The 1,020,001-nt window shown below is 36.3% G+C and overlaps 3 protein-coding genes, 3 non-coding genes and 1 pseudogene across 12 annotated transcripts; 5 read left to right on the top strand and 2 right to left on the bottom strand.

Moving 5' to 3' along the window:
- The first annotated feature begins 23,385 nt into the window (after nucleotides 1-23,385).
- Fhip2a (FHF complex subunit HOOK interacting protein 2A) lies at nucleotides 23,386-60,018 on the top strand. 3 transcript variants are annotated; one of them, XM_020178201.2, is made up of 17 exons: nucleotides 23,477-23,737; nucleotides 31,116-31,194; nucleotides 35,230-35,399; nucleotides 38,094-38,198; nucleotides 38,763-38,885; nucleotides 43,772-44,059; nucleotides 44,232-44,428; nucleotides 45,375-45,489; nucleotides 46,003-46,079; nucleotides 46,166-46,358; nucleotides 46,445-46,614; nucleotides 46,987-47,130; nucleotides 48,094-48,184; nucleotides 53,424-53,567; nucleotides 56,357-56,497; nucleotides 56,836-56,939; nucleotides 57,029-60,018. In XM_020178201.2, the coding sequence occupies exons 1-17, from the start codon at nucleotides 23,693-23,695 to the stop codon at nucleotides 57,132-57,134; spliced, it is 2,292 nt and encodes a 763-aa protein (XP_020033790.2). In that variant the 5' UTR covers nucleotides 23,477-23,692; the 3' UTR covers nucleotides 57,135-60,018. The 3 variants fall into 3 exon arrangements, with proteins under 3 accessions (XP_020033791.2, XP_020033790.2, XP_073934336.1); XM_074078235.1 differs by lacking the exon at nucleotides 23,477-23,737 and adding an exon at nucleotides 24,236-28,641; XM_020178202.2 differs by lacking the exon at nucleotides 31,116-31,194 and having other exon boundaries at nucleotides 23,386-23,737.
- A 63,363-nt stretch (nucleotides 60,019-123,381) lies between these two features.
- Nucleotides 123,382-161,280, top strand: Trub1 (TruB pseudouridine synthase family member 1). 3 transcript variants are annotated; one of them, XM_020178193.2, is made up of 8 exons: nucleotides 123,382-123,683; nucleotides 127,462-127,560; nucleotides 135,349-135,404; nucleotides 145,272-145,353; nucleotides 154,042-154,114; nucleotides 155,733-155,872; nucleotides 158,071-158,127; nucleotides 158,842-161,280. In XM_020178193.2, the coding sequence occupies exons 1-8, from the start codon at nucleotides 123,422-123,424 to the stop codon at nucleotides 159,096-159,098; spliced, it is 1,026 nt and encodes a 341-aa protein (XP_020033782.1). In that variant the 5' UTR covers nucleotides 123,382-123,421; the 3' UTR covers nucleotides 159,099-161,280. The 3 variants fall into 3 exon arrangements, with proteins under 3 accessions (XP_020033782.1, XP_073934348.1, XP_073934349.1); XM_074078247.1 differs by lacking the exon at nucleotides 158,071-158,127; XM_074078248.1 differs by lacking the exons at nucleotides 135,349-135,404; nucleotides 145,272-145,353.
- On the bottom strand, nucleotides 130,835-130,943 carry LOC141425317 (small nucleolar RNA SNORA42/SNORA80 family; annotated as a pseudogene).
- A 77,998-nt stretch (nucleotides 161,281-239,278) lies between the features above and the next one.
- LOC141425200 (U6 spliceosomal RNA) lies at nucleotides 239,279-239,385 on the bottom strand. Its single transcript, XR_012450289.1, has one exon. It is a non-coding gene; the product is annotated as a U6 spliceosomal RNA (small nuclear RNA).
- A 17,550-nt stretch (nucleotides 239,386-256,935) lies between these two features.
- Atrnl1 (attractin like 1) lies at nucleotides 256,936-1,001,768 on the top strand. 3 transcript variants are annotated; one of them, XM_074078234.1, is made up of 29 exons: nucleotides 256,936-257,599; nucleotides 285,794-285,877; nucleotides 286,963-287,076; nucleotides 290,682-290,810; nucleotides 292,161-292,369; nucleotides 311,833-312,007; nucleotides 316,317-316,404; nucleotides 324,501-324,756; nucleotides 361,738-361,921; nucleotides 381,169-381,323; nucleotides 395,410-395,494; nucleotides 396,576-396,784; nucleotides 397,820-397,938; nucleotides 407,089-407,221; nucleotides 410,247-410,428; nucleotides 414,458-414,671; nucleotides 416,290-416,478; nucleotides 431,422-431,637; nucleotides 468,122-468,259; nucleotides 490,599-490,692; nucleotides 508,972-509,024; nucleotides 544,963-545,057; nucleotides 547,940-548,018; nucleotides 549,412-549,569; nucleotides 605,083-605,144; nucleotides 613,203-613,281; nucleotides 760,641-760,748; nucleotides 903,293-903,407; nucleotides 998,797-1,001,768. In XM_074078234.1, the coding sequence occupies exons 1-29, from the start codon at nucleotides 257,310-257,312 to the stop codon at nucleotides 998,916-998,918; spliced, it is 4,134 nt and encodes a 1,377-aa protein (XP_073934335.1). In that variant the 5' UTR covers nucleotides 256,936-257,309; the 3' UTR covers nucleotides 998,919-1,001,768. The 3 variants fall into 3 exon arrangements, 1 of the variants encoding a protein (XP_073934335.1); XR_012449625.1 differs by lacking the exons at nucleotides 547,940-548,018; nucleotides 549,412-549,569; nucleotides 605,083-605,144; ... (2 more) ...; nucleotides 903,293-903,407; nucleotides 998,797-1,001,768 and adding an exon at nucleotides 448,611-448,693; XR_012449626.1 differs by lacking the exons at nucleotides 381,169-381,323; nucleotides 397,820-397,938; nucleotides 407,089-407,221; ... (13 more) ...; nucleotides 903,293-903,407; nucleotides 998,797-1,001,768 and having other exon boundaries at nucleotides 396,576-396,629.
- Nucleotides 726,106-726,269, top strand: LOC141425073 (U1 spliceosomal RNA). The gene has a single exon (XR_012450182.1). It is a non-coding gene; the product is annotated as a U1 spliceosomal RNA (small nuclear RNA).
- Trnav-aac (transfer RNA valine (anticodon AAC)) lies at nucleotides 847,851-847,923 on the top strand. Its single transcript has one exon. It is a non-coding gene; the product is annotated as a tRNA-Val (tRNA).
- Nucleotides 1,001,769-1,020,001: the final 18,233 nt, after the last annotated feature.

Here is a 1,020,001-nt window from a genome sequence, read left to right as displayed (position 1 = left end):
GGTTTAAAAGCTTTAAGTACAAGGAAGCCTGAGGAATTTTAAAACTAGTTTGTTTCAAAACATACAAAGGAAAACACATGAAATGAGAAATATAAGAATATGCAAATCCATCAAGATCCTATCCAGAGAACTGAAATCTGAAAGGGTCTATATCAATCCCCCTTATTCCTAGCTGCTACCATTGAGGAACTTGAAGTAAAACTGATCTTTAATTGCAGTATGTCTTATGTAATAATAGCTAGCATTTGTTGAATACATCATGTCCTGAAATTGTCTCAATAATCATTTACAACTCAGCCCTCTCAACACTTCTATAATCCTCATTGTAGAAATGAGGAAACAGAAGCAAACAGAGTTAAGAAACTTGTCCAAAGGACATGCAGTATATAGTGGAGACAGGTTTTGAATTTGCCAAAAAGCTAATATTCTTCTAAGCTTTATTCTCTTCTCAATTATTTAGTCAGTACACTTAGCAAGATATTAATATATTATAGAACTTTCATTTAATGTATGTCAAAATTAAATAAGTAAATTAGATAACTGAAAATGTATTATTCTAGAAAAATTTTTTCACTTGGCTTCTATTCTTTTGCCTGACTCCTACTATCTATCTGTTCTTCTTTCTGTGGGATCCCCTCCTCTCCCTAAAAGGTTGTGATTCTCTTCTTCTTGCCATCTATTTGTACCTCTCAGATAAACTAAACCTATTCTGTAGCTTCAAACACCATATACATGCTGATAGTTTTCAAGTTTATATTTTCAGCTTGGACCTCTCCCTTGATCCTAAACTCATATATTCAGCTGCCTTCTCAACCCTTCATTTGGAGTTCTCGTCAACATCTCAGACTAAATATGGTCAAGGTGGAGGGTCATGGTCTGAGACCAGACTCAGACAAAAAAGGGGTAGCCCTACCTGAAAAATTACTGAAGCAAAAGGACTGGGGGCATAACTCAAGTGGTAGAGCACTTACCTAGTAAGCTCAAGGACCTGCGTTCAAATCCCAGCACCACCAAAAAACCTACTAAACAACACCTACAAAAAGAAAAAAGCATAGTCAAAATGAACTCCAGATTTACTTCCTTTAAGACTCCCATCATCTTCCCTATCTCAGTAAGTAGCAACCCCAATCTTCTGATACTCAGAATTAAAAAATCTTGAAGGCATCTTTCTCTTTCTTAACACACTGTATCATTTCTATACAGAAATATATGTTTAATCTTCAAAATATATCCACACAAAAACATGTCCAAAATCCATTTATTTTCTTAATCCAAGTCACCCTGATCTCTCTTACCTGGATCATGACAAGAGTCGCTAAAATGTGCCTCTCGGAACTCCCAGTGGAGAAGGATAATTGACTGGTGCCCTCGCTGTTGCACTCTGACATCTATCACTGTGACATCGCAGGAGCCAGGCTTCCTAAGGGCTATTCCCAGCTAATGACTGGGCATAGAGATTCACTCCTGGGAGAATGAGACTCCTTGAATGGGTGACTTTGGCACAAGGACTCCCCATTGGCCTTGCCAAATTTCATAGACTAGCACCTCAGTCTAAGAGTCTGCCATTTAACTTTCTGCCTTCTGTCGTTCCCCAGTATATTTAGACCAGCATTGCAGTCAAAAGACTCTCACAGCCTATTCTGGCACCTTGTCCATCGCCTTTTATAGGCCTTCCACCTAATAAATCTCTTTGCACATCTAATCCCATGTTGGTTTCTTAGAGGACCAAGACAGAGTCTCCTAATTGTTCTACTTACTTCCACAATTACACTTCTATAGTCTCTTGACATAGCAGCCAGAAGATCAGGCTAAAACTATACTCCTTACCAATGTCTGTGGGCACTACACAATCCAGCCTCTGCTTCTCTAAGCTCTCATCTCTTTGTTGATTCCACCATGGCTACAGTCTCCTGGCCATTTCTTAACACACTAATTATGATTTTCTTGTCTTTTCTTCTGGAATGCTTCTATCATATCCCTGATCCCTCCCCTCACTCAGGTCTGTCATTCTCTAGCCCCTTATTCATCTTTGCTTTTTTCTTCACAGCATTTAATCACCATTTCACATTTATATAACTTTTGCTTATTTAGGTCTGGATTCTCTTCCCATACTGCAGCCTATGTACCCTAAAAACAGGGACTTTCTATGTTTCAATACACTATCACATTTCCATCACTAAAAAAGTTCCTAGCACATAGGAATACTCAATGAATTTTGTTGAATGAGTAAATGAAAGAATTCTTTCTAAAACCATTTTTTAAAGTTTTATTTTATTCATATGTGCATACAATGTTTAGGTCATTTCTCCCCCCTTCCTCCCGCCCCCTCCCTTACCCCACCACCCTCACCCTGCTCCCTCCTTTACCCCCTTACCCCCCCTTACCCCTCGCTACCCGGCAGAAACTATTTTGCCCTTATCTCTAATTTTGTTGAAGAGAGAGTATAAGCAATAATAGGAAGGAACAAGGGTTTTTGCTGGTTGAGATAAGGATAGCTATACAGGGAGTTGACTCACATTAATTTCCTGTACGTGTGTGTTACCTTCTCGGATAATTCTTTTTGATCTCACCTTTTTTCTAGTTCCTGGTCCCCTTCTCCAATTGGCCTCAGTTGCTTTAAAGTATCTGCTTTAGTTTCTCTGCGTTGAGGGCAACAAATGCTAGCTAGTTTTTTAGGTGTCTTACCTATCCTCACCCCTCCCTTGTGTGCTCTCGCTTTATTATGTGATCAAAGTCCAATCCCCTTGTTGTGTTTGCCCTTGATCTAATGTCCACATATGAGGGAGAACATAACGATTTTTGGTCTTTTGGGCCAGGCTAACCTCACTCAGAATGATGTTCTCCAATTCCATCCATTTACCAGCAAATGATAGCATTTCATTCTTCTTCATGGCTGCATAAAATTCCATTGTGTATAGATACCACATTTTCTTAATCCATTCGTCAGTGGTGGGGCATCTTGGCTGTTTCCATAACTTGGTTATTGTGAATAGTGCAGCAAAAATCATGGGTGTGCAGGTGCCTCTGGGGTAACCTGTGTCACATTCTTTTGGGTATATCCCCAAGAGTGGTATTGCTGGATCATATGGTAGATCAATGTTTAGATTTTTAAGAAGCCTCCAAATATTTTTCCAGAGGGGTTGTACTAGTTTACATTCCCACCAGCAGTGTAAGAGGGTTCCTTTTTCCCCGAATCCTCGCCAACACCTGCTGTTAGTGGTGTTGCTACTGATGGCTATTCTAATAGGGGTGAGATGGAATCTTAGTGTGGTTTTAATTTGCATTTCCTTTACTGCTAGAGATGGTGAACATTTTTTCATGTGTTTTTTGGCCATTTGAATTTCTTCTTTTGAGAAAGTTCTGTTTAGTTCACTTGCCCATTTCTTTATTGGTTCATTAATTTTGGGAGAATTTAGTTCTTTAAGTTCCCTATATATTCTGGTTATCAGTCCTTTGTCTGATGTGTAGCTGGCAAATATTTTCTCCCACTCTGTGGGTGCTCTCTTCAGTTTAGAGACCATTTCTTTTGTTGAGCAGAAGTTTTGTAGTTTTATGAAGTCCCATTTATCTATGCTATCTCTTAGTTGCTGTACTGCTGGGAATAGTTCTTGCCTATACCTATTAATTCCAGGGTATTTCTTACTCTTTCCTGTACCAACTTTAGAGTTTGTGATCTGATATTAAGATCCTTGATCCATTTTGAGTTAATCTTGGTAAAGGGTGATATACATGGATCTAGTTTCAGTTTTTTACAGACTGCTAACCAGTTTTCCCAGCAGTTTTTGTTGAAGAGGCTGTCTTTTCTCCATTGTATATTTTTAGTGCCTTTGTCAAAGACAAGTTGGTTATAGTTGTGTGGCTTCATATCTGGGTCCTCTATTCTGTTCCACTGGTCTTCACGTCTGTTTTTGTGCCAGTACCATGCTGTTTTTATTGTTATTGCTTTGTAATATAGTTTGAAGTCGGGTATTGTGTTACCTCCAGCGTTGTTCTTTTCACTGAGTTATTGCCTTGGCATTCGTGGCCTCTTGTGTTTCCATATACATTTAAGAGTAGATTTTTCAATCTCTTTGATGAATGTCATTGGAATTTTGATGGGGGTTGCATTAAACATGTAGATTACATTTGGGAGTATCAACATTTTTACTATGTTCATTCTACCAATCCATGAGCATGGGAGATCTCTCCACTTTTTATAGTCTTCCTCAGTCTCTTTCTTCAGAAGTTTATAGTTTTCCTTATAGAGATCATTCACATCCTTTGTTAGGTTTATACCTAGGTATTTGATTTTTTTTGAGGTTATTATAAATGGAATTGTTTTCATATATTCTTTCTCAGTTTGTTCATTATTAGTGTATAGAAATGCTAATGATTTTTCTATGTTGATTTTATATCCTGTTACCTTGCTATAGCTATTGATGATGTCTAGAAGCTTCTGAGTAGAGTTTTTTGGGTCTTTAAGGTATAGGATCATGTCATCTGCAAATAGGGATATTTTGACAGTTTCTTTACCTATTTGTATTCCTTTTATTCCTTCTTCTTGCCTAATTGCTCTGGCTAGGAATTCCAGTACTATGTTGAATAGGAGTGGAGATAGTGGGCATCCTTGTCTGGTTCCTGATTTTAGAGGGAATGGTTTCAGTTTTTCTCTGTTAAGTATAATGCTGGCTGTAGGTTTGTCATATATAGCTTTTATAATGTTGAGGTACTCTCCTTCTATTCCTAGTTTTCTTAGAGCTTTTATCATGAAATGGTGTTGGATCTTATCAAAGGCTTTTTCTGCATCTATTGAGATGATCAAGTGGCTTTTGTCTTTGTTTCTGTTAATGTGGTTTATTACGTTTATTGATTTTCATATGTTGAACCACCCCTGCATCCCTGGGATGAAGCCTACTTGGTCGTGGTGAATAATCTTTTTGATGTGTTGTTGAACTTGGTTTGCCATTATTTTATTGAGGATTTTTGCATCACTGTTCATTAAGGAGATTGGCCTATAGTTCTCCTTTTTGGAGGTGTCTTTGCCTGGTTTTGGGATAAGTGTAATACTGGCTTCATAAAATGTGTTAGGCAGTTTTCCTTCCCTTTCTGTTTCATGGAACAGTTTAAGGAGGGTTGGTATCAGTTCTTCTTTAAAGGTCTGATAGAATTCAGCAGAGAATCCATCAGGTCCTGGACTTTTCTTTTTGGGGAGACTCTTGATTGCTGCTTCAATTTCATTTTGTGTTATAGATCTATTCAGGTGATTAATTTCCTCTTGGTTCAGTTTTGGATGATCATATGTATCTAGAAATCTGTCCATTTCGTTAAGATTTTCAAATTGATTTGAATATAGGTTCTTGAAGTAGTCTCTGATGATTTCCTGGACTTCCATGGTGTTGATTGTTATCTCTCCCTTTGCATTCCTGATTCTACTAATTTGGGGTTTTTTTCTCTCATTGTAGTCAGGTTTGCCAGGGGTCTGTCAATCTAGTTTATTTTTTCAAAGAACCAACTCTTTGTTTCATTAATTCTTTGTATGGTTTTTTTTTTTTTGTTTCTATTTCATTGATTTCAGCTCTTATTTTTATTATTTCTCTCCTATTTGTTTTGGGATTTGCTTGTTCTTGTCTAAAACCATTTCTAAGGTTATAAAAATCAAAGGAATTTATAAACGTAAGTTTACATAGGAACCTATGCTTTCCTTCTTTTTTTTTTTCTGGTGGTACTAAGGTCTGAGCTCAGGGTTTTATGTTTGCTAGGCAAACACTCTATCATTTAAACCTTATCTCCCGTTCTCTTTGCTTTAGGTTATTTTCAGATAAGTTCTCATGTCTTTGCCCAGGCCAGCCTGGGCCGCGATCCCCGCCTATGGCATCCCACAGTAGCAAGGTCCACAGATATATGCCACCAGAAAACTAGGCTTCTTTGTTGAAGTGGGAGTCTCACTAACTTTTTGCCTGGGATGGCCTGGAATCTTAATCCTCCCAATCTTCACCTACCAAGTAGCTGGAACTACAGGGCTGAGCCATCACACCCAACTCACATGTGAGCTTTCTAAAGAATAAGACAACTAGAAAAACAAGTACCATAAGAAATTGAGGATATATATTTGCATTTTCCTCATTTGTTTGCTATTTATTATGAAGCAATGCTGAAATTTTGTGACACAAAAATTTAACTACATACTGATCTCTAACTTTTTCAGTATATAATCTGAAATGACATTGTATCTCAAACAAGTTCACTTAATTAGCTGAATTATAACCAGGAAAGTGCTACATCAGCAGAGTAAAAATTGTCTATTACTCTCTGGAGTACAAGTGATACTTACTATTCTCTAATAGTTGGCAAGTCTATATATTTTTTAAGCATAGTGGGAAAAAAACCAAACAAACAGAAAAGCATTCAAGACTTTCCCTAGTGCTGGGAATATATGACAGCAAATTAACTTACTGATGGTAACGAGGAGTAATTGGACATGTATCCAAGGAAATCAGAACCTTGAACATACTTGAGATTAATTTTTTTAAAAGCACATTCTTGTGAAAACCAGACGTATTCCCCTATTTTTTAACTCATATTCTTAAGGGAAAAAAGTTTGATATGGTATAATTGCATTTTTAAAAAACTAAGACCTAAATTATAAGTCAAAGTGTCACAGAAGCTTTCTTTGACATGATAGTCATATGCACATAGATTGCAGGCTGTATGGCATGAAAATAGAAGCCACAAAGTGCCTTTTTGGCAATCTGCCCTTCTCTGAATATTAAATTTAGAGGTAATAGGCAGAAATGCAGCCACTAGATCCTGTCATTGATTCATTGCACAGGAAGGTCAGACTTACAGTGAAGTATTTAAATGGCATAACTAATACCAAATACACTGTGTCATTCCTGTCAAGGGAGCCAAGTTGAAATTACATTTCTGGTTTTACCATTAAGCTATTGCACAAATCTGAGTTAATCTCGGTCTTTCCAGAAATCGCAACAAAAAGCAATGAAATGTTTACGTGTTACTACTATCTGTGGAGACACAGAAAATATTTATCCTGCTGAATCTTATTACAAAATCCAGGAGAAGACATGGCCCAGTTTTCACTTTACTTTTCATATGAAAAACCAAAACTATCATCCATGAAACATTTTCAGATTGATGCCTCCTGAATGCATGTGTGTCCAATCCAAAGAAGTTGAGGATGCACTAGGTTACATGTGGCCTAACGGGACTGCGGTCAGGAGCCCAGTGTTCCCACTTCATACTGACCGCTAGTTGACTTTGTGACTAAGTAAGTCACCAGAACTCGGGATTATTTATGTATTGCTGCTTGACACATTGCTCCAAATGTCAAAATAACAAACTTGTGTAATCTTGTAGTGTCTGCAGGTTAGGAGTCAGCATCTGGTTTGGCTTAGGGATTCTTGTCAGCTGGAGGTGGCTCTGGACTGATGGACCTGCTTCTAAGCTCATTCGTATGGCTGTTGATGAGACTTTCAGTTCCTTACCACATCTCTGGAGGGGCCTCTCCATGGGATGGAAGCTGTCTTTCCCAAAGGGAGTAATTCAAGAGTGGGAGATAGCCAGACAGAGGCTGCAAATTGTCTTTACAACCCAATCTCAGACACAACGTACCATCAGTACTACTATGTTCTACCCTTCACATAAACTAACCCTGATACTCTGTGGGAGGGGACTACAAAGAAGAGTGAATACCGGCAGGTAAGAAACATTGAGGTGTACCTTGGAGGCTTGCTACCACACTCTCTTCCCCAGTTTTTCATTTATACAATAAGGTCTTTCAGCACAAGATCGTTCATGTTGGTGTTCTCCCTTCTTCCCAATGCCATTTCCACACATGCGTTTCTACTCAGAAAAAAGGTCCTGCTTCTTTTATCTTTTAGCCCCTGGCTGTACCCTCCTTGTTGATCTCATTGATAGACTTCCTGCACTAGCTTACCCCCTCACTCTGACTTGGTACCTGGTTTACAATTGTCCTCCTCTCTCCAAGTCCTCCAAGTTCTCATTCCATCCTCCTAGAATGTCTGTGTCTTTGTGGATAACCCATCCCATCCCAAGGCCTTTTAATTCCCTGACCTCATCCTCTCCAGTGCCCTCCTATACATTCCATCTCAGCACCCATCCCCAGACCAACTCCTCAAAACTGTCATCATGAAAACTGCCAAACTTCATAAACAATGAATTCAATCTCTTACTCTCATCATTACTATTCTTCCAATTCTCTAATCAACTAGGCCCAAAAGATGGGTCCCCAGACTTTATTGTAACTTCTAGGAAACTGTCACACCTACTGCCACCTATCTTCACTTTATTTGCACTTCAAAGTAGATTGTAAGGCCCTTCACCAGAACCATTCTCTGAATAGCTTCCTCAATGTTTTTGTCTCATGGTCCTTCTTTCACACCTGTTGGAGAAATCCTACTTCTGACTGATTTCAAGCGACAACCTTGTACCCTCCCTGTTACCGATAACCAGGTTACTGAAGGCTGCTGTAGAAAGTCACATAACAGTAGAGATTGGTCATCAGATTCTGAAGCTGTCCACAACGACACAGTGAATGTTTCAACTTGTTTTCTCTCTCTGCCTTTTCTTCCACAAAACTATTTCAAATATTCTCCACTTTCATCAAAACTGAACATTACCCCCACACACATACTGTTCTTTCACTTCTTAAAAAAAATAGAATCCATTTGGTGAAGATTTTGTTGTCTGGGCCCATTCTTTCCTCTTGATAAAAAGAAAGAGGACTTTCTTCAACAAATAATTTCAGTCCCTCCAAATGTGCTCAAAATTCCATGCCCTCACACCTTCTCAGAAACTCTGATTTTTTTTTTCCTTTTCTGTTTTGGTACCAGGGATGGAACCCAGGGCCTCATACATGCTAGGCAAGTAGTCTACCACTGAGCCATATCCCATCAACTCTGAATTTATTAAACCAGCACAATCTCACTTCCACCTTCCTATCTCCCCTGCCATAATCCTTTTCTTATTTCACCCATCTGTTGACCTCCTCCTTTATCTAAAACTGTGCTGCCCAATAGGGCACCCACTAGCCACACAGAATTACTGAGCCCTTGAAAGATAGCTTGTTCCCGACTGATAAATACTCGCTATATCGTATATGAAGTTTCAAAGACTTAATATAAAAATGCAAATTATCTCATTAATTGATCCCATATTGAATGTATGGCCTCCTGGGGGTAGAATGGGACAGGACAAATAGATTAGTCTATAATTCCTAAATTTTCTACTCTATGACTTAGCTTTATGATGTTATGTCATTTACTTTGTCTGAACGAAACATACATTTTCCTCCATATAGATCATATGTGAGATATATATATATATATATATATACATACATATATCATATACTAATATGGTTAAATTTCTCACACAGTTGAACCCTTTATAACAAATGCTGTCTTTATTTGTGGAGCAGAAAAATTAGTTATTTGTTATTTTAATATTACCTGAGTGTTTAAAGCTGTGAAATGTCCTTTTTTTAATCCAGTGAGGTTAAATGCAAGTAGTTTCTTCTTTATCTCCTATATATAATTATACACTGAGCCACATAAAGGACGTAGAATTATACACTATACCATATATAGTCATTAAATATCAGATGAATAACGTTACTAATGCTATTCAGAGTTGAATAAAGGATATTTTTTAAAATTTCAGCCCAGTGAAAACTATTTCAGACTTTAGGCCTTCATAACTGTACAAACATAATTTTTTTGTTGCTTGGACCACTACATTTGTGCTAATTTGTTTCAGCAGCAAAAGGAAATATAAACTAATTAGAGACTTTGCAAGTCTTCTGAGAGTTGCTATTTAACTATTAATTCATATGTGATGTCTATTGCTGAACATAAATTGTTAATTTTGGTATGGTCAACCCCCAGGTTTTTTTTTATAGCTTTTGTTTTGGGGATCTTGCTTAAGAAAATCTCCCTCCCTCAATAATCTGTTTCTTTTATTATTGAAACATAGAGATTCATCTTTCATGTTTATGTCTTTAAGCCATTTGGTGTCATATATGTTGTGAAGGAAAGTTCAGCATAAATTTGTTCCTTATAAAAATATAGGTCTAATAGCAGTCTTTATGGTTACATTGGCTTATTAATCTCTTCCTCCATCATAACTGTGCTGTTTTGTTGCCTTTATTTTATAGCTGCTCTTTTTATCTTATTGAAGTGAAATTCACATAACATGAAGGAAATGGCAATGAATAGAGCAGTTTTGGACTTTGCACTGTAAGTAAACAATTTGAAAGTGAGTGATTCAGTGGAAATTAGTACACCCCCAGCACTGAGCAGCCACTACCTTTGGCTGGTTGCGTCAGTTTACGTGGATTTAATGTCTGATGGGATCAGTTCAACTCTGTCCTGCGTTTCCTCATCATTAAACAAAGACAAAATCATAACCTATCTCCGGAATGGTTGGTAATATTAAAAGGTAGTAGTAAAGAGTTTGGGAGCATAGCACAGTGTACAGTGCTTATGTTTAAGGCTCTGTGTTTGACTCCCAGCATTACAAATAAAATAAAATAGTAGTATGTAGTACATGTTTAGATAGTAGTTGGCACTAGCTATTATAATTATTATTGCTTTAATGAAAACAGTCTGGCATGATGTGATTTCCATTTGCTATTGTTTGTCCCTCCCACTCTCTAAATCTTGGAGTACCTCTGTGTTGATTCTTAGAACCTCTTCTCTTCCCTACCTACAAACATTCCCATTGGTAATCACATCCATGCTCACGCATTTAAAATTCCCTTTAAGCCCTCTCTACTCTCTGATTTATAATTCCAGCTCTGAGCTCTCCCAGGAGCCTTAACCTTGTATATCCAGCTGCCCCTTCAGCATCTGCACTTGGGTATCTAACAGGCATCTTACAGACTAAAACAGATCCTCTCTCCAAAAGTTCATTCCTCATCCATATTTACGAACAGCACCACCATTCAGAGCTGTTCAGGACAGAAAACTTGATTTCATTCTTGACCTTGCTCCTTCCCTCTTCATACCCAACTTTTCAGCAAATTCTATTTGCTCTGCCTATGAAATATATACAGAATCTGGTTACTCATCACCACTTTCTCCACCACTCAAGCCACCGTCAACTCTGCAATTGTAAAGCACACCTCTGGGGGTGTCTGTGATAGGTTTCAAGAGGCAGTTAGATCATTAGGACTCTGACCTAATGAATGAATTAATCCCTGATAAAACAGTGGCAGTATTGGGAGGTGATGAAAGGTGGGAGGTGGGGTCTAGTTGCGGCGTGTCCTTAGGGGCTTTATCTTGCCCTGACCCCTTCTTATATGCCCTTTCTCTGCTTCCTATTTGTCACGAATTGAAGAAGGCCCTCCACCACATGCTCCCACCGCCTGTGATGTTCTGCCCAAGGGCATGGGGCTAAGCAACTACAGACAGAACCCTCTGAAACTTTGAACCAAAATATGCCTTCACTGCCTTATGCTGTTCTCTCAGGTATTTTGGTCAGAGCAATGAGAAAAGTAACTAATGCAACCTCTTACCAGAATTATGTAAGCCTCTGATCTGGAGTTCCTGCTTCCATTTTTGCCTTCCCTACCATCTGCTTTCTACATAGAAGCAGCCAGAGTAAACTGGGCATGGTGGCACATGCCCATAATCCCTGTACTCAGGAGGCTAAGGCAGATGGATCATGAGTTCAAGGACAGCCTGTGTTACATAACAAGACCCCGTCTTTAAAAAAGGGGGAAAAAAGGCAACCAGAATGATTTTTTAATATAAATTGAATATTTGTGTGAAAAATCCTCAGATGGCTTCCAGTCTGACTCAGAATGAAATTCAAACTCCTTAGACCCTTGCCTTGTGGTGAGATCTTACGGCAGTTGGTCTTAGTGGAAATGATACTAACATATCTTAGTAGGCATTTTGGAACTTTGTGGAAGGCTATAGTATTCAGAGGCAGTGCCAGACATCTGCAATATGTAGAGTATTTCCATGAAAGAGTATGTATTCTCTCTTGTTTTGGGCCATTTTGAAATTTCTGACTGGGTATTCATATCAGTGAAAAATGTACTTACTATTAGTTGAGTATTTGATATACAATAAAATTTCCAGGAACGCACTACTCTGTAAATGAAGGGAAAATGATACCTATTTTGTTTGGAATGTTATTAAAAGTTGCTCACCACTTTGGAAAATCACATTATTCTTGGCAATACCACTCTTGTGATTTGTAACATCAGTGCTGTACTATACTGAATAAATTTATAGCTGTCACTTTCAAGCAGTGTACATATGGCTATAAACATCTGATTGTTTCATCATGTCCTTTATTATAATTAAATCTCTACATATATGTTAAACACATAATTGCATTAAATCAGCTCCAAATACACGCTTCTAAATTATGCTTTGTGGTCTGGTTGGAGGATTCTCTTTTGCCAGGTAATTCTCTATTTGGTTCTGTCAACAGGGGGTGCTAGAGAGAGATGTGAGGAAGAGGAGTGGAGGCACAAGTCCTCCTGTGTGCTCGCCTGTCATTTTTACTTCAGCAAAATGTAAAAATTGTTATTTCCCTCTAGCTGCACAGTTGGCTGGAGTCTACTTTTTTTTTTTTTTTGCAACTTCCAAAATTAACCTCCAGGTATCTCTCTGAGGTACAGTATCAATAGGGCCACACCTCCTCTTCAACATCTGAGGAGCCCTTTAACCCAGTCTCCAGTTTCTGAACACTAATGTCTTCTCTTTGTTCCCTTGCAGGTTATCTCTCTGGACCTCAATGTCTTAGCACTCATCTCTTTGGAGCATGCGGAGGCCTGACTCTAGTTATGAGTCAAGAATAATTCGGGGAGCGGGGGGAAAGGGGGTTGGGGACAGGAGGGAGAAATGACCCAAACAATGTATGCACATGTGAATAAATGAATAAAAAAAAGAATAATTCAGGATGTCCAGGAGAGGTTTTAAAAAGTAGGCATGTCTTTGCAGGGAAACTATTTTTTTTTTGTATTTTTTGGTTGTTTTTTCATTTGGTTTGGTTTGTTTTCTGTTTTTTTTTTTTAATCTTTCAAATGTAACACATTTCTGATATTCATTTCTTTCTGGCAAAATGACTTGTGGTTTCTGCTTTCCTGGCTTTGGTGACTAAGTGGTCCCAGGAAACTGACCCTCAATAATAGGATTTAGGAATATCTGGATTATCGCCTAAAGATGCTTGTGAAATGCCTACTGAAACAAGTGGCTTGGGGGACCAAGTGGCTATTGCATTTGATGGTTGTCAGGTCATAAAGAACTAGAGGCTATCTTTGGCAGTCCTAAGCTAACTGACTACTTTTTATAGCTGCAGGGTCAAACTTTACTGAAAATTAGACACCAAATTTGTTAGTTGCCTGGGTTGCAAAGCAGTAACAAGTTGAGTTCACAGGCTTGCCATGACTCTTAACACTTACGACATTGAGGAGTGGACCTAAGATTCAGAATGAAGACCTGTGGGTCAAATTGTACAAGCGGCAAGTTTTCAACCCCCATTCTCTCTGAGCCTGTCTTGCTACAAGAGCAGCCTTCCCTCCTGTGTGAGAGACTAGATTTGCTTACAGATCCTGGATAACCTCACCTAAGGAGGTTACCCTGCAAAGAGATGCCTACTTTTCAAAATCTCTCCTGGCCACCCTGAATTATTCTTGACTCATAACTAGAGTCAGGTCTCAGCATGCTCCAAGAAGATGAATGCTAAGTATAGCCTAGGAAGACATGGCTTATATGCTGAAAGAATTTCCAGATTTTTCTAATATACAGATTAAATAAATCCTGGGGAATATGCTGGAAATTAATTTGAAGAGTGTTACCAAGGAGGAAATAATTCAAAATTAGATCTGGTCAAATGTACTCATACACATGCATTTGCCAGCAATTCTAAATTTAACATGTATAAGCTAGTATGTATAAGCTAGTATACCAGAGTGGCCCTAACACTTTTCTTGATTGACTGATTGATTGATTGATTGATTGATCGTTGGGCTCAAAATTCCATAAAATTGACATGTTAAAACATCTTTGTCATGGACGTGGCAGAATGTACCCATACATCAAAGAAGAAAAGAATGTGAAGCTAATTAATCATTTGTAACATGCATGTCCATCCCCCTTCAAGAAGGCTAAGAAGGCATTAGGCCTGGGCACAAGGCCATGAAAAATGGATTAGTGAGGGAGTACCAGTATCCTTGAAAAGAGCTCTGTGGTTGTGGGAAGATAGTGGGTGAGGTTACCATTGAGATGACTCTGATTTCAGTGGATGGGATAGGATTCTGAAGTGACAGAGGTCAAAAGGAAGTACGTAACCACCAGAAATAAGGTAGGAGAAATTATTTTAATGGCAACAGAAATCATGTCAACATAGCCAGAATATCTTGATCTGTCAAACTATATGTCCTGTTATGCATACAGGAATGGAATAGATAGTCAGCCTACTACACCATTATTTGATCAATGCAACAGCAGAACTTTAAGTGTCTAGATTTTGGGTGGCTTGTGGATATAGGGCCTCTTTATTGATAGGGAGGCCAAGTATCCTTGAGGAAAGACCCTACAGCCATGCCACAAGCATATACTGTAAATCTTTCTGCAAGTATTCCTCTAAGTGGGCCTGTGGACATTTTCTAAGATGACTGAATGTATCTGTCATTTTTCCATGAACATTTTGACATTAACTAAAGGAGGACCTTTGGATTTGATAGGATTCAGAATTACTGCTCTATGTGACTTGCCTCCTGGTTCCCTCTCTACCTGCATATTCAACTATTTTTTTCTCTTAATTGTCTACCTACTCCAGCCACACTGATCTTCCTCAGAGGTGTCAAACTCTATTCCATAGGACGTTCCCATTTGCTGTTCTCCCTTCCAGAAATACTCTTCTCTCTCCTAGTCATGCCTAATCCCCTTGCTTCATTCATATGACATCTCCTCAGACAAGACATGTCTGGCCACTTATCAATATTTTATTTATTTTTGTGGTGTGGAGGAACTCAGGACCTTGCACATGCTAGGTAAGCATTCTATCACTGAGCTATACCCACAGTCTTGGCATCTAATTTAAAAATAATACCTCTCCATATCATCTTGCATCCCTAATAAAAATTTGTTCTCTTCACATCATTTATTACAATCTGAAATTTTATTGTATATTTGCTTGTTACTGGTCTTTCTCACTAGGATGTAACCTGTGTGTGTCTGTGTGTATGTGTGTATGTGTGTGTTGCTTAATTAATTTGTTTAAACAATAAATGTTGTTTTCAGAATTTTCTTAGGCTTCCTTTGATGTTTGATACATAATCAAATTCTGTAAATGTTCCATGTATGCTTGAAAATGTAACTTCTTTGATGGGTATACATGTCTCTGTAGCATTTACTTGGGGCTTATTACTTACGTTATTCAAATGTCCTTATCTCTGCTTTCTTTCTGAGCTTGATTATATGAGGGGCAAATTAAAGTCTCCAAATAGTTGGCTTATTTCTCATCCAGTTCTGCCGGTTATTGCTTTACATATTTTGTCTATTCCATTAAGTACATCATGAGTATAAACATTATCTTGATCTATTGTTAATTAGCAGTAGGCTGTGTTTGCCTCTATCTGTGGTACTGTTTTGCATCTTCAATTTCAATTCTATTTTGTCTGATACAATTGTTGCCCAGGCTTTCCTTTGATTTGCATTTCTCTGCTATATTGTTTTCTATTCCTTTATTTCAGCCTTTTACCTTACCTGTTTCAGGAAAATTTTGTACAGAATTTCAAAATTATACTTTGTTACTTTTATTTTTCTGGTAGTTACCTTGAATTAAACATTTTATTTCCCAGTTTTCTTTTTTAACCACGAGATGTGGTTATGTAAGTTGTGGTCAGTGAAATGTAAGCAGAAGTGTGGAACTTTCAGAAAGCTCTTGTTAAGAGCAGAAGGCAATCCTTTCTTTCTCTTGCTTTTCTCGTGACTGCCCTAAAATTGGCAACTTGAGCTCCAGCACCTACATGCAACCATGACACGATCCTAACTATGGCCACCATGGGCGGTCATGCAGAAGTTAAGAATACTAAGTCATCATGGAGCCACCATACCAATACTAACTTCTTTTCCTTGAAAAAGACAGAAACTTCCTTAAGCCACTATTACTTGGAATTTTTCTGATATATACACCTGGTTAACAGCACTGCTTATTTCCTAAACTTACTTCCTTTGTTTTAACTTCCGAGGCTATGGGGGAGGCGTGTCTCCCTCAACTCACCCTCAATTATGTCACCTGGGCTCCCCTCTCCGCTTCTTCCGCCCCAGCTCCCATGCATGGTGATTTTTGTTCAGAAGTAGAGCCTAAGACAGGTTTATTTCAGATCCGCAGGAAGAGAGAAAGTGGGGAATAATAGGGAAAGAGAAAGAGGGCTACTGAGGTCCCCTCTGTGGTCACTGCATACTCATCCCATTGGGACCTCCTGAGAAGTATTCAGAGTACTTCTCAGAATTGCTTCCCAGAATCATCCACTCAAAGGACAGGACACAGTACTCATCCACCAGGTTCCACCTCTGTTGGCGAAGTGTCACCCAAACTCCATCGTGCTTTTAGAAAGAGGAAGCTCTTCCTCACAAACTTTTCAGTGGCAGAAATTCTGAAGAGCTGAGTATGGGATTGAGGTGAGATGCTGTCACCATGAGGTACGTCTAAGCTTAGACAGAACTGCCCACTGCAGCTGCAACTGCCACCAGAGGTAGACCACAGACCAAGGGAATGGGTTGCAGGACACCAGAGTTTTCTAAGTTTCTGAGGTCCATCAGTTTCACTCTTGTTTCTGTGGCAACTGCAGCAGAATTGTGTTCAGGAGATAAAGCTTCTACTTTATGCTAATTTATCACCATACCTTGATCCAGCTTCTCCATTTTTTAATTTTTTTTTTATTATTCATATGTGCATACAATGCTTGGGTCATTTCTCCCCTCTTCCCCCACCCACTCCGTTACCACCCATTCCGCCCCCTCCCTATCTCCCCCACCCCCTCCATACCCGGCAGAAACTATTTTGCCCTTATCTCTAAATTTTATTGAAGAGAGAATATAAGCAATAATAGGAAGGAACAAGGGTTTTTGCTGGTTGAGATAAGGATAGCTATACAGGGCATTGACTCACATTGATTTCCTGTGCGTGGGTGTTACCTTCTAGGTTAATTCTTTTTGATCTAACCTTTTCTCTAGTTCCTGGTCCCCTTCTCCTATTGGCCTCAGTTGCTTTTAAGTATCTGCTTTAGTTTCTCTGCGTTAAGAGCAACAAATGCTAGCTAATTTTTTAGGTGTCTTACCTATCTTCATATCTCCCTTGTGTGCTCTCGCTTTTATCTTGTGCTCAAAGTCCAATCCCCTTGTTGTGTGTGCCCTTGATCTAATGTCCACATATGAGGGAGAACATATGATTTTTGGTCTTTTGGGCCAGGCTAACCTCACTCAGAATGATGTTCTCCAATTCCATCCATTTACCAGCGAATGATAACATTTCGTTCTTCTTCATGGCTGAGTAAAATTCCATTGTGTATAGATACCACATTTTCTTAATCCATTCGTCAGTGCTGGGGCATCTTGGCTGTTTCCATAACTTGGCTATTGTGAATAGTGCTGCAATAAACATGGGTGTGCAGGTGCCTCTGGATCCATTTTTTTTTTCTGTATCGTTATGCTGGGTGGGAGTACACTGTGGCACTTACAAAGGTTCTTACAACATATCGAATATATCATACTTGAATTTACCCCCTCCACCGCTCTCCTTTATCCAGCTTCTCCATTTTTAAAACTCACTTCTCTCCGAACTTCTTTACAAGGTTTTACTATCTCTGACTGCTCTTTTTAAAATGAGTGACTCTTCTATTTCCCAGTCCTTAATTTAGGGGGTCTTCATTTACATCCATTCTTTTTTCTTTAACTATATCATTTATTGAACTATCTTATTTTTCTTATATTTCAGTTACCATCTTGTTATCTTTCTCCTTCTCCATGTTCACTATCAAAACTATTGGTATCTTCACCTAACCTCATCAAAGCCATAAATCCAGCAATGACTTCTCCTCACTCATGCCTAATATCACCTGAAAAATTTGCTTGATCTCACCTCAGCTTTCAAGTCTACCATCTCCTTCCTACTCCTACAGGTTAATAACTTATGAACAGGTTATAAACTATGAACTTTTACAAAAGCATCAAAAATTATTTCCTGCTGAGTATTGGTGGCTTATGCCTGTAATCCTGGCTACTTGGGAGGCTAAGATAGGGAGGATAGAGGTAAGAGGCAAGCTGGGGCATATAGTTCTTGAGACCTCATTTCCAAAATAACCAGAGCAAAATTGACTGGAGGAGTGGCTCAAGCAGTACAGCACCTGTTTTGCAAGTGCAAAGCCCTGAGTTCAACCCGTCTCACCAAAAAAATAAATAAAATATTTCCTGCCTTTAGTTTCTCCTCTTGCCAAACTTTGTGTTATACCAATATATAGTTTAGGGAAGAGTTAAGTTTATTATGAAAGCTTTGGTCTTTTCCCCTAAATTCTCAATTTCCTGCTTCCTCTTTCAATGCTGAATGTTATTGGCTTCCTTTCTTTAAGTAATGTGGTTATTAAAAATAGTGTGCTTTTTCCTCTTTTTTTTTTCTTGCAGTATGTCAGGGCCGTGCACATGCTAGGCAAGTGCTCTACTTCTTATCCAAACTCCAGACCCCCTTCCTCTTATGCCACTTCTTGATATTTCTGTTTTAAGTAGTAGCAAATATTTTCCCACGATGAAGGTTTAGCTTATTTTCAAATACCCCTCTCCCTACTTTTACCACTTACTACTTCATCCATCCAATATGGCAATGCCACAGTCCCACTTGGATCAGTGTTCACTGTTAGCATGACTATGATTATGTAAATCATATATACAGTTTCAAGCACATTGCATTCATTTTGGTGTTAATAATGGTCTAGCTTTTTCTCTTCTTTCCTTAGTTTTCTTTGTGTTTATTACTAATTCAATATAAAGCTTTTCCCATGTCTGGAAAACCTGCTCAAACTCATTAGATACTCCACTTCTCTGTTTCATTTTCAGGAAATCTCTCCTGGAGCCTTCTGAGCTGATCTCATCCAGACTGGTTGGTTGTGCCACCTGTTGTCATCCTAGGATTCAACTTGACAGTCCTAGGAATTTCCTTCATCTCTCTCTAGGGTGGGCTTGTGACCTGATTCTTTTATCTTTTTCCTCCCTTGGTTTATTTCCTGAATTTTGATGAGGCACATCTTCTAGCAGTTTCTCATTAAAAGGTAAAAGGTAGAAAAAATGTCAACAAATGACTTATTTTACTCTCACACTCTATAAACTCTATGAATTAGCATAGAATTCTAGGATGGAAATAATTTCACCCCAGAATTTTGAAGACATTTCCCCAATGCTTTCTCACTTCTCAGGTTGTACTGAAAAATGTAATGTCACTGTCATTCTTGATTCTTTGTATGAACTTATTTTTGTTTTCTGTCTTTAGAAATGTTAAAGGATTTTTCTTAAACTGGTGCTCTGAAATTTTACAATAACTATTCTGATATTTCATGGACCCTCTCAGTCTGGATATGCTGTCTTTTAAGTCTATAAAATTATACTGACTTATCAGTTTACTATCCTCTTCCCTCTGCTCTCTTCACTTATTCAGATGTTGAATCCTCTCAGCATACTCTCTAATTTTTAAAACCTTTTTCCCTCCATTTTTTTCATTTCTGCACCATTTTTGCTAGTCTTTGTGAAAACATTTCAGAGTTTATTTTCCAACATCTATGCATTACTGTTTTCATTTCTGTTATTACATTCTTAATTTCCAAGAGTTTCCGTTTTTGTTTTTGAAGTATCATTCTTGTTTATGGGTCCAATATCTTCGATAACATCTGTGAGAATATTATTGATACTGTTTTTTTCTTAACTTGCATTCCCTACCTCCCCCTGGCAAGTTCAATGTAAACAACTGTGTCTCTTACAAGCCTCCCCCACCCCACCAATTCGCTTGTTCCTTTTGGTCTCTATCTTTATATAATATACTTTTCTCACTTTTTTTTTTTTTTTTTGGTGTTACTGGGGTTTGAACTCAGGGCCTCACACTTGCCAGGCAGGCACTCTACCACGTGAGCCACTCTGCCAGTCATTTTTTTTGTGTGTGTGTGTTGGGCATTTCTGAGTTAGGGTCTCATGAACCATTTGCCCAGGGCTGGTTTCAAACCGCAATCCTCCTGATCTCTGCCTCCTGAGTAGCTAGGATTACTGCTGCCCGGTTTTCTCACAGTTTTGATGACCCTGGGGGTCTGATCCGACTTTAAGAGAGGTGCTCAATAAAAATGACTGGAAGCTCTGACCATGTGGATGGAGCTTCTCACGGAGGTTCCTGTCTGTATCTGTCGGTCTCTTCTCTTGGACTACTCTGTTCTCCCAGAACAGAGACCTTTTCTACCTAGATTTTTCTATCAGATTGATGTATGGGAAACGAGAGGCCTCATCTTCAGCCTGGGGATGTGTTTCTTAACATTCACAATGTTTACTTTCATGTTACCCTCTTCTCTCCCCAGAATAGTACTTCTGCCCTTCCAGGGAGTAAGTCTTTCATCTTACACTAGGATTGAAGACAGGGCAGTGCCAACCTTGTAGAGTAGGGAGCTGTCTATCTAGTTCTAAACGTTCAATCCATTCTGCTATTTTTGGCCCATCTTAACCTCCACTTCCAGAGGTACCTATCACCACCAATTCCTAAGCCTTGACAGGATCTGTGAACATATTTATGTATAACTTGGTTTCTGACTTTCTTCATTGTTGCCTCAGGGTTCAGCTTTAGTTCAGCCACAGCTAGCTACAATTCTAGAAAACTAGTTACACCTAATTTCTAGTTCTCAAAATTCTCCCATTTTATTTATCCTTGTGGGTTTATACTTCCAAACAAAAAAATCCCTTTACTGTCATTTTAGTAGGCTTCAGCAGGGAATGTAGGCTAAGTTCATGTGTTCCACTCACATATTTAACCAAAAGTCTGACAAACTTTGGAAGCAGGTATCATCTGTTTCTTCTATCTCTTTTCTCAACTCCATTCTGAATGGACTTCAGTTTTTCTAGTGTCTGATTAAATTTAGAAACAAATTTAACAAATTCATTCACATTAACCCTGAGGTATAATGAATCAGAGTTTAATGTGTTATCTTGGCCAATAGTACTCTAACAGGGACTAAAGTTCTTAGTTGGTTAAGTTAAAGGAAGAAAGAAATGAAAGTCTAATTAAAGAATATCAGGACATCAAATCTAAGTGTTTTGGAGGCTAAGGGAAATCTTCCTTGTGTTTTCTGAAATCATAGTTTGTTGAGATAGGTCTGCCTGTATTTGTGCATTAGGCTGATTATGAGGTTAGTGTCACCACTCACATTCCAGGATGAGAATAAGGAATAGGAATGTCTGCTCAGTTATCAATCATAGGCCAACCTGTGGGTCTTGGAAATTAGAGATCAGGTAGATGAATCATTACCCTAAGTATTGATATTAATCTAGAGCAAAATACATGTTTTATTGTGTCTAAAATAAGTATACAAAGATAGGCATCAATTGCAAACTACTCTAAGCCTGATTTAAGCAGACCTTCTCATGCAATTAGTGGTTGCAAGGTATGATGAAAACTCAAAATGCCATATAAATATATGACAATTAGGCTAGGAAAATAATTATGGTAATAATATGACCAGCCATTTTAAACTGTGTGGATAATAATAATCATCACCGTCATTATGTGGTCTTGGTTGAAGCAGGAACCAGGAGCCAGAATTTGGTAAGGAGCACATTTCAATGTTTCACAAACAATAGAGGGTGCCTCCAGCTTTCTAGTCTATGGAAAACCAAGGTCAAATTTCCTGCCTTTGCACACAGCAGAGATAAACAACAAAGGCTGATGGAGTGGCTCAAGTGATAAGAGCACCTGCCTAGCAAGCCCTGAGTTCAAACCCCAGTGCTGCCAAGAAAGAAAGAGGAAGTGAGGAGGAGAGAAAAAGAGAGAGACTGAGAAGCAACAAAAACTGGGAGAAAGAACAAAGCACACAAGACTAAAGTGTCCTCCTGAGATCTTGATTTCTGGCCCTATTATTTTGTTAAATACTACAACTGAACAACAATAACAACAAATGCCGATGCATTTCCTACTGTGAATGGGACCTGTTAACAGTGATTTACATTTATTAATGAATTCTCCTAACAACCTCATGAGATTCGTGCTATGTTTTCCTTTGTACAGATGAAGAAACTACAGCACGAAGAGGTTCAACAGCCTGCTCCTAGGAGTAGCAGAGATGAGATTTAAGAAGGCTACCCAGTTCTGGGGGTCTGGTCTCAGCCCCACTCCAAGGCACTGTGATGCTGGTGGAGCAGCTCAAGTTGTAGAGTGCTTGCCTAGCAAGTGTGAGGCTCTGAGATCAAACTCCAGTAACACTAAAAAAATCCTGCGTAGTGCTGCGACCTTTTCTGCTTTTTCTCTTTTCAGCTAATTCAATTACAAATACATATTTTCATCACTTGTTGGGAAAAATTACTCCACCCTTATCAAGAACTTACTGGTCCCTCTTGGTAAAACACCAACACTAGCATAAATAAACACAACGTTCTCCAGGATACAGCATTTTCCTGAGTTGTATCAACCTAAGCTAAAATTTTCCAGCCTGAATTTTTCAAGGCTTGCCGAGAACACTGTTGCACAGTACTTTAAGAAGCCTCTAGCTAGCGTCACTTACCAGTCCTGCGCCTTTCCTAGCATCCTTCCTGATTCTTTCCTTCACTAACGCTTTCCAGTATCATCTGATAGCTGAACAGAAAATGCTATACCGAATCGCTGCACATCTCAGACATGCCATAAGTTAATATACTGACTTATTGACCTGAACCATCCTACCATTTATGGAACTTCCTGTTTTGAAGTTGAATAATAATGACACCATATCCCGCAGTTAGCAAAGCCATTTCATTTGTTCACATTCTCAGCATTTGCTTTGGGACAGTGGCTTTCTTCTGACCAGTCAGCCCTAGGAGGCCAAACCTCCGAATGTCATATACATAGGTGAATGGCTGCGCTTCCCTTCAAAGCCAGCACAGTACTTTCACTGCAGAAACAGACCTGGGAGGCTGGCTCAAGAGGAAAGCTGCAAGAATGCTGGAGTCCGGCGCCCTGGAGCCCCGGAGAGGGCGGTGGCTGTCCCGGGCCCCAGGCTGGCGGGCCTCGGCCTCTCTCCGCGCGCGCCCGCGCCCGCGCGCGCTCCCGGCGTCCAGCGCCCGCCGCAGGCCGGACCTGGCTGGACTCCCCAGGCTGCGGCGGCGCCCCCTGCAGGCGGCGGCGGGCAGAGCGGGCGGAAGGAACCGAGCCGGCTGCCACCGTGTCCGAGCCGCCGCCGCCGCCGCCGCCAGCCGAGCTCCGCGGGGCCCGAGTCCGTACCGAGCGCCCTTCTCCCCGCGTCCCCGCGCCCGCCCGAGCCGCCGCGCCTCCCGCACAGCTGCGGCGGCCAGGCCCGGCCCTGCCTCGGCCCTCTGCTCGTCCTCCCCGCCCCGCACCGGCCTTCACTCTGGAGCGGCCCCGGCAGCCGCAGCAGGGGCGGCGGCGGCGGATCGAGGAGCTCTCCAGGTCGTCCCGGGAGAAGCTGCTGCAGTCCCGGGACAAGATGTTCTCCAAGTTCACCTCCATCCTGCAGCACGCCGTGGAGGCGGTAAGGCCGCGGGGCCGCGCGCGCACGGCAGGCCGGGGATGGCGGCGGCCTACGCTCCCTGCCGGCCGGGGCAGCCGCTTTCCGGCCTCGGTGGCCCCGGCCCGCGGAGAGCGCCAGGCCCCGGGGACGCGCCGGCCGTCGGGGGCGCGGGGACTGGGCCTGGCTCAGCGGGTACCCCGCTTTCCTTGTGCGCTGGCTGGCCGGGACCCCTCCCCTCCTCCAGAAGGGTGACAGAGGTGACCCAGGAAGGACCCGCCCTCCCGGCCGGGTTCAGTGGTCGCCTCTTCCCGTGATGGGGGACAAGGGAGTCAATCGGGGAGCACCCGATGGGCTACGGGGAGCTCCCCACCCCCACCCCGGGCTCCTGGACCGTTAGTCTTATCCGGAAAAAATTAGTGGCCAGCGTTGAGCAAGACAAAAGAAATGACCACACACTGCTGGCTGGGTTTTGTTGTGCTTTGCTTTTTTTGTGGGGGGGTGGGGGGATGGAGGGTGGGCTGGGAAAGGTGTGATCTGGCTGCGGGGGACCAGCGAGGAAGCAGCTGACCAGACCCGGTTTTGTAATCAGACTCACTTCTGCTTGCTCAGGCCTGGTGGCCCGACTCAGCTGGCCCTTATTGATTGATCTGCATGCAGTAAGAGTTCTTAGGGTCCATTCGAGTTTGCTTTCAAAAGCCGAGTCCAAGCTCACCCAGCAGATACCATCTGTTTCCTTTCTTGTCTAATATATGCGCTTCCTGGACACTCTTGGGTTATCCTACAATTGTGCTGCCTTTTGAGGATTTAGAGGGACATTATTCAGATATTCTAATCTGACTAATAAGAAGAACCCGAAAAAGAGAATGCCTTGCTGTGTTTTAGTAATAAATGGGCCCGTGGCTTTGCCTTAGTTGCTTCCTTCATTCTGGGAGAATTGCCCAACTTGAATAATGCAGCCTGTGAAGAAACAGTTACTTTGTTCACTTTGAAAATGCCAACATGGAAAGGTCCATGTTCAGGTTACCATGATATGGCACTTTGAAATTCACACAACTTCAAAAAAGTCAAATGTAACAGAATAATTTTTTATGATCAGGTAACGAAAGTAAAGTGGACATTTATATTTTGGTTATGCAAAGCAAACTTTAGTACAATTGTTAGTGACAGATGGAACTGTTTTAAAATTTAGCCCTGGAACAAGCTCTTGGGTATCATGAATGAAAAGCAGTGTTCCTTACACATGAGCGAAGTGACAGTTGTAGACTGTAAGACCCAACTTTAAGTTTTACTTTCTTGCTTATACATGTATCATTATGTAAAAAGAATTTAACTAAAATTTATAAGAACTGCAAAATTTATATTTTATATTCTTTAAAACTCTAAGAATCATTTAACTTTTAACATTGAGTATAGCTTAATATTGAAATAATTGGAAATAAGAATTTATTACATTGCTTATATCCTTTACCCATCAGGCTGGTATTTACAGAAATGAGTATAAAGGTGCCTTTCCTGTTCTTCCTACACAGGCTCATTTTTGTTCCAAGGCCTGTGTTTTCTCTCTCCATAATCTTTTAATAATTGTGTATATTATTGGCATCTAGCAAATTATGCACGTCAGTCATCTGCTTCTGCCTCTGTAATATCCAGGTTCTCTACTTTGCTGAGGTTAGTGAGAAAAGTTAGAGTGGATTTTATCACCTGGTCTTAGGAATGAATGCATTGCCTTTAGGAACACAGTGTTTCATTTACTCAGTGCTGGTATTTCTAGCTGTGACACCGATAACCCCCAGTTTACCTTGGGGGGAGGTATGTCTCATCAAAATTGTTTGACGTACTTTTTTTTCCTGTTTGTATTCTCTCCTGTAATGATAAAAGTAAGCCATCCTGTGGTATTTGAAGAATGTTTTTTCATAACCCAAAATTAGTGTCTAGTTAATTTAGTTCCATTTATTTTTTTTTGCTTGATATTTTCTTCTATAAGTAAATCTGACTATTCCTTAGTTCACTAGCATTTCCTCTGTACTCCTTTTAATTTCTGATGTAGTATTCAGTTGACATAATTATCAGGGTCATGCAGAAATAGAGGGAATCCTGTACCTAGAGGTTGATGGGATGTTTCTTCAGCTGTTACTGTGTGAGTCTGTAGAGCAATGCTTTGGTGTTGTCACTTCTCCCCGCCTCCCCCTTTGGCTTTGCTGGTGTTTAAACTCAGTGCCTCACACTTGTTAAGCAAAGTAGCCACTCTACCAGTCCATGGCATTGTCACTTTTAATATTTCCATATTCATTTGGATCAGTCTTCAAGTGGTTTAGTTTTGCTTTGTTAAACAGTTGACCAGAAATGTTCATTTAAATGAAGTTAGATGTACTCTCTGTATTGTTTTAGTTATGGTTTCTCTTCACTTCCTGTTAACTACCTACAAAGCGGGAAAATACAACTAAGATATTTTCAAAGACTAGTATTTGAAAATGTGTTTTTAAGCTGATAGACTTGAGTTTTGGGTGGAGGAGAGAAATTCACACATTTATCAAAAACAAGAGCTCTATTGTAGTAATTCTTGGCTCTTTCCAGAAAAGGCAGTCTTCCCTCAGCATAGAAATGATTGACTGTTCAGAGTCTTATGAAATGAATGTCAGCCAGGTGCCACATATCACAAGTCTGAAATCAGGCTTCTCTTAATGTTAATTCTGAGTTTAGAGTGGGTTGTTTTAGTACAACTTTTCCAAAGGATAAATAACACTTTTCTATTTAGCACAACTTAGTTTTTGATGAGGACTTAGTCTTGGCCTGATAATGTGCCAGGGGGCTGTTTGCTCTGCAATTCCAACCAGTTCCACCCTTGAGGGCAGATTTACTCAGAGAGGATAAAGGGCATTGTCTCTGAAGTTTTGTCTGTTTTAACCAACTCAATGGAAGTCATCCTTCAAAATTTGAGTGCAATGTTTTCTCTTTAAATTATAGATAAGAGTTTTAGTAATGATGATTGTTGGGCCCAGCAATTATTTAAAAATTGAACTTTACTCAAACATATGAAGTGTTTTTCTTCCTTTTTTAAATTGATAGTACTTGGGTTTTGATTTTGAACTCAGGGCCTCATACTCAGGCCCTCTGCCATTTGAGCAATGCCTTCAGCCTATGAAGTGTTTTAATAATATTCTTTCCCAGTAAGTGATCTCTAACTTCAGTCCTTTCTCATTCAGCAAATGTTTTATGAGCCACCGTGAAAGCATGGCACAGTGCAAGGGAAACAAGGTATATCTGTGTCCTTGATCCCAATGCTTGAAGTCTAAGGAGGAACACAAAGCATATACATCAGTTAGGTCACAGTGTAAGGAATGCATCAGAATGTGGCCTAGCCCCTAGAGCGTGACAGAATAGGTTCATGCTAGCCTCTGTCCCTTTCTCTACACTTGGACAAATCATCAAATCTTTGTTCATTACCATTTCCTCAATATGAAATGGAAATAAGTAGATCTAGTTCATAGAATCGTGAAGATTAAAGTGAGATGCTCAGGACTGAGAGTGTGGCTCAAACGGTAGAGTACCTGGCTAGCAAGCATGAGACCCAGAGTTCAAACCCCAGTACTGCCAAATAAAAGGTTGAGGAAGTGCTTGATGCTTAATGAGTACTAACCATTATTATTTGGGTGGTTGGTTTGGGCAGGCCAGTGAGGTCTATAGAAGGAAGGGCTCAGGCACTTTAAAGTAGTTGGTAAAGGTTTTCTGGATGAAATGAGACTTGAGTGAGACTATGGAGAAGCAGAGAAGACAGAAAAGGGCATAAAGAAAGTTGGGGGAAGGAAGAGGCATTTAGAAAGATCTGGGAGTGCAATGTCCATGATTTATTAGACAGTTAAAACACAGGTGTCTGTTGAACACTAGTTTTCACCTGAGTTACCAATGTAGGTCCGTGGGCATGTTAGAGAAAGTCCTATTAAAAGCAGTGTCCAAGGCAAGTGAGTTAACTGGTTTGGGGTCTTTATAAGAGTCTGAGCTAAATAGTTTATCATGAGAATTAAGATCATACAGTGTGTATAAAGTTTATAGCTGTGCCCAGCACATAATTAATTACTCATCAAATGGCAGTAACTGCTGTGCCATCCATTATTACTCACTTCATGTAATAAATATTTTTGAATACTTTGTACATCATCACTGAGTTGGAAACAGAAGATTGATGATAACCTAGAGGGGGAGATGTTGAGCATGACCAAAGAGGGTACGGAATGGGGAACTGGACTGCAGACATTGCCAGGTGTAGGAGGGAAAGGATTCCCAGAGAACGCAGAATTTCAGGTATTCATCTCCATTTTTGGTCAAGACAGTGATTGCATAAAGTTTTAAAAATTTAATCTCTGTATGGTAAAAACTTAAATTTGAATCTTGTGTGGCTGATTCTCACATTGCTTTCATTTTTTTTTTAAACCCAGAGCATAAATGTTTTTATACAATGGTAAAATGGATAGTTTGCATGGTAGAGTTAATAACTATTAGCAAAAAGGGCAGGTTTACTAGAAAGTTTTATATATGTAAGGAAATCTTTTCATGTTTAAATAAGATTGTTATCATAAATTATTAGCAGTTTGGAACTGTTCAGCTGTCTCCCTGTTAACGGCACTGGTACAGTCTGTGATAAGAAGATCCTGGGTTTTGTGCTCCAAATAGAAAAATCCAAGCAGAGCACATGGATGGGGTGAGGTAGGATAGCTATACTGAGGGAAGGGAGTCATCCATTCTGCCAGATGGGAAAAGGAAAGAAGAAGAAGGGCAAGGTGCGCACAAGTAGAGTTCGCCGGCAGAGAGAGAATGCTTTTCTTTTTCAGGTGCCTTTAAAAACTACACTACCCCATGGGAAGGCAGGCCCAGGAGGTTCCCACCCAATAATGAACAAGTGAGGAGGGGCATGGCCGGTTCCCAGCCAGGTGAGGGTGGTCTGGGACATCCCCAGGCAACCTACAGGAGCCCCAAACTTTTCCTGCTTCCAGCCTGCCTCATACCCTCTGGGAGAGAGGTATGCAGGAAGTGATCAGCGTCATCCTGGTTTGAATTTGACTGTATTCTACAACAAAGTTCCCCACACAAATTCTGTAAACCCTTCCTGGTCTAGTGACTTATAGTTAAGGCCCACTGGTAAAATAATCTGGAAAAATACTGTCATTCCATAGATCCCTCAGAGGTTCCCTTGGAAAAATTGAACAACTCACCATATTTACACTTCAATACTTGGTACAGATCTTGAAACAGCTAATCTATCTGTATTCATCCCTCTTGTTAGTGCATTTAACTCTGTGAAGCTAAGTACTCCTAGTTTTAACTTCTTGCTTAAATCTTTTTTAGAAGATTTCATAGCATTCTATTTAAAAGGAAGTGAATATTTATAATCTCTTAATCCATGTCTACACAGAGCAGCACATACAGGCAAGTGTGAAAGAGTTGGCATTAAGATGATAATGACTGTTGAAAATTTTTTAGGTCCATTTTTTTCCCACAAATACATTTCACTTTCTGGATTGCGACACTTAAGATATCTATGGCTACTTGTTATAGTTTGCACAATGGTTTTGAAATTGTTTTCAGTGTTGTCAACTTTGAGGTCACTGCTAAGGACAGCAAGATGTCAACATGGAACAAGTGGAAGTTCAGGAGTAACCTGACTCCCTTTAGGTCCTTGGTACAGATGGAGTATATGAAAATGGAAGGTCACCCTGCTGTTTCTTAGGTTCCCAGAACAGAAACGGATTTGTTCTAAACAAAGTTGGCTCAGCGCTGTCCTTTGTGACCAAACTTGACTGATGACACTAGGACTTGCAGAGCACTCAATCTTTAAGGAAAGATGCTGAAGAAGATGCAGCCAAGTCTTTTTCTACCCATTTACCATGCTTTCAAAATATTTGTTGGTCTGCGGTGAGATGGCTCAAGGGTGTTAATTTTGGCTTTAAAATGTCTGAAGTAAATTTCAAAGCTTAAAATGCAAAACATCTTCAACTTTGTGGAATTTAAATTGGTAGTGTCTTGTTCATGTAGTTATTTTGCTAAAAATATGCACTGTGTAATCCAGGCTTAAATATGAAAAGATTTACATTGGGATGTCATTGAAAGTAGGGAACACTTTAATCTGATTATGACATAGACTTTGCTGTATGTTTTGATAGTGGTGACGTGTAACTGATTGCATTGCCACTTTTTACTGTTTTGCATTTCAAAGTCCCAAGTACAAAGATATCTTTTTGTCCATAATTTTAGGTACTTCAGTAATAGAATATTGGTGTGTTTTGACTTAACATAGTTATTTTTTTTTGAAGGGGTATCGTTTATTGAACTAAATAACACAGTTTAAAAAATCTGTTAACTGTACATCTGATTTAAAAAATGTTTGCATTAGATCACAAAGCAGATTTACAAGCAACCATCAACTGCAGAAAACAGAAGAAAAGTGATCCTTTCATTTACTATAAGAAAATGAAGTCTTTTTACAAATGTTAAAACAATTAAGTTTACAGTGGTGCCAAACACCAACAATTTAAGCAAAACCTCCCAATTTTTAAGAAAAAAGAAGTATGTTTTTCACTTTCTAGTCTTGGCCCAAATTTTAATTCTTTGCAGTGGAACCAAAACCTCCCGAGCCCCTTTCAGTGTCCTCCAACACTTGAACTTCTATTTCTGGATAAAAAATCCGTTCACAAATGAGCTGAGCAATTCAATCACCCTTTTTTACTTCAAATTTCTCTTCGCCAAAATTAAACAGTATAGCACCAACATTTCCTCTACAATCTTCATCTATGACACCAGCTCCTACATCTCTGAAGTGTTTTGCAGGCAAGCGAGAACACGGAGCTGCTCTTCCATCCCCCCAGGAAGAGCTCTGCGCGTGTCTGTTTTCACAAGCGCGCTCTCCACGGTGGTCCTGCGCGGTGGTCCTGCGCGGTGGTCCTGCGCGGTGGTCCTGCGCGGTGGTCCTGCGCGGTCAGGCACGGTACAGGTCGTGTCCGGCGCGTGGACCCTCGGCGGGGCCGTGGCATGGCCCGAAAGACGCGCGAGGCCGCCCGACCGCCCTCCTCCGCAGGCGCGGTGGAGCAAAAGACCGGGAAATAAGTGGAGAGCCGAACGGAGTTATTTTTGGAGCCACGTAGTTGAAGGGAAGGGGGAAAAACCCAATGTTCTAGTTATAATAATAATGTGATAATCGATACCATAGTGATTTATAATGAATTCTAAGTCATTTTCACTTTTTTGGATTCAACTCACTTTGTGTCTCTTTGACCTGAGACACAGAATTGAGTTAAAACTCTGATTTTTATGCTGCTCTGCACTGTGATAGACAATGGAGAGTGAGTTGTGCTTCATGGGAAACCTAATGCCACGTCCTTACTGTTGGTCTTTTCGTGTGTTTGTGTAGCTTGCGCCTTCTCTTCCCTTACAAGAAGATTTTGTGTACCACTGGAAGGCAATTACCCACTACTACATAGAGACTTCTGGTAAGGAACGAGGCTGAATATTGATTAAACAGTTCTATGAAATACTAAAATATTCTTCATAATAAGTTTTAAAAGTTATTTTACATTTAACCTTAGTTTGCCTTTAATTCATCTTTTAGCTTCATTCATTTAAAAATATATCTGTTTTAAAAGCCACATGTGAAAAAATAAATAGATAAAAAATACAAATAAAAATGTATTGAGTATCTACTGTGAGTCAGACATTATTCGAGGCCCCAGGGGATAGAGTAGTCAGTCAAGCAGACAACAGCCTTGTCCTGATTGAACTTGTATTTTGGGGAGGCAAATAATAAATAGACAAATTCATGAGCTGTGTTAGGTGACAGGTGTTAAGGGGGAAATGAAACGGGCAAGGAGGAATAGAAGTGTGTATTTGAGATCAGGGTGGATGGTTGGCTACTTTAAGTTAGACTAAGCTACATTGCCCAAAGAGACTTCTGAGCTGAAATTTAAAGGAAAGAGGAACTTGACCTGCTAGCTAACTGGGGAAGAATGTCCCCAGAAGAGGACCAAGTGCACAGTCCCTGGGGCTGCAACATGTGCCAGCTGGGCAGATCCCAGAACTACAAGGACGCCAAAGAAAGCTAGCGTAGCTGAAGTAGAGTGAGGGGGATGGTGGTAGGGGAGGAACCTACAGATACAGAAGCTGCAGATTCACACGGGCCTCGTAAGCCATGGCAAGGCCTTTGGCGTTTGCTCTGTGACAGGAAGCCTTTGGAAGGCTTTTAGTAGAGCTGTAACAAAGTCTGTTTTAAAGCAATCAATCGCTGTGGCTTCTGTGAAAAGGATTAAATTGGAGGGACACCTGGTAAAACTAGTAGAACAGTTGGTGGGGCGGTAATTGTAGTGGCCCAAGCAAGAGATAATGGTGGCTTGGACCTGATGGAGGTGGTAAGAAGTGATTTTGAAGGAAGATTGATAGATTGGCTATTGGGTGTAAGTGAATAACAGTCAATGGTAACTAAAGTTTGGGACCTATCCATTTGGAAAATTAGATGTGTCACTATCAATAATGGCAGCATCTCAGGAGGGACATTCTGAGGAGTTGGGACATTTTAAGTTGATATAAGGAGATGATTGGCAGTAGAATCTGCACTGAGTGAAGGTGTACCTAGAGATAGGTAAGAGAGCACCTTCGGCACACAGCAGGACTTAAAGCTAAGACTGGATGAGATTATCTAGGGAGCAAGGGCAGGTGGAAGAAAGACAGTGCTTAGAGGTTGGGAAGGAGACAACAGCAAAAGAAACTGCTTTTGTCAGTCAGGTAGAAGACACCCGAGAGAGAATGGTGTGTTAGGAGGAGAGAGCGGATCAGTTGCCTCAAATGAAGCTGGCATTGGGTTAAGGAAGACTAGGAACAGATCACTGGATTTAGCCACAAGGAGCTCATTAGTGTTCTTGATAAAAATCCAGTTTAATGGCAGAAAGGACAGGGAAGTCCTAACTGGAATAAGTTGAGAAAAAAATGGGCAGAAAGCATGTATAGACAATGTGTGTAGACTGCTCTCTTTGAGTGTTATTGTAAAGGATGCTGAGAGGGAGATGTGGTGGCAAAAAAGAGGGTTTTAATTTCTTTTAAGGTATAAAGATATTGGGTTAGGTGTGTGGCCCAGTGGGAGAGCATTTAACCTAGCTTGTGTGAGGCCCTGTAGTCCATCCCAGCACTGCAAAGAAAAAGATGTTGGATGATCTTGTAGTTGATAATTTAATGGAGCAACCAGTAGAGGAAAGGGTGGGTGCAAAGTAGGATGAGATGGTGTCTAAGCAAGATCCTACCTAGGTGGGCAGAGGAGGAGGGGCCTAGTGTGCAAGTGGAGGCTGGGCCTTCAGTTGGCCTGTGGACAGTTCATCTATCAAAACAAGACAGAAAGTGGAACAAGGTAGAGATACAGGATGGGGGTAGATGTGGTGTAGGTATCTTTAGAAGTTACCTTCTGGTTGTTTCTGTTTTTCTCAGTGATTAGGAAGGACGGAGAATAAAAATGGTGAATGTGAATAAACTGGGTCAAGGATTGGCAGACTTTCTCCATAAAGGGCCAGATTGTAAACGTTTTAGGCTCTATAGGCTGTGCAGTCTCCTTTGCACCTGTTCACCATTGCTATTATAGTACAAAAGCAGCTGTCAGCAAAAGGTGAAAGAACAAGTTGTGTTGTTCCAACACAACTTTATTTTCAAGATCTGACGGCAGGGCAGGATTTGTTGCATGTGCCAAAGTTTGGCAACCTCAGAGATGGGGGCACAGAGTCCACTGCTGCTCAGCACTGTGGGCTCGCTTGAGGACTGGAGAGATATGCACATTGGAGATGTCATTTAAGACAAGAAACAATGCTGAGCCCTGTTGTACAAGCCCTTCGGTCTGTAACCCTAGCTACTTGGGAGGCTGAAATCCAGAGGATTGCGGTTTGAGGCCAGGCTGGGCAAATAGTTCTCAAGACCCCCATCTTCAAAATAATTAGAGCAAAATGGGGTGGAGGTGTGGCTCAAGTGGTAGAGCACCTGTTTTACAAGCACAAAGCCCTAAGTTCATACCACAGTCGCACCAAAAAGTAAAAAATAAAAAAAGACAAGAAGCATGAAAAAATGAGAATAGTTGATTAGGAAAGCAGATGGGGTCATAGATGATTCATCTTTAAAAGAGAAAACTACATTTAGGCTATAAATAGAAAGAATATATATATGTAGATATAGATATATAGATATATTAAATTGTGAAATAGTTTTTTACTTGATTTGGTGTTTAACTAGCAGATCTACAGAAATGTTTTTTGAGAGGAGCTGTCTTTTTAAATGACTATTCTTAGCCCTTGTGATTTTTTTTCCTCCTCAAAGGTTTTTAAAAAATGTACAAGTTCTTGCTTTAAAGAATTTGTTTCTATCTAGTAGCAGAAATAAGTGCGTGCATTATAGTGAAATAATGGAGGAATAACAAAGTTGATGAAACCATGTAGTTTTCAGCCAGGTTCCAGTGGCTCATACCTATAATCCTAGCTACTCAGGAGGCAGAGATCACAAGGATTGAAGTTCAAAGTCAGCCCTGGGCAAATAGTTCATGAGATCCTATCTCTAAAGAACCCATCACAAAAAAGGGCTGGTGGAGTGGCTCAAGCATGTAAGAGCACCTACATAGCAAGTATGAGGTCCTGAGTTCAAAGCCTAGTACCACCAAAAAAATGAAGTTTTCAAATCTAATATATTAAAAAAATCTGTAATATTTACTAAGAATTCTAAGAAGAAACTTTGAAAAAGACTTGGATAATAGCTATTGTTGAAATGTCAGAAATTTTAATAGCTCCTTTTGGCTCCTCCTTTTTTTTTTTTTTCTGTATTGGGGTTTGAATTCAAGGCCTATACCTTGAGATACTCCACCATTTCTTTTTTGTGATGGTTTTTGGTTGTTTGCCTGGGCTGGCTTCAAACCATGATCCTCCTGATCCCTGCCTCCTGAGTAGCTAGAATTACAGGTGTGAGCCATCAGTGCCCAGCTCTCCTATTTTTATTAAAGAAAGTGAATTGAAAACCAGCATTAAGTGACCAACTTTCCAGTGCTACAAAGTAATGTGGTAGTAATAAAAAGAGAACCTGTCCCTTTCATGTATCCTGGGTTATGCAGCTTAATGTTCAAAGCCAACCTTGAACAAAGAGACCTAAAATTCAAATCTTTTGAACTGGCTAAGTGAAGAAAATTTAATTACAAGTACATAGAAGACTTGATGTTGTGTGTATTTTCCTAATCATGCTTTGTTTTCCCACATAAATGGCTGTCATTTCTAAATTATTATGGATGTATATTAGCTGATAGAATATATTTCAGAAATTGATTCACTGTTTGAATAAGAGTATGACAAAAGCAGATCTTAATTCTATCGAAGATAGTCCTACCACGTGTACACAGCTCATGTGTGATTCAGATGTTTCTCAGTTTGAATAAGTAGAGGGAAATACAAAGAGTATTTTAAGTGAAATATGCAGCTTAAGAATGTGTGTTTGATTGATGTGTATTTTTTATTATTTAGATGATAAAGCCCCAGTGACCGATACAAACATACCATCGCATCTAGAACAGATGTTAGATATACTGGTTCAAGAAGAAAATGAAAGAGAATCTGGAGAGACAGGTCCATGTATGGAATATCTGCTCCATCACAAGATCTTGGAAACACTATATACTTTAGGAAAAGCTGATGTAAGTTCCTAATCCACACCATGTTCTTGGGCCTGTAATATACACACTCATGTCTTAGAGATAAGCTGCCAAGTACTGAGTTTAATTATAGCAGTACACACTGCACATGGCAGGATTCAAATTAAGAATATGGAGAAAGAATTGTGTGGCCTGCATGTGCTGTGGCTGAGGCCTGTAATCCTAGATACTTGGGAAGCTGAGGTCGAGAAAACCATAGTTCCAGGCCAGTCTAGGCAAAACAGTTAGCAAGATCTTATTTCAGTGGGAAAAAAACTGAGCGTGATGGCACACACATGTCATCCCAACCATACAAGACACAGTAAGTATGAGGATTGTGGTCCAGACCAGCCTGGGCCAAAAGCAAGACCCTGTCTCAAAAATAACCAGAGCAAAAAGGGCTGGAGATGTACCTTTAGCAGTTGAGTGTCTGCCTTGCAAAAGCCCTAAGTCCAACCCCCAGTGCCACCAAAAAAAAAAAAAAAAAGGAAGGGGTGTGGCCTGTACAATCATAACATTCACACAGATGCAAATTTCCCAAGTGGTCTATGCTGCTTAGCGCTCCTGTGTAAACGCTTATGAAAATAAACCCAAGTACCTGTGCCCAGAATGACAGAAAATGAGGAAGAACCTAGTAACAACTGGGTGACAGAAATGATTCTTCATAGTCTTGAAAGAGATAATCGCTGATGTTCTAACCTTAAGTGAAATGATGAGTAGAACCAGTTCAATTTTTAGGCCTAATAAATTTTGAAAAAAATGTTTATAAAACTAGTATTGGGCTGGGGATATAGCTTAGTGGTTTAGTGTTTGCCTTGCATGCATGAGGCCCTGAGTTCAATCCCCAGTACCACAAAAAAAAAAAACTAGTATTATCTTAAGTCATAATTTGTACCACACAACTTTCAAATTATATACATAACAGGGACATGTTCTGAAAAATGGATCAGGTGATTTTGTTATTATGTGTATTTGTGCAAACCTAGATGATACAGTGTACTGCACACCAAGGCTATGTGGTATAGCCTCGTGCTAGGCTGCCAGCCTGTACAGCATGTTGCTGTACTGAATAGGAGGCTTTATAACATAAAGGTATTTGCATTTAAGCACATGTAAATATGGAAAAGATATAATAAAAGTAGGTGAGAAAAGCAGCTGAAAAAAAAAATTTAGCTCCCTTAAATAATCTTATGGGCCCATCCTCAACATATGTGGTCTGTTGTTGACAAAAACATTGTCATGCATGACTGTACAGAGTCAAGTTTCAAACCCTGTGGAAGCATGAGGAAGAGGAAGAAGAGTCTTGGGTCTAGGCTAGGAGGCCTGGCTTCTAGTCACACAGTGTTGTCACTATCATGCTGGGACCTTTAGCAAGTCTCTTTGGTTAGTCTTTAAAAACATGGAAGTGAATAAAAGAAAAATGAAAAAAAAATAAAAAATAAAAAAAAATAAAAACATGGAAGTGATTGCTAAAGGACTTCCCCCCAACTCTAAAAGTCTGTGGTTCTGTTCCCTGAATTTCTATAATAAATGTGAAAAATTAAACTAAAACAAAAAACCCAGTGGACACATTTTAACACCAGACTTATGAGTAATATTAAAGACAATTTCCTTTTAGCTAAGTCTATAATATTCTAATTCATTTTTAAGTTAAATACACACAATTTATATTTTCTAAGCAGCAAATCTCCTCCCTACTAACCTATAATTTATTCTTGTCCTCCTTTTTTCCTGTCCTTTGGAGAAAGGGATTATACAACACTGGGTTGAATAAGCATTATTGATCTTTTAGCAAAAAGTTAGCAATTGTACTGCTAGTAAATTTATTTTGACTTAAGTTATTATAAATATTATTAGTGCTTTACCTGAACAATGTAATTTTTTACAGCTTTAAAATATTATTGTGCTTCAGATTATGTTTTATACTATTTCCAGACAGCACATCTGTGATGGCAATTTAGAAATACTCATTTCATGACCGTATTTCAGCTGTGAGGCAGTATCACCTGCTTACTTATTTTCAGCTGTGAGGCAGTATCACCTGCTTACTTATCCAACATACAGCTTTGCTGGTTCATTCTCTCTTAGTCCACTGCACAAGTAATCATCAGATTACCTCCTTTTCAGCAACTAACTGACCTGTCATAAAAACTTGTATTAAATAGTCTTTGCCTGTAATAATCATAATGTAAATACTTTTGAAACTAATTTTAAAACACTGTTGTTAGAACAAATCACAATAGTTTAAACCACAGGATTCATTTTACTTACATATGTATATTAGAAGGCTTTATTTGCCCCTAGATAGACAACGGAACGTTATTAATTACCTGTCATTAGTGTAAATAACGAGATTCAGCCTTGGCTCTGGCAAAGAGCTACCTGTAATAATTTCGTGTTACCCCAGCATTCATGTGGTTGACATTGCGTGAACCAGACTCCTGAACTCAGCAACATATTAACACCATGCTGTTCATAATCACACGAGGATAATGGTCTCAGACAGTATTTTTAGAATGCCAGTCATTAATATTAGTGGAAAATTTTTTATTCTGACAAAGTTATTAACTGGCCAATTGCATTGTCTTTGAGGGTAGAATATATTAACAGACATTCACCTATGTTTTAAGTGTTCAAGTAAGCATGTTTGTGTTACCTGTTCTTTTCCTGTTTGCTTTCCTTTTTTCCTGTGCTCAGTGCCCTCCAGGAATGAAACAGCAGGTCCTGGTATTCTACACTAAACTCCTGGGAAGAATCCGGCAGCCCCTGCTTCCACACATAAATGTGCACAGGCCAGTGCAGGTATTCTATTCCCCTTAAGTAAATTTCTTTGGTTTGATTTCTTTTAGTATAGAAGTTATTTTTTGTCACAATTAGCTTGTTGTGCTTTTGTGGTCAATTAATTTCAGTTTTTCTTTTTCAAAAAATTTCTTTTTTATACTTCACAATGTATTTTATATTATATTATTTTAGATTATTTTTCCAAGAGTAAAGTTAATAAAGAAAACTATTCTAAAAATAACATTAAAATTAGCATATATTTGACTTTCCCTTATACACGATTATATCAAATGTACTTCGTATCTTTATATTCTCTTTAAAGGCTTATACATTAATTTTCTTCTTACTTTACCTCCACTACATTGCTAGGAGAGTTTATTGTATACCTCATTAACTTTTTAGGGTAATGAGCTTTAAAAATTTACTATTAGTAAATTTATTTTAATACAGGTTATTGTAAACATTGTTAGTGTTCTATCTAATTAATGCCAGGTATTTTCATTATTTGAAAAATTTTAATATCTGTAAGACAAATGGATTGCTGTTTATATACTTTTAAAAAGTTTTTAAAATGCTTTTTGACAGAAACTAATTCGACTCTGTGGTGAAGTCCTTGCAACACCAACAGAAAATGAAGAGATTCAGTTTCTCTGTATTGTGTGTGCAAAGCTGAAACAGGATCCCTACCTGGTTAATTTTTTTCTGGAGGTATGTTACACTTCTCAGACTTAAAAGTATGCTTACATTCATGTCATCATAAAAATTGAATCCTGTACATAATCCTAGGAGGAATAACATTTTCTAAGTTACCAAGTTGCTTGTTTCACTTCCCAGAATTATTTTTCATTTTATCACTGTTTATTCTAACTTGAAATATCCTGGGAAAAGACACTTTCAAATAATGCAGTTGAGCTAGCTCCATTGAGCAGTATCAGGACTGGACAGATACCAAGCTGAGGCTTAGAAATATGGGCTTGATAGGAGGTCACAGAGGTCGATAGCTGGCATGGTATCAACCCAGGCTTGCTCTACTTTGCAATGAAGTAGTCCAGCATGGAGAGGATGACAGGTGCAGCTTTGCACAAGTTGTGCCCAGTGCGATGGTTGGGATTGCTCAGGTGTTTTGTACTGTTTGTATAGCCATAATCAGCAAGTTATCAACTGACTTAAGTCAGTTGATATTTTGGTTTTCACTTCCGATTTTAAAGTAAAAAATAAATTTTGCATAGTTTCCATTTTCATTCACTTTTTGTTTTCTAGAAGTGAAATAATTTAGGAGTAGATTAGAAAAAGTAGTTATATTGTTTTTGTCTTTTTTGTTTAAAAAACTGTTTTTCTTTTTTAAGATTAAGGTATAAATTACATACAGTACAACATTCTTTTCCATCTACAGTTCTGTGTTAGTTTTTTGTTGCTGTGATAAAATACCTGAGAAAGTCAACTTAAAGGAAGAAAGATTTATTTTGGCTCATGATTTCAGTGGTTCCAGTTCATGGTCAGCTGGCTCCATAGTGCCTGTAGTGAGGCAGGGCATCATGGTGGTAGAGTAGAGCTGCTCACCTCATCAGAGCCAGGAAGCAGGGAGAGGGGAAGAAGAAGGGGCTGTGGATAAGACATGCCCCCAGTGACCTGCTTCCTCCACCTAGGCCCCACAAGTCTACTCAGCTGTGATCTCATCAGTGGGTTAGTCCAATAATGAAGAAGTTTCAGTCCTCATGATCAGTCACCTCTAACTTGTATGGGACCAAAGCCTTTAACACATGAGTCTTTTGGGGGAGCACTTTATATCCCAAACCACAGCAGGTTCCATGACTTTGAGTTTGACAAACACATACAGTAAAAATGCCACCACAGTCAAGAAATACAACAGTTTTGTCCTCCTGCCCCAGGCCCCTTTGTAATTAACCCTTCCTCCCCCATCCTCTAGAAGTAACTTACCTGTTTTCTTTTCCAAAGTCATATAAGTGTTATAATCCTTTTGACTCTGGCTTTCTTTTTTGTTTTGTTTCGGGTTTTTTTTTTTTTCTTTTTGGTGGTAGTGGGGGCCTCTGGGTATGGAGCACAGGGCCTCATACTTGCCATGTCATGGTTTTTAAAACTTAATACATTTGAGATACATCCATGGCTTTATTTCCTTAGGTGAACAGTATTCCATTGTATGAATGTACCACAGTTAAGAGACTTTGAGGGTTATTTCTACCTTTTGTCAACTTTAAATTCACTGTCAACATTCCCACACAGATTTTTGCATGAATTTAGGTTTTCATTTCACTTGGAGAAATTCTTAGCAGTAGGATTACTAGATCATTTGGTAAATGTATGTTCATCTCCCCAAGAAACTGCCAAACTCTTTTTCAAGGCGGCTTCTTCGTCTTGCATCTCATCCTTAGTCCGTGTCCTTTCCCATCAATGGGTATTGTCAGAAATGTTAGCCATTCTAACAGATGAGTGTTTCTTCTGTTTTACCTCATTAAGTAAATAATTTAAGATCCTGTCACACACCATAACTGCAGAAAAGTAAGCAGCTCAGCCACAAAATTTCATGGATTTAATTAAGGACTATGAATGCATATTTTTTATGATGTACATTATATTTTGTGTCTTGATTTTCAAATCTGCTTCACAATGATTCAAATAGTTCAGATGTCTAAAGATTTGTTAATGAGGGTAGCATAAAGTTCTTTTGGTGTTCTATATACTTATAAGAAGTAGATTAGTTTGGTTTAAGCATGAGATTTTTCTTCTCAAATTTCATTTTTGCTAAAGTTTTCTTAGGCCCTTTAGTGTACTTTAGATGCATGGATTTTTACCCAAAATTAATCTCAATAGAGTTCTATCTCAAAATCTCTAAAACTTGTTTTGAAAGTACACAGCCACAGATCAGAAGCAGAGGAAATTTGCAGGCCTGTGTGTGTTGATGGAGATGCATGTTATATACCTGTCTTAAAGAAACATTTACAGTTAAACCTCACTACAAACACCACACGTCAGGATAGCTATGTGTTAGCTTTATGCAGCATTTTTATAGCACGTATTTCTCCAAAGCCTGAGTTGGTGGATATCTCCATTTTTCTGCATGCAGAATTCAGATGTTTTTAATGTCTGTTATTATAGTCTCCCAGCTTAGAATTATTTATATGCATTTTCTCTTCTGGTGCTGGTCAGGAAGCTCCTTGAGGACAAGAACTCTGTCTCATTAATCTTTGGATCTCCATAACTTCTCTTGTATGTCGCACAATGCATAACAGCTGCTAATTAACCCTTATTGGATGAATAAATCTTGGGGGGAATGCAGACTTATTACTTTAAGTATTGATAGTAACAAAAATATTTTTCTGTGCTCAAGCATGTACCCCCCTGAAATCTAATCTCTGCTCATTTATATCAGCCAGTGTAGGCTTCTACTGTGGGATAAGTGCATATGGTACATGAGTTAGAAACAGTCTTTACCCAAAGGAGTTTATAGTCTGATGGAGCAGGTAAAAAGATGAATGTTTGGATACTGTTATCTAAGGTAGAGTAAGGTAAGAATCATAAAAAAGATACAAAATAAATGCCTTAAGTGTTCATAGGCTGAAGAGATTACATTTGCCCTAGGTCATCAGGAAAGACTTGACAGAAGAAGTCATCTTTGAAATGAGCCTTGGCAGATGCTTAGATACAAATGGGTGAACATAAGGAATGAAGTTGTTCAGGAAATAGTATAAGAAGAGTTTGGACAGACTAGGAGCTGTCAAAGGCTTTGAATAGCAGATTGGGCATTTTTGCTCCCTTGTGGACTAGAGAGCCACTGATGATTTTTGAACAAGGATGTTATTACATAGAAGTGTCTGTACCTTAAGAAATGAAATTGGGACATCATTTTATATAGTGGCTTCCTTTGGGAAGAGATAAAAAAGTGGGAAAACCAACTTGAAAGCAGATGGAGGAACACAGAGAAGAAGTAACAAAGGACAGTAACTAGGTTGGCAGCGGTGGGTTGAGGTACAGTGGGCTCTAGCACTGCAGGGGACTAGGAGTGGGTTTGTGTGCCATGTAACTGCTCAGGTGCAGGAAGTACAGAAAGGATTGCAAAGCTTGAAATCCTGAATGAATAAGGCTGCTGCTAGTGGATAGAGAGTTTGTTGTGAGACGGTGGTAATCTTGATTGTGAATGTTTTGAGTCGTCGTGATACCCAGATGGAAGTAATGAGCTGGTATTTGGTATTGCAGGTCTGTGATTTGGGAGGGAAGGCAGGTAGAAGAGATACAGGAGTTACGTGCACACATGTGTCATGGGGACTCATGAGCTCCTTCAAACAGAAAGAAAACAGTTTGATGGAAGCAAGAGTTAGGGCAGTCAGTTCCTAGTGGCCTGGGAGCTTCTCTAAGTGCAGATTCCTTGGCTCCACCTCCGGCTGTTCACATTCAGCAGGGCTGGGCAGGGCCCAGGAATCTGTTTTCTAATCAACCCCCACAGAAAACCAGGATGCCAACAGTCTCAAGTCACACCTTGAAAAACACCAGCGTGAGGAGTGCTGCTTCCTCTCACTGTTCTTATTGGAGGCACCTCTTCCAACAATATTATTGGAATTTTAGATGGAGTAAACTTTTACTTTCATGAAGACTACAATATGCAATTTATTTTGTAGGAAATTGGCAAATTGGAGTATTCGTCCAGTTGTTTTCTTTTAACATATGTGCTGTAAACTCAGTTTCTCAAGAAGCAATAGAAGTAGTTTTAATTGCTATATTTTAACCTTGGAAGTAGAACCTTGAGTTCATTCAACCTTTAATGGACTGCTATGATGAACAAAAGCTGTCACAGAATGGATGACTGTGATAGGCTTTGTGGAGAAGCTGTTTTATGATGATTTTAACGTGTGTGTCTAGTTGGGTTTTTGCTCTTATGTTCAAATGGACAAAAGAGTTTTACCACAAAACTAATAATTTGCTTCAGTTAAGAGTTAAGATTCTCTTTGTGTTTAATTCTAAGGGAGGACAGTATATCAGCATTTCAAGCAAATCTGTCCTCAGACACAAATAAAAATGTCCTCAGAATAGTTTCTTCTGTTTTTATAAAGCAGAAGTATAAGGGAACAACTTAGGGAAAAATTCTTGTATATCACAAGAAAGTTTGGGAGCTTTTGTGGAAACCTTAATGAAGTCTAATGCTATTAATTCTGTTAACTTTGGGACTTTAACATATTTTTGTTTGTAAGTTTGCATTTTGCCTCCCTCCCATCTTAGAAGAATTAACATTGAGACCATGTATTTACAGTAGCCTTTAATGAGAAAACAATGAACTGCAACTGAATTTTTTTCCTGTTAATATTAGTTGTTTCTAGTAGCAGTCGAATGGCTGTCCCTAATATTGTTCATTACTTATGGTCAGTGTAAGACACTTTGTAGTTAATATGAAGAGTATCATTAACTTCTATGTGATGATAACATTACATCTAAAATATGGTTTATTAAAATTTGAATATTTTCATTTACTTACTGATACCTTAGTTAGGCATGTGGAATGTTAATTTTAAAAAAATCCATTGATATATGATTTCTGGCTAATAAAGTTCTTAATGTGAAGCTTACAAACATGGATTCCTTTTCAGAACAAGTTGAAATCATTGGCCTCCAAAGGAACACCAAGTATAATTTCAGAAGATACATTGAAAGGTCAGGATCCCTCATCAACTGATGTAGGAGCATCCGGCCAGCCAGAGGCACTGGGTGGTGCTTCTGCAGTGGAGCACACAGAGGACGAGCCCTCGCATCACATGGATGACCTGTCCACAAGCTTGGATGACCTTACTGTCACTTCACTGCCAGAGGCTTCTGTCATTCGCCCAAATCAGGATTACAATTTAGTGAATTCTTTGTTGAATCTTACCAGAAGTCCAGTGAGTCATCATCTTACTTTAATATGATCACAGTAATCTGCATTTAAAGTAGAAAAAAAATCTGTTCTTATGATGTAAAATACTAAATCCTTTTATGCTGAATTTTCCTGAACAACTTGATGTGTATCCAATTCAGGAATTGAAAGTGTGTGTTTCCTCCCCTCCCCTACAGGATGGCCGAATAGCTGTGAAAGCATGTGAGGGCTTGATGCTGTTAGTAAGTTTACCAGAGCCTGCAGCTGCGAAGTGCCTTACTCAGAGCACTTGCTTGTGTGAACTGCTGACAGACAGACTTGCCTCCCTGTACAAGGCCCTACCTCCGTCAGTGGATCCGTTAGATATTGAAACAGTGGAAGCAATTAACTGGGGGTGAGCACCATGCTTTGCATTTTCCCAATAAAGGTGACTTCTTACACCTGCATTTCAAAATCTGTGTCTGTTTTGCAATGGTAAAGCCTTAAATCTTTAATTTTGAAAAATGTAGCATACTAATGATCTATAAATGGAATATTTATTTATTAGTGATAACATATTGGTCCAGCTGTTACATAGTTGAGCTGTTTTTAACTTGTCCATTATACTGATTTATTATTTGTTTTTTTCTTAGTGTGGTGCTGGGGATTTAACCCAGAGCCTTGCATGTGCTAGGCAAGTGCTCTACCACTGAACTACATCCCTAGGCTTTTTTTTTTTTTGAGACAGGGTCTTGCTATTTAGCCCTGGCTGGCCTTGAACTTGCAATCCTCCTACCTCCACCATGCCTGGCTTGGTGCTGATCAATTTTTGAGGGTTTACATTATTATTTTGTTAACCTTTCTTTGTTTTTTCCACACTAAATATTCTAACATCTATCAGAAGACCTCCTTGTTAACATGACTGTATTGCATTTTAAGGCAAGAAGAGCAGCTAACCAGTCTTTTTGCTTACTTTTCTTGCATCCCAGCAGCTGAGATGCTGCAAAAAAAAAAAAAAAAAAAACAAAACTGTTTTCTTGCAATTACTTGGTCAAGTTTATGCCAGAAATCTGAAGAGCCATTTAAGTGTTTTTTCCTGCTACTCCGTTCTGTGTTAGTCTCTGTCTTTCCACTTAAGGAGAGAAAACGACTTGTAACTTTTATTTAAAAGTTTCTCTTATCTTTGGCTTTTTAAAAAATAAATAAATCCTCTTCTAGCTGTGATCCAAGTTGCCTCTGTGAATGTGTCATACCATGTGTGCAGAGTGAGTTCATTCATATGCCTTCGTTTTCCCATAAGTACTGAATAGGGCACATGGTTTTGGATAACTTTGAACTTAGCATTTCTTCTGTATTTGCAGGTTGGACTCATATAGTCATAAAGAAGATGCTTCAGCATTCCCAGGAAAACGAGCCTTAATTTCGTTTCTTTCCTGGTTTGATTACTGTGATCAACTCATTAAAGAAGCGCAAAAGGTTTGAGTTTTGTTGTTTATTGATCATTTTAAAATGTAAATGTCTACTAAGTGAAATTCAGATCCCTAGTTTGTAATCACCAAATATATCTTAATTGTCTTAGGAGAGTATGTTTAGTAAAATAAATAAATAAATCGTGTGTGGTATATTGCAGTTCTGGAACAAATCAGGATTCAAATTCTGTCCTTTATATCTGTAAGTATTATGTACAATGCTTCACAAACATTGACTTCACAACAGTGACTGCACACAACAGTAACTTCCCACCACTTCTCTTTGGGGAAATATTAAAACTATAAGATTATTTGAATAATTTTTGTCCTATTCCTCTTATTGCAAATGTAAACAAATATGTAAATGATCCAATCCTAACGTTTGATCTAGGTTTGTGGTCAATAGGAAAGTTTTGTCTTTCCTCTTTAATTCACATGGAGGTGCAAACTGACTTACTGATGTTACAAATAAATCTGTCTTTTCCATTAACAAAATCATGGTGCTCATACTGTCTTGTAGACTGCTGCAGTTGCTCTTGCCAAAGCTGTCCATGAGAGATTTTTCATTGGCGTTATGGAACCTCAGTTAATGCAAACGTGAGTAGCCGCTTTCCTTAAAAAGCAACAACAAAAACTTCAGTTTCGGTTATTTCTGCCCACTAATCACCTGTTTGCTGGCTCAGTTCTGAGATGGGCATCCTGACGTCAACTGCTCTGCTTCATCGCATTGTTCGGCAAGTAACCTCCGATGTTTTGCTTCAAGAAATGGTGGTTTTTATCCTTGGAGAACAGAGGGAACCAGAAACTCTGGCCGAACTTAGCAGACATCCTTTAAGACATAGGTTAATTGAACACTGTGACCACATATCTGATGAGGTAAGCAGTCTCATGATTCAGTATTGAATTTAGATTCTTTGAAACACTGATTTTAATAAACTGATTTTGATCATTTCTATTTTCAGATAAGCATAATGACTCTGAGAATGTTTGAACATCTTCTACAGAAACCCAACGAGCACATTCTTTACAACTTGGTCCTAAGAAATCTTGAAGAAAGAAATTATACAGAATATAAACCTTTGTGCCCAGAAGATAAAGACGTAGTAGAGAATGGATTAATAGCAGGAGCAGTGTAAGTTTTGTCCAACTCTGAGTTCACTGTTTCATAGAGCCAGAACTTTTTGTCTCCTCCTTGTTCTCTTCCTTATGCTTTAAAAAAAATAAATAACCTCTTAAGGTTTGAAAGTTCTTAAAATTCAGATGCCTGATTCTACAATTCTATTAAATTGCAAGAGATATTATATATTCTGTTAAATCTAGTAACAAAGTTAGTAGTATATTCTCAAGACTGTTAGCACAAAAATTTTGTCTATAAAATAAATATATTCATTAATTCTTTATATTAGAAAAATTCTGTAATATTTCCTCAGAACACAGGAGAGAGTCTTTTGGTTTAGAAAATGTCATAATAAATGTTTTTTGTACATCATTAAATTAAACTTAGAGATCTGGAAGAAGATCCATTATTTACTGACATTTCACCAGATAACACTTTGTCAAACCAAGAGTGGCTTAGTTCTTCACCTCCTACTAGTCCAGACCACCCCAAAAATGATGGGAAAACCGAAGTCCATAAAATTGTAAATAGGTGAGTTACTCTATACATTCCTCTTACTTGTTTTGATATATCCCAGCTCTTCTCCTCAGTTGTTGCAGAAATATATTATGAGCTCAGTGTTCTTTAAAGATTGATTATGTCAGCTTTTTTGTCTTGATTGTATAACAAGTATAGTGACTGTCAAGATTCCTGCAGAGAAGCTTTACTTCATAGAAGAAGAATTTTCTATTTCTGGGGTGTAGCTCAGTGGTAGAATACTTGCCTAGTATGAATAACTCTCTGGGTTTAATGCCCAGCATTGCAAAAAACAAAAAAATAATCTTTTTCAAATTAAAAAAAATAGTTGTTAGGTAAACCTGCAAAGTATACCAAGGTGTATATAGGTATATATGACTTAATTTTAAGTAATTCCCAATTACAACATTGAGAATTGCCAGTTAACAAATTGTACTTACTAAGCATGTATGTTAAACATAGGGCTAATCCTTTTTTCAGTTCATGTTTTTACATTTTTTTAAAGTCTTTCTGTGGCAATTTTCTCTTTTTTCTTCCCTTTTAGTGCTGTCACTGATATGCCTGGTCTGGCAGATCACCTTAAAATGCATCTGACTCAGAATGCAAAATTATGGTGCATAGAAATCTCTCTCAGGTTAAATTTCTTAAAAGGCAGTTTTCTGAGATTAACAAGTATCATGGCAACCTGTCATCATGCAGCAACTAAAAACAAGTCTTAGGTTTACTTCTATTTTAAGTGGAATCTGTAATTTTGTAACAAAACCTTTGAAATAATACCAGAATATATTTAATCAGTAAATTGTAAAGTTGATTCAAGATAAAGACTTGACATATAATTTCATTTTTCAAGTTTCCATTTGTGTTAAAACTTGGCTAAACTTAAGGTATCACTTGATTAAATGATACCTTAATAGACATAAAGGTATTTTTGAAGTATGAGAATATTTCTGTGATTGATTATGGCCTTTTTGCTTTAAGTTTTCTTTGTCTGGTACCAGATGAAGCAAAATCATCCTACCATGTTGAGGGCACTGGATATGACACCTACCTCCGAGATGCTCACAGGCAGGTAAGTGACGTAACTCATTTTTGGAAATGAAATCCAAGAATATACACATATACTTTGTCACATTACCCACTTGGCCATAGCCATTACCACAAGGAAATAGTCTCATTAGAAATGAGACCTGAACTCTGCGGTCACTAGGTACACATTGTGCAGGTGACCTGGGTTTGCTTTTCACTAACTGGGTCTCTAGCTGAAGATTTCTTTGTGTTCTCTTTTGTTTTCCACTTTAAGTACTATCTCACTTGGATCCATTTCCCCTATGGATCCAAAATATAGTACCACCACCCTCTCTGGCTCCCATCCACTGGCTACTGTCCTCTCCTGCTTCTCCCATCCCCTCCCCCACCTCCATTCTTATGCAGACAGTAATTCACTAGTATCTCTGCTGCCTGGCTCTCACCTTTCTGCTTCATTGGGACTACTTTCTCACAGATCTACTCATCTCGATTTGCTTTATAGCATTTTATAGACATTGGAAAATGTTTAAAAAAATATTAAATACTCCCTCCTCCTTTAACAAAATCTGTACTGCAATAAAATCCGACATTTTAACTTTTGCAGTATACAGTTTAGTGGTTTTTAGTATATTCCTAATGTGCAACCATCACCACCATCTCATTCCAAAACATTTCCATCACTCCAAAAAGAAACCCTGTGTGAATTAGGTAGTCACTCCCCAGTCCCATCTCCTCCTCCTCCCCACCCCCTGCTGCCTGGCAGCTCTTTGCTTCTAATTTTGTGGCTTTGTCTACTCTAGGCATCTCGTGTATCAGAATCGTACTCTACATGGCCTCTGTGTCTGACTTCTTTCATTGAGCATAATGTTTTTAAGATTCATTCGTGTTGTAGCATGGGTTGGTACTTCATGTTTTTATGGCTGAAGAATATTACATGAAGTGATTTACATTGATCTCTTCCTTGCAAGTTGATAAAATTTGGATTGCTTTTTCTTTTGAGCCAGTATGAATAATTCTGTGAACATTTCTTTAAAACTTTGTATGTAAACACAGATTTCTAGTTTTTACTGGGTTGCTTGGTAATTCTGTATTCAACATTTTTGTGGAACTGCCAAACTGGTTCCCACAGTGGTGTACCATTTTACATTCTACCAGCAGTGTGTGAGGGCTCCAACTTCTCCATGTCCTCACTAACAATATTAAGCACTTTTTTATTACTATAACTATTCTATAGAGGTGGAAGAGGTTTTATGGTTGTTGTGGTTTTCATTTATATTTCCCTAATAACTAATGCTGTTGAAGACTTCATCATGTGCTTATTGGACACTTACGTACCTTTGGATAATATTTGTCAAGTCCTTTGTGCATTTTCCAGTGGGCTTGTCTTTTTATTGCCCAGTTGTAAGAGTTCCTTATATATTCTCAGTACTAGACTCTTACCCAATATGTGATTTGAAAATATTTTCTCCTACTTTAGGGGTTGTCTTTTTACTTTTTTGAGGGCTTGTTTGGAGGTTCTAGCAGGGGAGTGCAGCTACTTGTAAACCCTTGACCCAAGAACAGTCTTCCTGTTTTGGGGATGGTCTTCCTCTTTGACTGGGCATGCAGCTACCGATCATGCAGGCTCAGGAGGGACGCATATGCAGTGGTGAGGAAGGAAGGGGACACCTGCCTACCCAGCCAGATCAGCCGAATCAACCTCAGCGATCAGTGGAGTGACAAATGTCGCAGACAGAGAACCTTACATCCGTCACATTCTTGATAGTGTTTTTGGTGCACAAAATAATTTTAATTTTGAAGAAATACAACTGAACTATGTTTCTTTGTGCTTTTTGTGAACTAACCTAAGAAATCAGCCCCTAATCCAAGCTCTTACAGATTTTTGCCTACGTTTTAAGAATTTTGTAATTTTAGGTCTTTGATCCATTTTGTCATAATTCTTGTATATAGTGTGAGGTGGGGGTCCTTTAATTTTTTCCCACTTGTTGGCGATAATAAATAATAGAATAAATGGTAATTCAGGGCTCAGGTCTCCTCCACCAATCTGTGTGTATGTCCCATCCCAGTTCCACAGTGTCATGATTACTGAGCTTTGTAGTTCAGTTTTCAATTTGAGAAGTAGGAATCTTCAAACCTTATTTTTCTTCTTCAAGATCATTTTCACTGTCTGTTGTCCTTTGTAATTCTATATGAAGTTTAGGATTACTGTGTCTGTTTCTGGAGTTAGAATTTTCATTGCACCGAATCTATAGAAGAATTTGGCAAGTGTGGTTGTGTTAACAACAGAAAATCTTTCCATTTACTTGGGCTGTCTTTAATGTTATTCAACAATATTTCATAGTTTTGTGTGCAAGTCTTGTACTTCCTTTGTTAAGGTATTTCTATGTATTTTGTTTCAATAGTATCATGGAATTCTGTGGATTTCATTTTCTGATTGTTCATTGCTAGTGTGTAGAAATACAGTTGAGTTTTGTGTATCAGTCTTATACTATGCAACTTTTGCTGAATTCGCTCTGTCCCATCTTATTTAAAACTTCTCAAGTCTTCTGCAGCAGCATTCCTTTTTGTTGCAGCTGCTTTCATGTCTCAGGTGTTCTCGTTGCCCCTCTTTTATCTCCATTCATTTACCACTCTTCTGACTTAGTATTTATCTCTATTGTGAATTCTACATCTGACCTTCTATATCTGAAGTGTCTCCAAATCTCTAGCCCCAGCTACTTAGGTGTTCTCCTAGGATGTCAGTCTATATCTGTTCATGTAGACTTATCATTGGTTCTGTCAAAACTGGATCTGCTCCTTTCTGTACTGCTGTAGGTAGTGGCACATTCAGCTGCCTGGTCATTCATTCAAAGTTGGCTCTCAGAGTTGTCTTGGATTCATTCATCTTCCATTTTCCTTAGCTTCCAGACTGTTGCCAAATTGTGCTGGTTTTGCCTCTACCATATCTCTTATCTATCTCCTTCTGTGTTTTTACCTTTGAAGTCTAGTCAAGTCTTTTATTACTTCTTATCTAGGATTGTGATAGCCTCATCAGTTTTTTCCTGCTGCTTAGAATCTGTGAACAGATTACTTTCTTTAAAGGGCAGATTTTAACACAATCACCTGTCCTCTGCTTTTTTAACTCATAAAGTCTGGATGCTTAGATGTCCAAGCTCAGCATTCTGGATCCTTTTGGAGCAACACTCCAGCCTGCTTCTCCATCTTATTTCTTAAGATTTTCAGATTCTATCCGAACAACACTTACATGCTTTTATTGATGCTATTTTGCCTGCCTCGAAAATTTCCCTCTTCTTTTCTCATCCATCATCTGATCTGTAGTTTTGCAGTCTTCAGGGTCTAAATTAAATGCCACCTCTTGGTTTAGTCTCTTTATCCTCTTACCTCATTTCCCTTCCCTACCAGTGAAGTTTGGACCTCTTCTCCGCCAGCAAAGGAAATTGCTGTTCTGCTTCTGTGTGGAATTAGCACCACAACTTTCATTGCCCTTTGTGTGTTCCTTATTTTAGGATTATAGGTAATTTCTTGAGAATGGGACTCATGCTTATAATTGAGTCTCACAAAATATGTAGCTTAAATCTATACATTTTATAGTATTCTAAACATTTTAGTATTTGTTGAATAAATAATTGGACTAGAATATTTCAAAATTTGAAAGTGAATTTCAAAATGAAAATTTCAGGGCTGAGGATGTGACTTAAGTGGTAGAGCTTAACCAGCAAGTGCATGGTTAAAATTTTTTAATTGACAATTTCAAATTTTGAAATTTCTCAAATCAGCTATTAATTTTCATTTAAATTCTTTGGTTTGAATTATGCTATCATATGTAATTAATCTTCATATTCATGTAGTTAATCCATAATACTTTAAACCTAAAATCAAATAAACATCAATACATAAATTTCTAGAGTAATGGACATTCATATAACAATCAAAAAGGCAATAAAATCTTTCAGCAGTACCACTTGAATTTTTTAACTGCTTTTGTTGTTTTTGTAAAGTTTCCCTCTTTTCTGGTTTGTGATTACAAATGCAATTATGGTCATTACAGAAATATTAGAAAACAGATAAAAAGGATACAAATTTAAAACTACTTTTTTCCAGGTCAAAATTTCAGAAGTATTAGTGCAAAAATAATTTATCAAAATTAGAATGTGCTTTTATACAGAAAATTGTCTACTGGAAGCCAAGGAGTTTAAAATTTGCAATATATTGAAGTAGTTGGCCTTTTAATTGTTTTAAATATATTTCCTTTTAAAAGTTCAAGTTATTATTTCATGGTGAGAATATGCTGTTTTAATTCCAGGATATTTTCAAACTAGAGAGGTCAGAATAATTTTGCTTTATTGAATAAGGAAAATCTGAAGAGGGAAAGAATATGAAAAAAGAGGGCATTCCAAATTTATTTTTTGTTGGGTTTTTTTCTCCTTTTATTTTATCGTTATTACATTTACTTACAGGTGTACACATTGTGCTACCTATTTTTGTTTTAAGTAAGTTGCATATTAGAAGAGACCTTTAAAATTCAGTTTTGCTATATGAGATATTCTTATATTTTTTCTTAATTTTTTGCTTATTAAAAAATCCAAATCATTTCCAATCTGACACGAAAGTGTCCTAACACTTTTGTATAATACCATAAAAGAGAATTAATAGAGAATGAAAAAAGGACACAACTATAAGTTCCAATTATTTTATTGATAGGTTCAACAGACACAATTACTTAGTCAAATTGCTGGTGAAAGATATAAATGCTCACTCTGGTTTTCAGTACTCTCATTGGTGATGGTCATAGGCAGTTTGAGGGCCAGCACCAGCCACGGGCTTCCTTTTCCTCTCATGTCCTCATGCCCAGTGTAAATATACTCTTGAGACAGCAAGCTTGTTCTCTGGGGGAATGGGCATCATTCATTCATCCATCATGTGCAATAGTGCAGACTACATCTTAAAACGTGGCTCGGTCTTTGCTTTGTAAATGTGCTCTAAATCTGTCATGAAAGTAACTAAGGAGTTAAATTGCTTTAAAGGAAACAGGATAAGCACAGTTATTAAAGGAAGTAAGTTAGTGAAGTTAAAATACCTTTTTCCACCAACTTGCACTGGTTACTGGTGATTACCGTTGTCCCCTGCCCCTCCTTGTCAGGGCTGAGTTATGGCTCCCTCCTCTCTGGCACTTGGTCACAGCAGACATTCTGCATATTCCTCTGTGAGAAAGGCATTTCTATTTCATCTCAGTTTGTTGCTTGGCAGTTCTTTAATGATCAAAATGCTTTCTTTACCCCTAGTTCCGGGACTACTGTGCTATCTGCTTAAAATGGGAGTGGCCTGGGTCTCCGAAAGCCTTGGAAAAGTGTCATTTAGAAGCAGCTTTCTTTGAAGGCCACTTTTTGAAAGTTTTATTTGACAGAATGGGAAGAATTCTTGATCAGGTAAAATACTGATTTTCTTATTATTTTGTTATAGTTCACCATGGTATAATCTCAAGACTTAGTTTGGATTTTCAGTTAAGTACAAATTGTTTTCTTAGTTTTTTCACTAGATGACTTTTTCATAAGACTCAATTCTCAAAAACTGGTAGGTTTTTGATGCATCAGCATGTGCAAAATATTTATTTGACCTGACAACTATCATGTGTCTTACTTCTCTTTCTAGGCCATCACTTTAAAGGTGCTGAGAGTACTTTCCTTGTTGACGAACTTAGAAAGTCAGCACAGCCATTAGCACAGATGCAGGCAGGGTAAAATTTGTGAGGCTTAATTCAGAAGATTGTAAATATCATTTGAAATTGAATCTTCACCACTTTGGTCTCATTAAAATTGTGAGCTGGTTTCTTCAGACAAAGAAGATGTTAGTAATACTAATTTTCAGAAGGGAGAGGCAGAATAAAAAATGAATTTACTTCAGAAGTGGATGAAAATCACCATCAGCTGATATGTTGCTCTGTCATCATCTGTCAGGAGAAAAGAGTTTAGGATCATAAAGTCCCTCCTTCCTGCTCTCATTGACAAATGAAGTGGACAGAGCTTTGAAATGTGTACACAGAGGGAAATCCACCTGAAATAGAACAACTGGCACCAGAATTGCCTCTACATAGAAACTGAGCTAACCAATTTGGAATTAATTTAAAATTTGCATGTTAAAATACTTGCTCTTTTCCCTTAGCATTTTAGTTAAATATTTATATAAGTGTAGGAAGTAATAAAAGGAATTTACTCCATATAGGCTTTCTTCAGTCACAAGAAAGTGAAATAAAGAAATTATAATTTAAGAAGTATTTCATTAATTTAGCCTTCAGGCAGGACTGTTTTTGGACAGTTAGTAATAAAGACATCAGGTCCTCTTTTTCATTTACCTTTTAAGTAGCATGTGCTATATTTCTAGCATTTAGTTGTTTAAAAAATGAGCAAATCCGTTTGGCATGTCAGAGAAATTTGGTTATCTCTCCTTTTAGGTGAATATTGTACAAAATAAGACATCCCAAATAATGGACATACACAGTTACTAACAGCATCCAAAATACCACCTTGCTTTAAAGTGGTACCAATATGAAATGAGACCGTTTCACAGTACAACTAAAAATTATATTTTACTGAGTTTATTTTCATTTTCACAACATTACAAAATAACCTGGACTGAGGGTGTAGCTTAGTAATAGAGCTCTTCCTTAGCATGCACAAGACTCTGGATTTGATCCCAGCACCACCCCCCCAAAAAAAGAAAGTCACTTTTAAATTTCTTAAACAACCCATGACTTATATGTATGTTAAAACAAAGGTACAAAACAAAGTAGCACCTTATAGAGAAATTTTAAAATCTAAGCAGTGATACAGCCTTGTTTAAAGACAAGTTGTGTTGGCTTATTTAAGTACCTGCAAGTGGCAGAACTTAGTGACCAAAAATCTTAACTATCTGAAATGGAGTCTGGACCTAAGTTATATTTCAAATTATTCTGTACACATATTTTTCCAAGTACACTTTTTTAAGTCGCTTCTTATAAATTGTTCTTTTGTCCCGATGTACAATTTAATGCAAATTCATTGAGTCTTAATGAAGGCTATTCTTTTGCAAATATCAAATAGGAGAATATACTCTTAACCTCTCTTTATTAGGAATACAAATTTCCTTTCATTTGTCTTGCTTAGGGCTAAATTTTGAAAAAGAATAACTCAGACAAGTTTTTCTTCACTCAAAAAACAATCCATGTTCATAAATCTCAGGTTAAGTAACAAAGACCAAAATTGAACTTAAAGCCATAGGAGTTGAGTTTTTGTCCCTTTAATTAAAAAAGAAAAGGTTCATCAGAGTGTCTGACATCTCTGGCACATGCCGAGCCATTCTCTTCAGAAAGCCACAGATTCACTTCTAATTGGTATTCATTATGAACAAAGGTTTAAAAGCTGCTCAGTGGATGAGAATAAAACATGCAGATTTTACTGCTAATTATCAGACTTCGTCCTGAATCACCGTTCCCTTGCCTGGGCTGTTTGTCACTCACCCAGGTCCTCATCCAGGTAGTCAGTTTTGTTTCAACTAGTCAATTTCCTTTGGCTGCTTGGAAGAGGAAAACAGGAAGGGGTGAGAAGTTCCTATTGAAAGTTCTAAGCAAACAACAACTCTTTTTGTGTAGTCCACCTTTTCCTCTGATGTTGACAAACTGTAAAGTACTTCCAAGCTGCTTTCTATGAAGAATGAACAGAAATTAACACCTGGAGTTCAAGTAAAATTGTGGTATTCCCTAAAAAAAATGTCTAAGGAACTGACAGATGTACAGTTGTAGGGAGAACTAATCTTAACATGTTACTATATTTCAAAGATGAAATACTTTCTCTTCCCTTTCTTGACTCTTTGGTTTAATGTGTCCTTGGTGGTTTGTAATTAATAGTATATATGACACATTGGTGGGTCTTGATGCCCTCTTCACCTGTTTCATTAATTTAATCAATCAAACATGTCCTGCTACAAAGATGTGTGTCTTTGTCTTTTCTGTATGTTTCAATAAATGCCTTTCTTTCTTTTTTGGGACTTTGGTAAGATGGTGAGAGCTAGTTTAGTTAAGATATTTTTATTACAAAAGAGCACGTGGAAGGAGAAGTTGGATGAGGAAGGAGTAGGATGACAGGTTTTCCTTTCTTGGAAAGACAAATTGAACTAATAAATTAAGCTCAGTGTGTGTACTGTAAATCACATCGACTGCCTTTCTGTTCTTACCTCTGCACAGCCATACGATGTGAATTTACAGGTGACCTCGGTATTGTCCAGACTTTCCCTCTTCCCTCATCCACACACACATGAGTACCTTTTGGATCCCTATGTGAACCTTGCCTCTGGCTGTAGGTCTCTCTTCTCCGTCATTGTCAGGGTAAGTTTAGTTCTGTTCTCTAGGATTGATAAGCCTGTCCATTTAATATCTTTATATCATTGTATGTAGTTAATGTAACCCAGTGAAAAATATTATATCCCTAATGTTTAAAAGTAATTATTATACATTCTGAATATGAATGGGGATTCACTCTTTTAAATAATTAATGTATGTAACTTTTATATTTTAAAGAATATATATGAATTCTTGGTCAAAGATGTTTAATGCAGTAGTGCAAGTTGGGGTTCTTTGTTTAATGATAAGGAAGGAAGTTATTTTTAACCTGAGAATACCTATGTAGTTGATTTCAGGAACTGAGTTCCTTGTTTCTGACGCAGGTTGTTGGAGACCTTATGGTTCGAATTCAGCGTATTCAAGACTTCACTCCCAAGCTTCTACTAGTCAGAAAACGATTGCTTGGTTTGGAACCTGAGGGCCCTGTGTAAGTCGGTGTTTTACATATTTTTGTCCAACAATGTCACCACATTTAGTGATCTGCTGGTGTCTGAATTTGTTGTCTGCTTTTTGCAGTATTGACCACATCACGTTGCTAGAGGGTGTGATCGTGTTGGAAGAATTCTGTAAGGAGCTGGCAGCAATTGCATTTGTGAAATACCACGCCTCCTCCACACCATGAATGACATTGTTCAAGTCTCTAGAGGAACTGTACTTACATCAGGAAAAACTCGGTTCCACCAAGCCAAAACAGGATAAAAAGACGGCTTTTTTAAATGAAGTATTGCTGTAAACTGGACAGAACCATTAAGAAATGATGGTGTGGGCTCTGGGTAAACAGTGGGACAGTGTTTCCATTGACTTTATCATGATGGTTCTCTACATAAAATTGCACATTGCTGAGTCTCAGATACAATCAAAGGAACTTCAGAAGATAAGCATTTCTAAGGACTGTGTGAAAAGCTGCAAAATTTCTGATGTCATGACTTTGATGATATTTCTGTTATTTTAATATCCTTTTAGGTAGCAAAGCATTTTGACATTCTCTGGGACGCAAATGCTTCTATTCTTTTGGATTAATAAGTAGCAAAAAAAAGTCACTAATTTTATAACTTTTTAAAGTTAAGATTCTTTACAAACAAAATATTTAAAAACTGTAAATGAGAAGAATTATAGTTCAGGAACCATCAAATGAATAATTATAGGAGATAAACTGTAGAGCAGCGTAATTTTCCTCAGCTTTTCTAAGAATAACAATTTAATATGATAAAGAAATTCTTGATTAATATATATTTTTAAAGAAATGTTCTTTTATCTTTTGTGCACATAGCCATGTTGGTAATTGATTTTCATGTATGGGTCCCGTTTATTTAAACTCTGTCATTTTTGCAGCATCATTGAACTTATGCTCCTTGTTGGGAATGTTTGCTAGAATAGTATTTTTTAAGCTAATTAACATGTTGTGGGTTGAGAACTGTCTCCCCTCTCCCTCTCTGGAAACTGCTTTATGAAATTGCTTTACAATTGATTTTCTTATTGAAGTGCATGGTAGAGTCTAGGTGGGCGACTGACTGATAATTCTTAGGCAGCAATCATAATTGCAATGGCCTCTTAATGTTTACATTTTTTTTTCATTTTGTTCAGTCTTTTGTCTTAAATGATTCTAAAGAGATTAAAGAAAACAGTCTTTTAAATGTTCTGTTTACATATTAAGGGCCTGGGGGAGTTGGGTGTGTGTGTGATAGGAAGATAGGCAGGAATGTCTGGTTAGCCCGGCTGTGCTGTGCACAGCCTGCTGTCTGTGACTTACAACTCAGTGTTTGCAAGTGTCTTTCTCTTCTTTCTTATCACTCAAATACTGCTTATAAGCTAATTTTTGTTGAAATGTTAAGCAGCAGCACTTTCTGCTTTACCTTTCCATTTACTGATGTCTTGGGAGAGATGCTCACATACTCCAGCTTGAGCAGAGCTGTCTCTGCCCTTCTAAGAAGCCATCATGGGGCATGTTGGTATATACACACCATGTGCTTTGTGCATAAATGCATGTTTTACACTTACCTGCTCCTTTTGTTGTATTAGTGTTTCTGGTTTATTTTATAGTTAGTTTTTGCTACTTATTGGGAAGAAAATATTAAAAACTTACAAATAGTGTCAGCTCCAGGATGCTCACCATTGGTAAAACAACAAAATGACTTAATTTCTAATTTAATGAAAATCTTCCCTAATTCACTCTTAAGAAATTCATGAAGCCAAGCCATAAAACAACAAAATTGGTGAAGCAGTTACTTCATGCATGATTTTGAACCATGGGAAAACATTTTACTGAATTTATTGATCGTTTTATTCAAGGAACACTGCTACATCTCCATTTTAGATGTAGTAACAATCTACTTTGATATATGTGTATTTAAAGTAAGACATTAAGAGATATTAGATATTTCTTAATGTTTTCATAGTACTTAGTCGGTATAATAGCAGTGATGTTACCTCACAAACCAAATACTATTATATCCTTGATTCCACAACAGGGCTTTATAGCTAATCCATGAAACCAAGCTCAGAAAAGCTTTAACTCTTCTATTTGTATGTGCATATGCTGCTTCTGAAAATACCATTTTCCTAAGTTATTGCAATGACTTTGTTTTGTAATCAGCTAAGGCTTAAGGTTTAATTTGTTTCTCTTGTAAATTTCTTTCTTTTTTGTGTATTTAGTTCAGACCTAGAGCCAGCACAAGTTCTCGCAGCAAGTTGGATTTGTTAATGACAGAGTACTGCATCACTAGTCTTTCCTACTGTCTCTTGGAAGCTGAATATGTCCATTACCTGGTACCTGCAAGAACAGTGACTGAAGTGCACTGTGTTGGTGAAAAGTGCCACCGTAACAATCAATTGCCATAGCAAGTTCGACTTTGAATTTTAGCCTTGCTTCATTGTATGTAAATATGTATGCACATGGTTTTAAACTTTCTCACAGTACAGTCTTTGGATTTATTTTTAGTAATTAGCCACTTCCTTTACTTGATAGAACCAGATTTGTCTTAGCCAATTATCATTGTAGAGCTCACAACATAACTGTGTAATGTTCTCATAATGTATCTGTGCAATATGGAAGCTGTGAGTGGATTCATAGCTTTTTAGTTTAATTGTACATTATCATGTGTATATATATATGTGTGTATATAGATATAAGGACCAAAATCCTTAGCTTGCTTACACTGTTGCTAGTGTAAAGATTGTTACACTTAATTTTATGGGGCACAAATTATGGAATTACATCATAAACTCATGGCATTGTTTCCAGAAATTATTGCATTACTGTACAATTACCATTTAATTATGAAGTTCATAGACATCGACAGAAGTAACAGTGAAGCACTAAACCCACAAATTATGGTAATTATGTTTTGAGTTTACAATAAATTGAAATATGCATGTCATTGTGACATTCGCTATGTGAAAACATAATAGATACTCATAGTTCTGGGCCCTGTAAATAGTGTTACTGTAAGACGCTGTTGGCCTCCTGCCTTGTTTACATTAAACAGGATATTTGGTAAATTTTTCTATGAACATTGTGATGGTTACTGACAGTGTTACCAAGGTCTGGGATCCTTGGGTCATCTACTGAGAAGCTCTTCAGATGGTAATTGTGTACCTACCCCCTCTTCAAAGGAGGTTGTGATCAAATTCAACTTTTTGTGCTAACCACGCATGCAGGAGTAAGAGGGATAATCCAAAAAAGTAAATAAATAAACAAAGGATGTAATTTAAACAAAATAATGTCTTACATTTTTGTAGAATTTGAATTGGAAATATTTTATCAACTGATAAGTCTATAACCCTGATTATGATTGGCATGGCAATCAGCTGATCCCTGGGAGAGAATCAAAAAGAGTCAACAGTATTTGTGGCGGAGGACTGTAAAGTATGACAAGTTTCCCTGGGCAAATCTCATGTGTACCTCCAAGTGCAATGTTTATGCAAATCTTAGAAATTCACTCCAAGCACTATTTCTTAATGGTTTTCCAACACATTTAAAACCCTTTCTTTTTAGCTGACATTTAAAACAATTAGACTTATTCCATTCACTTGAGTATTTCTCAAGTTCCTTTGAAATTGGAAATTGAAAAAAAATGTAATATATAGCACAACCATAAAAAGAAAAATCTCATTATTAATCTCAACTACCCAAACAAAGAGTCTTCCCAGTCAATGTTATTCAAAATAGCTGTGGAAGGAAATGAAGAGGACAATAGACTGAAAGGGTGGAAGAGGCAAGGTTTTGGTGATAGGAGTTGAAATTACCCTCTTTGCCCTGAGCTGCTCCCAGAAAAAACTGCATTTAAGGAGTGTGTAAAATTTTATATCCTCAGTCCAAAATCTGGCTCAAACCACTCTGAAGTCTTTTGCAGTATCTTATTTGGAAAACTAATAATTCCAGTGGAATTTAAAGAATTACAGTAATTGTTCTGCTGGAGTAACTCAAGTAAAAGTTGTACCTCTTTCGCCAAAGACAGAATAGGCAAGAAGAACAGTGCATGCCAGTTTGCTTAATGCTAGAGGAGCCTCAGAAGTGGAATGTGACTTAGTTGGTCTTAGGCCAACAAAGAAAGTTACTACGGGATACTTTGTAGAAGGTTGGATTTGTTTTTGTTTGTTTTTGCAGAGCTGGGACTTGAACTCAGGTCCTCAAGCTTGCTAGGCAGGCCCCATACCACTTAAGCCATGTCCCTAGCCCAGAGGCTGGTTTTTAACTTCATCTAATCTATGCCCCTCCCTCCGCCTCAAGGAGATCCACCTAAGGCTGTTTGATGTGCACTCACTACTTAGGTGAGTGTGGTGTGCATTAGATTTTTCTGAGTTGTTTCTAAAAACGTACCAGAAAGAAGACAATTATTTCATCCAAAACCAAGAATTTTGTTCATTCAACAAATATTTCTTGAGAACTTTCTATGAACCAGTATTAAAGTACCAGGAAAACAGAAAGAAGCTGTTTCCACTCAAGAAGTCATAGTCCAGGTAAGAATTCAGTGTTCATACAGAGACATTCAGCCATATTATGTGGTAAACTTCGTTAGAGAGACAGTAGACGAATGGTGTGACCATGGGGGAGGGGTCAGCAGTGCTGCAGATTGTCTAAAAGGGGAAATCTGCAGCCCAAGTCTTGACTGAGTATTAGTGCAGTGTATTATTGTATATGTATATATGGTTAAATATAAACTGTCAGTGTGTGTGCGTCAGGCCTGGGATCAAACCCAGGGAGGGCCTCATGCATGCTGGGCAGCACGTACCACGGATCCCTGTCCCCAGCCCAGTGGTATGTATATTTTATTCCTGGGAGTGTATTCTTAATTTCAAGATCTTACTTTCTGGATAGTCTGAGAAATCACAGCCACATTGAAGTCAACTGAGCAAGAAGTGAACTGACGTGTACTTTTTTGTTTTCCGTGATGAGCTGTTTCACCTCATTCTGAGATTGACATGACACACCAGCCCAGACAATTGAGTTTTGGGACCCATATTTTTTCCAGACCACATCCTCTTACTTATGCCTCTTGCAGTTGGGATTATTGGTACACACCACTATGCCCAGCTTATTGATTGAAATGGAGTCTCACTAATTTTTTGGTTTTTTTACCTTGACTGGCCTTGAACCGCCATCCTCCTGATCTACACTTCCCATCCACATGATAAATCCTTAACAAAATAATCCTTTTCAATGATGTGCTAAAGCCTTCAGGGATGATACTCACTTCCAGATACTCACAACCAAGATCATGTCCTGGTTCTAACAGACCACTCCTGGCCAGGTGGAGAACAATAACCATGGTTGCAAGCTTAAAGAGCTCTGTGTGGTACAGAAGAAAAGAACAAGTGACATGCCTGGGCCTAAAATTAGGGAAGATGAGCAATAGCACTCACTTCCCAGACTCTGATTGCCTCCAGCCCATAATTTATGAGAAAAGAATCATAAAATCAATCTTACTATAATGCAAAAAGATGAGATGACACGCAAATTCACTGTCTCCTGGATAAAGCTATCTTTCAAAGCCTGGGGATGAGATTCATTTATGCAGCAACATGAGAAATGTGTACAATACAGTGTAGGTTTTAATTGACTAGACTTTTCCAATGTGAACCACAAACTGAAGCTTTCTCAAGGGAAACAATCTAACCATTCCTTAAAACATTATTCTTCCATGTTTAAGATGGGCTTTTCCACTTAAATCTCTACTCTGTGGCTCTTATCAACAATTTAGAGAATTAGGGGGTTTTTTTGGAGGGGTCGAGTGGGACTGGGGTTTGAACTCAGGGCTTTGTGCTCGCAAAGCAGGCACTCTACCACTTGAGCCATGCCTCCAGTCCATTTTGTTCTGATGTTTTTGGATGTAGATTTCTCGAACTATTTGCCTGGGTATCGAACCGTGATCCTCCTGATCTCAGCCTCCCAAGTAGCTGGGATTTCAGGTGTGAGCCACCAGTGCCTGCCTGGGTGATGCTACCTGTGGTTCTGCAATCTTGGTTGGCTGCTTCAATTAGGATCTTTATTTCCCCTTCTGTTTTAGATACAATCAAAAAAGAGACTATTTTCTAAAGCTGCAGTGGTGTTAGGCTCCAACAGAAATACAAAAGCTGCAGTGGTGTTAGGCTCCAACAGAAATACAGAAATAGAAATTGAGAAGAAAGCTCTTTTTTTCAAGGATGTAAATATTATCCCAATGGTCCATGTGTCTTGGACCCCTCAGCAATAGCAGGTTTGATTTTATAAAGGCTTGTTTTCCAATGTGATACAAATTCAAATAAACCTTTCCCTGTTTCACTGTTGGCTAGATGGAGCACATGTAACTCGCTGAAATTTGAGTTCAAATCCACATCCTAAAAATAAAAGCTATAAAAACAAATGTGTGCAGCAGTTTCTGGGTGTTTTTCTTTGGAATTTGACACTGAAATAAAAATAATTTTGCACAGTTCTTAATCCTTAGAGTTTTCAGGCATAGCACATAATATAATTGATATTCATTGAGTTCTGAGTTTTCAAAGAAAGAGCTGATACTCATCTTGCTGAGCAGTTTGCTCATTATCATTTTTATTTCAGTGGGAAGAAAAAGACTAGGGAGGTGTAATTAATTTGACATAGATAATTCTGGGCTCAGCAGTTCAATCTCAACACCATTTTAAGGCTGTTGCATTATTAAAAGTTCGTTCGTCATTTTACAACTTGCTAGTGCTCTGCTTTCTGAATTTGACCCTCTAGTAATCTGTGTAGTTGTTTGCTCAACTACCATTGACCTGTTAGAAGAGAAATCCTGTCAGCCTGTTTGGTTAAAAAAAGAGTTTGGATAGGTGAAAATGCTGAGGGTTTTTTCTACTGATTTCAGGCTATTTTTAGAAAGAGCTTGGAAGCTTCTCAGATCCTACTTCATATTCTTTATTTGCAAACTCTTCAGAAATTCTCACATCACTGTGGAAGCTGATCCCTACCTCTAAGCAATAATTTTTTAAGGGTATTTTATAGGAGCAGCTAGGCTGTCTTCAGGATCTCTATTCATAAAACCACTGACAGCAAGAGGTCACTCTACTTATTCAGAGGTGGGCGTTGCTTTCCTGATAGGACTTTCCTAAATGAACCTTCTTGGAGTGGAAGGAACTTTCTAACTAGATACTTAAAACGCTGTAATTGAATGTTGTCATAAATGTTGAGGTCTGAGGTCCAAAATGAATCCATTTTGGATGAATAAAGAGCTATAGTATCATCCATGCTGTTCAACAAATACTAAATCCTGAATGGCTATGGCAAGGGGAGGGTATTCCAGTGCAGTCAGTATATAAATATTTTCTCATAGTCCATGCTCAAGGTTTGCTTGTTTTTTTAAGGTAGAGAGGATTGGATGAGTTCTGTTTGGGTTAATTGATGGTCCTTCCACTCTGAGCTGGATGGACTGACACATTAATCCAGACTCTCTGATAAGTCCACCCAGTCCGTACACTTGATTTAATGTTACATTTTATCTTCCTTTGATTCCATTATCCCAATAATCCCTCAGGCCTATATGAATTAGCACAATGATGTCATTCTTTTGGAGTACAAACTAATTCTTCCCAGGTTAGACTTTACTTTTTCACCCTGGGGAAGGCTGAGATCTAACTCTAATTTTATGGGTCTAGAAGCCAAAAGTTCCCACTGGCAGAGAGGCCTTGGGTGCAAGATTTTCAGCTCATTCAAATCTATCCAGATCTATCCAAAATCCCAGGGTCCCTCTCTAAAATAATGCATTTTCACAGAAGAGTTATTGATATCTATGAGATCAATTTACATTAATTCTATGACACAATTAAATTTTGGTCTTTTTTTTGTCAGTACTGGGGTTTGAACTCAGGGCCTCACACTTACTAGGTAGGTACTCTACTGTTGGTCATGTTTTTGTATATTAGCCTTGTGGCTAAAGAAATGAGATCATTTCAGGGCTGCCATAGAACATCTGGTTCTCTTGAAGGTAGCAATTTAAAACCTTGAGCTAGTAATTTCCTTTCTGAAAATTCCCCAGTTGGGTAAGACCATCCCTCTCTATTGCTCTGTATTCAAAATTACTATTATAATTAGGGTAACCAAGGGACAGTGACAACTTATGCCTATTGTCCTTTTCACTCTCAATTTGTATATCAAAAGTTATATCATCTCACGAACATTCATTTCAGTAGACATTTCATCCCATCTGTAAGATGGTAAGTGAACCACTGTGACTTTGCATGAAAAAGCATACTAGTGTGGCATTTCTCATTGACAAAAAACTCAGCCCAGCATGTGAAACCAAGAACACAGTCAAACCAATCCCTGAGACCAATAGCTGAGTGTCTCTTTCCTACTACCAAACACAGGAGAATAGAAATCATGCAAGGTTTTTCAACAGAAGGAATTTATAGAGGGAACTGGATATGGGAAGGCGGAATGGGCAAAAGAAAAAAAAATCAATGTAGCTCAGAGCTACAAGGGGCAGGAAGCAGCACTGCCTCTAAACCTGGAAGGTGTTTTTTGTTTTGTTTTGTTTTGTGGCACTTTGGTTTGAATTCAGGGCCTTGTGCTTCCCCGGCAGGCACACTACCACTTGAGTTACTCCACCAGCCCTAACCATGGGAGATTTAAAGGGAAGAAGTTGAGATTATCAGAACCTAGAAGGGCAGGGAGTTTATCAAAATCTAGAAGGTTCTGATGCTTCTGAGGAAGCATTGCTTTCAGGCCTTATGTTGAGGCAGTTCTCAGACTTTCTTAACAATTTTCAGGAACATTGGGCAACTATTTTGTAGGAATTTGATGTTTTCCTCATTATGACACTAGGACTGTTCAAGGAAGGAAAAGCACAAATATAAAGTGTCATTTCATCACATCAAGAGTACATACTCAACATGATGTCGACCTTGATTCCCCTGCCAAAGTAGTATCTGTTACTTTACTCCATCATAAAGTCACCCTTTTCTTCCTTCCCCCTTGTCCTCTTTGAGAACAAGTCACTGTGCATTTACTTCAGAAGTGAAAAGTTAATACTCTTACCTTCTTGAAAGTGGAGGAATCACATAAATTATTTGGGATTCTTCTGCAAAGAAAATTTGTGTCCCCATTCATATCATGTGCCCTAATCATATCAATATAAATACATGGATATTTTACATGGATATTTATTTTATATTTTGGGCAAAAATCCAGAACTACTTCATTGGCTTTGTTGCTCAAATTGTTCCAGTTTTGTTCTTTGGAAGTTCTTTCATTTGGCCCCTGTGTTTCTTTGACGCACCCACATCAATGGAGGGTGTGTGTGTGTGTGTGTGTGTGTGTGTGTGTGTGTGTGTTTGATTTTGAGCATTTCCTTACTTTCTGAGACCATAAAACTCAAGTGTCTTATTTGGTGTATTTCCTGCCCTAGTCCTAGAACCAACCATTCTTCTAAGAAGCATGAGGCCATTTAGAAACTGAATTCCACAGCAATGCATTGACTTTGCCTGCTGCTTTGGGTACAAATGGCCTCGGAAAGGCTCTTAGACTAAACGTATGATATTTAAAAGCCCTTCCCACCTGCACATTCTCAAGACAGGTTAGAGGATGTTGGTATGCTAACACAATTATTCAGAATGGGTGAAAGCATGGGAGGAACAGAACTTATTCAGAGACAATAGAGTCTAAGTTAGTAGAAGAGAAGCCTTCATAATCAATATTATGAGCTTAACATGGCCACAAGAAAGACTTCCACTCCAGACTTTTTATGTTATTTCCAAACAAGGAAATAATACAGGTTTGAAAGAAATTTTTCAAAATACAGCATTACACCTGTATCCCATTATTTAGGTGCACTATGAATGATTATATTTTATAAATCCTGTAATTAGCTTGAAGCTAGAATTATATGTTCTTATCTCGTGCATTAAAATATTAACTTGCCAATAATAAGCATTACAATGAACTACACAATGTTTGTAACCTATTTTGGCATTTCTTCATTTCAAAATTACGGAAAGTGGAGGTGATCCAGACCTCTCTAGGTCACAGAGGTTCTGGTATATAGATTTTTCTTTTTTTCTGACAGAAATGATTTGCTCACATCTGTATAGATGAGAACACAATTACTGTAAAATTGGAGAACTCAGGTCACCTCCGTATACGTGTGTTTGTTCTGCAAAGGACAGTGCTTATGTATCTTAGGCTGTATCTTGAAAGCTTTCCTGTCTCAGAAGCTCTCTTGCATTAAACATGAGAACCAGATAAGTGCTGTCACCACAGGGAATTGCAGGCAGCTCTTCTGCAACCCAGGATGAGCTCAGCTCTGGTGGAAAGAGAAGTGCTGGGAGGAGGAGGGCTTTGACTGGCTAAGGCGATGTGCCCTGAGTGGACACTGGTATGGATTTTGACTGCAGATGGGTCTGATTTGGATGGGTCTTTTGATTGGCTGCTTCTTACCATCCTATGAGCAGTATGTGACATCCTGTGAGGACATGCCTCCATTGTATGAGGAAAGAGGAAACCTCTTCTAATGAAAACAGAAGAAGCAGGAAGCAAGGATATAGGGTAAGAGAGGCAGGACTGGAGAAACATGGAAAGACCTAGAAGGAAGAAAGGAGATCAAGGAAGACCAGGAACACCCAGTATTCTATCTCCCAGACGACCAGTTTCTTGCCTCCATCCTGTCCACTCTACGCTATGGTTTCTGTAGCCTTCTCCTCTTTTTCCTTTGTTCACCCTCTGCTTCCTGTCTACATCTCCACCTACCTCTAGCCCTTTCCTTGCGGAGAGCAGAGGATCCCCCTAAGGAGCTCTGTAGGCTCAGCACTCAAGTATGTCTTGTCTCACTTCTAGGCACTGGGCCTAGGAACTAAGGATTTGACTTATTTCTGAGACTTGGTCTGGGATCAGCTCTTCCACCCCCAACATGGCATTGCAGTCCGGGTTCCATCACTGCCCAGCTGCGAGGCTTCAGGCTCTTCCTTGAACCTCAGTTTCAACATCTATAAATGGAAGTGCCACCTCCTCAGAGGGTGGTTGTAAGGACTCAGTGGATAAATAACAGGTCTCCTACTGCTTCTAAAAATCCTCTGGTGGGAACGGACTCTGAATCTTCCTTCCTGAATCCTCTGGTGGGAATGGACTCTGCCAGCAGCTTTCTGGACACGCTTCCCAGGTGTTTCAGATGGACTAATGAGTTTTCTTCACAGAGATTAGTCCCCTCCCACCCCTGACAAGCTCCAGAGGCCTGGTCTCAGTGTGACCCATTATCCCTGTCCTCAGCGGCCCCCACCCCACATGGTACCCCATTTACCTTGAATTTCTGCCCCCACACAAGGGACAGAACTAAAATGGATCTTTTGCTCTATGTGTTGACACTCTCCTTCCTTCCCATAACCTATCACTGTTGATAGGATTTTTTTTTTGCATAAAGTACCTGGAATGATTCTAGCTTACTTCAGCGTTCCAGTGCCAATAAGCAACTCTGCAGCTTTTATCTGCAACTGTTACCCTTGACATTGAAGAACAAGTCTGGAAACTTTGACCTAGGTTCCAAGATTGTCACTGACATGGCAGGCAGAGGCAAATGGACAAGGGAGCTTCTAAAGGGCAGGCTGGGTGTGGACCCAGCCAGCCACTGCCTGAAAGGGGTGTAGCGCCTTGGCAGCTTGGCACTCGAAACTAAGAGCAGCATGAAATAGAAAAACAATGAGGGGGAGGAGAAATGACCCAAACATTGTCTGCACATATGAATAAAAGAAGAAAAAAAAGAGAAGAAAAAAAAAACAATGGGAAGCAAGGTTGAACCCAGGATGCGAGACAGTTACCAAGTGTTGCCACCGGAGGGCGATGTCTCCAAACAGTCTCTCCTCACCAGGGAGGGCACAGCCCAGAGTTCAGTTCCAGCATATTCCAGAATTCATTCAATTAGGAGGACAAATGGAAACCGGGAAGCTCCTGAAGCCTGTGAAACATTAAGCTTAGGCAACAAAATAACTGAATATGGGATTTTGCATTCATTCAGTTATACTAGCTCCCTGCTTCTCAATCCTGGCTGAAGATTAGGATTGCTTTAAAAATGTCCCAAAACTAACTGTCAACACCCACCTAAGGCCAATGAAATCAGAATCTCTGGAAGATGAAGCAGGGGTATTTGCATATTTTTAAAGCTCTCCAGTAATTCTAATGTTCAACCTACAAGATTCTCATTAACACATTGGTAGCAGACACTAAGGGAATATTTATGAGAGAAAATTTGAATTTTATATCATTCTATCACATTTTCTCTTGCAGCTTGGGAAATCACTAGTGATATTTTATTTTTTTTTCTTTATTGTTGTGCTGGGTGGGGGTACATTGTGGCACTTACAAAAGTTCTTACAATGTATCAAATATATCATACTTGAATTCACCCCCTCCACTGCTCTCCTTCATCCCCCCACCCCCACTATTGATATTTGATTTTAAGAGTAGAACTGATTACTCTTGTTCTGGAAGGATCAGTGATTGAGAAATATACCAAAGGCCTCTAGAAGCCCGTTTCTAAAACTAGTATTTATAGGAGCTAATGAGTCATTAATACCTGTGTGTAAATTAGTTAATCAGATATCAAAATTACCAGGATTATGATCAAAACAGCAGGAGTCTGAGAAAACTAAGGCCAGAGGTACTAACTTTTTAAAAGAAAGGGGAAAGAAAATGTATGTTGGCTTTTTCACCCCCTGTATATAGACATTTCTTGAAAAGTTAATAAAATATTCAAAACTAAAATAAAGCCATCTATAACTCTTCTGGCACTACTGATATCTTTACATATTTCCTTTGCAGTATTTTATGCTTACATATTTTTTTAAATCTCTGAGGTCTACATAATTTTGTCTTATCTTTTTATCTTAATATCATACTATGAACATTTATTATGCTTTAAAAAATTCTACAGAAGCATAGTCTCATTCTATGAATATACTACAGACACAACTGGGTGGAACACGAGAGTGTTTTGTGTGTGTACCTTACTGTAGGCCTCATAAAAAATAGCTACCTACTATTGTTAGGTTTGCACATTCTTTTTCCCAGGAGACCTGAAAGACACAGGTTGGAATCCCTTGGATCAATTATAAATTCTTGTGGTGGGGGTAAAACCCATTGACCAAGCCTGGGCTGGCTGGGTGTCTTCACTTAGTCCACCCATTTGTGGGTGGAGCTAAGAGGAATAGGAATGAGGTCATGCATTAAAGCTCCGGAAAGCCCACTTCTATTCACTTGTGGATGGATTGTAGGGGTCAGGATAGATGGTCTAGAAAGGAGGTATCTGTCTTTTCTTTTTTTTTTAGTGCTGGGATCGAACCCAGGGCCTCACACATGTTAGGCAAGCGCTGTACCACAGAGCTACATCCCAGCCCCTGAAAGGAGGTATCTGGGTAGGCAGTTCACAGCTATCCTCTACTGCCTATTCCTTCTTCATTCCCTCTTCGCTTTTGTATAAGAGACATTTTGTTACAAGCTGTGCAGGACTCAAAGGAGTGTCCTCAAAGCAGCTTAGCATCCAAATGAGGAAGCAGATCACACATGGATGAGAAGTTAAATAATAGCGATTTTTGCTACATTTTCACTGAGCAGATATTATATGCCAGGTTTTGTTCATTTATTATTTCATTTACTCTTTAGAATCATTCCATAAGTAAGGTACCAACATACCACATTTACAGATAAGATATCTAAGGCTAGGAGGGGTAAAGTGACAGTCATTAAATGCATGAATCAGAATGTGAATTCCAGCAGTCAAAGCACTCATTGTTTCCACAATGTTAGGTGGAATCCCATAGTGATCCCATAGTGAACTGAGCTCAGTAGAGAAACAGACTACTTGAAGACTCTCAGAATATTGAGCATTGTTTTAAAGTGTCTTTAAAAGAAAAAAAAAGCTCCCCTGGGACATAGCTTGGGTAAGCTCCAAAATCACATTACAGAAGGGAACTGATCTCTGTGAAATGCAATTATACTGCAGCCAGACTAAAGTACAGGCAAATCAATCTGTATATGATGCTACAGTACACACATGCCCACACACCAGGGTGCTAGCATGTTGCTAGAAAGGCAAGGATAGAGGAAGAAGTCTCTGAAACAGGGCATTTTTACAGTGGTTCTGAAATGCCAGCTGTACACATCCTACATCAGAATACAAATTTGGGGTCCCACACAAGACTTAGTGAATCTCCAAGAAGGGGCAGTCCCCTTCCTCTCAATAACAACAGATGGTTGCTCAGCGTGGGCATGGTTAACTACAGGATTTGGGATTTGCAGAGTGAAAGGTTTATGCTTAACAGTTTTAAGATACAGTTCACATAACACACAATTCATCCATCTAAAGTGTGCAGTTCAATGACTTTAAGTTTATTCACAGAGCTGTGCTCCAAAATTTTATTTAGAACATTGTATTACCCCCCAAAGAAATGAAGCTCCCAATCCTCCCACCTCAACCCCCAGACTTAGGCAACCACACATCTACTTCATGTCTCTCTAGATTTGTTATCCCAGCTTTTTTGTGTAAATGGACTCATATAATATGTGGTTGCCGAGTGAAGTTTGCAAGTTTGGGGCAAGAGCTGATCAACAGCCGGCAACAGAGAAAGGCTGTGTGTCTTGTCTGCCCACCTAACACCAGTGTCTCTCCTCTAAATAAGTGAATGCATATTTAAAGGACATTGACTTGAAGGAGACCATATTGTCAGCCTTCTTGCACCTCGTGGGTCCAGCCCTGGATTACACCAAGCAGTCTCTAAGGGGCCTTCAAGCCCTGAACACCCCTGGGTAAGCTCCTGTCCAATTCTCGCTGGTCTAGCTGGGAGATTGAAGCATTTTGAGAAGCAGGGATTCCCCGGCCCCTTCCTAAGGATTCCATGTGTCTTGCATGAGGCACAGATGTCTGCATGTGAAGGAAGAATCCTAATGATTCCAAGAGCAAAGGGCATCAGACAAGTATTTGGAAAAGGCTACATTTCAGAGACAAAACAAATGATTCCTTTGTTCACACATTCCCGGGTCAATCCATCTTTCTGGAAGTAGTGGCAAAAAGGCCATCTCAATTTTTACATGGAAATTCCGTTTTGAGACCAAAGGAAACTTTCCAAATAAAAATAACAGAAATCCCTAAAAACTGCTGGCCTGCTGCACCTTACTTAGTTGCAGAAGAACAACTTGGGGACTTCAAACAATCACTATCCCTGAGCCAATGAGAAGGCTGGATGAGGTAAACATGCCTGAAAATTCTCCTCAGCCTCTCAACTCCCTTTCCTGGATTTGAAATTGATCTTTTCAGCTGGGTGCAGTTACTCATGTCTGTAATCCTAGCTACTCAGGAGGCAGAGATCAGGAAGACTGAGGTTCAAAGCCAGCCCAGGCAAAGCGTTCACAAGACCCTATCTCAAAAATAACCCAAAAACCAGGGCTGGCAGAGTGGCTCAAGTAGTAGAGCACATGCCTAGCAAGCATGAGGCCCTGAGTTCAAGCCAAGAAAGAAAGAGAGAGAAAGAGAAGGAAAGAAAGAAATTGATCTTTTTAGCTGGGTGCAGTTGTTCACCACTGTAATCCTAGCTACTCATTAGGCAGCGATCAGGAGAAACGAGTTAAAGGCCAGACCAGGCAAAAAAAAATCCACGAGACCACATCTCAACCAATAAAAGCAGAGTGAGATGGTGCACTCCTGTCACTCAACTTTGCAGGAAGTATAAATAGGAGGATTGAGGTCCAGCCCAGCCCAGGTATAAACATGAGACGCTGTTCAAAAAAGTACCTAAAGCAAAAATGGCTGAAGGGCCTGGCTGAAGTGGTAGAGTGCCTGCCTACCAAGCCCCAAGCACACTGAGTTCAAAACTCAGTGACCACAAAAAAAAGAAGAAATTGAGAAATTGATCTTTTCCCAATGAGGAGAAATACTTCCCTTAGCTGAGCCAAGCCCTGTTTCATGCCTTTGATTTCCACATGCTCCTCACTACATAAATGTGAGTTGGATGCTAGGACATAGCTTCTTGGAGAGTCTTCAAACGCCTTCCAGGGTAGGGAAGACAGTCACTATCACCCTGAGATAGACAAAGAAAGAAAGGAGACTGAGACAGTGAGAGATTTGCCCAGGATGTCCCAGTTGGCCTGTGGTAGCCTCATCCCAGGACTTCATCCCAGATTTCCAAGCCCATGAGCTTGCTGTGAGTATTTTAGAGAAGCCTTCTGGGATGTAAGAAACTTCAGAATTTTTTTGCCCCAGCTATTTAGGCACAGAGGCTGGGCTTATGGAGCCTGACAGCGCCTCTTGCCTGCAGAGGCTCAGCACGAAGAATGAGGGAGATACCACATTTCAAGGATAGCTAGCCCAGTAGTGCTTCTAAAATGCCTATTCTAGGGCAGTCTCTCTCTCTCTCTCTCTCTCTCTCTCTCTCTCTTACCTGGTTTATTTCCAAGATGGCCAAGCCCCCATTATTCCATCATGCTCACCTCAGTGTGTGTGCTTTGTGTGTTTGTCAAGGGCTTTGATTTAACGAGGCTGCTTGCAGTTCCTCCTGTTCGGCAGCAAGCTAGGGCTCACTGACCCTAATCAACCCTGCCTGCTGCTCTGCGCACGGCCACGTGCCCGGGGACAGAGGAGATGCTTTTGGGCTTTTTCGGAGCAACAACAGCCTGGCAGCAACTGGTGCTCACTTGCTGGAGCTGGAGCTACACACAGAAGCTGCAGCTGCAGCTGCAGCAGAGGCTGCTATGCAAAGCAGGAGGCAGGCCTGTCCCCAGCATGTCCTCACAGGACAGGATGGGCTCTCCTGCTTACAGAGGCTACTGTCATGTGCACTTTGCCTGCAGCCTGTCCTCCTGCCCTCATAACAACCCCACAAGGTGCACAGAGATGAGGAAACAGGCTCAGAGTAGGAGACAGATACTACAGAAGTGCCGTGAGCATGACAGAGTCCATGGAGGAGCTGCAGCAGGAGTGTTGGGGAGGAAGATTTGCTCTTGGGGCCAGAAAACACAATCTGTGCAAGTTGTACTTAGGGTGGAGGGTAGTGAAGGTGTGAGGTAGGGATGGAGTGGGAGAGAGCAGTCCAGATGGTGGACAAGGATTGGGGAAAGGCCTGTGACAGGGTGGGTTACTGGTCACTGAAAGAAGGCCAGCACAATATCGTTAGTGAATGAAGAGGGAGAGCTGAGAGATTCTAAAACAGAGGGTAGAAGCCAGACTGGGGAGGCTGCAGAGACTAAGAATTTGGAACCATTTTGTGATAATACCCTGTCAAATAAACTTTGTAGATGAAACTTGGACTAGCAGGACCTTACATGACATTCTTTCTATGGGGAAATATTCCAAGTTTCACATATCCATTTTCCAAGAGGTTCTTGGGACCAGCAGCCAAATCATAAGCTGTGGGGTGACTACATCAACTCTGTTACTGCTCATCTTTTCATGTCTTTGTAGCTTTTCTTCCTGCCCATGTTGTAAATTCCTTAAATTCAAAGATACCGTGCTTTTTGTTCATTTTCCTTCTTGGTATTGGTGGAGTTTGAACTCAGGGCTTTACACTCTACTGTATGAGCCATGCCTCCAGCCCCTTTTGCTCCAGTTATTTTAGAGATAAGGTCTCACTTTTCACCCAGGCCCACCTGAACCATGATCTTTCTATTTTAAGCCTCCTGCTGCAGCTAGGATGACAGACATGCACACCTCACCCAGCTTTTTTCCACTGAGATTTGGCGAAGGGTGGGGGGAAGAGGGGTGTCTCATGAACTTTTTTGCCAAGATTTGCCTGGAATCATGATCCTCCCAGTCTCAGTCTCCCTAGCTTGGGATGACAGGCATAAGCCACTGGCATCTACCTGCTTTTCTTTTTTAATATATAAGCATAGCACTATTTTGATTTTGATTTAAACCAAGTATGTTGTGAGCTACAAAGTTATTTAGACAAGCCACATGATCCACATTTTACACTTTAATACAAATTTCTTAGGATAACATGCCTGTTATCCTAACTACTCAGGAGGCAGAGATCTGGACGATCTCAGTTCAAAGCCAGCCTGAACAAATAGTTCACGAGACTCTATCTCGAAAATATGTAACACAAAAAGGGCTGGAGGAGAGTGGCTCAAGGTGTAGGCCCTGAGTTCAAGCCCCAGTACCACGAAAAAAAAAAGCATAACAATTTTCTCTACTTTTCAAATTTAATACAATATTCATAAAATATTGTAATATCTGAAATACAATATTTATAATAAAACAAAACAGCTCCTGCAACAAAAACAACATTGTAAGCCAGGCATGGACACCATGTTCCTTCCTCCCAAACACAAACTCCTCACAACCACAGTTATTTATTGTTAAACAATTTTTGAAGAGAAAAAGGGTGAAAAAAATGATAAGGGAACTGAATGGTCTGTAATGGATGAAAATAATTGTAATATTCCACCCCAGCTTATAATGGAAAACAATGTTTTAGTATAATATGGTAAAACCATGCTTCCTTCAAAAAAGGTGTGATCAAGCACCTGACTACATCACATCATGTACTAAAAAATGTGTCTATATGTCAAAAGTGAATTCATGACTTGCCCCATCATTAAAACTGCAATGGGAGGGGCAAGCATGGTAGTACACAGCTCTAATCCCAGCACTCAGGACGTTGAGGTAGGAGGATCTTGAATTCAAGGCCATCGTTGGCTACATAGTAAGTTCTAGGCCAGCCTGGGCTACATACCAAGACCCTTCTGCAAAAACAAAGAGTCAGTAGGGATCAGGGTAGAATTGTAATACCTTTGGTTGTAAAGTCAGGAAGTCGACTTGAATCAGTAAGAAAAGGTTTACTTATGGAAGGATCATGGTATAATGAGTGGGGTGGAGAGTCAGCTTCCACAGGTTAGAATGAGTACTTCTCAGAAGAAAGGAAACAGTCTCCAGACAAAATGTCAATGTCAAGTTTATGCACTAATTGTACAAACTTTGAGACTTGTTTCTATAATGTTATCAGAAGAACACAGGGTGGTTTTTTAAAAAGTTGCTTTAGGAGGGTCAGGTAACACTGAGTTTGAACCACTTATCCACCACAAACTAGTGCTAAGACCTTAGCAAATTCTTAAAAACAGCCTAAACTTTTGTCCTCAACCGACAATTTTACCATTTAGTGATCTAATGAGCGCATGTGAAAGGACATAGCACCGTGCTTACTCACTAAGCTCTAAGAAAGCACTATTCCCGTGCTCTTGTCACTCATTGGGAATGAAGATCAACCACCTGCGTGAAGTGACCCACTATGTAAGCACCTGAGAAATGTCAGCTGTGATTCTCATCATTTGATGACTATATCGCTTTCTTACATAAATTTAAATGAATCCAGTGACTTCCCTTCCCGCCATCCCTCCTGCGGGGGCGGGGGGGGGATAAACATAAAAAAAAATCTTGACTCTTTTCCTCTATCCTGGTTTCATTTTAATGCTAGGAACTGTTCTTACTTTGCAGTGTCTAACAAAACTTTGGACATTTAGGAAGTACAAATTAATGATGTTGGCTCTTTGACCCTAAAAATGTTATGCCAACATGCCCGAGACAGAATCAAGTATCTGTGCTGCAATTCCATCCCAAATGTAACCACCATTTGTTTTGTTCATGCGTCCTGTGCTGTCCATCACCATCCCGGCTTGCTGCATTTACATGGATTGTACAGGTACATCTTGCAAAGTCCCCTCAAGAACAGTCTTCCCTCTTGTTTATCTTCTGTGGCTATGGATATTGGAAGATCAGTCTTTTCCTCAACTAGGGCCTGACTATAACCTGTGGCAAAGAGTGCAGAGAAAACACCAGGCTTTGCTACAATGGCCTTGCTTAGTCTGAGAGTGTACCTACTAGATTGTCAAAGAAGCGTGTCCTAACAACATAAAAGATCACTAGGACCTGGTTCCATTACAGTGGCTTCTCTCAAAGATCACAGTCTTCTTAATGCAATCTTCTTACTGAATGTGTCTCTTCCAGTGTTTATTTTAGTGCCTTGATCAAATCACGAAACAACAACAGGAAGGGAAAAGGAGAACCTAAACTTATGAAGTATTTGAAGATGCCGGGCATTCCACATGTGATAAATTATTTAATTTTCAAAACAATGCTATAAGATGGTCACTACTATTCCCCCATTTTACAGGTAAGGAAACCCAAACCAAAGGAGGTTAAATAACCTGCCAAAGGTCACCCCACTATTATGTTCAGACCTGAGTATCAGACACCAGCAGTACACTTTGGAGTGCTCAGCAATTGACTAATTCAGATGTTCAGTTATTGGCTAATTATTTTTAATTTTTATTTTGTTTTTATCTGTAAAAATATCCTTTAAATTTTCTTCTGAAAATAAAAAGAGAGACACTTATTAAATGTGTACAGTGGGCCAAATGTAGTACTAGGCATTGTCTCATGGTTTAACTCATTTTAGTTTTGTATATTCCTGCAAAGTAAGTTGTTATTTTCTCTGTTTTAAAAGATGAAAACAGAAAAGTAAAGAAATGTCTTAAGATTACATAGCTCGTAAGTGGGGGCGATGAGACTTGAATCATCAGAAGTCTGTTTGACCTGAAGACCATAATTCCACACATTTCCTACAGCTGCCAGCTTTGCACTGAAGATGGAAACCATTGAGTCATTTTCTATACAATTTTCATAGCACTTTCTTCTGAGATACATGACCAGGTTAAGTAGCTAGTATTTTTTTTGCACACACTGCCATGATTACTTCACTGGAAGAACACCAACCAAGAAACTAGGAAGCCCTCAATACTGGAAAAGCAGCCACTTTCTAAGGTGGCTCACAGTATAGCCATAGATAACACCACCAATGAGTGTAACACTTTACATTTTTACATTATAATCTTACTGATAATGAACACCTTACATTCCATGATGTTTCCTATGTGCCTGATACCATTCTAAATGGTTCACATATCTTAAATCATTTGATCCCCATAAAAGACCCTGTGGAAATTGGGCTATTATTACCCCCATTTCTAGATCAGGAAACTGACATACAGAAAGGCAAACAACTAGCCCAAAGTCACCCAACTCAGAAGTGCTAGAGTGAGACCTGAATTTAGGCACAGTGGCTACAAAGTCTGTGTTTTCAGCTAGGTCCTAAACTGTTCTTCATTTAATCAATTGAGAAATATTAGTTCCATAGATTAAAGAATGGGGATTAATGTGAGAATTAATCATTTGTGTTCCAATGACTCCTTAAGGATAATCAAGAATTATCAAGTTTGGGAAAGTGAAAGCAGGAAGAATATTCTAGAGGAGTAAATACCAAATGAAAAGAAAGCCAGAGCACAAAAAACTTCCAAGAACTGCCAAGAGGCTGTAAGATACATTTGTTCAAAGTACAGAATGACAAAGAAACCTCAGTGAGCAGGTTCCAGATCAGGAAGGTGGGAAGTGGATGAAGTTTGCTTGTTGCATCCTCTTTCTTTGGATTACCTTATGAAGCATTCAGCAAAAAAACTATGTTGCTCACCAGAAGATCTGGAGTTGGATTTGGAGGGAGCTGAGTGAGATGAAGTGCTAATTCTAGTTTCAAGGAGAGGGTGGAGGTAATTTAGCAAAACGTTTGAGACTGCTCTGTCAGATTCTGAAGTTTATGAGGTCACTCTTGCCATTGCTAACGTGTGCTGTGGAAGTGGAGAATGGATGAGGGCATACGTTGAGACACCCCTTTGAATGTCAACTTAAGTATTAGTAACAAAAACCAGGACTGTGAAATAAGTACAGGGTGTGTGGGGGTACTTTTGGGAGGGGGAGGGTAAAAGGAAGGAGATTAAGGTGACAGTATATGGTTGATAGACTTCATATACCTATATGAAACAGAACTAAAAAACCTCTTGCAATTGCTTTGAGTGGGGTAGGGAGGGGCTGAGGGGGAGAGACAATGAGGGAAATGTAAATAATATATAATATAAGTGTGATTGGAATTGTCACTCTCCCCCATATGATGAATATATCCTAATAAAAAATTATTTAAAAAATAAATAAATATAGACCTGAGCACCAGTGGCTCACTCCTACATCCTAGCTACTCAAGAGGCAGAGATCACGAGGATTGTGGTTCGAAGTCAGTCAGAACAAATAGTTCATGAGACCCTATCTTGAAAATACCCAACACAAAAAGGGCTGGCAGAGTGGCTCAAGTGATAGAGTACCTGCCTATCAAGCATTAGGCCCTGAGTTCCAACCCCACTACCACTAAATAAATAAGTAAATTATAAAACTCAGTGACACGCAGTTCTGATGAGAAGACAAGAGACAGTCACTTCTGTATGTCATTCCTTCAGTCTTGCCATGATTTTGGTTATGACTATTGAGCACCACCCTTGTCATCCTGTTGCTTTCGCCCATATGGAGGCCATGCTGTATTAGAAAGCTCCATACTGCTACAGGTCAAGCACCCTCAGCTTCTGCTTCTATACTGCTAGTTCTTCAGGTCATTATAGCCTCCTGGATTGTGGTGGGTAAGCCACCTACCCTCGATTACTCTTGTGCCCTATCATCCCTATGGATACCAACAAGCCCAGCTCTGATACCATCATTTCTACTGTCAGCCCTGGCCTACAGTGGAGTACAGCAGGCCAGGTACCCCTCCGCAGCCCATTCTAATAGCCAAAAATGGTGTGTCCTCTTGACCCTCCAAGGACAGAATTCTCTGGTGGACCTCAGTGAGATCATGCAGCCTTTCATTGAATATTCACTTAGGAATGTCCACTTCTTCTCTTAACCTTCATCCTTAACATTTCTTCCTTGATACCTGTCAGGGCAGCTCAGGGGTTTCCACTTTCCTCGGTGGTGGCCATTGCTTTGCCAGGTCTCCCAAAGCCACCTCTGCACTTTTTGTCCCATCCCCTCAGACTTTCCATAGTCCTGTTTGAGACACGTTTTCCTTTTTCTTTCCTTTTTTTTTTTTTGGTGTTACTGAGGTTTGAACTCAAGGCCTTATGCTTGCTAGGCAGGTACTCTACCACTTGAGCCACTCTGATAGCCCTTTTTGTGTTAGGTATTTTTGAGACAGGGTCTCATGAACTATTTGCCCAGGCTGGCCTCGAGCCACGATCCTCCTGATCTCTGCCTCCCGAGTAGCTAGGATTAAAGGCAAGAGCCACTGGTACCCAGCCCAAGATATTATTGTCTTATTTCATATTCTTTTTTCTGTTTTTTTTTTTTTTTTGTAGAACAGAGGTTTTGAACTCAGGGCTTTGCAGGCTCTCTACCACTGAGCCATACATATCTCCAGTCCCTGTCTGGAGCTCTTGATAACCCGTGTTTTTTAAATTATTTGTGGAATTTGATACTGGGCAAAATCTTTGATTTCTATGAGTCTAACTTGACCACTCAATGTTTTGTGTTTTATCTATCTATCTAATCAGGAAAATATGAATAGTGGTTAGCTATTTCATAATATTAAGGAATTACTATGGGGGATTAGAAGAATTGCTAGGCCTTAAAAATATATGTATACAGTAATTTGTATGGCATTGTGGCCTATGGAAAAATAAATAACAATAAAAAGTATATTTTTGTAAGCATAAGCCACAGATATACTGACAACAGCTGCACTAACATTGCAGTTATGAGCAGATAAACCATATTCATATAGAAACAGTCAAAAAGCGGGATGCATATACCTGTGTCTCTATGGTTGGTAATTAATTGTGTGTCACCAGCTTTATTTCTTTTTTATTTTTATCATCTTCAGCAGTGTATGTTATTACAAAGAGTCTTCATTGTAATATTTCATGTATATAATGCACTTTGATCAAATTCACCCCCTCTATTACTCTTTCATGTCCTCCCTCCTTCTACCCCCTTTTTTATACTGTTTATGCTATTTTCATACATACATATAATTTACCTTTCCTTCCCCCCCCTTTTCCCACTGCCACTAGTTCCCCCAAACAGTGCCTCTTTTACATTCATGACATGTTATTATTGTTGTTGTTATTTTTAGATCTAGATTCCACATATAAGCAAAAACATTCAATATTTGGCTGAGTTTGGCTTACTTGGTCAACAAGATGATAGCCAGTTCTATCCATTTTCCTGAAAACAGCAGAATTCCATTCTTCTTTGTGACTATATAATGCTCCGTTATGTATGTTTTCTTTATCCATTCATCATTTGATGGGTACCTAGGCTGATTTCATACCTTGGCTATTGTAAACAGGGCTGCAATAAACAGGGTACCATTATCTCTATTTGCACACAGAAACATTTACTGATGAGATTTTTCTTTTTTGAGATAGGGTCTCACTCTATAGTCCAGCCGGCCTCAAATTCACTAGCTAACCCATGTTGGCCTCAAACTCTCAATCCTCCTGCCTTTGCTTCACAAGCACTTAGATTACAGGTGTGCACCAATATGCCTGCCACTGATAAGATTATTAGATGTCTGGTATTTGCTTCAAAATAATCTATAACAACGGAGAAGGGGGGACGTAAAAGACATTAAATGGACCATGATACCATTGAAATTGAGCGATGTGTTGCTCATGGAGATTCTTATACTCTTCTATTCTTTCTAGTGCTCAATGCCAAATGTACCTTTGAAATTTTGACATTTTTCATACTAAAGAGATTTTTAAAATGTGAAAAATCACACTTATCAAATAATAAGAACCTGAAATGCCACAGGGTGAAGACATTTTATGTAAAGTATTTTAACAAGCATATATGAAAATATAAGCCTGCCTACAGAGAAAGAGCATAGTTCATGAACAAAAGTTAAGAAGAAAAAAAATACTTTTTCACACCCACTCAGTAGAGTAGAAGGTAGGATAGGCATATGATATTATTTCTTTCTTTAAAATTGGCACAGTAGGAAAAATGATGACACAAAGTATATCAGAACATGCAAAAAAGTGGACATCCAGAACAGCCTAGAATTTTAATCTTTCTAGAGATCATTTTTGGCAGAACTGGGGTTTTGAACTCAGGGCCTGACACTTGCTAGGCAGGTGCTCTTACCACTTGAATGGAGTTCATTTTTGCAACATATTTATCAAAGGTCTTCAGGCTTTCCCCTACTACTTGACCCAAAATCCAACTTCTATGAATTTACCCTAGAACAATAAATATAAGTATGTGTAAACACCTATGTGAAATATACATGCTATTGTTTATAGTAACAAAAATTTTAAATGACAATACCAAGTATAATAAGATAAAAAAGAAAAGCAGAAAGATGGATATGTGGGAATGAACAAAAGAAGGAGGAAGGGAGACCTGAATATCCAACACAAGAAGAAAGTGAAATAAATTGTAGAGTACCACACAGATACAATGCACAGGTCATTCATCCATTACATAGACTTCAGACGACAAGGAAGCATAGATGTAGTAACAAATTAGGTGAAAAAAGCAAAGTGGAAGAGTGTCACCAGCATTTCTCACTTGTGTTTCTTTGCATAGCTCTAACAGAAGCGCAAAAAATGGACTAGAAGAAGAAGCACTGAACTTTAAACAGGGATTGCACCGTGTTGGGGAGCACGGCTTATGGATGATTTTAATTTTCTACATTTTATGTATCTTTTTCTCCTAAGTGTTCTCTAACAAACCAGTATTACTTTCATAAAATTTTAAAAAAATCTGTTAAATCACTAATACACTTCTAAGAATCTTCCTTAAGAAAATAATCAGAGATGTGCATGAGGATTTCTTAGGATGTTCAACAAAGCATTATGTATGAAAGAAAAATTGTAAATAATCCAATTATCCAGTGACAAGAGAATGATTACATTAAATTATGGTATTGAGAATAAATAATAACTCATGTTCTTAGGAAAAGCCTAGTTGTTTTGTAACCATGGAAACAAGTACCACTATAGCTGGGTGTTAAACTCTTTCTGTCAGTCAATGTAACTTGCTTCATTGAACACATTTTGTCAAACAAGCCAATCGGTGACAAGCTATCTGAAAGTCAACCAATCAGGAATGGAGTCAGTCCAATAAATACCAATCAATCAACAAATAGTTTCACTGGAGTAATCACGTTTCTAGAGTTGATGTCACCCTACTTATGCCTCTGAAATTCTGCCAATCCCCAAATTTCCCAAGTACCATATTTCGAATCATCACTGTGTTCTGTTCAGTGAGATAGTGCCTGACTAGAACAGCTCTCCCTTACCATAGTAAGCAATAAATTCAACTTTGTGTTGTGTGATATTCTTTCTGTGATATTCTGCTATAATAATAAGTAATAAACTCAGGTATGTGTCTCTCTGCCTGTGTATGCACACACTGAAGGGACACACATATATAAACATACTCTGAAATGTTATGCATGCATTAAAAATTTTGTTTCACTGGGACATGGTTCAAGTGGTAGAGCCCTTGCCTAGCAGGCATAAAGCCCTAGGTTCAATCCCTAGTACTTCAAAAAAAGCAAACAAAAAGCAAGCCAGAAAAAAAATAGATGAAAAAGTACTCAAAATACATTATGTGAAAAAGCCAAGTACAAAACTATGTATTGTATGATCTTGAGAGGAAGAGAGAGAGAGAGTGAGGGAGAGAGGGAGAGGGGGAGAGAGAGAGAGAGAGAGAGAGAGAGAGAGAGAGAGAGAGAGAGTTGTACCAAAACTTTTTTTTTTAAATCTAGGTTGTGGGACTATGAATAATTTTCATCCTCTTTATTTTTTCTTATATTTTAATAAATATCTATAATGACCATTTATCACTTTTACAATGAAGGGGAAATGGATTCTTTAAAAACACTTAGTTTAGCACTAGAGCACCAAACTAGTGAATTTTAAATGCTCTCTGAAAAGTTTAGGGCTACCTTATGAGTCCTTCTTATTATAAGATGCTTTCATTGCTAATAGGCCATGATATGAATGACTCTGACGACCTCCATTCAGCAAATACGTATGGTACATTTGTGTGTCAGACATCATATCAGACACTCACACAAGGACTAAGAGAGTAGTCCCACTTTAATGATGTAATACTTTCCTGAAAACTATGTGGAAAAGATTTTCCCAAACTGTCCTGAGCATATGAGAACATGCTCTTCCCTACCAACACGTTCAACTGGGGACAGTCAACATGGCAAGACAAGACATGAAGTACAGGTGTTTACGTGTCAGGATTGGGAATAACCACCTATGAAATATGTAGTAATCAAAATCTGGGAGCAATCCAGCCTGGGTAGTAGACAGTAGAAAATAAACTTTAATTTCTCCTACTATGGTTTTCTTTATTTTGGAGGGGGAGAGTATTAGTCTCTTCTTTTCTTAATAAAAATAGTGTCAGTTCTTAATTGCATTTAATTAAGCCATATTTCTAGAGCTGAGAGTATGGAACGAAGTCCTGGAGCCTGCTGTTCTCTGTTTACTAATTCATGCAAGCAGCTCTTAAATGAGGGAAGAAATGATGATTGAATATTGTGAACAAGCACAATAGTTAATCTCGTGTGAATAGGCAGTAGGAGAGGAATGTGTTTGTCTTGGGTTTGTTAGAAAGGTTTTCATGATCAAACACGGAAAGAGGATTTTCCCCATTTTCTGCCTGCTGACAATGCTTCGCTGATGGTTTGACTTAATGAGTTTCTTAGATTTAATAAAATAGAAAAGGTAGTGAGCCATTTCCCAAAATGACTTGGACGAACTGTTTGGCAAAAATAATTGTAGTTCAGAGATTACTGGTACAAGGAACTCTATCAATTCCCCCCAACCTCAGACTATGCCTGCTTGCTCTACACTGCCTGCTGATTTTAGAATTTACCCTGTTTGCAGTGTGGGAAGTGGCAATGTCCCCAAATAGAGGTCATTTTTCATAAACTAGGAGGTGTTAAGGAATTAATCAAAATTTTCTGTGAATAAGCAGTAAATTGAGTCTGTACTATCCTTAATAATGATATCTCTTTAGTTTTGTATAATCTGCTAGAATTTACATAGTACTTTCTTAGACCTTTAAATCTTTCAATTCTCACTCTAATCCTGTCAGCTGGGGACTAGTAGCCTGGCTTTACAGTTGAGAAAACCAAGGCTCAGAATCCTTGAGTGAGTTGCGCAAAGGCACACGGAGCTAATGATAGAATTCAGATCCAGGTCTTACAGCCTCTGTCTGGTACTCGATTCAGTCTACCTGAGCTACTACCATCCTTAAAGGAACAGAAAGGAGCATTCAGATCTGAGGTCTGAGGAAATGGGCTGAAATCCTGGGCCTTGCTTCTTGTCAATTCACCTTTCCAATCATAGTTTTCCCGTGTGAAAAACACAGATAACTGTGTCTGTTAGTTTATCATTACCTCTCTGCTTCAAACCCACCATTCATTGCCCTTCTTTGTGAAATGAGGCTGCCATCAGGCTATTTTGGGTGACTTGTGTCATGGAGCCTATTAGCAGAAAAGGATTGTACTCTACTGGCTAGAATGATTAATTCTTATTCATCCCAATTACCAAGGGGAAATTGAGTTGCTGCAATGCAATGGTAGCAAGAAGGACCATATCTGGAACAAGAGGATAGAGCTTCTGCTTCTATGATAAATAGGTTAACAGGAAAGAAAACCATAGGAACAAGAAGATACAAAACAGGATGGTTGGGGACTCAGACCTTTAGGGAATGAAAGCTTGGGTCATCTACCAGGTAAAGACCCCCGACCATCTAAGGTTCTACCTGAGGATAAGGTAAATACAGAATGGATCATGGAAGAAATAAATCATAGATCATCAACTGTGGCCTCATTATAAAAATGAGGAGTATAGTAGTTTTGCATATTTTCTCCTTGCTTGTTACAAGCATATATTCATTTGTACATTGTAAACATGCTTTTCTCTCTCCTTCTCACAATTATGTTTATATGTAAATTGTTAGAGGTTAACTTTATAGTCTTTAGGTAACAAAACATTCATTGGGACTGCTACTGACTTCAACTAGTATCACCAGTAAAGGATACAACTGTTATGGGACTGTACATCTCACTTTGAGGCAAGGGTGAGCACTTGCTCATTTTTATGCAAGAAGGCAATATTTTGCTAGGTGTTCTGTTCTCATATGGGAGTTCAAATGTCTGTAGAAGGGTGCAAACAGAAGTGATGAAACCTGAGTGGCCTGTGCCAGTTGTCAGCTTATTGTTTCTCAGTTCCCTTGGCTGCTCTGCATTGTGCTACTGGAATGTGACCTTTTCAATATTCTCTTTTGTCAGAAGGCACTGAATAAAGCTTTGTCAGGAGTGAGTGCTGTAGGGCCACTGTAACTTTCCTCTTTTCTTCTTGCCACTATGGTACAGTTGCAAAGGACATGTGTACAGGACAACCAGGGGCACTCATATTCCTGCAAGTTTTGCCTGCACTCTGGTAAGAGCTCAAGGTTCCCTACACCAGCCTCAGCTAGGACAACACAATAAAATCCCCCACCATCCAATAGGCCTCAAGCATACTCTACTCACTTTCACTGTTGCTTCTCTTCAAACTCTGTTCTTTTCTTGTTTACTCTCCCTGACGCATAGGTTATTCTTCAGAGTTCTCTTTTTTCTCTTTCTACTTGCTAATTCCCTATTACCAGTTAATAATGGTTTAAAATGTATTTTTCCTGTTCAAATTTCTGATGGTATTTCTATCTCCTGATTGGATCCTGACTGACTTTGAGTATTTCACAGAATTATTATGATGCTCACATAAGCAAGTGTACTTGAAAGTACTTTGAAATTTTTAAACAATTTAATGATCTGTTGCATTAATGGTCTCCATGTAACATCCTTTTGATATCCATGTTATTTTAGTTTCTTATACACCGATTTTGGTGTTGTTCACAAGATTTGCTTTGGCCAATGGGACCTCTACATGTGACAAAGGCAGAAGCTGATAAGCGTTTGTATATTGGGCCTTGCCCCTGAGCTCTGCCCAGAAACTGCCTTATGAAGAAGCATAGGCTAGCCTCCTTGAGAATGGACAACCACATGGAGAGCTAAGCCCAATCCTAACCTGGTATACAGTGGAATGTAGCTGCATAGTAAGCCTAAGCAAGATCAATGGAAGACTCATTCTTTATATACCACAGAATCATAGAAATTAAAAAAAAAAAACCAAAAACAGTTGGGCATGGTGGTACACACTATTCAGGAGGCAGAGACAGAATCAAGGCTTGAAGCCAGCCTGGGCAAAAGGTTAATAAGACCCTGTCTCAAAAACAAGCCACCAATGTGTACCACCACGCTCCTCGGTGGCAGAGGTAGGAAGATCACAGTTGGAGGCTAGCTTTGGTGAAGTTAACATGAGACCATATCTGAAAAACAAACTAAAAGCAAAAAGACTTGGGGCTCAAGTGGTAGAGCACTTACTTAACAAGTGTGAGGCCTTGAGTTCAGCACTGGGGGAAAAATCACTGTTGTCTGAAGACACTGAGTGTAGGGGTAACTTGTTGGACCATAATAAATTAGTGATACAAATTCAACTAAGACAGTAACTGAAAAATGATAAATGTTAAAATACTGGCAATAGCTTTTCCTGTGGCGAATGACAGAAATCTAACTCAAGCTAAGGTTACCAAAAAGGGACATGTGTTGGCTTATATTGATGAAAAGTCTAGGAGTTGATTAAGCACAGCCAGCTCCATAAGCTCAAACTGCCTAATCAGCAGTATCACCGTCCCCATTTCTTACCTACATTCCTTCATCCTTGGTCAGGCTGTCTTTTCCATCATGGTGGTAAAGATGGATTCCAGAAGCTCTTATGTACTCATACCTCCAAGTTCAGCAGAAAGAGTCCCTCAACAGTTTCCACAAAAATCCTGGATCTTAGATTACTTACCCAGTCACTCTGGCCAAGGCAATGGGCTCTGCTGTTTGGCAAACCTGAGTGCCACCACTAGAATTTTTGGGCAGGCTCACTCAAAACAAGGGAACAAAGACTGTTGCCCCAAAGGAAATCAGGGAGCTATTACTGGGAAAAAGGATTCCACCACAGGTACCAATAATACTGCTATCAATAAAACATCACTGCATAGTTTGGTTCATTAAAGATCATTTATTTTGGTGTTCCAAGCAGAAACCATTTGGATGCTGAGAATATAAATACTTTTGACTTTAGGAAATGGGAGAAGTTATGGGAAGAATGCAATATACTATTGTATCCACAGGCAGTGTGTCTGGGTCTCATGAAGAATGATACCTAAAAACTAGAAAGTCATAAAGAGCTTTTTCTCTCTTTCCTCCTTTACAACTTCATGGTCTTGCTTGCTTGTTTGTTTTTTAATGATACCTACCTCATTTTTGAGGGGAATCTATTGTGAGGTTTAGTTGAGGCTGGCTCAACTTCCTGCCACAGGGGTAGGGACATCTCCCAGACTAGCCAATCAGAGTATGCCATCTCTTAGATTAGCCAATCAGAGTATGTCAACTTCCTGGCTACAGCATGATCATGTGATCCAAGTTATGTGGAAGTCCTCCTGGAGCCTTTCTGCTACAGTGTCCTGTCCTGAGTTCTCTTTCTTCAGAGGGATTACTAAAATTAATTACATGTGTGTTGGGTTTTTGTAGCCATTTTTCATGGCACATGGAAGAAAATTTGTTTGAAAGATGAAGAAAGAAAAACAACCTAATCACAATTTGAGGCCTCAGATCCAGCAAGGCCTTTTAATTGCTTGACCTATGAGCTAGTGCTTCAAGTTTGGGAATCTTCTCAGAGCCTGACTAACCTTGCTTAGCTGTCCTAAAGTTGTGCTGTTTTTCCTGGGAGCCAAATTCCAAAAAGGAAGAGGTCTTATAAAGAATGACAACAGAATGTGAGGTGCTGGTGGCTTACTCTTGCAATCCTAGCTACTTGGGAGGCTGAGATTGGGAGGATCAAGGTTTGAGGCAGCATGGGCAAATAGTTCATGAGACCCCTATTTCTAAAATAACTACAGCAAAATGAACTGGAGGTGTGGCTCAGGCAGTAGAGCACCTGCTTTGCAAGCACGAAGACCTGAGTTCAAACTCTAGTTCCACCAGAAAAAAAAAGAATGAAGCTTGAGTAGTAGTTGAGGGGAGTAAAGGAGAATGGTGGAGGGGGTGAATTCAAGTATGATATAGTTGACATATTGTAAGAACTTTTGTAAATGCCACAATGAAACCCCACTCAGCACAACAATAAAATTTTTTTAAATAAAATAATCTGTTTTTTAAAAAAATGTCTTAAAAGTGTATAGATATTCTTTAAGGAGCTCTTACTCATTAAAAAAAGAGTCTAATTTGAAAGTCCACTTTCCATTCCAGTTATACTAGCTTCCTATTGCTGCTCTAAACAAATTACAACAAACTTAGTGACCTGAAATGACACAGATTTATTATTGTGCATTCCTGGGGGCGTCAGAAGTTGCTGTGTTCTCTCCGGAGGCTGAAGGGGAGAGTCTGCTTCCTGGCTTTTCTAGCTGCTAGGAGCCACCCACATTCCTTGGCTCGTGGCCAAGAAGTGCCTCTGCTTTCATCACCACATCTTCTTTTCTGATTTTGACCTTCTTCATCTCTGCTACAAGGACCATGGTGACTGCATTAGATCCACCCAGCTAATCCAGGATAATCCCCCCATCTCAGGATCCTTAATTTAGTCATATCTACAAAATTCCCTTTCCATGTAAAATAACAAATTTATTTTCCAGGGAGTAAGATATGGGGATATCTTTGGTGGGGGGAGGGGGCATTATTTAGCCTAGCTTGCCAGTGTTTTCATCTGTTAAAACCAAATCTTCATTGCACCCAAAATATTGTAATAGCAATGAAAAATTTGAGGTCACTCACTTGAAGGAAATACTTGTCTTCTAAATGGAAAGATCTAAGTCAAATAATTTGCCATTCTGCTTTATTCTCAATGAGAAAAGACAGTGAAATCTCAAGCATGTTTACTTCCTTTGCAGAGTGGATGCTTTTACTTTTCTTACAATATCCTCCCTTAATTTATGTTTGTGCAGAAAGGTAAAATACAGACATGGACAAGAAAAGAAGAGATATTTGTGCAAGATATACAATACAAAGTAGGCAAAAATTCAGAAGCAACTTCTAGCGTTGCTTCAGAAAAGGAAGAATAAAAAGAAAAACAGTAAAGATATACCAACAATATTTGTCATTCTCTTGAAATGGAACTTGGGTGAAAGGAAGGTGTGACCTCTGACTTGGAGGACGATGAGGGCCAGAAAAAACTTCTCCCCTTTGACCACATCTCAAAGCAATACAAACAAGTAAGTGTCTCTTAGAGTAAATGGCAAAGGGAATTGATTTTTAAATTACTTTTGAATCATAAAATCCCACAGTTGTAACAACATTTGGGGTAGAAATCCGGCCATATACCCGGAACTTGGATGAAGTAAAAAATCCAGGAAGATTATTATTATTATTATTAGTGAGAAGCACTAATAAATGAAAGGTTTCTCACCTTCATAATTGAGTTTTCATCCAACAGAACGATTATTTATGATGGGTGAGCATTTTTTAAAGTCTTTCCTGAAACTACAGCGGAAAATATGACATTTTACTGTAGACTTTTTTTCTCTTTTTGAGTGGTACTTGGGTTTGAACTCAGAGCTTCATGCTTTGTAGGCAGGCACTCTAGCTCTTGAACCACGCCTCCAGTCCTGACAGTTTATAAATTTGATAAAACTGTATATAAAGAAATGTCTGGTTGAGAGTAGACTTAAAAATTTTTTGCAATTTTAATTATTGGAAGATTTAAAAAGTCAGCAGGTTGTGCCTTTCTTAAAGGTTGGGATTTGAATTCAATATACATTTTTCCATTTATGTCAGTGTTCTTTCTTCATTAGTGGTAACTAAACTGAATCATTTCATGGTGAATTATCTAACCATCACCTTGTCAGATGCCAACTTATGGAAATTTAATTCACTCAATGATAATTTGCCAAATAAACAATTCTCCAAATTTACCAAATTTACTTGGTTTATCAAAAAATTGTTTAAAAATTATTTCAATGATATTTGTTCTCTCTCTCTCTCTCTTTTTCTCTGTCTTCTCTCCCTCAGGTACTGGGGTTTGAACTCAAGGCTTTGAGCTTGGGAGGCAGGCACTCTGCTGCTTGAGCCACACCCCAGCCCTTTTCACTCTGGTTATTTTGGAGATAGGGTCTGGCTTTTTGTCCAGGTTGGCCTGGACCACAGTCCTTCCATTTTAGGCTTCCCGCCATTACTGGGATGACAGGCATGTGCCACCATCCAGCTTTTCTCCTGTTGACAGCTGGTCTCAAGAACATTTTTTTTTTCCCGTACCTGGCCTAGAACCGCAATCCTTCCAAGCTCAGCCTCCCAAGTGGCTAGGTTACAGGTGTGAACCACCAGCACATGGCTACTTCTTATTTTTCAAACATTAAATTAACATTAAAGGGCATCTCAAGTAAGTGGAATGTAGCTTCTAACTAGGAAAAATTGTATATATAGACAGAAACAGTTTGAGAACAACTCTGTGAAAAAGAAAAATTACTCAGCTTAGTAAAAAGAATGCCTGAAAAGGGTTAGCATAACAGACTACATGAGTAATAGTTCAAACTTCAGGTATGTTAGCCATAAATATGAAATTGTCAAGAAAGAAGTTTAAAAGGGTTAATAATCCTTAAGCCAGGGGCTGGTGGCTCATGCCTGTAATCCTAGCTACTCAGGAGGCAGAGATCAAGAGGATTGTGGTTAGAAGTCAGACCAGGTAAATAGTTTGCAAGACCCTAACTTGAAAAACCCTTCACAAAAATAGGGTTGGTGGAGTAGCTCAAGGTGAAGGCCCTGAGTTCAAGCCCCAGCACTGAAAAAAAAAAAAGAATCCTTAAAAGGCTAAACCAGAAAAATAACAAAAATAATCATGTCCCCAAAAAAACCTAGGGAAATGAATAGCAAAAATAACACACAAATGTAAATTTGTTGCTAGGAAAAAAAATGAAGAAAAATATCTTAACAGCACTAAAATAGTACTGTTTTAGTACTATAGAAAAAGAGAAAATTAAAATTACATTAAAAGAAATTACTGTAACACAAAAATTCCTCAATGAAAAGGTTGGTGGTAATTGACTTTTGAAAGTAAAGATATTAATCAAAAGATTAACCCACTCTATAATCTGTAACCATCAGTTATCAAACCAGTGCTTAATATGTTTCTATGAAGACAAAACAGAACCAGTCGACAAAAACTTCACAGGGATCTTCAAAAGTTGTTAAAGTTACTGCACTCAATTTGATATGTGCAAAAGTAACTTTATAATTAATTTAAAGAAAGAAGGTTTTTGGTCAATGTTTAAATTTATTGCACAAGTCATCTTCGTCAGACCACTTGACTTATATGAATGAAATCCCTCAATGGCTCTTCATTGCTCTTAGAAAACATTTGCTCCTTCCTTCCTTCCTTCCTTCCTTCCTTCCTTCCTTCCTTCCTTCCTTCCTTCCTTCCTTTCTTCTCTCTCTTTTTTTCTTTAGTTTTACACACACACACACACACACACACACACACACACACACACACACTGCTGGTATGGGGTTTGAACTTCAGGTATTTTTCAGGTAAGTTCCAGTGTTTGTGTCCAGGATGACCTGGACCTTCCATCTTCCTATTTAGGATTCCTGCATACCTGGCTTATTGGTTGAGATGGGGTTTATTAACTTTCTGCCAGAACTGGCCTCAAACCACAATCCCCCCAATCTCTACCTCCAAAGTAGATGGGATTGTAGACCTGCACCACCATACCCAGCCTCTTAGAAAACTCTTGATCATACAGCCTCCATCTCCCACAGTAAGGCTCCCATCTATGTCTCTAGTCTCATCTGTCCTTCAGTCAGTCATGCTGACTCCTTAGTGTTCTAAAAAGTTCGCTTTTGATTTTTCTGACTTTTAGACATTTATTCTGGAAGTCTTCCTGCCTTGAAGACTCTTCTATGACTTATCAAGACTTAACTTCTCATTTTTTGGATTTAAGCTCAATGTCACTGCCTCAGAGTGGTCTCTATCACCTTACATAGCATTTCCTTGATAAGCATGGTGGTGCACACGTATAGTCCCAGCTCATCAGGAGGCTGAGGCAGGAAAATCACTTGAGCCCAGGAATTTGAGACTAGCCTGGGTAACATCGTAGGAAGATCCATCTCTCAAATAAAACCCCATTACTCCTGGAAACATGGGTCTATTTGTGTCTTTGTTGTCTTTTTATCGATCTTTCTCACTAGAATATCAGTTCTTTGAGAGTTGAACTTAAATTTTATACCTAGTACCTTTTCCTGACACACAGCAGTAAATGTTTGTTGAATGATTGAAAGGATAAATTTATCTTTGAGGACAGACTGCTTAATTAAAAAAAATCACTTTTGCCTGAGCCTTTTAGTAGTGAGAAAATAAAGCAAATAATTTCTTTTGGAATGGAGTCTTTTGAGATATTGAGTCCTCTGGCAGTTACATTTATTCCACATTCAAATGAATGGAAGATTCCTTTTCCTCTTGAAAAAAAACTTTCCCACCTAATGGAAAACTACTTGTCTCCAGAATGCACTGGCTACAAAAATTTGGAATGATGTAAAATAGGCTGTCTATGAAGAGCCCGTGTAAGAATGACTCATCTTGTAAGAGTTGACACTGAAGACAAGTCTGTGACAGTGGCGATGCCCGGGTCAGCATGAATCAACAGAGGGCCCTGGGGACTGTGTTTGCTTGTATACATCAATATCGTCTTAGGGAGGCTTGGATCCAAAGGATACTTGAAAGACAACAGTATTAGTCTCTAGAATCACCTCAGAGGAAGAGATGAAAAGCATCCCATTACTTTTGTAACCTGTGCCCCAGGCAACCTCTCCAACTATTTTTGCTTCCCTCTGAACTTTTGTCATTGAAGAAAAGCTAATTAGAAGTCAGAAAGAGGTTAAAGTTCCCCCAAAGACAGAGTTTCAAACAGAGAATGGGGAAAAGTTTTCCAAGCTTGGCAATCAGAAGTGGTTTTGATAACCATTAAGGTGACCTCAAGTTCACCTTCAAGCAAGCATCTGAGAAAACTGGTGTAAGCCTCAATCTATTTTTACTCAACAAACTAAAAGAAAAAGGAAAAAAATTCTAGACACCGTGATGCCTGTCTTGGGAACATCGATAAAGAAGCAACTCTTTTTAAAAGGTTTGTGTGGACTTAATGATCCTCAAACCTGAGTTCAGAATCCAATATATATATATTGAACATATATTATTATATATATTGAACATATATTCATATGTTTGTGTGTATGTGCATAAATGTTGCGAATTTCACTCCCAAGCACTAATTTAAGACTCAATGAAAATGCATTGAATCTTGACTATAAATTATCATACCTATTATTGTCTATTCAAATATTTATCTTTTCTGGGGATTTATATGCTAATGAGGATTGGTAATGAGATATTAAGCCTTTTGCTATTGATATTCAGTCTCAAATTGAGCCCAGCTTTATCAGAACAAAAAAAAAAATCCATGTTGTCATCTTAGTTTTCCCTGGCTGGTCTTTGTGAAGAGGAAGGAAGGTACTGTGGAAATTGGCCCTAGGGAAAACTGGGAAGTGGAGTCGACTTTCACTCTTCCTTTTCCCTATTTTTCACCCCTGGTGCTCTTACTTTGAGCCTCTCATTTCCTTAGGGTCTTCCTGTTATCCTCCCCATTCACAAGGGAGGAGGGATTAAAAGCACTGTCACAAGGCCAAGGCGGCTCTGGTGCCAGGACCTCTGCCTTCCTTTCCTCTGTCCCATCAGAGTATGTTCTTCACTCTCAGTCCTTTAGTGTGGCTGTCACTGTGGCCCTCAAGTGCTAGAAATGAAGTTGCCCTCTGAACACTAAACGCTAAATGAATTCCTAATGTATCAGAGCAGAGATTAGCAAGTGCCTTAAAGTGGTCAAATGGCTCCCTAGACAGTAAGAATGAACACTGACCAAATTGAAGATAGTAATACGCATCTAAAGGCAGTGGAGAGGGTTTCATCCTTCAAGGAGTAGAAATCACTCATCAGAGATAAGACTAGCAGAGCTACCTAACTGCTGACCAAAGATGGAGATCCTTCTCACTGCTTTTTTAGTATAACCCTGCCTGGACATCACTGACCATCCAAATTGTAAAACCACCTCTTATCCCCATCACAACAAACAACTGTCCAATAACTTGGTTTCCTATGCAGATGGTCTTTGTGGGGAAAAAATTATACTGATCTGGTAAATACAGACATTCTGCATGTTTAGTGATTATTTTTGTATTAAGAGTGTATAGTCAGGTACCATGATTCTACAACCGTATGAGGTGACTTATGCAGATTCTTCACCTCTAGTACCCCACAGCTTCTGATGCTACTGGCTTATATAGAAGGAATACCACAATGGGACCAGTCCACTGTAATCCATTGTGGATAATAAGTAGAGAAATTGTGGAGACAGATGTCACATGGTTTATAATGAAAAGAACTGCAAATTGCACACTCTTACGGTTTAAATTATGTTTCGTCCCAAAAGATATGTTGAATCCCAAGGCACCCTCCTTCTAGAACCTCAAGATTTGGTCTATTTTGGAAATAGGGTCATTGCAGAAGTAATTACCTAAGGTAAAATTAGGTGGGATTGGAACAGGGTGGGTCCTTAATCCAATATGGCTGGTGTCCTTAGAAGAAGAGGGAAATTTGGACACAGACACAGACACAGGAAGACCATCATGTGAACATGGAGGCAAGATTGGAGTGATCCTGTCACAAACCAAGGGGTACCTTGGTATGCCAGATGCTAATGGAAGAAATGAAGGGGCCCTCTTCTGGAGACTTCAGAGAGGACATGATCTTCCCCATATCTTGGTTTTGAGTTCTAACCTCCAAAACAATTTCTGTTATGTAAAGCCAACAAGTGTGTGGTAATTTGTTATGGCGTAATACACCCACTTAAGAAGAGAAGATGCCGAATGCTCTCATACTCCATGGTGTACCAAGAAAAAGATCCCTCAGAACTACTGCTGGATCTAAGTAAGAAGACTAGAGATGCAGGAGCTGGTGAAGTCCCGTCTTAGTTTGTTTGGGTTGTTATAACAAAATACCTTAGACTAGGCAATGTGCTATATAAACAACAAAAATGTATTGTTCACACTTCTGGTGGTTGAGAAATTGAAGACCAAGGTGCCAGTAGATTGAGTGTTTGGTGAGAGCCCACTCCTTAAAGATTTCACTCTCTATATGTCCTCACATGGCCAAAGGGCAAGCAGGCTCACCTAAGCCTCTTTTAAAGGCATAAACCCAATCATGAGGGTTCTGCTGCCATGAACTAATCACTTCCCACTGTTTAATACCATTACTTGAAGGGTTAGGTCTAAATATATAAATTTGGTGAGGGGAGTGCCAACCTTCAGACTATAGCAAGTCTCCTCTCAGAATTAAAATCTCAAAGCACAGAACTCATCTGGACTTCTGTTACCATGGCTGAACGGAAGAAGGGAGCCAGGCATTGGAACTGTGAAATATTTTAATAACTCTATTTTTTCCCTTTGTGATTAGTGGCAAAATCCTTGACAGTAACATAGGGAACAAGAAAGAGTAGCTGGGCTCTAGTCACAAGAGTTAGGTAACTAGGAAGACTGGCTTTCTATAGCCTGGTTTGGGGAAGAAAAAGTCTCAAGGAGAAAGAACATGGAGACAGGAAGAGAAAACTGGGTGTTGATCCCAAAGTCTCTTCCTTGACCATCCTCCTTCCTGAGAAGCCTCTAAGGAATCCCCACTTCATTTGTCTCACAGCAATCTTTTCTTCACCCCCATGTCTTACCCATGTCTGCAGATTATATAACTAGTCCTCTATCATGCAAGGCAGAAACCTAGCAGTCGTTCTTGATTCCTTCTTTTCCTTTGCTTTCTCATCCCATATATTAGGAAATCCCACAGAGTTCAGCCCCATTTCTCCCCATCATCAAACTTTGTACCCTCATTTGCCTGGAGACCACAATGACCTACCTGATCTCCCACTTCCACTAATCCTTTCTTCGCTCAAGAGCAAAAGCAATCTTCTTTAAGCAAATATGACCATATAACTCCCCTGCTCATTTCACTGAGAATAAAATCCTAACATTTTACAATTTTGCTACGGAATCCTCTTATCTCTCTCTCTCTCTCTCTCTCTCTCTCTCTCTCTCTCTCTCTCCCCCTCTCCTGTTCCCTCAGTTCTAGCTGCACTGTTCTTTCAGTTTCTGTTCCAGGAACTCTTTCATGACACAGGACTTTTGTATATGCCATTTCCTTTTAACAGGAATGTTTTCCCCATAGTAGTATAGCTAGCTACTGTCTAATCTCATTTCCACCTTGAAGACAATGTCCCTTGGTGACTGCCCATAATCTATCAATTTTTTTCTCAGTACCTCATTTTTTCTTCAGAGTCACTATTAAGCTTGTAATTACTTGATAATCCCCCCTTCTTGTTTTGTTTTTCACATCAGTAGTACTGGGGTTTGAACTCAGGTTTTCAAGCTCGTTAAGCAGGTGCTCTACCACTTGATCCACATCGTTGGCTCTCCCCGCCTTCTTCCCTCTCACTTGTCTCTCTCAATACAGAATCTCCTTAAAACTAGGGGCCTTGAATATCTTCCCACGACCGTGTACTCAGCATCTAAGCATCTAGCACGGAAGCATAGTAAGTACTCAAATATTCTTTCAAAGAGTGACTAGTTAGTGTGGTCACAATTGAACAACGCCCTGGAACTTGAAGGTGGATGGCAGTAGGAGGTGAGGTAGGAGAGCAGGCAGAATGATTTGCTGGAAAAGGATTTTCAAAGATGTGAGGATTTTCACTCAGTATGACAGCAGCTATATTTGCAATATAAAATGCTGGAAAAAGGATTATATATAAATAAGTGTAGTGAGACATTATTTAAGATAGAAAAAAATTAGTCTTTTGACTATAAGTGGAGAAAAAAGTATATTTGTGAAAATAGTTACAGTCACCATACAGAACTTTAATATTAGCAAAGAAGATAGGTGGAAGCAAATCTTGATGTGATCTTTATTGGTAATGTTAACATGTGAGGTAGAAAGTCAAGTATTTTTCTTTCTGTGTGTGTGTTTACTTTTGTATTTGTGATCCCACAAAATGACAAATCTATCTTTGGCTAATAATAAAGGTGTCCATTATTGCTGATGGATCCTAAAGAGAAGACAAATCTTTCACAGAAAATACCAAGGGCAGGGCTGGGGGTGTGGCTCAAGTGTTAGAGTACCTACCTAACAAGCACAAGGCCCAGTACTGGCAAAAAAAAGGAAGGAAGGAAGGGCAGGAGGGAGGGAGGGAGAAAAGGGAAGGAGGAAGGGAAGGAAAGAAGCCCAAAGGGATTGAGAAGTTTCAGGGGCTATCAGCAACCCAAAGGAATGCAAGTGCTTTGTAAAAGGGAGAGCCCAGCGGATCTTGTGAAAATGGTCCAAAGCAGTGCTTCTCAAAATGTGACTTCCCCCACCAGGAAGAACAGCTTCTGAGGCTTCACCACAGACCTACTGAATTGGAAACTCAGGGGGTGGCAGTCAGCAATCCGGGTTTGAACACCCCAAGGCACAGGAAATTTGCAAAGCACTGGCTAAAGTGACAGTGTGATTACCAAAGGAAAACAGTTCTCTTTCTGCTCTTCTCTGCAAGGTTCCCTGAGCATCCTAGGTAAGCACAACAGGGGCCCATATCCTTCTCTTAATCTTGAGCAAGCCTGAGTCCAGCCAGGAGTCATGCCCCATTAAACCCCCTCTTTGGCCAGGAGTCCTCCCTTCTTCCCCACTGGGTCTTAAGAGCAATAGACTTAGCCGCTAAGCCTGTTCATGTTTCAGCCTTCTCTGTCAGTCTGTGCTCTGGGTGAAAGGCCACTTATTTCAGGCAAAGAAACTGCTTTTAGCACCTTCTCTGGGACCAGAAAAGCAGTTCTTAACCCAAACTGGTACACTCCCCACACTAATACTGAGTTTAGGACTAGATTCCCCAAAGTCAAAACAGACACTCAACTTCATTCTCATACTTTTTTTATCAGTGACAAGACCCAGAGAGCAGAAATCTCTGACGCACAGTTTGTAATGAACAGACAGACCTCAGAACAGCTCCTGGCTCTGCTGCTTCTAATTCAATACTTCTGTGGCTCTACTCTTATTTCTCATCCTAATCAACAGCTCAGGGCTGTACTCTCTATATGTGAGGAGTAGGGCTGGGGGAAAAGGGTGCTATGAATTCTTGCAGTTTTTTGTTGAATGAATTAACAGTATGCCTCCTCAAATGCAGTGCTCTGGTGCTATGACTTTTTAAAATTAAAGGCACTTTAAAATTCAGTAGATGTAAGAAGACTACTCTGAGCTTATTCTGTTTCTTAAAAGCAAGAGATGAAATTCTCATGTAAAAGGTGTCCTCCCTATACCAAAGGAATAAATCACTTATCATCAAGCACAGAAGTTCAAGTCCAGGGCAATCTACACAAACAAACCTTGTTGAACTAATGCTCACCGTCTGGGTTACTTCTCCCCGCAATTAATACCCTAACCCCAACCCCTTTGCCTTACAGAATTCCATGGTCTTCCTTGGTCAATTCAAGTATGTAAGTGATTGACTCTAACTGCTTTTTTGGGTCTTCATTTCTTTGTGAGGGCTTCCAAGCCATGTAAAACTTCATCAAATAAATTCGTACATAGGCTTTTCTCCTATTGACCTCTCTTCTGCTGATTTAATCCTTAGGGCCAGTTAGGACCCTAAGAAGATGGAGATGGAATTTTGCCTCCCCTACTATGGTGACTAAAGAGACCCTGCTGAGGGGGGAGTAGAAGGTAGAGAGGGAGAGTCACAGCCTGAGCCAAGCACTGATGGCTGGCTTGGGACTACATCTGCTGGAAGAGGACATTTTGCAAATTTGGACAACCTGCTGGGGACTTTTTAAACAGAGCTATCGGAGCCACACCTTAGACCAATTAAGTCAAAACCTTTGGGAAATCAGGCATTGTGGTATATGCCTGATTCCAACATAGGCTGAGGCAGGAGAATCTCAAGTTCAAGGCCAGCCTTGAGCTACGTAGCAAGACCCTGTCTCAAAAACCAGCCAACTAACAAACCAAACAACAATAAAAACGTTGGGAATGGGATTGCCTTTAAATTTAGTTTTCAAAGCGTATCAGGTGGTTCTAATGTGCAGCCAGAGTTGAGAACCACTGTTTGAAATTATTCTGAAGCTTCCTTTACCATACTGTGGTGGAAGAGTGCCTGCTTTTCAAGTGTCTGCTTTGCATTCCCAAAGCCCGGAGTTCAAATCAAGTCCCACAAAAAATAAAAGTCTGTTTCAAAAATCAAGATCATGTCTATTTCTATACCACAAGACTGCTAAAAACTGAAAAGTTAAGTCCCTTGTCTTTTAAAGCAATGAGATGGGTGGGGAAGTGGGGATCATTCATTTTCTCTCTGGTTTTCTAGCATTTGCCCATAAATTAGGAACTTCCTGGTTTCTGGAAGTGTCACATAAAATTTGTGCCTTTCTTCTTTTGCTGGCCTCTTCCTGGGGTGGAGTTTCTAGAGGAGCATTGAGCTACTGTCCTACATCTTTTCTCAGCTGTCTGTCCATAGCACGCACGAATTCTTCACTCCTTCAGGTAACAAGCACAGAGCAAGCCCTACCCTGGCAGAGGGCTAGCCATTGGGTGGTATGTCTGTGCAGGACAACTCAGGAAAGGGAAACAGGAAGCCTGATTTTGTGATAGGCACAAACAGCTTATTCTACTCTAGCTTTTTTTTTTGGACGGGGGGAAACAGTACTTGGGCTTTAACTCAGGACTTCATGCTTGCTAGGCAGACACTCTTACCCCTTGAGCCACTCTACCATCCCTTCTTTGTCTTGGGTAATTTTGAGATTTTTTTTTTTTTTTGGCCCAGGTAGGCCTTGAATTGCAATCCATTTGGCTTCTAAGCCTAAAACTCAATAGACTTGGTGAAAGGACATGACCAATGTCCTTGGACCCCTCAAATTAATTACATGAACAAAATGGGCAGCTTGACCATCCTACTTGTTGCTTCCGTAAAAGACATACATCATGTGGTACTGCAAAGCAAAGCCCTTGCTGCCACTTTATCATTGTAACTTTCAGTCAAACCAATTGGATTCAGCTGAGAGCAATGACGGCCGAAGAGCAGAGGCTGGGAAGTCTTGGTCATCTTGAGGGTATAGCTGTGTTGATGAGGTGCGGTGATTAATACAGTAGAGTGCTTCCTTTGTAATGTTTTGTAGTGATGAGAGGCCAAACGCATGAAAACAAATTGAATTGGTTTATACTTCCCATGAATTGACAGAAATTTGTTGTTGTCTGGCATAGGCTAGTTAGTTTGGGCAGAGCCAAGATTATATAGCGTATCTTCATAATACTTTATGTCCTGATTTTCACTATTGTCATGGTCTCTTGGAAAGAAATGGTTGCCACCATTCTTGGAAACGGGTTGGGATGCAAAAGTCCTAGGTTTATTGATTGAATAGTCATTTAACATTTTTTTGTACTTAGGTGTTTCCAACTGTAAAAGAAACTTACTGGTTGAGTAATCCTGTAATCATTGCTATCATGGAAATTAGGTTACTCAATAGCTGCAGAACTAGTATGATATTTATGAAAATCTGAGCTAAAAATGTGTACAACGAGATGTTTAAAATAATTTGTAATAAATTTAGATGACCTAGGTACATAAATATATTGAATTAAGGAGAGTATCTAGAAGCCATAAATTAATATTTAAAACAATGACTCACTTTCCTTCTTAAGAAATTGATGTGACTATAATGTTTCTTGTCAGTAGCCTCAAGTTTGAATCTTATAATGAAGTTCAATTTCTCAGGTTTTAAATTCTAAGGACTTGATCTCTGAAGAAAATTGGATGTTTTCAGCCACACACACACACGCACACACACACACACACAAATTTTTGATTAAAAGAAATTTCAGGGAAGAGAAATTACATCATCAAAGATTCAAATTTATGTGTAAAGGATTTTTTAATGTCCTCAGCCTACATGATTAATAATTTAGAGCCAAATTTAGGGGCACTCCACCCAGAAAGAATTACATTATCCAATTTCTGTTATGTTATCCTGAAGTGTAAGCAGCAAGCTCATTAAAAATTAATGAAGTAATCAGACAAATTCTATGACTATGCGTGAGCTTCTCATTAATGTTTCACTAGACAGCATTAAGAAGGACTAAATAGACTGCACTAGAAGTAATAAATGGCTTCAAAAGCAAAGCATTTTAATGACCTTTCCATAAACACAAAGACTTGAACCAGAAAAGATAAAGGATTTCAGAAATCTATCAGCTCTGCTTTTTTGGCTGTGTCTACAATGGAAAAGTGAAATAGAATTTGATCAGTTACTTGCCTAATTTGATTAATCAATGAGACAAGCTTAAATATTACTTTGGGGCCTGGAATAACTGATTGGACTGCCATTAACAAGGTAAAGTGCCCAGTTCTCCCTTCACTAGGTAGGGTTTGACTATAGCCCAGGTTTTCAGTCGCACTATTTGACCTGGATGCATCTGTATTGCAGGGGCCTGACCTGTGCTCTACAGAGTGTTTAGCAGCTGCCCTGGCCTCTACTCACTGGATGCAGTAACATCACCAGTGTGACAACCAATAATGCCACCATACATTGCCAAATGTCCTCTGACACTTATACCCCAAGCAGGTGAAAGAAGAGGTACCTGTTACACAGAGGCAGAGAACTCCAAGAATATAAACGACCCACTTCCAATCAGAATGAGGGGCTGTACACAGCATTAAGTGAACAGATGAACTTGCAATTATTTGGCCAATTTGGACTTTGCAGACAATTAAACTAGTTAATTCAGATCAAAATTTCTACTTCTGGATTTGACTTATCATCATTGGCATCTAAATTAACTCAATTAATACACTAATGTTGGGCATACTTTTAAATTTGACTTGAGGTTTTAAGTTCAGAAATGCCTCAAGTGCAAAGGTCAGATCTAATAAAACAGATGGAGCAGCTTCATCTGCATGACTGGACTTACTGAGCCTTGTTACTATGTGGTACACACACACACACACACACACACTCACACACACATACATCCAAGGGTTCTTCCCACTGGTTTCTGGTTACCTGGCTCTTGCTCTGGAATCTACATCCCTCCTCCCCACTTTGCCTAACCATATCTGTCCCAGCTTGATGTGCTGGATAGCTTGAGAATGAAAAGTGTGTGCTTTAGAGCCAGATAGTGTGCTTGAACTACAACTCCATGATTTAGCAGTCTCTCATCATAGGAAAAAAACAAAATTAGTCATAATAAGACTTCCAAGATTGTTATGAGAATAATATGAACTGGTTAGGAAGCTAATGCCTTTGTTAGTAACAAAGATCCAACCATAATGCTAAAAAAGATGAGGGTTTAATTTCTCACTTAGAATTTTAGATGACAGTAGCCCTGAGCTGGCATGGCTGCTCCAGGAAGTCATCAGGAAATGGGGCCTTTCTATATTTCTGCTCTGCAATTTTGAGTGAGTAGCTCCCATCCTTAAGGTTAACAGTAGGCTGTTGGACTTCCAGACATGGTTTCCTCATTCCCCACAGGAAGAAGGGAAAGCCCAAAGAGCACATGAAGTTTTCCCAAAGCATTTGCCAATGACGTCTTCCCATTCTCATTAACGACATACATGTGAGAAAGGCTAGGCACTGTAGTGTTTAAGGTGGGCACAGTTGCCTCCAAAACACAGTAGTTTTATTAGCAAGAAAGAATGAAAAAAAAAGAATGAGTATTGACACTAGCAGTCTTCATCACTTAGAGACTCCCTCCCACCCTTCATTGGATTATAGAAATCCAAGCATTTGCTTGACACTAGGTAAGCAGGGCCATGATTCTGTGATAATTCCACCCTTCTCAATGCTTCTTCAATCACATATTCCACTGCCAGCACCCATCAGGCATGTGGGCTCCACCTAATATGAAAATGGGTGTCCACTTTCACAGGAGTTCCTTTGGCCAGTACATGCTTTGCAGTCCAGAGTGCTAAGGGTTCGATTTCCATGCTAGACATTGATACTACCAAGTCACCAGATGGCTAGTCACCTCCCAAGGGCTGATTGGGAATGGACATCACACCCAGTCCTTAGTCTCAAGGAATTTAACTGCTCTGTGTGAGTTCACTCATCTCTCCCTCAATACTCAGATACACCCTTTTCTCCAATCCAGGATAATCTAGGTCTGAAACTCTATTGGTTGAGGTTTGCAGAATTCAGTTCGAATATTTCTTCTTGGAGCTAAGGGAAATTCAAACCTTCCATGTAGGAGACCGGGTTGCTTTATTTGGTGCAAGAGAGGGGGGCATATCCATTGTGGAACACAATGTTATTATTAGGGAAAAAGGATACTTGTACATTGACTAGTTAATGTCAATTAGTAGTTCAAATGTAACAGCCAATAAAAAACATTTTCATTTATGCAAGAGAAATGCAAATTATTTGGTGAATCTTTTAATTTTAAAATAATCAGGCCTTTTTTGCTCCTTTTCACCAATATAATTGTAATGCTAAGGTGTGACATGTATTAAGCACAGAAAGGACTTTTCTACAACTATAGAAATAGAAATCTGTAACTATGTGTGGATATTTAATGGCTTATTGTCTGTACTCAGGCTTGTGTTTTGCCCTTTTGAACGAAAATGCTATTTAAGTAATGAGTAAGGTATCATGGCTTTTCCTCAGAAGAACAGTCAGAAATCACTGTGCTTTGTAAGAGTAAGCATATGGCAAACATTCACTATTATCTTTGCAGTCACCATTTGTCCCCATTACTCTGACTACCTCCTTTCTTCCTTAGTAGCTGAGTCTTGATTTTATTCAAGCGTTCACTTTCCTGCATACTCAGCCCAGGAGGGAACTGCTGACTCACAACTCTAAACCAGTTGCCACTCTTTCTAATAATTACTTTAAAAAGAGGGACACGTGAAGCCCAATGAGTCCTCTACAATGGCTTTTGGGAGGGTTTTCTGCTAGAAGGGACACAAATGAGACTTTGTACCTTTCAGTGTTTAAATGTTATAATATGAGGGCATATGCAGCCACATGGTCCTTCTTTTGATATTGAAGAAAGATCTTAGTGACATTGTATGACTGGCATAACAGAAAGATTGAAGGTACATGTGTTAGAGTTCTACCACTGTGACAAAATGCCTGAGAAAAATCAGCTTAAAAGGAGAAAAGATTGACTTTGGTCCATGGTTTCTGAGGTAGTCCATGTTGGTTGGCCCTGTTGCCATTGGGCCTGTGGTAAGGCAGTACATCACAGCAGAAACAATGTAGGAGAGGAACCACTTGGTTAAGGGAGGCAGGGAACAAGGAAAAGAGGGAAGGGCAGGATCCTAAAGTACTCTTCAAGTGCACTACCCCAGTGGCCTGCTTCCTCCAACTAGGCCCTGCCTCCTGAAATTTCTTTCACCTCCCAATAGCACCATCTGCTGGAAGCTAAGCCTTCAACACATAAGCTTTTGGGAGACATTTAAGATCCAAACAGTAACAGTACCTGATCCTTGATATATCACTGAGCATCTGAACAAACCCTGATGGCTCATCTGACTTAGTTCATAGGATAAAATGGACTATGTAAGCCACTTATTGCTAAGCATGACACTAATTGCAGCCCAACCCATCTTAACTGTTAAATGACATAAGACAATTTGCTATGGAAGAAAAGACTACTAGTTGCCTGTCCTTTTTTTTTCCCCCTCTTGATTCTATCTTTGGTAGCTGTTGACCTCATTTCTTAGATTTCTTTGAAATTATATCTCGGGAGGGGGTGGGGGCAGGGGGGAGAAATGAACCAAGCCTTGTATGCACATATGAATAATAAAAGAAAAATGAAAAAAAAATGAGTTGAAAGGCAGCCCTCATTTCTCAATATGAGAAATTAAACTCTTGTTAAGAGATGGTCTATATTTAGCCATTAAAAACAAGCTAACCTAAACAAAAAAAAAAAGAAATTATATCTCAACTGAAATGCAAGCAGAAGTTGGGTTCTGGGATTGCTCCCTAAAGATCAGTAACTTGGCCCACGTGCTCTCTTTTGCCCTTTCCTCTTCCCACTTTTTTTTGCCTGGAATATGGATGTAAAGGGTGGTACTCCAGGAGCCATATTTGTAAGTAACTGTAAGAATGGAAGCCACACATGAAAGGAAGGACAGCAAAAAGAAAAAAGGACCTGGATTCTCTAGTTGATCATGGAGTCACCACACCAGCACTGGACTACCTATTTCTGGACCTTTTCTTGTTTAAGCCACTATCCTTTGGGTATACTGATATACACAACCAAACTTTGTCCCAACTGCCACAGCTGCCGAATGTGAGCCTTTCTGAAAACAATTAAGGTAGAAACAGAAGTCTTATTTCTTAGAAGGTAGATTTTCTAAATTTAAACTTTCCATTTAATTATTTTGAAAGAGCAAAGAGCTGCTCACATTATACTTCATAAGTCTACTTTATATTTTTCCCATAATTATCCTAAAAATATTTTTGAAGCTGATTGAGAAAGCAATGAATAGAAATTATTATGGTACTTGTTACTACTATTTTTTTCATGAATGCCCAGAAAAGAGTTCAAAACTAGGTCACTGAATTGATTTACTGAGCACATAAAACATGAGAATCACTGTTATGTACTCCGTGTGTGTGTGTGTGTGTGTGTGTGTGTGTGTATGAGATGAGAGAGGGAGAGGGAGAGGTCATATAGATCCTACATTTGTAGAATAAAATGAATGTTGATTGGCAGAAACAGTATGAAAAGGATAAGGCCAATTAATAAATACAAATAATCTTCCAGTTGCTAAAATATCGAGTTCTATCTCAAATAATATTCATATTCTTCTTCATTTTCATTCATAGTTCCTGTAAAGAACATGCAGGTTTTTAGTTAGGAAAAAACTTAATTTTTTATTGTTACAAAAAGTAATTTTTGTAAGCAAGGAATGTGGAACAAAAGCCCTCCACCCACTATGTCCTGGGAATTCTCAGCTTTCTGCAGTTCTTTCTGTGGCTACTAAAAATTCTTCAGTTGATCATAGAGGCTTAAGTCACAGGTTTTAAACGTATTAAGATGCAGCTTCTAATGCAGGGTCAATAATTCTTAGTCAGGAATGCCCACGAGCTTTGTAAAAATCAAAATTCTTGGCTCTCCCACTCCGTGGCTGATTCATTAAGTTTGGCACAGGGTCAGACCACATGAGTTTTTACTCACCAAATGATCCTCATATTCACTGCAGGCGAGACCCATTGACTTGGGTTGTTATCAGTTATATGAGGCTGGTATAAATGAAGATTCAAATAAAAAGATTGGTGGGAGGGGAAGAGAAATAAAAGGACTGAAGGTCCTGATTTGAAGGGATGTGAGGCAGTTGGCCCTGGGAAGAAGCACGAATGCCTGCAGTGTCACCATTCCCCAGGAGCATTGACTGCAGGAGACTCAGAAAGGAACAAAATACATAAAAAATATACCCTTTATGGTGAGCAGTATTTCAGCTTATTGGGGCAATGAACCAGACAGGTTTGGGTCTCAGAGAGATAGAGTACAATTAAGAGAAAGAAGTAGTTTGGATATTCTGATGCATAATGTGAACTCACTTTGAATTTGTCTGATTTTTGAAAGCTTAAATCAGGACCAAAGGTCAGAAAAGGGTCATTGAAGACATATCCAAAGGGAGTGTCTCCAGATATCATTTAAAAAATAGAGCTGGGAGTGGTGGTTCACATCTGTAATCCCAGTACTTCAGAAATTGAAGTAGGAGGAGCATGAGTTTGAGACCTGTCTCAAAAAAAGTATTGAGAGATAGTGTTAAACATAGGACATTCCTTTCTTAAGTAATTTAAGGCACACATCTGGGGCTCATAATAGTTTCAAGATGAAGCCAAATTCTGTGCTAATATAGTTTTCATAAACAAAGGACTCACTATGAATGTTGAGTATATGTATCAAGGTAGGTCCTAATCTTCATCGTGGTTTATCATTGACAAAGGAAGATAACTATAGGGATTTTTCTCTCTTATAGTTTGCCAGAACATAAGAAAGGTCCATCACCCACCTAAATAACCAGTTATTGATGTTAAAATAATTTTTGAAAGCTGTTATAGCTTTACATTTGATTGTGTCCCAGTAATTTCTTCCTCAATTCTTAGTAGAGTGTTACTACTTGAAAAATGAGCATTTTTTATTGTAAAGGGAATGATAATAAATTATATCAATTTAAGCCAGGAATCAAAGCCCCACTGAGTTAGGAGGAAATGTATTTCATTCATTTTCCCCTGGGCGGTCTGATTCTTCTAATGTCAGCCCCTGCCTGCTATCTTGTCATAATGGGCTGAACTATGCAGATATGCAAGATGAGGCATTACATCATACATTACTAATGATGTACACAGAATTCTGATGCTTACAAATGTTTAATGCATCATCAGGGAGAAGATCTTTATTAAACACCTTTGAGTTTATCAACTTCCAGGATTTAGCCTCCGCTTAGATTTCATTTAGATAGCTTTGTCCAATTAAAGAATTATTTTTTTTGCCAATCACAGTTAAAGGACACTAAAGAACTTCCTAAATTCAACATGATGGAAATTAGAATTCCTTGTAGGAATAAAGATCAATTCCTTAGTGCACTGATAAGCCTACATATTTTCTTTTACTCATCCCTGGAAATAAAAGAGAATTACTTCAGAGGACAGCAGTCATTATCAATTCTATCCAGAGAAGTAATTACCATACTAATATTCTCACAGCACAGAGCATGATATTATTGCTGTTAGGAGAATATTTTACTTTAACTTCAGTAAAAACTGAACTTGTTCCCTTACTGGAAGTACTAAGTTAAGTACTTTTTTAAAAACCAGAGAAAAGTTTTTTGTGTAAGTACAAGAAAAAAAGCTTTGTGTTATATACTCTAAGGAATATTGAAAATGGCCAAGCGTGATTCTTTCTTTGGACAAAAATAAAATTAGTTTCTCAAGTGGGCAATTCTTCTCTACAAAAGAAGAGTGAAGAAAAGGTTGTAGTCTTAAAATGAATCATTGAACGCTAATACCCAATTATAGGTTTTATTACTGTAATCGAAAAAGGCCAAAGACAAACATCATTTCCTATCACATCTGTGGCCAGTTAACAACTTTTGAGAAAAGACCATGTTCCAAGAACACACACCAAATAACTGACGTCAACTGGAGAAAGAAATAGGACTCTGCAGTCTCCATCAGCAATCTGGAAGCAGTGACAGGTGATAAATAACCTTACTTAGTCTACACAGCCACTTAGTCTGCAGAGCAAGCATGGTCCCAGTAGATTGACCTTCTGAATAACGATCCTCAACTTAAGTTACACATTAGAAATCACTGACACTCTTTATTTGTTCATAAAAAACCTGCTAAGTGTGTCTGTTTTTGAAATCATGGACAGTTTCTAGTTTTCAAGATGGTACCAAGCTGGGCATTTTTTTCACCCCCCCATTAAATAGATATGTCCAAAGTTGTCCTGCCTTATGCTTTGCCTGCCTACTCTAATGCCTCCCATAAAGGACCCACAGACTGGATAGCTTGTCCAATGACTACAAGTGCAATTTCCAAGGTCAAGTGAAAGACAGTGACCTCACTTAGATCTCTATCGGCAGATAACCAAAGAACTTGCTCTCCTGCATTCTAATTTCTGCAAGTTATAATAAGGTACTATTTGAACATCATTAAAGGAAGAAAAACCTTGATTTATCACTCTTCTCTTACTTCCTTCTTTTTAACTCCTCTTTCTTCCCTTTCCTTTCTCTTTACACCCATACTATGTATGATTGGGCACTGAGCTAGGAGCTGGGGGCATATACAAAGAAAAAGAATATATGTGGTTTTCCCCACAACCTGTCTCAAAGGAGCTCCTACTTTAGTGGGCTACCATTTATAATAATGATAGTTCCATTCATTGCATAATTAACTTGATTCTAGATACACTTTATATGCTATTGTATTTAATCTCTATAGCAATCTTGAGAGGAGGTCAACAGGACCATCCTATTTTATAGATTAAAAAAAGAAAAGAAAAGTAACTTGCCAAAGGCCATGCAGCTAGTAAATGACAGATTGGGATTCAAACCCAAGTCTGAATCAAAACCTATGTTTATTCTGTGATAATATTCCAACCCTAAAAAGAAAAGATGAGTTCCAGGTTGAGTGATGTCTATCAATGGTATTCCCCACTGAACTAACAAAGGATTATTTTTCCTCTTCTAAGGGAAAATTTCCCTGAAAAAGTTTTCATTTCAGTTTGATTTCAGTGTATAAAAGCACGCACTTGAAGCACATGAATGTATATAAAGCAAAAATCAGTAGATTCATAAGTGCTACTCAAAAACTGACCTATAGGCCGGCAGTGTTACTGTTCTGTGATGAGATAAATGTAAATTCTGAGAGTAAGCATTTAGGAAAATTTATAGCAATTTTACAGAGTAAAATATAAAATAGGAAATATAGCATCAAATTTAGCCTTAAGATTTACTTTTTATTGTATTTCATAAAAGTATCAGTCTACAATGGATTAGACATTTTAAAAAACATGTCCTTTCCCACAGGTTCTTTAAGAAGTATGTAACAGTTAAATCACGTTACTAAGTGTTATAGCTTGAGTATGAAGTGGCCTTCACCAGAAGGCTCATGTGTTAGGGGCTTGGACCTTGGCTGGTGGTATTACTTTGGGAGATTCTGGAGTCTTTAGGAGCTGTGACTTGGCTGGAGGCAGTAGATCAGTGGGGGCAGGTCCTTTGGAGTATCTTGTCCCTGGTCCCTCCCTGCTCCTTTCTCTACTTCTCATCCACATGAGGCAGTCATGTGACCTCTGCCACATGGTCCTGCCACCATGATGCTGTCCTTCACTGTGGACCAGAATGAATGCAGCTGGCCATGTTGGATTGAGGCCCCTGCAACTGTGAGCCAAAATAAATCTTCCTCCCTTAAGTTGTTCACTTAGATATTTTGGTCACAGTGATGCAAAAGTAACTAATAAAATAAGTCACAGTATGGTTTTCTAGTCATATCACTAAGAGTCCTAGAATAATTTCTTTTCCTTGGGTCTGTTATGATTTTACTTGTAAGCAGTGAGACATTTTGGAAGTACACCTGCCTCAGACAACTCTAGCTCAAAATGGAACACAGGCTCTGTTTTCGGGAATGTTTGAGGAATGTTGAATGGGCCCAGTGACCCATGAGGTAAAAAATATTTCCTGCGTTTTAATTTATATTTCTCAGGGAAAAAAGAAATTAAGTGTGTATGTATTAGTGAACCTTCCAGGGACTGTGATCACAGGACTTAGTGACAGACATTGGAGATACTTTTAAGTATCTACACTGAGAGTTGTGTCCTTTAGCCCATCATGGTAGAGTATTTCAGGGAATAATATAAGGAAAAAGATCCTCTCAGGGCTCTTCTCTGGGCAGAATACAGACATATATCTGGTACTTAGAAGAGACATCCGGGACAATTTATGTACCCAAGAACCAGAATTGGCTTATTCATGACGTCTAAGGGAAGTCATGCATTTAAAGAGTCAATTACTGCCGCTGGTGACACAATGCTGCCGCCAGCAGAAAATGTTATTCTATGAAAGCTCTTAAAAGAATTCTTTCCCCTCAACCCAAATGATAATACATTTAAGATTTCAATTGCGTGTGTGATTTCCTTATTTTCTGAGTTGTGTCCTGGCTGTGAAAACATCTTCTGCTTAGAGTGACACCTCGACTGGAGTTGATGGGGTGGATTTTCTGCTGGATGGTGAGAAGCATGAATCCTTCATGGAAAACTCTGAGGAAACAAGTTGCACTGCTGGCTCTGCCCTAGAAACCAGCTGTGAGAGCACAAGACTGCTCTTTTATGTGTGACTAAAAGAGCTAACAGGATGACTCATAGGCCAGAGGAGAACATGCTCCAAGGCTTTCTTATTTCAGACCCCTAAAATGGGAGGAAGATTTATGGCCAGCGAATTCACACTGCAGATTATAACTCTCTTCCAGCAAGTTATCAAGGTGCACTGACAAACCAAGGTGCAGAAGATGAGGAAAGGGGGAATGCTTTCTAGCTGCTTTTAACGCCATTCATCAGAAAATAAAGTATCTCTCAACAAAAAGATAACATGTCTGTAAGTGCTTGTCTGGCATCCCTGTCTGTTACACTCTGGAGTGTGAAGTAAATGCACTTTCATAGTAATCAGCAAATGGAATTTATGCATAAGAAATTTGTAAATATTAGATGCATATGTTTAATAAAGCAAGCTGGCTACAAATTCTGAAATGGATCAAGCTAAAATGTTGTTCGTTCTGTTCAGTGGATTGCATGGATTAGCAATGTTCACTTGATGATATAGGCAACAGGATCTCATTATTATATTATTGTTATTATTTTGCGGTACTGGAGATTGAACTCAGGGCCTACACCTTGAGCCACTCCACCAGCTCTTTTTGTGTTAGGTATTTTCAAAATAGAGTCTTGAGAACTTATTTGCCTGGGCTGGCTTCGAACCTCGATCCTCCTGATCTCTGCCTCCTCAGCAGCAAGTATTACAGGCGCGAGTCATCAGTGCCAGGCTTCAATATTATTCTAAAAACTAAGTGTATGTGTGTGTGTGTGAGAGAGAGAGAGAGAGAGAGAGAGAGAGAGAGAGAGCGAGGGAGAGCATGAGAGTGATTTATTATCAGAGATAAATCTGTTGGGTGGGATATAACCTTTAGCAGAATAGGCTAAAATAAGTCAGTGCAGCCATTGGAGAGTCACAGTATTCACACAGATGTGAACTTTAAGTTCCATGTTACAGATTAAGAAAGAGATCAAAGCCCAGCAACAATGAATTTGAATGTGGTCTTTTTTTTGCAGGGTGGTTGGCAGGCCATACTGGGTCAGGGCTTCATGCTTGCTAGTCAGGCCCTCTACAGCTTGAGCCACACCTCCAGCCCTTGAGTGAGGTCTTAAGTGAACTAAGAGAGTACTTGAGTACTGTAGTCTTTCCTTTTCGAAACTCTACAAAGTAGAGATTGGCAGTATTACTCAACTGGCAGAACACTGAGAATTGGGGCGAATGATCAGGTGTTCATGGTGAATTAGTACATGTGTAAAGTAGGAAAATACACTAGAAAAGAAAAGGGAAAAATAACAGTTATTGTGGGTGTAGGTCAGACCTTATTCTCGCTATTCTTATTGTCCCTACAGTAATAAACATATATATGGTTCAATGTTAAATTGTAAAAAGTAATTTTAGGATCCATATGCTAGCTTTGCTCTTTTTGAAATGTGTTTCCATACTTAAGGCTAGCCACAAGAATTTAGAAACTTAGGCAGACATGCCTTGGCTCCAAAAATGAGAACATATTTTTATTTTCCAAATTAGCTAAAACATCCAGATATTTTTTTCAACTGTGAAGTAGAGACCAGATCACTGATTGGGAGGAACATACCCAATCCCTTTCCATCTCCCTCACCCCCAAATCAATCTTACACTTAAAAGCAAGTAAAATATTAAGAAGGAAGATCATGCTTTTCTAAATTCAATTAAGTAGTAATAGGGAAGGTTGAAGCCTTCAGGAATTCTGAGATAACAAATGATAGAGGCAAAGTCTGCTCCCTCCAAAGCCTTTAGGCATAGTCCCTGCTAAATAAGAGGCTTTTCATTCAACCTGGTAATGGGGCACATCCATCACCTGTCTCAGAGGCAGCCTTAAACCCTTCCTCGAGAGGAGAGCATTATTAAATGTTTAAGGAAAACTGAAGTCACAGAAAGACATTTCCCTGGGTCATGATAGTGTAGATTAATCAGTGAATCCCATTTGTACATTATCTTGAGAATATGAATATAAAGTGGTTTTAAATATTCCAATTCCTCAGAGCCTAGTTAAAAATAGATAACGATAGTGCTTTCTCTAATTTCTTTATAAAAATGACCCTATTCACAGCACTGGTCCACAGGGAACTTTATGTGCCTGTCACCAAGCATGCAATAATAAACATTAGTCATACAAATGAATGTGGCTTTGGTAGTGTGAAAGACACTACCAAGTAGTCTATTCTGTTATACTTGTAATCTAATATTTATAATCACAGATATGCAATTCATATGAAACTATAAATAGAATACGATTTAATAAATTTTCAATATCTATAATTGTATGTATCTGTTTAATTTGAGACTTTATAAGTTGTCTCGAGGTCCCATTGTATACTTTGTTGAGAATTAATTATGCCCTTAGAAAAATGTTTGAGAGCTCATGAACAATTACAGGAATTTTTTCATGGACCTCAAAAGCCAAAAATTCAAATACTTTCATCTTATACATTATAAAATAGCTTTATCATCCTAGACCTTTCTGTATTATGTTTCATCTTTTCTACCTCTTTGCCCTTTAAATTCTCCACATTTGTTTTACTGTGAACTCCTAGGTGATGGGAGGGCATCTCACTTCTTTTTGTGTATTATTAGGGAAACATGGTGTATATTTTTTGATAGGTCGTGTAAGTCAACTAGTGCACTGGCACATGAGCTAGCTTTACTGCCAAAGAGTCAGATGAGATTGAATTTGTTTGAATGGACATGGGATATGCCATAGGAGGTTTTGGTATAGCTTAAAGGAACAAATGGTGAAGAAAATGCAGTTTAGGCATCAGAGTATTTCCTTGTTCACAAGTATCTCCCTTTCCTCATCTGAACCATTGTTTCTTGGATTCCTTGGCTAAAAGCCAAATACCCCTAGATGAGTAACACAATACATTATTACGTTATTATACATTAGTATCAGATGTTAACATTAGAGTTAGGCTGAGGGTATGGCTCAAGTGGCAGAGCAGCTTCCTCAGCAAGCACAAGGCTCAGAATCACCAAGAAAAAAAATTTAAAGAGTGAAATCACTGATATTCACGTATTTTGACCTACAAAAAGCAGTTTTACTTGGCTTACAAAAATACTTTTCTAGGTTACTTCATCAAGTTGCCTTCTCACCAAACTGAGGAGCCAGAGAACAAGAAATTTTGAGAAAAAGAAAGACCTGGAATATGAAGTATTGTGTACAGTCAGCCATATTACCAGGACCTGAGACACCCTCCACCTTCTAAAGGTGATAACTCTATTACTGCTTATTATTGCTTCTGAGATGACATTAGCTGATCTGGGGGCCACTTTATATTCACATATTGCATTCACTGAAATCCCCAGGACTTTTCTCATTTAGGTTGATTCTAAAACTATGTTTTCTATGGCTGTACTTGAAAATTGACTTTTAGCTTTCATCTTCCATCACTATAAAAATTTATTTATATTTGGTTTAGCTCTCTAGCCTATATGCATGGGTATTGGCTAATATCATGGACTTTGGACTCAGTCAGACCTGGGTTCTACTAAACTTACCAGCCATTTATAAGTTATTGGACCTTCTAAAAGCTGCTTACTCTCTTTGGACCTCAATGTTCGCATCTCTACATGGTGTGCTGATGATATGTCTCAGGGTGGTTAGATGAGTTGCAGAAGGATTGAATGATTTATTGTACCAATCACTGTGCATGACACATGGTAAGTGCACACAATTTACCTTTCTGGAAGCTCTTTCTGTCCTCAAATGCAATTCCTTTTTTTCCTACCTTTTTTTTTTGTGGCAGTATGGGGGCTTGAACTCAAGGCCTACATCTTGAGCCATGCCACCAGCCCTTTTTGGTAATAGGATTTTTTTTTAGAAATAGGGTCTCTTGAACTACTTGCCCCGGCTGGCTTTGAACCACAATCCTCCTGATCTATGCCTCCTGAGTGGCTAGGATTATAGGCATGAGCCCCTGGTGCCTGGCTCTTTCCCACCTTCTTGTCAATGGCAAAGGATGGACACATATCTTCTATATTTGCATCCAGGTCAATGGCACTCAAAATATGTGTCAGGAAGGGTCCTGTCTGTTATACCCCACTAGAGATCACTCTTGTGGGTGACATTAATCCATTAAACATTATCTTTTGCCAAAAACTATTCCATCTATGTTTCCTTACAATACCCACATTTCATCATGATAAACTTTTATCAAATACCTTGCTTAAATGAACATAAGCCATGGCTACTGATTTTCTTGCAGTCTAGTGAACTTATCAAAAGTGGGACCATATTAATATAACATGACTTGTTTAAAAAGAGTTCTAAAGGCCAGGCACAATAGCTCATGTCTATAATAGCAGCTAGTTGGGAAGTGGGAGGATCTCAGTTCAAGGCCACCCTAGGCAAAACGTTAGCAAGACACTATCTATCTCAACAAATAAGCTGGGTATAGTGCTTCAAGCCTGTAATCCCAGCTACTAAGGATGAGGCAGGATAGAAGTAGGACAAGTTTTGGGCTCGTATAGGTTACCCAGGGATGGCCAAAACCACCCTCACCTAGTCAGGAACCATCCATGCCCCTCCCCACTCATTGATTATTGAATGTGAATCACCTGGTTCACCCCTTCCCATAAGTTATCACAGGTTTTAAGTGCACCTTAAGGCAGAAACAGGCTCTCTGGCCTGTGGATTCCACCTGGGCCCCACTATGCCTCCCTTTGTATTTCCCTGTCCTAACTTTTAATAAACTCCCTTCATACCCATGTGTCCTGCCATAAATTCTTTCTGGTGGGATATGAAGAATTTGGAATTCTTCTGATCACAGACTGCACCAGAGCCATTAGGTAGGATTGTGGTCCAAGGCCAGCCCAGGGAAAAATGTGAGACACTACCCCCAAAAAAAAACCAAAGCAAAAAAAGGGTAGGGGCATAGCTCAAGTGGTAGAGTGCCTGACTAGCAAACATAAGGCCCTGAGTTCAAACCCCAGTATTGACAAAAAAAAAAGAGTTCTGAGATAGAAGCTGACTTTTATTTACATCTGGCACACAGTAGAAGTTCAATACATGTTTGCTGAATTCCAAACTCTGTGAAAGCAGAGACTGAGACTGTTTACTTACTGCTGAATCCCCAGTGCTTTACTCACAGCAGAGTACTGACCAAGGTCTGTTGAATTGATAAGCCATTCTGGCTTTTTATGATTACCTCTTTGCACAACTATTTTATTAGAAACTTATCCTAGAATCTTGCTGAGGTTTATTATTTGAGGTTGGATGAATATGTTCCTGGTGGTTGGGGTGTTCCAGATGTACCTTGATTCTTGAGTACAATGTCTGAGATTAGGATGCCATCCCAGGTGAAGCAAAAGAACCATGGAGAGCAGGAAGAAAGCAAAACAGCAATCCATGAACAAAGAGGAATTACATCTATAGGCCGAGGTGGGCAGTTTAGGTAAGGACAGCCTGGAAGCTATCTGGACTTGGCATCACTCAGTAGCACAAAATCAGGGTCCTCCCTTTATGACTCTCCCCAAATGGTTTGGCCATTGCATAGAGGCTGCCCAAGTATAGAAGGCATACACCTGTGCATTTGATCTTCTTTGCCTTTCCTGGTTTAACTTTGATAAGGGAAGTGGGCACCCTAAAGATCTAGGGCCATTGTCTTTTATTAATATCATTATTATTATTATTATTATATCGTTGTACTGGAGGTACACTGTGACATTTACAATAGTTCTTACCATATATGTCACAATTGAATTCACCCCCTCCATCATTCTCCTTTATTTCTCCTCCCCCCATTCCTGGAATAGTTTCAGCAAGTCTCATTTTTCCATTTCATACATGAGTACATATTTCCACCACATTTACCCTTCTTCACTCTTCCTTTATATCCTCCAGGGCCATTATCATTGGCCCAGGGTGCTGTCATCTGGGGTTTTAGAATGGAATCTGGTAGTCTGGGGCATTTCCTCGATCCTGCTCATTTCTACTACCTAGCTGCCCACACTAACAAATCTGCCTTTAATTCTTTTTGAAAATCTCACTACTATTTAGTCAAACTATGTCTTCTTGAGTTATTCCCAACATACTTCATTATTCCTCCAAGGTCCTTGCCAGAGGTTAGAGCAGGCTCCAGAAGTTTTGGAATGAGGTGGGGATCAGTGCCAGCTTATCTACTGTACAGTGGAGGGTTAACCCTGCAAGCTTGGTTACTCAGACCCTGCACATTTCAAGAAAAAGACTGGCTGACTATTGGCCCCTGGGAGACAACTTCTGATTCCTTCCAATCTAAGATGCTATTATATATTTCAGACCTTGAGCCATGACTGCCTTAGTTTGATCTCTGGGGCTAGAGACTAAGCAGCTAAGGTCAGTCATGCAGGCACTGTGTCTATGTGACTGACCCCAAATAAAAATCCTGGCACCAAGGCCCAGGTGAGTTTCCCTGATTGGCAATGCTTCACACATGTTGTCGTATTTCTGTGTTAGGAGAATTAAACTGCACATGCAGCTCCTCTGAGAGAAGAAACTAGAAGCTGTGCAAGGTTTCATCTCGTGTGCTTTTCCTTTTCTTGAGTTTTATCTGTATCCTTTCTCTATAATCAACTTCAACCATGAATATTACAGCTTTTCTGAATTCTCTCTTTTTTTTTTTCTGATACTGGGGTTTGAACTCAGGGCCTTATGCTTGCTAGGCAAGTGCTCCACTTGACCCATCCATGCCTCCAGCCCTTTTTGCTTTGTTTTTCAGGTAGGGTTTTGCTTTTGCCCAGGGCCAGCCTTGGGCCACAATCCTTTTACTGCAAGATGTGTACTACCTACCACACCCAGCTAGTTTTTTGAGATAGGATTTCACTACCTTTTTTGTTGTTGTTATGCTATTTGTTTTTTGGTTTTTTAAATTGTGATTCTCCCATCTCTGCCTCTTGCATAGCTGAGAGTACAGGCATGAACCACCACGCCTGACCCTGTTCTGAATTCTTGAGTCTTTTTAGTGAATCCAGCTCATCTTGGTCTTGAGAATCCACAACAAGCCGAGGCAGGCAAAAATTAGGGAAAGTTCTGGGACTCTTTTTTTGGCACTGGGGTTTTAACTCAGGGCCTACACCTTGAGCTGCTCTACCATCCCTTTTTTGTAATGGGTTTTTTCAAGGTAGGGTCTCTCAAACTATTTGCACTGGTTGGCTTCAAACCACAATCTTCTTGATCTCTGCCTCCTGCCAGCTAGGATTACAGGTGTGAGCCAATGGTGCCTGGCAACATAAAAATTCTTTTTTTTTTTTTGGTGATACTGGGGTTTGAACTCAGGACCTCATGCTTACTAGGCAGGAGTTCTTACTGCTTGAGCCACTCCACCAGTCCAATTCCAGCACTCTTAGAACATATACAAGTTAATGTTGTATTTCAGGGTGAATATTCCTCTCTTTCCCAGAACCTTCTTTTCAATTACAAATATGTGCTGGTTATTCACATCCTGGCTCAAGGACAACTCAAACCACCCTCACCTGGCCTGGGGACCGCCCATGTCCTCCCACTCATCAATTATTGGTTGGGAATTGCTTGGTTCTTCTCTTCCCATAGGTTAGTGTAAGTTTTAAAAACACCTGGAAAAGAGAAAGACTCTCTCTGCTTCCAGCTTCCACCTGGTCCTTACCACTCCCCCTTTTGTAATTCTCCTCCTTAACTCTTAATAAACTCCATTACACCCACATGTCCTGCCATGGATCCTTCCACATGGACACAAAGAATTTGGAAGCCTTCTGATCAAGAGACTGCATCATTGTGGTTAACAATGCCTCTTTTTTTTTTTGGTACTGAAGTTGCACAGGTGAAGTTTTGGAGAAGACTTTGTGAAGAATAGATTTCCTAGCACACATGACCTTGGCATGCATTAGAAAAGTGCTCTGGAAATGCATCCAACAAGGATCCAGAGACAGATTTGGGTCTTGTTAATTTTTAAGTCTTAGTACCTGCAATCCTGGTGACACACAAGTAGTGTGTGTCCACTCCAGAGAGACACAAATAGTGTGTGTCCAACTCCAGAGAGTTGGAGTCTTATTGTATGGTATTAGGTAATTTTATTCCCATGTAAAATGAAATAAAGGCATTTGAAGGCAAGTATGACAAGCTAAGTTTATACTGTACATCTATTATTTTATGTGTTCAATACTCCAAGTTTCTGGAAACTGCCATTAGCCCTCCTTTGTGGAGGTTTCTATGGGAGCTGACATGTTTCTTCATTCATTCATTCAACAAATATTTACTGAGTGCTATATCTGACACTAGTCCAGGCCCTGGAGATAGTGCAATGAATAAAATTTTCTTGTCCTTTTGGGCCTTATATTCTGATATAAGTAATCAGTTATTAACCAAAATTAGTAAAACATGTAGTATGTCAGATGAAATGTGCTACAGAGAAAAATAAAAGCAGGAAAGTGCAGTGGGAAAGTGGTGTGTAGAGGGATAAAATGAGTGAGATCCTGTGTTCTCCAGGTGGCCAGGAAGGGCTTCACCAAGATTGCTGGAACTGGATCAAAATAGGATGGGTTAAGCCAACAATGTGGAATGACAATTAGAGAAAACTAGAAGCAAGAGAGAAGAATGAAGAAGACAAAATAGTGTAGAAAAAGAAGGATATGGCTCAAACATACGAGAGAGAGAGAGAGAGAGAGAGAGAGAATTTCCCAGGTTCTGAATACTATACCAGTATACTTCTGATAAATCCTCTCTCCCCTCTCGCAAGCTGCTATGAATCCGTTTCTGTTGCTTCTAACTAAAGACTCCTAACTCACATCTGCATTAAATTAGACAATCTATGAATTCCCAAAATCCAAATTGTTTTTAAAAATCTGTTTCTTTTCTTTTTTAAGTCAAATTAGCTCTGATTCTGCACTGGGCTGATGGAAAAGTCAAATATCAGCATTATTTGCCAACTCCAGTTCTTCCCTCCCTCCACATCCCTACCCCAGGCTCACAAGAGAATAAGAGTACTGATGTCCCGGTAATTGGGAAAGGTCTTTTAATCTTCAAGTCATCACTGTTCACGCCTGCAACCGCACATGGAAGTTCCTGACTCTGAACACAGAAAACTTTGCTAAAGAAATCTTGCTTTCCAGGATACAGGTGTCCCTTGGGTATTCACTAATCTTGTGACATGTTAATCTTTTCAGTTAGCCTAGATTTTATAATAGGTTATAATAGTAGCAGAATTCCTACCGTGCATAAAATTTCCCCAATTGTTTTTTGCCTTTCTAAGAACTGTGGTGTGTGTGTGTGTGTGTGTGTGTGTGTGTGTGACATGAAATTTCCCATTTTCAGTATTTAACTGTATGGTTCTGTGGGTTCTGTGACATTAATTTCATTCACACTGTCACATACTCCAGATAAAGATTTAATTAGAGTCTAGTATTCTGGTTGAAATGGGGAAGGGTGAAATTCTGTATTCAAAATAATTGTGATGACATGTATTTGCTGCACAAATAGGGGCAAATTCAAATGGGATTCCCTAACTAGTGTTAATATCCAAGAGTGTGAGGAGAAAGTGGCTGTAAGGAAATGTGGGAAAACAACAAAGGCAAATTTATCTGTCCCATAATGAGAATGAAAGCTTGGCGCAAGAGACTGGTCAGGAAGATTAGGGTGGAGGCCCTCTGCAGAGAGGTTGGGCGATCTTGACCAACAGAATGTAAGAGACCGTGAAATTGTTGCAAGCCTGGGTGTGGGGAGTTTTGAAACCACTAGCCCAGGCCTTGAAACTAGTGAGGCTATGAATGGCAAGTGAGCCAGCCATGTCCTGATAGGGACTCAGAGCCATTGGGAAGGGAAAGAGGGGCATGCACAGTGCCCCTGTGATGTCCATGGGTTGGCACAGATGTACATCCCCTGAATGGACCAAGAGTACCGAGACAAAACCAGCTTCCCTTCAACCAGGAAATAAAATCTTTTTAAAAACCACTAGACAAAAAGCCTCGAGAGCTCAGCCTTTGGGAGACCCCTCCATGTATATGGGAGCTTTTCTACTACTTCTCCTCTCTGCTTAAATAAGGACCTGCTCTTTTGCTTACCCTCTTTTCTGGGACTTTCATTCTTTGATCACAGGAGACAACGTTCCTGGCAACTACTCTAGCCCACCTGACACCAGACCACTGCAACAATAATACTCCCAATGCCATTTAAGATACTTGGAGAAGTATAATGGAGAGTTTTTCTCCGTTCTGCCTTGTGCTACGAGTGAAATGATGTGTTTGAATTTTGTTGTCATTTGAATAACTTTTAGAGAGGTCTCAAATAGAAATTAGTTTAATTTTATGAATTTCAATAGTATTTTTTGACATTCAAGCAACGTGTACTAAGGCATGCAACCCACAAAAGAGCTGGTATTAAACATCTTAGAATTTTAACAATTGCATGGGGGCTGTTAGGAGTATGGGGAGGGACAATGGTGCTTGAGAGATTTCAAAATAATCCTGAGTGATCTGCCATTGGTTTGGCCTAAAAGTTTCTTTGGGGCTTTGAAGAATTCATATTCATTGAAAAAACATTTAAGTGCTTACTACATGTTAGGAAATTGGGATACAGCAATGAAGTACATAGTTTCCTTGATGTAACTGAGCTTACATTCAGGTATATTTTAATTCTAAACCTGAATCCAAGAGCGTGATAAATTGGTTGAAACAGTGAGTCGCAGCAAAAGTCAGTACTTAAGATTTTCTTTTCTCAGATGTTAAGTCCTTTTTGTCCTTTAGTTCTGGAGGACCCAAATGAAGAGATCCCCCATCTAAAATATGCAGTTGGTGTTTAGATTTGCCAACTTAGAACTGCAACTCCAATACACTCCTGCAGCACAAAACAAACCCCACTTAAGTAACAGAGAGACACGATGTGTACACATTTGAAATTCCTTTGGACTATCAATATACACTTTAAAAAAATGAGGGACAGGAATGGAAAGCAGATCTCTTCTGGGGTGGGTACCAGTGGGGGCAGGAGGGCATAAAAAGAGGGTGATTGAGGGTGAGTATGGTAAATGCATTTTATATTCATATATGAAAATAGAATAATGAAACTTGGTGAAATTGTTCTAAGGGGGGGAGGAGGTGAATCTAAGATATATTGTAAGCACATAAGGAAATAACTGTATTTTTGTGTGTGTGTATATTACTGGGGTTTGAGCTCAGGGACTACACCTTGAGTCATTCCACCAGTCTTTGTGTGTGTGTGTGTGTGTGTGTGAGAGAGAGAGAGAGAGAGAGAGAGAGAGAGAGAGAGATGGGATTTTTGTGTGATAGGGTCTCGCAAACTATTTCCCCGGGTTGGCTTGGCACCACGATCCTCCTGATCTCTGTCTCCTGGGTAGGTAGGATTACAGGCGTGAGACACCGGCTCCCGCCCCCTCACATCCCTGTACAACTTTTATATGCTGATAAAAAGAAAGAATATAAAAAATAAAGTAGCAGAGGAAATTGGAGGAGAAAACACACTATCTGAGCCCTGAGATGCCCTAACAAGCCTTTGGCCTGGGCTAGAAGGCTAGACTACAACTCCCACAGGCCCTTGCAAACATTTACGCGCTGCACAGCTAGGGGAAGGGGATGTCAGACGCACTCTTGTTTCGTCATCAGCATGCGCCTTCGGTAACAAACTGGTGCACTCTGTGAAAGCATGGCAGCTGCTGAGGCGGCGGTGGTGTCGTCGTCTTTGATAATAGACACAGCCCCAGTTTCTGAAATTGCAGGAACAACTGCAGCAACGGCTGCAGCCGCGGTGGTTGCGGCGGCGGCCAGGACCGGAGCCGAACCCAAGGTCTCCAAGGCCGCTATGGCTACTAAGCTGCTGTCCCTTAGCGGCGTGTTCGCGGTGCACAAGCCCAAAGGGCCCACTTCAGCCGAGCTGCTGAATCGGTTGAAGGAAAAGCTGCTGGCAGGTACTGCAGCCCGGGTGGGGACCAGGCCGAGGCGGTCGCCGCGAGAAGCGCGCTGGGCTTTTTTGCGACACCTGTTCATGGCTCGAGAAAGGGAAGGGAAAGGGAGAACGACCACTGACTTAGGCCTGGACGGAAGTCTGGGACATCTCGGGATGGGACTGTCCTAGTGTGACCTCCTGTGACATAGAATGGCCATTTGTCATTCTCAAGGAGGGAGAAGACCAGCCCTGCTACACAATAAATCTCTGCCCTTGAGCTTGCACACCGATTTTCTGTAATCTGATTCCTCAGGAAGTTTTTGTTTGGTCCTGTGGATAAACCCCACCCAAAGGAAGATCTTGCTCTGTACCCCTAAAGTTGCATTTAAAAAAATATGTTGAAAAAGCAGATATACTAAGTTAACCAAAACTTAGTACAGCCCTTTTCACATTTTAGTGGCATGAGACAAATGCAAATCTCTGTTACCTGGCCTGACAGAGATTGTGATTCTGACACTCAGATTATTTTTAGAGAATTGCATTTTAAACAGTTGCTCCATATGATTCTAGTTAACTATGGACCATATTAATTAAGGAAATGATCCTCTGTTTAATGAGGACATTAAATAGAACTTGTCCGTTTTTCTAAAAGCATTCTTTTCCTTTGTTTGTTCATACACACTGGGAAGATAATAGAAAAAGCCTGAAAGATCACAGTTCTTCAATCAGTAGATCACTTCAGATAGTATCAAAGAACCTTAGTTTTGTTGGACACCCAACTAAACTAGAATCTGTGCTGTCCTATGGGACATGAAAGTGACAGATGCTGTCTCTTCCCTGAACCAGGGCCACGACCTAGTAATTTCTGTAGCCTTTAGTGGGAAAAGCACATAGATTATACAAGGCTCCCCAGAGTTTGTTCCTAGCCCGCCTTTTGTGTGTGTGTGGTTCTGGGGTTTGAATTCAAGACTTACACCTTGAGCCACTCCACCAGCCCTTTTTTTGTGTGTTGGGGATTTTCGAGATAGGGTCTCACAATTATTTGCCCCTACTGGCTTCAAACCCTGATCCTCCTGATCTCTGTCTCCTGAGTAGCTAGGATTGTAGGCGTGAGTCACCAGCACCAGCTCCTAAGCCGTCTTGTCATTAAACAAGTGCAGAAACTTCTTAAGTTTAGTATAATATGGCCTACTATGTATATATATTTTTTATATTGAAAATGAGAGCAAAGTTTATTAGGAAGGAAATTTAGCATAACAACATAAAAATGGGGAGAAATGGTGGGGGAAGAAATTTTTTGTCAGTACTGAGGTTTGATGAGAACATTTGCTCATCATGCAGGAAATGGTAGTAGAGACTCAATAGTTTTTTTAAAATGCGAAACTAAATGATTCTGATAGAAATTTGTTAATTAAAACTGGCACAATAAAGATTTAAACATTTATTGGCAAATAGGCACACTCTTCCACCAGATGGTTTAATATTAGTGTGTATACCTGCTTATTTTTTTTGGTAGTACTGGAGTTTGAACTCAGGGCCTACACTTTGAGCCACTCCACCAGCCCTTTTTTGTGATGGGTTTTTTTTTGAGATAGGGTCTCACGAACTATTTGCCTAGGCTGACTTTGAACTGCAATCCTCCTGATCTCTGCCTCCTGAGTAGCTAGGATTACAGGCATGAGCCACCAGTGCCTGGCTCTTTTTTTTTTTTTAATCAAGCTTTCCATATAATTTGTTGCCTGTTAGGATGGGTCCTATAGGGAATGTTGGAGCAAGGAATTGTATTAAGGGTAAACATTCTGGTGTCACTGAATAGGTTTTTTTTTTTCCCCTCATAGAACTGCTTTGATTTGGCCTAATTTGTTAGCTGTACTAGGGCTTTTTTGATCTTCAAGGTAGAGATTACCATTTTTTTTTTCTCAGTCAAGTTTCTGACAAGATCAAAGCCTACCTTGGCCTTCTGCGTTATCTGCCTCCAAGAACCAAAGTTTCATGTCAAAACTTGGTCAAGATTATTGCTTGGCCATTTTCTGGAAACCACTTATTCAGATGTTGACATTCTCATTACCCTCCATTTCTATAAGGCTTATGATTGGCCTATTTTCTTTTTATATTAGCTATACTGGGGTTTCCCAAATGCCATTCTAACTGGCTATCAGAATTTACCTGGAAGGATTCTAAAAAATACCCACATTCTAATGCTGGCTAAGTTTGAGAAGCAGTGTAATTTAAGCCACATCAATTTCATGGCCTCTGATAAAATTGCTTGCCTGTCCTTACACTGATCCCTGTCATTCTATAATCTCTACTCTCTGAATACTTCAAGTCCTGAAACATAACAGAATTGCATAGCTAGAAAAGACCTTAATAAATATTCATCCATGAATATTTGGTTTACTAGAGTGAACCAAATTCTAACAGCAGAGGTGGTGTGCCTGCAAGTTAGAGGTAAATTTGGGCACAAACAAGACAGTAAATTTATGGGGCCTTTACATGCCAAGGAAAATACAAAGAGTAACCCAAAAGAGTTCAATAAATTCATGGACAAGAGATCCACTATGGGTTCTAAGTGAAAGGTGAAGGGTTTCAAGTCTAGGCCTAACCTTAGTGGTTTATGTCAGTGCAGACAGCCTTGCTCTTCCAGGTATAATGTTGTTATAATCAGAGAGTGACACCACTGCTGTATTCCTGATACTGTTGTTCTACTCATTGGAGTGGTAATTATGCTTGTGAGGCCCAGCGACCAAGTACATCCCCTTGGCCATTTAATCTGGCTTCTCCACTTCCACTATTGCTTTGCTTTCCCCTTAACTTTTCTCTGTCCTCTCTTTTCATTTCCCTTTCCTATAGTTTCTGTCTGCTTGGTGTCAGTAGTGATAAGGAGGGTTTGATGGGTTTTGGGAAGTGTATGTTGATCATTAGAGCCGTCTCTATGACAAGAATATGAGATAAGCCAGATTAGCACACTTTTTTTTTTTTGTAGTATTGGGGTTTGAACTCAGGGCCTATACCTTGAACCACTCTTCTAGCACCACCCCCCTTTTTTTGTGATGGGTTTTTTTGAGGTAGGGTTTTGAGAACTGTTTGCCCAGGCTGGCTTTAAACCTTGATCCTCCTGGTCTCTGTCTCCTGAGTAGCTAGGATTACAGATATGAGCCATCAGTGCCTGGCAACATACTCTTTTTCAAAAAAAATATAAATGCTTCAGAGAGATGCCTACTTCTCATATAACCTTTTTTGAGATTAGCCTCTTTAATGACTCAAAAGTTTCAATTAGGAGAAGGACAACTTAAACAAAGGTAGTTTGAAAACTTAGCGTACTTAGAAGTAGTCTCGCATGCGATGTATGCCCACTGTTAGGCAGCTGGAGATGCCCTTGAAGAACACCAGAAAACAGAAGAGATTTAAAATGGAAATTAAAGGCTTTTAAAGCTAGCTATCAATATAAAATTACTTTTCATCATTCTCTTTAACAGCCCACTGTTACCAGGAATTTACTAGACTTTTGTGGGTTAGCTTAGATATTTATTTACCTTTTTTAAAAAAGGTTTTTCTCCCCCTTAGAAAATGAATTCTAGTTCCTAGACAACTAATTTTAGAATACTATTTTTTGACAATTTAGGGAGTGTCTGTATATTTTAAATTATGCTTTTTTGCTACTCATATGGTCATAGTCTTAGTATGTTGTTTGTACAATATTTTTGTTTTGAGTAAGTCATCCTATTTTCTCCCCATATATGTGGAGATTCTACTTTACTTGTCTTGGTAATTACCTTTTTCCACATCTATTACTCTCCTAGAAGCTGGGATGCCTTCTCCAGAATGGACCAAGAGGAAAAAGCAGACTTTGAAAATTGGGCATGGAGGGACTCTAGACAGCGCAGCCCGAGGTGTTTTGGGTAAGAGATGTGAACGAAGTTTGACAGAAGTCCCTTAATATCAGAAAGTAAGATTGGTTAAATACAGATTAAATTGACTAAAACCATGCAGTTTTCAGCCTACTGGATTTGGAAGTTTCAGTTCTACTGGATTTACAGTGTTACATTCTAAAGAAGTCATTAAATGGGTGCAAAGTATAAATAGTATTAGAAGTAGTAGCCACTTTTACTTGTGGGTGGGACTTGGAGAAAAGGTTTGTGTTTGTGTAGAAAACAGTTAACACAGCAGGCTTGAAATTACTGTCTTTAGAAAGGCTTGGTTGCAAGGCTCATCTTTGGCTGGCATCTGCAAATGTAGATTTTAGGCTTATTCCTACCCTTCCCTCTGATGGGGTGATTTGAGTATCTTGACTGTGTGAATACCTGCTTTCCTTCTAGGAGACGGGTTCTGTTCCATCACACAGGCAGAGGGTCTGGGTGACTATTTCCCCAACCCCCCAATAAAAATTTTGGACACTTGAGTTTCTGATGAGCTTCCCTGAAAGAAACATTGCACACAGTTACTGCTTTGTTGCTTTGTTGCTGGAGAAGGGAGCAAACTCAAGTGTTCCACCTTGTAGGGGAGAGAAAGAGAAAGAGAGAGAGAGAGAGAATACCGAAGCCTTTCTTATGATAGCAATTACAAATGTTATCTCTGTCTGAATCTTAGAAAGTGGAACTAGCAAGGTTACAGATCTTTTTTCTGCTTATATCTATTCTAATCTCTGAGAGCAGCTCTCCTTATTTGCTTGTTTGTTTGCTTAATATTTGTTTTTTCATGACAAGGTCTTGCTATGTAGCCCTTGCTGGCCATCAACTTGGAATCCTTGCTTCACCCTCCTGAGTGAGGGGATTATTGGCATGTGCCATCACACCTGGCTAGGCTCTCCTGAGAAGGTGAACTGAAGGGGAAGTCATTTCCTGGAGACCTATTAGTTATCATTTAATTGCTTGTGGCAGAAAACCTGATAGAATTGATTGAGCAGAGGAAAATTAAATTTGTTTTTATCCTATCTTTGTTTTTAATCTGGTAGAGGTTCGGAAATTTTATCTTTATGGACTGCTAAGGTGTGTATTCACAGGCTAGGATGTATTTTAAAACTTTTTCTGTAACTGCATCTATAGTCACAGAAATACATACATTAGGATCCCCCATATCTCCTTTACCCACATATACTAGAAACAAACTTTGATAGAATACTGATCTTTTTCATGCTCTGCTATGTTATATTTTATTCAATTTCATTTTTTAAAATGTTGATCATACCTCATTAAATTGACTTCATGATGCACTAATGGATTGTGACTCATGATTTGTAAAATACTATGGTACAGTCTCCAGCCCAGTTTATCACGACTAAAATTAGATACAAACAACAACAAACCCAAAGAAAATAATTGATTACTCAAAAGAAAAAGATACAGTTGGTGAAGAAAATAGTCATTTTCAAGAAAATTAGAAATAATGTATTATTTTGCCTTTTTTTGAGTTACAGATTTTTATTTAATTCATGTTAGCAAAAATTATGTGAGGTTAGAAAAAGTCACAAGGAAATCCATTTTTACCTGTATTAGATAACTTGAATAGGCAAATTCTGACAACTTAAAATTACTGTTTCTTATAATAACTACTGACAACAAACATGCCATTGAGCACTTACTACATATGAGGTGTTGGTCTAGGGCATTCATGAGTTACATACTTTAATCCTTGTTGTAACTGATAAGCTACAATTAATAGACCAAATACATTAATTTCTGTGGTGTTCCTCATTGTTTGCAGGAAATAGTGATACTCAAGGCAGTAAATGAAGTAGTATAATTTTTACTCTGAGCCTAAGGAATCTTGTTGAGGCTTCCATTTTGGTACCATGGAAGGGCTGAGATTTGTATGTGTGAAAATTATATTTGGAAAAAATTTACGTTTGGAAGCTTAATTTTTCAGAGGGACATTTATGATATGTTAATATATGAAATCTTAATTTTTGTTCTAATGTTTGTGATGTCAATAGAGAAATTTTAAAAAAATGAAACTATTTGCTCATAGAATAAGGAATATTTTGGAAATTTAAAAGAAGTTGGTTTTAATTTTTGTTGTGTCATGAAGTAAACCCTAGACTCTGATCATACCTGGATTTGATTCTGGCTGCCTTCTTTACTAACTGTATACATCCTGGGGAAATCCCATAACTTCTCTGAATCTCTTTCTCTATCTTTTCAAAAGGGGTCATATCTGCTATACTGCTCAAATGTTTACTAAAATGTCTTTTTATAATTTTTTTAAAAAACGAAATAACTACACTGTGGAAAAGTACTTCCTACATTTTCTTTGTAACACAGATTTAAGAATTTAGCTGACAGCTGGTGCCATGACTTAAGCCTATAATCCTAGCTACTCAGCGGCAGAGATTGGGAGATCAGGGTTTGAGGCCAGCCCTGGCAAATATCCATGAGAACCCTTCTCAGCTAATAAAAACTGGGTGTGGTGGCTTGAGACTGTCATCCCAGCCACATGGGATGCATAATAAGAGGATTGAGGTCCAGGATGCCCCAGGCCTAAACATAAGACTCTATTTGAAAAATAACTGAAGCAAAAAGTACTGGGGGCATACTGGTAGTACTCTTGTCTAGCAAGTCAAGGCCCTGAGTTCAAACTCCAGTACTAACAACAACAAAAAAAGAGTATTATCTGAATTCAGGTTTATAATTTTATAAACAAAATTACAAGAGGTCTTGCAAAATGTTCTAAAAATGCTGTGGTAGGCAAAATAATGGTCCCCTAAAGATGTCCACATTTTCTTCTCACAGATCTGTTACTATGTTAGGTTACATCACAAGAAGGAACTAAGGCTGCAGATGGAATTAAGGTTGCTAATCAGCTACTTAAAGAGATTTTCCTGGAATTTCCAGGTGGGCCCAGTGGAATCACTGAGTCTATAAGTGGAAGAGATGTGGCCACTGAAGCAGGGGCTGCAGTGATGTGATTGCTGTCTTACAAGAGGGAGGGGATCATAATCCAAAGAATGTGAGCAGCCTTCAGAAGCTGGAAAAGACTAGAAAATTCCCTTGAGGAGATGCTAGATTCTCCCCTAGAACATTCAAGAAGGGACATAGCCATGTCAGTCCCTTGATTTTTTTTTTTTTTCTGTTAATTGACACATAATTGTCATGGCCCAGAAAACCAATTTCAGACTTCAGACCTAAGGGAACTAACTGTAAGACAAGAAGTTCTTTTTTTTTCCTTTTTCCTTTTTTCTACTGTGCAACCCACTTCAGTGCAAGAAGCCTACAGGCAGAGGCTAGGCAATGGTTTAGAGCCACAGTTTGTTCTGGCATAGGACACTGTGAGAGGAGGAAGTTCTTGTTGTTTTAAGACTCTAAGTTGATAGTTTGTTACAGTAACAATAGGAGACTAACATACCCACTTATCATAAATCATTAAAGATGAGAAATAAATTTTTACATGCCACCTTTAAAAGTACTGGTTTATTTTATTTTTTCTTAGCTTTAGAAGTTATAAAAGCATAGTAGAGAAATTTTGGAAACACACAAAACAAAGTTGAAAATGAAAAATCATCCATTATTACCTCCTCCACCAATAATCACCATTAACATTTTTGTTCTATTTCCCTCTTAGGTTTTTTTACCTGTGAAAAATTTAAAAAGTTGAGCTCTACTTTACTGTATGTATTTTTATATCCTGTATATTTTTTAACTTAACATTATAATAAATATTTTTCATGTTAACTAAAAAAGTCTTTGTGAACATTTTTTTTTATAGTTGTGCTGGGTGGGGTACATTGTGGCATTTACAAAAGTTCTTATAATATATCAAATATATCATACTTGAATTCACCTCCTCCCCATTCTCCCTTATCCCCCTCCCCTAACATTATTTTTAATGACTACATAAGAGGAAATACACAATTAATTCAATTAGTTTCATATTTGAGGTCATTAAGGTTATTACCAAACTTTCATTAGTAGAACTGATTTTGTGAGGAACATCTTTAAGAATAGGACCTTTTCTTTGTTAAGGATTATTAAGGTAGCTTCCTAGAATTGGAAGATACAAGTCCACTAAGATGGTCAAGAGGATGTTATAAAATTAAATGGCACTGGAAACTTCCAACTGTAGAAAGCTTTGGAAATGCATGGATAGTACCCTTGCCTGTCCTAAAGTGGCTGTCACCATAAATGGGTTCTGACTTTATGGATTTGAGAATACAATGCCAGGACATTGGAGAGACTTTCAGATAGTTGGCTTTTTACAGAGAAAAGGTTGAGCACAGAAAATGTGGAAGATAAAGAAAGAGTAACAGTTGTGAGAGTACAAGGAAAACCCTCTTATTCTTCCATCCTCTAAACTCTACACACTTCTCCAAGCCATGTGTCACTTTCTTTTCATATAAACTGCTCGTTTTTTTTATTACCTATGTTGACCTTTCTGGGTTCAACTAAGATGCTATGGCCTGCATGTGAAGGCTGCCCACTTTTTTATAGTGCTAATATAAAACAATTCATTCCATTCTCTTAGTTTTTGTAAATATTTGTCTTCATATTAGGTTCTAACTTATGATGGCTAAAACCTGGTCTTACTTGTTTCTGTATCTGTACAGTAAGAGCTGAATAGGATTTTGAATGACCAAATTGTGGGGGTGGAGTGAATGGTAGGGAATGATAAGTAAAACTCTGTCTAAGAAGTTACTCCTTCAATCTTCAATCCTTAGAAAAGTTGCTGGCTCACCCCTGTTAGAATAGCCATCATTAGAAACACCACCAACAACAGGTGTTGGTGAGGATGTGGAGAAAAAGAAACCCTTATGCACTGCTGGTGGGAATGCAAACTAGTACAACCACTCTGGAAAAAAATTTAGAGGCTTCTTAAAAATCTAAACATAGACCTGCCATTTGATCCAGCAATACCACTCTTGGGGATATACCCAAAAGAATGTGACACAGGTTACTCCAGAGGTACATGTACACCCATGTTTATTGCAGCTCTAGTCACAATAGCCAAGTTATGGAAACAGCCAAGATGCCCCACTACTGACAAATGGATTAAGAAAATGTGGTATTTATACACAATGGAATTTTACGCAGCCATGATGAAGAATGAAACCTTATCATTCGCAAGTAAATGGATGGAACTGGAGAACATCATCCTGAGCGAGGTTAGCCAGGCCCAGAAGACCAAAAATCATATGTTCTCCCTCATATGCAGACTTTAGATCAAGGGCAAACACAACAAGGGGATTGGACTTTGATCACATGATAAGGTGAGTGTACACAAGGGAGGTATGAGGATAGGTAGGTAACCCTCCCCCTCCCCCCAAAAAAGATAGCATTTGATGTCTTCAATCCACAGGAACTAATGCAGAAAATTTAAAGCAACAGAGGCCAATAGGACTAGGAACTAGAGAAAAGGTTAGTTTGACAATAATCAATTTAGAATGTAACATGTATGTACATGGAAGCAATGCTAGGAATCTCCCTGTATAGCTATCCTTACCTCAACTAGCAAAAACCCCTGGTCCTCTTATTAATGTTTATACTCTCTCTTTAACATAATTAGAGATAAGGGCAAAACAGTATCTGCTTGGAAGCGAGGGGGTGGAGGGAGAGGGAGAGAGGGAGGGGACAGGGAGGGGGAAGGGGGTGTAATGACCCAATCATTGTATGCACACATGAATAAAGGAAATTAAAAAAAAAAAAGTTGCTGGTTGGTTGAGTCTCACCTCCAGATAATTTTTCTTCATATCACTGCTATGTTAGTCTTCCCCAAACTCTACATTCATTAATCACCCAAATTTCATGGGCTTGGTTTTTCGTAGCTATAAATGAAAGAATTCAGCTAGTTACACTTAAGATGTCTTCCTTTAAACTTCAGCATTTCAGCCATGATAAGGTTAAACATGTCAGCCTGCTTTTTCAGATACCCTTTACTCTGGTTGTTAAATTCACTGTGATCACCTTTGTATCTGAGAATTTCTGCAGTTTGTTCCTTTAGAACGTGCTTCTTTTCTCCACTGTGTTCAAGTCCTATATATTCACAAGGCCTGACCCATTCCTATTGAAATGCTTCAATGAGGTGTTCTCTGGTCTCAGCCATTTAGAGTACTCCTCAAGTCTCCTACAGCAGCTGTTCTCTCTGTTCATTTTGGTGTTTAATCATGTATTACTATATTGTTATTTAGCATTATTCACTCATTGATTAAGGCAATTGTTTTTGAGCACTGGGATTTCCCTTGTATATTTTGTTCCCACCACCCCCCCCCTTAGATTATAAGCTCTTTCATAGTCAGGAAATATGATTTAGGCTTCTTTATTGTCCCATTAGAAACCATTTTCTTTGGACTGTGTACATAGTAACTGTTCAAAACATACTGATAGAGGATTTGTTTGAATGAGAGTCTTTGCTATTACTGTACAGCAGCAGTATCAAAAAGTCCCACTATGCTCTTTAGAGCATACCGAAGACAGACAGTTTTTGATCTTAGTTCTTAGACTAATGTAACTATTTAGAAATCAATACCAGGAAGTGTCATGGAATAGACTTTATGAATGAATTGGTACTTGAGCTGGCTTTGAATACTAAGGAGTTGATACAGTAGAGATTGGAGCCTTATTAAGGGTTTTGGTGTGCAAAACAGGGGATTCAGAAATACTTACGAATTGGAAAAGGAAAGGACAGGATACAGAACAGTGAGATTTGCAGTGGGTTAGGGTGTGGCAGTGGGAAGAAAGCCTTGATGAGTAAGGTGAGGGGATGAAAAGGAGACTACATAGCTTGGGGTGAATTTTAACTCTATGTATCAGATTGTGATTATAAAGTTCTTAGTCCCTGTGAACCTCAGTTTCCCCATCTATAAAATAGGAATAATAATGTAACTTTAAGGTTGTTGTAAGGATTAAGTGAGATAATAAATGAAAAGCATATATAGTACAACTTGACACATGATAAACTAACATCTACTGTAAATATTATGGTAATTTTTTTCAGTTTGCCAGTCATTTCTCCTTGTTTCTTCTGAATATTGATTTTGGTGGCTATATTGTATTCTTATGCATGATAGCAACCATTGATTATAAATACTTCAATAAAGTTTACCTGTTATTATGTGAAGAAATGGTTACATTCTCTCAACCTTACCTGTGAAAAGTGTTATAAGCATAAATAATGTTTGAAATTGAAGAGAAACGTAGGCAATTGTACTTTTTATAATTGGTCCCTGTTAAAATACTCTCTGGGTCCTCATTTTAGCTTGCAGCTTTCTTTGTGGTACATTGATTTACTGTGTTACTCTTTTCTTGATTGTACACTGCTGGGTAATAATCACCTTTAAATGGTTCATTAGCTATGAAGATGGCTTTTGCTTTGTTTAATCATGAATTCTGTCACGATTCCATCATTCCATTTGAACATGGTTAATTGTACCATGTATTTTTCATTGGTGCTCATATAAAATTCCAGTGAATCCTTTGAGAGACTGTCCTTCATTATCTAGTTAGCTGGCTTGAGGTTTCCCTTGTGTTTAATACTTTGAGAATGAAAAAAAAGGTGTCTCTCCTATTCCCTCTTCAGGAATTTCTCGGTTGCATGTTAAGTTCAGTGGACTGGAGTAATAGTAACCCTCAAGTTATGTTAAATATATATTCTTTCCAACTTAATATTGTATAGGTCAGGAAATTATGACCAAATATGGGGATGTTTTTACAGACCATTTTTTTAGAATAGCATGTCATAATATTTCTTTCTTTGATTTATAGTGGTTGGAATTGGAAGGGGAACAAAAATGTTGACCAGTATGTTGTCAGGGTCCAAGGTAAGAATACTAGAATGTTTTCTTTGCTCTTTAACATCTTTCTTAATTACCTACATGTTTAATTTTTAAAAATGAACTATAAATTGCATGGAAACGGGTTATTCCTATTAATTACAACATTAGAACATCTGAGGTTCAAATATTCAGAGTATAAATTAAAAACAAAACTAGACATTTGTAAGTAAAACTGTAGTATTTAAACTGTAGTATTTAAAAAATATTTTAAAAATATAATTATATTTCTTAGATGAAAGAGAACTTATAGGTATTTTCTATTGAAAGTTTTTTAACCTTTCATTTTTTTATAAAAACAATACCATTTTGTGAACCACGCACATTTTAACCAAAAAAACCTTTTGAAGTGTTTAAATCCTATAAAATGTTTATTAAAGAAAAGGGGGGCTTTGTATGATAGTAAATTATATTCATCTATCAATGCACTTTTTTTGGGGGGTGGGGGCACTGGAGTTTGAACTCAAGGCCTCACAATTGCTAGACAGGCACTCTTGCTGCTTGACCCACTCCACCAGCCTCAATGCACCGTGTGTGTGTGTGTGTGTGTGTGTGTGTGTTGCTAGGAATTGTAAACCCAGGGCCTTGCATGTGCCAAGCAAGTGCTATACCACTGAGGTACATCCCCAGCCCATGAAAGTAGGCTTGATAAGAACCAAAAGCACTGATTAATAATGTTTGTAAAGCATAATTAAAATATTGTGGCAATGTCCAATTGCCAAATAAGTTTCTCAACACTCTTATTTTCTTTTTTAAAATGTTATTAGCATACATTAGTTGTACAGGGAGTTTCATTGTGACATATCTATGTTTGCTTATGCTATACCTTGGTTAGGTTCATTCACACCGTCTTTCTCTTTCATCCTCTTCCCCCCTACTTAAAATGATTTCAACAGACTTTGTTCTATTTTTGTACAAGTATATAAACTACATTAACCATATTCACCCTTTTTTAATCTCTGTATTCACCCTCCTACTAGTACCCTCTCCTTAACAGGACCCATTTTGCATTTCTGTCTTTCATTATTTTAAGTGTATGTTAATTGTTTTAAGGGGTTTTGCCATGACATTTCACCTGTGAATATATTGTATTTTAATCACATTAACCTACTCTATTACTTTTCCTTACCCTTTCCTCCCACCCCCTATTATTCAACAGCTTTTAGTGTGTTTCATTTTACATTCTTCCTATACAGATGCAATGTATTTCAATATTATTCATTCTCTGTCATTCTCTTTTCCTCTCCCTCCTCCCCCAGGTCTCTCAAACAGCCCCATATTGCAAAAATGTTCAATCATGTTTGTGTTTTTGTATACATTTAACTTTTGGATCTATCTTCCACATATAAGAGGAAACATGTGATCTTTGTCTTTCTGAACCTGGCTTATCCAGTTCCATCCATTTATCTGCAAATGATAGAATTTTATTCTTCTTTATGGCTGAATAATAATCTTTATGGCTGTGTGTGTGTTTGTGTGTGTATTGCATTTTCTTAATCCATTCATTGGCTGTAGGGCATCTGGGCTCTTTCTATAGCTTGGTTACTGTGAATAGTGCTACAGTAAATATGGATGTGCAGATATCTTTATTGTATCTTAACTTACATTCCTTCAGATATATGCCCAAAAGTGGTATCACCATATCCTGTGGTAATTCCGTTTTCAGTTTTTTGAAAAGCCTCCATACTGTTTTCCATAATAATTTACATTCCCACCAACAGTGTATAAGAGTTCCTCTGCCCCATCCTCACCAACATTTGTTGTTTGTATTCTTGATGATAGCCATTCTGACTGGAGTTAGGTGAAATTTTAATGTATTTTTGATTTGTATTTCCTTTATGGACAGGGATGTTGAGCCTTTCTTCATGCATTTATTGGCCATTTGTATTTCTTCCTTTGAAAATATCTGTTCGGTTCATTTGCCCATTTCTTCATTGAGTCATTGATTCTTTGTGAGTTTAGATTTTTGAGCTCCCTGTGATTTCTGGTCTTTAGTCCCTTGTCAGATGTATAGCTGGCAAAGATTTTCTTCCATTCCATGGGCTTTCTTTAGTCTAGTGACTGTTTCCTTTGCAGTGCAAAAGCTTTTTAGTTTGGTGTAGTCCCATTTGTTGATCCTTTCACTTAATTGCTTAGCTATTGGCGTTTTGAATATTCAGGAGGTTATTGCCTATGCCTATAGGTACCAGTGTTTTCCCTATTTTCTGTAGTAGTTTCATAGGTTGAGGTCTTACATTGAGATCTTTGATCCACTTTGAATTGATACTAGTACAGGGTGAAAGATGAATCTACTTTTAGTTTTCTACATGCAAACATCATTTTCCCAGCGCCATCTGTTGAAGAGGCTGATTTTTTTTACTCACATGTATATAGATTGTTTGAGCCACCTCTCCTCCACCCCACCCCCCACTCCCGAAGAGGCTGCTTTTTTTTCTGACATATGTTTTGGGCTTCTTTGTCAAAATTCAGATGACTGTAGCTGTGTGAATTGTGTCTGGGTCTTCTATTCTGTTCCATTGGTCTTCATATCTGGTTTTGTGCCAGTACCATGCTGTTTTTATTGCTGTGGCTTTGTAGTATAATTTGAAGTCAGCTATTGTGATACCTCCAACCTTGGTCTTTTTGCTCAATATTGCTTTGCTATTTATGGTCTTTTGTGCTTCCATATGAACTTTAGGATTAATTTTTCTATCAGTGAACGACATCATTAGAATTTTGATGGGGATTGAATTGAACATATAGATTGCTTTAGGTGGCATAGTCATTTCATAATATTAATTCTGCCCATCCATGAGTATGGGGGATCTTTCTGTCTCTGATGTAAATTTATTCCTAGGTATTTTTTGAGGCTATTGTTCTCCTGATTTTTTTTCTCAGCTTATTCATTGTTGGCATATAGAAAAACTGATTTTGTATCCTGCAACTTGACTTAAAGTCAACACTTAAAGAGTTTACTAGACAAGTGCTACACCACTTGAGGCACACTCCCATTCCAAAAGAACTTGGAATTAGATGTTGCTTTGGAGCTTTTTTTTTCTTTTTTGGTGGTACTAGGGTTTGAATCAGGGCCTTGAGCTTGCTAGGCAGGCACACACCACTTGAGTCACTCTCCCACTCACCTAAGTAAGCCTTTCTTAAAAAGCCCTGGCGTTATCAACAAGCATAAAAACCTATGCCTTTCAACTGGAAGCAATCTTAGTGCCTTAGATAAATGAAAAATTTCAATGTGTTTGGTATTTTCAAAATACCAGTATTGAAAAATCACAAAATATAAAATTTTGTTAGAGTGGAAGTATTTGACTGTTTCCCAGTAAATTTGTACATTATGCTTAAATACTAACACGGAGTTTGGAATCTGTTTCTGATATAGGTTTCTATTTGCTTCTTAACACCAAAATACAAGCAATGGTTATGTACAGAGGAATATGGATGATTTTATGTTCTTTTTCACATTGACATTTTCTAAAATCTCCACAAAAAGCAAGTCACTTTTATATTAATAACAAAAATGATGTATTTACATTAAGGAGTTTGGGTGTTTTTTCCCCAAGATAAAATCTGTTGAGTTCATTGAAATATTTGTTATTCACTCTTCTCCTGCAAAACCATAAACACGCAAAAAACACTGTGTGTTACTTGAGGACTTTATTTATAAATTCCAGGCATATTTTCAGAATTATGATGATTGAAAATGTAAATACATCATGGCTCTGGTTTACATTTATTTTGTACAAACCATTTCGCTGTTGAGCTAGGAAAACTGAATCACACAGTGAAGTCAGGGATCCTCAGATGACTGTAACGTAAATAGAATATCCCAGGTGCATCTTGTTACAGAAACCTAGTTCTTGTGTGTTTCACATTTCAAAAATAGACATTATTGTCTTATTAGCTGTATTTCTTGCACTTCTAATTTTATATTAGAAGTACTTGTTGAAAGAATTAAATCATTTAAATTTTACTTTTAAGTATGTTGAAAATTACATTTTTGTTAAAGCAGTTTGAAACAGTGGACAAATATTATTCTGATAATTTTTTTTATCACTAGAAGGAATCTTAGAGATCATCTTAACAGGACTTTTAAAAAAGTTTTCACCAAGGCCCATTGTAAGAAATTCATTTTATTTGGGCTAGTGGAGTGGCTCAACTGGTAGAGCAACTGCCTAGCAAGCATGAAGCCCTGAGTTCAAACTCCAGTGCTGCCCAAAAAAAATTACAGCAAGAAATTCATTTTACCTCATAAACCTATATACACATATATGTATAGAAACAATTTCAACACTATGTGATATACTTTTGATAATTTTCTTTCATTAAAAAATATTGATGGCTATGGCCCTCTAAATAGGCCTAGACCTGATGTTTGAACCAATGTTTATTCTTTCTCCACTTCCTATTTTTACAGGTGAATTTTTATTTGTATCACAATGCTACTAGAAAAATTGCATTTGTGTGTAGGGTGGAATTATTTCAAGAGTAGAAATATTTCATTCTAGGATGATAGATACTCAATATTTATGTTACAAGCGTATTACCATATACCCTTCCCTTGTAAGCCTGTTCTAATTTGAGACATTGCTATTGCACATGTCCTAACAATCTTCCTGCAGAATCAAGAAGCATCCTTAGAATTCTTTTCAGCATAGAGTTGTTTCACACAGTGGCTCTGAATTAATGGGTGGGCTGCTGGCCTTTTAAGTGGAATCCTTAGGCCAGGCCTGGAGGTGTGGCCATAGGATTATTTTGCTTTGTGACCAGAGACTATTCAGACCACCCGTCTCTTTTCTTGCATTCTTTTATTCAGAGCCCTTGCCCTGTGTTCCACGGGGTCTTGTTCTCCTGTCTCATAGTAAACTTTGTTCTGGCAATAATTGTGTTTCTCTTGAGTCTTTCAGTTTTTCAGTGCATGCTCTCTTAAAGTTATGTGTATAACATGTAAAAAGCAGCTAAGTTTTCTTTATAGTGCCTTGTACAGAAATTGCTCAATAGTGTTGTTACTACTTTCACCTATCACAAAATCCTTTCTCTGTTGAATTCCAGAACCATTAGATTTCTCTTAACTACATGTCCCTTAGACACCTAAAATTAGTTTTACCCAAGGCAAGTTCTGTCAGAAATGTCAGGTATAGTTAATTTCATTTGTTGGTCATTTCTTTGACTTCTGGTGCTATAGACAAAGCATGACACACATGAGAAAGAGAAAGCATGCCAGTTTTTTAAGGGTGAGAGAGTATCTCAGAGCTTGAATTCAGAAAGAAATTTGATGCAGTAAGGGATACTGAATGACAGATAGATGGAGTTCTGAAAATAGTTTACAATAGATATAGAAGTACATCTATATAAAATATAATTTAGGTAAAATGATTCTGAGAGGTTGAGTTAATGTTCTCCCTTGATCTATCCTGATGTAAGTATAGAGTGTAGATTACCAAAGGAAAGCAGTAGTCTCTGCCATCTTTCTTAAATTGTACTTTTCTTTGAGCCTGTTAATTTAGCAAAAGCTGGATAGCAGATGTACTTTGAAGTAATGGTCTTTGATGAGGACTTACAATGCTGTCTTTATTAGTTTTCTATATTGATGATTAAAATTGGCTTCTTTATAGAAGTTTAAAAACCAGATGCACAGATAAAAGAGTTGATGTCCTATTATGAAAAGGTGAATCTAATTAGCATCATCTAGATATAAGGCTATCCCCATATCTGTGGTGGAAGGTAAACCATAGGTACTTGCAGGCAAAGCCAGCATTTCCTCATAAAGCAGCTTTATATCACCCCCAGCAACTGAACAAGTGTTACCATTGGGATGTACAAGTTTTCCATCTTGGACGAGGTCAAAGGACAGAAACTTTCTCTGAGAACACTAACCAGTCCCGAGAATGCTGAAAAGAGACTTAGGTAATGCTCCTTATGAAACTTAGCCAAGTTTTTAAGATTTCATCATGTTAGTCTTCTGTAGAGACTAGTACAATTTATACCTTTCCTATACCCTCATTCAAATATATCCTAAGTACTGCATTGAAAAATTTGAAGAGTTTACACTTAGGAACTTTAAAGAGCTGTTCTTTTTTTTTTTTTTTTTTGGTGGGACTGGGGTTTGAACTCAGTGCTTCACCTTGCTAGGCAGGTATGCTACCACTGGAGCTGTACCTCCAGCCATTTGCTTTGGTTATTTTGGAGATGGAATATCATGAACTATTTACCTGTGCTGGTCTCAAACCACCATCCTCCTGAACTCAGCCTCTCAGGTACCTAGGATTACAAGTATCACCCACCAGCACCTGGTAAGAGCTGTTTTTTCTTTTCTTTTCTCTTCTTTGCTTTCCTTTTTTTTTCTTTTCTCTTTTTTTCCTTTCCTTTGCTTTCTTCCCTTTCTTTTGCTTTCCTTTCCTTTTTCCTTCCCTCTTCTCTTTTCTGTCTTCCCTCTTCCCTTCCCTTTTGCTATACTGGGTTTCAAACTACTCAGGGCCTACACCTTGAGCCACTCTGCTAGCCTGTTTTTGTGATGGGTTTTTTTGAGATAGGGTCTTGCAAACTATTTGCCTCAGCTAACTGAACCACGATCTGCCTGATCTCTGCCTCCTGAATAGCTAGGATTACAGTCATGAGTTACTGGTGCCCAGCTGAGCTATTCTTTCTTAATGAAGGCATTCAAAGCCACATATTTTTGGTTTGGTAGGTTGTAAAAAATATTCATCCTCATCCTAAACAATATTCCTCTTTTTCTTTGTGTGTGAAATTTTGAATGAAACTTTCAAAATCAAACTTCAGAAAAAGCAGTTGCTTATTTGATTATGCGCACTTTGAAATGTGTAATATAAACATTTTCCTTTTCCCTGAAGGGTACAGAGGCTAGTTTGCTCTTAGAGATGCCAGTTAATCTCTGCTGTGGGGCTCAGGAAGCTTGGAGATGAATAGATGGAGAGTAGTATTAGTGAGAAAAAACACAAGTTCTAAAGGGCACTCAGTTCAATGGACTATACAGGGCCTTCATTTATTTGTTGTAGTAGCATTGTATTGTAATGAATATAGTAATAGCATTCCCAACTCCTGGATATACATTGTGGACAATAAACAACTCTAAAACCTAGTGTCTGTATAACTTAGGCCATTGAAAAGGAGTACTGTACACCCCTAGGATAAAATGGTAGGGTTATATATGTGTCTTCCATGTTTTCTTACTTCTGTATCTTTTTGGTGGTGAGGTTTTGTTTCAGCTGGAGCTCTGTGTGAGTGGGCTTTTCTAGGTGGCTGGTCAGTAATTTACAGAATTGAAGATTAACTATCGTTAGAAGCCAGGACAAGATAAAACTAGAAAACAGCTATACTGTGGTCCAAGGAGTTCTGAGGCTCTTTTCAGGGGTCCATTGAAGTAAACATCATTTTCATAGTTTTGTCTTTTTTCTTGCAACCACACAATCAAAAATCAGTAGTTTTTCAGAGATTACCAGATGTATGACAGAATTGCTCTGATGGCTAATGCAATGTGAATGGGTATTAGTATTTTAAACATTTTTCAGTTTTAATTTCTAATACAGTAAATAATGACAGATATAACATTAAAAATTATGCCAAGCTTTCTCAGTTTTAAGTGCATATAGGAGTTCTGAAACCAAAATGGTAACTGTTTGTATAGATATTATCCCCCCTAAAAATAATCCTGCATGTAGCCAGATGCAAGATAGCTGCAGAACATTGAATGATTTCAGACTTGGCAGATGCAGTCTAGATTTCCAAAATTATAAAATGTGAAGAATTGTACACAGGAACTTCTTCATCATGTATATAATTGTATCGACTTTTTTTTTTTAAAGCAGATACCGTGTTTCTATCCAATGAGAAATACAGAAGAACAACAGTGCTTTGCCAGTAGAGTTTGTAATGTGCCTTGAAAAACCATGGCGATGTATAAGCTGTGTGGTATGAATTCAGAAAGATAAATCATTAACAGCAGCCCTTGTTGCCATTATGTCATTCTCCTCTGCAGTAGTTATCTTTATTGCTGTCTTACTGTCCTACTTCTGCAACCTCTTAGAGGCCTAGAGGTACTGTTCCATCTCTAGTTTGCATCTGTGTATCTCAAAAACAGCTAGGAGAATACTTTGCACGTTCATAGCTCTTAAGAAATATGATAGAATTTGTGAATTTGATATAGGCCTTTCTTCTTTTTTTATATACAGAATTTGTATTGAGTATCTACTGTGGCCCATGTTTGGGGGAGGGTGATTGAGAGTTGGGTAGATTAACAGGGTGGTTTTGAAAGATGAATAAGGTTTGATCCTTAAAGAAGAGAGAGCGCTCAAAGCTATGGAAGTAACGTGCCTACTTACAGGACATCAATAGTCCAGAGACTACAATGGCACTGGCTCTGGGGCAAGTATGTTAAGGCCCCCTAGTTCAAATATGTTATGTAGCAGAATAGTACAGATACATTCAAGGCACAATATATAAGATGGCATTGAGTTTTTCTTATGCAACTAGACTCTTAATGGGGAAATCATAGCATTTCATTGCCCTACTGTTTCTTACAGGAACTCACTGTAACCAGATGATCACTCTAACCATTATTACTATAAATCATTCTGTGTTTTTTTAAATATAACATTGATAATAGTATTATTATCCATTACTTACCAAGACCAGATATTGTTCCAAACTTTTTGCTTCTTCTTGTAAGGTACTTGCTATTATTTTTCCCCATTTTAAGATGAACTTATGCTGAAGTAATTAAGACTACCTTAACCACTTTACCAATTTTGTTGAAGCCAAAATTCAAACCCAGTTAGTTTGAGTTGAGCCTCTCCTCTTACCATTCATCCTGCTGTACTTCTGCCCACGGGATGCTTAGTCAAGGTTGATCCAGAATAGAGAAGCAGGAGGGGTGCTCTTACTTAACTAAGAACTAATTCTTCATTTGTGGACAATAATCACTTTGGAAAAGTTACTTTTCCTTGCTAAGAAGTTCAATAGCAATTTCTCTGTATTGAGAAAACACACGTAATAGTTAAAGATACTACATCTGCGGTACTAGTTTTGTTGCGTATTTAGTTTTTGTTTAAATAAATGTTCTAGTTCGTAAGATTGGTCTTAGTGCTTTGTGTAAGAAGTAATTAATTGGTTTATTTAAAAGTAATTTTAATTGTGTGGTAAAATTACTGATTCTTTTGATGACCATTTGTTGTTTATTGTATACTTCTCTCTACTCATGGGTGTATGGTCATTCCCTGATATCCAGGGAGGATTAGTTCCAGGGCCTCTGCATATAAAAAAATCCACAAGTATTCAAAATGGTATAGTATATGCATATAACTTAAATACATCCTTCCATATACTATAAATTATCTCTATATTGCTTATAATACCTACTAGAATGCAAATGTACATTGTATAAATAGTTATTATACTGGGTTGCTTAGATAATAACCAGAAATCTGTACATGTTCTGTACAGATGTATTTCTTTTTGAGAACTTTTTTGATCTATGATTGAATTTGTGGATGCAGAGCTCACTGGCCAACTATATTTGAAATTTTTCCTTAAGAAACAAACTTCCCAATATAAAAGTGGTTTTAGAAATTTGTTTGCAATAACAATATGTTTATAAGCCCTAATTATCAATAAAATTGGGGTTTTCTTTCTCATGTTGGCTGATATGGGAAATTTGTAAAATGTTCCTCAATCTATACAAATGCTTCTCACATAACAGAAACAAACCAACAAAACAATTTCAGCGTGTTATTTTTACTTTCTTTTGTGTCATGTTGGTAGTATTAGTAAAATTCTATGTAAACTTTAAAGCATGCATAACAGTTTTTCACTACTTCATGGCCCATTTTCCTCTTGTTTCCCTTTCTCTAGAGGTACATTGCCATTGGAGAACTGGGGAAAGCTACTGACACACTAGATTCTACAGGGAAAGTAACAGAAGAGAAACCCTATGGTATGAAGTTCATCTAATGCAGTTTTCTTCTTTAATATTTAGAGAAAATTTCTATGAATGAGGAATTTAAACATAAATCTACTTGATATTTCCAGTGATTTTAGTTCTCAGTACATCTCTTTAGGTTAAGAAGATTGGAAATTATTTATCACATTGTTTATTTGATTTGAATTCATGAATAAAGACTTTGTGGTTGCTTTTTTTCTGATAATGAATTTTTGTAATGTTCAGAATTATTCTTCCAACTAACTCCCTTGCCAAACTTATCTGTGGCTAGGATTTAGAGTTGTTTCCCTAATAAATGAGAAGCAAAGCAGAGGTGCTGTCTTATTAGATTTTACTTCTGTCTTGCCTTTTAAAACAATTTCATCTCAGCTATTGAAATAAAGGTGCCTGGTTTAGTTCCTTTAAACTCATCATGTTCCTGAGCTTTTGGAGTAAAACGATATGACAGAGGGAAAGCACTTCTGAAGTAAGGCAGAACTCACTGGAGCCCACCTTAAATTTTCCTGCCATTTCTTCTTTCGCTATTTTGAAAAAAAGATAGATAAATGAATTGGTCTCCTAGCAACTTCACAGTGCTCAAACTATTTATAATGCAGCAGTGGCACTTCTGTCAGTCAGTTCACCTGCATTCTTATGTCAGCAATTGTGAATTATTTGTAGGCATTCTGTTTTTTTTTTCCCTCATGTTTAATGTTAACTCTTCTTAATTTGTCTGTAGACAGTCTAGCATTTGGCTTCTCTATGTTTTGTGTTGATGGTCCTTATTATATATTGCAAATTACCCCAGTAGCAAGACCAGCCTTTTTCTTGTTCATAATGGCCTCACTTATCCTGTTAACATTTGTGTGTAGCTTAGTGTCTTGCTCACTTAATCAAGCAACATAATAAAAACTACTGACTTACTTCCAAATCTTTTTAAAAATAGATGCTGACTTAGCCTCAGAATTAATAGCAGTAGCAAGTAGCAGGCCCTTATTTAATTGAAGTACAACTAGAACCTTTGACCAGAGGCTTTTAGGATTAAGAGGTATAGGGCAACAGTAATTCTGGCAGAGATGATGGTGATGTAGACCAACGAGGTAGTGGTAGAAACAGAGAAGTTTTCAGATTAGAACAGTGGTTAGAGCCGGGCGCTGGTGGCTCATACCTGTAATCCTAGCTATTCAGGAAGCACAGATCAGGAGGATCACAGTTTGAAACCAGCCCTGAGTAAATAGTTCTTGAGACCCTATCTCAAAAAAAAACCCAACCCAAAAAGGGTTGGTGCAGTGGGTATAGGCCCTGAGTTTAAACCCCAGTACCACAAAAAACAGAAAAGAAAAGAAAAAAAAAAAAACATGGTTATTAAGTAAAATTGGTGAGACTTATTGATTACTGATTGATTGGATCGAGGTAATAAGGAAGTTGTTAACCAAGACCTTGGTTTTCAGGTGTAAAAATTGATTACATGATACTGTAATTCATTGATTAGGGGATTTAGAAAAGGACCAGGCTGACAAAAATATTTAAATATGCCCTTTCTTCCTAGCCTTAAGCATTTTGAAATTCTAAGAAAACTCTGCTGTGCATTGGGTAACTTTATTGATTTATCCTAAACAAAGCTCAGTTTGTCAAAATAATCTCATTTTAATGTTGTAATAAATCATAGAGAAGCTATGTAACTTTCTACAAGCCCTCAGCAGAAGAACTTCTGAGAATTTATTGAATAGTGTTCCAAAAACTGAGAGCTTTGGAATTTTGCAATTGGCATGATTTTTCTGTGTACTTTCAATAAATCACAAGTATTCACTGTCTGTTGAAGCTGTGATAGCAGGTGCCAAGAGGAAGATTAATGAGTGTAAGACCTGGCTTGTGTCCTTAAGGATTTTATGACCTAATAAGAACTCTGAGACCTATGGCAGATAGTTTGTATGCCTTCATTACTGTCCTGAAATAAAGTTCAGAAAGATTCTAATCTACCTACACATGTTCTTTAAGTCAATAAGATGCTGTAGATATAAGGAAGAAATGAAAGAAAAGTAATTTGTAATAAAATGATATACTGACATGTAAATACATAGGTGTTACTACACTGAAAGTCTTCATGAAGTGGTCAGATATTTGTACTTACACATAAGTCACTATGAATACCACCAGTACAAATGCACATGGATATAGATAGTATTGTGTTAATGACACAGAGCTAGAAGAATTCATTATATAAAAAACTGAACAAAAATGCTTCATGTTTAAATGTCAAATGAAATTAAATTCCAACCAACCTCAATTAATTGTAATAAATAGGCTTTATACATGCATGAGTATCTGGCAAACGTACAGAAGTCAGGCAGTACCGAGGACAGTTCTTCATTATGTTCCATGGTCCTACATATTATGGGACATCTTAACGTACACACGTTAAAGGCCACTGCTAGGGCTGGGGTTGTAACTCAGTGGTAGAGCACTTGCCTAAGCATGTTGCAAGGTCCTGGGTTTGATTCATAGATTGAAAAGAAAAAAAAAAAAAAGAAAAACAACAAAAAAGGCCACTGGTGCCACCACTCCCCTCAGTCATTGTAACAACCAAAAATGCACTTCTATTGATCATCAAGAACAACTGACATTTGGATGAAGTAACTAAGGCAGTATGCAATCAATTGCAAATGGATGTTCTTAAGTCTTTGTGTCTCAACTACACAGATACTATGTTTAGCTATTGTATCAGATAGCTGAAATTAGCTTAGAGGAATAAGAAAATGGGCCATTGACTGAGTCCACTCAAAGTTCAGACCCTGTAAACAAAACCCTTTCTTTTATTCTCTATCATAACAACCTTAATTATTCCTAAATAGTGTTTTTCATGTTTACAAATAGCTTTGTGAGTTAATCCCTTAAGTTATAGTGCTGAAGCCATCTCTTTTGGTCCTCACCACGTTTGTGGTATATGTAATAGGTGATATGAAGAATAAAACACTTAATCTATTAAAAAAAGGCAGGCCACAGAGGCATTCTCATAGTTAACTGCAGATAAGTCCTAGGAGAAACAAAATATCTTCCCACTTTCTGTTGTCTCTGAGGACACACAGCTTCATTGTGCTTCTCTGTTCTCCACAGAATTTAGGATACTAGAGTTGCTGTCTTTCCCGCCCCTGGCTAGATGTGGGCCAAGTTTCAGGAAAGGATTAACTGCTTCTGCAGTGGGAATTAGATTTTTCTGTCCCTCCTATGGCTTATTGGAAGGCAAGACATATAAAAGTAAAGTGATGTCTCATGCTAATTAATCATCTGATCTAAACAGATCTGAGGATGGGACGTTACCATGGTCTTTTCAAATCGACCTAGTGAGTGTATCTAATGGCAGTGGCTTCTTTTGGATTGTGTTGCTCATGGTGCAGGAAGCTGAAGAGTTAGTTGACTTGAGTCTCAAATTGTGACTTAAACAAATAGGGTGCTCACTGTAGTAGGACTTGTGTGTAGCTGGGTATCAGTTTTCTTATGGTGCCATTTGTTCGTATTTAAACTTTTTTATTATAAAGTATTATACAAGTAATGAAAAGGGAATTTCCAACAGATAAATTTATAGCTTAGTGAATTATAACAAATCAAACATCTAAGCAGCTACCACCCTAGTCAAAAAATAGAAAATTCCTAGAATCTTATCCTCCCCTTCCTCTTATTCAAAGATAACCACTAGTCTTAATTTCCAAAATCCTGGTGATACTTCTTAAACAATATGTAATTCTTAAATAGTGCATATCCTTTTGTGTCTGGGTTCTTCCAAGTATATTTTGGATGTTTTTATTGCTATGTAGTATACCATTGTGTGAATATATCATGACACACACACACACACACACACACACACACACACACACGCACACTTACATATACATACACAGCACTCTTTTTTTTTGTGGTGCTGGAAATTGAGCCCAGTGTCTTGTGTGTACTATGCAAATACTCTACCACTGAATTACATCTCCATCCCTCTCCTGTTGATAGTCATGTGGATTGTTCCCAGTTTGGGATTTCATGACTAAAGCTACTATGTATATTTTATATCTGTGTAGACATTTCTCTTTGGTTTATACCCAGATGGAGTTGTTGAGTCATAGGGTGGGTGTGTATTTAACAGTGCTAGAAATTGGGAAACAGTTTTCCAAGGTGAGTGTATTTCCACCAGCAATGCATGAGTTCCCTTGCTCTATAACCTTAACAACACATTGTATTGACAGTGTTTTTAATTTTGGCCATTCTGGTGAATAGGTAATACTTCATTGTGGTTTTAATTTGATTTCTAATGAGACCTGCTTCTTTTCTTTCTTTTCTCTGTTGAGTTGTCTCTTCCTTACTGATTTATATGGGTAAAGAACTCACATAAATATATTTTGGATATATACTCAGATATTTTCTGTTACTCTGCGGCTTGCCTTTTTCCCTCTCTGTGTCTTAAAAACAAATGTTTAGCTTCAGCTGGTCTAGCTTATCAAGTCTTTTCCTTATGGTTAGGCTGTTTGGAATTCTGTTTAAAAACATTTTTCTTACCTCAGATTCTGAAGGTATTTTCCAACATTCTAGGAGTTTTTGTTTGCCTTTTACATTGCATCTACAATCATTTTTTCCCACATGACTATCCAGTGGACCGTCCACTCTTCCTGTCTACTCTACATAGCCTCCTTTGTCACAAATCAAGCACCATTTAGGTGTGAGTTTGGAGTCTATACAGTGGTCAGTCTTACTATCATTGTGTTAACATCAAACTGTCTTAATTGCTATAGTTTTAGATTAAGTCTTGAGATCTGGAAGAAATATTGTCCCACCTATTTCTTACAGATTTTTTTCTATAGGTTTTTATTATATAGCTTTAACAAAACAAGGAAGTTACCTTCTATTTCTAATTTGCTGAGATTTGGTTTGTTTTTAAATCATGAATATATACTGAATTTTATAATTTTTTTCTGAGTTTATTGATTTTTTTCTCCTTATTCATATGTAAAACTAACTTTTCTGGAGTAGATCCACTTGGTCATAATGTATTATTCTTGTTGGATTGGTTTGCTAATATTTAATTTATGGTTTTTGCATCTGTGTTTATGTATTTTTCCCCTTTCTGTAAATATCCTTGTTGGGGGGTTTGTTTTGTTTTGTTTTTGTAGAAGTGTTTTTTTTTTTTTACCTTGTGTTGTTCAACCTTGTTAACCTCATTTATTAGTTCTAGTTGTTTTTGTATAAAGAGTTTTTGTTAGGATGAGTCTAAAATAGGCTTTTTTCCAGGTCTAGATTAGACCTATTCCTAAGGGATGTCTTTTTTTGGATCTCTGTTGAATGTCCCAGGTGTTGAGCAAAGTTTCTTCATTCTGCATGGTTGAAATTCAAGTATCTCCTACCTTTGTAAGTAGATTGGTAGTGCTTATTTGTTTAATTATATATGCACAGCTTAGAATTTAAATCTCAGGGGACCCTTGTAGATTTCTCTTTCTGTGAATAATTTTCTCAGTCTCTAACTGTCACAGATTCCTCAATTCTGATCTTTGTTCAGTAAGCTCACAGTGTTTTATTTGGGATTCCCCTCTCTGCCTCACAGATAAAATAGCAATTTTATGATATTTGCCTTGTTTCCCTTCTTTCAGGGATTATGGTCCTCATTACCTGCTAATGTCAAAAGCAGATGTTCAGTATATTTTTGTCCAGTTTAACAGCTGCTGTGGCAGCAGGACTTGTCCAATAACAGTTTATTTTAGTCAAATATTGTTTTTAACTCCATAGTTCAGTTAAGTACCAACCATAAATTCACTGGAAGCATCATTACATTTTAAGCAAGTAATGATATACAGCATGTTCTTGTATGTACTAATTTTATGAGAATAACTTTTTTTTTTTTTCCCTATTTTTTGCCTTGCTAGGGATTGAACCTAGGGCTTTGGTAGGCAAGTGCCTTAACGCTGAGCTATATCTCTAGCCCATGACTTAAAAAAAAATTGTCAAAAAATGCTGTCACATTGATGACTTATTAATTAATAAACAAAGAATAATTATACAAGTCCTGTGATACTTGTATCATGCTTACCTTTTATCAAATGTACTTTTGGGGGCTGGTATTAGATATTCTTGCTATAGAGATTTTATTCTGTGATTTTTAAATCCTTTGGAGGTAGAATTGTTACCTTGTAGAGATAGTTACTATTATTTGGGTTAGATTAAAATCATGTTTTATATATAGCCAGAATGCTTCCCTACAAACTCATGTACCACAAGCTTAGATTTTATTATAAAATAACGCTACAAAAACTTTCTGTCTGGCAATTCAAACATCAGATAAATTATTGGCCTACATGACTTTTAAATGCCCTTCAACTTGAATTTCTGTTACTCTTTAACAAGTTAAATTTCAGCAAGAATGTCTCAAGTGCCATCTTAATAGCATATGTTATATAAGAAGAAAAACTTGTCTTTGTCTTTCAGAAGCTCAGAATTTCATTGGTGAGATTACACCTTAAAGTGCTTTTAAAAAATGTGTTTGACTAATTGCAGATTGAGCAGCACACACCTTGAATGCCTGGAATGTGAAGTCAGAGAAAGAGACCATGTGACTGAAGTAAAATGAGGAGCACATCTTGTATTCCTGTGTGGGATGATATTAGTGGGGGACAGACACTGAAATAGGACAAAGGGTATACGTTCACAATTGCAGGAATGCCAGTAAAGAGACCAGTCTACCAGAATTAGAAAACTGTTTGGTCTTGTTTGCTTGTTTGATAGATAGGGGCTCGCCATGTAGCTTAGACTCAAACTCAGAACCTTCCTGCCTTTGTCTCCCGAGTGCCAAAATTATAGGTGTGTACCACCACACCTGGCTTTCGGTCTTGTTTTTAAATTTGTAGCTAAGTTCTGAACTACTACAATTATATCAGCAATGGCATTTTTTTCCAGCAAGTGCTAGCCTGGTGGTAGCATTGGCTGTCTAGATTTAGAAATCTTTCATGTGCCACCCATAATTATGTGTTAATGCTACAGCAGGTTAAACACCTTTCAGGGAAAATTCCTTATTCATATTAAGAGGCATGTCTGTGTGAAACAGTATGAGTAGAACTGCTACCTGAGATCTGTGATTTTGACCTTGCTAGATATTGGAGAAATTCTTTAGCATTCTGAAGCCCTTCACTATTTGAGTCTAGTAGATTCTAGTCTTTTGTTTGTGTTTAGATTGTAAGGATCAAGGTCACACTGAGGTTGACTGTCTTGTGGGATTGGAACTGAAATCTGGGGAGTATTCCATGATACCCTTTAGCTTTTATCATGGTTTTAGAACAGTAATTCCAAGCACATCGAGTTTTATTTAGTATTGTTCAAATAAAGTCAAGAATGCATATATGTTTATACCAATATACATACATACATATATACTAGAAAAAAGTTTAGCGTTTATACAAAACAGTAAAAGTACTCTTAACTTCTTTCTATTGACTATGACCTAAGACTTAGTTTATTTTTGAGTGTTAAATATGTATAAAGACTCATCTGTAGAGCATGAAAATCCTAAATACTGAATTTGTATGTCATGGTTTTTGGTTTTTAAAATTGTAGAACTATACTTTAATATTGTATCATTTTGTTTGAACAATCCAAAGCAGAGGGTGAAATCATGACTGACAGATAGTGCAGGCTTCATGTGTAAGTCTTCATGTTTCCTAAATCATTGTCTAAAAATGCTCAGTAAGCACGCTAACATTTTTGCTATGCGTATTCTTTTTCTTCACTGGCTTCATTTTGAAGCTAACAGAGAGTATTTAATTAAAAGAGGAGAGAAATCCCCAGAGCAGAGAAGGGATGGGGGACAGATCAATAGTTTTACTGGGAGAGAAAGTTGAATATGTGTAAAACTTATGCCATAATATAGAATAGTTTTGATATTTCATCAGGTAAAATTTAAATACTATAATAGACATACTTTAATAAATTACTTGTCGAAGTGTACTTACTTAATAATTATGCTTACATCTTTAATACTATAAGTTATTTATAATATTTGATGCTAGAAAAAATTAAAGAATTTATGTATATTTTTCTGATTACTTTCTGCCACCCCATTATTGATAATACCAGGACCTTTACTGTAGATAATATGACGTTTTCTGGAGGTCTTCTAAAGGCCATTGTCTGAACCAGCTAAATTCATAAACGATGATCAGTCATTTTTATTGGGGAAAAGTTGAAGCACAGGAAATGTAATCTTCTTTTTAACTCTTTTATTTTTGAGGGGGGTGGCAACATTGGGGTTTTGAATTCAGAGCCTTACGCTTGATGGCAGGTGCTCTTCTTAAGCTACTCCACCAGCACTTTTTTTGTGATGGGCTTTTTTTTTTTTTTTTTCTTTTTTTGAGATAGTGTCTCACAAGTTATTTGCCCAGGCTGGCTTCAAACTGCCATCCTCCTGATCTCTGCTTTCTGAGTAGCTAGGATTATAGGCCTGAGCCTATAGGAAAATTAGTCTTAATGAAGAACAATATAAGATTTTCTTTCCCTTTCATCTCAATATATATTTCATTCTGCTCAACAAGGCAGAATTAGGTGTAAAGGACATACACTGTAATATATGCTTTGTAGAAAAAAAATTTAATGACTTTTCAGAGCTATTGGTGCTGAAAAATTAGCACTTGCAGTTCTGTTATTACTTAATATTACTTTTTTCTTCATTTTTGGCAGATAAAATAACACAAGAAGATATTGAAGGCATTCTACAGAAATTTACTGGGAATATAATGCAAGTACCTCCTCTGTAAGTTCAATTATTAAATTTGGATGTCTAATTTTATTGCCCACTAGTTGACATCATTTTAATTAAAGTAAAGTGAGCTTTCTTTTGCCATATGGTGAGGAAGGCTTTAAACCTGACATGGTAAGTGACCAAGAAGAAGTGAGCCAGATTTAGGCCAGATGTGAAGCTTTTAACATTGACTAAGGTAGGAGAATGTGACCTCTGTCCTTGGATGCTAGCACAGCCTGGCATCTGTGCTATTTAGTTTTTATCAGGTCTTCTGATTCTGTCTGTCAATATCAGGGCAGTCCTAGAGCCCAGAAATGTCACCTTCTCCAAAATTACTGTGAAGGTATTATGTGTGTTAAGGGTGGCAGAGCTGTGATTCAGAATCCCAATATGTGCTGCCTGTCAGGTGATAGGCCCACTCTTTCCAGACCCAAAGTCTTCCTCTGTAATAAATGAGAGGAACATAATAACAGATGAGAATTAAAACTTACTGAAAATTAAATATTGCCTTACTACTCATCTTAGTTCATTTGGAGTGCTATAACAAAATACCATAAACTATGTAGCTTATGAAAAGCAGAAACTTATTTCTCTAGTGCTGGAGACTGAGAAGTCAAAAATAAGTTGCTGGCAGATTTGGTCACTGGTGAGGGCCTGCTTTCTCATAGATAGCATCTTTTTACTGTGTTCTCACACTATGGAAACAAAAAGCCATTGGTCTGGAGCACCAGTCCCTGTCGAGAAAGCTCTAGTCTGTGACCTAGCCACCCCCCAAAAGATCCCACCTCCTAATGCTGTTTTCTAGCACTCAGGATTTCAGCACATGAATATGGAGGAGCACAAACATTCAGACCACAGCATCACTAACTGCTTTTGTGTACACATTACGCTTCACACACATCATTTCTTTTGTTTTAAATGACTGAATGATAGGATATATCAGATATGTTACAGTTCTTTTAGAATTTTGTATTTTATATTTAAAAATCTTGACTTTTTTTTTCAAAAAACATTGAACTAGCTGTGAAAAACATATCTTCATGATATTTCTCAGATGCAAAGGTTTAAAAATTTTAGCAAGGCCCTACATAAACATTTTGGATCATTGTTGAACTAAATTAAACATTTATATTAATTTATAAGAACTAGTTATAGATCTTTTCCATACAAAGATTTGTAATCTAATAGAATTTTATCACAAAGCTACTATCTATTAAGTATGTTACTTGTTTTTTAGAAATACTTTGATAACTTTTATATAGAAATTTATTATAATAGAAATTGTTTCAAGGAAATTTAGCTGAGACCTTTATGATCACAAGCTCCTTGCATCCTTAACACACAATGAGGACTAGAGAAGACAAGACAGGAATAGAACATCTTCAGGAAGGTAAAGAATAACATGGACAACTTTGCTCATTGAGTGTCAGAATGGGCTTATCTCCAGGAGCTTTATCCCTGGCCAGGCTGTGGAAGAAGAAGCAAGTTACTTTTTAGAAGGTTCTCAGTGCAAAGAACTGCCAGTCATCCTTTCTTTCCACACTATCTGGAATTATTCTGTCATTCTTTCTCAGCCCCCTCAAATCGTCCTCTCTCATTCTCTCCCTCTCTCCCTCTCTTATCTTGCAAGTTATTCGGCATTAAAGAAAGATGGACAGAGACTTTCAACGTTAATGAAGAGAGGTGAAGTAGTAGAAGCCAAACCTGCCAGGCCAGTTACTGTCTACAGTATCTCGCTACAAAAATTCCAACCACCGTTTTTCACGTTAGGTAAGATGGAGAAATTTGAAACCATTGGTATCTATTTGTACCTTTATTACATATTTGGCTAATTAGTTATACTCTGAATAGATCCCTAGTATGTTGGGTTTTTCTAAAATTTGAATTTAAGGGAAGTTGTGATTTGATAACACATTTAATGAGATACCTATAGTGACATAGAGTTTCAGAAATTCCTTTCTTAATTAGGCTGAGTTTTTCATATGTTTTGTGATGTCATCTCACTATAAAGTTGAAAGTACTGTTACTTTATTTTTTTATTTTGATGGTACTGGGTTTGAATTCTAGGCCTTGTGCTTGCATAGGCAAGTGCTCTACCATTTGAACCACACCCTTAAGTTAGCCCTTTTTACTTTAGTTTATTTTTTAGGTAGATTCTCATGCTCTTGCCTGGGTCAGCCTTAGTCTGTGATCTTTTTACCTCTGTCTTCATGGTAGCTGGAATTACAGGCTACTATGTACCACCATCCCCAGTTTGTTTGTTTGTTTGTTTTGAGGTACTGCCTGTTTGTTTTTTTTTGAGATAGGGTCTCATTAACTTTTTCCCCTCAGCTTGCCTTAAACGCAGTCTTCTGTCTTGGCCTCTTAAGTAGCTGGGATTGCAGGTATGTTACTTTAGATCTCTGTAGAGAATAGGTAAAGAATATGTATTTTCAAGATTTTAGATTTTATCTTATGGATGCTTTTCTTTCCATTTTGGCCAGTACCTGACACATTTAGTTTTAGCATAGATATTAATTTGTAATTTTCAAGCCTAGGACAGATGTTTAGTTTTTGGACAAAAATTTCTAAGAGTAAACTGCTTTTTTTCCCACATCTTCTTTGTTAACTACAAGTTATTACTAAAAAATCCTGGAAGTATGGGAAAAATGCATAAGGCAGAAAGGTATTGTTGGTCACATGGTCATATTGGGGTTATCAGTTTAAATATGTAATCCACATTTGAAGTAGATTAAAAAAACCAAAAAGCTTGTTTCTGTCATTTAGGAATTTTACGTTCTTTCTGACTGTAGAAAGTTAACATAGAAGAGTGGTGAAAGATCAAAAGCTCTATAGTTAGTCCTCAGTGTCCTTGAAATTGATCCTACCCTTAATTTCACAGTGCATATTTAATAGGATTCCTTTTAGAAATAATTTTCTAAAGCCTTTTTTCTTAAACTTTGTTGCTTTTTCTCATTGACATTATTATTTGATGTGCATTAAGTTCCTGCAGAATGTGGTTTTGTTTAATTAAAAAAAAAAGTCATTTTCTTAAGCTTCATGATTCTTAAACTATTTGATAGATAATGAAAAAAAACCACTAAAACATGTTTTGCTCCATCCCATAAGAATCCAGCAGCTAGTTTAGCAGAGTAGATGCTGCCTAGGAAAACTGATTTTTCTGACTGCATTTAAGTCAGAAATACTTTATTTGTATGCAATAGGCCAAAAGAGCTATCTTCTCAGCAAAGTCAAATGTAGTATAAAATATTAGCACACCCACATTTGATCTTTGTGCCTTTTTTTTTGTTTTGTTTTGTCTCAGCACTGACCCCTAACTGAGCTAATGAAAAAAAAAATTAAAATCCCAAGTAGTGATTTTTGAGTAATCTTCTTTGTTTGGTAAGACTAGAAGCAGCTAAACTGCAATCCTTTTGTGTGGACAGGGGCTCTTTGCAGGATGTTTTGTTGATAAAGAGCCCTGCTCTCAACCAGTAAATGTATATAGACTGTGCTAGGAAAATGCATAGACATTCAGCCAATTCTACCACATTGTGTAATTTTAAATTCTTTTATGGCTTTTCAAGGAACATTTCCAAGAGAGCATTTAAATATGCTGAGCTCTCTGTGTATAGTACAGTATCCTAAACATAATTTGTGTCATTAACATCTATAGCTCATAATGACAAAAGATTTCTAACTATTTAAAATGTATTAAGTGAACAAGGCCGGAGTATTAAAGGGATAGGACTTGCCAGTTAATTTAAAATGTGTTCATGAATTTCGCTGTTTGCTTTTGCCGCACTTTGACTTTTCAATCTCACAAACACATATGCTACTGGATGAATAATTTATGTTTTAGCACATAAATATTTTATCACTCGATTGTTTGCATAGTGCATTTTTACATTTGTTGAGGGACATTATTTCTATGTAAAGTGGATTTCCTAGGAGTTTAGCAATTTACCATGTCACTGTTAACATTCCAGATGTTGAATGTGGAGGTGGTTTTTATATCAGAAGCTTGGTTAGTGACATTGGCAAAGGTAAGCAGAACAATGAATGATGAATTTTCATTTAGAGAATAATATTCATTTTTGATGGGAAGAGGCATTTTCTGATTCTCTACTTTCTGAGTACTGCCCTGAGGACTGGAACACTTGCTGCTACCTCTAGCTTCAGAAGCATTGTAGGTTTATAGCATGCATTGCTAGCATCAGCAACAGCGATGTGGGACTTGTAATGGGAGAGAAGAGAGAGGAACAGAAAGCAGACAGGAATAATGGGTACAGATCAGCATTTTTTCAAGTACAAACATTTTAACTCAAAGTAGGGATCAGAAAACAAGATCTGTCCTTTCAAAACTTATTTTCACTGATAAAAATCTTTTTTTTTTTTTTGAAAACTAGAAGGGAAAGTTGCCATTTTGGCTCAGCTACTCCCTGGCCATTTTGACACTGCACAGCTCACGTTATCTCATCCACAAAGGAAGGGTGATATTTACCTCATGGGTTACTTTGGAGTTCAATAAGAAAAAATTGTACAAGTTCTTTGGAGGTTTAAAGCAGTTTATGAGATGAATTATTAAATATAATTTTGCTATTTAACCATTCATTTATTGGAAGGGTCTTGGTTCTAATTGCAGTTTAAGTTTTGGAGTGATTTTGAGAGGTTTGAGTCGAGTTCTTCATTTGAAAGATTACAGATTATGAAATACCGAATCACTTATTGTCTGAATTTATCACCTTTTATTGCTGTAGAACTCTCTTCCTGTGCCAGTGTACTAGAGCTGACCCGAACCAAACAGGGGCCATTTACACTAGAAGAGCATGCCCTCCCTGAAGACAAGTGGACGATTGATGATATTGCTCAATCCCTTCAGCATTGTTCATCTCTTCTCCCAGCAGACTTGGCACTTAAAAAATCAAAACCTGAGGAATCTAACGAGCAGGTTTTGAGCTGTGAATATATAACTCTAAATGAGACAAAAGGAGATGATGTAATTAAGACATTTTGAGATTGGCTTGGAACTGTCATCTCCTGGTTAATGTTTGTATCCTGTGTACAGATGCAGAATGAATGCCAGCTACGTTCAAGAGACTCTTTTGTTGTTACATGAAGAAAAATGATAATTTCTGTACTGTACAATATAAATGACCTTGCACTTGTTCAGTTTTTTGCTGTGTACTAAGGGTTGTTCTGTTAAGATGTCTTTATGTTGTTAAACTCTGGGTTTGATTAGATTCAGGAAAATTAGCTTCATGAATTTGATCTTCAGTCTTTTTCCCTTGTAAAAGTTGAGTATTCTAATTAAAGAGAAAAAAAACATAAGTTACATGTTTCTTTAGTTTCACAAAAGTGATCATAAATTAATGTTATTTTAATTTTATTTAGGCTTATAGGTGGTTCCATTGTTTTGAAATTCTTCAACTATGTAATATGTTTGGAATGGCCATTTAATTCTTTCTTTGTTTTGAAGAGTTTATTATTATTAATAATGTTTTGTTCATTCATCTAGTAATAGATGTGTTTATTTAGATCTTAGAAACGAGTACAGTTTTATAATAAATATTTGTAAATGATCCAAATTTTGTTGCTACCACTAACAGTATGAAAATAGATTGCTATTTAATTTCACCTCTACCTTTAGAGCAGAAGACAGCTCCTATAGCTTTGTATGTGGTAGTTGTGTCAACACAGAAAACCACTTTGGACCAAATTACTAAATAACATGATTTTTAAAATTCAACCTAAAGAATTTTCTTCTATCTACTCTTTAGCATTTCTTTATCTTTTTATAGGGCATTAATTCCCATGACATCATTTCTTTGGTTGTTTGTTCTTTCAAGTGGTATTTATAGACATGGAGAGGGCTGCCCTGCATTTCCAGCTAATCTCTTCTGCTCTAAATATTTAAAAACAGGGATTCTCAAATGTTTTCACTCAGAGAGCTCTGGGAAAGTTCCTTATCTTTCTTTGCCATAATTTTGAAAATGTAGTCATATTACAAAATGGTAAATTTCATGTAATGAATGCTTCATATTTTTGTTATGGGAATGTAATATATTAAGCAGCTAGTCCATAGACATTCAAATGCCTCTTCATTTACTCAAATACAGCTTCAAAAGTAAAACTCATTAAAAATTTCATTAAGTACGAGTTTTTAGATTTTTTGTGAATTTCCTTTCTTAGGTGGTTGCTTGTTTATAGTGTTTAACTCAAAAATTTAAAATATGTAAACTAAAATAGTTTTATTTGTGGTTAATAAGCTTAAAAAAATGTTAGCTGTTTCAGTAGAGCATTCTAAGCATACTGGCAACAGATTTTAAATGAAAATACGAAGTCTTAGTATGAGACAGAAAACAAAGCGTATTGGTAATCAAAACTACCACACACAGAGATTTATAAATTGAAAGTTTATAATTATACCTGTTCACATCCAGTACCCTGTAAATTCATGTCAACTAAAAGCCGCAGTACCTTCCTCTGCCTTTTGGAGTGGCACAGGCTACAGCATGTGTTCATTCATTGCCAGTTACAGTCAAAATAGAGGAATATTTGGGTTTTAGAACACAGCTGAGGTATTTCTGTTCTTTTCAATTTAAAAACTGACACATATAATTTGCAAATAGGGAAGAGTAGAGATTATTTGAAAGGAAAAATAACTTCTAAAATGATAACCAAACCTTTTCTTTTATATTGAAAACATTGATAAAAATTGTGCCAAATGGAAAAATTATCCATAATCCTCAACATCCTAATGAACTGACTTTAATTTTTATGTTACTTACTTTTCCTTTTTTAATTCACATAATTATAGTCTAAGGTACCTATGTTTCTTATTGATTAGTTGATATCTGTTCATATTTAGTTTTGATTATTATTTTAATCACATTACTTCATACTCATAATTCATTTAAAGCATTTTCCTATTACTGAATAATTAAGGGATTTTCCACTATATCAGAGTAAATTCTTGGAGTGGGTACATTACGACATGAACAATATTGTGTTTTCTTGTTGTCTGGCATTCCCAAAGAGATGGAACATTTTACAGTGCCACCATTTGTGTCAGATTTTATATGTTGTTGCTAACTTAGTAAGTATAAAGGGGAATCAGGTTTTTCTAATTTATTTTTGTGTGGTTTATCTGTATACTTTGTTCATTTATATAAATAAATGTTTTAATGATTTCTTTATACATTTTCATGAGTTATTTATGCAGTCAATGCTTGATAGGAGTATTTTTCATGGCTTGTTTTTAATTTTTTTCATTTTTGCTAGCTAAATTTGAGTAATTCTCCTTTTAGCATCAGATATGTAAGTATGAGTAGTTAAAATTTATTGAAACTCCTGGCTACAGGTGTGGCTCAAGTGGTAGAGCGCCTGTCTATCAGGTGCGAGGATGAGGTCAAGCCCCAGTTCAGTCAAAAAAAAAGAAGGGGGGAGAGACAATGGGGCAGTGTAATAATGTACAATATAATACAAGTCTAACCGGCATTGTCACTATGAATCCCCCCATATCATGAATATACCCTAATAAATTTATTTTTAAAATAACACTTTAAAATATTCTTAACTCTCATAAGAGCCGAAGCTAAGGAGGTGCTCTGAAAAGTTCAAGGTTCGGTTGTAGACAGTTTTCTCAGGAGAGCCTGGGATTTTAAGTCCCAGCTGTTTTTTCTTTTTTCCTCATTTTAGTCAAAATATTAAAGAAATGTCTGCACCTTACATATTTTAAGCCTAAAACTTCATGACATAACAAAGTTATTTTTCTTACAAGCAAAAAGATAAATTAGAAATCCCTAAAATGTTTCAACCTGGAATATACTAAATCACTTCATTTTGATATTTTCGCCTTCTCTCTCTTTTTTTTTTAAAGTGCTACTGGGGTTTGAACTCAGGGCCTTGTGCTTGCTTGGCAAGTGCTCTACTCCTTGAGCCACACCCTAGCCCTTTTTTGCTTTAGCTTATTTTGTGATACAGAGTCTTGCACTTTTGCACTGGTTGGTCCTGGACCTTCATACTTAGTAACTTTGTCTTATATTTCTGAGAAAAATCTTGTCTTAATCTAAAAGTTGTCAAAGTGGTAATAGAATTGCTTCATTTATTGTCTTAATATAAGAGCTTTAAAATAATAGAACTTTGTTCTCCACAAAAATAGAAGACTCTCATAAATGTAACTATGAACAAGCGCCAAACAGTTTCCTCTACTAACTAGATCTTTTCTTCTTAAATAGTTGAATTAATACCAGACACTAGCGCATCTTCAGAAATTGGCCACCTAAGAAAAGGGGTAGCAGATCTTCAGTACACTTTATGCCCCTCTGACCAGTTGTGTATCAGACTTAAAATGGTGAATTGTTTCAAAGGAAGAAAGTAATTTACCTCGTATCATGATGTGTAATAGAAAAAAATGTGATTCAAAGCACTCCTGAATGCTGAAACACTTGTTAAGTAGAGGAAGATAATAGGTATGAAGTTTGGGCATTGAAATAACTAGTACTTAAAATTTAAATAGAAGGGTTATTTTGAAGCTTTCTTTCTGAGGTGTGTGAACAGCTCTGGCTTGGCCTTATTTATAAAATAGCCTTTCTTAAGCACTTACTGTATGGCCCTCCAATCCGGAATTCCTCGTTTGTCAACTTTTGAGTTAAATTCTATGAACAGGATACCTTCAGATTGCTGCCACATTGGTGATATCAGCAGGAAAGCTGAAGTCACAGTTACTTTGCTCTTACCCATTACACTTCTGTTTCTACCATTACTCAGATTTTTGATCCTGTGTAAATCACTTTATCTTTTTTGGCCTCACTTTACTCAACTTTAAAACAATACAGACTATCCAAAAACTTCTGCAGCAAACATGAGCCTTCTGAATGTAGGTAACTTGTGTTTCTCCTCAGGAACTCACTTCTCATGAAACCGAGTTTCGATCTTGTTCATCAGTTCTGGGAAATTCTGTTTTCTTTGTATACCAATCACTTCCAGCTCCTAGTCCTGTTTATAGCTTCATATTTTGGTCTGTGAGATTTGCTACTTTTTCATATTTCTCTTTATCCCTTTGTGCCACATCCTGGGGAATTTCTTCAAACCTTTTTTTTTTTTTTTACCCCCAAATAAAGTATTCCTTCTTCTGCTATTTTCATCTACTCTTTAACAAGCATTTATTTCAGTGACATCATTAGCTTTCAGTTTGGGCTCTATGAGCAATCCAGTACTTGTCTCCTGGTAAAAATATGCACATATTTCTTGGGTATTTCTAACAGTAAAATCTAGTTTATAAAGTATACCTAAGTTAAACTTTAGTAGATACTGGAAGTATTTTTTTGGTTTTTTTTTTTTTTTTCAGTTTTCCTATACCAGCAGTGTAGGAATTCTGGTGGTTCCATCAGCACTTAGTATTTTACATTTTCATCTTAGCCATTAGGTGGGTGTTTATCACATTTTGGTTTTAATAAGCTTTTCTCTGATTTCTTAGAGTTTGGGTTTCTTTTATATGTCTACTTTTTGTCTGATTGCTGTTCTGTTGGTCTGTTTAGTCTTATTGCCTAAGAGGTGGTTTATATTAATTCATTGACCTGAAATTCTTGGGGAGTGTACTCTAATATTGTTTGTTGAATCCTCTTTAATTTTAGCCAAGGCAAATAGTATCCTTTGTGTTACAATAGTATCCTTTATGTATCATGAGTTAATTCGGTGAGACTTTATTTATGAAGCTCATGTGTGCTTGTCAAGATTGTCCTTCCAGAGAGGTTTGAGATTTGTGTCTGCTGAGCACACCAGAGACATCAATGTTCCAAATCTTAAATGTATGTGTACCTAATGATACAGCTTCCAGACACTCACAGCAAAAAACATAGAACTGAAAGGAAAAAATAGGCAAATCTAGCAACTGAAACAAAACAAAACCCAGTAATGCTATGAAAAATTTGAACAATAAACCAAGCTTGGTGTTCCATCTCTTTAATCCCAGCTACTGGGGAGAGGCGGAGGTAGAAGGATCATGGTTCGAGTCTGGTTGGGCAAAGTTGGCTTAAGACCTTATCTGAAAAACAAATTAAATGCAAAAGGACTAAGGGCATGGCTCAAGTGATAGAGCACTTGCCTAGTGCACTTGACGCCCTGAGTTCAATCCCTAGTATCACATACACTCACACAAAAAAAAAAAAAGAAAGAAAGAAATGAAAAATTTGAACGTTAGCAACCACATGACCTAATGACTTTTATAGAATGATCCACTCAACAGTGGAAACACATTTTTGAAGAATATACATGGAACATATATATAAAGCAAGTCTTAATGAATGTTTAAGAATTCAAACCTTGTATTTAATGTTTCATGTGTTTTATGGTCTCTGCCTGCAATGAAATTAAGAAACCAATTAGAGGACTCTCTGGAAGTCCTCCAATATTTGGAGTTAAATGACAAACTTCTAAATAACTAATAAGTTCAGGGAAATACCACAATGGAAATATTTTAATTTGAATCACAACTTATAGTTTGAAATTCAGCTAAAGCAATGTTTAAAGAAAAATTAAATAAGCATTAAATACGTATGTTTGATAAGTAAAAAGTGACCTGAGCCACCATTTAAAAAATTAGAAAAAAAAGCAAACCCAAAGCAAAGGATATAAAAATAATAAAAGAGCAAAAATATATACATGAAAACTAGAAATTAGAAAAGCAATAGTAACAACAAAGGCAAAAACTGGTGGTTTGAAAGATCAGCGAAATAAAATAGAGAAGATACAAGTTACCAATGTCAGAAATATTACAGACATTAAAAGGCCTATGGAATATTGGGAAAAATATTACCCTCATACAAAAACCACAAGGATATGCTACAAGAGAAGTACAGCCAATGTCTCTCAGGGTGCACGGGAGAAAACTCAACAAAATATTAGAAAACCAAAGCAAGCCATGGACGAAAGGGATCATACGGGACGACTTAGAGTCTAACTTGGGAATGCAAGGTTATTTCAGCATCAGTAGTTGATATAATTCACCATAACAACACATTACAAAGAGAAACCATGTGATCATCTTGATAGAGGCAGAAAAAGCACTTGACAATAATCCATTCCTTATTTAAAAAAAAAAAAAGCAAATTGGTAACCAAAGGGAAATGTTTCAGCCAGATAAAAAACATCTACAGAAACACCTATAGCTACCAACATTCAATTTTCTCAGCTAATTAACATACTTAATTGTTAAAAATGCTTTCTCCCTATGATCAGAAACAAGGGAGGGTTATCTATCTGTCTATCTGTCTGCCCATGCATTCATCTATCCATCCGTCGCCTATTGGTTCTGTTTCTCTGGAGAATCAAAGCCAATAGCCGTGCTTTTGTCACCTGTCTGTTCCTTCTGTCCTCTGCCAACAGAGAAACAGTTCCATCTTTCACATCTCTACTTGGAGAGGCTTGTCACCATTTTGAATTCAATTCACTGTGTAGTCTCAATTCTCTAATGGGCTCAAGAAGTTATACAGGGTTTTTTTCTCACTGTTAGGTGGAATTAATATTCTCTTAAAGCTTCCTATGCTTAAATAATGCTTTTTTTTTTCCTCAGCATTCATAGTTGGGAGGATATTTTTCTTTCTTTTTTTTTTTTGGCAGTACTGGGGTTTGAACTCAGGGCCTCACACATTTTAGGCAACTCCTCTAATACTTGAGCCACACCCTCAGCCCTTTTTGCTTTAGTTATTTTTCAGGCAGGGTCTCACTTTCGTCTAGGCCAGCTTTAGACTATGATCCTCCTACCTCTGCCTCCTGCATAGCTGGGACCACAGGCATACACTAACATGCCTAGAGTCTCACTAACTTTTTGCCTATTCTGTCCTCAAATTTCAATACTCCTATCTCCGTATCCCAAGTAGCTTGGATTACAGGTATGAGCCACTAAACCTGATTTTGAGATTTTGTCTATTTTTGCTAGAACTGGAACTGTATCTTAAGAGTATTAAGATAGATAAACTTACCTGCAAAACCATCTGTAGTTAATTTCATACCTTATAAAGTAATTTGTTAAGTGATAGACTAATGGCAAGACTTTTAATAAATTAGCATTAGTGTATTCAGGTGCTTTGAAATTATTCTGACTTTTTAATTCTTCCATTAATAGGAGAAAAAGTTGGAACATAGGAAAGTGATTTCTCCCAACTCCAAATTATTGCATTGCTGAGGACAGGACTTGGAGGCTAGATATCTTAAGTCATTAACATTCTTTTGGCTCACAAAACTGGCAATATGATTGAAAGGTGATGGTTGGATCATTTTCTTCTATATAATTTAATTATGACAGTTGTCAAATATTTGCAAGTTCCTTCCCTTATGAGGAAGCAATGAATGGTACACAAAATACATGCTCTAGGCTTTGAGAAGCTCTCTTAACTTGACATGGGAATTTAAGAAATGTGCATATAAAAAAATTTGTAGCAGTGCAAGAATTGGTATCAGTGTGTAGCATTACCAAAACAACAACAACAAAAGATCTATGGATGCTTAAATGGAACAATAATTCATTTCTGCAAACATCTGTTGATCGTCTACTGAATACAGTGGAGAGAGAAAGAACACTGGATGGCTAGTAGTCAGGATAACAATATGGAGGAGAAAGGCTTTGCGTTGCATTGGTGTTGAACAGTAGGCCTGAAGAGTTAAGATTGGAGAGCAGTTGAGAAAGGGAGAATAGTCCAGCAATGATGGCAGTGGGCATGACATTTTCAGTCAATAGAGAAGAGACTGGTCTGGGTGCAGAGAAGGAGGTGGAGATAATCATTTGGGGTTAAATGATTTGGTCCTCAAAAGCCAGGACCAAGTGAAGCTTCAGAGAACAGACTGGCTCATTGGAAAACTTTATTTTAAGGAGATAACGCAGCAGTGTGTGGCAAAAACTGAATGGATCGGAACAAGGGTCACAGAGCCTACTCGTTAATGAGTGTGGTGCAGTGATGCAGGATTGAGGTCATAAACTCAAGCTATCATCAGCATGCCATCAGGCAATGGGTGTTTGAATGGAGAGCAAGGAAAATTGATGGTGCTTTGTGATTTACTAGATAATTGAGGGTCATGGGATTGGAGGACAAAATGATAGGCAATAATCATCAAATAGTTTCTCTTTTCAATGGATTAGTGTGTTTTGTTGTTGTGCTGGGGATTGGACACAGGGCCTCTGCATACTAGGCAAATGCTAAATCACTGAGCTACATCATTTATAGTTTTTCTTAAAGTGAACGAATCTGAAATTGTGTATGAATAGCATCTTCTTAGGCACTGGGTGTTTGGTCCCACTGCCTGTGATAATGACTACCCCCATGCATGCTCCTCTTATAACAAATGATAAGCCTTTTGGAAAGCACCAGGTCCTTTCACTTCCTGCAGCATGTGTGCCACGTAGGGCTTGTTGAAGTTAGCCTACAGTGAGGGCTCCCCCGCTATGACTTGAAATACTGACTCCTATCAATCGCTATGGCATTACAGATCTTCCCAGTCAACTGCTTACCATCAGCTATTAATTTAGGCAACTTAAATACCTTTCCCAAGCTGCAGTTTCCTCATTTGTAAAGTGGGGATATTAACATCTGCTTCAGAAAATGATGAATCCTAAATTAGGTAATTCAGGTAAAGTGCTTAGTGTGAGTCTTAGAACCTGCTAAACAGTAAACAGAAACAAATACCAGACTTGATTTAGGTGCAAAAGGAGAAGGATGGCTAAGAGTCTCATGAATTATGGGTTCAGATTATATATTTCAAAGATGTTTTATATGACATTGTTCTGGAAGGAAAAACTGAACTGAACTGAACTGAAACAGAATTTCCCACAGCCACAGAGGGCCGATGTGATGATGTTGCACTTGCAATGTAGAAACCATGCAGTGCTGTTTGTAAATTGATAGTTCCTGCATGAACTATGATTTATATACAATGGCTTCTGTGTGCTTTTTCATTTGCTACATGGATTATGTAATTAATTATAAAATTATGGTACCTGCTGAATTAAAAATAAATTTCCTGACAGCAAAGATTATTAAATAGTGAAATCAGCTATTGCTGCACATAGGTAATGTCTTTAGAGAATGTAGATGTCCACTTTTACATATTCAGTGTACTAACTGCACTAAATTATACACAACATTAAAGGTAGTGCAGCAGGCACCCTTATCTGTGGTTCCACAGTCCACGGCATCAGTTACCTGCAGGCTTCCACTACATGAAATATAAAATGGAAAATTCCAGAAATAACTTATAAGTTTTAAATGTTTATTACAGTGTATTATTATAATTGTTCTATTTTATTATTATTCTCTTATTGTGACTAATTTATATGCTAAACTATCGTAGGTATGCCTTAATTTGTTTTTTTTTTTTTTGGTGGGACTGGGATTTGAACCAGGGTTTCATGCTTGCAAAGCGGATGATCTACTGCTTGAGCCACACCTCCAGTCCCTATCATAGGTATGCATGGGCAAAAGCACAGTGTGCATAGGTTTGGAACGATCCACTGGGGATCTTGGATGTGCACTTGCACATAGGGGACTGCTATAAACCCCTTTCACTTACATTACCTCATTATTCCCTCCACCAATCTTGTAAAGTCAGTAGGATCTGTCTTTATGTGCTGTTTAGGTGACATACGTGAAATGGAATTGGGAACTCACCAAGAGTCGCACAGCTAGAGTGGCAGAATTGACTCTCTGTGCTCTTCTGATTCCAAAACGTGGTTTGCATCACATCTGGAGAAAAGGGCTCTGAGGCACAGATGTTCAGTGGGAGGCATGTAACATGCGGTCATGCCAAAAAAAATAACTGAATAAAAGAAGACAAGGCATTTGTTTCCATTCTAACATGACAGAAAATAAGGCTCTTTTAGTTTGAGACAGAACATTTGGAGGAATAGGCAACAATTTAATTTGGGTGAGACCACTCTTGGAACACCACATCTGGTTCTGAACTACTCAGTACTAGGTTTATAGAAACCAGCTGGTGAATGGGGTTCAAAGAGAGGCTCCAGGATGATTGAGGGACCAAGGGGATTGACTGTAAGGAAAGATTAAAAGAATTAAATGTGTGTAACTCACTAAGCAAAAATGGGAGTGAGACCAGCTAAATTAGAGAAATATGTAAAACATGTAAACATTAAAAAAGGAAATTAATTCTTTAACACAGTACACAGAGGCACAGTGTGCAGTAACAGGATGCAAACTTGAGCTGAGCATATAGAAAACTTTCCTGATAACAAATCTATTAAGGCCATCTGTGGTGTAGACTTTCCCTAGAGAAGCAATAGAAATTGCAAGCTTTCTGATTTTCAAAAGTTTCTTAGGTAACTATAATGTTAGAGAATTATTATCCATTTGATCAGGTGAGATAATGATCTTGTGGTTATGTAAGAAAATGCCATTTTTTATACACTGAAGTATAGGTATAGAACAACATGGTGTTTAGAGATCTGCTTTGCAAGGAAGGAGGGAGGATGAAGGAAAAGAAATGGAAGGAAGGAGAGTAAAGAAAATAAGGAGAGAAAGAAAAGATGAGACAGAAAAAAGGAAAGGAGGTATGAAGCAAGTGTGGCAAAAATCTAGATCATGACATGTCTGAAGAAAGGTAATATGTGAGTTCGTCTTATTCTTCTCTGTACTTTTATGTATGAAAACCTTCACAGGAAATTTTTAAGTTATATTTTCCTGACAAAACCAATAGAGTATTAGTCCCTGGACTCCATGACAAACAGCCTTCCTGGCACAACACAACTGACTTCTGGGTGACGAGGACCTGGGGAAGTTTACCTGCTTGCCCTGGAGAGGTCCATTGGGATGGACCAAAGGTCCTTTTCTAAACCTGTAGATAGAAATCCAGGAAAATTCTTAGAATGTAGGTCTCTCATGGTAGCTCCCAGCAGTGGGACTTGTAAGGTAAAAAAGCGAGGACAGACTTGTTGAATTGTGACTAACTCGCCTGATCTCCTGTCCCTGACTCGTGGGAAATACTAGCCATTGAACAAACACCTAGGTGTCTTTAGGAATGATAAAACTATTCTCTAGAATGAAGAAAGCCTTTCCTCCTTACTGAGTTTGGGAAGCAGGAAGGGTAATAAAGTGAAAAGGTTTTTAAAAAATTTTTTGAGGGTGGGGTTGTTTCGTTGCCCAGGCTGCTTTGAACTTGCAATCTTCCTGCTCCAGCCTCTTAAGTAACTGGGATTATAGGTGCTCACCACTGTGCCCATCTTAAAGTAAAAGTTTTTACAGCCCCAGCAAACACCTATGATGCAGAAGAGTTTCCTTTTCTTTCCTTCTTTTTTTAAAGGAGAATTTGTCTGGGGTGTGGCTCAGTGGTACAGTACTTGCCTAGCACGCCCAAGGTTCTAGGTTTCATCCCTAGCACCCTGGAGGGGAGAGGGCAGATAGGGAGGATTTAAAAAGTGAACTTTTTTCCCTCTCTAGGAAGACCTGACTTCACCTTCTTGTCTTAGATGTTTAGAGCAGGAAATATAAAGAACTTTTGCCTTAAGTCTGCTTTTTTTTGTTTGTTAGATGAATATAAATATTTTATCTGAACATTGCTGATGGCAATCAAGCATGAACACAAGCCTGACATCTGAGGAGCTGTCAAGTTTGGAATTTTCCAGAGTGCACAACTAGGCCAGCAAATGGCAGTAAGAATGAGGTGGAGTCTGGCGCGGTGCGAGAGGAGTGCTGCAACCCATGCAGTTGACCAAAAGCAAAGTGGAGGCTGAGGGGAAAAAAGCTTGGCTCAATCTACCTCACAGAAACATTCTTTTTCTAATGCTGGCACTCTCTTGGGCCACGTTGTCCCTCACAGGAACTACCGTAAAGCTTCCTGGCCTCTAAGCAATTCCCTGATCGTCCTCTGCCTTGCCTCCAGAGTGATAGTGTTGAAAGCCAACCAAGGCATCATCTCCTCCCTCAGCTCCTTGCACGCACAGAACAAAGCCTGACAAGGACGCTGCTGTCACTACAGCCTTGGTCCTTCACACTGTGCCCGGTGCATAGACATTCTTCAATGGAGATTTGACAGAATGCATGCAGGCTCAGTACCTACCACTTTACTAGTACTTCTCTCTGTGCCTTTGCGCATACTAAACCTCTGCCCAGAAGGTAGCTTCTCTCCCTGTCTACGCCTTGCACTTCTACAACAAAATACCTGACACCGAGTAATACATAAAGAAAAGAGCTCACAGTTTTGGAAGTCCAGGAGCATGGTCCCAACATCTTGGCTCTGGCTTTATCACAATATGGTGGACAGCACTGTGGTCGGAGCAAATGTGAGAGAAAGAGATCACATGGCCAAACAGTAAGCAAGAGAGATTCGAGGGGCAATTTTGCTATTTTTAAAAACAAGCTGCTTTCATGGCAACTAACTGGGTTCTCACGAGAGTGACGTTACTCCCTTCCCTCCCCCAGTAAGGTAATCATCTCCTACTCAGCCTCCTCTTGCAGGTTTCATCACAATACTCCACTGAGGACCAACACTCCAGCACGTGAGCTTTGCGGGTGCACTTGAATCATACCCAACCACAGCATCCATCCAGTGACTGCTTGAGGGGCACCCTAAAGTGTATAGAAACAAAGTCTTTTTATAATGGCCCAGTCAGAATTAATCCATTCTCATCTCAGTTCCCATGGCACCTCACACATTCATTCATCACTCTACCTAGCACCCCATTTTAAAAGTGTGTTTATCTGCCTTCCTCATCAGATTGTGGGCTCTTAGAGAGCAAATACTGTTTTCATCTGTAGTCCCCCGTGCCTGGCATATCGTAGGCACTCAATACCATCAACTAACCTTGGGAGCTGTAGCATTACAAGTACCAGAAGACAGTGAGCACTCAAGTGTAAGTGAGTGAATAAAGGGAGGTGTCTTTATTCAGCACATGCATATTTAGCTCCACCTGCTTCGGTGTCTGGTACGAGGGCAGCACCAGAGATGAAGCCCACTTTCTAACTTAGACTTTAGCCTATGGTGGTTCTTGAATGGGGAAACATTTTGCCCATTTCTGTGTCTTAAGGGAAAAATGCTGAATTATGCAGTGATACATGCTAGAAACATTTATTCCACTACTCAGAACTGTTCTCAACTTGAAGATTCTATGAAAGAAAAAAGAAAATATATAACTTATTCTAATTTGTGGTGGCTTTGTTTATTTGTTTCCATTTAAAGGAGGAAGTGAAACTGGATTGTTTGTTTGGTTTGGTTTCTTCTTCAATAAAAATCATTTTAATATAACTGGTCTGGACATCTGTCCCATTTTCAAAAATTACAAGTTTCGATCATTGCTAAATTGTACAGATCCCAATCTGTCTGCTCTGCATACATTTGCATTTATAAAAGCAAAATCAGGCTAAAAGTCTTTCTAATGCAATCCCCTAAATGTATAAAATATTAGATGGCTTTCCCCCATTGGTTCATGCATTGCTGAGGGCTTAAAAGGATCATTGATTTGAATTATTTAATGTGTACAGCAGGTTGAATTTCTTTCTATTCTTTTCTTTTTTAAGACCTTTGGGGGGGCATCACTTTAGTTTTTTCATCTTAAATCCCATTTTTCTTGAAAAATAAGAAGTTAAAGATATAGTCACATAAGCAACCAAAGTGCCAGATTTTTCACTGTGTTTTTAAACCATTGAGGAAATATTTGATTCTAATGAAATGTTACTGCTGAAAATTGGGCTGAAGTTGCTGGTCTAAAAATATAGTTATAACCATATTATTCTAATGTTGTAATTCTTTTTCTTCAGGGGCACTGATACAGATTAATGGACAGGGAGAGAGCCAATCTATAATAAAAAGCCATCCTGGGTTGTTGCTGCTGTTTTTGACATGTAAGCTGGTTTTCAGTTAAATTCAGCAAACAGTCTTAGATTTTAAATGTTGAACATTTCCGCTGTGTCACTTAAGCCTCAATTGTTATTACCGTTTTGAGAGCTTACTCTTTTTCCCAGGAAAAGCAATAGTGTCATGTCAGCACAATTTATGCTGGTAACATCTGGGTGAAAGGGGCTTATTTTAGTTTGTATTCTGTTCAGAAAGTGTGCCAAAAATTAAGTCTTGTTTGTGATGTCTAGTGGGTCTTCCTATAACAAATCAAAGGCTCTTATTTAATGTATTTGACAGAACACTGCACAAGTTAAAAAAAAAAGAGAGAGTTCTATCCACATAAGTCAGTCAGTCTTATGTTATAAAAAGTTTCAATGGGGTGATTAATAAGGTGACTATATAATTTATCATACAAAGCAAGACACTTCTGAGAGTGAACAGGGAATGTTAAAATCATTAAGAAAATGTCATTGCTCTGAGACCATCCAGGGCAAACCACATGCCAATGTCACCCTAACTAGAAAGCTTGCCACTAATATTGAAGGTCTCATTTACCTTGGTGAATAGCAAGTTCTTCTGGAAATCCTGGTAAATCATTGATACAGCTTTGTGCCAAGGAACAATAAGGTAAATAATATTTTAAGCAGCAGGACAATTTCTTGAATTCATAATGGGTTAGAAGCCTGTGAGGGCATAAGACAAAGCAATTGGGACTGAACAAGGGCCACAAACATGGTTTAATAATAAGTCTGAGGTTGTTGATGGTAAAGTTGTTGATTTGTTAACAAATCAAATGAATTTAGCTGTTGTCAGAGGATCAGAAATTGGTAGCCTGCCAAGGAAAGCTAAGATTTGGGTTGTATGTGCCTTTGTTTCCTGAATCAGAAATATTTAGCCAAGGATTTCAGCAAATGAAATAAGTTTTTGATGTTATATGCCCTGAGATGCAGCTCATGTTCTATTTTCACTTGTACTAATTCTTTCTGAATTAACATGTCTTAAAAATAGCTGCAGCTTCTCAAATCTGTGCGAGTAACATATGCCACTTGCTACACTTTCCTCATCCCTGAAGGTCTCTTTGAGGTCTTTCAAGAACTGTTAAGGGCCTAAGGTGTGTCAGGCAATGTATGTGCCGCTGCCTCTTAGGTGCAGAGAGGAGAGAAAGCTCTGTCCTGACAGCACCTCTCAAAGAATAAATAATATTCAATATTACATAGGCAGGTGTCGTGAAAAGAGCACACAGATTGAAGCCAGGTGGTAGGTAAAGGAGAATTATAACATTAGTCTGTAATTTTCTGCACGTTTGAACTATCTTACAATTTTTCAAAGTCAAAAAATGGATATGGGAATTTAGAAGACTGGGAAATGACATGTAGTTGTGGGGGTCTTTCATGTCTTCGTTTACCCTTCTCTGCAACCTCCCACTCACTTTAACTGTATCCCAGCTTCCCTAAAATAGCTTTCTCATGGAGTCTTGTTTCTCCCACACCTATTCTATTGGTCCCCAGATCACTCCCGGTTGTTTGCTCTTAATGGCCGTTGGAATTTTCTCACTCTCTTTCCTCACCTTGCCTGTCTCATGACATTGAATTTGGGAACCTGGCTTCTAGTGTGTCTTCTCCTCGCCCCATTCTTTGTCCAGAGCATCTGGTCCGTGGCCACTGTTCATCTTTGTACTGCCACAGCTCCAGGCCAAGCCACAAACAGCTCTCCATGCAGTGACTTCCTTTCTCTCCCTGTGGGGGTGCACACAGCTGGCAGAGTTCCCACCAGGATGGGTGAGAGGCAGGTTTGAAGTGCAGAGGCAGTAACGACCATTGTGCACATGCCGGGACAGTGGGTGAGTCTGAGGTTCATGGGCGAGACAGAGGCTAATGGCTGAGATTCATCAGTGTATTTAAACCCAGGGCATAGATAAGATTGTCATTCTAGGGAGAATGTAGAGAAAGTAAATGGCTTTTGAGTCCATCATTTAAAATCAGACTTAGGGGCTAGAGGCACAGCTCAAGCAGTAGAGCACCTGCCTAGCAAGCATGAAACTCTGAGTTCAAACCCCAGCACCACTAAACAAACAAGCAAAGAACAAAACAATTAAAAAACCACACAGAAATGTCAAAATTAGGTGAGGGAGAGGATGGATCCTGGGAAGCAAGTGAGGAAGTTTATCAAGCAGGACGCAAGTGAGGAAGTTTATCAAGCAGGACGGACTGGCCAAGGCCTCCGAGGGAAGTAGGAAGATCAACACAAAATGTTGCCATTGGACCTGGAAGATTTGAATTTGTTAGTAACCTTGAATACAGCAATTTTAGGAGTCACTGAAATTACTTACTAATGCACTACTTGGTAGTGCATTAGTTCAGGCATAAGGATCGGGAAAAATTAATACTGAGCAATTACTGTGTGATTTGTACCTTTTAATGCCCACCGCAACTCCTCAGAGTAAGTACCATCATCCCACCTGACAGATGAGGACCTGGAGACACAGATACTAAGTAGTTTGGGTAAGGTTACGGCCAACTAATTAGTGCAGAGCTGGGATTTGAACCCAGGAAGTCTGACTTCCATTGCCTATGCTTTAAATACCACTGCACTCACAGAAGACTGTGACCCAAAAGGAAGAAATGAAGGAAGTGGGGAGAGGGAGGAAGGGAGGGAGGGAAAGAAAAGAAAACTAGAATAAGGAGCCTCTGAGTTATAGAACTAGGAGTTGTTTTGAAATGAAAAGTAAAGCTGTAACAGTGAGTGAGATTGAGTGAGTGTGTGGGCAGGGGGATTCAGTGGGTGGGAAAGTCAGAGAGACCCACCAATGGCAGAGACAGGGAGCGGGTAACTGGCTGGGGATTAAACTCTTGAAAATATTTATAGTCAGAGCCAGTTTTCTTGGACTCCTTCACCTCCTCTTTGACAAACTCACAAGTTTCGCTCTCTCACTTAGTGCAGTGATACAGAAATCATATTAAATATTGTGAGATCAAAGCAATGGAATAACATGTTGCTTGTTTTTCAAATTCTATTCTCAGTTCTAGGTTCTAAGGTAATACAGACTCACAAGAAAACCTTGGGGGGACATTTTATCAATCCTGTAATGGATAACAGAACAGCAATCCTAAACACTCAAATCCATTTCTAGCATTCAGCAGGACTGATCATTGGAGTTCAGCATGACCTTGAGGATGGAGGGAGAAAGACATCACTGAAGCCAGGCTCATTTCCAGCTGTCAGTGGGAAAATGATGCCGCACCAGTTAGCACTAAAACTCCTGGGCTTGGCCGGTGCTTGTTCATCAACATCCTTCTGTTACCTTTGAAATCCAAACATTTTTCAGTCCTTCCTTCTCTGCTGGGCCAACATGGATGGAGCTAAGTGAGTCTGCACCACCACAGTGCCACAATCACTCAGTGTACAGCTGCATGTGCTGATGGACTCCTGCAGCAGAGGGACCACAGGGCGCTTTTGAAGAGATGGGATAACAGTCATATTCCATTTATCTTGCCTTAAACTCATGGACCAAAAGAGGCAGCTGACCTTCTGTTTGTAAGGAACAATAACAATATAACAAATAACCTTTTCCCATGCCTGTTTCCTACCTTGTCCTAATTTCGTAGATGAAATCACATGCATACAACCAACTTTATGATTTAGCTCTGAAGTCCAGAAAGTCTACACAGGGAAGCACGGTGCCTTTTTATATACTTACTCCCTGGTGTGTTAAATCAGCCAGAAAGCTGGAGAAGAAAGCTCCCCTACCTGAGCAAGTACAAGGAAGGGGCCATCTGAGCAGTATTCCAGCATTCCAAAGTAGAGAGCAAGTAGGAGGCTAGGAGTAATAATAATAATTCTTATGTTTTTATTTTTAACCTCCATGCAGTTTGAGTTAATTATACCCCTCAATTCATGGTACATTTTCATTGTTATCTGTCCTAGCTTCTGCTCTGGTTTTATCTATTTATTTCCCATTTCTGCTGACACTGAGCCCCAACCCCAGCCATTTACCCCATAGATAATTGTTCTAACATCTTTAATGTGCACTTAATTATTTTCATGTGTTCTTACAGAGTGCATAAATTTCTAAGTATCAATTTATCTAATTGTATTATGTTGTATGTCTTTCCCTTTATTTTTTTCACTCAAGTAGCTTTTTAAGATCCAGTCTTATTGCTATGTGTATGTCTAGTCTACTATTTATTTATTTGTTGGTGGCACTGCGGTTTGAACTCAGGGCCTCACACTTGCTGGGCAGGCACTTACTGCTTGAGCCATGCTGCCAACTCTTTTTGTGATTTTTTTTTTTTTTTTGAGACAGGGTCTCATGAACTATTTGCCCAGAGCTGGCTTTGAACTATGATCCTCCTGATCTCTGCCTCCTGAGTAGCTAGGATTACAGGTGTGACAGACTAGCCAGCACCCAGTTAGTCTATTGACGCTAATTGCTGGAGAAGACTTCAGGACTCTTACCTATCCATTAGGTTCTCTTAACGTGCCAAGTTGAGTACTAAGTTCCTTAGATGCCTTATTTCATCTTATCTTCATGATAACCCCAGGAGCGGTATGTTATGTTGACAATAATCCACAAACGAGCAAAATAAGTCATCATTAGAGTAAGAGATAACACAGTTAGATGGTGATGTGCCCATGGCCAGGGAGGGTTTGCTCAGCACACTCAGGGACTCTATTCTAGCAGTTGCTTACTGCTTCATCCTTTGCCTTGGTCTTTATGCAGTGTTGACTTTAGCTCAACTGCCTTTCTTCCCTCTGGTAGTCATGGTTCTTTGGGTCAAGCAGAAGGCACTTCTTTGGAATCACTAGTACCAAAGACAAAGGAGCTACAATAGAGCATTGGGCATTCGTGTCCAATCTTTTAGAATAATGATGTTATGGAAAAAAGGGTGGCCCTAGTTCCTCTTGAATTGTGTGCTCAGCCCAAGCCCAAGCTTCATCCTTCCAACTGGAAATTAGAGAGCCTCTGTACTTCAGCACAAGATCCACATCTTCAGTGGCCCCATCAGTTGGACAGTTAGATGATTGCCAGTGATCTCAGTTACTCCTTTTCTCACGTGAAGAATAGACAGATACAGGATGTGTCAGTGATCATTGCCTAACCCAACTGTGTACGAGTGGCCAGAAGCTGACTTGATTGCAGCTCCTATGTTTGTAAGAGTTAATTGACTCTCTATGCAGTATATGAACTCCTATATAGATATATGAAAAGAATTGGCTTTTATGTTTATATTCCTACATGAATCTGTCAGGATAAATTTGCTCTTTTTATTTTTAAAAAATATCAGTCACCCATTGCACTTAAAATATTATATACAGTAACTCCCAAATCATCCTCCATGAAAATGCTTCAACCCTCAATATATAAGATTTGTAGGCATGTGTAACAAAAGGGATCTCACTTCCTTGCTGAAATTATTAAGGAATATTTTTGATTATGTCTTCTCAGATCTTATATTTTGTTTCTCAAGCCTTCATTTCTGACTTGCTATTCATTTTGGAGGTAGTACTTTTGAGTAAGATTTTCAATATTCAGTTATTATTGGAAAATCCTCTGGTTCCTTTCTTACTCCTTCAAAAAATATGTTCAGTATAGCTGATATGTCTTTCAAATTATTCATTTCTCTAATGCAGGATTTAAAGCATATGCTTAATTTTTATTGACTAGTCTTCACTTCTTGTCATTGAGCTTCTGGTCTCTTATCACTTTGTAGTCTAATTGCCTATTCTAATAAAGAACTTCTAATATATTTTTTCCAAAATCTTATCTTTTGGCTGAATGCCAATAACAAGCTACTTAACTGTTTTGATTCTTTAAAATATTTCATAGAGCATGCTGATTCTTTCTCTATGTCTGAAAACAACACCCAAGTACAGTACAGTAAGATAATGTGTGCTCAATGTTGACATGAGTACCTAGCAAAAGGAAAAGGAAGGAGGCCTCTCTAGGCTTTAGTGGTGGGCAGAATGGTCAGCTGGGCTCCAAAGGTAATGAGGCAAAACATAGTCCATGCCCAAAGCAGAGGAAGAATGGAAGAGTCATGCCTAATGTAAGCTGATCCATACTGGAATGGAAGAGTCTGTGACTACAGAAACTCAGCTACCTTATTGACACCCAGGGCCAGGGAAGGCTTCCATGAAGAAGCAGCCTCTGAGCTTCCAACTGACCGGGAAATGGAAACTCTACGTCAGTTCTCCTGGCCTCCCACATCCATCATTGGCATTAGAGTTTGATCACTTTCAGGAGCCAACAAGTCTGCCAGGTTCTTTTCCTGCAAAGCAGTAATGCCAACATGGAACCAGGTCTACTACTCAGAGGCTGTTTCACAAGCCACTCAGTCTGTCCTGGCAGCTTTCATAAGGAGGGCTTGCAACCCAAAGATGTTTCCATCTTTGCCATGCCTCCTTTTCTCCCCTTCTTTGAATCTGGGTTTGGAGCTGGGTTCAGATGTGCTGAAAGTCATCTCCCTTACAAGATAAGACACAGAGCCTTCTCAAGGAGAAAGGAGATGAAGGGGGGAAAAAAAAGGAAGAGGAAAACAGTCATCTAAAAGATGTATTTGTTGGAAAACAGTATCAGAGAAAATAGATATCGTTTGTAGTCATGTATTCTCCTGTGGAATAAAATAATATGTGTAGAGGGATCTTATCTAATCCTTTCTGAGCAAAGAGAGCTGTGAGTAAAATTAAAAGTAGATTTAAAGAAATGCAAAATTATAACAAGTGCTGTGCCGTCTGGAATGATTGCCCATCTCCTCAGATGATTAAGTGTTTAAGGCACAATTTTATACAACTAAGATTGTAGAAGACTTGAAAAGACAGAAAGAGAGAAAGAGCGGACAGCTCTCTATCAGAACACTTTGGATTTCTTACTACTCATTCTGCAAAGTCTCAACTCTCAGATGGAGAAGAAGGAACTTACTCTGTGAAGAGAAGCTTGGTGCTATAAGAGTTTTAAATCTCCTGACCATCTGCATCATTCTAAATCTTTCCCAGAGTTGTACAGCAAAGCACTTCAATCACAGGGAAATGGTAAATCGAATTTCTATAGAGGGAAATAAAGAATATTAAAATGTATTATGAAGCTAAAGTTATTAAATCAGAATGGGTATAGGAATAGACCAACAGATCAATGAGACAGACACCAAGTCTACGAATGCAGACTTGAAAATGCATAAAATAATTTAGTATAAAATAAAGGTGGCATGGTGAACTAGTGGGGGAAATTGATCATGCAATAATTGGTACTGAGATAATTGGCTTGTCACTGGGAAAGAAATAAGCATGTTCCCTACCTCGATTCTTATGCTAAATAAATTGAAGCTATATAAAAGATTTCTGTTTTTAAAAAATTGTTCAGATTTTTTTAAATGTATTTTTAAAAACATGTTCAGACTATGTGCTGAACCAACCACATCACTCCATCAGCCCAAAAATAAGTTTATTTTTAGAGAAATTTTGCATTGACTCTTTGAAGGAGCATTAATAAGGAACTTGGCTTATAAAATGATGAATTTGATCTTCCCAGATCACTGTCAGTGCTGCTCATATTAAAAAATAAATAAACAAGTAGTCTAGTCCTCTTGACCATGTTAAAGCTAAACCTTACAACAGAAGCACCCAGAGGTGCCTTGCATAGGGAATCACTGTTACAGTCGAGCTAGTGCTAACATCCATTACCACCAAGCAAAATTTTATAGTATACCTGCGTGGAGACTTTTATGATTAAACGTTTTATTGAACCAATAGATGCAATTTATATTGGAAATCTCAGTACCAATTATTGCATGATCAATTTCTACCCCTAGATCAAGTGAATTAGTTCAAGAGCACTGCCTAGCAAGCATGAGACCCTGAGTTCAAACCCCAGTACTGCCAAAGAAAAATAAAGCAAGCTTATTTTTAAATTAAAAATGTTTTGAAAAGCTGGGTCCCATTTATAGTTCTTCACCTTTATTTATCTGGTGATGTGGTTGGTTCAGCCCATAATCTGAACTTTTAAAAAATATGTATATTTAGCTTACACAGAAATCTTTTATATATCTTCACTTTATGATGACTGAATGAAGGAATCATGGCACAACACCCGGAGCACTTATGGGAGGAATAGATCACTTCTCTAGACGGGAAGCCAGAGAAGTTGGGTGGGACCGGACTCAGGCTTTAATAACAACCCTCACGAAACTAGCCAGGGTCCCAACAGAAACACCTTAATCCTTTGAAGGCCTTGCTCTTAATTGACCCATCTCTTAAAGGTCCACAGCCTTCCACTACCACACTGGGGACACCTTTCCAGCACGAGTCCTTGGCGATATATCCACACCACAGCACGTGTGCATTTATTTTTATTTTTTAAAAAATTTTTATTTTATTCATATGTGCATACAATGTTTGGGTCATTTCTCCCCCCTTCCCTCACCCCCTCCCTTGCCCCACCACCCCTTCCCTCTCCACCCCCCAACCCCTTCGCTACCTGGCAGAAACTATTTTGCCCTTATCTTTAAGCATGTGTGCATTTATGCTGTAAAGGATTATAGAATGAAAAACTGTTGTTTTTTGGGTGTGTTTCTGGGTCCTGGTGTCAGGATTGAGTTTTTTTGTTTGTTTGTTTTTAATAGATTTCACTTTTTGAGAATACTTTTGGATTTATAGAAAGATTGAGAAGACAGCACAGAGAGTTTCACTCTACTCCACACTCTGTTTCTACAATCTTACATCACTGAAGAACATTTATCACAAGTAATGAACCAATGTTGATACGTCCGTCCCTTTTTGAGATTTTCTTAGTTTTAGCCTAGTGTCATTTTTCTGTTCCAGGAATCCATCCAGGACACCACATTACATTTTGTTTTTGTGTCTCCTCTGGTTCTTCTTGGCTAGGACTGAGTCTTACTCTCCCTTATGCAGAGCCCGAGGACTTTAGCATGGCTTCTTTGAAATTACAGCAGTGCACTTTAAGCCCTTGTACAAATGGCCCTAATGTTACGATGACTCATAACCATGTTTTTAAGTAATAAACTTCTCCGCCTTCTATGTGACTGAAAGAACTGCTGCTAGCTCCTGCCAGATGACTGACTGAGTACCCGTGAGCATCTTCCCAGGTAAAGCATATTTCATGGGATTTCCTAAGATGCAATATTATACGCAGTAATTTTCCAATTACAAGACTTGTGTTCACATTTCAGGCACTCTGTTTTCCCTAACTATGTCTCCAACTTTGAAAATTATGGTTTTACTCTTGGGGATATACCCAAAAGACTGTTACTCCAGAGGCACCTGCACATCCATGTTTATTGCGGCACCATTCACAATAGCCAAGTTATGGAAACAGCCAAGATGCCCCAGCACTGACGAATGGATTAAGAAAATGTGGTATCTATACACAATGGAATTTTATGCAGCCATGAAGAAGAACGAAATGTTATCATTCGCTGGTAAATGGATGGAATTGGAGAACATCATTCTGAGTGAGGTTAGCCTGGCTCAAAAGACCAAAAATCGTATGTTCTCCCTCATATGTGGACATTAGATCAAGGGCAAACACAACAAGGGGATTGGACTATGAGCACATGATAAAAGCGAGAGCACACAAGGGAGGGGTGAGGATAGGTAAGACACCTAAAAAACTAGCTAGCATTCGTTGCCCTTAATGCAGAGAAACTAAAGCAGATACCTTAAAGCAACTGAGGCCAATAGGAAAAGGGGACCAGGAACTAGAGAAAAGGTGAGATCAAGAATAATTAACCTAGAAGGTAACACCCACGCACAGGAAATCAATGTGAGTCAATGCCCTGTATAGCTATCCTTATCTCAACCAGCAAAAACCCCTGTTCCTTCCTATTATTGCTTATACTCTCTCTACAACAAAATTAGAGATAAGGGCAAAATAGTTTCTGCTGGGTATTGAGGGGGGGAGCGGGAGGGGGTGGAGTGGGTGGTAAGGGAGGGGGTGGGGGCAGGGGGGAGAAATGAACCAAGCCTTGTATGCACATATGAATAATAAAAGAAAAATGAAAAAAAAATAGAATGTACCACAAAAAAAAATAAAGTAGCTAATACTTTAAAAAAAAAAAAAAGAAAATTATGGTTTTAATCACTCCAAAATTTTAACTTGACTGTGATTTTTTTCATCATCAGTTTCCCTTCAATTGATTCTTTCCTCCCTTTCCTATAAACATGGCCAGGATTCTGCTAGGCTTTAAGAAGTGAAAGAAAAGATTTCTTGCAATCCATTTACTGTTTTTTTCCCTTGTTCCATTCATTGCAGGAATTCTCGAAAGCATGGCCTGTACAGTGTTACTTTTCCCTTTTTTGCCCATTCTTTTATTCCTTAATCTGGTGCAATCAGACCTTCTTCCTCACTACTTGAAATTGATCTTTCGGAGGAAACTGATAAGTCCCAAATGTCATGACCTTTTCTTGGTTCTCTTCCTTCTTGTGCCCTTGAAGGAATTGACTGTGTGGGTTGCCTCCTCCTTGAATGTTTCTCACTCGGTTTTGATGACACAAATCGTGGTTTTCTTTTCTCTCTCTTTAACATTCAATATCTTTAGCTTCCCCCTCCTCTTCCCTTCCCCTAAATGCCTTTGTTTCCCAGAATTTGCCTCACCTCTTTGACTTCTCTGTGTCATCTTACCCACACGTGTCTTTATTGCGTGGTTACATCTGTGTCAATAACTCTGGACTTTCTCTTAAGTTCCAGGCTCCAGTTTCAAATGTCCCTAGACACTCCAACACTCTCTCCAATGTACTAAACCTCCAACAAATGATCTTCCCCACTGCCTCAGTTCCTCTTGAACTTTTCTGACTTCCTAGTATTGCTCCCATACTTCTCCAGGGGGCCCAGACTTGAAATTGGATTTTTTCGTCATAACCCTCCCTCTCATCTTCCATAATCAACCAGTAGCAAGCGTTAGTTACTATTTCTTGACAAGGCCTCTTTATATTTTCTTCCCTGCTATTACCATTTATTCAGCAAGTATTTACTGACTGCTTAGTGTGTGCAAACATTAGGCCAGTGCATTTTTTTTCTTTTTCCTATCTCTAATTTGTCTCTCGCCAGTTAAAGCAACAATGGTGCCAGGTGTGTCTCCAGAATATTCTGTCCTAATTTTGTCCTCCTTGCTTAAAAATACGTAATGACTGCACTTTGCTTACTGCAAAAAGTATTTCATAGCAGTTTACTCTGTAGTATCCTGAGGGTTTCATGGAACTCCTTAATGGCACCAAAATGTGTGACCGAGATAGCAAGAACCAATTACCTAACTCCTAATTTACGATTTTTAAAAATAAAATAAACAGTAACAAAAATGTTTTGAAAACTACAATAGCTTTAGCCTGAAATGTAATGCTGTCTTCAATCAAACTCTAACTTTATAGACTAAAATGCTACAGTTTAACTTCAGACAATCCACTTTTTAACCAAACTAGACTTCCAGTTGTCACCAGTGGAAATCCAGGATGGTACCTTGCTATGCATCAACTCACACCATCTTCTCTTCCTAGGATGTCCCACACTCAGCTCCCAATGTTGAGTTCTATCTCCAACTTTACCACTAAGCTATACCCTCAGCCCTCCATCTCCAACTTTAAAAAACTAGCCCAGGCCAAGTGTGGTGACCTATAATCACAGATCTCAGAGAGCTGAGGCAGGAGGATTGTGAGTTTGAGGTTAGCCTGGGCTACATAACAAGACTCTGCCTATTAAACAAACAAACTAGCTTAAGTTTCATAACCTCTTCAGATTTAGGAATAACTTTCTTTTTTCTGAATGTCTATGAACTCTTCTTCATAAATCTTCGAGGTACTGCATACATGTTTGATTTTTTATATTCATTATTTATGTATTTGTTTACCTATTGGAGGCAAAAATAATGCCATAAACACCTGCCTATCTTCCATGGTACCTACCCTAGTACCTTATGTGCAGAAAGGGATGGATAGACATTTGTAGAATGGATAACCAAACCAGACATCCTGGAGGAGTCTGTATGAGTTCCTGCTATGTTTGTTTGTTTTGTGGTACTGGGGTTTGAACTCAGGGCTTCACACTTGCAAAACAGGTGCTCTACCACTTGAGCCACTCAGCCAGTATGAGTTCCTGTTGAAAAGTAAAAAAAAAAAAAATCATAATTTATATTCATGTAAACAGAGATCAAGAGAAAAGTAGCAGAATCATGAACAAGAACATAGTAGGAAGGAAAAAAGCTTAATTTCTTACTTATTCAGTAATATCAAAGAAAAGGTAAGGAGAAATTCTTCACTTTGTCTTTACTTATTCTGATGAATTCACATAGATGCCAAGTCATTAAGGCTTCCTGCATCCTCAGAGATCAGAAAGGTGCTGTGCTCATTATGGAAATGGGAAGGTGTGTATCATAAATGACTTAACAAGGACACAAGGCAAAGAAGTAGGGCATAACAGGCAGGTGCTGAATATAGGATTCAGATTCCCAGTTTGTGACTCTTCACTTTTTGAGACTCTTCCTACAGTTAAGATCTTTTCTCGAGCATGGGAAATTCACACTGATTTCCCACTATGCTCAGGGTTATAATAGCTCCGTTTAAAGTCCCCTCTCCACATTTAATAACATCAGCAGTAGGTGTTCTTTGAGCACTTCTGAGTGCACATCACACAGCACTCACTTTAACCCAGAAAATCCACAGATCCCATCAATGACCAAACTGAAGCAGGTGGCACAAGTAGCTAAGCATGGCTCTGCCAATCTTGAGTACTCAGACGATTCGAATGATTCCTGTAATTGTACATTTTGCTGGCTTGTCTATTTTGCTCATGGAGGAGCGGCACCATGTTGTATCCATGTGATATTTGACTGTGAAGCATCCCTTGGCTTTTCTAAGCAGAACTCATAGCTGATGGCAAGTTGTTGCAGAGAAAATAGATATTTTTCTGAATTCAGTTCCACATGGAAACAGCTGATCAATTTCCATTGCTTTTATGTGGATCTTTTACTCTTGGTTGATTTTGAGTAATAGCCTCACTTCTGTTCAAAGGAGACTTTATTTTGAAATCCGTTCAGAGATTTGGTTCAACATACTGGACTATAAGTTTCAGAAAATCTCTTTTGAGCCTTCCAATTATAGATTTTTCTCATCTGTTATTCTTGGAACACTTCATACTTTACAACCTGGTGTATAAATAAATTTCGTTGTTCACTGTGTTCTCTTTGGCATTTTGACCTGCTTTTTCAACTTGGGATATAAGTGGAGCAAAATCTCTCTCTCTTTTTTTTTTTTAATTAGTTGCTTGTATTCCCACTTTCCCTCATTAGCAGGAAGTCCAGTGTCTTCTTGACAACTTCCTTTTTTCTATCTAGTCTTGACTCTGGAGGTGTCAGTCTTATTTCTAAATATAAGAAAGAGAAAGAACTAGAGCCATTGTCATCCACATCTTGAACTTTTGGAAAATGGTCCTCTGTAAATCTGTGGATCCTGTTGTTTTAGTCTATTGGTGGCTGTAACAAAATTCCATAGTCTGGGAAACATAGATTTGAAGAAACTTAGTTCTCACAGTTCTAGAAGCCAGGACATCCAAGATCAAGGATCAGGCAGATGTCGTGTCTGGTAAGGGCCCGGTTCCTCACAGACTGATGACTTTTGGCTGTGTTTTCACAAGGTACAAGGAGCAATAAATCTCTCTGGGGTGTCTTTTATAAGGAGAATATTGCCAAACATGTGAGCTCTACCTCCATGACCTAATCACTTCCCAAAGGCACAACCTCTTAGTAATGTCACCTTGTGGTTAAGATTTCAACATATGAATTTGGGGGGATATAAACATGTAGTCCATTGCATTTGTCCACTCTATTGTGGTATTCCTGACAGGCAACTTAAGCTCCTATTTAAGGTACAGTTGCATCCCATGTCTAACTTTCTTTTTAAAAAATTTTATTGGCACATATTAAATTGTGTATAGAAAGGGTTTCATCATGGCATTTCCATACATGCATATAATGAACTTCAATCATATTCACTTGCTCTATTAGTCTTTCTTATTTCTTCCCTCTCCTCTCCCCCTTTTCCCTTCCCCTTTTGCCTCCCTAGTGGTCCCCCTTTTACTTTCACAACCTTGATTTTTTTTTGTTTGTTTGGTTTTATGTTGTTTCCACCAAACAAATGAGAGAAAATGGTCAATGCTTGTCTTTGTATAACTGGCTTATTTTACTTAACGTGATGATCCCTGGTTCCATCCATTTTTCAGCAAATGACATAATTTCATTCCTATTTGCTAGGTAAAACTCCATTTTGTGTGTACAAAATTTTCTTTATCTATCCATCTGTTGATAGACAGTTAGACTGGTTTCATAATTTAGCTATTGTGACTAGTGCTGCAATAAACATAGGTATACAGCTATCTCTACAGTAAGCTGACTTTGATTCTTTTGAGCACAAATCTGAAAGTGGTATGGCTGGATCACATCAAGTACAGCAGGCACGATATGGAAATAATACCAACTCACTATTCGTCCTGCATAGTAGTCGTTTCTAGTTTCTATGTCCGTGGTCAACTCTTTTCCTCCAAACAACTCCCCATTGTGCTGAAGTGGTTGAATCTAGAGAAGTGGCCAGCCTGAGCCACATAGCTAACATGGAGCTAGGCATTCTCCAGGGCTATGGAAGAGCCCTTTACTCTTTACTTTTATCAACTACAGGGTTATTTTGAATCTTAGGAAGAAGGAATGGAGTTCATTCACATATAAAAGAAGACTGTTATTAGCATTCTAGATATGCTATAACAAGTACCACAAACTGGGTGGCTTAAGACAACAGACATTCTCACACAGTTCTAGAGGCCGAAGGCCAAATTCAAGATGTTGGCAAGGTCAAGCTCCTTGTTGCCTCTTTCTAGCTTCAGGTGTTTTGCTGGCAGTCCTTGACATCCCTTGTCTTGCAGCAGGTCAGTCTCAGCCTTCATCAGCTCATGACTTTTGTGTCTCTGGGCCTCTCCTCCTTGTCTAATGAATAAACTAGTTAGATCAACTTAAAGGCCCACTCTATTTCAGTTTAACCTCATCTTAACTAATTACATCTGCAACGACTCTGCTTCCAAATAAGGTCACATTTTGAGGTACTGGGAGTTATGACTGCAAGTTATCTTTCGGGGGAACAAAATACAATCCATAATGACCCTTGTACTCTTTTACTACTAAGTACACCTCCCCTTTCCAAAGTTCTTAGATGGAGGCAACTCTTACATCATGACACAAAATACCTTGTTATATAATCTTAACCTAGAATAATAGGTCCCTACTTCCCCTATATTTTCTTTCTTTCTTTCTTTTGCAGTACTGGGACTTGAACTCAAGGCCTACACCTTGAGCCACTCTCTGAGCCCTTTTTTGTGAAGGTTTTTTTTCAAGATAGGGTGTCATGAATTATTTGCCCAGGCTGGCTTCGAACCACAATCCTCCTGATCTCTGCCTCTTAAGTAGCTAGGATTACAGGTGTGAGCCACTGGCACCTAGCTTTGCCCTATATTTTCATAAGCCACAGAAACAGCCAGGAAATTTATTATCAAGAGAATGAAGATGTTCTTTAAGGAGACCTTCTGTTGTTGCTAGAACTTCTCTTGGGAGTTCTTTCCAGAAGTTCTCCCAGAGAAATTCTCTTGGGAGAAAACAAACAAATAAGCAAACTGTACCTCCTATACATATAGACTTGGATATCCCAGGAAATGATTAGTTACAAGAAGGCAGGGACTCTGTGCTCCCATTCACATGTCCTGCTTTCCTTCCTCTGTAGAATCTAGGGACATTGACAGGTCTCTAACTTTTAATTAAGGAAGCTTAGATTCAGAGAAGCAAAGTGACTATCCACATGACTCAAATAATAAGTGGTAGAATTGTGATCATAAGTCTTCACATCTTTTTTAGCTCTGACCACCAGACCAAGCTGAATTCTACCTTTTTTGTCAAGACCCAACTGAAGACCCTCAACTTTGAAGACATTGTTCTTCGCCTTCACTAGACCATTGATCTCAGAAAGTGAGGTTGAAGGAGGATCATGAAAGGCTCAAATGAGAACTGAAAGATTTAGATCTTATTAGGCAGTCGGGAATGGTTTTACTTGAAAAGAGGAATGATACAATCGTGATTGAACTTTTGGAAAATTAATCTGTAAAGTATATTCAAAGGTGATAGAGGAGAATCAGGGAGGCCCATTAGGAAGCCATCAGGAAAGTTCAGGAAAGAGGAAACACAGAATAAGACAAGATCATTGGCAGAAGTCAAAGTTGATTCCAAGTTTGAGCTTTTAGGAGATAATGCTCCTTTAAAAGTAAGAAATATAGCAGGGGATGGTCTTGGTAGGGAAGGTGAAATCAATTTTAGAGGTAGAAAGCATGACACTGATGTGATATTCTAAAAGATATAGCCCATTGAAAGTACATGCCTCTCAAAATGAGAGGACAGAGGTCCAAATTTTCATTTTTATAATGCAAGACCTGCAGCATAGGTTCCAATGGCACATGCACCATTTTGGGTATCTCTTCACTGACTATAGTTCACCAATTGCCATGTGCCTTGTCCCTGCTGGGGATACAAATATGGTAGATATCATCTGAGCTCATAAAGTTGAGGACACAATTTCATGACATAAGGGATATGAGGGGTAAACAGAGGACATTATGGAGATGGATAGAAGATGGTAGGACAAGGGTGTCCAAAGAGGCCTTCAGGGACGTGACCCCGAGCTGTATTTTAGAGGAGGGTTCAGCTGTGCTGAAGTACACAGAGTCATCGTAAGGTCATAGCAAGAGCAAAAGCAGAGATGAAGGGAGTATGGATACCTGAGAAACTGCACATGGTCTAATGAGGGTACGGCCTCGGGCATATGTGCACAGGGTATAGGGAGAGGGTGGTAGGGTCAATTTGGGTCCTGTGGACCATGATGAGAATGAAAAACCACTCTAGTTACATCGAGGAAGCGGGAGACTAGGAAGTAGGAGAGGGGATCAGAAATAGAATTTTGATCTTAGTGAACAAAACATTTTCATACCTGTAGGAGTCATCAAAGACAATTCTCCTCTGGCACCTCAATTTACAGATAAATAAAGCCCAGAGATCTTCAGTGGTTTTCTCAAGATCATGCTGAGAAGCTGGGCCCAAAGCTCCCAGGTCCATGTTCTTTCTGTTGGGTTATTCTGTTCCTTCAGTGAGGAAAACTGTGACTCAGAAAGGAAGAATGACTTCTTCCTTGACCCAGTCCACTAGCACACTTTCCTCTAACCCATACACCATGGAGGTGTAGCAGCTCTCAGAAACCAAGAGAACAACGGCATAGTTTTCCCATGATAAACTGTCAGGGGTCCAAGATAAAAAAAGCTATGACAAATGAGAAGTTTGAGGAACTTTGAGCCGGGCTGTGGGGAGCACTGTCAGTTGATAATTCTCATGAATAGCAGCAAAGAACAACACCATATTCCAGGGTCTAAGTTCCTCCAGCAAGATGAGAAGTGGTTCCAGAGGTAAACAAGGACATTAAGAGAGAGGGAATGGATGGAGCTTGCAGGAGATGGGGACTACCCAAGAGCAGTCACTACTGTACAACAGAGGAGAGCCTGGAAAGGGTAGTAGAAACTGGGTCTCCTAAGACACACTGGTCTCCTAGGGAGGTTTCTGGTTTGGTTTGGTTTTGACACAGGGTCTTGCTTTATAGCCCAGGCTGGTTTCAAACTCAAGATCTCCCTGCCTCTGCCTCCCTGATGCTGGGATTACATTCATGGTCCACCACATGCAGCCTAAGGAAGTTTGACACAAATAGTCAGAGAGGGGAGTTATGTGGGGGAAATGCAGAATTCCTCACGACATAGAGGGTGAGATCTGAAGTGCTAACTAAGTAAATGTGAGAAAACATGCTGTGAGCCAAAAAGGAAGGAGCCTGTGGGTGGAGGCAGTAGGAAGTAGGGCTTTGAGGGCACAGTGGTGATTTTGCTCAGGTAGAGTTAGTTGAATAAGGTAGCATGCAGGGAGTCAGGCTGGAAGCCTGTGTTCAGTGACAGTGTGACATGACTGTGTGCTGGGTACTGTGCTAAGTACTGAGAGGCCTGGTCTGTTAACCCTCATATGATCCTTCTTAGGCAATCACAGTTACTATCATCATTTTACAGATGGGGAAATTGAGGCACAGAGAGGTTAAGACAATATACCCAATGTAACAACTCATAAATGGTAAAGCCAGGACTTGAACACAGTTTGGCTCCAGAAACTAAGCTTGTAATTACTATGCTTTACTTCCTCCAAAAAAAGGGAGTTGGCACAAGAAGAGTTGAGGTAATGGCAACTGCTGGTCCCAAGTCTATGGTAGGGCTGAATTTCCCTAAAGCTACTTTCTTAGGACTGGAAAGAGACAACAGACTTATCTCTGTCATTAGTTATCGAGTGGCTTAGGATATATTACTAAACCTTACCTTTGGCTTTTAGAGATACCGTCATGAAAGTCATAGTCAAGGTGCCAGTTTTAGCACAGCATCCAGAGTGTTTTTATTAAATCACAAATCACATTCAGGCTGTCATTGCTCTGCTCAGAAACTGTCCAGTGGCTTCCCAACTCAGAGTAAAAACTGATTGCCACATTGGACTTCCAGACCCCATAGGGGTCTTTGACCTCATCTGTTGCTCTTGTTTTTCATCTTTGCTCTGCTCCAAGCCACACCCTGGTCTCCTTGCTATGCCCTGAACACACAGACACTCCCTTCAGGAACATTCCCTCTTACCTCCCAGATACCTCAGCTCGCCAATTCATTGATCAGATGTCCCAGTGAGATCTTCTCTCTCTCCCTCTCTATATAATTGTACTCTATTCATTTTCTCTAATGTCCCAGTTATCCGTGCTGTGTAACAAATCACCCCCAAAACTTAGTGGGTGAAAACATCAGCAATCATTTAATTCTCATGGACTCTGAGAGTCAGGAATTCTCTCAGCTCTGAGATTCTGGCTTTAGGATCTCTCGGGTGGTTGCAGTCAAGTGGTTGGCTAGAAATGGGACAGGCTTCAAGCAGCTGGATCTGGGTGCGTGTAGTCTCAGGCCCCTGCATGTGGTCTCTGCATGGGTTACTTTGGACATCCTTGCATCATGATAGCCTCAGGGTAGCTGGCACTTTACAAAGGCTGAAGGCTGAAAGTGAGGTGAGAATTCACCTTCAGTGAATAGTGGCAGTTGTGTTTTTCATATGACCTAGCCTTGGAATTCAATATTTCTCCCATCCAAGTACTAACCAGGTCTGACCCTGCTTAGCTTCCAAGATCAGACGCGATCAGACATGTTCAGGGTATAACAGCGGTAGACTCATAGTATCATTTCTGTGTACTGTGTTTGATTCCATAATCACACAACTTACCTAGTTTCCAGGGGAGAAAACATAAATCCCACTTCTCAATTGGAGAAGGGTTAAAGTCACATTGCAACAAGAACCTGAGAGATAGAAGACATTGTCACTAGATAAGGAAAAGGCAACCTGCTGTATCCACTTCATTTTCTCTGGCGCACCCATCAGCACCTGTACCCATCTATTGACAGGTTTTTCCTGTGTCTTCTATCTTCTGCACTAAAATGTTAGCCTGTTTTTTTTCCTGTTATATCCCAGAGCCTAACACAAAGTCTTGCACTTAGTAACATTCAATACATACTCCTTGACTGAATGAACTCTGACTTTTAACCCTAACTATAGGTCTCTAAGTTAAATATTAATATAACCAGTTTACAGATGAAGGACATGGGACTCCAAAAGAGTTGTAACTCATGCAGGATCCTCAGCTACAAAGTAGAAGAGCCAGGATGGAATGCATGCCTTGCTTTTTCCAGGCTATACCTCGGAGTAGTTCCATCCACCTATCATCTTCACTACCCAAATACACTGGCAGGCAAAATTCAATTTTTCCCCAGCTGGTTGCACTCCAGCCAAAACAAAGCAATTGCACTTTAAATCTCAAAGCAGGTATTTCAGAGCATATTCAAGGGTAAGCATCACACTTGGTGTTTAGATCTGATTTCTGGTTTGCTGCAAAAAGGCAATTAAATGAAAGGTTAGGCAGCTTTCTAAATGATGAACTCAAATTTTTGGCTTTTTGTTCTTTCTGTCTTTATAGGCATTTTACCAATATTTATCATTATTTCCTTTGGGAATCCCTCAGTTCTGTGATATTTGAAAATAATAAAGCCTCTTTATTGGCCCTTTAAAAGAGCTGGGTAAACTGCACCGTTAACATTCACGGTTCCTCATTTATGAGGCTGGATTGCAATTTATTTCATATTTCTCCCTCTTTCTCCAGTGAGGCTCGCTCATAATAGTGTTTGAAGGCTAAAGACTTCAAAGCAGATTCTTTACCATTTTTATCTTGAAAAATATTCAATATTTGTATAATTAAAGTGAAGTCTTCCTAGAGAAAATGACAACTCAAATAATCTTAAATGTACCTCCAAGAAAAAAGCTGTCAAAATGACATTTAGTTGTAGAGTCACATTCTCTAAGGCCTTTGTTTCTCCCTCTGATTTCTTGTAATCTTTGAAGGTTATGTCATGACTGACTTCAAATCACTTTTTAAATTATTATGGCCTCTTTAAGTGTGAGTTCTAAGAGTAAGGAAAACTATCCTTTCCTTTGCTCCAGATTTTTTCTGCTGCAATATTACCAAAGATTTTAAACCACAAAAGCTGAAAACAAAATTTTCCTTGACCCTTCCTTTCCTGCTAGCTAACATCTTATCTTTTTTTTCTTTTGCACTAAAGGTTTTTAAATAGTTTTAAATGGTTTTTTAGAAACTATCTTTAGAAATACCTTCTGTCTCTACTTTCTCATCTGCTAAATTATATGACAAAGATTACCAATGCCCTCCAACCTAATTGGCAAGTCTAAGGGAATTTGTCAAGTTCTCTTCTTAATTGGCTGCCAACAGTCTCCCTCCCCAGCCTTACATCATTTTCTCACGTCCACCCTAGTCAGCATTCAAGCATCCGCTTCTCTAAGCTGGCTTCCGTGTAGCTGCAGAGTTAGTGCCATGATCTATACAACTTCATACACAGAGTTTGCAGGGACCTTGATGGAAAAAAGGTGGTGTCTAGAAGTAGTTGAGGCCAGGATTAGGGAAACCAAACCATCTTCAGGCCTTGGGTCTGCAGCAGGGAGCTCACAGCTTAACACTTGGGATCCAGAAGGGCTTAGCAAACTTGTGCTGGACCTTGACAATACCAGTCCATAGGTCCAATTCAGTAAAGGCTCCATTCTCTCAATGAAATTTCTCCAGATGTCAGCTCTATGTTGGGCATTGTGCTAGGGACTACTAAGAAAAATAAGACATTGTAGATTTCCTTAAGTTGTTCAGTGTATAGCTAGAGGGACAGAAAAATGAACAGGTAAGTACAAAATATATTGGAGAACAATTCAGCTGTGCTGTTCACAGTGGCCTTGGAGATAGATATCACTGACTTTGTTTAATCATTTTTTTTCCAGGCTTCAATATGGGTTTGATTAGGCGTGATATTAGAGAAGTAGAGCATTGTTTTTACAATTAAACATGTAAACAAAGAGATAAAATGCACTAGCAGCTTTTTTTATATACTTCGGCCAAGAGCTACTAGAAAAACTTGGGATTCCTAAGACCTTGCATGCTGCACCTACACAAACACCACTGTTTTCTTCATTTCTCAGTTTATTTAAACTTCAAACCATTCTATCATCTCTTATTTACTCCTGTTAATTATCCAGAATGAAACAAAAATAGCTGAACATATAAAAAGGGAGAGCAGAATTTTGACAGACAATATTGAGAAGTGGAATAAAACTGTCAAGACACATATGATTAACAACAGCAAAAGATCTGATACTTTGACATTAGAATAATTTCCAGCCCTACATCTCAAAACCTGAAAATCTCAAGAGATGTCTGAAAAGGAGTAAAAATTGTAATAGGCAATGAAGAAAATAATATAAACAATGAATTTTTAAATGTATGGGATGCAGTCAAAGCTGTAATTATCATCGAATTCATAATCTTGAGCACTTTTATTATTTAAAGAGGCAACACGGGCTTTAGAATTAGTCAGATCCAGATTCAAATCCCAGTACTGAATGAGTCTCTGTCAGCTTCTCTTTCTATATATGTGACCTGGCATAATGATAGCTTGCAAGGAGAAATAAACTTATGAGAAGTGTTCAGGATGGTGTCGGGTATGGAACAGGAATTCAACAAATAGTATATATGCTACTGAAGACTTATTTAAGAGATATAGTTTTTATATCTCTTAATATTAATAAATTTAAGAGTTTTATATCTATAATATTTAATAAAATATAAAAACCAAATACATTTAAATATTCTTAATTCAAGAACTCTGAAGAGATCTAAATGTGTCATACTTATCTTCATGTAAAATATTCATCTTTGCTTACTTTTAAGTGATACAAGAGCTTCTGGCAGTTTTTAATTAAGTTCTCACAGATTTTGTGTCACTGGCTATGCGATAAACAAAGTATTTGCTAAAATAATGTTCTTGCTTCTATTCTGGGAATTACCTCCTTAGAAACAGTTTGTGTACAACAATATTAACCCTCAAATCTGATTGGTAACAGTTTTGGATGTTGAAAAAAGGTTTTAATTTGAGAAGGGGTCCATTTTGGGTCATTTAGAAAAGCTCGTTTTGTTCAGCTTTTCTGGCTTCAGGGAGAAGAGAAGATATGAATTCAATTAGCACCTTGGTGCTTTCTCTACCCAGTCATTCCAATAGAGGGGGTGCTTCACATGAACACGGGTGTCAGGTCACATCAAAAGAGGGGGAAGAAGTATTTTGGTTTTTAATTTTTCCCAAAAAAGGAAAGGCACTGGTTTTGTTCTGCTCTAATTAGTATCAGAGCATGACTTAGGGAGCAGGCAGATGCTTTGAAGGCGGTGAGACACAGGTCTCCATCAGTCTCCACTCAGGACTTTTGTTTCTGCTGTGTCGAGGCTGAAGGAAACAGCTCACAGAACCCTATCCAACCTAAGCCAGGTGCTTAAAGATCAAGTCTAGATGGTGAGAATAACAACATTCTAAATTCACCCACTTCCTTCTTTATCAGAAGTACAAAGGTGATTATATCTGTTGAATTTTAGAAGCTGTAAGAAATTGTTTTGAACTCAACAACAAGCTTAATTATAAAGACAGCTGCTAGGAAGGGGCTGGGATGACTCTAGTTTCCTAATTCTTCTTTTGTAGGAAGCCAGAATGGGATAGTATAGGATGTTCACTCTAACAACAAACTCTTGTTTTGGTGAGGAAACCAAGACTTGCAGTGATAAACTATCTTACCCAGGATGAAACCATTTAATTAGTACTCTGGTCCTTTTTATTAAACACTGAAGTTTTGGTCCAATTATAAATTTATCCAATAAAAGGTGCTTCCCTGATGAATTGGTTCTAACGCGTTCTCTTCAGAGAGCCCATGTCACATATAACATCTAGAGGATACTTTTCTACTACAAAGAGAGCAGAGCCAAAAGTACTGTGGGTGATGTTCAACAGCAGTAGTGTGCCTGAGCTCCAGCAAGGCTACCCAGGATCTTCCCAGATGTTGAATGTGTAAACATCTGCTCAGGTATTTAATCTGGCTTAGCCAGTGAGCGCTTCCTGCTGGTTGGCTGAGCATCTACTTTGTGTAAGCCAGTATAGAGGCTCAGGAATGAATAAAATAATGAGGCTCCACTGATCCCATACACCATCACTTTGGGAAAAAATTTTAAATGTACATTAAGTTCCCATGCTTCCTTCAAGCTAGAACTCACACTCAAATGCCCGGCAACATAAAAGAGTGGTCTGGCTGGGTGTAAAACAGTTGGGGAAAAGAAGCTGTTTCTAGTTAGAGAATGCTCACCTGTTCTTAAGAGGGCAGCTGCTACTCATCTCCAGCCAATTGTGTTCTGATGAAGAAATGCAGGCCCAGTGTGGCCAATACTGACGATGTCTCAGGAAAAGCCAGAAATCTCACTTTTTGTGTAAAATTGCTCACATTTCCAAAAGGACAGTATAGGCTAAATGTTCCCAGCTCAGTTTGGAGTCCTTCGCTCAGCCCATGTGAAGAGCAGTCACACGGAATAGAGTGCTATACTCTTCTTGGTCATTCTTTTCCTTTCATTTTATACCTTCCTGCTTCCTTCTTCTCTTTAACCTTTGCCCATCCCAGCTTGGGTTCAATGGACATTGAGTAGAGGACCATGGAATGTCCATTCTGGTGCACTGTAGACAGCCTTGACATACACTTCTATGATGGTAAACACTTTGTTGTAGATTTTAAATTTTAACAAAATAATAGTTATGATTTGCTTCCTCCAGGGAAGAGGTATATCAGTTTTAGCTAACACTTCAAGGCTGAGATACATTAAGAGAGCTGTGCCTCATTGCACAATAAAGAGTTCCATTTTGAAGTGACTGCAAAAAGCATCAATGAGCACATGAAAGTCACTGCCTGAAGGGTCACATTAGTACGAAAACTGGGTTAGAAAAGGAACAAATAGGCCAGCCATTAAAAGACCTCCATGTGATCCCTTTCTTTCTTTTGAGATAATCTGAATATCTGTACAATAAATACAGAGAGTAGTCTATTATATTTAAAACATTGCCTTCTGCACAAGCATCAGGAGCTGAAGGTTAAAAATGTCAACTGTGGAACATGCACTGGGAGTCAGTGAGAGATGGGTAAGAGGAAGAATGATGCAGTCAGAGGAAGAGAATGTAGGGTTACCCATAAAAGAAACTAGAAAAGTAGAACCAGCAGACCAAAGAGCATGGGACTGGAAGTCAATATTACATGTCTGCTCTGTGCCCCCAAATTTCATGTGTCAGAAACTCAATCTCCAATGAGAAGCGGGCCCTTTAATAGATGATAGGACATGAAGGCTCTGCCCTCTTGGATGGATTAATGCTGGTATCTCAGCTGTGGGTTAGTGATTGCAGGAGTGGGCTGCTGATAAAGGATGGTTCCATCCCTTCCTGCATGTCTCCCTCATGCTCTCTTGCCCTCTGCCCCCTGCCATGGGATGACACAGCAAGAAGGGTCCTCACCAAACATGGGCCCTTCAGTTGTGGACTTCCCAGCCTCCAGACTGTAAGAAATAAATCTCCATTCCTTATTAATTGCCCAATCTCAGGTATTCTGTTGTAGCAGCACAAAATAGACTAAGATAATATATTACTGAAAGAGCTGACCCTCAGATACAAAATAAGAAGGTGAATGAAATCAATAAAGAATAGTGAATAGTTAGGTGTGAAGGTATCGGGTTAGGACATAAGTGTGCAGTGTTACATTGGGAAATGGCTAACAGTGAGCTCCTGATCACTGATCATTTGCTTGTTTCCGTGGTATAAATACCCCGTCTAAACCAGTTTCAAGCTTTCAACACAAAATTGCTGAAAGCAGGGTTGGAAAGAAATGTGCAAAGTGGCCCCTGGTAAGGTGGAGGGTAAGAAAGGTGAGCCAACAAGGTCAAAGAAAACTCAGGATGTCAAGGTGTGCCAGGTGTGAGGGAGGATGAAGTCTAAGGAGTTGCTGTGTTGGGGTGGCCAAATTAGACTGACCACAGAGGTCATGAAGCTGAAGAGATAAAAACAGATATTCAAAAGTCTCCAAATCTATGAGGGTGATCGTTGTGAAAAGGGTGGGGGATAGGGTTCAGGTCCAGAAGCCATAGAAGCAAGTGTGACCTTGGGCTTGGGGTCAGCCCATTAGAGTAAGATGTCATGTGATATTGTGGACCATAATTCATTGCCGATTATAAAAGACTTCCATGGGCAAGATGCTTTGTGTAGTACAAATGGACATTTGTGTCCATTTGGTAGGGGAGACACACCATGTAGACATGGACCATAAAGTACCATATGACTGGTATAGATAAGGTATGCTAGAGATTAAAAGATGAGGTTCTTAAGTAGTTGTCACTTATTTTAACCTTTACAATGTGCTTATGCATCATAATAAGAACTTGTATCTATGTTCTACTTAATCTCTAGAACAACCCATTTTACAGATGAGGAAATCGAGTTGAGTTTAAATAACTTATCCAAGCTTACACAACTAGCTGTGGCAGATAGGTCTTTCTAATACACAAAAAAAGCCTGTCCCCCAACTGTGGTGCTATACTGCCTCTCCTAAAGGATAAAACTCTGATAGAGATGAGGATAGTGTAATCAGAGATTTGGAGTTTCTTTTTTTAAAAAAAAATTTTCAGCTTGCATATTCCTAAAGAGTCAATTCATGTTTAAAAAAAAATCTCCCTCGTGCTCGCATGTGGCGTGTATTTTTAGGATCTGCTGTTAGCAAGTGTATTTTTGTATGATTGAGTGGGAGAGCGGGCAAAGTTGCGCAGAGTTGTTTAAACCAGAATGCAATGCAGGGGGCATGGCAGAGACTATAAAATCGCTGCCATCTAAGGCCTTGGAGACACCATGGGGAGATGCATTCTCAATTTATTATTCTCTGTACATCTCCAGATGAATGACTAGTTAAAGGTATTGTTAAAGCATTTTAAATGACCCACTTCCAGCAGTGAACAAAATCTCTTACTGAGCCGAGCCAACTGGCATTCCTGAGATGATAAAAACCACAAAGTGAGAAGAACGTGAAAACAGTGAAAGCACAAGTGACACAATGACAGAGAAGGAGCAAAAGGGAGCTTGATTGTCTGCCTAGGCAGATGGCTGACCACCGGGAGGGCCTCGGTGCATCGTCCAGGGTAATTGGCCGCCAGGGTTTTTCTGGCAAGGACAATTCTAATCTCAGCTTCACCCAGCAGATCCTGCGTCGTTCTTTCCCAGGCTCTACTCTCTGACCAGATCTGAGGTTTGATCATGCGAGGATGGAAGGAGAAAGTTGCCTTTACCTTAACATCGCTTTTCTAGAAATAGGATCGTAAAAAGTAATTAAGGACCAGATTTCCTAGTCGTCTTTCTCTCCTGCACGTACAATTATCTGTAGATATAAAATTGCCTGCTTTGATAATTATACCCTCCAAACAAGGGGCAAATGGCTAATTATGCCCACATGTGGCCGATCACACTCTCCATTAGCCAATTATGTGCACAATTATTTGTGCACATAAATAATTGCACTCATGGAAAATAGCGGCCCTTCTTTCAAACACTCCAGCTTGAAGTGGCTGATGGAGTGATTGTCACACTGGAAAGGTATTTGGCGGGCAGTGAAGGAGTATCAGATACTGGGAAACGTGTAAATGACCAGAGCTCACAGATGTGCACTGCTGGCAAGTGGCATCAGAAGCCAAAGAGAGCAGGAAGGAACACGGGATGGAGCAGGGCCAGTCAGTGAGTTAGGAAGCCTGCTTGTCAGGTTGGCTGGGCCACTCACTTGCTGTGACCTTGGGCAGGGCTTACTGACTCTGCATTCATAATGAGAGGGGAATAAAGTCCAATGCCAGCACTACTCTGGATGGATCGAGTCCTTCAAAAGGATCCATGGTCTCCTTAGGGTCGAAGCAATAGGTATATCTGAGGTGTTATGATGTCAGCTGGTACATTTCCAATAGTAAAAGAAAGGTATTCTCCACGGCAAAGCAGGACCACCGGTGTGGAGAGAGGGGAGGTTCGATAAGGACAGCACGCTTGCTGCTCTGGTTCTGATGTTTCTACTGATGACATACCAGAAAATGACCTGGTGCCATTCAGGATTCATTCATTCATTCATTTGTTCATTCAACAGCCACCTATCTGGTCTTAGGCTGTCCTGGGTATTTGGAAATGTGACCAGTGAGTTGGCCATGCCTTAGGAGGTCACTGGTACATTGGCCTGGGCCTCTTTCAGCAGGTTGGCCTTTTACTCTGACTTTCTCTGATTGCAAGAGGAAATTTCATCTCATGTCTAGAAGAGCTGGCATGGAGTAACATGCTTTGGTTGCCAGGCACATTCACTAACAGTGAGTATCATGGGTTAGGGTTGTTTTCATTAACCTTTGAGTGTGGTTCAAGGGCAATACTAACAAGTGAGTATGTCACGTGGTATGGGGAGGGTCTGAGAGGCCAGACCACTGCACCTTATCAGTGTGGCCTTGCCGTTCTCACCAACTGGGACCTCAGCTCCTAGCCAGGACCTTGCCCCGACCTCCCTCCTCTAATTCACTCTCTACAGCCAGACCTTCCTTCCTCTCTTGCTTTACTACTTGTGTGTCTCCATCTCTGCTCTCACATGCAGCGGAAGGAGGAGCTCTGCCTCAGTGGGCAATGATGCTAAGTTAGTAGTCTTGCAAGGTGAGGAGGTGTTTGTCGAATGAATGGAACATAGAGTTTGGGGCCACATTATAAGAGGCCAAGGCATGAAGTAACCTGGTAAAGGGTGAAGTGTGCGGACTGAAACCGGCCGCATGCATTTGAATCCTCACTGTGTGATGATGGACCAATTACTTCGCTTCTCTGTACTTTTACTCACTAATCTATAAAATGGAAATTATAACATATCTGCCTCATACAGTTAGTGTAAGAATCAAATTAATAAATACAGGAAGTTTTTGGAATAATACTAACCCAGAGTAAATGTTAATTGTTCATCTTTATTTTTGTTTCTCAATTGAAAATTCCCAAAAATGCCCCTCTAAAAAAGTGATATAAGTAGTTCTCAAACTTTAACCTGTCTTTAAAAAAACACCTAGGTGGGGTAGTGAGAAAAGGAACAAAAAGCACCTTATCAAAGAAAACAAAGAGGTGGGCTCCATCTTCAGAGATTCTCATGCCCTTGGTTTGGCCCAAGCCCAGACCTCGTCACCTAAAAGAAGCCACCCCACCTCCTCCTCCCACCTCCCACCCCATATGATGCTAGTATAGGTAACACAAGGACCACGCTTTGAGAAATCTAATCACATAGAAGGGGCTGTGACTGCATTCCATGCCTGGCCTGACGTATCTAGCACTACAGAAGGAGTTCCTAAGGTCATTGGTCACAAGTCTTTTTCTGGGATTGCTGCTAGTTTTAGTTTGGTCTCTTCTGTGACAGGCAGTGAGACCCCTGCAGCAGGTCCTCCCCAACAGGGCTGCGTCCACACTGTCACAGTCAAATTGGATCTGTTTGGTACTCAGCAGCTTCCTTCTCTAACTCTTCCAGATTTTGAGGAAGTAACTTTTTTATCACCATATAATTGTTGCACTGGGGGTACATTGTGACATTTACAAGAGTGCTTACAATATATCTTAGTTAAATTCATCCCCTCCATCATTCTTCTTAAAGTAGTTTCAACAGGTGTCATTTTTTTCCATTTTCATACATGAGTACATAATATTACTACCATATTCACCCTTCTACACCCTCTCCTTATATCTTCCCCCTCCCACTGGTACCAACCCCCAGACAGGACCAGTTTTACCTTCCTGTTCTCCATTTTTGAAAAAAAGACATTTTTTTAAGATAGCTATACCCAGAGTTTCAGTGTGACATTTCCATGTAAGTATGTATTATATCCCAAAATGGTTCATCCCCTCCATTTCTCTCCTTTCTACCTTAGTCCTCTTCTTATAGTGATTTCAACAGGTTTTTAAAAATTCTATATGCATTCTTATATAGAAAGTACATCAACCATGTTCATTTTCTATATTTCTCTCTTTAACCCTCTTCTCCCATTAGTGACCTCCCATTAGCGTGACCTGTTTTTCATTCTTGTCCTTCGTTGTTTAGGTGTCTGTTTGTTGTTTAGTGGGATTTTTTTCCTTAGTATTATATCTATACATTAAATCAATATAACCCCTCTCCACTGCACTTCCTCACCCTTTTTCCCTCTATCCTGTATTGTCTAACAGTTTTCAGCATGTTTTCTTATGTACTGTTCCTACAGAGATGTGATATACTTCATCATTTGCCATCTTTCCTTCTGAGGGAACAATTTTTTTAAATTAATGCTTTTATTATGAGATGGGCCCTGTTTCTCTGATTCTGTAAATTTGAACGAAATGGTATGCATTTGCACTTAGGGAACAAGGTGCCGAAGCTCGTGCTGCAACTCCAGGTGACTCAGCAGTGAGAGACAGAGCTGGGCTTTTGACCACTGTGTAAACATATCGATCTGTTGCTGGGTGTGCTGAGTTTTCCAAAAAGAAATGGATCTACCTGCTGTGCTTCAATGCTTAAGGGAAGTGGCTCTTTGAACGCTAGCTTTTTAGGTCCAGATTCCTTAAATAGGAACATTCAAATAGTAGCAAAAATAAAAATTGCCACTGGACTGTGAAGGGACCCAGCACACAAGAGTTATCACCTCTCTCCTCAGGTGATGAGTGGATGCAAGTGACCTTGTGTATTTGATAGCATCTCCTGGGGGCCAAATGCTAAAGCAATTGCTGAGAACATACCGTGCACACTGGACACCTTCAGAAGTATCTTGTTGGCATCAAAAGAACCATTGATCATTTGCAGTAAAGATTGTTCTACTTTAATACTACTGAGAAAAGAAACTTGCTTTTCCCACATCTACATCTGGTCTTCATGAAGACAAGTTCCCATATATACCCCCAACACCATTCTGTGTGCTGTCTCCTGTCACGTGGCTAGGAATGGCCTTTATCTGCTGCTGGAGGGTGGGTTTGGCTGGAGCTAGGGAAGCTCTACACACCATTCGTACCTGTGGTCTTTGGATGAGAAATTGGTGGCAGGCTTATCTGGAATGAGCTCCTCAGGCTGGAGTGGGGACTGGATATGACAAGATGAAATGCGATAATGATAATTTTGAAGCCAAATAGGCCCACAGACTCTGGCATCACACTTCTCAGAAGCTTGGAGGTGCGCTTTGGTTGGTAGAAACTTCTCTGCCTGCCAAAGCAGCCTATCCCGCCTTCAACTGTCAGAAAGCTCTCACGAGACAGTTATGTACCTTTAATCCATTCCTGCCATGGTCTGGGGGTAGGAGCCTTGTATGCCCTGGTCCCTCCTGGTTATAGTTGGATCTTAAAAATGTCTTCCAAAGGTCCATATGTGAAAGGCTTGGTGTCCAGCCTGTGGTGGTATGGGGAGGTGGTAGAACCTTTAAGAGGGGGGGCCTAGTAGAAGGAAGTTAGGCCACTGAGGCTCTGCCCTTGAAGGAGGTTTTCCTTCCCAGCTATCAGGAAGTAAGCAGCTTCCTCTGCCATCTGCTCCTGCCATGATGTGCTGCCTCCCTACAAGCCCAAAAACAACAAAGCCAACTGACCATGGACTGAAATCTGTGAAAATGTGAGTCCAAGTCTTTCCTCCTTTTAAGTTGGGTATTTTGCTAACACCTTCCTATTTGTTCTACTTTCCGTCTTTCCTCCTTCCTCCTGATTACCATATTCTTGCTACATGGAAACTTTCTCCCATCCTAACAAACCTTGCCTTTCTTGCCTCCAAGTCCTACACCTCTGTTCCTCTCCTTCTTCCTTTCCCAAACATGGCAGCTGCTTCTCCTTCTTCTTCTTCCTCTTTTCTTTTGCTTCTTCTTCTTCTTCCTCCTCCTCCTCCTCCTCCTCCTCCTCCTTCTTCTTCTTCTTTGACTATGATATCTCCCTTACCCTGCTTCAAGAGACCTCTCCCAGTTCCTCTCACTTTTGGCACCCTGTTAATTTCCTCCACAGCACTCACCTTTATGTTTATTGATTTATACTTATCTAAATTTCTTAGTTGTATTGTTATTTGTCCCCAGACTCCTCTCCACTCCTTATTCACTGTATGCCTTCATACACTAGTAATTTAAACTTCATTAATGTTTATTGGACATCATCCTCCAGGTGATTGTGTATAAATTTTGGTCCTTCCTGAGTTAATAAATATATTTGAACTATAGTATTGTATGAACAGAGGAAGAATATTTGTTCACCAGTTCTTACCAATTAATGTATCTAAATGAGTCAAAGTAGATATTTTGGGAGCCTAGAATGTGCTATGGCTGAATATCCAACATTTCTAGCCCACTTTCTTAGCTTAGATGTGTAGGCCACAGGTCCTGCTCAGACCATGTGGTCTCTGATGCTGCAGCTCCACAATGTGGCTTAGAATTCACCCAACCTGTTCATCTTTGATGCCTGTTGCACCAAAGTGGCTAGTTCCATCCTGACTTGGCCAGCTGACCAGGGCTGTTGGAAGTCAAGGAGGGCATAGGCAGCTGTTGCTGTGAATGCCTCTCACAAAGAGTGCCAGAGAGCCATCCTTGCTCATGACTTGTGATTTAGGTTTGAACAGAGTAGTCCTTTGGGCAGATTACTGTGATGCATAGTTCTCTTTGGAATACGCTGTCAAAAGTCACTGCTGAGCAGACGGAGGAAATGGATGCTCACAGAGGAAAAGATCCACAAAACCAGTTCTTGGAACACAGTATTTAGATGTGAACTGGCTTGTGAAAGGATGCTTGTATTTTCTATATTCCTTTTAGAGAGCACTCATTTATTACATCCCTCCTCAGACACAGGCGTGTCTCTGTCTCCTTCTGTCTAGACACACATACACACACACACACACACAAAGGAGGAGCAGAAGAAGCAGTAGGCAATTTATTCATTGCCAATAGTAACAGAGTTGCTTCTTTACCTTGTGGAAAGAAACCTCATTCTGATGAAAACATGCTGACTAGCCTTGCTCTTAATCATGGAGACAATGCTTTACGCCTTTATCTTTACACAGTGAAAGGCCTGGCAGAAGCAGTCCTCTAAAGGAGATCAAATAGAAAGGTTTCTGCCTGCCATGGGTTGGTGAATCTTTGATCCCCTCCCCCACACTCACAGCATCTGAGGGAGCAGGTGTCTGTCTTCCAGGGATTGAGCGATAGCCCTGTAGGCAGAGCCACTTGGAGAGAAAGTGTATTTGGAAGTCAGGCAGCTGTAGGGACAATCAAATCAAGAATCTCCTGCTCACACAGCTCTGCCCCTTTGCAAACTGTGCTGAAATATCAACTTGGCAGAAGTTCAAAGGGACATATTGCAGGTAGTGGAGGAAATTCCGAAGATGAGGCATGGATACTTGCCTCTGGATGAACTGTTCAGTGTTTTTGCTGGTGGTGAAGGGAAGGGTTGCAGTCATGGCTGTGTTCCCAGAGGTATGAGGAAGGTAGACTTCTTGAGTATACACCATATGCCAGAGCTTTACTGAATCATGACATTCACAGTTACCAGAAGGGAGTGGGAATGGATCAACAAGGAGACACTGGACTAGGAACCCTCATCGGGCTCCTGCAAGCCCAGTGTGTTCTCCAAATCTTACCTGTTGCTACAAATCCTGTGTAGCCCTGAGCTACTCCTTGTAGAATGAAGGCATGTACGGTAATATTAATGTCACAGGACACTTGTCAACCAGAAGTCAAAGGTGGTGTTCATTAAAGGCTGGTCTCACAACCCCAGCTTCCCCACTATCACCCCAGAACCACACATACAGAGGTGATTAGAAATGCTGGAATATGTAAGTGCAAAGCTGATTTATCCACAGAGCAATAATCAATTATACCCCCTCAACCTGACTTGATTACATTTCTATAGACAGGAATCATTTGCATAATTATCAATTTCTACTGCTAATGGTTGTAAAATAGCTCAAAGATAATGAAAAACAGATACCCTGGAGAGAATAGTAGACACAACATCCAGATTTTTTTTTTTTTTCTCATTTTGGTCTTTCACAGCTTTTCTTGACAAGGGACTTTTGGAGATTCTGGCAGTACTGGGGTTTGAACTTAGGGTCTCGTGCTTGGTAGTCAAGTGCTGTACCACTTGAGCCACACTCCCAACATGTATCAGTGATTCTGTATGGCAGAGAGTGAGACTGGAAAGATGGCCAGGGCCAGGGTTTAGGGGTACTAAATACTGATAAGTAAATATACTACTGATAAGTAAATACACTACTTATCAGTGGTATATTAAATTATTAACAGAATATACAAAAAAATACCTGTAAAGTTTATTATAAATTCAAATTCCCATGCCCAAACCATCCAATACCACAGGTTTCGATTGAAGCCTGAAAATCTGCAATAGTACAAAATTGTACAATTGTCATGCCCTCTAAGAGACATTGATGAACAGATCAGTGAAGGTTTTCAGCAGGGCAGAACCCTGCCGGTAGATGCATTGGAGCACAGGAAACTTGACCTGAAGTAGGAGAAGATGCCAACAACAACAAGAGCTAACATTTGACTACTTATGATGGGCCAGTGGATCCGCTGAACACAGCAAACATTAATCAATATTAGTGGATGAGAAGAGGGGCCAAAAAGAAGAGAGATGTTCACCATTGCCTAAGAACTCAGCCTGTTTCTCCAAAATTGAAAGTCTACACTGCTCCTATGGATGTGCCTTCAGGCTCTTCCTAGAAATTCAGGGACTGACCAGGCTGCTAATAAGTAGAGAGGTGATACTTCCCAACAATCTGAGGCCTGGACTTTTGACCTGCATACTACTCAGGCTTTCCAGTTTCAATGGAGATCTGAACAATAAAAAATAAACCCAAATTCCTCAACTCATAAAACTGTTCATCATTTGGATGGAGTGGAGCACCTGAAATACAATGACCATCGTTGTTTCAGTCATCCATGAAATGAACATTCCAGAGAGATACAGTAAGTTGATGTACTTCCCCTGAACGAGGTGAAATGAGTACTCACCAGAAATACTTGGTATTTTAAGAGGAAAGCAAAGGGAGAAATGGTGAGGGTAAGCCAAAGACTTTAAATAAATTTCCTCCAATCATATGTTGCAATTGAGCATAATTAAATTATCATTTTAATTGGACAAGCACTCAAGGGGTCCTTATTATTAGAAAATGAATTACTTCCTGGTTGTTAGTGTGCAAATATAATACACTGAACTTAAGCTGTTTTAATAAAACATCAATTTTCAAAAACTACAGCAGGTTCTCCAGGTCAAATTTGATAAACCACAAGGAAAAAATGCTGACTCATAATTTTCCATGGTAACTGGGAAATAGAAGGAAATGAGTAATTTAAACCAGTGATTTAATTTTAACCCAGAGTTTGACTCTCCTCTGTCTTCTCACGTTTTACCTAAGCTGTCACCAAGAAACCACACTGATTGGATTGAGTCTCGTGGTTGGTATGCAGTTTCCCTGCCCTTCAGGTGCAGACAGTTTGCATTTGTTAAGTTGAAGAGTGGTTGTGTAAGGACAGTGGAGCTGTCCAGAGCTTGGACCCCCCATGATCTAGCTTCTCATTCTCTTGTGCCTGTTAAAGATGTGAATGACCTTTGGCATGATACCTAATGTCTATGCAGAACCATGGACTTGTCGTCTCTGAGATAGAGCCAGTAATTCCATCTCTAGCTTGAGCCCACACTGAGAAAAAGATTACATGACTGCAGTTATTTGAGAGCCTCAAGGAAAGATGTCTTATAAATATTATAATTAATGTTATCATTACATATTATTTCCATGCAGATCTTCTAAATATAAATATCAGCTGAAAAAGAAGTCAGTTTTCTCTGAAACAAAATTGAAATTTAAAACTACGTATTTTATAATATATGATTCTAGAGGGTTCATACCACATTCATAAGTTTTTCCTACATGGACTGTGGACAACAAAATTTGACTTCAAATGTTTATTTCCATGAATGACTAAAACCTCAATTATAACCCCAGTGACAGGTTCCTAGAGTTTTCAATCGACTGGTTTTCCTTACAAATTTTCTTTATTATAGCAATCCATGCAAAAACTCAAAATCACCCTATGCTATGTCAATTGATTAAAAGAAAATACGTATATTTAGAAATGTACACAATACTGTCTATTTCTGGTTAGTTTATCTTATTTTAGTTTTTCAATTTTATTTTATAATTTTTACATTAACTTACATGTGTATACATTATTTGGGCCACCTCCCTCCCACCCCGCCCCTGCCCCATTCTGGTTAGTTTAGAGGCCAGAATAGACAAACCCAAATAGAATATACCTGGGTTCCCAGGAAGCATGGTGCAACTCACGGCTATTCAAAGTGTGGTGCCCAGTGCAGCATCCTGGGTTTCCCAAAGGAACTTGTTGAAGGAAATACAACATTTGGACCTGACCCTAAACTCACCAGATCAGCATCCCTAGTATGGGGCCCTGAAATCTGTACTTTAGCAGGCTCTCCTGTGATTGTGCTGTGCTTCAGAGTTTGAGAAGCATTGTGCAGCTGATCCTGACTTAGACTTACCAAGGATATGATCTTGAATAAGATGCATAGTCTCACTGAGTTCAGTTCCCTGGTACTTAAGTAGGCTCAATAATATGCTTCATAGGATTGCTTTGAGGATTAGACAAGATGTCAATGTCTCTGGCCTACAGTTTAACATTCACTAAATGGTAGTTGTCTTATTTCTCTGCTCTGTCTCATACTACCTGCTTAAACAATGAGCAAGTAATTTAGTTGTTCTTGGTTTAGTTTCTTCATCTATAAAAGAGAACAATATCTGTTATCCTCAGTATTCGAGTTGATTGTAAAAACCAGTTAAAACTATGTGCTGAAAGTTCTTTGTGCTTTATAAAAGGACTACACACATCTAAGGGATTAATGAGAAGGTGCTGATGGTGTTAAGAATGGAGTGAGTAATAAGATTGACCCTGCTCTTTGCCCACATGGAAACCCTAAAGAATATGCACATTTGAAACAGTTATCATCTGAGGAAGGAGATTTGCTCACCTTAACCATACGGACTGGTTACTCACCAGTGTTTTGGTAGGCCAATTGCTAACTCTTCAGGAAATTTTGTAAGCTGGTTGTTAAAAATCATCATTAATTAAAATATATAAATAAACACGATAATACTAGATAAAATTAATTCAAATGAAAATAAAAGTCCTATTCTTCCCCTCTCTTCCGTTCTTATTATTTTCCTCTGTGTGTCTTGAGATTATTCACATTGGTTGTATCCAATTCCCATCTATGTAGTCGCTTGCACAGTGGGAGTACAGGTATTTGTACCAGGAAGATTGGCCATTGTTACAAACTTAAGTATTTTTTCCCTTCTCCTGGAGCGCTATTAAAAATTTACCAACACACCACTGATCTTATCTTTATTAATTTATCACAGTCTGGGGCAGACTCTAGACTTAGAAACCTGGATTTGTTAGCATGCTGAGAATAGAGTTGTTTTTTTTCCTAGGAAGGATTCATATCATTCAATATATATATATAATATTTGAATATTAATTTACCAATTTAAGTAAGAAGAGTGGCCCCAGGGTATTTCCCAAGGGAAGCAAAAGGAACTAGTTATATATATTTTGAATGTTTAATGACATTAGGCTAAAGTGACACAGAATATCCATTTCCACAATGAAAGACACCAACAGCTTTAAGGAAGGCACAGGCAAGTCTTAGAACAGCTACACTTTCTTTTTTACCCTCAGATGGTCACTGACCTTCTTGCTCAGAGACTCAGGTCCCTGTGTGGCATGGCTATGGCTGACTCTGCCCTTGTAACCTATTAATTCTCTTACCCTTTCCTGACTCATGGCAAGGCCTCCAGTTGGGATATACTCAAGGACTGGTAGCAATTTTTTATATCCAACACAGTATTTGCAGTGCTGAAGATCAAACCCAGGCCTCCCAAATGCTAGGAAAGCACTCTACCATTGAGCTACATTCCCAACCCTAAGGCAGAATTTTCCAAAGAGAAGTTTTTGGACCATATGCCTCAGGATCATTTGAATGTATCTTTTTAAAATGCAATTGCTAGGGCCTTCTCCAGGACTACTACATCAGAATCTCTGGGGCCCAGAAATCTGCACTTTAAATAAGGTAAATGATTTTTATACACACTGCAATGTGAAGACCACTACTTAAAGGTCCTTTGCACCTCTCCACTTTGTACAAAACATAATGACTTCTGGATTTAACTCCCAAAGCACTTTTTTTTGTGTGTGTGTGATATTGGGGTTTGAACTCAAGTCCTCACACTCTCACACTTGCTAGGCAGGAGCACTTGTATTTTTAAAGTGCTCTGTACCACTCACACATTAGTCATATTATGAACTAAATACTTTTGTCCTCCCAAAATTCATTTGTTGAAATATTTACCCCCATGTGATCGTGTTAGGAGGTGGGGGTTTGGGAGGTAATTAGGTCATGCAGTTGAAGCCCTCATAAATAGGATTAGGACCCTTATAAAGTGATGCCAGAGAGTTTCTTGGCTTTTTCTGTCACATGAAGGTACAGTGAGAAGCTGGCAGTCTGCAATGGAGAAGAGGCCCCTCACCAAACCTGACCACGCTGATACCTGCACTAGTTCTTCAGCCTCTAGAACTGTAAGATAATACATCTCTCTTGGTACTTCATTACAGCAGCCTGAACCACCAAGGGAGACCGTACTAGATACTGTGGCTACTTTAGTACAAATTTACCATGATATAAGCAAACTAAGTTCAAACCCTGACTTCAGACTACCTTTTCAATCTCTTTCACTAAGGGACCACCCTTCATCATTACATTTTGTATCAGAAATATCCTGGTATCAGAAACAGAGGAACAGAAATGAAATTTGCTTTGTGTGAAATCTCAGTGCACACAGATTGAAGTGCATGTTTGTTATCCTCCTCCAGGAAGCAAAGTAGAGTGTGGCACCTTATTCTAGCTCAGTGGGTCTTCAGCAGGGGTAATTTTGATGCCTAGGAACAGTTGGTAATGTCTGGAGACATTTTTGTTTGTTACAACTAGGGGTGGGAATGAGTGAGGTGCTACTGGCACCCAGTAGCTAGGGGCTAGGGATCCTGAGAAACATCCTAAAAAAGCACAGGACAGTCCCCACAACAAAGAATTGTCTGGCTAAAATGTTAATAACACCAAAGGTGAGGAAGCCCATCCTAGCTTTCTTTTGATTTTTCCATTCTAGCAGGTGGATGCCCTTTCAGCATTAGGATTCATCTGGCAGTCTCTTGCCCCAAACAGTCTGTGGAGAATTTTTAAAGGGCTGAATCATTTTAATGCACAAGAAAATAATAAATTCACATGAAAGGATGGATCATTCTGTTTAATAATGTTTTGCCTTTCACATACCAGGAGCTCCATAAAATATATTTTTAATTAAATGGTGAACAGATTAAAACATTACTTCCATGTGTGTTTTAATAAATAACAGAAAGATGGCTTTTCATATATATATAATTTGTTCTTGTACTTGTCTTGAGTGGACCATCAAACAACTATATGCTTTTGCCTTTGAATTGATCCAATAATAATGCTCTTTAGCAAAGTAGAGTGTTATTTGCTGAAAATGTAATGCTAATAAAAGCCAGCCCTGAATTCAACGCCCTCAGATCTATTTAAAGAATTCAAAGAATGTCAGAAAAGCATGTGGTTTCAAGGTTAATGTGTAAGATTTACAGAATCCTGAAAAAATCACTATGATTAAACAGAAAGTATGAACTCTCTGCATGCCTTTAAATTAGAATGACAGCCAAAACCAGTTAATTATAAAAAACAGCAAATTTAATAGGTCTTCATATTTGCTTCTTGCTCCAACCAGTATTCAATCAATAATCCTTAAAGAGGAGGAGTAAAGGGGAAGTTCTGAGCCAAATTTGCTTTATTGTACACACCCAGGTCAAATGCAGCGTTTTCTATCTGCAAATTGGGCCACAAAAACATAGGAATTATGAGAGAGGTATAATCCCAGACTTGATTTATTTTTATGCAATGTCAATAAGAGTGAATGATCAGGGCAACTGAACGAAGAAGTTAAAAGAAGCACTAGATAAGACATCCTCATCATTGTCATAACAAAAGCATGGGCTCTTAGAATTTTATAGCAGATATGATTTGAAATTTAAACATCTAAATTTGTTAGTTTTCAGCTAGGAAAACAGATGGCCAGAGAGGCTAACTAACTTGTTCAAGAGCATAGAGCATAGAACCACCATAGAATGCAAACTGCTTAGCATCACAGGGCTTTGATGTCAATCAGAATGAGCTAGTGCTTCCCAGAGCACCACTTGTGACTGTATAGAATGTTTGCCAATCTGACTAGTTTTGCAGTTGTTTAAGTCTGCCTGTGCCTACCACTGCACCATTATTTTCTCATTCATTTTCCATCTTCAGTGCCTTGTACTCAATAAGTGTTGGATGAACAAAATTGAACTCAGGTTTACTGATCACAGTCTGGTGCACTTTGAAATTGTCAACTGACAGGGACCAAGACAGCATATGATTTCTCTTCAAAATTCTTTTTTGCACCACATATGCTCTTTCCACTTAAAGGATGCTCCATAAATGTTATTAAAATTCAATATACTGTTACATTTGTACTCCCTTTGTGAGAAATATGCTCACCTGTCCAAACTTAAAGAATGGACTCAGAGACAGGTGGAGTACAGCACAAGCAGACTTTAATGACAATCTTGCAAGACTGGGTGTCTAGTAAGCCAGGCACACCGAGAGCAGTTGCATAAGCATGTATTGCTAGTGCACAGGTCCCTCCCCTGGTTCCTCATTGGCTGAGTACTATGGGGTTTACCATCTCCAACACCACACCACACTCTGCCCTCCCACCCCCTGCAATGTTGCCTGATTTCTATTGGGTTGTTGTAAAATATGCCTCTCTTGCAATTACTTAAATCTTAGAAGTGGGATCTACCTCTTCCTGTGGTGGGAAAGTCTCCCTGTGATATGTGCCTTCTTGTACATACACAGTTTTCTTCTTCTTTTTTTTTTTTTTGTGATACTGGGGTTTGAACTCAGGGCCTCACACTTGCTAGGCATGTGCTCTACCACTTGAGCCAGTCTGCCAGCCCCATACATAGTTTTTACCTATGTGATTTACCCCTCCCAGTTTAAATTGCCCCACCTCCAACATTGCAAGCTGATAGCAAACAAGCAGAGAGGGTCTTTGAAAATGGACCACCACTGACTTTATTTCTAAAATCTTGATTATATTTCATAAATGTATCATGGTGATCTCTACACATGAAATTGTTCTTTAGTTTAACACATAAATGGGTAAGTCTGGGTAATATGTAAGATCCCAATTTTTTGTGTGTTTGTTTTTTTAGACAGGGTCTCATTATGTAGTCCAGGTTGGTCTTGAACTCTAGCTCCTCCTGCTTCTGTTTACCAAGTGCTAGGATTACAGGTGTGGGATGCCATCCCCCAAATATATTTTTGATCTTTTTTTTTTTTGGTTAATTCTTTTTAAAATAACATTTTCTTACTCTAATCATAATTCATGTTCATTGTAGGAACCCTAGAAAATAGTAAAGGAGGAAAATAAAAATTACCCACAATTGTACCTACATTCTGATATTCTCTTTAACCCTGTAAGAATAAGCCCTGGGGAAGAACTAGGAATACAACATAGTATTCAAGGTTAAAGTTTTGAGAAGCATGGTTGATTTAAGAAATTATCTAGCTAGACATTTCTTGATGGGGTAATTTTGCAGATGACATAAGTAGAAGGATAAATGACTTGCCAATCTCATACAGCTAGAAAGGAGCTTGAGAATATATTGGAACCAGATTTCTTTGACTCCAGCAAAGAGTCAAAGGGGAAGTGCTAAAATCTAACAATAGCTTTCTGGACAGGCATTTATTTTATTACTACAATAAGCCACATGGTAAGTCATAAGGGGTATTTCATTCCTTTAATATGTCTCTGATGTATTTAGAATCTGATAAAGCCCCTATTAGAATTCATCTCTTTAAGAATAAAAGGAGCCGTGGAACTAAAGAGAGGGTTGGAATAATCCATTAATTATATCCGTTAAGCTTCAGTTACAGCTAATAAGGAATATCACATGACCATGGTGTATGCTTGTTCTGAACAATAGAGAACACGAGGGGAGATAAGATTCAGGAAGAAAATGTCCTTCAGCAGCATGCACCCTGTAGGTAGTGGAGATGAAAGTCATTAAAAGAAAAATTGATTGAGGTATTTTAGTAAACAAAAGAACTCACAGCTTCCCCATCAGGAAGTGTATTGTTAACACAGTGCTGCTCAGCCTTCTGGAAGAAAATGTTTTTTCATGCTTCTCTCTTTAGCCTTATTCTTATCCTGTCACTTTCAGACAAAAATTTAAAAAAAAAGATTGAAAACGATGGTCCTATTTTATTTGCTTCAAAAGAAATAGGCTGTTGCGTTATGCTTAGAACAGTTTACTCTTGGCCTTGATGTGAGTGTGAAAGGAAGACCATGTAATTGTTGAGGCGGTCTCCAAGAAGCAGCAGATGCAGTGTTAAGAAAATGAACAGGCATGAAAACAATGGCTATTTGATAAAAGTAGATAATTTCTGCAGCCAATATGTCCTCAACATATTTTCTTTGATACTGATTGGCTTAATATGACAATAGGAACACCATAGGAACTTATGCACATTCATTTCTGATACTTTTCTTTTACATTATTGAATTTATCACCATTCACATTTGCATTACCTTTAGGTTATACTGAGGCTCTGTAACTTTTATTAAAATCTAGAGTATCAGATATCTGACATACAGCTTCATTCTCTGAGGTCTTAGGGGTGGCTAGACCATTCTTATGAACATCAAAACAAGATATAAAAATGGAAGTTTTAAGACTGAAGGTAATAAAATTACTATATTCTAATACATATGCCAGATCACCATGTGAGATTGAAAAGAAACCTCAGTAAGGGATAGGAAGAGGTCAGGAAAAATTAGTGTTACAACCTGTAAGTATTTCACACTCCATAAGAGTATGTAAGGTTAGAAGTTAGAAGTCAGGTGGGGAATATTTTTGGAGAGAGATGTTGGTATGCTGTAAATGAGCCCCATCCCACTTCTATGGAGTCAGTTAAGAGCGGAGTTCAAAATGTACCTCAACAAGACCTCTCCAAGAGCCAGAGCCCAACATGTGAAAGCTGTTGCTTGGGCGGAAATGCTGGTCTAGTTTCTGACTCCCAGATAAGGAGAAGAGACAGGTGGACTAGCTGTTTAATGGCAGAGTCCAGAAGATGGCCTGCATTGAGAGGTCTCATGAATGTTGACTTTGATCTTGTGTAAGACGTCCTGGTGGAGGAATGAACACTAAGGCAACAGAGAGGAACAGGAGATACCTTCAGTCCTGAAGGAGTAGCCTGTTTTCATGTTCCAGTTAACTCAGTTCTCCCTTGGAAAGAACACAGAAAACATCCTGAGTGATGGGAATGAGGATATTCCTAACAGCTACTACTTCTCCCAACATAAATACACGCACCCTTTCAGCTGTAAATACATGGAAGCCTAGAAAACCCAGATACTTCCAGGCCTGGTGGTGTACATTTGTAATCCCAGCTAGTTGGGGTGGTTTGAGACTGGCAAAGTTAGGATGAAGCCCTACCTGGAAAACAAACTAAAAGCAAAGGGCTGGGAGTGCATTCTTGGCAAGTAAGAATGCAAGTTAGAGGGCTTCCTGTTTGCCCTCTAACCCTAGAGTTAGTAAGAGGACAAGATAAAGAAGAGAAACCCTAGGAGGAAAAAACAGCAAATTTTTCCTCCTTCCTCTATTGCAGGATCTCCCTCGCCCAAGGGTGGTGGAAAAGGGACAAGTGTTCCTTCTAAAATTGAAAATTTAATGTTATTTAACCCGAAAGCATCTGAAAATTTGATGCTAATGATGTTTTATATTTTAATTATTAAACCTAGGCTAGGTTTTGTAACTTAAAAGTGATAAAAGAATTATTTTTATTTTCTAAGAGCATCCTGAAAAGTTGAGGGAGGGGAGGTCTGTGAGAGTGTTCATCAAAGAGCAGAGGAAGAGTGAACACCCAGAGCAGATGTAAGGGGCAGAGAGCCTTCAAAACTGATGCAGATTATAGTGGTTACCTAGGCAGTCTTGTACACCCGAGCTTATGTGAGGGGAGATGGAAAAAGATGGTCTTATATTTTTCCCATTCATTTTTTAGAAGCTCAGCTAGCATGAAAGTTGAATTCAAACCCTATGGACATGTTTGCATATTCAAGTCTAGGATATCATGTAAGCGCTGAGTTGTGGTATTCATTATTTCAAGTGACAAGCTGGCTGTTTTTCTTTCTAATTTAACAAATTAATTTTCCTTGGAAACCTTGGCTTGCATTTCAAGATTGTAAGCTTTTATCATGCAAAGATGACAGTGTTGAAGATTAAAGAGTGTGGTTCTTCTCAAGATGGTCCCAGTCTTGCAAAGGATTTTATGCATATTTGTGTTTCCTTCTATCTCAAAACCTGTATTTCTTGATAGTCTCTTTATATTCTGTAAGATTTTCTTAAAAGAAAAAATTCTGAGGTTGAAGGACGTGTCAGAGAATAGAGGATACGGTTTTATATTAAAGGAAGTTTCAAGATATGACTTTTGAAGCTCATTTGACTTACGACATAGCTTTTCCTCCCAGAAGTGTTAAATAGCTCTGTGCAATAAGGTTGGCAGTCCTTCTATAAAATACAGTTTTTTCCTCTCTTGCTCTAAAGAAAGTGTATACTGTAAAATATGAACATGAGCAGTCAGAAAATGGCATTTTGTTTTTTTTTAAATTTCTTTTTCTAGGTCCTCAAAACCTATACCTAATCATGAATAACTGCACGGGTTATTTTTTTTTTCCTTCTTCCCAGAAACTTTGAAACCAAGACTAAATGTCTTTTTTTAATTACATAGAGATAAAAGATGGATGCTATATTCCTAACTAGATATAAGAAATCATATAGGCCTATTTTACACTTTGTTTTGCAGAGAGGCCTTTCTCTCTGGGCAAGGTAATTTGTTATTCACAATTTCCTTGTCCTCATATTATCAGGGGAAAGATTGTAGAAATTTTAAGGAAGGCTCTAGGCAATGTTTTCCTCTCTGAATCTTTGGAGAGTTATAAAAACAAATAGATTACTGAAACTACAAGAGAACTAATCGTGAAGCCATTATGTTTAAGCGTAAGCAAAATTTCCTCTTGGATCATTAAGCTACAGAAGAACAGAAAGATTGCATTCTGAGAGCCAGCAAAAACTAGGTAACTTGTAAGTCAAACAGGTAAAATTTTACAGTTCTACAATACTGTCAGCAGTTGAATAGACTTCTAGCTTTCCAGATTTAAAGCTTTCCTCTTTGTGCTAATAGAGGTACTGTAGCACTAGGCATTTAAAAACAAAATAAATAGAATGACTGAGCAATTTAAAACTATGGTTTTTTTATTCATCTTTCTTATTCACATGCATTTTGGGGGCCTTATACGTGCTAAGCACATGCTGTATACCATTAAGTTACACACCTAGAATTGCATAAAAATTTTAAAGGGTCACAAAATGTGTGAAAGAAGATGGGGGAAAATGACTCATTTTCCTTTTTCCCAACTATTTCCTTCAAATCTGTGCCTTTTATTCAGACCAAGGCCCCTACTAAGGGGCAAGTCTGGGCAGCCCAGTTATGCTCAGACCAAAGGCATAGACCATCCCACTTTGTTCCCTCCAACACATTTATACATGCATTTTAATATCTGGTCTTTTATTTAAAATGGCTTGATACACACTCTGAATAGTCACTATAATTGTCCTGTTAAGACAATAAAATACTGCCCAATTGATGTACGAAAATCTATTTGGCCATCTGTCCCAGTGGTGCGCAACTATTCTGCTTGCTCAGCACCTCTCTTTTCTTTAGGGAAATGCTCTTCCCTCTTTGGATGGGAGCTGGGTGGAGCAATTGATCTATTTCCACTGCCTGTCTTGCCTCATCTAGAAGTAAGCAGTAGAAGTAACCAGTAGGTACACAGCAGGCCAGCTAGACATGATCTCCAGATTACTAGGAGCACAGTGTCATTCCATCCAAGGTTTGGTTGGAGATGAGCAGGAGGTGACTGAAGTTGGTGCATTCTAATACCTGTATTAGAAAGGAGGACTATCCCTCAGTCTTTAATAATGAGACCTTGGAGACAGATCTTGATCCCCATCTTTTCTCATGCCACTCACTCAAGGCACTATGAAATCTTTCCGACACTCTCTTTTGCCAAAGATAGTCAGAGTTGCTTTCCATTCTTTGCAAACGAGAACAATGCTAAAATGATAATAGACTTGTTGCTAGGCATTTTGGTTATATTTATTATTTTGAGTACTCCTGGATAAATATGTTATGCATGGTTGTGTATATAGGTATAGTTTTGTGCATATTTTACATAATTTCCTACAAGTGGAATTCCTTGATCAAATAGTATGAATTATTTTATTTTTAATATAAATTGCCCAAATGATTTTTAAGAGGATTATACCAATTTATATTTTGTATTACATGTTACAGAAAGTACTACTGCAAAGCATTACAAAAATTAGCTTTTGTTCAGTAGGACCTTGTAACAGATGATGTCTAAACTAATTGAGATACAAAATGGATCAAGGATCTTAATATCAGACCCCAAACTCTTAAGTTGATACAAGAAAGAGTAGGAAATACTCTGGAGTTAGTAGGTATAGGTAAGAACTTTCTCAATGAAACCCCAGCAGCACAGCAACTAAGAGATAGCATAGATAAATGGGACCTCATAAAACTAAAAAGCTTCTGTTCATCAAAAGAAATGGTCTCTAAACTGAAGAGAACACCCACAGAGTGGGAGAAAATATTTGCCAATTATACATCAGACAAAGGACTGATAACCAGAATATACAGGGAACTTAAAAAACTAAATTCTCCCAAAACTAATGAACCAATAAAGAAATGGGCAGGTGAACTAAACAGAACTTTCTCAAAAGAAGAAATTCAAATGGCCAGAAAACACATGAAAAAATGCTCACCATCTCTAGCAATAAAGGAAATGCAAATTAAAACCACACTAAGATTCTACCTCACCCCTGTTAGAATAGCCATCATCAGCAACACCACCAACAACAGGTGTTGGCGAGGATGCGGGGAAAAAGGAACCCTTTTACACTGTTGGTGGGAATGTAGACTAGTACAACCACTCTGGAAAAAAATTTGGAGGCTACTTAAAAAGCTGGACATCGATCTACCATTTGATCCAGCAATACCACTCTTGGGGATATACCCAAAAGACTGTTACTCCAGAGGCACCTGCACATCCATGTTTATTGCGGCACTATTCACAATAGCCAAGTTATGGAAGCAGCCAAGATGCCCCACCACTGACGAATGGATTAAGAAAATGTGGTATCTATACACAATGGAATTTTATGCAGCCATGAAGAAGAACGAAATGTTATCATTCGCTGGTAAATGGATGGAATTGGAGAACATCATTCTGAGTGAGGTTAGCCTGGCTCAAAAGACCAAAAATCGTATGTTCTCCCTCATATGTGGACATTAGATCAAGGGCAAACACAACAAGGGGAATGGACTATGAGCACATGATAAAAGCGAGAGCACACAAGGGAGGGGTGAGGATAGGTAAGACACCTAAAAAACTAGCTAGCATTTGTTGCCCTTAATGCAGAGAAACTAAAGCAGATACCTTAAAGCAACTGAGGCCAATAGGAAAAGGGGACCAGAAACTGGAGAAAAGGTTAGATTAAAAAGAATTAACCTAGAAGGTAACACCCACGCACAGGAAATCAATGTGAGTCAATGCCCTGTATAGCTATCCTTATCTCAACCAGCAAAACCCCTTGTTCCTTCCTATTATTGCTTATACTCTCTCTACAACAAAATTAGAGATAAGGGCAAAATAGTTTCTGCTGGGTATTGAGGGGGGGAGCGGGAGGGGGTGGAGTGGGTGGTAAGGGAGGGGGTGGGGGCAGGGGGGAGAAATAAACCAAGCCTTGTATGCACATATGAATAATAAAAGAAAAATGAAAAAAAAAATAATAAACTAATTGAGATAGGAACATAGAGTGCTGACAGTTTAACTCTAAAATGATTTCATTGAGTTGTCTATGGGTTCTCATAGAGCTTTGTCCAAACACATTATTTACAGGTTGATCTGTTCCAAACCTAAGTTGGTAACAGGTTTTTTATTCAATTCACTTAAATTTTTAATAAAAAGCTGAATGTTTAATATATACTTGTTAGGGGCTTTTGATTATTCACTGATAGCATCCAAATGACCTAATTATTTTATGGGCAAAAAAGGAAAGAACTGGAGCTAGAACCTAAATCCACAAAACTTTTAAACCTACATTGTAAAACTGTATTTCAGTTATCTGTTCCTACTTAAAGTGAGGTTGGAAAGCTAGGCTGGAGTTTTAACTTTACCATTTGACTTCATAGTCTTGGGGCGTTCACTCAACCTCACCGAATTGTTATTTTCTAACCTATTAAACTAAGATATGAATACCTGGTCTACCTACCTTGTAGGACTAGATGTCCTTTGAGATAATGTGGGAAAGGCTGTCCACATGTAAGGCATGATTACTTAGAGTAGCAAACACCATTCATAAATATCTTTGATTGCTATCAGAGGTCATAAAGAAACACCTTCCCTGGAACCCTCATGCCTCTTTCTTCCCTGAGTTCTGAGTAACAGAGCAAGCCCTATGGATGAGATAAAAATGCCAGCAGAATTGGGGAATGTGCCTTCAATATGTGGCCCAATGGACATTCTAATACATTCATGACCAAATGAGGGGACAGACTCACCCACTCAGTGCCCAGCAGAACTGGACATATTATGAGAATACAAGATTTGGGAGGATAAGAGTTCCTTCTTAACAGAAAGAATCACTATGTCTATCAGTAATAAGAAATAGCTTACAAGGATCACGGTGAATCTTAACTTTTCTGCCTCCTACTTGGCTCACTCGAAGGGAACCATCTGTGCTGACTGCATATGATATTATCAATTCTGCACCCACTCCTTAACACCCTACCATGTGGTCATAAGATTCCCTTTTAGAGTGTTGTTTTAAGAAATAAAATGCTTCCTATTCTATAAAATACAATGCAATATCAGAACCCATGCATTTGCTCTCTGGTGTACCCTTTCACACTGTTTGGCCAGCTTCTGCTCTCTGCCTCTCTGTGGGGTCCCCTTCAACACAAAACGAGTACCAGACTCCCTTGGACACACAAGCCCTGTGGAAGGGCATTAGAAGACAAGAGCTAATTGGAACTTTGTGATTAGCTGTCATGGATTCCTGGGCCTGTCAATAGTGTTCAATAAAGCCAGAAGGCCAAGTGTTCCCTCCTGCATACTGATTGCTGAGTCAGATTTCTCAGTGTGAAAGGGCTTTCCAGACAGTCAATTTTAGAATAATGTTCTTGGTTTGTAAGTGGTTAAAACCTCTAGCTATTCTTTGATCTGAATCTGGAGAATTCTTAATTATGGCTGAGATTCTGCTATATTTTTGCCCTCAAGATACACAAATCTTTCCCCAGGCTCTTAGGTCTCTGCATCAGTTATAGCTGATCAACTGTCTCTTTCCTGTATCCAGGAATAATAGGTATAGATTGTCTCAGATTTAAAGGATGGAAGAACTTCTAAATGTCTTTCTCCTTGCCCCCTTTTTCTTCTCACTGCTTTCCTATTAAGCCCTGGTCTTATTCTTCATGGTCACCATTATGATGACCACTGAGGAAGTCTTTTGGAGCTACTCTAGCTCTTTCCTCCTGAGGTGCTATTGTTCATGTCTTTCTTCCATTCTGGGAACTGCCTTTTCAGTAAGTTTCTATTTTGACTAAAGTTGGCCAGAGTCTTCTTGCATCCCAAGAACTAATAAAACACCAGCTTGCAATGACCTATGTTGCTTCCAAACTTGTGTAGCATTTCCTGCCTAATCCACTTACTAATCTTTAGTCTGTGCTTCCTTTATTTGGGTAATTGTGTGTTTGTGTACATGTCGCATTTCTGCAAATAGAACGTTGTCTCCTCAAGGGTGTTGGACCATGTTCTATCCATCTGTAGATACCATACAGCACCTAGCAGTGCCTTTCAAAAAGGAAGTACATGACAGACATTTCTTGATCAGTTGTTCTATTTTCTCTTTCTTTATTCTCAGCTACTTGCTAATCATTTCAAACATCTCTACAGAGATGCCAGAAAAACCACTTAGTTTTACTTGTGGATATGTTTCTGTCCTCACAGCAGCAAAAAGAGGATCCAGTAAGGCAAATTTAAATCCTGCCCTGGTATCAGGCTCTGCACCTTCTGACGTCCCTTGGCTTGTGGGATCTACTGCCTAATCATTTCCTCAATGTGCCTATCCTGCGTACCTATAAAGGCCAGAGTCTCTATAGTAAAGGGATTAGATGTAGAAAAAAAATCATCATTTTAAATAAAATACAGATTTTGGTGTGTGCTCATAATAAGCACATCTTTATATGAGAAAAAAAAAAGAATGAAAACTAGATTGCCACGTGTATTATTCAGAACTCGGGTTGCAACTGACAGAAACTCAATTCAAACCAACCCAAGTCAGAAAGGAAAACATGTTGGCTTACATAACTTTCCCACAGAGGGGGAACTTCTCTAGGAATTATTCCAGTGTGGGTTACCTGTCTGTCTCTGAGATGGTGTTGGTATTAGTGAGGTCTCAGAGAAGGAATGTGTGTTGGGGTGGGGGGGTAGCATTAAGTAGACAAGAACAAGGACCACCATGCAATGTTAAAAATGGTTTCCCTTGATGTCTCCCTAAATTTTGCAAATGCTTCTAACAAAATAGAACACAGGGAAAGAACATAAAAATGACATTAGTGAGCCCAATTCCTTTAAAGGCTGAGGCAACAGGTACCTTATGCAAAGCTTCTACAGGCTATGCTGGTGCCTTGTGTGGTTCTCTTTCTAGGCTGTTGTTCCATGCTAGTGATTATCTTCTTTTCCTGACATGTGGGACTCGGGCTGTCAATTTTGCCTTTGTTTTTGTCCTAGAGAGCAATGTCTTCAGATTATCCTAGAACATAAACAATAGCCACTGAGCCATGCTCCCTGGGCTCTTCACCTTAGCCTAGTCCAAGCATTCTTGGTAAAGGAAAGTCCTAGTTCATTGTAGACATTGTAGAAATGGATTGTTTTTGGCATGTTGCAAAATTTATTCACATTTTGAAACTAAAGCATTTCCTTAGTGAAACCAGACCTAACCAAACTGCCCTAGAATGTAGGGAGGCCTCCTAAATGCAGGATGTTCTAAAGAGCTGTATGTTGGACACTTTGCAGTTTTCTAAAAGATTTACTTAGGGCACAGCTGAAATGAATACCATTAAGTCTACTGTGTCCATGGAGTTAGTCTCATACTGCTATCTATGGTCAAATATGGTTTGTCCCCTCCAGAACTTAGGTTGGAATTTGATTGTCAATGTCCTGATATTGAGAGATCATAGGACCTTTAAGAGATGTTTGGGTCACAGAGGCAGAGCCCTCATGAATGGATGAATGCTTTTCCCACAGGTGAAGGGGTTATCACAGGAGTGGATCTTATAAAGAAAATCCATCATGAGTTTTCTCTCTTCTAAGCACTTGCTTGCCCTTCTGCTTTCCTGTTGTAAGGAATATACTCAAAGAATGTACTCAGAGACATGTGAAGTACAGCAAAAGGGAGACTTTAATGAGGATATTGCAAGATGGGGTGTCTGGTGAGCCACACACACCCAGCGTTATTATAATAGGCCTTTTATCGCTAGTGCACTCATCCTTCTCCTGATTCCTCATTGGCTGAGTACTGGGGGAGAAGGTTTACAATTTTTCCTGACATTTCCTTAAGCTTTATTATTTCCTATTAGGTTGTTTTAAAATATGTCTCTCTCAGGATTGGTCCAATTTTAGAAGCAGACCTAAGTCTCCACTTCCCTTTGTCTCTTTGTGGTGGGAAGGCTTCCCTGTGATACATGCTTTCTGGCACATACGTAGTTTTTAACCCGTTTCCTCATTTTATCATGCCCCCCCCAACACCTTGTTTGTGACTTTCCAGGTGCATACAAGCAAGTTATCAGTAATTTTCCATTCAGGGTCCTTACTAGACACTGGCCCCATGCTCTTGGGATACCTAGCTTCCAGAACCATGAGTTAAGTAAACTTTCAACCTTTCTAATTTACCCATCCTCAGCTATTCTGTTACAGAATCAGAAAACAGCCTAACATTCATAAATGCAGCCTCAGAAGAGGAACTAGTCTCTTGGGTTTCCTTCCTTCCTCTGTCCCTCCTTCTCTTCCTTCCTTCCTTCCTTCCATTGTGTCTTCTGCTGATTCCCTCACAGGAATGTCAGGGTCTGAATCCTCAGACTACCTGAAGTAGTGAGTATCTCCTCTGCCAGAGCTCCAAAGATAGATTATGATAGATTATGAGAAATAAGAAAGCTGTACTTTTCAGATAAATCTTGCTTTTTACAAGCCCCTTAGTTTTAGTGCATAATTATTTTGAATCCACTGATAATTTATACAATTTTCCTGTAAGTCCTTCACACACAATTCCCTCTTGAGCACACTTGGCTTTTCGACTATATATATATTAATGAGAGCTGCACTTCTTGAGTGTAAATGTTTTATATGTGTTAAGGCTCTTGGCTTACATATAAAGGGGCATTGAGCAATATGACCCAGAAATCTTTTCTCCACAACTCATACATAAAGAATCAAAGGATTGACGGAAATAGACTGATCTGTCAATTTCTGAGCTCACTTATAGCAAGGAAGTCATTAGCTAAGGAACAAATAAGTATAATCCATGCAATTAAAAGAACACACTGGCTTTGCCTAATATAAAAATAAGACAAAAGAAACTGTGAGAGACAAAGTATTTCTTCAATCGTGTCATTGAAATTCAAATTAAAAGGTTTCTTTCCTTTTTTTTTTTTTCTTTATGATGGGGACTATCTTGACTCAGGTGGCAGTGCTGACTTTGGCATTCGTACCTATACAGAGGGGTGACTTTGCCTTTTTTTGTATAAAATCTGACAAGACACGGGTACTGACTTAAATGCCCTGCTCTTAAAAATACTCTAGATTGTGCCTTAGTCTTTTAGTGAATCAAAGGGAATCAACAAACCTCTCTTTGAGAACACGTCTTCCATATGTGAGGAAGTCATTCCTCCAGGGTTTTATCTAGTAGCTACTTTTAACATTCATTAAATGTTGTCCCAGGACCCAACATAGGTAATTGTTCTCTCATTTGTGATCTGCTTAGCTACATGGAATTAAATATTCTACTTTTCTTGCCTTCCAGGACAAACTTGTCTTCTCCCAAAGCTCTTCCAGGGAAGGTCTTAGATTTCTTAAGAACTTCCCTGCCTTTACCCAGACTCATTCAATTGTTAATTCTGTCTACAGACTGCAAGGCCTGCAAGGGCAAAGGGGCTTTATCCCGTCCCATCTTCAGAGCAGAAGAAAATGCAGTTGTGGCACTTCTGATCTCACAAAGGCTCATTAATATGAAAATCTTCTGTAGGTCACTCTTCTAAGGCAAAAACCCACACGTGCACACTCATATACAACACTACCACAACACAACTGCGATGTCGGTTAGCACACTGCACCAGCTGTTTTCCTAGAATATTACATCCAGCATCCTCTCTGGATAGTGAATGCAAAAGACTTAGGTTGGAAAAGTGCATTAGCCTTTGATTAAGGGTTGGATGAGGGCCAGTTAAATTTTTAAATCTGAATGAGCTTGCTGACTCAGGCTCCTTAGCAGCATAATGGACCAGTCCTCAAAGCTTTCATTAAAAGGGTTTCTGGTAATGGATGTCTAGAGAAATGAGTTGACACACAATTCACTGAACTACTTGGCTTTCATCTAAAACAGAATATGTAATCTCAGAACTCAACTGGTCTCTTGAAATTTTCAGGTAAAATTAAATTTAAAGAAGCTAGTGCTTAAATATTTTGAAGAAAGGAAGCCTCCAGTAGCTTTGTGACTGTATCACTTCATCCCTGCGAAGCCTGTATTTAATTATGTTTATTGCATTTTTAGTGCAGCTGGAGTCACAGATCTGCTAATACCAGTCTGGAATGATCTGTGGGAGGCTCTCAGGATGTATCAGAGACTGATGTGATTTGAATATTATTTTTAACTGTGGGTCTTCTCTGAATTCATCCTGCTTATTTTTGTCTTTTTTTTCCCCCCTCTTACAAAATAGGAGTAAACTGTGACTTCACAGAAATCTTCCCAGAAAGCCTGGCTGCAGAAAAGCCACTGAAACTCCCCTGACCTCAGAGGCCGTTTCATAAATCAGGACCAATGACTCTTAGGCTGTAGACTGAAGCCTCAGCTGTGTCCATTTTTCTTTTGCAATGATCCTAGAAAGGACATGCTTTCTCTTCTGTATCTTATGAAAGAATGTAAATGATAAAGTTTAGCTTTCTTTCCCAGACTAATAATATTTTGCTAAATTTCCAAGATTGTAGGAGTACCTTCAAAAGGGACAACCATTACTACTTTGAAAATGGGTGAGTTCTTTGCAGTTAACTCTGAGTGGAATGTTTCTTATATAACTTGTCTTCTGGATTAGGCTGTGAGCACCTCAAAAGCAGTAACTGTATCTTTTTGTTTTTTTTTTTGTTTTCTGAAACAGGGTCTTCCTATGTAACACAGACTGGCCTTGAACTCATGATTTTCCTGCCTCAGCCTCCTGAGTGCTTGGATTACAGCAGTGTTCTGTCATACCCGGCCAAGAACTAAGCCTTTTATTCTTCCCTTTTCTCAGCCACCCTTCTTCCCCACAATTCCAACAATCACCAGATTTTTTTTTTTTTTTTTTTTTTGTGATATTGGAGTTGGATCTCAGGGCTTCATGCTTGCTAGACAGGCCCTCTGCCACCTGTCACACCCTCACACCCTATCCTTTTATACCTTAGTTGTTTTTGCAGATACGGTCTTGTACGTTTGCCTGGGGCCAGCCTTGGACTGTGATCGTCCCATCTCTGCCTTCTGCATAGCTGGTATTACAGGTGTGTACTGCAGTGTCCATCCTGAAATTATTTTAGTTCTTTTTTTTTAATGTGTAGAAGACATCTCTTAGGGTGTCTTCAAAGTCCATAAAAACCACTAACCCCTTTTGAAATCAGCACTAGCAGTCAGATGTGTACACATATTCTTTTGGAGCAATAGCTGGTTAGAACAGTGACAGACAATTGCTGCAAGCTGAGCCAAATTCTTTCTCTCAATCTCTCTAAATTAAAATTCATGAACAGCTAGTTAGCTTCTGCATGTGGCCAGAAGTGTAACATATGAACTAGGAGCTATAGGAATACAGTTTCTACCAAGTAGAGAGAGAAGTAGACAAAACCAGTCTGCCCAAAGAGAATGAAGTTGTCTGAGAAGTCTGGATGATTCTAGTTAGTTCAGAAGCCCATATGCTTTCCTGTCTGGGGGGCATCATGATCCCCTCCTATAAATCTATAATAGATCCCTTCCTATCTCCTTTGCATACTAGCTTAGGTTATCTTTTGCTCTTGAAACCTAAGGAGTTCTACATAATATAAAATTTCTGCTAGGACTAGAGGAGTGGCTCAAGTGGTAGAGCACCTGCCTAGCAAGTGCAAGGCCCTGACTTCAAGCCCCAATTTCTCTCTCTCTCTCTCTCTCTCTCTCTCTCACACACACACACACACACACACACACACACACACACACAAATCTGCTATACAGAAAGTAGAATGATGGTTGTCTGGGCCTGGGGGAGAAGACAGTGTTGGGAGCATGAATGGGGAGGTATTCTTTAATGGTTAGAGTTTCAAATTTGTAAGATGGCCAAGTTGTGGAGGTTAGTTACACAACAATGTGAATGTACTTACTACTTGCTACTGAACTGTTTAAAAATGGTTAAGATGATAAACTTTTATGTTGCATGTAGTTTATCACATTTTCTACAAACTGCTCTCTCACTTCCACCCCCTTAGAAGTCGGTCCCCAGCAATCTACCCTGCTTGTATGGAGTAGTTAACATTCCTCAAACAGCACCAGAACTGTGCTAATCTCCAACATACACAATCATTGCTGCCTTCTGAATCCAAGATCAAGTTCACACTCCTTGGCCTATCATATGGGACCCAATAGACTTTTCAACCTTCTGATCTGCTGATTTCCCAGGAGGAAGCAAAGTAGCCGAGCTGGCCCATCTCATCCCCAGAGCCGTCCTTCCTCACATTCTTCCTTGCCTTCCTGTTCCACACCACATCTCATTCCTCTTGCAGGGCCCAGCTCTAGGCCCAGCATTTCTATAAAATGCTTTCTTTTAAGACCTCCAGAGACATTTATTATTTGAATTACACTTCTTAGCATTTAAATATAGATTGTTTCCTATGCATCTATCTTCTTTTTTGTTTTTTTGCCAGTTTATAAATTCCTTAATGATAGTTGGGGGCTTAAAATCTTTGATCACGTCTATATACTGTATTCTCAGTAAACTCTTAATGATGTTTGTTGAATGAAATCAGAAATGAAGAAGACCTGCTTTACCAGATCACTTCTTCAGGACAAGTACTTGCTTAGATGAAGCACAAACATTTATTGAACACCAGTGTTTACCAGATACCATGTCAAGTTTTTGGGTTTTTTTTTTACATTATATGACTTATTTATTCATCTCAACAACCCTACTAAATAGATATGACTATTATCCTCATTTTATAGATAAAGAAATTCAGGCATGTATTGTTAAAAAAATTCCTCAAGATCATTCTACTAGTAGGGGGCAAAGTCACGATTTTGAGCTAAATCCATTTGACTCCTAAGCCTATGCGATTTCAGCTATGTCACCATTTACCCTGTATTGTTACTGCTGGCTTTCTGGCCTGTTTTCTCTATGAATTATAACCTCCCTAAAGGCAGGAATCCTATCTCAATATGTTATAGATTCTTACTAAATATCTATTGAAAAAAGGAGGGAAGAAGGATGAGAGGGAGAGAAGGAAAGAAGAACGGAGGAAGATAGGAGAGAAGAAACTGTGGGAGGAGCTTGTTCTGCTCCTAAACTTGGGAAGAAACAGTCTCAGAAGAGACTAACTAGAAAACACTGGCTCATCTTTCTGAACCATATTCCCAACATGACCATTTTCCTCTGGGGAGTGATTCAACCACGTGTTCATTGTATGACTGGATAGCTGATGATGACTATTCTCTCACCCCATTCTCTTTTGGCCAGGGCTCTTTGGCTTCCAGCCTGTGCCTTGCTTATTGTGGACAGATCGTAAATGACCTTTGATTCTATTTGGCAAATGCTGAACTATGGCCTTTCTTAACTATTAAGTCTTCAGATAAAAAGCAAAATGTGGGGTTCCTTGACCAGCCCTGACCCCTACATCTCTGACTGGTTACGCCCGGTTACAGATGATAACATAGGCTTAAGGATGGATGGGCAGTTAACCCCTAACTGCAGTTCCTGAAATTACACTACTTGGGACTGTTTTTTGATTGAGTTTTCTCACTAGTTCATCTTTATTTCTTTATCTATAAAATATGAATGTTACGGTTGTTATAAGAAGTAAATGAATTTATAGTGTGCTTAGCATAGTACCCACCACTCAACAAATGGTAGCCATTGTAGTTATTCTTGGTAGTGGTAGTGGTGGTGGTATTAAGCTGTATGACAACCTGGTAGAAGTAAAGCATTAAACTAGGATCCATAATGAGTTAACTTGATTCTATGAGGCATGAAACATATTTCCCAAAATGATGGTTCATCAAGGCAAGGAACACATAGAGATGATTTAGTGATTGAAATTGAAAAGAACATGCATCCAGTTGCCATATAAAGAGATAGGAGGGGACTAAGAAGTCTGATTTGCAAGGAATAGAAAGAAAATTCACTGTCATTTAGGCCATAAGAGATTTTATGAGAAGGGGTAACTTCAGGGCTAGGGAGCAGGGGCTTCCTCTCAGTCCCAATTCTCCTGAATTCGGCATGGGTTTATTTGTTCTTTTTGGAAATGGATGCTTTCTCCACAATTGTGATGATAACAAACAACCAGCCTTTCTTAAGTCTTACCTTTCCAGGTCTGTGAGCAAAAATGGAAAGCTTTTTCTCCTCCAGCTTCAAACTTTTTTTTTTTTTTTAATGTTTTTAAATTCCAGGACAGGACAATTATTAGGTAAGTTTGTGCTGTAGGTCCAGTCCTTGATAAACCACTTTGAGTTGGGGACTTCAGAACCAGGTTGAGTAACTTCATAAGACTCGTAAAAATGATGAAAAGTTAAGAACTAGTCAAATAGAAAACAGAGATCTCCACTGACCTTACAGTGTGTGGGTCTAGAAAACCATGCACCCAGAGCCAAGATGGACCTGAAAATTTTCCTTTAGGCAGATGAAAACCCACATTCTTCTAGCTAAAAAATTTTCCATTCTCTTTGTGAGGAGTTTCCATAGAGAAGTTAGCTTCGTGGGAGAGAGTGGGAGGAAAATAGCTCAGGCCATTTCTCACTACAGCCCATCCTTACAGCTGCTTTAGTCCAGTTCTGCCCACAGCTCATGCCTTATTCCTTACTCCTGTGGCTTCTAGGCTTTTCCTTTTTCCTTCCATGCTGCTTGTATTCCCTTTCCTAAGAGCCTCTCTATGAAGCCGGAGATTAGGCAAGTGGGCTGATTTGATTATGTGCTGATTTAAGTCATAATCATATACCTGGTAAAGCAAATGTCACATGTACTTTAATAGCTCCAGATATAAAACATAGAGTAGAAAGACCTCTTTTGTAAACTGTAGGCTTTCTAGTCATCCACAGACAAATGAGCCTACTAGCACAGGCAAGGAGGAAAAACAGTGAAGAATGATGTCTGATGTCAACTGTGGTAATACCAGTTTTGTCTGGGAAGACCATACAGCAGGGGATGCAAAGAGTATCTCTTATTTGAAATGCTTGAGATCAGAAATATTATAGATTTCAGACTATTTTTTTCAGATTTGTAAATACCTGGATATACATGACATATCTTGAGAATGGGACCCAAGTCAAAACACAAAATTTACTTATGTTTTATATATTTCTTGTACACATCGTCAGAGGAAATTTTATACAATATTTTTTATTGCACCTGAAATTTTGACTGCAGCCTGGTTCAAGAGACAGGTGTGGAATTTTCCACTTGTCATGCCAACATTCAAAGTTTTTTCAGATTTTGGAACATTTCAGATTTCATATTTTCACCATAGGGATGCTCAACCTGTACTGTAATCTCATTGGCTCCCAGAGGCCTGTATCTTTGGTGGTGCTGTTGAATTGGAGACACTGGACATTGTCTTTTCGTGTTTGGCAAGGGCATGATTCGATGACAAACACGAATTCTTTTACAATGTAAAAAGCACTTTCCTGCACATGCTATTTTAATCCTCCCAACTAGTTTGAGGGGCAGTAATGTTACTCCCATGTCACAGAGAGGAAGGCTTTGACCAGAGCCCAGTAGCTTTGATGGTGAGTTTGGAAGCCAAGCATCAGTGGTGCTACATTTTAGTGCACAGAATCACCCCCCAGTGACCTAAAATGCACAGTCCCATCCTCTACTTCCACAGGGTCTGAATGAGCCAGTCTGGGGATGGACCCAGGTAACTGAATTTTTATCATGCACCCCCAGAGATTTTGAAGCACATGGTCCACTGAGTATAATTATGATACATTCTAGCATTAGTTCAGTTCCAGTGAGAAACTGAAGCACGTGAATTGAGAGACTGTGATTTGACCGTTGGAACCTTGGTTTCCTTATCTGACGAATGGATGATAATGATAATAAAAGTAGCTAGGCTAGATGCCAAATGATTTGCATCTTTTACCCCAATCCCTCCTTTAGTCCCAGAGTGTTGGTGCTATTTTTGTCCCTATGCTATAGGACTCAAATCCAGATCATTTCTATGCACTCCTTTGCATAATTGCCAGGAAGAGTAGAAGTAATAAACAGAAGGTATCCAGTACATGTTCCTGACATTGAATGAATGGCAGCAGCTGTTCACTATTTCTAATACCAACAACACAGCCACTCCAGCTGCAGATCCCTCCAGCTCCACTGTGCCATGATTTTTATCATATTTAGTCTATGCTATATTTAAGAGGGGTTCCTAGAAAGAGTGTGGCAGTAACAGAACTCAACTATACAAATGACCCAAGCCTTCCTTTAATCAGAAATTTATTGATTTTTTTTGAGTGCATCTAGAGAAAGACTTGATAAATACAGAGGAAAACCAAGCAGAACTACTGTGCTTTGATAGTATGGTTAGAGATGATAAATTTTGTTCAAAAATGTACTTTTATTTATGTTAATATAATTTCTGTAACAAGTAAACATTTACTGCTAATTTATGATAAATTTCTTAAGTGAGTGGGTTTTTTTAACCACAATTAGCAACTGAAAGTCCACTATAAGAAAAAAAATCAACAAAAGAAAGATGTCAGAGCTAAAGAGCTTCAGAATTGATGGACCTGAGCCTAGTCTATGCAGTCATTAACCTTGGCTTATTCCAAAATAATACAAGTAAAATAGGATCCAATATGCATCTTTGTAGTGTCATATTTAAATAGAAATTTCTTGGAACAGTCTGTACCATCCTTGAAATACTTCATTTGGTTCTTGGGCATTAAATTTAATCTTAGGTTCCTCAACAAATCTTTAAACACTACCTTCAACTTCTTTGCAGTCAGCTATTGGGGCCTAACACTGTATATTTTGAGTGGGAATGAAGCATAAATATTTACAGTTCTGAACCTGCTTCAGAAATAAAAGGTGTTGATAAAAGAGGAACTCTTTAGATCCTATGAATCTTACCTCACATATGGAAAACAACGTAAGGGTGTTTTATTACTTATTGTGTGCTTCATCAAAATAGAAATAAAGTTGATATCTTTATTTTCATTTGCTTCCTAATTATCCTTTAGTTAACAGAGTGAACTCATAAATGCTTATCTTTAATGTGGTCAGTATAGTAATGAGAGAGACAGTCCCTGACTTAAGGTCCTGATTTCACAGTGCTCACAAAATAGTGGCTTTGAAGTTGAGGCTGCTTAGTGAGGTACAGATGGGACCTTGGATCCCTGGATCCAGTCCTAGCCTTGCCACTGCTCTTTGTGCAACCTTGGGTAACTTGTCTTCCTCTTCATACCTCTGATTCCTCATCTTCAAAACAGAGATAACAATAATGCCTGTCCCACAGAGACATTGCAAAGATTAAATGAGTTGATGCTGGTAGACGAATATTAGGGGTTGGCTTATTAGAACAGTGTCTAGCCCTATTCAATGCTGAGTGTTTGTTTAATAAATGTTACAATAGATGATCAAAACAAAAAATGTCTGCCTTCATAAAACTTACATTCCAAAGAGAGAATATAAGCAAAACAAGCTATAGAGTATATGTAGGAAATAAAAACTAAGTGGGGAGCATGGGTGGGGTAGGTATTACAATTACAAATTGGGTGGTTGTTGAAGGCTTCACTGAAAATTTAACAACAGAGCAAAGTCTTTGAGTGGGTGTAGAAGTGAGCTGTGTGGGTATCTGAGTGTAGAGGAGAAAAAAACTTCTTTTTATCCTCAGGTTTGGTGGCTAGCCTAAGAATTAAAACAACACAGACAGTTTGACAGGAGAAGAGCCTATACATTTATTTACTATTTTTACATGTTAATGAGAGTCTTCAAAAGGAAAAAGAAAACCTGGACAAGTCATTAAGCCCAATCACTATGTACTTTTTACAAAAACGATGATAATTTGTGGGGATAGATGAGACTAAGGGGCTTGGACAAAGAGCAGTAAACTGCAGGACAATGACCAGGAATGTATTGGGAAAGTAGTGGAAAATAAAAGTTATTTTAGTAGGCTTACTTTTACAGGTCCATTTTGGTGATGACTTTCAGTCTGTGATGATAAGAATATTCTCTTCCTGGTACACAGTAGGTGCCTTTCTCATGGAAAATTTTATGACCTGTTTTTAGGAAGAAAGTAGATCTCAAGGTCTTCTTGCATCTCAAAATAAATGCCAAAGTGGTATATTTTTGAGTTGGATTTTCTGAGTCCCTTCATGGGGTAGGAACATTCCAGACTGAAGGAGTACAAAGGCCCTGAGAAAGGAGTATTTGGAGCTAAGGTATGAGTGTATTCCCCAAGGTGCATGTGTTGGAAACTTAACTCCCAATGCAATAGTGCTGTGAGGTGGGACCTTCAAGAAGTGATTAGGTCATAGGCCTCTGCCCTATTGACATAGGCCTCTGTAGGATTGGGTTCCTGATGAATGGGTGTTTGGCCTCTCTCTCTCTGTCTCTGTTTCTCTCTCTCTCTCTCTTTCCCTCTCTCAACTTTCATCCATCTTGCTTTCTTCTGTGGGATGCTGCTGCAGGTCCATGCTAGATGCCAACACCTCGATACTGAATTTCTTAGCCTCTGAAACTATGAGAAATAGTTCTTTTTAAATTATCACTCTATGTTACTTTTTCTTTTCTTTATAAATTGCCTAGTCTATGGTATTCTGTTATAACAAAAAATGGACTAAGGCACCTGGCATATTCAAGGGACATCCAGGAAGTGTGAATACAGCAGAGAATGAGAGGGTGGTAGGAGATGAGGTGATGCAGTAGATACAGGTCTTATAACATTCTCTTAAGCCCTGGAAGGCATTATGCTTTTATTCTGAGGACTTGATAGGCTTAAAGGTGTTTGAGTGAAGGAGTGACATGATTACTGCTTAGAAGAAGGGTAGAAAAGGGAAGAACAGTTAGAAGTTATTACAACAGTCCAGTAAGAGATAATGGGACTTAGAGTTGGTAATTACAGCACAGAGACCAGGAGAGGATTATGGGTATGTCTGAATGAGTCACACTCATATCCCCCATGTAGACTCACCATGATTGGCACACAGTACAGGCTCAATAAATATTTGTTGAGTGAGTGAATAGATGAGGTAAACATGGGGAAGGTAACTTTTCTAAGACTCTGTATCCTCACCTCTAAAATATGGGCAAAATTCTACTATTCTAATACATTCTGCTTCCAAGGTGGCATTTCTCAGCTTTCCATAAATATGATAAATGCCTGAGACAATCAACTTACAAAGAGAGCAAGTTTCTTTTGGCTTACAGTTTTAAAATTTCTAGTCCATGATCAATTGATCCCATTACTTTTGGGCCTGTGGCAAGGTAACACAATGTGGAGGCAGCATATGACTGAGCAAACTACTTACCTTATGGTCAGGGAGCAAAGAGAGAAAGAGGAAGAAGCCAAGGTCCCCACAATCTCTTTTGAAGGCATGCTCCCAATGACTTAAAGACCTCCTACTAGTCCCACCATTTAAAGATCCTACCTCCTCCTAATAGTGCCAAGCGGGGGACCAAGTCTTTAACACATGGGACTTTGGGAATTACTTAAGACTCAAGCTATTAGTCTGAGATGTGGTTCAAGTGGTAGAGTGCTTTCCTAGAAAGTGAAAGGCCCTGAGTTCAAAACTCCAACACTGCAAAAATAAATAAATAAATAGTAAATAAATAAATAAATAGCAGGGCACTGTTAGCTCACACCTATAATCCTAGCTACTCAGGAGGCAGAGATCAGGAGGATCGCAGTTTGAAGCCAGCCTAGGCAAATAGTTCGCAAGATCCTATTTCAAAAATACTCATCACAAAAAAGGGCTGGTGGAGCGGCTCAAGGTATAAGTCTGAGTTCAAACCCCAGTACCACAAAAATAAATAAATAAATACCAAAGGGAGATTAAATGCCGTAATTTACATAAAGTGCTTAGCATAGTAGCTAAAATATAGCATAGGGTCAAGTATATATACAAATAAACATAAAATATTTTTGGAAGAGTTTACCTTTGCAGAGATGAAAGGTAAACTTTTGCTCTTCACTTTATACACTAAAAATAAAAAGTATTGATTTATGAGTCATTTTTAACTTTCTTCTTGTACTTTTCACTACGTTTTGAAATGTTTCTGTAATGAATATGTGGGATGAAGACTGAAAGGAAAGGATAAGATCACTAGGAATTTCAGGTTTCTGTAAAACATCAGACATGTAACACTTTTTTCCTGCTTTTTGTATGGCCCATTTCTCTGACTCTTTGAATGTGGGTATTATCCTTCTCTCTTTTAAGTTAAGAGTAAAGTGAGCTTTTGAAATGGATATAAAACAAGAACAACAACCTAGTTCATCCTCATGGTTTGGAGATCCTTTTTCCTTCAAAAAAACCCAAACACCTCTATTTAGTGGTTGAATCCCTTGAGTTGAAACCTTTCATCACAGTAACTACATTCAAGCTGTCTGAGGTAAAACTTACCACTAAGGAGATAGGACTCTTTGTTGCAATTTACAAATTGAATAGTCAAAGTTGGGTTCTGATGCTTCTGAAATGGGGGCACAAAAGATAAAGTAAGATGTATGGTTAGAGACAGAGGAAAGGGTAGAGGTCACCAAGAAACTTCACCATCAAACTCTAATCTTAGGGCCACATCAAGAAACAAGTGAAAGAAAGAGCCCTAAGATGTAAGTACTCTCCAGACAACATTGAGAAGTTCTCCTACCACAATTTCTCTTATTTTTTGTCTTGTTTCTCTTTCCTAGTGTTAGTATGCTTGTTCCTAAGTTTTGCTCCCTGCTGACATTCACCTGTTTTTCTAAAATCTCTGACTGTATACAAGGAAATTCCTGCAGACCTAAAAACAAAAATTTTTTTTTGTTCCTGTGCTGTACCCAAAACCTGCTAAATTAGAATTTCTTCCATCGGATCCCAGATATTGCATTCCTTTACCTCCTTAAGTTTTCCAAGCTATGCTAATTTGCAGTCAGAAATGACAGTCATATTGATAACCAAAGTTCAAGAACTAACTCTGATAGGGAGAGTTTGCTTTTCCTAGGGATCTAGAAGAGTAGAAAGCTAATAAACCTAAAGGAGCACAATAATAATAATTATACTAATGTTAATACTAATTGCATTAGCTACTTTAATTCTCAATAGTTCTGAGGTAGTTATTATTACTTTGCATGTACGGATCTTACATACGAGGTGTTCAAGGCATCAAAAGTTCACATGAATTTCTAAACATGTGAATACTCTAGTAAATATTCAATATTCTTCACTACCACACTTCCTGCCTGCCATGTTGAAATCACTGTGGGTGGTGATAGTCCAGACACACTGTCTACATCTTATCTTTTTCTTGTTGGGCTGAGCCATTCATACTTCCATGCCCTCTACCTGAAAGGCAGGATATTGCTAATAAAGATGACTTCTATGATATAAACTAATCAAGACTCCACTCCTTTTTAAGGCAATGTATATTATTAACTAGCATTCTGTGATTCCTTTTGGAATCTACTTCATAGATTAAATCCATGGCCTAAGTTAGTTTCATAAGTTTTTCAGAATTGCCCATCAATCAGTATGTGATGTAAGATAAAGCAGTAAGAGTTTTCCCCCAAAGAATGGTCTTTCCCTTTGTGACAAATTATTCTTGGCGATATAATTAGCTAGTTGGGTTATTGAAACAGATGGGAAATGTTTCTTCCAAAATTTCAGAACTGAAATGATTCTTATCTGTCTGGTGATAAATGTCAATTAAAATAGCTCTCCCTTCACAGGAAAAATTAAGAAAAAAATTAGTTTAAGAAAATATCAACACCAATTTCCAGGGGAAATTTGTTTCTGCAGTAAGACAAGCAAAACATATGAAATCCCTAAAAACTAGGAACAGTCTGTTTTCTGAAGTCAAGCTCACATCTGGAGATTTTTATAAACTTCATTGGAGAAGATCCAGTTTTTTTTCTTTTTTAGCAAAACAAAAAAATTCTTGTTTGTTGAATTTGATCTAAAAATGTCACTTTTAGCCAAGTCCTGACACAGTTCCTACATGACTGGAAAATACTCTCTGTGCTGACAAAGATGCAAAGATCTTAGATATTAAGGCCATCACTCAGCTGGACACATCTTGCTTATAAATCATGTCTCATGCCCATCACCACAGGACTGATTAACAAGAAAAGAGTTGATGGTGGTAGCAAAATTTTAAAATCTCTGGTAAGCCCAGTGTGTTTGTTAATATTCCTTAAAAGTTGCATTTAAAGGATGCTATTTACAATTGGCATTTTGTCAAAGGTTGTTTATTAGCATATATTAATTGTACAAAGTAATGGATTTCATTGTGACATTTTCATTCATGCATATAATGTATTTTGATCATATTCACCTCCTCTATTGTCCTCTTATTTCTCCTTTCTCTTCCCTCTATTCCTTCCACATCCTTAAGAGTTCCCCCTTTTACTTTCACATGTTCCTCTTCCCCCAAACTTGTCTTTCTGAGTATGGCTTATTTCACTCAACAGGATGATTTCCAGTTCCATCCATTTTCCTGCAAATGACATAATTTTTTTCTTCTTTATGGATGGATAAAATTCCATTATATATACAATATTACATATATATATGTATCACATTTCTTTATCCATTCATCTGTTGATGGACACCTTAGGCTGGGTGGCTATTGTAAACATGGGTATGCAGGTATCTCTACAACAAGATAACTTTCATTCTTTTGGATATCTACTCAGAAGTGGTATAGCTGGATCATGTTTTATTTTTTTATTTTTTGAGGAACCTCCAATATTGATTTCCACAGGGGCTGTACAAATGCACATTTCCATCAACAGTGCATTCTAGCCAGCATTTTTTTTTAATATGGAACACTTCACAAATTTGAAAATCATTCTTATGCAGGGGCCATGCTAACATTCTCTGTGCCATTATAATTTTAGTATATGTGCTGCCAAAGTGAGCACCCAAAGGCATTTTCAACTCTGGTGTCTATTATGGTTTGCAGATGAAGTGTTTCCCCCAAAAGGCTTATGTGTTGAAGACTTGGTCCCCCAGCTGGTGGTGCTGCTGACAGGTGATTAGATCATGAGGGTGCTAACTTCATCAATGGGTTAATGCAGTGATGAGTTCCTAACTGAATGGGCTATTAGGAGGTGGGGCCTGGTTGAAGGAAGGGAGTCACTGGGGGTGGGACTTTGAAGGGTACATCTTGTCCCTGGCCCCTTCCTGCCTCCATGAGGTGACCAACTTTCCTCTGCCATATTTCTGCCTTGTCACAGATCTAAACACAATAAAGCCAGCTGACCATGGACTAAAACCTCTGCAACCATGAGCCAAAATAAATATTTCCAGCTGGTTGCCGGTGGCTCACACACTTGTAATCCATAGCTACTTGGAAGGCTGAGATTGGGAGGATCAAGATTTGAAGTCAACCTGGGCAAATAGTTCATGAGAACCCATCTCCAAAACATCCAGAGTAAAATGGACTACAGGTGTGACTCAAGAGGTAGAGCGCCTGTTTTGCAGTCATGAAGCCCTGAGTTCAAACTCCAGTCCCACCAAAACTAAATAAATATTTCTTCCTTTAAGTTGATTTTCTCAGGAATTTTGTCACAGGAACAAAAAGGTAACTAACACACTATTAGAAGACAGAAATTGTAAATTGTAAATAAATAAATTTTGAAAGGGCTTTAGAATGACTGAATACTCATCTGTACAAAAACCAAAGTTCAGATAGTTGAAATGTTCTTTCTAATTTCAAGATAATCTTTGGTCATACAGGACCATGTTAAATTTTGATGGGTTTTTTTAAAGCCATGAATATGATCCAATATCCATTATTTTGCAAGTAAACTGCCTTTAAAAAGAAAAAAAAGAAGAAGGCAAAGAACAACCCCATGTAACATTTTAAATCTAATACTACTATATTGGAATTCCAACCAATGTTAAAAACATTCACATTTACTTCACAAAAAAAGACAAATTTTATTCATTATTCATTATAATGGATGATACATAGCAGATCTTGTTTGTCCTTTAAAATAGGAAAATTAGACATACTATCTCAAATTATTATTAATATTATTGTTACTGAGTCCTGAATGGTAAAGATGGGACCACTTTGGAGGTCCGAAAACTGTTATCAGGAATGGTTAGATTCAGCATTCAGAGGTTTAGCGTCCTTCTTACTGAAACAGATATTGATTTCTAGTCTCAAGAACAAAAATGTCAGCTGTCTTTTGACAGACATGTCTTTACAGAAATATTGTCACAGATCCTAAGTAATTACATTGGTGACACCTACCCAAGATGTTGGGATTTCAGGGTAGGAGGTAGAGTCACAGCAGGTTCCACTATAAATGACCTTGAAATTGAATTTTGAAGTATAGGTGTTTTGTAAGTTAATTGAACATTGCAGTCATCTCATCTATCAATTGGCCACATCTTAAGATGAGCTGGTTAAGTCTAGCTAGAACTCAGCAGTAAGGGAAGTTTTTAGAGCCCAGTAATCACTGCTGGGAAACTCTCAATCAGCTTCCCTACCCTCCCTAGGATGAGAGTCTGAGCCTGCCTGACTGCATCCTGTCTGGCATCTATCAGGGCTGAGTCTTTGGGTGGGTCAATGAATGGGAAAACTGAGGTGTGAGGGCTATGATATAGGTCCACTGGAATGTCTCCACATATATGACATACTAATGGATTATATTGAAATACTTTGTTTTCTCCTTTTCCTCATTGAGAATAGAAACAACAACAGAAAATTAAGCCAGCTCTAAAAATGGCCCATGTATTTCCCTAGCAAGATTGTGCGCCATGGTCAAGACCTTCATATTTTCTGCTTCACAGAATAAAGAGAGTTCAGAAATTGGTGAGACAACATCAGAAGGAAGCAAAAGATACCTGTTCTGGGATTCAGTGTGGTTAGTGCCCCTGAAGTGGCTGGCATTTGCTTCTGGAGCCTGCTTTTCCTCTGCTGGTGCCAGTGCCCAGTCTATTAGGATGCTGAATGGATGGTTTTCCCAAAGTGGTATCTCAGAGCCTTCCTTATATACTTCCTTCATGATTCTTGCACCCTTTTGTCAATAATTTGATCATGTTTATATGTATCAGTAACTAGAACTACATTATCAGACAAGCAAACAGATCTGGGCATATTCACTTTTCTACTTTTACTATGATTTCTTCTGTCACTCTTCTCTTTGCCTGTTGACTCTGGTATTTGACCTTGGATGCAGGTTGGAAATGGAGTTGAAGTCACAATGAAGGAATAAAAGAATAGTTAGTCTTCTTTTTGTTAACAACTCTTCCCTTTTATGTCTGCACTATTGCCTTTCTCATATAATTATTGACATGTTAAGAAAAAGAACAAATGCTTATCCATTGCCTCCTGATTGGGGTTAATATTAGTTGATGACACTATGGTCCGGGGCCCAGAAATGCCAAACTCAACCTGTAGCATCAGTTCCTCCCATACACAACTTGAGATAACCTAGGTGAGGCAGATAATGGAGAATAGGAAAGTGCCTCTTCATCATTACCAGGGCTTTACCCTAAACTTCAGGACAGAGCATGCTCATAAAATGGATCACATTGCAGAATTTAGAGACAAGGTCCAAGGGGGAGATAGGAGATGAAGAGGAAATGTTCCTTTCTCTTAAACCCAAACTCAAATCTTATGGTCATTCCATGGCAAATGATATAAAAAATGGTGAGTGATCTTGATCAAAGAGGAGAGACATATTATGACCTCTCTTTGCTTTCATGAGGAAGTACCCTTCTTCCTCCAGCTAGTACATTAGAAGAAGGGAAGAGGAAAGACTGCCAGGTCTACATACTCAATTTTTTAAACACATGGTGATTTTGAATACTAGTGTAAGTACTCAGTCAGTATTCTGGAATCTGATTAATCAGATTATAATTTCTGATTTTAAAAAAAAAATTTTATTGTTTTATTATTCATATGTGCAAACAATGCTTGGGTCATTTCTCCTCCCTGCCCCCACCCTCTTCCTTATCACCCACTCCACCCTCTCCTTCTCCCCCCGCCAATACCCAGCAGAAACTATTTTGCCCTGATTTCTAATTTTGTTGAAGAGAGAGTATAAGCAATAATAGGAAGGAACAAGGGTTTTTGCTAGTTGTAATTTCTGATTTTTAAAAGAGAATCCTGTGTCCATTTTATATATTTTATATATCTTTAGACTTCTTCACTCTTGATCAATTTTACCCAGTGTCATCATTTAAAATTCTTTAAATAAATCTATATATTTATAATTCTTTCTGTCTCCTATGCACACACACGCACGCACGCAAGCGCACACACACACCTCTCCAATTTCTAATATCCACCTACCTATTCCGTATCTTCACTTTGATTTCTAATAGGCATCTCAAGATTGTCATGTCCAAGGTGAAGTTCTAATCTTCCCTTCCAGACCTGCTTTTTCCACTGTTTTCTTCATCTCAGTAAATGGAAATTCTTTCTAGTTGCTCATGTCAAAAACTCCCCAATTTCTGTTTTTCTCTTGCCTCATATTCAATCCGCATATTCAATCATATTCAATCAGCATATTCTGATGCCTCAGTCTTCAAAACAGACTCAGGATTTGGCAACTTTTCTCTGCCTCTACAGTTACAACTTTGGTCCAAACCGCCCTTCTCTCCTACTTGGATTATTATTGCAACAGCTTCCTGACTTGTCTTCCTTCTTCTGTCTTTGCCCCCACCCCTGCAGTATACTCTTGGTTTAAAACCTTTGAAATTCCAAGCCAGATCATGTTACATTCAAAGCCTTCAAATAGCTTCTCATGTTAATAAACACCTCTGCATTGGCATACAAGACACTAAGTCATTTACTGCCTCCTTCCCCTTTCCAACCTCATTTCCTTCCATCTCTCAACCTACTCTGGCCTTTTCCTCAAATGTGCTGCACATAGTCCTGCCTCAGAGTCTTGGCCCTTGTTCTTCCTTTCACCAAGGACCCTCTTCCTCCATTGTCTGCTTCATTTGCCCCTTCTTTCCTCTGTATTTCTGCTCAAGTGTCATTTTATCAATGAGCACTTCCTTCACAATTCCCTCTGGCTCCCACCTCTCCCATTTCCCTTTCTTGATTTCTCTTTCTTTTTAGCATTCACAATTTATGGCACGCTACATCTTATTATTTCTTCTCATTAGAGCATGAAAGAGTGAAGAAAGTTGAAGTTCAGAATCATTAACTTAATCAAGTTTAGATAACTAAGAGAACCAAGTCTTTTAACCCACAGTCATTCCAATTCAATACAGTTTTAGCTGTAAGGACAGATGCTATTCTTTTGATCAAAACACTCTTTTATTAAAGAACAATTTGATAAGGTTTAAATATTCATGCATAAGTAAATTTGTAAACCATGTTAACAAAGAATATATTTCCTAAGAAAGAATATGTTCTCTGCTTTCCAGTGTTTACTTTTCCTTTTTAAAGTTAAGGTATAACGTCCATATAGCATAATGATCACATCTTAAATAGATAGTTCAATGAGTTTTTGCATAACCATGACTCAGATCAAGTTACAGACCATTTCAGCACTCCAGAGTTCCCATATTAGCTATCCCAACTCTGAGGTACCCTGAGTTTGATGTTTACCATCATACATTAGTTTTTGCCTAATTACAAGCTTCATTTAAAAGGAATACTACAGATTATTGTTTGCTGTGTCTAGAACTTGTTTTTTTGCTCAGTATTGTAAGAGTCATTCATCATGTTGTATATATTCATAATTCATCTTTTCATTGCTTTATAATGTCATTCATGAGTGTTTCATGATTAATAAATGTCCTTATGTATATGTTTGTATGTATGTATATATGTGAGCTATCATTGATGGGCATTTTGGTTATTTCCAGTTTTGAGTTATTAAGAATAAAGCTTTTGGGACTAGGGATATAACTCAGTAGTAGAGTTCATGTTTAGCTTGCATAAGGCCCCGGGTATGATCCCCAAGATCACTGAAAAAAAAAAAGAAGCTCGTATGGACTTATATTTTTATTGTTTTTGAAATAAAAATTTATTTCTTATTTAGTGTCAACATTTCCATGCTTCAGAATCTTATGAAATTTGTGCACTATCTACTTGAATTTTTGCCTGTTTTTGACTTGGATCATTTATGTGGTCACTTCTAAGTTTAATCTATTTGTCAATAATCCAGAAGACAGCACAAATATAATGGTGTAGATTGTGGAATCATTCCTTTATTTATTAAGTTCATAGATATTTATCTAGTGTTAACTAACTGTGCATGAGCTGTATTTTCACAAAAACAGAGCTCGGTTAAATGCAATAGCAAGTAGGTTATTGTAAGGTGTTTAAAATTTCTTCTTTTTTCTCTTCACTTTTTCTCTTAATATAAGTGCCTGATTGACTTTATCTGTTACTTTTGTTAAGTAAAGTTTAGAATGTTGCATTTTAAAAATTATGAATAGGAAGAAATAATGGCTTAGAAGCAACTAAGACATAGAGCAAAGATAGAGTAGAATATAGGGTTTGTTTTTTTTCCCACTAGTGCTTAGACAGGGATTGCTAGCCAAGCAGGCAAGATCTATGACCACTGATATTGAAGATTCTAGAGCTCCCAAGGATTTTAAATGGCCATTGAACTCTGATTTCTCTTCAGATCATATAAATCTTTCACCTTTTACTAAATAGCCACTGAGTTCCAGTCTCTGCAGTTTCCATCCACAAATTTCCATGTGACTTTATATTGTATATAGATTTAAACAGTAACTTCATGTGCTTAAACTGGCTTGAGTGAACCAAAGAGACAAAGAAAGAGTACTAACTGTAGTACTCACTCTGGATCTGTTCTTTAACTGTCACCTTCCATGTCCATTGTTTTTCCCAGATGTTGTTATCTGACTTTGATTTGTGTTCCCTCTCTGTACTCCTATAATGCCTTCCACATGCCTCTCTCATAGCATGTACATCACTCCATGTTATATGGTCTTCCTCTCTAGACAGTCAGCCTGTAGGAGGCAGCAACTGCCTTTTCATCTTTTTTTTTTTTTTTTGTCGCCAAAGTCTAACACAGTCCCTCTTGGAAGAGATCATCTAAAGAGAAGAGTATGCTGTTCTGGCTTATGAATTATATATGACCACAGCCTAGACTCTTGGACAGCAAGTCTCCGTTACTTCTCTTCAGATATCAGATGAGTTTTGAGTACTAGTTTAAAAAGTTCTTTATGTAACATGCCATATCTGGTACTTGTAGTGCTTTGTCCTAGTAGTAGCTTGTGGTCATCCTGCCAGCATGCAGAGAGGTAGAAAACAGAGTGTAAAGAGCAGGTGTGATGGGTCACATGTCCTCCCTCATCTAGGGAAATGCCTTGACTGAGACCCCTTATTCATAATTTTGACCTTCTTGTAACTTGAGATACTCGTACCTGTTTGGTCCCTTCTCTATCTAATGATCAAGCTCTTTCTGTACAAAATTTCAGCCTTAGTTTCTGTTCTTAACTCTTTCTGTATTTCTTACTTCAAATTTCCCAAAATGAGAATTTGATTATCCCTTTGCACCCCTGTTTGAGTAGCATTTTGGAGTCAAATCACCTTGTAAAATTGTTAGTGAACCTAAGGACTGGCTACTTATGGGCTGGCGCTTGCCTCTATTCTAATCACCAATAGCCAAGGATCATAGAACCCACGCGGAGGATGTGGGCAGAATAGCTAACTCAGGAGTTAAGGGTTTCTTTCTCGTCATATTTTCTAATGAAGATGGTAAAGGACTAGTGGGTCATTCAAGACCCATAGTCATGGGGCTCTCGGAGCACCTACACTCTGTACTTAACCACGTAAAGGAAACATGGAGGATAGAAATTTGTCTTGAGATTCTATCGTTCTAATGCAGCTCAGAAGGAAATGATTCGAACAATATTCCCATGAAAACTGAGTAAAATACAATCCTGTCAAAAAGCATGTAGACACCCTTATGGACAATTCAAAGAATGTATCTTCTTAAAGAACAGTGGTAATCCTTTGTAAGCATGAAGCCCTGAGTTCAAATCCCAGTCCTATCCCCCCCACCAAAAAAACAAACAAACAGTCGTAATCAAATAAGTAAATAAGAGACTATCATGGTTTAAAAGGGTTGTAGAAAACATGTGATAAAGTTATATTCAATTTTACAAAGTACATTTCGTAATTTGGAATGACCTGGTCCATTTCATCTTCTTTGTCTCAAAAATAGCTAAACAGGAAATAATTGCATGAAGTTCAGCTAAAATAATTACAGTCAGTGTATTAAGTTAGAGTCCAGAGGTGAGCGGCCAGGACATTTCAGTTGAGAGAAAAAAAAGATTAGAAATCTGATAAGTACTATAAAATAATAAATTTGAATTTATTATGTTAGTTGGGTGTTTTATTTATGTTGTTAATAATATAGGATTAAAGGACATTTGCTAAAATGAAAAGACAGGAAGATTTAATACTAATAAAATTATAGAGCTTTTTAACTTAACAATTAACTTTAGAGATTAAATTGTGGAATGATTGCTTCAGATAGTTTAGGATGATTCAGAAAGGTTTGGAATTTGTATGAATGAAGGTACCTTCTGCAGCAAAAGAGTAAGAATAAAAATAACGAGCACTAAGCAGTTCTGAGGCTTTAGGGCATACACTGATCATAAACCAGAGGAAATGTTCCCACTTCATATAATACTGTCAATCACCAGGACTACTGGCTATCTACATGCCTTCTGAGCATGAGCTGGGGGTTGGCACAAGCTTCTTTGGTAATTTTCTTTGAGTCATTGCACCCTCAAAGGCCATCCCACTAACACAGTACTGCTGCTTTGCTGTTTATTCATACATATTTTTGGTGTCTGGCTCGCTCTGAATGCCCGTATTTTTTTCTTCCTTTAATGAGGCTGATTTTTTTTTCTTATTCTGAGTGATCATTTCCAGTTTCACCCTTTCCAATCTTTTTCTAATAAGTATTTCATTTTGACTAGTCTGCATGTTTAAAAGAAGATTGGTTGAGCCAAGAATCTGTTGGTAATGATGTTATTATTTATGCAGAGGAGACGTGCGATAATCTTAGCGATTGACATTTCCTTAAGCATCCTCCTAGCCATTAAAAATAGTCAAGGCTGTTTCTGATGATATCTACCAGCCTTCAATTTGGGGAAGGTGTTTCCCAGCCAAGATTTAACCTTTCATTTTAAATCTCCCCTTACATTCATTCATTATATAGTCAGACTCCAAAATTCCACTGTTATGACTACTCTCCACTTGGGGGAAGTAAGAAGCTACCCACTATAATTGACTTGAGGTACATGTCAAATCTTTCATTCAGGAACCACTTGGTCTAAAAATCTCACCATTAGTATTTAACTCCTTTGTTTTGTTCTCTCTTTTGGCCTTTTAAAAATATATATATAAATATTTCTCCTATGGATATAATGTTGAACAAAAATCACAAAAGAATGTTGGTGACTTTTCAGATTCACGTTCTCTCTGATAGACTGGATAACAAAGAATGGTCAGGTTATTATGTGCTATGGGTGTGTATGCTGGAGAGGGAAGGGACTGCCAGGGGTGACAGTGAAAGCAATGCATCTTTATGTTTTTCTTATATTCTTTGTTAAAACTACTCTCATGCTAAGATGTTATGATAGGTACAAATGAAATGTTAGCCCTTCAACAGCATTTGTAATAGAACAGATAACCCCAAACATTTAAGGGAAAAAACAAAATCCCTAGCTGGAGTTCAAGTTTTAGCAAGAGAGTGAGGGCAGTGTGTGTCTGGGGCCTTCCAATGGTCCCTCCAGCCCTATACATTACTACCTTATCTAGGCATAAAACAAAGGGCCGTGAAGTGGCTGCCCCACAAGTGATAGGCAACATGGGATGTAGGTCAGAGGAATTATTGAGCTTGTTTTATGGTTCTCTAGTATCACTAGCCCCAGTGGGTCCTTGTGCAGCATTGTAAGGTCAAAATTGACACAGTTCCCTAGAGCTTTCCAATTAAGATAACTTTGATGTTTTACCTCACTTGGAATTTTGAGCCTCTTAACAATGTTCAGGGAAGGCCACTATTTTTTGCTGTTTAACAAATGAAGGTCCTGAGAGAAAATGAGACATGTATTGTTTAGTTGTAGAGACTGGTCTGCTGGCTCTTAGGGTCCAGTTTTCCTGTCACTACATTCTGCTACTCCCATATAATAAAGGACTATGCCCAGCGCTAAAGGTTGAGGCCATAAAACAGGCTGTAAAGTGTCTGCTACCAAGTGGTTCAGATAAATTAAATAAAACTTTCACACATGCTTTCTTGCTGTAAATTTAACATTTTCTCTGTTTATCCTGGATCCAATTTTCCTAGATAAGTGTCTTCTTCATGTACCAAAAGACTTTCAGATTATATTCCAATTAAAAAGTGGAAAACCTGAGGCTCTTGCCTCAAATCAGCAATGTTCGTGTTTACTTTTTTCCCCTTCATTTAATTTAAAATTTTACATTAGTTTTGCAGAGGAATATGGATGAGGGACATACAACATGAAGAATCATAAGTCTGGCTTTAATTTACTTGTGTACATTTTCAAAATTACTGTGCCTGGAGTCTTCCAAGACTGATGTTTTTAATAAGTAGAATGTCATGTTATCGGGATTTGTGGGGCCTGGCTATCATTTGTCAGTATTTTTTCTTTTTTTTATGTGTGTGCTCTTTTGTGGTTCCTCTTTGTCTCTGAGTACTGTTCAAGGAAACCTCCCCGCATCCTGATGGCTTATTCTCTCCTGATGAGAGGGTCTATAATTCTCTTTCATGCTCCTTTCCTTATAAACATAAACATATTTTCTTGTGTCAGGACCCCAAGCAGCTTTCTAAAAGCCAGTGTATTATTGTTCTTGGGAATTGTTTATTTTGCCTGGGAGCTTCGTTTTTTAAGTATTTCCTGTTTTTCTTACTTCGAGTTTTCTTTAAACAGAGGGAACATGAAACAGACCTCAGCTTAACCAAAAATACAGAAATTTTTGCCCTCCTTATCCATAGGTGGACATTGCCTTCAGAATCTGATTGCATCGTTGGGATTTTCTCATTACCAAAACCATCCTGTCTCAAAATCACAAGTATGGCTCTCTTTGTGTTCAGTGGCATTATTTTTCAGTGTGGACCCTTCCTAACGTTGGTTTATTTGGACTTGAGATGGTGTAACACAAGGTAGTGATTCTTAATAAGAGCTATCTTCCAAAATCAGAATTACTTATTAGGGAAAAATTATGACTTTTGAAAATAAAATTATATGCTACTTCCTTTTTTGTACCGTGATTCAAATTGAATTTTGTTCACTTTATTGACAGAGTTGGGTTGGGGGGGTTGTTTTGTTATGTTTATTTTTGTGGTGCTCGGGATTAAATCCAGGAGCTTGCACATGTTAAACATATGCTCTACACTGAGCCACACCCTCAGCCTAAAGCAGCTGGATTTTTAAAAAGGGTTTTGTCCTCCTTTCTTGTGAAGGAAAGTGCTAGTGAATGATTTCCTGTACAGAATGTAGAAAGGACCCTGACCTTTTAATGTACCCTATGCCCTCATTCCTTTTGGCATTACCCCAAGTAAGAGAGGCCAGGGAAGCCTATTGGATGTCTTGTAATAGCTTGGAGAGTTCCAAATTCAGGCACTTTTTCATGACATATTTGTCAGTCACTAAGCCCTGTCTGTTCTTCCTTTGTTTTTCTGATTCAGTAAAGTCAAATTCCTACATTTTCCTTTTCAAGAGGAATTCTTGCTGCTGACTTTACTTAATTGCTTTTTTGTTTTTACTTTTTGAATGTCTATATCTTTTCTTACTTTTCTCTCTAGATGTAGGCGGGAATTTTAGTCTGTCAACTGACAGAAATCATTGTAACATACCCATTGACGTGTCACAGACTCAGAGTTCAGTTTTTATTAACACTCCTAACTTTTCATGAACTTTTAGTTCTGAGTTTTCAGTTTAAGATTCATTAATGGAACTCTTGCTTGGTTCCATTTTGCTTCTGCTTACCTCTTACTTGTTATGTGACCTTGGGCAAGGTATTTAACTTTACAGAGCCTTGGGAGGCCTTTTTTGGGGTTAGGCATGCATGACTAACTTGAAAGTTTCTCCTGTTAGCCTAACTGATATGCCTAGGACAAAAACAATTGATCTAATTTCAGGAGACTGGGGTTTTACACCTAGTTCTGCCACTAATTAGCTGTGCAAGTTTGGATAAGACACTTTGGCTTTTGTAGGTCTCAGCAGATCACTTATAAAATAAAGAACTGAGGCAAGATCTGTCTTTAAAATTATCTGGTTTTCTTATAGCTCTGCCTCTTCTGTATTGACCCAAATCCCTTTCAATAATCCTTTTCCTTATATGGAAACAGAATTAAGTCTGTTTCTAATAATAGATTTTGGTGAACATTAACATCAAAGTTTATTTGGTGCATTATTTAGGTGCTTTCATATGTTATCCTATTGGACTCTCATCAGCCCTAAAATCGATATTGACAATTTGACTGCTCCCATCTTATATGTGGGGAAACTAAAGCACAAAGTTTAAAGAATCATCATGGGGAGACAGAATATAAGAGGCAGAAGTAGAAATAAAATTGAGGTTTTTCTAAGTCTTAAGCTCTATGCCACTGTCTTCATTTTTGTATGAACACACTTTTTATTTATTTATTTTTGCTTTTCATAGAATTAAACTGACAGTCCTAAAAGCCTTATAATAAAATGCTGTATTGCCTACCTCTCTTTTCTTCAGTGTAGTTTGGTTTATGTTGTGATATCTGGATTTATCAATTTTGGACATGGATTTAATAATACCATTTAAGCTCCTCCATCTTTTAAAACTGGACATAATTTTGTGGTTAAATCGATGATCAGTGTTGACCTTGTAAGTGTTGGTTGCTGCTGAACCACTTTATACAGGTTTTCATTTTTTATTTCTAGTCAACAGCTGCCTGATTTTGTTCATTTGTTTAGATTTGTATGTGTTTGTTCCATTTCTCCTCAAGTCCTCCAAGATCTGCCACATCTTGCTAATATTATTTCCGAAAGCACAAGCAGTCCTAAACACTCACATTCAGTGTCTTCCTGATGTGGAGTCTGATTCCTGGTTCAACTACTCATTGTTGTCTGCCTGGGTATAGCTGTCTGTCACCATGGGATATTCCTTCTCAGTTCTCTGATGTTCAGTCTCTTCTTCCCTTATGGCATTTTCTAATCATATCCTAAAAAGGATACAGTGGGAGACATGAATATTTGTATGTCTGAAAAGGTTTTTAGCTTCATACTTCATTGATAGCTTGGCTGGGTATAGAATTTTTGATTGAAAATAATTTTTTCTTATGTCTCAACTTACTTCTAGTTTCAAGCTTTGCTACTGAGAATTTTTATGCTGTCCTATCCAATAGGTTGCATTTGTCTTCCCTTCTTCTCAATTTATGAATTTTTTTTTGCCAGTATGGGATTTGAACTAGTGCCTCATGCTTTCTAGGTGGGCACTCTACCTCTTGAACCATGCCCCCATCCATTTTTTGCTTAAAGTATTTTTTAGGTAAGGTCTCATGTTTTTGCTTTGATTTGTCCTCACACCACAATTCTTCCTATCTTCACCTCCCAAGTAGCTGAGATTATAGGCACGAGCCACTGTACCCAGCTTTATGAGGTTTTTTACTCAATGTTTTAGGCTGGGCCTTTCATCTGGATGCTCAGGTCAGTTCAAGAAAATTTCCTTATGTTAATACTTTGATGAAATGATATAAACAAATTTTGTCTGCTTTTATGTATTATTGTACTAACACATGTACTCATAATAGTTTGTGTACTTGTAAATGATTAATTATAAAAAATATCTATTATGCATAATTATTAATGGATTCTCTAATTTTCTTTGTTTTTTCCTTCATGATAAAGGGAGAAAGTTTTTCTGTTAATTTCTAGATTCTAGACTTTATTTTCCAATTGCATTGTAATTTTAGTTACTCTGCTTTTATTGATGTATTTTTGTTCTCTGATTATCCCTTTTTTTAAAGAGTATCCGAGTTTTGTTTCATGGTTGCAAAATCTTTCCTTATCACTTGTTCCCTCTAATCTCCTTTTCTCTATTTGTTTTGGGTTCTACCTTTTACATCTAGTGAAGCTTTACTGCCTATATGTAAGAGACAATTATGAGAAAAGATCAGGATAAGGCTGGGATCCTTGATTCAAATTCCCAAGAGATGAAGCCTCCTACTAGATTGGGTTTAGAGTAGTTTGTAGCTGAGGTGAGGAAGGAAATGATAGGTCCTTCTCTGCCCTCAACCATTTCCTTGTTTTCATTCTAGAACTCCATCTCTGCCTTCCAAGGTAACTCTCACCTCTGAGTCCTGTGGCTTTGCTGGGCTCTCAGGTTTGTTTCTCATTACTCATCATCCGTGTATGTGTTATTCCATTTTTTTCCATTTACTCTTCTTTCCTGACATTTCCCAATGCATGGCCACCTCTCATTACAAGTTGGATCATATCTTACTGTCTTTGCCATTGTGAATTTATACCTTTAAAAACTAAAACAAGCAAACAAACTAAAAGAACCCCTTTTCAGTCATGTCGTGGAGTTTGTAGAGGGAGCAGAGATAAATATATATACTTTTTTTCTTTGAGACACAATCTCACTATGTAGCTCAGACTGACCTTGAACTCAGACTCTTTTGCCTCTGCTTTCCCAGTGCTGGTCTTCCAGGGAGGTACACCATGCACAGATAAATGCACATATTTGATTCCTATGTTTAATAGGAGGTCATAGTCTATGTTTTTATTAAATTAAACTTCACAAAAGACAAAACTTCTACAATTGACTATTAATAATCAACTTTTTTTGGGGGGTGGAAAGGAACACATCTGAGAATTTAGGAGGACTTTAAGGATGCTCATTTTATTTCTCAGCTAAAAAAATACATTAGTCCTGCCCAGTAATTTCGAATCTTTGGATTCATTTCCTTGGATTTAGTTGTAACAATATGTTTGAAATGTGTTAAGTACAAAAATTGGCAGAAGGAAAAGTGTATGTGTGTTTGCAAGAGAAACTGATAGAAGAAAAGAATGAATCCAAGAGAAAGCAGAATGTTTGATTTTGGTTATGGGAGCATGGTATTTCAGATCATGCAACATAAACATTTTTAATAGCATCAATAATTTTTACTGAGTAACTAAACTTGACTTTTTTCCTTTTTCTTTCTGTGGTCACAGACCATTAATGTTCTATTATTACCTTAAAAATGTTGTACCACTTGCACTATGTGTCCCTTGAATGAATGCATTTCTGGCTTTGGGGCCAGGCTATCTGCAGCTCTCATTCTCTGGGTTGCATTTAGAAGCCTGATATGAACCAAAATGGTGAACAATAAATAACAGAGCAGAGATCATTCTTCAATTAAGCAACAGGGAAGGGTCTGTAAATTCATTAATCCGAATATGGTCTTTTACTTTTTGAGTACAATGAAAAGATTAATGGAGGTATCATTTTCAGTTTTTAAAAAATCATTTGAATGTCTTTCAAACAATTTGGTGATGTGAAGTTTTAGATTTTTGTCCATCATCTTATAAAACTATTGTTAAATGGAAAGAATGAAAATGAAACACTCTCCCTCCCCCCAAATATCTAAGGGTTCTGATAAGGCTAATTGTAGAGAAAGCAAATATACCTTTGTTCTGTTTCCCCTTGGAGAATCTTTGTTATATAATTAACTGACTTTCCTCCCACTACCTCTTTGGAGTACTTTTTCACCTTTCTGCTAGATTTATGACTGCTATTATCAATACTATGAATTACTTTAGTGTTGTATAGCACTGCTAGGATACTGACTCCATACTTAAGAAAAAAAATAACACGAGGGAGTTAAAAAAATTTCTTGATGATAGAAGATACTGAAACATCAGTCAAGATGCTAGTCAAGCTTTGCCACTAGCTTTTTTGTGTGCCCACTTTAAATCATTTAAGTTTTCTGTGTCTACATTTATAAAATATATGACACTCAACTGTTAAGAAGCTTACAATTTAGTGAGCCTGATAGAAGATAAGTTTATTCCAGGGTAAAAATCACGTATCTTCATCTTTGTTTTCTTTTCCTTAAGTCTTAACAGTTACTCAGAAAATGTTTAGTAGAACAGTTTAAAAGAGAAATATGATGTAGGGCAAGTGAAAATTTCGGAAGATCCTTCGGAGAATTATTTTATATAAATTTAATATATTCAGCTCCACCCTAAAGGCAATGTTGAGAGGAGGCCTGTGGGGCTGCATGATCAGGGTAAAGTGAAGTATTAAGCTGATTATAATGGTTAGTCGATTAAAGGATATGTATTTTTAATGGTGAACTCTTTGCTCAGATATGGGCTACAGTCAGTATGTGGTAAGCTGTGATCTCTAGCTTCTGAAAGTGATTCTAGTGTACCCTTTGAATTACCTTCACTCTCACTGGTGGTTTTAAAGCTTGGCCACTTTCCACATGCCTGAAAGTGACTCTGCATTAGATGTGAGAAATATGTGGCTGACTTTTTAACTTTGGCTGGCAGAAAGAGAAGAATGGAAAAGCAGCAGAGATTGTCCATGTATGGGCGATACTAGAAAGAGTTCTGGATTTCACAGTCATGGAAATTAAAAGTGTGACCTACAATAATATCCTCCGTTTTTTTTTTTTTTGTTTTTTTTTTGCAGAGTGTTCTCTCGCTCTTCTTTACATCTCAAGAAGTCTGTCAGAGGGAACCTTCCTGCTGTGGAAGGAAGAAGGGGCAGTGCAGTTTAGGTTTGATGATGGCATTACTGGTACTAATATGAGGTGGAAGTTATGATTTGTTTGAGAATCATACTTTGCTTTTTTCTTTTTCACTTCCCAAGGAGCCACTTCTTTCTGGACCTTTGTTTTCCTCTTAAGTCACTGTTGAGGTATTTGCAAACCCAGCCAACACTTACGTTTTATTCACCAAAGTAGAACAAAGCATCTGCTAATAGAAGCACCCTGATAACTAGTGGAAAAAGCACGGAACTCAGAGGATTGGTATTTAAAGCTCTGCTCATTACTTACTCCTAACCTGCCATGGACCAATATTTCAGCCTTTCAGAATCCTTTCTCATCTGCAAAATGCGGTTAATGGAGTATTTCATCCGCAAAGTAGGGGGCGGGGGGGGGGAAGGGATGATAGAGATTAAAAGAGATGACGTGGGTACATTAGTCCCCAAATAAATAGGAGCTGAATCTTAACACTAATATTATGACTGTGTGGTTACAACCCAAACTTTTCTCCCTTTGCTGTCAGAAATGTCTGGCAGATTTCACATTCTTGAGCATACTGCCTGCTCTTTGGTGGGGCTCCAGCAACAGTGTTGTAACTCCAGGATGCATGCTTGCAATTTGTGTTAGGCTTCCTCCCTCAAGGGTTCGAATGAAAAGCCTGTGTAGAGAAGGCACAAACGTACAAAGCAAAAACCTCAGCATATGCCATCAAGTCTTGGAAAGTCATCTCAAGGAAGAAAGATTGCCGCTGAGGAAGGAAAACGACTCTTTTCCGGGCATCAGTTCTGATTTTCTGAAAAAAAAAAAAAAAAAAAAAAAAAGCCCGATGTTGCAACATTTTTTCGAGCCAGAATATTGTCCCAGACGGAGGAGGACACACTGACAAGCAGGAGATGCGTACGTGGGGTTCCGAGGCAGCGCTGGGAAGCGGTGGCTCGCTGGGGGCTCAGAACCTCGCCTTCTCTGTCGGGGGAGGGGCCCATTTCCACGGCAGACGTGGCTCCCCGTGGGAGAGGTGCTCCGCGACCCCCGCAGTCCCTGCCCCCGCCCCTCCCTGTCCTTGCGGACCCCACAACGTGGTCGGACTGCGGTGCCTTTAAGGCTGGCTGCACATGCTCAGCTCTTTGTGTGTAGTTGGGAGTTTTTCCCTTTTAAGAAAAAAAAAAAAAAAAGAATAGGTGGAGGAAAGGAGAAGCACTCGGGAAAAAGCGCTGCACTTTTGCAGCTGTAGACGGTGGACGCAACGGGCTTTTCTGCCGAAGCTGCAAAGCCCACCTCATCTTTTAGCTGGGGAGATTCCGGGGGAGGACGAGAGGAACTGGCTTCCCGAAGGGCACAGCGGGCACGCGAACCACTCTTGGGGAGGGGGGGCACCAGCCTCCCCTCAGCTCGCGGGCCGTGTGGGGTGGGCGCGCGCGCGGGGGGGGAGTCCCAGGTCCCTGTCAGGGCGGGGCGAGACCACCGCGCCAGGTTTGAGGGGGGAGCCTGGTAGATTCACGTGATGGGGCGGAGTGGTGACCCGACATACCGCAGCCTCCAATCTGCGTCCCCGGTGCCCCCTAACGTTTTGAGAAGGAAAATGGCTGCTGGGGGCTCGCTGGCTGCCGAGCGGACGGCGCGAGGCTGACCGCCGCCTGTCTGTCCCCCCCTTCCGCATTGGGCGCGCCTACCTCGGGGGCTCCCGCTCAGCCCCGCCCCCCCGGGCGCGCGGCGTTCGCTCCCAGCCAAGGCAGTTGGCGCGGGCCGCGGGCGAGGCGGGGCTGCGCGGAGCCCCCTCCCCCTCCTCGTCAGGTCCCCTCCGGAGCTCCGGGCGCAGCCTGCGCCGCCCGCTTGCGTCTCCGGTCCGCTCCGGCCCGGGGCGCCGCGGTTTGAGAGGTTGGCCCGCTGAGGACACAAGGTCAGAAGATCGGGCGGCGATGCTCAAGCGCGACTGGAGGCAGCCGAGCGGAGGCGACCGCGGTCGGGATCTGTCCCTCCGGACCGGAGAGCGGGACTGGGGCAGGCTCCGGTGAGGAGCGGGCGAAGCGGCGGCGGCGTCCAGGCTGTCTCCGGGCGGAATTCCCCTGCGGGGCGTCCCTGTCCGCGTCCGCGAGCGCAGCCCCAGCCGGGCACGGGCGCCGGGGAAGATGGAGCCGGGGGGCCCGGCCCGCACTGGTGCCCCGCAGCTGGCCGCCCCGGGACTGTGGAGGACTCGGCCGACGGGAGGCGGCGGGGGCGCCTCCTCCTGGCTGCTGGACGGGAACAGCTGGCTGCTGTGCTATGGCTTCCTCTACCTGGCGCTGTACGCGCAGGTGTCCCAGTCCAAGCCTTGCGAGAGGACCGGCTCCTGCTTTTCGGGCCGCTGTGTCAACTCCACCTGCCTCTGCGATCCGGGCTGGGTGGGGGACCAGTGCCAGCACTGCCAAGGCAGGTTCAAGTAAGTGTCTTCTCGGACCCCAAATCTCAGCGCCCCCCCCAGCCCCCAACCCCCGCCAGCTGCCCCGGGTCTCCGGGCCGGGAGCGCAGCGCGGCGCGCGGCCGGAGCGGGTGACAGTGGGGCCCGCGCTGTCCCCCCTCCCCAGCCCCGGCACTCCGGGAACCCCGGGCACTCGAGCCCGCGCCCCACATGGGCCAGCGTGGAGCGAAGCCTTTCCCAACCGTTGCCCGCTGTCCGCAGCGACTCCGCATCCCCAGCTCAGAAAGAACATTTGCACGCTCACTTACGGTGCCAAACACCACTGTGTTAGGACAATATGTGTATTTTACGATTCAGAAATGGTGCAGGTAACTCATGAAACACATGCGCATTGTGAAAATTCAAACACTTGTGTAAAGGTTCAAAGTTGTGGTCTACCAGCATCTCCTCCTTCCCCCACTCCTACTGCTCTCGCCTCGCTATGATCATTGTCAACAGTTTTTTTTTTTAGTCATCAGTGATCATAACAAGTAGGGTTAGGATGGGCTTACTAGTGCCAAACCCTAAGCTCTGTGTGTTGATTGCTCCTGACAACTCTGTCACTTAGTAGAATTCCTATACTGCATCTGCAGAGAGAAATCCAGGCAGTGAATTTAACTTCACTCACTCAAGGTTACCCAACAGTAGACGCTGAGTCGTGATTCCAAACTAGGCAGCTTTACTCCTGAACTTGCACTTTTAGCTATACAGTGTGTTGAATTTGTTAGGGTAATCTTGAACTGAGATATACAAGTCTCACTTATTAGGTAAAAGGATGAAACACCTAGACTTTTTTTGTGTGGCGACACAGTGGATTTTTGTAACTAGTTAATTTTCTGTCAGCTATTGTGTGGGAGCATCACTTTGCTGTTTCTGCAGCTCAAGGTGCTAAAGACATGAAAGTAAATATACTTTCTCCCTATTGGATGATGTTTATAGATTCTTGCCTGTTATAAAAACAAATGGATGGGTGTGGAGAAGTGACAGATGAACTAGTTGAGGTCAATAGGGTAGCCTTCTGACAATTTGCAGGTAACACAGTCATTAAGAAAGCCAGCCTTTTAATATCCTAGGTATTTAGTATGAAATTTTCTGGCTAGTTTGTGGCTCTGAAGTTACATTATGTAGACTGCTAATATTTCTTAGGATGATACAAAATCTTGGTGAAATATCTCCGGCTCTAAGGCAAAGGTAAGAATGTGGTTCATCTTACTGTATTTTAGGGCACTTTCTTTGGAGTTTTACACAGCATATTTTCTTCTTTTTTTGTTTTAACATTTGTACTGGATGCTGTTTAAAACAATGCCTCTTAAAACTCAATATAAAAATGTATGTTTTTAAAATGACACTTTTAAATTTTAGGTTTATTTTCCTAGTTAATTTGCTTTTTGGAAGTGAAATATCTTAAGTTTTATGAAATTAATTTTGGCAGTAATTGAAGTGTTTCCAGGGTTCATACTTTCACAAGTTAGTATAGTACCATAGTTTTAAAAACACATTTAAAAATTGTGAGAGGTACTAAGTAAAGTTCAAAAAGAGTCTTAAGATGAGATAAGAGATCCTATTGAATTGTGCCTTATTTAGTTATTTGTTCTTTAACTTTGGCTATGACAGTAGCAGCTTCTTTACCTAGTGAGAACATATAAACTGGCAGCCTATAGTGAAAACTACTACATTCATTTTTTACATCTTTTTATACATAAATAGAAAATTGCTTGATCCATATGTAATTTAGGGATACTGGCTTTTGAGTGGGTGAATTTGCTCCATTTATCTGCGAAAGGCATACATTGCTTCAGTCCTGAGAAACTCACACAGTTCCTCCATTTATAGTAGGGGAACTTGCTCGTTACTTGAATCAGCAGCCTGGGCCTCACTAGCAGATGTTGTTCCAGTTGAGTAAGAGAGGTCACAGATCAAGTTAAAAAGTAGCCTAAATAGCATTGAGATGGTGTTCAGAAACAAAATACCCTATTGAGTAAAGAATAGATTTTTAACGTATAGTTAAATAGCAGTAAACCCTAAAACTGATTATTGAATCTTCATAATTTCTTTGGAAGCTGTTATTTCCTCTGATTCATTGTACTCTTGATTAAACACTGTTTCCTTTTTCTGGGCTATAAACTGTCAATTAGAGTAAATACAACTCATACAACTATCTTTGTTTTTTTGTGTATACTCTTAGGGGTAAAGAAAATGTGGTATTTAATGTTAAAGAGAATCATATTTAGAAGAAAATTTTTTCATGGCAAAGTACATGCTAAGCTATGAAAGTTATTTGAAGATGGTGGTTTTATCGAGCATTTGAAGTAGTAATGCAGTGAGAACTGAATGAGAAATTCTCACTTCACTAATTATCTTGAAAATCTTTTTACTACACTGAAGGATAGCAACCTTATAAATAGACATCAAAAATGGTTGATCAGTCTTGGTAATTAATTGGTGTCAAAATTAATTGGTTGGGTCCATGGTAACTTAGCTTTTTTCTCCTATAAAAGTTGCGCTAGGGAATAAAAATATTCAAATGCATGTTTAGAAAGGCAGCCTGATAGTTGGGGGAAGAAACGCAGAAGCAAACACCATCACAAGTGATACTTCAATTCTCTTACCATTGGTTCCACTCTTCTCTGTCCACTGGAAAAGAGTAAACCTTCAAAATTACAAACTATTCCTCATACAGATAAAACACTGATCTTCAGCTAAAGCTAGACTAAAGGTCTTTCTTAGGACTGAGAATGAGAAAGGACAGGGCCAATTTGAAGTCTAATCAAGGGTACGGTAGACTCTAATTCAAATTATATTTGTTTGAGTAGAGTAGTATAGTATTAAGGTAGAAAACATTTTGCCGTCATCTATTTGAATGAATGACATTCTTTTTTAGAAGCTGGTTCTTTAGAGTTATTTTGGAGAACAGTTGAGGTTTGTATTTATATACATTTATATTTTGTGTTCAGCTGGGCACCAGTGGCTCACACCTGTAATCCTAGCTATCCAGCAGGCAGAGAGCAGGAGAATCAAGGTTCAAAACCAGCCTGGGCAAATACTTCACGATATCCTATCTTGAAAAACTTTCACAAAAATTAGACTGGTGGTGTGCCTAAAGGTGAAGGCCCTGAGTTCAAACCCCAGTACTGAAAAAAAAATTATATTTTGTGTTGAAACTTAAGACATATTCTTGCTAAAGTGGCTTTGGGATTTATAACTCTGATTTCTCTTAGGTAAACAAAAAATACTTAGTGCTCTGAGATTGGAAAATAACTCACTATATTGTGAATTATGTAAAGGTAGAATTATTATTATAAGCACATTTACTGAATATTTTACTAAAATTATTTGTTAAATCTTATCCAGTATATAAATGATTTTTTTAACCTTTAGATTGGCCAAACTTGAATATTGAATTTCACATATTTTTGATGGAACTATTCTGTTTCTAGGCAGGTGCTCTACCACTTGAGCATATCCCTAGTGTGCAGAACTATTCTATATCTGCTGATAGCAAAATGAACATATAATGACAGGAAATAGGTTGATAAACAAAATGAAGCAGGATTAACCTTTTCCTCATGGAGTCTAGTTATAAAGGTTACTGTCTTTGATGATTTCAATTTCTGGGTTCTTAGGGTTGGTTTCATTGTCTTTTTCTTTAAGAATTGGTTACATTTTCCTTGTTCTTTGGTGAATAATTTTGGATTTATAGTTAAATATTTTGTTTTGTAGATTCTGGGCTCTGTTACCCTCTGGTTGATTGGTTATTTAAAATGTATACTTACTAGGCAACTAATCAGCTAGGTTCAGGTAGCAAATTCTTGGTTCTTTTTTTTGGCAGTACTGGGGCTTGAACTCAGGGCCTCACACTTCTTAGGGAAGCACTTTACCACCTGAGGCACTCTGCCAGCCCTTTTTTGTGTTAGGTAGTTTTGAGATAGGGTTTTGAGAACTTTTGCCTGGGCTGGCTTTGAACCTCAATCTCCTGATCTCTACCTCCTGAGTAGCTAGTATTATAGGTGTGAGCCACTGGCACCTGCCTCCATGGTTCTTATTTATGTATTTATGTATGTGTGCATGTATGTATATATTTATTTTTCAGTACTGGGGACCAAACCCAATGGCCTCATACACTCTAGGCAAGTTATTCCACTGGGCTCACTCCTCAGCCCTGTGGCCAGTGGTTCTAGTCTCAGTCTCACTTCAGTGTTTTTGAACATGAATTAAGATTACACTCTAGGATTAATGTGAGAATTGAACATTATTTCAAATTTTAGGTCAAATTTCAAAGTCTAAACTAAGCAGCTTGTGGGTCTTTGCATACATGAGCAACTCAGGTTTAGCCTGGGTCATCTGTGGGTTCATATACAGAATTAGGGTGTATTTTTTAGTTCTCAGTGGATTCCCCTTATACTCTGACATGTAGGGGAACCTTTTCCCAGTTATTCTGACTGGAAGGACAGAAATTCTTTTAGAGCTCATGTGCTGCTGCTATAGACTCAGGGCTTGTCATCATTTTCATCTCTATGGCCATTGTTTTAGTAAAAGTCCTATTTTTTTTTCTTTCTTGCGCTGTCCAGGTTATATGAGATGTCCATTGGAAAATTTGTAGAGACAGAATGTCTAGACATTTGTCAGTTATTGACCTTTCAGTAGCATTACATTCACCCCAATCTGCAGGAGTTTAGACAAATAAGTTTCGTAACAGGATTGTGTGTGAATAATGGAGTTAAAAATAAACTACTCTTTCTCCATTGGGAAAGAATGAGGGAGTGAGAAGTAGAGAAAGAGACCAGAAATGTCAATCTAATGGAAATTCCTTCCCATGGGAATAAGAGGATGGACAGTATTCTCATTTATATTCAGTAAAAAAAAAAGCACATTTCTTTAAAATGAACTACCCTTTCCTGGTAACTAATTTTGTCTTCTTTCTGCAGCTTTTTTGTTTGATATAAGTTAAACTCGACAGTGTTTTAATAAATTTATAACACTGCCAGAAATATGCAATTATAACATCTGGCCTACAGATGCTCAAGTTATTGAATGAAAGACTTTTGAATACCTAGTAGAGTTAATCCAATGTGGATAACTTATCCACAGATAAATTTTGATAGACAATAGCTAAGTGGTTAAAATGCTGGAAACTTTTTGTAATTGGTCTTAGGAACATTCATCCTGAAAGCACTGTTTTGTCCTGGTAGCTATTTGAAGATGGTATTGAGAAAGATTTGCAGTAGGAATGCAGCATTTTGAAGGGTCATATCGAAAGTTTCCTTTAATTTGCTGGAAGAGAAACAGTGATCATTTTACCAGTGGCATTCTATCTAGATTTAATTATTTTCTTTTCCAAATCATGGGTACGGTGTGGTATCAGTAGCTCCTTCCATGATATCAGACCTGAGAGCTGACTGAACAAATAATTATCACTGAGCTTAGTTTATAGACAGATTTTAGTTAGTATATGGTTGTGGCCTGTGGAACTAGTACTATATAGCCATCTTGGCTAGTGTAGTCCTCTTACATGGGTAAAAAATATTAACTGGTAAAGTCAGGGTTTCTGGGATTAGGTATAATTTGTATACATAGTAATCTCCAATGGGGGATGGTACCCAAGATGACTTACCAGAGTGTGTGAAGAAAATATTAGAACTTGTAATAATGTTATTCTTTTACTTTTAAATTTATGTTTTATAGTATATATAGTATTTTTAGTCTAAGTAGTGTGTATTTTATTTATATGTAAATATATTGATATTTGAGCTAGTATCATACTTTTTACTGTTAGATTTGAAGACTACTATAGCAAAATGAGTCATTTGAAGCTTTTATGGGAGGGTCAGGTAAACAGAGAATGAAGACTTGGCAGTGGGGGATATGAAGTACATTGTGAAGGGAATAAGAAGAAATGTATGCCTAGCACAGAGTGATACAATGATGTATCAATGTGCAGAGAGGAAAAAATTAGCAGTGAATTTAGTCTTGATTCATTTTGTTTGAAAAAGGAGTCAAGAAGCTGACCATTAGCTCAATAGGGAAAAGTTGAAGGCTTTTCCTGTAAGGTCAGGAATAAGACAGTGGGCTCTGTTTCACCATTTCTGTTTAATGTAGTACTGGAAGTTCTAGCAAGAACAATTAAGCATCCAAATAGGAAAGGAAGAAATGAAATTTCTGTTTGCTGACAACATGATCTTATGTATAGGAAACCTTAAAGACTCCATCAATAACCCGTGAGAACTGATGAATGAATTGAGTAAAATTACAGATTACAAAACCAACATACAAAAATCAGTAGTATTTCTGAGTACTAACAGTGAACTCTCTGAAAAAGAAATTAGGAAAAGAAATCTCATTTATAATACCATTAAAATCCCTAATATATGTAGGAATAAATTTAACCAAGAAGGTGAAAGACCTCTACACGTTAAACTAAAACACTACTGAAGAAATTGAAAATGACACAAATAAATGGAAAAATACCTCATTTTCAAGGAATTTCAAGGAATAATTAATATTGTTAAAATGTTCCATTACCCAAAGTAATCTGCAGATTCAGTGTAATTCCTATCAATTCCAATGTCATCCTTTATAGAAAAGCCAAGAATATTGCTAAAATTTGTATAGGACCATAAAAGACTATGACTAATCAAAGCAATCTTGAATAAAGAGAATAAAGCTGGAGGTGTTACACTGCCTGTCATCAATTATTTTAGAAAGTTATAGCAAGTAAAACAGCACATTGACCAATGGAATAGATTGGAGAGCCCAGAAATAAATTCATGTATGTATGGGCAATTGATTTTGACAAGGGGGACAGTAACATACAGTGGGGGAAAGGATAGTCTCCTCAATAAATGTTTTTGCTAAAACTGGCTAGCCACATCTAGAAGAATAGAATTGTACCCTTATTCACTCTTTATACAATAATCAACTTAAAATATATTAAAGACTTAAATGTAGACTTGAAACTGTAAAATTACTAGAGGACAACATAGCAGAAAAGATACACATTAGTTCGGGTAGTGACTTCTTGTATATGACTTTAAAAATATTGGAAACAAAGGCAAAAATAGACAAATGAGACTGAATAAAACCAAAAAGCTTATGTGCAGCATAGGTAACAATTAATACAGTGAAGATAAAATCCATTGATTGAGAAAATATTTGTAAATTGTATGTCAGATAAGGGGCTCATATCCAAAATATCTGAGGAACTCAAACTAATTGATAACAAGAAAACCACTGATTTAAAAATAGGCAAAGACTTGTCTTAAAAGAAGACATACAGCCAGACCCTGTGGCTCACACCAATAATCCTAGCTGCTTGGGAGGTTGACATTGGGAGGATTTGCAGTTTGAGGCCAGCTTGGGCAAACAGTTTGCAAGACCCCATCTCTAAGCTAATCAGGGCACAGTGGACTGGAGGGGTGGCTCAAGAGGTAGAGCACCTGCTTTGCAACTGTGAAACTCTGAATTCAAAACTCAGTCCCACCAAAAAAGAAAAAAAAAAAAGCCCCCCAAAACAAAGCAAAACAAAAACCTCCAAAAAACCAACAAATACATGAAAATGTTCAATATAATTTAACAGGAAAATGCAATTTAAACCATGATAAGGCATCATCTCATGCTTGTTAGAATAGTTATTATTAAAAGGGTGAAAGATAAGAAGTATTGGCCAGGATGTGGAGAAAAGGGAATCTTTGTACACTACCTAGTGGAAATGAAATTACTACAACCATTTTGGAAAACAATGGGACAGTTCTTTAAAAAACTGAAAATAAACTTACCATATGACCACTCCTTCCACTTTGGGGAATATATTCAGTATGTTGAAGAGGTTTTTTTTCACTCTTATATTTGTTGCAGCACTATTTTATAGCATCCACGATTTCAGAAGAACCTAAGTGACTATCAAGAGATGAATGGGTAAAAAAAAAAAGGCAGATATTCATAATAGAATACAACTCTGCCTTTCAAAAGGCCAAATAGAATTATGTCATTTGCAACAATGTGCATGAATCTAAAGGATGTCACAGTAAGTGAAAATAGCCTGACACAGAAAAACATATAACCCCTGATCTCACTTCCATATGGAAGCTCACAGAAGTAGAGTAGGATGGTGGTTGCCAGAAGCTGAGGGTGGACATGGAAAGGGGAAATGTTGCTCAAAGCATATGAAGCATCAATTAGACAGGAGGAATAAGTTCTAGTGCTCTGTTATACAGCATGATTATAGTTGATAATGCATATCTCAAAATTGCAAAAGGAGTAGTCCTGAGTGTTCTTATCATACAGAAATGATAAGTATGTGAGTTGATATGTATGTTAATTAGCCTGATTAACTTAAGTCACAGCGTACATATTGAAGCATCACATTGCATCCCACAAATACATACAGTTTTTGTCAATAAATGTAAAATAAAAAAGGAATTGGTAAGTATTTAAAATAGAAAGTCTGCGTTAAGAAAGATTTCCATGTAAGGATGGTTTACAAAGGCTACCATGCATACAGACTATTTTTCATTGGATCTGAATCTTCCCTGTAGTTATGCCAGCACTGAACCTATATTCTTTGACAAACAGGATTTATTGTTTCAGAGAATTTGTAATGATTTGATTCTTAGTTTTTTTTTTTTGGTAATGTTTGGGCTGGTTTTGTGCATTAGTAGTTGCCACCCTTGTGTTATAAACAGTCCAGCATGCTTATTAATTAGGCATACTGGATTGGGCAGTATCAGGTAGAAAGAGTGATTGGCAAGGCAAATGGGCAAGTTGTAGGTATTTAGACATAGGATTGGCAGACTGTTTCTGCAAAGGGCCAGGTAGTAGATACTTTAGGCTTTTTTGGACAGATGGTTTCTTTTTAATTTTTTTTTTTTTGACAGTACTAGGGTTTGAGCTCAGGGTCTCAAGCTTGCTAGGCAGGTGCTCTGCTGCATGAACCACACCTCCAACCCAAAATACTTTCTATTCCAATGCAAATCATAACTATTTAAAATTTTTTTCCTTCTTTGGACAGATGGTTTCTATTGATGCTGCTCAACTTTGTAGTGTGTTAGCAATCTTAGACAATATGTAAAGAAATGGGTACAACTGTGTTCCACTAAAACTTCACTTACACAAGTAGATAGTAGGCCAGTAGTTTAGGAGCACTGGTCCAGAGTCACATGTCTTTGTGGGGCTTAAGTAGTAGAGGGTGTGACTAGCAAGTGCGAGGCCCTGAGTTCAAACCTCAGTGCTGCTAAAACCAAACCAAAATAAAATAAAAAATACCCAAAACAAATATGTCAATATGGTTCTCAGTTTAAGAATAAGGATGCTATAGAATTTAAAAAAAAATAAGTTAATGGTTTGAAACTCAGTTTGCATTTTAGAAATATAAAAATAGTATTGATAAAGAAGTCTATTTTTTACTTTTTAGGTAGTCGAAGTATATGCTACCTAATTTAGCGTTCCACAAAGTGGCAATGTCAGAGTATTTGGAGTAAGAAGTGAAGGAATAAATTGAAAACTAGGGTTTTGTGATCAGAGTATGGTCTTGGATTTTAAGACTTCTGAATGTTAGAATAAAAATTCTAGATTATAAAAAAAGTTCAGTGCATAATGGAAATGCTTTGTTCAAGTGGCATGGAGGTGAAAGTTCTTGGAATTTAAGAAGAGGTCACAGGCTGTTCGTGGTGGGGCACATCTGTAATCTCAGCTACCTGAGAGGTGGAGGTAGGAAGAATTTGGTTCAAGGGCAGTCTGGGCAAAAGTGTCAGACCTACCTTTTTTTTTTTCATATGTGCATACAATGTTAGGATCATTTCTCCCCCCTCCCCCCACCCCCTCCCTTACCGCCTACCCTGCCCCCTCCCAGTCCCCCCAACCCCCTCAATACCCAGCAGAAACTATTTTGCCCTTACCTCTAATTTTGTTGAAGAGAGAGTACAAGCAATAATAGGAAGGAACAAGGCTTTTTGCTAGTTGAGGTAAGGATAGCTATACAGGGAGTTGACTCACATTGATTTCCTGTGCATGTGTGTTACCTTATAGGTTAATTCTTTTTGATCTAACCTTTTCTCTAGTTCCTGGTCCCCTTCTCCTATTGGCCTCAGTTGCTTTTAAGGTATCTGCTTTAGTTTCTCTGTGTTGAGGGCAACAAATGCTATCTAGTTTTTTGGATGTCTTACCTATCCTCATATCTCCCTTGTGTGCTCTCGTTTTTTTCTTGTGATCAAAGTCCAATCTCCTTGTTGTTTTTGCCCTTGATCTAATGTCCGCATATGAGGGAGAACATATGGTTTTTGGTCTTTTAGGCCAGGCTAACCTCACTCAGAATGATGTTCTCCAATTCCATCCATTTATCAGCGAATGATAACATTTTGTTCTTCTTCATGGCTGCATAAAATTCCATTGTGTATAGATACACATTTTCTTGATCCACTCGTCAGTAGTGGGGCATCTTGACTGTTTCCATAACTTGGCTATTGTGAAAAGTGCTGCAATAAACATGGGTGTGCAGGTGCCTCTGAAGTAACCTGTGTCACAGTCCTTTGGGTATATCCCCAAGAATGGTATTGCTGGATCATATGGTAGATCAATGTTTAGCTTTTTAAAGTAGACTCCAAATTTTTTTTCAGAGTGGTTGTACTAGTTTACATCCCCACCAACAGTGTAAGAGGGTTCCTTTTTCCCCGCATCCTCGCCAACACCTGTTGTTGGTAGTGTTGCTAATGATGGCTATTCTAACAGGGGTGAGGTGGAATCTTAGCGTGGTTTTAATTTGCATTTCCTTTGTTGCTAGAGATGGTGAACAGTTTTTCATGTGTCTTTTGGCCATTTGAATTTCTTCTTTTGAGAAAGTTCTGTTTAGTTCACTTGCCCATTTCTTTATTGGTTCATTAATTTTGGGAGAATTTAGTTTTTTAAGTTCCCTTTATATTCTGGTTATCAGTCCTTTGTCTGATGTGTAGCTGGCAAATATTTTCTCCCACTCTGTGGGTGTTCTCTTCAGTTTAGAGACCATTTCTTTTGTTGAGCAGCAGCTTTGTAGTTTTATGAAGTCCCATTTATCTATGCTATCTCTTAGTTGCTGTGCAGCTAGGGTTCCATTGAGAAAGTTCTTACCTATACCTACTAATCCCAGAGTATTTCCTACTCTTTCCTATATCGACTTTAGAGTTTGTGATCTGATATTAAGATTTTGATCCATTTTGAATTAACATTGGTATAGGGTGATTATACATGGGTCTAGTTTCAGTTTTTTGCAGACTGCTAACCAGTTTTCCCAGCAGTTTTTGTTGAAGAGGCTGTCTTTTCTCCATCGTATATTTTAGCACTTTTGTCAAAGACAAGTTGGTTATAGTTGTGTGGCTTCATATCTGGGTCCTTTATTCTGTTCCAGTGGTCTTCACGTGTGCCAGTACCATGCTGTTTTTATTGTTACTGCTTTGTAATATTGTTTGAAGTCGGGTATCGTGATACTTCCAGCATTGTTCTTTTGACTGAGTATTGCCTTGGCTATTCGTGGCCTCTTGTATTTCCATATAAATTTAATGGTAGATTTTTCAGTCTCTTTAATGAATGTCATTGGAATTTTGATGGGAATTGTATTAAACATGTAGATTACTTTTGGGAGTATAGACATTTTTACTATGTTGATTCTGCCAATTCATGAGCATGGGAGATCTCTCCATTTTCTATAGTCTTCCTCAATCTCTTTCTTTAGAAGTTTATAGTTTTCCTTGTAGAGGTCGTTCACATCCTTTGTTAGGTTTATACCTAGGTATTTGATTTTTTTTGAGGCTATTGTAATTGGAATTGTTTTCATATATTCTTTTTCAGTTTGTTCATTATTAGTGTATAGAAATGCTAATGATTTTTCTCTGTTGATTTTATATCCTGCTACCTTGCTATAACTATTGATGGTGTCTAGGAGCTTTTGAGTAGAGTTTTTTTGGATCTTTAAGGTATAGGATCATATCTTCTGCAAATGGGGATATTTTGACAGTTTCTTTACCTATTTGTATTCCTTTTATTCCTTCTTCTTGCCTAATTGCTCTGGCTAGGAATTCCAGTACTATGTTGAATAGGAGTGGAGATAGAGGGCATCCTTGTCTGGTTCCTGATTTTAGAGGGAATGGTTTCAGTTTTTCTCCATTAAGTATAATGCTGGCTGTAGGTTTGTCACATATTGCTTTTATAATGTTGAGGTTCTTTCCTTCTATTCCTAGTTTTCTTAGAGCTTTTATCATGAAATGATGTTGGATCTTATCAGAGGCTTTTTTTGCATCTATTGAGATGATCAAGTGGTTTTTGTCTTTGCTTCTGTTAATGTGGTTTATTTACATTTATTGATTTTCGTATGTTGAACCACCCCTGCATTCCTGGGATGAAGACTACTTGGTCATCGTGAATAATCTTTTTGATGTGTTGTTGAATTTGGTTTGCCATTATTTTATTGAGGATTTTTGCATCAATGTTCATTAAGGAGATTGGCCTATAGTTCTCCTTTTTGGAGGTTTCTTTTCCTGTTTTTGATAAGTATAATGCTGGCTTCATAAAATGTGTTAGGCAGTTTTCCTTCCCTTTCTATTTCATGGAACAGTTTAAGGAAGGTTGGTATCAGTTCTTTAAAAGTCTGATAGAATTCAGCAGAGAATCCATCAGGTCCTGGACTTTTCTTTTTGGGGAGACTCTTGGTTGCTACTTCAATTTCATTTTGTGTTATAGATCTTGTCAGATGATTAATATCCTGTTTTTCAGTTTTGGATGACCATATATATCTAGAAATCTGTCCATTTCTTTAAGATTTTCAAATTTATTTGAATATAGGTTCTCGAAGTAGTCTCTGATGATGTACTGGACTTCGATGGTGTTTGTTGTTATCTCCCCTTTTGCATTCCTGATTCTACTAATTTGGGTTTTTTCTCTCCTCATTTTAGTCAGGTTTGCCAGGGGTCTGTCGATCTTGTTTGTTTTTTCAAAGAACCAACTTTTGTTTCATTAATTCTTTGTATGTTTTTTTTTTTGGTTTCTATTTCATTGATTTCAGCTCTTATTTTTATTATTTCTCTGCTTTTATTTGTTTTGGGATTTGCTTGTTCTTGTTTTTCTAGGAGTTTGAGATGTATCATTAGGTCATTGATTTGGGATCTTTCAATCTTTTTAATATATGCACTCATGGCTATAAACTTTCCTCTCAGGACTGCCTTTGCTGTGTCCCAGAGGTTCTGATAGTTTGTGTTTTCATTGACTTCCAGGAACTTTTTAATTTCCTCTTTCATTTCATCAATGACCCATTGTTCATTAAGTAATGAGTTATTCAGTTTCCAGCTGTTTGCATGTTTTTTGTCTTTACTTTTGTTGTTGAGTTCTAGTTTTATTGCATTGTGATCAGATAGTATGCATGGTATAATTTCTGTTTTCTTATATTTGCTGAGGCTTGCTTTGTGCCCTAGGATATGATCTATTTTGGAGAAGGTTCCATAGGCTGCTGAGAAGAATGTATATTGTGTAGAAGTTGGATGAAATGTTCTGTAGACATCAAGTAGGTTCATTTGATCTATTGTATATATTAGATCTTGGATTTCTTTATTGATTTTTTGTTTGGATGACCTATCTATTTATGATAATGGGATGTTAAAGTCTCCCATGACCACTGTGTTGGAGTTAATATATGCTTTTATGTCCTTCAGGGTATGTTTGATGAAATTGGGTACATTGACATTGGGTGCATATAGGTTGATAATTGTTATTTCCTTTTGGTCTATTTCCCCTTTTATTAGTATGGAATGTCCTTCTTTATCTCGTTTGATCAATGTAGGTTTGAAGTCTACTTTGTCAGAGATAAGTATTGCTACTCCTGCCTGTGTTGGGGGGCCATTGGCTTGGTAAATCTTCTTCCAGCCTTTCATCCTAAGCCTATGCTTATTTCTGTGAGTGAGATGGGTCTCCTGTAAGCAACAAATTGTTGGATCTTCCATTTTAATCCATTTCGTCAAACGGTGCCTTTTGATGGGTGAATTAAGTCCATTAACATTAAGCGTTAGTACTGATAGGTATGTGGTGATTCCTGTCATTTAGTTGTCTTAGTTGTTTGAAGGTTTGATTGTGTGTACGTACGTTGAGGTTATTCTCTACTTTCTTGCTGTTTCTTTTCCTGTAGTTTGGTACTGCCTGTCCTTTCATGGTTATGTTGGGTTTCACTTTCTGTGTGCAGATTCCCTTGAAGAACTTTTGTAGTGGTGGCTTTGTGGTCACATGTTGTTTTAGTTTCTGCTTATCATGGAAGACTTTTATTGCTACATCTATTTTGAATGATAGTTTTGCTGAGTAGAGTATCCTGGGGTTGAAGTTGTTTTCATTCAGTGCCTGGAAGATCTCTCCCCAAGCTCTTCTTGCTTTTAATGTTTCTGTTGAGAAGTGTGCTGTGATGTTGATGGGTTTGCCTTTGTATGTTATTTGTTTTTTTCTCTCTTACAGCCATCAATATTCTTTCTCGGGTCTCTGTATTTGTTGTTTTAATGATGATATGCCATGGGGTAGGTCTATTTTGATCTGGTCTGTTTGGTGTCCTGGAGGCCTCTTGCATCTGTATGGGAATATCTTTCTGTAGATTTGGGAAGTTTTCTGTTATTATTTTGTTGAATATATTTCACATTCCCTTTGCTTGCACCTCTTCTCCTTCTTCAATGCCCATGATTCTCAGGTTTGGTCTTTAGATAGAGTTGGTGAGTTCTTGCATTTTCTTTTTACAGGTCTTGAGTTGTTTAATAGTTCTTCGGTTTTTCCTTTAATTACCATTTCATCTTCAAGCTCTGGGATTCTGTCTTCTGTTTGTTCTATTCTGCTAGATTGGCCCTCCGTTTTGTTTTGCAATTCTGTTTCGTTCTTTTTTCTGAGGTTTTCCATATCCTGAGTCCCTTCTCTTTAATGTTGTCTATTTTTGTCCTGAGTTCATTTATCTCTTTATTAATCGTGTTCTTTGTTTCACTTTGGTGTTTATACAGTGTTCCTATGGTTTCCTTTATTTCTTCTTTTGCTTTTCCAAATTCTCTATTTTTGTTGTCTTGGGATTTCTTGAGTGTCTTTTGTACATTTTGGTTGACCCTATCCAGTATCATCTCTATAAAATTCTCATTGAGTACCTGTAGTATTTCTTCTTTTAGATTATTTTTGTGGGCTTCATTGGGTTCATTGGCATAATTTATCTTCATTTTGTTGGAGTCTGGATCTGAGTATCTATTTTCTTTATTTCCCACTGGTTCCTGTACTAATTTTTTGCTGTGGGGAAACTGGTTTTCCTGTTTTTTCTGTTTTCCCGTCATTGCTCTTGGTGTTGTTATTGTCCCTGTACTGTGTGCAATTAAGTATTTTCTAGCTTGTAATAACAGTGGTGATATTTAGAATGGAAGGGCGAGAGGAGATGGAAAGTAAAGAAGTTAAAGGAAAAGGGAAAAACAAATAAACAAGTGGAAAAAAACAAAACAAAAAAACAAACAAAAAAAGTTTCAAAGATATAAACCGGGAGAGATAGTGTACTAATCAATTGTAAGCTGAACAGGCATTAGAGAGACAGAGAGAGGATTGAAAAAAAATGTATATATATAAATGAAAATAGAAAGAAATGAAAAAATATATATAAAAAAATTTAAAAAAGTAAGAAAATAATAATAAAGAAATCTCCAAATTCAAATGCAGTAAGGTTTCAGTCTTAATAATTTTGATGTTCGTTCTTCAGCCTTCATTCCTGGAGATGGTGCCTCAGAAGTAGTTCTGTGGTTGTCTTGTCAAAGGGGAAAAAGACTGGAACAACCAAAATAAACCAAAACTGCACAAAACAAAAAAAAAAAACCCACAAAGTGGCTCAAGTTCAAATGCAATACAGTTTCAGTAAGTTTTTCAGCATGCAGGTGTAATTTGGTTGTTCTCTCATCAAAGGTAGGGAGAGAAAAAAAAAGTCTGGAGACAGGTCTGTGAATGGCTATCTGTGGCTGTGGCTCACCTGCCTACTGCTGTCAGCCTGCTGTAGCTGGAGGCGTTATTTATGCAGATCTCTGGGGTAAGCTTAGCACTCACCTGGCCTGGCAGGCTTTGTTTACTCAGTCCTGTGTGTAAGCAGCTGCTACAAGCTTTCCCCTGTCCAAGCACACTGGGGGAGGTGACACTACACCTGCTTTCTCAGGCCTGCGTGTTTATTTACAGCTCATGTGGGAAGTGGGTCTTCCCTCCTCTCCTGTGGACTTTTCCTCCCTCCACCACTTTTACAAGCTTTCCCGCTTCTGGTTGCTGGGCATGTGCCGCCGCTCCTGCCTTCTCTGGCCGGCTTATTTACAGCTCTGTGAAGGTTTCCCCTCCCCCCCGTTTCGGTGCTCACAGCACCCCACCCTGTTTGCTATGTGTCTTTTTTTTTTTGTTATTGCTTATTATTCAGTTTTTCTTTTTTCCCTGGGTGGGGGTCGGTCTGTCCAGGGGGCGCTTAGCTGACCTTGTCCCTGTCTCCCCAAGCCATCTGGGTGTGGGCATCTGGCCGCAGCGCGGGAGCCCTCCTGGTTTCTCCCTTTAAGATGAAGTGGAGATGCTCTGCACAGGATGGTGGTGTGGAGAAGTCAAAGTTTTGCCTCTTCTCCGTGGTTTTTCCTGTAAGGTGAGTCTCCAGCATTCTCCAAGATTTTACTTTAGGAGGCACGCTTTCTGCTTCCTCCCTCTAGCTGCCATCTTGGAATTCCTTGAGACCTACCATAATAAGCTAAAGCAAAAAGGGCTGGGGGAATGGCTCAAGTGGTAGCAAAGCCCTGAGTTCAAGCACAAGTACTGCAAAAAAAAAAAAAAAAAAGAAAGGAAGAGGTCCGGAAACAAAAGAGGGAAAATTGCTCTTTATTTTTGTAGAAGTGTGAGGGGCTTTTTCTCTTACTACTATATATTGTGATGCAAAGAGATTGTTCCCTTCCCTTTTTCTTGGTATTTCCATGTTACAGTAGACTGGGTGCAATTCCTCTCTGCAGTAAGTAGAGGGGAGAATAGATTCTTGGTAGAGTCTTTCATGCTGTGGATGAGGGATGAAGATCATGAAGGAATTCAGGGACTATGGTGAGTAGAGTTTCCTTAAATGTCTGTTATTGTGCCACTGAAGTTGAATAGAACAGAACAGGGTGTGTAGTTTTCAGGTATTCCTGTTGTGTAGCTCCTTCACATCACTTCTTACAGGGGAGAGAGGAAGGTCACTGGTAGTTCCTGGCAGTAGAGAGAGGCCATTTCCTCAAGTGCAGTTTGGGAGGTAATCATAGTAAGGAAGATGGTAGATTAAATTGTAGGTGATTTTGGGAAGCAGTAGTGCCTGCTCTAAAATTAAATTTCCAGTTTTATTTCATTATAAAGAGAGCCCTGTATTTCCTTTTTGTTTTTTTGGCGGTACTGGGGTTTGAATTCAGAGCCTTGGGCTTGCTATGCAAGTGCTCTACCACTTGAGCCATGCTTCTAGCCCTAGAGGACAGCTGGCTCCCTGTCAGGGAATAGAATCCTGGTCTCCTGTCTGACCCGCGGAGATACTCACCACTTTACTAATGAGGATGGCCAGAGCCATGTATTTCTTGACTGTATATTAAGGCGCTGTTTGAATATGTTTTACTTTTCTTCTTAAGAAATTGAAATAGGAGTACATAGGGGCATGGAACAAATTAGAATTTTCTTTAACATTAACACTCTGTGGCACCAAACTGTTATCACAAACTGAATTTATGCCTATATTTTAAATTAAGCCTTATAATTTCTAGCATTAGATTCAGTTTTTGATTTTGGAAGTTTTGCAATTTAAATTGTCTTAGTATTTTGATTTTAACAGTTTATTTCAACTGCAAGTTATAGATTGGATCAGGTATTTCTTAACCCTACTCAGTAAATTGTATAGGAGTTCTCCTTTTATTACCTTGATTTTAGCAAGAATGGAAACAATCTGACTGATATTGTGATAAAATTTGTAAATCTTTGTTAAATTTCTCTATTTAGACGTCACTTTCTTTTACTTTAGCTTTTTGTCTATGTTTCCAACAGTTCTTTGATCATATTTAAGATAGTTGATTTAAAGTCTTTGTCAATGTGTTTTCTCAGGGACAGTTTTCAATAATTTCTCCCATGTTTGGGCCATGCTTTGTTACATCTCTGCATGACTTGTAATTTTTTTACATGGATATTTGCTTATCTGTAATGCTGTGTACCTGTTTCAGCCCAAAAATTGCTCAGCAGTCAATATGGCTGTCAGGACTCTCTCTTCTGTGGACTATCAAGGTCTAGGATGCGGTTTTAACTCTGTGCCTAGTTCCTGTGTCATTCCCCTCTCAAGGATTGTGGACCCCTATATAAGGATGAATAGGGGTGTTGTCTTTACCTATGGGTCACCTCTGCTTGCTGCCTATTAGGGGTGATGGCTGAGACTGAAATGATTGAATAAAAAAAATCGTGAAAGCCTGATACAAGGGCCCTGGCTCTTGACAGTGGTCATCCTCAGGTATGGGTTGGAACCTTTGATGCACCATCGTTTGTAGATGGAATGCTTGAAGCCTGGAAGAAACACATTTAACACGTCCATAAAAATTGGTCCAAAAATCAATATTAGAATTATTAGTGGTATTGGTGTCAAGAAAGGATGTAATCATTTGGCCATAGGGAATTACTACCACTACTAAAGTCATCTGTTCCCTCTAATATGGGCTGATTAATGTTCCTAAGTCAGTGAGCATATTGTCATACCTTAAGGACACTCTCAATCTGACCAAAGATGTTGATGTAAAAGCAGTAAAAAGTATTGGTTCCAGCACAACCTTGAGAAGTCAGGAGGCAGTTCAAGGCAAGTCAGTGGTCAACCATGTGGTTAAGTGAATCACGTGCCTTAGTAATAAGGGATAAGTGTTGGTCAGTTTATGTTGCTGTGCTTATTATAAAAACATATATTGTTATTTTTAAGTTTATGATAAGCAAAGCCCCTTTGAAGGGCAATGAAACTGTCAAACAGAGTACTACTCAAAACTATTGTAACCTCGACTCTGTATGATGGGTGGTATTTGCAGGGGGCTGAGAGATGTTAAAAATGTAGAATTGGCCTCAGGGAAAAATGTATTCCAAAGACCAATTTCCTGAGCAACCATCCTGTGAATAAGCCAGGAAACATTATCAATGAACATAAGATTTCAGGAAGCACAGTGGAGGCTGCAGGGATTTCTGGTTTGATTATAGTCATAAGGGGATTGTGACCAGAATGGAAGAAAGTTGATGGGGTCTACTCAATGACTTTAACTTCAGTTGCTTAATGATGGAGTATTTTAATAATATGGAGTGAGCAGAGGAGGGTCAGATCAACTGGGATGCATTGGTTATATGGCTAAACTTGAGGCAGAACTTTTTTGTATAGTAGGGATTGTTCCATCAATAGTATCAAGGAAGGTGGGAGTGGAGTCTCCTGTTTTGGCCAATGAACCTGGGAAGGCAAGCACAGTCTACTTAAGTAGTTGATAAACATGAAACTGAGTGATTTTGGATGGCAAATGAAATTGGGATGAACAAAAGAGATACTGGATGTGCTTGTTGGGTTAAGCATGTCAGTACATCCAGTCTAATTATAGCAGGAGTTGGTACCTTCATGTGAAGGACACAGGTAGGATGAAATGGTAGTAACTTGATCTGTGGTCCAGGGGTTGCATGCCAAATTGCATCAGAAGAGTTTTCCCAAATTAGTGGATCAGCTAAGCTAATGAGTGAACTTCTAAGGTATAGGTTAAGATGAGAAGATAGGATACAGTTACCAAATTAAGGGAGGCTGTGAATGGTGATTTTTCTGGGGGGGATGACTTTTTTCCAGTTTGTCTAGATAATCTCCAAAGGAGATGTGGTAGATAGCCTTTGAGGTTGCTCATGGCAGACTCAGTACTGGGAAAGGTTTTTGTGCCAGATACTGTTTCTTATAAGTGGGAAGGATAAGATGTGGTTCCAGGGAGAGTCTAGGCTGGCTAGAGTTAGGTGGGGAAGGAGGAAGAAAAAGAGAGTGGAAAGGAGGACCAAAAGATGGGCAGAAGAGGAAAAAGAATAGCTAAGGATCCCACAAGAAAAGAATCCTGAAAATTCCAGTGGCAGTGCCGTTGTTGAGTATATTACTTATCTTGAGGAGTTTGTTGTGTTTTGAAGAGGAGCCTTAGGTGTTCCATTGGTTCACAATTCCAGATGTCCATTGAGTTCTGGGAATTCTCCAGGATTCTGCTATGGAAATTATGATTTAATTCTAAAAAGATGAACCCAACTAGCAAGATGTTTTAATTTCGTAGTAGGTATACATGACCTGGCAAGGCCCTTCTTGACCTGCTGGAGTTGGTCCCCAGATAACCATCCATGTAAGTTTTGAGAAGAACCAGATCTCCTGGCTATATGGGAGGGGTGTAGGTTTCAGGATCTGGTGCCACCAGAAATGGATTACAGCCGTTCTCTTGAGGGAAACTGCAAACAGTTTCCAATGCTTGAGAATGCATTCCAGAGGACTATTAGTTGGAATTGACTGAGAGCCTCCCACAGTCTGTAAGAGACAAAAAGGAAGAAATATATCTAGCTTAAAGGGATTTATTCCTCCTGGAGGAACCTGGGAAGCTGAGGGAGAGGGTCCAGTGTCTTGAATTCTCAACCTAGTTTCTTTTTTGCTAAGGAAGGAGCAAATGCACTAAGCTAACACCCTGCCTACTCCAGCATCCTATTCTTCCTGGTGTCTGCTCCAGGGCACAGAACCTTCTTGGGATCTTCAAAGCCCATTGCCAGTAGCAACCTTAGAGATCTTAGGTGAAGTCTAGTTTTTTTTTTTTATCTTCTGTTATCCTTGATCTCCTAAGATCCCATTCTCCCCACTGTAGACTCTTACCTGTTTATTGAAAACAGATTAGTGCCATCAAGGAAGAGACTTAAGCCTGAAGTGGCCTATTCCTAGTCTCCCAGTAATCCTGTTAGCAGAGTTTTTCTGTTACTGTCTCTTCCTTGTGACTTTTAAATGTGCAACCCGTGCCCACAGTGTGTGGCTGTTTTGTTTCAGTCTCAGAAAAGAAGATCAACAATGAGCAAAGAGGCAGCTGGAAAACAGTGGCTGAAACAAGAAAAGAGACTTATGGCTTACAGGTACCACAGGATAGTTCACCTGTTTTTGGGCAGAGTTTTCCTCAGCAAACCCTTCCAGAGTCACCAAAGAGATGCAACTGAATTGGGGTCCCGGAGGTTCTTTGTCTCATTGACAAAGGAATGAATTCCTTGGTGAAGGAATTCAAAGGTAGACCTAGAAATTTAGTGATAATAGGTTAGGTTTATTAGAGCAAAGGAAAGTACATTCCCAAGATGCAGAGCGTAGGAAGGCACAAGAGTGAGCAACCGTCCTGACAATTTTTACTCCAGGTTTTTATTGGAGTTGGATCTGTGCATCATAAACTCCTAACATGCATTGGGTGGAGTTGTGTTTTGATCCTGGATAGTCAAACTGACACTGTCGGCTGGATGGATATTTTTTGCTTAACTGCATTGCTGCTGAGTCCCAAGGTTGCTCAGCAGTCAATATGGCTGCCAGGATTCACCATTCTTTATACATTGTGGGCCAACAGGATATAGCTATAAGTCATGAGTTGTTCTGTTGACATTTATGTCCAGCATGTGTTTTAACTATCTCCAAGCTGTTGTTCTCAAGTGTCTCCTAACTCCTTGCTTTACCCCTCACTCAAAACCATCTGTGTTTGTAGGTATTTTTGTTTTTAATTTTAGAGTAAATTTGTTTAGCAGATATAGAACTATGCAGATTTTCTATGTTTTCTTGTGGGTTTTGGCAAATTGTACTTTTAAAAGAATTTTTCCATTTAATTTAAAATATCAAATTTATTGATATTTTATTTTTTTGTGTATGGTTCTGGGGTTTGAACTCAGGACTTCTGGCTTTCTATAGGCAGATACTCTACCATTTGAGCCACACCTCCACCATTTTTTCTCTGGTTATTTTTTGAGATAGGGTTTGGCTTTTTTGCCCAGGTCTGTCTGAACCATGAGTCTCCTATTTTATGCTTACTATCATAGCTGGGATGAAAGGTGCACGACACCAGGCCTTGCTTTTTCTGTGAGCTGGGATGACAGGCTGGCTTGATGAGCATGTATCACCATGCCCAGCTATTGGTTGAGAGGGGATCTCGTTAAACTCCCAACTGCAGTCCTCTCAATCTTTTTACCCAGGTAGCTAGGATTACAGGCGTGAGCTATCAGCAACCTGGCTTGATATGTTGTTAATGTTTTGCTCTTTCTGTAGCACCAGTAGTAGTTCACCTTTTCTTCTTGATAATATTTTTTCTTTTTTTCTCAGTCAATGTGCTAGGAGTTTGTTAACTCATTCTTCATAAAAATCAATATTTTGGTTGTATTAATTTTCTTTATTATATGACTTCTATTTCAAGGATTTCCTTTTCTCATTATTTTCTTCTTTATATTTTCTTTTGGCTTAATTTGCAATTCTTTTTCTAGCTTGTCAAGCAATAACCTTCGATAATTGCTTTTCAGTTATAAATTCTTTTAAACATTGCTTTAATTTCATCTTATATATTTTGATATTTTGTGATTTTAGAATTATTCAATTAAGACATTTTCTAGTTGTTTTGTAACTTAGAAGTCTGTTTCTTAATTTCCAAATATTCATTGACTTCTAATTTACATTTTTCATGTGGCCATGTGTACATGAGCTGCATGGCTTTTGGAGGCATAATCATTGCAGCCAACTGTCATTAATTGACTACACAGATTTAATTCAATTCTGGTGTTGCATATGGTTGTGGCTAAAGAGGAAATAAACATTAAAAGAGCAGGAAGTCATTGTTTTTGAAAGAAAGTTATAGACTCAGAGGGTTCAGAAAATAAGGGATTCAAGATCCTAAATCTAATCAGACAGTACCTTTCTAAGTATCAGCGTTCTACTTCCTTTTTTGGGCCTTATCTTTAGCACTGGAGTCTTGCCAGGGCTAGGAATTAAACCTTTTCTATTTTTCTGCTCCTCTCATGATCAGCTCTCAACCCATCTTCATTTTGCTGCAGGAGATCAGAGTCTCTTTAAATGTTAGAAAAGCCTCTGGTTTTCACACTACTAAAATTGGCTGGATTGAGTCTAATTTTCTTCCTTCAGCACAGCAATGACTTTAATAGCAATCAGCTAATTCTACTGTCCTTATAATTACCCTTGCTTCTAAATTTGTCAATTATTAGGCCGCATATTACATAAACCTATTGTATCAGTGAGTGTACCCTCTTCTACTATAACCCATCTCAGTTTACTAAAGGTGAGTGCATGCCATGGGATATTATGCATTGTGTATTGCGCATCATCATGTATCACCCCTCGTGTGCCCTCGTGATATTTGGGAGATTTGGGGACACTATAGAAGAGTGATACAGAGAAGACAGGGCAGCCAACAAGAAGTTTATTATCAAGTGAACCACCACAGAGAAGTGCTGGGGGAAAATACATGGAAGTATTATCCATGCAGAGAAGCAAGGAATGTGAGGGCATGTACACTCCTTAAATCAAACCATTTGTTGGCTAAAGGCTGCGTCTAGGAGGATGTGATTCACAGACACTTTTCCCCACATGTACAAGCAAAGTTGCAGCAGTCAGAGGGACCCTTCAACAAAGATGCAGGCACTGGTCTTAGGAAGCCAGAGGTGAGTAAATGGAAATGACACAGAGGCCTGAGAGAGTATGAATATAGTACTGACACTATTAGCTGTTGCACTGTTATGTCCTCAACTATGTAAGATAATGCTAAATTATTCTCTAAGGTAGCTGTACTGATGTATTTCTATGGATGTTCTTGTTTTCTACCTCCTTGCCAATATTTGGTATTGTCAGTATTTTTAATTTTAGCCATTCTGTTGGATGCAAATGGTATGTTATTGTGATTTTATTTTGCATTATTAGTGTACTGGTTTGCAATGAATTAGGAATGAGAATCATAATTTAACAGGAAAAATTTAATGTAAACAGTATTAACTGTACTGACATTAGAATAATGAGATTAGCTAGTAAGAAATGAAGAGAACTCTAAAGACTGCAGAACTCATAGATACAAGGAGCATCTATTACTAACCTCATAGCTGAGAGAGCATCTAAGTAAGAGCCTCTCCTCTTCTTGGTTTGAGGGACTTTGCTGGGAGGGTGGCATGGCTGTGGCCTAATGAATTGCAGAAACTACTTTCTATGGCTCTGGTAGAATTTGCTCAACATTTGACCTGTAGGCTTGCCTTGAAGACATTTTATAGAATGCCCAGGAAACCTGTTCATGGGGAAGTGCCTCACTGTAGGCACTCTGCTACAAAATTGCCTGAGAAGTGCTAGGGGAAGTGGATGCTGTTGGTTCCATTTACTATGTACTGTAAAATCCGGTGCTGGAAAAGCCACACAAATCTGTGTGAGCACATGGAACCAGAAAGCAAAACACTTTCTTCCTGCAGTCTCTCCTGTGCACTCAATGGACAGTTTAATTCCTTGCCATCTGAGAAAGAAAGCCATTTGAAGGGCCCAGATCTATTTTCACAGAGTAAGCAAAAAGGATGAATTTGGAAGTGAGAGATAATTGGCACAGTGCACCCTTTGATGATTCAGCTTTTGTAGGGAATTTTCTAATCATATTTAAACCCCCCAGCGACAATGAAAAACACTGTATTTTTACTTAAGAATATACACTTCTTACAAGTAAAAAAAGTTCTTAACCTTTTCCACAACATGAGGAAACATAATCCTCCAAAATCATTGTGTTGCTACTTGGCTATATTAATTACTCCTGTTAAGTCACAGTCATACTGAATATTCTATCCAAAGACAAAATTATAAAGTTAACTACCAACAACTTGAATATAAAATAAAATTGTGAAGGAGAGACAATATGTGCATGTAACAGGCAAATTGAAACTGCACAAACTATCCTTGTTTCTACCTTTACAAGATCATAATTTTTAATCTGTTGTTTTGTTCTTCTACTACCTGTTCCACTAGAATTTTACATGAGAGAGTGACCTGACCCAAACACAAAGGTTGATTTTTAAATTATTCTGGTGTAGTTGGGATATTTTCTAGTGGCCTATCTTCTAGATGTCTTTCCTTGTTTTCAGCTGTATTTAATTTATTGTTAAACCTGTCATTAGATTTAAAATTTTGTTTTCAGTACTAAAATTTTCATTAAATTTTTCCAAATCTGCTGTTAGTTTTTATAGTTTTCAATTAACTGCCAAAATTTTAAATCTTGCCTTTTGTCTTTTTAAACTTAGTAAGCATATTTGTTTTAATGAGTGCATCACAAAATATAGAGTATCTTTGATTCTGTTCCTGTTACTTTTTATTTTATTGCCTTGTATTTTCTTAAGCTTTGTTATTGTTGATCATGTTAGACATTTTATTTGAAAAAATCTTGGTGGAAATCATTTGAAGACTGGGGTAATGTTACTTTCTTTAGATAGTATTGTATTGCTTTTGTTAGGAGCCTTGTTCTAGGATCCTCTAAGCCACTTGTGAGGTTTGGAATTTTCTGTTGCCCAGGTGACTTCCTAGTGAGGCTACAGTCCACGTAAGGGCTGGTTTGGCTGGTTTACTTCTGGCATACCTTTATCTTAATAACAAGTCATTGTGTTCAAGTCAAAGTACCATCTTGTGTATTTGAAACTATTTATATTGTGGGCCATTGCCTCCCATTTTTGTCCCCCTCTCTCCTTGAGGCCACCAAAAGCACACTCAGTCTTTTTGCAGTTTCTCCTAAGTAGGCACATCTCCCCAGAGCAAAAGCAGCTCTGAAGGCCTGGCTCCACTTAAAGAATTTGCAGCTTCTGGAACTTGGCTTGGTAGGTACATTTCTCATTTTGTTACAGATAAGATGCCTTTAAGTTTAAAAATTGTTCTTCAGTTTTCAAGTTGTCATCAGTGGAGAGTTTGTCTGAATTACTTTTTCTAGTATAATTGGAAGTGAAACATCAGAACAAGAAAATAAACCTCTTATTTAAACTGTGCATTAGTTTTCACATCTGTAGTATAGGATTACTAATTACTGTCTCAGGGTTTTTGAGGTTTTAAAATGAGGTCATACATAATGCTCACAGTAGCATTTGACACATAGATAATATTCAATTTATTATTATATTAATATGAGAACATAGAAATTTATTTGTTCTTCAGAATCTTTTCCAAGCATAAATTAGCCTCTTTATTTACCAACGTATTTTGCAGGGATTGTGAAAGACTTACAAATAACATTAGCATTGACTGACTTTTCTGTCAGCCCTGATTTAGGTAAATGACACTGTTTTCCCCTAATGTTTTTAAGGCTCTATATTTTATGGAAAATTCAATTTTATATAAAAGCAGATAATTACCCCAGTACCTCTGTATATGTGTATGTGAGTACATGAAGACTAACTCCCTGTGTGTATGCATATATAAATATATACCAATGCTAAATGGGAAGATATTTTAATTAGGACATGGTCTTTTCTAGATAAAATAATTGGTGTGGAAAGAGTAGAATGAAGTAGATTTGAGATATTTTGTTTTAAATATTTTAAGATTCTGAAAATCTGAGGAAGTTTTTCTAATTATGTTTTCTTTTTTTACATATGGATAGAAAACATAAAACATTTTAGTTTACCCTGTTTTAAAAATGGGTTGAGTTCTTGGACTAGATGTAAAGTAAGTAAGAGAAAATGCTAATAAAAATAGGGAGCAGAGCTCTGTAAAAGTCTGATGATAGCTACTTAACAATCCTGGTACCTAGAAAACAAATTTGAAAATGTTTTCTATGTTTATGTGTAGAGATTATTACAAAAAGTGAGGTGTACGTGTGTGGTTTCTGTATTGCATAGATCTACTGTCATTGAAAGTGCATTTGCTCTTCCTCTTTTGCCTTAACCTAATTTTTGTGCAGATAAAGTTTAACTTAATCAATTTTTGCATCAATATTGAATCCATGAATATAGTGTTCAATTTCCAGTGACTTTTTCCAGTATGCAAATTGAAATGGCCATGATAATATGAAGGTTTAAAAAATTCGAATAAATTTCTTTTCAGATATAGAGAGAAATAAGCAATTTGAATTTTTTGTAGGTTATAAATCTGTATTCTATTTTGGAAATTACTTTGTCTCATTCCTTTGGCTGAGTGACTTTTTAATTTCTCATACTACTATGTCTTGGAATTTCTTTAAGGTATAAACAAAAATGTCTTTTTTCAAAAACAAAGGCTAGGAAGTGAAACAGGTCCTGTTGGGGTTGGTACCAGTGGTCAGGGGGAAGATGTAAGGAAAGGGTGAAGGAAGGTGATTGTGGTGGAAATAGTATGAACTCATGCATGAGAATGGAAAAATGAGACCTGTTGAAACTATTCTAAGAATGGAGAGAAGGTAAAGAAGAATAATGGAGGTGGTGAATTTAATTTAAGATATATTGTAAGCATTTTATAATGCTACAGTGTACTCCCAGTACAACAATAATATGTTAATAAAAATAAAATGAAACTAAAAAAAAGTTTCTTTTTTTAAAATTTTTATTTTATTCATATGTGCATACAATGTTTGGGTCATTTCTCCCCCTTTCCCCCTTACCCTCCCCCCTTTTCCCCCCACCCCCTTTTCCCCCCCACCCCCTCGCTATCCGGCAGAAATGATTTTGCCCTTATCTCTAATTTTGTTGAAGAGAGCGTATAAGCAATAATAGGAAGGACCAAGGGTTTTTGCTAATTGAGATAAGGATAGCTATACAGGTAGTTGACTCACATTGATTTCCTATACATGTGTGTTATCTTCTAAGTTAATTCTTCTTGAACTAACCTTTTCTCTAGTTCCTGGTCCCCTTCTCCTATTGGCCTCAGTTGCTTTAAAGTATCTGCTTTAGTTTCTCTGTGTTGAGGGCAACAAATGCTATGTAGTTTTTTAGGTGTCTTACCTATCTTCATACCTTCCTTGTGTGCTCTCGCTTTATCATGTGATCAAAGTCCAATCCCCTTGTTGTGTTTGCCCTGGATCTAATGTCCACATACGAGGGAGAACATATGATTTTTGGTCTTTTGGGCCAGGCTAACCTCACTCAGAATGATGTTCTCCAGTTCCATCCATTTACCAGTGAATGATAACATTTAAAAAAAAAAGTTTCTTTAAGGTAATTATTTTCATGATTTTTCTTTTCCAGGTTAACAGAACCCTCAGGATATTTAACAGATGGTCCAATTAACTATAAGTATAAAACTAAATGTACATGGCTAATTGAAGGCTAGTAAGTATACAATTTGAGTTGAATTAATTGTGTTCTTAAATGATAAAGATGATCATATTAATGATGGATATTAATATAATGACTTCATAGTTATATAGGTTACTTGTTTATTTTTGGAAAATATTCTTAATTTTTGTGAGATTTTAAAATATAAATTACCCCTTCACTTGTGATACAATAGGTTAATTTTTTAGCTATATTGTTGTGGCATTATAACTGCATAATAGGCAGATTTTAACTTTTTAAAAATGTCTAGTTATATAATTTAAAAACTCCATAAAAAGTACAAAAATATACTATGTTGAGTTATATCATTGGTTCATACTATTCAGTATTTTATTTCTAAGAGTATTTTCAAAAGAACATTTTATAGAAGGAAGAGTTACTCCTTTAGAGGTATTTTTTATAATTAGGGCTTGAAACCAAGTTTATCTGTTTAAACATACTATGATTGAATCATAAATGAATGTAAGAATTCTTTTTGAACCATTTTGTAATTTTAAAACAATGTATTTGGAAAACCGTACTCTTTGTATTTTAAGTTAATTATCTGGTATATACTTGTAGTCTGTTTGCGTACTTGTTCATAGACATTTGAAGAACTTAGTGCCTCTACTTAAGGATTCTGTACAAATGAGAGCGGTTGTTTCTTGAGTGTTGATTTTTATTTCTTTGAACTCAGATCCTGATGCATGGGAGACAAACACTGTACCAGCCCCCAGCCCTTGAGTGTTTAATTTTTAAAATCAACTTTATTCAAGTATAATTTGATATAAAATGTGCCTGTTTTAGTATGAAATTCAAAAAGGTTTCAGTAATGTATATAAGCTATGTAACCTCTTTGTTAATCAAGGCATGGAACATTTCCCATTGACTATGTTTTTTTGAAAATGATGATACATGCATATGGCCTGTTAATAGATTTTGAAAGTTGCATTTTGACAGCTTATCAGTTTTTTCCCTCTGGTAACTTAGTGATTTATAGAAAAAAGTATTTGTAGATAAAAATACTCTGTCTAAAATTTCTTCAAAATATGTTTTGTGTATGATAAAACATAATAAAAATATTTTAATATTTCTTCCAGTCCAAATGCAGTGTTAAGATTAAGATTCAATCATTTTGCTACAGAATGTAGCTGGGATCATATGTATGTTTATGATGGAGATTCAATATATGCACCTTTAATAGCTGTACTCAGGTGAGTAATTATGCTTAGTTGATGAACTGATAGTTGGGGGAAAGTAAATAAATATGTTTAATTTGTTAATTTGAAATATATTGATTAGTTCTCCAAAATACAGTTAATGTTGATTTTGATGGCTAACTTTCTAAGATGATTATAATACTACATTGTGTACTACATTGTGTACATTATGACTGTCAAGTTAAGTATATATACACTAATGTAAAGATCGACATAGCACAGATAAATAGATACTGTATTGGAACTGTACATTTTCATTCTTTATTGTCATTGTATTTAACTTATTCTTTTAAAGCAGCTTGAATATGTTTTCAGACATCTATTTGGATAGATTAAGATGAGTTTAGGCTGACGAGCAAATAGGCAAATGTATATTTTTTAATAGTTATCTTTTATTTTAGTGAAATGAAATTTTATTTATTGTTTATTTAATTGTGACATTTATAAAATTTCTTATAATATATCATAGTTGAATTCATCTTCTCCATCATTTTCCTTATTCCCCCTCACCTCATTCCTGGAATAGCTTCAGCAGGTGTTATTTTTTCATTTTCATACATGAGTTTGTAATATTTCCACCATATTCACCCTCCTACACCCTTTCCTTATACCTCCCCCCTTCTACTAGTAGTAGCCCCCTAGTCCAGACCAGTTTACTTATGAATATTTGGCTACAAATTCTGGGATTCCTAAGCTTCCCTAATGTTTGATAATTTGTTAGAATGACTCACAGAGCTCAGAAAAATGCTGCATTTATAACTATAGATTTGTTAACAAAAATAGAAATCAGAACTAACCAAATAAAGAGAGGCATAGAATGAGGTCAGGAAAGATCACAAATATGATCTGTGTCCTCAGGGTGTTTCCACCCAGCACATCAATGTATGTCATCAGCCAGGATGCTCACCTGAGTTTCAGTGTTCCTTGTTTTTATTTGGGTTTCTTTATGTAGGCTTGATTGGATGAATCATTGGCCTTGAAGAAGTTGAACTCCAGCCTTCCTCCTGTCTTCAAAACTCAGGCTGATACCATGTGACCTCAACTCTTTAATTACGTTGTTGGTCTTACTTGCGTGGCCGTCCCCCATTCTGAACTGTGTCCTTAGCTTTAATTATCTACGGGCCCACCATGATTCTGCCTTATTGGCATAAATTGTCAGGACCTACCATGAATAATAAAGACAATCTATCACTTAGGAAATTCCAAGGATTTAAAAGCTACATTCTAAAAACCGATAACAAAGCCCAATTTTTTTGCTACACAATAGTCATGCACTAGTGGGGGCACGAAAACAGATTTTTCACAGATGTTGAGTATTATAATCAGGTTATAAAAGAGGGCTATGTCATTTCAGAAGTAACCAGTCCTTCATGGTGAGTTTATCATGAGAAGAATATTAATAGGCGAAGTTTGGGGCCAGATAGGACATTCTAGTTAGAGAAAAACATGTACAAAGGTACAGACACATTAAAGACAGTGGAATCCTTTGGAAGGGCTAACTTAAAAGTTCTTCACCATCCTCCAACCCCCAATTGTTGGGCTCCCAGTTCAAAGTGAGGGTCCTGGATTCCACCCTTCTTGTTTCCATAGCTCTGTAAATACATTCAAATTACTTCTCTCCCCACCCCCACACCAAGTTTTTTAGCTCTGTTTTACTGTATGTGTAACCAGGCTTATTGGCCACAAGTCCAACTACAGTGGTTCTACATGTCAGTCCCAGCCACCTCTCCCCTCCCCCCCACCAAATAAAAAGGGGATGAAAGGCAGATAAAAGGAGGCTTTTTAATGTGGCCTGGGCATACTCATGGGAATAAGCAGGGTAAGCACTTCAGACCGTCTTGGGGCACAGACATTAGCTTTGGGTTTAAATAGAGAAAGAACTGGGGCAAAGGGTGAGAGGTATGCATAGTTCAGCAGTCCTGGATCATTAGCTCAGTCTGATTCTGTAAGGAGTTCCAGGGAATTTATTGCTATCATCACTTGAGGGGAGCAATCTGATTTCCATAAGGTGATTATTCCTGCTCTAGGGTGCAGCTTCATCATTATAGGTAATTTTCCTCATTTGAGGGGTGGTTTGTATGGTGAGGCTCTGATGGTTCTTTCCTTGGGGGTAATTTTGGCTCTGGTTATAAAGGTCTGTCCTGCCCTCTCTGGATTCCAAGGTTGCTGCAAGGTAGTTGCAGAGAGAACAGCTCAGAGGAATGACATATAAAATGGAGGCAGGGATGCCAAGTTTTTCTCCTGCTTTTAGTTACCCTTTGGACATTAGCAGGCCCAAGTGAGGAGTCAGTGCTTTTAGTAAAAGCAGTTTCTATGTACCTCTTACATATGGGTTGTATTATAATTTGGATTGATTCAAATTGCTTGATACGTTATATAATAAGTAGAAACCCTTTTTCATTTATTGCTTTTGAAAACTTATAAACAAGCAAGCAAACATCTGTTTTTTTTTCTTTTTCTATTTCAAAGAGATCTCATAGGCTAGCTGTATCTATTATAAAGACCTGGAAATATTATTTTTATTACTGTATTTTGAAGGAATCTCACTACTATGAAAAATATGTATATATGTATAACTAAAGGTGATATAGAATTGGAGTTCTTTTGGCAGTCTCCTTTAAAAATACTTTGTTCTCTTATAATCATAACCTAATAGTTGTAATAATAATTACTAAATCATTAAATCAAGACTTGATTACTTTTTAATTTGTTTGTATGTGTCTGAAAAATAAATTAACTATAATAATTCATTTGCCAAATATGATTTCATTGAGGAAGTTGAGTTCTTAGTAGTGCCTAAGCATGAATTTAACTTTGCTTAAAAGAAATGACTATTTTGAGTTGTGTAATTTGTTAGCAGCTTCTTTCTCCTATTGCATCTTTTTGCAGATTTAGAGAGGATAGTAAGATATAAGTAAATGATATTGTTAATTTTTCTCTATGAACCAGTAGGTTAAAAAGAATTACCAGTTACTTAGAATTCTTGCTTTGTACAGTTATTAATCTCTCCATTTTCTTTTGTGTGCAAGAAAGGCTTACATGAGCAATATTTTGGTTGGGAATGGTTATGTTTTAATAAAATCATGTATTTTAAAATTACCTGAAACATCTAGATTAGTGTTTTATAAATGTACAACTTTAACTAAAATTGTTTTGTAAGCACTTAGCTGGTGTGGAGTGTTCTTTCTAACTTCATTGGAATTTGTAACCAATGGGAAAGGGTAAAGTTATAAGTTAGAGTAGCAAAGTGGCTTTGAGTGAAGTTTTATATATGAGTTAAGTATAAGACTACCCTGTAATATTATGACAGAGTGGATAGAAGGATAAAAGGGAGAAATGGAACATTACAGTCTAAATGGCAATAAGGAAAAAGTAAAGAGTGAGGTGGCATGAGAGTAGATGTTAGTATATTCTCAGCAGTAATAGAGCTAATTGGGTAGAAATGGAGAAATGGATAGGGACTAATTTTTCATTTATTCTCCTAGTTGTCTCTTGTAACATGTATGCTTAGTGATTCCGTTAAGAAGATATTTAGCCAAATTTGATGTGTCCTTTGTATACAAAAGGTATGTACAATGTTCTATTTTGCTTTCTTTTAGTGGTTTGATAGTCCCTGAAGTAAGAGGAAATGAAACTGTGCCTGAAGTTGTTACAACATCTGGCTATGCATTGTTACATTTTTTCAGCGATGCTGCATATAATCTAACTGGTTTCAACATTTTTTACTCGTATGTATTTTTAAAAAGATTCCATCTTGTACTAGATTCTTATACCTTGATATGCCATTACAAATGTCTCATATATCAGGAACAGATTGATGAGTTAAAATTTAAATTATATAGGATCCCTTCCTAAGTGATATACTATATTATTAAATATACCGAAAATTCCAATCTAAGCCCATGTTAAAATAATTTCTAAGTCTGAGGATGTTAAGGTAGCAAATTGTTTAGTTGAAAAAATCATTTATAAAATTTAAAACTGTTGACAAATGATTAAGTAAGGAAATATAAGCTAGTGTAACTTTATTGGCAGCAGGAGATAGATGGGATTGCAGGGAGTCCTGAACTGCCTTTCTGTGCACATGGGTATTTTACCTGTAATTTGAAGAGGGTATAGGAGCTAAGTTTTGGTAGTTCTAAGAGGTGTATGTACATTTCTGCCCTTTAATTTCCTTCATGACAATTCTGTTAAGTGGGTATTTTTTCTATTTTGCACATGAGGAGAATTTGAAGCTTAGGAGGTAAGGTACACAATTATTCATTCCCCAGTATCCTCTAAAATAAAACAAATAATGCTCAGTGAGACTGTTATGTATCTGATACTTTGTGTAAATTTTTATATCTAGAAGACCAGAGGTAAAGTCAAATAGCCAGAGATATTTTCACAGAAATGGCCCCGGAGGGACTGTATGTGTCAATGTTTTTTCTTTTCTTTATGAAGATAGACATTTTCATAAGGAATAAAATGTTCTAAATTTCCCTGATTTAGCAATTTATTATAGGAGTTCCTCATCCTGTAAAATATCCCAGTGTATATGTAAAGGAGAATAGGTATATAGTAGAATACAGTCAGTTCAAGGGCCTAAAATAAAATAAAAATCAGTTAAAGGGCCACACTATACCTATATGCCCTACACCTATACAGTGTATACAAACTATCATGTACACACTACAAACCTATGTGTTCCTTTGTTTTATGAGTGCATAGGTGGTAGCACATGCCTTAAAATATTATTTAGCCATGCTGTACATTGACCTCATATAATTTCAGATATTTGTGAATTTGCTTTATTCAAAACTTTTCTACTTAAGTCTTTATACAGATCCAGCAGATGAGTGGCATGTAGTTCTTGGTAGTGAAGTAAACTTATTGAATGAGCTAAGAGTAATTGCAAATAAATACTGAATTATATAAGAGTAGAAGGGTACAGAATAAAGAAGGAACTGAAGCTACATTGTGGGATTGTGTTAAATAAGCACATAAGACAGTATAGAAATTATAACATTTATAAAATTACAACCAGAATTCTTTTTCAATTATCTTTAAATTGAGCACATATGAATTATATTTTACAGGATCAATTCTTGTCCTAACAATTGCTCTGGTCATGGAAAGTGTACAACTAGTATCTCTGTTGCAAGTCAAGTGTATTGTGAATGTGATAAATATTGGAAGGGTGAAGCATGTGATATTCCTTACTGTAAAGCCAATTGTGGCAGTCCAGATCATGGCTACTGTGACCTAACAGGAGAAAAATTGTGTGTCTGCAATGATAGTTGGCAAGGTAAGCATGTGTGATGCCTTTGAAAATTTGATTCTTATATCTAATGATACAAATTCTATGCTCACCTTTTGTTATAGTTTGCACACCCAAATCACATGTACTTGTTTTATTTGTAGAATGTTTAGATTAACAATTAGTTTCTTACTTACCTGCATCAAATTGGTAGTTTGTCTACATGCTATTTTGAAGATTAAATGAAGTTATATATGAAGCTCTTTAAATTGTAGGTATGTGGTCATTACAATCTTCTGTAATTTTTTTCTTGAATCGGCAAAGATTTTATAGAGTCAAATTTGATTTGTAATGGACAAGATACTGTACTGAAAAAGTAAATGCTTATGTCATAAGGTACTTTATTATTTTAAACTTATTTCTTAGGAAAGACTGACCTCTTGTGGCTAGTTTTTTTTTTTTTTTTTTATATAAGAACATAGAATGTTTCAAAAAGTGAGAGTATTTTAGCTGCCCATTGAGAAAATAAGATTCCCGGGAAACAGTTCTTAACAATTTTTATAAATATCTATTGTCAAAGATTAACTTTGGACTACACACTGGTGAGTTTTGGTTTAATTTACATCTGAGTATAAAAATCACTGGGTGTGGTGCACATGCTTGTAATTCCAACTCTTCAGGAGACCGAGGTAGGAGGATCACAGTTCAAGACTAGCCCAGTCTAATTAAAAGCAAAAGGATTGGGAGTATGGCTTAAGTGGTAGAGCATTTGCCTAGTAAGTGCAAGGACCTGAGTTCAATCCCCAGTACCACCAAAACAAAAGAAAAAAAAAATCATACATTTTCACTTTGTGGAATTAAATTAAGGCATATGTATATTTATCTATGCACTTACCCTTGTAGAACCTACTTTTTACCAATTGTATTTAATGTATTGAGAGGCTTCCTTTGTGCCAATGTATTAGTCCTGCTGATAGAGGGAACTTTAACTTACTAATTACATAATCCAAAGATACAATATATGATTATGATCATGTGTTGTTATAGCACAGTATATTAGAAGTAGCAATAGTTCTTTTCAGGCCTAAGTGGAAACCAAAAAGAATGAGCTCCTTATGTAGTTGAATTCATTATTCTTGAGATGACATAAAAAAAAAAGTGTTAACAACTAGCTGAATATTTTTTTAGAGTAATTATTTTAGGTTTTGTATACATTAGGTCTGTTTTAAACTTACCTCACTAAAGGATATCAGATATACCAACCATTTAAAATACCTGTGATTTCTTTTTTTAATTTATTCATTTATTCAAATGTGCATACATTGTTTGGGCCATTTCTCCCCGCCTACCCCCATCCCCTCCCAATCCCCTCCACCCCCCTTGCTTCCAGGCAGAACCCGTTCTGCCCTTTTCTCTAATTTTGTTGAAGAGAAGACATAAGCAATAATAAGAAAGACAGCGTTTTTGCTAGTTTGAGATAAGGATAGCTATACAGAGAGATTCCTAGCATTGCTTCCATGCACATGTGTATTACAACCTGAATTGATTCATTGCTACCAGGCCTCTTCACTACTTCCCGGTCATCTTCCCGTAATGATCTCTGTCATTTTAAGGTTACTATATTAGCTCATGTACAGTGGGCACATCAAACACTTTTTAAGTTTTAGGTTTCCTACCTTTCCCTGTTCCTCCTGTATGTGTTCTCAAATTAGCATGTGACCCATGTCCAATAATATTACTGTATTTGTTTTAGCTCTAAAGTCCTCAAATGAAGAATAACATAAGATTTTTGGTCTCTGAGCCTAGCTAACTTAAAGATGATGTTCTCTACTTCCATCGTTTTACTTGTGAATGACAAGATTTCATTCTTCTTCATGGCTGAGTAAAATTCCATTGTGTATAAATACCACATTTTCTAAATCCATTCGTCAGTAGTGGGGCATCTTGGCTGTTTCCATAACTTGGCTATTGTGAATAGTGCTGCAATAAACATGTGTGTAGGTGCCTATGGAGTAACTTGAGTCGCATTCCTGTGGGTATATCCCTAGGAATGAGATGGCTGGATCATATGGCAGATCTGTGTTTAGTTTTTTAAGAAGCCTCCGTATTGTTTTCCAGAGTGGCTGTACTAGCTTGCATTCCCACCAGCAGTGTATGAGGCTTCCTTTTCCCCCACATCCTCACCAACATTTGTTGTTGGTGGTGTTTTTGATGATGGCTATTCCAACAGGTTGAGGTGGAATCTTAGTGTGGATTTGATTTGCATTTCCTTTATGGCCAGAGATGGTGAATATTTTTTCATTTGTTTTTGGCCATTTGGATTTCTTCTTTTGAGAAAGTTCTGTTTAGTTCAGTTGCCCACTTCTTTATTGGTTCATTGATTTTGGAAGAGTTTAGTTTCTTAAGTTCCCTGTATATTCTGGTTATCAGTCCTGTGTCTGGTGTATAGCTAGCACATATTTTCTCCCACTCTGTGGGCAGTCTCTTCAGTTTGGAGACCATTTCTTTGTAGTGCAGAAGCTTTTTAATTTCATGTAGTCCCATTTGTACATCCTTTCTCTTAGTTGCTAAGCTGCTGAGGTTCTGTTGAGGAAGTCCTTGCCTATACCTATTGTTTCCAGAGTATTTCCTGTTCTTTTCTGTATAGCTTCAGAGTTTTGGGTCTGATATTAAGGTCCTTGATCCATTTTACGTGATACTAGTACAGGGTGATATACATGGATCTAGTTTCAGTTTCTTGCAGATGGATAACCACTTTTCCCAGCAACATTTGTTGAAGAAGCTGTGTGTTTTCCATCATACGTTTTTGACGCCTTTGTCAAAAATAAGGTGGGCATAGCTGTGTGGGTTAATATCTGGGTCTGCTATTCTGTTCCACTGATCTTCGTATCGTTTTTGTGCCAGTACCATGTGGTTTTTATTGCTATTGCTTTGTAATATAGTTTGAAGTTGGGTATTGTGATATCTCCAGCATTGCTCTTTTTGCTGAGTATTGCCTTGGCTATTCGTGGTCTCTTGTGTTTCCAAAGGAGTTTTAGGGTAGATTTTTCAGTCTCTGTGATGAATATCATTGGGATTTTGATGGGAATTGCGTTAAACATGTAGATTGCTATCGGTAGTATAGCCATTTTTACTATGTTGATTCTACCAATCCATGAGCATGGGAGATCTCTCCACCTTCTGTAGTCTTCCTTTATCTCTTTATTCAGGGGTTTATAGTTCTCCTTGTAGAAGTCATTCACATCCTTTGTTAAGTTTACTTGTAGGTACTTGATTTTTTTGAGGTTATTGTAAATGGAATTGTTTTCATATATTCTTTCTCAATTTGTTCATTGTTGGTATATAGAAAAGCTAATGATTTTTGTAAGTTGATTTTTTTATGCTGCCACCTTAGCTGTTTATGTTGTCTAGGAGTTTTTGGGTAAAGTGTTTTGGGTCTTTGAGGTATTTGTCTGCAAATAGGGATATTTTGACTGTTTCTTTCCCTATTTGTATTGCTTTTATTTCCTTTACTTGTTAGTTGCTCTGGCTAGGAATTCCAGGACTGTGTTGAACAGGAGTGGCACCTTGTTTCATTCCTGATTTTAGGGGAAGTGGTTTCAGTTTTTCTTTGTGTGATGTTGGCTATAGGTTTGTCATATATAGCCTTTATAATGTTGAAGTACATTCCTTCTATTCCTAGTTTTCTTATACCTTTTATCATGAAGTGGTGTTGAATCTTATCAAAGACTTTTTCTGCATCTATTAAGATGATCAAGTGGTTTTTGTCTTTGCTTTTATTAATGTTCTGTATTACATTTACAGATTTGCTTATGTGGAACCACCCCTGCATCACTGGGATGAAGCCAACTTGGTTATGGGGAATGAGCTTTCTGATATGTTGTTGGATTTGGTTTACCATTATTTTATTGAGGATTTGTTTAGGTAGTTAATATCCTATTGGTTCAGTTTCAGATGGTCATAAGTATCTAGAAATTTGTCCATTTCTTCAAGATTTTCAAATTTATTGGAATATAGGTTCTCAAAGTAGTCTCTGATTATTCCCTGGATTTCTGTGGCATTTGTTGTTATCTCCCCTTTTGTGTTTCTGATTTTACTGATTTGGGTTTTTTCCCCCTCCTCATTTTAGTCAGATTTGCTAGGGGGTCTGTGTTTATTTTTTCAAAGAATCAGATTTTTGTTTCATTAATTCTTTGTATGTTTTTTTTTTTTTTTGGTCTCTATTTCATTGATTTTGGCCCTTATTTTTATTTTTTCTCTCCTTCTGCTTGTTTTGTGTTTTGCATGTCTTGTTTTACTAGCAGTTTGAGATGTAGCATTAGGTCATTTATTTGAGATTTTTCTGTCCTTTTAATATATGCACTCATGGCTATAAATTTTCCTCTTAGGACTATTTGCTGTGTCCCATAGGTTCTGGTAGGTCGTGTTTTCATTTTCATTAACTTCCAGGCACCTTTTACTTTCCTATTTTATTTCATCTATGACCCACTAATCATTGAGCAATGTGTTGTTCAGCTTCTTATTATTTGTGTATTTTCTGCTGTTTTTATTGTTGAGTTCTAGTTTTAATGCATTGTGATCGGATAGAATGCATGGGATTATTTCTGTTTTCTTTTATTTGCTGAGGCTTGGTTTGTGCTCTAAGATATGATCAATTTTGAAGAAAGTTCCATGGGATGCCGAGAAGAATGTATATTGTGCAGATGTTGGATGAAATATTCTGTAGACATCAGCTAGGTCCATTTGATGTATGGTGTGATTTAGTTTTAGAATTTCTTTATTGATTTTTGTTTGGATGACCTATCTGTTGGTGATAAGGGGGTATTAAAGTCTCCCACTACCACTGTATTGGAGTCTGTATGTGCTTTTAAGCCCTTTAAAATATGTTAGATGAGATTGGGTGCATATAGGTTGATAATTGTTACTTCCTTTTGGTGCATTTCCTCTTTTATTAGTATGGAGTATCCTTCTTTATCTTGTTTGATCAATGTAAGTTTGAAGTCTACTTAGTCTGAGATAAGTATTGTTACTCCTGCATATTTTCAGGGATCATTGGATTGATAAATCTTCCAGTCTTTTACCCTAAGCCAGTGTTTGTTTCTGTCAATGAGGTATGTCTCCTGTAAACAACAGATTGTTGGATCTTCCTTTTTAATCCATTTTGCCAAACATTGTCTTTTGATGGGGGAGTTGTGTCCATTGACATTCAGTGTTAATTTTGATTGGTATGTGGTGATTCTTGTCATTTAGTTGTTTTTGTTGTTTAAGGGTTTGATTGTGTGTAGCTGAATCAGTGTTACTCTCCAATTCCTTGTCTTTTCTTCTCCTGTGGTTTGATACTGCCTGTCCTCTCGTGGTTTTGTTTGCTTTCATTTTCTGTGTGCAGAATTCCTTGGAGAATCTTTTTTAGTGATGGTTTGGTTGTCATATATTATTTTAGTTTCTGCTTATCATGGAAGACTTTTATTTCTCCATCTATTTTGAATGATTGTTTTGCTGGGTAGAGTAACCTCGGGTTGAAGTACTTTCATTCAGTGCCTGAAATACCTCACTCCATGCCCTTTTTGCTTTTAACGTTTCCATTGAGAAATCTACTGTCATTTTTATGTGTTTACCTTTATATGTTATTTGTTTTTTCTCTCTTACATATTCTCTGTGCTTGTTGTTTTAATGATAATATGTTGTGGTGAAGTTCTATTTTGTCAAGTCTGTTTGGTGTCCTGGAGGCTTCATGTACCTGAATGGGCATAACTTTCTCTAGATTTGGGAAATTTTCTATTACTAATTTATTGAATATATGATGAATCTCTTTTGCTTCGACCTCTTCTCCTTCTTTAATGCCCATGATTCTCAGGTTTGGTCTTTTGATGGAGTCGGTGAGTTCTTGCATATTTCTTTCACAGGTTTTTTATTGTTTGACTAACAGTTCTTCAGTTTTTCCTTTAATTTCTTTTTTATCTTTGAGTTCTGAGATTCTGTCTTCCATTTGTTCTAGTCTCCTGGAGTGGCCTTCCACTGTGTTTTGTGTTTCTGTTTGATTCTTTTTTCTGAGGTTTTCCATCTCATGGGTTACTTCGTCTTTAGTATTTTCTATTTTCATCTTTAATTCATTTATCTCTTTATTTATAGTATTCTCTGTTTCACTTTGGTGTTTATTTAGGGCTCCTATGAGTTAATTTATTTGTTTCTGTGTCTTTTCATATTCTTTATTTTTGGTGCCTTGAAATTTCTTGAGTGCGTCTTGTATATTTTGGTTAACCATGTCTAGTATCATTTCCACGAAATTCTCAGTGATTACTTGCAGGATTTCTTCTTTAAGGATGTTTTTGTGGGCATTGCTGGGTTCCTTGGTGTCATTTATCTTTGTTTTGTTGGAGTCCAGAACTGGGTGTCTGTTTTCTTCATTTCCTTTTGAATCCTGTATTAAATTATTTTTTGGGGGAGAGTGGTTTCTATCCTTTTTCTTCTTCCCATTGCCCCACTTGGTACTGTTCAACTATGTTCTTGATAGGCTAGTTGGTGGTTTTAGTCACTTGTTTTCTTTCCCTTGATTTAATTTTTGTTTTGTGGTATCTTGGGTTTTTAGCTAGGTTGGTGTGCTGTTTCTGTCCCTGGTCTGGGTGTAATTTAGTAAAAACTAATTCACAGGTTTAATACCCAACCAGTAGTTAATATGTTACATAGAAGACTTCTTGGTGGTAATATCTATAAGCAGTGGGAGTTGGGGGTATAACGTTTATAAGACTAGCTATAGAAATTTGGGGAGTTGGATAAAGGGGGAGGTGGGAAGTGGGGTGGGTGTATGGGGGAAGCAGTGCAGGGGCTGCTGGTTTTTGTGGTCCTTGTGTGTGTTTGGGTATATTTCTGTTATTGTAGTAGAGGGTGCTTGTGTTATGGATTGCAAAGGTTTGGCATTGTGTAAAGTTGGTATAGTAGGTTGTTCAGCAGGTGATGAGTGTGTAGGAGGGATGGAGTAGTCTGGTGACAGTTTGGGGGGAATGGGAGGAGAAAGTGAGGGTGGAGGAGAGAATGGAAGGGGCAGAATGAGTTGTTGGGGAGGGAAGCAATGTATTTTAGCACAGGAGAAGGAGGGAGTGTGAAGGGGATGAGAATAGGGATGAGAAGATGATGATGGTAAAATTGATAGTCTAGAAAGGAAAAAAAGATAATAGGAATATAAATAAAAATAGAAAACATGCAATAACAAAACAAAAAAACAAACAAAAAACCCCCCAAAGAATTCAATGGGAAAAAATGAACAAACAAAAACCAAAACCAACCAACCAACCAAACAAACCAAAAAAGAAGACAAAAGAAAAAGGAGGAAAAACACCAGGTTCAGGAACAATGGAATTTCAGTCGTAGTTTAAGTTCTGGAGTTACTCTTCAGGCATCCAGTCCTGGTATTGGCATTTAAGCAAAATCTCTGATGTGGTCTCACCAGGTGATTGGCTTGTGAGTAGTGTTTTGTTCTTCTGTCCACCAGTTTAATTGAAATTGTGAGGTGAGGTAGCTTTGCCAGATCATGTAAGGTGGTCAGAGATACTGATTTCCTCAGCTGATACCTGTGTTATCCTTCAGCTGCAGCTGCTTAGTCAGCTCCTCCCCCATTGAGGTGTGGTAGTTTAAGTTTGAATGCTTCCCTCAGGTTCAGGAGATAAGCTGTGTAGTCCACTAGTTGCCCTGCTTTGGAGGTGGCATTTCACTGTGCTTGTTTCATGCTGGGGGCTTATTTCTTTTCCCTGCCCCCTTTCTTTGGGGCAGGTTCAGTGTTCCGTCATCCCTCTCTGCTGTCAGTGTGTTACGACGGTTTGCTGTTTGTTTTTGAGTTTTGTGGGGAAGTTTGACTTTGGGTGCTTCTCACTGGCTTAGGAGATGAGTTCTGTGATTCACTACCTGCCCTGCTTTGGGGAGTGGCTTATCACCTGTCCACTCTTGGCCTTCCTGCCTTTCCAGTGTTCGTTTACTGATAGTTCGTGCTGAGATTAGCTCCTTGCCCCTTCCCCTTTCTCTGGTGCACTTTCAACATTCCTGCCTCCTCTGCTGTTTGTTATTCAATTTTTTTGGCTGGGGAGCGGGGGTTGGTGGGGGGAGGTCAGTCTGCCTAGGGGCTGTGCTGGTTTATCTAGGGGTGACTGGGGGAATTCCCCATGACATAGGGCACTCACCTGTTTGTTCTGTTGAATGTCTTGCAGGCAGCAAGACATTCTTGCTTGGAGCCAGCTGCGTTAGCTGTGGTGGTGGTGGTAGCCTTCAGGTTTTCTCAGTGTAACGTGTTGTGGGGAAGCTTTCCATGGGCTAGGGGTTCAGGGTATCAAAGGTTTGATTCTGGTTGGTACTTTATTTCTGCATGATGGAGGAGGAGAAGAGAAGGAAAGAAAAAAAATCACTGTGGGAAAGGAGGATTTCCCCGGGGCTAGACCCACCTTGATGGCTGTGTAGTGGGGTTGCAGCTGTTAGGTGCAATTAAAGGCTGATTCATGGGTCAGTCTTTGAGTTTTTCCTGCACCTAGTTTGATGGCAGTTATTATTTTGGCTAGGAGCAGTCAGAATTACCCAAGTGTGGCTCCAGTGTCTTAGGGAGATTTTGGAGTTACAGAGCTCAGGCTATCTACTTCTGAACCCTAGTTGCCTCTTGAATCCTCTGTGACTTCCTATTAAATTGAATTTGATAACTTATTGGGCTGATGCAAATTTCTATTCTAAGGGCTTTTTAATTATAGGGATGTTTATTTTAAGTGGCTATTTTAATAATATATGATTTTTCTCCCCCACTCCCCAAAGTGTCTTGAGATACAATTGTTTTTTTCATTTCAGTCTTGACGCATAAACAATTTCCTTTTCTATGAGGAGAATAGTACACTGATATTAATTTAAATAAAGCCTGTATAACTTACACACATAGTGTTGTCATTGTCAAGGTCTTGAAAGGAGATGAGGAATACATTTGTATAATATTCTCTATGAACATTTCTGTCCCGTTTCTTTCCTTACCCTTTTTTGCCCTTTACTTTTATTAGCCCTTCTCTAAAATATTTAATTTTCTGAGAGTCTTATAATATAGACCTGATTTAAGATACTACCTTTTGTTTTTTTTGGCTTTTGTTTATTGGACTTTTTACATTCTATTTTTCTCATTAGTGTTCCCCAAATCTAAAACTTCTTGAATCTGATATGGCTAAGCAAATGGAAATTGGAAAGCAAATATTGGCTATGTTCACAGTTCATTTTTAGAGCAGAGTTGGTAATATGAATAATCTTAAGTGAGCATTATCCTCAAGAAAGTGATATTTTATTAAGAGAACACAAAGGAAAAGACTGGGTTATGTTAAGACTTTGTTTCCCTGTGCTTTTCTCACTCAGACTTTATATGTCATTTTCTTTAGTTTTTCTGTGTAGCACCTCTAAGACTTTTGCTCAGCCATCACTATCTCAGCTCCTTTATTTTCTCATCTAATTTTTTTCTTAATTATATTTTTACTGTTTGAGACATTTTTTCAGATTACTTAAGAGTATATTTTAAGGGTAGATGGCGCCTTAAGTCCACTCATCTTCCTTTTGCCTATAGAAAGTACTTTAAAAAAACAAAATTGGACATTGGAAAGAATATAGAAAATGCTAAGTATGGCATTTTGAAATATACAAGTTTATTGTGTTATCTTTAAATTTATCATAATTTATATTTATCAAAGATAACATATACATATGAAGTAGATTACTAAAAGAAGAATATGGTCTCATTTGCTTCTGTGACTTAAAAAAGAATAGCCCTCACTTTTTTGGGAGTGGAAAAGTACTGGGGCTTGAACTCAGGGCCTTATGTTTACTAGGTAGTTTGCTCTACCACTTGAGTCACACTCACAAACCCTAAACTTTGCTTCTGAGACTAATTTTAGGTTTACACCAAAATTGAGCAGAAAGTGCACAAATCTCTGCGTCTACATGTATATAGAATTCCTCATTATCAACATCTCCTCCCAAAGCAGTACATTTGTTACAAGTGTTGAACCTACATCAATACATCATTATCTTCCAAAGTCATAGTTTACTCTTAGTGAACCCATTCCATGGGTTTGGTGAACCCATTCCATAGGTTTGGACAAATGTTGAAAATATGTAGTATCATACAGAATAGTTTATCTAATCTAAAAATCCCATGTTCTGCCTATTCATGGTTCCCTCCCCCAAGCCTTGGCAACCAGTGGTGTTTTTCTGTCTCCACAGTTTTATCTTTTCTTGAGTGGCATATACAGTTATGTGCTGTTGCTTAATAATGGAAATACATTCTGAGAAATGTGTTGTTGGTTTTGTTTCAAAAACTTTATAGAGTGTATTTGTACAAATTAAGACGCTACAATGTCATCAGGTGGTATAGTCTTATGGGACCATACTTGTATATATGTGGTCTGTTCTTGACTGAAACATTATTCTGTGATGTATGATTATATTTTTAATCAAACAGTGTGTAGCTTTTTGTGACTAGCTTCTTTCGCTTAGCAATTTGTTTTTACTTTTCTTTCATGTGTTTGCATGGGTTGATAGCTTTTTTTTTTTTTAAAGAACCTAATAAGATTCAATTGTATAGATGTACCATTGTTTATGTGTTTGCTACTGAAGGATATATTGGTTGCTTAATAAAGTTTATTTAAATCTTCATAAGTCACATGAAGGAAGAAGGCAACTTTGAAAAACAGTGATCTCTTAAAATGACTTCAAAACATTGGGATAGATGAGGAATTTTTTAAAAGACATAAAAACCCAAATATAACAGATTGAATTTATTTTCACATTTAAAGAATATAGTACAACAGTGATTTTCAGATTCCCCCACCAACTCCCTTAATGAGAGTGGCTCCAAGTTGCTCTCATTTATGTAACTTTCTGAATCACTGGGAATTGGCAGTTACTGGAAAGTGTGGTAGAGACCACTATCTCCCAGTATTGGTACTTGCTTTCCACAGCCACATACCACATTTCTAATTCTACCTTGCAGTTAATAAGGTTGTGATACTAAGTTTAAGTCAGTAGGATGTGAGTGGAAATGCTGTATGCAAACGTAAGATCATTAAGGTCAATTCTTACGGTAAGTGGCATGTTTCATGAGAGAGAAATTAACTTTTACCTTATTTCAACAACTTATTTTTGGTTTTTTAAAATCTGTTCCCTAACTAACATAAAAGGGTATTACGTAGCTCACAAGCAAGATGGAAAGGCTAGAAAAACCAGTATAGAAAAAGGGAGGTATAAAGGAAGGTTAGGCATACAGCAAAGATGAAGCCATGGGACATTAGATTAGACTATTCCTGTTAGTACCATTGGACCATGGATACCATTGTGGCCTCCTTACAGTGGATCCTGCATACTGTAGACATGGATGGAAAAATTTCTAAATTGCCCACTCATCTTTCCATCATTGTGAAGATTCAAAGTTCCACTTAGTAGTGCTGGCTGCTTACAGAAATAGCGAATTTAATCTTTCTGTTATATGTGGGGGAATGGAACCTATTTCAGGACAGAACTCACACAGTAAAGGGTTTTTCCAAACATAGGAAGGGAGTTCAAACGATTGTGATCCCTAAACATGTAAAGTATACAAATAAAGTATACATTGTTGTCATAATTGACAAGAAACAGGCTAAGTAGTTTTTGATGTCTTCCCAGAACAACTGCAATGTGGAATAGATGGTAGAAGGAGACAGGTAAGAGATAACCAGAAGTCTTCAGCATATGATATTTTTTTAATCTGTTACAACAAAATTATTTTCTGTTCTGTAGAGATGAACAGCAGATTGCCATCTTTTTGTATTATACAAGATTCTTACCTAACCATTATCAAATTGTCTCTGCTCCCATCCTATTCCAGAATGTCCTGCTCAGTCTTACCCTTTTTTCAGGACATTTTAAATGCTTTTAGTATTCTTTTTCTTTTCAACTCAGGCATAGTTCTCATTTAAGAATTGAAGTTGATTGTTTAAAATTTTTAAATTATTGGTTAAAAGAATGGATTTAATGGTTTTGTTGTTTAGGGTCTCTGACCATTATTTGAAGTCATACTTTATTTTGACATACTTTGGTTACTCAGATACTCTTTGTCCCTTTCTATCTCAAGGTCTTTCTTATTTCTGAACTTCTTAGAATATTCTCATCCCATTGATATTCTAAGAATAGCTTACATTTTCTTGTATGCTATTGTAGGTCTTACTTTTCTAATTTATAAAATTTATTACAGTTTATATTTGTGTTCGTATGATTGTTTCATTATATGGGGGAATCAAAGAACAAAGAGATAAAAGTGACTTTAAAGTTTTTGATTTGAAGGTTAGGATATTTGTCTTAGAGTCTCTTGTTTACACAAAAGCAGTATGATGTCCTGTATTCTTGGCTATTGAATCTATTATTGTGGATGGAAATACAGAATTACAAGTGAAATAGCAAATTAACTTCTATGTTGTGCCAAAAAAAGAGAAATTTTTTGGTTTGAGCAAATGGAATGATACAGTTGCTATCAGTTGATATGAAGGAGATTATAGGAGAAAGATCAGTTTGGTTTTGGTACATCAATTCTTAGATAGCTTTTAGTCAACCAAAAGAGAAATTTTTTTGGTTTGAGCAAATGGAAAGATACAGTTGCTATCAGTTGATATGAGGGAGATTATAGGAGAAAGATCAGTTTGGTTTTGGTATATCAATTCTTAGATGTCTTTTAGTCATCTGAAAGGAAATGTTGAGGAGGCACTTGGATAAATGGGTCTAGAATTTGGTGGATCTGTACCATGATATTAGCTTGGGTATGCTTGCTTAAAATACTAAATTGGGGAGTTGGATGTGGTCATAAACATCTATAATCTCAGCACTTGGGAGGCTGAGGTAGGGGGATCGTGAGTTTGAAGCCAGCCTGGGCTACATGTTGAGTTCCAGGCCAGCATACGCACTAAAAACATTAAGTTGGAAACCACTGATGACACTTAAACCATGAGATTGGGTGAGATTATTAGGGAAGTGAACCTTGGAAGAGAATACACCACAGACGGAACTGAGTAACAGCAAAACTCACAGAGATTCTGTGCTGGGCATGTATGTTCTTTCCTTAGAGAAGCTTGCCTAATGTTGAATTATTTACAGTCACTTAGTCTTGTTGCCTTTGGCTGTGTAGGGTTTTATTGCTTCTGACTTTGTACACTGCTCTCAGTTTAGTTAATTCTGTACTTAAATTAAAAAAAAATCTGAAGCAAAGTCTTTTTTTAAATTTCTTTTATTCATATGTGCATACAATGTTTGGGTCATTTCTCCCCCCTTACCCCCACCCCCTCCCTTTTCCCCAGTCCCTCCCTCTCCCCCCTTACTCCCTCGCTACCAGGCAGAAACTATTTTGCCTTTATCTCTAATTTTGTTGAAGAGAGTAGAAGCAATAATAGGAAGGACCAAGGGTTTTTGCTAGTTGAGATTAGGAAAGCTATACAGGGAGTTTACTCACATTGCTTTCCTGTACGTATGTGTTACATTCTAAATTAATTCTTTTCAAACTAACCTTTTGTTTATGAACCAAAGTCTTAAGTGCTTCTTAGAATTGTATGTATGTATGTACTTAGCATGTTTATAGATTCTCTTCAAGGCACAGTGTCTTAGCTCAGGATGAGATAGCAAATTACTACCAACTGGGTGGCTTAAACAACAGATATTTATTTTTCACAGTTCTTTTCTGGAGGGTGAATGTCTCAGATCAGGGTGCCAGCTGAGGGTCTTCTTCATTCCTTACATGTATTTGCCTTCTTGCTATGTCCTCCTGGAGGCTGGCAGGGAGGAGGGAGGTTTGGGAAGAGAGAGAGAGAGAGAGAGAGGGAGAGAGAGAGAGAGAGAGATAGAGAAGAGGGGAGAGAAGGGAGAGAGGCACAGTGTCATCACTTTAAAATAGTTTGCATAATGAGATTCATGTAAAACTTTGCTTTTTAAAAAGCCTTCTATATCTTAAGAATAATAAGTTGGAAATTACTAATTTCTGCTGACAAAAGAGTAGCTTTTTCTCATACTATAATGGTATCGTTGATCTGAATTGTAAGAACTAAGAACGCTTAGAACAGGTCTAATATAATAATTATCACTCACACAATTCATTATGTAAAAGTAATGTATTTTCAGACTAGTTTTGGGCATTTAAAATACACTAAAATTGATAGCTAGATTTTGCAGATTGGTGTTATGAGTCTAGACATGTGTAGAATACTTTGGCTACTGTAACAAAAGTTTTCTAATGGTCTATCATTACAAACACACACACACACACACACACACACACAAGAGTGCTCTTGCAAAGATGTTTTCTTGCTTTGCCTTTTATTAGAGAACTTCATATTTGAGTACACACATTAAATTATAAGACTATTTTGAAATTACAGTTAGCTATAGATTCTTCTTAAAAATTCTCTCTTCCCAGAATATTTTCCCCTTACTCTCAACAATCTAATTTCTTCTTGAGAAATTGCCTCTCACTAACTGAGGGTAATCTTGATGGAATGATAAATTCAGAGCTCTGTATACTCTAAGCTGATTTTTCAGACTTTTGAAAAATTCTTAATATTTTCCAATAAATTTCCATTTTCCCTTAAGCTAGCCAAATTACTTTCTGTGGTTTACAACTCAAGAAACCTTTTTATAGAAATTTTTTTCTGGGAAATTTATATTTTTGTATTCATTCATGTGTGCATACATATGATTTTTTATCCTAAAGATACTATTAGAGAATATAGTTTTTCAAGTTACAGAGTTTATTTAAAATACCAAAATTAGTAAGTGTAGTGTCGAATTACTTACGGAAATACAATTTATCAACAAATGCATTTGATAATACCTCACAGCTATTGGTATTTCTATTTTGAGTTGAGAACTACAAAAAGAAAATATATTATGGCTTTTTAAATATGTACTTAATAGTAAAATTTAAAAGATACATGGCAGTAAGATTAAGTAAAAATTGAAAGAAATAAAAAGCAACCAAATAGGGATTCAAGAATAAAAAGTTAAGCTTCCTCCATGATGTAAGAATTCTTTTTGACACATTTGTGACTCATACTTTTAATTAAAGACTTGATCTCCAGGATGACCTTATTAGGAAGTGGTAGAACTTTAAGGATTGGGACCTAATGGGAGGTTTTAAGTCATTGGGGATGTGCCCATGAGGAGGTTGTGGGACCCTGGTCTCTTCCATTTTAGCTCTTTCACATCCAGCTATGAGGTGATCAGGCCTCCTCTATCATGTACTCCCACTAAGATGTCCTGTACCACCAAAGGCAGTGGGAGCCAAATGGTCATGGCATGAGAGACCAGATTGTGAAGTGGTAGAAGACATCTCATTGGCATATTTTTATAAAAACCAGGAGTCTTGGCTGATTTATGTAAAGATATCAATATTAGATTTTAATCTGTGGGGAAGCCTTTATGTGTATAAAACACTCTTCATAGTTGTATTTTAAATTAAGATTCAGTTTATATTTTTAATCATTGTGGTTATAAAATGCTGAAAGTAACAAATTAAGACATTTCCTTAAGCTTTTAAATTATACTTATAAATCTTCTCTTTATTATTAATTTAGAGTAAAATTAAGACAATCTGTAGAGATTGGTAATAGAGCATTCCTTTAATACTGTCATTATGTTATGTGAAATGTATTAGTAACAAAGGAATTTTGATTGCTATTTTCTTTTGTGTGAAGATTAGTATTACAGATTGCAAAACAACTCAAAATATCTCTAGAATCCCATTTTCTTTATTAAATAATATTTTCTTTAATTATTAGTATCAGTTTCCTATAACTGCTGTAATAAATTACAATAGATTTGATATCTTAAAACATTTATTAATCTCTTACCATTCTGGATATTCAGAGCCTGGAATCAGTTTCATTTCTGCCAAAATCAACGTCTTGGTCAGGTCTCATTTCTTCTGGAGGCTGAAGGAGAAGATCTATTTCCATGAATTTTCCAGCTCCTGGAGCTGCATTTCCTGGATTCCTTGACCTGTTCTGTTTTCAAATCCAGAAGTGCAGCATTAGTGGTTACAATGCTTTCTTCTTCTGTAGCCAGATTTCCCTCTCTTTTTAGGACATCTGTGATTACATTTAGAGCTGCTTAGATAGTCCATGATAGTCTACTCATCTCAAATTTTTTTTTAACTTAAAAGGCCAAATTTTATACATTAGGTTGTAAACTTATTATTTTCTTTAGTTCAAATATGGATTAAATTGTTACTTTTTGATACATTTTTAATATACAAATGTACATTAATGTACATTTTTAATGTACACCGTGACATTTTCATGCATGTATAATAATGTGCTTTGATCATATTAACCCTCCAGGGCTTGGTGCTATTTCTTTAGCAATCTCCAGGCAGTAGGACTTGCTCTGGCAAGGGAGAGTGGGGCCACCTACCCCTTTGCTGTCTGAGCTTCCTGTTGCCTAACTTCCCAGCAGCCAGCAGGTCCCTGTCAGATCCTCTCTGTCTCCAAGGCCACTTCTCATAGCTGTCTCCCATCCAGACACTGTGGGAGGGCGTTCAAGACTACCTGAGCCATGGTTGTTCCTTGGTTTTTCAAGTCCCTAAAGTAGCTCACTCGTAACTGTGCCTGGCAGCATACACCTGTTGCTGGTTGGCAACTCCTGGAGCTGGAGCACTGTATCCGCCCCAGGTTTGGTGCTCTGTTTCTGCTGTGATCCTCAGGCATTGGAACTTGCTCTGGAGAGAAGTGGTGGGGCTGTTGACCACTGCTCCATGATCACCTTTCATGCCCATCTCTCCCACACAGTGGCTGGTTGTTTCCCTGAACTTCAGTTGTTCCTTGTTTTCAAATCCCCAGAGTAGCTCAGTCTCAAACCCCACCTGGCAGCCCCCTGCAGCCAGCTGAAGCACTCTGCCAGCCACAGGCTCTGTGCTTTGTTTTCACAGTAATCTTCAAGCAATGGAAATTATTCTTGCTAAGGAGGGAAGACCTTTCATCCTTCATTTTCCTGAGCTCTGGCTACTAAACTTCTCATCTCACCCATGTCAGGCCCTCTTCTCCATGACCTCCTCTTGTGGCCATCTCCAGTCTAGCCACTAGGACAAGGTGTTTGAAGACTCCTTGAGTCATGATTGTTCCCTGCTTTCTAGTCACCCGAATAAATCAGTATTGAACAGTAGACCCTCCCTCAAGATGGTGCCTAACCATAGCTCTCTGTCAACACTGAAGTTTGAACTCACAGCCTCACACTTGCTAGGCAGGCACTCTTATCTCTTGAGCTGTTCCGCCAGCATCATAACTCTCTGATACATGGGGAGCAAAAGAATGTCTTTCTTATCCGATCACCCTGGGGAAGTCAGTGTTCTGCCATATCCCCACACTGGGTTTAGGACTTGTGGAAGCATGTGGAAAGTGTGGGCTTGTCTCACAGCTAGGTCTGCTAGTCTGTTGCCAAGGCCACCTAGCTTACCTTGTGGTGAGGCCCTGCCTCCTCTGTCTCCCAGCTGGGACTGAAGCTGCAGGCTGTTTCCTAATTTTCTCTGCCATCCTTTTGTTTCTCTGTGCTTTCCAGTTGTCTAGTCTCTTTTGTGATTCCTGGGGTGCTTCCTGTCTTTCTTTCTTCCGAGTGTAGTCTCTCCTTTGTTACCTGACTTTTCTCATCTATAGAGTCAGATGGAGAAAGCTTCTACTCCACCATCTTGCCCCCAGTACCATTCTAGCCTTTTATTAACAATGTGGAATGGCTTAAGTGATAGGAGCACCTGCCTATCAAGTGTGAGGCCCTGAGTTCAAAACCCAGAGCCATATACACACACACAAAAGAGAGATATGTTGGACTCTTCCTTTTACTTGAATACTTACAAGGAATTGCAGGGTTATTGACTGGCTTAATTTCAATATTATAGTATCTCAGGGAAGGTCTGAGGAGAGAGATGGGAGAAATGTCCAGTTCGCAAAGTAGTCAAAACATACATTTGTGACACTCTGTCTTATATGGATGTGGATTGTGGCACTCCCAAACAATTTTAATAGTAATGTTAAAGATTATTGCTTACAGATCACCATAACAGATATAAAAATCATGAAAAAGTTTTAAATACTGCGAGTATTACCAAAATGAGACACACAGACGTAAAGTGAAAACAGCTTTGGAAAACTTACTCTGAAATAGACTTGCTTGATTATAGGGTTGCCATAGACCTTCAGCTTGAAAAAGGGCAGTATTTGTGAAGTACAATAAAATGAAGTGAAATGTAAATTTTCTTAGTTTTATAAGTTTGTTTATACATATTTTATAAAGTTATGTTGGTTTTACACTTATGAAAGAACTTTAAGCATTAGGAGTTTATATCTACTCTATGCGTGTGTTTTAATTTCATTAGAATTAACATTTGTGAATCTTCACATTTAAAGAAAATATAATTTTAGGAGCATTCTTTCTATTATTTAAGTTTCAAAAATGCTGAATTTGGGTAATCTATGTTTTATAGATGAGAAAACCTAGACTCATGTATACCATGAATCTCAATAAGATAAAGCTGTGTTTTCTTTTTGTGGTGCAGGAGTTTGAACTTAGGACTTTGCACTTGTTAGGCAGATGCTCTACCACTTGAGCCATGCCTGCAGCCTATTTTTGCTTTAGTTATTTTTCAGGTAAGATCTTGCATTTTTGCCTGGGCTGGCCTCAGACTATGAATCTCCTACCTGCAGCCACCTGAGTTGCTGGGATCACAGGCACGTGCCATTATGCCCTGCTTATTGATTGAGATGGGGGTCTCACTAACTTTTTTGCCTGGGCTGTCCTCAAACTGTGATTCTCCTAATTGAGCCATTGTGCCCAGGCCGTTTTCAATTTTACAGTATTTGAAATTAGTATGTACTAGTCATTATTTCTATTTTATAAAACTTTTTAAGTTTTTAGATAGTTTTAATTTTATTATTCATGTAATTTTTTTTCTCTGAGAATATGTAAGGTTCCTTACTGAAGCCTTGCTTTTTGGTAATGATGCTAAGAAAAATGTGGTCTTTATTTTCATATTTGTTTAATACTTTGTAAATACTTTATTTCCACCTTTTTAAAAAATTAAAATATATAATAACCTGTGAGAGTAGATTGTTATTTCCATTTTATAGATGAATGTTTGATGATGGGAAAGGTAATCAGATTTGCTCAAGGTCACAATGCTAGTAAGTTATAGAATTGGAATTTGAGTTTGTTGTTTTCCACTTACTATTCTACTAGCATACTAAAGTAAATCTATAATTTTGTATTATTTTAATAATTTTTTAGATTATTATATTTATTTGAACATATTCAAATCCAATGATTATTATCTGCTCTATGCATTACATTTTCGGTTAATAGTTTTCTAGCAAGTTGTATTTCAGACTCTTTGTTATGTATTGTGCATTTATTATTATGAACATTGGATTCTTAAATTGTCCTAATCCATATGCTTTGTTTCTATAACCTAAGGTCTTTATTTAATGAAATGTGTTGTTTGCTTTTCTTAATAGGTCCTGATTGCTCTTTGAATGTTCCTTCTACTGAGTCTTACTGGATTTTGCCAAATGTTAAACCCTTCAGTCCTTCTGTAGGTCGGGCTTCACATAAAGCAGTTTTACATGGGAAATTTATGTGGGTGATTGGTGGATATACTTTTAACTACAGTTCTTTTCAAATGGTCCTGAAGTAAGTATGTGTTTTCAGATCTTTACAATCTCTTTTTTTTAACTAAGACTTTTTGTCCAAAATTATGTGTCTATTTTTATGATAATCATCTATTTGTTAAATGGAACTGATTTGGGGCTAATTCAACTCAATTTGACATAGTTATTTGTCGTTGTACATATAGGTTTCTTTTGTATAGAAATTTATTATCTCTTTAGAGTGTTTTTAATGCATTCTGAGTAAGAAAATAATAGCTTCATATGAAGGTAGGACAGGTCTGTGTTAGGCATAATAAATTCTCTCACCTTTTAAATTTTCAGAACTAAGTGTAATTGCATATATAAGCATACTTTCAATTTTTTCTTTTAATTTGCCTGAATGTTTATCTAGTATGTATTTTACAAGCTTTTATTGAGATAGTGGTGCTAGTGTTAAGAAACAGATCATTTTACTGTTGGCTCAAAGTAGATTGTTCTCTGCATGGTTGAGTAATAAAAGGAACCACATGAATGGCAGCTTTATCTGACTTCTTTTTTACCTGATGATTTTATTTTATAAACCATTCAATAACAGAATAAAAGAGGAAACAGGAAGAATCATTTGATTGCCGCTGTTGTTTTCAGGGGTGATATTCATAACATGTAATAACTATACGTAATAGCTGATGTAACTCGTTCATCAACCAATCAAAACTGGCTCTAGACAGTATACCATAACGGTGTATACCCAATAAAATTGTCAGTTTTAGCAGATAAATATACAGTATAATGACTTACATTTGAATTTCAAATAAATAACAAATAATTTTATAGTATAAGGCGCCTTGCAGTTTATATTTTATTTTATTCCAAATGTTACATGGGTCATTAATTGTTGTTTATCTGAATTCAGTGTTAACTGGACGTCCTGTATTTTATCTTGCAACCTTACCCTCTGGATATATTAGCTCTGTTGATTTTGAAGACTTAAAAAAATTTAAAACTCTGATTGAATATAACTGGAACCAAACTATAAAATAGAATAAATTCTGGTGAGAGGGAAAGTGAAAGTTTTAGATAAATATTTAAATGAAAAATGAGAATTTTGTAATATAATATATGAAGAATGAAGTATGGTAGAAATAATTGAATGAGAGTTTGTGGGATTAAAATGTATTGTTAAGATAGGAAAAGAACCTGAGGAAAATAGTGAAATTTAAAATGTGGAAGCTAAAAGGAAATTAACTTTGACTAAAGAAAATGAAAAACCTATGAAAATAGAAATTGAACTTTGAATTCAAATTATGATATTTCTGAAGTTGAGCTGTGAAGACAAAGAGCAAGATTGCCATGGAAATATGGAAATCTTAAAAGTTTGTGTTTTGTACAAGTTGAATAGTGTATTTTGGTTAACAGTGTTTGAATACGTATAGAAACCACAGAGGTGTGTGTGTGTGTATAAGCATGTATATGAAGCACAAATATATAGAATGTATGTATACATATGCATATAGATTTGTAAGTTTATGTAAACTATGAAGTATCAAGTTAGAAATAAATTTGTTACTGTTTTCGTAGGTTAGAGAGGTTTTGAAAAATCATTCTGAATGTAGTTCAATTGTAGGTAAAGATATTTAAACAGCTTTTAGAAATGATAGTGTCAGTCAAAACTTGATTTAGCCTCTAGAGTACATTTTTTTGTTTTTGCAGTACTGAGGTTGAACCCTGAGCCCTAAACATGCTAGCCATGCACCCTGCCACTGAGCTACATCCCTAGGCCTAGACTAGAATTTAATTGGAGTATAGATGTTAATTTTAAGACAAAATCATTCAGTAACTAATTAAAAGTTCTATATTAGTGTCTATGAAATTAGACTATTTTATATAATATCCATGCATTAACATTAATGGAAAATTAATACATACTCCTGATCATAGCAAAGTGTTTTGTACTTTTGTGCTTTGGATACTTGAGATATAGCAGTAGATATAATAAATGTCCTTGTCTTTGGTAAATTAATGAGGAAACTCTGGCAATCAAAAAATAGATATGCTTACCAAAGCAAATTATATACATGCACATAGATAGATATCTATATAGGTAGATAGATGGATGGATAGATAGGTAGATAGATAGATAGATAAAGATAGATAGATAGATAAAGATAGACAGCAGGGGTGAGCAACCCACTGTTTGGGTGAGCCAAAAAAGAGGGGGTTACAATTATAAATGCAGTGGTCAAGGGTAGGCTTCATGAGAAAGTTGAAAACTGAGCAGAGATTTGAAGGAGGTCACGGCATTGGCATTGCAACAATCTGTAGGCACTGAAAGGAGCCAGACCAGAACCTTCAGGTAGGAGTTTTTTTTTTTTTTTTGAAGTATTCTGGTAGCAGCAAGGAGAGCTATGTGATTAGTAAGGACATATGAAAGGGAAGCATGACATTAGAGGGTTAATGGAGGAGGGAGACAGATCATGTAGGTGTTACAGATCTTTTGGGAGTCATGGGAGGGTTTGAGCATGCTTTGATTTATACTTTAAAAGACTCACTGTGGTCACTTGGTTGACAATAAGTAGGGATTGGAAGGAAAAGTAAAAACAGGAATTGAGTTAGAATGGTATTATCAAGGCAATGAGACCAGAACTGAGCCTGAGGTATCACATCACTAGGAGGTTGGGGAGAAAAGGAGAGAGAAGCAAAGGACTGAGAAGTCCTTTGAGATAGGAAAAGTGAGAGTGCTGTGTCTCCAAAGGCAAGGGAAGAGAGTATATAAGGATGAAGGAGTGACTGATGTCAAATGCTGATGATTAGCCCAGTCATAGGAAAAGAGGACTGAAAAGTGGCCATGGAATTACTAGGAGGAAATTGAAATGAACAAAAACAGTTTTATTGGAGTGGCAGGGCTAAAATCCTAGAGTTAAAGGGAGAGTGGGAAGATGAGAGGGGGTGAGAACAATAAGGAAATGAGGAAGTGAAAAAGTGTGGTTGTAGCTTGAAGGGAGAATGAGTTCATGAAAAGTTTTTCTTCTTTTTGATAAATGGGAAAAATAACATGTTTGTATGCCGAAGCAGTGATCTGTCAGACCAAAAAAAAAAAAAATGGTGGTGTAGGAAGGAGATGGGAGAACTGCTAGAGTGTTGTGGGACCGACTGCTCAAGGAACATGAATGGCTCATTTATCACAGGGATCATCAGACTGCAGAGTTGGGGCCCAGAACCTGTGAGCTAAGAATGTTTTGTATTTTGTAATGGGCTGTAAAACAAACAAATAAACAAACAAACAGGAAAACTCTGTGAAACAGTGTGGCATGCAAGGCCTAAAGTATTTATTGCCTAGCCCTTCACAGAACTTAGTTTGCTTAGCCCTAATTAATGGTGACTTGGTGGAAAGCAATGTGTTGGCTGCAGCTATCTGGTAGGTAGATGTTGTAAGTCTGTGGAAGTTATGTTCTCACTCACAGTGTTTAGTCATTGTAACATACATGTTTCTTATAACTCCAAGCTAGGAAGTAAACAATGCTGAAAACCACTTTGGTAATCCTTACTTTTTTTGTGAAGGGACAGTTTGTTGCCTTTCCTAATGAGTTGAAGAAAGAGAAGTGGGAAGATAGCAACTGACCATCAGCTTCTTAAAACAGTACCTTATTTCTTGAATGGATGCTTTCTCTTGTGTGTTTTGCTAAGTTAAGATTTGTTATAGAGTATGATGACAGCCAAATTGGAATTCTGTTAAGCATTTGAAATCCACAGTTTAGAACTTCTGTTTTCATAGATAATAGACCAGGACCAGCAGCAAAAAACCCCATTAATTTTCTTTTTGTAACCCATAATCCAAGAGTAACTTATCTTTATAGAAATCTTTCTACTACTGGATTTATTTTGTACAATTGAAAAAGAATGATTGTTATATTTGAGCATAGAAAATATATGCTTCTTGGTTAATTGATTAATTCTAAACCAGGTGTTTGTGAAGGATAAATATGAATACTTAAATGACTATTGTAAAAATGGAGAGAATTTTCATGTGTTTCCAAGAAATGCTGACTTTCATTTTTAATTTGAAAATGGAGAAGAGCTCACTATTTTAGGTTAATCACTTTGTTGAAATTACTAAAGGCAATTAGACAAATTAATTCTTGTAATGAATGTCCTATAATCCTTAATTTGGAGTTGCTGTTTTTGACTGAGTTTCTTATAAAAACATTTCTAATATGGTACATGAAATTATGAGTTTATTAGTTATAGGTCTTTTTAATTTAATGAAAATTTGGGTAGAAGTAAGGAAAAGCATATGAAAACTAAAAAACTGAAAATGAATCTTAGCTTAAGAATGTTTCTTTTCTTTCCTTTAGTTATGATTTAGAAAGCAGTATATGGAATGTAGGAGCGCCATCAAGGGGACCTCTCCAGAGATACGGACACTCTCTTGCTTTATATCAGGTATATCTCCTAGTTTTAAAACTTTAATCATTATTTTTTTTTTAAGATTCTACCAGAGCAGGAGAAATACTCTCCAATTTATTTCAAACATTTAATGAAAACAGTAGCTCATATAGATCACATAACTTGAGTTATCACAGACTCATCTACTATTTTAACAAAAGCAGATTTTAGTATAATTGTCCATTATGTAAAGAAATGATTGAGTTTTTGTCTATGGCTTTATTATAGTCAGCAGATGAATCGCTTTAAAAGAATTGTGATAAAATGCACATACATAAAATTTATTATTTGAACTATATTTAAGTGTAGAGTTCAATGATATTATGTACATTATGTTACCATACCTCCCATTATCTTCAGAATTTTTTTCATGTTGCAAAATAGAGGTAACTACTTTATTCTCTCTTTCCCCAAACTCTTAGAAACTATCCCAACTTCTAGAGACTACCAATTGTGTTTTCTGTCTCTGTGAATTTGACTATTTTAGGTTTCTACTGTAAGTGGAATTATGCAATATTTTTCCTTTTGTGACTGGCTTGTTTTCCTTTGCATAATGTTTTCAGGGTTCATACTTGTAGCATGCACCAGAATTCTCTTCCTTTTTAAGATTCAGTGATATTCCACTATATGTATATAGCACATTAAAAAACCCATCTGTCTATAGATGGACACTTAGATTGCTTCCACCTTTTGGCCATTGTGAATAATATTTCTCTGAGCATGTGTGTACAACTATCTGTTTGAGTGTCTGCTTTCAGTTCTTTCAATGTATTTCCAGAAGTTGAGTTGGTGGATAATAGGATAAATTCTATATTTAAGTTTTTGATAACTGCCATGCTGTTTTCCTCAATGGCTGTGCCTTTTTATATACTGTCAGCAGTGTGCATGGGTTAAAATTTGTCCACAACTCTGCTAACACAATATTTTCTGTTGTTTTTTCAGATAATAGACCTTTTAAGGAGTATAAAGTGTTATCTCTTTGAGATTTTGACTTACATTTACCTAATGATTAGAGGTGTTGTATAGGTTTTAATTGCTTTAGAGAAATGTCTACTCATATCTTTTGCCATTTTGACTTGGTTTGTTTTTACTGTTGAGTTGTAGGAGTTGCTTATATATTATTATGCTAACTCCTTACCATATGTACGGTTTGTAAATATTTTCTTTTCTCCTCTGTGATCTATCTTTCATTCTATTGAGTGAAAACACAACCCCCCCAAAAGTATGTAGTTTTTTTTTTTTTTTTGTAATGTTGGGGATTGAACCCAGGTTCTTATGCATGCCAAGCATGTGCTATGCCAGTGGGCTGTATTCCCAGCCAACCCAAAGTTTTTTGTTTTGATGTGGTCCAGTTTACCTATTTTTTTCTTTTGTTGCATGTGGTTTTAGTGTCATAGATAAGAAATTATTCCCAAATCCAGCACCATGAAGCTTTTCCTCTATGTTTTTCTTCTAATGTTTCTGTTGAGAAGTCTGCTGTGATTTTGATGGGTTTACCTTTGTATGTTACTTGTTTTTTCTCTCTTGTAGCCTTCAATATTCTTTCCCTAGTTTCTGAACTTGTTTTAATGATGATATGTTGTGGGGTAGTTCTATTTTGATTTGGTCTGTTTGGTGTACTGGAGGCCTCTTGCATCTGTATGGGGATATCTTTCTCTAGATTTGGGAAATTTTTTGTTATTGTTTTGTGAATAGATTACACATTCCCTTCACTTGCACCTCTTCTCCTTATTCGATGCCATGATTCTCAAGTTTGGTCTTTTGGTGGAGTGAGTTCTTGCATTTTCTTTTCACAGGTCTTGAGTTGTTTAATTAATAGTTCTTTGGTTTTTCCTTTAATTACCATTTCATCTTCAAGTTCTGAGATTCTGTCTTCTGTTTGTTCTATTCTGCTGGATTGGCCTTCCGTTTTGTTTTGCAGTTCTGTTTCGTTCTTTTTTCTGAGGTTTTCCATATCCTGGGTGGTTTCCTCTTTTATGTTGTCTATTTTTGTCCTGAGTTCATTTATCTGTTTATTCATCGTGTTCTCTCTTTCACTTTGGTGTTTATTCAGTGCTTCTATGGTTTCCTTTATTTTTTCTTTTGCTTTTTCAAATTCTCTATTTTTGATGTCTTGGAATTTCTTGAGTGTCTCCTGTACATTTTGGTTGACCCTATCCAGTATCATCTCTATAAAATTCTCATTGAGTACTTGTAGTATGTCTTCTTTTAAATTATTCTTGTGGGCTTCATTGGGTCCTTTGGCATAGTTTATCTTCATTTTGTTGGAGTCTGGATCTGAGTTTCTGTTCTCTTCATTCCCCTCTGGTTTCTGTACTAATTTTTTGCTGTGGGGAAACTGGTTTCCCTGTTTTTTCTGTCTTCCCGTCATTGTCTTTGGTGTTGTTACTGTCCCTGTACTATGTGTAATTAAGTATTTTCTAGCTTGTAATAATAACAATGGTGATATTTAGAATGGAAGGGTGAGCTGAGATGGAAAGCAAGAAGTTAAAGAAAAGGGAAAAACAAATAGACAAGAGGGAGAAAACAGAACAAGGAATCAGACAAGAAAGTTTCAAAGGTATAAACAGGGAGCTTTAGTGTACTAATTGACAGTAAGCTGAACAGACATTAGAGAGACAGAGAGAGGATTGAAAATAAAAAAATAAAGATAAGAATAAAAATAAAAAATAATGAAAGAAATATATATATATATAAATAAAATAAAATGAAAAAATAGAAAATTAAAAAAAAACCAAAAAACCTCCAAGTTCAAATGCAATGAAGTTTCAGTCTTAATAATTTGGTTGTCCGTCTCAGTCTCCAGTCCTGGAGATGGTGCCTCAGATGTTGTTCTGTGGTTGTCTCATCAAAGGGGACGCATAAAGTAGAACAAAACTGCACACACACAAAAAAAACAAAAAACAAAAAAACCCCACAAAGTGTCCCAAGTTCAAATGCAATACAGTTTCAGTAAGTTTTTTGGCTTGCAGGTGTAATTCGGTTGTTCTCTCATCAAAGGTAGGGAGAAAAAGAAAAAAAAGCGTCTGGAGACAGTTCTGAGAGTGGTATCTGCAACTGTGGCTTGCCTGCCTGCTGCTCTCAGCCTGTAGCTGGCGGCGTTATTTATGCAGATCTCTGGGGTGAGCTTAGCACTCACCTGGTCCCACAGGCTTTGTTTGCTCAGAGTTCTCCTGTGCGGGAGCCTCTGCTACAGGCTTTCCCCTTTCCAAGCACTGGGAAAGGTGACACTGCCCCCGCGTTGTTAGGCCTGCATGTTTATTTACAGTTCACGTGGGAAGTGGGTCTTCCCTCCTCTCCTGTGGACTTTTCCTCCCTCCGCCACTCTCACAAGCTTTCTCGCTCCTGGTTGCTGGGCGCAAACCCGGCTCCCACCGGAGCCTGTCTGGCCCACCCGGCTTGTTTATTTACAGTTCCGGGAAGGATTCCCTTCTCCCAATCTTCAGCGCTCAGTGCACCCCACCCTCTTTCCCACGTGTCTTAATTATTCTTATTGCTTATTAATCAGTTTCTCTTTTTTCCCCGGGTGGGGGGTCACTCTGTCCAGGGGGCTATGCTGATCTGGCCCAGGCTTGTCTGTGGGAGTACCGCTGTACTGCTAAGCTCACCTTGTCGGAGTCTTCCCAAGCCGTCTGGGCTCAGGCGACTGGCGGCCGGGGGGCCCTCGTGGTTTCTCTGTTTTTCTTCTAAGAGTTTAAAAATTTTAGCTCTTATGTTTATGTCTTTATTTCATTTTGAGCTAATTTTTGTGTGTGGTATAAGGTAAGGGCTTGATTTTATTACTCTGTATGTGTGCAGGCAGTTTTCTCAGCATCATTTGTTGAAAAAACTGTTCTTTCTCATTGAATGATCTTGGCATATTTCTGGGCTGTTTGTTCTATTGATCTATATGTTTGTCTTTGTTCTACCACACTATTTAGTTCACTCTAGCTTTGTAATAAGTTCTGAAGTTAGGAAGTGTGAGACTTCTTTGTTTTTGTTTTACTAAGATTGTTTTGGCTATTCAAGAGCCCTTAAAATTTTATATGAATTTTAAGATAAAGTTTTGTCTATTTTTGCTAAAAATATTATTGGGATTTAGAAATAGAATCAGTTACTTTTATGTGTTTGTGGGATTCATGAATTTAGCATGACTAAAATGACAAGCCACTCACAGGTTTTTATATTGATCAGCAAAGATCCATGTATTTTGTGGTCTATGGTTATGCATTTCAAATCAGGATTTACATGTTTTTTCTGTTTATGCAGAAATTTTGGAAAATACAGAAATAGTACAAAGAATAAACTGCCATTCTTTTGCATGTGTATTAAACATAAAGTGTAATTGTTTTTTATGTGTATGTTTACATACACAAAATACATTTTATACATATATATATTTCTTTGCCTTTTTAATATTGTCTCATGTTTTTTTTGCATTTTTTCCTTTTTGTAATATAATTGATATAACATACAACTCATTCATTTAATTGTACTATTCAGTGGTTTTTGTGTATTCAGAGTTGTGCAGTTATCTCTTGCAGATTTGTATAAAGCTCAGCAGGGTTCTGTAATCAACTTTAGAACATTTTCATCACATCAAAAGACAATACTGTGGCTGGGCACTGGTGGCTTACGCCTGCCATCTTAGGTACTCAAGAGGCAGAGATCAGGAGGATGGCAGTTCAAGGCCAGTCCAGGCAAATAGTTTGCCAGACCCTATCTTGAAAATACCCAACTTGAGTGGCTCAAGTGGTAGAGTGCATGCCTAGCAAGCTTGAGTTCAAACACCAGTACTGCCCAAAACAAAGCAATATTTGTCCTTTAATTATCTCCCCAAACTTCTTCATCAGTCTTAGAAGTCACAGATCTGTTTTCTGTCTCTATAAATTTATCTGTTCTGGACATTTTATGTGAATGAAATCATATACTGTTGGACTTATGATTGGAATATTTGATTTAGCATAATATTTTCAAGGTTTATCTGTGTAGCATATATCAGTACTTCATTCTTTTTCGTGGCTGAACAATATTACATTGAATGAGTATGCCATATTTTTGCTTATTAATTCATCAGTTGTTGGACATTTGGGCCATTTCCACCTTTTGGCTGTTAAGAATAATGGTGCCGTGAATATTTGGGTGTAAGTTTTTGTGTTGGACATATGTTTTCATTTCTTTGCATTATACATATAGTATAGAAGTAGAATGCCTACACCAAATGTTAACATCATGTTTAATTTTTTTGAAGATCTATCAGAATCTTTAAAGTGACTGTACCATTTTACATTACCACCAGTCATGTATGAAGGTACCCATTTTTATACATCCTTGCCAACATTTTTTATTATGTCTTTTCGATTAAAGCCTCCTAGTGGTGTAAAGTGGTATCTCATGGTGGTTTTGATTTGTATTTCTTTGTTTGAGTCATGATATTGAGCATCATTTTATGTGGCTATTTGTATATTGTTTTTGGAGAAATATTCAAGTTCCTTGACTATTTTAAAATTAGGTCATTTGTTATTTTGAGTTGTAAGAGTTCTTTATATAGTCTGGATGCAAGTCCCTTATCATATATCTGATTTGCAAATATTTTCTCCCATTCTGTGGTCTGTTTTCACTTTCTTTTTTTTTTTTTTTTTTTTTTTCATTTTTCTTTTATTATTCATATGTGCATACAAGGCTTGGTTCATTTCTCCCCCCTGCCCCCACCCCCTCCCTTACCACCCACTCCACCCCCTCCCGCTCCCCCCCCTCAATACCCAGCAGAAATTATTTTGCCCTTATCTCTAATTTTGTTGTAGAGAGAGTATAAGCAATAATAGGAAGGAACAAGGGGTTTTGCTGGTTGAGATAAGGATAGCTATACAGGGCATTGACTCACATTGATTTCCTGTGCGTGGGTGTTACCTTCTAGGTTAATTCTTTTTGATCTAACCTTTTCTCTAGTTCCTGGTCCCCTTTTCCTATTGGCCTCAATATCTTTTGAAGTGAAAATGTTTTTTTTTTTTTTGATGAAGTCCAATTTACTTTTTTGTTATTGTTGATTGTGATTTTGTTGTTAAATCTAAGAATGCACTGCTAAATCCCAGGTCATAAAGATTTACCTTTGATTTGATTTTCCTTTGGAAGGTTTTATAGTTTTGACTCTTATATTTAGTTGGTTCATCCATTTTGAATTAAGTTTTGTGTATGCTGTTGTAGTAAGGGTTCAACTTCATTGCTTTGCATATTGATACCCACTTTTCATTTAGGGAGGAGTGTATGCTTCCCCCATTGAGTAGTCTGGATGCTCTTGTCAAGAATCAGGTGGCCACAGATGTATCCACTTATTTCTGGACTCTTCATTCTGTTTTGTTGCTATATGGCAATACCATACTATTTTGGTTACTTTTGCTTTGTAGAAAGTTTTCAAGAGTGTGAGTCCTCCAGTGTTTTTCTTCTTTTATAAGATTGTTCTAATGTTCTGCATCTCTTTCAGTTTCATACGAAGTTTAGAATAATTTGTCAATTTCCACAAAGAAGCTAGGTGGTATTCTAATAGGGATTGTGTTGAATCTACAGATTGATTTGGAGAGTAATACTATCTTAATGTTGAGTCTTATGACTCAATATGGAATATTCTTCCATTTATGTAGATCTTTTAAAATTTCTTTCAACAATGGCCAGGTGTTAGTGGTTCACTCTGTCACTTTGTAGTCTTAGCTACTCAGGAGGGAGAGATCAGGAGGATAGCAGTTTGAAGCCAGCCTGGACAAATAGTCTGTGAGACTGTATCTCGAAAAACCCTTCACACACACACACACACACACACACACACACACACACAAAACAAGGTCTGGTGGAGTGGCTTAAGGTATAGACTCTGAGTTCAAGCCACAGTACTGCAAAAAAAAATTCTTTTGACAATGTTTTGTAACTTTCAGAGTAAAGTTTTGATCTTTTCTTAAATATTTTTCTAAGTATTTTTTTCTTTTGACACTGTTGTCAATGGAATTATTTTACTAATTTCACTTTTGAATTGTTTGTTGCAAATATATAGAAATATATTATGCAATATAGCTGAACTCATTCATTAGCTCTTTTAATTAGGATTTTAATATATAGGATCATGTCATCTGTATTGATAGCCAGCACTTTTACTTCCTCCAGTCCATTTCCAATCTGGATGCCTTTATTAGTTTCTACCTGTTTACCCTAACTAGACCATCCTGTGCAATGTTGAATAGAAGTGCAAAAGGACGTCTTCTGCACTTAGGGGCAGCATCTAGTATTATACCATTAAGTTTAATTTTATTTATTTATTTTTTTTAGCAGTGTGTTTTCCTTAGATGCCCTTTATCAGGTTGAAGTAGTTCCCTTCTCTTCCTAGGTTGTTGAAATATTGATGGTTTATATCATTTCTGTATCATTTATTCCAATCATATGTGAGTGAAATTGTTTGTAAAATTTACAAGTTCTGTAGCGATTAACCAAAGGTGGACTAAAGGTATGTAATATAGCCATGAGAAATGGTGATAAAAATGTACTCCACCTGTGTACAAATATGATTTACATTTTTGGTGAATAATGCTTGATGAAAACAGTGAATAGTTGAGAATAACAACACAATTTACGTAGATGGTAAAATTCAAATGTAATAACTGAGGACTCATCATTCAAATATTGGAAATGAGTATGTTTAATCAGCAACTTAGTCTCTTATTTTCTATTGTGTGTGGGGTGTATATTGTTCTTAGTTATATAACTACTGCACTGTTAAATTTTAAGTTTCTGATCAGCTCACTGCCTTTTCCATTCTCACAATGTTATGTCAGGATTATTGTCCTATAGGATAATTTAAAATATGACTGTTTGACTAAATAATGTAACCATTTCAAGTAAAATACATTAAAGTAACTTTGGAAGCAGAGATATTTTCCCCCCTTTGTATATAAAAACATTAGTTATTATTGGTGTGTTCCACTTGACTTTTTACAAATAAGAACTATCCCTTAAAAGTGTTATGGGCAGTTTACTAGCATGGGTGTTTAAATATAGCCTTTATTTTTAATTAATGTTTATTGGTAAGAAATTACTATCTTGTTCCTTAACATATGTATTTTAATTTACAGGAAAACATCTTTATGTATGGAGGCAGAATTGAAACAAATGATGGCAATGTCACAGATGAATTATGGGTTTTTAACACACATAGTCAGTCATGGAGCACAAAGACTCCTACTGTTCTTGGACATGGTCAGCAGTACGCTGTGGAGGGACATTCAGCACACATTATGGAGCTGGATAGTAGAGATGTTGTCATGATCATAATATTTGGATATTCTGCAATATATGGTTACACAAGCAGCATACAAGAATACCACATCTGTGAGTTTCTTTAAAAATGTAATTTCTTTGTTGGCTGAGAATATTTTAGTTTAATAAAAATCTTCAGATGAATTTAGTCAAAATGGTGAGTTATTTTGAGATTGGTATTATAAGGCAAGAATTAGTGGTTTATTTTGTCCTTTAAGATTTAAGTTTATCCTCTTAGTCAAATGAGGGGAAATGTTTCATACTATTCTCATTTTCAAAGATCTGAAAATATTTTCAAATATGAGAAATTCCAATAGATGGTGCTGTTTCCTTGGAATTTTCTTATGAACCAAGAGTTGAAACTGATTTAATCTCTTTACCAAGAATTTCATGATTTCAGAATTTCTTATTTTTCAGAATTCTATTTCTAATCTTATTGCTATATCTTTATGTATACAGTATTCCTTTAAAGTAAGCCTCCCAAGGATCTTCTGTTAGCTTCTAAAAGAGGTTATTATGTGATGTGTGAAGGTGACTGGGATATGCTCTTACTCTGTTTTGTTTTCATGGTATTTTACTTTTTGCATTCTTTATGACAACTTTTTGGTTGAAGTAGCAGCCTCTTTGTGTTTTTAATTTGTTCACCCCTATTGCTATTTAGATGCAAGAACATACTGCATTTCTGGCTCTAGTCAGTATAATGAGCAACAGTTCTTGGCTCTTGTGTATACAACTATAGATAACTATGTGGAAGCCTTGTGCAGTCTTAGAGAAAAAATTCACTTACAGATCACCATTACCAACAATAAGGAATGCATGCGAGCTCAGAGAAAAATTCCTCTTTACTGTCTCCCCTGCAGTCCTTTCAAGTGATGCTGTTTTGTTTCCATGTCCTCTGTACAGTTGGGTTGAGGGTGGAATATGTTTCCTTACTTTTTATTGCCATTTCCATCTATTTTCAAACCCTTCTCCTTTAAATCACCTGACTTTGAATCTTATGTTGTCAGATGTCTAACTTACTACCTTGTGTTTTTGCACTTATCTTTTATTCCTTGATCACTGTGTTTTATTTCTTGAAGAATTTAGTTTCTAGTTCACTGTCACTCTACCTAGCATTTATCAGTCAGGCATTTTTATGATTTAAATATTCATATAAATACTTCTTCAAAGATCTTGACTATTGATTTCTTGATCTCTCTACCAAAGGTCTTGCTTTCAATCAAACTTACTCTCTCCCGTTGCCATACTCTTGACATTATCATTCCACTACCTGCAATGAATCCTATAATCTCTATTCCATATATCTTGTACCACTGATCTTTCTAGATTACTCTTTATAGTACCCACATTCTGATGGTTCTTCCACTTCTTCAGTATTTAGTTGCTTTCCCTACATCTTTTATTCTCTTACACATGCTTCTAACCTGGCTTTCTGTCCGTGAGCACCCAGTCTTCAAGCTGGTACTAAATGGTGCCTGGAACTCTTTTTTTTTTTTGGACCTGGAACTTGTGTCAGTCTAGCTTGTTCCCTCTCCCACTCTGCTTCTAACTATTTCAGACATCTTTTTCTTTTCCCAAATATCCAGCAATTCCTTCTCTATCATCACTTTTATTAGAAAATAAGAATAATCAAGAGAGAACTTATACTGAAGGGAGCATGTTGGAATGTAATGGTTAATAAGCAAGGCTGGATTAAATAAGCTTGTTTATATACATTATTGTAACTCGTGATAACATTGAAGCAAACATGGTTGAGTTATTCTCATTTTTCACATGGGCTCAGCAGTTTAAGCAGGAGTTAAGTTTGTGTAATGGGCTATTTTGCTTTCTAATTTTGTTGTTAATTTTTGGTTTTATAATAGTGTTCAAGGAATGTTTTAGGTATTATTATTATTTTTTTTTGGTAACTTCTGAGGTTTTCTTTTTTTCCCAATTTTCACAAGTATTCCATAAGCACTTATAAAGAATGTAAATTCTATAATACCATGTGCTTTAATATATTTATATAAGTAATACATGTTGCTTTATTGAATATATTAATTAAGCCTTCTAGTACCTTGTTTTATATTTTGAGATTTATCTTTTAAAGTTTATTAAAGTTTTGAAATGTTAGTTGGTTTCTGCTTATTTCTCCTTGTATATTCTAAAATTTATGCATTATGGTAATTACTATTGTGGATATTAGTTACTGTTATATGTCATTGTGAATTGTCTCCTTTAATGTTACAAAGTGATTTGCTTAAGTTTTGATCTGAATTCTAGTTCATCTGTTATTAACATTATGCACCCTCCTTTTCTGTCATTCTTTCCCTGACTTACCTTTGCTTCTCCCTTTATTATTATTGTTGCTATTTAATGTTTCAGAATCACTGTGTTGAAAATTTATCTCGTGTACATAGGAGATTTTGCTTTGTGATTGCCATATTTTTTTTGTCTATTTTTATACATGTTCCTATTTTTAAAGTTTTCTTTTGCTGTTTGTTTTTAACTATATCTCGTCTCATGTTTTGCTACCCCACTTTTTTTGAGGGAATGAGTGTGGTAATTTTGAGGTCTGCCACCATTAGCTTCTTCCACACCCGTTGTTTCTCATCTTCATTTCTACAGTGTGACTTCCTCTAGGTGACACTTAGATTTCACTTGTATTTTGCACATTTACATACAAGCAAGAGTTCATGAGGCTTTTTTCTATCTTCCTAGTTTTTCTGGAACTATGATTTTTCTTTTTCTTTTACTCTACCTACTTCCCCAGTGGTTTCCTTTTGCTTTATATGCCTTCTCTGAGGAGAATGGGGAGATTCAGAACTAAAGTATGACCATGCTTATACCTGAAATGTAGGTTTTGATTTTTGAGGTTTTATTTCTTTTTGACTTTTGAAGTTCTAAAAGTGTATTCTTAACTAAGCCTAAAGTTAACCAATAGTTTTACTCTTTGTTTAACCTCTAATTTACTACTTTTTAGTTTTGCTTTCAAATATAAGTGACATCATTTATGCTAGGGGTATTAAAGACCAGCTAGCTTTGTGGGTCATAAGATCTCTGTCACAACTAATCAGCTCTGCTGTTGTAGAATGAAGAAGCTTCAGACAGTAAGCAAATAGGCATGACTGTGTTCCAGTAAGGCATTATTTATAAAAACAAGTGGTGGTCCAGGTTTAGACCTTGGACCTTACTTTGCCCACCACTGCATCTGAGAGTAGTGCTTCTAGGGCCCTAGAAATTCTGTTCCAACTTAAATTAAAACTTGGAATGTGGTATTTGTTAATTTTGTATGTTGGCTGAATCCATGCCACAAAGAGGTATGATGTCTGATTCATGGCCAAAAAATCCCTGGGGGAACACACTTTTCTTCAGTACTGAGCCAAGGCTGAAACAGACAATTTCTTTTTCTACAGAGCAGATTTTAAACACCTCACTATTTGATTGAGGGTGTAACTCTTCAGGGATCCTTACTTTATATAGAACTCTCAGATCCAGTACCTAAATTGATCCATCTTCAGTGTTGGCTGAGTAATACATGAAAAAAGGATACTTACTAGCTAAAATTTTACTCTAAAAAGTATTCTAATTAAGGAAAATGATCTTGTCATTATGTAGAATTTTAAAGAAGGATAAACTTCCAGTTGTCAATACCCCAGGATGATCATTTACTTAATACTATTGTAAGATCTTACCTTGGGCACTAAACATTAAAAAAGTCTAAGATACTAGGGCATATTTTTTGACAGTTGAGACTGTAGTTATCTATAGCTGTCCATAGCTGCTGCCATCAGTTTCTTGGAGTTTAGAGTATCTGTTGAACTAAAGAAGTTCCTCCAGACTTTGAGTTAACTTTGTAGCTTAGAGGAACACATGGTAGATTCTACTTGTTTTCATAAGGCATATCAGAAAATTATGTATTAAGCATTTTTCTAGCAAAGGGCTACAGATCATAATAAACATAAGTATGTATACTGTGTGATGTGTTAGAAGATGATAGCTTTTCAAAAAAAAAAACCAGCTCTTGGAGGAGATTAAGAGCTGCAGATGGTGGTACACACTTGTAATTCTAGCACTCAGGAGAGTGAGGCAGGAGGATCATGGATTTGGGACCAGCCTGTGCTATATAGCAAGACCCTGTTGGGGAATGGAGGGGAGGGGAGAGAGAAAGTATTGAAAGTGGAAGGTGCTTACATTTTTAAAAACAAAGGCAGAGTAGAACTTAATGAGAAATTGAGTTTTGAGCAATGAATTGTAAAGTGAAGGAGTTTCCTATGTGGGTACCTGCAAAGTGTCCTTTGTAAGTAGGAACAGCTAGTACAAAGGCCAATAAGCAAAGACAAATAGAGTATGTTCAAGGAATGTGAGAAATCTGGAGGAAAGTGAATGAAGGGGAATAAAAATTAAGACAGGAAGTTAGAGAAGTAATAAAGAGAAACATCACCAGATTTTTTGTATGGTCTTTGTCTTTCATCTGAATAAAATGGGGAGACTTCAGGATTTTGATCAGAGCAATGAGATCATTTTTAAATGAATTATTTTGGCTGCTGTGTTGCAAATAAACTTTGTAGAGAAAAGAAGAAAACAAGGAGGCCTGTTAAAAAGCTGTCGCAGTATTTTGGGTCAAAAATGATGGTGGTATGGATCAGAGTTGGTAGCATTGGAGATGGTGAGAATTAGTTGATTTGTTTTTAGAAGCATTTGCTGAGAGTTTGAAAGTCGTCTCTGAGATTAAAAAAAAAGTGAAAGATTGAGGGTGATTCCCAAGGATTTTGGCCTAGGCAACTGGAAAGATGTAAAGTTGCCGTGAACTGACATGTAGAAAAGTCTGAAGCAAGCTTGAGATGAAAGTGATTTGAAGTTCAGGAGTTCACTTTGAACATTTTATATGTGGGATATCAATTAGACATCTAAATGAAAGTGTTAAATGGGTAGTAGTTATATGGATCTGGAGTTCAAGAGAGAGAAATTTGGGCTAGAAATGTAAGTTTAGGACTTCTTGGAGTATAGATGACAAATACAATGACAAATACATCCATGATCATTAAGGACATGGGCATAGAAAGAAGAAAATGGTTGAGCCCTAGAGGACTCCAATAATGAGATAGGGGAGAAAAAAGAATATAAATAAGAAAGAAAGAGTGTGGAAAACTGGAAGCCAAGTGGAGAAAGATGATTCAGCTGGAGAGTAATCAACTGTGCCAAATGCTGTTAATGTGTCAAATAAAATGATTACTAAGGACGGACTGTTGAATTTAGCACTGTGCAGTCATTGGTGATATTGACAGGAACAATTTCTGTGTAGTGGTGTGGTAAAAGCCTGACTGGATTGGATTTAAGAGGATATGAAAAGTGTGGAATTAGAAATGATGGGTAGGGCCAACTTTTCCAAGGAAATCTGTTTGCAAAGGGAAGCAAAAAGTGGGCAAAAACTGGCAAAAAAATATAGAATCCTTTTCAGCTGGAGCTTTCATAGAAGCATACCATGAGACAAGGATTCAAGAGGAAGAATTGAATTTAGGAATGTGTAGGTAACACTATCAGGGGAGTTGAAAAGTGATGCAGGGATGACAAAGTGGCCACTAAAGGGTCTGTTAAACGCAGCCACCAGAGCAGAGACAGAATTTGATTACTCAGGCTTTAACACACAATCATTGAAATTTCCTTCATTAATTATTAAGTTTCTAGTTAGTTCTTGAGTCTAATGGACATGGGTAAAACCCATTTATTCTTTGGATGAAGATTTGTTTAATTTAGTTTTGGCTTGATTTATATGGAGCTGTGTGTAGATGTTTAGCAATAGACTATTTGAGAAAATAGCTTGTGTGAAACATACATAAATAGACTTGGCAGGGAAATTTTTTCATAGCGGACCATAGATAGAACTTCTAAAAATGATCAGAGTTATCAAGTGCTTAGGAATGACAGTGACCAACAAGTTTCATGGGCAAAATTGGAAAAGTCAGGAAAATGCATGATGAAGAGTTCACAACAAAGTCCCCATGTGCTTCTGTTTAAGTCACAAAGTGGAAGGTGGTCTTTATCTTTGTATAACAATGAAAAGACACTTGTTAACCCATAGTTGTATTTACTACCTTTTTCATTTTCTGGAGGTAATTTCATTTTCCTCCTTTTATTAGTGAATTTGACACATGCTGTGATTTGAACATCTTCCCTCCAAAATTCATGTTAAAACATAATCCCGTTGTGGTAGGAATTAGAGGTGGCCTTTGGTGAAATTGGGATGGCTCCTCCATTGTGAATGGATTGGTGCCTTGTGAAAGGGTGAGAGGGAGCTAGCTTAATCCCGCTTCGCCTTCTGTCCTTTCTGTATGTGAGGACACAGTATTTGTGCCTTCCCTCCCCAGGACACCATAAACAAGGTACTATCTTGAAGCACAGAGAGCAGCTTTCACCAAACACGAAACCTGTGGTGCCTTGATCTCGACCTTCCCAGTATCTACAACTGTGAAAAATTTCTATTGTTTTAAGTTATCCAGTCTGTGGTATTTTGTCATACCAGCACAGATGGAATAAGACAACATATGTGCTGCTTTTAATGGATATTTTTTGTGTACTTATATCATTTTTCTAGGAGTTAGAGTAGAAATTCTATAGCATACCTCTATATGTATATTTTCTGGTAAAGTGTCATTAAATGCTTGATAAATATTTGTGGATGAATGAATAGTTTTCAGCAGACACACCTTAAAAGTGAATCTGTATGTTTCTTGATTTTTCATAGTATATTAACCAAATTATTTATGTTGTGTACCACAGTTATTATTTTCTTTCTAATGGTGACTCATATATTACTGTGCTTGATACTCTACATTTGTCTGTACTCTTCCCTATTCTGCTTTCATGCCTTCTGGCTTTTCATTGGATTCAGCCAGTGGGAGGAACCAATAGTAGATCTGAGGTTTAGAGATGAGTTAGAGATGAATGAGATTGAGATGTTTTATTCCTCTAGCTCCTGCCTTCCTGGCTTACCTTGAGTTAGTTAGGTTGCTCTGCTGAACTGTCATGTGTCTTTCTCCAAGCAGCTACTGTCTATAAATTGTAAAAATTACTCCCTCTTCTTGCTTTTTAAGGCCAAGAGATGGCAATGGCCTTTGGCGCTGATAGTCTCAGGATTATTACCCTGGGCATTCCTTTATAAATAGCCTTTTTATTAGCTCTTTATAGTTACCTGTTTTTTTAAAGCACACAATTTGCTTCCTGTGAACATACTGCTCATGTAACTACTGTTGGCCTTTTAGAGATTCAAATATATGTATTTTACTAATACTCTTTCATATGTACTTATTCTGGAGGTTAGAAAGAAGAGGTATCTGATGAGAGAACTACATACTTCATTGAGGAAGAAATCAGCAGAAATGTAAACCTTTTGGAATAGCACAGATCCAGGTCTTTTAGTCCCTTACTTCTACCTTAGTCTCTTACCTTTTTATTTTAATAGCATGTGGTCATCTTTAGCATTGCATTTTATTTTATTTTAATATTAATTATTGCTTAGCACACATTGAGTATTAGCTATTCTAATTTTTTATACCTAGCACTCTCATTTACTTATGTATTTCTTTCAATTTATTAAAAATAACCATTTATTGGATATTCCTTGAATTTTCTGTTTATAATTATGTTTGTTCCAATGAAGCTAGCTGTATTTGGTTATTATGTTGTACATATAAGTAGTCATGCCTTAACTGGCAAAACACTCTGAAAAGTGTATTTGATGGGAGAATATGTAAAGAAACATAACCATTTTTTTGTATTCCTTTAAGATTTCTCTTTAAAATCTGTTAATTAAAATTTGATTATGTATTTGTTTTTAAAGGTATCTTTATCATATAGATGTGCATTTTATTTTACTTGTTTTTGTTTTTATAAAAAGGATTTTTATAAAATCCTTTGATTTCCTTTTTTTTTTTTTGACAGTAGTGGGATTTAAACTCAGGGCTTTGAACTTGCTAGGCAAGCACTCTATCACTTTAATCACATCTCCAGCCCCTCTTTGATTTCATTTACTACTATATTACCAGGATTAATCCAGCTCATTATGTATTGTTGCAGGTAACTCCTTTGCATTGCTTTATTTCATTCATTATATAACTCTACCACAATTAATTTATGTATTTTCCTGTTTTTGAACTTTTGGATTTGGTACCTGGTAAATTTCACCCGTAGTAGCAAATTTAAGACATATCCTGATAAAACTATTGTATTTAAAGAGATAAAAAAATCCTTAGGTTCTTTGGACAGGAAGATGAAATGTAAGGCCAAAAGATTTAGACTAGTAGCAGTTTTCTTAGAAGAAACATACAAGTCAAGGCAGCTATAGAATATCTTTTTCAAGAAATTCAAGTAAAGAAAGTATAGGACAAGAGCTTTATAGCTTGCCAAACTACTTCAAGGGGCAAGGCAATAGAAAACATGATTTTAATCATGCAAAAACTCAGGTACTACTGTATCCATGTGACCTTACCTGAGACTCTAGTAGGATAGAGGTATGCAGACTTATTTTTTTCTTTTTTAAAATAAAGGTCTGGATACTGAATGATTTGAGTTTTGTGGATTACAACAATTCTGTTGACTGATGTTAGTCCTATTTTTGAAACTATATACAAGTACCCATACAAAATACATATGTGTGTCACTGTGGGTGTATTCTAATAAAATTTGGTTTACAAACTGAACTCAGTGGCTCAAGCCTGTAATCCTAGCTACTTGGGAGGCTGGGATTAGGAGGATTGCAGTCTGAGGCCAGCCTGGCAAAAAAGTTTGTGAGAACCTATCTGCACAGAAAAAAACTGTGTTCAGTGCCTATCATCCTAGTGATGGCAAGAAACATAAATTGGAGGATTGCAATCCAAGCTGGTCTGGGCAAAAAGGGAGGCCATATCTTAAAAATACTCAGAACAAAAAGGGCTGGAGGTGTGGCTGAAGCAGTAGAGCGCCTGCCTGAGTTCAAACCCCAAGGTTCTTTTTTAACCTACTTAAAAAAGAAAAAAGAAAAAAAAAGATTTACAAAAGCAGTTGGTGGGCTGGAGTTTTCCTGTGGATTTTAATTTCCCAAGCCCTATTTATAGTGAATGGTAATGTTTCATCCAGTGAAAAGATGAATGGGAACACTTAAGATTAAAAGACTGATGGAGAACATTTCACATACTTAGTTTTAGAGCTAGGACTACACTGAGGTGGAAATATAGGTAGATAACTAATATGAAAAGTTATGTGTTTGTCCTAAGTGAAAATGAGAGGAGAAGAGCAAAGAGGAAAGCAGGAAAAGAACATTGGCTACAGCACAGGTCATAAACAGGAGTCAGTGGATGCTTTTTAGCTTTTGGTGCACCATAAAGGTATATTGGACCTAATTTTACTTTTTTAGTTTCTGTTCTGAGAGGATCTAAGTATTTGTGAGGACTGTTATTTCATAAATTTCATTCTTCCTTGGAGGTCATCCAAAGAACAAAGAGAACCTTACTTATTTAAAAACACAAATTATTCTATCTGAATTTTCCAGATGTGTCTGTTGGACCATTTTCTAAATCTAAGATACACTCATAAGATCTTAGTGTTATTTTTCCTGTTTTTTTAAAGCATTTTCTTATTTCCTTATCCTAGGAATTAATCCATCAGCCACTGAAACTGTGCTTAGACAATTAAATTAACAAAACAGAGATTGCTAGAAAGATGCTGCTTCAGTAAAATAGTCATCCTTCAGTTTTCTTACTGCAGTGCCTAAAGTATTTTATCTCCTTTAAAGAAGGCATAAAAGAAGCCATGGTAGTGTCATTGTAGCCTGCCTTTAGCTTTTGTTGAACACAGTTGAGAACTTAGGATTTTTCATTTTCTGTCCATAATGGCAAAGAGAAGAAATTGAGAAAGGAAGATCTTTCACATTTATTAGAAAAATATGAAGATGAATATAGTGAGGCAGGTAACAATACTGCAAACTCTCATGATAGTGACACTGGCCATTAATTTGTCTTAGGCTATGAATTTTCAGAATGTGATATTCTAAATGAATCATGTCAAACACAAAGACCCACTGAGCAAACAGTATATATTATCTTTATTATTATGTTTGTGCCCCAGCATTTATATGCTACAAAGATATTTTCTGCATTCAAATTCTTATTAGAATTTACTGTTTTTCACTTCTACTTTTTTCTTTTATAAATTATTTATAATATAACTTGATCACATAAAGAAACTAAAAGGAACCTTTGTTTTTCTTCTTTTTTATTATATTATTGTTGTACTGGGGGTACATTGTGGTAAATACCAAAAGTTCTTACAATATATATAGTTGAATTCACCCTCTTAAAAGAAACTATGGTAAATTGCTGATATTCCTGGAATACTGAAGATCAGAACTGACAAATCAGATAATCAAGTTGAGTAAGAAAGAAGGGAATTAGATGCATCATGAAATGTTTTATAAATCTTCCTCAATATCCCCATCCCCCCAAAAAATAAGAAAAGAAAGGAAGAGATAAGCAAAAAAGACATCAACTAGGAAAAGCTCAGAAAAATATATCATACTGTACATGTAATTATAACAAAATAATATGGCAGGGTTATATACATGTGAATGGGATTAACTTGTTTATTAAAACATTTCAAATTGACTAATAAAGCAAAACTCAACCATATACTATATACAGGGGACATCTAAAACATTGATTTGGAAAGGATAAAAATGAAGGAATGAAGAGAGAGACTCTCTTATTAGGAAAATGACTGTGAGAAGACAGTCAGGGTTGTAATCTTAATACCAGAGAAAGTGGAATTCAGGCGACCAGAACATTACATGAGACAGGCAAATCTTACAATATTCAAAACCACAATTCACCATAAAGATAGGAGAGTATCTGTGCACCCAAACTCTGCAAGTACGAGTATAAAGCAAACCACAGGTGATGAGAAGGGAAATAGCATTGCTGTCAGTACAAAGCAGGTCAAGCATTACTGCTAATGCATGACAGGACAAAAAGTAAGATATAAAAATTTAAGATAACATAAGTAATAAAGGTGATACTAAGGATATATATTGAACAATGCATATTCTCTGATTACAGAGAATGTTATCTAAGTACATATGGAAAACTGTACATCACAAAATGATGATATGTTAAGATGCAGAGATAACAGTTTTGAAAGATAAAAATATTACAATAAACACATAATTTAAAACAAAACTTTTCTGCTGGGTGAAAGAGGCAATGCAAGCAAAGACTACAGAATTTTTGAAGAGTAGTGGCAGTAAAAATATATTTAATAGTCCATGGGATACATTTAAGGTAGTTAAAGGACTAGACAACTATTATTACAAATGAAAGTAAATGCACCATATTCCAAATTCAAAAAAGATAGGAAAAGAATAACAAACAAACAAAAGTAGTGGCAAGGAAATAAAAATAAAAGTTGTAATTAGTGTTATAAAACCAGATAAATAGTATATCAATTTAGTAGACTAGCATTGTCTTTTTGAAAAAAATTAACAAAATAAACAGGTTTGTGAAATCAAGAAATGAGAAACAACAATAAGAAATAACAAGGGGGAATAACATTGATAATATATTTTAAAAGGTCTATTTTGTACACCTATGAAAATTAAGAGAAATGGATCATTTCTCGGACAGTACGTTTTCATAGTTGAGGCCAGTAGAGGTAGAAAGCTTATATGCAGCAATTTTCATTGGAAAAGAAGAAGCACCAAGCCTGGATGTACAGCAGATCTTTAACAGCACGATAGTACCAAAGATATATAAATTGTTTTAGAGAGTAGAAAATGGAAGAACTTCCAGATTAGATTTTTGGACAAAGCAAAAATAGCATTACCATTTAAATCTAATACATTTGCCCAGAAATAGAAAATTTCAGAAGTGTGTGATTAAAAATAAGTAAAAGCTTCTATTAAATATTAATATAAAATTCTACATAAAATATAATAAACACTCCAACACATTAAGAAAAGAATACATCATAATTAAGTGGAATATATAGCTCATTAAATTCTACTAGTAGGATGACAGAGAAAAATCACAATTATCGCCACTGGTACTGATCATGCCATTCCTAATAAAAACTGGTAGGAAAATAGGAAAGGATGGCTGTTCTTTGAGTACAAAAATATGTATATTTTAATACTAGAGCTAACATCTTTTACTTAATGGAGAAACACTATTTCTATTAAGGTCAAGATGAAAAGAATATCCACTGTCTCTAGTGTGAAATAGCATATACGATGTGCTATTTTTTTTGCATAAGGGAAATAAAATATGACTCTTTATTTGAACAAAATGGAACACAGGAGGAATAAGCCAGAAGACAACAATATTAATTGTTAACAAGGCATGGTGGAGAATGGTATAGAAAATACAGGAGATGAAAGTATATTTAGTTTACACTAAATACAAGCAGTTTTGATTTTTGGAAATATACTGATGTTTTAGGAGAATATTGATCATTTATATACTAACGTTAAACAAGGAATGTTTTTGGTGAAGCAAGTTTGAAATTATTTTATGTTAGACTGAAAAATGAGTAAATGTGTTGATGTTGAAAAAATCAATATTCTCAGTGAGAAAGATGTGAAATAGGAAAGGGAAGGAAGAATTTCTCCCTGCATAGATTGCAATTGGGAGTATCAGTGTAAGTTTATGATTACATAAATGGGTACACAGATAAGATTACATAAATAGATACACACATAAATAGATATAGATACAGATTCTTCCGAAAGGCCCTGATAGTTAAAATACCCCAGTAGTGAGCCCACAGAATGCCCATATTCCCAGATCTTGTTTCTAATATTCTTCATGAAAAGAAAGCAGTGCTATTTGCTTCCTATTTGATTCTAGGACAATGGAAAGGAAAGTAAGGATAAACCAGGCACATCTTTGAATTAAGGATGCACTCAAGAAAATAATGGGTCACGTAAAAAGACCACAGGAGTCAATTTGAAGACAAAATTTGAATATCAAAATAGTTTAGAGAAGTAATACATTATCAACTTAAAAACATAGAAATCCATAACCTTACATGGATAATAAGCCTATAGAAACAAATAGAAGTGATAGATCCCTTTTTAAAAAAAATATGAAAACTGGCATTGCTAAAGTTGAAAACTCATCTTGCAGACATCAGTAAAAATTGGCCTGGTAAAGTATCATCAATGGATGCTAACTCTATGGGAGAGATGACTTTTTGATAAGATGTTCATAGTATTTAAAAATTTGTTTTCCCTTCAGATTATAACATGCAGCAGAAAATTCTAACTACTTAGTTGAGAAACCTTGTCTTGATCAAAATAAACATCTCCAGTGCTAGGGAACTGGTGATTGTGTGCTTCTGGATATTATACCTATCGAAAAAACATCACTCCAGCAGGGTTATATAAACTTTAAAAAAAATAGTCACTTTTAATCTCAATCTGCCATTATAGTGTGAAAAAAAACCATAGATAGTATGTAAGTGAATGTGAATATATCTGTGTGTCAATAGAGTGAATAGACACCAACAAAACTGGGGATTATTTGAAAGCCATACATCTAGTTATTAATATTCAAAATATTCAAGAAACTCAATAGCAAGAAAGCAAATAACTTGACTCAAAAATGGGCAAAGGACCTGAATACATATTTCTCAAAAGAAGAGACAGATGACCAACAAACATAGGAGAAAACACTTAACATCATCAGGGAAATGCAAATTAAAATCACAATGACATATAATTTCATGCCTGTTAGAATAGCTATACAAAAGACACTGGCCAGGCACAGTAGCTGACGCCTATGATCACAGCTATGTGGAAGTTGGAGATTGGGAGGATTGCATGGTGTAAAAAGTTAGTGAAATCGCATCTTAACCAACAAGTTATGCATGGGGTAGTACATGGTTGTGGTCCCAGTTAGGTGGTAGGACATAGGTAGGAGGATCACAGTCCAGGCTGACCCTATCTAAAAAAAGTGTTGACATAAATGGCCTACCAAGTATAAGGCTCTAAGTAAGAACAAACCCAGAAACCTTAAAGTGACAGAGGTCAATAGGAGAAGGGGATCAAGAACCAGTGTAAAGATCAGTTAGAGATGAATCAACTTGGGTTGTAACACATTTGTACATGAAAGCAATGCTAAGAATCTCTCTGTATAGCTGTCCTTATCTCAACTAGCAAAAATGCTATGTCTTTCTTATTATTCCTTATTTCTACTTTTCAATGGAACTGGAGAAAAGTGCAGAACAGGTTCTGCCTGGGTGGGGGGAGGGGGAGGGCGTGAGGGCATGAGGGCAGGGTGGGGGCAGGGACAGGAGGGAGAAATGCCCAAACAATGTATGCACATGTGAATAAATGAATAAAAAAAGAACAAACCCAAGTGCTTCCAAGAAAAGAGCAAAAAGGAAAAAGAAAGGAAGGAAGGAAGAAAGAAAAAGAAAAAAGATAAGTTTTGGCAAGGATATAGAGAAAAGGGAACACTTGTATACCCTTGAATTGGGAGAAAATTGTTTTTTTCCTACAATTCACAGGTTGCTGATCCATTTGTTAATGATATTTTGGCTGGGAATGTGTAACCTGAATTTAATCATGAAGCAATATTGAAGAACATTCAATTTAAAAATGGGACAGGACTTTATTCTTCAAAAATGTTAATTTCTGGGCTAGGATGTAGCTCAGTGGTAGAGTGCTTGCCTAGCATGCGTGAGGCCCTGGGTTCAATCCCAGCACCAAAAAAAGAAAAGACAATAAAATAAAATAAAAAATGTCAGTTTCTTAGGAGACAGAAAGGGTGAAAAATTGTTTAAGATTAAAGAAACAAGAAAAGAGTATACTGAAAATTGGTGCATGACATGGTGACAACAAATGCGTAACTAGTGATTTCTGACTATTTTATACTTGACAAAATTCTATAAAGGATATATTGAATCAGTTCAGATAATTGAAGTATTAAAGCATTGTGTTAAATGTTAAATTTTTTAAAGTTGATGTAAAAAAGAAAGTGTTCTTAAGAAACACACCAATATAATTTAGTGGTAATGGGAATGATGTATACAGCATGTGTATGTGTATGTGTGTGCGTGTGTGCACGCGCGCGTGTGTGAGAGAGAGCGCGAGAGAGCGAGCGAAAGAGAGAAAGAGAGAGAATGTTAACATGTTAATTAGTGAATGGTATGGGCATATTTGAGTTCATTGGCTATTTTAGCAACTTCTTTATACCTTTGAAACTATTTGCAAAACTGCTAAAAATGGAGGTGGACATATGTTTTTCATATTTGGTTATAAGAACATATATTTAACTGAAGATTGTAAGAATTCCTGTGATCTTCCTGTGGCAGTACAGGAAATGTCAGTTTTTCCTTTTTTTGCTACACTGAGAATTACAGCTTCAGAGAATCTGTAAATCTCAGAGGGGACTTATGTGATAATTTTCCATAAAGCTCTTCTGGATTAGCCCTGAGGGAAGTTTATTTTACTTTAGGCCAGCAATACCCCATAACCTTTCTAAGAATCTCAGAATGAGTCTTAAGGTGAATACATTAATGTCTTGCTTTAGTATTTTTCATGCCTTTAGAATTTGGGAGGTGTATTTGGGAAGCTATTTGGGTATTTGGGTGTATTTGTGACAACTTCTTTTCTCTTGTTTTAAAAAGCATCAAATTTTAAATAGTTTTATTTTTGATTGTCCTATAATGTATCTGGAAAGGTAATTTTTTCCTTGTAAAATGTTATTATATGTGATTTACCTTAAGCTCGTAGTATCACATTTTTAAAAATTCTGCAGTTAGTTTTAAGTGTAAATTGGACTTTGATTTTCAGCTAACTGGTATCTGAAAATACAGATCTATATTATTAAGTGGTGGGGTTAAGGAATTTTTTAAAATTCATTTATTCACATGTGCATACATTGTTTGGACCATTACTCCCCCCAACGTCCCCTGCCCCCCATCTTCCCCTTTCTTCCAGGCAGAACCAGTTCTCTTAATTTTGTTGAAGAGAAAACATAAGCAATAATAAGAAAGACAAAGCATTTTTGCTAGTTGAGATAAAGATAGCTATACAGAGAGATAACTAGCATTGCTTCCATGTACAAATGTGTGACATCCCAAGTTGATTCATCTCTAAGTGACCTTTTCACTAGTTCCTGATCCTCTTCTCTAGTTGACATCTGTCATTTTAAGGTTTCTGTATTAGCTTATCTGCAGTGGGGACATCAAATACTTTCATGTTTTGGGTTTCCTACCTATCCCCATACCTCCTGTATGTGCTTTCCCCTTATCATGTGACCCAAGTCCAACCACATTGATGTATTTGCCCTAGATCTAAAGTCTGCATATGAGGGAGAACATATGAATTTTGGTCTTCTGAGCCTGGCTAACCTCACTCAGAATGATGTTCTCCAGTTCCATCCATTTACTTGCAGATGATAACATTTCATTCTTCTTCATGGCTGAGTAAAATTGCATTGTGTATAAATACCACATTTTCTTTTTTTTGGTCATAGTTCATTGCTTTATTTTCTCTGGTAGGTTTTCTCTGTACTCATTTGAGTACAAAATACAGTACACTCAAACACAAGACAAAAATTTACATGTAGCAAAACAATATATATCTCAGCATAAATGAGTAATCATAAAAGTTGGGAAAGATACACTCATTGCAGCATTGCTTGCACTTAGCTACTAGCTTTAATAGATTTACAGGTAAATATATGGACTGGTTGATCTTCACCTGGTTCCACGGAATTTCATTCTACATTTGCATAGCTGAATCTTCATGAAGGATATAAACGTTCCCTTTACTGAGATTTCTGGAGCTCTTTTTCTGCATAGCTCTCTCTTCTCCAGAACTTTGTCCCTGCAACTTCCAGCTTCCTCAGTCTTTTCTATCCTTCATTTATCCTTCAGTCTAGACGTCTGTGAAGCTTGCTGGTTCCTTCTGGGTTTACCTCTCTGTGTACATGTTCTTGGGTCTAGGCAGTAAACCAGAATAATTATAGGGTTATCAGCACCTATTTCCCTTCTCTCAGAGATAATAGTCCTGAGATGGCATCTGTCAATGTCTGAAGATACTTTTAAAACAGTACTAAGGATTAAACAAGCGCCTCATGTTTGCTAGGTACTTGAAGCCACATCCAAGTCCTGTTCCACTCCCCCTGCCCAGCTTGTCTTTTATTTCCTAGCAGTAGGATGGTAAATAAATGCTCCTTATAGCATAATGGCTGGAATATGAAGTTGCATATTATTTTATACCAGTCTAAAACCATGTCATAGCTGTAATTTATAGTTTTAAAAAATTTTTCTGGACAAGTCAGATATATTAGCATTGAGTTAACTTCATTGTTAGCACCTCTGATGGAAAAAAGTAGTTAACAAGCAGCAGGATGAAAAAGAAAGATTCAAATAACTCAGATGTGTGTAATATAATTTAGGCCTTCAGATATGAGAAAATGCCATCCTCAGAAGTATTGCAGAAGAGTTTTTCAGTTATATAGAAGAGAAGAAAATAAATTTTAGAATATTTCAGAATATCTTGGAGTAGAATTAATATAATAAACGTATTCTGTCCTCTGTAAATATTCACAGACCTAAAACAAGAGATACAGAAAATATAAACTGGAAAGACAAATTGTTAACTTATAAAACCTCCAAATGTAGCTGATGTTTTGAAGACTTAGAAGAACATAAACCAGCTAGAAATGAAAGTCAGTTTCTGTCCTCCAGAAAAAGTGTAATTTTCAGATTGTACACAAGTAAAGAAAGATATTAAGATGATGAATGTTTTTTAAAAAATTATTACTCTTTTATTCACATGTGCATACATTATTTGGGTCATTTCTCCCCCCTTGTCCCTTTCCCCTCCCTCTATCACCTTCCTCCCTCAGTTCCAGGCAGGTTGTGTTCTGCTTTTATCACTAGTTTTGTTGAAGAAAAGAGACGAGCCTAATAAGGAAGACAAAGTGTTTTTGCTAGTTGAGTTGAGCATAGCTATACAGAAATATTCTTAGCATTGCTTTCATGTACGCATGTTATGACCCATGTTGATTCATCTCTAACTGATCTTTACCCTGGTTCCTGATCCTCTTCTCATGATAACCTCTGTTGCTTTAAGGTTTCTGTATTAGTTCCTCTGGAGTGGGGGCATCAAATGCTTTCATGTTTTGGGTTTTCTACCTATTTCTATATCACCCATATGTACTCTCCCCTTATCATGTGATCCAAGTCCAACCACATTGCTGTATTTGCCCTAGATCTAAAGTCTGCATATGAGGGAGAACATATGAATTTTGGTCTTCTGAGCTTGGCTGACCACTCAGAATGATGTTCTCTAGTTCCATCCATTTACCTTCAAATGATAAGATTTCATTCTTCTTCATGGCCAAGTAAAATTCCATTGTGTATAAGTACCACATTTTCTTGATCCACTCATCAGTAGTGAGGCATCTTGGTTGTTTCCATAACCTGGCTATTGTGAATAGCGCCGCAATAAACATGGGTGTGCAGGTGCCCCTGGAATAATCTGTGTTGTATTTCTTGGGTATATCCCCAGAAGTGGGATTGCTGGATCATATGGCAGGTCTATGTTTAGGTTTTTAAGGAGTCTCCAAATTTTTTTCCAGAGTGGTTGTACCAGCTTGCATTCCCACCAGCAGTGGATTAGGGTTCTTTTTTCCCCACATCCTCGCTAACACATGTTGTTGTTGGTGTTTTTGATGATGGCTATTCTGACAGGGGTGAGGTGGAATCTTAGTGAGGTTTTGATTTGCATTTCCTTTATGGCTAGAGATGGTGAGCATTTTTTCATGTGTTTTTTGCCATTTGAATTTCTTCTCTTAAGAAAGTCCTATTAAGTTCAGTTGCCCATTTTTTTAATTGGTTCATTAATTTTAGGAGTGTTTAGTTTCTTAAGTTTCCTGTATGTTCTGGTTATCAGTCCCTTGTCTGATGTATAGGTGGCAAATATTTTCTCCCACTCTGTCGGTGGTCTCTTCAGTTTAGAGACCATTTCTTTTGTTGAGCAGAAGCTTTTTAATTTTATGAAGTCCCATTTGTCCATTCTTTCTCTTAGTTGCTGGGCTGCTGGGGTTCTATTAAGGAAGTCCTTGCCTATTCCTATTAGTTCCAGAGTGTTTCCTGCTCCTTCCTTTAGTAACTTCAGAGTTTCAGGTCTGATATTTAGGTCCTTGATCCATTTTGAGTTGATACTAGTACAGGGTGATAGACATGGATCTAGTTTCAGTTTCTTGCAGATGGATAACCACTTTCCCCAGTAACATTTGTTGAAGAGGCTGTCTTTTCTCCATCATATGTTTTTGGCACCTTTGTCAAAAAAGAGGTGGGTATAGTTGTGTGGATTCATATCTGGATCTTCTATTCTTTTCCACTGGTCTTCAGGTCTATTTTTATGTCAGTACCATGCTGTTTTTATTGCTATTGCTTTGTAATATAGTTTGAAGTCAGGTATTGTGATACCTCCAGCATTACTCTTTTTGCTGAGTATTGCCTTGGCTATTTGTGGTCTCTTGTGTTTCCAAATGAACTTTAGGGTAGATTTTTCAATCTCTGTGATGAAAGTCATTGGGATTTTGATGGGAATTGCATTAAACATGTAGATTGATTTTGGTAGTGCAGCCATTTTTACTATGTCGATTCTACTGATCCATGAGCACGGAATATCTTTCCAGCTTCCTCGATCTCTTTCTTCAGGAGTTTGTAGTTCTCCTTATAGAGGTCTTTCACATCTTTTGTTAAATTTACTCCTAGGTATTTGATTTTTTTTGAGGCTATTGTGAGTGGAATTGTTTTCTTATATTCCTTCTCAGTTTGTTCATTGTTGGTGTATAGAAAAGCTAATGATTTTTGTAGGTTGATTTTGTATCCTGCCACCTTACTGTAGCTGTTTATGGTGTCTAAAGAGTTTTTGGATGGAGTTTTTTGGGTCTTTAATGTATAGGATCATATCATCTACAAATAAGGATATTTTGACAGTTTCTTTACCTATTTGTATTCCTTTTATTTCTTCTTCGTGCCTAATTGCTCTGGCTAGGAATTCCAGTACTGTGTTGAATAGGAGTGGGGATAGTGGGCACACTTGTCTTGTTCCTGATTTTAGGGGGAATGGTTTCAGTTTTTCACCATTAAGTATGATGTTGGCTGTAGGTTTATCATATATAGCCTTTACAATGTTGAGGTACATTCCTTCTATTCCTAGTTTTCTTAGAGCTTTTATCATGAAGTGGTGTTGGATCATGTCAAAGGCTTTTTCTGCGTCTATTGAGATGATCAAGTGGTTTTTGTCTTTGCCTCTATTAATGTGCTGTATTACATTTATAGATTTGCATATGTTGAACCATCCCTGCATCCCTGGGATTAAGCTGACTTGGTCATGGTGTATGATCTTTCTGATGTGTTGTTGGATTTGGTTTGCCATAATTTTATTAAGGATTTTTGCATCGATATTCATTAAGGAAATTGGCCTATAATTATCCTTTTTGGAGGTGTCCTTTTCTGGTTTGGGGTTGAGAGTTATATTGGCTTCAAAGAGTGAGTTAGGCAGTGTTTCTACCCTTTCTATTTCATGGTAAATACATTTTCTTAATCCATTCATTAGTAGAGGGGCATCTTGGCTGTTTCCAAAACTTGGGTATTGTGAATAGCACTGCAATAAACATGGGTGTGACAGTGCCTGTGGAGTAACCTGTGTTGCATTCCTTTGGGTATATCCCCAGGAGTGGGATTGCTGAATCACATGGCAGATCTGTGTTTAGATTTTTAAGAAGTCTCCATATTTTTTTCAGAGTGGCTGCACTAACTTGCATTCTGATCAGCAGTGTACGAGGGTTCCTTTTCCCCCACATCCTCGCCAACACATGTTGGTGGTGTTTTTGATGTTGGCTCTTCTAACAGGGGTGAGGTGGAACCTTAGTGTGTTTTTGATTTGCATTTCCTTTATGACTAGAGATGGTGAGCATTTTTTCATGTGTTTTTTTGCCATTTGAATTTCTTCTTTTGAGAAAGTTCTGTTTAGTTCAGTTGCCCATTTCTTTATTGGTTCATTGATTTTGGGAGAGTTTAGTTTCTTAAGTTCCCTGTATATTCTGGTATCAGTCCTTTGTCTGATGTATAGCTGGCAAATATTTTTTCCCACTGTGTGTGGTTTCTTCAGTTTAGCGACCATTTCTTTTGATGTGCAGAAGATTTTAGTTTTATGAAGTCCAATTTGTCCATTCTTTCTCTTAGTTGCTGACCTGCTGGGGTTGCGTTGAGGAAGTCCTTGCCTATACCTATTACTTCCAGAGTGTTTCCTGCTTCTGTACCAACTTTAGAGTTTCAGGTCTGATATTAAGGTCCTTAATCCATTTTGAGTTGATACTAGTACAGGGTGATAAACATGGATCTAGTTTCAGTTTTTTGCAGACGGTTGACCACTTTTCCAAACATTTGTTAAAGTGGCTGTCTTTTCTCCATTGTATATTTTTAGCGCCTTTGTCAAAGACAAGTTGGTTATACTTGTGTGGCTTCATATCTGGGTCCTCTATTCTGTTCTTCTGATCTTCATGTCTGTTTTTGCACCAGTACCATGCTGTTTTTATTGCTATTGCTTTGTAATATAGTTTGAAGTCGGGTATTGTGATACCTCCAGCATTGTTACTTTTGCTGAGTGTTGCTTTGGCTGTTTGCAGTCTTTTGTGTTTCCAAATGAATTTTAGGTAAATTTTTTCAATCTTTGTGATGAATGTCATTGGGATTTTAATGGGAATTGTATTAAATATGTAGCTTGCTTTTGGTAGTATAGCCATTTTTACTATGGTGATTCTACCAATCCGTGAGCACGGGAGATCTCTCCACCTTTGTAGTCTTGCTCTATCTCTTTCTTCAGGGGTTTGTAGTTCTCCTTGTAGAGGTCATTCACATCCTTTGTTAGGTTTACACCTAGGTATTTGGTTTTTTTTGAGGCTATTGTAAATGGTATTGTTTTTATTTATTCTTTCTCAGTTTGTTTGTTATTGGTGTATAGAAAAACTAATGATTTCTGTAAGTTGATTTTGTATCCTGCCACCTTGTTACAGCTATTTATGGTGTTTACGAATTTTTGGGTAGAGTTTTTTAGGTCTTTAAGTTATAGAATCGTATGTCTGCAAATAGGGATATTTTGACAGTTTCTTTATCTATTTGTATTTCTTTTACTTGTTAGTTGCTCTGGCTAGGAATTCCAGTACTATGTTGAATAGGCGTGGGGATAGTGGGCACCCTTGTCTCATTCCTGATTTTAGGGGAAATGGTTTCAGTTTTTCACCATTAAGTATGATGTTGGCTGTAGGTTGTCATATATAGGCTTCACAGTGTTGAGGTACATTCCTTATATTCCTAGTTTTCTTAGAGCTTTTATCATGAAGTAATGTTGGATCTTGTCAAAGGCTTTTTCTGCGTCTATTGAGATGATCAAGGGGTTTTATTCTTTGCTTCTCTTAATGTGCTGTATTACATTTATGGATTTATGTTTGTTGAACCACCCCTGCATCCCTGGGATGAAGCCAACTTGGTCTTGATGAATGATCTTTTTGATGTGTTATAGGATTTGGTTTGCCATTATTTTGTTCAGGATTTTTAAATTGATGCTCATTAAGGAGATTTGTGTAGTTTTCCTTTTTGGAATGAGTGTAGTACTAGCTTCCTAAAATGAGTGAGGCAGTTTTCCTTCCCTTCTATTTCATGGAACAGTTTAAGGAGGGTTGGTATCAGTTCTTCTTTAAAGGTCTGACAGAATTCAGCAGAGAATCCATCAGGTCCCGGATTTTCTGTTTTGGGAGACTGTTTATTGCTGCTAACATTTCATTTTGTGTTATAGATCAATTCAGGTGATTAATATCCTCTTGGTTCATTTTTGGATGATCATATGTATCTAGAAATCTGTCCATTTCTTCAAGATTTTGAAGTGTATTAGAATATAGTTTCTCAAAGTATTCTGATGATTTCCTGGATTTTTTCAAAGAACCAGCTTTTTGTTTCATTGATTCTTTGTATTTTTTTTTTGTTTCTATTTCATTAATTTCATCCCTTATTTTTATTATTTCTGTCCTGCTTCTTTTTGGATTTGCTTGTTTTCTTTTTCTAGGAGTTTGAGATGTAGCATTAAGTCATTGATTTGAGATCTTTCTGTCCTTTTAATATATGCACTCATGGATATAAACTTTCCTCTCAGGACTGCCTTTGCTGGGTCCCATAGGTTCTGGTAGGTCATGTTTTCGTTTTCATTAACTTCTAGGAACCTTTTAATTTCCTCTTTTATGTCATCCATGACCCATTGATCATTGAGCAATGTGTTGTTTAGCTTCTAATTGTTTGCATGTTTTTTACTGTTATTTTTATTGTTGAGTTCTAGTCTTAATGCATTGTGATTAGATAGAATGCATGGGATTATTTCTATTTTCTTATATTTGCTGAGGCTTGGTTTGTGTTGTAAGATATGACCAATTTTGGAGAAAGTTCCATGGGCTGCTGAGAAGAATGTATATTGTGCAGAAGTTGGATGAAATATTCTGTAGACATCAGCTAGGTCCATTTGATGTATGGTGTGATTTATTTCTAGAATTTCTTTATTGATTTTTGTTTGGATGACTTATCTGTTGGTGATAGGGGGGTATTAAAGTCTCCCACTACCACTGTGTTGGAATATATATATGTTTTTATTTCCTTCAGAGTATGTTTGATGAAGTTGGGTGCATTGACGTTGAGTGCATATAGGTTGATAATTGTTATTTCCTTTTGGTGTATTTCTCCTTTTATTAGTATGGAGTGTCCTTCTTTATCTTGTTTGATCAGTGTAAGCTTGAAGTCTACTTTGTCCAGAATAACTATTGCTACTGCTGCCTGTTGTGGGGGCCATTGGATTGGTAAATCTTCTTCCAGCCTTTCACCCTTTGCCAGTGTTTGTTTCTGTCAATGAGATGGGTCTTTTGTAAGCAATGGATTGTTGGTTTTTTCTTTTTAATACAGTTTGCCAAATGGTGTCTTTTGATGGGGGTATTAAGTCTGTTAACATTCAGTGTTAGTATTGATAGGTATGTGGTGATTCCTGTCATTTAGTTGTTTTTGTTGTTTAAGAGTTTGATAGTGTGTGAATGCTACTCTCTACTTTCTTGGCTTTTCTTCTCCTGTGGTTCTGTACTGCCTGTGCTTTCATGGTTTTGTTTGCTTTCATTTTCTGTGTGCAGAATTCCCTGAAAAATCTTTTGTAATGGTGGCTTGGTGGTCATATACTGTTTTCGTTTCTGCTTATCCTGGAAGACTTTTATTGCTCCATCTATTTTGAATGATAGTTTTGCTGAGTAGAGTATCCTAGGGTTGAAGTTATTTTTATTTAGTGCCCAGAGTACATCTCTCTATACTCTTCTTGCTTTTAAGGTTTACATTGAGAAATCTGCTGTGATTTTGATGGCTTTACCTGTATACATTATTTGTTTTTTTTTTTTCTTATAGTCTTCAATATTCTTCCTCTATTCTCTGTGCTTGTTGTTTTAATGATAATATGTTGTGGGGTAGTTCTATTTTGGTCAAGTGTGTTAGATGTCCTGGAGGCTTCCTATACCTGAATAGATTTAGGAAATTTTCTGTTATTATTTTGTTGAATTTATTATGAATTTCTTTTGCTTCTACCTCTTCTCCTTCTTCATTGCCCATGATTCTCAGGTTTGGTCTTTTGATGGAGTTGGTGAGTTCTTGCATATTCCTTTCACAGGTCTTGAGTTGTCTGACTAATAGTTCTTCAGTTTTTCCTTTAATTTCCATTTCATCTTCAAGTTCTGAGAGTCTGTCTTCTGCTTGTTCTAGTCTCCTGGAGTGGCCTTCCATTGTGTTTTATATTTTTGTTTCATTCTTTTTTCTGAGGTTTTCTATATCATGGGTCACTTCCTCTTTAATATTGTCAATTTTCGTCCTTCATTAATTTATCTCTATTTCTGGTGTTCTCTGTTTCACTTTGGTATTTATTTAGGGCTCTTATGAGTTCATTTATTTGTTTTTGTGTCTTCATATATTCTTTATTTTTGTTGACTTGGAATTTCTTGAGTGCCTTCTGTGCGTTTTGGTTGACCTTGTCTAGTAACATCTCCATGAAATTCTCAGAAATTTCTTGCAGTTCTTCTTCTTTCAGGGTGTTCTTGTGGGCTTCATTGGGTTCGTTTGGATAGTCTATCTTTGTTTTGTTGGACTCTGGAACTGGGTATCAATTTTCTTCATTTCCCTCTGAATCCTGTACTAATTTATTATTGCGGGGAGAATGGTTTCCATCCCTTTTTTGTCTTCCCATCATTCCATTTGGTGGTGTTTCTGTCTTTGGTCTGTGTGTAGTTTAGTATTAGCTAACTTACAGTAGGAAAACTAATGAAAGCAAGACAGAAAAAGAAAAAAGAAAATGAAAAAAAAAGAAAAATAAAAAGGAACCAAAGAAATCAACAGGGAGAAATGGTGGACTCACAAACAGTGAACAAAAGAAAGAGAGAGACAGAAAAAAAAAATTCCAGGTTCAGGAACAATGAAGTTTCAGTCTTTGTAGTTCTGGTGTTTCTCCTTCAGCATCCAATCCTGGTGTTGGTATTTAAGCTGTAGCTCTGTCATAGTCTCACTAGGTGGTTGGGCCAGGAGACGAGTTTTGTGGACTACTTTCTGCCCTATTTCAGGCAGCAGGTCATCAGCAGCCTAATGTCAGCTGTCTACTATTGCAGGCTTTGTTTACTGAAAGTTCGCACAGAGTTCAGCTCCTTGCCCCACCCCCTTCTTGAGTGTGCTCAGAGCACCCCGCCCTCTCTGCCACATGTTCTTTTCAGTTCCTTGTTTATTATTCAGCTTTTTTTTTTTTTTTTTTTGTGGGGTGGAGGTCATTCTGTCCATGGGTCCATGCTGGTTTATCCTGGGGTAGCTGTGGGAATACCGCATGTTGCTTATTTGGTCACCTGTTGGTCTGCGTCTCCCAAGCAGGTTTGGAGCTGGCATCTGCTGGTGCGGGAGCCCTCCTGTTTTCTCAGTGTAACATGGCAAGGAGAAGCTTTGTATGTGATGGGGGTTTGGGTTATCCGAGTTTTGCTTCTTCTTGGTGGTCTTTTTCTGCCAAGTGTGGCCCCAGCATCTCAGCAAGATTTTTGTTTTACGGAGCTCACACTGTGTGCTTCCTCCCTCTAGTTGCCATCTTGGATCCTCCCTAATTTACTGGGGTTAAGGAATTTTTAATAGAAATTTCCAATTTAAAAATAATTCAATAAGAGGAATTATAAAGGCATGATTTTATTGTATGCTTATATTATGCATTTGTGGTAGAATTTCATTGAGAAAAGAACTTTTCAATACTAATTAGGTAAATGAAACAGTTTCAATTTATTGAGTAAGATGTCATTTCAATGAATTGTTTTGTCTATGTGACAAAGGCTGCTGTTAAAGGTGTGTGTTATGTTTCTGAAAATTTCACCATAAAAAGATTTTAGTTTGCTAAGTGAAATTATTAAACTATATATATATCTATATATCTCCTTCAATTATGAAGGATAGCTTTGCTGGATACGCTAATCTACGTTTAAGGGTTTGTATTAAGAAATCTTTTATTCTGATGGATTTGCCTTTCATGTAAATTTTTGCTTCTCTCATGCAGCTTTCATTGTTTTTCCTTTGTTCTGTGTATTTAGCATTTTAATTATACTATGTCTAAGAGTATTTTGTTTCTGGTTTTGCCTGTTTAGTGTTCTGAAAGCCTCCTGTACCTGGATTGCCCTCTGTTTCTCAAGATTGGGGAAGTTTCTGCTGTTATTTTATTGAAAAGTTATTTGTAGTTTGTGTCTCTTCTTCCTCTATACCCATAATTCACAGTTTTGTTCTTTTGATGGTATCTCAGAGATCTTGCTGTTCCATTTGTTCTTAGTATTTTTTCCATTGTCTTTTACTAATTGAGTTTATTTATCTTCAATCTCTGATACTGTATTTTCAACTCATTCTGTTCTGCTAGTTAGACTTTCAATTTAAGTTTTTATTTCGATTATTGAGTTATTCATTTCCAGGATTTCAGTTTGATTTTTCAAGATTCCTGTCTTTGTTGAAGTCCTCTTTCATATCCTATATTGTGTTCTTTATTTCACCCACTAGTTGTTTGAATTCTCTTTTAGTTCAGTTAACTGTTTATTTGTATCTTCTTTGAATTAACTTAGCTGCTTATATAGCTCCTCTTTAATTTCATTGCTCATTCTTGTTTTTGCTTTTTTGAATTCATAATTTGAAATTTCTTCCTCTTCACTGTTGTTTTAGTCCTTTATTGTGGAGTTGTTGGCATTTGTGGCCTTTTGTTGTTGTGTTCCTATGTTAAGATTTACACATCTGAGAGGTATCTGCCTCCTCTATCATTTTAGTTGGGGAGTTCTCAAAGATTAATGGCTGGGTTGTGGTGTATTTTCTTATCACTTGACTGAGGTAGACTCAGTAGTTAAACATTAAACTTCAGTGCTCAAGATGCTGCATATGGCCCTCTGCTCTGGGAGAGGAAACTTAGCTGCAAAAGCGATCACAATTGTTAAACCACAATCCTGAGATTATAGCAATCCTTAATGAAGAACAATCACCACTATTGCTCCAGTGTCTTTAGAGCAATATAGGAGCACAGATGAATCTTATGTGATCAGGAATACTGTAGTTAATAAGGGTAGTAATGAATAGCAGCTCTCTAAGCTATTCCCTCCTCCCCCCAGAGTCCAAGTCTTTTTTTTACTAGCAGATGACAGTCTAGTCAGAGACTTGGCTCTGAGTGGTGTCTATTCATAGCCTTCTTTTCTAGTCTTGCAGGGAGGACTTGGAGATCTGAACACCATCTCTGGTGTAGGCTTCTGGAGTCTGGGCCCTCAATCCCCCTAGTCCCATACAAATCTCACTAAACCTGTGAAGCTTCTCCTCCAAAGTTCTTGCCAACTCAGTTTGTTGTAGTCTGTGCTGTGCAGTCCTCTCCTGGGTGGGAAGCTGCTGTGCTGCTTCCTGATCTGCTGCTAAGGTGCAGGCCACCATGATTTCTTATATGGAGCTGTGGCTGTGAGCAGTGCTGGGCCTGACCTGAGGGTGCTATCTTTTGTCTTGGGGGGGTTGTATTTAGTTGAGTTTGCTGTCTGCCATCTCTTACTAGTTTTCACTGCTGCATTAGAGTCCATGCACTGGAGGTACTGCCACTTCTGTCCAAGGATCTCCTTAGATCCATGTTACCTGCAGTTACTGGAGCACTGGTGGGATGTTGATTGAATCAGAATTATTTTGCTGCCATCACTAACTTTTTTTTTTTTTAGCAGTTCTAAAGGGAATTACATGTGACAATAAGGTGTATCTATGAGGAAGAATGCTGGGTGATGGCACTACATCGCCAACTGTTTTATTTTTTTGTGGGATCAGGGTTTGAACTCAGGGCTTCACACTTGTAAAGCAGGCACTCTACTGCTTGAGCCACACCTCCAGACCCATTTTGCTGCAGTTGTTTTGTAGATGGGGGTCTCATGAACTGTTTGTCCAGGCTGGCCTCGAACTATGATTCTCCCAATCTCAGTCTCTCAAGTAGCAAGGATTACAGGCATGAGCCACTGGCTCCCAGCTTTACATTGCTGTCTTGCCTATGTTATTTAATGTGAGGCTATTATTTTCTTATAGACATGGTACTTTATTAATATTATTGAGACTTGATTTTTATTTTATACTAATCTTACTCTGCTAACAGCAAAATATCTTACTTAGTTCATAATCATAATAATGTATTTTTCATAATAGCTGTTAAGTGAGGTTCATTCTATCCTGTACTTTTGTAGTTAATGTAATCTCAGTGAAGGATTTGACAATACCATTAAAATAATTTCAGCCCCCCTCAGTTGCTTTTTATTCATAATTCTGGCATCTAAAATATGGCAAGATGCTCTCCTTGTTGAGCTTATTTAACCCACACAAATTCTTTGTCTTTATTGTAGAAATTGACAAAAAATGATGAATAGCAAAACATTGGCAATAATAAGAGATGGAGAAAGACTGTAGATTAAAAGACATTTGAGAGATTCATCATACGGTATGGAAACCTTGGTCATGTGAAGAATAAAGGAGTTAACGCTGCTTGCCATTAAATATGTGAAATATGTAGGTCTCACTTAGATGCTGATTCCAACAAAATTAAATCTGTTAATTTCAAATACTGACCAGGTACTTCCTGATATTGAATAATTATTAATTAAAAAATTTACCATTGCAAACCTTTAGGGATTTTAGCATAAAATCATGACCTCTTCTGGAAATATTTTCTGTTTTGCTAGTCCTGTTGCTTATAATGTATAAACATAATTTGTTTTTTGCTAATACTGGGGTTTGAACTCAGGGCCTTGCCCTTGGTAGGCAGGCACTCTATGACTTGAGCCACACTCACAGTACTATAATTCATTTTTCTATTGTCTGAAGTACTTTCAAATGTCATTGCTTTTCCCCAAAATGTTTGGTAGATGTTTTGGTGAAGCCATGTATGTCTGGAGATTTCTTGGTGCCAAAGTTTTAAAAATTATACAGCTTTAATGTATCTGATAGTTATAAGGCCACTGGAATTTCTTCCTTGCTTCTTTTTTTTTAAAATTTTTATTTTTTTATTCATATGTGTATACAATGCTTGGGTCATTTCTCCCTCCTGCTCCCACCCCCTCCCTTACCACCCACTCCAACCCCTCCATCTCCCCCAGAGATTTCTGCTGCTACCCAGCAGAAATTATTTTGCCTTTATCTCTCATTTTGTTGAAGAGAGAGTAAAAGCAATAACAGGAAGGAACAAGGGTTTTTGCTAGTTGAGATAAGGATAGCTATACAGGGAGTTGACTCACATTGATTTCCTGTGCATGTGTGTTACCTTCTAGGTTAATTCTTTTTGATCTAACCTTTTCTCTAGTTCCTGGTCCCCTTCTCCTGTTGGCCTCAGTTGCTTTTAAGGTATCTGCTTTAGTTTCTCTGCGTTAAGGGCAACAAATGCTAGCTAATTTTTTAGGTGTCTTACCTATCCTCACATCTCCCTTGTGTGCACTCGCTTTTATCTTGTGCTCAAAGTTCAATCCCCTTGTTGTGTTTGCCCTTGATCTAATGTCCGCATATGAGGGAGAACATACGATTTTTAGTTTTTTGGGCCAGGCAAACCTCACTCAGAATGATGTTCTCCAATTCCATCCATTTACCAGCGAATGATAGCATTTCGTTCTTCTTCATGGCTGCATAAAATTCCATTGTGTATAGATACCACATTTTCTTGATCCATTTGTCAGTAGTGGGGCATCTTGGCTGTTTCCATAACTTGGCTATTGTGAATAGTGCTTCAATAAACGTGGGTGTACAGGTGCCTCTGGAGTAACCTGTGTCACAGTCCTTTGGGTATATCCCCAAGAGTGGTATTGCTGGATCAAATGGTAGATCAATGTTTAGCTTTTTAAGTAGCCTCCAAATTTTTTTCCAGAGTGGTTGTACTAGTTTACATTCCCACCAACACAGTAAGAGGGTTCCTTTTTCCCCACATCCTCACCAACACCTGTTGTTGGTGGTGTTGCTAATGATGGCTATTCTAACAGGGTGAGCTGGAATCTTAGTATGGTTTTAATTTGCATTTCCTTTGTTGCTAGAGATGGTGAGCATTTTTTCATGTGTTTTTTGGCCATTTGAAGTTCTTCTTTTGAGAAAGTTCTGTTTAGTTCACTTGCCCATTTCTTTATTGTTTCATTAATTTTGGGAGAATTTAGTTTTTTAAGTTCCCTTTATATTCTGGTTATTAGTCCTTTGATGTGTAGCTGGCAAATATTTTCTCCCACTCTGTGGGTGTTCTCTTCAGTTTAGAGACCATTTCTTTTGATGAACAGAAGCTTTTTAGTTTTATGAGGTCCCATTTATCTATGCTATCTCTTAGTTGCTGTGCTGCTGGGGTTTCGTTGAGAAAGTTCTTACCTATACCTACTAACTCCAGAGTATTTCCTACTCTTTCCTGTATCAGCTTTAGAGTTTGTGATCTGATATGAAGATCCTTGATCCATTTTGAGTTAATCTTGGTATAGGGTGATATACATGGATCTAGTTTCAGTTTTTTGCAGACTGCTAACCAGTTTTCCCAGCAGTTTTTGTTGAAGAGGCTGCTATTTCTCCATCGTATATTTTTAGCTCCTTTGTCAAAGATAAGTTGCTTATAGTTGTGTGGCTTCATATCTGGGTCCTCAATTCTGTTCCACTGGTCTTCATGTCTGTTTTTGTGCCAGTACCAAGCCAGCCAGGCCCAGCTTGTTTATTTACAGTTCCAGGAGGGATTCCCCTCACCCGCTCTTCGGTGCTCAGGGTGCCCCACCCTCTTTGTCTTTATTGTTCTTATTGCTTATTACTCAGTTTCTCTTTTTTCCTCGGGTGGGGGTCGGTCTGTCCAGGGGGCTATGCTGATCTGGCCGAGGGATGTCTGTGGAAGTACTGTGTACCACTTAGCTCACCTTGTGGTCTGTGTCTTCCCAAGCCGTCTGGGCACTGGCAAATGGCGATGGCCTGGGGGGCCCTCCTGGTTTCTTCATTTAACGTGAAGTGGAGATGCTCTGTGCAGGCTGGAGGTGTGGAGGGGTCAAAGTTTTCCCTCTTCTCAGTGGCCTTGCCTGCAAGGTCTGTCTCCAGCTTCTCTCCAAGATTTCACTTTAGGAGACATGCTTTCTGCTTCCTCCCTCTAGCCGCCATCTTGGAAATTCCACAGTTATAATTCGTGAGTGAGGGAGCTTGCTGTAGAGACAGCAACCGGCTTTTGAGTCCACAGCACACCTCCAAGGTCCTAAAGACTGTAAGGCCAAAAGGCTCTTCCTCTCTTCTTGACAGATTTGAGAATTTAATTTTTTCAGAATTTGTCTCCTTTATGTAAATTTTCAAATATATTAACCAAAAGTGTTTTATAACTTTTTTCAGTCAATTTAAACATTTTATTGCCATGTTCCCTTTTATATTCTTAATATTGGCTACCTAACCCTTCTTTTTTCTTGATCAGACTCTCCAGAAGATTATTAATCTTCATACTTTTCAAATACTTCGTGTTTTTTGTATAAATGCTTGTCCATTTTATTATTTTGTTATATCCTTTTAATATATTTTTATTTTCCCTTCCTTTCCTTAACTTTGATCACATAAAATAACTCTGCACTTTTACTTCATTCACCATCCATACATTTTATGTCTTTGATGTCACAATTTTTATCTTTATATTGTATACCCCTTAACAAATTATTGTAGCTATTATTGTTTTTAATAGTTTTTGTCTTTTAACATTTATACTACAGCTATATGTTTATATATCACTACTTTATTAGAATATTTTTAATTTGACTATGCCCCTAGTTTTAACAGTGAATTTTATAATTTCATATGTTTTTGTCTGTGTGTCTCCCCAAAAGCAGACAGGTGGATTTGGCTTGTTTTTCCATCTGACAGATGTTGCTACCTAATTGGTATATTTAGACCATCTACATTTAATGTAATTATCAATATGCTTGAGTTTAACCATAAAATTTTGATTTTTGTCCTCCAGTTGTCTTATCTGCTTCTTTCTCTTTTAGATTGTTTGAAGAGTTTATAAGATTTAATTTTTTCATTATTAGCTTCTCCTGTAATTACTTATATATTTAAATTGAGGTTATGTTATTAAATTTCTCTGTTTTTCATTCCTCTATTTCCCCTTCCTCATGTTCTTTGGGTTATTTGAAATATTTTAGCATTCCATTTTAATCTTATAATATTATTTTGACTGTTACCTCTGTAATTTTTTTAAAGTTACTCCCGTATGGATTTCAAAGTACATGGTTAACTTTTTACATTCTACTTTGTATCAATGTTTTGCCACCTTGATTGGAGTGCAGCAGCCTTATCACACTATGCATATTGTAGTTCCTTACATATTACATCTTCATGCATCAAAAATGCTGTAAGGCCATGTTATTGTTGCTATCACATGTATTTTAAAGATGTGAAGAAGAAAATAGTTTATTTACTCAGATATTTGCCATGTCTATTGTTCTTCTTCATTGCAGTTTTTTTTTTTTTGGTATACAATTGTTTTGATAGTTATTTTTGCTTTTGCTATAGAATTTTAGGTTGACATTATATCCCTCAATGTTAGCAGTTTAAAACTGTGACTCTGTTGTCCTCTGATTTGCATGATTTTTGATGAAAAGTCATTCTTATCATTGTTCTGTTCTTGTTACCCTTCATCAGGTCAGGATTTTCTCTGGTGGTGTTACTCTATGTTTTCTCAAACTTGTTTATATCACATTTGAACTTTTGGTTTTGTGGAATTACAGATTTCACTAAATTTGGGAAATTACTTCCTCAAACATTATTTCTGTCCACTCTACCATGACTACATATGTAGAACTCTTATCACACTAGATTAGACTTGGTGTTGTCCTTAATACTCTGTTTTTTGTTTTTTGGCTTTTTTTGTTTGTGTGTTTCATTTTAGATTGTTTCTATTTCTGTCTCTTAACTTCACTGTTCTTTTCTTCTATCTTATCTTCTGTTAATTCCATTCAATGTATTTTCACTTTAGATAGTTTATTTTTCATTTCTAGGCATTCCATTTAGTTTTTACATCTTCCTTTCTCCATCATATTCATATTTTATGCAACATTATTGAACATACTTGAATGTATGTCACATATGTCAAAGCATCACATAGTACCCATCAGCATGTGTAATTTTGTGTGTTATTTAAGCGATTTATTAAAAAACAACATTCAAATAAGGAAGTACTTTCTTCTTAGGTGACCTATATTTTGGTATCTTATATATTTATTGAGACCACTGTTTCTTTATAGTATACACACATTTTCAAGTTCACAATATAATAGTTTCATAAAAATGAGAATCATAGTTAACCTTACAATTCAAGTGTATTCTTGTATGTGAACAAAATTATTTCCTTAATTTTTCACTTGAAACTACCAGATCATTATGTATTGTTTAAGTGCTACTGAAGTGAATAAGCTTGGAGAAACACCAGGCTAGCACTTAAGAGTATACTCATTGATAAGGTTGGTGCAGTGGTTCACACCTTTTATCCCAGTTACTTGGGAAGTGGAGATTGGGAGAATGGCAGCTTGAGGCCAACCTGAGCAAAAAATTTAGAGACTCCCATCTCAAGAAAACAAGCCGACCATGGTGGTGAACACCTGTGATCCCAGCTATTTGGTAGGTCATGAGACATAAGAGGATAAATAACTTTTGTATTTCTTTGTATAGTTTTCTTAGCTGTGCTCTGAGTGTTAAAATACATGTTTGTGACTTATCATAAACTACTGGCACCAGCATTTTACCACCTCAAGTGAAATGTGGAAACCTTGCTTTCATTTGTATTCCCTACTTCTAAATATTGTTGTCTTGAGTATCATATGATACCATTTTTGTTTACATTATCAAATATGATTTCTTCACAAGGGCAAGGATAGTTTATTGTGTGTACTCATATTTCTGTTTGTTGTTCTTTCTTGATGCTGCTGGGATTCTTACCATTTCTTTTCTGTATTAAAAATTTCCTTACCCATTCTCTAGGGGAAGGCCTGCTAATGACAGACTCTTTTGCTTCTTTTCTAAGATGCTTTTCCACTTCAATTTGTGAAGGAGAGTTTCACCTTAGGTAGATTTCAGGCTCAGTTGTTCTTCCCCACCCAATGCTTGAAGAATACCACTTCTTTTGGGTTTCTGTGGTTTCAAATGAGAATCCAATCTTAGTAAGACTGGTGTTCTCTTATGGGAATGTGTCATTTCTTTCTGTTCAGGATTTTTTTCTTTGTTTGTAGATTTTAGAAGTTTAGTTATGATGTGTTTCAACATGGATTTCTGTAAGTTTATCCTGTTTGAGATTTGCTCACTTTCTTGAATCTGTAGGGATATGTCTTAACATTTGGAAGCTTTCATCCATCATTTGTTTAAATACCCTTTCAGCCACAACTCTTTTTCTTTTTCTGGGATTCTAATGATACGAGTGTTGGATCATTTGTTACTCTCTCAAAGGTCCCTGATACTGCATTCACTTGGTTTTTCAGTTTGCTTTCTGTTTTTCATATTTAATTGACAGAAGTTTATTGCTCTGTTTTGAATTTACTGATTTTTTTTCCCTCTGTTATCTCCACTCTACTGGTAAGGGTATCAAGTCAGTTTTTATTTTGTATTGTAATTTTCCTTTTTTAAAAAAATGATATTTTTAGATGAGGTTTTTGTTGTGTGAAAGAATTCATAATTGTTGGCTGCAGTATTTTTATTATGATTACTTAAAAATTCTTGTAAAGTAATTTTGACATGTGATTCATCCATTTCAGTTGTCTTTTCTCATTAAAGTTGTGATTTTCCTGTTCTTGGTATGGCAAGCTATTTTAGATGATATCTGAACACTTTGTCCCTTAATATTGACAGTCCCAATAAATCTTATTTAGCAGGCATTGATCTAATTTAAGTTTAGCATTTAGGGCTTATGGTAAGATCTCACTTTCCAGTGCTGTACGTGTTTCTCCCATCTGCTTATTCTAACTAGTGTTTAGTGGGTCACATTTTCTGGGTTGTTAGGATCATCTGTTATTGTCCATGGGACTCTTGTTCAATCTAAGGGAGGAATAATCCTATCGCAGTCATCTTTATTGTAAAGTTAGGATGGAGAAATACTTGGCCTGAGTAGCCTTCTTCTATTGGGTGCCACAAGATATCCATTCTGTGGTTCTTGAATAACGAGCTGGCTGACTTCCTATTTATGCTCTTCAGAATTCTTCTTGATTGTTTCTCACACTATTTATAGGGTCTATGGAAGAGTAGCAGGGAGAAATGAGTCTACACTATTTTGTCTCACATAGTAACTTAAATTTGATGTGTTAGCAAATTTTTCTAACTCTCAATTTCCTCAGTTTAAAGAAGGGATAGAAAGAATCCATTCCTCAAAGGGTTATTATTAAATGAGACAGTTAGGCAGTTTCTGAGACTCAGTATATGCAGTATTGAATAATGAAACTGGTGATGACTGCTTATTATATCAGTGTTGCTTATTACATCATTATTTTTAAACCAAATCGAGAAGCCAAATAGTTATTTAATATGCTACATATTGTCAATATAATGGAATCTAACTGCTAAACAAATAATAAATGGGATGTGGAAGGATGCCCACATGTTTTAAGTAAAAAAAACCCCTGCAAATATGTATGTTTATATATGTAAGTATGTACATGTAGGTCATGTATGTATACTAAAATATTCAGAATTCTGAACATATCCCATTGTGAAACTTATCTCTAGATAGTGGGCTGAGATGAGGTAACTTTCTCTTTTACATTTAAACCTTATGACTCAATATTTCTTATAAGAAACAAATTTATTTTTATCAAAAAGAGGATGATTAAAAATATGAAAAGTGTTTAGTTTGTGTGTACATATTGTTTTCACAAGTGGCTAAAGAATGTTAAAGTATTTTAAAGTATAATATGCTTTAACAACTAGTTTTTGATTGTCCTATTTTTTATGCCTATCAAAGAATACCTTTTTTCACAGTGATGTGGTTGTCAAGAGTCTTGGAAATCTAGTTTTTAGGACCAACACAGTGTTAAAAATTTGTTCAATTAATTTTAGTTTGTCAAGGATAACAGTTACATCATTTTTACTTTTGTAGTGTCAGTGACTAACTCAAAGTCTGTCACATAGTAGGCTCTCATAAAATATTTCTTAAATATCTTATGTAGGTTATTGTTGAATATAGAAATATATGTAAGAATAAACTTTCCTTTTTCTCTTGCACACGGAAAAAGTTGGGTTTTCAGTATTTCAGATTTTAATTTCATTTCTGGAAGACCAATGTTGCTCAATTTCAACTTCACACTTTACATAGCACCTGGCATATTTTTAACAAGCATATTCTGATTAATTGAATATTAGGAGTACTATGAATACTTTAGTTACTCATAAAAATGTGTCATTAGGACTAGCTGGTACTTTTGGTGATATATTACTTACAGTTTTAAATATTACTTGAAGCTTATGATTTCTTTCTTTCTGTTATAGCATCAAACACTTGGCTTGTTCCAGAAACAAAAGGAGCTATTGTACAGGGTGGATATGGTCATACGAGTGTGTATGATGAAACAACAAAGTCCATTTATATTCATGGAGGCTATAAAGCATTACCAGGCAATAAATATGGATTGGTGGATGATCTTTATAAGTATGAAGTTAACACTAAGACTTGGTGAGTAGATTGTGTAAAAAGTATGATGAGAAAAATCTAACATTCGTTGTATTTTATAATTTGTATAGTAGTGGAATTTAATAAATATTTTTACAGAAAAAATTCTTACATTTAAAAAAATCTTTATTGCAACTAATGATATGCTATCATTTAACAGTGTTACAAAATAATATATTTTCTGAATAGCCGTTGTTAGTATAAGTGATTCACTTTAAAATGGTTTGTGATCCTACAGAAATATTTATTCTATATGTATTACTTACACTGATAAGTGCTGGTATTGTATTTGTTTTAGATAAGCAATTTTGCTTACCAGTTCAGCTGTAAGCTTTGATATCATCTGTCCTGGAATTTGTTCTTAATTACATTTGTATTTTAGTAAGATTTGTAAATGTATAAAAGCATTTTTTTCAGTTTCATCATGTAACTTCATAGGAAATACAAATCTTGTGGCATTTAGGTCTGTTTTCCCTTTTTGTTGGAATAAACACTATTACACTATGCATCTCATACTAGTCTTCTCATGCAAACATCTAAGGTTGTGTACTGAAAAGTAAGATTGTTATATCTGAGGGTATAAATGTCCTCAGTTTTATTTCAAGTTGCTGCATTCCTTTTTGGGTCAATGTGGTATTGTATACTTTCAACAGCAGGGTAGAGTGTTCTTGTTTCTCTACATTCTCACCAATACTTAATAGCTCAGAGTATTTTTACTTTTAACAAAGTGATAGGTGTGAATGGTATCTTACTGATATTTTGCTGTAAAGTTTTCCAGATAGTATTACGAATTAGCATCTTTTTATGTGCTCATTTATCATTGTTTTTGATTAGGCGAGTTGCCTATTTATATCTCTAACATTGTCTTTATAGTCAAAATGTTACTGATTTTTATGGATATATAAGTTTTAAAATAGAATCTTTTGTACTCATTTCCTTTTATAAAATCTGGGAAATGACTGTTTTTGTGAAGACTGTGTACATTCTTGTACACTTCTAGCGTGAATTTATTTTATGTGTTTAAAAGAGAAACATTTTTCTACTAAATTGTAATCTGTTCTACCCCCTTCAGTTTCAAACATATAGCTCAATTTGTATATTCCTTGCATGGAGATGGATTATAAAAGTTTTCCTTTTGGGAAATGAATGATAATTTTTCAAAAGTGACAAAAGATGTTAAGCCACAGATTGAAGAAGTTCTGTGAGCACCAAGGGAGATAAATACCCCTCACTTAAAGACATTATAGTAAAACTTGAAGAGGAAGCATGAAGAGAAAAAATTAAAAGCAGATAGAGGAAAAAGTCATATTACCCCTCAGTTAGGACACCACTAAAACTGGTAACTGATTTCTTAACTGAATAATTGTTATCCAGAAGACACCATATTTTCAAGTGGCTGAGAAGAAAACAGTCAGCCTAAAATTTTATACCTAGTGAAGTGTCCTTAATTAAAAAGGTAAGGAAGATAAAGACATTTTCAGAAAAACAATAACTGACAGAATTTGACAATAGCAGATTTGCAGTAAGGGAAATAACAAAATGAATGCTACTGAAATACAAGAAAGATAATTCCAGACACTGAATAGAATGTATAGAAACAAGAGGGTAAATCTAAATGATTACCATATAAGAGTATAATAGTAATAAAGGCTTGAATATACACATAATCTAAATGCATGAAAATAATGGCATGTGAGTCAGAAACAGGTATATGAGTGTTTAGTAAAAATGCTGAAGTCTGTGTATTATGTGGTAATTGATAAAATCATTAAATTGCACATTAATAAGAAAGGATTTGTTTTGTAATCATTAGGTAACAACTAAAGTAATAGTGAAATGCCACCTATCTAACAAGCTGATAGATGGGAAAATGAGAATAGTAAATGGTATTTAATGGATTTGGAGAAAGGCAAGAAAGGCTTGGAAAAGGAACAAAAACAAGTGTAAATTAGGAAATAGTAAGAATGGTATATTTTACTCCAAATCAACAGTTACACTCAGTGTAAGGAAATAAATATTCCATTTTTACTAAATGTAAGAGAATAATTACTTCAGTTAATAGCCAAGAGTTTCTGGACTAGACATAAAAATAAAATCTGCTGTTTAGAAAAAATATAACTTAAATGAAGATATTTAGAAAAGTTGAAGGTAAATGGATAGAAGGAAGATACATCATGCAATCACTTCACCAAAAAAGTTGCTATATGTGTACTAATATCAGACAAATGAGGATTTAAATCAAGCATCGACCTCAAAGATATAATGGTTCTAGATTTACACATACCTTATGACACAGTGCTAAAATTAATAAAGTTAAAAAAATCACAGAACAAGACAAGATAAATCATAGCAGGATAGTTCAAATTCAATTCTATTTCTAATTGATAGTTAGTACCAGGAGACCAAAAAACATCAAGTTTGTAAGTGATTTGAACAACATGATGAACAATTTTGCCCTATTTGGTATTTGAGAGCATAGAACCTTATATTTACAGCATATGCATTGTTTCCAAGTGTATATGGAACTTTTCCAAAAGTTTCCACATACTGGATTTTAGTGCAAATCTCACCAAAACCTGCAAAGTATTTGATCACAGTAAAATGAACACAATTACTTTCGGCTGAGATCAGGTGTAGTAAAATGAACACAAAAGTAACTTTTTTAGTGATTACAGAAAAGTATCAGAAAACCCTGATCTAGGAATTCCTTCAAAATTAGTGGTTAAGGAAATTGTACTGAGAATTAGAAGACATTTTATACTGAATAATGGCACATTAAAATGTAGAATGTAGGTAAGAGAGATATTTAAAGCTTTAAATGTATTTGTTAGAAAATATTTAAAAACCTGAAAATCAGTAGTTTAGCATACTCTCATGAAGTTTTGAAAAGAATAGCAGAGTAATCCCAAAGAAAGGATAAAGAAAATATGGAGGAAGTGAATATGAGATAAGACCACAAATATATGATATATGTGATTCATATAGTCATGATGGTTGAAAGAGTAATAAAATACATAAGTCCCCACCAGGACTTAGAGACAAAGATTATTCATAAGTAAGTTGTCAACAATGAAAAGGGACATCAGCCATTGAAAGTTAAAACATATTAGGAACAGTTGTAAGATAGTAAATTTGAAAAACTAGATGAATCATGACACATTTCTACAAAAGTGAAGCTTTCAAAAATTGACAGTTGAGCATATAGAAAATTGGAATAATATATGTTAACAAAATAGAATCTGTAACTGAAACTCTCTTGCTTCAAAACAAACAAATTATGCAGACCAACAAATAAAAAACAAAACAAAAATGAGAGCTGGGGATGGTGGTTCATGCCTGTAATCCCAGTACTCAGGAGGCAGAGGCAAGAGGATTTTGGATTTGAGGCCAGCCTGGGCTACATGACCCTGACTTAAAAACAAAAGTGCAAGAAACAACAACAACAATAACAACAACAAAAACCAATGTTGGCAAACTTCACTATAGAGCTCATAACTTCTGAAGAATTTCCTGTAAGAATTAATAGGGAAATAGGAAAATGCAGCAAATAGGAATTACACAGCTGACTTTTCATTTATGGACACTTGATCTATGACAAATTTGGTCCCATAGAACAGTTTTTTTTCTCCAAACTCTTCTGGGACAATTGGATGTACAATTAGAAAAAGCAAATCTTGACTAAAATAAGTAATCCTGACATAAAAGAAGACATGATTCTATATATAAATAGCACTAGGAAAAACTAATACATAAATAGCACTAGGAAAAACTAATCTGTGTTCCTAGAAAATATGGTGGGGCTTGCCTTTGATCAGGAAGAATTTCTTAGTGACTTGAATGGTAACAGGTAAGCTTCTGAAGTGGTTACACATGTATACTCACTTTGTGTAATTCATTGATTAAGATTTTTGTACTTTTCAAATATATATCATGCTTCAAAATTTATCTAAGATATACAAGTCCATGTTTGACTTGACTTCTCAGATTTCATATTATGTGGTACACATTTATGCTAATTTGACATATTCTTTTTTAATGTTTAGTTACAAAATATCTTTTTATCTTCACTGTTGGAAAGGAATTGGGACATAAGAATTCAGGAAACACAAAAAGCTATTTCTGCTCTCTCACAACTTCAGAGGTTGTTTGGTCTTCACATTTAAAGAGTAAGAGAGAATAAACACTCTGCATATAAGAGTTCCCATTTCTCAAAAATGATTCTTTCCTTTTATATTGTTAGTATGTTTTATTGATTGATAGTTTCCTTTAGCAAGTGACTTCAACTTTGCCATAGAAGCTGGGGAATCAGGCCAATGTAGTCCTGATTTCTTAGTCTTGTTAAATGAGACATCTCTTACACTGTATTTTTGCATAAATATGTTAGTAGAGCTTACAATGGGAGCCTACCTATGCCTTCTTTGTCAGGAATTTTCTGTGATCATAGAAAACTCAGCTTTTCTTGGGCTGTTGTTGAGGTCCTTTCCCTGATTGTGTTCCTGTAGCCTGTGAAAAAACCACAGGTTTCAACATGTAAGGACCCCTATTGTAAGTATTATCACTTATAACTTGCAACAGTAATGATCAACTTTTAAAATCTTTTCTTCAAGTGAGAGAAAAATTTCAATTATGATTTTAAAGCGATAAAAATAAACAATGAATCTAATGGTAATGTTTCTATGTTACTACAATGGTCCTGCACTTAAAAACTCACATACACTTGAAAAGTGTTTTCATGAGGTATACCTACTTACAGGAAATGATCTTGCTAGGTTTAATTTGTTGTAAAAGGGGTAACTTCTTTATCAAAATACTTAAGTTTAGCTGTCACAGGTTTTGGAAAATGATGCATGATAATTTTATTTATATGCTATTAGTTAAGTCACATTTCAGTAAATACTGATCACTATGTTACTCATCTTTGCTTATGTCTCTGCATATGAAGTGTCTGAAATATTTTCAACAGAAATTGAAATTGATTGATTTTTTATCCAGCTCTATTTGGGAATAATCCTAGTAAGTGCTCAGCAAGGAAGGTCGATCATTTAAATTTTTATGGTACATACATATGTGGGAAAAATAATAAAAACACACACGTATGCACACCCACATATAGTAAAGACGTAGTACAGCAGGGAGACTTAGTAAGAAACATAAGAAGTGTTTATACAGGCAAGAAAGACTACTATCTTAATAAGCATCCTATATTCTCAGTTTTGGAATTGTGGAATGCCTGACTCAAATCACATACTGATAACTTAAATAATTATAGCTTTATTTTTTAAAGGTGATTTTGAAATGTGTAGTACTTTTTTTCATAGTTTTCTATCATAAATTGAGAAATATTTCCTATGGGCAAAAGAGTATATGAAAACACACACATATACTTTTAGAGCCATAATAAAATGAACATCCTGCCCAACTGAGCCAAGAAAGAGAGTATTGTGATATCTCAGAAGTCCTCATGTGTCCCTCCTTGATGGTACCCCACGCTGTTGCATTAATTACTTCTTATTCCTTATAGGATTTTAAAACCACCATATATACATATGTATGTATATGCAAGCAAACCATTTAGTTGCTCTGCCTCTTCACATTAGATGATGTAGGGGAAGATTATAAGCTCAACTTTCGACACCTTTAAGGTGCTTCTTACATATCCTACTAGATATCCTACTAGATAAGAGTTTCAGGATCTGGACACACTAATTTTTCTGGTCAGAGGGAGAAACAATCAGAAAAGGATACTGAAAGCAAGCATTTATTGAGTTAGCAAGAAAACTAGAAGAGCATGATATTTGAGTTTAAGAGCTTATTTCAAAGGAGAGGATCTGTCAGAAGCCATTGATAGGCAAAGTAATGCAGGTTGAGCATCCCTAAACCCCAAAATCCAAAAATTGAAACACTTTAACCTTGAAATTTTTGGAGGGCCATCATGTTGCTACAAGTGGAAAATTCCATGATTAACCTCATGTGATACACAGTCAAAATGTACTAAAGAGACTGTATAAAATTACCTTCGTGTTATGTGTGTTTGACTTGTGTGTGAAACTTAAATGATTTTTATGCTCATACTTGGGTCTCATCCCCAAGATACTTCATTATGTATCTGCAAATATTCCCAAATCTGAAAAATATTTGAAATCTGAAACACTTGTCATTCCAAATATTTTGGATAAGAAATAACCAACCTGTGTGAAGATTGAGAAGTGGTAAGATCTGGCAAGCCAGTCTTTCTTCCTTCCTTCCTCCCTCCCTCCCTTCCTCCCTCCCTTACCAGTACTGGGGTTTGAACCCAGAGCCTTGAGCTTGCTATGCATGCATTCTAACACTTGAGCCATGCCCTCAGTACTGGTGTTTCTTTCTGATTGCAACAGGAGATGTTTCAGTGGAGTGGTAGAGTAAAATTCTGATTCTCATGGGTTCAAGTAAAAAATGATAGAAGAAAGGGAATGATTTTCTAGAGGGATGTTTAAGAAAACAAGTAGAAGTGAGATCTAGTGAACAAATAGAGAGAAATTCTTACCTAGGAGAGACATGGTTATTGTATTCATAGAACCAGGAAAGAAGGCAGGCTGTATGAACAAAACTGCAGGTATACAGGTACAGGTGGTGAAAACTTGTGAAAATTTTGATTCTTTTTATTTCCTCAGTGAAATAGGAAGTGAAGCAGCAGTTGAGAGTGTGAATGAGTATATATAGGAGCTTTCTGTTTTGAAGAGAGATGAAGTATGAAATGATCATGTGGACAGGAAGAAGAGGGAATAATAGATGAAGAAAATGTAGGATTGTTAGCAGGATTGTTGGTCCATGTGAGAAACCCTAATGTGTGAACATAGATCATTTTTATATTTTCTATTCTCCTGTGATTGAATATTTGAATTGTTATCAATTTTTTTGTACCATGAGGAATTATAGTATAAATGTTGTTGTTTGGTCACTTTTGTTTAATATACATGTTTCTCTGACCAACTTTTAAGATATAAATTCTTGTTCATAGGAAGTGTCATATTCAAACACAATACTCCAATGTCATTTTACTAATTTGCACTACCACTAGTACAAGACTCTATTTTCAAATATGGTCACATTCTGAAGTTGCAGGTGGATATGAATTTCGAGGAGACGTTCAACCAGTTCAGTATTTTTCTCATCCTTTTCTGTTATGACTTGATAGACATACAATTGATTTTTATGTTACTTTTATGTCAGAGTTGCTGTATTTTAGTAATTTATGTGTAGATATATTTAAGTTTTTTAATAATAAGTGATCAGATCATGTATAAAGAATGACAGTTTTGATTGTTCCTTTTTGGGTCTCACAGCTTTAAATTTTTTCTTGCCTTATCATTTCAGCTACAAACTTCAGTTCAGTGTTGAATGTGATGATACTAGGCATCTGTTACTATTCCTGAGTTTTAAAGAACTTCTTTCAGTATTTCTTCAGTCAGAATAGTGTTCACTGTGAGTTTTGTAGATATTATTATTAAGAAAATTCCCTTCTCTGCCTGATTTATTAAATACTTATATCACGGACTGGAGGTGTGGCTCAAGTGGTAGGACACCTGCTTTGTAAGCACAAAACCTTGAGTTCAAACCCCAGTCCCACCAAAAAAAAAAAATTTATATCACAAATGGATATTGGATTTTATCAGAGTCCCTTTTGGTAATGACTATCTGATTTTTCTACTAAATAACTTAATTTGGGTAATGATTTTGCTATTAACATTATGAGTTAAATTAGATTTAGCCACAAGGTATTATTTTCTGGCTCTACAGTATTTTGTATGGCTTTTTACTTCTTTGTTACTATGTGATAGTTTCTTACAGTTTTTTAAAAATTATTCATGTCAGCTTTTTGGTGTTAAGGTTATATTGGGCTCTAGAATGTTTGTATAAAATCAGAATTATTTTTCCTAAATGTTTGTAATTATAACATTTAAGGCAACAAAGTGTGACTTTTTTATGTGTAGAATTTTAGCTATGGAATTCATTGCCAAGATTTAAAGAATATTGAGATGGTCTATTTATTCTTGGGTCAGTTTTGATTAGATATTTTAAAAAAGAAATTTGTCTATGAAATCAGTGTCTTCTACTAAATTATTATAAGGATGTTTATAATATTCTCTTCTTTGTGTAGAAAAAACTTTTAAACTATGTATATTAGTCATACAAAGTAATGGATTTCATTCTGACATTTTCATACTTACATATAATGTACTTTGATCATATTCATCCCGTCTATGAGGCTCTCTTATTCCCCTCTCTGTTATTCTTATCCCCGTCTACATCCCTAATAGTTCCCCTCTTCTCTTTTCTATACATGAGAGAACACATGTGATACTTGTCTTTCCAAATCTGACTTATTTTGCTTAATCTGATAAATCTTAAATTCCATCCATTTTCCTGCAAACAACATAGTTTCATATTTCTTTAGGGGTGACTAAAATCCATCATATATATATATATATATATATATATACCGTATCTTCTTTGTCCACTCATTCTTTGGTGGGTATCTAGGCTGATTCTATAACCTGGCTATTAGGAGCACAGTTGCAATAAACATGGATGTACAGGTATCTCTTTGTATGTTGATTTACATTCCTTTGGGTACATGTCCAACAGTGGCAGAGCAAGGCTTTAAAGTACATCTGTTTTTAGTTTCTTGGTGAACTTGCATTGTAAGCTGACTTTGATTCTTTGTGGTATATACCCAGAAGTAGTATAGCTATCATATGGTAGTTCTCCTTTTAATTTTCTGAGGAACCTCCATAGTGCCTTTCATGCTGAAAGCACTAATTTACATTTGTATATAAGGGTTCCTTTCCCTTGCATCCTTACCAGCATTAAAATTTCCTTTTTTGTTTTTTATATTATTGTATTTTTATAATATATTACTATATTTATATTTATTATTGTACTGGGGATACATTGTGACATTTACAAGAGTTCTTACAACATATCATAGTTGAATTCATCCCCTCCATCAAAAAAAAATTCTTGATGATAGCCATTTTCATTGGGGTGAGATGGAATCTCATTGTAGTTTTGACTTGCATTTATCTGATGGCTGGACATGTTGAATACTTTTTCACTTATTTTTTGGCCATTTGTACTTCTTCATTTGTAAAGTGTATGTTCAGTTCATCTGTCCATTTATTAATTGGATTAATTGTTCTTTAGTGTTTTTTTTTTGAGTTTTAAAAAATATATTATGGACATTAATTTTCTGTGAGATGGATACTTGGCAAAGATTTTCTCCCATTTTGGGGACTCTTTATTTTGTTAATTGTTTCCTTTGCTGAACAGAGATTTTAAATTTGATTCAATCCCATTTGTCAATTCTTGCTATCATTTCCTTAGCTATTGGAGGCCTATTCTGAAAAATGTGTCTCTGGAAGTGTTTTCCCTGACTATATTTATATGCTTTATTATGTTTATTGATTTGTGCGTATTTAACCATCCTTGCATTCGTGGAATGAAACTAACTTAATCATGGGGTATAATCTTTTTTTTTTTAATTTCCTTTCCCTGTCTCATTCTCTCTTTCCCCCTCTCTGTTTTAAGACAGTGTCTCACTACATATCCCAGGCTGGCCTTGAACTGGAGATCCTCCTCCCTCAGTTGTCCAAGTGCTGGGCTTATAGGTATGAGCCTCCTTGCCCACTTGAATGGTTTTTATAATGTATTTTCAAGTTCCATTTGCAAATATAGTCTCTTAAAATATTCTAATACCTACAGCATCTGTAGTTATGTTCCCTTTCAATTATTTCTAAACATATATCTGTTCATTTATCTATTTCCTTCCATCTTTATTTGAACTGAGAGTTGTTTACATGATGTTCTATTAAGCCTAAAAATATTAAAAGTATATTTACTAAAAACAGGATATTCTTTTGCACAGTCACAATACAAGTATCAAACTTGGAAAATTAGATTGATAGGAATCTAATCTATAGACCTTACCTAATTTTTCCAATTGTTCTAATATATTTTATAAAAATAACCTTTTAAAATTGTTGGATTTGATTTCTTAATAAATTCTACATCTTTGTTGCATGTGAGATTGTCCTTCTTAGGTTTTGAGATTTTTTTTCCTTAATTAGGTTTACATATTTCCTTCTAATCTAGGATCATGAACACATTTAGTTATATCTTTTAAACTTCTTTTAATCTGGATTAATGTCATTCTTTTGTTTGAAGAAAGAATTCAATTTGAGTTTGTGTGCTGTTTCTTCAAGATTAGATTCAAGGTTTGCATTTTCGTTAGGAATACTACAAATGTGTACTTCTCCCATGACTGGTGAAATTAAATTTTTTTGAAAAAAACTTTTTTACGAAGGTAAAATTCATGCCACGTAAATTTATCAGTTTTAACTGTTTGAATAGTGTAATTCAGATCCTGTGAAGAGATACTTTTATACTATGTAAATATTCTATTTTTCTTTTTTTGGCAGTACTGGGGTTTGCTAGGCGGCACTCTACCACTTGAATCACTCCTAAGGCTTTTTTTTGCTTTAGTTATTTTTCAGATAGTGTCTTGTGCTTTTTGCCCAGCCCTTCATTGCCAACGATACAACTATTTATGCCTCCCTGAAGCTGAGATTACAAACATGTGCCAACATGCCTGTCTTGTGCTTGTAAATAGGGTGTCACTCTCTTTTTTTCCAGGGCTGGCCTTGAACTGCCATCTTCTTATCTCTGCCTTCCAAGTAGCTGAGATTACAAATGTGAGCACCATATTCTATTTCTCATTGAACTTTTGTCTACGAGCTTTAGCATCCAGTGATGCTAGGAACAGTTATTACTGTGATCAGATGATGATATTCTAATTCTAATATTCCATCCAAGTCTCCCCAACCTATCTATTCATTTACTCTGTGTGAATTCTTATTTGTGTTTTATTCAGTGCTTTATAATCAGCTGATATTTTTATTTTGGTGCTCATGTTGTTCCAAATATGGCCAATGTGAGCTTCTTTCAATCAGGTTCCTGCATACTTTAGACATGTTGCATCATTGTCTATGAATTCTTTCAATTTTTTCATTTATATTTTGTACTTGCCCTGCTCTGGGATTGGAATATGTCATTTCCCCAAGAAGCCTAGTTCATTTTAGTGAGAATGGTATTTATAAACAAACAATATAATACCAGGTCTGAGTGAGTCATATTTGTTACAATTCCTGAGTCACAGTGAATACATTATTATTAACTAAATTCTGTAGTTTTCATTTTCGTTCACTTATGTGCTGTACATTTTATGGATTTCCACGAATGTACAATGACATCTATTTATTATTGCCATATCATACAAATACTTTTACTGCCCTAAGAATCACCCTGTTCTCCTTCTCATCCTTCCGTCTGTCCTTCCAAACCTCTGGCAAGCAATAATGTTTTTGCTCTGTTACAGATTTATCTTTTCGTAATGTCATAAAGTTGGAAATGTACAATACATAGACTTTTTAGTTTGGTTTGTTTCATACAGCAATACACATTTAAGGTTCCTCCATGTCTTTTCATGGGTTAATAGTTTTTTCTTTTAACATTTTTATTAGCATATACTGAGTTGTATAGGGGGGTTTCATTGTGACATTTTCATATGTGTTTACAATATATCTTAACCAGACTCATCTCTACTACCATTCTTCCTCATCCCCTACCCCATTCTTACAACAACTTCAGCAGTTTTCTTTGTTCTGTTTTCATACACATGTACAGAGTACTTCAATCATATTTGTCTTCATTCGCTTTCTTCGTTTACCCACCCCTCCCACTGGTACCCACCCGCTACAGGACCTGTTTTAAGTGTATATTGATTATTAAGGGGGTTTTGGCATAATATTTCACACATGCATACATTGTACTTTAATCAGGTTAGCCTCCTCTGTTACTTACTCTTTCTCTTATCACCCAGTAGCTTTTCAGTGCATTTTGTCATACAGTCTTCATACACAGATGCAATATATTTTGATATTATTCACTCTACCATTCTCTTCTCCTCTCCTGCCTTCCCCTAGTCCCCTCAAACGTACCCGCTATTAGTCATATTATCTGTCATCTGTCTGTCATCTATCATCTATCTATCTATCATCTGTCATCTGTCTTTCATCTTTCTGCCATCTTTCATCTATCATCTATCTCACTATCATTTGTCTATCTATCATCTGTCATCTATCTTTCATCTGTCTATCATCTGTCTGTCTATCTATCTATCTATCTATCTGTCTATCATCCCCTGTCTACCTATGTTCACACAGTATTGATTTTTATGATCTGTGAGCATGGAATGTCCTTCCATCTTCTGTCTTCTTCAATTTTTTTTTCTTCAGTGATTTATGGGTTTCATTGGATAGGTCTTGTACTTTGAATTTATTCCTAGGTATTTTAATTTTGTTGGTAATTCTGTGAACAGTATTGTTTTCTTGATCCTTTCTCAGTTGATTTGTTATTGGTATATAGAAATGCTACTGATTATTGTATATTGATTTTGTATCCTGCTACTTTGCTGAAAGTGTTTATGAGATCTAAAAGGTTATGGTGGCATTTTCAGGATCTTTTAAGTATAAGATCATATCATCTGTAAATAAGGATAATTTGACTTTTTCCTTCCTCATTTTAATCCCCTTTATTTCTTTTTCCTATTTTACTGCTCTGGCTAGGAATTCCAGTACTATATTAAGAATAAGTACTGGAATAAGAGTGGGGAGAGTGGACATCTTTGTCCTTTAGAGGAAATGGTTTCAGTTTTTCCCTGTTCAGAATGATGTTGGCTATAGGTTTGTCATGTATAATCTTTATAATGTTGGAGTATGTTCCTTCTGTTCCTAGTTTCTTCTGAGCTTTCATCGTGAAAGCTAAGGCTTTTTCTGCATCTGTTGAGATGATGATGGGGGTAGTTGGAGGAAGCAGCTCAGACTGCATGGTTGACACACTTCAGGACAATTTAACAAAGTGCTTTTGCTAGCAGAGTTGTTTTGGGATGAATAGCACCCCTATCTGGGGTGTGTGTGTGTGTGTGTGTGTGTGTGTGTGTGTGTGTGTGTGAAACTTCCTGTTGAAATAAAAGAGTGCTGAGGGCAGGGGCACTGTTTTCATGATTGGGGCTGCAGATGCAGCCAGTAGGCACCAGCTCAGATTGCCTGAGTGACACCCTTCACCTAAGATTCCCCCTGCCCTCAGCTCTCAAGTTTACTGCTCAGGGCCCTTCAGTACATGGCTCGGCTCGCATGCTGCACTCAAATAAATCAGTGTCTGTGAAAAATCTAAATTTCCATCAGCTTGCTGTGTCCATACCGAGTCTCAGTTGGTCTCTGTCCCACCAAGCACCTGAGTGGGTTGAAGCCTGGGTGTTTTTAATCAGTCCATTTAGCTAAATGTTTTCTCCAGTGTCAGACGAATTTGCTCCTGTGTGCTGTACTGGCCTGTGCTGTAGTTCTCGGAACTGAAACCAATTTGTCCACCTGGTTGGTTTCCTTGCTGCTCTTTGTGGTCCAGGTGTGGTGCACAGACGCTGGCCGTCTTCTGTCTGGTGACCTGGGCAAGGCTTGATGATCTGCTCTTAGCTTCTGCTCAGTTGTTTTGGTTACAGGGTGGCCCTTGGATGTGGCACTTGTGGGAAGCAGTTTAGGTCTGGACAGTCCCAAACTAGGGCTGGGAAGGGTGCAGGATGATACGTACAGGTCCATGTTCTCATACTCACAGTGGATTTGCGTTTCTAGAGGTTTAGTAAGAGGATGATATCTAGCTTCTATCTGTCCTTATAATGACACTCTCTCCCCCAATCTCTCTCTCTTTCTCTCCTCCTCCCTCCCTCCCTTCCTTTCAGGTTTTTTTTTTTTTTTTGTGGAACTGGAAGTTTGAACTCAGAGTTTTGTGCTTGCAAACAGGTGCTCTACCACTTGAGCCATACCTCCTATCCATTTTGCTTTGGTTATTTTGGAGATGAGATCTTGTGAACTGTTTGCCTCAAACTATAATCTTCCTGGTTTCAGCCTCCTAGATAGCTAGGATTTCAGGCATGAGCCACCAGCGCCTGGCTTGGCACCCTCTTTTTTTTTTTACTGTACCTGCAGCCACATACCTGAGGTTTTATTTCAAATTTTTGGAGACACAGGGAAGTAGTGCCTTTCAACAATCCACCATCTTGCTTCTCTGTGTGTGTCTTATATTGCTAAATTATATTCCATTGTAAGGATGCCACATATTGTTTAACCATTCATCAATTGAAGAGTATCTTGATTGCTTCCAGTTTTTGATAATTATGAATAAAGCTGCTGTAAACATGATGCATGTTTTTATGTAGACAACAGTTTTCAACTCTGGTAAACACCAAGGAATACAATTTCTGGATTGTATGGTAATGTTATGTTTAGTTTTGTAAAAACCCTAAAAATTATCTTCCAAAGTACCAATACCATTTTTCATTCCTACAATCAACGAATGAGAGTTTTTGTTGGTCTGTATCTTTGCCAGCTTTTGGTATTGTCAGTGTTTTGGATTTAAGCCATTTTAATAGGTGTGTACTGGTATCTTATTGCTATTTTAGTTTGCATTTCACAGATGACATAAAATGTGGAGCATTTTTTATATGCTTATTAGACATCCATATGTCTTCTTTAGGGTCTTATCTTTTCTGAGCTTTGACACATTTTTAATTGGATTGTTTGTTTTCTTGTTGACTTTTAAGGGTCATTTGTGTATTTTGTATTCTAGTCCTTTATCAACTGTTCCTTGCAAACATATTTTCCCAGTCTGTTTCTTGTTTTTCATTCTTTGAACAATGAGAGTTTTATTTTTATTGAAGTCCAGCTTACCAAATTTTTTCTCATACATGCTTTTGATTCTGTACCTTAAAAGTCATCACCAAACTCAAGGTCACCTAGATTTTCCTCTCTGTTATAGGAGTTTTATAGTTTTTTATTTGTACATTTACGTCTATTTGTATTCTGAGTTGATTTTTATAAATGGTCTTAAGTCTGTGTCTAGATTTTTTCTTTTGCTTATGCGTAGTTCTAGCAGTTTCTTGAAAAGACTGTCCTCTCGTTGTTTAGTTATTTTTGCTCCTTTGTCAAATCTCAGTTGAGTATATTTATGTGGGTCTATTTCTGGACTCTCTATTCTGTTCTTTTGACTTATTTGCCACTCTTCTGCTAGTAACAGTGTTTTGATTACTGTAGTTTTACAGCAAGTGTTGAAGTAAGGTATTGTGAGTCCTGTCGTGTTGGCTGTCCTAAATATTTTGCCTTTCTATGTGAAGTTTAGAGTCAGTTTGTTGATATCCACAAGATATCTTGCTGGAATTTTGATTGAGATTAAATTGATCAAGGTGGAAAGAATTGACCTTTGACAATATTAGCCTTTATATATACATGTACTTAGGTCCATTATTTAGTGCTTTGATTTTTTTTATCGGAATTTTATAGTTTTCCTCTTATGTATAGATCTTGTACATATTTTGTTACATTTATACCTAAGTCTTTTTTCCTTTGGTTGCCACTGTAAATAGTGTTACATTTTTAATATCAAATTCTACTTGTTCATTGCTGCTATATAAGAGATTGACTGTTGTATGTTAACATTATATCTTGCTACCTTTCTATAGTAGCTTATTAGTTCCAGTAGGGTTGTTTGTTTTTTTTTTTTGCTGTTGATTCTTTGCATTTTTCTACATAGACATGCATATCATTTGTTAACAGACTTATTTTTTTTCTTTTCCAAGTTGTATATCTTTTCTTATCTTATTGCAATGAATAAGACTTCCAGCACAATGTTGAATAGGAATGATGAGAAGATAAGTTCTTGTACTTGTGGCTGAATCACTCCAGTCTCTGCCTCCATAGTTACATCCCTTCCTCTTCTCTACTTGCCAGTGGATTTGGGCCCCCAAAGAATTCAGAATAACCTTATAAAAAACTTTAATTATATCTACAAAGACACTTTTTCCAAGTAAAGTAATATTCATAGGTTCTGAAGATTAGGGGATGGACTTATCTTTTGGAGTAGGGCACTGCTCTGTCTTCATCAGGTTAAGAAGGTTCTCTTCTGTCACTATTTTGTTGAATGTTTTTATCATGAAAGTGTGGATTTTTTCAGAAGTTTCATTTTTTGTATATCCCATATATTTTGATATCTTTATTTAATATCTGTTTTACTTGATATTATTAAAGCCACTTCAGCTTATATTTATCATCAGCATGATATATTTTCCCTTTAATGTATTCATATCTTTCAATTTGAAGTGTGTATAGTTGAAACCTATTTTTCTTTATCTCATAATCTCTTTTACTCATGTGTTTAATCCCATAATTTATTTTTAAAATAGTTGAATTTATTTCTGACATTTTAGTTTTATATGTCTCATGTCTTTTTGTTACTCTCTTACTGCTTTTTTTTTGCATTAGGTGAATTATTTTCTAGCATAATGTTTTAATTCTTTAAATTATTTTTAATACGATTTTAAAAGTTAGTTTCTTAGTATTGTTTCTAGGGTTTATTATATGTTATAATTGTTGGAATAAACTTCAGATTTAAACTAATTTGATTATAGTGAGAAATAGAAATATTACTTCTTCAAAACTATTCCCTCTATCATTTTTCTTTGTAGTATTGTTTTATATATATATATAACATATATATAAATAAAATGGATATATATTGCACACTCAACCTTACACTATTTTAATTTTTACTTTATATCATTTTATGTCTTTCTTTCACATCCTCACCAGCATTTGTTGTGTTTGTTTTGAAAAAAGCTTTGATTTCTTTCTCTGTGTATTGCTATTCCCAGTATATGTAAGATGGTGCTCTTAATGGTATTCCACATTTTTCAGAGGCCCTGTTTATTTTATTTTCTGTTCTTCAGATGGTATAATCTGTATTTTTGTCTTCAAGTTCACTGATTCTTTCTCCTGTCTGCTTTTTACTATAGTAAAATATTTTAACTTCAGTTACTGTACTTTGCAGTTTCAATATTTCCATTCATTTTCCCCATTATTTCTATCTCTGCTGATATTTTATGTTTGATAAGGTATTGTCATATTTTTATTTATTTCTCTAAAATTGTTCTCTTTAAAGCTTTGGACATTTTTATAATAGCTGCTTTGAGGTCTTTTTCACTATATCTGACATTTGGCTTCCCCTCAAAGGGAAATTGTTGCCCTCTTAATTTTATTGTTTGGATGACACATTCCTATTTGCATGTTGTAGTTTTTCTTAAAAATGAGACATTTTAGAAAATGTAGTGGAGTAACTCTGTATCTCAAATCCTTCTCCTTCAACAGGATGCTTGTTATTTTGTTTGATAACTTGGCTGGACTCTTTTACAGAAATCTATTTCATCCTCCAGTGTTGCTTCTCAGAGGGTTTGGGAGACACACACTCATCCTGGGATGACAGAGTTTTAGTAGGGCTGACTTTTTTCTGAGCTTTCTTTCTTTTGTTACATATCCTGCTGTTGGCTTGCACTAATTTTTGGTTGACTTGTTTGGGCTCCTTTACAGAGTTGTCTTTGAAGCTAGTCTTTGAGGTTTGTTCTGATCCCAGGAGGACTTTTTTTTCTTTTTCTCTTTCCCATTAGCTCTCTCTGATAGATTCCTACCTATGGTTTTAGCATTTTGTCTTTATGCAGCTAACACCTGTTTCTTCATTTCTTGCAAGCAAAATCTCCATTGTATCTGAGTGTGTGTTTAGACTTGAACTTTCCCAGCTTCTGTTCCAAATAAAGTTTCTTTAAGAGAGTTTTAGAGGATTCTGTTTCCTTAGCTTGCTTCTCCTGGGGAAAACCTCTGTGCCACTGCTTGGGTGTTGTAGGTGTGTGGGTTTAGTGACCTGGTTCTCTGTAAAGTGATTCCACCCAGACCCTTTCATGCTTTTCCCTGGAGGAGAGCTTATGTAACCCGGAGCCAGAGGGCATCAGTAGTTCTGGCAACTTAACTCTTGTAGTGAGCTATCATTGGCTTGGACTAGGAGCAGAGGGATAACGCTTTGTTTTCTTGGCTTCTACCTGGGGTAGAAATCCTGCATTCTGAATTGGTTGTGTGTTTCAGGTGAAGGAATGAAGAGAAGTAACAGAGTAATGAATCTAATGCCATGCACTCCTGATACTGTCACCAAAATGTAGTAGATATTCTTGAGTAAATACTTCTTTACTTACTGATGTTCAAAATAAAATTTTGAGAGACTCTACGTGTTCTGAGACCTTAAAGAAAGTAATTTTGCTAGCTAAAGTTCTTTCCCTGGAGAGAGTACTTGTGGAATTCCGCATATTGCTGTTCTGGAAGTCAGTCTCATATTCTTGAGGCACTAAATAGAGTTGATACAGTGTTTTAGAGCCACTACCTATACCCATAGTAACCATTCTGTAACTAACTGTGCCTACACTCTTTTTTTACCAGAAAGTTATTCAAAGTAGTCATGAAATATTGATTCATACTGTCATACATCACTTACTGCAATTGCAATTTAGAGCATATGTGTATAACATCTTATTTAAGTTATACTTTAAAACAACATTTATGTTAATTTTATTGTTTCTCAAAAATACAGTTTCATTATATTTTTAAATCATACACAAAAATACAGATGTATCTAAAATCAATTTTGAGCAAAACAACCTACACACAAGACTACATTGTATATATAATTCCATTAGTGTAAAGTAAAAAACCCTAGTGAAACAAATCTATGTTATCAGAATTAGAATAGTAGTAATGTTTTATTTCTGATCTATTGATGTTTACTTAGTTGTGTTCATTTTGTGAAATGTTACGGAGTTTTAAAATTATGTTCTCTGCACCTTTGTGCATGTTATATCTAAATAATAAGTTAGAAAGTTTATTAAGGGGTACATATCAGTTCTGTGTTTTCACCAAATGCAATTCAGAGTAAATTTACCATATTTTAACTTTTTATTTATTTGGTACTTAGAACTGATGAGGTTTTGATCTTCTACTTTTAAGAAGACTTGTTTCCTACCTTTATAAATGAAAAATAATTTAAAATATAAATTATGAGTATTAACAATGTCTCTATTGTATTTCCTCAAAGCATCTTAAAATATTGAAAATCTTCAGTTTTTTAAAATATTGAAATTTAGAAGTAATTTCTGAGTTGTTAAAAACACTTGCCTTTTTCCCATAATTCCAGAGAAAATTCTATATGCAAATTCAACCCTTTATATAATATATATATAAGGTCAGGGAGGTCTTTTTATCCTTTGTAATACATTTTTAAATTTTATTCTGTAGGACTATTTTGAAAGAAAGTGGGTTTGCCAGATACCTTCATTCAGCTGTTCTTATCAATGGAGCTATGCTTATTTTTGGAGGAAATACCCATAATGACACTTCCTTGAGTAACGGTGCAAAATGTTTTTCTGCCGATTTCCTGGCATATGACATAGGTATGTATCTGTTAGGATTGTACAAAGTAGGAAATAACAGAAATTTTCCATACAGAAATTCTCAAGCACATTAATTGACAGTATGTATATATGTCATTTTAGAGATTATGAATGACATTTTCTATAATTTCAACACAATAATAGTATAGAGCTAAGAGAACACAAGTGCTGAAGTGAGTTAGTAGTAGAGATAGATAATAGAGAAGTCCTTTTGAAGCTTTTTAAATATTGTATCCCTATGTGAACAGTATGGCAGTCTACTGTGTTTGTTGCTGTATTTGTTTTGATAATGGATAGATAATGGAATACTGTCAAATTATGTAAATTTACAAATAGTAGGAATGCAAACACTTTAGATATAGTAGGGATGAGCCAAACTGCACTTATATAAATGACAGCAGGTGAGGCATCAGTGGCTTATGTCTGTAATGCATGGGAGGCTGAGATAGGGAGAAACACTGTTCAAGGCCAGCCATGGCAAATAGTTTATGAGACTCCATCTCAAAAATAATCAGAGCAAAAATGGACTGGAGGTGTGGCTCCAGTGGCAGAGCGCCTGCTTTGCAAGCACAAAGTTCTGAGTTCAAACTCAAGTCCAACACACAAAAAATTAATAAAATACATCAGATATATTTACTAAGAATTAGAATCTGATAAAACTGGAGAAAGGTGTATGGAGAAAGAAATAAGATTATGAGACAAGTGGAAATCCAGAATGTACCCAGAGAACCAGAAATACATTTGTGTCATTTGCATAATTTTAATTATATAATATATAGTCATTGATTTCTGAATATTTCAATGAATGAATTCTTTGAAACACTTAATTTATTCTCCATGAAATCGTTGTAGTGAAAACAGTTCTGCTCTATGGATCATGGTCTTGATAAAACGTATCTGATATTTAAAATATATTTAGTAGAGCACCTTTTATTGATGGTGCAAATAAAGTAATATGTCAAATTCAAAGCTCATTGGAAACATTTTGACAAGTATAAATAAGGAAGACCACAGACTAACACATGTCATAAATGTAGGAAGTGTACTTTTTCTCTTAAACATCATAAATGTATATAATCTGCTTTGGTAATTTATTTTCAGTGGGAGAATATGAAGAAAATTATGACAATTACAAAGCACTTTGATTGTTGTACTATTATGTTTGTTTGAGAGGAAATTCTCAGTAATGTGTCAGAAAAGCTTGCTGAGGTAAAACATTAGAGGTTTTTGTTTCAGAAAGAAAGAGATGAAGAAAGAGATTAGATTACTAGGAGTCTAATTACTACAATTCCTTTTAAGTGCTAGGTACTATGCCAAAGGATTTATATTCAAAATCTGGAATCTCTCTATGGCTTTGTAACAAGGTGTTATGTCCCATATTTTCAGAAGATTAAGCATAAAAGAGTAACAAGAACTTGTCCAAAGTTATGCAGGTAGTAATTAGTAGATCTAGCTTTTGTGATCCCAAAACCTTGTACTCTTTCTACTTGACTGCATCATACTGATTGGCTGGGTCCACTGTATGCTCTTAACATCACATGCATTATCAGATACTTTATGTTTAGTAATGTTTATTTCTTGGTGTTGTGGATAGGTAGGAGTATACATATAAGTTTCATTTTTTCAAATAAAAATTTAAAGACTGGAGGAAGAATAGCATATTGTAAATTTTAACAGGATTTTTTCCACCTGTGCTAGTACAGATAACAAAAACATAAAGATGACCATATAGCTCAACATAGGATAAAAGCGTCATCTAGTTCAATTATTTATATGTAGTTCCCAGTAAAGTTCTCCCATATAATCTGTGTTTATCTTGTGGGTTGGCAGCATTAAATGTTGGAATATTTTCTTGAGAAGAATATTTTTCATACAAAAAAAGTGTCTTTCAAAATCATTATTGTTCTGATGGAGTTTATTTTTGTGGAAATAAATATAGATTTTGTATAAAGCTAGGAAATAAAATCTTTTTTTGAAAAAATACCATGTTGCTAATTTATCTCTTCAGTAAAGTATACCAGGACTTTCTTTTTTTTTTTTGGGCATATTTAACTGGAACACTTCTGAGGACTTAGCTGTTTACTTTGTGTTACATTATTTGTAAACAAATAGGAATATTTGTGCCAGTTCTAATTTTTCATTGCTGTAAAATGTACAGTTTTAGCCTTCTACTATAGTAAATTTCATAAAGTAATCATCGTTCTTCTTTGGGCTTATTACCTTGCCTTCACAGTTCTCACTATATTATGCATGGTAGATATAGGTGGCATATGCTGGTGATATTCATATATGGCTATATATTAGAGTCCCCTGTGAGGATTGTTGGGAAAAATATAGCAAGCCTATATAATCAGAATTTTTGAGATTAGTCACTGGGCTTCTATGCTTTCAGAAATGACTAAAGTGCAGTTGGTAATAGAGCCAGAGCTAGGGAATGGCTCTGGATTGACTATAATATATAGTACTACACATGCTAGTTCTAAATGTAGCTTGAACAATTTGAAAACCTTATTTTCTTATTATTGTCATGATATTATTACTGCTTTCAGAAAGCCACCATGATACCCATTTCAATATTAAAAAGATCTTCCTGGTAAAGGTAGTCCTCTATCAGAATTCAGATAAAATTCTGAAACAAGATGAAAAGCACCTTTTTAATTACATTTTTTTCTTCATAAAGATAATTGAAACATGAAAATGTAATTTCCTGAGTTAGATTATTTCAGAATTAAGTAAAGAGTAGGATTTGTATGAAAAATGTATCTTGTACAAAGCAGAACAGCTGAACCTTCAAATCAGATTCAATTAATAAGAGTTTTAAAAATACATTCCCTGAGCATGATAGTTTACTTATGACATTAATTTATTAGGAGGTAATTATTTAGCAACAAAATCAGTAAAAACTGAAAAATATTTCCATATTTGAAGAAGTAATATTTTAATTGGTGATGAATAATAAGATACATTATTAATTATATAATTAATAATTACATATAATACATTGTTAATTATCTATAATTAATAATATAATATGTTAATTATAATTACAGTAGAGTTACTTGACATACTTTTAATACATCACATAACTAGTTTATGAAGCATAGCATACATGATTTTGTATAGTACTAAGGAATGATATGTACATATGCATATAGAATGGATACAGTTTTATAAGGCATGTAATTTCATGGCAAAGTCATATTCATATTAAATCATCTAATTAATTTTCTGGAACACTCCAACAAAATCCTGAAAATTCCAGTTTGCTTGCTTTTCATGTTTATAATTATTTTCATTTTCTGGAGGTTGTCTTGTTAGTTTCTGTCTCTGATAATCAATATTTCTCCATGCCTTTCATTAAATTCTCCAGTCTCTTCTACAGTGAAAATGCACCACTTGCCTAGCCACTTTAAACAGAAAGTTTGTTTCTTTATAGGTCAGGAAAATCCTTAAAATTATTCACATCTTTTTCTATGAATTAGCCAACTATTGATTGTTTTGAGCTATATTGTATTCTTTATTCAAGGTATTCTTTTTTCCCCCCTCTGGTGTTATATAGAAGAAATAGCAGTTTACTCTTTTTGAAAAATAAACACCAATAAGTAAAAGAAAAAGTTACCTTTCACTTTGAGAAAAGAGAGAACGAACATTTATCTAATGTTTCCTGTATTACTTGGCACTTTGTGCATGCTTTATAAAGTAATACTTATAACACTTATAACATCTATGTTGTGTGTATTATGATATTGAGTTTATACAGGAAGACACTGTGGCTTACCACTATTAAACTGAAAGTCGTACAGGCTATAGAATGGTATATTCAGATTGTGAAGTAAAGTCTGAATTAAGTCTTTTGATTCTACCATTATGCTATGATGCTGTTTTTTCCTGATCTAACAGGAAAAAAATTGAATAGTGTTTTAGTTTGTAAGAGGGCATAAAACTTATTAGTGTAATAAGACACTCAAAAATAGTTTTATCAGTAGATTTAATCATATTTTAAGGTATATTTGAATTTTATTATGCCTGCCCTTTTCCACAAATTGAGAAAATAGTGACTTCAACATATAAAATCAAGGAGAAAGAAATGAGTAATGAACAATAAATTTCTATTTTAAGAAGTCTTCAAGAATTTTGAGAGATTGTTTTAGCTACAGAAATTGCAAAATACAGATTCTTGAGAGAAAATATGCACTGAAATGTAAAAAATTAATTAAGTAACTTATTTTGGTGATACTGGAGTTTGAATTAAGAGCCTTGATCTTGTTAGGCAGATGCTCTAGTACTTGAGGCCACTCCCCCAGCCATTTTTTGTTTTAGTTATTTTTCAGGTAGGGTCTTATATTTTTTCTGGTGCTAGTCTCAAACTGCACTCTCTCTCCTAGCTGGAGTCACAGACGTGCACTACCATTCCTGGCTTTTTGGTTGAGGTAGGTCTTGCTAACTCTCCCTGGGCTATACTTGAATCACAATCCTCTTGATCTCTACTTCATGAGTTACTGGGATTACAGCTGTGATCTATCCTTCCTACCTTTGAAAGGAGTTTTTAGAGGTCTTAATCAAACCTTTGAGTGAAGACAGGAGAAACCAGTCATGCATATAGAATAAAAAATTTCAAATAATATTAGCAAATTGAATACAGTGATGTTTCAAAAGTGTAATAAATTATGATCAAGTAGGATTTATTCTAGAAATTCAATTATGATTATCAGAATATTTATAAATATAATTTATTATACTAAGATTATTTCCTAATGCCAACAGGAAATATCATTTTATGTTAAGACGCTATAAAATTATCAGCTGCACATGGTGCTTCATGCATATAATCAGTGTACTCATGATATAGAGGCAGAAGGATTACAAATTTGAGCCCAGCCTGGGCTACAAAGGCCAGCCTGGAAACGCTTGTGAAACTCTTAGTGAAATCTTGTCTCAAAAACAAAACAAAACCCAAAACCTCTTGGAATACTGTATAATCATTCTGATTAAGATTGGGAGTCTGATATGATGACCATTTTGTCTGGCAGGGAGTAAAAAAAAAAATCCATGAATATTTATTAAATGAACACTGGCGAACAAAATCTGGAGAAAAAGCTATGGGTATGATTGAGATAGCCCAGGGGACATTGTAAACATTTAGAATGTTAAAGAAGTTTTTGACCTTGGGTAGGAGATAGATGAAACCATAGCGAAATATCAACATTTAAGGGGTAGGTATAAAAAGATTTTGACAATATTTAGAAATTTAGTTTTGTGTTTCAAAAGCATTAAAATAGTTAATAGTTTGTCTTTCTATCTGTCTTGTTTTGAATTTTGAACATACAACTTCTGTATCCTTTCTATCGTATTTCATATTTCTGTCATATTTCAGCCATTCAATTAAGACTGACTTATGAACTGGCATTTTAGTATTAATATTGAGTAGCATGAATAGCATGGAATATTAACAGAATTCTTAAGGAGTGCCCTTAAAGTATTACAGATGCATATTTTCATGGAAAACAATGAGAATTTGTACAGAAAATAGCCAGTGAATGCATTTTCTACCTGGATTATTTTATGTAGAAGTGATAAAATAAACCAATTATCCTTTATTTATTAGTATGATATCTTAACTTTTAAACTCATGGGTGTAAGAGTTTTGATGGCATAGTATGTCTGATGAAATTTGAGTTTGAGAGGCTAGTAACTAATTTCTTCCATCTTCTGTGTGTTGAGTATATGTCTTGTAAATTAAGTACCTTGTAGCATAGAGTTTCCCAGAAAGTATGTTTTACTCTAATTTTTTTACTTCTGTCTCTTTTCTGTTGGTATGGAATGATATGAATTTTTTTACTTCTGTCACTTTTCATCATGTCAGTCACTATGTAGAATTTGCTTTAATTTGTCAAGCCTTGAGCTGATTATGAAGTGATAATGACCCAAGTGCTGCAGAATTTTATTTTCTTCTTACAAGGAAACATAATTTTAGATTGTAGTCAAAGTGACTAATAATGTAAGAGATTTTATAATGTTAGAATGGAATAGACTATATGTAAGTGAATTATATTAACTTAGTGTTAATTTTTAAGACATTTGATTTGCATCTATATATGAGCCTGGCATATTTGTATTTCCCTTTCGTTATTTGGGCATAGAGGAGTTATCATATGGCCATAGCTGTCAGATGAGGAAGTGATGCTAGTGTAACAGTGGTGGATGATGAGGTATAAACTATGTGCTTATGCAGATTACTTGTGCTTTGTGGTCTTGCTCGTGTTGATCTTATATATCACTTCCATTTTATGTTCTTGTGTTCTTATTGGTGATGGAGCCAACTCATGATAGAAGACTGTCAATACATGGTCACTTGATTACCCATGGGCCCCATTCTATCATGGGTTCAACAGCATAGTAGGAATAAAGGTATATAATTTTCCATTGCAGATGGCATAGCCACTGGCATATCTGTGTAGTGTTTCTTTCCCTGGGTTTGCCATAAATTGCTCTGCTACTTTTTCTAACTGAAATCACCAATAGCTACTGTGACTACTGAGTCATGTTGCCTGTGCTACAGGACTGCTTGCCATGTAGGCTAGACCTCCAGCAGAGCTATTTTCCTGTTCTGGCATAAGTCAGAGATGACAGTTTTTGCTTTATTCTAGATTAGTATTCCAAAAGTTGAGTGTGCTTCCTTCAAAACCCAGAGAAACCTGTGATGATGGTTGATGCCTAGAGTCCTTGCATTCAGGAGGCTGAACAGGAAGGGTCACCTGAGTCTAGGAATTTAAGACCAGCCTATGTATAGCAGTTTCCTGTTCCCATCTCCCAAAAGTAGTTATGTAGAACTCAAAGAGGCATACAAGATGATCCTTCTTGCAATGGGAATTGTAAGATGCAACAATTGGTCTTTCAATTCAGATAAGATGTCTCAGAATATTTTTGACCACTGGATCTCTAAATATTTTACCAATATGGAAGATCTCTGAATCTTTGTTAAGTTTTAAATTCTACCCTTTGAAGGTCTTTTTTTATTGGTTTAAATTAATTGTGTAAAGGGGTTTCATTATGATATTTCCATGTGTATTTTCTATATATATATATATGTATATATATATATATAGTACTTTGATTAAATTCATCCCCTGTATTCCTTCTTAATCTCTTTCTCTTTCCCACTTTTTAATAGTTGTTAGTTATTTGTTATGCTATTTTCATATATATATATGTATAATATGTTTCTGACATTTTCATACATATATAATGTACTTTGATCATACTCATCTCCCATCATCCTCTCCCCCTCCTACTGGTTCCTCTCCCCCTAAATAGTCCCCCTTTTGAAGCATATATGTCTGAACAAGGCCTCCATTGCATTAGTTATTCTGGTTCATCTGGCCAATTAGCATGTCATTAATGTATTGGAACAATGTAATGTTTTTTGAGATATCCAACTGGATAAAATATATTCTATGAATGACAAAAGGAGGGAGAGTTAATATTATCCTGAGGCAAAATTGGGAAGTACACTGTCTTCTATTTTTGCATTCACTATTCCATGTGATGAAAAATTGTTTTTGATCTTCTTTTCTGATAGGATTAGCAAAGAACACATTTGGCAATTCAACAGCCCTTTTAATCTGGTCTAACAAATATGTATATCTTGTGTGATGTCAGCACTTTGCAAGTAGGCGATTTCCATCCTGCAGTTTTTGTTTAGTTTTTGGGGCCAGACTGATGATTTAAATGGAAGTTTGATTGGGTCCATTATCCTCTTATTCTTTAGGGTGATAATAATTTGTGTCACCCATTCACTCCCTGGAATGTAATATTATTTTATAACTTTTTTATTGTCTTAGGTGTAAGTTTCAAAAGCTTCTACTGTGACACACAAGGATCAAATGTGATAGGGGTTTTGCTGTTTGCCAACTATGTTTATTTCAATTATATATTCAGGGGTTGAGCCATGATCACTGGTGGATCTGTGAGAAAGTGGACCCATTTTGAGCTGGACTTTGTCCAGGATGCCATTTATTTCCTCCTCTCGATATATCCCTACTACACAGAGGTAATGATGACACTTCATATCTCCAGATGTCAGTGTCAGTTCACACCATGTTCAACAGTACGTGAAATGTTTGCATTGCTTTTTTCCCTAATACCCACTGAAATTACTATGGGTGACTTTGAGGAAGAATTTGGGGAATTAGTACCACATACACTTGCTGTGGTATTGCAGGGTCTTTCCTCCTGGGCCCCAGAATTTTAAATTTATCAGCTCTGGATTTCAGAAATGGTTCCAGTCTAGAAATCAAGCACTGAATTGTGACTTTTTGTTGTAGCACTACCATCAGTGGCTTGATTATCCATCCTTGAATTCTTCTGATAATATAAATTAGGCAGTACCCTTGTTGGCTGCTCATTTATTTTGCTTCTAAGGGTGCTGTGTTTTGTTAAATATCTCTTTACTTCTCTATTAATCAATTGTCTTGACTGATACTTTGACCTTGCTGCTCACTACAGTAATTGCCCTCTACTTGGATTGCTTTCTGATGGTTAAATGTCCCAGTTGGCCTTTATTCTATTATTTGCATCACTGAGCTCAGTTCTGTTACAGAATCCTATCACCAGCTTTGGCTGTGGAGGAGAGTCATCACATTCTTACTGAGGCTGGTCATGTTTCTTTCATCATCACATTCTTCATGTAAAACAGGAGGAACTTTCAACTACTTTAGGGAGCATATTGGCAAAATTTACTAAACATGAAGTTGTGACTTTCCTTAAACCTAGTAATTTCCCTCTTAGAAATCTTCCTAGAGAAACTCTGAAAGTGTGCTCAAAAAAATGTCTACAATAGTGACTTTATCAACATGACTGGAATTAGGAAAAATCTGAAAAAAACCTAAGTGACTTAATATTAACAGTTTAGATGATAAATATTTGACATAACCATAAAATGTAATGCTATTACATGTTTAAAATAAATAAAAATACCACAAATATCTGTAAAGCTTAGTAAGTTGTGAAATTGACATTTTTCCAAAGAAGATACCCATATGTCCAGTAAGTATAAGTTAAATCTGGAGCATCATAAATTTCGAAAAAATACAAATCCAGCCCATAACGAGACACTACTTCCCACCCAATAGGGTCACTGTTATTAAAAAGCAAAATAACAAGTGTTGGTAAGGATGTAGAGATACTGAATCTTTGTGTACTGCTAATGGGAATGTAAAATTGTATAGTCACTATGAAAAAGTCTGGTAGTTCCTCAAAAAATTAAACAGAATTATCAGAAATTCCATTTCTAGATATATTCCCAAATAAATTGAAAGTGGCAACATGGACACTTGTTTATATAGGCATTATTCAAAATAGCCCAAACATAGGAGCAATCCAAGTGTCTATAAACAAATGAATTAATAAACAAAGTGTGGCGCATATGTACAATGGGTGTTATAAGGGAAGGGATAGTCTGACACCTGCTAGAGCACCGGTGAGCCTTGTGAACCTTGATGACATGATGTTAAGGGAAATAAGTTAGAAAGGACAAATACCATATGATTTCATTCTTATGAGGTATTTAAAGTAGTCAAATTTATAGAGGCAGAAAGTCCAATGATAGTTGCCAGAAGCTAGGGGAAGGGGAGAATGGGGAGTTACTATTTAATGGGTACAGTGTTCCAGTTTTGTAAGATGAAGAAAGTTTTGGAGATGGATGGTGGTGAGTGATAGTTGTATAACAGTGAGAATGTACTTATTATCATTGAACTGTATACAGACATTCTCTGACTTATAATAGTTGGAGTTATGATTTTTAGCTCCATATATGGTAGAAATTGTATATACTGTAGAAATATTGTATATACAGTAGAAATAATACTCTGAATTTTGATCTTTTCTTGGGCTAGCTCTATGCTAGGCTGTGGCAACCAGCCACAGCTCCCAGTCAGCCACTTGATCACTGTATAGTCTACTGTGTTGCTAAGCTGGGATGTTTGACAGATTTGGTGTGTAGATGTATTTTTGACTTATATTTTCAACTTAGGTTGAGTTTGTTGGGGTATGACCCTATCATAAATCAAGGAGCATCTCTACTTAAAAATAGTTAAAATGGTAAAAACAAAACCAAACTCAATAGGTGAAACAAAATAAGCAAGTTGTAAAAAGATTAATATAATATGATGACATTTATATTAGTATACAATACATATATATGTAAGAGTAGAAACATTTGTAAGCAAACTTGGGATAATGGTTGCTTTTAAGAAGAAAGTAACAAACTTGAATTGAGGAAGGGGAATGCAGGGAATTACATTCATATCTGTAAATATTGTTTTTTTTTTAAACTACAATATGGCAAAATAATTGGGTTTGACAAGTCTTTTTTAAAAAATTTTTATTGTTTTATTATTCATATGTGCATACAATGCTTGGGTCATTTCTCCCCCCTGCCCCCACCGCCTCCCTTACTACCCACTCCACCTCCTCCCTTTCCCCCCTACCCCCTTGATACCCAGCAGAAACTATTTTGCCCTTATCTCTAATTTTGTTGAAGGGAGAGTATAAGCATAATAGTAAGGAACAAGGGTTTTTGCTAGTTGAGATAAGGATAGCTATACAGGGAGTTGACTCACATTAATTTCCTGTGCATGTGTGTTACTTTCTAGGTTAATTCTTTTTGATCTAACCTTTTCTCTAGTTCCTGGTCCCTTTTTCCTATTGGCCTCAGTTGCTTTTAAGGTATCTGCTTTAGTTTCTCTGTGTTGAGGGCAACAAATGCTAGCTAATTTTTTAGATGTCTTAACCTATCCTCACCCTTCCCTTGTGTGCTCTCGCTTTTATCATGTGCTCAAAGTCCAATCCCCTTGTTGTGTTTGCCCTTGATCTAATGTCCGCATATGAGGGAGAACATACGATTTTTGGTCTTTTGGGCCAGGCTAACCTCACTCAGAATGATGTTCTCCAATTCCATCTTGCAGTCGTACATAGGTGTTTGTAATGCCATTCTTCATAATGTTATTGTGTGTACTGAAAATTTTCATCTTTCTCTTAAAAGAGAATGGCTTATAGAATCAGAAGAAATCTTCAAAAAGCCTAGTTTTAGTTAATGCTTACTTTTTTACCCTCTCAGCTTATTTTTTTCATTTCTTAGGTTATTTTTCTGAGCATTTTTACATAGATTTTGTTTTGAGAATTAGCTTTCCCTTTCTCCTTCTGCCTAGTTTGTGTTGGATACTGGCCCAACACTTATCCTTTTGCCCTAATATATACTCAGGTTTTTGGGCCACTGCCTTTTCTGGATTCTGGAGTTCTTAAATGCCCTTGAACATTCTTCATCTTTGAAGACTTACAATAAACTTGTTTCTGAGGGTTCTGCTCTTTCATCCAGTTCTGTTAATATTCACTTTTCTTTGATTATATTGTTGTTGAGATGATATAATCAATGCATGATGCATAAATCATTGGCTGTTTAGGGTGTGTATGTATGTTCAGGTTGAACAGAATGATTGAAATCTAACTGCCTTAACTCATAACATTTCCATTTATTTCTTTTTTTTTCAACATCTGTATTGTTTGCAGGTCACATCTCTTCAAAAAAAGAATAATATTTGGAATCCTATGAATATGGGTTTATAATTTAAAATATTCATAAAACTAAATTATGGAAAAACATTGGTAATCAAACAATGTGCATGTTGTTTAGCTTCCCGTAGGTTTAATTCTTCGTTTCTTTTTAGACATGTTCTCACCATATAGCCCAGGCTGGCCTGGAACTCACTTTGTATTAGGCTGCTTTTAAACTCATGATCTTCCTGTTTCTGCCTCCCAAGTATTGGGATTTTATATATGTGCCACCATGCCTGGCCTAATCTTTCTTTACCCAACGTAGGGTAATACCTGCTCAACTTCACTGAATTCTTATAAAGACCATTTAAGTTATGTAGACAAAAATACCTTTTTTTTTGTGGTACTGGGGTTTGAACTCAGGGCCTACACCTTGAGTCACTCCACCAGCCCCCCCCTTTTTTTCTGAGATAGGGTCTCATGAACTGTTTGCCTGGGCTGGTTTCAAACTGCAATCCTGATCTCTGCCTCCAGAGGAACTAGGATTTCAGGTGTGAGCCACCAGGACTGGGTTGACAAAAGCACTTTAAAACTTTCATAGTATTATGCACATTATGCACAATTCTTAAGTTATCTATAACCATGTGATATTAGTAGACCATTTTCATTCATACACCTTTATTTTAGTAGTTTTTAAAAATGCGATCTTCAGAGCATTGATGTAGGGATGTTAATAGGGGTTATATGCATAAAACATTTGAAAAACAGTAGGTTAAATAAAGCAGTTAGGTTTCTATACCCTTACAATCTGTTTTTCAGAATAATAGGTAAATATAATTTGTGAATTTAAGAGAGAGATTATATAAACTAAGGAGTACTCTATTGGGCGCAGAGGGAATTTGCATGTCTTGGAATGCACTTTTGGAAATACAACTCAAGATGCAGTTAATTGCTTTCAGTCTTCCCGTTTCATTTCATCAACTGTGTTTTTGGTTTTTATAATTCTTTTGATCTTTATTAGTAAGAATGTTGAATTAAAAACCATTTTACTATTTGTATTAAAGTCTGAATTATTTCAATAGCAAAAGAAATGACTTTAACTTTTACAACTAATTTTTTAACATTATTTTCTTTTATATAGGGACTTCTAAACTTCCTAAACAAAAAATAGGTTTTGTAAAGCTAAATACCAAGGCCTGCCCTTATGTGTGGCATGTCTCGGAAGATGAAATCTAAAACACTGTCTCGAGAATGTCCCTAGTCACTGAATCCTGAATTATTTGAGATGAAATCTCAAAATCTGTATTAGGGCAGTAAGCCCGCCTTATTTTTTGTGGATTTATTACAAGGAGTTGTGATCAAGTGCCATAAAAACATAAATTAAAAAAAAAAAGATATTTCAGGGCTGGAGGAAAGTCTCAAGTGGCTCAAGTGGAAGGATGCTTGCCTAACAAGCTTGAAGCCCTGAGTTCAACCCTCAGTGCTGCAAAAAGAAAAAAAAATTAAAATCCCACTTGTACATTATGCAGCTTAGTTGATGTGGAGAAGCTGTCAGTCAGTCCTGCGTTACCATCAGTTGTGTTTTAATCACAATGTGATTTGCTGAGTGTTTCCTTATCCTTCATTTTGTGAAAAAATGCCTCCTCCCAAAAACTAATGGTGCTCCAAAAGTAAGGTAAAAATATGGTATTTTTACCATATGCTTAATTTAAATGATCAAGTGAAAATTTTAGATTTGTTGAAAGGCAGCAAGCATGTCTTTTGTGGACATTGGCTGGCATTATGGGGAAAATGAATCAGGAATCCATGGTACAGATTGAACTCCATGCATCCTGAACATTTGTATTTTTTCCTCAATAGAAGGAAAACTATATATCAGTGGAACCATGTAACAGTGGATACCAAGTGTCAATTCTATATATGTCAGATTTGAGGCTATACTGAAATGATGTTTTTTTCCATAGTCCTTATAAAATGATGAATTATTGATATTGTTCATTATTTATCTAGGTTGTTTGAAGCTGAAATTATTCCCTTGTACACAATATAAAAACTATTCTTAAAAATATCAAATATTAAAATAATTTAAATATTTTATTCTGATTCTATTTTTAGACATTCTTTTAGTGAATATTATATATGCTGTTCGCTTTTGTATGCATGCGTGTAATATTTAGGTTGCATTAACTTTGTAATACAGGTGTCCTATATTGACATTCATGAGTTTTACTATATGAATTTTGGTATATTTTAATAAAGCTGTGCTATTGAAATTATTTAAGTATACTTAATTTCATTCCTTTTATTTCCTTTACTCTCATGTGCTTATAATTATTGGTGAGAATTTTAGGCAAGTTATTTTTATTTAAGGGAAAATGCTTCTAAATTATAGGTCATAGAAAATTAATTAATGAAAGAACTTTTTCCTTCCTAATTTTAAGCATTATTTCTCTAATTTGGCCAATTATTATTTTACATTATTTCTCTTCATTTATTCTTTTATTACACTTTTTTTTTCCTGCTATCTTTTTTCTAGCTTGTGATGAATGGAAAACATTGCCGAAACCAAATCTTCATAGAGATGTCAACAGATTTGGACACTCTGCAGTGGTCATTAATGGGTAAATGGAGAACATTTTGAACTCTTAGAGGGACAAGAATGTCAGTAGAACTTGGCATATTCACCAATTCTTATACTCTTTTTGAAAATCATCATTGATATTTCATGACATTTAATTATATATATTCCCCACTGCATCATTGAATACATTTTGGTTAACCATACCCTTCGTTCTTTTTAAAGGGTGTGGGTCGTTGTCAAGGAAAGGTACTGAGATAAAACTTCAGATACCTTTTAAAGTTATCACACTTCTTTCCTTTTTCTAGAGATCAGATAAGCATCTTTAAAAAGATCTAACTGAAATGATAGATACTGGCCTCTTGTTTATATCCAGAAGAAAGAAAATGAGAAAATTAGATTTGTATTTTTGTTCTGATATTAACTAAACGTGATTTTTGACAGTCTCTTAACATTTCTAGACTTTAATATCCATATATCCATTCGGAAATTGATGATTATTAAGTGTCCTTCCCTGAAATTAATACAATTTTTGTTTCATTAACAAAAATTGGTAGTTTGCACTTATGTGAGAATAAACAATATGTAGCTTAAAGCATTTAACTCAGAATGAATTATAGTTTATTATCAAACTTAGCCTAATTATGTAAAAGTTCTTCCCTATTGCCACACAATGATTTATTCACCCCAGTGAAACTTTGTAACTGGTATCAATTGTCTTTTTAAGTTGTAATAAGTGAAATTCAGTGTGAAGCATAAAACCTCTAGGCTTCTCTGTTGAAAATTGTGTTTGGTTATTTTTTATTTTCTTTGTTTTATAATAAAAGATATTCTTGGGCCTCATGCTTGCTAGGCAGGCACTCTACCACTTGAACTACTCTGTGTTCTTAATACATTAAGATTAATAGACTATTTCATGTTTCATCTGGAAAGTCTTCAAGAAATCTAAAAATCTGGTGTTTTTACATTGTATTGTATGTTAGAAATATGATTTTAAAGAACAGTTCTGATATAAGTATTTAAAAATAATGTAAGAATACAGTAAAATCCTGTTTATTTAAAAAACTAATTTATTAGAACCTTTTAATATTGTTTCTATAAGGGTCTTATTTTGTTTTTAATAGGTCCATGTATATATTTGGTGGATTTTCTAGTGTACTTCTTAATGATATCCTTGTATACAAGCCTCCAAATTGCAAAGCTTTCAGAGATGAGGAACTTTGTAAAAATGCTGGTCCAGGGATAAAATGTGTTTGGAATAAAAATCACTGTGAATCTTGGGAATCTGGGAATGCTAATAATATTCTCAGAACAAAGTGTCCTTTTAAAACAGGTGAGTTTTCTTGTTTTATTTTTTTCATTTTACCCTTTTGCTGGTTTCACAGTTTCTCTATTTGACTAGAAGTAGAAATGTACTTTGCTCGTAGGAATTACCTTACTGTTTACAAAAATGAAAAATTCATAATCCTCTAGGAATTCTAGTATTGATCTTAGCAATGGTTAGTAATTTATCATATTTGTTAGCTACTTTTAGTTTTATTTTTGAAATCTTCTGTTATATGTACTTTGTATGGAACATGGTCATATATGAATTATTTTGTAATATAAGTTAAAATGCTTTCAAATACATCATTTCTGAGAAATATTGTGTATTGCAAAGAAAGAACATAAGTGATTTATTTTACATTTGGCATTTTCATTCTTCTTAAATTATTGCCAAGCTACACCATAAGGTTAAAAAATTTCCCTGAATTTGGTGATCGATGTTCTAATTTTTATATTTCTTAAAATGGGTTGAACAAATAAATCAAACTCAAAATTTATCAGTCAGTATTTTAATTTATGATTTAGATAAGTTATTTACTTTTCTCTCAATAGGTAAGGGCTTTTATACATTTTTGATGTTACAACTCATAATCATATTTCCAAAATTCACTAATATATGTTAACTCAGACTTCCCTAAACATCTTTATAAGGAGAAGTGAAACAATAAGTATCTGTTAGGATGTTTTCTTTTGGGTATTGAATAATACATTTTACTCTGTATTATTATTAGTAATAATACATTTTATTCCATAAAATACTTTGAAGTTCTTTTTCTCTTTCAAAATGTGCAAATTTAAAATGGATATAGAATTGAATAATAATCCTGGTTAGTTGAATAATTAAGATGAGGACAGAAGATATTTAGAATCCTGTAACACAAACTACAAAGGGAGTTTCATATTGGAGAACTGATTTTGATACTAAGGTAATTTTTTTGGTTAAAATGTATTAATGATCCTTAAATAGATGTTATAAGTGTGCGAAATAAGTATGACATTTTATCTTCATCCTAATATTTTTTATATCACTTTTGTATTACAGCTGCTCCTGATGACAGATGTTACAGATATACAGATTGTGCCAGCTGTACTGCCAATACAAATGGGTGCCAGTGGTGTGATGACAAGAAATGCATTTCGGCCAACAGTAACTGCAGTATGGTTAGTATTCAGGGAAAACGGTGATGTCGTTAACATTGCTGCTTCATATCATTCGCTTACCAGAAGGCAAGCTCTTTGTACACTGAAGCAAATACTATACTTGAAAGTATAATATAAGAAAACAAGCCCTTTGCACATTGAAGCAGTTATGTGGGGTCATTCACATCTTGGTACATTATCAAGTCAGACTGCAGTGTGTTGTTCACATTTGTCAGTTTACATTCCACATACATGTAATAATGTGTTTCTTTTCATGACTGAGACTGACAAATTTTAACATTTTAATTTACAGTTTATCTTTAATGTTGTCTTTAAGTGTTGTTTTCTATGTTCGTGGAAATAGGATTATATAGGTAGGTGTTAAAATCATTTCCATGGGATTCTTCTCAGGCATGTATGAATAGTGGTGTGCGTCTGGTGTTTATACACTATGTGTTTGAATGTAGCCTGAGATGTTGAAAATAGTAGCTCCTTTTTTATCTGTCTTTAGATAACTCACTCTCAACTTTCAGCAGTTTTGTCCTGCAGAGGACATGGGAATGTATCTAGACATTTTTATTGTTCACAACTTTTAGGCTGCTATGTGTATGTAATATTCAGAGGCCAGGAATGCTGCTAAATGTCCTACAGTGCACAGGATGGCCTTTCCACAACAAAGAATTATCTGACTCAGAATTTCAATAATGCTAAACCTCTACTTTAGATTAAGGAAGACTTGAAAAATTACAAAATTAATACTTATCATAGATGAAAATGGATTAAGAGCAGGGAAAATTAAGCTTCTAAGTAGGTAGTGTCAAAGCATTACAACTTTTTTGGAAGTCAGTAAGTTAAAAGGAACAACATAAAAGGTAGTATTTAGTTGACTAAAAGAATCTCTTATTGGGCTGTAACTTAAATAAAATGAAATAATGTGCATATAGATTTTCAGCTAATTACACAATATTTTTCTATTTCTAATTTTTTATTAAGCAATTAAAGTGTCCAATGTTTTTTTCATGATAGCGGGCAGAGATAAAAAGTAAAGGAAGCAGTGTTTTAAACTGGTATAAATACTATGTATCATCTAAAATATTTTCCAATAACCAATAATATTTCAAAATATTTAAGTTTTATGATTCTATTCTAAAATATTTAAAACAAAATGGAGGAAAATTTGCAGTTATCGACTCATTAGATTGAACTGTTTTGCTCTGCACATATTTTGTTGGTACATACTTTCCAATGATATAAGTTGCTTTAATAACAAGAAATACTAGGATTCTATTTGAGTTTTTACATTAAAATGACATGACTCTGCTTTGAAAATTTACATAATATTTTTAGATTTGCATTAATATTCATCTAATGGAAATTATTTTAATGGAAATAGGAATTAAGTAAAATAAGGCATGGGGATGAAGGATTTTGTACTAGATTCTTCAGAGAAACAGAACTTGATAGGAGACATATACGATATATAGGAGTTAAATACATATCTCCATATAAAACCCAGGAAAGTTGGTGGTGTAAATTCCAGTAGAAGTACAGATACCTGTGAACCAATAGCACCAATGGTGTAGGTCCCAGCCAAGAGCACTGAGGCAGAGAAACTCTTTTATTAATCGTTTTGTTCCTTTTAGGCCCTCAAAGCGTGGGAAGATGCCTGTCCTCATTGGGGAGGCATTCTGCTTAATTCAGTCTTCAGATTCCAATGCAAATCTTATCTGGACACAACTTCACAGATATTCCCAGAAATAATAGTTAACCACATACGGATATCTGTGTCCTGGTCAAATTGACACATAAATTTAGCCATTATCAATAAAAACAGAAACATTGTTAGTTAAAAATTATAAGATGATTTTATTTTAACCTTTGTTAAACCCTGAGTTAATTTGTTTAGATGCTATCTTAGTCTATTCAGGCTGCTAGAACAAAGCACCATAAATTGGTTGGCCTATACACAACATGAATTTATTTCTCCTAGTTCAGAAGACTAGGAAGTCTTTTAAGTTCTAGGCACTGACAGATTCTGGTCTGGCGAGGACCTGAGTTCTGGTTCATAAAAGGTGAATGAATGCTTTCTCCCATGACAGAAGAGAAACTCTTAATTGGTTCATCCCCTCTGTTTTTTATTCGTGGTATAATAGATATATACATGGGAATGTCATAATTAAACTCCCTGTATACATATCTTAAACAAACAAAATGCCTTTTTTTCAAAAACATAGGGGACAGGAAGATAAAACAGGTCCTGTGTGGGGGTTGGCACCAGTGAGAGGAGGAGGATAAAAGGAAAGGGTGTAGGAGGGTGAATGTGGTGGCAACATATTCATGTATCAAAGTGGAAAAATAAGACCTGTTGAAACTATTCCAGGAATGGGTGTGTGGAGGGGAATAAAGGAGAATGATGGAGGGGGTGAATTTAACTAAAATATATTGTAAGAAATTTTGTAAATTTCACAGTGTACCCCCAATACAACAATACTATGACAATAAAAATGAAATAAAAAATACATTTAAATAAAAAACAGGAAGGGAAGCTCTGGTTTCTTCAGCTCCTTACATAGGTGCATCCTGTGTATGAGGGCTGCTGCACTCTAATGACCAAATCACCTCCCTAAAGTTCTGTCTCCTAATTCTGTCACATTGGGTATTGGCCTTTGATATGTTAATTTTGCAGACATTCAGTCCATAGAAGACATTTGTACTTTAACAATATACAAGTCTAGGTGGAAAAATAAATATCTTAAAAATTGTACTGTGTAACTTGCTATCAGGTATTCATTTTATAATGTGTCTTTTTGTTTTATATTTTATTTTTGATGATGTCTTAATAAGAAATGCTTTGGATCACATAGTATAAGTGAGCAGATGGTACTCATTTATAATTTAGAATGTGATTATATGTATCTTTTAGACAGTTTTATCAGACTGTCTAGTGATGAAGAAAAACCAAATGCTAATAGATACAGAAAGGTCTAGGGAATGTTAGTCTAAATTATGTACCCTGATATCCTATTTTATTATTTAGCCATATTTATTTATTTTTTATTTTAATTTTTTTAAATTTATTTTTTCACAGCAATGTGTCCAAAGTTTTTTTATTCATTTATTCACATGTGCATACATTGTTTGGGTCATTTCTCCCCCCTACTCCCTGCCCCCACCTTCTCCATCCCAACTCCCCTTGCTTCCAGGCAGAATCTGTTTTGCCCTTATCTCTAATTTTGTTGAAGAGAAGACATGAGCATAATAAGAAAGACAAAGCGTTTTTGCTAGTTAAGGGTAGCTATACAGAGAGATTCCTAGCATTGCTTCCATGTACAAATGTGTTACAACCTAAGTTGATTCATCTCTAACTGACCTTTTCACTAGTTCCTGATCCCCTTCTCATGTTGACCTCTGTCCCTTTAAGGTTTCTGTATTAGTTCCTCTGGAGTGGGGACATCAAATGCTTTCATGTTTTGGGTTTTCTACCTATCCCCATACCTCCCATATGTGCTCTCCCCTTGTCACGTGACCCAAGTCCAGCCACATTGCTGTATTTGCCCTAGATCTAAAGTCCACGTACAAGGAAGAACATATGATTTTTGGTCTTCTGAGCCTGGCTAACCTCGCTCAGAGTGATGTTTTCCAGTTCCATCCATTTTCTTGCGAATGATAAGATTTCATTCTTCTTCATGGCTGAGTAAAATTTCATTGTGTACAAGTACCACATTTTATTGATCCATTCGTCAGTAGTGGGGCATCTTGGTTGTTTCCATAACTTGGCTATTGTGAATAGTGCCGCAATAAATATGGGCATGCAGGTGCCTTTGGAGTAGCCTGTGTCGCATTCTTTTGGGTAAATCCACAGGAGTGGGATTGCTGGATCACATGGCAGATCTGTGTTTAGATTTTTAAGAAGCCTCCAAATTTTTTTCCAGAGTGGTTGCACTAGCTTTCATTTCCACCAGCAGTGTATGAGGGTTCCTTTTTCCCCGCATCCTTGCCAACATGTGTTGTTAACTGGTGTTTTTGATGATGGCTATTCTAACAGGGGTGACACGAGGTAGAATCTTAGTGTGTTTTTGATTTGCATTTCCTTTATGGCTAGAGATGGTGAGCATTTTTTCATGTTTTTTTTTTGCCATTTGAATTTCTTCTTTTGAGAAAGTTCTGTTTAGTTCAGTTGCCCATTTCTTTATTGGTTCATTGATTTTGGGAGAGTTTAGTTTCTTAAGTTCCCTGTATATTCTGGTTATCAGTCCTTTTTGTCTGATGTATAGCTGGCAAATGTTTTTTCTCACTCTCTGTGTGGTCTCTTCAGTTTAGCGACCATTTCTTTTTGTTGTGCAGAATCTTTTTAATTGTATGAAGTCCCATTTGTCCATCCTTTCTCTTAGTTGCCTATACCTATTAGTTCCAGAGTGTTTCCTGCCCCTTCCTGTATTAACTTCAGAGTTTTTTGGTCTGATATTAAGGTTTTTGATCCATTTTGAGTTGATACTAGTACAAGGTGATAAACATGGATCTAGTTTCAGTTTCTTGCAGACGGGTAATCACTTTTCCCAACAACATTTGTTGAAGAGGCTGTCTTTTCTCCATCGTATATTTTTGGCACCTTTGTCAAAAGTAAGGTGGGTATAGCTGTGTGGATTCATATCTAGGACCTCTATTCTGTGCCACTGGTCTTCATGTCTGTTTTTGCTCCAGTACCATGCTGTTTTTATTGCTATTGCTTTGTAATATAGTTTGAAGTTGGGTATTGTGATACACCATGCTGTTTTTATTGCTATTGCTTTGTAATATAGTTTGAAGTTGGGTATTGTGATACCTCCAGCATTGCTCTTTTTGCTGAGTATTGCCTTGGCTATTTGTGGTCTCTTGTGTTTCCAAATGAACTTTAGGGTAGATTTTTTTTATCTCTGTGATGAATGTCATTGCAATTTTGATGGGAATTGCATTAAACATGTAGATTGCTTTTCGTAGTATAGCCATTTTTACTATGTTGATTCTACCAATCCATGAGCACGGGAGATCTTTCCATCTTCTGTAGTCTTCCTCTGTCTCTTTATTTAGGGGTTTGTAGTTCTCCTTGTAGAGGTCATTTACATACTTTGTTAAGTTTACTCCTAGGTATTTGATTTTTTTTTGAGGCTATTGTAAATGGAATTGTTTCCATATATTCCTTCTCAGTTTGTTCGTTGTTGGTGTATAGAAAAGCTAATGATTTTTGTAAGTTGATTTTGTATCCTGCTACCTTGCTAAAGTTGTTTATGGTGTCTAGGAAGTTTTGGATAGAGTTTTTTGGGTTTTTGAGGTATAGGATCATATTGTCTGCAAATAGGGATATTTTGATAGTTTCTTTACCTATTAGTATTCCTTTTATTTCTTCTTCATGTCTAATTGCTCTGGCTAGAAATTCCAGGACTATGTTGAATAGAAGTGGGGATAGTGGGCACCCTTGTCTCGTTCCTGATTTTAGGGGAAGTGGTTTCAGTTTTTCACTGTTAAGCATGATGTTGACTATAAGTTTGTCATATATAGCCTTTACAATGTTGATAGCCATATTTATTTTAAATTGCATATTTTGTGCTCTGAATGTTCAAAAAATCTGTTTCTCATGGATTTTCATTTTTAAATTTACAGTTAAATACATTAAAGATTAGTATAGCAATAGTTACCCTTCATACTCTGCTTGTAAATGTGCATCTGGTTCATCAGGCTAAAAAATGTTTCAGAATAACAGTTAGCTGTCTCCCATTTCTGATTAACTTGGTTCTGTATGTTATTGAAATAAAGTTTCATATATTGTCCTTGTTCAGTATCAATAAATTATACATTGTTCTTAATGAAGAACCGTAGAAGTATTTGGATATGGATTCTTGTGTTACCATTGTTGTTCTGAAGACTGACATTAAGCTGCTATTACTTCCCCTATTCCAACATGTATAACCATTCTCTTGTCATTTTTGTGTGTTATTGTGCTTATTGAATAATTCAAGTTAATTTATTTATTTTCAGTCCATTTGCAAATGTTTTTGGGTCTACTGTAATGATCATATATAATAATGCTAAGATAGATGTATGTTATATGAAAGTAAAAAACTATGAATCAGGCAAAATGACAATAAGAGTTTTTATGTTTCTAATGAAAATATGGTAGTTATTTAATAAGTCACCTAATAATTTGAAATTTATGAAAATGTAGCACCTGTGATTTTTTTTAAGGATGAGTAAAGACAAATATTGTATTTGTATACATTTTATCTATTCCTTACATTACATATAATTTGCTCTAAAGAAATTAACACCCTTGGGATAGAAGTGACTGCAGTATATTTTACAAAGGATAGTATTTTATAAATACCTAAAAAGATGAAGTACCTAAGAAGATAAAAATTATAACAATTTTTTACATGGATAGTTGTAACTCAATTTTAACTTTTTAGTCTGATTGACTGAAAGTCAACATTTATATCTCTTACATTAGAAGGCCTGACGTCAGCATTTACACTGTAGACAGAATAAAGATTAGGACTCAGGGAGTAGCATTAGTCTTTTTAATTTTTTTCATCATAAGAAGAGTTGAGCCAAAATTTTAGAATCTGATTTTCTTTTGTTTTGGCCATGTTTCAGTACATACACATTTACAATAAAATCATATTTACTTTGTAAAGAGCTATTTTGTCAGAGTGAGAGCTTTGATATGTTTTTATTTTTCTCCAGATAATGTATGAACGCTATGGAAATAATTTTTAATTTTTAAAAAATACAGTCTCCTGGCCTTTTTCTCCACAAAGATAAGCACATTTAAACATTCTTTCTCTCTTTTTTTGGCAGTACAGGGGTTTGAACTCAGAGCCTCATGCTTGCTAGACAGGCACTCAGTTACTTGAGCCATGATCCAGTCCTAAACATGATCTTACATAAGTGAGATCATACTAATACAGTGCATTTTTCAGTATTTATATTCTGCAAAGTCATAAGACACTGAGTTAATAAATAATCACTATTACCAGGGGAACTATGAACATATCTCACATCGATTATAATCCCGTATCCTAAAAACAACTCAAGTCTGGGAGATAGAATCTGATTTTCATGAGATAGGTTTTACCATAGATAGTGATAATATTACATGAAGTAGCTGAGCCCAGGTGTTAAAGTGTGGTGGTCTCAGAAGATCCTGGTGGAGATCTCAGGTCTTTGCCTCTTGGAATAAAACATTGGACAAAGATGCTGATTGCAAAACAGTAGTAAAGTTTCATTGAAAGGAAAATATAGGCACTACAAAAGAAAAGGTGATGGGCTTTGCCCACATGGTACAGAAACCCTGATCTTTGTTCAAATGGCAATTTATAGGTTAGAAGGGCAAATGATGGGAAAAGTCTGGATGGTCTTTGCAGGAGGTCCTTGGGTGATTGACAGGTTTGATTGACAAGGTCTTGTTATACATCATGGGGCATTCTGCTGTATGTCCTTGTTCTGTGTGTCAGGTTTTATTATGAGATGCAAGCAATATTCATAAGCTCTTAAGTAGGGGCTTTACCTGAGAGGTCAGACTGAGGACAGATTTCCCTTTACTGGATATGTGCCATTTTCTAGTCAGAAGCACACCAGGAAATGCCCTTGTCTTTTGGGGGAATTCCCAATTGCAAAGGAATTTACATTTGAAAAAGAATTTACAACTGAAGGAATGTCAGAGGAGGATGATGCTGGGTAGGGACAGGGAGAAGTTCAGAGTGGAGTTTGCTGAGGAGGGTTGAGTCCCATGAGGCTTTCTTCTTTGGCTGTTAGCAGCCTGCCTCACAGTCACTTTCAGCAAACTTTCAGTGTTGCCTGTTTTTCTTTATTGACCTTCAACTTTTAACTTCTCAGTGTCAGAATTAATTGAAATATGATTGCATGATGAAGTAGGTTTAAAAAATAACTTGTAAGTTTTTTATAGTCCTTATGAAGGAAATCTGACAAATTCATAAAAGAGACATCAGTGAACTAAAACCATCTGTGGAAGTAAAATTAAGTTATTGTGAAACTAATTACTTTTCAGATTGCATTGTATTTTTATAAGGCTCATCTTCAATTTTTTGGTACTACTTATCATTTCTATTTTATTTCAAGGGATTGCATGATAGTTTTATTAATATGAGAATCATCTCATGCTACCATTAACGCGAATGACTTCATGCATTGACTATATTTAATTAGAAGCCTATTTTCAGATTCACTAAAAGTTTTCATTAAATGGTTTCTTTTCATATTGTGTAATTTGCACAATTTTTTCGATTAGGTCTCATTACAATTATAAAAGTAATAGCTTATCTTTTTAAGAGAAAATATTTCAACAGATATTTAGCAGAGTTTATTTGAACAAAGAACAATTCATTAATTGGGCAGCATCCTGTACCAGTAGAGAATCAGAGTGCTTCTATCAGCAGTGTGGTCATGTGGTAATTTAAAGACAGAAAAAAAATATACAAAGTATCTCAGTTGGTTAGGGCTGGGCATTGCCTCATGTGGACATGGTCTAATAGGCTGGCAGACTGTGATTGGCTATGGTTTAGCATCTGTGAATCTAAGAATACACTCTTTTTTTTTTTTGGTGGTATTGAGGTTTGATCTCAGGGTCTCATGCTTGCTAGGCAGAGACTCTACCACTTGACCCACAGTCCCCAGTCCTTTTTTTGCTTTAGTTGTTTTTCCAATAGGGTTTCATGTTTGCCCAGGGCTGGTCTTGGACCATGATCCTCCTGTCCATGGCCTCCTGTGTAGCTGGGTTATAGTTGCGTATCACCATACTCTGCTTATTTGTTGAGATGAGGTCTTGCTAATTTTTTGCCTGGCCTGACTTCAAACTGAAATCTTCCCAGTTTCTGCCTCCTAAATATATGGTATTACATGTGTAAGCCACTGTGTGCCCAGCAAGAATATACTCTTTAAGTTGCAGTTTGTTTACATACTAAATTGGGTTGGGGTTCATGATGTATAAAGGCAGAAGTAAGCCAAATTTAATTTAACAAACTAATGCAATAAGTAAGAGAAATTCTGATTCAATAGAATTGGGTTTAGAATTAGAAATCTGTTTTAAAGTTCTCTAGGGGCTTTAAAAATACACTGACACCTAAGAATTCTCACTTTTATAGTGGTGAAAAATAACATGCTTTATCTTTAATTTCCTAGTCTGTCAGAAACTATACCAAATGTCATGTGAGAAATGAGCAGATCTGTAACAAACTCACCAGCTGTAAAAGCTGTTCACTAAACTTGAATTGCCAGTGGGATCAGCGGCAGCAGGAATGCCAGGCTTTGCCAGGTAAAGATCTGAAGATTTGGTAAATAAGTTGTATGGTCTGTAGATGAATACTATCACAGTGAAACGTGTTTGGTACAAACACCACGTCTTCTAAAATTAAAGCTTTAGCAAGCGTGAACTTGTAGTACTGCAGTGGAAAGGCATTGTTTTTATAAGAAAAGTTGCATAACGTCGCCTTGCTTCCAGATCTTCCAAGATGCTTGTGGTTTCTTGTGTTTACTGTACCATTGACTTGATGGACACCTTTTCGTTAAAAACCCAGCGATAATGAGCACTTGGGCTTAATATCCAGATACAACAAATATTTACATGTTGTCATGTTTGATTTATTTTAAAATGCCCTTCAGTTTCAAAATTCAATAAATATTTTCTGGCTGCTTTTTAAAATAAAAGTATAACTTTCATAAATATTACCTGCTTTTATGAGATTCTAAATTGTACAAACCACAGCAAAACTCATTTTAAATGTAAGTTCATTTTATTTTTCACAGTTCACATTCTTAGTGTTTTTCCTTTTTAATGTGAAAGATAAAGTCAGAAAAAAAAAAAAAAGGAACAAATACTTAACCAGTTCCATTGTCTTGTTAGAATTGCTACACATGGTAGTTAAGTGCTTGGCTTAGAAATGTCAGAGTTGTAACTATTAATAGGGCATTTTATTTTTGTTTAGTTTGTTTTTTTTTCCTTCTCCCTATTTCATGATTTTTTTCCATAGAAAATTGTCAGAACCCAATTCCAAATCTTTTTTTATAAGAAAAAGTGATTTGGTACTTTGGATTCCATAAGACTAGGAAGACTGCTACACATGCAGTCTCAAAATGCAAACAAAGTCATCCTAGTATTGTTAAATAGTGATTGTGGTTTAATGATGGATTGCTGTGCTCTGTACTGTGAGTTATTTATGGTACCCCATTTAATCCTTAGAACAGTGGCTATAAAGATCAATATTATTTTCAAGTTCTTCATGTCATTTCATTGTTACTTTCCTGATACTGCCTACTAAATTAATATTCTCCAATTTTCTCGAATAATGACATGCTATTTCTTTTCTTCTCCTTCTCCTTCTCATGTCCTCCTCCCTCTTCTCCTCCTTCAACATCCCCTTCCTCCTCTGTTTGAACTCAGGGCCTTGTGCTTGCTAGGTAGGCACACTACCACTTGAGCCACGCCTTCTAGTCCTTTTGCTTTAGTTATTTTTCAAATAGTGTCTCACATTTATGTCTAGTCTGTTCTGGTCCATAATCTCCTATTTATGCTTCCTGTGTAGCTGGGATGGCAGCTGCATGCCACTGTGCCCACCCTGTTATTGTGTGAGATAAGGTCTTGTGAACTTTTTACTTGGGCTTGCCTCCAACTGTGATCTTTCAGGTTTTCTGTCTCTGAAGTAGCCAGGATAACAGGTGTAAGCACCTGTGCCAGGAAAAATTCTTTTAAAATTCTCATTCTGTTATGAATTTAGCATGGAGTTTCCAAAGGCTTCCTGAACTTTGCAATCCAGTGAACTGAATACAGAAGCAGATGTGGGAATATCTTTATTTGTCTTTAAGTCAGACATTAAAGAGATTTTCAAATACGTAAAACAAAGCCCCATGACTTAATATTTTTTTATTTGGAGGCTATAGTTTTGTAAAATAAAATATACTATTTATATTGAATAGTAATTCCCCCCCAAACATTTTATTATAAAAATTTCAAACATTTAGAAAATGGAAAATCTTGGAGTGGATACCCCACCCCTCGGATTCCTTAGTTACTATTTTGCTCTATCTGCTGTATTGCCATGGCTCTGTCTACCATCCTCTCTTCATTCATCAATCTATCTTAGTTTTTTGATCCAACAAGTCTCTTTTAAACTGTCACAGGCTTTCTCTAGGAAGGGAATTTAAGAGTTCATCTCCAGCCCTGTTTGTGTACTATAAAGGGGCAAGACCTTGTAGCACCTGGAAGAATGTACTTACAATGGGATTTAACAGTGTTACTCTAAATCTATATTTTAAGTTATCATTATTAATTTTAATGTGGCCAAATCATTAGATATAACATGCATCAAGAAAGAGCTGTGGCACCCTCAATTATTTTTAAATGTTAATGACCAAGAAGTTTGAGAACTGGTTCATGAGAACATTTCCGTAAGGGCTGCGCTCATGATCCAAGCCCTTTCACACACAGCACAAGGCTGTGTTCAATGTTTAAAGTGATATGGAAACTCAAATACAGACTAAATGTGTAGATTGAGTGTTTTTGAAACACTGTATTGTCAGAGTATAATACACACTAATAACATGCATGCTATAGTATAATATTTTGATGTATGTATAAACCTGTGTATTGGAGAATAGGTGTTGTTTAAAGTTCAGTTTGGACTTCGTGAATAAACTAGTATTGCTGAATAGTATGTTTAACCTTTGGAAAGATCTGAATAACTGTGAAAATAGGCAGTAGAAGGCAAAGACTATTGCTTTTTTTTTTTTTTAACTAAATATAACTGAGATGAGATACTTTACTCTTAATTAAGGAACTAAGGAATGACTTCTTATCTAAATAGTATACCTAGCTATGGAAATTATACTTTGAGGTCACTTAGCCTCAAAGTATAACAACAACAACAACAACAAAAAGCAGTCTTTGAAACTTGCTTTTGTTATGTGCTTCAAGTGATCTTAGCTTTTGTAAACTGGACTTTGGATTGTAACTATAGTAGTTACTTAGCTTACTGCGATATATGCCAATAGACCAGATTATACAGAAAACCTAGCAGTCAGTATGTTTTAGTAGGTGTTTTGTAAGAGCCATAGCTTATCTTGTTTAAGAATTAAAGAAAAAATTAGGATTCTTTGTTTTCTTTCTCCACCAAACTGTTAAACAAATTTTGTTTGGGATATTATATTAACATATTTAAAATTTTACATTTAAAAATAAATTTAAATTATCATTGAGGTAATATTTAAAATTCTGAGATGATTGAATAATACATATACTTTATGGGAATCTAAAAATAAGATGTAGTTCTTTTTTCTTTGACTAGCTCATCTTTGTGGAGAAGGATGGAGTCATATTGGAGATGCTTGTCTTAGAATCAATTCCAGTAGAGAAAGCTATGACAATGCAAAACTTTATTGCTATAATCTTAGTGGGAATCTTGCTTCATTAACAACTTCAAAAGAAGTAGAATTTGTGTTGGATGAAATACAGAAGTATACACAACAGGTAACATTCATACTTGTTTATATTATGGAAACAAGCTGTGATGATCTTAAAATTTTTGGAAATAGTTCATTCTTTTTGCATGTAAAAATACCTTATTACTAAACCTTGGAAATAAAAGTGAATTAATTTCAAAAGTGAACCAGAAGGGAACTCATATTTTATGTGCATTTAGTAATAACCTACTTATCACATGCTTTACACAGTAAACCACTGCATTATCTTATCAAGTGGTCATCTTCTATGAATAAATTCTCTTAAAAATGTGCATTTAATCTTAGAATTGTAACTCCACTCATGTGGCAGAGATGTTTTGGCACGAAAAAATTTGAAACAAATATTACCAATTACTTGCAATAGAAACACTTACACTTAAGTAATGCTTCACTGGTATGGCTGATTTTTAAGCAGCATGGTAGACAGTAGATCACAGTGGTGCAGGCCTGGAACGCGGGAATGCTGCTGTCTCTGCAGTTCTTGCTTACTTATTTGTAGATGGGGATAACTCTTGAAAGTTAATTATGTGTAAAGAATATAGGTTCACTTTATTTTTAAGTGTTTACTATGATTATCATTATGATTTCCATCTACACATTATTATTTTTACCTTTGTTCTCAGCACTGGTATTAGTATTTCCAGGAATCAATTTAGAGTACGAATGTTACATAACTAAATAATTTATTTGACTAACAGTTATTACTGACTTTAATTATGTTTGCCCTAGACTAGTGTTTTCTTTTCTCTCTCTCTCTCTCTCTTTCCTTTTTCTTTTATTGAGACAGCATTTCCCTATGTAGCCCAGGTTGTCCTTGAACTCCCAGTTATCTTGCCTCTGCCTCCCAAGTTCTGGGATTATTGCATATACCCCCATGCCCAGTCCAGACTAGTGTATTAGTTTTTCCATGGTGAATAATTAAAATTCTTGTCTGGACTTTCAATTCACTGTTACTGCCTACCCTAATTGTTGTGGTGATGTTGGTATGTATATTACTCATAAATACCAATAATAGATAATATAATTTCTAATACCAGATTTTGTCTGTAGGTCCAAAGTTCACTTACCATTAATAAAATTGATAAAGTAATTATATCTTTTGGCTTTTATAAATATTCAGTATTTTGAAGCAGATCTAATATGGTACTTGTTGGTCATATAACAGATTTCTTTTGTGCCTGGGATTCATAAGATAAAGAAAACACTATACTAATTAAGTCTGTAGGAATAAATGATCCATAAAACCATTTTTTTTTGGCAAACTGTAGCTATTTTTCTCTGAAGGATGGACCAGTATTTATTTATTTGTTATATATTATTGAGCACCTTTATTGTACTTGTCTATTTGCTTTTGAGAATAGAACAAAAGAGAATTACTGTTCTCAAAGACTTTAGCAGAGAGGCAAGCATAATTATAAGTAAGTGTGAGAACTGTGATAATAGATGCACAAGGGTGATATGTAAGGATAGGGGATGGTCATCTCACCCATGAGATTTACATTCTTGTGAGGTTAGGAGCTTCTTATCTCTAACTACAAAAAATGAGGGACAGTTACCCATTGTCATGTAAAAATTAGTTCTACTAATTACCTATCACTGATGAAGAACTTATTTACAGATTCACATTTTCTTTTTTATAATTATATTTTTAATACCACAAATTAATTGAACAAAGGGGTTTCATGTGATATTTCCATACATGTACATAATGTATTTAGAACATATTCATCCTTCTGTTACTCCTTCTTATTCCCTCTCTTCCTCCCCTTTATAACAGCTTTTAGCAGGAGTCATTATCCTATTTTCATACATATGTATAATGTACTTTGATCCCATGCACCCCCATCACCCTCTTCTTTCCTGTCTCCTCTCCCACTGGTTCTCCCCCAAAGAGCTCCCCTTCAGTTGTTACAATGTCACCATGAAATGTGCTAATTTACAAGTTGCATCTTTCAAGATGTCTTGTATTAGTTACTAATTTTTTCTTATTATAAATCATATAGATTGGACTAACAATTATTTTGATGTATGATGAACTTAGACTTGATAATTTGCTGACTAGCATGTTGTATAAATGAAGGATGTTTTGTTTTATTAGAAAGCTGAGCTTTCAGCAGGATTTCAAAGTGGGAACTTTTTCAAGGTGACACTCCATTGGGCATGTCTTTGTACATAATGAATTATATCCTGAGTCATTGCCATTGTATAAACTTAAGATAACCCTTCTTTGGCAAATAAAGATCGACAAATTCATGCACTTTGAAGAGATATCTTGGGTCAAATGATCACTTACTTATCAGAAATGGCTAATGAAATGTTACAATGATTTATGGTGTGTTGCAGAAAATTTTCATAATACAGTGATTTATCTTTCATTTTCTATTACCTGTTGGTTCATTTACTGGGTAATAGTTACTTTAAACATTTTATCAGCAGCTTTATTTTTGCTTCTCTTCTTTTCCTCTCAGATTCTTATCCTGATGCATTAGAGAGTAATATTTCATTTTAAATGGCTTGTCTTTACTATAGATAGTTGGGAAATATAGGCAGAATTGCTATAATGTGAAAAAAATCATTAATCTGAAATATGTATGTTGGATTGATTATCCATCTGTTATTATCAGGAACTTTAAAAATGTTATAGCTTTTTTGTTATTAAAATATCTTTTAGAATAATGCATAAAATATGATGATTACAATGTGGAGCAGCATGTGTATTTTTATAATAAGAAACACATTTATTAAGTACCCTCTCTGCCTCAGGCATTTTGCCAGATGGTGGAAAATAGCCATTTTATTCTAATTAGCTTTGTTTAGCAAAATGTATTGATTAATTACAGAGTATACTGTATTCAATTAGCAATATGAGATCTACTGTCATAATGAAAATTCATATGGTATTTTAATTTTATCCAAGAAATATTTGTTGAGTAATTATGTTGTGAAATTCCTTATATTTGCACACAACAAATTTATAGGCCTATAGATAACTTTTTAAGGTCCCAAGGGCCATTTATGCAAGACAATTAGAATAAATTGATAAGATATAAATTGTCTTACTTTTTTGTTGTAAATGACTAAGGTGGAATATTTATTTTTACGCTGGCACTCCATAATATAAAAATGATGGGTTCTGAAACCATTTTACATTGTTAAAAATATTGGTAGCTTAGGATCTCAAAAAATACATTATCATATATGTTAACATAGAGATTCTTAATCTAATAGAATTTTAAAAGATTGTAACTTGGATCAAGAATGTATCATTGCTTTTGAGTGATAATTAAAGTATGTGAATACAGAATAGATTTTGACTTCAAGGTAATTTTGAAATATCAGTGAGAGCACTGATAGTTGTGTGGTTTTACAATCTCTGTCAGTTAAATTTTCTGCATAGCCATGACATTTTATCAGTTTTCTTGATCTCAGTATTAACAAAAGCTGATGCTGTTAGTTTATGTAAAGTTGCATAAAATATAAATGTAGGAGTAGAGGTCTGAAGTAGTAGTAGTAGTAGTAGTCATTCTTTTGTTATTTTGTGAAGTCCTGCTATGAAGACTTTATTCACAATCTGTATTCTGTTTGCTGATTTTATTTTCTATTTTTACATTGAATAAATAATGACAACGTTGTTTTCTCAGTCCCATAACACATTAACTGTTTAACTTGATAGTGGTATTAATATTAACAGCAGCAGCAATATGCTGTTTTTTTAAAAATGATTTTGCCTAATAAGGTAGATACTTAGATATTTATATTTCCATTTTATAGAAGAGAAAACAAATTAACAAGGTCTAAATAAATGACATCAATCACTTAGCTAAACACCAAGTGTATGCTTTTAAAATAGTGTTCTATTCTATATCATCCTTCAAAAAGTGCCAGAATCAGTCATCCTTGGTACTAAAAGTGACCAGAAAGGTAATTTTTATAGTTTTACATGTAATTTTTAGTAATAATGAATTATTTGGTAAGTAACACGATGCAGTAATTTCACATCTAAATTTTTTTGATGCCCCCTTCCTATCATTTGCAGAAAGTATCACCGTGGGTAGGCTTGCGCAAGATCAATATATCTTATTGGGGATGGGAGGACATGTCTCCTTTTACAAATACAACACTGCAGTGGCTTCCTGGTGAGCCCAATGACTCTGGATTCTGTGCCTATTTAGAAAGGGCTGCAGTGGCAGGCCTAAAGGCAAATCCTTGTACATCCATGGCAGATGGCCTGGTCTGTGAAAAGCCTGTTGGTAAGTAGGCCAGTGAAGTAGAATTCTTTAAAAATATGTTTTCAAACTCTCTTCCTACCTCCTCCTTACACAATGTAGTCTGAACTAACTTGCACCATCTTTTTAGGATACCAACTCCTTGATTATTTGTTTTTATCCACCCCCCCCAACTTGTTATTATAGATTTGAATATTACCTTGTGAAAATAAAATTTATTGTTCTTTGCAGTCTTTTTTTTTTTATTGAAATAGTGCTTTATGACATATAGTCATATTTTCAGTATAGAAATAACCTATTTTTAATTTGTTAATCTTCTGGATTTATCATAACAGTTTTGAAAGATTTATCTTTAAGATTAATAACTGAGACTCATTTTAATCTTACATATATATTATTTCAGTTGTTAAGTAAAATGAAATATTTTTGTTACATCTTTTGAAAGGATTTTTTGTTAAGAGGGAATATTGAATTTTTTCTTTTTAAATTTGTTGCATTTTTATGGTAAAATTTATATAGTGAAAGTTACCATTTTTAACTACTTTTAAGTGTGTATTTCAGTGCTGTTAAGTACATTCACACTGATATATAACTGTTACTAGCATCCCTCTCCAGAGCTTTCTTCATTTGAAAAATTAAACTGTGTACTCATTAAACAATAACTCCAATTCATTTTCCCCCAGCCCCTGGAAACTATCATTTTGCTGTTTTTGTGAATTTGACTACTTTAAGTGCCTTGTATTCTTTTATACATCTCTGGATTATTTCCTTAGTATATTGTCTTAAAGTTTATCCATGTTACATACAGCATGTTTCAGAATTTCCTTCCTATTTAAAGATGAATAATATTCCATTGTATGTATAGACTACATTTTGTTTATCCATTTATCCATCAATAGACACAAGGGCTGCTTCTAACTCTTGACTATTGTGAATAATGTTGGTATGAATATGGGTGTAGAAGTATCTGTGTGAATTTCTGCTTTTACATCGTGTGAATGAAGCTAGACATGGAATTGCTAAATCATACAGTAATTCCATGTTTAGTATTTTGAGGGATTTCATGCTGTTTTTCACAGAGGCTGTGTCTTTTTTACATTTGCACTAGTAATCCATAGTTGCAATTTTATCATACCCTTGCCAGTTTTTATAATTGTCTTTTTTTTTGTTGTTTTAAAGATATACTAGCCATTCTAATGAGTGTGATAAATACTATATTTCATATAGAGATTTTAGAATAAGTTTTTTTTTATTTCAGAGAATGATCAGACAAGACTTTTACTTTGATAAGTTGTGGAGTATTTATGGATGTGTCTGAGAAAGTCACTTCCACAAATATTATTCAGTATATAGTATTCAGTGAGTGTATATAGTTGTCAGCTAATAGAAAAACTAGGTGACAGATTATATTAGTACAGATTACATTACTATAATTTTCAAAATTATACAATGTATATATTAGAACTTAAAAATTTAAGGTTTAAGTAGTGTAGATGCATCATCCTTATTTTCATTTACCTTATCATGTTATAATGGCACAATTGTCTTAATTGAAACAGTTCATAAATAACAGAATAGTAAAACCCATATGTTTGTTAAAATGAAGTTAACAAATGAAATTGCTTTTAAAAATTTATTTCAGTTAGTCCAAATCAAAATGCAAGGCCATGCAAAAAGCCATGCTCTCTGAGGACATCATGTTCCAACTGTACAAGCAATGGCATGGAGTGTATGTGGTGCAGCAGTACAAAGAGATGTGTGGATTCTAATGCTTATATAATCTCGTTTCCATATGGACAGTGTCTGGAGTGGCAGACGGCCACCTGCTCTCGTAAGTATTTATCTAGGGTGACTTCTCATTTAATAGCAATACAAGTTACTTTTCTGTGATGGAAAGAGGAAATAAACATTTGAGGACATTTCAAGTAATGAGAAAAAATATCGTCATAGCTAGGCGTTAACCTATTAGTGCTGTTAGCCTCCGATTTACAGTATATCATCATTTTGAATTCCGCTGAGTTTTGTGCCCTGAGTAGTAACATCCCGCCACTTTTGTGCTCTCTCTCCCTCGAACTCTGAGTGTGGATTTCACACAGCACAGTGCTTCATGATGGTGCTTGTCTCAAGGTCACAGATTGCTTTGGTGTGCCCTTCAATTTAGAACAGGACCCGTGTCTTCTTTTTCTTGGACTGATATTTTTTGAAGAATTAACATGAATTGTTTTGTAAATTTCTCAATTAATATTTGCTTCAGTTAAGCATTTGTTTTGTTAGAAGTGTCTTATCAGTATTGGTCTATCTGTTACAAATGCAGGACATACAGCCTTGGCATCACATGGAGAGTCATGATTATAGGGCAGGAGAAAGATACTGCCCCTTGCTGGTCTCATGATTTATAAGGACTGTAGGATGAGGATATACCTGACTAAGTTTTTGATTTGGTATCCAAGTTTATTTTAATCCAGGATTCCTTGTTTTGAACAAGTCAAAACATCTGTTGACTTGGCAAAGTCTTAATAGACACAGATAAAGTGAAAGAAAGGAATGCTTTGTTCTTTTGTCATCCTCCAGTTCTCAATTCTTAAGGATAGAGGGACCAGGAGTCTTTAGCTTTTTATTTACTCATTTTTCTTCCAGTAGCTTAACTTGTCATAAGCAGGGTATACAAGAACAGATCCATTGAACATGTTGGTGTGCTTGTGCTAGGCACTGAAGGAATTGCAGATATAGTTCAGTCAAAGGGAACAGACTAGCCACTCTGTTAAACTCAGACATGTGTTGTTGACAGGTATTTAGTGGGGCAGAGGAAGAAACAATTTCATTCTCTACCAGGGAATCTTCGCCAGGAGATCTTTATCCCAAATCTAATTCTTCTAATGATAATTCTGCATTGTCCACTATTATCATCTCTACTCTCAGCCCATCTTTGCAACTCTTTTAGGTGCATTTCAGGTTTTTGCCTCTGTCTAGTAACTTCCTTCTGTTCTTTTCCCTCTTTGATTGAGCCCAGAGCCCCTTGCCGATTTCTTAGGAGTGTAGTCCATAACCCTGTCTTTTCATATAACTTTACTAAATATTTTCAAAGCTTTCCTATCAGACCATTGGCTTTCTTGCATTTCCTGCATAGAAGCAGCCAGGAGCAACATGATGGTGATGAGGTACCGACAGCCATCCCAGCAGAAACATGCACTGCCCATCTATTATTCTTCATTCCCTCCTTCTTCTGACCCTTCTTATTTTTCTTCTAAGAGACAGGCTGTTCAAGTTAGCAACCAGGAACTTCATACCTCTCAGATTCTGTTTGGTTGTGAATATTTTGTTCTAAGGCCTGTAAGTGTCTTGCTTACTCCAAGGACCCAGTGGCCCCCAGACAACATGATAACTCTGTCACTATTAGTCCTTATTGCTTGAATGAGTTATTTTCCCATTTAGAGGTAGCCAGCTGTTTAGGCAATAAGCTAGGAACTCAGTGGCTATCCAGACCTTCTATTATTCCTGAGGAGGATGTTTTCCTCTGCTAAGGATCCTGTCAAAACTAATGCTTGCTCCACATTGGGTACTACTGTTGCTTAAAGAGATGAGATCAATTGTGATACAGTGTAAGCTGGAATTCTTCCCAGCTGCAGTTGTGTACATTTATTCCTTTAGGATCTTGACCATCAAGTGGAGAGAATAGGCTTGACTAGATATATTTTGGGTTGAGCTCCTTGTTCCTATCTCTCTTTAGGGCCTTTGTGTCAACAATGAGGTAGTTTCTGGCATGGAGAACATCTTATAACTAACTAGGAACCAGATGCCTAGAGAGGTTGAACACCAGTGCTAGAGTATGGTATGGGGGCCAAGACAGTCTTATCCTCTCCTGCCTCAACAGTCAGTTTGTCTCTGGATGAACATTAACATTTAGTGAAGTAAGCCAGATGTGAAAGAGTGCATACTGTGTGAATCCATTTAGATAACCTCTTTTTTTTTTTGGCAGTTTGGGGCTGAACTCAAGGCCTTGCACTTCCTAGGCAGTTACTGAACCACTTGAGCCACACCCTCAACCCTTTTTGCCTTAGTTATTTTAGGGATAGTCTTATTTATGCCCAAACCAGCTTAGACCCAGGTTATCCTATTTATTCTTCCTGCACAGTTAGGATGACAGACCCATGCTTCCATGCTCAGCTATTGGTTGAGGTGGGGCCTCTCTGTTTCCCTGGGATGGTGTAGAATTATGTTCCTCCTGATCTCCACCTCCCAAGTAGATGGGATGGCAGGCATGAGCCATCTTACCTAGCCCTAGATAACATTTTAAAATAGGTAAAACTATGCCACATTGTCTAAGAATACATATTTAGATGGTAAAACTATAGTGAAAGGCAAAAATCCATTCTCATAAATGTCAGTCTGTAAATATAGCTGAGAGAAGATTAGAGGTGCTGCTAAAGAAAAGCACAGTGAGGCAATGCTCCTCTTCTGAGCTATGTGCAGACATAGTGTTTATTTACAACACTCTGTTAATCTCATATTTTTCCTTATGTTCTTTGTGTGTTTCACTTTAAAAAAGGCTAACAGATAGGGAAGATAGGGAAGAATGAGGGTCTCCGAGCTCTTACACTCTTCATAACTTTCTAAAAATAAATTAGAGTGGGGTCTAAATTACCTTCTCCATTTATGAATCTTTCTTGTATCCCACTTCTTTCTCTCATGTTCTTTTTTCCTCCCAATTTTTTTTCTTGTGCTAAAATATACATAAAATTAATTACCTTATTTACTGGAGAGTAATACTTAGCCATTCTTTCTGAATAAGTTTGTGGATCATAAACTTTTTGAATCTTTGCATGTCTAACAGTATAGGTTTCATTTTCGTGTAAAAAATGAAAGCTCTAGGTTTGGAGTTGTAAATAATTTTTATCTGGGAACTTCTGCATATTCAGTGTATGGATGAGAATTCTAATGCCAATCTAATTTTTATTCCTTTTTAGGATCTTCTTTTCTTTCTTTGGGAGCTTTTAATATTTTCCTCTTTGTATTGGCATTATAAAACTTTACAGTTTGTTTTTGACTCAGTTTTCAGTTATTTATGTATATCTTAAATAGAAAAAAGTTTATTCTCACATTGGAGAAAAAGATTCTCATTGGCTTTCAATCTGAAGAATAGTTTGTCTTTATCAGCTAAAATGTTATTAATGTCTTAGGTTATATATTTTATTAAATTGCTTTGGAAATTTATAAATGGTTGTTGTATAAGCATCTTTTAACTTCACTTGCAAATTTTTAGATATTTTCCTTTTTATGGCCTTTCAACTGGGGTTTTTTATTTATTTGAAGTGAGTTTTTTTTGAGACCAGTTTTTTTGAGCTTTTATAGTAATTCCAAAAAAAAAATGTTGTCACTGAATTTTTGAAAAAGTAATTAACTGGAGCACAAGTATGGATTGCATTTTTATCACTGATAAGTAATGATTACTAAACACTGCTGTAAGCTCACCAGCTGGGGACGAGCAGGCCAGTTCTTTGGTTGTCCTGTTTCTCATCTTCACTTCTTTTACTTTGCTTGTTGCTGTAGAGGCTCCACTGTTTCCTGCTACAGTTTGTCCTTGAACAGCTTTGTTTTCTTCTTCATAGGTCTTTTTTTTTTCTTGTCTGTCTGTTCTCACCCTTTCCTGTGGGGTTGTGTAGTTCATTTTGTGCTGATGATTCTAATACTACTCTCATGGTTATTTTTGTTGCCTTTTAAAAGAAATTATAAGCTCTGTGCATAACAATGATGAACAAGAGCATTTTACTTCGCTTCAAGGTAACCTCACAATTCTAGTAGTAGATTTTACCAGGTGTGATACACTCTTTGTGAAAACCCAACTCCATCTCCATTATGCTTAATTTTTTTTCATATTTTTAGCCAATAAACATTTATTTAGTAGTGAATAAATGCCCCGAAATAGACCAGGGGCTTAAGGTCAAGATGATATTCTTGCTTTTAGCTCTTTAATCTTGATATTCTTTCAACAGTATCAGCTTCAGGACAATGGTCTTGTCATGCTTTTGCCTTTAACTTTTTATCTTTTTAGGTTCAATTATGTGTAATACATTTATATTATAATTTTCTATCATATGTCAGCTTATTCATTTAACAGTTGACAGTAGTCTTCAAAGACATTTTATAGTTACAAATAAAAATTTGTATTAGAAATGGCCTTTAAAGTTTTATGTTGCTTTTAGAAAGGTATCTCAGTGATCTTTTGAGGTTTTTTGGTAAAAGGAACTTAAGGAAAACTTGTCTTTGGAAGGAAGAAACAAATATGAATTTTGCATATTCTCATTATAATACTGAGATATCAATGTTTACAGTTCACAAATTGAAGAGAAGAAATATATTTGAAGACAAATTTTGCCTAATGGTTTCTGAGAGAGCTTTGTTAATAATTGGCATTATTAATAGATATATTTTAAATAATTAGATATTTTATTTGTGAAAATTCCAAGGCATTAAGCAATAATACAAGATTTAGTTCTTAATATATGGAGGCCAAATGAAAATGAAATTAAAGTAATATAGTAACAATAGTATAATTAAAGACTTGAGGATATAATATCCATTTCACCAATCTATATTTCTTTCAATATTTTATAGGTTTTATGTTCATGACTAATGTATTTTGTGTGTGCAGGGAATTGAACTAGGCCATGCTATACTTCTGGGCTACATCCTCAGCAGAAATTCTTATTAAAGATGTCTTTATTAAACTCCATTTTTTTTTTGCATTACTGAGGATTGAACCTGGACCTTGCACATGCTAGGCCCACCCAATTTAAAACTAATCTTTTCTTGGTAGTTAAGGAAGGTATTCATTTTTTATATTTGGTGACAGTCTTTACATAGATTGATTTAAATTTTTTTTTCATAATAAGCTTTATTGAATATTTTACAATTTGATTTTAAAGAGGGAAAAGAAAAGAGAATGATAGAGCATCAATAATATTGTATAACATAAGATGTGAAGGTAGAGGATACAAAGATATGTATTGAAAGCTGGGAGGTAAAAGGGGTAAAGGAGAGTAATGGAAGGGGTTGAATGGACCAGAGTAAAGTACACCCAGTGTTAGAAAAAAGGATGCAGAGAAGAAACAGAGACTGAACCTCTATAGACCAGACCACGCTTTATTTCACAGTGGTGAGGGGTGTCCTGTACTCTTGACAGACTAAGATGCAAGCTGCACTGGGGGATAGGGGTGAGGAGCTTTTATGGGGTAGGCAGCCAGGGAGCGATAAAGGGAAGTGTCTTGTGGTCTCAGGCAGCTGCACCTTTCATTGTGTCAGAGGTTACTTAGGCAGCGTGGGGGTCTCTGCTTGGGACTTCTGGGATCCTGGAGAGTTAACCCTTTATTTCAGACCCTGAAGGGGTGTAAAGAAAGGGGGTGGCTACTTCCTGCTGAGAAGGGTCAGCATGATGGGCCTGGGGCAGATAGCTTATAATAGCAGTAGGGTCTTGAACTGGTCTTGCCTTATAGCATTTTCTTGAAGAAACCAGTCAGCAAAGAGGTATAGGGTTGTTTACTCTTACGTGTTAGCCTGAGCGGAGGGTTCTTATGTCTGCAAAGGTGAATACACAAGGAACTAGAATTTTATTTTTTGTGCATGTTTAGATACAAATTTAGAGAGAGCATTTATTATCCAAGGCCTGAATAGGAGTAAGAGGAGGAGCATGAAAAGGGGGAGGCGATATATGTGGCATTTACAGAGAGGGTAGGAATCTATTGTTATAGGGTAGAGTAAGGCACAGATTATAAGAATAAGTGGAGCATAAGAAACAGGGCACACAGGGTAAGGTATCCACTACTTAAGGACAATTGCTGGGGCCATGTCCAGCAATGTGGGAGAGGTAGCCCACAAACCAACACTCGAGATGAGGGGAACAAGAATGTAAACAGCCCACAGAAAGAGGTGGTGAGGAAACATAAATATGTGTCTGATGTGGACAGATCAGGAGGCCATTGCAGGGAGTCTGGGGGCTTCTTCCTTTTCTTGGATGGGAGATAGGCAGGATATCCTGCAGTAAGGAATAAGTGAAGCAAGAGAGTTATAAGCATTGTGGTGGGTAATAGGCAAAGAGTAAGAGGCAGAGGCAAAAGGTCTGGGGAAAAGCTGGAGAAAGTTCCAAGGAGCCACAGGTTTTCAATAAGATCGATGGTCTGTGAGATGGTCAGACAGAGGTCTGGAGCATAGAACTGATGAAGGTCTAATAGGAGCAAGACTAGGAATTCACAAAACTGTTGGATGGGCGTCATTTATGGGCTTGGGATTTCTTCTTTTTTGGGATAGGATGTAGGCAGGATATCCTCAGAGAAGTGGGTCCTTTGGGGTGGAATGAAAAGAAGGAGTTTGGAGTTTGAGCCTGGATAGATGGACCCAGGAAGGATGTCCCTGGAGCTTGGCCACTGTGGGGGTAGTCAGAATGACCAAAAGGGGTCCCATCCATTTTGGAGAGAGGGATGCAGAGGGCACCATGGGTGAAGGGGAGATGTATACTTGATCCCCCACCTGAATGGGGGAAATATTAGTGGGATGTGGAGCTGGGAGGAGGGAGTCTGCATACTCAGAGAGTATTTCAAAGACAGGTGAGAAGAGGAAGGTGGAGGGGGCAAGGGAGGGAGGACAGTGAAAATGGTGGGAGACCTGGAGATAGGAAAGGATGCCCATATAGGAGCTCAAAGAGACTGAGGTTGAGTGAGGGTTTCTTTTGGGAGGGCCTGGAGTTTGAGCAGGGCCAAAGGAGCCTAACCCAATCCTCGTGTATCTCAAGACCCAGTTTAGTGAGGGTGTGTTTTAGGGTCCTGTTGGTATGGTTGACCTTGCCTAAGGATTGTGGATGGTAGGGAATGTGGAATTTCCATGTAATTTGGAGGTACTTGGCTACCTCTTGGGAGATAAGGTGAATTTTGGGCCATTGTCGGACTGAATGGAGGTTGGGAGACCGAAGTGGGGAATAATTTCTGGATTAGGATGGTGGCAATGGTGGAGACCTATTTATTTGAGGTTGGAAAAGCTTCCACCCATACTGAGATGGTGTCTATCAGAACTAGGAGATATTTGTAAATATTTGTAAAGTTGATCTGCCAATCTGCCACTAGGAGAGAGCCTCGGAACTGATGGGTCAGGAAGGTTGGAGGTCTGAGGTTAGAGTTGGGATGGGTTTTCTTGCATATAGAGCAGCCTTGGGCTAGGTGTTATAGGTAAGAAGTATCCTGAGAGGTGAGATGTTGTTGAGTTTTAAGGAAGTTAGTTAGAGATTGTAGATTATGGTGAAACAATTTGTGTAGATACTGGAGGGTAGAGAGGATGGTCTGTTGAGGGGGTACTAGGTGGTTATCTAAGTACCACCAACCTTGATGATTTTTGGGCCACTTTGGAGAGGAGAGCTTGTTCCTCTTCTGGGGTGTATGGGGTTTGTGGGAGGGGGGTCCCTTCTTAGGAATAGATTTTGGGAGGGTAAAGGTTTGAGAGCTGCCTGTTTTGCTATACTTTCAGCAGTATTATTGCCTTGAGAAAGGTATTGTCCATCCTTTTGGTGTCCCCTGCAGTGGATATTGCTGCTGGGAAGGATAGCATGGCTGTATGGAGGAGTCTCTGTATGAAGTCTCTGTGTATGATGGAGTTTCCACGCTGGGTTAAGAACCCCCTTTCTCCCCAAATAAGGATGTTGTAATGGATGATGTTGTATGTGTATTTTGAATCTGTATAAATATTAATTATCTTTTTTTGAGTTAGAGTAAGGGCTCATGTAAGGGCGATGAGTTCTACCTGTTGGGAGAAGGTTTGGGGAGGTAAAGGTAAAGCCTCAATAACTTTGTGGGAAGGGAGACTAAGGTCCTTATTTTAGGCAAGAATTATGGCATATCCTGCTTGATGGGGAGGATCCTTATAAGAGCTGCCATCTACGAACCAATCAGGGCATATGGTATGGGGTGTCTATAACATGGGGGAAGGGATTGAGAGTGAGGTGTAGGGTCTGAGAGTATAAGTGAATGGGGCCTTCCTATTGTAGAAAGGAAGGAAGGAGAGTGGCTGGATTTAGGGTTGGGCATCGTAGGAAAGAAACTTGTGGAACCAACAGAATGGCATGGAGTAGCTGTAGTTGGGATGGAGGTAGAGTTTGAAAAGCTCCATGGCTAAGGAGGTCTTTGAGGGAGTGGGGGGAAAAAACTTATTAGCCTCAAGGATAAGAGCTGCGACTGTGGCTAGAACACAGAGGCAGAGAGGCCATCCCCTGAACACTGGATCTAACTGTTTTGAGAGGTAAGCAATAGGGTGATGGGTGTAATCTGCCTTTTGGCATAAGATGCCTAGGGCATCTTATTCATCTGTTTAGACTGAATAAACAGGTAGAAGGGTTTAGAGGGGTCGGTTAAATGGAGGGGTGAGGCTTGGTTAAATGATTTTTTGAGAGTGATTAGATTGGGGGCTAGGGAGGAAAGGGTGAGGATAGGTTTGTGTAGGGATCCTTTGGTGGCTTTGTACAGAGGTTGGGCCACCAGGGAGAAGTTAGGAATCCATATTTGGAAGAAGTTAAAAAGACCTAGGATGGATAAGAGTTCCCTCTTGGTACATGGTAAGGAAATTTGTAGTAAGTTTTGTATCCTCTTGTAGGGGAAGGAGTGGTGGCTAGGAGAGTTAGAAAGACCAAGGTAGGTGACAGAAGAGGAGACTAATTGGGCCTTTTGTTTTGATACCATATATGTCCACCTGGCCAGAGCATTGAGATGAGAGATGGTGTGTGTTAGGCAAAGTTGTCAGGTAGGACTACAGAGGAGAAGGTCATCCATGTACTGGATGAGCCTGCTGGGGTGTAAATCTAAAGACTGGAGGTCATGTTGTAGAACCTGGCCAAAATGGTGGGGGCTGTCCCAAAATCTGGGGCAGAATAGTCCATGTTAGCTGTTGGGAGAGAAAGGAGTCAGGGGCTGTCCAGGTGAAGGTGAACAAAGGTTGGGATGCAAGATGTAAGGCGAAAGTAAAGAAGGCATCCTTGAGTTCTAATACTGTGAAGAACCACATAGTTGCTGGAATAGTAGAAAGATGGGTATAGGGATTGGGAACCATGGGATTGGTGGGTAATACAGCCTCATTAATCTTTCTGAGATCTTGTACTAATCGGTAGTCACTGTTGGGTTTATTGACTCCCAGGATAGGGGTATTATGAGGTGAGCAGTTGGGAATAAGTAATTGGGCTTGTAAGAGCTGGGAAATGATGGATTTAAGTCCATGAAGAGTAGAGGGATGCAGTGGATATTGTGGTATTATGACAAAGATTGTGGGGTTTAAGAGTTAGGAGGAGAGGTTTGTGGTGATGGGCTACTTGAGGGTGTTGGGTATCCCAGACTCAAGATTCAATTTGAAGAAGTTCAGGAATAAGAGGAGAGGGGAAATCCGGAGGCTTTATGAGTGGAGGGTCTGCTGGCATTTGTTGGAGGAGGAAAAATGATGGTTGAGTTAAGTGGAGGGATATGAAGAGAGGCTCCTAGTTTGTGGAGTATGTCTCATCCCAAGAGAGGGATCGACATTGAGGAATTATGAGAAAAGAATGGATGAGAGTAACCTGGCCAAAGGAATAGAGGACTTTTGGTGTCTGCCAGGGAAAGCTATTGGTCCCCGAGATTCCCATTACAGGTGTGTGGCTTTTATCTGAGGGTCCTGACCAAGAGGTGAGGAGGGAGAGGGTTGCTCCAGTATCAGCCACAGAGGTTATCTGTTGGCCTGCCGTGGTCCCCGTTACCCTGGGCTCCCTGGACTCTACGATATCTGTTGGAGGGGCTAAGGGGCCTGGGCCTCCTCATTCCAACAATTGATGATATGGGGTTTCTGGGGAAGTAGGGAGCACTGAGGGCTGGGGGTTCTGACCCTGGGGGCACTCAATTTTCCAGTGTTCCCATTGGCCACAGGAAGAGCACAGCTTGGAGGAAGGTCTGGGGTTTGGGTAGGCTTTCTTGGCCCAGTGTCCTAGGTTGCTTTACTGGAAGCAGTTTCTGGGAGGAGTGCCAGTGGAGTGATGGGCAGGGGTAGGGCTTGAGGCTGTTTTTTTGTGGGCACACATGGGGCTGTAGAGTTAAAGCCAGAAGTTGGTATTTAACTTTGAGGTGTTTTTCCTGTTCTTTTTTATGTTCATCTCTATTATTGAATACTCGAAATGCCGCATCTAGAAGTTCCTGTTGAGGGGTCTTGGGTCCCTGTTCTAATTGCTTTAGCTTTTTCTGAATATTTTGGGCTGATTGGCATATAAATTGAACATGGAGAAAAAGAGTGCCAGCTGGGGAATTAAGGTCTAGATTGGTATATTTAGTGATGGTGTCCATGAGATACACTAGGAAGAGAGCCAGATTCTCCTCTGGTCCCTGGGTGACTTCTCTTATTTTGTCATAGTTAACCTGGATGTGGGCATTATTTTTCATCCCTTCAAGGAGGCAAGAGATCATATGGTTAATACGAATCTTGCCAGCATCCCCAGGTTGGTATGTCTAATCTGGTTCCGAAGAGGGAATAGTATTGTCAGCTACTAGGTGGAGGCCAGGATTTTGTCCATGTAACTGATTGGCATGTTCCCAGGCAGATTGACAAATATGGTTGCACTCATCTGGGGATAGGGTAGAAGCAAGAATATAATATAAGTCAGCCCAGATTAAGTGATAAGCCTGAGTTATGTGGAGAAATTCCCTACGGAATCTGGCAGGATTTTCAGAGAAACATCCTGGGTGATTTACTATCTGAGACATGTCACTCAAAGAAAAGGGAACATGAGCCCAAACAGTGCCCTCAGCATTCCCTCCTCTGGAGAGGGAACATGTGCGCTGCCTGTGTGCGAGACCAGGTCAGAGGAGGGGAAGGCATGGGACTGGGTGAGGACTAGGCTTGATGGGCTGGGAGGGAATGGTGGGGGGTAAGGATGGGGAGGAGGTCGGGGAGGGAGAAGGAGGTAAAGGGGGGTACAGTTGGGGTGCCTGGAATGGGGGGTGGTTCATCTGCAGGGTCATGTGTATCTGAATCAGGAGGAGGATCATTAGAAGAGGTCTGAGGTGAGGGAGCTTGAATAGGGGTCGTTTTTGAGGAGGGGGAAACAGGGTTGGAGAGAAGAAGTTGATAGGTGGGCTAGTTGAAGCAGAGAAGGGTGGGAACAGAGGAGGATAAAGGCCTTTAGGTAGGGGACCTCTGACCATTTGCCATTTTGTTGAAGAAATGAGTTCATGTCCTAGAGAATGGCGGAGTAGAAAGTGCCATATTTGGGCCAATGATTACTATTGTCCGGTTAATATTGAAGCCAAATTTGGACACAAAGGCATGTGAAGTTTTTGTGTTTGAGGTTTGGTGTTAAACTGAGGACCCCAATGTTTTTTAGAAGGCAAAAAAGAGGACTTTCCTTAGGGATAGACTGATTTGACCCCATGTTGAGAAGGAGAACACAAGAGGAGAGGGCCTGTGGACTCGGCAAGTGGGCGTCCCCAGTTGCCTCGTCTGGGCCGATGAGTCCTTGGAGAGGTGGAGTGAGCGTCCGCTGCTTCGAGCTACCCACGGGGATCCCTGGGACCAGGAGGGTAAGAGTTCCCGAAAAGAGGTGTTGCTCTTGGGATGCCTTCAAGAGCAAAGTGAAATCCTTACCTTGTGTCTCCTGTAATTAGTGACTGGTATTGGACACAGAGACACAAATGGCAAATGTCGCTGGCCTGGAGGTCTCAGCTGTCCCATTTGGGAGAGAAAGCGAGAGAGGCAGACAGTAGCAGTGGGTTACTTGGTCAATTCAATATGGCCTCCATTGGGAGACCTTCCCTTCTCACATGACAGTAAAGGCAGTGAGATGTAAAACCTCCTGGTCACTTACTGCCCGTCGTTTAGTCTTAGCGAGCTTGGGGGTGACTGAGATCCACCCTGTAGTGTCGAAGGATAAGGGAACAAGAGCGAGGAAGAGAAGGGAAAGAAGAGAAGAGAGAGAGAGAGAGAGAGAAGAGGGGGAGAGAGAGAGAGAGAGAGAGAGAGAGAGAGAGAGAGAGAGAGAGAGAGAGAGAGAGAGTGCACCAGAGGAGGGAGGGAAGGAGGACCTGGGCTAATGAACTGGGAGCCCTCCTCCTGGGTTTTGGCACCAAATGTTAGAAAAGAAGACACAGAGAAGAAAAAAAGAGACTGAGACCTCTGTAGACCAGACCATGCTTTATTTCACTGTGGTGAGTGGTGTCCTGCACTCTTGACAGGCTGAGATGCAAGTCATGCTGTCAAGAGGTTTTATGGGGCTGGCAGCCAGGGAGTGATCCTTGTGATTTCAGACAGCTGCTCCTTGCAAGCAGTCAGGAAGTGATAAGGGGAAGTGTCTTGTGTTCTCAGGCAGCTGCACCTTTCCTTGCATCAGAGGTTACTTAGGCAGCATGGGGGTCTCTGCTTGGGACTTCTGGGATCCTGGAGAATAATTCCTTTATCCACAGTGGGCATACATTGAGACACCCCTATGAACATCAACTTAAATATTAATAATGAAAAACAGGACTGTAATAGGTAACAGTGTATGTGGGATGGGTACTAGTGGGAAGGGGAGGGTGAAGGAAAGGTGATTAAGGTGACGGTATATGGTAGATAGTCTTCATATACCTATAGAAACAGAACTAAGAAACCTTTTACAATTGCTTTAAGTGGGGCAGGGAGGGGGTTGAGGGGGAGAGACAACAGGGACAATGTAACTAATGTACAATATAAGTCTTATCAGAATTGTCACTATGAATCTCCCCTGTATAATGAATATATCCTAATAAAAATTATTAAAAAAAAGAAAAAAATTGACTTTGAAAAAAGCCAAAAATAAATGAAACTAAAAGGATTTCTTGATTCTTAATTCACTTATAGCCTTTATATGGTCCATAACTTTAGAAAGAATAGCACAGCTTATATAAGGTGCTTTGTATTACTTTTTTTTCTGTAAAAATAAAGAAGAATACTCTGAGTTTTTGAATCACCATTAATATCAAAAATGAATATTCTTTTAATTTTATAGCACTGCATGTTGTTTTCTACTCTTGAACAAAAACAAAACCTTATAATAATATCTAAAATGAAATCCAAGAGATGAGCCTGCTGCTCTGAACATGAAATTTTGTAACTTGTTATTAAAGCCTAAAATCTAATAGATAAGCTAGAATACTAATAGTTTATTAAGTCAGTGCAAGAAACTCAGGATTCATTAACCTAAGATCCTCCAGCTGTCTAGAAAGTCTTACAAGGAATGTACTGATAGTAGTTTAGATTTAATTTGCACATAATGCATCATAGACGTTGTAATGATTGTCTTTCTTTAAATGGACAGTTCTAAAGTAAAACTTATTTTCTTAGGAAATACCTGTAGACTATAAATATATTAGAAAACTAGATTTATTCTGGGTGAGATACACCAAATTTAACTTCAAGCCATCATATTATAGTAAATAATTAGAATGTCTTGCTAACATAACTATACAATATATGAAGTTTGATGTTTTTCATTATTTCCCATTGATTGCATAGAAACCCAATTATAGTTTTGAAGACAATTAAAATAATTCAGTCAACAATACTGTGTAGTAATTATACTCATAAGAGAAACATTTCAAACCAAGAAAACTCAGGTGGGTTATGGTAATATGTAAATGTTCAGTTATCTAAGTATCTTTTAAATGAAGTGTCATTTACCACTGTGTACTGTTGAGAAAAATGTCAATTTCCAAATAAAGACATGCCCGTGAATTATTTGCCTGTAAGGCTAAATAATTCTTGTTCATAAGTTATTTGCCTATAAGATTAATACTCAGAGTATTCTTCCTTCTTTGTTATTAAGGAAATAAAAGAGATGGTATTTAATTCTTTATCTTCTTTTATTCAGTCACTGAGATACTTGGCACTCAAAGAATTCACAACAAATAATATTGTCACTGAATTTTTATCTGTCTGCATAGTCTACATATCAAGTTGCTGATGCTTACTAAGACACTCAAGAAATCTTATTTGCAGTAATCTGAGAACATTTTTCTTTCAGTATTAAACACAGAATGGCAGCTAAATTATTAACACCACATAATAAAATCAAGTCTGCCAGAAATCTAGTCTTTTTTTTCCTTGGGGGCTTTTGTATACCATGTGTCTAGGAGGTATCATTCATGGTACCTTATAGGTGCGTCACTATTTTCTGTGGGTAAGCAATTCCAAAACCAAAGTGTGCCATTCGTAGCAATGTAAGAGTAAGAGAATTACTGAAAAATCTCAGTCCAATACTTTATGAATTAAAAATTGAAAACAACCCATAGCAATGACTATGAATATGATGTCAGACTGTTCATACTTGGATCACATTACAACATTAATAGGCTTTTGGTAAGTCTCATAGGTTATACTTCAATAAAAAAACAAAGAAACAAACAAACTGAGCTTCAACAAACAAGTCTTAGAATGTTATTCTGAAGCCCTGAAAGTTAAAAGAGTGTGTACAGCTAGGTACCTGAGAGAAACACAGTATCAGGTTCCCATCTTCCTGCTTAGTGTGCTCTTGGGGTCAGATTGGGTTTACTTATCACATGATAGCCAAACACTAGTATCTTAGACCCATGGAAAGCACTGGCTGTGAGAAGCAGTGCAGCTGGGGCTCAGGAATCTTAGGCAGACATCACTACATTAGGTGTCCTTATAAGTTGACATTTTACTGTCTCTTTTCATAATCATGTTTATTTTCCCTTTAACCTACCATTTTGTTTGACTTTAAGTCACATAAAATACTTTTAATGTTATTGTCATACAGCTCAAAATTGTTCTGGATTGAGAACCTGTGGACAGTGTTTGGAACAGCCTGGATGTGGTTGGTGCAATGATCCCAGTAACACAGGAAGAGGACACTGTATTGAAGGGTCTTCCCGGGGCCCAATGAAGCTTGTTGGAATGCACAACGAGATGGCTCTTGACACCAATCTTTGCCCCAAAGAAAAGAACTATGACTGGTCCTTCATCCAGTGTCCAGGTAATAAAATGTGTTAAAAACCAATCTCGTTTTCTGCTCAAGTTCACCAAGGTAGCATCTTTTATTTTTTGTGCCATTATGATACCTTAGAATTCTCATGCAATTCAGTGTATCTGGAGAAACTTTTTGATAAGTATGGGAATGCTGTATAAATATTTATTATGGCATCATCTGGCATTATTTTGAAAGCTGCCTTTGGCATTCATTACTACTCCATTTTGAAGATCATTTAATTTTTCAGCTTTCTTCATTAGAACCCTATACTTATACTGAATAAAATCAACCTTCTTGAAAAACTAATTTATTCAATTACTATTTATTGATAGCCTGTTACAAGCTGAACTATGTTTTAAGTACTAGAGATGCAACAATTAATAAATTAGTCTAAAATTCCTGGATTCATGGAGCTTGAATTTTTATTGAAATGAATAAAATTAATTACAAATAAGGTTAAATGGTGATAGGTGCTGTAAGTGAAGGAAGGGTAATAAAGTTTTCTATTTAAATAGAGTGGTGAGAGAAGACGTCAGTGAAAATTAATATTTAGTGAACACCTATAGTAGAAGAAGGAATGAGTCATGATTAGTATGTGTGTGTAAAGACTATTCCAGAAGAGATAATAGCTTAAACCAAAATTTGAGTGATATAGCTTATTTGGGAGGCTTAAGAGAGGGAATGGGGATAGATTTTCTAAAAGGAACTAGAAAACCAATAATCTGTGCATTATTAAGCTGGCTACCACACTGGGAGACTAGAACTCACACCTACTGGGAACCTCCGAAGAACCACGATAAGCCCTCCTCAGTTACCTACTGAGGCACTGAGAACCTGGACCATTTATCCACTACTTTGTGACCCATTGTTTGAGGGATGCCCCTGAGGGTATACGCTATCTTCTATGTCCAAGCTGTATCAGCACGTTTGACCAATAGCCCTCCCTGGGACCAGTGAAAACTTGGAAGCAGAAAAGAGATTTTGCAAAACATGCTTTAGATGTGATGCCAACACTGTGCAGCACTGACACCAGATAAGCCAGGGAAGATGGTGGAGTGCAATAATACCTGTTACAAAAACTATGAAATACATCAAAAACAATAACATGGGCCAAGTTATTGATTCACAGAACAATATGGCTGAATTTTATTTTATTTTTGGTGGTAATGGGTTTGAACTCATGGTCTCATGCTCACTAGGTAAGTACTGTACCACTTGAACCATGCCTTCAACCATATTTTTGCTTTAGTTATTTTTCATAAAGGGTCTTGTGTTTTTGCCCAGACCTGGCCTCAGTCTGTGGTCCTCTTATCTATGGTCCCCTGAATAGGTGGGACTCATATGCACACCACATGCCTGGCTGGTCTGATGAGATGGGATCTTAGTAGTAACTTTTTGCCTGGGCTGGCCTCAAATTGTGATCATTCTGATCTCTGCATTTGCTGAAATCTATACTGTATTAAAGGATGTAGCTCAGTGGTAGATCACTTGCTTAGCATGTGCAAAGCCCTGGATTTGATCCCCACTACCACAAAACAAAAACAAGCAGACGAACCCCTAACATATGCCACAAAGAAAGAACCTCACTACATGCAGTAAAAACAAGTCAGCTATGATGTTGGGGAATCTCAGGATGGAATGCAAATTAATGTAAGGTATTAGAGATGGAAAAATCAAAATCATTAGAACACCACAGCAATGATTACTATAGAAATTATCCTTTTAAGAATGCTAAAATTAGTGGGAGAAAGGAGAAAGAGAATATTTACGTAACTTCAAAGTATCATTTTCAAAAATATTTATTAATTACTGTGGTGTTTTTAATACATGCCCACAAACTCTTTTGTAGTCCTTCCACTAGTGGTTGGAGCTTAATTTTTCTCCCCTGGAATATGCATTGGTCTTAGAGACTTGAATCTAATGAATAATACAGTATGGGAGAGGGAAATTGTTACTGCTTTGTACAGACAGTGAGTGCACATCTGCTTAACCAAGTGATCAGTGTTAATACACCTGTGATAATCCGCATTAATATGCAAAGCTAGTGAAATCCAAATACAGTCTGTAGTTTAATAGTGTTGTATCAATGTTGATTTTTTAATTTTGATAAATATACCAGGTGAGGTAATATACAAACATTTGGTAGACAAACACTCCTATACTTTTTTTGCAGTTTTTCTGTAAATATAAAATTATCTTAAAGTACATTCTTAAAAAAATGCATGGAAATTCAGAAAATATTTAAAGGCAACCTCCTAAGTGAAAAATATAGCTACTGGAATTAGAAATTCCATGGGTGCATAAACTAGCAAGTCAGATGTAGTTGAAGAGAACATTACGAAGCTAGAATATAAATATGAAGAAACAATTTGCAGTCCAGAGCAATAAATAGAAAAAGATAAAACGGGCAAAATATGAAGAGAGGTTAAAGGGAGGATAGAATGAAAAGTTCTAAATGTACCTGGTAGGAATTTCAGAAAGAGAAAATGGAAAAGGGGTGAGGAAATATTTAAAAACATTGCCACACAATGGGGATATAGACACTATAAACACACAGTTAGTACCAACATAAAATAGCATTTACTGTGAAAATTTCATAATTGGAGGGGTAGAAAAGTACATATACTTTCACATATTCTTAGTACACTAAGAAAGTTGTGTTTAGGTCAAGCATAGCTGGTCTATATGCACCAGCATTTCAGAAGATGAGGATATGGTTCCCAGAATACTCCACAGTTTTTTTGGGGATGTTGTAGGGAACATATATGACAAGTGGATTAAGTGCTTCATAGTGAAGAAAATTTTAGTTAGAGATGGTGTTTTTTAACTCGTATGGTGATTAATCTTGATTGTCAACTTGATTGGATTAAGAAATGTCTAGAAAATGAGTAAAACACACCTGTGGTGTGTCTGTGAGGGTGTTTCAGAGAGGAAACCTGAATTTTGGTGGCTCCATCCCATTGGCTAAGGGCCTGAATGGAATAAAAGGGGAAAAAGGAAAAAGCCATGTAGTGCAGACCTTCTCGCTCTCTGCTTCCTTACCATGATGTGCGCTGCTTTGCTCTGCCACACCCTCCCCTCTGTGATGAATCGAAACCTCTGAACCATGAACCATATGTCATGTATGTTCTCTACAACATCCCTTAAGTTGATTTGTTCAGGAATTTTGAAAAAAGTTGACTAACAGAAAATTGGTACCAGAGAATTTGGATCATTGCTAGACTAAACTTTAACCATGTGGATTAGAAGTCTGAGGAACTGATCTGTGAGAGAAATTTGGAAACGATTGAAAATGTGGACTAGAAAAGATGTAGAATGCCATAGGCAGAGCTTAATGCGTGATTCTGATGGGAGCTCAGAAGACCAGATTGGGGATAGCAAAGACTCTTCTGAGGTTTCAGATGGAAATAAGAACTTTTTGAGAATTGACTACAGGCCATTCATGTTACATTCTGGTAATGAACTTGTCTGTATCTTGTCCTTGTCTTAAGACATTGTGGGAGGCTGAGTTTAAAAGTGAAGAACAGTTTTTTTTGGAGGAGAAAATATCAAGACAGTCCACACAGGCATGATGATTGCTAGCTGCTTTTAGCTGGCTTTGCAGTGAAAAATGAGAGCAAAAAGCAGAGCATGAAGAATTAAAACACTTGTAGTCTGGTCAAAGAAGCAGGTGTAAAGTTGGGGCTAAGAAAGGCATGATTTCTGAAGAAGTCAGTACCACTAAAAAAAAGAGACATACTTTGCATAAGGACAGTAAGAAAGAAGCCTTGAGGTCTTCTCAGGGATTGGCCAGATCCCACCTATTGCACCTTCAAGGTAATGAAAGCATAAGCTCATTTGAAAGATTTTGCTTTGAAAAGAGAGTTCTGCAGTACCCTACTCACACGGGGCTTCCTAAGGAAGTCTTTGCCCACACTTAGCCATCTAAGTGGTCAGAGGCCACTGCAGCTGTGGTCCAAGTGGGTACAGTTACTGTTTGAGCTGGTGGCAGATCTTGGTGCCATCCACATGATGCTGGTTTTTCAGACATGTAGAATGAAGGAGGTACTAGGTGATGGAAGTTTCCATCAGACTTCAGAGGAAGGTCTGGGAGGCCAGGCAAAGTGCAACAGGGTCAGGATCCCTACAAGCAGCCTTTGAGAGGGTGATGCATGAAGCTGTGGGAGTGAAGCTTGAAGATGTAATGGAGACCCCAGGAAGATGGCGACTCCAGGAATGTAGAATGTGTGCTGCTGAGGAAAACTGCAGGTAATGAGCAGAGACAGTTCAAGAGAGGACCACATTGCCATATGGGACTGTCTAAGACCTCTGAGCCCATGTTCTCTTTTCCTCCCTCCCTCTCTCCCTCCTTCCTTTCTTCCCTCCCTTCCTCTTCCTTTCTTCCCTCCCTCCCTCTCTTTTTTTTCCTTCCTTCTTCGCTTTCCTCCTCTTTCTTATATCCTTCCACCCACCTACCTTTTTTCAGCTATTTTAACATGCTAAATAATTCATGTGATACGCTGGCGTTCTCGGGTGGTGAGGGTCCTTATTCTATGCTTAGATTGAAATCAAGGTGGACCTGAGTAGCAAAGGTCAGAGAAGTTTTATTTTTATAGAAGAGAAAGGAAAGGCTGCATGAGGTGACATGCAGACGGACTGAGAAACTGGTAGTCCCTGAGTTGGGTTGGATGGCAGGTTTTATAGTTTTTTTTATTGCCAGTGGGAGGAGTATGTTTCATTGGGAAGATTTTGGCATGAACAGATGTTTCTTGGGAAGGAGAGTAGGTGTTTCTCCCTGGCTAATTGCCATCTTTGCGGAACACATGGACCTCCCACAATCTGTCCTTCACATGTTCAGAGACAAAATAAAATCAGTCACAGGCAAATTTGTCAACAGATTACATAGACATAGAATCCTTGAGCCACAAGGCTTACATGTGTTCAGCAATGCATTCCTTATTGCAAATAGTTCCAAACTGTTTTCCAAAGAACTAGTACCGTGTACACTTTTAAAAAGCAGAATATGAGATACCCAGTTGTTCCACATTAATGCCAAGACTTAAAATTGTCCCTATCATTTTAACTATTCTGGTGAGTGAGCAGTGGCATCTTTTTTTGCTTTAATTTGCATTTCCCTCATTACCAAAGAAGTTAATTGCTGGGGTTGGGGGAGACATGGCTCAAGTGGTAGAGTGCCCTGAGTTCAAACCCCAGAACTGCCAAAAAAGCCAAACCAAAACCAAAAGCATCTTTTCACGTGTTTACTGGCCCTTTGAATATTGTTTTTTATGATCTATCTGTTCTGAGTTTTTTGCTCATTTTCTTATTGTCATTTTATTACTGATTTATAATCTTAATTCTGTATAGTTTTTCCTGTTATTTAAAATATCTTCTATCCTTAATTTGTTTGTTCACTTAATGATGCCTTTCTTATAAGCAGAATTTCATAATGTTTTATTATACTTATTGTACTTTCCACAATGGCTAATCTTTTGTGTCCCATTTAAAATCGTGGGATTCAGAAAGATAGTGAGTTAGAGACACAAACACTGTTTGCATCTCCACAAAACTGAAACAAGAGTACAGATGTGTGGCTGCAGAGAGAGGTGGGTATCTTGGAAAGGCATTAGAGTACAACAGTAGATAGTCAGTTACCAGGTGATACCCAGAAATACTGGATTTCAGAATTGTAGGAGAAATACATTAACATTACAGTAGGAAAAGGAGAACATACCCTCAGTGGGACTATAAGCAAAAGAGTGTCAACAAACTCCACAAATTCAGATTCCAGTCACTTGTAGAAATGCAGGTTAGCACAAGAGATCTGTAATCTGTGTAGCAAAGTGGTGCTGGAGAAGGTACCACAGTTAATGAAGAGACATCTGGAAGGTACCTACTGTCTGACTTCACTGCCAGGAAGATCAGAATTCCCTGCATTTTTCTATCTCCAAGTCCCTGTGGCCTCCCCTCTTCACTGGCTCTGCAGGGCAGTTAGGGCCCCAAACTCCAAGAACTAGTGTTGGTCCAGAAAACTGATTGTGATTTGGACACAAGTTCACTGCCGCAAGTCTGTGGTGGGAAGCACGGTCTTCATTATGGAGGGATGTGGAAGGTGCTTCTTGTGTGCATTCAAAAGTAGCAGTCTGACCTCTAAGAAGAGAAGGACCCGTGCTTTGGATTGGTCACCTTCTCCACACTCAGAGGCTCACAGACATTTAGAGGATACACTTCCACTGCTTGGACATTTTCTATGCCTATGGGTGCACTGAAAGAGAACCTCAGCTGCAGGGGGCAACAACCTGAGAAGTCCACAAGCTAGATCTGTGGCTCCTACAGTTGCCAGTGTCACTGGGGCTCTCTCTATAAAGAGCTCAATGGCATTAATAAAGCCATGGTTACTGTGTAGCTTACAGCAGGGAATAAGGCAGGGCAGAGCTCACCCTCCATACTGCCCCATCTAGTTTGACCCAGTTGATTGAATTGAGAAAGAAAGCAACACACTACCCCTCCCCCATGCCTGACACACTATGAAGTCAGAAGCCTGGGAAAGAAGCTAGAAGAACCTCAATCTCAGCAAGGAGGAATTTATACTTTTTCTTTCTGTCTCTTTTTGACTTATAGCTGTCTTGAAATTTAAATGTTTTCTGTTGTCAGGTTACAGTGAGAGTTTAATATGGGGATAATTTTCTTTTCTAAGATCCTTGGTTTTTTTTCTTTTCTTTTAGAGGACATACTGGAAGACAGTCTAGAAAGCCTCTAATTATTAAAAAGTTCTACCATGTTTATGTTGTTATAAATGCAATTTTAAAGAAGTTACTTTTCTAGACAGCCTCTTGAACAAAAATTGCTGGGAAAATTGGTTAGCAGTCTGCAAAAAACTGAAACTAGATCCATGTTTATCACCCTATACCAATATTAACTTAAAATGGATCAAGGATCTTAATATCAGAACCTAAACTCTAACGTTGGTACAGGAAAGAGTAGGAAATACTCTGGAATTAATAGGTATAGGCAAGAACTTTTTCAATGGAACCCCAACAGCTCAGCAACTAAGAGATAGCATAGATAAATGGGACTTCATAAAACTAAGACGCTTCTGCTCAACAAAAGAAATGGTCTCTAAACTGAAGAGACCATCCATAGAGTGGGAGAAAATATTTGCCAGCTACACATCAGACAAAGGACTGATAACCAGAATATATAGGGAACTTAAAAAACTAAATTCTCCCAAAATTAATGAACCAATAAAGAAATGGGCAAGTGAACTAAACAGAACTTTCTCAAAAGAAGAAATTCAAATGGCCAAAAAACACATGAAAAAATGCTCACCATCCCTAGCAATAAAGGAAATGCAAATTAAAACCACACTAAGATTCCACCTCACCCTCCCCTTAGAACAGCTATCATTAGCAACACCACTAACAACAGGTGTTGGCAAGGATGTGGGGATAAAGGAACCCTCTTACAGTGTTGGTGGGAATGTAAACTAGTATAACCACTCTGGAAAAAATTTGGAGGCTACTTAAAAAGCTAAACATTGATCTACCATATGATCCAGCAATACCACTTTTGGGGATATACCCAAAAAAATGTGACACAGGTTATTCCAGAGGCACCTCACACCCATGTTTATTGCAGTACTATTCACAATAACCAAGTTAGGGAAACAGCCAAGATACCCACTACTGACGAATGGATTAAGAAAATGTGTATTTGTACACAATGGAATCTTATGCAGTCATGAAGAAGAACAAAATTTTACCATTCGCAAGTAAATGGATGGAATTGGAGAACATCATTCTGAGTGAGGTTAGCCTGGCCCAAAAGACCAATATCGTATGTTCTCCCTCATATGTGGATATTAGATCAAGGGCAAACACAACAAGGGGATTGGACTTTGATCACATGATAAAGCAAGAGCACACAAGGAAGGTATGAGGATAGGTAAGGCACCCAAAAAACTAGATAGCATTTGTTGCCCTCAACGCAGAGAAACTAAAGCAGATACCTTAAAGCAACTGAGGCCAATAGGAGAAGGGGACCAGGAACTAGAGAAAAGGTTAGTTCAAGAAGAATTAACTTAGAAGGTAACACACATGTACAGGAAAGCAATGCGAGTCAACTCCCTGTATAGCTATTCTTATCTCAACTAACAGAAACCCTTGGTCCTTCCTATTATTGTTTATACTCTCTCGTCAACAAAATTAGAGATAAGGGCAAAATAAGTTACTTTTCTGATTACTTGTTCTGTAGGAATGCAATTTATTTTAGTATATTCCTTATATATGCTCTGAACACTTTTTCATTCTAGAGCTTTTCTTTCATATTTCTTAGGATTTTCTTTTCTTTTTTAAAATCTTTTTTTTATATTATTGTTGTGCTGGGGATACATTGTGACATTTGCTAGAGTTCTTACAATATATTATAGTTGAATTTGCCCTCTCCATCATTCTCCTGTTCTTAGGGTTTTCTTAAAGTAACATATCAATAGTTATTTTTTTCTGTTTCAAATTATGCATTTTATTTTTGTTCTTTCTTGATTGCTCTTGGTAGAAACTACAGTAAAATGTGGAATAGAGTTAATGAGAATGGACATTACTGGTAGTGGAAAGCATTTTGCTTTTAACTTCATGCGTGATGTTAGCTATTTTTCATGAAATGTCTTTTTTTTTTTTTTTGCAGTACTGAGTTTAGCTCAGGGCCTTGTGCTTGGGAGGCAGGTGCTCTGCTACCTGAGCTGTACATCCAGTCATCTCCTTCTTTTTTTGCTTTAGCTATTTTTCAGGTAGAGTCACAAATTTTTGCCTGAGGCTGCCTTCAGATAATGATCTTCCTACTTACATCTTCCTATGTAGTTGAAATCACAGGCTCATACCACCACTCTAGGCTTATTGATCCATATGGGGTCTCCATAGCTTTTTGCATGGTCTGGCCTTGAACTATGATCCTCCCCATCTGTGCCTCCCAAGTAGCTGGGATTATAGGCATGAGCTACCATGTCTGGCCTAATGAAGTGTCTTTATCATCTTGAGGCAGTTCCTTTGTATTTCAAGTTAGCTAGTATTTTTTTTCAAAAAAGAATGATCAAATGTGTAAATATTCCAAAGGTATTTATGCATTTACTGAGATGATCATACAATTATTGTTTGTTTTATTTGGTTAATATAGTTAATTATATAGACTGATTTCCAGGTATCAAACCAAGCTTGCATTCTTTAAATACAGTACTTCCTCATAAGGTATTGTCTTTTTGCTGTGGTACTGGATTCAATTTGTTCAAATTTTGATAAGTATTCTTATATGTAAATCAATAATACTGGCCTGTAGTTTTCTTTTTTTTTTATCTTTTGGCAGTGCTGGGGTTTGAACATAGGGCCTCGTACTTGCTAGGCAGGCACTTTACTCTTTGAACCATGCCTCCAGCCCTTTTGTCTCTGGTTATTTTGGAGCTAGGATCTTGCTTTTTGCCCAGGGTGGCCTGGACTGCCATTTTCTTATTTTACACCTCCCATGATGCTAGGATGACAGGAGCATGCCCAGCTTTTCTCTGTTGAGATGGGGTCTTGCAAACTTTTTTGCTCAGGGTGGCCTGGAACCGGATCCCCTTGATCCCAGCCTCCTGAGTAGCTTGGGGTGACAAGCACATGCTAAGTATTGATTGAGATGGATGCTTGCTAACTTCTTGCTTGGGCTTGCCTCGAACCATGATCCTGCTGATCCTCTTGATCCTCCCAAGTAGCTAGGATTGCCAGTGCCCGGTTTGTAGTTTTCTTAGTATCTTTTCTTGATGTTGAGAAATATTTCATCCTGTTTCTGGAAGCTTTGTATAGAAGTGATACTCTTTCTTCCTCAGATGTGCACTAGAGTTTATAAAGAAGACATCTGCGTCTGAAGTTTTCTTTGGGAGAGAGATTTCAACTACAAATTCACTTTTAAAAAATAGTTAAGTAGCTATTCGGGTTAACTAGTTTTTTGCGAGTGAGTAGGGTAGTTTGAGTCTTTGAAGGAAGCCTTCCATTTCATCTAAGGTGTTACTGATAGTGAGGTATGAATAATCTTTATTTTATTTTTTAAATTAAAAATTTGTACAATGGGGCTTATTGTTTTCACCATGCATATAGTATATTACTATTTTCTTCCTCAGTGTTCTGTCTCTGGCTCTCCTGATATGTTCACTCCTTATTTCCCCTTTCAGCCTGGAATTGCTGATGATTCCCCTCTGTCTGCAGCCTGGATATGGTCATTGAGGACAATGTTTAGAGGGTATGGGGGCAGTTCCTGTCCAATTTCAGCACTGCAGAGGTCTGGGAACCTCCTGGGGTCAGGCAGCTCTGGGTGTCTGCAGCAATTTTGGTGAAGATGCAGCAGCTCTCAGCAGGGTCTGGCATTACTTGGGATGGGAAGGTGGGTGGAGCAGTCTCCCTGCACAGCTGGTATCTGGAATGCACTCAGCTAAGTTTGCTTGATCCCAGGCTTGTCCTGTTCTCATACCTTGCTCTGGGCAGGGGATTCAGGGCACCGAATAAGTATGGCTAGTTCACAGCAAGGTTTGCTGTCTCTCTAGATCACTGAGTTGGTGTTCCATTTGCAAAGTTAGCATGACTAGCTCTTGCAACACAACTGTGAGAGGCGGTGGGTCTAGGGGATGGAATTGTTCGGGATGTACTCCACAGAGACTGCCAGTTTTCATGGTAGAGGCAGTCACTGTGGGCTCCACTCAACTGAATGAAATTTCCCTTTTTTTCTTTTATTTCTCTAAAGTTTGATATTTCTGAATATCCCCTGATCTGTAATTATCTATTCTTTTACTGGTCTCTTTTTCTGCCTTTCTAAATTGCCCATCTTTCCTCATAGCCATGTACCTGAGGTTTTATTTCAGAATGGTAGAGAAGCAGGAATGTGGTGAGTGCCTCTAATCTGCCATCTTGGAAGCTGCATGATCTTTACTGATGACCACTCTTAAATTCTAAATGTTGAAAATTGGTATTGTCTCCTTTGAATAGTCTGGCTACAGATTTGTCAATTTTCATTGATCCTGTGGACAGTCTTTGTTCATTGTTTTTCTCTATTGTCCATTTTACATGTCAAATTTTACTCTCATTTTAGTTTTTCTTTCTTAATGCCTTTTAGCATTTAACTTGCTCTTTTCTAGTGCTATAAGTTAGAAAGTTAGATGATTGATTTGATAATTTTTTTCTGCAAGTAGTGATCAAAATTTTCCTCTAAGAACTGATTTTGGTGTTTTTCATTATATATTTGCTTTTATTTACTTTAAGGTTATCTATGACATATTTAAAGTTTGTTTCTTAGAAATAATACATTCTTGATTCTTTCTGTTTAACCCAATTTGAGAGTTATATTTTTGGGTCTTTGTAGTAATTCTAATTTTCTATATGGTTTGGCTTATATTGACCATCTGGTTATTTGTTGTCTGTTTTTTGACATCTATTTTTGTTACCTCTTTTCTTGCCTTTCTTTAAATTAACTACATGTTTTGTGTTTTTTTCTCATTTTATTTACTGGTTTATTATATCTTCTTTTTGTGTTTGTTCTAGGCTTTAACTTGCCACCATGTATGTTTAAGTGATTTTATACTTTACATATAAAGTATTACTTATTAAATGTGTATTACCTTTATATATGTTATAAATCCCATAGCATAACTTCTGTTACTTTTGTTTTAAATGATAGATTATCTTTTAAATAAACTTTAAAAATAGTAAAAGGAACTTTATTATTAAGCAGGAAATGTAGTTAACAGTGGCAAGGGTAGGATTGAGTGGCTTTTCTACTGATGTGGGACTTTCATTTCGACAATTTGATCAGACGAGGCAAAGTAGGATTGCTGGTTGCTCTAAAATGGACTAAGCTAACCAACCCCACCTGAAACAATTAAGAAATGAAACAAATATGTGAACAGGTTCTCAAGATACTAGCTATCATGCAACAGAAGTCAGTGATTCTGTGGAGACAATAAACAAATGAGGTGAGCTCTACAAATGTCCTAGGTAAGTCGCTAAAGGAAGTTTGCATGAAACAGTGCAGGAAGGGGGATGGAGTCCAAGTTAAGGAGATGAAGCTGGGGGTTCTGTAGAGGCTAAGAAATGATGTAACTTGGGGAGAAGGCCAAAGAGAGACCAGCTTATAAGGAGCTCTGGAGAAACTGCAAAGGGATATTCCTCAATATTCAGCTGAAAAAAAATGTGCATGTTTGTAGAAAACTACGTGATTATAGACTGCAGAAAAAAAAACCAAAACTCCTGAGAAGGAATGAAAGGAATAATCACTCAATAGCTACAAGTCTGGGAATTGCCTTCTTTAAACAGTTGGAGTTGAAGACCTAAGTATTTCTTGGGCATCAAGGAGAATGTTCAGAAGGGCTTTTGCTTCACTTGTGTGATAAAATTAGTAGTAAACCATATGATGCACTAATCTGTTACCAAACATGGCCAGAAGAACCACTGCTTTTAATTAACCCAATTCCAAAACAAAGCTCAATATGTATATATATATGTATGTATTTTTTGTGGTTATGGGGTTAGAACTCAGGGCTTTGCACTTGTGAGGCAGGTGCTCTACTGATTGAGTCACTCCTCCAGCTCAACAAAACTAAATATTTATAGGAACACAAAAGAATCCAGTACTTAAAAATTAGTTAAAAATTTATAGTGTCTGGCATTTAATAAAAAAAAAATAGCATGTGTACAAAGACGCAGGAAAATAGGACCATTAACTATTGTAAGAAAGAAAATCAATTATACCAAATGTAGAGATGAAGTATATGTTAGAATTGGACTAGGCAATTAAAACAATTATAATTATTTTTCATACTTAAGAAATTAAACTATTGAGCATGTGTCATAGAGTCACAGAAAATATACAAAACAAAGTATATATATATTTTCATATATATATATATTTTCATATATATATATATATATATATATATATATATAAATATATGAAACATGTATGACACAAAATGAAATTGTCTCCCAGTGTACTGTTGGAGGAATTAATTTCTTTCATTCAAGGTGCTTGCTTTTCTACAGTCTGTCCATTAGTGACCACTTTAGCTCCTAGAGGTTGCTTTCCCCTCCCCCACACATGACACTGTCTTCCTGAAAACTAGCAATATAGAGCCTCCAGAACTCATATGGAATCTCTCTGTCTCTCTCTAAGTCTCAGTTTCTAAATCTCTTTTTTTAGAGACCATTTCTTTTTAGGGCCACCTGGCATAATTTCTCCTTCTTAAATTTGACTGTGCTATATAGCATAACCTAATCAGTAGGGCAATTATGCCATCATGTGTAAAGGTCCTGCTATTTTGAAATTATATACAAAGAGGATATTACATATGGAGGTTGTAATTATGGGTTATTTTGGGATTCTGCCTACCACACATTATATCTGTTCAATATTTAAGGTAGTTTACCAATCTTTTTTTTGCATAGTCTTATCTGCTATTAAGTTGCATTGTATTTATATTTTATAAATGCTTTTATTGAGATACAAGTCAGACTGCTTAGGTTTGGTAAAGATGATTGGCGAGTATATATATTATTTGTTTCCCTGGAGAAATCTGTATTTCTACCTATAGTTCTGTATCTGTTTATTTGTCTGTCATCTATCCTTTCTTTTCTCACCCCCAATCTAAGGGATTTTAAAGACTGTTTCATGAAGGTTTGGGATTAGCAAGATCTGGAAACTCAGGCAGATTTTTCTTTTTTTTTTCTTTCTTCAGGAAAACTGTTTTTGCTAGTAAGCGGGAGGCCCTGAGTTCAAGCCCCAATACCATTAAAAGAAAAAAAAAAGAATCTTACCTATTGGGTGAAGTCTGCCTACATTATTGAGAGTGATCTCCTTTACTTAAAGTCAATGAGTTATGGATGTCAACTACATGTATAAAATGACTTCATAGCAATAATTATGCTGGTGTTTGATTGAACAGCTGGATATTATCCTCTTTCATACAAAACTGGGCATCATTTCAATTTGCCTACTTAAATAGTAATAATTATTTTTAGTATATTCACAAAATTGTATGACCATCATCACAGTGAATTTTAAAACATGGTTTTTCCTATCCAGAAGAAATCTCATACCCATTAGCAATCACTCCCTATTAACACTCCATTCATCCTTGCTAGTCCTAGGCAATCACTCTTCTATTTTTTCTCTATGGATTTTCTAACTCTGGTCATTTCATATAAGCAGAATTATATAATATGTAGTCTTTCTGATGGACTTTTACATCATATAACACTTCACAAGTTTTATTCATTTTGTAGCTGGTAGCAATACTTCAATTCTTTTTAGTGCCAAATAATATTTCATTGTATGGATATACCACATTTTGTTAATCTGCTCATCACTTGATGAACATATAAGTGTTTCTGGTTTTTGGCTGTTTCTAAAATGTACCTTCATGTGGAATATGTTTGGATTTGTTTGGATATGTATCTTTTTGGAACAGAATTCTAGGTCATAAGTAACTATAACCTTTAACCTTTTGAGGAACTTTCAGACTTTTTCAAAACTGCTGTGTTATTTTTCAGTCTCTTCACAGACAGTGTTTATTGCCTATTGTTTTGATTATGGTCCTTCTGCTTCGTGTGAGGTAGTATCTCATTGTGGGTTTTATTTGTATCTCCTTGATGTCTAATGACATTCTTGTATTATTGAGCTTTAAGAGTTCTTTATATAGTTCATAAACAAGTCCTTATCAAAGATATGCTTTGCAAACTTCACTGTATAGGTTTTAATTATGACATTTCCGTACATGCATATAGTGAACTTTGATCATATTCACCTTTTATTCCACATTCCCATTTTACCTTCCTCCTTCCACATATCTAGTAGTCCCCCATTTACTTTCATGTCCTGATTTCCCCCAGATGCCATTTCTGAGAACTCATGTGATACTTGTCTGTGGGAATGGCTTACTTCACATAACATGATTATCTCCAGTTCTTCCCATTTTTCTGCAAATTTCATTCCTCTTTATGAATAAAACTCCATTGTGTATATATAGCACATTTTTTTATCTTTTCATTTCTTGACAGTGTCCTTCAAAGCACAAAAGATTTTAATTTTCAGGAAGTCCTTATCTTTTTCCTATTGTTTCTTAAGCTTTTGATGTTACTTAAGAAATCATTATGACCAAACTAAATTCTTTTGCTTGTGGATATTCAGTTGTCCCAGCTTCATTTGTTGAAAAGTTGTTTGTTCTTTCCCCATTCAATTTAGCCTTCATTTTTCATCTTTAGAAATTGTATTGGTGATTTTTATACTTTCAGTTTCTCTGTTTTTTTAGACAGTGCCTTGCTATGTAGCCCAGGCTGGCCTGGAACTCACAATACTCCTGTCTCTACTTCCCAAATTCTCGAGTGCTGGGATTAATGTACCACCAAATTTGGTCGCAGTCTTCTCCCCTCAGCCCCTGCCAGGATCCAACCCATGCCATGGCCTTCATATGCTAGGCAAACACCCTACCACTGCCACTTCTGCTCTCTTGTCCTCTGTGCTCATAGTTTATGCTGTATTCTAGATCACAGGGAACATACCATTGATAGCTGTTTTAAAAATAGTTCTCTGGTAATTACATCTTTTGTGCCCCTTCTTTCTTTATGTTGATATATCATTTTAACTGATCATGGGTCAGATTTTCGGTATGATTATTTTTGATGGTATTCTGGGCATTGTGAATTTTTATAGTTTAACATTTGATTTTTTTCTATTGTAGAGTATTAAACTTTTTTCAGTTATGTCACTTGGGATCTGTATGAACATTAAAAAAATTGTTAACAACCTTAAGTCTAATACTAATTTATTTCCATTGTGACGGCAGTATCTTTCTGTCAATACCCATTGTTCTATGAGATTCCTTCACTCTGGTAAGTGGGAATATAATCTATTTTTAGTTTGTTGCGAGTTCTGGCATTGTTTGTTAGTTTTCTGGTGGTTTTTCTACACTTTCTTGTGTCTCACATCAGTGTGTTCATTATTCAAGATTCAACATTGTCATATGTAGCTCTTCCATTTAGTCTTTTGTCCTGTAAATTTTAGCCACCAAACTTCCTTGAAATTTCATATTTGTTTTTTCAACTAAAGAGGACATCTGCCATTTTCTCAGGGTTTTCATTCCTGACCTGCCTGCTGCATTTGAAAGTAGTCATTGTTTTATGTATTTTGCTTATTTTATTGTTTATTACTAGAGGTCAGTTTTCAGAGTGGCTAGTCCTTCATGGGCAGTATGGGATGACTTCTACTTGTATGTTTTTATTTATGATGAATCTCTTATAAACCACCTATAGGTCTTTTGTTTTTAAAATCTTATTTACTTTTTTGGTGCCACTGGGGTTTGAACTCAAGGCTTTGCATTTGCCAGGAGTCACTCTAGTGTTTGAGCTTCCAGCCCTTTTGCTCTGTCTATTTTTGTGGTAGGGTCTCCCTTTTTGCCCAGGTGGGCTTGAATTGTGATCCTCCTATTTTAAGCTTCCCTCTGTTGCTCCAGTGACAACCACACACTACTATACGCAACTTTTTTCCTCTAATATGGGAGTCTCACAGATTTTTTTTTTTGCTTGGGCTGTCCTGGAACCATGATCTTCCTAATCTCAGCTCCTGCGTAGTTTAGACTGACCAGTGTACACCACTGTACTCAGCTATTGATTGAGATGGTGTTTCTCAATCTTCTTGCCTAGGTTGGTTTGGAACCATGATCCTCCTGATCTCAGCCTCCCAAGTAGCTGGGAATATGTGGATGTCTGGCTTATTCTTTTGTTCTTTTTAATCTTGTCTATCTTTGTGATTTTTTTTGAAACAGTGTGTTTAGTCCATTTTCATTTTGTATATTACTGCTGTTAGTGAGTTTTATCATAGTGTTTGCTTTTTAAATTTTCCTTTTTTTTTTTTTTTGCCTTTTTTGGGTTATTTTTAAGTCCATTTCTATCACCTTTATTGGATTTTTAGCTATACTTCTTTTGTGTTTTTTTTAGTGACTGCTGTAGTGATTGTAATAGTCATCTTTGTCTTATCACAGTCTACCTTGAATCAAATATTATACTACTCCATGTATAAGGTAAGAATATTACAACAGTGTAATTCCATTTGTTCCTTTCCTATCTTTTGTAATTATTGCCGTATACTTTACTTCTGCATATGTTATAAGCCTCACAATATGTTACTGTTTTTGCCTTAAATGGACAATTTTCTTATAAGGAAATTATGATAAGTAAAAAATAATTTAGCCACATTGAACATTTCCTGTGATCTTCATTTTTCTTATAGATACAAATTCCCTTTTGCTATAGTTGTGTTAGCTTGATGTTTAAAAAGCATTTTTAAAAACCATGTTTCTTAATTATGGTCACCAATTTTTTTTATCATATATATGTATATGTGTTTACATTTGAGGAATATTTTTGCTGGAAATAGCACCTTACCTTGACTAATAACATCTTTTGATGATGTGAAGAGGTGATTTCCTTTTCTGACTTCCATTGTTTCTCCTGAGAGTTCTTTATCAGTTTTATTATTGAAAGCAATACGTTTTTACCTCTCTGTTTTTAAAGGAAGACTTTTTCTTAGGTTTTGTATTTAGTTATTTTAATATTATATAGGTAAGTATAAGTTTTGGTTTTAATTGATTGTGAATTGTTGGTTTATTGAGTCTAGTTTGATGTTTTTCCTAATTTTTATAAAATTTCCCACCACTGTCCCTTCAAATAATGCATCTATCTCATTGTTTCTCTCTGTCCTCTCTTTTGAGTCCACTTTACATTATACTTTTCACTATGTCCCTAATTTTTTTTACTGTCAGCTCTGTATTTTATATCTTTGTATCTCTTTTGATCTGCATTTCAATTCACTATTTTTTTTACCTATTTCTAAATTGCTCTTAAACCTGTGATTTAATTATTTATTATTATTTAACAAAGCACCTAGTCTCTGTATTAAGCTAATCACACATGATTCTGTGTGTGATTAGTTTATGCTGGACTCAACTGGGCAGTTCTGCCAGTCTCTCTTTGGCTTCTCATATGGCTACAGTTATTCAGCAGATTGATTGGATATGTGTGGTCTCAGAAGGCTAAAATTCCATGACTGGCAGTTTTAACTTGCTGGTGGGTCTAGGGGTCCTTCGTTGGAATGGCTTTTCTCTGCTGTACATTGCCTGTCTTCCTCCACTGAGTAGTAAGAACAATGTGTATGTGACACTTGTAGAATAGAATTCTGAGGAGAGAGACTGAGGCTCAGAATTTTTATACCATCAATTCTTCTGATTTTCTTGGCTTAATAAAGTAAGTGACAATGTTAGTAAAAGAGCGGAAAATATTTCACTTTTTAAATAGGAAAGAAGTTAACATGTAATGCATGGTTTGCATTCAGAGATGGGAAGAATTTGTATTAATTACTTTGCAACTCATAATTAGTTCTTATTTATTTATTGGCATATACCACACAACCAATAAAAATTACCATTTTAATGTGTAGAAGGCAATAATTTTTAGTACAATAAGTCTGTAACCATCAACATCATATAGTTAATTGAATATTTTAGTTATCCTCCAGCAAGACCTCATATTTTTTAAGTGTCATTTGTTATTCTTCCCTTCTTCCAGCACTCAAAATTGATTAATTTACTTTTTTTATGGATTTGCCTATTGTAGACATTTTGTTTAAGTGGACTCATAAATATGTGTCCTTCATTGTTTGGGTTTTTTCGTACTTGTAGCACATATTAGTTCTTTTTATGGCTGAATAATATTTAATTACATAGATATACCACATTTATTTATCCATTCTTCAGTTAATGCGCCTTTAGATTATTCCCACTGTTTTGCTTTTACGAATAATGCCAGTATAAGCATTGTGCACATATTTTTGTGTTCATGTTGTTCTATTTATTTTGTATTTTATTGCTTTGTTTTCCTGGCCAGATTTCCTTTTTCCTAATTTCCCTCCAGTACTGTGTTAAATAGCAGGACATCTTTGTTCTATTTTTGTTTTATTCTTGATGTAAGGAGGAAAGCTTCCAGAGTTTCATCACAAAGTATCATGTTAGCTGTGAAGTTTTCTTAGATGCACTTTACTGGATCGAGACATTTCCCTACGATGTCTAGTTTGTTGAGTATTTTATATCCATTGAGGTGATCTTGTGAGTTTTTCTCTATTTATTCTCTAAGTATGGTGTATTACATTGACTGATTTCCATATGTTTAAACAATCTTCCATTCTTGAAATAAATTCCTTTTGGTTGTGGTATATATTCCTTTTATATATATTTTAACTTATTAAAATATATTTTAGATTTATATTAACTTAATTCCAGTGGGATATAATAATGTTATGCATAGAGGTCTATTTTTGTTTGCTTTTTGTAATGTTATACATGTTTCTTACTCAAGAATGCACTATTAAAATCATTCTTTAAAATAATTTTGAATCTTAAAAATCTGAGAGTTGCTAGTATAGAAAGTGTATATTTTTTAGCTTTTGTTACATTAATCTTTGTATTTAGTATTTCTTGTTTACTTAATGGATTACCACCTGGGGGCACATCTCTTCATCTCTTTTGTGTTGCTGTTTGCAAATTAATACACAAAAAGTTATTTCATAAGTTTCATAATAAATTATTACTATTTCATAATATATGAGTTCAGTATTTTAGCAAACATCACATATACACATTGTATGTATGTATATACACATATTAGTATTGCTTGGCTATATCACATAAAAGGAAATACACATTTTTACTTTAATTATTATATAGTAATATTGTCAACACTCTGTTTTTTGTATGTAGTTGGTGATTTTTATTTGAATGCTCTGAGTATATTATCCTAATGGCCTCCATTTTTCCTGACTAGGTCAGTTATTTAATCTTATTTATCTTTCTTGTAAGTGAGAAGAAACCTTATTTCTTGGTATTTTCAAGATTTTCTCCTTGTTTTTATATTTTATCATTTTTATTGGTATCTATCTGTTTTTGAATCTCTTTGTATTTACCTGAATTTGTGAGGCTTCTTGGAATGTGTTTCATCAAAATTGGGGAGTTCTTAGAAATTTTTCTTCAAATAGTTTTTTTGTCTTTTTTTCCCTCCCTTTTATCTTTTCAGCACTCCTGCTACATGTCTGTGTATTTAATCGTGCCCTACACTTTTCTTATGCTCTGTTCTCTTTTCTCCATTCTTTTCTATCTTGGTACTTCAAATTATATAATCTATACTGATCTTTCATTACATCTGCTAATTCTTCTGCTAACTCAGACCTACTGTTGAATATCTTTTGTATTTTTTGTTCTATTTATTATACTTTTCAACTTCATGATTTTGTTCTTTAAAATAATTTCTTTCTCTTTGTTGCTATTTTTTGTAAGATATTGCTATCATACCTTCTTTCACTTCTTTAACCAGGCTTAATTTTTTTCTATCTCTATTTTGAATGTTTTTATTGTCTTGTATGTTTGCGCTGTCCTTTGTCATTTTCATCATTTCTCTCTGTTTTCTCCTGATTATTCTTTATGGCATGCTGTAACTTTTCAATATGAAATTTAATTTAGTCAGTATTTTTCTTCTGTTTCAGAGATGGTTAATCCAAGCCCTACAAGCCAAATCTGGTCCATTGCCTAATTTTATGAAATTTTATTGAAATAATGTTTTGCTCAATTCTATATTGTGTATGGTGGCTTTTGTACTACAATTATAGAAATAGGTAATTATAACAGAGACTATACAGCTTGCAAAGTTACTTTGCAAGAAATAGTTTTGTAATCTCTGTTATGTACTATACTTACGTGATTTGAGCTGTGGAAGTATCTTAAGTGGGCATTTATATCTGCTTTTGTAAACTGAGACTTTTCTTCTTACAGAGCAGGTTTTTAGAGTTTCTCCACCATATGGACAATATGAATTTCAGCCCAACACATAATGCCTGGTGTAGTCTTTAAGTGCTTAAAAGTAATCTTTTGCTTTCCTGCATATACTCCAGTGAAACACAGTTCTTTATTATGGCTTTAGGCTTATGATATATTTTATGTTTTTATTTTTTGGAGGGGTATAAATGGAGTTTATTAAAAGTTAAGGAAGGGAAACGCAAAGGGAAGCATGGTGAGGCCTGGGTGGAAGTTGGAAGCCAAGAGAGAGTGTTTCTGCTCTTCAGGTGCTTTTACAACCCATGATAACCTATGGGAAGGGGAGAACAAGGTGATTCACAGCCAATAATCAATGAATGGGGAGGGGCATGAGTAGTTCCCAGCCAGTTGAGCATGGTTCCTGAGCCAAAGCATGCCTAATCTAAGATGTAATATTTTTCTGTGAGTCCTTAATTTAGCCTGACTCAGATTCTCCCCTGAGAGACAATATTACAAAAAATTCTTTTTTGGGGTTGCTGAAGGGGGGGGCAGTCCATTTTAAGTATCTGCTTTGAACTGACAAGGGCAGCAGACCCTATCTGTAAGGGGAAATTATCTCTCCTATTTCTTTCCTGTGGGACTCATTTGGACACAAGGTGTCTAAATCATTGTCCATTACAATTAAGGTTGCTCATGGAGATCTCGTTCATTTGTAGAGATCAAAAGTCTTGCTGCCTCATGATTTGGGTCTTAAAGGCTTTCATTCTGGAAGAGATAAATCTGATTTAGAAGGCGTGACCTGAACAGTAACAATGACAGGAGCATCAGAAGGGGCCCTGCCAGGTGTAACAGGAAGAATAGAGAATCTAACTTTTCATTTTGAAAAGTGACAAAAAGTCTTATGGTTGCTGTGCTTGTAGGTGTTTTTATCTGTAGCTACTTTTAACTCTTAGACTGTCCTCTATTTTGGACTGCCACCATTGTGGGCAGTTAAGGGCTGTACCAGGGGGCAGGTGTCAGTCCAATTAGAGAGTAAACATCAATGAGTTCGTTTCGTACAAACAGAAAACTCACAGTGTCCCTAAGCAGAAGTTAGAGACCATTAAAAGAAGGCTTAAATATGAGAGTACAGTGTAAGAGCCCCTTTTAAAAATCTCTCAGATTTGGTTACTTTAAGAGGTCTGGTATAATTGACTCCATCTGGATCTGGAGAAGTCCCCTCATTTATGCAGTCCTTTTGAATTGTTTTGGGTGGCTGAATGCCACTTGTTCCTCTGAGGAGTTGGGGGTATGCTCGCCACTTGGGGGTCACATCTTCGTAAACTGTTTCTCTGAACAGTCATCTCTGAAGATTTTGCCAGCCTGGCAGTTTTTTCCCTGGATGTGGGAATGGCTTCCTCTTGAAAGTTCACAGTCAGATTTTGTCCCACAGAGGAGGGGGAGTAACACACCGAACAGATCAGAAGTCAGTGTCAATGTGAAGTTTTTAACCAAATTGAGCAACAAAGAAACTTATTTAAAAAAATGGCTCTTAGGCTGAGGTTATTAGTCTAACTGTCCCATAGAGGATGTACTAACACTTTTAAATTGTTGTGAAGTGTCAGCAGGTAGTAGTTACAAAGCTCTTACAGGGAAAATACAAAACAACCATTATACTTAAGAATGTCATCTTGGTTGATTGATACTAAGTACTTGTCAGAGTCATTTTTTATGGGCTTGTCTGTAAATACTCCTGAAGGATCAGAACTGTAATGACAAAACTTAAAGTAACCATGGTTAATTACAGTTTAAATCTCGAACATTGGTTAGGTAAAGTAACAAGTTAATTTAAATACCCTCAATTTTCCAATTGTTAAGGGAAGGCAGTGTCAGTAATTTTAAATAGCCCCTGTTTTGATGCTCAGTTATATATTTTATATATCAATGTTTAGCCAATGTCAGATAAGCCAATGTCTATGTGATGAACAGATGTCAGATAAAGATTGGTTTAATAGATGTCAGATGCGATGAACAGATGTCAGGCTTAAATGGCAGAACTTTTAGCATTTGTCATAAAGAGCAGAAATGTCAAAAACCTTATTAGATAGAAGGTACCTTAGATAAAAGAACTATAGCTGTTTACATGCATACACTTTTTTTTTGGTCATTTATTTACATGTGCATACATTGTTTGGGTCATTTCTCCACCCTGCCCCTCTCCCTACTCTTCCCCCGCTCTTCTCCCTCCCCCCCTCAGTTCCAGGCAGGTCCCATTCTGCCCTTATCACTGGTTTTGTTGAAGAAAAGACATAAGCATAATAAGGAAGACAAAGCAGTTTTGCTAGTTGAGTTAAGGATAGCTATACAGAGAGACTCCTACTATTGCTTTAATGTACCCATGTGTTACGACCCATGTTGTTTCAACTCTAACTGATCTTTACATTGGTTCCTGATCCCCTGCTCATGACAGCCTGTCATGTTAAGGTTTCTGTATTAGTTCCTCTGAAGTGGGGACATCAAACGCTTTCATGTTTTGGGTTTTCTACCTATTCCTATATCTCCTGTATGTGCTCTCCCCTTGTCTTGTGATTCAAGTCCAACCACGTTGCTGCATTTGCCCTAGATCTAAAGTCCACGTATGAGGGAGAACATATGATTTTTGGTTTTTGAGCCTAACTGACTTCGCTCAGAATGATGTTTTCCAGTTCCATCCATTTACCTGCAAATGATAAGATTTCATTCTTCATGGCTGAGTAAAATTCCGTTCTGTACAAGTACCACATTTTCTTGATCCATTCATCAGTAGTGGGCATCTTGGTTGTTTCCATAACTTAGCTATTGTGAATAGTGCTGCAGTAAACATGGGTGTGCAGGTACCTCTGGAGTAACCTGTTGCATTCCTTTGGGTAAATCCCCAGGAGTGGGATTGCTGGCTCATATGGCAGGTCTATGTTTAGATTTTTAAGAAGTCTCCAAATTTTTTTCCAGAGTGGTTACACCAGCTTGCATTCCCACCAGCAGTGGGTTAGGGTTCTTTTTTCCCCACATCCTCGCCAACACATGTTGTTTGTGGTGTTTTTGATGATGGCTGTTCTAACAGGGGTGAGGTAGAACCTTAGTGTGGTTTTGATTTGCATTTCCTTTATGGCCAGTGATGGTGAGCATTTTTTCATGTGTTTTTTTTTGGCCATTTGAATTTCTTCTTTTGAAAAAGTTCTGTTTAGTTCAGTTGCCCATTTCTTAATTGGTTCATTGATTTTAGGAGAGTTTAGTTTTTTAAGTTCCCTGTATATTCTGATCAGTCCCTTGTCTGATGTATAACTGGCAAGTATTTTCTCCCACTCTGTGGGTGGTCTTTTCAGTTTAGAGACCATTTCTTTTGTTGTGCAGAAGCTTTTTAATTTTATGAAGTCTCATTTGTCCATCCTTTCTCTTAGTTGCTGGGCTGCCGGGGTTATATTGAGGAAGTCTTTGCCTATACCTATTTGTTCCAGAGTGTTTCCTGCTCCTTCCTGTAGTAACTTCAGAGTTTCAGGTCTAACTCTATAAATGATATTATGACATTGAGATACACATAAATGGTGCTAGGAGTATTGGAACCATTTAAAAGAATTTTTAGTTTAAACTTAGTTCCTTTAGTGTTATCAGAAAAATACCATAGGGTTTTCATGTTTCTCAGGAGACTAATTTAAGCATTATGTAAAGAGTAGTAAGTAATCTTAATTGGGCTATGAAGAGAACTAGTCATCTTATTTTTGGTTAGCAGGATCAAAGCATCTATACCTAAGGATATAGCCAGTTGAATATGTTGCCTTCCCCTTTGTTGGCTGGTAGAAAGAAAGAGAGGGAAAGGAAGGGTGAAAATCCATTCACCCCTCCACCCCTACATGAGGGCTCCTGACTGGAATTCCTTGTGCTGGCTGGTGGAGAGAGATAGAGAGGAAAAGGAAAGAAGGAAAGTTGTCCTGGTAGAGAGCAAAATTGATTCTAAGACCTTTGGGGCGTGCCCTTTATAGCTTGGAAGTCTTAGTTGCAGATCCTCTTTGTCAGTCTTGCCTAAAAAGGCTTCCTCTAGATGTCTCTGCGTGAACAAGTTGCAGGAGTCCCCAACTTCCTACCATTCTCCAAAGGGCCCTGACAGTTATTTTGATAAAACAAAAACCCATTTTTTAAACACAATTAGTACTTTAAATTTTGACCTTAGAAAACTTTTAGGCAAACTTTAAAGTAAAAACTTACAAGCTTTAAGACCTTAATTTGTATCTTGAAGTAACCTTTGTAAAATTTAGATAACACTGTCTTAAATAAAAATTTTAATAATCTTATACCTTAAAAGACTTAGGAAAAAAATTAAATTAAACCATATTTTAATAATAGTAATCTTTAAGAACACATGGGTCAATAAACTAATTATAAGAGTCAAATGTAAATTATACTCATGATAGAATGAAAAGGATTGAGTTTATTGTCCATAAATTTTCTTTAGTCCTCAAGCAGAGAATAGTTAGGCCTGGTTGGGATTAGAACTTTAGATAACTTTTGAAATAGCTGTACTCATTAACTTTATAAAAGTAGTTTAGGAACCATCCTAAAGACATCTGCATGTGCAGACACACACACACACACACACAGACACACACAGATGTTATGACCTAGGCATGCCAAAGAATATAAGCATGCATAATGAGCTCAAAAAAGTGAAAATTAAGTGGACACAATTGGTAGGAGACAAATATATATACAGAAGATACACACAATGACACACAAAACTATCACATTAATTCAGAGTACAGTCTTGAACCATTTCTTTGTCATTATCTTTAGAAGATTAGTCAGCTAGATTCCTCAGTCGTTTATAACAGATTTTTAACATAAATACTCTATTCTTGGCCCAATCTTTAACAGATTAATGTATCAAAAACAACATCTAAAATATATAAAAACTATAATAATTTAGAGAATTTAAATACAAGTTAGTTATAATTTTCCTAGAGGATGGCAAGATGGCATCACCAGTGAGTTTCCTGTTCCTAGGGCGTGGCAAATGGCTTTGGACATGTGGTAGCTTCATCATGGCGGCAGTATTCCCTGCGACCACATGGTGTCTCCAAAGGGTCTCTCAGGTGGAACACAAAGACATGTTGCATGTACATGCAACATACAGGCTCAAAATAGCAATCTATTATAGGAATAAAAGACATTTACCCCTGAGAGACAGGTGTCCTTGAGTTAGGCAATCTAATGAAATCACCAAAAAAATTCCGTATTTAAAATACCCACACATAAGGACCCTTTTTTTTTTTTAAACTTCTTGGCTGTAAGTAAGCCTAATTTTTTTCTCTACAAATGGGGCATTTAAAAAAAGTATGTTACTTATGTTGTACTTTGCAAAATGCCATCAGAGAATAGTTTTGTAAGGAAAATACAAAATAAAACCAACAATTAATTAGTAGCATTAAGCTCTCCTTATCTCAAGTACATATTTAAAACTTGTATCCTAGTGTAAAATAATGACATCTTATTAATAGAATAATTGTGCCTTTACAGTAAATAAATTATACTTTATAGGTGACCATTGTACAAAAGTGCCATAATTAAATGGCTCTCTGTTTTTACTTAGAGAATATAAGTACATTTATAGCAACAAACAGCTGTTCAGCCTGAAGTGAGGGGTAGCAGCAGGCTGCTTAGGCTGGTTAGGCAGAGCTTTTTAGGCCCAGCTGAGTTGTGGGGCCTCTCAGCCTCTGAGCTGAAGCTCCTAGGCTGGCGCTGATAGACAGGGCCAATACTGAGGCACAGGCATGTCTCTCTTTCTGGCAGGCACAGGAATCACTTTCCACCTCCAGTAATCTCTGTTTAAGATTAGGTAGTCAGAGCCCAGAGGTAATCACAGGAAAATCTAAAGTTAGCTTAAATTCACTTTAAAGGCTAATTCACTTTTTACCCGAGAACAATCCACATCTTAAACAACTATATTTGGAGCTGGGAGGTTTTTACAAGTGAATTTAAAACAAACAAAAACCCAAACCAAGGAAAAAAAAAAAGCTAGGAATTTCAAACAGAAATTCTACATCTATTGCAGCAGGAACCAGTAGATTACTCAATGTCTCTCTTAACAAGACAATGACCCAAAATCAGAAAACCACCCCAGGGCCTAAAGAATCCAAAGCTAGAGTTTCTTAGTATTTTAAATCTGACCCCATGGTTCTCACTTTAGAGACAAGGCCTGAGGCTGGTCGGGTGGATGTGCCATCTCACTTGCAGGTGTGGCCACCATGGCTGAGGCCAGCCATTGCTAGCATGCTTCCTGGGCCATGTGGCTGCTTGGGTCAGGGAATTAGAAAAGGAGCAGAGAGAAGGGAGAAGGGGAGAAGAGGGAAGGTACACAAGCATGGCAGCTGCAGGAAAGAGTCAGGGGCTAACAAGGATGATAATTTAAGGCCTCACAGGCAGTCCTGACCACCCTGTCCACGTGGGCTAGATGGCAAACTTGTGTCCTGTCGCAATGGCCACCTCTGTATTTCTGCTCTGCCCAGTTGCCTGTCTACAAGGATGTGGCCACAGAGGCTGGTGGGTGTGTGTAGGCCCCGCATGCCTCGTGTCACATGGGGCTGGGCTAATAAAGCGCATACCAGCATCTCCCAGCAGCATGCTTTGGGCGAGACACTGATGTGTAAGGGGCACAGGGCTAGAGGACAGGGAGGAGTGGCTTAGAAGAAAACAAATCAATAAACATAGCATTTTACCTTTTTAACTCCTTGCCTGGCTTTGCCAAAAATGTTAATGGTACTGGTACAGTTGTGATCAGAAGACTTCCAAATTCTTTGTATCCCACTGGGAAGAATCCATGGCAGGACATGTGGGTGTAAATGGAGTTTATTAACAGAAGGGAAGTATAAAGGGACACATGGTGAGTCCTGGGTGCAAGCCTGATGCCGAGAGCTTATGATGCATTTTAGTACTTTTTTACAGATAGGCTACAGTTGATGGCTTCACTTTGTGAACATGGTTCTACTTAACTCTGTTCTTTGAGGATGGCAACAGTTTCATCTTCTGACTTTGTAGCTTTTGAAACGTATGCCTTCCAGTGCTTGCTCACCTATCTCACATACAGTAATATTTTAACTGCTAACTCAAACGACACTGTTCTTGCTTTAATCCCTGCTTCATTTTTAGCACCTGATAATACCCTTTTCTTATAAAGTAAATTATGTATTTAGAACTATTTTGGATAAACTTTTGCCTGGAATTTCTATGTATATATGTTTGAAATTTATTGAGAATGTCAAGAAGATATTTTAAAATGTTGCACATCTGTTTTAGAGAGTCCATATTTTTCAAAACTATGAACTTTATTTGCATAGTAAAGCTGAATTTGTCATTATGTTTTATTTTTATTTTTTTCTGTTTGTGTATACATAAATAAGGAGCCATCTGGGCTGGTTTTAAAATTTAGGCAAAACAGAATAGATGGCTTCTCTTTAGTTTTATTCGTGTTCCACAGCTAGGTTGGTATTAGGACCTTTAAAGTAATAATGCATCCTGGAAGGATTATTATGTATAAGTTGCATTACCTGTTGATCCAGCACTCCGATGGCAGTGGTGAATAAAGCTTAATCACAGGCTTACTACCAAATCCTTTCCTTGTCTGTGTTTGATACAACCATTGTACTAAGGTTGAGTTTTTTTTTTTTTTTTTTATAGTATGCTTTCTCCTTTGCCATTGGTACCACACTAGCTAGAAGCTATGATAATGACCAGCCATTTTTTTGCTAGAATATTTCCTGAAGTTAGGTCTAAATTGTACCATCTTTCTGCTTGATGTGTCTACCATAGCAGGCACCCTGTGTCAGTTTCCAGCATCTGTATTGGTGCTGCCCTATAGGTACTTCTTGACTGCCCTGTGGTCTGCCCTTGTCTTCAGCATTCCTTATCTAGACAGAGAAGATGGAGCAGTGTTAAGCCTGGGTTATCTTTTAATTTTAAGAGGTATTGTGGATTACTACTGTATAGTTTTGTTTATGTAGTTATTATCATACCCAAATTTTTGCTGTTGGTGGCACATTTCCCCATTATTTCAATGGTAGTCTATGAGAAGGATGTTAAAAGTGAGAGTTAAATTTAACCCTCTTATTCAGAAGTTAAAGCATTTTTTTTCTGATGATTTCTTCACTGGGGTTAGAAATTTCACAAAAGTCCTCATAGTAACCTGTCATTTTGTTTCTTTAAGTTATGCTTTACATGTAATGGGTATTCAATAAATCTTGTTTTTACTTAAGTGAATTAACTAGTGTCACTATATAATGAATTTTCTATAAAACACTAGCTTGACCATTCAAGCATATTATTAAAAATTAAAAACTTTTAGTGACATTATTGTTTCTTATAAAAATAACATGAATTTGTTTTTAAAATTGATGGTACAGAAAAATGTTACTGAACTAGGTGACCAACTTTTTCAAAGACATTTTAAAATTGTGATTATTCTAAATGTAATGTTTTGTATCCTGTTTTACTTAACTTATCATGAACATATTCTGTTACTACATTTTTAAATTAATAATGTGCAGTTTAAAAGGTATCACACGGTTTTTTAATTCCATGAAGAAGATGATGATTATTTAACACTTTCCATGATGACTCTATGTCCTTTCTCTACTATGTTGTAAGAGTTATGTCTCTGAAAATTTCTGTAAAATATTCGTATTTGGTTTTAATCTTCTTGCATGTATATTTTCTTCCCCTTTAATGTTAAGTCATATTGATGACACCATGATTATCTTTTGGGAAAACTCTCTCATTTTAGAGTTTACTGCATACAAGTGTCAGCTTTATATAGTATTTAAAGTCTGGTTTTCTGGTTCAAACTTCTTGATTACTTGTTTCTCCCCTTGCTTAGCTGTGTGACTATGGGTATTTACTTAACCCAGGATTTCTCATCTTAGAAATGGTACTAAAAATAGTACCAATAGGTGATAATTTTTTTTTTTATTCATATGTACATACAATGTTTGGGTCATTTCTCCCCTCTCCCCCAACCCCCTCCCTTACCACCCACCCCGCCCTTTCCCAGTCCCCCCCCACTCCCTCGATCCCAGAAGAAACTATTTTGCCCTTATCTCTAATTTTGTTGAAGGGATAGTATAAGCAATAATAGGAAGGAACAAGGGTTTTTGCTAGTTGAGATAAGGATAGCTATACAGGGAGTTGACTCGCGTTTATTTCCTGTGCATGTGTGTTACCTTCTAGATTAATTCTTCTTATTCTAAGCTTTTCTCTAATTCATGGTCCCCTTCTCCTATTGGCCTCAGTTGCTTTTAAGGTATCTGCTTTAGTTTCTCCGCGTTGAGGGCAACGAATGCTATCTAGTTTTTTAGGTGTCTTACCTATCCTAATATCTCCCTTGTGTGCTCTCGCTTTTATCTTGTGATCAAAGTCCAATCACCTTGTTGTGTTTGCCCTTGATCTAATGTCCGCATATGAGGGAGAACATACGATTTTTGGTCTTTTGTGCCAGGCTAACCTCACTCAGAATGATGTTCTCCAATTCCATCCATTTACCAGCGAATGATAACATTTCATTCTTCTTCATGGCTGCATAAAATTCCATTGTGTATAGATACCACATTTTCTTAATCCACTCGTCAGTAGTGGGTCATCTTGGTTGTTTCCATAACTTGGCTTTTGTGAATAGTGCCGCAATAAACATGGGTGTGCAGGTGCCTCTGGTTACCAGTGTCACAGTCTTTTGGGTATATGCCAAAGAGTGGTATTGCAGGATCATATGGTAGATCAATGTTTAGCTTTTTAAGTGGCCTCCAAATTTTTTTCCAGAGTGGTTGTACTGGTTTACATTCCCACCAACAGTGTAAGAGGGTTCCTTTTCCCCCGCATCCTTGCCAACACCTGTTGTTGGTGGTGTTGCTAACGATGGCTATTCTAACAGGGATGAGGTGGAATCTCAGTGTGGTTTTAATTTGCATTTCCTTTATTGCTAGAGATGGTGAGCATTTTTTCATGTGTTTTTTGGCCATTTGAAGTTCTTCTTTTGAGAAAGTTCTGTTTAGTTCACTTGCCCATTTCTTTTATTGGTTCATTAGTTTTGGGAGAATTTGGTTTTATAAGTTCCCTATATATTCTGGTTATCAGTCCTTTGTCTGATGTGTAGCTGGCAAATATTTTCTCCCACTCTGTGGGTGTTCTCTTCAGTTTAGAGACCATTTCTTTTGTTGAGCAGCAGCTTTGTAGTTTTATGAAGTCCCATTTATCTATGCTATCTCTTAGTTGCTGTGCAGCTGGGGTTCCATTGAGAAAGTTCTTACCTATACCTACTAATCCCAGAGTATTTCCTACTCTTTCCTGTATCAACTTTAGAGTTTGTGGTCTGATATTAAGATCCTTAATCCATTCTGAGTTAATATTGGTATAGGGTGATATAAATGGATCTAGTTTCACTTTTTTGCAGACTGCTAACCAGTTTTCCCAGCAGTTTTTGTTGAAGAGGCTGCTATTTTTCCATCGTATATTTTTAGCTCCTTTGTCAAAGACAAGTTGGTTATAGTTGTGTGGCTTCATATCTGGGTCTTCTATTCTGTTCCACTGGTCTTCATGTCTGTTTTTGTGCCAGTACCATGCTATTTTTATTGTTATTGCTTTGTAATATAGTTTGAAGTCGGGTATCATGATACCTCCAGCATTGTTCTTTTGACTGAATATTGTCTTGGCTATTCGTGGCCTCTTGTGTTTCCATTTAAATGTAATGGTAGTTTTTTCAATCTCTTTAATGAATGTCATTGGAATTTTAATGGGAATTGCATTAAACATATAGATTACTTTGGGGAGTATAGATATTTTTACTATGTTGATTCTACCAATCCATGAGCATGGGAGATCTCTCCACTTTCTATAGTCTTCCTCAGTCTCTTTCTTCAGAAGTTTATAGTTTTCCTTGTAGAAGTCATTCACATCCTTTGTTAGGTTTACACCTACGTATTTGATTTTTTTTGAGGCTACTGTAAATGAAATTGTTTTCATATATTCTTTTTCAGTTTTTTCATTGTTAGTGTATAGAAATGCTAATGATTTTTCTATGTTTATTTTATATCTTGCTACCTTGCTATAGATATTGATGGTGTCTAGGAGATTCTGAGTAGAGTTTTTTGGGTCTTTAAGGTATAGGATCATGTCGTCTGCAAATAGGGATATTTTGACAGTTTCTTTACCTATTTGTATTCCTTTTATTCCTTCTTCTTGCCTAATTGCTCTGGCTAGGAATTCCAGTACTATGTTGAATAGAAGTGGAGAAAGTGGGCATCATTGTCTAGTTCCTGATTTTAGAGGGAATGATTTCAGGTTTTCTCCATGAAGTATGATGCTGGCTGTAGGTTTGTCATATATAGTTTTTACAATGTTGAGGTACTTTCCTTCTATTCCTAGTTTTCTTAGAGCTTTTATCATGAAATGGTGTTGGATCTTATCAAAGGCTTTTTCTGCATCTATTGAGATGATGAAGTGGTTTTTGTCTTTGCTTCTGTTAATGTGGTTTATTACGTTTATTGATTTTCGTATGTTGAACCACCCCTGCATCCCTGGGATGAAGCCTACTTGGTCGTGGTGAATAATCTTTTTGATGTGTTGCTGAATTCGGTTTGCCATTATTTTGTTGAGGATTTTTGCATCAATGTTCATTAAGGAGATTGGCCTATAGTTCTCCTTTTTGGAGGTGTCTTTGCCTGGTTTTGGCATAAATATAATACTGGCTTCATAAAATGTGTTAGGCAGTTTTCATTCCCTTTATTTCATGGAACAGTTTAAGGAGGGTTGGCATCAGTTCTTCTTTAAAGGTCTGATAGAATTCAGGAGAGAATCCATCAGGTCCTGGACTTTTGGTTGCTGGTTCAATTTCATTTTGTGTTATAGATCTATTCAGGTGTTTCATATCCTCTTCGTTCAGTTTTGAATGATTATATGTATCTAGAAATCTGTCCATTTCTTTTAAGACTTTCAAATTTTTTTGAATATAGGTTCTCAAAGTAGTCTCTGATGATTTCCTGGACTTCCATGGTGTTTGTTATTATCTCCCCTTTTGCATTCCTAATTCTACTAATTTGTGTTTTTTCTCTCCTCATTTTAGTCAGGTTTGCCAGGGGTCTATCGATCTTGTTTATTTTTTCAAAGAACCAACTTTTTGTTTCATTAATTCTTTGTATGGTTTTTTTGGTTTCTATTTCGTTGATTTCAGCTCTTATTTTTATTATTTCTGTCCTTCTATTTGTTTTGGGATTTGCTTGTTCTTGTTTTTCTAGGAGTTTGAGATGTATGATTAGGTCATTGATTTGGGATCTTTCAATCATTTTAATATATTCACTCATGGCTATAAATTTTCCTCTCAGGACTGCCTTAGCTGTGTCCCATAGGTTCTGGTAGGTTGTGTTTTCATTTTCATTCACTTCCAGGAACTTTTTTATTTCCTCTTTTATTTCATCAATGACCCAGTGTTCATTAAGTAATGAGTTATTGAGTTTCCAGCTGTTTGCATGTTTTTTGTCTTTACTTTTGTTGGTGAGTTCTAATTTTACTGCATTGTGATCAGATAGTATGCATGGTATAATTTCCATTTTCTTATATTTGCTGAGGCTTGCTTTGTGCCCTAGTGTATGTTCTATTTTGGAGAAGGTTCCATGGGCTGCTGAGAAGAATGTGTATTGTGTAGAAGTTGGATGAAATGTTCTGTAGACATCAAGTAGGTCCATTTGATCTATGGTATATTTTAGATCTAGGATTTCCTTATTGATTTTTTGTTCGGATGACCTATCTATTGATAATAATGGGGTGTTAAAGCCTCCCATGACCACTGTGTTGGAGTTAATATATTCTTTTAGGTCCTTCTGGGTATGTTTGACGAAATTGGGTGCGTTGACATTGGGTGCATATAGGTTGATAATTGTTATTTCCTTTTGTTCTATTTCCCCTTTTATTAGTATGGAATGTCCTTTATCTTGTTTGATCAATGTAGGTTTGAAGTCTACTTTGTCAGAGATAAGTATTGCTACTCCTGCCTGTTTTGGGGGGCCATTGGCTTGGTAAATCTTCTTCTAGCCTTTCATCCTAAACCTATGCTTATTTCTGTCAGTGAGATGGGTCTCCTGTAAGCAACAAATTGTTGGGTCTTCCTTTTTAATACATTTCGTCAAATGGTGCCTTTTGATGGGTGAATTTAGTCTATTAACATTGTGTTAGTACTGATAGGTATGTGGTGATTCCTGTCATTTAGTCGTCTTAGTTGTTTGAAGGTTTGATTGTGTGTGCCTAAGTTGAGGTTACTCTCTACTGTCTTGCTTTTTCTTTTCCTGTAGTTTGGTACTGCCTGTCCTTTCATGGTTATGTTAGGTTTCACTTTCTGTGTGCAGAATCCCTTGAGTTATCTTTTGTAGTGGTGGCTTTGTGGTCACATATCGTTTTAGTTTCTGCTGATCATGGAAGACCTTTATTGCTCCATCTATTTTGAATGATAGTTTTGCTGAGTAGAGTATCCTGGGGTTGAAGTTATTTTCATTCAGTACATGGAAGATCTCTCCCCAAGCTCGTCCTACTTTGTATGTTTCTGTTGAGAAGTCTGCTGTGATTTTGATGGGTTTACCTTTGTATGTTATTTGTTTTTTCTCTCTTACAGCCTTCAATATTCTTTCCCTAGTTTCTGAACTTGTTATTTTAATGATGATATGTCGTGGAGTAGTTCTATTTTGATCTGGTCTGTTTGGTGTTCTGGAGGCCTTTTGCATTTGTATGGGAATAGCTTTCTCTAGATTTGGGAAATTTTCTGTTATTATTTTGTTGAATATATTACACATTCCCTTCGCTTGCACCTCTTCTCCTTCTTCGATGCCCATGATTCTCAGGTTTGGTCTTTTGATGGAGTCGGTGAGTTCTTGCATTTTCTTTTGACAGGTCTTGAGTTGTTTAATTAATAGTTCTTCAGTTATTTAACTAATAGTTCTGTGGTTTTTCCTTTAATTATCATTTCATCTTTGATTTCTGAGATTTTGTCTTCTGTTTGTTCTATTCTGCTGGATTGGCCCTCTGTTTTGTTTTGCAATTCTGTTTCATTCTTTTTTCTGAGATTTTCCATATCCTGGGTGGTTTCCTCTTTAATATTGTCTATTTTCATCCTGAGTTCATTTATCTGTTTATTAATTGTGTTCTTTGTTTCACTTTGGTGTTTATACAGTGCTTCTATGGTTTCCTTTATTTCTTCTTTTGGCTTTTTCAAATTCTCTATTTTTGTGGTCTTGGAATTTCTTGAGTGTCTCCTGTACATTTTGGTTGACCCTATCCAGTATCATCTCTATAAAATCCTCATTGAATACCTGTAGTATGTCTTCTTTTAAATTATTCTTGTGGGCTTCATTGGGTTCTTTGGCATAGTTTATCTTCATTTTGTTTGAGTCTGGATCTGAGTATCTGTTTTCTTCATTTCCCTCTGGTTCCTGTACTAATTTTTTACTGTGGGGAAACTGATTTCCCTGTTTTTTTTCTGTCTTCCCGTCATTGTCCTTGGCGTTGTTATTGTCCCTGTACTGTGTGCAATTAAGTATTTTCTAGCTGTAATAATAGCACTTGTGGTTGTGTCTTCCCAAGCCGTCGGGTGCTGGAGTCTGGCGGCAGCACGGGAGCCCTCCTGGTTTCTCCCTTTAATGTGAAGTGGAGATGCTATGTGCAGGCTGGAGGTGTGGAGAAGTCAAAGTTTTGCCTCTTCTTGGTGGTTTTTCATGTAAGATGTATCTCCAGCGTCTGTCCAAGATTTTACTTTAGGGGACATGCTCTCTGCTTCCTCCCTCTAGCTGCCATCCTCGAATCCTCTACTAGGTGATATCTTAATTGTAATAATAATGAAAATGTTCGTAAGGGTGACAATGATAGTGATGTTTGGGCAAGCAGTTACCAAATAAAGTTAATATTATGCACAACTAGGCAGTGAGAGTATGAGTTTCCACTTATGAACTTTAATCTGAGAATTTTGCATTCTGTTACAATAGTAACACCAAAACATATTTGTAACAATTGTATTTGTGAAGACATAGAAAAAGGTACTCATCCTTTAAATCTGATTCTGTTTGCTTCAAATTCAAATAGAATTTCAGTTATACTTTGAAACTTTTCTTGCCTGAAGAAGATATGCACTTATTCAAATTAACTTAAAAATGGTATTTTTGTCCATTTTGCTACTAATTTATTTTCTTGAAGTAAGGATTTGTTGCCTCATAGATTCTGTATATATTTTCTTTGTCATTGAATATAAATATAATTAATATGCACATTAGCATTCTTTATCAAAGCTGTCTTGTTCAGTATTGTGCTTATAGCACTTGGTTGCCATACATTCATATGAATCTTTAAGGAGTGTTTTAAAGTATTCCTTCCTTAGTTATATTTTACATTTTTTATTATCTCTTATCCTTGCATTTTGTAGATAATAAGGTAAAATTTCAACACACAATTCATTGTGTATATTGTCTTGCATTAGTACTTTGAGTTACATGTGTTTACATTAAGAAAACCTTAAAAATTTCCTTTGGACTTTGGTAGGATCCAGACTTTCAAAATAAATTCTGTCTTGTCAATTATTGTCCTTACTATTTATATGTTTGTAATACTTTTTACTGTTTTCTTTAGCTTGCCAGTGTAATGGACATAGCACTTGCATCAATAATAATGTGTGTGAGCAATGCAAAAATCTCACTACAGGAAAACAGTGTCAAGAGTGTATGCCAGGGTATTATGGAGATCCAACCAATGGAGGACAATGTACAGGTAAGTAGTCTTCTTTTATTTTGATGCATTTTTGCTAATGAAAATATTGAGAAAGAGGATCCTGTTGTGGAGAATATGCATCACTAAAGAAAATTTTTACATTTAGTTCTAATATTTTTGTGAATAATATATACTTGTTAAGGACTGTGTGAATTATAAAAATTCTGTGTTATGCTTGCTTTAAATATTACTTTTTTACTTCAAAAAGAGTACATGTGTATTATAGGAAATATATAATATGCAGACAAACAAAATAATGTATAAATCTCACCATTCAAAAATAATCACTTCTGATTGTTTGTTTTTTAATAGATTATGTCTTGAGTTTTGAAATGAGAAATAATTAAAAGGTGTCAGTATATACCTGACGTCAGCCCACCCTGTTGGACAGGGTGGTAATACAGCATGCTGTTTAAGAGAATGGGTTTGGTATCAATCCTGGGTGAAATTTCAAATTTATTACTATTTCAGTTTGTGACCTTGAGTAATTTACCTCTCAGTTTCTTCATTTCCCTCATATGTAAAAGGGTTATGATAACACCTTACTGAATCATTGTAAAGATCAAATGAGATAATATGTAAAATAGGCCTTAGGAATTAAAGCACATAAAATTAGCATTATAAGTACTAGCTGTAATTGTCACTTGCTATAATAGAAAACCTACTTTCTTCTGTCTTCTATTATGCTGATTCTTTCTCCTGTTTTTAAAGAATATTTGGCCTTTCTTATACATTTGCTTTCAAAGTGAAATTTTGTCATAATCCTTATTTGTCTCTAGATTGGACCTTGCCAATTATCTACTTTCTCTAAATGGAAATTGCCTATATAACATCCACAAAAAAGCCTCCAAGATCTGAGCCTTTTTTTGTGGATGCTATATAGGCAATTTCCATAGTCATTAAGAGGTAGCCTGGGTCTGTTACAGATAAACTTTTAACACTAGTCTTTAAAAATGGGGATTTCTGGCTACTCTCCAAAACAATGAAATCATTGCCTGGGTTGAGGTTGTAAGGTGAATCTTGGGCAGTGGTTCTTTTCCCAAGTGATTGTAATATGCACTCAGGGTTGAGACATAAGAAAATGATGAATGGATTCAGACTCTGAGCAACAAAATTACTCTGCAATAGTAGGTTTGGTCTAACTGAAGATAGGTGAAAAGAAGTTTTGTGATACTTCTTTAATTCTCTAATCTGTTTGAAGACCTAATGTAAATGAACTGGCTGATATTTAGCATTTCTGTAGTCTAGGCACTAAATTAATAGCTTTATATACAGCACTACATACTAGCTTCACAACACAAATACACAAAGAAGTTTAGTAAAATACCAAAGACCAAACATCTAGTAAGAGGGAAAAAATGTCTGATTCTTAGGCCTTGCTTTTACTCAGTGCAGAAGTTAAATTAATATGGACAGGGACAATCCAGTAGCTCTTAGCTCTTAGCCAAAAGCCACAGTGAAGTACTGTGTCCATTGGATACACAAGCTGCAGTCATGGTGGGCACAGTGGTTTCCACCAAATTTACAACCCACAGATTGGACTCATAGTATTTTGTTATTTTATGTTAAGTAAATTTGGAGAGATACTGTTTTCTACCACTGAATTTTATATAGTTATGAATTTTGCTGTCTACACTACTTTATATTCTCACCAGCAATGTAGAAGATTCCATATTTCAGATATATTATCTGTATATTTTAACATTATTTCCACAAGTTTCATTTATAGTTTATGTCTCTGTAAATGCTCATGTATTTAATATATGTGTATGCTTTATTTTACTTTACTTTTATTTTATACTTTCCAATTTATTTTAATGCTTGTATGTAATAACCTATCAGGTTTTTGCTCAGGAGGAATAGCTCATGACATTTTCCACTCCTCAGATAGAAGTAATGGGTTCAGGCAGTTGAGTCAAGAAGAAAGAAGGAAAGTCATATCTAGCATGATGGATGCAAATTTTAGGGAAGAGTTTCTGTGTGAGAAAGTACCTCTGGGAATATTGATTATGTAGAAAAGTATTGAATGAAACAACTGAAAATGATACTAATATTCTCCTGAACTGTACATGCAATTATGAATTGCATAATATAAAAATTGGATATATGCTTAATATATTTCTCTTAACCTATATATAGTGCCTGTTACCATATCCCCAGTTCTAAAGTGTTACTTTTAAATAATTACACTGAAATCCACATGCCATGAACTTAGGTATTTAAGTTTGTAATCCACTGGCATTTATAGCATTCACAACATTGTGCAGCCATCATCTTGATCTAGTCCTAAACATTTTCATGATCACAACAGGAACATACATACTCAGTAAGGTATATGTTATACTCCAGCCCTGTCAATTCTTAGTCTGCTTTCTGCCAGTCAGAATTTACTTATTCTGGATATTTCATATAAATAGAGTCATACAAGTGTGACTTCTTGTGACTGACTTCACTTAGCATAACATTTTTGTTCATTTTCATTATAACATGTATCAGCACCATATTTTAATAGTTGAATAATATTCTTTGTGTATATACCACCGGTTTTTTGAGATAGGTTCTCCCTACATAGCCAGTCTGTTCTTGAACTTGAGATCCTCCTGCCTCATCTTCCATTGCATGTATTGCCATATACAATTTATACCTCTGTTTTACCCATTTATTCTCTGAGGGATATTCAGACTTTTCCATCCTTTTGGCTATTTGTGAATAGTGCTTCTGTGAACAGCACTAATGGTCTTTGTTTGAATACCTCTCGTCAGTTCTTTTGTTTATCTATCTAGGAGTAGAACTCTGAGGTCATGTTGTAAGTCTGTGTTTATTTTTTTGGTGGTACTGAGGCTTGAACTCAGAGCCTACACTTTGAGCCACTCCACCAGCCATTTTTGTGTTAGGTATTTTTAAGATAGGGTCTTGTGAACTATTTGCCTGGGCTGGTTTTGAACTGTGATTCTCCTGATCTCTACCTCCTGAGTAGCTAGGATTATAGGCATGAGCCACTGGTGCCTGGCTGTGTTTATGTTTTTAGGAGGTAACATTTTCCATAGTGGTTGCACTGTTTTATATTCCTAGCAACAATGTAGAAGATTACAGTTTCTTCAGATGCTTACCAACATTTGTTATTTTCCTTTCTTTAAAAAACGTTTGTACATCCTAGTGGTATGAAGTGGTATTTCATTGTGGTTTTGATTTGCATCTCCATAGTGACTGGAGTAAATAGTAAATGCTGTTGAGCAGCTTTTCATGTCATTGCTGGCTATTGTATATTTTCTTTGAAAAAGTGTCTATTCAGGTCATTAAAAATTATTTTTAGACTGGGGTTTGTGGCTCAAGTAGTAGAGAACCTGCTTAGCAAGTACAAGGTCCTGGGTTCAAAACCCTAGCAACAGCAAGATTTTTTGAATTGTGGTAAAATATAACATCACATGAAACATCATTTAGTCCATTTTTAACTGTATAGTTCATTCACAGTATTGTATAACCATCACCATCCTATTTCTCCAAAAGTTCTTTCCTCTTACAAAACTTAAACTATGTTCATAAACATCACTGCTCATCTTCTCCCCCAACTCTCAGTACCTGGCAACCACCTTCTACTTACTGTCTTTTTTTTTTATTAATTCATTTATTCATATGTGCATACATTGTTGCAGCCATTTCTCCCCCATGCCCGCCTCCCCCTGTCTCTCACCCACTCCACACTTGCTACCAGGCAGAACCTCTTCTGCCCTTTTCTCCAGTTTTGTTGAAGAGAAGACATAAGCAATAATAAGAAAGACAAAGCATTCTTGTTGGTTGAGATAAGGATAGCTGTACAGAGAGATTCCTGACATTGCTTCCATGCACAAGTGTATTACAACCTGAATTGTTTCATCTCTACTTCCAGTCATCTTCCCATACTGATCTCTGTCATTTTAAGGTTACTGTATTAGCTCCTCTGTAGTAGGGACATCAAACACTTTCAAGTTTTGGGTTTCCTGCCTATCCCCATTCCTCCCGTATGTGCTCTCCCCTTAGTGTGTGACCCAAGTCCGACAACATTACTGCATTTGGCCTAGATCGAAAGTCCTTATGTGAGGGAGAACATAGGATTTTTGGTCTTCTGAGCCTGGCTAACCTCTCTCAGTATGATATTCACCAGTTCCATCCATTTTTTTGCGAATGATAAGATTTCATTTTTCTTCATGGCTGAGTAAAATTGCATTGTGTATAGATACCACATTTTCTTGATCCATTTGTCAGTAGTGGAGCATCTTGGCTATTTCCATAACTTGGCTATTGTGAATAGCACTGCAATAAACATGGGTATGCAGTTGCCCCTGGAGTAACTTGAGTCACATTCCTTTGGGTATATCGTAGGAGAGGGATTGCAGGATCATATGGAAGATTTATCTTTAGTTTTTTAAGAAGCCTTCATATTGTTTTCCCGAGTGTTGTTCTAGCTTGCATTCCCACCAGCAGTGTATGAGGGTTCTTTTATCCCTGCATCCTCACCAAGACCTGTTGGTGGTTTTTTTGATGATAGCTATTCTAACAGGAGTGAGATGGAATCTTAGTGTGGTTTTGATTTGCATTTCCTTTATGGCCAGAAATGAGCATTTTTTTCATGTGTTTTTTTGGCCTTTGAATTTCTTCTTTTGAAAAAGTTTCTGCTTAGTTCAGTTACCCATTTCTTTGTTGGTTCATTGATTTTGGGGGAGTTTAGTTTTTTGAGCTCCCTGTATATTCTGGTTGTCCATCCTTTGTCTGATATGTAGCTGGCAAATATTTTCTCCTACTCTGTGGGTGGTCTCTTCAGTTTAGAGACCATTTCTTTTGTTGTGCAGAAGCTTTTTAATTTTATGTAGTCCCATTTATTCATCCTTTCTCTTAGTTGCACAGCAGCTGGGGTTCTATTGAGGAAGTCCTTGCTTATATCTATTGCTTCCAGAGTATTCCCTGTTCTTTCCTGTACTAACTTCAGAGTTTTGGGTCTGATATTAAGGTCTTTGATCCATTTTTGAGTTGATACTAGTACAGGGTGGTAAACATGGATCTAGTTTCATTTTTTTGCAGGCAGATAACCACTTTTCCCAGCAACATTTGTTGAAGAGGCTATCTTTTCTCCATCGTATGTTTTTGGCACTTTTGTCAAAAATAGGGTGGGCATAGCTGTGTGGATTCATATCCAGGTCTTCTATTCTGTTCCACTGGTCTTCATGTCTGTTTTTATGCCAGTACCATGCTGTTTTTATTTCTATTGCTTTGTAACATAATTTGAAGTTGGGTATTGTGATACCTCCAGCATTGCTCTTTTTGCTGAGTATTGCCTTGGCTATTTGTGGTCTCTTGTGTTTCCAAATGAACTTTAGGGTAAATTTTTTTATCTCTGTGATGAATGTCATTGAGATTTTGATGGGAATTCCATTAAACATGTAGATTGCTTTTCGTAGTGTAGCCATTTTTACTATGTTGATTCTACCAATCCATGAGCACAGGAGATCTTTCCACCTTCTGTAGTCTTCCTCTATCTCTTTATTCAGGGGTTTGTAGTTCTCCTTGTAGAGGTCATTCACATCCTTTGTTAAGTTTACTCCTAGGTATTTGCTTTTTTTTCAGGCTATTGTAAATGGAATTGTTTCCATATATTCTTTCTCAATTTGTTTATTGATGGTGTATAGAAATGCTAATGATTTTTTAAGTTGATTTTGTATCCTGCTACCTTGCTGTAGGTGTTTATGGTGTCTAGGAGTTTTGGGGTAGAGTTTTTTTAGGTCTTTAACCTATACTTTAAGGTATAGGATCATGTCGTCTGCAAATAGGGATATTTTGACAGCTTCTTTACCTATTATTATTCCTTTTATTTCTTCTTCTTGTCTAATTTCTCTGGCTGGAATTCCAGTACTATGTTGAATAGGAGTGGAGATAGTGGGCACCCTTGTCTTGTTCCTGATTTTAGGGGAATTGGTTTCAGTTTTCCTCCATTAAGTATGATGTTGGGTATTGGTTTGTCATATATAGCTTTTATAATATTGAGGTACATTCCTTCTATTTCTAGTTTTCTTAGAGCTTTTATCATGAAGTTGTGTTGGATCTTATCAAAGGCTTTTTCTGCATCTGTTGAGATGATTAAGTGGTTTTTATCTTTGCTTCTATTAATGTGCTATATTACATTTATAGGTTTGCATATGTTGAACCACCCCTGCATTCCTGAGAAAAGCAACTTGGTCATGGTGAATGATATTTCTGATGTGTTGTTGGATTTGGTTTGCCATTCTTTTACTGAGGATTTTTGCATGGACGTTCATTAAGGAGATTGGCCTATAGTTCTCCTTTTTGGAGGTGTCTTTGTCTGGTTTTTGGATGATTATAATACTGGCTTCATAAAATGAGTTGGGCAATGTTTCTTCCCTTTCTATTTCATGGAACAGTTTAAGGAGGTTTGGTATCAGTTCTTCTTTCAAGGTCTGATAGAATTCAGCAGAGAATCCATCAGGTCCTGGACTTTTCTTTTTTGGGAGGCTCTTTATGGCTGCTTCAATTTAATTTTGTGTTATAGATCTATTCAGGTGATTAATATCCTCTTGGTTCAATTTTGGATGCTCATAAGTATCTAGAAATCTGTCCATTTCTTCAAGATTTTCAAATTTATTAGAATATAGGTTCTCAAAGTAGTCTCTGATGATTTCCTGGATTTCCATGGTGTTTGTTGTTAATCTCCCCTTCTGCATTTCTGATTGTACTAATTTGTGTTTTTTCTCTCCTCATTTTAGTCAGGTTTGCCTGGGGTCTGTCAATGTTATTTATTTTTTCAAAGAACCAGCTTTTTGTTTCATTGATTCTTTGTATTTTTCTTTTGTTTTTTCTATTTATTAATTCTGGTCCTCATTTTTATTATTTCTCTCCTTCTGCTTGTTTTGGGAGTTGCTTGTTCTTGTTTTTCTAGGAGTTTGAGATGTAGCATTAGGTCATTGATTTGAGATCTTTCTGTCCTTTTAATATATGCACTCATGGCTATGAACTTTTCTTTTAGGACTACCTTTGCTGTGTTCCATAGGTTCTGGTAGGTCATGTTTAATTAACTTCCAGGAGCCTTTTACTTTCATCTTTTATTTCATCAGTGACCCTTTGATCATTGACCAATGTGTTGTTGAGCTTCCAACTGTTTGCATGTTTTCTACTGTTGTTTTTGTTGGTGAGTTCTAGTTTTAATGCATTGTGATCTTATAAAATGCATAGAATTATTTGTATTTTCTTACATTTGCTGAGGCTTGCTTTGTGCTCTAAGATATGATCAATTTTGGAGAAGGTTCCATGTGCTGCTGAGAAGAATGTATATTGTGCAGAAGTTGGATGACATATTCTATAGACAGCAGCTAGGTCCATTTGGTCTGTGGTGTGATTTTGTTCTAGAATTTCTTTATTGATTTTTTTGTTTGGATGACCTATCTATTGGTGATAGGGGGTATTAACGTCTCCCACTACCACTGTGTTGGAATCTGTATATGTTTTTAGGTCCTTCAAAGTTTGTTTGATGAAATTGGATGCATTGATGTTGGGTGCATATAGGTTGATGATTATTATTTCTTTTTGGTGTATTTCCCCTTTTGTTGGTGTGGAGTGTCCTTATCTTGTTTGATCAGTGTAAGTTTGAAGTCTACTTTGTCCAAGACAAGTATTGTTACTCATGCCTTTTTTCGTGGGCCATTGGCTTGGTAAATCTTCTTCCAGCCTTTCACCCTAAGCCAGTGGTTGTTTCTGTCGATGAGATGGGTCTCCTGTAAGCAACAGATTGTTGGATCTTTCTTTTTAATCTGGTTTGCCAAATATGTTTTTTGATGGGGGAATTAATGTCCGTTAACATTTAGTATTAGTATTGATAGGTATGTGGTGATTCCTGTCATTTAGTTGTCTTTGTTGTTTAAGGGTTTGATTGTATATGAAGGTAAATCAATGTTACTGTCTACTTTCTTGTCTTTTCTTCTCCTGTGGTTTGGTACTGCCTGTCATTTCATTGTTTTGTTTGCTTTCATTTTCTGTGTGTAGAATTCCTTGGAGAATCTTTTGTAGTGGTGGCTTGGTGGTTATGTATTGTTTTTGTTTCTGCTTATCATGGAAGATTTTATTGCTCCATCTATTTTGAATCATAGTTTTTCTGGGTAGAGTATCCTAGGGTTGAAGTTACTTTCATTCAGTGCCCAGAATACCTCACTCCATGCTCTTCTTGATGTTAAGGTTTCTGTTGAGAAATCTGCTGTTATTTCGATGGACTTACTTTTGTTATGTTATTTGTTTCTTGTCTCTCACAGCCTTTAATATTCTTTCTCTATTCTCTGTGATGTTATTTTAATGATAATATGTCATGTGGTAGTTCTATTTTGATCAGTCTGTTTGGTGTCCTGGAGGCTTCCTGTACCTACCTGAATGTGCATAACTTTCTCTAGATTTGGGAAATTTTCTGTTAGTATTTTGTTGAACATATTACAAATTCTTTTTGCTTGAACTTCTTCTCCTTCTTCAATTCCCATGATTCTCAGGTTTGGTCTTTTGATGGAGTTGGTGAGTTCTTGCATGTTTCTTTTGCAGGTCTTGAGTTGTTTGAGTAATAGTTCTTCAGTTTTTCCTTTAATTTCTATTTCATCTTCAAATTCTGAGATTCTGTCTTCTGCTTGTTCTAGTTTGCTGGAGTGGCCTTCATTGTGTTTTGTATTTCTGTTTCATTCTTTTTTCTGAGGTTTTCAATATCATGAGTCACTTCCTCTTTAATATTTTCAATTTTTGTCTTTAATTCATTTATCTCTCTATTTATAGTGTTCTCTGTTGCACCATAAATACGAGTTTTTTGTTTGTCTTCGTGTCTTCCCATATTCTTTATTTCTGTTGTCTTGGAATTTCTTGAGTGCCTCTTGTACATTTTTGTTGACCGTGTCTAGTACCACCTCCATGAAATTCTCAGTGATTACCTGCATGGTTTCTTCTTATAGCATGTTCTTGTGGACATCATTGGATTCCTTGGCATATTTTATCTTTGTTTTGTTGGAGTCTGGAACTGGGTATGTGTTTTCTTCATTTCCCTCTGAATCTTGTATTAAATTATTTTGGGTGGGAGAATGGTTTCCATCCTTTTTTCTTTGTTCCATCACTCTACTTGGTACTGTGCAACATGTTCTTGATAGGCTACTTGGTGGTTTCAGTCACCTGTTTTCTTTCCCTTGATTTAATTTTGTTTTGTGGCTGTATTGGATTTTTATCTAAGTGTATGTGTGCTATTTCTGTCCCTGGTCTGTGTGTAATTTAGTATTAAGTAATTCACAATAATAAAACTGACAACAACAAAAAAACCCAAAGAAATCAACAGGGAGCGATGAACAAACAAACAGGACACAAAACAAACAAAGAAAAAACTCCAGGTTCAAGCACAATATAATTTAAGTCTTAGTTTAAGTTCTAGTGTTACTTCTCCAGCCTACAGTCCTGGTGTTGTTATTTAAGCAGAAGCTCTGTTGTATTCTTCCCAGGTGGTTGGCTTGTGGGTTGTGTTTTTTTCCTTGTGTCTTTCAGTAACAGCACTTAGTCAGCTCCTCTCTCAGTGAGGTGTGGCAGTTTAAATTTGAATGTTGTCCTCAGGTTCAGGAGATCAGCTCTGTAGTCCACCAGCTATCCTGCTTTGGAATTGGCTTTTCACTGTGCTTGTTTATTGGCAGCTTGTTTCTTTGTCTTTCCCCCTTTCTCTGGGAAGGTCAGTGATCCATCAGCTGGCCTCCTGCTGTCAACATGTTGTGATGGTTCAGTGTTTGTTATTCAGTTTTGCAGAGCCATTTGACTTTGGGTGTTGCTGACTGGCTCAGGAGATGAGCTTTATGGTCTGCTACCTGCCCTACTTCAGGCAGTGGCTGATCACCTTCCCACTGTTGGCCTTCCTGCCTTTTCAGCCTTTTGTTTATTGACAGTTTGCACAGAGATCCTCTCCTTGCCCCTCCCACTTCTCGGGTGTGCTTTATTGTTTCCGCCCCCTCTGCTGTGTGTTAGTTTTCAACTTGTTGTTTATTCAGGGTTTTTTTTTTTTGGTTTTTTTTTTTTTTTTTTTTTGTGAGGGGGTGGAGCCTGTCAGTCTGCCCTGGGCACTATGCTGGTTTATCCCAGGGGTGGCTGGGAGAATGTCGCTTGATGCTTGGTGCTCACTTGTGTGGTTTGCCGAATGTCTCCCAAGCAGGTTTGGAGGTAGTGTATGAATGTGGCAGCAGCCCTCCTGTTTTCTTAGTGTAATGTTGCATGGAGAAGCTTTCTATGGGCTAGGGGTTCAGAATGTTGAAATTTTGATTCTCCTTGGTGCTTTATTTCCACCAAGCATGGTTCCAGCATCTCAGCAAGTTTTTTGATTCACAGAGCTCATACTGTCTGCTTCTGCACCCTAGTCTCCATCTTAGATCCTCAAGTGCCTTTTTCATTTGCACCTAGAGTCTGATCTTAATGGAATACTGCATTTTTTTCCCCATTCATAGGTATTTCTGCTCTATACAATGTTTTCCTGGTAGTAGTTGATATTATCTCTAATGGGATGTAGCTCAGTGACAAAGTGCTCTGCATAGCATGTGCAAGGCCCAAACTTCCTGAAGAACTTCAACTGGATTGGGTCAAACTATTTCCTTTAGCTCTCTTTTGTACCCAAGCCCTCCCTTGAAAGCCTCTTCATATCAGCCCTTTAGAGGCCATGTATGGCTGTCTTTGTGAACTTGACTACTCTAAGTATCTCACTTAAGTAGAATCATTGTTTTTGTAGCTGGCTTATTTAGCATAATATCTTTAAGTTTCCTTCAAGTTGTTGCAAATGTTAAAATGTCTTTCCTTTTTAAGACTGAATAATATTTTATTGTGTATGTATGTGTGTGTCACATTTTGTCTATCCATTATTCTGTTGATAGCTACTTGAATTCTTTCTACCTTTTTGCTATTGTGAATGATGCTGCTATGAACATGGGTGCATAAATGCTTGTTTATCCCTGTGTTTTTTCATGTGCTTATTGCCATTTGTGTATTTTCATTGAGGATAGGTCTTTTGCACCTTTTTAAATTATGCATTAGTTTGTTTTTGCTGTTTGATTTTTAGAATTCTTTATTCTGAATACTGTGTTCTTATCATATATATGATTTTCAAATATTTCTACTTTGTACCTTGCCTTTTAAAAACCTTCCTTGATAGTGCCCTTTAAAACAAGTGTCTTCATTTTTAATGGAATCCCATTTATCTCTTTTTTTCTTTTGTTGCTTCTATTTCTGGTGTTATATATAAGAATCCATTACCAAATGCAACATTAGAATTATTTTACTTTTTCACCCACATAGGAGAAAGGAACACTTGATACTCTATGATAGCTACACATAATCAGTATGGTAGGTTTTATTGTTGTGACAGGCAGAGGTCTTTGAAAAATATGTTCCCCTTTGGGGATGACACTTCTCTGCTAGGTTTAAGACTAGTTCATTTATTCCACATTAATTTTTGTTACTGACATTTCACATCTGGCAAGCTAAGACACAATGTAATGGAAAATTAAATGGAATTAAAGATAAATGCCTGTCTTACTCACTGTTGTACATTCTCTGGTAGCTTTATGAAACTTTAAATAATTCCTAATAGTTTTCTTATTTCCTAAAATTGACAAGGTAACATTTTGCTGTCTGTGAGTTCTCTTTTGTGATGTGATATCTAAGAGTAACTTTTATTTTTAGGGCCACACTGGTTACCTAACTAAATAAACAAATTTAACGTTGATAAATATTGTGTTTGTTTGAGACAGGGTCTTACTATGTAGTACAGGCTCACCTTGAACTCAGTATATCAGCTAGGCTGGCGTTGAACTCTAGATTTTCTTGCCTTAGTATCTTGAGGGCTGAGATTACTAGTGTGTACCACCATGTGCAGCTTGGTTAATTATATACTAATGGTTAATGTAATAATAAAACATAAAAAGTATAAATTTATCATCATTTTTTCATTTTTGTTCACCCTATTGAGAAAACTAATTTTCTACTAGTAAATACATTTTAAAAAATTCATTGTCCATTACCATTAAGGAAAAGAAGGATATAGATTTATAGTTCAATGGTGAAGCTTTAAATGTACAGTAGATTTATATATTATTTTAAACACAAAACCTACTAAGGCCATTGTTTTCAATGCTATATAAATGTAGTTGTGGAATTTCTTTAGATTAGTTTTATAATATGGCATTTATCATTAGTCTATTATTATAATTAGCAATTGCTTTATTTTGGAGTGATGCATATATACACATAGGTATCAGGTTACATGTATATATTCAATCTTTGTAGGGATGGAAGAATGCAATATTGCTAAGAGCTTAGGTCTTGAAATCATACTTCTTGTATTTATCCTGGCAATGCCACTATCACATTGGGAAAATTATTTATTGACTGGGTGTGGTGTCCTTATCTGCAAAATGCAAGTAATTTATGGTGGTATAATGAGTAATGAGATTCTTTCTTTTTTTTTTGTGGTACTGGGGTTTTAACTAAGCTTCATGCTTGCAGGACACATGTTCTATCATTTGAGTCACACCTTCAGCCTTTTTGCTCTCATTATTTTGGAGATAGGGTCTTACTTTTTGCCCAGCCTGGCTGAAACTGTGATCCTCTTATTTTAGGCTTTCAGCCATTGCTAGATGACAGGTATGTGTCAAATGCTCAGCAATTGGGTAAGATTGGGTCTTACAAACTTCCTGCCAGGCTGGCCTGGAACTGCAGTTCTCCAGATTTCAGCTTCCCAAGTAGCTAAGATTGCGGGCACGGGACACTGGCACCTGACTTAAATGAGATTCTTTATATGAAATAATATGTACCACTGACAAATGTTAGCTTTTCAATGCTAAATATTACTGTGATATTATTGTCATTATCATTCATAATATCAGTATGTTTAAGTAGGCTAATAAAACATAAGATTCAGTGTTTTTGATACTATCATTTTTGTCACATCAGCTCTAGTGAAACTTATAAATTGTAGAAAAAGACAGCAATGACTGCACAATGCACTATAAATTGTACTTTGCAATGAAGGATTATCCTTGAAATTCACAAATAATGATTGAATAGTTACTAAATGTAGTGTACTGTGTTAGGTCTTCAATTTTTATACATTGTATGGATGCTACACTGATGTTAGGTAGAAAGTGAATGATAGAATCAAGGACAAAGAGTTAAATTTCTTATTGAAAGATCTGGGAAGGTCTCACAGAGGAGTTAATTCAGGCCCTTTAGAGTTGATGACAGTGTACAAGCTTCAATTTTGCATGATTATTAATAGTTGCAGATTTTTCATTATAATTTGCTCCTAATAAAAACTATTTTAATATATTTTTGTCCAGTTATTTGTAAAAATAAATACTATAACAAAAGTACTTATCCACATCATGGAATACACAGACATTTAGAAAATATCAATCTGATTAGTTTTCTTCATTGAGGTCACAGGTTTTTGGTTAAGTTTATGGCAAAATGCTTCCTGGCTTTTTTTTACATTTTGAAAAAAATCTTTTATTTTGACATTGCATTTTAAATTTATTTTAGTAAAGCCTTCTTTTATATTTATTATTTTATGTCTTTAGTTCATTTTACTCTTTTTCTAGGTTTTTGAATAATATGTTTATCTGATTTTTTAATTTCTCTTTTTATATTTTAGTTTCAACAGTGATAAACACTTTTTACTTTTCAGTTCTGGGGAGAAAAGTGTTCTGTCAACACAGTGACAATTCTATTTTTATTTCAGTCATTTTTATCAGCAAAATTAAGTTTTCTTTTTGGCATACTATACCTATATATCCATAGCATGGTTTTAAAGACATATTTAATGCATTAAAAATGCACTAGAATATGACACAAACATTTTCTAAGACTTTAGGGTAGTAAAAAAAGATGAATTAACATTTTTACTACCTCTCACCCTTCTATTGTTCATAGAAACACAAAGTTTATAACCAAATGAACTTGGTCATTTCTTAAAATAAATGTACAGAATTTGATTATCTCAAACTGGGAGCACTGACCTGATTAATCTAAAACTGAAGATAAGTGAAAATCACTTGATGTGGAAATGTTAGTTCTATTTAATGTTTTGACATAGCATTATTTTATTTTTTTTTCTTTTATTCATATGTGCATACAATGTTTGGGTCATTTCTCCGCCCTTCCCCCTGCTTGACATAGCATTATTAAAAGTTTATAATGTCTGAGTATACATCTTTGTGGTAGAGGAAAGCCAACCTGACATTTGAAATATTCCAGAGAATATTTAAAAATATGAATAATGACATAATTATATACAGATATTTAGTGTATGATACAGCTTTGAAGTTTTGCTTTGATCAAAGAATGTCTTCAGAATATAATTTTTATATAAAGTCAATCATATTACGTAAACCAAGAAAGTCTTTTTAAATCATGCAAAGTAGCACTGCTTGTTTTTAACTGCATTGTTTTTAGAAAGCCCCTTTGTTTAGATTATATAGTGTTTTTGGTTGGTCTGTTATTTCACTGTATTAATTTATGAAACTCTTTGTTTCCCTTGGTGTTATTCTCTTTCTAATTGCATATGTTCAGTACCTTCTTTTTTTAAATTCTACTTGATCTTTTCATCTCCCTTGTTTTTGGAGAATTAAGCCTATAACTCTGGCCCTGACATTGTCAAGTGTTTTATTTTATTTTTTTTTATTTATTTATTTATTTATTTATTTATTTATTTATTTATTTATTTATTTTAGTGGGACTGGGGTTTGAACTCAGGGCTTTGCACTTGCAAGGCAGGCGCCCTATGTCAAGTGTTTTAGAATGAGTTGATTTTGGGGTATTGGATGATGCAATTTATAGCTTTTTTCTGCTAGATGCCTTCAAAAAAAATCTGTCTGTGGCCTGATTGCCATGAAGTTGCTAGAGACAGTCACTGAGCTTTTTAGCAGTGGAGGGAGAGCTTTGCCTTTATCAAACCTACTTTCTTCCTATTGGTGATTTGCACAGAGTTCTATTTTCCTGCTTCCCTAACTTTGACTGAACTTGTACTTCGACGGTTGACATTTGGATATGATTTTTAGGCCCTGAGAGATTGATGTTCTAGCATATTTCCATAACATGAAGCTTCTAGTTTACAAATTTTTGGAAGTGAACTGCATCATTTGACATGCTTGCTTTTTATGAAGAAGTTCTCTAACACACATATTATGGAATTTTGAAAACAGTGATTTCAGCTTTATAAGTAGAATAATGATCTATGTAGGGCCATTATTTTGTCTATGAGTTTAGTATTTCTTATTAATTTCATTTGATATAATGCTTAGATAGCTTACCATCTATTGCTTGATGTTTTGTAGTACATGAATTTGATACTGTTTGCTTTTATTTAAAACAGTGATTTAAGATATTATAATTTAATAATGAAATGGCTTGTATTTTCACCTAAAAGGATTGTAAAATTTCTACTGACTTAAAATGATAGATTTGGGGTTATTTAAAGATCCACAGTAGACTGAGATCATGGGACAACCAACATGGACAGTACTAGGCATATACCATCAGGTATCCAATAAGGCTAAGCTGCTCCCACACTGAAACCAAGAGGGAATGTAGTCTAACTACAGAGCCATTTAGGATCTGTTGGACTGAGTTTGGCAAGCCTGTACTAGAGACACAGAGAAACTTGTCTCCTAGTGAGTCTCTGACTGAGCCAAACTATTTCCCAGCTTAGGTAAAAGAGACCAAGATCTGTGGCTGCCATAGGATCTCCCTATAGGACTTAGTCTGGGAATCTGTTTACAGCAGCACAGATGGGTGAATCTCCATTTATCAGTGTCTTTGAGGGATGGGATTACTCCCAGACTACCACAGAGAGAGGACTAAGCTGAGATTCAGGGCATCTAGGAAGATTTTCACAAGATGGATGAGTCTCATAGCAGTTCTGAAGAATAGAATTTTATCATGTGGCTATTTGCACTTTTGCCTTTTCCAAAATACTTACTATATATGGAATATAATCTGTAATGTATCTGTTACATTTCATTAAGCATACTTGTGCTAGAAAAATACAAAGGAAATTAAATTGACTTGATCTACTCACTTCCTGAAGCAATTGTTATGTGCATATGACAGACAGCAGTGATGTAGCAATGAAAAGAAAAAGGAACATGAAGCGACTGAAAGAAGTACTTTTTGGTCCCATGTTTCTTTCTTTATTTTTTCTTTGATTTTTTTTTTTGAGACAGGGTCTCACTATGTATCCCAGACTGGCTTTGAACGCAGAAGCCTACTGTCTCTACCTTTCAAGTGCTAGGACTAAAGGTGTGTGCCACCATGCCCAGCCTGGTTTCATTTTTCTAGGGTATATTTTTTCATATGCCACTTGTTTGAATAACCTTTATAACTTTTTTATCTTTATTGTTTAGTTTTGCCTATAAGTTGATATTACAATTTTATGTTATGGGGGACACAAATATCATGTGACGATGTTATGTCCCTCTAGTGTATATCTAAGCTGTAAAATCATTGTCATATAAAGTTTCCCAAACTAACTACAATGATTTCATAGGTGCTTATTCAGCATAAAAAGATAGTCTCAAATGCTGACAACAACAGAATAATTTAAAAACTGTCATGAAGTATAAATTTTAAATAATTGAATTTAAAATGCATTTGTGCATTAACTCTGAAGTATAGTGCCACAAGGGAATTCTTTGAAAATAAGCTCACTTAAAAGGTATTTTAATGCATTTTTGTCTCAGAAATTATTAAAGTTACTATACAATGATAATTCTTTTAAGAAACTCTGCAAGTGTAACTTACCAGGTTCTGTCAGAAGGCTGAAAATGTTTATCCAAATTTTAAAATATTAATATGCATCTTTTAAGTGAACCTCTGAATACAAGTAAGCATCAGTTTTAAACTGCAGATTAATTTAAAAAATGCCATGACATATTCATTCATTATTTAATGTTATAAATTACCACTATAACTTAGTGGCCCTTTATTGCTTGATGATAATTTCTTTTGTTCCTTATCAGTCTACACCTTGTCTTTCACTTGTGCATTTCTCATATCTGGTAGTCACATAATTTTATAAATGTAAAGGAAAATTATGTGAACTTATTTAAATAATTTTATGAAGAAAAATCTATATATTTGTGTACACATCTTTTCTATTAAGAGCCAGGTCTTAGAAATTTCTCTCTTATAAAACTTGTTTTATGTGTATATGTGTATTTACTTGATATTAATCATGTTTTATTCCAAAGGAATAATTACTAGTAAGAAGCTTAGTGCTCTACAGTGTTTCATACTATGATCAAACCTATGATTTTAAAACACCTTTATTGAGATATAAAATTCCGTGGGTTTTAGTGTATTCACAGAAATATGCAATCATAACCACAATCTCATGTTAGAACCCTTTATCACCCCTCAAACACTTCACCAATTAGTAGTCACTTTCCTATTTCCTTGCCTCTCACCCTGCCCTGGCAGCCCTATGCAATTGGTTATCCACTTTCTTACATTTTATTATTCTAGAAATATCATATAAGTGAAGTCATGGAATATATGATGTTTTATAACTGTCTTTTGTCACATAGTAAAATGTTTTAATGGTTCATTCACATTGTAGCATGGAGCAGGATCTTACTCATTTTTATTGTCAAACAATATTCAATTTTTCATATCATATTGTGTTTATCTGTTTATCAGTTGACTGGATTGTACTTTTTGTCCCTTACGAATAATGCTGCTGTGAACATTCACATACAGTTTTTTTTCATGGAAATACATTTTCATTTTTCTTCATATGTATGTAGAAGTAGATCATATTTAGGGTCACATACTCTATACTTAGAATTTTAATTCACTAGTTTACATTTCCTCTAGCAGTTCATATGGTTTCCAATTTTCCATTTATTATTGCCTGTCTTTTTTTTATTATAAGCTCCTTGTGGGTATTAAATGGTATCTAATTGGAGTTTTGATTTTCATTTCCCTAATGAGAAATATAATGACTATCTTTTTCTGTGTTTATTGGTTGCTTGTATATTTTCTTTAGAATAATGCCTGTTGAGATACTTTGTTGGATTTTTTTTAATTGTGCATTGTTTCTTTCTGTTGTTGATTTCTGGATAAATGCAAGACATATGATTTCCAAAAGGTCCCTCATTATTTATTGTAGTTTTACTTTATATATGGTATCTTTTGCAACACAGTTTTTTGAGATTGATGAATTGCAGTTTATTTTTCTTATTCCTCCCTCTTTTTTGGTATGTTTCATTATGTCAGAACAATTACCTAAATTAATGTCACAAAGATTTATTTGTATGTTTTCTTTTAAAAGTTTTATAATTTAGCTTTTACATTTAGGTCTCAGGTCTTTCAAGTGAATTTTTATGCAAGGTGTAAAGGAGCCAATGCCATTCTTTTGTCCATGCATATCTGGTCATCCTAGCACCATAAGGGTAACGGTTTATTTTTGGACTCTCAATTCCATTCCACTGATGTGCATTTTACATTTATACCAGTATCATATGTGTTTATTATCATAACATTACAGGAATATTTGACTGGGGAGGAGGCAGTACTGGAGTTTGAACTCAGTGACTCATGCTTGCTAGCCAGGCACTCTACAGCTTGAGCCACTCCACCAGCCTTTGCAGGAACATTTGAAGTTGGGATGTCTGAGTCTTATTGTTCTTTCTAAGATTGTTTTGACTTGTGAAGTTCCTTGTAGTTATAGATGAATTTTAGAATCAGCTAGTCATTTTTTATAATGAAGTCAGCTAAGTTTCTGATAGGGATTTGATTAAATCTATAGATCAGATTTGTTGATCATCTTACCAATGTTAATTCTTCCCATCCACAAACATGAAGTATATTCCCATGTTTTCTTGCCCTGGCTCCAGGAGCCATAGATGAATGAATCTTTCTAGTTGATGGAGAGAACTGCCTTTAAAGGGGAGCAAAGAGAAGAGACAAGTTAATAGAAGTTCAGCTTTATAGAGCAGGGACCACCCCCAGGAACCCAAAGCAAAGCATGCAGACAACCATGTCCATTGGACTTGGCTAGGGCCAGCTTGAGGTGCTGCCCGAGTTGCTGGGATGGTTTGGTGCCACCTTAGAACCTTGTGGCGAGCCCAAACTGCCACTATAGTGACTTGTATCTACTTCTCTGGTTATACCATGAGGAAGGAGGAAGGAGGAAGGGACCTCGGCTTCCCCTCCATGACCTAAGCCTCTACCGAATCTCAGCTAGTCTTGAGGACGGACTCATGGATAAGCTGCTGAGGGCACTGTAGGGGATGCACTGCAAGGAGAATCAGGCCCTTTTCTGCCCAACTCACAGTGTGACCTAGTATGTGTCCAGGTTTGACCTTGTCATTGCCCTAACCATACCAGCCCTACTGTTTCTTTTTCCTTGTGCTGGGTCTATTTCTCTTAAAAATGAGATCTTCTTTGTCCCAATGTGATACTATTTTTAGAAATTTGTCATAGCTATCTTCATTTCCTAGTGGAAAGTTAAATGTAAATTATTTATATATGGTGTTTTTTTAAAAACAGAGAATTGATGTTCACAAAATTAAGTCTAGTGTTTAGTTTTTGAAGGGAGAGGTAATGAGATGGGTTAGCAAAGCACCATACAGATTGATACAAGTAGAGCTGGAAGAATTCTAGTTCCTAAGTTACATGGTTTGCAGTCATCCCATTCTTTAAATGAACTAACAGTTTTATAAGCAGAAAATGTTTATGCATTTTAAAATCATCACCATAAATAACCTTTTGCCTTCACAAAATAATAGACAGTATTTTCTTTGTTTTCATATTTTTATAACAAAAATGTAACTGACAGGATGGGCTAGTAAGACTAATGCAGTGTAATTAAAACAGTATTTTGATGGGCTACTAAGACTGATGCAGTGTAATTAAAACACAGTATTTTTCTGTCATTGTCCTTTAAAATGTGTTCAGTGGAATAAATTTTTCCTTCTTATTTCTGAAATCTCAGACTCACTCTTGTTAATATTAAGGAATTCTGAAGAATTTAAATTGCAAATATATGCTTAAATGATTAAAATTACCTTTATAAGTTAGAAATCAAAGGTTCAAACCTATTTTGAAACCATATTGTCTCTCTTCCTCTATTCTGGTTGCTCTTTCTTTCTGTACTTAGGATTTTCCTCCTTTACTGGATTGGTAGCTTTTTTTTTGGTGCTGGGAACAGAACCCAGAATCTTGTGTATGATATACACATGCTGTCTCACTGAGCTACTTCCCCAGGTGGTGCATTTGATCTTTCTAGTAGAGGAGAACATTGAATAGTCTCATTTGGGAAGTATAACTTTCATCTGTGGTTAAGGGCCTCTGTGTGAGAGATGTGTAACTGCTGAGCCTTTCTCACATTGGTGAGATAAGTGGGCTTTGGATAAGATAAGTCTTTGGGGTGTCTTTTGTGGCTCAGGGTGTCCAGTTGCAATTCTCAAGATGACAGTAATACATACTGTCTTCCTGTGCTCACAACTTGCCCTTCAACTCCTTCATTGGGAGTCCTCTAATGCTTCCAGACAGTTTTCTTGGTCAGAATTACAGGCAGCTCTAGGTTGGCTGAAGGAAACATTCTTTTTCTTGACTTCAGCAAAAGTGCTGGTACTTCCTAAAAGTAGCCCTTTCTATCTGTCCTATCACCTCAGTTCAGTAGCCATAGCTACTCACAACTGAATAATTGAGATTCCTCTTTACTTTGCCACCTAGAGCCCAGGGGACCCCACCAAACTCTCCAAAGAGTTCATGTGAAGTCCTTTCATTAGGCTTGAATAAAAGGATAGGCAGCCACTACCTTGGGAGCCAGAAGACTGGATTCATAATGCTAAAATGGTTTCTTCTGATAATTTTCACCAAATCCTCCTCCCTTTCACTCTTTTTAACTATTTTATTGACTCCAATTCAATAAAAGTCCAGTTCAGCAAAACCAGAAGGAGAACCTTCCACTATTACTTTATTCTTTCTCTCAGAAAATATTCATATTGTTTTTGTACTTCATTTTGATATACAAGATCATTTCATTTTGGAGACTCAGTTGAAATATTGATATGATTACCTGGTTATGTTTTGTTGGCATTTGTTAATTGGTGTACATGTTAGAGTTACTATTGGTATTTTAAGAAAAACAACAAAGTTGAATATTGGGAAAATTAGGTTAATTAGCTTATTTTGATATGGGGATGTGTAGACTACATTATTTCATTTTATCAATAGAATGGTTCAGCTAGAAGGGAGTGTGCAAGAGCACAATAATTCTCATTAAAGATTTTGAAATGGCTAGTGACATGATCAGCTTTTTTCTCTGTAGAATAATCATTTGTAGAATAAATTGTAACCTTGAAATACTGAAGGTAGAGATCCAAAATGTGATCGTATACGTGGATTGCAAAAGAAAGTGGAGGACAATGCTTGAATAGTGACTATCAGAATGAAAAGGTGAGGTTGGATATAGAAAGATTGTGTATATAGAAATTAGAATCTGTTAATAGATTGGATACTAGGAACAATAAAATATGAAGTTTGTATCCTAAATAATTAGAATACTGCTCTCTAAGAAAAGAATGCAGAGTAAGAAATTGAGACTTGAGTTCAAGTGAACCAAATTAATCATTTACATCATGGTATGGAATGGAATGGAATGAAACAATGGAATGTTTCATATAGTGTTCTGAAATAATAAAACTGAGCATGATCTCAGATGCATAAAAGGATAATTTTAAGGTAATAAACAGACATTTAAAAACATAACATGTACTTATATTTTTTTACTATTGTTAGCAGTAGTAACAGTAGAAGTAGTAGTTTCATTTATTATTTGATATGTGTTAAGTATTTAAATTTATAATATATTGTTTACTTTTCATATAATACCTGACAATTAAATACCGTTATTCTCCTTTTGCAGATAAAGAAACTGAGTCCAGAGAGGTTAAGTAAATTATCTCAGGTTATACAGTTAGGGATTGTAGATGTACATTTGAAGCTACAAATTCATTCCAGACTCTTACTGTAACTTTTTAAAACTCATTTCATTATGTACCAAATCACAGTGTGCAAAGTGGCCCAGAGAACAATTACAGACATACTTGGCTCTCTAGTAGACTTAGGATACCCCAAAGACTTTAAAGAGTTTCACAAAATTTTCAAATAAGTGAATTCACTTCCCTTCAATTAAAATAACTAAAGTATATGGTAATCATAGTTATGAGTAACATGAGGAAATAACCTCATATTAAAGCAGTGTTACAATAATGACATGCATTATTATTTTGCTTTTCACTTACAGCTTGTACATGCAGTGGTCATGCAAATGTTTGTCATCTGCACACAGGAAAATGTTTCTGCACAACTAAAGGCATAAAAGGTGATCAATGTCAATTGTAAGTACAAACAATTTTTTAGAACTTTTGTGCATTGGATTTTGCTGTAGAACTAATTTTTATAGGTTTTACTTTTTAAGGTTAGTGTTATGTTAGCTAAACTTTTGCTTTTCATTTGCATTGTATCTCTTCAAAAAATTAAATCTTTTAACATGACAGTTTGGCAGAAGCTTTAAATCAGCCCATAGAACGTATTTGTTTTTTGTATTTCATAGAAGAATCATTCTTATTTTTTCCTGGAAAACACTGCACTATCTTTATAATTTTTCTCCATCTCATATCAAATCCAATGCACCTATGCTATACTGGTCAGATTTTCATTGTTGTGACAAAATACCTGAGAAACAAGCTTAAAAGCATGAAAAAATATTTCAGCTCACAGTTTCAGAGGTTTCAGTCCATGGTCACTTGGTCTGTGGCGAGTCAGTAGTATATTATGGTGGGTGTGTGGTGAAGGAAAGGTGTGCAACTCATGGTGAACCAGAAGCAAAGAGTAAGCTTACTTTTATGACAAAGCCCCTGATCTGAAATCCATTATGCTATGAATCCATAGATGGATGAATCCATTCAGGAGGTCAGAGCCTGCATGATTCAGTTACCTGCCAAAGGCTCCAGGACCTCTCAACACTGTTCCATTGAGGACCAAGCCTTCAGCACATAAGCTTCTGGGGGACATTTAGGATCCAGTCAGAACATAGGCCTTTCTTTTCTCTTTCAGTCTTTAATGATTAATTCTGACTACTGAAGTCTTTAACCTTTGTAACTGACTCCTTCTTTATAGTAACCCATTATTGTTCCTTTGATCTCAGTACTTTGATGAGAGCACTTTTATCTTTTAGCACTTGTTACTCTTAAGATTTATTTTCCTCCAAAATAACTTTAAAAGGCAATGTAAACTGTTTCCTTTTCTTGTTCATGTATCTTACATTATTCATGTTTTTATGGTTTTGAATTATATATATGTAAAAATATGTATTTATATTGCCTATAGAATATTTGACAAAATCATAATTTTAAGCTATAATAATGATATAGGAAAAATTTAATAAGGTATTCTTCATAAGTATATTTATATAAAACATATCTAAATCTGTAAACATTTAAAATATACTATTTTAATATATTATTTTCTGTAAAATTATCTTAGACATTTTAATGTAGATGATCATGTCTTTGCCTAGCCATTTAAGTATCACAGGTTTTCAAGTTCAGAAAATGGGAGCACAACCTGTTACTGTTTTTCCATAGTTACTGAAGTTAAAAGAGCATATTATATCTTAGGACAATTTCTACTAAAGAAGGACATTTTGCTTTTAAAATCAATGGAAGCAAATCAGAGTCATTTGCTCTAAGATAGAAGGATGTCTCCAGCACTTTGTGACAGTAATGCTTGGTTGTTGTAAGTAGAGCCAACTTTATGAGCATGTGGCTATAAATTTTCTCAGGGACCCATGCTTAGAAGAATATCACACTTGGTTTGATATTCTACTATTACCATCCTGAAATTCTTAATAATTTTAAAACAAGAACCATACATTTATATTTTATACCCTCTTACCCTACTCCCTCAAATTATACCAGGTCATCATCATAAGCAACATGATTCCTTCGATTAAATTCTGTGTTGATTTTATAACAGTATGCAGCAATGAAAACATTTTCTATAGACCATATTATCAGTTTTATAGACAGAAGCAAAATACGAGTTTCCACCATCATCATAAAATGGAATTTTTACATAAATGATACAACTACATAGCCATCTGTGATAGTTACCCCTAATGTAATGTGGTATTTCAATAACATACTTTTGTTTCTAGACAAAAGATAGCAGTTCTTAAATCATGAACTTAAAAGCATAGACTTCACAGTTATGACATTTGGCTTATATATATGGAGTTTTAGAAATACAAAGTTCTGAAACACAAAAGTATATTTTGCTCATTTTTTTTTTTTGCGGTACTAGGGTTTGAACTCAGGACCTACCCCTTGAGTCTCTTCACTAGCTCTATTTTTGCCAAGGATTTTTCGACATAGGGTCTTGCAAACTATTTGTCTGAGCTGACTTCGAACTGCGATTCTCCTGATCTCTTTCTCCTGCGTAGCTAGGATTACAGGCATGAGCCACCAGCACCTGACTTGCCCTTGTTTTTATTTACAGATTTTTATAAAGAGGGCAAAATGGAATACCAAATTGTAAAGAATATTTTGAGTTAGGATTTATAGATGGAATTCCACTTATTGCTTTTTTGCTTATTTAACTTTTGAATGTTGAGCCATGAAGAATAGGGCCATTACTCCTGAAGCAATTGTCTGTTGTTGTGTGCTTCTAATGGGAAATGCTCTTTTTAGGATGCTGAGATGGCCATTTAAACTAGAAAACTATTGCTAAGTTAGTGCTTGATGCTATTACTGAAAATGAGCAACATATGGATTTTGCCTAAATTATGTTTCAGGCTAGTGGTATAGTACTCATCAAAACTTAATATACAGTTTCTTGTATTAGTGACTTGTTATGCCTATGAACTTCTCCCTCTTCTCAGGATAATTTATAGTAATAGTCAGGTATCACATCTTTTTGTATCTTTTTCATAACCTCCCAAACAAATTAATTCTTTGTCTGTCTTCTAATTCCTTTGTTGCATAGCTCTGTACTTGTCTATATCCTTAACTAAAGTGAACTTTTTTGAGGGGCCATTGCATCAGTACCACAACGTGTGTGTTCAATAGATGTATTTATTAGAATGCAGTGAAGAATTATTAATAAGTACTGAAAATTGAAAGATTAATTAATATTGGAAGGATAAAGAAATTTTAAGCAGAGGATATTGGAGCTGCAACTTGAATGAGTAGTAAAATTTTTCAGGATACAGAAAATAGTAAAAAGTATAAGAAGTAGCATTGGCAAAAGCAAAGAGATAAAAATGGACATAGAGATAACACTTTCAGTTTCTGCAGCTGGAATGAACATTGTTCCCAGCCTTACAATTAAAAAAGAGAAGCTAGGTGAAAGACATGCTGATGAAACGTGGCTGATGCTCATGAAGCATCTTGCTAATTCCTGTGACTTAGATGCTTTCACCAAAAGCACCCAGCTTCCTGCACTTCCCAGCATCCTGCCTCAAGCACGGACCTCTTTGTTCCTGCTGGTTCCAAAGCTACTTATTTCTGCTCCACTGCAGTCACAAAGTGTCAGACAATCAATGCCAATATGACCAATTCTCAACCACTGATGGGAAGGAGTCTGTCCTACATTTGTCAGAGTCTCCCTGAGATCCCTGCCCATGGAGAATATGCACATGCAAGTCCTAGTCTTAGCATCTACTCTTGATATAATCTCAAGTGAGTCAGTTGCTACGCTACTGGAAGCATCTCTGGATAATAGATCATCCTCATGAGATTTTATAAGTGGTGGCTTATCAGATGGCACTAAGCACTATGATGCTGATAGTAAGTGGGGTAGTGATTATCTGCCATAGTATGGTAATTATTAAGACTCTTAACTGTGGTCAGTTGGAATAATGTATAGCTTGAAGGAGAAGCACTAGTGTTTATGCAGTAACTTTAACACTTGAAAACAATGATGGATAGCAATTTTAAGGGTTGTAAACTTGGATGGCTTTTGTTAACTGCCATAAAGCCTTAAAAAGGAGCCTTTCATCAACTCAGGGCATGCTGTGAACACCAGCAGGCCTTCGATGATAGCATTTAAACACCTTCATCTTCTGTAGCTGGAGTGCAGAGTGTGTTAAAAATCATGCCCAGAATTTAATCATAAGGTTGGATGATGGCAAATGAAACTGAAGCCTCGGCCATGATTGTTTTTCCATGCCACTCCTTCGGGAAAGAGTGGAAATTTGATACCTTAAACAGGGGTACTTAGAATATAACCTCAGAACTTGGAACCCCCCCCCCCCCCCATATTCCACTGATAACTCCTGGTTGGAAAAATGTTCCTGTATCTTTTTCTGGAGCACCTTCCCTTTTCTTGGAGGCAATGCAAAGGGCTTGCCTTAGGGTATGCTTCATAAAATGATACTTGTCCTTTAAATCATACTCTGCCTTTGTTGGGTAATTTATAAAGAATAAAGCTTTATTTGGCTTATGATTCTGGAGACTGGGAGGCCACATTGGGTGAAGGACTTCTTGTTACTGGAAACTATCTGCAGAGCTGCAAGTTGGCAAATGGTGAAAATGGTACATATAAGAGAAAGAGCCAAACTGATTTATAGCAAACTCATTCTTGAGATGCCTCATTGACCCTTTGAACAATGAATAGATGAATCCATTCATGAGGACAGAGCCTTTATGACCTAATAATCTCTTATAGGTCTTATCTCTCTATCTTCAATGGTACCTGAAGTCTTTTAGCAGCAAGACTGGTCATTGGAAAGGGGAACATGCATTGCTTTTCACAGGGATACAATTCTCTGACCTTCCCCCCTGCAAATAAAGAGCTTTGTACTCCTGTGTAAGTGCTACTTACCCATCAATCAGCCTTTTTCTATCCCTCCCTCCTTCCTATTCTTCCAGCTTCTGGTAACCATAATTCTACTCTTTCTATGATATCAACTCTTTTTTATATTTTACAAACTCTTACGTACTTGTCTTTCTGTCCTGGCTTATTTTACTTAACATAATGATCTCCAGTTATGTCCATGTGGTTGCAAATGACAAATTTTATTTTTTATGGCTGAATAATATTCCATTGTGTGTATGTACCATGTTTTCTTTATCTGTTCACTGTTTGATGAACACTTAAGTTGTTTTTATTTCTTAGGTATCTTGACTTGTACTGCAATGAACATGGGAGTGCAGATGTCTTTTTGACATACTGCTATTTGCCTGAGATATAAATTCAGTAAAGGAATTGCTGGATCATATCGTAGTTCTATCTCCTACTTTTTAAATGAATTTCCATTCTGTTTTCTATAATGGAAATACTAATTTATATTGCTACCAACAGTATGCAGTGGTTCCCTTTATTCTTGCCAGCACTTGTCTTTAGTGTTTTGATAATACCCATTCTTTTTTTTTTCTTTATTCATATATTCATATGTGTATACATTGTTTTGGTCATTTCTTCTTCCTGTCCCACACTTCCTCCCTCTCCTCCCCACCCCCTTCGCTTCTAGGCAGAACCTGTTCTTCCCTTTTCTCCAATTTTGTTGAAGAGAAGACATAAGCAATAATAAGAAAGACAAAGCATTCTTGCTAGTTGAGATAAGGATAGCTATACAGAGAGATTCCTAGCATTGCTTCAATGCACAAGTGTGTTACAACCCAAATTAATTCATCTCTAACAGACCTCTTCACTACTACTCAGTCACCTTCCCATATTGACCTCTGTCACTTTAAGGTTACTGTATTAGCTCCTCTGCAGTGGGACATCAAACACTTTCAAGTTTTGGATTTCCTACCTATCCCCATTCCTCCCATATGTGCTCTCCCCTTAGTGTGTGACCCAAGTCCAACAACATTGCTGCCTTTGCCCTAGATCTAAAGTCCACATATGAGGGAGAACATATGATTTTTGGTCTTCTGAGCCTGGCTAACCTCACTCACGATGATGTTCTTGAGTTCTATCCATTTACTTGCAAAAGATAAGATTTCATTTTTCTTCATGGCTGAGTAAAATTCCATTGTGTATAAGTACCACATTTTCTTGATCCATTCATCAGTAGTGAGGCATCTTGGTTGTTTCTGTAACTTGGCTATTGTGAAAAGTACTGCAATAAACATGGGTGTGCAGGTGCCTCTGGAATAACCTGTGTTGAATTCCTTTGGGTATATCCCCAGGAATGGGATTGATGGATCATATGGCAGATCTATGTTTAGATTTTTAAGAAGCCTCTAAATTTTTTTCCAGAGTGATTATACCAGTTTGCATTCCCACCATCAGTGGATTAGGGTTCCTTTTTCCCCACATCCTTGCCAACACATGTTGTTGGTCATATTTTTGATGATGGCTATTCTAACAGGGGTGAGGTGGAATCTTAGTGTGGTTTTCATTTGCATTTCCTTATGGCCAGAGATGGTGAGCATTTTTTAATTTGTTTAGTGGCCATCTGAATTTCTTCTTTTGAGAAAGTTCTGTTTAGTCCAGTTGCCCATTTCTTTGTTGGTTCATTGATTTTGGGAGAGTTTAGTTTTTTGAGCTCCCTGTGTATTCTGGTTATCAGTCCTTTGTCTGATGTATAACTGGCAAATATTTTCTCCCACTCTGAGGGTGGTCTTTTCAGTTTAGAGACCATTTCTTTTGTTGTGCAGAAGTTTTTTAATTGTATGAAGTCCCATTTGTCCATCCTTTCTCTTAGTTGCTGGGCTGCTGGGGGTTCTATTTAGGAAGTCCTCTCCTATACCTATTACTTCCAGAGTATTCCCTGTTCTTTCCTGTACTAACTTTAGAGTTTTGGGTCTGATATTAAGGTCCTTGATTCCTTTTGAGCTGATACTAGTACACGGTGATAAACATGGATCTAGATTCATTTTTTTGCAGGCAGATAACCATTTTTCCCAGCAACGTTTGTTGAAGAGCCTGACTTTTCTCCATCATATGTCTTTGGCGCCTTTGTCAAAAATAAGGTAGGCATAGCTGTATGGCTTCATATCTGGGTCCTCCATTCTGTTCCACTGGTCTTCATGTCTGTTTTTGTGTCAGTACCATGCTGTTTTTATTTCTACTGCTTTGTAATATAGTTTGAAGTTGGATATTGTGATATCTCCAGCATTGCTCTTTTTGCTAGTATTGCCTTGTCTGATAATAGCCGTTCTTACTGGGTTGAAGTGAGAACTTATTTTGCGGCCTTGATTTGCATTTCTCTGAGGATTAGTTATATTGAGCATATTTCATATACCTGTTAGCCATTTGAATGTGTTCTTTTCAGAGAAGACTCTTAAGATTCATTGCTCATTTTAAAATTGGGTTATTTGGTTTTTTTGCTATTGAGTTTTTGTCTTTTCTTGACTCCTTATATATTCTTGGTATCAACCCCTTGTCAGTTGGATAGTTTACAAATATTTTCTCCTATTCTGTGGTTTGACTCTTCCCTCTGTTAATCATTTTCTTTCCTGTGCAGAAATTTTTATTTTATATAATGCTATTTGTCTATTTTTGTTTTTATTTTTTGGGCTCTTGGTGTCCCCTCAAAAAAATCTTTGCCAATTCCAATGTCCTGACATATTTCTCTTATGTTCCCTTCTAGTCATTTCATGGTTTCAGGTTTTACATTTAAATCTTTAATCCATTTATGGTTGATTTCTCTAACTAGCAAGAGATAGGAGTCTACTTTTATTCTTGGGTACATGGATACTCAATTTTCATCTAATATACTTGTAATTACAAGAAAAATTTAATTTCAAACAGAAGTCAATAATGTGTTCTTATGTCTTGTACAAAGTAAATATGAAGCCAGAAGTATTTTGGTTGGAAAACATCACTTTATTAGGTTAGTGGTTCTCAATGGAAATGGAATAGGCCCCCTAGAAATGTATGGTTTTTCATAACTTTTATTGTTGTGCTGGGTGTGAGTTCATTGTGGTACTTACAGAGGTTCTTACAATACATGATATATATCATATGTGAATTCACCCCCTCCACCATTCCCCTCTATCTTTCCTCTCCCTCCATTCCTGGGATAGTTCCCACTGGCCTCATTTTTCCATTTATATTCTTGTGTATAAAAATTGAATAATGGTACTGGCATTTAAAGAATTAAATTTTTCAAACGGAACTAATAGAGACCAGGTGATAAATGGAATCCGGGTTCCAATCTGTGCCATTGAGAACAGGGTCTACACTTTCCCTAAGTGTGACAACTAATTTGATATGTGTAGCAGCTGGAAGATCCCTCATATTGGCTTCCTGACCTGTGGAGACAGAGCCAGTAAGGTAGAAAGGGCCAAGTGGAAGAAGACCTGTGTGTTGCTTTTACATCACTGTGACAAAATACCTGACAAGATCAATTTAAGGGGAAAAAGGATTTATTTTTGACTCATGGTTTCAGAGGTATCAGTCCATCATGGCAGGAAGGGCAGACCAGTTCACCACATGGTGGCCAGAAAGCAGAGAAAAGTAATACAGGAAGGAGCGAGGGCAAGATATACCACCTAACGGGATAACCTAGCGTCCTACTTCTAAATAGCCCCGTCCTCATACTTCTCACCATCCCCCAGTAATGCCATAATATTATGAATTCATCAAGGGACTAACCCATTCATTGGGTCAGAGCTCTCATGATTTAATTGTCTCTGGAAACACCCACACTCCTGCCTCTACCTCCCAAGTTGCTGGGATTACTGTCATGCACCACCACACCTGGCTTAAGTGGTTTTAATTCTAGATGGTTTGAAAAGGTCCTAACACATATAGAGCTGTTGGGATTGTTAGCAAAAATACCAAAGAAGTGCACAATAAGGAAAAGAATGTCAAATTAAGATGTAGGATATGCTAATTGCACGACAGAAGAAATAGACATTTATGGCAAAGAACGAGAATGTACTTTCAACATTTATTTTGGCCAGTCCTATATATTTATTGAAATTTATCTTTAAATATCAGGATAGGAAACCTTCTGTGAAGAAATAAAGTAAGTTTCAACATTTTCATGTAGAGAATGTGTCTGATATGTGTGGAGATGTTTTTATCAAAACATGGACTCATTTCAAGTGCATGTATGTTATAAAATGAATTGTTGTTATGCACTATGTCAGTTTGATTCATTCTGGTGGCTCCAGTGGGGTGGCCATATAGTTTACCAATCTGACATCTAGAGGAAATGATAAATGATTGAATATACTTCCGGGGAACCACTTTCTAAAACAATTTTTCTTTTGCTTTGACATTTGGCAGATGAAAATATGATATCTCTTTACTTTCATTGTTTTCCCTCATCGTGTTTGTCGTTGTTGTCATCATCACCATTATCATAGCAAACCAGTACTGAAGCTTACTAAATGCTTGTCTCTCAGCTAAGCACTTTTATTTATTCTTACAACAGTTCTGTGAAGTAGGTAGCATTATCATCCCCATTGTACTGTGAAGGAAATTGAGGCTTATGATAGTTAATTTGTCTAAGGTCACAGTAGGAGTAGACATATATTATGTTTCTTTTACTAAAATGCCAGTGTCCTTTATTTACTGTACAGGTATTATTTATTTCTAAAATATCACCATTGTTGCTGAGATGGTGGTACATGCCTGTCATCCCAGCACTCAGGAGGCTGTGGCAGGATGATAGTAAGTTCCTGGTCAGCTTGAGCTACATAGTGAATTTCAGCCCAGCCTGGATGCTAGGCAGACCCCATGTCAAAAAATTTTCATTACTTCTTTACTAAGGATGATTAACAAGTGAAAATTGAGGCAATATTTGAAAAAAAATAGGCAATTTGTCCTATAACTTGTGAATACTAGTATTTGTGAACTATTTATTAATCATACATTTAATTTCCAAATATGAAAATAGAAATGTAGTATTTAACTTATGAAAATTAAATTTTGTGTAGCAACATTTTCAGTATTCTTTTTTTCTAGGAGAATTACATTATGTAAATATTGATTTGATCAGAGACTTATTGTTGCTATGCCAATTACCATTCAGTTTGAGTTTGTTTTTACACATGAAATTATTAGTAATTTAAATTTTGGTTATACTTTTGACCAGGTGTTATTTTTAGAATGTTGTTAAAATTCTATTTTTACTCTTTAAGAATGAGTTATTATTGTGCATTTCAATCAGAGAATGTAGAGTATATTGTTCATGCTTGTTGGAGTTAAGATTGTTTTGGATTGTCTTACATAAAATTAATTTTGTTAAACTCTACTCAGAAGCTTCTAGACATCATCAATAGCTATAGCAAGGTAGCAGGATATAAAATCAACATAGAAAAATCATTAGCATTTCTATACACTAACAATGAGCAAACGGAAAAAGAATGTATGAAAACAATTCCATTTACAATAGCCTCAAAAAAAATCAAATACCTAGGTGTAAACCTAACAAAAGATGTGAAAGACCTCTACAAGGAAAACTATACACTTCTGAAGATAGAGATTGAGGAAGACTATAGAAAGTGGAAAGATCTCCCATGCTCATGGATTGGTAGAATCAACATAGTAAAAATGTCTATACTCCCAAAAGTAATCTACATGTTTAATGCAATTCCCATCAAAATTCCAATGACATTCATCAAAGAGATTGAAAAATCTACTGTTAAATTTATATGGAAACACAAGAGGCCACGAATAGCCAAGGCAATACTCAGTCAAAAGAACAATGCAGGAGGTATCACAATACCTGACTTCAAACTATATTACAAAGCAATAATAATAAAAACAGCATGGTACTGGCACAAAAACAGACATGAAGACCAGTGGAACAGAATAGAGGATCCAGATATGAAGCCACACAACTATAAGCAACTTATCTTTGACAAAGGAGCTAAAAATATACGATGGAGAAATAGCAGCCTCTTCAACAAAAACTGCTGGGAAAACTGGTTAGCAGTCTGCAAAAAACTGAAACTAGATCCATGTATATCACCCTATACCAAGATTAACTCAAAATGGATCAAGGATCTTAATATCAGACCCCAAACTCTTAAGTTGATACAAGAAAGAGTAGGAAATACTCTGGAGTTAGTAGGTATAGGCAAGAACTTTCTCCAGGAAACCCCAGCAGCACAGCAACTAAGAGATAGCATAGATAAATGGGACCTCATAAAACTAAAAAGCTTCTGTTCATCAAAAGAAATGGTCTCTAAACTGAAGAGAACACCCACAGAGTGGGAGAAAATATTTGCCAATTATACATCAGACAAAGGACTGATAACCAGAATATACAGGGAACTTAAAAAACTAAATTCTCCCAAAACTAATGAACCAATAAAGAAATGGGCATGTGAACTAAACAGAACTTTCTCAAAAGAAGAAATTCAAATGGCCAGAAAACACATGAAAAAATGCTCACCATCTCTAGCAATAAAGGAAATGCAAATTAAAACCACACTAAGATTCCACCTCACCCCTGTTAAAATAGCCATCATCAGCAACACCACCAACAACAGGTGTTGGCGAGGATGCGGGGAAAAAGGAACCCTCTTACACTGTTGGTGGGAATGTAGACTAGTACAACCACTCTGGAAAAAAATTTGGAGGCTACTTAAAAAGCTGGACATCGATCTACCATTTGATCCAGCAATACCACTCTTGGGGATATACCCAAAAGACTGTTACTCCAGAGGGACCTGCACATCCATGTTTATTGCGGCACTATTCACAATAGCCAAGTTATGGAAACAGCCAAGATGCCCCAGCACTGACGAATGGATTAAGAAAATGTGGTATCTATACACAATGGAATTTTATGCAGCCATGAAGAAGAACGAAATGTTATCATTCGCTGGTAAATGGATGGAATTGGAGAACATCATTCTGAGTGAGGTTAGCCTGGCTCAAAAGACCAAAAATCGTATGTTCTCCCTCATATGTGGACATTAGATCAAGGGCAAACACAACAAGGGGATTGGACTATGAGCACATGATAAAAGCGAGAGCACACAAGGGAGGGGTGAGGATAGGTAAGACACCTAAAAAACTAGCTAGCATTTGTTGCCCTTAATGCAGAGAAACTAAAGCAGATACCTTAAAGCAACTGAGGCCAATAGGAAAAGGGGACCAGGAACTAGAGAAAAGGTTAGATTAAAAAGAATTAACCTAGAAGGTAACACCCATGCACAGGAAATCAATGTGAGTCAATGCCCTGTATAGCTATCCTTATCTCAACCAGCAAAACCCCTTGTTCCTTCCTATTATTGCTTATACTCTCTCTACAACAAAATTAGAGATAAGGGCAAAATAGTTTCTGCTGGGTATTGAGAGGGGAGCGGGAGGGGGTGGAGTGGGTGGTAAGGGAGGGGGTGGGGGCAGGGGGGAGAAATAAACCAAGCCTTGTATGCACATATGAATAATAAAAGTAAAATGAAAAAAAAAATAAAATTAATTTTGTTAATGTCCCTTTTACACTAAACTCTGTGTATATTTCCTTTAAGAGACATTTTCACTCTGTGCAAGTATGTGTATTGTGTGTATGTACAAAACGTAGGAAGTCAATTATATGGCAACATAAAAAGTATAGCTAATAAGGACCCATGTCCACTGCCCCAAAAAGACTGGAAATGATTGGCAGAGTGGAATTTTTAAAAGTTAAGATGTGTTTTTGATTGTTTATGGGGAAGGAGAGAACGTGATCCCTAAGGATCAGAGACATTCAGAGTAGGATGCTCCATATTCTTGCCAAAACTTGGTGGTGTTCAAAAAGTAACAATTCTAATGGATGTATAATGTGTTCTTTCACTAAAGAAGCTGGTTGGTCTTTAAAATTTAATACTTTTAATCCTTACAAGCTTATGTGTTTTTCATCACTAATTCAGTTTCCTCTTTAAGCTCACTGGTGTTCCTTGTGATTTTCCAACTGGATTGTCTTTTTCATTTATAGTAATGTTTCAAGTATTTTGGATACACATCTTTGTTGTTGGCATGTGTAGTAAGTATCACTTTGTAGTTTGCATTTTACACTGCTTTAGACGTCCTCTTAACTTTGATATGATCCATTATTTCCCATAGTGTTAATGCTGTTTTGAGATTCTGTTTAAAAACTCCTCGTCTTTCTTATTATCAAGTAGCCCCTCACCAAGTTAGAAGATTGACTGGGTTTGCTTGATTAAAGACTTTTATTGTCCAGCTTCTTTAAAAGATAAAACTGTCACTATTCAGTATATTCTTGTGTTTAGTTTATTTTCTGATTTTTCTTTTATTGGCTCAGGTTTTAGTATGATGAACATAGTTCTTAATATTACTATTATTACTATTATTATTGATTTTCTTTATCAGTTTGGGGATTTTAAGAAAGCTCAGCTATGACTCTTCAAATATTGGTTCCTGTTCATTTTCTCTCTCATGTTTTGTAACCCCACATCTTGCCTTTTTTACACATTCACATTCCATACCTTCCTTGCCTGCTTTTCAATTAATTTCGCTCTTTTCCACCTTGTTAATCTCATCTATTTAGGTCTTACTATTTTCTTATTTTGCATTTTCATTGTGGCTTTTAAAAATAGTTCCCAGTTTTTAGTCTGTATTACTAATCTAATCTATTGTAACTTCTAATTATCTTCATTGTTTGTAATTTTAAGGCAAATACTGAATCTTGCTTGATGTTCTTTTAAAGTCTATGCCTTTTCATAAATAATCTGAATTTCTATAACTCAGCTTCATGTTTTAGTTTTCTTTTCTTTTTCCATGATTGGTTATTTTTATATTTTGTGCTAGATATTTATTGGCAAAATCTATGTATATCTTTAATAGCCTGAAACCTAAGAATACATCATTTTCCAAAGAGGTTTTAATTCAGCTTTGTGCCTTGGGGCAGTAGCACCTTAATCATTTTCAGAGATAAGTATGGTTCAATATAAATGTACAGGCTCTGGAAGAAATACCACTAAAGATTTTGAGATTCTGTCTACAAATAAGAATTATTTAGAGTCGGCCAGACTAGTCATTTTTTGTCTGTGAAATATAATTCTTAAGCATAATCAGGGACTAGGTGAGCTCCAAATGATTCAGTACCCTGGGATCCTGTCCCTTTTTGTATCTTGGCCTGCTGGTTTTTCACTCTCTTGCTCTCCAGTGTCTTAAAACATTAAAAAAAAAAAAAACCCAACTTTTTTAGTTGACCTCAAATTATCTACTTAATTCAATTTATCATTATTGAAAATACCAAAAACAACCTTTGAATTTTAGGATTTGCCCCTCCCTTACTACGGAAAGATTACCGTACCTTCATTTTTTATGTCATGAATTGTCTTAGGAGTATAATGTTCGTATTAATACCATGATACTTTTTAAAAATTTTCTGTGGGTGCTGGGGTTTTTGAAGTTAGGACTTTGCCGTTGCTACTCAGATGCTCTACCACTTGAGCCAGCCCTTTTTGCTCTGATTATTTTGGTGAAAGGGTCTTGCTTTTGTCCAGGCCACCCTGGACCTCAATTCTTCTTTTTATGCCTCCTGCTGTTGCTGGAATGACAGGCATGCACCACCACACCCAGGTTGTTTGTCTATTGAGATGGTATCTTGCTAATTGTGCCCAGGCTGGCCTAGAACATTGATCTTCCAGATCTCAGTGTCCCACATAGCTCGGATGACAGGTGCAAGCCACTGCACCCAGGTATAGCTTGAGATGGTATCTGGCAAACTTTTTGCATGGCATGACCTCAAACTGGAATCCTCCTGATCTCAGCCTCCCAAGCAGCTAGGGTTACAGTCATGAGCACCAGTGCCTGACTCCATGCTACTTCTCAGTATCATATCTTTTCACATTATTTGTTAGGATTATATATTTGTTATTATTTCTTGTTATTCAAAAGGTGACATAGGTATATTACAGTTACTGTTTTTATTACTTTTTCTACTTTATAAATATATCCTGGAACTCAATCAGTATCTGATCATAAATACCTTTAATTTTTTATTTTTTTTTACAAATGTATAGTACTCTATTCTGTGCATGTACTATAACTTAATCATCTCCTTTGCATGGACATTTAGTATTTTTTTTATTGGAGGTACTGGGGTTTGAACTCAGGGCCTCATGCTTGCTAGGCAGCTGCTCTGCCACTTGAGCCACTCCACCAGTCCTTGCATGGACATTTAGGTAACTTCCAATCTTTTGTAATTGAAATGATGTCCTACTGAATAGACTTTTGTATATGTACTAAGTAGGATTACCATGTTAAATAATAAATGCATATGTAGTTTTGTAGTTATAACCAAATTCCTGTCCATAGGGTTTTCTCACTTTTCTGCTAGCCATTATAGAAGGGTCTGTTTACCCACAAACTCATAAGCAGAGTGTAATCCAGTGCTTTTGAAATATTGCCAATTTCGGTTGGAAAAACTGGCCTTCTGGGGTAGTTTTTATTTTTATTTCCCTTGTTTTGAGTGAAGTTATACATCTTATCATATGATTAAAAGCAGTTTTTATGTAACCTTTTATTAGTTACCCTCTTATTTAAAAAGTTCTTTATAAAGTCTTTGGAATATAAGTTCTTTCAAGATTATAGTCCTTTTTCTGTGACAAATGATGCAAATATTCTCTCCCAGTTGTCATATTTTGTACTTTACTAATGATTTTTTTTGCTATGTAAAGTTTTTTTAAAGTAGGTTTATTTCCTAGTCATTTTCAAATTGCAGCTGAAATTTTGCCTATGTCAGGAAGCCTTTCATTATACCTAAGTGATAGTGTTATTCACTCATCTTTTAAAATGTTTAAAGTTTTCTTTTTTCACATTTAAATTTCTGACTCATTTAGAGTTTTATTTTGTATATTGTGTGAGGGTAGATCTAATTTTGTATTTTTTCAACTTGCTATCCAGTTGTCTTAAATCATTTATTAAAAAGCCATTTATGACCCTACTTTTATTGCATACTATATTTTTAGTGTATGATAGTTGAGCCTGTTTCGAGATTTCTGTTTTTTCCCTTTGGTCTTCCTATTGATGCACAATATTTAATTATGGAGACTTTGAGTTTATTTTAATATCTTTAGGTCCAGTTCCCTGCAAAGCTGTTCCTTTTCAGTGTTTCTCCAGCTATTCTTTTTGGCTTATTTTTGGATGTAAACCTTTAGATCAACTCTTCTAACTTCTTTAAAAACACATTGGGACTGCAGTTGTAGCCTAGTGGAAAAGCATGTAACTAGCATGTGCAAGGGCCCAGGTTCAATCACTGGTATCACAAGAACCGAACCAAACCAAACCAAACCAAACCAAAGCATATTGGAAGCTGGGCATGGTGGTGTACATGTGTGTACCCACATTTGGAAGCTGAGGCATGAGGATTGTTAGTTCAAGGCCAGCTTGGGCTACATAACAAGACCTTGTGTCACACTAACCAACCAACCAGCCAACCAACCAAATAAAACCCATAAATTCATTGGAATTTTAATTTGATCAAAGATGATCTTTGACATTAACTGCCATCCTGATAATGTTAAGCTAGCTTAATGAAGAATAAGTATCTAGCTATTATTTCTACTTTTGTGCTTTACAGGCTAAGTTGTGTGCCTAATAGCCATTACTAAGTTTCCTTTGGAACTACTTATTTTATTAGCTGCTTGCAGGTTCCTGTGATTCTTTTAATAACACCCGAAATTGAGCTACCAGAAATTGATGTTTACATTCAACTCATACTTACACATTTCAAAATATTTTTAATGCAATCAAAATTCTCCAAATAATTATTTAACATGTTAGATAATATGTTTCTAATTTTCTGTTGTGAATTTTTAAAAATTAAAAATAATACAATCCTTATATTGCATAGCTTTAAGAACTCTGAAAATCTTCCCAGTTTAATTATGACGTGAGTTTGATTTATTATTTCTGTTAAAATTCTGAGCTTGAGTAATGAAATATTACAAAAATTATTTCCCAAGCAAGAGCATATAGTTTCATCCTTCTGAGAACCCTTGTGCTTTGGAGAAAAAATTGTAGACATTGCTTTGTAAAACTTACTTTATATTGAAGTTAAATGTATTACAGTATATTTCAGCCAAACAAACTAAGCAATCTTGACAAAAATAATTTTTTGTAACTTGCATATTGGAGAAATGGAAGCTCTTAAAGTCAGTATGTTATTAGTTAAAAAGTACTTGAAATTTCTTGTCATTTGTGAAAGTTATAGGTTTAGATTTCTATGAGAATTTGAAACCATCTGTTAGGTATGTGGGATATGCAGGAAATACACTGGGGCTATTACTGAATGCTTTCCTATTTTAACAGTTGTATTGTGATAGCCATTTGTGACATGTCACATATTTTTTTGCATGAGAAAAATGAATTATAATGTCACAGATATAGATTTATTATGAAGTGATGTGACTTAAGGTGCCAAAAGGAAAGAACAATGGTGGAGGCATAGTATAGATTCTAAAGCGCTTAGCATAGCAGTAATGAGTACTGTATTTTCTGAAGTTAGAAAAGTACTATATATCTCAAATTTTCCAGATAGTGTTTGGAGAAACCACAGAAAATGTAACGCCCAATGTTTCTTTGTTTTACACTTAGTAATATAGAAAGCTACCATATTTCTACCTTAATTTTCTAGTTAGTATTAAAAGATTTACTCTTCATTCTTTTTGTACAAATATAAAAGCTATGATATATTACAAGAACTTTTACAAATGTCACAATGTACCAATGCTAGAATAATATAATAAAAAAAGAAAAAGAAAACTAGGAAGCACCTAGCTAAAATACATTGAGATTGTAATATGATAATTTAACCTATTTTTCTCCTCTTTGATCCTTTATTAATTAAAATATGTGTTACAGTATCTTTCTATTTAATGAACTCTACTAAAACCAAAGACATTTAAAAAGGTTTCTCTTACCTCTTTAAACTTCACACTTAGTTTAACTAGTAAGTCACTTTAGTCAGTTACCATGGGATATATATATTCTATAACATTTATTTTGGAAGATGTTCCAAGAAATAGCACTGTGCAGATCCAAGCTATATCTCTATCAGTAATTGATTGTCATTTTTATTTGATTGTAGAAGCAAGAAATCAAAAACATAAATTAAAGAAAATTCGATAAACTAGTAGTTTTCTCCCGCAACTATAGTTTACCATATTTTTGAGTTTTAACTTAGACTTCATGAGTTTTCATGCACTTTTTTTTTTTCATTTTAATCATCTGCTTACATGATTTATAAATTTCAGTTCCTAAATTTAACTGATAATTAGTCTATTTTGTTTGGGTTGGTTGATTTAGAGAAAACTTTTTCTCAGTCCAACTGAGGTTGTCTTTTTAAAATAGAGAGTTGTAGAATCTGGGGGAGATACATTAATTTTAATGAATACTTCATTTAAGAACATATGGATTTGTGAATTTCCTCAACATTTTCTTCTACCTAAAAATGTCTCTGTCTTTATCCAGACCTTGAACAACATCTCCTAGTATCCCATAGATCACAATCTTATGCCATCTCTTATATTCCTCCCATTTGTTTATTTTCTTACTCTCCATATATTTTTTTCTTCTCACTTATGCTCTTTCTACAGTTAAATTTTTTTGATGACTTATTTTTTAACATTTCAGTTGGTAATAATAGTTTTTAAGATGTTTAATATAGAGTTTAAATACTTTTTGGGTATAAAGAAAAACTCAAGGCTTTGGATTACATTGTTTCATAGTAAATGACTTTTGTGTTTTTACAGATGTGACTCTGAAAATCGCTATGTTGGTAATCCACTTAGAGGAACATGTTATTGTAAGTATTTGTATATTTTCCATTTAAAATAATTGGTTCATATTTTTATTTATAATATCCTTTCCTTAAGTGTTATAACTCCATATATTATTAAACAGGCAATGTCTTTTTGCTGTATTCTCTTGATTGTATTTGATGTATATTTTCTACTATAAACAGCAAAATGGCAAAAGTTCTTATTCTGAACATACCATATGTTCAAAATACAGGATTTGATTAAACTCAGGTAACTTTAAGGTGTTTTGCATTATAATTAAATTTTGAATAAATAGAATTATATGATAGATTTTTGCAGGTGCCTGTTTTGGTCATTACCACACACTGCACTGATTTTGTAATGATCGCATAGTGGGTATGTGATTAACTCTCTAAGAAGCAGCCAGCTGGTTGTACCATTTACATTCCCACTAGCAGTATATGAGTTGCAGTTCTTCTACGTCTTCAACCTCTGTACAGTTAGCGTTTTAAATTTTAGCTGTTCTAGTGGGTGCATAATGGTATCTAATTCTCGTTTTATTTGGACTTCCCTGATGGCTGAAGCTGTGAAGCATTTTCACATGGTCATTTGCCATATGAATGTGCTACTTGAAAAGGGTCTGTTCAATCCACTCTTCACTTTTAAATTGGGTTGTTTATTTTCATATTCTTGAGTTTTCAGGATACATTTTTCTATGTACAAGTCTTTTATTACACTTATGGTTTGCAAATATTTGTGTAGTTTATTGTTTGTCTTTTCATCCTGTTAAAACCAGTTCTTGAATAAGAGTTTTTAATTTAGGTGAACTTCTACTTAACAATTTGTTACTTTAAGAAATCTAACCAATGCAAAGAATTTCCCCTATATTTTTGTCTAGAGGTTTTATATTTTTGAGTTTTCTATTTAGGTTTATGGCCCACTTTGAGTTAATATTAATGTGTATTATAAGGAATGAAGTTCTTTTACCTCTATAGATATCCAAATGCTTAAGCATATGGAAGCAAAATTAGCTTAAAGACTATTCTCATGTAGTCTTGAATTGCTTGTGTACCTTTGTAGAAGATCAACTGTCTGTATATGTATGGGTCTATTTCTGGACTCTATTTGTTTCATTGATTTATCTTTTTTTATAACAATAACACATTTGTAATTAATGAATGTTCAAAATAAGTCTTGAAATCAGGTAGTATTTATTTCCCAATCTTTGTTTTTCCCTTTCAAACTTAGTTTGGCTATTCCATTTCCTTGCATTTACATTTTTAGCATCTGCTGGTAGATTTTCACAAAAACATATGCTACTATTTAGATTGGGATTATGCTGAATTTAGAGATGAATTTGGGGTAATTTACATCTTAACTATGGTGAGTCTTTTGACCTATGGACATGTATTTCTCCTTTTTTCTTAATTATTCTTTTATTTATCTTTGCAATATTTTGCAGTTTTCATTGTATGGATCAGCCATGTTTTTTGATGGTGTTGTTTATTGTATTTTTCATTTCTGGTTGTTTTTTGGTATTTAAAATTACAACTGATTTTTATATTGATTTTGTATCCTATTAAGTGCTGCTAAACTTGCATTTTAGTTGTAGTACCTTTTGAGTTGATCGAATTAGAATTTCTGCATGGACAATAATATCTTCTGCAAATAAGCTAAGTTTGATTTCTTCTTTCCTCTCTGGATACTTTTTATTTCTTTCTCTTGCCTTATTGCAATAGCCAGAACCTCTAATACTGCAAAGAAAAGATGTAGTCAACATGCAAATATTTATTCTTGTCTTCTCCCTGATCTTAGAAGGAAAGCATTTAATCTTTCTCAATTACATATGATGTATGAGGAATTTCACTTCTGTTCCTACTTTGCTAAGCATTTTTGTAGGATTAGTATTTGTTTATTTCTTTTACTATGGTGATAGTTTTATAAGTTAATGATGCTATAACATTATATGGATATAATACTTTTTTGTTGATGGACATTGGATTATTTCTAGGCATTGGTTACTAAGAAGCATGCTGCTGTGAGCATTCATATGCTTTTTTGGACATTTAAAAAAAATGTTTCCTTGGGTAGTCCTAAATGTATAATCATTAGTTGAGCCAGGTGTGGTGGGACACACCTGTAATCTCAGCATTTAGGAGGCTGAGACAGGAGTGTTGTGAGTCCAATACCAGCCTGGGCTACATAGTGAGACCTCATTTTAAAAAACCAAAAACTAAAAAATAAAATAGCATAAATTTCTTGATTGTATAATGAGTTTATGTTCAACTTTTTAAAAATCTACCAAATGGTTTTGTAGCAGAGATATATATCTTTTTATTTTTTTTTTGCACTAGAGATTAGTGAATGTTTCAGTTTCTCTTTATCCCCATCAATGCTTGAAATTGTCTGTCTTTAAAAAATACACTTTGTAAAGTGTGTGTAGTATTATCTTGTGGCTTTAATTTGCTTTTCTTTAGTAAGTAATTTTGTTGGACTTGTGTCCATGCCTGGAACATGGTCTGTTAGTGTGTAAAACATGTCCTGTTCCTTAACATTTTTGTTATTATTTTTAATTATATCTTTAAAATTATATTATCCATTTAATATATACAAGTAAAATCAATTTTAGTATCTTAATTTTATGTTCACCTCCTTCAGTGAACTCTGTTTTTAATAGTTTACAGACTTGCCTAAGATATTTCAATGTATTAATTTTATCACATGTAAATAATAACAAAATTTTTTTTCTTCTCCGAGTTTATCTCCTTATTAGGTTGTTTGGCATCCCTTTTTCAGTGCTGTATAACAGTGATAGTAATTGACATCCTCATTAAATGGGGCGTTTATTATGCTTTATATAATACTCTCAGTATCAAATTAAGTCAGTTCCTGTCCTATTGTGTTACAAGATGGTGTCATGAATGACTTTTTCTCTATTTTCTTAAATGGTAGTTGCGTTAGTAGATTTTCTAACATTCAACATCTTTTCATTCTAGACTATACCACACTCAGTGTGATTTTTTTTTTTTTAAATTTCAGTACTACCAAAATACTAGTTGTTTATTTTATTTAGGATTGTTTTCAGTATGAATGAATACAGCCTGTCTTTTTGTATATTATTTTTACTAAGTCAATGAGATTTGATTATATTTGTTTCTTTTTTTCTATCAATATCTTATAAAATTATGGTGAAAGCATTTAAAAATGAATTTGGAAAGATTCCTAACTTTTAAAAGAATACTAAGAATATCATGAAAGTTTAGAGAGATCATTTAATCAAGATATATGGGTCTCATGGTTTTTAATTATTAGCTTTAATGTATCTATTTAACCATTTTATATCATCAGCTTTTGGTTTTATTCTTTCTACTGATTTTTTTCCAGTTAATCAATTTCAGACTTTTTCTTTAGTAATTTCCTTTATTGTTGTTGTTTTATCTATGGTTGGCATAAGATTTTCTTATTAGCATTATTTTCTATAGAATTTATGAGTTCAGTTTTATCTTCATGTATACGATTTTCTTCACTTGTAATTAAGTACATTTTAACCATCTTTAAATTATTTTCCTTATTTTATTGAAAGTGTGTCATATGAAATCCAAATCTTACTAAGATGACTGTCATCTATAGGACATTTGCCTGTGTTTGGAGACATTTTTTGTCACAACTGGATGAGGGGAAGGGTGCTGTAGGTATCAGGCCAGGGATGCTGCTCAGTGTCCCACAATGCACAGGACACACTTTTAAAGAACAAATAGTTATCTGGTCCAAATATAAACCTAAGAGGTAGAAACCTTGATTTAGAGCCTTAATCAGATTCAGATTTAATTGGAGGAAATAATATTTTATAGGTGTTTTTTCAGGAAAAAGAACCACAAAATGAATGCTAGCCTCTGTTCTCATGTTCTCAGTAGACACCAATGCTCAGTGCTTAGATTGTGATTGATCAGGGTTCTCCTTCTTCCTTCATTCCTTTGTTGAAATAATTCTGTAAAAACAAATTTTTCTTTCATGAGCTGTTTGATTACTCATTGCTACAGTTTGTGTAGGAAAGGCATGGTAAATCCTATATTCTTTCCTTTTATTTTTATTTATACCATTTATTATTTTGCTTGTTTATTTATTTATTCCTTTATTTATAATACAGATTGCTTCCTCAATAACTTTCAAGGTGACAGCTTTTTGTATTTTTATCAGTTTGATCTTGTAGATTCTAATGTATGCATTTCAATTAATGTGCAGTTATTATCCTACTGATCAAATTGTTGAATTTCTATGTCACTTAAATTAATTTTATTCTCTAGCTTTTCTATATTTTTCTGTTGTTGTTATATAAAACATCCTGATTTTATTTTATGTGAACAAAGTTTTATCTAATTTTTTTAAAATTAGAAATATTCTTTGGCTCTTTTGAGTCTTAGCTTTATTATGTACCAAAGTGGTAGCTAGTTATAATTCTGGACATATTATATAACTTATATTCAATTTATTATATGAAATATGTTGATAGTTAAGCCTTTTATGTTGCAAACTAAGATAACTTTTCTTCTAGATTGGTGCCATTCAATACAAATATGATGCGAGCCATATATGTGAGTTTAATATTTCTAGTGGCTACATTAAAAAAGTGGAAGGAAATAAGTGAAATTAATTTTAATAAAGTATTTTATTCAGCTCAGCCTATCTAAAATATTTTCATTATAACATGTAATCAGTATGTTATAAAACCATCCATGAAATGTCTATATTCTTTCTTTTGTACTATTTTAAAAACAGTTTATATTCTGAACTAAAAGCACTTTTTTTTTTAGACAGAGTCTCAGACTGGCTTCAAACTCTTGATACTTTTGCCTAAACCTCCCACATGCGGGGAACACAGGTGTGTGTCACCATGCTTGTCTTTAAAGCACATCTTAATTCACATCAGTCATTGATTGGACAATTCCTTCCAGGTTATGTAGGACCACCACTCCTTTTTATAAATGTCAAGTGTATAATTATAAAGCACTAGATGGCAGTGTTGCCATTCGTTATGAAACCCGTAAAAGCCTACAACTTCTGAAAGGAAAAGGACAGGTGTTCTTTTAATAGTGTTAATGGAAACTACTCTAATTTTAAAGATTTGATCAGAATTTTAGATGCAGGCCTACATTGTAACTTAAAGCAATTAAGTACAATGTGATGTTAACTTAATTGAGAGTAATACATCAGCAGTTGTATTCTGTGTACATTCTTAGCAATTTTTCAAACTTTAAAACATAAATTCGAATAATTAGAAAGTTGTCATGTCTCACATTGCCCAAAGGTTCTAACAATAATATCCAATTTGCTTGGCCCTAATAGACATTGGGAATTACTCAATATATTCTCAATAAATATGAAAAATACTAGTCAGAAAAAGTGTGCTTTTTTCTTAAATGCATTGTTTTTAATTCTAATATCAAGTTAAACATAGAATGGGAGACTGGATTGTGAAAATTTATATGGATAATTTATTTCAAAGAATAAAATTAAAGTAGCTCAAGTCACTGTCTGCGCACAGCACCTTCAGCCCACCATTATTGCACTCATGCCTTGAGTGCATTTCCACACTACTGACTACAGTGCCGCACTACATTTTTAAGTAATCTGATATTTTGATTAATTTTACCTTTGACTTGGAGAAATGACAGCTTTGTTTTGAACTAGTCTTACTATTAATTTGAATTCAGCATAGATTTTGTAGTACTTATTTTATATTAAGTGCTCATCTTTCCACTTACCACATTTTATCTCAGTTTTATTACTAAAAAATAAAATGGTTATCCATTTATCTTACCGTAAGCTCTTTAGTTTTCATTGATCTATTTAACTAATACTTATGTCGTGCTGAAAGACATTATTAGCATATTATTTATTGGATTCGATATTTTTTTTTTGGTAAACAAGGCAATATGTCCAACAAATATTGTTATAACTACAAATTAAAAAGTAAATGCTAATCTCAGTTCAATTACTTAAAATTGAATTTTAATTAAAATTTATATTGTCATACAAACAATAAAATCAATGAAAACTTGAATTAATTCTTATATGTCATGGAATTTCTTATTTTTATTATGAATATAAATAAAGTCATTTTCCTGTTTTCAACTATTATATTTCATTAGTGAATTTGTTTTATGAGACTTTTGAATCAGCAAATGTAAGAAAATAGAAATTATACTGTGCATACTATCTTCTCACAATGCAATAAAACTAGAACTCAACAACAAAAGTAAAGACAAAAAACATGCAAACAGCTGGAAACTGAATAACTCATTACTTAATGAACACTGGGTCATCGATGAAATAAAAGAGGAAATTAAAAAGTTCCTGGAAGTCAATGAGAACGAAAACACAACCTACTGGAACCTATGGGACACAGCAAAGGCAGTCTTGAGAGGAAAGTTTATAGACATGAGTGCATATATTAAAATGACTGAAAGATCCCAAATCAATGACCTAATGATACATCTCCAGACTCCTAGAAAACAAGAACAAGCAAATAGAAGGAGAGAAATAATAACAATAAGAGCTGAAATCAATGAAATAGAAACCAAAAAAACCATACAAAGAATTAATGAAACAAAAAGTTGGTTCTTGGAAAAACTAAACAAGATTGATAGACCCCTGGCAAACCTGACTAAAATGAGGAGAGAAAAAACCCAAATTAGTAGAATCAGGAATGCAAAAAGGGAATAACAACAAACACCATGGAAATCCAGGAAATCATCAGAGACTACTTCAAGAACCTATATTCAAAAAAATTTGAAAATCTTAAAGAAATGGACAGATTTCTAGATATATACGATCATCCAAAACTGAATCAAGAGGAAATCAATCACCTGAATAGATCTGTAACACAAAATTAAATTGAAGCAGCAATCAAGAGTCTCCCCCAAAGAAAAGTCCAGGACCTGATGGATTCTCTGCTGAATTTTATCAGACCTTTAAAGAAGAACTGATACCAACCCTCCTTAAAAAGTTACATGAAATAGAAAGGGAAGGAAAACTGCCTAACACATTTTATGAAGCCAGTATTACACTTATCCCCAAACCAGGCAAAGACACCTCCAAAAAGGAGAGCTATAGGCCATTCTCCTTAATGAACATTGATGCAAAAATCCTCAACAAAATAATGGCAAACCAAATTCAACAACACATCAAAAAGATTATTCACCATGACCAAGTAGGCTTCATCCCAGGATTGCAGGGGTGGTTCAACATACGAAAATCAAAAACGAAATAAACCACATTAACAGAAGCAAAGACAAAAACCACTTGATCATCTCAATAGATGCAGAAAAAGCCTTTGATAAGATCCAACACCATTTCATGATAAAAGCTGTAAGACAACTAGGAATAGAAGGAAAGTACCTCAACATCATAAATGCTGTATATGACAAACCTACAGCCAGCATTATACTTCATGCAGAAAACCTGAAATCATTCCCTCTAAAATCAGGAGCTAGACAAGGATGCCCACTATCTCCACTCCTATTCAATTCCTAGCCAGAGCAATTAGGCAGGAAGAAAGAATAAAAGGAATACAAATAGGTAAAGAAACTGTCAAAATATCCCTATTTGCAGATGACATGATCCTATACCTTAAAGACCCAAAAAACTCTACTCAGAATCTCCTAGACACCAGCAATATCTATAACAAGGTAGCAGGACATAAAATCAACATAGAAAAATCATTAGCATTTCTATACACTAATAGTGAACAAACTGAAAAAGAATATATGAAAACAATTGCATTTACAATAGCCTCAAAAAAAAAAAATCAAATACGTAGGTGTAAACCTAACAAAGGATGTGAATGACTTCTACAAGGAAAACTATAAACTTCTGAAGAAAGAGACTGAGGAAGACTATAGAAAGTGGTGAGATCCCCCATGCTCATGGATTGGTAGAATCAACATAGTAAAAATGTCTATACTCCCAAAAGTAATCTACATGTTTAATGCAATTCCCATCAAAATTCCAATGACATTCATTAAAGAGATTGAAAAAACTCCGTTAAATTTATATAGAAACACAAGAGGCCACGAATAGCCAAGGCAACACTCAGTGAAAAGAACAATGGTGGAGGCATCACGATACCTGACTTCAAACTATATTACAAAGCAATAGCAATAAAAACAGCATGGTACTGGCACAAAAACAGACATGAAGACCAGTGGAACAGAATAAAGGACCCAGATATGAAGCCAAACAACTATAACCAACTTGTCTTTGACAAAGGAGCTAAAAATACACGATGGAGAAAAGAGCCTCTTCAATAAAAACTGCTGGAAAAACTGGTTAGCAGTCTGCAAAAAACTGAAACTAGATCCACATATATCACCCTATACCAATTTTAACTCAAAATGGATCAAGGATCTTAATACCAGACCACAAACTCTAAAGTTGATACAGGAAAGAGTAGGAAATACTCTGGAATTAGTAGGTATAGGTAAGAACTTTCTCAGTGGAACCCCAGCAGCACAGCAACTAAGAGATAGCATAGATAAATGGGACTTCATAAAACTAAACAGCTTCTGCTCAACAAAAGAAATAGTCTCTAAACTGAAGAGAACACCCATAGAGTGGGAGAAAATATTTGCCGCTATACATCAGACAAAGGACTGATAACCAGAATATATAGGGAACTTAAAAAACTAAATTCTCCCAAACCTAATGAACCAATAAACAAATGGGCAAGTGAGGTAAACAGAACTTTTTCAAAAGAAGAAATTCAAATTCAAATGGCCAAAAAACACATGAAAAAATGCTCACCATTTCTAGCAATAAAGGAAATGCAAATTAAAACCGCACTAAGATTCCACCTCACCCCTGTTAGAGTAGCCATCATTAGCAACACCACTAACAACAGGTGTTGGTGAGGATTCTGGGGAAAAAGGAACCCTCTTACATTGCTGGTGGGAATGTAAACTAGTACAACCACTCTGGAAAAGAATTTTGAGGCAATTTAAAAAGCTAAACATTGATCTACCATTTGATCCAGCCATACCAATCTTGGGGATATACCAAAAAGACTGTGACACAGGTTACTCCAGAGGCACCTGCACACCCATGTTTATTGCAGCACTTTTCACAATAGCCAAGTTATGGAAACAGCCAAGATGCCCCACTACTGAAGAATGGATCAAGAAAACGTGGTATCTATACACAATGGAATTTTATGCAGCCATGAGGAAGAATGAAATGTTATCATTCGCTGGTAGATGGATGGAATTGGAGAACATCATTCTGAGTGAGGTTAGCCTGGCCCAAAAGACCAAAGATCATATGTTCTCCCAAATATGCGGACATTAGATCAAGGGCAAACACAATAAGGGGATTGAACTTTGATCACAATATAAAAGCGAGACTACACAAGAGAGATATGAGGATAAGTAAGACACCTAAAAAATTAGCTAGCATTTGCTGCCCTCAACACAGAGAAACTAAAGCAGATACCTTAAAAGCAACTGAGGCCAATAGGAGAAGGGGACCAGGAACTAGAGAAAAGGTTAGATCAAAAAGTATTAGTGTATAAGGTAACACCTGCACAGGAAATTAATGTGAGTCAACTCTCTGTATAGCTATCCTTATCTCAACCAGCAAAAACCCTTGTTCCTTCCTGTTATTGCTGATTCTCTTCAACAAAATTAGAGATAAGGGCAAAATAGTTTCTGCTGTGTATCAAGGGGATGGGGGGTAGAGGGAGGGGGCAGTGTGGGTGGTAAGGGAGGGGGGTGGGAGCAGGGGGCAGAAATGACCCAAGCATTGTATGCACATATGAATAATAAAAAAATAAATAATAAAAAAAATGAAACTTTTGAAGCACTGAATGTAAATTGCTATTTGAATTGGTTTTGGCTGGTATTTTGAAAATGGACTAGATGTTACCCTAATGTGCACAGAAATTCTAAATTGTTATATTTAACAATATATTGTTATATTGAAGACATGATGCATCAAACATTACCTGACAGAATGTAAATGAGTATATCTGCTTTCTGTCATGGGATGTTATAGCAATAAGGCTCTCTTTAGATGCCACCCCCTTGATCTTGGTCCTCCCAGCCTTCCGAATTGTGAGCCCCAAAATTTCTGTTCATTATAAATTAACCAATCTACGGCAGTCTGTTATAATAGCCCCAAATGGACTGTGATATATTTTATGTCATTTTATTTTTATGAGAATTTTTAATGTCATAATATACTTGCTTTAAAGTATTCCAAACTTTACCTAACCTTGTAGCTTTCACATTCACTATTTTTTCTACAACGAAGGTCTCATATATCTTTTATTTCTATCCTAACACTTATAGTATGAAATTATTTCACTTGTTTACTTGGATCTAGGTTTGCAGCTACATTGAAATTACACTTGACTGAATACTGTGAGCATAGGACCTGGTCTTGTGTTTCCACACTTAGAAATGTATATGGCTCATAGCAGGCCTTTAGTAATTACTTAATGGTAGCACACAGTATAAATTATTAATAAGTAAATGAATAGACTTGTATTGTGGCTATAATGTGCATGCATGTTTATTGATGAGTGTTTAACCATAAATGTTTGTGGATAATGTGGTATGTTGTCAAGTAACAGCTGCTCTGTGTTTAGTATAGACATCAGGTGATGCTAGTAAAGCATTGAAAAACATGAGGTGTCAGACATTCATGTAGAGAAAAATGAATTTAAAGCTTTGTTTTGTTTTTTACTTAGCCTATGCAACATTTGTTTCAGATAAAATCTAAGCAAATTCCTATGTCAATGAAGAATGATAGAAAGTTTAGTTATTTTGAGATATTGCAAAACAAAGGAAACAAATGATGATATCATAACATATTATTTGAAAACCCCTTAACTAGAATGATTAATGAATAGGCATTGATGGTCACCATATTCCTTTGTTATTCATTGATTAAAACAGTGAAGACCCAAGGAGTTTAAGTATATACCCTAGGTCACATAGTCATTTGTTTTCAGAGTTAGGATAACAACTAAGTACTTTTTCCTATAGTATTATATCTAACAAACTTTTAATTTGCAAAATTTCTGCACAGATCTTATCTTTGGAATTACTCTAAATGTTCCAAGCTCAATAGAAATTCTTAATTGTAAACATGAGTAGTACTGTTCAGCAAACAAGGAAAAACTAATATCTATCTATGTGTAAAACAATTTTATATTAATTCATTCAGTTGTCATAAGTGTGGTATATTTTTCCTCAGTTTGTTTTCTGAAGAGTTAGACTGTTATACCTTAGTGAGTTTGTCAGTTATTGAATTTTACTCACTTTTATTTATTCATTGTATATATATTTATTCACTCACTACTTTGTTGAACACTGTGGATATCACAGTGAACATAATGGGTTCTGCTTCATTGAAGCTTATAGACTACTAAGGAAAATAGATATTAGTTTTCCCTGGGTAAGATCATCATATGAACTTTGAGAATTACAATGCTTTGGGACTTTATTACAAAGAACCTGACCTAATTTTTGAGAGGGCAAGTATGTAAGGTAAGAAAATGATTGATCTTTAATATGAAGGATGACTTGAGGAGTGGTGGTGTTGTGAGACTAGGAAGTAGAATCAGAGCAACAGTGCATACAAAGGTTTATGGCTATAAAGAGCATGCAAAGTTAGCGTTACTAAAAGAAATCCAGTAACAATGAAACAGGACAAAGTAGAGAGTCAGGGAATGAAGCTTATGAGATCTGAGGACACACTTAAAGAAGTGTTTTATAGTACATATGAGATACTGTCTTTATCATAGAAATGCAAAGCCTTCAAAGGATTTTCATAGGAGAGTGCTAAACGTTAAATTTCATTTAAAAAACCACTCTGCAATTTGTAAAACAGCTTGCTGGGGGCAATAGAGCACAAAAGAAATGATCTTTATTTAGTTCATTTTCTAAGGCATGTTCCTGGAGCTACGTGTTAAATATTATGTGACACATTAAGGCTATGAATATGTATGAATTTATACTCACATAAATTTTATTATTTACTAAACAATTGTTTAAGGCAGCAAATACTCATGTTTATAAACACATATTATTTAATACAATTTTGGGCTCAATATTTTTGTGAGTATCTAGGTATATCATTTTCAGACTTCTGAGTATAGATAGCTATATGATCTCGAGCTCATTTATAAACAAAAATGTAACTATAAATAAATGTACATATGAGAAACTGACATTTGAAATCTTTAAGAATTTACTCAGAACCAAATATCATGAGTAAGGAAGTAAAACAACACTTATTGAGTGCCTCTATTTTATGAGACGGGTTTCTTTAAGCCAAATACACACAAACTCAATTACTTTTAATCCACCAAGTTATTTTAAGAGATTGGCAGTTTTATCCCCATTGTACCATTAATTCTCACTGAGGTTAATTAAACTAGCATAAAATACCACAGTTGGAATGTGGGAGATTACAACCAAGATCTCCTTAAGTGCCATAGATAATACTAAATTAAAAGTGAAAATATAAGTTTGATATATTTGATAAATTGTAAGAATTTTTGCAAACTCTACAATGTATGCTCACCCAGCACAATAAAAAAAAGTGGAAAAACATTAACTAAAACATAAACATGATGGAAAAGGAAATTATTAGGCCCGAGTTGCCTTCTAAAAAATTTCAAATGTGGAATTTCTTAAATAATTCAAAATTTATATTTAAGAATTCTGGTTCCCAGATGAGCTGAAATGAGCAGTGCTATTGACAGAGCATAAATAAATCAAGGTTGGGATCCTGGCATGCCTGCCTGACTTCTTGAATCACAGAAAAAAAGATATTTCCAATATATACCCAGATTCTTTTAATTACTGGATACTGTAAAAAATTCATTATTTCATATAACTTTTGTTAAAAAAATGAAACAAATGTCAAATATCCAACACTTCCTATTCATCATCTCAAATATATATTTAGAAAACTTTGTAGTTGAAGTTCTCTTTCAAATATCTTTTATTTGTACATGTGTTTTGTTATCACTTTCAGTTAACCAGTAGTTTGGTAGAATATTGGAACTCTTTAAGCATTTTGTATAGGTTAATACTTTACATTGATGTTTTTTGCCTAACCTTTTTTTTCTTGTGTATGGTATTTAATTCACAGCTTAATTTTGTTTATAATTTTAAGGTCTTTGTAGTACATAGCAACCACTTTTTTTTTCTTCCTAGTTTCTAGTCCAGCACTGACTGAGGAACCAAAAAATATCTGCTGCTGCATTTCGAAACTTAAACCTGAGTGTACTCTAGTCATACAAAACTAGCATAAGAGAATGATGCTTGTTTTTCTGTTAGTCTACGTATCTATGAAGTATGCGAATTAGAAAAGAGATTTACTGTTTTTTGGAAAGAATGTAATTTTATAAATTAATTATGTAGCATGCAATTAAACATTAGTTAAGAAGCATGCTAAATATCAAAGATCAAAGGAAAGAAACTCTCTGAACATTCCTTCTAAATATTTCCCTTTTAAAAAACCTCATTTATGGAAGCAACACATATTCATTCCAGAAAAAGAGAAGACAAATTAAAATCACCAATAGTTCCTCTTTTCAGAGAAAATAGTAGCTGACATTGTATATTTTTTAGTCGTTTCTCTACATATTAATATTTTGTGGTAAGCTGATTAATATTCCCTCAAAGCTGTCCACATCCTAAACCTCCAGCACTTTTGATACATATTTGCATTAAGGATTTTGTGGTGGGGACATTGCCCTGCTTTATTGGGGTGGGCCCATTGTAATCAGTAAATGTTCTTATGGAAAGGGGACAGAGGGAGATGTGATGATGGAACCAGGAGGTAGAGTGATATGATGAAGTCTTAAGCCAATGGATAAGAATGACCTTTAGAGTTGGAGACTATTTTTAACACGCATTGTTTATTCTTAACTGAACTATTATTGATGTTTACCAAATTGTGATTTTTTAAATTTCCATCATTTGTTCCACATTTATTAACCCAAAGAGCTGTCCCAGTTTACTCGCTATTTATTTATATCAATATGGACTCATAGATATTTGGTTTTAAGGTTATATTAAATTACTAACATGATTTATTTTATAGCTTTAATTGTTCTAGATCTGGCTGTTTGTGCTTTTCTCATATTGGCTCCAGTGTCTTTTTGACATGACTTCCTTTTCTATATATCCTTATTTTCTGATATTGCAGAGTATTTTAGACTCATTTTATACAAAGCATTTTTGCTAGTTGAGATAATGATAGCTATACAGAGAGATTCCTAGCATTGCTTCCATGTACAATAGTGTTACAACCGAAGTTGATTCATCTCTACTTAGCCTTTTCACTAGTTCCTGATCCCCTTCCCATATTGACCTCTGTCACTTTAAGATTTCTGTATTAGCTCCTCTGCAGTGGGGACATCAAACACTTTCATGTTTTGGGTTTCCTACCTAGCCCCATACCTTCTATATATGCTCTCCCCTTAGCATGTGACCCAAGTCAACCACATTGCTGTATTTGACCTAGATCTAAAGTCCACATATGAGGGAGAACATACGATTTTTGGTCTTCTGAGCCTGGCTAACCTAGCTCAGAATGATGTTCTCCAGTTCCATCCATTTACTTGAGAATGATAAGATTTCATTTTTTTTTCATGGCTGAGTAAAATTGCATTGTGTATAAATACCACATTTTCTTAATCCATTTGTCAATAGTGGAGCATCTTGGCTGTTTCCATAGCTTGGCTATTGTGAATAGTGCTGCAATAAACATGGGTGTGCAGGTGCCTCTGGAGTAACCTGTGTTGCATTCCTTTGGGTATATCCCCAAGAGTGGGATTGCTGGATCATATGGCAGGTCTATGTTTAGATTTTTAAGAAGTGTCCAAATTTTTTTCCAGAGTGGTTACACCAGCTTGCATTCCCACCAGCAGTGCATGAGGGTTCCTTTTTCCCCACATCCTCACCGACACCTGTTGTTGGTGGTTGTTTTGATGATGGCTGTTCTAACAGGTGAGGTGGAATCTTAGTGTGGTTTTGATTTGCATTTCCATTATGGCCAGAGATGATGAGCATTTTTTCATGTGTTTTTTGGCCTTTTGAATTTCTTCTTTTGAGAAAATTCTGTTTAGTTCAGTTGCCCATTTCTTTATTGGTTCATTGATTTTGGGGTAGTTTAGTTTTTTAAGTTCCCTGTATATACTGGTTATCAGTCCTTTGTGTGATGTATAGCTGGTAAATATTTTCTCTCACTCTGAGGGTGGTCTCTTCAGTTTAGAGACCATTTCTTCTGTTGAAAGAAGACCATTTGTTCTGTTGAATGGACTTCTTAATTTTATGAAGTCCCAATTGTCCATCCTTTCTCTTAGTTGCAGGGGTGCTGGGGTGTATTGAGAAAGTCGTTGCCTATACCTATTAGTTCCAGAGTGTTTCCTGCTCCTTCCTGCACTAACTTCAGAGTTTGGGGTCTGATATTAAGGTCCTTGATTCCTTTTGAGTTGATACTAGTACAGGATGGTAAACATGGATCTAGTTTCATTTTTTTGCAGGCAGATAACCACTTTTCCCAGCAACATTTGTTGAAGAGGCTGTGTTTTCTCCATCATATGTTTTTGGTGCCTTTGTCAAAAATAAGGTGGGCATAGCTGTGTGGATTCATATCCAGGTTGTCTATTTGTTCCACTGGTCTTCATGTCTGTTTTTGTGCCAGTACCATGCTGTTTTTATTGCTATTGCTTTGTAATATAGTTTGAAGTTGGGTATTGTGATACCTCCAACTTTGCTCCTTTTGCTGAGTATTGCCTTGGCTATTTGCGGTCTCTTGTGTTTCCAAATGAACTTTAGGGTAGTTTTTTTAATCTCTGTGATGAGTGTCATTGGGATTTTTGATGGGAATTACATTAAACATGTAGAATGATTTTGGTAGTATAGCCATTTTTACTATGTTGATTCTACCAATCCATGAGCATGGGAGATCTTTTCACCTTCTGTAGTCTTCCTTTATCTCTTTATTCAGGGATTTGTGGTTCTCTTTGTAGAAGTCATTCACATCCTTTGTTAAATCTACTCCTAGGTATTTAATTTTTTTGAGGTTATTGTAAATGGAACTGTTATGATATATTCTTTCTCAGTTTGTTCATTATTGGTGTATAGAAAAGCTAATGATTTTCATAAGTTGATTTTGTATCCTGTGAACATGCTGTAGCTGTTTATGGTGTCTAAGTGTTTTAGGGTAGAGTTTTTTAGGTCTTTAAGGTATAGGATCATGTCGTCTGCAAATAGGGATATTTTGTCAGTTTCTTTACCTATTTGTATTCCTATTATTTCTTCATCTTGCCTAATTTCTCTGGCTGGGAGTTCCAGTACATGTTGAATAGGAGTGGGGATAGTGAGCACACTTGTCTCGTTCCTGATTTTAGGGGATTTGGTTTCAGTTTTTCTCCATTGTGTGATGTCAGCTGTAGGTTTGTCATATATAGACTTTAAAATGTTCGGGTACTTTCCTTCTAGTCCTAGTTTTCTCAGAGCTCTTATCATGAAGTACCATTGATTTTATTGAAGGCTGTTTCTGCATCTATTGAGAGGATCAAGTGGTTTTTGTCTTTGCTTCTATTAATGTGCTATATTATATTTATACATTTCCATATGTTGAACTACCACTGCATCCCTGGGATGAAGCTGACTTGGTGGTGGTGAATGATATTTCTGATGTGTTGTTGGATTTGGTATGCCATTCTTTTACTGAGGATTTTTGCATGGATGTTCATTAAGGAGATTGGCCTATAGTTCTCCTTTTTGGAGGTGTCTTTGCCTGGTTTTGGGATAAGTGTAATACTGGCTTCATAAAATGTGTTTGGCAGTTTTCCTTCCCTTTCTATTTTGTGGAACAGTTTAAGGAGGGTTGGTATCAGTTCTTCTTTCAAGGTCTGATAGAATTCAGCAGAGAATGCATCAGGTCCTGGACTTTTCTTTTTTGGGAGACTCTTTATGGCTGCTTCAATTTAATTTTGTGTTATAGATCTATTCAGGTGATTAATATCCTCTTGGTTCAATTTTGGATGCTCATAAGTATCTAGAAATCTGTCCATTTCTTCAAGATTTTAAAATTTATTAGAATATAGGTTCTCAAAGTAGTCTCTGATGATTTCCTGGATTTCCATGGTGTTTGTTGTTAATCTCCCCTTCTGCATTTCTGATTGTACTAATTTGTGTTTTTTCTCTCCTCATTTTAGTCAGGTTTGCCTGGGGTCTGTCAATGTTATTTATTTTTTCAAAGAACCAGCTTTTTGTTTCATTGATTCTTTGTATTTTTCTTTTGTTTGTTTCTATTTCATTAATTCTGGTCCTTATTTTTATTATTTCTCTCCTTCTGCTTGTTTTGGGAGTGCTTGTTCATGTTTTTCCAGGAGTTTGAGAGATAGCATTAGGTCACTGATTTGAGATCTTTCTGTCCTTTTAATATATGCACTCATGGCTATGAACTTTCTTTTAGGACTGCCTTTGCTTGTCCCATAGGTTCTGGTAGGTCTTGTTTTCATTTTCATTAACTCTCAGGAAACTTTTACTTTTATCTTTTATTTCATCAATGACCCATTGATCATTGACCAAAGTGTTGTTCAGCTTCCAACTGTTCACATGTTTTCTACTGTTGTTTTTGTTGTTGCGTTCTAGTTTTAATACATTGTGATCAGATAGAATGCATGGAATTATTTGTATTTTCTTATATTTGCTGAGTCTTGCTTTGTGCCCTGAGATATGATCAATTTTGGAGAAGGTTCCATGTGCTGCTGAGAAGAATGTATATTGTGCAGAAGTTGGATGAAATATTCTATAGACATCAGCTAGATCTGTTTGATCTGTGGTGTGATATATTTCTAGAATTTCTTTATTGATTTTTTTGTTTGGATGACCTATTTATTGGTGATAGGGGGTATTAAAGTCTCCCACTGCCACTGTGTTGGAATCTGTGTTTGTTTTTATGTCCTGCATAATATGTTTGGTGAAATTGGTTGCTTTGAGGTGGGTGCATATGGGTTGATAATTGCTATTTCCTTTTGATGTATTTCCCCTTTTATTAGTGCGGAGTGTCCTTCTTTGTCTCGTTTAATCAGTGTAAGTTTGAAGTCTACTTTGTCCAAGATAAGTATTGTTACTCCTGCCTGTTTTCAGGGGCCGTTGGGTTGGTAAATCTTCTTCCAGCCTTTCACCCTAAGCTAGTGCTTATTTCTGTCAATGAGATGGGTCTCCTGTAAGCAGTAGATTGTTGGATCTTCCTTGTTAATCCAGTTTGCCAAAAAGTGTCTTTTGATGGGGCCATTAAGTCCGTTAACATTCACTGTTAGTATTGATACATACGTGGTGATTCCTGTCATTTAGTTGTCTTTGTTATTTAAGGGTTTGATTGTATGTGAAGTTAAATCAGTGTTACTCTCTTCTTTCTTGTCTTTTCTTCTCCTGTGGTTTGGTACTTCCTGTCCTTCATGGTTTTGTTTGCCTTCATGTTCTGTGTGCAGAATTCCTTGAAGAATCTTTTGTAATGGTGGATTGGTGGTCATATATTGTTTTCATGTCTGCTTATCCTGGAAGGCTTTTATTGCTCCATCTATTTTGAATCATAGTTTTGCTAGAGTGTCCTAGGGTTGAAGTTAATTTCCTTCAGTCCCCAGAATACCTCACTCCATGCTCTTCTTGCTTTTAAGGTTTCCGTTGAGAAATCTGCTGTGATTTTGATGGGTTTACCTTTGTATGTTATTTGTTTTTTCTCTTCTATAGGCTTCAATATTATTTCTCTATTCTCTGTGCGTGTTGGTTTAATGATAATATGTTGTGGGGTAGTTCTATTTTGATCAGTCTGTTTGGTGTCCTGGAGGCTTCCTGTACCTGAATGTGCATAATTTTCTCTAGATTTGGGAAATTTTCTGTTAGTATTTTCTTTGAACATATTACAAATTCCTTTTTCTTGCACCTCTTCTCCTTCTTCAATGCCTATGATTCTCAGATTTGGTCTTTTGATGGAGTTGGTGAGTTCTTGCATATCCCTTTTTCAGGTCTTGAGTTGTTTGAGTGATAGTTTTTCAGTTTTTCTTTTACTTTCTATTTCATCTTCAAATTCTGAGATTCTGTCTTCTGCTTGTTCTAGTTTGCTGGAGTGGCCTTACATTGTTTTTTGTATTACTGTTTCATTCTTTTTTCTGAGGTTTTCCATATCATGGGTCACCTCCTCTTTAATATTGTCAATTGCATCCTTAATTCATTTCTCTCTATATTATTCTCTGTTTTACTTTGGTGTTTATGTAGGGCTCCTTGAGTTCATTTATTTGTTTTTGTGTTTTTCCATATTCTTTATTTTTGTTGTCTTGGAATTTCTTGAGTGCCTCTTGTACATTTTGGTTGACCATGTGTAGTAACATCTCCATGAAATTCTCAGTGATTACTTGCATGATTTCTTCTTTTAGATTCCTCTTATGGACTTCGTTGGGTTCCTTGGCATAGTTTATCTTTGTTTTGTTGGAGTCAAACTGGGTATCTATTTTCTTCATATCCCTCTGAGTCCTGTATAAATTTATTTTTGGGTGGAGTATGGTTTTCATCCCTTTTTCGTCTTCCCATCATTCCCCTTGGTACTGTGTAACTATGTTCTTAATGGGCTATTTGTGGTTTCAGTCACCTGTTTTCTTTCCCTTGGTTTAATTTTGTTTTGTTGGATTGTTGGGTTTTTGTTTAGAATATGTATGCTGTTTCTGTTCCTGGTCTGGGTGTAATTTAGTATTAGCTAACTCACAAAAGTAAAACTGAGAATACAAAGAAAGAAAGAAAAAAATAGGAAAAGAAAACCAACAAAATCAAAATGGAGAGGTGGACTAACAAACAGGGAACACAACAAACAAACAAATACATTAAAAAATTTCAGGTTCAGGACCAATAGAATTGTACTCTTAATAGTTTGGTGTTACTCTTTCAGCATGCAGTCCTGGTGTTGGTATCCCAGCAGAAGCTCTGTCTTTGTCTCATCAGGTGTTTGGGGAGTCTTGCCAGTTTTTTTTCTTGTCTTTCAGCAGTAGCTGCTTTGTCAGCTTCTCCCTCAGTGAGGTGTGGCTTGTCCTCAGGTTCTGGAGATCAGCTCTGTGGCCCACCAGCTGTCCTGCTTTGGAGTTAGGTTTTCGCTGTGTTGGTTTATTGGGGGTTTGTTTCTTTGCCTTATCCTCTTTCTGTGGGGCAAGGTCAGAGATCTATTAACTGGCTCCCTCCTGTCAGCATAACCAGCTGTTATTCTGGTTTTCTGATTGTTTTTAAATTTTGATGCATCGTTTGACTTTGGATGTTGTTCACTGGCTCAGGAGATGAGCTGTGTGGACTGTTATGTGCCCTGTTTCAGGCAGAGGCTTATTAACTGTCCTCTGTCAGCCCTTCTGTTTTCCAGTCTATGTTTATTGAAAGTTTGCGGGGAGATCAGCTTCTTTCTCCTCCCCCCTTCTCCGGTGTGCTTACAGCATCTGCACCCTCTGCTGCATGTTCCTTTTCAGTTCCTTGTTTATTACTCAGTTTTGTGTGTGTGTGTGTCTGTGTGTGTGTGTGTGTGTGTGTGTGTGTGTGGCAGGGGGTCTGTCTGTCCAGGGCTATGCTGGTTTTTCCGAGGGGTGGCTGTGGCAATACTGCGTGGCGCTCATTTGCTCACCTGTTGGTCTGCTGGATGTCTCCCAAGCAGGTTTGGAGCCGGTGTCTGGTGGCATGGGAGCCCTCCTGTTTTCTCAGTGTAACTTGGTGTGGAGAAGCTTTGTATGGGCTGGGGGTTCAGGATGTCAAAGTTTTGATTCTTCTTGGTTCTTTTTTTTCTGCCAAATGTGGCTCAAGTGTCTGAGCAAGATGTTTGAATTATGAAGCTCACGCTGTTTGCTTCTTCACTCTAGTCACCATCTTGGATCCTTCAACACTTGTTTCATGGATTTTTAATATTGGAAAATAAGTTTAGGAACTAAAACCTGGACATCAAGTATGCTCATTGATTCTGGGGTATTATTTTTTCTTTCCTTTTTAAAAGATTTATTACTTTTAAGTTTTAATTACGAAATGTTTTCTTATTCTCTTTTTTTCTCCTCAATTTTTTAACCGTCTTGCTTTAACTGAAACTTTGTGTATTCTGATACTTGGATATCACCTAATGCTACTCTTTTCTATTTTTTTTTTGTTTCAGTGTTGACATTTTAGCGTCTATACTTGATGTAGCTTGTTATAATAAATAAATAACACACCTTGTTATTTTTTGATATTGACAAATGATTATTTCATTTTATCAAAGACTTCATCACTTTTCAAGCAGTATTTGTCTCTCCTTCTTGCTGACTTGCACTGATCTTCTGGACCCTTCATTTTACATTTTGTCATCTGGTTCTGTCTTTCATTTTAACTCTTGACATCATTCTTGATGATTTAAATTTTAACATGTACTTTATGCTTACTTATGCAAGTGTTAAATTGCCAAAAAGATCTAAAAATCTCTTAAACTTTGTAGTCATGGGGTGGCTTTATTACAAATAAACACATGCACTGACAAACATCTTGACTCAGTTGCAGGCATTTTTGTCTCCTCACTGCTGGGTTGCATAGAATGTGCTCTTTCTCTATGTGTTGAATCACCACCACAATGAGTGAAAAACACTTTTGTACTTTGAAATGCAAAGTCTTTTCAAGTTGAAAGTCTCTTATAATGAGTTGGTCACATGGACATCTTGTAGTTAATATGACCAACTTTAACCTTTTTTGTAAGACCTCAGACTCCACACAACCAGGTATAAATTATACAACTATTATTACTAAATAGTGCTGACAGGCTAGTATCTGAAATAACTTTCAATCCCATGGCTATAAATTCCATTTATCTTTAATATATTTACAGTGTGTCACCAGTCCCCATATGATATCCCTGGAGCTAAGCACATGGTTAATTTAAACTAACTGGGATTGACTAATATAATGTACTATATTAGAGTAATCTTAGTGTTTTCATTTTTTTTTAGTGGTAGTGGGGGTTGAACTCAGGGTCTTGTGTCTGCTAGGCAAGTGTTCTACCAGCCCTTTTTTGTCTTTGTTATTTTCGTAATAGGGTCTCTTTTTATGCCTGGGCCAACCTGGGCTGTGATCCTCCTATTTGTGCTTCTTCTTATAGCTGGGATCACAGGTGCTAACCACAACACCAGCCATTGTTTAAGATGGTGTCTTGAGAACTTTTTGCCCAGGCTGGCCTTAAACCACAATCCTCCTAATCTCTGGAATAGCTAGGATCACAGGCTTGAACCACCTTGCCTGACCTCTTTTTTTCTTTTTTTCTTCTTTAAATCTATCATACCCTAATAATGAAAATTTTTCTGTTAAGGGAAAGAAACTAAATATGTTGGTTTTGGAGTGCATACAGTCTTTGTTACAATTAATCAACTCTATCACTTGTAGTATAAAATGATGCTGAACAAATGAGTGTAGCTGTGTTTCAGTAAGCCACAACTGCAAAACTAGTGAGTGTGTATTTTGGCCCATGGTTTCCTGACCCACAGATGGATTAGGGTATCCTGCCACTTCCAGTTCTTCTAGAGCTAAGTATCCATGCCCTCATTCAAACTCATTTAGATTTGCAACCCTCTTCCTTCTTCCATTTTGCCACTGCCTTGTTGTTCCTTTTTAATCTCCTTAACCTTCTCCTATCACTCCCCTTTCTTCATTCTGTTTGTTGTAACAAAACTCAAATACTGGTCAAACCCAACTCTTCAGTATTCTGTGCCTGAGTTTTGTTTTGTTTTTCTCCTTCACATTTCTGGGGCAGAGAAAAAAAATTATTAAACTATGTTGATTGGTTATTTGTGTACTGTATATATATCAAAAGAAAATGTAAAATTACCTGGTTATTCTCCTGCATTTCATTGATTTTTTTTTATTATAGGTGGTTCCCTGACTTATGATGGTTTGACTTCAGATGTTTTCTTTACTGTTGTGCAGAAGCAATGCACATTCTGTATAAACTACTTTGAGTTTTGAGTTTGGATCTTTTCTTAGCCTAGCCATATGTGTTATGACACATACGTTTCAGAGCCAAACTTCTTAAAAGAATTGTCCAAATTTGTCATCAAATCTTACCGCTTATTTTCTTTTCAGTCACTACAACTCCACACCCATTACTTTCATAAAGAAGCATTCCACATAGTTGAACAGTTGGAAGATTTTTTTTCTTGCCTTCCATATCATGCTTTCCATCCTACTATATCGCTGTTATACCTTTTTACTCTCCTTTGTCTCTATATCTCCTTGAACTTTAAATGCTGCAGTGTTCCAGGGTTCCATGTTGACCTTATTTTCTGTCCATTATGTCTTACCAGTTCCATGATCTTAAATGCCACCTACATGCTGATTGATTATTTAGCTGCAGACTTCTTTCTCTTTTTCTTTTTTAATGTCACCATTTAAAGCATGTTTAGCCATGTTTAAAGTAGATCTCTTGGTTCTTCCTCACTTCCCAAAATCTATTTCTGCACTCATTTTAACCCCATTTCAGAAGTAAATTCCTCCCCCTTCTTTGATGCCTTCCTTCCTGTCCCCCAGCATCATTTAATGTTTCTTTTGGATTTGGCTACAAAATATATCCCAAAGGTATGTTTTTTTTATTCTTCATCCTATTCCTCCCACACTGCTTCAGGCATTATTTCTGGCCTGGGCCAGTTTTAGGTGTCTCCTAACAGGTGTCCCACTTGCAGTTTTCATTCCTACAGATTATTCTCTCTCTGCCATTTTGATGATGTTTAAAAAATGTGAATCAGATCATCTACTCTCCAGTTTAAGACCTTCCAAAGGTTTGCCTTAATACGGGTCTTGCCTGCTTTTTCACTTTATTTCTTATAACTCTCCAAAAAATCATCTTAAGCACACTAATTTTTTTGTTTTGTTCAAACACATCTTTTGTTCTTGCTATTCCTTTTATTAGGAACTTATTCCACTGCTTATTTATATAGCTGACTTTTCTCATTCTTCAGTTTTCAACTCAGATGTTTTCTTTTGTATGCTCTATCTAAAACATTCCCTCCATCAACATATAACAGAAATTAGTAAATTTTAGTTGTAAAGGGTCAAATAATATATGTTTTAGTTGTGACATGGCAGATGGTCTCTGTGTCTGTCAGGTGGATTCAACTCTGGGAATGTAGCAGAATAGTTATGCAAATGATTGGGTGTGACTGTTTTTGTCGATTTATTCATAAAAACAAGATGAGGGCAGGAATTAGATTGCTAAACACCGTAACTTACCTTCTTTTCTATTTTCGTAATATATTATGTTCTTTTTTTTTTGATTTTTCTTTTATTATTTATATGTGCACACAAGGATTGGTTCATTTCTCCCCACTGCCCCCACCCCCTCCCTTACCACCCACTCCACCCCCTCCCGCTCCCCCCCCTCAATACCCAGCAGAAACTATTTTGCCCTTATCTCTAATTTTGTTGTAGAGAGAGTATAAGCAATAATAAGAAGGAACAAGGGTTTTTGCTGGTTGAGATAAGGATAGGTATACAGGGCATTGACTCACATTGATTTCCTGTGCATGGGTGTTACCTTCTAGGTTAATTCTTTTTGATCTAACCTTTTCTCTAGTACCTGTTCCCCTTTTCCTATTGGCCTCAGTTGCTTTAAGGTATCTGCTATAGTTTCTCTGCGTTAAGGGCAACAAATGCTAGCTAGTTTTTTAGGTGTCTTACCTATCCTCACCCCTCCCTTGTGTGCTCTCGCTTTTATCATGTGCTCATAGTCCAATCCCCTTGTTGTGTTTGCCCTTGATCTAATGTCCACATATGAGGGAGAACATACGATTTTTGGTCTTTTGAGCCAGGCTAACCTCACTCAGAATGATGTTCTCCAATTCCATCCATTTACCAGCTAATGATAACATTTCGTTCTTCTTCATGGCTGCATAAAATTCCATTGTGTATAGGTACCACATTTTCTTAATCCATTCGTCAGTGCTGGGGCATCTTGTCTGTTTCCATAACTTGGCTATTGTGAATAGTGCCACAATAAACATGGATGTGCAGGTGCCTCTGGAGTAACAGTCTTTTGGGTATATCCCCAAGAGTGGTATTGCTGGATCAAATGGTAGATTGATGTCCAGCTTTTTAAGTAGCCTCCAAATTTTTTTCCAGAGTGGCTGTACTAGTCTACATTCCCACCAACAGTGTAAGAGGGTTCCTTTTTCCCCCCATGCTCGCCAACACCTGTTGTTGGTGGTGTTGCTGATGATGGCTATCCTAAGCATATGCTTATTTCTGTCGGTGAGATGAGTCTCCTGTAAGCAACAAATTGTTGGATCTTCTTTTTTAATCCATTTTGTCAAACGGTGTCTTTTGATGGGTGAATTAAGTCCATTAACTTTGAGCGTTAGTACTGATAGGTATGTGGTGATTCCTGCCATTTAGTTGTCTTAGTTATTTGAAGGTTTGATTGTGTGTACCTAACTTGATGTTACTCTCTACTGTCTTGCTTTTTCTTATCCTGTGGTTTGGTGCTACCTGCCTTTTCATGGTTAAGTTGAGTGTCACTTTTCTGTGTGCAGGATCCCTTGCAGAATCTTTTGTAATGGTGGCTTTGTGGTCACATATTGTTTTAGTTTCTGCTTATCATGGAAAACTTTTATTGCTCCATCTATTTTGAATGATAGCTTTGCTGGGTAGAGTATCCTGGGGTTGAAGTTATTTTCATTCAGTGCCCTGAAGATCTCACCCCACGCTCTTCTTGCTTTTAATGTTTCTGTTGAGAAGTCTGCTGTGATTTTGATGGGTTTACCTTTGTATGTTACTTGTTTTTTCTCTCTTACAGCCTTCAATATTCTTTCCTTAGTTTCTGAACTTGTTGTTTTAATGATGATATGCCGTGGAGTAGTTCTATTTTGATCTGGTCTTTTTGGTGTCCTGGAGGCCTCTTGCATTTGTATGGGAATATCTTTCTCTAGATTTGGGAAATTTTCCGTTATTATTTTGTTGAATATATTACGCATTCCCTTCGCTTGCACCTCTTCTCCTTCGATGCCCATGATTCTCAAGTTTGGTCTTTTGATGGAGTCAGTGAGTTCTTGCATTTTCTTTTCACAGGTCTTGAGTTGTTTAATTAATAGTTCTTCAGTTTTTCCTTTAATTACCATTTCATCTTCAAGTTCTGAGATTCTGTCTTCTGTTTGTTCTATTCTGCTGGATTGGCCTTCCGTTTTGTTTTGCAGTTCTGTTTCGTTCTTTTTTCTGAGGTTTTCCATATCCTGGCAGTTTTCTTCTTTATTGTTGTCTATTTTTGTCCTGAGTTCATTTATCCATTTATTCATTGTGTTCTCTCTTTCACTTTGGTGTTTATACAGTGCTTCTATGGTTTCCTTTATTTCTTCTTTTGCTTTTTCAAATTCTCTATTTTTATTTTCTTGGAATTTCTTGCGTGTCTCCTGTACATTTTGGTTGACCCTATCCAGAATCATCTCTATAAAATTCTCATTGAGTACTTGTAGTATGTCTTCTTTTAAATTATTCTTGTGGGCTTCATTGGGTCCTTTGGCATAGTTTATCTTCATTTTGTTGGAGTCTGGATCTGAGTTTCTGTTCTCTTCATTCCCCTCTGGTTCCTGTACTAATTTTTTGCTGTGGGGAAACTGGTTTCCCTGTTTTTTCTGTCTTCCTGTCATTGTCCTTGGTGTTGTTACTGTCCCTGTACTGTGTGTAATTAAGTATTTTCTAGCTTGTAATAATAACAATGGTAATATTTAGAATGGAAGAGTGAGCTGAAATGGAAAGCAAGAAGTTAAAGAAAAGGGGAAAACAAATATACAGACATGAGGGAGAAAGCAGAACAAGGTATCAGACAAGAGAGTTTCAAAGGTATAAACAGGGAGTGTTAGTGTACTAATCGACAGTAAGCTGGTCCGCGTCTTCCCACGCCGTATGGGCGCCGGCCACTGGCGTCCCCGGGGGCCCTCCTCGTTTCTCTGTTTAACGTGAAGTCGAGATTCTCCGCACCGGCTGGAGATGTGGAGAGGTCAAAGTTATGCCTTTTCTCGGTGATTATGCCTGCAAAGTGTGTCTCCAGCGTCTCTCCAAGATTTCACTATAGGAGGGTCGCTTTCTGCTTCCTACCTCTAGCCACCATCTTGGAATCTCCTATTATGTTCTTAAAATATCTTATTTCCTTAATTATTTCTGCTTTTTCTCACCTAGAATGAAAACTCCATGAGGCAGGTACTTTGATTTCTTCAGCTTTTCTGTTCTACCTATATATTTAATAAATGGATTGCTGAACAGAGTTCTGTTACTTTAATTTATTGATTATTATTAATAATCAAAAACATATATGTTGTATGTATATACATATATGTATATCTAATCTTGATTTTGTGTTTATCCATTTTTGTGATTAGTGATAAGTGAAAACCATTTATTTTTAGAGTTCTTATTAGTGACATCTTTGAAACTGTACCAATTTAATTGGTTTGTTTACATTTTGAGCACTCATTTTTATTTTAAGATTTTCATAGGTTTTTTTTTTTTTTAAAGAAAAGGTATTTTCATTTCTCCATGAATAAGATGGACACTTCAGCATCCTAACATAAAAGTCTGATAGTCTTCAGACTTTTCATTTTGGTTATCATGGATATACTTTTTTTTTTTCCATTACCACATTAAAAAAAAAATCAACAAATTCCCCAAGGTATTTTTTTCACACCCATATCTCTATCTCTTGATACAGTTCTGAATTAACCTTCTTTTTTAAAGTCTTTAATCCAAATTAGTCTTAACACATTGTTTGAATGCCAAAGCTTCAGGAGTCTGTATGTTGTAGAATATATATTATCATGCATTCATATTGCAGTGTATGCACCGAACAAATTATCCTTAATATGCGCAGTAGAAATTGATTATTAATAGGTTAAGCAGAAAAAAATTCAGAAAAAATATCAAAGGCTCAGAGAACATATTTAATAGAAATAGGAATCAAAATTAAGATGTATATTTGTAGTTTATATGTGATGTTATTGTTTTACTAGAAAATCCAAATATCCACAGACAATTTATCTGAAACAAATACAATACAATATTTATCAAGTTGTAGAGCACACAATTAATATTCAAAAGCCAAGTATCTTCCTATACTAGATATTTGGCCTAGCCAGGTAGTTGTAGTATTTAAAACTGTTTTTTTTTTTTTTTTCTTTTTGGTGCAGGGATAGGCATAATCACCAATGTAAATAAATAGTCCCCAAATAAAAGCTGTAGGTATTTATATATTTATGTTTTATCTGGCTACGTTACTGAAAATGCATATCACTTTAGTGGCTCTTTAGTTTATATTTCTTGTTAAGCCATCTGATTTTATGCATAAAATGATAGCTTGATTTCTTCTTTTCAATATTTATGTGTTATTTTTGTATAATCACACTGTTTTCTAAGTTGAAACCTCTAATTCATTCTTTGCCAGCCTTTTTTTTTCTTTAGTGACAATGTGCATATAAATACTTTTTTTCAGCATAGATATAGGCATCAGATACTTTTAGTATATCTTACTTGAAATTATTATTATTCTATTCTTGATTTTGGACAGCATTTCTGAGTAGGTTTCCACAAATATCGCTCCATTTCTTATCTTTTGCCAGTTGTTCTTACTTAAAAGTACTTTGTATCATGCCTAATCTTTATTTTTAAATAATTCATTTGTTTGTGCAAATGTATGTTTCTCTATGTGTGGTCTGTGTGTATATGTGCCCACATCCATGTGGAAATACTGGAAGTGTATAGTTTTTAAAATGACTTTTTTGAGATATTATTCACATATCATAAAAGTCATGCATTAAAAATGTATAACTCAGCAGTTTTTAGTATATTCACAAAGTTATGCTCTATCACCATTTTTGAATTTCATAACATTTTCATACCCCCTCAAATAAACCCTGTCCATGCTAATAGACATTCCTCATTCACCTTTCCCATAATCCTTGGCCATCACTTATTCTCTGTTTCATACATTTGTCTATTCTGGATATATCATGTAAATGAAATAATATGTGATCATATTTGACAGGTTTCTAATTTTTATTAGCATACATTAACTGTACAAAGGGGTTTCATTGTAATGTTTCCATCGCATCATATAATATACTTTGATGAAATTCACACCTTCTGGTATTCTTTTTTATCCCCTCTCTTTTATTGTTTTTACATTTACTCAATTGTGTATGCATTGTTTGGGCCACATCTCCTCCCCACCTCAAAATTGTCTTTAATGGGCTTCATTATTTGAATTTTGTACATGCATATAAAGCACTTTGATCATATTCACCCCATTTCACCCTCTCCATTCATCCTCCTTTCTCCAACATGATGATACTTGGTTCCATCCATTTTCCTGCAAACAACATAATTACATTCTTCTTTATGTGCAAATAATATTCCATTGTGTTTTCTTCATCCATTCATAGATTGATAAGCACCAATGCTGATCCCATACTTTGGCTGTGGTGAATAGTGCTGCTGTATTTTCAGTTCTTTTGCCCATTTTTTTCTTTTTTCTTTTGGAAGCACTGGAGTTTCAACTGAGGGCCTCATGCTTGTTAGGCAGGCACTCTTACTAATTGAACCACTCTTCCAGCCCTCATTTGTCTATTTATAAACTGAATCATTTGTTTTTTAAATTTTTGTTGCTCTTTACATATTCTGGATATTAATCCTTTATCCAATGAATAACAGGAAACATTTTCTCCCACTCTGTAGGTTTTCTCTTGTTTCTGGTAATTGTTTACTTTGATGTACAGAAGCTTTTTAATTTGAGGCAATTCCATTGTCATGTCTGTGCTTATTTCCCAAAAGTTAGAATCCTATTTGAAAAGTTGTTGTCTATACCTATACTGTAGTGATCTACTTTCAGTCTTCTACTTATGAATATCCCTTTTTCCCAACATCATTTTTTGAAGAAGCTACATTTTCTCCAAAATATGTTTTTGGCACCTTTGTCAATTCTAGACATACATGGCTGTGTGGGGTTATGTCTGGGTCTTGTATTTTATTCCATGGTCTAAGTAGATCTGTTTTGGTTTTTTTTTTTGTACCATCTTATCATTATTGCTTTGGCCCTGTAGCACAATTTGAAGCCATGTGTTGTGGTAACTCCAGTGTTGTTATTTTGTTCAAGATTGCTTTTGCTATTTAGGACTTTGTGCTTCTATATCAATTTTAGGATTGACTTTTCTATTTCTGTAAAGAATGACATTGGAATTTTGATGGAGATTGCATTGAATCTGAGATTGCTTTATGTATTATAGCCATCCTCACAATATTAATTCTACAGATCCATGAATAGGGTCTTTCCATCTTCTTTTGTCTTCTTAAATTTTTTTCTTCAACATTTCATAGCTTTCATTGTATAGGTCTTTCACCTCTTTGGTTAGGTTTATTCCAGTTTGTTTTGTGAGACTATTGGAGATGGGACTGATTCTGTGATTGCTCTTTGTCTGTTTGTTATTGGTATATAGAACAACTACTGAGTTTTGTATATTGATTTTGTATCCTACTACTTTGTCAAAAGTATTTATCATAGCTAAGAGTTTTATGGTGATTTACTTTGAGTATTTTATGTATAGGATCATATCATCTATAAATAGGAAAAATTAGACTTCTTCCTTTCTATTTGTATCCCTTTCATTTCTTCTTTTGCCTTCTTGCTCTAAAAATTCAACCATTATATTGAGTAAGAGTGCAGTGAGTACACACTCTTATTTCATTCCTGATTTTAGAGGAAAGAGTATCAGTTTTTCCCTGTTTAGTATGATGTTTGTTATAGGTTTATCATTATTACTTTTATAATGTTGAGGTATGTTCCTTGTATTCCTAGTGTGTTGAGGGATTTCAGCATGAAGAAATGTCAATTTTGCCAAAAGCTTCCCTGCATCTATTGAGATAATCATGTGATTTTTATCCTTTATTCTGTTCATTTATTGCACTAAATTTATTGATTTGTTTACACTGAACCATTCTTGCATCCTGGATTGACACCAATTTGATCATGCTATTTGATCTTTTTATTTGAATGTGGTTGGTCATTATGTTATTGTGAATTTTTGCTTCTGATTTCATAAATGAAGTTGGCATGTAAATTTTCTTTTGTTGTTTTCTTGTGCAGTCTTGGTTTTGGAACATTTCTCTCCTTTGTATTTTATGAAATAGTTTGAGCAGCATTGTGTTAGTTCTTTACAGGTTTGATAGAATACAACAATGAATCTTTCAAGTCTGGGCTTTTGTTTGTTGGAATACTAATACAGCTTCAATTTCATTGCTTGTTATAGCTATGTTTAGGTGGTTTATAGCCTTCTGGTTCAGTTTTGGAAGTTCATATATATCTAGCAATTTCTTCTCCATTTTCCAGTTTATTAAAAAGTTTTTGAGATACTCCTTAATGATTCTCTGAATTTCATTGTTACTTTTTATCGTATGCCCTTTCTGATCTCTAATTTCATTAATTTGGGTCTTTGGCCTCTTTGGTTTGTATAGTTTGGGAAAGTGTTTATTAATCTTGTTTATCTTTTCAGAGAACCAACAAGTCATGTTTTCAGATGATAAAAGATGCTAGAGTTTGCTTTTAATATTTAAATCTTTAACTGGAATTGATTCTTATGTTTGGTGTGGTATACATTTTAGTTTTCCTTTTGATTAACTGCATGTTCCTATACAATTTATTGCATAGGCTATCTTTTACTACTGATTTTTTAAACCACTTTATTGATGTATGACCAACATACAAAAACTGTACATAATACACATATAAAAACTTGATGTATTTACAAATAAAGATACATTCATGAAGCCATCATCTCAATCAAGGCTGCACACATCTCCCAACGTTTCCTCCTGGCTTATTTGTTAATTAATTTATTTTATCTTAAGAGTTAACATCTAACCTACCTTTTTAGCAAATTTTTAATTATATAATACTTAAAAATACTTATGTTATAAGTATTATAACTTATTAACTTACAAGTTATAAGTTATAAGTTAATTCTTAACAGTTGGTATTATGTTATATAGTAGATAACAAGAACTTAACAGCTTGCATAACTGTAACTTTGTACCCTTTGGCCATCATCTTCCTGTTTGCTCTTTCTTGCAGTCGCCCCCATACCTCTTCTACTTTGTACAGCTGTGGTTTTGATTGTTTTGGTTCCCCATAAAAATGTGATAATGTAGTGTATGTTTTTCTATGACTGGTTTATTTCACTTAGTATAATGTCTTTTAGGCCTATCCATATTGATCCTTTTCTTCTGTTTTATCAGTTTTCCCATTCCTAGTAAATACTTTTCAATTAGCATAAAACATGCTATTTCCCCAGATCTAGAAACAAAGCTCTTTTACCTTCTTGATCATCCTTAGGCCTACTGCTACTTTGTAATTTCTCAGTATAGTTCTATTATTTGAATTGATTTATAGCCAATCATAACTTCTTTTCTTGATACCATAACAGAGTGGCTCATTAATGTAGCATAAATACTTACTTTCAACTTTTGTGTATTTGCGTAAGCTTAAGACATTTATTTATTTATTTTAAATTTTTTATTAATTTATTCACATGTGCATACATTGTTTGGGCCATTTCTCCCCCATCCCCCGCCCCCTCCCTTCCCCCCCCCCACCCTTCCTCACTTCCAGGGAGACATTTTAAATTTCAGTTTTTATATCATATACTCTTACTTAGTTGAGAAATTCAGAGTAAATTTTAGCATTAACTTACATATTTCAAGTGCCAGATAATTATTCATTCATAATCCTCCTAAAATACACAGACATGATTTCTTTTTGTGGTGGTACAAGGGTTTGAACTCAGGGCTTTGTGCTTACTAGGCAAGTATTCTACTGCTTGAACCATGCTTCCAGTCCTTTTTGCTCTGGTTGCTTTTTGAGACAGAATATCACTTTATGCTGGGTGGTCCTGGTTCTTGATCCTTCTATTTATGCTTCCTGTCATAGCTGGGAAGATAGGTGGTGTACCACCACACCCAACTTTTTCTGTTGAGATATGGCGGGGGGGGGGTCTCACTAAGTGTTTAATAGTGCTGTATTTGAACCACAATCTTCTCAATCTCCTTCTCCCAAGTAATCTAGGAATACAGCCATGAGCTACAGGCACCAGGCCCCAACATGATATCTGAAAATCTAGGGACAAATATTTCAATTTCTGGTTAAGTGAAAAATTGTGCATTTGGCTTTTGAAAGACTTATTTTGAAGCAGTTTGAAAGGAAATCTTTTGTGAAGTCTAAACTTTCTTCAATTTATAGTAATCATATTCATCAAATGATATCCTTATTAATCTCTTAAAATGAAAAATACTTACACTAGCTTTGATCTATGCTCTGGGCATATTTTTTAGCCTACCTGATGTTAGGATTGATTGTTACCATATGTAAGATACATTGTATTGATCTAGTTCTTTGAACTCTAATAAATAAGAATAAATAAGAAGAGCAAAATTGTACTTGAATTCTTGGCCAAGCATTTTATGTGACATGTTTGTAATGTAGGCTGGAGTTCTAGGGATAGTGTTCCTGGGCCTGGGGCAAATACAGCCCCTGCTCAGGGCTCTGCAGGGGTCCTCAGTTAGTTATTCTCTACCTCCTCAAAACACCCACTTCTTAATGTTTATTTCCACTGTTGAAAAAAATAAGGATAATTATGCAGACAAATTCTTGAAAATAGGTTTGAAATGCTTGTTTTTCCTTTGTCTGATACTCTCCTCTCATTCTGAATAAATATTATCTTTTGTCAAGAACAATCTTGACAAAAGTCCTACAAAGGACTACTTCTTTTGAACCTGTCCTTTGACCAAGGTGATCATCACTTATCTCTGTTTTTTGTTTTTGTTTTTTTTTTAAATCAGGGTCTTCCAGTGTAGCCTTGGCTGTCTTGGAACTCACTGTGCTATGTAGTCCTGGCTGACCTTGAACTTGGTATCCTCCTGCCTCTGCTTCTTGGGTGTTAGGATTACAGATATATGCCACCATGCCTGGCTCAGTATTCTCATTTTTAAACATTGCCTTTTCTTGGTTTCCATAATACTAAATTATTTTGGGTTTCTTTATATTTTGTAAATCACCCATTCTCAGTCCCTTTCTGTTTTTCCCCCTCAGGATCTAATTATTTAATATTGGTATTCCCCAGGGCAAATTTTTGGTCACTTACCTGTTTATAAAGGTAATCTCTTGCCTTTAAAATACCATTTAAATGCTGATGATTTGCAAATTGTTATCTGCTAGTTTGCTCTTGAACGTGACTCAAATACATTATCGATATTTAATAAGTATCTTAAATTTAATATTTTTAAATCTGAACTCTTAATTATTCCCTCAGTTCCCACCACAGTAAAACCTATTCTTTCTTAATTGTTACTTTTGCTTACTGCTAGGTAAAAAATAAATGAAAAAAGTTTTGCCTTTCCTTCTTTCAAAGACTGTACCCATTTGTTTAGCTTATCTTGTTTCTTGTACTTTCCAAATTCATCTCCTGTATCTGACTACTCCTCCTGTCCTCCACTTACCTTGACCCATTACCTCTTGCTTGTATTATTGCCATAGCCTCTATGGGAATCACAGCAAAGACTTGTTCTTGATTTGAGATTTTGTATGTATTTTTTATGATTGGAATACATTTTCTGTAGTAAACCCCATAGCTTATTCTTTTGGTATCTTTGATCTTTAAATATTCCTTTTCAAAACTGAAAATGCATTTCTACCCTGACAACAATTTCTCTCCTTTGTTGCTCTATTATTATTCAAGAGATTTAAAGTCATCTGATATATTATATACTTATATTATTATTTCTGATGTCCATTTGATAAAATAACAGTTATATAAAAATAGAAATTTTTATCCTTTATTGTTGTATGTCCAGTGCCTACAACACTTGTTCATTGAGTTTTTCCTCTGTATCTTTTGGAAGTCAAGTGATAATTGGAAATATATTGTGTTACATAATTCTTATTGTCAGATGTAAAGGTGCCTATAAATTCTTAAGAAGATAAAATGTTGCTTTATACTAAATTATACTAGAAATACATCTGGTAGTATATGAGTAAGAAACATGAGGAATAATGACTTGATTGTTTTCACAATACATCCAGTTATAGTAAACCTTCTTTACTTTTTTTAGTAATGGTTCTTAATGGCTGAGGGTACAACATGAAGATATATACAAAGGCTATCTCATCTCTATTATTTAAAATTACTTGAAATATTTTTTGCAATGCTGACAGTATGACCAATACTTTGCCCTGTGTAACATGTGAAGCCACCCATGACCTATAAAATTTAAATGTTTCATCTTGTTTTTGGCATTATATATGAAAAAGATTAAAATTGGTTTTCCCTGAATTCCTTTTTATCAATTTGCTGAAGGTCACATCTGTAAAATGGAATTCATCACAAATGTTTTATAAATTGTTTAAAGTAAAAATGATCACAGTAAAAAACAAAAAAATTATGTTGCTATAGATGAACTATTATTTAGCTATTAAAGTTTATATTTCTAATGAACTTTGATTTTATGAAAGCCGGATACCTAAAGGTCTACTTAAGGAGAATATAATGCACCAACATATTAAGTCCATTTCTCTCCAGTCATAAGATTATAGATGACTTTTATTTTCTTTTCTTACTGTCATGCAGTTTCCAGAGTTATCTACAGTGTTTATGTAATACTTTAATAATAACAAAAAGAATAATAAATACAATTTTAAGGAATAAGGACTTCTACTACACCTATTTTGCTTCCTGTTGCTTGATGACAAAGAGTTCTGTCACTAGTCTTGAATAAGCCACTAGTATTTAATGATAATAATTTGAAATGCAAATGTGCAATATATTTTCACCTTACCTTTGTTTTTCAAAAAGTGTTTTTAATGTATATATCAAGATTCTGCTCTCTCTCCTTACAGACAGCCTTTTGATTGACTATCAGTTTACCTTCAGCTTATTACAGGAAGATGATCGCCACCATACTGCCATAAACTTCATAGCAAACCCAGAGCAGGTAAGGGAACATCTTCTGTAATGTCATTGTACTGCTGTCAAGGGATCTAACTTCTCTGTCATCTTTCACTGTGATTTCACTCCTCAGAATCATCACAACACACTGTAGGGCTTTTATAGAGAAGATTAATACTGTTAATTTTCTTATCATAAAACTTAGGTGTCCTTGTGATAGGAGAATTTGTGAAGTCGATACTTCATATTTTGCTAATAGTCCTTTAATTTAAATTACATATTAATTATATATATTTCTATATAATAAAATTTACTCTCAGAAATATACATGCAAACCCAGAGTAGTTTTATTTGCAAATAAAACTCATAAATGCAAAATAATATGCTATATTAAATGTTTTTGATATGATTCCATAGTAGCTGATTTTTATTGCCTCTTTTCTAAATCCAGTGTATTATGAGTTACAAAGATACTGGCTTCATCACTTATCTAATTTTACAGGCTTATGAAATTTCAATGTATGAAATGTGCAAATGTTAACATCAACACAGTAGTTCAAAAAAAGTCTATAAGGATGTCTAAAAACAACACACATATTATTGTCTCTCTAAGACTTCATAAAGTTAATAAGTTTAGGGAAAGGAAATACCAACCATATAGTTTATTTTAGTTGAGTTTTAGTTTTTTGAAACTAAAAGCAACTCATTCACATTAAAGATGCTATATTAAATACATGAATTGTTATTATAAAATTATCCATGTTATTAAAGCCATGTCATATTTTAGTTTTTTCAAATAGGTGAAATGTCTAAATATATCCTGAAAAATTCTAGCTTCTTTTAAAATAATTCATTAGATTTGCTGACAAATAATGTAATTTGTTAAATTTTCTTTTTCTAGTTAAATCTGATTCTGACTTTCCGTAGAAAAGCTTATTCTATATTATTCCTTATTCCCTAGATTTTAAGGAATGACTATGTTCTTGGGAATACATTTAAAGTTTTGACTTTTAAATAAGGATCTTAAAGATATTTTCTTTCAAAAATAATCCTCTTTTTAGTGATTATCTCTGTTCCTATATAGATATATAAATATTGTCAGCAACTGTATTTGTCAGTTATAAGACAATATTTATAAGTATATTATAGTCACCATTGACTTTTTAATTGTGGTAATACATGAAGTAAGATTTACCATTTTCGTCACTTTTATAGATGTGCAATTCAGTAGCATTCAGTACATTTCTATCCATTAAGTACATACTATCCATTTCTGAAACTTATTCGTCATAACGTAGGAAACTCTATATCTTTAAGTAATAACTTCACATTTTTCCTAACCCCCCACCTCCAGTTCCTGGTACCATTATTTTGCTTTCTGCCTCTATGCATTATTTTTGTTAGGTACCTTTTATAACTGTAATCGTATAATTTTTGACCTCTTGTGTTTGGCTTATTTTACTTAGCATAATGTTTTCGAGGTTCACATATGTTTCACTGTTTATCAGAATTTCATTCTTTAGCATTGGCTTCTTGATTGTTAATAAATATTCCAAATATGTAGGGTTTTTTTTTTTTGAGGATCTAAGAATGTAGCTGTAATATCTTACTTGAAATTTGTGAGTAGTATTTCTTCCTTGGATGGAATATTATGTTCACTGTCGATATTGTCATACACATATGTCCAGGTTAGCTCTAATTCTAGTTTGCTTTTCTCTTTGCCATTATATTTCTCCTTCAGTGTCCAGAAATCTCGTGATTTCGGATGTCCCAGCATTCATTCAGTATTGCTTTTTTCTGTCATTTCCAATTGAATTCAAGAGCATAGACACATGTTCTGATGCTAAAGTATCATGAGTCATGTCAACAAGAATGCTTTATGCCATCATTTTGTGTAATACCCTTCAGTTAAGATATATATTCACCTGTGGAAAAAAATCTCTAAACTTAATATGAATTATTGATCAAGGCTTCCAACTTATCCAATAAAAATAATAATAAAGTAAACACCTTGATTATTTATATATTTCCTACATTTTGACATCAGATTTAACTTCTCACCCACTACAGATCATGTCTAGTCAGTGTTTTCATGTGATTAATTTCTGGAATAGGTTTCTGTGTAACATGATTTTGCTGAACTCATTCACTACATACACCACTGTTCTAAATGACTGATTTTATCATTTTCTGGGATACAGTATCACATCTTTAATTTTAACCCTAAGTGGTTTTTATAGAGCTTTAGTTATGGTACCATATTTCAATAATACTGAAACCTAAAATTGTTAAAGGATAAACTACATTCAGGACAGTTTTATAGTTTTTTATGTCAATTGGAAATTTTGTGTGAACTTCAAAAAAAAGTTACTCTTATATTTATTTCACCCTAAATAAGACATAAAAAACTGTGAAGTTGTAACTCTTCAGTTAAGTTTTACATTTTCAGAGGTATAACTTATTTCTGCTATGTTTTGCTTTCATAAAAATAACAATTACCTTTGGACCACCTCATTAATAATAAAAAGAAAACTCTTCCACTTCTCAGAGGTTGGTGAACATGCCCTCTTTCTGAGTCCCCAGGTTCTCTAGATAATGAAGATCTTGTGTCCCCTTAACTAATAACATTATCATTATCAGTACAATGGTCTAAAACCATTATCCTATTTGGTGCTCATAAGAACTCTTGAGCTAAGTCATTATATTCACATTTTAAAGAAATAGGAAAATTACAGTAGAGAAGATAAATGAGGAACTTTACCTTTGAATTTATCACAATTTTTTTCATTGAAAGTATAAATGGTACCCTTATTTATTCAGTAGCATATTAGGGAAGTGTAGCATGGCAGAATCAAACCAGTAGACTAAATTATATCTAGTTAGTATACTTCAACTTTTCTTAACTGTAATATTTTTTTTTCTTGGTAGTCAAACAAAAATTTGGATATTTCAATTAATGCATCAAACAACTTTAATCTCAACATCACATGGTCAGTGGGTTCAACAGGTAAAAGACTTTTGGTGTCATGTCTGTTTTACATGTGTTCCTATATGGAAGTTGTAGTAGCATGCTTTACTGTTTATTTAAATAATTAATTAAAAATTATTTTCCATAATTATTGTAGTGTTACTGATAAAAATTACAAGTGGTAGTATAAATAAAGGTTCATTACTTTGTTAACTTTCTCCTTTATTCAATTAAAATTAGATGGCTAACAAATTTTATATAACTAATATTTTAAAATGGTAATATGAATTGTGATGATTTTAATTAATATAGATTACTTCTTTAGTGACTGAAGAGATTTCAGTTATTTAATTCACTATTGAAGCTATTAATTCAATTGTTAGGCTTAATATTTATATGAAGCAATAACATTCTACTGATAAAAATAACAACTTATCTATTATTTTCAATCTTAGAAATACACTCCTTGTTAGCTTCAGTGCTAAGAGGAGCTAAAATAAAACGATACAAAATATGTCTTCCATAATAAAGTTTATACATTGAAAGGGCTTTTTTAACGATTATAGCTATGAAAAAGTTTAAATCTTTATGTTGAATTCTAACGTTTTATGCTCATTTTTCAATACTTATATTGGCAGATGGTGTCCTAGGAATCTACATTTTAAGAAAGCATACAAGCTAATTTGGGCATAGGATATCAATTGGAAATTAATTGAGTTACTCAGTATACTTATTCTGATTATTTTTACTGTTAATTAAGATGGAGGCCTTGCTAAGGTAGTTGGAAATGCTTTGCTTCATTTGGTTAAGTAAATATTTATTGAGTGCCCAATATGTGTTTAGCTAATTGAGCATTTAGCTCACGTATTAAATTATGGCCTCCCAATGTATTTAAAGTAGTGTTTCTTCAATTTGTGATAAGGCAAATAAATTGATTTCTTTTCACTTTTTTAATTGAATTGAGACATGTGAAAATATGGTATGATTTATTTTGAAGGAATCTGTGGAGTTGTAAGTACCAAGAGGTCAGTATGTGGAGCCATATATGCCTGAATTCCAAAGAGGAGTTTGCTGAAAGTAGCTATAAACTCGAGGTTCAAGATTCAGTTTGAAAAACAAAAATGATAACACCCGTGAATGAAATTGTTATTTGAAAAGAATATAAAGTCTTGAAGCCAGTGCTCAGTGCAGAGCATGGCATCAGCGGTAGCATTTTTTAAAGTAATTTTTATACTAAGCCTATTTCCCTTATAATTATGGCAAACTTATTTTCTTTTTTTGTCATTCAAAGTTGCAAATATAAGTGAATTGTAATAATTATTTTTTATAAGAGCAATTATAAAAATGAAGGTATTACATGTTTTAAAATTAATAAAGATCCCTATATCCTAATATGAATTATTTAAATTTGCTATTATTATTTACATTTCAGGTGGAACAATATCTGGGGAAGAGACTCCTATTGTTTCCAAGACTAATATAAAGGAATACAGAGATAGTTTTTCCTATGAAAAATTTAACTTTAGAAGCAACCCTAATATTACATTCTATGTGTATGTCAGCAACTTTTCCTGGCCTATAAAGATACAGGTAAGTGTTAAGAGTATTTACTTCTAATGAGCATTGAATATTTTCATTATTAAAGAATGCTACTTTTGTCCAAAGTGATGGCATGTATACATTTATTGACTTGAACAATACTGAAGCATGTATTGACCCTTTGTAAAAAACCAGTTATCTGTGATGATGACTGTCTCCATAAATATACTTATACAAATTGCATTGAACTCACTGAAGACTGTACTAAAAATTTTCAATGAACCTTATATTCCAAAAAATGCAGCAAACTTGTAACATTGAGAATGTTTGGGTTTCTGATTCATTTAATGTAACTGAGAATAGATACCCTCTTACAACTAAATTTGAAATTGTTTGCTTTATTTTAGCCATCTTATTTTTGGTTTTATATGTATGGAACACAATTTAACTGTCAGTAAAGACTTAGGATTAGTAATCATGATAGCTACTTTCTGAAGACTCACTCATAATTGATTTATTAATCTATGCTGTGTATGTTGTATGTTTCATTTTTACTGTGGTTAATGGTTGGCTACTAAAGCCTCTAGGAAACATTTAAAATGTTCTATCTGGAAATAGTCAAGGAATACCTGATTTTCCTTTACACTTATATATCTTTAATATTTTTATAAAACATTCAGTAAAATACCTATGTGATATTGGAATTTGTTCATTTATTCCTTTATAATGATTGATTAGATGAATTCACATTAGTTTATTGAATAATTCATATGTGCCAACCCCTATTCTAGTACATTATGTTTTAAAATCTTTTAAGAATTTACAGATCAGTCCTTCCCTTTCTATAACAAATGACAGATATGTACTGTTATCAGAAAGGTTTCCATGTTTTATCTGTGTTAATTTCTGTGATATCATTTGTGAGAGGAGTGAGTTATTTTTAAAATCATATGTTTATTGGAAAATATTTCTTAGTATCTTCAAGGTTGATTTAATACCTTAATAAAGATAGTTACTTAACTGTCCAAAAATACAAATTATTACTCAGTAAACTTAGTTGTGGGAATTAATTTCAGAGATTTGTTTCTACATTGTATAATGATGACTTAGATGCTTGTTTAGTCAGAAAAATACCAAAAATATTTCACGTAAACGTCTTTTAATATGGAGGATGTATAATTTTATTTTTAAAGGTTCATACATAAATATTAATCAAATTTCACTTGGTTTATTCAAATTATAATTGTAGGAGAAAAGTGTTCATCTTTAGAGCTTACTAAATAGCAATTAAAATTGATATGATTGTTATATTTTAAATTGTTTCCTTTATTTCTTGATTTTCTAATTATACTTTATTTTAGAATGTTCATGAATATTTAATGGTTGGAAATTTAACTTTCTAAGTTAAATATTCTTTCAAGAATGTACTAGTAATCTCTTCTGGATACTAAACCAGAACTTATGTAGTGAAATTTAAATAATTCACCATTCCAAAATAATATAATGTGAAAAATAATTGGCATGGTCAAATATGTAGAACTTAATTCTTATTCTTTATTAAATTCATTACTCTACTTCATAGGAATATGTCAGAGCATTTTAGTGTATTTGTTTATTTAAAATATAATGCTAATATTTCAGTTTCTTTATATAAAAATAGTAAAATTATTTTAATTGAATTATAAAAAGTGCAACTTTATAGTCCTACTTTTTTTGTCCCAAAATCTTTTAATCCCACGAAGAGAATGACTTACACTGATGTCTGAGAGTCATGTCTTTAGTTTATTATCTCAGTTTTTACTAAGATTGTTAGAAAAAGATTTTCTGTAAATTCCTAGCTGCCAAAGTTCTAATTTTATAATTTAGAGTTTAGCAATATGATATTAAGATAGCCCAGATATCTTTGTGAAAATGTAAGGTAGATTTCTCCCCATTTTTTCTAATTTTCATACAGTAGGAATGATGTTTTTAATTTAGAATGATCATATGATTCACATTTCCAATTAGTATTCTTGACTGGTTCGTGATTGTGTATTATGATAGAATGTGAAATAGATTGTTGATCAAACATCTACTTTTTGAGAACTATTTCACTTTCCATTACATTTATATATTTAACCTTTGTCACAAAAACATTCAGTGAAATGCACAAATCTTAAGCATTCAGCGTAATGAACTTTTATATGCCCTGTATAAGCATCACACAAACCAAGGCACCCTCATAGTCACTCCTGGTCAGTGTCTTCCACCAGAGCTAGCTACCAGTCACCACAATCATATAGTGTTTTTTGTCTGTTTATGGTTTCAACATCAATGATGCTGTATGGTATGTACTATTTTAAAAAATCTTTTATTAACATAAATCAATTGTATACAGCAGTTTAATTGTGATATTTGTATACATACATACAATGTACTTTGATCACATTCACCCCATCTATATTATTCTTTCTTCATCCTGTTCCCTCTTACCCCCCACCTTTTTAGTAAGTTTTTGTGGGCTTGATTACGGTATTTTCACACACACACACACACACACACACACACACACACACACACACACACACTTTGATCATAGTCAGCTCCCATCACCCTCTCCTTTCTCTCCCTCCTTTTCTGCTGGTTCCACCCACACAAACAGTCCCCCCTTTTGCAATCATGTGATAATATTATTATTATTAGATCTAGATTTTCTATGAGGAAAAACATGCAAATTTGTCTTTCTGAGCATAACTTACCTTGTTCAACATGATGATCTCTAGTTCCATCCCTTTACCTGTGAATGACATAATTTTATTGTTCTTTATCACTGAATAATACTCAATTGTATATCGCCACATTTTCTTTATCCTTTCATAAATTGTTGGGTACCTAGGCTGATTCTATATATTGGCAATTGTGAATAGTGATGCTGTAAACATGGTAGTTCAGGGATCACTGTTGTCTGTTGATTTAAATTTCTTGGGCTGAAGTTATGGAAACAGCCAAGATGCCCCACTACTGACGAATGGATTAAGAAAATGTGGTATCTATACACAATGGAATTTTATGCAGCTATGAAGAAGAACGAAATGTTATCATTCGCTGGTAAGTGGATGGAATTGGAAAACATCATTCTGAGTGAGGTTAGCCTGGCCCAAAAGACCAAAAATCATATGTTTTCCCTCATATGTGGACATTAGATCAAGGGCAAACACAACAAGGGGATTGGACTTTGATCCCATGATAAAGCGAGAGCACACAAGGGAGATATGAGGATAGGTAAGACACCTGTAAAAACTAGATAGCATTTGTTGCCCTCAACGCAGAGAAACTAAAGCAGATACCTTAAAAGCGACTGAGGCCAATAGAAGAAGGGGACCAGGAACTAGAGAAAAGATCAAGAAGAATTAACCTAGAAGGTAACACACATGCACAGGAAATCAATGTGAGTCAACTCCCTGTATAGCTATCCTTATCTCAACTAGCAAAAACCTTTGGTCCTTCCTATTATTGGTTATGCTCTCTCTTCAACAAAATTAGAGATAAGGGCAAAATAGTTTCTGTCAGGTATTGAGGGGGTGGGGGAGCGAGGGAGGGGGCGATTGGAGGGCAACGGAGGGGATTGGGGGGAGGGGGGAGAAATGACCCAAACATTGTATGCAAATATGGATAAAAAAATATTTCTTGGGCTGTTTTCCCAAGAGCACTATAGCAGGATCATGTGATAGTTCTATTCCTGTTTGAGGACCCTCCAAACAGATTTCCATTGTGGCTGTAGTAATTTACATTCGCACCAACACTGTATAGGGGTTCATTTCCCCCATAATCTCACCAACATTTGTTGTTTGTTTTCTTCATCATAGCCATTCTGATTGGGATGAAATGGAGACTCATTGTTGTTTTGGGCTCTGTGTATCATTTCTACAAAATTTTTTTTTTTGGCGGCACTAGGCTTTGAGCTCAGGGCCCTCACACTTGCTAAGCAGGCACTCCACCACTTGAGCCACTTCACCAGCTCAATGTTGTTTTGATTTGCATTTTCTTTATGGCTAAAGATGTTAAACATTTCTTCATCTATTTATTGCCCATTTGTACTTTTGAGAACTGTCTGTTCAATTAACTTGCCCATTTATTAAGTGAAGTATTTTTTCTTTTGATGTTTAATTTTTTGAGCTGTTCATATATACTGTATATTAATTCTTTGTCCAATAAATAACTTGTAATTTTTTCCCCATCCTTGGGGTTTTCTTTGCATTCTGATATATAGAACCTCTTAAATTTGATCAATACCATTTATTAATTCATGCTTTTATTTGGATGCCTATTCATCTTCAAGTCTTTACCCTATATTTCCCTCTAGCAGTTTCAAAGTTTTAGATCTTACATAAAGGGGTTTGATCCATTTTGAATTGGTTTTTATACAGGGTTGGAGATAGAGCTCCAGTTTCAGTGTTTTACATATGGATATCTAGTTTACCCAATACCATTTGTTGACAATTCTGTCTTATTTCCAACATATGCTTTTGGGAACTTTGTAGAAAATGAGGTGGTTATAGCTGTATGGGTTTATTTCTGGGTCTTCTGTTCTATTCTGTTGGTGAGTGTGTCTGTTTTTGGTGGGAGTGTGTTTTGAACTCAGGGCTTTGACCTTGCAAAGTAGGTGCTTTACCACTTGAGCCACACTCCAGTCCAGCACCATGCTGTTTTGTGTACTCTAATACTCCTGGCATTTCTCTTTTTGATCAGGGTTGTTTACACCATTTGTGGACTCTAATGCTTCCGTGTAAAGTTTTCGTACAACTTTTATAGCTTCGTGAGGAACGACATTGGAGTTAATGGGATTGCATAGCGTAGCTGTTTGTACATTGTTAGTCCTGTACATCCATGAACATTAGAAGTCTTTCCGTCTTCCGGCATCTTCAGTTACTTTCTTCCATGCTTTATGCTTTTCATTGTAGACGTCTTTCACCTCCTTAGTTAAGTTTATTCCTAGGTGCTTGGTTTTTTTGAGGCTACTATGAATGGTATTATTGTCTTGATTTGTTTCTTAGCCTATATATTAATGGTATATAGACAAACTACTGGCTTTTTAAAGTTTATTTTGTATCTTGCTACACTGACAAAATTGTTTATCAAATCTAGTCATTTTTTAGTCATTAGTCTTTTAGGTGTAGAATCATGTCATCTGTAATTAGGAATTTAATTTGGCTTTTTCATGACCTATATATAATCATTTTATCCTTTGTCTTTCTGTATTGCTTCAAGAAGAAATTCAAGGACTATAATGAATAAGAGTGCAAAAGGTATACAACTTTGTCTTATTCCTGACTTTAGAAGAATGTCTTTAGTTTTCTCCCATTTAGTACAATGTTGGCTACAGGTCTGTCATATATTGCCTTTATTACTTTGAGGAATATTCTTACAATTCCTACTTTCTCTAGAGCTTTTGTCATAAAGAGAAATTGAATTTTGTCAAGGACTTTTTTGCATTTATTGAGGTGATTGTGTGACTTTTGTCTTTATTCTGTTTTGTGATATATCAGGTTTATTCACCTATCCTTGTATGCCTGGAATGAAACTAATTTGATCATAATGTATGATCTTCTTAATGTGCTGTTGAATTCAGTTTGTGGGCATTTTATCGAGAATTTTTACATCTGTATTTATTAAGGAAATTGTTCTATAATTTTCTTTTTTTGTTGTATCTTTATCTGGCTTTTGTATCATGATAATACTGGCTTCATATAAGGAGTTTGGTAGTGTTCTTTCCTTTTCTACTTTAAAGAATAGTTTGAAGAACCTCAGTGTTAGCTCTTCCTCAAAGGTCTGGTGTATTTTAGCAGTGAATCGATCTGGTCCTGGGCTCTTCTTTTTTGGAAGACTCTTTATTAACTGCTTCCATCTCATTACTTGTTATAGATATGTTTAAGTGGTTTATATCCTCTTGGTTCAATTTTGATAGGTTAAATACATCTAGAAATTTATTTCTTCTGCATTTTTCAGTTTATTAGAATATAACTTTTCAAAGTATTCCCTAATGCTCCTCTGTATTTCATTGTTATTTGTTGTGATATCTCCCTTTTCATTTGATTAATTTGGGTTTTCTTCTTCTTTCCTTTGGTCAGTTTGGCTAAGCATTTGTCAATCTTGTTTATCTTTTTCAAAGAACCAACTTTTTGTTTCATTGGTTCTTTGTATTTTTTTCTCTTAGTATTCACTTCATTAATTTCTTCCCTAATATTTGTTTTTTTTCCACCTATTAATTTTGGATTGGGGTTGTTCTTGTTTCTCCAAGAACTTGAGGTACATCATTAAGTTACATACTTGAGATCTCTAATTTTTTAATGTAGGAACTCCTAGCTATCAACTTGCATCTTAACACTGCCTTTGCTGTGTTTCAAAAGTTCTGATAAATTGTGTTTTCATTTTCACTTGATATAGGAATCTTTCATTTTCACCCCTTATTTCCTGGATGATCCACTCATCACTCACCAGTATACTGTTTGGTCTCCATGTCAGAATATTTTCTGTGATTTATTTTGCTGTAATTTTCCTGCTTTATTCTATTGTGGCGTAATAGAATTCAGGGGGTTATTTCACTTTTCGTGTATGTGTTGAGAATAGTTTACATCCCAAACTACGATCTCTTTTGGAGAACTTTTCATGAGCTGCTGAGAAGAAGGTGTATTGTGTGGGTGTTGGGTGGAATATTCTATAGATGTCTGTTAAGTTCATTTTATCTAATTTTGAAGTTTCTCTGTTGATTTTCTTGCTGGGATCATCTATTGGTTATAGTGTGGTATCGAAATCACCCAATGTTGTTGTGTTGGGTGATTATAAAAGCTTATCTGTGCTTTTATGCCCAGCAGTGTTTATGTTGTGAAATTGGGTGTGCTGAGGTTTGGTATGTATATGCTTCTTGATGGATTTTTTTTTAACAGTAAGAAGTGACCTTCTTCATCTCTTCTGACTGATTTTGTTCCTATGTTGGCTCTGTCAGACATGAGTATACCTGCTCCTGCTTCCTTTTGGGCTCCAGTTGCCTGTGTTTGTCTTAGTTGGTGAGGTGCATTTCTTGTAGGCAACAAATGTTTGGGTCTTATTTTTTAATTCATTCCATCAGCCTGTGATTTTTGATTGGAGAATTTGGGTCATTAAATATTTAGCATTATTTGGACTTTAGACCTAAAATAAATGTAGTAATATTGTTGGACATGGGTCACACCCTAAGGGGAGAACACAAGAGGAATAGGGAAAGGTATGAAACCCAAAACTTAAAAGTGTTTGATGTGCCCACTGTAGAGGAGCTAATACAGTAACCTTAAAACAACAGAGATCACTATGGTAAGGTGACCAGGAAGTAGTGAAGAGGTCTGGTAGAAATGAACCAATTCAGGTCATAATACACATGTAAATGGAAGCAATGCTAGGAATCGCTCTGTATAGCTATCCTTATCCCAAACTAGCAAAACCACTATGTCTTTTTTATTATCTCTTATGTTTTCTCTTCAACAAAATTAGAGAAGAGAGCAGAACAGGTTCTGCCTGGAAGCAAGGGCAGTTGGGGAGATACGAGTTGGTGGGGGGCTGGGGAAGAGAGATGGCCCAAACAATGTATGCACATATGAATAAATGAATAAAAAACTTCAGCATTATTATTGAAAGATATATAGTAATTGCTGTCATTTTTTTTTCTTTTTTAAATTATAGTTCTTTCCTAAAAATCTCATTTGCTTATAAACTTGTCTAGTGAGGTTTATTCTTTCCCATATTTTCCTGGTTGTGTTTATCTTCCTTTTTTGTATATACTAATCCTTTAAGTATCTTCTGTAGTGCTGGCTTAGTTGTTACAAATTCCTTTAGTTTTTGTTTCTTATGGAAGGTTTTTATTTTTCCTTCAGTTATGAAGGATAGCTTTGTTGGATACAGGAACCTAAGTTGGCAATTATTTCAGAGCTTGGAATAAATCATTCTGTGACACACTGTGTTTCTGAGTTTCTGTTGAGAAATCTATTATTCTGATAGCATTCCTTTTTTATGTGACTTGGTTCTTCTCTCTTGAGCTTTCAGCATTCGTTGCTTGTTCTTTATATTTCATGTTTTAAGTATGATACATTGTGGAGAGGTTGTTTTCTGCTCTTGTCTGTTGGGTATAAAGCCTTCTGTGCCTATAATGCTGTCTCTTTCTTGTGATTTGGGAATTTCATCCTATTATTTCCTTGAATATGTTTTTTATCTATTTATCTTGTACTTCCTGTGATTCACAGTCTTTTAATGATGTCTCATATATCTTGCATGTTCCATTGGTCCTTAATTTGTTTCTTCATCTTTATCTGATTGTTCTAATGCATCTACACTAATTATAAGCCCTGATGTTTTTGTCTTAATATGTTCCATTTTACTAAAGAAGCTTTCAACTGTCTTTTTATTTGAAATTTTGAACTTTTTAAGTATATCTGTATATTTATTGAATTCCTGCTTCACTTCCTGCATTGTCTGCTGTTTCCTTTAGCTGTTAATTTGTGTTCTCTTGAAATTCACCTGTTTATGTGTATTGTCTTTGAGTTCATTTAGGTGTTTATATGAACTCTTTAATTGTGTTGAGTATTCCTATAATCATCTTTTGCATACTTTGTCTGGGTTTTCTTCCTCTTTATTATCCTTAGTGTCTATTACTGTGGAGTTGTTGATATAGGAGGTGTTATACTACTTTACTTTTCATATTTCTTGCAATTCTACATTGGGATTTGCACATTTGAGGTCAGGTCACTGGTTGGAAGTTTTAATCACCCATAGTCTTGCAAGGGAATTGTTTTCAATGTTCAGGCTGTGTAGTGTCAGTACTGTGGTGTAGTTTCTCATTACTGGGGGATGGGGGTGGTGCAGTAGCCAGTCTTTTCCAATTTGCCTATGGTTACCATGCCTGGTCCCTCATCCCACTTAGATAGAAGAAAACTCGCTGGTGCCTTTTGTAGTTTCTTGTGTATTATTGGTGTTGTATGTGGATTGAGGGAGGGTTGCTCCATGATTACTTGTCCACTTTGTGTTGCATTTATCTTAGAAGCTTCCCTTCAAGCTGTCTGCATGAAGACTTTTATATTATGGAGCAGGTAGTTCCCACTTACCTCACAAGCCCTTCGATTTTCCCTCAGGGGCAGCACACATAGAAGCCTGCAAGTGCCCCAAATGTGTCTGATAGTGGGGGAACCCAGAGTATTGAGTTTTGTATTGATGATGGAGAATTAAGGGACTCGGGTGTTCTGCCTTCAGGTCTCAGTACTTTCAGACCCTACCCAGCAGTTCTTCATCCTGTGGGAAAGAAGAGGCTGGGGGAGACTGCATGGTCCCTGGATTAAATACCCATAGCTGCAGATACCTCCTGGAAACCAAGCACTTTGCCAGTCAGGGGCTTGCTGCTATTTCCTCAGTGATCCTCATGCAGTGTGACTTGCTCTTGCTAAGGAGGGCAGGGCCACCTACCTGCTGCCCTTCACTATCTGAGCTCCCCACTGCTTAAACTTCTCACTGGTTCTCAGTCAGATCTTCTCTGTGTCCAAGGCTACCTCACATGGCTATGTCCTACCCAGACATTGTGGTAGGGTGTCCCAAGACTCCCTGAGCCATGCTTGTTCCTTGATTTTCAAGTTCCTAAAGTAGTTCAGTCTCAAAACCTGCATGGAAGGAATGCCTGTGGTCTGCTGGCAACTCCTGGAGCTAGAATACTCATTTGCCATGATCCTTGGGGAATGAGGTGTGCTATAGCCAGGGAGAGTAGGGCTGCCAAACACCATGCTCTACATTGCTCAAGTTGCCAGCTGTTTAGATTTCTCAGTGGGTCCAAGTCAGTCCCTCTCCCTCTTCATGATCACTTCTCATGGCCACCTCTCTCCCAGACATTTTGGTTACAGGACTTTCTGAGCTGCTATTGTTTATTGGTTTTAGGTCCCCAAGGTACCAAACCATGCCTGGCAGCAGACCTTGGTAACCAGCCAGCAGCTCCTAGAACCTGAGCACTCCACTAGCCTCTGGGGCTCTAAGCTCTGTTTCTGAAATGATCCTCAGGCAGTGAAACTTACTCTCCACAGAGCGAGCAGGGCTCCTGACCACTGCATCCTTCATGTCATGAGCTTCCAGTGATTCACTTCTTAGCTTGCTCATGTCACATCCTCTCCCTCTTCATGACTGCTTCTTGTGGCCTTCGACCTTGCAGACCCTGTGACTGTGTATCCCAAGACTTCCTTACTTGTGATAGTTCCTTATTTTCAAGTCATCCAAGTAGCTCAGTCGTTCGATTCTCCCAAGATGGCATCTCACCAAACTCAAATGTCTTTCTTGTCTGATGGTAGCCTGTCACAATGGGGAAGCCACTGTTACTGTTCCACCAAATCCCTGCACTGGGTTAAGGATTTCTGGAGGTATGGGCTTATCCTGCAGCTACATCTATTAGTCTGTCGCCAAGGCCACCTACCTTATCTTACCTTGTGGGTCTTCAGTTTCTCTTCTCCCCAGAGGAACTGGGGCTGGAGCTGCAAGCTGTTTCCTAATTTACTTTTTTGCTTTTCTGTTTCTGCATGCTTTTCATCAGTCTTCTTCCTGTTTTGTGGATCCTGTTGTTCTTCTTTTCTTTCTCTCTGCTGAATAGTCTCTTCTTTGTTACCCTATCTCTTCTCACTCATGGAGTCAGAGGGGGAAAGTTCTGTTCAGCCATCCTGCCTCCAATCCCAGCAGGTACTTACAAAGCTTTATTTCTCTTATTTTTATATATGTGAAATAATTTATGTTAAATATAGTAGAATTTCCTTTCTGAAAAAAAAATCTCTACAGTAAGGATACACATGTATTTTTGTCATCAACTGTTGAGCATTTGGATTATTTTCAGTTTTGATAAAACTATTAAAGAAATTCTTATATCTCTTTTTGGTAGTAAATACATTTATTTCTCTTGGATATTTACTTGGGAGTATAAATCGTGAGTAGGCACAGGATAGGGCAGTCCTGTGTTTCATGTCAGTGGAACCTGCCTAAAAGTTTGCCTCAATAATTATTCCATTCTAATTGCTTCAAAAATTCTCATCCACAATTACTATTACCTGTCTTTTTTATTTTACCCATTTTGTTATGTGTAGTACAGTATAGTTCTGAGGTTTTAATTTTTATTGATGCAATGAATGTCATCAGAAAATTTCGATCTTACTGACTGCTTGGATCATTTATAATGAAGTTACTATTAGAAACTTTTGTACTTTTTTGTAGTTGTTATTTTCTTATTGATTAAGGAAATGCTTTGTATATTATAAATATCAATCCATCAGATATATGTATTGTAAATGTCTTTTCCTAGTATGAAGTATACTTTTTTCTCACTTATTGGTGTATTTTGACAATGACCAATTCTTAATTGTAATAAAATCTTAATTTATCAGTCTTTTATATTACTCTTAGTATTTTTCATTTTAATTCTTATTTCTTAGATTACTAATACAGTTTAACTTAAACAAAATTGTTGGTTACTTGTAATTATTCTTTCTGTGAATTCATTTTTATTTCTCTGCTAGTTATTTTTTTATAGTGTTAGTGTTTTCCATTTTCAGCACATTAACCTTTAGCCATAGTTTGTAGTAAATGTTATAGTCTCAAATGTTCATTTATCTTTTGCTTTTAATTTCTGTTCAAATGGGATATAAATGCTAGCATGATAAAAATGTTTTCATTTTATTTTTTTGAGTTGTCTTAAGTCAGCTAGGTGTTATGGTATAATTACTGATAGATTCGTTTATGGTTTTTGCCAGCTTTTTTCAGATATACTTGATAAATAAAAAAAATTAATGCATTAAGGTGAGCACATGATATGCTTTATGTAAGTATACCTGTGTAATAATTCCCTAAATCAAGATAATTAATATACCAACCACTTCGCCTAGTCAGTCTTTGTGTGTGTGTGTTGAGAAGAGTTTAGATCTATTGTGTTTTTTTAATCTTTGGATTATAGCCATAATTATCAATGTGATGTGACATCTCACTGTGGTTCTAATTTGCATTTCCCTTATGACAAATCACGTTGGGCAGCACTTAATGTACCTGTTGGCCATTATCTTCTTTAGAAAAATATTTATTTGCTCATTTAAAATATTGGTTTACTTGTTTTGCTATTTAGTTACATGATTGCCTTTGTATTTTGGAAGTTAAACCTTTATGGGGTAGATAGTTTGCAAACATTTTCTTCTGTTCTGAATATTGCCTTTTCATTTGTGTATTTTTCTTTTGCTCTGCAGAACTTTTAGATGAATATTATATTCTAAAACATGCAGCAAAAATTAAAATATTTACAATGTTATATTAACTGAGGGTAGATATTCTCTTCCCATAATTCTACTTGAAATGGTGGATAGTTCACAGTAATATATTTTGCTCTAAAATCTGTTTTGCCAGATAATCACATAGCTAGTTTCTCATTTTCTGTTAGAATAATGTGTTTTCTTCCTGCATTTTGCTTTTAAAGATTTTTTTTTGGTTCTATTTAGGTCCTTAAAAAATTTTCATTTTATTCATATGTGCATACAATGTTTGGGTAATTTCTCCCCCCTTCCCCAACCCCCTCCCTTACCCCCAGGTCCCTTGCTCTCCCCCCCACCCCCTTGCTACCAGGCAGAAACTATTTTGCCCTTATCTCTAATTTTGTTGAAGAGAGAGTATAAGCAATAATAGGAATGACCAAGGATTTTTGCTAGTTGAGATAAGGATAGCTATACAGGGAGTTGACTCACATTGATTTCCTGTGAATGTGTGTTACCTTCTAAGTTAATTCTTCTCGAACTAACCTTTTCTCTAGTTCCTGGTCCCCTTCTCCTATTGGCCTCGGTTACTTTAAAGTATCTGCTTTAGTTTCTCTGTGTTGAGAGCAACAAACGCTATCTAGTTTTTTAGGTGTATACATATCCCCATACCTCCCTTGTGTGTTCTTGCTTTATCATGTGCTCAAAGTCTAATCCCATTGTTGTGTTTGCCCTTGATCTAATGTCCACATATGAGGGAGAACATATGATTTTTGGTCTTTTGGGCCAGGCTAACCTCACTCAGAATGATGTTCTCCAATTCCATCCATTTACCAGCGAATAATAACATTTCGTTCTTCTTCATGGCTGCATAAAATTCCATTGTGTATAGATACCACATTTTCTTAATCCATTCGTCAGTGGTGGGGCATGTTGGCTGTTTCCATAACTTGGCTATTGTGAATAGTGCTGCAATAAACATGGGTGTGCAGGTGCCTCTGGAGTAACCTGTATCACATTCTTTTGTGAATATCCCCAAGAGTGGTATTGCTGGATCATATGGTAGATCAATGTATAGCTTTTTAAGTGGCCTCCAAATTTTTTTCCAGAGTGGTTGTACTAGTTTACATTCCCACCAGCAGTGTAAGAGGGTTCCTTTTTCCCCGCATCCTCACCAACACCTGTTGTTAGTGGTGTTGCTAATGATGGCTATTCTAACAGTGGTGAGGTGGAATCTTAGTGTGGTTTTAATTTGCATTTCTTTTATGGCTAGATATGGTGAGCGTTTTTTCATGTGTTTTTTGCCATTTGAATTTCTTCTTTTGACAAAGCTCTGTTTAGTTCACTTGCCCATTTCTTTATTGGTTCATTAGTTTTGGGAGAATTTAGTTTTTTAAGTTCCCTATGTATTCTGGTTATCAGTCCTTTGTCTGATGTGTAGCTGGCAAATATTTTCTTCCACTCTGTGAGTGTTCTCTTCACTTTAGAGACTATTTCTTTTGTTGAGCAGAAGCTGTTTAGTTTTATGAAGTCCCATATATCTCTGCTATCTCTTAGTTGCTGTGCTGCTGGGGTTCCATTGAGAAAGTTCTTACCTATACCTATTAATTCCAGAGTATTTACTAGTCTTTCCTGTACCAACTTTAGAGTTTGGTGTCTGATATTAAGATCCTTGATCCATTTTGAGTTAATATTGGTATAGGGTGATATACATGGATCTAGTTTCAGTTTTTTCAGACTGCTAACCAGTTTTTCCAGCAGTTTTTATCGAAGAGGCTGTCTTTTCTGATTCATATATTTTTAGTGCCTTTGTCAAAGACAAGTTGGTTTTAGTTGTGTGGCTTCATATCTGGATCCTCTATTCTGTTCCACTGGTCTTCATGTCTGTTTTTGTGTCAGTACCATGCTGTTTTTATTGTTATTGCTTTGTAATATAGTTTGAAGTCAGGTATCGTGATACCTCCAGCATTGTTCTTTTGACTGAGTATTGCCTTAGCTATTCGTGGCCTCTTGTGTTTACATATAAATTTAATGGTAAAGTTTTCAATCTCTTTAATGAATGTCATTGGAATTTTGATGGGAATTGCATTAAACATGTGGATTACGTTTGAGAGTATAGACATTTTTACTATGTTGATTCTACCAATCCAACGCATGGGAGATCTCTCCACTTTCTATAGTCTTCCTCAGTCTCTTTCTTCAGAAGTTTTTAGTTTTCCTTGTAGAGGTCATTCACATCCTTTGTTAGGTTTACACCTAGGTATTTGATTTTTTTTGAGACTATTGTAAATGCAATTGTTTTCATATATTCTTTTTCAGTTTGTTCATATTAGTGTATAGAAATGCTAATGATTTTTCTATATTGATTTTATGTCCTGCTACCTTGTTATAGATATTGCTGGTGTCTAGGAGCTTTTGAGTAGAGGTTTTTGGGTCTTTAAGGGATAGGATCATATCGTCTGCAAATAGGGATATTTTGACAGTTTCTTTACCTATTTGTATTCCTTTTACTCCTTCTTCTTTCCTAATTGTTCTCACTAGGAATTCCAGTACTATGTTGAATAGGAGTGGAGATAGTGGGCATCCTTGTCTAGTTCCCAATTTTAGAGGGAATGGTTTCAGTTTTTCTCCATTAAGTATAATTCTGGCTGTAGGTTTGTCATATACAGCTTTTATAATGTTGAGGTACTTCCCTTGTATTCCTAGTTTTCTTAGAGCTTTTTATCATGAAATTTTGTTGGAGCATATCAAAGGCTTTTCTGCATCTATTGAGATGATGAAGTGGTTTTTGTCTTTGCTTCTGTTAATGTGGTTTATTACATTTATTGATTTTCGTATGTTGAACCACCCCTGCATTCCTGGGATGAAGCCTATTGGTCATGGTGAATGATCTTTTTGGTGTGTCATTGAATTCGGTTTGCCATTATTTTATTGAGGAGTTTTGCAGCAATATTCATTAAGGAGATTGGCCTGTAGTTCTCCTTTTTTGGGTTGTCTTTGCCTGGTTTTGGGATAAGTGTGATACTGGTTTCATAAAATGTTTTAGGTAGTTTTTCTTCCTTTTCTATTTCGTGGAACAGTTTAAGGAAGGTTGGTATCAATTCTTCTTTAAAGGTCTGATAGAATTCAGCAGAGAATCCATCAGGTCCTGGACTTTTCTTTTTGGGGAGACTCTTGATTGCTGCTTCAATTTCATTTTGTGTTATAAATCTATTCAGGTGATTAATGTCCTCTTGATTCAGTTTGGGATGATCATATGTATCTAGAAATCTGTCCATTTCTTTAAGATTTTCAAATTTTTTTGAATATAGGTTCTCGAAGTAGTCTCTGATGATTGCCTGGATTTTCATGGTGTTTGTTGTTATCTCCCCTTTTGCATTCCTGATTCTACTAATTTGTGTTTTTTCTCTCCTCATTTTAGTCAGGTTTGCCAGGGGTCTGTCTATCTTGTTTATTTTTTCAAAGAACCAACTTTTTGTTTCATTAATTCTTTGTATGTTTTTTTTGGTTTCTATTTCATTGATTTCAGCTCTTATTTTTATTTCTCTGCTTTTATTTGTTTTGGGATTTGCTTGTTCTTGTTTTTCTAGGAGTTTGAGATGTATCATTAGGTCATTGATTTGGAATCTTTTAGTCTGTTTTAACATATTCACTCATGGCTATGAACTTTCCTCTTAGGACTGCTTTTGCTGTGTCCCATAGGTTCTGGTAGGTTGTATTTTCTTTTTCATTGACTTTCAAGAACTTTTTAATTTCCTTTTTTATTTCTTAAATGAGCCATTGTTTGCATGTTTTTTGTCTTTACTTTTGTTGTTGACTTCTAGTTTTATTGCATTGTGATCAGATAGAATGCATGGTATAATTTCTGTTTTCTGATATTTGCTGAGGCTTGCTTTGTGCCCTAGGATATGATCTCTTTTGAAGAAGGTTATTTGGGCTGCTGAGAGGAATGTTTATTGTGTAGAAGTTGGATGAAATGTTCTGTAGACATTAAGTAGGTCCATTTGATCTATTGTATATTTTAGATCTAGGATTTCTTTATTGATTTTTTGTTTGGCTGACCTATCTATTGATGATAATGGGTTGTTAAAGTCTCCCACAACCACTGTGTTTGGGTTAATATATGTTTTTAGGTCCTTCAGGGTATGTTTGATTAAATTGGGTGCATTGATATTGGGTGCAAATAGGTTGATAATTGTTATTTCTTTTTGGTCTATTTCCCCTTTTTTTAATATGGAATGTCCTTTTTTACCTCATTTGATCAACGTAGGTTTGAAGTCTAGTTTGTCAGAGATAAATATTGCTACTCCTTCCTGTTTTTGGGAGCCTTTGGCTTGGTAAATCTTCTTCCAGCCTTTCATCCTAAGCCTACACTTACTTATGTTGGTGAGATGGGTCTCCTGTAAGGAACAAATTGTTGGATCTTCCATTTTAATCCAGTTTGTCAGACAGTGCCTTTTGATGGGGGAATTAAGTTCATTAACATTAAGTGTCAGTACTGATAGGTATGTGGTGATTTCTGTCATTTAGTTGTCTTAATTGTTTGAAGGTTTGGTTGTATGTACCTAAGTTGAGTCACTCTCTACTTTCTTGCTTTTTCTTTTCCTGCAGTTTGGTGCTGCCTGCTCTTTCATGGTTATGTTGAGTTTGACTTTCTGTGTGCAGAATCCCTTGAAGAATCTTTTGTAGTGGTGGCTTTGTGCTCACATATTGTTTTAGTTTCTACGTATCATGGAAGACTTTTATTGCCTCATGTATTTTGAATGATAGTTTTGCTGGGTAGAATATCTTAGGGTTGAAGTTATTTTCAGTCAGTGCCTGGAAGAACTCACCCCAAGCTCTTCCTGCTTTTATGTTTCTGTTGAGAAGTCTGCTGTGATTTTGATGGGTTTACCTTTGTATTTTATTTGTTTTTTTTCTCTTACAGCCTTCAATATTCTTTCTCGGGTCTCTGTATTTGTTGTTTTAATGATAATATGCCATGGGGTAGATCTGTTTTCATCTGGTCTGTTTGGTGTTCTGGAGGCCCCTTGCATCTGTATGGGAATAGCTTTCTCTAGATTTGGGAAATTTTCTGTAATTATTTTGTTGAATATATTACACATTCCCTTTGTTTGCACCTCTTTCCTTCTTCAATGCCCATGATTCTCAGGTTTGGTGTTTTGATGGAGTCAGTGATTCTTGCATTTTCTTTTGACAGGTGTTGAGTTGTTTAATAGATTAATAGTTCTTTGGTTTTTCCTTTAATTACCATTTCATCTTTGAGTTCTGAGATTCTGTCTTCTGTTTGTTCTATTCTGCTGGATTGGCCTTCTGTTTTGTTTTGCAATTCTGTTTCATTCTTTTTTCTGTGGTTTTCCATATCTTGAGTCATTTCCTCTTCAATGTTGTCTATTTTCATTCTGAGTTCATTTATCTCTTTATTAATCGTGTTATTTGTTTCATACAGTGCTTATGGTTTCTTTTATTTCTTCTTGTGCTTTTTGAAATTCTCCATTTTTGTTGTCTTGGAATTTCTTGTGTATCTTCTGTACATTTTGGTTGAGCATATCCCGTATCATCTCTATGATATTCTCATTGATTACTTGTAGTTTTTCTTATAGATTATTCTTATGGGCTTCATTGGGTTCTTTGGCATAGTTTATCTTCATTTTGTTGGAGTCTGAATCTGAGTATCTGTTTTCTTCATTTCTCTCTGTTTCCTGTACTAATTTTTTGCTGTTGGGAAACTGGTTTGCCTGTTTTTCTGTCCTCCCATCATTGCCCTTGATGTTGTTATTGTCCCTGTACTGTGTGTAATTATGTATTTTCTAGGTTGTTGTAATAACAGTGGTGATATTTAGAATGAAAGGGTGAGAGGAGAGGGAAAGCAGAGAAGTTAAAGAAAGAGGGAAAAACAAATAAACAAGTAAAAAACAAAACAAACAACAAAAAAGTTTCAAAGGTATAAACAGGGAGAGATAGTGTACTAATGAACAGTAAGCTGAAAAGGCATTAGAGAGACAGAGAGAGGATTGAGAAAAAAAAATAAATAAAATGAAAGAAAAGAAAAAGAAAAAGAAAAAAAATAAAAATATCTCCAAGTTCAAATGCAATAAATTTCAGTCTTAATAATTTTGTTGTTAGTCCCTCAGCCTCCAATCCTGGAGATGGTGTCTCAGAAATAGTTCTGTCATTGTCTCATCAAAGGGGAAAAAAAACAAAAAAACCCAATACAAAACAAAAAAAATACCTTAACGTGTCCCAAGTTCAAATGCAGTACAGTTTCAGTAAGTTTTTCAGCATGCAGGTGTAATTTGGTTGTTGTCTCATGAGTGGTAGAGAGGAAAAAAAAGAGTCTGGAGACAGTTCTGTGAATGGGTATCTGAAGCTCCAGCTCACTTTCCTGCTGCTGTCAGCCTCCTGTTGCTGGAGGCTTTATTTATGCAGATCTCAGGAGTGAGCTTAACACTCACCTGGCCCCTCAGGCCTTGTTTAGTTAGAGTTCTCCTGGGCGCAACTGCCACTGCTATAAGCTTTCCCCTTTCTAAGCACACTGGGGGAGGTGACACTGCATCTGCTTTCTCAGGCCTGTGTGTTTATTTACAGTTCACGTAGGAAGTGGGTCTTCTCCCCTCTCCTGTGGAGTTGTCCTCCCACTGCTACTTTTACAAGCTTTCCTGCTCCTGGTTGCTGGATGTGTACCACCGCTCCTGCCTTCTCCAGCCGGCTTGTTGTGAGGGATTTCTCCTCTCCCTCTCTTCAGCACTCCGGGTGCTCCGCCCTCTTTGCTACGTGTCTTTTTTGTTGTTATTGCTTATTATTCAGTTTCTCTTTTTTACCTGGGCTGGGGTTGGTCTGTCCAGGGTGGTATGCCGAACTGGCCCAGGGTTGTCTGTGGGAGTACCTTGTGCCGCTTAGCTCACCTTGTAGTCTGCGCCTTCCCAAGCGGTCTTGGCACTGGCATCTGGAGGCAGCTTGGGGGCCCTCCTGGTTTCTCCGTTTAATGTGTAGTGGGGATGGTTTGCGTGCCCTGGGTGTGTGGAGGACTCAAAGTATTGCCTCTTCTCGGTGGTTTTTCCTGTAATGTGTATCTCCAGTGTCTCTCCATGATTTTACTTTAGGAAGCATCCTTCTGCTTCCTCCCTCTAGCTGCCATCTTTGAATCACTTTTAAAGATTTTTACCTTATGTTGAAAATAAGTTTCTCTTGGGCTGCATAGTTAGGTCCTTCTTCTTTTTCCCGTGTTAACCATGCATATCTGATATCCGATATATGTGCACCTGTATCTCTGGATTTAAATCTGACTTCTTGTTACTTGTTTTCTATTTTTGTTATTTCTTCTTAGGTCCTTCCTTCCTTTTTCTATCATCTTTTGAATTTTTTCCCTATTACTTTATTCTTGCTCTTTTGGTGTAGAGTTTATTTAGTTGGAAACAATTTGATCTTTTCTTTTCCTTGTTTTCCAAAAAAGGGTCTCATCAGGTAGCCTGTGCTGGCCAGAAACATGGGATCCTCCTGCCTCGGCCCCCAAGAGCTGGGCTTACAGATGTGTGCCGCCATGCCTGACTCAATTTGATCTTTTCAAGACTTGTTTGTATGCATCATTAGACAGGAGAAAAGTAGCAGTTAGTCTAGGACTAACCTTTCTATTTCTGAGGCACTACGTTTATTGGTACTCATCACCTGTGAATGGCAGTGCTTTCCACTTTCGCTGGTAGATAAGAACTGTTCCCAGCTCTGTGACTTTTAGTGATTTTCTGTCTGCTCCTTTTACATCGTTTCTTCCACACAGCTTCTTCACCTGTATCTGGTGAGTCATATTCAATTGAGGACTCAAAGTGCCAGTTAGTGAATCCCTGGTGTCCTCTTGAAGCACTGTCCTCTCCATTTCTATCATGTGAACTTGAGCCACCTTGGCTTCTGCACAGTCCTAGTAGAAATTCTTGTCAACTCAGCGAAATTTCTGGGTTGTTTCTGTGCTCATTATCCCATAATGTAGCCTCAAGAACCATAATAATTTGTTGTATTTATGCACTCACTTAATTTTTATTTCTATTTAGAGATCATTGTTTTGTGCTGTCTTGATATCTAGTGTCCAAAACCCACTTTTTGATATATTTTGTCTGGAAGATAAATCCACTTCTCATTTCTCCATTGTGGTTTTATGATCCTATTTGTAAATTTGTTTCAATTTCTTGCTTGAACCTAATCTTCTAACTGCTTTTGGTATAAATGACAAGCAGGTTGGAGACCTATGTCTGTAGATTTCATAAGCACATAGTATTCTGGATTCCAGAAAGCCATAAGTTATGAGAAAGTTTACAATCCATACATGAAACTTCTCATAAATGTTTACTAACTATAGTCTGGAAGTGACTGAAATAAATATAGATAACCTAATACTTCTTGGAAAAAACTCTTCCAGATTGTGGGTACCAAGAATATTCTGTCCAAAAGTAAGTATTGTTTGCATAAAATTCTATCAGCACTCTAACAAGCCAAAATAGTATTTATGGTAAAAAGTAGTATTTACTTTTTAATATCATTGTTGTGGGAGTTTGCTAGCTGAGATAGGATACTCTGTGGTGAGGAAGCAATGTTTTATTGTGCCAGCACAGACCCAGTGGACTCCTGTCCAAAGGCTGAGCCTTGAGAACAAAGGGGTCTCACTTTATATATCCTTGCAAGCAGGTCACAGAGGCAATAAACTTAAAAAACAAGGTTTAACCCATACATGGTTACATGCAATTCTATAGGCTACTTCAGCCTAGTGCTAAGTGTCCTTCTACCCCTAGTGCTAAGTGACCTTCTTCACCTTTGAATTCTCTAAGTTTTATCTCTCTGCTATGCCATCCCTTCCTCTCTTCTCCCTTATCAGAACTCAGGCCTTGTTTGTTTTCTTTTGATCCTCCTCTCTGATACATCATCCTTACTTAACTTATTTTTATTTATATTTGCTTTGGTTTAATGGCTATGAAGAGAACTTTATGAGTATGGCTGAAAGGAAATTCCTAAGGGTATTTCAGCCTTTCAACTTATAATTTAATTCTTTTTTGTCTTGTGTGTAATAGCTTAAAAATGTATGAAAAAATCTTTAAAATTTGCTTATTTTTGTCATTTGTATAAGAAAGAGTCTTTGTAGCATATCTTTTTTATAAGCAAATATTTTCCATAGATTCTGCTTCAATTGATGTCAGTGGTGTTACACGTTTATAAGGTAATTTCTCAGTATTTTTCCATTATGGTTCTTTAGTGTAGTTTTTTTTTTTTTTGGTGGTAGTACTAACTTTTCAACTTAGGGCTTTACACTTGTTAGGCAGGCTCTGTCACTTGAGTCACGCCTCCAGTCCTTTTTCTTCTTTTTCTTCGTGAGATAGAGTTTCAGTTTTTGCCCAGGCTGTCCTAGAACACAACCTTCCTATATTGTATGTTTTTTTTCATATTTTTTTTGTTGTTGTTGAGATGGTGTCTTGTTAACTTTTTTACCTGAGCTTGCTGGGAACCTGGAATTGCCATCCTCCTGATCTCAGCCTCCTAAGTAGCTAGAATTACAGGCACAAGCCATCAGCACATCACTGAGCTTTTTTAATTTTAATGTTTCCATATATATTTGAATAATCCAATTTGTAAGCTATTAAGTAAATAAGGAGAAGTCTTCACCAGTATGTAAGAAAGTGGAAAAATATTTCATTTAACTTGTTCCAACTTGGGTCTCATTATAGTAGTGGGATCAGAGTTACTAGTTTATTCATTGAACTTTGTAAATTTCTATAAATAACAAGAAAAATGAAAAGCATAAAGTATTTATTTATTTAACTTTCTCTTCTGTATTTTGTCAAAGATTAATATAGAGTAATGTTTTTTCTTGAAATTAAGTATTTAGTAGGGGTGTGGCTCAAGTTGTAGAGCAAATGTGAGGCCCTGAGTTCAAACCTCAGTACCACAAAAAATGAATAATTAACATTTGATATTGAACATTTTAATAAAAATGTCACCATATTTTAACCTGATATTTATCAAGTTTCTGTCATAACCTGGATATTTTGTTAGGGAATAACAAATATAAAAGTTAGTCTCTAAGCTCATTTTACTCATAATATTTATGGTCAGATTTTTTCCCATTGTGTTAAAGAAATCCAACCTTGAACTTGCTTTGAAGTAAAAAAGGGACATTATAGGTATAGAAAATGATGCATCTGTGGAAAATGCCATTGGGAACTTAACAAACTCCATATGTACAAATCTGATCATGGTACATGAAACTGCATCTCTTGGTATTCCTTACACTGTGCCTTGTAAGTAATTGAATGTAATATTTCCTTTTCGGTCTCTAGGTTCCATTTTCCCATATAAATTGACCTCATTCTATTTCATTTTATGTGTGTTTGTAGTCCTTTCATTCAGTTATCCTGGAGACAGAAGTGAAAAGACTCTCAGTTCTTACTTAGAAGCTCAGGGTGTACTTGCTGTGGCCAACATGGATACAGATGGCATCTATGCATAGGGATAGGCTACATCGACACCCTTGCCACTGGTATAGAGATGACCCTCAAGCAAAAAAGGGTCTCAGGAATAGGTTTGGAGTATAGCTCAAATGGCAGAATGCTTGTCAAGCAATGAGGGCCCTGAGTTCAAACCCTGCTACCATCAGAAAAGAAAGTAACAGTTATATTGGAGCAAGATTTTCAAGGATGAACTAGAGTTTAACAAAGGGAATATTTCATAAAGGGAATTATGGACAACATATGTCAGTTTTTTAAAGGTATGATTTAAGTAATTTTCACTAGAGAGCAAATAGAACTCAATATGAGTAGCAAACAGGTTATATGGCAGAAAAGTGATAATGTGGGATATTTATGGTGACATAAAGAGGAGAGAAACAGGGTGGTAACTTCGTTAGAATGAAATGATAATGTGTTCAAATAGTTAAAAATCAAATATCCATTTTGGAGAGAAAATATTGTTGATAATCTGACTGATTAGAATGGAAGTAATTTTTCTGAAAATTAAAGCTAAGTTGTGCCTGTTTTTTAAATTGAATGTTTTTAAATTTTGCATTTTCTGACTGTCATCCTGAAAATCAGTATTAAACATGTTCTGAAAGAGGCTGATATTCCTCAGTTAAGACATTTTCTGTTATTTTGCACACAATTTGATAGGCTTGTCCAAATGATCAACCAATTTCTAATTGCTACATATAGGGTTGAAACTTTTTTCCTAGGAGTTTTTCTAAGTTAAAATGTTTGCTTTTTTTTTTTTTTTTGAGTTTCATTGTATTCAAGTCAAATGTTAATTGTATGCCAGTATGTTGAAGCACAATACTACATATTAGGAGGAGGAAATAAATAATTAACTAAACTATTTTTTGCTTTCAAAATGCTTCTGAATTACTCATTCAACTGCAGTCTAATTTTTACCCTTATTGCTCTTTGGAAACTACTAAGGTACAGGTCATAACTGTCCTATAGAAGTAAATTTTCATTTTATTTCCTCAGCATTAGTTAACCCTTCAGCAATATTGTTTGATTCCCTTTCTAAAGTGTTCCTTTTACTTAGAGTCCATGCCTACATATTTTTCTGCTTTTCCTTTTTTTCCTTGCCTAGTTTTATTTGTTTTGAAAATATTTTTTTTTCTAACATCCCTTATATACTGTGTTCCTCAGGAGTGCATCCTAGATATTCAGCTCTTAGACAATGAACTCTATCTATTATCTAATATACAATAATGTTTTTTAATGACTCTTTGTGTGTGCATTATTGATAAATCAGTATTTCCAGCCTAGGTGTTTCTTGTGAGCTCTGACATGTCTCAGATACCTGTCTATCGATGCTGCTTGCTTCACGAAATGGCTCCACCCATACTTTTTTGCTTGGGTTTTAGTTGGTGCATGTTTTGTATTCTTTAATATCTCAACACACACTTACCTGCATGTGCATGCACACACCTGCACATACACCTGATAATTTGTACTGAAAATATTCAGTCTTTCAAATATCTGGTGAATGTATCATATTCTTTTCAACCACCTACAACCAAGGTAGTTTAGACCACCATTCCATCCTTCCTAGCAACTACAGCACAACTTGACTATTTCTCCTGTCCTGAGTATTGTTTTACTTCAATCATTTCTTCTTCCTACAATCAGTATATTTCTGATGTGCAGATAGATTCAATCCATACCCTCTGCTTAAATCATAATTGGAATGCAGTTTATAACCCTATGATCAAGTTTAAACTGCTTAAATGAATGGCTTTATAAAACCCTGTAAGATGGAGACCTGGCCACATATTTAGGCTCATTTCTTGCCATATTTTTGTCTGAGCTCTTCAATCTAGTTATAGTGCATTTCCTTCAGTTCTTTGAAAGTCTCATGCTTTGTTCTTCTATGAGCTTTATTTCGCTATTCTCTCCACCTATTTTTATCTCTGTTTCTTAGTTTAAAAGAGCAAGCACTGATTATCACCTTCCTAATTCTGCATGTCTTCTGTAGTCCATTTGACTTAGATTGATTTTGCTGAATGGCTCTGATTTAGGCTGTAGTCCAGCCTGGCTTACTTAAAATGAGATGGCTTGGATTTGAGTCCACTTCCACCTGGAACCCAGGTAGAGGGGCCCATTTGGGTACCCAAAAAGTGCTCTACTGATAGTACATGACCAATCATACATTGGTCAAAGGAAGTCACCTAGCCACGCCCAACATAAGTAGGGTGGAAAAGTATATTCCAGCTTAATAAGGGTAGAGCATTTGCTGAAAATTAGTACAGTTTATCACATTTCCCACAGTATATTTTTGATAAATATTTAATAAAAAATAATTTTTATATCCTTTCCTTTAAGCTAGAATATTGATGTTTATAAAGTTTCTGGTCTACTTTTATCACCTTTGTTCTCATTTTGGCAATAAACTTATGAAAATCATCATGAAATTAAAAATTTGGGGAATATCTTTTCCTCTGTATTTTATATGGTATTATTTTTTGGTAATGATGGCCTCTCTCAAAATATATGTGTTCTAGAATGAATCATATGGCATATAAAATAATTCATAGAATATATTTCTATACACAGATTTCTTTTCTCCTTAGCATACCATGTAATCAGATATTATTTCTTGCTATTTTCCTGGTATCAGTATAGGCATTCCATCTTTCTTATGATCACTATTTAAAATAAAAGTTATAGTGTTCAATTCATTGAAGTCTCAGAAGGATCGGGAAATAACTTTTACTGGAAAAATATATGAAGAAATGATGTTTGGCAAAAGACATAAACTTCTATACCCAAGAAATACGTAAAACCCAAATAAGATAAATCCATACATATCTATGTTCACACTCATCATAATAAAATTGTTAAAAACTGAAGCAAGAAACATATCCTAAAAGTAACCTAAAGGAGTGCATTACCTATAGAGGAATAGTAGAATTACTGTGGATTTTGCATTGGAACCCTGGATGTCAGAAGGAAGGAGCACAAGGTTTATGTTGACATGAAATAAATTCAACCCAGATGTTTATACTTATCAAAAATATCCTTTAGGAATGGAAGGAGTTAATGACATACTCAGATGAAGATATTAACATTATGTTAATGGTGCGACAAACTGTCCTACAGAACAGAGTAGAAAGTCAAGAAACACACTGCACAAATACAGCACTTTATATCTAATACCAAAATCCAGATCTACTATTGAAATAAATGCTGAATTAAGGAACTTCTATGAGAAAAATATTTTTATGATATTGCAATATTAAATATTTCTTAAACATAACAGAAAAATAGCTATTGTGAAAGGAAATGTTTGATAATTTAAATTACTTTAAAATAAAAATTTATGTTTACCAATAGATATTGGTTATAGACAGGAAATATTTGCTATACTTTTTCATCCATCAAAAAGCTTACACACAGAATATATGAGGAACTCATATAAATGAAGATGAAATAAATAGGCAACCTCATTAAAATTGGCAAACTCTTTGGAGAGTACTTTCTCAAAAGGACTATTTTGTACCTCAAAATTGTTGATAGGCACATGAAAAAACAATCACCCATGATAACTTGGCACTGTATGCCTATTACAATGGCTAATGTTTAAAGGGCTGAAAGTTCTAAGTGTTTAGGAAGATGAGCAGTTGAAATTCTCAGACCATGACGTGCTCTTCAGAGTGCAAATGGTTGCAACTGCTTGGCAGCATCTAATAAAGCTGAGCATAGCATAGGACGTGACCACATAATTCCAGTAGCAGCTGCCATATGCCCTCTTTACAGAAAGTGTATGCTTGTGCACCTAAGGACTTGCAGAAGAGCATTCATAACACCTCCTTTAGGATAGCCCCAAGCTGGATGCATGATTGAAGTCAAGTGCTCTGAAATATTCCGATTTCCTTTTATATCTGGACTATTTTCAGTTTTAAATCATATATCTCAGCCTTTTAACTTCTCAATCACATTTTTTGGTTTTTAAATATGAGTTGAAGTGTTTATCCCACATCTTTTATAATGAGTTGTATTGTACATTTAAAAGTTTTTGTAAGTGATTCCATATAATATTTTCTGTTTTTCATATTTTTTCTTAATCAGAGTTTTATAGGCATCCTATACATAGGTCTGGATTTCTGAATTTGAATTTGTGTAAGCCTAAAGTAACCACTGGTATTTCTGGAACAAGCCTGTTTTTTAAAATCATTCTTCCAAGCTCAAGAAAGCTGAGAAAAATATGTATTAATTACAGTTTAAGAAAGTATAAAGAACCTTGAAATTTTTCTTTTAAATTTACTTAATTAATTATTCAATGAAATAAAGATGCAAATATTCTTTTACTGATGTTTCTTTTTAAGGATTCTAGGAGACTGTTGTGTTGTTGATATTTTGTTATCCTATTGATAGACTCCCCATGTTAGCTTTAGAGCTAGAAAAAGTGTTCTGCATAGTGTCTGAAAATTAAAATTGCTTTATTGTCATGTAGCCCTCCCATACATAAAATTGAAGAAGCATAGTAAATATAAATGCTAATGTGTTTGCTAATGAAAAGAATGCCTTAGTGTTAATAGACTACCAGGGTATCTCAGTTTATAACATAAAATTTAAAGCATCTATGAAGATGGGTCACAGTGTTTCATGTCTATAATCCTAGCTACTTAAGAGGTGGCTATTGGGAGGACCACGGTTCCAGGACAGCCTGGGCAAAACATTCAGCGATCCCATCATAATCAATAAAAGTTGAGTATGGTGGTGCATTCTAGCTATGCAGGAAGTGCAAGTTGGTGGATCTCAAACCAAACTGGTCTAGGAACAAACATGAAACCCTATTCTAAAAACACCTAAAGCAAAAGGGCTGGGGCCATGGCTTAAGTGGTGGAGCACCTGCCCAAGTGCAAAGACCCTGAGTTTCAAACCCCAGTTGTGAAAAAAAGCATTTACTATGTAAATTAATATTACACAAATCCAAAGTGATTGTGGAGAATTCTCAGTACATTTAAAATGTAATGTGAAATCTTGGAACTGACTGTAAACAAGAATTTTTGAAAAGCCCTTTTTAGAATAATTGCAAAGTAAACAGTTCTTAATATCTTGCTACTCATTGTGGGTCAAGAACTAGACGAAGGCATTACCATAATCTGGGAGCCTTTCAGAAATGTAGACTTTCAGACCTGTACCCTGACCTACTGAGTGAGGATCTTACCAAGGTCCTCTAAGTGAGCAATATATACACTAAATTTTGAGAAACATATGCTTTAAAAAAAAAAAACAAAGCAAAATAAACTACAAAAAGTTACATTCTGATGTTGTTTTCTTTGAAATGTCAGTTGGATTTTTGTTGATCTTGTTAATTTTTTTTTATATCCTTGCTGATTTTCTTTCCTCTTTTTCTATTAGTTACTGAGAGTGCTTGGAAATTTCTGACTTTATTTCTTGGCTCACTTCTTTGTTTCAATGCCATCAGATTTTCTTCTTGTTTGTTGAGGTTGTATGAATCTGTGCATGTACATTTACATGACTAATATTCCTGTGCCTTGGTGCTTTTATTTTAATGAACCATCTCTTCATCTTTATTCACTCTTCTTTTTGCCATACCAAACCAATTTTGGTTACCCATACATCTGTCCTTTCTCATTGATTTCTCTTTGCTGGCATTTTCATATTATCAATTTTTTGAGTGACCTTTCTTGCCTTAACATTGCTAATTCTTACTTAACCTTTATCTCAGTGCAAATATGACTTTCCCTTATCCCTAATGCTTTAAGTTACCTTTCTCTTATGACTATTTCTTAGTCTTATCAAAATTAATTATAATTATTGTTTTACTTATCCCCTCTTGACTCTTAAACACCTTAACGGTAGAAATGTTTACTTCTGTATCCTTAGTGCTTAGCTGAGTTAACTCAATGAATAGTTTTTAAATTAAGAGATGAGTAGTTCCTTTCTCCAAGAAGAATGTATGGATGATATATCTTGTCATTTTATACTCTCTTTGAAAAGTTTTAACTTGTAATATGGATAGTCTGTTAGTTAAATGAAGGATTTAGTCATTATGTTTATAAATACATGTAATTCTTGTAGAAAGAATGAAGCCCAGATTCTTTCTTCTAAAAAATGAAATTTTTCTAGTACGTTGTGCTAAGATTCTTTATCAGGAATATGCACTATTAGCACAAAATACAGTAAACAAGAAAGGCAGGCATAAACCATCAGGTTTGCAACAGGTAGAAGCCTGCTGGCTCCAGCAGTTTTCAGTTATATGAAATGCTCTACACTATTAACTGGGCTTGACTGCCCAAGTGAATGAAGTCTCATGGTCTCTTTAGCTCAAGTTATAACTACTCACTCAAATTCTAAAATCTCAGTGAATAAGTCCAACTGACAAATGTAGGTTACCTGTCTAACCTGTTGCTATATTAGGAAGGTGGGAAAATATTCTCCTAAAAGGACTTTTTGGCTTCTTTGCAATAAAGTACAGAATTTGGATTTACTATTCCAATAAGCAAGAAAAATATTTGAAGAAAGCTATTCCTTGTTGAGGTAGGGGATATTTGTTGGTGATTGAAAATCAATCCATTATCATGGATAATCTTAATAAATGCAGACCAGTATCAATACAACAAGAATATCTTTCTGTAATTAAATTTGTTTGCTTTTAGAAAATATTACAGATTTGTGTAGGAAATGATGCAATTGCTAATAAAGTGAAAAAAGAGGCCTCACTTTTTGTGTTTTAAAAATATGTAATTAATTAGTCTAATACAAGGCAAATTACATGCCATATTTTTTCATTGGTGTTGATCTAATGTGAATATTCTTATCTGGATCTCCAGGTGATACTTGCTGGCTTTCTCAGTGGCAGTAAATAGTACGTATCAAGAACATAGGCCCCAAATCAACTTCAAATGCTCCACTTATAACTTAAATGATTGGAGGTCCCTTCATTCCCTCTTTCTTTTCTTCCTTCTTCCCTTCCTTTCATTCCTACCCTCCTTCTCTGCCTCTCTCCCTCCTTCCCTGCTCCCTCCCTCCCTTCCTTCCTTCTCTTTCTGTCTCAATACTTTGATTTCTTCCTTTGTAAAATTGCATGTGATTGTAGTATATTCCTTTACTAGTTTTTGTTGCTGAGTAACAAATTGCCACTAATTTATCAGCTTAATACCTACTTAATATTTCATAGTTTATGGGTTAGGAATCTGGCACGCATCCGCTGGGTCCCCTGTTCAAGGTTTCACAAGACTTAAATCATGGTGCCAGCTAGGCTATCATCTCATTGAGGTAAGAGTAGTTCTTCCTTGCTCACTGTGTGTTGGCTGAGTTTATTACTTCCTCCTCCTGCTCCTCCTCCTCCTCCTCATCTTGAATATAACATGCATGTTATATTCATGTGTTCTTTATTGTATATTAGCATATTTTTATTTTACTTTCCCATTTTTCACATTTTACTTTTTTAATTTTAATATACTTATGAGGTTATCTTGAAATTCTTAGGCAAGTTCTTGGTCCTAGGGAATTAGCTACAATGAATTGTATGGCGTGCAGTGAAAGGCCAGAATCTAGTCTATGTAAGATGCAAAGAGTCAGGGGTTAGATACTATATTGAATCCTTCAAGTGAAATTTGCAGAGCACTAGAAAAACCATTATTTCCAAACTTGCAGTTCAACCCAGGCCTCTTTTATAAACACTGGATTTACCTATCCAACTGTTTTCTTAATGTCCCTTTTGGATGTTCAATAACCATTTCTGTATCTTTTCTCAAGAACCTGTTTTATGTTATTGCATCATACATGTGTAGAAGACAGTATTTGTTGCTACATATTACTAGGGATACTGACAACCTGGAATATATCCAGAAAAGGGAAACTGTATCTGGGAATAAAAAGAAGGTTGAAGGAGTTGGAACTTTTATGTAGAATAGATTATTAACTTTCTCTGTATTTCTCTAGAGAGTGGAATAAAAACAAATAATAGATGTTATAGGGAAATATGTTCTAATTTAAAACAGAATTTCTAATGAAGAGCGTTGTCCAAAAGAATAGCTTCCAAGATTTAAATAATGAGTTCTCCATCTCTAGAATATTTGAGTAAAGGATTTTTATAGTCAGAAATATTGTAGAGAAGATACATATTAATTATTAGGGTGCTTGTTGTAACTTATGAATTTGTTTTACGAGGTTTTTTATTAGAGTTAGAGGTGGCTTACTGACTTGCTTTGTTTTAGGTAGCAGCAGATTTTCTGGAAAAGTCAGAACTGGTGAAATACAAATGGTTTAAATGTTGTTTGTATGTAAAAGTAAACCATTTAAAATTCTTTTGGAAACTATGTCACTGTATATTATAAATATATAGGTATCATCAATTACTATGGGTTTTATATGTATTATATGCATGTATTTACAAAAATTTTACAAGTGCACATATGTGTGTTTAGAATTAGAGTAAACAAAAATAAATGGAATGTTACCCAACCTAATTTGATCATACAGTACTAAATTATATTAGTCATAAATTATATTAGTCTTACTATTAAATTTTTAGTAAAATAGTTTAGTAAGTTACATTTTGTCATAATCTATATTATCAAATATATTTTCACTCTTACTACTTGTCATTTTCCTCAAAAATTCCTCTAAATTTTATTTTTTATTATTTCATAAAATATTTTAGTGCAAATTACATGTTAAATAGGAGTTATGATATAAAAACTTTGTGAGATAAAGTTTGTGATATTTGCTTTAAATTAAAAGGCCAGTTTTATCTTCTCATTCTAATAGCATTGTCATTGCTAAAAATCTTCTGGCTCTATTTTTTATATTTATGAAGATTGGGCAATAAACATCTTATTTGGGAAGTTTTTACATTTTTGTAAGTACTATACCAAAAATTTTAAATTGGTAATTGGAATGTTTTCCTTCTGCTTCCTATGTCTGTGTTATATATATATATATATTTTTTTATATGTAAATACATATATGTATATATATGGTAATTATTTACTTCTTTTAGAACTGTAAATCTTATTTTTATTAATGAAGTATAAATCCATAAAATTATTTTATTTTTTCAAAGATATAACATGTTTTTAAGAGCATGCAGTTTTAAGTACGTAGCTATTTGTATACAGTTAATCAGATGTTAATTTACTCATTGAGATCCTCTGGTATTTTAATATTTTATCAATTTATGTATTTTTGAAGATGTCTTAATTTAATGTAAGTTATTTTAATTTCAAGCAAACTCTCTTCATTGTCCTTCATGAAGTGTTTTCTGTTGTCAAACACTGTGTCATTCAAACATCCTCAACAAACTGTAGTTGTGCCTATAAGACATGTGACAGTTTTATATGATAAGTGTGCCAGTAATCTGTTAATTTAATGCAATTTTTTTTCTTTTAGAATGCCAATAGTCATGTTGCTGAGTTGATTATCATGAGATTTTAAAGTGAACTTTTATTTTGGTAACATTATTCTTTATGACTTATAATGCAATGCAAGTGAATATAGACAATGAAAAAAGAAAGTAATCTTGCTATAGCTACACTGCTAAACTTCTAAAATGGAAAAAGTATATTGAAGTACTTTGTATTCTCCAACAATACTGTTCCTCATCAACACTTACATATTACAGTTTAAATTAAATTAAAATAGATTGTATCTAAATTACCTGTTTCTGACTAAATGGGATTTGGTAATTCACTATTAAGTCAATCTACAAACTGATATTATAATTTAGATTTGATTTTTTTATGGGAATGATGCTAAGAATCTTTCTTCAATTTGCAATTCTAATTTCCATTTTAGGCTAGTGATATCCCCTTACTAATAATGGTTAAGTTATACAGAACAAAATAGAACTGAACTGAATGCTAATGTCCACAAATTTTTATCACAAATTTCTTAGTATTTTGAGCACAACAGGTTAGTTATTTCAATATAAAATAAGATAGTGAAGTAGGTATTGAAGTAAAGTCATTTTATCTTATCTGAAATGTAAGGAGTGTAGTTAAATGTGACTTCATATAATTTTTCAAATTAGCCTATAATTATAATAATTGTATTATTATTATTACTTTTATAATTATTTCTTGCTATCATCCAAATTGTTATAAACTAGTGGAATTTGTCATATGTATTTATATATAGTCTTTTTTATTAATATGTATTTCTTGCACAAAGGGGACTTTTTCATACATGCATCTAATATACTTTGATTATATTCATCTCCTCTGCTATTCTCTCTTCCCCTTTCCTCTCCCTTTTTATTTTGTAATTTTAATGGGTTTCATTATGATTTTTTTCATACATGCATGTAACATATTTCAATCATATTCATCCTCCATCACCTTCTCTTTTCCCTGTTTCTCCTCCCACCTGATTTCCCCATTCTCACTTTTACAATCCCCTATCTATATGTCATGTATCTACACAAATACATATCTATCTCTATATGATATTTAGGTCTATATTCCATATATGAGAGAAAACATACATTTTTAAGTATAGTTTTCATTTTCCCTTTAAGCTTTAATTCTTCTATCATTAAATCTAGGTTGGCATAAATTCAAAAAGTGATAATGGGGCGGTTAATAAGATTTATCAATTAGCTCAACAGTATGAACTATGTTAAATAGAAATACAGGTATGGGTATATAATAAGTATATGTAAAAATGCTTAAAAATAGAATGAAGTGAAAGTTTTCATGATAGCTATAGAATAGGGCTAGTTATATTAGGTACAGAAGTTCTACACAGTTGAAGAGGATGACAAATCCAGTTTAAATTACAATAGCAGAGATGAATAATAAAAACAGACCATATTTCTCACAAACCTGAAAATATTTACTATCTGGCTCTGTATAGAAAAAGCTTGTTGAATCTTTATCTAAAAACCGATCATAAAATGTCTTATGTAATACTCTTCTTTTTAAGCAATTAAGTTGTTGAAATGGCATAAGGGTAAAAATCTGTTTTCCTCAGCCAATATCTTAGGAACAACATAGACAACTTTTCTACTTGTAAAATAAATCTAAGTAAGGAGTTTCCCCCATTTCTTTTTAGTAGTGATTTTTAAAAACTTATCAATTGTTCTTTGAGATTTGAACTATTAAAAAAAATTTAAAGTATTCCTGCTATCTGTATAATCCTATATATCTTTTTAGATAGTCTTCATAACTTATTTAATTTAATGAGCTGCCATATTTTTATATATTATAAATAATATTGTTTCTATATAATCTTCACAATATTTTAATTTTCTTATTGGCATATACTAATTATACTATGGACAGTAATTGTGTTCTCTTATTATATTTATCCCCTCTATTACTCCTTCTTATCCCCAGTAAAAAATAATGTTTCATTATTTTGTTTTCATGCATGTATATAACAAACTTTGATCATTTTTGACCCCATTTCCCTTTCCTTTTTGCTTTCTCCCTATCTGCTGGTGAACTTTCAAACAGTCCCACTTTTACATCTATGTCATTTTTTAGGTCTGCATTCCACATATGAAAGAAAACTTACCATATTTATCTTTCTGAGTCTGGCTGATTTTGTTGAACATGATAATCTCCAGTTTTACCCATTTTCCTGGACATGAGATAATTTTGTTCTTCCTTACAGTTAGTATATATGCCACACTTTCTTTATTCATTCATCTGTTGATGGGTTATTGTGAATGGTGCTGCAGTGAACATTGGTGTGCAGATATCTCTATTGTATGCTAGCTACATTTCTTCAGATACATGGCTAGGTGTGGAAAGATCATATGGTAGTTCTATTAGTAGGTTTTTGAAGGACCTCCATACTGTTTTCCATAGTGACTACATTAATTTACATTCCCATCAACAGTGTGTAAGGGTCCCTTCCTTCCCCTCCCCCACATCCTCCTCAGCATGTAGTGGTGGTTGTTTGCTTGATAATTGCCATTCTGATTGGGGTGAGATGGAAACTCAGTGTTGTTTTGATTTTCATTTCCTCTAAGGCTAAGGATGTTGAAAATTGCTTCGTGTGTTTATTGATGTTTGTACTTCTTTTTGGAACTGTGTGTTCAATTAATTGCTCATTTATTAATGTTCTTTTATTGTTTAATTTTTTGAGTTCTTTAATATATTCTGGATATTAATCCCTTGTCAGATAAATAACTTGGAAAAATTTTCTCCTATTTTGATGACTGTGTCTTCACCTTTAAGTTGTTTCCTTTGCTGTGCAGAAGCTTTTTAATTTGATGAAATTTCACTTGTCATTTCTTCCTCTTATTGCCTGAATTACTGGAGTCCCATTCAGAAATCTTACCTATGCCCATATCTTGAAGTGTTTTTCCTGTGTTTCCTTTAGTGGTTTCAGTATTTGAGCTCTTACTTTAAAGTGTTTGATCCCTTCAGAACTGATTTTGTATAGGATGAAAGATGGGGATTTATATTCAGTCTTCATTTGGATATCTAGTTTTCCATCACTATTTTGGTTTTTTAATTTTCTTATTCTTTTCTTCCACACTATTTGTTAATAAGGCTATCTTTTTTTCTAATGTGTGTTCTTGGCAACCTTGTCAAGAATCAGATGTTTGTAGTTATGTAGGCTTATTTCCGTGTCTTCTGTTCTATTCCATACGTCAACATGTCAACTTTTGCGCCAATACCATGCTGTTGTTTAGTCTGACTCTGTCAGGTATTGGGAAACCTCTAATATTGCTCTTTTTGCTCAGGATTGCTTTGGCTATTCATGGTCTTTTCTGTTTCCATATGAATTATTCCACTGATTTTTCTATTTTGGGAAGAATTATGTGGGGATATTGATTGGGTTTGCATTGAATCTATAGATTGCTTTAAGTAGTATAACCATTTTCACAATAAGGATTCTGCTAATCCCTGAATGTAGGCAGTCTCTATCTTCTAGTGTTTTCCTCAATTTCTTTCTTCAGTGTTTTATAATTTTCATTGTAGATGTCATTCATCTTCCTAATTAAGTTTTTTCCTCGGTATCTTTTTGAGGCTATTGTGAGTGTCATTCTTTTCTTGATTTCTCTCTCACTGTGTTTGTGATTAGTACTGATTTTTGTATGTTGATTTTGTACCTTGCTACTTTGCCCAAAGTGATTTTCATATCTAAGAGTTGTTTTGTTCGAGTCTTTAAGATCTTTTAAGTATAGTATCATATCATCTGCAAATAGGGAAATTTGAGTTTTTTCCTTTTCTACTTGTAGCCCTTTTATTTCTTTCCCCTATCTTACTGCTCTATCTTGTAATTCAAGCACAGTTTTCAATGAGTGGAGATAGTGGACACTCTTGTTCCTAATTTCAGAGAAAAAATTCTCAGATTCTCCCTGCTTAGTGCAGTGTTAGCTATAGGTTTGTTATAGGTAGCTTTAATTACATTGAGATACATTTCTCTGTTCTTTGTTTCCTCAGTGCTTTTGTCATGAACAGATGTTCAGCTTTGTGAAAGGCTTTTTCTGTCTCAATTGAGATTGTCATGTAATACTTGTTCATTTTTTTAATTGCTTTGTTAAATTTATTGATTTATATGTGATTAACCATCTTTGCGTTCCTGGAATAAAACCCACTGGATCATGATATATGATATTTTTAATGTACTGTTGAGTTCAGGTTGCAAGTATTTATTGAGAATTTAGGATTTTTATGTCTATATTCCTGAAAAGAAATTGGTCTATAATTTTCTTTTGTGTTGTTATCTTTTTCTGTTTTTGGTATCAAAATTATGCTGGTTTTATGCAGTAAGTTTAGGAGTGTTTCTTTCCATTTTACTTCATGGACTAATACACAGAGTATTGGTGTTAATTCTTTTTTTAAGGTTTGGTAGAATTCAGCAGTGAATCTCTTACAGTGCTGGGCTTTTGTTTATTGGGAAAATCTTGGTTACTGCTTCAACCACTTTGCTCATTATAGATCTGTTTAAGTGATTTATGTCCTCTTGGCTTAATTTTGGTAGGCCATATGTGTCTAGAAAATTTTCTTTGCCTTCCAGATTATCTATTTTATTGGAATATGTTTTTGAAATATTCCCTAATGGTCCCCTGCATTTCATTGGTATTTGTTTTGATACCCCCTTTTCATCTCAAATTTTATTAATTTGAGTCTTCTCCTACTTTATTTTGGTTAGTTTGTCTCTTTACTTCTTTTTCTTCTAGTCACTATTTCATTAATTTCTGACTTGATCTTTCCATCTGTGATTTTGAGTTTCATTTGTTCTTGTTATTCTAAATGGTTGAGGCATTTAGGCTTTAAATCTTTTAGGCTATTTTTAAAATTTGAGATCTGATTTTTAAATGTAGGCACTCATGGCTATAAACTTTCTTCTTAGCATGGCCCTTGCTGTATTCCAAAGGTACTAGTAAGTTGTGTTTGGGTTCTTACTTGATTCTCATAGTTTTTTTTAATTTCTCCTCTAATTTATTCAATGATCTATTGGTCATCCAAAATTTGTTTTTTAGTCTTCCTGTGCATGTATTTTTTTTGTAGCTTCTTGCTATTGAGTTCTAGTTTTATTTGATTGTGGTCTGTTAAAGTAGAAGTTATTTCAGTTTAGTGTTGGTTAAGACTTTCTTTATATGGTCTATTTTGGAGAAAGTTCAATGGTTTTCTGAGAAGAATGTGCATTTTTGTGGCTGTTCAATAGAGTATTCTGTATATATCTATTAAATCCCTTTTGTGTATATTGTCATGAAATTCTGAACTTTCTTTGATGATTTATTTTTTGGTCTGGATGACCTATGTATTGTTGAGCATGGAATATTGAGGTTACTCACTATTATTGTGTTGAGGTCTATTCATGCTTTTATGATCACTAGTGGTCTGATTTATAAAATTGAGTGCCATGACATTCGGTTTATCCATGTTTACAGTTGCTATTTGCTCTTGATGGATTGTTCCTTTTATAAGTATGGAGTGACCTTCTTTGTCTCATATAATTTTTGTTGGAATCTGTCAGATATGAATATTACTACTTGTGCTTCCTTTGGGGCTCCATTTGCTTGGAATATTTTTTTTTTCATCCTCACATAAAGCCAGTGTTTGTTTTTGCCAGTGAAGTACATTTCTTGTAAGCAATAAATGTTTGGGTCTCGTTTTGTAATCCAAGCTGCTAGTCTGCGTCTTTTGATTGGAAGCTTGAGATCATTAACAATCAGTTATTGAACAGTATGTAGTAATTTCTATCAATTTGTTGTTTTTTTAATGTTTGATTCTTTCCTAATTTTCATTTTCTTATCTATTCATCTTGTGAGTTATATTTTTTCTGTATTTTCATGGATGTGTTTATCTTTCTCTTCTCTGTATAGGATTACTTTAATATCTTCTGCAGTGCTGATTTAGTGTTCATGAATCACTTTAGCTTTTGTTTATCATGAATATCATGTATATCACATATATAGTAATCTAGGTTGGCAGTTACTTTTTTTTCAGGACTTGAAATATGTCATTCTGTGCCTGCCTTTGTTTTAGAATTTCTATTGATGGGTTTGACTTTACATGTGGTTTGGTCTTTCTCTATTGTAGCTTTCAATCTTCTTTCTTTGTTCTGAATATTAATATTTAAACTATAATACAATGTGGAGAAATTCTTTTCTGGTTGTTTGCATCTCTTAGCCTTAGCTTGCATCTCTTCTTCTATGTTTGTGATTAGTAGATTTGATTTTTAATGGTGTCTCTGAGGCCTTTTGTGTTCCATTTTTGCTTTTTTATTTTTCCCTCATTGTTTCAGTGTGATAATTTGTCTAACTTGTCTTCAAGCTCTGATGTTCTTCATCTTGACCATGTCTATTTTTGTGGCTTTCAATTGAGTTTTTTTATTTCACTTATTAAGCATTTCATTTCCAGTATTTCAGTTTGACTATTTTCAGGATTTACATATTTTTATTGAATTTCTGTTTATATTCTACATCTTCTTCTTTATTTCATTTCGCTGTTTATTCATATTCTCTTTGAATTCAGGTATTTATTCATCTCATCTTTAATTTTATTGATTGTTCTTTTGAATTCTTTGGGATTTCATCCATTTCTCTATCATTTGAGTTCATTTTTGCAGAATTGTTTTGGGGGAATCAAATTGGTTTGTTTTTTTCACATTGCATTTCTGTGCTGGAATTTGCACATATGAGATCAAATCATTGGTTGGAGATTAGGCACATGTACTCTTTCAATTCAAGTATTGTCAATATTCAGGCAAGACCGGGTAGTGGCAAACTTGATGTGTATTTTTTCATCTTTGTCCTGTGGGGGATAACTCAGGAGCCAAACATTCACTGACATGTTCAGGGTATTGTTACCAACCTGGAGCATCACTCAGGGAGAACAAAAATCTACATTCTCTTTTAGTTTCTGATGTAAAGGTTGGTGCTATGTGTGAGCTGAGTATGTGGCTGGTCTAGGTTCAGTTGTCCCCTTGAGGGCTGCTTTTGCTTTAGAAGCTTCCTTTTTTTTGTGTAGTGAGCATTGCTGCTAGCTGCAAGGAACTTTGGTGCTTGTGGGGTGGGCAGCTTCTCACTGTTCCACAGGCTTCCCTGTTTGTGCCTATAGGGAAAGCAAGTGTCCAACTACAGGGATGTCTCCTGAATATGACAGAAAGTGGGGGAAACAAACAAATCACTGAAGTCTATACTGGGGTATGTAAGGGGAGACTGAGACCTGTTGGTCTCAGTCCTTTCAGACTCTGCTCAGAAGTTAAACATACTGTGGGAGGGAAGAAGCTTTGGAGATTTGTGCATGGTCTGTAGTACCTGGGCTCAGAGCCCTCAGTCCTCCCTAGTGACAACCCCCATGCAACTGGTAGGTGGAAGCTGATTACTCTGACAGCCACTGACTCAAATCTTTGTTCCCACAGTCATTTGCAGGCTTTGGGGCTTGCTCCTCACCAGAGAGGTCAAGGCCACCAACCTCAAACACCATCATTATTCCTACTTTTTGCTGCTTAAACTTCTCAGTGGGTCCACATCAGAGCCTGCCTCTTTCCACAACCCTTTTTGGGACTGTCTCACTCTCACACATTATGGCAGTGTGTCCCCAGGTTCCCTGTGGTTTCCTTGTTTTCAGGTCCCCAGAGTAGCTCTGTGTCAAACACTAAACCCCTTTTCAAGATGGTGTCTGTTTACATCACTCTTTAGTTATTGGAGTGACAAAATGTCTTTCTTCTCCAATGCTACCCTGTCATACAGGAGGAGTCACTGTCACACCAAATCCCTTCACTGAATTTAAAGCTTTTGGGAAGTGTGGGCTTTTTTCTGTACCTAGGATTGTAGCTTGGGTACCTTGCATTTCTGGCTTTCCCACCCACCCCACCCCCCCACCAGAGAACCAGGGTTGAGCTACAGATTCTTTCCTGTTTTCTCTGTCACCTCTGTTTCCATTTCAGTCAGCTGTGCTGGCACCTCTTTCTTGATTTCTGATGTTCTTCCTCTTTTTCTGTCATTACCAGACTCCTCTCACTCAAAAGTCAAATAGTGGAGGCTTCTATTCAGCATTTTGCCACATCTCTTCTGTTCATTATGTATGTGTGTGTGTGTGTATGTGTGTGTGTGTGTGTGTGTGTGTGTGTGTGTGCACTTGTGTGTGTGTTAGTGGGGATTGAGCTCAGGCCCTTGTATTTGCTGGGCAAGTGCACTACCACTTGAGCACCGTGCCCTATTCCTTTTGGTGTTACTGTTTTTTCAGATAGGGTCTCCTGCTAACTTTGCCTGTGCTGGCCTCATCCATGAGAGCATCCTGTTTCACTTCCAGAGTACAGTAGCTGTGATTATAAGCATGAACTACTATAACCAGCCCTTCATTAACATTTTCAATACTAAAACATTTTTTGTCCAATTATACTTATATATAATAGACTTCAAATGTCTATTGCTGGAAAAGTTTGAGATTTTTATTTGTTCTAAAAATAATACAGCAATAAATACCTTTGTGTGCATTTATCTTTCATTTTGGTAAACTATCCCTTTTGTACATGTGTCTCAAAATTAAATGATTGAATTGAAGCATATATACAAATTGATAAGCAGATACTGGACATCAGCCACAGGTCTTTTATACAGTTTATCTCAGTTCTTCCTAAGCTATGACATAGATTTTATTATTATCTAAATTACAAATGAGCAGACAAACTCACTTGTCTAGTTGCATTCACTAAGCAATGGAACCAAGATATGAAACAATTTAATTTTACACTGTATCTTACTCACTGCTATTATGAAGGTTGAACATCTTACCATTTACAAAAGGTTTCTATTGTTTTTCTTATAAAATTACTGCTCACTGAGAATTTGTACACACACATATATTTACTGTACATTAAAGTTAACTCTCTGAAAAAAATTTTTAATTATAGACTGTCTTCAAGTCTATTAAATAATCTGTTGGTCCTATCAAATGATAACTATAAAAGAAAAAAATTACAATTATTAATTTGCCAATATACTAATTGAAAAAATTACTCATTCCATATTTATCTGTCTGATGTTAATATAGTCATCCCTGCTCCTCTCTCTCTTTTTTCTTTTTTTACAGTTTTCATCCTTTACCTTTCAGTATACCCCAAAAGCTGAAGTGAGTTTCTTGTAGGCAGCATATAGTTGTCTTATTTTGTATTTTTGCCCATTCAACTATTTTGTCTTTTGATTGAAGAATTTTATCCATTCCATGTAACTATTGATAGGATGACAAATTGTTGCTATTTTCTTTTCTGAGTGTTTTGTCTGTTGTTGTTCCTTCCTTCCTCTCTTCTTATCTTTCTTTATGATATAATGATTTTATGTACTATTATGCTTTGATTCCTTTTTTCTAATCTTTTGTATATGTTCTGTAGATTTTTGCTTTTTAATTACTATGAGACTTATGTAAAACATCTCATATTAGCAGTCTTTTGAAGCTGATAATAACTTTACTCTGATTTCATTCAAAATCTCTACACTTTTACTCCTCTATTCCCACATTTTATGTTTTTTCATATTACGATTCACTTATATTTTAAAGTATTTAACAAAATATTGTGAGTATAGTTATTTTGAGTAATTTCTATCCTTTTTTACTGGAAGTATAATTACAAAAACCTGTAATTCCAGGCTAATTATGAATAAAACATAATATAAAAACCTTCTGATAAACACTCTAGTAAATGTTAATGCTCCTTAACTCTGTCAGTGTCATAAAAAACAAGGAAAGTGAAACAGCTGCTTAAAGAGACTGAAGACTAAATGAAATTTAATATTTTGGATGGGATGCTGGAACGGAAAAATGGAGTTAGATAAAAACTAAGAAAATCTGAAAAAATATGGGTTTTAATTACTAGTAAATATTAATTATACCACATGTACTACATTAATGTAAAAAGTATTAGTCTCCAAAGGAAACTGAATGCTGAAGTATATCCAATTCCTTCCTATCTTTAAAATTTTTTGGACATAAATAATTTTCTAATGTTTAAAAAATATGGGAATTTGGCCAAGTGTGGTACTTGTAATCCCAACTACTTGGAAAATAAGTATAGAAGGATTGTGGTTAGAGTCCAGCCTGGGAAAAATGTTAGTGAGATCCTATCTCAAAGAACAAGCCAGGTGTGGTGCAACACATCTGTAATCTCAGCTATGTGGAGGCTAAGGTAGGAGGATAACACTCCAAGGCCAGCCTGAGAAAAAAATCACAGAGAAAGAACTAAAGCAAAAAGAGATGGAGACATAAGTCAATTGGTAGAGCACTTGCCTAGCAAGTTTGGGGCTCTGAGTTATAAACACTAGTAACACACACACACACACACACACACACACACACACACAGTCTCTCACACAAAAATGAAAATGGCTGAGACTATTAAAAATGTGAATGTTGAGGAACTTCCAACATGTTATTTTGGGATACTGTGGTACTGAGGTAATGAGAGACATAGACAAATGAAAACTAGCAAGGAATCCAGAAATAAATTTTCTCATCCATGGTCAAGTTATTTTCACAAAGGTGGCAGGATATTGAATGAGAAAAGAAACATTGCTTGAAAACTGGATATATGTACTGGGAATAATAGAATTTTGATACTTATATCATACAAAAAATGACTTTATAATGGATTATATACCTACATGTAAAAAGTAAGTGTTACATTCTGAAATAAAATTTGGAGAAAAAGTCATTCTACGTGGAGTAGGCAAGGATCACTTGAAAATAAAGCTTGTACAATAAAACATAACATTGACTAAATGAACTTTATTACAACACTTTATTACTATTAACTTTATTAATGCAAATTAAAACTTTATCGAATAGCATTATATACCCTCCAATTTGGCTAATGTTAAAAAAACTGAAATTGCCAAGTATTACTGGGGATTTAGAGTAACTGGATTGCACATACATTATTGATGGAGGGTTAAGTAACTTTGAAAATAATAGTTCCTATCTTTTAAAATTCACTCCAAACTTATCATTTGACCAGCAGTCCTGGACCTAGTTATTTACATGAGAGAAATGAAAATAACAAATATGAATAATCTTATTCACAAATATTTATAACACTGTTACTTCTAAAAACATCAGTAATGAATGGAAAACAAATCATGCTACATCCACATTATGGATTACTACTCGTATGGATTGGTTATTATGCAATAACCAATATGGACATGTATCAGAAAAGTTAGGTAAAATAAAGAAATTGAGACAGGCTTTGTGGTTGCATACTTGCAATCCAAGCTGTTTGAGTGGATCATGAGTTAGAGGTCAGCCTGGGCATAGTTAGGGAGACCTTATCTCAAAAACAGAATTTTATAAACAGAATGGCATGACTTAATTTGTAGAGTGTTTACTGGGCATTCTCAAGGGCCTAAGTTCAATCTCCAGTGCTGCAGAACAACAACCAAACCAAATCAAACAACAAAAAAATCTCAGAAATACAGCATGAAAAATACATACTGTGTAACTCTATTCACATGAAATTATAAGGAAAATAAAACTACAGTGATAAAAAGTGGACCCAAAGCATGGGGCTTGGCTAGGGGTTCAACTACAAAGAGGCATTACGAACCATTTAGGTTGATAAAAATGTATATCTTGGCTGTTATGGCAGATTGGGACTGAGTAAAATTACCTACATCTATCAAGTTATGCTCTTAAATAATGAGTGAGTTTTATTGTGTACAAGTTAAACTTCAATAATCTAAAATTTAAAATATTGACTTGCAATCAAGTATATTTTATTCTATACAAGTTAAACTTCAATAAATCTAAAATTAAAAATACTATTGACTTGCAGTCACATGTTATATCTTTTCAAATATGAAATATTTGAGTACTTATGTCACTATAATAAATAAAATAGTGAGGCATTTCAAGAGAGACCTTTTGTAATTTAAATTGTAGCCATCTTAGATTTCTCATTATATTTATAATGAAATCCAGAATTGAAATGGTATTTTAGCATATAAATGAAAGTATTATTATTATTACATGTTTGGAGAATTAAAACTTCTATTGTATGTTAATGTTCTCAATAACTTAAAATATTTATGAGTTAATTAATGTGATGAATTAATATGAAAGCTTTACATCATATTTTATCATCAGTCCTAAAGAGCCCATTTCAAATGTAGTTGTATGAGCAATTTTCCAGGAGATTAAATGAAAGAATGTAGTGGGGAAGGTAATATAAATCCATGTTGAATCTATAGATACATATTTTAAAAGTTCTTAAGAGCATAGGCTAATGGAACCAAAAACTTATCAATAAATGTATCAATAAAATTTTATCAATAAATTTATCAAAATTTTTTATCAATAAATTGATAAATTTTTATCAATAAATGTATTATACAACTTTAGGATTTGAGTATATATGAACTCATATGTAGAATATATTTTAGAGATGGATCTATCTATCCAATTTCCTTAAGAGCTTCAAGAATAACTTTCATGTTCTTTCTAGTATACTTAAATAATATCCATTAAAATAGCCATTTAATATAATGGACTTCCTTTTCTTTGTTTTTCCAACTGTGTGTCCTCTTTGAAACAAACAAACAAACAAACAAACAGACTTAAAAGTAGAGCCTGGGGCCTGACACATGTAAAGCAAAAATTTTACCATATGCCACATACTCCCAGTGCATCCTTTTAAACCAACTTTTAACTCCTATCTATAGCAGTTGTATAAATGAGAACACCCTAGGCTAAGGGCAAGAGTTAACATTAGGTTTATATTTTGCCTCTAATTGATGCTCTCTCCAGTCTAATTTTATGTTGTGTTAAAAGCTAGAAACTTCTTGGCTTACTATTTTGAAATGTGAATTCCTAGACTCAACTCTTTCTAATGATTTGAATTCTTCAGAGTAACTGAAGGTAGGCCAGATTTAATTTTGAGTATGCACATATGTATAGTGATGGGGAGTTGGGGAGGGGAGAGGGGTTAGCTATCCATAGATTTAGCCCCATAAAGAAGGACACTATAATAGTCTCTGAAAATTTGTGATGTTGAAACCAGCATTGAAAAAATCAACTATGCAGATACCCTCAGTGAATCAGAGGCTGGATTCTGCCTGTATGCAAAACAAAAATTTCATTTAGATAATGATAATTTAGAGTATTTATGTGGATCTGTAATCATTATATTCATAATAAACATACTAACTGTGTCATTTTAAAAAATCTGTAGAAATATGAAGTTAACCATTAGTGATTGAAAACTCATCATAAAAAATTTCCTCAAAGAGCAAAGTGTTTTAAAATATGTTATTCAACTGATAACAAGTATAGATTTGATCAATACTCAGTACCATCTTATTCTGTTTCACATGTTGGATTCATCTCAATATTTTCATTATCAATGATTTGTAAAAATATGTTAAATTTATACAATAATAAACTATATACCCTGTGTTACTGATCAATTGTATTTTTTTAATCAACTTTGCCTGTTATTTTTTCCTGCATAAGATATTCTTATGTAAAGGGCTCACTAAAGACCACAGGGTGAAAATGATTTTAAAATTTACAAAACATTTTCTGTAAACTCTGTATTACATGACATAATATTTAATTATGTTTTCACAGACATCAAAACCAGTATGATTTCATGATTTTTTAATTTAAAAGCTATAATTCCCTTTACTTGAGTTTTAAAAATTCACATTTTGTTATGGATGAAACCTAAGTTCTATGATGCTATTTTTTTATGGAGCTTAATAGTGGAAATCTAGCCACATATGGTAACACATCAGAGCAGTCATGGGCACCTACTAAACTCTAAGACTTATCTTTGGCATTCTGTTTAATTAGCCTAGGGTTAACAGAACACTGAGAAAGGTGAAATAATTTAAAAAGTTAAATACTTTATATGTATGTGTAACTCAGTATCTTTTGCTTGCCAGGCAGGTGCTCTACCATCTAAGCCACATCCCCCCAATCCTTTTCACTTTAGGTGTTTTTTGAATAGGGTCTTGCCTTTACGCCTGGGCTGACCTGGACCATGATTCTCCTGTTTAGGCTTTCTGCATAGCTAGGATGACATGCTAGTCATGCAGAGTGGGATATCACTATGCCTACCTTTTATCAATTGAGACAGGGTCTTGTGAACTTTGTGCCCCATCTAGCCTCACACTGTGATCCTCCTGATCTCTGCTTCCTCAGTAGCTAAGATTACATCCATGAGCAACTGTGCCTGACTTGTGTGTGTGTGTTTTAATGTATATAGAAAATATAGCATGTTAAATACATGTAAATGAAAGTTTTTGAATATAAATGCTTACATATTTAATGAATTTGTAAAATATTTTTCTTTGGAATTTTGAATTTTCAGTTTTTAAAAATTCTTTCCTTAATAAGTCTTAGTGTAGTTTTTATAATAAAAATAGTTTTATTTCTCACTTAATAGGAATATTTATGTATGAAGACTTTGGTCTTTGGTTAGTGAACATGCTTAACTCTGAGGGTTAACTACATTTTTAATTTTGAGCTTTTAGATATAAGCCTGATTTTTGAAGTTTTATAGATAGGACTGAATGATTGATCAGTGTATTTCACTCTACAAAAGGAAGTGCTTTGGGCCACTTAACAAATTATAGAGGAAAAGTCAAGTTAAGAAAAAAATTATAATTTCTAAAAAATGATGTTAGAAGCATGGATTGCAATTAATACCTCTGTGTTAGCCATTATTCTTGCTAATACTTATCTTTGATTTGTGAATTAAGGCTTCTTCAAGTAACCTCATCAGTATGTAAATACAATAATTAAGAACAGATAGCATTACAAATACAGTTTTTATCTTATCATTTTCAAGGTTCTCTTTCACTTTTTCACATATAACAAAACTGTATTTGAAAAAATACCTTTTAAATTTAAGAAATTTTACTCTTTAAGAATTGGACATGATTTTAATATAGATACAAACTTAACAAATTTCAACTTATATAATTTTTTTTTGCAGGAGAGTTATTGAGATAACAAAGGTGTAAAGTAGGAGAGTAGGGCCCCAGAGTTGGGGGGGGGGTGTCCCAAGAGAAGGTGCCCTGAATTTCGACTTATATAATCTTGATGTAAAGAAAATTCTTGTTTTCTTATTCAGCTTGACTTTTGCTAACATGAAACTGCTTATAGGTTTTTTGTTTATAACACTGAGATGCACATCTCTAGTAGGGACCTCAATTCATTCACTTGATATATAAAAGTAATAATGCAAGATTCTCTAGTTTCTAGGAATTAGTACCAAACATTGTCATGCCTAACTTCACACATTTTTAAGTCAAGTGGACAAAAAGACATGTGAGCTAATAATTGTAGTACACTGTGATTAACTGGTGTTAGGAAAGTACAGAACTTAAGAATTAATATTTATTTCCATTTTAGCTCCATCACATATGCCTGAAAAATTCCATAAGCTTTTGTTTCCTCATTTATCAGTTGGATTTGACCTCACCATATTTATTTATTTATTTTATTGTTGTGTGGATGGGGGTGCACTGTGACATTAGGAAAGTTCTTACAGTATGTCAAATATATCATACTTGAATTCACCCCAACCATCACACTCCTTTATCACCCTTCCCATTCCTGGAATAGTTTCAACAGGTATCATTTTTGCATTTACATACATGTGTACACATTTTTTGCACTGTATTCATTCTTCTACCCTTTCCCTGCCACTTCCCCCCTCCCACTGGTACCAACTTTCCCCTGCCCCCCTGCAGGACCTGTTCTGCCCTCCTGTTCTCCAATTTGGTGGAAGAAAAAAATGACATTTTTGCTTGTTTGAGATAAAAGTATCTACACAGGGAGTTTCCTGTGATGTTTCCATGTATATATGTATTATAACCTCAATTTAATACAGTGTCTGGATAGTAGTAAGCACTTCATAAGTGTTAGCTCTTTTCTGTAGTACTGTGACAGAAGTATACAATAGAAGAAACACAAGTAAGATGAAGACCTTCCATAATCAGGATCCAGAACCAGCATGGAATGAGTCTTGGAAAATAGCTACCCAACTGAAGAAGGTTAAGGGCAGGAGGGGACAGTTTTGGGCAAAAAGTGTACAGACCTTTCATAATGTATGTCAGTTTTGGGGAACTGCCAAGTTGTTACCTGATCAGTTGCAGTCTCAATGCTGTTTGTAGAGAAAGAGATGAAGGCCAATTTTTAAAGATTGTTGTACACCAGGTTAAAGAGTTTAGACTCAAACTAAAAATTATGGAGAATCACCAAAGAAACTTAAGGAAGAGCACGAAGGAGTTTTGGGGAGGAGAATTATAGAAACCTCTTTCAGTGCAAAAAGACAATTGATAGCTGGCTGAAGCATGCACAGAGGGTCAGGAGAGTGTAGGCAAAGAGACCAGTTAAGCTTGTACATAAACCAAGAAGGGAGTTTTGAGCACCTTCACTAAGGTTTTTGTTTGCTCTAAAAAGAGCTTAAGCCATCAAATTTTATAAACAATATTTAAGAATTTACAATAGGAATATTTGTTTAATATTTATGCAAAATTGGCTCAGGATTTTATTCCTTCTGTTTTAATCCAGAAAAGTATTTTATTCTAACTTGTAAAAGTCATCCATTTTTTGTTTTACCATATTTTTGAAATACTACTTTATTGTCAGTTACACACATCATTAAGTACCATGTTAACTTGCTGTAGGAAGTTTCTACTTATCTGGAATAGATTATCATAATTGATCTTAGTTATTTCTGGCTAAGATCAATAATACTTTCATGACAGCATTTTTAAAGACCATAATCCAAACTGGCTTGAAATAACCTCTTTTTTAACCTCTTCTTTGTTAGATGAACTTGATATTTTTAGCACAAACTTTTGTTACATTTTCATTTCTGTGTATCTCACATATTATGTCAGAGTTTATTGTGTATGATAAGTTGACATTTTACACAAACATATTGTTGCGGGAAGAATGTCGGACCAGCGAGAACAGGGCTCAAACCCAAGTGGTTGGAGGAAAGGAAGGTTTATTAACGCTAGTGCCCAGCACCTGGGTTTCTCCAAAAATGGCACCGGCCCTGTAGCTCAGGGCTGCAGGGTTTTTATGCCTCAGAATGTGGAAGCAAGTAAGTGGGAAGGACAAAAGCAGATATGGCAGTTAGCTTCTGGCTAGGAGGTTACAACTTATCACACTAGCACAAGGTTATACAGCATATCACACTAGAACATCTGTGAAACTGGGCCTGGCTGGGGGAGGGAGCTTGTCTTCAGATCCCTCCCCTGGGTTTATCAATATCAATTTGTCCTTCATAAAATAAGGACTTTTTTCTCTCACAAATTCTGACATTTTGTGCTAAATATCATGCTATTAATTTACTTCTCTCTCCAAGGGAACTTCTTATAACTTTTTTTATCAAATCATAAAATTCAAATTATTGATCATTAATTTGTGAATAATATGCCATGCTAAATTCATATTTTAGACATGTTTGCATTTGGGTTCAAATTGATAGAATGCAATATTCCACCTTTGCTGTAGTTTTAGCTAAGGGTTTTAGCCTGTCATCTTATTAATTTGTTTTTTTTAAAACAGTTGGGGAAAATGGTAATGTTGTGAAATTTTACCATCAGTTGGTCTCTTGATTTGGATTATATTTCTTTGAATAATCACAATGTAATAAGAATAAAGCATTACAGAATAGGGAATTTCAAAGGTGCATTTATACTGATTAGTCACTTAAATGTGACTCTTAGAAACATATTTTTCATGGGAATGACTATAGCATGAAAATGAAAAATACTGATTATTCATCAAGGGCTGCATTCTAGCCATGGCGTTACTCAATAGAGATCTTTCTGATTAGATATTTGTAGCTTTTAGGGTCAGAAATAGTCCCCGTCCTGAGAAAATACTTTCAGAAAACCTACAGATTTAGTATATTGTTATTGTTATGTTTCTAAATGCAGTTAGCTAAATAATTATTTTTTCTCCTTTTATTTTATCATTTTTACATTTACTTACATGTGTATACATTGTGCCACCTTCCCCCCAAAATAATTATTTTTAAGGCATTCTCATTTGTTTTTCATAGCTAAAAAAAAGTGCTTTAGGTAATGTTGCTTAATTTAAACTAGTTTATTATCTGATCTAATTCATCTTTTGAATCTGATTTATCTTTTGAATAAAATTTCTATTAAACAACATAGTTAACATGTTCATTGCTGAAATTAAGAAGCTGAGGTAAAAATGCATATTTTCGAGACGTTGATTTCAAAATACTTTATTTACATTGTAACTAAAATTTATTTTATAAAACAGAAAAATAGTTTCTAAGCAGATGTATATTATATATACATTCTATAGCTTAGAAGTCTACAGTCAGTATCAATATTACAGGAAAGAATAATGGTATTTATGATGTGAAGCTGGAAAATAATATTCTATAGAAATTGTTCACTTCTATGAGACTTTCAGATATATATATATAAATAAATTTGATGTGTTTCTCACAATGTCTGTACCTTATTCCTTTCATGGTTATTATTAAACACATTAATAAGGATATATGAAGTTCTAAGAATATTCTTGTGCTAAATTTTGTTATGAATAAATATAGCAAAAATGAATACATGATTAATTTATTCAGCAAAAATTTAAAAAATGCTTTTTTTGTATTTTGTACCAAATACTGTTGTAGGTTCTTGGCCAGGGGCATGAACAGCCTGAAAAGGGTCACTATTCTCAAGGAACCTACATTGTAGTAAGGAAGATGGTACCATGACTAGCCAATAGTATAATTTCATAATTTAGTATAAAACACATCTCACATGGTAGTATAGAAGGGCACTACTTTAGATCAGTGTCTTTATGAAGGGTGCTATTTGACTAGAGAACTAGATGATAAGGAGCCAGCCAGGTTAAAACCAGTTGCCCAGCATCACTTAGAAAGGTCGTCCCTTTATCTGTGTGTATTCCTTACCTTATAAGCCTTCCCATTTCCCTGGAAGGGCCATGAAGTTGCTATATGCTATTATAGATGGAGAAAAATTGAGAACATTCAGAATACATGCCACCACTACCTTTTTGTACTATCTAATCTCAGCACGTCTGTATATTTTTAGACAACAAGGAATGATTTCTTTTCCACTCATACTAATAATAGAAGGTAGACTCTTTCTCCTTTATTCTTTTAGCAGTTATCAAGTTCCACTATATAATTTGTTATTATTGTCTGCCCCAACTAAGAACTTTTCTATTGCACCTGCTGCAAAGCTCAGAATATAGTAGATGCTTAGTGAAATACATCATGGGTGAATAACTTGGCAGTCTGTAAGAGGGAATCTTGAGAATTGACTTAACCTGTTTCCTGTTGGTATGACAGAATGTCATGGACTGTGAAATTTATAAAGAAATTTATATGTTATAATTTTAGAGACTAGGAAATCCAATATTATAGTGTTGGCATCTTATAAGGGCCTTCTTGCTGTGTTATAACATGATGGAAGGCATCATGTAGCAAAAAGAAGGGAGCTTGTGAGCTCAGGTCTTTCCCTCTACTTGTAAACTAATACAATCACCAGGAATCTAGAACTTCCTAGAACACTAACTGCCTCCCAAAGGCTCCACCTCCAAATACTACCAATATATGAGTTTTGGATTATATTTTATGACACATGAACCTTGAGGGATACTTTCAAATCATAGCAAGAGGGAACTAATATAATGTCTACTTGGCTTTGCTTATGCTGCCAAATCATCCTTGAATTTGCCATCAATTTCCAGAATCAATCCAATCTTTGTCTGACAGTGGACTGTCTGAGACATTGTTTTCTATAGCCCATCACCTATGGAATAACATATAGAATGTCTCGAATAAATAAAATATTTGAAAGATTAGTGCAACATGCTATAATGCTACTCTCCTGCTGAACAGCCAATATGGAATGTTGTTCACCCTGAGGCTGTAGCACCCAGCTGGTATGCTTAAGTATCTGAGGCTACATTTCCTTTTAAGTGGCATTGTGTTAATAGATCAATTTTCTTTGGAGTGGTCTTTGTTTCAGCTTGTAAAATAGTTTGTAATTCAGTTGCCATTTTTGACAGAATTCCCATCAACTTATCCTTTTATCATATTCCTTATTGTGAAAGGTATTATCTTTAAGAAAAGTTGGTCAGGGTCTTCAATCAGTACTTTAATGTTCAGATATTACACTGCAACTGAATTTGTGAGAAACTCCAACTATCATTTTTGACAATTTAGAAAATAGTGTTAATTTTTGGAGGTATAATTGTTTTTTCAGTCCCCTCATTGTGGTATCTCAGTTTAACCTCAAAATGTAATCTGAAATCAAAGTAACATTCATACTTCATGAAAATAATTAAATTTTCTTTATCTTATTTTGAATAGGTACAGATAGATAATATAATTAATTGAACTTTCAGTGCTTTACAACATGACTATAACTTGTAGGACCTCCCCTAATTACTTTTTTAATTCAAATATTTCTTGGGAAAATTCAGAAAATTATAGATATTTTCATATGTATCTTTGATTTGTGTGCATACCAGACCCATGATTTTTGCCCTGATCTTTTTAGTTATATGGCCCTACGAAGGGCATTTGGACCAGTTTGAGTCATGTGTTTTGACCATCTAAATTTATTCCTATAAAGTTAAAGGAATGCCAGATCCCTTAGACTTTAAAAATGAAAAATATTTGAGAGTGATAAAATAAGTTAAATTGGTAGTGGACAAAGGAATTAGCAGCAAGACCACTGTGTGTGTGTGTGCGCGTGCGCACAAATGTGGTGTGTGTATATGTGTATTCGATGAATGTGGTTTTTTTTTTCTGAATTTTATCGTTTTTACATTTGTTTACATTTGTATACATTATTTGGGCCACCTTCCCCCGCCCCCCGGACTGCCTCCAGGCATGTATTTTTTTCTCCTTAAAATGTGCTGCTTGCTCCTTTAAGGTTTCCTGGCCATATTTCTTTCCCTGCTTTAGCCAGATATTCTTTCTTTACTCTCTGTTTATCTTCTCTGCTTGATTTCAATTTTCATGTCTAGCAGTTTCTCTTCAAAATGAGGCATGTCCTCAATGGATATTTGATTAGTTGGTTTTGAAAATTCATGATTCAGTTTGTTCCTGCCTGTTTTAGAACTTCCCAAGAATCCCTAACACTAAACTGCTCTTAGATTAGGCAGACCACTTCTGTTTTAACTGTTACTTCAATTTGACCTATGTGATTCCAATGAATACTGTTTGGAAATTTCATATGTTACTGTTCATTCTCTCTTCTTCCTCCTGCATAGACTCTGGTGCCACACTTATGCTTGTGGTTTGTTAATACTTTTTTCTGTTTTGGCATTTAAGGGAACAGTATGTCACTTAATTTTGTTGAAATTGTCTACTTTTTAAATTTTGTAATATAGTTGCTCTATATTGTGTGAAATCAGAGATATAAGACTATACCAGCAATGCCTTCTGGATTTTCTGGATTGTATTTTTCAATAATTAAGCTTGTTTTTGTCATATTTGAAATTATAGTTTTAATTTATTTGAATTTGAAAATATAGTCCCTAAAACAACTGTAGTCTGTTGTCTAGCTTTCTAAATGTTCTTTGTTTTATTCAAGACTTTGTTTAAGCTCCTTTTTCATTTAGATATTTCTTAACATTGTCTACCATTACCTTTCTGTTACAATTTAATGTAAGCTAATTTTCTTTACTATAATATTAAAAATTAACTTTTTAAAGATTATCCAGGTAGTTCTTAATTGCTATATCTAGAATTTTCTTATAATGGATTTAATTTATTGAAGATCATTTTCTTTGAAAACTACATTGCTACCACATTCTTATAGTTGATCACTTGGAAAGAAATTGTATCTTTTTCATTGTAAAAACTTTTTTGTTGTTGTTTAATCTTTTAAAATAGTTTCACTTACAACTAGACTGTACTAATTTTGTTTCTTTAGTCTCTGTACAAGTGTTATAATTCTTCATTTGTTTCTAAGATTGTTGGAAATGAATGTATTTAGGCCTCAGTGTATATACCAAAAATTTAACCATCTTCTTAACTAACTGTGCTTCTTTATATTATGTAACAAAAAAGGGCTGAGCATGTAGCTTAGTGGTAGAGCCCTTACCTAGCATGCTCACAGCCCTGGGCTCAATCCCTAGCACCATGTTTGTGGTGCTTATTTCAGTATACCATTTAAATTCCATGGTATTATTTCCTTCCACTCAAATCTGGAAAAGTTCTGAGGCTCATCTTTGTTTTTTTCTTAGGGGTTTGATGATTTAGGGATTGTAGTCTTTCTTTCCCACTTGTCCAGTGTCTGAAATTGGTTGTTTTATATACATTTTATTCAGGTTTTGTTTGTTTGTTTTTAAAAGCTGGAAGAGGAAATTCCATTACGTTTTTGAAAGATTTTTCATAAAGTATTAGAAGAAAAAGAGAGCAATACCTTAATGGTTTAGCTTCAGCTGTGTGGGAAAACTCACCATTTCATTTATACATGGCATAAAAAGTTTCATAATATTTATTACATTATACCTATTACATGTCAGATATTAAATGAGTAGCAATTTTCTATTCATTCTAATTAATTGTTTTTCCTCTAACATTACTAGGTAAATGCTTTCATCATTACCATTCGCAGATAGGAAAACTGAGATATAAGTAGGGTATATAGTTTTCTAAAATATACATGACTAGTAAGTAAGCTATCTTTCAAAGTTAGTTGTCTATTCAAATGCTGCATTATTGCCTAATATGCTATCTACTTCCTCAAAAAAGTTGTTACTATAATATTAATCTATATTATATTAATATTAATCTATAATATAATCTATAATATTAACTGAAATAGAGAACAACTTTAGCTTATTTGCTAGTTTGCTACATTTGATTTCTTTTAACATGAAATTCTAGAATGCAGTGATACATTTTATTCTTTGGTGGTGTGTACAAAATATTTGGATAAGGATAAGAATATAAATAGAAAAAATCTCCTAAATTTCTTATAGTAGAGTTGAATTTTTGCTTTGTTTTATTACAAGAAATTGTCAGTTGCATTAACTGATAACGTGATCAGAATTAAACAAACTCAATTGCATGTGTTAGGCACTTTTAATATGTCATACTATTTCACATGGAACTCTTGGCTCACACTCTTGAAATAATTTTATAATAGTTTTTTAACCACTTAATGTCACAGCCTGTGCAAAACCATTGTTAATAGTTGAATATATTTAGTATTCCAGGTAAAGTTTTAATGCCAGCAAGCATTTGATTTATAATTTTATGATTCTCAATGTCTTGATGATTTAGAAATATTGTATTTGTATCTGCCATGAAACGTTGCCACAGGTGTTGGAGAAGAAATTAGGTTCAGTAAGTTTGAAACTTTCTTTTATTTTTATTTTTCAGATTGCATTCTCACAACATAATACAATCATGGATCTTGTGCAGTTTTTTGTCACCTTCTTTAGGTAATTTGTTTTTGCTGACTTTAATTTTTGAATGTGTATATATATATATATATATATATGAATATGCATATATATTCTGTCAATCTGTTAGATTATCAATTATTTAACCTTAAATATTTGCTATTTCTTGAATACATATATTTGTATGATTAAATGCATAACACAGAGCAGAGGGAACCTACTTGCAATATACCTATGCAAGGATATTTTACTGTTGTATTACTTAAAAGCTAATGAATTCAATATGAGGAGGATAACTTTGTGTATGCCTGTCACATAAACAATTAAAGCCTGCTTTACTTAGTGAAACTAACAGTACTTGCACTTCATGGATTTGTTACATCTTCTAGAATTAAATCAATTCAATTCTTTCTTAGGTAATTATCATATTTGCTTAGCAGTGTGCTAAGTTCTGTAGTGAATGAGAAAACATGTGCAGTTTCTGTCATGAATGAGTTCCTAATCCTATAGTAGTACAAATGACTTTGAATAGAATATCATTCCTCAGATCATTAATTGTATGCAAAATTAATGGTAGGTTCATTAAAAAGGGTTCCATAATTAAACAACTTTGCAAAATGCTATGTCCGCTCTTGGTAAATAGTGTTTCCAACTGAACTTCTCAAAGTTTTTAGTATGCCAGTTTGCGTGTGTTTCTGCAAGAGATGTTAGTATTTGCAATAATTTCTCATAACATGAAAACTGTTTTTGAAAGACACTTATTTTCTTTTCCATGGTATACAAATGAAACACTGAAAAGAAGCTGAGTTTTAGCAATAGAGTATTTGTACTGTGGGCCTTAGAGACTAGTTTGTAAAAACTGCTATAGATGTTTGCAGTTTATGCTGCTCCTTTGGGTGCCTTTGTGCAAATCAGACAGATGCCATTCTTCCTTCTGACAGGTGTAGTCTCCTATCATGACACACAACTGTGAAAATAAAGTGCAATATGAAGTTTGACTTCCACACACTAACTTGGCTGGAAGGATTTATAACACAAATAACATGTACAACTCAGTTCTTAAAACATATATTCTATGTTTTCCTGAATATCAAGTAGGTTTCCCCTATTTCCACATTCCCACATGGTACTTATTCCTATTATCTTCTCCAAAGGAGTCTGCAAGTATTTTCTGTTAAGGACCACATAGTAAATATTTCAAGACTTGTAGTCTGTATAGTTTCTGTTCCGTCTTTGAAACATTCTTGTTGTAATACTAAAGCACCCAGACTGGAAATGAATGGGAGTAACAATTATCCAGTACAACTTTATTATAAAGCATCTGGTGTGCTGACTTTGGCCTTTGGACATAATCTACCCAACCCTTAATCTACTTTGTACCTGAGTGTCTTTAATGACCAGAAGCCTACCATCTCTGGAGATAGTGTTTTTTATTATCAGATAACTAATTGTTCTTTGTAATTAAACTAAATTGTGTTTCCTCATGATGTCTCTTCTAATTCATCTGCAGGGGTTCATACATAACATGTCTAATCTCTCATCTCCATTTACAGCCTGTTAGATTTTTTCTTCAGTTTGCACATTTCTCATTCACCTATCCACTTCTCTTATCAAAATCTTTGCGATGTTAGTCACTTGATATGAAAATATTCATGTTTATGTCCGTTAAGAAATATTAATTTTCAGAACTTAATAGTATGGACATAGATATCACTAGTATGTGAGGAAAAGTACATTCATACTTTTGTTTGTCCCTTAAAAATAGAATTTGAAGAAACATCTTGCATATATTTGTTTCATGATATGATATTCCAGAATAAAATGAATGTTAAAGCTATTAACAAAGACACAATGTGTTTTTAGCAAGCACTAGAAGTTACAAGTGAATGAGCAGTATTTAATGCATCAATATAAAGCTACTTTTTGCCACAGAATAGTGTTGGTAGAACTATATGGAAAAGTTCAGTTATGTGTAAAAATTCAAAGTTGAATGTATATGTAAATTATTTAAATGTTTAGGGTTTATTTTAAGCTTTGGAACTTGTGTGCATATTTAAGTTTAATAGCTCTTTTATTAAGAAAAAGAAAGCTAGTATTAAAGTGTACCAGTCTTAGAGATGATCCTATTTATTAGGTTGTCATCACGGACAAAGTGAAATAAAAATATTCTAATCATTGTATGAGATCAAATATATTTGATGGGCTTTTTGTCATTTAAATTTCTTCTAGCAGTGAAATGTAAATTAGATAATTTTAAAATCATTTCATTGTTAAGAAAAAAACATAGACTATTTTGAAGTTTATTAATTATTTATTTTTTAAAAGGCCACTACTAAATTTTAAAAGAGTTTTAAACAGATTAACATTTATGGACACCCTTCAATTGGGCCCTCAATGCTGCTAATCTAGTTTCTAATCCAGTTATTGGGGTAACAGAGGTGAGTGAATGTGTCAGGTTTTCAGCCGGTCATAGCTCTATGGGGGCCAGTTCTCAAACTCTGTGTCTGTTTTTTACCTCCAAATTGTGGAAATTTCTGGTGGTGAACACAGGGAGATCATTTATAATCTTAGTTTTTTGTGCTATCTTAACTAGGTTACCTAGTTTCTCTAAATCTCAGTCCTTTTATATATAGAATTCATATATATAAAGGTTTTCTTATTAATGTTAGTGTATGTAACAGAGTATCATATATGATTACAAAAATAAAGGTAATTATTTTAAGTACTTTTTCTGTTAAATGGAAAAGCAAGTGTGTGTGAATCTGAAAAATCTGAATTGTATATTTTAATGAAACAAATTAAGTGGAGATATGTTAGGTAATTTTTAATGGTGGCACTAATTTTCACTGTACCATGAAGCATCGTTACTCTCTCAACCAGATGGGGGCAGTTTCCCAGGTTGCCACTTGGTCTATGATTAATGTTACCCCACAGGCCTGGGACATGATGTAGTGGTTACTCTAACTACCTTATACATTAATTCTTATTGTACACTTCAGGATAGGGGAAATTCATAGACATGGTTGGCCCACTATGAGCCAGAACTTAGCCAGGATTTGTTACCTGCTCTCCCCCTCTTCAATATCCTACTCTAATAATAAGGGTCCATAATGGTATTTTGAATCCCTGTATATTTGTACCACTTCAGACCTCATGGCCAATACCACTCAAAATGATTGCATATTCCCCTTGTACTGTGTTTGTACTCATGTGTAAACCTGTGTATTTACTGAAATATATGATGTTAAGGCCCTTTTGGGGTCAAAGTTTCAGAATTCTTCCGTCTATAGACTAGGCTATCTGTGTAGTCAGTGAATTCTGGATTCGAAAATTAGCTCAAATCTGGGAACTGAGCAGAGGATCATGACTTTCTATTGGAAAAGCCTCCTGTTTCTCCATTTTTAAAACAAAACAAGATGTTAAATAGCACCACTGCTGGTGAGCCCACTTGTTTTGCCCCTTCAGGATACCAGGCTTTATTAATCATCCCTGCAAAGCTTTTGTGGATCACCCCCATGGCAACTCCTACAATCTTGTTAACCTAATTGTGGTAATCATGGATCCTGGATTCTGGCAGGTAGACACTGCCTCCTGACCTCTTATCACTTCAGGTATCCATCAATTCATGTTAATTAACAAACTGAGACTTATGACTGCCTTTCCTCTTTCAGCCCTGGACTACAGTAGGAAGTGAACAGTAATCTTCTTTATGGTGCTAGTGCTTCTTTCATCAACATATTCCTAATGGCCTTGGTGAATGGTGTGGCTTTTGGGCTCTCCTGTGGAGCACAATTATCTGGTAGTTCTTCAGGTCTTACATCATATATCTATACCAATATATGGAATGCTATCTCTTGGCCATTTTATTCCTTTCTCTTCTATTTGTCAGGGCAACTCAGGCATTTCAATTTCAGGTTGTATTGGTGATTGCTTTTTCTAGTTTTCTGGTAGTCACTCCAACAAGTTTTTGCCATCTCCTGGAGTCCTCTGTAGGGCATTATATCTCCTGTCTCCTGAAAATATGCACTAAAATCAATGAATTTTTGTTTATCTAGTCTTACATTCCATTTCCCTTGATCAAATACCACAAACCCCCAACTGGCCCATGGTCCCATTGCTCCTGGTAGAACATGTGGGCTAATTTTCCACGTGTGACATCACATCAGCACTCAAAGTGTTTTAAGTTTTGGAACATTTCAGATTGTGAATTTTCAGATTAGATATTCTCAACCTATAGTAACTGTTGCTTAACAACTCCTCATTCTATGCCAGTTTAGCTATGGACATATTACTTTCCTACTTTCGCCCACTGGCCTTTACTAATTTTTCATGTCCATCAATTTGATCAATGAAACATAAGCAAATTTTTCTTTTTGATAAACATGGCTTTTACTGCATTTTAAGTTAGTAGTTTATTTTGTTAACATTTTAGTTGGTAAGAAAAAAATCCTTCAAGAATTATGAAGGTATGCAATCTTTGAAAGATATTTTCCAGAATATCTTATTAATAAATAATAATAATTTTTCAAAATATATTTCTTCATTTTAATATAATTCTTATGTTTTACTTAAAGTGAAATAAATGAATATTGTACCCAAACTACATTTTAAAATATGTATTTAAAGTTTGATTCTTATGATCAATTAACCTTAAATTACTATAAAATCATGGCAATATTATCTCTCTTTATTTTTTTTTTCATATTTGGCCAAGTAGATTGCACCACATTTTTTTTTTGTCACTATAAACTACTCCCTGTATCACTCTATGTTGCTTTTGAATTCTTTAAAATTTTCCCTAAGTGATTTTACCTAATGAGTTCCATGTTTCCTTTTGTTTTTCATTAAGAATCTTTTTTAAATAAACATTTTATGAAGGCCAATATCAAATTATTGAAATCTCTCTTCCTAAATTCCTGTACTTCCCCTTTTATCCTTGTGACTTATTAGCTTATGCACTTTCTTTTAGTAGTCTTTCCTTTCTGTTTTCCCTGTTTCCATTGGGAGGATTATACTGATGGGTGTTGAAACTTTAAAATATCCCTCACTATTCTCTGCTAGCATTTTTTTCTTTTTCTTTCTCTTCCTTCCTTCCTTCCTTCCTTCCTTCCTTCCTTCCTTCCTTCCTTCCTTCCTTCCTTCCTTCCTTCCTTCCTTCCTTCCTTCCTTCCTTCCTTCCTTCCTTCCTTCCTTCCTTCCTTCCTTCCTTCCTTCCTTCCTTCCTTTCTCTCTCTCTTCTCTCTCTCTCTGCCCTTCCCTCCCTCCCTCCTTCCCTTTCTCCATCCCTCCCTTCCTTCCTTCCTCTCTCTCTTTCTTTGTAGAAGAAAGCCAAGTTATCTGTTCTTTACAGTATCTATACCAAAGAGCAATAGCGCTGTTATATAGTATAATAGAAGACCTAAAAGAAAGTAGTGAAGACTCATTTTTATCTGACAATTTCATCACAAATCTAAATTAAAAGATCAAGATATTTGATATTACCCATTAAGACCTTTGATTTAAGATTTATTTTAGGTAAAATCAGCTAAAAGCTAAACCCAGAAATTTCAGCTATTTGATATACAAAAAGTTTGCTTCTCCCTTATGTAAAGACCAGTGAGCAGAAAGGAGTATGTAAGAGCTCTTGTCAAAATGGTCATTAAAGAAATTCAGGTGGTAGAAATTCTGTTATTTTTTAGGCTTCTAGGCACGTTGAAAAATACCAGGGTCTTCTAGGATTCATGAAAGGATGAATGTAACCTCTCAATGGTGCTGCCTACGTTTCACAACTTTTATCTGATTTTATTTGCTTTCCTGCTTTTCCTTTTAATGAAATGAGTGTTCTTAATAAACTGTTTTTTGGTTCTATGTTGATTTATAAAAACAACCTATAACTGTTTTTTGCCATGTAATTTCTTAAAAATCAAGAACATTTATAAAGTATTACTTTGACAGAAGGATGATGATGCCAAATAAGAAATTCAGTGTCAGAAAAATAATACCCAAATCAAATTAAGAGCCAATGCTATTCATTTAGCAAAAGTTTATTAACAATTACTCTGGGCTTGGTTCTGAGATATATTTCACTTTGTTATTGATATGTACTAGAGAAAAACATTAGATTGAAAAATATTTTTATTAAACTGTTTAACCTGTTTACATCATTGTGATCTCTCTCTCTCAGGGTGGGCATTATAGGGCCTTATGCTTGTTAGGCAGGTGCTCTACACTTTGACCTACACCCACAGTCCCATTATCAAGAGCTCTCTTACTTTTATTGCTAATCTAACAGGAATTAGCATATAAGCTCCTGTATATGTAGCTCCTCCTCTCAAAAAGTAAAACATATAAAAACTTCATATTTTTATGCTGTCCTGAATTCAGACCTGAGTCACGGGATGTATATCAGAAAGAATTTAAGCTTTTTTCAGAGAAGCTGTCTTTACCATTTCAACTGAATCTTTAACATGTAACTGTTTTTGAAGAAATACTTTGATTTATCAGATTAACAAATAAAAACATATTTTGGTGTTTAAATTATAGTTAATTATGATATATAAATGAATTTCTATATATAAATTTATCGACTACTAAAATCATTGGGAAAGAAACAATTGACAAGATTTGTTGTCTGAATGAGTAGAAAGGCTAGTGAAATTGAATGTCTTTACATTTTACCTCTAAAGTACTATTGAAGCAAAAATGTCAAGGGGAAATAAAACTTGCAACTTAGTATTTTAGAAGTATGAGAATCTTGCTTGAACTCTCCATAACTCAACCTTTTCTTCTTTTAAATGAACATATAACAAACAGTAAATGTGGTATACTGTGAGGTTATATTAATTAAAGAAATAAGTCATGTAAAACACTTAGCATAGTGCTTAGTCCATGTTATTCGATAGATGTCAGTTGATTTCATTATGAATGGGTTAAGTTTTGACATGACAAGTGTCTATCTCTTAAGCTAAAATTCTGAGAGAAAATCAGTAATAATGGATCCTCAAAATATATTTAAAGTATCAATTCTCAGTGACATATTTTAACATTTACATTGTTAACCTGGGAATAACAGAACTCTAACCACTATGATAATGAAAAGACTAGAACAGGGTTTCTCAAACTGGGCACTATTGTCAGGTTGGAATGGTGAAATTTTTGTTTTGGGGAGAAGTTGACTTGTATTTGTAGATGCCCTCTGAATGGCGACAACCAAAAATGTCTCCAGAATACTGTCAAATGTCTGATAGAGGGTGAAAACACTCCTGTTTGGACCAAAGGGAATCATGTAGGTTTCTTCAAATATATAAAGAAATTTTTAGCATATGGCAGACTGATTCAGTTTCACCCAGAAAACAGAAGCAGTGTCACACTATAAGTTAGCGTATTTTTGTAGTTTGACCTGACTGACAATGGAATGCAGTGACGTCATTCAGCATTCTCTCAGCTGATCACTGCCAGAATTGTACTGGGGATTTCTTTCCTGGGAGAGAACTTGAACTATATAACCTCTTAGATCCTTTTAAGTGATAAAATACTATCATTTTTGGCAGGCCTAAAGATACAGATTTGGAAATCTTTCCAACTGAGGTCACAGCTGAAAGTGTGGGAATAACAGCTTTCTCTTTGAGAGCAAGAATAAGCACAGTGTGGTGACATGAATTTTGGGAGACCCATAATTTAAAAGAAGGGATGTGGAATGTCACCCACCTTTGTTGATCCTATGTTGGGTCAGGGAGAATGAAGGAACCCCACCCACCAAAATATTCACAAGTGTTTCAGGGAGTGAATGGTTGCTATTTTTAAATCAGAAATGAGTCCATTGATAGATAAAAAACTAGTTTATTTAAGTTTTAGAAAGTTCTGGTTCTTCAATGGAAAAATTTCTGAGAAAAGTGCCCTCTAAAATGTTGACTGTTGTTTAAGCATTTTATTGGTATACAAACCAGAAACCATACTACAGACATTAAATGACTAGATTATTAAGAATTTTTTTTGCTTGAATTATTTACCAAGACAAATTGATTGCTTATATATGTTTTAATCTTCCATATGTTATTTTATTTATTAGGTATTTCAGATGTGTTTTAAATAAAATGATCATGCTTTATTGTTTTCCAGTTGTTTTTTATCCTTGTTGCTGGTGGCTGCTGTGGTGTGGAAGATCAAGCAGACTTGTTGGGCTTCTCGCCGGAGAGAGGTATAATAATCACTCATATTACCTAAAGGCTTGAGCAGATATGTGGGTCTACATCACCTAATTGACATGCTCCTTTCCATAGATTTTCAAGCCCATTTTACTTATCAATGTTGAACAATTTAGTATTTTTCAAATTTCAGAAAAGACTGCCACTGCCATTTTAATTCAGTATCTGTAGAAGAATTGGTTAGTTGCAGTTTTTTTAAAGTATTAGGATTTATAGTGAATACAAATATTAATTCTATTAAATAATTTGTGATACCTTTAGTTTAGGAATTTATCTGTGCTATAAGGACACAATTTATTTTTCATCAGTTTCTTTTGGAATTTAAAAGAAAATTCCAAGTGATAAATATTTACTTTGGGCTTTAGAAAAAAATTTTTGTTTCCTGGAATTTTATTATGGCATTCTTTTTTGTGGAGGAGTAATCAAAATCTTCTCCATTTTGTCATTAACTGATAATTCAACAATTATGGTTTAAGAGCATATCCATTTGATGTATCTCTGTACCAGAATTAATCATAATATTCCTTCTAATTCTAAAATTCATAAAAACAGCAATACTCTTACAAAATAACAGTTGATGGTATAAATATATTTGATAGGCATAGTTTCTGTATTTTATAGATATTAGATAATTGAAAGGCACAGAGAAACATAATAATCTGAGGGCCAAAATGTCTAATATATTATTGTTCTATACCTCACCTTATGAGAAAGCAAGTGTTTGCTTTTGTGAGTGCTCTATTATTATGCTCTATTAGTATTAACATTAGCATTCTAATTTCATATAATTAATATATTATTTGCCATTCATTTCCCAGTATATTTCTCTGTGTATAGTTTTCCACAGGCAAGAAGATAATTAAAGTATTTAAAAACAATCTAGAGTATTATAAGCTGTAGAATTAGTTATCCTAGTTTTCAAATAAGATAGGTATTTTTCAAATACCCATCAAAATTCAGTGTTTACTTATATTTTTAAGCTTGAGGTCCTCTCCCCACTAAATAAATAATTCATCTTAATCATCTCTACATATATGATTCTGTATATAGCCAGAGCAATATTGATTGGCTCTATAATAAAATTAATCCAATTGAAAAGGAGTTTATTAAAAATATACATATATATATATATATATATATATATATATATATATATATATATATATATATGTTTGACAGGAAGTGACTTCTGTGTGGAGGTTAGAGACCTTCTGGACATGCTAGATAATCTATTAGAGTAACATGATAGTCTTAGGAAGGAGAACAAGTAACTGTAGGCAGGCAGTAGGAAAGCTATCTGTGGAGTAGAGCAATGGACAATTTATGCCTCTAGCCAGTAGAGAAGTCAGGATCACTGGGGAACCTCTGTTCCTGCTGCATCCTGACAAGCACTGTTTAAATATCTGATCTCTAAATTTGTAAAATTCAGCTCTATAAATATGGTGTTGTAAAAAGATAAATGTATTTCTTTGTCATTAACTAGCATCTGAGTATGAGTATGTGGCTTATTTGAACTTTCTTATCTCTAAAAAGAAAGGTTTGTGGTAGATAAATAATTCCCAGTCTGGGAATTAGTTGGAAATCTAGAGTTAGAGGTCTAGAAATGTTTAGCTTTATTAGCTAAGTTTAGAAACAACACAAGTATTTAATATTTGAAAAACTAAGATGAATAGTCATCTATTTATTAAACTTTCATGCTTCTCAAAATACCAAATTTGTAGTAATGCTGTTTGTACATGTTAATCAGATGTTGTGGCAACCTGATATTACTTTAATTTTTGAAGTGTTAGAGTGAATTTATTTTTTATTTATAAGACAAAATCTTTAGTATCATTGCATCAGTAGTAATCTATGTTTGTAAATATTACTACATCCTCTGGATATTCACTTACTACAGTGACTTTCTTTTCAAAATTTCAAAATTCATCTATGAATGTTTGCAATTATACTACAATATAGGGTTAAATATTTTGAAAACTTTCCTCAAATTTAATTTTACTGAATTTCTTTACATGAAAAGTCCTAAATGTCTTAGAAACCATTTATGTTAATGTCAAAAGTAAAGATGACATTGACTTTGTTGACAACCAGAGATCTATTATTAGATAATAATTTTATATTATTGAAAGATTATTTCTGATTTTGGTTTTATAAGCCTCTAAGATTTTTAACCACACTCATAAACTAGAGATGTTTTTAAGTAATAATTTTTATGTTATTTAAAGATTATTTCTCATTTTGGTCTTTTGTGCCCCAGAGATTTCTAAACAGGCTAGTTGAGCTTATTGTAATAATCTTATTTACAGACAGCCTGTCCTTTTTTTGTCTCATCCTCTCCTTATTCAGTTTGAACTCTTAGATTAACTGTAATATTCCCTAAACTAAAAGGGCCTTGTACTTTCTGTTTATGTGAATATATTTCTCTCTCTCTGAAATACTAAGAAGTCACTTCTTATAAGGCCCAAAGAATACCCATAATTATCCACAATTAATAGAATGGCAGTTTATCTATAAAAGTCAATGAAAATTATTTATAAGGTGTTTCTTAGCATTTTTACAGTTTTGCAATAGCAAGTATAGTTCACGCTTTTCTAAATGTAAGGACTATTTAAACTGAAAATAATCTTTGGAAAGTTTTTAATTATATTGTGGTAATTCTACTAGACATACTGCTTTTTAACTATTTGAGGCTTTGGTTTCTTATTTTGTGGTATTATTTTAATATCACAGACCCATTATTAATGTTATTCCCTTTGAATGACTCACCTAAGAATTCTGAGTCTCTTAAAAAAAAAGAAACTACAGAGGACTTTGATTTTGATATTATCCCTAACTATATGAGCCCCAAACTTGTTTCTATGGTAACCCTATTAAAAATATGAATCTTTCTTTTGGCCTTGCTAATGAATGGAAACAATATGTTGATACTGGCCAGTAGAAATATAATATGCTAGAAAGATGAATTCACTATTATAGCTTGTGCTTCTTATACAGATACTGAAAACATTTAACTTCAATGGCACATTGAAGTTTAGTTAGTCATCACATTATTAAAATATTTGTTTGGAGTATCTTCAAATATTGTCATCCTTAATAGTCTTCATTTTTAAACCAAAATTTAAACTTCAATAGGTATCATAAGGAATAAACACATCAAGGTATTGTAATTATTCCTTGGAATGAATATCTTTTAAACATATAATAATAAAAATATCACAGATATGTTAGTAGTTGGAAACTTTTATTCTGTGTTAAATGCCTGAGATAAGACATTGTGCTTGAGCAATTGAACTTGTGTTCACAATGCTGCACTTTGCTATACATTTCACAATCCTTCAGCATAAAACCTAGGTTTGTATTTATCATTATCAACCTGAAACTTGAGTTAAAAATAATAAACTGAAACCCATATGGACGGTTCTAGTAGCTTTGAGTAACACAAACTATTTCCCTAGAGTCAGGTGTTTAGTTTTTTCCTTTACAAATGCTTCCATCGGCACAAAATCAGATAAGAATGCTATCATTTAGTTATACTATCTTATAATTATTAGTTGATGTTTAATGATAAGTAATGATACAGTATTCTAAGACGTGCTACATTCATGGTGAATGGATTTACATGTATGTACTATGAGTGCAGCCATGTTTTACATTTTGACACTCAGCTTATTTACAGAAAGAGGCCTGGACACAGAGATGATAGGAAAAATTAAAATTAATTGGTTAGGTACTACACCCATATTTGGTAGAATTTCTTGTTCCTTAAAAATCTGTATCTTGTATAATTTCTACACATTTTACTATATAGATAAAGCTTTCCATAAAAGACATGCTTTCCTATCCATTAGTTAATATTGCACTCAAACAAATATTGTTGCAACCAGTGGCCTCAGTGTCAACTTACTTTTGCTTATCATTTGCTTTTTATTGAGCTGCAACCTACAATGATTGCCATTGTATTAATTTTTCACTTTATTCTATAATAGTAGAAATTATAGATGTTTAGCATATCTATATTACCACATTTTAAACATGAACAAATATTCTTAAAATGAGTAATAAATCACATATATATGAGAAGCATAAGATTTGAAAGGTTCCTAATTCTTGCCTTTTGAACCTATTCTCAAAGATCATTTTATAAATTTAGTGCTTCCATTTTGCTTAACTCAACAAACTGTATTAATCTCATGCTCTATTCCAGAACTATTCATAAATACTAAAAACATAAAGGCAGGGACTCAGTTTTTCAGGAGTCTGTACCTTTAATACATATTCAATGGGAAGAGTGCACAAAGACACAAATGAATATATAAACATGCATACACAGAATTTATGGAAGCACCTGGATTTATATTAGTGTGTAACCTATCCATGGGGTATATGGCATAGAGTTATGGAAGAAAATGTAAACTGTTGCATAATTATATATACTTTTGATTTCTTTAAAAAATAGTAACAAAAAAACCCTTTGGAAGTCTTCTTACGATGCACAAAGTATGAGAAATTTGCCCCAAATGATCTTTTAAAAATTTTTCGTTATTATTTTACATTTAGACCTGCTTATTTAGATATGTTAAGAAGTAGACAATTGTATTGATTTTCTCTCAAGAAAGTTTAATCTGATTAACCATAAAATCTTCTATCTCACACACTCAAACAAATGTATCTAAATCTATGTCTGAAGAATATGTGTATGATAAGTTTTAAAGTTCAAATTTAATAGAACATCCTGTGTTTTTATTTGCTCATTCTGCCACGCCTATTTACCTGGAGTGGAAGGGTGGGCTCATTTCCTTAAAATCCAAGTGGAATGGGAGAGAAAAAGAACAGTTCTCCAAAGTTAAGTCTTAATTTGATTTCAAAACAAGGGGGAGTTACAATGGGTAGGCAATAAAAAAGATAAGCACTCTCTGTATTATCCATCAAAATTAAAATAAAAATGCTTTGACTCAATAATTAGATTTTTGAGGATATATCATAAAGATACATACTTTCCTACTTTTGTATAATCATACAGAGATATTTACACAAGGACTTTTATCTATAAGAACAGTTTAATATCATTAAAATATTCTTGAAGTAAATTTCATTTTCTTACATTGAGATATTATGTAACTAAAAATGAAGAATAAGACAGAGATGAGTTAATATAAAACAGCATGTTCCTTCATTCTACAAATTATTAAGCAACTATTGTTGCATTTTTCAGAAAATACAGGAGTAAGTCAAACAAAATCTCAACCTTCAAAAAGTTACTGATCTTAAAGTTTTATTATTAACTAGAAAGTGCATGATATAGTTTTGTGATAAGTTTGTATTTATGCAAACTACACACACACATACACACACACACACATACAATGTGCATGGAAATTTTTAAGAGAGTTACCAAGATTAACTCTAGGACTAGGTTGGATATTTAGTAAAGAATGGTGGCTGTTATTTCATAATTATAACACAAGCAAAAAATTAAATTATAGGCAAGTAAGTATGACTTTACGTTTTAGATTTAAAAACTTTAACAAATATAGTATTTAATTTTTACCCTGAATGATGTATGTTTCCCTTTTTCCTGTATGAGAAGTCAGGAGAAATGAATGCAATACTCAAAGCTTACAACTAGTAAATGGAGAAGCTATAATTTAAAACTGTGTCCAATTTCAAAACCCAAATTCAATGAACCATACAAAAAAATTCAAAGCTAACTTAAGTTTGAGCAAATTTGATTGGAAATAATAGTCTACGCATACTTGTACAAGAATGTCCATAGCAGCATTATTCATAATAGCCACAAAATGGAAATATTTCAAAGTCCATCAACTGATGAGTGGACCAACAAAATTTGTTATTCTTATAAATTGAACATTATTCTGCATTAAAAATGGCAAAGGAATGACATACAATGGAACAACCTTGAAATCAAGTAAACCTGTAGTGACAGAATCTAAATTCGTGGTAAATGAGTTTATTTTAGACATTTTTTGAAATGGCTCTTTGCATAAATTTTATTTTGAGAAAACTTGAGTATGAAATTTTATTTTGAAGATACGATCAGGTTTGTAAATGTATCCTCAGTTGAAACAATGAGAGAGAGATGACACATAGTGAGGCAGGAGAGACAGACATAGAGAGACACACAGAAAGATACACAGAGAGAGAAGGAAGGAGAAAGGAAGCAAGGAAAGAAGGAGGGAGAGGGATGAAGAAAAAGAGAAAAGAAGGAAAGAAAAAGGGCAAAGTAATTCATGGATGCTTAAAGGAAGGCATGCAGGTCTGAAAGGGGAGTGATTGGGAATAAGAACAGGATTTCCTTGGGGATGATGCAAATGTTCTAAAATTAGACTGTGGTGACTTACTGCAGATTATGAATAAAGTAAGTATTATTTAATTGTACACTCTAAATGGGCGAGTTGTATACTGAATGAATAATGTCTCAGTATACTCCTACAAAGATAAGAGAGAGACAGAGGCAATGAGTGACACAGAGAGACAATAGGAGGAAGGAGCGGGGACCTAAAGTAAGTGTTCTCAACTCTTCAAAGGTATTTACATGCTTCAACACAGCTTTTGCACCTTTTGAGTTTATTGTATCGGTGCAATCTACATTCACGCCTTCTGTTGTGGGGAACCTATTATTTTCATGCTCCAAAGCTACAACCCTTCCACTTCCCAACATAGCTGCCAGGATCTTCTAGAGAATGCACCCATTACAGCTAGTTTTACTTAAATTAAAAAGTCACAATTTTAGTGTTTTGTAATGTAAGTAGAGTATTAAATAACAGTACAGCCTAACAAGTAAGTTAAGTCTTATTCTTGAAGTCTGATATAGCAGATCCTCATGTACCATCATTGATGTGAAAAACATACACAAAGTAAAACATTTAAAGTTAAAGCCATTTTTGTTTTTATTTAAATCTTTTAGATGACAAATGACTAGCATGCTCTGGGTCTTACATCTAGATACTTGGTTAGAAAACTGGGCTTGATGTTCCAGGCAGAGGCACAAAGACTTCAAGTTCAGGCCATCCTGGGCTATATGGCAAGACCCTGTCTCAAAAAATCAAAACCAGCCAGATGCGGTGGCTGAAGCCTGTAATCCTTGCTACTTGGAAGCAGAGATTGGGAGGATAGAGGTCTCAGGCAGATCTAGGCAAATGTTCATGAAACCTTATCTCATCCAATAAAAGCTAGGTGTGAAGACACATGCCTATCATTCCAGCCAGGCAGGAAGCATAAATAGAAGTATTACTGTTTGGGTCAGCCTGAGCCTAAGTGTGAGACCCTATGTCAGAAATAACCAAAGCACAGATATGGGCTGGAGGAGTGCCTCAAATGGTAGATAGAGTGCCTGGGAAGTGCAAGGTTTTAAGTTCAAACCCCAGTACTGTCAAAAAAGTTTTTAAAAGAACAACAAAGAAAGTAAATAAATAAGTAGGTAGTAAAGGAAGAGTCTCTCTAAATCTGAATTTGCATTGCTTTTGCTAAAATAATATGTTCATAGGAACAATACTGTATGTTTATTTGTATTGCAAAAATTATGGAATGATATTAATTGAGTTTCTTTGCATTTATTAATACTGGATTTGACACATAAAAAGTTGAGTATATAGGTGATAATGTTTCCAGCATTGTATACTAACTGTCCATATTCTGTAAATTGCTGCTTGAAATAAATAATTGGGTGATAGCTTTAAAAATTAAAATAATTAAGCCAAAATTTTCACATCTGTATTGTGTGTCCATTCTTCCATCTACTTTCACCCTTAATGTAGAATTTCTTTGCTAGGTAAATACTGTTAACACATAGCCATTTTTATACACACATTTAAACTTAATGTAAAATTAAGCAAAGTATATTGTTATATAAGCTAAATTTTCTTCTCATTGTGAACTTTCAAAATATATTCTACTGGTTTTAATTTAAGAAAAATTGCTTCCAACAAAATTATACTATGACTTGAACACAGCTGTTAGAATATTTTGCTTATTAATTTTCCCAAAATAACTTTACATACCTTATAGTATTCAGATATCTTAATCACTTACTTTGTATTTTTATTTCAGAATAAAAGTGCTTTTCTATAATACCAGCATCCTAAAAAATTGGTTTTCACAGTAGTCCAGCCATGTTAGTTAGGGCCATGAAAATAGGTAATATTTTGAAAGATTCAGATGTTGTATACAAACTCCATCACTAGGAGTGATTCTCAACCAAAGAGGACAGTTTAAAATCATACAATTTGGGAAAAAAAAACCCTCTGTACTTTAACCAATATTTCAAACAACGGCAATAATCAAAGCTTGATGATTATTCTTTTTTTTTTTGGTGAAGTACTAGAAATTGAACTCAGGACTCATGACACTGTACCTTGTGCTTGATAGGCAAGTACTCTACCACTTGAGCAGTACTTCCAGCTCTTTTTCCTGTAGTTATTTTTCTGATAGGTTCTCATGACTTTTTGACAGGCCAGCCTTGGACCTTGATCCTCCTATCTCTGTCTCCCACATCGCCAGGATTACAGATATGTTCCACCACACCTGACCAACTCTTTGAGATAATCTCACTAACTTTTGTTTTTGCCTGTGCTGGATTTGTATGACAATCCTCCTATCTCTGTCTCCCACCTAGCTGGACTTACAGGCACGAGCCATCACTCCCTGCTAAAGCCTGCCAAAGCTTTATTTGTTGTTTCTCATTCCACTCAGAATGATTTCGTTTGGGTAATTTGTTCTTGCTCCTTGAGTAGCTAGTGATGAGGATGATTTTTTCCACCTCATATCTCTTTTTTTCTAGACATGTTTTCCATTTCTTTGGCAATTTGGTATCATAAAAATTTATTCTAGTGATAGAAGAGATTTCTAGAAGTAATTCTACCCTTTATCAGTAACAAACATGGGCAGTTTGCAGTCAAATCAAGTGTAATTTTTACACCATTTACTTGTTTTTTATATCTGTTTTAGTAAGTAATATATCTGTGTGCTTCAAAATTAAAAATTTACACCCCTGTTGCCAGTCATTCAATATTCTTCTCCTTATAGGTAACTGGTATTGTCAATATTTTGGTGTTTTCTTCTGGAGCTAGTGAATACATACATGAACAATGTTTACATACTGTCTTTTTCTACATTTTGTTTTTGCTAATAGTGGCATACTATTTATATCTTATTTTATAGACTTCTGCAGTTAACTTCAAATTCTAATAAATTACTATATTTTAAATTATTTAACCTTAAAAATGTTATACATGTATTGATGAGGTATCTATACAAACTAGTACTTTCATGATACCTCACATTTTGACCATTTTATATCCTGCTTCTCTTACTTCTTATTTCCACAATGGAATGAAGGATGTAGAATATTTTTTAGAGAGTTGTGTGAGAATTCCAGGATTGTTACCTGCTATTTAATTTAAAATTTAAAAACCATACCAGTAGAGTACCTCTCAAAAACTACATGGGTCTTACTCAAGTTTATAGTAATAATGCAAGGAAAATGACTGAGAATTTCAATAAGAAATTTTGGACACAGCATGCTAAGTTATAATCTTAGAGAGCTAAATCAAATGTTGGTAAATTACTTTAAACCATTAAAATATGAAAATAAATGGAACATGATACAATTTAGCTTTGCTTTTTCCTTATTTAATTGAAGTGTATGTGTGTGTGTGTGTGTGTGCTTTAAATGTTGGTTTAGAAAAGTTACATAACAGTATGTCATTGTATTGTGCATTTATAAATTTTTACTGCATCATCATATTAGAGAATGGTACTGACTTAGGCTACTCAGTGATGGTCTCCTACCAGACATTTAGAATAATTAGTATTTACTATATTGCATTTAATTCCTGGCTTTCAGAGTTGGTTACAATGACTTTGAAGCAGAAACTCTCCAATTGCTAATACTTTAAAGTGCAATAGCACCCATATTTAAAGTTCACAATGGTCAGTATTTTCTAGCAATGTATGAAAATCATAACTGAAAACGTAAAAGTCACCACATTTTAAAATTTCCTTAACTTTTTATTTTTGATCAAATTATTCTAATACTGTAAAAGTATATTTTTTTCTTAAAAATGCAAAGTTATCACAGTTAATTTCCTAAACATGTTTGCAAGATCCTATGTCTGTTTCTTTAAAAGTTCTTTGGTAAAAATATTAACTTCTTATTTCTCCTTAAAGTCATCCTGAAGTACTGATATTGTGGACTCCACTGAAGTCTATAATTGGAACATTATGTTTGACTTTCAAAAAACATACATAATTGTTTAAACAATTCTGTATAAGGCCCATGATTTTCTAATCAAAGTAAGAAATACACTATTCTTAGGAGCTGGTTTTGTACTGTGTCACTTAATATGAAACATTTATCTCAAATAGATGTGGACAATTTATTATTACTTTCTGAATAGTTATTTGCCTAGCAGATGAGCTAACATAAATTAAGCAGTAAATCAGTTTTTCTTGCTTTAGATAATTACTGATTTACATATGACCTTTGGCTATTCTTTTATCTTAGGGTATTGATATAAGTTGTATAAAATTGTTTTCTATATAGAAAGTGCTTTGAAATGCGAAATCTAACTAAAATGCATTATTATTTTAGGACAGTTGTGTTGCTAAATGATACTATTGAGATTCCTGTGAATATTTGAGGAGTCTGAACAGAATATGTAAGGAAGATAAGTTATAACCTCTATGGACTGCTCTAAGTTTTTTATTTGTCAGTTGAAACAAATGAAACTGCCGAAGTACTTGGAACACTACATTTTTTTTGTTACACAAACTACTTAAAAATAATGCTACTGTTACTGTCTTATACTACCTGGTGTAATTAGGCTACCTAGCTCTTTGTTTTAAGGAAAATATTAAAAATGGAAGTTTATAAGATATATTAAGGTTAGTAGGTGGTTAATTGTGGCTGTAGTTATTCTACCTGGAGCTTTAAACACAGATCTCAGGAAGCCGCCCAAGAACTCTGGAGACTTTGCATTTACAACAGGTCAAAGGCACAGTCATTGGTGAGTCATTCTCCCAGTTATAGGCACCTGAAATCCAGTTTGGAGAAACATGGCAAATGGTGTATCTGTTTGTCCACCAGTCATACTAAAAGTATTTATCAAGAATCTCTTACTTAGCACACATTTTTATCAGCTACCTAATACTGGGTAAATAACTCTGATGCATTTAGTTTCAAAACTGAAAGTTCAGTAAATTTGCAGAGAATATTGTTTAGCATCTTGTATATGGAAAATTATGATGGATATTATCTAGAATATTAATATCTTAGATCACTGCTGAGTAGTGTGTATATTTCACTAATTATAGTTAGTGCAGTTTTACATCACAATCCTGTTTATTTAATATGTGTGGTAAAAATGAACTCTTATGTTTTAATTTTTTTGAGGCACAGTGGATTATTTTTTTCCAGATGAAAACATATCTCTTTTACCCTGGAGAATAATTCAGAATTAGGATTAATCTAAAGAAGTTTATTTTCCTTCCAATTTTGTGGGTTCTATTTTATCAAGAAAATTTTATATTAAAGTGCATATGAGATAATGCAATCAAGGATGCCATACCCACCAACAGTCCACTAAAAGATTAAGAATTGGTAAAATTCACTCATTTGCTGACTCTGTTGATGGTTTTAGTCTATTTTTAATACAAAATTTTAATCTCACACTGGTTCAAATTCTATTTTAAGGTGTTATTTTAGACCAATGCATGAACATATTTTCCTTATTTTATTAAAACATACTCATTTTTATGTCTCCTAATTAGCAAATTACCTGCTCATTAGTGAACAAGGAAGTTTTTTAGTAACAGTTGGTTTAATTAGGATGGTGAAAACCAAATAAACTCTCCAGGAAATGCTGGCAAGGAGAAAAGTACATAATAAGTAGCAATCACAATGCCTGTGGTCCCTTTCTGTTTAACTTTTATAAAAAACTTTTTAGTCTATTTAGTGGCAGCTTGAGTATTATCATCCTTTATCTAGTTGTTACTCTACTTAATATGCCTCGTTATTGTGCTTGGAATTACTTTTTATTTTTGTTAAGATAAATGTTTGTCAGATTTCAAATGAAGGTGACTTTGATACTGAAAGCTGGCAGTTAATGATAACAGTGAAATAACTTTTTATGAATGTGGGTACATAGGATCACGTCTGGCAGAGGTTATTGTCATACATAGTAAGTGGCCAGTACACTTTATACAGGCTGTTAAATCCTGGTGATATGTGCTATTTCAGCTAGAAGAAAAAGAGGATATTGTAAGTCCTTTCTCAATATTAAATTTCATAAAAAACAGAGTAAGTTCTAATTGGCTTCATTTTTTTAATATGAAAAATTTAATATTGGAAGTGAATTTAATAATCTGCATACAATAGTGCTAAAAAATAAGTCATATCCATTGAAGATAGACTGTCCAGTTACTAAAGTCATGTTTTAGTTCTTTGTTTGATTAAATATTTCAAATGCTAGCAAATATCACTTTGGTATCAATATTTTAGGTAAGCATAAATGTTCATATTTACAGAGACTGAATATTACCCTAAATTTCTTTGCAAAAATTTAGATTCTAAATATAAAGATCTCAGGACATTGTCAATGCTTGGACAAAATTTGGGATTTATGATAATAAGAATAGGAGGTCCTGAATAAAAAGAAAATATGGATTCTTTTGAACAAGGTTTACTGAAACAAATTTATCAGGTTTTATTTTGAATATAATTTTAAAAATAAATAATGCATTCACATAAATCAAAGTTAAACTAAATAAAATGTTTAAATTGAAAAGTTTCAAATCTATCCATAACTTCCTTAACTACTTCACCCCCTGCTCCCACAGGTAAACACTTATGTGTCCTTCCATATTTCCTCTGTGCAAATATCAGCAAATACTAATATGCAATCCTATTTATCATTTATCATACAAAATAATATATTTAATATTTCATTAATCTTGAGACATCAAGCAGTATAATGCACAACATTTTATGTACCATCAGCAAAAAAAAATTAGCAATTAAACATTGACATGACATTAATTACACAGTGCATTGCAATGTCAAAAATATTAAAACATGAAAAAAACTCTCATCCTAGGATTGGATAAATATGGTATGTATGTTGTGCTGAACATTGCACTTGTTGCTTGTCAATCAATATAACCTGTAGACCTTTTTCCTTTATTTATAGGTTCATTGTTTTTCATTGTATGATTGTACTCTAATTTATTTAACCCCTGTAAACGGACACTTGCTCCATTGGTTTTCAGTCTTTGAAACTTTATGCATAGTCCATTTTGCATTTGCGCAGATGTAGTTATATGTTATATTTAAAATGCGGTTGCTGACTTAATGGAAGTCATATTTATAATTTTCTTACTACCAGATTTCCCTTCTGGGGATTTTACCACTTTTTCATTCCACCAACTGCTTGAATACATATTGTCAAACTTTGGAGTTTTGCCAATCAGAAGAAAGAATGGTGTTTCAGAGTGCTTCTAATTTGCACATCTTAAAACATATATAAGGTCAGGAGTGTTTTTCAGTGTTCAAGGGGTTTATTTTTCTTTTTCATTAAACTACGTAAGTCTTTTGCCCATTTTTTTCTGATAGATTGTTGATCATTTTATTTTTTATTTCTAGAAATTCTGTTTCTGGAGAATAGTTTTTTGTGCATGGTATGAGTTGTATTTTTCCAGTTTGCCATTTGATTCTTCATCTGTTTTTTAGCATTGTTTTTGCAGTTTGCCATAACAAAATAACATGATCTGGGTAGCTTATAAATAATCAAAACTTACTTTACACAATTCCAGAGGCTGGGAAGTCTAAGATCAGGAAGACCCCAGCAAATTCTGTACCTGGTCAGGACTTATTTTTGATCATATATAGAGGTAAAACCTACAGTAGATTTAGGCAGGGCATTATATGACATGATATATTTTTCAAATGTTGCTCTGTACTCAAGTTGATGTATGTATTCAACACAATCTATATCAGAATGCCAGCACACATTTTGTAGAAATTGGCAAATGGATAGTAAAATCTACATCAAAATGCACAGTACTCAAAATAGCCAAAACAACTTGCCAAAAAGAGGAATGTTGAAGGACATACACTTACTAACTTCAGAGTTTACCATTGAGATAGTGTGGTGTAAGCATAATGATAAACACAAATCAATGGAATAGGATTGGGAGTTGAAAATAAAACCCTCAGACTATGGTCCCTTTGACAATGGCAACATGACAATTTACTGGGGGTAAATGTCTTCTCAACATACTGTGCGGATACAGCTATACCTCAGATGCCAAAGGGTGAATTTGGATCCCTACTGCACATTATACACAAAGTCAATTCAGGATGAATCGTGACCATATATATATATATGTATATATGGAGATACTCATGTATACATACATATATATATGAGTTAAGCCTATACAAAACTCTTTGAACACAACATAGAAATAAACCTTCATAATTTGGGGTAAGGCAATGATTTTTACATGTATCCCCAGAAATATTGGTGCAAAAGAGAAAATTGATAATTTTAACTTCATCAAAAATCACTCATATTTAAAAAGACACCATCAAGTAAATGAAAAGACAAGCCAAAGAATGGGGGAGAATATTTTCAAATCACATATAGGTTAAAGTATTAGAGTCCAGAATGTATAAAGAACTTTTACAATTCCATAAGATAACCCAATTTAAAAACTGGCAAAGATTTAGGATAGACATTTCTTCAAACAATACACATATGTGGCCAGTCACTACATGAAAAAATGCTCAACTTCAGTGCCATTAGGGAAATGCAAGTTAAAACCACAAGAGACTTGGGTGCAGGGTCCTTTAATTTTGTGGATACAGAGTTTCTGTTTGATAATAAATATTGAGAATAGTATTGGTGTCTATACAATGTGTGAATATAATTAATGCCATTGAATTGTACAGTTAAAATGATTAAAAATTTTATAAAACACCACAGTAAAATAAAAAATGTAAGCAAGGCACCAGTTCAAACCAAGCCCTGATGGCTTACATCTATAATCCCAGCAATTTGGGTAGCTGAGATCCGGAGGATTGTGAGTCAAGCCCAGCCAGGCAAAAAGACTTCTGAGACTCCATCTCAAAGGAAAAAAGTTGGGCTTGATGGCGTTCTTCTGTCCTCCTAGCTATTACAGGAGGTAAAAAAGAGGAGGATCACGGTCCAGGTCAGCATCGGCAAAAAGCAAAATCCTATCTCCAAAATAACCAGGGCAAAAAAGTCTGGAGGCAAGGCTCAAGTGGTAGAGCACCTGCCAGGAAACATGAAGCACTGAGTTCAAACCTCAGTAGTGAAAAACAAAACAAGGATATAATCAAAGTATCTTATATACATCTGTGAAAATGTCACAGTGAAACCCACTATTCTGTATAATTTGTATGTACTAATAAAAAGAGATTATAGACAACAAAAGAAAAAACAAAAAGTAGACATCAAAAGAAGCAACTTTGTATTCACTAGGAAAACTGCAGTCAAAAAGACAGAGAGTAGCACATATTGGTTAGAATGTAACAAATTGGAGCCTAATAACTGTTAATGAAAGTATGAAATGTTACGGCCATTTGGAGAGGTTTTTCAGGTTCTCAAAATGTAAAACAGACTTACCAAATGATCCAGAAATTCCAGTCCTAGCTATTTCCCAATGGAAAACATTGCTCTAGCATTCATTCACAGCAGCATTATTCACAATAGCAGAAAGTGGAAACAATATAAACATGAATGCAGCCAAACACAAAATACCCTGTATAGTGTGATTTCTAACATATAAAATGGGCAGAAAACACAAAGAGATATAGACTACCTTAGGACAATGTTAGGCTGAGGAATGACTATGAATAAGTGAGATGGTGCTATTTTAATGTAATAGAAATGTTCTAAAATCAGATTGTGTGATGATGGTCACACAACTCTCAATAAACTAAAATTCATTGAAATGTGCATTATGGTGAATTTTATACTACATATATATATGTGTGTGTGTGTATATATATATATATATATATATATATACACACACACACATACATACACACACACACACACACATAGTGTATTGCCATAAATTGTTAAAGTAAAAGAAAGTCCAATAGTTGTGGCTTCAGTGTGGAGAATGTACGGGAATAAAAGCAGAGGTGGGAAGCTCAATTTGGAAGCTAGAGTGGTAATTCACTTAAGAGATGATATTGGCTTGAACTTGATGAGTGGTAATGGAGATGGAGAGAGAGTGTCACATTTAGGGTTTTTTAATAGGTAGGTTATATAATCCTTGCTGATAGATCAAATATATTAGGTGAGATAGAGAGACTGCTTCTCAGTAACCTAGGAGGGTTTTGCCTTTAACAACTGGGTACATGGTGATAGCATAACCTGAAACTGAGGGGGAGAGTATAAATGAGGAAGGGAGTTAGGGAGCAATCAGCAACACTGTGTGGTCTCCTTATTTTGAATTGCCTAAAAGATACTCAAAGGGAGAAAGTTCATATAGGCAGTTGAACCTAAAGAGAGTTGGATACACAGGTCTGGGTTTCCAGAGAGAGACCTGGGCTGAATACATAAATTTGCTAATTACTGCCATAAAATGATATTAAGGCCTAAGACTAGATGATTGTTAAATGCTCTTTGTTCTCAGAGTAAAGGTCACAATGTCCTTGGAGAGCCCACAACTGGGTGAGCAACCTAAGTGGGTATACACAAAATGCCAAGTTCCACCACTAGGTGGAGGCAAATGGTTAGAATCGACCTCACCAAAGAGCACCATTTGAATGAGTAGGCTTTTGCTGGATGGAGAAATTGATTAGGATCTTATTAAATGTTAACATTTGTACAGGAAATGCCATCGAAGAATAATGACAGATGTGACAGTACCCATTTCTTTCAAAACATTGAATAACCAAATGTGGGTTGAAGCCTTAGAGATAATCCAGTGTCTGAAGGTAGGAGAACTTGTGACAGGAAAGGAAACCCCAGAGTTTGGTGAGTTCTAAGTAGTCCATTCTTCAGGAAATGGTTAACACAGAGTCCATACAAAATCCCAATCCCATTTCCCTTACTTTTGATAAGAAGCAAAGTACCAACCAAAATAGGTTCCTTCAAATTTACTTTACCTGTGTTTATAAATTTCTATCAATATAGTAGCTGTTAACTACCAAAAGTGATTATCAGCAAAGCTATTACTATTATCTCATTTCTTCATATTTTTTCTGTAACCTATGTTGAACCTTTAAATGAAATTCCTTGCTAAATACTTTATCATTTTCTTCACTCTCAATCACATTCAAATCTAGTATTACTTGGCTGTCATGTGTTCCTTGGTTGATTTCTGCCTGCAAATTTCAGTAGCCCTCCAAATTATCTGAACAGTACCTGCATCAAGCCAGATAAACTTTGATCAACCTGTTCTTGGCAACGGATTCTTCTACACATAGGTTGCTGGTACAAAACCTTTCCATTGCTCTTCCCTCTTGCTCATTATCTTAGATATAGACTGTTTTCTTTGTAAACAATTAGAAGAAATGTAAAATTGCTAAAAAGAAGGAGTAAATCATTTTGAAATGGCTATAGCTGCTGGAAATTTGTTGAGATAATATTTCCAAGTATTTTAGGGCTAAATTGATGAGAATAATGCAGCAGAATTTATAGATATTTTAAGATGCAATAATGAATATGACTGCTTTTTCTTTGAACCTGTTAAAGTCAGTGTTTTAATAGACAGTATTTGAATGTTCTTTATCTCAAGAATTTGCAAAATGTACGTTTTAAAACATCACAACCTGGAAAGTGATTTCAGTAGAGCATATTATGTGTATTTTTTTACTTAATGTTCAGTTTTTGGAAATATATGTCGTTAATGGGCCATCCTCTTTCAAGTCATTTTGTTTACTAAGCTAGAACTGAGGTTTGGGCAATTACATATGCAGTTAAACCTTTAAAACAGAATGCATTGGATTAAAGAATGTTTGTGCTCATTTGCAATGAAGGAGAGAATGGTGTCAGAATCCTGGCTAACTAGGAGTAAGCTGAGAAATGAACTGTGCACATTGCTGCCTTTGTTACCATCCCAATGTCTGAAGTTTTAGTGTTGTTCACATCTGGAGTGTTTTTCAACATGTTTTATAAAGTGTTCTCTCTTCTCATTGTTGATCACATAGCCATTTACCATTCCTGTTAGTGTTTTCCAATATTAGAAATTCTTTCCACAACTGCGTTTTTGCAAGCATCCTTTTTAATTTTTGTATGTATGTGTGTACACTTCGGTTGTTTCTGCACCATGCAGTGAGCACGGGAGCATGGGTATTTGGTATTTCTAGGAGGTGATGATTTCATTGCCTTTGAGTATACACATACCCAGAAGAGTGGTGCTATGTATATTGTTAATTTTTAAGGAATCTCCATACTATTTTCCATAACATCTATACCCGTTTACCTTCTGACTGACAATGTACCAGGATTCTTTTTTCTCTACATCCTTCAAATCTTTTCCAATACTTGCTATCTCTTGTGTTTTTGATAATAGACTTCCTAACAGGTGTGAAGTGATTTCATTGTGTTTTTTATTGGCAATACATTAATAGTACAAGGAGGTTTCATTGTGATAATTCCACAGATGTGTACAGTATACTTTGAATAAGTTCACCCCTCTATTATGTTCCCTTACTTCCCTCCCCCCACTTTTTAAAATGGTATTTGATGGGTTTCATTATGCTATTTCTTCAGCTATCTGTCTATTGCATATTTTGATCCTGTTTGCCCTCCAGTACCCTCTTATCCCCTCCCGTGATTCATCAGATATTCTCCCTTTACTTTAGGTCTAGATTCTACATACGAGCAAAAACATGCAGTCTTTGGCTTTTTGGGCTTAGCTTATCTCTCTCAACGCGATGATCTCCAGTTTCATCCCTTTTACTGCACATGACATAATTATATTCTTCCTTATGGCTGTATAATACTTCACTGTGAATACATAAAACATTTTCTTTATCCAGTCATCAGCTGTGGGGCACCCATGATGATTCCACTGCTTGATTATTGTGAATAGTACTGTGATAAACATTGGTGTGCAAGAAATATGCAAGATTTACAAAAGAACTCTTGTATACTGATTTAGACTCCTTTGAATATATGCCCAAGAGTAGTATGGCAGGGTCATAAGGTCAGTCTATTTTTAGTTTTTTGAGGGACCTCCATACTGATTTCCATAGTGGTTGCTCAGGTTTACATTCCCACCACCAGTGTATGAGGGTTCTTGTTCCTTTCATCCTCACCAGCATTTGTTTTAATTTATTTATTACTCATTTATTCACATGTACATACATTGTTTGGGTCATTTTTCCCTCTGGCCCCACCCGTTAGTCCCCTCCCCCCCTCACTTCCAGGCAGAACCTGTTCTGCCCATATCTCTAATTTTGTTGAAGAGAAGGCATAAGCATAATAAGGAAGACAAAGTATTTTTGCTAGTTGAGTTAAGGGTAGCTATACAGAGAGATTCCTAGCATTGCTTTCATGTACAAATGTGTTACAACCCAAGTTGATTCATCTCTAACTGATCTTTACACTGGTTTCTGATCCCCTTCTCATAATAACTTCTGTCGCTTTAAGGTTTCTGTACTAGTTCCTCTGGAGTGGGGACATAAAAGGCTTTCCTGTTTTGGGTTTTCTACCTATTCCAATATCTCCCATATGTGCTCTCCCCTTGTATGTGATCGAAGTCCAACCACATTGCTGCATTTGCCCTAGATCTAAAGTCCGCATATGAAGGAGAACATATGATTTTTGTTCTTCTGAGCCTGGCTAACTTTGCTCAGAATGATGTTTCTAGTCCCATCCATTTAGTTGTGAATGATAAGATTTCATTCTTCTTCATTCCTGAGTAAAATTCCATTGTGTATAATTATCACATTTTCTTAATCCATTCATCAGTAGTGGGGCATCTTGGTTCTTTCCATAAATTGGCTATTGTGAGTAGTGCTGCAATCAATATGGGTGTGCAGGTGCCTCTGGAGTAACCTGTGTTGCATTCCTTTGGGTATATCCCCAGGAGTGGGATTGCTGGATCATATGGCAAATCTATGTTTAGATTTTAAAGAAGCCTCCAAATTTTTTTCCAGAGTGGTTGCACCAGCTTGCATTCCCACCAGCAGTGCATGAGGGTTCCTTTTTCTCCACATCCTCACCAACACCTATTGTTGGTGGTGTTTTTGATGATTGCTATTCTGATGGGTGACCTGAGGTGGAATCTTAGTGTGGTTTTGATTTGCATTTCCTTTATGGCCAGAGAGGGTGAGCATTTTTTCATGTGTTTTTTGGCCATTTGAATTTCTTCTTTGGAGAAAGTTCTGTTTAATTCACTTGCCCATTTTTTAATTGGTTCATTAATTTTAGGAGAGTTTAGTTTCTTAAGTTCCCTATATATTCTGGTTATCAGTCCTTTGATGTATAGCTGGCAAATATTTTCTCCCACTCTGTGGGTGGTCTCTTCAGTTTAGAAACCATTTCTTTTGTTGTGGAGAAGCTTTTTAATTTTATGAAGTCCCATTTGTCCATCCTTTCTCTTAGTTGCTGAGCTGCTGGGGTTCTATTGAGGAAGTCCTTGCCTATACCTCTGTTTCCAGAGTGTTTCAGAGTTTGGGGTCTGATATTAAGGTCTTTGATCCATTTAGAGTTGATACTAGTACAGGGTGATAAGCATGGATCTAGTTTCAGTTTCTTGCAGATGGATAACCACTTTTCCCAGCAACATTTGTTAAAGAGGCTGTCTTTTCTCCATTGTATATTTTTGGCACCTTTGTCAAAAATGAGGTGGGTATAGTAGTGTAGATTCATATCTGGGTCCTCTATTCTGTTCCACTGGTCTTCATGTCTGGCCAGCATTTGTTTTTCATTGTGGTTTTGATTTGGGTTTTCCTGACCAGCTTTTCCTGTACCTGTTAGCCACTTGTGAGTTTTCTGCAGAGAATGATCTCTTCAGGACCTTTGTGCTATTTCATCTGTCTATTTTATTACTGAGTTGTACGAGCCTCTTATATATTGTGTAAATTCCTTACAAATATGTAGATGGCACATATTTTCTCCCAGTCCATAGGCTGTCTTTTCATTTTGTTGACTGTTTGCTTTTTGGTTTGTTATAACATTATTTGTTTATTTTTGTGTTTGGTGTTCAAGTTTTTGTTATATAAAAACTTATTGCCAAGTTCAATAGAAAAAACTTCGGTTCTACTACATTTTCTTCTAAGAGTTTGATCCATCTTATTTGAATTTTGTGAGTGATACATGATCATGGCTCTAGTCTCACCTTTTGCATGTGGATATCCAGTTTTCCCAACAGTATTTATTTAAGTGACAGCCTGGTTAAAATGCATCATCACAGGTGCTGGGTGACCACTTCCAAGCTCTCCTCACTCTGTTGGCCTCCGAGTTTTTAATTTTGGTGGCATAATTAGCATACTTTTATAATGTAACTTGAAATCCAGAAGGCTCCTACCTTTAACTTTCTTTTACAAGATTGTTAAGGCTGTTTGTGGTCTTTTATGGTTTTATTTGAATTTAACATATTTTTTCTATTTCTGTTGAAAATGAATTGCATTGAATTTGTAATTACTTTGAATCCTGTGGTCACTTTAACAATATGGATTCTTGTGCTCCACACACATAAGATTTTGTCCATCAATATTTTATAGTTTTCATTGTACAAGTCTTTTACTGATTTGGTTAAATTTATTCTCAAGAATTTTATTCTTTTGGGTGTTATCACAGACTGTCTTTCTTTTTTCAACTTTGATATTTTGAAACAGCGTCTCATTATGCAGCTCCAGCTAGCCTGGAACTTGCTATGGATCCCAAACTGGCCTTGAACTCATGATTCTCTTACCACAGCCTTCCTGCCTCGGGTTCCTGAGTGTGGGAAGTAAAGGTATGCCACACTATGCCCGCCTGGGACCATTTTCTTAATTTGCATTTTGGATAGATCATTAATACAAAGCAACAAAACTGGACTGCATGTGGTGGTACATCTCTGTAATTCCAGCTACTGGGGAGATGGAGATTGGAAAGGTCACAGTTCACAGTTCAAGACCAACCTGGACAAAAAGTTAGTAAGACCCTATACAAGTTGAGTGTGGTAGGTCACGCATGTAATTCCATCTATGTGGGAGGTGAAACTAGGAGAAGCATGATCTGAGGCTGGACCCTGGCCAAAAAAAAAAAAAGAAAGAAAGAAAAAGAAAAATAACCAAGGAACAAAGGGCTGAGGTCATTGCTCAGGTGGTAGAGCACCTGCCAAACAAGTATAAGATGCTGAGTTAAAAAATATAACTGATTTTCCTATGTTGATTTTGTATACTACTACTTTACTGAATTAGGTATTTAGTTTTAATGTGGTTTTTTGATGTGTGTGTAGTCTTTATGTTTTTTTTTTTAAACATATAGAATCATTCCATTAGCGAAAAGGAAACTTTTTACTTCTTGATTTCCAATTGGATACATTTCATTTTTTTTTCTCTTTTGATCATTCCTGCTAGCACTTGCAGTCCTATGTTAAAGAGTAGTAAGAGTGGGGATCCTGATCTTGTCCCTCATCTTAGAAAAGCTTTCACTTTTACCCTTGGGAAGCATGCGCATTTTTCTGCCACTCTTGTGAAGAACGTTCTGTAGATGTCTATGAGGTCCCTGTGGGCTAAAGTATAGTTCAAGTTCTTTATTGATTTTCTGTTTGGATGATCTCTCCATAGCTGAAAGTGAGGTATGGGGGAGTCCCCTACCATTCCTGTGAGATGTCTGTTTTTCTCATCAGTTCTGTTACTATTTGGTGTATATGTTATGTGCTCTGATTTTAGATGCATATGTATTTATGAGCATATCTTCTTTCTGGGTTAACCCATTTATCATTATATAATGATCTTCCTTTTTTATTTATAGTCTGTTGTATTTGATATTAGTATAACTTCCTTATTTTTTTTTGTTTCCGTTTGCATAGACTGTCTTTATCCCTTCACTTTCAGCCTATGTATATCTTCAAATCTGAAGTGAGTGTTTTACAGACAAATATAGCTAGGTCTTATTTTTTAATCCATTTAGCCATTTTATCTATTTTATGTAATTGATAAGTAGAGATTTGGTATTGCCATTTTAACTCTTTTTTTTCTTATAGGGTTTTTTTGTTTGTTTGTTTGTTTGCTTTTTAGTGCTACATTTTGATTTCTTTCTCATTTGCTTTTTGTAACTTCTTTAGATGTTTTCTTTTGGTCACCAGGAGACTCACTTAAAATATCAAATTGTTATCACAGTTCATTTAAAACTGATAATAACTTAAATTTCCTTGTATGCAATGATTATGTACTTGTATCTTTCCTCTTCCCACATTATATGCTATTGATGTCACATGTTACAATTATTTTATTACATATCCACCTTCATAATTTATTTGTACTTCAAAAAATACTTTTGTCTTTTTCACCATTTTATAATATTATGGTTTATCACTGTTACAGTAACATAGTCTTTTTTCTCCCCTATATTCACCTTTGCTGATGAGTTTCACTCTTTCTTATGTTCTCCTGTTGCTTTTAGCATCCTTACATTTCAACTTTAAGAATTCCTTTTAACATTTCTCATAAAGCAGTCCAGTGGTGATAAACTCCTTCAGGTTTTGTATGTCTCTGAAAATATTTCTTATCCCTTTATTTTTGAAGGACTGGTTTTCTGGACATACCATTCTTGTTTAGCAGGTTTTTTTTCTTTCAGCACCTTAACTATATATCATCCTACTCCCTTCTGGACCACAAGTTTTCTCCTGAAAAATCAACTGATAGTCTTGTCTTTTTTCTCTCATTGCTCTCAAAATTCTCTGAGTCTTAACTTTTGATGGTTTGGTTAATGTGGCTTGATGTGGGTCTTCTTGGATACATCCTGTTTGGAAGTTCTGGATTTCTGTTTCATTATTCACGTCTAAAAGATTTCTGCCATTGTTTCTTTTAATTTGTTTTCTGTCCCCTTTTCTTTCTCCTTCTGGTCCTCCAGTAATGCGTATACTGTTCCATTTCTTGATACCCTTTAAGTCTGTAAGCTATGTTTAGTCTCCTTTATTTCTTTTTCATTTTTGTCCTCATGTGGATGACTTCCAGTGACTTGTTTGTGCCTTGCTGATTTCTTCCATTTAACTCTGTTGAAGTCCTATATTGAGGTTTCTTTTTTAATTAAACCATTATAATCTTCAGTTGTATGATTTCTACTTGGTACATTTTTATATCTTCCATCTCTGTTGAAAGTCTCAGTTTGTTTATACATTACTCTCTTGACCTTGATGAGTATTTTTATGACTGTTGTTTTGAATTTTCTGTTGGTTAAGTCATATATCTTCATTTTATTAGAGTTAGCATCTAGAGGTTGATTTTGTTCTATTATCTAGAACATATTTCCTTTTTTCTTCATTTTTATTGACTTTCTAGTTGGTTTCTTCACATTAGATAAGCCAGCTGTTCCTCCCTATTTTATCACACAGACCTTTTAAAATCATTATTATTATTCATTTATTCACATGTGCGTACATTGTTAGGGTTATTTTTCCTCCTTGCCCCCTCCCTGTTATCCCCTTATCTCTAATTTTGTTGGAGATAAGACATAAGCATAATAAGAAAGACAAAGCTAGTTGAGTTAAGGGTAGCTATACAGAGACATTCCTAGCATTGCTTCCATGTACAAATGTGTTACAACCCAAGTTGATTCATCTCTAACTGATCTTTACACTGGTTCCTGATCCCCTTTTCGTGTTGACCTCTGTCACTTTAAGGTTTCTGTATTAGTTCCTCCAGAGTGGGGACATCAAATGTTTTCATGTTTTGGGTTTTCTACCTATCCCTGTACCTCCCATATGTGCTCTCTTCTTGTCATGTGACCCAAGTCCAACCACATTGCTGTATTTGCCCTAGATCTAAAGTCCACATATGAGGGAGAACATATGATTTTTGGTCTTCTGAGCCTGGCTAACTTCGCTCAGAATGATGTTCTCTAGTTCCATCCATTTACTTGCGAATGATAAGATTTCGTTCTTCATGGCTGAGTAAAATTCCATTGTGTATAAATACCACATTTTCTTGATCCATTAGTCAGTAGTGGGGCATCTTGGTTGTTTCCCTGACTTGGCTATTGTGACTAGCACTATAATAAACATGGGTGTGCAGGTGCCTCTGGAGTAGCCTGTCACACAGGCCTTTTTAAGGAAATGAACCTCACTAGTCAGCCCAGCCAGAGTTTGTAGTTGCTTCTCAAACTTTAAGCTTGTCCTGACCTCCGTCTGTTTTCTTAGTGGCCCCAGGAAATTAGTGTTTTCATGTCCTTTTGGTGTAAGATAGAAGCTCATCCTTTGAGATACATCTGAAAAGGTTGCCATGTTAGATATATGTTCCAGTTCCTTCTTTTCTCAGGGAGACATGGAGAGCTGGAGTTTATCTGCCATGTGCTCTGAGCTAAACCAGGGGGAGGATCTGTAGGGAAATGCCTGAACCCTTTCAAACCACACATTCTGACCCTGTGAGGACAACACCGGAAGTAGATCCATTCAAAAACCATTTTTTTTCCTTCTGTATAGTCCTTGAAGATTCACAAATGCAGAGTCCCTTCTGTTCTTGGATCTACTTGACTTAGCCAAATCATCCAGGAGGCATCTCAAATGTTGGGACCTTATATTTGTAGTCTAAATCCTTCATTTTTCTGAGGGAAAAACTGGGCACTAGGGGCCACCCTTCCAAGTCTGAGGTGCTGTCCCCCGGTGGTGTTTCTTTGTCAGTGGGCCTCAGCTTTCCTATCTATTTAGCTATGGATATTTTGTCATTTACCCAGAATTAAAGTAAGTATCAGTGATTGCCTTATGCCAGTAGCATTTTCTGTGTGGAAGATTTTTTTCAAATGATTAGTCATGAATATTGGTAATACAGTTATGACTATTGTTCCAGTTGATTGTAAATTAATCAGTAGTGTTTTCTGTGAATGATAGTCATAGTGTTCTTTTGTGAATGGTAAATAAGATAAAAACAAGGAAAAGTGTATATTTCTATGAGTTGTAATGATGAGTGCTGGGAAAAATGAGTAATTAAAGAAAAATTAAAATATGTCTATAATATACTAAAATACTTGTGAGGATGAACATACTTATGAACTATAAAGCAGAAACTAACTTTTATTAAGGAATTGTGAGCAATACTTATTACTTACAGGATGCTTATAGTGACCTGCTTAAAATTAATTACACTTAAACAATAATCTTGATCAAAAAATCCTGATGTTTCAAAAGGACCTCCTAGATCAGCATGAGAAATATTATATTTACTTACATTCTTTTGTGATTATACCCTTGCTTTGTCATTGTAGTCTCATTTGTTTAATGGCAAAAATACATTGAACTGACATAGGGACTGTATTTCAGTGTCTGGTCTTTTGATAGTAATTCTGTAATAATGCCAGACCTTCCAAGCTGCTCTTAAATTTTCATTGTGCAAACACTACTTTCACATCTTTTTATAAAGACAAATGAAGTTTCCATTTCTCCTTTACTATTATCATTACTTGAGGGTTAGGATGAGATATTTACTGACCCTAGATAATGTACCACACAGATGGCTATCTTTTTAGTAATAAGTTACCACAAAGATTTAGCAGCTGTCATCCATTTTTATTTTAACTTTGAATGACATTGTTTTGATTTAAAATTGTTTACATAACACATATTTTCCCAAAATATTTTGGATCAAAATATCAAATTAGTTATTGGTGAAAGAAGTTGTTAGCCTTCTGATAGACAGGTCAGGAGCCCACGTTAGTAGCAGGCTTATCAGACAATTCTGTTGGCAGTAGGCCATCTCCACTGCTGCTGATTATCATGCTCTCTGTGAAATTGAGTTACATCTGACACCACTTTCTGATAGCTGTGTGTAGGCTGTAATGTATAAGCTTACTTTAGCATTGAGAATCCCATAGCATACAATGTAGAGTGGCAATATAAATAAGTACCAAGTTCCACTAGTTAATTTGAAAATTTGAGTCTATCAGCCCTTAGAATAAATCTGAACTGTAAAGAATCTGATTGTTAAATATTACAACCATTTACTGCCATAGGCCACAAAAATTTTAAAAAGGTCTAAGTGCTTCTTTCAAACAGAGATGCAGAGACTAATTTTACATGAATACATATCCTAACAATATTAGTAGGCTCATTTAAGCACATGTATTGAACTTTGTTCTTCATGCTGAACAACAGGCTTGTGTTTTCAGTGTTACCCTGTTTTTATCTTAATCTTAAACATTCTTTGCTTTACCACATTTGCTTTCTTTGTGTGTATTAAATTTTAGCTGTTTCCTTTAGTAGATATTTAATATTTTTCTACTTGTGCTTTTTATTATTTATGTTCTAAATCCATTTTTTTGTCCAACAAGTAAGGAAATATAAGAAGAAAATATACTACTCCCATGCAGTGGGAGAGGGTGAAAAGGAATATTTGTGAGTAATAATATAAATACTAACATCTATTTTCTCATAAATACTTACTTTCTTTCCCTTTGTATATACAATATAGTTTCTTCCCCTCCCCTCTGTCAGGAAAAAATTTTTAAAAGTTGCTGATTATCTAGCACTCTGCTCCCCAAATTCAACATTCAGAGGTAAAATGGGCCAGGATAACCATAGCAAATACTTCTAATGGACAGGGAAGAATGGAAGGCATGTAGCAGTCTCTGAATATTAGTATTTCTGAACTCCTCCTTGTCAAATGCTGCTCTGTGAGTAGGAAATCTTTACTTAGGTATTAGGGAGCAACTCCCTAATCTGCTATTCATGGCACTTGGCTCTGCCCTCTGAGAAATCCTGCTGTTTCCATTATCTCCCTCAGTTTTACTTGAAGAGGTCGATAGAGAATCTGCCTTCTTTGGAGTCTAGGTATTAGTTCTGAATTTAAGAAGTGTTCTGGATACCACTGTGTTTGTACAGATCTGTATACCCACATATACTGATGTGTTATACACATACATTTGCAGGCACTCAGATGCACCAATTAAAAACATCTTGAGATCTCTGGTTTAAAGACACACATAGTATCTTGTATCCTGTGCCTCAGTTTCCCACAGGATAACAGAGTGAAGACCAGGTGTATCCTACACATACAATGGGGTTGTACCCCAAGAGAGGAACTCTGAAAGTGAACATTGGAGGTTTTATGGGGCAGCTGGCATATGAGTCCTTCCTCTCCACTGGGGATAGAGATAGGTATCCTTTCTTTGGTATGTAAATAAATCATCTGTATGGAGGGAGAGGCTGTCTTTAGTTCACTACCCTGGAATGTAAACAAATACGTCTGAGGGAGATGTCTCTAAACCTTCTTGACTATCTCTTAACTTCTAATACTTACTTGCTGTTCAATCATCTTCCAACCAAGATTGCCAGTAATTTTTGTCAGAAAGCCTTGACCATGCAGAAATACAGAAATAATTCATGAAACATTGTCTCCTGACACTGAGAAGCTTTCTAAGCCTGTCTCCTGCCTATAAAGTTATTTTTAAATGACTACCTTTGGATCCTTTACTGGTCCTTTAAAAATAACTGCATTCTTAAAATAGACACCATACACTTCACCTGTTAAATTCTACAGCTCTTCACCTGTCACCACAATTTGAAATATTTTCATCACCACAAAAAGAAATCCCATATCCATTAGGAGTCCTACCCATCTCCATCCCCCTGAAGAATCTACTCAGCCATCAGTAACTATCTCTACTTTCTGTCTCTGTGGATTTGCCCATTCTGGGTATTTTGTTTAATTGAAACCTTTATGACTCTCACTTAACATGCATTTTCAGCATTCATTCATGTTATAGTCTGTATCAGTACTTCATTCCCTTTTATTGCTAAATAATATTAAAAATGGTCTTTTTATTTTTCCAGCAGTCTATCTGCATACAGGATGGTGGCACTTTTGAAAGCACAACCTCCTTAAAACATAGGTTTTTTTGTTGTTGTTGCTATTGCTTTCTCTTTATGTGACATGAATATGTGAAATTTATAGCCTTTAACCAACATCTCTCTGCAAACCCTTAACCCACAGTCCCCGTAAACTACCATTCTTCTCCTTAGCCTCTGGTGACTACCCTTCTACTTCTCAGCCCCTGGTGACCACTCTTCTACTTCTCAGCGCCCGGTGACCAGCCTTCCATTCCTGAGCCCCTGTTGACCACCCTTCTAGTCCTCAGCCTCTGTTGACCACCCTTCTACTCCTTAGCCCCTGTTGACTACCCTTCTACTCCTTAGCGCCCATTGACTACCATTCTACTCCTTAGCCCCTGATGATCACCATCCTACTCTCTACTTCTCTAAGTTCAACTTTTTAAGAGTCCACATAAGAGTAATATTGTGAAGGTCTGTCTTTCTCTGTGTGGCTTATTTCACTTAGCATTGTTCTCCAGAGTCATCCATGTTGTCACAAATGTTATAATTTCCTTCTTTTGATAAGGCGAATAGAATTTCATTCTGCATTTATACCACATTTTCTCTATCCATTCATTCATTTATGGACAGTTAGCTTGATTCTATGTCTTGGCTATTGTTAATAATACTACAATGAAAATGGAGACTCAGATGTCTCTTTGACATAGTGGTTTCATTTCTTTTGTATTTGCACCCAAAAGTAGAATTGGTGAATGGTATGGTAATTCTATTTTTAGTTTTTGAGAACCTTCCATACTGTTTTCCATAATGGCTATATAATGTATGATCCCACCAAGAGTGAGTGTACAACCTTCATTTTCTCCACATCCTCACCAATACTTGTCAACTTTTCAATAAAACCCATTTGATATTCTTTGTTCATAGATTGGGAGAATTAATGCTGTTAAAATGACCACACTACCAAAGTGAGGACAATCCCTAGCAAAATTAAATACAATCTCTAGGAAAATTCCAGTGACACTCTTCACAATCCTAAAGTCCATATTCAAACCACAAAAGAACTTAAATAGCCAAAGAAATCTTGAGTAAAAGGAACGTTAAACGTATCACATTACCCAATCGCAAAATCGACTACAAAGTTGTAATAATTGAAATGGCATGGTACTGACAAAAAGAAGCAAGCAAACAAATAAATGAGTGAGCAAACAAAAACAGATATAAACCAGTGGAATAGAATGGAGAACTCAGAAACAGATCCATATGTCCATGGTAAACGGGTCTTTGACAAGTTGACAAGTTCCTTTCACAGATGGTGTTGGAAAAATTGGATAACTACATGAGAAGAATCATATTGTACCCTTATCTCACCCTATCTACAGGAAAATTAGTGTTCTAATTTTAAATGTGTTTCCTTTTTATCTGAAAATTATATGATATCATTAAAAATTTGAAAATAACAATAATAATCAGAGTCATATCACTTTACCACAAGTGTCTACATACATATGGACCTAATAAGATGTTGCTAACATTGTATCATAAACATTTCTAAAACTTCTCTATTTTAATGATAGAATTAGACAACGATTTTTAAATTTTACATTGAAATAAAATTGGTTTAGGTACTTCCTTGTAGTCATTCTGCAATGCTTGTTAAATGGATAATTTTTTCATTGAAATAAAAATTTTGCTCCTTTTTATCATTATCTTGTTTTACAGTGAAAATTTAATAGATATATTACCTTTGCTTTACACAGTATGTAGGTTTTTTAATAAAAAATGTATATTTTATTTAATCTATTTACATGACCCAAGAGATGGATTTTTATATCTTGCTAGGAAATAAACTCTAAAACATCATTTGATCAGAAAGAGTCTAGGTATCCTTATTTTTAATCTATTGCTATCAGTTATGGTATCATTCATACTTCCTTTTACTGGTCAGAAAGAATATAATTATGCTTTCATTTGTCTATAAGTGATTTATAATTCTTCCTGGAAGAGAAAGAAACAGAGCCCTTCAAGATGCTAAGTGCTATTGGTATATTATAAATTAAATGTAACCTAACATTTTATATTTCTCACATATTATTATTATTAATATGTTTTTGTTATATGCATTTAAGCTTTCTTTTGGCTGATTTAATACTCATTTTAATTTGGGAAAACTTCAGTTTTGCTTCAGTAAACTTGCTCAAGGACTCAGAAAATTGGAACAAGGTAGAGGCTTAGGTAACATGAATTTGGATGGGATTTAATTTGCATATCCTCCTGAGGAACTGTAGGGTAAGGAAGTAATTCCTCAATAATCCTATTTCTGGGAGATCTTCCAGCCCCAAATAGGTCACCAGGTGATTTTTGCTCCAAATCAAAGCAGAGCTCTTTTCTTTTAAATTTTCTTTTATTCATATAAATGTTTAGGTCATTTCTCCCCCCTTCCTCCCACCCTCTCCCTTAGCCCCTCTACCCCCTCGCTTCCAGGCAGAAACTATTTTGCCCTTATCTCTAATTTTGTTGAAGAGAGAGTATAAGTAATAATAGGAAGGAACAAGGGTTTTTGTAGTTGAGATAAGGATAGCTATACAGGGAGTTGACTCGCATTGCTTTCCTGTACATGAGTGTTACCTTCTAAGTTAATTCTTTTCGAACTAACCTTTTCTCTAGTTCCTAGTCCTCTTCTCCTATTGGCCTCATTCGCTTTAAAGTATCTGCATTAGTTTCTCTGTGTTGAGGGCAACAAATGCTATGTAGTTTTTTGGGTGTCTTACCTCTCCTCATATCTCCCTTGTGTGCAAAGCAGAGCTTTTAGAGATGCATGTTATCCTTCTTGGGTCATCTTTCCTTGGTAAGTGTCAGGAATGCTTAGCAGTTCTTTCTTTGATGAAAAATATCTCTTTTCTTTAGTCCTTTATTAGATGAACTTTCTAATGCAGTATAACTTGCACACAGAACAGTAAGTAATCCAGAACTGTATAGCTTGATGTATTTCATAGAATGAACACATCCATATAAAGAAATAGAGCCTTACCAGCACTGCAGAAGATCCACTCAGCCCCTTCTGATCACAGTCCTTGCCAAAATGATTACTGTTTTAACATTTTAAGATTATCTATGCCTGTTCTTAGTTTTTAAAATTTTCCTCGCCATTCCTCCCTCTCTTTCTTCCTTCCTTTTTGTTTTTCTTTTCAAAGTTAAATGAAGTCAAATATGAGATACTAATAAAATCTACGTTAAAATCATCAATTTTCAACTGAAAAAAATCAAGCAAAAGGAATTATATTTTTACTTTGTCTGAAAGCATAGCTCCATGAGATTTGTAATAGTGTTTTATCTGGCTAGAAAAAACAGGATTAAGAGCTGCTATACTACTTTTTATTTAGTAATTCATTTATTGTTAGACTTAAATATTATTCTGTTAACATGTTAGGAAATCATAAAAGCAATAATTAAGAGCTCAATTTTTATGCAAAAAGAAAAAAACAAGCAGGTATGTTTTCATTCCCTTGAGCAATTATATATTACATTCCCACTTATTTTACTGAGTAGGTAATTTATAGTTCTTTCCTTTAAGATTTGGCTGTCACAATAACATGTGATTCATTTGCATCTTTATAGACATGAAAATAATAATATGGCAGTTGTTCAGTTTCTTGTATTTTTGACTCAATACTTTATGAATTATTTTATTCTTCAACTGAAGTGTTACCATTTGCTCTCAGTGTGAAAGGTTAGAATGAATAATAATGAAGTACTAATGATTAATAATTAGGACTTGAAATCAAAATGTCAGTATGCTTATTGTGAAGCTGTTTGAATGGGCTAAGGATCCCATTTAATACATCAGACAATCACCAATCATAGCTTCTTCAACTCAAGTCTAAAGATAATGCTCTCTTTAACTTCTGCTTTAATTTTTCCTCTTTAGTCTTGTGAGTAGATATCAATTATACAAAGTATTATAACTAAAAAATAATAGTTTGTATTTATATTGTATTTACTTTTGTAATGTCTTGCCTCAATTGTGTCATTATTCTTATTTGAGTCAGGTACCATAGGTTATCATCTAGATATGTCATTTACATATATGTCCACATAATATTTTCAACTCATGGTAACCATGACATTCATGGATTGTCATAAGTAAGTGAAAAGAGTAACAAGTGAAAGAAGTCTTTATGCTTTTTCTTTCAGTAATTTCACCTAGTATTTTATAGTAGGGAAAATGAACTAATATAAAATGCTACAAGAAGTTATATTCAATAAATAGGCAAATTTATGACTTCAATTGAGGATCTTTTTACAGGTTGATTTGTTTGGAACTGGGTAAAAAGTAGAGCTTGCATAGTATTTGCAATCTGTGAATATCAGATAGTTTGACATTTACATGATAGGTAATGGGGAGATTGTATGTGTACTTTGTCAAGCTTTAAATAAGGTACACTTATTAGTAAAATATGCATTAGTGGGATTTTTATATAATTAGTTAGTTTGTTTATGGAATTTAGGGCCTCGTGTTTGTTAGGCAAGTGCTATTCTACTTGAGCCATCTCCATTCCTTTTGCTTTATGTCTCTCTTTTTTGCCCAGATGTCATTGGACTGTGATCTTCCTATCTCCATCTTACAAGTAGCTGGGATTACAAATATGTGTCACCATGTGTGGTCTCAATTACAAGTTATTATTAACATCAATTTATTTTCAGGAATATCAGTTTAAGCATATTTAGTATTAGAAACAATGCACCTGAGAGATCAATCTTTCTTTTTCAGATAGGATTACATAATTAGTATTGTAAAATCAGTTAAGTTCATTGTTACATATTATAGTTAATTCATTCAGGAGACTGAAGTAGGAGAATTGCTTGAGTTCAGGAGTTTGAGACCAGCCTGGGCAACATAGTAAGACCCTGTCAGAAAAAAAATTAATTAAAAATATTAATTTGTGGCATTACATTTACTTCTTGTTTGTTGGTTGTTTTGTCTCATTGTTGATTGACAATAAGTATGAACAGCAACCAAAAAAGAAAAAAAAAAAAACCCGTCAGTATATCATTAGTTTCTTTTTTGCTATATATGGCTCACATTTACCAAACAAATTTCAGCTCTAAATCAATTTGTTTTACTTTAAGTAATCTGGCAAAGCATTTTGATTATATTTACCATAAAGTATATACCATTAAATTGTTTTAAAAGTAAGGTACTATTTTTTTTTCTTTGTGTTTGCTGGAAAATTTTTCCTCTAGAACAGATGAAAATACATCTGTTTTCATTGTTATCAAAATGATAAGACTGCAGTGAATTACCTAAGTTCTAAGACATAAATTTTATTCATGTTATTTTTAATATTAATTAAAATGAATTCAGGTATGAGATATTTGAAATATTGTAAGAGTTTTGTAAATGCCACAGTGTAGCCCCAGCACAACAATAAGAAAATATGAAAAGCAAAAATAATAATGTAGTCATAATTGCTACAAATCCTTAGTTTTCTGAATGGTTAAGGAATAAAATGGAGTGAATGTAATAGTATTATCTTACCTGTGAATCTATATTTATGATAAAGTTTTAGAAAATAATATATTTAACTCTTCTAAGTAATCACATTCCATGAATTTAAGTGGAAATTGAACAAAAATATAGTTTAATTATGTTGGAAAGTTTAATATAAAATATTAGAAAACACTTCAAAAATATGACCTGAAACACTTCATTTTGTAAGTTATTTTGTTCTGGTTTTGCTTTGTATTTATCTTAATTTTAATTTTATTTTTTCCAGTGCTTAGAATTATAGAAAGTGTTTAAAAATAGGTATTTTGAAAACAACATTGCTGTTTAATTTCTGTAGTAGGTCTAAGTATATTCATATAACGAACTTGCAAACTAGGAAGGTATAGATTGCATTAAGCCTTCCAACATTTTGTTGGCCTAAACAGAGTTTTAAAAATTAAGAAACTTTACATAAAAATCCACATACCTATCTTCTATTATGAAATTATAAGACATAAAACAGTAGGAAGACCCAATCCAAAATGACAAATTTACTAGAGGTGAATTTGCCCACTTTCCTTAAATAGGCTGCACAATATCCCAGCTCACTCCTGGTCTCATCTCACCAATTGTAAGGCTTTACATCACCTCATTACTTCCCTGTAGACATTTTGGTTATCCACTTCTGATAGTTACCATTCTTAACACTGATATTTACAGGCTGTTATCTTGTTTCTTCAACTATGAAATAGAATAACAATTTCTTTTTATTTTTGTTTTACCTTTCACCAAGAGGGAGTGAATGACTATTAGAGAAAGAAAATGTTGTCACAGTAGTCTAATCTCAATTATCATATGCAACTTCATACACATATATGGGTATAGAATTCTATTTTGACCTCTTTGAACCCTTTAAAAATATCTTTCCTTTTTTTTCTTTTCTGGTTTCTGATATAAAGGAAGCTCTGCTGGTTGTTTTGTCTCTGTTCATCTGTACATAATGTGTCATTCTTTATATGTCATTGCTGGTTCTACAAAGTCCTTCATTATAATCAATTTCTTGTTTCTTGACATATCTAATGCATTTTATTGGATTCAGGACACCATGTATTTTATATTGATTGTGGTTCCTTCAGTGAGTGTTGAGTTCTATTCTGGTAGGCAATTAAGGTGCTTGTGGTTATGCTTATTTCTCTTAAGGCTTGTGTTTGAGCTTTCTTAGACCAGTCTAGGCCTGCAACTTTTCTTAGGATTCAGCTCACTAATAACGTATAGCTTTTCTCTACTGAGCATCCTCCACTCTGGCTGGCTGGATCTCAAAGGTCTTCCAGCCCTGGAATGTCTTCTTGTGAGCTCAAAAGATGAATGCCATTCTTTGGTCACTCTTTGCTTAGCCTTGTGCCATTTAGTATTCAGTAAAACTTCAAAGAAATATTTAGAGCTATTTTTCTTCATATATTCCTCCTGTCCCTATTGGAACCTTTAGTAGGCAGCTACTTCAGCCTCTCTGATTTTAGATCTTTTACTCCATAAGTCAGTTTGCCTGTAGGATAGCCTTCCTGCTCTGCAGGCTCTGCTGTGTCACCAGACAGAAAAGTAGGGCAACTGCTTCTCACTTTGTTTTCCTTCCCTTAGGAATCACAATGCTGCTTTGCTTACTGTTCAGTGCTTGGAAGAAGTTCCTTCATAGATTCTGTCCACTTTTCTAGATGTTTATAGCATGAGGGTAAATCTGATTTTTGTTGCTCAATTATGGCCAGAAACGCAAATCTTAATTGATTATAGGGGTATTTGAAATGTATACCATTAAAGACATTTCTTCTGAATTGTGAGCTCTGCATAGAACTCACAATAGAGAATTGTAACATTTTTTATTATTTAGAATGTTAAATTTGAGGCTGGGTGTGGTGGTATATGCCTGTAATTTCAGCACTTGGGATGTGTTTGCAGGAGAATTGCAAGTTCTAGGCCAGCCACAGCTACCTAGCAAGTTTGAGGCCAACCTGGACCACATAGTTGAGACTGTTTCAAAAACCAAAAACCAAAAAATTAACTTTTTATTTGAATAACATGGAGGATATATTTGGAGTTGGCTATTTTTGCTTGACAATTATTCACCAAATATGTTGTATATATTTAGTATAATTTCCACACAATTTTACAACCAATTTAAATGTTAAAAATTTTATTTACCCTTTATAATGCCTTGGGTTACAAAGTTGTTCTAGGTTCAGTGTTTTTGTAATGTTTTGATCACCAGAGCAATCAACTTTGATCCCTAGAAATTAGGCTAGATTGGTGGTATCCTCTATTTGATGGTAGTAATTTTCCTACTTAACTAACAAATAATCTACATTTTGGTGATGGGCTTGCCTTACTTACTGAGGAATGTGAAAACTAGACAACTAATAAGAAGATTCTGCAATTATATTTAACATATGTGTATTATATTTTAATGATAAACTTTTATATAGATTAGACACATTTTCATCTTACATTTCTAATGTATTTCATTGGAAAATTAGTGAACAATGAAAAATAAATGTGCCTTTCGGTATGTATTCATATAAATAAACAATCAGAACATCAGTGGACTTCATTCGTCAATATATTTAATGTTTTTCATCTTTTGTATTTCCAACTTCTTTTTTAGTCTTAATTTCTAAAGATTATAGCTTAGTTTTTGTCAATGAAAATTTGAATGTCATGATTTTTACATCACTATCAAGAGAGTTGCATATGTAATGAACAGAAAAAAATTGGAGGTGAAAAGTAGAAAAAAACTACAGATATTTTCATCTGTATTCATCATATTCTTATATATTAAAAGTTAAAATTCATTCCCTGACATTGATTGTTCTGGAATAAATTGAAATGTATCAGAGATGACTTGGATTGTCATTTTTGTAAATGTATAATGTGTTTTTCATAAATATTTTTCTCACAGACCCTTACTGAGAGCCAAAAGTTCAGATAGCAGTAGCACAGATTAAAGTCTGAATATTTGACTCTAGGAATGTACATTTTCAGCATGGCACTCATAGGATAAAATGCACAGCTGCCACCAAAGTGCTAATGGGAGCTGCATGTTTAATTTATTGCTACACTGAAAATGCATCCCTTCCTGCTCAATACATTCAATCAAAAATATTCATTAAGAAGTGTTCTTATCTGCTATTCATTTTCAAGGTACATCAGAGAATATTATATGCCACTAAAAATGAATGTTTAAATAACTAATTTTAGAGATAAAATACTGGGTTTTGGAAGTGCTGTTGAGGAAAATTTAATTTATAAGAAAGAAAACTCTTGGAATATGGTTATAGCATTTGAAGCTTTTCTTCTGTGCTTGTAATTATTATGCAAATATTATTGCTACTGCAAAAGACCTTTGTCATGAATTGCTTGGTAATGGAGCAAGGTTATTACAACTACTTTTTAAATAGATGCTTCTATGACACTATTATACAGAAGACCCAAAGACAAATTGCTGGTGGTAAAAGACTAAAAAAAATATACCCAGCATTTTTGTTTCTATGGTGCCAGAATTAAAGACGTGTATCCAAATGCTTTAAATCAGTTTATTTTTATATTTTCTAGCCATGCTTATTCTAGTAAATATGAAACAATGATTGTAGTTCTTCTTTAGCTGTCACTAAGATGGTGTCACAATGTTTAGAAGTATGCTCTTTAACTGTCAGCATTTGTTACAGTTCAGTGATGCATGATAAAATATGAGGGACATTGTCTTCCTGCACTGCTAAACGTATTAATGCAGTGATAATATTTCCCAATGACTTCTCACTCAAGGTCAGAATAATGAGATTCACCTGTATGTCTCAACAGTTTGTTTATTAATCAGTATACTTTCTACCTAACTTGTTTCCTCCAGTTTATTAGATACTTTCTAAATTTTGAAGCAAATATATATTGAAATTTAAAGATGGACCTGTCATTTTTTAACTTCTAAGTGTATTTTTAAAAGCCAACTATTATGTTTCAATTCGTCTTTAAACATAAATGCTACAGCATTTCTATCAATTCTTTTTGGTGCTATCTGTGAAAATATGTTGAGGTAGAACTCTAGATTTCTCTGCTCTATTTGAATTTCTTTTTATAACCTATGAATATGAAAACTTTAAAAAATAATAACTATATTGTATTAAGTCATCCATGCTGCTTATTTAGTAATCATCTCTTAGTCATATAATGATTTAAAGTTTTTTAATTAGCCTTGACACCAACATTTATTTTCATCCTTGCAATAATTCTAGGTGGCAGAGACTTTAGGAAATTTCACCTCCATTGTACACATGATAAATTTGAGCTCAGTGATATTTAATACCCTAAGTTCACACTGTTTAAATTTAAATCTAAAATTCCAGTATCTTTTCTGCTATTCAATTTTATATGTTCATATTGGTTGAGAATCTGAAGATTGCATATCATTGATAAAAACATCATAATGTGTTATAAAACAACAAAGTTACTATGACTGCAATTAAATATTGACTGCTTCTGGATCAATTTTTCTAAATTGCCACTATAGTGATGTCACTTCATTGTTTACAAAACTTCATTGCCACCCCTATTCCTCCTTCATCATCATCTTCCGTTAGAAATACAAATTCAGATAAGAGATTCCGTTGTTTATAGATTTTTACTCACTGTAGTTGATTCTATTTCACTGAGTAGGGCACATATTGAATATAAGTATTTGCATGGGATAATTTCCTTTCATTGTTTCATTATGAAGCAATGTATATTATTGGTTTAACAACTGTCTTTCCAATTGAAAATCACTTTTATATGACATAAATAGCCTTTAATCTTTCCCCATAGCATTTTTAGTTGTTTTAAGTTACTGGTAATTTGCAGTTACATTGCCCCAAAGTACTTTTCAAGAATACTCTTCAAGTGTTTCGAACTCTATATTATTACCATACCACATACATCAATTAACTTCTGTTACTTAGAGGTACACTCATATAATGAAGAATCTCAAAGAGTAAACTGTATAATTCAGAAATGTGAATGCTGGTGTTCAAAACTCCTCAACATCAGTAAAAATATTATAAAAAGATAATTTGAAGAGCAGATCTGAATTATGAAATCCTGTGTTAGAATTTTGACTTTGAAAAATTCCTGTAGGCCAAATAAGAAAAGTTGAATACACTGTATTCTTATTTAGATACTTTTGGACACAAGTTTATTATAGCAATATATTTAAGAAACCCAAATATTTTACAGAAGATTGTCAGTTATTACTAAAAACTTACATTCATCTGTTTAGCCATTTTCATTATGATACATGGACAATAATTAGATTTTTACTATTAATTAAAGATCTGTAAGGTAAAAATGCATGATATTATGATTATATTATTGTCACTAAGTAAAAGAATTTCCACTGTTGGGAATTTTAAGTTATTTTGTTACTGTGAAAACTTAATTTCCTAAAAGGATTAGGTTTGGAAGAGTGCCCACAAATCAAAGCTGCACCAGTTCAGTTTTTCTCAGCTTGTACTTTCAAATGTATATCATTTGAACTTTTATTTGAAATTAAGGAACTCCTTGGGCATTCACATTTCCCACAGACAAAATTGGGGAAAATTATTCCAAGCTTTTGTTTGATTTTCTGTGTTAAAATTATAATAGTTACTAGGAATTATTCAAGTTTCTGATTACTTGAATGACATGAACTTTTAGCTAATAAGTATAGATAAATAAAATACAGAAGGTAATTTGAAATGTTTATTTTGGTGTTGTGTAGGTGGCATGACACTAATTCATATGATTTATGGCTGGCAAAATTCTGAATTTTTAAACAGGTATAGGATTTTAATAGGACTTTAGGAGCTTCAGTCTAGCAAAAATCACATAGTTTTCTCCATAAGCACCAGCACTCCTTTAGTGACACTGCACTCTGCTGACATGACGTGTGATACACTGAGTCTGCAATGCCAGTGGCCAGGATGTGTGCAGTGTGAGTTCTGCAGGGGACCTCAGGACAGTCCAGGGAAAGACACTTTGTTCTGCTGAAAGTTGTATCCACAGGCCATGTCACCCTAACTTCTAAATTGAGGTAACACAGGTTATAATTCTAAAATAAGAGTGTTTAATGTAGAGATCTGAATTATGAATGATGTAATCTTTGTTTTATATATAACTGTTTTACAATAATATAAAAATCATATCACAATTCACATTTTAACACAGAAAAAGAATTATTTTCTTTGTTCTGAAATACGTACAAATGTATTTCAGTACATTTATTCAGCCCAAGTACCATTGTCTTGCTTGCTTTCTTTTGTCCATTTTTTGTCATAGTACCTGAAAAGAGAGATGAGCAGTATGGGGTACTAGAAAGCAAGGAACAAAAACTCAGATTTTGGCACCATCATTTTAAATTTGCTATTCAAGCATTTGTTTGGAGTGAGCTAAGGTAAAAGTTGAAAGGTCTTGGATGTATGGTGCATCAATTGAAGTGAATCAAGGATAGATCCTTTTTAGAGGTCTGTGCCCCACTCCTGTGCTTTTGGGATGATAGGGGATATGTACACTGATCTTGTGAGATGCTAGGGATCTAGTCAGGTGGACAGAAGATTATTAACAATGCAAATAAAATTACTTATATTTTATTATGCTGGGTTCTATGCTAAGTGCCTTTCTAAATAAACTTTCATTTTTTCTTCACAACTTGAATGATAGATAACATTGTTACCTCCATTTTATAAGTGAAGCTTGTAGAGATTATTTAACTACCCAAGATGACTGAACTAGAAATGAAGAAACTGGGATGCACACATAGGGCTTGTTATTCCAGGAACTTTTGTCTTAATTGTTACTCTCTGGCACACTGTGTGGCCTTTCCACACTTGTAATGAAACCGCATTTGAGTAGCAAATAGCAGAAATTTAATAAATAAATAAGAGCAATTTATTTTTATGAAAATAGTTGCATACTGTAGAAAATATGTCACTACAAAATATCTTCATTAATTCCAGGTAGCTTTACTTCTATAGAATGATGAAACAGAGCCTTATCAATAAGTTTTCAAGTTTTTTCTTGTGAAAACATCCCAAAATGATAGTTGTACCTATTTGTGATTTTATTTCTATAAGCAAATTAATTTTGTTATGATTAATCTTTAATAGAGAGAGTTAGAATACCATAGTGTCCGAGAGTCAGTTTGAGTTCAAATCTCAGTCATGATATTAAACTTATTTGTGCCTGTTTTTCTCATCTGTGAATTAGGGAGCATAACAGTACCTAAATCATAGAGTTAATTGTCTGAACAATGAATAAATTGCTACATGTAAAGGTCTTAGAACAATGCCTACTTGTCTAAGTGTGCAATAGATATAATCTAATTAGTAATTATTACTGAGGAGGATTTAATGTCAAAGTTATGGAAACCAAGATTAACTCTATTTTAAGAATTCAGCTAAATCATCAGTTTAGTTCTATACTTACGGGGCCTTTAAAACAACAGAATCAAGACTGTTTTTACTGCAATATTTTGAATTCATGAAAATCTCTCTGAGAAGAAAATGACAAATGTAAATTAACCTTTTTTTGAAATTTCAACTATGTAGTTGGTATATTACACAAATTTGGAGTTTCAAAATACAAACTTTCTTTAACCATCACTTATTTTAAAGGATTTTGAGGTGCCAGGAGCCTTTTGCTACAACACACTAGTGAAAGACGAGCTTCATAAAGTGGAACTGATTGGACTGGACATTTGTGATACCTCTGTGGGTATTGTTTAATTGTCCATGAGACTGAGTTGTTAAGTAAGCAGAGTAATATAAGTAACATAAAGAAGAAAAATAATTTTATTTCTAATGTGCAGTTCTTAATTGTAGGCAGTATTGGGGGCTTATAAAATATACTTCATGTGGAGGGAAACTTTTATTTTACTTATCTCAGATAATTTAGATCCCATTTCATATATTGCTTGTGGATATTGTCAAAATATAACATGTAAAGTAGATATATTAGCAACTATAAACTGATAGGTTGACTATTGTATATACTTTTAGGAGTATATAACTATACTGTAGATTTAGCATGTACCTTAACAAGTTAAGTACACTCATGAAGCATTTCTTAACTACTGTCTTTTAGGTGTTTATATTCTATTAAAAACACTTTTAAATAATGAGGGAAGATTATATTTATAGTGTCCATTTAATTGGCTTTCAAAAGTCAATTTTAGACAACTATGATATGAGACATTTCATTAAATGTCATCAGTTGTCATCTAATGCATATAGGCATAAAGAGTTTATTAATATTAAGCTTGCTAATATTCTTTGAAGCATCATTTGTAATTTAGGATAATGTTTTGTCAAAAATAAGGTCAATAATATAGGGACTTTTGTAGGTAGGATAGGTTAATTAGATCAACCTTTCCACTAGATGTTAAAATACTGGGTATGTTTTTTATAATTTCTTAATAGTATTAAAGAGCTAAGTTGAGAAGGCAGATAGCAATTACAAGCTCAAAAACAAAAGGGAAAGAAGAAATTAGTAGCAAAAAACTACTGTGTTAGTTAGCTTTCCATGAATATAATGAAATACCTAAGGCAATTGCTTATAAACAGAAAAGGTTTATTTCATTTATGGTCATGGAGGTTCCAATTCAAGATCAAGTAACTCCATGGACTTTGGGCTTCTGACGAGGACAACACATCATGGCAGGAAACACATGGCAGAGCAGACTCCTCACCTCATGATCTAGGAAGCAAAGAAGAAAAGATACATACACAGGAATTCCACAATCACCTTTGAGAGTACATCTCCAGTGAACTAAGGGTATCCTTCAAGGTCCAGTCTCTCAGATATTATACCACCTCCCAAGACAAGAGCACCATCCTGGGACAAAGCCTTTCCCATGTGGGCCTTTGGGGGCACATGGATCCAAACCATGGCAACCACTGAAGAATTTTAGCCCTGTTGGCATTTGTCTATGAAGACAAGCTTGGTATTTAGTTTGTTGACCTTGGCGTGTATGAAGAACAAGTAAAAGCATATGCCCTAATAGAAAATGTTCATCATAGTAAGGTGGACCTTCAAGGAATGCATGGGAGTGAGGGCAAATTGGAAGTCAACTTGCAACACCACCATCTGTTGGTAATCCCAAAACTTTATTGTACTACCTACGTGACCCAAACACCTGTACCATGAATTTAGCTCACAGTGGCTTCTGACAGAGGAAAAAGATAAGCCTCTGTGAAGGAACATAGCTTCATTCAGGCTTTAAAAACTCTCCCAAATTTTTTTCAAGTAAAATAAGAAGTACAGTCAAAAATTACCTAGCATATATGAAATAAAGTACTATGAACAAGAGTAAGAAAAATGACAGATAAGTACAACCAACCTGAAGACTTAGAATGTTGGAATGATGGGAAGCATATTAACTAACCACCACACTTTCTATATTGAAGGAGATAAAAGAAAGTTTGAAAAAGTCTTCAAATTAAAGGAAATAGTTAAAAAAAAAAAAACCCAGGTTTGATATATGACAAAATAAAACTTACAGAATTGAAAAATAAAAAAAAACAAGCACACAGATATTTGACATAGAAATGGTATGTGTCATATCCCAAGATTCAATTTAAGAAGAAATTTGTTTGAGCAAGTGAGTAAGGATGTATAAATTTTAATATTTTTCTAGTAATGATGCCAAGTGATTTGATTTGGAAAGAGATTTTAAGAAATGCTTATTGCTGTGATGCTGAGCATTTGTAACAATGATATCATTTCTTTCATCTTTCTTTTTTATATACAATATTTAAGAATTCACTTTATTCTAGGTCATTGTCATACCAATTGCAAAAGTTTCTCAAGAGCTTGTCTAAACAGATTAACATAGGTCAGATACAAAAGGCAGGATGCCTATAAGTCAGTGAAAATATGGAAAACATTTGGAACAATGCCTTGATACATAAAAAATGCTGTAGAATTTTGCAATTTGTTTTATTTGATATTCTGTACTTTGTGCAGGAGATTTCAGCACCCAGCATGGAACTAAACTAGGTGATCATTATGTTTCTTCTGGCCTGCTATTTTGCAATGCCAGTATTTACCCTTTTAAGAACAGTTTTATTAGAGTGTATTAATTGTCCAAAGGGATTTCATTATCCTATTTTCATGCATGCACATAATTTACTGTGGTCATAGTCACTCCTCCACAATCAACTCCTTGTGAACTCATTAAAAAAAGGCATACCAGAAAAGAAAAGGATTCAATAAATGAACTGTGGCACAACCAAACAGTTGACTACCTACCACTCAAGGGGAAAAAAGTAAGAAATGAGATAGTGATTCAACAAGGCATTTGCTATAAGTAGAAAACTAGCCTTAAGAGATTCATACTGTATAATTCGTTTTATATGAAATTGCATAAATTAATAATTATAGGGCTGGAGAACAAATTAATAGTTACTGGACAGTGGTCAGAGAGAGTGCAACCACAAAGGAGTAGCATGAGGGAGCATTTTGGGGTGATAAAAATTACATATTCTGATTAAAACTCTATACATGTGTTATACCTGGACTGAAATTCATAAAATCTCTATACATATTAAAACTCACAGAAATATAAAATGAAAAGTTAATATATGTAATTTTAAATATAATTGTTTAAATATCTAAAATGGTCACAATATTTATAATGTTACAGGTAAATATTGGATAATAATAATATATAAGTCAGGAGAAGGATTGACCCAAATTAAATAATTCTTCTGTCTTTACATAGTTCATAAGGCAGGAAAAAAAAATCCATTTATAGTAGACCTTTTAACAAATGTGAAAGATATCTTAAAATCTACTATTTGACCATTTAAACAATAACGTTTATCTTCCAAACAAATAGAGAAAAATAGAATGGCAGAGGGAGAGAAATGTATTAATTCAAATCAAACAAAAAAGGACAAAGAATAAGAAAATAAAAGTAAATGCAGAATTTAACAGTAAACATACATGCAAAAGGTCCAAATTCACTCTATAACACAGAGATTATCAGACTGAATAACAGACTTTTTGCCTCTGCTTTTCTTTACCCAAATACTCCTAAAACATAAAGAGTGATGAACATAAAATGATGAAAAACATATTTGGTAGTGGTTGGGTAAGGAGCGGGGTCCAACCTTTTTTCTGTATTTTGTATTGTATGTTTTCTTCAACATGTTTTTTAAAAAATTGAAAAATGTTACACTACATATACAGGACCAAGTTGGCTCTCCAGAATCTTTCTAAACCTTTCTCCCTGCTTCTACTACTTCTCATCTCAGCTGTGGCCTGGATGGTGACTGACCTTTTCTAAGGGTCTCTATCAGTCAGACCCCTTAGGCCCTGGTTTCTGATAGGTTCAACCAGTGGGAGGCACTAGGAGGAGTTTAGAGGGTTGGAAGAGTAAGAGAAACAAAATAAAAAATAAATCCAGATGTACCAGGGAACATCAGACAAGCAATACAAGCAAACATTCCAAATTTACTAGATAACATAAAGATTATCAGACTGCATAATTAAAGGAAATTTGTCTCTCTTGCCAAAATATTTCTAAAACTTAAAAAGATAGTAATGGTGGACACACAAAGATATATGTGCAGGACCAAGTTGAAAAACAGAAATCTAAATTTAAAATGCCAGGAAATAGAAAAAAATCTTAAAAGAAAATGCTACCTGTTAAGACAAAGAAGGAATTGAGATAGAAAATTTTAAACTTGAACTTGAGTGATACTGGAAATATGACATATCAAAACTTTTGATATATTGCAAAAGCATTTTTACTTAGGGAAAAAGCTGTAAGCTTAAATGTTCATATAAAATATGCCCACACACAAACTGAAAATTAATGAGCTATATATCTAATACAAGAAATTTAGGAAAAACAACAAAATAAACTTAAAGAAAGTAGAGCAAAAAAATTTAGTATAAAAAATAGATGAAAACATTCAATAGGAGCAGTAAACAGATTCCACAATCATGTTTTTTAAAGGATGAGAGACATTAGCTTAATTACTGAAGAGAAAAAAGAAGGTATAAACAACCTGCAACAGGTTTAAAAAGGTAACCATAAAACAACACTATGCATTTTTTGATTCTGTAGGGAATAAAAAGTAAGAAGGGGTATGGAGGCATATACTTTAATCTCAGCATGTAGGAGGCTGAGCAGGAGGATAGAAATTTAGAGGTCACAAACCAAACTCAAGGCCAGCTTGGGCTACATAGTGAGACCCTGTCTCAAAAAACAAAACAAAACAAACAAAAATAGATGTTTAGAACAATAGGTTTAGAAATTTGCTGCATTTCAACATGGCCAAACTATCCATTTAGCTTAGAGGGTATAATGCCTAAGGCCCCAGAATATTTTTAGGAATTCACAAACATATTTTAATTTTAATGTCTTTCAATACCAAAGGAAAGATGAATACAACCATAACACATGTATAATAATGAACCCAGCCATGATTATATTTATTTCTACACCAAAAAATGTAATGTTTTTCTTGTTTCTCACTGAATTTAACAAGGCAAAAGAGCTTAGGTTCCACTAAAGTCACAATGTAGTCCTCATTTCAATAGTATACAACAAATATTAAATACCTCAAGTCATTATAAAGAGGATATATATTAGGTAGTTTTATAAGAATATGTCTCCTAATATACTTTCCACCTGCATATTATAATTATGTTTTATAAAGATAGATAGCAAAATCTTAGATGACATTTTATTAAGGACTTCCTCAGAATCAGTCTTTAAATGTTACTATAAAATAAATAGTCACCAGTAATCACACAGTGGTGAATGTGACTTGCATGTTTTAATGACACCATCTTTGGAAGTGTTCTTTAGCAATGTCATATTCTATTAGATTTAACATAAGACAGAAAAGCAGTGTGTCAGTGGTATACAGGAGTTGGCTGCAAGAGATTTATAAGGGCCTATTGTGTATACCTCTTCCCAGCTCTGCATTCAGTGACATCTCCTGGTACCTTGGAATGGGCCTTGGTAGGAATATTTGCACCATAGAAATGTGCAAACCCTGCATATCAGATTAACACCCCCACACATTTTTTTGGGCAGCTAATTGTTACACAGTTACTTACACACTGCAATAAGGAGTATACGATACATAAAAGTAGCTTCTGTGATGCTGGTATATGAAATAATTAGGGGACATTAAACAGATTATCTTTGTATAATTTCTGCTATTTATAGAATGTAATTCCTTTTCATTAAGGCCCACAGTGTCTAAACTGGATCTGCTATATCTTTAGGTTTTATAACTAGACCTACTTCTTAATTCCCTTTAGATGATTGCATTGTTTTCATGCAATACAATTTCACCACTGTAATTCTAAGTAAAAACCAAAACAGATAACTTCCTTTGGAATTTAAAGTCATCCTTTCTGGAGAAAGAGACTGGGGAACAAGCTGTGTAGTTTAGCAGACACACATTCGAATACACTACCCAAAGCTGGGCAGAAATTCCGTAACATGTTGGGATTCATAACATTGCTCTAGCTGATATTTTACAGTTTAAGTGCATGCTACATATATTTTTCCTCAGTAACCACATGTGAAGTACTGTAGAAAATGTAACATGACCTAATATTGAAATGGGATCTACTTCAAGTAGTCAGATGAATGATACAATCTTTCTATAACAAATCACCATACTATACATTTAGCTTTTGGTGAAAGTTTTGCCTATAATGTTGATATTCTCACAATTACTATTTATTTATACTACTTACACGACTTACTCTGTACACTATTTACTTTTTGTTTTCCCTATTTTTTAAAAGTATCAACATTTAGGCTGGGAGAACAATCACAATGTCCTTGAGGGCTCCATTCTTGCTTCAGAACAATTTAATCAAGGAGAATCTAGGATTAGAATGTTAGAGGCATAGGAATGACCCTGCGTGCTTATGTTTTCTACTTCAGTGATCAGTCTCTTCTGTCTCCAGAGGAAACTTTAAAGCCCCCAAGTCAGAACCCCTCAAGCAGCAACATCTGTTTTTATGAAGATTGTCCTTGACTGTACTCCCTCACTTTACTGATTGTCATTCTTCTCTTACCTCCTGCATTTGTTCTATCCTGCTTGAAGAGCAGTTACCTTAATAATTCTTACACGGTATATATTTCCATGCTACTGGAGATACTACCAGCCTGAAACAAGATATTCAGCAATATTAAACCCTTTTCAAATAGATCAGATACAGATTCTGCAACATTTTCATAACACACACACACAGGACCACCAAACACACATAAATATACATCTAGTTTAAGTATAATTAGATAATAATTAAAGAGAACATAAAAATGGTGGAATATATAGCATAAAAATGGCAAGATAAATTACTTACCTTTTTCTGTATCAGTTGTTCTTTTGGTGGAGAAGAGAGGAATTAAGGATAATCATACTTTATGTATTGCTCAGGAGCCAAAGCAGTATAGGTTCATTTGAAGCATCATCTATCCTGGTAATTATTATACTTAGACTTAACAGTAATTTGGCTCAAATAATGTATCTTTGGTCTCTGTATTGCCTGAGCATCTGTCCAGTAACCAAGTTTTGTAATGTTTCAATATGTTCTGGTTCGTGTGTGGCATATTTGGTTCTGTTACAATAATGAGATAAAATCAGAGAGTTTTCTAAGTCCTTGGGATAATATTTAATATATTCCCATAGACAGGCAGCAAATTAAATTAAGTTGTTCTTAATAAATTTTCTTTTCATCTTACTCAGATTGCCACAGGAAAATAAAATTTATGGTTGAATATGATTTAAAAGCATAGTTTTCCCTCCCTCAGTTTCTGACATTATGTTGGGCTTATTCATAAATATGACAGAATCTGTCATCTAGCACATGTAGAAGGGTCATTTCCTCATGCAGAAATGATGAAGAAACATGGCCCAGTCTTGAGTAGCCACTCTTGAGTACTCCTGGTACTTGGCATACTTTTGCCTGCATGTAACCTTCATGTTTCACATTTTGATGACAGCGATGTCATTAGGCAGGTAAGCGAGGTAATTTTTACTTGTGGCTGAGGTGCTGGGGTTTGACCTCAGGACATTGCGCTTGCATTCTGCCATTCAAGTCACACATCTGGCCTTTTTTGTTTTAAGTTATTTCTGAGATCAGATTTCGTGTTTTTTGCTCAGGGCCTGCCTGGACTGTATTTACTTATCCACAGCCTCCCTCGTAGCTGGAACCACAGAAACATATTATCATGCCCAGCTTATTTGTTGAGATGGGGTCTTGCAAATTTTTCTTTCTGGACTGGCCACCAATAGCCATCCTCCCAATCTCTGCCTCCCAAATAACTGGGATTATTATAAGCATAAACCGCTGCACCCAGCCTACATAATAGTTTTATTGAGGTAAGATCCACACACTTAGAACTAAATCAGTGTCATTTAGTACTTTCCCAGTGATATGCACCCACCAGTTCAGTATAGTTCCATACATTTTCATCATCACAAAATAAAGCCCGGTACTCCCTAAACAGTCACTTCCTGTTTTTCCTGCCAGATCCCTGGAAACCACCAATTGACTTTATTGATTGAACTGTTCTGAATATTTCATATAAATGGAGTCACACAATATGTGACCTTTAGTTTTTGCCTCCTTACACTTAACATCCTGTTTTTAGGCTCATTCATGTTACATTCATATCAGTATTTCACAACTTGTTTATTAGTTCCCCCAGTGATGAACATTTGGCAATTTCTACCTTTTGGCTGTTGTGGATAACACTTCACTGAATGTGAATGTATTTGTTTGAAAAACATCTTTCATTTCTTTTGGGTATATTCCTAGTAGTGGGACTCAGAGTCAATACCATTATTCTACATTTGAATTTTTGAAAAACAACCGAAATGTTTTACACAGCCCAAAATGAACCATTTTATATTTTATCAGAAAGTAATGAGAATTTCAAATTTTCCATATTTTCCCAAAACTTATTCTATAATTATAGCCACCTCAGTGGATGTGAAGTGGTATCTCCTGTGCTCATTTCTAATGACACTGAGCATCTTTTCAAGTGTTTATTGGTCAGCTCATCATTTTTGGAAAAATGTCTATTCAAGTCCTTTGCCAATTTCTTAGTTGTGTTGTTTTTTTCTTATTAAGCTCTTCATATATTCTAAAACTACCTTATCAGATACATAATTTATAATTTAGAAATATATAATTTAGAAATTAGAATGAAAATATTCACAAAAATTTTAATTATGTTGTAGTCCAATTTTATGCCTTTTCTCTTGTTTATACCTTTGTGTCATATTTAAGAGTTTATTGACAAATACAGGGTCATGACAGTTTACCCCTATATTTTCTTCTAAGTTTTTTCTTAGCTCTTTTGCTAAGGATATTGATGCACTTTGAGTTAATTTTTTTTTTTAGTAGTACTAGGGTTTGAACAGCAGGTCCTGTGCTTGCTAGGCAGGCACTCTACCATTCGAACCATACTGCAAGCCCTTTTGCATTAGTTATTTTTGAATGGAGTCTCACTTTTATGTTAAGCTGGCCACAGTCCTCCTATTTATGCTTCCTTCCCTCCCTCTCCTTCCCTCCCTCCCTTCCTTCCTTCCTTCCTCTGCCCCCCCCTTCCTTACATCTTGTACTGCCAAAGGTTAGAGTAACGCTGGCAAAGACAGTCTCTTGGCCACCAAGGCCGATACTAAGCTGGGTCCCATCCAGGTCTCACAAGTGCAGGAAGCTGTAGTCTCTGGAGGAGGAATGCTGTGTCTAAAGCACATTCAAAGGCTGCCAGTGGTACAGGTCAAAACGTCAGACTTTCCCACCAGTGTGCATTTCTCTTTCTGGTTCCAGGACAGGGCTAAAGACTTCATGTGTAAGTACTGGCCTGTGTGTAGGGTAGTGAACTTTGTTTCATGCTGGGTCTCACTACGTCAGGCATGGCACTGAACTCTAAGGAAAACACTTCTGCTAGCTTTTATGCCATATTCCCCAGTGGCTGTTGTCTTGCTCCCCCATCTGCCATTCAAGGTTCAAGGAGAGATGTAATAGCAGTGAACAAACTGTAATGCAGTTGCAGCGGTTCAGTCTGCAAGTAAGGCATGGGACAGGGTCATAGGGCTCTATCTAGTATCAGGTTTCACCATGATGGGCCTGCTACTGTGTTTCAGGTCTAAGGCCTAGACAGTTCCTTCTTTCCTCAAGCAGAGATCTATCTTCATGCTGCTTGGAGTTGGGAAAGCAGTGATGGGGGAACCCTTTTCTTCCTGCCTTCTCAAATACATTTTTTCTTTGAATGCTAAAACTAGACACTAAAGTTTCTCCTCTGACTTCCCCAGCTCTTTTGAAAATAATGGTGAGTGAATAACTGTTAAAATTGGCTCTCCTGTAGGGAAACAATCACTAAAGGGTCTTACTCAACTGCCATCTTGCTCTCTGTGGGTTAGAGATTTTTAAGAATCTGTTTGATAAAAGATATGAACTGTCTTTCTCTTTTCACCCAATACTTAGCTGATTTTACTTATCTTACCAAATTGCCTAACTTTACATGTTGCAATATTCTTGATATTTTTGACAGCTCTCAAAAAAATAGAGAATATGCACCTGATGATGGAATATGCTCCTTTATTGTTTGTTACTTATTCTAGTAAAATCCAAGTAGGCTGAGAGTAATGAGCATATTATACACATATATATAAATTCTGGGGGTCTTGTTTTCTATTTATTATCAAGATATATTCATTGTATAGGGGGGATTCATTGTGACAATTCCAAATAGACTTATATTGTACATTGGTTAGATCACCACCACTTCCTCTCTCCCTTGGCCCCCTCCCTGTGCCACTGTAAGCAACTGCAAGAGGTTTCTTTGTTGTATTTGATACATACAATTTTTGATAAGCTATAACACATGAATAATATAAAAATAATATTTAAAATCATAATCACTGTTATAAATACAAATTCTAGGCCCCAAAGCTGAGATATCAAGAGGTGGTCTTCTTGTTCATTCTTTACAACAAATCCACATATCTCTAACAGGAAAACCACATCAGTTAAGAAATCAAGATGTGTGCATCTTTGTTTTATATATGTTGAAGTATTTCTGTCATGATAAGCTTGTAGATTTGGTTGTTTTTAGAACTTGTCTCAGGCACTTTCCTCCTGTGTTTGCATTTGGGCTATAGATGTATACTCTAAGGAAACAAGCCTATTTTTTTCTATAGGAATGTACAGTTATTTCAGAGTTATGTATTGAAATGTTTTCATAGTAGACTAGATATCCTTGGGTTCTAATTTAAGAATATGTCTAGTTAGTAATACTAACAAGTGCTTACTTCTATATATTGTTGTTTGCAAGTTACACAAAATGAATTAAAATTTATTAATACTGACTCCCAAGCCATCCTTGTATATTAAGCTTAAAAGTTGCAGATTATAAAGTTAAGAACTAACATAGGACTTTATTTTACCCTCATTAACACTTTCACCTGTGCAACAAATCTTTTACTTATAGGCTATTGCTAGATGTAGTGTAGTATGGAGACACTGGAGTACTTTGCTCCTAATGATTCTTTAAAAAGTGAATTATAAAGAAATATGAAAGTGTTTCATATTTCCCATGGTATATGGGGGAGTACTCTATTTGGTAATAACTGTGGGAAAATTTTTTTATTGTGAAATTTTTAACCTTTATTATTTTTATTTTTGATTATCTTCAAATCTATTGTCAGAACTGTAATAAGGAAAATAAAATCTTCAGTCTGACAATTTTGCCTTTCTCTTTCTTCTTCAGAAAAAAGCAAGTGTTTATTTAATATCTTAGCAATGAAATATTAATGTTACCAAGATATGAACATTAAAAGTAGAAAGTATGAAAAAGTCAGCCAAACTAATTTTATATAGTAAAACATCTAAAACCAAATTTTCATATCTTCATCATACTGTGATTATCAAGTACTTTTATTATCTTTGCCAAATTATCCTTACCATTTTCTAAGTTGCCATAATGAAACAGATTTTCCAATTCGTGCTACATAGCAATTCATTAATATGTAAAATGGCACTTGAACTCAGTCAATCATATTAAGACTGACCCATTTCAAAGATGGTTCAAGGAGTAATGATACATATATTTGGTAATACTGATAGTCTCAGATTCTGATAAAATCTAGCATATCTTACAGCAGAAAAATTAATATTGGAACAATGACTACCAGACAGTAAGCAAGTAGGATGTCAAAAATACATATAATTCAGTAGTCCATTAAGCCTAATGTAGTTACAGTCTGCATAAGTCAAATGATTTTAATAAAATTATGTTTTGTGTAGTCACCATCATCCTTTACTGTATGGATAAAATTTAGAAGAATGCTTAGTCTAAAACATTTAACCTATCTGAATTTTTTCTATGCTGTTAAAAGTATGCTGTTATGCTGAAAATATTTGTTCAGTTCTATAATGATTTGAAATCCAAATTTTTTTTAAGTTAAATTTTATTTTCTTTTTTTTTACCATAAATATTTTATTTTATTTTTCCTTTTTCTTTTATTATTCATACGTGCATACAAGGCTTGGTTCATTTCTCCCCCCTGCCCCCACCCCCTCCCTTACCACCCACTCCGCCCCCTCCCTCTGCCCCCCTCAATACCCAGCAGAAACTATTTTTTCTTATTTCTAATTTTGTTGTAGAGAGAGTATAAGCAATAATAGGAAGGAACAAGGGATTTGCTGGTTGAGATAAGGATAGATATACAGGGAGTTGACTCACATTGATTTCCTGTGCGTGGGTGTTACCTTCTAGGTTAATTCTTTTTGATCTAACCTTTTCTCTAGTACCTGTTCCCCTTTTCCTATTGGCCTCAGTTGCTTTTAAGTTATCTGCTTTAGTTTCTCTGTGTTAAGGGCAACAAATGCTAGCTAGTTTTTTAGGTGTCTTACCTATCCTCACCCCTCCCTGTGTGCTCTTGCTTTTATCATGTGCTCATAGTCCAATCCCCTTGTTGTGTTTGCCCTTGATCTAATGTCCACATATGAGGGAGAACATAACGATTTTTGGTCTTTTGGGCCAGGCTAACCTCACTCAGAATGATGTTCTCCAATTCCATCCATTTACCAGCGAATGATAACATTTCATTCTTCTTCATGGCTGCATAAAATTCCATTGTGTATAGATACCACATTTTCTTAATCCATTCGTCAGTGGTGGAGCATCTTGGCTGTTTCCATAACTTGGCTATTGTGAATAGTGCTGCAATAAACATGGGTGTGCAGGTGCCTCTGGAGTAACCTGTGTCACAGTCTTTTGGGTATATCCCCAAGAGTGGTATTGCTGGATCAAATGGTAGATCGATGTCTAGCTTTTTAAGTAGCCTCCAAATTTTTTTTCAGAGTGGTTTAAAGCAAGTGTTTCTTATTTATTAACTCATCATAACTTTGGATTAGGCAAAGATTTCTTGAATATAATATGCAAATCATTAATGATAAAAATTTAAAAACAATAAATTGGGCTGTTCTAATATTAAGAACTGCCTTCATTAAAATACATGATTAAGATAGTGAAAAAAAAGCTACAGGGTAAAAAAAAGACTTTTCAATACATAAATGTGGTCAATGACTTATTCAGAATTTGTAAAGAAATGTCTGCAAATAAATAAAAAAGATAGACAACCAAATTGAAGAAGAGATAAAAATTTTAACAGGTCATACTTCATAACAGAGGTTACCCAAATACCAAATAAGCATATATAAAGTTTCTCAAATGTAAGATAAAACTATAGTGAGACACTACTATGTATTAACCAAATAGCTACCAGGAAAAGAAACTAATACCTCGTGTTGGTGAAGACATATAGCAACTGAAAGTTATTCATTCCTGTGAAAAGAGCAAATTGGTACAACTCCTTTGGATAATTATTTGGCAGTATCTATTAAAGTTGATCATGTAGATACCCAGCAACTGGGAAATTTCACTCTTAAACATATACCCAATAGTAGTACAAACCAAAACCACATACAAGGATGTTCATAGTAGCATTGTTAGTAGTAGCCATAACCTGGTGTGAATGATCTCACATGCACACAGACACATACACATACAGATACACACACACCTGATACATAAGCATGATCACTTATGATTCTGTTCATTCAGAGTTTAAGAAGACAGAACTAATCAGTGTGTTATATCAGGTTACTGATTACCCATGCGAAAAGTAGTATTCACTGGACATGATATTGGTGGGGGGTGCTTTGAGAGGGCTGCTGATGCTGGATTTCCAGTAAGAATCTTATTTATGCAGATATGTTTAGGGTTTGAAAATCAATTGCGCTAAATGCTTACAGTTTTTTATGTATTTTTTTGCTTCAATAAAAATGTTTAAATATGTATTTAAAGTTTAACTATGTATGAGCAGGAGTCCAGAAAAAAGGGACCCAGCCAGTCATAACAAGGATTCTCTTTGTCTCCTTCTACTTGAGAGTCTTCTTCACTTAGGGACATGAAGGCAGCTGGAGATACAAATGGAGGGATCCACCACATATGAAAACTGCAAATTACTTAAAGCTCCTACAGAGATCTAGTGCAATAGACTTGTGCTGTGCAATCATACTTTCTGTGTGATGTTAATTCTCCATATTTACACAGTTTAATAATGTCAGTACTAAGGTGGACGTCATGCAACTAAAAAAAATTGCTTTGGGGAAAACACGTCACAAAAAATATGTGCAAATACCACTTCTAACAAAGAACTTGCTTGAGAATTATTTTATAAAGAACTCTTCTTCTCCTTGTATACAATTCAGCGACTTTTACCATGTTTACAAAGGTGTGCAGCCATCACCACATTCTAAATTTACAACACTTTTGTCACTCCAAAAGGAAATTCTGTGCTCGTTGGCAGTCGCTCACTTTCTACCCACTCATCTCACCTCACTTCCCCAGCCCTAGTCAACCACTAATCTTATGTCTGTTTCTATAGATTCAGCTGTTCTGAAAACTTCATATAAACTGAATCAGGGCCCTCCATGACTGGATACTTTCACTTTAGCAGAATATTTTCAGGTTTGTCCATGTTGTAGCATTTATGAACAGCCCCATTCATTTAAGAATTCCTTTTATGTAGAACAAATAGTACATTCTGTGGATATATCACACTGAAATCCATTGTATAGTTGATGAACATGTAGATTGTTTTGATTTCTTGACTTTTTAATACTGCTTTGATTTAGATATTTAAGGTAAATAACATGGTACATAATGAATATATTTTGAAATACATGCATTGTTAAATATCTAAATCAAGCTAATTAACATAGGGATTATCTCATATATTCATCATTTACTTTGGTGAAAACATTTAAAATTTAGTCTTTTATAATTTTCAAGTATACAGTACATTGTTATCTATAGTAACTATGTTGTACAGTAGGTTTATTAAGCTTATTTCTTACTAATGGAAAAATGAGGGCATTAATGGAAAAGTGAAAAGGTGAGGGCATACAAATAAAGTCTGCAGTTCAGTTAACAGTAATGTAACAATGTCAACTTCTTAATTTTGACATGTGACATGGTAAGGTAAGATGTTAATTAACAAAGAGCAGAATTGTCTGAGGGGTACATGAGAGATGTCAACTTTTCTTCACATTTAGAATTAACCTAAAATATGAAGTTTACTTGAAAACAAATAGTCTTTTCAACAGATGTTATAGAGATAACTGGATATCCACATTCAAAATAATGAAGTTGGATTTCCTACCTCACATGCTATATGGAAAATTAACTCTAGTTAGATCATGAACTCAAATTTAAGAGCTGAAATATAAAATTCTTAGAAGAAAACAAATAAATATTTGTGACTTTTTAATAAGTAGTGGTTTCATAGATATGACACTAAAGTCATAGCTACAAAAGAAAAGATGGACTTCATTAAAGTTAAAATTTTTGTTCTTAGAGAGACATCATGAAGAAAATGAAAAAACAGTCTGCAAAATGGCAGAAAATATTGCAAATTATTATACTATATTATACTATATCTTACAACTCAACAATTAAATGGAAAGTAAGCAAAATATATAAATGGCTATTAAGCATATGAAAAGATGCTTAACATCAATAGTAATTAGGAAAATGAAAATCAAGCCACAATGAAATACCACTTCCCCATTATGAGAATAGCTATAATCTAAAATACAGACTATAAACTTTTATTTTGAAATTAATAACTTCTTAAAATATGTGATTGGTTACTTAAGCAATTTAGTAAACTACAAGTGAAACTGGCACTTAATAAGCCCACAGAGCAATATGGGTATTACAATACATTATTTGAAGTTCAAAAGTTTACTATCATGATACACTAATTGTATAATATAAAAGGTATCAAACTCAGTGTGTTTAGCAAGTTTAAAGGATATAAGGTCAGTATATAAAATCAAGGGTATTTCTGTATACTCACAGTGAGCAATAGGAAATTGAAATAAAAGATTATCATTTATATTTTCTCCAAAAAGATGAAAGATTTATGTATGAATTTAACAAGGCATGTGATAAACTGTAAAATGCTGTTGAAAGAAATCTTAAGACCGCACTACTGGAGAAATACACTTGTCTAATGGATTGGAAGAATCTTACTGTTAAGATGTTAGTCCTCCTGAAATTGAGCTATCTGTTTTACATAATCTTAATCAAAATTCCAGCATATTTTAAATAAATCAATAAGCTGATAAAACTTATATGGAAATAGAAAGGGGCTAAAATTGTGTAAACAATCTTGAAAAAGAGCAAAGTCAGAGGACTCATAACACTTGATTTCAAAGTCTTATTCTAAAGCATTGGTTCTCAACAGGTAAACATTTGCACCCCCACCCCAGGGAATTGGGCAGTGTCTGGGGACATTTTGGTTCTCTTAAGAGGAAAGTTGCTACTGGCAATTAGTGGATAGAGGCCAAAAATGCTAATAGACATTTATAATGCACAATGTTGCCTCAAACAATTATCCAATCATGTATTAATAGTGGCAAGGTTGAGAAACCCTGTTATAAGCTACAGTAAACAAGGACAACATGGCAAGATAGTCCATAGATCAATAGAACATGAATATCCCATATATATATATATATATATTGGATATATATATATATATATCCAATTGATTTTGACCAAGATTTGAAAGTATTTCAACAGAGAATTGAAAGATCTTTCAACAAATAACAAATGGTGCTGGAATGTTGGATATCAGCATGCAAATAATATAAACAACCCTGGCCCAGACTTCACTTCTTATATAAATGAAAGTCAAAGTTGATTAAAAACCTAAATGTAAAACCTACAATCATAAAATATCTAAAAGAAAATCTTTGTATCCTAGGCTAGGCAAAGACTTTCTTAGAGATGATATCAAAATCAGAATGAATGTAGAAGAAAATAATCTTACTAAATGAAAATGAAAAAAGCCAAACCATATCCTAGGGTGAAATACCTGTAGAACACAAAGAAATTGAGTCTAAAATAAGCAAAGCATTGCCAAAACTCAAGAAAACAACTGATCCAATATTTTAAGCAGGGGAAAGATTTGAAAAGACACTTCAAGAAGATACAAGGATGCCTAATAGGCTTATGGTAGTGCATAGTATTATTGGTCTTAGAGAAATGCACATGAAAACCATGTATTACTATAGTACTTCTGCTACTACTACACATTCATGTGCACATCAAAACAAGGAACAATCCCTACAATGTAAGATTTGAACGCAGAATAAACAGAACTCCTGTGTATTGCTACTTTTTTTTTTTGGCAGAACTGGGGTTTGAACTCAGGGCCTCATGTTTGGTAGGTAGGCACTCTACCACTTGAGCAAATCCACCAGCCCAATATATTGCCATTTGGAATGCAAAGTGATAGTCACTTTGAAAAACAGTTGGGAACTTTTTGGTTTTTTTTTATAGACAGCATATGCATACCAGTGACATAACAAACCCATTCCTTCATATTCACCAAAAGAAGTAAGAAGTTAATGTACCCAAAAGCTGTATGTGAACATCTGTAGAGGCTTTTTTTAAAACACTAAAACCTGGAAATAATCCAAATGTCCATATCTTGGTGGATGTACAAACAGTGCGGTACATCAGCAGTAGAATACTTCTGGGCTCTAAAAACGATAAAAAAATACTGATACCAACAGCATGAGTGAATCCAAATTCATTATGGCAAGCAAAAGAAGCAAAGCTCAAAAATCTCAAAAGGTTGTATTTTATTCCATTTATACAAACTGCTGGAAAAGACAAAATTATAGCAGTAGAAATAGATTGGTGGTTGCAAGGGCTCATCATAAGGGGATAGATTAGCTTTAAAAAAGGCCTTGGTGGAGAGAATATATTGATGTGATGAAACTGTTCCATTTCTTGATTATGGTTGCTGTTACACAATTGTATACATTTATCGAGGTTCATTAAACTATAATGTACAGGGCAAGTTTTAGAGTATGTAAGGTATAGTTCAAAAGAAGAGTAACCGCAAAATTTTTTAAAAAGTGAAATCTAACTCAATATCCCATTTAATAAAAATAATAATGCTGTGCATACATAAATAAAATTCTTTCTCCCTTTTTCCAATATATATCTCTGTGCATCTGAGTATTCTTCATAGGCTTCAACTATGATTGCATGTCATGAAAGTAGACACTGAATCTGGATGTGGTGACATATACCCGTAACTTCAGCACGTGGGGTGCAGAAGCAGGAGGACCATGGATCCCGGGCTAGTCTGGGCTACAAAGAGAAACCCTGTCTCAAAATAAACAAACAAACAAATCAATAAGAAAAAACAAACAAGCTAGATCTGATATAAAAATGTGTCTTCTATTAAGCTAGACATTAATGAAATTTCCAAACTTAAAACAATGTCATTTTTCTCACAGATTTTTATTTTTGTTGCAGTTTTTTATAAATGTATATTTTGCTATTTTAAATGAATTAATATTTTAAATGCTCAATTTTTATTTCTTTTTAAATTTAAATTTTAATTGACAAGTAATTACATTACTGTGGAATCAGTGCGATGTTCCCATGTATGTACACACTGTGGAATTGCCATCAATCTATGGCAATAACCCACATTTTCTTTAAAAATCTCTTTGGGATCTTCCATATGTTTTAAGAGTAAAACTGGCTTTTGAGACCAAAACTTTTGAGAACCAGAGAACTGTTGCTTAAGGAAGTGAGAAAGCAACAACCTGTAGTGGCACTGGGATCCTGAATGACCACAAATTGCAGGGCTGCCCCCAGTAGGCTGAACCAGTCACACTGAGGTAGTTTGTGATGCAGAACAAAAGTCTTTGTTGTTTAATTAGTCTATTCTTGGACTCTATTCCAACAGCCAAACTTATTACAACCATAAGTCATCAACTTTTACCAGACAGTGCTGCACTTTCACATGTAATTTCCATGGCAAAATTGCATATAGGCATCTTAAACTCACTTTTACAGTTGAGAGGAGTGAGTTCCAGAGATGAAGTAACCAGCTTAAGGTCACACAACTAAAGAGTGCTATATTAAGGCCATATTCCAAAGCCCATTGCCTTTCATAATGTAGTATACAGGCCTGTGAGTCAAACAGACTTGGATTCATGTCCTTGTTTAGATATTTACTATTTTTGTAAGATTTGATAGTGATTAAATAGAAATTTGGACAGAAACTATTCCACAGTGCTATAAGAATTAAAGAATTGAATACATGTTAAATATGATCATCCAGTGAACACTGAAGATATAACCCTATTATATCAAAAAGCCTGTCTTCATTTGTAACTATTAGAGGAATTTTGGTTATTAGAAAACTATGTATAAGGTGCTTAGAAGTAATATATCTGACATGTTGTCAGCAAACAATAAATAGGAACTATAAATATTATTCTGGCATTTGTTGTACATGCTTAAGGAAACTACCTTGATGCTAATGTGCTCATTCTTCAAATGTGCTTTGCATTTCATTTAAGATTTCTGGTGAACTTGTCACAGCTCTGGACTAGTTTCCAACAGGACAGAGTCAGATATCATCACTTCTGTCATTACTTCTCAGTTTAGAGACTATAGGGTCAGGATGTTATCTGAAATATCAAAATTTTGCATCATCAGTCAAGACTAGTGGACAGGCTGAAACTGTTCATTCATCTAAGAGACTCAAGCAAATTTAATAAGATTTTCATTATCTACTGTATTTTTCCATGTTCAGCAACAGGAGGGTATATCTTAAGCTTGTCCAGACATTCACACTTACGTGAGATTTTATGACTTAATTGAGAAACTATTCCTTGTAAACCTATAATTTACTCACTGTTTTAAAGTAATGCATTCTTTTCATTTAAAATTAACTCTCACTCTTGAAAAACATAATACACAAAGTAATGCAGTTAGCATTTTCCTTTCTTCCTCATTCCTTATCTACATAGTTCCCACCTCATTCTCATTCTCAGTGGGTTTCCACTATTATAGTTCCCTGTATATCCTTTTACTTCAATACCAATACTGCAATATTTGCTAAAAATGTTGGTAACCAAACTGGGTTCTGGCAGAAGCATCAGGATAAGAAGATCTGTGTCAAGCCCTGTGGATCTCTAGTATGCCTGCTGGGAGACTTGACAACAGCAGACGTTAGAAACACTCTGAATGTTTAGCTAGTGATTTGATTTCTTGTATTTGTCTCTGCCAGTGACTTAGGGGAGACTGAGTCTGGAGCTGTTTTGTAAACCATTTTTGAAGCTCTATTCATTTCCTTCTACTCCAGCTCAATTGCATTTGAAGTAGAAAGCTAAAGAGGGAAGATGGTGAAGATGGTTTTAGTCCTTGGCATCTCAAGTCAAAACAGGGCTGGTGGAGTGGCTCAAGTGGAAAAGCACCTGCCTAGCAAGTGTGAGTCCCTGAGTACAAATCCCAGTAATACCACCAAAAAAAAAATCCCTCAAGGCAAAATTGATCTTGAAATCACAACTCTACCTTTTGATTCCCTGGTTTCTCACCTATATTGGAGCTCGAGCCCTTTCCATCCTCTTTTGTGTGTTTTTTTCAAACTTAATGATAATGCATATTTTTATCTCAAAATAATTAGGAGAGAAGACTTTGATTGTATTCACCAAAAAGAATTGAAAGTTTAAGATGATATAAATACAAATTACCATGATTTGATTTTATCCAATGTATACATTAATAAAAACATCCCTTTGTAACAGATAAGTATATACAACTATTGTGTAACTTAAAAAATGAATTTTACCCGCACTGGAGAAAAACAACTTTGCATTTTACATGCATAAGCCAAGGAAATATCAGAAGTTATGGATAATATGTATAAGAGGGAAAATGAGTTTAATAATATTCTTTTAAAACTATACATCAATGTCAATTTTATACTAGTGGCTGTATAATGTGAAAATTAGTGTCCATCAGATTTGCTTTGAATATATTAATACTAATTTTAATAACCAGGGAATTTATTTCCTTACCATTGACCAGAAGCTATTTTTGTCCACATTATAAGTCAAAGACCCCACATCCTTCTGTGGCTTCCTCATTCCCTAGGCCTTACAGATTACAGAATGATAAAGAGATGGTGGAGAAGACAACTTACTTCTTCAAAATGATTCACACCTGTTGCTATTTATTAGGAGGAGACAGTACTCATATGATCCTCCCTGGCTATGGGGGCGGGGCTGTGGAGTTCTTTCTGGGACAGCTGCTTCCTAACATCAACTACTCCCCAAGGAAGGGAAACCTGGCTCACTAGTCATCCCTGGTACAAACCCTCTCTAGAGTAATTTATAGCTTTTGGTATTGTCTCATTTATGTGGTCCTGCAGTTTAGTGTATTAACACATTTTTGAAATTTTATTTTAATGCTGTGAAGGGGCAAATTAACAACCACCATCCTTTGTTATGTCCCATTTATGTGCCATTTTGTGCTAGAACACTTATGGGTAAATTCTCATTGTCGATGCAAAGAGTATTTCTAAAATGAGAATCAGATATGTGCTCAACTCTAGTCTCTGCCATTCTCCAGGTATGTGATCTTGGGAAAATCATTTAATCCCTCTGAGCCTGTGTCTTCTTGTCCATAAATTGAGGAGGTTAAACAAGGTATTATGATCTTCAATGACCCTTTCAATGTTAAAATTACATATTTTTGTTCTGTAAGTTTTAAGTTTGTAGCAACATTTTTGGCTCACTTGTTTATTTGTTGCTTTGATTTAATGATCATGCTTAAGAAAATATGTCATTATTTTGAGCCAGCAGTTCTCATTGAAAGAGTTTAATTTGGTATTTGTATTTATTCTGCCTAGTTAAATTTAACAGCAACATGAAATAAATGATTACCTGTTTTGGATATAATTTCATAATAAGGCCTCTGAAGGTCGTTTGAAATACTGCACTAATTAATGTTTTATTTCCAGCCTTCCTTAATTATTCTAGCCAGATGGTCCTTTATTTATGTTATTGCTGGAGGTTTCCAGCTGAGGTTGTTTGATTGTTGAATAAAAATATGTGATGGCACTGTAAGATAACTGTAATTGAATTGTTAGGTGTGTTAGAACACTTGAGACTTCTGTCCCTGCTCTGTCCACATCTGGGAGATAAGTTTGTTAACAAAGCACTTTGACACCTCATCTGATGCTTGAGTGGGATTCTGAACTGTGTGGATGGAATTCAAATGTAAAATGACTTTGCATTTTAGTGTAAAAGGAGGCACTTTGTAAATGTCTCTGTGCAAAGTTCATTTTGTGAATAAAAAAAGCTCTAAAATAAGCACACTTTTAAGGACATGATCTGTTTCCCCAATATCCTACTAACTTCAGGAATAAGCTGTTCCATTAAGGTCAAATTTAAAATGTGTGCAGATTAACTACCATTTAGGAAGCAGTTAAATGGAATTTTTATGTCAGGGAACTTCAAAAGTCTAAATGAGTTATCAGTTGAATAGATAGTCCAATAAAAGGAACAGACTTAAATAGGAAGATAAAAGTGATAAAGTGACATTAAATTAGAGAATAGAACTAAAAGCTCTATTGTTATGAAGAACAATAGACCTCCTGAATTATCTATGTGTCTTTAGAAAGTATCTCTTCTTTTTTTGTGAGTTTTAGAATTACTAAATAAATTAATAGTATTTGATCTGGAAGCTTCTGTAAGCCCAGTTAGGTGGGAAGCCTTATTAAAATGGCCATTGGCAACTTAACACTGGACCGTTTTCTTCCAAGTAAACGTGATTCCATTATTGTAGTACTTAAGCTATGCACATGCAGAATGAGTCAGTTCAATGACCTTCCTCACAATATGTTCAAAGACTTTGAAACCTTAGTGCATGCAGAACTGATGCAATTGGACATGATTGTCCAAACATCTGGGCAGTTTGGTCTATATGTTATTTGTTCATGTCATGAAGACTTTGTTTATCATATCTTTGTTTATTATGATCTATACATAAATAAAGTCTTACTGGCCGGAAGATTATTCTTTAAGACAACTTACTGTTTGGGTATAATTCACTTAAACATATTTATTACTAGTGATTACAGATGTATCAATTCTGGATGAATAAAAATGAATAAACTAAAATAAGCAACTCAATGAAATGTACATGCATGCACATATATTCAAATGAATGGGAAAATTGGCCAATTTTTTTCATTAAAAAATTGAATTTTTTTTTAATTTAAAGAAACTAGGGAGAAGGGACTGGATTTATTGTTTTGCCTTCTTTTAAAATTTAAATTTTTTCTATTTCATTTTGCTTTCTTTTTCTAATAAAAATTAAATGGCATGCTTAAGTCAGCTATCCTGAAAACTGCTTCATAAGGAAAAGAACTGATAGAATGTTGTGGTTTTTCCTTATTGACTTGTCCCTATTCCTACCTTTTGGAGAGTGTATTATTCTCACCTGAATAATTTCTCTCTGCAGTAGGACTTTTTTTGGTCCAGTCATTGAAATTAAATCCCATAAAGTAATCCTGAATGTGTTTTAATATGACCCTGTGGAATATATACTATCTAGGAATATCCACATGTGCTTTCAGAACGTGTACTTAGTTCTTGGCAAAATAAGAGTCCATTTGACTGTCTCTTGGCTTGCTATGTTCTGGAAAAACTAAACCACAAGCCCTTACTTCAGCTATCGACTACTACCTAGTATTACAAAGGGAAGATTGGTATGCCTGGAGTTGGCATTAACTACAAGAAAGAGTATGTTTGAAATGATAAGCAAAACTTTATTCATAAAATTAATTCAAATTAGGAGAAATTAGAGAAGAGGCGCTTTATAGAACCATCTTGCTAGGAATTATTAAATATGGTGTGTTTCTATTGGGATTCATTCAAAGATAAAATGGTTCCTTATTTTTACACTCACTTACCAATGGTAGATTACTGCTGAATTTATCACCCTTTTATATGGCAGCAGCATATAAAAACAAAATAATAAAGAAGTTGCAGTTGATGAACAAAATGATAGTAGAGGAAATAGATGCTAGGATGAACTGTTCAGTTGACTATAACTTTTGGTCATGAAAACAACTATGGTTTTCTTGTATAAAGAATTTATTAAATATATTATAGGAATTTTTTGTTCTATACAGAAAAAGACTTATCTTGTTCATAACTTTGTTATGGATTTTAATAGATTTCTGCCACAAAGTAGAATCCTTAATATTCGTAAGTAGATATTTCTACTTTGAAGTTTATAATTTTTATATGATTTTACATATTTTATAGCTATACATTTCTCTCTTCAAATGTACCTGACAGAAACTATTATTTGTTTTTACCCTTTGATTAATACAATCTGAGTAAATTTAGAGCCTTTTCTATTTCATTTTTTTCTCAATAAGCATTTGAGATGGTGAAATAAAGTTTTCATTCACAGTTACTAGAAAATAATTCACTGACTGCAATGTGAGAAAAAGGCCAGATGCCTAGAAAATTCCATCAGTGACCAATAGTAACCTTATGCACAGCATGTCCAACTGTATCAATGACATTTTCCTCCTACATCCCAGCAGCCTGTATTTACCTCTATGTGGGGACCGTTACGGAATTTCCTGTTTACTTATCTGTCCTCTAAACACTTCAAATTCTTTTTTGAAAGATTATGTCTCATTTATGTTTTCAAAACGATTTAGCGTAATGTCCTGTACACAGTGGACACTCAGTACATATTTGTTGTATTAGTGTTTATCAAATAAAACTGCACATGAAGTCCACCTACAAGTGTGATCTTAAATGTGCCTATGATTACATCTTTTTTTTTCATTTTTATTGGCATATATTCATCGTACAGGGGGATTAATTGTGAGAATTCCAGAAAGCATTGTACATTGTTTACATCGCCCCCATCAACTGCCACTACAACCCCCTCCCTGCCCCACTTAAAACAATTGCAAGAGGTTTCATAATTCTATTTAATATATGTATATAAAGTCCACCAACCATATTTCCTCACTTTCATCTCCTCCATTCACTCTTCCCCTCTCACAAATACCCTCCCACTATGGTACCTATTTTATGTCCTGTCTTTCATTTTCAAATCCAAAGTCAGTGTTCAAAGGGGTTTCTTGAGAATCCCAGCTGTAAATATGCTGTATTTTTGGTCAGTTCAATCCCCTCTATTACTCTCCCTTACCCATCCCCTTTCTTTCTCAACCCCTACTATACAACGGCTTTCAGTACATGTATTTCAATATTGTCGACTATCATTCTCCTTTTCTTTCTTTCCCTCCTCCCCTGAGTTCCACTATTGCAAAAATGTTCTGTATATAAATAAAGGTATATATGATCAATCACATCTTCTTGTATATATAATTTCTGTGTTTAGTTACATATATCATGAATACTCATGTTAGATATGTTTGTCTCTATCTTTTTTAAATAACCCACAACATTTCACTCTGAAAATGTTTATCCTTGGAACAATATATGCCATCTGAAACATTCGTTATTGACATTTTTTAAAGCAGGGAATGTTTTCCAGTTATCTTTACATAGGAGAGCTTGGCATTGCTACAGGAGACAGATTGAAAACTGTGTGTTTCTAGTAAGACAGTTTCTCGCTTTCATCCTTCTCCTATTTTCAATGAGTAATTTAAAACGTTACCATGACTTCTTTGCATTTTCAGTATTTTGAATGGTGAAAATCTTTAATTTCTTTAAGAAAGGGCCTGTGTTTTTATAGCTCATAGCTTTACATGTGCCTAGTGTTGATGTTTAGGTAAACAATGAGAATTATTGATGAGAAATAGTCGTTTTCATTATTGCTATGCGCAGAATGTGATAGATTTAAGATCATCACAAATTCTTTGATAGTATTCTCAAAAAAAAGTGGTGTTTATGTTCTCTTTGTTGAATCTGAGTGGTCTTGATGATGGTTTGGTCTAATAGTTACAGTGGAGGTGAGGCTGTGTCAGTTTTCTGGTCCATACCTTAAGAGATTGACAAGTTCCATTTCTTCTCTCTTAGAGCAATTGTTCTTAGAATATTCATTCACTGTGAGTAAGCCAGCTACCATGTAAGTCTGTCTTCCTTGAAACCACCATGCTATGAGAAGCTCAAGACATATGGGGAGAGAGAGAGAGAGAGGGAGAGAGAGATAATAGATAAACAGGCAAGTAGACTGATAACCAAGGAACTGATATATATATATATATATATATCATATATCAGTATATATATATATATCATATATCAGTATATATGATATATATATATATCAGTATAACAGATATGTGACAAACTATGAGTCAATCTTGGGAGTATATTTTTTCAGTTCTCATCTTACAACATGAACCAGAGACAAACAACCTATCCAAGTTTTTCCAAAATGCCTGATCACTGCTGTGAATTAAGTATTTTTTTTTCTTTCAGTGTTGGTGTTTGAACTCAGGGCCTCATGCTTGCTAGGCAAGTGCTCTACCACTTGAGCTAAAACTTCAGGCCAAGGTATAGTTTGTTAAGCATCAGTAGGTATTAAGAACAAGGGATGATCACTTTCTATGACATAGAAGGCTAACATAGTTTATTTTCTATTTTTTGAATAACATATATAAAAATATATTATTTTAAAGGATATTTTATTTTCTTAAAAACTGTTAAGGAATGCTGAAAATGTTTTCATGCTGCAGCTTAAAGAGTGGATCTTTAGCAACAACCACCCAGCCAAAAGTTTCTTTTCATATTTCTTATTCTTCAAATTATTCTGTTGACATTAAAAAAGTTTCAAGTGCCATAAGGAATAAAATCTTAGTGGCTAAAATGGAATCTAAAATGACACTCTCATTCTGTGATAACTGAATTTTCTACATACTTTCCTTGTTTTTAGGCTTACTTTTACACCTTTTGGGCAAGTCCAGTTCATTTAGGTGGCAGCAAGACTGGGGAGAGCAAGTAAGGCAATAAGCTGCTAACATTGCTGGTAATTCAAATAAGCTTGAGTTCCTTCCATACATTAATGACTAAAACTTGAAATGATGAGGCAATGTGAATTGATGAAAACTCAGTTTATTTATCTAGACAATGATTATGTCATTGGAAGAAACAAGAACTCTTTGATCTGTTAGGCTCAGTGCACATTATTTATAACTTAGGTCTTTTGCCTTGTGATTCTATCTGTTGTCTATTACAAAAATGCCTCCCCAAATTACACCTTACACAATGTACTAAGTGGGAAAGTATACCTGACCACATGTAATGCTGCCCTCAAATACTCTGTTTGTACATTGGCTTTCTCATTGTGATGTTATTAGTATAAGTCAGGAACTGTATGACCAGGATACCTGGAAATAGCTCTCTTATTGTTGGATTAGCCAAGCCTTCTGCTGTACTTACTTGATCTCTACAATATTATTGGTTTATATGACTCTTATGTTTCCAAGAATTTTAATTAGTGATTTTGTAGTGTCCCTTTTGTCATCATGAAATTAAGCTTAACACCAACATAACATATGTATGTACACATTTTTAAAAAGCAATAAAATAATCTAATGTAAGTGGGACATACAATGATAGTAATTTATAACTGGCAGAGGCCACTGTGGGAAGGGGACTAGGAAGTAGTGAAGAGGTCTGTTAGAGATAAACCAGTTTGGGGTATAATATACATATGCATGGAAACAACACAAAGAATCTCCCTGTATAGCTATCCTTATCTCAAACTAGCAAAAAGGCCACGTTTTTCTTATTATCTTTTCTGTTTTTTCTTCAACAAAATCAGAGAACAATAGGGCAATACAGGTTCTGCCTGGGGCAGGGAGGTGGCCCAAATAATGTGTACACATGTAAGAACATGTAAGAACGGTAACATCTTACTTATTTATTTATTTTTATTATTTTAAAAAATTTATACATATGTGCATACATTGTTTGGGCCATTTCTCTCTCCTGTCCCCTGCCCCCTTCTTCTCCCCTCCACCCCCCTTGCTTCCAGGCAGAACCTGTTCTGCCCTTTTCTCCAATTTTGTGAAGAAAAACATAAGCAATAATAAGATAGACATAGCGTTTTTCTAGTTTGATATAAGGCTAGCTATACAGAGAGATTCCTAGCATTGCTTCCATGCACATGTGTATTATAACCTGAATTGATTCATCTCTACCAGACCTCTTCACTACCTCGTCATCTTCCCATAGTGACCTCTATCATTTTAAGGTTACTGTATTAGCTCCTCTGCAGTGGGGACATCAAACACTTTCAAGTTTTGGGTTTCCTGCCTATCCTGTTCCTCCCATATATGCTCTCCCCTTAGCGTGTGACCCAAGTCCAACATTACTGCATTTGTTTTAGGTCTAAAGTCCACACATGATGGAGAACATACGATTTTTGGTCTTCTGAGCCTGGCTAACTTCGCTTAAGATGATGTTCTCCAGTTCTATCCCTTTACTTGCGAATGACAAGATTTCATTCTTCTTCGTGGCTGCATAAAATTCCATTGTGTATAGATACCACATTTTCTTAATCCATTCGTCAGTAGTGGGGCACCTTGGTTGTTTCCATAACTTGGCTATTGTGAATAGAGCTGCAATAAACATGGGTGTGCAGGTGCCTCTGGAGTAACCTGTGTCTCATTCCTTTGATTATATTCCTAGGAATGGGATTGATAGATCATATGGCAGATCTATGTTTAATCTTTTAAGAAAAAATGATAAAAGTTTAAAAAGATAAAAAAGAAGTCAACATATATTTTATTGACTAAATGCTTATTTGCAGACATAATAGTGTAGTCTAGTGCTTGCATCTATTTGTAGATGCTGACAGATAGAGATTTGTTTTTTGGTTATTCATCTACCAAGAGTAGCATTGCAGTACAATGATATGTTTTTCTGGAAGGGTAAATGACTCAAGATAAAGTTAGGAACAAAACAAAAGGAAGTTTCTCTAAAAATGCACAGTAGTTGAATTCCTGAAAATTTACTATCAATAACAACTATGCAAAACATAGTTGCAGTTGGGTTGGGATTTGGATCATTATAAAAGGTGCTTGGTCAGATATTTGAATGTCATGGAGGTCCATAGTGGGAAAAGTGGTATAGGCGTGCAGGACCTTTGGAATTCCTGGCTTCTGCACACGAACTGCCAGCCCATGTGTTTTCCTATTCATTGCAAAAACCCCACACTCAAACACACCTAAAAAACTTTCATACCATACTGATGTGAGGGATAGCACTTCTGCCAATTAAGAATTTGGGGTTTACACACTCTCCTTTTTCTTTTTAATCTTTGCTTTTTCTACCTCAGTATCTTTCTAACAGTGTGTTTCCTGAATTCCCTGGGTTAACATGTGTAATATATCTTACTAAACATAGCTTGGAATGTTACCAAACTTAAGTTGTAATTATAGCAATCCTTTATGAAATCTCTTGCAAGATATATTCTGTGTATGTGAACATTAACATAGAAATATCATACTATGCTTTTAACTAATGTTATTCATCACTGTGTATTTCCCAATTGATTACTCTTAGTAGTTTTTTCCCCTTTTAATTCTATATATGAGTCTACTCATTTTAATAATACATAAAACCTTATAGGATGAGAGCAAGTTTTTCTATTTAGGGGCTTCTCACTAGAATAGGTAAATTCCTATGATATTTGTTATATTTGTTGAGCAGATGCGTGAAAAACAGACCATTAGCATTCTTCTGTGGGTGATCACGGCTCTAGGATGTTTTAGCACATTTTAAATGTCAGGAATAATTTGATAAAATTTAATCAGTTTGTTTCAAATTAGCATTGACCACTGAAGAAAAGAGCATATCTCTGGGAACCAATTTGCAGTGCAAAGCACACTTACTAGTGAAATGGGGTATTTTTTCCCTCAGCCTTTCCCATGTGAGGTTGCCTCAGGCCGGCCACAGACTTGGCTGTACGGTCACTTTCTTTCAAGGAAGACTTCTCTGCCCAGCCTTCCCTTCTGGTTTCCACAAGCTATTCCTTCCTCCTTGGGCCTTGAAGGGTGCAACACAATTTCATGTGGTTTCCCAACCCTTTTATAAATCATCTTTAAATTATTCTAATGTGAGTGTGTCATCTGTTTTATCTTAGGACACTGGCCGATACATGCTCCTGGTGCAGCTAATTCTTCCCTTGCTGTTCCCATGACATTGTGCACATAGCTCTTCTGTTCATTTATTTATTTATTAGCTAATCCCATACATAGTTAGTATATATCACTAAATGCCAGGCAGTCTCTCTGGCCCACATGAAACATACATCTATTTAAATTATGCCAACATTAGTTAGGCATAACTAATATTTCATATGCTATGATAGACAATTCTTATTTTAGTGAGCCCTTTGCATAGAGAAGTCCGTAGTGTTATAGAAGTTCATGAGAAAGGATCCTAACTTACGTATAAGCATTGGAGAAGTTTCTTCAGAGTGTGAAATCTAAGCTAAGACCAGAAATAAGTAGGAATTAGTCTTACAGAAGGAGCTGAAGTTTAGAAGGGAATTTTCCAGGACAACAAAAACATACCAAAACAAAATATGAAGTCGTGGCTTATTTAGTAATAAAAAGTAACAGATGGAGTGTTTCGGATGAGTGAGGGTATGTCAAGAGACCAGTTTGGAGATCAACCATAGGTCAGATTATGAAGGACATTACAAACAGTATTGAAAATTTATGTTTAATGGGAATCCATTGAAACATGAAGAATAAAATAAATAGCTTTGGAAACATAATTCTGATTAAGCTGTAGAGAATGGATAAGAGGAAAATGAGTTGAAAGAGGAAGACCAAATGCCATAATGCTGGGTTAAACCAATGTATGTGACACAGTAGGGAAGAAGAAAAGTGATCCGATTTCAGAGGGACTTCATAGACTGAACCTACATGATGTGGGATTTGTTAGAATTTGGCTCTCTAATCACACAGAGTGTAGGAGACTTCAAGGATAAACCTCTAAATAACCAGGCAACCAGTGCCTGGGAATGCCATTCAATTAAACAGAGAAGGTGGACTATGAGCAGGTTTTGGAAGAAAAATCATGAACACTCCATTAGGTGTGGGGAATCTAAGTGGAAATGTCTAACAATAGGCTTGGGTTTTATGAGAGATGAGGATTGGCAGTGTGGTTTTAAAAGTCCTCAATATAAGGTGACCATTGAACCAAGAGAAAGTAAGATGATAAGCTGGAGAGGCAAATCTGAAGAATATGATTGTATCATAATAAAATGACGTTTTTAGAATGCTTCCAAATGACAAGGACTGAGAGGGGCTCTGAGAAAGACATGAAAAGGTTGACAAGGAAGCTTTTGACTAGACCATTTCCATAGCAAGGCAAGGATGGGAGCCTAGAATAGAGAAGAGAGGTAAGACAGTATAGATGACTCAGGTTATTTTTTTCTCTGAAAGACAGGAAATAGAGTTGTAGTTTTAGTGGATATAGTGGTGGCTCGGAGACATAGATTGCATAGGTGCATGTCTTTCCATATGTGAGTACACATGTATATATGTGTGCATCTATGTGTGTTAATGAAGTTACTTGAAAGAGATTTAAATAATGAGATACAGAGTGAATTTAAGTTACAACAAAAGGAGAATAATCAATAAATTTAGATTCATGGAAGGTCAGGAAAGGAACAGTATCATTACTATAATATTTTGCCTTTTCCTATTAACCTGATTCCTAAAAAGGCAGAGGATATAATTTGCCTTGCATTCTCAGCACCCAAGACATTACCTAGGGAATACTAGGATTTTCTGTTTTGGTTGAAGGACAAAAATACTGCTAAAGAGCAAAGTACCTGTTAAAATGTTAATTTACTTCAAAACTCTTCCAAGATCCTTGGCCAATATTTGCATAATATTCAAAACATATTTGTCAAACATATGTTTTCAAATCATTTTATCTATAAAATGTTTTTAAATGATCCATTTTGGATATTAAATAACAGTTTTAATAATTTTGAATTAATGCTGAGTGTATCATTTCCATGCTATATACTAAATGATGAATGTGAAAAATGAATTAGATCAATATGGCTAAATTTAATAAAATACAAACAGAAGAACTATATCAATATATGTGACAAAACCTCCCTTTGTACATAGGTTTCAAAAGTGAGAATAGGATTATAATGTGCAGACAGCTTTTGTTTTCATGGTCCTATATCTCACCTGTTCTTTTTTATCGATTGATCCTATTTCAGGAGACTTGAGTCAGTTTATATTAGATTAGACTGTATACCACCACATAGTTGTCTGGCATACTAAAGCTTCAGATTTAATGTATTATCAGAAGTAATCTAGATCTATAATGAAAAGTCATGATATATGCCATGGAGTGTGGCTGTGAAGACCCATTTAAAATTTAATTTCCTTAATGTGAGTCAACTCCCTGTTTGGCTATCCTTATCTCAACCAGCAAAAACACTTGTTCCTTCCTATTATTGCTTATACTCTCTCTTCAGCAAAATTAGAGATAAGGGCAAAATAGTTTCTGCTGGGTATTGAGGGGATGGGGGGAAGAGGGAGGGGTGGAGTGGGTGGTAAGGGAGGGGGTGGGGGCAGGGGGGAGAAATGACCCAAGCCTTGTATGTACATATGAATAATAAAACAAAAAAAAGGAAAAATAAAAAATAAAATTTAATTTCCTCTAATTGTGTTGGTGGTAGTGTTGGGATGTGTGCTCTGACCAGCCACATGCAGCCTACTTCTCCTTTCTTTCCAAAACTTATTAAATGAACATACTTTCTTTAAAATATTCTGTATTTTTAGAAATTTTAGTAAAATACTTATTTAGGAATAACATCTACTTTACAGATTATGCTAACCCTCATAATAGAATTTCAAAATACATTTAAAGTAGTTATTTTTAAAATGATAGAAGACAAATTCCAACTGCATAATTATTAACTTGATGGCAAATTGATTTTCATATGTCATAAAAATGATGTTCCAAATAAAATACTTAAAATATTATTTTGCCATTGATCTTACCAGGTTAAATTTATATATTCAAAGTACTTATGAGAAAAAGCAAACAGGTGACATATTCTAATATCTACTGATAAAAATCAGAAGTTTGTGTAAGCAGTTGAGATAAATAATTTTAAACATGTAAGCTGTAAAGTGAAGAAATAATACATTGTTAACTCTTTTGAAGTGATCCAAATTTTAATTGTAATATAAATTAAAATTTAGTATAATTTTTAAATGGTTATCTGTTTGCAACATGGTTAGTATATGCCAGGACATATGCTAAATTCTTTGTATACATGATTACATTCATATTCCATTTAGTCTGTACTACATTATGAATTATTATTACTTCTGTTTCACCAATCAGTACACTTAAGTTCAGAGTTTAGATAATTTGAAGTGTTCCCAAATTAGTAACTAGGCAAAACAAGTTTTCAAGCCTGGATTTATGTGATTTGGAAGCCATGTTCTTGCCCATTTTTGTAACATTTTGGCTATTTGTATATTTTGACATATCCTTTAGATGTTATAGATGTTATACTTAAGCATGCATAGTATAATTGGCTACATTTGTTTAGCTCCTTTAAATGCATTAAAATATGTAGTTTCTATTTTATGTCTAGAATAGCTCTAAGCATTATGAGTTACAAAAATGTATGACATACTACCTATGTCAAGGAATTTCAATCTATCTAGGAAGAATGAAATCCATGAATAATTTGTGAATGGCATAGTCCAAATGGTTTGCTATATATTTTCATATGTGGTATAATATGTAAAACAGTCTGTTACAAGTAGTAAATTTCCAGTTGCTCTGATAGGAGTTTGAAAAGAAGAATTCAGTCTACCCATTTCTCATTAAGGAGAGCTTGGAAGAGATGAGTTCTAATCATTGATGAATGCAAATTATTAGAATTGATTTGAATACACAAAATGGATCTGCTGAGATCCACACACTTTACGGTACCTTTAAAAGTGAATAGGATCATGAATTTTCTGGATATGAATGCACTTTTAGTACAGTGGCCCAAAAAATCTGTAAGCTGCATGACTGCTATATATTACTTTACTGTAGTCAGGTACTTTATTTGGAACCCTGGTACACATGTTGGCATTGACTAATGTCTTAGGTTGGTCTGTACCATTTCTCATAGTGTTTGCCTTAATTGGATATCAACCTGGAGGGCCCTACCATATTCTCATCTACAGGCAGCCTTCCTACAGTAATGTCCTCCCTGGCTCCCTCCCTACCTTCCTGGTCCCTTTACCAATGTTCCCCACTAAAAAGATGACTTAATCCCAGCTGGCTTCTGTAGCTGGCCATCTGCCCCAGCTCTTATTGGCTTCCTGTAGTTATCCACAGGAAGCCTCAAAGTCACCACCATGCTGTGGTCTCTGGGCAGAATCAGTTATTCTGAACTTCAGTTTTAATAGCAGGAACAGCTCCACCATAGCAAAGGCTTGGTAAACAAAGGCAGTGTATCTTGGTAAGTCTCAAATGCCATTTTTTCCAATTGTGCTATTAATTTGAACAATGATACTTTATGAGGATAATATATAGGTTTTTGATCATTTTTCTAATTTTCTATGACTAATACTTAAAATATTTTAGTTCAAGGTAGTCATTATTTTGCTTAACTTTAAGTCCTCTCACCAAGTATAATAAATATACCACTTTGAAGCCATTTAATGTTTAACAGTAAAATAAAATTCAGACATAACATAGATGTGCATTTTTCAAATTAGTCTATTTTTACCATCAAGAGTGACAGTCATTTTCCAAAATATGAAAATTATTATATAAATAATTAGATATAAAATTATCCTGTCTTTGCATTTCATGGTTTATTTTTAGATATATAAAGAACTTAGTTTTCCCCTTCCTTTCACTCCTAGAATTAGAATGCAAGCCATTTGAAGGGATTTTCTCTTAATACTTAGTTTTTAATTTACCTAACTGTAATTTGCTAGTGGTGAAGTCTACAGGATCAAGGTCACCTTACCTTATGTCAAGCTATTCCCCTACTTATCCATTTCTCTATTTAAAATGTATGTCATCAGATATAAAATTTTGAGTTTTGTTTATGTAATTTTGAAGCCACAGATAAATCGGTACAGCTTTGGAACATTATCTCAAAAATATTGTAACACTTGGTCATTTGGCTTCTAAAACTGAAGACCAGATGGGAACATATCTAACAGTTTCTCATTAATCCAGAGAACACACTCTAGAAGAGGCAATATGTTTGGTGTCATGGCCAGCATCAAAATAAAAGTTACCAATAAGATAAAGCTGCTGAGCCTCTTCAACAAAAACTGCTGGGAAAACTGGTTAGCAGTCTGCAAAAAACTGAAACTAGATCCATGTATATCACCCTATACCAAGATTAACTCAAAATGGATCAAGGATCTTAATATCAGACCCCAAACTCTTAAGTTGATACAAGAAAGAGTAGGAAATACTCTGGAGTTAGTAGGTATAGGTAAGAACTTTCTCAATGAAACCCCAGCAGCACAGCAACTAAGAGATAGCATAGATAAATGGGACCTCATAAAACTAAAAAGCTTCTGTTCATCAAAAGAAATGGTCTCTAAACTGAAGAGAACACCCACAGAGTGGGAGAAAATATTTGCCAACTATACATCAGACAAAGGACTGATAACCAGAATATACAGGGAACTTAAAAAACTAAATTCTCCCAAAACTAATGAACCAATAAAGAAATGGGCATGTGAACTAAACAGAACTTTCTCAAAAGAAGAAATTCAAATGGCCAGAAAACACATGAAAAAATGCTCACCATCTCTAGCAATAAAGGAAATGCAAATTAAAACCACACTAAGATTCCACCTCACCCCTGTTAAAATAGCCATCATCAGCAACACCACCAACAACAGGTGTTGGCGAGGATGCGGGGAAAAAGGAACCCTCTTACACTGTTGGTGGGAATGTAGACTAGTACAACCACTCTGGAAAAAAATTTGGAGGCTACTTAAAAAGCTGGACATCGATCTACCATTTGATCCAGCAATACCACTCTTGGGGATATACCCAAAAGACTGTTACTCCAGAGGCACCTGCACATCCATGTTTATTGCGGCACTATTCACAATAGCCAAGTTATGGAAACAGCCAAGATGCCCCAGCACTGACGAATGGATTAAGAAAATGTGGTATCTATACACAATGGAATTTTATGCAGCCATGAAGAAGAACGAAATGTTATCATTCACTGGTAAATGGATGGAATTGGAGAACATCATTCTGAGTGAGGTTAGCCTGGCTCAAAAGACCAAAAATCGTATGTTCTCCCTCATATGTGGACATTAGATCAAGGGCAAACACAACAAGTGGATTGGACTATGAGCACATGATAAAAGCGAGAGCACACAAGGGAGGGGTGAGGATAGGTAAGACACCTAAAAAACTAGCTAGCATTTGTTGCCCTTAATGCAGAGAAACTAAAGCAGATACCTTAAAGCAACTGAGGCCAATAGGAAAAGGGGACCAGGAACTAGAGAAAAGGTTAGATCAAAAAGGATTAACCTAGAAGGTAACACCCACGCACAGGAAATCAATGTGAGTCAATGCCCTGTATAGCAATCCTTATCTCAACCAGCAAAACCCCTTGTTCCTTCCTATTATTGCTTATACTCTCTCTACAACAAAATTAGAAATAAGGGCAAAATAGTTTCTGCTGGGTATTGAGGGGTGGGAGGGGGTGGAGTGGGTGGTAAGGGAGGGGGTGGGGGCAGGGGGGAGAAGTGAACCAAGCCTTGTATGCACATATGAATAATAAAAAAAAATGAAAAAAAAAAAAGATAAAGCTGCTGATGTGGAGAGAAGGATTTGAGCACCATTTCTTACAGAAATGTGTTGCTGAGTCATTGGGTTTTTTTTTTTTTTGGTATCTTTTTAAAAAAATTTTTTTAATTCTTTTTAATTTTTATTTTATTCATATGTGCATACAATGTTTGGGTCATTTCTCCCCCCTTCCCTTCACCCCCTCCCTTACCCCTTGCTACCCGGCAGAAACTATTTTGCCCTTATCTCTAATTTTGTTGAAGAGAGAGTATAAGCAATAATAGGAAGGACCGAGGGTTTTTGCTAGTTGAGATAAGGATAGCTACACAGGGAGTTGACTCACATTGCTTTCCTGTGTATGTGTGTTACCTTCTAAGTTAATTCTTCTTGAACTAACCTTTTCTCTAGTTTCTGGTCCCCTTCTCCTATTGGCCTCATTTGCTTTAAAGTATCTGCTTTAGTTTCTCTGCATTGAGGGCAACAAATGCTATCTAGTCTTTAGGTGTTTTACCTATCCTCATACCTCCCTTGTGTGCTCTCGCTTTATCATGTGATCAAAGTCCAATTCCCTTGTTGTGTTTCCCCTTGATCTAATGTCCGCATGTGAGGAAGAACATATGATTTTTGGTCTTTTGGGCCAGGCTAACCTCTCTCAGAATCATGTTCTCCAGTTCCATCCATTTACCTGCGAATGATAATATTTCATTCTTCATGGCTGCATAAAATTCCATTGTGTATAAATACCACATTTTCTTAATCCATTCGTCAGTGCTGGGGCATCTTGGCTGTTTCCATAACTTGGCTATTGTGAATAGTGCCGCAATAAACATGGGTGTGCAGATGCCTCTGGAGTAACCTGTGTCACAGTCTTTTGGATGTATCTCCAAGAGTGGTATTGCTGGATCATATGGTAGATCAATGTTTAGCTTTTTAAGTAGTCTCCAGATTTTTTCCAGAGTGGTTGTACTAGTCTACATTCCCACCAGCAGTGTAAGAGGGTTCCTTTTTCCCCACATCCTCACCAACACCTGTTGTTAGTGGTGTTGGTAATGATGGCTATTCTAACAGGGGTGAGGTGGAATCTTAGTGTGGTTTTAATTTGCATTTCCTTTATTGCTAGAGATGGCAAGCATTTTTTCATGTGTTTTTTGGCCATTTGAATTTCTTCTTTTGAGAAAGTTCTGTTTAGTTCACTTGCCCATTTCTTTATTGGTTCATTAATTTTAGGAGAATTTAATTTTTTAAGTTCCCTATATATTCTGGTTATCAGTCCTTTGTCTGAAGTGTAGCTGGCAAATATTTTCTCCCACTCTGTGGGTGTTCTCTTCAGTTTAGAGACCATTTCTTTTGATGAACAGAAGCTTTTAGTTTTATGAAGTCCCATTTATCTATGCTATCGCTTAGTTGCTGTGCTGCTGGGGTTCCATTGAGAAAGTTCTTTCCTATACCTACTAATTCCAGAGTATTTCCTACTCTTTCCTGTACCAACTTTAGAGTTTGGTGTCTGATATTAAGATCCTTGATCCATTTTGAGTTAATCTTGGTATAGGGTGATATACATGGATCTAGTTTCAGTTTTTTGCAGACTGCTAACCAGTTTTCCCAGCAGTTTTTGTTGAAGAGGCTGTCTTTTCTCCTTCGTATATTTTTAGCGCCTTTGTCAAAGACAAGTTGGTTTTAGTTGTGTGGCTTCATACTGGGTCCTCTGTTCTGTTCCACTGGTCTTCATGTCTGTTTTTGTGCCAGTACCATGCTGTTTTTATTGTTACTGCTTTGTAATATAGTTTGAAGTCGGGTATCGTGATACCTCCAGCATTGGTCTTTTGACTGAGTATTGCCTTGGCTATTCGTGGCCTCTTGTGTTTCCATATAAATTTAATGGTAGATTTTTCAGTCTCTTTAATAAATGTCATTGGAATTTTGATGGGAATTGCATTAAACGTGTAGATTACTTTTGTGAGTATAGACCTTTTTACTATGTTGGTTCTACCAATCCAAGTCACTGGTTTTTAAAGCTGTAAAGATATTTAAAGATCTCTAGTACAGACTCCTTTTTTTCCTGATGGAAACTGGGGCACTATGAAAGTAAATAACCTACTCAATAAAACCCAGCCAATTAGTAATTAAACAAGACTAGAACTGTATCTCATGACAGTTGGCCAATACTCTTTTGGCCTTGAAAAAATACACACACACACATGTTTTCATAGGAATCAACATTTGGAGAAAATATAAAAGAAACTGGTAGCATTGTTTAGCACCCTTGGAACAGAAAAGTAAGTTCACTCTATGTTTTCTAAACAAATTAAATACAACTTTAGTACACAGAACTAGGATTTTTATTACCAACATTTTAATATATTTTTTGTGATGCTAGAGATGGCTTGTGTCATCTAGGCAAGGGCTTTACCATTAAGCTACACCTCCAACCAAAAATTCATTAAAATTTGACTCAAATTCTGTTGCAATATGTGGCTTGTCTCTGAATATTATGTAGTTTTTGGGCAATGCATAAGGAAACAGTGTTCTACAGAGTAGTAATTTACCTCATGGCATATTACTAAGGTGAAGCCAGCACTATGTTGTAAAAAATAATTGTCTGTACTTTGTGTATTCCCTATGAGCTACATATAATGTCTTACTTTAGTTGATGGTTCTGAGGGTGGAGCTGCAATTTTGACCCTAGATGATGTTTGGCAGTACCAGGTTACAGGTCTATTGTCACAAAACTTGATACTACTGGTACATAGAAAGTGGGATTGCTAGTAAATATCTTACAATATATGAGGGAGAAAAATTATTATCTGACCCCCAAATTGTGAATAGTGCCAAAGTTGAGAAACCTGGCTTTAAGAGATTTAAAAAAATGTAAAAACCAGGTTACTTGATTGTGCAGTGGTATGGTAAGAATCAGGAAATGTCTAAGTGTTAGGCATAGCAGAAGCAGTCAGGTACTCAGTAGACACTGAATTAAAATAGCATTGATTGCCAACTACCCTATGTATCTTTTTTCAAACTTAGAGTTTTAGAATGACAAAATACTAATAGTTTCCTTCATCTTCAAAGTGAAAAATTAATGTTGTAATATTGAGCTTGTCAGCTTGATTCCACAGAAAAAAGTATTTTAGATTTACAGAAAAGTTCGGCAGGTTCCCATATGCCCTCACTCATTTCCCCTCATTATTACTTAATGTCTTACCTTACCATGTTATGTGTGTCAAAATTAAGAAACTGACATTTGGACATTGCTGTTACCTAAACTTCAGATTTTATTTGGATGACCCCACTTTTCTCCTAATGTCTTTATGGTTTGACAGGAGGAATAAGTTTAGAGATCTGTTGTATCTACTGTACAGCCTGATGACTGTACATAATAATATGTTGTACACGTGAAAATTGCTAAAGAATAATTTTAAGTGTTTTCACTGAAAATAAATGATGAATATATATATATGTTAATTAGCTTGATTTAGGCATTTAACAATATATGTGTATTTTAAAACATCATGTTGTATGCCATAAATACAATTTTCACTTGTCCATCAAAAATAGTATTTAAAAGTTAAGGACACAAAACAGTTCACATACCATTAGTTGTAAAATGGATAAACAAAATGTAGTATGTCCATAGAATATACTGTTGTTCAGCTACAAAAGAGATTGAGGTTCCTTCTCAATGAATGGAGTTGCTCATAAATGCTACAACATGGACAAACCTGACAACTTTCTGCTGAAGTGAAAGGAGCCAGTCTTTGAGAACCTGCATTGTCTGATTCAGTTTATATGTAGTTTCCAGAGCAGGTGAATCTATAGAAACAGATAGATCAGTGGTTACCTAGGGCGGGAGAAGTAAAATGGGATGAATGGGTAGATGGCAGTGACTGCCACGAGCGCTGATTTCCCTTTGGAGTGATAAAGTGCTGTAAATTTAGAATGTGGTAATGGTTGCACACCTCTGTGAATATGATAAAAATCACTGAGTTGTGCACTTTAAATGAGTATGGTGTATGTATTGTGTCTCAATAAAACGACTTAACAAGGATAAAAAAGAGAGTTATATATTGTCAAATTCTGTTACTTGTCTTCCCCAAAGAAAAAGTTTTGGGTTTGCAGAAGTCCAACTTAGTACTTACTATATAGAACTCCATAAATTTGGAGAATTAATACAACAGTCATCTACCTTACTCAAGACTTGTCCCTGGAGTTTTAAACTATTGGCAGTATTCACATTCATATTCAAAAAGTAAAATAATTTACCAACACTAAAGATATTCAAAGAATTTTGTCAAAGGCTCTAAAGGAAAGTTCAGTGTTCAAAAGCATTTTGAGCAATATTTCAAATACATGGAGTTTAGGATCTACAGATGATTGTAAGTGAACATGTTTGAATGTATACATTTTCATAGGTGTGCTGGATATATTCTGTGTGCCCTTTCATCTCCATTCTTCACCACTTTCTATCCTGCTCTCTGCCCTAGGAGTTAACCTTTAGGAGCCATGCCAGTGGACTCCCTTGTTCTTTTTTCTTTCAGTAGGTTGTGGAATGAGATCAGGATATTTATCTCTACTTGCTATCTCACAGGGTCCCAAATCTGACTGTGTCCCTCAACCCAAGGTTTATAAATTATCTATTGTTATATAACAAACTGTTCTCAAATTTAGTTGTTAAAAATAAAAACAATGGCTAAAGTGTACTGCTGGATGGAATGTTTGCCTAGCATGCAGAAAGCCCTGAGTTTGATCCTCAGAACCACATGCACACAAAATATCCAATTTATTACTTAGCACATTTCTATAGATCTTCTGAGTTCTCTCTGGGAAGTTCCTCTTTTCCATATTATGTTGTCTGGGTCATATTTGTGATTGTTTTCAGGTGGGAGACCAGCTAGAATCAGTACATGCCTGGCATCTTAGCTAGAACATCTATGGATATCTGACCTTTTCTTCATAATAAGGTTGCTGAGTACTTTACATGATGGCTCAGGGATTCAAGAGGAAGATTCTAGGCTCCATAACATCTATACCTGGAATTAGTATAGTATTGCATCTATTATTTCTCATTTTTCAAAGCAAGTCATCAAGTCACTACAGTTTTAAGGAATTGAGCAGTGTACACAGACACAAATAGGAGCATTGCTGGTGACCATATCTACCATAGAAAGATGCAGACCTGTCAAAGACCGTTTATACATGGCTTTCCTTGCTTCTACTTTCCTTGCCCCTTACTAAACCCAGTTGAGGGATAATGTGACTCTCAAATCTTATTAATCCCAAAACACTGAATTTTGCTTCGTCAATTTCTTTGTCAACAATTCACACTCATTTAACTTCAAGCTACCTGAATAGTTATGATTTTCCTCCCTGATCATGTTTTTCCATGCTTATTAAAAATTAGTTATACTAAACCTGAATGTTTCTAACAGTTTATTAATAATTTTATTCTTTAATGATCATCAGGTATTTGGGAATTTCCTCTACACAATTTGCTTTACATTTAATTTTTATGATTTCTTATATAAAGGTTTAATCTTGTTTGAAAATGAATTTTATGTTCAGCTAACATATCTATGAGCCTTTTTTCAAGTTTCTCACTATTTATGATTTTGGTAATATTTGCAATTTTCGGTAACGGATGACAGTACCTATCTGTGCTCAATTTTACTGTCAGTACTTTAACATGTCCACTTTCTTTTAGAATTACATAAATCTAGTTTTGTGTCCCCAGCAATTCACCAACCACTTCAGTTTTACCTTTCTGGATTGCCTGTGTTTAATAGAATTCACTGTCTTGATTATTTGCATCAATCTCTCCCATTCCTGTTCTGACTTAATTGATTTCTATTTGACTACCTGTTGCATAAACAAGAAGGTCATATGATCACTGTCTTTTGAGCCTACTCTTGAGTTTTAAGAGGACATGTGTATTAAACAATTTAACAATATTTATGTCACATCATTGAAATTTTACATTTTTGTTTTTTTACTCATATTTCTGATAGAATATGATAGTCACCTAAAGGATATATAATATTTATAATTAGGAATGAAGCAAATACATTCCATTAATATGATAGACCTCATAATTGGAGTGTATCTAGATACAGAAATACTAGATTTCTAATACTGAGATCACATCACTAGGATTATTGCCACTTTGTTGCAGCTGTAATAAATTTGTATGACTTTTCATAAGGTAAAAGCTAACTTTGCAACATGCATCACTTTTTGTAACTGACATTCTACGTTCAGGTTCATTGGCTCCTGACATTATTCCCATCATTTCCTTTCATGAGAGAATCTCTTCTTGTGAACTGCGCTAATGTTTTTATTGACATAATACAAGTGCAGAAGCTTTCCAACAAGGCATTACTTTATAACAACAGGCCAGGGACATTTCACCAGCAAAAACCACCTATATATTTTCTGGAACAAAAAATATTTTAGTGATACACCAGATAAAATTGGTATTCTAGTAAGGAGATTTCAATTTTAAATGCTCTTTCTTCTGCATCTTTGATAAAATTTCAGGTATTTCATTCCCATATATAATGATGTTTCTGAATTTCATATATACATTGTTATATTTTTCACCTGAATTCCTAGCTGAATATCGAAACTGAGAAAGAGTAGAGGTGTTAATACTTAAAGCTGTTTTTAACAGCTGTCTAATTTCATAACTTGTCATTTCCTTTTTCTTTGATTGCAGAATGTGTTATACTCCTGGAAGTTTCCACATTTGGTATATGCAAAAAAATCAAATAAATTGAGATGAATATATTTACATAGAGGTTAAGAGTTCAGACTCAAGCTAGAAAGTCTGTGTTTTTAATCATACCTCTGTTCCTTACTTACTTTTCAACTTTGTGTAAGTTACTTATTCTCTAATAAATCAGTATATTAATCTAAAAAAAATGGGAATGTTATCCATATATCTGGAGGTAAAACACCTCATAGAGTTGTTATAAGGATTAAGAGTTAATATATGTTGAATAATTAAAATATTAAATATGATATAGTGAATTCTGTGGGTTTGCTATCATTTTTGCTATTGAAGGAAAATGAAAGCACATTTGTTCATTTAATTATTCCAGTTTTTGTTTTCTTTTGGTTTGAGACAGGTTCTTGCTCTGTTGCCCAGGCTGACCGTAAATTTGCTCTGTAGCCAATGCTGGTCTTGAACTTGGTAGCCTTTTGCCTCTGCCTCCTGAGTACTAGGATTACAGGCATATACCACCACACCTGTCTTCCAATTATTGTTATTAATTTATTTCAGTTGAATTCTAGTGAAAAGGAATTTCATGGGTCCCTTTGCATTATTTGATATTTTAAGTTGCATTTTTGTTTATATGTGAAGTCTCCCATAATATTTCACAAAGTATTGGATATTGGGATGTTAATAATAATTTGTAATGGTACTGACTCCATTTCCAGAGACTCTGACACAATCCTTACCAAAGCACTTCATTATCTTAACTACTAAGCAGGTAGTCCTCCCATTTTGGATGTGATATCCATGTTATTTTTAAAGCATGTAGTGGTTGATACTTTTCAGTTTCTCACCTTGATCTGAGACTTTGAAAAGGCATTGTTCTGATAATACAAAATACATTTTTAAGGAAAAAGTTAATATAGTGCCCTTGTGTTTCAGTGAGCTGTGGTAAAATGAGCAATGGAGAAGTTAGAACACCTGAGCTCTGTACCCAGCTCAGGTACCTGCTGTGTTGATCTCTTATCTTTGTGACTTACAGTTTCCTTATGGGTTTATTGTGATTAGTGTTAAAATAAAAATAGAAAAATTAATGTAAAACAACTTTGGACTGTGAAAATATCATATAAACAAATGTTTGTTTTGATTAAAAACATGTCTACCTTTACCTTGCTGAAGAGGGGAAGTATTAAACTGGTTTGTAATATGCATTTGCAGAAGTGGTGTGGAAATACTGTAGAGCCTGCTTATGTTCATGCTTAGGGAGAAGGATAATGATTTCCAGTCAGTTCTTTTTCCTTTTACCAATACTATGGATTGAACCCAGGGCCTTGTGCATGCTAGGCAAGTGCTCTACCACTTAAGCTATGGCCCCAGCTCTCAAGTCAGTTCTTAGAGTTGTACACCTCTCAGGACTGTGTGGTGAAAAAACCACAGACTGCATTTGGCTGAAGAGATTCAAGTTGGCAGTCAGGTCAATAGTATCCAAAAGACATCTTAGAATTCTTACTTTTGTCAAAAGGCTTTTGAAAAATCTCTTATTTGAATATTTTTTAAAGACTATTATAAATGATTTCAAATGTATCTCCTTTTTATCTTTACGTTCCATAGTAGAAATGCTAATGGCTACAGAATATGATCTAAAGGAAACAAGGAGGAAAGAAAAAATAGTGCACACAGTGGATGCTCATAATATTAAGTAATTACCAATTAGTGGAGTACTATGTAAGAAAAATGAAACAAATCTTTCTAGTGCTGTACAGTTTGATATTACAAAGATGATCAACTATGCCTTCTCATTGAGATCCTCTCAGTGTAGTTGAGGAAAATCATGTATCAAGGAAGGTATCTATATTCCTTTCTACCTACAAGGGATCCATTGTTTTCCTAATCAGGATGATGGGCAGAAGCAAAAATGGGAGCATGGATAATTAAATTGGGGGTAGAGTTAGAGAATAGTCCTACCACTGACTCAACAAGAAGTTAAGGAGCAATGGAGCAGCTTCCAAAGGAAGTTGAATTTGGGGGCAAGAATGCTTCTGAAATTGTTTGTAAGTGATATAACCTTCTCCTCTTATCCCAAGGAAGCTATTACTGGACTTTCATATTTGATTTTCATGTATTTGAGTTGGATTGGTAGATATTTAGAGTTATTTTGGGCTATATTATTTTGAGACTGGCCATAAGGTGAGCAAATAAGACAGCTCTCAATAAATTTTGAATAAAGATTTATAAAGAAATAAAAGGAAAATATTACTAGATTTTTTGTAGTGTTCACTATATAAAATTTTAATGACAAGTATTTTTGGCCACAGCCTCCAAACAAGTCAAAATTAAGCAATTTAAAAACAAGTAACATAATTATATATAATGTATTGTGCTTTTGATAATAGAAATAGCGATTACTAGTGTAATTTATGAATATTCAACCTGGAATTATTCTAGGTGCTTTTATATCATCTCATCCTAACAACACCTTGAAACCTGGTAAATGTGGGTGTCAATATCCTCATCTTAAAAAGATGATACAAAGAAGGTTAAGTCATGTGCCCCAGCTTACACAGCCTAGGAAGTGGCATAGCTGGAGTCTCAGTTGATGGTGGCTGTAAAGTCTGTTGTCTCCAACTTATGATGTTACTTTAGAAAGAACACAACTTACCTTAGGAGTTACTCTTGGAAGCATCTTCTAATGATTCTGTATTTGTAGTCTCATAAATTGAATCTTAAATTAGAATTTGATATAAAGAAAAGTAAAACGTATTTGAACTGTTGCAAAGAAGATGATTAAGAGAATAAAAATAACCCAAGGCAATAGTATTAATTCAGGCAAATTTAAACTGAATATTAAGAATATAAGCTTCTTAGATTATGGTGGGAAGCAAATTATGAGAAGCCTATGAGAACCTGACATAAGCACAGCTGTGTCCAATAATCAACAGGCTGAGTTTGGCACAGCCACAGAAGAGAGTGAAGTGCAAAATGCAGCACCAGCTGCCTTTCCTAAGTTGTTTACATGCAGAGTAGAGACAGGTTTCTTTTGTTACAGTGTCATGCTCCTCCCAGAGAACTGTTGCTCTACCTCCTTGTTTACCACTGGATATAAAAGACTCCCTGAGGGAGGAGGCTAAGTTTTTTTATGGGTTTTGATTGGCTGCCTGTGGGCTGCTTGTGAGACTGCTGCTGAATGATGCAGCTGGCTGCTGTGTGTCTCCACCAGAGTAGCTTTCTGCACTAAGAACTTTATATATAGGCTTTAGAAAAGCTAAAGAGAACCTGGGACAGTGCATGTCTAAGGACTGAGGCTTTAAGAGTTATGCTAATGCAGTTTTTTTTTAACTGTTTTATAGTAACTTTTTTATTTTATTTTTTCCAGCACTGGAATTTGAACTCAGGGCCTCACACTTGTTAGACAGGTACTCTTACCATTTTAGCCCTTCCACCAGCCCTTTTTTGTGATGGGTTTCTCAAGAATTAGCTGCAAACTGCAATCCTTCTGATCTCTGTCTCCTGAGTAGCTAGGATTATAGGTGTGAGCCACTGGCACCTGGCTATAGTAAGCTTTTTTAAAAATATTTTTTATTTTATTTTATTTTATTTTTTTCTTTTATTATTCATATGTGCATACAAGGCTTGGGTCATTTCACCCCCCTGCCCCCACCCCCTCCCTCTCCCCCCCACCCCCTCAATACCCAGCAGAAACTATTTTGCCCTTATTTCTAATTTTGTTGTAGAGAGAGTATAAGCTAATGCAGTTTTTAGAGGCAGCTGCTGTTTGTCTGCAAGTCCAAGCACCGAGGCTTTGAGATTAAAGAAAACATGGGACAGTGCAAGTCTAAGGAATGAGATTTTAAAGAATAGAAAAGAAGCAAGGTTTCAAAGAAAGACTTTAGAAGTAAGGCCTTAAGGAATAGAGATGAGAAGAAAGAAACAAAGTAAATGAAGAGAATAATAGAGAAAAGAAGCAATGAGGCTGTTGAGCGCCCAACACACCTGACCCCAGCTTTGTCTTCTATCATTTGTCCTTTCTTCATCTCCCATCGCCCCCAGTTAGGTTCAGTAGACCAGGAGCCAGAGAAAGCTTACTGCAGATTATCAAAATAATCACCCCCTATTGCAGAAAATGATCATTTTATGTAAGATACTGATTACTAAAAAGGACTAGTTATCTGTTTTAATGTCTCCAACTTACTGAATACATTATTTTGGCCAATTTTTGTATTTCTTAAATTGTTTCTTACCCAGTGCTCCTATTTCATTGGCAGGGGTGGGGGAGGGAGAGAGAGAAGAGAAGAGAAGGGAAAGGGAGGAGAGGAGAGGAGAGGAGGGATAAGATGAAAGAATTCTCTTTTGGATGTCCTCACATAATGAAGTTTTGTGTCCACAGTAAGCTCTGTAGTCTTTTATTCAGTTTATGATGTTCGGTTTATTTTCCCCCACCCTCATTACACCTTTGCAGCAACTTAGTTCTTTGGCAATTCCTGCCACTTCTTTGCTTAATCCACATTCCCAATCCAGGTATTCTTTTATTTTATTGATTTCAAGGATGAACGTGGTCTATATATCCTAAAAGGTATCCTGGCAGTTTTTGTTTTTTTCCAGTTTCAGTATAGCTGCAGATCCTGAAGTGCCAGGGAGTCTTTGAGGGAGCTGCTCAGCCCGTGTGTGGATGATTCCGTGAGGCCAGACTTGGGATACTTGGCCAAGGCTGTGCTCTCAAATTTCTATGGCCCTCCTGTAAGGAGATAGAAATTCAGGATATGTGTGTCTTTTTTGACTTTTTATTCTCTTACTTTTATGCATCTAAACATTGAATTAGATGTAATTCATTCCTGTTCTTAAAAAGCTATGAAACTCAAAAGAAAATATCTTAGAAATTTTAAACAAAATTAAAACCCCAAATTTGAAATTCTGATGAAGAATTTGAAGACATTTTGCGCCCCCTGTTCCTCTATCATAATCCATTCAACTCTTAGAATTTGAACAAAATGCTGCCACTTTTATGAAGCCTTTCATAATTGCCTCAAGTATAATTAGTAGTGATTCCTCGTATATTATTGCCATTTACAATAGAATAAGAACCATGCCTTATTTCTCCACCATAATGCCATGAGTAGTAACTTTCACTTAATTACTGATTTCTGATTATAAAAATAGTATATGGCCATTATGAAAATTTAGAAAACAGAAAGTTTAAAAAGGAAATTTTAATCACTAATAGCTCCAAGAATAAACATTACTATTATTTTTAGATTATGTCTTCATTCCTTTATTCTAATCCTCACAGAAATGAGAAATACCAAGTTATTTGTAAGGTATATGTGTATGTGTGTTTTAGTTTATGCACTTATTGTGTGTATATTTGTTCAGTTGACCAGTGCTTTTTGGTGATCCTATAACATGCTAGGTTCTCTTTCTTAAAAAAAATTAGGATTGTGCCATCTGTATGCCCTACCATCATGCTGTTTTCTCTTTTCATTTTCCCATGTAGTGAAATATTCTTCAGAATATACATTATAATTCTGTAATTATGGATAATCTTAAATCTTAAATTCTTTCTCTCTCAGTTTTTTTTTTTTTAGGAGGGTGATACTGGGATTTGAACTCAGGGTCTCACATTTGCTAGGCAGATGCTGTCCAGCTCCTTTTGCTTTGGTTATTTTTGAGATAGGTTCTTAATTTTTTCCCTGGGACAGCTGGACTGTAATGCTCCTATTTATACTTACTGTGTAGCTGGGATTACAGACACATGCCACTATAGCCAGCTTTTATTGTTGAGATGGAGTCTTACTTTTTTTGCCCAGGCTGGCCACAGAGCACACTTCTCCCAATAACTGCCTCCTGAGTAGGGTTATAGGTGTGAGCCAACACACCTGGGTTAATTTCTGTTTTAATGACTGTGTAATTATAGATTCACCATAACTTTATTCTATTCATATATGTTTACTCTTCCTTGTTTTTCTTTTTACTTTTTCTTTTCTTTCTTTTTTTTCAGTGGTATTTGGGATTGAACTCAGGGCCTTGTGCTTTCTAAGAAAGTACTCTACCACTTCATCCAGTCCTTTTGCTTTTAGTTTGTTTTTTCAGATAGAGTTTCATGCTTTTACCAGAGCTGGTTTCAGACCACAATCTTGAATCCTGAGTAGCTTGGGTTTTAGGCATGTACCACTACACCTGGCCTTATATAAACATTTTCTAACTTGGTAATTTATGAATTAATATATTCAGAATAAATAACTTCAGTTAACTTGTTAGGTGGTATGCCTTTGTATTGATATGTATGTATGCATCTGTGTATGAATCCATCATTTTTCATCATTCCTCCAATCTATTTGGGAATCTGATTAAACATGATCATTGAATAATGCATAGAAAATGAAAATAGAAACCACAGTGTCTGCACTAAGGAGGCTTAGGTCTTTTAGAGAGAAAGGCAAACGAGCCAACAATTATAGTACTGTTCACTGTGAGGACTAATTTACTGATGAAAACAAACAACGTTGAGGCTTCTGATTTCCTTCCTAACTTGCCTAAGCCTAATTACTCTAAGCATTCAATCCCAGTGACTTAAAATAACAGAGACATTTGAAAATAACAGATGGAAGGATGCAAGAACCAGGATAGGAAGCATCAAACATCTCATGCCTTTGTCTTTCTCTCCCTGCAACTCAGATCCAGACCCTTGGTCCTAGTGAATAGGGATTAAAAAAATTTTTTTATTAACCTATATTAGTTTTACAAAGTAAGAGGTTTTATTGTGACTTTTCTATTCCTGTATATAATGCACTTTGGTCACACCTATCCCTTCTATTACCCTTTCTTATCCTCCCTCACCTTATCCCCCACCCCTTTAGGGAAGTTTAACTTCATGGTTTGTGGAATAAGCTGTTCTTGAACTAATCTCAGAAGCCTTATTTGTTGCTCAGTCTTTAAATTGTTAGTCTTCTCTTCCTTTTGTTCTGACCTCTTCCATTCCTATTTCAATCTTCACTTTTATCTCTACTTCAGATGCCCTTGGCTTTCATTTCTCTTAAAGCAATCTAGGAATTAATTTCTATTCCTTCCCTTTTCACACTAGAAGATCACATCTGAGATACTTTATAATTTTAATTAATAAAAAATAAACATTAGATACAACTGTTATGAACAACCGTTTTAAGAAACTCAAACTTTCCCTGGAGTCATTAAAATGAACTACAAACATAGACTGTTACATAAAATAAGAACAATGATTCATTCATTAACTCTAGTGTATATTTTTTGAAGCCTGCAATATACCAGACTTTGAGTTAGGTTTTAGGAATATAACAATGAACAACAGACAAATTTCATGCTCTCAGCAGGTATAGTTTAGTGAATAATAGAATACAAGATGCCAGGTGTTTATGATTTAGTTTTAAAATTTGTAGTATATTTTCCTCACATTATATTTATAGATGGAGTTTTGTTTACCAGAAATATTTAAACCATTTTTATCATATAAAAATCACAGTACTAGTGACTCTGTAGAATCTAACTACTCCTAGAAAAATGCATTTCAAATTCCAAGTTGGAATTCATACCACTTTATAGCCTTGCCCTGGAATGAGTAAGATTTGAAACATTCTTGACCTCATAAGCACTTTGCAGATTCCAGAGGCAGAAGTGTCTACATCAATAGCTGGCATGCAAGGTTTGCTGGACTACAATCACAGGCAGGGATGGGAGTCTCAGCAGCAACATTATCTATAAAACAGTGGTAACTCAGTAGAGGTGATGGGAAAGGTAGGAGAGGCCTTTCACATGTACCAGGGGTTTATAAGTCAAGTGTAGTTAAGGATCAGGGCTCATGGACAGTCAAATACTAGCTAAACTAAAAGTAAACCAGATTCATATAACTAATTCCAACATTTGTGACAGATTGTGTTTTGCGGTGATGGCCACACTATCTCCTATCCCACATACTCTTCTGCAGTGTGACCTTGCTCAGTTATCAACAGTAGAGTTTTATTCTCTTCCTTTTGAATGTGGACTTGCCTTACCAATTCACAATCAGTAAGATGCAACATAAGTAATGTGTGTGCCTACCAAGAGTAGGTGTAAGAAAACTTGTAGCTTCTTCTTTGGTGTCCCAATCCCTTGAGACACTTGCTGTCTGGACACTTCCTCTTGGGACCTGCCATGGCATCAGATGTCCTGGCCACATGTAAAGTCTGCATATAAGCACTCCAGTTGACATGTCAAGCTCGCTGTAACCTTTAAGTCCTCCAAAGCCAGGTACTAAACCTGTTAGTGAAGTTTTTTTTTTTTTTTTGACATGCAAAGAGAGAGCAAGAATGATATACTGTGACCACTGGTGACGAGAATGATATACTGTGATAGAGACAATATTGTTCCCCAAACATTTTCTCTTGACATCTTTTAGGTTTCTTGCAGTTAGCTGAGGGTAAGTAATTAATTCTGAAGCATGAGCAGAGAAGATCAGGCATGAATAAACTGTGACATTTCAGATATTAGAATTTTATATAGCCTGGATTCTCAAATCATTATATGAAGTAGAAAGCTCTCCCATCCTGTGTTTGACATGTAGCATAAATGGGAAATAAAACATGTTTGGAAAATCACTGAGATTTTAGAGTTATTGTGCTACCCAGCCTACTCTTGAGTTAGTGATATACCTTCTTCATTATTATATTTTACTTATTCTTTCATTATACATTTTGAGTTCCTGCAAAGTGCCAGTTAGATCCTTTGGGAATCGAGAAATGAATAGATAGAGTCCATTTCTCAAGGGGTTCAGAGTCTTTTGGTGAATTTTTCTAAATACTTATTCATTTGCCCACTTAAAGACTTTTTCCAGAAGAGATCTTTGAAAATCCAAATTATTCACCCTAGAATGCAAGGTCTTTCAAATATTATCTTACTTGTCATACCTGTACTAATTTCTACAACACGTCATCTACACCAGAGATTTTATTTTGCTAAGTAATGGTGTGTGTGACCTTCCATATGCTGATAACTTTGCCTAAAATGACCTAAATTATCTCTGTTCATCAAAATTAAACCCACCCTTTATAATACCATGTAAATACTACCTGTTTGTGAAATATTTCCTGATGGTCTCACCAAATACAATTACTTTTTCCTTCCAAAACTTCAATGCCAATTTGTGTCCATTTCTTTGTACTCCTTCCCCCATGAGATTGTAAGTTCCTTGAGAATAAGACCTACTTAGTTATTTCTATGTTCTTCATGCACCAAGAATGAAATCTGGCACCCAGTGGTTTCTCAGTATTCATTGAAATGTATATAGTCAAACATAGCATTTTGAGCTATGTCACTATCATTGACTCTTGAGTACATCATGGATAGGAGAAAATTTGATATAACATGGATATCTAAGAATGAGTTTTTAGTACTTTCTTTTTTGCATTACTATTATAAAATGAGGGCTATGATATCAAAACTAATATTCCAGTGAGGAGAAAAAGATCTGAAATATGATAATTTTTAATAACAACAATACTATGAAACACAAAATTCATGTATCTAAACTGGCAGCATACAGTTGGTTGATGATTTATTGATTTAATATTAATAATGCTTTAAAATAACATGTTTAACATCTAGGTACTAAGTATTGTAGGGTGAAGAGAAAGATGAACTTAGCTACATAAATGATATACTCTGATTTGAAATCCAATAAAACTTGGAAAGTAAAATATATTAACATTTGATGTGAACCAAATATAATACAAGGTTCTTAAGTTTTTATCTGACAGTCGGTCTCATTTTCTGTTTTGGGTCGTATTATCTATTTTCTTAAACTAAACATACTTCTTAGGAGCTTCTGTCTTGCCTTTTGTTCTTGTTTCCCAAGACATGCAATATAACGGCCATCCTTTTTGCAGATGTTCCTCTACAAATATTAACTTGTAAGGCTCATTGTTCCTCTTATTCATCACAGCTTTGTCTTTTCCTTCCTTTTGTTTTTCTGATGTGGTTTCTCAATATGTTATTTAGACTGGTCTCCAACTCCTGGATTCAAGTGATCCTTTGCCTCAGCCTCCCAAGCACTTGGAACTACAGACCTGTGCCACCACACTTGACTGCACAGATTTTTATTACAGCATATAACAATGGAAAAATGCAAAAGCCAAGACTGTGGCACCCACTGTGGCCCCAGTGCCAGTGGATGAATATCATTAATCACATAGTGATAGATGACATCAGTGAGTGCTTATTATGTGCCAGTGGTCATGTACATGCCCACCATACATTATTCAATTTAATTATCATAACAACCTTATGAAATAGATTATTATTATTATTATCTTACAGGTGAAGAGCATTTGGCACAGAAAGTTTAAGTAAATAGTCCACCTAAAATAGCTAGTAAATGGTGAGACAAGTCTCCAGAACCCCAGATCTCCAGGTGATCTGCCTTCAGAACCAGCACAGTCACACTGCTCTAAGCAAGGAAGGAAGTCCTAAAGCTGGAGTAGTTGTTCCTAATAACTTGAAGAAAATTTTTGCAAATGTCTTCCTGGAAAGAAAATCTAGGGGCCAGGCATGGTGGCAAATGCCTGTAATCCCAGCTATTTGGAAAGTGGAGGTCAGAAGGTTGCAGTTTGAGTCTAGCCCAGGCAAAAATGTAGTGAGATTCCATCTCAACCAACAAGTCTGACATCAAGCTACACATCTGCAATCCCAGCTACATGGGAAACATAGGTAGTGGTCTGAGGCTGGCCCTGGCAAAAAAATGTGAGACTATCCAAAAATAACTAAAAAGGACTGAGGTTGTGGCTCAAGTGGTAGAATGTTGCATAGCAAGTGGGAGGCCATGAGTTCAAACCTCAGTACCACCACAGATGAAAGAAAGAAAAAAAAACTAGTAGTCCTTTTAGTGACAATTCTACAGTAAGAAAAAGTCAACAGTACATTTGATTATAGTTTCCTATGGGTGCTTCTTAACATTAGATTGAATTTATCCTAGAATGTGGACCACACACAGCTAAGTGGTAATGAGGAAGGATGCTGTGATGCACAAAACTTTCAGCTCCAAACAACAGCAAAATTTTTCAAGTGATATAGCTGGGAACAAAGCTGTTTTGAGTACACGATTTTAGGAAGAGAATATAGTTTGACCCATTAAAGAAGGTACTCAATAGTATTCCTGAATAAGTACATATTTATTCAGCAGCAGCCTAGCTTAACAGTTTCAATACCTCTTACACACAAAATTCAGTAGAATTATTTACTCAGTTATCTAACTACCCTAATCCTCATGAAACTTCAATTTTTAGATGGAAAAAAATGAGTTTGATTATATATGACCTTGAGTGAATGATTAACATGATATATACATATATATATACACACACATGTATACACATACATTTATATGTGTGTATGCATGTTTGTATATGTATAGCAGAGATACATACATATATATATGTATATAAAGTATTCATACTGTATACTCTACCTTCCTGTTAGACATTTAGTAGCCTCAGTTAACAGATCCACTGCTAAGGGATCTCAGCACTTGTGTCCAAATAAACCTTATTTTACTTAATAAAGGTCCAAAGCATAAGAGTAGTGATGCTAGCAATCTTATTACAGTGTATTGCCATAACTGTTCTATTATAATATTAGTTGTTAATCTCTTACTGTGTTTAATTTATAAACTAAACTTTATGCATTCACAAATGAAAAGAGAAAATAAGCTGATAAATTGTTATTAATATGAATATCTAGTTTCATGGGATACATGCTGTCAGTAAAAGTTTTCCATTTATTTGTGGTTAGACAAGGAAAAAGATGTGACCACAAGGTGGCAGGAGCACACATAAGCTTTATTAGGTAACAGTTTGACAGGTTTGCACACATAAGTCCCTCTTCATAGCTGTAATTGCCCACAAGCTACCATGGTGGGAGCCACCATTCTGAAGAGGAGGATGGAAAGAAACTCCCAGAGAAGAGAGGGGTAAATCATACCTAGCTCTCTAGGTAACTTTCCTTAGCAGCACCACAGTGAATTTCTGGGTTAGAATGGTTTGAAGGTCATCAGTGGCTAGGTATAGTGACAGTCTGGGGCTAATCTGTAGATATTGAATGCAGGTTCTGAGGGAAGGCAAAGCTGGCAGCTCTAACTAGGTAAAAATCTATTTGGTTCTATGTTAAAACAATTGAATGTGTAAAAATTTTACTGTGGTACTGGTAGATTTTAAACTTCCAAATATTAGCCTGCCATAAAGAAATAACCTAGGGGACAAAAACCATTTTTTGTTCAGTAGAAAAGATAATTCAAGAAAAAGAGGAAGTTAGTTTATTGGCTTTACCAAGAAATATTTCATATTCTTAATTTGTTCAGGCATATCAAGCTAAAACATATCAAACCAAGAAACAGGTACACAACAGTATAGTCACACAAATTAAGGACCATGTCTATGATTTGAGTTTCAGTAAAAGCACAACTGAACAATAAATACCGAATGGCTCTTGTGGTGGCCACCATTGTTCTCGGTGCGTGAGGATTTTACAGCCTCTGTCTGGTCGGCCTTACTGGGTTCACCCACGGCACAAACCAGACAGGAAGCAAAACCGATTGAGTTAAGGTGGAGTTGCTGGCAAGATTCGCCTTGCATTTCCTAGGTTCCAAAGTTGCTCCGAATCCCCGAGATCTCAGTCACTGTCTGCTGAGGAGGAGGTCAGGATCCAAGATGGCAACTAGTGTGAGGAAGCAGACAGCATGAGACCCATAAATCAAAAATCTTGCTGAGACGCTGGAGCCACACTTGGAAGAAAAAAACCACCAAGAAGAAGCAAAACTCCAACATCCCGAACCCCCAGCCCATACAAAGCTTCTCCATGCCATGTTACACTGAGAAAACAGGAGGGCTCCCGCACCACCATACACCGGCTCCAAACCTGCTTGGGAGACACAGACCAACAGGTGAGCAAGTAAGTGGCATGCAGTATTCCCACAGCTACCCTGGGATAAATCAGCATAGCCCCATGGACAGACTGACCCCCTCCCTGCAAAAAAAACAAAACAAAACTGAATAACAAACAAGGAACTGAAAAGAACATGCGGCAGAGAGGGCAGGGTGCCCTGAGCACACTGGAGAAGCGGGGAGAAGCAAGGAGCTGATCTCCACAGGAACTTTCAGTAAACAAAGCCTAGAAGAGTCAACAGCCAATAAGCCACTGCCCCAGACAAGAGGAGAGGGGCAAGGAGCTGAACTCCACATGAACTTTTTGTAAACAAAGCCTAGAAAGGCAGACAGGCTGACAGTAGGTGGGAGATGAGCCACTGCCTGAAATAGGGCAGATAGCAGTCCACAAAGCTCATCTCCTGACCCAACCACCTGGTGAGACTACAACAGAGCTACTGATTCAAACACCAGGACTGGATGCTGAAGGAGTAACACCAGAACTACTAAGACTGAAATTCTATTGTTCCTGAACTTGGAATTTTTTTTTATTTCTCTCTATGTGTTTGTCGTGTTCACTGTTTGTTTGTCTACCATCTTTCCCTGTTGATTTCTTTGGTTCTCTATTTTTTTTCTTTCTTTTTCTTTTTCTCTTTCTTTCTCGGTTTCATTAGTTTTACTATTGTAAGTTAGTACAATAGTTTTACTATTAGTACATAGTTTTACTATTGTAAGTTAGTTGTAATACTAAATTACACACAGACCAGGGACAGAAATAGCACCAAGAGGAATGATGGGAAGACAAGAAAGGGATGGAAACCATTCTCCCCTAAAAATAGATTATTACAGGATTCAGAGAGAAATAAAGAAAATGGATACCCAGTTCCAGACCCCAACAAACAAAGACAGACTCTCCCAAGGAACCCAACAAAGCCCATAAGAACACCCTGAAAGAAGAAATCCTGCAAGAAATCCCTGAGAATTTCATGGAGATGTTACTAGATAAGGTCAACCAAAACGTACAGGAGGCACTCAAGAAATTCCAAGACAACAAAAATAAAGAATATGAGAAGACACAAAAACAAATAAGTTAAATCATAGGAGCCCTAAGTAAATACCAAAGTGAAACAGAGAACACCATAAATAGAGAGATAAATGAATTAAGGATGAAAATTGATAATGTCAAAGAGGAAGTGACCCATTATATGGAAAACCTCAGAAAAAAGAATGATACAAATACAAAACACAATGGAACGCCACTCCAGCAGATTAGAACAAGCAGAAAACAGAATCTCAGAACTTGAAGATGAAATGGAAATGAAAGGAAAAAATGAACTATTACTCAAACAACTCAAAACCTGTGAATTCACGAACCCCTTCAAAAGACCAAACCTGAGAATCATGAGCATTGAAGAAGGAGAAGAGGAGGAAGCAATTCATAATGTATTCAATGTAATACTAACAGAAAAATTTCTAAATCTAGAGAAAACTATGCCCATTCAGGTACAGGAAGCCTCCAGGATACCAAGCAGACTTGACCAAAATAGAACTACCCCACAACATATTATCATTAAAACAACAAGCACAGAGACTAGAGAAAGAATATTGAAGGCTGTAAGAGGGAGAAAACAAATAACATACAAAGGTAAACCCATCAAAATCACAGCAGACTTCTCAACAGAAATATTAAAAGGAAGAATAGCATGGAATGAGGTCTTCCGGGCACTGAATGAAATAACTTCAACCATAGGATACTCTGTCCAGCAAAAGTATCATTCAAAATAGATGGAGCAATAAAAGTCTTCCGTGATAAGCAGAAACTAAAACAGTATATGACCACATGCCACCACTACAAAAGGTTCTTCAAGGAATTCTGCACAAAGAAAAAGAAAACAAACAAAACCATGAAAGGACAGGCAGTACCAAACCACATGAGAAGAAAAGACAAGGAAGTAGAGAGTAACACTGATTCAGCTGCACACAATCATTCTCTTAAATAACAAAGACAACTAAATGACAGGAATCACCACATATCTATCAATACTAACACTGAATGTTAAAGCACTTAATTTCTCCATCAAAAGACACCATTTGGCAAACTGGATTAAAAAGAAAGATCCAACAATTGCCTACAGGAGACCCATCTCATTGGCAGAAACAAGCACTGGCTTAGGGTAAAAGGCTGGAAGAAGATTTACCAAGCCAATGCCCCTGGAAAACAGGCAGGAGTAGCAATACTTATCTTGGACAAAGTAGACTTCAAACCTACATTGATCAAATGAGATAAAGAAGGACATTAAATACTAACAAAAGGGGAAATATACCAAAAGGAACAATCACCAACCTATATCCACCCAATGTCAATGCAACCAGTTTCATCAAACATACTCTGAAGGACCTAGAAACATACATAAACTCCAACTCAGTGGTAGTGGGAGACATTAATACCCCCCATCACCAATAGATAGGTCATCCAAACAAAAAATCCATAAAGAAATCCTAGATCTAAATCACAACATAGATCAAATGGACCTAGCTGATGTCTACAGAATATTTCGTCCAACTTCTGCACAATATACATTCTTCTCACCAGCCCATGGAACCTTCTCAAAAATTGATCACATCTTAGGGCACAAAGCAAGCCTCAGTAAATACAAGAAAATAGAAATAATCCCATGCATTTTGTCTGATCACAATGCATTAAAACTAGAACTCAACAACGAAAACAATAGTAAAAAACATGCAAACAATTGAAAGCTGAACAACACATTGCTCAAAAATCAATGGGTCATTGATGAAATAAAAGAGGAAATTAAAAGGTTCCTGGAAGCTAATGAAAGTGAAAACACGATCTACTGGAAGCTATGGGACACAGCAAAAGCTATAAACTCATAGTTTATATATTAAAAGGAAAGAAAGATCTCAAATCAGTGACTTAATGCTACATCTCAAACTCCTAGAAAAACAAGAACAAGCAAATCCCAAAACAAGGAGAAGGAGAGAAATAATAAAAATAAGGGCTGAAATCAGTGAAACAGACACAAAAAAAGCCATGCAAAGAATCAAACAACAAGTTGGTTCTTTGAAAAAATAAATGAGATTGACAGACCCCTGGCAAACCTGACTAAAATGAGGAGAGGAAAAACCCAAATCAGTAAAATCAGAAATGCAAAAGGGGAGATAACAACAAACACCATGGAAATCCAGGAAATCATCAGAGACTACTTTGAAAACCTATATTCTAATAAATTTAATTCAAAGAAAGGTGAGATTAAAAGAGTTACTTTTCCACAGAAATCAAGTAATTTCAATGAAGTTCCCATTAAGTCTGGAGAGCAAAGTATGGGGATAAAAAACAAAGCAACACATCATGCCTGAAACTTATGTCCCTAAAAGAACTGTGAGCAGTGTTATTGGCACATGGAACTTGCTGTGACCAAATGGATAGGGAATCCAATGAGTTTTTGAAGGACTTTATGTCAAAGAGACTATAAGCCTATAATTTCAAAAACACTGTCAGTTTAGGACTTATCACACTTTGGTTATCAACTGTCTTTAAGCAGGAAATGAGAAAAAAAAGCTTCATAGCACTCAAGTAAAGAATTTCCCACATCACCTGCTTCAGATGTGGTCAAGGAAGACAGTGTCTTCTTGTCTGAGCTCCCATTCACCAGTGAATACAGTAGAGGAGGACCTTCTCTTCCAGACAGCCAGGGCTCCCCATCCTCATGCTCCTGGCACAAGGGATTGTGGAAAAGTTTACATAGCGGTGCCTGCTGTGTGCCTGCCATTCTTTCCATTTATGTGAGGAGTCTTTAGTGTGTTCATCCTGTCCGTCTTCTACCATTTTTATTGGGTGTGGAGTAAGCACAGACATTCTTCTGTGAGCTTTCCTAATGAGTAGAGTCGTAATAAATGAAGATGTTATTATGATTTATTTTTCTTCATAGAGTTTAATTCATTTTAACTTCACCACATAATATTCTTTTTCTTTATATTAACAAAACTGGGACAGTTTATTTCATAATCAACTTAATAACAGATTCATAGTTTATTTCTTAATCTATTAATATTGGTATTTGTTGTTTTTTAAATTAATTTATTCACATGTGCATACATTATTTGGCCATTTCTCACCTCTACCCCCCACCCCCTCCCTCTCCACCCCAGCCCACCTTGCTTCCAGGCAGAACCTGTTCTGCCTTTTTCTCCAATTTTCTTGAAGAGAAAACATAAACAATAATAGAAAGACAAAGTGTTTTTGCTAGTTAAGGATAGCTATACAGAGAGATTCCTAGCATTGCTTCCATGTACAAATGTGTTACAACCCAAGATGATTCATCTCCAGCTGACCTTTTCACTAGTTCCTGATCCCCTTCTCAGACTGACCTCTGTTGCTTTAAGGTTTCTGTATTAGTTCCTTTGGAGTGGGGACATCAAATGCTTTCATGTTTTGGGTTTTCTACCTATCCCCATACCTCCTGTATATGCTCTCCCCTTGTCATGTGACCCAAGTCCAACCACATTGCTGCATTTGCCCTAGATCTAAAGTTTGAATATGAGGGAGAACATACAATTTTTGGTCTTCTGAGCCTGGCTAACCTCGCTCAGAATGATGCTCCCTAGTTCCATACATTTACTTGCAAATGATAAGATTTCATTCTTCTTTGTGGCTGAGTAAAATTCCATTGTGTATAAATACCACATTTTCTTGATTGATTCTTCAGTAGTGGGGCATCTTGGTTGTTTCCATAACTTGGCTATTGTGAACAGTGCTGTAATAAAAATGGGTGTACAGGTGCCTCTGGAGTAACCTGTGTTGCATTCCTTTGGGTATATCCCTAGAAGTGGGATTGCTAGATCATATGGAAGTTCTATGTTTCGATTTTTAAGAAGCCTCCAAATTTTTTTCCAGAGTGATTGCACTAGTTTGCATTCCTACCACCAGTGAACAAGGGTTCCTTTTCCCCCACATCCTTGCCAACACCTGTTGTTGGTGTTTTTCATGATGGCTATTCTAACATGGGTGAGGTGGAATCTTAGGGTGGTTTTGATTTGCATTTCCTTTATGGATAGAGATAGCATTTTTTTCATGTGCTTGTTGGTCATTTGAATTTCTTTTTTTGAAAAAGTTCTGTTTACTTCAGTTACCCATTTCTTTATTGGGTCATTGATTTTGGGAGAGTTTAGTTATTAAGTTCCCTGTATATTCTATTTATCAGTCCTTGTCTGATGTAGAGCTGGCAAATATTTTCTCCCACTCTGTGGGTGGCATCTTCAGTTTAGAGACCATTTCTTTTGTTGTGCAGAAGATTTTTAGTTTTATGAAGTCCCATTTGTCCACTCTTTCTCTTAGTTGCAGAACTGCTGGGGTTGCATTGAGGAAGTCCTTGCCTATACCTATTACTTCCAGAGTGTTTCCTGCTCTTTCCTGTACAAACTTCAGAGTTTCGGTTCTGATATTAAGTTCCTTGATCCATTTTGAGTTGATACTAGTACAGGGTGATAAACATGAATCTAGTTTCAGTTTTCTGCAGATGCATAACCACTTTTCCCAACAACATTTGTTGAAGAGGCTGTCTTTTCTCCATTGCATATTTTTAGCGCCTTTGTCAAAAATAAGGTAGGCATAGCTGTGTGGATTCATATCCGGATCCTCTCTTCTGTTCCACTGATCTTCATGTCTGTTTTTGTACCATGCTGTTTTTATTGCTATTGCTTTGTAATATAGTTTGAAGTTGGGTACTGTGATATCTCCAGCATTGCTCTTTTTCCTGAGTATTGCCTCTATTCATGGTCTCTTGTTTTTCAAATGAATTTTAGGATAGAGTTTTCAATTTCTGTGATGAATGTCATTGGGATTTTGATGGGAATTGCATGAAACATGTAGATTGCTTTTGGTAGAATAGCCATTTTTACTGTGTTGATTCTGCCAATCCATGAGCATGGGAGATCTCTCCACCTTCTGTAGTCTTCCTTAATCTCTTTCTTCAGGGGTTTGTAGTTCTCCTTGTAGAGGTCATTCACATACTTTGTTAAGTTTACTCCTAGGTATTTGATTTTTTTATTTGAGGCTTATGTAAGTGGAATTGTTTCCATATATTCCTTCTCAGTTTGTACATTATTGGTGTATAGAAAAGCTAATGATTTTTGCAAGTTGATTTTGTATTCTGCCACCTTGCTGTAGCTGTTTATGGTGTCTAGGAGTTTTTGGGTAGAGTTGTTTGGGTCTTTAAGATATAGGATCATATCATCTGCAAATAGGGATATTGGGACAGTTTCATTACCTATTTGTATTCCTTTGATTTCTTTTTCTTGCCTAATTGCTCTGACTAGGAATTCCAGTACTATGTTGAATAGGAGTGGGGATAGTGGGCACCCTTGTCTCGTTGCTGATTTTAGAGGAAATGGTTTCAGTTTTTCACCGTTAAGTATGATGATGGCTATAGGTTTGTCATATATAGCTTTTACAATGTTGAGGTACTTTCCTTCTATTCCTAGTTTTCTTAGAACTTTTATCATGAAGTGGTGTTGGATCTTGTCAAAGGCTTTTTCTGCATCTATTGAGATGATCAAGTGGTTTTTGTCTTTGCTTCTGTTAATGTACTGTATTACATTTATAGACTTATGTATAATGAACCACCACTGCATTCTTGGGATGAAGCTGACTTGGTGTTGGTGATGTGTTGTTGTATTCGGTTTGCCATTATTTTATTGAGGATTTTTGCACCAATGTTCATTAAGGAGATTGACCTATAGTTCTTCTTTTTGGAGATGTCTTTGTCTGGTTTTGGGATGAGTGTAATACCAGCTTCCTAAACAAGTTAGGCAGTGTTCCTTCCCTTTCTAATCTGTGGAACAGCTTAAGGAGGGTTGGTATTAGTTCTTCTTTAAATGTCTGATAAAATTCAGCAGAGAATGCATCAAGTCTTAGACTTTTCTTTTTTGGGAGATTCTTTATTGCTGCTTCAATTTCATTGTGCGTTATAGATCTATTCAGGTGATTAATGTCTTCTTGGTTCAATTTGGATGCTTATAGTATTTAGAAGTCTGTATCTATCTCCAGTCTAGATATTTGATGATATGATATCATCTTTGCAATGAGTTTCTGCTTGGCTTCTTTGAGGCCTATGAACTAAAAGAACTATCCAGCTTCCAATATCAATAATGTGACAGTGCCATGAAGTTTAGGTTTTTGTTATAGCAGTACCCTATTCCTGATACCAATTTCTGAATTTTTCATAATAGGCTTTGCTATGCTGTAACAAGTCAACCTTGAAATCTCAATGGCTTTGTGTGACAAAGGTTCGTTTCTTACCCCTATTGTATGTCTAAGGCAGATCACCCAAGAGTTTCTCTTCCACATAGTCATTTAGAGACCTGAGCTAACAGTTCTACAACTAGATTCTCACTGGTCACCAAGGCAGATGTAGAGTGTGAAGAATTCACATATTTTGTTCTTCGACCCAGAATTAATAGATGTTGTTTCTACTCACAGTTTATTTGACAGAATTAAACAAAGGGCCCTGCCTAATTGCAAGTTGCGAAGTGAATATAGAGGATTATATGAAATGTTTCATGAGCATTACAGTATTTCCCAAAGAGAAAATAAAATATAAAAGGTGGGAATGTTAGTGCATGCCTGTAATCCCGCACTCAGAAGGCCAAGGTGGGAAGATTAAGAGTTTGAGACCAGCCTGGGTTCTAGATAGTGAGACCCTATCTGGATAAAAGGGAAATAAGAAAGAAAAGGAAGGAAGGAAAAAGGAAAGAAGGGAAAAAGTATATAAAGCTGTGAAAATACATATATAGAGGCTGTATTGTATGTATTTCCAAATCTGTAGTTCCAGAGCTACTAGTAATCTGTCTTTGCAGTCTTGGAAGGTCAGTTTTTAGATAAATAAAACGTAGTTCTATTTTTAGTGGGGTAATAATACTTATTAAGCTCTTTAAGCATGATATAGATAAAAATTATAAAGTAAGATCAAGAAAGTGATGTATTCAACACAATAGCTCTATGGATAGTATGTGGGTTGTAAGAAACAAGTGCCATTTGAGTGAATCCCTGAACTCAGGAGAGATAATCTTTCTAACTAGAATCCCCTCAGAGCATCTGTTGGGCTCACTGCTACACTCGAGCGGACCTTTTTGCACAGCAGATTTTTTTTTGTAGCATACACAGGTCTGAAGTCAAATGTGGCTTTGCTTCACATGACAGTCTGTGAATGATGCATCTTTATAAATTACCAACTTTTACATTAAATATTTCTTTCTAGACATGTATAATGAGATTCTAACTACCAAGGAAAGGATTATGATGAATCCACCTTTCTCACATACAAAATTGAATAATTTAAAATATAGCTTTGAATATTGATTAATAGAATCATTGAACTTTGTTTGGACTTTGATGTCATTTGTTAATTCTAGGTTGATCTTGAAAAGTCAATAGATAAAAATTAATACAAAATTAATAATGGAAGCCTGTCTATACTAGTAATTTTATTCATTGAAATACTATCTCAGTATTTTGCATGCATTGTTTCATTTATTCCTCATGATAATCCTATGCTATATTAATATATTTACTCCCACTTTGAAGATGGCAAAATTGATCGCGGTAGGGTCAACAACAATTGACCTGAGAAAGAGCAGGACTCATGTCCAGGTTGAAGCAGCCTGACTCTAAAGTCCACATTCTTAATTTCTACTTTATGCTGGGCTCCCTCTGTAGAGAAAAGATTGTGTTTGTACTGGATTACGGTACAGAACCATTGTGAGAGAGTGTATTTGTATTGGTTTACTGTAAATCAGTAGTTATTATGTCATAGTCAACTAAGGGAATTTTTCTAATTTCACAGATATGTTCCTACTCTTTCCCGTACCTCACAGTCACTCAATCCCACATGTTTGCTTGGGTAAATGTATCTCTAAAAAAGACTTTTCAGGTATTTTAATACACTTCCCAACCACCACATATTTTGAGTACCACTTCTCTTCTTTGTATTGGTAACTATTTTTTTGCTATGTACAGGGAAAAAGGTGACACATAAGAGAAACAATCTCAGGCAGATTTACCATTTATTTGTTCTGAAATAAAATGCAGTGGTTAAGAGTGAAGGATTCATGATCAAACAAGGTGTGTAGCCTTTCATTGTTATGATATTTTTGACCATCTAAGCCTCTGTGTCTAACACTGGTTCTTACTTTAGTTGTGAGAATGAAAGTCTCTTTGGTTTTCCATTCTGTCCTATTTGATTAGTTAGATGGATGAACTAAATACCAGGCTCACAGCTCAAGAACTGTGAGGCATAGGCAAGTCACTTCATAATTCTGTGCCTTTGTTTCCTAGTATGTTAAGTAGAAAAGAGAATTTGTGCTTCAAATGTTGTTGCAAGAATCAAATAATGACTATAAACTGCTTAGAAAGGTGCCCATTACATAGTGACCACTCGATGTACAATGACATATGTGATGATGAAGAGGAGCTGGTTGATCCTACCTCTGTGTTCTGATGCCTCCACAGTGGAATCTCTGTCAGCACAGCATAGTTGGAGCCTAGAGCTCCTAGCAGCTTTAGACCTCTCAGTCATAGATACAAGGCATCTATTAAAGAATTGCATTGTTTCTTTAAATATCACAACAGTTGCAGTATTAGAAAATATATTAAAAGTACAGACTCCAAAATGAGATTACTTGGATTTGAATCCTGGCTCTTCCTTTTGCTACTTGTACAGCTTCAGAAAGGTTACTTATTCTCTCAGAGACTCAAGTTCCTCTTCTGTAAAAAAGGATAGAGGAACAATCATAGTACTTTCTCATAAGGTCATTATTAGTTAAACATTAGCATTAATAAGTCATTTATAAAACTGGAGAACAAAATTTTAAACACACTATCAACACCTAATTATTTCATATTGGTGCATGCCTATGATCTCAGCTACTCAGTAGTTGGAGGCAGGAAGACCTGGGAAAGTTAGTGAGACCCTATCTTCAAAACAAAATAAAAACTAAAAAAGGCTGGGATCTAGTTCGAGTGGTAGAGCACTGTGTGTCTTAGTCCAATTACACTTTGAGATAATAATCTAGAATTTTTTTCTATTTAAACTCCCTCCTTCTTGGCAGTATGGTGTTTCTTTAGTATTTTTTATGTATTTCTATTCTTAAGGCATTTCTAAGAGCATAATTTATTAGTCCCCCAAAATCAATGCAGTGGAGAGTATATTATAACTAGAATATAAAGCATACATAGCAGGGAATGTTCTTCTGTTTTTCTAATGACCCACTTGTGAGGATTTTATGTTATCTGTGTGTGTGTCTCAGGTTCTTGCATGTACTTTTAAAACAAATTGCTTTTATTTTCTCCAAACAATTTTGTATTTCTAAATTTTTTTTAATCTTTTGAGTGAGGAGATTTATAATAAGAAAGAATATTACTGGGCCTTCATTCAAATAGAGCTGATTGCTGTTCATAATATAGTGTAATTTAAATTAAAATGAGCTTTTTGAATAAAACCTCCCAGAGACAAATTCCAGTATGTATTGTATCAATGAACTTGTGATAGTGGCCTAACTTTACTGACTCTTATTTTTTTCATTTATAAAAGCCAGAATGACAGTACATTCATTGCACAGTTGTTGAGTACATTGAATAATGCACTTTGTGTATGTGGCCAGCACGTTATGCTAACAATGTTAATCTTCATCCTTTTTTTCTATTAGTTTATTTGTAGCTAAATAAACATTATACAATATAATCTAAAAGAATTTTCTTTTATAATATCTATCAATACACAAGAAGTCACTATCAACTAGCTACTTGGAGTGCATCACAATTTCCAGCTATCAGTCCATGCATGCTTACAAGTCTATGACTATATTTTTACTCATGATAAGATATATTAGAATAATAAGCTGGATATGGTGGTACAGGCATGCAGTTCCAGCACTAGGAGGGCTCAGGTAGAAGGATCACAAGTTCAAGGCCAACCTGGGTGACATGAAACCCCATCTCAAAAAAAAAAAAAAAGATTAAATAAAGTTTTTCACAAAGCTAAATTAATTCCAATTAATTATTGTGTTCTTTCTAATTGTGTTGTGATTCACAGGTCTTTTATGAAATTTTTGTTAATAGGACTGGGTTTTAAAAATATTCTTTTTGTATCATAACAAACTTGAAATTCCTGTATCAGCTACCCCAATTTGTTTTAAAATTTATTTTAAGTAAAAACTTTGCTGTTATATCTATGTGGATTAGAATAAGTTAATTTACACTTTTGGGGAAATTTTTCTCATCTACACAATGGGAATAAAGATAGCAATGGTAGATGATCATTAATACAAAGTTAGAGAATATTTCTAACTTTCAGAACAGTTCTGGCACAAACATTCCATAAACAGCTAAATCACTATCATCTTCAATAGTCTGTGAAATTCAAACTGTGATCATTACCCTTTTAGGTAATTAATCTTATGCCAAAATAAGTTTTAAGGTAAGGAAAGACTATTTGCAGATGACACAAAACCTCAAAGTCAGAAATAGTCTCTGTTACTAAACTGAAGAGACCACCCACAGAGTGGGAGAAAATATTTGCCAGCTACACTTCAGACAAAGGACTGATAACCAGAATATATAGGGAACTTAAAAAACTAAATTTTCCCAAAATTAATGAACTAATAAAGAAATGGGCAAGTGAACTACCCAGAACTTTCTCAAAAGAAGAAATTCAAATGGCCAAAAAACACATGAAAAAATGCTCACCATCTCTAGCAATAAAGGAAATGCAAATTAAAACCACACTAAGATTCCACCTCACCCCTGTTAGAATAGCCATCATTAGCAACACGACCACCAACAGGTGTTGGCAAGGGTGTGGGGATAAAGGAACTCTTACACTGCTGGTGGGAATGTAAACTAGTACAACCACTCTGGAAAAAAATTTGGAGACAACTTAAAAAGCTAAACATAGATCTACCATATGATTCAGCAATACCACTCTTGTGGATATACCCAAAAGAATGTGTCTCAGGTTACCCCAGAGGCACCTGCACACCCATGTTTATTGCAGCATTATTCACAATAGCCAAGTTATAGAAACAGCCAAGATGCCCCACTACTGCCAAATGGATTTTAAAAATGTGGTATTTATACACAATGGAATTTTATGCAGCCATGAAGAAGAACGAAATATTATCATTCACAGGTAGATGGATGGAGCTGGAGAACATGATTCTGAGTGAGGTTAGCCTGGCCCAAAAGACCAAAAATCGTATGTTCTCCCTCACATGCAGACATTAGATCAAGGGGAAACACAACAAGGGAATTGGACTTTGATCACATGCTAAAAGTGAGAGCACACAAGGGAGGTATGAGGATAGGTAAGACATCTAAAAAACTAGATAGCATTTGTGGCCCTCAACACAGAGAAACTAAAACAGATACTTTAAAGCAACTGAGGCCAATAGGAGAAGGAGACCAGGAACTAGAGAAAAGGTTAGTTCAAGAAGAATTAACTTAGAAGGGAACACAAATACACAGGAAATCAATGGGAGTCAACTCCCTGTATAGCTATCCCTATCTCAACTAGCAAAAACCCTTGATCCTTCCTATTATTGCTTATACTCTCTCTTCAACAAAAGTAGAGATAAGGGCAGAATAGTTTCTGCTGGGTAGCAAGGGGTAAGGGGGGGCAAGGGAGAGAGTGGGGGGCAAGTGAGGGAGGGGGCAGGGGGAAGGGGGAGAAATGACCCAAACAATGTATGCACATATGAATAAAATAAAAATAAAAAAAAGAAATTGTCTCTGTTAGACATAAAAGGTTGTTATTGAATGTGAAGATATTTTCCCAAAATAGCACTTTATGTTGTATAAGACTGAATATTTTCATTGAATATCACTCACATTTTACTTGGATATTTTAAAGCACTGTCTTTATATTAGACTATGCTTTTGATGTCTATTAGTGCAATTGATTCCTGTATTATATTTTACATTTAATTTGATTATAAAAATTTGCCTTGAGTCACAGGCTTGGCTCATGTTTTGAGAACCTGTCTAGCAAAGTGCAAAGCCTTGAATTTACACCCCAGTACCTCCAAAAAAAATTGCCCTACCTAGTTATTTAACATTTCTTAAAGCAAGGCTTTTCTGTAGAGCAAGTCCAAAATGTTGAAGAGCTGTATAGTTTTATTTCAAAGAAAAAGAAATAACTGCCAAAAATGAAACAAGATTTTTTTCACATGGTGTTACCTTGCATAGTATATTTCTACCAGTTTAGGAAACTTAGAATAGCATTTATAATTTACCCTTTCTACTATTCTTTTGAGGCATCACAAGAAGAAAACTGTTATTAGGTAACTTTCAAAAATATGCTAGTATTCCCTTTAATTTCAGTAACACTTGTTCTATTTTCTCAGGAGAAAGAGCTATTCTTGTGTCAATCCTGTATTATTAATGCTACACTGTAGGCAAAAACTCTAGATCCACATGTTTGGGTGGTTGAAGACAATACAGCACCTTTTGGAGAAGAAAGCGGTGTCGTCCTGCAAATGTGTCCTTTATAGCAAAAGGCACTGCTTCCTTACAGACATGGTTCTAGAGAATTCTAGTCTGACCATTTTTAGAGCTATGCTCATTTTAAAACCTCAGTCTGATTTTTCCTTAGTTGGAAAACTTTGCCCTTTATCCTTATGGGAGAATGTGAGGGCTTGGCAGGAGCCGCCATTAACTCTCATTAATCTGCACTTTTGCAGCAGTAACAAAATTCCTTTCCTACAATGTAAAATCTAAGTAGCAGTGCTGTAGGTTAAATGTGTCCTCTAACGTTTACTTAGGAACCTTAATCCTCAACATAACAGGGTTGGGAGTTGGGACCTAATGGGAGGTGTTTAGGTCAGGGAGGCATTCTTCTCATGGAAGGATTAGTGCCAATTAGAAAAGGGCTCAGATTGTGAGTTTTATCTCTTGCTTCCTCACTCTCAAGCCCTCTTGTTTCTCTGTCTTCCACCATAGGTCCTTGCCAGAGATAGGCCCCTTAATCTTGTTCTTCCCTGCCTCCAGAATAGCAAGAAATAAAATCTCTGTTTTGTGTGAGTTACCCAGTCTCAAGTATTCTGTTATAGCAACACAAAGTGGACTAAGACCGGCAGGTACTATGGCTTAGTTATCTTTTCATCCCTGGTACTATGATTCTTGGTGCATTGGTAGGTGTTCAATGAGCACCATAAAATGAATATACTTCAAGCTATCTGGTCAAACCAGCACATGTCAAATATGTGATTAATTTTAAATATTCACTTTCAACTTAGTCATTTAATTCAGGTTTCATGCTCACAGGTTTGATGTCCAAATTATCTGCTCCCATTTTCACTAGACCTGTAATAGAATTAATAGAAACCCTGACTACTGTATTCAGAGCACAAGTTGACCATGAATATAAAGTTTTGCTAAAACACTTTATCAATACTTACCTGGCAGGGGAGCTACCATGATCACGAAGGTAGTTTTCCCATGGCGAGGCTTATCTATTGCATGCCGGATGTGCTGACCCCTGTAGTTTTCCCAAATGTGGGAAACTAAACTGCATAATTTGTGGCTGTGGGGGACTGCATTTGTGCTCTACCCTGATAAAAACAATTTTTAAAAAATCAGTTTTTGGTTTGGTACCAAAAAGGTACTTAATTTATACACTTGATGAGTTTGAAGATAAGTGTATACATATAAAATTCCTAGCACCCATCTATGACATAAACCTATCCATCACCTTCAGATGTTTCCTTCTGCCCTATGTATTTACTTACTTGAAAAGATCACTCAACATAATATCTACCCTCTTAGCAAAATTGTGAACATATAATACTCTGTTTTTACCTATAGGCTATCCAGTAGGAATCAAGAATTTGTTCATCTTGTACAATGAAGTTTTTACTTTGACTACTATTTCCCTGTTTTCCCCTAGCCTCTAGCAACCACCAGTTTATTCTGCTAATATGAGTTTGGCCATTTTTGATTCCTTATATAAGTGATATTTAATATTTGTCCTTTTGTGTCTGGCCTACTTTACTTAGCCTTGTATCTGCTGAGTATATCCATGTTGTTACAAATGTTAAATTTTCCTTTAAAAAAATAAGATTGAGTAATATTCCATTGAATGTATATTTCACATTTTCTGTATCCTTTCACTCATTGTTGAACATTTACGTTATTTCCATGTCTTGGCTATTGTAAGTCATACTGGAATGAATGTAGGAACACAGACATGTCTTTGAGGTACTGTATCCAACTCCTTTAAATATATACCCAGAAATGAAAGCGCTGCATCAAGTGGTAGTTCTGTTTTTAAGTTTTTAAAGATCCTTCATACAGTTTTCCATGGTACCTGAACCAACTTCCATTCCCACCAGCAATGTACAAAGCACTCCTTTTTCTCCATATCCTTCACAAACACGTATTATCTTTTGTTTTTTGATAATAGCCATCATAACAAGTATGAGATAACCCATTGTGGTTTTGATTTGTATTTCTCTGATGATTTCTAATGTTGATCACTTGTTATATATCTTTTGACTACTTGTATATCTTTGAAATGATATGTGTTCAATCCCTTTCTCCACTATTTAATAAGGTTATTTTTGCTATTGAATTTAGGGTTTCTTAACATATTTTGAATATGAACCCTTTATCTTATATATGGTTTGCAAATATTTTTTCCCATTCTGTAGGTCGCTTTTTTATTTTACTGATTGTTTCATTTGCTTTGCAGAAGCTTTTTAGTTTGATGAATGCCATTTGTCTTTTTTCCTTTTATTGCCTGTGCTTTTGGTGTTATATTTAAGATATCATTGCCAAAGCCAAAGATAAAATTCTGAACTTTACCAATGAAGCACTTTGGACACAGCAATGTTCTGAGATTCTTCCCTAGACTCAAATAAAATAATATAATTTAAATTCCTAATTCCTCAACAATTAAGGAAACTACCATTTCCCTCAATTGCAGTAAAGCAGCTTTGGCTATTAACAAACAGCTGAACACTTGTTAGTAATGTGTGAAGTTGATAGGTGCCCGATGAAACCTCATTGCTTTAAGGATCTTGTTGCAACGAGAACTGTTCTTCCATTACTAGACCTGTGAAGCAGGAGTTCAAGAATAATTGTCTGTGAGCAAGACAGTGCAGGAAGTTGCAGAATAAATTGCCATATCGCTCTGACAGTGTACAAAATTTCGGTCAGGGGCCATGAACCTCACGTGCATGGTGTTTCAGATATGTTACAGGTGAAGGCCCCCCTCCATTACATTTATGAGCCAATGGGTTCTGGAATGCTCAATTTCACAACAGGTGTTAGATTGTTCCAGCACTGTTTAGAAATATCTCTGTAAGGAATTCATAGAATGGATTTTTAAAACTTATTTATTTAGAATCTATTTTTTAATTTACTGAAACACAACATAAGTATTATATAGAAAATAGTTATCCCACTATGCAACTAGTAGGTGTAAAAAGGGTTAGCATTTTAGATCAGAGTATTTTTGAGCTTGTTATTCAGTGTATGCCATTATTGTTGGCCATAGATATAATCCATGAGCAAGAAAGGATCCTCATTTTCCCATAGCTTTCTGTAAATGCAATGTCCCTCTTTGTAAATGGCCATTCTTGCTTCTAAGTTGCTATATTCTTTAAAAGGCACTTAAACCTATTTAAATTTGATACATTTATGCTGTTAACAATTTCTGTGGAAAATTCTTTAAATTAGTTGGGTTTTTCTATGTAATAGAGGAAAAAGGCAAGTTTTTATTCAAGTTAGGGCATTTTGCCAACCTTTTCTTTATGATGTATAGTAATAGTTCTGGGGCAATTTAAATGACTAAGAGGTAACTACTTACTTCAAAATGTTTTCACATATATTTCCTTTTGAATATCCTATTATGGGTATAAGTGAGATGGGACTTAAATTCAGGTTGTTACTAGCACACTAACAGCTCCAACTGGATCACTAGTTCATGTAAGCAAACCTTGGCTTATATTTAGCAAAGCCATTGAACCAGACAAAGCTATTTATACAATGACTATTTTGCATTTTTCTGTAGATCATTATTTTCCACACTTTTGTTGACTTTCATACCTTTTATCAAAACCAAATCATTTGCAAGCCCAAACGTAAAACAAACATAAAAACTGTTATAGTTGAAGGGGTGAGGTGCATAATAGACCAGGTGCAGCTTGCCTTTGTCCTACTACTTCTTTAGCCCGATGTCTCTACTGCCAAAGCACATTTTGAAAAAGGATACTCAAATGGAAAATATGATATGTAAGTCAAATGACTTATACTATCCATGTAGTATATAGTCATAGTACCAAATGACTATCCATATGGTAACCTAATTATAATCCTAAGTCAGTCATAGTACTGTTTTCTGATCAAAGCCTCCTTCTTCCTGACATTTCCCTTTCCAAGATGTCACTTTCCTGTTTCTCACTTCCATCCCTGCTGCTACCCCACACCCACAGTCTATGCAGAAACACACCCCCACACACAAATTTCCCACTTGTGACCACTGCCAACTTCTTAAACACTCCTATAGTGACAAAAGATCAGATCAGAAGTAAATTTCAGAGTAAATTAAGAAGATGTGGTTCCATCACTACCCTTTCCTTCTCAGCAGGTTCCTCTCCCCCACTAACCTTGACCATCTGCTTTTCTGGATAGCACTTATATGCTCAACTTTCTCAACTGCTTATTCTCTGTCTAAGAAAATAGGCTAGGACTCATTTTCTCAAAACTCTGATAAAAGACATGCATCCATTAAACAAATAGCTAATATGGTAATGTTATATCATGAATTTAGATTCTTCTCCCTCACCATATTTATATCACAATAATATTACTTAGTTGCATAATGCAAAGAATTAAGTCTTACTGAATTCAAGTTATAGGACTGGTTAAATGGCTATTTTTATGAATACTATACAGTTGGGTGACTATTTAGTGATGATAATATCTAGATTTTATAGTGCCTTATTATGAAGTTCTCAAAATAAAGTAGTTCTGTGTTTCCCAAAACTTGGGAACCAGACTGCCACTGATACAGGATATGAATTTAGGTGGTGAAGAAGGCAGTGGTAGATAAATTCCTGCCACTAAATAACATTGAATTTGATGTTCACTGACAAAGTATCTTTTAATTCTTTTGAAATGCCAAGGAGAAAAATTTCATTTTAGTGACAGTTTTATCTTGAAATAGAGTTATTTGGATAAATATAAGTTAAGATTCAATTAGTAATAGGGACTGATACGGTTTACAAAGAAATTGCTTACTTAAATTTGGGTGACTATCTTAGCTCATTTGTTGTACATAAAAATTCTTGGGTGGGTGACATTGGCTATTCGATCTTTATTTGTCAGCTGATGAAACAAGTGCTGTTTCAGGTGATATCTAGCAAATTGGAACCCTCTCTTCTGATAGTGTTGAATGCCCTGTCTTTTATATTAGAGTATAAAAATCATACTTGTCTTATGACTGACCATATTTGTTTATAATTATGACCATATTTATAAGTAAGAAATTACTGATACATAGGTACCTATATGAGTTCAGAAAAAATAGAGTATTTGATATATGAAAGTACATACTGAATAGATACAACTAATTATAGATAGACTTTGGGTATTCCAACATTGTGGAACTGATGAGGATTAGTTCTTAGGAAGTAAATATCAGGCAGATATCCTGCATAAAGTAAAATTCAGGGAGCACTGTTAAAACAGGATACTTTTCATAATGTAAACAGCTATTCCAGCTGTATTTTTATGTAAAATTCACTTCCAAAGAAATTTATACTTATCCATTTTGTATAACTCAAACAATATTTTTGATGTTCTTTTAAGTTCTTGATAGTAAATAAATATTTTGGGGAGTACAGTTTATTTAAAGCTTATTTTAAAATGATTTGATTTTCAACACAGCTAACAAATTTTTGAGTGAAATAGAAAAATGCTGTTAAAATAAGTTGCATTCATAAAAGATTTCCCCAGATGGAAATAAAGCATTTGCTATGAATAGTCTAAGTAATAGATGCACTTTTCCTTGCTTTATTTTGGGAGGGTGAAGGAGGCTGGTAGAAATGCACTGTCAAGTGATCAAATGGCATTCTACTTCTTCAGTTCATTAGAAATGTTATGAAATACCATGTACACAAACACAGTAAATCTTCACCCATTTATGTAACTTCTTGAGATAAAAGACTTGTGGAACATAGAAGTGATGCCTTCAAAACTTTGCTCTAAGAAAAACCAAGTAACTGACAAAATTTTTTAAAGAATGGGAAAACAAGACAACAAAAAATTTTAAACTCTCTCCTAATTTAGAAAAGGACCATTGTCAGCAACATGAAATCTTCCAAGTTCAACCTTAGCAATACACACTGGAAGGAAAGTTTCCTATGCTTTTTGATCAGGTCTAAACTCAAAGGACCATTATCAAAGTTAGGAATTTAAACTGCACCTGGGATTCAACACTGTGGTAATGCAGCTTATTTTCTATAACAGCTTTATCTTCAAAGTACGGAGTATGTTTTAATAATAGCTCAAAATTCTATTTTAAAAAGGATGGAAAATGGAGTTGGTAACATTTAAAGTGACTTGAATACTTCAGCATTCAGTACAAGTTCTCAGTAGTTTAAACCTAACAAAGTGTCATTCTCAAACTCAGGGAGAATAAATGTGATTTGAATTTTATTCTATATTGGCATGTAGTACACACCTGTGGTATTGACATCTCTATGTATTTTAGAACTATATCATCATTTTTATAATACATTTTCTGTATATTTTAGAGATATATCATCATTAGAAAATGCTAGTGATGCTAAGTTGAATAAAATAATGACATCTTTATATTTAGGTAATGAGAAAGATAAAATAATAAAGCAATTAATTAAATAGTCTCAGTCATCTTACAGTAACATTATGATAGGTAAAGAATAATATATTTTGTCAAAATTTTCATGTTTTATAAGTTTATCTAAAATTTATAGTTAAGATCACAAATGTGAAGTTTACCCTAAATAAACAAATTACTTTGTATACCTGGAGTTACTACTATGAGCAATCATTAAGCCAAATTAAGGAAGTATATTAGACAAGGTAAGTAAAGTGAATGCTTTAGTAAATTAATTCCACACTCCATGTGGATTAGCCCAGGACACAGTCCCAGTTGGGTCAGTGGTAGAAATGACCACACAGTAATTTAGGGATACAGGTTTTTCCCATCCTGCATTCAGCACTGCCATGGATCCTCTGATCGTCCAGTCCATCCTATGCTTCCTTCTGGACAAGGAGCAAAGGAAGAGATTCAGTGGATGTCTGTATATCACTTGCACTCACACAATGCAACTTAGATGGCCAGGGGCTAGCAAATATTGTCTAGGGTTATGCCAAGGTAGCAGAGGGTCACACCAGCTGTCCATGTCACACTAAGAAAATGATTTGAAATTTAAGATTAGCATTTTTATGTTACTCTGGTGACAAAGAATGATGTAGTTAGAAGGTATTCATGAAGACTAAGAAGGAAATCAGACAAACACAAGGAAAATAAGGCTTCTAAGGGAAAAGAATGATATTTAAGCTATGACCACAATGTGACATATTTATTTAAGGTATGACCATAATATGACGTATTTGAGTTTACTGTCTTTAGGTTTAAAAGAACAGAAATAATATGAATGTTTTACTGTAGTATCTAAAAGCAAACTATCATTCTGAGAAGAGTCTATTGTAGAAGACCAGGACAGAAGTCAGCTATGGGGTAATTTAATCACTTTTTAATGCCTGTTTAATGTTCACATTTGGGACACTTAGCAAAAGTTCTTAATCACAGAATTTTAGAAAATAAATTATTAATCCTAACATAAAAAAAGTTATTACCATAAGAAATAGAACATTGTAACTTAGAAGGATTTCATAAGGAACCTATAGAATTTTATAGCATTAAGAATTATCATGCACTGATAACCAGAATATATAGGGAACTCAAAAAACTAAATTCTCCCAAAATTAATGAACCAATAAAGAAATGGGCAAGTGAACTAAACAGAACTTTCTCAAAAGAAGAAATTTAAATGGCCAAAAACCACATGAAAACATGCTCACCATCTCTAGCAATAAAGGAAATGCAAATTAAAACCACACTAAGATTCCACCTCACCCCTGTTAGAATAGCCATCATTAGCAACACGACCACCAACAGGTGTTGGTGAGGATGTGGGGAAAAAGGAACCCTCTTACACTGCTGGTGGGAATGCAAACTAGTACAACCACTCTGGAAAAAAATTTGGAGGCTTCTTAAAAAGCTAAACATAGATCTACCATATATGATCCAGCAATCCCACTCTTGGGGATATACCCAAAAGAATGTGACACAGGTTACTCCAGAGGCACCTGCACACCCATGTTTATTGCAGCACTATTCACAATAGCCAAATTATGGAAACAGCTAAGATGCCCCACTACTGACAAATGGATTAAGAAAATGTGGTATTTATACACAATGGAATTTTATGCAGCCATGAAGAAGAACGAAATGTTATCATTCGCAGGTAAATGGATGGAATTGGAGAACATCATTCTGAGTGAGGTTAGCCTGGCCCAAAAGACCAAAAATCGTATGTTCTCCCTCATATGCGGACATTAGATCAAGGGCAAACACAATAAGGGGATTGGACTTTCATCACATGATAAAGCAAGAGCACATAAGGGAGCTATGATGATAGGTAAGACACCCAAAAAACTAGATAGCATTTGTTGCCTTCAATGCAGAGAAACTAATGCAGATACTTTAAAGCGACAGAGGCCAAAAGGAGAAGGGAACCAGGAACCAGAAAAAAGATTAGTTTGAGAAGAATTAATTTAGAAGGTAACACACATGCACAGGAAAGCAATGCAACTCAACTCCCTGTATAGCTATTCTTATCTCAACTAGCAAAAACCCTTGGTCCTTCCTATTATTGCTTATACTCTCTGTTCAATAAAATTAGAGATAAGGGCAAATTAGTTTCTGCCTGATAGCGAGGGGGTGGGGAGAGAGGGAGGGGAGAAATGACCCAAACCTTGTATGCATATATGAATAAAAGAAAATAAATTTTTAAAAAAGTATTATCATGCAAAGGAACATTTACAGATATTTTCAATCAATGTGTTCTCATGAAAATTTCTCCCTATTGCCATCTGGTTTCCAAACTTCTATTGTAATATAGTGTGGCACTCTAGATTGGGACATTCCTCTATTATGCTTATCACATCATAGTCTAACTGTGTTTTCTTATCTCCCAATTATGTCAGTTTCCTAAAACGCACGAACTGTATCTCATTTACCTTTGCAGCTCTAGCAAGTTGTGTTCATTGTGTCACTGGTAGGCTGATACCCCATACAATAATGTTTATAAAATATTGTTTCTAGTACCTGAAAAATATGTCTTTTGGTTGAATGGTGAAGAATGTGAAGAACTGTATGCATTCTGCCATGTTAACAAAATATAGTACCATTACTGTAATTTGTACTTTATAATGCAAATGTGTCATTGTTTAAATTCATAAAGCATTTGTTATATTAGATGTAGGATTCTATTATAATCACCTATTTAAATGTAAACATTATGAGAAATATTACATAGTATTTTGAAACTTCCTTTGAATGAGAAGTGTTTATCTTAATGCTACAAAAGCTAGTCACTTTGTAACTAAGAAGACAGAGCCTCCTTTTGACAGTGTCATTTCTACTATCCTGTACTTGGCTGTCCTTTTGGTTGTAAATTAAAATAGATGAAGGCTGTCTAGCCAAGTCAATGATGAAGCCTAACTTAATGTGATGTAATTGATGAACTCTAAATTGTCCACTTTTCTCTTTTCAAACACACTGAGTAAAGCTTAAAAGTCCAGCAGGGTATTTTGATTTATGTTCTTTATCACATCCATATGGAAAAACTCACTGTAGTGATAGAGAAACAGGAATTAACTCTTTATCATGACGCACATTTCTGTATGTTTGGCTACACAACAATCGGAAAAAAATGGACCCAACTTAAATACATTACCGGAACAACTACTGAAAAAAGAGGAGAGAAATGTGACCTGGATAGCAGAGGGTACTTAACAGATTGATGCTAAAGCAATTGTTAAATGATGTGGAACAAACAACTCTTAAAGGGAAAATATCTCAAGGAAAAAATCCAGGTGTATTTCTGAACTTGGGTCACCATGGTTTTTGTGAATTTTGATGAATCTGAATGCCCTTGAACCATAACATATGCCGGAAGTTATAAGTAAAGAGTGAGGAGATCATATTGAAATCTAAGCATGATGAGTCTTCTTAGCATATGGCACGTTCATAGAGTTCAAACTTGAATGATGCTATAATTGTTAATAGTGTCAAAAAGAAATGGGTTGTACTAGGAGTGGTCCTCAAGGGGTAGAGAAATTGCATAGCATGTGCAAGGCTCTGGGTTCAATCCCCAGTGCCACTAGAGAGAGGAAGAGGCAGAGGGTGAGGAGAGGGGAGGGAGGGAAGGGGAAGAGAGAGAAGGAGGATGGAAAGAAAGAAAGAGAGAAAGGAAGAAAAATGTGTTATTAAGCAATTGCCATGGGAAGTATTTTCTCAGTGCTTTTTCACTTAGGTTATTTCATAAAGATTACCAACACTGCTCACGCACAGGATTGTGATTTCTGCTCATATGATCTTTCAAGGCTAGCTAGGTAACAGAGAGGAGCAAGTTTAAAAAAATCAAGATTCTTTTCCAGACCCTAGTCCCATATCTTTTACTATTTGGCAGAAATGTTAAGGGTTATATTAACACTAGTAATCATTAAGTTTGGCAGCTGATAGACATTGGAACTAAGATACTAGAGTTCTTCTTTAATCATATGATTAATAGTAGTGTTTTCATGGTGCAAATGAAGTATATTCAGTAATGACAAACTAAAAAAATAAAATTTGAACCAAAGCATCACACAGGTACCCAATGTGAATGTAACTACAAACTCACTATAGTCTCATTTGTGCAATAACTGTTTTTTCGTTGCCATTCACTTGTTTGTGTTTTGCTTTTGTTTTTAATAAGGAATTGTAGTGCCACTAAGAACCAAACAGTGCTACTGAGACGCACATCTTGTTATCAGCAGTCAGTTACAACCTACCAAAACTTTAGTTTCCTGTCAGTGAAAAATTATCAGGAGAAGAGAGCCTAGGCTTTCTTATTAAACACTTATGTTAACAGGAATACAAAAAAGTAGTTCTGGACTAAGAATACTAGAACAAATTCTGGATTGTTCTTTAAAAAAAAATTAAACCTCTTGCCAAACTAAATTCAAAAACACTGGTGGGTGATCTCAGAAAAGCAGATGCACTATAAAAGTGGTGTTGCCAATACTATGTAAGGACAATATCAAGGAATAAGAAGCACCATGAGTGAGTCACCCAGCCTGCTAAAGGTCAGAGACAAAATTGAGAGGAGGATATGTCTGCCACATTTGAACACTCTTACTGTTTGAAGCTCTCTCTTCCTTTACTTTCTGTAGATTCATGCAGTTTTGGCTCTTTAACCACCTCTATGTATATTCCTTCCTATTGGTCCATTGCTCAACCTCTGAGTGCTTTTGTATTTATAGAAGATAATCATAAGACAATCTCAATATATACAGAAAGTTCAACATCATTCATGATTTAAAAATAATTTTAGCAAAGAATACAAGAGTTTCTTTTAACTAATAAGACAGATGTTTAAATTTTTATTTAGAAGATTATAAAGTTATGAAAACATTAAGTTTTATTAACTTTTACTGAGAAGCATTAATGATGACCCAACTTAATGGAGGAAAATAGCATATTCATGGAAGATTCAATGTAATAAAGTTATCAGTTCTACCCAAAGTGATCTGTAGATTTAGTGAAATTTCCATTGCATCAGGTTTTTTGTAGATCATGAAAGATAATGATAAAATTTCCATAGAAAAGTATCAATTCAGGCATCAGTAGCTCACGTCTGTAATACTAGCTACTCAGAAGGCAGACATCAGGAGGATCAGTGTTTGAAAGCCAGCCCGGGCAAATAGTTCATGAGACCCTATCTCAAAAAACCCTTCACAAAACTAGGGCTGGTGTAGTGGCTCAAGGTGAAGACCCTGAGTTTAAGTCTCAGTACCACAAAAACCAAAAAAGTATCAAGATACTCTAGACCAAGAAGTATAAGATCCAACGACTCATCTTGCAATATATCAAAGCTTGTTATAAAACTAGAATAATTAAGAAATTTGTACACATGGATAGACATTTAGATCAAGAGAACAAAATAAAGAAGTCAAACAACACACAGAATTGCAAACATGGCACATGTCCATGCAAGTCATTAAGGATAAAATGAATATGTTACAGCTTTATACAACACCATAGATAACTTGTGCAAACATAAGGCTAACTGAAAAATGCAAGATGTAAAAAAAGTCACAACCAGAGAACATTTTTACAAATATCAAAAAAAACCCACTGTTTACAATAGTGTTTATCTCCAAAGTGGGAAAGCAAGGAGATGAAACAGATAGGTACATATGTCCTGGTGTGTTCATTATATTGTGATTTTAACTTAATGTATATATGTAACATGTATTATTGTATATATGAGCATATATATATATATAATATACATAAGCCTATATAGTCTCTTGAATATGTCAGACATATTTTAAAAGAAACAGAGATTAAAGAAATGAAAGACTGGAGTGGGGTCTGATGCCTATAATCTTAGCTACTCAGAAGGCAGAGAAAAGGAGGAGTATTGCAGTTTGAGGACAGCCCTGGCAAAAAGTTAGATCCCCATCTCAACCAGTAGCTGGCTGTTGTGGCACATCTGTCATCTCAGCTACACAGGAAGCACAGATAGTGGTCCAGGTGGGCCTGGGCAAAAAATGAGGCCCTATTCCTTGGAATTAAAAAAAATACAGAAATAAATCCCATATTAAATATTTGATAATTTTATTTGCTTATCATTGGGAAAAGGGTGGAATATTTAATTAATATGGTGGGACCATTGATTATCTATATGAAATAGGATCCCAACTTGAACATACACAAAAGTTAATTCCACATAAATTGAAGATAATAGATTTTCATTTAAAGTGAAAGGCAAAAATTTTTTAATTTAAAGAAAACATAGCACAGTATCTTAGCATTTTTCCAGGGAAGAATTCCTTAGGACTCCAAAGCAAATAATTATAAGAAATGATGGCTATGTTTACATCAAAACTGAAACCTTCCATTAATCAAAAAAATCAAAAGAAGTATGAACAAATTATCCATGTACAGGGAGAAGGCATTTGTAAGCTATATTATCAACAAAGCATCCAAATTATTTAAATACTTGTTATTAATCAGTAATAAAAGACAGCTCAACAGAAAAATAGCAAAAGACATCAACAATCATTTATCATAGAAGCAGAAAAACAATTAAACTTTAAACTCTATAAATGATGAAAAGATGGTCATCACAATTACTAATGCATATCAAACCCACACTGAGAAAGAATTTTACATACACTGTATTATGAAAAAGTTGAAAATTACACAGTACAAAGAATTACTGTCCTCATAGAGCAGTGGGAAATGTAACTGGATATGACTTTGGAAGATAAACTAGATAACAAAGGAATTATCCAGTCAAATTAAACATATATGTAACGTATTCTTGAATTCACCATACAGAAATTTGCACACATGTACTAGGAAAGTGTACAAAAATGTTCTTGGGAATATTGTTTGCAATAGAAAAACCTGGAAATAACATTAATCTCTATTTATAAATAAATTGTATAATATTCATATAGTAGAATATTGTCAGAGTGAATAAAAGAATTAATTAAACAGATAGGCATCGACACGAATAAACCTTAAAAGATAACATACAGGAAGAGCAAATGGTTAGACATACACGGAATATAAAGTGAAAGCCCAGCGACAGTTAAGCCCAACATCATTTAGCAATATGGACATGCATGGTAAAAGTATTTAAAACAAAGTGAAAGTTACCACAATACTCAGGTATTGGTTTCATGTAGAAAGAGAGAGAGCTACATCTGGGAAGGAAATATAGGGAGCTTCAGAGATGCTGGTCATTCTCTTTCTGAAGCAATTGATTAGTGCATGGCTAGTTTTTATATAATTGCATAGGTTTCCTAGATCTGCTGTCAGAAAATGTCACAAGTTGTGTGACTTCAACAATAGAAATTTATTCTCACAGTTTTGGGGGACTATGAATCCAAACTCAAGATATCCACAGGATTGGTGCCTTCTGAGGGCTCTGTATTCCTCTCCCTTGGTTTCTGGTGGGTTGCTGGCAATCTTTACACAGGTGACCTTTTCCAGGCTTGAAACAATATTAGTCTGAGTATTAACACATTGTTTATTGACAGACACGGTCACATTTAGGATCTCATCAGTAGACAGAGTTAATTTTCACCTCTCTTCATACATACACACAAATATATATGGCTGTCCTTCATCTTGAGATCCTCCTTCCCCTGTCTCCTTAGTAGCTGGGATTAGAGGAGAGTAACACCATGCCTGACTCATATCTCCTATCATCCCAGCCCCAGTCCTCTTCCACTTACCTGTTGTGTTAGTTTCCTATGGCTACTGTAACAGTTACCATGAACTCATGGTTTAAAATAGTTTATCCCCTTATAGTTTTGGAGATCAGAAATCTAAATTTAGTTTTGTTCTGCTGAAATCAAGGTATCTGTAGGGCACACCTCACTCAGAGACTGTAGGAGAGAATACATTTCTATCCCATACCCAGCTTCCTTGACTGGGTTAACTTCCTTGTGTTCCTTGGCTCCTGGCCTCTTTCTTCATCTTACTTCATAATCACATTGCCTCTGCTGTCATCTTCTGTAGTCAAATTTCCATCTTCCTCCATTTTATAAGGACACAGTGATTTCATTTGGGGCCCGTTTAAATCCATGGAAGTATTCCTGTTTCAAGACCTTTAATTTAGTCACATCTACAAAATCCCTTTTGTAATATGAAGTAGCTTTAAAAGCTAGCCAAGATAGTAATTGGCTATCTTTGAGCTTGCCATAGCTGTTATCTGATCAAATCATACAATATGCTTTCCTCTGTTGCAGGTTTAGTTTTATCTATGAATGTATCTAGATCCTGTACTGTCTTTATATTTTTAGACCCATTTAAAAATGTAGACATAGAAAAATATGTGAAGACATCATCCTTATATCACACTGACCACCAGATGGCAAACTTTGTCACTATATTCTTAATCTAAATTAATTTGATAGCTTAAGTAGTTAAATTTGTCAATTTAAAGTCAGTTATCTTACCATACAGATTGAAATACACAGAGATTTTTATCATACTATACCATTTCTGATGAGAAGAGCATACAATCAGATTTTAAGAGTTGTCCTGTGAGCTACTTTAATGGCTTCTGAAACAGATAATAATTTTATCTGGCTCTAAAATCAATAATTAAGTGTGTTTCTGTTTTACAAACCATTCTTCCAATGCTGTTATTTTTCTGGTAACTTCTTGTAAACTTCCTAAATGTTATTCAGTATAGCCAATTGCTTATCTCAATTATGATTATTTATGTACAGGATTATGCCTAGAACTTGTTTCATTAATGCTTTATCTCAGGCAAATCTCCATTTTTATCTTGTAGTGACATCTAATAAATAATATAAATAATGGGCATGGATAGGCCAGTTTTATAAAATACCAAAAGTTACTAATTAGTATATTACTCTGTTGTTTTTATTTTCTCAAATCATGCATTCTTAGGGTAACTGTAAATAATCCAGAGGCACTAAAATAATGGTTAATATTCTCTTCTTCCTCTTACAGAAAAGTTAGAAAAATATAAATTTAATGAATTAAAATTCATGTTGTAAAGGTAAATTTTTCTCATATTTTTCAGGCATAAAGATATATGTGTAGCTGTACATATAGATGTATAATTGGGATCATTCTTTACATTGATATTTTCTCTCAAATTTCATGGAAAATATCAGATTTGTTGTTTTATTCCTTCTCATTCCATCCCCCTGAATTCCTCCCTTCAAAGTAAGCATCATTCCAAATCTTACTTTTATCATAGATGTATGATTATATGCATATATGTGTATGTTTATATGAATATTAATTTTTATACTGCTTTGTGTGTAGTACATCTGTGATATTTCTCAATGTCATTAAAAATTCTTTGAAAATGTCTTAATGGTTATATAGTGTTTCACTTTTTTGATATCCCAGGTTTTTTTTTTTAGCCAAATTGTCTCTAGCTTTCACTATAATAAACTATACCTTGGTAGGAATTAGTAAATATTGCTTGTAGCTCTCATTTCATTAATATAGTCTAAGAAGAGGAATTACTAGATCAAAGATATGTGCACTTTGATATCTGTTAGCAAATAGTTTTCCAAAAGGGCCAGTTGCATTTTCTAAGCACTCTTACCAAAGCGCTTCATTCGTTAAATTTTGTGAATTAGGTAAAAAATATTCCTCGATGTGTTCTTATTTACTAATTTATCATGAGAATCTCTTTCCTTCAGAGCTATTTAAGTTACATGTATAATAAATTTTGTATAAAATCTCCTTTATCTTGCTTAGTACACAAATACTGGGGGATAAATGTGATTTGAATAGATGTGGCAATTACAGGATCGAAGAGAGAATACTCTTTTCTCCCGTTAGCCTTGGGTTCTCTAATGATAAAATTCTTATTTTGAGATCACAGTTGTTGGTATTGCAATAGAAAAACAATGAGAATAAAAGGCACTGTGAACAATTGTCATTTTATGCCTTTTAGCCTTTTGCAAGTCCCATATTTGCTCTGTGACTCACTTTGCCTTGAGAACATTCCCTTCACAACTGTGAAGATGTAATCTTTTTCCTTTTTATTTTAATTTTTAGCTTTTTATTATTATCACATTATTGTGGTAGTGGGGATATACTGTGACATTTACAAAAGTTTTTACAAAATATCTTGGTTAAATTCATCCCCTCCATTATTCTACTTTGTCCCCCTTCCCATTCTTAGAATAGTTTAAACAGGTCTTATTTTTCCATTTTTACACATGAGTACATAATTCTTCCCCTGTATTTATCCTCCCTTTCCTTATATCCCCACCCATCCAACTGCTACAAACCCCCAGATAGGACCTGTTTTACCTTCCTGTTCTCCATTTTTAAAAACAAGACATTATGTTTGCTTAAGATAGCTATACACAGAGTTTCATTATGACATTTATATATATATACATATATATACGTATATATACATATTATATCCCAAATTTGTTCATCCCTTCCATTTTTCTCCTTTCTACCTTAGTCCTCTTCTTATGGTAATTTCAATAGTCTTAAAAATTCTATATTCATTCTTGAATAGAAAGTATATCAACCATACTCACTTCTTAACGTCCTTCTTTTACCCTCCCTCTCTTATTAGTGTCCTCCTCTTAGTGCGGCATGTTTAGGTGTCTATTCATTGTTCAATGGGAATTTTGCCTTGGTATGATCTTTCTTAAGAGAATATTATTTTAACAAAAGATACACAAATAAATAATAGAAAGTATATTTGAAAATTTATAAACTCTTTTTAATGCTATTCCTTTGAAAGAAGCAAGATTTTTTTTTTTTTTTGGAAAAGGGTGTTATTTTCAATGACATTATACTTGGTGTTCCTCTTTTTAAATTTGAACTATAGAAAATCTTACCAGATCTGACACATTATTCTCTGATAGTATGTTCACATCATTTCCAATTAAATGTTTTAAGGCAGTAGGATATAGTAAATTATCATAAATGTTATTGTAAGTGCCATCTGAATGTTAGCAAGAGAATTGGTAAAAAGTGAAATTTAAACTCTTATTGGTTCTAGGTATTTGCTAATGTCTGTGATATATATTACTTAGACTGATGAGCTTACAATAACTTCTTACTTCTTATTTTAAGTCCTTAAATTATGGATTTGTCAACTTTTTGAAGTCAAGACAATGTCTAAATTAGAGTAAAATTTGCTTGGTCAATCATCTCACTTTTTGAAGCAAGTAGGCAGTGAATTGGGAAAATAAATTGTGATTGTTTGTCTCAGAGTCTCAGAACTAAAGCACTCCCTGTGCTTTGTTGATAGCCATGGCATTCCGTGGGTTGAGTCATCATTACATTCATCAAGTTTATTACTGACTGAGAGTAGAGCTGGTTGAAAGCCAATGAAGGCCAGTTGAATTTTTAGAATATTTTAATAGTATTTTTAAAAATTCATTCATTTTCCAATAATTTCTATATTTATTTAATTTTGGCCTACCTGGTCTTCAAATTGTTGATGAATATAAGGTGATTTGCTAATTTAAAAATCCTAAAATATCTACTACAGTGGTATAATTCAATTGTTATCTGTTGGCATGTCATACATTCAGATACCCTCCATTTTCAACTATTCTATCTTACAATATTTGGTGAGCAAGGTTTATGTCAGATAACTGACTGATATAAATATAATTAGGGTTTTCATGTACTGTTATCATAAACATTTAGTATGTGCATAAATTATGGAAACTTATTTCCTGTGGTTACTGTAACTAAAAAAGAAGTGGAAAAGGCAGGGTGAACAAAGATTTGTGGGTTTCAGAGATGAGAAAATTTGAGACACTTGAAGAAAAAGAAGGAAAGAAAAGCAATGTATAGAATTTGAAAAATGAGAAGGGACGGTGTAAAAGAATTTGTAGTATGAAGAAGAAGCACTAGGGCTTCATTTAGTCTTATAAAACTTAAGGGAATTGTGAAATGAATTATTCTGATCAAATTTTCATATAATTATCATAATGTAGCTATTCAGATCTTACACATCCTTTCAGTGTCAGCTTTGGCTCAGACTTCTTCTTTAGGCCTTGAGTTATCAGTCCAGTCCATGGGGATTTTTTTTGAAACCACAGCACTTGTTTATGCTACTTGCTTGACAAGTGATTACATATTTGCATTTCTGACTTACTCTGTTATTAAAATCTACTATAAATTACCAATTAAGCTTTAAATCTCAATTTTATAAGTAGAATATATATCTATAAAACAAGCACTCTGTCTTATTTCTCACTAGTCTCTATGGCTGCAGCAAAACATTTTGCATTATGGAGAATCTCAATTGTCTAATGACTTATTGAGGATAATATATAGCATTCTTCAGTAAAGGAAGTTACTCACACTAAATTAAAAGAAAAGGATAAAATAGCAGTGAAAACACACAGAAACTTGGGTCAAATTTAGAAGCTTTGAAGCATGTGTATCATTATGTTACTAACTTTTGTCATGCCATACTCTTGGCATGGAGGATCTTTGTTTCTGAGCCAAGGTAGTATTGACTGGAGGACAATAAAGGGAAAAGGATCCATGAATCAGGTTGTTTACATTTTAGAGATGGTGGATCTAATGAGTACTGCTCTTCAGTTAATTCCAAAATACTCCCTTGAGCTGAAGTATGTGTAATCATAATTGTATGACTTGTGATAAATTGTCTTTTTGCCACAGATAAGTTACAGTACTGGCCGTGAGTCAAGATAAAGTAATTGTAGCAGAATAGACAGTGGACATTCCACTGAAAGTTGAAGATGTGATCCATTCTTGATTTACTTTGCTGGCAGTTGCAACTTGCAGAAGGTAGAAAGAATAGTGAGAGAAAACAAACCAGGTTGGTGATGTAGGAGTCCTGTGAGAGGGTAATTGATATGTCCTTTCAGAGTATTTAACAGTAAGGAAAAAGAATAGAGTAGGGAGGCAAATACATAGTCCAGATTTAGCAAGACTGGTTTCAAAATGTTTACAGAAGAGCTGTGTTTGATCCCATAGCAAGAGATGCTAAAATAAAGTCTCCTAATTAATAATCATTCTATTAATTATTTCAGTAAAAGCAACGACATTACGAAGTCTAAAGGTACAAGTGAGTTAGGGTTTCAAAACTGAATTTTTTCTTTTTTGTTAGGATAACGTGACTGATACAGCAAGAATATGCAACAGATATGATACATACTGACTTCAGCAAGGCATTTAAGAACATCTGAGGTTCTTTTGGAGTAGACGGAAATATGGACTTTGCATAATAGAATAGTGACTGTTGGTGGTTTAGGAGGGGCAAAAATTAGCACTTTTCTCCAAGTTCTATACAAATATGGACTAAATAGTTGTCAAATACTGGGCAATATATTATCCATATTACTGATAATGATCATGCTGAAGGATATGACTTCAGGTCCTTAAATCAAATAATCATGCTAATTCTGAGACCCAGAGTAGGCACATTTAGATACCTGCCATGGATGATATGAGACGAGGGCATAGTGCCCCCTGTGGACAGCCTTCTCAGGTAAGAATCAAAACAAAATTCACATTGTCTGCAGGTAAATTAGATTCTAAGGAAAAGATGCCCTAGTTGAACACATCTCAGGGTATCAATAGAGTTCATCAGTCCACCTCCTGGGAGCAGAAATAAAGAGAAGGAGATAAGCTAGGAGAGTGCTTATGGAAAATACCCCCCATGGAAATCAGGATCAGGCAAGGTTTGTTCCTCTAACTTTGCCCTGCTTTTTTGTTCTCTTTGTTCCCTAGATTTAACTGGGTTTAGCCTATGGGTATGATTATATATCCAGAGGAAGGACATCAGTGATTTTTGAAGACAGATGCCTCCAAGGGGCAGCAGGACAAGTCCAATGATTGCTTCTTTGGGTATTCTTGGTTCCATGGTGGGCAGTTTTGATTTTATACTCAGAAAGCTCTGACATAGGTCAGAACAGGACAAATACTAAATCAACTTCAATGATACTTTGTATCTGAAGCTGAAAATTTACCCCAATCTAGTTCATAATTTAAATTATATCTATTTGTATGGCTACATTAAATAACTCTAATACTAAAACATAGAAAGATACTTCAATAATAAAATTCCAACACAGAGATATGTTCTGAATGGAACTTTACTAAATTCCCAAGGAACACTTTTAAAGAGTCTGTTTATAAGTCAAATTCATAAGTAAATTCCAAAAAATAAAATATTTTATCTTTCTGAGCTAAAAAATTTTCTAAGAAATTCCAAAAACCATTCTTCAATATTTCTTATTCTATTTAATCTCATCTGGAAGCATTTTCTGTTCACAGGAAGAGTTGGGATTATTTATTTCTCACCAGATTGGGTGAAATTCTTGCAGGATAAACATTGATGTATTAGTTCAATGCCAAACCTTTCATGGGTTTATTTTAAGAGTATGAATCATTTACTTCCCTTAAGGAATCAGCAAATTTAGAAAACTGGTCAACCCAATAGCAAAAGATGCCCCTGACAGTTATCTGCAGCACAATTATGTGGCCTAAACATATACCAGAGACTCCATAATATTTGAGAGAAGAAGTATAGACTGAGAAACCTTATTTTTATCTTGCTGGGCTGTCTATCAGTCTTGCAAGTTGTCCAAAATTCATGACCCATGAATTCATATCCAAGTAGGAGAAATCCCTAAACAAATGGTTAATTTGGGAATTATGTATACTTATCTCTTGGAAAGTCAGTGCTGTCATCTTGCAAAATTTAGGAATTCTTGATAGTATAAGCCCCAAGTACATCTTAATCAATTCCTTTTCTTCCCCCGGACTGTATACATATCTAAAGATATTAGTTTCTATTCACCCCAATACTAAAAATTGAGAGTGACTATATTTAGTGAATAGTACCCACACTAAGTTGCAACTAACCAACAGTCATTTCACTCTTATTTTACGGTGGCTATTGCCACTGCACATCTTTATGACTCTGAGCCCAGGAAAAAAATTGTCTCTCAGAGGTAATTAGCCAATTCAGAGACAACCTGAATCCACATGTTAGAGAGAGACCTTGAGCCTGTGTTCAAACTACCTGATTCTAAGGTTCATCCAAAAGTCCTTTCTTGGTCCTGAGTGAATCATTTAATTCCAAAACTATCTATTGAGCAAGTACCATGTACAGATACTTTTTAGATGCTAAGATTTTTAGCATACATAAAAAATCTCTCTAAGAAGGGGTTAATCTGATTAAAGTGCAACATATGCATGTGTGAAATACCATGACAAAACTCCTTTGAACAATTAATATACACAAAAAGAGAAGGACAGGAATATAAAACAGGCCCTGTTCAGAAGGGGGTACAAGTGGGAAGGGGATGAGGGAATAGGGAGGGGGAAGGAAGGTAAATGTGGCCTATATACTTTGTGTACTTGTAGGAAAATAAGACGATGAAACTGTTGAAATTGTTCTAAGAAGGGGGGGATGAGAAAGAATGATGGAAGAGGTAAATCAAATCAAGGTACACTGTAAGCACACATGGAAATGTCACAACAAACCCACGTGTACAACTAATATATGCTAATAAAATGTTAACAAAAAAAATCTCTCTAGTATCACTAGGGAAACATTTTTACACAAATAGCAAAATATTTAGCATGTCAGAGGGTAGAGAATACAATGGAGAAAAAGGAAGGGAAAGAGATAGTGACTATGTGTGTGTGTGTTTGTGATAGTATTTGAAATTTTATTTTTTATTTTTTTTTTGCTTAAATTTTAATATACAAACATGCATACATAAATACATTTGCAGTGTTCACAGAATGTTGATGCTGGTCTTTTTTATATCTCACCATGTGATCGACATCTTCCCAGGCCAGTATATAAAGACCTTTCCTACTGTTATGTATTCCAAAGGCTGCAGATACGTATTTGAAATTTTAAATGGAGTGATCAGGAAAGGATGAAATATTATGTAGGTACAAGTATTGACTACTTTAGCCTAATGCTGACCAAATAAAGTTCATATATATATATATATATATATTTAAATGTTTTATATATATAAAATATATATTTAAATGTTTTATATATATAAATATATGTATAATATAGGAAGATAGATGTAAATATATATCTATATATAGAGAACCTGACTTCTTTGAAGTTTAATAACAGCAAATATTGTTCTCAATAATATCTAGACTTTCCTTTTTTATCTAATTAAATCATTGCTTCAGGTATACCTGCTTAGGAATAGTCGCACCTGTATATAACAAGTTGTACCTTAAGGCTTGGTCCTAGTTAAAGCCCAATGATCATCCTCCTTGTTAGGTTGCCTGATTATTTATTCTACCCATAAGGAAGTAGAGTGGCTTACTTAATTTGTGAATTTAGGTGCAATAAATAGCATCAATAATAAAGATATTATGTCCTATACCTTCGCTTTTTAAATTTCAATTTGTTCAGACTCCTAAGCAGAAAAGTAGGGCCTACTTAATGGAAACCTTATCAGAGACCCCACCAGTTTAATAGATTCATTGCTGATCGCCAGATAAGTATCCATTTCCAAAGAATGGGCTCTCATTTGGTAATAAAGGATTCACTTTTCTTTTCTCTGATCCATTTAAAATTTCCATCAACCAAGAAATAAATGTCTTAGTTATAAAAATTAGAGATTTATGGGCAAATTGGCAGAAAGGAAATATATAAGAATAGAGAGGAATCATAAGTTACTTGTTAAGTGTGTAGAATACATTTGAGGAGAAATGAAAATGCATTTGATAAATGAAAAATAACTTTGTAGCCAATGTATGTTTTGACAAGTGAAGCAATGAAGATACAGAGGGAAAGGGTGCAGAGTTCTTCAGAGCATTCTTGGACTGAGATCAAATGAACCAGGGAAGCCGTTTAGCTATCAGAGAGTGGCTAAGACTGAAGTACAGGCACCTCTTAAGTTTCCCTATGTTGTTGATCTACCATTTGATCCAGCAATACCACTCTTGGGGATATACCCAAAAGACTGTGACACAGGTTACTCCAGAGGCACCTGCACACCCATGTTTATTGCGGCACTATTCACAATAGACAAGTTATGGAAACAGCCAAGATACCCCACCACTGACGAATGGATTAAGAAAATGTGGTATCTATACACAATGGAATTTTATGCAGCCATGAAGAAGAACGAAATGTTATCATTTGCTGGTAAATGGATGGAATTGGAGAACATCATTCTGAGTGAGGTTAGCCTGGCCCATGTTCTCCCTCATATGTGGACATTAGATCAAGGGCAAACACAATAAGGGGATTGGACTTTGAGCACATGATAAAAGCAAGAGCACACAAGGGAGGGGTGAGGATAGGTAAGACACCTAAAAAATTAGCTAGCATTTGTTGCCCTTAACGCAGAGAAACTAAAGCAGATACCTTAAAAGCAACTGAGGCCAATAGGAAAAGGGGACCAGGAACTAGAGAAAAGGTGAGATCAAAAAGAATTAACCTAAAAGGTAACACACACGCACAGGTAATTAATGTGAGTCAACTCCCTGTATGGCTGTCCTTATCTCAACCAGCAAAAACACTTGTTCCTTCCTATTATTGCTTATACTCTCTCTTCAACAAAATTAGAGATAAGGGCAAAATAGTTTCTGCTGGGTATTGAGGGGTGGGGGGCAGAGAGAGGGGGCGGAGGGGTGGAGTGGGTGGTAAGGGAGGGGGTGGGGGCAGGGGGGAGAAATGACCCAAGCCTTGTATGCACATATGAATAATAAAACAATAATAAATTAATTAATTAATTTAATAAAAAATAAAAAACATTGTGAAAAAAAAAGTTTCCCTATGTTGGAAGTTACTCCTCACACTCTATGGACATCAGTGGACAAAGAATGATTTGTCAAGGTTTGAAAATGAAGGAAAGTGTGCCTGTTCTAGCTAAGGAATTTCTTAGGTAGCACAGACCACTTATATCCCAGAGTGAACATAGTCTGTGAAAATAAGCTCAATGTTTTTAAACCCAAATGCCTATCTTCTCTATACAATGATATCACTATATGGAGGGAACCATGGAATATGAAAAGGCCAATGTCATTCTCCTAGTAGCTTTTATAATTTTCTTTAGATTACCAACAAGTATGACAGGTCACTGTCTTGATTTTCTCTGCCAGCAAAAGATATTTTCCAGATCTTAGGAATGGAATAGCGGGTCAACACAAATGACATTAATGGGAGAGATAATGAACACATTGGAAGCTCAGTGCTCAAAGAGGATTCTATACTCAAGGAAAAATATGGTATAAACAACAATAAAACAAGAAAAATTTATAATTTATGTGAGTTTATGAATTTAGCTTTAAAACTCACTCTTAGATATGCTAACTAGAGAAGATTTAGCTTGATTAAAGTCTATGTTAGAAAGACCTGGAACTGTTGATTAGGCTTACAACATAATGGTTCTAAAGGTAAAAGAAAACCTGGAAAAGGAAAAAATAGAAGTTAATTTAGATTAAGAGAAATAGTTCTACCATATTCTATACTAGTCATGTTCCATCTAGAACATTGTCTTAATTTTACATTTTAGGAGAGACACTGAAAACTGTTACATGAGAAACAGTTCTGTGCTACTGATGAGACTGTGAGTTAAACCCCTTGCAGACAAGACAGTGTCTTATATCTCTTTAAGTACCAGTGCTTGGCCCTATTCCCAGAACATTGGGATGTTCTATAAATGTTTGTTTTCATAAATAATGAATTAAAATATTAAGATATTGGATCTGTTTAATTTGGAGATGTGAGAAAATTTTCAAATACTTAATATATGTTTGAAGAAATTTTAGTAAGTAAGATTAGAAGTATCCTGCCTAACTTTAATAGTCCAAAAAAAAAAAAACCTGCAGAACTTTTTTCAGTGTAATGAATTAAGTTTTATGTTTACTTGCTAAAAAATGTTGGTTTTTTTTTTTGCTAGATGTATTCAAAGGTGATAGATGACCATGTTTCAGAAAAGTCATAACACTTTAACCTTTCCTTAATCAGAACATTGGATTAGATAAAACCTAGGATTTCTTCTAATTCATAGAATGAGTTATCCCAGTGAGTCTGTTATGACCACTGACTTTCTTACATTCTGATTTTTGTGGCTTAGAATGCTGTGTCAAGTACTTAAATATGCCTGTGTTAGTCATGAGATATCTATTCTGCATCAAACTGCCTCCATATTTACAAATTCAAATAACTAAAAATAGTTTCTTAAACATATGTATATCATGACTCCTTTCACAAAATATTGAAAACAAAACCTGGTATTCATTTATCACACCAATTAGTCAATGAATGTCAGTTATATGACAATAGAGACTTTTAAAATTATGATTTTCAGATGTTGGACTTAACAAAGAAACATTTTACAAGAGAACCATTTAAAAATTTTTTCAATATTGAACTGAAAATGACTCCATTAGCTAATAGCAAAATAATCACATTTTCTTTAAAAGAAAAAAATATTTTTAGAATATTGATTAAGAGGAAAGTGTCAGCATTTGGATCATTTATGCATCTAGGGAGATTTAAGTATCTCTTGGAGAACTTCAAAATTATAGCCACAAACTACTGAAATGTTCAACACAAACTCTTTCTACGCTTAATGAAAATGCTAACTGGATTATGCTGCATTTGGAGTTTCTTAACCTAAAAGCTAGCATGTTGTGGTTCAGATTGAATCTTGAGCATTGTATTGATTCCCAGAATCAAGGGGAAAATCTTTCTCAAATTAATTTGTAGGAGGGGAGGAGACTACTGAAGGATTAATCTAAGCTTTTTTGTAATAAGAACTTCAGTCAGAAATTACTGGCAGACAAGCAGGAGTCAATGTTTCATTTCTTTTGTAATCAGCTGCTTTTATATTTCCACTCATCAAGGTTGACTCGATCATATTGTGCACCTTCTGGATATCACAGACAGCATTCATCTGCTCTTCTTCTGGAGAGCACAGGACAAGCATTTCTCTTACAACTTAAGAATGCTAATGGCCCAAACAATGTATGCACATATGAATAAATGAATAAAAAAAAGAATGCTAAATTAGGGGAGTAATGTATCCTATAGAATGACTTATGAGGGTATTCTAGGTATGAAAGTTTTTTTTTTTTTTTCAAGAGCTGGTTTTAAAATTTGAAATTACCCAAGTTCTCATTTTTGCTCTTTGGGAAGTTATATGTATTAAACATCCATTCTGGGGATCTAGCTTTTAAATGACCTTTTCAGTCCTCATCCTTTTGCTCATTTTGATTTGCTCAGATAAATTACAACCACCTGGCCTTTTGTATTAAAGAAGGTTCCATACAAAATTGACCTTTTGATACTTATTGGGAGAGCAAGGTTCATTGTATTTGAGATTAACTGCTGTTGCTATTTTCTTGGTTATCTATTAAATTACTTTATTTGAGGATGAGAAAGCCTATTCCTTATGATTTTTTTGTTCCAAGCTACTTCTAATACCATAAGAATGGACTCTGATCAATATGAATAGAAATTATGTTTTAAAAAAATGAATCTGATTCATTTAGCACCTATGTGCCTGGTGATTTACAGGTGTTATTTTGATTTCTTTTGACCAGGCTGCTTCTTGCCTCTGGCTTATTAAGGCAGCCTTCTTGCTGTTTCTTGCAAATTTTAAGCTCAAGCTTCCCTGGGGAATTTTGCACTTACTGATCTTTCTGCCTACAGTGTCCCTTCTGGCTTTGTTTGGTCCATTGCCCTTAGTATCCCATTCCTACATTTTTCCAGGCTTCAGTGTGATTAGTTTGGACTGTGTGACTATTTCTGGAAAATGGTGTGTGTCTTTTCTGGACAGAATCATTGCAAAGTTTTTGTGCTGTTCACTCACTGGTCTTTTTTTTTTTTTTTCTGTGACACTCTGGGTTGAGATGGTGAGCCATGAGATTGAAACAACTTGAATTACTAGATGGGGAGTTGCCTAGGCCTGTGGATTTAATGTGAGCAAGAAATAAGCCTTTTTGCGTTAAACTGAGCTTTGAGGGATCTTGCCTACTCTGACTGACTACTCAAGGTTTCAGGCAAATGTCACTTCTTATTAGACCTTCTGTTACCACCCTATCTAAAGCACTTCCCTCTTCACTTTCTCTTTCCCCAGCCATCTTATGTTTTCCATGCCAATTCATTTCTGTAACATTTTTTAATTAATTAATTTATTTATATGAGTCAGTGTTGAACAAGCACAACTTATTTCAATATTAAATATTATTTTAAATGCCCAGAATAATCATTAACATTGGCAATAAGCTTTTTTTTTAAACTTTTTGTTTTAATGCCAACAAGTTAAAAAAAAGACAAAAATACTATCTTGCAAATGTCTGTGTACTTTGTATTACTCATTGTAAAGGATAGCCTTGTACCAGGCAATAGCAAGCAGATTTTTATGACTCTTCTGGACGAATGTATTTTGTGTGATTTCTTTTATCCTGAAGTGAGATCATCTTTGGCAAATTCTACTTTAGTGATGCCATCTATGTCAACAAAGATGGGATTATGAATCTATGTTTTAATTTTAAAATTACATGAAGTAACCTTCAAAAAATTCTGCAGTGTTTTTACATATAGTTAGTTTTACACACTGGGAAATAGATGGGACTTTGGTTGCTTTCATCTTCAGGCTACATAAATACTTCCACCAAGATCCAAATATTTTATCTACCTCCAGACTTCTAGCAGGTGTCTCAGAAGGGTCTTTGATATGTTTTGGTAGCATGGAAAAGGTTACCGTATAGAATCAAAAAGAGTTGTCTCTCATTCAGTTTCTAGAAAAGTCTTTGGTGCATATTAGATCATTAAAGTGAGTTTGGTTGACAAATGATTACAAATTGGTTACAGATCAATTAAGTCAGATATGAATGCACCGTCCATCAGATTGCTCTAAAGATAGGCATTTACTTCAAAAAAAGAAAGAAAGAAAGAAAGAAAAGGAAAGTATTGTGTTCATAATTTGTGTCTAAGCTCTAAGATCATCCTTGGGAATGCCCAGTAAAGAAGAACTTCATAATCTGCTTCCAAGCTGTAATGAGATTTCTTGATGAGCCAGTAAGACTCAAGAATGATTATCTTATTGTGAATAAATGGTTACATCTACCCCATGATGCACCATACTCTCTTTTCTCATTGGTGGACAAAATAAACTGTTGTCAAGTATTAAGATAAAAAGAACTATAGTTGGTAATGTAACTATTGGTACATTATCTGCATAATCACAATTTTTATAGAATATTAACTTCATTATTAATGAAAATACAAATAATTTTATTTTGAAAACATGTTCACACATTGGGATTCTTTGTAAATGAAGTCTATGGGTGCATACTTGAGGAAAACCGGGAATTACCTATGCTGAGATGTGTTAGTGTTTCATTTAAAGAGAAGTGATGAAGCGTCCAATTATTTCCTAATTTGCTTCAAAAATTAAAAGAAAATTTGGCAAATATTTGACTTTTCTGAATGAATATGATAATTTGGTAGAGGTATTGTTTAACTTTTCTTGTTTTCTCTATACTAGAGGCTAGCTTAACCTTTCCAAACAAAATGGTTTTACAAGATCTAGCCATTTATGAAGCTTAACTTATTTGATAAGCAACCTTGTGAGATACTTCAAGTTAGAGCTTTGTATAAGCAAAAGTCAAATCTTGGTAAAGTTCTATCCCTTTAAAATCAAACTTCTTTTCTACACTGACTTATGGTGCTTTATACATCAATGGATAGTTGTTAGGTGCTCCCTCTATTTTCTTGACTTTGATCTTCCATTGAGAAGAATCATCCATGAAAGAAATGCAACTTTGGCTCCCATATTGATGAGCTCAAACTGCATAACCATGACTACGTAAATGAAAGAAGGTCAGCCATGCCTTATTTTATTTGATATTTCCAAAGTTAACTTAACCAAAGACAGCTCCAGACTTACAAAAATGAGATATATTTTTCTTAATTTCTGTCAGTAGAAATCTTTTAAAGCTCTTATTACATGGAAATGCTGGCATTGCTATCTGGCCAAATAGTTTGTGCCATTCTACTCTTGTTAATACAGATAATTTCCAGAGTTCCATGAGACTAATTTTACATGAAAACTTAATCTAAAATCAATATATAAGACTGACTTACAGAAACAAGATTATTCTGTATAGATATAGGTGGCATTTCATGTGCACAAAAGTTTGCAAACCATCGAGCTAGATAAAAGAGAGAAAGGAAATTCTAGAATTAGATGTTTGAGCTTTGAGCCCATTTTGCCTTTATGATTGTTTTCAAATTCTTCTCTACCAATGAGATGTTGAAAATCCTAAAGTAGTCTTGCTTGTTTTTAGAATGCATTCCACTTGGTTTATTTTTAAGCATTAATACATACTGATTGATTTATTCATTGAAAGAATTTAAGGAAATATAATTACATTTTGGTCTGGGTGAGAGGCAGTTAGATTCTGAAGACAGAAGTAAGTTAAATGACTGAGACTATTGAAATTATAGGAAAAAGTTGTTTTTTAAAATAAACGTATCATATATTAGTGTCAGGTTCATAGATTTACTAATACTATGTACTTACCTTTTAGAGGTGTATGACCTGCATGTTAAAAAAAAGTGTGAAGTCCTTTCCAGGTCTAAAAATCAATGACTTTATCTTGGCATACCACTTATATGACTGGTGCTATCCAAATGACGATAGATTCTCACTTGCTAAAATTATCTGATCTTCTTATCTTCTATGAATGAATCTTAGTTTTGAGTCTGAGTTATATGTATTTGCTTTGAGTTATAATGTGTATAACTCACACACATCTTCACACTTTCACATGTACACTGCCATGCCCATGCAATATGTTTGTGTGTATATGCATATATATATTAATTTATATGTATGTGTGTATATATATGTATTTATATAGGCTGACATAAGCTACTATCATTTTTATTTTCTTTATATTTTAATGGAAGGTCTAGAAATATTTCCCATTCTTTCCGCATCCTTTGTCTCTCTGTATCAAGCTTCAGAATAGTAAAAGGTAGGTTTGGATTTCGGTGCTTTACTGCTGCAGCAGTATCCCTATGTACTTGAACAGCCTTCCTGGAAAATCTATGGCCATGGCCATTTGACAAATGAAGACCGTATTTTCATTTCAAATAATAAAGAAAAATGGAGTATTTTTTAAGAGTTTAGTGAAATCTTACGATTAGGGTCCTTCTGGGCAGTCACTAAAATCTGTTTTGCAAGTTAGTACAAATATTGCAAAGATTTAGATTGAAAAAAACAAAACAACCCAAAATTATTGAAGTGATTTTTGGTAAATTCAGTGAAGCTGCTAAAAAATTCTCAGTTTTTAAGCAAACGACACTATTTCAAGCGTAAGCATATCACTAGTAGTTCAAAGATTATAGAAGCCTAGAAGAAAGTAATTGAAATAACTTGAATGAACATGGTCTGCTAAACTACCCATAGATACTAACATTGCTGTCTTGGAAAAGCAACTTTAGACTGGAAGACTGGAAGCAGACAGTTCTTGATATGCTGAATAAGAGTTTGAGCCTTGTGCCTGGCAGATTTAGTTATATAAAATGATAGACTATCAGTACTAAAAGATAGTCACACTTCTGTGTACTTCATATTGTCCCAACACCAAAATTAAAACCATTTTATCATAACTTGTCCTTACCCATATTCAAATGAAGCAGTTTTTATGCTTTGATTTGTTCACACATTCACTGATTATTCAACAAAGGGTATTGAAGACCAAGTGCTGTGGTAGATGAGAAATAACTAAAAATACATTTTTGCCTTAAAGAAGATTTTTTAAAAAGCATGTAAATATAAAGGAGTCATACCATACAAACATGATAAGTAATTCATAGGAGATGATATCATTTCAAACTTGGAGTGGAATAGGACATTTGGAGGTGTGGAAGAGGATGTATGGGAACATGTGCTAGGAGATGTAAGGACAATCGGCAGCAAAGTTGCCTACTATTTTTTATGTGTATTTTTAAGGATTAATATCCCATAATTTAAGAGAGTTGTATGCCATGCAATATTTGGAGAGATGAGGAATGATACAATACTTGAAGAGGTAGTATTAAGTGGAAGAATTATCTGTAGTCATATATACAACTGATAGAATCATTGACTAAATCCAGTTGTCAAATTTAAATGTGGATTTTTATGTTATTTTTAATTCCATGGTATATTTTTTAAATAGTAACACAATTATGTTTTGGACAACAAATGTGATATTAAGACTATCTCTATAATTTTTTAATTTTCTTCATAATAATTTTATGGCAGCATGATTAAATTGATTGTATTATGATCAACGTGTTCTTTTGAGTTTATTACTGTGCTGAATAATTGGCAGTAGCAAATTAGTTATGAAATGGATACATCTGCTGTATGACTTCCAATAGATGTAGAAATGCTAAGCTTCATTTCATATTGAAAAACTCAACCACAGAAAAGAAATTAAATTTATTTTCTTGAAAAAGTACTATATATTTTCTCCTAATTTTCATGTTGAGTTTTCATCCTTCTTAGTCACAAATGGCAGAGAACAGTTCCAAATCTAAATTCATTCTGCCACAATAATGACATTTTCCAACTGTCTCATAAATTTGCAACATTTGGTAAAAGGGAGACTAGTAGAGCAAAATGTGTCGCCAGTGCTAAAGAAAATGGGCCTGTGGTAATTAGTCCGCTGTCTTCAATGACAAAATTAGTGCTTGAAACTCAACATCATAATTGTACCAATGAACAGTTACTGGGTGCCTACAATGTGCCAGCCTCTCTGCTGTACTATCTCAGTACATCACCTCTTTAGTCCTAACTGTATGACCTGCAGACAGGATTGTTATTACCATTTTATAGATAGAAAGGAGTGTTTGGAAAAACCTATGTACTTCGTAGTTATGGTCTAATAGCTAGTAAGTAGGGAAGCTGAGGCTCAAAACAGACCCTCTGAAGTACAGCTTTAGATGTAGGTACTACCATCACACTCACTTTACAGATAAGAAAAAGTAAGGTTTCGTGAGGTCTAGATCATTTGGTTAAGCTCAAGCAGCTAAACAGTGGAGAAACTGCCATCCAAATGCAGATCCTTCTGACTCCAGAGTCTGTGTTGCATATCAGTAATTATACTTAGTTTTCATAAAATCTAAGTTGTAGGCATGTTGTCCTCATTTCCTTTTGTTCTTGCAAAATTAAGGAATTAATGCATTCAGATGTTAATTGGCAAAAAGGAGGACAATTATTAGGATAGAGTTGAGAACCAGAACTCAGCAGCAAAGATTATCAAAAGATCTTCTGCTGTATTCTTTTTTTATGCATTTATTCACATGTGCATACATTGTTTGGGTCATTTCTCCCCTGTGCCCCCCTCCCCTACCCTCTCCCCCTTTTCCCCCCGCAGTTCCAGGCAGGTCCTGTTCTGCCTTTATCACTAATTTTGTTGAAGAAAAGAGACAAGCATAATAAGGAAGACACGGTATTTTTGCTAATTGAGTTAAGGATAGCTGTACAGAAATATTCCTAGCATTGTTTTCGTGTACACATGTTATGACTCATGTTGATTCATCTCTAACTGATCTTTACACTGGTTACTGATCCCCTTCTCATGATAACCTCTGTCGCTTTAAAGTTTCTATATTAGCTCCTCTGGAGTGGGCAGGACATCAAACACTTTCATGTTTTGGGTTTTCTATCTATTTCTACATCACCCATATGTGCTCTCCCTTTGTCATGTGATCCAAGTCCAACCACATTGCTGCATTTGCCCTAGATCTAAAGTCTGCATATGAGGGAGAACAAACGATTTTTGGTCTTCTGAGCCTGGCTAACCTTGCTCAAAATGATGTTCTCTAGTTCCATCCATTTACTTGCAAATGATAAGATTTCATTCTTCTTCGTGGCTGAGTAAAATTCCAATGTGTACAAGTACCACATTTTCTTAATCCATTCATCAATAGTAGGGCATCTTGGTTGTTTCCATAACTTGGCTATTGTGAACAGCACTGCAATAAACATGGGTGTGCAGGTGCTTCTGGAGTAACCTGTGTTGCATTCCTTTGGGTATATCCCCAGAAGTGGGATTGCTGGATCATATGGCAGGTCTATGTTTAGATTTTTAAGAAGTCTCCAAATTTTTTTCCAGAGTGGTTGCACCAGCTTGCATTCCCACCAGGGAGAGCCAAAAATACTGTTGTATTCTTTTAGAGCCATCACACCTAAACAAGAGCCATTCAGGAGAAAGTAATTTGCCCTTTCTAAGTTCCATAGCAAAAACATTTGCCTTTATTCCCCAAACTTAGAAACTCAGCTGGGCCAGCAAGAGTTCTCTAACTAGTGTCCTGCTATATGGCCCAGAATAAATTTATTAGTCAAATTCCCTATCTGTATCTTTTCTGATACCTGTCTTGGTCCTAGTTACTATTACTTTTTGTCATGTCTTGTTTTATTATAAGCTATAGTGTTAAAGTCTGTGCAAGAACAATCTTTAACTTCTTTGCAGAATGAACTTTAGTGGGCACTCAATTATTAAGTGATTATAAATGAGATTCTGTTTGCTAACAGCTGTATTTTTAATAACATAATTTTTTTTCAGTACTGGAGTTTGAACTCAGGGGCTACACGTTTGAGCCACTTTTTTGTGATGGGTTTTTTCAAAATAGGGTCTTGCAAACTATTTGCCTGTGTTGGCTTTGAACTGTAATCCTCCTGCTGCTCTCTGCCTCCTGAGTAGCTAGGATTACAGGTGTGAGACATCAGCACCCAGCTAATAATACAGTTTTGAATTTGTATTATGTGAATGATTTTGTAATTTAGATCACCTTTATTTTTTACTTTGAATTTACATTTCATTAAGGAGTTAAACTATTACTCATTAACAGTTGCATTCCTTCAATCCTTCATTGTCAGGTGGGTGTTCTCTTTTTAATAATGAAAAGGCATTAATCATTAATCATGAACAGGATCACCACTGTATCACATGGGTTAACACAAAAATGGTAAATAATAAACTGCCATCAGGTGTAGACTTGTGTTCCTTCATCATCTCCAAGTGAATTTTATGAATGATGCATCACAGTTACTGCATCCACTTACACTCCAAGGCCAAGTACTTGATATCTGAAGTTAATGCCACTGAATCTTCAAAAATCTCTACAAATAATGAAGCCATTCATTGTGCTTGGGATTCTGCCTTCTTCAGTGATATGATTTTTCTTCTCATCTGAAAGCATATTTAATTGACTCACCCATCCTCTTTTAATATTTAATAATAATTTTATTAAATGTATAGAATGAGAGGGACAAGTTTTGCAATATATATTGCTGGTCATCATTTTTTTTTACCGTGACAATGAATATTATAATTACAAGGAGAGGCAGAAATACAAATTAGCTTTGTAGTTTGTTGGAACTTGCTAGTTTATTGGTTTTAGCTTGGGCAAATCCCAGGGAGAAATAAATAAATACCTAAGAGAGTGTTAGAAGTCCTGGCACAAAATTTCAACAACTTGCTAATCATTTCTCATTTTAAGTAATGAACATGGAGGCTCTGAATAAAGTTATAAATGCTGCCAATAACACTTCCTGCTGATTCCATAGCACTTAACAGAGGATCTTGATGACTTACAAAAACTTGGTCTTGGCAGGTGTATGTTCCTTTAATCTCTGTTAATGCAGTGTGACAACTTCTCATTATCATTTCTTGAATATTTGTACTGCTATTTTCTTTCAACTAAAACAAAAGCATAGTTTATTTGGAGTGGGAAAATTTGGCATAGCCATCATGGTAATAGCACTTTTTATTTAAGTAGCACCTCTTGCCTGAGGTATCAAAGTGCTTTTGAATACTTGTTAGGCCCTGTGGGATGGAGGTCAAGAGAAAAGTTATCTGTAGGCAAAAATATATTTAATCCCTCTATGGAAATACACCCAGGCCAGGAGGAGAAGGCAATTCTCATCTTCAGCTCTTTAGATACAAAGATGAGTACAAAAGGATTCCTAAATTTTCAGTGCCATTTGTTCAAAAGTGAAAGCAGAATTGTTGAGTTTCATGTGCTTTTAAGCCTGTTTTAAAACAAATCATTTTCAACCCCCTCTAGCAACTGCTCCGAGAACGACAGCAGATGGCCAGCCGTCCTTTTGCCTCTGTTGATGTAGCACTGGAAGTAGGAGCTGAACAAACAGACTTTCTGCGAGGGCCATTGGAGGTAGGAACAGTGGTGCTGAAAGGGGACCACTGTGATTTGCATATTTATACTGCTTCTCTAATCTGCATCTGCTTGTGAAGCCACACACAGTCTGATTAGCTGGAGTTGACAAGATTCAGCTACATATGTTATGCCATTTTCAAGGCATATAGTTTCAATGGCATGACATGAACTGTAACAAAAGCCACTGGAGAATCTATTAGCTTAGGCAAGAGTGACAGACAGCTCACCTGGCAGCCTCCACCTGACAGGTGCTGAAGGAATTTAAGATATCATCATGATGGAAGAAACAAAACACCTATATTAAGTTCTTGGGGCACCCTGTGGCCCCTAGTTAACAATCCACAGCTATCTTTATTAACAGAGTTTACTACAAAAGGGGGGTGGAGATGAGCTGCACTTTAAATACATACTTTTGCTTTTAAATGTTAAGAAGGATAAAATATAGTGAATATTTTTATTTGTGGAGTGACCGTATTATAAAATCCTTTGTCACAAGTGCAGAAGTAGAATATAGTGCATCAGAAATCATTACGTGCAAGTGAATGTGGCCTTAGAATCCTGAAACAATGCATGACATGTTTCTGAACATAATAACCCCAAAGAGGAAAATTTTATAGATGGTAATTAGTGACTAATCAAAGAATTGTGAGGCATTCTAATTTAATTATATGTTTATACTTATATTGTATTCATGGTACAATGTTTAAGTAGAAAAATTAACAAACTGTAGATCTGAAATACTTCATTCTGTTTTTAAAAGTACCCTTATCTGAATAATTATGTGTTGTTATTTTCAGATTTTGCTTTTCTTCAAGGAAAGCAAGCAATATAAAAATAGACTCCTCCCAATACCTGAAAAGAAAATAAAACTTACACCTCTTGGGTACTGTACAAGGGATGAGTTTTTAGAGGATGTACACGATGTGTGTGTGTGTGTGTGTGTGTGTGTGTGCGTTTAGCTTTTATGTACTTGACTTTTTACTACTCTGTGTCACAGGTTGCTGTGGAAACTTAAAACATTTGGGCATTTATGTGTTTGTATTCCGTTACTTGGGGAGAAATTAGAAAAGAGACAGAATGATTAAATGAAATGCTGTAATTTCAGTTTTGCCCCTTGTTTCAAATAATGTTAGTACAAAATTTTTAACAAATAGAAAACCTGAACTATTTGAATCCAAATTCTCTTTCCTTTCCATCTGTTTGAAACATTTTCAAATACTGTTGAAAATCAAGTAGCAAGGGGAAATGAAAACTAGTAATGTCTACATAGGCCTACGAGGAAAAGAAATAGAGCACTAGACAAGTCAAAGGCACATAGGAATGAATATAAGTAACACACGTCGCACCACCGTGTCTCAGCTGCTCATTTACAGTGTCCAAGAATGTGTTGCCAGGTGCACATGTTCCTAATCATACCTTCTATTTCTTCCAAACTTTTATTTCCTCCTTTACTATTATGACCTTTTTAACCTTAAATTACTTTTTTAAAGTTTAAAAATGTCTACTCTTTCTTTTAGTTTATATTTACCTATAGTTCTCCTTTCATTCCTCTTTGCAACTTCTTTGTACCCATTTCACACCTATCCCTTGTAGAAAACACTGTTAGCTTGCAGTTTTTCCATTCAGTCTCTGAGTCTCACTTTGATTGGTGTTTATGTTGACAAAAATTACTGTTCTGCTAAGGCTTATTTCAGCTCCCCAGTGTGTTTGTTTGTGTATGTCTGTGTGTGTTTATGTATTTATACGTTCAAGTGTATGTGCATGAATTATTGTGTGTGTATGCTGTCTGTATGTGTGAATGTGTGTATGTATTTGTATGTGTATGTGTGTGTATGTTGTGTGTATGTATGTATTTTGAGTTGTATGTAGGTACATATGTGTGTATGTGTGTGTGTGTATGAGTGAGTATGTGTGTGTATATATGTGTATAGGCTCTTTCTAGCCCTCTTTTTTATTTTTTTCACAGCTTTGTTGGATAAATTGATTTTTTCTTTATTCATAGTACCCCTTACATATTATGATTCATTTTAATGGGTCTTTTTCCCTAGTAATGTCTAACCCTTATTAATACATATTCCTCTACTGATCATCAACCAAAAAAATAATGTCATAGTACATGTTCAGTTTCCAGTTTCTCCTTCCAGATGTTGGTAGTATCTAGATATATTTTTTTTTGGAGTTTGCTAGGTAGGCAGTACTACCACTTGAGCCACTCCACGAGCCCATTTTGCATTGGTTGTGTTTTTGAGATCAAGTCTATCTTTATGCCTGGGCAGGCCTAGACTTTGTTCCTCTTAGGTCATCCTACATAGCTAGGATGACAGGTGTGTGCCACCAAGCCCAGCCTTTGGTTGAGGTGGGGTTTGAGGAATTTTTTGACCAAGCTTGCCTCAAACTGAGACCCTCCCAACCCGCATCTCATGAGTAGCTAGGATAACAGGTTTGAGCCACTTCTCTGAGCCACTATCTGGTCTTTTTGATCCAGATATTATGCATATACTTCTATCTTTATTATGCCACATTTAAATAACAATAGACACCTTTTACTTTTCATGCATTTCACTCATTTTTCACTAGTATAAACCCTGTGAGATATTTTTTTTTCTGAGATAAATTTTATGTGACATTCCCCTTGAGAAATTAAATGCTTGTTATCATATTTATTTTTTACATGTAATAATAATTTAATTTTACATAAAATTCTATTCCCTTCTTCAAAATTTTAAAAATACTACTTCATTGCCTCATGTCTGATGTCAATTTAATTTTTTGTCCTTTGTTTATACTCTTTCTTTTAGGAATCTCAGTATTTACTCTTGATTCTCAGTGTTCTTATTTTTCCCCAAGTAATAGAAAATATGCTCATAAACTGATGGAATTGCTAAGTTAGCAGTTGAAATGAGCTGAGTTGAATGCTTGGAGCTGTCCAGTCCTCTACATGGACAGCTATGAGATTCCTCACCTGACTTCAGAATTACTCTGCCATCAGTCTGCAGCCATGGGCTGGCACCAGGCTGCTTCTGCTGCTCCCCTGCCCCTCAGCATATGGGGAGATATTGATCCTTTCAGGATGATGTGACTCCTGCCCCCACCCCCCAAATGAGGGCCATCACTTCCTAGCCACTTTCTATCTTGCTAAGTGTTTTGTGAAGACTTTATATGCATAACTGAGTAGGTAGGTCTCTGCAATTCATCGACTTCCCACTCTCTTGTATGTTATCTCCATGTTTAAAGTCAGACTCAGTGACTCTTTCTGGTTTGCTATTTTGTTGGCTAAAAGACTGTTTGTGAAGTTGTTTTCTACCTAAAAGCATTATGTTAATGTTGCCATTCTTATTATTTTTCTTACTATGTTATTCTTACTCTGAAGAACTGATGTGTCTATATTTCTTTTGTGCCACTTTCTTTTCAGAAACTTAAACTGAAGACGTTAATAGAAAAAATGATTACATGCAGACTCTCATTTAGTAAAACCCATTTTATCTGGGAGTTAAGTTCTAGTTATTAATGTATAGTATTTTTTAAAAGTTTATTGAGATATAATTCATAAAAGTTTTCCCACTTAAAGTGTACAATTCCATGTTCTTAATATATATATATATATATATATATATATATATATAGAGAGAGAGAGAGAGAGAGAGAGAGAGAATTGTGTAACTGTTACCAAAATGAATTTTAAAACATCACCCCCAAAAGCCCTCATCCCAATTTTGCTTCGGTGCTCCCTTCCCTTGCACTCCAGCCCTAGGTAAGCACTAATCTGCTTCCTGTCTTTATAGACTTTCTGTTTTGGACAACTCATAGAAACAGAATCATTTAACATATTGTCTTTTCAGATTAGCTTCTCTCACTTAGTGTAGTATTTTCAGAATTCACTGATGTGGTAGCATTGGTTACTTCCTCATTCTACTTCATTATAAAATGATATTCCATTGCATGCATACATCATATTTTTGTTGTTGTTTTGAGACAGGGACTCACTAGGTAGCCCAGGCTGACCTCAAAGTCTCAATCTTCCTGCCTCAGCCTCTGGAGTACTGGATTTATAGGCATGTGCCACCATTCCTGGCCCCACCACATTTTATTTATACAGTCATAAGTTGATAGACATTTGGGTTGATTCCACTTTGGGGATATTCTGAATACTACTGAACATTTGGGCTCCAATATTTTGTGTGGGCAAATGTTTACATTTCTTTTAGGTATATGCTTCAAGATTGAGATTCTGGAACACGTAGTAACTTTCCACTACTTGTTGAAAAGACTTTTGTTTTTTTCTCTATTGAGTGAATGCTCTACGGACCCTGGTTGAAAATGAATATAAATGTGAGGGTTTGGATTGGGACTATTTTATTGATCTGTATATGGTACTTTAGGGAAGTGCTGCACTGTCTTGATTACTGTACCTTTGTAGTAAATTTTTGAACTAGAAAGTACAAGTCATCCAACTCCTTTGTTTTTAAAGATTGTTTGACTCTTCTGAGTCCTTGAGCTTCCAGAGAAATCTTACAATTACTTTTTCAGTTTCTTCCAAGAACCTGCCAGAACTTTGGAAGGGATTATGTTGATTCTGTACATCAATTTGGGGGAGTCTACAATATCTAAACTCACCTCAGAAGGTGATAGTTCGATTAATTGGATACCTTTGTGCTCCATGCTCAAAAATCTAAATTTGATATCAGGTTTTTTTCATTTTGGCAAATAGTTATGATTTCTGATATTTAAAATTCTCTATGGCCATATAAGCCAGTGATCTCAAGCTAATTGACAAGTTAGAAGTTTTTTAAAAATAAATTCATGTTGAAAACATTGTTCAGTAGATATTTTTAGTGCTTAAATTGGTTGTTAACTTCTTCCTGTTAAAATTAGACATCAAAGTAAATCTCAGTGGCTAAGTGGGGAGAATGTGCTATGTTACATAGGTTGTCAGTTGGGGTGACTTTATTGAGAAAGTGAGCAAAGAGCAAATCCTGAAGGAGGTGAGGGAGTTAGCCAGGCAGCAGATTCCCAGGAAAGAGCACCACAGACCAAGGGAATAGCTAGAGCAGAGGCCATGAGGTGCTTATGCCTGGCAAGACCATGGGGCAGAGAAGCCACGGGGAGAACAGATGTAAGCAGAGGATGTTAGGCCTTGGAGACCTAAAGATGTTGATATTCTCTTCTGAGTGAAGAGGAGAGCTAATTTCAGGGTTTTAAGATAAGAATGAGGTAATCTGACTGTGTATAAAAGGTTTACTCTGCCTTCTAGATTGAGAATGGTGTGAAGAAGGATATCATTGTATGGTTCCCTGACAAACAGACACTGAGATAAGGGCAATTTGCTAATTTTGGATTAAAGCAAATGCTGGTAAGGAAGGCAAGAAAGGGAAAGGAAATGGAAGGCAACCAATATCCCTGTGCCCAACTAGAGCTGAACCTCATTGGGGAAACATTGGAGCCCAGGATAAAACACATGTTGGAATCTCCAATGACAGGAGTGATAGATGGAGTTGGGTATGTATACTCCACCTCCTCTCGGTCACCTGGTGAGGGGTGCCTCCTAGGCAGCCAGAAAAGGCCCCTAGGTGAAGAAACACAGGCTTTGGCTTTAGAAATCCCATGTGAAAACCAATCTACAGTTTCTGAGACCCCTTAGGAGGTAACCCAGGAATCCAGGCCAGAGATCATGTGGCACTATCAGGGAGAGAGCAATGGACACCATGAGAAGCAGTCAGAACCTGGGATGAATATTTGTTTGTTTGTTTGAGAGAGGATTATGCTATGCAGCCCAGCATGATCCTCCTGCTGCAGCTCCCAAGTGCTAGGATTAAAAGTATGCTTAGCACCTCTGACTTCTTGCTAAACTTTAAGGTTACTATGAGTGTGTCATTCTCATTTTGAAGGTCTTTCCAGTGATTTTAGTTTTGTGATGTCCAGATAGAAAGAGGGGAAGGATTCTGTCTTTCACTAGCACTGTGATAGCCCTACAGCCTGTGATGCTGTTCTACTTATCTGTGGGTCCTGCTCTCTTAGTACATCCTCTCTACACCTGAGTGTTTTCTTAAATAGTTGAAAGAAAACAAGAGAAACTGAGGCAAAAGCACCTAATGTCATTAAGTAACTTAGGTTTTCTGAGCTTTGTAGATTTGATGTACCACAAAAAGGATAGCATGCTGTTTGTCACATTAACATTTGTCACATTGCCATTAAGTTGATATGATGATATTGAAAGCACGCATTCCTCATTCATGGGTTTTTTTTTTTTGAGGGGGTGCAGTGAGTGGTGAGGAAGAACAGAGAAGGGCATTGACAGCTTTGTAACTTTGATTAAGTCCTTAAGTGTCATTGACAATCTTGTCTGCTTCTGTGTTTAGCTATTGTTAGTCTTTTAGCCAGTCATTCTTACCCTGCTACAAATAATACTAAAACCAGAGACTACTTTAGTGACCAATAATAAAGGATTTGTTAATTTATTTGGTCATATATATGGATTATTCTTTTTGCATATCTTTGTTATCCTTTCTATAATTATGTGCACTTCTCATTTTAATAAGTAGAATGTAAAATAAGCAATAGAATTAAAGTATAAAATGTGGGTTCTCCCCCCTGCCCAGGATTTTAGCCTCCCATATTTACTTAGCATATATTGAATATTTGAAAATTTGCCAGCTGTTTGAGTGTTTCCAATCACTATTTCTGCTCTGGAAATAAAAACTCTTAATGTATATTGTGTATGTTCTGGATGCTATGCTACCTTTCAACCCATGATAGTTAACTTATCCACATTCCAATTTTTGAAAATGGAAATGACCTTTGGGATTAATGCTTAGGTATACATTGAATATACACTGGAGAACATTCTAGATTGTATAGATGAACATGTAAATGACAAGGTAAGGAGCTTGGATTTGAACAATCAACATGTCTAAATCAAGTTTAAAATGTTTTTACGAAATTTGTTTACAGAAAGTGTCTGAATATCATTTGAGCCTAGGTCAATCTTATAAAATAAAGAGCAGATTTCCTTTTTTCCCCCTTACTATTAGGATACCCAGACACTTTTGCAGGGTTATAAACTTGAGTTGCCAGAATAGCAAGAACCAAAGTTTAGACTTCAGATTGGTCAGCAACTTTCTCACCACACCACTCTGAGCATACTGATTTTAGTTTGACCTGAGAATCCATTTTGGGCCCTTACATAGCTATAGAATATTTTTTTCCTATAAGCCTATTTAGGTGCATAGACTTAAGGTTTATCTGGTATTTTTTATTCTGTGTGCTCAGGTAGTCATAGATCTTAAGGAAGAACTTCTCAGTTGGAAGGCTGTAGGCTGTCTTATAATTTCAAATAATTCTAGCTATTGTCAATTGTAATCTAAATTGCTATAAAGAAATCAGAGTGATTTACTAAAGTGCAATAAATTCAGCATATGAGCTTTCTGTTATTTTTATATTAGAAGTTTCTCATGAAATAACTTTTTATAGTTATTTCTATGCTAATAAAGCATCAGAGTTCTGTAACTTGCTTTAGAAACAAAGTAGTTGAAGATGGGTCTATTTGGATATTATAGTCAAATAGGCTAATTAATAATTTCAAAGAGCACATACAGTGTTTCATTGTGACTAATTCATAATCTTATTAGTATTATATGCATATTTCACCACTTTATTCTAGAGTTTTCATTTTACATATTTGTGATGTCTCAATTTTCCCCATATATAAAGAAAATTATAGCTTTGGAGTATTTCCTTTGCTCAAAAGACATTGGATATGTAAGAAGTATTCATGATTTCAATCCCCCAAGGCCAGAATAATCTAATTTGGAATCTACTTTCTATATGGAAGCCCGAACAGTGCTAATTTTGATATTACATTGAATTTAGTTCTCTGTACTGAGACCATTCAGCCCAGTGCATTATGCAACAAGCCTTTCTCCCAAGGTGACAAACATATTGTTCAGGTCCAAGCCAGGCACAGTGAAGCAGTTCTCAGGTTAAGAGCATAGCTGACTTCCCTTGCAGAGCACTGCTCTTCCTCCCTTCTCTGCTCTTGGGTGCAGCTGCCTGCCTTGCCACCTTCATCAACAGTACAATTGTATTTTCCTAGTTTCTTATTTTTCACTGTTATAACTTTCTTGTGGTATTTGGTTTTTAAAAATTATTTCATTACTATTTGCCATTAGTATTCTATGTAAAATCATACAGCCCCATTACAGAAAAAAATGCAGAAATAATAAAATTGAATTAAAATCTCACAATTCATAAATAACCAATAGGACAAAATGTTATTTCCTTCCAATAACATTTTCCTTTTGCATATATGGATTTTTAATACATATTTGATAGCATAGTATATTTGTGATTTTGCATTCTGTTTCTCTCAATGATATATTAAGAACATTTGTCACTTGTAAGTTTAATTCAGAAATTCCTTTTTAATCATTTTACAGTAAACCATCATAGAGTAAACCTAGTTTATTTTCAGTTATCTTGATTCTAAGTTCACACTGTTATACTTTTTGTACATATGTCTTGATCCTAACTTATCAAAGGCAAACAGATACTCCCAAAATTATGACCTTCTATGGATCTTGAGATCTTGAGTGCTTTTTTATTTTCTAGAAATGTCACTATTAATGCTATCTTTTGCAAAGTGTGAAAATATTTTCTTGGGGCTAGAGGTGTGCTTATGTTGTAGAGTGCTTGCCTCACAACAACTTGACCTCAGTAACATAAAAAACAAACAAAAAAAACCCACATCTCAGAGTATACTGTTTTTTCTGCATCCTTATCAAAATGATAGTATTTTTGTTTTGCAGTACTGTGATTTGAACTCACAATCTCATCCTTGATAAACAGGTGCTCTACCCCTTGAGCCACACCATCAGCCCTTTTTTGGTTCAGTTATTTTTCAATTATGCTCTTCTGGTGGGATAGCCTGGACTGTGACTTCCCTCTTGCATAGCTGGAATGGCAGGTGTGTTGCCACCACAAATACATGAATAAATGGTCTTGAACCAACGTCTTCCCAGTCCCCATCTCCATTGTAGCTCGGATCACAGGTGTACATGTGCCTGGCCTATTGTTAGAATTTTTAAAACAATTTTGTTAATTTGGTACATGAAGTGTTATCTCCTTTTCATAAATTTTTTTTAATTGTTAGTGAAATTTAGTATCTTTGTATTGTCTGTAACATTTGTGTTTCTCCCAGATGTTCATGGTGTTGCCCATTATTCTCTTGTCCTCTTCTGTTTGAAATAGCAGTTATCAATAGAAATTTGATTACATATGACATACTATATTAATTACAGAAAATATAGAAATAGTAAAGTAGTTTATTCAGTATGCTGAATATGGAGCATTTTTCAGTATGCTCTCTATTGGAACATTCTTTGTCTTATCTATAAGCTAAATATATTAAATATATATTTATAAATTATCTGTCATAAATAGTTTCCTTTTTTGGATATTGCTTTTAAAAATATTTTCTCTGTTTTAAGTCAAATTATCTATCTTTTTTAATAATAATTTTCAGATCCTGTCCTTACTATTTATTCTGAATTTTCTATTGTTTTTCTTGCCTTTAAAATAATTAATATTCCCTTTTTTCCCTCATTTGATTTACATGTTGTGTAAACTTTTTGTTTTAGTAAATATCTTAAGCATTTTAACAAGCATAGTATGTTTAAAATTAATGAATAATTCCCCCTCTTTTCTAACAATATAAGAACAATTTAAATCTTATTTGCAATTTATATGTTCCAGTTATTTATTTTCAGTTTTACGAGTTCTGTCACTCCTTGAATTAAATATTACTGTTGTTTCACATGAGCAATATGTGTTCAAATTCTCTTATGTATTTAGTTTGCTCATTATTTGCTGTCCACTTTGCATTCAGAGCTTCATTCTAAAATAAGTTTCCATCTTCTGTTACTTATCTTTGACATTCCTTTAGTACATGTCTTTTGACAATACATTCTCTTAATTCTACTGTTCCTCTTCAATTTCAGTGAAATTTTGATTCAGTCTAATAAGTGTATTTAAAGTACACTTTATCAAACATCCAGTTATGCACCGGGAGGACCATATGCAGACATTTGACTTACAGCTTCCTGCTTCCATTCTTGCTCCTGAGAAATCCTTTCTAAGTATACTGTCATTCTTTTGTAGCTAATCTAGATTTTTCTCCCCAGTGGTTTTCAAAAATCTCCTTATCTTTGCAGTTTCCCCATGATTTGCTTAAACATACATTTGTTTGTATTTAACCTGTTTTGCATATTTTGTGCTTAAGGCTTTGAGTCTTTGTTTACTTCTAAAAATTCAGACATTGTATCTTTGAATTTTCTTTGTTCTTCTAGTTAGATGCATGTTGAACTTTCTAATCCTACCTTCAGTCTCTGAACCTTTTCCATGTCCTTCTCTCTCTCCTTATTTCTTCAGTCTTGTTGTAATCTATTAATTCTTTGTTCAGTAGTATGTAATCTGCTTTCAACCTGCTTTCATTCTATCCATTGCATTACCTTCTAGATAAATAGACAGACAGAAAGACAGACAGATAGATTCATTTTTGAAAAGTTCTACTAGGTTCTTTTAAAATTCTGCTTAGCAGTTTTTAGAAACATCTTGCCTTATTAGCTTTTATTCATATTTTACTTCAAATACAATTCTTACTTCATATCTGATGATTTTAACACCTGAAATTCTTGTACATCTTAATCTATTGCTTTTTCTTTTGGCTCTCACTGCTTGTAGCTTATTTCCTTGTGTGTTTGGTGATCTTTGTGAGCTACTATTTGATCATAATTTATGGTTTTCTAGTAGCCTAAATAAAGAATGCCAAAAAAAGGGTTGCTTCTGCCAGAATGTAATAGCCTGCTGCTATTTTTTAGCCACATCTTCCAAGGTCCCTGGCACAATGCAGGAATATCAAGCTCAGATTGTTTTCCTTGTAGGTTGCTTTGTATGAGATTTGTCCTTCTGGCAACTCTGCTTTCATGTGTGCTTGCTGCCCACTGCTCCCCTCTCTAGTTTTGATCTTTGCTCTTGAGTATTCCCTGGCTGCCTGCAATCTCAGCAGTGCAGTAAAACATATCCTTTATTAAGCCTTTGTTTATTTTGAAGCAGGAGAGTACTACTTAAGCTATCTGTAGATTGTATACCACAGCAACTCCATTTTCTTGGGCACAGGTTCTCTTTACTGGAATTGCTGTTCTTCTCCCTGGCTTTACCTTGCTATTTTCATTGTCCAACCATTTGAAGACTCAGATTTTGGCATTTTCTCAATGTGTGACAAACAAATGGGTAGGGAAGTCCTCTCTACTTCTTTTTTTTAATTCATATTTTATTTAAAATTTTTTATTCATTTATTCACATGTGCATACATTGTTTGGGCCATTCCTCCCCACCTCGCTTCCAGGCAGAACCTGTTCTGCCTTTATCTCTAATTTTGTTGAAGAGAAGATATAAGCATAAGAAAGACAAACCATTTTTCCTAGTTAAGGATAGCTATACAGAGAGATTCCTAACATTGCTTCCATGTACAAATGTGTTACAACCCAAGTTGATTCATCTTTAACTGATCTTTTTACTGGTTCCCGATCCCCTTCTCATATGGACCTCTGTCACTTTAAAGTTTCTATATTAGTTCCTTTCCAGTGAAGACATCAAACTCTTTCATGTTTTGGGTTTCCTACTTATCCCCATACCTCCAGTATGTACTCTCCCCTTAGCATGTGACCCAGGTCCTACAACATTGCTGTATTTGTCCTAGATCTAAAGCCCGAATATGAGGGAGAGCACCCGATTTTTGGTCTTCTGAGCGTGGCTAACCTTGCTCAGAATGATATTCTCCAGTTCCAGCCATTTTCTTGCAAATGATAAGATTTCATTCTTCATGGCTGAGTAAAACTCCATTGTGTATAAATACCACATTTTCTTAATCCATTCTTCAGTAGTGGAATGTCTTGGCTATTTCCATAACATGACTATTGTGAATAGTGCTGCAATAAACATGGGTATGCAGGTGCCTCTGGAATAACTTGTGTCACATTCCTTTGGGTATATCCCTAGGAGCAGGATTGCTGGATCATATGGCAGATCTATGTTTTGATCTTTAAGAAGCCTCCAAATTTTTTTCCAGAGTGGTTTTGCTAATTTGCATTCCCACCAGCAGTGTACAAGGGTTAATTTTTCCCCACATCCTCACCAACATCTGTGGTTGGTGGTGTTTTTGATGATGGCTATTCTAACAGGGGTGAGGTGGAATCTTAGTGTGGTTTTGATTTTTATTTCCTTTATGGCCAGAGATGGTGAGCATTTTGTCATGTGTTTTTTGGCCATTTGAATTTCTTCTTTTGAGAAAGTTCTGTTTAGTTCAGTTGCCCACTTCTTTATTGGTTCATTGATTTTAGGAGAGTTTAGTTTTTTGAATTCCCTTTATATTCTGGTTATCAGTCCTTTGTCTGATGTATAGCTGACAAATATTTTCTCCTACTCTGTGGGTGGTCTCTTCAGTTTAGAGACCATTTCTTTTGTTGTGCACAAGCCTTTTAATTTTATGAAGTCCCATTTGTCCATCCTTTCTCTTAGTTGCTGGGCTGCTGGGGTTCTATTGAGGAAGTCCTTCCTTGCCTATACCTATTACTTCCAGACTGTTTCCTATACTAACATCAGAGTTTCGGATCTGATATTAAAGTCCTTGATCCATTTTGAGTTGATACTAGTACAGGGTGATAAACATGGATCTAGTTTCAGTTTTTTGCAGACGGATAACCACTTTTCCCAGCAATATTTGTTAAAGAGGCTGTCTTTTCTCCATCATATATTTTTAGCACCTACAATGTTGAGGTACTTTCATTCTAGTCCTAGTTTTCTTAGTGCTTTATCATGAAATGGTGTTGGATATGATCAGGACTTTTCTGCATCTATTGAGATGATCAAGTGGTTTTTGTCTTTGTTTCTATTAATGTGCTGTATTACATTTATAAATTTGCATATGTACTTATTTGGCAAAAATAAGGTTATAGCTGTGTGGATTCATATCCGGATCCTCTCTTCTGATCCACTGGTCTTCAAGTCTGTTTTTGTGCCAGAACCATGCTGATTTTATTGCTATTGCTTTGTAATATAGTTTGAAGTCGGGTATTGTGATACCTCCAGCATTGTTCTTTTTGCTGAGTATTCTCTTCGCTATTTGTGGTCACTTGTGTTTCCATATGAACTTTAGGGTAGACTTTTCAATCTCTGTGATGAATGTCATTGGGATTTTGATGGGGATTGCATTAAACATGTAGATTGATTTTGGTAGAATAGCCATTTTTACTATGCTAATTCTACCAATCCATGACCATGGGTGATCTCTCCACCTTCTGTAGTCTTCCTCAATCTTTCTTTAGCAGTTTATAGTTCTCCTTGTAGAGGTCATTCACATCCTTTGTTAAGTTTACTCCTAGGTATTTGATTTTTTTTTTTGAGGCTATTGTAAATGGAATAGTTTCCATATATTCTTTCTCAGTTTGTTATTTATTGGTATATAGAAAAGCTAATTATTTCTGTAAGTTGATTTTGTTTTAGTTTCTGCTTATCATGGAAGACTTTTATTGCTCCATCTATTTTGAATGATACTTTTGCTGGATAGAGTATCCTAGGGTTGAAGTTATTTCATTCAGTGCCCGGAATACCTCACTCCATGCTCTTCTTGCTTTTAAGGTTTCTGTTGAGAAGTGTGCTATGATTTTGATGGATTTATCTATATATGTTGTTTTTTTCTCTCTTACAGCCTTCAATATTCTTTCTCTATTCTCTGTGCTTGTTGTTTTAATGATAATATATCATGGGGTAGTTCTATTTTGATCAGTCTGTTTCATGTCCTGGAGTTTTCCTGTACTTGCATGGGCGTAGTTTTCTCTAGGTTTGGGAAATTTTCTGTTAGTGTTTGGTTGAATATCTTACAAATTCCTTTTGCTTGCACCTCTTCTCCTTCTTCAATGCCCATGATTCTCAGTTTGGTCTTCTGATGAAGTGGTGAGTTCTTGCATTTTCCTTTCACAGGTCTTCAGTTGTTTGTCTAATAGCTCTTCAGTTTTTCCTTGAATTTCCATTTTATATTCAAGTTCTGAGATTCTGTCTTCCACTTGTTCTAGTCTACTGGAGTGGCCTTGCATTGTGTTTTGTGTTTCTGCTTCATTCTTTTTTCTGAGGTTTTTCATGTCATGGGTCACTTCCTCTTTAATACTGCCTTTTTTCATCTTTAATTCATTTATTGCCCTATTTATTGTGTTCTCTGTTTCATTTTACTTAAGGCTCCTATGATTTCATTTATTTGTTTCTGTGTCTTCTCATATTCTTTATTTTTGGTATCTTGAAATTTCTTGAATGACTCTTGTACATTTTGGTTAACCATGTCTAGTATCATCTCCATGAAATTCTCAGTGATTACTTGTAGGATTTCTTCTTTAAGGATTTTCTTATGGACAGCATTGGGTTCCCTGGCATCATTTATCTTTATTTTGTTGGAGTCCAAAACTGGATATCCATTTTCTCATTTCCCTCTGAATCCTGTATTAAATTATTTTTGGGGGGTTATGGTTTCTATCCCTTTTTCTTCTTCCCGTCATTCCTGTTGGTATTGTGTATCTGTTCTTGATAGGCTTGTTGGTGGTTTCAGTCACCTGTTTTCTTTCCCTTAGTTAATTTTTTTTTTTTTTTTTTTTTTTTGTGGCTGTATTGGGCTTTTAGGTAATTGTGTGTCTGCTGTTTCCATCCCTGGTTTAGGTGTAATTTAGTATTAACTAATTCACAGTGATAAAACAAAAATAAATAAATAAATAAAAATAAAAAGCCCAAAGAAATCAAAGGGGAGAGATAAGCAAACAAACAAGAAACAAACAAATAAAACTCCAGATTAAGGATCAATAGAATTTCAGTCTTAGTTTAAGTTCTGGTGTTATTCCTCCAATATCCAGTCCTGGTGTTGGTATTTAAGCAGAAGCTCTGTTTTAGTCTGCCACTGTCAGCATGTTGTGATGGTTTGCTGTTTGTTCCTGAACACTGCAGAGCTGTCTGAGTGTGGTTGCCCAGAGACTGAGCTGTGTAGTTTGCCGCCTTTGCTCCTTCCTTACTTCAGGCCTATCACCTGCCAGCTATTGGCCCTCCTGCTGTTTACTGATGGTTCACAGGAGTTCAGCTCTTTGCTCTTTGCCCCTCCCCCCTTTTCCAGCGCCCTTTCAGCAACCCCTGCTCCCTCCGCTGTGCACTACTTTTCAGTTCCATTGTTTATTGTTCAGTTTTGTTTTTTTTTTTTTTTGTGAGGGGAATCAGTCTGTCCAGGGGGGTTGTGCTGGTTTAACCCAGGGATGGCTGAGGGATACCATGTGACACTTAGCCCTCACCTGTTTGGTCTGCCAAAGGTCTCCCAAGCACGTTTGGAGCCAGCAGCAGTGGCTGGGTGGGGGTGGCGGCCTACCTGTTCTCTCAGTGTATGGTGGTGTAGAGAAGCCTTCCACAGGCTAGGGGTTCAGGGTGCCAAGTTTCAACTCTCCCTGGTGCTTCAACTCTGCCAACTATGGCTCCAGCGTCTCCAAGGTCCTTCAGACTTTATGCGGTCTGCATCAGTGCCCCAGCCACCATTTTGGATCCTCTTTCTCTCTACTGGTTAATGGGCCAAACACTCAAGCCTCAAATTCCCTACTGACTTTTTGGTACTCCAGAGCTCAGAACAGGGAGGATTCAGGCCACCAATTATGCTTTTTCTTAGCATCTTTGGGGCCATAGGGTTCAAATATACTCTTTTAGGAATTATATAGACTTCCCTATTGGTCTCTCCAGAAAAAGCCTCTATAAAATCTTTATCCTGGGACTTGACATTTCTTTCTGTACACTTGCCCAGGCTAAATGTGCAGCATTAAGCACAAGTTCCCTCAGTCAGACTTATTCAAGAACCAAACCCTAGTTGCAGTTGTCCATTGGCTCAGAAACCATTTGCCTCAGAAGTAGATTTCTAGTTGGTAGAGGAGAGAAGGAAGCTGAGATTTTTATAGGTGCACTTTTGACTCTTGAAACACAGATGGATATTATTTTGGAGTTTCTTATCCTAGTTGCATTTTGGAATTTTCTTAATCTTTCTTTAAAAATTACAAAAGAAATTTTTTCACTAGGATCATTTAGCAGACATTCTCTTCAAAAAATTTTTTTTGGAAATACAAGACTTGGAATTGTATCAGAAATATCATTAATGTCATGATTGAAGCATAAATTAAGTATTAAAGAGTTCTTTATTATTCACATTATATAAATATAACCTATTAAGTTGACATCATATTACTTAAAGTATTGGAAACTGCATAATTCTAAATTTATATAATCTGAGGTTTAAGCATGAATAAAGTAGTTTCTTTATGGTTTTAAATACATGGCTACCAATATCCTAAGTTAAGTGTGCTCATAAGTAAACACTGCTAGCATCTTTCAGAATTCACTTAATTCAAAACTAAAGATATACATTTATATTTCTTGTACACTTTAAAAACTAAAATTTACAAATGGAATTTTTGATTGAGCTACTGAAGCTTTATGATTGTCTTATTTTAAATCTTTTAAAATTAAATTATGGTGAGGAATGCAATGTGAAAAAGAATAACAACAAAAAGATAAAAGCAATTTTCCCTTCACAGTGACATGATAAACAGAAACATTTATACATATAAAAAGCTTATAGCTCTTATCATTCTTATTCAGATTAGCTGCCTTTCAGCAGAAAAATTGACTACTTAAGTTCATGGTTATATTACAGTCCAAACAATATCTAGTTAAAAAAAAAACCTTTTATACAATAGCTTTACAAGTAAGAACACCAATTTTCTCAAACTATTCAAAAAAATGGAAAAGGAAAATTCTTCCAAACTCATTGTGCAAGGACAGTATTATACTGATATTGAAATCAGACAAGGACACAAGAATGTTTTAGACCAATACCCCTGAAGAGCATACATGAAAAAGTCCTCAACAAAACGCTAGCAAACCAAATCCAGTAGTACACAAAAGCTCACCCATAATGATCAAATGGGATTATACCCAGAGCTGCAAAGATGGTTCAACATTCTCAAATCAAAAAACATAATACATCACATCAGCAGAATGAAAAACAAAAACCATAACTATCTCAATCTTTGCAGAGAAAAGCATTTGATAAAATCAATATCCCTTTATATATGAACTCTGAACAAATTAATTATTGGAGGGACATTCCACAAGATAAAGGCCTTTTATAATAAGCAAACAACCAACATCATATTGAAAGAGGAAAAGCTCGCAATGTTCCCTCTAAGATCTGGAATAAGAAAAGGATGCCACTCTTACTAGTCTTATTCAACATATCATTGGAGATCTTAGCCAGAGCACTAAGCAAGAGAAAGAAAGAAAAAGCATGAGATAGGAATGAAAGAAATTAAATTATTCCTGCTTGCAGATTATATTATTTCATGTATAGAAAACTGAAAGACTCTATCAAAAGACTATTAGAACTGATAAATAAATTTAGTAAAGTTATATGAAATCAGCATACCAAAATCGATAGTGTTTTTATACACCAACAGTGAACTTGCTGAGAAAGAAATCACAAAAACAATCCCATTCACAGTAACTATAAAAAATACCTAGGAATAAACTTAGCCAAGAATGTGAAAAACTTCCACAATGAAAATTACAAAGCATTAATGAAAGAAATTGAAGAGAACAAAAAAATGGAAAGACCTTCCATGTTCCTGAATTCAAAAAATTATTAATATGTCACTACTGCCTAAAGTGATTTATGAATTCAATGCAGTCTCCATCAAAATACCAATGGCATTATTCTCATTAATCCTAAAATTCTTATAGAAGTACAGAATACCCCAAATGGCAAATCAAACAGTCTTGAGCAAAACAAACAAGGCTGGAGGTGTCACCACAGCTGATATTAAGAAACACTAAACGTATATTATAATGATGACAACATGACATTGTCATAAAAACCAACACAGAGATTAAAGGAATGGAGTAGAGAACCCAGAAATAAATATGCACATCTGTAGTTGCCTGATTTGTGATTAAGGTGCCAAAACCATATACTGGGAAGATGAGCTTCTTCAATAAATGGTTCTGGGAAAACTGAAGAATATGTAGAAGAATGAAACTTGACCCTTATCTCTCACCTATGCAAAAAATCAACTCAAAATGAATCTAAGGCCTAAATGTGAGACCTGAAGCCATGAAGAAACATGAAGAGAACACAGGGGAAACACTTGAAAACATCAGTATAGGTGATCTTTTTTTGTTTTGTTTTGTTTTTTTTGGATAAGACCCCAAAAACATAGGCAACAAGAGCAAAAGCACAGAAATGGTATTATATCAAAGTGAAAAGCTTCTGCTCAACAAAGAAAACAACAGAATCAAGAAACAACCTACAAGACTGGGTGTGCCTGTTATTCTAGCTACTGAAGAGGTGGAGAGCTAGAGTATCATGGTTCAGTTCAGCCCAGGCCAAAAATTCACAAGACCTTGTCTCAACCAATGGCTAGGCAAGACTGTGTGTGCCTGTCATCCCATTTATGTAGGTAAGCACAAATAGGAGGATCCCAGGCCTGGATGGCCCAGACAAAAACTGAGAATCTGATTTTAAAATAACCATCAAAAAGTGCTAGCATAGTGACTCAAGTGTTAGAGTGACTGTCTAGCCCGCACAAGGCCCTGACTTAAAACCTCAGTACCAAAAGAAACAAACTATAGAACAGGAAAAATTGCAAATTATTCATCTGACAAAAGACAATATTCAAAATCTATACAGAACACAAAAACTCAGAACAAAAGCCTACAAATAATCCAGTTTCTCAAAAGTAGAAATTAAATCGTCAGCAAATTTATGGGAAAAAAAAGCTCAACATAATTACCTGTCAGGGAAAAGCAAATCAAAACCACAATGTAAATCTCACCCTAGTAAGAATGGTAATTATCAAAAAAAAAATAATAATAATAACAAATACTGGTGAGATTGTGGGGAAAAAGGAACTTTTGTAAACTATTGGTGGGAATGTAAATTGATAACACCATCAAGTCAAACAATATAGATATTCCTAAAAAAACTAAAATAGGTCATATGATACAGCTACTCCATTTCTGCATGTAAGTCCAAAGGAATATCAATCTATTAAAGAGATACCCACCTCCTGTGTATACTGCAGTACTCTTCACAATAGCTAACATGTGAAGTCAACCTTGTTCAGTGGGTGAATGGATACAAAATGTGACAGGTATACACAATGGAATATTATTCAGGCATAAAAATGATACTTTGCTATTTTCAGCAAAATGAATAGAATCGGAGGACAATATGTTAAATGAAACAAACAAAAAGGCAAATACTCTTATTCTCGATTATATGCGGAAGCCAAAAAAGTCAAGCTGAATGTAGAATATTGATTAGTAGAGGCTTGGAAGAGTCCAGAGAAGGGAGTAGAGAGAGGTTCCATAACAGGTAACAAACATGGTTAGGTAGAAGCCGAGTGGGATGACTATAGTTCACAGTAGCCTACTATATATTTTATGATTAACTAAAAGAGAGGATCTTGAAGACTGTAAACATAAAGTAATGATAAGGTGATGGAAACATCAATTACTTTGGATTATTGTACACTGTATGCATGCATCCTATAAATATGTACAGATAAAATAATAAAACTTAGTGTTCCTGGGTAAAATCTTTTAAAAGCAGCTATGTGAAGAGTGGATTATGAGAAGTCTGTGAGAACTGGACATATGCAAGGCGAGATGCGGTTCACCTGCTTTTCCGAGATTGGCACAGCCCCAGAAGCAGAACAGCTGTTTCTCCTAAGTTGTTTGCATTCAGAGAAGCAGGAATGCAGGTTTCTCCTGTTACAATTTCACGCCCCCTCCCCAAGACGCTGCTCCACCCTATTTACAGCTGTTTATAAAAGACCCCTAAAGGAGGAAGAGGGGCTTTTTGCCTTTGGCTTGCGCTTTGGCTTTTGGCTGTGGCTTTGGTTTGGGGCTTTTAGCTTTTGGCTTTTGGCTTTTGCCTTGGAACATGGGGCTTTTTGCTTTTGCTTTTACTTTGGGCTTTTGCCTTGGGCTTTTGCTTTGAGGGCTTTTGCTTTTTGCTTTGGGGCTTTTGGGTGTGGGAAGCTTTTGGAAGGGAAAAGACTTGCTAGAAAAGAATTGCTAAAGAAGGGTTGATAGAAAGTCTGCACCAAGAACTTTAACATAGGCCTTAGATAAAGCTAAGCTAAAGAAAAGCCAAAGAAAGAACTTTACAGTGCAAGTGTAAGGACCGAGATTTTAAGAGTTAATGCATATACAGTTTGTAGGTGAGGCTGTTTGCAAGTCTGAGCACCAAGGCTAAAAGAAAGCTAAAGAGAGATGGGACAGTCCAAGCCTGGGGGCAAAAGACTATTAGAGCGATTAAGCTAAAGATAAGCTAAGAGAAAACATGGGACAGAGCAAAGAGGTTTTAAGCGAGGTTTTAAAGAAGACTTTTGAATAAAGTTTTAAAGAACTGTAAAGGAGTAAGGCCTTAAAGAATAAAGATAGAGAAAAGAAGCAATGAGGGTTGGGCATCTCCACCTGAGCACCCAACACACCTGACCCCACTTTCTGTCTGTCCATTCTGTATCTTTTCTGAACTGCCACTATCCCCCAGTTAGCCCCAGTTGGGTTCGGTAATATCCAGGAGTGAGAGAAAGCTCGCCCTAACAAAGAAGGGAGCGAGAAAACAGCATCCCCTCCACAACTATGTAAAGTAAGGCTATAATATGAATTATAGGAACATCACAAATAGTTTTAGCAATTCTTGAGCAGTATTTCAGCTCTAAGTAAACAAGACTGAATTTCTAACACTGTCCCCTACTCTTCATGACTCTGGGATAAGAGAGATAATATATTGAACCCACTCCCCAAACTTGCTACCAATAGAATAATCAAATTCTCTCTCCTCCAACAAAAACATTCCACCTCTGTGAGACACGGTATGTCTGAGTACTAGCAAACCTTTTTAATGCACATTCCCATATATGTTAAAAATGTGTGTTTACTATATGAGCATTGATTAGTGTTAATCGGTGTTAACCAATGAATGCACATTATTTAATTCTAGCATTAATCACTTAATACAAATTAATCGATACTAGTATTAATCAACACGGATTTGTCAATAACCACTACAAAAAGCTATTCATAATATTTTTCTACCATTTTAGATTGTCTTAAAGAATTTGTTGTATTTCAGCACTTATTTTCAGATTCTTTTTAAAATGTTTTATTAAATTATCAGTCCCTACAACAGTTGTTTTGCACTGTTAAGTTTTTAATATTTTTTGCTTACATTTCATATAAAATCAGTTATTAATTTAACTTGTATTTTTCTTTTTTCCATTACATTAGTAGATAATCTTATCAAGTTTGTATCCTCAGTGAAATAACTGACTGGAAGCATTCTCTAAAATGTTAAACCAAATAAAATCTTATGAAGTAAAATATGAACTACTGGAAATGTAGAGCTACATATGTAGAAGCTAGGAAACCAGTAGTGTTTTACTTTAGGTGAACATCTTTGTGTATTCTTGTACTTTGCTTCCTTAGAAAATACAATAGCATCTGGGTCAAAATTTTGGATATTGAATTTGAAAACTTACCTTAAATCTTAATAAAGATTTCTTTTGATTGAGAGTCATAGTTCCTACACTTGTCATAACAGAGACCACTGTTCATTTTTATACCTTGTAATTTTGTTCATATTTATTATGTTTCTTTGGGTTCATGGAGTAAGGGTCTGGGTTAGCCATTAATGGCGTATAAAAATGGGCAGACTAAACATAATATGTATAAAATTTAGGCACAGTTTATCATGAAGGGGTTACTATTAATTCCTCTGTCTTCTGCAACATCTTAGAAAAAAAAGTAAAAAATAACTTAATTTCATTTTTCCATATGTTATACTGAGAGTTCTACCTTAGAAAGAAATTCTAAGTAGTATGAATAGTTGGTTCAACAAACATTTACCAAACATAGAATGTGCAGATCAATGCAGGAGATGAATATGGAAAAAACTGACTCTGTCTCCAGACACTTACAGACTAATAGAAGACTTAAGAATATATATATAGCAATTAATACTAAAAGGACAATACACACAAATTGTCCAGGGCTATATAATGAGTAAGAGGCCAGGTTCAGCTACATAACTAGACACTGTCTCAAAACTGGCTAGGATAGGCTAGAAAAAAGAGATATGCCAAGAAGGATGACATGATAAAAGATATGCTTCACAGCAGTCAGTGAAGATAAATTCCAAGGAAAAGAGAGGGAGTTTGGTAGTCGAGCAGTCACTGATGACTTTTGAAGAAGTAGTTTCTGTTGAATGACAGAAGTCAGACAAGGGCTGCTGGGTGGAAGATGAGAATGTGAGGCAGCAAGATAGACTACTGTTTTGAAGTTGATAATACTGAAAGGATAAGAGGAAATAAGATGCCAGTTAAGAGATTGTCAAGCACCAGAGAAAGATTTTTTTTGAGAGAAGAAATATTGAAGGAAAAAAATGGATGTTAGGATGGAGGAGAGGTGAAAGCAAAGATGGGGTCAAGGAAACAAGTATATGGATTAATTTTGGAAAGGTAAGAAAGGCTAATAAAATTGTGAACAAAAATTAAAGGAAATTTTGAGTAGTTCCACATGATAGGAATTTAACTTTGACGATCTTTTTATTTATGTTAGAAATAAGGTCACCTGTAAGGAGTGAGCTAATGGTGTAAGGTTAAGACTTAAGAATAATAGAAAAGATATCTAACATTTGTGAAGGCTAAAATAGTTGGTTAAGACAGAAAATTGGGAGTTATCCCAATTTCTCTTACTCTGTTCTTTATTTTCCATCAGTCATTTGAGCCCTCTCTGTTCTATACCTAACTTATCTTAAATCCATCACTTCATCCCATGACTACTCCTCTATTTCAAGCCATCACAATCTTTTTCCTCAACTATTACATTATCCTCTTTACTGGTCTCCCTGCTTTACATCCCTCTTCCAGACTTTTTTCCCACATTGCTACCAAGGTGATCTCTCTAGCATCCAAATCTATTCATTTTGGCCTAATTCTACAAATGGCTCCCTGTCTCTTATAGTGAAAAATCAAACTCTCCTAGATAATGTACCTTACCCTGCAAGTATCTGGTACTTTCCTTCCTGTCTAGTCATTTCTTGCTATTTCCCTCAATAATACAACCTCATCTAATATTCCTGCACTTGCATAAGTGGTAGAATTCGATGAATTCTTTAAGTCTGAAAAAGGTGAATAAATGGGAAATGAATGAGAAACACTGTCTTAAGGCAACAGAAAGGATTGGTGTACAATAATGAAAGTAGTCTAGAGAGCATGAATTTTGTAGAGACAATTACTTCGTGTTGTAATAACTTTCAAACTAAAATCAGGAAAGGAGATTGTGAGTTTTACAGTTAAATTTGGCAAGGTTAGTAAGGATATATAATCAAGCCAAGGAGAGATTCCAGGATACTCACGAGGACATTTTTCAAATTGCTGGAAGTAGGGGCCAGATGTTTGATGTTGAAGGCAAATAGCTGTGACTGACAGTGTAGCTAGCACAAGGAATAAAGAGTTGAGGCTAATTCATTAGTTAATTCATTACTCACTCACTAATCTAACATTTATTGTGTTATCTCCAAACACCAAGCCTTGAGGATACACAAATTAATATAAAAGCATAGTTTCTACTCTTGTGAATAACAAGAGTTATAATGTAGTTAGGACTCCCTGACTGCCATGTTTATTGGTTGTTCTCAATTAGGTAAACCTGTGTTCTAATCACTCACTATTGTGAGTTTCTGATTTAATTTTAAATTCATTAGAATATGCACATACTGTCCCACACTTGATAACACAAAAAGAACAATAAAAGCCAATTTTTAAAAGAGAATAGTGACATTCAGTGAAGATATGAAAGTTTCATGAAAAATGTCCAAAAAGTATATTATACATGCAACATATGTCTTTATTTTAGGGTAAAAGTAAATGTATGTGAATGTGCAATCAAAAAATGAGTAAATGTGAGTAAATATTGAGTATCATCAAACCTAAATAAATGTTTCACTTCTTCTTTTTAGAAGAATAATATATACTTCAAATATATGAAGTGTGTATTGTATATGTGGCCTCTTGACATCTGTGTGTTTGGGTGAATTTGGGGCATTTTTAAAGGTACTTTTGCTAAATACTATTGCTTATGTAAACTGAATTTCAGGGAGGTCCTGATAAACATTTTATTTAAAGTACATTAAATTTTGATGACTCTATTTATTCAACCACATCAATTAAAATTGTACAATGTACTATTCTAGGCATTCCAGACATCACAAAGGTGTTTATGACACAGTTGAATATCTTAGAATCTGTTGCTATGAATGATATTAATTATCTGCTTCCTTGAATTATTCTCCTCTCTGCTATGGTTTCTTATTCTCTCTTAGTCAGAAGGCACACTTTCTATGCATTATAATAACTAATGGATATGATGACAAATCTGAAGTACCATTAGACTCAAGAATATTTTGATTCATTAAAGGAAATTTAATATTTGTATAATTAGTAATAAGATATTCTATAGATTAACATAGAAACCCTCTTTCCACCATAATATTGATTAACAAAATAGTTTTATACAGTCTTCCAATGGATTCAATGAGGTATTAGTATATGCATACACAAAGGCATATATAGTTGCATTTCTTAAGTTTTTATTAAGTATGGAGATAAAAAATAATTGACACACTGTTGATTTTCCTATATCAACATTCAATTCTTGAATTGTCAAGACAATATAGTGGTTATAGCATCAGCAATCAATTTTTAAATAATGTTGGTTTGTTCCTCTGATCAGAAAATTAATACATTCTAATTATAAGCACTTTGAAAAATATGGAAAAATATATTACAAAAATAAACAGGCTCATCCATCTTCCATCAGTTCTACAAATGTGTATAGTCAAATAATAACCACCCCAGTCTGGATGATGTATTCCTTACCATAGAAAGTTCCCCCACACCCCTCAGCAGTCAAATCCATCCCTTTGCTCCAAGCTCCTGCCTGCTCCTGAGCTGATTTCACATTATTATAGTTTATCTTTCAAAAAATACACACTGAGCCACACGCTGTGTTGCCCTTTGTGTCTGGTTTCTTTCACTGATGAGACCCTCCAAGTAATTGCATATATCAGTGGTCTACTCTGTTGATGAGTTAATTGTATAGCTATACTATGAAGTATTTACCCAATCACCAGGTAATGAAAAACTGTTTATTTCTAATGTGGAACTATTGTAAAGAAAATCACCATTAGTATTTGCATACTGTCCTTTCTAAGGAAATATGTTTTTATTTCTCTTGGGTAAAAACCTACTGGTAGGAAAACCAGGTCACATGGTAAAAGTATATTTAACAATTTTCCAAAGTGAATGCATCATATTGTATCACTATCAGCAGCATGTGATAGTTCCAATTACTTCACATCCTCACCAGCACTAGGTTTTGTTGATTTTTGTTATTCAAATGGATATGTCATGCCATCTCATTGTTGTACTTGGTTTTTAGGGGAGTTAATTACTTTCCAATATAGGTAGGGCTTGGCTACACATGTATAGCAATACACATCTTCAAATATTAATTTTTCCATAAGCATATATGCATAGATGTTAACATAGGGATAATCTAAATAAAAAATAGATATATTAGTCAGGTTTTCCTGTCTGTAACAAAATGCTTAAGGAAGCAAACTTTTAAAGAGAAAAGATTTATTTAGCTCATGGTTTTGAAGGTTCATAGTCCTTAATTGGGCAGACTATTGATTTAACTTTTAGTGAGAGAAGTGGGGGGGCAGCACATCCTGGTAGGGGCATGTGTGGGAACAAGTCACATCTTGAACAGGAACAGAGAAAAAAGGGACTGCATAGGGCCAGGCTCACTCCTTTTATAGCAATCCTCTTGTGAGAACTCAAACGGTCACATTAGAACTATCAAGAAGTGCCCCCAATGGCCTAATGACCTCCTTCTAATCCACACCTCCCAAAGGTTCCAGCACTACTCTGGGGACCAAGCATTTGACACTTAGACCTTTGTGAGGACACTCAACGTCCAAACCATAGCAGGAGCAGTCAGGAGACATCATTCATGTGCTTCTATAAGAATGCAAAAATGTAAACTTGAAAAAAGATCTTCATAAAGTTTAAATAGTTGCATTTTCCAGCTTCCTTTATGAAATAACAACATTAACTAAGAAATAAAACATCAATATTAAAGATTAAATTTTAACTTTTATAACAAAAAACCCATCCATATAAATAGAGAAATGAATTCCACCACTCAGCATCTACAATTGTTGATTCATGACTAATCTTATCTCTATCCTCTCTTCTCCTCAACCCCACCTGTGTTTTTATGAAGCAAATCCCAGGCATCAAAAGACTAAATCTTAATTGAATCTCAGAGTTCTTAATTTATCATATTAGTATTAAAAATAATTATTTTAAAATATTTAAATTATAAAGATCAATTTCTAGTATTCATCTCTAAGGTTTTAGTAGTCTGCTGATTTGACCTATTTGCATGTGAAGTATTTGCAAAAACGTATTTATTCGTTTGCAATAGGGAATCAACACCTGAATGGGAATAAAAGCTCATTAAGTGAGATTTTACCTAGTAACATACTGTGTGTATAGTTTCTTTAATAGCACAGTATAGACATTAAATTATAACAACTGCAGGTTTTGCTTAATGCAAGTTGCCACTTAAATTAACAATATAGACCATTTGATATTTTGTTTACTATATATTTTTTTAATTACTCACTGACTATAATCCTAGGAGTACTTTCTTAATTCTTATTATAATACTGATCTAATTTTTCTCACCGGGAAGTTCAACTCAAGTGCATAACCAGTTTTAATTAAAAATTTAAAAAAGAACAAAAATTAAAAACTCCACATTATTAGGAGTTCCAATTTTTTGCCACTCTAGCAAAAGTGTATCTGAGCATCATAACATTAGTCAGATGTGAGAAATGACAACCATATTCAGGGTTGCCTATAGCAAACTCTAGTAATTGGGGAAGTAACCTTGACTCATTTCAGTCCAAGTCTGAGTGTATGTAGTTTATTATATTCCAGACAGTATCCATTACCAAAGATGTAAGACCAAATTAACTTTAATGTTGCACTCTTCACATGACATTCCATAGCTAGCAATAACATTAAGATAATGCTGTTAAAATAAGAATTTCAATTATAAGGAAATGAGACTCTGGAAAACATGACAGCCTTGATGAGCAGTAGGGTTGGTATTCACTTTGATAAGAGACATAGTTACCGTAGATGGAAAAGAAACAAAATACAGCCTGCAGCCTTTCCTCTTGTGTCATTTCACCCTATATTGACAGCAGCTTTGGGTTCAAATTCATTTCTATTCACTTTCCCTGGCTGGTGTTCAGATGATTATCCTGTTATCTTCCATTTGCAGCTAGAACACCTTCAATTTCTGTAGTGTGTCATCCTTCCAAATAGCAGAAAGCATGTTTTCTCATTTGCTGTTATCACATCTTTGTTAAGAAAGAAAGGGAATCACAGTGTTGGCCCATCTTGCAGGCGTGAAAACTGGATCAGTAACTCAGCAATGACACTGGGAATATATTCAGATTACTTGAAGAATTGACAAATGCTTATGCAGAGGACTTATTTAAGGCAAAAGCATCATAAAAATGACCCAAATATTGCATCATTTTTTGTGTTTGAATTAGACATGCCTTTGCTTTTGCCTTTAAAGTAGGAGAGAGTGAGAGAGAACTAATGAAGAGCACTGGTGGGGATAATAAGATTGGAGGAGAAAAAGGCTGTCACTGAGAGCTCTCTTAGTCAATTCAGGCTGCTATAACAAAAACAGCATAAGCTGGGTGACATAAACAACAGAAATTCATTGAAGTTCTAGAGCATGAAAAGTCCAAGAGCAATGCATCAGCCATTTAGTGTCTGGTAAAGGCCCCACTTTCTGTTTCGTAGATAGCACCTTCTATTGTGGCCTCAAAAGGTGGAAGGGGCAAACAAGCTCTCTCAGTCCTTCATATAAGGGCACTAATCTCATTGAAGAGGAGTCTGCCCAAGGCACACCTCTTTGTACCAACACATGGAGATTAGGTTTCAACATAGGAATTTTAGCAGGACAGAAACATTCAAACCATAGCAAGAGCTATCTATTTTTTGTAGCCCTTAAACATGGAATCAGTCCTACAGTGTTTATACATACCAGACCCTTCATTAAAGCCTGAAGTCACATACAATGTAGTGGTATCATTGCTTTCATGGCAGGGTGTAACAAAGAATCCTGCTCCCAGTGCAGCCAGCAATGTTAAACAAACTCTTACCTATCCTAGGCTTTAAGGATGCTTTATACAATTAAGGAAGGCTAAAAGGCAATCTTGTTTATCTGATCTTTAATTCATGAGATTATCTTTAGTGATCAGCTGCATCTTTTTGCCTCACTGTTTTAAATTATTAGGGATTATAGTTTCTTCTTTTTACTTGGGTTTTTCCATTTCACATTCAAAGGGAATTTTTCTCATTGTGGCTGTTTTTAAAGGTGTAGAATGCTTTTCTGCCTTTAGAAAGCCTAAAGACCATTTTGGTTATAATTCACCCTATATATCACTAGTTATTCACCACTTCTATAATTAATATAAGCATTAGCCCTCATTTCTTTATAAATACATTTCTCATAAAACACTTTCATCCATATTGCTTGCTCTAGAGCGTGACCAATTTTCATAGTCTTTACTACAATATGCTATACAATACCCATAATGTTTGTGCTGTCTACTCTCATATTTACTTAATCTGTCATCAAAGGGAGCATGGCTGATGCCTTTAAGTGAACCAATCGATTATACAGCATTATGTTTAGCTTCCACAAGCAGCAATTTTCTTTTCTCCCTTAGGAACCTTAATTCTGGAAATGAGAATTCCATCTAGGTTCAGAATGTTCACTTATAAAATGCAAATGTATTTTGGCTTACATAATATATGTTTAAATAATAGATCCATAGAGTAGCAATAAAACATAAGGCATTTTATTAGTCTGATGATTTTAGATATAATTACAATGAAATTGATTTAAATTGCAAATATTACAGTAAATCTTTAAGATGAGCTACAACTCTCAAATGCAAAATTGATATTTTAAATTAGTTATTTAATATGTTGTCTAACAAACTTCAACTTTTTAAATGTAAAAACAGCAGACTTCAACCATCTTTTTAAATAATTTTTGATCTTTTTATGGTTCCTTTTTTGTTTTCTCTCCTTCCTTTATTATTAAAAACGGTCAACCAAGAATTCCAACATAAGGAAAACTCACTAGTTATGACTAGTTATCTTTCTTTTTGTTCATTCCCATTTCATTATTAGTTGTATGCTGGGCTTCTTTTGTATAGAGAGCCTTGTACTAGTATCTATCTGCACATGAAGATTTAAATTAGGCTTCATGTTCTATTAGTATGAAAATAACTAAAGTATAAAAATGGGGAAAAGATATTTATATGTAAAGAACAAAACCTCACTGTATTTTTATTAGCTTATTTCAACTTCAGACATGCAATCAATATTATTACCTTCAGAATACTGTTTAAAACTGATCTTTCATAAATGTTCTTTCAGTTCTCATGTATTCTTTTGGAGGAGGATAATTGAGTCATCTCATTATCAGTCAATTTCAGACCTTAGTAGTGTATGCATTTCTCAGGTAACAGTTACTTTGGAATTGAAAGGGAGGATCCTAAAGGCAGATGAAGTCAAGTCCAAAACTGCCTTTAAGGCAAAGAACATTACCTTTGATGTTGGAAGACCTAATTCCAATTCCAGTTCTACTTTTTATTTATGTTACCTTCTACTACCCAAACACCTCAAATTCCAGTGGTGTAAGAACATGAACATATGAAAGATAATAAAATACTTTAATTTCATTGATATTAATTGATAGTTCATTAGTTGAATGCTTGTTAAGTCTAACTGTTATATAGTAGGAGATATTATTATAGTGTAAGAGAACAATCTAAAATGAAACACTTTAAAAATCTAGATATGTATCAAGTTATATGTGTAAATTTAGTATATGAAAAATGCAGGAATCAATTAGTGGGAAAAACTTGGGCTATTTCTTTCAAAGTAATGGGATTGGAGAAAAAATGTAGAAAAGAGGAAAACTGAATCTGTTCCAAATGTAACAAAATGAAATTATAAAAAGTTCCAAAATTTAAATGTAGACATCGTTAGGTTATTAGAACAAAACAAAGGTGAATAACTCTATAAGCTCACAGCAGTCAGGTTTCCTAACTCTGGCCCAAAGTTAAAAAGCAATAAAGGAAAGATGAATAAAGTGGACTATGAAAAAAATTTAAATATGTTTCCATGATCAAAAAGCAAAATTACAAATGAAAAATCTGATAAATGTTTTTAATTTATGTTATGGACATATATGGGTTGATATCCTTAAAATATTAAAAGCTTTTAAAATTAAAAACAGCCCAAAAATGCTATGAAAATGAACAAAAGATATAAACAGACAGTTCAAAGTAAAAGAAATGCAAAATGTCCTTAAACACAGGAAAATATATTCAAATCCACTCTTACTAAAAATGCTAATTAAAATTAACTGAGATTATTCTTGGTTACCAATAATATTGGCAATCTACTTGTGATAAGCAGAAAAATGACCCGCAAAGATGTCTACATCCTAGACTCAGGATATTTTGTGGCAAAAGGGAATTTGCAGATATGATTACATAAGGATTATAAGGATTATGAGATGTATAAATTATCCTGGATTATTTGGATATAATCATAATGGTTCTTATTAGTCGAAGAAGAGCCAGGAGAGTCAAAGGGGAGGATTTAATGGTGGTAGCAGAGGTCAGAATCATGTGATTGCCAGCTTTGAGGATGAATGGGGCCATGATACAAAAAACACAGACAGCCTCAAGAAGCAAGACAAGACAGGGAAGCAGATTTTTCTCCTGGATCCTCTAGAAGGAACATAGGTAGCCCTACCAGCACCTTGATTTTGGCTCAGTGAGACATGTTTTGGACTTTTGGAACTATAAAATAATAAATTTGTGTTGTTATAATTATTAAATATTTGGTAATTTGTTGCCATAGCAATAGACAACTGATACAGTAATCTGGAAGGGAAGTTGTGAGAAAACAGACATTTCATTGTTGAGATTGCAAACTGTATAGCCCCTTTAGAGAATTTTACTCTATTTACATTTACACTTATTCTTAGATCCCATAAACCCATCTTTGCTGCTGTCAACAAAATAAAATGAAAGGCATGAGGCTATTGGAACACTATTTGTAATAATAGTGAAAAGATTGGGAACAACCCAAATATTTATCAATAGATATTGGTAAAATAAGATGTGATATAAAGTTGAATTGTGCAACTATAAAAATAAATGTTCACATATTTTGCTGTGGAATAATCTCAAGCTATGTGATTAAGTGGAAAAAAGTATGGATAGTATAATATTTGACTAAGAAGGAAGGGAATATATTCCCTTCCTTATACACATTTGCCTTTAAAAACAGGAAATAATAAACTAAAAATGTTTCTTGCTTGTTTTGTTAGAGGTTGTTCATAGGGCTGCAAAGAGACCACCATGAAGGGGCAAAGTAGAAGGGTAGAAAGTAGAACTCTCTAAGTGTACTTTATTTTGTAGATCAGGGTCTGGAACCATTTAAATATATTACACCTATAAAATTTGATTCAGGAAAACCAAAGATAAGCAAGTAGGCAAAAGTTAAAATTAATATGTAAATGAGTATAAATATAAATGATTATTACTGAGAGTTTTCTAATTTATAGGAAGCTGTTCCTTAATAAAGGATGGAAGTTTTTAAGAAATATTTATTGAAAATCCATTAAGATTCCACAATCAAGTAAAGGAATCAGGTGATATGCAGTACACTGCAAAGTAGACCATGAAACATCCAAAGAGGAATGCTGTAGGACTTCAGAGAAAGGAGAGAACTTTCACATAAGAGACTAGGAAACACTTTATTTTCATTTACTCAGCCATAAGTTCAAATATTTTCTGAGCCCCTATTGTGGACTTAACTCTGTTGTAGGTACTAGAGCTTAGCAATTTTTAAACAGTTAAACACTCCTGCCCTCACAGCGCTCACATTCTGGTGAGGATGAAAGTAGCAGATCATAAATAAAAGAAAAAAACTAAGAATTGAGCATTACATTTACTATTATGAGGCACTGGTGACCATGGCAAGATCACGTACATAGCTGTCACCAGTTCTCATGCATAGAGACAGACCTTGTGTAGCCAGGTGCTATGCGGTGTGCTGTATGCTTCTGTTTTTTAAGAAATATTCAAAGAACTGCATTATATTGTGCCTTTAGTTGACAATGAATGAATGTTTAGTTTTCCATAAGTACTCAAAAATGATATATTTATGCAAATTAATGCTGGTAATTATTTTGTACTCAGTCATCCTGCCCAGCCTCTGAAATGTTTATGTCTAATACTATTATTATAAGTAGGTAGCACTTCCTAAAGATAGACAAATATTACTTAACATATCAATAAATAAGGCAACATTTACAGAGATGTTCATAAATTCTAACATGTAACATGTCTGCATCTTATAACCTTAAAAATAATTTCAGTCATAGATCTTATAACATTAATATAATGTCATTCATAAATTTTAACTGTATTCCTAGCATTTAATTATGTAAATGATATGTGTGAATAATTATTCAGTCATGTGTAGCATTGTCTTACAACTCAGGATTTTACTGTTAAGTAAAAAAAATTTTATCTCCTCCAGAGATTCTTTAATTATAATAGTATTTTTATATTATTAAAATATATTGGGCTAAAATATGATTTTGACAGCTAGAATAAAATTAGCAACACTTTAAAAAATGAATTTGCCTTTTAATTATTTCAATATTAAATGAATACATTTGCAAATCAACAAAACATAGGTAAGCAAGCTGTACTTTATATTTGATCTATAGATAATGCTTTATACAAAAAGAAATTCCTAGATTCTGTTGTAGGCACTGAGGTGTAGCAATTTTCAAAAGTCCTTGTAATCCCCCACTCATAAGTCCTTGACCTATACATAAAGAGACTAGAATAACAGAGCTATCTTTTTCAACAACATATATAGAGGTCATCCTTTTAATTTGATTTGCTTTACCAGTAAAATTCCACAAAACCAAAATATTTCCAACACTTTAAAAAACTGAACTGTTCTCTTCTATAGGAGAACTGGTTGTCATGGGACTGTCAGGCTAAGGATAAATGTGGGAGATGACCTCTACCACTCAATAGTGGTGTGAATAAATTCTATTTTTATAAGAATCTTTTTATTATTTTAATAGTATCAATAGCAGTGTATTTATACAGCATTACAGTTTTAAAACACTCCATCAGATCATCATAACGGCCCAATGATATAGGATTTATACTATCCTCATCTTATAGGTAAATAAAATGCACTCAGACACACCATTCTGAAAATTAGTGCTCATTATATTACACTGTGTAGGTGCAGATCTGGCTAGTTAGACTGAACGTGTTCTATCTTGAAGAAATTAGGGTTTTTAAATGAATTTCTGTTTTGATTTACCTATATCTTTAAAGTGGTGCTCCTTAAATGTGGTGCCACTGTCACTGTGGGCTGGCAATTCTTTGTTGTGATGGGTGCTTAGCACCATTCCTAGCCTCTGTCCACCCCTGGGCCAGGTGTGACAGTCAAAAATGTCTCCTCTGAATATTGTCAGTGTCCCAAACAAACAAGTAAGAAAAAGCGAGAGCCAGTATCTAAGTATATCATTGTTTTTTTTTTACTAAAATGTAAAGATAATTGTTATACTATAGTCACTAAATATTTGCATGAAATTAACCAGATAAAATTTAGAGATAAAAGTGAGAATTTTATCAAAAATAAACTATATATATGTATGTACATATATATTCTTCATAACTTATTATAATGATTTGTTCAATTAATGCTTCCCATAATTCACTGTTCACTATGCTCCTTCCCCCCCAAAAAAAAACCAGACCATGCTAAATATACTTGTGGCTTTGGTTTTTATTATTTTGGGCTTGTTTTCACAAGCACTGGTTAAATTTTAAATTTTAGAAGGAAGACATTTATTTTTATTTTGCAGTACATATATGAAGATTGTTCCTCCTGTAATGACATGGTTTTTTTCCTCTTTCAAAATACATTTTTTATAGTTTTCACTGGTATTGAATTTTAAATAAAGTAACTCATAACTAATTTTAAATGCCCCTAAATAATATGTCCAGGAGAGTTTTAAATACTTGAATAAAACAATTTGTAGTTAAATCATATCATCTATTAGGACATATCTTTTCCTGTTATCTTATTACCTTGGATTGAAAGATAAATATGTTGAGTTATCATTAGTATAATAAGCCATTGAATTTTAAACACATTTCTTTTGAAATGAAATGTGTTTAATATATTATCACATATATTATCTATAAGTAAAAAACAGTTTCTTATTATCTATAAGTAAACAGTTTCTTATTATCTATAAGTAAAAAAATATACATCTCTATATAAATGTATGCATAAATGTGTGTGTGTGCATACAGGATAACACATGGAAAAAATAAAAAGAAGACAGCAGGCAATTTTTCGTTTTCTTTGCCTGAAAGGTTATCAAGCAGTAAGTATTGCCAGTAAAGCATGAAAATGACCAGTAATTCAAGATTGAATCACGCAAGGTAGAGTTTGCTGTATTTTTAACTACAGAGGCTGGTCAATAGCTGCATTCAATTTGCTGTTGTTTCCCCCATGGAAAGCTCAGTTTGTTAGCTTTAGGATAGGCTCAGTCAATGGATTCTTTTTTACTAAGAGAAATAATCTGTGGGAGGTCCCCCAAGGAGGAAAGTCCTGAGAAAACCCAGGCAGCCTTTCATGCTGTACAACACAACCGTGGAAGTAAGACTCTGACCTATTTGAGGTAGAGTTTCAAAGACCGAGCTGTTGGAGCTCTCTTTTAAAAAACCAATTCACATTATCAAAAGAAAGCTGAAAATGATAGCAAAAGACTGGTCTTATTAGAAAAACTTTTTTTCTATTATAATAATCCTTCATGTGAAGTGCTTGGAATGGGCCTGAATAATATTAAAGCACATATAAAGAAGACAATAATTACACTGAAAATTTGCTCATTTGCACTCTTTGTCATCAGCTAGAGGGACAATTTGAGAGGTGGGGAAGACACACAGACTTTGGGTGAGATAAGCAAACTGTCACAACATGCATTCTTACAACACCCATTGGTTAGTACCATGGACCTGATTGCACCACAGGTTACCCATGTGCACCTGTTGTTGAGACACAAAAAGCATAAATAATTTCCCCATTAACTATTGAGGGCAATTAAATTCTCCACTTGGGCAAACAGCAGTGAAGAACAATGTCATTTTCAGTACACTCAGATGTTGTTCATTATTATTATATTGTCAACCTCCGTACAGAATTGAAGTGACTTAAAATAAAGGGGACAGACAAAATAAAAACACACTTGTTGCTGCTGTTGGTGATGATGGTAGCTTTGGCAGTGGTTTTTGTTTTGTTTTATTTGCTTGTTTAAAAGATTAGAAAGTTGGAATAAACTTTGGAGTCAAACAGGTGCCAAAGTTAAATTGTAGCTTTTTTCTCTGATATGGTGTGTGACTTGAGTAGGTTAATTCATTTCTTTGAACTTTGTTTCCTTAAATACAAGCAGATACAATAATGACTACCTCAGAATTGTCACAAGGGTTAACAGCACTAAAATACATGAAATACTAAGCATAGTATTAGGAACAAACTAGAGACCTAACAATAGACAGTCCTTTCCTTCATCTTCTTCTCCCCTAAGAAGTGATGGTTTCACTAACGCATGCCAGAGGGCTCTTTTCTCTGTCCAGAAAAACCTTATCTTTCAAGTATCTATGATCATAATAAAGAATATCCAAATTTTGTATGGAAGAAACAAACCATTGGCTGCATTCATTCATTCATCAAAGCTCTCCCATCACCTCCTCCATGTACAACACCTCCTGTGAAACCATAGGGAACATGAGTATTTGGCTTACCTCTACTCCAACGGAAGGCCTTTATTGCTCTGACAAACGCATTTTTAAAAGCCAGGGTTCTTCTTCCTTCCACTTTAGAGAACTATTTGCAGATGTGTCATTAAACCTGAAAGTTTTATTCCTTCTGGATGCAGTGAGACTTCCAAAAGCCTGCCTGCCTTTTGACAGATTCTAGAATTTGCGTGACATCCTCCATGATGTTTGAAGGTAGATAATGGAGATAGACTAACTGAATATAGATAATATAGTACTCCTTGACAATAATGTAAAGTTCAAGATAAAGGATTTATTGACAGGACAATTAATGTGAGAAGAACAACAATTAATGTGAGAAATGCTATAGAACTCAATATTTTTAAAATATCAGGACTGATGAATTCTTTTCTTAAAAATAAATTTAAGCCATTGAAAATTGCCATCTAATTTCTTTTGGTTGTAACATGAGTTAGGGAAAAGAGTGTGTTCTTATATCTCACCTAAACTTAAGTCTTTCGAAAAAATACTATACAATACCATGTAAAAATATAACAAAAATTACTCTATACTTTAAAAAGTAATTAGAATTATTTTCTTAAATATAAATTTAAGCCATTGAAAATTACCATCTAATTTCTTTTGGTTGTAACATGAGTTAGTGAAGAGTGTGTTCTTACATCTCACCTAAACGTAAGTCTTTAAGAAAAAAATACTATACAATACCATGTAAAAATATAATAACAAAAATAACTCTATACTTTAAAAAGTAATTAATAATAATTTATATTGACATATTTCAACTATAGAAATGATTAAAATAATCATTATCTAATAGCATTAGTTTAGAATTTCTTTAGTGGCTTAGAAATGAAAGCTTATAATTTTCCTAATCATTTTGAAATTTCTTTCCCACTTTTGTTTAAATTATTGAAATGTTCTTCCTAAACTTACAAAAAGACTTTAGAGTCATTAATAGTTAAAATGCAAATAACATTTATTAAATATGCTCTTCACTTATTTTTAGCATTTGTATAATATTGGATAAAATTTCATGTGGATTGTTCAGTTTAAATAATTAATATAGGCTATCATAAAATTATGCAATAAATATAATGTACTCAACTTCTTATCAATAAGTTTTATTGTATTTTGTATGTACATTTTAATCCTGCAATTGTATACAGATTGTATCAAAGGTTAGATTACATCTAGGAAATATTTAAGTTTCATTTACTCATTATTAAAATATTTATTGAACATTTACATAAGGTCCAGCCCTATGCTAAGTCTGGATAGGCTAACAAAATAAAACCCAGGCTTTGTCCCTGAGACACATAGTCTGTGAAGGAAAAGTGTCTGTGAGAAAGACAGACACTTTTCCATGTGATATAACAGTGAACAAATGTACAGAAAGGAAAGAGGAACTACTTACATTCAGAGGAGGAGTGGAGCAATTATTTCAGGAGATAACGGTGTTTGAACTGGATATTTAAAAAGGTGGGAGGAGTAGTTCTGTAGGGAAAAGAGGCCATTGCTTTCAAGAGGTTCGTCTAGCTGTGACATGAATTTTGAAGAAAAAAAAAAAAGATGAGAGCAAGAAAGGGGAAAAAAGGGGAGTAGGGAATGGACACAAAGATCTCGAATTCCAACGCCAGTGGGAAATTGGAGAAGATTTTAAAGCACAATTAATTTGTGTTTTTGATAAAACTCTCTGATGATATTATAAGGAATACGTTGGAAAAAAGAGCTCGAAAGCATGGGAGTCTGTGACTTCGCTCGGAGAAGAGATAGGTATAAACAGACTTATCTATTCTTTCATTAATTTTTTTTAGTTTTGAGAATCGAAGTATGGTTTTTATTTTCTTGTAGAGCAAGGCAAACAAACAAAAAAGTGCAGTACGTTGCTTTTCACAGTAATTACTGAACAATTTTTCTTCTTTTGTTAACAGAAAATTCAGTATTTCTTTGCATCTCTGGTGAGCTTAGATTTTTCAGGTGGTTACATTTTACACTGACATTCTATCAATTGTTCTTGGTTTAATTCCTTCAAGCTAGAAAACACATGTGTAATTCCATTCTTTTTTCAACTTGATTCTTTTTTTCCCCTTTATTGTTGTGCTGGATGGGGGTATACTGTGGCATTTACAAAGGGTCTTACAATGTATTAAATGCATCATGATCAAATTCACCCCCTCCACTGCTCTCCTTTATCCACACCCCATTCCTGGAATAGTTTCAACAGTACCATTTTTGCATTTACATACATGCATACACATTTTTTGCACCAATTCACCCTCTTACCCACTTTCCCACCACCTCCCTTCTCCTGCTAGTACCAACACCCCTCCCCGAGCAGGACCTCATCTGCCCTCCTGTTCTCTGATTTTACAGAATAAAAAAAGATAAAAGATAAAAAGAAAAAACTGATATTTTTGCTTGTTCAAGATAAAGGCAGCTATGCAGGGAGTTTCCTTGTGATAGTTGCATGTATAGATGTATTATAACCCCAATTGGTTTATCTCTGCTAATGTTCTTCATTCTACCTTAGTCCCTTTCTTATGGTGGTTTCAGCCAGTTTAAGATTTCTATATTCATTCTTATGTAGAGAGTATATCAACCATATTCAACTTCTTACTTTCTTTCTTTTACCCTAACCCTCCCATGGGTGACCTCCCCTTAGTGTGACCAGTGTTTCATAATATTGCTGCATTTGTATTAGTTCTATATTCCATATATCAGAGAGAACATGCAGCTTTTGGCCTTCTGAGCCTGGCTAACTTCACTTAAGATGGTGTTCTCTAATCTAAAACATTTGATTTTCAGCTATGTGGTAGGTACTGCCTTAGGCGCTAGAAATTTAGCATTAGAAAAAGAGATGAAATTCTTATGAGGAGGGCTTCAGGGTTCTTTCCCACCCTCACTTCACAAGTTTACCCTGGACAAGGGTACGGCTAGGTGAACCTTTGCATCCTATTGTATTTTTAACACATTAGGAAATTGTACATCTTTTAAATATATATATGTAGATCAATATGTGTATTTGTATTTTTTAAACTTCTATAATATGAAGATACTTTGAGGAAAATATTCATGTTCAAAGTTCAGAAGATACAAAAGGCAATATAGTGAAAATGAAAATAAAGCCATTCTCCCACCTTCATCTCCTTGTCACCAATTCACCTTTCTGGAAGTCATCACTATTTTCAGGATTTTTGTGGGTTTTGTCAGAGATTTTATACAGGCACTAGCATTTGTGTTCTCTTTGTTATAAATATAATGTTCTTCACAGTGCTAGATAATTGCATAGCAGCACTTCTGGAATTACCTTTGAAAAATTAGACTATTTTTAGAACAGTTTCAGGTTCACCGCAAAATCGAGAGAGCTCAGAGATTCCCTGCATACCCTGTGTGTCCACACATGCAGAGCTTCCCTATTATCGGCGTCCCCCACCACAGTGGTACATTTATTACCACTGATGAGCCTGCACTGACTCACCACAAATCACCCAAGGTTCCCTCTAGGTATTGTACATCCTAGGAGTTTGAACAAGTATATAATCACATGTATCTATCACCCATACAGAGTATTTTCACTGTCCTAAAAACCCTCTGTGCTCTACCTATCCATTCCTGCCTACCTGGAAATCCCTTATATTTCACTTTCTACAGTTTTTCCTTTTCTAGAATATCATATAGTTGGAATCATATATTAGTATGGTTGCTGTGATATAGACTTTTCAGACTGGCTTTGTTCACATACTATTATACATTTAGCTTTCTTCTATGTCTTTGCAGGGCTTCACAAGCAATGTGTACACATGTATGTAAATGCAACAATGATACCTGTTGAAACTATTCTAGGAATCGGGGGAGGAGGAATAAAGGAGAATGGTGAAGGGGGCGAATTCAAGTATGATATATTTGATATATTGTAAGAACCTTTGTGAATGCCACAGTGTACCCCCACAATAAGGGAAAAAATACTAAATAATATTTCATTATCTGAATGAACCAGAGTTTATTTATCCATTCACCTACTGAAGAACATTTTGGTTACTTCCACTTTTCAGCAGTTTTAAATTGTGCTTCTATAAATCTCCATGTGCAGATTTTTGTGTACGCATAATTTTCAACACTTTGGGTAGATACCAAGGAATGCAATTGCTGGATCATATGGTAAGAGTAGCTTAGTTTTGTAAGAAACTGCCAAAACTGTCTTCCAAAGTGGCTGTACCATTTTGCATTCTCACTAGAAATAAATGGAGTTCCTGTTGCCACCCATCTGTGCCAGCATTTGGTGTCATCAGTGTTCTGGATTTTGGCCAGTCTAATAGGTGTATATGTGGTTCTCATTTTAATTTGCTTTTCCTTGATGACATACAATGTGAAGCATCTTCTAACATGTTTCCTTTCTGTATGCTTATCTTCTTATTTGGTGAAGTATCTGTTAAAGTCTTTGGCCTGTTGTTTTCTTATTGTTGAGTTTAGAAATTCATTTTATATTTTGGATAGCCTTTCTTTGTTGTGTGTCTTTTGCATAAATTTTCTCTAAGTCTGTGACTTGTCTTCTCATTCTCTTGACATGTAATCACAGGAAAGAAACTTTTCATTTTAATGAAGTCTTCTTTATCAGTTTCTTTCATGAATCAAAAAGTGCTGTATCTAATAAGTTTTCACCATACCCCACGTCACTTACACTTTCTCCTTCCTATGTTATCTTCTAGTTGCTTCATAAATTTACATTTTATATGTAGGTCTACAATCCATTTTGAGTTGATTTTTGTGAAGGGTTTTAGCTCATTTTTTTAATGGCTGCATTGTGTTCCAGAGGCCTGTATTTGACTCGTCCCCCACTGACATACAATAGACTTTTTCCAGTCTTTAGCTATTTTAAGTTATGCTGCCATGAATGTATTGTCCAACTCTCCTTATCAACCTTCCGTTCCTTCCTCTTTACGGTCTTATTGTCATCTAAAATACTATGAATTTTTCTTATTTGTTTCATTATTAATACTCACCCCTGTCCTATACTAACAAGTTATCTCCTAAAGGCAGAGGTTTTACTTTGGTTTGTCCACTGTTGTAACCCTAGCTCTTAAATATTCAGTTAATACCTGTAAAATCAATGGATTTTATGCAAGTAAAACTATGCTAGGGAAAATCATACATGTGAAATTGCTTGTTCAAGAGGAGTGTGCATTTGTAATTTGGACAGATTTGCAATTTGGTCTTCATAGAGCAGAATGACTCAACATTGGCATTACTGACATCCTGGACCTGGTCAATCTTTGCTGTAGAGGAATGGGCTTCTGGGCTGTTTAGGAGCATCTTTGGCATCTAGCCACTAAATGCTATTAAGAGCCCCAGTTATGATGAGCATGAATGTCTCCAGACATTACTAAATGTCTCATGTTAAAAACCAACTGCTATGGAGGTTATATACCACCTTTGATCCCTACCAACAATTATATGACAGCTTTTCTTCACAGCCTTGCAAATATCATGCTTTAGCAATTTCCTCTTTGAAATTGGATGGTGAAAAGTAGCATCTCACAGTGTTAGTTTGCATATGAATTCATATTGTGATAGAACTTTTGTTTGCTATTAGCACAAAAGCATTGATTTGCTATTTAAAAAAAAAAGTCCCCAGCACTATACACTGTAATGACAAATGTAAGCTTGGTTTTTCATTACAGAGAAATAAAGGATGGAGTGAAGATAGGAAATCCACAATAACCTGGGAAAAATGCTTTTTTTCTCTTATTTTTCTTTGTTAAAAATCCAAGTTTTATAATTTCTTATCTTTAGATTATCTTTAGAGTCATCAAGGGATGAATCTTCTATAATTATATAAATTGGCCTTGATTAATGAACAAAATTTGGAGTCAAAACACTAGAATTTGAATGTAGGCCTTCCTAATTACCAGTTGTGTTACCTTGGGGAAGTCACATAAACTCTGAGCTGCAATTTACTCATCTGAAAATTGTGGATAATAACATTTGCTCTCTCTACATCACTGAGTTATTGTGAGAATTACTTTTCTACTGCAAAGCCTCTCATAAATGCAAGGGCTTATGATAATTATTATGAAGGTTTTATGACCCACTGCTTCATCTCATGACTCATAGTGTCCCAGAGTTTCTCTGTTCTCCAGGCTTCTGCAATCTCCTCAGATTGTCCTCACTCATTTATTTATTAAGCACAGGAATTTTGTACCCTTACCGTATTTCAGCCCATTGGCCTTAAATCATTACAGTACAATTCCCCTCATAACTGTGCATATTCCAGATATACTCCATCATTCATTTATTCAGTGTACATTAAATAAGCACCATTATCTTCTCTCAAACTGCTTTTCCCTCCCAAAAGCCCCATTTCTGACAATGCCATCATTAATCTAGCTCTGAGGGTAGGAACTTCACAGTCAGCTACATGGCTTGTGCTTCCTGTCCTATGGATCCTGCATACCATAACCAAATTTATTATAGGTTATTATAGGACAGTGCCACCTTCTTCAGTGCCCTCCCTCTCATTACAAGCTGACAAGAGTCCTCTGTTGACAGCCGCATGAAATCCAAATTCTTTCTCCCTTGCATTTCTTATTACCCTTACCAATTCATTCTCCTAACTGCTTTTCTTTTCTTTGCACTAGACTCATTCTTACACCTCTTTTTTGTTCATGGCTCTCTTCCCTAAAATTTTCTTTATCTGTCTTTTACCTACCAACCAGCACCACCTTTCAGGGCCTGTGTCACCCTCACAGCTCCGCACTTACCTTTTCTTGATATTTCACCTTACTCTTGTCTCTTTTTGTTCTTGGCCCGTTTCACTTGATGTGCCATAGTGGATCTCAATCCTGGTTGTACATCACAATCACCAGGGAAACTTTTTCACTGTCATCTTCATACCATTATTATCCCTGAGCAACATTGAAGAGTCTTAAGTCTGCATGGAATTTGGTCATTCTAGTTTTGATGCTGAGTAGTTTGAATATTTTCATGGATGTTCTTTTACTATCTCTCTCTCTCTCTCTCTCTCTCTCTCTCTCTCTCTCTCTCTCTCTCTCAGTTATACTAGGGTTTCAACTTAGAGCCTCAGGCTTGCTAGGCAGGTACTCTACCACTTGTACGACTTCAGCCTTGCCCTCAGCCCTGTTTTTGCTTTAGTTGTTTTTCACATAAGGCCTTGTGTTTTTCCCTAGCAGGCTTTGGACCATGATCCTCCTACCTGTGCCTCCTGCATATCTAGGATCACAGACATACACCACCACATCCAGTTTATGGATTGCAATGGGGCCTCATTTCCCAGGCTGGTCTCATACCCCAGTGCTCCTGACCTCTGCCTCTTGAGTAGCTGGCATTATAGGCACACATCACCATGCCCCCCATACTCTTATTCTTACTGCTAAATACAGTACTAAATTCTAGATTTCGTGGAATATAATCCTTGAACAATGCGAAAGAGCCCAGAAACTACTGTCCCAGGAGTGGATTGACTTGAAATTAATGACACGTAAGCATAAAAGTCCCTCACATGCACAGGTCTCTTCCAAACTGGTACTTAATACTATGTTCTTAATTTTACATTCTTTTTCTTTAAAAGGAACTCCAAAAGTTTCTAGTGACACAAAACCTGAGTCCAGACTATACTACCCTGAAGGTTTTTGGCTTTGTTTAAATTGAAAAATTCCAAAGAATGTCTGAAGGAAATGCAAAAATTTATGTCATTTAACAAATATTGGTAGCAATATTTATATTAAGTTGCTATTTCAAGCTCAAATCTCATAAATTCCATAGTGCACCTTCAAAACAACGCTGCCAGTCAAAATGGCATATTAGCAACAAAAATTATAGAGAAGTTGAATATGATAGTGAAACTCAAAGAAATATAATCAATGATACGGAATTGTCTCATTTTGTTTACTCAATATTTTCTAAGCTGTTTGCTGAAATAAAGGAAAAATAGTTTTAACAGAGCAGTGAAAAGTTAACTGATTAAACTTATTCAAAATAAATATCAGACCTCTTCATACCAGAATATGTCGAACGTATATAGAGGCATAGATCTTCCAGAAAATTAAAATTAAACACCTTTTACATACACATGCAATAATAGAAGTTGAGAAAATTACATATTTGAAATCAATAAAACAAACTCTGGTATTTTTAAAATAAGCTATAATCCACAGAAATATATTCAAACTTAAAATGGCTAGCTTTAAAATCTGGTGACATCAGTGATGAGTTTCCATATAACCTTAATAAAATCACTGCAAATACGTTGTCCATCTTAGTCTTTTTTTAATTTTTATTTTATTCATATGTGCATACAATGTTTGGATCATTTCTCCCCCTTTCCCCCACCCTCTCCCTCCATCTTAGTCTTTTAAAAAGTTTATTGATGAATTTTTTTCATTATACCCACATGCTCAGTAGGTATAAAACATGAAAAATATTGTTCAAAACAGGTCAGAAAAATATCCTTAGTGTCCAAAACAGGTGGTTTTATAATGTGTGCCCTAACCTTTAATGTTTATTTCAATGCAAATAAAGTGTGTTAAAAAATGATTCTTCTAAAAAATGCAAAATTTCAGTCTTATAAAATGGAAGGTATTATGAACTTTTTATGACGATAGATCTTATAGAAATTGAAGCACAGAATTAATAGCAGAAAAGATGTCTTATTATTCACTAAATATGTTGCCCTTGCACTGTGCTAAGTAACGCACAAATATTAGAGCAGTCAGGGTTAAGCAACTTTCCCAAGGTTGTGGATGTAGCCAGGACCTGCATTCATAGATTCTCGCTTCTTATCTGCCTTTAAATCTTGTTAGGTTCCATCATCTCTCAGCATTTTTAGAAAATGCCCTTTTTATTATGTTTTCAGCTATTGTGAATCTCATGTACCAGTTTTATTCTATTTTATGCTTTTCTTCCTTAGAAATACTTGCAGGAGAGAAATCATTTAGTCTTTTTTTGTCTTTTCCAAATAGTTAAAAACATAAAAGATCATAGATGTGGTAAATCCGTCCAGAAGCCCGATGGCTTGATTGGGATGCTCAATTTTACTATAATAGCCTGAGCTAAAATGTTATCTGAAATGCTTACTCCTTCACAGTTCTTTTCTACAGCACAAAAATTGTTCATAACAAGAACAATCTTGAGTAAAAAAATGAGATGTCTCAGACAGCTTAATGGGGCTGCCACTGTACCAGTAACCATTGTTTAGAGCAGTCTCACATTAGCTGAAGGCTAGGGTAGACTGGACATATTGAACAGTGGTTTAAGCTGCATTTTATGAGTCAGGATGGACAGTCCTCATAAGAAATGAAAGCCCCTTTGACCAATTCAGGTGTTGTGTGGCCAGAGATAGTCATAGTAACAAGACAAAGCTTGCCATTTGCGGGACGTGGACTCCAAGGTGAAAAAGAAGGTTAAAAATGCATGATGGCATTTTTATACTGTGCCTGGTGCTTAAGTAGGTGTTAGGAGAAAATACCATGTTGCTCAGTATTTTGGCACCTAATTACCCAGTTCTTCCTAACCAAGTCTTCCTGAAGTACTCCCTTAGGAAAGGTTGGACCTTATTAAGTTACTCATTGGTATGGTCCATTTGAAGAAGTCATTTTTTTAGTCTGCTGGTTAACACCTGTTTGATGAAGTTCATAAGAGATTTTAACTGAAAGCAAATGCAATAAATGCTGGTTCTTTTTTCTGACTTCATAAAATATTGAGTATATACATCTGCATATACATATATACAAATCTCCTTTCCCTGGACAATTTTAGTGCATTTTCCCTATGATCTAAAAGCCACAAGTAGCTCCACAGATTTTTTTTTTTTGCAAGTGAAATTGCTTTTCATTTGGCAAAAACTAAACCTGTGATTCATAGCAGCTTAGAGCACTGAAGGCCAAAGAGTACATCTTGCTTGCTTTGACTGACATTTTGCAGGCTAAATCAGACCTGCATGATTCAGCTGCATTGAGATTCATTATGCCAAGAGAGGAGAGATTTGGGGGCATAAGGGGAGATTGTCTTAGAAATTGCAGTTAGTGACTGGGGGAAGAATCAACCACAGCCAAAAGAAGTTTCCGTGGGTATTCAGTTGGGGAGATAACATCTTGCCACCCCCTTAAAGAGAGCTAGCAAAGAAAGGGAAAAAATGTAGTAAAGAAGACTATTGTGGGGAAGCAAGAAAAGAGGGACTTTCCTTTGCTATGAAAGAAAATCACATTAAAGGGAGCAAGAATAGGGTGAATGACTCTTTTTAATATTGCTTTGCTCAGACATTAAGAGCAATTAAAGTGCACATTGTGTATAAAGGGAAGGTGGAGAAAACTCCATTACCAAAAAAGACCCTGAAATGTCCACCATCAGCAGCTCATTCCTTTTAGATTTCCTGATCAAGTTTGTTCATCTTTAAAATTTACATGTCCAGAAGTTAAAATCTTCCTACATCATAGTTTCCTGGCTAGACTTAGTACAAAGGAAACACAAGGAAATTGCTTTGGGAAGATCAAGCATCAGAAAAGTCATTGCAGGTGCTGGAGTATAATTCAGTGGAATAACACTTGCCCTGCATGAATAAGTCCCTGGGTTCAGTCCCCAGCAAGTGAAAAGCAAAAGCTGAATTGTGTAAAATGTGGCTTCACCTAGCCGACATTGCGTTTTTCTCATTATTTACTTTATACCCTCTCACTATCAATAGATAGGATGTAACTCAGTCATAATTAACCTTATTGAGCACTGGCTATAGAATCTATGGGGCAAACTGTAAATACAGGGTTTACTGTTAAAAATTATTAAGAATTTCAGCAGAGCATTCAGCCAGGCTTGGAGCCTTCTAAGAACAGGGCTATGTGCAATGCAAGAGATTACATGCCCATGGAGTCACCTTCATTTCATTCATTATGATGGTGGAGATGGCGAGCTCTAAATTTGGTTCATGAAAGTATTTACTTAAAGACTACTTAAATATTTTGACTTATGAATCCTTAATACTAATTCCAAAAATTTGAACCTAAATTCTTTTTAGGATAATTTGAGACTTTAGAAATCACTAAATTTAAATTTAGTATTTTCTTTTTTTCCTGTCTCCTTATTTGTCTGACCCTCTGTGGGGTCCTGCCGGGTTCATGAGTTCCCATCTTATTATTTTAGGTTTGAGCTCCATGTCCTCATTCTTAAACCTGAAGTTCAAAAGCCTACTCCTCAATTACTATTTCTAACTTATCACCATCCAGTTACACACAGCCAAGATCTGCTTTCTATAGCTTCCTAAACCAGCACTCATTCCAGAACAACCAGCCATTTTCCTATCCACAAGTTTGTGGGTAGGATGGATGTAGATGGTGTCTGACTATGCCACATCCTAAAATTAGATTAATGAAAACTAGGGTTAGTTTAGGGCAGGGTGCTCTAGAGGCCCAGGTAACAGGGAAATCGAGCCTGTAAGAATCTTGGTCACCTAAGCTATAAAAAAGCATCTCTGGATAGGAGAGGTTTCATATTCCAACTCAAGTTTGAGTGTGTTTCTATGTAAACCAATATTAATTTCCTTCTGTGCATGTTTCAGTTTTAGTCCAGCCCAACATTAGGATGCTTTTTGGTTACTTTTTAAAATTTTCTTTCTTCGTCTTTTGTTGACATATCACTATAAGTAGTACAGCATTAAACCACCATAACAGAAGGCATCAGGACTCTCTCTCTCTCTCTCTCTCTCTCTCTCTCTCTCTCTCTCTCTCTCTCTCAGCACTGATAACTCTTCTTGCTAATCTTTCAGTCAATTATGTTTGGAGTAACTGAGGTCATTCTTTTTTGTGTAAAGCTGTTTTTTTTCTTCTTCCTAACCCCATCCCACAAGCATCAGCAGAACTTAAATGAAAATGAAACAATGGCATTTTATGCGGTTGACTAATAGTCATAAGACATTAATGAAGAAGTGAATACCTTTAAGGGTTTTGAATGATCAGCTGTTTTAATTTTTAATATTACGCTTTAGAAATAATGATAAATCTTGCTTTTGTTAAAACTCATTTTTAACCTTGTGTAGCTACCTTTAGCTTAAACAAGCAAAAATGTCATTCTTTGTCTTCTACAAAATCAGAGAACAGGAGGGTAGAGCAGGTCCTGCCTGGGCCAGGAGTGTTGGTACCAGTGGGAGAGAAAAGAGGTGGGAAAAGGGTGTAGGAGGGTGAATACGGTGCAAATACTGTGTGCACATGTATGTAAATGCAAAGATGATGCCTGCTGAAACTGTTCCAGGAATGGGGCCGGGGGGGGGGGGAATAAAGAAGAGCATCGCAGTGGGCGAATTCTAGCATGATATATTTGATACATTGTAAGAACTTTTGTAAATGCCACAATGTAGCCAACCAAAACACAACAATAAAAATAAACCTCCTTTTTAAAAGACACATATATTAAGTAATTATATTATGTCTAGTGCAATTCTAAATGCACACTTCTGAAATGTTTGCCTCCAAATGTGTCCTTTGAACATACAACCTTAGCTTGTCAGCTTACTGGCATGGGAATTTGAATAATTTAGTTTTTAAAACGTTGAGTCAGCTTTTCGATACTTGACTGGATTTAAAAAAATAGTATTAGGTATCCATCTTCTATCTTTTTATAGAAAACATCAAATAAAATAGTATTCATTTTTAAAATTCAATTTATTGTATACAGTCTTCATCATAAATAGATTACTTTGACTTTAGGAAACGGTATTTTGTCTTCAGTAAGGAAATACCCAGTTATTACCCTTTTATAGTATTGGATTATTCCTCTGAATTGGATCTTTTTAAGATTTTTATAACCTCAAAGTTATAGTCCAATATAACAAAATAAACATGAAACCAAAGCCTGATAATACAATACAAGAAGTTATAATGTTTGAATTAAAAAGACAAGTATATGCTATGGATTTCAAAATATATAGGAAATCTGAAGAAGCCAGTGCAATAATTTGCTTAGGGCAAAGTTTTGAAGAAGAAAGAGAAAATGAATCTACAGAAAAGCCAAATGCTCTTTTATGGAAGGAACTCTTGTGTGCTAGAAGTAATATTTAAGCAGTGTACAGGCCATGTGCTCTTGGTGTGCATAGTCAATTCATCTGTGACCTAGGCAGTTGCCAAGTTAATCATAAAAGCAAAATAATATAGCTTCAAAACAAATGATATAGTTCAAAAGCAAGTGATATATTATCTAGCAAATGAATTCAGTACAAAAATCAGTCTCTGTTCTAAAGTAGACCTTTCCCTCCAAGTATATGAGGCCTATGTTGATCCTGACATAGTATATGTGTAGCTAAATATTACATGTCACTACACATGTCATTTGGCCTTCCTGGAAAAATATGACCTGGTGAAAAGTTAAGATTAAAGACGGCTTCAAATTCTCTGACGCTTCTGTTAAGAGGCAAGGTCTAGTTTCCTTCCTCTTGGTATGGGTAGAACCTGTAGCTGACTCATAGAATGTAACTTCCCAGTTTTGGAGTTCAGGTTTTAGGAGACTGGCAGCTTCTCTTTCTGTCTCTTGGTATATTTACTGCTAAAACCCACCTACCATGCTGAGGGGAAGTTGATACATCCCAAATGCACAAAGAGAACTATGTAGAAAGGAACCATGGCCCCTGGTGACAGTCCTTGGTGAGGTGACAGCTGACAGCCATCACTTGCTAGGTATATAAATGAGTAATTCATCATGGAAGAGATTGTCAAAGATGAGCCACCCCTCCGAGCCCTGCTCAAATTGTAGATTCAGTTGCATCAGAGAATTTGTAACCATGGTTGGCATCGTAAAAATGTATGAGAGGTAAGGAGTCAAGATATGGAAGAATAGAGGATTTGGGAACACAGAGAAACCCCTAGCCTTCATCTTTTGTTTAGATATTTCTCCCATTGTTTTGGAAGGGAAACAGGATAATATGCCTTTTAGCAAGGGAAGGATGAATGGGACATACTTGACCCTAAGAATGATCGTGAGCTTGTGAAAGTGCATGTGCACTGACTATTCCAAACAGGTTTTCCCCACAGCAAGGACAGTGCTGAACCCACAATTAGTAAGTAAGGAATGCATATTGAAGTGAGTATACCAACAGATAGTTATGATAAATAAGACACTGTTATGTTATTCGAGGTAGAGCAACTTCTCTGAATAGAGTTTTCTTTCATCTAGTTACATCTTCCTGGAGATATAAAATGCCATTGGATCATGCTGTTCAATCATTCTCTTAATCCAGACGTCTCAAAGGGCTCCCCAGAATGTACTAAAGTTCAAGTTCCTTAGCCTGGCATTTGAATGCCTCTGAAGTCAAATACCATTCCCACTTTTCAGCTTTATTTCCCTCTGTGACTCCAGGTCAAACCTCTGTTCTCAACCATATTAATCCTGAATGTGCCTTTGTGTCATGTTCTTGCTAATTTCTTAGTCTTAAATGTTTTCTTATTTTCTTGGAAACTCTACCTAATATCAGAGACAGAGTTCAAATTTTTGTGGAACCATTCCTAATTATTATAGCTGATATTTCTTTCTTCATGTCCCATACTTCTCTGTACAACTCATAGAACTTCTTTATGTTCTCATGGATGTCTTTATTTTATATTTCTTTCCATCTGTATCTCACCTCTCTACCAGAGCACAATATCCTGGAAGGCTGGTAAAAAGTCTTACATTTCCCTGCAGTTGTCTTCAGATAGAAAATTGAGTAGAGTATATGCTTAAATACCTTGTTTATTGATTGTCTATTCACTCTTAATGAAGGTACCAGAATAGATTCTGTTTGCATTACAGATGAGAAAGGATTACATTGACCCTCTCTGTTACCATCAAACAAAAATTACTATTCGTGAGACTCCAGCCCTTTTCATTTCATAATTACTCATGCCAAAATTGTTCTTGGAATCTTCTCAGCCACCAACCAAAAATTAAAATTTTAAGAATTAATATAACATAAACAACCATGGAGGAATTTTTAGAAATTAAATGGGTTTGAAAGTGTGGTATGTTTCTCCAATGAGTGATTCTAAGCATTTTTAGAATATGGGATTAAAAAGGGTACTCCATAGAGTTAAGGTCACTTTCTACAAACAAATTCATTAAGAACAAAATTGAAACATTTCCAAAAAGCTTAGCTACCCTCTGGATTTTATTCAAATGAGACTTGACCAGCAAGTCATTGTTAGTTGCAGTTTTATTACATTATACCTGGGGCTTACTTTTTTTCTCTCTCTAGAACCAACCTATTGCTGTTCTAAATCAGTATCTCTCAAATCTTAATGTGTGTCAGACTCACCAGTGAAAGTGAAGATTCCCAGGCTCAGCCCCCCTGAGATTTTAACTTAGCTGATTCTGAGTGGGGTCTTGAACTTTGCACTTCAGTATCTATGTTGAGTCTGATGAACTCTCTAGCCATTGAGAACTAATACTTAGAATAAGAATTTGTTCTTCTCTAAATTTTGCCAAAGAAGTAAGAATATAGAAGAGAGAATGTGCAGATAAGAGTAGGTGATACCCAGGATACTCTACCTACCGCTCAACTATGTGAATGCATTTGTCTTCTGTGGTCTATTTCATAGAAGAAGTAATGAAGGGTTTGCCCACTTGAACCCCTAAGTGATCATCAAAAGTAGACAAAGGCCTGTCTCAGCAAGCACTAGAACTATAGCAGGGACTCCCTGGCAAATCAGATATCTAGGAAGCCTGATAAATAAAACCAACAACATTATTTTAGAAAAGCATATCTCTCACAGCTGCCACCACAATTGTCATGAAGATTATGGGAGGTACTACCAAAAACATAGTTCTTGGCAGGAATAAACACTATCATGAAGAATTTGGAGGCCAATAGCAGCTTAAATATGACATTGAGAGCAAATAAAAGCAAGCAAGTGATTTTCCACAGTAGTATGGAGTGGGTACAAGGAGTAATGCACATATTTGCCAGAGAGATTGAAAAGAATTTTAAAGCATATGGATTCTTTGTGATTTTCTTTGGATTCTTGAATTATAACTGCCACAAGAGATATCATGATATCACTGACTTTTTGCCTATACATGTATATTTTTAAATTTTGACATAAACAACATAAAAGAACAATAATTTTTAGACTTGGTCCTACCAGTTTAAAATTGTTATGGGAAGCAGAATGCTTGACTCCTTTAAATTAATATGAGCAACAGCTCTTTCATATCACATGTGTGTGTATATATATATATATATCTGTATATGTGTATATTTGAGAGCCTCAGTAGAGAAAGTTTGAATATTTGAATTGTCACACTGAAAAAAAAGTTTCTAAAGAATGTTTGAAAGTCTATGGACTGAAGAAGAGTGTCACCTAATCAAATTGAAATTCCCTTCAATACAAACAAGCATAAATTTTGATTAGTAATATATTTTGAAAGTGTTATGGATGAAATGTACTGATAGCAACAACTTATTTTGAAATACCTCAGAAAACCCAATGGATTAATAAATGACTAAATGCATATATCTGTGATAAAGTTGTGATAAGACAAATATAGAAAAACATTAAGAATTGTGATTAGAATTGATCAAGAAAATGTGGTATTTATTCACACTGGAATTTTACTCAGCCATGAAGAAGAATGAAATCTTATCATTCACAAGTAAGTGGATGGAGCTGGAGAACATCATCCTGAGTGAGGTTAGCCAGGCTCAGAAAACCAAAAATCATATGTTCTCCCTCATATGCAGACTTTAGATCTAGGGCAAATACAGCAATGTGGTTGGACTTGGGTCACATGACAAGGGGTGAGCATATACAGGAGGTATGGGGATAGGTAGAAAAACCAAAACATGAAAGCAGTTGATGTCCCCACTCCAAAGGAACTAATACAGAAACCATAAAGCAACAGAGGTCAACATGAGAAGGGGATCAGGAACCAGTGTAAAGATCAGTTAGAGATGAATCAACTTGGGTTGTAACACATTTGTACATGGAAGCAATGCTAGGATTCTCTCTGTATAGCTGTCCTTAACTAGCAAAAACACTTTGTATTTCTTATTATGCTTATGTCTTCTCTCCAACAAAATTAGAGATAAGGGCAGAACAGGTTCTGCCTGGAAGCGAGGAGGGTTGAGGGGAAGAGGTTGAGGAGGGGGCAGGGGGAAGAAATGACCCAAACAATGTATGCACATGTGAATAAATGAGTAATAATAAAAAAAGAATTATAAAAGTAAGGTGACAAATAATGTAATGGTTATTACACAGTTCCTTCAACTTTTCTACATGCTTGAATATTTTCTTAATGAAATGTTGGGAAAACAGCTATTAGCAGAAAAAGGGGTCAGTGCTCTTTTTCTGATTTAGAAGGTAGTCAACCTTTAGGCTATCACACAGTATTTATACTCTGAAAAACAAAGCTGAATCCCTGATCACATCCCCAAGTCAATTTAAATCACTAAGCTCTTATTTTTGTCATCAACAAAAATAATGTGATAATACCTACTACATAGTGTAGATGTAAGAATTAAATAAGGTATGGGAGATGTTTGATAGCTAGCAAACATACAAAAATATAGGTGATTTTTAAATTGAAGTTAATTTTTATGCTTACCAGTAACTGAGTGAAATAAAATTATTTATGCATCTTCATATCCTTTAAAAGTTCTTCCACATCAAAACTGTCCATTTTAATATCACAGTTATGACCTTAATACTTACATCAAAACAATGTAAAGCTCTTGCTAAGTAAAAGTGTGTTTCCCTATCATAGATCTCCAAGTTCAGTAATAGTTCTTAGCACTAAACAAAATTAATTGACTTGAATTTCAGGATATTTGATGTATTTTAAGATTAGTTTTAACAAATTTAAATTCAACTGTAGTTTAGTATAAGAAGAGAGATATTCAGTATAAAATTCCAGCTAAACATACTGTTTTCAACAAAAGAGTTCATTCAACAAAAAGAGCCCTGTGCTAGCTGCTGTGGGAGAAGCAATGGAGCCTCACACAAGGCCCTCATCCACAAAAGGTTTTCAGTGTGGTTAGGAAGAAATTCCCAGTCCTTGGGAGAGAAAAAAAGAATAATGCATGAGTTAAAAATATATGACATGCAACAAAGAAGTAAATGAATAAGAATCAAATGAATAATACAGATAATATGAACTGAGAGTTCAGAAGAGGAAAAATTCATTTGGACCTTAAAAGGGACATTTTGGGGGATGCTATGCCTATTCAGATGAAGGAGGCTTACTGAGAACATGTGGTTTTGCTGGAAAGCAAAACACAATTAAATAGAGAGCAATGTTCAGGGGCAGAATTTTCTTTGAGAAGTATGGATGGGAGGAAAGAATGAAAATAGAATATTTAGCAAAAATCAGCTAAGAATTATAGCTAATATTACAACCTTTCTCACTTGAAGAAGTATTCATTTAGTGTTTAGTTACTAAAAAGCACTAGGCTAGGTATTGAGGATAAATATTATGGGAGCCAGTCTAATTCAAGGAACTTGAAGTACAAGTAACAATAATAAGATCTCACTATTGAATACCATGTGTATGTCAGCCTAGTTGGAGCTTACACTCTGTTAGAACAGATAAGGGAAAAAGTCTGTAATAGACAAAGTAAAAAATGGATAAAGCCATAGAAAAACACCAGGTAAAATGCCAGGTGAATTGGGCAGAGAGAGTTTTCTTGGAGTTGATGTATAAAGTAGGATAAGTATGCATGAAGGAGATGATGCTGAATTGGTCTATAAAGAGGAATGAGAGGAAGTGGAAGAGTAAAGAAAAGAAAAGAGTGAGCCTTCATTCATTCTACTTGGCACAAAAGTAGAACATGTGCATAAAAGAGAGTATGTGGTTCTTTACAGCTTCTCTGCAGCCTGGGTGGAGACGAGGTGGTTGAAAAGGAAATTAAGCCAGACCACTGAAGCCTTGAGTACCAAGCGAATAAGCTCCTTGAACTTTATTCTGTTGGCCATATGAAGCCATTAAAGGATTATGATCTGAGGAATGAAGAGTTCAGGACTTTTTCCTTGTTAATTCATTTTTAATCTGGTAGTTTGAGTAGGATGATTCAGAGGAGGAAATGTCTAGAGGCAAATGACCATAGGTAATGAAGGCCTGAACCAAGGACATCAACAGAACTATTTCAGAGGATAAAAGGAATAAACCTGGAATTAATTTAATATTAAGAGCAAGAGGAAAGGAAGAGTGTACCAAAGTGTTACTTACTATAGGAGATTGACATTGTTTAGAATTGCCAGCACATGAAAATCTTAAGAAACCAGGTTTTTAAGACATTTCATGATTGTTCTCAAATTCCCTACAACCAGTGCCCCTCCTTAGCACTTCCTTCCCCTCCCACCTTGATAGGCCACTGCATGGGAGTAAAAGCAATGAAAGAAGTCTCTCAGATTCGAACTTAGTAAATGTTAGATGTACTGGTGGGTTGGCTAAATGCCCATGTGCAACATTAGAATGTGAGCAACTGTCGTACAGCTGAGAAGTAAGGGCAGAGGTCCACCTGAGGGAGTCATCTACTTAGAGGTGGCAACTAAGGCTAGAGGATGCTTCCAGCTTGATGGAATTGTGATTTATAATTCTGTATCTGTAATATCACCCAGATATCTGGTCTTTAATGTGTGTGGATCTTAAGCCAAACAATACTCGCATATGTACAGTCATCTCAAATTGCCTTTCATCTCCTGCCAAAAGTACAATTGAGATAATTAGTACTTTGAAAGGTAAGTATTAAGATGATTGTGAATGGAGTTTTTAATTTTTTCCTAAACTCAATCACTGCAATTTAATTAACTAATTATTTGTACCTGAATAAATTTAAATATCAGAAAACAATTTGCACTGCCTACAGTAGAACTTAGTTTCCTAAGGAAACACTCAACATGATTTCAAGGGTAATGTTTGCTTTAGCATTCCTGTAGAGTTGGTACAAAAAACATAGAAAATGTGAACATAGTCTGTAAAACTAGCACTGAACACATTGTCTGCTATATGTATATATATGTGCCATGTGTTTGAAAGGGTGATGGTTTCTGAAGAAACACTGTGCTTCCCTTTGTCTACAAGGAAGATCCCTTTTGATCTTGGCTGCTAGAAGTTCCAGAACTATATTTAATCATCATGTGCATTACCATTTTATCTCAAACTCTGGATAATTTGACCTCTCCACTTTGTCTATATACTACGGCTTTTCTTTCAGACCTTATTTTAATTGCCCTGGAATGTGTTTTGTTGTTAGTTATTTTAGGGTCCTTTGAATTTTAGGTATATACACACACACACACACACACATATATATATACATAAATACACATACATTAAATATATATACATATGTTAAAAATATGAGCATATATTATATAATATATTTAATTGAATAAGTATCCAAAAAGGAAAAATCAGAATGAATAGCACGGTATATTGAAAAAAAGTACTATCTATAGACTCTAATAACAGAATCATAGTATAGAATCTATATAATGTTTAATGACAAAATTTCCTCTTACTACACATCAATAACAACTGTACCTTACATAATTATATATACAGTAATTACATTATTCCCATATTATAGGTGATAGAATTAAGGTACAAAGAAAAAGTACACCTTAATACTGGCAAAATTTGAGACTAAAGGATTTTACTAATTCCAAGAACATGTTTTTGTCTCTGTATCTAAAGCACTATACTTAGAACACATATCCAAAATCTATTTCTGTCACATGTTATGTATATTTTTGGGCCTTAAGGGAACTTTCAAGTCTAATATTTCATGGTTTTAAAACAAAATAGATGACAGACAATCAACATAATATATAACTTTAAAGTTTTGCCATTTATAATAACAACAAAACCATCAAAAACCTAGCAATAAACATAACACACAAGGTATATAAGGCCCTTACACTGAAGGCTAAAAACACTTAAGAAAACCAAAGAGATTCCAAGATGGCGGCTAGAGGGAGGAAGCAGAAAGCATGCCTCCTAAAGTAAAATCTTGGAGAGACGCTGGAGATACACCTTACAGGAAAAAACACTGAGAAGAGGCAAAACTTTGACCCCTCCACACCTCCAGGCTGCGCATAGCATCTCCACTTCACGTTAAACGGAGAAACCAGGAGGGCTTCTGCGCCACCGCCAGACGCCAGCACCCAGATGGCTTGAGAAGACATGGACCACAGCTGAACTAAACAGCACATGGTGCTCCAACAGACAACCCTGGGCCAGATCAGCATAGTCCCCTGGACAGACCGACCCCCACCCAGGGAAAAAAGAGAAACTGAATAATAAGCAATAACAACAAAAAAGACATGTAGCAAAGAGGGTGGGGCACCCTGAGCGCCAAAGGGGGGGGAGGGGAAATCCCTCACAACAAGCCAGTTGAAGAAGGCAGGAGCAGTGGCACACATCCAGCAACCAGGAGCGGGAAAGCTTGTAAAAGTGGCAGTGGGAGGAAAACTCCACAGGAGAGTGGGGAAGGCCCACTTCCCACGTGAACTGTAAATAAACACACCGGCCTGAGAAAGCGGGTGCAGTGTCACCTCCCCCAGTGTGCTTGGAAAGGGGAAAGCTTGTAGCAGTGGTGGTCACAACCAGGAGAACTCTAAGTAAACAAAGCCTGTGGGACTAGGTGAGTGTTAAGCTCGCTCCTGAGATCTGCATAAATAAAGCCTCCAGCAAAAGCAGACTGACAGCAGCAGGCAGGTGAGCTGCAGCCTCAGATAGCCATTCACAGAACTGTCTCCAGACTGTTTTTTTTCCTCTCTTCCTTTGATGAGACAACAACCAAACAACAACTGCATGCTGAAAAACATACTGAAACTGTATTGCATTTGAACTTGGGACACTTTGTGGTGTTTTCTTTTGTTTTGGTTTGGTTTGGTTTTTTTGGTCTTTTCCCCCTTTGATGAGACAACAACAGAACTACTTCTGAGATACCATCTCCAGGATTGGAGGCTGAGGGACTAACACCAAAATTATTAAGACTGAAACTTTATTACATTTGAACTTGGAGATTTTTTAATTTTTTAATTTTTTATTTATTTTAATTTTAATTTATTTTATTTTATATTTTTTTTCCCTCAATCCTCTCTCTGTCTCTCTAATGCATGGTCAGCTAACTGTTGATTAGTACACTATCTCTCCCTATTTATATCTTTGAAACTTTTTTTGGTTTGTTTATTTTGGGGTTTTTTTGTTTACTTGTTTTTCCCTCTTTAACTTCTTTGCTTTCCCTCTCTTCTCACCCTTCCATTCTAAATATCACCATTGTTACTATTACAAGCTAGAAAATACTTAATTGCACACAGTACAGGGACAATAACAACACCAAGGGCAATGACGGGAAGACAGAAAAAACATGGAAACCAGTTTCCCCACAGCAAAAAATTAGTACAGGAACCAGAGGGAAATGAAGAAAACAGATACTCAGATCCAAACTCCAACAAAATGAAGATAGACTATGCCAAAGAACCCAATGAAACCCACAAGAATAATCTAAAATAAGAAATACTACAGGTAATCAATGAGAATTTTATAGAGATGATACTGGATAGGGTCAACCAAAATGTACAGGAGACACTCAAGAAATTCCAAGACAACAAAAATAGAGAATTTGACAAAGCACAGGAAGAACTAAAAGAAACCATAGAAGCACTGTAGAAACACCAAAGTGAAACAAAAAACATGATTAATAAAGAGATAAATGAACTGAGGACAAAAATAGACAACATTAAAGAGGAAACAACTCAGGATATGGAAACCCTCAGAAAAAAGAACAAAACAGAATTGCAAAACAAAATGGAAGGCCAATCCAGCAGAACAGAACAAACAGAAGACAGAATCTCAGAACTTGCAGATGAAATGGTAATTAAAGGAAAAACCAAAGAACTATTAGTTAAACAACTCAACACCTGTCAAAAGAAAATGCAAGAATCACTGACTCCATCAAAACACCAAACCCAAGAATCATAGGCATTGAAGAAGGAGAAGAGGTGCAAGCAAAGGGACTGTGTAATATATTCAACAAAATAATAACAGAAAATTTCCCAAATCTAGAGAAATCTATTCCCATACAGATGCAAAAGGCCTCCAGAACACCAAACAGACCAGATGAAAATAGATCTACCCCATAGCATATTATCATTAAAACAACAAATACAGAGACCTGAGAAAGAATATTGAAGGCTGTAAGAGAGAAAAAACAAATAACATACAAAGGGAAACCCATCAAAATCACAGCAGACTTCTCAACAGAAACATTAAAAGCAGGAAGAGCGTGGGGTGAGATCTTCCAGGCACTGAATGAAAATAACTTCAACCCTAGGATACTCTACCCAGGAAAGATATCATTCACAATAGATGGAGCTATAAAAGTCTTCCATGATAACCAGAAACTAAAACAATATGTGACCACACAGCCACCACTACAAAAGATTCTTCAAGGGATTCTGTACACAGAAAGGGCAACATAAGCACCAAACTACAGGAAAAGAAAAAGCAAGAAAGTAGAAAAGTATCCTCAACTTAGGTACACACAATCAAACCTTCAAACAACTAAGACAACTAAATGACAGGAATCACCACATACCTATCAGTACTAACACTTAATGTTAATGGACTTAATTCCCCCATCAAAAGGCACCGTTGACAAATTGGATTAAAAAAGAAGATCCAACAATTTGTTGCTTACAGGAGACCCAGCTCACTGACAGAAATAATCATAGGCTTAGGATGAAAGGCTGGAAGAAGATTTACCAAGCCAATGGCTCCCCAACACAGGCAGGAGTAGCAATACTTATCTCTGCCAAAGTAGACTTCAAACCTACATTGATCAAAAAAAATAAAGAAGGACAATCCATACTAATAAAAGGGGAAATAGACCAAAAGGAAATAACAATTATCAACCTAGATGCAACCAATGTCAATGCACATTTCATCAAACATACCCTGAAGGACCTAAAAGCATATATTAACTCCAACACAGTGGTTGTGGGAGACTTTAACACCCCATTATCATCAATAGATAGGTCATCCAAACAAAAAATCAATAAAGAAATCCTAGATCTAAAATATACAATATATCAAATGGACCTACTTGATGTCTACAAAACATTTCATCCAACTTCTACACAATATACATTCTTCTCAGCAGCCCATGGAACCTTCTCCAAAATAGATCATATCCTAGGGCACAAAGCAAGCCTCAGCAAATATAAGAAAATAGAAATTATACCATGCATTCTATCTGATCACAATGGAATAAAATTAGAACTCAACAACAAAAGTAAAGACAAAAAACATGCAAACAGCTGGGAACTGAATAACTCATTGCTTAATGAACAAATGGGTCATTGATGAAATAAAAGAGGAAATTAAAAAGTTCCTGGAAGACAATGAAAATGAAAACACAACCTACCGGAACCTCTGGGACACAGCAAAGCCAGTCCTGAGAGGAAAGTTTATATCCATAAGTGCATATATTAAAAAGACTGAAAGATCCCAAATCAATGACCTAATGATACATCTCAAATTCCTAGAAAACAAGAACAAGCAAATCCCAAAACAAATAGAAGGAGAGAAATAATAAAAATAAGAGCTGAAATCAATGAAATAGAAACCAAAAAAACCATACAAAGAATTAATGAAACAAAAAGTTGGTTCTTTGAAAAAATAAACAAAAACCTTCTCAATGGAACCCCAGCAGCACAGAAACTAAGAGCTAGCATAGATAAATGGGACTTCATAAAACTAAAAAGCTTCTGCTCATCAAAAGAAATGGCCTCTAAACTGAAGAGACTACCCTCAGAGTAAGAGAAAATATTTGCCAGCTACACATCAGACAAAGGACTGATAACCAGAATATATAGAGAACTCAAAAAACTAAATTCTCCCAAAATTAATGAACCAATAAAGAAATGGGCAAGTGAACTAAACAGAACTTTCTCAAAAGAAGAAATTAAAGTGGCCAAAAAACATATGAAAAAATGCTCACCATCTCTAGTATAAAGGAAATGCAAATTAAAACCACACTGAGATTCCACCTCACCCCTGGTAGAATAGCCATCATTAGCAACACCACTAACAACAGGTGTTAGCAAGGGTGTGGGGAAAAAGGAACCCTCTTACACTGCTGGTGGGAATGTAAACTAGTACAACCACTCTGGAAAAAAATTTGGAGGCTACTTAAAAAGCTAAACATTGATATACCATATGATCCAGCAATACCACTCTTGGGGATATACCCAAAAGAACGTGTCTCAGGTTACTCCAGAAGCACCTGCACACCCATGTTTATTGTGGCACTATTCACAATAGCCAAGTTATGGAAACAGCCAAGATGCCCCACTACTGACAAATGGATTAAGAAAATGTGGTATTTATACACAATGGAATTTTATGCAGCCATGAAGAAGAATGAAATGTTATCATTCTCTGGTAGATGGATGGAATTGAAGAACATCATTCTGAGTGAGGTTAGCCTGGCCCAAAAGACCAAAAATCGTATGTTCTCCCTCATATGCGGACATTAGATAAAGGGCAAACACAACAAGGTGATTGGACTTTGATCACATGATAAAGTGAGAGCACACAAGGGAGGTATGAGGATAGGTAAGACACCTAAAAAACTAGATATCATTTGTTGCCCTCAACGCAGAGAAACTAAAGCAGATACTTTAAAGCAACTGAGGCCAATAGGAGAAGGGGACCAGGAACTAGAGAAAAGACTAGTTCGAGAAGAATTAACTTAGAAGGTAACATGCACAGGAAATCAATGTGAGTCAACTCCCTGTATAGCTATCCTTATCTCAACTAGCAAAAACCCTTGGTCCTTCCTATTATTGCTATAGAGATAAGGGCAAAATCGTTTCTGCCGGGTATTGAGGGGATAGGGGGGAAGAGGGAGGGGGAGGGGGATAAGGGAGGGGATGGGAAAGGGGGAGAAATGACCCAAACATTGTATGCACATATGAATAAAATAAAAATTTTAAAAAAAAGAAAGAAAACCAAAGATAGGGCTGGTAGAGTGGCTCAGATGGTAGATTACCTCTAGTTCATTCCCTGAAGCCCTGAGTTCAATCCCCAGTACTGCCAAAAAAGAAAAGAAAACCAAAGGTGTCTTTGTAAATTGGGTGATATGCCATGTTCAGATAATCAGAGTCAATATTATAATAATGGTTTTAATTCCCTTCAAACTAAAATAAATTCAATATAATTCAAATCAAATACCTACCGTTATTGTGAAAATTGACAAAATGATTTTAAAATATTTGTAGAGACCAAGAATATCCAAAGAAGGAAACTGCATAATGCTCAATATCAAGACCTATTATGAAGCTAAATTAATTAAGCTTGTGGAATTGGATGAAAACATAACAAGGCACTTCACAAGAGGATATCCAAATTGCCAACCAATAACCACCTATAATTTCATTAGTCATCATGGAGAATCAAATTAGTACCACAATATAACACCACTACATAGCCACAAGAATGGCTGAAATTAAGGACAGGCATCATCAGTCTTGACAAGGATTTGAAACAACTGTCACTGTCACACATTGCTTTGGGTGTATAAATTGATACAGCCATTTTGAGAAACTGACTATTCTGAATATGCACATACATTATGACCAAACAATTCCCCTCCTGGTAATGAGCCCAACAGAAAGGCATACAAGAATTCACCAAAATCATGTACAAGATTGATCATGGCAACACGGTATATGAGAGTCAAAAGTCAATGGCTATTAGTATAAGTAAACTGTTGTATATTCACATCACAAAACATCAGAGGCAACAATCATAACTACATGCAAACACATGGATGCAACTCACAAACATAATGTTGAATAAAAGAAGCCAGACACTGAAAGAAAATCCCACTTATAAAAGTTAGCACAGGCAAAACCAATGTATGATAAAACACATCAGCATAATGGCTCCCCATCATGAGGGAAATGATTGCAAGAGGGAATAAGAAAATTGCTGGGATGGTGGAAATATTTTATTTTTCCCCTTAATATAGGTAGGTGATGGTTGCATAGATCTGTTCACTTTTGAGAATTCATCACACTGTAGATTTAAGATTTTTCTCATAGTTTTCTGCATGTATGTTATCTTTCAATAATAATCCACCACCACTACCAGAAAAAGTAATAGTAATAATCTTTTGCCACTTGTTCAAATCTAGGTGGAGCACTTGTGGTCAGTTAATATCAACTCTTATCCACAATGTTTATCATTCCATTCCTTTGTGCCTCAACTACAAGTCCTATAGATACAAGAATATACTTAGACAATTTAGAATACTCATGCCAAACAATGATCCACAAACAACAACAAAAAAAGTGAATGGGGTAGTGGGAGGGTAAGAGTTAATTTGACTTTGTTTATGAAAATGGAAGAGCTGCAGGTCCCTCGGTATAAGTATTGTCATACTAACTTAACACATACAAAATGATATGTAAAGAGGCCATATGCCTCAGAGCCTTGATATTCTTGAACCAATAAACATTTGTCAATGGAGATTTTTAGCAGATTTTTACCTGCTTCAAACTTCAACCACTTCATCTTTATGGTTTATCCAACCTCCTTACAGACTTACAGCAAATATACCAAAGGATAATTTTTAAGTCTCCATATTAAGTTTTGTATCAAAAAAATAAACAGGGAGAAATGATCACTCTTTTAGGTTCAATTAATACTATATTATCCCTAATATTGACTGTTGATCCACTTAAAATAATTGTAGGGAAAAAAAGTGTTGACATAATCATAATTTGCCATTTTGTCAATTATTGAGGCTACTTCCTCACGTCATCTGATTTTATTTACCAGTAATTAAACATCTGATTGCATTCACCTGGCTATGGTAAGGCAGATGTAAAAATGGCAGTGTGTATCCTAGTAGCATGACCTTTCAGCTTGGAAAATAGACCTGAGGTGTTGAAATTAGGAGTCCACCATATTCTTGATTCTATTCCTCATCCTATTATGGCTTCTAGGGAAACCACTGTACCTCTTTGACCTTCAGATTTTCAATCTACTAATAGTAACTGTTAGCAGTGAAATATCTTCAATGGTGACTTTTAACATAGCAGCAGTTATAAAAATATAAGATTGTAACTAATGAAAGGGTTTCTAGGATCTTACTTTGAGGAAGAATCTTTTTGCTACACACTATTTTTAAAACAGGATAGTGATGAAAGATTCTCCAGAGTGTTGCCATGTTAATTGAACAGATGTATTTGTTAGAGGCATTTGTATTAATCACTACACATGATTTACTCTTTCATAACTAAAATTTCCAAATCTTAGTTACTCTGTTCAAAGGTGTGAACAGTGCTTGGTGATCTGGTTGGCATTATTCAGCATGGATTCATTTTCTCCTAAATGCAGACAATGAATCTGATTAGCCATGTACATCTGAAGTCTACTGGCTCTGAAGAGGTGATGGTACATTGTTATTCCTTTGTGGTCATTTATAACAGGATGAAAAATTAGACGTTAAGGATCCCCATTGCTTGTACCATGCTACACACAAACACATATACACACACACACACATTTAAGTGTATCTGAAGGGCATACAATAAAGGTAAAAAAGTGCTCTTCAGGTTCTAAATTAGACAAAGAGCCATAGAGGTGGAGCTCCATTGTGATTTAATAAAAAGTTCAGATTTGAAGACAGAAGTGTAGGTTCAATTTCTTAGAATTACTAGCTAACTACCTGCAAACATACCATTTAACCTTCATTTGCCTCAGTAGGCTTATTTTGAAAAATAGAACAATAATTCCTAAGAATTCATTGTGAATATTAAATATGGAATATTAAATATGGTAATGAATGTTAAACTATGTATAAATTCCAAGATATTGAGATAACTTTTGGGTTTAACATTCAAATACAATTTTATTTAAGCTCACAAAGCAGTTTCTCTTTACCTATGCTTGTTTTGGTGAGAAGCAGAAATTCCTTGGCTTAAACATTAATGACAAGAAGAGACTAAGTGCTTTGGAGTCAAAACTTAAACTTCTCTGAACATCTTTTCTACAAAATTAGAATAATGTAGTGTTGTAAAACTTAAAAAAAAACTTACTTTACGTTGCCTCTATAATTATGACACAGGGCCTATTATCTCTTGGAATTGTTAAGATTTTTATTTGTTCCATGTGTAGTCCCAGATGCTGTGGACACAGATCAGAACAGGCTTGGGCTCTGCCTTCAAATACCCAGAATATCATGGGAAAAATAACATATTGAGATATAATGCCAATATAGAAGGTTAAACCTCATAATAGAGGTACATAGGAGGAGTATACAGTCCTAAACTAAGTTAGCAAATGAACAAGATATGTCATTACAACATGGGGACTGTATTAATCTCCTATGGCTGTTACTACAAATTACCACTTACTGACACAAAATAACAGAAGTTTATTCTCTTCCAGTTCTGGAAGCCAGAAATCCAAAATTAAGATGTCATCAGGATTGGCTCCTTCTGGAGGCTCTGAGGGAGAAAACATTCCATTTCTTTCTCCTAGCTCTGGTGGTTGCTGGCAGTCATTGGTATTCCTTAGCTTATAATTACATTGCTCCAGTCTCTGCCTTTGTCTTCATGTGGCCTTCTCCCCTGTGTTTTTTCACATGGCTTTCTCATAAGGAATGGACATTCTGTTCATTATATGTACAGAAGAATATATGTATTCCCTAAGATAATAGAAGCATTATCTATAACTCTCCTCACTTTTTCCTGAACCTCACCAGAATCACCTTTAACATCCTAATTTCCACCAAAGCATCTGGGCTTCTGCTGTCTTGTACTTCAGAAATCTCCCAACTTCTGCTCATGACTCCATTACAAAGCCACTTACAGGTATTTAGATATTTGTTACAGCAGCATTCCTTTCTTGGTTGCAAAATCTGTTATCAGTTTCCTGGGACTGTCATAACAAATCGAAACAGGGTAGGTGGCTTAAAACAACAAATGTTTATGCTCTCACAGTTTTGGAGGCTGAAGTCTAAATCAAAGGGTCAGCCATGTTCCCTGTAGCAGCTCTAAGGAAGAATCCTTACCTCTGTCCATCTTTTGGTGGTTCCTGGCATCCTTTGCTTTCCTTGGCTTATTGCTGCCTCACTCCTATCTCTGCCCTCATCATCACATGCCCTGTATATGGTCTACTCAGACAGAAGCAAATCATTAGTTTCAAGGCCCATGCTAATCAGTGTAACGTCATCTTAACTAATTATACCTGCAAAGACCCTATTTTCAAGGAAGGTCAAGTTCTAAGGTCTAATGGGATATAAACTTGGGGGAAGGAGGTACTATTAAACTCAATATGAGTTCTTATAGATCTCTGCTTCTTTCTCATCATCTTTTTGGTTGACAGCACTAATACTAAGTTACTATGGTGAGAGTTTATTCATTTGACCTACTGCCTTTATTCTAATCCCGTTTCTTTGCAAACTGTGTTTCTTAGATGTTAAACCTTTAGACTGACAGACAGACTGAAGGCAACATCTTGAGAAATCTGAACCTTACGTTTGTCTAGAGATGGGAATTTTGCCAATATGAGGTCAGAAATAATAAAGCATTGTTTTTAGTTCATTGGATTAATATGTCTGCCTGCCACTGACTGTGGTTAAATAATAATCTTTGTTTTGTTCATAGTTAATTACTTGCTCAAGTTGAAAATATCAAGTTTCTTCAATAATTCTGTGAATTGATATTTAATACATGGTTTGCTACAGTTATCCAGCCTGAGATTTGTTACTTTAACGTATCAATCAATGGCAAAGTCAACGTGTAAGCTGCTAGTGATTTTGGAAGTGTCTTTGTATTCAGTAGTCTTGTACCTTGTTTATAATTGAAGGTCACTCTTTAAGAGAAGAATGATAACTAAGGCGCAAATTCATTGTACTCTGTAAGCTCTTGAGAATGGAGATTTGCAACATCAATATATATCTGAGCTTTACCCTTTCAGGCTACTAAGACCAATGTCCATAACTTTGATTATTTTCACTTGATGCAGCTAATTCTAAGAATATAATTCCTTATGTGCTTGACTCTTAGAGAAAATGATAAGAGAAAATCTTATCATTTGAAGCCTATCAGATGATACACTTCTTGTTTTAGTGCATCGCCTTCTCTCATCAATATACTTTTAAGAGTTTACTGTCATCATTACAGCCCTTGTCCTGGAGACATTATATTTAGAAATTCCTTCTCATATTGTTATAAACTGTATAGGATTATTGTTTATTGAGGTTCTCAATTTAAAAAAAAATAAAGAACATGCCCCAGTTCCTATTTTATTTGGATTTTCTTATTGACTAAACATTTCTTCCCACCCCTTAATTTCCATAAAAGACACCAAATCCTAACCCTTGAAATCAGTGAATGTTACCAGAGAAAAGGGCCTTTGCACTTGTGACTAGATTAGGGATCTTGAGATGGAAGATTATCCTGACTTATTTAAGATATAAAGGTATACCTTAGATGTAATCACCACTGTGTCCTTTAAGACTAAGGCAGGGGCTGAGACTGGAGCAATGCAGACAAGCCAAGGAATGACAGAAGCTGCCAGAGGCAAGACAGATTTTCCTCAGGAGCCTCCAGGGAGACTGCAGCCTGCCAATCCTGTGATTTTTAGCCCAGTGAAACTGACTTCAAGTCTCTGGCCTCTAGAACTGTGAGGAGCATAAATTTCTATTGTAACCACCTAGTCTGGACTAATTTGTTTTAGCAGCCTTAGGAAACTGGTATAGGTATGTAACATTTTCTCTTGGGATATGTGAGTTCCTCTATACAAAACAAAGACATAATGACTTGTTGGATTTAGATAGAATACTTCTATGTAGTAGCACATCCTCTAGCTGATTTTGAGTTTTGAATAACATGCCTCCCCTTTGACCTTAGGTATAATACCTAACGTGACTATCAAAATTAATTCTGAATTTCCCTACAGAACTGGTTTTTAAATTGGGAGACTATTTAAACGATGTCTTTTAAGACAGAGGACATAGTTCCCTACCTGATAATATATTCTATATTTCTTCCCTCTGTAAACATTCATCTTCCTTTATAAAGCCTGAAGTTCTGTTCAGTTTTCATTTCACATTGCAAATTAAACCAGATTAAACTAAAGCTTCCTTCCTTTATGGGTGCAAAATTGATGGAATAAGTAATTGTTCTCTGAAATAGCTAATTATATTTCTAGTTGCCTACTTGAAGTTCTAATTAGCCAATCACGTGTGCTTTTGTCAGGGCAAGTAGATAATTGGGATTCTCAAGCAGGTAATTAGAAAGGCAATTAGTAGTGCCCACAACTAATTAGAAGAATGAAAATTGTACCCACCAAAATGGTACCCGTGTCTACTGGACAGAAAACTAGTCACTGGAAAGGGACAGGAGACTTAATGCATCCACAGTATTTGAATGGCAGGCAGTAAAACAAATCACCAAGTAGGCCTACCTGATCTCTAAGCAACTCTCTGTGAGGGGCTGTCAGAGGCCTTCTTAACTATGGCAAAAGAGCTGCAATTGGGGAAACTTCCCTATTGCCAATAATAACCTGGCAAAAACCCTGCACATAAACTCATACCGACATCAGGTGCACTATAATCTTCCAAGTTCTCACATCCTTGGAAATAACATGTCATTCTAGGAATGGTGGTTTTTTATATTTGTGTTATTGGCATCCATTTTTCACATGTTGTGAAATAAAATATTCTTTGGGGAATAACTTGGTTTTGGTTGCTTTCCAGGTGTACCTAACCAGCTCTTCAAGTATCACAAATTAGGTTAAATGTCTTAGGGAATTCACTGGAAGCAGAAAGGTTCCTGTGGTTAGCAAGTTTTGTTGTTGAAATCCCTGCAGGTTTTATCCCTGGTGATGTCTCTGATTTTCTGATTGTGCTCTCTGTTCTTTGGTACCCAAGTAGTTATTCCATGTAAATGAGAAAGGGTAGAAATAGGAAAATTTGTTTTATCTGACAGCAAGTCAACCAATTTAGCTCTCAAGCAACAAGAAAATAAAATTTTTTGAGAAAGTTAGTATCCTAAATACCTGAAAATATTAACTCTGCTGTCAAACAAAATAAAAATAGCCTAAATCACTACATCTCCTGACACATTTCAAAATGGGTATGCACAGTACAAATTATACTGTGCTTGATGGTACTAGTTGTAATAGCACTCCTCCCAGAGCCCAAGTACAAGTGCTAAAAGGGTTCAGCTGTGTGGGTTGGACACAGATAGTTGCCTGCAAGAGCTAAGGAGCATAAGGTCAAGGTTTCTAAAAGTGGAACAAGTATGCCAGTAGAATTAATGATTTAACAGGAATTTAAAAGGGGGAAATGCCTTTGTCATTTTTTTTTTCTATTTTTAAATTTCTTTGCCCTAACCTGTACTTGCCCATCATTTCTTCTCCCCATTATTAGTCATTTGCTTTAATCAGGACATTTAGCCCTGGCTAAATGTCTAGGACTATGGGAAAAAATTATCTTCAAGTGAAAGTCAAAACAAATGCAAATCTGCTATAATGGTTGAGCAGTCTAAATCATGCAGCACAACTGAGGATTAAAATCTGGAAAAAGGCATCCAGCATAAATATACAACCAAGAGGTTATTTTTGAAATTAGCAAGAATTAAAGGCATTAATTATGCAAGAGATAAAGAATGAGCAGAGCTTGCTTCAAATAAGTCTAAGACAGTCTTGTTACCCAGAGAATAAAGATATTTATATTTTATTCCATTAAACATTTTCTCTATGCCTTTCATTTCTTCAAAACACATTTTTTGGTATGTCTATGTATATTTATGTGTTTCTCAAATCCATTTGGGAACCACAGACTACAAGATCTGAGATATCATTTACCCAGTCCTACATATGTCCCCCGAGCAGGACAATCTGACAAATGCTTACCAAGCCTCTACTTCTGGTGGCTCTTGAGGCAGCTTTGTTAGTTAAAAAAAAAAATGTCTTATTTGAAAGACCCTCCTTAATTTGAACTGACTTTTTCCTTGTAAATTCCATGCACTATTTCTGTTCCCCAAAGCTACCAGAGGAAGGTCTGACTCCGATTCTATGGCAACCTATCTAGTATCGAAAGACCCCTTGCCTACATCTTTCTTCCAACTCCTCCTCTGGAGGCCTTCTGCTTGTGGCTGAGTTTTAGCTCCTTTACTGTCTGTTTGTAAACAGTGGCCAAACAATAGTTAAGCTTATATCCAGCCACAGCTACATTCTTCAATTTAGGGAGCGAGTGACCACAGGAAGACAAAATGAAATGCTTATTCTCATGTGCTGCAAAAACGTGAAACTTGACTTTTTTTATTCAATTGTTTAACTGAGTATTTTGGTCCATAAAGACCTACCCTGAATATGTTTTTAGGAATTTCATGTTGAAGGTAATATTTCATTTGCTTTTCTAATTTTATTTTTATGTTCCTATCTTCTACTCTTTATCTGAATAAGCTTAAAGAAGAAATAATGAAAAGGCACTGTTTTCTTTACTCTCAGTTTCTTACCTCACACATCCTTTACATTCCGTGTAGAACTTTCATTAGTATCAAAGAAAAGAGTGGGGGTCAGGAGTTGAACTGGACACATTTCCTCTTCCTCTGCCATGACCCAAATAAATGCATTTTCTATTTGATTTACATGAAGTTGCCCATGGACTCAAAGACATCTGTCAGGTAGTACTAGTGACAAGGTAATATTAAGAAAAATATATTATGGCATGCTCCTGTCTCAAAGCCTTTTAGCATCCTGTTTCCTTTTGCTGGAAATCTTTTTCCCCAGCAATGCTTAGAGCTTACTCCCTTCCTTGCTTCAAGTCTTCCTCAAATCTCACCTTCCCAGTGAGCCTTTACCCAGTCAACTTATACATCTACCTTCCCCCTACTCCATACCCACATGTTCCGACCTGCCAACCTTCCCCGCCTGCCTTACTTTTCTCCATAATACCCATTGTCATCTTACCTGTGCTTTTCCTCATTCTTACTTATGAAATATATTGTGACTATGCAAAACATGTGTGTACAGCTTAGAGCAAACACCTGGGCAAGTGAACACCTGTGTAGCCACACTCAGTTTAAGAGATGAGTGTGTTCTTCTCAAAGGTGACTACTATCTCAACTTTTGATAATCATTGCCTTGCATTTCTTTATTGTTTTATCATTTCTAATACATATACTAATAATAATGCATAGTTTACTCATTATACTTAAAACAACACACTATGGTATCTGGCATTCTTTGTTGTTTTTTTATAGTCAAATCTCTTTAATGAACATAGATGCCAAAATAGTCACTAACATATTGAAAAACTGAATTCAACAGTATATAAAAAAAAATACAGCATGATCAAGTCAGTTTCACCTCAGGGATGCAGGGATGGTTAAACATTCACAAATCATTAATTGTAATACAGCATATTAACAGAAGGAAGACAGAAGTCAAATGATCACCTCAATAGATGCAGAAAAGATATCTGGCATTCTTTGTACAAATGAATTTCTAGACCTATTCCAGAGCACCTCAAAATCATGCCTAGCCCAATAACTTGCCTCTTCCTTCACCAGCCATCTTAGCTCTATCTGTTTTACCACCAACCTCCAATCCTCTTCCAACGTGTTCTTCCTAGGTTGGCATTTACTTCAATCTCTGGTATTCACTCTTACTAGATTTTTTTTCAGGTTTTCCCCCAATTTCCTTAACAAAGCTATCTTCACTTTTGACTTAGTCAGGATCAGCTGACCAAGGATTCCAGTTTTGCTGAAAATAATTCACCCCTTGGGATCCAAAGTAACTATTAGGCAAATAGCAGGTCATTTCTTTCATTTCTAAAATAAGTTTCAGTGGTTATAGAAGTTCTGATGTTCGCCACCCATTCCAGTAGCAGAAAAGCTCAGGATTGTGGTGATAGCCAACGCTCTTTGTTCTCTGGCCTAATCCCCAGAGGGACTTTGCTTCGCTTAGGGTTATCACATGGAAAAGCCACAACTTCCATTTAGTTTTATTACAAAGATTCCAGCAAGCATACTGCTTCACAGATGATCTCATCTTGTTTTGATAATGTGCCCAGTCATTTCATGTACAATCAAAATGAGTAATCAGGGGTTATGCAAATGAAACTTTACCATCATTGGGACCTTTGCCTATTTGTAAGAGTCCTTCAAAGTTAGCTATTATTCTTATCTATAGAGTTTTCAGTGGAACAATGTCCATCTTTCTCTTGTACTCTATACAGTCTAGAGAACCACACTCATTTTCTTTTCATGTTGTTAGAATTAGATGTATCATTCAGCTATAATCTGAGTTCTACAATAGCTGCAATCACTGTGTCAGTGGCCCCTGAAATGAATTCTTAGATTCAGCAATCACTACACTATCAACATATATTAGGTGTAGCATTGAAATCTTCTGTTGAGAATATTGCCATTTTATCTATTATATATAAAGCAGTGTGCAGCAAGTGTAACTGTATACATCTAAATTAACTTCCCTTGAAACATTTTATCGGTGTTCTCTCTACATCGGCTGCATTTTACTAGAAACAAAAGTTGTGGAACAATAGATTACCTATACATATTCTAGGAGCCATTTTTATAAAGGAAAAATATTGAAGATTTTATAAGAAAAATGTAATTTTTGTTTTAGTTCTCTTGTTTACTATCTTTAGTGTTTTGCCTTTCTTTATTCAAAAAGTATATTTTTAAAAGATAGCTAAGATTATTATATCCTCTGCTTAATAGATTTAAGTTTAAACTATAAAAACTCTTGAAAATATAACTGACACATCATATCCAGTTTGAGAAAAAAAATCATACTTTCTAGAGACTGTACCTATTTTTGGTGGCAAATTAATACAATTCTTTGAAGATTCATTTCTGCCAAGCACCTGGAATAAGTATTATTTGGAGGACTACAATTATGTAAGTGCTTGTATCTGTATAAATAGTAAAAGTTTAAGAAGGTACTCTAAATGGAGTCTTAAATATTTTTCATCATTACCACAAAATAACGATTTGACCATTTTTGAGGGTTCTGCACTGAATTGATCATGAAAAGAAGGTCTGGATACCAGTCTTCAATAACACTTAAAATACAGTGTGTCAAAAAGTATTCGATGATTACTGCTCAATTACTCAATTTGCTGATTACTGCCTATGCCCTTACTGCTTCTTTGTCATAAGGCTGTGTGTGAAGAAATATCTTCTTCTATATATTTGTCTTCAGCTCAAGTATTTAATGAAGTTATCCTGTATTTGAAGAATTTTATTTAGTAAATCATCACAAAAATTGGTGGCAGTGCCAGTGCACCAAAGGTTGTAAGTTCAAGTATGCCGTAGTAGTATTTGTGTTAAACTTGATACTTTCCAAAATATAATACAATAATAAAATATAATAGTAGTTCATCATACATATTCTATTCATCCACAGTGAGGATAATAAGACTACCATGGGTTTTATAAAATGACTTTCAAGAAACTGAAAGCTTCATTTAGTTTAGTAACTTGTTCTTCAGGACAACTTTGCTTTCAATGAAGATATTAAAATGTAACTGATGGAAAACAGCCATAAAGATCTCAGTCCTATAGCACTGTATCACCAGTTAGATGGCAGTCCGTTCACTCACCCATCAAATATATATTGACTCTCACCATACTTATGAGCCACTGTATTCTCAACCAGCAGAAGATAAAATATGCTCTAAAAATAAAATGAGGAAGGGTGGAAATGATGCATGACTGGGAATTGTATAGATTGTCATTATGGTTGCAAAATTGTAAATGAATTATGCAAATTGAAGCTTAAGTAAAGCTATTCAGGGAAACAAATATTTGTTAATGGAAAACAACAATATCTTAATGATATTTATCAGAGTATTATTGACATTTAGCCAGTGTTGGCCAATAGGCAAGTACACATCAAATAACTTATGAAGCAATCCTGAAGAATCTGTGCCAGCTAGATTTGGGATTAGCATTTAATCTACTCTGGATGAGCAAAAAAACCCTCAAGCCTTGTGATACATTATAATTTTCTTTTAAAAATCACAAATTTATAGAAAATCCACAGGTACATAAATAGAACTTTTTGTGCCCATATCATTTGAGAGTAATTTGCCACTTGAGATCCCCTTGGGTTTCTGATAGATTAGTGCATATTTCCTAAAGGTAAGGACATTTTCCTGTATAACCACCATGTAGCCATGAAATGGAGAAATTAACAATGATATATCACCACCATCTAATTCTCAGACCCCATGTCAGATTTCACCAATTGTCTCAATCATTTATAGTAAAACTGTAGCCAACGAGTCCATTAGAACCAGGCCCTGGTTTCATTTCCACTGTGTTTTATTTTTATCAGGCTGGAACAGTTTCTTAGTCATCCCTTGATTTTCATGTGCTTGACACTCCTGAGGAATTATTTTTAATGGATTTTGGAATGTTCCTCAGTGTGTATATGTCTGATGTCGTTCTCATGTCATTCTCATGGTTATGTTCAGGTAATGTAATTGTCACCAGCCATATTCACTGCAGCAGAAGTAAGCCTATGTGCTTCTTCTTGCAGCTTATCAAGTATACAACTCTGATTTGTTCATTACTGATGATGTCTACTTCGATCATTTGAGTGAGATGGTGTCTGCAGAGCTTTTCCAATAAAGTTATTCTAATATAAAGTTACTTTTTATTTTATGATTAATAAGTATTTTATGGGAGGTTCTTTGAAGCTATGTAAATTTCCTGTTCCCTATTAAACTTTCAGTTTATTCTTTACTTATTTATATGACACAGTTTCCTATTTCAATCACTAAGTAATAATGTTACCATTATTATTTTGATGTTCAAATTGTCCCAGACTCAAGCCCTGAGGACTCCTTTAAGATGACTTTTATGTCCTTCCAACAAGTATCCATATGCTTTGCTTCTTTTTTCTTTCTTTTTCTTTTTTATTGTTTATATATTTATTCATATGTGTATACATTGTTTGGGCCACCTCTCCAACCTGCCCCCTGCCCTCCAACGCCTGCACTTCCAGGCAAAACCTGCTTTGCCCTCTTCTCCAATTTTGTTGAAGAGAAAACATAAGAGATAATAAGAAAAACACAGCGTTTTTGCTACTTTGAGATAAGGATAGCTATAAGGAGAGATTCCTAGCATGGCTTCCATGCACTTGTGTATTACAACCCACATTGGTTCATCTCTACTAGACCTCTTCACTACTTCCCGGTCACCTTCCCATAGTGGCCTCTGCCAGTATAAGATTACTATTATTTTTCTATTACCATATAATAGTTGGATATTGTGACAGCTATATATATGCTTACAATATATCTTAGTTGGATTTGTTAGATTTACCCCCTCTATTGTTCTGTCTCCTTTCCTCTCCCTCCTTTTAGAACAAGTTTAAAAGGTTTCATTCTCCTACTTCCTTGCTTTTTGATACGTGAAGTTCCTCTTGTCTTGTACTTTTTCTGCCCCAGTCATTTCTCCAAGGAGTCATGGTTTCCTTTAATGAAGAATGGTATTTAGAAGCCACAATCTGGCATAGGCATGCTCACTGCTATTGAGGTATGACTGCTCCCAGGCTTCTCAGTGGACCAGGCTACAAAATATATGTATGTTTGTATGAATTGAATTTCTGTGCACATTTATTTCTCAATCTATATATTGAAAAGCGTGAGTTTACGCTAATAGCTATAAGTCCAATCCTGTATCATGGGTTCATTTTTCTTCTTCATATTTATAACTCCTTTCTTTTACCATATTACAAACCTGCTTCCCATTATCATTAATGTAGTTTCCTTTTTTTTTTCTTTTAATCACCTTTTATATAACCAGTCTCCTACCTCAGCTGACTTCCCCTCCTCATGCACGTTCCGTTCTCACTCTGCTCTGTCTCCAGCACTCCAGACTGGGCTGGCTCCTGCCCCACCCAGGTCCCTCTCACCCAGTTAATGCCTTTATGCTACATGTCAGGCCTTTCCCACACCTAGACCCTCCTCACTATGACTGGGTGCCTGGGCTCTAGTTCCCCATTGGAGTTATCTACTGCATGTTCATGCTTCTCACCTTACTCCTGCTCTGGATCCCACATGAACCATTCCTTCTCCTCTGCCACATGCTAGGGCTCTCTGTGGAGGTGCCTTCTTCACCCTACTTGGGACAGCTTTTTACCAGGCCATTCACATATGGATGCCCTCCCAACTTTGCCCCCAAGTTCTGATGCCACATCTGTCTCCCTCATAGACACCTCCTCACCCCTGTGTGTGCATGCCTTCTTACCCCACCAGGACCCTGTTGCCCTATTTATGCACATTATGACTTCCCTTTTTTCCCTGGTATAGATGCCTACATTGTTCTGCCCACTAATGGCTAAATTGTACACTGAATGTTCTAATGGCTGCTTTAGGACTAAATAGCTCAGAAAGGAAAGGGAAGAGAAATAAAAAAAGAAAGGAAAACGGGAAAGCTCATATTATATTTTAACTTGACTTGTCTTTCTCTCCTACTAAAGTTCACGAGAAAAGGAACCGAAACCACACTGTGTTACATCTTTTTATTCTCATCTCTTAACAGACTAGCAATAAATGCTTATTAAATTAACCTGAGCCAAGCTGCAAACTTATGTAATTCCAGGCATTAGCTCTTATCAGCAATCTCATGAAAATCTTTTGAGCTTCGTTAATAGACAGGACAGTGAATCATAAGCAGATCTGCCAGTTGTCCTTCAAAGAAGACGTATTTCCAAAGGAATACAACAAAATGAACTTCGTTTTTTCCCAGGGACTGAATCTTTTGTATAAACCACATTGATCATGTGAACCAAATCTATTGATTTATTTTGAAATCATAAAGAATAGCCATGTTAGGTGCTCAGCTTTTGTTCTCACTTAATATAAAAAAAATTGTAAATGATCAGAATTATACCTTATTTTCTCTATTTTCAAAATATAATAAATTGAAATAGGACTAAACAATGTTCAGAATGAAGTATTATATCAGGTAATAAAATAGAGGATTTATTTTGAACTATAGAGCTTTACTTTTAGTTCCTATTATTGGCAGAAACAAACATTTGTTTGTTTCCTTCATGGGAAATTTGTTATTCCTTCAAACATAATTGTTAAACAGTTCATGGCCAGTTACATAATCTGTGGAATTCAAAGTAAAATAAAAATGCAGGACCTCTAGTCCAAAAAGTATAAAAAGAGGGCGGCTCAAGTAATAGAGTATTTGCTTAACAAGCATGAGGCCCTGAGCTCAAACCCCAGTATCAGCAAAGAAAAAAGTAGGAAAATTTGGGGTGCCTTTGGAAGTGCTACTCAAATTAACCTCTTCTATTACTTCCTCTTTCTCTATTGCCCTGCTCCCTTATTGTTCAGTAGTTTACAGTTTGTTATGTTACACTGTCTTCACACACAGGACAATCAATATGCACTTAAAATAGGAAGGACAGGAAAATGGGGTTTGTCCAGGGGTGCGTGCCAGTGAGGGGGGGGAAGGTTAACAGACAGCGTAATGGAGGGTAAATATGGTGGATGGATTTTGTATTTGTATATGAAAATAGAACAATGAAATTTGTTGAGTTGGTTCTAAGAAAGGTGGGAGGGGAGAAGAGGGAGAGTGATGGAGGGGGTGAATCTAATTAGGATATATTGTAAGCACATATGTAATGTCACAGTGTATCCCCCATAGACCTATTATATGCAAAATTTTAAAAAGATTTTTTAAAAGAAAAAAAGAAGTACTAAAATATCCATGTCCTTATTTTTATATTTTTATTTTGTGTTGGGGGGAGACCAACAGAAGGTGGAGGGCAAAAGGAGAGGGTGGTGAGAGGCTGAATATGATTGTAACACATTATATGCATACATGAAAATAGAATAAGAAAATATTAAAAACTATAAAAAGGGAGGATAAGAAAGAATAATAGAGTGGTGAATATGATCAGAATACATTAAATGCATGGAAGCATCATAATAAACTCCATTGTACAATTAAAAAATTTAAAATTTTTTAAATTAAAAAGTACTAAAATATAACACCTTTTGTTTTTGCCTAGTCTCTCTCTTAACCTGTAGGGCATTTTTTTAATTTGTCTTGTAATTTTACACTTCTTCAGGCACTAAGAACAGGCAAGTGTGAATCTTTGTAGACTTCGGGAGGCTCACCTGAGGCAAGAGAAGGGGGGATGGGGTATACCCACACATGGCCCACCATGAGCAGGGGTTCTCTTCCTACCCTTCTGCTCCTCTGGTCCAACAGTTGGGATGCCAGAGTGAACAAAATAGGTGAAAAAATTCCTACATCGTGGAATGTACATTATAGCAGAAGGAGCAATAAAAACTGTGTGTGTCTGTGTAATAAACAACAAAGCAGGAAAGCAAGATTTGGTGTAGTTGGTATAGTGGACAGAGAGGGATTACAATTGCAGGGTTGCAAATTTAGGAAAGGTACTATTCAAGCCAAGACCTGAGAGCACTGAAGGAGCCAGCAGCCTTCTGGATCCTGAAAACAAGAATGTTGTAGGCAGAGGGAAGAGCAGACTCATCTTCTCTTCAGTAACTGCTACAGATAGTTCAGTTACAATGTCTAGTTTTCTCAGAATCATCTTTGAGTTCTCTCCCTCACTTTCTACCTTTCCCCACATCACAATCTTGTTTCTGGAATCTATGCCATCTTATGCTTTCCCAATTTAGTTATGCCAGGAGAGATTCCTGCCTTCTTTCATCTATTGCAAGAGTTTCTAACTTCCTGTTTTAAATTCCCAGCCCTCTCTCCCCCTGCCTACCAGCTTTTCTGCTGGTGGAGTTATGGACACACAAACCTGTTGTGTCTTCTCACTCAGAAAACTAGTTGGGTGACTTTCAATATGGATGTGTAGGACCACACATTGTCTCCAAAATGGCCTAAGAAGATCTGCCCTTTATGCCAGCCAAATTGGCTGTGTTCCATTTCACAATACTACCTGTCTGCCTGCATCTCCTGTGCCCTTGGTTATTGTGGAGTATCTTCACTCTGCCTCATCTGTTTGGAAACTCACTTTAACTTACATCTCAGCTCCAAGGGAAGGAACAATTAGATCTCTCCAACTAGAAAGGACAACGTACATGGTGGCAATTTTGCCTGAAGAGTCCTCTGAATAAACTTTCTTTAAGTCAGCAATCCTATCTCAATCATCTCTACATTCCTCATACTTACATTTTTGCTTTGCACTAAATAGTACTCAATAAATACCTATTGAATTTAATATAATTAATTGTAATAGTAAATTGTGAAATAATTCATTTTGAAATAATGAAAATTAGAATAACATGAATTTAAAAGTAGAATGATTGGCTACTGGCTCCTGTCCTCTACTCGATCTCTTTTCTCAAAGTTCCTTGGGAAAGAGAGGGCATCTTGGAGGCTAGGATGATGCTGGACAGGAAAATACCAGGTAAAGGTAACTCAGGATTTAGATACTGGCAGGTCCCCAGTATTCTCCCAGCACATTCTTTCTGGATCAAGTCAATGAAATGTGCATCACCTCTCTGGGACATTCCTGGAATCACTGCAGGTGTCTAAGAAGTTAGCTAGTACAGAATTATCCCCATCATTTTTTAAACTAGAGTGGCTACCACCAGGTGGCGCCAAATCTCATACCACTTGATGGAATTTGAATCTACTTTCAGAATTCCCAAATGGCTAACTGCTGAGGCTTACCTTGGTCACCACCTACTTTCATAGTAACACAACTCTACATTTTACACAGATGAATTTCGCAGATTTTTATTATACAATTTTCTAAGATCCTATTCTAGATCAGATACCAGGTCAGCCAGTATATACTTTACAATGTTTTACAATGCTCACAGTAACGGATAAGGCAATAATAGGTACTGGCATTTTTCTTTTGTTGGAAAAGAATCTGATACTAAGAAGAAAAGTCCCTTGACCAAGATTATACAGCTAAGTGGCAAACCTAAGACTTGAACTCAGTCCTATCTGACTCTAATACCCGTGTACTTTTCATAATTGCATTCTACTTCTAGTTGAACTCAAGGAAAGAGAAAGTAAAGAAAAAGAATGGGGAAAAGAAAGAGAACAGAGGGCAAAAGGAAATGATGTAGGTTACCATTTCTGTTTTTTCAACCCTGAAGGTTTAACTACACCCAGGAAAGCTTCTAACCTGCTCCTTTCTTTCTGTTCCTTCCCTGCTCATTTCCAACACCAGACACTCCAACCAGTATTATTATGAACTAAATGTTTTCCCTTCCCAAAATTCATCTGTTGGTGCCTTACCCCACAATGTGATAGTAGTAAGAGGTGGGGTCTTTAGGAAACAATTAGGTTTAGATGAGGTCATGATGGTGGAATTTCTGTCCTTCCTCTGAGGATACTTCAGAAGGCAACCATCTACAAGCCAGAAAGCAAGCCCTCACCATAACCCAACCATGCAGACAGCCTGATCTCTGACTTCCAGTCTCCAGAACTGCAAGAAATAAAGATCTGTTGTTTAAATGGCCCAATCTCTGGCATTTTAGTATTGCAGCCAAATCAGGCAAGTAGGCAAAGACAATTTTATTCTCTGTAATGAAGCAAGTGAAAACTTTCTTGCTCAATCAGATCTATCTCCAGAGACAGGGTTCACATCCCATCTTCCACTGAAGTTTTTATCCTTCTGGTAATTATCTACATCTCAGTCAAGACTTGCCAACTGTAGTCTCAGACTGGCTCTTATCTCTGGTAAATGAAACCCTTCCACTCTTGCTGTATTTTTCATTAGCTAGTGGTCCAGACCTCTGCTAATAGTAAGGTAGTTGACCTATCTTGTCTAACTATTTTGACTGTTTTGACTTTGAGGAAATATGAGTACTCTAGGAACAACAGTCTTTGTGACTGTTGGAAAACCTTAAGGTAAGGTAACTTGACAGAGGGAACAAATAAGGAGAGAAAGAGAAAACTTAATAAGAGGAAGAAAAATAAAACTTTAATGTAGAAGATTCTGAAATTTCAGTGAATAGTTCTGCTTTTAATTGTATTTAATAAACCATCCTGCCCTTTACTTGCAATAAAGATATTAGAGTTTTATTATATTTGAAATGCAAATTATGTAGTTAACCATTGTTCACGTTTCTAAATTCGCAGTTATTTAATTTGTGGATAGGGACATTGTTCTTGGATTATATCGGTTAAGAACCAAAATGACCTACGCCCACACAGCTTCACATCTACATGAACGTGACTTTATTTTTTAGCTGTCTTCATTAACATGACTCTAGTGTTCTACTGTCTTCATCAACATGACATTACTGTGCCAAGAAGCTCTTGCCCAGAAAGAAAAACTACAAATAACTTCTTTGTTTTGTCCAGGAACTTTTTAAAAATCTATTTAAAGAAATATTAAACAATTCAATAGTTAGCATCATATAACTATTTACTCTCCAAGATTCACTTTTCAAACCACACTTCCTGTACGTTAACCAATCCCAATCAATTCCTCCCCCATTGAAAGACCTGACTTAAACCAAAAATTCTCCTGTCTTCCTAAATCCTCTTAAATATTCCATCTTCTTCTTCTGCCCTTCTTCTTTCCAGAGATTACTAGGACTGTGTCCAAGAAGTTGCCTCCCTTGAGATGGTAAACAACAAACTCATTTTGTCTTATCACTAGGCTACAAAATGCTGATTTCGTTAATATTTGGGAGAGCTACCACTCCACATGGAAGCCATTTCCTCTCAAGCTTATGAAATTAAAGGTCTGATTCTGCCCGGAAAGTAGAAGCTTCTCAGCTTTATCTTATAGTATCTGTAAATTCATCATTTTTTTTAATAGAAAGTATGCTGTCAAAACCTTAGTAATCACAAAAATGGAAAAAAGAATTAATCATTTTTTGTCAGAGAAAACTTAGTGGAAAAAATCACAAAATCATTATAAATACAATCCATTTGAAGTTATATTTTCAGATTACATTATTTTCTCTCTGGCATTCAGACACCTGAAATTCACTTTAAAATATGTTGTTGAACAATTCTCATTCTCCAGAAGCACATTTTAAAACAGCAATATTTCATAATAACAGCATAAAATGAAAATAATTGACTGTCTCTTCCCTTGTGGGACTTGGCTTTTAATCTAAATAGATATGAAACATAATGACATTCATCTATATGAGACGTTTGTAGACTTAAGAGAAATTAAGTCACAAGACTATAAGGCTAGTTCATAAATCAGCAAATCAGATAAATGGGAAAACTTTCCTGGAACACTGTTCAGGGACTCCTTACTCCTTTGCAATTTGCTATGAGTTTTATGTGTCCTTTTAGGAAGGATTCGTCTCCTATTGAATGTTTGTCAAAAAAAAAAGTATAAAATTAGAATTTACAAGAGCTTACAACATTTATGTCATTTTTGATTTAACAATTTTAGAAGGCTTGTTCAAAAATTACTCCTGATTTTCATTTTCTTTGTAGTTTTCTGAACTGCTGCTGCCGACAGGACATCATAAAAGCCATGGTAAAAAAAAAAAAAAAGATGCTGTCATACAGCCATTAAGACCATAGTAAAAGGCAAAATGTTTTAGCTAAAAGTATCTTTAATGACTTGAAATTGCTTGGAGTGCTTTTAGAAGTAAAAGGGTGCTGATTTATTTATCTAGTATACTTACCTAAATTAATTTGGCAGGATTACTTTGGTCCTAATTCTCATACAATAAAATTTATATGTTAATATTTTTAAATGATGCATCATTTTTTTCCTGAAGGATATAATATATTGCAGTGACACAAATCTACCAGCAGTCATGAAAGAAAGAGGTAAATTAACCCATCATTGAAATATGAAAAAGGACTACATTTTACATAGACTACATTTATGACTTTATGTGACCTTGTAAATAAAACATCAAGAGGTAAACTGTTAATGAAAAGAAACTGAATCACATTCTATTCTTAGTTTCTCCTAATATACATTTCCCATAAGAAATATGGTGGCATCTTGATGTAATTTTTGTCTTAGTGTTTTTTAATATTTTAAACAAATAGGATTTTGTATATCTTTCTGAGTAAGCATAGTTTTTGTATAGATTGAATTCTAATGAAATTCTTAGTAGAGATAATCCCCTCTTTTTTTCTTTAGGAAACATGGACCATAATTTCAAAAGTATATATTTTTCTGAATGAAAAATATACCTGAGCAGGTATGCTTTGCCCATATTCACCTACACCAGTTTTCTGTCTTGTGTTTCTTCTGCAATTATGAAGATCTCCTTGGTGTGCAGGGTTATGGCCTTGCCAGTAATGATAAAGACCATGAGAGGTGTCTGTAAATGAGGAAACACTTTTTTGTGTTTAAGTGGATGCATTAGGCTCATGCAGCTGACATCTGATCAGTTTTTACAATGTGCCAGGCACTGGTAAGAAAGTCACATAATTGTCTTAATTCTTATGGGAACCATTCTTATCATTAACAAGAGGATTGCAACTGAAGTTGGAGAGCTCAAATAATTGGTCCAAGACACAGAGAAAGGAGAAAGCATGAAACTTAAATCCAAATTTGTCTACCATGTCCTAACTAGGACTGTTACCTACTTTGATGCACTATCTTTTTAATTTCTTGTCTAGTTTGTCCATTTGACTAACATCTCCACAAAACAAAAATACTTGAACACAAAATATCTGAATCTCTATTATTGTGGCCTGAATGTTTCTATGCCCATACAGTTTATATGTTCAGATCTTAACCCTCAATATGATTATATTAGGAGTTGGGGACTCTGAGAAGTGATTAGGCTACGAGGGAGCCCTCATGAAGGGGATTAGTTGCCTTACTAGAAAGCCATCATATCACAGTGTAATGAGCAGGCAGTCATCTGCAAATCGGGAAGATTAACCTCACCAGGCCCCAGATCTGCCAGTGCTCATGCCTTGATCTTGGATTTAGCTTCCACAGCTGTGAGAAATAAATATTTGTTGTTGTTTAAGCTACTCTGTGATTTGTTATAGCCTAAATGGACTGAGACACATATATAACACAACAACAAAGGCACAAATAACCTTAAAATGAAAGCCAGATCTTTTGAGTAGGTTGATATTTGATATAGAAGGGGAAGGTTCACTCCTCCCCCACGCCTCCCCCAGTATATATTGGGAAATATATTAACATTATAAGGAAGTCAGCTTGAAAATCTTATTTAACATGCAAAGAATTAATTCTCTGCAACTTCTTGAGAATGTGTCTTCATTTGTTTTAAAGAAAGTCTAACTGTAGGTTAATTCAGAGGTTAGTCTATCAAATGTATAGGTTAAGTGTAGAGAATAATTTGCAAATTGTGCATGTGTTTGTTACCTGTGTGTTCGAATGGAAAAGATGGATTTCAATGAAGTATGTCTTCTAGGAAAATATGCCAAAATTCAGTAAGTATTTTTAAGGAGTACATGTTCCATCACCAGACATTCCCTAGCTTCCTACTAATGGCAGAATAAGATGCTTCTTAAGAGAGGGTGACCAAAGTACATCATAGACATGTGAAAATGTCTCAATGAAATTCATTATTTTGTACAAGTAATATGCACTAATAAAAATAATTTTTAAAAGATGTACCTTTGCTATTCATCCCAACAATCCAGTGTAGCCTTATAGACAATCCTATTAGTCCATCCTATTCCCTGTACTATAGGAAGCTTTGCCAACCCCCAACGAGCTCACCCCGAGGTTGTCCTTGGATGCTTCACTCTCACAGTTAAAGTAAATTATGTTGGTTTTAAGATGCTGCAAGGACCGGGTGCAGTGACCTGTAATCCCAGCTACTCAGGAGGCTGAGTTTGGGAGGATAGTGGTTTGAGGCCAGCCTCTGCAAAATGTTTGTGAGACCCCCCATCTCAATCAATAAGCCAAGCTGTGAACCTATGATCCTAGCTAAGTGGGAGGCATAGGTAGGAGGATTGAGGTCTGAGGCTAGCCCCTGGCAGTCTGCAAGACCCTACCTAAAAAACAACTAAAAGCATAAACAATGGGGATATTGTTTGAGGGTGAAAGAGAGCTCCAGCCTAGCAAGCAGGAGGTCTTGTTCAAACCCCAAAACTGCCAAAAAATAAAAATGCTGCATGTTTTAACAGTGCCACAATTCTTTCCTCTAAGTCTTGGAGTTGTCCACTTCAACAATTCTATTCTCTGCGTTCACCATTTATAATTCCCTAAAGCAAGTTTTCACAAATGCCTCAATGTGAGGTCCATTAGAACTGCCTCCCACTCATGTTTTAGCTGTATTAGGTCAAGCCTTTACCAGTCAATATTTCTTTCCATCTGTTTCATTCCACTCCTGCATCACCCCCTTGACTCTGTTATGCTAAGAGTTTAGTGAGAAAGCATCAGCCAGTTTGTAATATGACAGACCCAAAATGCAGCTTTAGCTTGACAGGGTCCTGGGGAGGGGTGTTATACAAATCAATGCAGCAGCCTGTATGGCTTAAAGACAGATCCAGCATGGTTGTCAGGGACTTTTATGGAACTAGGTTCTAAAATTCATCCTAATAATAACCTTGTATCATGTAAGAAAACACTACAATGGAATGGATTTTCCTATTCAGAGACTATGTGCATTTTCTCAGCATGATATTCACTTACCTAACACTTATGCCACATAAAACGATAAATTATCCAGTGTGATCTAAAGCCATCAGAAACATTTAAAAGTTTCATAGACAGTATTTTAAAGTTTACTAACCATTATATAAAATTAATAAGATAGTTTATGCAGCTTCTTGCTTTACTGATTTGGGTGATAACCTGAAGATAGGAATATAGTAGAAGGATGTGACTAACTGCTCTTAAAAGGAACTTACTTAAACTTCAGTAATTATTTTGGTGCTTTTTGGATTCCTTTCACTTCTAAAGTATTAGTGAGGAACAGTCAGGTATTGAGTTGCTTTATTCACTAAATATTTTGCAGAGAATTTCTTTAAGGGAAGATGTGGATTTTTAATGCATAAAGTTTTTAGACAGACTATTGAAGTTGAAATTTCATTTCAAGAGGCAGTCAGCTTTGTTTAACTCTATATTTTTAGTATCCTGAGTTACTGAACCAGACTTTGCTTTAATTAATAACTATAGGATGCAAGGCAGTTCCAGTGCTGCTTTTTCTATTAGCTGGCAATTTCCTGTAGGAAATTAATAGAATGAAAGAGGGGTAGCTGGCAAGAATAAATACATACTAGAGTTGCAAGTCACTAAAATTCCTCAGATTAAATTAAACTACATAGCTTTTCTTTTTAAAATTCTATAAAGTTCCTCAATTTTTCAGGCAAATTTGACAAACAAGGCTATCTATAAGTGGTCAGCTTTAAAATATTACACACTGTATTAATTTATTGGTTAAAATTAAATTTTTATAGGCAGTGAAGTTTAATGGTTGAGAAGGTAGAATCTAGAAAACAGACAGCCTGAATTTGAATTCATGTCATTACTAACAATGGGACTTTACTTAACTTTCTGTGTCTTTTTATGTTTAAAATATAGATTATCATAGTCTAACTCACTGGACTGGTGTGAGGATTAATGAGTTAATGTGCATAGCACATGGGACATAGGAAGTGCTACATAGGTATGACTGCACTGGACACTGTTTTTTTTTTTCTTCAGTATTAAAATCATCTCTAAAGGTAACTATCTCTTTCTATAACCACCAAAGTCAAATCTTCAGATGAGAAACTTAAGTTTTAAAAATACTGCTTTTTAAATATACTGTTTTCTTTGTCTTCCTGACTATCACTTGCCCTGCTTGGTAAGCAGTTTACCTGTGACCACAGTGGGTGCAAGTGATAAGGGTAACTTGACTTTCATAGTTATGCTATGCTTATGCTAATTTAAGCAATTGATATGTGTTTCAATTTAAAGAAAGAATAGCTGGAGGTGTGGCTCAAGTGGTAGAGTGCCTGCCTAACAAGCATGAAGCCCTGGGTTCAAACCCCAGTACCACCAAAACAAACACCCTGCCCAAGGAAAAAAAACCCGACCAAACAAAAACAAAGACACATTAAAATATAGAATTAAGGCCCATACTGCTTTGACTGTATTGTTTATCTAGTCAATTGCATTAATATATTTTTACTTGGCTTTCTTTGAAACTGCATGTAAATGCTGCCTAGTCCGTGACACACTGGAATAGCTTCTTGACCTTTCTTGTTATGTGCTTAGTGTTCATCTGAACATGCCTTGTTACTAGCATTGCCTTATAAAAGTCATTTTTAATTTCCCAAGTTAATTAAAGTTTTCTTTTACATTTACTGGCACCCTAGTTTTGAGCCGGCATTCTATTTTACATTCATCTTTGCTGCATGAATTACTCAGCTGTTATTAAAAATATGAGGTGACTGAAAAAAATTAATAAACTTACTTAAATACATTTTTACCAAATTTATGTATTTTCCCCTTCCTAACTCTAGTTTAAGTGAACTCCACTGAGAAAGACATCATTTGGAAAATGTTGCTAATTTGTCATGTTCCATGTTGGAAATGACATTGATAACATCTTACAAATGATCTCTCTTTTCATGTTGAACTTAAGCCAGTGCTGGGAAGGAAATTGTTTTCTTTTTGTTTTTACGTAGATCTTTGTTGTTTGTTTTTATGAAGCAGAATGTCCTTAGCGTGGCCATCCCACAGGCTTCTTTCCACCTTGCTTCCAGCTTGGAGCTGCTATGAATAAAGCTGCTATGGACCTTTGCATACAGACTGTTTTGTGGAAACATCTTCCTTTCACTTGGCTGTCTATCTAGGAGTAGTATTGCTAGATCATATGCTAAGTATGTGTTGAACTTTATAGGAAACTGCCAAATAGTTCTCAAAGGGGTCACACCACTGTGCACTCCCACCAGAAATAAATAAAAGTTTTGGTCGCTCCACTTCCCTTCAGCACTTGGAATAGTCAGACTTTTAAATTTTGGCCATTCGATTGGGTATCTTGTAGTGGTTCAGTTTTGCATTTCCATGATGACTACTGATGTTGAGCATCCTTTCATTAGCTTCAGAAAATGAATGAGCCTGTTGTGCTTTCCTTCTATTACCCCGTTGCCAAAGGCTAGAAATTGCCTAGTAATGCGCTCTGGTCCTTGGGTTTTTGGCAAAATAGTTTAAACCACAAATTCTTTGTTTTTGTGTTGTTTTGTTTTTTCTCAGAAAAGAACTTACATGACATATTGATCTTTAGCCAGGATAATTTTGGCAGTTCCCATAAGAAACTAAGAGCCCATGTAGTAATAAAATTTTTAAGAACTTTAATATGAATAAAAACATGAATACTTTGTTATTATTGGTGGTTTCACCACCATAGGTGTTTTATTATACATGTACTTACTATATGTTCATATGTGTATTGTAATCTTTTTGACAAATTTTGTTTCTTTAATCGTTCAGATTATGTAGTTCTTCTTGAGTGAGTTTTGGTAGTTCAAGATTTTCCAGGAATGCATCACTTTTAAGTTCTCAAAATTATTGCCATTCTTTTACTATCTTTTAATTATTAAAATTAATTATTAATATGCATGTTAAATTTTATTTGTAAAATTGTTTTTAATGTAGGTAGGATCTATACTGATGTCTTCTTTTTCATTCCTGCTGTGTCTTCTCTCTCAATCAATAAGGCCAAAGGTTTATCAATTTTATTAACATTTCTAAGAAATACATCTTGGTTTTATGGATTTTTCTCTTTTTAAATTTTATATGCCATTAATTTTGTATCTTTATTGTTTTCTCCTCTCTGTTTGGCTTTAACTTACTATTTATTTGTCATTGTCTTAAGAGGGAAACTTGGTCATTGATTCAAGAACTTTCTTCTTACTTACTATATGCATTTGATGCTATAGATTTCACTCTGAAATCCTTTATCTATGTTGCACAAATTTTTATTTGAGGTATTTTTATTGAATTCAAAATTTTTTCTAATTTTACTTATGAATTCTTCCTTAATTTTTGAGTCATTAAGAAGTATATTGCTAAATTTCTAAGTCATGATTTTTCAGATATCTTTTTATTTATTTAGAGCTTATTTCTGTTGCAGCAAGACAATATTCTTATATGACTTCCGTTCTTTTAAATTTGTTGGTGTTTTTATGGCTAAGAATATTAGTCTTTACTGGTGAATGATCCACATATACTTGAATCAAATGGATATTCTGCTTTCAAGTGGAGTTCTAGAATTGTCAATTAAGTAAATTTTATTATTGTTACTCAAGTGTCTTATATCTGTAGTTCTATATTCTTATTGATTCTTACTAAGAAAGAAGTGCTATAATCTCCAACTATGACTGCAGTGTTGTCTATTTCTTCTTTAAATTCTACCAGGTTTTGCTTCATAAAATCTGCAGCTCTATTATTAAACATATACATATTTAAGATTGCTGTATCTTCTTGACAAATTGACTTCTTTAATCTTATATAATGTTATTCTCTTTTGCTACTAATATCCATTGATCTGAAGCCTAATGTTGCTTCTATTTGTATAGCCACTCCAGCTTTATTTTTTATTTTAATTTTTACTTTTTAATTTATTTTTCATTATACAAATAACACCTATACAGCATTAATAATATATAAAGACAGAGAAAAGCAGATGATCAAAAATAAGAAGATAAATCACCCATAAGCTTACTGTCAAGAAAAATTCACTGTTTCCATGTTCATGTATGCCTCTTATGTATACAATTTATTTTATTGTTATAAAATACACGTAACCTAAAATTTATCATCTTAACTATTTTTTAGTGTAAAGTTCAACAAATACATTCATAATGCTATAATCCATCATTCTAGTTTTCTTTTAATTAGTATTTGTGTGGGATTTCTTTTTCATCCTTTTTAATGTATCAGTAAATTTATATTTAAAGTAGATTTCTTTCATAGAGCCATAATTATCTCTTGAATTTTATCCAATATGATAATCTCTACCTTTTCATTCATATATTTAAACCATTTACTCTTAATGTAATGATCAAAATGGTTGAGTTAAAATCTATAATATTAATACTTGCTTTTCAGGGTCCTGTCTCATACATACACCTCTGCATTTCTCTTTTCCACTATATACATGACCATTATAAGCTTATCTAATTCCTCCCACAAGCTGCATTTACATAGCCTCCTGATATTTCCACGAGCCATTCTCTCTGCCTACTTAAGGCATTTTTAGTGCTATCCTATTTCTTAACCACACTTAACTAATTTTTACTCACCTTCCAGATCTCAGTAAAAATTACATTCCTATAAGAGTTTTTTCTTCAAGTCCAGAGTAGGTGCCTTTCCCTACTTTGACTTAATCTATCCTAGCATTTGACAGATTACTGTAATTGTTTAATTTGAGCTTCATATAAAAGGAGTATGCCAGAGAACCAAGCAGCATGTCTTCCTCTGCAAAAGGAGAATCCCTAGACAAATTTCCACCACAGTGGCAATTCTGGCACACTGTTGGAATATTTTCTTGAAGTGTCTCTGTGGGATTATTTTGACCTGTTTTTAAATTTTTCATAACAAAAGTCATCATACAACATCAACTTAGCAGCAGTTTTAAAATGGTACTAAATAACAGATAGATGTCTAAATATTTTTTAAAACTACACAAAATCTTGACAAGACAAATTACATTAATAGGTATTGGTAAAAATGAGGTGTGTCTCTTTATAGAAAACATAATTAAAACACATTTTTAAGTATATATTTTTCTCCCTTAGTTAATTTTATTCAGCCATTCATAAAACATCTTCTACCTTCAAAAAATATATTCTTTGACAACCAAGTACACTTTGTTTTTTTTTAATTAATAGTTTTATTGAGATATAATTTACATAGCATGAAATTACCACACCACAAAGTGCATTCATTTTGAATGCAGTTCAATGATTTCAGTATACTTACAGAGTTGTACAATGATCGCCACAATATAATTTTAGAACATTACCATAACCCCCCAAAAGAAAGTTTCAACTCATATACAGCCAATCTACGTTCCCGCACCCAGACCTAAGCAATCACGAATCCTTTTCTTTTTTTTTTTTTTTTTCATTTTTCTTTTACTATTCATATGTGCATACAAGGCTTGGTTCATTTCTCCCCCCTGCCCCCACCCCCTCCCTTACCACCCACTCCGCCCCCTCCCGCTCCCCCCCCTCAATACCCAGCAGAAACTATTTTGCCCTTATCTCTAATTTTGTTGTAGAGAGAGTATAAGCAATAATAGGAAGGAACAAGGGGTTTTGCTGGTTGAGATAAGGATAGCTATACAGGGCATTGACTCACATTGATTTCCTGTGCGTGGGTGTTACCTTCTAGGTTAATTCTTTTTGATCTAACCTTTTCTCTAGTTCCTGGTCCCCTTTTCCTATTGGCCTCAGTTGCTTTAAGGTATCTGCTTTAGTTTCTCTGCATTAAGGGCAACAAATGCTAGCTAGTTTTTTAGGTGTCTTACCTAACCTCACCTCTCCCTTGTGTGCTCTCGCTTTTATCATGTGCTCGTAGTCCAATCCCCTTGTTGTGTTTGCCCTTGATCTAATGTCCATATATGAGGGAGAACATACGATTTTTGGTCTTTTGGGCCAGGCTAACCTCACTCAGAATGATGTTCTCCAATTCCATCCATTTACCAGCGAATGATAACATTTCATTCTTCTTCATGGCTGCATAAAATTCCATTGTGTATAGGTACCACATTTTCTTAATCCATTTGTCAGTGCTGGGGCATCTTGGCTGTTTCCATAACTTGGCTATTGTGAATAGTGCCACAATAAACATGGATGTGCAGGTGCCTCTGAAGTAACAGTGTTTTGGGTATATCCCCAAGAGTGGTATTGCTGGATCAAATGGTAGATCGATGTCCAGCTTTTTAAGTAGCCTCCAAATTTTTTTCCAGAGTGGTTGTACTAGTCTACATTCCCACCAACAGTGTAAGAGGGTTCCTTTTTCCCCGCATCCTCGCCAACACCTGTTGTTGGTGGTGTTGCTGATGATGGCTATTCTAACAGGGGTGAGGTGGAATCTTAGTGTGGTTTTAATTTGCATTTCCTTTATTGCTAGAGATGGTGAGCATTTTTTCATGTGTTTTCTGGCCATTTGAATTTCTTTTGAGAAAGTTCTGTTTAGTTCACATGCCCATTTCTTTATTGGTTCATTAGTTTTGGGAGAATTTAGTTTTTTAAGTTCCCTGTATACTCTGGTTATCAGTCCTTTGTCTGATGTATAATTGGCAAATATTTTCTCCCACTCTGTGGGTGCTCTCTTCAGTTTAGAGACCATTTCTTTTGATGAACAGAAGCTTTTTAGTTTTATGAGGTCCCATTTATCTATGCTATCTCTTAGTTGCTGTGCTGCTGGGGTTTCATTGAGAAAGTTCTTACCTATACCTACTAACTCCAGAGTATTTCCTACTCTTTCTTGTATCAACTTAAGAGTTTGGGGTCTGATATTAAGATCCTTGATCCATTTTGAGTTAATCTTGGTATAGGGTGATATACATGGATCTAGTTTCAGTTTTTTGCAGACTGCTAACCAGTTTTCCCAGCAGTTTTTGCTGAAGAGGCTGCTATTTCTCCATCGTATATTTTTAGCTCCTTTGTCAAAGATAAGTTGCTCATAGTTGTGTGGCTTCATATCTGGATCCTCTATTCTGTTCCACTGGTCTTCATGTCTGTTTTTGTGCCAGTACCATGCTGTTTTTATTGTTATTGCTTTGTAACATAGTTTGAAGTCAGGTATTGTGATACCTCCTGCATTGTTCTTTTGACTGAGTATTGCCTTGGCTATTCATGGCCCCTTGTGTTTCCATATAAATTTAACAGTAGATTTTTCAATCTCTTTAATGAATGTCATTGGAATTTTGATGGGAATTGCATTAAACATGTAGATTACTTTTGGGAGTATCGACATTTTTGCTATGTTGATTCTACCAATCCATGAGCATGGGAGATCTCACCACTCTCTATAGTCTTTCTCAATCTCTTTCTTCAGAAGTGTATAGTTTTCCTTATAGAGGTCTTTCACATCTTTTGTTAGGTTTACACCTAGGTATTTGATTTTGTTTGAGGCTATTGTAAATGGAATTGTTTTCATACATTCTTTTTCCGTTTGCTCATTGTTAGTGTATAGAAATGCTAATGATTTTTCTATGTTGATTTTATATCCTGCTACTTTGCTATAGCTATTGATGATGTCTAGAAGCTTCTGAGTAGAGTTTTTTGGGTCTTTAAGGTATAGGATCATGTCATCTGCAAATAGGGATATTTTGACAGTTTCTTTACCTATTTGTATTCCGTTTATTCCTTCTTCTTGCCTAATTGCTCTGGCTAGGAATTCCAGTACTATGTTGAATAGGAGTAGAGATAGTGGGCATCCTTGTCTGGTTCCTGATTTTAGAGGGAATGGTTTCAGTTTTTCTCCATTAAGTATAATGCTGGCTGTAGGTTTGTCATATATAGCTTTTATAATGTTGAGGAACTTTCCTTCTATTCCTAGTTTTCTTAGAGCTTTTATCATGAAATGGTGTTGGATCTTATCAAAGGCTTTTTCTGCATCTATTGAGATGATCAAGTGGTTTTTGTCTTTGCTTCTGTTAATGTGGTTTATTACGTTTATTGATTTTCGTATGTTGAACCACCCCTGCATCCCTGGGATGAAGCCTACCTGGTCGTGGTGAATAATCTTTTTGACGTGTTGCTGAATTCGATTTGCCATTATTTTGTTGAGGATTTTTGCATCAATGTTCATTAAGGAGATTGGCCTATAGTTCTCCTTTCTGGAGGTGTCTTTGCCTGGTTTTGGGATAAGTGTAATACTGGCTTCATAAAATGTGTTTGGCAGTTTTCCTTCCCTTTTTATTTCATGGAACAGTTTAAGGAGGGTTGGTATAAGTTCTTCTTTAAAGGTCTGATAGAATTCAGCAGAGAATCCATCAGGTCCTGGACTTTTCTTTTTGGGGAGACTCTTGATTGCTGCTTCAATTTCATTTTGTGTTATAGGTCTATTCAGGTGATTAATTTCCTCTTGGTTCAGTTTTGGATGATCATATGTATCTAGAAATCTGTCCATTTCTTTTAGATTTTCAAATTTATTGGAATATAGGTTCTCAAAGTAGTCTCTGATGATTTCCTGGACTTCCATGGTGTTTGTTGTTATCTCCCCTTTTGCATTCCTAATTCTACTAATTTGGGTTTTTTCTCTCCTCATTTTAGTCAGGTTTGCCAGGGGTCTATCGATCTTGTTTATTTTTTCAAAGAACCAACTTTTTGTTTCATTAATTCTTTGTATGGTTTTTTTGGTTTCTATTTTGTTGATTTCAGCTCTTATTTTTATTATTTCTCTCCTATTTGTTTTGGGATTTGCTTGTTCTTGTTTTTCTAGGAGTTTGAGATGTATCATTAGGTCATTGATTTGGGATCTTTCAATCTTTTTAATATATGCACTCATGGCTATAAACTTTCCTCTCAAGACTGCCTTAGCTGTGTCCCATAGGTTCCGGTAGGTTGTGTTTTCATTTTCATTGACTTCTAGGAACTTTTTAATTTCCTCTTTTATTGCATCAATGATCCATTCTTCATTAAGTAATGAGTTATTTAGTTTCCAGCTGTTTGCATGTTTTTTGTCTTTACTTTTGTTGTTGAGTTCTACTTTTACTGCATTGTGGTCAGATAGTATGCATGGTATTATTTCTATTTTCTTATATTTGCTGAGGCTTGCTTTGTGCCCTAGGATATGATCTATTTTGAAGAAGGTTCCATGGGCTGCTGAGAAGAATGTATATTGTGTAGAGGTTGGATGAAATGTTCTGTAGACATCTACTAGGTCCACTTGGTCTATTGCATATTTTAGATCTTGGATTTCTTTATTGAGTTTTTGTTTGGATGACCTATCTATTGATGATAATGGAGTGTTAAAGTCTCCCACAACCACTGTGTTGGCGTTTATGTATGCTTTTACGTCTTTCAGGGTATGTTTGATGAAATTGGGTGCGTTGACATTGGGTGCGTACAGATTGATGATTATTATTTCCTTTTGGTCTATTTCCCCTTTTATTAGTATGGAATGTCCTTCTTTATCTCGTTTGATCAATGTAGGTTTGAAGTCTACTTTGTCAGAGATAAGTATTGCTACTCCTGCTTGTTTTCGGGGGCCATTGGCTGGGTAAATCTTCTTCCAGCCTTTCATCCTAAGCATATGCTTATTTCTGTCGGTGAGATGAGTCTCCTGTAAGCAACAAATTGTTGGATCTTCTTTTTTAATCCATTTTGTCAAACGGTGTCTTTTGATGGGTGAATTAAGTCCATTAACATTAAGTGTTAGTACTGATAGGTATGTGGTGATTCCTGCCATTTAGTTATCTTAGTTGTTTGAAGATTTGATTGTGTGTACCTAACTTGATGTTACTCTCTACTGTCTTGCTTTTTCTTATCCTGTGGTTTGGTGCTGCCTGCCTTTTCATGGTTAAGTTGGGTGTCACTTTCTGTGTGCAGGATCCCTTGCAGAATCTTTTGTAATGGTGGCTTTGTGGTCACATATTGTTTTAGTTTCTGCTTATCATGGAAGACTTTTATTGCTCCATCTATTTTGAATGATAGCTTTGCTGGGTAGAGTATCCTGGGGTTGAAGTTATTTTCATTCAGTGCCCGGAAGATCTCACCCCACGCTGTTCTTGCTTTTAATGTTTCTGTTGAGAAGTCTGCTGTGATTTTGATGGGTTTACCTTTGTATGTTACTTGTTTTTTCTCTCTTGCAGCCTTCAATATTCTTTCCTTAGTTTCTGAACTTGTTGTTTTAATGATGATATGTCGTGGAGTAGTTCTATTTTGATCTGGTCTGTTTGGTGTCCTGGAGGCCTCTTGCATTTGTATGGGAATATCTTTCTCTAGATTTGGGAAATTTTCCGTTATTATTTTGTTGAATATATTACGCATTCCCTTCGCTTGCACCTCTTCTCCTTCTTCGATGCCCATGATTCTCAAGTTTGGTCTTTTGATGGAGTCAGTGAGTTCTTGCATTTTCTTTTCACAGGTCTTGAGTTGTTTAATTAATAGTTCTTCAGTTTTTCCTTTAATTACCATTTCATCTTCAAGTTCTGAGATTCTGTCTTCTGTTTGTTCTATTCTGCTGGATTGGCCTTCCGTTTTGTTTTGCAGTTCTGTTTCGTTCTTTTTTCTGAGGTTTTCCATATCCTGGCTGTTTTCTTCTTTATTGTTGTCTATTTTTGTCCTGAGTTCATTTATCCATTTATTCATTGTGTTCTCTCTTTCACTTTGGTGTTTATACAGTGCTTCTATGGTTTCCTTTATTTCTTCTTTTGCTTTTTCAAATTCTCTATTTTTATTGTCTTGGAATTTCTTGAGTGTGTCCTGTACATTTTGGTTGACCCTATCCAGTATCATCTCTATAAAATTCTCATTGAGTACTTGTAGTATGTCTTCTTTTAAATTATTCTTGTGGGCTTCATTGGGTCCTTTGGCATAGTTTATCTTCATTTTGTTGGAGTCTGGATCTGAGTTTCTGTTCTCTTCATTCCCCTCTGGTTCCTGTACTAATTTTTTGCTGTGGGGAAACTGGTTTCCTTCTTTTTTCTGTCTTCCTGTCATTGTCCTTGGTGTTGTTACTGTCCCTGTACTGTGTGTAATTAAGTATTTTCTAGCTTGTAATAATAACAATGGTAATATTGAAAATGGAAGAGTGAGCTGAGATGGAAAGCAAGAAGTTAAAGAAAAGGGGAAAACAAATATACAGACAAGAGGGAGAAAGCAGAACAAGGTATCAGACAAGAGAGTTTCAAAGGTATAAACAGGGAGTGTTAGTGTACTAATTGACAGTAAGCTGAACAGACAATAGAGAGACAGAGAGAGGATTGAAAATCAAAGATAAAAAAAATAAAAAATAAGTATATGAAAGTAATATGTATTTATAAAAATGAATTAAAATAAAATGGAAAATAGAAAATTAAAAAAAAAAAACCAAAAAACTTCCAAGTTTATATGCAATGCAATTTCAGTCTTAATAATTTGGATGTCCGTCTCAATCTCCAGTCCTGGAGTTGGTGCCTCAGATGTTGTTCTGTAGTTGTCTCATCAAAGGGGGCGCATTAAGTAGAACAAAACTACACACTCACACACACACACACACACAAAAGCCCCACCAAGTGTCCCCAGTTCAAATGCAATACAGTTTCAGTAAGTTTTTCGGCTTGCAGGTGTAATTCGGTTGTTCTCTCATCAAAGGTAGGGAGAAAAAGAAAAAAAAGCGTCTGGAGGCAGTTCTGAGAGTGGTATCTGCAACTGTGGCTTGCCTGCCTGCTGCTCTCAGCCTGGAGCTGGCGGCGTTATTTATGCAGATCTCTGGGGTGAGCTTAGCACTCACCTGGTCCCACAGGCTTTGTTTGCTCAGAGTTCTCCTGTGCGGGGGCCTCTGCTACAGGCTTTCCCCTTTCCAAACACTGGGAAAGGCAACACTGCCCCGCGTTGTCAGGCCTGCGTGTTTATTTACAGTTCACGTGGGAAGTGGGTCTTCCCCCCTCTCACAAGCGTCCCGCTCCTGGTTGCTGGGCGCGCCCCGCTCCCGCCAGAGCCTCTCCGGCCGCCCGGCTCGTTTATTTACAGTCCCGAGAAGGATTCCCTTCCCCCAATCTTCAGCGCTCAGGGCGCCCCACCCTCTTTCCAGCGTGTCTTAACTGTTCTTACTGCTTAGTACTCAGTTTCTCTTTTTTTCCCGGGTGGACGTCAGTCTGTCCAGGGGGCTATGCTGCTCTGGCCCAGGCTTGTCTGTGGGGGAACCGCGGTACCGCGAAGCTCACCTGGTCCGCGTCTTCCCAAGCCGTATGGGCGCCGGCCACTGGCGGCCCCGGGGGCCTCCTCGGTTCTCCGTTTAACGTGAAGTGGAGATTCTCTGCGCCGGCTGGAGATGTGGAGGAGTCAAAGTTATGCCTTTTCTCAGTGATTATGTCTGCAAAGTGTGTCTCCAGCGTCTCTCCAAGATGCCTTTTCTCGGTGATTATGCCTGCAAAGTGTGTCTCCAGCGTCTCTCCAAGATTTCACTATAGGAGGGTCGCTTTCTGCTTCCTACCTCTAGCCACCATCTTGGAATTCCACCCCAAGTACACTTTGAAAAGGGGAACCTTATGTACTTTGAAAAGGGAAACCTTATATTTATTTTTTTCATTTGACCCACACAATATATCTCATTTCGTTGCGTTTGTGCTAGGAAGCTACCGTTATATTTTGTTTTATGGGAAGAGGATAAAATTTATGTTCTTTAAAAATGAATAAATTAGGTCAAAATCCAGAGCATTCACTAATATCATGTAAATGTGAGGTCAAGTAACTGAATGATCTAATGTTTGACCTTCTAATTATTCCTAAACTTCAGTTTAGGGAGCAGATACGATTGTAAAATTAGTGAATCAGTTAATATTTTTAAGTCTTACTTGAGTCATCATAATAACCCTCCTGGAATAAATACTGTGATGTGCAATGATAATTTACCTCCTGCCAAATATATATTTCAATTAAAAAATAATTTACAAAGAGAGCTTTAAATTTTGTCTTTGTCTAAACATGAGAATGTTTGAATTCTTTTAAGAAGAATTTTAGCCAGGTGCCGGTGACTCACGCCTGTAATCCTAGCTACTCAGGAGGTAGAGATCAGGAGGATCATGGTTCAAAGCCAGTCTAGGCAAATAGTTCCACGAGACCCTGTCTTGAAAACACCTTCACAAAAATAGGGCTGGTGGAATGGCTCAAGGTGAAGGCCCTGAGTTCAAGCCCCAGTACCACAAAAAAACAAAAAAAGAAGAATTTTATGTACTTATTTTACTCATTTTAATCCATCTACTAGATCTTATTAAAAATCAGATTATAAAGTCCTACTTTTTAAATGTAAGTTTGAATTTTCAAAATAAATTTGAAAGTACAGCACTCATTTTGGGTGTGTAGAGATAGCTGCCACTCACACTGAGACCCAAGTATTAAAAAACGCAGTCTGTTACTGGACAAGGCAGAGTGGATCTTTTCTTCTGTCACTGTGATTGTGTGCAGTGATGTTTAGTATGCCTTTAAGGTCACTATAGAGCCTCAAGGACTTGGGGTGTGGGTCTTTAACCGAGAGGGTCAAGCAAAAGGACCCACAGGAGGAGAAGCAGCACTGGACAAAGCACTCACTTTCATCCTGCCTATTTTACTGTCCAAGTGAGTCAGAAAGCACACAGGAATTGATTATGAGACCTAAGTCTGAGTTCTATCCCTGTACCTACTAGGTATACAATTTGAGCCATGTTACCAACCCTCTCCCAGCCTTATTTTCTTCACTTATTAAAAGGATGATCATAATATTGACTCACAGAATGATTGTTGCCTAAATTTCATAATCATGTGTAAAAGCAAGCTTTTCCAAAGCATGGTGTATATATTAGTTACAGCTCACATACATGGTTAGTTTGGAAGAAACGTGAGGACCACATTTTCAAGATAATCTGCCTACACAATTCTGATATGAATAAGTATGGCAGTGGCTATTAAACAAACTAACTAACATGAAAAAAAAATCAGTCCCTTAATGATGTAGTATGAAAGCCATAGTCCATTCCTATACTCATTCATGACTTATTTTATTCTCATTTGTAGCTGAACACAATGAAAATTCATAAGCTGAGACTAGGGGCAGAGAACCTTCTCCTAAACTGTGAGAACTCTGCATTATAGGAAGGTGGAGTTTTATTTTTTGAAAGCACCAAAACCTGTTCATATATTCAATTTTTTAAGTACTTAAAAATTAAGTTTCTGTTTAAGTATACCACCAGAAATCTAGACAGTCATTCATGTATGTGTGTGTGTGTGTGTATGTGTGTATATACACACAGAGAGAGAGAAAAAGAGAGAGGGAGAAAATACACACATATAGGATGAGCATCCCTAATCCAAAAATTCAAAATCCAAAATACCCTAAAATCTGAAACTTTAAGGTCAAATTTTAAGACTCCAAAAATGGAAAATTCCACATCTAACTTTATGTGATGAGTCATAGTCAAAAGACAAGTATACTAAAAACATTGTATAAAATTACCAATGTATACAAAATATATGTGAAGTTTAAATGAATTTTGTGTTTTGACTTGGGTACCATCCCCAAGATATTTCAGTATGTGTGTGGAAAAATTCCAAAATTTGAAAAAAATTCCAAATCCCAAACACTTTTACTCCCAAGTATTTCAGATAAGGAATACCCAGCCTGTTTACAGTCATGTGCCACATAACATGTAGTCAGCAATGGCCCCATAATATTAATTGCCTAGTGACATCAAAGTGTGTTAGTCTAAATACACTCTGTGATGTTTGCAAACAACCATAAAATTGCCTGTCAATGTATTTCTCAGAATGTATTCCTGTTGCTAAGTGATGTGTGGTTTTGTGTATATGTATATGTGTATGTGTACCGTAATGTACAATATGCCAAATTTTATTATTTTCTGTTTCCTGCAGTACTTCTCTTATTTCAAAGCTTGACAGATATCCAAAAATATTTACTAACCTAGTTACAGAATCATCTGTCATCTTTAGGTTAGTGTTAATGGACTATCTTAAAGTGGAGGTTAACTTCAGAACAGATTTTTTTTCTTTAACCTGTCTTCCCTCTTTTGACCCTTTATCAGGAAGGCTGCAACAAGTTGAAAATTGTGTGTGCATAAATAGAAGTGTTTGCTAAAAATAATTGCAGTCAGAGAAACCTCTATGCATCTATTTCAGAAAACCTGGAGCCCTCAATAGTGCTGTGCATTGTATATTTCCTTTAAGAAATCATGTTGCAGTCTCTAATTGCTGAAATTAAGCTGAGTCCATGAACTTGGAGTATTGTCCCAGTACTTATATGCATATGCTTATATGCATGCAGTTGGGACTATTTGTGTTCCCTGGGAATACTGTTCAGAAGCAGGTTCAGAGAATTACTGTCTTGGGACCAACCAAGGCTATTTTAATCAAAAAGAAACCTCTCTGTAATGTGACAGTAGGAAACAAAAAGTATCCATGTTATCAGTAAAATTGAGGGAATACTAATATTAATCACTTCACATCTAGCTCTACCTGCCAAGTGGCTTGGTTTCTTTGTGTCTGTGGTCACACATGATCTGCCAACTGCAGCTCCTCACAGTCTGACACTTTGTTCTGTAAGGGAAGCCTAACTACATTGTATCGCTAAGTTTTTTCGGCAGTTGCTCCACAAGAGTGACACTAAACAATGGGAGATCAAGTAAAACACTGCATTGCCTTAAGGATCAGATCATTAATTCAATAGCTACTTTATGAGTAAGTACATTATTCCAGACACTGGGGCGCACTTTTTTTTTAAGAAGTTGTATAGATTGGGCACACACACACACACACACACACACACACACACACACATGCACACACCATTTAAGGCCACATATACACATATGTGAAGGAAAATGGTAAAAGATTTACCTGCTAAAGTTCTAGTCCTGAACTAAGATTTTAAATATTCTCTTATTTAAGGAGTACAACCACCTTGTAAAATGTCAAGAAACTTGCCCAGGGCTACTTATATATTATTTCAAATCAAGAAATAATATTATTTCAAATTGAGATCTTTCTGGCTGTGCTGCCTGTTCTCTTTCATCTGTATCATGTGGGTAGTGGAGGAAAGACAATTGGTGACTCTGGTCCATAGTATGTCACTCAGCTCCTTTATCAACAATTAGAATAGAATCCTATTCTATTCTATGTATTTAGCAAACATTATTTTCCTATTATATCAAATAGAAAAATTTCCCTTTACTTTTCCTCTTACTACTGAATTGCTGAATAATTTGTGAGGAACTTGGTTCTCTAAACTCAGAATCCATAGTCCATCCTTAGGTGGTGTGTAGGCTTGCTACCCCTTCAGGATCCCCATACATCCACCTGCATGTTTACTTGCACACATTTGGCTCTAAAGTCAGTGGAACACAGGGGCACAAAGACTTCTTTAAAGCCAAGAATTTAACTTCCATTTAATGATCTAATTTAGAATACCAACCAAATAACCAAGAACTTTAAAGTCTTTCTTTGATTCTTTGAGTTAGGGAGTAATGTGATTATCCTGAACTATTTTTTAATTCAGAAAAAAATCACAAAATTATTTATGATGTTATTATAAATATGATTTAGATTCCTAGGGTTCACAAGACTAAGTTATCCGAGGTCTTAGAGCACCTGAAAGATCATAATTTCTTTTGTAACCAATATTTATTGACCACTAAGTATAAAATATGGTTCTAGGGTTCAAGCAAAAATGAATGAGACCCACCCTCTGACCTGAAAGTTATTTACAGCCTGATAAAGACAGACATATACATAGATGAGAGAACGATATGAAAGAAGTGGGACCCATGTGTGGACACACTGATAAACACTTGTGGATGACTGTGTCAAGGGAGACCTTATTCATCTTAGTCTTCCCTTTTCTACCTTTTCTATTTAACTAGGAAAATAAATTACCTCTCACACAAGAAGAAAAAGAATAACTGTCAAGATGTTTCATGTACTGAATTAATACTTAGCATTAAATGTCTAAGCTGAATGGCCCATATAAAAGTGGTTTTGTGTTGTTGTTGTAAAATTGGAAGATACTTAGCCCTGCGACACAGGCTACTTCTCCAAATACAAAATTACACATACGACTTTGATTTTATATGGTTTATATTGTTTTCTGCTTAATGTATAGTTGCACATGATAACTTGAAGTTATCATGGCTCCCACAGAAAATTCTCGATGTCATTAGCGAGTGTTTTATCAACAGGCAGAGACTATTTTGTAACAAAATTCTAAAAGAAAACTTTTCCTGCATTACACAGTGTCCATTCTGCACTCCTTCCCTTTTAGCTGCTCCATTAATCTGCAAATTGCCTTTCATTTTATTGCTTTCCAGGCTTCTAAGTGCTTGTGTAGAAACAAATTTTCTTAAGTCCAAACTAAAGTACAGGGTTTATTTGATTCTATTTTTTTTACCATCAGCCAATTCTTTACTCACTAGTTTCAGTTTCTGTGAATAAGTACCAAAAATGCACAGCTGCTGAAGATTCATGGAAGAAATTTCTGTTTGGTGTATGAAACCATACTGCAAGCAAGTCTTGCTATTACAGATACAAATTACTTTCAGGTCAAGCAACAGTTGGAGCCTATTTACTTTACTGTATTCTTCAGGATTTAAGAGATATGGTATTATACTGATGGTGGAATGCCCTATTTTTTACAAATTTAAATATTTCACTGTCATAATTATTTTATTTCATATTCTATTTTCATCTGAGTCTAGCAATCAGCAAGTAATCCATTCTAGTTAAAGAAACTATTGTGATAAATAAGTTATTTTCTGGAAATTATGTTTGTTATGCCCTCGCTAATATTTCTCTATACTTCTAACACTTTACAAGTCAGTACTATTTATTCTGTTTCTTTCCTTCCAGCCACTTGAATTGCTCTTCCCTGACACTACCAGGCATTCCTATTTGGCAAATGCAGGAGATGCTTTCCAGTCCTTACGGTACTTGTCTTGGCTGTAGCATCTTATACTGCATGTTACTCCTTCACTAAGTCATTCAGAAATATATATTAAGTGCCACCCTTATGTCACACACCATGCTAGTCATTGGGAAGACAAAGTAAACCAGATAATTGTGGTCATTGCAGAGTTTATTAACCAATGGCAGATTCAAAGAAAACAGGCAATTACAAGCACAACTCTCTTCCTCTTCATTTCATGACTTCATTGTATTCAGACTTTATCTACTTTTTCAGACCTCTCTGTCATGGCATCTTTTGCTGGCTGCTGCTATTTTCTTCAGTTCAATATCACTGTTTTGCAGGTTTCCTTCCTAGGCCCCTTTCTGACTCTACCTCTCCTATAGGTGGTCTCATCTACTCCTTCGATTTCAGCCAGCGTCCATGTACCTGTGATGCCAGTTCTTGCTATTTGCAAACCCATCAACCAATAGCTTGCTAGACATCTCCACCTCAGGGTCACTTTCACACCTCAAGCTACATATGCTCAAGTTTCTACTGATGACTTTAATAACCTGCCCTCCTACTTTACTTACAATCATTTTCTTGGATAATGACATCATTATCTCCTGAGAATATTTTCAAATAGTTCTGTGAGGGCAGAAAACTTTTCTGGTCAATCCTGTATCTCCAATTCTTAATAAATTTAGACATTTAAAATATGTTTAGTTAGTCAAGGGGCCTTGTTGACTCCTTTTTCCCTCACCACTGATGTAATTTGTTCAGTTGATCCTCTGGTCCTACAAAGCGAACCACAAAAATTTCTCTAAACTCATCTCTACCACTAACTCCACAACACTGCACAGAATTTAAGCCCTTTCTTTCAAGATACTGTGTTTGTCTCTGTACCTCTGTCTCTCAGTAGTGCCCCACACTCATGTAATTGCTTGAGAGCCACAGAATTTGTCATATCATCCACCCTAAGTGCTGGCCCTTGCCACAAGCACTAAACTAAACACACCCCATTGCCTCATCTCATAAGCAGCTCTTTCCCTCCTCATTCTCTTCTTTCATTTGCAAAGTCAAATTCTATTTCCAGGAAATAAAGTTTTAACAATCCTAACATCTCTTTAAAGTGGAGCAATAGCCCTAGGTGGAGGAAGAGGCAATAAAGTTGTTTGCTGGGAGATGAAACCATAAAAGCTCGAGCACATGTGGGAGTGGCCCCCAGAATACAGCCTTGGGAGGCTGCTCTCCTCTCATTATTTTTGTAAATTCCCTTTGAAGTCATGAGTAGGATATACCTCTTTCTCTGAGCCTCACTCTGAAAATATCTGGCTTCGATGTTGACAGAACTTTTAAAAGTTTCTAGAACATGATATATTCATTTTCCTCTTCATCATTTCATTATCACACTTAAGTAAGCCCATCAAAATCACTGTAGTAGGATTAGGGTATGATTACTATTTTTTGTGACAAAAGAATAAATTGAGATCAACTTTTTTAGCCTCTATATATGGGTAAGAACATGTGGCATTTGTCTTTCTGTGTCTGGCTTGATTCACTTAGCATAATGTCCTACAGCTATTCTACCAGAAATGACAGGATTTCATTCTTTCAAAGCAACGAATAATGTTCTATTGTGTATATGATCTGGATAACAAATACCAAAATACTTCTGGATAAGAAGCATAAGTTCTAGTTCACCTTACAGCACAGTAGGGTGACTGTGGTTTACAAGAACCCATTATATAGTCTTGAAGAACTAGAAGAGAGGATTTTGAAATCTCCAAACAGAAAGAAGTGATGAGGAAATAAAAATGCCAGTCACCCTATTTTGATCATTATACATAGTATACATGTATTGAATTATTACACTGAACCCCATAAATATGTACAATTACTATGTGTCAATTAAAACATTCAGTTACTGCAATCCATCAGAGGCAAAGGCTCTGGTTCTAGTGTTTGCTCTATCCAGTCCATTCCTCAAGCTCCCCACCAGGTCCTCATCTGAGAGGAGTACAGAGTCATGGTGCAGTGTGTGCTCTGCAGTCAGGCTGTCCTGGCAGTATCACAGACTAGTTTTGTCATCTAGGTCTCACTTCTCTATGCTTCAGTTTCCTCCTTTACAAAAAGGAGGATAGAAGGCTGTACATCAGAGAAAATTATAAAGGTTAAGTATGTTTGTTCATGTAATGTACATAGAAAAATACCTAGCATATAATAAGCTTTCTATACACTAGACATTATTAACATGGTACACCCATCCTTACTTCCCCTCTGCCATACCATGACTTCCCGCTACCTAAAAGATACTTACAGTTACAAATTCTTAGCCTACAAATGACACATAAATCCCTTTGAGATCTGTCCACACTCTACCTTTTCAGTTATATTTCCAAACTTTTTTCTTTTTACTACCCATGTGTTTTAATCATGTCAGCTGCATGCCAAGCTCTCTGAACCTCCTACACATGGACAAATACTAGGGGTTTTTTGAGACCCAGATCTCAGGCCAAATATCATCTTTCACTGGTAAGATACATACCTCTAGCAGTGAACTAGCTTTGATACATTAGTCAAGCTGTACAAGCTGTGCAGGTTGCATGGTGACCTCTTGTTCCTTTAGATATCTTTCCCACTGGAAATGGGTAGGCTTCATTTCTGGCATGATTTCTAACACAATGGTCATTGACAAATGAATGAGTACTAAAACGGAAATTAGTGTATATATGGGCATGAGATTTCAACTTTTATTGATTTACCTTTAGGTCACTTATTATATGTCTTAAAGCCTTTTGCAAGTTTGAGCATAAGTTCACATCTGATAAAAACTGCTCCTTGGAGAGCTGTTTCGTGGTGAATAGATAGCTGGTCATGCTAGCTGTAACTGTATCCCAAATGCATTTTCAGAAATGCATCAAACAATATACTATTCCATTTTTATCTGCTCCATTTGCCTCTGAATTTCCCTTGAGCTTTTGGACCTTGGCACTCTCTGTTCAAGGATCACACAGCAAGGGAGTATACTTCATCAAAGTGAAGTCCTACACAGACAGATTCTTTTGCAAAATGGGTAGGATGAACATCATGGCTTCCCCTGCAGTGCTCATAATAGAACATTAACATGCCCAAAGTCAGAGCACTTCTGGAGACCCAAAAGATTTGCAAATCTAATAGCATGACTCAGACTCATTGTTTTATGAGAAGTGTAAACTAATCCTATGAGGCAAGATCCAAAGTATTACAGCTCAGGCGTCCTACTTTATAGGCCACATCCCTACAAACCATTTCTGGATAGAAAAGTCATAATGTTGGCCTGTGCTCTGGGATTTCACAGTATAAATATGCACGATTAGTGCCTACAATCAACGTGTTATCTAAGGATACACATACCAGTTTAGCAGGGAATGTTGGCAGGCCTAAAGCTGTCTCAGAGGTCATATTTCCCATGTTTTGTTGCATCAGTCTGAAGCCCTTTGAGGTCAGAGGCAGGGTATTGGTCAGTTTTCATGCTGATGATTATCCAAAGGAATGACCACATCATGAATTTATTGCACAATGTGGTGTGGGTTTCACACTTCTTATGGACAAAAGAATTCTAAAAACTTCCCAACAGCTGTATCAACCTGCTGCCTGGGATAGAGACTGAATCAGAGAAGGGATGAGAGCTGCCCTTGTCATCAGAATGGCTTCCATGTGCCTCATGTTGGCATAGGTAAGAAATGACATAGAACAAAGATAGTTGTCAAGTTCTGATGCAGGGAACTACCCTGGACTCAGTGTGCATGCAGGTGGTCAAACATGAAACTCAGACAAGTCTTAAGCAATGGTCACAATGAAATCAGGGCTAAAGAATGTCCCCCGGGGGCTGCCTCTGAAGGCAATACCCCAGTGCTATTTCTCTCTCAGAACCCAAGAGAAGTGGACCAGAAAGAACTTCAGCATCCCCAAATGGAGTTGAGGGAAGAGACATGAACAAATACCCCTACTCATGTGGAATGGAATGAACGCTTCAAGACACACCACACCTGGCTTGGGGCTTGGACAGCAGACTTCATGCAGCTGTTAAGGCTGTGTGGAAATGCACTGTGGAAAATAGAAATCAAGGAAATAAAGCAGAGATTCTTCATGGCTTGTCAATTATTTTACTCTAAAGGACATTTCAATTGCTATGAAAGGTTTGACTAAACCAGTGGCTATGGTCACAATGTGTGCTTCTCACTCTGGTGCATAGCATGGTGGCAGCTGTCTACTTTTTGTTGTCATCATTGTTCTTTTCTAATTTACTGGGATTTTGTTAATGTTTTACATTTCTGTATTCTTTAATAAAGCTCAAGTTATGGTCATTATATTTACCTCCCTAAATTTTATTACTATTTCAGCAGTCTGGGGGGGAGTTATTTGTGAATTTAATCTTCACAACAGTCTATTGGAGGAAAATAAGTTTCATCTCCATCTAGTCTGTGCAAGTAGTAAAATATGTATGCATTTATCAGTCTATGCAGGACATGTATAAGAGTTTTCCAATAAACTTAAAAGAGCATTGCTAAATTCCTTTTGTAGAAAGTATAATGTTTCATAATTAGCCCTCCAAATTGATAGAATTTATTAGAATTATTTATTAGAAACCATAAGAGACAGTATTTTTAGGAGAGAAGGCCATAGTTTAAAGATAGAGGCCTGACTGCTGCTGATGTGCATTGTTTTATAGTCATTCTTTTCTTCAGTTTTCCCAAATCTTCAGAATTTCCCTCCATAGCTATCACATGAGAACCAGAAGCCACAGGTGGTAATTTATAAAATATTTTGAACATGAGAGCAATGTGCTAGCATTTAAGGGGAAAATGCAAGAAATAACCAAACATACAGAGTCTTTATCCCTGCAAATTTTCCCTACTCTAGGAAAAAAGGAAAATTTATGATAGATATGGGTTGAGGGCATGAGAGTTTTCAGGGGGAGGAAGGGGAAACAGAATATGAGAGGAGACCAGCTCTGGCCAGTCTGGGTCAAGTTTTAATAGGAAAGAGAGCAAAGAGATATTTTAGTGGGTGAGATGCATGGCTGGATTAGTTCTATATTACATGATGAAGTTTATGTTGCTTTCTACTTTGCAGCCTCTTCTTATTATTTCGGTAGACTTTCTTTTATTAAAGTTTTAAAAAGTTAGAAAGCAAGTCCTGCTCACTTGCAACAACATCTGAGCAGACAGAGCTTCCTGGTATTCAGAACTCCTTCTCCTAAGCTAATATTCTTTTAAGCCAAACATGGGAGACCCTCTCCTAGACTCCCTCTATCTTATGCCACTAAGGAATTCCACATCAGCAGTGGCCAAATGAGTTTTTTCCCCTGCAGTTTTGGGGTCTCCCCAAGAACCAAAGCAGAAAAAAGGTTAATATTAGATGGTCCTAGAAGGTATGCTCTTAACCACTCAGTCTCTTATTTACTTGCTCTGGGAACAGTTCCTTGACTAAAGCTACCACTTTCTCTGGATTTTATGTAACTAATGCTCATCTTCCTCATGGTCTGTATAAAACAAGACACTTTAACTGACCCAGTTTCTACAGCAAGTGCAGTAAGTATTACTGACTATTAACCTGTGGACCTGAAGCAAAATCAGCCCCTGTTTTACTAGAAAATCCCCCATCTTGACACTGCCCCCAAACCAGCAGCACTAGACACATATGTACAATGCGTAGTACATTGTAGAATCTCCAAAAGTATTTGATGAATGGATGTATAAATGAACAAAGGGCTTTTAGTAAAAATTAACTCATCTGCCAAGTGACTTTAGAATATGTCCATACAAACTATAACCAGGGTAAGTTCTTATTTCTCCTTACATCACTGGCAGCTGCTGAAGTGCGACTTGAGGCACCTCTTCATTAGGAATTCAGCAAGACCAACTTTCTCATTATATGGGGCATCACACTGAGTAATAAGAAATCTGGCGTGGCTACAGCATCTTGCACATAGGCCATGGTCAATAAACATTTATTGAATGACTGTCTTGTTACCAAGACTCTGCAGCAATAAGCTTTAGCGGCTTTTAGCCTGGCCATCTGCTTGAGTGGGATGTGTTGTGACAATGATAGTTCACATTGGGTGTGAGTTCAATTCCTAAAATTCAAGAGAGATAGACACAGACTCTTTGTCAGAAAATGTCGCCGTATCTGGAAATCTGCTTCTCAATTAAAGTGCAGAGGTGTGACTATTTTTTGCCTTGATTTTAGGCAGAACCAGAAGCACCTGTAAGCATACAGATGTCACAGTTGAGCTTTTCCCCTTGGGGAACCTTAATCAAAGCTACATGGTCACTTCCCAGGGAATAGGAGAGGCCTTTGGCCAGTTGTACTCAGCTTCTTCCCAGACCCTCTCTGTCAGGTAATTTCTGCTCATCAGTCCTCACTGCCTCAGTGACTTCTCTCTAGTTCATATGACAACATGCAGATAGATGGTTGACAAACACAGTCCAGGAACTGCCTTCTTTCTCCATGGCTATGAGCTACCTAACCCTTTTCTGTGTACTATTCCCTTCCCCTACCCACCTCCTCACAGATTTTGCATGTGTGTTTTGTGGAGGAAAAAAAAAAACAAGAAAAGCAATGTCCTTGAATGAATAGCCCTTCTCCCCCAATTCACCAAGTCACACCCAGATTGGTTTATCTGTTGGTATCTGCTCATTTGTTTCCCTTGTCTTACAGTGGTCCAATAGCCTCTTAGAGGCCTCACAAGTGCTTTCCTTCCTGCTTGCCACTGGAGAGAAGGCATGAAAGACCAGGGACCCTAGCGTAGTCTGTCCCTTTCTAGTATCTCTTGTCTGTATGTATCTCCCTTCATTCTCTCCATCTTACCTCTTTCATATTTATAGAACTGTTAAGGGGAGAGAAATGGGGATCTAGAAGTTTTTCAACAAATTCTGTTTGTTAGTATTCATCTTACAGATTAATATGTGCCCATGTGAACTCATAAGTAAATGGATATGGGCCCGCATGAACTCAGAGTATTGGGGTGTGGTAGAATGGGTGGGGGGAGCACGCTGGTCAGGAAGGGGTATGCCTGTGTTGGGAGGAGCCCAGGAATCTGTCTAGATGTTCCTATAGCTACTCTGAGTCTTCAAACAAGTCTCTTTACTCTCAGAGCCTCAGGCTGGTCATTTGCAAAGTTTGGAGAGTAAATACTTCTCTCATCACCTCCCATGTCAGATGAGATTTTTTTTTTTTCTGGTGAGATTTTAAAGAATTTTGTCAACTCATAAGTGTTAAAAAAAAGTTAGTAGAGGTGGTTACCACTGAAAGAGACTCTAAAATTGTTATTGCTACGTGCTATTTACTAAACACATCATGAAACTTTACAACTAACACCAATATGATAAAAGTGAAATCATCTTCTGACTTGATCTAAGAAAATGTAGAGGTATTTACAGAGGTTAATAGATCCTGACTTCCCTTTTATGAGGTAAAGAAAGTGGAATAAAGCTAAAGTCATAGAAAATTTAGGAGGTTGTAGTTGCTACATTTGGAGAAATTAGTGTACATTTCTGTTTTAAACCCTGTTTAGGTGGAAGGGAATGGATGCGGTCCTTTTCAAATTAAAATTGTCACCTGAGTCAAAGAGCTACATGAGAGCCAGGGTTAAACTGGGCTGAATACAAGACTTCCTTACAATTCATTGGTGCCAATGACTCCTGCCTGACCAGCCTTGTCTTGGGCATGAGTGTACAGTCACTTCTTCCCACCTGCAGAACCTCCACTAAACTAGTGGGAAAATTGGTTCCTGTCAACCAGAATCAGAAAGCAGTGTTGACATGGTGGGGCTGAAGGCTGTGGGGAGGGTTAGGAAACCCTTTCTGTCTCAAGGTTCCATGTACATTTCTTGCTCTTGCTTCATTCCTTCAAGTCTCATAGAATCTCTAGGTTCCAAGCTTCAGACCTTGAACCCCCATGTGTCAGTATGTCTCCTGTGGCCTCTCATTTCTACCACAGCCAGGGAGGGAGCCATGTGTTAGAATCACAACAGGCCTGGTTCAAGTCCTGACTTGTTCACTCCTTTGTCATGGCAAAGGAAATATTAAGAACTCAAGCATGGCTCTAATTATCCTATATATCACTTCTAAACCCTTTCTTCGCCATGCTGTCTTTGCTGGCATCATAGCCACTCCTTTTTGATGATGAGTCCGGCTCAGGTTCTCATCCAGTCTGACCCCTGACCCCTGCCTGCCGGCCTCAGCCCCAACTCCTTAGGAGCAGGAGAGGTTTCACACACATAAGTCTGTGGTAAAGGGAGGCAGTCAAGCAGCAAGATAATTCCTTCTAAGTGGAAAACGAGCCTCAGAAGTGTTTTCATGCTTCTTTATTTCATTATAGTGAGGTGTTTTTGTTTTTGTTTTTTTTTTTAATTCCTTCAGGACATGTAAGAAAGAAGGAAAAAGGAAATTGAAACAGCGAGCTAAGAATTTATGGTGTTCAGTTGTAATGAGCAGGCAAGTTATAGGTATCTCTAATTAAGGAGGAAAATGGGCTAAATAGTAACATAGCTGCCATTTTTTGAATGCCTACTCTCTGATACACATATACCAGGTGCTTTATGTAAGTTATTTAGCTTACTCATTGCAAAAATCCTATGACTTATTGGTGTATTATTATTTTCTTTTCATAGCTGAAGATTCTTGGGCCTAGGAAGATGAGACTGCTTGCCTAAAGTCACACAATCTAAGTGCTAGAGCCAGGATTCTAACTCAATTTTGTGTCCAATTTAGAATCCATCTTCAAAAGCTTCCTCTGTCTGTGTCACACCACATGAATGCCCTTGGGCTATTTCATCATAAATCAGAAGATTTAGGCTAAATTATCAGAATAAGTTATTCTTATAGTAAAAATGTACAGTAAGTTAAATAGACCATTAAAAATGACAATGAAATAATAGTAGCTAACATTTATTCAACACTTACCCTATGCCAGGCAATACCCAAAATGCTTTATCGGTACCTGTTCAATACTCACAATGACCCAATGAAGTAGATATTAATAATTATTCATTTTACAGATGAGGAAACTGAGCACAATTAAGAGATGTTCAAGTTCGCACAGTGAGTAGCAGACTTAGGAATTGAACCTAGGTAGTATTGAACTGGAGCCCATCCTTTCAACCTGTGTCATAGTGGATGGCCTGTGACTGACCATCTTTCTAGCTACAGTTCCACAGGGTGCTGTGACTGTGCTCCAGGAGCCAGCTGTCAATCCCTTGATCCCCACATTCTTTGTGCCTCCTCACCCCAACTGAAGTGTGTTCTCCAGCTTATTCCACTGCCATCCATTAGAAACCACTTTCTGTCGCCATAATATTCTTTCTTTAACCTTTTTGTTGTATTTTAGATACCATGTTTTCAAGCTTCCTGCCTCCTGAGCCACGTTATTTTAGATTTTCTAGCAGTAGTTTTTCTGAACTTTCAAAACTCACTCTCCTGAGTTCTTGTATATTTGTCTGAATCTCCTTTTCTGGACTACCTGCTTCTCAGGCCCTTTGCTTCAGAACTCACAGTCTATCATTAGGCAAAGCCCTGTATTTTTAGCCTTTCCACCAATTGGAATGTGTGCTTTTATTATTTTGCTCTAATTGAAGCCTGGCAATTCCCTGATGAGCCCACCTTCTCTGCAGCTCTCTCAAGTGATGGTCCCACAGCCCCTCAACCTGAAAGCAGGATGTGGGCTTCTGTAGCCCTTAGGCTACTGTCGCTGCCTCCACATGCTGGATTTCCCACTGCCTGTTCTCTGCTCCACGCTTTCTATTTCCTGCTCATTTACTCTACCTCACTTCACTAACCTTACCACTTTTCAATAGTGATCAACTGCTTTGTGTTCTTCCTTTTCTCCTGCACCTACTTGTCTTTCCTTGTCTACACCCAGAAGATTCTTACCTCTCTCTCTTGCTCCTTTTATCTCTCTAGCCTTTCATCTTTCATCTACTTTAGCCTCGGTTAAACCCACCTTGCCTAGTTCTTTCTACTCCCATCTGGCACCCAAGCAGCAAAATGGGGCTGGATAAAAAAGAAAACACACACACACACACACACACACACACACACACAACCTGTGTTTCAACTTCATGACTACACCTCAGACAAATCCAACATTTCCCAAGTAAATCCATTGGTCTTCTAGCTAGTACTAAAATGTTTGTTTGTTCTAGAATGATCCTTTTCCCTTCCATGATGGGAAAGATTGTACCTGTCTTGTTCACAACTCTATGTCTAATACCTAGAACAGCCTTATCCAAAGTTTGACATTAAGCATCTGTTGATGAAAGAATTACATTTGCCTAGTATTATAAATATAAGAATGGTCACTCTCTTGAAGGCTTTTTTCACATTCCCATCCAGTTTTCTGCTACTAGAACCAGACTAATATATCTACTTCCTTATTCTTTTATCCTATCCACTAGTTCAGTTAGGAAACTTGGCCAGTTTCTAGTTGCTCTGATCAAAAGGAGAGTCCCAGCATACATGTAGCTAGTGCCAGATGTGGAATCTGTATTAGGAAAGCAACATCTTTATCTTCTCTCTAATAGGATGTACACTGTGGAACTACAGTCTTGTCACCTCTTATATCACTGTCATCCTAATACCGCCGACCAAGTCTCCATCCTTGAGGCTATGAATTCTACCTAATATGTATCTTCTTCCCTTACTGTGATAGGAACCAACCTTTAAAGCATTAATGGAAACATTTCCCACATGGAACTCCCTTTGCTTTTTGGCAGTAGTTTTCACAACCAATGTGACCTAATCGTGTTCTGAGTTAATCTTGCTAATGACTGGAGCGTGTTATTAGTATCTCGTAGAAACTGCTTTTTAACTCAACTACTCCTTCTGCACCAGGGAGACCTCAATAAGTAATAAATGCCAATAAACAATAGTTGACATCATTATTGCTATTAGAGAAAGGACTTAAAGTTGCAATATCCTGAAAGAATGTGATTTACCAGGCAAACAGAAGGAAGAGGTATCTCTTCTGGCATTCCTTTTGATAATTTATAGAACCTCTGTGAGATTAATGATCTCATGCTCCTCTGTATCTGCATGCAAAATAAGTGTGACCTCTGTCTTAAACTTCATAGACTTAGGAAAAAGTAAGACACATTAAATCATTTGAATACCAAGTGTGAAAAATAAAATGTTGAGTACTGCTTACTCAGTTCTTTAGACTACTGACCTAGCCAGGGAGTTAGCAATGAAATAATAATTTTTTTGTCCTTTTCTGAGGAGAAAAGTCACCATCAGTTTCTAGTCAAGGTAGGAAGATTAAACAGGAAGGCTGTGGTCCTGAGGAACACACACTCTTCTGGAAGGATTAGTAACAACAATACAGCTTCACCAATCCATGCAAGAAACAAAAGTGTATATGTCACACAATTTTAATATAGAAGAACATATTATATTGGCTCTGGCTGAAGTCAATTTGTCAGCTAATGAGGAAATATTTCATTTCAAATTGTGAATACAGTGGTGGGGCTGGGAAGTGCTGCCCAAATCTCCCTTCAGGGCTGAGCCTCTTGCCTTGCAAAGCCCTGCTCCAGGAGAACTGTATCTCCCAATGTTATACCTCTCCCTGAATACAGCTTCCATCTGTGGGGAAGTTCAAAGGCCTTTGGAAGAACCACCCCACTCAGGCATAGTACTGCATCACGGGCAACCTTCTCCCTCTGTCAGTTCTACTCCTGTCACCTTACACAGATGTTTCTCCTGAGGCTTCTTCCCAATAAACCTGCTGCACACACCCCAGAATCTGTTTCCTAGGGAACCTGACATACAACATAGACTATTTCTACATTCTAAGAAGCAGTTATGACTCTTTCCTAGTTTATGAATGTCATTAATTGTATGGTTTTCACCAAACTCTCATAACTAAGTGAATTTCTCCATTGACATTTGCCATTCTATATGATATTTTATTTATTTCTCAAATGAAAGTGACTTGAATGACCCCTGAATGGGAAGTATGTTGAGGTGCTGGAGTGGCCATAGTTTCAGTATTATACCACATGATCATTTCCAAAATAACAAAAGAAGGTAACAAACAAGAAAAATTCCCTGGACATTATGCTAGAGGTTGGTTTGTGACTTGGGAAATTGTATTCGTTCCCAAAAGCTGCCACAGACTCGATGGCTTAAAATAAAAGTAATGGAGGACAGAAGTCTGAATAATGGTGTTGGCAAAGGTGGCTCCTTCTGGGGTTCTCAAGGAGAATTTATCTCTTGCCTTTCTCCTAGCTACTGGTAGTTGCCAGCAAACCTTGCTGTTTCTTGCCTTGTGGACTCTTCTGTCCTGTCTGCCTCTGTCTTCCAGTTATGGTGATATTTTCTTCTGTGTATCATCACTGTGTGACCTCTTTCCTCTTCTTTAAAGGATGCCAGGTCAACCTAATCCAGTTGATTATATAATCACCTTAGTTGATTATATCTACAAAACTTCTTGTGCTAATCATCTTGCTATTGCTGTGACAAAAACCCAAGAAAACCAACTTAAAGGGGGAAAGATTTACTTGGACTTACAGTTTAAGAGATCTCAGTCCTTGGTCGACTGGCTCCATTGTTGTGGGCCTGTAGCAAGGCAGACCATCATGGTGAGAAGTGCTTGCTGGAGCAAATCTGCTTGGGTCATGGCAGCCAGGAAGCAGAGAGAGCAAGAACACAAGTGAGAGTGAGAGGAAAGAATGTGGACACAATATCCTTTTCAATGGCACACCCCAGAGACTTAATATTACCCACTAGGCCCTACCTCCTATTGTCTCTACCACTTCCCAGTAGCCCATTAAGCTATGGATCCACCTGTGGATTAATCCATTGATGAGGTTAGAGTATTCATGATCCAATCACATCCCAAAGGCCCTATCTCTGCTCACTACTACACTGGGAATAAAGCCTTCAATACAAGAGCTTTTGGGAGAAATTTCAAATTCAACCATAATAGCTCTAAGGTTCTATGGATGAGAACTTTTGGGAGAAACTAACCCACTACAGAGACCAACTGGGGACACAACAACCATGATTTGCTTCACTGTTGATATCTCTATTTAGCTGTGGATATTTTAATTATCCTGCCATGCTTTTCTGAAGAAAACACAGTGGGCCATATGTGTGCAGTGGGCCACACCCAATAACAGAAGGCTCCTGGAGGCTTAATCAATTAGATAATTACTAGCACCAAGAGGGTGTTGGTAAAGCAGCATGAGTAAACCAGAGGAAGGATCATTACACAGACTCTGACCATTAATTTTTAGTCATACTAAAAAAAGGAGCCTTGGGAAAAAAAAAAGCTGATTTGGAAAGATATTTTATTCACTCCCACATACTTCACTATCCAAAGCAAGCTCTGATGAGCGTATAATTCACACAATCATATCATTTGAGGTGCTCAAATATATTTAGTTTGGCTGCACAAGGACTCCATACATCTCAGGTGATGGGCACGAGTAGCAAGTCCTGTTTTGTGGGTTCCAGAGAATGTGGTAATGAATAGATGCTTGCAAGAGAACTGCATGATCCTGCTAAAAGCAGAAAAGCACCCTCTGCCTTCTATCATCTTTCCTCTCATTTTTCTCTCTTACCCAACTTGATTATACAATTAAGGAAATTTTAATTTAGCAAATAGTGGTGAGAGAGCTAGTGGGAAAGCTTCCCAAGCCAACCAGAGGTACTTAAGAACATACCTAGGAGCCATTTCTGAGCATATCCATCTATAAAATGTTTTTCTCTTTGCTGTGCAAGCAGAAAGGTTTCAGTACAGTGTGTCTGTTTTTAAATGCCTTTTGTTTCTGAACTTTGTAATGTTTGAATTGACTGATGACCATCTTCTCTACAATAGGCTAATGTCTGAACTTGGAACTTGATTCTAACTTTTATGCACAGACTCTTGAATATTGGTTCCATATTTGGGACTAAGTCTGAGAGAATGAAACCACCCAGGAGAGAAAGATAAGAAAAGATCTTGGCATATAAACTTCCCTAACCCTCTACCATGGATTGCCAAACAAAGAATAAGGGAAAGGAAACTCTTAAGGTTGAACCACATAAAATTGGTAATACCCAATTGGTTTTGACTAACAAAAATTACATTTTAAATTATTTGACATGATGTAAAAATTTAAATACCTACTTTTCTCTGGGCATTATGTTAAGTATCTTATTGGCATATTATAAAATGTCCTTTATAAACCTCAGTATAACTTTCCAAGGTTGGTATTTTAATCTCTATTTTCCATATGGGGAATCTGAGGCATAGCAAAGTTTAAAAAAATTACCCCAAATCCCTTAAGATGTGAACCCAAATCTGATTCACATATAGTAAAGTCATTTGGGTCTGATGAAGTATTTCTAGACTTTATAGTGAAATTATTTCTGAATTTGATTGTCCATATCTTGATATGGAAAGGTTTGTCTATCTTCAAACTTCAAGGGACATAAGAGAATTGTTAGAAACTGTCAAGAAGATGTCTGTGGTCCATGGGTTTGGTAATGTCAAAATTAAGCTGTCTATTGAATAATCTTGATAGGTCATAGCACACTCATAGAAATAGGGTAGATGATTGGGTGGAAGATAAGAAAAGTCTCTGAGATCATTCTAACTTATGCATCATTGATATGTTTCATGGAAAAGTCATCATGCTACCCACTGGCAGCTGCACATTTTAAGATGCCTTTAGATAAAAAAACAAATAAGCAACAAGCAAGATGGCATTAGCAGCTTCTGGGGCAGTGTGGAGGGGAAGGAAAAAAGGAAAGCCCTAGGACTCTAGCTGTACGTGTACTTATTCTTATGTATGTTTGCACCTCCATATATCCTCAGCATACTGTGAAAACCGATGCTTATAGTGCTGGTCATGGAACATCAAGACAACATTAAATTATACTTTATATAATATAACCTGGTCAAGAAGTAGAGAAAGGGATATTTATTTAAGCAATTTCACACTAATTTGTTTTTTCATTGTTATTAGCGTATATTAGTTGTACAGGTGGGTTTCTCTGTGACATTTACTTATGTGCTTATGATGTATCTTAATTGCATTCGCCCCTTCCATCATTCTCCCTCATCCCCTCCCGCCCTTAGAAACATTTCACAGGTTTATTGTTCTATTTTCATACACATATGCAAAGTACCATCTCCACCCACCTTCATCCTCTCCACCTGCCCCCTCCCACTGCTACCCAGCCCAGGACAGGACTTGTTTTACATTCCTGTCTGTTTTATAAGTGTATATTGAGTGTTAAATGGGGTTTTTTTTGCTGTCTCATGCATGTATATATTATACTTTAATCAGATCAACCCACTTATGACTTATTTTTTCTCTATAACCTCACTCCCCTATTACTCAACAGCTTTCAGTGCATTTTGTTACACCATCTTCACACAGATGCAATGTATTTCAATATTATTCTCTCTCTGTCGTTCCCTTTCCCTCTCCCACCTCCCTCTAGTTCCCTCAGGCAGACCCATTGTTACAATCACGTTCTCTCTCACTCTCTTCATATATGCATATGATCATATAGAGTTATACATTTATATTTTAAGTCTAGCTTCCACATATGCGGGAAAACATGTTACCTTTGACCTTCTGAGTCTTGCTTACTTCACTTAACATGAAGACCTCCGGTTCCATTCGTAAACACCATAATTTCATCTTCTTTAGGATTAAATAGTACTCCATTATGTATATATACCACATTTACTTAATGCATTCATCAGTTGTAGAACATCTGGGCTGTTTCCAAAGCTTGGCTGTTATGAATAGTGCTGCAATAAACTTGTGTGTTCAAGTGACTCTGTTGTACCCTGGCTTACATTCATTAGGTATATGGCCAGGAGTGGTATTGATGGATTTTATGGTAGATCTATTTTTATTTTTTTGAGGAACCTCCATATTGCTTTCTACACTGGCTGCACTAATTTACATTCCCACCAAGAATGGGTAAAGGTTCCTTTTTTCCCTACAACCTGGGAAAAACAATAACAAATTTGTTACTGTTTGTTCTATTGATGGTAGATAGCCATTCTGATTAGCGTGAAGTAGAATCTCAGTGTCATTTTGATTCACATTTCCTGTATGGCCAACAATACTGAACATTTTTTCATGTATTTTTAGACCCCTGTACTTCTTCTTTGAGAATTGTGTGTTCAGCTTATTGTCCCATTTATTCCATGGGTTGTTGATTCTTTGCAGGGTTAGTTTTTGAACTCCCTGCATATTTTGGTTATAATCCCTTGTCAGATGTATAGATAGCAAAGATTTTCTCCCATTCTTACAGGCTTTCTTCAGTCTAATGACTGTTTCCTTTACTGTGCAGAAGCCTTTTAGTTTAATGCACTCCCATTTGTCAATACTTTGTCTTAATTGCTGAGCTATTGGAGTTCTATCCAGGAAGTTATTGCCTATGTTTATGTGTTCCAGTGCTTCCCCTATTCTTTCCTGTGGTAATTTCACAGCTTCAGATTTTATGTTAAGATTTTTGATCCACTTCTAATTGTTATTAGTATAAAGTGAGTCTAGTTTCAGCCTTCTGCATGTGGATATCCAGTTTTCCCAATACCATTTGTTGAAGAGGCTATCTTTTCTTCAGTGCATGTTTTGGACTCCTTTGTCAAAAATCAAAAGACTGTATTTGTACCTGGATCAGTCTTCTATTCTATTCCAGAGGTCTTTGTGTCTGTTTTTATCCCAATACCGTACTGTTTTTATTACATGGCTCTGTAGTATAGTTTGAAGTCAGGTAGTATGTATGATACCTCCAGAGTTGACTTTTTGCTCAAAATTACTTTGCCTATTTGAGGTCTTTTGTCCTGCCACATGAACTTTCAGCTTGATTTCTCTATCTCTCTGAAGAATGTTATTAGAATTTTGATGGGGATTGCATTGAACATATAGATTGTTTTCAGTAATATAGCCATTTTTACAATGCTGATTCTGTTGATCCATGAACATGGGATGTCCTTCCATCTTCTAATGTCTTCTTTGATTTCTGTACTCAGTGGTTTATAGTTTTCATTGCATAGGTTTTTCACTTCATTAAATTTTTTCTGGGTATTTTAATTTTTATGATGTTATTGTAAATGGTATTAATTTCCTGATATATTTCTCAAACTGTTCATTGTTGGCATATAGTATTGATTTTGTATCTTGCTACTTTCCTAAATGTGTTTATGAGATCTAACAGTTTTTCGTGAAGTTTTTAGAGTCTTTTAGGTAAAAAGTCATATCACCTGCAAATGGAGATAAGCTGACTCCTTACTTTCCTATTTGAATCAATTTTATTTCTTTCTCCTGTTTTATTACTCTGGTTAAGAATTCCAGTACTATATTGAATAAGATTTTTGATCCACTTCTAATTGTTATTAGTATAAAGTGAGTCTAGTTTCAGCCTTCTGCATGTGGATATCCAGTTTTCCCAATACCATTTGTTGAAGAGGCTATCTTTTCTTCAGTGCATGTTTTGGACTCCTTTGTCAAAAATCAAAAGACTGTATTTGTACCTGGATCAGTCTTCTATTCTATTCCAGAGGTCTTTGTGTCTGTTTTTTTCCCAATACCGTACTGTATTATAGTTTGAAGTCAGGTAGTATGTATGATAAGGGGGAGAATGGACACCCTTGTCTCATTCCTGATTTTAGATGAAATGGTTTAGTTTTTCCCTATTTAGTATGATGTTGGCTATAGGTTTGTAATAATACACCCTTTATAATGTTGAGGTATGTTCTTTCTGTTCCTAGTTTCTTCAAAACTTTTACCATAAAAAGGTGTTGAATTTTGTGAAGACTTTTTCTGCATCTGTTGAGATGATATATTTTTTTGTCCTTGAGTCCATTTATGTACTGTGTTACATTTATTGATTTCCATATGTTGTACCAGCCTTGCATCCCTGAAATGAAACTTACTTGATCATGATGTATGATCTTTATAATGAGCTGTTGGGTTCAGTTTGGAAGGATTTTTGCATCTATGTTCATCAGGGATATTGGCCTATAACTTTCTTTTCTTGATGCAGCTTTACCTGGTTTAAGTATTAGAACAATACTGGCTTCATAGAATCAGTTTGGCAGTATTCCTTTCCTCTGTATTTTTTGAAATAGTGTGAGGAGCATTATCATTAGTTCTTTCAAAGTCTGATAAAATTCAGCAGTGAGTCCATGTGGACCTTTGTTGAAAGGTTCTTTATAAATATCACAATCTCACTGGTTGTTATAGATCTGTTTAAGTTGTTTATGTCCTTTTGTTCAATTTTTTGGATCATAATATGCTAAGAAATGAATATATTTCTTCTTGACTTTCAGTTTTCTGGAGTACAGGTTTTCAAAATATTCCCATATGATCTTTTGAATTTTCATTGGTGTCTGTTGTAATGTTCCCTTTTTCATCTCTGATTTGATCAATTTGGGTCTTCTCACTTCTTCTTTTGGTTAGTTTGGGTAAAGTTTGATCTTGTTCATCTTCCCAAAGAACCAATATTTTAGCTCATTGATTTGTTATGGCATTCTTTCGATTACTCCTTCATTAATTTCTCCCCTAATTATAATTTCTTTCAATCTTCTACTTTGGGGATGGGCTCATTTTTTTTTCCCTAAGAGTTTGAGATGTATCATCAGACTATTTATTTGGGATCTCTAATTTTCTGATGTGGGCACTGATGGCTATAAACTTCCCTCTTAAGACTGACTTTGCCATGTCCCAGATTCTGGTAACTTCTGTTCTCATTTTCATTTGAATCTAGGAATTTCTTGATTTCTTTCTTAATTTCTTTAATGACTCAATGATCATTCAAAAGTGTGTTGTTCAAGCGAGGCACCAGTAATCCTAGCTACTCAGGAGGCAGACAGAGATCAGGAGGATCTCAGTTTGAAACAACCATGGACAAATAGTACACAAGACCCTTTCTCAAAAACTAACACAAAAAAGGGCTGGTGGAGTAGCTCAAGAAGTAGAGTGCCTCCCTAGAAAGTTTGAGGCCCTGAGTTCAAATCCTAGTTCCATTAAAAAAAAAAACTGTGTTGTTCAATCTCCAAGAGTTTGAATGGTTTTTTAATACCCTTCTTTGCCATTGATCTTTAATTTTATTCCATTATAGTCTGTTAGGATACAGGAGGTTATTTTAATTTTGTTGTGTTTGTTGAAATTTGCTTTATGACCTAGGATGTTATCTATCTTGGATAAAATTTCATGGACTGCTGAGAAAATTGTGCAATTTGCTACTTAGGATAGAATACTCTATAAATGATTATTAAGTCCATTTTATACATAGTATTGTTTAATTGTAGAATATCTTTGTTAATTTTGTATCTGGATAGTCTATGAGAGTGGAATGTTAAGATCTCTCACTATGATTGTATCTGGGACCTAACTATTTCTTTATGATCAGGAGTGGGCTTTTTTATGAACTTGGGGACACTGATGTTTGGTGCATTGAATTGTTACATCCTCTTGCTGGAGGATGTAACTATCATAACATACTTTAATTATAGCTTACTTTATTAGATGTAGTGACCTTTATCTCTTCTGACTGATATTTGCTTAAAATCTGCTTTGTTTGATGTGAGAGAAGCTACTCCTGCTTGCTTTCAATTTCTGCATTCGTGACATATCTTTCCCATCTTTTCACTTTTGGTTTGTGTGTGTCATTGTTTGGGAGGTGTGTTTCTTGTATACAACAGATTGGTGGATCTTGCTTTTTGATCCAATAAGACAATCTGTGCCTTTTGATTGGGGAGTTAAGTCCATTTACACTTAGGGTTATTATTGAGAGATATTTGCTGATTCCTGTATTTCCATTGCTTTTCTTTTCTTTTCTTTTCTTTTCTTTTTTTTTTTTTATTACCCAGTTGAGTTACGGGCTGATTCTTCTTTACTTTTGGCATTGTTCATCTTCATGTTTTGCTGCTTTACTGACTTGATCATACTATACTTTCTTTGCTCTCATGGGTTCATCGATTCCCCTTTTGAGTTTTATTCTTTCCTGACCTCTCATGTTTGTGTTTGTTTTCCTTCCTATTCTTGGTAAAATATTCCCCTAGGTATCTTCTATAATGCAGGCTTGGTGGGCATGAAATGCTTTAGCTTATTCTTTTTCTGGAAGGTCCTTATTTTTCCATCAAAATTAAAGGATAGCTTTGCTGAATATAGTATTCTTGGTTGACAGTTATGCTCTCTCAGAGAGTAAATTACATTGCTTCATGTTTTCCTGGCTTTTAGGATCTGTACTGAGAGGTCTGAGATGATTCTTATGTGTTTACCTTTGTATGTAAACTGGCATTTTACTCTGCTACTTTCAGTATTATTTCTTCATTCTCTAATTTGGCATTTTAATTATATTAAGATGCAGAGTTGTTCTTTTCCTATCATGTGTATTTGGAGATCAAAATGCATCCTACATATGGGTGTCTGTATCATTACATAAAATTGGGAAATTTTCTATTATTTCATTGAATAGGTTTCCTATGCCCTTAGTTTGTGTTTTAGATCCTTTGTATACCCCATGGATTCTTAGCTTTGGCCTTTTGATCATGTCCAAGAGTTCTTATTTGTTGTAATCAATATCTCCTTGATCTTGTTCTCCATCTCTGATATTCTTTCTTCTGCTTCATCTTGTCTACTGATAATAATATCCACTATGGCTTTTCTTTGATTTACTGAGGTTTTCATTTCTGACATTTCTACTTAGTTTGTTTTCATTTCTACTTTTTTTCCTCATAATTTCTAATCCCTTGCTGAATTTCTCTTCCATATTGCTGACTTTCTTGTCTATATCTTGAGAGATTTCCTAATTTCACTTATCTATTCATTTGAATCCTCTTTGAGGTCATTGATCATTTTTAACAAACCTTTGAATTCTCTCTCAGACATTTCAGCTAATTCATTTTGAAACTAGAGTTTTGGATCCAAGGCTTAAACTCCTGAGATTCCATATGCCAAGTCTGATTACCCTCCCCTAAATGCCAAATAAAGAGGCATGGTGAAGGCAGAGGAAGGAGGTTTATTACAAAGCTTAGGACATGCTATGTGAAGAGGCAGAGTAAGCATTCAGCTCATCCTCAACCATATTCCCCCGGTACAGACATAAGCTACAGGTTTAAATAGACAAAAGAACTGAGAGAAAGGGGACAAAGGTATGCACAGTTAAATAGTCCCAGTCACAGGGGTGGTCATGGAGCAGTCTTGGTCAGGCAGGTGGTCTGATCCAGTTTTGTGAAGTTACCACCTGGAGGGAGTAATCTGGCTCCTGTTTGAGAGGATTACAGTGAATTGTTCTCACTATGAGGGTGGCAGCTCCAGGTGGCTCTGGTTCCTTGTCGCAAGCATCTTATCAGTTCTGTCCTTATCGGAATCCCAGGTGATTGTAAAGTGACTGTACAGAGAATGGCTTAGAGCAAAGACAGATACAAAATGGAGGCAGGGATGACAAGCTTCTCCTGTTTTTAGTTAATCTGTGGGCCCAAGTAAGGAGTCAGTGCTTTTCAGCAAAAAACTGTTTCAGTGCCTCTTACAATTATGTTTGGATTCACTTGTTGTGTTGTCTTGGGGTTTGGGAGAGGAGACATTGCCTTGGTTTTTCCATATTTAAATTTCTACACTGTGATTTGTGCATCTGTTAGTCTAAGTTTCACTTTTATTTCCTTCTATAAGCAGAGAACCTACTATAGTAACAGTCAACAATTTGATGCATAGATGACACGCACAGGAATTTCAGCTCCTCAGGGTTCTTGAGCCCACTCTGAGAATGAAAGCACAGGTGTACTCCAGCAGCAGAGGTCAGAAAGATTTTATTTGTAGAGAAGAAAAGAGAAGAGAAAGACTGCATGGTGGGGAATGCAGGGGAACCCAGAAACTGGCGGTCTCATGGGTCAGATTGGGGATTGGGTTTTATAGCCTTTTTGAGTATTGCCTGGTGCAGACAGAAGTTTCCTGGGAAGGACAGGTGTCTCCTTGACCACTTATCACCTTTTGGGGCCTCCTGAAGTCTGTCCTTCAATTCCCCCCCCTCAGTGGTTGCCCTAACTACTGTTACAGATAGGGAAGACAAAGTCTATTCAGTAACTGCTTCCTGCTGATGGGGCAATGAAGGGGCCTTGAACATCAGGGCTGACCGTGAGAGGGATTGTTGAGGGGACCGTGATAGTAGGTCGTTTTCATCTCCATCAGAGGCATTTGTAGTTTGATAGATTCTAGGCAAGAAGAAACAAACTTGACAGATAAGTTTAAAATGCAAGGCCCAAACACAAGCAAGAGAATAATGGCAACTCTAGGCCCCAGAAACAGTAGGAACCAAGTCCTGGAGGGGAGCCAGGATTTCATTTGGTCCCATACCTGTGTAGAAACCTGAGTTTCAAGAGATTGCTCCTGGAGACATTTAGCCTGTTGGAGAATGTAGTCTGCACATTCCTCTACAATGCCTGAAGTGTTTATATATGTGCAACAGGAAGTATTGGCCATGGCATATACCCCTCCTTGTTTAGCCAAAAGAAAATCTAGGGGCAGGTGGTGGTCCATGACCATACAGTCAAGGGACAACAAAGACCTCTGTGTGTCCTTAATGGCAAGGCCTATTTGGTCTGAGGTGCCCTCTACTATTTGGTTAGATTTTTTGCAGTTACATAATTGGCAATCACCCCATAGCTGATTCTAGCTAGGGCTGCAATTAATGCTGCTATCCTTAAAACTATTAGAGTAACTTCCCTTTTGTCTCTATGGGAAGTTGTTCTTGTTGTAGTTAGCATTCCCCTTTCCTTTCAGGTGGCTGCATGAGCATGCAGGATCAGGAAGGCATACTTAGAATCTGTATAGATATTGACTCTCTGTTTTTTTGACAGTCTTAGGGCTTCTGTTAGGGACACTAATTCTGCCAACTGAGCACTTGTATTAGGAGGAAGAGGACCTGATTTGAGGGTGCCAAATTCTGTTACAACTGCAAACCTTGCATGTCCGTCTGTCCGTCACCATTTTTAACAAAGGAACTGCTGTCAGTGTATAATTGTAGATCTGAGTTTTTTAAGGGCTGATCAGTTAAGTCAGATTGGGCAGCACAATTTTCTATAAGTACCTCCTCACATGAGTGTTCAGGATTTCCCTCTGCCTCTAGTAGAAGGAATGTAGGATTTAGGCTCTGACAGGTCCTTGAAGTTATTTCTGTCCCTCCCAGAAGCTGGACCTGGTATTTAAGTACATGGCTGTCAGATAGCCAAAGTTCTCCTTTTGAGTTTAAAACTCCCCCTAGGTCGTGTGGGGTATAAGCCATAAGGGGGCAGTTTAGGATAAGTTTTTGAGCTTCAGGCACTAGAAGGCTTACTGCAGCCACTGCTCGAAGACATCCTGGCCATCCCTTGGCTACCTGATCTGATTCTTTGCTTAAGTAGCCTACTGGCTGGGGAGTAATGCCCCGGAGCTGAGTCACCACTCCCAGGGACAGTCCTCCCTTTTCATAGACATAGAATTGAAACTTGTCTTATACTGGGAGACCCAGGGCGGGAGCTGTCGTAAGGGCCTTTTTTAACTGGTGGAATGCATTTTTCGACTTGTCATGCCATTTAATAAAGGGCTGGGGATCTTTCTGTGCTTCCTTAAGGGTTTGATATAAGGGCTAGCTAGGTCTGCATATCCCAGGGTCCAAATTTTACAGTATCCTGTCACCCCCAAAATGGCACTCAGTTGTCTTAGAGTTTTAGGTAGAGGAAACATCAGGATTGGACAGATTCTATCTTCTCCTAGAGCCCTCATTTCTTTCTCCAGGACAAGACCTAAATATGTAACCCTAGATTGTCACAGTTAGGCTTTTTCTTTAGAGATTTTATATCCTCTATCTGCTAAGAAGTTTAGTAAGGACTCAGTGGCTTGTGAAATGACAGGCTCAGTTGGTCCACAGAGCAGGAGGTCATCTACAGATTGTAGCAAAATAGCTTGTGGATATTGCCACTCTGCCAATTCTTGGGTTAGAGCCAACCCAAAGAGGTGGGGGCTGTCCCTGAATCCCTGGGGTAGGACAATCCAGGTGACCTGTCCAGACTTTCTTGTGGGGTCCTCAAAGGCAAAGATAGGTTGACTTTTAAGATATAAGGCAAAAGAAGGCATCCTTTAAGTCCAGGACAGAGTAATAACCAGTACCTGGAGGTGTTTGAGCTAAAATTGTATAGGGATTTGGAACTACAGGGTGGAGAGGCACTACTGTTTCATTGATCAGGTGGAGACCCTGGACTAGCCTCCATTTGTTAGGTCCCTTCTTGACACCAAGAATAGGAGTATTATATGGGCTGGAGCATTCTATTAACAGTCCCTGTCTCTTTAAGTCTTTGATTATGGGAATTAGCCCCTCCTTAACTTCCGGCTTTAAAGGATATTGTTTTTGATGGGGAAACCAGGAGGGGTCCTTGAGATGAATTAGGACTGGGACTGCTGTTCATGCTCGTCCCATGGTATGTCCATCCATCCACACCATGGGGTCTACTTGTTCCTCTATAAGGGGCAAGCAAAAGTACTCTCCTGGGTGTAAAAGAAGCTGTACCCCCAATTTAGATAGAAGGTCTCACCCTAGCAGAGGAGTAGGGGTTTCTGGTACAATTAAAAAGGAGTGACAGAAATGGAAATTTCCCCTGGAGCAGGCAAAAGGCTGAGTGAAATAACGCTCTAGAGGCTGGCCTGATGTGCCCTGAACAGTAATTGTTTTGGAGGACCTAGGTCTGGGAGAGAAAGGAATAGCTGACATGCTGACTCCAGTATCGATAAGGAGACTGACCTTGTGCTTTTCAATAGTGAGTAAAACCCAGAGCTCCTCTGCTTTTATGGTGGTCACAGGAGCCTGTATGGGAAGCCCCAGAACCTGTCATTTGGTGGGACACTCTGGCCTCAGTTCCCCTAGTAACTGAGGACAGGGTGCCTTGCAATGTTTTCCCCTACAAATGGGGCAGGGTCCTTTCTGTGGGGGCACTCCCTCCTAAAATGACCTGCCTGTCCACACTGAAAGCATGTCCTCGGTTTTGAACTTTCCCCAGTGAAGCCTCTCTGAGCACTGCGATCAGAGTCTCCTGCTATTTATCCTTTCTCTTTTCCTTTTCCAGGTCCTTCTTTTCTTTTTCTAAATCCCTATTATATTATACAGACGTGGCTACACGGACCAATTGGTCTGGATCTCTGTTCTCTTCAGCCACCAGTTTTTGAAGCTTTTTATGAATATCTGGGGCTGACAGTGTTAGAAATTTATCTTTTAGGATGATTTCCTCTTCCTGTGACTCTGGTACAATGTTGACATGCTTCTGTAAAGCATCCTTAAGTCTCTTTAGGAAAGCTACTGGGGTTTCTAATGCTCCTTACTGTACAGCCATGACTTGGGAGTAATTGGCTCTCCTTAGACCCTCAAGAATGCAGTGGATGAAATGGGTACAGCTCCATTCATCCTTGTCATTTTCGGGGTCCCACTTAGGGTCATACCTAGATACTGCCTGATCTCCTGTTAGAATTGGGAATCGAGGTTCCCTCTTAGGTATCCAATGTCTTTGTCTTTCTCCTCCCTCCACCTCCTTCTCCTCCTGTGAGAGCCCAGACTGAGATAGGTCTGTAGGGCCATATTTACCTAAGTGATAATCGTCCCCAGCTTTGGCTGTCTGATCTAGTACCCACTGTTTCTCCAGAACAGTAAAGGTCTGAGACAGCAATAGCATTACATCTTTCCAGCTCAGTTCAAAGTTTTGGCTGACTTCTCTGAATGCCTGGATGTACTGATCTGGGTTTTCTGGGTAATTTCCTAAATCCTTTTTTATTTCTTTAAGTTCACTCACTCTAGAAGGAACATGAGCCCTATCCCCTCCAGAAATTAACTGGAGAGGGTAGAGTCCTGTGGGACGATGTCTGGTGTGTGAGGTGGCTGGGCAAGGGGAAAGAGGGGGAGTTAATGGAGCATCAGATGGATTCTTTGGTTCCTCAAGGGAGTTTGAGGGTTTTTTGCAAAGGGTTACCATGGTCTGGGTATCTAGCCTGCATTTGCTCAGCCATTCTGGGTGGTCTCTTAGGAAAAAGAAAACTTGAACATATGGAACTTCAGTCCACTTTCCCTCCTCTTTACAGAACATACCTAATTGAAGAATGGTATTATAATTAATGCTCCCTCCTTCTGGCCATCTTTCCTCATCTCCAGAGGATACTGTGGCCAAGCCTGGGCACAGTAAAACTTGAGTCACTTTCATTAAAATTAATATTTTAGTAAGCAGGCAAGAGGGATCCTTCCAGGATCCTTGAGGCTTGATTTCCCATCTAAAAATGGAAACAACGGAAAATTGATCACCTTAACAGAGGTTTCTCCTTTTCCCTTTTTCTCACCTGGAGGCATCTCTAGATGAGGAGAAACTCTACATGGGAGAGGGCATTCCTCTCTCCCTTGCTCTCCTGCCACTGCCACCTGTGGCTAAGGTTGTGGAGGACTTTTAGGTTTTCTGGGTGCAGCCTTCCCTTTCCCTCCCCCCAAAACCCCCTGACCAATTTCTTATCTATTTGTTTTGACTGCCTGTTTGCCCTGTAACCCAGGTTCCTGGTTCTCCTCTACTAGCTGAAGGCTTGTAATTTAAAAATAACTCTATCAGAGTAACTAAGAGGGCTTGCATGACCAGAGGGAGGACCCCTGCAAAGTCATGGATGGAGACTCCTGATGAAGTAGACTTCTGTCCCCCTATATATCCTGTGAGGCATATATTTTCTATGAAAAGAGAGGGAGCAGCTGAAGGCTGTTGCTGCAATAAGGGGCAAAAAATGGAGAAGACCTTGAGGTCTCTGCCTTTTAACTGTTTTTTTGGTTTTTTGTTTTTCTTTTCCTGAGGGCAGGCTGCGAAACCTGTTTAACCATTTGACCTGACGCTTGACAAAGGCAGTTAAACCCAAGTTAGAGAGTAGCACTTTCTGGTGCCTGCAGGCATTTTTCCCCAAACTTGCTGAAGAAGGAAGCCCACTGCTGTTTAGAGCAAAGGGTGGGGGAGCGTGGGCACTTATCCTGAACTAGTTGGGAAAGGGGAGGGAGAGGCTGAGGACTGGGGGAAAAGAGAGTTTCCAGGCTCAACACATGAGGGTTTATTGGTCACACTGCTGTCCAGGTCGATCCTGCCTGAGGGCAGTACTGGAGCACTGGAAGTAAGGGGTAACCTCCACTCTTGGGCCACAGAAACCATGAAGGAAGCATAAGAGATCTGATTGTCTGTTTGCCTCAGACATGGCTGGAGGGATTCAAGACTTAGCAGCCTTGGGAGCCTCAGGGCGGATCAGGAAGTTGCTTCTCCAGCCTTTGGGTTATGCAAGGGAGTGCCCCGGCCAGAGCAGCCTTATAGCCTGAAGAGAAACTTTTCTTTCCACCAGCTGTTTTTGAACCTCCTCCTAAGTGGGTCAGATCTTGAAAGTTTAAGGAGGGAAGGAACCGAGAGTTGAGAGGAAGAAAAAAAGCCTCGGTGCACTGAAGTCTGGTTCTACCCACGTAGCATTGGAAGTCCAGTATAAGCCCCTGGCTGGCCCCTGAGTTCTCTCGGGTTGCCTGTCTTACAGCTGTAATGGTCTCAGAGCTTTTCCTCAGGTTCCCAAGGGAGAAACCCTGCTTAACAAGAGACAGAGAGAGGGTCCACCTGAGAGGTCCACTGTAGCTAGGCCATGGTGGGGGGGGGGGTCTCTCCTGGAAAATAGACTCCATTGGAGTGCCAGATGGTCACAATCAATGCTCCTAGGCAGCCTTTCCCAGGTTGGCATAACCTATGCTGACAGGTGAAGACATGTCCCTTCGTGGTCACTAAATATGATGCACAGATGACATATGCAGGAATTTCAGGTGCTCAGGGTTCTTGAGTCCAATCTGAGAATGAAAGCACAGGCGGACTCTAGCAGCAGAGGTCAGAAAGATTTTATTTGTAGAGAAGAGAAGAGAAAGACTGCATGGTGGGGAAAGCAGGGGGACCCGGAAACTTGTGGTCCTGTGGGTCAGGGTGGGGATTGGGTTTTATGCCCTTTTTGAGTATTGCCTGAGGGCAGAGATGTCTTTCAGGTGAAGACAGAAGTTTCCTGGGAAAAATAGGTGTCTTCTTGACCACTTATCACATTTTGGGACCTCCTGCAGTCTGTCCTTCAAATTCAGTGATAAACCAAATATTGAAATGAGTAAGAAACAGTCGGAACCCTTTACTGTCTTCCCAGTAAGGCTTATGGGCGCAAATCTCTGGTTCCTGGGGGTGATCTGGGAGCTTACCACTGCTTGAAAGGTGTAAGAATTGGAAATTGAGTCATATCGGGATGGGCATGGAGAAGGGAGGGGTGTAGACAGATAGGAAGAAGGTGGGTAGGTATGGGAGGTAATAGTTAGAACAGAGAGATCATGGTTAGGGAAATAAGGAGAAATAAAGAATAAAGATTCTGGCAATAAAAATCCAAAATTAATAAAAAAGAAAATACGAAAGAAAAAGCAACCAAATGAAAACAAAGCAGATTTAAAAAAAAAAAAACAACAGTTTATGTTTTTCACTGAAGAGAAATTTTGATATTCCCTGTGTTTTGTCCAAATTAGTTCTCTGGCCATGGTTGTTATGGGAACAGCTTCAGTAGGGCAGGGCTGCACTTCTGCAGGTTGCAGGCCTGCCAGGCCGGTTTTTCCAGAAAGGAGATGTTTGCAAGGAGAGGAAATTATTCCTAATTTCTAGTTTAAGGTGCACAGTGAGGGGGGCGGGTGGAGATTGGCAGCTGGGACCACATAGCTGACACCCTCCAGGGCAATTCTCCTAACATAGTGCTTTGCCAGAGGAGTTGTGTGGGGACTGCACAGGCTCTGTAGATAGGGAGTGAGATTGAGTGGGACCTTAGTCAATGTTGATGATGTCACTGGAGACGGTGGGGCTACCAATTTCTAGGCCTTTGGCTGCTTATCAGGCTTCTGCAAAAAACTCTCAGATTTCCCCTGTCAAAACTTCTCCCTCTCTAAGTCTGCCCCTGATGGCAATCTCCCACACAAACACTGGCTGTGCTTCCTGAGCTTGGACCCTTCAAATCCCCACGGTTGCTCAGTCTCAAAGCTTGCCTGACTGAAGGCAATTTTCAGGTAGATACAGTACCCTGAGCTCTCTGCCAGTGAGTTGATGCTGGGTGCTTTGTTTTTGAAACTGACTTTAGTGAATAGAACTGCTGTTGCTGGATAGGGTGGGGCTGCCAACTTTGTGGATCTTTTGCTGCTTCTCAGATTGCCTACTTCAAAACCTCTCCCTATGAGGATAGGTAAGACACCTAAAAAATTAGCTAGCATTTGTTGCCCTCAACACAGAGAAACTAAAGCAGAAACCTTAAAAGCAACTGAGGCAAAGGTAGGAAAAGGGGAACAGGTACTAGAGAAAAGGTTAGTTCAAGAAGAATTAACCTAGAAGGTAACACCCATGCACAGGAAATCAATGTGAGTCAATGCCCTGTATAGCTATCCTTATCTCAACCAGCAAAAACCCTTGTTCCTTCCTATTATTGCTTATACTCTCTCTACAACAAAATTAGAAATAAGGGCAAAATAGTTTCTGCTGGGTATTGGGGGGGGGAGATGGGGGGGCGGACTGGGTGGTAAGGGAGGGGGTGGGGGCAGGGGGGAGAAATGAACCAAGCCTTGTATGCACATATGAATAATAAAAGAAAAAGAAAAAAGAAAAAAAAAAAAACCTCTCCCTCGCTGGGTGCTGGTGGCTTAACGCCTAGAATCCTAGCTGCTCAGGAGGCAGAGAACAGGAGGATCGTGGTTCAAAGCCAGCCTGGGCAAATAGTTCTGCAAGACCCTATCTTGAAAAAACCCTTCACAAAAATGGGCTGGTGGAGTGGCTCAAAGTGTAGGCCCTGAGTCAAGCCCCAGGGAAACAACAAAAAAGAAACTCTCTCCCTCTCTACTTCAGCCTCTGGTGGCAGTTACCCACATAGACACTGTGGTTGGAAGTCCCAGAACTTCCTGGGCTGTAATTTTTTAAATGCACTGGGTTGCTAAATCTCAAAGCTTGCCTGCCTGCAGGCTACCTACAAGCAGCTTCTGTAACCTGAGCCCTGAATCAGTGAAAGCTAGGTGCTCTGTTTTTGGAATTTTCCCCAGGCAGTTAGGGTGGACCTGCCAACACTGGACTTTTCCCTTCCCAAGCTCCCTTTAATTTCTCAACTCATCCAAGTCAAAGCCTCTCCCTCTTCACAAGTTTCTCGAGATGGCCTGAGCTGCAATTGCTTCTTGTTTTCAAAACCCTTGAATCTCAGTCTCAATCAGGAGGCCCTCTCTCAAGATGGCACCTTGCCATAGCTCTCTGAGGTATAAGGAATGAAAGATTGTCTTGTCTGGTGCTGGCAAAGTCCCTGTCCCATTAAATCCCAGCACTGGGGTTAAGGCTTGAAGATGTGCTTTTTGTTCCAGAGCTAAATCTGCCAGTGTGTTGTGGAGGCTGCCTGACTTACTTGGGGTGGAGGCTTTGGCTTTAACTCTCCCCAGGGGAGTTGGGGCTGGAGTCAATGCTGGAGCCGCAAACTGTTTCTTAATTTACTCTTTCACTTTTCTGCTTTGCTGTATTTTTCAGCTGTCCTATCTCTTTTGTGGTTCTCAGTGCTCTTCCTCTCCTATGCTCTTCTATATATAGTCTCTTTGTTATCCATACTCTTATTTATGTAGTCCCATGGAGAAAGCTTCTATTCCTCCACCATCTTAAATTTCACACTTATTTTTTAAAAGTACTCTAAATAGCGGTCTTAGTACTTGTAGGGTTAATGTGCAGCTTTCTGGGAAAACTATGTCATCCAGAATAATTCATTCTCTAAGAAATCCAGGTAGATTATACTCTACAGTAGTTACATACATATTTCTGGAACAAGTCAAATAAGCTCTTTGATTCAGAGTTTTGCTCATGCTTCTCTTACTTATAATAGGTTGCAATTGGTATAATAATCATAGCAAAAAGTCATTTATTATGCTGGATCTATTAACATCTGATTCTTCATTAAGAAATTGCCAAATCTGCACTTTGCTTCTTTCTGCTGACACTTAGTTTTCACAGTACTTCTTGATTTACTTTTATGATTGAAGTTTCGGAAGTAAATGTTTTAATTTAATGTGCACACAGTCTAACAGATTCATCTAATAGTTTAATAAAAGAGCACTGTGAATTCCTGATAGAGAGAGGTTCATAGTGTTTCTTTGGGATGATCTGTGTGATGTCTCTATGATGGGTGCATAGAAACCCACTGTGTGCTGTGCTTATCAGGTTCCATGCCAGCATCTCAACATGACATTGTAAGCAGGTCACAATAATCCCAGTCACAACCAGTAAGACTGAGAGGGCTGATCAGGGTCCTGAATTTCTTGGAGAGCACCAGTGTTCCTCTCTGGCCTTTTATCCCTCTCTATAGAACAGTTCTTAGGCTCTATCCCTGGTGAACTTGTAGCAATTTCCTAAAACAAACCGTCTACCTTTACATTTCTGAATTCATGCTCTTCTTTCTTTCTGCCAGAAATCTCTGTCCTCCCTCATTCTCTTGGTGAACTCCCAGCCATCCTCCCAGCAAGATGAAGTCCTCTCTAGCACCCTTTCTACTTGCTCTGATCCCCTCCACTCCTACTCCAGGGCTCACTGCAAAACTCTGCCGGAGCATTCCTGACTTCATCCGAGTTGCAGAGGGAGGAGTGTGGACATTCAAAGACACACCTGAGAGAAGAATGCTCCACCAGAGTGGAGACTGCACCTTACGTAGCACTGTCCCCAGTACCTAGTGTGTTTACCTTTTAAGTAGAATTGGTCCATCAGTTCTGTTCCTAGGGTGATATTTTGCATTAATGACATAATATGCTTTGGAATGGACCAGGCTGAGTCAACTTTTAAAGATAATTTGTTCAAAGTCACCTCCTACTAACATTCATGTTTATTAACCAACTCTGAACAGATCATGGTTATATGATATTTCAAGTGATAGCCTTGTCCTCATTTTACTTTCTGGGGCCTAAGCACCTTGAAAAAAACACAATCTATCATGATTCAGCTACTTTCACAATCTTAACTCTTCACTCCCAAGTCACTACTGTACAGTTAAAATAAGAGCAAAACCCATTTAACCCAGATATTATTGTACACATATAAACTTTCAATATGTATATGCTTTTGTACATATTCAATATGTAGTAAGAGCAGAGTTTGAATGTGGAAGCATTTCAACAAAGGAAAAATATTTGGTATGATATGAAAATAGCTTACAATTGGAGTACTTTCAGAACCTCAGGAGCAGTACACTAATTCTGTGAATATTATGTTTTATTCTAGTCCCCACACGTATTCTCTTTGAATCAGCAGATAATTCAGTTTGACCCTGTTTTTGAGAGTGTCCATCAGTGCAATTTCTGTTGTTAATATGAATTCTCCTGCTGAGTAAAGCCAGTTAGTGTATTTTTCCCCTTTATCATCTTGCGCAAAGCAAAAAGTAAATAAGGAAAAAAAATACGATTTTCACTTTCCCAATTCTAAGCAGTAAAATCAGAGAATTTGCTTTTGAAATCTGAAACCTTGGTATTTGTTGATCTTATGGAATCATATATACTCGATTATCTGTGCACCAAGTCACTGGCTGACTTAATTTGATGCTTGGTAAATTGATTCAATTTTACTAATGTGAGTAAAAACTAAATTTCATAAAAACATAAACATTCATTAAACTTCAAACACCAAGTTGTGCAAGCTGTTGAAAAGGACTCATTTTTATTTATAGATGGGTTCTGATAAGAATAACATTAAATGTGTTTTAAAGGGGAAATGTGAGAGTGATTAATGTGTAGTTGTTTGCATTTTTAATATTTCACTCATATATGAGATTAGTATTTGTGCATACTGTCAGACTTTATTCCATTCTTGTCAAAACACTTATTACTGCTGACAGGTATAACATACCCACATTAATCCTTAATTCCTTGATTCAATTTTCTAATTGCTTTTTTGGCATGCGATGGTGGCCGTTGAGTCTTACGTGATATATTCATCATGTGATATAATAATGTTCTTTAAAATTAGATGTGCCATTTAAAGTGCCTGGGCAGGAAAAAAATTACCAAGGATTGGAAATTTTTAATTTTACTATACTTCGACACAGTGTTAGATATTGGTATGTCACAGATTCTAGAGGTTATCCATAAATCATAGTCCGAATGTTAATGAGGAAAGGGACCCTAAAAATCATCAAACCTACTTGTTAATTTTACACTTGGGGAATGGCTTAGTACCATGTCCAGGATCACACAGCTAGACATTGGCAAAGCTGACCCTGGGACTCATGTGTTTTGAATGCTGTCAGAAATGGGCAGGTGTACGCATATTTTTTTTATAACTGAAAACCTTAGTTGTTTCCTATTACCAACCAAGCTTAGAGAATGAGAGATTCCTTTGACTCTTAAGTTATATTCTTAGTAACAGTATGTATTTAGAACCCAGAGCAACCTGGAAATATTAGTTAGAACCTAGGCTAAGAACCTACATACTAGAATCAGATAGATCTGAGTTTCAGTCCTGAATCTTCTTCTCACTGGCTGTGTTACTCTGAGAATATCATCTGATCCTTCTGAATTCCTACTTCTTCATCTGCATAAAATGGAAAATACCAGCTTCCACTAATAGAATTGCTATGTAGATTACACACAATCACACACATCAAGTGCTTAGCATGGCACTTGGCTCCTAATAAGTACTCAATATATGTTAACTGTTATTATTTTTAGTGCTTATTATTCTTTAATATGCATAATTGAGACAGAAACTCTCATACTTAAGGTTATATCACCATGTAACTTCTGTCACAAGTTTTTTTACCCATTCACTCACTCTTTCATTTACCATGTACACTTACCTTTACATGCTAAAAGTGAGACAAAGCACACTAGCTTCATGCCTGCCTTGGAAGATCAGAGACATATAGCATGTACATAAATACCTATAATAAAAGATTGGGAGGCATAGGTACCAAAAAGCTGGCACTGTGCTTCAGCATTTCAAAGAAGGGAGTAAGTGAGTATGAGTAGAATAAACTGGATCTGGGAGCAGGCGTTGTCACACACACCTGTACTTTCAGCACTAGGGAGGCAGAAGCAGGAGGATTGTAAGTTTGAGGCCAGCCTGAGCTACACAGTGAAACCCTGTCCTACAAAGCCAAGGACCAAGGATATAGCTCAGTGGTAGAGCTCTTGCCAGGTCCTAAATTTAATCCCTAATACCCCTCCCCCAACAAAAAATAATAATAAGAAGAAACCAGACCTGTCCTTCAGAAGCTTGATCCAATAGGGAATTAGGCCATTTAACCAACTGTCATTCAAAGTAAAAAATATAGAGGGTCATAAGAGGTAAAAGTAAAGAGCTAAAAAGAGAGAGACTGCATACCTTAGTCCAAAAAACAGCTTTATAAACAAAGTGACATTTGAATTGCCTTTGAGGGATGAGTAAAATCAGGAAAGTAACAGACTCTGGGAAAGCTATCCTAGACAGTGGAAGGATTATGAGTGAAGAGTAGACAAATTCTGGAACTCCCAGACAGTTATTGAACAGTGAATACTCACACTGACTGAAACAGGGATCTTGTGCAGAATGAAAGAGGAAGTTTGATGAAGGATAGACACAAGAACCTGAAGACCCAGCAATGCTATTTTGAACTCCAATCCACAGAGGTCACAAATTGGCAGGTCTCATGCCCATTTTGACCCATAGATTTTGGTAAACAAATATTTTAATATTTAATATCTTTAAAGAAGTCATGTACTTGCTAGTGCACACTACTTTTTATAGTTTTTCTCTAGAAGATAAGTCAATTCTTCTTACCTGTTTCAGGCAGTCTAACACAGGGTTATAAGCAGGCAAGCTTAGAAGATGGACCCCATTGGTTCAAATCCTAGTTTACCTATTAGGTCTACAGCCTTAGTTGTGTTACCTAAAGTCTTTGAGCTTTAGTTTCATCACTGATAAAATGGAAATGGTCCCTACCTCACAGGGAAGGATTAAAACCATGTAAGCATTTAGCATAGGACTAGATATAGTTTAATCATTTAATAAATGTTAGCTATTTTTAAATAACCTACCTGGTCCTTGAAGGAATTTGAGTTTGCAAGTCCTTGAGTAATAGACTTATCCTCCCTTAATTGTCATGGCTAGTCCAAGGACATCAGATACCTCTGTTAAATTCTCAGTTGCTGGGTATAAGCTTTCCAGTGATAGGCCTGTGTGTGATTTCTGAACAAATCACTTACCCTCAGAGAGGGCCAGTGGAAGAAGGAATGTGTGGCTAGCTCTGCCCATTGGTATGTTCTTAACCTGTGGTGATTCATGTCACAGCAGTGTCCCAGGACAGATCCTGAGCTCAAATGGCAGTCTCACTTTCAGAACACATTGTTGTTTTAAGTTTTAAGATCTGTAACCTTGAAAATACTTATCATTCCAGAAGTTTCTCTGGTAACTTGTTTGTCTTTAATAGCTAAAAAATGGAGTTTAACATAAAATTTATTGCTCATCAAAACAATAACTTGAAAATAAGAGTACAATAGATTCAAAAATACTAATGCAACCAAACAAATCTTTTGTAAGAGTGCTGTGTGCTTAATAAATAAGGATTTGCTAATTACATAACTGTCAGTGATGTTTTCTGGCACGGTCCAACACCGGCTTTTTGCAGTATAACAAATATGAAAACGCCTAAAAGCAAATCACAGTAACTGAGTGCTCTGGGCAAACAAACCCACGCCTTATCTCTTTCAAAGGCAGCCATGGAAAATGCCTGATAAATTCCACAGTTCAGTGAACATGTTAATGTCATTATGAAATGATTTTGACTCATGGTTATGTATTTATCACAAAACAACTGACAAACCTCAGGGTATCAGAAATATTATCATTTGTGGTGTTTTGCTGTTTCTATTGTAAAATTCAAGTGCTATAAAGTGTTTCTTACCTTTTTTTTTTATTTAAAATCCTGTATCAAAAGTGTTATTTGCCACCAACACTTTGGAAATAATTTTTAAATTATGTGAATTCCTTCCAGAAGTGTCAGACAGCTATGGTAGTAACTAATAGTTTAAACATAATGAATAATTCATATTTTGGCTAATATCCTTTTATGAAAATTCTTATATCTAAAAATAGATCAAGTTGTAAGCCAAATTGATTTTTAAAACAGAATTATAATCTCTTTTTCTATAGCTTATCAATACGAAGTGTTTTTTAAATGTTTTCTATACAATAGCAGTAGAAGTAAGAATGGGAGAATTATTCCAAGGAAGATTTACAGCATCAGCTTTCATGTAGACATAATTCCTTTTCCATGGTTAGGATATTCTATTTCACTGTCCTTATCTGTTGCCAAGTCTCTAAAGTTTAAAGTGTTAAATAATTAGGTTATTTTCCACCTATTCCACCAGAAACTTCTAGTTATTTTTCACTAATTTTTCCTCTCAGCTGATGCTTTTGATATTTAAACACCAGTATTTGACATTTAAAACCTTTCCTGCTGGTGCTAAAAACAGTACGAAGGTAGCCTGGCAACAAGACTAACTTACATACTACCAAATCATTTATTGTTTTGCTAAATCCCCTAAGCCAAGAAACACTGGTTTTCAATATTTTTTTGTCATCATAAAATTCTACTGTTCTAATTTTGCAGTCAAGTTTTTTTCTAACATGATTTAGGATATTGTAAATAGTGTCAGCTGTTACAATGAGAGCCAGAAAATGAAAAAACAAAGAAAATCTTGACTTTTGGTACAAATGATCAATTATTCCTTAGATAATAAAAAAGAATTTTGTTATTTCTAATGTATTACTATCTTTTCAAACTTGAATTCATTTTACATTCTCTTAGGATGTTTTAACCAATCGACCTTTACATATACATCACATTTATTAAATTAAAATAAAAGTAAGTTGCCTAGAAATATGGTTGGAGACATTCATGGTATTTTTCTGTTAGCATTGGAATATGACAAGCCTATTCTCTAAATATTTACATCATTGGATAATATCTATGTACTTATGCTGATTTTGACTTAACATTTTCAAAAGTAAGTCCGTTCAATTAAATATAAGCTTTAAAGTATAAAACCATAGATCCATGTAACTTGATACAAGTAATGCAACATGGCTGACAGCATTTTCTTGGAACATTTTAATGCCCTTTGCTTCCATGACCATGACCACTTTCACCTTTATATTGAAAACTCCCGAAATGTTTCTGTCTATATGAGGATAACTTTAAAACATGAGATTTATGTTGCTATAAAGGAGAAATCCTTTATAATCACATAAAACCACTGTCATCAGAAATTTCAGTCTAAGTTTTACATGAAAGGGGACATATTTTATCTTTAATGACTCATTAAACTTTCTGGAAATGGCAATATTCTAGAATATTCTAAGTGAAATATATGTCTATATTTCTTCTGAAGAGTTCAAATATCATCAATGGAAAAAATACCTGAATAAATAATTTGCTCTAATAATTAAAACTATAGCATTTTTCTTCTATTTAATTTTGCCTTTATATTGCTTTGATATCAACAATGTCTCACCTGCATTTCTTTGAATGATAAAACCCAAACCAATATTCATAGGCTTAAATGATATCCTCACTGTTTCAAAGGTCATATTGCACTTAAAGCCAAATTTTCTGTATGTATTTGTTGGCAAATGGGGTGTATATGTGTACACACATGTATGTTTGTGGCTACGTTTATGTATGAACAGGGGAGGTGTGATCATTGTATATGCAGACACATCCTAAGTTCCATTGTTAAGAACACAAACTCAGGAGGCAGTCTGCATTGCTTAAATGCCAGTCCTGCTACTTCTTCCTAGCTATACGAACCAAACAAGTACTTTTTAACCTTTGTTTTTGGATTCTCATCTTGCATGGTTGTTGTAAGATTTAAGTCAGTATATGTAAGGCCCTCTGAATACCTAATCCTCAGTAAGAAATTAATAAAATAGTACCATTACTATTGTTTTCATGATCATATATTTATTTACTCTTTTTTTGTTATATTATTCATATTAGTGCATTGATTATTAAATATGCATTTCAGTAAAGTGATATTAAAGATATGCCAACATGAACTCTCTTATATGTGAATTTTTTTTAAATCAAATATATAAGAAGCAGAGAATCAAAAGGTGGTCACCAGGGAAAAAGAGGGAGATAAATCAGAGAGATGTAGGTCAAAGGGCACAAGCTTGCATCTTTTAGGATGATGTTTAGAGATCTAATGTACAGCAGGAGGTCTATAGTTAGTAGGATTATATTGTACACTGGAATTATGCTGAGTGTAGATTTTAAGTATTTTTACCACAAAAAGAAAAAGGAAACTATGCGGAGTGATATATATGTCAACATGCTTGACTATAGTAATAATTTCACTGTATAAATACACATATATACAGCAAAACACATGTTTATAAATATAGACAATAAAAAATAAAGTAAAACAGCAAAACAAAAAATACAGACATATCAACAGAATATTTGGAATTGTGATCCCTTAAGTAGATAAACAGGGTTATATGATATGTCATTGGTGAGGGAAAATAATTGGGAAGAAGCAACAAAAGTTGCATAACTTTGTGATTCACAAGCAGTACATCAAATAGACTAAAATGCATTCATTTATTCAAATGAAATCTGATTGCATATCTACACTGTGCCAGGAGTTAGTGTTAAAATGTCAAATGGTGTATCTCCAACAACTAGTAATGCAGTTTAGCTGACTGAAGGATGGATCAAGTGGAAAGTAAAAACATCAATGTTTTGTCACCTATCAAACTTACAATGGGTTTGCTTTTCCAGGGTGCCCCCAAACCAATAGCAATTGAACCGTGTGCTGGAAACAGAGCTGCTGTCCTGACTGTGTTTCTTTGTCTGCCAAGAGGATCGTCAGGTGCCCCACCTCCTGGGCAGTCAGGTATGATGAATGAGGAACCAAAAGCATTCAGCAAAACTTGTAGACTGAAAAAAAATGATATCAACAACACTGCTGAAGAACACAGTAAGGACTGTTATAAGGTTCTAATTTAGAGCATGACAAAATTTTATTAGCATACAAACTTTCACCCATATATCTAGATATGTGCATTGCTATAAATTCAGATTTATCAGTGTTTCTCATAAAAACACATGGTTGAATATATGGATATTTGTATATAATATACACAATATGTATGTTCACACACACTGTCTAATTTGTTGTAATTACAATAAGAAATCTCACTATTAGGGCAAATGAGTTCTTGACTCTTCTGTCCAGCTTTTTTTCTCCAAATATGTATGTCATATAGGAAGCCAAATTGCAAATATGACTAGCAGATTGCATCAAGAATGTGGAACCAACATAAGGTATTTGTATGTTTGGGTGTTTAGTGACATCAGAGGATGACAACTTGAAGCAACATCTCAATATCTGTGAGATACATTCTTGCTCCTAGTATCAGACTGGTAGAGTTCATGGGCTGTGGGACTCTTTTCCTAGAATAAGCACAGTTAACCTTCATTTTGATTCTTTCTCCACTCTGAAAAGCTTGTTTTGGTTTTGAAGGTAATTATATGTTTCCTCTTAGAGGTTCTTTCATTGCCATGATGCATCCACATTGTAAACATGCCCAATGTGAAGTATAACTTGTTGCCAAAAAGTGTACCACTCTTATCTCTCTCTTTTATATATCTTACTCCATCTATTTACAAGTCCTAATTTTCTGTCGCCTGATTGTTTTCTCCATCCAACTCTGAGTGGAATGGATGCTTTTTGAGGGCAAGGGTGATTTCAGGTCTTTCTCTTTAATTCTCTGTAAGCATAAAATAAGGTGCCATAAATCTGGCAGGTTCTCAATGACAGCAATTGATGATGAACTTGCCTGCCAGCTTATTTTATCTTTTCTTGCTACCCTAGTTAGCTTTGACCTTGGGCCCTGCTTTCTTGATTTGTGCTCATCCAGACACAAAAATGGAAAATATACTACTTTATGCCTTCTAAACCTAAGATACTAAGGTAGAAGATTTTTTTCTATGTACAAGAACAGAGGGGTTCTATCACCTTTAGACCTATCAGTTATGGTACCTACTGATGTCTTGTTACAGAAATGCAGAAATTTGTATCCAAAGTTCATTTGTAAATGTTAATTCAAAGAAGTAAACACTCTCAGCACCTTCTTACAATATTGAGTGAATGTCTTGCTTTTCTCCTTTCGCACCACCCAGGTAAATGACGTGCAGTAAGTAGAATAGTTTGGCACTGGGTAGATGAGATGGATAATTATAGGTAGGTACTGTGCCCAGCTAATGGAAACATTATTTTAAAGCTGGGATGATTTCCAAAACAAACACTTCCCTAATGAAAACAAGTCCATGTAGTATACACCAAGGTTCTTCTAGATCCTTTGACAAGATGACTTACTGATGGAGACAGTGAAGTCAACTGCCAATATTCTGTCCCTTTAACCTTTGAAATCCTGATTTAAAAAGCCAAGGAGCAGTGTAGACCATAGCTTTAGCTGTGTTTTCTTACAGATGGATGCATGATGGTTACTGACAATAATGCTCCCTTGGATGTACATAATACTGTATTCTTTACAAAATTTTCTCCTGGTTTTCACATTTGATTTTCATGAAGAGGCTGTGAGATAGGTAATAAAAAAATCATTTCAGAAATGAGAGAAACAAGGTATAGAAAGTACTGTATTTTTACCTCCAGGAATAATTGGGATGGGGACGTTAGGATATAGAGCATAAAACAGAAAAATATTTATTGCTAGCATTCCAAGTAAGTTTTCCTGATGATGTATAGCATATAACTTATTTCTCTACAATCAATAGTCCATGTCTTCTGAAAATGTTTACAGAGTTGATAGAGTAGGCAAAACATTATAATAGCTTACAGATGTTTTCCAGTGCCTTTAAATAATGAGTGTGTACATAGTTCAGGATGAGCTCATACTTTGTTTTTTTTTAATATAATAGATTTTTCTAGCTATTCTTATAGGAGTTGAACATTTTTTATACTACTCCTTCAAACATAGTATTTGCTAAATGCACCTACTTCGAAATGGCTCAACAACATGTCCTATGGATGGATAGTAAGATGGTAGATGAACAGTTATGTTATGAAGCAAATAAGGTAAAATATTAATGGTAGAATCTAGGTGGAGGGAATACTGGTATTTATTATAAAGTTCTTTCAACTTTGCTATATCACTGAATTTTTTAATAATGTTGGAAATAATAAAATCAAAAGCTCTTGACTTTGCTGCAAAAAAAGTCAGTATCTGTAGAGAGAAATTTTATAATATTATCATCTAGGTTTTCCCTGAACAAGACAAATACTGACACCCATTATACAAGCTAAATGACTGATTTTTCTCCATTCTTCATCAAAATATTTGGTGCATGCACAACCAGTTAAAAAACTTGACATAGTATCATTCAATATTTGAGAGGAAATACATCCCAGTGATTATTTGGAAGCCATATTGGCTCTTGGAAGGGAAATGTTGACACTAGTTAATTATCTTATTGCTAAAGTTTGGGTTATCATACTTTTACAGAAAGTCCATATATTTGTGTGTTATCACAGTTGCCTAAAAAAGGAAAGGATGTTCATAAATGCTTTTGATGGCAATAGTGATGAGGAGGAGGAGAAAAGAGGTGGGAAATATGACCTTGAACAAGCACTGTCATCTGTGAGCCTCAGTTAACTTCAATAACATATGTTATTGGACTAGAATTTATTCATTGTTTCCCACATTCTTTTCCTGAGAGCCCTAGATTCTACAGAGCTTCCTCTAGTACTGGTGTCAGATGCAAGGTTGAAAATCTTGAGGAGAAGGTGGGAGTGGGTCTTCACAGACAGACTCCTGACTCTGCCTCCCTCCCCCTCCAATTATGTGAAAGACAGAGATCCTAGGGTCTTCTTTTGGCTCTTGGGTTATTTGTGTCTCCAGATATTAGAATAGCTATTCAGTGATTTAATTAGTGTTTATTATTAGGGTAAAAGCCTTCTTGTAATACTTTACACAATCTCAGATTTTTTTTGAAATGTACCTTCCTCAATGGCAGTGTCATGCAAACTTTTCATTGGCAAGAATGAAAACATGTAAGAGAGAGCTGAGGATGGGTACTATGGAGAAGGCAGAACCACCAAGGAGCATGGTATCGACATTGGTGCTCCAGTGAAACTGAACCAATAGGAGATATATATATATATATATATACAGATATATGAGAGAGGGCTCATTAGAGAAAGTGACTCATGATTATCAGGGCTGAAGAGTCCTATAACAGGCCATCTGGAAGCTGGCAACCCTTGTATTGCTGGTGGTATAACTCTAAGTTCAAGGCCTAAGCCTTCAGAGCCAGGGAAGTAAATAGAGTAATTCTCAGTTCAGAGTCAAAGAACTGAGGATCTGGGAGCCACTGGTGTAAGTCTTAGAATCTAAAGGCTGAAGAAAAGAGAAGAGCAGAGGTAGACACACTTACCTTTCCCATTTTTGTTTTCTCTCCGGTCCCCACTGGATTGAATAGTACACACCCACACCAAGAGTGGATTTCCCCACCCAGTCCTTAAGACTCACATGCTAATTGTCCTGAAAACAGCCTCACAGACAACTCTTTACCTTGATCTAGTAAAGTAAATAACTAAAATCAACCATCACATTGTTTTTCTCTCAAAAACTTAATTTCAGCACTAAAAAGTGAGTGATTCAGCACCTGATGGTTTGCCCTTCTTTTTTTCAGTAGGCAGCTAGTGTATTTTTTTTAATTTAAAAAGTGACATTGCCTTTGGGTTTTTTCCACTTTCCACCATCACTGTCTCTGTAATATTTAAAAGTGACAATTAGACAATGCTCTTTTAGTGTCCACCTAAAATGTGTCAACTGCCTTATCCATGGCTCTCATCATATCAGAGATCAAAAGAAAAACTGCAGATTTATCCCTTATATTACTCATACACTAATCTTTTGAATTCTTTTTTCTTTTTAGTATAATGAGTTTAGGTGCTTATGAGAGATTCTCTTCCTAGGTGGCTTAGAATAGTAAAGCAAGAGATATTAAATAGACTTTTTGATATTACTAAAGTTGCATTAACCAAGTTTTCTGCCCACCGCCCCCCCCACACACACACACCCTGAAGACCTGCGGCTTCCCTCCTGTGTTTTCTGTGAGCAGCCCCTGCAACTCATACCCAGACTCTTGTGTTAATGTGGGATGTATGTTATTGGCATATGCTCACCATACAACTACTTTCTCTTGACTTCAAAGTTCAAAACTGACATTCCCGTGAAAACAGGGCACATGAAGCAATTCTGTTGTGTGACATTAAGCAACCAAGCGTATCTCCAGTCACCCTGGACAGCACCATCCCCAAGCACTTTAGAGTCCATTATGATGACATGTGGGCAAAGTAAATAGAGCTCTTCAAAAGCACAAATTAAAAATGATAATGATTGCTGTCACTTTGTCATGACAGATTATGGAATTTTACAGATTATGGATCCTTTCTAATGAGAAGCAGATTAACTTTTCTCACTGGATTAAAAATCCCAGGGTCCCAATTGTGCACTGTAAAGAAGCTATGTGCTTCAACTAAAAATAAAATTTTGCCATGATCGTGTCTCGTGTTTGATTGATTCTAACAGAATCTAACAGAATACTGCTGGAAGTCTAAGATTTTGATATTTTCTACTGTAAGTTTAGAAGTTTTAGCAAGATGATCAGACTTTTAAGAATAATCTAGAAATATTGTTTAATGTTTAAAATGATAGTCTCCCCAACAGTGTCACGAGTGCATTTCCTGTTTATAACAGTGCCATTTGATTTTATGAAAAGAGGTGAGGGAAAGAGACCTGGTTGTCCTGAGCATTGTGCTAGGGGCTTTGTATATCATCACTGCTTTAGCCTGTTAATGACTCCACAAAGAAACTATGACTACCCCACATTTACTGCTTAGGAAACTGACTCCCCACACAGATTAAATGACTTGCCCAGGGCCAGTACAGCTAGTGAGTGAGTGAACCAGAATTCAGGATCCTCAGACTGTATGCCATTGTGCTGTGAGTACAGACACAGGGGTATTCCAGATGACCTCTAGTTCTGAAAAAGCTTCAAATCCCGAGGCAAGGAGGAAAGTCCTCTTGTAATAGCAACAAAGGAACATGTGATCATAGGAAAAGAATTTAATCTTGAATATGTGAACTCTGAACTTGGAGTTATAAGTTTAAAGTCTAGCTACTAACTAGCACTGTGACCACAGGTGACTTCTGTTTTCCCCTGTATGAAATGATGAAATTGAGCTACATTCCTAGGACCCTCCAGTCCCATTCCACATACTTCTAGTATTAGTTACTGCCACAACAGTCTGAGATGGGGAAAGCAAATGATCCACTTCTAAATGATACCTTGACTTTCCAGCTGCTCACAATGGGTTGGGAAAGTTTATTTTCCTATGTATTGCATTTTTGTGACAAAAAATAATTACCATCACTCCTTAGATTAAATAAAAATCTTAATATTGTCAATCCTCTTATAGATTGTTGACAGTGCCCCTAATTTAGAAGTAAAGGAATCTCAAAACACCAGTAAGAGGTAGAATGTTCTCCATGGTCTTAGAGAAAGACTCCCGATCTGGTGGTTATCACTGGAGTACTTTTTTCTGAAGTCAGTTTTTTAAAGAAAATTTCTGTTTTCAATCCCTTCAGACTTTTCTTCCCTTATAATTCTGCCATTGTATCGTCACACTTGTAGAAACACATTTGTTGATGTAATCTTAGCATGCCTTTTGTTAGAGGGGGCTAGAATAGAAATAGAATTACTGAATTTTATCAAAATTCATTATAAAACCTTTACCCTGAAATTCAAATATTGCTTACAGGTAGTATGTGTATCTTCATAAAGAAAACAGAAAAAGTGTAGTAAAATAAGCTACAAAATTAGGCAGGAGGCCATAGAGATAAGAATAAATGTTTGAGATTATTGTTACTAACATTACTGTGTCTCAAAAAATACCTAATGTTCAAATGCCCTTAAAACCAGCAGAAGGAAATAATGTTATCTTCTGTCCAAAATATGGCTATTGTGACTCCTCATTTTCTACCTTTATTCACTTAATAAATATTTAAAGGCATTCAGTTGTGTGCCAGCACTGGCTATATAGTAACAAACAAAACGGTTTCCACCCTTGTAGAGGTTGCAGCCTGTGTGGCTACAAACATGAAACAAGTAATCATGTAAATAAACATATAATTACAAATTTGTGGTAAGTGCTATGAACAAAGAGTATTGAGGTGAAGTAAAACGGATGTACCATAGCTAAGCTTAATATTTTTCTATAGTAGTAACAGAGTGATTATCATAGTCATTAAAATGCACTTTCCTCAGTTCTCACTTGCGGTCATGTCTTCTCTGTAGTGTTTGTTGAATATTCCCTACTTAACCTCCCCCACCTCTGGAAGCATTTCCCTTCTGTGGTGTTCTGTGCCTTGATATCTCAGGATCCTACTTAGAAAACATGGAGCAGCCATGGCTACAGAGCCCTCCCCTCTGTGCATTGCGGACTTCCTGTGTCCCTTAAAGACAGGAATGCGTTCCTGCAGGGGCCATCTTTTGGGGGCTTCTCAGGCCCTCTCCTCCAACTTAGGGAAACTGCTTTTGCATCTGATTCCCAATTCTCTGGGGCTGCTGCCAGCAACCTCTCACCTGCTGAGAGTGGCAGTTTGCCCTGACTTCCTGCTGTTTGGATATAAAGTCACCCAACCCCCCAGTGACCTCTGCCCATTCCCCAGACCAGCTCTTCTCCCCTGACTTGGCAGTTACTTGTCAAGTGTTTCACAGTGGCTGAAAGCTTCCAATTAGCTTTCCTTCTTATCTTCCCATTTGGATCCAGGCAATCAGTTTCAAAGCTCTGAACCCCTACACCAGATACTGTAGACATCTTTTTCCATTCTTACTCCCTCCAGGCTTTGTTCAGCACTGGTTTCCTCTCACCTGGATTACTGCTGAAAGAAAGCACAACTCTAAGTGTCTCACTCTCTTCCTCATAAACCTTTGAGGACTTTTCATGGCCTGTTAAAATAAGTCCATTATTTCAGGAAGGGGTGTGAGGCCCTTCCTGACCTAGCCTCAACTTCTCTTCCAGACTTAGCACCCACAGGGACCTCCCGTGTGCCTACTGACAGCAGCAATGGGTTAGCATGGACTTGGAGCAATCATTTTAACCTCTCAGACTCTCGGTTTCCTCATCTATAACATAAGGAAGAGGACTATATAGAATTTGTGATTGCTACTCTAATTCCTTACCCATTTTTCTTCTTATGATTCTGTGAGTGTATGTGTATGGTCTGTCATACTTACTATTGTTCCTTGTACCTAAAATGCTGTCTCTATCTTAACTGCCTACTAAAAATGTCACTTCCTCTTCCATGAAGACTTTTCAGTCCTCATACCCCTTTAGGAGTGTAACCTTAGTCACCCTGAAATCTCATAGGAATCTGCTGGTTCACTTTACTGCTTTCTAACACATATCAAAAACACTGTGTACTTTTCTTAATTTTCTTCCTAGGTAGTAAGTTTTCTAAGGGTAATAGCTATGCCTTATTTTATCTTTGAATCTCTAGGTTCCAACAAGTTCCTAGTTCTTAGTAGATGCTTGATAAATATTTAATTGATGAATTAAATTAATTACTCATAGATTATAGAACTTCTCCCAAATAGATACAGAAAACACGTATACTACACAAAATTTCAATTTAAGCCCATAATCTTGGTAGACTGGATTTTATGCTTTTATGATTCATATAGCATTCAAGCTCAATATCCTAGTGACTGAAATCAAGCTCAGAACTGTGCCTTTGATGAATTATATATCTTTTGAAACTTAGATTATTGTTTAGATTAGAGGCTCAGTGGAAATCAGGACATTAGTGAAACATAAGACAAAACAATAAAGCCAGTTTGTTTCCAGGCAGCATGTAATGAAGTTACTGTGTTCTCGTGATTAGAACTTTGGCCTTTATTTCAATGATTATGTCGTTTCTTTTTCTTTTTTGTCGATACTGGGAGTCTCTACCACTTGTGCCATGCCTCCACCCCTTTATGCTCTGTTTATTTGAGAGAGTTTCTCCCTTTTTCCTCAGGTCTGCCTGCATCCTCCTATTTTAAGCTTACCCATAACTGGAATGACAGGAGTGTACTACAGCGCCCAGCTCTTTTTCCGATGAAATGAGGTCTCACAAACTTTTTTACCCACAGTGGCCTCAAACTGTGATCCTCCTGATTTTAGCCTCCCAAGAAGCCAGGATTTTAGGCATGAGCTACCAGTGCCCATCTTGGATGAAATCTCTAAAAGCCAAGATTTAAGTTTTGAAGAGCACAACTTGGCTCCCCCTCCTTTATAACCAGAAATAAAATGTACTTTGAGCCTTATGGAATAAATGTTCACATATTAGTTATACTCAAGACAGACAACCACACAAAATATATCTGACAGATCAAAACTACTGACTGTTGTAGTAATTATCATTAACACACACAATTTGTTGTGAATTTATTCTGTGCTCCAATATTCTTTAAATTATTGTAACCCTATAAAATCTATATTACCACTTTTCCTTCATAGATGAGAAAAATTATTTCATGGTGGCTAAGAAACTTGCCTACAGCCATATAACAAATAATTATGGTGCCATAATTTGAAACCAGAAAAGTGTCAGACAGTCATCTCAATTCTGGTTGATTGGTTATTGCCTGTAAAGATATTAGCTACTTGCTTTTGGGTACAGCACAAGCTTTTTCTCTTAATGACCAGTGTCACTATAAAGTGACATGACCATGGTCCCTACATTTGAGATTTAAAACTCTTATCTTTGTGTCCTGGTTAATCAAGAGAAATTGATTAGTGTGTAGAGGAATCAAAGAAGAAACTATGGATGAGAAACTTAAAGACGAGTGAAGACAGCTAAACAAACATGCAGAAGTGGGTTAATCCTAAAAGTTAAACACAAATGCTTAGAAGATAAGCAATTAGAAACAAACTAATGTAAAAATCAGAATTTATGACATGAAAAGTGATACCAATGGCACTAAAACACGGCCAACACATTTCTCTTTCCCTTTCCTTCTCTCCCACCTGCCACCCCTTTCTGATATTTCTAGAATTGACTGGTAAAAAATTATTGTGGACAAAGGGAAAAATAGGAAAAACATAAAGCTCAATAAATGAACTCACAGAGTCTGCCTTTGAAACAAACAACAGCAAAAACAAAAAAGAATTCTTACTAATTGGCAGTTTTGTATAGATCATGATGTCAGCTAGCATAAGAAATACTGGGGGCAGGGGGGAGGAGACTGATTTACTCTTTACATTTTATTCATATTTACCCATCCAAAGGGAGTATGCTCAAGTTTTGATTAAAATTCCAGATTGAATCTCAGGTCCTACCATAGACTGTATAATGGTGACATAGTATCTATCAAAGAATTTTTACTTTCAGTTTTCCATGAATTAAATAGCCCTACATTACACAGGCATGGAAGAATTTAACAAAAGCCTGCTGTCTTAGTCAATTGGGCTGATATAACAGAAAAACTGGGTGTCTTGAACAACAAACATTTCTTTCTCAAATTCTGGGCTGGCAAGTGTTAAGATTAAGGAGGCCTGCTGAAGGCCTTCTTCCTGGCTTGCAGATAGATCATCACCTTCTTGCTGTAGAGACAAGGAAGGGCTCTGGTATCTTACAAAGGCACTGATCCCATTATGAGGCTCCACCCTCCCCACAAAAGCCCCACCTCCTAATAGCATTGCATTTCAACATATGATGGGGCTCAACATCTGAATTTGGTAGACGGTGGGGAAGAGACACCATCTTCAGCCCATAGCACCAGCCTTCTGCACTTAACAAGATGAATTTATAATCCCGAGTGTCAGAGAATTTTAGAATTTTGGGGTCCTTAGAAGTCATTCTACCTTTCATTTTGCAAAAAAGAAACCTGTAGAGTTAGAAATGGGGAGAGACACATCTAGGGTGAATGAGTTTATAGCTGAATCCCTCATACAGGGAGGGTCATTACCCCTCTCTCATGTTTATTGTAGCACGCTGAAAATCTAACCAGCAAAAGAAAATAATTGTAATAATAATAATTCCCCTCTTAACATGTCATTCAGAGCTCATAAATGACAGGCAGAGCTGGGTGTGGTGGCTCATACCTGTAATATGAAGTACTTGGGAGGCAAAGGTACAAGGATCACAATTTGAGGCTAGCACAAGCAAAAAAGTTAGTGAGCCACTTTCTCAAAGAACAAGCTGGGAATGGTGGTATACAACTGTACTGCAGCTACTCAACAGTCATAGATAAGAAAATCATGGGTCTGTAGCAGGCCCAGGAAAAATGTGAGACCCTATCGGAAAAATAACTAAAGCTAAAAGGGCTGGGGACATGGCACAAGTGGTAGAGCACTAGAGCAAAGTCCTGAGTTCAAACCTCAGTACCACCAAAAAAAAAAGAGACAGAATTCCCTAGACCAAAAAGTGAAGTCAAATGGTTTAAACAAATATGTCTTCTTACCAGCAAACTAGTAAAAGGCTAATATAATGTGGGTCAAGGTCCTGAGACAATTTCTTCTGCCCACATAAACATTTTTCTGGGGGACACCTCATGGGGCCAGTGGTCCCCAGCTAATCCAGAGGGAGCATGTTCAAGTTTTGATAAAAATGCCTGGTTGAATCTTAGGTCCCACCACAGACTGTACAATAGTGCCACAGTACCTTAATATCTCCCAAAGGAATTTTTAGCGTGAATGTCCCTTCAGGCTTAATGAAAGTCCCAGGGGAAGAGCATATATCAGCAGTAGAAATACAATTCTACAAAAGGTAAATGTTGAGTATAATTGCATTAACTCCTTAAAGCCACAATAATCTTTCTCAAAGGGCTTTTAGGAAAAAGTTAATGACCCTCTGAAAAGTGAGTAATTTATCTCCATCTATCCATCTTATAATTTGCAAATGAGCATAGCCCATGCAAACTGAGCAGACTTCCCTAATTGATGGGCAGCACGTCCTGGGCTATCATGCATGAAAAGCACTAGCAGAACTTACGAGAGAGTTCATTCATTCTTCCTTAAGATTTAAATTGGTCCACAGGACTCTGCAGAGGTGGTTTGAGGAGTCCTACATGGTCCCTGGGATCATCATTTAGAAGTCTTGGGAAAACATGGATTCTTGTCTCCTGAACCTGCTGTCTGATATAATTTGAATTGAACCTTGAAGTCCCTAAAAATCTGGATGCAATGACCATACATTCAGTTCCATTTATCCAACAAGTCAGGCAAGGATCATCAAATCAATGACATGACTGTGCCATCTGCCTTCCCCTTGCTCACATGATAATGAAAAATGACTCCTTAAGTGTTCTGCGAGGCAATTAGCTCTGAAGGGAGAGCTGTAATGGGGAAAGGCTGAGTTCCATTTGTATTCAAAACTTTACTGGGAAAATGGAAAGGAAGCTGTTGTCCATATTAATAGATACATAAAATGTATAAATGGATAATTTGGTATTACTCTATTTATGCATAATATTATGCAACTGCAGAAACACAGAGCAAGGAAGGGCAATGAAATGACATCTGGCTTCTCCAACTGCCTGCAGCCACAGCTGGTGACCCTGTCCGGAATCGTCTTGGACAGACAGACTGTTTCTAAAGACTTCCCCAGAACTCATGCTTATAACTTCCGGGACTAAATCCTTCTGCTATTTAAGACTTCTGTGCAATTTGATCCCATTTTCTTTTGTTCTTTTTCTTCTTGTTCTCATCTCTCCAGAAATAGAGAACAGCTGATTGTGCTCCCTAAATAACCCACCAAGTGTTCCAAGACAGTTTCACAATCCTCTCCCAGCCTTCAGTTCAGGTTCAATATATGACTCCATTCCTTCCATCTGTGCCTTGAAGGGCATCTTCCAGCTCCATGATTGCTGACTCAGGGTTCTTCAACCTTCCCAAACATCATTGGCTCAAGAAACATGGAATATAAAGGGACTCTACAGGTAGTCTGTCCCTACCCTCCCTCCCCCAACCTTTTTTTTTTTTTTTGACAGATAAGGAAGGCTTACCTGAAAAGACTTCCTCACTGTCCACCATCTGCTGTGTCAGAGCTGGCCCAGGGTATTTGCTTCTCGTTTCCTAACCTGTCTTTTGTTTTTTTTTGTTTTTGTTTTTTTTAATTTCCTTTATTCATATGTGCATACAATGATTGGGTCATTACTCCCCTCTTCCCCCCACCCCCTCCCTATAGCCTCTCGCCCTGCTGGCTACCTTACCGCTTGAAGTTCACTAGGACTCCTCTATCCCTCACTGAACTTTTCCTTTTGTATTTATGCCTGCTGTTTTTCACTTGCTCAAAAAGAGGGAGAAATTACTTTCACTTAGTTTTTCTGATGTTCCAAGGTCATTTTTGAAGTTTATCCTATTGTTCTAAACACCACTCTCAACTCATGCTTTGACCCTCTTGATGTTACCCACAAATATGATGGTGTTAGGGAGACGTCAAATGCCTCACAATTCTGAATTCCAACAGGACTTCAGAAACACTTGTTGTGAATGTACCACACTTCTATCTCTTTGTATGTACCAGTCCTCTGACTGGACTGTCCTCCCTACAGGCCCCCTACACACACCACCTCTTTTCCACCAAGAGAATGTCTAACTTAAGGATCCTGTCCTCTGCAAAGCTTGTTCCCATGTCTACCCATCCTCAATCCACAACTTTGATTTGTCATTTACTACTATAAAATTTTCATTACTGTTTCTATCCCATCCAGTAAAGCTAAGGACAGTAATTTCCCCCTTATCATTATATCCTTCTAGGTAAATGCATAACAGAAGGTCTATATATTGCTCATTGATTTCCTCCTTTCTCTTGCTCCCCTGTGTCTGTTGCACTAACTTCCCCAGGTCAATCAATAGCAAGATAAAAATTCATACTTTCTATTGTACTTTATCATGACATTGGTACATGTACTTTCTTAAATTCTAGATGCTTTTCAGGTTTAAAAAATGAAAAACATCCCTAATCTCCAGCCCCATACTTGGTTCATGAAACAGTACTGAAAACTTTGTGGTTAAACTGATTCCTCACTACTAACTAGGGCTGTTTTATCAGTCCCATTTTTCCCCCACCCCTTTTTATCATTTTTACATTTACTTACATGTGTATACATTGTTTGTGCCACCTTCCCCCTTACCTCTCCCACCCCCCAGCCCCATTCTTCTTATCAAAAGTCTTTTTAGTTATTTTGCAATAGTTTTCTTCTATATCCAATGATTTCTTTAGGTTTTTCTCATACATAATAATATCACTTTGATGGTTTGCTCATTCATAAGATCATTGGGAATTTCCAACATCTTCTTTCCCTTTTCTGAAAAATTAATGTTTCATGAGATCGTCTTCCTTTTCAGGCTTCAAGTAGTCTCTACCCTCTTCTCAGTGACCTAGGCGTGGGCCACCAGACTCTTTCTATTGCTTGAACTATCCATTCAGTTTCTTCTGATTCTTGGTTGGCTACCTACCTTCTATATTCTTTGTTGAGGGTTATAGATCACAGTTGTTATTTAAGACAGATTTAGCAAACATTTTGAAAATCTCTCTATTTTAAGTATTATTTGTTATTAGCCTCTTCTCTTGCATATAAAAACAAGTCAATCTTCTTAAGCCTATCTTCTGCCTACTATATTACGGGTTTTGTTCTATTTGCCTTTATATATCTAGTAGGTCACTTTAGTCCTTAAACTGTTGTCTTTACCTTTCACCAGCACTTCAGAACCACCGTCTTTTGCTAGGCTTCTTCGGTGACTTGTAGTCTTGTTAGGACACTTCTAAGTTCCATTTCAACTCCTCATGTAGTTCTTGCCTATCCATCCCATCTTCCTTCAAACTCCTGTTTCCATTTGTATAAAAAAAAGTTTCTTAGAAATGCAAATTAAAACACTGCTGAGATACTATTTCTCTCCTATCCTATTGTTGAAAATTAAGAAGCAGGTCAACAAATTGCTGGTGAGACTGTAAACCAGTACAGCCCTGCTGGAAGGGAATTTGGCAATGCTTTGTTTTATTTATTTATTTATTGGTTTCAAGGAGATCTTTTATGTTTTTTTTTTAATTTCTATTATCATATTATTGTGCTGAGTGTATATTGTGACATTTACAAAATATATCTTACCAAAAACAAGGAGAGAAAATCTGATTCATATTACAATGTGGAGGAAACTTATAATGCTAATTGAAGTAAACCAGATGCAAGAGGAAAAAAAAAAATATATATATATAATATATATATATATATATATATATATATGTATATATATTATATATCTTACAATATATTTTAGTTAAATTCACCTCTCCATCATTCTCCTTTATGTCCCCTCCCCCCATTCTTAGAATAGTTTCAGCAGGTCTCATTTTTCCATTTTCATTCATAAGTACATGATATTTCCACCATATTCACCCTCCTACACCCTTTCCTTATATATTCCCCCCTCCCACTGGTACCAACCCCCATACAGGACCTGATTTACCCTCCTGTCCTCTGTTTTTTGAGAAAAAAAAGTAGACATTTTTGTTTGTTTAATAAAGAATGATGGAGGGGGTGAATTCAACTATGATATACTGTAAGAAATTTTGTAAGTGTTACAATGTAACCCCAGTATAACAATAATATAATAAAAAAGATATCTATACAGAGAGTTTCATTATGACATATCCATGTGTATATGTATTATATCCCGAATTGGTTCATCTACTCCATTTTTCTCCTTGCTACCTTAGACCTCTTCTTATAGTAAAATTTGCCAATACTTAACAAAATTACACATACCCTACTTTTAGGAACTTACCCTGAAACACACTTTCAGAAATATGAAAACACATATGCATTGGTTATTTCTTTCAGCATTTTTCATAAACACAAACTATTAGAAACAACATAGTAATACATAGGAAAATAGTACTTCACAAATGGAGTATGATACATCTGAAAGAAATATGTCTTTAAATTAATATGAAAGTATTTTCAGAATATACCAGGAGAGATAAGTGTGGTGCTCAGAAGGATCTAAAGTATGTGTCCTTAATGTAAGAAACAGGGAAAGAGGATTAGGAAGAACAAGGCAGGTCTGACACTTCTTGACTATACCTTTGTGTATAACTCTGACTCTTAGAAACATTGTCATGTTCACATTCCAATAAATAAATCAATACAATCAGGATGAGAGAGAACCCAAAATGAAATACAGACTGTAAAAATGGAAACCAAGGGTGTTACAAATGAAGAAATAACTATGCCATGGGGATGGGGAGAAAAGAACAACCTAAGTAACTGCAGAAAAAAATAACTATCTCAACTATATTATAAGGCTAAAGCCCCCCCCACAAAAAAAAACCTATATATGAACATTATAGCTAGTACATTTGTTTCTTCTACAAAGAGGGGCATAGATGAGCAATTGTGACACTATTTTATGTCTATGCTAGGACTGAACAAAGTAAATACATTGTAGATAATGAGAGCTGGGGTTCTCACTGCCAGAGGAAAAAGATGCAGATGAGGAAAGTAAGAAGACTAAAATGAATGCTGTTGAGCTGGGTTGAAATTAGAGGGATCAGTATGAACTCATTCTCAGATAGGTGGATATTTATAGAAATATAGATGTGCATTGTGTTAAAAGTTAATGTACACGCCTTTTCCTTAGCTCCACCCACTGAGTAGTGATGAATATGCTTAATACCCAAATCTTGGTTTCTTAAAACTATTCTCCAATAAAAGGAACCAGAGATTTGGGATAAATGGTTGCTTATAGAGCTAAGAAGAGAAAATACAAGTTGTACTTAGAGCAACTTATGGTTTCAGAAAATAAACAAGTATTTGATATATAAATATGTTAAAGGGACACAGTAGCCAAACCAAAGGAGCAGCTAATGGTCAAAATTGGGACAACTTAAAATAAATAGGTATACTATTGGGTTATAACTCAAACAATAAATTAAATATCTACAAGTCTATACTAGCACATTATTGGTTGAATAAATTAAAAAGAGGAGAGAGGGGAAAGCAGTTCCTTACTGTAGAATTCTAATAAATTCCACTGATAGAATAATGGAAGTAGAAAAACCACCACTAGACAAATTCTGCAGTAGTAATTGTTAAGGACAAGAACCATGGATGGAATATAAAATTATGGGACAAAATATGATAGAAAACAACATATTTACATAGACTCAAAGTATCTTACAACAAGACATTTATTGAGCACAAAGGCAAAAATCATAAATTTCTAGTGGAGAAACCCTGAAGACTTGCTCTTATCCGGATGATGAAAGTTAATATGAATAATAATAAAACATAGAGAAGTCATGTACAACCTCACATTTTGTACTAACAGCAGAATATCACCTCTGTCATAGTCTTGTTAAATCCATAACAATAATCTAATGAAGAAGAAAGATCAGACAAATCCAAATTAAGGAACAAACTACAAACAAAATGATTGGAACTCTTCAAAAGTGCCTAAGTCATGAAAGACTGAAGAACTAACACAGATAAGAGACTGATGAAATACATGCAGGTGGATTCAGAGTTAAAACCTGAACCAAAGATAAAACATGAGTGATAAAACCAATAAAGTTCAAATGAAGTCCCTAGGTCATTCACTAATATTGCATCAATGTTGATTGTTGTACTCCAATCACGTAAAGTGTATTTATTAGGGGAAGGGCAAATGAGAACACAGTAATCTTATGTAACTTTTCTGTGCCTAAAATTATCCCAAAGTAAAAAAATGTGGTTTATCAAGATTCTTTTGCAAGTAGGTCATATTCCAAAGGTTAATCTATAGATTACAGTCTATATTTATTTTCTCATAGAGATCATATTTGTTTGGTTTCATGGTTCCTAGGGCAGTCTTCAAAAGCTTACTTAACCTCTATTTTTGTATGTATATGTGTCTCTTATTTATTTACTAGTCCCACCGTATTCCAGAGCATAAACAATATCCTATGATCCTATTCCAGTGGGGAAAAATTATCCCTCCATTAAGCTAAAGAAGTGAAATTTCAGAAAGGTTGCTTTACTTTCCCAAAATGTTTATTTTGAGATTTTAGAGCAAGTGAGTTGCAGAGCTGATTTTAGAGCCAGGTGTATGTGAGCTGCCCTGTTGTTGAAGTACCTGCACCTCATCTGGTAGGCTGCTTGTTCACAAATTAGAGACACCAAAGATGACCAAGTCTTACAGATGCCCCCGTGCCTTCCTCTTACATTTCTCCTTTGGTTCTTGAATTACACATTCATCTTGATATTGTTCCTGAAAATGTCTTCATCTTAAAACATTAATTTTAAATAGTCTGTGTATTTTTCTCTAATTTTGTCTTCCATCTTTAAATCAATTTGGTAGCTGAATCAGAAAGTATAGAATTAATGCAACATTAGAAGCAGAGATGATAACAGCTTAAAATGAAATATATTTGCCGAATCACAATGTACTTACAATGTGTTACCATATTTTTAATTGTTTTGAAAGTATCTTCAATAATCAAGCATGTCAAGACCATGATATAATATTTTAAAAAGCTCTTTCCTACTAAAGCATCCATAAATTATGCGGACACGGACACAGGGTACTGAGCAGTTATAAGGGGTGGAGTTTCTAATGTAAATGTTATTTCTACCAGGACTTTTCTCAATTTAGAAAATATGTTCAAGTTGTCTAGTGTTCATGTGAGCAAACATACCCACACACAGAGCAAACCAAAAACAAATGAAACTCTATTTACCAGGCATTTACCCCGAATAAGTCACTATAACCGCTGTCTTATATCTTCTCATTTATCTTCCAGTAATAACCATGTGAAGTAGATATTACTGCTCCTATCTTGTCAGGAAAAACAAGGTTTAAAAACTTACCAGTAGTTCTAGATCTCACAATGGAAAGAACCAAGAACCTGGAATTTGAACTTTTTTTTTTCATTCTCTGTAGTTTATGCCTTTAATCACCACACTCTAATGTTTTCCTGAGCATGAAGTATTAAACATAGCATAGAGCACTAAAAACAAAATGAAACAAATAAAAGAGCGCTTACACAAAATATGTTAAGCTTACATTTAATCTACTGTATTTTATGATTTTTTTTCCTTTTAAAAAAAGAGCAAAACGACAGCACAGGGATTTTAAAGAGTGATTCAGAGATCAAACGTGATTTCCTCTTTTGTCCCAAAACACTTGAGATTCAAACCCAAGGCTTCGCTGCCACTGATGTGCATCCACCACAGTCCTGTAATTGGTGAATTTACATCGTGTGTGTTGCCAGCAGCTTAAGAAGGCACAGATGTCAGTTTTAGGAAATCCTAGGAAGTTCAGCCTTGCTGAGACTAATTGGTCCAATCGATAAAATGCTAATGAGAAAACAAATCCAAATCTTTACTTTAATAACTCTGAGCTCTGACCACAAAGATTAATGTAACTGTCATTCTGAAATCCCTATTTTCACAGAGTAAAAAAATTCACAATTTTCCAAGAAAAAAACATTTGTCCTTTAAAGAATATGAGTATTAAACTGGTAGTGTAAGAATTACCAGGAATTTTAATTGAAAATGTTAGCTGGTTCATAAAATTTAATTCAGTTTTTGCATACTTTAAAAACAATTAAATTCACTTCTTGGCTTTAATACCATCATGATAACACATTTAGACATATCAAGCAACTCACTACTTAAGCACTAACATCTCCTTGATGTCACACATCCAGAGGAAGCTCCCATTTATTTAAACCATCTTTAGTGGCAAGAGACTGGCAGGAGACAAGGTCAAAGCCTCCTTACTGGAAGCGGCAACTTGGAAGGCCTAGTAGGGTTCCTTGGATGCTTTTTTTCTCAGTGAACTGGTCCTCTTTCCTTTCTTCCAATTGCAGCATCATTAGCATAACAGGATCAGACAAGGAGAGTCCATCTCATCCAGCCCCTGTCCTGTGCAGCTTCCATCTCATGTTTTTAACTTCCCCACAGATTGAGACTACACAGGTTCTCTCAGTAATAACTTCCAGATCTTAATTTCCTTTTAGTATTTGGAATGTGGCCACTGCACGATTGATTTTATACAAACATGCTAGAGCTTTTACATTGAATTGGTTGCTGCCCCTTCAAGGCTACTACCTTGGAAGATTAAATATACTTGAGTGATACAGATCTTAGTATTTTAGAAATACTAAATGGAGAGAGCTCTGAGACTTAAAAGTCATTTTAGCCCTGCTGTTTCACTTTCATCTTCTTCCCAGCCAAACTTTTTATATAAGTGTTTGTTATCATTGCCTTCATTTACTCCCCAGACCACTTTCACCTGACCTCAGCACCCACTTCTCTATGAAAACTCTCCTGCTGTGAGAGTGACCTCCGTATCTCAATGGGGACTGTTCGGTGAACTGTTATTTTCCCTAATCCACTCATTACTCCTGCAGTTATTTATGTTTCTGCCTCCCTAACTAAACTGTAGGCAACATGGAGGCGAGGGCCACCTGCCTTTATCATAGCACTTTCTATGTCCAGCCCAGTGCTTGCCACCACAGACCCTCAATACTAACCCAAGTGAATAAATGAATACATTCATATATTCTGTTCCTCTAATTTTGTGCATACAGAAACAGAAGCCCTGTAGAAGCATGCAGGTTGCCCAAGGTCAGACAGCTGATTATTGGCAGAACCAGGACACGAGTCAGGTTCCCTGACTCCTAGGCTGATTGATTTCATATCATATTGATATCACTCAAAAGAAGTTTGGCTTCTTTTGAATTGCTTTCAAAGCTCATAGAACATTCTCTTGAATATTTGTGGTAACAAATATTTATTCCTTTAATTGGTGGCTTTGGTTTTTGAGATTATCCTAAAGTCTCTGTGATCTGGCCTCAAACCACTTTTTTGAATGACCTGTACAGCCTTCACTCCACAGAGACAGAATGAACACTCATGCAGAATGCTCCTCACACAGATCGTGATGCTCCCAGCTTATTATGTCCCCTCTGCAAGAATGCCCTTCCTGTTCCACTCTCCAAATGCCCATTCCACCCCACCTTCAATTTATATTCTTCCCCAAACAAGAATTTGATGTGTAAAGAAGGAAATGAGCATTGACTGAGCTCATGTTTGCACAAATATAATTTTATCTCACCAAGAGAAAGCTCGAAGGGGCATAGCAACTTAATGTTCAGTAAAAAGAAAAGAGAGACAATGAGTGTCACAACCTATAAGGTATTGCAAAATCTGTGCTGGTCTATGTGAAACACCTGTCCAGTCTAGCTTTAACCTAAAGGTTTTAAGGTCTCATATTAGGATTACTATTAACTAGACTATTAACTATTAACTAGACATAAAGTCCTCAGTGATATAAGTGATTTGACTCTATTCCCATTTGTAGTTCACAGGAAATCTCAGCTTCTGCAGAGAAAAGCTAGGTGACATTGACAATCAGGTGTTATCTTTGTGAATGTGCTTGGAGGCACACATGTGCTGGCACCAATGCTGAGGACTGGGAGGGTGCAGGGGACTTGGGACATTTCTTCTGCTGCCCACTTCCACCCACCTCCCACCACTACCACAAACATCTTCCAGTTATTCTCCCTGGGGCTCATGGGTATTTATGTTTTATTGGTTGACTTTTTGATTATAAAATTAATGTCTTTTTATTTTTTTTAAAAGTTGAAAAAGAGAAGGAAAAAATCTTACAAACCAGAGATGACCAACAAAAGGAATATTTCATTTCATGATTTCACACATATTTAGATGTCTTCTGTATATAAGTGGCATTATTTTTTAATGAAGTCCTATATTCTGCTCTTTCTTTGAATGTTACATACTGTTTCTCCGTGTCATTAAAAATTCTTCAGAAACGTAATTTTAATGACTACGTAATACTGCATTTTATGGATGAATCATAAACTTCTTAATTATTCTGTTCTTCTTCTTTGATATTTATATTGTTTCTGACCTGTTTTATGTTATAAATAATGCTATGATAAATGTCCCCAAATAAAACTTTTGCCTTCATCTCTGATTGTTTCCTTAGGATACATTACTAGTTCTGAAACTGTTAGATATGAGCCATTTTAGGTTTTTAATATATATTGCTAGATTGTTTTTCAGAAAAAATTTACCAATTTGTTCAGCCAACGGAGGCATTTTGAAAATGTCATGAAAAGCACTCTAGTAATTATGGCCACAGACCCTGCTAATGAGAATGTCTATGGGACACTGGGAGACAGATTCTGAAATCAAGGGCTTGATCACAACTGACTACCTACAGACCCCTGCGTTCTGCAAACCAGAAGCCTGGTGGAGGTCTTACAGAGGAGAAGGACAGCAGAAGTCATCTGAAACAAAGGCAGGATCACACTTTAGCACAGGAATGACCTGGCAGCAAAATTTACCAGTATAATTCAAGTGCGTTTGGAATATGCACTTTGTTTATTATTTTACACACACCCACATTGTAAAAGCATTTGAAGACAGGACTGGTTATTTGGGAACCAGCTTCCTGGTAGACTGTTCTGCTAAGCCCCCAAGCCACATAACTGTAACCAGATTCCAAAGCAGAGATACTACTCCATGTTCACTGTGCCCTAACCAATCCATCTCGACTCGATTACTGATAATATCATGGACATCTTTATACATGAGTCAAGCTTTTGTGAAAGGCAGTAAAATATTTAAATGCTTTAAGAGCATAGACTGTGGAGCCAGATTGTCTGTAGTTAAATTCCAAGCTCTACCATTTTATAACTGTGTGATCTTAGGCAGGTTACTTAATCTATCTGTGCCTTTGTTTTCTCATCTATAAATTGAGAATGATAATAGTGCTTTCCTTTAAAGTCATCATGAAGAGTGAATGAGTTAATGCATGTAAATTACTAGGGACATTGTCAGTCCACAGCAAGAGCTCTATAAGAATCTCCTGTTATTATTTCAAGTTGCTAAAAATTAACTTCAACAAGAAACTAAAGCAATTGCTTAAGCTTTGTGAATAAAAGAGAATTTCTTCAACAAGGTTCCCAAGATATTCTAGTTCTGTCCTGGAAAAGGGTTTTCTTTTCTTTCTTTCTTTCTTTTTTTTTTTTTCCCTATAGCAACTATATTTAGTGGGCTCTTAACTCTCTTAGGAATATTTGAAAGCAGTATTTTATGCTGAAGACAAGGACTGTCAGCTTTAGCAACCCATCTGAAATTTTCCCCTCCACACTAAGAGCAGTGATACACTTTATCATCATGTGTTCAAAAACAGTATCTATCCATACATTCTGTCCAAGGTAAGAAATTTCCTCAATTAACAGTTAAAAACAATAGAATTTCTTACCATCTCACAACTCAGAAATAACAATGGTAATGACAACAATAGGAGTATCTCCTTTCAGAATTTTTTTTTAAAGGCCATAGCCTTTCTTCTAAATTCACCTGGACAAATCTCACTGACTATTGATATTATGTGTGTGTATAGAATTTAACTGCACTTGCCCTGGAAAGGCTTGGCGATAGATATAGATATATATGCACACATATACTTGACTTCTGATAGTGAACCATTTGAAATCTAATTCTGCTGCACTGTCCTAATGAACAAGGAAGCTAGATGACTAGCATCCTGGTAAAGGAGCTATTCAAAGAATCAGGAACTGCTGGGCCAGCAGAAATTGGGCCATGGGCTTGAGAGTCTATAAACTCTGGGCCATCACAGATAATTGAAAGTCATAATCTTCCAAAGGGCTCTAATTGAATATTTGGAAATCTGTATGAAAATAAACTGAGCCAACTAAATCAGAATAAATGCAGCTAAACGAAATAGCATAAATCTTCAAAAGAAGAACCCTAATTAAAAAGATATATTGCACTTCCTGGACTTTGCCATTCTGGTTGTTTTTAATATTGTGCCACTGGGAAAATACAACTGTTTCTAATCAAACAACTTAACCTCCCATGCTGGGGCTTAAGTGACGTTCCCCCATTTTTCTCTTGCTACTTGTTTTGGGGATAAAGCAGTACAAATTCTTTAGACACCAATCAGATTTATCATCCTGTGCCTTTTGATGACATCCATCTGTTTATCTAAAAAGCCATTAAAGACTTACTGAGTTACAGAGCTATGGAGAAAATTGGGTTATCATCTATGGTTAAATCCAATTCTTGCATCTGCCATCTTTTCAGCTTATGTGGTATATTCTGAAATTACCCTGACTTGCAGACCTGCAGTACAAGAACACATTTGCTTCATAGCCTTTTGATGTCATTTCTACAGAATTTCTAATGCATGAGCAATTTGTGGTTCAGGAAAATGTTGACAGAGAGATGTCAGTGCTTTCTCTTGTTAAAAGTTCAAAAGCCTAATAGGGACTGTGCCAGCTTAAAAGTCTTATTCAAAAGTGGGTACTGTTCAATTCCAAGGTTTGTATTTATACAAGTTTATTCAACGAAAATTTCAACTCTAGGTCACAAAGGTAGAATTGTGTTAATCAAATTAATATCAAGTCAAAATTCAAACAGCCAAAAAAAAAAAAAAAAGTGAGAGCTCATCACAAATGGTGTTAAATAAATACCAGCAGGTAAACTGATAAGATACAAAGGAGCCAATCTTGCTAGGAAATGACTGGGGAGGAGTTCAGTGCTTATCTCACAAGTCAAGCAGCTTAAGCAACACTAAAAGTCATGTTTTCTGAGCTGGCTGAAGAGGCAGTGAACTGTGTAAAGAGAACTAATTGAAATAAAGTGAATATTTGCAGTTTCCTGGAGATACTGTTATATCCTGACTGCAGGAGCCCCAGAGAAAGAGCAACTGTAAATCAGGCAGCTGCTTGGGTTTGCCAATTTTTTTTAGCATTTGTCAGAGAAATAATGAAGAACCCATGAGTAAAACATTTCCTTGATTTGTTTATGTAAATCAGGCCAGAATTCTGGGAAGCCTAGATTTTCTGGGAATCTTCAGGGATTACAGCATAGCTGTTCTTACTTAAATTCTAGTGATGAACACTATTTATTGGCCATTTAAGAAGATCCTTCTGACCATATTTCACAGTGTCCTTTCATTGTGTTCCTCTTAGTAAGATAAGTACCCTGAAATGGGAGACAATAGCCATGCCGCATCTGAGCATAATCAATTGGGACCTACATACCGGATATGGCTGGCTTCAGGAAGATATTCTTTTATTGGTCTACCTGTTTGCTTGCTTGTGACCTTCATATAGCTTCTGTCTGCACTGTCAGCAAAGAGGCAGTTTTTGTAAGTCTTTGGAGATGCCATAATGAGAGAAAGTTGTTGCACAGTAAAAATGACCAGGATCCAGGACCTAGACCCCAAAGAGGCAAACACAAAATGCAAGAATCTCCTGGGAGTATTTCATACCCTACTATGAATTTGAGTAGGATTGATTTTAGAACTGTGTCCTTTCTTCATGGCATTGGTCAGCCCACAAAACATTTCCCCTAACTTGCTCACAGATAAAATTATGTGATGAATTTATTTGGCTCAAACTTTATTAAAATGTAGGTAGGTATTGTTTATTAGATTCTTGTCTTAGGGTAGTTTTGGCTGGGAAGAGAGGTGGCGAGGGCCCTTTGGGCCTGAAGGAGAAGACATTTTGTTGCTCCAAAGCTTTGGCCTGTGATCTGTCATTTTGATTGTCTATTAGGTAAGCCTTTTGATTTTTAATCAAAACATTAGTGGAGAATATATTGGCAGATTTTCAGTTATTTAGTCAAAAGCCAGTTATAGAACACCTACAAAGTGTTTCCCAACATTGCATTTAAGAACTATTAATTTTAGTGTTCAGATAGCAGAAATGATATTGAGAATTCTCTAAGCAGGTTTTCAATAATTCCACTGGTAGTTAATGGTGTTAATCAGATACAAGTAGCATCTAGGCTGGCTAATGACAAGGTTCTGAAGATGCCCTGGAAATTTATTGTACACAACATTCTGGAAAGATCAAAATCAGACAGCATAATGGCACCCAGAAGTGGTACTGCTCCTCCTCATCTTTCATCTTTCCCATCTCTGGATCCCTTGCACAATCTCTGTGCCACTCAACTTGAGGCAGATGTGGCTGCTGTCTCTCTTATAGCTGCTGGAGAGGATCTGTTGCATTTTCTGGATATCAGTGTCACCCTTCCCAACATCCTGGCTTCCTTAGAAAGCAGAGTCTGAGGCCAGAAGAGCCTTGTGTTTGCAGGGCTAGACTTTCCAGCTTGACACTAACCCTCAGTCACCCTGTTCTCTCCATTGCAGTTTCCACTCCCACTCTGGCCAGCACCAATGGAAGGTGATGACATCACCTATTGGTAATCAAGTCCTTGCTTGTCTAGTGCTGCCATTTGGTACTGACTTGGGAAATGGTGAAGATGTTATCCTTACAAATGTCTCTTGGTAGTTCATTTCTCAAATATTATGCACTGTATATTAATTTGTGTACAAACTAGGAATATAAAAGAAAATTTAGATTCTAATTTTTCTGAAGGAAACTACAGTCTCCTCAGGCATACAATAAATTGGTGAAACTTCCATTTCTACAAAAGATAAAAATGTAGGTAAGAAAGAAAGAGTTACAGGGAGTCAGTAGAACTTGAGATTTGCAAGTAAGGGGCAGACAGTTCGATGAGCAAGGAAGGCTCGGGAATCAGAGGTCTTTGGAAGTACGAGGCAGAAAGAAGATGGCAAGAAGGCTCTACTTCCCAAAGATGAGTTTGAATTTGATCTGAGGGAATGGAAAAACTATTATGTGTCTTTGAGTAGGGATCTGAGCTTAAAATCTAGAGTTCTAAGAAAATTAACTTTGCTGCTGTACATATGCTCAACTATAATATGGCAAGGTCAGAATTTAAGATCAGTTAGGAAAAACTTACAATAATCCCAGCAGGTATGTATCCTGATAACTGTAGAAAAGGAGAGGATCTGATGAATCTGAAAACTTTTGCAAAGAAGGAATTGATAAGACTTAGTGACAAATTGAGATAAATTATCTAATGAATTATTTATTCTTTGGAATCTCAGCATTATACATCTCTACCATTGTACTCCTTACAGAGATTTGTATGTTAATAGCAAAGTTTTTAACCTAAGTTTTTCAGTTGGATAAAACTAGTGAGTTATTTCAGTTACCCCAAAGTAAACAACTAACAGGGCAACACTGACATTCTTATCTGGCATCACATCACTAAATGTGAAGTAATTTGTATAAATAAAATGGACTATTGAAACTTACTGTCCTTATCTGGTTTGAGGAGGCAGAGGTAGTGGCCAGATCAGGTAGAACTTTGGGGCTAGGTTATTTTGAGGGACAAATGGTACAACAAGTTCAGGATCAGGGTTTCTAAGAATAGTCAGGAAAGGGTCTACTACACAAGAAATTTGGCCAAACCAAAATAAGCCCCTGAGACAAAATGAAACATGAAATGAGGGTAAAGATCCAAGAATTTAAGTAGAGTTCATTACCTCATAAAATGCTAATATTACTAATGTCTCTTGAGCACCCATTTTTGTGCTGAGGGCTTTGCATAGATCATTTGTTTCATTCATATGTATGGGGCACTAAGAGCTGTTAGCTGAGCAGTGAGGAAAACAGGCACAGTCCCTATCCATGTGGAGCTTATGGTCTGTAAGAGAGGAGCCTCAAACAAGTCATCACACAAGTACATTCCTACTTATAAACTGTGATAGCTGCAGTGGAGGAAATTCTAGAGCAGAACAAGAGAGTATAGAATGGTCCCCACTTAGATTTGGCAGTCAGGGAAGCCTCACTGACTGAATGACATTCCAGCAGAAATCTTTAGGGAGCAGAAATTAGCCAGGCCAAGACAGGCAGGAGTGAGGCCAAGGATTTGCAGAGGGCCCAGGGACTGGCCATTGGCACTCAAGAGATGTGGCAGATGGTTTGGGATCCAGGCATCAAGAGGCTTGAGTTCATTGGCAGAGAGCTAATCCTTGAGTCCAGGGTATGAACAAAGCCAACCATTAAAGACTAGGAGCTTGAGTAGAACCAGACTCATTGACAGAGACAGAGAAAGAGAAAGGAAAATTAGAAAAACAAATGCTAGAAATCTTGGAGTGGGAATTGGGAACCTTGATTATGCTTTGGGACAAGAGGAAAGTAGAACAGAAACAAGTATAAATTATCCTCTGTCACCCAGCTGAGAACCTACAGGCACAAATTGAATGGAAAAGGCAGTGTGTTTGAAGGTCAGGACTATGGATCTGCAATCAGATGAATGTACACCACTTCCTCAGTGTTTTATCCTGGGAAGATAAGTAGCCTTTCTCAGCTTTAATTTTTCAGCCTGTAAAATGGGGATAATACTGCCTATCTCTAGGGAATTTTGAAAGGTTCAAATGAGACAACTTCTATAACATGCTGAATGCACAGTATGTTTTGTTCTCTCACAAGTCACTGATTCTTTTTTGCTATTCCATTTAGTTCTTATTTATTTGGGCAATAATATGAAGATGCTTACTTACCTAGTGAAATGTGTGAACTCAATAACCAGCATTTTCTTTGCTGTTCAGAATCTTTCTGTGTCTTTTCTACTTATTGCTTGATTTGTGGTTATGTTTCATATTGTTTGAGGATTTCTGAAGCCAAATCTCAAGATTGGGGGAGAGTGAAGGGATTGGTGTGTAAATTTATTTGCTTAGACATAGAATTCAAGGTTTGCTCAATTAATTTGATGAATGAATGATTACTGTATAATTAAAGAGATTTGACATTGGTAAGCATAGTTAATGGGTAAGACAGTGGGCATTAAAATAACTTTAAAACATTTTTTATAAGTTGTATTTTTAAGTGATTAGTAAACTGAATTCCAACCTTTTGGTCTCTGAATATTCTCTTAGCTATAAGTCTACCATATTTTAATTAGAAAACTGTTCTGACAGTTCCAGGAAAGAAAACATTTTTTTCTGTTTAAAGCATTTCTAGCATTTCAGCTAAACAATTTATCTAGAATGATTTTCCCTTTAAAAGGAATAGTAGACAATTAGAAGCAGAGTACAATAAATTTTCTGCCTTATGGATCCAAGCCAAGAACCATACTACTTTTGTGCTTTATAAGCAATTGCAAACTAAAATGAGAAACTGGTGTGTCACAACAGACTGTGCTTTGAGCTGCCATTACCACAGAGCGTTTCCAGCTTTCTTAGACGCCTGAGAACAAAATTGAGAAGAAGGTATCCATCTGATTGAAGCTAAGACGGTAGTTGCTTGTACTTTACTTTAGGCAGAATGGTAGTCATTTTATTTGATATAATGTGAACGGAGATACCATTCCTTTTTAGAATGTAACCTGCATAAAAAAGTCTGTAGGCAATACACATGGCTACAAATGAACCTGTCTGTATAACCTTAAACCTCCCTAAGACCATATCCTAAGAGACTGTTCTGAAAACTACAGTGGGAAAAATATAGATTTTCTCAGACCAAGAATATCCATGGGAGATACTACAACCTCCCCTTAGCTATTCCTCTAGAATATGAAGTGTGAGTGGGCCCAACCAGATAGTCCTTCTGTATACTAAAGTATACAAGTATATATACATTTGTTTATACAAATACACCTGGGAAATGGGTTTATACATATAAACATAAGTATAAAAACATGTGCAAATGTAGATCAGGAATGGATTAGTGACAGGCAGTTGGCAAAATATATTGGTATCCCCTTGATATTTCCCCTTGATAGCTGGATGAGATTAGTTTATTTGGACTTTAGGAGCAGAAGCATTGTTTGGCAATATTCAAGTCCTAGTAAATAGTAACCAAATTTTACACAATTAACTTGAAATATTTCAACCAGCTGTGTCTGTATAAATGCCATGTTAGTTGAACCTCTCTGTAAAGGATTTCACAATATTTTTCTCTTGACAGGTGTATTTCACATATATCTTATTTATCTGTTCAATAGTATTCACTGAATACAAATATATTCCTAAACCCTGTGCTAGGTACTAGGCATGCTTCACTAAAGGGTCACCTATGGTCTTGGGTGAGAGACAGGCAGCAATCAAACTGGGCCACAGTAGCCATCTCTCTCTCTTGTCACAGGAAGCCAGCAGAGCGGGTGGAGTATTTGTTATGGGAAGGATGCAGGTCCAGAGACTGGTCATGCCCCTTCTCCCTGCACTCTCTGCCCATTTCTGTTTGGCTCTGCAGATCCAGTTTGAAGACCACTTAAGATGTAACTCTGAGGTACAGAAGAAATGGAAGACCCTTTACTCTGCAAGATGCCAACCTGGCTAAACCTATTTCAGATCTTGCTGGTCAGTCTTGCCACACTGGGCACATGCCAAAAGCATAGAACTTCATTCTGACTAACCTAGAGCCACACATTATGCTCATTACAATAAAAGACATCATGTATTTGTTGCTGTGGTTTGAGGCAGGAGAGGATGTCAGAGGAAGATTTTTCTCCTAGGAAACAGATAACTGCAAGTAACTATAAGAAACAAATAGATACAGCTATCTCTCCCCTCTACTACTATTACAGAGGGGAGGGGGGAGGGAGGTAGAGGAAAGGGAGAGGGAACGAGAGAGGGAGAGAGAATTCTGTCAGCCAAATAGTTTGAACTTATCCTCCCAAGTCTGTAGGCAGTGCAAATGGCTGAAAATGTAATTGTATCACACAGTGAGAAAGATCGATGTGCCCTAGTCTGGGTGGATTAATATGGAGCAGAGGTGTATTTTTTAATTTTCTGTGGTTGCTAGAAGTTTTCTTATGCTTTGTCCCTGTCCAAGGTATGTGTGGACATTATTAGGACCTGTGAAGATGCTTCATTTTTCATTAGAGTAAGAAAATCCTGCATGACATTGCATCAGAGTCCTCTACTTTCAAGAGTCTGCTGGGTAATCTATGTGTTTTGTTAGCACCATTAATACCATTTAATAGTATTGCTCATGATTTTATATACACAATAAGGCTTACAAGTAGCTTCTTGGAACAGCAGCAATATGGCCTACACTTGTAGAAAAATGTACCTCCTACCCCTGAAATATTAATTATTTTCTTGGATAGCTGGGATATTCCAGTGGTAGGAATAAAAAGAGATGAAAATGTGGACTTTTATACCAAAAGATAAAAGAAGAGGATAATTACAATGCTATCCCATATAGGTTACATATTCTATTCCGTGCACATTTACAAAGGCTTTCATGCATGTTTTCACATACTCATTTAAACATGATTATTATTGAAATTTTGTAGATGGTAAAGTGCTTTGCCCAAGATTACACAGCTAATCAGCAATAGGGTTAGGATTTGAACCCAGGCCATCTAGCTGAGCATGTTAGGTAAAGGGAAGAAGTGGGTATAGATTTAGAGAGACTATACAGCAAGTAAGGCAATTATGAGGAAGGATTAGGAGCTTTGGAGCAAAATGGAGGGAAAGGTTACATGGGGAAGACCCTAACTAAGATAGTTAAAACTGCAAATAAAAATAATAGTTACCTAGCTACATTAAGTCCTTTTTAGAAATAGATGTTGGTAAAATTATAAATAAATCATAACACTATGAGTGTTTACGAGACATGTTAGTGATTCTGGCCAAATGATGGTTCACTTGGCCAGGAAAGCATTTTCATTGTGGAGGTAGGGTGTGCTCACTCATGGACACCCAGAAACCAGAAGAGCAAAGAAGAGGTACAATGATGGATAGTAACAACTTAGGAGAGCAGTATGTAGAAGGTGGAGCAGTAAAAGCTGAGCAAGAACCAGGAAATGTTTCAGAAGCTAAAAATCAAAATTCACCAAATGGTGAAAGCCAACACAACAGAGATCATGTCAAAAGCTTCCAGAAATGAAGTAGTTCAGAAAGGAAGCATCTTATAAGTCTTATATGCCAAAATCATTCCCCAGGATAAAATCATCTTGCTCAAACCTTCAAGTAGAATACTTTCCTAAACTGGGAGATGCTGTCAGCTGACAAGATAGATCTGTGGCTCAGAAGCCTGCTTTTGTAAGGATCTGAGGATCTTCAGCAATGGGTCAACCTGAGCATGGCCATTGGACTTAGGAGAAAGATGAGGGAATCCCAGACTCTGGCCAGAAAGACCTATGTGAGGTAGACATAAAGAGTCAGAACTGGAAGGGCCTGGGAGAATGGGACAAACATGGTAAAACACCTAAGCCAATTGTGCCTTTTGTTATTTTCCTAATTGGTACTGGATTTTTCATCCTGAGTATTGTGCATAGAAGGTAATTAAACACTTTATGTACTCAAGTTTTACCAGTGCACAGGTGTGAATGAGTTTGAAAGGAATGCCTTAGAAGAGAAAGGAATACCAGCAAATCACAAGCTAGGGGTTGTGTCTTCTCTTGGAAAACCAAAAAGAATGAACTCAGGATGGCTAGTTGTGTGTCCTCCTCTTTGATGTTAACATTCCCTGAGTCTCTTAGTTTCCTTGACTCCTTGGGGCAACAATGACTCAGAGAGCAGAGGCTCCCTACTCATGTATTTGTGGAGCTGTACTGGGGCAAGTGCCCACTATGCCTGGCCTGTCTTTTCTGGCTCCCACTACTAAGGCCCTTCTAAGTTTTGTACCAAGTTAACTGGATCCTCTGAGTCCTCTCCTGGGTATAGGGTGCCTGCTCACTTCCCAGCTACCCATGGGAGTCTTGTATTACGAGGCCACCACTAGCTATCCATAGCCTTTAAGCAGACGCAGTCCTACTCCAGAGTTCTTGGCTGGCACAGAGTTTCAGTAGCACTCACCCCTTACCCACGAGTCCTTGTGCCATCATGAGTCACCACAGCCATTAGTAGCATCCTGTGGACACTCCTGTTTGAAATAGTACCACATGGACACTCAGACACATCACTCATAACTTCACTCCACGTCGTTCTCCCTCAACTCTTCATTTCCTATGTTCTCTCCAATTTACCTAAACAGCATATTGAGTCATCTTTGACTCTTTGTGCACCTTTACATTCTGTCAAACTTTAGTGTTGATCACCTCTGATATCTCAAAGACTATTTCTGTGGTTCAAAAAGCATGAGAGATTCAAGTGGTAGAGCTCCTGCTTCTCAACACAAAGCCCTGAGTTCAAACCACAGTACAAAAAAAAAAAAGAAAGAAAAAGGCAGGGCAGCAGCATTGACAGAGCCCTGCTGCACACTAGGGACTTTAGATTTTTTTTATTATTATGCCATGTTATAAAAGTGGAAACAGGCTTAAATACTTTTGTGTCTTGGCTCTAACACTATTTAAGTGTTACCTCCCAGGTCTGTTTAACTCTAATTCCAAGCTTTCTCTTTCACCAGTATTGTACTGTGCTCATGAGTTTGCTTCAGGATCTGCCTCTAGAGGCCTTTCCTATCCTCAGTCCTTGCCATCTTCTGCAGTTGTGCTAGAAGTGACTTCCTCAGATGCATACTGCCTGTTCTGTCACTCAAGGATCTTGATGGTTACCCATTCCTAACAAGGTAAAATTCATACTCCTCAGTAGGGTAAGCACCAAAAGAGTGCTTCAGAAGAGTTCTGAATTGGAGAGTGAGAAGCAAAGTAGGGAATGGAATGGCATCGGTTTCCCTACAGGACTCTTGTGTGTCTGCTCATTCTACTGCTATATCATTTTGTATGTTTGCTAGCCACACTCAGTTGGTAAAGCACCTGCCTAGCAAGTACAAAGTCCTAAGTTCAAATCTTGGTACCAAAAAAAAAAAAAGAAGCCAGCCACAAAAGTGTATGTATTGTGTGGTTTCACTTACATAGCTTACAAAAAGAACAACCAATCATCAGTGCTAGGAGTTAGTTTAGTTGTGATACTTGAGAGGGGAGAGCAGAGGGGATCTTCTAGGGTTTAAATATAGGAAGAACCATGACTTTTGGGGGTGAATGTTGTGACTAAGGCTTGAGCCTTCTACTTGGATCTCTGGCCCATTCAGAAATAGCTTGATGAATGTCATATGTAGAATGGGTTTGACAACTGTCCACTCATAGCCTGTGGGGGAGAATTAGATGTAGCTATGGAGGACATTCTAATTAACGTGGTATCCACTTCACTCATTGGGAGGAACCAAGCTATTGGTTCTATAAATAAAATCCCAGAGGAAAATAGTATGCATGTATACCTGGGCTCTGGGGTCAGCAATGCCAGAGCTGAGGGAAAGGAAAACAGCCATCATAAAGAGACAAGAGAAAGTTGCCATCTGGACCTCACCTTTTGAGGCTGTTTTAGCCATCATCATTCCACAGTGAATTTGGAACTGTATTTTACCTCATTTCTCTTTATATCTGACTCAGTATTTCTTTTGTAATTTATGCTTCTGAAGCACTTATAAACAGATCCTGGCCTATTTTCAAGACTAGGAGATATGACACACCAATTAACTAGAAAGGTTTGAATTTAGGCTGGTTTTATTTCACCATGCAGAATGTTTAAGCTGTATCTCCACATAGCCAGTGACTACAGATTCCAACACCAGAATCATATTACTCCCATAGTGGATCCTCTGGCTGTCAGGAGATTCTGAGCAAACAACAACAAAAAGCATTAAGCTGCTTCTTCCTAATTATGCCTCTCTCTAAATATCTAATTATCATTGAGAACAAATTGCATGTTACAGAGATAATATTATGGGGAATCGTTAATCTGTTGGGCTTCCGCTTTTGAATTCCTGAGCCGGTGCTGCAGCTGCTGGAGCAAAAAATTTTGCCACCTGGACACTTCATTATGATTTCATATTTAAATGCAAAACCTGCTGAAGACAGGTTCTATTTGATGGGCTTGGCATCTTCAGGCACTCTGCATTTAGATATGCATGACATGTACAGGTTTTCCAAATTTCCCATGTAGCTGGGAATAGGAATGATTAAAGCATTTAGAGGAACAGAATTATAAGAGAACAGTGGGAATAGAGTAATACCAATAAGGTGGCAGTGGAATTGGCTTCTTTAATTTTTTCTTTCTTGTTATCCATGCACAAAGGTCTGGAGCTTTTTTTTCTAAAAAAAAAAAAAGTGGTAATATTCCTCAGTAACTACATGGGATTTCCTTAATAAATGCTGATCCAAAAAGTACACATTCCCAAAGATTACCTGATAATTGTACCCAACGTAATATGCTTAAAGGTAATTAACATTCAATCTTCACTTTAGAGAATAGAAATTACCAGGTACTTATCCTATAATTACATCGTTGTGCACTCCCTATTGTAATCCATGGCTTTAGCTATATAATTAAATGATGAACTGTGACTAGATAAGTAGAGAGTATTTATGTAAAATTTGTATCTTATCCAAAAAATAAATAAATAAACAGATTCAAAGAATTGCATCTCATTTGAAATTTCACTGTTCTCAGGGAGATTGTATAGCTTGTCAAGAATTGATAATGCTATCATTAGCTCCTTAGAAGTCAGAAGACGATATTACTGCCCTACTGTCTGGAAGATTCCCACTGTGGTTTATCTCACTGCCAGTGATGAGTAGCACTAAGCAGTTCTCACTAACTTTTTTCTGGATGTGCAACAAATAACAAGTACTTACAAGTCATCTTCCTAAGTATGACCTGTGTCTAAGCAATTAAGTCTAGTAGTTTTGTGCCCAATGTTTTTTGTAAGAATTGTTTTTTAAAAAATAATGATTTGTCTGATCACAATGTACATGAAAATTTATTGGAGAAAGTTTATAAGATATTGAAAAACACAGAGAGGAAAATGGAAGCCACTCATAATCCCCTATCAGTGTTAACTTTTTGTTGTGTATACTTAGTCTCTTTTCCAGATGAATCTCACATACACACATATGATCATACGCCTATATATTGCAACCTGCTTATTTTTGAATTTTATACATTAATAATACAAAGAATTCCATTGTGATACTTTCGTACATGTGTACAGTGTGCCTTGAATATTCTCACCCCCTCCATTGTATTTCCATTATATTTTCTATTCCTTCCTCCTCCCATAGTGGTGGGTTTCATTGTGCTTTCATGGTATGTGTGTATGTAGCATACTTGATCCTCTTCACTCTCAGTATCCTTTCCTTCCCCTCCTCCCCCGCTGCTGATCGTCCCAAAGAGCCCCCATATACATTCATATCCTATTACTGTTACTATTATTATTGTCTTTATCATTATTTTAGGTCAAAGTTCCACAAATGAGTGATAACATATGATATTTGGTTTCTTGAGTTTGGCATCTCACTCTGCTATCCATCCATTTTCTTACAAATAATGTAATTTCATTTTTATATGTATGCCATTTTTTCCTGATCAATCATTGGGCACCTTGACTATTTCCACAGTTTGACTATTGTAAAGAATAAACATGGGTATGCAGATATCTCTCTTGTATATTGATTTAGTCCTTCAGATATATACCCAAGAGTAATATAGTATGGTCATAGGGTAAATCTGTTTTTAGTTTTTTGAGGAACCTCCATGCTAATTTCCATAGTGGTTGTACTAGTTTACATTCCTATCCACAGTGTATGATTCTCACATTCTTGCCAGGATTTGTTATTGCAACCTGCTTTTTAAAAGCAATATATTATGAGTATACTTCAATATATAATGAAGTATTTTTCATCATAGTTCCCATGACCCCACTTTATACCATAATATTGGTAGTCCCTAAATTATTTAATCATTTTAATGGTCATTTTGGTTATTCCTAATTTTTCACCATTAATCATTAGTTTACTATTCCCTGTGTGAGAGTTGCCTAAAAGAATATTTAAATATTGTTTTTCATGTTAAAAATCATCCATTTCAAATAATTACTTTGTGACAATTTCAGTGCCTATGTTTGCGTTTGTGTTCACAGTATGGGGGAGCCAGGATGTGTTGCTTCCATTATTGTAGACTGATGAGAAAAGTGGAGGTCTACTTAATCAGTAAATTATTATTACTTGGTTCCACCAGATGTAAACAAAAGACCTCCTGGTGTACAGGACAAATGGAAGTTCAAATAGTGAAAGGGTTGGCAGAACTGAGTTGTTACATGGCTGTAGCTGAATGCATTAAACTCAAAAGAACCCCAAGGGAGTGATGCCACATTTGCATAGCAAAGAGCAATTGAGGTTCACATAAGTATCATCAGTTATCTTACATTAACATTGGTAGTTAAATTTTTTGTAAATGTACTTAATTTGAGATGTTATATATTTGTTTGTGTTGCACAGTTGTGTAAAAGCCATAGTTATACAGAGTTACTATGTAATGTCACATTTTTCACATTTAAGTAATGGTAATAATTTGACAATATTGGGGGTCCATAGGAAGTTTTCCTTTTAAAACAGATCTATACATTTTCTCAACTTGGGTTACTATTCTCAGAGATACATTATTATGATTATCTTGAGAATAAATTATTTCCTTAGGGAAGTTTCTTAGACATAAAATTATTGCCAAGCGTTATAAGCATTCTAAGCCTTCTTCTGTTTCTGTCAAATATGAGTGCAGATCCTTCAAGGTATTTTCCTCCCTTCAGTTTGGCCTTAGGTTTTGGCACTTTCCACAGTTGACCACTCATTTCAGTCTGTCAGATATTTACTGAGTGCTTCCCATGTGCAGGCCTCACACGTTGTCATTGTGAAGACAATAGACATGCAGAATCAGTACCCCATCCCAGAACTACCAAATCAGAATCTGCATTGTAACCTGATCACCTGGGGAGATGATCTGAACACTATTCAAGTTTGACCCATACTATTGGAAGCACCAGTCCCAGACCTGGCTGCTTCCCTGCTGTGTCCTGGCTATGTCAAAGTTACCTCACACTCAACATTTTTATCTTAGTCCCTTTAAGCTGCTATACCAAAACATTAATTGTGTGACTTATATACAAGAGGAATGTATTCCTCATAGCTCCACAGGCTTAGAACTCCAAGGTCAAAGCACCAGCAGATTCAGTTTCTGGTGAGTATCATCTTTCTGTTTTATAGAAGAAGGTTTTCTTGCTGAGTCCTCACACGTAGGACAAGGCAAGGCATGTCTTGGAGGCCTCTATTGTGAGAGCATTAATCTCATTCTTGAGGGCTCTGCCCCCATGACTTTATTCCCTCCTTAAGATCTCACCTCCTAAAACATCACCTTGGTGTTTAGATTTCAACATGTGAATTTGTGGGGGGAGGGAACAAACATTCAGACCATAGCAGTACTCAGAACTGAACTCACTTTTTTCTACCATGTATAGCTCATTTTCCCCAGTTTTTCTTATCTCAATGTGTCCACTCTCATGCAGAGCAGAAATAGTCTTCTGTGTCTAGTTATCAGCATGTTAACTAGCTTTCATTCTCTATTTTCCCCTCTCAGTTGCCACCATCCTTATCCTAAGCCACCATTGTCTGTTCTCTGGACTCTATGCAATAGTTTCCTGACTAGTTCCCCTCCTTCCAGTCTCACCCTCATCCAATTTATTTTTCAAAAGACACTGTGGAATAATATTTTGGATACACATATTGTGTCTTGCCACCATCTTACATAAAACATCAAAATGACCTTCCATGTGTCTCACGGTAAAGATGAAAACTTGAGATGTGGTTATGTGAGATCTTGCCCCTGCCTGCCTCTCCAGACTTGTCCTGTGCCATATTCTCCCCAGACTTAGCTCTTTCATCACCTTGCAATTTACTACTTAATTCCTGTTTGCCTTTATATCCTGGCTTAATCATTTCTTTCTCAAAGAACTTTCCCTGACTGTCCTAATTAGATCCACCCCACTTTCCCTGTGATCTCATATCACACCACTTATTATCCTAAATATTTGTCACAGATATAACTCAACCTTTCTTGTGATACTTGATTAATATCTGATTTCCCCTTGTGACTTTAAGCTCCAAAAGAGCAGGGACCACAGATGATTTTTCCCTCCATGTAACCTTATCATGTAGCTCGGGACCCGGAGGATGACAGATGAGGTCCTGTAGGTTCTTACCTCTCTGTCTGTATTCACGAGTGGCTCTTATCTGTAGGATGAGATGCCCTCCTTCTCTGCTGTCATTTTGTAAAATAATACCTGACTTTTAAGACTGAATTAAAAGGGAGACTCTATGTAGTCTTCCCAGATGAAGGACTCTTTACACATGTATATGATCTTTATTACCTTCTATAATAGTTATTACTATACATTTTTCTCCCTGTCTGTTAATCAATTTAAGTAACCATTCATTGCTGTAAAAGATAAACAAAAGTTTAATTTCATTCACACTCAGTTCAGTGTGAACTAACTGGAGCACTCCATCCAATGACTCAGGGATTTAGGTTCCCTTTATCTTATGCCATTTTCCTATCATGTAGCTGACAAAGCCTAGAGATGCCTCATAATCTCTTGAATGTCCTGGCTCAGAAATGGTGTCATTTCTGCTGACTTTTCATTGCTAGAACTAATACAATAACACCTTGTAAATCAATGGAACATAGTCTTTCCATATGCCTGGGAAGGTTCATAGAACCAGAGACGAGTGAAAACTAGTAATCTGTACCAAGCCATAAACTTGAAGCAGGTAAGGCCTGTGATGGTGAATCTTGATTGTCAGCTTGATTAGACTGAGAGATGCCTAGGAGATTAATAAAACACATTTGTGGCTATGTCTGTGAGGGTTTTTCCAGAAATGATTCATTAAGGGGAGAAGACCCACCCTGAATGTGGGCAGCACCATCCCATTGTCTGGGGGCCCACATGGAAGAAAAGGGAAGAAAAAGGAAGCCTGTTAGTGCAAGCATGTGCTCTCTGCTTCCTGCCAGCCATAAGTTGAGGAGTTTTCCTTTGCCTCATCCTTCCTCCATGATATTCTGCCTTACCACAAATCCAGAAACAAGGACCCAGCCAACCATGGACTAAAACCTCTGAAACCATGAGCCCAAACAAATCCTTCCTCCCTTAAGTTATTTCTGGAAGGTATTTTGTCATGGCATCAAAAAGTCTGACTTTTTGTAGTTCTTTAGTCACTGTTACACTGATATACTCAACCTTTCATTTGTTTGACAATTAATACAAATAGCTGATGCCACGAGTATTTGAAGAATTCAGAAGATAAAAACAGAGACAAAACCAGAACCCATTGCTACTTGTTTCAACTGCTAACTCACATTTGGGTAGTGTTGACTGATCAGTAGCCCACTCACCAGCAAGAAGTCAGTTTATGTGACATTATGGCTTCCTCTGCTGTGATGATATTAGAAATTTTCAGAATGTCTATGGGCTAGAAAATGTGCAAAGCATTCTTACTAAACAGTAATTCTATTAACAATTCAGCAGAATAGGCATTCTCTCAGAGCTTATGTGTCTTAGTCTGGACCATAGCTCCTGACTGCCTCCATCAGGATGTGGACTCAGGAGATCTGACTAAAACCTACGCACTTACCCCTGACACACACTGCAGTTGATTAAATACCGAATATTTATCAGCCCCAAGAATGAGTACATGTAAGTAGTATAATTAATCTACCCATTGTAATCTCCATGACCTAGCCTTAAAAAGTAGACTCCAAGGAAGAGTGCATTAATAGAATTTTGCCTAGACTCTAGCCAAATTTGGGAGAACATGTGTACATTTAACCAAGTCACACATTCTAAAGCCAAGGTGATATTCTCACAATCAGTCAAGGTTACTTTGGATAATGTGGTTTCTGGTATGTGGGGGGGGCAGTGGGTAGAGTAGTTTCCAGCTGAGACAATAACCACAAAGTCCCTTGCCATTTCTTCCTTTGATACATACACTCATCTATCTTTTAAATAAGACTCGCTTTTAACTTTATGCTTAGCTTTATGTATATTCACAACATTAAATCATGAAGGTACCCATCACAGGAAAACCAGAGAAGCCCCTGGGAACCCTTTTATCTCAGTGTGTGCACCAGATCACTGTGGGCAGTGGACCATGAAAGCACATGGGGCTGAGTGCAGTCTGTGTTATGTTAAGAGTATGGAATCTATTAAGCACAGAATGAGAAGCTAAAGGATCCCATTTTTCACCAGCTCTAATACAGTTAATTTTTAAAGCTATTTATTGAGCACAAAGACATTTGATTGAGCACTTGGTAGTATGAATCTTCTCTACCACTCTCATTCATCACCTAGAGTCATTGTATCTTTGTGAAAATTTGCAGACATGGACTGTGTAAAGGGTCTTTATGTGACTCACAGTGCCTGTAAAATAAGAGTTTTTTTCCCCTCAGATCATCTTTTGAAAATTGCTGCTGCTTTTTATTCCACATTATTTGTTTCCAGAGGCACTAAGTTTGCCTGCTACAGTAAAAGATTATTTAAGAGACGTCTCCTTTCTATTTCCTTTAATAGTGTGTGTTATGACATGTTTGATAGTTCATGAAGGACACTGTCAGGTTTGAAGACTGAGCCAGTAAACTTTTGGTACTAAGACATACAGCCCCATAGCGATGCCTCCTCACATGCAGAGATATTTTGTCCACTTAACGGCGCCTTTTAGCGTCTGACACCTTTGGTTCACAGGTTTGCTCAATGGCCTCTTTTCCTCTGTGCCAAATTAGTGCTGAGGGAGGTTTCTGATGAGAAGAATATTGAGTTTGGATATTAGAGTTACGACCATTGAGTTGGAGGTGATGACTCTGGCTTATGTCAGATAGTACCTTTAACTACTGATACCCACTGGAGACTCATGAAATTTGTAAGAAGCTCTTGTTTGGATTTAAAGGTGCAAGTCAAGGTGTGTGGGCAAGCGAGGCACCTTGTGCCTGCAGTATGAATGGGCATTTTCCTTTGCAAAATGTGTTCTGTCTTCCCCAGGTAAAAATAAAAAAAACAAATAACACACTCATCTTATTTTAAACATACTGTTTTAATGGTAAATGAAAGCTTGTAATCTGTGAAAAAGCATCCACCCTATATTGAATACCTATGTGGCCAACAATGAAAATTAAGAGAGAGGACATTTGCAAAAGAAGAACATCTGGTCAGGAAGCAGAGAGTGTGAGGGACAATGTTCTGGAAAATATCCAGTTGTTATCACTAGACTACCTAAGCCTATGAACTTCACCCAAGAACAGAGCTGGAACCAGACTTGCTGCCCTTTTTCTCTCTTTGGAATTGTAGAGTTTGGCAAATAAATAGGGGAGACTTCATTATCTTCATGTAAAAATTTCATGTGGACAATATAGCAAGTTAAATTGCTCAAACTAAATTATGACTTGCACCATGATCCCTTGAACTCTGTCCCAAACCCATTCATTACACATTTATCCTTCTGTTTCTTTTGTTTTAAAATACATGTTCTCCAAATACTAGAAGGTCACTCAGTTATTTTTTGTAAGCAATTCATCTCCTCAAAGTGGACAAGGACCTTCAAATATCACAAGAAAGGGTAGCTTTGGTGTTCTTTGGTTTTGGCAATTAGACTGCCTGGCTGAGGTTCATGTAATTTAGGTAAGCTAGTAAAAGTTTGTTTTCCTTTAATTAGAGTGATATAGTTTGTTGCATTGATCAGCTAATCTTTAATATTTGGACTATTCTGCAGCATAAATAAGACAATATTAATTCAGCTCATCAATTCATTATAAATGAGTGGTGCAGAAGCTCATACTCTTACTGAATGATAGATTAAGGGTGAGGAAAACAAAATCAACTCTGTGGTACTCACGAATCAAGATCCTATTAATGCCCTGGGGGTAAGAGTCCCCCAAAGCTGCTAAAGCTCCATCAGATAGTTTTTGTTTATTTTTTTTCTGCTGTTCACTTTATTTAATCCTAAAATCAGGCTCATGAGCCTTGTTTTTTTCCTCTCAGGAGAATATTTCTGAAATTCCATGACTTTGCAAAAGTGGTTTTCATTAAAGCAAATTTGATGGCTTTTGTTAAGAGACTTATTGCTAGACAGGACAAACAAAGTCAGTTACCATTTCTTCTTGAAGAAATGTGGTAAATTTTTGTGTAAGAGACTCTTTACCCAGTAAAGGATGATTTACAATTTCTAGAATTATGATATAAAACAACTTGAATTTCATTTGGTAATTCAGTCCTGTATAGCTACCGATAATTTCAATATGCATAGAAACTCTTAAAAACTTTTATATGCTACTGCTTTTCTTGTTGTCTTGTAATAAGAATAGTGGATCCAGCACTATGAAGTGTCATGCTGATAATTTTATCAGACTACATATTCTATGAAAGCAGGCATTGCAACTACAGTGTTTAAACTCTACCGTGTTTATACCTGGGAAGATTATGGGGGACCTAGGCTCCTGCAGCCACCCATGCTGATAAGTCATAGCACCATGGATGTCAGTTCTGATGGAAATCATTCAGATTTCAGATGACCTGGAATGGAAGAGGGATTGAGTCATTTCACAAGCTGTTTATGCCCCTGTGTTTATAATTGTAAGTCTAATTATATTTGTACCACATTATAATGAAGTGATCTAATTAAATATTCCATAAACCAATAAAGTGTTAACTCATAAGTTGTTTCTATTAAAATTATTTCGATACTTTAGAAACACTTAATCAAGACAAGTTGCTTTTAAAAGTTGCTGTTGAATTCTATTTGGACATGCATGTCATGGAAACCTAATGGGAGAGAGGACTTCAAAATTACGTTCCACTGGTGCCAAAGTTTCAAGAATAGGAGGATAAGGAATATGAAAAGACCATGGGCTTGGCAACTCAGCAGTCACTGTCGACTGTACAGGTTACAGTTTCATTATATGGATGACAGAAAAAGCTGCATTTCAAGATAATAAGCATGAGATGGAGAAAGGTGAGCATAGGACTTGAAGACTGACTGCATGGACCATTCATTCAACATCAGGAGAACTAGAGTGGAAGAAGTTACAGAGAATTTTGATAGTCTATACCTAGGAAGGACTGTGAAAGAATATGAGGAGACTTTTAAAGAGTATGGTGCAGAGGAGAGAACCAGGCTTTGTATTTCCCCCCTGGAGCGTCTATCTGTTCCTTCTTCTGTAAAACTGAAATAATGATGCGTCACTCAATAGTTGGTTGGGTGATATAATTAAGTGGAGATTATATAGCAGAATATTTTTCTTCCATATACCTTATCTTTCTTATGCTTCTTCTGTCTGTTGGGAAGATACTGTGTTCTGTTGAGCACATTGATGGGTTAGTGTGAGCACAGAGAGAGCAGTCCTGGGGAAAGCTGAGCTGCCCTACATTTAGAGCCCACAGATGCAGTCACTCCTAGGGTGATTCAGGAGGCAAGGGCTAAGCAGCAGAGACAGCAGTGGGGAATGGTGGGCCAGCAAATGAGATAGATGGCTGTCATGGTATGAAATGTGACTCCTTCTTTAGGAACCCCTTCCAAATACATATTTTGTAATGTCTATTGTACTAATGGATGCTTGTATGGATACAGTGTGGACCAAATAAGAACCATTATTTCATGCCAGGATCAGTAAGGCAAAGGAAAGTTTTCCAAGGAAGCAGAATTCAGGAAAATTCAAGAGATAACTGTAACCTGTTCTTTAACAATGGGCAAAAATCTTTAGAAGGAATTTGTACTTCTTTAGTGCTATAGTTTAGATCTAGAATGCCCCCTCACCACCCAAGGCCCATCTGTTGAAGACTTGGATTTCAGCTATCGTGCCACTAGGAGATGGTGGGACCTTAGGAGGTGGAATGAAGTTTGGTTATTTCCTTGAAGAGGAAATTTGTGCCCTAGACTCTCTTCTCTCTGCTTCCAGGCCACCATGAGGTGAGCAGCTTCTACCACATATTCCCTCATTATGGGAATATTGTCAATATTGTCAGTATTCTCAATATTGTCCATATTGTCAATATGGACAACTGACCATGAGCTGAAAGCTCCAAAACTGTGAGCCACATTAAACCTTTCCTCCCTATAAGTTGTTTATCTTAGGTATTATGATACAGTGATAGAAAGCTGACTAACCCATACATGATTAAGAAAGTAAGCAAGGGGAATGTGGGGGAATTTCAGTAAGACCTCAGGAGTCAAGGTATCTAACTCCTGGACTGTATGCAAAGTCTAAAGCCTTGAACACAATTGACATGGAACCAGTGATGTTAAATTAACATAATCTTTGGTTGAATATGCACCAGAGGGGGTTGTTGATGGTCCATTGTCTACAAAATAGTTTGAGAAATGGGACTGAAATGACGGCTTGAGCTTTTTTGCTCTCTAGGCTATACAGTTAAGGACTGAGCAGAACTTTGGTGTTGTGTTGCTTTTCCCTGATGCTACTCTTCTTGGGGAAGTCACATTGAGCTTAGTTTGACAGCTTGCTGGTCTTGATGCTATTTATCTAGGAGCAATACTTTAGTCTCGCCTCTGCAAAAATCTGAGACCTTTGAAAATGGCCATAGACAGGTGTGATGCATGTAAGGCAGGTAACACTCAGGAGAATTTTCATTCCTTCTGTAAAATTACAAAGACATTTACCAGACCTCTGAAAAATGCAGGAGTTGTAATATAAATGTGCTGATAATCTAAAATACCTCAAGGAAAATTCATTTTTGAAGTAGCTGTTAAGATATTGACCATTGTTACATTGATAGAATAGTTGAGGTAGGTTCTCGTAAGAGAATGTTTTAACTTATTTGTTTAAATAGTGGTATCTGTGATGCTACCCTTGTATCCTGGACAGTGAGAGTGGCAATGTTAAAATCTACCTGTTTATTCAAAGGCAGCCATAATGGCTCTTCCTCCTGACAGACCGAATTAACATGTGGGGTCTATGTAGAAACACTTGGAGTGTACAAATGAGCTTTTAGTTTATCCCCTAGTAGTTAATTGCTGTACCTCGAGGTCAGTTAGATGGCTCCTAATTGCTCCGTTGTAACTGTGGTTTCACTCACAAGCTGAGTGTGGTAATTCCAGTTTACTTGTTTTCTTAAGTAAAACCCAAATTGCCGTGTGCATGAGATCTAGAATAATGCTCAAAACTGAAGTATGCCAAAGTGGGTATGTAATCGACACAGTTTCATCAAAAGCTTCTTATTTTGAATTGCTATTATACTGTTAATGTTCACTTAGCTCTTGCAAGACCATTTCTTAAAAAAATAAAATCAAAAGAGCACTTTGCCTTCATAACTTTAGCACAAATGATTAGAGATTTGTGTGGTGGGGAATTAAGCAGCTGGCACACAGTCCAAGGTGGTTGTGTATACTGAAGAGACAACTCTACCCTGGCCCACTGGGGACACCATTGAATAGCCTGGAGGTACTTGTTGCAATTCAGCATTCTCTAGCTGCCAAAAGGTGAGTCATCCAGCAGCACATTACACACAGACAGACTGTGCTCATCCTGCTGTTCAGTGTGAACACATTATTTCCAGCTCTGTGGAATCTCGTGCAAGAGCTTAAAATCACTTCCTACTTCCTCTTGCCTAAGACTCCTTTACCTGAGAAATCCCAGGGAAACATCTTCTGGCTGCCCCTTCCTTCTCTCCCCGGGAAAGCCACAGCCCTGTTTTGTGCATTAAGGAAACTCTCTCTGAGCATCTACTGTTTACAGACACTGCTAAATTCCAGGGAGATAAAGATGAATAAGACCCAGGCCCTGTGTTCATTGATGTAATGACATTTAGACAAGTAATTACAATAAAGTATAAGAACTCTTCATTGATGGAGGATCTCCTAATTGTACCCAAGAGTCATGTGCAGAAGAGGAATCAGAGAGGGCTACACAGAGAGGATGATGCTTGAACTGGGTCTGATGATCTGATAGGAAGGATATGTGAAGGCAGAAAGGATGGCAGTGTTTGCTAACTGAATCTAACAGGTAGATGAGGCTGCCATAATCCAAGAAAGGAGATACAAAAGGGAAAGATGGAATGCCTGCAAGGCTCCCAGTCAGCTTTCTCTGCATTATCCTCAGCAGCATGGCCACCATCATCATCAAACTCCATTTCTAAAATTCCCCTAATGCATTCAGGAAATTGATTTAAAATATGTGGATCCAGTTATGTGTTGTATTCCTAATATATAATATGTTCTTTTTATTATGGTTCTGCTTACATTGTGTTATTAGAGATACCACCTAAACATGGCAGGTCCAAATGGTTTTACAGGTAAAATTCTTTTAAATCTTCAAGAACTAAAATTTCCTTTGCTAATTAAGTTGTTTCAGAGAAAAGAGAAAGAAATCAGCTTTTTTCTGAAGCAAGTGCAACCACAAGGCAAAAAACAAAAAAATACGGTACAGCAAAAAGATACCTTCAAAGAAGGTGAATATGTTGATGTACTTTTCACATAACAATGAATATAGAATTCCTAAACATGTTGAAATCTCATAAAAGAAGAATAAGGTAGAAAGAAGAAAAATTTTGGCTTTAATACATACATGCATGGAAATGTCACAATGAAACTCCCTGTATAGCTTTCTTACACAAACAGAATGTTTCTTTTCAAAATGGAGAATGAAGGTAAAACAGATCCTGTCTATAAGTTGGTACCAGTGGGATGGGGTAGGATATAAGGAAAGGGTGAATATGGTGGAAATACTGTGTACTCATGTATGAAAATGGAAAAATGAGACCTGTTGAAACTATTCTAAGAATGGGGGGAGGAGGGTTAAAGAAGAATGAATGAAGGGTTGAATTTATGATATATTATAAGAACTTTTATAAACATCACAGTGTACCCCAAGTACAACAATAATGTGATAATAAAAAATAAATAATATAAAATTAATTGTACAGTTTATTTAGGATGAAAAAAAGCATCTAACTGTGGTGGCACACACCTGTCACCCCAGCTCTGCAGGGCGCACATGGTCCAGGCCAGCCTGGGCCTAACTGTACGACCCTGTGTCAAAATAACCAGAGCAAAGAGGGCAAGGGTGTGCGGCTTAGGCAGCTTAGTGCCTGCCTAGCAAGTCCACAGCCCTGAGTTCAAACCTCAATACTGAAAAAAAAATACAGATGATAAAAGATAAAAATACTTAGTAAAAGTTTGGAATGAAAATAATAATTATTATAGATATTAAGCCATAAAACTACAGTGATGAAAATTAAAACAAATTGGAGCCTGGACTAACTACACCAGTCAGTAAAATAAAACAAAGAATACAGAAATATGTACAAATATGTATGTCAGTTTAGTGCAATAATAAATAAAGAATATAAAATAAAAAAGTACGACTTTTCCATAATAGTGTGAAGACAATTGGCTGGATGCTGTTCCAAAAAATATGAATTCAAACTACCCCTTACATTAAGTTCTAGATGGCTCAAATAGTTTATCATTAAAAAGACTTGTGCAAGTACATTAGGTCAAATTAATAATTATTATTTTTGTAAGCTTTCCATAAGGAAGACCCACAAAAGACTAATGACTATAATACTAAGACAGAAATTCTATAGTTGGCAAACTGTTCATAATATTTATAACAGAGTCAATATCCCTTTTATAAAGAGTCTTGATTTATCAAATTTTTAAATAAATGTGCTAATAAGAAACTAGGCAAAGAAAATGAATTAGGCAATTCACATACATACATATAAACCAAAGAAAAAGGAATGGCCTCTGTGAAAATATATTCAACATTGCTAATAATTTAAAAATGCAATTTACAACTAGAATTAAGGCCATTGAGGTCTTAGTAGATAAGCAAAGAAGAAACAAATTCATATTATCCAGCATTGACCGTGTTTAAAGAAATAAACTTTTTCTCTCATGCGTTATTGGAGGAACAGTTACAACTTTTTATCAGAATTTGGAGTGTGGTTTATTATTCTCTCTTAGGAATTAAAGATATTTGAATGCACATTCAGGGCTGTTTTATATAATAATAAAAACTTATACAATGAAGAAAAACGAAAAATATCCTAAATGTTAACCAGAAGAAGCTACCAAAAGCTTACATGCCTGTGTGGATCATGGAGCTTGTTCAGTGAGGGAAGTGGACAGGTGTGAGACAAGAGGGAGTGAGGAGGTCTGTAGACAAAGGAAGAGCTTCTTCACTAAGACACAGCTGCTCTCAGCTATTTGTTGTCATGAGAGAAGGCTGAGCCAGGCTGCCAGATTTCCAGTTTTTCTGGAAGAGAAGTCTGAAATTGAAATTTGAGGATGGAGCCCCCACATTCTTTAGCTTACATATATACATGTGAGTCATTTATATGGCCACCATCATGGTAGACTGTTCTGCTGCCCTTACATTTTCCTTTCCACCAAAAGAGGATTCTAGCCACACTTGCCTGTGTACTTAGCAGTGCTTCTGTGGGAGCAGTGCACAACTCCACTCCTTTCCTGTCAGGTCAGCCAGGTGTCTCCCTTTGACAAACAGATGTGAGTGGAGGTGACCCACTCACTTGGGTGACCCAAGCATTTCAAGAGACCCCAAGAACCATTGTGTCTCCACTCTACTTTTCCTCTGCCTCTATCTTAAATAGGGATGACCAGAGTCCAGGCATGAAATGACACATGAAGCAGGATCTAAGCAGATGCCCTGACCTCTGATGTATCATGAAATAAGACATAAATGTTTGTGGTAATAAGTCACTGAACTGTTGGGTTTTTCATTGTAGCAAAGCTGACTAGCAATACAGTTTAAAAACATGGTGATTTCAATATTCATGAAGAGACCTCCATAATACATACATGAAACTCTTTATATGAAAATGATACTTTAATATGCCCCTACATACCTACATAATTTAAGGAAACATCTAGAAGATATGCAAAAATCTTGAGGTGTGGGTCTTGGGACAATATTCACTCATTTTTCTTCTTTCCTATAGTTTGGATGTTCTGTAACAAACAAACTCTTTAGAAAGCCAGCATTTATGCATGACTGATGGTGGAAGATATTCAGATCCACATGGAACTTCATAAACTGCTCTAATTAGAAGGCTTTTCTCCCCTCAGAAAAAGAGTAATATCTATCTGCTCTTAAAAACTGGACTGCTGAGCAAGATTAGCAAAGGCATTTCTAAAATATCAAAATACAGAGTTGCTTATGAGAACTTCAAAAATTATTACAAAGCCATACTAACTGAGACAATGTGGTATTGGCACAATACAGTTAGATGATCCAGTTTTCGAATAGTGGAGTATCTACACATATTCAGAAATGACTCATGACAAAGTTGGTATTGTAGACTAGTGGGAGAAAAGTATACTTTTGGCACTGAAAATTTAGTCGTCCATATGAAAAAGAAAAACTGAAATTGGGCCCCTAGCTCTCATCATAACTCAAAATTAATACCACATATCTTAAATTTTTAAATATGAAAGGTAACATCATAAAACATTCAGAAAACAGACTGTGAAAGATCTTAATGACTTTGCAGGAAGGGAAGGATTTCTTTAATATAAATCTCAAACCATGAAAAAATTAATTCAGTGACATTAAAGTTGAGAACTTCTGTTCATCAAAAGACTTCATTTAAAAGAAGGTAATATTTAAAAGAGCTATAACTAGTAAGTAATATTTTTATTGTTTTTAATTCTTACTAAGTTTCAGCTACTAGATTAAGCATGTTACATATCTGATGGATGCAATTTCAAAACAAGCCTGTGGGACAAGCAGCATGTCACCTTCATTTTATAGATAACCCTGAGGCACAGAGGAGTCAGAAAACTTGCTCAAGTCCCGCAGTAGAAACCTGGTATTTGGGTTGGGAGTGATTCAGGTGGTAAGAGTGCCTGCCTAGCAAGCACAAGGCCCTGAGTTCAAACCCATGGCTGCCAAAAAAAAAAAAAAAAAAACTTAAAAGAAATCTGGAATTTGGACTCAGGCAGGCCAGCTTCAAAGTGTCTTCTTTGAATCGCTTCAAAATTATGTTATACTGACCCAGCTACATTAAACAGAGGATGAAAATACAAAACATATAAAGAATTCCTATAAATCAATGATAAAAAGACTAGAAATACAATGCAAAAAAAGGCAAAGGATGTAATGGTCATTTCACAGAAGAGGAAGTATCAATGGTAAACCTAAATACTAATCAGTTTTGCTAGTATCCAGGAAATGCAAATCAGAGCTACAAAGGATTCCAGTTGCATACTTACCTGATTGATGGCCATCAGGCAGTTTCTCAGTATAAAATGATGGCAAAAATGTGTACTCCTCCACACTGCTGCAGAGAGTGGAGACAAACAAATATATGAACGTCATTGTCCTCAGAATAGCTAATTAATTGATACTTTGGTTACTGTGTTAAGTTTTTCTGGAAAAAAAATCCTATCTGTTTAAGTCATATTTTTAAAAATTGAACATACTATTTTATCTCACCTGGACATGTGAAATAGTTCCATTAAAAATAGAAGCAAATATGCCTTAATTCATAAAATATGCATCTGGCATTTATTAAATGGCTTGTAAAATCTAAAATTAGTCTTTAAAAATTGAAGGGAAATTGAACCTCATTCAAGTCTATTTTGATTAAAAATATAGCACATATTTGAGTGAAAAAGTTATTTAACTTGTTCTTCAGAGCCTACTTAAGATGGCCTACTTCAGGTCTGTAGAAATACAGACCTGAAGAAGTTGATAAACCAAAACAGTAGCTGTTAACTGATGGCAGGTTTTCAGGCTGTGATTTTCCCATCACTTATTCTGGTTTCCTTTGCTTCATTTCTCACTGTTTTTTGTATAATATTTAAAATACTGATGAGTCAAAAGATTACAACTCAGTTCATCACAGAACACAGCCTATCTTTACACTGACCTGCAAAAGAGTCTTAGTGACGATATTATTAAAAGATCAGAGTGGAAAAGAACTGCTGGAGAAGAACCACAGCCTGTACTGTTCTAGAAAGTGTCATAATTATCAGTGCACAAAATCCATTATGAACATATTTTTTTTTTTTAGTCAGTGATGAAAGAGAGAAATGACCTTTGATCTCCTCAGTCCAGCCCTGCAGAATCAAGTTCTAGAGATATAGCTCCTGTCCAGTTTGGTTGAGTACTTGATCTTTAAGGGATCCTAATACCACCAGCACCTTATGGAGCCCACAGTGTAATAATAGGGTAAATTATGTTTTCTTTTCCACATCTGCACGCTGAGATTGTTTTGGAGATCTTTCAACTTAACTCATTATAATCAAGTTGTACCAGCTTTTGTTTTAATAAGATTCTAATCTCGAGGTCTATCCTTCGCATCAATGACTTTACACTGTTAATTGCTTTCTTGTCCTCCATTAAATTGCGTTTGCAATTGCTTCATCTTAACAGGCTCTTTGTGCTTTGCATTCTGCCCCATGCTCTGCAGACACACTTAGTAAGATCATCTTCCTAAAGAACAAAATTACCTATTATCCCTTTAATCTTGATGTACTTTTTTATGGGTTTGGTTCCTAGTTAGTGTCCAACCAGGAAGCTACATATTATCTTCTTTTAAAAAAAATGGTTTTTTTTTAAAGCAGTATAGTATGGAAGGACAAAATTTATTTCTAGATAGAGCTCCCATAGTGCATTCATTTATTGTTTTATAGGACCAATTAAAAAGACAAAGGGGTCTGTTCTCCCCTTGATACACCAGAGTGACTTCCATTAACATTAATAGAAGGGAAACACTTGCATGGAGATGAGGGAAGCCATCCTAGTAGGACGTGAAGCAGCAAAGTCTGGAGGAACGAATGTCTCCATGTTTTTCACAAGAGAAGCTACACAGAAACCCAATAGTACAATTTACGAATGTATTTTCCCCCTAAGCCTTTGCTTGTTTATATATTAAAGAAAATCAGTGAATAATTCAGAGGCAGTTCCTTCCTTCAGAAATCAATTGGATGTGAATTTGTTATTTTAACATGAATGACACAACTTACAGAAGGAATTCAGTAATGAAAAGCAGCCGGGGGATTTGACAGGTCTTTGCTGAAGTGCAGTCCTGGGAGACCTGCTTTGGGAGGCAGAGGTGAAAGTAGAAATTGGTTACCTGAAGAACTCTGTACACAGAAGCCTAATTTCAAGGGAAACTGGCTGACAGTGTCAAGCTTCTCTTTTGACATATCTTCCCTGAAATCTATCAAAATCTGGAAAGTGCTTCTGACTTCTCAGCATAGCCTCTGCAGTTGTGATCCTCTTGGCCCTCTGTGCACCTCATGAAAGTTTTAAATTTAATTCTAACATTATCTGACACAAATTTGGGAAGGTTCTCATTTATTGTTTCATTCTTGGGTTAATTACCTGGAAGTTAGTTATTTAAGGTGTAACTAGCTCACCATGCTATCACAATCTTTTTTATTTTTTAAATATTGACACATTCATTTTGCATTCTGTAGACATCAGGTTTAAGTTGGTTTTTAACCTTTGAAAATGCACTTCAAAGATAGAAGCAACCTCCTGACAAAAACCCTGTCCTTGGCATCTTTCCCTATGTCCTTCATTTCCTTGGCCAAGACTTTCATTTAGCTGCCAAAACCTGGCTCAGCGGCCTTATGGTCTGCCTCCTCATCTCTGGCTTCCCACAACCAGTTAGCATTATCTCTGCAATGTTGTTACTATTCATGTTGACCTGGAAAATGCTGCTGAAATATTTTCTCACTTTAGTTGCTTCCTTTCTTCACTATAACACATTCCCTGCTTCATACCATCACCTGCAACTTTCTCTGGAGCCAAAAGATATTCAAATCCTTTAGCCAAAGTGCCTTTTTTCTAAGATTTAAAAGTGACTTAACCATTCTCTTCTCGTTATCACCTAATATCCTCTCTTTTGTCTTGGGATCCGGTTCAACTTTGATTACTCTTATCAGGATTTCCTAAAGAATCATCTTTATTTTTCTTCTAACTTCCAGATTACTTTTTAAATTTTTCCATAGTTGGTATTGTTGAGTGATTTGTAAAATGTATCCAAAGGAGCTTGGGTGCAAGAGCGGGAAAGGGGAGATGGTCAGGAGGTCCCAATAAGCATTTAATTTAAAAAATTCTTTTGTTCCCCCATCCCCCCACCATCTCAACATGTGTTAGTTCAGGTCCTCTGATTCTTTTTTTGGGGCAGTGCTGGGGTTTGAACTCAGGGCTTCCCACCTGCTAGGCAGGTGCTCTACCACTTGATCCACTCCACCAGCAGTTCAGGTCCTTTGAGAACACATACCAAGATGAGATTAGATGTGCAAGAACTCTACAGGGAAAATGCCTGTGAAAGATACAGGACAGAAACAGAATAAGTAAATAAAGCTTAGACCAGGATGTTTGTCTAGTACCTGTGAAGGTTGAGGGGAAGGAAGAGTGATGGGGTAAGTATGGTGCAGTTGTAAGAAAGTTCTGGATAGGCAAGTGTAAGGACATCCAGCCAATCACCTCCTGGGGAAGTCCCACATTAGCAGGAAAGACCTGCATGTCTCTCCCCACCCTGTTCAGCATTGGCTGAGGGACCATCTGAATAGAATCTGGAGCAGTGAACATGTTGATGGATCCAGAGGGGTCACAGGTAGGGTTGTCAGGAGATCTGATTGGCATCTTTTTTAGCTGACCACTCCCAGCTAAAAAAAGAAAGTTTCCACCTGCAGTATGACTAAGGCCCCAGAAGAAGAGATCCACTACCTATCAGGACAGTGGATGCTCCTACTGGCCATTCCCCAGTGCCAAATACTACCCCTTTGAGAATGGTCATGGGATCACTATTAGGCAGTACAGATTTTGCCCCCAAAAGCAACGAAATTGGTGAGAACTATACATCAACACATTAGCTCCAAGACTGACAGTTCACTTCTTGCTCCCCATTCCAAATTATGCCCAGTCCTGTTTCCAATATAGTACATAACAGATCATAGAGATCAAGCACTCTGAGGATACTTTAAGAATAGACTGTTGCCAAGAAGGAAACTTAACTTTGAACACAAACCCCTTACCATTTTCAAATTACTGGAGAGATATTAAAGCTTGAATATTTATTTACTGTATAAATGAAAATCAAAAGAAAATAAAGTCTGCAATTAAGTGTTCTTGTCTAGTGAGCTAAATTTTAAAAAGGAAAATCCAAAATTCATCCTTCCGATTTCTTATATTACTCAGTGCAACTGGTGTTGTTCTTGATACCTGAGAAGAGCCAGCATTTCTTTAGCAGCATCAGCCTGGAGGGTCCATCATTAGGATGGATACAATTCCTTTGGGGCTGCACAAATTACAGCCTAAGTATGAAAGAGCCCAAAAGTTGATAAGAATGTAAAAATGATTACAATTCTGGTCTTGCACTTATCCCAAGTAGTTCTTGGCCCCTAAAGTAATTATCATAGTGCCCAAGGTTACCAAATGTGCAGCAGAGTTCCCTCACTGAGGGAGGGAGGGCAGGTGGTTTTAGTTTTCCAAGGATACCACTCTGCCATATGCCCACAATCCTGAACAGAATAGAAATTCAACTGAAAAAAATCTCCGAGAGAGTTTACTTAGACTCTCTGCATGTATATCTGTAGGGGAAAATCCAACCATGTAAGTGTTCAACTCCAGCAAATCTTTTTTTTATTATTATTATTCATATATACATACAATGCTTGGGTCATTTCTCCCCCCTGCCCCCACCCCCTCCCTTATCACCCACTCCGTCCCCTCCCTCTCCCCCCTACCCCCTCGATACCCAGCAGAAACTATTTTGCCCTTATCTCTAATTTTCTTGAAGAGAGAATATAAGCAATAATAGGAAGGAACAAGGGTTTTTGCTAGTTGAGATAAGGATAGCTATACAGGGAGTTGACTCACATTAATTTCCTGGGCATGTCTGTTACCTTCGAGATTAATTCTTTTTGATCTAACCTTTCCTCTAGTTCCTGGTCCCCTTATCCTATTGGCCTCAGTTGCTTTTAAGGTATCTGCTTTAATTTCTCTGCGTTGAGGGCAACAAATGCTAGCCAATTTTTTAGGTGTCTTACCTATCCTCACACCTCCCTTGTGTGCTCTCACTTTTATCATGTGCTCAAAGTCCAATCCCCTTGTTGTGTTTGCCCTTGATGTAATGTCCGCATATGAGGGAGAACATACGATTTTTGGTCTTTTGGGCCAGGCTAACCTCACTCAGAATGATGTTCTCCAATTCCATCCATTTACCAGCGAATGATAACATTTCATTCTTCTTCGTGGCTGCATAAAATTCCATTGTGCATAGATACCACATTTTTTTAATCCATTCGTCAGTGGTGGGGCATCTTGGCTGTTTCCATAACTTGGCTATTGTGAATAGTGCTGCAATAAACATGGGTGTGCAGGTGCCTCTGGAGTAACTTGTGTCACAGTCTTTTGGGTATATCCCCAAGAGTGGTATTGCTGGATCAAATGGTAGATCAATGTTTAGCTTTTTAAGTAGCCTCCAAATTTTTTTCCACAGTGGTTGTACTAGTTTACATTTCCACCAGCAGTGTAAGAGGGTTCCTTTTTCCCTGCATCCTTGCCAACACCTGTTGTTGGTGGTGTTGCTAATGATGGCTATTCTAACAGGGGTGAGGTGGAATCTTAGTGTGGTTTTAATTTGCATTTCCTTTCTTGCTAGAGATGGTGAGCATTTTTTCATGTGTTTTTTGGCCATTTGAATTTCTTCTTTTGACAAAGTTCTGTTTAGTTCACTTGCCCATTTCTTTATTCGTTCATTAGTTCTGGGAGAATTTAGTTTTATAAGTTCCGAATATATTCTGGTTATCAGTCCTTTGTCTGATGTGTAGCTGGCAAATACTTTCTCCCACTCTGTGGGTGTTCTCTTCAGTTTAGAGACCACTTCTTTTGATGAACAGAAGCTTTTTAGCTTTATGAGGTCCCATTTATCTATGCTATCTCTTAGTTGCTGTGCTGCTGGGGTTCCATTGAGAAAGTTCTTACCTATACCTACTAACTCCAGAGTATTTCCTACTCTTTCCTGTATCATCTTTAGAGTTTGGGGTCAGATATTAAGATCCTTAATCCATTTTGAGTTAATATTGGTATAAGGTGATATACATGGATCTAGTTTCAGTTTTTTGCAGACTGCTAACCAGTTTTCCCAGCAGTTTTTGTTGAAGAGGCTGCTTTTTCTCCATCGTATATTTTTAATGCCTTTGTCAAAGACAAGTTGGTTATAGTTGTGTGGCTTCATATCTGGGTCCTCTATTCTGTTCCACTGGTCTTCATGTCTGTTTTTGTGCGAGTACCATGCTGTTTTTATTGTTACTGCTTTGTAATATAGTTTGAAGTCAGGTATCGTGATACTTCCAGCATTGTTCCTTTCCTGAGTATTGTCTTGGCTATTCATGGCCTCTTGTGTTTCCATATAAATTTAACAGTAGATTTTTCAATCTCTTTAATGAATGTCATTGGAATTTTGATGGGAATTGCCTTAAACATGTAGATTACTTTTGGGAATATAGACATTTTTACTATGTTAATTCTACCAATCCATGAGCATGGGAGATCTCTCCACTTTCTATAGTCTTCCTCAATCTCTTTCTTCAGAAGTGTATAGTTTTCCTTGTAGAGGTCTTTCACATCTTTTGTTAGGTTTACACCTAGGAATTTGATTTATTTTGAGGCTATTGTAAATGGAATTGTTTTCATATATTCCTTCTCAGTTTGTTCATTATTAGTGTATAGAAATGCTAATGATTTTTCTATGTTGATTTTATATCATGCTACCTTGCTGTAGCTGTTGATGATGTCTAGAAGCTTCTGAGTAGAGTTTTTTTGGGTCTTTAAGGTATAGGATCATGTCATCTGCAAATAGGGATATTTTGACAGTTTCTTTACCTATTTGTATTCCTTTTATTCCTTCTTCTTGCCTAATTGCTCCGGCTAGGAATTCCAGTACTATGTTGAATAGGAGTGGAGATAGTGGGCATCCTTGTCTGGTTCCTGATTTTAGAGGGAATGGTTTCAGTTATTCTCCGTTAAGTATAATGCTGGCTGTAGGTTTGTCATATATAGCTTTTATAATGTTGAGGTACTTTCCTTCTATTCCTAGTTTTCTTAGAGCTTTTATCATGAAATGGTGTTGGATCTTATCAAAGGCTTTTTCTGCATCTATTGAGATGATCAAGTGGTTTTTGTCTTTGCTTCTGTTAATGTGGTTTATTACGTTTATAGATTTTCGTATGTTGAACCACCCCTGCATCCGTGGGATGAAGCCTACTTGGTCGTGGTGAATAATCTTTTTGATGTGTTGTTGAATTCGGTTTGTCATTATTATGTTGAGGATTTTTGCGTCAATGTTCATTAAGGAGATTGGCCTATAGTTCTCCTTTTTGGAGGTGTCTTTGCCTGGTTTTGGGATAAGTGTAATACTGGCTTCATAAAATGTGTTTGGCAGTTTTCCTTCCCTTTCTATTTCGTGGAACAGTTTAAGGAGGGTTGGTATCAGTTCTTCTTTAAAGGTCTGATAGAATTCAGCAGAGAATCCATCAGGTCCTGGACTTTTCTTTTTGGGGAGACTCTTGATTGCTGCTTCAATTTCATTTTGTGTTATAGATCTATTCAGGCGATTAATTTCCTCTTGGTTCAGTTTTGGATAATCCTATATATCTAGAAATCTGTCCATTTCTTTTAAGATTTTCAAATTTATTTGAATATAGGTTCTCAAAGTAGTCTCTGATGATTTCCTGGACTTCCATAGTGTTTGTTGTTATCTCCCCTTTTGCATTCCTGATTCTACTAATTTGGGCTTTTCCTCTCCTCATTTTAGTCAGGTTTGCCAGGGATCTGTCGATCTTGTTTATTTTTTCAAAGAACCAACTTTTTGTTTCATTAATTCTTTGTATGGTTTTTTTGGTTTCTATTTCGTTGATTTCAGCTCTTATTTTTATTATTTCTCTCCTATTTGTTTTGGGATTTGCTTGTTCTTGTTTTTCTAGGAGTTTGAGATGTATCATTAGGTCATTGATTTGGGATCTTTCAGTCTTTTTAATATATGCACTCATGGCTATAAACTTTCCTCTCAGGACTGCCTTTGTTGTATCCCATAGGTTCTGGTAGGTTGTGTTTTCATTTTCATTGACTTCCAGGAACTTTTTAATTTCCTCTTTTATTTCATCAATGATCCATTGTTCATTAAGTAGTGAGTTATTTAGTTTCCAGCTGTTTGCATGTTTTTTGTCTTTACTTTTGTTGTTGAGTTCTACTTTTACTGCATTGTGGTCATATAGTATGCACGGTATTATTTCTATTTTCTTATATTTGCTGAGACTTGCTTTGTGCCCTAGGATATGATCTATTTTGGAGAAGGTTCCATGGGCTGCTGAGAAGAATGTATATTGTATAGAAGTTGGATGAAATGTTCTGTAGACATCAACTACGTCCATTTGATCTATTGCATATTTTAGATCTTGGATTTCTTTATTGAGTTTTTGTTTGGATGACCTATCTATTGATGATAATGGGGTGTTAAAGTCTCCCACAACCACTGTGTTGCTGTTTATATATGCTTTTAGGTCTTTCAGGGTATGTTTGATGAAATTGGGTGCATTGACATTGGGTGCATACAGGTTGATAATTATTATTTCCTTTTGGTCTATTTCCCCTTTTATTAGTATGGAATGTCCTTCTTTATCTCATTTGATCAATGTAGGTTTGAAGTCTACTTTGTCAGAGATAAGTATTGCTACTCCTGCCTGTTTTCGGGGGCCATTGGCTTAGTAAATCTTCTTCCAGCCTTTCATCCTAAGCCTATGCTTATTTTTGTCAGTGAGATGGGTCTCCTGTAAGCAACAAATTGTTGTATCTTCCTTTTTAATCCATTTTGTCAAACGGTGTCTTTTGATGGGTGAATTAAGTCCGTTAACATTGAGCGTTAGTACTGATAGGTATGTGGTGATTCCTGTCATTTAGTTGTCTTAGTTGTTTGAAGGTTTGATTGTGTGTACCTAACTTGATGTTACTCTCTACTGTCTTGCTTTTTCTTTTCCTGTGGTTTGGTGCTGCCTGTCTTTTCATGGTTAAGTTGGGTGTCACTTTCTGTGTGCAGAATCCCTTGCAGGATCTTTTGTAGTGGTGGCTTTGTGGTCACATATTGTTTTAGTTTCTGCTTCTCATGGAAGACTTTTGTTGCTCCATCTATTTTGAATGATAGTTTTGCTGGGTAGAGTATCCTGGGGTTGAAGTTATTTTCATTCAGTGCCCGGAAGATCTCACCCCACGCTCTTCTTGCTTTTAATGTTTCTGTTGAGAATTCTGCTGTGATTTTGATGGGTTTACCTTTGTATGTTACTTGTTTTTTCTCTCTTACAGCCTTCAGTATTCTTTCCTTAGTTTCTGAACTTGTTTTAATGATGATATGTTGTGGGGTAGTTCTATTTTTATCTGGTCTGTTTGGTGTCCTGGAGGCCTCTTGCATCTGTATGAGAATATCTTTCTCTAGATTTGGGAAATTTTCCGTTATTATTTTGTTGAATATATTACGCATTCCCTTCGCTTGCACCTCTTCTCCTTCTTCAATGCCCATGATTCTCAAGTTTGGTCTTTTGATGGAGTCAGTGAGTTCTTGCATTTTCTTTTCACAGGTCTTGAGTTGTTTAATTAATAGTTCTTCGGTTTTTCCTTTAATTACCATTTTATCTTCAAGTTCTGAGTTTCTGTCTTCTGTTTGTTCTATTCTGCTGGATTGGCCTTCTGTTTTGTTTTGCAGTTCTGTTTTGTTCTTTTTTCTGAGGTTTTCCATATCCTGGGTGGTTTCCTCTTTTATTTTGTCTATTTTTGTCCTGAGTTCATTTATCTGTTTATTCATCATGTTCTCTGTTTCACTTTGGTGTTTATACAGTGCTTCTATGGTTTCCTTTATTTCTTCTTTTGCTTTTTCAAATTCTCTATTTTTGTTGTCTTGGAATTTCTTGAGTGTGTCCTGTACATTTTGGTTGACCCTATCCAGTATCATCTCTATAAAATTCTCATTGAATACTTGTAGTATGTCTTCTTTTAAGTTATTCTTGTGGGCTTCATTGGGTCCTTTGGCATAGTTTATCTTCATTTCATTGGAGTCTGGATATGAGTATCTGTTTTCTTCATTTCCCTCTGGTTCCTGTACTAATTTTTTGCTGTGGGGAAACTGGTTTCTCTGTTTTTTCTGTCTTCCGTCATTGTATTTGGTGTTGTTATTGTCCCTGTACTGTGTGCAATTAAGTATTTTCTAGCTTGTAATAATAACAATGGTAATATTTAGAATGGAAAGGTGAGCTTAGATGGAAAGTAAGAAGTTAAAGAAATGGGAAAAACAAATATACATACAAGAAGGAGAAAACAGAACAAGGTATCAGACAAGAAAGTTTCAAAGGTATAAACAGGGAGCATTAGTGTACTAATCAACAGTAAGCTGAACAGACATTAGAGAGACAGAGAGAGGATTGAGAATCAAAAATAAAAAAAATAAAGATAAGAATAAAAATAAAAAATAAGTAAATGAAAGAAATATCTATATATAAAAATGAATTAAAATAAAATGAAAAATAGAAAATTAAAAAAAAAAAACCAAAAAGCCTCCAAGTTCAAATGCAATGAAGTTTCAGTCTTAATAATTTGGGTGTCCATCTCAGTCTCCAATCCTGGAGATGGTACCTCAGATGTTGTTCTGTAGTTGTCTCATCAAAGGGAACGCATAAATAGAACAAAACTACACACACACACACACACACACACACACACACACACACACAAAACCCCACCAAGTGTCCCTAGTTCAAATGCAATACAGTTTCGGTAAGTTTTTCAGCATGCAGGTGTAATTCGGTTGTTCTCTCATCAAAGGTAGGGAGAAAAAGAAAAAAAAAAGAGTCTGGAGACAGTTCTGAGAATGGTATCTGCAGCTGTGGCTTGCCTGCCCACTGCTGTCAGCCTGCTGTTGCTGGCGGCAACACTCACCTGGCCCCGCAGACTTTGTTTGCTCAAAGTTCTCCTGTGCGGGAGCCTCTGCTACAGGCTTTCCCCTTTCCAAGCACACTGGGAAAGGTGACACTGCACCCACGTTCTCAGGTCTGCGTGTTTACAGTTCATGTGGGAGGTGGGTCTTCCCCCCTCTCCTGTGGAGTTTTCCTCCCACTGCCACTTTCACAAGGTTTCCTGCTCCTGATTACCGGGCGGTGCTGCTGCTCCTGCCCACCGCCATGTTTGTTTACAGCTCATGTGGGAAGGTTTCCTGCTCCTGATTACCGGGCGGTGCTGCTGCTCATGCCCACCGCCATGTTTGTTTACAGCTCTTCCCTTCTCTCCTGTGGAGTTTTCCTCCCCCCGCCACTCTCACAAGCTTTCCCACTCCTGGTTGCTGGGCGCATGTCCCTGCTCCCACCAGAGCCTCTCCGGCCGCCCGGCTTGTTTATTTACAGTCCTGGGAAGGATTCCCTTCCCCCAATCTTCGGGCTCAGTGCGCCCCACCCTCTTTCCCACATGTCTTTATTGTTCTCATTGCTTATTACTTAGTTTCTCTTTTTTCCCCGGCTGGGGTCGGTCTGTCCAGGGGGCTATGCTGATCTGGTCCAGGGTTGTCTGTGGAAGTACTGTGTACCACTTAGCTCACCTTGTCCACATCTTCCCAAGCCATCTGGGCATGGGCATCTGGCGGCCTGGGGGCCCTCCTGGTTTCTCTGTTTAACGTGAAGTGGAGATGTTCTGCACAGGCTGGAGGTGTGGAGGGGTCAAAGTTTTGCCTCTTCTCAGTGGCCTTGCCTGCAAGGTGTGTCTCCAGCATCTCTCCAAGATTTTACTTTAGGAGGCACACTTTCTGCTTCCTCTCTCTAGCCACCATCTTGGAATCTCCCAGCAAATCTTCTTGACCCCACACTTCCATTTATATTAAAGCCAAGACCATGGCTATCATTTGCACTGTGGAATCACTGGCATCCAGCATGTTGCCTAATGTAGAGAAGGACCCTGATAAACAAATGTTATAGTAAAATAGAATTGAATAGAATTTAATTCCCATTCATGTCATTCAAGATTCTATATCAGCTTATTTGAAGAATAGACTGATTTATAAAGGGACCTGTTAAAAAATATGTTTCAATGTGCAACTGCATGGTGCAGTTTTCTTAATATTACACAACAAAAAGTCAGAAATAAATCTGACTGCAAGACCAGTCTGACTGTGACTATCATCCATAGCCGCCACACTATTCTCATTGGTTGACTTTATGATAAATAAATGTTTACTGTTATAGGTGTAACTGGTTTAAAAGTCAAAACATTACTTATATTATACTAATAAAATATTGCATTTAACAATGCCCAATTTTATTTTAATACTACATTTCTGTTGATAACATTTGAATACTGCTAGTTCAACAAAAGTAAAATTGGCTCTGAGCCTTAGAGTTTTATCTGGACTCATACCCTTATGCCATAATATATTTGAGACTCCAGTAACTCTTTTGTAAGATAAGAATGCTCACACATACCTCAGAGTTTGTAGGATCGAGAGAATTAAAAGAAAATCTAAAAGCTCCTGTTGTAGAACAGTCTGTCTATAATTGTTTTCCTTCTTTCTTATAACTGCTTTTATATAGAGTAATCACAGAGGATTACACAGGCGTGCAACAAAATAGACCCTTAATAAGTGTGTTCATTAATTTCATTTATCAATATTTGGAGATACTTTAATTATTGTAAACAATCTTAGCTATAATTGGATAAAACAGTTTTCATCATCGGAATGAACTAATTTCCTCTAAGTTTTCAAATTACTTTGTTTATACCTTGGTTCCAGCACATGCCTCCCATGGAGTTTGAGTGGCTTCAGGGCAGGGATTATATTCTAGTCTTCCTCTTTACAATGAGGGCCATATAATTGAACACAGTAAATTTGAACAAATGCTTTTTTAACTCAAGAGTCATGTATATAAAATGGTTTATGCACCAATTCCTGTTGTAAATGCTTGTAAATATTAACTCCCTGGATCTTCTTAGTCCTCTGAGGAAGATATTATTATTATTATTACCCCTATTTTACAGATGAGGAGTTTGAAGCAAAGAGAGTTTTAAGTAACCTGGCCAAAGTCACACAGTTCATAAGTGGTAGAGCCAGGGTTGGAGCCCATGTTGCCTGGTTTCAATGCCCATTCTTTTAATCCTGGCATGATGTTGCTGCCCATTATTGAAAATGATTACCATCATAGAAAAGGCAGTTAAAGTCACCAGCTGATAGGATGAGTAAGAACTCAGTGCTAGAATTTTTGTATTGTGGTTTCTATAATAACCTTAGCTCTTCTCTTTGGTATGTATACATTAGAAAAGAAGCATTCCTATGGTTGAGGTCAATTAGTTGAAGGTACCATTTTGGTATTTCATCCATCAGGACCCATGTACAAGCAAAGTGCCTTGGCCAATGAAAATGTTTGAGAACTGAAATTAAATTTCTGCTCTAATAAGGGCAATATAGTTTCTGCCTGGTAGCAAGGGGGTAGGGGGAAGAGGGAGGGGGCGGGCAGGGAAGGGAGGGGGTGGGGGAAGGGGGGAGAAATGACCCAAACATTGTATGCACATATGAATAAAAGAAAAAAAATTTTCTGCTCTAAAAGACAAAACCCTATAAAACTGAAATTAAGAAATGGCTACACAATGTAGTATAGTGCCAAATTTACTGTCAAATTTAGTATTCATTAACATTTTAGTACACTTGCAAACAATTTGTAGATTTAATTTGCTAACTTTGTTATAATTCCCAAGTAAGCAGGATCATTGGTGCATAACCATACCAAACATATTCTATAAGGAACTTATACTAAATATTTTTAAACTACCAACTATTTTTAAATGTTTAAATGTTTTATGGTAAAATCATATTTAATGTGAGCACATTTTACTATGCCTGATGGGAAGTGTGGAGAGGCATATGTAGGTCTTAAAGTGGCTTCATTAGATCTCAACAAACTAGCCAGCAAGCTGCCTGCTTCACAGCAGACACAGGTAGCCTTACCAAGTGAGGCAAAGGAGAAGGCATGTACTGCCTTGTTTGCAAGTTTCATAAGCAATCAATTTTTAAAAAACTAATAGCTGCTTTTCTGATATATTACTATGCAAATACCTGCATCATTCCTCCATGTCTATTTCCTGACTTGGTAATCCTGTGAAATATTTCCTACAAGAAGCAGGATAAAATGGAAAAGCTGGGATTCTGTGAACACATGACTGGAGCCTTTAGCTTGTTTGCTTTACTTTGAACATCTTTTGGCTCCTTTTCATATTTAGTATGTTCCGAGGATGTGGAAGGTTGTGTTGGTTTCCTAATCACAAGCCAGGCAGCTTACAATACCACAAATGAGTGGGCAGTTCTGGGGCTAGAAGTCTAAAATAGATCTGCACAACTTTATTCCAATGGAGGCTCTAGGGAAGATCTAGTTCCTTGCTTTGTCAGCTTCTAGAGTCACCTGCATTCCTTGCTCCATGATCCCCTTCCTTCATCTTCACAGCCAAAAATGTCTGGCCTGGTCTTTCTCACATTACTCTGGCCTCCTTTCATGCCTCCCTCTTCCACTTGTAAGGACCCTTCTGATTATACAGGTCAAACCTAGATAATCTCTCTTGTAATGTTCCTTTTGCCATGTAAAATAGACTCCAGGGATTAGTATTCAGGCATCCTTGGGGGCCATTATTCTGTCTACCATACAGTCATTTGGCAAACTCCAAAATAAGTAGATTCCACAGGGCACCCGAGCAACTGCCAAGTGCACACTTGGAATGATTCTCAGAGGCGCTCCGTTCATCTCACTGTTTTGACTTCTCTTCAACCTAGTGTTGGGGAAGCTGTTTGATTACCTGTCTTCCTTTTGTTCTCTTGGCAATAATACCCTGTGAAATAGACCCTTGGTTTATGTTTGGGGGAGCCATGTTTAGAGAGAGAGAGAGTGTGTGTGTGTGTGTGTGTGTGAAAGGGGGGGCATACATGCAACATTGATATTTTTCTTTCTCATCTTTATTTCTGTGTTTTACTACTTTCTATTCAGAATTTGTCTTTAGAAAATGGTCACATACAAGGAAACTTTTCAAGAGTTGGTGTGATAATGAACACACACCAGGCAATTGCTGCCATTGTCAGTATTCAACATCATATCTATGAATCTTTTACTAATGACCACCATACAACATATACAGCAAGGAAAGGTCATTAATTAATGTTATATACTAATCTTTAATTACTATATAGGATGTATGTGTATAACAGAATTTTCCTGCAGACTCTTCATCAAAACATTGGGTTCAAAGTCAAGTTAAATGACTATAGTACCTGCCTTTTAAATGTAAACTATGGGGTGGGTGGGGAGTGCGTGTTAGAGAATGAAAAGAACCCAGCATAATCATCTAAGAGAAACCACAAGCTCTAGTCCTGCCTGTCAATAAGTTTTTCTTTCAAGCTGCTGAATAACTACAGCAAAACTTCTGCTGAAACAGGTCACTTGCATTTCCTTTTTGTTTTATGGAACACAAGTTGTTTTCATTATCTTACTGGATCTTGCACATACAGCTAATCAGAGCTAGTACCTGTGACAGCCTTAGCAAATTTTCTTTGTGCCTCAATTTCTTTATATATAAAATACAAATGGGGTGACTTTGTTTTGTAATGCCATGGTAATACCCATTTTACAGATGATGAAGTTGAGACCTAATTTCATCAACTGAGGTAAGTAACTTGTCTAAACATTATGGAGCCAGAGAGTGAGGAACTGGAGCGGACACTGTGGTCATCCATCTGCTCTGCTCTCCCCCACCAAGCCCTCAGTAAATATCTGCCCCACACAGGCCTCTAATGACACACAAGAGAGCACAGGTAACTGAGCTCAGTTTCTCCTCTCAGGGAGCTGCTGCCTTGCTTTTCCCATGTACTTTCTTGTGTTCTTCCCTTTTTCCTCCTTATTTCAGCTGCCTATTATTTCAGTAACTCGTTGCATGCTCAATTGGAAAGTCTGAAGTTGGAAAGTCATCATTTATGATTCATTTCCTGCATCTGCATACCTTAATAGAGCCCCGTATGGTGTACTTCCTTTATGTACTATTTTTCTCACCACCACACCATGTGCTAACACAAGACTATTAAATGATTTAATCTCATGCTTCTGACTTAAACAGCTTCTCACCCTTTGGGGTAACAGGAAGCATTTGGCTGGAAGAACTGCAGGAGATAGTGCAGCCTGGTTCTAGAAGTCATTTGGTAATGAAAAGAAAAAAAGGCAGCTAAAGCAAGAGAGGTACACAGGAAATATTACAGGTACAGATACTATAAAACATTGATTTGTTTATTGTAGGAAAAACCCACACAAATCAATAAGGGTAACCTAATATATATATCAATACAAAAAGGGGCAGAATACACAAAGAAGCAATTGATAGACTAATAACTAATAAAATATATTAAAAGCCTGTAGTCTAACTAGTGGTCTAGAAAATTGGTATTAAAACAATAATCCTCACCTGTCAAATTAGTGAAAAATTAAATATACATTATATACAGGGGCCATGTGATAAAACAGACATGCTTTAATCATTGCTGGTAGAAGGATGGTGTAGTAGGTCTTTCTGTAAAATAAATTATGGCTGTGTATCAAGAGCTTCAAAATAGTCTTACCCATTGCATTTTCAGGAAGTTCCTTAAGAAAACATGCAGAAATTTGGTTGAATACTCAAAAGTAGAGATGGTCAGCCCACCATTATTTATAATAGGGGAAAATTGGAAGCTGAGGTAAATAATTTACATGTAAGAATAGTTTGTGTGAATTATCTCATGGCTATGTGGCATATCATAATAATGCAAAGAATATTTAAGGACACCGAAAAATATGAACCACAATTTATTTACCTAAACCTAGGGAGAATGAAATCATTTTTCCTATAGTAGCAATGGTGATAGGACAGGGGCTTTCTCCACACCTGAAAGGGCATCCAAGGCAGGGAGGAGAATGGATTGAGGACCAGGTATCCTGGCTCCTGCTGCTTACTAGCCATGTGGCTGTAGAAGAGTCACTAGGTTGCCCAGGGCTCCTATTTCCCCACAGTGTCCCCCAGTCCTGCCTTAGCAGAATTGTGAGATGATGCAGTGAAGAAATTTGAGACAGCCACTGCTGATGGCCAGAATGCAAGCACTGGAAGAGGAAATTGTTAGTGGGGTAGATAATAAACTGTGAAAGTACTTTACCAGCTAAATTGCAGTCTGTGTATAAAATAATTTAACAGATTCCTAATTTTTTCATTCATTTCCACACATAGGACATTCATATGTCCAACTGTCATCAGGATCTTAAACATAATTCCAGTTGTTTAATTATGCAGATTTCTTCCAACAACACAGTCCTGAATCCTTTGATCAGCCCCACTTTCACTAACTCCCAGAGATGGCTCCAGAATCACACAGGTCCAAAGGACAGCACCATGTCTAAGAGCAATAGCCCTGGGGTCCAGGCACCTGGTTCAAAGCCCAGTTTTATCATATGCCAGTTGCAAACCCTTAGCCAAGTTGCTTAACTGCTATGAAGCCACAGTTCCTCTATTATCAAGTGGGTACAGCATCCTCTCCCTCATTGGGACCGTGGGAAGATTAGATGGAATATTCCGGGTAAAGGGCTCAGCTAATACAATAGCAGATGGAGAATAGCCAACCAAGGGTAGGCTTAATTACCCCTACTCCTAACTCACAGGTGGCTTTCACCATCCAGCTTCAGAACAGTGCCTGTGCCCTCCTCAGCACTTCCAACATGTCAGTGAGGAAGGGTCTGAGCAGTAGGACAACAGAGTCTGTGCAGAAGGCACAGTCGAGGGCACAATCACCCTTTATGGATGCCCAGGCTGTTCGCGGGCACCCCAAACTGTGATTGCAAAACTGAGAACTCCTACCCTGATGTAAGATTCAAGTAAAAGTACAAAGTGAGAATGAAGTTAGCATTTGGAACACTTCAGAAGGAGATTAGATTTCTGTTTCCAGGGAAAACCAAAAGCACTGGAGAAGGATATGGGGAGAGGAAGACATCTGATGTGGTCCATAAAACATGTGGAATGGTGGAATTCTGAGTTCACGTTGACCCAAGAGTGGGAATTTGGCTGGAATCGGCTGCAATTGTCAAGGCAGTTGGAGGCATGTTTATGCCACATATGTACCCAGCTCTAAGTCTTCTGCTATCAGTAGCCAGGGAGTGACCTGCAAAGCCTTTGATGCGTCTGTGGCCTTTTGCTGGAGAGTCTGTCCCAGGCCCTTTCCATCTTGTCACTGTATTCCCTTTCATCTTATCTGGAATGTACTCTGCACTACCCCCTGGTGATGGCCATGTTGTAATCATCATTTTTCTTTTCTGTTGACTAGATGAGACCTTCCCATTTTATTAACATGTTCTCTTCCCCAGTTTTTCAAATGTTAAGCAGTGAGACAAGGGAAAATGGAGTCAGACCTCAGCTCTACTACTTCCTAGTTCTGTGTCCATGGCAATGCTATTTAATTTCTCTTGGCCTCTATTTCTGCATCTGTCACAAATATACAAAAATGCAACATTCCATCACATTGTTGTGAGAATTCATTGAAAAAAAAAACTGTTTGGAAAGAAACTAGCATCTAGAAGGTGGATAATAAATTATAGTTTCTTTCCCTTTGGTGCAAAAATATATTTAAAGGCAAATGTTGAAATATTGTTTTTGTGGCTTTGTGAATATCTAGTCAAATGTGCTTGTAAATACCCTAATGATTAAAAATAATTTTACAATTATAACCAGATCAAGTCCTGAGGAGGTAATGATAGACAAGACAAAGTTCTGAGCAGACAATAAATACACACACACATATAAATATTTCATAAAGTACGTGAAAATGGTTGAATTCTGTGTTCATGTTGACCCCAGACCTATAATAGGCTGCAGTTGTCAAGACAGTTGACCTGTGTGTGTGTGTGTGTGTGTGTATGTGTGTAGTATAAAGAAATATTATTTATGAGCTAAATAATATATGCTTATGCAATGTGTGTATATATTGAATAAAGATTTTACAGAAAAAATTAAGATATTCATATGTGCTTATATGTGCATGACTTTTCAATGGAAACTGTGCCTCGTCAGTGATTGGGGATTGCAGCTGATGTGAATGAATCCCAGACTGCAAAGCATCAAGTTCTAGAGAGATTTGAGTCAGGAGGTAGATTTTGAGCTGAGAAGGATCACATGTCGATGTCTAAGAAAACGTATTCTATAAATCGTGACACCTCTGAAAGGGAAGTCAGCTGGCTTTCCTAGGCCAGCAAATTGCTGGTGACCCTAGAGAATTCTGTGCGGCCACAATTTAATTGCACAAGCTTTAAGAGATCTGCAGTCCTTTATCCCATTAATTCAACCTGCAACTTTGTTCTCTCATCCCTTTTGAATATGCAATTCTCATTGATTTCACTGGGAGTTACAGACACAGAGAAGGGAAGAATTGGGCCAATTATCTGTTCAAAGCACAGCATCATTTAAAGTACAGTGTTAAAGCGTTTGCAGGCACATTAGTGAGTCAGCTCCTTCACGTTTGTCCAGAAGGCCTTCCAGTTTGAATGGACCATTTTAAAGGGCAGCCTCCTTCCCTAAACCCTCTGTGTCATGCCCATGCACCAGTAATTTGATGTGACTGCTGGGAGGAAATGACCTCACGTTTTAGTCTCAACTTTGCTTCTGAATTGCTTCAGATTTAAGCTATAGCCCAATCATAATTGCCAACCCTGAATAACATAAATTCCAACAATGCCTATTGGGCTGTGACTACTGTTCCACTCAGCAAGTCAAGTCGACATAGCCTCGCTCTCAAAGACCTTTTGTTTGCAATAGTCTCAGTCTACTAGTCATGCACCAACACAGAGCAGAGGAAAAATGGTTGTAAATATAACATTTAAAGCAAGTGACCCTGTACAGATAGCTAGCTGGGTGCTGTGACTTCACCCATCCCTCCCCGTATGGACTATGTCCTACAGCACTTGGCTACATGGAAAAATAACAAGTCCTATTTTTATACTGATTTCTATTCTGTAACCCCTTATGCATTAGAAGTTATGAAAGTCTTATTTGAAAACTTGTTTAGGGGAGAGATTCTGATGATGTGGACAGACAGACACCTAGCTCCCAACCTGCTCTCTGTAACAGGGACTTCTCAGTGCTTGTACAAGTTGTGCCCTTTGATGCTTAGGGAGCTCTTTCTTGGACCCAGAGTCAGTTATTTCTCCAGCACTTTGAGATATCCTGAGTTCATTTTTTCCAATGAACTACTGTTTGGGTATTTATTGTGCTTTACAGGGCCAGGTTCAGAACCAGCCTCCATCAGTTATTGTCTGTAGGTAGGTGCGACACAAAAATTTGGTTTCAAGCCTTCACTTTTGCAAGCAAATGAAGAGAGCTGCCAAATGCAACCATACAGGTTGTACAGGGCACCCATACATGGTGACATCGCAAATCATATCACCTTGCATTGTGATAATGGGAACATGGGCAAGGCTTTGGGGTGGGTTCTAATTCTGGGTTTAAGTTTAGTAGCTATAAGACCTGGAGATATTTCTGGGATTCTGAGTCTCTTCCTCTAAAGTAAGCCCCTGGTATCCACTTTTTTGAGTGATTGTGTGGTTTAAATATGAACAAGTATGCAAAAAAATTTGCTTAGTATGAAGTGAGGTATTTGGGGTGGTTCTTTACTTTTGGGTTTTTTTTTTTTTTTGCATTTTTAATGAAGAAGGTCATTTAAATATATCACAGTCTTTCTTCCCATGGAGTAGAATGTCCACATGTGATTAATATTTTAAAGGAAAAACTCTTCTTTACTTTTCCCATATGTCGTTTCATAAGAAACAGATCCTGTGAAATAGCTCACAAGAGAGTTATAACCATATCTTGTTCACACTAATGTTTGAAGGGAACTGTTCTATAGGGTTTGATTCTTACCATGCCAGGTTAGCTCAGTGTTTACTCACCTAATATTCCCCATGTAAGCAAGTGACAAAGAAACTGGGAATGACAAAAATCACTACTATTATAATTAGTAACATGTGTTCTTCGGTTAGCTGACATTTCTTATGTAAAATATCATTTCATCATTTCACAATGATTGTAAAAATAGGAAATAATAGATCTTAGAAATAATGATCAATACTGTGCTTAAACTCCTTTTTAGAATGTTTCTTGCTTCACTGTAAAGTAATTTGAATTTGAGTGATATGTGTCCTGGTTCACAGCAATCTAACTTCCCAGTGTCTTCTGTACCTTCTAAGTAAATAGTTTGACAAGTAGTGCTAGCTACATTCCTTTTACAATATAGAGTTAAGAATTTTTCAGAAAAGGCTTTAATAATTTCAAAGCAATTGAGTAACTTTGAAGAAATAATTTGATTTTTAAACCAGTCAATGAGTATTTACCAATCAATGAGTATTTATAGTAGAGGTATAGTGGGATTAAGGACTCAAGGATACTAAGGGAAGATAAAACACACAGCCAGGTTCTCTTCCATCTTAGCTGATCAAATAACAAGGAACAATAAAACTACTAGAGGTAGGAGTATATCATACAGGATTCAGGTGCAAAAGAAGTGCAGAAAGGAAAGGTCTCAGTGAAGTCAGTTGTCATCAGGAAATCTACGAGGAAAACCAGATCTTGGACTGGGCTGGGCTGGAAGAATTAACAGACTTTGTTTGACTAGTGTGTTACTCAGATTTCTGTTACTGTCACAAAATGCCTAAGATGTTCAACTCATAAAAAGGAAAGGTTCAGCAGGTATGGGGCTTACACCTGAAATCCTAGCTACTCAGGAGGCAGAGGTCAGGAGGACTGATGTTCAAGGTCATCCTGTCTCAACAGGCTAGAAGAGGAGAAGGAAGAAGAGGAGAAGTTATTGATTTCAGAGGTTTCAGTCCATAGTCTGTTGGCCTGTAGCTTTTGGGCCTGTGGTGAGGTAGTAAGTATATCATGATGGGAGTGCATGACTAAGGAAGCTGCTTATGTTAGGACAACTGGAAAGCAAAGACAGATAGGAAGAGGCCGACATCCCAGTAACTCCTTTAGGGACATTCCTTCAATGATCTCACTTCCTTCCACAGGGCTTGAGACTGACCTCAATACATGGTCCTTAGAGGGACATTCAACATGCAAACTATTGCAGGCAGGCAGAGGAAACACATTCCTGAAGTGTTTTATAGCTCTGATCTACAGTGAACATCCATGAATTCTTTCACAGTATGAGAGTACAAAATATTTCCAGATAATTAGCAAACCTAATTATCTGACTATTATAGCAGACCTGACTATAAATAGCTAAAATGATTGGCGCTTGCTCGGCAATAAAACTGCATGAAACATGACCCCTCAGTAAGAAGAAATTCTTCTCCCAAGGTCCACCTTCCCATTGGCACTCAGCACTGTCCCGAGTTTGTGCATGAAAATATTCAACAGATAAGGGGCCAACAGATTGTGACTATGCAAATGAGATGCTCAAATTCTTAGGAGCACAAGTAAATAAGTTAACAAGAGAATCTGAAAGTTAGCTAAATTGGAAAGCTGACTGAAATGCAAAATAGAATATCCTTGGTAAGCAATGATGGGTTCACTCAGCCCGGAGGAAGTGCAGCAGAATGGAGAATGGTTTCTAATACAGCTCTGCTCATTATGATCTCAGCTCAGCGTTCTCCAGTGATAGGTACAGACAGCTTACTGGAAACTTGCCATGTCTAATTGCCATGATCAGAAAGTGTAAGCATTTAAGAATGTGGTGAATTCCTTTACTTCCAATAAAATGATGATGATATTGGGGTTCTGAGTTACAGATGCCATACTGAATGTGTCTTGTTATTAATATTATATATACTTGTATGTGTGCATGCACACCCTATATGTGTATATGCTATAACAAAAATACCACTGAGTGACTTAAATAACAAACATTTCTCACAGTTAGGAAGCTGAGGAGTCTAAGTCAAGTCACTGGCGGATTTGGTTTCTGATGAGGGCGTGCTTCCTGGTTCATAGATGCTACCTCCTCTCTACATCCTTATGTGCTGATAGAAAGATTAAACCTCTTTGAAGAAGTCTCTTATAAAAGCACTAATCCTATCCAGGTAGACTCCATCCTCACTAGCTAATCACCTCCAAAAGCTCCACTTGGACATCAGCATCTGAATTTTAGGGGGATATAAACATTCTTTCCATAGAGTCTTTCCTTAAGAGTCTACTCACTTGCCTGTGTTTTCCACTGCCCTCATCTCACTCCAATCCAATCCTTCCTCACTTACTAGAAGTCTAGACTCATTGATGACCATTCTCTTCACACTGCTTCCCATCAATCCATGTCCCTGCCCCTAAAAACAGGAACAAGACAAGGATGCCTATTATCCCATCCCCACTCCTATTCAACATAGTACTGGAATTCCTAGCCAGAGCAATTAGGCAAGAAGAAGAAATAAAAGGAATATAAATAGGTAAAGAAGCTGTCAAAATATCCCTATTTGCAAATGATATGATCCTATACCTTAAAGACCTAAACAACTCTACCCAAAAGCTCCTAGACACCATAAACAGCTATAGCAAGGTGACAGGATACAAAAATCAACTTACAGAAATCATTAGCTTTTCTATACACCAATAAATAACAAACTGAGAAAGAATATATGGAAACAATTCCATTTACAATAGCCTCAAAAAAAGTCAAATACCTAGGTGTAAACTTAACAAAGGATGTGAATGACCTCTATGAGGAGAACTACAAACCCCTGAAGAAAGATCAAGGAAGACTACAGAAGGTGAAGAGATCTCCCATGCTCATGGATTGGTAGAATCAACATAGTAAAAATGGCTATATTACCAAAAGCAATCTACATGTTTAATGCAATTCCCATCAAAATCCCAATGACAGTCATCAAAGAGATTGAAAAATCTACCCTAAAATTCATTTGGAAACACAAGAGGCCATGAATAGCCAAGGCAATACTCAGCAAAAAGACCAATGCTGGAGGTATTACAGTACCCGACTTCAAACTATATTACAAAGCAATAGCAATAAAAACAGCATGGTACTGGCACAAAAACAGACATGAAGACCAGTGGAACAGAATAGAGGACCCGGATATGAAGCCACACAACTATACCCACCTTATTTTTGACAAAGGCACTAAAAATATACAATGGATAAAAGACAGCCTCTTCAACAAAAGTTGTTGGGAAAAGTGGTTAGCCATCTGAAAAAACTGAAACTAGATCCTTGTTTATCACCCTGTACTAGTGTCAACTCAAAATGGATCAAGAACCTTAATATCAGACCCAAAACTCTAAAGTTGGTACAGGAAAAACTAGGAAGTAATAGGTATAGGCAAGGACTTCCTCAATAGAACTCCAGCAGCTCAGCAACTAAGAGAAAGTATAGACAAATGGGACTTCATAAAACTAAAAAGCTTCTGCATGACAAAAGAAATGGTCTCTAAACTGAAGAGACCACCCACAGAGTGGGAGAAAATATTTGCCAGCTACATATCAGACAAAGGACTGATAACCAGAATATACAGGGAACTTAAGAAACTAACTCTGCTAAAATCAATGAACCAATTAAGAAATGGGCAAATGAACTAAACAGAACTTTCTCAAAAGAAGAAATTCAGATGGCCAAAAAACACATGAAAAAATGCTCACCATCTCTAGCCATAAAGGAAATACAAATCAAAACCACACCTCACCTCTGTTAGAATAGCCATCATCAAAAACACCACCAACAACATGTGTTGGCAAGGATGTGGGGAAAAAGGAACCCTAATCCACTGCTGATGGGAATGCAAGCTGGTACAACCACTCTGGAAAAAAATTTGGAGACTTCTTAAAAATCTAAACATAGACCTGCCATATGATCCAGCAATCCCACTCCTGGGCATATATCCGAAGGAATGCAACAGGTTACTCCAGAGGCACCTGCACACCCATGTTTATTGCAGCACTATTCACAATAGCCAAATTATGGAAACAGCCAAGATGCCCCACTACTGACGAATGGATTAAGAAAGTGTGGTATTTATACACAATGGAATTCTACTCAGCCATGCAGAAGAATGAAATCTTATCATTCTCAAGTAAATGGATAGAACTAGAGAACATCATTCTGAGTGAGGTTAGCCAGGCTCAGAAGACCAAAAATCGTATGTTCTCCCTCATATGTGGACTTTAGATCAAGGGCAAATTCAGCAATGTGTTGGACTTTGGTCATATGATAAGGTGAGAGCACACAAGGGAGGTACGAGGATAGGTAAGAAACCCAAAAAACATGATAGTATTTGATGTCCTCAATGCAAAGGAACTAATGCAGAAACTTTAAAGCAACAGAGGCCAATAGGAGAAGGGGATCAGCAACTAGAGAAAAGTTCAGTTCGAGAAGAATCAACTTAGAATGTAACACAAATGCACAGGAAAGCAATGCGAGGAATCTCCCTGTATAGCTATCCTTATCTCAACTAACAAAAATGTTTTGTCCTTCTTATTATTGTTTATATGCTCTCTTCAACAGACAAGGGCAGAACAGTATATTACAGTTACAACAGTATTTACTTTGATGAAAATTGTTTATACAGATATGTGACATATTCATTTTCAGATAATGAGAAGTCATTACCAAATATGTTGTGAAATGTATTGGGTCTCATTGGGAACCATGGTTCTAGATGTTGCAAATGTGGTGAGAAGCAGTGTAGCAGTGCAATGGGTAACGAGGCCCAGTATCAAACACTCAGTTAAGTCTTTTGCCTCTTTTGGACTAAGCTTTCTCATCTGAAAGGTAAGGTAATACAACTGCTTTGCAGGTTGGGGGGAGGGTCAGAACTGATGAATTAAAATGTTCCATATAGTGCTTGGCCCATTGTGGGACATAAGAACAATATATGCTATGCTAAGTAATGGCACATGTTTCTGTCCACTCTGTAACAGGCAGATCAGGATCAGTGTACCTATGCCCTGACACGTATTTATGCCTCCCAGGTATGGAATGCTACCTTGATTCTGAAACCTAAAAATAGTCATGCTTACAAATAACAATGGAGAAACCCAATGAGTATGAGTTACCATTTAACTAAGAGGGAAAGAGACAGAGAACTACTCGATTGTGATATCAAAAGTAGCACATTACAATTATTGACCAAGTAAGAAAGCTTTCTCCATTTTTTCCAATAGAAAAACATTTTCAGCCATATTTCTGGTTAAGAGTAATGGTCATCCATGCCATAGATGAGGTTACACAAAGCCATAATGAAGACAATGACTTTGGGATCTACACCTCTCCCCTGGGTCCCATGATCCACATCCCTGCTGTCCATGAGGAGACAATGATGTGGCTATAGATGCTGAGAGCTGGTGTGCTCTGGTACTTGCCGCATTCTGAGCTCTCCCCTGTGCTGACTGATGGGTGGAACCTCATTCTGATTCCCACAATGCATGTAGAGTTGTGCTCAAAAGTGTTCCATCCTCACCTACTCATCACTGCTACTACTTATGGAACTCAAGCCAGCAAGGCCAAAGCTAGCATTAAACGCCTCCAGAGAAATGCAAAAGACTGGCCATGAGCAAGAGGGAGTGATATTCAGACTGTGATTCTGAGACACTTAACTCTCACTTGCTGGAAATGAGTATGGACCTGTGCTACAGACCCCAGATTGTAAGAGAGAAAGAAAAGCCATCTAGACATACCTGGCATGGGACTCATTTGCTAGAGACCTCCAAAAGGAGCTCTTAGAAGGGAAAGAATAGCTCCAAATCACATGGACTAAATTTTAAACTGTCTCTTGAAGTGATCCTCCATGGTTAACTAAAATTGGGATACATTTCCACTGTGCTTCAAATAATAGCTAATGGAAACTAACAAATCAGGGAGCTCTTCTAGTCAGCACATATAAAAATGAGTCACATAAATCTAATACTGTATAACTAATAGTGTTAAAATCAAATAAAAAAAGTTCTAGGAGAAAAATGAAGATGTTAAGAAGTATCAAAATATCAGTACTTTTTCTCTAACTGGTATATGTATAGAAGATATTTAAACGTAAATTATCTATGAACTAAAATGAAAAATAGGAATAACATAATAACAGAAGTGCATATTGAAACCACCTTAAATTCCCTGTGTCGCTTCATATCAAGCAATGACATGACAGTACAAGTTGCTTATGGCATGAGGGAGGGTTCAGTAGACCTTTTTGTAGTTTCACAAAAGGAGGCCCCTAAACAAAAGAAGATGGTTTAGATAATGCTATTATTTAATCAAAAATTTCAAATACCCACCACCATACCACCTGATTTTTAAAGTGAAGGAAGCTAGGAACTTTTAAAAAGAGACAGAAGAGAGTAAATTATAAAAATGAAGGGAAAATAATTCTAAATTGTCTACAGTAGCTAAACGTAGGTTGTGGTTGTGCAATCATAACTTATATATGAACTAAAATGTATTAAAGTATAAAAAAATAAGCACAGCTTTTTGTATATCAATTATGCTTCACCAAGGCAGGTTTAAAAACAAAACGTAAAAAAAGGAAACTATATAAATTTGTATTTATATAGTATTTATATAGTGAGGAAAGAAGATCCATTTACAAGTCCTGTGAACACTGAGGTTCTTACCTTCCTTCATACCACCTATTTCTGTGTTTTCCCTTGTCACTGTTTTGAAGTTAGTAATACATTCCTCATCTGCCTTCTACCTGCCATTGTTCTTTATTGTTAAGGCTTAAATCTTAAGGTCATTGTTCAGGTGTCGAGAACAAATAGCAGGTACCACCTAAGCACCCCCAGTGTTAATCCCAGGGGCAATACAAGATAGTGAACTTCACTTCATGTAGTATTTGTTTTTTTAAAGAGTCATGTCAGCATAAAATATTGGTGAATCCTTTCATTTTTGAATGGGACTATCCCAAATGTATTTATTTGTTTGTTTTTTATGGTGATACTGGGGTTTGAACTCAAGACTTGGTGCTTGCTAGGCAAGCACTCTACTGCTTGAGCCACACTAGTTCAGCTATCCCAAATTTAATAAGCCTTTGAGCTTATTAAATATTTAAATATCCACATTTTTAAATATTGTAAAATAAAAACAAATAACCTGGATAATTCAGGGTTAACCAAATATTCCCAAATTTCAAACCTAGGAGTGAAAATGTTCCTTAAGTACTCTTGTGCTTTCCTGCCTTCTAGATTATTGACTTACTTGGACAGGCAGGGTGAAGGTATGCTCAACTGATTGAGATTGCTATCCACTCCTTACCTAGGAGTGCCCCACATTCTCACCAGCTTCTTAGCAGTATCATTTGCTACAAGTGAATAATTCCATAGATATTCATAGTTTGACATTGGCTGAGTTTGCAAAATATTTTTATTTTAATTCTTAACTTTTAGAAAAACATCATGATCTGTTAACTGGAACTTGTGTTTTTCAAAAGAAGACAGAAGTGGTTTGTACAAAATAATTTAGCTAAAATTTAAAATTGTTAAATTTTTGTAAAGATAAATAGACCTTAATATAAAATAATGCATTTGTTTTACATATATAAATAAGCAATCAGGATAGTTTTCTTTCTCCAAAGTCAGTAAGGATTATTTTTAGCAAAAATATTCCATTGATACTGACTTTTTCAAGCTGACATATATGGTAGTATAAAAACAGAATTTAAACTTTAAAAACAAGAAAATAATAAGTAAGATAAAGAATATAAAGAAAAGAGGCAAAAATATTAAATTTATGCAGAAATAAATATCTAGTGGGATAAAAGAAATTTACAATTTTTAGAACAAGGAAAATATTCATGCATGGTGCAGCACATATGAGTTATTCTCTGTGCTTCCCTGAGGAGATTAGAACTTGTTTGCGCACAGTAAAGGGAGAATATGAATCACTCCTGTGAATCCAGCACAATGTACGAATTGCAAAACAAACTTTTCCATTTTTTAAGACAGTTCTTTAGCTACAGTACTTTTTGCACAAGCCTGTACTTAAGTATTGAAGTGTTTCTAGTCATAAGGAAGTAGCTCTAGTGAAGTGGCTCCATAACTGACATTATTATATTAACATCTTTATGTAGCCCTGTCTGAGTAATCTGTACATATGCAGCATACATATACATGTGTAATACATATGTATGTATGTTGCACATCAGAATTTTAAATTACATTTCATTCACAATGATTAATAAGGTTCGAACATTTGCTAGTAATATTGTGATAATTATGGTTTTCAGTAACTTCCTTTGTATTTTCTTTATAATATCAAAAAATTAAGATAAAAAGCAATGGATGATGAGACAGAAGAAACTTGCTATGACCTAAGAGTAAGGAAGGTTTTTCTAAGCAGCATTTTATGAACATAGGAATCATAAAGATATGTAATTTGGACTACATATAAAAACAAAAGTTTGATGTTGGAAAAAGTAAAAAGACAAATAGCAAGTAAGAGGAATATTTGCAATACAACAGATTTCTGTTGAATATTTCTTTATTCAGACTCTTTCACAAAGATACTGGCCTATAAATGTATTTGATAATATGGTGTTGACTTGCCAAAAGAATCAGTGCAGATTGGAGGTTTAGGAGCAATTTCAGTGCAATTTATTTTAATCTAAATTTTGTAGAAAATTTTTCAGGTTATGATTCAGCATCATCTCTGAGCTCAAACAATGTTTTCAACGCCATAGGGCCAAGAAGTAGTATGACTCAGAAGAATTAGTGTAATTTAAAAGCCAACTTGGTCAGTTCTTGAATAGTTCTAACCTTTATAGTGGTCTCCCCTTCACTATTTGGCTCCATGGAATATTTGAGAGACAAAGTTATTTCTTTCCTTTTGGTTATACTAGAGAATGTCTAAGGTTCCCTCTAGCTCTAGTATTCTCTGGTTCCATGAATATTCCTATTATTATCATCATATCTCATTTTGCTTAAAGAATGTTAATCAGTAGTCTCTTATCTACATCTATCTTTGTGAGAAAGAGTAAAGAAAACTGAATTCGGTTTCTTCATGATTAATGTATTTGTCAAATTCTTTCAAAGAAAAGAAAATTAATTTATTGTGTTTTTTCACAGATGCAAATTAATGCTTTGCAAAATATTGTGGTAAAACTTAACAGTCCTTTTTCAGAAATTAAAGCTAACTGATTTAATGTTAACGAAAGGAACTATATTCAAACACAAGTTTTAATAAGTTGGGTAGAAAGAAAATCTGAGACTTCATAAGCTTTTCCTTACATAAAATTCATGTAACTTGAACAGAAAGTTATTAAAATGTAATTTTCTATAGTGGAGCCTGTATTAATTACCTTGTATTATAGTCTGAAAAGTTCCTTAATAAATGTCTGTTTCTGTGCATCCCTGGGAAAAAGAATTGTCTACTGTCTATCTCACATTGAGGGTCCCAACTTCCATTTTTGATGATTATTATCTTATTTTCCTTCTTTAAATATTCTTATCAAAACTGGAAGTAAAACAGATTGATTTTTCCCAAAAATGGGGAAATACTTTTCTTCTGTTCATATGAATAATACAAAGAGTGAATTTTTATGTTTAATAGAATATTTTGAAACTTGTTCACTTATACGACTAAACCTAAAACTCTGAGTGAATGTGTATATTTGTGTGTGTGGAAAGCATCGTTATTAGTAGAATAGGATTTTAAGATTATTTTATATACATGTCCTGTGAACTTTATTCTCCCATACTTTTAAGATGATTTATATTCACTTCAATGAAATTATAATTTCCAAACCCACTGAATCCTTCCTTGAGTTCTTTCATTAACTACTCACAAACCCCATTTTGAGTACTTACCCTAAAGAACACAAGAGAATCACAGCTAGTACCATCTTTTGATTCCCGTACCACAATTGCATTTATGTGTTTTCACTCATTCCAGCAAGGGAAAATTTCAGCTTTTTGTATCAGTCGAAGAAAAACTGTAGAGGCTGATTTATGTTCACATTTACAAAATAGAAAATTTTATAGGTACTACATTTGATTACACTTATTTCTTACTGGGATTTAGGAATTTTTACATAACATTAAACCTTCCTTTTTAAATGTGAAAATGTCTAATGTTTGCCAAATTCAAAGCATAATGACTGGTTGACTTTAATGTTCATGTAATTCAAAGAGCTAATCATTTAAATTGAGAAAGAGATATCTAAAGCTTAAGTCTTTTGACATATTCTATCTTATTTATGTCATACTGAAGGTCACAAAAATCAATAAAAATAAGAACTGAAACATATCCAAAAATTTTTTGGTTCATGTACCTATTAGCCAGAGAAGTGTGAGTGGTGGAGGAGCTCACAGCTTGAGTAAGTCAGAGCCCATTTAGGTTTCTCCTTCCTCCATTCATGGTCACTGTTGGGTTTTACTTTCATAGAAAATGAACTTGTGGAAGAGAATTATGTGCTCTATGGTAAACGTGTGTATTCTTTTTGCGCCCACTTTTTTAGTTTTTATCTTGGCTGGCTTAACATCTTTCAAAATGTCAACACTGATTAGGCTACACTATGGGATAATTGATATGAACTTTTATCTCAAAGCTAATTTTGAGTAATACTAGAACAAAACATATGTCAATATGTTAAAGATGGAAAGTTGAACAGATTGCTTTTATGTATTAAAAATATACTTACTTTTTCCTCTTTTCAGTTCACCTTACATTTCAAATGCCAATCCAATATGAATGTTTGAGAAAGGTTAAGGAGCCAGCAAAAGAAGCACCATTTGAAGTTCTTAAAATCCTTCTGTGGACATGGCATAGATCCTTGTGTACTAAAACATTGATCATTTCAGGAAATATGGGAAGCATTTCTTCTGCACCTGGACTCAACCAATGTGGCTGTGGTGAATTAGCAATGCCCAGCTCACATTTGAATGGCAGTGCTTCATATTTTAGCATTATTTTCATGTGATATTTTATTATATCCTCGTTTCCCTCTTCTAAGTAAGCCTCTCCCCAAAATTAGTAACTAAAATTACTAACCAACTGTCCATGGTAATCCAAGATTTGTTAAACTTTTCCCTTCCTCAAAAGTTTTAATTGCACATCTAAATAAAAGGTTTTGCTCAGAATTGGATCATGACAACTCCTCCAGGTTGAATGGTAAACCTTAGAAAATGACCTAGTCATACCTGTCAGAAGGGTACCACAAATAGAAACTGATCTGAACAGTCAGTCAAACAGCCAGGAAGTTTTTGGCTACCTATGATTCAATCATTGGTTTTAATGGGATTAAAATTAAATTTTGGATGTAATTGATTTGAGTAAAATATTCATGTGGGCCAATGCTGATCATGTACAAAGACACAACCACATTTCATTTCTGGCTGCCCACTCAGCATTTATTACAGGTGACATTGTTTATAATCTCATAACAGACTGCTCTAAATATGTAATAAGAGTAATGCCAAAAAAAAAAAAAGAGTAATGCCAATAAGACAGTAGGTACAGTGGTCACAAGTGCCAAGATCTGCCTTTTATACCAACCACAATTTTCCAACTTTCCAGGTTATTCTAGTTCTCTAGAAATAATAATCAGACTTTTGACAACATGGCTCATTGGTTCACAATCAGTATATTTACTTCTCTATCCTCTTCTCTCACTTAGTACGTGACAAGAGAAATAAAAACTACTAATGCCGGGGTATAGCTCAGGGCCAGAGCATTTGACCATAGAAATAAAAACAACTGGTTTGCTACCTCCAACTCTAGGAGGCTAAGTAAGAATAAGATATAATTAACTAAAATGTGCACCTATTTATGGGGACTTGCTTTTGTTCTGATTGTTATGATTCCATTTTGTCAAAGTGATTTTCAAAACATATCTTTTACCAAAAAAAGGGAGCAGACTCAAAAGTTGATTACATATAAATCACTTATTTATCCTCTCAAAAATCTCTCACATATTGTTTTTGGACAAGTTATAAATATCTTTACAAATAAAAATTTTAATCTTTATTTTTCCAGTTTTACTAAGAGAAAGTTTGAATTAAGGAAAAATATGAAGCCAAATCTGATGAATATGATTTTTAAAAGCCTGATAGCACCACACTTCTGCTGTACTTCACTTTCTTAGCTTTAATGCCTCTAAAATGTAATGATATACAAGTTTCTTTTCTTTGTTAAAAAAATCTTTTCCCCTAATTATGGGAACTCACCAACCATTGGGCTGAACATCGGAGGCAGCTGGGTGGTGAACTGGCCCCTTGCCCATACCTCAGAGCAAGACTAATTTGAAAACCCTTTACAGAGCACAGCTCAGAGCCTGCTGCTCAGAAGAACTTGCTCTAGTCAAGCATTGATCATAAGGGATTTTCCATCATTGGCCTGAAAGCAATATTTTTCATCTTCATGCCAGCTCAGGCATTTACCGAAAGTAGTAGGTGGCATCCAAAGTGAATATGCCTAGTAAATAGGTGGAGTCTCCATCTCTCCCACAAATGACATTGTGGTTCTCTTCCCAGTGGGCATTCGGTAATGACACATGCTAATATGAATTTGTATCTCCATTCCTGTGAGGAACTTTTGGTCTACAGACACAAATAGCAAATCACGTGGGAAATGGGCGGCAGGACTGGAGGGAACCCTGGATGAGAATTTTTTCATGTCTGGAAATACCTGACAGTGGATGCAGGGCAGTGTTTATCCCCCTGGATGTGATATCAAAAAGTCCCAGATCACTGTGCAGTCAGTTCCCTCTATGATTTACCAACCCATGGAGTTTGAAAGGTCCTCACCAATGCTGACTTTGTGACACCTCTCAATTTATACTAGCTCAGAGGCCACTTTTGTTGTTCCCAAAGGCAAAATGGACCAAAGTGATACTTTTTTCACTCAGAAGGGTCAGCATTTATGGAACATAATCAGTCAGATTCTCAAAATTGCTTCAGAGAATGAAGGTTTCATTTACACCCATCCTTTGTTAGATTAAAGGAGGTCAGTTAAACAAACTACTTCCAAACGATCCCTGCTCTGAGATACTGTGTAGAATGTGCACTATCAGGTCTTGGATCGCATGACAAACATCAGAGAAAAGATTTTGAGTCTGTTTTGAGAAATATACTATCCAACCATACTGCCTTTTCCTTCAGCAAAGGAGATTTATCAAGGATCAATTTGCCTACAGACACCTCCATTTTTGTTGGAATGCCTTTGGCCTTTAAGTTATCTGAAATAACTTTTGGTAAGGTCTAAGCAATTTATAGTAATGCTAATGGAAAATCATGCTTTTCTGTAGCATTTTCCCTTCCATTTTATCTAAAGGGCTAGAAGTGAGGATTTGCATAATATTACCTAGGGTTTTTATTTCCCTCCCATTTTTGCCATGATCTGAGTTTTATATAGAAGCCATAAATTTGCTTTACTAGTGGGGTTTGTTAAAATAATATTTTGACTTTGCAGAGGTAGTTGTATATTTTCTGTTCATTTTAATGTTGAACTTAAAAACAACAAAAACCATTGACTGCTATGAGTTTAGAGGAGCAGGAACACCACACTGGGAGAAAGGAAAGTTCACTGTCTTAGTTGATAGCTTATCTTTTAATATTCATCATGCTGTATATGTGCTGTGTGAGGCTGTAAGCCTTGTGTCTGTCCCCTACACTCTCTCCCACTCTCCCACAAATGCTATGCTATGGGAAATCATGTTACAACCACCAGCCCAGACTGTTAAACCTTGACTTAAAACTGAAGTCTAATTTCTTGTAAGTTGGTATATAACCTAAAAACAAAACAAACAAGCAAAATGCCATCCATGATGACTCTAACTTAGCAGAAATCTCTGGCAGAGATGAGAATATGAAAGGTGAACAGAAGTGGTTCCTCCGGGAGCAGAGGGAATTTGTGGTGGGACTTCCAGGGCTGGTTGAAAATACTAAAAGTCTCTCCAAGGGCATCTGGGGAGAGCAAAGTCACCAGTGCTTTCACACCAAGCCAGTATGGCAGCTGTTTCTGCTTTTCATCAAACTTGTACACAGAACCACAGATAATGAAACCTGTTCAGACACAATGTGGACTAAGCTGCTAGGCCAGTAGCGTTGTCCTGTGGCTGTCACTCCCTGGGCAGAGCCTGTCCTGTCCTTAGGAAGGGGTTGTTAACACGTTGGGGACACGGTGGCAGGATGTGCAAGATCATATCTCCTGGGTCACCCTCTTGGAAAACAGAAACTATAGTCACACTGATGCTGGTATTCCTGCCCCTGGCCTAACCTATTCCCACCCTGACCTTGGTAACTGCTCTGCAACTGAGGATGGAGATGAGAGAAATGAACCCAGGCAGCTTGCTTTTTCCAAATACCTTTAGGGTAAACCAGACCTGAGGCTCAAACTTGACTTCCTTAGCAGCATACAGCTTCATGACGCATTATTTCATTCTCATTTAAGTAATGTTTATTGAACAGCTATCTTATTTAAGATAAATTATTAACATTGGGATGTAGAAGTGACTTGTCCTTACTTTCAAAGTGTTCCCAATCAAAAGGAGTAAACAGAATTATAAAGAGAAAATTACTAAATTGTAAAGAATTAGAAAGCCAAATTGAAAAACAAGCAAAAACTACCAGGCTATTGCTGAACCTAAATTCAAGGCCCCTCCTGGGCTTTGACTCTGACCAGCCTCTTTGCTTCTCTGAGACAGGACTCACAGACAGTGTCTTGATCAGAACCATTGTCTCGTGAAAACTACAACTGACAGCAAGCACCAGCCATACCCAATACTGCCACGTGGTTCTCATTTTTGATGAAGAATGTTAAGTCTTCCCAAGTCCTTAACTAGCAAGACCAAATGCATTTCTAGAAGCAAGTCCTTGTACCCATTAGTCCTCTGATTCACGGTGACACTGTCACCATTCTGCTGCCATGTGAGAGCGTACATGTCAGGGCCGGGCGGAGGTGGGGGTTGTGGGGAAGAGACACCATGTTGGGGCCTTGCTGGTAGTCTGCTGAAGAAAGGCAGCTGCCTTCATAAATTTTTAGAGCCATAAGTAACCTTAGCAGCCACCCTCTCCAACTTCCTTCCAAGAGAAATCTCTCAAGGGAACCCCTTAATTTCAAGTCAAGAAAAGTTTGGAAGTCACAAGTTCAGATGGCTTAAAGTTGCCATGGAATTTGGGACTATTTGCTGCAAACAGAAACAGGATTTGAAGGTTATAACCAGCTACTGACTAGTCTTCTTACAGAGTCTGCAGCTTTGTCAGCACTGCTGTCTCCCAATCCCTGGGTGCTCCTGTCTTCTCTACTATCAGCTCTCTTCACCTGCTCTCCTCTCTCTATTCTTCCTGTCAGGATGGCCTCATCCATCCCAATGCAGAGAGCACTCCTCCCCTCTTATCTTCACACACAGTAGCAGAGTTGCCAGAAAGTAGCATTGGCTTTCCTATGGCCTTGGAAGAGTGTGGTGAGCTTTTCTGACCTGAAGTGGTAGAAGAGGGGGTGGATCTTTTCAACCTTCTCACCTCCCACCTGCCACCTGGGTGTCAATGATCAAGGCAACAGTGGAAGGCAAGCCCTGGGTTGAAGATGGAAGACATGCCATCAACAGAAGTCTCTTGATAATACACAGAGAAGATCTGCTTCCTCTCCACTCTCCCCTCCACATACCCTGACACCAATCAGAAACCTGTTACATCATTAGAGATAAACTTTCCATCCATGCAAAACAACTCCTTAACTCTCCATCTCTGAGATAGACTTCATTCATTAGTTATGTACCTACACTCCAAGTAGATGACCATCCTTCCCCAAGCTGTTCCCCATGTCATTAAACTATGTCTAGAAACAAACAAATGCCTCCCCCACATAGCCTGACTGTTTCTTTTGCATCCTGTGCTAGTCAATAACGTTTAGATGTACCATGCATCTAAGCCAGAAAACGGAATCAATCCAGAGTTTGCTCTGTTTTGCTTCCCATAGCAATCTCTCCTAAATATCTACCCTGTGCATCCCCTTCTCTCTCCTTATTGCTGCTTCCCTCTCCAATTTAGTAACAGTAGCCTTGTCTTCTGTTCCTGTCTGTCCTCATGCTACCACTCAAGGTGTTTCTTCAAATAAAAACCCGATCAATGTCTCTCATGACTTAATGTCAACCATGGCTCTTTCTGGTCTGTGGATTAAAAATCCATGACCTAGTTTGACACCTAAGGGCATTCTATGGACCTTTTCCTGCCTATCTCTCTGTTTTCTCTCACCATTCTCCCATTGTTTCACCCACAGCTAACAACCTGGGGTTTCTCATAAACCTTTTCCCTCCCTGCTACTGAATTTGTGGTTCTCTTTACACAGCACACACCATACACTTATGTCAGTGTCATCTGTCTGCTTTCTTCTCATCATTCAAGTCTCAGCTCAAAGACCATCTCCCTTGGGAATCTTTGACTTCTACACCCACATCAGAGATCTCAACCCCATCTTTCTTCCCCTCACGCCTTGTGCCTTCTTGTGTCTGTGCAAATGCTAGCAAATCTAGGAGCTTTGCAGCTTTGTCCCAGCTTGATGTTCTTTGAGAACAACCACAACCACAACACTGCCTGCAATATGCCCTCAATACATGTTAATCAACTTGGCCAGAACTGTCACCCACTCTTACTTGCATACACTAATACAATAATGCACATACACTCTTGAGGGCAATGTCTGGATTATAGCAAGCTTTCAAACAGTGGTAGCAGAATGGTTGTTTTCTATTGTTATTGTTGCTTTTATTACCTTCAACATCAGTTGACCATACTGATTTCACATCTCTACCAGTTTTTGTCTTCCTTTTATTTTTGGCCCAAGTCCTGTGTAGATACCTGTACTGGAGCTGCGGTTTCCTTCTCCTGACTGCGAAGTGAGCAGAGCACAAGTCAAGGGATGTGGAGCTGTGGGTTCAGGTCCCCACACCCCACCAGCTGTGTGTGCTGAACTAGTCATTTACTCACTCTGTGCCTCATTTTAGCCATCTGTGAAACCAAGACAAAAAATAGCCCATGACCCACTTCAGCAAAATAGTTTTGAGGAACAACCTAGATAATGAATGAAAAAGCATGTTTTAACTCTGCAAAATGCACAAAAGTTAATTATTAGTCATATTTCCAATAATCCAAACAGCATTAATATAAACAATGCTTTCCCTGTGGAATGCTACCATTCCTCTATTTTGCCATTATCACTGATTTCAGTGATTTTCATATTCCTCAATGAGTGGGCAGCATACATTAGTTGTATGTCTTCACAAGCACATTCTTAATTTTCTTACCATAGGCATCGAGATAATTCAGCCTTGAGAACTGAACATGATTTGAAACTGTCTGGGTTGATGCTGTCTGTGAGTCTTTGAGTCTGTCTTGTTATTAAATTACCTCCTTATTGGCATTCCAGCCCACAGTAGCCATGCTGGTTTGGGAATGAACGAGTGAATGAATGAATGCCACTGTAGGGCAAAAGCGGAATCTCCCTGTGCTCAGTGTTCTGTCTATTGCTTCCTATTCGGCTTAGGCTTTTCACATAATGATGATTACGATGATGGTAATGACAATGACTGACATTTTTGAGCACTTATATGCTAGGTACTTTTCTAAGTCCTTTACATGCAGTCTTCACCATAATTTGGTCAAAAGAATGCAGTTGCTTGATGCTTGATAATTCAAGCTCTGTGAGATGCAGAATCTCTGATATCTTGGCTATCTTGTTCATGGCTAAGCCTTTAGGGATGAGAGCAGTGCCTGGCATACATCTGACACTCAAGAAATACTTGCAGAATGAAGTGATTCTCTATTCAAACAACTTCTTGATCTTTAGGACTTTGGAGTTTTCTGGGCATCTCTAATTTATTAATTTATTTTGTAAAATACTTTATAAAATTTTGCATATGTAATTTCATTTAATTTAAAGCAACCAATGACATTTTATCTCTGGGAATACTAAAATACTGTTTTTCTACTTAATGAAAAAATAAAATATGCCATTATTACAAAAAGCTGCCATAGTTCACTTTCTTCAAAGAGTGATAAGCATTTAAATTAAGAATAATTAGGCTTAAAATAAGGAATTACCATGCATTAGAATTGTTGTTGTTTTGGCTTTGCTTTTTGTTTTTTGAGACAGTTTCTTATCATGTGGCCCAGGCTGGCCTTGTACTCATGATCTTCCTGACTCAACCTCCTAAGTGCTGGGATTACACACATGTACCACCATGCCTGGCAGTGTTACTGTGGTTTTTAATTGAAGGAAGAAAATACTAGAATATACCTTCCCAGTTGGCTTAGAAAGTGGGAATTCGCAAGTGATTTCCAAATTTACTTCCAACATGGAAAAGTAGCTGCAAGATTGATTCTTATAAATGTTGCAGCTGTTTAAAAAAGAGAGAGAAAAGAAAGAACATGGAAAAATACTTTAGATGAACCAAGTGAAATTTGCTAGTATGTAATTAAAATTAGAACTGATGAGACTGAAATGAAATTTCAGTTCAAAGGAACCACGAGGGGTGGGTTAAACAGTGACCTGAGACAGTAGTAGCCCGCTTGACTCAGCACACACTAACCAATGAGGGAACAGATCATGCAAAATTTAGGGAGTGCTCATCAATGTTACAGAGAGCGCTGGGTAGGGCATTTGTGGTGCTAGTAGGATTACATCTTCTTCAACTCAAGCAGCATGTCTTAAATGAAATGATGCAATATTATAACGTGTTAAAGACCAAACAAAATGTTATGACCAGAATACAGTGATCATTTGTATTTAAATACTGGCATCTATAGTCTTCATTGGTTTTTAGTAGGTGAGGGGAAACATTTCTTTAAACTCCCAGACAAATATGACTACTCCATTTGTCATTCCAGTGTCTGGAGGAGTTGAAGTATTTCAATTTTTATTCAACAATGTAACCTTTGGAGTTTTGCCTAATAATGACTTCAGTTGTGCTGGCTTTCCAACAGATAAATTAAAATGGAAATGCATATTTTCTAATTATGCATCCAGCCCTAGCTGCATATTGGCAAGGGTGGCCACCCTGAATGTTAAATTGAGTCTGCACAATGGTGAGAGTCTATGTAACAGCAAAGTTTCCAAAGTCACTTTCTTAATCATGTGAAGGATAGCCAAGACCCTGATCAGTGGCATGTAGCTATACACAATCAGAGGGAAAACAGTTAAACATCCCAGCATGGTATTTCCATTTAAATCTGATTATAGTGAAATAAAACTGTAGCCATTAAAGGTTTAGAAGAACTACAAATACAAGCAGTAAAAGAAGACAGATAGTAAATGAGGTAGTAAAACATTTCAGCAGGGCAAACAGTTTATAGCACTCATTCAGTCTTCTCGAAGCAGACTGTGCAATTCACTACAGACCCCAAACCATTGCCTGAACTCCACTTAAACCTGCAATTAACCTTTCACGCCTAATGAAGCTGTTTTCCTGGAAAATTAAAATATATAGTGGTGCCTGCTTTTACACAGGCTTGGGAGGAGAGCATTTCAAAATGAGTGACTTTTTTCTAAGGCTTTTGTTCAAATGTAAAATGGAAGTGCTATGTTTGTATATAAAGCCAGAATGTTTTTTCCAAGGCAATTCTATTTGATGCGCAATATTTTATTACTGTACTTATTAATTGTCCTACATAGTTGTAAAAAAAACCACACATCAGTAATTTTATGATTAGATTGTTCCTGCTGGAGTCTACTATTATTAGTTTATTTCCATTAAGGGAAAAGTAGAGTTTTACTAACAATAACTAGATTCCTGATGTTACTCCTTAATGGTTTTAGTCACAAATTTAGTGATATAAGAAGATATATTTACCATTTAAATATTTAGCTGTTGGTCATTTTATGTTTCTTTCTCTTTCAGGCATGTTAGCATATGTTTAAAGAAAAATGAGGTTCTTAAAGTTTAGGAAGCAAACATCCCCACATGTTTTCTCAAAGGTTGCAGGTGAAGGTCTGATTTTAGTGTATGTTTTACTTATTTACAAAATAATTGTGGTTTAACTATTTGCATCCATCCCTGTGACTATAGACTCATACCCATTTACTAAAGGGAATTCTGATGGTCCCAGAGGGGTTTGCTTCCTTCCTTCACAGCTTGCTCTGCCTGGGTCACCCAGAGCAGCTCCTGGTGAAGCTCTACACCAGCAAGCACCAGCGTGAACCATCAAGAGGCCACAGAACAGGAAACAGAAGATGGCTGCTGTTTCTCAGACACGCAAGATTGCTTGTGTGGCTTACGCTTCATATTTAAATATTCTAAATGTCACAGTGTCTGGTGTTTAAGAATTAAAAGTGCAAAAAGGTAAAGCTTGTAATAAATATTTAAGCCCCAGCATTTTTATTGAATCTGCCAGTATATTTTGATGTTAAATCTGCTAGCCTGCAGCGCTGGTGCATCATCCTGACATGGTAAATGAAATTCCTTTAGACCACCAGTCTAAAATAATGAATTGTTCCCCCAGTTAATTGTATTGCTTTGATAACAAGGAACTATGCTAAGCCTAGAGAACACAATAAGTGGATTTCATCAGATGATTTGTGTGACGTTTTGAAAAATGATGTTCTGGAGTGACCTGATTTTAATGGAACTCTAGCGGCAGTCAGCATGTGCCACTGTGCAAGGTCTGACTAGGAGGAAGGACTTCCTTCTATGGCAAAGCGATTGGGGGTCATTCTGAGACAAACCCCACTGGGAAAAATTTGAAGAAGTCTAGGCTAGGGGAAAGTGTGTGCAGCAAGGGGCAATACACAGAACCTATTTCTAGGTTGCTTTTACCTTATTGGTACATATCTTTTTTTAAAGAATCCAGGAAAGATCTCAAGTTACCCTTTCTCTTCATTGCCAATGTGTAAATAAACCAAGATCAACAAAATAGAGATAAACAAAAGCTATTTCTTAAGACCTGGCTATAGCAAGGGAATCGGCCACCATGGTCATGTTTTGGTAAAAACTTGAGCAGGCAAAGGAGTGGGGAAGCTTTCAGAGGAAAAAGGAGAAGTTTTGGGTCAGCCTGGATTGGATCAGGTTGGCTTGTGGAGCTGTTGGTGGGTTAAGCAGGAGTGAAACATTCTACACAGTTGGCTGTCCTAAATTGGAGGAGGGACACAAATTAGGGAAGTTGACAGTTATTGATTAAGTCCTGGGCATTTGGATTCAGTTGTTCTTGGGGTTATTGTTTGATCATGAATTGTTACTAGAGATAGCAGTTGAAATTCCTACCAGTCTGACTTATATCAGGTTGGCTTTCTGGGCTCTTCCTTGTAGGAAATGGGCTGGTTGCTGCTGGCCTGGTCTTATTTTTATATATGGTCTAGCCATTATCTGTATGTTTAGTCTCTCACTGAACATATGAATATATGATTAGGGGATTGAGAGGTAATACCGACCTTCTCAAAGAGCCACTAATTTGACTCTTTGTCAATTAAGAAAATGAGATTCCTTAAAATAACAAAGTATGCTGAGATGCAATGATAGAGATTATAGAGATGACATCTTCACTTCCTCTCTAATGAGTCCACCTACACAACACAATTCAGGGAGACAGAGACCTTGTTTATCTCGTTCACTCTTATGTGCAGGTTCTCTTGCAGGGAGCAAGAGAACTTGGCAACTTCTGGGTTGTTCTGATTATTGTAAAGTTTACCGTATGTCAAAGATGAAGAAATGTGAAGGTAATAATTACTTATACTTGGCATTTAAATTACATACACATAGTTATTATGATTATTGTGCTGTTCATAATTAAAATTACAAGATTTATAACAAGAACTCATGGTGGACCATAAACCGTGTGATCCAGGATCTGGTAAAGAACTCAAGTTTAACTCTAAATGACTGTATTATTTTCAAAAATGTTAGACCTTGGACAACTGGTCCTGAGTGTCCTCTTTGTGAACAAATAGAGGACACTCAGACAATGAGGAAACTCAGAGACCACAGCCTGGGGGAGTACAAGGTTTCTGATATACTTATTGCCATTCATACAGAGTCTAAAAATGTGATGGATTGTTACATTTTCATAGGAGAAAACAAAAAGCTGAGCAAGAATTCCAGTTTTATTTGTAAATTAAGAACTGAAATGTGGTTTATGAATTATGATTTTTCAACTGAATGCGTTTCCAAGCTTCGGAATCGTGAGTAATCCCAAGACATGTTGTGACACACTACTTCAATTAAGCTTTGGACTTCATATACCCTAAAATACAAAGATACTGTGACCATGTTGAATTAGCCTAGAATTTCCTGTTTTGGCAATACCAACTGTTGATTTCTCTCCTGGCACTATGTCTTCTGTAGGGAAACAACATTTGCAGCCACATGTAAATGGAAAAGTATTATTTTTCTTAGCTGCTTTAGACTAGGTCATCCAGTAGTTTAATGAATAACATGATTTCATATTTGGATGTTGTGATCATTGAAATTAGTATAAGTGGTCTCTGTCCACATTAAAGGAGACATATATTATTTGTCATATTTGGCTGTCCCTGGATAAAATGGTGCCAAGAATGAAATAGAAGGAAGTTGTAAATTATAACAGAAGTATGCCAAGAGGTCTGTGGAAACTTAAGGTCTGCCTGAACTGAACTTTGAGCATAACCACACTCTGAGTTTTTGTTAATGCTATTTACCTCCATCAAGTAAAGGAATAAGAAAATAATTATTTACTATTATTTACTATAGTAAAAAAGTGTTTAGAACATCTGTATTAGACACATAAGAAGACCAAGGCCAAGATGCAGCTTTTATTTAAACTTTGAACTTGTATTATCTCTAAGAAATTCAGGATAATATCTAATTTCCTAAATAAGTGACTTTGATAGCAACCCTAAAAAAGGTAAATATGTGTGGTTATTAGCCTAGTCATTGTAATTTTTAATCCCCTTCCCTTCTCTAACACCATAAACTTCTTGTTTATACATAACTTCTCTGTTTATTATCTGTTTATTTTGTTTTCTTTAAAAAAAAGATGAACTCATATAAGCATATGCATCCAGGTACTTCCATCTGACACTGCCGCTTAACTTTAGCAGAGTAGCTTTCTATCTCTTTCCATTGCTAACCATCTTAAACATGGAACTCATGTTTGCTAGTCACACTTCCTGTCTTACTATTTAGGCCCAGTTAGGTACAGAAATGGCTCAAAGATCACCAGCATCTTCTTTGAGGGAATCTAACAGGCTCTGCCATTAGCAGGCCTTACTCTGCTAGCCCATGTGGGATTTTCTACAATGTTCTTGAACCCTGTCCTTTCCTAACTTCCACAGTACTGTACCAGGCTAGATGACCTTCCTCTTGCAGTGCCCATGGCCCTGTATTTATTTCTATTCATAAGTCTCTGGGGTTCTCTTCTTGCCAGATCATATTTAAAGTTTAATTGATCCATAGAAATAAAACAATTCAATGATATATTACATGGGATAGGATCCAAAATAGAGGTTTTCTTCTAAAAGCAACATATGAAGCTAGGCACCAATGGCTCACACCTGTAATCCTAGCTACTCAGGAGGCAGAGATCAGGAGGATCATGGTTCAAAGCCAGCCTGGGCAAATAGTTCACAAGAACCTCCCTCAAAAAACCCTTCACAAAAATAGGGCTGGTGGAGTGACTCAAGGTGAAGGCCCTGAGTTCAAGCCCCAGTACCAAAAATAAATAAATAAACAAACATATAAATGAAAGAGACGTGTGGATAAGATATCCATGGGGACTCATGGATTGGGTAGCTTACTTCGAGGTCAAATCTACAAAACCTTGGAGAAAGGAAAATGGACCAGAAGTCCTTCAGTGACCTGTTCTTAAGCCTAAGCAGTCTGGCTCCATAGTGTAGTATGATGATTTGAGGTATCTTGATTTACTCAAGAAATATGGAACTCAACAGAAATTAAGTGAAAGAAATCAGTCTGAAAGACAACATACACTGCATGATTCCAACTATTTACCATCCTGGAAAAGGAGAAACTGTAGAGACATTAAGCAATGCTCGTGGGTGCTGGAGGCTTTGGAAAAGGGGAGGGATAAGCTGGTGATACGCAGGACTTCTTAGGGTAGTGGAGCTATTCTAAAATACTGTAATGGTGCATACATAACATTCTGCATTTGTCGAAACCCTTGTTGCTCCACAACGCAAAGAGTAACAAACCCTAATGTAAACTATGGACTTTCATTGATAATCATGTATCAATATTGGTTTAATTTTTCTATAAACCTAAAACTGCTCTGAGTATTTTTTGAAACTATTGATGAGTTTTGTTTGTAAAAAATAAAACAAAAATAGTAACACTGAAAATTGCTAGTACATCCCAAGTATTCTGTGTGGAGACATAGAAATGAAGGTGTGAAGTCATATCCACAACTGATATTTGAAATTGATGGTCCAAGGTTAGAATCTGTTGACTTTGTTTATACCCTTGTTCTTCTTCATGTGTGACGATCACTACTTGATAATCAATAGGCAGCTAAGCATGTCATGACTAAATGTGAAGTCATAGAAACCAGGACCCAAAGCCATCATTGTCACCATCCCAGAAGTGCCTGAGCAAACATTTAACATGCCTTTCTCCTTTCCTTCCAGGCCTTGCTATTGCCAGTGCCCTGATAGACATTTCACAACAGAAGCCTTCAGATAATAAAGACAAGACTTCTGGAGTCCGAAATCGAAAACACCTTTCCACACGTCAAGGAACTTGTGTCTGAGGATGGAAGCCACTCCCATGTATTCTGTCCTGATTTACTTTGCAAATGGCTTCTGTTAAAGCTCTTCTGTGGCCTCAGGTTTTATAGAGACCAGTCTCTATGACCCAGGGCTAGAGTACAGTTGAATGGGCAACGTCCCAAGTGGCCAAAGAGTGTTCATGAGTTTTATAAAGTAACATTTTGATGGTCACAGGTGATAAAGTCAGTTTTTACAACTATCTTAGGCTTATCATAGCTACTCTGGAAAAAGATGTATATTGTTTCTTAATGCAGATTAAGAAAAATTATGTAATTCATATAAATCAACTGTTTATATCCCAAGACTTTAAAGAAAGACATTTTATAATGCCTGGATGATGAGAATTGTACAGTTTTGCCTCTTTTAGTAAACTTAAGTCAACTGTATATGAACAGGAAATGAAGAAATCACAATGGCTTTAAATGCTGTTTTATCTCACTGTAAATGTGAAAGCAAGATTTTGATTTAGTAGGAGGTAGATAATGTATTTAACTATTTCATATGACCATATTATGTCCAAACTCAATTTGAAAACATAGCAATTTCCACCTAACTAGAATGCAGACCACAATGAGTTCATTTGGATGGATGCGTGCAACTTCACAGGAGGTTTGTTAGAATTCTGAATGTAGAGGGCATTCCTGTCATCCACACCAACTGCCTAACTCATTACCAGAGCTGATAGAGCATGGAAAAGCCTGTCCAGCAATGAACTTTCCCCTCCTTCCAAAAACAGCCTCAATACCACGACCTGAAAAGAGCTGAAATGGTTACTTCATAGTATGCAAGCTTCTGCTCCAATATGGTAATTTTTTAATTGCCTAGGAATCATTGGATCAGACCTAAATGAACCATTTGCATTTTTATATGAACATGTCATTTTCTTTTAGCCTTCCTCTTCTAGCTGCTAGATTTTATTTACCTTTTATAAATGCTATGAAATGTATTTTAGAGGTAACACCTTGCAAGTTCCTTCTCCCACCTACTTCACGTAGAATACAAGCAGAGAAGAGCATTGTCTCGCACACATCAGCAGGACCTCCATCTCTAACATGAATGCATTGGTGTCGTGAGAGAAAGTCTACAATTTGAATTATTGGCCAAGTTCAGCTCACGCTTAATGACTTGAAGTTCTGAAGCATGGCAGAAAGGACAAGTAAAATAGCATTCACATTGGAATGCAGAATCACTTGTGTCCTAATATTGATAACAGGTCACTCAAGCTCAGTTGCATTAACAGTTTGGAATTGCTGTTTTTAACTCCAGGGTAACTACAGGAATATGTAAGAACAATGACAGAGATGTCCAAAGCTGCTATATACAATAGTTTTGTTTAATATGAAAGTCATTTAAATCTAATTGATGTTTAGTACCATGTATGTACTTTCATGTCCTTTGGCTTTCCGGAAGGTAATGACGCTTTACACTTAATGCCTAACTCCTTGCATGCCACAGTTGTACAATAGCAAAATACAACCCTATTGTAATATTAAATATTTATTTCAAATGCCATTATACATAGTCAGCCAAATTTGATGAGGACTGAATGTAATATATAACAGGAATGATCATAAGATACGTAGCTGCATCTAGCCATGACTATGTCATTATTTTGGTAATTAGGCATTTATGAATTATAGTATATATTCCTTATGTTGGCTTGAGAATTTTGCTATTTTACATGCATTAAAAATAAGACAAATTCATAGAGTAGTTTAAGTAATTTTATCTACAGTCTGTGGGGTTTGATGGGGGTAGGGAAAAGCTGGGTTGTTTTTTTTTTCCCCCTATGATATTGTCTCTTTCTTGCTCAAAAAAAACTGGTGAGCTAAGTTTGTAAATGTCTTCTAAAAACAATCAAGTAATTTTATCAGCTTCTTTTTCAGACCCTTTCACTGTTGATTTTTCTCATGGAAAAATAAATTAACAAAAATGGTTCTTACAAAGATATAATCACTTTTAAATGAAACAACTTCCCAATTTGTTCAATTCTCTATCAGTTTGTCACTAGAGAAAGCTTATTTTGCAAAATTACAAAAACATACTAAGTTGTATTAAACTCTATCTCAACTATATTTATAGAGAGGCTAAACAAATAGAATTACTGTTCATTCACCTTGAATCACATTGGGTTCTTAAAACTTGAAAATCTGAATTTTAGAGAATTATAAGACATGTGGCAATGATAAGTTAAAGTCCTACTATACCTTTCTGGGCCAAATATTGCCAATTCTGTGGCAAATTATACAATATATTCTAAATTTATCAAAGTATTTTACTGTTAATAAAATTCTTCGCCCTCAGGTAACGCAGGCTGAAAAGCTATCAAGGATTAAGAAGAATAGCTTTGAATCTGTGTATTGATTTTTTTTTTCTCCCCACATCCCAAACACTTTAGATTTGGATACTTTCATTTAAAAAAATCAAACTACATGTATATGCAGATACTTTCTGAGAAGTTAGTAGTTAAATTGACTGATTCTCTGGAAAAATTACTTTAATGGAATTCTGAACATTTCAATATAAAATGACTTTGAAATAGTCTTTAGATTTTAGAACTTCTTCTTCTACCAAGTTCAAAGAATATTTCGTTAAATAGAATGGAGATTTTAAAAATTAACCCGGAGACACTATTTGGACAACTAGAAAGTTCTTGGTGAAAAAGAATCTGCTTATGGTTATACATTGATTTAATAAATATTAAGAGAATTAGAATTCTCATAAGCCTTCAAATGAATGAAAACCTATTCAAGTGATATACAGAGAAGGAAAATAGATGCCATTTAATACAGTGTTCTGTTCAAGAAGAAGACTTTAAGTAGGAAGTATTTAAATAACTAATCAATGCTGGCTGTACTTCCCAATATCTCATTTTCTTTTGGTGTCAATATGACAGAGGTGACCTTGTAGCTGTTGTCCATACCATGCAGTCATTTAGAGAACAGCCTGGTGGACAAGCTGGAGCCCAGACCCTGGACCCAGCTTTGAAGTGTGGAATGCAAATTTCAAAGGTCCATTTCCCTCCTGCAAAGGGAGGTAAGAGTGCCCACGCTGTTGTATCAAAACATAACAAATATCAGCCTCCTGCAGGGGGCCCGCTATTAGTACAGCTGGTGTTAACCATGGGGCCACCAGGCCCTGTTTTCCTACCGACTGATTTATGAATCTATCTGTTAATTTCCATCCACCTTTTCACCATAAGTGAAAGTCAGGTAGGTTTTTGCAAAAAGGTCTTCCTCAATATCTTATTTCCTCTCTTTCTAGTTCTAGAGATTTCTTAAAATAAAAAAGGGAAAACCTCTATTTTAATATTTGGGTCAATTTTTAGAACTTTGACTCTCAATCTATGCAGTTAAGTTGAGCCTTTTTTAAATGACTCATTGATGATATTTAGACAGGACATCAGTTGTTACCATTCACAAACAAACCAGGCAAGGAGTCACTCTTTACATTACGTTGCTGTACAGGATACATCTTTTCTTCAGTTAGCATAAAGCTATGACTTGAAAAGTGTCTTATTATTTTTAAAGTTTTTCTTTTTAAATAAGAACTGATCAAATGAACCTTTCTATCCACCTACAGTTTTTGGAAAATCTACTTTCAAAACCCATTTGCTATTTACGAGAGTGACTTGGGACTTACTTGATCAAGTCCCCAGATTAGTGCAGACTCCCCCATCATAGTCAGAGGGACAGTGGTGGCCCTAATAATTTGCTTAGTGAGCTCCTCCATTATTCTCACCCATAAGCAAATTAGGGACCCACTGTTCTGGGCCAGAGAGCTACCTTTATCTATAGTCAGAGGGAGTTCTTTAAATAATGACGTTATCATTCTAATTCAAAATGCTTTAAGTAATTTTCCAAGGAATACAAGCCATCTGGTTGATGCCCAGCCATGTTTTCATTATAGTACATGTTTAACATTTTAGTTTTAAAATTAAGAATTAGAATCATAGCTACTGTCAGTATATATGTACACAGGTATGCATGCCAGTGTTAAAAACAGATTGTGTAAAAGTTCAAATCTGCTGTGAAAAGCCAACATTTTAGGATAAAATGTGCTATTAATCAGAACTTTTGAAATAAACACATTGTTTCTTCCAACCCAAAACCAAATGCAGTTTTGGTTTTTTGAGTTTTTGTTTGTTTGTTTTGGTTTTGGTTTTTTGAGATGGTGGGGGTCTCACTATGTATCCTAGGTTGGTCTTGAACTTGTGACCCTCCAGCCTCCTGAGTGCTAGAATTACAGGTGTGTATCACCACTCCCAGTGACTTTATTTTTATTGTTTTGCCCTTCCAAGATCAGGAAAAAGCACTCCATGAAGCTACAAAAGGCCCTTCCTTTATAAGTCTTGGTTTTAAAATTTGTGTTATTGAATTTCCACGTTCAAAATACGTTTTTCTCTCCTTTTCACCCAATTTTCACTGACCTATTTTTAACCACTCTTTGAATAGTGCACTGAGCACTTTGAATGTTCCTGATTCCAGCCATTACCAAGAGTCTATGCCCCTGGCTTGTATTTTCTGTTCACAAAAATTGCTGTTACTTACAACAAAAGTCAGCTTTGTAAGTCCAGGGCAGCCATGGCATAGCTGAGGAGTTTTCTGAGTAAAACCTTCTCTTTTGAGTTTAGTCCCCATGTGGCCATCTGGCTGCAGGCAGGCATTGCTTGGGAAAGATCAAGTGGGGGAGGACCCAACAGCCACCCTTCTCTCTAACCACCGCAGAATAATCTAGAACCCACTGCCCATCCTGGTCTCAGGGCCTCAGCTGGGATCCTGATCTGCGGGCTCACCCCTAGCTTGGCTCTACCTCTGTCTTCAGGGACAGAATGGGGGTCTTCCTCCCAAGGCAACCAATCCTCCAACACACCTGCCAGGAGTCAGGCCAGGGAAAGGGCTGGGATCAAGAGGCTCATCCAACCCTGGGGAACATGGCCAGTCTGGCTGGCCTCTCCCAGAAGCTTTAGGAAAAAGAGGCTCTTAGTGGCCCTGGATGAAAGAGACCTGAAGCTGGTAGATCTGAGGGTTGTGTCCTGAAATGCAGTCCTCTTGCAACTACAAGCAGCAGCTGCTTTGTGTACCTCCCACCTTTACACACTCCCAGCTTCTGAGGATGGATCTAGTGCTGTATAGAGAGTTTTGCTCAAAACTGATTTTTCTCTGGACTGTTGGGGGTTTTTTCCCGAAATGTGACTGGCAGATGTGAACCATAGGCATTCATTCAGCTCTGCACTGTAACCCTTTAGATAAGCATACAATTAATTCTAATGTGCTTCCTTACTTGTTTAGAACCAGCTTACCTTGTGTAGCCACAGCAGCCAAGATACTGTTAAGCTTTGGTTTCCCCAGCCCTAATGGTGACAACAGATAGCATTATTATTTTGCTTTCCACACACGGAACTGCAACATAATTTTAAATGAGCTTCTGCAAACTAACAGTGCCCATTCTCGCCTGTCTGCTTCCCAGTACTTAGATCCTTCATTGAGAAAATAAGTCTCCCTATTCGAGGGCTAGGTGTAGAATAATTCTAGTTGAACAAGAACTGAACCCATCAAAAAATATTGCAGAAACACTGTATTCTACTCGTCAGCAAAAGGTTTGACCAATGTTATTTTTGGCAGAAGTGTTATTTTCATTTGGACAAGATAGTTGTTTAAGCATAAGCTTCTTTAAACCAGTGGTGCATGGTCATATAGGAGATCCTACTCCAGAAAATCTGCCAGGAAAATAGCATCAGTGAGCAAATTCTTATAACAATTCTTTGGGCTCCTATAGACTCTGTTTCCCAAAGATAGTTCACATATTGTGTTTTCCAGTAATGTCTAATTTATTTTAGAACACGTTCCTGTTTGGGGATGCACTTGGATTTTAACATAATCTCAAATGCCATTTCTTTTTTTACTGCTTTGGGTCAGTTGTCCAAACTCTAAGTAAACTGTGACAATAGTGCCTGCCTACCTCACCTAGGTTTTGTGATGGGATTTTTGTTAGTGGTGGAGTTTTTGTTGAAATGGGAAGGAGACTGTAACTAAATATTTTCTTTTTTGATGAAAAGATCCAAAGTTAAGTTCAGTGAATCATGAGCACCATTTTTCCCTTGAATTTTTTCTGGAGGAAGGTAATACTAAAGTGCATATGTGTGCCAAAGTTCTCAAATAATTAAATTGCATTGAGACCAATGGTATGTGTTGGCTAATGAGTCAGAGTTGTACATTTCAGAATTTAAAAAACATCTATGACATATTTTAAGTATTACCTTCCTCACTTTAAATGGTAGCTTTTTGGATTGTTTTGCAAAAACTAACATGTTAGATTTTCTTTCCCATAATCACGTCTCCTGACCCTTCATCCACCTGTCAGCTCATTTGCCCCAGCAGCAGACTAGCACTCTTGTACCTCAATCAATGCTTTAAAAATAAATAACATAAATTATGCCTTGCACATCTCTGTTCCCTTGTGACAGTGCACGTTGGCAACAGTAATCTTTTCCTTTAGATCAGCTTGCTTGAAATACGATGGCACATAAAAGGGAAGGCCGCCTGGAAGGACACCAATAAAAACACTAGCTGTGCTTAAAACAATTTGAGTTCAACCTGAAATAAATTACTTTGCACCACAAACAGATAATGGCAAACAGGATATGCTGCTTTTCAAGTTCTTTTGAGAGTCAGAACTCCAGGTTCAACTGAAGTTCGTTGCCTGGAGAGGATAAAAGAATAAGGTCTCCTAAAATATCTATATGCAGATGAATAATTTGAAAGAGCAAACTCTGAGTATCCAGTGTCCACTCCTTGTGAATGGTCCAGTTTGGCCTTCCAATGCAAAAAATCCATTGGTGTGGGTTGTTGAATGGAGCAGCCTTCTTGTAAGAGACAACCACCAAACAGCATCATTTTGTTTTTCAGAATGCATCTACGATGATTGTCAAAGAAGTTTATAATGACATGAAAGAATGTCTAATTTGTGTTTCTATATATAATGTGCAGTGTTTTAGTGACATGACTTTCCATTTCTGAACAATGTCTGGGAGAGAGTTATGTGGCAGTCTTTTCGATATGAATTCTTACATGATAATATATTACTGAATCATTTTGGCTTGGCACACTAATGAACTGAGAATTAGTTTAATATAAAGTAGAATATCCAAAAATTTATTATATCTTCATGGAAACCACTTGGGAAAAAATGATTTTTTTCTAGTGTTACAAAATATTACAACCATGTTTACAGTCCTCCATACTGCATTAAAGCTATTCATAGTAACATTCTTTCTGATACAAATTACATATTTTTGATGGAATCTTGATAATTATCCTTATAATGTAGGCTCTAGGGGACTATTCACAATATTTGCAAAGATTATACAATGTCAAGTTTATCATCTTGATAAAGAATATTGATTAATAACTTTTGCAAAGTTTGAAATCTTCTAAGTCCATTGATATAAAATTTAATTCAACTTGTAAAACATGTCACTTTATGCCACTAAGTTTAAATGCAAATTTCCAGACTTGGATCCTAATCGCATTAATATAGATCTGAAATGGCAGCATTTTGGGGGAGTTTTATTCTTTATTTGATCTGAACTGTACTATAAACTGTGGTCTATGTATTCAGAGAACAAAAAAATCCTAGGAAATAAAGGGAGTTGAATCAATTTTGCCAAGTTTTTCAAGTATGTTGAGGAAGCCCAACCTAATGGTTAAAACTTGGGAGAACTAGAATGAAATCAAGATCCTACAAAGATTTTCCACGCTTTATTTACCCTGAGGAGAAAGATGAGAACTGCTTCCTTTCAGGGAGCGTGGGAGAGTGTGCTTCCAGGACCGCAGCCTCAGCTCCAGCTCCACTGCGTGGCTGTCAGATGACTCTACGGTAACTCTCTACATCATCATAGCTCCAACTTGCTATAGTCTGTTCTCCAGTGACATGCCCATTATTAAATGTTTTCCATATTTTGAAGGTAGAGGGTTGCACTGTCTCACTGACCTACAGAAGCAGTGGTAACTATTATATTCGTTACACAGGACTGAATGAGCACAGTGTGATATCACGATTAGAATTTCCATCTGTAGCTGGGTTTTGTGAAGTTTAACACTTTCTGTCCCACTGTTAAATAATAAAGTTGCTCCTCTGTATGTAAGCACCTGAAATCCCATCAGGTAATTACATAAATGAAATATTTTACACAAAGCATTGAAATTTATATCAGAAATAGCTCATATGCTTTCTCAATATTGGCTTATTTAAAATGTTTTTAAAGCTCGCTAAAAAAAAGAAAGCAAAACATTTTACATTTTCCTCTCTTTCTGTTAGTCATTACCTAGATATTTTTCCTTTAGATAAACAATCTACAGTGTGTTTACTGAAGCTTGCACTGATATTCCCCAATAGTGTTTGCAACTCGAGTTTTATTCCAGCAGCTACAGGAAATGAGCCCATAGTGCAGAGCAGGCAGGTCCCTCTGGAACCTGAGATTATTTGTTCTCTCGCTGTTCTAAAGGTAATTAAGGAGCATTGCATGTTTCTCAATTAATGATTTCTCATTCAACAGGGATCTTTGATGCTAATTTGTTTTAATCAGGGCAGAGGCTGCTCAAAAACTCTAAACAATTCAGTGAAGAGGAACTAGGAATTTTTAATTAAGTGGAAGAAATTTAAATGCTGTGAGGGACGCATCTATCATGCACTTTCAATTCCCGTTCATTTAACTGTGTTCTTTTGGGTTTGTAAATCAATGTGAGATCATTAAATAGAGTATATGATATTCCACAATACACTTTCTCCTTACATGTTTGTGCGTATGCGTAATGGACTTCAATTTCTCCAATGTTAAGTCTGTGTATATCTCTATAGAATATAGCTATATATACATCTAATACCCTTTATTATATACACCAGTTAAAGTAGGAAATACGTTTTTAAGAGTATATTAACATGTATATAGTAGGAGGAGGATGGATGACACATTTTGAATGAGCATTAAAAGCATTCTTTTCATTCCTTGAACTGTCGTCCAGAGGTGGTTCACAATTCAGGCAGCTACAGTCAATTGCAGTACGTACATGGAAACATTTCCAAGCTAAGGAGAAGTTGCATTACATCATGATCAGACCCTAATTTTTATTTAAAAAATGACTTCAGCAGATGACTTTTCCTTGTGAAAGTATGCACTCAAAGTAGTGAAGTTAGAATCACTGCCTTTTTAAAGGCAGGGTTAGTCTCCTCCTAATGTTTTCAAGTCAAATTGACTTTACAGAAGTGAGTCCTGTAAAAGTGAGGTTTGTTTATGTTCCTTCCTGTACCCAAATATACAAAAATCTCAGCAAATTCTTGAGAGACCTAAAAACTATTGTTTTACTATATTGAAATAAGTAGAGAAATGGGTTTTAAAAAATAGTGTTCTCAAACTATAGCATCTATCAGATCAACTGGGAGCTTGTTAAACTGGATTGCTGGGGCATGCTCTCACAGTTTTTGATTGAATGGGGGGCACTCGAGAATTTTCGTGTCAGACAGTTCTTAGGAAATGCTGGGGCTCCAGGATCACAATTCGAGAACTCTTGTTATGAACAAAGGAGCATGGGTGGCCATGGTGTGTGTGAATGCAGCACTGGACCACACATCTATGCTCCTCAGATATTCTAGTGTTCTGTCCCCAGGTTCTCTGTCAAAAGGGACTGTGCCCCATATGCCCCTCTGTGGCTTCTGGGGAACGGGGGGGGGGGGGGGGGGGGAAGGGGCAGGTTTCTGGCCCTAGTTGGACAGGAGCCGAGAGGTAGAACTGGATAATACGGCTGACATTAGTGCCTATGCTTTGATTTGTGGAGATCTCCTTGAAGGGTTTTGTAGGAATTACAAACATTTGAAAGGAAGCTTTTAAATGGAAATAATGACCTGGTGCACCTGGGCTAACAGATCATGCCAGGAGCCACACTAGCTGTGGAAAACTACCCAGAGGATGTTTCCCAACTCTGCTGGCCCCAAAAATGATCTGTGGCTCTATTGGACATCTTAGTTTTTAATAAGGACCCCAATTAATTATTTTTCTAAGACAATGAAAGTTTATTTTTCACTATGCTACATGTCCAGCATGGTGCAGCCAGTATTTCTTAACATTCAACAATGGAAAACTCTACCTAAGAGTCCAAATCTTTTCCTTAGAACTGTTCTTCATACTGGTGCTAGAGTTGCCTGTATGGAGTCTCCCAGGAAAAGCCATCCATAAAGCCTGCCCAGCACAGCTGACCGTCTTTACCTGAGTGTTCCCTGACATGGCATAATTGCCTTGGTGGACATGAACTGGCCCTGTGGCTCTCAGCTGTGTAATCATCACACACAGTGGAAATGATTCAATTATGATTTGCATTTGTCTTGTCAACACTGTTGTTTTCTTATGCTCATCTCCTAAGGCAGTTTTGGGGGTGGAGAGACTGAGTTCTTTATGTATAGGATTAAATGGTTACTTAATTGTATTTAACTCTCCCTTAAAATTAACTCTTGAACATGAAATTAACTAGACATAAAGTCAAGTCAAAGATGAGCTCGTTGTGAAATGTATCTTCTGAAAGTTCCAGTATACCATGGCCCCTACTGTGGGCTAGCCCCTGTGCCATGTTATTTAATCCGCCCACAACCAGCACGAGCAGAATGTAGAGTTCCGGTTTCACTGAGTCATAGATCACTGACCTGCCTGAGGTCACGTGGCTAGAAAGTGACAGACGGGGGGGGGGGGGGGGGGGGGGGGGAGTCTCTCCACAGTAAGCTACTCCTGTGCATCTGTTGGGCTTAGTTAATACAAAACCTTCCTACAGTGCAGGAAAATCAGTGTCAGCGACTCTGACAGCCATTCCATTATCAAACTTTACCGCGACAGAGCACTTTAATTGAAGGATAGCTTCCCTTTCCTGAGGCGCAGTCCTATCTTTCGGAGTTGGCCTGGCCTTCCCATGGGAAGAGAACAAGCTCTCACTCCCCCAGTTCCAGGCAGGCTCAGACTTCCAGGTGCCTGCGACCCACAGTGCCCATGCGTTCATCTAGTTAATCACTGCAGCAGCATCGTGTGTGCTCGTGGGCTGGCTTCAGACCCATTCATGTCATATCATTGAGCCACAAAAGTGCAAGTGATCTAATTGAAAGTGACTCTTGCAATTACAAGTCACATATTGATGCGATGTGATCATACTTTGGTCATTCCACTTGCCGGGATCTACAAATCTCTCGACTGCCATTTGTTCAGCCCAATGAAAAAGTTATCAGTGCTGTCAGTGATCAGGGCCGTTGCAGGCACACTGTGCATTTTTACTACTTCGCTTGCATTCTGTTAGGACAAGACTCTTCTCTACTTCTCAGACCTTACCTGAGCAGCCAGCTTGGCTCTGTCTTGCTTGTCCCAACTATCAGCTTGGGAGAAACAAAGCAGAGGTGAGTGCCCTAGGAAGTTATCTGCATCAAGTCAACTCATATCACAAGTTTCTGTGAAAGGCATTGACTTTCTATGAAAGTGTGGGCTCTTCTCTGCACAGGTTCCACAATGACAGGAAGTGACACATGGCCCTTCTCCATTAAAATTTGTCCATAGAACGAGGCACCTTCCTCCTTTTCTAAATTCCCAGCCTCAGTTTCTTCATCTGTCTCATGCAGGCCCTTTTTATGACACACTAGTTGGTTCTTTGAGTTCTTACCTAGTGACAATGCTGCTGTGCTTATCTGGCTTGGTGTCTCCTACGCTTGCATGGAATCGATTCTCAGATGACTGTGTTAGAATCTGTCAGATGAGTTCAGCTTCACAAGACCCACATGTTCATAAGGTGGTGCACCAGTCTACCTAAGCAGCAGGACAAAGTCACAAGGCTTCACTCCATAATTTTGGATTACCTTGTTTATGCTCATATTGGCATCAGATCTTATGAGGGGGTGTGTCTCGGGTGGTAGAGCATCTGACTAGGAGGTGTGAAGCCCTGAATTCAAATCCCAGTACTGCATCATAGCATGTTGAAAGAAACAGGTATGACAGACTCCTTATGTGTCTTCTCCACCTTACCTCACAGAGACCCTTTGCATTATCTATACTTCAAATACTCTTTATTTACCACCACCAAAATACTAGACTTATTTTATTTCTCAGTGAAGCTTAATTTCTACCCAAAGAACAGCATATTGTAACTTCATTGTCTCATCTCTGTCTTAAAACTTCATTACCCTTAAAGGGATTTTATGAAATACATTCTTTTCACTCAGAAGATAAAATGAGATGTAGAAAATTCATAAATTACTTGGGCATCAAAGTCTTCTGTATAAAGAGTTGCTAGTTAACAGAGACAGGAATATTAATGCCCTTTAGAAAGAGTTTTCTTGAAAATATTTTTGTAGTGGCCAAATTTCAGAAGAAATCTCACAATCACTTTATGATTATTTTGAAAAACAATAGGCATTTTATCCATTTGAGGCCAAAACAAAGGGTAATTCTTCATCAAGAAGGGCTATAACTGTTAGGAAGGGTATGAATACTAGGTAACTCACTGGTATGTTTGTATGCAGCATGCAGAGAGATGTCCTAGATACATCTCTAAAATTAATTGAACAGTGCTGAACTGAGCCTGAATAGGACTCTCACAAGTGTTTCTTTCTTTAATGATGAGCATAAGCCCTGAGGGCTTTGTGTTTGATACAAGTGACAGCTCTGCAGGATGCAGGCTCCTCTAAGAGCCAGTGTGCTGACTCAGACAAAGAGAAGGAGAGAACTGGATGGTAGGGAACTTGTCAGACAAATTAGTAGCCTTCTAGATCAAAAGTTATGCAGCTAATCAGTGCTACAGGCATGCTTTAACCAGGTCCCAAAGGGAATGGTGACTTTTTAAAGATCTATTTCTTTTTTTTTTAATTTTTATTTTATTCATATGTGCATACAAAGTTTGGGTCATTTCTCCCCCCTTTCAACACCCCCTCCCTTCCCCCCTTTTCCCCCCCTTACACCTCGCTACCCAGCAGAAACTATTTTGCCCTTATCTCTAATTTTGTTGTAGAGAGAGTATAAGCAATAATAGGAAGGAACAAGGGTTTTTGCTGGTTGAGATAAGGATAGCTATACAGGGCATTGACTCACATTGATTTCCTGTGCGTGGGTGTTACCTTCTAGGTTAATTCTTTTTGATCTAACCTTTTCTCTAGTACCTGTTCCCCTTTTCCTATTGGCCTCAGTTGCTTTAAGGTATCTGCTTTAGTTTCTCTGCGTTGAGGGCAACAAATGCTAGCTAATTTTTTAGGTGTCTTACCTATCCTCACCCCTCCCTTGTGTGCTCTTGCTTTTATCATGTGCTCATAGTCCAATCCCCTTGTTGTGTTTACCGTTGATCTAATGTCCGCATATGAGGGAGAACATACGATTTTTGGTCTTTTGGGCCAGGCTAACCTCACTCAGAATGATGTTCTCCAATTCCATCCATTTACCAGCGAATGATAACATTTCATTCTTCTTCATGGCTGCATAAAATTCCATTGTGTATAGATACCACATTTTCTTAATCCATTCATCGGTGGTGGGGCATCTTAGCTGTTTCCATAACTTGGCTATTGTGAAGAGTGCCGCAATAAACATGGGTGTGCAGGTGCCTCTGGAGTAACAGTCTTTTGGGTATATCCCCAAGAGTGGTATTACTGGATCAAATGGTAGATCGATGTCTAGCTTTTTAAGTAGCCTCCAAATTTTTTTCCAGAGTGGTTGTACTAGTCTACATTCCCACCAACAGTGTAAGAGGGTTCCTTTTTCCCCGCATCCTCGCCAACACCTGTTGTTGGTGGTGTTGCTGATGATGGCTATTCTAACAGGGGTGAGGTGGAATCTTAGCATGGTTTTAACTTGCATTTCCTTTATTACTAGAGATGGTGAGCATTTTTTCTGTGTTGAATTTCTTCTTTTGAGAAAGTTCTGTTTAGTTCACTTACCCATTTCTTTATTGGTTCATTAGTTTTGGTAGAATTTAATTTTTTAAGTTCCCTATATATTCTGGTTATCAGTCCTTTGTCTGATGTGTAGCTGGCAAATATTTTCTCCCACTCTGTGGGTGTTCTCTTCAGTTTAGAGACCATTTCTTTTGATGAACAGAAGCTTTTTAGTTTTATGAAGTCCCATTTATCTATGCTATCTCTTACTTGCTGTGCTGCTGGGGTTCCATTGAGAAAGTTCTTGCCTATACCTATTAATTCCAAAGTATTTCCTACTCTTTCCTGTACCAACTTTAGAGTTTGGGGTCTGATATTAAGATCCTTGATCCATTTTGAGTTAATATTGGTATAGTGTGATACAAATGGATCTAGTTTCAGTTTTTTGCAGACTGCTAACCAGTTTTCCCAGCAGTTTTTGTTGAAGAGGCTGCTTTTTCTCCATCGTATATTTTTAGCACCTTTGTCAAAGACAAGTTGGCTATAGTTGTGTGGCTTCATATCTGGGTCCTCTATTCTGTTCCACTGGTCTTTATGTCTGTTTTTGTGCCAGTACCATGCTGTTTTTATTGTTATTGCTTTGTAACATAGTTTGAAGTCAGGTATTGTGATACCTCCTGCATTGTTCTTTTGACTGAGTATTGCCTTGGCTATTCGTGGCCTCTTGTGTTTCCATATAAATTTTACAGTAGATTTTTCAATCTCTTTAATGAATGTCATTGGAATTTTGATGGGAATTGCATTAAACATGTAGATTACTTTTGGGAGTATCGACATTTTTACTATGTTGATTCTACCAATCCATGAGCGTGGGAGATCTCTCCACTTTCTATAGTCTTCCTCAATCTCTTTCTTCAGAAGTGTATAGTTTTCCTTGTAGAGGTCTTTCACATCTTTTGTTAGGTTTACACCTAGGTATTTGATTTTTTTGAGGCTATTGTAAATGGAATTGTTTTTATATATTCCTTCTCATTTTGTTCATTATTAGTGTATAGAAATGCTAATGATTTTTCCATGTTGATTTTATATCCTGCCACCTTGCTATAGCTATTGATGATGTCTAGAAGCTTCTGAGTAGAGTTTTTTGGGTCTTTAAGGTATAGGATCATGTCATCTGCAAATAGGGATATTTTGACAGTTTCTTTACCTATTTGTATTCCTTTTATTCCTTCTTCTTGCCTAATTGCTCTGGCTAGGAATTCCAGTACTATGTTGAATAGGAGTGGAGATAGTGGGCATCCTTGTCTGGTTCCTGATTTTAGAGGGAATGGTTTCAGTTTTTCTCCATTTAGTATAATGCTGGCTGTTCGTTTGTCATATATAGCTTTTCTAATGTTGAGGAACTTTCCTTCTGCTCCTAGTTTTCTTAGAGCTTTTATCATGAAATGGTGTTGGATCTTATCAAAGGCTTTTTCTGCATCTATTGAGATGATCAAGTGGTTTTTGTCTTTGCTTCTGTTAATGTGGTTTATTACGCTTATTGATTTTCATATGTTGAACACCCCTGCATTCCTGGGATGAAGCCTACTTGGTCGTGGTGAATAATCTTTTTGATGTGTTCCTGAATTCGGTTTGCCATTATTTTATTGAGGATTTTTGCATCAATGTTCATTAAGGAGATTGGCCTATAGTTCTCCTTTTTGGAGGTGTCTTTGCCTGGTTTTGGGATAAGTGTAATACTGGCTTCATAAAATGTGTTAGGCAGTTTTCCTTCCCTTTCTATTTTGTGGAACAGTTTAAGGAGGGTTGGTATCAGTTCTTCTTTAAAGGAACTGGACTTTTCTTTTTGGGGAGACTCTTGATTGCTGCTTCAATTTCATTTTTTGTCATAGATCTATTCAGGTGATTGATTTCCTCTTGGTTCAGTTTTTGATGATCATATGTATCTAGAAATCTATCCATTTCTTTAAGATTTTCAAAATTATTTGAATATAGGTTCTCGAAGTAGTCTCTGATGATTTCCTGGACTTTCATGGTGTTTGTTGTTATCTCCCCTTTTGCATTCCTAATTCTACTAATTTGGGATTTTTCTCTCCTCTTTTTAGTCAGGTTTGCCAGGGGTCTATCGATCTTGTTTATTTTTTCAAAGAACCAACTTTTTGTTTCATTAATTCTTTGTATGGTTTTTTTGGTTTTTATTTCATTGATTTCAGCTCTTATTTTTATTATTTCTCTCCTTCTATTTGTTTTGGGATTTGCTTGTTCTTGTTTTTCTAGGAGTTTGAGATGTATCATTAGGTCATTGATTTGGGATCTTTCAGTCATTTTAATATATGCACTCATGGCTATAAACTATCCGCTCAGGACTGCCTTTGCTGTGTCCCATAGGTTCTGGTAGGTTGTGTTTTCATTTTCATTGACTTACTGGAACATTGTAATTTCCTCTTTTATTTCATCAATGACCCATTGTTCATTAAGCAATAAGTTATTCAGTTTCCAGCTGTTTGTATGTTTTTTGTCTTTACTTTTGTTGTTGAGTTCTACTTTTACTGCATTGTGATCAGATAGAATGCATGGTATAATTTCTGTTTTCTCATATTTGCTGAGGCTTGCTTTGTGCCCTAGGATATGATCTATTTTGGAGAAGGTTCCATGGGCTGCTGAGAAGAATGTATATTGTGTAGAAGTTGGATGAAATGTTCTGTAGACATCAACTATGTCCATTTGATCTATGGTATATTTTGGACCTAGGATTTCTTTATTGATTTTTTTGTTTGGATGACCTATCTATTGATGATAATGGGGTGGTAAAGTCTCCCACAACCACTGTGTTGGCATTTATGTATGCTTTTAGGTCTTTCAGGGTATGTTTGATGAAATTGGGTGTGTTGACATTGGGTGCATACAGATTGATGATTATTATTTCCTTTTGGTCTATTTCCTCTTTTATTAGTATGGAATGTCCTTCATCTCATTTGATCAATGTAGGTTTGACGTCTACTTTGTCAGAAATACGTATTCGATACATCTTCCAGCCTTTCATCCTAAGCCTATGTTTATTTCTGTCAGTGAGATGGGTCTCCTGTAAGCAACAAATTGTTGGATCTTCCTTTTTAATGCAGTTCATCAAACGGTGCCTTTTGATGGGTGAATTAAGTCCGTTAGCATTAAGCATTAGTACTGATAGGTATGTTGTGATTCCTGTCATTTAGTTGTCTTAGTTGTTTGAAGGTTTGATTGTGTGTACCTAAGTTGAGGTTACTCTCTACTTTCTTGCTTTTTCTTTTCCTGTAGTTTGGTGCTGCCTGCCTTTTCATGGTTATGTTGGGTTTCACTTTCTGTGTGCAGAATCCCTTGCAGAATGTTTTGTAGTGGTGGCTTTGTGACCACATATTGTTTTAGTTTCTGCTTATCATGGAAGACTTTTATTGCTCCATCTATTTTGAATGATAGTTTTGCTGGGTAGAGTATCCTTGGGTTGAAGTTATTTTTGTTCAGTGCCCAGAAAATCTCACCCCAAGCTCCTCTTGCTTTTAATGTTTCTGTTGAGAATTCTGCTGTGATTTTGATGGGTTTACCTTCGTATGTTATTTGTTTTTTCTCTCTTAAAGCCTTCAATATTCTTTCTTGGGTCTCTGTATTTGTCATTTTAATGATAATATGGTAGATCTATTTTGGTCTGGTCTGTTTGGTGTTCCTGAGGCCTCTTGCATCTGTATGGAAATAGATTTCTCTAGATTTGGGAAATTTTCTTTTATTATTTTGTTGAATATATTTGCTTGCACCTCTTCTCCTTCTTCGATGCCCATGATTCTCAGGTTTGGTCTTTTGATAGAGTCGGCGAGTTCTTGCATTTTCTTTTCACAGGTCTTGAGTTGTTTAACTAATAGTTCTTTGGTTTTTCCTTTAATTACCATTTCATCTTTGAGTTCTGAGATTCTGTTTTCTGTTTGTTCTATTCTGCTGGATTGGTCTTCCATTTTGTTTTGCAGTTCTGTTTCATTCTTTTTTCTGAGGTTTTCCATATCCTGAGTCACTTCCTCTTTAATGTTGTCTATTTTCATCCTGAGTTCATTTATCTCTTTATTAATTGTGTTCTCTGTTTCACTTTGGTGTTTATACAGTGCTTCTATGGTTTCTTTTATATCTTCTTTTGCTTTCTCAAATACTCTATTTTTTTGTCTTGGAATTTCTTGAGTGTCTCCTGTACATTTTGGTTGACCATATCCAGTATCATCTCTATGAAATTCTCATTGAGCACCTATAGGATTTCTTCTTTTAAATTATTCTTGTGGGCTTCATTGGGTTCTTTGGCATAGTTTATCTTTATTTTGTTGGAGTCTGGATCTGAGTATCTGTTTTCTCATTTCCCTCTGGTTCCTGTACTAATCTTTTGCTGTGTTGAAACTGGTTTCCCTGTTTTTTTCATCTTCCCATCATTGCCCTTGGTGTTGTTATTGTCCCCGTACTTTGTGCAATTAAGTATTTTCTAGCTGGTAATATTAACAATGGTGATGTTTAGGATGGAAGGGTGAGAGGAGCAGAAAGCAAAGAAGTTAAAGAAAAAGGGAAAAACAAACAAGTAAAAAAATACAACAAACAAACAAAAGTTTCAAAGATATAAACAGGGAGAGATAGTGTACTAATCAACAGTGAGCTAAACAGGCATTAGAGAGACAGAGAGAGGATTGAAAAAAAAAATCTCCAAGTTCAAATGCAATAAAGTTTCAGTCTTAATAATTTTGGTGTTAATCCCTCAGTCTCCAGCCCTGGAGATGGTGTCTCAGAAGTAGTTCTGTCATTGTCTCATCAATGGGGAAAAAAAACAAAAACAAAAACAAAACAAAACAAAAAACACCACAAAGTGTACCAAGTTCAAATGCAATACAGTTTCAGTAAGGTTTTCAGCAGCAGGTGTAGTTCGGTTGTTGTCTCATCAAAGGAAGAGAGGAAAAAAAAGAGTCTGGAGACAGTTCTGTTAATGGCTACCTTAGACTGTGGCTCACATTCCTGCTGCTGTCAGCCTGCTGTTGCTGGAGGCTTTATTTATGCAGATCTCAGGAGTGAGCTTAACACTCACCTGCCCCCCCCCCCCGCCGCAGGTTTTGTTTACTTACAGTCCTGTGCAAGACTGCCACTGTTACAAGCTTTCCCCTTTCCAAGCACACTGGGGGAGGTGACACTGCACCCACTTTCTCAGGCCTGCATGTTTATTTACAGTTCACATGGGAAGTGGGCCTTCCCCCCTCTCCTGTGGAGTTTTCCTCCTACCACCACTTTTACAAGCTTTCCTGCTCCTGGTTTCTTGGCCTGTGCCACCGTTCCTGCCTTCTCTGGCTGGCCAGCTTGTTTATTTACAGCTCCGTGAGGGATTTCCCCTCCCCCCCCCTCTTTTGTACTCAGGGCACCCCGCCCTCTTTGCTATGTGTCTTTTTTGTTATTGCTTATTATTCAGTTTCTCTTTTTTTCCCTGGGTGGGGGTCAGTCTGTGCAGGGGGGCTATGCTGATCTGGCCCAGGGTTGTCTGTGGGAGTACCATGTGCCGCTTAGCTCACCTTATGGTCTGTGTCTTCCCCAGTGGTCTGGGCACTGGTGTCTGGTGGTGGTGTGGGAGGCCTCCTGGTTTCTCTGTTTAACGTGAAGTGGGAATGCTATGTGCAGGCTAGAGGTGTAGAGGAATCAAAGTTTTGCCTCTTCTCAGTGTTTTTTTCCTGTAAGGTGAATCTCCAGTGTCTCTCCAAGATTTTACTTCAGGAAGCACGCTTTCTGCTTCCTCCCTCTAGCCACCATCTTTGAATCTCTTAAAGATCTATTTCTTAAAAGAAAAGTCAACTTAGCTCCTAAATCCTGCATCATGCCATGAGCCAACATCTTACTCTTTTGATTATGTGATATATTTTGAATTACATAGTATCTGAATAAAGGAGTTTATTTTTTTCTTCTTTCTTCTTCCCCCATCCTCATGCTCAAGAAGACCCGTCATGTTCCTGAAACCACACAAGGCGTTGAAATCTTTGTCTTTCAAATATGCTTAGAAATAAAATAGCAGATGTTTGTGTATTTCTAAGATATTGCATAATTAAGTCTGATATCAATGAGGGAATTCAAGCAAACAATTCAGGAAGAAAAATAGGTATTTTATGTCTATTTGTCCTGGATTTTCTTTAAAGTAGCTCAAGTTACACTGAGGATTAATTAATCATGCATCTGGTTACTGTGACCCAAGGAGTATCCCTCTTATTTGGGAAGTACCTGCTGGACTCGTGGTGTAACTGGTCTGAAACAAGCACACGGAAAAGGCCGTGCATGAATGTCTCTATGAGGAGGAGCTGGGGAAGACAGATTTGCATGGTCTAGTGGTTCAACATGAGCATCAGAATCCTAAATCATTGTGGTAGGATTTACCCAATTCAAGCATCATTGAACTTGCAGAAACTTTTGAGTCTGACTTACAAAGATGATTAAAGAATTCTCAGACTGTTGTAAACTCAGGAAGACTATAGGCCCATTCATACTTAGTAACGCTGCATAAATGATAAGGAGCCATGCAGTGGGGTTTGGATAAGAATTTAAAGCTACTCCTCACTATGAAGGATTGGTGGGCCCTTTGATTCCTTCTGGTAGTACATCTAGACTCCAGTTTTCTGTGCCTTGTCTCCATTCTCTTGGCTTTTCCTGAGTATCCCACATTTGTTTTTATCAGTTAGGGTGTACTGATACTTTATCAGCTAGGGTGTAGTTAGAGCTACAAATAACATACACCCTGAATAACTATAGAATAGATCATAAGGAACCTGTAGTTCACTTAACAAGAAAATCTGGCAATAAGAAGCTCCAGGGTTGTTTGAAGGTCTCCCTTCTTCCTTACTCTCAGTGTATTTACACTCAAGTGTGTTTATCTGATCACAAGATGGTGGCCATGCCTCCAAGCTTCATATCTTCACATGACCTTATACAAACAAGAAAGGGAAATCTGTCCTTCCCTTTAGAATCCTCTTGACTTTTATCAGAAAGAAAACATTCCTCAGAAGCCCACCTTACCCTTCAGTGTGTCCTTTCTTAGCTTTCCATGGTTAAAACTGAATCATATGCTTGCCCTAGACCAAGGGGGAATCTGATTGCTGTGATTAGCTTATTTCCTCTGTATTCAAAATATGATGTGAGAGTGTTACCAGAAAAT

This window comes from Castor canadensis, chromosome 7 (genome assembly GCF_047511655.1).
Source record: "Castor canadensis chromosome 7, mCasCan1.hap1v2, whole genome shotgun sequence".
Classification (NCBI taxonomy): Eukaryota; Metazoa; Chordata; class Mammalia; order Rodentia; family Castoridae; genus Castor; species Castor canadensis.
The sequence above is the reverse complement of the archived record's forward strand: the minus strand, read 5'-3'. Positions and strand labels throughout refer to the sequence as shown.

Bases quoted from the DNA above. Each gene is read 5' to 3' on its own strand.
- Fhip2a (XM_020178201.2), top strand. From the start codon at position 23,693: ATGTTCTCCAAGTTCACCTCCATCCTGCAGCACGCCGTGGAGGCG. The intron at 47,131-48,093 runs GTGAGTTACTCT...TTTTGCTTTAAG, and splicing joins GTCCATAAAATTGTAAATAG to TTTTCTTTGTCTGGTACCAG. The intron at 56,940-57,028 runs GTAAGTCGGTGT...TGCTTTTTGCAG, and splicing joins TTGGAACCTGAGGGCCCTGT to TATTGACCACATCACGTTGC.
- Trub1 (XM_020178193.2), top strand. From the start codon at position 123,422: ATGGCAGCTGCTGAGGCGGCGGTGGTGTCGTCGTCTTTGATAATAGAC. The intron at 127,561-135,348 runs GTAAGAGATGTG...TTTGATTTATAG, and splicing joins CGCAGCCCGAGGTGTTTTGG to TGGTTGGAATTGGAAGGGGA. The intron at 158,128-158,841 runs GTAAGCAGAACA...TTATTGCTGTAG, and splicing joins GGTTAGTGACATTGGCAAAG to AACTCTCTTCCTGTGCCAGT.
- Atrnl1 (XM_074078234.1), top strand. From the start codon at position 257,310: ATGGAGCCGGGGGGCCCGGCCCGCACTGGTGCCCCGCAGCTGGCCGCC. The intron at 361,922-381,168 runs GTGAGTAGATTG...TTTATTCTGTAG, and splicing joins GAAGTTAACACTAAGACTTG to GACTATTTTGAAAGAAAGTG. The intron at 605,145-613,202 runs GTAATTTGTTTT...ATTGTTTTCCAG, and splicing joins TTTTTTGTCACCTTCTTTAG to TTGTTTTTTATCCTTGTTGC.